Consider the following 1,108,992-nt stretch of genomic DNA (forward strand, 5'->3'; position numbering starts at 1 on the left):
CATAAATTTAAAATGTTGCACTTCACAAAACGAGTCACAGTTGGAACTGGCCAGTTCATACAGCTACCTGGGTGTTTTGTAGAGACATGAAATGGAATGACCAGACAGGCTGTCATAGGTAAAGCAGGTGATATACTTCTTAAATAATGACTCTGTAAATATACTACAATCCTCTATGTATCGCCCACGAAATGTTCGAGAAGAACAAATTAGATTACTTACAGCACACACAGAGGCATTATGCAATCTTCACGCGCTCCATTAATTGAATGGGAAGGGAAGAAAGCCTAATAATTGGTACAATGGTCGTACCCTCTGCCATGCACTTCACAGTGGTTTGCAGAGTTCAAATGTAGGTGCGGATGTAGGCAACGAGCAGCAACCGATTGATACAACAACATATCGTGAGGGATATTGGAATCGTCTATTTGGTAATAGAGCGAAATGGCTCTGTGTGTGTGTGTGTGTGTATGTGTTTATTGGGGGGGGGGGGGGGGGGGGTAAAAATTGCAACGGGAGAACAAGAAATGAATAAAGTAAGCAGATTCAAACAGATACAGGTTGCAGTCCTTATTCGGATGTGATGAGGCTTTCAAGGGTTAGAGAAGCGTCTAGTGCTGCGTCAAGCCAGTCTTCGAACTAAAGACCACTATAGTAATCACTTCAGTACTGCGTAGTTTACATATGTGATACACCTATAGAAATCTGTATCTGATTACCTCGTTGTCAACAAGATGTTAAGCCGTACTCTTCCTTTTTCTAATTAAACTCTCGTTTTAGATTTCAGATAAACAAGAAATAACACAACTTCAAGTACACATAACGAAATTAAACTGATGGTGAGGTAAAAGGGATATTTAATAAGTAATTAAGAAGTACATAATATTTCTCATTTCCATAAATTGAAACTGGGAGAAAAATCGCAGAGATTTTTGAAAGCAAGTATGTTGTTTGAGTTCGTAGTCCTTCCAGAGTGTGTAGTAATTGAAGTTTGTCAGACATATCGCTGTGGTGGAAGTTGTCTGCTGTGTTTTACAACTACGTGTAAACACTTTAAATTCGGCCCGAAAAGGTGTTGTTACAAAAATAATTGTCTTAAAGGAAACAGAGACAGAAGTCTCTACATTCCGCGCGTAATTTTCTGAGATGCAGGGCGTAGGTACGTGAATTATTGATTTTTTTATTGTCGGATATTTCTCCGAAATTCGTCTGCTACGAACGTCAGGTCCACCCATTCGAAGGAAAATTGACACTACAGCAGGCGTAGAAACACATGCCTCAACAAATAGCTGATGGATGAAGCTGGAAGTAAGTTGGCTATTAAAGTAAGTGCACTATTTTTCAATTGAAGCTATTTTGCGACTACTTGACAGTACCGTTGATTAGAAGGATGGTAATGGTATTTTTATTGTTTCCCAGCTAGAGCCATTTATTCATCAGGTAGGAGGACATTCATCTATGCTCTGCTTAGACGAGTATACGGTTTGCAAGCCTTTAGTGAAAAGAGAGCTAGAGTTTTACGAAACGCTTCCAGACGCCATTCGAAAATTCACTCCAAAATTTTACGGAACGCTACAAGTGAAACCTGTACCCGAAGAAGATGGATACATATCGCTCATTGCCATTCCTACGGACTCCTATTCTCCGAAGCAAAATCAACACAGCACAAAAAGGTAAATCTAAGTAGTTACTGAGATTCCTGTCGGGGAGCATTTTTAACAGATTTTGTGCGCTTTTGTAGCAGACACTTACCAAGAATGTTTCCTGACAGAAATTCAAATGAGAATTATATGATGGCTGAAGGAGATTGCTGCCCATTTAGAGACCTGTGAGGCAACATTCATAGTAAGCGTTTGCATGTCTCGTACTGTTCAATACTCAACTTCAGTAGAGAAGATTGGTAACACGAACTCGTCTTGTTTTTAGAAAAATCCGTATTCGTCGAACAGGTAGTATTGAAACAGAAGGCGATAGCAATGAATTATTTGAAGAAGACTCCGTAAGAAATGAAAATCAAATAGATATCCCGAAATCTGGAGTGCCTGTCAATCCCTGGGTACTTCAGTGTTATGAACGTCAGTTACAGAAGATGATTTCTACTATTAAAGTTGGTGAACAGGAACCAAGTATCCTTTTCAAAAAGAGGGGCACCGTTTGTGCAGTGTATGTATGAGGTAGGCCAAGCCCTGAGAATGTAGAGAAATTCACATTGCCATGAATGTGTGTCCATTGTTCAAACTATTTAGGTACTTAGACTATAAGTATTTTAGGTAGGCCTATGTAAAGCGACAGCTGTTTAAAGCAATTATTTTCATTTATTTGAAAGTGAAAGTTTTCTTGTGAATGTTACCGAAAAGTGAGTTGTGGAAGAGGAGACAATATCCAAGCATGAAATAATTAAATAGTACTAAAATTGACAACGTACAGAGTGGAAGAAAATATCTACTTAACAAATAATCAGATTTTATTTTACTCGAAAATTTGGCATCTAGGTTTACCTATCCTTGTATTCTTGATCTGAAAATGGGCACACGCCAGTATGGAGATACTGCAAGTTTGCCAAAGAAACAAAGTAAAATGTTCAAAGTTGTGAGCACAACATCTGGAAAACTTGGTGTTCGTATCGGAGGAATGCAGGTCAGTATAGTCTCTTACTAGTTGTTTCTTCTTCTTATTATTATTATTAAACGCAGTGTTTAGCAGAATTGGACACCACTAATTAGCATAAATGAGGAGGCAGCCAAAATAGCTTTCCTTGTAATTGTAATTTACTGGATTAAATTTTGCTGGCAGCATCATGGACATCATTAAGCTGTCCATTGATTACTACCTGTTACAAACTAAGTTTGTGTGATTTGTCATATTGTTTCTGTGTACCATGACTTATTCTACATTATATGGTATTTATTTAGCTTATTTATTTTTTTGTTTATCCATCCAAGGAGCATCTCATAGTGGTGTAGGTATTGTTGTGGCTGTATAGCTCAAACTATACACATATGGATAATACAAGTAGAGAACACAGAGTGTATGGAATGAATGAAGAGAAATGTTTAAATCCCCTGGGAAATTTTGTGATGAATTACACAATGTTTGGTGCACTCCACACATTTGTCCTTATTTTTCTGTTACTTGACAGTATACATTCATTCATAACTGCCTTGTTTCACTTGCTTCTTTTAAAGGGTTTCATCATATTCTTACTCAGCTTCTCCAGCTGAGTGCATTGGACAGCCCCAGCGATAAGACAGATAATGTACAATGAAATTACTGTCCCCCCCCCCCCCCCCCCCCCTGCTGAGTTTTCACATTACTAAAGTAATGCTGCTCAGCATGGTGTGATGAACTGCATAACATTCCACATATCTCCTCCCACCATTCAACTCCCTGCTGCTAGCATCTTATCAAACATGGAAACGCCAGGTAGGAATATCAACATTGATGGAAAAGATAGATTGCTACTTACCATAAAGAAGACATGTCAAGTTGCATACGAGTGTCTTTTAATTGGCCTGTCTGCAACTTGACGTGTCTTCTTTATGGTAAGTAGCAATCTATCTTTTCCTACATCGTTGATTTTCCTACTAACATCTTATATTTGCATTAGTTGGGATTGTTCTTTCAACAAACTCTTACATACAGTAGCTCTCAGTCTTTCCCATCTAGGCATCACCCTGGGTTGACCCTCATCCTTGTTCCTCTCTCTTGTCCAGCCCTTACCCTATAACCCCCCACCAAAAAAAAAAAAAAAAAAACCTCCCACCATCCGTACTGCAATAGCTGTATACTATTTCCCCTTACAGTGACTGTATTTCATACCTGGCTTCTCATGTTTCGCTTTTCTTACATCAACCTTTTCAGTCTGAGCAGCCAATTTTTTCCCATAACCATTACTGTGTTGGATCTACCCTCATCCACAATATCTTCCCTGTGTTTTTGCATTTATACTATCTATTGCTCTTGCATATATATTTCATAATTGTCATTGTTCATTATGTAGCTATCCACCTCCTCCCCCGTTTCCTCCTGTTGGTGGTCACACAGCCACGGCAGTGTCTTCGAATGGAAAGGCTCGAGATGATGCAATAAAACACAGTCCCAATGCATTCCCTTCCCTGGCCCTGGCGTAGGAGGAACATAGGACTACTACTCACCCAGTACCTGGTCTTACCAGGACCACAGGGACACCTTTTTGGCCAAAGAGTCTTAATTTTTTGTCAAACACATTGAATACAAATACAGGGAAGTTGCAGCCATCTCTAAGATAAGAGTGGTTCCCTCCAGATTAAAATATCATCTCCTTCCCAGTCGTGGGTGCTGCTATCTTGTGAAAATTTGGGTGACATTCCTGTGGCTGTCACTCTCCACATGAGTCTCAAATTGGTCCAGGGCATCATCTGTCAACATGACCTTCTTTTGCAGTCTGACAATGAGCTGTGAGAGACAGGATATGCATTTCATCTGTCATGTCCATAGGGAACCAAGGGAAAACAGAATTGCTACTAGACCTTCATTTTGGATTTTGAGGGTGATACTTTGCCTGAGAAGGTCAAGGTGATGGTCTATGGGTGTGATGTAAAACCCTTCTCCTATCCTTGTTGTACTGCTATCCCTGTCTGCATAGATTGTGGAGATTTCTTGCACCTGTACCCTCACCTATGTAAACTGTGGCAACCTCCATTTTTACTGATCACCAGATTGCTCAATTTTTAAGTGTGAGAAGAAAATCCAAGAGTATGAGCTGCTGGGTAAGCTCACATTTCAAGAGGACAGAAAAAAGTATGAGCATCTTTATCCCATAGAAATCGCACAATCTTATGCTACAGCTGCAATGTCCTTGCAATCTCTGTCACTGATGCCTTCCTCTGTTGAGCCCCCTACAGTGGGCCCTCAGAGCTGCCTGCTGATACCTGCCTCCCTAGGCAGCTAGGGGTCCTTGCGGTGCTTCTGCCACACCTGCTTTGGGACATTGGTTCCCCTTCTGCGGGGCACACCAGTCCCCATCCTCCAGCTGGAGGCTCCTCATCCTCCTCTGCCTTCTCTAGCTAGGATGAGGTCCCTTGGAACACGGTTCCTACTGGTCCACAACCATATGCCAGCCGGTGGCTGAAGGAACCACAGGCTACTGGTTGTCTGACTTCTCTTTCTTCCTCTGTCCCTGAAACCAATTCAGGGAGAACAACAAGGAGGACAAAAAGAAGTCTTCTAAGATAAAGGAAACTCTGATGGCCCCCACACCACTGGACTCTGCATGTACTCCTGCACACAAGGTGGAGATCCCGTTGAGGCATCAGATCTCCCCAGGCAATGTGCCGCAGAATGTATATCAGTGGATCCCCTTACATCTCGGCAGCACATGTCCGTAAGCGATAACACAGCTCCCCCCACCCCCCCTCCTGTCAAGTCGATTCATGCCCCCACAGTATTCAGTGTGTCTGATCCTCCAGTAGAATTACAGTGGGTTTTTCCACTGTGTGGCTGAGCTACAGCAGCTTTTAAGCACTTACCCTGCATTCTGTATTGCCATCCAGGAAATGCGGTTTCCAGCAACTTGGACCCCTGTCCTTTTGGCTACTGAGGTTATTCTAAGAATTGCACCAACTATGAAAGGGTATTGGTTGGAGTTTGTACCTATGTGCTCGACTCTGCATATAGTGACCTTGTGCCTCCTGATACACTTTTGAAGGCAGTAGCTGTTCAGGTAAGAGCACATCAGGATTTTACCATCTGTAATCTTTATCTCCCTCTTGATGATGTCATGTCTCAGCTCCCCCCACCCCCCCCCCCCCCCCTCCTTTCCTAGTCTCGGGTGACTTAAATGCCCATAACCCTTTAGGGGGTGGAACAGTGATCACTGGCAGTGGTAAAAACATTGAAACTTTACTGGCACACCTTCTGTGGGTCAGGGGTTAGAATAGGCTGGAGGTATTCCTGCCTGTCGTAAGAGTTGACTAAAAGAGCCTCACACCTTTCAGCCTTTATGTGATGGTCCCCTGTCGGGTTTGACCTCCAACTATCAAAATTTTCCTGAAGAGCGGGTTAACTGGGGAAGAGCACCTTACATGGTGCCTCATGTCAATCGTGCATTGAGATTTTTAGTCCACTTTCTCACTGTGGCATTGCAGTCCCGCTCATCCTCCATCACACCTTCCTGGGTGTGTTTTCCTCCGCCCACTATGGAGTGTCGTTTTCTGCACTGAGGACCATGGAATTCATGTTGTTGTACCTACTTCAACCTACATCCTTCTGAATCTGCTTAGTGTATTCGTCTCCCTCTATGATTTTTACTCTCCACGCTGCCCTCCAATACTAAATTGGTGATCCCTTGATGCCTCAGAACATGTCCTACCAACAGATCCCTTCTTCTGGTCAAGTTGTGCCACAAACTTCTCTTCTCCTCATTAGTTATGTGATCTACCCATCTAATCTTCAACATTCTTCTGTAGCACCACATTTCGAAAGCTTTTATTCCTTCTTGTCCAAACTATTTACCGTCCATGTTTCACTTCCATACACGGCTACACTCCATACAATTACTTTCAGAAACGACTTCCTGACACTTAAATCTGTACTCGATGTTAACAAATTTCTCTTCTTCAGAAGCACTTTCCGTGCCATTGCCAGTCTACATTTTATGTCCTCTCTACTTCGACCATCATCAGTTATTTTGCTCCCCAAATAGCAAAACTCCTTTACTACTTTGTCTCATTTCGTAATCTAATTTCCTCAGCATCGCCCGACTTAATTAGACTGCATTCCATTATCCTTGTTTTGCTTTTATTGATGTTCATCTTATATCCTCCTTTCAAGACACTGTCCATTCCATTCAACTGGTCTTTCAAGTCCTTTGCTGTCTCTGGCAGAATTACAATGTCATCGGCGAACCTCAAAGTTTTTATTTCTCCTCCATGGGTTTTAATATCTACTCTGAATTTTTCTTTTGTTTCCTTTACTGCTTTCTCAATATACAGATTGAATAACATTGGGGAGAGGCTACGACCCTGTCTCGCTCCTTTCCCAACCACTGCTTCCCTTTCATGTCCCTCGACTCTTAAAACTGCCATCTGGCTTCTGTACAAATTGCAAACAGCCCTTCGCTCCCTGTATTTTACCCCTGCCACCTTTAGAATTTGAAAGAGAGTATTCCAGTCAACATTGTCAAAAGCTTTCTCTAAGTCTACAAATGCTAGAAATGTAGGTTTGCCCTTTCTTAATCTTTCTTCTAAGGTAAGTCGTAAGGTCAGTATTGCCTCACATGTTCCAGTATTTCCACGGAATCCAAACTGATCTTCCCCGAGGTTGGCTTCTACTAGTTTTTCCATTCGTCTGTAAAGAATTCGTGTTAGTATTTTGAATCTGTGACTTATTAAACTGATTGTTCGGTAATTTTCACATCTGTCAACACCTGCTTTCTTTGGGATTGGAATTATTATATTCTTCTTGAAGTCTGAGGGTATTTCCCCTGTTTTATACATCTTGCTCACCAGATGGTAGAGTTTTGTTAGGACTAGCTCTCCCAAGGCCGTCAATGGAATTCATTGCAACTGATATGAAGCACCGTAGCCAGTCCATTGTGGTTAGGCCACCATGTACCCTGTTGGTTGCAGCCTCCTGATCACACATGGATTGCTCTGCTGATGCTTATGCCATTAACTCCTCACATATCCCAAGGACTAGATGCCTGTTACCCAGTAGCATCGGGACTCCCGGCAGTGGCCACCCTGTCGGGCAGCCTTTGCTATGGCTGGGTGGTGCTCAAGGGGAGGGCCCCTAGTCGGAGTGTGTGGCATCAGGGCAGATGACACACACCACATCATCACTTGATGGTGATCAAACACCAGCAGTATCTAAGTGTTCCAAGTCTCAGTACAAGGCAAGGAAGTATGATCCTAAATGTTTCCCTCCCTGGCAACACCATGGGAGGAAAGCCAGGCTAAGGATGACAGCGAACCTTATTCGCCCCGGTACCTCATATGTATGTAGAGCATTTAGAGGAAAAGTTTGGGGAGGTGGAGGGCTTGTCCAAAATGCGGTCAGGGTCAGTCTTCATTAAAAACGGCATTCTCTGCTCAGTCACGGGCATTACTCACTTGTGATGTCACGGGCGTTACTCACTTGTGATGTCACGGGCGTTACTCACTTGTGATGTCACGGGCGTTACTCACTTGTGATGTCACGGGCGTTACTCACTTGTGATGTCACGGGCGTTACTCACTTGTGATGTCACGGGCGTTACTCACTTGTGATGTCACGGGCGTTACTCACTTGTGATGTCACGGGCGTTACTCACTTGTGATGTCACGGGCGTTACTCACTTGTGATGTCACGGGCGTTACTCACTTGTGATGTCACGGGCGTTACTCACTCGTGACAAGCTGGGGGATGTTTCCATTACTATCATGCCTTATAAGAGCTTAAATATGTTCCAGGGTATTATATTCCTCAGAGACCTTCTTTTGCAGCCTGACGACTAGCTGTGCACCAACTTAGAGCGACGAGAAGGTCAAGGTGATAGTCTACCGCATTGATGTCAATCTATATATCCCTTCCCCAATGTGGTGCTTTAAGTGCTGGAAGTTCGGCCGCATGTCTTCCCACTGTACTTCCAGCATCACATGTCGAGATTGTGGACGTCCATCCCATCCCAATACTCCATGTGCCCCACCTCCCATCTTTCTCAACTGTGGAGAGCATTGTTCCCCTTGCTCACCAGACTGCAGCATTTTATAGTGAGAAAGGAAAATTGTGGAGTACAAGACCTTCGGTAGACTGACCTACACTGAGGCTAAGAGAAAATTTGAACACCTGTATCCTGTGCGCATGAGATCGTCTTATGCAGCCGCTACAACAATTCTGGCACCATCAGCTCTGCCAACCCAGGTCACCTCTCGGAGCTGAAAGACTACACCTGCCCCCTTGATGGTGGGGGGGGGGGGCATTTCCTTCCCTGTTGTTCCTGCACCACTTACTTCGGGAGCAGCACCCCCCTCCCTCCCCCCCCCCCCCCCCCTCCCCCCAACCATCATGGACGTCCGTCCCCACTTCTAAGCCAGAGAAGTGTAAGTCTTCTTCAGCTTCTATCACAAGGAAGGGGTCCCTTGGGTCACTCCCTTCCCAGGTTTCTACTAGTGGGGAAAGATGACACCCGCCAGTGGCCGAAGAGCCCAAAAGCAGCTGGTTGTAGGGCTTCACACTCGTCCTCAATCCCGGAGACTTAGCCAGTGAAGTCCTCCCAGACAGGGAAACACAAGGAGTAGTGAAAGAAATCCAAAAAGAAAACACCTAAGACCAAGGAAATTGCAGTTGCACCCACACCACCACCACCACTACCTACAAGAGCTGCGGCTGATGATGAGGCTGAGATTTTGGCATCCGCTGAGGACCTAGATCTCGCCAGACCCTCAGACACAATGGATATAGACTGCTCAGGCAATAAATCGGTGGCAGCAGGTGACTCTGAGGTGTAAACTGCCTCATTGAGTGTTCCATGCCTTCCCAGTCTCACGATGTCCTCCTCCAGTGGAATTGCAGCAGTTTTTCCACTGCCTGGCTGAGCTACAGCAACTGTTAAGCTTTACACCTGCTATCTACATTGCCGTCAAGGAAACCTGGTTCCCAGCAATGCGAACCCCTGCCCTCCATGGCTATAAGAGATATTACAGGAACCATAGCAACTGTAATAGTGTCAGGTGCAGTTTGCGTTTATGTCCTAAACTTGGCCTGTAGTGAACATGTGCCCCTTCAAACCCCTCTTGAAGCTGTGGCTGTCAGAATAAGGATGACGCAGGAAATAACTGTCTGCCATGTACCTCTTCCTCCCGATGGTGCAGTACCCCTGAGTGTATTAGCTGCACTGACTGATCAACTCCCTAAATCTTTCCTACTTCTGGGAGATTTTAATGCCCATAACCCCTTGTAGGGTGGTACCACGCTTACTGGCTGAGGCAGAGATGTTGAAACTTTACTGTCGCAATTAAACTTCTGCCTCTTAAGTACTGGGGTCACCACACATTTCAGTATGGCTCATGGTAGTTACTCGGCCATTGATTTATCAATTTGCAGCCCAGGACATCTCCCATCTATCCATTGGGGAGCACATGATGACCTGTATGGTAGTGACCACTTCCCCATCTTCCTGTCACTGCCCCAGCATCAGGCACATGGACGCCTGCCCATATGGGCTTTGAACAAGGCGGACTGTGGAACTTTCACCTCTGCTGTGATTGCTGAATCTCCCCCACACGGTAACATAGATGGTGCCCGAGGTGTAAGGCAGTCCCTTGGTGGTTGCTGGAAGTCACTGAAGCAATTAAGGACTGTCGGAGAGCTCTACAGCGGCATAGGCGGCACCCTTCCCTGAAGCTCCTCATAGCCTTTAATCGGCTCCGTGCCTGTGTTCGCTACCTTATCAAACAATGGAAGAAAGAGTGTTGGGAGAGATATATCTCCACCATTGGGTGCTACATGACACCTTCCCATGTCTGGGCAAAGATCAAACATCTTTTCAGGTACCAGGTCCAAACAGCTGTACCAGGTGTTCCCATAAATGGTGAGTTATGTACTGGTGCAAACACGATTGTTGAGCACTCTGCTGAGCACTTTGCTCGAGTCTCTGCATCAGAGAATTACCCCCAGCCTTTCGCACACTCAAATGGTGGCTGAAAGGAAACATCCTCTCATTCACTACACACTGCAGTGATTCCTCTAACGCCCTATTTACAGATGGGAGCTCCTAAGTGCCCTTGCACATTGCCCCGACACAGCTCCTGGGCCTGATTGCATCCACAGCCAGATGATTAAACATCTCTCATCTGACTAAAAGTGACATCTTCTCATCATCTTAAACCAGATCTGGTGCAATGGCGGGAGAGCACCATCATTCCAGTACTCAAACCTGGTAAAAACCCGCTTGATGTGGATAGCTGTTCACCCATCAGCCTCACCAGCATTCTTCCTAAGCTGCTGGAACATATGGTGTGTCAGCAGTTGGGTTGGGTCCTGGAGTCACGCGGCCTACTGGCTCCATGTCAGGGCAGCTTCTGCCAGGGCCACTCTACCACTGATGATCTTGTGTCCCTCGAGTCTGCCATCCAAACAGCCTGGTTGCTGTCTTTTTTTGACTTATATAAAGCATATGACACGACTTGGTGACATCATATCCTTGCCACATTGTATGAGTGGGGTCTCTGGGAACCACTTCTGATTTTTTTATTCAAAACTTCCTGTTGCTCCATACCTTCCATGTCCAAGTTGGTGACTCCCATAGTTCCATCCATATCCAGGAGAATGGAGTCCCGCAGGGTTCTGTATTGAGTGTATCTCTATTTTTTAGTGGACATTAAAAGTCTAGCAGCAGCTGCTGGGCCCTCCTTCTTGCCTTCTCTGTATGCAGACTACTTCTGCATTTCGTACTGCTGCTCCAGTACTGTTTCTGCTGAGTGGCGCCTCCAGGGAGCCATCGACAAGGCGCAGTCATGGGCTCTAGCCCACGGTTTCCAGTTTTCAGTCGCAAAGTCATGTGTCATGCACTTCTGTCGGCATCTTACCATTCATCCGGAACCCGCACTTTACCTTAATGATACACTCACTGTAGTGGAGACATATCAGTTCCTAGGACTGGTTTTCGTCGACACTCGATTGACTTGGCTCCCTCGTCTTCGTCAGCTTAAGCAGATGCCCTTTGTTGCCTGAGCAACACCAATTGGGGTGTAGATTGCTCTATGCTGTTGCAGCTCTACAGAGCACTTGTACAATCCCGAATTGACACTGAGAGCATGGTTCATGGGACAGCAGAGCCTTCGGTGTTGCATCTACTCGACCCTGTGCATCACTGTGGGGTGCGACTAGTGACAGGTGCTTTTAGGAGTAGTCAAGTGACCAGCATACTGGTGGAGGGTGGTGGCCCAACATTGCAGATTAGACATGCGCAAATGATTTCCAGATACACAGCACACATTCATAGTTCCCCGGAGCACCCGAATTACCGTCTCCTTTTCCCGCCCATGGCAGCCCATCTCCCACATCTGCGGCCTAGGTCAGGGATAACGATTGCGGTTCGCATGCGGTCCCTTCTCTCTGAACTGGAGTCCTTCCCTTTACCACCTCTACTTACTGTCCATTCACGTATGCCTCCATGGTGTACACTTTGGCCGCAGCTTCATTTGGACCTTTCACTTGGCCCTAATGACTCCATTCACCCTGTAGCTCTCTGCTTCACTTCCTCTCAATTCTTGATGTGTCTCTGAAGTGGTTTACACTGGCGGCTCTACAGCTGATGGTTGTGTTGGCTTTCCCTATGTGCATGGCAGCCATATTGAACAGCATTGTTTACCTGATGGGTGCAGTGTATTCACGGCAGAGCTGGTGGTCATTTCTCATGCACTTCAGTATCTCCGTTCATGCCCTGACGAGTCTTTTATGTACCGACTTCTTGAGCAGCCTGAAAACTACCGACCAGTGCTACTGTAATCATCCTTTGGCAGCGTCCATCCAGGAGTCCATTTATGCACTGGAACGATGCAGTCATTCAGTGGTGTTCGTCTGGATCACAGTGATGTCGGAATACCGGGATATGAACTTGCTGACAGGCTGTCCAAACAGGCTACATGGAAACCACTTCTGGAGATTGGCATCCCTGCAACTGACCTGCGTTCATTATTATATCTCAAGATTTTTCAATTTTTGGGGACGGAATGGCAGAATCTCAGTATGCACAACAAACTGTTGTTCTCTTGTCCTCTTTTGTTCCTTTTAGTGGTCATTGTCTTTCCTTCATTCTTGTCTTTCCTTTCTTTCCATTTTGTGTTATACATCTCTTCTATTTTATTTTCACACTCGTGACATTGTTTTATTTGCAAAAAAGGACTGATGACCTCGTAGTTTGGTTGGTTGGTTTAAAAGAGGGGCAAAGGGACCAACTAACCAACCCACCCACCCTTGCATGTTGCCCCAACACAGCTTCTGGGCCAGATCGGATCCACAGACAGATGATTAAACACCTCTCATCTGACTACAAGCGACATCTCCTCGTTATCTTCAACCGCATCTGGTGCGCTGGCATCTTATGAAAAGTGTATGACACAATCTGGTGACTTCATATCCTTACCACATTATACGAGTGGGGTCTGCGAGGCCACCTCCTGATTTTCATTCAAAATTTACTCTCACTTCGTAGTTTCAATGTCCAATTTCATGCCTCCCACAGTTGCCCCCTTGCCTCCTCCCCACCCTCCTTACACAGTAGAATGGGGTCACAGGTCTCTGTATTGAGTGCGTCTACATTTCTAGTGGCCATTAATGGTCTAGCAGCATCTGTAGGACCATTCATCTCGCCTTCTCTGTATGACAACTTCTGTATTTCGTATTGCTCCACCAGCACTGGTGTTGCTGAGTGGCGCCAACAGGGAGCCATCCACAAGGCGCAGTCATGGGCTCAACCCACAGTTTCCAGTTTTTGGCTGCAAAGTCATGTGTTATGCACTTCTGTCGGCTTCATACCATTCATCCGGAACCAGAACTTTACCTTAATGACAATACTGTAACAGAGACATATTGATTCTTAGGACTGGTTTTTGACACCTGAATGACTTTGCTTCTTCACCTTCATCATCTTAAGTGGAAGTGCTGGCGACACCTCGATGCCCTCCGCTGCCTGAGCAACACCAACTGGGGTGCAGATCACTCTGTGCTGCTGCAGCTCTACAGAGCCCTTGTCCAATCCCGAATTGACTATGGGAGTCTGGTTTATGGGTCAGTAGTGCCCTGAGCATTGCGTTTATTTGGCCCAGTGCACCACTGTGGTGTTCACATAGCAACAGGAGCTTTTAGGACGAGTCTGGTGACAAGTGTCCTTGTGGAGGCCGGAGTCCCCCCATTGCAGGTTAGGCATGCACAACTGCTGGCCAGTTATGTTGCACACGTTCATATTCTCCTGCACATCCAAATCATTGTCTCTATTTCCCGCACGCAGCAGTCCATCTCTCGAATTGGCAGCCCAGCTCAGTGCTTCTTTCTGAACTGGAGTCCTTGCCTTTACCACCTATACTTGAGGTCCATTCATGTACACCTTCATGGTGTACACATAGGCCACAGCTTCGCCTGGGCCTTTCACATGCCCCTAAGGTCTCAGTTAACCCTGTGGCTCTTTGCTGCTCCTTCCTCTTCATTCTTGACATGTACTGAGGCCATGAAGTGGTTTACATCAACGGCTCGATGGCTGATGGTCACATCGGCTTTGCGCATGTCCATGGATGACATATTGAACAGCATTCCTTGTCTGCTGGCTGCAGAGTTCTTACTGCTGAGGTGGTGGCTATATCTCGTGCTCTTTAGCACATCCGTTCATGCCCTGGGTAGTCGTTTCTTCTGTGTACTGACTCCTTGAGCAGCCTACAAGCTATCGGCCAGTCTACCCTCGTCATCCTTTTGTAGTGACCATAAAGGGGTCCATTTATGCCCCGGAACGATCCAGTTGTTCAGTGGTGTTTGTCTGGACCCCTTGTCACATCGGAAACCCAGACAATGAACTTGCCGACAGGCTGGCCAAACAGGCTACATGGAAACTGCGTATGGAGATTGGCTTCTCTGCAAGTGACCTGCATTCAGTACTACACTACAGTTTTGTGGCTTTGGGAGACAAAATGGCATAACCTCAGCACACACAACAAACTGCGTGCCATTAAGGATATTACTTATATGTGGCAGTCCTCCATGTGGGCCTGTCGTAGGGACTCTGTGGTTCTCTGGCGGCTCCACATCGGCCACACTTGGGTGACACACGGCTACCTCCCTGATGACCCACGTCAGTGTCGGTGTGGCACCCAGCTGACCGTATCATGGTGAGCTGTCCTCCTTTGGCTGCCCTGCGACAGACTCTTCAGTTACTGGACGTGTTGGCATTAATTTCAGTTGACAGTGCCTCAACAGCTAATTTAGTTTTACGTTTTATACGCGATGATGGGTTTTATCATTTGATCTAAGTTTGAGCGAATGTCCTTTGTCCCTCTGTGTTCTCCACTCTAAAGCTTTTTGGGGTGAATGCTTTAATTTGCACAGAGTGGCTGGATTTTCCTTTTTATTCTTGTGGTCGGCCATCTACGGTCATCTGATCTCTTGTCGTTACCCCTTGTACCTGTTTCTTGCTTCTTTCTGTGTTTTTCTTTTCCTGCTTTGTCTGTAGTAGTGTTAGTTGTCCTTATGTTCTTCTGGTTCTTATTTCTCCTGTTATTGTGCCGTACATTTCCTTTCTTTTCTTCTTTCCATTGTGTAATTATTTTACCAGGAACAAGGGACTGATGACCTGCAGTTTGGTCCCTTCCCCCACCCTCCTCCCCTCCCTCCCTCTTTTAAACCAATCAACCAACCAATCAGGGATTCTTCCTATTATGTCATCTATGCGGGAGTCTGTTGGCCAAGTGATGGTATATTTGTAAGATTCACCTGTGTGAAGGATTTCTTGAACGTGATATTTAAAACGTGGGCTTTTGTTTACTATTGTTGACTGCCACACCAGACTGGTCAACAAATGACATGATGGAAGCTTGGATCCACTTAGCAATTTGATATAGGACCAGACTTTTCTCAGGTTCTCTACCACATCTTTTTCTAAGGTAAGATGGTGGTGGTAGTTGTCAGTACACCTTTCCTTGTTATCATTTGTGTGTTCTCTTTTGGATCAAGAGTGCTACAGTCTCTGCCTCCACAACATTTTCTGAATCTCATTATTGAACCATGGTGGGTCTTTTCCATCATTAATCCACTTACTAGGCACAGAATTCTCCAAACTACGATTTACAATCTGCTTAAACTTTGCCCTTAATTCCTCTACATCCATCTTACGGGAACTAAGTGATGTCAGTTCACTGTCAAATCTCGACAGATCTCTTAAAGTTACCAAAGAATCAAGAAGTGCTAAAAGTAATGCCAAGAGGTAGCTTGAAGATGAAGAAATGTTGCAGGATGAAGACTATGCTTTGGGAATGTTTTGAGGCACAGTTTAATTGGGCTCGTATTTGCGTTCTCAATTTCCTGCAAGTTGTATTTTTCAGAATTCAGGTACATATAATTCCTAAAGTTTATAAAGCATTGCCCTAATTTTTTTTCTGAAACTTGCAATAGTTCATACTTGCGTAGTAGACCTAAGCTTTATTGCAGAATCAACTAAATTATAGAAAAAATAACATTTTTATTAGGAAAAAATTATAAAAATTATGATGTAAGATGCAATATTTTTTTATCCTTGTAATATACATGATAGGTGGGATTAAATAGGTGTAGTGCCTCAGCCATCATGTCGTGCATATCTAGTAAAAATTTTGTCTCCTTCAAATGTATAACATTGGATTAAATGGTACCTCAATTTGAGGAAGCATGTTGGAAAAAAATTGCATCAATTTCTTTGTAACTTTTTTAATAACGTTAAGAAGCTTCAAAAATATCTAAAATACTTCTAATCTGTTTAGATTGCATTACATGATAACAACAAATCTGCCAAACATATACATTATAAACAGTGCCTGAAAGAGAGGTGTTGACTTTTACATAATATTTAGCCAGAGAAGTACCCTGTATTCTTTGTGGACAGGGCTATGGATGGAACAATCAGAGAAGAAGTGGTCAATGTCCAGGAAGGTGTCACACTGGGTTCAGGAGGCCCAAGTGAAGCAGATGGGAGAGAAGGCATTTCAGTTGTGCAGGAATGAAGATAGGGTGTCTTGGCCCTGAGTCTAGATAATGAAGATATCATCAGTGAATTGAACCAGAGTAGGGGGTTGGCATTTTGGGATGCTAGGAAGGTCTCCTCTAGATGACCCATAAACAGGTTGGCACAGAAGAGTGCCATGCAGGTGACCATGGATGTACTGCGGATTTGTTTATATACCTTTCCTTTAAAAGAGAAGTTGTGAGTTAAGATATAGTTAGTAAGCTGTGTCAGCAATGAGGTGGTAGGTTTGGAGCCTGAAGCACATTGGGAAGCCCAGTGTTCAATAATGGCAAGACCATGGACATGAAGGATGTTAGTGTATAGGGAAGTGGCATCAAGAGTGCTGAGAAGGGATCCAGGAGTAAAGGGGTGGTGATGGTGGAACGTCGGTGAAGGAAAGATTGGAATATTTGATGTGGAAGTCTAGTATTGGACAGCTGATTGGAAGTGGTGGTCAGTGAGAGCCGAAATTCTTTCAGTGGGACACATTAACCATCTACATTGCTGTCCAGGATTGTTGGGTTGGAACTGAGAGGCAGGGTTCAATGTTGGGATTAGGTTTGCTTTTGTTGTAGGGATGGGTGGCAAAGAAGTGTTCCCATTGCAGGAGTTGGGAGAAAGAGAGTAGATCTTTGACAAGCCCAGCAAGGTTAAATTTGGGTGTAGGGCTAGGATAGGAATGAAGCTTCTGTGGTGAAGTTTTTGGTGAAAAAGTTAAGAACATTGTTACAAGACTGTTTCGATTCTGGATTTGGTGGAATGTTTGTAGGGAGTTTTGGGAAATGCAGCAAATTGAAAAGATCAGCTAGACGGGGTTAGGTGCTATGAATGGTTGATGAGGAGCACCGAGAGTATTATAGGGGTTGAATAGTGTCGCCCCAAGGCAGCAGTAGGATGTCGGCAGGTTGGATAACTTATGGAGGTAATGTCTGGGATGCTTCAAGTGATGAAAAATTAAGGATTTAAATTTCAGAGATGTGATGTATGTAGCAGTATCTTGTGGAGGTAGCAGGGATGGTTCCAGAATGCCACAGTAGTGTGTTTTTGCGGTACCAAGTTAATGAGGCTGATTATTATGCCCCACTGAAAGAATTTCAGCCCTCATTGTACATCATCTCCAACCAATTGCCTGTAAAGTAGCCTCCCATCTCAAAGATAACAAATACATCCTTCACTGATTCTTCACCTTACTATTGATGCCACTTCTCTATACACCAACACCTCTCATGCCCATGGTGTTGCTGCTATTGAACATTACCTTTCCCAAGTTCCTGCAGACTCCAAACCCACTACCTCATTCCACATGCACTTTATTAACTTCATCTTAATTCACAATTACATTTTCCTTAAACCACAGACACCCACATGGCATTCGCCTATGCCAAATTGTTTATGGACCATCTAGAAGAGACCTTCTTACCTCCCAGAATGCCAAACCCATAGTGTAGATTGGTCTACGTTCAGGTTCATTAATGATATCTTCTTCACTGGACTCGGAGCCAAAGACACCCTGTCCTCAGTCCTTCACAACCTCAACATATTTTTCTCCTATCTGCTTCCTGCTCTCCTTAACCCAGCATGCCACCTTCCTGGATGTTGACTTCCTCTTCTCTGATAGTTCCATCCACACATCTGTCCACATTAAACCCACGAACCACCAACAGTACCTGGATTTTGACAGCTGTAATGCCTTCCACACCAAGAAAATGCCTCTCATATTGCCTGGCCATCGGGGGATGCCATATCAGCAGTGACAAGAACTCTGTAGCGCAATATGCTGTGGGTCTCAGCAAGGCCTTCACAGTGAGGCACTATCCCCCCAGCCCTAGTCTGCAAACAGATCTCCTGTGCCACAAAGAAGTGCCCCTTCTGCCACCCAGGACTGGAAAAGCTGAACCACATTCTCTGCCAGGGCTTTTATTATATATCATAATACCCTGAAATGAGGGACATCCTATCCAGGATCCTTCTCGCTCCTTCTAAAGTGGTTTTCTGTTGCCCATCCAACCTCTACAACCCTCCTGCAGGTCCGGGGGTTAAAATAGGCCCGAGGTATGCCTGCCTGTCGAAAGAGGCGACTAAAAGGAGTCCCTCCCCCTGAAGGGGGTAGTTAGCGCCTGCATCCGGAGACGGACGGTTCCACAACCTGTATTTGCGGGCATTTTGGTTTGTTCACTTCTTCTGGTTTCTTCCTTCCTTTGGTTGGTTCCTTTCTTTGTTCTTCTCCATCTCACTGTCTTACTCACTCTTTCCCTTGCCTTCTCTGGTCTCCGCCTTGGCGTTTGAGACACTGTCGTTTCTTTCCCTCTCTCCTTTCTTTTTCCTCTTCTTCGTTCCTCCCTGTGCGTGCCTGAAGGCCGACCCACGTGTTCACACGCGTAGCTGGTGACGGGGTAACGCGTAATTCCCTGCCCTGGGTAGACAAGCAAGGCATGCACGTACTCCCCGGTAAAGGCCAGGCCCAGGGAGGGGTGATTGCCTGAGCTGACACCTTCCGACCATGCCGATTGGTCCCTCCATCCGTTTGGTGTGACCTGAGGTGTGAACAATCACCTAAGGCGGGAGTGCCCTCTGAGAGGGTCCCCACAAGGAAGGAGCGTGCCATCGGAGACGCTGGCAATCATGGGGATTCCTCCGCAATGGATTTCTCTTCTTCTCTCTCAACTTCTGCCCACAAACTGAAACTTGACCAGCCACCAGTGACAAAAGTACTACCGCCTGCCCCACAGTTCTCTTAGTTTCTCGATCTGAGGCTGGAAAGGATTTTTCCTCTGTCAATCCCTTCGTTATCCAGAAGGGCGTAGATGCCATAGCCGGATCGGTCAAGTCTTGTACCAGGTTGTGTAATGGTACCTTGTTACTAGAAACTGTGAGGGCCCTTCAGGTACAAAAACTGCTTCGGGCCACACTCCTGTACATGTTCCCTGTCTGGGTGGAGGCTCATCGCACTTTAAATTCGTCTCGTGGTGTGGTATATACTAGATATATACTAGATCACTCGACAGATTGACTGACGAGGAGATTCAGTCTTTCCTCGCTGAGCAGGGCATGACGGCTGTCCATAGGGTCATGAAAAAGGTCAACAATGACCTTGTACTGACCCGGACACTTTTCTTGACCTTTGATAGTGTTCAGCTGCTGTTGCGCATCAAAGCGGGCTACGAGGTTATTTCTGTTCGCCCCTACGTCCCGACACCTACTTGTGGCAGGGATGCCCATGAAGGTGATTGTCCACCTCCATCTCCTTGTTGTGTGAACTGTCAGGGTGACCATGCGGCACCCTCCCTTGACTGTCCAGTCTACAAGGAAGGACGCTGTATCCAAGAAATTCGGGTAAAAGAGAAAGTGTCCACCTCGGCTGCAAGCAAGCTATTTGCTAGTAGGAAGCCCACGCTGCTCCCAGCGGGGAAATACAGTACTGTCCTCGCCTCTCCTCAGACTACCAGAGAGGTGGCGATGCAGACATATGATCTGACCTTCAGCACTACAGTCGTCCGTTCGGCCAGTGCTAAGATCGCCCGGTCGACGTCTCCTCTTCCTCCCGTCACCCCTCAAACACAAGCACCTTTATCAGCTTCTGCCAAGACGAAGACCCAGAAGTCAGATGCACGGGCCTTCAAGAAGGAACCGTCTTGTGCAGACCTCCTAGGTACCTCGAACTCTCAGCCATCGGCCAATACTTCCACAAAACGACCTTCCAAGAAGGCTCATAGGAAGCACAGTTCTCCATCCCTGCCACGGCACATTTCTTCTCCTGTGCCACCCAGCGGTTGCCACCCCAGGCCGTCATTCGTCTCGCCTGGCCGCACCGCTGGTAGCCGAACATCTGGCCGTTCACCAGCGGAGGAAGCTCCCCCTTCCAGCCATCTTAACAAGATGGCCGATGAACCTATAGAACAAATGGACTATGACTGTCCGCCTACTGCTAGCAGCGGCAGTGCTCGCTCGAAGCCGGGCCCTCAGCGGTCTTCGAGATGGCCCCTTCTTGCATCTTCTTCTTCTCACGATGGCACTTATTCATTGGAATATTTGCAGCATTCGCTCCAACCGAGAGGACTTGAAATTGCTGCTCCGCTTGCACCCTCTGCTCATCATAGCCCTCCAGGAAACGAAGCTACGCCCATGTGATCACATTGCCTTGGCACACTACACCTCTGTGCGGTTTGACCTATCCCATGTGGCAGGTATTCCGACTCGTGGAGGGGTTATGTTGCTGGTCCGGGATGATATCTACTATGATCCCATCACATTGCACACCGGCCTGCAGGCAGTTGCCGTCCGCATTACTCTCCCCACTTTTACGTTTTCCATTTGTACCATTTACACTCCGTCATCTGCCGTTGCCTGGGCAGACATGATGCAAATTATTGCTCAGCTACCTGCACCGTTTTTGTTAACTGGAGACCTCAATGCTCACCATCATCTTTGGGTCTCTCCAGCATCCTGTCCAAGGGCCTCCCTGTTAGCAGACGTTTTCAACCAGCTCAATCTTGTCTGACTCAATACTGGCGCCCCTACTTTTCTTTCAGACACATCTCGCACCTATTCCCATTTAGACATCTCTGTATGTACTACCCAACTTGCATGCCAGTTTGAGTGGTATGCACTTTCTGATACAGATTTGAGCGACCACTTCCCGTGTGTTATCCATCTCCTGCATCATACCCCCTCTCCATGCTCAACTAGTTGTAACATCTACAAAGCAGACTGGGGGCTCTTCTCTTCCAGGGCGACCTTTCAGGATCAAACCTTCACAAGCTGTGATAGTCAGGCCGCACACCTCTCGGAAGTCACTCTCACTGCTGCTATCCTTCACACTACTTCTTCTCCACATCGCCTACCGGTCCCCTGGTGGACCGCAGCATGTAGAGATGCTTTATGTGCTTGTCAACGTGCTTTACACACCTTTAAATTCCACCCTACAGTGGCAAATTGTATCAATTATAAACGATTACGTGCGCAGTGTCGTCGTATTATTAAAGAAAGCAAGAAAGCCAGCTGGGCTGCTTTCACAAGCACCTTCAACAGTTTTACTCCTCCTTCTGTTGTCTGGGGTAGCCTGTGCCGGCTATCTGGCACTAAGGTCCACTTACCAGTTTCTGGCTTGACGGTCGCGAATGACGTCCTTGTGGCCCCTGATGTTGTCTCCAATGCCTTCAGACGCTTTTTCACAGAGGTTTCGAGCTCCGCTAATTACCACCCTGCCTTCCTCCCCCGAAAACAGGCAGAGGAAGCTAGGCCACCTAACTTCCACTCCTCGAATTGTGAAAGTTATAATGCCCCCTTCACCATGCGGGAACTCGAAAATGCACTTGCCCGGTCACGGTCCTCCGCTCCAGGGCCTGATTCTATTCACATTCAGATACTGAAGAACCTTTCTCCTGCGGGTAAAGGTTTCCTTCTTCGTACTTACAATCGCATCTGGATTGAGGGACATGTTCCCGCATGCTGGCGCGAGTCTATTTTTGTACTGATTCCTAAGCCAGGGAAGGACAAGCACTTGCCTTCCAATTATCGACCCATCTTGCTTACCAGCTGTGTCTAAGGTGATGCAGCGAATGGTTAACTCTCGTTTGGTTTGGCTGCTCGAATCTCGACGCCTACTTACCAATGTACAATGTGGATTTCGTAGGCGCCGCTCTGCTGTTGACCATCTGGTTACCTTGTCGACCTTCATTATGAATAACTTCTTGTGGAAGCGCCGACTGTGGCTGTGTTCTTTGATTTGGAGAAGGCTTAAGACAGCTGTTGGAGGGCGGGCATTCTCCGCACCATGCATACATGGGGCTTTCGCGGTCGCCTCCCTCTTTTTATTCGTCCCTTTCTAATGGATCGACCGTTCAGGGTACGTGTGGGTTCTGTCCTGTCATACACCTTTCGCCAGGAGAATGGGGTGCCACAGGGCTCAGTTTTGAGTGTCGCTCTCTTCGCCATAGTGATCAATCCAATAATGGATTGTCTCCCAGCTGATGTATCAGGCTCCCTTTTCGTGGACAATTTTACCATCTATTGCAGCGCGCAGCATACATGTTTCCTGGAGCGCTGTCTTCAGCATTCTCTTGATCGCCTTTACTCCTGGAGTGTCACGGTCTGTATTAACTTCTGGCGCTACAAAGAGTTTCTCCCACCGTCCTTATGACTCGGTCCCATTGCTCTCCTATTCGTGGAGTCAACAAAATTTTTAGCTCTTACATTTGACAGGAAACTTAGCTGGTCTCCACATGTGTCGTATTTGGCTGCCTGTTGTACCCGTTCTCTAAATGTCATCCGTGTTCTCAGTGGTATGTTGTGGGGAGCGGGTTGAACCATCCTACTTCGCCTATATCGGTCGATCGTCCGCTCCAAGCTGGATTATGGGAGCTGCATATACTCCTCTGCACGGCCGTCCATCTTACGCCGCCTCAACTCCATACAACATCGGGGTTTACGGCTTGCGATCGGAGCATTTTATACTAGTCCCGTTGAGAATCTTCATGCTGAAGCCGGTGAATTGCTACTCACCTACTGGCGCGATATACTGCTTTGTCATTATGCCTGTCGGCTACTGTCAGTGCCTGACCACCCATAGTATCGTTCCTTTTTTGACAACTCTTTCGACCGTCAATACGGGTTGTATGTCTCTGCCCTGCTATACCCTGGAGTTCGCTTTCGTCACCTTCTTCAACACCTTAATTTTTCATTCCTTGCAACCTTTAGAGTGGGAGAGAGCCACGCGCCACCTTGGCTACAGGCTCAGGTTCGTGTTCACCTTGACCTCAGCTCCCTCCCAAAGGAGGTTACCCCCAGTTCGGTATACCACTCTCGTTTTGTCGAACTTCGTTCGAAGTTCATTAATATGACCTTCATTTATACAGATGGCTCTAAGACCAATGACAGGGTCGAGTGTTCTTTTATTGTCAGGGCACAAAGTTTCAAATACCGGCTACATGGCCATTGTTCGCTCTTCACAGCTGAGCTCTTAGCCCTCTGCCAGGCTGTTCTTTACGTCTGCCGCCACCGACATTCTGCTTATGTCATCTGCTCCGATTCTCTGAGCGCCATCCAGAGCCTCAGTGATCGGTGTCTGGTTCACCCTTTCGTGTACCGGATCCAACGCTCTCTTCAGCAGCTGGTGGATGACGGGTCTCCAGTTAGCTTTATGTGGGTTCCTGGCGATGTTGGTATCCCTGGGAATGAAGCTGCAGATGCCGCGGACAAGGCTGCGGTCCTCCAGCCTCGGACGGCTTCTTGTTGTATTCCTTCATCAGATTGTAGCAGGGTCATTTTTTGGAGCATTTTATCTCTGTGGCATGCCGATTGTGCTGCACTTAGGGACAACAATCTTCTGGCCTTGAAACCTCTTCCCGCGGCATGGGTGTCGTCCTTACGTCCTTCATGGTGGGAGGAGGTCGTTTTGGCCCAGCTACGAATTGGACACTGCCGGTTCAGCCATCGCCATCTGCTGACGGCTGCGCCGGCGCCGTTCTGTCCATGAGGGCAATTGCTGACGGTCCGCCACATTTTAACATCCTGTCCGGATTTTACTACACTGCATCTTGATCTTGGCCTGCCATGTACTCTGGGTGCCATTTTTAGCAGATGACCCAGGAGCTGCTGCTCGCGTTCTTCGTTTTATCAACTTGACACGCCTGTCTAAGGACGTTTGATTATGCTGTTATTTTTTAATCCTATGCCTGTTAATACGTCTTTTATAGTGTTGTCCCATTTAGTTGCTGTTTTAACCTTGTGCCTCGTGGTGCATTCCTAACTTAGTGAGGGTGCTAATGACCATTGTAGTTGTGCACCCTAAGACCACAAAAAAAAGAAAGAAAGAAAAAAAACTCTACAACACCCTAGTCCATCCTTGTGCCACACCTAATCCCAATCACTTGTCGCAAGGCTCATATCTCTGTGAAAGTACCCGGTGCAAGACCTGCCCAATCCACCCACCCAGCACTTTCTATTCCAGTCCTGTCACAGGCTTATCCTATGCTGCCACCTGTGAAAGCAGCCATGTCATATACCTGTTCTGCTGCAATAATTGCACAACTTTTTATATTGGTATGACTACCAACCAGCTGTCCACCAGAATGAACAGTGACCTCCAAACTGTGGCCAAGAGCAAAGTAGAAAAACCTGTGGCACAACGTGCAGCTGAACGTAACACGATTGATTTCGATGCATGTGTCATGACTCAGGCCATTTGGAGCCTCCTCCGCACCATCAGCTTTTTGGAACTGTTCAGATGGGAGTTACCTGTACAACACCGGCCTCGACATATGGTAAGAAACTGTCCCCATACCCTTCACCCAACAGTTTTCACTCCCTCTGTCCTACCATCTCCACACTATTCTCATATACTATCCTCTTTGTGTGCTTCCCTCTGCCAATACACCACCATATTTCCCCACTTCTCTCCTTTTCCACTGTCTGTTCCTCTCCCCCCCTGCCCACCTCCCTGCCACACAGCCACCCTGACACTGCGCCTGTTGGCAGTCTCATCCCTGCACCTACCACCAGACAGTGCCCTTCTCTCCCTTCCTCTCCCCCCTCCCCTCTGCTTCCCACTCCCACCATACACCCCTATCCCTTATCCATTCCCGCCTCATCAGGATTTGTGCTTAAAAGCTTATGTGTAACTGTCTTTCAGTTGTGCCTGTCCGCAGCTTAATGTGTTACCACTATCAAGTTTTTGTCCTGGTTCAGAAATACTGTAGATCCGGGAGTGCATCATAGGAACATGATAGGCAAAAAGCACAACTTTTTACATATGCTGGACATATTCTGTGGTGTCCTGCCCACTCATCTCTTATAGGGTGCTTAAAGGGTGCTACCTTCTTGGATAGCTATACAATAATCCAAGGAAATCGTATTAATGGTCTTTATTACAATAAAGTAGACTGACGATAATAAAGTAGACTGACTTTGGGTCGCAAGCAAATCGCGACATGCAATCAATCAATGTTGATACAAGTAATTAATATAACACAAGCTGCAACATTGTTGTGATAAAACTGTGATCCGTGTGTAATAAGTTTCCTTTAATTTACGTCTATGGTCACAAACTTTTTGTTAACAGATTACCGGTTTCGGTCTTTAATGACAGTCATCAGATCTGTTTCATAAAAACAAAGTCCCAATGTACTGCAGCCATAGTGACATTGTCAAATGTTAAATGAGGAATCAGCACCAGCATCGTCAAATACATATAAAAAAATGCTTATTCCGCATTTAACATTTGACGATGCCACTATGGCTGCAGTACATTAGGACTTTGTTTTTATGGAACAGATCTAATGATGGTCATTAAAGACCGAAACCGGTAATCTGTTAACAAAAAGTTTATGACCGTAAATATAAATTAAAGGAAACTTATATAATTAATATAAAACACAAGTTTCAGTATAACAGTTAGGATGACGGCTGTTATAGTGCTGCTCTTCTAGTGCCAGGTGTACTAGTCCCCATCTTCTACTGTCTGGCTGAGCCTGGAAGGAGCGGCAGTTGTGTTTTCTTGATAGAGACCACTCCTGTTGTGGTGTGGTGTGGTCCTACTCATCGTACTATTGGCTGCCATCATCTCTCAGCCTTCTCTGCAGTTACATTCTTCATCTTCATGCCGGCACTTGTCGTTACACAAGAACATTCCTCCCATCCCCGAAGCAATGGACTGGCATCGTGTAGGGAGTGTGACCATGCTGGGGGAGACAGGTGTGTGGGCACATCGCTGGACTAGAAGCTATGACCTTTGCTCTGTCTGCCGGAAATGACCCCTGTGGAATGACCCCGGTGAAATTTTGTGACATCATACACAATAGCCAAAGCCACTTTCTCAATTTGTGAGTAGTTTTACTGAGCTTTGGACAACACTTTTGATGCAAAAGCAATGGGCCTGTCTTTATCACCAATTCTGTGTGGAAGCATTGCACCGATTTCGTAAGAAAAAGTGTCAACTTGCAATACAACTGGTTGGTCAGGATCAAAGTGAACTAAGCATTGATCACTGAGCAATGCATCTTTAAGTTTTTGTAAAGCTACTTGACACTCATCTGTCCAAACAAAGGGGACATTCTTGTGACCCAAGCGATACAATGGAGCTGCTATTTATGCATCATTTGGTATGAACTGAACATAATTGTTCATTTTCCCTAAGACTACCTGAAGTTCTGTGACACTGCGAGGAACTGGAAAATCTTGTATGGCTAACAAATGTGACTGAAGAGGGTGTACATCTTGATTGTTTATTACATGGCAAAGATACTGTAACTCGGGCTAAAAAATATCACACTTGTCCAATCTACATTTAAGTTCTGCATCAGATAACACACAAAACAAAGCACACAAATTTGTAATATGTTCTTTAGGGGTACGACCTGCTATGACAATATACCTGCTACGACAATATCGTCCAAATAGTTTGAACAGTTCGGTACTTGCACAGTCAACTGCTCCAAATACTGTTGGAAAATGGCGGGTGTGGGAACACTTCCAAAACACAAACGCAAATATTTAAACAAGGCCAAATGAGTATTCACTATACACACTTTTTGAGATTCTTCACAGAGTGGCATTTGAATATACACGTCATGAAAATCAATTTTTGAAAAGTAGCGTCTAGCGCCTAATCTGCCCATGAGATCCTCTGTGTGTGGCAATGGATAAGTATCAATGACAGTTTGTGGGTTGACTGTAGACTTAGTGAACAGAGGCGAATGCAACCTGAAGATTTGGGGAGCAAAACATGTGAACTTGCCCATTGACTAGCTTGTATGGACGCAATAACCCTGTCATCTTGCAGTCCTTTAAGTTCAGCAGCATCTTTGTCCCGCAGTGCGATGGGAACAGTCCTGGCCCGGCAAAATTTTGGCTGAGCATTGTCTTTCAGAGTAATACATGCAACAAAATTGTTGGCATTGGCTAAACTTTCAGAAAAGAGTTCTTTTAGCAAGCTAGCTACACTGTCTTTTGCATGGAAGGCAGACACTGACAACACATTGTCCTGAATGTTAAAGCCAAATGAATCAAAAGAATCAAGACTAAATATGTTTACACACTCTTCATGTACATGAGTGTTACATGGCAGGCAAAGTACATTTTCTGAGAAAGGGAATATCTTGACAATTGTAAGGCGTTAGTTGCATGCTAGTTTTAGACAGGTGTGGGAGCCTAACAGTTCATGTGTGTGATAGAAGCATCAGTGTCCAACTGAAATTTCCCACGTTTCCCACAAATAAGTAAATGAACAAAATGTTTGATTTACTGGTGTATCACTGAAGAAATTGCACAGTTGCTAGGTATGATAATGCCTGTTGCAGACTTAGAATATACAGCATTAATGACATGAGTAGATTAATGCGAGTTGGCCAAATTCTTATGTTTGTTCTGTTGGAAACATACAGATTGTACATGTCCTTTCCGACCACAAGCGTAACACTGAGCTTGTCAGGAGGGGCAGTCTTGACGTTTGTGCCATGAATAACACTGAGGGCAAGGTTTACTTCTGTTCACCTGTGTAGCCACCTGTTTAGTGAACTACTTTCGCGGCTTGGAGTGTTGTTTATTTGGCACGGCTAGCGCAAGTTGCCACTGAATGGGCCGATCACAAACCAGAGACTCAACCAGACAAATAGTTGGCTGCTCAAATTTATCAGCTGATAGAGCACCTGAATCATACTGATCTAGTATTTGCACTACCTGCTGAAATGATGGATCGGACTGTTTCAAAATCTGTTCTGTGAGCTTGACATCTGAATATAAAGCACCACAAGCACATTTGAATTTTCATTTCCTTGTCATACCTTACAAATCTGCACACTGCATGGACCATTGTTTCTGCCTGTTGATTCTTTACAACCACCATAGCCACAGAACACAAGAAATGATCAATTATAGTTAAAATCAGTGATTCCCTACTGTAAGCAAGCTTTCATTTCAGTCAGATGCTTTATGTGGAATTGCTTGCTATCCCTGTAATTTTGAAGCTATCACTGGCTGCAAAGAAACATCCTTTTCTGTTTTCCTCTCATTTTGGTATGTTGTTAAGTTTGTGCTACAAAATTTAGCATTATTGGTTTAGCATTTTAGCCAAACTTTTGACATTAAGTATTATGAGAACGTACCTGGCATTATTTTAGTCATGGTTCTAAACTGACCACTCATACCCACGAAGATAGAATGTTTGCGGGATACGCTGAGAGCATTCTGTGATAGTACCCTGAACATACCAAAGTTGGCCTTTGCCTTGAATTTTCCCTGCAGTGTGCTGTAGGTATGCTAGCTGCAGGACTGACCAACAGTCACTCTCATGGATCTATGCCATTACCTGACAAAACGACTTGCTTACCAGGTATTGCACATGCGTGTGCTTATCCTTTGACAGGAAATAGTCAAGTGTATGATGTGTCTGATCTGATTTAATAATTGTGGTAGGTGTCATGTATAATTTTGGTACATGAATTTTTGTTATCTGAATTGACTGTAAGTGAACAGTGATATTATAAGCTGTATCGCAGAAGTTAAGCTAACATTTTGAGCTGCACGAGGGCGCAGGGGAGCAGACCCTGTTTAGCTTTGCTGGAGACAGGGAGCGTCAGTCAAGACAAGTTGCATAACAGGAGCAACTAAATTGCCCTCGCGTAGCTCAAAGATGTTACCTTAACTTCTGTGATACAGCTTATAACATCACTGCTCTCTTACAATGGATTCAGATACCAAAAATTCATATACCAGAATTATACATGACACCTATCAATTGAACACAGTCAGATATGTGACATTAGTTGCTGCAACTGGTATATAAAAAATGACAACCTGTGGAACCATTGGAGGGTGTCTGCTGAATGTGTCTTTATCATTCCATAAGTTGCTTGTGACCCTTGTGTTGTGCCAAATGGTGATCTCCTCGGAGTACTTGGACAATATGGACTTGGTATGGGTTTGGCAAATGCAGTGTCCTCAATATGAGACTGTTGAGTGGTGTTGGTCTTCAGTAGCTTTAATCTCTAGGCAAGCTTCAACAATGAGTGATTTGTGATTGTGAAGCATTAGTTGCAGATACTGATGATCAACATATAATTGTTCAGATCTGCAATTATAGTATAAAATCCTGCAGAAAAATCAAATACATGTCTGTTAACAAATGGGGTGGTTAGCTATTGATGGTCAAAGTAGAGAGGATATAAAATGTAGATTGGCAATGGCAAGGAAAGCGCTTCTGAAGAAGAGAAATTTGTTAACATCTAGTATAGATTTAAGTGTCAGGAAGTCATTTCTGAAAGTATTTGTATGGAATGTAGCCATGTATGGAAGTGAAACATGGACGATAAATAGTTTGGTCAAGAAGAGAATAGAAGCTTTCGAAATGTGGTGCTACAGAAAAATGCTGAAGATTAGATGGGTAGATCGCATAACTAATGAGGAAGTGTTGAATGGGATTGGGGAGAAGAGAAGTTTGTGGTGTGGCAGCATGGAGGGTAAAAATCGTAGAGGGAGGCCAAGGGATGAATACATTAAGCAGATTCAGAAGGATGTAGGTTGCAGTAGGTACTGGGAGATGAAGCAGCTTGCACAGGATAGAGTAGCATGGAGAGCTGCATCAAACCAGTCTCAGGACTGAAGACAACAACAACAACTACTACTACTACTACTATTGAGATTATACATTTGGAGTAAGCAACCTCTCTGGCTCCCGCTTTTTCTCAGTTGTATTAGATCCATCTACATAACACAAAGTTCTTAATAGATTGATCTTTACTCCCTTCATTGCTCGTGAAGGTACCACAATGTGTAGTTCTTCAAATAGCAAACTTTTTAACAGCATGGGTGAGCCATCAAGGACCAACAGTATGTGCTCAGAGAAGGCTGTAGACAGTCCACTAGAGATTAAGCTCAAAAATATTATCTTAACCATAGCAGAATGCAAAGCAGTTCTGAAACTGCTTTTTTATTGCTTACAGAGACTGTGCTTTTGATGAGTTGTCTCCTTGCCACCCTCTTGAGGAGTTCAATTAGAGATAGCTGGTGAGTTTGAGAGAGTGCCTCTGTAGTTAGTGTATTGGTTACTTTGGTGTGTCAAGTAATCAGGATATTGTCAGACTTTGTAGTTGCCATTGGTGTTAATAAAGTGCAGGATGGGCAAGGCATATGATATTTAAGTGCATCCGATTCCATCATGGGTGTAGTAGATACGTGCAATACTATGCTTCTGAGGTTGAGTAGACACTGGAATTTGTATGTAAAATTGTCTGTTTCCTGTTACAGTCCACCACAGTTGTTGGTAAACCCTTTCAACATGTTATTGCCCATGACAGTTATATCTGGCAATGACAGTTTTACCCCAAATTGAGATACCTCTATGTACATACTCCACAAGACATTATCCGGTGCGTGGCGGAGCTTACCACATACCATTGCTAGCTATTTCCTTTAGTGTTCCACTCCCAAATAGCGAAGGAACAATGACTGTCTTAAGCCTCCATAAGACCCAAAATTTCTCTCATCTCACCTTTATGGTCCTTAAGCAAAATGTACAGTGGCAGCAGCAGAATTAATCTGCAGTCAGCCTCAAATGCCTGTTCTCTAAATTTCCATAATGGTGCCTTGTGAAATGTGTCGTCTTTCTTCCAGGGATACCCGTCAGCATTCACAAAGCACCTGCTTGACACGGCCACAGGTAAAAAGCCCAGTGCCTACATGATGGAAGATATGTTCAGAGTGAGATGTTGCAGTGGTAACACATTGGACTAGTATTTAGATCATACAGATTTAACTTTTCTGGAATTTCCTTAAATCAATCATTTCCTTAAATCATTTACAAAAATTACAAGAATAGTTCTTTCAAAAGTGTACAGCAGATTTTCTTTACCAATCTTAGCTTGTGCTTAGTCTGTTTTGACCTCATTGTGAGTTTGGCTTGCCTTCCGTTTGGAGGTACTGTATGAATTCATCATCTGGCTCTGATCAGATTTGTTGTGTCTTTCCCATTCCACACTCATCTGTCACGCTAATGGCCAGTACATCATATGCTAATGGCTCAGTTACATTAAAAGCTGAACTATTCCATTCACTCACGTTGTGTATTAATTTATGAATGTTTCCCAGTTTTTGAACTATGTCCTTGTGGCATGAAGAGCTTCATGAGGAGGTACTTCGCAGAATCAACAAGGAAAGAAATAAGTGGAAAATGCTGACAAGGAGGGGGGGGGGGGGGGCAGGATGATAGGACAAGTGTCAAGATGTCAGGGAATAATTTCCATGTACTGGAGGGAACTGTAGAAGGTAAAAACTGTAGGGGAGGACATAGTGTGACTATATCCAACAAATAACTGAGGACATTAGGTGCAAGTACTACTGTGAAGTGAAGAGGTTGGCACAGGAGAATTCATGGAGGTCTGCATCAAACCATTAAGAGGATTGATGATCTCCTCAACACACACAAAAAAAAGGAAAGTCCAATTAAGGAGGTCTCCAAGGAAAATAATGGGAGACAGTGTGCCATTCTCTTGTGAGATGTACACATGCACCAGAACTGCACAACTGTGTGCTGAAGAGTGATTGTTGATGATTGACAGTATGTCATGACCAGTGAAATAAACTATCTGGCTGCTGTGTAACCTGGTGGTCACTTCATTGGTATGAAGTCATCCTGGTCCATCTTTGAACAGGACACTATTAACATGGATTGCATACTGTGGCAAGAAGAGTTCTCTGTAAGTGGTGCTTGTGGGTACATATTACTGAATGCCACATTTTATTATTCATATTTTGTTAAATTAGGCCGTTTTTATGTCACTTTAGTCAATTTTACACAAAAAGAGTTTAGTCATACAATGCTGGGTTTCACAGTTAATACTTGTCATTATTGTTTTGTGGGCTTAGGCTGTGATTCAAAGCATTTTTCTCTGCCTAACATGTCATCTCCCAATGATGCCTCAGAACATGTCCTACCAACCGGTCCCTTCTTCTTGTCAAGTTGTGCCACAAACTACTCCTCTCCCCAATTCTATTCAATACCTCCTAATTATTCATGTGATCTACCCATCTAATCTTCAGCATTCTTCTGTAGCACCACATTTCGAAAGCTTCTATTCTCTTCTTGTCCAAACTATTTATTGTCCATGTTTCACTTCCATACATGGCTCCACTCCATAAAAATACTTTCAGAAACGACTTCCTGACACTTAAATCAATAACCGATGTAAACAAATTTCTCTTCTTCAGAAACGCTTCCCTTGCCATTGCCAGTCTACATTTTATATCCTCTCTACTTTGACCATCATCAGTTATTTTGCTCCCCAAATAGCAAAACTCCTTTACTACTTTAATTATCTCATTTACTAATCTAATTCCCACAGCATCACCCGACTTAATTCGACTACATTCCATTATACTCATTTTGCTTTTGTTGATGTTCATCTTACATCCTCCTGTCAAAACACTGTCCATTCCGTTCAACTGCGCTTCGAAGTCCTTTGCTGTCTCTGACAGAATTACAATGTCATCGGCGAACCTCAAAGTTTTTGTTTCTTTTCCATGGATTTTAATACCTACTCTAAATTTTTCTTTTGTTTCCTTTACTGCTTTCTCAATATACAGATTGAATAACTTTGGGGAGAGGCTACAACCCTGTCTCACTCCCTTTCCAACCCCTGCTTCTTTCATGCCCCTTGACACTCCCATCTGGTTTCTGTACAAATTGTAAATAGCCTTTTGCTCCCTGTATTTTACCCTTGCCACCTTCAGAATTTGAAAGAGAGTATTCCAATCAACATTGTCAAAAGCTTTCTCTAAGTCTACAAATACTAGAAACATAGGTTTGCCTTTCCTTAATCTTTCTTCTAAGATAAGCCGTAAGGTTAGTATTGCCTCACGTGTTCCAATATTTCTACGGAATCCAAACTGATCTTCACTGAGGTCGGCTTCTACAAGTTTTTCCATTAGTCTGTAAAGAATTCGTGTTAGTATTTTGCAGCCGTGGCTTATTAAACTGATAGTTCGATAATGTTCACATCTGTCAACACTTGCTTTCTTGAAGTCTGAAGGTATTTCGCCTGTCTCGTACATCTTGCTCACCAGATAGTTGAATTTTGTCAGGACTGGCTCTCCAAAGTCAGTTAGTAGTTCTAATGGAATGTTGTCTACTCCCGGGCCATGTTTTGACTCGGGCCTTTCAGTGCTCTGTCAAACTCTTCACGCAGTGTCATATCTCCCATTTCATCTTCAACTACATCCTCTTCCATTTCCATAATATTGTCCTCAAGTACATCACCCTTGTATAGGCCCTCTATATACTCCTTCCACCTTTTTGCTTTCCCTTCTTTGCTTAGAACTTGGTTTCCGTCTGAGCTCTTGATATTCATGCAAGTGGTTCTCTTTTCTCCAAAGGTCTCTTTAATTTTCCTGTAGGCAGTATCTATCTTACCCCTAGTGAGATAAGCCTCTACATCCTTACATTTGTCCTCTAGAGATCAGGAGCCTTAGCAGTTTAAAATTTAAACAAACTCATCTAGCTGCACAATTAACATGTATCCACATCACGATTGGTTTGTGATGTCATCAGACTGCTGCTAATATCATGGAGCTTTGAGAGGAGAAGACTTGGCACTGTTTGCTTTATTTGTGGCACTAATGCTCAAAACTTATCTAATTTCAGTCCCTCTTTTTTCCTGTAAAGTTGTTTCTGTGCTTTTGAAATTCTCAGTATATTATAGCATAGTAGTGACTGTATCTTAATAAAACTATAATATCTATGGAATGAAATCAGTAGTTCCCTTGTCCCAATTCATGATTTGCTACTGCCAGTTTATCTGTTTTTCACACATAACAATTGCTTTTGTGTTGCTTAAGTTTCCCACATGTGCAGTGGATTTTATGGACACCTGGTGTGGCAAGCAGAAGGCATAGGTCCTCCGTAGTGTTTAAATATTGAAACACCTGTCTTGTTGGTTTAAGCACTGTCAATATTGTCATTTTAGTACTCTGCTGATGAATTCTGTGACTGTTTTTATAAATGGGAGGCAAACTTTCCCTTCAGTTGGTTCTTTTTCATCAGAAGATCTAGATCTTATTAGGGGATAGTGGACAGTTTCTCTCTGTCATAGTAACTGTTTCTTCTGACCCAGTAATTCTCAATCTTATCGACCTTGTATTTTTTTCTTAATCTGAAATCACCCTTCCCATTGTCTGCCTGTTGATCTTAGTTAGTAATCTGTTTTATTTGATATTAATATTCTTAATTTTTAAGGATTTTAAATGTTATTGTCTCGTTCGTGGGTTTCATGCATGTCTTCCTTGATTTCTGTAATCCATCTAATGTTGCCCTTATTGTTCCACAATTTTTCTGTTAGTCTCCTGGTACTGCCGTTGTTGTTGTTGTTGTTGTTGTTGTTGTTGTTGTCATGACTTATGTACAAAGAGTGACATGATCATGCTAAAAATTGGTCCCGTTTCCTTGTTCACTTCTGTTAGAAGCTTGTCTCCAGTGTTCATTCTACTTTCTACCATCAGTATTGTTTACTTCTGTACTGCCACTTGTTTAGAAAATAATTTAACTTGCATGTGTCAATTTTTGGCTTTGAAACTGTTTGGTAATGTTTTAATTCTGTGGTTACTGAGAAACCCTTTTGTTGTGAAACTTCCTGGCAGATCAAACAGTTTTAATCTGCTAGGAAGCTGCACATTCCGCTGCAGAGTGAAAATCTCATTCTGGAAACATCCCCCAGGCTGTGGCTAAGCCATGTCTTCGCAGTATCCTTTCTTTCAGGAGTGCTAGTTCTGCAAGGTTCGCAGGAGAGCTTCTGTAAAGTTTGGAAGGTAGGAGACGAGATACTGGCAGAAGTAAAGCTGTGAGGACCGGGTGTGAGTCGTGCTTCGGTAGCTCAGATGGTAGAGCACTTGCCCGCAAAAGGCAAAGGTCCCGAGTTCGAGTCTCGGTCAGGCACACAGTTTTAATCTGCCAGGAAGTTTCATATCAGTGCACACTCTGCTGCAGAGTGAAAATCTCATTCTGGCATTTTGTTGTGTTTAAAGTGCTATACATCACCAAGAATAATCAGTTATTCTGTTGAAGTTGTGTGTTACTTCTCCTAAATATTTAAATTTGTTTAGAATTTTTACTTGTTTTTTTATTCCTTTTGTGATTTTGTTTACATTTTAGTGGAGTGCAAGTTATATATTGATAAGAGAGTGAAACAAAATTTACTGGAGGCCCTTCGATTTTATTTGTTGATAAATGAGGTGGAAGTTTAAAAGCTTGAAGGCGGAGGGGGCTTCAGGGGGAACCCAAAAATTTTTCAGACAAGAGATTTTAGTGTGTTGAAAAATGGCTGGCACCCTTTTTAAGCCAGTGATCAGTTTTTCTGCTTTAGAAATTATATAATTATCTGATCAGTTCCTAAACTTGCTTGGATTCCCCTGTTGATACCTACCATAGGAATTACATTTTTGAAGGGGTTTTAATATCTGAAAAGGTGTGTTTGGAAACAAAGATGAAGGGTGATTTCAGCATTGTAGCAGAATTGTTCATCAGAGTGGTGTGACACTTTGCTTTGCAGTATTGTGATTAGCATAGTGAGAAGCCTGATAAAATGACCAGTTTTCATTTGGTATGCTGTTTTCTTCACAGAACAAATGATTAAAAACACCCCTGAGGTGCATGGTGATTGTGAACTGGTTTGAAGACTCAAAAACAATGATCTACACTAACACTGAGATATCATTTGTCTACCACACTATACAATATTTTTCGAAGCCCATCCTTTTCAGTTGATTGCAGCATTTGGAACAGCCAACTGGTTTAGATCATTTGCACAGAGCAGTGTAGGTATCAATGAAAGTGGAAAAATGGAGGGGGTGGGGGATAAAAAGTATCAAATTTTATTTAGAACCTACGCAGTGAGAACACCCATTTTGATTCTGTTGGGGTCTTTATATTTCTGCTTATAAGAAAACAGTCTGAAACCATTCTGATAGTTTTGCAGAAAGTATATATATTCTCATAAAAAGAAGAGTTGACAGTGTCTCCATAAGTATTAAGTACTTTATTACTAGAAAAAATTTCATTCAGCACTGGTATTACTGATTTGCAGGTGTATCAGGTAACGACACAGCGCTTCGTGTGCCGTAATAAGTTTTTCGGTCGTAGTCTGTCTGTCGGAGGTTTCCAGCAGGCAGTGAGGCAGTTTCTGCACAATGGATCACATTTGCGATCGGATGTTCTTGGCCCCCTAATAAGGCGGCTTGAGGAACTTGCTGCAGTGGTGACTCAACAGGAAGCAACCCGTTTCTATACAACATCCTTACTGCTGATATATGATGGTCTTGAGCACTCCTGTACAGAGGTGGGTACTGTTACAAATAAGTGCTTCTGTTTGTGATAAACAAATCTTTATGTATGAAAATTCAATAGAAAAGTTGGGAGGGGTGATAGAGATTAACTAGTAAAACCTTGATTCTCTAAAGAATAATATTCCTGTGTATAAAACAGCCAGAGTTCTCATCACGTTGCAGATGAGTCAACGTGTTAAATATTTGACAGTAAGTGTGCAAGTGAGAAAAATGTAGAAAAGGTTTTAATTATGTTTAAAGTTTGTTGGAAGTTGCTAAGTGTTCTCAGTATAAAGTACTGGATGAGTATATTCTGGGTAACTTGCACTCCATTTTAAGCAGAAGCTAGTTTTTTATGCATCTCAATATTTGTGGCATCATATCTCCTGAACTAATGTGTCCTACAGTGATATAATTTTGCACGTGTATTCAGTGATACATGTGCATGCTGTCTGCAAAATGTGTCATAAATAGAGCTAGTAGTAAAGAAGTCATTAATAAAAGTGTCATGCCTTATTTTTAAATGTCACTGCACAAACAGCAAAAGATAGTCAGTGATAAACATTTTTTCCTTTATTATTTTATGGGGATTGTTGGTGAAAAAGTTTTGTAAATGTTTGAAATAATTTGTAAAGTTCTTCGGATGTCGCTAAGTGCTCTCATTCTCAAATACTGGACGAACATCGTCTGCGTAATTTGTGTGCTGAGTGTTACACTGCCTTAAAACGTGTACACTATTTCTAACTGTAATACTTGTATTATTGTGTTAACTCTTTCACAAGCTCAAAGCAAAAAAATAACTGTTCAGTAACTAATGCTCTCTCTGGCTGTGATGGACAGTTGGATAGGATAAATAACATATTGCCTTACAGTACTGATAGTCCTTAGTGGAAATCAGTTACAATAATTGACTCCAGATGTTTACAAGAGATGACCTGACTTGTCTGTGCAAGTTAATCAGGAAGGACATTAAACAGCCATGTTAAAAACTGTGGATCACTGGAGGGGTTAAAGTATCTTCTGAAAGGAAAAGGGACATTTATCTACTGGCAAAAACACGTAGGGATCCTGAAGTTGTTGCATACTAGAGAAACTAGTCAAAATTACTGAGAAAAGTTATTAAAAAATCAAGGAACATGCACATGATGTCAAAAATCAGTAATTCCGGCTGCAGACTTAAGGCTGTAAGTAATGTAGTGACAAGAGCGAGGACAACCATCTACAGAACAGGATAACATCATTATTGAATTAAATGGAAGAGCTATAAATGATGAGTGACAGGTAGCAAATATATTTAACAATCATTTCTTAAATATAGTAGAAAGCAGGACAAACAGCTCAAGAGAAAAATCACGGTAGTAAGTTGAAAAAATAACTCTCATAAAATTCACTCGTATGAATATATCAACTTCTGTGTCTGAAATTAAGAAAATTCTAATTTCTCTCAAAAATAAAAGTTTATCAGGTTTTGATGGTGTTTCCAATAGAATACTAAAGATTTGTTCCCATATAATAAGCTCATTGTTATCTGAAATATGTGATGCATCACAAACTCAAGACTTTTTCCAGAGAGACTGAAATATACAAGTGTTAAACCCCACTTTAAGAAAGGTGATAAGACAGAAGTCAATAGGTATTCACCTATTTCCTGCTGACATCACTTTCCAAGATTTTTGGGAAGACGATGTATTCTAGAATACTATCTCATCTTAGGAACAATAGTATCCTCAATAAATCACAGTTTGGGTTTCTCAAGAGCATACTCTACTGAGAATGCTATTTACACATTCATTTCACCAAATTTACAAGCATTAAATAATGAAATAGCACCAGAAATATAAAAGATATTTGACTGTGCGAATTACAGACGTCTGCTAGTTTAATTGAAGTTTTATGGATGTGATGGTGTAGCAAACAAATCGATGATGTCTTATCTAACAAAAAGAATGCAGAAAGTTTGGATTCCACCCAGAATTAATAGTATGCTTCAACCTGTTGATTAAACAATTTTGACAGTGTAAAGCATTTTTCAGAAAATTCTTGGGCAATGTAATTTCCATTAGCTCTTTGTCATTTCAGGTTTATCAGCAGAACAGTATTGTTGAACTTCAGTCATCTCTGAATTGTCAGTTTGCACCACCACATTATGAAAATTCAAGCAATATAGTCCAGGCTCTTATTTTGACTGGGGGAAATCACAGGTCTGGTTCCCCAAGGCTCAATCTTAGGTCCATCATTGTTCCTCATATATGCAAACGATGTTCCGTCTAATATCCAAAAAGCAGAATTAGTTCTTTTTGTACATGACACTAGTACTGGAATGACTGGTAAACATTGTTGTTGAAATTGTCATTGACTGGTATCCTGTGAATGATTTTGCCCTCAGTTTTAAGAAGAGACAGCACAGTTAGTTCTGCACATTTAAGGGTACTACACCAGTGATAAGTGTAACATATGGGGAGGAAATAATAAATAGGATGGAAACTTCAAAATTCTTACAAGGGTATGGTCCAACCTGACATGTCAAAACCTAACCTGAAAAGGAAGAATAGACTACAGTAATGCACTGTCAAAATTTTAGCTACTAAGATGCTCTGCAAGTATTTTTTAAATGTTAAAGTTACTCATTTTTGCCACACAAAAACCACTTACAGCAGCAGTTTATACAGCCCTAGCATGCGAATCAGCGAATAGGCAGAAGCAGCCATGATGAGGATGTGGCACTATGTAGCATGAAGCTCAAAGTGCACACACATTAATTGTAAGCACTTAAACCATCCCAAAAAGGTCTCGTAGCATTAATTCTTTAAATAACTTGCAGTTCATGTAGACAGCTAAACTGTTGTGGATGGAATTGTTACCCAAATGAGTATCAGAGGGAATAAAGTCAAGACAGCGTATGATGTTACATTAAGATGAATTCCATCAATCAGGACTTGAATTTGTTGTCATTAAATATTTTATGACAGTTCTTATGAGTAAGAAATGATTGTGGCTATTGTTCTGCATACAAGGCATACTTCATCAAATTTGTAAAATGTGATGATCCAAACTGACAATGCAGAGATGACTGAAGTTAAACAATACTGTTCTGCTGATAAACCTGAAATGACACAGAGCTATTGAAAATGATATTGCCCAAGAATTTTCTGAAAAATGCTTTACACTGTTGAAATTGTTGTAGGCTGAATCACACTATTAATTCTGGGTGGAATCCAAATTATATTAACAATATTTTGACATTGTCCTTCTAAAGGGGATTCGTTATCTCCAGGCCAAGAGTCCAACAAAAGAAAGGAATTATTCTGCAAATGATAAGAAGACATTTCAGATGTAATATAGAAAATAATTTTTTAAAATTTTGATACTAATTTGTAGTTACGTTTCTGAAGACAGGTACAAAGCTGCAGAAATGGTAGTCCACTGATACTTATCACTAGCATTGTTGTATGCTAATGTTATAGCATTGATTGCCTGTACAAATCTTTTTTATTTTATTTATTTATTTTTTTGATGAAATTATAAAGTGTGGTTTGCACGAATCCTGACTGACTGCCTTTATATGCAGTTTATGAAGTTTTGTCTTTACATCAGCTACAAATTTCTGTGTAGTACTACCTATTAATGACATCTCATTTACATGTTCACTTGAATTAAACTTCACAAATTTGTAACTTTCTTTTCCTAAATCTAACGAGGTTGAAGATGGCTGGAAATAGGCGACGTTCATCTCCTTTGCGATTCAGAGGCCCGGTCTCGAAGATCTCCCTTGGTAACAGTGCACTGACTCTAACGAGCAGTTCTATACCTTGTGAATAGTTTTCTTTAACTCCTTGCAAGTATAATTTTGCCACATATTTTGTACTTCATGTAAAGCTTTCTTCTATTATACAATTTTCATTCAGATTTTATGAAATGAAACCAGCTTTGCTACTGCGTAAGTTTAAGCATTTTGTCCCTCCTTTGTTTATCAAACAATGTACAGCCTTTTCTTTGTCACTAAAAGCTATCACTGTACATGTTTTCTTTGTGGTAGGAAAGTACTGATTTTTGTTGTGGATGTTAATTACCACAACATTCATTGTTTGAAGCAAAATTAATGGAATCACCGTAATTATTTCATGCTTCTTCAAAATTTTACACAATTTCTAAAGAAATGTTGACATCATTGGAATGAATGAATGAATCCATGAATGAATGAGTGAGTGAATGAATGTCCAAGAAATTAATTAACAAATACGATATATAGGTTTTCAGGAGAAGTAGGTGACTTTGATTGGATACAATGTTCTTCGTACTTCATATTCACAATGTTGAAAAAATTAACTGGACTCCACTTTACTGTGAAACTATGGATCCTACACAAAGTTAGACGCTATTAGCAAGCATATACTGAGAAATCACAAACAAAATCAATTTTATCTCCAGTGTTGATAATGATACTGCAAAGGCAAGTGTTAACTATTATGGATATTAAATGAGTTGCAAATTTGAGCAAATAGTAACTGTGGACAATTGTCAGAGAAACCATAAGTGGTAACTGCAATTTGATCTACAAATTATGATTGCATTGTGCAGTGTTATGTTAGCCGATGTGCCATCAACCAAGGACATCTGTCCACTGTGTTGTGCATGCACTGTCTGCTATAGCTATGGCAGTTGTATACATTTTGCCTCCTACCTGGCAAGCTATGAATTCAGCAAATTTTAACATATTTAAAAAATACTTGCAATGTGTACTAGCAGCTAAACTGTTGTAACTGAGTTTCTTTTAGTGTATTCTTCATGTAAAAAAAATTCAGGGCAGGTTTCAGCAGGTTGCATTGGACAGTTCCCTTGTTAGATGTCCATACTGATGATTTTTAAATCGGAAAAAGCACTTTTGGAACTCCTAAAACAACTCAGTTCACCCTTATTTGCACTTAGAATCATTGCAGATGTTGGGGAGAGGTAAAATCAGTAAACTGATATATTTTGCATATTTTCATTCAGTAATTTCATGTAGAATAATGTTCTGGGATAAATCGCCTTTAAGGAAAGAAAGTCTTACTTACTCAAAATGTGCTGGAAGAATAATGTGTGTTGCTCACCCATGATCATCGTGGAGGCAGCTGTTTAAAGAGTAGGCATTCTGACTACTGCTTCACAGTAAATTTATTACCTCATGAGGTTTATTGTAAATAATCCACTACAGGTCAGAAGGACAAATGATGTCCACATTTACAATACCAGAAGGAAAAAGACATACATTACTTAACATTTAGGTTGTCTTTAGCACAAAAAAGGGTGCACAACACTGCTACAAAATTTTTGATCACTTAATCAGTGATATAAAATGTCTGACAGAGAGCAAAGTAAAATTTGAAAACAAAGAAGTTTCTCCTTTGACAACTCCTTCTATTCTGTATAAGAATTTCTATTATTGTAATGTGTAGAAGGTGGTGGGTAGGAATTTATAATGTACGTCTGTATATTAAACAAAAGTCATATAAATGTTCAGTATGTAGCCATATTTACTAATTAATTTGTGAATCAGTATAAAATGACTCATTCCACATCTTTGAGATTTATTGTGCAGAATGATCCATGGAATGTTTATCTACCTACCAAACTAGCTAACAAACCAATATGTAAATAAGAACACCAGATTAATCTTAAGTCATTCAAATGAAAACTTTATATTACTGCTCCACTTTACGAAAGAAAAGAGACACTGCTGGCCATTACAACTGCAAAGTGAGGGAGAACAGCAAATAAGGAAACTTGCCACGCACATACATTATAGTAGGCAGAATACATGATTAACTTTGTAGGTGGTTTGGGAACATACAGGATGCAAAATTTAATTTATCTAGTTGCCACCTCTGACTGCCATGACTGCATGAGCAACATGTGTTGAAAGTTACCGTCACAGATACACTGAAGATAGGACAGAACAGTTGGCCTTTATATATCATAAATACAGCAACTGCTGTCCAAATTACCAGCTATGCAAATGAGAGGTGGTTTTGTATATGCAGTGGCACCCCATAGTACCACATCAGGTTTTGGACCCATATGACGACGACTGCACCCTGCAAATTTCATTCTACTAAGTTTTCACACTCTAAAATGTCTATTGTGATGCTCTACACAAAACCAGGACTTGAATGAAAAGACATGATGCAACTCCTGTACTCAGTGTTGTCGGGCATGCTTGTATCTGCTGCCATGTCAAAGAAAACGACAGCAGTCGTCATGATGACAGTCCATGGTGCACCAGGCATCGTAATGCTATCTGTGTGAATTCTGATCTTTCAAGAACAGCAGAGGAGTAACTAAGCAAAATGTAAAACAGTTAGAATTAAACGAATGTTTTAGCTTTCATGTTTGGAGAAAGGAATGAGAGATTTAAATTTCATCCAGAAGAAATGATTTCTGACAAAGAGGAACATTACAGAAAAAGTCTGGAGCTTCTGGATAAGAAGTTAACTGGGAAGTTATCATTCTCTTTGCAAAAACAAAGGTTGCACCAAAAATCTGTTAAGGGTACTTGAGCAATATACGGCTCTTGGTCTCACTGCCAGGTCACATTGTGTACATCCCACAATATTTATTAGTGAAAACTACTTGTAATAGTTAGATGTTTGCCACTGGTGACTGCTGGCAAATAACAATTGCTGGTGTCCACATTGAGACAGCCTTCTTTACGAGGACTCATCTGAAAAACACGTTGAGAACCAAGTTACTTTGCTTCTAAATAGATGATGATAGTGTGTCCAGGTCCCGTCCTAGGAACAGAGCTGCAGCCTTCTGTGTTTGCGCTATGTCATTGGTGCTTCTGCTAAGCATTATTGTAACTGGGAGACGAAAACTGGTAAAGTAGGTGGATCCTTCACTTCGCTGCAGTGCAGCTGTCATTGGAAATTCATATATGTATATATTTTGCAAGTGTGTGGTATACTGAGTCCTTTCTTGCACCACCATTCAAATAAGTATGGCCTTCCTTACTGCATAGCCGCAGAAGGATGAAGTTGGGGTATTCATTTGTTCATAATCTGGTGTGCGGTGCTAGGGCAATGATCTGCCATTTCAGATTTACCTATATGGTCCAGGCATGTATGAAGGTGGTGTTGATCACATAGGTTTTGAACCACATGACATATCTGGCTAATATAGACATTCCACAGTCGCAGAGAATCTTGTATACTCCTTTTTTTCCTGAGACCAATCTTATCTTTTACAGGATCTAATAAATTGCACACTTTCTTAGGAGGATGAAAAAACAGCGTTTCTGTTCAGAATGCTTTCAATTTTTGAGAAAATACAGCTGAAGTATGGTAAGAAATGAGTTACAGTGGGCAGCCTTAAAACCTTCCTGTTTTTTGCATACTGGGGTTGATATGTTTGTTGTATGATGTAGAAAATACAAAGCTTATGTTTCATCAATGATCAGATTTGCTCCATCAGTATAGTCAGTCTACAATGTATGCATAGAAAGTGTGACATTTTGATCAAGTTTAAGCACAAAGGAAAGCTGGCGGTACACTAGGGCACTGCGAGCCATCTTGCACTTATTTAAGTTTGTTGGCTCCAACCTGGATAACATGGTGTATTTTGCGCTCGGGGCCAAAGAGTGTGCATTTTGTCCAGTTCTAATAGCCTGCTGGTTGAGGATCAGCATTAGAGAATAGTTTTTCAACAAAAGGCTTTTTTGAAAAAAAATTCATTGCATATTCCAGCAAATACAAGAACACCTGACAGAATAGAATAAAGAAAGGAAGACAGCTGCTATTACAGCTTTTTTGCAGTGCTTCAGCAGTATTTCCTCAAAAACAGGAAGAGGCCTCAACAGATACACCTTTAAATGTGTCTTGTGTTCCTCAGTGAAATGGAGGAATATGATGGGTCCTGTGAAAAGCAACCTCCCTTAGGAACCCAGTGTAAATGAAATTTCAAGTGAGTCTGGAAAGCTGTTGTAGCACACCAACTGTATTTGGTCAGAAACATGCAAAGTAGGAAGCAGCTTACAGCAAGCCAACTGCAGGCGACTGCAGATGTCATGCCTTACAAAACACAGCCGTCACACATTGATATGCAAGACAGTCGGGCAAGATATGGAACTAGTTGACACAGCAGCACCTAAGTAGAAAAAGGTGGAAGCCATTTCACACTAGCAACGGCACGAGTGTTCAGTACACGTCTCAAGGCATAGCAAAGTCCAAGCAAGCACAGCCTGTGAGCATATAAATACCAAGCCACAATTGCACTGAAATATTGTTGTATTAGGATCATAGCACTACCACCACAGGGCCGTGACACTTGGTGCACTATCTAGAATGCTGTGCGGGGTCTGCTGTTCGAACTCATCATAGCAACCTGCCCTGAGATGCGAGACAGAGCCACCACAGGTCCTGCTAACCCTTGGGACATTGCATGTTGGCTACAGCACTCCTGCAGTGGGTCACAGCTGCTGCAGTATTGGAGACTTTGGCCGTGCATCAGCTACCACTGGCTTAGCCATTGAGCCGACAGGACGCAGCTGATGAAAGCAGTGGTGTTACGTCACTACTTGACCATGCTGTGCTCTGTCAGCATTGCCTGGATGTCCATACAAGTGCACACACACAGGGCTGCCTGAGTCGCACTGCTGTTGTTTGAAATGTACCACTGTGGATAGCTGCAACAAAGGAATTTAAAAACACACAACAAACCTACTGACTCCAGTCCTATTTCACCATATACTGACCAGATATATTGTACTATGCGAGCATGCGGTGTTGACTAGTCATACACAAGTGGCACCATTAAATCTATCCACCTAACCTTCAGCATTCTTTTGTAGCACCACATTTCAAAAATTTCTTTTTTCTTCTTGTCTGAACTGTTTATTGTTCATATTACTGGGTGATCAAAAAGTCAGTATAAATTTGAAAATAAACCATGTAATAATGTAGATAGAGGGGTAAAAATTGACACACACACACACACACACACACACACTTGGAATGACATAAGGTTTTACTAGAACAAAAAAAAAAATTAAAAATCACAAAATGTCAGACAGATGGCGCTGGATAACTGCTACTGTGACAGGTGAGAGGTATGCCGATATGTTACAGAATCGCATCATCCCCAGCCTGGCTGATAAACACCTGCAGGTATGTACAATATTTATGCAGGATGGGGCTCCACCCCATATTGCTAGACGTATGAAAGATCTCTTGCACATGTCGTTTGGTGATTGTGTGCTCAGGCGCCACTTTCGTCATGCTTGGCCTTCCAGGTCCCCAGACATCAGTGTGTGCGATTATTGGCTTTGGGGTTACCTGAAGTCGCAAGTGTATCGTGATCGACTGACGCCTCTAGGGATGCTGAAAGACAACATCCGACGCCAGTGGCCCACCATAACTCCGGACATGCTTTACACTGCTGTTCACAACATTATTCCTAGACTACAGCTATTGTTGAGGAATGATGGTGGACATATTGAGCATTTTCTGTAAAGATCATCTTTGCTTTGTGTTATTTTGTTATGCTAATTATTGCTATTCTGATCAGATGAAGCTGCATCTGTCGGACATTTTATGAACTTTTGTATTTTGATTTATTCAGTTTTCAAATTTATACTGACTTTTTGATCACCCGGTACTTCCATACAAGGTTACATTGTGGACAAATACCTTCAAAAAAGACTTCCAAGCACTTATTTGTATTAGATGTTAACAGATTCTTCTTTTTCAGAAATCTTTTTCATGCTGTAATCATTCTGCATTTTGCATCCTCTCTACTTCTGCCATCATCAATTATTTAGTTGCTCAAATAGGAAAAGTTGGCTACTACTTTCAGTGTCTTATTTCATAGATTGATTCCACCAGGGTTAGCAGATTTGATTACAACCCACTCCCTGAACTTAAATTGCCATGAGGGGGCTCAATATTCATTTGTTGAGTATGGACTTAGTGACCCTGGTGTTCCTGAGTTGGGGATTAGTAAGTGCCACCAGTTGTCTGTCAGCATAAGCTCTCGACATGCTTCCACAACCACAGTGTGGCATGGCAGTGGAATGTTGTGTTATAGGGAACAGGGAACTAGGCTTAACTGCAGATCATGAGACCAGTAAAAACTTAAAAATAAGTCTCAAGATGTGCTGTGTGCCAATGAGATGCATGGTTGTTGATATGGAACAGTCATTAGTGGGCAATGTTTGGGGAAAATTGCCACACCTCAGTTGTTTAAGACTTGCTCAGTCTAGTGGGGCTCTGTCTGGATGCTTCTGGGACCAAGAGGGAACGGGTGGTCTGCTGGTAGGTATCAACACCCAGTCGCTCAAGAGGCCTTGTGTGTGAACCCTCCATATTCTAAGTTCGAGGATTTCAGTATTTAGAACAAAATGCGTGCTGCAGGTCAGAACGTGTGAGTGAAAGTTAAAAGAAGAGAAGGAAGCTTTGAGAAAGTTTTCCTTTCTACGTTCAAAAGGGTTTAAAATCTATCAAGCAGTTGCATAGTGGGACACTGTTAGTCGAAACCTCTAGTCCCTAACAAGCAGCAAATCTGCAAAAAGTGAAAAGTAGCCATGGTGAATATGCCAATGGAACTCTGCTCCACATCCCCTTGAACTACAGCGAGGATGTTGTCACATGTAGAGACTTGCTGGACATTCTCAAAGGAGAACTGAAAGTTGAGTGGGTCCAATAAGACATTGTTGATGTGCAGAGTATCAAGAAAAGGCTGGAAGGTGATCTGGTCAAATCACACATTCGTACTTACTTTTAATATTGCAGAACCCCCATAGCATGTCATGGTAGGTTTTCAGCATTTAAGCCTGCAGCCCTCTGTTCCCCAACCCAGTGGACTGTTTCAGATGCCAGTGCTTTGGACAGAATGGGGTGTAAGGGAGAAGCCACTTCTGGCAAATGTGGTAAGACTGCCCATCAAGGAATAGATTATTCATCTCCTCTGCAGTGCGTAAATTGCTCTGGGGATCACAAAGTCTGGAGTAGGGATCCAGTGTCCTCCTTGAGGAAAGGAAGATACAGGAGTTTAAAACTACAAAGCGCATCCCATATGATCAGGTCAAAAAGATGTAGAAGGCCATGCCACCTGCCACCCCCCCCCTCCCCTCACTACCTCATTTTGCTTCATTTCTTAAACAGTCAGCTGGCCATTGTGGCCTGGCGGTTCTAGGCGCTTCAGTCTGGAACCACGCTGCTGCAGGTTCAGATCCTGCCTCGGGCATGGATGTGTGTGCTGTCCTTAGGTTAGTTAGGTTTAAATAGTTTCTAAGTCTAGGGGACTGATGACCTCAGATGTTAAGTCCCATAGTGCTCAGAGCCATTTGAACCATTTTTTTTCTTAAATAGTCTTAGTCAGTTCAGAAAACTGAAGCTGCTACACAAATGGAGGTTGCTAGTGTCAGCACTAGTACCTGCATTTGTCTATGCACTTGTGTTGTTGCAGTGATATTGAAGACCATACGTCCCACCAGAACATCAGAAAAGGTCATGGTTGCTGGTGTTGTGGTGCTCTTCCCCCTCCCCCCTTTCTGTAAAATCCAAAAAGACTGTCTGTAGGACAGTGTATCAACTCCCCCTGTGAAGTGTCTCCACTGTAAATTCTCAGGTAACCTCAGTGTGGAAATTTCAGTGAGGATCCCCATTAGTCTGTCTAAATGTACTAACTTCCTTAAATCTTCCTGAGAGAAGTCTTACGTATTATATCTGTCCCCCCTTGTATAAAGCTCCAGTCAGAAACTCATTCTGAGCATACACTGCTTGGCTTGACTCCAATATCTATTTAAAAGTAATTGCTGAAATATGAAAAATGAAGTGAACTGATAAGCACATTGATTTGTCCATGTCTGAACAGAACCTTCTAGTAATATCTTAATAAATGTAATTGGTCACTCATCCCTTCAATGAAACAGTCTTTGTAAGCTGCAAGAAAATCCACAGCATGGTATTTATCTTCTCCTGGAAAAAGCACAGGATAGTTCTAAATTACTTATTTTGTTCAGAATGAATAACTTATTTTACTGTTTCCTTTACTAATTTCACAATTATTTATGTCTACCCCACTTTCCATCTCTTTTTTTTTCAGATTGCTATCTGTGACTGCCATTTCAACCATCAGCAAGTTTTTGCTTTCATTACAGCTTTTTATTTTCATCCACCTGAACCAGAGCTTGTTTTGTCTCCTCATCTCGTGTGTTACTCAGAAGTCTGCTGTAATCAAGCTGAACCATCAATTCAGCCTCAACTGCATCAATTCTGGCAAACATATTCCTTTCCACTTTCCCAAACTCCTCTTCCTTTTTCGTTCCGCCTCACCCACCCTCTACCTCAGTGCCTCACAGTATCCCTTACTCTTTCGTGGCCCCTCCACACTGCTGCTTCCATTCTGTGTGATAGTTGCATTATGATCTAACTTGCTGGAAATGGTGGTCATGTATGCACGATGTGTGCTTGCGCGCATGCGTGCACTTTCGGATAACAGTTTTTTGGTTAGGCTATGAATCTAATGTGTACTACAGTACCATCTATTGTAATTAGAGTACATACTTTTGCAAAGTTTTGTAGGTCAAAGTAATTCAAACATTTCTTCATAATGTATGCTTATGTACTTCATTAAAGTTAAAATTAAATTTTCAGAATTACAGTACATTAATATACAGTGTAAGTATCTAATATTTTGTAGCATATGAATCTCAAGTTCAAAACACTCAATTTTTTTTTCCTTTTTTTTTCCTGTGTCCCTCCACTCATTTTCGAGCAGTGGTATCCTCCTGTTGTTTCATTAGGACATCAACCGGCATTGATTCACAGCATTGTTCAACAAATCTTAGGGTAACCTATAGCAGCAGCAGCAGCAGCAGCAGCAACAACACATGTATTGTAATTTCTGTGTTATATCACATCCAGTACATTTTTTGAAAGATAGATCTTAATGTAGGCTTAGCAATAGTTGAAAACAATCGTTAACTGCCACTCTATCATCCACATCTTGTACTTCAGGTGTTTTAATCATGTGAGCATTTGACTGCATCATGCAACACTGTTTACAAGTCTTTGTTTATGATTTCTTGCAAATGGTCCGCAAATACCCATTCATGACCTACACACGTATGCGTGTCTTCACATCTGGGAATTCGTTATACCATACCTGTCAAGTTTTCAAATTTTTCTGACTCATCTTCTTCAAGCCCATGATACAGTTTTCTCCAGCATCTTTGAAGAGTTTGCTTGCACAAACCAATAAATTGTGTTTCATGTTAACTGCTTTGAGTGTATCATTTATGTTTTTGTTTTGCATATCACTGTCTTGCAGGTAGTTGTTTGATTCCCCTATTATGCCCTGATCCAATGTCTGAATTAGAGTGGGGACATTTGGGGGGAGGGATGCACAATAGTATTGCCACTTTTTAACTCGTGAGGCTGTGTAGCCACGTTTCAGTCAATAAAATATCTTTTTAGGTAGGCCTAATTCAGTTAATCCCAAAGGGGCCCCGCAGCTCTTTTGTGGGTACACGTGTGGCACGCAAAGGGCTCTGAGCTGTTGCAGCCTGTCTTCCCTCATTGGTGCTGCTTTCCTGCCCCATATCCACTACTTTCCCCTCCTGCCCGCCCCTTTCTCCCTCAGTGTTTCCCTTTATGATAACCTGGCTATTTCCTTGGTTCTGCTATTCCTGTACTATCTTGTCTTGCTTTTCCACTCTCTCTTTTTTTGTATTTGTCTGGTGTGCCCCTTTGAGTTTTATCTTTCTTTCAAAATTGTTTCTGCAACGTGAGCCATTTGAGAAAGAACTCTCTCCCTAGTGTCTTTGGCCCCCATGCCCTTCCTGTTCTTTCCTTTCCCTGTTGGCCTGGCATTCTATTTACCTCTTTGTCTGCCTGTTTTCCCTTCCTCTTGACTGGACTACATGTTTGTGTCATTCCTCTCTTGGTTTCTGCTCCCTTAGATTATGGGACTGATGACCTCACTGTTTGGTCCCCTCCCTCCCAATCAACCAACCAACCTAGTGTCTTTGGCATGAGTCCCTTTCCCCTCCCTCCCTCCCTCCCTCCCTCACCACAGCCTCCCTCCCTCCCTCCCTCCCTCACCACAGCCTCCCTCCCTCCCTCACCACAGCCTCCCTCCCTCCCTCACCACAGCCTCCCTCCCTCCCTCACCACAGCCTCCCTCCCTCCCTCACCACAGCCTCCCTCCCTCCCTCCCTCACCACAGCCTCCATCCCTCCCTCCCTCACCACAGCCTCCATCCCTCCCTCCCTCACCACAGCCTCCATCCCTCCCTCCCTCACCACAGCCTCCCTCCCTCCCTCACCACAGCCTCCCTCCCTCCCTCACCACAGCCTCCCTCCCTCCCTCACCACAGCCTCCCTCCCTCCCTCCCTCCCTCACCAAAGCCTCCCTCCCTCCCTCCCTCCCTCCCTCCCTCCCTCACCAAAGCCTCCCTCCCTCCCTCCCTCCCTCACCAAAGCCTCCCTCCCTCCCTCCCTCCCTCACCAAAGCCTCCCTCCCTCCCTCCCTCCCTCACCAAAGCCTCCCTCCCTCCCTCCCTCCCTCACCAAAGCCTCCCTCCCTCCCTCCCTCACCAAAGCCTCCCTCCCTCCCTTGTAGGCCCAGTTGTCATCCTCAGCCCTTAGTTATCATTGGATGCAGATACAGAGGGGCACATGATCAGCAAACTGCCCTTCCTGCTGTTGTCAGTTTTTGTGACTGGTGTTGCTACTTCTCAGTCAAGTAGCTTCTCAGCTGGCCTCACAAGGGTTGAGTGCATCCTGCTTTTCAACAGCACTCAGCAGACCTGGAGTGTGACCCATACAAGCACTAGCCAAGCCTGACAGCACTTAACTTCGGTAATCCTGACAGGAAGTGGTGTTTTCACTGTGGTAAGGCTATTGGCTAAATAAATTTTCCTCAGTGACCTCCTCCAACAGTCTGATGGGGAACTCGAGACTAATCTGGCATAGCACAGTGCACATTTCATCTGTCGAGTCCAGAGAGGTTCTAAGGACAATTGTGTTGATACCGGTGCTTTTGTCCTGGCCTTTGAGAGGATACCCTTCTAGAAAAGTCAAAGTTACAGTTTATCATTGTGACATGAAGCTCTATATCCCACCTCCCACATGCGGTTTTAATCACAAGTCCTTGCAATGTGAGGCGGCTCCTGTTTGTGGCAACTGTGGCTGCCCTCTCCATGTGGGGAGTTCTTCCACCCCACCACCCAAGTTTGTGAACTGTTTGGGACCACATTTTCCTCACTAGCCATGTTGCTCAACCTGTTAAAAGGACAGAAAGATTCCAGAATTCAAAACTCTTGACCATCTATCCTACTCTGAGACCTGTCAAATTTGATCATCTCCACCTAGTATCTTTAATATCTACCTTTGCTTCTGTTGAGTCCTTTCCTCCTCCTCCTCCCCCCCCCCCCCCCCCCCTCCCACCTTCCTGACAATATGCAGTCTTTATTTCCCCCAGACTGGTCTCCCATGCTTCCTGCTCTTCTTGCCCTCCTTTGATGGTTCCCTACTCTCCTCCACCTCCTTATTTCCTTGGAGATTTTAATGCCAAATAACCCTCTGTGAAGTGGTACTGTGACAGGTGTAGGATTGTTGAAGACCTGCTGGCAGGGCTTGATCTGTGCCTCCTCAACAGTGGAGCTCCCACACACTTTAGTGTGGCTTGCGGCACTTTCTCAGCCATTGATGTTTCCATCTGTAACTCTTGGTTCCTCTGCTCCATTTGAAGGATTGCACATGGCAATTTGTGCAACAGTGATCATTTTCCGATTGTCACTTGGTTGTCCTCCCTGGTGCATCTCTACTAACACAGATTTGGATGCCATGTAATCGGCTACCATCCCATCTGCTTCACCACATGACAGAATTGGTGAGTCTGTACAGATTTTTACTGACACCATTCTTTTGGGAGCTGCTTCAGTGATTTCCTCTTCCTTGGGTTCTCTCCAATGGAGGACTGTCCCTTGGTTGACCCCCGAATTTGCTGTGGCTATTACAGACTACCATCATGCCCTCCAACACTATAAATGGCATCCACCTCTCAGGCACCTCCATGCCTTTAAACAGCTTCATGCCAAGGCCTGTCATCTAATGAGACACCAGAAATGGATTTGTCGAGAATGTTGCTCCCATTGGGCCATGTACTCCCTCTTCACAGGTATGGGCATACATCAGGTCCATTTGTGGCCACTGTCCTCCCACAGGTGTCTCAGAAATTTCTCTGAATGATGTTATTCTCACCAGACCAGACTCTCTTGCCGAGCATTTTGCTCAGCATTGTGCCCAGGCCTCAGCATAAGTCCACTGTCCACCCGCATTCCATCTTCTCGTGCATAGAGTGACTTTCTCTCTCTTTTGTTCCCTATCGCCAAAAACTTAACAACACATTTAGTGAATGGGAATCCACCAGCACCATTGCTCTCTACTCTAGAATGGCTCCTGAACCAGCCCAGGTGCACAACCAAGTGCTTAAACAGTTATCAGTGGCTAGCCAACTTCATGTAATTGCCTTTTTAAAACCATCTCTGGAGAATTCACTACTCAATGAGCAAAAGTGTCACTATCCCAGGTTTGAAATCAGGTAAACTGCTGCTTCAGATGGACAGATATTGTCCAATCAGTATAATCAGTGCCCTCTGCAAGTTACTTGAACATATGGTGAGTTGAAGCCTGCATTGGATCCTTGAATCCTGGGACCTTTTGGCCTGTTCTGAGGGTGGCATTTGCCAAGGCAATTCAACTATATGTAATTTAGTCCACCAAGAGTCTGATCCGAATGGGTTCTGCCTTATGTCAGCACCTTTGATCTGCATGAAGCTTATGGTACAGCATGGCACCATCACATCCTTTCCACCTTACATGAGTCGAGCCACCATGGCCCACTCCTGATTTTTATCTGGAACTTTCTTTCACATCACACTTTCAGGTACGGGTTGGGACCATCCATAGGATCTCTCATCTGCAGGAGAATAGGGTTCTGTAGGGATCCGTTTTGGGTGTCCCTCTCTTTTTAGTGGCTATCTATTGTCTGGTGGCAGCTGTGGGATGCATGTCTCTCCTTCTTGATATGCTGATGATTTTTGCATTTATTTTTGTTCCCTCATGATGGGCGTTGCTGAATGCACACTGCAGGGAGTGATTCACAGAGTGCAATCTTGGGCTCTCACTAATGGCTTCCAGTTTTCAGCTGCCTAGATCTGCATGATCCATTTGTCATTTTTTACAGTGTAGCCACATATGGATTTGTACCTTGAACCCGTCCCTCAATGTGGTGGACTCTTATCATTTTTTGGGACTGGTCTTTGATGCCCATTTGACATGGCTTCCCCAGCTTCGTCAACTAGAACAGACATGTTAGTTGCACCTCACGCTCTTCAATGCAATACCAACTGGGGTGTGGATTGTTCTAGTGTGAGCTGGCTCTACAAAGTGTTGGTCCAGTCTTGTCTTAGATTATGGGAGAGCCTTGAGTACATCTCAGCATCACCTTCAACATTACAGATGCTTGACCTGATGATACACCATTGCAGGGTACAACTGGCAACTGGCCCCTTTCTTACTAGCCCAGTGCTCATCCTTCTAGCAGAGGTAAAGGTTCCAAAGTGCGTGTTCTGCACCAATAACAGTTGATTGTTTGTGTGTTACATATACACTGCTACCTTGAGCACCCATACTACAGTCACCTACAGAGGTCCACCTCCTGCGATGACAGCCCAGGTCTGAGGTTATGATCACCATCAGTGTCCAGTTCCTTTTTCCAGAACTTTAGCTTTCCCTTATACCATTGTTTCTCTGAGCCTGCTCATGTACATCTCCATGGTTTGTCCCCCTTCCACAGCTCTGTCTTGACCTATCACTAGGCGTGAAAGACTCGGCCCATCTGAGACCTTCCTCCACCAACTCTCCAATCTGTGTGTTTAGATGTTCTGAAGTACCTATACTGATGACTCAATGGTTGCCAGTCATACTGGCTTCGATTATGTTCATGTAGGATGTAATGAACTCCACTCCTTGCAGTGCTTCCACAGAGTTGGTATACATCTCTCTGTTCCTGCACTTATGAGTCCTTGCTCATCAATAGCAACTCCTTGAGCAGTTTGTAAGCTCTTGTCCAGTATCACCTTCATCATCCCTTGGTCCTGACTATACAGGGCTCCTTTCTTGCCCTCAATGAATGTGGCAGGTCAGTGGCCTTTGTCTGGACTTTGGCTCATGTTGAAATCCCAGGGAATGGACTTCCTGGCAGGCTGGTCAAATTGGCTACAGGAAAGCCAGCTCTTGAAACTGGTATTCCAACACAGGTCCTTTGATCAGTATTACATTAAGTTCTAAGGGTCTGGAATATGGAATGGCATACTCTGACTTCACTGAACAAACTATGGGTGATAAACAGACAATGAATTTGTAGAGGTCCTCCATGCAGGCCTCTTGCAAGGAGTCCATCATTTTTTGCTGGCTTTACATCAGCCATGCTTGGCTTGATTCATGGTCATCTCCTCCATCATAAGGTGCTGCCCCACAGTCATCGTGGTGCCTGTTTGACGTTAGACCACATTTTGCTGGACTGTCCTAACCTAGCAGCTCTGTGGCAGATGCTTAATATTCCCGACTTACTACCCCTGGTGTTAGTGGGTGATGCCTCAACAGCTGACCTGGTTTTACAGTTTATTTGTGAAGGGCTTTTTTTATCACGATTTCTAAGGGAGGGTGCCTCAGCCTTTCAGCCCATTGAGAGGTTGACAGGGCACCCTGTTAACCCCTCTGTCCCATCCAGACAATGGCTGTCAATGCTTGATGGACTGCTCCAGCCCTCACTCTAACCATTCTTTTTTTTTTTTTCCTCATCTAACATGTTCTGTTTTGCTCAGTGTTCTTCCTGTGTTTTCTTGTGCTCCTCTTGAAGTGTCCATATCACTAGTCTTTTCTGCACGTTGCTGGTTGGGATGCCTCTGGGGTGCCCTCTTGGTTGACCTTATTAATCAACTTCACCTTTTCTGCCTTCACACAGGAGCACTCATGTTCCTTTGAGACTCCATGCACACCTATTTCCATTTGGACCTATCCTTTTGCAGTTTCCAGCTTGCTCAGGAGTGGTCCATTCTATATGACACATGCCTGAGCAACCAATTTCTGTGTGCTACCCATTTGCTAATGCCTACCCCACCTACTTGCACATCCAAACAGCAGCTTTCTAAGGCTGACTGGAGGCTTTACTCCTCTCTGGCAACCTTCTACGAACAACTGACAAAACTGTTCGTATGAATTTCTGGCAGTGCAATTGGTTTCTTCCACTGTGTTTACATCTGGGGCCTGTTGCTCTTCTGTTCATTGAAACTACAAAATTCCTAGGACTCCTGCTTGCTAGGCAACTATCTTGGTCATCCCATGTGTCTTACCTGGCAGTGCGCTATATGCAGTCCATCAGCGTCAAATGTGTCCTCAGTGGTACTTTGTGGGGGCAGATTGTACCATCCTACTCCATTTGTACTAGTCCCTTGTCCGTTTGAAGCTAGACTATGGGTGTTTTGTTTACGCATCTGCACGTCCACCCCCTCTTATGCCATCCTAATAGTATTAACCATTGTGGCATTTGTTTGGCCACTGATGCCTTTTACACTAGCCTGGTTGAGAGTCTGTAGGCAGAAGCTGCCAAATTACTGCTGTCCTATTACCATGACTTTCTTCTCGGTAGATATGCATGCCATTTGTCTGCCATGCATGGTCACCCATCCTATGCCTCCATCTTAGATTACTCTTTCGATCATCAGTATGGAGTGCAAACCTCTTCTCTGTTACCTCCTGGAGTTCACTTTCGGCTCTTGCTCCAGCAGCTTAACTTCACACTGCCTGCCACTTTCCCAATGGGTGTGAACCCTTCACCAACTTGTCTTCATGCAGCGACCCATCTTCACCTTGGCCTTCATTCGCTTCCTAAGGACACTACTCCAGCCTTGCTCTTTTGCCTTCGCTTTCATGGCCTTTGCACGAGTCTTCATGATAGTACCTCTGTGTTCACTGATGGCTCTTGGACTGACTGTGATGTTGGGTGTGCCTTCATCATTGGCATCAACCATTTTCAGTACTGGCTTCCAGAACACTGCACAGTATTTACAGCAGAGCTTATTGCCCTGTATCAGGCCACGCAGTACATTCAGCGACACAAACTTTTCAATTGTGTTATCTGTTTCGACTCTCTGTGCCCTTCAAAGCCTCTGTGTGCTATAGTATCTAAGCTTCTGGAATGTGAGGCCTTAGGTGACTACCAGTCAAAGCTGAGTTGCAAAACACCCTTAACATCTGTAAAGGCATGGTTACCTGTTCTGATGTAAAGGAAATGGACCTGCAGAGTTACGTGAAGAATGGAAAAATGTTGGCATTACGGAAGTGCAGAGCTATAAAATGAGAGTAAATGGCTCTGAGCACTATGCAACTTAACTTCTGAGGTCATCAGTCGCCTAGAACTTAGAACTAATTAAACCTAACTAACCTAAGGACATCACACACATCCTTGCCCGAGGCAGGATTCGAATCTGCGACCGGAGCGGTCGCTCGGCTCCGGACTCTAGCGCCTAGAACCACAAGGGCACTCCGACCGGCTGAGAGTAAATAGTACATTGAAAAAAGCTGCAACATATATTTTAACATTTAGCATTCCAGATTTACCTAAACTCATCCTCACAGGCTATATCTGTCCTAAAGTTTGCCTGTTTGTTCTTAACACAATGCGTCGCTTCAGATGTCAAAGATTTGGCCATACCTCTATGGGGTATAATGGGAGGGCTATGTGTGGACATTGTGGAGGCTCAGCTCATGAATCAGGCAATTCATGTACATTTTCTCTGAATTGTAAAAACTGCTCCAGTGATCACCCAGTATGGAGCAGAAAGTGTGAGGTTTACAATGCGGAAAGGAAAATTCAGGAGTTGAAAGTCACGAGACACATGCCCTGTGGTGAAGCTAAGAAAGCTTTCAAAGGTATGTAATCTCTAGTTTTTGCTACTTTTGCGTCAGCACTTAAGAAGGCAATCACCAACTGTGATGCCTCCAAACAGACTCAGACCACAGATTAAAGGATGAGCACAAGCACTTGCCGTTGTACCTGTGTGGGAAACGTAAACTCGAACCAGAAATCATTCAGAAGCCATCAGTGCTAATCTTACAGAAGACTACTAAGCTGTCCCCTTAACCCAAGCAACCAACTGCTCCCATAATTAAGGAAAGAGTCCCTTAGAAAAATAGTTCAAAGTTGAAAAACATGGCAGCTAAATCTTTGGGTCGGTGAGCTCTCCCCATTGAAAGAATTACAGCTCCTTATCCAGGAGCAACCATTTTGTGTATGCTTACAAGAAACTCATTTTGAAGTCACTGACACATCTGCATTAGGGGGTTACCACCCTACAGGAAGGACAATACTACTGGAGACAGGGCTAAAGATGGTGTGGGTCTTGTCATTGATGACATATGCCACTCCTCTCCTGTTCCTCTTACCACAGCCATGCAAGCAGTTGCCGCGAAACTTCTAGCACTGTTTAACATCATAGTGTGCACTTTACATATTCCTCCTCGTGATCCTTTGGATCAGACACACAGACAGAACTCTTCCACGCACTCCAACACTATTCCTCCTTGTGGGAGACTTCAGTGCACATAATGTGCTGTGGGGCTCGGCTACGACTTGCTCCCGTGGTAAAATTATCGACCAACTTGTACATTTTGAGAATATCTGCCTTTTGAACTGGGGTCTGATGACACATTTTTCCATAGCTATAGGTTCTTTTTCAGCTATTGACCTTTGTTGTTTCCGCACTCCATACAAATTTACATTGTAGTGACAACTTCCCAGCGTGGGATCTGTCAGTAGACTCATACAGTGACTGACAGGAGACCATGAAGACAGATGATTCATAGGGCAAACTGGTTGCAGTACAGTCAACAGGCTATTTTTGAACAAAAGGATTATGCACAGGAGACAGTGCCCCATATTACTTGTGATACCCAGCGGGCTGCTGCCAGTGTCCATCCCTCAGTCTAACAAACACCTCAGACAATGGCCTGTACCTTGGTGCAGTGATGACTGTCACTTGGCTATAATAGCCAAATGAACAGCTTTGCAGAATGTTAAACACCACTCACCTACAAAAAACCTTCATGCTGTCAGATCTGTGAGAGCATGTGCAAGGCAAGTGATAAAAGAATGGAAGAGGCATTCCTGGAAGGAATTCACAACTTCCATTAATCAGTTCACTTCCACTCCACAAGTTTGGGAATCAATAAGGTGGATTTCACTCAAGGACAGAACATGTCCCCTTACAGCCTTGTCGAGAAATGGGGTCTTGGTGGACACTCCTAAAGACATGGCTCAGGTTTTATCTGGACACGTTATTGCAGTCACTGCATCATCCAGACAAGCTCCTGCATCTCAGATGTTCTGTAGGACTGCGGAGAAGAGGAAACTCCATCTCTTCTCACATATAATGAGGAGGTCCACAATGTTCCATTCTCTGTATGGGAACTGGAAGCAGATCTGTCCATGACCAGAGACACTGCTACATGACCTGATGAAATTCGTTATGCCATGCTCAAACATCAGTCCCCTGAAGAGAAAGGACAGCTCCTCTCTTGTTTCAGATTAGATTAGTTTTTCGTTCCATAGATCAGTGTTGAGGAGAACCTCGTGGATGTGGAACATGTCACATTTTTCTTTTTTTTTTAAGCTGAAATATCAATACTAATAGTATGAATATAGACAACATATTATTTGTTTCTATTAAAAAATTCATCAATGGAGTAGAAGGAGTTGGCCAATCAGACCTGGTTTGATGGACAGTATTCCATGACTTGGAAGGAGGCAATATTAACCCCATTATGGAAATCGGACAAGGACCATAGCATCCCTAACAGTTACCAGAGTGTACCCCTTGACAGTTGCATGAGTAAGACCCTTGAACGCATGGTCACCTGCTGCCTCGCTGGTTGTTTGAATCCCGAGGTCACTGGAGCCACTCCCAGTATGGTTTCAGGTGCTGCTGTTACACCCTTGCCAAATTAATACTACTGGAGACGGTGATGCAGGAATCCTTCTTACACCAATAATAATTGGTTTGTGTATTTTTTTGACCTCAAAAAGGCATATGACACTACTTGCAGATATAACATCCTTCGCCAACTTCATGAATGGGGGTTACGTGGACTTCTGCCATTTCCTATGCAGTCAGGCAGGAGCCTTGTCAAATGCTCGTTCTTTGTGGGTGACTTTGCAATCCTACAGTGACACTGAGACAGCTACAGCTGACCATCAGGAGGCTGTAAACCTGGGCCAAGACAATTGGTTCTGTGGTTCTCATCGGAGAAGGCTACGTGTCTCAATTTTAACTGTGCTTGTTGAAGTTTTAACAAACCAGTGCTCACAATGGGGGATAATATTGTACATTTTCAGGAAGCTGTGTGCATTTTAGGTTTATTATTTGACTCAAAAATAACTTGGCTCCCATACCTGAAAGACCTATGAACAAAGGACTTCCAGTAATTGGATATTTTAAAATGCTTTAGCTGAAGAGCATGGGAAGTCACGTCATGCCTCCTGCAGTTTTATAAGATTTTTTTTTTTTATCATGTTAAGATTTATGGATCAGTTCATATTTTCTACCTCAAGATGTTAGGCAGTGTCTGCCATGGGGCATTCGTGTATCGACTGGAGCCTTTTGGACCTGCTCAGTTCAGAGTCTGTGTGCAGAGGCTGGTGTACCACCACTTTGCATTCAGCAATATATCTTTTTGGCTCAACAGATACTGAAAAACTCAGTGTCACTTCAGTTATTGGCATTTAGTGCAGTGGTCCAACCCAGCTTTGAATTGCTGTGCTGGAATTGGCCCCATGTGGCCATGCCATTAGAGATACATTCTACTGACTGTCTCAAGGATCTGGATCTATCAGACATCTTAATACACAGTCAGGGATGGAACACGTTGCCTGCCTTAGTGTCTTAAAAGGCGCAAAGTGATTTTAAGCATGATGCGGTATAAGAAAACTTGTACTCCAGATTATGTCTTTACAACTTTGTTTTCTTCCATTTTAAGAACATACCACGGTTTTATCATTGTTTATACAGATGAATCCCTGAGAGAGAATGTCCTCAGTTGTTCCACTTTGAAAACCCTGTCAGGGAATAAAGTGCATCTTCTGGAACAATTTACAAATTATGATGCGGAGTTATATGGCATTATGGTGGAACTAGAGAGGATTCACAGAAATCACTGTACAATGTTTCTTGTCTGTTCTGACTTGCTTAGTGCACTACAAACACCTCACCAAATGTGTCCAGTAGATCAGCTGATTCAGCTCATACACAACTCCTTACATCAGATCCAACACTGTGGGAAGGGAATGATCTTTTGCTTGGTACCTGGCCACATCAGGATAGAGGGAAATGACATGGCTGACAAAGCAGCCAAGGAAGCATGTTGGGATGGTGTTGTCTGTCAGGGTCCCATCCTGTTGCATGCCGTCATCTCATTTTCTGACATATGCATTATGCGTCAGTGGAGACCGAATGGTTGAAGGTGACAGTAAACAAACTGTGATTGCTCAAATTGATCCACCATTGTGTGAGGTTTGTGGTGTGCCACTTTCAGTTCGGCATATCTTGGCAACATGTGTCTTATATACTGACATCAAGCAGCCCTCAGTCTCAATGGAGATCTGCCCACCTTCCTCACCAATACAAATCCCAGTGATGCAAGAGGGGTGAATTTTTTGTGAAGTCAGGTCTCATCCCTAAACTCGTGAGGAATGGAGGCAGACTTTAATGCATTATAAACTGCTCCACATGTGGGGACAGCCTTTGTCTCCCCCCCCCCCCCCCCCCCCCCTTCCCCATGAGACTGGCATGCTGACTTTTCATCAGGGCACTGATGACTATGACATTGAGCACCCCTCACCTAAGATCATCAAGGAAAGTGGCATGGGATTCGGAATAAAACCATGTGAAATTTTATTGGGAGACTGTATTTTGAGGTTCCAAAAATTTTAAGAGGTCAACCTCACTGTGAGTCCATGTGGCAGAGTTGTCATTGATGTATTTAAAACAGACCATGGATTCCAGGAAAGCTGCCACGAAGTTACCCTTGAAAAGATTGACATAGGAAGAAGCAATCTTGGCTCCCATGACTGTGCCCATGATCTGTTTGTTTGTGTGCACTTTTCCAAGGTAAAGCAGTTGTTTGTAAGTATAAAGTTAAGATATGCAGGAAGGGAATCATAGGTTTGGAAACAGGTGGGTGCTGGTTAAGGTATTGTTCAGCAGCAGACCATTTACATGGGGGATGTTGGTGTAGAGGGAGGTTGCAATGACAAGCAAGTTGTGAAAAAGGCACAGATTTCAGACCCTCTCGGAAGTGGTTGGTGTCTTTAATATAGAAGACGAGTCTTTGTACTCTAGGTTGCAGTTATTGATCAAATAAGGCATATAAACATTCAGTAGATGCACTGAAGCCAGCAACTAAGGGACAATGAGGGTGATTGGGTTTGTGGATCTTAAGAATGTAAAAGGTGGGAGTGCATGGTTTGCGTGGGATAAGGAGTTCTATGAATTGAAGTGTTAGTTTATGAGGGATTGTAGATCAGTGTGTATCACAGGGATGGGATTTCAATGACAGGTGTTGTAAGTGGAGATGTCAGACAGCTGGCATAGACTCTTACTCACATACTTCTGTCGGTCAAGTATGACAGTAGTAGATCCCTTGTGTGCCGGGAGGATAATGATGGAGTCATTGGTTTTTAGGTAACAAAACACCTGGAGTTCTGCAGAGGGCAGGTTAGTGACATGTCATGAAGTCCTGAGAAAGGGTTGTGTATATGTAGATGTAAACAGTTGTAAAATGACTTGAAATTGGACAAGCATATAAGGCTGGTTCTGCAGAAGACAAATAGTTCATTTTTGTTTATTGGGAGAATTATAGGTAAGTGTAGCTGATCTATAAAGGAGGCCATGTACAGAACTCTATTGCAGGCCATTCTTGAATACTACTAATGTTCCTGGGGAACTTAAGCAGTTCATAGGCATTCTGCTGGATTTGGATAGGTTCGATTAAAACAAAAGTATTATGGAAATGTAGACTATATACTAATGTAGATTATATACTAAAAGAAATAAGAACTCTAAAAATGCTTGGAAAACATAACAATGCTTTAGGTTAACAGATGAGATTACACTTCTGGACAATACTAAGGAAGACATTGAAAGATTTGAATAATTGTTGAGTGGAATGGACAGGGTACTTAGCACTGCTTTTGGATCAATGTTTGAAAGCCTTGAGGAGATGCAGAAAGTAAAAGCATCAAAATTTGGTATAATGTGATAGAGTGAAAGACTTTTTATGTAGGAAGAAAGGTGAAACAGCACCACGAAGACAAAGCAAATGTCAAGGGCATGCAGACGTATACAAAGAAAGGTTCAGTCAAGGAGAGGAATCTACCATCATTGACTTTGGCTTCAAGATAAAGAAAAATATACATTTTGAAGACAGTACTTCAAGGATGTTCGGATACTCACATTGGACCTTGGTGCTCTAATTTCCTGTTTATTATCTGATTAACTAAATGCTGTGACTTCTGAAATTTTCCCGGCGTATTTGTTCTTCTAATAATTTCCGGGTATGCAGCCGGATCCCGTCGACATTCTGCCACGATATTTCGGCCCAGAGACGTCCGGCCATCATCAGGTGAGTACACAACTACTGAAGAGCCCAGGTGTAGTCGCGGTATTTATACCGATTCTCGCGCACGTGTTGACATGCGCGGCATAGCCGAGTTGTACGTGCTGCCCTCGGTGGTGAAAGTAAAAGATCATCTAGTCATTGAGTATCGAATGACGCTGTCTATTCCGCTGTGAATGTATAATTTTAATAACAGGATTCCAAGTTTTATCCAGTTGAAAGCCGTTGTCACGATTTATAAGATTATCGGCAAGACGTATTTCCACTGATTCCTTGATTACGGAATCCCAAAACATTCTGTGTACAGGAAACCGACTCACACAGATCTGTATCTCCAGGCGTCAAGCTGCCACCACCCAGCACAAACAGCCGGTGTTCTCAGTACCTTAATACATCGAGCGCATGTAATATCGGACGATGAAAACCTCCACGCAGAATTACAACACTTGGAGAAGGTTTTTAAAGAGAATGGCTACACTTCACGCCAAATAAGAAAGGCCATGCGCAACTGTCATAACAAGAAGCAGCGCACTGAGGACGCTGATGACGACTTTAAATCAACTGCGTTTCTTCCATACGCCGGGAATGTGTCGTCGAAAATAGGCCGACTACTGAAGAAGAATAAAATCAAGGTTATCTTCCGTCCACCAGCAAAGAACCGGGACCTGGTTGGATCCGTTAAAGACGATTTACAACTGAAGAAAGCAGGCGTCTACAAAATTCCCTGTGAATGTGGCTCTGCATATATTGGCCAGACGACAAGAACTGTCCATGAACGATGTACAGAACATGAAAGATACACCCGTCTGCGGCAACCGTCAAAATCGGCAGTAGCAGAGCACTGTATTTCATTGGGACATTCAATGGAATACAATGGAACAAAAATTTTAGCTCCGGTTTCCGGATTTTGGGATTCCGTAATCAAGGAATCAGTGGAAATACGTCTTGCCGATAATCTTATAAATCGTGACAACGGCTTTCAACTGGATAAAACTTGGAATCCTGTTATTAAAATTATACATTCACAGCGGAATAGACAGCATCATTCGATACTCAATGACTAGATGATCTTTTACTTTCACCACCGAGGGCAGCACGTACAACTCGGCTATGCCGCGCATGTCAACACGTGCGCGAGAATCGGTATAAATACCGCGACTACACCTGGGCTCTTCAGTAGTTGTGTACTCACCTGATGATGGCCGGACGTCTCTGGGCCGAAATATCGTGGCAGAATGACGACGGGATCCGGCTGCATACCCGGAAATTACTAGAATAACTAAATGCTCTTTTTTATCATTGATTTCATGTATTCTGACTCTGCATGACACCATTCCATTGTTTGATTTTCATTTACACTTTTATGCTTTCCTTAAAAAAAAACCATTGTCCTCATGGAAAGTATTTCTTCCCATGGTTGCTTTTCTGCATTTGCCTCTTGTAGCCATTTCATCTTTAATGCACATACACAGGATAGAGGGAGCCAGATGACTTTAGGTTGAGTAGTATCTTTTATTGTAGACTGTCTTCCAAATGTAAAGAAAGTAAGTTAATTTTGTCTGTCTGTTGTAATATCATTTGAAGATAACATTATTTATGTTTTAAACTGCTACTTTTTATGATGGTTTGTACCATATTTATAATTTTTGTTATTTGGACTATATTTTGCTGCTGTGGCATCTCAATTTTTATTTAAATTTTAGGGGAAGATGAAGTTTGATTTTGAAATAAGGTCATTGCAAAATTCTGCAGTGCGGCAGGAAGAAGAAAAAACTGCTTTTATGCAGGGTAGCAGAAGAAGTTCTAGTGTTGAACTATTGGATCGCCCATTGAAAGAGCTTACAACAGATGAAGTTGGTATAGTCCATCGTAGGTGCAGTAGTGTGGGACTTTTTGATGATGCAGCACCTCAGTCGCCATTGCCTTCACCGAGACCACCTGTCACAACTGTTGCGGAGCCTTCAATAGATGTTCGAATAATAGACTTTGCACATTCTACTCATAAAGGCATGGACAACCCTGTTATTTACTCTGGTCCTGATCGGGGCTTTCTATTTGGTCTTGAAAATATGATTTCCATTTTGAAAGGGATTGAAAGGGATCATGGATAGACATTGATTGTTTATAGAGAATTCAGACACTGTTCACATGTGGTATGATTAAAAAAAAGGGGAAGTACTCCTTGACAACCAAAGGCCACAGTTGGAGTTTTTTTTATAGAAACACATTAAGTGCATTTTATCATTGACAGTAAGTTGATGTCTGTGATTTTCTAGTCAGTTTAATTTTATACACTGTTTTGCAATAACCCGTAGAACCAGTTCTGGTGATGAATTTTGTGCATAGTAGTGAATGTGGAATTGTTTCATGGGTGCATGTCTCAAAATATTATATGATCTTCCATTTTTAAAATTTGTTTACAGTTCTGTGTTATGTATTTGTATTGTGGATTGTACAGCTGACTAGCTTACCAAGTGTTATTTTTAGATGATATTTTAATTTTACAACAAATTACATTCTGAATATATTGTAATTATTTTATAACACAATCTAGCTAGCAAAAGTGAAAGTTCAGAATCTCTTTGTTTATTGCTTACATGGAAGGACAATTGTTGCTAGTTGAATAATTTGGAAAGAGTCATAATTTTATTTTTATGTGATATTGACTGTACTTTATGATTAAAAAAGGAGCAGAACTCTTTTATCTGTTTCATAGGCAAGTAAGTACACAAAATGCCTGTATCAGTAATATTTTGATATTGTGCTTCTATGGGGTTACATTCCTTACAAGAAAGTGTATTGGGCTGGATATTGTGAATGAGCTGCATAAAGAAATGCCATGAAACAATGAGAAATGTCTGGTGTGAAAGACTGACCTCAGTTAAGAGTTGACCCTTGGAGAAATGCAGCTTTCCATATTATTAGTTACCCAGTTGTATGTGATATTAACTGTAACAAAAATATATTATAAAATTAAGATAATACATTTCCATGATATTCATGTGCACATCAGAATATTGAGTAACTGAAAGGTAACTATAGATTCCTATTTTCAGGCAGCACTATTTTCTTACATCCTATCACATCCACCATGGTTCACCTCTTGTTCTGTGCACAGTACTCACAAAAATGCAACTGTCTAATTATAATTATTGTAATCATTGTTAGCCAAACGATATATGAACTTTTTGCTTTTACTGTGGTACCTTTTCCCAGGTATTTTCTATATAATAAAGTGTAATATCACTTAATTATGATCTCATACCTCATAGCTTATAGTTCCGACTTCAGTATGGCTATGATCTGACATGGAAATACTGAAATAAGATATTGGTTTACAGCCTCATGCTATGGAAATCATGCATACTATAGGGTGACCTTAAGTAAAAGTATGGAGGTGTGGCTTATATCGAGGTACTAGATTTCTCTTAATTGCTCAATTTGATCTAGGCCTAGTGTTTGGGGCCACTCAAAGAACAGTGTAAACTGTTTTCTTTGAACAGTTCTGTGCATGACATGGGATTTGTAATCGTGAAATATCACCATTGAGGTTAAATGCAACAAGTTTCATATGCACCGTGTCTGGCAACCAGTCAGCTGTTACTCTGTGGTTCACCAGATGTACAAGTACTTGCCATGTAAACATGCACCTTAAAATCATTTGCACTGACATTTAATATGGATACCATGCATCAATGTTACTGGCCTGTTTGTTAAAGTGTCTATGTCAGTGTTCATTGATAATACACTGAGACTGTTGAGTGAATAATACACTGAGACTGTTGAGTGACAGGTATAATCTGTTAAAACTCTGTGTGTTATCTATGCTTTGACATTTGGAATATGTTGTGCAAATATCCATTGTGTGCTGCATCATCAGTTGCTCAATAGTGAGCATTTGTTGGCAGACATATAACCCACTTAAACCATCAGTCCACTGTTGTGCCATTGGTTCATTATTCACACATGCTGACATCAGTCTCAATACATTTTTCCTCTTGACACCTCTCAAACACGTGACAACTGCACACATTTTTGGGATCATGTAACTGCGTCTTTGCACCTCCATAACCTGAACTTTGACAAACACTGATGTATCCTTTCTTTAATCATCATGTTTGAATGCTAGTTGATTAGAATTGCTGATCTGAGCTAAATGATTTCTGATGATGCATTGTGAACAACATGTGACCATACTGCAGGTTTAATGATAATTCTTTTGGCCCTACAAAGACTGTGGGTATGTTAGATTACATTCATCTTTTGCACTAACGTGTTCTAATCCAGGGTTTTGAGTGAGTTATCGTCTTTGCCACTATTCCATAGTTTATGCAATATTTGCTTAATTTTCCTTGTTCTACTTTGGAATGCCCCCCCCCCCCCCCCCCCTCTTTCGTCAACTATAGTCCCCCCCAAAAAGGTAAAACCATAAAGGTCATGTCACCTTCAAGTCACTCTTAATTTTATAACAACTTGTAGTTTTGTAAAATAATTGTCATATATCTTCTGCCATGCACTTCATAATGGTTTGCGTAATGTGGATGTACATGGTTTTTCAGTTACCCTTGTAGTAACGGTCTGTTGTATCTTTCAGTTACAAGTTATTTTTAATAATTTGTTCATTGTCATAACTACTGATAGCATGTACCAATAAGTAAAATTAATGGAAATAAGTTTTTAGCTGACTGTAAAATGAAATAATAATCTGTATTTCAGTGTTCTTGGTTACAGTGATGATTAGATGAACACAACATTACAACAAACAAAATTGTCTTTAGACTACTGTTGTTTCTAGCCTCTAATGCATTGGTCTGTATGAAAATGCTCTTTTATCACTGTTAAGAGATGCAAATGGCTGCCAAATTAATAGAACAAGCGTGAAGCAGAAAAGAAAATAATATGCTTCTAATGCTACAAGTACATGAAAAAGATACACAGAAAACTTAAGATTTCGTCCTTGAATGCAACTTTTACTCTACAATGAAGAGTGCATTATAACGAACCTTCCAGGTGACTTGGGACCTGAACTGCCACCCTCTTTGGGCAGTGTTCTACAGTTTGTATACATCTACTGATGGAATCAACAAAGCCTTTAAGTAGGTATACTGCTCTTCAACATTTCCACCTATCACAAAAGTTCTCCTGCAAAGCTTGCTGGATTAGCATTCTTGTTAAGGATACAACTAAGAATGACCTACTGACAGCCTAAATGTTTCTACACAATGCTTTTTCCATTGAAATTTTTAACGATACTATAAAGTTACACATTTTATATATGAATTGTTGAAAATGGAGGATGAATTGTTGAAAATGGAGGATGTATGTTAAGCAGTGTAGCTTCCCATCATTTGTAAAGATCTTGTCCAGCAGTTACTCTTGACAACAATCAAGCATAAATAGCCTGTTTACACTCTATATACCTATTTAATGGTAACTTGATGTGTTCCTAATCCGTTTGTATATTTACAGTATATATGGTATGCTGGAACTGAATCCTAGAAGCCTATTCTGAAAGACCAGATCATGATATTAATGAGCAAATAATTGAATTGCCACTAAATCAGAAATTGTAAACTATAGTATACTGAGATGACCTGTCTTTTCAAATTTGTTCTTTTGTGAGAAACCATCTTTCCAAGAAATGGCTGAACTTTGGGAATTCTAGAACAATTCACTATAACTTAATAAGTTGTTTGTGTTGTTCAATTATTTTTTTCCATCTGAAAATACTGTCATGAACTCATTTTAGTACACAAGAACTACAATAAAATACCCACGAAGAACATTACCCACATCTTTTAGTTTAGGGAACATGTGAAATTTTAGGCTCTGAACCTATTTTTCCAGGAAGAAAGACAAAATCTTGGAGTAACATGTCATGTAGTCTCTAAGAACATAGAGGAAACATGTTGATGCATTGTGAATACACATTAATTGTGTGCATTCAGTCAATATTTGCCTGCGTGTTTTTGTACCAATACATCAGTGTTTGTGCACAACAAAAAGAAATTTACTATAAGAGTTAAAGAATGAAAACTGAATTTCTGATACGTGCAGAAGAGCATGTGTGAGGTGTGTAAGAGTAGGAGACACACATTAGTAAATTCATATTGAAGTGGATTTATTGACCATATTTTGCTTCAAACTCTCAGGAAGGCTCAACATTAGATTGCAGAGCTATGTTAAGTGATATGTATGACAGAGAACTGATGAAAATTGTTTCTTTTCTTCCATCTGAATATTTAATTAACAAATCATTTCTAAAGAAAGTGTTTTTTTTTCTGCAATTAGGTGTTTCGTTTATTAATGGATGTTCATATAGCTGCTGCAGAAAATGACCAGACCAACAAACTTGTTGATCTAGCTTTTCTGACTGACTAAAATCCTAATAAATGAGAAACAGCAGCATTATCATTTCAATCCAACTACAACTAAAGGAAGTAACATTTCATTGTGGATTGAACTGACTTTTCTGCTGTTCACACAATAATCTCATGTTCCATTATTCCTAATTTGCTCACTGATTGCCACATAGTAAAAATACTGATATTTTCAGTTGTTGGTTGGATATGCTTTGTATCTTAAAAATGTGATAAGATTTGGTTCATATTTGGCATGTCATTTGTGTATAACTTAAAATGAGATTCTTTGCTATTATGGCCGAACACCCCTCCAGTTTTGAGAAAAACACCCAAAGTTCCTGATGCATGCATGACTCACAATTGACAGGATCAATAGATAATTGGAAAAATGGGTATTTTTCATTATCACGCAAGGAATCTGGAAATGCATATTTTCCTAGAAACTGTGGAAAGCAGCCATTAAGACAGTTGATTATGTACCAATTAGGGGAACACTATATAATGAAAGCATCACTGGTGTATCAACCAAGGTATGTGGCTGGGAAGCAGAGAACCTGTGTTTGATTTTCAAATGCCTTTTGCAATTTTTTTAATTGTATTTTTCTTTATGGAAATAGGTAGGTGGGTATGGGAGGGTTAATAACGTACTCAACAAGGAATAATAATGAAATAGGCAAACAGATTTCTCAAATGACTTGGATTAGTACGGAATTAAAATTTTAAGTCTGATAGTAATGAAGCAGTTAGGAGTAATAATGCTGCAAATTTGTCATGAGGTATCACAGCCAGCTGACCACCAGATGCTTTTTTATGGTGAGGTGATGCACAGATCTTTATTTTGAGGTTTCAAAATTGCAAGGTGCCTCTGAAAACCCAGCAGAAATTGTGCAACTGCACAGACAATTCATGATTGACTTTCAGTGCCAATTTTTCAGGTAATGTTATCATATGCATTATATGCATTAAAATTAATTCCTTTAAAAGAAATATTTTGAAATGTAAATTAAGACTGTTTTCCACCAAATCTTTCGAACAAATGATATAGTTGCAGGAAGACTGCATTAATTAGATGTTCTTTGTGGCAAGAGTATATTTGCTTTGAATGTATGACATGTACCATCCACGTAGCTGTTCAAATGAAATTGAGGACATATAACAGACTGCGTGGAAGAGCCATTGTACGACAACCAGAATTAAAGTTTTAATTCACTAGCAGTAAAAGTCATTAGTGAAATTTGCCTACCTTATTATTCCTTATTAACTCTCCTGTTTCTATCAATTTTGAAGTGGCAAAAATACATACGAAGGAAAAAATTGCAGAATGCATTTGAGAATTGAACACAGGTTATCTGCTTCCCAGCCAGGTACCTTGGTCAATATGCCAGTGGTGCTTCTGTTGAGCAGTGTTTACCTTATGGATTCAGAAGCAGCAATTGTAACAATTTCTTTCGTCAATTTCTAGGAAAAGACACATTTTGTATTTTAGGGGTGGCTTTCTGGAAAAATGGAGGGGTGCTGAGCCAAAGTATCTCAGTCTTTCATTAATGGTTGTACAGCTGACCTGCCAAATATGAACCTAGTTGGTTTACCGTGTCTGATGCCTTCCACTGTACAGCAGGAAATTATGAAAGTTGTAAAACATATTTGATGTGTTCCAGGTGCAGCTCATCATCAGAATATTTCTTTTGTTGCAAATGATCTTAACAGGATGTTACAAAATTTTAATAAAACAAATATGAAAGTTGGAGTTTAGTGACCTGTGCGAGCAGTGATGTGTGTTCAAAATTTACATAATGGTCACAGGCCTCCTGTGGGACTTCAGTATTAAAACTTAAGATATCTGTTTTCTTTTGATGGCTTATTTTGCTTTGCTGGATACTCATTTTCTTTAAATTCAATTCTATTTTAAAATATATATATGTGGTGTTTGTTCTTTCAGACTTGTACAAGAGAACAGACACCACATATATAATTAAGTCAAGGCTGGTCAATGATCTACTTTAGTGCAGATGCACACAATGCTGAAACTATTAGTGAATCAGCCAAACACAATGAGTAATGAGGATAATGGGCAGGGACACTACATCAGTAGTGTTTAGATAAGTTGAAAATTTAGATTTAACAGGAGGCATGCTGGGGTAGTCAGTGCAGTTTCAATGACTGCTGTGTCTGGATGGCTCAGTGGTCAGAGCATTTGCCTAGTGAGCAGGAGACCAGAGTTTGAACCCCGATCTTGCACAAATTTTCAACTTCCCCATTGATGTAAATCAATGCCCACTAGCAGCTAAATGTCATTAATTCCTTTGTGTCTCCATTTTAAAATGTCTGTGTACTGCATGATTTTCAGGACTTTTCTTGTCTTCACAAAAATTTCCAACTTTTCATTGTGACCAATTCTGGTGAAATCCTTAGATCTGGAATAATAGGATCTAATTTATTTAACAATGAGAAATTAGGTTTTTAATCGAAGGTTTACTACACAACCTGTCACTAGGGCAGTATACTGTTGATCTAATTTTGATGATAAAACTTTGTCACCCAAAAAAATTCAAACACGTGAAAAGCTTTTAACCTTAGCAAGAAAGATGAAGTGAATGGGAATTACTGTTTCTGTACTGTTGGCTCCCAGTTTTTACTGCGAAATGACCAACCTGGTTACCTTGAAGATGAGGAAAACAAAGGATGGAAAATAACCAACTGAGAGAATAGGTGACATAGACATTCTAGCTACATAGACATTGTAGCTATTTTTTTTTTTTTTTTTTTTTTTTTTTTTTTTTTTTTTTTTTTTTTTTGCACTGTAGTACTGATGAACATGACTTTTTGCTATTCTTTTGTTGACAGGAATGTGATTCGGGATTTTTACACACCTCATACCTTTGTTCACTTTCCTATGAAACTGCCATTTGAGAGTGCCTGTTAAGTGTCCTGCCATTACTCAAGATAGCCACCTTCATTCAATTATCTGTTCTATCATTCATACACTTTCTGAAATACCCTTTTTCCAAATTTTGTTTTTAATTGCTTCATACATCATGCCACTGTGTTCACATTTCAGTGTTTGTGTTTGTTTTTCTTTCTTGTAACCCGTCCTTTTCAGGTGGTGCAGATATGAGTCATGATATTGCAGACCTGTGCTGTATGATGTGTATAGCTCTTGCCCACTAGACAACCTTCACGTTTTTCACAAAGTACACAGAATCTTAATATTTTGTCATATTGACAAACTGCAACTCGTACATGACATACATGGATTTTGTTTTAATTCCGTGATATTCAGCTTGAAATGTTTTGAAGTTTATATGTATAATAAACCTGTGGCTAGTTTTAACTGCTAGAACTTCCAGTCACAACTAGATAATTAACAAGAAATGCATGTAGACCATTTATGTGCTAGGTCTTGACAGTGGTAAAATACAAAGGTTTTATTTTGCACTTCATGAACGATATGAAGAGTGTCTTGTGATTAAAAGCCATATGCATGATATATTACAGTTTTGATGCCATAACTACAAACTAACATCACATACATTTGTGCTGTTTGGACGTCTTGCTGATCATATTTGTTTATAAATGTCCATTTTGAGAGCATGCTACTATATAATTGACAATGACTGGTTTAATTTTATTGGCCATTATCAGATCATAAGCACTTGTGTAGCTACATGTAGCAATATTATGAAAAAGATAGTAGCTACTCACGATATAGTGGAGATATTGTCACACAATAAGCTTTTGTCCAACAAGGCCTTTGTCAAAGATAGAACACACACACACACACACACACACACACACACACACACACACACACACACACACACACACACATATATATATATACATAGAGAGAGAGAGGGGGGGGAGAGAGAGAGAGAGAGAGAGAGAGAGAGAGAGAGAGAGAGAGAGAATCTGGGAGCTGAAGCCAGACCACAAACAGCAATGCATGATGGGAGAGGCAACCATGTGAGGGTGAGGAAGAGGTTGGGGTGGGGTGAGGAGGGGAAGGAATAGCAGGGCAAAGGTGGGGGATGTGGAGAGAGGGTAGGGTAGCTAGGTGGTCGGGAGGTTAGACGGAAGCGGGAGATTGGAGGGAGGGTAGCAGAAAAGGAGAGAGTTACAAAGACTGGATGCATTGGTGGGGCAGAGGGCTGTGTAGTGCTGGAATGGGAATAGGCAAGGGGCTAGATAGCACTCTGCCTTCAGACCACAAGTGGCCTACCGGGACCATCCAACTGCCATGTCATCCTTAAGGGAGGATGTGGATAGGAGGGGCGTGGGGTCGGCATACCGCTCTCTGTCATTATGATGGTATTCTTGACTGAAGCCACTATTATTCAGTCGAGTAGCTCCTCTATTGGCATCACAAGGCTGAGTGTAGACCTCGAAAAATGGCAACAGCCCATAGCGGCCTGGATGGTCATCCATGCATGTGTTGACCATGCCCGACTGCACTTAACTTTGGTGATCTCATGGTAACCGGTGTATCCACTGCAGCAAGGCCTTTGGCAAGGGGCTAGATGGGTAAGGACAATGACTGACAAAGGTTGAGGCCAGGGGGTGGTTACGGGAACATAGGATATATCGCAGGGAAAGTCCCCACCTGTGCAGTTCAGAAAAGCTTGTGTTGGTGGGCTAGATCGAAATGGCACAGGCTATGAAGCAGTCATTGAAATGAAAGACATTGTGTTGGGCGGCATGCTCAGCAGCAGAGCGGTCCAGTTGTTTTTTTGGCCACAGTTCGTCGGTGACCATTCATGTGGACAGACAGCTTGTTGGTTGTCATGCCCGCATAGAGTGCAGCACAGTATTTGCAGCTTAGCTTGTAGATCATGTGACTGGTTTCAGAGGTGGCCATGCATTTGATGGGGTAGGTGATGTTTGTGACCAGACTGGTGGTGGTGGTAGGATGTATTGGACAACTACTCCAGTCTGGTCACAAACATCACCTGTCCCATCAAAGACAGAGATACCTTTGAAAGCAGTCATGTGATCTACAAGCCAAGCTGCAACCACAACAAGCTGCCTGCCTGCCTGTCTGCATGAATGGCCACTGACTAACTGTGACCAAAAAACAACTGGACCACCCTGTCCCAATATGTCCCATCTTCATTTTGGTGACTGCTTGTGCCATCTGGATCCTTCACAACAACACCAGTTTTTCTGAACTGCACAGGTGGGAACTCACCCTGTAGTATATCCTATGTTCCTATAACCCCCCTGGCCTCAACCTTCATCAGTCATGGTCCTTACCCATCTAGCTCCTTGCCTGTTCCCATTCCAGCACTACACAGCTCTCTGTTCCACCAACACATCCAGTCTTTTTACTTCTCTCCTTTTCCGGTACCTTCCCATCTCTCCCACCCTTGATCTAACATCCCGACTGCACCTAGCTGCCCTACCCTCTTTCCACCTCATCCCTGCTCGCTCCCACAAACAGCACATTACTATCCCCCACTCCTATCCCGCTGTCCCTCCCCCTTCCCCTCCCCTCCCTAGCCTCCTCCTAACCCCCACCAAGCAGTTCTCTCCCCCATCATGCACTGTTGCTCGCAGTCTCACTTTAGGTGCCAGAGACTGTGTGTGTGTGCGTGCCAGAAGCGTATTGTATGTTAGTATTTTTGTTATGCCTATCTAAATGGTGAGTAGCAACTACCCTTTTCATAATATTGTTACATTCCACCCTGGATTTTCCATTGTTTATAGCTATATGTAGAGATGTTTTGACGTTATTACTTGTATTGGAATAGTTTTAATGATCTGATGATGGCAGTAAGTTGAAATTGGTCATAGTAAATTATATACTGTAGTTATGTGTGATCATAATGGACATTTATGAATAAAGTGCCAGGCATGATCACAGTCTCATTTAGACACTTTGTGTTCAATTGGTAAATGATGATCATAATTAGTATTGAAATGAAAAAGGAGTCTAAACAGCAGCACTGCTGTAAAAAAAAAAATGATTATATCTTTCCTAAATAATGTATCAACTATGAACAACATAAATACATCAGGTAAATAAAATGGAAAGAAACTTACACATGGGAAAAATATATTAAAAACAAAGATTCCAAGACTTACCAAGCGGGAAAGCGCTGGTAGACAGGCACAATAAAATAACACACAAACAAACACACACAATTTCTAGCTTTCGCAACCAATGGTTGCTTCTTCAGGAAAGAGGGAAGGAGAGGGAAAGACGAAAGGATGTGGGTTTTAAGGGAGAGGGTAAGGAGTCATTCCAATCCCGGGAGCGGAAAGACTTACCTTAGGGGGAATGACCAGCAACAAACTGTCCATTCGCATGAATGGACACAGGCAGACAGTGTTTGTTGGTAATGAGGATCACCCTGTGGCTAAACATGCCTTGGTGCACGGACAGCACATCTTGGAACAGTGTTACACCGTCCGGGTTATCTGGATACTTTCCACCAACACCAACCTATCCGAACTCCGGAGATGGGAACTTGCCCTTCAATATATCTTCTCTTCTCGTTATCCACCAGGCCTGTCTCTGCTAATTTCAAGTTGCCGCCACTCGTACCTCACCTGTCATTCAACATCATCTTTGCCTCTGCACTTTCGCCTCGACTGACATCTCTGCCCAAACTCTTTGCCTTTAAATATGTCTGCGTGCGTGCGTGCGTGCGTGCGTGTCCCTGTCTACTGGCGCTTTTCTGCTTGGTAAGTCTTGGACTCTTTGTTTTTAATATAAATACATAAGGTTTTATATAAGAAAAGAATGCATTAATGTATGTATTAAAATTGTTTCAGTAAGGTGTGCAGCACTATTTACTACATCCATTTAAGAAAAATTTACTTTCTTACTCAGAATTAAGTGCTAGAGGAAGTACGCAGTTGTCTGTTTTTGACTTCTTGAAGCTTGACAGGTTTGGTCTAAAATGATGTAAATATTATCTGTGTGTGAACAGATTCATTTATTAATATCTGAATGTCACATAGTTCTCAAAGCCAAGCTATAATTTTAAATTCCTTGTCTTTGTGGTTCTCCACCAATTGACAATTTGAGATGTTAATCATTGCATTTAACTGTACCACAGTAATGGAAGACATTATGTTAGGTTTCTTTGTGATTACATTGATGCTTTTCTTCTTCACAACATTTTCTACAACAGTCAGACTGTTCCTGACATTATCTCCTAGACTACTTAAGCTATCTGTAATTCCCTTGTCTATATGAATGAGAAGATCGATATGAATGAGGAGCATTTAGAGTGACATTGTGAGTATGTGTGTCACAAATGTTGACATTCTTTTTTGTTTACTTCCATGTTCTATGCCTTCAACAACAAAATTGTTTTTAAAAATAATAGTACAGATGACTAATTATGTTATGTCATATAAAGTATTTTGAAATAATGTTATAAATTTTGTCTCAACTGTACCACCATGGTTTTGAAAATGAAACTAGTTTGAGGTGTGATAAAATGAGAAATAGAAATACAAACATGTTACATGACTTGCAATGTCCATACCTGAATACTACTGGGATTCCAAATTCTTTTGTTTTTGACCAATAATTTTTGGGTTTCTTGTGACTGAAACTGTCATTGACTGATATAATTATTACAGATATATCTACCAGATTACTAACAAATTGAAATTTATGGCAACTAGATGTGGAAAAAAGATGAGGGCCTATTTTTATATGTAACTACACTGCCTTATTATGATGTAGTGATAAGCAGAGTTGCAGATGAACAGTCTGTATTATACAGTATGGGAATTTTCCCAGTGTTTACATTTTGCTAGTATAAAATTTAAATATTGCTGTATGTTTCTCATTTAGTTAAAGCTTTAACTGCATTTAATGAAAGAGGTACAAAGAAAGGTTAAACCAAAGTTTGTTAAAATAAGTTGATGCACTCTAAAATGTAACATAAATGAAATAATGCAATAAATTAGTGTAAGAGTAATTGTTGGGTAGTTCATTTTGTTATCCTTCACCATATCCTTCAGTAAAATGAAGTGGGCCATTTTTATAAATTAACAATTTATGTGTTTAATATCTCAAAACTGTGGTATATTGGTCTGTCAGATGAGAGCAAACTAAGATTAATAATTTCACATTAAACCTATTTGAAACAAAAGCTGTTATGTTACTGGAATGCAAAGTAACCTAGAATAAAATGTGCACTATGATAATTTGACTTGAATCTCACAGGAAGAGTGTATAATTTCATTTATAAAGAATTAAGGAACTGTAAAGTATGAAGGTGATACAAGAAGTACCATCTGTTTTGTTTTAATTCCGGAAATATATTTTATTAGTAAAATGGTCACATAACAAATTGAAGCTAACTTCATTTCTCTTCACAATCACCTTCATTATTTAAACAATTGTCATACTTGTCTAAAGGCTTTAGAATTTCCATGTTGTGTTTGGTTGATCTCAGTCCCTTAACTCAGTTATTCACTGCATTTGTCACCTTCACATCACTTCCAAAATGTTTCCCACACAGTGAACTCTATGAGCTTCATGAAAAGGTAAAAATCACTGGTAGCAAGGCCTGGACTATATGGTGGCTAATCAGAAATTTCCTATCAAAACTCCTCTGAGAACCACAGCAGTTTAAGGGCGGGCATTGTCATGAAGAAAGTCAATATCACAAGAAAGCATTTTGTGCCTCTGATTTGGGATTGCTCACTGTTGTTTTCTTAGTGTCTCAGTACGAAATTCTATTGACAGTAATGTTTTTAGCCACGATACACACCAAGAGATTGACTTTACAATCACAAAAGAAATCACTGCCGTCAGTCTTCATGCTGACTCAGTTTGTTTGAATTTTCATTTTTTCTTTTTTTGTGTTAGACAGTGATGATACTAAAGTCGTTAGTGCTTTGTCTACAGGGTGAAATGAGGCAGCCATCTCTCATCACAAGTAACAGATTGATCAAGAAAGAAATTTCCATCTGCGTATCATCGTGCCATAAATGTCAGTGCTTCAGACATTCCATCTTTTGTGTTGGTCACTTAGGTGCCACAGAACTCACTGTAAATATTTGGAAATACAATGTGAAACTCGACAGAGCTTACACTTCACTTGATTCTTCAAATCATCTGTGGTTTAACACATGTCCAAGTTGAGTTTCATCATGCATATTTGTATGTCCATAGTTAAAAACATTTCACACAGCTTTCTTACATATCTTTTGTTCATTACTGTATCACCACAAACTATTCTCTCTTCACAGTAAAGTTATGTAGATTAAACTTCAGAACATTCACAAGTGGAATAACACCTCTAACTAATACAGTGTGTGGGACTTTATATCACTCAGTCTGTTATAAAAAAGTTACAAATGAACAGTGACAATTTTATTTTTACTGTATTTCGCACACTCCAGACCCAAGAATTTGAGAAAACCATTGAGCCTTGGATAGACACATGATATCAGTCTGTGTAATTGAATCATTACTGTCTGGATTACACTTTTAATAAATGCTTTAGCAATCTAGGAAATGTTCTGTGGACTGATTTTCTCTTGAATATGCAAACTATAACATTTTTTTTAAAAAAATGAGAAGAGAAAAGGGAAAGATGGTGGTGTGATGGTAAAGAAGTCAAATAAAGCTAGTACAATTAGCACAAATTAATGCTAAACTGACATCAGGAACTAAACACAAAATATAGAGTAATTTGTTCATGAGAGAGAGTTCGATTTACACACACATTGTAGCAGAAATCAAAACTGTGTTGAAGAACATATCTCTGGGGAAAGGGGATTACAGGAAATGTGATTGTTCAAAAATCAGCTAAGAAAGTGTGCCTGTGTGACACTCTAGTTTTGAATAATGACACTTCCTCGAACTCTTTCATCTTTATTGCTACACAGTTGCATTTGAAAAGCTACATGTGCCTTTGCGGTTGTTGGCTGGCAAGAACCTCACTGAATACAGCCTGTCTTGGCTGTATACTGCTTGATGAAACTGGATTTCTTGAGCTGGGAACTGGTTTGCAGCACAAGAAATTGGGATTTTTACCTAACCACCTGCATTGTGAGGATAGCAAAAACCTGTAGAAAAGCCTCTCAACCTGAACGTCTGCTGCAAGCTGAATGGGTGGATGAATGTTTAGGTTTAACACTAGTTAGCAAGCAATCTCTGTGGCTCCTACCATTTCAAAGTTGTGTTAGCGATCTGTCTTGGTTAAACCTCCATCCCCTCGCTATTTGTATGGTGCCGGTGTCCTACTAATTTTCACTGAATCACTCCCAGTGATTTGTCTGGGTTACTGTGTAGTACGCACGCCAAATCCAATGAGATAACTTCAGAAAATTAAGCTCTCCTGAGCACATGTGAGCAACAAGACAAGATTGTGCTTCAACAATATAACTACCAGCCTACATAAAAATTAGATTGTGGTGTGATAGCTCCTGTGGTATTATATATAATAGAAAGAAACTTCCACATGGGAAAAATATATTAAAAACAAAGATTCCAAGACTTATCAAGTGGGAAATCGCCAGTAGACAGGCACAATAAAATAACACACAAACACACACACACACACACACACACACACACAAAATTTCGAGCTTTCGCAACCGGTGGTTGCTTCGTCAGGAAAGAGGGAAGGAGAAGGAAAGATGAAAGGATGTGAGTTTTAAGGGAGAGGGTAAGGAGTCATTCCAATCCCGGGAGCGGAAAGACTTACCTTAGGGGGAAAAAAGGACAGGTGCACACACACACACACACACACACACACCTGCACATTGGTGTGTGTGTGTGTGTGTGTGTGTGTGTGTGTGTGTGTGTGTGAAGGGAAGTCTTTCCGCTCCCAGGATTGGAATGACTCCTTACCCTCTCCCTTAAAACCCACATCCTTTCGTCTTTCCCTCTCCTTCCCTCTTTCCTGAAGAAGCAACCATCGGTTGCGAAAGCTAGTAATTCTGTGTGTGTGTTTGTGTGTTTTGTTCATTGTGCCTGTCTGCTGGCAGTTTCCCGCTTGGTAAGTCTTGGAATCTTTGTTTTTAATATATTTTTCCCATGTGGAAGTATATATATATATATATATATATATATATATATATATTCCTGGAAATGGAAAAAAGAACACATTGACACCGGTGTGTCAGACCCACCATACTTGCTCCGGACACTGCGAGAGGGCTGTACAAGCAATGATCACATGCACGGCACAGCGGACACACCAGGAACCGCGGTGTTGGCCGTCGAATGGCGCTAGCTGCGCAGCATTTGTGCACCGCCGCCGTCAGTGTCAGCCACTTTGCCGTGGCATACGGAGCTCCATCGCAGTCTTTAACACTGGTAGCATGCCGCGACAGCGTGGACATGAACCGTATGTGCAGTTGATGGACTTTGAGCGAGGGCGTATAGTGGGCATGCGGGAGGCCGGGTGGACGTACCGCCGAATTGCTCAACACGTGGGGCGTGAGGTCTCCACAGTACATCGATGTTGTCGCCAGTGGTCGGCGGAAGGTGCACGTGCCCATTGACCTGGGACCGGACCACAGCGACGCACGGATGCACCCCAAGACCGTAGGATCCTACGCAGTGCCGTAGGGGACCGCACCGCCACTTCCCAGCAAATTAGGGACACTGTTGCTCCTGGGGTATCGGCGTGGACCATTCGCAACCGTCTCCATGAAGCTGGGCTACGGTCCCGCACACCGTTAGGCCGTCTTCCACTCACGCCCCAACATCGTGCAGCCCGCCTCCAATGGTGTCGCGACAGGTGTGAGTGGAGGGACGAATGGAGACGTGTCGTCTTCAGCGATGAGAGTCGCTTCTGCCTTGGTGCCAATGATGATCGTATGCGTGTTTGGCGCCGTGCAGGTGAGCGCCACAATCAGGACTGCATACGACCGAGGCATACAGGGCCAACACCCGGCATCATGGTGTGGGGAGCGATCTCCTACACTGGCCGTACACCTCTGGTGATCGTCGAGGGGACACTGAATAGTGCACGGTACATCCAAACCGTCATCGAACCCATCGTTCTACCATTCCTAGACCGGCAAGGGAACTTGCTGTTCCAACAGGACAATGCACGTCCGCATGTATCCCGTGCCACCCAACGTGCTCTAGAAGGTGTACGTCAACTACCCTGGCCAACAAGATCTCTGGCTCTGTCCCCCATTGAGCATGTTTGGGACTGGATGAAGCGTCGTCTCATGCGGTCTGCACGTCCAGCACGAACGCTGGTCCAACTGAGGCGCCAGGTGGAAATGGCATGGCAAGCCGTTCCACAGGACTACATCCAGCATCTCTACGATCGTCTCCATGGGAGAATAGCAGCCTGCATTGCTGCGAAAGGTGGATATACACTGTACTAGTGCCGACATTGTGCATGCTCTGTTGCCTGTGTCTATGTGCCTGTGGTTCTGTCAGTGTGATCATGTGATGTATCTGACCCCAGGAATGTGTCAACAAAGTTTCCCCTTCCTAGGACAATGAATTCACGGTGTTCTTATTTCAATTTCCAGGAGTGTATATATATATATATATATATATATATATATAAAAACAAAGATTCCAAGACTTACCAAGCGGGAAAGCGCCGGCAGACAGGAACATGAACAAAACACACAAACACACACACAGAATTACGAGCTTTCGCAACTGGCAGTTGCTTCATCAGGAAGGAAGGAAGGAGAGGGAAAAATGAAAGGATGTGGGTTTTAAGGGAGAGGGTAAGGAGTCATTCCAATCCCGGGAGCAGGCGTAGCTTCAAGGAATCCTCAGATCCTTAGGCCCCCTACAAAACCTTTCACCTGACTCCATCAAACTCCTCACCCCACTGACACCTCGCACTCCTACCTTCTACCTACTTCCTAAAATTCACAAATCCAAGCATCCTGGCCGCCCCATTGTAGCTGGTTACCAAGCCCCCACAGAACGTATCTCTGCCTACGTAGATCAACACCTTCAACCCATTACATGCAGTCTCCCATCCTTCATCAAAGACACCAACCACTTTCTCGAACGCCTGGAATCCGTACCCAGTCTGTTACCCCCGGAATCCATCCTTGTAACCATTGATGCCACTTCCCTATACACAAATATCCCGCACGTCCAGGGCCTCGCTGCAATGGAGCACTTCCTTTCACACCGATCACCTGCCACCCTACCTAAAACCTCTTTCCTCATCACCTTAGCCAGCTTCATCCTGACCCACAACTTCTTCACTTTTGAAGGCCAGACATACCAACAATTAAAGGGAACAGCCATGGGTACCAGGATGGCCCCCTCGTATGCCAACCTATTTATGGGTCGCTTAGAGGAAGCCTTCTTGGTTACCCAAGCCTGCCAACCCAAAGTTTGGTACAGATTTATTGATGACATCTTCATGATCTGGACTCACAGTGAAGAACAACTCCAGAATTTCCTCTCCAACCTCAACTCCTTTGGTTCCATCAGATTCACCTGGTCCTACTCCAAATCCCATGCCACTTTCCTTGACGTTGACCTCCATCTGTCCAATGGCCAGTTGCACACATCTGTCCACATCAAACCCACCAACAAGCAACAGTACATCCATTATGACAGCTGCCACCCATTCCATATCAAACGGTCCCTTCCCTACAGCCTAGGCCTTCGTGGCAAACGAATCTGCTCCAGTCCTGAATCCCTCGACCATTACACCAACAACCTGAAAACAGCTTTCGCATCCCGCAACTACCCTCCCAAACTGGTACAGAAGCAGATAACCAGAGCCACTTCCTCATCCCCTCAAACCCAGAACCTCTCACAGAAGAACCCCAAAAGTGCCCCACTTGTAACAGAATACTTCCCGGGACTGGATCAGACCTTGAATGTGGCTCTCCAGCAGGGATACGACTTCCTAAAATCCTGCCCCGAAATGAGATCCATCCTTCATGAAATCCTCCCCACTCCACCAAGAGTGTCTTTCCGCCGTCCACCTAACCTTCGTAACCTCTTGGTTCATCCCTATGAAATCCCCAAACCACCTCCCCTACCCTCTGGCTCCTACCCTTGCAACCACCCCCGGTGTAAAACCTGTCCTAAGCACCCTCCCACCACCACCTACTCCAGTCCTGTAACCCGGAAGGTGTACACGATCAAAGGGAGAGCCACATGTGAAAGCACCCACGTGATTTACCAACTGACCTGCCTGCACTGTGATGCTTTCTATGTGGGAATGACCAGCAACAAACTGTCCATTCGCATGAATGGACACAGGCAGAAAGTGTTTGATGGTAATGAGGATCACCCTGTGGCTAAACATGCCTTGATGCACGGCCAGCACATCTTGGCACAGTGTTACACCGTCAGAGTTATCTGGATACTTCCCACCAACACCAACCTATCCGAACTCCGGAGATGGGAACTCGCCCTTCAGTATACCCTCTCTTCTCGATATCCGCCAGGCCTCAACCTCCGCTAATTTCAAGTTGCCGCCACTCATACCTCACCTGTCTTTCAACAACTTCTTTGCCTCTGTACTTCCGCCTCGACTGACATCTCTGCCCTTACTCTTTGCCTTTAAATATGTCTGCTTGTGTCTGTGTATGTGCGGATGGATATGTGTGTGTGTATGTGTGTGTGTGTGTGTTTGTGTGTGTGTGTGCGAGTGTACACCTGTCCTTTTTTTCCCCTAAGGGAAGTCTTTCCGCTCCCGGGATTGGAATGACTCCTTACCCTCTCCCTTAAAACCCACATCCTTTCATTTTTCCCTCTCCTTCCTTCCTTCCTGACGAAGCAACTGCCAGTTGCGAAAGCTCGTAATTCTGTGTGTGTGTTTGTGTGTTTTGTTCATGTGCGTGTCTGGCGGCGCTTTCCCGCTTGGTAAGTCTTGGAATCTTTGTTTTTAATATATATATATATATGAAGGAGAGGGAAAGATGAAAGGATGTGGGTTTTAAGGGAGAGGGTAAGGAGTCATTCCAATCCCGGGAGCGAAAAGACTTACCTTAGGGGGAAAAAAAGGATAGGTATACACTCGCACACACACACATATCCATCCACACATATACAGACACAAGCAGACCACTGGTATCGCTCCTTTCTAGTTCTCTTAATTCACCTTTCTTATTTAATGTTGGGTACTCTGATCCATACATTGCTTGTGTCCTAATAACTGAATTATAATGTTTAATCTTCGCTTGTGTGGATATTGATTTCTTATTGTAGTAGTTTTGTGTTAATTTATATGGAAATTGTAACTTTTTTTATTCTTTCCTTATTTGTTGTGTTATCCAGTCCATTGGCTTGGATCCACTCCCTCAGGTATTTGACTCTATCAACTCTGTTAATGTTTCCATAAGTATATTTGTCATGTATATAAGATACTCTCACTAACTTCATAAATGTTGCCCACAAGTAGTTAAAACGATCAAAACTGATTATGCACAAATCAATCAGAATAAACGTATCTAAAGGAACTCAGAGATGAAGCTTTTGGCTTGCAACAAAAGTTGGCAATCCTGTTATGAATGTGACACATGTAGAATAAAAAAAATTAAAATATATACTAGTATTATAAATGTGGAAATAACTCTGTATGTTATACTTTCACAAATAAACCACTGAACCAATTTTGGTGAAATGTGGTATGGAGACAGTTTGAATGCTGAGGAAGGACATAGACTCCTTTAGAAAATGCATAGTCCAATATATTTATCAATTTGAAGGTAACACAAAATATGGAACAATAATTACTCTTTAACTTTTGAACTTTATCGTACTCGTGAAAATGGTTTTATTGTTTTATATGTCCCACATAGAATAATTATACATAATGAATACAAAATTGGTACAATACTCTGTGTGTTTAACCCATACTCTCATACTAATGTCAGTCGCAAGCCCCCACACACTCCCAAGCCTCCTACCATCCCCAATAATCTGCTACAAAGGAGCACCTCCTTTATTACCCATTATCACCCTGGTCTGGAACAAATGAACCGTATCCTTTGCCAGGGCTTTATCATCTCTCAGCCCAGCCCTCATAAATTGTTGTCACGGTTTCCGGCAACTAGAGGGAGCAGTGTGGTGATGGTGTGCCAGACTCCCACTTCCACTTTATTATTGAGCTTACGTGGAGTAGTTTCGCCGATCTGCTTTTCAGGATAGCTGGCTGCGACTATCTGCTCAACTTCTTCTCCAAAGGTAAGATACTGTTTTGGAGGAACTTTTTATACTCTTAAAATAACTCTGTACACTCAGGATACTTTTAAATCAATCTCCATATATTTTCGCTTCCACAAACAAGACACCATATAAATGATTAATTTTTGTAAGCCCAATAATTACCGGTCCAACAGATACTCTTACATACTTCATAACAAATACAACCTAGAAAGCTCTAGTAAGTCCACCATTTGGACCTCACGAAAGTAAGTGAATAAGTAAGAGTCTTTTCTTTCTTTAACAATGTTCAACTGGTCTCAATAATGACTGATGTAGCACCGTCGTGTAGTATGTCGTGTTAGCTCCTTGTGCCGGGCGTGTAACTTCTGAGGAGAGCACTGCGACTACCTGCCCACGCATATTAATGGTGCAGTAGGCACAGTTCCACTTTGACACTCATCTTTAAAATAATGTGTGTCTAGATGGTGGAAATATGAGTGTCTCTAGAATTTACCTACTCCAGTCCTGTCACAGGCTTACCCTGCCCCATCAGAAACCAGGCCATCTGTGAAAGCAGTCATGTCATTTACTAACTCTGCTGCAAACACTTCACAGGTTTTTATGTAGGTATGAGTACCAACCAGCTGTCCATCAGGATGAATGTTCTGATTTATCCTTGATTCTTGTGAATACATTGTGAAATTTTATCACTTTGTTTATATACATGGTATATTATTTTTATATGTTGTACTAAATGCATGAAAGCCATGCACAAAGTAAATAAATAAACGGCCACCACCAAACTGTTGCCAAGAACAAAGTTGATCACCCAGCACCATAACATGGAGCAATACACAACATGCTTGATTTCAACGGCTGCTTCACAACCTAGACCATCTGGATCCTTCCCTCCTCCTCCTCCTGCTCCTCCTCCTCTTCTTCCATGACCATGACCACCTTTGCCTTTTGTGGGAAAGTGCTCTATCAACTAAGTGATCTGAGCATGACTCGTGACCCTCTGACTTCCACAGTGCCTCAACTCCTACCTTCCAAACTTCACACAAGTTCTCCTGCATACCTGTCAGGAAGTCTGTAAGGTTGGAGAAGAGGTACTCCCAGAAGCAAAGCTGTGAGGGCAGGTTGTGAGTTGCACTTGGATTGCTCAATCTGTAGAGCACTTGCATGTAAAAGGCAAAGATCACAAGTTCGAGTTACAGTCTGGCACTTGGTTTTAATCTGACAGGGAGTTTTATTCTGTCATGCTGACCACTCAGCTACCAGGGGTGGACTTATTAAGATAACTAACGGTAAACTGCAGGAGACAATAGGTTCTGTACATGAACAGTTTATTAAATCAAGAGTCATTCATCTTAAGTCATTACATTATATGCCCAATTCCTTAAAATGTTTCAGGTGCCAGTAATTTAGATATGCCATGCAAGCACCCTATGAATAAGAAATATCCTCATTTTTGTTGTAGGTCATTCTATCTGGAGCTGAGACAGATCTGTGGACCTGGTTGAAGGAAAATCTAAAACATATATAACCAAGCATGTACTGAAAGCCGAACCTAAGAAGATATATAAAACACAACAGTCATTATACATGTAGTGCCATCAATGTTGATAGTAAAGAAATGACCAAATGACACACAGGCCATAGAATGTAAATGCTGAAATGCATATCACAAAGCAGGTTATGCAATTTAGTGAGGCAGGTGTCACTGATGGACAGCCCAATGTAGTCTTCAGACAGACAGACAATAGTAGGTTTCCTAAAGTGTTCCAGTCTGTGAATAATTCAGTATCATTATGAAAAGAAAAAAAAATTGACCTAGAAACCACAAACATGAGACCCCTCAGGGGGCTCGCCACTCTGTGGTGGTTTGGTGCTTGGCTATCAAAAGGTCCCAGCATCTTTTCCCTTCCATGCTGCATGTCTATCCTCTTTCTGTTCTTTCACCCCTCCCATGGGGACATATCTTAGCTGAAAATGTGTTGTGCATTATCGGTAGTCAATATCAGAATACTATCGGCTATTCCTTTTTTCTTTCTTCGTTTAACTTCTTCTATCCTCCTCCCACTTTGGCGTTTCTTCCTCCCTGCTCCTGAAAGCTGGCCCATGCATCTGACAAGTAACAGGTCACTGGGTAACGTGTAATTTCCAGCTCTGGGTTGACTGGTAGGGCACGTACCACCTGGAACAGGCCAGGCCCACGGAGGGATGCTTGCCTGAGTTGCTGCCTTCCCAAACTGATGATTGGTCCCTCTGTCAGGTGTTTGGGAGGTATGACCTGAGATGTGAACAATTGCCTAAGGCAGGTGCACCCCCTTCTGCCCCCAGTTGGAAGGAGCACACCATCAGAGATGCTGTTAATCAGGGGGGATTTTCTCACAATGAGCCAATCATCTTCACAGTCAATGGCTATGAAATGTAAACAGAATGATGATAACAATTTAAAAACCTCCAGTTGCACCCATGTTCCTTGTGGTTTCATGTACTGATGACAGTCCGTCCTTCGCTACGGTAAATCCGTTAATTGTTCAGAAAGGTGATGATGCAATTGCTGGCCCAGTGGAATCCTGCTCTTGTTTATACAATGACGCTTTGCTTTAGTAGACTACTTCTGATTCTCAAACACAACAACTGCTTGCAGCTTTGCTCCTCCATGGCTATCCTGTTCACGTTGAGGCTGATCGAATGCTGAATTCTTCCTCTGGTGCCTAGTCTGACTGAGGCAGAAATCCAAACGTGCCTCTCTGATCAGTGTGTCATTGCCGTCCATTGGGTGATGAAAAAAGTAGATGCCTCCTTAGCGCCCACATGCACTGCCTTTCTCACTTTTGATAGGGTGGTTCTTACATCAAAGCAGGTTATGAAGTTATCACAGTCAGAGCATTTTTTCTGAACCCGATGCGCTGCTACCAGTGTCGTCATTACAACCACACTTGAGAATCCTGTTGACACCCAGCCAAATGTGTAATCTGTGGTTAGGATGCTTACGAAAGCTATTGTCTGCCTCCTCCTCCTTGTTGCATCAACTGGAATAACGACCAACCTGCTGAACTACTACTGTTATACCAACATGATGTTCTCCTCAGTGAATACGCATGCTGTTTGTCTGCCATGCCTGGCCACCCATCCTATGCTTCCCTCTTCAATTACTGTTTTGACTGCCAGTATGAGGTGTGTACCTCGTCTGCTACCTCTTGGAGTTCGCTTTCAGCTACTTCTCAACAGCTTAACTGCACGCTACCTGTCACTTTCCCGATAGCCGTGAACCTTCATCACCTTGGCTTCATGCAATGTCCCGTGTTCAACTGGGACTTTCATTCGCTTCATAAGGACACTAATCCAGAATCGCTCTATTACTGTAAGAGTCTTGGCCTTCACACAGAGCTTCACGGTAGTACCTTTTCATACACTGATGGCTCTTGGACTGACTGTTGTGTCAGGTGTGGCTTTGTCATTGGCACTGACAATTTTTGGTATTGGCTTCTGGAACATTGCTCAGTATTTACTGCCCAGTATCAGGCTATGCAGTGCATCCGGTGACACAGGCTTTACAATTATGTCATTTGCTCCTACTCTCTCAGTGCTCTTCAGAGGCTCTGTGTGCTGTACACCATCCATCCCTTAGTGCAACAGGTCCAGGAAAGCTTCCACTTGCACACTCTTGATAGAGCCACTGCGATATTTATGTCAGTCCCTGGTCATGTTGGTCTGACAGGAAACGAGGCTGCTGTCACTGCTGCTAAGGATGCAGTCCTCCTACCACAACCCACTAGTTCTTCCATTCCCTCTGATGATCTATGTGTTGCTGTTTGTCAACAGGTGGTGTCACTTTGGCATCACCACTGGTTTTGCCTTCATGGGAACAAGCTCTGGGGAATTAAACCTCTTCCAGAAGCTTGGTCGACCTGTTCTTGGCCCTCTTGCCACGAGAGATTGCATATTGAGCACTGGCTTTTTAGCCATCATCATTTGTTAAGTGGTGATCTCCTCCCCACTTTGTGCTCAATGTCCCCAACATTTGACATTTTACCATGTCCTGGTGGAATACCCTTTTTTTTTTTTAACCATGTATGCTGTAATTTATGTTTGCCGTCTGAGTTATTGGCCTTTTAGTGAACGATGTGTGGGCTGTCACCTCCTTTTTCCTTTTTATCCATTGTAGCAATATGGCAAAGGACATTTATTCTTTAGTTCAGGACCTCCATTGTCTCTGTGGTGTATTTTAAGGAGCTTTCTCCAAGTCCCTGTTTTTAGTTGTCTTTCCTTCCATTGATTAGTCTTAATGTGTAGTTGTTTGTAACTTCTTTTTCTTCTATGTGTTTGAGGGTTTAATCTTTAATGTTTTTGTGCCCTAAAAAAATAAAAACAAAAATAAATAAATAAAATCATAGTGCTTTGCATGAGCTCCACTGGACCCATGAATGCCCACATGAATATTCCCCAGAGCATAACAGAGTTGCTGCCAGCTTGTCCCCATCATGCAGTACATATGTCAACGAGTCATTCCACTGGAAAACAGTCGATTTGCGCCCTCCTATCCATGACGAAGAAGGTATTGGAATTCATCAGACTATGCAAGGCTCTGCCACTATGCTAAAGTCCAGTGCCAATGGTCACATGCCCATTCCAGCCATAGTTGCCGATGTAGTGGCGTTAATATTGGCACATGCGTGGGTCATCAGTTGTGGAGACCCATTTAGGAACATTTGGTGCACTGTGTGTTCACACACACTTGTATGCTGCCCAGCATGTTAGTTAAACCATAATTCACCGCCTGTCCTGTTTTGGCAGCCAGCCCAGTCTATTGTCGTCCGGCATCTGTAACGAGGTGTGAGTGCTCAACCTCGTGACATCTAGACATGGTTTCACCTTGGTTTTGCCACTTGTTGAAGACAGTAACCCCAGCACTCCTCAAACCCATATCAAGCCGTGCAGTTTCTGAAAACCTTATGCCAAACCTCTGGGCCATCACAATCTGCCCTCAGTCAAACTTTAGCTTGCGCGCCTTCCCCATTCTACACACGGACTGCATGCTCACTGATACTACTTACACCATGTATGTGTTTGACTAGCATCTTTTCTCGCCAGGAGATGCAGCTGTCACCTGGAAGGATTTATGCTGATAGTAGCTTGGTGGTCATAATTTTATGGGTGATCAGTGTACATGATAATGGGAAGAGTATGATATGCGCTATGTTATATGGTACTATCAATCTGTGCAATTCTGATTTATACATAAAATAAGGAAAAGGCAAACACACACACACACACACACACACACACTCTCTCTCTCTCTCTCTCTCTCTCTCTCTCTCTCTCTCTCTCACACACACACACACACACACACACACACTCTCTCTCTCTCTCTCTCTCTCTCTCTCTCTCTCTCTCTCTCTCTCTCTCTCACACACACACACACACACACACACACACACACACACACACACACACACATTGATAGCAGTGAGACTTATTAATGAATACTGATTACTGATAGTAGTTTCCTGGGAAGATGATAGACAGGGAGGGGGCAGAAAATGATCCATATGAAAGGAGGGGGTAGCAGGTTAGTGTGAAGCAGGTCTTTTGTTGTGTGACTCAATGGCTACACAACATGAAGAAAGGAGTTCCGAGGGTAGAACATATAAAGGGTAAACAGAAGGAGAGGAAAGGAGACGAAGGTGGTGGCAAAGATGGAGACAGGGAGGGGAGAGATTAAGAGAGAGGGTCAAAAAAAGGGAGGAAGAGGTGGAAAGGACCCACATGGAGGGATACGTAGAGTAGTGGGAGAAGGCATACTCAATATGTATGGGAAAGGAGTGGTGGGAACAGGAAAGAGAAGGGGAAACAGGTTAGTGGAGGTTCAGGTGGGGAGGGGAAAGACTGAGAGTGCAGGATATACTGAAAAGACAATTCCCAGCAGCACAATTCAGAGAAAAATGTGCTGGAGTATCCAAATAGTGAAACAGCTGTTGAAGTCATTAGTGTTGTGGCTTGCAGTATGTTCGACAACTGGATGGTCAAGTTTGCAGTTTGCCACAGTGTGGCAATGGCCATTCATGCAAGTGGACAATTGTCATGCCTACATACAATGCCATACAGTAATTGCAGCATAGATAAATAAAATGGCTGCTTTCATATGTGGACCTGCCTTTTTATTGGGTAGGAGATGACTATGACTGGACTGCAGTAAGAGGTGGTGAGCAGATGGATGGAACAGGTCTTGCACCTGAGTTGACCATATGGGAATGACCCTTGGGGTGCAGGAATGTGAGCAGGACTGGAGTAGAGAAATATTCTGTAGGTGGGGACAGGGTGGCAGAACACTACTCTGGGTGATGTGGGTAGGCTGTCCCTTATCTTAGGCTATGGCACCGTATGATAAGAGGTAGTTAATGGCCTAGTGAAGGATGTGGTTGAACTTTTCAAGGCAAGGACGATACTGGGTGATAAGAGGAGTGCTAGCTGGTGGCTAGTTAATAGGGACACTGGTATCAGGGGAGGAGATGGAACAGGACATCTGTTTATGAGTGAGCTGGACAGTCTCTGGTAAGTTTATCAGTATATTTCAACAACTCCTGCTTTCCACTTTCTAAGCTGCATCTGCAGTGAAAATCTCTTCTATTCACACCACCCCTTCCCCCTACAGATCATGTACTCTCTTCCTTCTCCCACCACTCTTCCTCCCCCTCCATGTGGACACTCTCTCTCTCTCTCTCTCTCTCTCTCTCTCTCTCTCTCTCTCTCTCTCTCTCTCTCCCCCACCTCCCACTCACCCCTTTTCCCACCCCTCTCCCTGCCTGTCTCCCTCCTTACCACCACCTTCACCTCCTTTCCTTCTCTCCCTCGCCCCTCCTCCCTCTCTCTATCCTTAGGTGCTCTATCCTCTTGTTGTGCTCCTGTTGAGTCATCTGGTGAAATACCTACCACACACTACCCTTTGCATAATGCGTTCTTCCCCACCCCTTCCTCACCTCGTCTACTCAGGCAACTGCTTTCGACAATCGACATTCAATAATCAGTCTCTCTGCTACTGCGAACATGAGTGTTTGGGTGTCGTGTTTGTGTGTGTGTGTGTGTGTGTGTGTGGGGGGGGGGGGGGGGGGACATGTACTTGTACAAGAAAAAGAGCAAGAACTTGAAAGCACCAGCCCTCTATAGATAAGTCATTACCTTTCCATTATTTTATATATTTTTCCATCCAGGAGTTTTGTTATTGTTATCCAATACTTATTTATCCAATTTGAGCCTTTGCAACATTATATAAACATTTTCTCAGTTTGTTATTAACCCTTATAAATTGAGGGGAATTGCTAGAGCTTATTTCAAATGTGTTTCTTCACTCGGTATTCTCTGTACTTGACAGGCAGCTTGACCACTCCTATTTTATTTGGACTTGAAATCTTGAGTGAATTGCTTGGTTTCAAAAACAAGGGCAATAATTAACTTGTTGTGGCTAATTTTGACAGAATTGTCCAATGACATCAGAAGTTATGTATTTTCTCCTGCATCCTGAATTAGTTTCAATCTCTGTTTAATACTCAATCTTCCTTCAAAATCTGGGAGATATCTGCGGGGTGTGCTGTTCTTATGGTGACAGCTGTAGAGAGTTACTTCAGGTATGTTGACTCTTAGTACTGGCTTATTTTGTAAGCTGATTTGAGTGCACAATTAATCACACCAGCACCTCTTAATGTAGGGCTGAGTGACTATCTATTTGTGCTATCTGCATATGTAGTCTGGTCATCTATATTTAACACTTAATAAGTATGGGTGGAAACATCTTTACCTCTTCACTTAATTATCCTATGAAATTACTATGGGGATATGCATAATTTTACTTGCAAGTTGTTGAAAGCTTTTTTGTAATTTCTGAGAGTTCACATTATTGCTTGCTGTCTCAAAAAAACATACATGGCGATCAAAGATCAGTGCAAGTAAAATTAGCTTTGTAACTCTGTGTGTGTGTGTGTGTGTGTGTGTGTGTGTGTGTGTGTGTGTGTGTGTGTGAGAGGGAGGGAGGGAGGGAGGGAGAGAGAGAGAGAGAGACAGACACAGATTCTTTTAGGGATTAGACTACACCCGTACTTACAGGAAGGGAAGCTACTTGCATATTATGTGAATGGCAGATTTATACCATGGCAAAATCAATTAACCAGTGGTAAACATGAACCCACACGCTATACAGATGCCATCTAGAATGCTAATGCACTCACACCTGCACAAGTAGGATATAATGCACTATGCATTAAATTTCAATTAAGAAAGAAGTAATCATCCCAAAAATTGGTTTGTAGACTAGTCACTTCCTAAAGTTTTCACTATAGGTGGCATTTCCTTGTCTTCCTTTGGCCTGTGAAGTGCTTTATCAATGCAGCTATTAGGAGGATTATGTTGACTTTTCCATCCAAATTGTACAACTGATCAGTGCTCTCTGATTCTAACCAGACTGGAAGACTTTAATTAGAAACTAGGCTGTGACATTCTGGACTTTAGCCATAGGGCTGTGAACTACAGGGTATCCCCAAAGAAATTCTGGTCTTGTGTAAAGGCTATCAGTGACACTGAAGTTAGTGTCCAGACACTTACAGATGACACTTAATTGATGAGGACGGTAGCAGAACAAAAGCAGAAATGATGTACAACATTTTCAAATGTTCCTTTCCTAAGGTAGATATGAGACTACAGTGCCTGTTTAATACTTCCACCACTCAAAAGATGGATGGTCAGTGGCACTGAGAAACAACTTAAATCCCTAAAATTAAACAAGACTTTAAGGCCTAATGTAATCCCTGTCAGATTGTATACAGAATCTGCAGCTGAGTTAGGCCCCATTTTAATCATAATATACTGTAGGTACCTTTATAAAAAGTGTGTCCAATGACTGGAAGGAAGCACAGGCTACATCTATGTACAAGAATGTAGAAGACTTGACCCACAAAACTACCATCTAGTGTTACTGACAGCCATGTGTTGTGGACTCCTAGAACATATTCTGAGCCAAGCAAAATGAGGCATCTTGAAGAGAATGACCTCCTCTATGCCAAACAGCACAGATTCCAAAAATTTCACTCAGACAACTTGTGCCATTCTTGCATGTCCTCATTAAAGACACAGATCAAGACAGTCAGATATATGCAGTATTTTAAATTTCTGAAAAGCAGCATTTGACTCAGTACCACACCTATGCTTATTATTGAAACTACAAGTAGGGGATATCAAGAGAAATTTGTGACTGGATTGAGGTTTTCCCAGTAAGGAGGATGCTACATGTTGTCTTGGACAGAGAATCATTGAATGACGTAGAAGTAACTTCAGGTGTGGTCCAGGGAAGTGTGTTGAAACCTTTGTTGTTTATGTTGTATAATAATGACTTGGCAACCATATTGGTACTAACCTCACACTTTTTGCAGATGATCCACATATCTACATTTAAGTACTATCTGAAATAAATGCACAACAATCCAGCCAGTTCTTGATAAGATTTCAAAGTGGTAAAAAGATTGGCAACTGGTTTTAAAAGCACAGAATTGTATGTTTTGCTCTTCTCTAAGCGCAGAAGAGTAGTATCCTATTACTGCAATGAGTGGGTCACCACTGGATTCAGTCAGTTCATATAGGTGCCTTGTGTAAAAACATGTAGGGCTATCATATGAAATGGAAAGGTCAAGTCTGCAAAGGAGACTTGTCTGTTCCATTTTATAATATTGCTCACTTGGGACCCATAGCAAATAGGACTAACAGGGGATACTGAATGTATAGAAAGAAGAGTGGCTCAGGTGGTCCCCCTCGACTGATGGGAGAGCATAGTGGAAATGCTGAAAAATCTGAATTAGCTGTTAATTGAACATAAGTGTCAATTATCCTCTGAAAATCAACTTACAAAATTTCAAAACTATCATTAACTAAAGAATCTAGAAACTTTCTTTAGCCACCTACCTATCTCTCCTGTAGTGTCCACAAAGACAAGAAGAGTTTAATTACATGATGCATGGAGGCGTTTAATCAGTCATACATGATTGGGGCGGGAAGAAATCCTTCCATGCACATTGCTGTGGGTTTGCAAAGTATGTATTCAGGTATAGATCTAGAGCGCAGGTTTACTTTTAGTTTCACTGCACAAGATACTTCATTTGTTTAGTGTTTCTTGGTCTTAAACAATCATGAACACATTAAAAATTACAAATAAAGAAATTCTAAACAACCACTTAAATAAACAAAAGGAAAAGTTGAAGATCAATGGCTATATTTTCCAACCACTTATAGTAATCTATTTTGAAGCAGCCTGAATAGTTCTTCCATGGGTACGATAAATGCAGGTAATGGGAATTCCTGAACAATGTGTTGCACTGTCTGTGCCACCTCACTACAGTCGCTGCTCAGAGAGTTTACTATCTGAGGCTGTAGAGGTTAGCAGCTGTTTTCCTAGTATCACATCTTATACAATTCAGTCTGCACTGAAAAACATGAGGAAGGTTAAAGCCTATAAATGTGATAGTTGGTTTTCAGCTTGTGAGATGCCTTGTTGGGATGATAGTAACCATTCTGATTTATAGCCAACTGCTGGATTGGAACTGCTGGTTAACTGGGGGCTCATGGTAGATCTCCAAGCTTTCATGTACAGACTAGTTCCTTTATATTTTTGTCCACAACCAATTGAAACCTTGCTATTTTCTAAAGTGAGGTGGAGTGATGTTGCTTAGCAACAGGAGCCACTGAACAGGCATAAGCGAAGCATATCAGATACAGTGCGCAGCATCTGTCAAAACTGAATGTTCATTAAGTGAGTGTAGAAATAGTTGAGCCATATGTCTGAACAGTACTGAATATACTACAGTTAGAGCTGTTCTTCAAAAAAGTGTTTGTGACAGCTCCCCAGGAAGTACCAAATAACTTCTGCAATAAATTATTGTGGTTTTTCACTTTTACAGCTGTTCCCAAAGATAGTGCCAGCAGGTTAGTGACCTACCTAAGGTGATGTCCAGGTAGTTTGGACTGCAGTTCCATTGTTATTCATTGTCTCTGAATATTACCTGTGGACATTAATTTGTGCATTTGTTGCTCATCTAGAATGTTGAAACTTCTGTTTCATTAGGTTTGGTTTCTGTCCACTGCCGCTATTTCCTCTACCTCTGAGAGACTGGTCCATTTGGTCACTAGACAGACGTCATTGACATGTGTAAATCTGAGAGGCACAGTTTCTGGTAGGTTGTGGATATAAAGCTTTAACAATGTAGGGGAGACAACTGAACCTTGAGATGAGCCATTTTTCAGTTTTTTGGATTTATTCTGCATGTATTCAGAGTAAATGTGGAATATGTAGAACTGCAGTCACCAGTTTCATTATAAGTCTTTATCTCCAGACTGTGCCACATGCTGCAGGCAGATCTAAGAACACATAATCACTTTTTTTTTCTTTCTTCTCGATGCCAGTTCCAGTGTAGGTGCTAAAGGAGATGACCTGGTCCTTGCAATTATGACTGGTGGCAGAAGCCTGCTGCTTTCCAGCTAAGATTAGTGTTTCAGTTGGCGATGCTATTCTGTTTAGTATCAAACTTTTGAGTAATCAGTACGTAGCAGAGAGCAGTGTAATTGGTCTGTCACTTTGTGGAAGGTCTCAATCCTTCCATGGTTTCAACAGTACAATGACATTAACTGTCTTGAAGAATGGTGGTACTCTGGCCTTAATATGCAGCTGAAAATGAAAGTAAGCCATTGCTTGGTAGCACGTCCACAGAATTTGAACAGTTCTGGGAAAATGCCACAAAATTCTGCAGACTTTTGACTCTGTGGTAGTTTAAGTCTTCCTGCACATGGAAACATAAAAGTGGTTAAGCACAGAAATCATGTCACTGAGCCATTCGTTTCATCTTACGTAGTTCACTTTTGATTCTTTTACTAAATTTCTTACTGGCAATTAATGTGGAAGTTGAGGTAGGGTGATTTGTAATGGATTCTATATCAAACATCGCACAATTTCTTGATACTATTGAAAGGAGTCCAGGATATGAATGAAAGACCAGGCTTTCTTGCTAATTACTGAAATTTATAGTCTCAACAGTTTTCAAGAGTTCCGAAGCTGTTTCATGGGAGTTGATTTCTTTAAATTCAGCAGCAAGTCTGTCTGTTTTTTCATTACACTTTTGTGTAATGTCCTTTCTGACTCTTTGTTGAATGCTTCCCTGGGCTGTTGCTTTAATCGAGTTACAAAACCTCTCACACTTCTCTGGAACTGGCTTAATCTATCTCATATTAGCATCAGTGTGTTTATTATATCTTTCCCTAATGGCTTTTTCAAAGTAACAAGGTCTCAAAACAGGACATCAAACTGAACTCCAGTATATGGTGGCTGTGAAGGGGTTAATGAACACTTGCCTCCAAATTCATAAATATGGTATCATCAAAGTGGGAGAAGTGAATCGCAGATTAGGTGAATAGTCCTAGTTTCACTAAACTGAATGAAATAAGCATTTGACTTTGGCATCATATACAAGACTTAAACTATTTATTTGTATGTATATTACATTAATTGTAACATCCCTTTTTTCTTTGTCAGATCTTTCTAACTTGCACATGAAGCGAAGCATAAGTAAGCATCCATTTCATCATGTCATGTCACATTATGTCTCCTAATATAATATCACACAATGTCCTGTCCTATATCATAATGTATTTATCCTGAATGCCAGATTGCACAAAGCACAGATAAGTGAATAAATAAATAGAACGTTTGTGCTCAACATGATGTCTGCTGCATCACATTTAAGTCTAATGATCACGTTCTTGAATGATTCTTGATCCACTGTAATCAAATGTTTTTATCTGCAAGTAGGTTTCACATGCATTGCACTGGTCAGGAAATATACAATAGAATTACGAAATGCAAGCTTCAGCATTCAGTATAAAATATTTATTTTATTTTATGAACTAGTGTTACAATCTGTCTCACAACACTATGTCCAGTGCCAAGAACAATTTATTTATGCTATGGTCACAATGTAACATGATAATGATTTTCTTCACAGTTACACATATGTTGTTCACCATGGTCTCTTCTTCTGTTAATGGTTTTGATATAGAAGACAGTTCTTGTCCAAGTACGATTTCACTTGAAGGCTTTACCAGAGGAGGATATAAATGTTATCATATTTAAGATGAACTAGCTGTAACAACAGGAAGGAATGGAGGCAGTTTGTGGAAGCAGCATGTGGTCTGCAGGGCCTGTGATTGCTATCTATCTCGCTGTAATATAAATTTTATTTTCATCTGTTTTCTGATAGCCTAATAATAAATAAATCAAACATTGGATGTGAACTGTTCCATTCCATCATTTGTAATTTGTGATCTTACATCAGCAGCTTGTCAGTAATAACATTCACCAACCAATATCTAAGAACCAATTTAATAGTTCACCTCCTTTTGATGAGTGATGCTACATATATCCACACTGAGAGAACATTGCCAGGGTATGGATGAACATATACTGCAAGTGCAAATTCAGTTTCTTCATTCTCAGTATTATGGACACCTGTAGCTTTCACTGTCTCATTAATAGCTTCCATGTTGGTATATGGCATATTGATGGGAAATCCACAAACCTAAAGATGTATTATACAGTATTAGCAGATTATTGAACATGTAATTTGACTTTAATTTTTAGTATGTAGTATTTTGCAAACTTAAAAAAAAAAAAAAAAAAAGAGAAGGGACAGGTTGATAGAAAACATCCAAAGGCATCAAGTAGTAGTAGTAGTAGTAGTAGTAGTAGTAGTAGCAGCAGCAGCAGCAGCAGCAGCAGCAGCTTCATTCATTCATCCGTAGATATCTTTTTACAAGGATATAGGACATGTCAGTAATTGAAGGAACTGTGGCTGTGTGTGTGTGTGTGTGTGTGTGTGTGTGTGTGTGTGTGTGTGTGTGTGTGTGTGTGTGTGTGTGTGTGTGGGAGGGGGGGGGGTGATTGGAAGGAGTATAAAATTGATGAAGATTTGAATACAGTAAGCAGGTTCATATGGATGTAGATTGCGACAGATCTAAAATGCGGAAATGAACAGCACAGAAAAGACTGGCATGTACAGTTGCATCAAAGTAGCCTTTGGACTGGCTGGATCAACAACAACAACACAACTGCACAGAATATATATGAACCAAACTAGATTTGATTATCAAAACCAATAGACAGAATGACATATATCACAGCATGAACATAAATATGCACAGTTGTATTTAATGGTTAGCAAGTGTTTCAAGCATATTTTATGTAAGACAATCTGTGCAGTAAGCTGTAGTTGTAGCAGTAGAAGTAGTAGGAATATGAGGAGTAGGAGGAGCAACAGAAGGGAGAAAAGCAGCAGCTGCTTGTATATAAAAAGACTTACATTACAAAATTTCAAAGAATTTGCAAGCAAAAATTGTGCAATAATGAACAACAGTTCCTGCAATAAGGGTAACAATACTTGCTGTAATTTTTGGTATTTTCATTTCCAGTGGAAATAAATCTAGCAGATCTAATGAGCTGTACAGGTTATCATGAAATGAAGAAAAATGTAACATCTCACATTGGGAACTGATGAATATGTCCCAACTTTGTAAGGCAAGACACTGGATGTACTAGAACGATTGGATATTACCATTCAGAGTGTGAGAAATCATAATACATTGAATGAACAGCTTACAGGTGACACAAATATTTGTTTCACGAACTTTGCAGATCTTATTTAATGTATGTAATTATTATTAGCTTTCCATTCATGACAGGATCTGAATTTGCAGGATACCATACATTGTTATACACCATCTTTGTTTCTTCAATATCTCTTTGCTTTAATATTTACATTCATGCAGAGCTCACTTTCAATGTTGGTCTGTGGGAAGCGGCTTTCTAGAAGATACATGGTGTGTGTACATACAGGGCTGTTATTGTGACATTGCCGATACCTATGGACAACATCCTCCATTTCATTTTATCTATATCATCAGTTGACAGTGATTAAGCAGGCACAGCAGCAAGGGAAGTAGCCACATTATTTTATTATTTTTATTGTTCTTGTTCAGGTTTTATATTGGAGCTTTGAGGTTTCCTGTGCAGTAATTAGGAAGATCAAGACTAGATTTGATTTTCAAAATCAATAGACAGAATGGCATGTATCACAGCATGAACATAAATATGCACAGTTGTATTTCATGGTTAGCAAGTGTTTCAAGCATATTTTATGTAAGACAATCTGTGTAGTAATATGTAGTTTTAGTGTTGTTTAGATGGCAATAGGTGGCTGTGTTGACATTGTAACATTTATTTTTACAACCATGACCTCATATCCATTATAGAAAAAAATCAGAACTTACCATTCAACTTACACAAAATAAGGGATAGTGGGATAGTGTCCTTTATCCCATGCTGGAGCACTTGGGTGTCTAACTAATTACAAAAACATAGAAATGAGATGCCAGCACAATGTGATAAGCAGATCAAATTACTTCACTTAATACCTTAATGCCATTAACTAGCACCATGATCAATCAATTCTGAGGTAGAAGTTTAATGTATGTGCATACACTTAGTTCCTTAAAAAAAGTTCTGTTTGTAGTTTAATAGATGTGAGAATTAGTTTGTTAATAGCCTGATCTGAGATTATGCAAAACAAACTGTGATGTCCCATTCATTCAACAAGTTTCAGCTTCAATATTATTTGGCATATATTTTTGTGTTATACCTTGCACCCAAAACCAAATCAAAATCTTTATTGTCAGGCTAGATACATTTCTTTTACTGCACTTAATTAACACATTATTGAGTCCCCTTGCATTTTTAATAAAGTACATTGGCAGACAGCATGAAGTGTGATTTTATTTGTTTTGCATAAATGATTGGCTTGTGCTTCACCTGCAACTATACATCTTGTTTGCATGTCATATTTTCATGTTTTACTGCAGTGATTGTGGGTTTGTATTGAGATGTCTCAATACAGCTTATCACTTGTGGTTTTCACATCTGCAGTGATGTGCAGTCCCTCTCCAAATATACCAAGGGTCTCACTGAGGGCTTCAAAGACTGAAATTACCCTTCGAATTTCATCCAGAAATGGATCTCCCACACCTTGTCCCCACAATCTTACACTTCTCCATCCATGAATCATCACCACCCAGGACTGGAGTAACGGGATTACATTCGTCACCATGGTTTCAACTACCACTCACCATGTCCAGGAACGTCTACCCCACAGTGATGTTTTACTGTCCATTCAACCTATGCAATGTACTTGTCCATCCCTATTCCATTCCTGTGGCCAATTCCTTGCCTCATGGTTCATATCCTTGTAAGAGACCTAGATGAAAGATCCATCTCATATATGTCCTCCCACTCCCACCCATTCCAGTCCTGTCACAGGCATCTACTGCCCTGTAAAAGGAAGAGCCATCTGTGAACACAAACATATGGTATACCAACTTAACTGCAATCATGATGCAACATTCTATGTGGGCACAGCCGCTAACAAGCTGTCTGTCCACTTCAATGACCATGGCCAAACTGTGCTCAAGAGCCAGCTGGACCACCCAATTGCTGTGCACTTCGATAAGCACTGTGTGCTTGACTTCAGTGACTGCTACGCAGCCTGTGCTGTCTGGACTCTCCCCACTAAAATCAGCTTTTCTGAATGGCCCAGGTGAGAGCTCTCCTTGTGATGAATTCTTCATTCCCATAACCCCCTTGGCCTCAACCCTTTGCTCATTCCTGCCCCCCACCTACCTCTATACCCTTCCCTGTTTCCATTCCAACCTCACATGTTCCTACCACCTATCCAGCTCATCTGCATAGTCCTTTCCCCTTCTCTGCTCCCCCCCCCCCCCTCCCTCCACAAATCCCCCCAACTACAGGCCCCCATGCTGCACTTAGCACCCCACCATCCTTTCCCTGCACAATCCTACAGCAACTTTCACACAACCTTGCTATGTCTGCCACTTCATGTCACTGTGTCAAACACTTTATATTATTAATGTAAATAAGATAGAAAGAAACATTCCACATGGGAAAAATATATTAAAAACAAAGATTCTAAGACTTACCAAGTGGGAAAGTGCCGGTAGATAGGCACAATAAAAAAACACACAAACACACACACACACACACACAAACTCCTATCCCAAATCAAAGTCCTCAATCTTTCCTCTCCCACATCCACACCGGCTGTTCATAGCATCCTCCTACAGTCCAACCGCAAATTAGAACAGCATGCCACCCTCCACCTCAAAAAACTATCCAATCTCCTGGTTTCCCACCTCCGGAAAGGCAACTCACTCACCCTCCACAACCTTTCCAACAAACCTCAACCTCCTCTCATTGCACATAGACCTAGTCTCTCCCATCTACTCAATCTCCCACTTCCAGCTCCACTCCTCCCAACACCTCAAAATTCTAGTCAACACAATCTGGAACCACAACACCCCAATTCAGTAGTTAACCTTTCCTCCAAACCTCTCTCCCAATCCGAAACCTCTGTCCTATCCAAAGGCCTCATCTTCAGCCCCACTCCCAGATTCAACCAAACTGTCCTTGTCAAAGATTTACTGTCCTACACTCGTAGTCTCTGCTGGAAATATCACTTTGCCACGAAGAAAATTAATCCTGATCCCACTCCTAATGATCCAACTCCCCAAGACACTATCCAAATTGAACCCTGCCTGGAACAGTTCCGTCTTCCATCACAGCGGGACCCACCTCCTCTTCCTCAAAATCACCCTCTCCAAACCTTCCAGGAATTTCTCACTTCCAGCCTTGCCTCTCAATCTTTCTTGAAAAACCTTAATCCTACTCCCAACATCACCACAGCCGAAGCTCAGGCTATCCGTGATCTGAAAGCTGACCTATCCATCATCATTCTTCCAGCTGACAAGGGTTCCACGACCGTGGTACTTGATCGTCGGGAGTATGTGGCTGAGGGACTGTGTCAGCTTTCAGACAACTCTACATACAAACTTTGCCAAGGTAATCCCATTCCTGATGTCCAGGCGGAGCTTCAAGGAATCCTCAGAACCTTAGGCCCCCTACAAAACCTTTCACCTGACTCCATCAAACTCCTCACCCCACTGACACCTCGCACTCCTACCTTCTACCTACTTCCTAAAATTCACAAACCCAAACATCCTGGCCACCCTATTGTAGCTGGTTACCAAGCCCCCACAGAACGTATCTCTGCCTACGTAGATCAACACCTTCAACCCATTACATGCAGTCTCCCATCCTTCATCAAAGACACCAACCACTTCCTCCAACGCCTAGAATCCTTACCCAGTCTGTTACCCCCGGAAACCATCCTTGTAACCATTGATGCCACTCCCCTATACACAAATACCTGGCACATCCAGGGCCTCGCTGCGATGGAGCACTTCCTTTCACGCCGATCACCTGCCACCCTACCTAAAACCTCTTTCCTCATCACCTTAAGCCAGCTTCAGCCTGACCCACAACTTCTTCACTTTTGAAGGCCAGACATACCAACAATTAAAGGGAACAGTCATGGGCACCAGGATGGCCCCCTCATATGCCAACCTATTTATGGGTCGCTTAGAGGAAGCCTTCTTGGTTACCCAAGCCTGCCAACCCAAAGTTTGGTACAGATTTATTGATGACGTCTTCATGATCTGGACTCACAGTGAAGAAGAACTCCAGAATTTCCTCTCCAACCTCAACTCCTTTGGTTCCATCAGATTCACCTGGTCCTACTCCAAATCGCATGCCACTTTCCTTGACGTTGACCTCCATCTGTCCAATGGCCAGCTTCACACATCCGTCCACATCAAACCCACCAACAAGCAACAGTACCTCCATTATGACAGCTGCCACCCATTCCATATCAAACAGTCCCTTCCCTACAGCTTAGGCCTTCATGGCAAACAAATCTGCTCCAGTCCTGAATCCCTGAACCATTACACCAACAACCTGAAAACAGCTTTCGCATCCTGCAACTACCCTCCCAACCTGGTACAGAAGCAAATAACCATAGCCATTTCCTCATCCCCTCAAACCCAGAACCTCTCACAGAAGAACCCCAAAAGTGCCCCACTTGTGACAGGACACTTCCCAGGACTCGATCTCCAGCAGTGATACGACTTCCTAAAATCCTGCCCCGAAATGAGATCCATCCTTCATGAAATCCTCCCCACTCCACCAAGAGTGTCTTTACGCCGTCCACCTAACCTTCATAACCTCTTGGTTCATCCCTATGAAATCCCCAAACCACCTTCCCTACCCTCTGGCTCCTACCCTTAAAACCGCCCCCGGTGTAAAACCTGTCCCATGCACCCTCCCACCACCACCTACTCCAGTCCTCTAACCCTGAAGGTGTTAGGATCAAAGGCAGAGCCACGTGTGAAAGCACCCACGTGATTTACCAACTGACCTGCCTACACTGTGACGCATTCTATGTGGGAATGACCAGCAACAAACTGTCCATTCGCATGAATGGACACAGGCAGACAGTGTTTGTTGGTAATGAGGATCACCCTGTGGCTAAACACGCCTTGGTTTACAGCCAGCACATCTTGGCACAGTGTTACACCGTCTGGGTTATCTGGATACTTCCCACCAACACCAACCTATCCGAACTCCGGAGATGGGAACTTGCCCTTCAATATATCCTCTCTTCTCGTTATCCACCAGGCCTCAATCTCCGCTAATTTCAAGTTGCCGCCACTCATATCTCACCTGTCATTCAACATCATCTTTGCCTCTGCACTTCCGCCTCGACTGACATCTCTGCCCAAACTCTTTGCCTTTAAATATATCTGCTTGTGTTTGTATATGTATGGATGGATGTGTGTGTGTGTGTGTGTGTGTGTGTGTGTGTGTGTGTGTGTGTGTGCGCGCGCGCGCGAGTATATATCTATACTTTTTCCCCCTAAGGTAAGTCTTTCCGCTCCCGGGATTGGAATGACTCCTTACCCTCTCCCTTAAAACCCACATCCTTTCATCTTTCCTTCTCCTTCCCTCTTTCCTGATGAAGCAACCACCGGTTGCGAAAGCTCGAAATTTTGAGTGTGTGTTTGTGTGTTTTTTTATTGTGCCTATCTACCGGCGCTTTCCTGCTTGGTAAGTCTTGGAATTTTTGTTTTTAATATACTTTATATTATTACATATTCAAAAAAGATTTAATGAAATGGAAGGAGTTGCCTAGTAGAGATGCCTTCAGTTTGTATTTATAGCTATTTTTATCATGTATTGAATTCTTGATATATTTGCCTAAGTAGTCAAATAGTTTTACAGCTGAATTCTTTGTTACTTTCTATTTGACATATATCACATTTATGAATGTTTTTGTTGTTGGTGAACTGACTGACTGTTGACATTAAACTTCATAAATGAATGAAAGTACCGTGAGGCTGACATCAGCATGCCCAGCTGTTTGAAGGTCTGTGAAACTTTTTTAAGTTTGATTTCCTCCATACAACGAAAAGCTATATACTTGCCTTGTGTGACCCTAGTATTTGTTGTAGTTCGTGAATATGTTCAGCTATACCCAATTCTTTGGATTTCAAAGATGCTGTCTCCATTTCAGGCAATAGCTTCCGTAAAATTGCAATACAGTAACGGTTCCAAATTGTCCTGTAAAAATATGTACATATTATTTAGTTCAAAATATGTTAGCCTCTCAGCATTATAACTGCTCAAAAGCATGTCTAGTAATTTCAAGTTTGCTGCACATGCATATTTTATCTACAGACGAACTGCCAATGTTGTCACTGATCATAGTTCATCTGGAGACCATTGCCACTACCAGTTGTGAATAGCTGAAGAATAAAATCACGTAGGAAAAGAGACACGTCTGCTTCATGTGCTTTGGGAAAAAGCTTGTCTTCATTCTGTCGTGCTGAATTTGTAGCATGTTTGGCTTGGGTGTCTTATACACAATATATTGACTCAGCTTATTGATATTGATTCCCAAAGTACAAGGTGATTATAATTAAACTTTCAAAGCACTGTAGAGTTAACACCACTGGTCAGAATGATTACAAATTGCAATGGAACATTATTGGACAAGTGGGGAAACGAATGGCAGAACAACATAAATAGTTACAAAATGTAGCAATAGATGGCACTGTGAGCATCATAATTTAATAGTGGTGAACTACAAATGACAAATGAATCATACAACAATGCCTAAGGAGTATGTCTGATGTTAAACAAACTGTACTACTCAGTGTGCATAGGTGTACAGATGTGACACTGTTAGTTACATAATCCCATCCACCACAGCAATGTCATGCAATGTAATATCACATCGGATGGGAATAATCAGTTTTTAATTGTGCTAAGGCCAAAAATTGCATAAAAAGCATCAATCACAATCAAATCGGATTCTTAATTTCCACGTGACTTGCACAAAACATGTTGAATATGCTGTCCACCATTTTCTGCAACAGGTAGAAACAGAAACATCATGCACCACAACTGATCAAAGAGTTTCCGGCATCACATTTAGAGCATGTTGCTCAATGCATGCCTTCAATGCAGCTAAGTTTACAATTGGGACATTGAACACAACATCTTTCAGACAGCCCCATAGCCAGAATCACAGGGATTAAGATCAGGTGATCAGGGTGGCCAGGCTGTAGGGAAATAGCAGCTGATTATTCTAGCATTTTCAAAATGGACTTTAGCAGGATTTCCAATGTGCAGAAGTGTGCCACCTTGCATAAAAATGATCCCATACACACATCCACAGTACAGGTAACAGGACTGGAACTGTCCCTTCGAAAAAATATGGCCCTATGATAAATGGTGCCATAAACTCACACCACACAGTGACCTTTTCAGGATGAAGTGGTACTGATTGATTTGTGTGCAGATTTTCCATTGCCCATATTCGACAATTCTGTGTATTGACGCATCCTATCAGATTGAAATGGGCTTCGTCTATCCATACAAGCAAGAAATTCTGAAACAAAGGTCTCTCTTGCAGGCAGTTCAACAGGAAGCATCTCATGTATGTGGGTAATTTTGAATGGATAGCTGAGAAGGATGTTTCATAGGATTTTACGCACCGTGCTCATGGGTATGTCCAATGTTTGGGCAATTCTCCGTGCTCTACATGTTTACACACCACCTCTCATCTCCGCCTGCATTGCTGTGGCTATTGCTTCCACTGACATTAAATCAATTTGTTTCCTCCCTCTAGCAGGTTGCACACCAAAAGAACTCGTATTTTTGAATTTCCAAATCATTTTCTCCAGACCTACGGCAGTCAATGGACCATCAGCTTTTTTCAAAGCCTTCAGTGTCCAGAACTTCCTTGACACATGCACAGTCATCATTATTGTAATACAGCTTTACAAGCAGAGCGTGATCATGCATTGAGACAGTCATGGTGAATGTCGCAGATGCTAAAGGAGGAAAAGACGTGCACCCAGTGTGTTTATACCAACTTTAATGGGTCATGCACATGACAGGTGTTTTCATTTACGTATTCTGACACATACAGCACCATCTATTGATCAATTTTTGACACTATTTTTTTTCCTTCTGCCACACATTTTTCCCTTTCTCCGATAATATTCTGTTGCCATTAGATGGAATTCTGAGCAGTGGCTTTTTTTCTAGAGTGTTTTGAAAGTTTAGCTTTAATTATAATCACTGTGTATATAACAATGCATGGGCAAATTTTGTGACTGCTTAATGATACACAATGCTTCAATTAATGCTACACACACACACACACACACACACACACACACAAACAAACAAACAAACAAACAAACACACACACACACACACACACACACACACACACACACACACACACACACACAAACATTTTTGTGATGTTAGATTACAGTCATAATAGGCCTTGCCAGTAACTAAATTATTCTGATGCTCATCTCCCACAAATATGATTCTGCACAGTCATACTGGTTGGAGACCAATTACAGAATTACTTACCCAGTGGTAAGATCTGTGTGTAATAGCAAAAGTATAAAATACATTATATATTCTTACTTTGCAATATAAATTTAGATATTTTACAAAAGGTGTTGAGTTTTTGCTAGTTGCTGTGGTAAATCATTTTCTTGCATTGAACAGATAATGGAACCTGAAGACAATCATACAAATGAGAAGGTGTAGAAATACTATGGTAACTTTTGTCAACTTTAAAAGGGCTTATGATTCAATGGATATGCAAACATCATTCCACATTTCAGAGGAATTCAAGATTAACAACAAAACAAGATCAGTTATCCAATAGATATTAACAGGTACAGCCTCCATTTATTAAGTAAGTAGCATTTTGAAATTAAAAAAAGATGTAATAAGATATCTCAATAATTTTATTTTTATATGAAAGCCTGTACCTTGATCTATGCACTGACACCATTACAGTCTGATTCTTCCTTGTTTATGTTGTGTACTGAGTGTTTAAGATGCCTCCGATAATCGTGAGTCCCGCCTACTGTGAAGTACGGGCTGTTATAAGATTTCTTAGTGCTAAGGCCTAAAAGCGATCGATATTCATCCCGATATCTGTGCAGTTTACAGAGAAAACATTATGAGTGATGGAATGGTAAGAAAGTGGGTGAGAGTATTTAAAAGATGGCCATACAAATGTGCATGATGAACAATGGAGTGGGCGTCCTTCAGTCGTAAACTTTGCTGCAGGAAGTGGACAAGGTGAGAGAAAACAGACACTTTACAATTTCCTCCTTGTGGGATGACTTTCATAATGTTACTTGTAGTGTTTTGTACGGCATTATGACCGAGCACTTGAATTACCGAAAACTGTACACGCGTTGGGTACCGAAAATGTTGACGGCTGTGCACAAAACCAAACATTTAGACAGTGCATTGACTTTCCTTGAACAGTACCACAACAGTTGTGATGATTCCTTAAGCCAAATAGTTATGGGCAATGAAACATGGGTGGCCTACGTCACACCAGAATCAAAGCAACAATCCATGGAAGTTGAGCAAGGGCATTGTTTTGCTGCAAGACAATGCCCGTCTGCATGTGGCGAATCAGACCAAAGATCTCATCACATCTTTTCGATGGGAAACTCTAGATCATCCTCCATACAGCCCCAATCTTGTGCCCAGTGACTACCATCTGTTCCTGCACTTGAAGAAACACCTGGGCAGGCGGTGTCTTCAAGACGATTGTGCAGTGGTTAACAAGTCAGGTGGCAGACTTCTATGAGGAGGGTATTAAAAAACTGGTACAATTTTATGACAGTGCTTCAGTATTGATGGAAATTATGTAGAAAAGTAGATTAAGGTACAGCCTTTCATGTAAAAATAAAGTTATTGAGATACCTTAGCACATCTTTTTTTAAATTTCAAAATGGTACTTACTTAAAAAACATGCCTTGTAAATTTATAGGACAAATGTTAGAACCATTTCATATTCATCCTGATTTTCATCAAGGAGATGGCCTCTTCCCCCTTCAATTTAACATGGTTCTGGAAAAAACTGTGAGGACATGGGAAAAGGAAATTAAGGGAATTCAGCTTAAGAGTAAAAAAGAGCAAGAAAGTGGCACAAGCTGTGCACTTAAAATATCTGGGAGAGATAATCCAACCATCAGGACAGAACTCCAGATCCAATCAGACAATCAGAAAGATCTCCAAATTACAGAAAGCATGTAAGATCACTTGGAATCACTAAATCTATTTCTGTCAATGCAAAGCTAAGGCATTACAACACAGTTACTCTACAGGAAGCACTCTGTGCTGCAGAAACTACAGTAATTCATGGTCATACCAAAATCAGAGGGACTGAAAAGCAAGAAAGAAAAATTCTGAGGAAAATATATTGACTAGTGTTTCATGAAGGAATTTGGATGAAGAGGACAATAAGAGAGAGAGAGAGAGATCTATAAAGAGATATAAACAATAATGGACACCTTTGGAAAGAGAAGAATGAAATTTTATGGACATATTGGCAGGATTAACAAGAACAGGCTCAAAATGCAAATCTTTGACATAGTAAACACTAGCAAGAACAAGACAAAGGGGATAATTGAAACAGAAGAAGATGTTAAGGAACTGGGAATCACATAAGACAACATAAACAATCGAGAACAGTTCAGCAACATCATAAACAATCAAGAACAGTTCAGGAACATCATAAAGAAACATAAACTTAAACAAAAATCAACTGAGAAAAGAACAGGAAACAAATAATTGGAAGAATGCAAGTGAGAGCACAGTGAGCACATGAAGAGAATTTGGGAAGAATGAAGGAAGAAGAAGAAATCATGACTAGTCAAGGTTAATTGCTCTCTTAAAAGGGAATAATAAAATAATAATAAAATAATATTAATAATAATAAATCATTTTCCTTGTGCCCATGAAAAAACATGACTAGTCAAGTTTAACCACCCTCTTAATAGGGAATAATCAAAAATAATAATAAATCATTTTCTTTGTGTCCTTTTTAATTCAGCTATATTGTATTTTCTGAAGTTTCACACCGTCATTTGGCAAATAATTACTTTGAGAGGATTTGAAATTTACCTTTTGTTAAATGCACATCTGAAAAAATATATGCATTAGTGGATTCTAAAAAGGAGTGTTAAAAATACGTATGGACATGCTTGTTTTGTTGCAAATACCTGTCATATTCAAAGGCAACACATAACTGCAAAAACACTGTTGACCGTTTATCGCATTAAGCAGTTAGAAGAATGAAATATAAAATTTATGATGTACTTCATTAATAGTGATACAAATTAACAGATATAGTTTCATATTAATGCTACTGCATTACTTTTGAGAGAGCATCTTCTGGAATGCCATCTCAAGCTATGAAAGATCTACTTTACTCTAAGATATCAGTTAAAAAACTAATGTGGCGCTGCTACACTATCTCTAACTGAGTGCAAATACCACTGGTACAGATATCTGAACCATACTGAAGAGCCCCTTTTGGAGTGACCTTATTTCATATTTGTTTTATCAGTAACATATTGTGTGAATAGCAATAATATGGGAACAGGAATAGTCAGAAGGGACAATACATATTTGTCCTCAGCTATTGTTGTTGGGAACATCCACTATTCATGATGCACCAGATCAGTGACAATACAGAGGTGGACCAGCGCTTCTTTGACTTCCCAATTTGTCATGCTTTTTCTCTCTAATAAATAATCCAATTTTTCTGAAATTGTAATCATTTCTTTGTCTATACATGTATTTTCGGGCCTTTCATGTATGTATGTGCCACTGGTCTGTTATAGTTGCCTGGTATGTTACCAGAATGACAGTGATTGTCTACAAAACTTGTGTGTATCACTTGAAGCCAAGACAGAGATCAGACTAATCTGACAACATGATTTTCAGAAAACTTGCAACTCATTGTCTATGCTCATTTTCATATTAAAGTCTAATCAAAATAGAGGTTTTCTTGATCTGGAGGACACACCATACTGTCTTGGATAGAGAGGCATCAACAGCTGTAGCATTAACTTCAGGTGTTTCCCAGGGAGTTATGGCAAATGATATTATTAGTAATCTCTTGATTTTTTGCAGGTGAAGCAATTATCTATAATGAGATACTAATTGAATAAAAATAATGGAAATTCCTGAATGGAGCAATACATAAGATAAGTGAAAGCTGCTCACCAGTTGCAGAACAGTGTGTGGAGCATATAAATATGTAACAGAAAACTGCATTCACACTGGCTTTCAAGCAATAGGTAATGTGAAAGCTGTTTTCTGTTAGGTGTTTCTGTGTTCCACGCATCAATCTGCCATAGCTGAGTGGTTGTTCAATATAAAACTGCACAAGCATTCAATAATATCTTGGGAAAGATTTCAAAGAGGGAAAACACTGGCAATTTGCCTCAAAAGTTCAAAAATGTAAAATTATGTAATTCACAAAATTATAGTATCCTATGACTACAAAAGAAGTGCTTCATAACTGGTCTCAGTCAACTCAAAAAAATAACTGGAGATAACAATTTGTGTGAATATGAAATGGAAATATTGCACAGGCTCAGTCACACAAAAGTGGGAGCAAACTTTGATTAGTTGGAATGATGTTGGCAAAATCCTGTCAGTCTATGAGGGAGATCACATACAAAACATTTGTGCAACATGTCCTAGAATACTGATCAAGTTTGTAGACCATATCAAATAGGGCAATAGGGGACAATAAATATTGACAAAGAAGGAAAGTATGAATGGCAGTAGGTTTGTTTGACCAATGGCAAAACACCTTGGACATACTGAAACTCTCAAATGATAAACACTTGAAGATGGATGCCAACTATTCCATAAAGGCTTACTTAGAAAGTTTTAAGAAACACTAAGAACTGTGGAATCTGGAAATATACACCCCATGTTGTAGGGTCTGTGAAGACTAATTACAGAACACACAGAGACATTTAAGCAGCCATAATCCGACTTTGCAGTTCATCTACAGTAGTTGGAAACAGACAAAAACACATACAGTCAAGATGGTACACTCCTTAAGTCACAACTGTTGAAAATTCATAATTGTTTTAAACTGTATGACCTATCTACTGCTGGTGAATTGTGTTACTAATAATATATTGGTGTCAGTACAGTGGGACTCCATTCATCTGGAAACGTAATTCACTGACATCAAGCTACAATTGTGAAAAAAGCCCATTACCACACTCTTTCAAGTGTTGAGTTTAGGAGAGTCTCTCCCATGATGAACTATCTCACATGCCTGCTCTGAATGTCAAATTCTCAGATTGTGGTAGTTCAACTCCTTGCTTAGGCGAAAAGCAGCCACATTACTGAGCACCATTACTCACAGAAAATGTTCTTCCTCTGCATTTGTGCTGACAATAAATTATGAAACTTTATGTGGCACACCTTGCCCTCTATTTTGAACTCATGTGTGTCACTGCTGACTACTCTGATCAGTAGCATATTTGGAACCATTTTGCCAGCAAAATACTGATCTAAAAGATGAACACAATTCAAAGATCAGTACAAGAAAGGTTTGTACTGTAACATCATCATCTTCTGAAACTGATGAAAGCGCTGAAGGAAGGGTGGGTTTGGGGCAGGGGACATACCGTTGTAACCTACTTGTAAAAACTCAGCCAACCAACTGACAGTCTGAAAAGCTCTGAAGAATGTTTCACAATTATGAGTACTCACATTATCTATCAACAGCTGGCTTCTGTAGCTGAACACTTCTCCTGCCCTCAGCGAAGGGCAAAATAGCTTTAAAATTGTATTATGAAAAGAGTTTCTACCACACAGTAAATTAACAATGAAGATGATGATAAATTTGCAAATCCCATAAAAAATATTTTCAAACTTCATACAACAAAACTTTGCTCTCCTTGGCTCCGAATAGAGAATTGTGTAATGTAGAAGTGAAAGAAAAATTGTTTATTCTATTTCAATAGGAATTAAAATGAAGTAAGAAAACAATCAGTATTGTGTGATGGTGATAAGAGGTACTGCTTAACGTTTTCTTACCTCGATGTTTTTCTCCAGTGCATAATATTCTTTTGTAAATATTTCTCAATTTTGTCCTGCAGTTGCTGCACAGCTGAAAGGGATGTCTCACTATATTCAAGTGATGGAGGTTGAACACTTCCTGTAGGTGCACTCACGTTTCTGCCAAATGCTGGATACCAATCTGACTTTCGGCTCACATCAAAACGTGTTCTATGGGGCATCTCTTCATTCTGAATATTTGCCCATACCTATTAAAAACAAACGAGTATTTTACAACATAACTTTTACAGCAATATTTTAATATTGTTATTCAAGTTTGTGAAATAAGAGATTTGTCTTACAAAAGCAATTAAACAAATGAAATTACTTTATTTGGTTATGAAATAATAATATAGGAAAAGTTCTCACATAAGGAACAATACATACATGGCATAAGAATTGTAAAGTCTTGGGGTTATGGAGATTTCAGGACTGAAGATTATCTTCAGCTGCAAAAAGTAGCAATATTCACTGAAAACAGGCTTACATCCTTGTGGTAAATAGATAACAGTGTTGGATACATAGTAGGGTAATTAGTAGAAAGTAAGCTGGTAACAGAATACCAACAGCAGCTACTGAATATAACTGTTGATGTAACAGTTTTCCTGGTACATTTAACGTGTTGAATTCAGCTATGCTAACCACAAATAGTTTTAAATGTGTCTATTTGTAATATTGAAATTTTGTCTTCTGAAGGGTTAGCCAAATTATACTTATAGCAACCACCTGTCATTACATTACATTGGTCTCTTTGGTGTGATGTCACGTGTGCTGTACTGCTGTTGAAATTGCTTGTCAATATTTTATAAGGTTTTAGTCTTCAGTTACTTATTTTAAAGTTTATTTGTGTTAATACTTGCTGTAAAAGTAACTTATTAGTGGATCTTCACTACTTTCAGTTTTTCTTCCTGTGTTATTGACTCGACTGGTCTGATATTCATGAGTGTGCTTTGTAGTTCAAGCAAGTCTCACACCTCAGTAGTGTGTTTACATTTCGTGGTGTGCTGTTGCAGCTGTAGAAGTTATAAAGCTAAGTACTGACAAAGTTTAATAGTTTTCAACAGTGTTTTGTGCTGTTTGTGGTGAAATAACGATTTAATATCCTTTTGGAAATGTTCTCTCACTGTGTTTTTCTTAGTTTTCTGTGGGTTGAAGTTGTTAAGTAAATTTCGTGCTTTAGTTTTCAGCTGACATTTCCTATTGTTCCTAGTGAAATATTTCAGTAAAATTTTCATTCATTTTTTTTAACCTCATTGAGCATTTCAGAGAACACTTGAATTTTTGGTTCTAGCTAATAAATTTTGTGAAGTTTTGTTGGTATTGATATTAGTTATGGTTTAGTAGTATTAATAAAAGTTGTTGCTTTCTTAGTACAGAGATACTTTCAAGACTGCTATTGTTAGTTCTATAAATAGGTCTACTGGTGTAACTGAACTTAGGCAATGTAGATGTTTAGTTTTTTTTCAGTAACTGTAAAATTTTACCATGAGTGAGAAGTGTGGGCTCTGTTTTAGGTTTGTGAGTAGTGAGTTATGGTGTGGGATTTGTTCAAAATATTTTCATTGTGGGGAATACAGTGGACAAGCTAGTGGGCATTCTAGAAAGATCCTCTCCTGGGAATGCAGAATCTGTAGTAGAAATAAGTTGATACAGGAGCAGGTGCAGTTACAATACACAAAGGAGGAACTAAATAGGTTGAGGAGGTTGAAAGGTGCTGGGAATGGGAACTGGCAGTTGGCAAGAAGGCAGCTAGGAGGATATGGTATTCAGGCAGTTGCACTCAGCGTATATGCGATAGATTTGACCAACTCTCAGAGTTGAGGGGAGAAGAGCCTCTTGTAGCTGTAGGTGTAGGAAACATGCAGCAGCCTCAGCACTTAGGAGGACTAAGTCAGTTGCAAATTCTCACAGAAAGAAGAAGGTTAAGCTGCTAGGTAGTTCACACAGTAGAGATGTGGGCCAGCAGTTGCGGGAAGTGCTGGGAAGCGTGTACCATGTCACCAGCATTGTGAAGCCTAGTACAGGGTTGGGCGTCACGATCAGCCTCATCTTAATGCAGCTGTTAGGTATATTAACATGGGGCAGGAGAAGGCACTGATGGCAGAGGGCATGGGCCACATTGCAGTGGTGCATGTTGAGTCTATCAGTAGATTGAGTTTCAATAGGCATGGCCTCCACCTCAATAGGCATGGGAAGGCAAGGCTGGCAAAGCTTATAGGTGACAGTGTAGTGTGTGGTGGTGGTGGGATCACTCATGGAAAAATTCCTGTAGTAGTTGGTGTTACAGCTACACCTTTTTTTAGATTGAAGTCAGCTGACAGGTATACCTCCTTAAATGAAGTCCCTATAACTAAAGTATCACCTTCACAGGATGTCATGGTTCCAACTAGAGAAGTAATTAGCATATCTCATCAAAATATAAGAGGTATTAGAGATGAAGTTAGTGAACTGCTTATAGATGTTGACTCTGAAATTATTGGTAATTGGAGCACCACTTAAATAATTTGACAGTTCAAAGGCATCCTTTACCAGGATACAGATTAGCTGGCACTTTTTCAAGGAGTTCCTTATGGAGTGGGGGACTGGCTATGTTGGTAAAAAAGAGTATTCCATTTGAGTCCATAGACGTATCATGGCATTGCACTGAACAGATATTTGAATGTTGTGCAGGGGCAGTTGAATTTAGTGAAACTAAACTTCTAATTTTTGATGTTTATATGTCCCCTAACTCTGACTTCAGAGTGTTTCTGCTCAAGCTAGAGAGGGTTCTTGATTAACTTTATAGGAAAAACCAGAAATTTGTTATATGTGGTGACTTCAGTATTAATTTAGTATATGATTGTGCAAGAAAAAGGATGTTGGTAGATCTCCTAAATTCATATGATCTGATGCAGACTGTGTTTTTTCCAACTAGGGGAACAGTAGCACAGCCATAGGTAATATTTTTATTCATTCTTCATTACTAGATGGGCATTCTGTTAGTGAAAGGGTGAACAGGCTTTCAGACCACGATGCACAAATTTTTACACTAAAGGTCATTTTTACTCAAACAAACATCACATATAATTACAAATTATGTAGGGAAGTTGATCTAACAGCAATAGAGAGTCTTTTAAACCTTGTAAAGGAACAAGAGTGGTCGGATATTTATGGTTCCAATAACATAGATGACAAATGTAATGCTTTCCTTGACACATTTCTCATGCTCTTTGAGAGCTGCTTTCCATCAGAATGTTCTAAACACGGTACTAGCAGTAAAAGGCAGCCTGGGTGGCTGACTAGTGGGATAAGGATATTATGTAGAACAAAGTGGGAATTATATCAAAATGTTATAAGTAGTCACAATCAAGCTATAGTAGCCCATAACAAACAGTATTGTAACATGCTTAAAAATGTTATTAGGTATGTGGTGTTACCGCCAGACACCACACTTGCTAGGTGGTAGCCTTTAAATCGGCTGCGGTCCGGTAGTATACGTCGGACCCGCAGGTCACCACTATCAGTGATTGCAGACCGAGCGCCGCCACACGGCAGGTCTAGAGAGACTTCCTAGCACTCGCCGCAGTTGTACTGCCGACTTTGCTAGCGATGGTTCACTGACTTCTACGCTCTCATTTGCCGAAACGATAGTTAGCATAGCCTTCAGCTACGTTATTTTCTACGACCTAGCAAGGTGCCAGTATCCGTACTATTGATATTGTGAATCATGTACCATAAAGAGCGACGTTCTCCGTTAATCGATTAAAGTTAAGTATTCCACCAGCTATGTCCGTTTTTCTCAATTCTAATTCCCTTGTCATGTTCCAGACCTCACGCCAGCCTGCATGAGCTAAAACGCGTGCATTTCGGCCTCCTTTAACCATACGGTTGGCTCTCCTGCCAACCACAACATTGGCGACGAGGCAATACCATGTTCTTATCTAAATTGCCCTGATTTACTTGTGTAATGGCTTCGCCACAATCTCCAGATGTACTGTCCGAATTTTATCGCTTACAGAATCAGCAGACGCAGGCCTTACTGGATGCCATTGGACAGCTTGTCCAGGGTCAATGTGCAATGCAAAACGATGTGGCAGCAGCTGCTTCACCGCTAACGCAGCCACAACACGCTGTTGCACCAACGTTTCGACCTTTTGATGCTGCACTGGAAAGCTGGACGGAGTGGTCACGCCAATTTGGATTCCATCTCACCGCCTACAGAATTCAAGGTAACGAGTGGCAGCCTTTTCTGCTTTCATCCGTAGGGGTGACCACCTACCGTGTGATAGTCAAATTATTTACCCGATGCAATGTAGCGACTCTGTCCTACGAAGAAATTTTGCCTGCATTAGATGCATATTTCAAAGAATCAGTCAGTGTAGTTGCCAAATGGTATACCTTCTTCCGCACAAAACGTACGGCAGGTCAGACTAATCGGGAGTGGGTTGCAACCTTGCAAGGCCTTACTAGAGATTGTGCTTCTGAGTGTCAATGTGGACTCCCTTATTCAGATACTATGGTACATGATGCAATTGCACAGAATGTTTCTGATGTTCGTATAAGGGAACAGATTTTGAAACTTGTAAATCCCTCCCTTCAACAAGTGATGGACATATTGGATCGGCAGGACACACTTGACTTTGCTCAGGAATCATTTGAAACTTCGCCGGCCGTGTGTCAGGTTCACCGGCCCACCGGGCGAGCTGCACGGAGCAGTAAACAGTCCTCGCGCCCCGCCGCGCTGCTGCCGCCAGGCTCTCAGCCACTTGTACCACGCCGGCAAGCAAATGCAGTGATCAAATCATGCCCGCGGTGTACTACTAAACATTCACGTGAGAATTGCCTGTCACGCCAAGCTATTTGCTTTTGTGGTAATAAAAAAGGACACATTCAGAGTGTTTGCCAGAAAAAGCTCAGATCGGAAGCTCAAAACCGATCCAGGCCCTTTGCTTTGCGCCGGAATCAGAATCGAACCAAGGATACTCAGGCTTGTGAAACTTCGCTCATGGAAATTCATGTAGTTCATTCCACTCCGCGCAGTGCCACTGACTGTGTTCGTCCCAAAAATAGTGTGCGTCGACATCGCCGGAACTCCCGTCAAGTCGCAAGTGATTATGTACCAGTGTCAGTTAATGTTGCACGAGACAGTCGCTCTTGTCGTCAGCAGGACAATAAACTTTTTGTAGACTTGGATATTAACGGCAAAGTGATACCATTCCAGCTCGATACCGGAGTTGCAGCTCCACTGATCAATCAAGACACTTACAAACTGCTGGGCGCACCTCCGTTGCGTGCCGCAAATGTTCAGTTAACAAGCTATTCAGGGCAACGTATCCCTGTGTTAGCCTTCTTGCAACATACAAAGGACAAACAAAACTTGTGACATTTTACGTCCTTCGTTCTTCTTCTGCAGTGAACTTGTTTGGTTTCGATTTATTTCGGTTGTTTAACTTGTCTATAGTAAATCAGGTCCTATCAGTGAACCAGACTGTGCCTTCAGACAGTGTTTCTCGTCTCTGTGAAGAATTTGCAGACATTTTTGCACCAGGCCTCGGTTGTGCTCAGAACTATAAAGCACATTTGGAACTGAAAGTAAACGCGCAACTGAAATTTTTAAGACCGCGCAATGTTCCCCACGCATTGCATGATGAGGTAGCAAAAACGTTACACGATTTGGAATCACAAGGTGTAATTGAACGTGTGCAGGCTTCTCTCTGGGCATCACCCTTAGTCATTTTGCCAAAACCTTCTGGAAAGTTGAGACTTTGTGTGGACTTCAAGGCAACAGTGAATCCACAACTAGTGATAGCAACTTTTCCTTTACCCCGCACGGAAGATCTTTTTGACAAACTGTGCCCGGGTAAATATTTTTCGAAGTTGGACCTCACAGATGCGTACTTGTAAATACCGGTGGATGAAGAAGCCCAGTGCGTTCTGGTGGTTAACACGCATCTTGGGTTGTATCAATTCAAACGACTGCCATTCGGGTGTGCATCTGCCCCTGCATTGTTTCAGCAATATCTACAAACTGTTTGTGCATCGGTCCCTACTGCAGCAAATTATCTGGACGATATTGTGATCTCCGGAAAGATGGAAGAAGAACATTTGGCCAATCTCAGAACATTATTTCAGGTCTTGCGACAAAATGGTCTTCTCTTACGGAAGGACAAATGTGTGTTTTTTGCTCGGGACTTGCTATACCTGGGACATGTAATCAATGCCCAAGGCATACATCCCAGTCCCACGCACCTTCATGCCATACAAGACTTGCCTTCGCCACAGAATTTGAAGCAGCTACAGAGTGTGCTGGGAAAAATAAATTACTATAACAACTATGTGCCGCATGCCTCTTCCATTTCAGCTCCGCTTCATTGCTTATGCCGTAATGGCGTTCCGTTCGTCTGGATGACGGAATGCGAACCCGCCTTTCGCCAGTTGAAATCGGCGTTGCTTTCCAATACTTGCCTTACGCCATTTGATCCCCGGAAGCCCCTTTTGTTGATGGTGGATGCATCTGATTTCGGGATCGGTGCTGTGCTTGCTCACAAAGATGGATCGCACGATCGCCCTATTGCCTTTGCGTCAAAATTGCTCTCGTCTGTGCAAAGAAATTATTCACAGATCGAGAAAGAAGCATTGGCTCTCGTATTTGGTGTTACAAAGTTTCATGATTTCTTGTATGGTCGTCACTTTACCATAATCACAGACCACAAACCTTTGACATCTCCTTTTCATCCGACCAAGCCTGTACCTCCACGTACGGCGCAGAAATTCATTCGCTGGTCTATTTTCCTCTCGCAGTACCACTACGATATCTTGTATCAGTCCACTGCTAAGCACGGAAACGCCGATGCATTGTCCCGCTTGCCTGTTGCTGAGGATAGGGCATTCGATTCCTCTGAACTTGCTTGCATGTTCATTGATACGGAAACCGCTGATGTGGTGGAATTGTTTCCGATTGATTTTCGTCGTGTAGCTACAGCCACAGCTGCCGACCCTGTCCTTGCTACCATTTTGCGTTTTGTTGCTGCGCAATGGCCTTTGTCAAAGTCACGGATCGGGGACCCGTTGGTTCGCCGATTTTTTGCTCACAAGGAGAGACTTTTTGTACGACGTGGAGTTTTGCTGTTGCGTTCTGATAATGATCAGTCCAGGGTCGTGGTGCCATGTTCGTTACAGTCCTCTGTCTTACAGCTTCTCCACCAAGGACATTGGGGCGTAGTGAGAACGAAACAACTTGCTCGTCAGCACTGTATTTGGTTCAGAATCGATGCCGCGATTATGTATATGTGCTCTTCTTGCATGGTGTGTGACAAACAACAGTCAGCACCACCGCGGAAATTCTTTCCATGTCCAAAAGCCACTTCCCCTTGGCAACGCTTACACATCGATTTTGCTGGTCTTTTCTGGAATGCTCGATGGTTGGTTGTGGTAGATTCATTCAGTAATTTTCCTTTTGTTGTCCGGATGTCTTCCACGGTGTCATCTGCCACCATCCAAGTGTTATCCGCTATCTTTTGCATTGAAGGTCTTCCACAGACTATTGTTTCTGGCAATGGCCCACAATTCATATCCGCAGAATTTCAGTCATTCTGCAAGGCCAATGGTATTCAACATCTGACGTCCGCTTCGTTTTCGCCACAGTCAAACGGGGCCGCTGAACGATTGGTCAGGACTTTCAAGTCACAGATGTTGAAGTTAAAAGGCATTCTCGGGAGAAAGCGTCTTTGCTCTTTTTGTCCTCATATCGCTCTCAGCCCCGAGATGGTCACTCGCCGGATGAGTTGCTCCACGGTCGTCATCATCGAATCTTGATGTCTTTGCTACATCCGCCGCATCAGGTTTCTGTGCAGCGGCAGACACCTGCTTTTGCTCCAGGCGATGTTGTCTACTATCGCCACTACCGAGGTTCACAGCATTGGCTCAAAGTGCGCATTCTTCGTTGCCTCGGACGCACTATGTATCTGGTTTTGGGGGCCTCTGGTGAGGTGCGTCAGCATCTCAATCAGCTGCGCCTATGTCGTCACACGGGATCTGCCGCTCGCCGTCTGCTTTCAGCGACGGTGCCGTCCGGTCAGTGCCCTGGGGACCCATCTACTGGCTCGCCTCAGCCCCAGGTGTTACCGACGCTACCTTCCATTTTGCCCCATGGCGACGCGCCGCCGCCACTGAATGGCAGGGTGCGGGTGGCACAGCCTCGCCTGTTGTTAGGCTCCCCACCTTGTCGCATACGTCAAAATGCGGTCCTCCCCACAGTGGGCGGAAGCCTTATACCACAACCGTATGCCGATTTGCGGGGGAGGAATGTGGTGTTACCGCCAGACACCACACTTGCTAGGTGGTAGCCTTTAAATCAGCCGCGGTCCATTAGTATACGTCGGACCCGCGTGTCGCCACTATCAGCGATTGCAGACCGAGCGCAGCCACATGGCAGGTCTAGAGAGACTTCCTAGCACTCGTGCCAGTTGTACAGCCGACTTTGCTAGCGATGGTTCACTGACTTATACGCTCTCATTTGCCAAGACGATAGTTAGCATAGCCTTCAGCTACGTTATTTGCTACGACCTAGCAAGGCGCCAGTATCCGTACTATTGATATTGTGAATCATGTACCATAAAGAGCGACATTCTCCGTTAATGGATTAAAGTTAAGTATTCCACCAGCTACGTCCGTTTTCCTCAATTCTAATTCCCTTGTCATGTTCCAGACCTCACGCCAGCCTGGGTGAGCTAAAACGCGTGCATTTCGGCCTCCTTTAACCATACGGTTGGCTCTCCTGCCAACCACAACAAGGAAAGCAAAGGGGTTTGCAAACAGAATAACTAATTCACAGGACAAAATTAAAACCATATGGTCAGTTGTAAAGGAAGTGTCTAGCCAGCAGCACAAGGTCGACGATATAAAGTCAGTTTATAGTAAAAATATTTCTGTTAATGATAAATCAGATATCTGTGCAGTATTTAACAATCATTTTCTGAGCATTGCTGGTGACTTAAATAATAATTTAGTTTCTACAGGGAATCACATAACTCTCTTGGCAAATGCCTTTCCAAGATTGATGTCTGAAATGCTCCTCTGTGATAATCGACAAGGGGGAGATTGAGCCAATAATTAAATCACTAAAGACTAAGGATACTCATGGACATGATGGAGTGCCTAGCAGAATATTAAAGTACTGTGCTGCACTTGTTAGCCCTGTACTTAGCCATATTTGTAATTTTTCCTTTAGGAATGGTCCTAAACAATTCAAGTACTCAGTAGTAAAGCTCTTTTATAAAGGGGAGAAAGGGATAAGTAGATAATTTTAGACCTATTTCTATGCTATCAGTATTTGCTAAAGTTATTGAAACAACTGTGTATGTAAGAATAATTGATAATTTAATGTCACATAATTTGCTATCAAATGTACAGTTCAGCTTTAGAAGTCGTTTAACAAATTTTCTCTGTGAGGTACTGGGTGGGTTAAACAAAAGGTTTCGAACACTAGGCATATTTCTTTATTTAAGTAAAGAGTTTCATTGTGTTGATTACAAAATATTGCTCCAGAAGTTGGACCATTACAGAATACGTGGAGTAGCTCACAACTGGTTCACCTTTTATGTCAATAGACAGCAAAGGTTATTATTCACAGTGTCGAGAATGTCTGTGATGTGGGGTCTGAGTGGGATACGGTCAAATGGGGGATGGCCCAAGGATCAGTGTTGGGGCCATTCATCTTCCTTATTTATATAAATGATATGCCCTCTAGTATTAAGGGTAGCTCGAAAATATTTTTGTTGGCTGATGACACTAGCTTGGTAGTAAAGGATGTTGTGCAACATTGGCTTGGTTTCAAATAATGCAGTTCATGACATAAGTTCATGGCTTGTAGAAAATGTACTAACGCTAAATCACAGTAAGACTCACTCAGTTTTTACAGTTTCTAACACACAATTCAACAAAATCCAAACGTTTTTATTTCACAGAATGGGCATATGATTAGTGAAACTGAACAGTTCAAGTTCCTAGGTGTTCAGATAGATAGTAAACTGTCATGGAAAGCCCAAGTTCAGGATCTTGTTCAAAGGCTTAATGCTTCCATTTTTACTATTCCAACAGTACCTGAAATAAATGATCTTTCATCACAAAAACTAGTCTACTTTACTTTTATATTGTAATTTCATGAACTGACACATTCTATGGCCTTGGAGATTTGCTCCTCAATTTGGTCCCGCAAAACTTGACACGTAAATAAATAAATAAAATGTCATGTCACACATGCTGTTTGCATGTGTTTACAAGCACTGCACTGTCACATGTTCCAGGCCAGTCACCAGAGAAACTGTGTTTTATATAGGTGGTTTTATTTTGTTTATTCTTTGATGTATGCTTTTTACATTTTTGTTTCTTCTGTGCCTTGTTTACTGCTTGGTTACTGGATAACTTGTATGATCTGTTATCTGTGGATTAATGTTGAGTTATGAGCTTGTGTTCTCAGAAGCTGTTATATTTTGTCACCATTTCTCCTGTGACTGCATTCAATAAAGTTTGTCACTGGCTGCACAAGGGAGTTTTTCGTGTAGCCCAGTTTCATCATATTGCGATACAAGGCTGTTGAACATTAGGCTATCTGGCTTGTACTGACAATACTCAAGGTCAAACAGGCTCAAGAGTTCCCAATACAGCACAGAACTCAATAAGGTATCAAACACTACTGATCAGCCACCTATCTAATAGCCGGCATGTCCACATTTGGCACAGATAACAGCAGTGATTCATCTACATCTACATCTACATCTACATCTACACCCATACTCCGCAAGCCACCTGACGGTGCCTCTATTGGTTCTCCCTTCTATTCCAGTTTCGTATTGTACGTGGAAAGAGAGATTGTCGGTATGTCTCTATGTGTGCTCTAATCTCTCTGATTTTATCCTCATGGTATCTTCACGAGATATACTTAGGAGGGAGCAATATACTGCTTGACTCCTCAGCCAAGGTACGTTCTTGAAAAACTTCAACAAAAGCCCGTACCGAGTTACCGAGTGTCTCTCTTAAAGAGTCTTTCACTGCACAATGCATCATGGCATGAAAGCAATGAGGCCTTGGTAGGTTGCTGAAAGGGGCTGGCACCACATCTGCACACACATCACCTAATTCCCGAAAATTCCACAGATAGAGACGACAAGCTCTGTTGCCATATTCAGTCACTTCCCAGATGTGTCTGACTGGGTTCAGATCTGGAAAATTGGGGGGCCAGCACATGAACTGGAATATGGCTTTGTGACATGGTGCACTATCTTGTTGAAAAATGCTACTGCCATTGGGAAACACGATCATCATGAAGGGATGTATGTTGTCTGTAACCAATGTACGATACCCCTTGGCCTTCAGGGTGCCTTGCATGAGCTCACATGGCATCACTGACTCCCAAGTGAATGTCCCCTGAGCTCCACCGGACTTATGGATGCCCAAGTGAATGTCCCTCCAGAGCATAATTGAGCCAGCACCAGCTTGTCTCAGGTGTCAAGGAGCTATTCTGCTGGAAGACAACAAATTCATGCTCTCTCATCAGCATGATGAAGAAGGTATCAGGATTCATTAGACCACGCAATGATCTGCTAGTGTGCCAACGTCCAGTGCTGATAGTCACATGCCCATTTCAGTTGTAGTTGCTGATGTCTTAGCATTGACATTGGCCATGCATGTGTCAATGTCTGCAGAGGCCCATTGTTAGGAGTGTTTGGCGCACTGTGTGTTCACATACACTTGTACTCTGCCAGCATTAAAGTCTGATGTTAGTTCCACCACTTTTTTCGCACGTGTCCTGTTTTACCAGTCTGCACAGCCTACAATGTCCGACATCTGTAATGAGGAGTGATAGCTCAACCTTACAACATCTAGACATGGTTTCACCTTGTGTTGAAGACACTCACAACAGCACTCCTGAACACCTGACAAGTTGTGCAGTTTCTGAAATGTTTGTGCTGAGCCTCTGGGCCATCACCATCTGCCCTTGGTCAGACTCAGATAGATTGTGCACTTCCCTTATTCTACACACGAACAGCACACTCACTGATATTACATGCACCATGCACATGTCTGACTAGATGTCATTACTCACCTTGTGAGGATGCTAACATCTGGATGGGTTTATGTTGATAGTAGGTTGGTGGTCATAATGTTCGGGCTGCTACATTTAACTCATATAGTGCAAATACAAGCAGTATGTGAGAAACAATGAACTAGCCCCAACAACAAGCTTTCATTCCCCTTGAGATTTAACAATTTTGTGAAACACAGGGGAAACAGCATTACATGCTACCACCATACAAACCCATGTAGTATTTGAACAGATTTGCAATAAAAGTTCTCATAAGATATGCATGCTCATATAAAGATTTATGGTGAACTTTAAGTACAACTAACAGTCAAAAGTTGCTCTTCATAAATTATCACATGACTCTAATGCCAGCTCAAGGAGAAATAATGTTTCATTTGATTTGATTGTTAGATACTATAGTGATTTACTACATAAGTTGCACATAAAAATAACAGATAACATTTATAGAAGTTATCAGCAGGAGAGCTTCTGTGAAGTTTGGAAGGTAGGAGATGAGGTACTGGCGGAATTAAAGCTGCAAGGACGGGGCATGAGTTGTGCTTGGGTAGCTTAGTCAGTAGAGCACTTGCCCACAAAAGGCAAAGGTCCCGAGTTAGAGTCTCAGACCGGCACATAGTTTTAATCTGCTAGGAAGTTCCACACTCCTGAGAACTTATTCCAGAATATGCCAACATTTCAGATGGAGTTTTAAAGTCTCTGACTGTCATATGGATGAGGTGCCTGTAATTCTGAGTTGATATCATATTTCATGACCCACTGCTGCATTTACAACTCATTCAGTTCTCTTCAGCTATATGGATACAAGCTGAGATATAATTGTAGGGCCAAGTGACTAACAAAACTATTGAAGTGAGATCTGTGCCAGATAGGGTTGAGAGAAGAGATAGAGAAGATCCAACGGAGAGCAGCGCGCTTCGTTACAGGATCATTTAGTAATCACGAAAGCATTACGGAGATGATAGATAAACTCCAGTGGAAGACTGTGCACGAGAAACGCTCAGTAGCTCGGTACGAGCTTTTGTTAAAGTTTCGAGAACATACCTTCACTGAAGAGTCAAGCAGTATATTGCTCCCTCCTACGTATATCTCGCAAAGAGACCATGAGGATAAAATCAGAGAGATTAGAGCCCACACAGAAGCATGCCGACAATCCTTCTTTCCATGGACAATACGAGACTGGAATAGAAGGGAGAACCGATAGAGGTACTCAGGGTACCCTCCGCCACACACCGTCAGGTGGCTTGTGGAGTATGGATGTAGATGTAGATGTAGAAGTTAAGTCTCAGTTACTACAGGATGCTGAAAATTGTCTGAACAGATAACTGTACATTATGCAACAATAGTGGATCTGGAACCAAGCAAGAATGAAAAAAGACTAAAATTTAAGGCCTTATTGATGCTGTGGTCATTAGAAACTCAGCACACACTCAGACTGAGGAAGTTTAAGGAAGAACGCCAGACATGCCCAATCAAAGAAATCATCACAGCATTTATCTTAAGCTATTTGTGTGAAACCTATATCTGGATGCCGAATACAGATCTGAACCACTATCCATCCAAATATGAGTCCAGTGTCTTACCACTGTGCCTCCTCCACATTGTGGGAAACACACCATCTACTAACAGTGTACACATCATAAGCAGAAAATGTCTTGGAGCAAGTAGTATTAAAAAGGTCATGTGGAAGGAGAAGACAATAAGTGCCTGCACTCAAATTTACACTTTATTGCAATAAAAAGCTGAACTGAACTACATCCCAATAAGCCTCAGAATGCTCAACAGTGCTGACTGACTGCCATGTCATCCTAAAACTGATAGGTGTCACTGGATGTGGATATGGAGAGGCATGTGGTCAGCATACCACTCTCCCAGCCATTTTCAGCTTGTGTGACCAGGCCACTGCTTCTAGATCGAGTAGCTCCTCAATTAGCTTCACAAGGGCTGAGTGCACTCCACTTGTGAGCAGCACTTGGCAGGTCTGGACAGTCACCCATTCAAGTGCTACCAAAGCCCAGCACTGCTTAATTTCAGTGACCTGCCAGAAGCTGGTGGTACCATTGAGGCAAGACCATATTACAATAACAGTACAAAATTTACAATTATACCAGTTTTAGGGTTCTGTAACTCAAACAGTAAAAACAGAACTCTTATGGGACTGCTTTGTTGTCCGTCCATCTGTCAATCCCACTATTAAGACACTCTCACGTAAAAGGCAGAGGTATCAAACTGAAATTTATGTCACACATTAAGATCTACAGTACCTTGACAGAGCAGAAAATTGAAGCTTCTAAGTCAGTTTAGTCAATGGCCCAGGTTGTGAGGCAGCGACTGAAACAAGCATTTTATGTTCAGCTGGATGTCATGCCACAGTGTAATCCACTTTGCTATTCCAGAATGAGATTTTCACTCTGCAGCGGAGTGTGCGCTGATATGAAACTTCCTGGCAGATTAAAACTGTGTGCCCGACCGAGACTCGAACTCGGGACCTTTGCCTTTCGCGGGCAAGTGCTCTACCAACTGAGCTACCGAAGCACGAACCACGTCCGGTACTCACAGCTTTACTTCTGCCAGTATCCGTCTCCTACCTTCCAAACTTTACAGAAGCTCTTCTCTTCGCAGAAGAGCTTCTGTAAAGTTTGGAAGGTAGGAGACGGATACTGGCAGAAGTAAAGCTGTGAGTACCGGACGTGAGTCGTGCTTCGGTAGCTCAGTTGGTAGAGCACTTGCCCGCGAAAGGCAAAGGTCCCGAGTTCGAGTCTCGGTCGGGCACACAGTTTTAATCTGCCAGGAAGTTTCATATCAGCGCACACTCCGCTGCAGAGTGAAAATCTCATTCTGGAAACATCCCCCAGGCTGTGGCTAAGCCATGTCTCCGCAATATCCTTTCTTTCAGGAGTGCTAGTTCTGCAGGTTCGCAGAAGAGCTTCTGTAAAGTTTGGAAGGTAGGAGACGGATACTGGCAGAAGTAAAGCTGTGAGTACCGGACGTGAGTCGTGCTTCGGTAGCTCAGTTGGTAGAGCACTTGCCCGCGAAAGGCAAAGGTCCCGAGTTCGAGTCTCGGTCGGGCACACAGTTTTAATCTGCCAGGAAGTTTCATATCAGCGCACACTCCGCTGCAGAGTGAAAATCTCATTCTGGAAACATCCCCCAGGCTGTGGCTAAGCCATGTCTCCGCAATATCCTTTCTTTCAGGAGTGCTAGTTCTGCAGGTTCGCAGAAGAGCTTCTGTAAAGTTTGGAAGGTAGGAGACGGATACTGGCAGAAGTAAAGCTGTGAGTACCGGACGTGAGTCGTGCTTCGGTAGCTCAGTTGGTAGAGCACTTGCCCGCGAAAGGCAAAGGTCCCGAGTTCGAGTCTCGATCGGGCACACAGTTTTAATCTGCCAGGAAGTTTCATATCAGCACACACTCCGCTGCAGAGTGAAAATCTCATTCTGGAAACATCCCCCAGGCTGTGGCTAAGCCATGTCTCCGCAATATCCTTTCTTTCAGGAGTGCTAGTTCTGCAGGTTCGCAGAAGAGCTTCTGTAAAGTTTGGAAGGTAGGAGACGGATACTGGCAGAAGTAAAGCTGTGAGTACCGGACGTGAGTCGTGCTTCGGTAGCTCAGTTGGTAGAGCACTTGCCCGCGAAAGGCAAAGGTCCCGAGTTCGAGTCTCGGTCGGGCACACAGTTTTAATCTGCCAGGAAGTTTCACTTTGCTATTGGCCACAATTTGGCTGTGTCCATTCATCCTGATGGACAGCTGGTTTGTAGTCATACCAATATGAAAAGCTGTGCAATGACTGCAGTAATGCTGGTATATGACATTGCTGCTCTCACATGAGGCTCGGCATCTGATGGGATAGGATAGGCCTGTGACAGGTTTGGAATAGGAAGTGCTGGGTGGGCAGGCCTTGTTGGTTGGGTGATTAGAAACAACTTTAGGAAGGGTGGGAATGATCTTGGGAAGGATGTCGCTCATTTCACGGCAAGACGATAGATAATCAGAGCCCTACAAAGGATGCAGTTTAGTTGTCCAAGTCCTGGATGGTACTGGGTGATGAAAGGGGTACTCCTTTGTAGCTGGTCCTTGTGGGAGGATTAGGGTTGTAAGGGAAATATTGCATGGGAAATCTGTTTGCGGACTAGGTCTGTGGGATAGTGACTTTGTAAAGCCTTCAGCTTATTGGGCAAGGGAGTTCTTGCCCCTAGAAACACACTGCCCCTGGCTGTCTAGGCTGTATGGGAGCGATTTTTTGATGTGGAATGGTTGGCAGCAGTCGAAATTCAGATGTGGATGGTGGGTTTAATATGGTCAGATGTGTGGAAGGGGCCATCAGAAAGGAGGGCATTAACATCCAGGAAGGTGGCACACTGCGTTGAGGAGGACCAGGTGAAGCAGATGGGAGCTGCTAAGAAATGAGGATGGGGTGTCTTGGCCTTGAGTCCAGGTCATGAAGGTATCATCAATGAACCCGAAACAGGCCAGGGGTTTGGGGTTTTGGGAGGCTAGGATGGCCCATAAACAAGATGACATATGGGGGTGCCAATGGCTGAGCCATGGATTTGTTTGTATACCTTTGCTTCGAAAGAGAACTAGTTGCGTGTTAGGATAAAATTAGTAAGGTGTATGAGGAATGAGGTACTGGGTTTCAACTCTTTAAACAATGTTTAACAGAAAGTAATCAGAAACTGCCAGTTCATCTTCACCAAAGCAGTTATAATCCCATTAGTATGCAGTATCAGTTATCTTTATTACACCAAAACATTCCGGGACTCAGAAATAAAGTTGATGAACTACTCATTTGTATCGATGAAATGAATTCATCTAACCAAATTGACATAATCTGCCTCTCTGAACATCAAGTGACCACTGGTATAGATATGTTAGATATTTCAGGAATTAAGCTAGCTTCCTGCTTCTGCAGAGTAGATATGGATGGAGGAGGAGTTGCCACATTTATTAAAAACTGCCATAAATTCAAGAACATTGACATTAATAAATTCTGTTTAGAGCAGCATCTAGAAGCATGTGCAACAGAAGTAAGTTCCATAACAGATCCTATATAATAGTAACTATTTACCGAGCACCTGCAGGAAATTATAATCTATTCATAAATCATCTAGAAGCTCTTTTGGGTTATTTAACAGTAAGAAACAAAGAAATTTTGATTGCTGATGACTTTAATACAGATTTTCTAATTCAGTCTTCCAGTAAACATTTACTGCAGTTAGTAATGTTGTCTTTCAATCTATCTCACACTCTAAACTTTCCAACTAGGATCACTAAATCCTCAAGGACAGCCATTGATAACATTTTTATAGGCAAATCAAAGGAACAAAATCATATCATAAAATCTGCAATAAATGGACTGTCAGATCATGACATGCAGCTCCTTGTTTTAGATGTAAATTCTAAGCAGATTATCAAGGCTACTAAATCTGAGTACAGGAGAGTATTCAATCAACCAAAAATTGAGTGTTTTAGAAAACAGCTCAAAGATATGAACTGGAAATATGTTTATAGTGCTCATGACATGAATGAAAAATATAACACATTCATTCACAATGTCAGTACCATGTTTGAAAACTGTTTTCCTCTAAAAGTTACTCAAATTAAGCAGAAGTCTATAATAAAACCATGGATCACACAAGGAATAAAGATTTCCTGTAAGACAAAAAGGAAAATGTATCTGTAGACCAAGAATAGCTCCAATGCTGATGATTTAGCTAAACACAAGGAATACTGTAAAATTTTAAAAAAAGTAATTCAGACATCTAAACAAATACACTACGAGAAGAAGATAGCAATGTCAGGGAACAAAATAAAAACAATATGGGATATAGTGAAAGAGGAGACTGGTAGAACCAGAAAGGAACAGGAGCAAATAGCACTAAGGGTAGATGACACATTAGTAACCGATGGGCATAGTGTGGCAAATCTATTTAACAAGTACTTTATATCCATTACTGATAGAATGGGATTGTCAGGATCAGTAAATAATGCCCTTGAATATCTGAAACTAGCCTTTACAAATAGCTTCAGGTACATGAATATGTCACTCACTTCACCAAAAGAAATAACTTCCATAGTAAAATCTTTAAAAACAAAGCATTCTAGTGGCTACGATGAAATATCAACAAAGTTAGTTAAGGCATGTTCTTGTGAGTTTAGTACAATTCTAAGTTACTTGTGTAACCAGTCAATTATAACTGGGACATTTCCTGACTGGCTGAAATATGCAGATGTTAAGCCTCTATTTAAGAATGGGGATAAAGAGATGCCATCAAACTACAGACCGATTTCACTTTTGCCAGCATTCTCAAAAATTTTAGAAAAAGTAATGTGCAGGCAGCTTCTCAACCATATGACCACAAATAACATATTATCAAGAACACAGTTTGGATTTCTGAAGGGTTCTGATATCGAAAAGGCTATTTATACCTACACTGAAAATGTACTTAATTCATTAAATAACAAGTTACAAGCAGCAGGTATTTTCTGTGATTTGTCAAAGGCATTCGATTGTGTAAACCACAACATCCTTTTAAATAAATTTGAATTCTATGGTGTCACAGGCAGTGCTGCAAAATGGTTCAAGTCATGCCTCGCTAACAGGAAACAAAGGGTGTCAGTGCAAGGGACTAGTGAATTAAGTAATCAGTCATCATCAGAATGGGAAGAAATTACATGTGGTGTCCCACAAGGTGTCCACGAGGATCTCCTCAACACGGATCTATGGAATGAAAAACTAATCTAATCTCTCTGAAGGACAATGGGAGAGTTACAGTTCAATAGCACCGAGGCCATGAGCATTAGTGACGTTTGTATATAGGGAAATGGCATGAAGAGTGAGGTGCAGGGATCCAGAAAGTAAAGCGATGAGGATGGTGAAGGAACTGCAACTCAACATGTCATCTTTACAGTGGATAGCAATCTATCCTTTTCATAATATTACTGATATTCCAATCTGGACTTTGCATTGTTTGTTTTTATCGTAACAGCTTTTCTTCCATCCCTCAACCCAGTGATGTTTCCCTTTGTTACTATTCTCTACAGCCTCCTGCTGATTACATTTCCTCCCTCATCTTTACATATTTTTGTGTGTTATTTTCCACAACTTACTGATGCTACACAAACTTGTGTACCTCTGACTAATCTCTAATCTCCACCCCTGCCCCCCCCCCCCCCCCAACCTTACACCAACACATGCCAGTCGCCATATTCCTATACCTTATCCATTCCATCTTTTTCACTCATTATTGTACATGTTTTATGTATTTGGGAATATTTTATGTACTTCAGCAAATTTTTACATACCTGTATATTTTGTGTGTATTTTAATACATTTGTGCATGTTTCTATGTGTTTGTACATGTTTTTATGAATCTTTTTCTGTTATCTCCCTTCCCTCACAACCAGTTAATGCCTTCATTTGCCCGTTTTGCTACATCGTTTCCCGTTTCCTCCTGATTGTCCCTGCCACAATGGACCCCGGCTCTGTATTTCTGCACAATTTCAGGAAAGTTCTCTCTAAAACCCAGTTCCACAACCTGTTCCTTAAATGTTGCTTAAACCATGGAATCCCCTCAACAGCCTAACCATAAAAATTCATTTCTCTCAATTCCACCCATCATTTTACAAAGACCTTAACCTTTCCAGAAGCTGCCTGTCCCTAACCCTCATAAACCCAGTAATGCAAAAACACATCTCAATGGCACAAGCACTCACAACTACATTCATTCCCTTGATGAGATACTGCTACTGTGTGATTCCTTCTACATATATCATATCTACTGCACCTGGAAGTGTGTCCCTGACATCACCTATATAAGTTATCCCGCCTGGTGACATCCGACTGCTGCCTTGGATCACCATTATCCAGCCACTATCCTATCACAGTGTTCCTCCTTGTCAATCCTCAACAGCACGCAGATTCTCCCTAGCTGACCTTTTCAACTTGCCACATCCCTCAAATCACCCTATCAGAACACCACTAAATCCACAGCCAAAACAATCCTAGATCACTATTGTTACCCTTTCCACCAAACTTCTTAGCACCACAGAAACTTCAACACTATCCAAAAGCCTCACTTTTTGCCCTACACCCAAAATTAACCATGTTGGACTTGCCAAAGACCTTTCTCCTGATCCCTGCAATTGAAACACTTACTTGCTACAAATCCCAACATTGTACCCTACCTCTCCCAGTTCATACCACCATCCATCCTTGACCATCCTCCCCCCCCCCCCCCCCCCCCTCACCCCCGACCCCCAACAACCCACCTAACCATCCCCTGGTAACCTTCAAGAAATTACTTACCTCAAACTTGTCCTAACCATACTTCCCCAGATTCCTTCCTAAGAACACCAAGCTTTCAGCAGAAGAAAGATCAACCATACACAGTGTTGTAACTGTGACCGGAACAGTCAAGGGGTGGCCGTGAACAAAAGTGGGGCAGGACCAAACGGGAGCAGCCCATGAGCAAACAAGACAAATGAACAGGAAAGGATGGACACCTACAACAACAGATGACCAAACAAGACACCAAGAACAACAACACGCAAGAAGCAATGGGGTCACAAGTGAATTCCTCACGAAATTGACAATGTCCACTAGTACATGGAAATAAGCAAAGTAAACACAATGTCTGTAAGCGAGATATCGAGGGACTCACGTGAATATCAGAAAGCCTTGCTGAGTGAGAGGCAAGCTCTTAAATACATGACAGGATATGTCGCTATTGGCTGCTGGGACCATGTGCTCCACAGTGCCGCCCTCACATTATACGCCGGCCACGAGGGCGTGCAGCCACGGTTTATGGCACGGCAGCTGCCAGAGACCTCTAATGGTAATCGAGGTCCATGCCATCTGGCACAGATTCGAAACCTGCTACACTCGGTACCAGATCCCTCCCCCCTGAAAATTGCGCATTGGGGCGGAAATGCCCCAGACGGTGCCGCAGTGGTTGGCAGATGGGAGAAGACCTGGGCTCGTCAACCGCCGTAGGCAGGGAGGGAGGGAGGGAAAGGGACATCCGAGGTGTCCAGGATGGTCGACCCAGAGGCCAGGGTGGTGAAGGGAGCTGCCAATCCACTTGGGGGTGGGGAGGGCTGGCGGCAGGCTCACAGAGAGGCTGCAACCGGGGGCAGTGGCAGCGAATCGAGGACCACGTCTGTACTCAAAGGAGATAGCAGAGGAGGAGGTGACTGTGGGAGTCCCACAGGGGTACATGGGCTGAGCTGATTATAATGGCGGCACTCCAACCCTTTCGACATCTGCACTGACGTCACACACCGCCCATGGGCCACGATGACTGTGGCAGGCATCCAACCCACCTTGCTCCCATACATGTGGGCCCACACGGCTGCACCGGGGGTGTAATGCTGAGAGGGCCAGGAGTGGGGGCAGGAGGGGGTGGCATCAGCAAAAGGAGCACGACTGCCCATGGAGGAGCTCCGCCGGACTACGTCTGTCAATTGGAGTGTTGTGGTAGGTGCTCAAGAACAGGGTGAGGGCCGACGTGGTTGTAGATGTTTTGACTGCCTTCGTCAACTGTTATTTAAATGTGAGGACAAGCCTCTCTGCCACGCCATTGGAGGAAGGGTGGAAAGATGGGCTACAGATATGTTTGATACCATTGGTCTGACAGCCATAAGAGCAGCCATAAGAGGCAGACAGTCCAGCGCATCCCGGTGGGTAGAGTCAATGAGAAAGCAGAGGACCTCCTATTGGTCAAATGCAGGATCAGAGCCTGCTGGGAGGCATGACAAAGTGTCCATGTTAGCATGAAGGGCAGTGGGCTTATACCGAATGTGTAAGCATAATTCCGTAAAACTAACGCCCAGCACCGGAGATGTTGAGCCGTCCACTCTGGAAGGTGAGTGTGTGGTCCAAAAAGCATAACTAAGGGTTTATGGTCCATCAGGAGGGTGAACTTTGCCCCAAAGAGATAGATGTGAAATTTTTGGATGGTGAACACTATCGCCAGAGCCTCCTTTTCAATCTGGGAGTAGTTCAGTTGTGCTGGGGTCAACGTCTTAGATGTATAAGCGATGGGCTGATCTGAGCCATTGGCATTCCAATGCGTGAGGACAGCCCCAATGCCACAAGTTGATGCTTCAGCCACCACAACCTAGGGGTGGTCCGGAAAGAAGGGAGTAAGGCAAGGGGCAGACTTCAGCATAGCCTTTAAATGGAGAAAAGCCTGGTCACCGGCAGGAGTCCAATCAAAAGGTACCCATTTATGATGCAAGTGATTGAGGGGTTGAGCGATGGAGGCAGCCTGGGGTAAGAACTTTAAGTAATAAGCAACCTTGCCCAAAAACACCTGGAGTTAAGGTAAGTCCTTGGGATGAGGAAGAACCTCAATGGTTGTGACATTATGACCCGAAGGGCAAATGCCATTTTTGCTAAGCTAGTGGCCTAAGTATTCCACCTTCGGTTGAAAAAAACATCACTTGTAATAAGAGACAGCAAAGGACTTGGAAGAGCAGTTGAACAGAATGGACAGTGTCTTGAAAGGAGGATATAAGATGAACATCAACAAAAGCAAAACGAGGATAATGGAATGTTGTCGAATTAAGTCGGGTGCTGCTGAGGGAATTAGATTAGTAAATGAGACACTTAAAGTAGTAAAGGAGTTTTGCTATTTGGGGAGCAAAATAACTGATGATGGTTGAAGTAGAGAGGATAAAAATGTAGACTGGCAATGGCAAGGAAAGTGTTTCTGAAGAAGAGAAATTTGTTAACACCGAGTATAGATTTAAGTGTCAGGAAGTAGTTTCTGAAAGTATTTCTATGGAGTGTAGCCATGTATGGAAGTGAAACGTGGACGATAAATAGTTTGGACAAGAAGAGAATAGAAGCTTTCAAAATGTGTTGCTACAGAAGAATGCTGAAGATTAGATGGGTAGATTATACATCTAATGAGGAGGTAATGAATAGATTTGGGGAGAAGATGAGTTTGTGGCACAGCTTGACATGAAGAAGGGACAGGTTGGTAGTACATGTTCTGAGGCATCAAGGGATCGCAAATTTAGCATTGGAGGGCAGCGTGGAGAGCAAAAATCGCAGAGGGCAACCAAGAGATGAATACACTAAGCAGATTCAGAAGGATGTAGATTGCAGTAAGTACTGGGAGATGAAAAAGCTTGCACAGGATAGAGTAGCATGAAGAGCTGCATCAAACCAGTCTCAGGACTGAAGACCACAACAACAACAACAACAACAACAACAACCTGGCAGGAATGCCTGGTGACCAGGATGTCATCCAGATAATTAACGCGGGCAGGGATAGGCTGTGTAAGCTGCTCCAGGAACAGCTGGAAAATGACTGGCATCAAAGAGACACCAAATGGAAGGCGCTAGTACTTGTATAATCTGAAAGGCGTGTTGATAACCAAGATGTTCTGGAAATTGGTATTTGAGGGTAACTGGTGGTATGCCTCAGCTAGGTCGATCATTGAAAAGTACTCTCCCCTGGCAAGCTTGGCGAGAAGGTCTTCCTGTTGGGGAATGGGGTAAGTGTATACGTGGGACTGAGCATTTACAGTAGCACCAAAGTCCCCACACCCCCCCGAAGGGACCCATTGGGTTTCCATATGACCACCAATCGTGTCGCCCAGGCACTGTATGTTACAGGCCCCAGAATGTCAGCAGCCTGGAGCCAGTCAAGTTCCTGCTTGATTGCTGGTTGTAAGGCCACCGGAAGGGGTCAGGTCCTGAAGAAGCAACTTAACTTCATCGGAAATTGAAAAGCCAAACAACTGAAACACAATGCGGCATTTCAGTCATAATAAAATGAAATGATGTGGTGTGGCTCTCAACTACATACCCTCTGACTCAACGTTGAAATATTAAAAGTTTTGGCTGGTTTTGTTGTCTAGGGGCTCGGATACGTAGTTGCCACATTACAGGCCAAATAATGCTGAGTCTACAGTATACAATAAGAATGTACACATGAATCAAAAGGTTGAAGGTTTCTATCACTTGGCAATCGCAAATTATGAAAGTAATATATAAATTTATAAATGAAAGATTGGAATTAAATAAAATCTGCAGGTACTATCTTAACGAATTTTAATGATGAGTACAATAGAAGGAGTACTTTTGAGAATGCAGTATTTTTCTGCAAAACACTTTTTGGTGTCTATGGTCCAGCAATTGAATAAAATATAAGTTGAATAACAGAGTAACAATAGATTCCTATTCACGTAATTAGTTATGAACAACAACATAGCTCGCAAGATATTCACTTCTGAACACATACTACGACTTCACTGCAGAAGCCATAGATATCACACAATATCACACATCAGCACTCCGAAATATTTCTATCCTCCGCAAACATGCGCAAACTGCTGCGCTGTCCAAGCCTTTCCGCCAACTGTGCATGCGTCGTGCCGTCGCGTCCAGCACTTCCCATCCTGTGCGACCACCCCTCGCGCCGCACTGTTCCGCTCTCCAGAACCCCCGTGTCCTCTCTCGAAATGATCCTTCTCCCACTTACATACAGTCTCACCATTGATAAGCGCTGCGATTAGCTATAGCGCTCCCTTCATGTCTCCAAGCCAATGTACACTCACAAACGTATTTAAACACATACGAAGTACTGGAGTTACAAAAAATAACTTGAAATTAAATAAATATTCCTATGGCTGGGCCATAAACATGCTCTAATTCACATTATTAAACACATAAACAAATTGAATAGACATATATCAAAGGTATCATAAGCAAAAGTAGGCCACTAGCCTAACGTCTCACTGCTTTCTAAAACACAGTAAATAATTGACCAATTTCTTCATGAAGAGCATTTATTAGATATAAACAAAGGCATAGAAGAATAAATATATTATGAGCATGCTGCTAATGTTTTTTTCATGTAACTGTGGAGTACTTATGCCCTGACGTGATTGATAGTAATCGGCCACTTTGACCTCCAATAACTCATGTACTATTCAAGTCACATGCCTGTAATTTATACCAATTTAGGTTTACACTAAAAGCTTCCTAAAGACACATCGATCTACAAAATCAGATGAAATGCTTAGATTTTGGAAATTCGTTGCTGGGTATTACTTGTATAATTTATCATCAGATATTAAACTTTAAATTAATAAAGGTATTGAAAATCTGATTACACCATCAGAATCGTCATGCAAATAATGGTAATGCACATGTTTCTTTTTGAGGTATCACGATTCATCTGGCTACTATTAATTTCCATACGAACTGTGAAATGTCTGCTATTATGGTTTCACAAAGTCTGCCATATTTGGCATTCCCAGCATAGACATCTCCTTCATCGACACAAAGCACCGTCCTTGTCACAGCATCAACATGGAATTCCTAGCCACACAATTTGGCTCGACCCCTCTTGCTTTGGCGAACATCCGGCACCACGTGGTCGGCTTGCCGAGCGGCCCGTGCCCGCCAAGTGGCCACGCCAACTCTGAACTTAGAATATTTTCAGGGCACTACAATTCACCCGTTACCTCACCCACCTCCACTTATTAACATTCTGGCTTACCAGAATGTTCAGAAGTAGCAACCTTCAGTTCATACTAGTACACATAAACAAATTACAAAGAACAGAATTAACTGATTAAAACGCCAGGCCAATAGGGTTCAGAAAATTTTTGTAGTGGTGTGGGAGAAGCATGAATTTTGAAATAAACTAACACAAATTATGAACGAAACAGCATATTAAACAAATGCCAGCATTTCAGTTATGCATACACAACTTTTTTTGACAAGAAATGAAGTTTTTTAAATACGCTTTCACTTACGTGTCATTTTGTAAGCACTTCTTGTGCCACTCACTCAGTGCTAAGGCACCTTCTTGCACTAATTTTTCCGTTGCACTACACACGTTTTACCATGAGGTATTGATCAACTCACATCAGTCTTTTGACCAAGTGCCTCACAGAAATTGTGTCTGCCTCTGAATTCCGAGTTCCACCATTTATCAAGACAAATTTGTCTACAACGAAAACCAAAAGTACAAACCCTTCAACAAACCATTTCCCAAAACCAACCAGGATCCTCACTAATGATTCCCTCCAATGGAAAACGATACTTTAGGAACAAAGTCACAAGGCAAACGACTGAATCGCAGTAAGCTCAAATTCCCGTAAGTTCTATTTATTTGACTTTTATAAATTCTTCCCACCTCCACACACCAAAAATTGTGTGCACATACAATTACACATTTAATGCCCTTCAAATTGACCACTAAATTCTTTGCCACACTCTTATACAAAGCATAAATGGGTACATATTTTACTCAAATTCACAAAGTCACTGACCTCCAAACACCCTAAGTGCCTAAACTCCCCCTCTTGCCACAATAAACTAACAAATTACTAATGAATCCCCAAGTAAAACATATAAATTATCCCTCCAAAATTACTATCACTAATTACAAATTAGAACAGCTTTTCATTTCTCCCCTTTCTCTATATGCCCTTAGTTATTTCAAACTTCTCTTGTTTCTACATATGTGGCAGCAATGACCATAACATTCTAGCATACCAATGCAAATCAGTCTCATTAGAATCACACTCCTCCTTCACATACCAATTCGTATGAACTTCATTACACAAGCTATCCGCATCCACACTATTTACTTCAGCCATCTCTAAATTTTCTTAGTTCTTCCATACATTTCACTGATTCACTACCCACAGCATGCACAACTTTACTGTTTTTCCCCTCAAAAATATCAACAATTGCAGCTTCAACAAAATTACACATCAATTCACTGTTAAACACTTTATCTTTCTGAAACAATACATTGATGCCTAAGCCATCATTACCATAAATATTCATCTCAGCAACTTTATCTGCTGACACACTATTTAATTCACTACATAAATTCACCTCAGAAACCTTACTTTCCTCCGTTGACAAATTAACTTTAAGGGAATCATACACACTTTATCCTCCGCCGGTACATTACACAAATTGCTGCTACCTTGTCATACAATTATGGGACTTCCAGACTTGCTACATTCCGCTGTGATTGGAAAAAAAATCAGCACATATTGCCATTTCTACACACTTTTCATCCAGATTAGCCCCCAATCCTATTTTACATACATTCTCACTTTCACACTCTGACATACATTTTAGATTCACACATTCATAAATAAGTTTCATTTTGCCTTCATTCATGATTAGAAACGTGTAAATTCCTTCCTCCGAAGTATCAATACCAGTAGCTTTTACATAATTACATAAATTACCATTACTCTACCTCTGCAGATACATTTTTAACTTCAACTGCTGGCGAGACCAATGCTAAGCCTCCCTTAGTAACCTTGATGCTTTCCGCTGAAACACAATCACCCTCACTTGCAGCTGGCGAGACCAAAGCTACACTGCCTCCACTAACATCGACGCTTTTTGCAGACTCACAAATACTTGTTACAACTACACCTTCCTTACTGCAATTGCTACTATTTGCTAATACCTCTTCAGAACTCTCCACACAATTTGCTTCCACAAAATTTAACTCCTCTTTAACTCCTTTTTAAACCCCTGAATCTTTCCATTCATCACTATTCACACACTCATTCATTACACATTCATAACTTACATCATTCCCCGCAAATTTATTCCCATTACTTTTACTTAAATCTCTCACAAATCTATGCTTCTGCCATTTGCACCTGCTTTTATTGAAAGAGCCACCTATATAGCCTTCCTCTTTAGCAAACTCCATATTACATATTTGTTGCCTTTCTCCAAACCTATCAACATTTCTAGGATTACCATTATCTCCATTCTCACAAACATTACTAACTTTATCCTAATGTGCAATTAGTTCTCCTTTGAAGGAAAGGTATACAAACAAATCTGCAACAGACCCATGTGCACCAGCATGGCACCTACCTGTACCAACATCCTTATGAGCCATCAAGAGGAAACCTTCCTAGCCTCCCAAAACCCCAACCTCTGGCTTGGTTAAGGTTCGCTGATGATATCTTCAAGATCTGGAGCAGGGGCCAGACACTCAGTCCTATTCCTTCATGACCTCAACACTTTCTTCCCATTCACTTCACCTGGTTCTCCTCAACCCATATTCCTGGACATTGACCTCCTCCTCTTCGATGGTTACATTCACACATCTGTCCACATTAAACCCACCAACCACCAGCAGTACCAGCATTTGAACAGCTGCCATCCCTTCCTCACCAAAAAAATTTCTCCCGTACAGCCGGGCCAGCTGGGGGTGACATATTTGCAGTGACAAGAAATCCCTGAAGGTTTACAGACAGGCACTACCCCCCCCCCCCCCCCCCCCCCGACCTACTCCATAAACTGCTGTCCTGTGCCACATCCCCACACATCATCAATCCTCCCACTACCCATAAGAACCAGCTACAAAGAACTGCTCCCTTTGTCACCCAATTCTATCCCACAGTGAAACAGCTGAACCACATCCTTTGCCAGGACTTTGATTATCTAATATTTTGCCACCGAAATGAGGGGCAGTCATCCCAAGCTTATTCTCCCCCCCCCCCCCCCCCTCACCACCACTCCCCCATAAAGTGACATTCCATCAACCACTTGACCCCTACAACCTAGCCCATAACTATGCCACTCCCAATCCCATCCCCTTGACAAAGGGATCCTTTTCATGCAGAAGACCCAGGTGCAAGATCTGCCCCAATCCACCTACCCAGCACTCCATATTCCAGTTCTGTCACATGCTTGCTTACCTTATCCCATCAGAGACTGGACCAAATGTGAAATTAGCCACGTCATATAACAGCTCTGCTGCAATCAGTAAACAGATTTTTATATTGGTATGACTACGAAGCACCGGGATAAATGGCCACCACCAAATTGCGGCACAAATTGCTAAACATAACTAACTTATTTCAATGTCCATGTAAATAAAATAGAAAGAAACTTTCACATGGGAAAAATATATTAAAAACAAAGATTCCAAGACTTACCAAGCGGGAAAGCGCCGGTAGATAGGCGCAATGAATAAAACACACATACACACACACAGAATTTCGAGCTTTCGCAACCGGCAGCCGCTTCGTCAGGAAAGAAGGAAGGAAAAGGAAAGATGAAAGGATGTGGGTTTTAAGGGAGAGGGTAAGGAGTCATTCCAATCCTGGGAGCGCAAAGACTTACCTTAGGGGGAAAAAAGGATAGGTATATACTCGCGCGCGCACATGCACACACACACACACACACACACACACACACACACACACACACACACACACACACATGTGTATGTGTGGATTTCCTTTTTTCCCCCTAAGGTAAGTCTTTCCGCTCCCAGGATTGGAATGACTCCTTACCCTCTCCCTTAAAACCCACATCCTTTCATCTTTCCTTTTCCTTCCTTCTTTCCTGACGAAGTAGCCGCCGGTTGCGAAAGCTCGAAATTCTGTGTGTGTGTTTGTGTGTTTTATTCATTGTGCCTATCTACCGGGGCTTTCCCGCTTGGTAAGTCTTGGAATCTTTGTTTTTAATTTATTTCAATGTCTGCTTCACAACGTGGGCCATCTGTATCCACTCCTCCACCACCAGCTTTTCCGAATTGCACAGAAGGGAGTTATCCTCACAATGTGCTTTCTGCACTATTCCCTGCACACATGGCCAGAAAGCACTTACTCCTTTCTCCCTACATGTACCCCCGCTATCCCCCCACTCTGCCTTGCTGCTTCTATTCAGCACAACACCATTGCATTCTGGCCGGAGTGGACAGAAATCCAGAGATAGTGGTCATGGGTACATTACGTGTGCTTGCTTTGTGTGTGTGTGTGTGTGTGTGTGTGTGTGTGAGCGCGTGTGCACACGCAATGTGTAACAGTCCATGCCCGTGTGCAACTCACTGTGTCATCTTTATGGTGAGTAGCAACCGATTGTTCATATTCCAACCTGGATTTCACATTGTTTGATTCTATCTATATACATGTTGATTCTGTTGATTTAGCAGTGAAATGCATGCCTGGAAACTGAGAGGATCGAATCTCGGCCGCAGATTTTTCAGTCTTTGTTTTAATCCAGTCTTCATCTCTCTGTTCTGTGAGGAGTCATCAGAAACACCATGTGGTTCAGATTTCATGTTAAACTGTATGTCCTCTTTCCCCAGTTCAATAACTAGAGCAGGTTACAGGACACTTAAGCTGCTGAAATTGTGTCCAGTCGGTTTCAGTGAGCCACATGAAATTATTATTAGTAATGTTTAGAATGGACATCAACTGATGGCCTCTTAACCCTTTTTTGCATGAACCATAAGTATTTTTGCTTTGTTTCCTTATGTGTTAAGGATGAAATTCCCAGTTGTATTATTATTTCTATGTGCTTGCTTGCTTAACTACCTCCAATATTTATTGCATTAAATGTAGAAAGTCTTACTGTATTCAGTGTAACTTAATCATCAGTACCAATACTCACATTGTCTTCATTAATGAGGCAATATGTTTTTTGGAGAGGACAGAATGTGTCTGTGATGTTACATGCTTGACCAGACACAGGATCCCAAATGCGGAAAGTTCCTGGGGCATCTCGAGTTAAAACATAGGCAGCTGGTCCATGGGGCACACCAACTCCAAGGAGCAGCCAGGCTTGCATTCCCAGATGCAGAAGGTAGCAACACAGCAGCACAGCATGGTCCTCACAGTCGCCAGACAGCAACCGCACAACTTGCTGAGGAATATATCAAAATATACTGATGTAACACAAAATAAAATTTCCCATATATGTTTGTTAACCTTATGCTATGCTGCTTATATCATTATCATGGTACAGATATGTGGTCCACATTTTTGTCTGACATATTTGCAGAATAGGACTAATTCATAAAAAGTTACAGTATTACAAAATACGGAACTTCATAATACACATTGATTAGATTGAGATTTATGACATTAGGGCAATATCCACTGAAATATTAATGCTATGGACTCTATGAGGTAACAAAAATCAAAAGAACTGCTTGAACAACTGATTCTAAAAAATCAAAACGAATCAGAAAAACTCAAAAGACAATGCAGATAATATACATAACAAATCAATATGTATTCAACAGACAACATACAACAGAAGTCAGTGTACTGCTGCATTGATTTCAGAGACAGATAATATATTTATTAAACTAAAAGATAGAACTATAGATTCAAAAGGACTCTCATTGGATAAAATTGGTAATACAAGTTTTTGCAATATGAAAAATTACCTAATTTGCGTGAACCAATAGCATAGTCAGTTTAATACACAGAAAAGTTTGTATGATTTTCCTCCTATTATTTAATATAAAGATGCATGTATCAGACAATAAGAAAGAAAATTAAATTACAATTAAAATATGTCATATTTATCATTGGAAGAATCTTGATTAAAAAAAAAATTTATAACTTGATGTAAACACATTACTCGAGTATAATGATGAAATAATAGGAGAAATGTGCAGCTACTAAAAATTTATGGTAGTTCACTTTCAAATATCTTGTGAGAAAATATGTGGTATTTACCACCAGAAGCTCAAACATTGTTGAGCTTCCACTCACTGTTGGTGGTCATTATGTGTGAGACTAAAGTCTAAGGCATAAAACTGACTATTTATGGGCGAATGTGAGTCCCAGAGCCTGGCAGATGAATGGAATGATGTTCTGAAATTAATTAAATGCACTAAAATGAAATGACTGGAGGTGTGAGTGACACAGATAGCCTAATAGTAATGACAGCTTCTCACAATGAGCAGTAAATCCAAGTTTATGCCCCAAGGTGGCATCGACTTTCAACTGTCACCTGTATTGATTGATTTGATATTATTTATTGTATTCAATACTGGTGACAAAGTTTCATCTAATCTAAGTTTTTCTTCTTTTATGTGAAATTTATTGTTGTGTTGTCAGGTTTTGCTAGCCTTAATGTACATTTTAGTAACATGATGCCCAGTCCTATTCCTGGAGAGACTACAGATAATTTTGATACCATTTTATTATTCAGTATGTTTCATAGACATAAAATGATGTCACAAGAAGAATATATCTTTACAAATTGCTTGTCAGTTCTACTTTGACCCTATTTCATAACAACTTACTTTCCGTGAGACATGAAAAACCCTGCACACTGCCACAAGAAAACTGACTTATGGATTCAGATAATTAATGCCACTTTCAGTAAATTGGGTCATGGAAAGAAGCATCACTCAGATTTGTAAAATTTATTGTATGTCTGTAGTATAAATTCAAACATCAGAGTTGGTTTTATTTTTGGATGGGTAGGTACTTAAAAGACAATGGCAGAACTTTATTTACTGAAATCTATCGAAAGTTACTCACACAAATAAAAATCTGTACAAAAATTCTGACCATCACTCAAAAAAGGAAAGAACAGTTGAAAGGAAACAACTGGTTGGAAGCCTCATGCAAGCTGAGTTTAAGAACCTACAGCAAAATAAAATAGCTCTTATGGACCAAACACAAACCAGCCTATACAGTTAATGATGCTAGTTGTAACTTGGGGCTTGCTCCATACAAGAGTAACTACCTTTGAAAGTTCAACATGAAAGGAAATCTTTTAAGGAAAATTCCACTGTTTGGTGATTTTTCAAGGAAGACTGCACAAGGATATGGTGGACAGTCACTTGACAGATGACTTACATGAGTTGGAGCATCTGAAAATAGCTAAGAGTGACAGAAGATCAAAATTTAGATTCAACACAGGACAGATAAACTACATAACAACACGCAACATAAATTCCATCATACAACCAAGGAAACTAAAAACTGTGGCTGACAAAATGGATTGCAAAGGAGTTCCAATACCTGGACTTCAGGAAATGAGAAACACTGATCAGGAACCAATAGAATCAAACAGATATATATAATTTATAGAGAAATACCAAGAAAAAGTGTATTGAAACAATGTCCACAGTTAGGAACATGATTTGTGGTCACTCTCAAAATAACTGAATCTACAATAGAATTTAAATCACAATCTCCCAGGCGATCTACAGTACTATAAAAACTGCAAATAAAATATACACAATAATAAATTCCCATCCCATAACTAATTATAAAAATAATAAGAAAGGGCACAGAGAAAAGATGGATGAATTTTGGAAGCTAGATCAGATGGCAACAAATGTAAATAAAAATCACACCAAAAGTTTAATTGTTGATTTTAGAGGCCAGTCAGGAAGGGAGAAGACATACAGAGATGCAACAAGGAAATGGTCAGCACAAAGGACAAACAGGAACGTAAGAGACTACTGGAATTGTGTAGCAATCATGATATGATCTCAAAGTCCACACTTCAAGAAAAGACCAAATAAACTCAAAATTTGGAAACATCTGGACTGGAAAAAAAGGAGAATGGCACTGGATCATGTCTGTATGGCTAAAAAATTAGCACAATGTGAAAATTCTGAGAGGTACAGATACTGGATCAGATCATTACATGATAAAAATAAAAATTAAATTTACCCTGTTAGCAAGGAAAAAATCCCACCCCAAAAAGAAGAGAAAATTGATAAGTAACAAGGAATATGGAGAACAAACAAGGAATATAAAGATAAAACAGAAAATCTAGAGGCAATAGTTCCCCAGTAGATATAAAAAGCTGAACAGGTAGCCCCAGTAAATCCAAGGAAAAAAAGATAAATGGTGGAATGATGATTATGATAAAACAATGGCAGAGAGACACCAAGCTTGGTTAAGGTATCAGTCACAAAACAGAAGAATCACACTTCGAACTCACAGACCAAAGAAAGATAACTCAAAAACTAATAATAAGCATTAAATACCAATATCGAAAAGATATACTTCTAATGATAGAAACAAATAGTGAGAAAACAACCTCCAGATATTACTACAAATTATTTAGCAGACAAGCACAAAGATGTGACACTCCAATATTAATGTTAAAAGTATAAAAATAATAAGGTGGCCCTTGGTAGTACAAAAATACAGAAATTTTAGTAGAAATGTTAAAAGAATTACTAAATTGCAAAGATCTTCCAAAACTACTATAAGTAAACACAGATGCCCCTATTAAAACTCCACCAGAAAGTGTAAGTGCACATGCAATCCATGAAGTCTACAAAGCTTTTAAACAGCTCAAAAACTACAAGACAAAAATTTGTGGAACTTTGGAAATACGCAGCAGAACCAGTGAAGATATCATTACACCAATGCACAGTGAAAATCTGGAACAAAGAATAACTATGAGAATACTGACTACAGACTTCAAAAATGCTTATCATTGTTTCTACAGATCTTCAGTGATGAAGATACTGAGAAATTTCAGTCTCTGCCCCAATTCATAAAAATTTAGCTCTAACAAACACCAAATCTACAGTAAAGTTCAGAGGAGAAATATCTGAGCCATTTATGACTAAAACAGGGTTAAGAGAGGAAGATAATTTATCTCTGTTACTTTTCAACTGTGTGTTTGAGTGCATGATGAGTGAATGGTGCAAGGAAAATCCTAAAAACATAAGAAATGGAACCAAGAAGATAAAATAAACTTAAACTGCTTGGGATTCTTAGATGACTTAGCATTACTAGCTAATACATCCAAGAAGCCAGAAATCAAATAACAAGCCTACAAAATATAGCACAATGAACAGGACTCCAGATATCATTCAAAAAGACTGAGAAAATGGTAGCAGATCCACTATTAATCAACCACATAACAGTAAATAACAGGAAAGCAAAAACAGCAAGAAACATGCATGTAACAGCTAACAAAATGATAAAAGCTCAAAAATTAACATGGTTTGCATACAATAAAATATGTCTCTCAATCAAAATTAAATTAAAACATTACAATATGATGGTTCAACAAGAAGTGACATATGGAAGTGAAACTCTTTTCAGTCATCCAGAAAAACATTTTATAAAATCCTGAAAGTAGAGAGAAGAATAGCTAGAACACACATAAATAAGAACTATAAAAAAGATGAAAAATGACAGATTGTGCCACATGAAGTAGTGTACAGCAGACTGGAGCCCACTGCAGGTACTATACAGAAAAAACATCCCTTTTTTTGGTCATATTACAAGGAAACCAGAAACCAGACTATTAAGAAAAATTATAAAGAAACTTTGAAACATGAAGCAACAAGCAGGATGGATATGGAAAATCAGAGCTAGAATTAAACCTGGGCGATTAGCAAAACAAAACAGAAAATTTAAAGAAACTGAGAAACACAAAAATAAGATGTAATTAAAAAACAGACAAACAACAAGCAATAAGAAAGATTTACAGATGAGGAACAACAAAAAAGATCAGAATGAATGAAAAGTTACTGGGCAATTCAGAAAAAAAACCTACTGAAAATGACCAGAAAGACCAGCAAGACCAGAAAACGTTTGAAATCATCCAATGAGGTCATAAAAGCAGGAGGAGGAGGAGAAGAATGAGAAGGAGAAGAAGAACCTAAGTTGTCAATTTTGTGATTCATTGACACTTATTTTAGCAAATAGTATATCTGCATTAGAATTGTATATATAGCAAATGGAAATGGAAAGTGCTATACTGCAAATACTTTCACTACATGGTACTTTACTGATGCATCAGAATTTACATGCCAGCAAGATAGATGTTGATTAAAATTTCATCCTTACTTAAGCTTGTTCTTGGTATTTTCAGTAAAGAAAAATGGCACTCTTACAGATGGTGAGTAGTGTGTTTATGTATGATGGCTATCGGATGTCTGAAAGTGGAATTTGTAACACTGCATGCCCAGAGGATGTGCATGTGCAGTTTATCACCATCTTTCAGACTTTGAGACAGCTCGAATCATTAACACGAGAGACATGGGAGCATCATACCAATGTCCTCACAGACAGTTAGCTACAGTGTGACTACTAAAAAGTGAAGCTGATGAGGTACACTCAGGAAAATTGTGCAGCGAGAAGAGTAGGCACAGGTCCTTCCAGAAAGGTTACACCATTAGAAAATTGCTCGGACAAACCGATGGCTGACAACAATTGATATATGGTTACAATCTGGCTGTCATCACAAACTGTCAGAAATATTAGTAGAAGTTGTATGGGAAATCTCAAATTATCATTTGCAGTTTATCACTGTCACAGGTACCACAGACTTGCATGGTGTAGAGCCAGAGTCAACTGAGATGCTGAGGACATAATGTGGTGTCCAGTGACGAGTTTTTGGTGGTTGTATTGATGCCAAAATCTCTGAAGATGAAAAGTTAAAATGTCACAGGGAGCAGTGATTCTTGATGCCTCACCCCTTCAACTCCTGGAATCATGGATACAAAGATGCAACTGATTTATAACTGTTGAATGGAGGATGAGTGTTTGGAAGTGTGTGGTTAGAACTGTAAATACTGTTGTCATATACTTCATGACCAGAGTACCAAAACGTATATTCCAGTGGATAATGCAATACCTTACCATACAGTTCACATCACAAAGACCTCAAGGAATGTACTGATTGAGCCGTTGATTTGTCACCCACAGATCATGTCTGGGATGTGATGGAAAGATGTATAACAGCCTCCAGGCAGCAATGAACTGACACAGCATGTGTTTCAGGCATGGCAAAAACTTCCTCCAGGATGATATTCAAAGGCTGTCTGTCTCTGTGACTCAAAGAACACAAGAGAGCACTCACGCCTGTGGGGTAACACCTCTTACTGATGTAGATGGTGGCCATTACTTTAAAATGGAATCTGAGTTTAACCATTTGATTCCTGCTTTGCAACGAACATTTCTTCAAGTTTGATAAATACTAGATTTGTGCTTCATAGTGTAAAGCTGTCCATTTCTGTCAGTGTATACAAAATAAGAGTGCACTGAATATAACTATAACAAATGCATGACACAAAGGAATGAAAGACATTAGACGCCAGCAGGTACTGATGTACATCAATGGAGAAAGTTGCAGATTTGTGCTGGGTGGGGATTTGAAGTTGGGTCTCCTGCTTTCTAGGCAGATGAGCTGACCAGTATCCCATACAGACACACTGATTATTGCAGCTGCACGGACTACCCTAGCATGCTTCCCATCAGACCCAGATTCTCAACTTATCCTCAGACCACTGATGTAGTGTCCCATACCCATTATCCTCATTACTCATGTCATTTTGCCAGTTCCCATAACAGTTCAAGCTTGCAGTGCATCCGCACTAAAGGGGTTGCAGCACTAAAGGGGTTGCAGCACACTAAGCTTCAACTCTTATGAGAATCGGTGAAATGCTTTGAATAATGAAGTTAATGGGCAATGGGCACTACATCAGCAATGTGTAGATAGTTGAGAATTTGGGTCTGATGGGTGCATCCTAGGGCAGTCTGGGCAGTTGCGATGACTACTGTGTCCAGATAATGTAGTGGTCAGTGCATTTGCCTGTTAAGCAGGAGATCCAGGTTTGAAACCTGGTCTGACAAAAAGTTTCAACTTCCCCCTTTGACATAAATCAATTCTCACTAGCAGCTGATGTCTTTAATTCCCCCTTGAATCATATCTTATTTTACGGACTATCTATGGACTGCAAACTGCACCTTAACTTTTAAGCATTTTTAAAAAAATAACATTTTTACCATTTTTATTATTAGATTGCAAAACCAGACTAAAAAATCATATTTTATGAAACCAAAGTGACCTTTAAAATCCCTGAAACCTGTCACTTGAACTTTCTTCTTCTTCCTCATCTCCACCATCATCGTTGTCCTTTTCATATATAAGATGCTCTTCATTGCCATCGAGAGTGTCACTTATGCTGCACTTAACACCAAATCTTCTCTCACTTTAGACCATAAATATTTTATCCATTGACATATTTGTTTGATTGCAGGTCATTTTAAAGCTCGCTTTGGTGTGAATTCATGTTGGACTTAATTCATTATTAAATGGTTCCATTCCTTTCTTATATTCACTGTAAATGGTTTATTTATGGAGACATCAAGAGGTTGCAATTATGAAGTAGGTTGTCCTGGAATAACAGTAAGCTCTGTATTTCACTGTATCAATTTCTCTTCACAGAATTTTTCAAATGACTACTAAACTGGTCTAGCACAAGAACTCTTCTTCCATAAAGCATGTTTCCTTTTCTCCCACGCTCTGTTAATCAATGATGTCACACCAGCCAAGTCCATCCAATCCTTGTCATGTATGTGAACAACAAAACCTGGCAATGTTTCAGGTTTTGGAATTGTTTTGTGCTTGAAAATGATCACTGGATTAAAGTTAGTACTGTCAGCACAACATGAAAGGACAACAGTGTACTGCAATTTTTGATGCCCACTTGCTTTTATAGTTACAGTTTTAGAACCTTTCAAGACAACTGTTCTGTTACCCAGCAAATCAAATGTCAGAGGAGTTTTGTCCATATCCACTATTTGGCTTAGTTCCACAAAGGTTTTCTTTTGATGTTGAATAATAAAGCAATAGAAAGATAATATTTTCTCTTCATACTCTTGTGCCATTTTCCGAAATACTTTGGTTTTGGTTCGCATACTAAGTCCATGTTGGTTCCCAACATGTATCACAAACCAACTCTACCCTTAAAGTTTTTCTCATTTTTCAGTTCTTCTTTACTAGCTCACTAATTGCGAATGTTTTTTTTATGTTGGTGAAGGGCCAAAACGTCACTCAGCTGCTCTGTTTCCTTGTTCTTCTGCATCTCCTATTACTTTCAATTTATAGCCCCATCATATGAATAGTTTTTATTTTTTCCATTACGAAACTAGCTACTAACAAAAATATTGTACTGTTACTGATAACACAAATCACTTTCAATTCATGTTCACTGGCACATTTGACGACAATGAAGCATCAAAGGTTTTGGAGGCAATTTTTCGAAGAAAAGAAGTGTGTCTTATAGTCTGTAAAATACAGTGTTGCTGCATGATCAAAATGATTCTGTTATTTAACACTTGTCTGAAAGGAACAGACACCACATATAGAAGAAATGCCATAATTTTAAAGAAATTCTTTGTTAAAAGCAAAATATCGGGATAATATGTGGATCCCTCCCCTCTCCCTGCCCAGAATATAACATGCAGTGATAGTACAAAACATTAAATTTCACAAATGAAGAATACTTATTACAACTTTTATGCTGAAAAACGTTTTTATATTTGTATAATCACTGGCATAAAAAGAAAGAACTACAGTTCTCCAGTTTATGCATGAGTAATATACTCTTGTACTTGAATGTGTGAGAAACCATTGTTTGATTACATTTCATTTGTTTAGAATTACTTCTTCTTTTGCCAGTGGAAATTCATCTAGAACAGCTATTATATGACTATTATGTAATTAAACTGCTTGCTACAAAGGAAAATGAACTTACATCTGATGTCAGCCACACATCAAAAAGTCCTGGGAATAGTGTGTTACCAGATATAACAGGTATCATTGCAACATAGCGAGCAGCCATTTCTGCTGTCACAGGACCATCATCTCCACACAAATCTGAAATATTATCAGTGCAATGCATATGCATCAGGATTGCAAGAAAACTGAAGAAATTATGTTTTTAATAGCTCACAATATATTCAATAGACATTGAGCTAAGGGAGAGGTAAATGAGAAGGTGCAAAATATGGTGACTTTGCTGTCAAAATGTATAGGCCTGACGAACTCATACCAAAGCTTTGAATTTTTTAAGGTTTCACTTTCTATCTGTAAAATGTTTGTTATTAGAAATGTGTAACTCAGCTCACAAAAATCTGGTTTCTAAACTTTCAACAATTATGGAGCTTGATACTAGTTTTAGTTCCCTCAAGTCACCTGACAAAACTAAGAGGATGACTATGCAGTGAAAACAACAGCAACTAACCTTATTGATGTATGGTATGCTAGCTTTGTAGATAATCTCTCTCTCTCTCTCTCTCTCTCTCTCTCTCTCACACACACACACACACACACACACACACACACACACACACACACACACACACACACACACACACACACACGCACCACCACCACCACCACCACCACCACTACCAACATCTCGGACCATGAAAATACTGATTGTTTGTTCAGACAGAAACTGCGGAGCTAGAGACTGGGCCCATCTTTGCAACTGCATTGCCCTACCTTTGTTGCCATCTTACCATTCTTGTCTCTACCTTTCTTTCCTCTTCTCTATTTTGTTTGATTTCCTTACCCTCCTTGTCACTCACTATTGCACACTTTGAACACCCACTGCACACTGTTATAACATACAATTACATAAAGAACAGCTGTACCATAATCCACTGTTTTCTCAAATGCAAGGTTTGTTTCATACCTAAACTCTCCTGTACTTTTTCCTTCTATTTATTTCTGCACTTAGTGTTCATTTTCTACTGTCAACACAAATTGCAAAACATAACCACAGCACCCACTACCAACCCAAACTTCTAGATTGCACATATTTAAAGGTCTTACAATAAAAATTTCTATCCTTCCCGGTAGACCCTTCGGGCTTCCCACCTCTGAGAATGAAACCACAGAATCACATTTATAAAACCATTTGAGAAAGCCACGTAACCTATGTCTTCTTCCCGTCTGGAAATACCAATACTCACAAAAAAAAAAAAAAAAAAAAAAAAAAAAAAAAAAAAAAAAAAAAAAAAAAAAAAAAAAACATTACCCCCATAGCCTTTCTCTCAGTCAACCTCTCACAGTTTCCAGAGCCTGCTTTGATGACCTACACTTCCACATCCTCCTCCCCATGAACTAAATTACTTTAACACTATCTGCAGCTTATCAATACTGCTGTTAATCTGTCTTCCAAATACCTGACTGCAGCATAAGTCTCATTGCTCTCAAGAAGCTTTACTTTCAGTTCAAAAACTATGCTTAATCATGCTTTTCTTTTCAGGCTTTGTCAATGACCTGTTCTCCTTAACTCATTTATTTCACTGGAAGCTGTTTTCCCTACCCACACGACTGACCACAGTCCAGCTTATGCACATAATGAAGCTTGCCATAACCACTTCAAGACTCACTTCAACTGAAATCCTCCCCAAGCTCCCTCTCTTCTGCACATAAACTACCAGGAACACTCCCAGACATTCCTCAGCTCCAACCTAGCTTTACCTGCACTATTTCATCAAACGTATCTGGACACCCACAAAAACGTACGTTTTTCATATTAGGTGCATTGTGCTGCCACCTACTGCCAGGTACTCCATATCAGTGACCTCAGTAGTCATTAGACATTCATGAGAGAGCAGAATGGGGTGCTCTGCGGAACTCACGGACTTCAAACGTGGTCAGGTGATAGGGTGTCACTTGTGTCATACGTCTGTGCACCTAAACATCTGTAGGTCCACTGTTTCTGAAGTGATAGTGAAGTGGAAATGTGGAGGAATATGTACAGCACAAAGGCGAACACGCCGACCTTGTCTGCTGACTGACAGAGACCGCTGACAGTTGAAAAGGGTCGTAATGTGTGATAGGCAGACATCTATCCAGACTATCACACAGGAATACCAAACTGCAAACTGCATCAGGATCCACTGAAAGTACTATGACAGTTAGACAGGAGATGAGAAGAAACACCAAGTGACGCCTTGCCTGATGTAAGGAGCTAAACATGAGATGATTGAACAGTGGAAAAATGTTGTGTAGAGTGACAAATTACGGTACAAAACATGGCAATCCAACGGCAGGGTGGGGGTATGACGAATCCCCGGTGAACATCATCTGCCACTGTGTGTAGTGCCAAAAGTAAAATTCACCGTTGGTGTTATGGTTTGGTCAGGTTTTTCATGGAGGGGGCTTGCACCCCTTGTTGTTATGCATGGCACTATCACAGCATAGGCCTACACTGATGTCTTAAGCACCTTCTTGCTTCCCACTGTTAAAGAGCAATTGGGTGATGGCGACTGCATCTTTCAACATGATTGAGCACCTGTTCATAATATACGGCCTGTGGCGGAGTGTTTACATGACAATAACATCCCAGTAAAGGACTGGCCTGCACAGAGTCCTGACCTGAATCCTCTCCTCAGTGCAGAACTCTGTGAAGAATGGGCTGCCATTCCACAAGAAACCTTCCAGCACCTGACTGAATGTATGCCTGTGGGATTGGAAGCTCTCATCAAGGCTAATGATGGGCCAACACCATATTGAATTCCAGCATTACCGATGGAGGGCACCACAAACTTGTAAGTCATTTTCAGCCATGTGCCCAAATACATTCAATCACATAGTATACCTTCCCCAAACGTCTTTCCATGGGTCCAGCACCACAGCTATGTTATATGCTGCTTTTGATGACTTTAAATCAATCTTAAGGTTACCAGTTTTCTCACAGACTAAGAGTCCACCATCATGGGCATCAACTGCAGTGACTATTTGATGAGCGGCCACTGCCAGCTTTCTAAAATTCCTTTAAAAAAACCTTGGCACTGCGATCCTGTCATAGAAGTTCAACATGACCTTGAACCAACATTATTATATTAGGTCCATTCCAAAACTTTTCACCTACAGGAAAAATGCTGAATGATGCTAATAACAGAGCATTTTTCCTCTATAATAGAAAGTTCACTGACAATGCTGGAGCTTTAGCAAAACATGTCTGCAATATAAAGGAAAATGATGTTTTGCTCAAAATAAAGATCTCTCAACTGTTTGTTCAATTGTGGCTGGTTATAACACACACACAGAAAGATGCTCACCAATGATAGACCAGCTTATCCAATGAATTTTTTACATTCTCTCTTCCAGCATCCAAGTCACTAATTACTTGTTTCACTGCCTTCCCACACCTCCTGTCACATTACCACCAGACTCTTTGCTTGTAGCATCCCTGTATGCCGACATTACACAGAACCATGGCTTTTCTGCCGCAGAAAATTACCTTCTACCTCCTGACACGCCGGCCACTGTGGTCGAGCAGTTCTAGGTGCTTCAGTCTGGAACTGCACTGCTACTACGGTCACAGGTTTGAATCCTGCCTTGGGCATAGATGTGTGTGATGTCCTTAGGCTAGTTATGTTTAAGTAGTTCTAAGTCGAGGGGACTGATGACCTCAGATGTTAAGTCCCATAGTGCTTAGAATCATTTCAACCTCGTAACACCAAATCCACCACCAACTTTCCTACCCTCTTGGTCAACCACATGCCGATTCATAATTATTTCTGCTTTGTAAGCAGATCACACAGAAATCTGCAAAACTACTCAGGGAAGTCACATGGCATGTTCCTACGATCATTGTTTATTTGTTTATGAGCCACCTAAAGGATCATTCCCATTTGTTCACTGATGACATCTTTGTGACTGACACATGGTTGACTGACACATGGTAAGGACAGCCTTGATTTTTCTTCCATAACTCTTTATCTCAGTTCTGACACCTGTCATATATTACATGCTAAAAACATTCATATCACACATGTGTAATGGGAAGAAGGTGATATTCAGATACACCAATAGCCATGCCAAAGCCTTTAAAGACAGACACTATTCTTCCCATTTAGTCTAGACATCGGCACCACAAAACATCAACGACAGCATTGCAGCAAAAATTTGGATGTCTTGAAAAAGCTTCACTGGCATAGTGGGTTGCATGTGGCATTGTTGCTGTAGGTGTTGATGAGTTGAAGTGTATTTGGGGTGAATGTTGGAAATAACCTAATGTATGGTGTCGGGAAGTGAAAATTGGTGAAATGTGGCTAAAGCAGTAGAAGTCATGGAGGAACAAGACAAGACAGATAGTGAATAGAATTTTACGTTATACAAGCTGGGAACAAAATGAAAAGGTAGATGCAGATTCAGGTATCGCAGAAATGTCAGAAACCAGTGAAATAGGCTCTTATTTCATGAATGAGGCAGTGTACATGAAAGACAGTACTATGCTAATTTCACATCTGCAGAAAGAAGACTAACAAAGTAAAGCAGGCAATATAGAACAGGAAGAAACTCAGACAATTACCAGAGGGGAAAATAATTTAGGTATGCAGACATTTTTAGCACCTTTGAAGGCATTGGCATAGAAAGACATCTGGCTTGAAAGGAGCAGAGAAAAATATACACGAAAATTCACCTGAAGTGAAGAAAAAGACTCATGAAAACAGTGCTGAAATAAACTAAGAGTTAAAGATCAGAAAGCAGAAAACACTGTGTATTTCAATAGGATAATAGAGGAAAACTGGGCCTAAATCGGAGAGGTAACAGCTCAGCAAGCAGAATTCCTTATTCAATGGAATGAGCAAATAAATAAACTGAAAAATGTGTCACAAAGGGCAAACAGATAAACTGAAAATAATGCAAGTCAAACCAGCTGTGTGCACCATCAATTACAACCTCTTTGGTGCACAACTAGTCTCTGTATGAAATGAGACAAAAATAATTGAAGGTAGTGATAACAATAAGGCAGAGATTGACCAAGAGCAAGACAGTGTTAACAACATGAGAAAATATTGTTGCTGACACTGTGACTGCTAACAACGATAACATAAATACCTTTGTAAAAGAAATGCTATAGAAGGAAGCCACTAAAATCAACAGAGTCTTGAGTGAACAATGTAGCAGTAAATTGATTATAAGAAGGGCAACCTACTGATGGAGATGGCAAGAGATTCCAACCAGGAGGGAGACTACATCCAGTGGCATTTTTGCACAATCTTAAAATTGAAATATTGATGAAATGGGCCAACTTTGCAGTGAGGAGGATGGAGCAAGGAGCTGCCAACTGGACAGATACATTAAATTTGAACAGGATGGTGTACAATGATTTGGAAAAGCCTTTGTGGATAACCACTGGCCACAGGAAATGCAAGAAGAGGTCATGGATGAGCTGAGGGTTTGGGGCTATGGCTGACAGACACGTGGGTCACTGGCAGGCATGCCAAAGAAGTCACTAGAATTAAATAGATATTTTGACATGCCATTGGGAGAGAAAACCTTAATAAGATGCTTAATGAGCAGAGTACTGGCATTGTATGGAGATGTCATACAGTCTGATCATTGAAAAGAACGAGTATGTGAAGATGGTTATAAAACATGTAGAAAACAAGCAAACAGGGAATTCGAAAAAGGATTAGAAATAACTGAGGCCCAAACTACTGAGATCCCAAATACAGAGGTGAATGGCTACAATATAAGTCGTGTGGCAACAATAGGGATCATGAAGCACAGCACAGAGGAAGTCAAGAAGGCAGAGGCAGCTACATGAGAGGGGTTCCTGAGGTCACAGTTGAGGCTGTGACAGATATAATCACAGCTATTTTGTAGCCCCATGTGAACAGGAGACACCAAATAGCAGACAAAGAAAGCGGGAGAGACAGTAGCCTGGGAAACGACTAAGAGTTCCAGGTATGCACTGCTCTGGAACTGTGCTTGAGGGGCCATTAAAAGCACAGATAGCCACGATCAAAACTGAAGGGCTGAAAGACAAAAAACAAAAAGTAATGGAAGAAAGACAATTAGCAGAATGAGAACAGGTGTCACGAAGAAGTAGCATTCATAAAGGTACATGCTTTATGAGATTCAAAGAGAGAAGCATGTGTGATGTCTGAGAAACTGTATAACAAATAACTGAAAAAAGGGGCAACAAACATAATTTACCAGTAAGTGGTTTCAAAATTACCATAGAGGTCTGAGGCAGCAGAAAAAGCCTTTAATGTGGGAAGGTTAAGTAATAGCATCTGTAACATTTGACTGTTTTAAGGGCATATCATGTGGCCGAGGAGACAGAAGCAGAGTAACACATGCAAAGATGTGCCAGTCACAGCCGGTACAACGAGCTGTGCGATGTGGTGCATTTCAACACCAGGATCATTCTACAGAGCTTCAGTGGGAAGGCCATATGACATAATGTGCATGGAAGATGCACAGTGGGGATGCTGACATGGTTGCAGTAAGGTGAGGACCATGCTTTGCATTGTAACACAAACAGCACTCCTGTGGTGGCTACACCCTCTACAACAAGATCTACCAATGGTGGCACACCATTAGCTTTAACAGGGATAGACTGTGTCTCTTCTTTTATAATCATGGGCATGTTCCAACACACGACTGGAAGTTAAGCTATGTAAGTCAGGCTGCTTTCTTAGCAACCCACCATACCACAACAATACAACAATGGGGTGCCGCCACCACCCAAGGCAGCACATACGGCAAGCCTGAGAGTCAGGAAGTGCTTTGAGTGCAGAAAGGGAAGGGGGCTTACTGTACTGAGTACATGGAATACTACACAAAATTTACGTACGTGGATTATTAACAAGCTTCACAGAACATACCTACACAAGAAACACGCATTTCATTCTGTGCTTTATGCACAAGGGCTGTTCAAAAAAGTATCCAATCTTATTTTTGACTGCTCAAACCAAAAATGGTATCAGGGTATACATGTTCTCTATGTGTGTAGGAGTATGTAATATGGCACCTGATTTTATCACAACTGTGGAAACAAAATGTTTCTGGCTAGCTGTTGACAAGTGAACACATGTAAGTGGCAGTCATTGATTGGGCAAAATGACAGAAAAGTGGAATAACATTATTGGAACAGTTTTGTTTTAAGCTTGGTGATTCTCACATTGAAACAATCTGCAATATTCAACAAGAGTTTGGGGAGGCAGCAATGGGTCCCAACAGATAGAGGAGTGGTACAACCACTTCAAAGATAGTTGTTCATAAGTGAAGAATGACGCGTTCAGGTAGGCCCTCAATAATTGCAAAAGAAGTTGTTACTGATTGTGCAAGGATCATGGTGATGCAGGATAGACAAATCACAACTTGCAGATGAGGTTAAAATTACTATTGTATCCATTAATTCCATTTTGATAGACCATTTGGACTTCAGGACAATGTCAGCAAAATTTGTGCCTAACTTATTATCACCTGAGCAGAAACAATTTGTTTTGGAAGTCGTGCAGGACATGCTAGATACTGTGAACAGTGATCTCAATTTTCTTGACACAGTGATTACTGGTGACGAGTCCTGTGTTTATGAGTATGACCAGGAAACAAAGTTCCAGTCATTGAAATGGAAGCATCCATTATACTTCAGACCCATAAAAGCAAGGCAGTTATGCAGCAATGTGAAAGTCATGCTGACTATTTTTTCTGACTCCAATGGTGTTGTCTATTGTAAGTACACCTCAGAAGGTTCTGATGTCAGTAAGAAGTACTACCAAGAGGTTCTGCATCACCTTCATGAAGTAGTGAGTTGCGAACAGATAGACTCATGGGCAATGGGGACCTTGACAATAATAATGCACCTGCCCATCGTTCTCAATTAATTCAGAGTTTTTTGGCCAGGTACAACACGGTTGTGGTTTATCAGCCTCCATGTTCTCCTGACCAAGCACTGAGTGACTCCTGGTTTTTCCCTAAACTGAAGAGGACTCTGAAGGAGACCAGATTACAGAAGAGAGAAGACATTGTGCAGAATTCAACATAGCAGCTCCACACCACATTAGAAGAGGCTTTCCAGTGATGTGAGTAGAAACTGAATGGGACTACTTTGAAGGTGACTTGAGTCAAACAACTGTATGTGAATAAAGATCAATTTTATAAATAACAATATTATGAAAAGGATAGTTGCTGCTCACCATACAGCAGAAATGGTGAGTCACAGATAGGCACAACAAAAAGACTGTTACAAAATGAGCTTTTGGCCAACAAGGCCTTTGTCAAAAATAGACAACAGACACACAAACACACTCAAGCAAATGAAACTCACACACACGTGACCACTCTTTCGGGCAGCTGAAGCCAGCAACAGTTATAAACAACAGTTGCATACTTTTTGAACAGCCCTTGTACTATTACACAATTATTAAGTTTTACTAAGTGCTAAAACTTTTTATATATTTTTCATGTATGTGATTTGTGTGATATTTGTCCTTTATAATTGCTAGGTATTTTGTTTCTGTATGAAATCATTTTGTTACCTATGCTTTGACCTATGATGTCTGATGATGTACCTGAATGGGTACCAGTAACTTTGTAACCATTAAGTGAGTGAATGAGTTACAGTGTTGTCTCACTGAAAAATGTAGTAAAGCCATAAATAAAGGTTTGGCCACAGAAGTTGGCCCTGTGTTTCGATGTTTTTGAGCTTCTTCTTCTACTTCTTCTTTTTTTACCAGGTGGTGCGTTTATTTGCAAATTTTGTGGGATTTCATGTTTTGCCAAAATTTGAATTTTGGAGATATGAAAGGGTGGGCATGAAAGGATACTATTATTGGTACCCTTACCGATGATCTACCTAGCAGTATGCACAAGCTGATGGGTCTGAGCTTCCAATATTTTCTGTCATTATATGCCTTTTCTGGTAGATACAGCACTGTGCCATGCCAATAATTCTAGTCATAATTAGTGTGTGAAGTCTGTAGTGTTTTTTAGTCGTTGAGTCAAAATCTGTTGAGGGAATCATGGACATGGGAATGAGTAGTTAAATTAGGTAATATTTAGAAAATGTAGTGAGGAGTACATTTAGTTGATGTATATAAAGGTTAAGGAGACAACACAAATCTGAAAGTGTTTCAGGTCAAGCACAAATGAATTTATGGGAGCCGAAGTGAACTTATGTGATTCATGTGAATACCCACTGTTAGTGTGGACACCAGCAAATGGACTAAAGTTTAGAATGAGATAACGTTAGCAACTGTGGAACAAATGAACCTCAGTTGTGAATTATATCAGTGTGAATGGGAAGGAAATATTTAGATATATTCTGTTGCTCAGAGTTCGATACGACTTTACTAGCAGTAAGTTAAAGGCATGTCACAAATAATTAGGCACATGGTTTATTTTCTCCTGCAGTACCCCTATATTATTTTGTATTTATAATTCTGCATTCACCTGACCAAAAGTCCTGTTCTTCCTGCCACTGAACTTCACTAACTCCCACTATATCTAACGTCTACTTATCCATTTCCCCTTTTAAATTTTCTAACCTACCCGTCCAATTAAGGGATGTAACATTCCACATTACAATCTACAAAATGCCAGTTTGTTTCTCCTGATGAAGATACTCTCCTGAGCAGTTCCTGCTCACAGATCCAAAATATTTTACCCAAAAGGATGCCATTATCATTTAACCATAAAATAGAGCAGTATACTCTTGGGAAAAATTACAGCTGCAATTTGCCCTTGCTTTCAGCCATTCACAGTACCAGCACAGCAAAGCCATTTTGGTTGTTACAAGGTCAGATCAGCCAATCATCCAGACTGTTACCCCTGAAACTACTGAAAAGGCTGCTGCCCTCTTGAGGAACCACACTTTTGCCTGGCCTCTCAATAGCTGCCCCCCCCCCCCCCCCCCCCCCTGTTATGGTTGCACTTACGGTACAGCTATCTGTACCGCTGAAGCACGCAACCTGCTGCACGAACGGCGAGGTCCATGGTTCATGTAGGTCATCCCCCTAAAATGTCTGATCACCAGACTTTAGGAATACGGCAATTAAGCTAGAATTTCCAAGGGCGGGCTTACATTGTGCTCTCCGTAAGGTAGCTATTGGTTTGTATTATTTCATCCTCCAGTGTGGTAAAGATCTTTATGGTGTGTTAGAGATCTGTTGAGTGTGACATCCAGAGAATATTTTGGAAGAATATACTTTGGAGCAGTATGTCATAGAACTCAACTGATACATAAATTTACAAGCCTGTTGTATAGATGGAAGCAGCACATTTCCCTTTTTGTGCAGTTCACACAGTCTTCTCTTTATTAAGTAATCCCATAGAACAGCCAGATTGCTTGTCAGTGACAGTGGCAGCGTGTAGCATCCATCACATACCAAAATTTCCTGCTGAATTTTTTGGAAGATTATACATTACATTGATAGGTTGAAGTAGTAACTTAGAAATGAAACTGTGGTGGAAACTTTCTGAATTGTTATTTAGTTTCAATAGCATGATTTTACTGAAGCCCCTTTGCCACATACTTCATAGTCAAACACCACAGTAGTGGAGCCTTTGTTCATAGGGAGTTTCTCTCATGTGAATATTCCTTCTGATACAAAGAAACAAATTTACCATCCTATGAGTCAGAGTGTGAAATGTTATATTCCTTTGGGTGTTTAAATAGGTAAAGAAGATGAAAAGAGATATGGATTGGTTAAGTTAGGTATAATTGGAGATAGTGAAGTGCAGTGGCAAGACAAACAGAATTTTTGCACGGGTGATTACAGATTTATAAACATAGGATCAAGTTGGTGTAATGCAGAAGTGCATTTAGTAACTGGTAAGAAAACAGGAATGTGGATATGTGAGTAAACTACTTAAAACAGCATAGCAAATGGAAAATAATGCCCAAGATAAACAAAAAGTAAAGATCTATCACAGTAGTACAAGTAGAAATGTCAAACAGCTTTGCATGTGATGAGGAGATTGAAAGAAATGTATGACAAGATAACAGAAATTATAGAGTATGTTAAGGAAGACGAACATTTAACTGTGATGAGGGACTGGAATTTGATGGCAGGAAAAGAAAGAGAAGTGAAGATAGTAACAACTATGGCTGGCAGGAAAGGATTGAAATTGGAACCCATCTCACAGAATTTTGCATGGAGCACAATTTAATTATCTTAGTACTCGTTTTAAGAATTGGGAATGGAGGGGAAGCTTCAGTGTAAAACTAATGTTGCACATACTCCAAGGCAATATTTCACAATATTCACTCCCTGATCAAAAGTAACTGGACTTAACATGAGGTGTATCCAGTCTTTGCTTTTAAGACAGCTTTAACTCTGATGGGAAAACTTTCAGTGAGATGCCTGAATGTCTGTGGAGGAATAACAGCCCATTCTTCCTCAAGAGCTGGAAGCAGAGAAAGTAGTGATATTGAAAGTTGGGGTCCGGAGCGATGTCGACATTCTAACTCATCTCAAAAGTTGCTCTGGTCTGGTCAGTCCATTTCAGGAAATTTATTGCCACAAACATTGCCTCACAGTTGCTTGTCTACCATAGATTGCATTTTCATGCTGATACAAACTGTTCCTCTACTGTACACAGTATACAATGTTGTAAAATGTGTTCAAATCCTTCCGCATTTAGCATTTTTTTAAGTGCAATAAATGGACAGTGTCTTGAAAGGAGGGTATAAGATGAACATCAACAAAAGCAAAACGAGGATAATGGAATGTAGTCGAATTAAGCCGGTTGATGCTGTGGGAATTAGATTAGGAAATGAGACACTTAAAGTAGTAAAGGAGTTTTGCTATTTAGGGAGCAAAATAACTGATGATGGCCGAAGTAGAGAGGATATAAAATGTAGACTGGCAATGGCAAGGGAAGCGTTTCTGAAGAAGAGAAATTTGTTTACATTGGTTATTGATTTAAGTGTCAGGAAGTCATTTCTGAAAGTATTTGTATGGAGTGTAGCCATGCATGGAAGTGAAACATGGACGATAAATAATTTAGACAAGAAGAGAATAGAAGCTTTTGAAACGTGGTGCTACAGAAGAATGCTGAAGATTAGATGGGTAGATCACATAACTAATGAGGAGGTACTGACTAGAATTGGGGAGAAGATGAGTTTGTGGCACAACTTGACTAGAAGAAGGGATTGGTTGGTAGGACATGTTCTGACACATCAAGGGATCACAAATTTAGTACTGGAGAGCAGCATGGAGGGTAACAATCGTAGAGGGAGACCAAGAGAGGAATACATTAAGCAAATTCAGAAGGATGTAGGTTGCAGTAGCTATTGGAAGATGAAGAAACTTGCACAGGATAGAGTAGCATGGGGAGCTGCATCAAACCAGTCTCAGGACTGAAGACCACAACAACAACAACAACAACAACAAGGGAAACACAACCTAACCATGGAAAACATCTTCTTACCATAACACTACCTCCTCTGTACTCCAATGTTGGCACTACACACGACGGCAGGTAATATTCCACAGGTATTCGCCAAACCCAGATCCTTCCATTGGCCTGCTACAATATATAACCTAGTTCATAACCCAAAATCACTCATTTCCAGTCATCTACTGACCAGCACTGACTACAGAAATGTGTGGCCTACGAGGAGCTGCTCGACCACTGCACTCAATTCATTTTAACTCCTTATGCACAGTACTCCCTTTGCAAGATACTGCTACCACATACAACATATCTCTGAAATTGAATCCCTTGCTCTTGAGCACCTGGAGAAGAATTCCAGACACATCCTCCATAACTTATCCAACCTGCTGGCATTCTACTGTCGCCTTATGGCACCACTCTCCAATCTTTATCCTACCCACAATGTTTTCCCTTATGAGCCTCTCGTAGCACCCAGACCCTATCTACTGAAGCATTTCTGGAAAATGGTTGTTAACAATTTTGTTAACAATTGCACTGAAGCACTCAGCTCCACAGAAGTTTCATGCCTGTCCAAAGGCTTCACATCAGCCCTATACCCAAATTTAACCACATTGGACTTGTCAAAGACTCTCCTTTCGCCAATCCCTGCAATGGGAATGCTTCTTTGCCCATGTTTCCTCCAACCAAATCCCAACATTGAACCCTACCTCTCCCATTTCATACCACCATCCAACTGTGATTCTCCCTTCCTCCCTCTCTCATAACTATTCCTTGGTCACCTTCCAGGAATTCCTTACATCCAACTTGGCCTCACCACCCTTCCCCAGGTTCCTTCCAAAGAACACCAACCATTCAGCAAAAGAAAATACAGCCCTACGCAACTTCAAAACAAATCCTGATCTAATCATTCTGCCTGCAGACAAAGGTACCACCACTGTCATTATGAACTTTAGTGATTAACTGGTAGAAGGCTTTTGCCAGTTATCTGACTCGCAACTTCAAAACAAATCCTGATCTAATCATTCTGCCTGCAGACAAAGGTACCACCACTGTCATTATGAACTTTAGTGATTAACTGGTAGAAGGCTTTTGCCAGTTATCTGACTCCTCCACCTCTAAACTGTGCTAGACTGATCCCATCCCAGAAGTCCAACATCACCTCCAATCCCTGTTTAAAGCCTTAGGCCCTTCCTAGAACCTTTCCCGCGAGTCCATTCCCCATTTCGCCCCTATGACACCCCACATACGCGCCTTCTACATTCTCCCCAAAACCCAACAAGCACAAGAAACCATGATGCCCCACTGTAGATGGTTATTGTGCCCCCATGGATAGAATTTTGGCCCTCACTGAACAATACCTCCAACCAACTGCCAAATATCTAGCCTTGCATCAATGATACCAACCACTTCACCCACTGACTCTCCACCTCTCTCATTTCCTGGATGTTGACCTCTTTCTCTCTGATGGTTCCATCTGCACCTATATCCATAGCGAACTGACAAACCACCAACATCATATGCATTTTGATAGCTGTCATCCCTTCCACATCACACAATCCCTCTCACAGAGCCACCCAGGGATGGCGTATCTGCAGTGAGAAGGACTCCACTGCCCAATATGCTGAAGGTCTCATGAAGGCCTTCACAAACGGGCATCATCCTCCAGACCTATTCCACTAACAGATCCCTAGACATCCCCAATCCTCCAACCACCCAAAAGAACCAGCTACAAAGGAGTACCCTCACAGGAATCATATACCCGTGGAAGACCCAGATGCAAGGCTCGCCCAATCCATCCACCCAGCACTTCCTATTCAAGTCCTGCACCAGGCTTATCCCATCTGAACAGAAGTCACAGCACCTGTGAAAGCAGACATGTCATGAATCAGCTCTGCTGTAATCATTGCACAACTTTTTATATTTGTATGACTATCAACCAGCTGTCCACCAGGATGACTGGCCAAAGACAACCTGTGGCCAACAGCAAAGTAGACTTCCCTGTGGCACAACATGCTGCTGAACATAATAGGCTTGATTTCAATGGCCGGTTCACATCCCTTGCCATCTGGATCCTCCTCTCTGCCACCAGTTTTTCTGAAAGGCACAGATGGGAGTTATCCTTACAACACATTTTTCACTCCTGGAATTATACTGATCTCAACCTACAGTAACCTACTGCCCCCACACCTTCCATCCCACAGTTTCCACCCCCTCTGGTCTGTCATCTTCTCCCTATTCAAATCCATTCACCCTAACTGTGCACTGCCCTCTGTCAACACACCCACCTGTCTTGCCCCTTTTCCACTCTCTGTCCCCCCCCCTTCCCCTCCCCACCTTCCTGCCCCTGGTGGAAACCTTGTCATGTCTCCATCTAGTCCTTGCATGCTCTGCCATACAATGCTCTTCTCTCCCTCTACCCATACCCTGCCATTCCTCCTTGTTCCCTGTCCCCTTCAGGTTGCTGCTTTTATTCAATGTGACAGTTACATTCCAGTCCGAGCTGCTAGAGATGGCAGTCATGTGCATGAGGTGCACTTGCCTGTGTGAATGAATGTGTGTTTGTGTGTTTCCTTTTCTGAACAAGGCTTTGGCCGAAAGCTTTTCATTGTGCCTGTGTGCAGCTCAACATGTCATCTTTACAGTGACTAGCACTTTTCCTTATGATGAAGTTACAATTGTCAAATGTTTTCATTACATGAATTTAGGAAATACATCAATATTTAATATTTCGTAAAGAACTTTTTTTAGCTGATGATAAACAGGCGTTTTACTACCACCTCCTCCGTTAGAGTGAACCTGCTGAACAAAGTTGGGCAAAGAAAATTATTATTAAAAAGCTTGAAATTGCACCAGTGACTTTGGGGATGATAAAGTTTTAAATTAAAAGTTGGCAGACATTTGAGTTCTTCTACATAACCTTGAGTGAATGTCAGTTATTTGAATTTGATGGAAACCTCACCAAACAAACTCATCACTGTGGGAAAAGGCTACAAAGTTATTTAAGTAGTGTAGTAGGTCGATAATTCTGAATAAACAAATGAATGGAGACCCTGGCTTATGCTCATGCCTCCTCTGCATTGGTGGGCAGCTCTAAGATGTTAAGCAATGTGATGTGTGTCACCACTGTGCCAGAATGGGTGGTGGGAGCAGTGGTGAACACGAATATGTGTCATCACAAATTTTAATGGACATATCATCAGTGCAATGGTCCATGATGTTGAGTGTAAGTACTGCACATGGTGATGTCTGAAGGTGTAGTGGGAAAGTGTCACTCGATGGAGAGTTATTGTCACACACACTGCATGATGTTTCACTGTTAGTGCTTTTGGAGCATGAGACAGAGTGAGAATCACTTGTTGCCTCTTCATCAAAGGGCTCAGTTGTGCTCAGGGTGAGATCCAGTAGAGGCAGTGTACAAGTTATTGCCAGATGATCGCACTGTGTCACACACACTCAATGTCCATAAGGGTTTGATCCTGAATACTGATAACATTTGGCATCCTGTGAGTTTGCAGTGGTGGAGTCAACATGGCTGAATGTGCCTGATGTAGATGAGTCATTTGCATGATGCAGTAGAGATGCTTTCTGGATACCTGGAGATAAACTGAGTATCTGAGAAAGTCCATACCGAGCAACGGTCCATTGATATCGACAACATGAAATGTCCACGTAAATTCAGGTCTGGCATAAGGTAGATTGGCGGTCAGCTGTCACAACCATGCTGATTTGAGACTTGTTAGCTGTGAATAGAATGAGTTTGGTTGGAAAGGCATAAGCAGGTGCCAAGGGTGTAGGGACAATGCTAACCTCTGTGCTGGTGTTGACAAGGAATTGAATCTTCAAGCTGTGGTCAGATACGTAGAATCTCTCACTTGAGTCGGAGGAAACACTCAGTGGAAGATGTTTGGCAAGGCACTGGGATTGTTGGGCACAGGGGCACCTGCACTGGCCCAAGAGTGAAGTTTGGGGATGCACATGATGTATGGCATTTCCTTGCTACATTGCCAAACATGGTATGAAACCAGAAGAGTGGGCAGACTGCGTGAGGGCTGTTGCAGGTATTATGTTTGCCTCTGTTGAGCTTTGATGGAAGTGTGCCATGTGTTTGGTGTTGGCTTCAGCTGGAATCAATGTCTGTCAGGGATCCAGTAGAGGCATTGCACACAGGTTATTGCCAGATGACTGCACTGAGTCATGCGTGCTCCTGCCCGATCATTGCTACCCAGGTGAAAGGATTGTATGACCTTGAGTAAATGAAGCAGGTGTTGTACACTGTTTCTGCTATTGATGTATAGGAAAGGCTAAACCCATCACATGTTGCGTAGAGGGGGAGAGTGCTGTTGGCAACATTGTCATCAAAATAACCACAGGTGTTGGGCAGTGGCAGTAGCTGTCTATGATCCAGAACACTTTGTCCACGAGGCAAAGTTTGGTATCCAGAGGGTCACACTAGAATGAAAGGAGCCATAGCTGTAGTTGATTAGGATGTCAGACAAGCCACAGTGCAATGTCTGGCATGATCAGAGGGTCAACTTGGATCTGCAACTGGCACCATAGTTGTGACAGAGTTTGGGGTCGCAGATGTTCATGACAAGTCATATGATGAATGGCCTCTTCAGGAGCATGTGACAAGTGTTCAATAACACTAGTTTCAGCAGTGATGTGTGTACGATGGGTGGGAGAGCAAAGCACCAAATCACTGATGAGGCACTGTAGCTATGCAGATGAAGTATGTGTCATTATCGATGATGCTATGAATGTTGAGCAAGTTGGCTACCAATGCAAACCACAGCTTTGGTTTGCTTTTCTGCAGCAGCAGCAGTTTCAGGAATCAGCCAATCAAAACATGCTGTTAAACAAAAGATGAGCTGACAAATTACGAGGCACGGACAGTGATGGGGAGGATTTTACCATTGGTAGAACTAGAATCTCGATTGAATACGACATGCAGGGTCTGCAGTCAGATTGGTACATTGTCTGAGGTCCCGGTAGATAGGGCAAGGCAGCAGCCACAAGAGGTGCATGATGCAGTCGACACATGGTCGGCCAGTGTGGAAGAGATGAATGTGGTTGTCCAAAAGAGTCGCAGTAGGAGTGTCTCTGGTACAGGGTGTTGCCCAATGTCTCTGTAGGGGGGGGGGGGGGCAATGAAAACCTTGGAAGCAAAGTGGAGTGGATGGCACATGCATGGGGCTGACCTGCGTGAATGTGCCAGCTGTAAGTGACAGAGAGAATGGTGGAATATGCACAAAGAGTGGATCTGGTGGTCATATGACACACTATGGTATAGTGTGTAGGTAGCAATCTGATATATGCTGACCACGAAACACTGATGGTGATGCGTGTTGCACATTTACACAATGCATGATTATAATGATACTGGGCACACTAGGGTCTGCATAACGTGGAGTGAATGAAGCAGATGGTGTACAATGTCTCTGCCATTGAGGTCTGGGATAAGTTAAACCCATCACGTGTTGTGTAGATGAATGTGTCTCTAGCATCAGTGTTAGCTCTTGGGCTTCACAGTCGAAGTCTAAAGCTGTTATGGATAGCATGGAATGCAGATCACTGGACTTCAGGCAATCAATTGATTATAGCAAATGATGCTGCAGAACATACAATCATCAATATAATGCATGGAAATGTGGGGTCACTAAAGTGGTTAATTCAGTCACTGTCATCAATAGTTGAATAAGAGAACTACCAAAATGGCTAAATGCAAAAATATTTTTTATTAGTTGACTATTACAGACACAAAAACACACGCACAAAGTGACACGAAGTAACACAGACTGAAATCAGGGAACATAGTCAAATAGTACATGTTGGTGGCAAAGGTAATGTTTGGCAGACAATAATCACCACATGTGTAATACTTTTTTATTTCCTACTGTCCAGCTCTGTTTACCTTCACCCACATTCCTAGGTGAAATATCTACCTACTTCTTGAAACTGATCTTTTTCTGTTAAAAATTTCCCGTTTTTCAGGACAAAGAATCTAGATGATATGAAACTTAATCCATTTTTACATGTTTCCTTTTATTGTCAGGATTAAGTGGTCTGCTACCAAAGAGCAAAATTATTTTAAGAATGATTATAATTTCATTTTGGGATATTCCTAGTCAAGTAGATGAATAACTGTACTGTGCTTGGGCAGGTGCAAGTGCATGAAGGAATTTATGATTAAACACACAAGTATCAAAGCCAAAATCTACTACACATGATATCCAAACATTGGCATTTACCTGGTGGTGCAAGAGCTCGGAAAAATCTTGTAACACAAACTGTTTTGCCACTAATATCTGTAACCAAAGTCTTAACTTTTCGATGTGGAAATTCAGCCAACATTTGCTCTTCCCATTTTTCTAAGTGTTCCTGAACATGTGGCAGCTCAGTACTTTCTAGCTTCTCCTGCACAGTCAAAATGATATGTTGCATACGTACACATCTTAGTAGTAAATATAGGCTGACAGGTGTACACTGAGATTACATTATATACCCTACATAATTACTGAAAATTAAGCAGTATATGAATTGCACCTTGTGAAATTGGAACAGTCTAATACTGTTCACCTCAAAATACACATCTTAAATGATCTAAAAAAAATACAGATTTCTGTCTGTAAAATGGAGTACAATCATGGAATAGTTCTATAGCCTGAGTGTCATATGGCATGACTTACTGGCTATTCAATGATTGGCAATACACAGCTCTTAGTTTCAATTCCAATGTTCTGCCAAAGTTTGATATTTAAGAATAAGGATTTCAGAAACATTCTGAGAGTACTGAAAAATACAAGAAACTTATTTTTGGTAACATCTATGGCTATTTAATAAATGCTACATTGTGTATTAACAGAACAACTCTCTTCAAGAATCAGTTTTTCCATTAGCATACACTTTCATTGATTATTGTGATTGGCCTAACACATTATTTTGTTTTGTAATGCACTACTGCCACATGGAAAATATAGCATGCTCAAATATATCCAACTGAATCATCATAGCATATAATTATAATTATTCATTGATGTATTCAAATCATCATATACAATTTCCAGGTAGATTAAAACTGGGACTCAAATCAGAAGCTTTACCCTTCATGAGGAATGCTCTTATCAACTAAGTAATTCAGGCATGGCTCCTGCAGATCAACCCTGACAGCTTCCCTTCTGCAGTACTTCTTTCCTGCTTTCCAAACTTCTCCTGCATATCTTGCAGGATGAACATGCTTGGGAGAAACAATATTTCATAACAGTGCACACTCTGCTGCACAGTGAAATTTCATTCTGTAAATCATTCCATACTTGAGCAGCAGAAATTATATAAATCAGAGTTGCATTTAAGTGCCACACATCGAGCTAATTGCTAAGCATGCATCACAAAACCTGTGGATCTATTTGAACTCTCCAATGCTTTATTTCAATAGTCAATGTACTAAATTACTTTATTCTTGATTAGTGTATGTCACTATAGGTTATGGTTTCTGCTGATTTGTTTAATACATTGATGCTGAAATCTTCTGAATTGTTACTTTCCTCTTCAAACTTTATAGTTTGACCTCTCTGCTGGGATCTTTTTCAGTGTGCGCTTACAAAAGTTATTTTTTTATTTTATTTTTATTTTTTTAAAAATATAAACAAGAAGTAGAGCTGCTGTGTGAAAATCTCCAGAATGCCAATATTGTTGGGTAAATACTGAAAGAGAGATGGGATGGGGTATTATCAAAACATTGTTGTTGTCATGCCAACAAAGTTGTTTAAATTCATTGTGCACTGTGGCTGGGTACTTGCTTTCTTGATGCCAGGTAGCCATAAAGCTGAAAGTTTATAGCCGTCATCTCTATTGAAATTGCACTCATATGTAGAGATTTCAAGTGTTGTCTGTATTTTCCTTCTATAAATATTATGTGTTTTGGGCAGCACTAAGATGTTATTAAAATTTATATCCTAGTTACATTCTTCTGCATCTGCATGTTTTAAACTTTCTTTTAAATGTGTGTACTATTCGTCTAATATGTCCTACATTAATTTTCCTATCTTGACACTTGATAATAATTCAGCTATCTTTTGGGATAGGTACTGGGTGACTGACCTTTGTAATTTATATGACAGAAAGTGATGCTGTAATGCCCACAATAAGATTTGCTTACTTTATTTTGCTTAATTTTGTACAATGTGTGATCCTTTTACTCCCATTTTATATAACATTTTAAATACAAAACATTTGAACCAAATTGGAACCATTACTTTTTTTGGCTGTTGTGCAGTTAAGTCTGACACTGATTTATCCAGCATAAATCACCATTAATAATTAATACTGAAAAATTAGAAGAAGAAAGCTATCTTATCTGTAAGAGGAAACAGTATATAGTTACAGAGTTAAGCAAGGCAATGGTGCCAGTTTAGAAGAATGGATGTTAAAACTGATGTAGTTCACAGTAAACGGGTAAAAACTATTACAGTGATCTTTAGGTTTGAGAATTTGTTGAGATTTTCAGCTTCTCATTAGTAATGTACTTGTGGTAGTTTCACGAGGATTCTTCATCTGGATCTTTCCTACCAACACCAGCTGCTCTTAATTGTGCAGGTGGGAACTCTCCCAGCAATATATCCTACATTCACATAACTCCACCAACACACTCACAGTCTTTTTACCTCTTTCTCTCATTTCCACCCCCTCTGCCACCTAGATGCCCTACCCTCTCTCCACCCTGTCCCAGCATGCTCCCACAAACAGCACTACTGTCCCCTCCTCCCTCCTCCAAACCCTGCTTTCCTTTCCTTTCCCTCCACACCTCAGCCTCCTTACCCTCACCACCCAGACTGCTTCTCCCATCTTGTGCAGTTGCCCACAGTGTAGCCTCGGCAGCCATAGACAGTGGCTATGTGTTTGTAAGCTGCATTTACGTTAATGTGTGTGTGTGTGTGTGTGTGTGTGTGTGTGTGTGTGTGTGTGTGTGTGTTGTCATTGTCAATTTCAGAAGAAGGCCTCCTGGCTGAAAGCTGATGTGTTCAGTAGTCTCTTTGTTGTGTCTGTCTGCACCTCAAAATCTCTGCTATATGGTCGGTAGCAATCTACCCTTTTCATAATATATGTTGTTATTAAGGATTGTCATTTGCTTAGTGATGTGTGCTGAATTTGTCTAAGATTTTATTACACAATATGATATTTATTTGACATAAAACTTTATGTTGTAGAACACAGTCTAACACATCTCTCAACAAAGGTGTTACAATGAGCTGCTCACATGTTGTGACTCCAGTGTTTAATACAGGTGGGTGCTGAGGCCAATTACTATCCCTCTGATTATGTTTACATAAGTGGCAGTCAAATTAAACCAAGGCTGATGGAAAAAGTAGGTAAACTGTTTATTATTTCAGAAGTAATTACAATAACTGTTATAGGTTTAATCCGCTGTAGGACAAGATGGTCAATCCCTACAAAATCACAAGTGTTCCCAGGCATGCACCTCTTCATCTGTTGTGAATCAACTTACCTCCAAAAATATGGAAATTGCATGAGGTGAGATTGGGAATGTATAGAGATGTTAAGGGCTTCCCAGCAAAACTTCTGCAACGTAGTTCAGTGCCCAGGAATGTTGATGGACATCATCATTCAGATGCAGTATGCCCATCCACATGTTGCCAAGGTTGTTTCATTAGTATCAGTCACAATTGGAATCAGTTTGCTTATACAAATACCTAGATACAACAAAATTCAAAGAAGACTACTGGGGGATACTAAATGTATACAAAGAGGAGCAGCAGCTGTGGTCACAGATTTGCTTAAGCTGTGGGAGAGTTTGAGACGCTGAAAAATCTAAACTGATAGACATCTGAAGACAGACCCTACTATTCCACAAAAGCTCACTTGAAAAGTTTCAAGAAACATAACTGGTACGCCATAAAAAGAAATGATCATGCAGCCTTGTGTGTGTGTGTGTGTGTGTGTGTGTGTGTGTGTGTGTGTGTGTGTGTGTGTGTAATGTCATTCACAAAATTAAATTATCAATTATGAAGGCAGGATTAGATTAGTTACAGCATGCAAGATCCATTTAAGCACTCATTCTTCCCACACTCCAGCTGTGGCTGGAATGGAAAAAACCTAAATATGTGATAGAATGTGAAGTACTCTCTGCCATACACTTTACAGTGGTTTGCAGAGTATAAATGTAGGTGTAGATTGTGGGCTTCTTTACTAATTACTAAAACTGAGTAACAATGCTTCACAAATAAAAATAATAACAATAAAATAAATATCGAAATACATTGGGTATAAATTAACTTTGTTATCATGTGACTACATGATTTATTGGATGAAGATAAGTGCAGGTAGCGTCACACCGAATGAAACAACAGACATGTATACCAGACCAAACAGTTCTTATACAAAATGATGAAACAACATTCAGACTACTAACTTATTGTGACTCCTGAAATCACCAATCAGTATGGTCACAACAAGATAAGGATAATTACTGAGAATCTGTCTGGTAGCAGCCACACACTAGCTTTCCTTCTGCTCCAAAGGAAGGAGTAAACACTTCTAAAAGTTATAGAGACGAAAAAAGATTCAAACTCAGTATTAAGAGGTTTGGTTCCTGTATGGAACATAAAATATGAGAGTGATCGAACATTCTGAAACACACTTAACTGAGTTAGGAGATATCACATGTAGCTGTTGTAACATTTAAATTTTTTAAAGGTAAAGTATCTCAGTTTACTTAAATGTGATGCATTTTAAAGATTGACAATATCTAAACTTTTATCAATATACATGCCACTGTTGTCAATATGTATTTATGAGTGATGTCACAAGGTTTTAATATCATCCCAAAAGAAGATACATTCTTTCTTTGTTTTGCAGCTACAAGTCAGCAATCGTGGTACACACTGAAATCCCCATACAGCAGTATTTCAACTTATTGTTAGAGAAGCCAAACAAAATAATGCAGCTCACTCATAAAATGAAGTGTCATGTAGTAATGTCTTTTCTGTGGTGCAGACATTTCAATTGTGGTCAAACAAATCTGAATAATGAAGAAGAAAGTAGTAGATCATCTTTCTGTGAAGAACTGGGAACCACATGAAACATGGAGGCTCTGGTGATCAAAGACTAGTGTATCACAACTGAGGAGATAGCAAGAAAAGTGAAAATCAGTCACAGAGAAGTTTTCATCATCTCATAGGATGTGCTGAATGAGATAAAAGTTGCTGCTCACTGCATTATCAACTGCTCATACCCATTCAAAAACCCACAACTCAAGGCAGTAACGGAAATGATGTAGTTGTTTCAATCCAGATGATTTATTTATCAGCCTAACCACCGTGGTTGAATGCTGGATATATGTCCATGGCTCTGAGACAGAGAAGCAAAGCAAACAGTGGAAACATGTGGTTTCATCACCAGCAAAAATGAAAAAGGCCCAACTCATTGGACAATGTGACACTGAGTGTTTTTTGGGTCTGTTGTGATCTTAGTTATAATTTTCATAAGGGGAAAACTGTCAGTAGAGCATATTACCAAAATTTCTTGACAGGGTCACTGGGGGTTGGCAAAATGAAATGTTAATGGCAAGTTTCCAAGGAGGTGTTTCTGTTCCATGGTGATGTCTCGGCTCATTCTTTCCAGGAGACAGACACACATACTGCTTCCTTGGGCTATCAAATTTTGCCTGATAACTGTATATTCTCCTGCTGTGACACCCAGTGACCTCTTCATCTTTCCTCAAATGAAGAAACCATTACAAAAGGGCCATTTCCAAAATGATGATGAAATTATTTTAGAAGTGGAATGTTCCCTGCAGTATGAAACTGCAGACTTCTCTACAATCAAGGTTTCCACCAAGTCATCCACCATTATGAAAAAAGTGTTACATTGGAGGATGAGCATGAAGAGGAAGACTAATATCATCAGCAGGTTTAAAGGTCATAGTCTGAATTATTTGGAGTGATAATTCATACTTCATGACTACATCTTACAGGATCTTATGATTTGTTTTAACAACTACACTGTGTCACTGTTATGCAGATATGTTACACAATGCAAAAACATCTGATGCTATAACTAGGTAACCTGGAGTATACAGCTAAACATTTCCAATGACAAACTATGTCTGCAACTGGTAAAAATAGACTTATAGTTCTCTAAAATCTATATAAATAAAAATGTAAATGTTCATTTGTTTAAATCTTAAGTCTCTGAAAGTTCTTCAATGATTCCTTTTACATTTTTGGACAACATTACATTTGAACATGTGCATGTTTTATATACCTACTGGAATGCCACATATAATATTTAAGCATATGTGTAATTGTAATAAGGGCAATCTTAAAAATGTAAATGTTATTTCAAAATCTCTTATCTCCAAAAGCTCTTCACCAATTTCTTCAGAATTTTGACACAATGTTTCATTCAAATACATGAATTTTTATATACCTAGTTTTTGAGTATATATAATATAAATAAATATGTAATATATAAAGAGGAAATATATATGTACACATACAGGGTGGTCAGAAATGTCTGTTACAGACTTCTAGGAAATGTAGAGGATAGTGAGTACATAACATTTTGAATAAGAACCCGTGTCCAGAATTGTATCATTTCCATTCTACGATAGTTTCAATTCAGATGTGTACCTTGGCAACGTCTGCTTAGGGCAAGAGAAACGTCTCAGATTTCCCTGTCCTGGAATGCACCAGGATAGACACGATGACGTGTACTACGTCAAACGATCCCCAGATGTCACTTATTGCCTGCTTTGCTGTGAGACCGAGTCAATACCTGTGCATCACCAATAGAGGAAACATTGTGCAGTACACATGTGCAGGATATGCAGACATGCTCCTTCTGTTTGGTGAAGCTGGAGGTAATGAAAGAGCTGCTAGCCAGCTGTATCACGAACGTTTTCCACACCATCACACTCCATTGCACAAACTGTTTGCCTAAGTTACACAATGGCTATGAGAAACGGGCACCTTCACCATGAGGAGGCAGGGCTGTGGGGCTCTGCAGAGACGCCGCACTCCCGAATTTGAAGAAGGTGTAAAGGTGTACTGTGTTACATTGAAGATAGCCTGTCAATGAGTTTGTGAACAACTGCACGTGCAATGGCTGTTAGTCACAGTACCATCTTGGATGTCCTGCATTAGCAACAATTACATCTGTACCACTTACAAAGGGTACACGCTATGGGTCCAGCAGACTTTGCACAACGCATCGCCTTCTCCTCCGGTTCCTGCACTGTTGCATCAACGTGCCCCTGTTTCCACGTCGAGTTCTCTTCACAGATGAATGTAGGTTCACAAGGGACTGTGTTCTAAATGCTCAGAATAGCCCTGTATGGGTGGACAAAAACCCTCATGCCATGAATGTTCAGGGATTTCAAGACAGGTTTGGAATTAATGTGTAGGCAGGTATTCTGGAAGGTCAAGTGGTTGGACCATACCTCCTTCCATCCCAGCTCACGGGTCCCGCATACTCAGTCTTCCTACGACACGTACTGGACCCGTTCATGGAAGCTGTGCCATTGAATGTCCATCAGGAAACGTGGTTTCAGCATGACGGAGCACCACCTCACTTTTCACTGACTGCCCGGAGACATCTCAACAGACGGTATGGCGAAAGATGGATACTCCATGGTGGTCCAACTGCTTGGCTGTCACGATCATCGGATTTAATCCCTATGGACTACTTCTTGTGGGGTCGTATGAAGAGCCTAATTTGTGAGACACCTGTAGAGACAGAGGAAGATCTGCTGGCACGAGTTCTGGCCACTGCACAATACACCAAAGAGACACCAGGTGAGATGAAGAGAGTGTATCAGAACATGCTTCGGAGGTACAATGTGTGTAACAATGTTAGTGGTTGCCACACCCAGCTGCTGTTGTAAAGCATCGGTATGTTGTGGCTAGTGCCATAGATGCTGCGTTCTTGTTGTTGTCGACTAATGTAAATCATAAAGTGTAAATTGTAATACAAATGTGTAAGTAATAATGTAACGAGTCAGTATTCTTTTCAAATGGATTTTAACAATTGTACTGGGACATGACCAAGTACATTCCTCATGTGGGTGTGGATGAGATAATCATCTGCATTGAAACTGCCGTAGAATGGAAACTATACATTTCTGGACATGGGTTAGTATTCAAAATGTTATGTACTTACTACCTTCTACATGTCCTAGAAGTTTATAACAGCAATTTTGTCCACCCTGTATATATATAACATATAAAGGGGAAATATTGTTAAGAAAAATCTCAGAAAGTACTTGATCGATTTCTGAAATAAATGCGTGAAACATTGTTAGCAAACAGCAACATTATATTTATGGCTTATTGGCACTACTACAGACTCTGTAGTTGTTGCAATAACAGCAAACAAGGATCCAGATCAGAGAGAGAGAGGGGGGGGGGGGGCAGATATGAGATAGACAGTGGGTTGGAAGCAAATGAGCATAGAAAACAGAAAGGAGGAGATGGACAGAGAGAGGGGAGAGAAGGTGATAGACAGAGCAAGGTGACAGGGAGTGATGGACAGAGAGAGGAGAAATGAAGAGGAGATGGACAAACAGAGGGGGGAGAGGAAATAGACATAGATGGAGGTGGGAGGCAGGGGTGTGTGTGGAGGGGATTACGACAGATATCCAATAATATCCAATTCCCATTTATAGTAGAAATGTGTGCTTTCCCTTTTCTTTCTTTTCCATTTAACAAGGCTGGGCCACAGCATCACATGTTCAGGAACAACCAGGAATAATATATAATGGCAGAATATATGTACATATGTCCAGCATCTCCTCCTAAACCAATAAATCAATTTCAACAAAATTAAGTACATAACAGCTTAATTAAAAAACCAGTATTGGCACTCGGGGGGAAAGTGGGAGGGGGATACAACCTCCTAACTCACATAGGTCTGGAGCTGTGGATGAAAACTTGTTTTTTCAGCCTCTTGCATGTAGGCAGCTATGCACTGCAGGCATGTTGTGTGGCGATACTGGTCTGTCTTATTGACAAGCTTTGCATGGCAACCTGAATCTCAAGGGTAAAAAACAGCTTTCTCACACCCAACATGAAGGCTGCCCTGCACACCTGGCATGTCATTTTAGAGTATTATCGGTCCTTCTTATCAAGCTGATTTGCAGGAGAACCTACATGTCAGGGGAAAAAAAAAAAACACAATCTTCTCGTAACTGATATGCAGGCTGCCCTGTACAACAAGTGTGTTGTGGGAATAGAGTCAGCCTGTTTTATCTGTCAGTTTTGCAGGGGCTAGATATGCAAATGGGCAAAACTGAGCAGAGAGAGGGGGCAGTAGATTGACTGTGAGAAAGGGGAAGTGAGGAGGGGATGTACAGACAGAGAAGGGGAGGTGGTGATAGACAGATAGAGGGGGAGAAAGGAATGGATGGAAAGGGAAGGGGAGGACGAGATGGACAGAGAGGTGAGGAGGAGGAAATGGACAGAGAGAAAGGGTTGGAGACTTGTTGCGCAGGTAGTATGGAATAGGGAGAGGTGGGAGGGCAAGATGGATAGGGAGAAGGGGCAGTAGGAGATGGATGGAAAGGGAGCGTGGAAGAGGAGATCAACAGAGAGAGGCAGGAGTAGGATATGGTCAGAGTGAGGGGGAAGAGATGGACAAGGGAAGAGAGGAAGGACATGAGCAGAGAGATAGGTACAGGAGGAAATGGCCAGAAAGAGGAGGGGAGAAGGAAATGGACAGAGAGAGAGAAATGAGGGAGATACCGACAGGTAGAGAGGGGAGGATGAGATGGACAGAGAGATAAGGGAGAAGGTGATGGACACTTACAGGTGGTAAAATGAAATTGTCAAAGAGACAGGGGTGGGTGGGGGGAGGAGGGGGTAGAAATGGATACAAAGAGGGGGTAGTGGGAGATTTGTGCACTACACATATCCAGCACCACCTGTTAAGTCCCAGAGCAACTGCAAGCAAATTTTGCCCCCAAACAGTGCACTCCACCAGTAGTGACACTGTGGGTGTTAGAACGTCCCAGCTCCCACTGGGCTGGAGATACGAGCTAAAAACAGTTTTTCAGCCCTTGACATGTAGGCTGCCATGCACAACAGGAGTGTAGTGCATTGGGATGGCATTGGCAAGCCTTATGGACCGTCTTTGCAGGGCAGCCTACATATCAGGGGCAAGGAAAGAAAGATGAGGCTGGTGTGTAGATTGCCGTGTTCAACAGGCATGATGTGGCAGTAGTGTCAATCTGCTTTAGTGATCTGTTTTCCAGGAATTACACCTGTACATGAGCATAACTGAGGAGTGAGAGGGGCAAGGAAATGGACAGACAGAGAGGGGGCAGGAGCTGATGGACAGAGAGAGGAGCTGAAGAGATGGAGAACGGGAGGGGCAAAGACGGGAAGAGAAGATGGGGAGAGGGGAGGAGGAGATGCATAATGTGAGGGGGCAGGATGTGAAGATGCAGGAGGCAAGTGGACAGTGTATAGCGGTAGTTGGCATGTGGAAATGGAAGAGGGGGGGGGGGGGGGACAAGAAGATGTGTGGAAACTGGGAGAAGAGCATCTGGGCAGACAGGGTGAGGGGGGGGGGGGGAGTTGGGAGGGGAGGAAGATATTGTTGGAGAAAGGGGGTAGACGAGATGGACGAAGAGAGAGGGATAAGCAGATTGAGAGACAGAGAGATGGGGAGAAGGAGGAGTATGGACAGAAGTGGTGGGATGAGATGCACACATAGGTAGGGGTGAGGAAGAGGTGAACACAGGGAGAGATGAGGAGGAGATGTGTACAATATATGTGTCAAACATACATGTATGTGAGCAAAGCTAAGCCATCACATGTGCATGTATGTCCAGCAACTCCTCCTAAACCCCTGGATGAATTTCAGCTAAATTTGATACCAAACAGCAAACTTCATGAGTATCAGCACTGTTAGGGTTAGAACCTCCTAGGTCCTATAGGACTGGTAATATGAATGAAAATATATTTTTGTAGCCCCTGCAGTGTATGCTGCTGTGCACAATATGCGTGTTGCATCAGAGTAGTATCAGCCTGCCTTGTCGACCTGCTTTGCAGTGCAGCCTACACATCAGAGGCAAAAAATCGAGTGGGCAGAGAGAGAGGAAGGGAAGAAAGAGATTGAGAGTACGGGAGGGAGGGATAGCCAGAGACAGAGAGGGGAGGGGATTGATGGAGAGAGAGTTATTTGGATAGGGAGAGGGGAAAGAGGTGGACAGAGAGGGGCAGATCGGGATACAGAGAGAAGTCGGGAGGATGAGATGGGCAGAGAGGGCAGGGAGGAGAGGATGGGTGGACAGGGTGGAGAAGAATGTGTGATATGTGAGTGGTATCGGCATGGCTTACAGAGACTATACATGCAGACAGAGAAAGGGGAAGGAGGTGGTGGGCAGACAGAGAGTTGGAGGAGGAGGTGGTAAGAGTCTGTGGAGGAGGAGGAGATACACATAGAGGGGGTGACACAGGAGATGGATAGAGAGAGAGAGAGAGAGAGAGAGAGAGAGAGAGAGAGAGAGAGAGAGAGAGAGAAAAGTGTGATACTTGAGTCAAACAAATACATTCCATGGGGAAAACATTAGCAATAATAATAAATTTTACAATAATACTCTCTAGCCTCCACATTTCCGTATAACTAATAACTAAACAGAAGTTTGTCATGAGCACAAAATCTCACCACTTACCCTAAAACTTTCATTTTCATGCACTTATATAAAACTAACATACATTTTTAAGGAAGTTGTTCATTTATTCACTCATTCATCATGTTCTTTAGGTCTCATCAAGAAGAACAACCTTAAGTATTTGGAACAAACCAACATACACATTAATATCTACATATATACTCTGCAAACCATTATCAAGTGCATGAAAAAAGGTAAGATGCAACCCTCTAAGTTTAATTTGTACACTGTATTACCAGTAAGCTATCATGATATAGCTTAATATTACACTCCTGGAAATTGAAATAAGAACACCGTGAATTCATTGTCCCAGGAAGGGGAAACTTTATTGACACATTCCTGGGGTCAGATACATCACATGATCACACTGACAGAACCACAGGCACATAGACACAGGCAACAGAGCATGCACAATGTCGGCACTAGTACAGTGTATATCCACCTTTCGCAGCAATGCAGGCTGCTATTCTCCCATGGAGACGATCGTAGAGATGCTGGATGTAGTCCTGTGGAACGGCTTGCCACGCCATTTCCACCTGGCGCCTCAGTTGGACCAGCGTTCGTGCTGGACGTGCAGACCGCGTGAGACGACGCTTCATCCAGTCCCAAACATGCTCAATGGGGGACAGATCCGGAGACCTTGCTGGCCAGGGTAGTTGACTTACACCTTCTAGAGCACGTTGGGTGGCACGGGATACATGCGGACGTGCATTGTCCTGTTGGAACAGCAAGTTCCCTTGCCGGTCTAGGAATGGTAAAACGATAGGTTCGATGACAATTTGGATGTACCGTGCACTATTCAGTGTCCCCTCGACGATCACCAGAGGTGTACGGCCAGTGTAGGAGATCGCTCCCCACACCATGATGCCGGGTGTTGGCCCTGTGTGCCTCGGTCGTATGCAGTCCTGATTGTGGCACTCACCTGCATGCTGCCAAACACGCATACGACCATCATTGGCACCAAGGCAGAAGCGACTCTCATCGCTGAAGACAACACGTCTCCATTCGTCCCTCCATTCACGCCTGTCGCGACACCACTGGAGGCGGGCTGCACGATGTTGGGGCGTGAGCGGAAGACGGCCTGACGGTGTGCGGGACCGTAGCCCAGCTTCATGGAGACGGTTGCGAATGGTTCTCTCCGATACCCCAGGAGCAACAGTGTCCCTAATTTGCTGGGAAGTGGCGGTGCGGTCCCCTACGGCACTGCGTAGGATCCTACGGTCTTGGCGTGCATCCGTGCGTCACTGCGGTCCGGTCCCAGGTCGACGGGCACATGCACCTTCCGCCGACCACTGGCGACAACATCGATGTACTGTGGAGACCTCACGCCCCATTTGTTGAGCACCACCAGGCCTCCCGCATGCCCACTATATGCCCTTGCTCAAAGTCCGTCAACTGCACATACGGTTCACGTCCACGCTGTCGCGGCATGCTACCAGTGTTAAAGACTGCGATGGAGCTCCGTATGCCACGGCAAACTGGCTGACACTGACGGCGGCGGTGCACAAATGCTGCGCAGCTAGCGCCATTCGACGGCCAATACCGCAGTTCCTGGTGTGTCCGCTGTGCCGTGCGTGTGATCATTGCTTGTACAGCCCTCTCGCAGTGTCCGGAGCAAGTATGGTGGGTCTGACACACCGGTGTCAATGTGTTCTTTTTTCCATTTCCAGGAGTGTATTTGCACTTAAATTAGTTAATCATAACTCAAATTAGAGTGAAAGGAATTATTTTGAGGGAAAAAAGAAGTAGCTGTGTCGGTTTTCTTACCTGCTTACATAAGTGACAATATCATTTTATTTGAATTGATTTTATACAAATATTGCAGCAAATTAATTTTGACCATCTACAAACTGAATAAAATGTCCTTACTTTCCACAATCTTAATTCAAAATGAATAACCTACATCATCAAATTTTGGAAATCCATGAATTTCATCTCATAACAGCAGTATTATCACCTTACAGTTTAATAAACCATTTAATAATCTGTCCAATCACCCTCCTTCTTCACAGCCTCACCATGGGTATATGACTGGCTTTCCTAATACTGGTGCACCAGCAAAGTTAGAATCACCAAATATCTCAGGTTTTCCTCTCCTGAGATATACAAAATCCAATATCCAAAGGAACTGAACTCTTCTAGCAGCTATAGATCCAGAACAATCTCTTAAAGTGCCTCTCCTTTCGCTGCTGTAGAAACTGAGGTGTATAGTTTATGACAAATGAAACATCTTGTCTAGCAATACAGTTAAATTTATTAGACAACTAACAGTTTCATGGCTTCATAGATAACCTAGATTCTTCAGATTCTCCTGCCTGCAATAATTCTCACTTGTAGTGTCAGCTGCTGTTGCATTTTTCATCTTGAACCTTCTCTAAATCTCTTATGCATAGATATATTGATTTATGAAGACTGACCTATCACCTTGGCGACTGAATATGCTTACCCAGAAAATATTCTGGTATTCAGTGGTTACTTTAAATGTATTACATTGTATCTAGGGACTAAAACCCCTATGTATTGCTCCTGAAGGGATTATGAAGACAACATTAGAGTAATTACAGAACACAGAAAGGTTTAAAGAACCACACTTGCCACACTCTATACATGAATGAAATACAAAGAAGCAACAGTAATTGTTACTACTGCACATTGTAAAGAGATTTGCAGAGTTTGGACGTAGAGGTAGAAAGTGGTTTGTGCAACTTTTTAAAATTTTTTTTTTTTAACTGTAGCCTCTGCAAGATCTACACCTTCACACTGATGTGCTCTGCAGGCTCATTTTGTTGTGGGTGGCATACAATCACCATAAAAAATTTTGCATTATATCACCTTAAGATTTCTTTAACTTTTATATTGTCAAGTTCTAGATTGTATTCACTGAAAAGTTCATACTTGATATTCATTGTTTCTGATAGGTTTTAACACATAAAAAAGCCTGTCTAATTATTCAGATTTTTCTTTATCAAAATACACAATTCCAAACTTGGAAAAACCACATGTAAACGAAGTACTTCACATACCTAGTGAAGACAATTCAATGAAACTACAAACTTCTGCAATAAAAGAACATCCCACAGCCTTCACCACTGCCTTCCAAACCAAGAACAACCCATAATCACAAGAACCAGTCACAACAATACAGTGTCCTTAACCTTTCATCTAAAGCGCTCTCCCCTCCTGACCATCTGTATTATCTAAGGGTGTCACTCTCAACCTTAAACCTACATTTGATCATGCTGCTTTGGTGAAGGACCTAATTCCTTCACATATAATGTCAACTGGAAATATCACTTTGCAACCCAATCCCAAAACCTATCCAACAGCAAACCTGACACTGAACCCTGTCTTGAACAGTTTTGACCATGATCCCAGCTCAATCCACCATCACTACCTAAAAATCATCCCTCACAAGCCTTCCCAAAATTTCTCACATCCAGCATTGCTTCATAACCCTTCTTCACATCCACACAACATGATTGTCCTCTGCAGAACTCCAAGCTCTATGTCCCCTAGAAGCTGATGACTACATTATTTTCCTTCCATCAGGTAAAGGATCTACCATTGTGATACTTGACCAAAAGGTGTATGTTAGTGAAGGTCTATGACAGCTGCCTGACACCTCCACAAACGGTGTCTGTCATCAGATCCCATCCCTGTGATTCAAACTGACCTCCAGACCCTCCTTAAAATCTCAGGCCCCTCACAAAGACTAACACATCACCCAAACCATGCAGCCCCACCTTTTACATTATTCCTAAGATCCACAAACCCAATCATCCTGACTGTGCTATAGTTGCTGTGGAAAATCCCTTAGAATAGCCAAATTGAGTAGCAGCTGGCAAGTAATGCTGTAAAGAGTGAGTCAGTGTTCTGTTACAACCTGTTTTTTGCACGCATTTTGAAAAGAAAGGAGTGAAATTGGCCACCAATTAGAGGTGATTTTTCTTGTTTGCATTCTTTTAGATGGATGTTAGAAAATCTGTCCTCACTGAAAGAGAGTCCCAGGAGGAGTGCAGTAAATTCATTATTGTCCTTCTGAAAACAAAAAATCAGTTTGTCACAATTTATAATTACGAATTAACTTCGCCTCTTCCATGGTTCCAAATGAAATACAGTTCTGTGGATTTGGCTCCACGTAATTCCCTGGAGCCAGAACTAAACAGTGAAATAACTAACACTTGAGGAAAGATCTTTCCCAATGCAGAAGCATACTTTTTGGTGTTCTGCTGTTGTCATCAATGGTATTTCAACAAGAGCTTAACTGAGGGACTACAAGTAGTTGGCACATGAGTCAGCCACTCTTGTTGATGGGAACTGTCATCAGTAATCCCTGGGTCTCTTTGAATAGCTGTTCTCCAGGAAGGGACATTCTGCCCCCTAGTAACTCATGACCAGACGTAGGTGTGGTCTTGCAATGTGGACAGTGACCTCTTGCTGTTGCCTGCCGAGGTACCAAGTGATCTGTAGTTCTCGGTGCACCTCCTGGTGGTCTGGGGGCATATCCGAAAATCCCACATGGCTGCTATGGACTGCATAAGCATTGCTTTTTCATGACTTGCACATTATAGCCATCATGTGTGTTGTGGCTTGTGCCCCTGGGCACCACAGGAGGTATAATTATTCTACATATGACTCTGTTAGGAAACATCCCCAGAGTCATTGAATGATTACACAGGTGGCTGAAGGGTGGTCATATCAATTAAGCAAATCATTTTTGTTACTCTGCTTGGAACATCAAGTTAAACAATATTTTTTCCTTCTTTTTTTTTTTGTAATCTCCTTAGGGACTGTATTTTTGAAACTATCATTGGTCAAAACAGTGTCTGCCATAAAGCATTTGTCTTTGGTTGTTTTTTATTAGGTACATTGCTACCACTGTTAGGACCAATCACTGAAACTGCTGAACAGTTTTTTAAATGTGTTGTCATTTCATGCCGCTCTCTGTATTTCTTCTTTTCTTTCTGTTCTTCTAAACATTATAAAATTTCTTTATTTTTTTGTCATTCTTGCCTCTCCTTTGCCTCTCAGGTCATGACATGTTATCAGTTACTCCACACTGGTATTGTTAATTTATTAATGTGTGTGTGTATGGGGGGGGGAGGGGAGGGGGGTCGGTGGATGGGGGAGGGGTATGGGGTGTGAGGTGGGTGGTGGGAGTAGGGTGGGGGGGAGACCACATTGTGCTACACTGCTGAAAATAAATCTTGCTTCACAACAGACTATCTTTTATTCCGTATCGTATCATGTTGTATGTATTTTGTGTCATTCTCTACCATATAGATCTACATTGGTGTCCCAAAACAACCATGAATTACAGTAAATACACACCAAACCAGCTCTTATGTATCAAAACTGCAGCCACTTTGTAAGCACTGTGCATTGCAGTTCAGTACCGGAGTATACAATGCTTCACAGCCACTTCTCCAACAAAGTATATTCTTCAAAAGTGAGAGTGACACTTGCCTGTGGAGTGCATCAATGATTGTCAATAACTCTGAACAGTGACACCCTAAGACTAACTTACTGTGCGATTTCATCACCAACACTGCTCTGCAAAAGGCCCATACCGAACCACTAGTATCTGACTGAACTTACCCGTGATCACCTGCTGTGAACAAGGACTTTTTTGTGCCATATGCACTAATTTTGGGATCAGTGTTGATGCAGTCACCAACACAAATGCACTGTCTGGCTGCCCTAACAACTGCATTGCATATGAAAATGGGACAGTCACCTATGTTACAGCTACCAATTCTTCTGTGGCAATTGGGATGACCACCCACAGATGTTGCCTCCAGTCTGTACTCTGTATGGTTCACTGTATTGGAGAGCATCCTCAGTGCACATGACGTCGTCAGTGACACAACAAAATTTGTCTGCTGCTATCATGTATAGTTCGGCGATACTGCATGCAACTGCCATTCGCTATGTAACCACCCAAAAGGGCTGCAGGGCCTGCAATAGGTGCACCAGATCATCATTATCGTTCAAGCCACCTCATCTCACATAGTGAAGGACCACTGCACATTCTCCAATGCAGGACAATGGCAGACTCTATATCTCAGATAATCTTGGACAGTGATACTATTTAGTTGATTATGGCTCCAACATAAGTGTGGGACCTTGAATCTTTGCTACCACAGCACACAGAAACACAATTATACACCATCATGCAGTGAACAACTCAGCAATCACTGTTTATAGCTCTGAACCTCGCACATTGGGCCCGGGTTCAGAACAATGGTAACAAGGAACTTTCAATTGCGCATGTCAGCAAACTGGTACTTGGTGCTGATTTCCTCTGGCATTCCCGGCTTCTACTGGATTCGTCAAATGGCATGTTGATTCAGCATGCAATGATTGTTACGCTGCTGGCATCATCACCCATGCCCTCTTGGAAATGCAACATGTCCGTATTACATTTTCTCTACCCATGTTGATTCAGCATGCAATGATTGTTACGCTGCTGGCATCATCACCCATGCCCTCTTGGAAATGCAACATGTCCGTATTACATTTTCTCTACCCAAGAATTAGTAGTACATCTCAATGGATTATCACTATCATCTTCTACTCGACTGCATCAACTCAATCATTAAGACTTAACAAAACCAGTTTCTTTATTTTGAGAGCCACATGGAGTCTCTACGCCATCAAACAGGAGATGATAACGCAATTGTACCAGTGAAACACACTTCCAATGCACCTACAACAGCCGTATACACAGCCTTTAAGTACCAAAAAGGTTAGTAATGCACCTCCTGCTCTAGTGCTCTCTGCTCTTACCATGCACAACTTACCACCCACCCACGAGTTCCCCTCACTTGTTATTCTCCCAGTGCACCATCAGTAATGGAACAATACACAAGATCCCCACCATGCCTGGTCCCCTCCAGTCTGACACAGACAACACCAACTTCCATCAGATAAACTATGCACCGCCAAGGCAGTGGTTGATGAACTTTTAAAAGCCCGAATAGTCAGACCTTGAAACAGTCTGTGGGCTTCCTCATTAAACTAGTGCCAAAGAAAGATGATACTTTATGTTTATGTGGTGACTACAGAACTCTTAACTCAAGTATCCTAACTGGCAGCTACCTGATATGGAGTATCAGGGACTTTACCCACTATCATGCAGGGGCATCTGTCTTCAGTGTGAAAAATTTTTAAGTTACATATTTTTCATGGTATTGGCACTCAAATGGTTAACCATAATATCTGGCACAAGTGACTTGAAGTGGGAGGTGTACAGCAACCACTCTGTTTTTTTGTGAAATCGGACTCTTTCCAAAAGTAAATGGTCTGCCTACCACTGTGAATTTCTTGCAGTCTATGAGGCAATCTGTCATTTCAAGGACAGTGGAGAAGGTAGCCCACCAGTCATCAACAAGATCATGAACCACTGTATGGCTCAATCCATAACCCATCAAAAAACCTATGCACTAGACATTTCTGCCACATAGATTACATCACTCAGTTTACAACCAATATGCATCAGATTAAAGGCATGGACAATGGCATCATTAATTACCTCTTGTGGATCAATATGGTCTCCACACACAAATCAGCTATGATAAATTTGTGGAGGCTGAACTGCACAACAAACAGCTCTAAGACTTCCTCAATGGCACAACTACTACCCTGAAACTTGAACATCACCCTATACAGGGAAAAATAAGACAGATGCAGTAGAATTTGTCACAAAACAAATGCATTCCTTCATACCTCAACCATTTTTGTTACATCCCAATGTTCAACCTATGAAGTGCCTCATTATGGCTCATTTTGTATGGCCAAATGTCAAGAAAGATTTCAAGGAGTTGACATGCATATGCATACCTCTTCAAGAAAGGAAAGTGGGATGCCAGGCACAACCACCCTCCAGACAGTTTATGATACTCATAAGGCAATTTCAAGACATGGCGGGACCCCTCCAGGAATCTGAGGGTTACCAATACATCCTTTCACACAATGCGGTCTCTCCAAGATATGTCAGCAGTGCCAACCAACAGAGCCTTCATAGAAGCTTGGATTTACCAGTACAGGTGTCCAGTGTCCATAATCAAAAATCAAGACTGACAATATGAAGCTACCCTGTTCAGTAAATTACGTAACTTCTGTGGCACTCATCATCACTGAATGACCACTCACCACCCTCAAAGCTACAGTACTGTGGAACAATGGCATCAAGTACTAAAAGCCTTCCCTATGTGCCTCAGTGGTCTCTGGACAGAAGCTGTAACAAGGGTGCTATTAGGCATACGCCCCACCCCCAAAAATGACCTTAATGCCTCTGTCACTAAAGTTCTCTATGACAAGCTGCTCGCCCTACCTGCTGAATTTGTGCTACAGATGCCACTGGAATAAACCAGCAAACTTCCTGCTCTCCTCACCAGGGTAAAAGAACACATTACAAAACTCAAAATACAGCCTCTAAAATGTCACAGCACTCCTAAAGCATTCAATCATAAGGTACTAGTGATCTGCAGTCATGTTGAGCTTGATTATGATACAATCCTGCCAGATTTACAGCCTCCTTATACAGGTCCACACAAGGCTCTAAAACATGGCACAATCAAAATACTACTGACAGGAACACCCAGCACAATATCTATAAACCATCCAAAACCTGCATGGATTCTTCAGGATGACACATCCACTGCAATGACATATCAGCCTCTACCATCAAACACAGTGACTTGGTAGCCACACACACACACCATGGCCATCAACGATTTCATAATATAACTTTATGTCAAATACTTCCAACCTGATGACCTTAGCATCAAACTGCTTGATAATTTCCTGGTCATCAAAGGTCAACATCCTGAATGTAACACTGGGGACGGTTTCGTTAACTGGCATCTCACATGTTCCTGGAAACTGCCCAATGATGTGGACGTGGCAGCCATCGTATCATGGCTGTCCGCCAATGGTTTCCTAACAATCACCACCCCCTGAACATCATACCGCTTTGCCACTCCAATTGACGACCATCAGGACAACTCCCCACAAGCGAACATTGTCGAAATTTTCCGAACAACTGACATTTCACAACAATTAGTTACTATGCAACATCATCGGTTATCATCTTTCCCCAGTATTCCACACTGTGGATGGGGGAAAGGGGGGGGGGGGGGGGAGGTCTCTCTATGGTTTCAGATCAAGCAGATGTGCTTTCTTCTTGCACACCATTTGAACAAAATAAAGCTTTTATTCTATACGATAACATGCTGTATGCATTTTGTATCATACTCTACCATACTGACCCACATGTGTTAAGGCTTTGAGAGTTCTTCAACATTACTAACTTGAAAGGAGTTATTTGAAATGGAAGGATAGCAACTGAATTGGTAAGTGAAGGTGAATTTATCGTTTGTGATGCTTGACAGCACCTTGGTAGTTTTTTTTCTGTATGCCAGCAAAATCAACATCAGAAAAATGCTTTCCTTTTATGTGTCTTTTCATTCTAGGAAACATAAAGAAGTTGCATGGGGCAAGATCATTTGAGTATGGGGTGTGAGGAACAGGGGTCACACCATTTTTGGTCAAGAAGGGCTGTGTGAGTAGGGGCATTGTCATGATGAAAAAACTAGTCATCCAATTGCCACAAAACAGGCCATTTCTGCTGCACACCTGTTGCACAATCATTTCAAAATTTTATTTCACCTTATGAGCTTTCTTGGGGGTGAGGCAAACTTGAAGTCTTTCACTGGCTTGACTACTGCTTTGATTCAGGATTGTAAGCATAGCACCAAGTTCCACACCTGTGATAATTCTTGGAAAAAAAAGTTTGCTTCATTGCATGACTCTTTTTTCAAAGCACAGCATGCTTCCACATGACCTTATTTTCGTTCATTTCAGCAGCCATGGCAAAAATTTGTCAGCCACCCATTTTATTCCCAAATCTTCTGTCACTCTAAGTCATCACCAACAGCTCCACAATTTCTACAATGGTCCATCATCAATATCTGTTGATGAGTGCACAAATGTTTTCAACATTTTCATGTATTTAGGTCACAGAAGGACAACCAGAACAAGGTTTGTCATCAACTCACATTTCATCATTTTTGAAACAGGAAAACTGCTCAAACAATTGAGTTTTCAAATTACAATGAAATGAACACCCTTAGCTAATTACAGGCGTTGACATATGTCAACGGGGACAGATGAAAATGTGTGCCCCGACTGGAACTCGAACCCGGGATCTCCTGCTTACATGGTAGATGCTCTATCCATCTGAGCCACCGAGAACACAGAGGATAGTGCGACTGCAGGGATTTCTCTCTGGCACACCTCCCATGAAACCCAAATTCTCAACGTATTGTCCCGCACTACATTCGTAGTGTCCCCGCCCATTATACTCATTACTCGCGGCGCGTTGCCGATTCCTGTAAGAGTTCAGGCACTGTTTGTACATTCGCACAGAAGAAGAAGATGGTCAAGTGGCCGGTGAGCCTTAACTATAGATATAATTACTAAGATGGTATCTGTTCTTTCGGAGATGTCCGAAAGAACAGATACCATCGGTGACCAAGGAGCTCATTAGAGTGAAATTACAGTGAAATGAACACCCTTAGCAGGTAAGCCATTACCATGTAAGCAGGAGATCCCGGGTTTGATTCCCGGTCGGGGCACACATTTTCATCTGTCCCCGTTGACGTATGTCAACACCTGTAAGCAGCTAAGGGTGTTCATTTCATTGTAATTTAATTCTAACGAGCTGCTTGGTCACCGATGGTGTCTGTTCTTTCGGACATGTCCGAAAGAACAGATACCATCTTAGTAAATATATCTATAATTGAGTTTTCCCCATGGAATCATCCTAGTACACTGTTTTTAACATGTAAAGAGTTCCACTTTTTCTGGGCAAACACCAGAATTTTTCAGTGGCATGCTGTTCATGAAATCAGCCATTGCAAAAAAGGTAATCACATGAAACCATTGTTACTTCAAGCTCTGTCAAAACCAGTCCTAACCTTCTTCAGTGGTGGAACTCAGCTTACTGGCTCTGGAATGTTCACTCTATGTACTCCTAGCAGCAAAATGTAGTGGTACAGAAGCTCTGTCCATCAAAAATCCGTTCGGTTTCTTTTGATTACCTTTTTGTATATATAAAAATGACTAAGTCCTTATATTACAAAATGAACATATAAAATATAGATACAAATTTAATGTTTGGAATACCTTCAGTAATTCTGGTGGGTTAAGAGGAGGTTGCACTGTGATGAAAAGAGTGAGAAATGTTGCATCATTCTGTGGCTGCAACAGCTGACTATCTCCAGAAAGTGACAAACTTGCCAGCTGTGATAGTTGAGATTCCCTTTCATAGCCTAGTAATACTGGTGGTGAGTACAGTTTGAATGTACCTTCAACCTGTGGAGTCAGAAAAACTTGATTTGAACTAAACACAATGAAAACCTTTTACAATAAAGCCAAGAAGCATTTCTTACAGTCAGATTAAATTTAAATCATATGATATTTGTTCCCTTTTTGTATCCAAAAGACTGCTTTTAGATTTATTTACAGTTACTGTCAATTAAAATTCAGTGTTACTTGGCATTAGCAACTGCTGCACTGAACAAGATGTTGACAGGTTTTTAAGAATGATGTGCAATAAAACATCCACTGACCTAAGAGTTTAATGTCATCCAATCACTTGCAGATGTTCTGAAGCGGTTCCCAGTAATTTTCTAATAATAAACCTCATCAAAATCAGTTGCATCCATTGCATTCATTATGAAAGTCCACAAACAAGAGGCAGGGGATGCAGAGGCTATACTGTTTGAAATACTTAGGTGTCTACATAGAGAACAGGCTTAACTGGAGGAAACACCAAATACTTGAAATGGCTTAACTCAAGAACATTTGCTCTCTGGATAATCTCCAAAATCAGGGGCATCAACATCTCAAAATCTGCCTGTTTTGACTTATTCCATTCAGTGACGTATTATAGAATCATCTTATGAAGCAATTCACCACTAATGAAAACAGTCATCCTCATTCAGAAAAAGCCACTATGACCTGGAGACATTGGCCATGTATATGTGAATTGTGCTCGTGTGAAGGTGTGTGGTTTTTATTTCCTTTTAGCCAAAAGCTTAAGTGCTTAGTGACTCAACACCTCTGCTATATGAAGAGTACAAACTATTCTTTACATAATATTGTTGTTATTCTACTCTGGACTCTCCCTTGTTTATTTTGATTACTCAAACACAACTGGCCATTGTTGGCTGCTTGTCATCTGCTATTGCTATCACGCTATGGTGAAAGACTGGTAAACGTCTTCTTCAACACTGGAATCTGGATGTCATTCAGCTTCACACCCCCTTCCTTCTGATTAAATCTATTGGGGCGTTTAGCAATCTCTACTGCCTCTCTCTATAGCTTTTCATGGTATCCACCTGTGGCTGCTTGCGCTTGATTCTCATCAGAATGAATCATATGGTTTCCTGGCTCTAAAGCATGTTCTACAACAACAGCTGATCTGTCTGTTTCCCTTCTTGCACAGTTATCCTTGTGTTCTACTCATTTTTTGAGCCGTTCTTTTAATAGTATCCATGTATAAGTCTTTAGAATTACATGGAATCCTTAAAATTCCTGATTTATCCAGCAGTTTGTGACAATCCTTGGTCAACTTTAGGTGTTAGGTGTTATGTATCTTCTGGGTGGGTTTATAGATTGCAATGATATTCTCTTTCATCAAGATATGCAATCAGAAAGGTATTTAATGAAATGCGAGAAAACCTTTGATTTCCCAGATTCCTGTACATCATTATGGTCTATATCTGTTTTAATGCTCTCTCTCTCTCTCTCTCTCTCTCTCTCTCTCTCTCTCTCTCTCTCTCTCTGTGAATATTTATCTTTTCTTGATCAATAAATCACGAAAGAAGGTTGTATATGTGGAAGAGCTCTGGAGACACTGCAAGGTTTCAGATAGTTTATATAATGACAAGACAGAGATTTAGGAACCAGGTTTTAAATTTTAAGACATTTCCAAGGGCAGAAGTGGACTCTGACCACCATTTATTGGTTATGAACTGTAGATTAAAACTGAAGAAATTGCAGAAAAGCAGGAATTTAGGGAGATGAGAACTGGATAACCTGAAAGAATCAAAGGTTGTAGAGCTTCAGAGAGAGCACTGGGGAATGACTGATGAGAATACTGGAAAGAAATACAATAGAAGAAGAATGGGTAGCTCTGAGAGATACAATAGTGAAGGCAGCAGAGGATAAAGTAGGTAAAAAGACAGGAGCTAGTAGAAATCCTTGGGTAGCAGAAGAGATATTGAATTGAAGTGATGAAAGGAGAAAAAAATGCACTAAATGAAGCAGGTGAAAAGAAATAAAAACATCTCAAAAATGAGACTGACAGAAAGTGCAAAATGGCTAGAGGAAAAACGGAAGGATGTAGAAGCATAGATCACTAGGGGCAATATAGATACTGCCTACAGGAAAATTAAGAGACCTTTGGAGAAAAGAGAATCACCTGTATGAATATTGAGAGCTCAAATGGAAAACCAGTTCTAAGCAAAGAAAGGAAAGCAGAAAGGTGGAAGGAGTATACAGAGTGTCTATACAAGGATGATGCGCTTGAGGGGAATATTATGGAAATGGAAGATGGGGTAAATGAAGATGAAATGGGAGATATGATCTTGCATGGAGAGTTTGAGACAGAGCACTGAAAGATCTATGTCAAAACAAGGCCCCAGGAGTAGACAACATTCCATTAGAATTACTGATAGCCTTGGGAGAGAGAAATACCCTCAGACTTCAAGAAGAATATAATAATTCCAATCCCAAAGAAAGCAGGTGTTGACAGGTGTGAAAATGACCAAACTATCAGTTTAATAAGTCATGGTTGCAAAATACTAAAACCAATTTTTTACAGATGAATGGAAATACTGCCAGAAGCTGACCTTGGTGAAGTTCAGCTTGGATTCCGTTGAAATGTTGGAATACACGAGGCAATACTGATCGTATGACTTATCTTAGAAGATAGGTTAAGCAAAGGCAAACCTCGGCATTTGTAAACTTAGAGAAAGCTTTTGACAATGTTGACTGGAATACTCTCTTTAAAATTCTGAAGGTGGCAGGGGTAAAATACAAGGAGCAAAAAGCTATTTACAATTTGTACTGAAACCAGATGGCAGTTATAAGAGTCGAGGGAAGCAATGGTTGTGAAGGGAGTAAGACAGGATTGTAACCTATCATCAATATTATTTGCCGACCACGGTGGTCTCGCGGTTCTAGGAGCGCAGTCCGGAACCGTCCGACTGCTACGGTCGCAGGTTCAAATCCTGCCTCGGGCATGGATGTATGTGATGTCCTTAGGTTAGTTAGGTTTAAGTAGTTCTAAGTTCTAGGGGACTAATGACCACAGCAGTTGAGTCCCATAGTGCTCAGAGCCATTTGAAACCATCAATATTATTCAATCTCTGTATTGAGCAAGCAGTAAAGGAAACAAATAAAGTAGTAGATGAGTTTTGCTATTTGGGGTACAAAATAACAGATGATGGTCGAAGTAGAGAGGATATAAAATGTAAACTGGCTATTCCAAGGAAAGCATTTCTGAAGAGAAATTTGTTAACATCAAGTACAGAATTATGTGTCAGGAAGTTTTTTTCTGAAAGTATTTGTACAGAGTTTAGCCATGTATATGGACGATAAATAGTTTAGACAAGAAGAGAATAGAAGCTTTCGCGCTGTGGTGCTACAGAAGAATGGTGGGTAGATCATGTAAGTAATGAGAAGGTACTGACTAGAATTGGGGAGAAGGGGAATTTGTGGCGCAACTTGACTAGAAGAAGGGATCGTTTGGCAGGACATGTTCTGAAGCATCAAGGAATCACCAATTTAGTATTGGAGGGAAGCATGGAGGGTAAAAACCATAAAGGTAGGCCAAGAGATGAATACACTAAGCAGGTCCAGGCAGATGTAGGTTGCAATTGTTATTCGGAGATGAAGAGACTTGCACAGGAAAGAGTAGCATGGAGAGTTGCATCAGACCATCTCTGGAATGAAGACCACCACCACCACAACAACAACGATCAATGTATTAGTGAGGTATTTCAGCTCCACATCAAGCAGCTCTGGTTCACAGATGTTACTTGCTCCATCCAACTTATAACACTTTGCTTTTGTTGTGGGTGATAATTTGAAACCTGGTGTAGGTAATGGGCCTTGTAGGTAGATTTTCAGTATACCGTTTGACCTCAGCTACCACCTCCTTTCTTGATGACTAGCACATCAAGAAAATGTAAACTTACATCTATGCAGTTTCTAATGCCTGTTCTTCAGATTTCTCCTGGCTTAAGGGGCTCCTTACAATGATACAATCTGTCTGTTTGTAGAACTCATTATTCTATTTGAAGTACATAGTCATAAGACAGTATTTAAATAGTTCTGCAACATCAGCAAGAAAAATCCTATTCATCTGTTCCAACACCTCATTAAGTTGAATCAGGGCAGACAGCAATATCACATCAAAACTGGCTAACATTTCTTCTGACTGGACCACTATGCCATTGAATTTACTGATAAAATGTGCCGAATTATTGATACAGAGTCCAACTGGCCCATGTGCAGTTGTAATAGAGCTGTCATAGAATTTGGCACTGAACAGGTGGGCAAACAAATGGAGCTTACCATACATCACAGTGAAATGTTTTCTTTATGAACTTTCAGTAGCCCATAAAGACTTGGTGGTAGCACAACTGCAGTGAACAAACTCTTCTGCCTTCTCTGCTTACTTGAGCGCTTTTCTTTATCAACCATGTAACAGTTCTATTACAATAATGCCCAAAAATGACTCAAAGAACACAATGACCATTGCAGAATAGGAAAGACAGACAGATAAGCTGTTTCAGGATATGCTTTGCAGCTAAATGATCACCAGATTAATTTTGATAAAACTAAAGTGCTGGCAGGTACATCTGGATACCATAAAATGCTATACAGAGAGACGATAGAGTTTACTAAACACCCCAATTATTTTAGTTGGGTGCAGGAGGGTGGGACACTGAATGATAACTGGATTCTGATGCTAAAAGAGGTGTGTCCATCATGGGATGATAGCAACAGCGGATGTCAGCAAGTGACAGTGGCCAGTTGTGCTTGAGTGTTCAGAATATATGATGTCATGCCTCTGCATGGAAGCACATGGGACTGGAATTTTACTTTAGTCAGTAGTGCTAGGGTGTGAACTGGATCTTCAAAAAACCTGCAACAACCCTTGAACATGTTCTCCACAGATGGAAAGGAAATGTTGCATTTCATTAGGAAATTCGTGGTGTAGTGCTCAGAATAATTTAATAAGTGTGACTTTTCTGGGCACAAAAGTTTACATTTTACTATTTATTGATTGTTAATATGTATTTTTAACCTCTGCTTTAAGTGACTGTTAATGACATATAATTGCATAAGCTTCCGCAGCCAGAGTCAGTTGACATTAAAGTTTTCCGGATGTGGTACCATGTCATAATGTATAAAACTACTGCTGGAGAAAATAGACCTAGAAGAAGACCACTGCAACCAAGGCCAAATGTTGGTTTTTCTCCAGCAGCAGTAATTTTATACATTATGACGTGGTACCACACCCAGAAAACTTTTGTGATGATAATAATGAATTAAATGTTTTGATTCATGAAATACATATAACAATAAATAAAAATGTTTGTTAACTCTACATCTATATCTTCTGGTAAACCTTTCGGGATGTAAGGTCGCGGTCCATGAAACTCTTCAGCTCCTAACGTTTCGTCCAGAGCTGCGCTGGACATCTTCAGAGGGGTGTTTCTCCTCCAGTGAGTCTTGCCGACTGATGGGTCGGACGCCTGAGAGTGACTTATATATCGTAGAAAGTGGGCGTGGCCAGAGTTACACGTGATATGCAGAGATAATCTTTGTCAGAGATAAAACTTAACTATCGATCGTAATCTCGTCACAGATAAAACTGTCTAGCAATTCTGTAGTGCTACTGTCCAAATATCACTAAGTTTCATGGTCTCTTCTTTCCGATTAAAATTATCTCTATGTTTATATATTTCAATTGCTTCTATGCAAAGCCGTGGGTAATAGTTCGTCGTCGTTGATAAAATTTTTGTTTCGGAAAACTTCACTTGATGATTTCCTGACTGAAAAGCGTGTTCTGCTACAGCCGATTTATCTATTTTCCCTAATCAGCAAAGACTTCTGTATTCTTTTAACCATGTATTTACGCTTCTCTTTGTTGTTCCAATATAAACTTTACCACATGTACACGGAATTTTATATATGTCACTGGCTGATAGAGGAGCGCGTTTATCTTTTACAGACCGGAGAACATGACAAATTTTCTTCGTTGGTCTAAAATCAGATCTAATATCATGTTTACTTAAAATCTTTCCAATCTGATCCGTTACTTTCTTTATAAAAGGGACTCTGGCCACACCCACTTTCTACGATATATAAGTCGCTCTTAGACGTCTGACCCGTCAGTCGGCAAGACTCACCGGAGGAGAAACACCCCTCTGAAGATGTCCAGCGCAGCTCTGGATGAAACGTTAAGGGCTGAATAGTTTCATAGATCACGACCTTACATCCCGGAAGGTTTACCAGAAGATGTCATCTGGTCCTGAAAGCCCTCATACTATGATCTACATCTATACTTGTCAAATCGCACTGAAGTGCATGAGAGAACTTTCTCCAAAAGTTGAGTAAGTTAGTGTCTTTTCTATGTGGCTGTCTACTTGACAGAATATCTTCTACAGTGATCTATCTACTGAAATAGCTGAATAAACAATAATAAGAATCTTAGAAGTCCAACTGGATCTACAACTTTTATTTGGGATCAACAAATAGCAGAAACTTAGAAACTGAATGTAGGTTAATAAGGTTGGAAAAGGAGTTCAATGACATCAAATGGGAAACAGTAGACTTATCAGAAGTAAGATGAGAAAACAAAGATGATACTGAATTAAAATCATGACATGTGTTTTATAACGGAGCTGCAGAATACAGAGGAAAGACAAGAGTGGCCTTTTCATTGTGCCACTACATATGCAAAAATGATTAGTCTGATTGTCAGTATCTGGTCAACTCTTTACATGTCTGTTACCATTACCCTGTAGTGGAATCAATCACTGTTGTAATTGCACCAGAATACTGGTTTTAAAGTCATTAGTATAGGTACAAGCATCTGACTTACTATACTCTCACAGAGGTTCCTTAGTTCTCAATTGATAGCTTATATGTATTAGCAAATACATTTAAAGTGGTGATAGCAAGCATAGGACACACTCTTTTTACATAAATATAGTTATTAAAAGAAATTATCTGTCTATAAATTCTTCCACAGGCATATCTATATTTCTTTTGCTGTGAAAAGTTACTTAAACGTTTTTAAACTTAGCACAAGCACAAGCTATACATCAGAGACTTGTAATAGTTTCTTATTGAAAAATCTATTCTAACTATACCCATTCAAAATTACACACAAAGTAATATTACAAGTAATACCTTTTTCCCACTGATACTGAATAATTAGCTGTAGCAAAAACTATCTGTATAACCTCTTATAAATAATATTTTCTTCAAGCAAAAATTACTTTCTTTTGTTTGGTAAAATTTATCACGGCCTCACAGAGATTAAGCTATGAGCCAAGTCAGCCATACATTTTGCTTTGTAATATTTATAATCCTATCAGAAAATGTCTTTGAATTTTAAGTGATTCTGTTTTATATATGTTTTAATATTCCATACCTCATTCTGTAAAAACAGAATCGTTGTTGGATCACTTTGTTGTCCATATCTCTGTCTGTCTGTCTGACAGACTTTTCAAAATCCTTGTTCTCAGGAATGGCCAAAATTGCAATTATGAAATAAATATTTTCTAAAGTCAATGGAGAATATGGTATCCTCCAAAAAATTCTCCAGGAGTGTGAATACCAACCAGAATATTGTTAATCAGAATATTGTTAATCTCACACACAATGTGTGTGAATGAGTTTGTGTGTGTGTGTGTGTGTGTGTGTGTGTGTGTGTGTGTGTGTGTGTGTGTGCTGCTGTCTATTTCTGACAAAGGCTAGTTGGCCGAAAGCTCACTTTCTGACAGCCTTTCGTTGTGACTCAGCGTCTTTACTATATGGTGAGTAGCAACTATCCTTTTAATAATATTGTTATATGCTATCCTAGATTTTCCATTGTTTCATTTCTAATTATATCACATAAAAAATATTTCTTTTGTCATTTGTTATCCAACTTCAAATATGAAATTAAGTTTGTACGTAATCCTCAGGGTGTGAGTCCTAATCACACCTTGCCAATTTGTTCTTCCTTTTTAAACCAGATGATCATAATGTAGTGAAGAACTCTTTGGATTATTTAATGTAATCATGACTACCTAGTGCATATTAAGCATTTCCACTGTCACTTAAAAAATCTTCTTCGCTTTCATCTTTTTTTATAAAAAAAAAGCCCTTCTAACTTTTATTTCTCATTTATCTTTAATCTTAGACTGATAGCAGTCAATGAAGGGTAAATTGTTTTAATTATAAGTTGAGAATTCAATAATAGTTTAAGTACCAAAGCTTTATTGTTTTTCTTTCATCTTTAATAGCAGGTACAGCCAATATGTGGCAAGTGTATTAGTGCGGACGCTTTATCCCATCTCCTAGCTGGCCCCAATCCTGCCTTTGACCAATAGGAGGTCCTCTGCTTTCACATTGATTCCACCCACCAGGATGAGCTGGACGGTCTGCCTCTTATGGCTGCTCACATTGCCACGGCTACCCGCTACGACCATATCTTGCAGTAGGTTCTCCGCTATGTGGTCCACGGGTGGCTCTCCTATGTTACTCATTGCATGCAGTCCAATTTCAGCCCCTGGTGCCACATGTCCCACAGGCTCTCCATGGTCGATGATGTCCTTCTGTTGGCCATGGAGACGGATGCCCATTGGGTGGTCATTCCGCCGGATTTTCGGCTTTGGGTGCTCAGTTTGTTATACCGCAGTCACTGGGGTATGTCCTGTATGAAAGTTTTGGCTCGCCATTACGTGTATTGGCCTGGCATTGATGGCCATATTGACCGCCTGGTACGTGGGTGCACTGTGTGTGTGCATCACCAGGCAAGGCCCCCCCCCCCCCCAGTCGTTTGCACCCTGGCCTGTGCCTCGCTGGTCCTGGGATCATATCCATATCGATTTTGCGGGCCCATTTTTGGGGTCCATGTGGTTACTTATTGTTGATGCCTACTCCAAATGCCCATACATCATCACCATGGTGACTGATGATATTTTGTGTTTATGGCAGTTGAAGACAGTGATTGAATGGTCTCCTGACAGTTGTCAGTTTTCATGACCTGGTGCTGTCACTACTCGGTCAAGTAGCTCCCCAGTTGGCATCACGAGGTTGAGTGCATCCCATTTCAGGCCTCCAATCATAGAAAAATCCCTGGCAGTACTGAGAATGGAACCCAGATGCTTTACATAGTGGTCAACCACACTGCCCACTCAGCTACAGAGGTGGGCAGAGGTCAAATTTAGTACTAATGGCGTTCTAGAGAACCAAATAGTAATTAGGTTAACTGTATTTTAGGTGACTGTAAAATTAATGAAATTCAGTGTACTATTTTCTTGACACAATGCATGTTTTTACTAACACACTATTTCAATAAACAAATGTATTTCCTAGACCAGGAAAATTTGGGCAACAGAACTGTAACATCAGCTTTTAGATCTAAACTTGCTGCCAGGTGCAATTAAGAAAAGTACTTTCAGGTGGGTGGAAAACTTAATTTATGAATAACTTTTTAATTAATAAAATTTGAGAAAAAGTAAACCATTTACTGGAAAGAGAAATGTGGTGTGTCACTTTAGAAATAAGCAATCATTATGTCACAACATTTTTTCCCAGTACATGGTTTTTGAATATATTAAATTATGGATGTCTTTTCTACTCCACCTCTAGCAGAACATTTTCTCATTTATTTATCTCTTTTTTTCCTAGTCTCAATACTCTGTTTTCATGATGTACTCTGCCTTTGTCTCTAAATTATCCTCATAGTGACATCCTAACCAATCCATTAACACACCTGCCAGTTTCATCACAAGACCATCTTTTATAATCCTCTCTCGCCCCATTACTCCTTTCCATGCCTCACATAACTTCCATTTCCCTGCCACACATACCAGCCAAGACTGCTACTTATTCCAAACAATTGGCAGCGTCAGGGGACTAATGTGGCTGTGAATGTGATTTGTTTCTGTTTGTTAAGTCTCAAGAAGCTAAGCTGTTTTCCATCTTTTCCACATATCTGCCTACTGCTTAGTACAACCCATATTTGTCAAGTAGTGATCTATCATCATACAGATATTATGTCACCTTTGACTACGTATTACTGTGTCAGTACCTTACAAATTTAGATAAAACTGGAAGAAATGGAAAGATTAAAATACCACAGCAGACACTATTTGCTCAGATACAGCTTCTCTGCAAAACCCAAAAATCTAAGAAAGTACACAAAATTTTAAATATGTACCACACTCATCTTGCCAGCTGATACGAACAATCTGCACCAAAACAGAACTACCAACAGAATGGAAAATGGCCCTGATTTACACAATTCATAAGAAGGGTGTCAAATTGAAATGTGACAACTTTGGAGAAATAGCTGTGCTTAATACACTGAAGTGCCAAAGAAACTGGTATAGGCATGCATATTCAAATACAGCGATTTGTAAGCAGGCAGAATACGGTTCTATGGTCGGCAACACCTATATAAGACAACAAGTGTTAGGCACAGTTGTTAGATCGGTTACTACTGCTACAATGGCAGGTTATCAAGATTTCAGTGAATTTGAATGTGGTGTTATAGTCAGCGCACGAGTGATGGGATACAGCATTTCTGATGTAGCGATGAAGTGAGGAATTCCCAGTATGACAGTTTCACGAGTGTACCGTGAATATCAGGAATCTGGTAAAGCAATAAATCTCCGACATCGCTGTGGCCAGAGAAAGATCCTGCAAGAATGGGACCAATGATGACTGAAGAGAATCGTTCAACGTGACAGAAGTCCAACCCTTTTGCAAACTGCTACATATTTCAATGCTGGGCCATCAGCAAGTGTCAGCATGTGAACCATTCACTGAAACATTATCGACATGGGCTTTTGGAGCTGAAGACCCACTCGTGGCTGCATGACACAAAGCTTTACACCTTGCCTGGGCCTTTCAACATTGACATTGGACTGTTGAAGACTGGAAACATGTTGCCTGGTTGGATGAGACTCATTTCACATTGTATCAAGCAGCCCTGCAGGATTCATAGTGTCAATTCCCTCCAGCACTACTTCAGACATTAGTAAAGTCCATGCCATGTTGTGTTTCTGCACTTCTGTACACTCATGGGAGCCCTACACAATATTAGGCATGTTTACCAGTTTCTTGGGCTCTTCAGTGTATATGCTACAGGATCCTGTCTAACTGCATCGTACATAGAACTCACCAATTGGTGAATATTAAGGAGGTTTTCAACCAAGGTGGTCAACTGTGGATAACATCTTCATTCTCTGACAGCTCACTGAAAAACTGGGACAACATGGTAAAGAACTACACATTTTGTCAGTAGATTTCAAGAAGGTCTATGATTGCATAAACCACAAGAGCCTGTTCAGTTGCCTGTTGTCAGAGTTTGGGATGCCATAGAAGTTCATCAACCTGATAAATATCTGCTCAAGTGAAACACATAGTAAGGTGAAGATGAGACACTGACTAACAGGAAAATCTGCTTGAGGAAACACACAGTAATGTGAAGATGGAAAACCAACTAACAGGTGACTTTGAAATTGTGATGTGTCTCCGTCAAGGAGATGGATGACCTTTTACCATGTTCAGTTTTATCCTTGAGAAGATAATATGTGAGACTTTCAAACAGGACTTTGAAGGGATTCAAGTCAAAGGGAAGAAGCTGTCGTCTCTAGCCTATGCAGATGATATCTGCTTAATCAACAGCTCTAAAGAAGAATTGGAACAAATGACCAGGGTACTGGAGATGGCTGCCAGTAAATTTGGGCTACTTATAAACACAGATAAGGTAGATAAACTTGTTATGGCTCATTGAAAAGGACAAGATACTGGACAACTACAGTCACTCTGGATGGCAGACCATTTCTACAACAGAGTCCATGAATTTAAATACTTTTCAGAAAGAACTCAACATATGAAGTAGAGATCAATGCAAGGATACAGGCAGGAAATGATCCTTCTACAGCCTAACACAACTGCTTCAGTCCAGGTTCAAGATTTGACTCTGTAAAACCTTGGTGTAATTCGTGGTACTACTGCATATAGCTGTGAGCAGGACTTTCATGAATTTATCATATATGAGAGAAAAGTGCTACAGAAGATCTTTGATCCAGTGTTGCATACAAACGTACCAATATAGCAGGAATCAAAAGATGCAAGCAGCTACAGTGGTTTGGGCATGTGGCTTGGATGGAAGATGACAAAAGCTCCTGGATTTCATCCCATCAGGTTGGAGACTTCCAGGAAGACCAAGGAAGAGGTGGAGGGATGGCCTCAATTAAGACCTACAACAGTCAGAGATAGGTGTGGACAGATGACAGATGACAGTGAAGAATAGAAGACAATGAAAAAGGAAACTTGTAGCAACATGCAGTCCAATGGGCCTTGTTTTAAGTACCACAATAATCTCGCCATTAGCCAAACAGTGTTCAAGTCCCCAGAATAATTTATTGCAACACAATGAATGTTCCATAAAAACAAGATGGAAATCGACCTGATACCAATACGCCAGGCTTTCACAGTGGAGGGTGCGAGGTGCAGCGCACGGAGCCATTATGAATGCGCATGCTGAGCAGCGCATGCACAATGTCACCTCAGTACGGCTTTAAATAGTGGAGAACTGCCAGATATCAGTAACGTCCTGCCATGATATTTCAGCGCAGAGTTTTCTGGTCATCTTCAGGTGAGTGCCACCGTAGTAGTACTGGTGAGTATGCACTGAGCTCCGCTATTTAAAGCCTTACTGAGGTGACATTGCGCATGCGCTGCTCAGCATGTGCATTCATAACGGCTCATTCTGTTCTGATGAAGACCTACAAACGATGGAACAAGGAAGAGGAAGAGGCCTTAAAGTCAACTGTTTATCTACCATTTATTGCGAATATTTTTTCACAGATAGGCAGACTATTGAGAAAGTATCAAGTGAGAGTCATCTTTCGCCCTCCTTCCAAAATTTCATCACTGGTGGGATCCGTTAAAGATGACCGGGGCCTGCATAAATCAGGTTTTTACAAAATTCCATGTGAATGCAGCAAATCATATATAGGGCAAACAACACGAACTGTGCAGAAATGCATTGTGGAACACCAATGGCATACTCTACTTCTCCAACCCACAAAGTCCGCAATCGCCGAACATTGTATTTCCACAGACCATTCCATGAATTACAACAACACAAAAAATTTGGCCCATCCATCAAACTTTTGGAGCTCGATTATCAATGAATCTGTGGAAATAAGATTGTCTGACAACAAGACTCTCATCAATCGAGATAGCGGTTATCAGCTAAACTCTGCTTGGAATCCTGATATAGAGAAACTTCGTAGTCGACGTAGTTATCTGCATGAAGATGGAAATCGACCTGATACCAATACGCCAGGCTTTCACAGTGGAGGGTGCGAGGTGCAGCGCACGGAGCCAATATGAATGCGCATGCTGAGCAGCGCATGCACAATGTCACCTCAGTACGGCTTTAAATAGTGGAGCTCAGCACGTACTCGCCAGTACTACTACAGTGGCGCTCACCTGAAGATGGCCAGAAGACTCTGCGCCGAAATATCGTGGCAGGATGTTACTGATATCCGGCAGTTCTCCCGTGTTTTTATGGAACAATCAGTATGCCAGGAAAGAATTTAAACATCACAACACAATGAATGATCTTCTGGTTCACTATTGAGGCAATTACTCACTGGGGGCAACAAAATTGCCAAACTGTGTTTCTGACAAGGTTCCACAGCTGTCCGCCAGAAAACAACTCCCTTGTCTGTATCAGGGGAAGGGAATTATGAATCACCTGAATATATTTTATGCCAGGAACATTTTTGAATTGACTGGAGCCCACAGAGGGAAACAGACATGATGAAAAGTACTCTTCCCATCCCCACTACACATGCTCCACTGCCTTCCTAGCAGTTGTTCACAAAGAACTGTAGTCATGTCTGCCAGGAATACCTGTATCAAAGGAAAACTCACTCAAGAAAACTAATAAATTATCAGACAGAAATTGTTCTACCCCTGACCAATGTAAGTATGTTTTATATTAATCTTGTTTGCCAGTCCTTGTAATGTTGTAGATTTCTGTGCTGGAGCACAAAAGGTCTTTGGATTAACTGCATAGAAAAAATGATAAATGTAGGCTCTCCTTTACCTTTTCTATTTTTATTTTTTATTTTTGGAACACCATTGGGGTCAAGGATAGACAAAAATTAAGTTAGAGCATGTGTCCCCTTTTACTTTTATACTTGTCTGTAAGCAGTCCTATGCATTTCACCTACTTGAGGTAAGTATTGCCCAGTAATTCTGTTTCATAATTTGGCAGGAATATCTTATAGACAAGAACAGGAAAAAAGATTGAGCAGCCAATAAAGTCAAACTGCTTCAACCCATTTTTAGACTCTGCACTGTTAGTAATAAAACATACTTTCAAAGCTAGATTGAGACTGCTGTAAGTTTTATTCGCCGACATTGCAGTAATTACATGTATGCACCACAAGTTTTGGCAAACTTCAATTGCCATCTTCAGATCTGAAAGAAATTTTTACAACAGTTTTTTACAGATAGAATCCATTATGAAGAACCTCTTTTTCAAAATATGTCCATTACATACCATCTAAATACATCAAACCTTGTGCCACTCTATGTGGTGTGCTGTCATCTAGTCATGAACACATGGGAGCTCAACTGTAACATACATAAAATCAATTATGAAAAACCAACATCAAGACTATAATAAAGCATGTCAGAGTTGCACTGCACCAGTGCAACATCACTCATCAAGTAATAATAATTTAACTGTGGTAACCACTCACAAAAGTTATGGATAAAACCCATAAGGTTGGTAACTGAGTATGCACTACCAAGCAATAGTCAAATGGACTGTATTGCTTTAGAGAGTATCACCAGATGACAGCGGTCTCCTACATGACAACCTAAGAATTTACCACATACATATTTTCTGTGTTCGTATAATACATACAGTGATGACAATAATCTGCAATTACAACTTTTTTCATACTATGAATGCTTTCACATCTGGATGTTATAATTGCTGATGAATCTTCTGTACTGTACGGTCATAGTCAAAGAAACTTTTTGTTTTCTCATATTTCATCCAGAGCCGTGCTGGGTGTCTTTGGAGGTGCTCCTGGCAACACTTAAGTCACACTAACTGATGAGTTGGGCATCAGAGAGTGACACAAATACTGTATAAAGTGGGCATGGTTGAATTTACATGTGAGCAGCAGAGATAGTCTTTGTCAGAGACAAAATTTAAAATACCAATTTGTCGCCTGTCAAGGATAAAAACGTATCTATTCATTCTACTAAGGCACTGTCCATATATCATTGAATTATGTGCCTTTTTTTTATCCTTGTCAGGCAACAATCGACAGTTAAGTTTTATCTCTGACAAAGATTATCTCTGTTGATCATGTGTAAACTCGACCACGGCCACTTTACACAGTATTTGTATCTTTCTCCGATGTCCAACTCATAAGTCGGCAAGACTCAGAATTGTTAGGAACAGCTTCAAAGATGTCCAGTACAGCCATGGACAAAATACCAGGAACCAAAAAGTTTCTTTGACCATGACTGTACAGTTCAGAAGATTCATCAGCAACAACTTTTTTTTATATAAAATTTAAAAGAATTTCAACACAGTTTCCCATTAAGAGATGGGATGTGGCAGTGTCAATCAGCTGCAACAGGTGCAATGTTTGAGAGCAGACAATTCACATCACTCAAGTTTTGTCAAAGCATCACAAATACACTCCTGGAAATGGAAAAAAGAACACATTGACACCGGTGTGTCAGACCCACCATACTTGCTCCGGACACTGCGAGAGGGCTGTACAAGCAATGATCACACGCACGGCACAGCGGACACACCAGGAACCGCGGTGTTGGCCGTCGAATGGCGCTAGCTGCGCAACATTTGTGCACCGCCGCCGTCAGTGTCAGCCAGTTTGCCGTGGCATACGGAGCTCCATCGCAGCCTTTAACACTGGTAGCATGCTGCGACAGCGTGGACGTGAACCGTATGTGCAGTTGACGGACTTTGAGCGAGGGCGTATAGTGGGCATGCGGGAGACCGGGTGGACGTACCGCCGAATTGCTCAACACGTGGGGCGTGAGGTCTCCACAGTACATCGATGTTGTCACCAGTGGTCGGCGGAAGGTGCACGTGCCCGTCGACCTGAGACCGGACCACAGCGACGCGCGGATGCACGCCAAGACCGTAGGATCCTACGCAGTGCTGTAGGGGACCGCACCGCCACTTCCCAGCAAATTAGGGACACTGTTGCTCCTGGGGTATCGGCGAGGACCATTCGCAACCGTCTCCATGAAGCTGGGCTACGGTCCCGCACACCATTAGACCGTCTTCCGCTCACGCTCCAACATCGTGCAGCCCGCCTCCAGTGGTGTCGCGACAGGCGTGAATGGAGGGACGAATGGAGACGTGTCGTCTTCAGCGATGAGAGTCGCTTCTGCCTTGGTGCCAGTGATGGTCGTATGCGTGTTTGGCGCCGTGCAGGTGAGCGCCACTATCAGGACTGCATACGACCGAGGCACACAGGGCCAACACCCGGCATCATGGTGTGGGGAGCGATCTCCTACACTGGCCGTACACCTCTGGTGATCGTCGAGGGGACACTGAATAGTGCACGGTACATCCAAACCGTCATCGAACCCATCGTTCTACCATTCCTAGACCGGCAAGGGAACTTGCTATTCCAACAGGACAATGCACGTCCGCTTGCATCTCGTGCCACCCAACGTGCTCTAGAAGGTGTAAGTCAACTACCCTGGCCAGCAAGATCTCCGGATCTGTTCCCCATTGAGCATGTTTGGGACTGGATGAAGCGTCGTCTCACGCGGTCTGCACGTCCAGCACGAACGCTGATCCAGCTTAGGCGCCAGGTGGAAATGGCATGGCAAGCCGTTCCACAGGACTACATCCAGCATCTCTACGATCGTCTTCATGGGAGAATAGCAGCCTGCATTGCTGCGAAAGGTGGATATACACTGTACTAGTGCCAACATTGTGCATGCTCTGTTGCTTGTGTCTATGTGCCTGTGGTTCTGTCAGTGTGATCATGTGATGTATCTGACCCCAGGAATGTGTCAATAAAGTTTCCCCTTCCTGGGACAATGAATTCACGGTGTTCTTATTTCAATTTCCAGGAGTGTATATTTCATAAGATTCCATGATTAAAACCAAGAAATGAAGTTGATTAGACAGGTGATGGCAAGGGGCTTTTAGGGAGATGGTTCATATCTTTTCGCATCAGAACACTTTCTTACATTTACACAAATGTTTAAAGTGTTTGTACATACATTAATGGTATGATGCTTATTGACAGGTACAGTATATACAAAACATGACTATGATATGCACCTGTCACACAAGAACATCATCAGCAACGTACTGTTACAATCAGTCGAAAAAGAAAAGGGGGGGGGGGGGGGTAAGAAATGGAGCGAGGGGGGTCAATATAGGTGGAATCAAGGACAATGCCATGAGACAGCTCATCTCGTGCATAGACAAATATGTCCAAGAGACATGCAGTATAACATGATGTACTAATACATTAAGATGATTATTCAAGTTGTGTACATAGCATTCTACATCTACATCTACATCTACATCCGTACTCCGCAAGCCACCTGACGGTGTGTGGCGGAGGGTACCCTGAGTACCTCTATCGGTTCTCCCTTCTATTCCAGTCTCGTATTGTACGTGGAAAGAAGGATTGTCGGTATGCTTCTGTGTGGGCTCTAATCTCTCTGATTTTATCCTCATGGTCTCTTCGCGAGACATACGTAGGAGGGAGCAATATACTGCTTGACTCTTCGGTGAAGGTATGTTCTCGAAACTTTAACAAAAGCCCGTACTGAGCTACTGAGCGTCTCTCCTGCAGAGTCTTCCACTGGAGTTTATCTATCATCTCCGTAACGCTTTCGCAATTACTAAATGATCCTGTAACGAAGCGCGCTGCTCTCCGTTGGATCTTCTCTATCTCTTCTATCAACCCTACCTGGTGCGGATCCCACACTGCTGAGCAGTATTCAAGCATTGGGCGAACAAGCGTACTGTAACCTACTTCCTTTGTTGTCGGATTGCATTTCCTTAGGATTCTTCCAATGAATCTCAGTCTGGCATCTGCTTTACCGACGATCAACTTTATATGATCATTCCATTTTAAATCACTCCTAATGCGTACTCCCAGATAATTTATGGAATTAACTGCTTCCAGTTGCTGACCTGCTATTTTGTAGCTAAATGATAAGGGACCTATCTTTCTATGTATTCGCATCACATTACACTTCGCTACATTGAGATTCAATTGCCATTCCGTGCACCATGCGTCAATTCGCTGCAGATCCTCCTGCATTTCAGTACAATTTTCCATTGTTGCAACCTTTCGATACACCACAGCATCATCTGCAAAAAGCCTCAGTGAACTTCCGATGTCATCCACCAGGTCATTTATGTATATTGTGAATAGCAACGGTCCTATGACACTCCCCTGCGGCACACCTGAAATCACTCTTACTTCGGAAGACTTCTCTCCATTGAGAATGACGTGCTGCGTTCTGTTATCTAGGAACTCCTCAATCCAATCACACAATTGATCTGATAGTCCGTATGCTCTTACTTTGTTCATTAAACGACTGTGGGGAACTGTGTCAAACGCCTTGCGGAAGTCAAGAAACACGGCATCTACCTGTGAACCCGTGTCTAAGGCCCTCTGAGTCTCGTGGACGAATAGCGCGAGCTGGGTTTCACACGATCGTCTTTTTCGAAACCCATGCTGATTCCTACAGAGTAGATTTCTAGTCTCCAGAAAAGACATTATACTCGAACATAATACGTGTTCCAAAATTCTACAACTGATCGACGTTAGAGATATAGGTCTATAGTTCTGCACATCTGTTCGACGTCCCTTCTTGAGAACGGGGATGACCTGTGCCCTTTTCCAATCCTTTGGAACGCTTCGCTCTTCTAGAGACCTACGGTACACCGCTGCAAGAAGGGGGGCAAGTTCCTTCGCGTACTCTGTGTAAAATCGAACTGGTATCCCATCAGGACCAGCGGCCTTTCCTCTTTTGAGCGATTTTAATTGTTTCTCTATCCCTCTGTCGTCTACTTCGATATCTACCATTTTGTCAACTGTGCGACAATCTAGAGAAGGAAGCACAGTGCAGTCTTCCTCTGTGAAACAGCTTTGGAAGAAGACATTTAGTAATTCGGCCTTTAGTCTGTCATCCTCTGTTTCAGTACCATTTTGGTCACAGAGTGTCTGGACATTTTGTTTTGATCCACCTACCGCTTTGACATAGGACCAAAATTTCTTAGGATTTTCTGCCAAGTCAGTACATAGAACTTTACTTTCGAATTCATTGAAAGCCTCTCGCATAGCCCTCCTCACACTACATTTCGCTTCGCGTAATTTTTGTTTGTCTGCAAGGCTTTGGCTATGTTTATGTTTGCTGTGAAGTTCCCTTTGCTTCCGCAGCAGTTTTCTAACTCGGTTGTTGTACCACGGTGGCTCTTTTCCATCTCTTACGATCTTGCTTGGCACATACTCATCTAACGCATATTGTACCATGGTTTTGAACTTCGTCCACTGATGCTCAACACTATCTGTACTTGAGACAAAACTTGTGTGTTGAGCCATCAAGTACTCTGAAATCTGCTTTTTGTCACTTTTGCTAAACAGAAAAATCTTCCTACCTTTTTTAATATTTCTATTTACAGCTGAAATCATCGATGCAATAACCGCTTTATGATCGCTGATTCCCTGTTCTGCATTAACTGATTCAAATAGTTCGGGTATGTTTGTCACCAGAAGGTCTAATATGTTATCGCCACGAGTCGGTTCTCTGTTTAATTGCTCAAGGTAGTTTTCAGATAAAGCACTTAAAAATATTTCACTGGATTCTTTGTCCCTGCCACCCGTTATGAACGTTTGAGTCTCCCAGTCTATATCCGGCAAATTAAAATCTCCACCCAGAACTATAACATGGTGGGGAAATCTACTCGAAATATTTTCCAAATTATTCTTCAGGTGCTGAGCCACAACAGCTGCTGAGCTCGGGGGCCTATAGAGACATCCAATTACCATGTCTGAGCCTGCTTTAACCGTGACCTTCACCCAAATCATTTCACAATTCGAATCTCCGTCAATTTCCTTCGATACTATTGCACTTCTTATCGCTATAAACACGCCTCCCCCTTCACTGTCCAGCCTATCTCTGCGGTATACATTCCAATCAGAGTTTAGGATTTCATTACTGTTTACGTCTGGTTTCAGCCAACTTTCTATTCCTAGTACTATATGGGCGTTGTGACCGTTTATTAATGAGAGCAGTTCTGGGACCTTTCTATAGACGCTCCTGCAGTTTACTATTAGCACATTAATATTGTTATTCCTTGTTGCATTTTGCCTACTCCTGCCTTGCCGCGTCTCAGGAGGCGTCTTGTCGGGCCTAGGGAGGGAATTCTCTAACCTAAAAAAACCCCATGTGCACTCCACACGTACTCCGCTACCCTCGTAGCCGCTTCCGGCGTGTAGTGCACGCCTGACCTATTCAGGGGGACCCTACATTTCTCCACCCGATAGCGGAGGTCGAGAAATTTGCACCCCAGCTCTCCGCAGAATCGTCTGAGCCTCTGGTTTAAGCCTTCCACTCGGCTCCAAACCAGAGGACCGCGATCGGTTCTCGGAACGATACTACAAATAGTTAGCTCTGATTCCACCCCGCGAGCGAGGCTTTCCACCTTCACCAACTCCGCCAACCGCCTGTACGAACTGAGGATGACCTCTGAACCCAGACGGCAAGAGTCATTGGTGCCGACATGAGCAACAATTTGCAGTCGGGTGCACCCAGTGCTCTCTATCGCCGCCGGTAGGGCCTCCTCCACATCTCGGATGAGACCCCCCGGCAAGCAGACAGAGTGAACACTGGCCTTCTTCCCCGACCTTTCCGCTATTTCCCTAAGGGGCTCCATCACCCGCCTAACGTTGGAGCTCCCAATAACTAATAAACCCCTCCCCCCGTGTGCCTGCTCGGACCTTGCTGAAGGAGCAGCCACATGTCCACTGACAGGCAGAGCGGGCGATGCCATACGGCCAGCCTCCACATTGACCCTCCGCCTCGTGCGCCGCGAACGCCGCTGAACCCGCCACTCCCCTTGGGGAGAGGGTGGCCCAACCGCGCCCGGTACCCGCGAAGATGTCTCGACAGCAGGGACAGTGGGTGAAGCATCTAACACCTGGGGTGCACCATGCGACGCACCAGACTCCCCACTGCCGCTACACTCCGAGGCAGCAGCCTGAAGACGGCTGACCGCGGCCATCAACACGCTCAGCTGTTCGCGAAGAGTGGCCAGCTCCTCCTGCGTCCGTACACAGCAGCCACACATCCTAGCCATCCTAAGAAATCAATTTACTATAGAGTGTTAATCAGCTTTTAACTAGACTGCTAATTCACTAAAGGCGGTTGATTATTGACTAAACTGTGATTGCTAACCACTTCTTGTAGAAACAAGGAAAATAGCACTACCTGTCTCTGGACGGTATTGAAAACAAACACTAGCACTACTAGCACTACGGCTGACTAAAGGGACTCTCTGACTGTATTTAAAACAAACACGAGATCTATGGAACACTTAATAGCACTCTACTATTAAAGCTTCCTAAAAGCAAAAACACGCAGAAGAAGAAGTGACAAGTAAGAAAAATACAGATAATACTTAGATTAAGGTAGCTCGCTGCACAGAAGACGTGAAGCAGACGGCGGTTAGGGCGACATTCTTGCCGTGTGCTCATATTACTGATAGTTTTAGTGTTTCACAATATCAGTGACAAGACTACTGCTATGTACATAACTTGAATAATCATCTTAATGTATAGTATAACATGTCTCTTGGACACATTTACCTAAGCTTGAGATAAGTTATTTGACAACATGGTCCTTGATTCCACCTATATTGCCTCTACCCTTGCCTTTCTGTCCCCCCCCCCCCCCCTCCCTTCATCACACTCCTTTTTTCTCTCACTTGTATGCAATTCACTGATATGAATATAGACTACCTTTTTTGCCAGTACACAGATGCCATATTATGATTAAACTGTACACCTTCCATTTACAAACAGCATCTTGCTGATGAAGTTAAACAGTGTAGATGTATTATGTGTAAACTTGTAGCTCCTGAGTGGCAACTGCAGATCAAAATTACGTTTTGTACATATAGTACCTGTCAATAAGCATGAACTAGGCCTGTAATTTACTGTTATACCATTAATATGAATGCAAATACTGTGAATATTTGTGTAAATGTAAAAAAGTGATCTGTCAAGAACAGAAACAAACTGTCTCACTAAATGTTCCTTAGTGTCACCAGCATAGTTCACTACATTTCTTGGTTTTAATCTGGAATCTTATGAAATACTTTTGACAAAATTTGAGTGATGTGGATTCTCTGCTTTTACATGTTGCACCTGTACAATCTCACTGACACTGCCATTTCTTATCTATTGGTTATAATGTGTAAATGTTATAAAAAAATTATATTTTCAAATTACTGTCTTCACTGCACATATTATACAAACATGAAAAATATATGTACTATATTCCTAAGTTATCATGTAGGAGACCAGTCATCTGGTGTCACTCTGTAATACAATACAGACCATTTGACTATTGCTTGGCAATTATTATGGGTGGAGGTTACACTCAACAACCGAGCTAGGTTAATAATTGGCTCCTTTTACCGACCTCCTGACTCAGCAACATTAGTGACAGAACAACTGAGTGAAAATTTGGAATACATTTCACATAAATTTTCTCTGCATGATATAGTCTTAGGTGGAGATTTCAATTTACCAGATATAAACTGGGATACTCAGATGTTTAGGACGGGTGGTAGGTACAGAGCATCGAGTGACATTATACTAAGTGCACAATCCGAAAATTACCTCGAGCAATTAAACAGAGAACTGGCTCATGGAAATAACATCTTGGACCTACTGATAACAAACAGACCCGAACTTTTCGACTCTGTATGTGCAGTGATCATAAGACCATTGCAGCATCCCTGAATATGGAAGTAAATAGGAATATAAAAAAAGGGAGGAAGGTTTATCTGTTTAGCAAGAGTAATAGAAGTCAGATTTCAGATTACCAAACAGATCAAAATGAAAACTTCTGTTCTGACACTGACAATGTTGAGTTTTTATGGAAAAAGTTCAAGGCAACCGTAAAATGCGTTTTAGACAGGTACGTGCTGGGTAAAACTGTGAGGGACGGAAAAAACCCACCGTGGTACAACAACAAAGTTAGGAAACTACTGCGAAAGCAAAGAGAGCTTCACTCCAAGTTTAAAAGCCAAAACCTCTCAGACAAACAGTAGCTAAACGATGTCAAAGTTAGCATAAGGAGGGCTATGCATGAAGCATTCAGTGAATTCGAAAGTAAAATTCTATGTACCGACTTGACAGAAAATCCTAGGAAGTTCTGGTCTTACATTAAATCAGTAAGTGGCTTGAAGCAGCATATCCAGACACTCTGGTATGATGATGGCATTGAAACAGAGGATGACACTCATAAAGCTGAAATACTAAACACCTTTTTCCAAAGCTGTTTCACAGAGGAAGACCGCACTGCAGTTCCTTCTCTAAATCCTCGCACAAACGAAAAAATGGCTGACATCAAAATAAGTCTCCAAGGAATAGAAAAGCAACTGGAATCACTCAACAGAGGAAAGTCCACTGGACCTGACGGGATACCAATTCGATTCTACACAGAGTACATGAAAGAACTTGCTCCCCTTCTAACAGCCATGTACCACAAGTGTCTAGAGGAACGGAAGGTTCCAAATGATTGGAAAAGAGTGCAGGTAGTCCCAGTCTTCAAGGAGGGTCGTCAAGCAGATCTCTGACGTCGATCCGTTGTAGAATTTTAGAACATGTTTTGTGCTCGAGTATCATGTCGTTATTGGAAACCCAGAATCTACTCTGTAGGAATCAACATGGATTCCAGAAACAGCGATCATGTGAGACCCAACTCGCTTTATTTGTTCATGAGACCCAGAAAATATTAGATACAGGCTCCCAGGTAGATGCTATTTTCCTTGACTTCTGGAAGGCGTTCGATACAGTTCTGCACTGTCGCCTGATAAACAAAGTAAGAGCCTATGGAATATCAGACCAGCTGTGTGGCTGGATTGAAGAGTTTTTAGCAAACAGAACACAGCATTTTGTTATCAATGGAGAGACATCTACAGATGTTAAAGTAACCTCTGGCATACCACAGGGGAGTGTTATGGGACCATTGCTTTTCACAATATATATAAATGACCTAGTAGATAGTGTTGGAAGTTCCATGCGGCTTTTTGTGGATGATGCTGTAGTATGCAGAGAAGTTGCAGCATTAGAAAATTGTAGCGAAATGCAGGAAGATCTGCAGTCGATAGGCACTTGGTGCAGGGAGTGGCAACTGACCCTTAACATAAACAAATGCAATGTATTGCGAATACATAGAAAGAAGGATCCTTTATTGTATGATTATATGATAGCGGAACAAACACTGGTAGCAGTTACTTCTGTAAAATATCTGGGAGTATGCATGCGGAACGATTTGAAGTGGAATGATCATATAAAATTAATTGTTGGTAAGGCGGTTACGAGGTTGAGATTCATTGGGAGAGTCCTCAGAAAATGTAGTCCATCAACAAAGTAGGTGGCTTACAAAACACTTGTTCAACCTTTACTTGAGTATTGCTCATCAGTGTGGGATCCGTAACAGATCGGGTTGACGGAGGAGATAGAGAAGATTCAAAGATTCATCACAGGGTTATTTGGTAACCGTGATAGCATTACGGAGATGTTTAGCAAACTCAAGTGGCAGACTCTGCAAGAGAGGCGCTCTGCATCACGGTGTAGCTTGCTCGCCAGGTTTCGAAAGGGTGCGTTTCTGGATGAGGTATTGAATATATTGCTTCCCCCTACTTATACCTCCAGAGGAGATCACAAATGTAAAATTAGAGAGATTAGAGTGCGCACGGAGGGTTTCAGAAAGTCGTTCTTCCTGCGAACCACACGTGGCTGGAACAGGAAAGGGAGGTAATGACAGTGACACGTAACCCGCTCTCCGCCACACACCGCTGGGTGGCTTGCAGAGTATAAATGTAGATGTAGATGTAGAAGGTCATAAGCAGGATTTTGTCGAAGGGGGGTCTGATATGTTAAAGAGGAGCTTAAAAGGGTTCATGTTTTTCATGTATTCTGGAAACACACTCACTTATTTTTTAAATTTTTCTTTTGGTTTCAGGAAGCCTTCATACAAATAGTATTATTTGGTCTATAAAATTAAGCAAGAAAAGCTTTTCTGTTCTTTAGATGTCAGGGGGACATCAATCAGCATGACTGCCTTTGTTGTAATTTTGATTTTTTACAAAGATATGAACAGAGGTATGACTTTTATAAATGACACAATTTTTTTATTTGGTAATTCAATTCCTCTTCTAAAAACCTATTCAGAAAGGTTTGCGTGCTCTGGATTCAGAGGGCTATGCCAGCGGTAGTGTAGCTACCAGCAGGGTCACCCATGTCAGACAGGCCAAAGGGGAGAAGAGAGACGAACTGTGTACCACAACGACCTTACCGTTATCAACCCTTGCCAGGGATATGGTGTAGTTCTTAATGGCAGCTACAGTGCAGAAGAACATCTTTAGGAGGTACCCTTTCCCTCCAAAGTGCAAATGAGGAGTGGAACCACTGCCTTGTGGTGAAGAGGGATTTTCGAAGACTGAGGGAGTGAACCCTGGAAGAAAATCCTCAGATGCATTAGGCTTAGCAGGCTAGCAAATGAGAAAAAGTTATTATTGCTTTCAATCAAAGAACAAGCCTTGGATTAGTAATACCTAATGTAGACAGCACTTCTTGTTCCCCTGGAATGAATGACAGCTCTTCACAGCCTGAATAAAAACCAAGGAATGCAAGAAGATACTATAAACAAGAACAGAAAACTAGAATCCAACAAAAATACAAAAACAAGTTGAGAAAGGGAACATTAAATGTAATAACCTTGACAGGAAAGACTGAAGAGATTGTAGACATGATGGAGAGGAGAAAGACTCATATCCTTGGACTGAGTGAGACCAAGTGGAAAGGAAAAAATTGCTGAGAGTTGGTTACAAATCATGCTGGCAGGGTCACAATAAAGAGGCAAAAAATGGAGTGGGATTAGTGTTTTACAAAGACATTGACCTAGTTACAGATGTGAGCTTTGTAAGTGAAAGGATAATTACAGCAAGAGTGAACTTGAGAAAGAATAGTTTTACTATACTCCAAGTGTACGCACCCCAGCAAGGGTACAAGGATGAAGAAAAAATGAAATTCCTTGAAGAACTGGAAGACCAAGTAAGAGAAGATAACATTATGATAATAGGGGATCTGAATGCTCAGATCAGCATGAATAAAAATAGATAAGAGAAGGCCCTTTTGGATACAGAATATGAAACGTAAAGGGTGAAGAAATTCTCAATCTGTGCATAAGAAATCATCTTTTAGTGAAGAATACATTCTTCAAGAAACAAGACAGCCATAAGACTACCAGATATGGCTGGGATGACAAGTCTAAGACAGTTATAGACTATATGTTAACTGACAAATTAATTGGAGGAAAAGTAAGGGACACTAAAGTCACACCAAGTGAGCACTTGGATAGTGACCACAGGTCACTACTAGCTGATCTAAATTACAAAATGAAAAGTTTGAACGCTGTACAAAGAATGCCAAAAACTGAAGAGTGAAAGTTGATGGAAGAAGAAAATAAGAAAAGTTTCCAAAATATAGTAGCACAAAAATTGCCAAAAACTGAAAGGGGTAGTGTAGAGGAAGAGTGGGACCTATTTAAAACATCAATAGTTAACAGTGCTGTGCAGATATGCGGCAAAACAAAGGGTAAAGTGAAAGACAAAGAAACCAGTTAGTGGAACGATAGAGTAAAAGATGCAATTAAAAAAATGTAATATGGCAAAGAAGAGTTTGAAAAAATAAATCGGAACCAGGGGCTGATACCAAAGGTGAACACAAGGTGACAACACTGGAGAAGGAATACTGACAAAAGAAACTAACAGCAAAGATAATTGTGAAAAAAGAAAAGGAGAAGAGGTGGGAAATATTCACCCAGCAACTAGAACAGGATAGCAAAGGGAACCAAAAACTGCGATATGGGTTACTGAAAAGTGAAAGATCTGATAGAAAAGACATAAAAGTGATTGAAACAGAGGAAGGAGATATTATCAGGGACACGGAAGGTATCAGAGAAGAGATGACGAATTATTTTGAAATCTTACTGAATGGGGAAGGTGCACAAGAAAGTGACACTGAAATCATTGAATTAGAGGAGGAGAAGGATCCAATCTCTTGATTAGAAACTGAGAATTCCCTCAACAGATGAAAAGTAGGAAGGCGGCTGGAGTGGATGAGCTGACAGTGGATATGATTAAAGCCACAGGAATACATGGAATACAGTGGTTACACTGGGTGCTGGGGGTGATACAGAAAGAAAACAAAGTGCCAGATGAATGGAAAAAAGGAATTACAATACCATTGTTCACGTAAGGTAGTAGAAAGAAATGCACCAACTACCAAGGAATCACACTGTTATCACACTGCCTTAAGATAACGGAAAAGGTCATAGAAAAAAAAAAAAATTGTGGAAAATTCTAGAACACCAATTAGAGGAACAACAGCATGGGTTCAGAAGTAATACGGGAACAATAGATCTCATGTTCTCCCTCCATCAGTTAATGGAGAAGTTTTGGGAAAAAGGAAAGGACTTGATAGTAGTATTCATGGATTTGGAAAAAGCATATGACAGTGTACCAAGGGATAAAATATGGGAATGCTTGAGAAAACCTAATGTTCCTGATTCATTAATTAAAAAGGTCCAGATGTTGTAAGATGATTGTGATAGCAGTGTACAAGTAGGAGGTGGAAGATCAAAATGGTTTAAGACAAAGAGAGGTCAGCAAGGCAGTTCACTCTTCCCTTTACTCTTCATTACACTTATGGACACAATCATGAAAGAAATCAAGGAAGAAGAAAATTAAGATCTCAACGCATTTATTTTTGCTGATGACATCACTATTTGGGGAGAGATGGCAATGGAAGTTCAGAGGAGACTAGATTACTGGAACACAAAATTTAAAAAATTCAAGTTAACTGTGAGCAATGAAGATGAGCAGGACACCCACACCTTGTCACACCATACTGGAGAGGGAGACAGTTGAATGTGTGAAAAGCTTCAGTTATCTGGGTAACATCATATCACATGATAGAAGTTCCAAACTAGAAGTTTTAAACAGAATAACAAAAGGATCTGGCTTCTTCAACCAAGTATGAAATCTGATCTAGGACAAGGAAGTCCCTCAAAGAGCGAAACAGACTATGTATAAAACTTATATCGTGCCAATAAACAACAGAGAAGAGAGTCAAATACAAAAATGTGAAATGAAGTTCATTAGGTCAGCTCTACAAAACACTTGGAGAGACAGAGTCAGGAATGACTATGTAAGGAGAGACCTGCAGGTGACATTGACTACAGATGAGAGGATGAGTGCTTTGAGATTGAAGTGGTTCAGCCACGTGAAGTGACTGCACCATACTCAAACTCCACGCCAGTTTTTGAGGATGGAGGTACCAGGAAGAAGGCCAATTGCACGGCCTAGAAAGAGACGGACAGACCAGGTTAAGGAAGACTGCAAGAGGAGAGGAGTAACATGGGATATAGTGGAGAGGGAAAAGTTATACCAGGACAGAAACCAATGGAGGCATATCGTTCACAAAGTTCCTACATGGCTAGTTGGAAGGAAATCCTGATGATGATGAAGAAAATATGGACCTGCTGTAAAGAATTATAACGGTAACCTGGTCATGCCTACTAGTCCACCACCCAAAATTTGCTCACATACACCCACTCCCACTTTCCATTCTCACTCACTCAGTCAGCCCAATTCATTGTCATTATGTCTCTCTAACTATCATTGACTCCCATCTCACGGTCACAGTCTCATTCGTTCTGTCCTACTATTGCTCTCTCCTCTCACTGTCTCCTCTTGTTCTCCCTTGCTGCTACTGTATCATTTATTCCTTCTCACTGCTGCTGTATCTTCTCACTGTCACTGTCTCATTCTTCACTGTTGTCACTGTCATTGACTCTGTCTCTCATTAGCACTGTCTCCCACCCTTTCTCACTTTCTCTGCCTCTTTATTACTCTCTCACAGGTTCTGTCTCCTTCACTCTCAACCTAACACTGTTCTGTCTCTGTCACTATGTTTCCATGCCACTGTGTCCCTCTCTTTCTCTCACACTGCCACTCTGTCTTCTCTGCTCTTTCTATACCACAACCACTATCTACTATCACAGACTTATTATTACTTATTACTTTTCCATCACTCTCTCACTGCCACTGTCTCCTTCTCCACAACATAAAAAAGCAGGAATATGTTTGCATACCAAATTTTGAGAAAAATTTTAAAGGTGCTGAGGAAGCTAGAATGAGGCAGCTACTACCCTAACTTTTCAATCAGAGATATTTTAACATGAGCATATCACCCCTTTTTGTGTTCCAACATGAGCATTGTTCCACTGGTTTCCTACTTTTTCCTGCTACAGCAGAGCATGTCACTCATATGAAAAGAACTGTATGGGTAAGTAAAATTTTGATGGTTTTCTTGTGTGAAACCGAAATAATAGAACACTAATTTTACACCTCAGACTGGATTTTACACACACAAAAATTCTGTATGTGCTTCAGTACTACAACATGGAATTATCAGAACTACTCTGATAATAGCAGAGACATTTTACAGCATCTTTCTTCATGATACGTCATGTTGTAAACTACATTTTCATCTCATGTATTTTATATCTACTAGCACAGTAACTTTGAACCTCTATATCTCAGAAACAGGAAAAGATAACAAGAAAATTTTCAAGTTTGTTTGAGATTGGGTTCTTAAGAATGTATAGTAAAAATTGCACCCATTTGCTGTGGATAGTCATCATGGAACCTGCAGCTCAGTTTTGGTACTCATATATCTCCTTTTTGGGGAGTTTCTTGGTGACATATAAAGATTTTTGAAAATGGAAAGATATCACTTCTAGATAAATGCCTACAGAATATAAGATTAAAATATGAGAAATTTACTGTGCTTATTTATTACTTAAATTTCATCTCACACAGGATTTTATGTGCTTATTTGACACGTACTTGCAAGATAACTTTGAATTCTGTATCTCAGAAACAGATAAGGATATCTACAAAATTTTCACAGTTGTTTGAGATCAGGTTCTTTGGAACATATTGTAAAAATTTTAGCCATTTACTGTGTATAGCCACCTTTAAATCTGTGGCAATAAATGGCAACATGTACATTAAATCCAACTGCAAGTAAGAACTGAACTAATTAAGAAAACAATAAATGAGCTCAAGTAAAGTTGACTATGTAGCGTAGCTGCCCTTGGCTAAATCAGGAATGGGGGATAGCTGACAGTGCTATCAGTATATAGATACTTCAAATCTACTGAAGGTGTTGTTGACTATTGACAGTGTGTATCCCTTTTTCATTATATGACTGAAAACCAAAACGTCTTTCAATTACAACACATGACAACTAGGTCATGTTTAACAATATTTACATGTTAGTGTGGATCAAGAATCCCCCGCCCCAGAACCATGCCCCTCCCCTTTGACTATGTTCTTGCTTGTCAGTGTGTAGTCAGCTGTCACCACATACAGAGTGAGTTACATCTTATGTATTTTGTCAGTAACTTCAGTGAGTGGTTAGCACAATTATGGTGTATTCCTTGACATGTTCTACACTGGTGCATCTGATCCAATGAGAGAGGTGCACCTCTGACATACTTTATTATCTTGACTCTGGATTTTCCATAATTGCTTTTATGTATATTACATTTGAACTTCCATATGTTTATGACTAGATGACAGTGCATTACATAGACTGGCACAATGTTTGATGTATGTAGATGGTATGTAATGCACATATTTTGCAAAAAATTTCTTCATAGTGAATTACTAATACTTGACTGCAAGAAACAGTTGTAAAAACTCTGTTGTAACTATTTCTTTCAGGTCTGAAGATGGCAGTTAAAATTTAGCAAAACTAGTATTCCATACACATAATTATTGTGATCTGGGCAAATAAAACTTCTCTAACAAGAATATTATATTTTTCATATGACTGTTCCCAAAAGACAGCTCTTTTCATACATTCTAACAGACATTATTACTCACAAACAATTAAAAGCTTTAAATTTTAGAACTCAGCTGTACAAGCTTCATATCAGCAACTTTATAATAATAAAATAACAAAGATATTACAAGTATTTAAATATTGAATGGCTGATTTTGATTCTATCATTTACCTGGGAATTGAAGTACAACGTTGAAAATGGAATTTGCAGACTTCCTAGCCAGTTCCTCTCCAGTCGTTGATGTATATTTGTTTCCCTTATGCTATCATCAGCCAGAAGGTCAATAACAATCTCATCAAACAAATTGAAATGAACAGAATCTTTTATTGACTGGAGTGTTCCATGAGAGTAATCACCACCTGGTGGACTGTTAAGTTAATAGAAATTTACTGAACCATATGTCAACTATTTCATAAACATTAAATAAAAACATTAAATAAAATTACAGCCTACTCAGACTAATCCACAAATTTATGCAATTAGTATACAGTAAAGATGTGATATGCTACAGTTTAAAGATGTAAAATTTATTACGTATGTTGAGTTACTTCTTGGAAAATGCAAACTGTCAAAGTGTATCGCAAGATGGAACTGTGATATTGGTAGTAATAAATTATTAAAACAAGTATCTCTCTTTGTAAGTAAGTCATGTTTTGTATCTAAACTAGTTATTTACTGTATTTCACTTGTAATGCCTTATACCATAAAACACAATGCCCAGGTGAAAATTTCACAGCTTGGTGTGATGATGTTGCTGATTAATTTCGCTATGATGTCTGGATAAACAGATACATAAATAACTGTCATCTTGCATATCACTCTCAACAATGGTCAGCCAGTTCTCTTGTTTCGTTGGTATTACGAACTTCATGTGATCAGTTTTTCTTTGAGATAATACTTGTTATTTGCCACAGACAAGCAATCCTCTTATCCCAAATGATGTGTTATCATTCCCAGAAGGAACTTTGCTTAATTATTCTGCCACACTCTGTACTCATTATTTTCATTAGTCAGACATATGAAACATCTCTAGATATTCTTAAATAATTTGGGAGTAAAGGTGATCTGTCAATGAATACCATAAATGGTGAGTCACTGACAGGCACCAAAAAAGAATGAAAACTCTGCTGGCTTTCAAAAGAAATTCATTGAAGAGCTAGGGTACAAATAATTCCTCACTGCCTATCTCTCTCTCTTTCTCTCTCTCTCTCTCTCTCTCTCTCTCTCTCTCTCTCTCTCCTGTGCCCCAAAAGAGAGGCAGCAGGTGTGGAAGTGGGAAGGGGAGGTGGCAGGTGCACTGGCTAGGAATGTGACACATGTGCACTGGAGCCCGTGTGGTGTGGAGGTGTGGCACACAGTGAAACTGATGCAGAAGTGTGGGTTTGGAGGAGGTGACAGAATGGAAGAAGTGACAACCACTGAGTAGAGGGTGTGAAGTCTGAGGAAAAGAGGATTACAAGAACAAAGGATGTGTGCTAAGGATAGCTTCCATCTATGTAGTTCAGAAAGGTTGCTGCTACAGGGTAGGATTCAGATGGCGCTGGGTGTGAAACAGCCATTGAACTGAAAGATGTTGTGCTCAGCAGTGTATTGCACCACTGGATGATCAACTCTGTACCTGGCACAATTTGGTGGTGACCATCTGCTCTGGTGGACAATTGGTTGGTGGTCCCACCCAAAGGACTGCTGCACAGAAATTGCAACAGCACAACTCACATACGACATTGGTGTTATCACCAATGGGTAAACCTGTGTCAAGGACTGGAACGGAATGTGCTGGGGGGACGAGTGGGGGGTTGGGGGGGGGGGGGGGGGAATCAGGCAAGTGTTGCATCTGGATCTACCACACAAGAATGTGATCACTGTGGCAAGAGGTTGGGGGAGTGACTTGCAGATGGCCCACGATGTTGTAGGTCAGATGACTGACAGAATAGCTCTTTAGGAGGGATGGGAAGGAAGGTGGGTAGGATGCCTCTCATTTCAGGGCACAAAGATAGATAATCAAAGGCTTGGCAAGGGATATGTCTGGATTAGATGCTCCACTTCGTGGTGTTGATGGGTGACACAGGAGGCACTTCTTTGCGACTTATTCTTTGGGGTGGTGGGGCAACTATGAATGTATGAGGAAATGGCATGGGAAATCTCTTTGAAGAATAACCTTGGGAGGGTAGTGTCTGTCTGTGAAGGCCTCTGTGAGACCTTCAGCATACTGGACAACACAATTCTCATCAGTGCAGATATACTGTCCACCAGTGGCCTGACTATATCAGAGTGATTTTATGGTGTGGAAGGGGCGACAGCTATCAAAATGCAGGCACTGTTGGTTGTTAGTGGGTTTAATACAGACACAATTATGGATGTCACCATCAGAGAGGTGTAGGCCAACATCCAGCAAGTTGGCATGTTTGGATGAGACGATGAGGTGAGGTGGGTCAGAGTGAGGCTGAAGCTGGTAAGCTTCACGTTCCCTGATGATATCTTCATGGTTTCAACCCATGTCCAAGACAAACCACAGTGATGCCAAATTTATTACATTTGTTTGTATCAAGTTTTAGCTGGGGATAAATCATGTTGAGTCCTATATTAAAATGCAGGCTTTCTCAGTGAATCTTGATGATAAAATCTTCTCTGGTTGACAGCCGAGTCCATGCATTGTTCTTCGGCAACATTTCAGCAAGTTTCTTACTTGCCATCTTCAGGTGAAGTGTCAGGTTCACATCTTGTCCGGATCTTTATAGCTGCAGGACCATGGGATTCTCTGCATCCTCAGTGCCAGTCAGGCCAATCAGGCATGAGCAGGATCAGTGCACCAGCGTGTGGTGGGGGGAGAACTGTGGGCACCAGTTCCTTGCGTCTCGTCTCGGTGCGGACTGTTTATTCTATTTGCCACCACCGACCTGCCCCCCAGAGGTGCGCTCTCATCTTATACTTGATAATATTGTGTTCCAACTCAACACCATGTAGAGCACAATATATCAAGAATAATACAAGACCGCACTGAGGGAGGCAGGTCGGTGGCGGCGAATTGAATAAACAGGCTGCACCGATATGAGACGTGCTGCCATGTCGATTCTGCTAGTGCCTGATTGGCCCGAACGGCACCAAGGATGCAGAGAAGCCCATGGTCCAGTGGCTATAAAGACCTGGATGAGACGTGAACCCAACAATTCGCCTGAAGATGGCAAGTAAAAAACTTGCTGAAACATCGCCGGAGAATAATGCTGTCTATAAAAATGGCAGTCATTCTGAAGTCTCATTTCTGAGTTCTATATACAAATGAACAGATACAATGTTTAAGAGCTGCTTAATATGTCAGCATCTGTTCCGAAGTTTTCTTTTATATTCTGTCAGCCACTACTCTATTGGGGCCTCAAAGACATTTAAAAGTTTTGTAAATAATTATGAATATTATGTCATTGTGATCATTCACTTTTGTTTTGTTAAAGGGGGTGAGTCAGAATTAACATCTAGCCATCTGAGAAATCCGCTGTTACTCAAATTTCATTGATTGATTGATTTCTTTATTAATCTATGTAACAATTTACATTGTGTGGATTTCATCAGCAAAATCATATACAATACAATATACCTACAATTTATACACATAAAATTAATATTTACATACAATTATAAGCTTTCCACAAATATGTTTTCAGATTGCATCTCCTCTGGTACTTTGTCACTCTTCAATGACTTGATAATTTTATGATTTCCTCTTTTTCTGGTACTAAGATCAGTCTGGATTTACATGTGTGGTTTACTTAAGGTTATGTTGTAACTGTTGAGCTTCATAGAAGAGGAGGATGCAAAAAATTTCATACAGCCTAGGAAGCTGTCTTTATTTTTACAGGCATCGTCTGTGATGGGATGCAAAAATGTAGCACCTTACGAAAAGGGTCCTACAGATGTTGTCTAATCCATACTATCTTCTTCATTTCTGTAATGACTAAGAGTGTGGAAAACTGTACAATAATACATATATATCTAATAAACCTGGTGTTTATTACATTGAGAAGCCTTCACAAACAGTACCAAAAATTAATAAGTAAAAACTTCATATGTGCAAAAACTGCCTGCCCTCACTTATTCATTGTCAATGAGATGTTAACCTATAACTTTCCTTCATCATTAATCTACATCAATAAACCATATGATAGTTTCTATATTCATGTCAGTTCTCTCCCTTGTGTAATTACCTGACTTCATCTTTTTATTTCAACACAGTAAATAAATATCCAAATTTCACCCATGATAATCATCTGAGTAAGATTGTTAGCATCAAAAGTAGAAAATAACAAATATACACATATCTGAGTATGAGAGAGCCTTTTCCCTCAACAAATTTCCATTCAAAAATAAACATAAATGTTTCCTAATTTAATATACCGTATAACTGACCAACACACACTTTTTCCATAAAATGTTGATTGTTTCACATTTTGAACATCTGCACAATGAATACATTCAACCTATATACCAGTAGGAATATATCTGTGATGACTAGCCTTCTCAGCGCGAAGTGAAATAACTTATTAAGTTGATGTCCAAGTTCACAGTTCACTGTAAGTCAAATGACATTATTTTTACATCCTCATTGACTTTTCCACAGAAGATTAAGTTAGCTATGTTTTTGAGAACTTGGAAAGACCTCATATTATAGAATGAAGAGGACGTATCTAAAATAAACAAAAAATGCGCCCTATATTTCATATCCCTAGTACTGTAAATGTATGCTGAAATGAAAAGTAAGTTTTACTCACCGCAGTAGTATTTGAAGCTCTTGATTCCATGTGGGATTTGCTCCTTCAGCAGTGGTTGTTCTACAGACAGTATCTTGAAATGATACTTCAACAAATGGTCTTACCGGAACCAGTGTGAACTTGCAACCCTGTGGCCCAACTGTGGTTATGCCCAAAGTATCTACATCTTTCCTGACAGGAACATCAAATGCACGTACAATATTTATAATAATCTTTACTTCTGTGGTGGAAATGCTTTGCGTTGTCACTTTCCTTCGTTCTTTTCGTACTGGCCGAAGTGGTCGTTTTGGTTGTAACCATTTCATGATTGTCAAACCTAATGTACTGGGAAAAAATAAAAAAAATGTTATTACATTTCATGCTACAAATATGTTTACAGACTGATAATACAAATACCTATTGTAAAATGAATGCACCAGACATTACTTTCCACACTGGGCATTTTATTACAAAGAAATGTAACATAATCCCAGACCTTGCTTTCTAGTACAGTCACATACTCACACACTCATGTAAATGTGCCTCATATTTTACACATAACAACTTCGTTTGCAATAACAGTTAAATGTAAAACATGATAAATGTTTACATAAACATTTTATTGTGTTATTGTTTTAAGAAGCAAGGTTTGGATTATGTAACATTTCTTTGTAACAAAGCAAACAATGTGAAAAATAATGTCTGGTAGAAAACTTATACAGGATATATCTATGACACTGATGATGTTACAAACTTCAGAGGTGATGCAGAAATGACGAATGTATCAATTTGAGATAGGGACTCTTGATCCAGACATGACTAATTCACAGATTACGCTGATCAACAAAATTTTTGAAATGGTGTTCTTTGCTAAATCTTGGGTGGTAATTTGATAATTAAATAAGTTTTCGGCTATCAGGCTGAGTTTCTCATATTACTCTACCACATAGCTATCAAAATCCTTGAAAATGCTGCATACTGGTTATTCTTCTGTAGCTTAATCTAAAAAACCTAACTTAAATTTTCAGCAGATTTAATTGCTGAAAAATAATCAAAAAAGTACAGTGAATTACCACATGTACACCTCAGTTCAAAAATTATCTTCAGGAAATGAAGGTGATTCAATAACACTACTGATGACTCATTCTGAACTCACACAATCACATTCAATTTTTTGCCACTTGCATCTCAGCCTAGACAGTTCTGACAGTCGTTAAAAGTGATTGCTTGTTTGCTAAGGTCATGAATGTTTGTGCTTTTATAAATTCAGAAGAAGAAATCACCTATGTGCCTATTTAAAAAGCACAAATTCTTTTTGTTATATCTGTAGACTGAAATCACAAAACAGAAACTTAAACCTCTTGTAAAGAAGTGCAATGAACTTTATTTTGGGTGTAAGGTTAATAAGGAGGATGATAATTGGACCCCACCAGAATGCTGTTTCTCATGTACTGGTAAAAAGATCATGTCAATATCGTTTGCTGTTCCCCTGATTTGGAGGGAGCCAATGGACTGTTCTTTTGTCTGACAAATATATCCTAATTTACCATCTCCTATAAGGTCTTTTGTGTCACAAAGAAAGGTAACAGATACCAGTGCCTCCTAAGAGTGTGACAGTGACTGAAGGTGAATACAGTAACAAATACACTTAAGACAGCAAAGAAGATATGCAGGCCAACCCAATACTTCAATGTCGCTGTGAATCAAATGAGCAACACCTTTGGTGTCATGGGGATCTCAACGATACCATCTGTGGTTTAAATTGTCAAAACAACAGGCTGAGCTTCCAGCTTCAAAATTAAAAGGGTGAAATATTATTTTTTGCAGTTGAAAACTGAGTGTTTATTGTCACCACCATGCTGTTCTTCTGAATATTTCTCCAAGGAAAATAAACTTTCTAATCTTATCAAAAATTTCATTCTGGTCAGATTGCTCATGAGAGACATATCGGAACTTGAAACTGTTACTCCCACTAACCTAGTATGAGAAATAAAAACACCATGTATTGCTAGGTAATTGCAATTTTTCTTCACATGCAGCTCAGTTACACAAAGTGCTGTTGCATTGTATATCAGTGGGACTGCAGAAATAGAAAAGCACTATTATGGGAAAAAATTGCATCACTGAAATGTACTACAGCCTGGACAGAAGATTGTGATAAACACTCCTCCTGTTGAGCCAAAAATATGTATCTGCCAAAATTTTTGTACAAGCCACAGACAACATTTCATCTGAATTCAAGTGGTGCCAAGAGAAGTTTTGAGGGACTGCTCAAGCAAAAATACAGGAAGGAACTCTGATGAACATTTCCTTGATTTGTTGAGAGATGTTGAAAGAATGACATGGGCATCTTCATAAGAGTCTGCATGAACTTCTTGATTAGAGAACTATTGTGACAGTGTGTAAGAAATACTCAGATCATGCCACCTTATGAGCTGCCACTTAAAATACATTCCTTTCAAATCAATTGTGTGTCTCATCTTATGAGTACTGCTTGAGTGTATAGTACTCCTGCAAAATGGGACTAACAGGGGATACTAAAAGTATGCAAGGAAGGCTCACATGAATAGTCACATGTTTGTTTGACCTGTGGAAGAGCACCACAGAAATGTTGAAAGATGTGAACTGACAGATTATTTAAGATAGACACCACTTATCTCGCAAAAGCTAATGTACAAAGTTTTGAGAACCAGTAGTATGTGAAGAATCTAGAGATATTCTTCATCAACCGGTGTATCACTCCTGTAATGACCATGAAGATAAGACTAATTACAGCATTCGCAGAAAAAATAAGCAGTCATTGTTCCTGTGCTTTATATCTGAGTGGAATAGGAAGAAATGCTAACTTAAGGTACCACACTAAGCTCTCTGCCATTGCTTCATAGTTTGACTACAGGAGTTACCTATACTTAGATAAAGGAAAAGCATAAGCAGTGGTCACAAGAAACTTAATAATGGGAGACATGCTATGTGGAATAAAGATATCAACATTACTCTGAAGGGAGATGGCGAAGACACAGATTTGGCCTGCATAGGAAACATGCAGAAACAGTTCCTCCTATCAAATTATTTTTTGTCTCCACCATTCACCCTTTATCTCCTGTATTTTCTTCCAAGTTACTTCGTAATCTTACTGGTGCTCTTGTACTTCCTGACTCAGTAACCTTACTATTTTACTCTTCTAGGGAACTGATTCTTTAAGTACATCTGCTGACTGAAGCATCAAATGAAAATCTGTACCATAGCTGCAATTTGAACCTGTGTCACCTGCTCACTAGGCAGACACACTAACTACTATGCTACCCTGGCACAGTGGCTTTGCCCAACTGCACAGACTGTGCTAGTGTGCCTCCCTCCTCAATCCGAATGCCCATTTATGCCTCAGCTCATTTAGTATTCGCCCTAAACTCGAACAGCGTTGCAGAGTCTCTCCAACTATATTGGAATAGCATTTAAGCATTGAACAAAACAGGAAATGCATGCTAGGGTAGTCTGTACAGTTGTGGAAACTCACTGTGCCAGAGTGGCATAGTGGGTAGCACATCTACCTAGTGAGCAGGAGCCCCAGGTTTGAATCCCAGCCATTGTACAAAATTTCATTTATTGTTTCAATCTGCATATTTACATTGTAGATGATTGTGACTTAAAAAGGTAACTAGACCCAGATAGTTTCATGTGATACTTAAGGCACATAGCATGCAACTTTCAGTAAACCAATTACCACACTTTACAGATCCTCAAGGCCAATAAACATGTGTTACTTTAACCATTGATTATTTGTGTCTTACACTGGGCTCATAACAACTGATATTGAGTTTAAAAAAATACATCTCAATTCTTAATGGAAAAAGGGTCTCATGTGATTTCGAATTGTAAGACTCACGGTCAGGACAAGTCTTTTAGCTTGGTGCCACTTTTGCTTCTTGAGTTTTATACATCTTAAATCCAGTTGTTTCAGTACACGAGATTTTGATTAGAGCAGATAAAATCTAGTGCCCTGCCTCTGCCATTGATGATACTAGGACAGAAGGGAGAGGATGGAACATAGTGCCATTAGTCTACTTCTCTTGAGTAGTACCGAGGAGTCTGCTTAATTAAACTTACCATGAACATCGTTATTTGCCTTCAGTATGAGATATGCTGCAGGAAGGTTTAGAATTTAATGCACTTGAGTTGCACACACTCCAGAAATGATTATCTGTTATTATCTATTTATATGGAAGTGATGTTGTGGCTCTTACATTCTGTCAAAATAGTTTAGACACAATACAGTTACATGAAACACTTCTTTGTTGACAGTAATGATAAAGTTTATGAACATTTCAAAAAATTGATACAGATAAATGAGGGAGAAAAACATAACAAATGACACAGTAAGGAAAGACAAACAATCAAAGCTTTTAATTTTATTTTTTACATAGTTATTATTTTACCATGTTTACAAATGTTCTACGTGTCTATCATTTGCAACATGGCACCTAATTGTTAGCCCAATTCTTCCCATATCAGGAGTTTTAGTAAAAGCAGCTACTTCAAATGTGAACTGGTGCCATCTTCTTGAAAGATGAAATCTCTGCCATCAGTTTCAAATTGTGGCATGAAACACAATTGCAGTGTGTTGAGACAGGTGATACCACTGTCATTTCTCTCAGCAAGGATGAATGGTCCACAGACTGTCTTGCTGGACATGACAGAGAGCATGTAAACTTCCTCAGAATCCTGGGCATTTTCAGCAGTTGTACGCCGATTCTCAGACCCTCATATGCATGTGTTGTGTCGATTGACCTTTCCCAAAAGATGAAAAGTGGTTTCATAATTGAAGACTGATTTTCTCACAAAGTCACTATTTTCAAGACTGTTCTGTACATCAATGCAGAACTGCAGATGGCACAATCTGTCATCATGGCTTATGGCATTGCAATTTGTACAGCTTCACTCTTAATAATTTATGAAGGATTCTCCAGAATGTTGGCTGAGGCGTGTTCAGTCCTGCGCCAGCTCGATATGTAAACTTTATAGGACTTCACAACATCACAACCCTCATACTGCCCACTGTCTGTTCTGATTGCATGACAGAGCCAGGTATTTTGCATTGCACATGTGCTCTATGCAGAGCTGCACCCCTACATATTCAGCCATCACACTTACAGATATACTACACAGGGCAGGTACAACACCTGGCACACCTTGGAGGATGTTTGCCAAAAAGTCTCTGAGCTGTTTAGCACCAAGCCTGCTGGAGTTGCCACAGAACCTGGAGATGCTACCCACGGCACTATGAGATGTGCAGGTTACAGTACAATGTTGCAGTCGCAGACACCTCCTCACATCCATGCAGCCACGTGTTCATATGATGACACCATGCACATACTCTTCCATTAATGCCTACTGAGGCTGGTGCTCCAGCCAGTTACACTCCAGGTTCTGACCGACTGATAGCTGATTTGAGTCTTCGATGCCTGCCACTGCTGCTGCCACCCGAGGTGTTATCTCGCCCTCAACCACGAGTGCCATATGAAGCTGCACTTTTCTCAGTCACTCTCAAGGGCAACTCTTCACTGTAGCTCTATGTGAGTGTCCATGAGCTCATTGCCTTGTGGGACCATTTTGTTACAGCACCTTACTGCTCTTCAGTAAGATGCTGCCAATGAGCTCCCAGCCTTGTGGAAGTTTGTCATTACTTATCCTCCCTGCTGCTCACCACATCGACATTCGTGGATTTCATCCTCGTGTGTACCTTTAAGGCACTGTTGAGGATTAACATTTCTATTATCAAGATGTGCAAACATTTGTTCCTTGAAGTTGCATGTAGTTTAGTCTGTCAATAAGAATTGTTACTGCAAACTATGTATCTCAATACTGTCAGTCAATCTTCTCTGCTAAAAGATATTTCATGGTGATGATTATGTTCTTCATGTGTTTTCTAGTGTTTCTTGCTATGTCTTAGTTCATTTTGCTGGAGCAAGGTTTCATTTTTCAGACTGTTCATGAGATTTTCAACCTACTCGATTTTCATTTTTTTCATTCTGATGGGGCAACACAGTCATGCTTCTCATGTTTTTTTCCAGTTGAATTTCTGAATTTTGGCAGGCACTTGTTTGACGTTCATTTCCCCAATGGTGTCAAAGTTTCTTACCAGTTGCAAGTTTGTAAAATTGGTTTCTTTGTAACTACTCTGTTTTATGTATGATTCAGCAGTCTATTATTGTGTTGTTGCATTAGGCATTGTCTTAATTGATGCTCTTGGTCTGCATTATTTTCAGTGGTTATTTGCTGTAATTTTTGTACTTCAGTGACATCCAGATTACAGCAAGTTGACAGTGTATTTTTGCGTAAGGTTTGGGGGTCCTTTTCTGTCACCTTGTCAGTCCAATCATTGTGGCTGTCTTTGGCACAAATCATTCAGTTATAGGAGCAGCAAATACAGAAACTGCTGCAGATCATAACTCAGCTTACGCAGGTTACGACTGCAATGGCCACATGTCAATAAGCCACTCCTGAATTGGTACCAAATACCAAATAATTGGATGTTTGAGAGTCAGAAAGAGGATTGGTCCACATACAGTCAAAGGTTGAAGATCCGCTTCACGGCATAAAGCATACAACATATGCAGCACAGTGCTCACTTTATTGCAAGTGCAGATACAGACGTCTTTCATTTCTGTTGTCAGTTATTCCCAGACTCTCATCTGCAGGATGTCCATTTTGGCTTGTTAGTGGAACATAAGAGTGTATTTTGTACTGACAGTCAACTCTGGTTGAGCCATGTGAGTGCCACAGTCTCGATTACCACTAAGCAGTCTTCCCCTCAGTGTCCAGACTGAGCATCCATGAGTTTTGTATGTGGTGAAATGGGCCACCATGAGTCAAGTCAGTTGCAATGTTGTTGTGCTGTGTGACAGTTTTGTGTTCACAAAGTTCTATGGCAGAAATCCCTCTGCCATTGGGCCAGTCTTTGCCAGTGACACCACCAGACACCGACCTGGTGCTGCTGGCCCTGCAATCACTAATGCCAGCCCTCTCATCAATCCAGTCATCACTCTCCCTTTTCCTGTCATCACCAACCATGTCAATGATGACACTGCATTCTCATCAACTCTGTCATCATTGGCTCTGTCTTGGCTGCCCCTCCTGTCATCACCAGCCCTGTTGACAATGCTGCCAGCCTTCTCATAAGTCCAGTCATCACTAGCCCTGTCACAGCCAGTCCTCTTTCACCACCAACTGTGTCAATGATGATGCAAACTTCATTCTTGTCACTCCTGTCATCAACAGCCCTGTTACAGCCGCGCCTCTTGATGTCACCAGCCTTGTCAATGTCAATGCCAGCTCTCCTGTAGGTGCAGTCATTGCCAGACCTGTGACAGCTGGTCCTCTTGATGCCAATGCCAGTGCCTCCACACTGCTCCCAGTGGTGCCACTGTTGCCACCCCAGCAGCTGCTACTGCTTTTTCTGCCAGCTCTGCTGCTGGCACTGCCATTCCCATCAAAAGTCCTTCTGGGTCTCAGGTTGTGCTTCTGTGGAAATTTTGCCACAAGCGCCGCTCCCACCTGGGGAGGACAGTTGCCTACATGGCATGCTTGTCTTGATGGAATCACATTTTGTATTGTTTAGTTACTTAGTTCAGTATATTCATGTGCCTTGCACTGAGGTTTGGAAGCTATTGTGCAGTGTTTATATATTTTTCCTTTTCTTGTGTATTGGATATCACTGGTCTTGCAGCATGTGCTCAGCAGTCTTATTAGTTGTGCATTCTTCTGTGGATGTTCATGTCAGTCTTGGGGTTCTTTTTATGCACAGTGCTTTGGTTCTGTTCAATGATTGTAGAGTGTGTTTCAGCATTCAGCAACTAGTCGGTCATTTCTCAGGCATATGTTCACACACTCACATCTCTGAGATGGCTGAGCCATTTCTTTTAAAGGGGGAGGGGTGAGGTGTATGCAAGGCTGTGCCCACACTTATGGATATGCTTTGTGGGCCAGGCATGGACCCTGCCTCAATCCTGAAGACTTTGTCAATGCAAAAGTCACTGAGATGTTTACTACCACGCCTCCTGCACTTGCCACAGCATCTGGGGCTGCTACCTATGCCACCACACGATGCGGAGATAGTTGTACACAGTGCTGCATTCACTGGTACCAACTCGCATCTGCATGGTCATGTGTCCACGTGACACCCTGCATGTACTCCTCTGTGGATGCCTACTTAGGTCAACACTTCACCCATCAAGAGCCAGTTATGGCCCACACTCCAACTGACCAACAGTCACTGAGAATCTCCAATGCACGCCACTGCCACTGCCACTGTCTGCCAAGGTGTTGTCTTCCCCTTATTGTGAGCCCCATACAATGCTGCACTTCCATCAGCTGCTGCTGATAGCACTGGTTCATAGTATCTGCTCACAAACTCATTGCCTCGTGGTACCATGTCATTACAGCACCTTGCTGCTCATCAGTGACCTACCTACAAGCTCCCAGTCTCATGGGAGAGTGTTGTTACTTATACTCCCTGCTTCTCAGCATTTCGACATTTATGAACTTCATCCTGGTGTGTGCACCTGTTAGGCACTGTTGAGGATTGACATTTCCATTATTGTGTAGTGTGGACATTCATTCTCAGAAGCTGGGTGTAGTTTAGTTATGTTAACAAATATTCGTTATTCCAAACTGTGTATCTCAATACTATCAGCCACACCACTTAACTAAAGGATAGTTCAGCACTAACAACCATTCACCTCAAATTTCTTGTACCACTTCGTTATGATTTTGTAACCTGGTGGTGTCTTGTGAAACTTGCAATGGAAAGCTCTTGCACACTCACTATTGGTACACAATGGGCAATTCAAGCACACAAAATGATTTTTCTGGATGTGTTGCTGACAGCAACTGCACCAGTGGCACCTTTGTCAGTGTTTCTTCAAACAAACTTGCCAGCACCACATTCAAAAAAGCTTTGAGAGTCTGTCTTTCACACATTGTACCTTTTTTACATTATGTTTAGTCATTTACCTATAACAATTTCTTAAAATCTTTCCCTGTATTTATGGCTTAACATCTCTTGGAAGTTAATTCTGTTTTACATAACCTCACCAGACATTTTTCTTCACCCCTCTTCCTTCCTTTTCAAGCTTCCTCTGAGAAGGGGCCAATGCTTCAAAAGCTTGCATACTTCGAAAGCCTTTATATGTGCGCTCTCTTGCTGCTGCTTGGTGAGTTGATGTTTTATCCATCCAATTACTTTATATTCTCAAGAACTGATTATTTTTACTGCATTGCATGAAGTTTGATTACCAGAAAAATTACTCAGTTAATTGATGGTTCTAGATATTGTCATAGGTTGTCAAATAATTCAGACTGCAAATCAAAGACTAGTTATAATGTGAATCATTTCACAGTTAAACTACCACTACCCAAATTATTTTGTATTTGTATAATTGATTGAAAATGGGACTGATGGCATACTGTGAGATTAACTTTATCTGAATTATCAGACGAAAACTACACAGCTTGGGGAACATGTTTGGCAGCCATTCAGCTATTAACACAGTCCTCATATGACTTATAAAAATTCCTTTCTCTTACAAAAACAACTATAAGAAGATCATCTCTGTACAGTTCATTATTACACCAAACACAGATTACATTATGACATCTGTACCCAATATCAGGAACTTGATCCTCTGAAACAATGTCTTGTGGTTGCTTATTCTGTTGTGCAGCATGACATTGCTGTAGTATCCTCTGCTGAACATCTAGGAGAAATCTCTGGCCCCATATCCTATGTGACTCTAATGGATCTGGAGGTAGTTCATCATGACTTCTCTTTGGCTCCACAGAAATCCGTTTGTCATATTCCTGTTTAAAAGTAGAAGAAAATGAAGATGGGAATCATCACAGGGTAAACAAAAATTACCATAAAACTGAAAATAATCAGAAAAAGAGTTACATTTTTTACTTTGAACTCAGGAAAGAAATTATCTATTTTCATTCAAATGCGATATGAGCTAAATTTACTTATTTATATGGACTATTTGTGTTAAAATCTTTCTTGCACAAGCTGCTAAATAATACTCTTGAATACATGTAAACAATGAAGAAACAATTTTTGGAGGTGATTTTAGACTAACTTCCACAAATACAACAAAACTGGACTATTTTAATAAACATTTATGGAACAGCAATCAAAAAATTTTAAAAAAATTTCTTTTTAAAATTCAATCTTGATCGCACCATGTATGTTACAAGAACATAGGTGACTGGTTTCGGTCATATCACATGACCATCATCAGACCTGTAATTTAATTTAGAAAGTAATAGAAACCTTAGTAGATTGACAATAAAATGTGACAAAATGCTTATAAGGATAAAATACAGTGAGACTTTTTATACCCATGGCATCGTTCGAAGATGGTAGGTGGAGCACTCTTCTCAGCTGCTGTGATGTTAATTGGTGCCAGCATGTGAAGCCATATGCTTAAATACGAAGATGCTCCACCTACCTCTTCTCCCTCTACCTCACGTCAACCAATAAGTGTAGAACAGGTTCACATAATGATGAAAACATAAAAAAAGTACAATAATAACATAAAAATAGTTATGTATAAAATATCTCTTTACAACCATGGAACTACTTAGCTATTATGAAAAATATCAATTAAAAGCTTTAAAATAACTGTACAGATGATGTATACTCAGTGTGTCCTCTATGAGCTAAGGTGATATTATCACATTGGTTTCAAAGTCAATGAGGTTGTGAAGATCTATGGCATTGCGGTATCATATCAACATGTGAGTTGTGACTCAACTGCAAATATACATCTGTGCAAGATTCAGCCTGTCTGTCTTATATTAACTTTATTTGCCACTGGTGATATATGTAATAATGGAATGATCAGCTGCAGAATGCTATGATATTACATACACTTTTTAAAATGTCATAAAACTGATTTATTAAAAATGGAGTCATATTTCGTAACATTTCTAGTTGAAAGTTTAAGACTGTGATATAAATATTTACATACTGTACTAAGGTACATTTCTGCCATGGATACAACTAGGTCCTATGGTTTTCTGAACAAAAGAGTACATACGTATTCATACAAAGAACATACATCAGGTACTGCATGAACCAAATCAGTCTTCGGCCATCACATAACTTTTAATCAGCATGCCGAAGGGATGGTACAACAGAATTTGCAAGTCTTTAATTATGCTAATAAAGGATTATTATTAAATATTTTGGAGGAGATCAAGATATATGCCCATTTTCGAGACAAACCGTCAGTGCTTCTCAATGAACAGTTGGACTTTCATGAAAAACATTTTTATGATCTCTTTGACGAAATTTTATGAACACAAATGTACTCTTTTGTTCAGAAAATCATAGGACCTAGTTGTGTCCATGGCAGAAATGTACCTTAGAACAGTACGTAAATATTTATATCACGATTTTAAACTTCCAACTAGAAATTTTATGAAATATGACGCCATTTTTAATAAATCAGTTTTAAAAAGTGTATGTAATATCATACCACTCTGCAGCTGATCATTCCATTATTACATATATTACCAGTGGCAAATAAAGTTAATATAAGACAGACTGACTGAATCTAGCATAGGTGTATACTTGCAACTGAGTCACAACTCACATATCAATATGATGCCGCAATGCCATAGACCTTCACAACATAGTTGACTTTGAAACCATTGTGATAGTACCACCTTAGCCAATAGAGGGCACACTGAGTATACATCGTCTGTACAGTTATTTTAAAGCTTTTAATTGATATTTTATACATAACTATTTTTATGTTATTTTTGTACTTTTTTATGTTTTGACAGTTATGTGAACCTGTTCTACACTGATTGGTTGACGTGAGGCAGAGGAAGAAGAGGTAGGTGGAGCATCTTCATATTTAAGCATATGCCCATCACTTGCTGGCACCAGTTGACATCACAGCAGCTGAGAAGAGTTCTCCAGTTACCATCTTCAAAGGATGCCATGGGTATAACAAATCTTATTGTATTTTATCCTTATAAGCATTTTGTCATATTTTATTGTCAAACTAGTAAGGTTTCTATTACTTTCTAAATTAAATTACTGGTCCGATGATGGTCATGTGATATGACCGAAACTGGTCACCTATGTTCTTGTAGCATACGTGGTGCGATAAGACTGAATTTTAAAAAGAATTTTTTTAAAAAAACTGGACTACATTGATCAATTCACTGAAATAAATTACAAAACTGGAACCACTATATGAAGAGATCATTTAACCTATTACAACTAAACAAAAAATGGAAAATTCAGGATGGAATAGCAACAATATTATGAAAGGGATGTATTGCTACTCAACGTCCAGTCTATATTGTGAGTAATGATCTGTCCCTTTCATAATAATGTCGAAACTATTACAACTATTGAACAAAATAATAATTGCTTATAAGCTAAAAAGCAATAAAGAAGCAAAATAAGCAATTTTAACAGTAAAATAGAGAGAAATTGTAGGCAACAAATATATTAGCTCACAGGAACTAAAACAAACTAATATCTCAATAGCAAGTGTCATCAAAATAGGTAAGAAGTAAAACTCAGATTTTAAAGAATTGGTCTCATTATGAAGCACACCTAAGACATTGCAGTTGTAAGACTAACAGACATGTGACCAAATGCAACACTATATAATATACACTGAAGAGCCAAAGAAACTGGTACAACTGCTTAATATTGAGTGTGGCCCACATGACCACACAGAAGTGCCACAATGCAACATGACATTGATGCAACTAATGCCTCAAGTAGTGCTGGAGGGAACTGACATCATGAATCCTGCAGAGCTATCCTTAAGTGTACAAGGTGGTGGAGGTCTCTACTCACATTGCAAGGCATCCCAGATATGCTCAATAATGTTCATGTCTGGGAAATTTGTTGGTCAATGGAAGTGTTTAAACTCAGAAGAGTGTTCCTGGAGCCACGATGTAGTGTTTCTGGATGTATGGACTGTTTCATTGTCCTGCTGGAATTGTCCAAGCCCATCAGAATGCACAATGAACATCAATGGATGCAGGTGATCACACAGGATACTTACATATGTGTCACCTGTCAGAGTTGTACCTAGATGTATCAGGGGTCCCATGTCACTTCAACTGCTCATGCTCTATACCATTACAGAGCCTCCACCAGCTTGAACAGTCCTCTGCTGACATGCAGGGTCCATGGAAGCATGAGGTTGTCTCCATATACATACATGTCCATCTGCTCGACACAATGTGAAACGAGATTTGTCCGACCAGGCAACAAGTTTCGAGTCATCAACAGTCCAATATCAGTGTTGATGGACCCAGGTGAGGCATAAAACTTTGTGTCGTGCAGTCATCAAGGGTACATGAGGCCTTTGGCTCCGAAAACCCATATAAATGATGTTTCCTCAAATGGATCACATGCTGACACTTGTTGATGGCCCAGCATTGAAATACACAGCAATCTGCAGAAGCGTTGCACTTCTGTCATGTTGAATTTCTCTTCAGTTGTTGTTGGTCCTGTTCTTTCAGAATATTTTTCAAGCCACAGCAATGTCAGGGATTTGATGTTTTACCGGATTCCTAATATTCATAGTACACTCGTGAAATGATTGTATGGTGAAATCCCCATTTCATCGCTATCTCAGAGAATCTGTGTCCCATTGCTTATGGTCCGACTATAGCACCATGTTCAATCTCACTTAAATATTGATAACCTGCCATTGCAGCAGCAGTAACTGATCTAGCCACTGCACCAGACACTTGTTCTCTTACATAGATGTTGCTAACCAGAGCACCATATTCTGTGTGTTTACATATTTCTGTATTTGAATATGCATGCCTCTACCAGTTTCTCTGGTGCTTCAGTGTATAACAAATCATTTATTGTTGTGAAGTAATAACAATCCACCCAAAACTGCAGATTCAGTAGACAACAGGAAAAAAAGAAGAAAAATTTCAACTGTAAACTTGCAAAACATGGTTATGATAGGCATACACACTTACGAGCAGATTAATAACACAATAGTCAAATAAAATAAAAATAGGGGAAAGATGACTCAGTTCTCATATTCTTTGTGTGTGATGCATTATGACATAAAAGATAACAACATGCACGAAAACAACACTTACAAGAGGTTACAGATGACAAATGGTTTCCTAGTTTTCAGTTTACTATGAGAAGTAAGTGATAAGCTAGTTTCTGGATAACTATACACATAAAATAAAACTACACATTTAAACAGAATGTACGTGTTCTAAAGTTATAAACTACATCACTTGTTTAGAAAATTCATAAAAAAATAGTTTATTTACCATTACACAGATTGTTGTTTCACAACGCATCTTTTCAAGAACTCCACCTGCAGCAGCTGCTGTGTGGACTGAGTATCTCAGTAGTTGCTGTTGCCAGTGCTAAGCACACATATAGGAGGAGGATACAGGGAGCAGCCAGGAAACATTTTGAGACGACCACTACAGTTAACATTAGTAGTCGTAAAATTGAGCTAGCTCCTCTCAGCCATGTTTGCTGGGTTAATCTTGCATTATTCTAGTATTTCTTATCTGTTACGGGCCTGCTATTAAAATTTTTTGTTTACCTAATTTCCCTGTGAAGTTCTTGAGTTTTCTATATTTTAATAGAGCATCAACATTGTGTGTTGTGATACAGCTGAGTTGGTTATAATTTATTGTGGCCTTGTGTTCTGGTTGATGTATTGGTTTTTGGAAAAACAGACAATTATGTTAGCCAGCCCACCAATTGTAAACAAAATCACAATTCAAGAACAGGAAACCACAAATACAGACATATTTAAATATGAGGGCTATTCATAAAGTAAACGTTTATTTATTTTAAAAATGTGAACAAACTTGCAGAATCTGTTTTATTATACTGTGAAAGTACATCCTCTAATTAATTTTTACACATTGTCTCCAGCACACTGAAACATTAGTTGTCGTGTGTGACGAGCTTTGGAATTTTGCAATCATGTAATTCTGCCACCTGCATCCACCTGATGTTAAATTTCCATTCATCCAAACCTTTAGTAATCACTTTGAACAGAGGAGTAGGACTAATCTGTGGAAAATGAACACAAAGCTCTGAGATGATGAAACATCAATTTTCGCTAAACCTTTTGTCAACCGAATTAATTACATCTGCATTCACAATACTTGGTCGGCAACTTGTCTCTTCATCATGGAGAATGGTTCACCAACTCTTGAACCTATGGCACCATTGTTTATGTCGCCTTCACTCATTACCTAAGATTTGGGCTAATAGTAATTTAATGCCAGATGGCTGGTGGTTGCAGAACTTCAAAGCTAATCTAATGTTGTGACAAATGTCTAAATGTTGCTGGAAACAATGTGGAAAAATAAATTAGAGTCTGTACATTCACAGTATTGTAGAACAAATTCAGTAACACATTCACATTTTTTTTAAATAAAAGGAGGTTATTTTATAAATAGCCATCAATTTTAGGGAAATCATAACAAGAATTCTCACTGACAATCTTATGTGGCAGAAAAGAATAAAAAATCCGATAAAAGCACTATATGTCACTAAGAATACATACATCAAAAAGAGTCTCTCAACAGACACAAAATTAAAAAAATACTACTAAACAGTTACACAACCAGATATAAGATACTGAAGTGGAACCATTTTCAAAACCATTAACACTCCACAAATAGGAAGAATACTTAAGACAGCCTAATAATCAGAATGGCCATTAACAAAGGATGCTAAGAAAATGGACATTGTAGACTAGTTTCTAATAAAACAGCCTATGAAGAAATGCAACAAGTAATGAGGAGGATAATGGAGAAACATCTTTGCACATGAACATCTACATCTAAACTCCACAAGAGACTTGATGTTGTATGGTGAAAGATACTTCTGGTACCACTATCATCTAATCCTCCCATCACTACTCCATTCGTGAATAGTGCAGTGGAAGAACAACTGTCAGTAAACCTTGCCATTAGCTCAATTTCTTGAATTTTCTCAATGTGGTCATTTCATAAGATGTATATGGAAGGGAGTAATTTGTTGTCTGACAATTCCCAGAATGTACCCTCTTGGAATTTCAACAGTAAAACTTTTTGTGGTGTACAAGACCTTTCTTGGAGTTTGTCGAGTATCTCCATAATGTTCTCATGCCACTCAAGTGATCAGCAGGCAATGATTTGGGAAACCCAGACTTAACTTTGTGATAATCTGATGCTACTTTCAATCATATAGATGATGGTCAACATGGGCCAACTCTAGTTATAATGATATAAAACATTACATGTGAGTTGTCAAAAAAATATTGAGTGTAGAATTAAAAAGTGCATCACTAACACTATGACAAAAGTCATTTTTTCCACAGCAGTATCAGGCTATAAACCAGATTAAACAAACAAATAATGGGAAGGGTGATTTCAGATATAGAAAGAAAGTTGAGATCTAAGTGAATGAAGGAGTACTGGGCCAATTCTAAACTAAAAACTGTTCTTACAAAATTGACTAAAGCAGTCCAAGAAAGGCAGTAAAATGTTACTAAATATCTGATAAAGAAGGAATAATACACAATCAAAGAGAGAGAAAGGCCTTAGTTTAATTTTTAAATTTTATTTATGGTTGTAAACTCAGTCTGCAATCAGAAAAAGAGATACACCAGGAAAGAATATGTTAAAAATGAACAATGAAATACAGCAATGACATACAATAACCCGATAACTTATGAGTGTGAGACAAAATGCAGACAGAAAGTAAGAATGAAGAGAAGGAGAAAAAAATGAAGACTGACAAGTATAATCAGGATTTTATTGTCTCATTTAACTGTAACAGATTATACATCAAATACAATATTTATTATAATATACTACAAAATCTGAATACTTATACAGCTTAAATGTCCAGATCAACATTAAAAAATTCCTCAACAGAGTAATAGCATTTCCGTGCCAGAGTGCTGCATAATTTTCTTTTCATCAACTCAGTTCTTACAATTCAAAAATTTATGTCTTTTGACTTGTTGCATTTTTTAATTCCCATATATTGTGGGATTGATGGAAAAGCATGAAATATTCTTTTTCCTAGCTTAATATTTGTGCCGAAAGTTATATGGAAGATTCAGTTCAGGATTATGATTTGAAAAGAGAATTATATCACATACCTACAATGAGCAAACACTTAGTATATTTAGGTCTCATAATAGTGGCTGACAAGATTTTTCTGGCTTTGCTTTGTACATGTCTTTGATGATTTTCTTCTATATAGGCAATATTACCGTCAGTTGCTAGTATTTCTGATAAAGACAACACCGTGTCTCACAACTGCTTCAAAGTAACTATGGTAAACTATTTTTTGTCTATTCGTGTTACATTGACTAAGTATAACATAGCAAATGTCAGGCTGTTTGATTTATTTTTTAGATAATCTATATGTGAGGACCATGGCAAATTTCTGTTCAATTGCATTCCTAAGAATTTACATGTTCTGCTTTATTTAGTTCCTCACTTTTGTGAATAATCTGAATATAATTTATTTTAGATCATTTCGTCTTAAATTTTGTCAGCACCATTTCTGAAACATTTAATTTTAGCCCATTAGATGGAGCCAAGTATCTAGTTTTTCTGAAGTATTTATGACTCTTTCAGGAATTTGTTCTGCATTTTTATTTTCTATCAGTATGAACATGTCATCAGCAAATAACAATGATTGATAATTTATATTTATGGGTAAGAAATTTACATAAAAAAGGAAGATGATTGGACCTAGGATTGAGCCTTGTGATACCTCCTGTGAAATAGTTCTTCATTTTGAGTGATACTTTCCTTTACTCAATGTTATGACAACCTGTTTCTTTCTCTCTGTCAGATACAGAATTGCACTCTATCAGAACTATAGTTTGGTAGTTTTGGTACAATGCATAAATGATATAGTAAATGGTAGGATTACTGGTAGTATTGGTGGCAGTGACAGGGAAGGAAAAAGAAACATAAATGAATATGTAAGACAGAGACTGTAAGCCAATCACTCCTCCCCTCCCTCCACCCCACCCCCACCCCACCCCCCCCCCACCCCCCTCCCATTTGCTTGGTTGACAGTTTTCCACATAATTAGAACCACACATCATTCAGTATTTGTCCATTGTGTATTTTATATCCTTATAGAATATAAATTGTATTTTGTAAGTAATAAAAATTAGTCAATCATGTAACTTCTGTGCTTTTACGTAACCAAAACAATTACAGTACTTTTAATGCAAGTAAAATTTATATGCATAAACAGAAAAGTATATAATTATTGTTGTTATTCTGTACACAACAGAATGTACACTGCATATTTTCGTATTACAGAAGTATAAATTCGAATTCCACCATACATCGCATGTTACTTTCCGAAGGGTTGAAATCGAGACTGCGATGCGCTTTTGTAAGTCAGTTGTAGCTCACGTCAAGCGATCTTGCCAGCTTATAACAGCGGATATACAGAGCATAGGACATGTGATGTAGTCAGCCAATAGCAACATCACTGTTAAGTAGCACGAACACACAAATAGGAAAAGGTAATGGTTTACATGAGTATACATAGTGTTGCTACAAGGAAAGAAAAGCTTTTATGTATAATATTGGACTCTAAGATTAATAAGCTGCAAGAGAAGCTAAGCTTTCACACATAATGTTATCTATTTTGCGCGTGTTACACTTTAAGAAACATCACAGTCTTCCTAAAGCCTTTGACACATTTTGCTGTTGGCAGACGCTTGTATAAGCACTGTGTTTTGTTGTTATATATGGTGCATTTCCTTTGCTACTTAAGTTTTATTTTCATTTTTTTCCCTCTCGTTTGTTTTTTTATTGCTGCAGTATTATTCTGCAGTATCGATATGCACTAATATTCTTTGTTAGAGTACTGGTTCTACCAGTCAAAGTCACAAAAATTTAACTGAAAACTAAAACGATGAAAAATTCCCGGAATTCTAAAAAATTCCCAAGTTTTTCCCACTTTTCTCCCGGATGAAAAAATTCCCGGGTTTTTCCCAGATCTCCCGGTTGTCCCGGGTCGTATACACCCTGTAAATGCAAAAGTTGTTTATAAATAACAGAAACATCTTTCATATCCGTTCAATGAAGTATTAAAGCAGTGTTTGATATATTTATGTTTTACAGATTTTTATTCTTCCTTTTGATTGGGGAAATTGCATTTTCTAGTGCTATATGAAAATTCTGTGTGGTTTTCTTTGTTCTACTACAACATCCCTATGTTTCACTTTGTTAATCAACAGTTTTTGAATAAAACCTGAATTATACACTGACAATTCCAGGTTTGCAATAAATACTGTTCACTTTTAAGAAACAGACAGGAGGATAACTACGTAGAGCAAAATTGTTCCATAGGTTACCCTGCCCTTTATATATTTCACTCAGTTTCTAGACAATTCACTGCTTACCATTTTCAGGTGAATCTAGTAAGACACTAACCACATACATAAAGAAAGCAAACATTATGTCATAATGACTGATACCAGGAAAACTGCAACAGTCTATGCTTATTTGAGGTGTTCTATGATAGCCTGTGATAGTTTTACAACTCTAGTCAGATATGACTTACACCACTCTAAAGTGCTATCCACAATTCCATACTTTTTCATTTTATATACAATAACGAATGGTTTACACAGGAGGAGCATAATCAAATGGTTGGTAAAAGGCACCCGATGGAAGGATAACTGCTAAAGTAACAACAGAGCTGATACTTTCTCTATTTGTATTTATCCCTTCCTTTACCACATGATCAGGTACTTTCTACTGTCTTGCTATTACTTTTCCAGCTAAATAAGAAGTACAAAGGGTACCGGTCAAGCTACAAAAATTTAATCATAAAAAAGAAAATAAATATCATATACAAATTAGTTGTCATATACATTGTAGTGCATACAGCTCCAGCTTACCACAAATATTTGAGGCAATATTTCCTTCTCACGAAGTGGAACAAGATGTAAACCACGAAATTCAGGTTCACCACGATCCCTGAGCTTAAGTAATCGAAGACGTGGATTGCTGTCTAACTCTTCTGCTGTGCAGAAGTCAAATTCAGTTTGCAGTGGGTCCAGCCGAAAATATGAATTTTCTCTGCATGAAGTTTCTTCTGTATTCTGTTACAAAGAAAATGTAGAAGTAAACTATGCCATTATGTCATAAAGACCAATCATGAGCTAATGCTTGAACTAAAGAGATAAAATACACATAAACAATAACAAATGAAAATGCTTTTTACAGAAACTGACAAAAAAAGGGAACGATAATGACTTTAGACCCATATATTATAGGTTTTCTTACCAATTATCTTCATGAAGAAGTCTGCCTTTTAACAATTTTGAAATAAAAATTACCTTTAATTATGTGGAAAGATAGATACATACATTCAAAGATGCTAGAATAATTTAGTTCATTTACATTATGGTCTGTCTACAAGGCTAAAGCAAGATGTCTCACCTATCATCCAGAGATTAAGCTGGCTTAATCTGAAGTTTTAAGCAATGGTCAAAAAGTAAAATACCCTACTTACTTTTTAAAATACTGTTGATAAAGGACAAATACCTGCTTAAAGTCTCATGTGCATAAGATAGGATAGTAATACAATGAAGAGAAGGGTAAGAGTTTAAGTAGAAAAGCATACTGTTATTGAAATATAATGTTTTATTTATTCTAATATCAACAGGAAAATTAGTTGGAAAAATTTTAATTCCTGGTAGTCCTCTCCCACATTATAATTTATATTATAATCATCCAAGGACATTACAATAACATAAAAATGAAATAAAAATTAGCCACTGCGTATTAAATGGCATCCTACCTTCAAAAAATAAAAGAATGAAGCATTTCTAGGATCATTAGGATCCAAATGAGACTTCTCTGCCCATTCTTTAAGTTTCTGAGGATCTAAATTTCCATCCTGGTTTCGCAATGAAACTGGGAAGTCTGCTGGCTCACTGTGTCTGGTTAAACATTCAGAGTCAGTTATTTCTGATTAATCCTGAAGCATATATTACAAGATTGTTGTGCATCAACAACAAAGTCAGTGCAATACAGGCTCTTTCTAGATAGTAACAAAATCCAATATAAAGTAAACTGTCTTTTCAGAAGTAATAATATATATTATCCAAATTAACTTGGGAGGAGAGGGGGGAGGAGATTTTCGAAAACCAGTTTATTTGGATAACAGAACTGGTATATTTTTATTTATTAATTAATTTACCCCAATAATAACTATATGTATTGACCATAACATGAATCTCTTTCATTATAACAATGGCAAGTACAGCAGGAATGTATGTAGTACAGTCTAGTAAACAAAAAGTATGTAATATCTATGTATTTTGCATGTACAGTACCTAAGTGTAGAATTAATGCTTACAAATATCGTTAATTTAGGTCTGCCAAAGCAAGCCCACTGCTTATAAACACTTTCATCTTGAGTTTCAAACCATTGCAAGGAAACAGCCAAACACGTAAAAACTTCAGATATAGCCAGTATATTTTCAGCTTCATTTTGCACACAACTAGTTCAGTGATGAGGTTTACAATTTTACTGTTGTTGTTGTTGTTGTTGTGATCTTCAGCCCACAGACTGATTTGATGCAGCTCTCCATGCTACTCTATCCTGTACAAGCTGCTTCAACTCTGAGTAACTACTGCAGCCTACATCCTTCTGAATCTGCTTAGTGCATCCATCTCTTGGAGTCCCTTTATGATTTTTACTCTCCATGCTTCCCTCCAATACTAAACTGGTGATCCCTTGATGCCTCAGAATGTATCCTACCAATCAATCCCTTTTTCTAGTCAAGTTGTGCCACAAATTTCTCTTCTCCCCAATTCTATTCAGTACCTCGTCATTAGTTATGTGATCCACCCATTTAATCTTCAGTATCCATCTGTAGCACCACATGTTGAAAGCTAATATTCTGTCTAAACTATTTATCATCCACATGTTTCACTTCCATACATGGCTGCACCCCATACAAATACTTTCAGAAAAGACTTCCTGACATTTAAATCTATATTCGATGTCAACTAATTTCTCTTCTTCATAAATGCTTTCCTTGCCACAGCCAGTTTACATTTTATATCCTCTCTACTTCAACTGTCATAAGTTATTTTGCTCCCCAAATAGCAAAACTCATTTACTACTTTAAGCCTCTCATTTCCTAATCTAATTCACGCAGCACCCAATTTAATTCGACTACATTTCATTATTCTCGTTTTGCTTCTGTTGATGTTCATCTTATATCCTCCTTTCAAGACACTGTCCATCGTTCAACTGCTCTTCCAAGTTGTTTGCTGTCCCTGGCAGAATTACAATGTCATCGGCGAACCTCTAAGTTTTTATTTCTTCTTCATGGATTTTAATTCCACTCCAAATTTTTGTTTTGTTTCCTAATGAGGCTATGTTAGATGGAAAAAACATCATTTTTATTTTCATTTATGAGCTTACATGATGGATGAGTTAAATTACACTGTGCATACAGGCACCCTTTTGCGAGGCATAAACAATAGGCATCAGAGACATATTAACATGTTTGAAACAATGAAACATCATGGTTTCTTATTTTTACCAATGATGAGCATGGGCAACCAGTGGCTACCAGTAGCATTAGCACAAGCGTAAGCTGTAGCACGATCCTTTATTATTTTGGGGCCAGGTGCTGCTAATTCTTTATGTGAAACAAGAGTTTTTCTTGGAAAAAATTTCCAGCTGAGCCTAGTTTCATTATCACTGTAAACATTTGTGAGAGCATAATCTTCTTCCCTCAGAAGGCTCTTAGTTTGATTTTGAAAGAATCAGCTGCTGAATAAACAGCAGACAGATTTTCTCCTTGTATTTGAAAGCTGTATCTTGACTTAAAACATTTTAAAAAGCCCATTCCTGCTTTAAAATTTGATGAACCTCCACGATTTTCATTAATTTGAATTGTGTTCTCACATAGAATGGGAGTAGTGGTAGGTTCTCCCTGTGATCGTTTTTTTGTACACACTTGTAAACAGGATCATCCAGATCTGAATTTGTGGCAAGCCTCATAGCTTTATGATTTGTTGATTCATTCATAGAATTACACTTAGATATAAAATTTGTGATGCTTGTCTTTTATTTTTTTTATGTCCATATGTCAACTTACTAACTTTGTACTCATTAGGTAACTTCGTTGTAGATTCACCTTCTTCTAATCTTTCACTAATCTTGTCATAGCTCTCATAGAAAGAACATTTGAGTTTAGGAATTTCATTTCACAAGTGTACTTTACACAAGTGATCATAAAAGTGTTGGTGCATGGAACAGGAGAGGGGCACGGGGCAAGATCACAGTGGGGACACAGTGGCATGCAGGAATGAATAACAGTTCAGTTAAGTGATCATTTGGTTGACTGATGTTCAGATAATTGATGCTCTACTGTAATAACAAAATATTTAGCACTATAGGCTGACACATGTAAAAGTTTGTGGTACCATTGATGCTTTCAGAACTACTAGTTCCTTCCTCAGGGAGGAGAGAAAGATAAGTTGGGGAAAGTTAAAAAGGAAGGACCGATCACTCAGTTCAGGATGAGAGGGATCCAACTGCTATGAGGACAGGGGCTGGCAAAGTTGACAGGGAAGCATCAGGAAGAAGGATATCAAATTTGATACATGGGTAAGCACTGTGCCAATGCCAGTCCAAAGATGATGAGGGCAGAGTAAGAAATAAAGATGGATTAAGCGGAACAGAAATGAAATGAAAAGTCCTATTAAAAGCTAAGAAAAAAAGGAGATAGGTAGGGGGTGAAGATTAAAAACATAAAAGCCATAAAGAAATGCGTAATAAATTTAAAAAAAAACCATATAATGAAGAAAGATGATAATGAAATAAAGGGGGCGGGGAGATGTTATTGGCGGTTAAGTTTAAGTTCATGAAGGTATTAGGCTGTAAGGATATGTCAGATAGCAAGTTACCCTATTCAAAATTCAAGGAAACTAGTATTACATTGGATGACCCAAACAATATATGTGGTGTAGCTGCCTTTCAGGACAACTGACTCTTGCTGCAGAACACGTATAGCTACTAGGTACTGGGTATTCCACTATTAATCATTCTCTCACAGGGAATGAGGGAGTGAGGGAGGGGGACTGTCTATATGCCTCCATACGAGTCTTAATTTCTCATACTTTATCTTCGTGGAAAAAGGTAGGAATTTAAGGAGATGGGACTTTGATAAACTGAAAGAAGCAGAGGTTATACCAAGTCTCAGAGGGAGCATTAGGGAACGATCAATAAAAACAGGGGAAAGGAGTACAGTAGAAAAAGAATGGGTAGCTCTGAGAGATGAAATAGTGAAGGCAACAGAGGATCAAGTAGGTAAAAAGACAACGGCTAATAGAAATCCTTGCATAACACTGAAGATATTGAGTTTAAATTATGAAAAGAGTAAGTATAAAAATGCAGTAAATGAAGCAGGCGAAAATGAATACAACAATCTCAAAAATGAGATTGACAGGTAGCGTAAAATGGCTTAGCAGGAATGGCTGGAGGACAAATGGAAGGATGTAAAAGCATATACCACTAGGAGTAAGACAGATGCCCCCTACAGGAAAATTAAAGAGACCTTTGGAGAAAAGAGAACCACCTGTACGAATATCAAGAGCTCAGATTAAAAACCAGTCCTTAGCAAAGAAGAGAAAGCAGAAAGGTGGAAAGAGTGTATAGAGGACCTGTACAAGGGTGATGTACTTGAGGGCAATATTATGGAAATGGAAGAGGATGTAGGTGAAGAGAAGATGGGAGATACGATACTGCATGAAGAATTTGAAAGAACAGAAAAGACTTAAGTCAAAACGAGGCCCCAGGAGTAGACAACATTCTGTTAAAACTACTAAAAGCCTTGGGAGAGACATCTATGACATAACACTTCCATCTGGTGAGCAAGATGTATGACACAGGAAAAACATCCTCAGACTTCAAGAAGAATGTAATAAATCCAATTCCAACGAAAGCAGGTTCTGATGGGTGTGAAAATTACTGAACTATCAGATTAAATAAGACACAGTTACAAAACACTAACACAAATGCTTTACAGATTAACTGAAATACTGGCAAAAGCCAACATCAGGGAAGTTCAGTTTGGATTCCATACAAATGTAGGAACATGTGAGGCAATACTGACCCTACAACTTATCTCAGAAGATAGGTTAAGAAAAGGCAAACCTACATTTACTGCACTGGTAAACTAAGAGAAAGTTTTGACCATGTTGACTGGAATACTCTGTTTCAAATTACAATGGTTGCAAGAGTAAAATATAGGGACTGAAAGGCTATTTGCAATTTGTATAGGAACCAGATGGCAGTTATAAGAGTCACGGGCACAAAAGGGAAGCAGTGATTGAGAAGGTAGTGAGACAAAGTTGTAGCCTATCCCTGATGTTATTCAATCTGTATATTGAGGGAGGAGGGGAATTGGTGTAGGAATTAAAATCCTGGGAGAAGAAACAAAAACCTTGAGGTATGCAGATGATATTGTAATTCTGTCAGACACAGAAAAGGACTTGGAAGAGCAGTTGAATGGCATGGGCAGTGTCTTGAAAGGGTTATATAAGATAAACACCAATTAAATCAGGTAATGCTGAGGGAATTAGATTGGGAAATGAGACATTTAAAGTAGTAGATGAGTTTTCGTATTTTGGCAGCAAAATAAGTGATGATAGCCTATGTAGAGAGTCCAAAACAATAATGGATACTTGTCAAAATAAATGTTTCGGAGTAATAGTCTCTCAATCAGATCTCTGGGGGAGACATTTTGTGAAGAATTTAACAAAAGAAGAGGGTGTGAAAGAAGGAATGAAGTGCAAAATCAGAGTTGGAACTTTAAACACTGGGACATTGAAGGGAAAGAGTCGAGAGATTGTAGACATGGTGCAAAGAAGGAAGATAAATATCCTGTGCTTATAAGAGACCAGATGGAAGGGTGACAAAGCCAAACTATTGGCAGAAGGATACAAGTTGTTCTATAGTAGCACAGACAAAGAGTCCAGAAATGGAGTAGGGATTATTGTGGATAAAGATCTAAAAGAAGAAGTCTGTGGAATGGACAGAACCAACAACAGACTCATGAGCATAAAACTTACTATCAGAAGAGATGTCATCACAGTTCTAAGTGTGTACGCACCCTGGACAGGGTGTTCGGAGGAAGAGAAGGATGAATTTTGGAAAATCCTAGATGGAGTAACAATGGAAATACCAGACAATGAAAGGGTAATAAATGGGAGAGATTTAGATGGACATGTTGGTGAGAAGAGGAGTGGGGAAGTCAGAATTCATGGTGGATGGAGTTATGGAGAAATAAAGGCACCAGGGCACAAGATTGCAGAATATGCTGTACCTTTTGACCTAATGATTGTCAATACCTACTTCAATCATAGAAGAAAACAACTTATACTGTACAGGAGCAGAGACCATAAAAGTCAGTCAGACTACTTGTTGTCCAGAAGGAAACACATAACGGAAATAAATAATACCAAAGTTATATACAGTGAAAGTGTGGCTGCGCAGCACAAACTCATAGTGGCTGATTATAAAATGGCAGTAGAGAAAAAACGTAAATGTATCAAGTGAGGAGAACAAAGAATAAAGTGGTGGAAACTGAAAAAGAGGTGTTGCGAGAAAAATTCAAGGAAACAGTATTAAGAGAAGTGAAATTACCATGGGATGTAGAGGAGTGAAGTCACAATAGCAATGCTATTACAAAAGCTGGAAAAGACATGCCATGTGTAACAAATGGAAAGGGACCACCAGAAGATAAGGAGGCATGGTGGTGGAATGAGGAGGTTCAGAAAGCGATAAAAGTGAAGAAAGATGCAAAAAACAATGGGACTTAGCAGGAAGACAGGAGGATAGGGAAGGCAAAAAGAGCAGTGGCAAAAGCAAAGGCTGAGACAATGGAAGAGGTGTATGAAGAGCTGGAAAGAAGACAGATTGCCAGGAAACTCCTATGCATTGCTGAAGCAAGAGATAAGGCAACCAAGGACATAACATCAATGAGGCAGATAAAGGATGAATCAGGTGTAGTATTACATGACCTTGAGAAAATCCTGAATAGGTGGTGGGAGTACTTTGAAAGGCTATTAAATGAGGAAAATGTACAAGAGAAGTATGAGGATGGAGACATAAAAGAAGGAATGACCCAAAGTATAGGAAGGGAAGAAGTTGAACACGCAATGAAGAATGAGAAGGCCCTAGGGGCAGACCAAATCCCAATAGAAGCATGGAAAAGTCTGGGAGAACAGGGAACTGATATTCTCTGGGAGCTAATGCAGAAGTTACAGAAAGGAGAAAGAATGTCACATGTGTGGAGAAGCAGTATACTGGTTCCCATATATAAGGGGAAAGGGGATATCCAAAACTGTGGCAATTATAAGGGATAAAACTGTCCCACACAATGAAGATCTGGGAAAGGATAATTGAGAAGAGGTTGCATCTAGAAACTGAAGTATGCGAAGAACAGTTTGGATTTATGCCAGGAAGAGGAACAAGTGATGCAATATATACACTAAGGCAACTGATGGAGAGGTGTAGAGTACAAGCCGATCTGCATATGGCCTTTATCGATCTTGAGAAGGTATATGACACAGTGCCGAGGCAAAAGATATGCCTGCCAGAAAAATATACCAGGGTGGTAGAAGACATGTATGAAGGTGCAATGACAGAAATCAGTCGCAGTGCAGGTGCAACAAATGCATTTCCAGTGAGAGTACGATTACATCAGGGATCTGCTCTCGGCCCAGATCACTTTGACCTTGTCATGGAAATACTAGTCAAATATGTGAAAAAAGAGGCACCTTGGAGCATGATGTTTGCCAATGATGTTGTAATCTGTGAATCCACCCAGGAGTCACTTCAAGACAAGCTTGAACAGTGGAGAAAAGCTCTAGAGGAAAGGGGAATGAATATTAGCAGGGTGAAAATAGAATATATGTGTACAAAGGATGCCAAAAATCTATATATTAACATGCAAGGAGAACAACTGATGCCGGTCAAGATATTTAAATACCTAGGCTCTTACATCCAAAGTGATGGAGGACTGGAGGATGAAATACAGTGCAGGATGGATGAACTGGAGGACAGTGAGTGGAGTCCTGTCTGATAAGAAGGTTATCTGCAGAATGAAAGGAAAGCTTCACAAGTTTGTGGTGAGGCCTGCGATGCTGTATAGCGCAGGAACATGGCCAATTACAAAAGCCCATAAGAAAAAGATGGAAGGGGCAGAAATGAGAATGTTAAGGTGGATGAATGTGGTGACATGAAAGAATAGACTTAGGAATGAGTACACCAGGGGAACATGGAACGTGGGGACCATTGGGAAGAAGATCTGAGAAAGTAGGCTAAGATGGTATGGACATGTGCAGAGAAGAGGGGAATACTACACAAGGAGAAGAATTGAAGACCTTGAAACTGAAGGACCGAGAAGAAGAGAGAAACTGAGATGGAAAGACAAGGTAGCAGGGGACCTACAGGAGAAAGGATGGATCAAAGGAGAAGGATCGGATAGGCATTTATGGAAGAGAAGGATCCAGCAAAGCAATGCTGACCACACATGATGTGGGAAAAGGCTGAGATGATGATGATGGGTCTATGTAGAGACAATATAAAATGTAGATTGGCAATGAGAAGTAAAGCATTTCTGAATTAGAGACACTTGTCAACATCAAGGATAGATTTAAGTGTCAAGAAGTCTTTTCTGAAAGTATTTGTATGGAGTGTAGCCATGTATGAAAGTGAAACATGGACGATAAACAATTTAGACAGGAAGAGAATAGAAGCTTTTGAAATGTGGTGCTACAGAAGAATGCTGAAGATTAGATGGGAGGATCATGTAACTAATGAGGAGGTACTGAATAGAATTGGGAAGAAGAGGAATTTGTGGCACAACTTGATTTGAAGGAAGTGCTGGTTAGTAGGACACATTCCGAGGCATTGTGGGATCACCAATTTAATATTGGAGGTAAGCATGGAGGGCAAAAAAGTAGAGAGGGACCAAGAAATAACTATACTAAGCAGATTTAGAAGGATGTAGATTGCGAGAGGCTTGCGCAGGACAAAGTAACATAGACAGCTGCATCAATACAAGACCACAACAACAACAACAACAACACCTTTGTGGTCCTTATATAAAATGCACATTGGGAGCAGTAGAATTGTTCAGTACCTAGCTTTAAATGCTAGTTCTCTAAATTTTCTCAATAGTGCCTTATGAAATGAACATCTTTCCTCCAGGGATTCCAGTTTGAAATGACAGAGCACTTCAGTTCTGCTTGTGTTGGATTTTGTCTGCACAGTGTGGATATTCAAATTTGGGGGAGGAGGAGAGGGAGATGGAGAGGGAGAGGGAGAAGGAGAGGGAGAGAGGGAGAGAGAGAGAGAGAGAGAGAGAGAGAGAGGAAGGGGGAGGAGGGATTCTTGAGAATTCCAGGTGTGTGGAGGAAGATGATGTATTAAGAAGCTCCTAACAAATCAATGGTAAGCAGGATCAGGGCAGGGTTTGGGGGGGAGGGTCAGAGAGTACCATAATAACAACTTTTCTTTCATCTCAGCTGATATATACTAGCCATAATGGTAGTTTAACTACAATTTTTAAACATCATTAATTTGTATGATATAATATTCATATAATTAAGCAATGGAAAATCCAGGATGGAATGTAACCGTCCAGGCCTCAACCTTCATTAGTCACTGTGCTCACCCATCTAGCTCCTTCCCGGTTCCCATTCCAGCACTACACAGCTGTCATTCCACCATCACACCCAGCCCTTTTATTTCTCTTCTTTTCCACTACTTACCCCCTCCCCTCCCCACCACTACCCTCAGTCTAACCTGCAGCATTTCACTGTCTGCCACCTCCACCATATTATCCCTCCCTCTCCCCACCCCAGCCTCCTCCTTACCTCCACCCAATCGCCACTCCCATCATACACTGGTGCTGCTGCTTGCAGTGTGGTTTCAGTTGCCTGAGACTGCAGTTGTGTGTGTGTGTGTGTGTGTGTGTGCTGTTGTACCTATCTGCAACTCAGCTTCTCCTGTATATGATTTATATAATTAACAAACTTTTAAATATTAAGTATTTTAATATGTATGATTTACAAAATTCAATAATGTTAAATTTCACTGGTAAGTTCAAAACACAGATTTCCCTGAGATCTTATGAATGTTCTGAAATTACCCTGACTTTTTTTAGGTAAAATGTAGTTCTATCAGAATTTCAGGTTTTCCAGAAGAATTAAACCCTGCATCTTGTAACAAATCTAGCAGCTCACCTCTGAATTACTTTGATCTGACCTGATGGAGGTCCTCAATACTCAAGCAGTACTGAAGTCTGGTTCACTCAAGTGTCCACACAGTCTCCTTTACAGATAAACCACACTTTCTTAAAATTCTCCCAATAAACTAAAGTCAGCCTTTCATCTTCCCTACTATAATACTTATATAGCAAGTAAATAAAATTCACCATTCTGCTCTTAGATGGACCATTTAGGCCTGACCCTTTTCCATATCATCCTCTGCCAGTGGTATGGAGGTGTATGTGGTCAGCACACCACTCCCCCAGTTGTTGTTACGTTCCTTGAACTTGTAACCTTAGCTACCCAGATGGCCTCATGAGGCTGAGTGCACACTGTACTAGTCCTCACTCAAAGGAAAAATCCCTGGAAGTACCAGGAATTAAACCCAGGTCCCCTGAATAGTAGTTAGCTAACTGAACACTCAACTATGGAGGTGGGCACCATCTTTATGTGCTTGTTCCACGTCATATCACTTTCCAACATTATGCCTCGATATTTAACTAGGACAACTATGTCAAGCAGTACACAACTAATGTTGTATTCGAAAATTACAGGACTGTTGGTAAACAGCATGCATGATTTTGTGAGCACTCTGCTTTTGATATTGTAGGATTTACCAGTGATGAGGCTGGATTAGGTGCTAGTGGATGGCTGCATGGGTCAAGTTTTATAGCTGAGTGCCACATTGTGGTACTTGACCATAAGAAATATGTGGCAAGCGGTCAGTGTCAGAACTGCCCCTAATAATCCCATTTCTTATATCCACACTAAGATGCAGAAAGTATGTAAAACGATATGATCATCACAAAGACTCACAACTACTTTAACTTCTTCCGTAAAACTCCTTATCCTTCTTGATCTCCCCCCCCCCCCCCCCCTCCTACTTTCTACCTAATTCCCGAAACATACTAAAACAACCAGCCTGGCCATTGCACAGTATATGACTTCAAAGCCCACAGCCATGTCCGATCAGCACTGCCTGATGATCACATGGTGCATACCTCCCACACAGAAGACACCAGTCACTTCCTCTGACAACTGAAATGTGATCCCGCCCTCTCCTACCCAGAATCCTCATCACTATTAATGTGACATGGCTCTCCACAAACAGCCCACATGCACACAGCCCCTCAGCCCTCGAACACTAACACTACCGATGAACACCTCAAAGTCTTCCTAAAACCCTGTTTCCTGCCACCCTGGCCAACTTTGTCCTCATCCATAGCAATTTCACCTATAAACAAATCAGCAGGATTGTTATGGTAACTGGGATGACTCTAGCCTATGCCACTCTTTTGATGTGCCACATTGAACTGGCATTCCTCACGACCTAGAGGCTGGGGCCCTTCACCTGGTACAATTCTATGGCCAACAGCTTTGTAATCTGGGCTCATAGTGAAGGATTGCCTCCCCACTTCCTGCAAGAGTTTAACTCTTTAGCTCAACTCATACTCACCTAGTCCTTTTTGCAAATCCAAAGACACCTTCCTTGAAGTTCACCTCCACCTCACTGATGACATCCAAAACTCAGACCACATACTATATGGTGTTAAAAAATAACTGGAGTTATCTTTCTGAATTTTAATGCACCAGTGCTTGACATTGCTGTTGGCATTACCAGAGAAGTCCCACTGTGAGTGACATAATATCATATGTCGTTTGCAGTTGGAGGGAAGCATGGAAAGTGTACGTGTGTGTTTACTGTACCCAACATGGATCTCAAGTTGCAGCAGCATGCATCAATTAGATTTTGCTTTCTTCTTGACAAATCTCCATCACAAACATTAGATATGTTGCAGCAAGCCTACAAATAGCAATCCATGGGGAAACCTCAAGTTTATGAGTGGCATAAAAGATTTCGGGAGGGTGAAAATGCCCTTGTGGATGCTCCACACCCAGAAGGCCCTCAACTTCGAAGACTGAAATAAATGACAACACAGTTAATGTCATGTTGGGGGAAGATTATCATTTATTGTTAACAAAGATTACAGAGATTATGAATATAGTCTATAGATCAGCTGAAGATGTTATACAAAATGTTATAGGGTACAGAAAAGTTGCAGCATGGTGGGGGCCTCAAGTGATCAGTGATAACGAGTCAACAACAGTAGAGAAGGCTTTAGCAAGAACCAGATTTTTTGGATAAAGTCACCACATGCAATGAATCCTGGTTTCATCTTTGTGACCCAGAGACAAAACAGGACAGTACCCAATGGAAATATCCCACAAGTCCAAGACCCAAAAAGACCAACGTTCAACCAAGGCATGAAAGGTCATGCATCTTGTCTTCTTCAATAAGCAAGGCAAAGTCCACGATCATGTGGTGGATGAGCAACATAATGTTACTGCAAATTACTATTGTGATATATTGAAGGGGCCATGAAGTTGGAAAATTGCAACAAAAAGATCACATCTTGCTCAAATGTAATGGATCCTTCATTACCAGCTCATCCCACCATCAAGACTTGAGAAACAATCGCGGAATTAGGCATTGAGGTGATAGCACATCCACCTTATTCACCAGACCTACTGCCGTATGACTTCTACCTATTTCCTGCAGTGAGAAAAGAACTTCGAGGTCATTATTTTCAGAGTGACCAAGAGATAAACAATCAAATTTCAAATGGACTCAAGACTATCAAAAAGGGGCTTCAGGGGCTGTTTTGAACATTGGACTGAACACTGGAATAATTGTCTGTGTCAGAGGGAGATTACTTTGTAGGTCTGTAATGGAATTTTATTAAAGCTGAGCCTGTATTTTCTGCTAAATAAATAATTCAACCTATTTTTTGACACCCTCTGTAAAAGCAACCAAACAGCAACAATATCTACATCTTGACAGCTGCCATCAACGCACATCAAACACTCCCTTCACTACATCCTAGACATCAGCAGCAAACTCATATGCTCACTACTGAATCCCTGAACACCTACACCAACAAGTTCACCTAGGCTTTCCTCTCTCCCAATCACTCCAAAGATCTTACCCACAAACAAATTTTGCAGTCAGTGTTTTCCTCTCACCCTCTGATTGACACAGCTCTTGTTTCCAAACCCTGTAGAAGTAGCCCCCTTGCACCCAGTGTGATATAAAATCGAGACATAAAACAAGATCCTCTCTCCCTGATATCCTCCCCACACCACCCCATGTAGCATTCCGTCATGTTCTTAATATCAATTTGTTTTTGCTGTACAGCATTTTATATAGGAATGACACATCAAACTGGCTGAGCCCATGAACAGACATAAAGAACTGACCATCTGGGGGGCGCTGGGGGGCACTCAGTAACCAGTTGCTGAACCTGCTGTCTATCATGATGTACTGGAACTGAGTGCCTGCCACATCACATGCACTATTTGGATCATCTCACTTGGTATTACTTTCCATGAACAATGGAGATGGGCACTTACCCTCCGACACACCCTCGCATCTTGACTTAACATTTGTTGTTAACACATTTCCCTCCTTTATGTATGCAAGTGGGAAAACCATATTCTTTTCCTCATAGTTGTTAACTGCAACACTCAGTTCATATCTTTCTTGTTCGTCTGTGCTTAAGCTGGTGTTGTGCTTACCAGTGTACTATCTGTGACCTACCTCTCTCTCTGAACTCTCCCCATAATCTTTGTCTCCCCGCTTTCTCAAAGCAGGTAGGTGTGGTGTCACCACCAGACACCACACTTGCTAGGTGGTAGCCTTTAAATCGGCCGCGGTCCAGTAGTATACGTCGGACCCGTGTCGCCACTATCAGTGATTGCAGACCAAACGCCGCCACACGGCAGGTCTAGAAAGACTTCCTAGCACTCGCCCCAGTTGTACAGCTGACTTTGCTAGTGATGGTTCACTGACTTCTACGCTCTCATTTGCCAAGACGATAGTTAGCATAGCCTTCAGCTACGTTATTTGCTACGACCTAGCAAGGCGCCAATATCTGTACTATTGATATTGTGAATCATGTACCATAAAGAGCGACGTTCATCATTAATGGATTAAAGTTAAGTATTCCACCAGCTACATCCGTTTTTCTCAATTCTAATTCCCTTATCATGTTCCAGACCTCACGCCAGCCTGCTTGAGCTAAAACGCGTGCATTTCGGCCTCCTTTAACCATACGGTTGGCTCTCCTGCCAACCAAAACAGTAGGTTCCTCTCATCATGTGGTCTGAGTAATCAGCCCTTCCATTTTAACCTTCCCATTTTATCCTTTCTCAGCTCAAGGAAGGGACTACTAAAGTAAGGGTAGTATTGAATATTTTTATGTATGTTCATTGGGTGTACCAAATACTTTGTCTCCTGAAAGCAAGCACTGGCCAGCAATTCAGTCTCACAACAGCAATCCAGTCTCACAACTTTATAATAAAATAAAACTTATTTCAAGAAAACATAACTATTGCTCTTGAACAGTACACTAACATCATTCCTTTGCAGATGTTTAGGACTTGCTTGATTCTTTGGGAGGGTTTGATGAATATCCATCTAGTCTTCAGATGGATTTTACCTCATAGAATAGGCCCATTCAGCTATAGGAATCTCTGTCACCTGATTATGTCCTTCAACTCTTGCAGCTGCATTCTAGTTTGTCCTTCTTACAGCCTATCTTCTAAGATAAGTGATAGTGTCCATATTGCCTTGTATTTTCTTCATTTGCCTGGATCTCAAACTGATGTTCTCCCAGTTCAGCTTCTACAAGTCATTCCATTTTTCTGTAAGTACACTGCGACCCAATAAAATTTCAAAACCTTGAAGATAGCATGTGACAGACATCAAACTGACATGAAGGGTACTACATGTATGGTTGTGCATATGATTAGCACATTTCATTGCATGCACACAAAGTAGGAAGAAGTAACATCATATAAATTCTGTATATAATGAAAACTGTGCAGCCTGGGTTTCTCATTCATAAACCACATTTTAATGTTAGTTATTTATGAGAATATTGTGTTATGCCTTGTCTAACAAGGAGAAATGTCTGCCAGACGTATCAGAGCTTGACAGGATCATGGCCTATGAGGACTGTGGCTTGTCATTCTGCAGTAGTGTTATAATCTCATTACTAGCATCCAAATATGTAATCACTGTGTTCTTGGTGGCCTCACCCTGTACTTGGCTGGATCTCAGAGGCCTACATGACTAGCTCCAGGAACCATACAGATATTGTCTGTTCAGATGTGCGGGACTGCACAGCTGTATCATGTGCCTTGAGTCAGGAAATGAGATTGTCTGCAACAAGACAGGAATAGACATGGAAAAAGTACCTCTGGAGCAGCAAAGACTGCCAGCATTGTGACCATTCTCCATCTCCATCTATATTCAGCAAGTGTGGCAGAGGGTACTTTCTGTAGCACTGTCACTTCCCCCCTTTCCTGTTCCAGTCACGAGTTGTTCACAAGAAGAATGATTTCCGATAAGTCTTGGTGTGTGGTCAAATATATCTAATTTTATCTTCATGGTCTTTTTGTGAAATATGTAGGAGGAAGCATTATATCAGTTGACCCTTCTGGGAACAAAAAGGACTTTCTGAAAAATCCTCAACCTCGCCTATAGATCACGACACTACTTGCATGTCATATCATAAAATTGCAAATCATTCCAGGCAGCAGTTGACTGTAGGCAGTAATTTTAAGCAGTTGTTGTGCTCATGGTGTTGAAAATGGAAAAAAAATCGAGTATAGTGCAGTGATTAAATTCTTTGTAAAAGGAAGTTTAACACCAACTGAAAATCATTTGCGGCTTGTAAATGTATATGGTGGGTCCTCAGCTTCAATGTCCACCATGAGGGAATGGGTGGCTTACTTTAAACATGGCCATGAAAGTGTCCAAGATGACCCAGCTGAAGGACAACCAGAAAATGCAAGCACAGTGGAAAGCATTGTCAAAGATATCAAGGAATGTGTTGGTCACATCCTGCACCAGAAATCGAGCATGAAAAAGCTTTGTGCAATATTGGTGCCGCACTGTGGATCACAAATGCATTCGCACAACAATATCCAAAAAGTGAATGATGCATTTTAAGAAAAACAGAAGTGACTATTTGCATTAGAATGTGACAGTGGATGACACATAGATTCACCGTTACACACCCAAATCCAAACAGCAGTCTATGCAATGGCTAGAAACCACTTCTTCACCTCCAAAGAAAATAAGCACAGTGCTATCAACGAGAAAGAACACGGTGCACCGTATCAACGAGAAAGAACATGGTGCCGGTGTTTTGGGATACAAAAGGAATTTTGTTGATTGACTATCTTGGAAAAGGTAGAACCATAACTGGAGAATACTACTCTCAACTTCTAACACAACTGGATGCAATCGTTCATGAAAAGAGACCTAGCTTAAAAGAGAGAGAGAGAGAGAGAAGAGAGAGAGAGAGAGAGAGAGACTCATCTTCTGTCAGGGCGGTGCACCTGAACATAAAAGTGTCTTGGCTATGGGGAAATTGAGGGATTTGCACTATGAACTGCTGGAAAATCCACCATATTCCCCATATTTGGGTCCCTTGGACTTCCATCTGTTCTCAGAACTGAAGAAATTCTTTGCTGTACAACACTTTCTGCAGTCAAGAAGTTATTGTGGCTGTAGATGGGACATCTTCTGTCAGGGCAGTGCACCTGAACATAAAAGTGTCTTGGCTATGGGGAAATTGAGGGTTTTGCACTATGAACTACTTGAAAATCCACCATATTCCCCATATTTGGTTCCCTTGGACTTCCGTCTGTTTTCAGAACTGAAGAAATTCTTTGCTGTTCAACACTTTCAGCAGTCAAGAAGTTATTGTGGCTGTAGATGGGTACTTTGCATCACTTCTGGAGAAACACTACAGAGCGGAGATGTGGGACTGGAACACACCTGAATGAAATCTGTTGATATTAGAGGATATCATGTTGAGAAATAAAACTTCCTTGAATACATAAACTGTTGTTTTCACTGTCATGATGCAGAATGCATGTCTTACAGCAGCTGCCACTGGTGTTGGTAGGTAGCTTAACTCTGTGATCCTTTCATGCTTACTAAATGAACCTGTAATAAAATGCTGCTCTTTTAGGGTCTTTCTGTTTCCTCTATAAATTCTGTATGGTGCAAATCGTATACCGATTAGCATTATTCAAATGTTGACTGAATGAGGCTTTTGTAATCTACTTCCTTTTTTGACAGACTACACTTCCAGAGGATTCTTACAGTAAATCGCAGTATGGTATATACGTTTCCTGTTATGTGGGTGTTACATTTTAAATTGTGCCATACACATACTCCTATATATTTTATGGGCATAACTGCTTCCAGCAACTGTTCTGCAACTGTGTAATGATACAATAATAGACCTTTCTGTCTATGAATATGCAATATATTACACTTGATGATATTCATGGTCAATGGCACCAAGAGACAGTCCTCTGCAGGTCTTCCTTAAAAAATGTACCAAAACTTTTCAACTGACTGACATCAAAGATCTAGGCCCTAGCTCTGTCTGTCTGCCCAAGGATCTTTCTTGAAAATTGGAATGACCTGCACTCTTTTCCAATCATTATGAATGCTTCACTCCTCCAGAGACATGATGTTAGAAGAGGAGCAAGTTCTTTCACATATTCTGTCTACAATAATACTGGTATCCCATGGGGCTCAGTGGCCTTCCCTCTGTTCAGCGATTTCAGTGGCTTTCTTGTCTCATGGTCAATTATTTCAATATCAGCAATTTTGTTGTTTATGTGCCAATTTAACAGTGGTATTACAGTGCAATCTTCTTCTGTGAGATGTTAGTACTCTGGCCTTTTCTGTTTTGACCTCAGTTTCAATGTGGTTATGGATACAGAGTTGCTGTGACTTCCTTTGATGTGTCAGCAGAGAGACTGGCCCAATGGCAGTGATGATCCCAATGAGACAGCTGATTACAGGACTACATTGTCTTTTCACTTACATTTTGGTTCTGTGTATGACATCATAATGGACATATTCATGTGAAGAGGCTCTGGGGAGAAGAACGTTGTCAGATTGTGTTTATTATCAACACACAAGTCCTGCAACTTTTGTGATGATTTGGGGTACCACTGGACACATGACAAGATCATCTCTGGTTCATACAACTGGAAATTTGGCCAGTAGGCATTACATTTTTGATGTATTAAGACTGATGGCTGTTCCCTCTACTGAAGGCCCTGTTATGTTATCTTTCAACAAGATACTAACACAAAACGGACTACTGCCCTGGGCAAAATGTTCTCCAGATCTCTGCTCCACGAAAATATATGGTCATGGGTTGCCGAGAGATTGGCATGCCATCGCCTACCAGCAATTACAATTGATTAAGTCTGGCATAGACTTGCAGCAGCATGGACTGACATTCCTCTCTCATTCATTTGTGTTAATTTGACTTGATTCCTTACTTAAGTGACAGTCATTGTTACTGGCAGAAGTGGCAGCTCTGTGTGCTAAATTTTGCACTACATTACTTCCTGATCACCTACACATCTAATCGTTTGTTCTTCCAAGCATATTTTAGATGCACAATAAGTAAAATTTCATTATTTGCTATTTTTCCTGATTTCGCAATTGTAATGGACATCAGTTCAGTTTTTGTTAGTATTTTGTAACCATAACTTTTTAAGCAAATGGTTTGAGATCATGAGGGAACATACTGCTTCAGATAATGAAACCAATGGTTTGGAACTGTTTATGGATTTCAGCACCTGCCTTCTTTAGAAGTGTGGTTTTGAGATTCTTTTTGAAATCTGGGTATATTTCACCTGTCTCATATACAATGGTCATTGTGAAGGTACTGGCAACTATTTTTTGTCTTGAAAATTGTAAAGAATTTAAAAATTCAGAAATGTGCAAATGGAATGTTAGTTCATATGTAAAAATTACATGTAGGGAGATGGATGAAAATGCACACCCCCATAAAGATAAAGTGTGAGAAAAAAGACAAAACAAATTTTGTTGTTTCAAACATGTTTTACTGCCAATTGTAACAGAACACAGTAGTACATGTCAGGAGCATGGACCTATTACATATTAAAGTCCCTCAAAATAATCTCCCACTGAATATACCACACACTGACAATGTTCTGGAAGATACTGAATACCCGTGGTCTAATGTGTTACTATTGTGGCAATGTCTTCATGTGTTTGAAAGCATGTCCCATGCAATGGCTCTCTCAGTTTTGGTATGAAATCACAATCACAAGCTGATAAATCTGGCAAGTGTAGTGGATGCTTCAGTACTTCCCATTCCCATCGCATGATCAGATTCTGTACACATGCCGCTGTGTCGGCTCTCGCATTGTCCTGACAAATTAATGCACTGTATAGATGTTCAGGACGTTTCTCCTGAATAGCCCATCATAGGTATCATTGCAGGAAAGTGTGGCAGTAGTACAGAGCATCAACAGTTTGTCCATATAGGACGAAATGGTAGAAGATCACTCCTCTAATTTCATGGGCATTGATGACCATTACCTCGACAAGATAGGGACTATGATGAAATTTCTGCCTTCATGGTGAACCTGGATGATGCCATTCCACAGACTGATGTTTCAGTTCTGACTCATAGGCCCTGGTCCAAAAATCATATATGGTGATGATTCTTGCAAGCATATTGTTTCCTTTCTCCTTATAACATGCTAGTATCACATGACAAGTTCTGTAACATGTCCACTTTTCCACTTCACTTAGTGCATGAGGTACCCACTTTGCAGGAACTTTACACATGTGTAGCTCAATGCTTCAATACTGTAGATTGTACTCTTTTCAATACTAGTATGGTGCTGCAATTCCTGCAGTGTCCATCTTCTGTCATTCTCCAAGCAATAGGCAATCTGGCTATGAGCCCAGTCCACATGCACATTGACAAGCCACCTGGATCAATGCATGTCCATCATTGTAGCTCTGCCACGACTGAATCTACCCACTAAGCAACCATTTGATATGGTACAGCAGCATTTCCTACCACTTCCACAAGCTCCTTGTGGCATTGTCGTACATTCCTTCAGGTTGAACTGCAGTCTTTACATTTTTTTTTACAAAAGAGCACTGTTCAAGACAGGTAACATCCATCCTGAATGGCTGTTCAACTCACACTGTGGTCTCTCTTCACACTTCATTCTCCTGGAAAGGACTGCCATTTGTAGTATTATATTACATTATTATGGATTCTTGGGGAGGCTATCTGATTCCATGGAATGTGCTTAGTTTGTAATGTACTATTGTGTACTGTTGTAATCGACAGTTAAACAAGTTTGCAATGACAATTTTTTTTCGTCTTTTTTTCTCATGCTATATCTTTATGGCAGTGAGTGAGTTCACCCCCCCCCCCCCCCCCCAATGCATAATGTTTACATAGAACTAACATTTCACATGCATATTTCAGATTTTTTAAATTCATTACCATTTTCAAGACAAAAAATAGCTGCATGTAAGGTGGAATAGTTTTGTCATGGTTAGTTCCACAAAACATCTTAATAATTTTGAGAGAATGTTATGTGTTTCAGGTTTTGACTCTTTCCCCTATACAGCCCTCTGTATATTCCTTCTATCTTTCAGCCTTCTCTTCTTTGTTAGGTACCAGATTGTTGTCTGAGTGCTTGATGTTCATACATCTGCTTCTTCTCCTCCAAGGGTTACTTTAATTTCCTTGTACGTGACATACAGGCATGAAGGAAATAGAGGAAGAACTAAGCTAAAATACAAGACAAAACACAAATCTTGCAATAACACACACAATACTGAATTTAAATCATAAAAAAATGTAAAAATGCTACAAATTAAGGAGGCAAAAGGGAATAGACAAATTAAAATGAGACAGAGAGAAAGGGCTAAATGGCAAAGCAGGAATGACTAGAGGAGAAATGCAAAGCTGCAAAATGATGCATGATGATGTTCACATTAATCTCAAGTACAAGTTTTATAACAGTGGTAATAATAATAATAATAATAATAATAATAATAATAATAATATTAGAAGATACAAAAAAAGTGAAAATAGAAGGAAACAAAACCAAACATTCAACACAAACCAAAAGAAATTTTACCAGACAATAGATAACACACACATTAAAATAGACAATCCACCAAACATAACAGACATGGAACACTTCTGGAGCAACATTTGGTCAAACCCAGTACAACATAACAGGCATGCACGGTGGATAGAAGCAGAAACAGACACATACAAGATGATACCACAAATGCCTGAAGTGATAATTCTGCAACATGAAGTCACCAAAGCAATTAATTCTACTCACAATTGGAAAGCCCCTGGAAAAGATAAAATAGCAAATTTCTGGCTAAAGAAGTTCACCTCAACACATTCACATCTAACTAGATTATTTAACATATTAAAAACAAAGATTCCAAGACTTACCAAGCGGGAAAGCGCCGGTAGACAGGCACAATAAATAAAGCACACAAACACACACACACACACACAAAATTTCTAGCTTTCGCAACCAACGGTTGCTTCTTCAGGAAAGAGGGAAGGAGAGGGAAAGATGAAAGGATGTGGGTTTTAAGGGAGAGGGTAAGGAGTCATTCCAATCCCAGGAGTGGAAAGACTTACCTTGGGGGAAAAGAGGACAGGTGTACACTCGCACACACACACATACCCTCTCCTTCCCTCTTTCCTGAAGAAGCAACCGTTGGTTGCGAAAGCTTGAAATTTTGTGTGTGTGTTTGTGTGTTTTATTTATTGTGCCTGTCTACTGGTGCTTTCCCGCTTGGTAAGTCTTGGAATCTTTGTTTTTAATATATTTTTCCCATGCGGAAGTTTCTTTCTAAATTATTTAACAGTTACATTGCAGACCCATACACATTGCCTGATACACTTACACATGGAATAACTTATATGAAACCTAAAGATCAAGCAGACAGAGCAAACCCAGCTAAATACCGCCCCATAACATGCCTACTAAGAATATACAAAATATTAACTTCAGTCATTACACAGAAATTAATGACACATACAACACAGAACAAAGTTATAAATGAAGAACAAATAGGCTGTTGCAAAGGAGCACGAGGATGTAAAGAGCAACTGATAATAGATGCAGAGGTAACATATCAAGCTAAAACTAAACAAAGGTCGCTACACTATGCATACATTGATTACTGAAAAGCTTTTGATAGTGTACCCCACTCATGGTTACTACAAATATTGGAAATATACAAAGTAGATCCTAAATTGATACAGTTCCTAAACATAGTAATGAAAAATTGGAAAACCACACTTAATATCCAAACAAATTCAAATAATATCACATCACAGCCAATACAGATTAAGTGTGGAATATACCAAGGAGACTCAGTAAGTCCTTTCTGGTTCTGCCTTGCTCTGAACCCACTATCCAACATGCTAAATAATATAAATTATGGATACAATATTACTGGAACATAGCCACACAAAATCACACATTTGCTATACATGGATGATCTAAAACTACTGGCAGCAACAAATCAACAACTCAACCAATTACTAAAGATAACAGAAGTAATCAGCAATGATATAAATATGGCTTTTGGAACAGACAAATGTAAGAAAAATAGCATAGTCAAGGGAAAACACACTAAACAAGAAGATTACATATTGGATAACCACAGCAACTGCATAGAAGCGATGGAAAAAACAGATGCCTATAAATATCTAGGATATAGACAAAAAATAGGAATAGATAAAACAAATATTAAACAAGAACTAAAAGAAAAATATAGACAAAGACTAACAAAAATACAGAAAACAGAATTGACAGCAAGAAACAAAACAAAAGCTATAAATACTTATGCTATAACAATATTGACCTACTCATTTGGAGTAGTGAAATGGAGTAACACAGTCCTAGAAGCAATCAATACACTTACACGATCACAATGCCACAAATATAGAATACATCACATACATTCAGCAACAGAAAGATTCACATTAAGCAGAAAGGAAGGAGGAAGGGGATTTATCAACATAAAAAACCTACATTATGGACAGGTAGTCAATTTAAGAAAATTCTTTCTAGAACGAGCAGAAACTAGCAAAATACACAAAGCAATCACTCATATAAATACATCAGCTACACCACTGGCAATTTCATAACCACTTCTACAACCCTTTGGATCACATAACATCAACAGATACAAAGAAAGTAAATTGGAAAAAGAAAACACTACATGGCAAGCACCCGTATTATCTAACACAGCCACACACCGATCAAGATGCATCCAACACATTGCTAAGAAAAGGCAATATATACAGTGAGATGGAAGGATTCATGATTGCAATACAGGATCAAACAATAAACACCAGATATTACAGCAAGCATATTATCAAAGATCCCAATACCACAACAGATAAATGCAGACTTCGCAAACAACAAATAGAAACAATAGATCACATCACAAGCGGATGTACAATACTAGCAAATACAGAATACCCCAGAAGACATGACAATGTAGCAAAAATAATACATCAACAGCTTGCCTTACAACATAAACTTATAAAACAACACGTTCCCACATACAAGTATGCATCACAAAATGTACTGGAGAATTATGAAGACAAATTATACTGGAACAGAACCATTATAACAGATAAAACAACACCACATAACAAACCTGACATCATACTCACCAATAAAAAGAAGAAATTAACACAACTAATCGAAATATCCATACCCAATACAACAAATATACAAAAGAAAACAGGAGAAAAAATTGAAAAATACATCCAACTGGATGAGGAAGTCAAGGATATGTGGCAGCAGGATAAAGTTGACATTATACCAATTATACTATCAACTACAGGAGTCATACCACACAATGTCCACCAGTACATCAACGCAATACAGCTACATCCAAACAGAAATCCATAATTATTGATACATGTTCAATTGCCCGAAAGTTTCTAAATGCAATATAACATATACCGTGCAATTAAAAGGAAGTCACACTTGATCAAGGTCCACGTCACTTTCTACTTTTGGCCAGACATAACGTCTGAGATAAGAAAGAAATAATAATTATTATTATTTGTGTGAAATGCATCTCACACAGCAGCAAAATAAAAGAAATAATCATCTTAATTTATATGATAATGCAAAATTAAATTACTTATCAATTAAAAAGTGCATCAAAACTATTTTTGCTGTTTTTGTGAGCAATTGTTATTTAGATAAGAGGAAGTTTATTGTGTCATGCATCTCAATTACAATTCATTAAGTCATCTTACTGTGAAAAAATTGATACACACACACACACAAATGAAACAACAAAATATAACTTATAAATATGTTGCCCATTTCAAACATGTAGGGAAAAAATAATGTGGACAACTGACTACTGGGACTTCAAGGGGGCGGGGGGGAGGGAGGGGGGAGGGTTATGTAACTACTATTACTTTTGTTAGGTTCTGGGTGCAGCTACTACTGTTACAAGGGTCTCCAATGCTTTCTTACATCACAAACACCATTTTATTGTACAACAAATTACAAATTCTGAAAGCTCGGACTTTTAGGTACTTTTCAACATGGTCCCTGTCATGATTGATGCATGTTTGGAGATGCTCCGGAAGCTTTTTCATACCGGGGTCGTATCACTCTTCCGCTGACTCAGGCAGCAAGGAATGGTCTTCAGCTGTTTGTCACTTGAGAATTTCATTCTCCCCAAGTATTACTTTAAGTTGGAAAACAAATAGTAGACACCAGAAGCCAAATTAGGGTTGCATGGAGGTTGGTCAGTGATTTCACAACTGAAATTGGCAATGAGATCTGTCATGGTGCTGGAGACTTGAGGACGGGCATTGTCATGGTGCAAACAAATTCGCTTGGTCAGCCGACCCCTCCTTTTGTTCTCTATAGCCCAGCGTAGCTTTGTAATTGTCTCGCAGCACACTGCTGCATTGATTGTTGTACCTGCTTCCAGGTAGTCAACTGGCAGAATGCCTTTTCAATCCCAGAATACTGAAGCCATCACCTTTGCCACTGAGGGCATTTGCTTGAACTTCTTGACATTTGGAGAATTGGAATGCCGTCATTGTTTAGATTGTTCCTTAGTCTCTGGTGTGAAGTTGGGGACCCAAGTCTTGTACCCGGTTACAACTGAATCCAGAAATTCCTCATCCCATTCCTGGTAATGGTGAAGAAGCTTGTGGGCACTTTTGACGCATTTCTTTTTTTGTGTCCATAAGTGAGCATCCACAGCACCCACCTGGCACAAATCGTGTGACACTTCCAAATGTCCATCAAAATCTTGTCCATGGTAGTCTTAGAGATGGCAGTGTCAGCTCATCATTCTCTTGCACAGTCACATCAACCCACAAGCAAAACTTCTTGACTTCTGTCACTGTCTCGTATGAACCTGATGGACGCCCACAGCCAGCCACGTCCTCCACTTTTGTACGGCTGTCTGTGAACTCCCTACACCACTTACGCACATTTTTTATGTCCATAAACTTTCTCCATACACATCAGTCAACTGGTGATGAATTACAATAGGGGTTGACTCCTTAAACCACAGAAATCTAATCACAGAATGCAATACATGCTTGGTGGGAGCATCAATTTTCCCTTCCACTGTTAATGGCTGCTATGTCAAAAAGGAGCATTGCACAGAGTTGGGAACTGGGAAGGATAGTGGTGTGGTAAGCAAGGAACATCGCACTGTTCTTAGTTTAAGCTAGCTCACTCCATCCCGACAGGAGCTTGTCAGAGACCTTACTTTATGGACAACCCTCATACTTAGTTTTAAGCCTCGTTTTCATATGAGCACACCATTTACAAGATAGCAGGCAATATAAGACAGTGATAAACACACACATGAGTAGAACAATGAAGATGATCAAGGACACACCTCAATCCAGATTTTTCTGGTGGTGCCATTATTTCTCCAGAAATTTCATCCTTTCCCCATCCTGTTCTGCATTCAACTATTCCTGATGTGTATAAGCATGACAAAGAATTACTAGCTGACTGCATTCCTGGCAAGGGTGGGCAAAATGTACCACTGCCCACACCTGTGTGATTAAATGTGATCACCATATTGTTGCTAAATTCGTGATAACCTGTTTCACAATTCAGCAGAGTTGTTGCACTGAAACAAGAAATTAAACTTGTATAGATATAAGTGTAACTCATGATCCAAAAATGGGTTATTAATGATGCAAGAACTCATGAAGTATCAACCAACACAAAAAAAAAAAACATTTAGTGATAAATATATGACATTCAGTTCAAAAGTGAAATAAAAAGAAGATGAAACATATTCATTATTCATTGACAGTACTGTTGCTTATCCTATTCCTCTGTATTTCAGTTCCTCTTAAAAATGTGTAAATATGTGAAGAATTATCCACCACCTGGATCCTTATCCCTTCCATCTACATCAATACAGAAAAGTTTCCTTATCCCTAGCCAGAACCCACTCCCACATACTGTTCCTGTGTTGTTGATTGGCCCATGGTATCCCTCCAAATGGCCTTACCATCAAATTACTCATCTCTGGCAGCCACCCTTCCTTCCACAATGAGCTCTATCTGCTCCAATCCTGCCAATCCTTAACACTCACCCACACAGTCCTACAAAACCATATCATTCAGTTCCAAACCTCCTTCCAATACCTTCTCTCCGCCCGTAAAATTCTCATGCTAAGCAATCCCAAATTCCTGGATCCCACAACACACACTGAAACTCTTACACTCCACGAACTAGAGCAACATTTAATGGCACAATGCCACCTCAAAAAACTCTCCACCCTGTTCACTTCCTACTCCTGCCTTGGACTACCACTGTCTGCTGCCTCTACAATAACGTTCAGACCTCCCCCACATCCCCTCATAGCTGACAGAATTTTCTTACAGGTGTACTAAACTTACCCCATCCTCAAAAACTCCCTTCTCACCAACACACAGAATCCAGAACCTAAACACAATCATGAACCTTTCCTCCAAAAGCCTTAGCCCCACAGCAGTATCAGCCCTTTCCAAAGCCCTCACTTTTTGCCCCACTTCCAAATTCAGTCATGCAAGATTTGTTAAAGACCTTCTCTCCTTCTTCTGCTCCCTACAGTAGAAACACTTTTTCGCCACCAACACTACCAATCAGACTCAAACAAACACCAATGTCGAAACCCTGCCTGCCTCAGTTCACTCCTCCATCCATATCATTCCCCAAATCCCTCAACATGCAATCTAACCTTACATCTACAGAAAAAACTGCAATCCACTACTTAAAAACTGATCCCAACCTTAAAATCCTACCTGCTGATAAAAGGCTTCATCACTGTTATTTTGAACTACAACACAAGGATTACCTGACAGAAGGACTCTGCCAGCTGTCAGATTCATCCACCGACAAACACTTCCACACTGATTCAATTTCAGAAATCCAGCAGGATCTACAGTCTCTCATCAAATCCTAAGGTCCATCCCAGAATTTCTCCCCAGAATCCATCTCTCTCCTTACCCCTATCACTTCCCGCATTCTTACCTTCTACATGCTTTCTAAAATCTATAAACCCAACCACCTGCGATGCCCTGCTGTGGCCAGTTACTGTGTCCCCAATGAGAAATCTCTGCTCTCATAGACCAACACCTTCAGCCTATTAGCTACATCATATCCTTCTATATAAAAGATACCAATAATTTCCTCCAATGACTCTCCACAGTTCCTGTTCCTTTATCACATGGTGCCCTGCTCATCTTTATTAGACCCACCACCCTTTACACTAACATCCCTAATGCCTATGGCCTTACTGCTGTTGAACCACTACCTTTCCCAATACCTCATGTACTCAAAACCAACAACCTCCTTCCTAGTCACTATGACCAACTATATTCTCACTCACAATTACTCCACATTTGGAGGCATTACATAAAAACAAATCTGGGTTTTGGTTACAGGCACCTGCATGGCACTATCCTATGTCAATGTATTCATGGGCCATCTAAGGGAACCCTTCCTAAACGGCCAGAATCCCTAACCCCTCACCTGGTTCAGTTTCACTGATACTCATTAATGACATCTTCATGATCTGGTTCATGGTTGAGGGCACCTGACCCACATTCCTCCTGAACCTTAACACCTCCCCCATTTGCTTCACCTCATCCTACTCAACCCAACAAGCCACCTTCTTCGATGTTGACCTCCACCTGAAAGATGGCTGTATCAGTACCACTGTCCATATCAAACCTACCAAACCTACCAACCACCAGAGGTACCTCCACTTTGACAGCTGCCATCCATTCCATACCAAGAAGTAGCTTCCATAGAGGCTAGCAACTGCCAACCCACGGTAGTCACATCTGTAGTGACAAGCAGTCTTGCTCGAAATACACTGAGGATCTCACTGAGACCTTCACGGACCATAATTACCATCCCAGATTTGTACAAAACCAGGTCTACCAAGTCTTATCTTATTAGCCACCACCTCCCAAAGTCCCACTGTTCATCCACAGAGGAGCATTCCCCTTGTGACTCAGTACCGCCCAGTACTGAGAGCAACTGAATTACATTCTCTGCCATGGTTTCGACTACCTCTCATTGTGCCATTAAATGAGATATGATGCAGCTGTGTGCTCGAAATGTAATGGCTTACTTACGTTGATTAAAGTTACAAAGTCATTGGTACCACTGTTCCCTACTTGCCCTAGGCATTTGCAGCCTCACTCAGTTCCTCGTTGAGAACAGTATCTAGCTTTGGTCATAAGCTTTCTTTAGCTTAATACGTCTCTACAGGGAAAATATCATCTATGTGTAGGTGACAAGCTCTGCCCACTATCCTTCCCACCCCACCCTCAGTAGTACGCCATCCACCAAACCTACACAATATCCTGGTCCATACCTACACAACCCCTGCTCACTACCCATTACCTCATGGATCAAATCCCTGCAATAGACCTACATACAAGATCTGTTCCATACGTCCTCTGACCACCACCTTCTCCACTCTGGTCACAAACACCACCTATCCCATCAAAGGCATGGCTACCAGTGAAAGCAGACATGTGAAATACAAGTTAAGCTGCAACCCCTGTGCTGCATTTTACATGAGCATGACAACCAACAAGCTCTCTGTCCCCATGAATGGCCACCGACAAACTGTGACCAAGAAACAGCTGGACCATCCTGTTGCTGATCATGTCATCTAACATGACATTCTTCATTTCAGTGAGTGCTTCACAGCCTGTACCATCTGTATCCTTCCCACCAACACCAGCTTTTCTGAACTGTGCAGGTGTGAACCCTCCCTGCAATATATACTACGTTCCCATAACCCTCCTGGCCTCATGCTTTGTTAGTCATTGTCCTCATCCATCTAGCCCCTTCCCTGATCCAATTTCAGCGCTACACAGCTCTCTATTCAACCAATGCACCCATTCGTTTTACTTCTCTCCTTTCCTGCTACCACCACCCCTCCCCATACACTCTGTCTAACCTTCCAACTGCACCTAACTGCCCTACCCTGTCTCCATGTCATCCCTGCTCACTCCCACAAGCAGCACTTTACTGTCTCCTACCCAAACCCTGCTATCCCTTCCCCTCCCTGCCCCAGCATCGTCCTTACCCCACCTAGTTGCCTCTCCCATCATGTGCTGCTCCTGCTGGTAATATGGCTTCAGCTGCCAGAGACTGTGGTCATATGTGTGTGAGTTGTGTTGGCATGAGTGTGTCTGTGTATGTTGTCTATTTTTGACAAACGCCTTACTGGCCGATAGCTCACTTTCTGGCAGTCTTTTTGTTATGTCTAATTGTGACTCAGCATCTGTGGTACATGGATAGTAGCAAATAACCTCTTTATAATATTGTTTCATAAAATGCTAAAAGATTTTCAGCCAAAACACTGTCCTGTAATAATACTTTGCTTTAGAGTTAAAACTTTTATGTGATATCATTTCACATTCAAACTGACCAGTGCACTATAATGTGTAAAAATAAAATAATTGCTATAAATGGGGCTTGTGCACTGTTAAAAATTCCAGCCCCAGCAACTACACAATATGGCATTAAAATGAACACTAAATTAAACAGTTGAAAATAATATTATGGGGCTTACTTTACTAAGAGACCGTTGTGTAACAATTTAGTACATACATTATTAATCAATGTAGAAATTGTGAATAACAATTTTTTGGCTTGAACATGATAACTCTATATTTAGCTTTATAGTGGTTTCATTATTAATGTTATTGCAACAGATTTGGTAGTGCAATACTAGTAAAATGGGTTAGGTTTTAGTATAAAACACAGTTCATCATCTATTTTTGGATTGCAACAATTTGAAAACTTAACAAGGAGACAAATATTTACTTTTAATTTCAACCCTCCAGTTAGATACTTCTGCAGTTAATAGATGGACTCAAGTGAAGAAACACATGCTAGATATTAGATTGCCATGCAACTAAAAGTATATGCGGTTAAAAATAACAGAAAAAAAATTAGCATTACCTGTTTGGAGGAGGAATATACACATCGGCAATAATGTTTTTGTTTAGAGCACTTGATTCTTCCCAGATCTCCAACTTCAAACTATCTGGGTGCTGCAGCACACAAATATTGAAGAGCTGTTCAAACTTTACTTCAAATTTATCAGTCAAAGATGCAATATTTGATTGGCATACTTCTTTCTCATTGTAAAAAATTTTTACGAACAATTTGGTACGCAAAACTGCTGATCTTCGTTTCTGCTCTCTGTGAAAAAATGAGAATATATTATTAATGTCTGTATGTTGGTAATAGCTATGCTAAAGTGTTCTTGTTCATCAATTTTCTATGAATTTAAACACTCATTGCTTAATTTTAGGTTATTTGTTTACTGTGCATATAAAAATTGCATCTGTAGTGCCACTACCTACTCTTTAAGTAAAAATTACACAATTTTAGCAAAAGCATTGAGAGGTAGTGTGGAAGCTGCCTTAGAGTGTTGCATTAACAATCAGGAGCTGGTAGTTGCCAGTGTGGTGACATGTGGGTCACAATAACAGGTACACAAGTGGACTGCAAAACCAGGACAGTCAGGTGCAGCAGTAAATTGTACTACACAGTGATAACTATATAGCCAGCAGGACAATGTCACCACACCAGGGCAGGTCTCTTGTTATTGGTAATATGACTAGTTGTTGGGTATTAGTGAAGCAAATGCGTGCCAGAGGCATATATAGAAGACAAGATTTTGAGCCACCAATCAGTCCTCGTCACCGGAAATGGGGAGCACCACCACCATGCCAGAGCTATGCTGGGCAGTGAGATGACTGGGCACCACTCGCAGCAGTCATGGGTTCGAGACCAGGCTGTGCTTGCCACCAGCACTAAGTCCTGCACCCCGCACATAACCATCTTCACATGCCATAATGGTGATGCGAGTGGGAAGAGGAGTGATCAGGCCTCTATGACCTTGAGGAAAGTAGACATCAATGGCTGTGACCTCTAAGGGTTGCTTGCCTTCTACAGGCCTGTCATTAGCGATGCAGGGCACAAGTTCAGCAGCCAGTGCAGAAGCTGCAGCCCTTATGTCAGTGCTGGCCAGGGACAGCAGAGAGAGGTGTGATTGCCTCACTCCATCATGTACTGATGTCAACAGTGTTTCCACAGCAGCGGGTGTGCTACCCATGCACTACAATGTTCCAGCCAAAGCCTACAGTGTCTTCATTTTGGGGTGAGTGATACTATTTTTGTTTTTATGTGGTCATAGTCATGGGACTGAAGCTTAAGAGGCATGATTGTATGAGGGTTACCTTTATGAAACGGTAGGAACCAGTGGACTTATACAGTTTCAGGGGAATTCTGGAGATGATTGGTTTGCATTCTATGAAGTGTAATTTGCTTGGGCATTCTGCTCCTTGTGGCAAGTCTACATCTACATCTACATACATACTCAACAATCCACCATACGGTGTATGGTGGAGGGTACCTTGTACCACAACTAGCATCTTCTCTCCCTGTTCCACTCCCAAACAGAACGAGGGAAAAACGACTGCCTATATGCCTCTGTACGAGCCCTAATCTCTCTTGTCTTATCTTTGTGGTCTTTCCACGAAATGTAAGTTGGCATCAGTAAAACTGTATTGCAGTCAGCCTCAAATGCTGGTTCTCTAAAGTTCCTCAGTAGCAATTCACAAAAAGAACGTCTCCTTTCTTCTAGAGACTCCCACCCGAGTTCCTGAAGCATTTCCGTAACACTCGCGTGATGATCAAACCTACCAGTAACAAATCTAGCAACCTGCCTCTGAATTGCTTCTATGTCATCCCTCAATCCGACCTGATAGGGATCCCAAACGCTTGAGCATTACTTAAGAATAGGTCGTATAAGTGTTTTATAAGCGGTCTCCTTTACAGATGAACCACATCTTCCTAAAATTCTATCAATGAATCGAAGATGACTATCTGCCTTCCCCATAACTGCCATTGCATGCTTGTCCCACTTCATATCGCTCTGCAATGTTACATCCAAATATGTAATCGATGTGATTGTGTCAAGTGCTACACTACTAATGGAGTGTTCAAACATTATATGATTCTTTTTCCTATTCATTTGCATTAATTTACATTTATCTATATTTAGAGTTAGCTGTCATTCCTTACACCAATCACAATTCCTGTCCAAGTCATCTTGTACCCTCCTACAGTCACTTAACGATGACACCTTCCCGTACACGACAGCATCATCAGCAATCAGCCGCACACTGCTATCCACCCTATCCAAAAGATCATTTATGTAGATAGAAAACAACAGCGGACGTACCACACTGCCCTGGGACACTCCAGATGATACCCTCACCTCCGATGAACACTCACCATCGAGGACAATGTACTGGGTTCTATTACTTAAGAAGTCTTCGAGCCACTCACATACTTGGGAACCAATCCCATATACTCGTACTTAGTTAGGAGTCTGCAGTGGGGCACCGAGTCAAACGCTTTCCGGAAGTCAAGGAACATGGCATCCGTCTAATACCCTTCATCCATGGTGCACAAGATATCATGTGAAAACAGGGTGAGTTGCGTTTTGCAGGAGCGATGCTTTCTAAAGCCGTGCTGATGAATGGACAGCAACTTCTCTGTCTCAAGGAAATTCATTATATTTGAACTGAGAATATGTTTGAGAATCCTGCAACAAACCAATGTTAAGGATATTGGCCTGTAATTTTGAGGATCCGTCCTTCTACCCATGTTATATACAGGTGCCACCTGCGTTTTTTCCAACTTTACGTTGGGCAGGAGATTTGCGATAAATGCAAGCTAAGTAAGGAGCCAATGCAGTAGAGTACTCTCTGTAAAACCAAATTGGAATCCCATCAGGACCTGGTGATTTATTTATTTTCAACCCATTCAGCTGCTTCACAACTCCAGGGATGTCTATCACTATGTCCTCCATACGGGAATCTGTACGAGATTCAAATGGCAGTATGATTGTACGATCCTCCTGCATGGAAGATTTCTCAAATGCTAAATTTAAAATGTCTGCTTTCATTTTGCTGTCTTCTGTTGCCAGGCCAGACTGATCAGTGAGTGACTGGATGGAAGCCTTCAACCCACTTACCAATTTTACATAAGACCAGAATTTCCTTGGGTTTTCAGCAAGATCTTTTGCTAAGGTATGACGGTTGTAGTGGTTGAATGGTTCGCGCATCACTCTTTTTACAGCAGCACGAATTTCTACTAACTTTTGCCTGTCCTCATGCTCCTGATCTTTCTTGTACCGCGAGTACAACTGCCTTTGCTTCCTGAGCATTCTCTGAATTGTGCTGTTAAACCACGGTGGGTATTTTCCGTTTGTAACCCACTTTTTCAGCACATACTTGTCCAATGCATGAGTTACAATGTGTTTAAAATTTGCCCATAATTCTTCCATGTCCATCATACCAGAAGTAAATGAAGTCAATTCATTTACTAAGTGGGATGCTAACAACTGCTTATCTGCTCTTTCTAGTAAGAATACTCTCCTAGTCTCCTTGACCGACTTTTTAACTTTTGTAACCATAGTCGTAATGACAACATAATGATCACTAATCCCTGTCTCAACACTGACACCGTCGATGAGGTCTGGTCTGTTCGTGGCTACCAGATCTAAAATATTTCCATTATGCATTGGCTGTCGATTTAGCTGCTCAAGACAGTTTTCGAATAATGTGTTCAAAAGTAATTCACATGACGGCTTGTCTGTACCACCTGTAATTAATCCATAGACATCCCAGTCTATACTAGGTAGGTTGAAGTCGCCTCCGACTAATAAAGCATGATCCGGGTACTTCTGCAATACAGAATGTAGAATCCCTTTGAATGGTTCTAGAACTATTATGGTGGAACCTGGTGGCCGGTAATAACACCCCACAATTAACTTTATTTCCCCTAGCCCTGTTAAACATGTCCAGATAACTTCACAATCACACTCTACTTTGACCTCAGTAGACACAACATTTTTGTCAACTGCAATGAAGACACCACCTCCTACGGTGTCTAATCTGTCTTTACGATACACATTCCAACCCTCACTAAATATTTCAGAACTTCCTATCTCAGGATTCAGCCAGGTCTCAGTCCCGCGAATAATTTGCGCGCCACACGCTTCCTGGAGGGCAGTAAATTTAGGAACTTTATTCCAAACATTCTGAAAATTTACTGCTAATATCTTGATAGCTGAAGTGTCTTTACAATGAGCGCGTCCTGATTTCCCTGCATGCACGTCGACTGTATCAATGCTTTACGTGTAATCATTCTGGACACATGGCCAGGCAATGTAGAGTTGATGTGGCTCATGATTAGGTGGAAAAAATAGGTTGATAGAGTGCTCCATGACTACCTTTTCTATCTGAGTTATTAGTAGAACATTGTTTTGAGGTATTAATTTTGAATCATAAAGACAAATAAGGAGAAGACAGTGGCAAAATTGTAAATACAAAGTGTCACCAGAGAAGTGGCTATACAGTCATTGGTGAATCAGGTGGCTCAGTTAAGGGCTGGTAAAGTGATCGCAGACAATAAGCTGGCAGAAAAAGATCACAGGCTCTTTGAGTGGATGTGTCAGTTCCTAACCTTGTTTCTGTTTTCTCTGATACTATGTCTGAAAATGTGTTGGGATTTTTGGCAGATCTTGGGTCATAGGCCAACATATGGGTTTGTTCTAAATGTTTTAGGAAAGTTCTTGTAGAATAAAAATACTTTAGGATTAAAGGGGCCACTCACTGAAAAGCAGAGGCACTGAGTTGTTAAGAGGAACACATAAAAAGAAAGAAAACTGGCATTCTACGGATCGGAGTGTGGAATGTCAGATCCCTTAATTGGGCAGGGAGGTTTGAAAACTTGAAAAGGGAAATGGATAGGTTAAAGATAGATATGGGGAGACTTAGTGAAGTTTGGTGGCAGGAGGAACAAGCCTTTGGTCAAGTGAATACAGCGTTATAAATACAAAATCAAATAGGGGTAATGCAGGAGTAGGTTTAATAATGATTAGTGATCACAAGGTCATTGTAGCTAGGCTCAATACCGTTTCTTCCACCAGAAACAAACGCAAAATAATTTTATTTAAAAAAGTGGATAAAGTGTCACTAGAAGCTTTCGTAAGAGACAATCTCCATTCCCTCCTAACTGAGCATGCAAATGTAGCTATGTATGGAAGTGAAACATGGACGATAAATAGTTTGGACAAGAAGAGAATAGAAGCTTTTGAAATGTGGTGTTACAGAAGAATGCTGAAAATTAGATGCGTAGATCACATAACTAATGAGGAGGTATTGAACAGAATTGGGGAGGAGTTTGTGGCACAACTTGACAAGAAGAAGGGACCGGTTGGTAGGACATGTTCTGAGGCATCAAGGGATCACAAATTTAGCATTGGAGTGCAGTGTGTAGGGTAATAATCGTGGAGGGAGACCAAGAGATGAATACACTAAACAGATGCAGAAGGACGTAGGTTGCAGTAGGTACTGGGAGATGAAGAACCTTGCACAGGATTGAGTAGCATGGAGAGCTGCATCAAACCAGTCTCTGGACTGAAGACCACGACAACAACAAAAGAAAGAAAACTTGCTTGCTTTTGGAGTTATCCTTTGATGAGGTAGAGTGAAAACACACACACACACACACACACACACACACACACACACACACACACACACACATATGTGTCAGCAGAGGTTGGTCTGCTGAACAGTTACAAATAGCAATGTTATACTTGACAAGGGAAGTAAATAATTTTAGTGGTGCATGGAGACACTATGCAATCTGCAGACTTTTTACCAACTAAGGCAGGGGCTAGCACAAAGTATAGGAGACAGAATATTGCACAGTTTTTCCATAAGCACTTGATTATGGTTTTGAAGAGGTATAACAAAGTGGTTGAGAATTTTTTGGATAGATTTAAGAAGCTGAATGTACATACTTACAAGTTAACACAGAGAGAGGAGGTGAACAAAGTACTGTTACAAGATGGTGAGCAACATGGGCTTGATGCTTTCCTGAGAGGTTTTACATGAGTGATGTCAAGGAGGGTGTGCACTGGGACACAGCAATTAGGTGGGCATTGGAGTATGAGGAGACTAATGTGTCAATGGTGTAAGGGATTAGAGAAGCATGTTTGCGTTGAATGTAATAGTGGTCATGCAGAACACATGCAAAGGCAATGTTACCAGCCACAGAGCAGTAATAGAGATGCTGTGGACTCCAGATGATTTAAGAGAGATAATAGTAGGGACAATACGGACCAGCAACAGGGGTGTAGGGGAAATGGCAGAGGTGCTCTGGGTAGTAAGAAGTAAGCATTAAACTCAAGAGGGAACTCCAGAGCCTCTGGTTGAAGACAAATGCAGAGGCAGACTGTGCTACAGTCGGTGTGATAAGTGGTAGGAAATGTAGGGCTCTGTTGGACACAGGACTGTATGTGTCAGTGGCTTTAAGGGAGTTAGTAGGTAGGAAATGATGGAACCCAGCATATCAGAATTTGTGATGGCTCTGAGCACTATGGGACTTAACAGCTATGGTCATCAGTCCCCTAGAACTTAGAACTACTTAAACCTAACTAACCTAAGGACATCACACAACATCCAGTCATCACAAGGCAGAGAAAATCCCTGACCCCGCCGGGAATCGAAAATGGGAACCCGGGCGCGGGAAGCGAGAACGCTACCGCACGACCATGAGCTGCGGACAGAATTTGTGATGGATAGGGGATAATTATATACAATCATTCGGGTCAGCAGTGATGAATTTTTCATTGGAGGCAACTAGGTTTAAGCAATTTATAGATGTCCATCCTATTTCATGGATGAGGGCTTCAGCTGATGATATAGATGAGAAAAAGTACTCCCACTGCTGTAGCTCTAGAATGTCTTTATTGTCTCACACAACTAGTTTCAGTGGCACATCACTGCCATCCCCAGGTTCCACCACTGCCAAAAGAGTATTAGAATTCCCTGACACTTTTATCATAGAGACCTCATTACTAGTACACACGGGCTAGCTTTCCTCGGAGCCCAATCACTGGAGACTACATGGTGTCGAGGAGAGACTCCTGAGGAAAGCTAGCCAATGTGTACTTGTAACAAGAACTCCACAATAAATGTGCCAAGGAATTCTAATACTCTTTTGGCTGTGGTGGGACCTGCAAATGGCAGTAATGTGCTGCTGAAACAAGTCGTGTGAGACAATAAGGACATTCTCAAGATACAGTTGTGGTGGTACCTTTTCTTATATATTCAGTTTAAGCAATTTGGGGTAGTAGTGTCTTATGTAAGTGAGGGCTAGATCCTAGGGTGAGACTTCCTGTATCAACATCATGTCCTAATCGACCTTTGATGATGAATGGTGGAACCTAGTGGTAAGACATTCTGGCTAGGGGAAACTGTTGCCAATGCTGATCTGCCATAAGGAATGTCCAATATACAGAACAGTCCAGTTTAACTGTAAGCTCCTGTCTGTCAGGAGGCACCAAAAAGTTGCTATGGGTGAATGTGGACCCTGCCTTCTCTTTTGATATACTACATGTAGCAGAAGTGATGTAAGGTAATAGATCATTGGATATAGCATGTTGTTTGGTGAAATACAGTACTGTACATGTACAAGAGGTGGTCTGTTGCTAGAATTTATGGATCTGTTTTGTCTGCTATAGCCTTTGCCTTCCACACCACTAACTGAATGCAGGATTCTGACAGGAAATGAAGCTTTGGTGTCTTGAAGACCATACAGAATGGTATGATGGCTGGAACCAGTTTTAGAGGACTTCATAAATCAAGAACTGGCTGATGGTATAGTAGAAGAGAGTAGTAGTAGCCGCTGGGTGGGGCAGCAACTGTGGCTGAACCCAAGAAGTCTACAGATGCTCAAAGAAGTAACAATTTTGTGCAATTACTTCCACTTGACTAGAAACACTATGATGGACACCTACCCAATTCTGAACATCACAGAGATGATAGATAACCTAGTGCAACGCCAGTACTGCTTGACAGTGTATCTTAGGAGTGGGTACCACCAGTTGGAAGTGGCTCTTGAGGATAAACCAAAAAATGGCATATTCTGCACTCTGGGACAGAATGATGCTGTTTTGGTTGAAGAGTGCTCCAGAAACATTCCAGTGGTTGCTGAACTGAGAGCTGTCTTAGAGTATCTTCATGACATAATTGCTTTTCAAGGGATATGCAAGGGCATAGACAATGTCTGATTGAGGTTTTCAAGTGATTACGAGCGTCACATTTGACACTCAGAATGGAAAAATGTTACTTTGCACTGGAGAAAGTTAGCTACTTGGACTACATCATTGAAAAGGATCGTGGAAGAACTGATCCTAGGTTAGTGAAAGCAGTGCAAGATTTTACAGTACCATGAGCAATCAAGGTGTTGCAATTATTTCTGTGTCTTATGAATTATTACAGGGTTTGTAGATATTTCAAACCCAATTATTCAATTGTTGAAAATAAATGTTAAGTGTGTATGAACGGAGGTATGTTGGGAGCATTTATTGAGTTAATAAATGTATTAATGTTTTTCAAAAAGATTTCAAATTACCATGTGATGTGTGGACACGTTTTAAGTCAGAAAGTGAGGCAACAGGAACATCCTATTGCCCTTTCATCAAGAGAGGTGAACACAGTGAAAAGGCATTATTTCACAATGGAGAGAGAGATGCCTAGCTTAACATGGGGAGTAACATACTACAGGTGTAGCTTGTATGGTAAGAAATTCAAGGTAGTGACACACTATACTGCTATGAGGTTGTTACTAGGTTTGAAGCATCCATCCAGTAAACTGACAAGGTGGTCATATCTAGCCTTCATAATGAGCAGATAAAACTCCAAGGTACACAGTAGCACAGAATCTTTGCCATTTGAAATGGTGTACAGAAAAAAGATGCCACTGCCATTCAACATGATAAGGCCGAAAGAAGGTAGGATAGAAGAGACGGTCCAGGAGATCACAAGAATGGTGAGGGAAGTATAGAGGAAGATCCTCTGAGCAAATACTAAGGCTCTGGAGAAGCAGGAGGAGACAGTAAAGTGAGTGGGAATATTACCTCAGTACAGACTAAGCCAGTGGGTGATGTTGTCAGCCTATATGGCTCATAAACTCTGAAGGGAAAGGTGAAGGTGTTTGTAACGTGGCACCAGGACCACTACCGAGTAACTGAAACTAAATCTGCAGTAAATGTGATACTGGGTGTCTAGGACCACTCAAGGGTGCACCATAGGCAATTTAATGGGGGGTACAAGAGAAGTCAAGGAAAAGGCATAAAAAGAGGAAATGGAAGAATGGGCAACAGGAGTGAGAGCTTCAAGTACCTCACACTAGGTATGCATTGAAGCCATGGATAATGTGTACTGTAATTGTGTAATTTTGGAATATTTTTCCTTTTTTATGTAGTATAGAGCAATAAAGTGGTTTTAGATAAGGTTATATGTTTGTTTTGGGTAGGTTTTATTGTTAATGTGTTGTGTACGGTGTGCTGTTCAGATAAACTAGGCTTCTGAGGGAGGGAAGGAGATATTGATCCCTATCCTCAGGCTGCTATAAGGGCCATAAAAGAGGAATGCTAGTTTTGGCAGTGCTGTACCTCTCTGCTGGGGGTAAAGTGGCGGTACTGCAAGATCACTGGCTGGATGGAGAAGTTTTGTTTTCTGGGAAACCAGATATGGTATCATCCAGTTACAGATAGTCATTAAGTTAAGTGTTTAATGTGTGGGAGTTGTGCAATGAAATTAGGAGACTGAAAGAGATGTTTCCAGGGATACAACAGTTATCAATTAGTAGCAGCAGGTTATCAAAGGTGTTGAAGGAGCACAGGAAATTGCTCATGACATATGCACAACTGAAGGAGCAGATGCAGGAAATAATTGGAGTGGTACTGACAAATCCAGGAGAGTGAAGAGGGGGTGGATAGACACTGGATAGAATACTGAAAACCATATTTGGGACAGCAGATGCAAGCAACATAAGCCAACTGAAAGAAACAGTAGAAACCAGAAGGGGGTTAGTACAGGCAAATAAAGTGAGTATACAGTGACATTCCATACAGATTGTGTGTTAAATAAAACACAGACTTTGAAAGCTGACAAAGGAAGTCATTGATTACACCAGGGCCTCATACAGCACTCTAAATCAAGATTTTGGAATGACACAAACATAGATACAAGACTATCTTCCTCATCGTGAATGTGCCAAGGAGTCAGAAAAACTGTGACTGTTCTTATTTCCACTGAATCAGGATGGACTTCACTGCCTTTGGCTAGATGCCCCGAGATTGCTATTTTCTTGGGTGATGAAGAGGCATGTAGTCTGAACATACTTCAATACAGTTGTCAGCTGGTTAAGATGTTCTTCAAACATTTTAGAAAAACAATATTGTCAAGCAGAGAGAAGAGACACATTGTCCATTTCAAGTGTTGATGCAGGCTGTCCATCATACATCTGAAGGTTACTGGAGTATTACACAGCCCAAATGGCATGACTCTGTACTCTTAGAGGCTTTCAGGTGTTATGAAGGCAGTCTCTATCTGGTCAGCCTCAACAACCTTGATTTTCCAATAGCCTGTTTGAATGCCTGTAACTGAGTAATACTTTGCTCCTTTCAAGCAGTCTAGAGTGTCATCAATGAGCATTAATGGGTGGAGATTTTTTTTCATGCTTTTGTTTAATCATCACTAGTCAATGCAGAAATGCCATGTGCACAATTCAGCTCAACAAGGACATCAAGAGAGGACCAAGGAGTTTCTGAAGATCAAAGATGTCATCATACAGCAACTTCTCCATCAGTCAGCTGGTGACATTCTACACGCATGCTGGCTAATAGGTGGACGATACTCAGTATTGGAATGGTATTTTACTATGGGCTGCTTGGTCTGAATTTTCCTTTCCCTCTGTATTTGAAAGCATCGGAGAATTGGCGTTGAATGTGTAACACCTCCGTTTTTATCCCGACCTGATCTGATCGAATATATTTATTATTAACATGACCGTGAACCTAATGGGGCTGGTAATCGGAATTGACTGCTATGGAAGTTGTTACTTTCCAGTTCATCCTGTTCAATACTATAACAGTGAATGTATGGTAATAAGGAACACCAACACAGTTTTACTAATTACGAACTTATATTCTTCTCAAAACACAAAAAGGAGACAGCCACTGCCTTCGTCATACATATCTAATTACGGCTAATTTCAGTACAGGCTTTCTTCATTTGCCATTATCATCACATGCTAATCCATCACTGCATCCAACACTGCAATCCAATGTGAGGCCAGCGCGGTAGACACAAAACTAAATATCGGCACTAGTAACGTCACTGATCATTCTTATAAAGATACTTCATCACTTTCCCGGTACTGGTTTATTATTTAGGGGTCTAACCACGGCGATGGTGACACTCTTCTCGGTTAAAAACCCTGTATTCCAATAATGACCTACACACACACACACACACACACACACACACACACACACACACACACACACACACACACACACACACACACCATTCCTGCCAACCACTCTGGCGCATCTTGACACTTGCTCTTGCAACACGTCACAATCGAGTGTTCGCCCTATCGACCTGTACCGAGTGCAAAGTTATAGTAAGGGCCTACGGACCCCTTACAAATGGCAAACTCTAATGACATTTCCTTCTCTATTTTATCTTTATGGGTAGTGGAGCATGATTTTTCATCAGTGTCACTGAGCTACGTTTCCTGTACTTGGGATGCTATCCTGCACACACCTTTAGGGATGAGTTGTGACTGCTCATGATAATTAGTGATTTAAAGTTCTCCTTGATCACCTGCAATGTTTATGATGATCACTAGTATATATACTTCTTTTGTGAGCCTGTGTAGTTTTTTGCAATCAACAAAAGCTTCACAGTTTAACTGAGCATATACATGATGATTTTTCCACTGTGTACAAACTCTAGGGATTGATCAATGAGAGGATATGGAAAAAAAGTTTGACTGAACTTATGTCTGGAAATGTATGGTTTCCATGCTAGAGACCATTTATTCAATCATACTTTGTCAGAGAGGCTGCGATCTAATACATGCCGTATCATACAACCACAGTTACAGTGTGCAAAGGTGCCTCCTAGAGGGCAATACTGTTCCTCATACATCATTCCCTAGTGCCCTCTCCTGCCATAGTAATTTATAATGTTTTGTCTGGTTCACATCTGTTGCTGACTCACCTTGTAGTTCATGTAATACAGCATAGTACACAATAGTCCCATATTCAATACGAGATCTTGCCGAAATGGTGTTTACTTATGCAGAGGCAAATGGCAATGTGCAGTGGGAAGCAAGGTTGTATCAGGAGATCTATCCCCACCTAAAACAACCACACTTGCTATTTGTCTGAGACAGGATTGTTTCAGGAAGCAGGAAATCTTGAAGGATGTACCCGAAATGTTCAGACACCAAACATGGAGGAAAATATGATAAACACTGTGGAAGGCAATTTCTGTGTCAGTACCAGGCATTTTGACTGCCAGTACAGGGCAAGCCAGACATCTGTGTGGAATATTCTCCATGACAATTGTTATTGCCCTTATCAATTACAGTTTGTGCAAGGCTTATTAGCGACAGACTTTCCACATCAGGAGCAGTTTTGTCACTGGTTTCTTCACAAAGCAACCATGATTCCAGGATTTGTGTTATCCATCCTATTCACAGAGTGCTATCTTCAACTTTCATAATGGTCATCTGTGGGATAGTTGCAAAACCCCAATGGTATGGTGACAGTGATTAATCAGCATTCGTGCAGCCAGAATGTGTGAGGTGGCATAATTGGCGACCATATTTTGGGACCAGTCTTTCTTCCACATCGCTTAACAAGCCCAAACTATCAGTGTTTCTTGTGGGGTGACTTTGCCGCCTCTGCTGGAAGAAGTGGATGATGCCAAGGGTTATGTGGCTGCTACATGATGGTGCTCCAGTCTACTTCACCATTAATGTCCACACGCATCTCAATCATATCTTCACTGGTTGATGGATTGGACGAGGGAGTCCATTTGCATGGGCTGCTTGTTCTCCAGATCTCAAACCATGAATTTCAGGTTAAGGGGCCATCTCAAAAACATCATGTATGCAGAGCCCATTCCAGATGTGGAGACAGAGGAGGAGTGTATTTGTACTGCCTTTTGACACTGTTCAGATGCAGCTTGGTGGATGTGAACATGTGAGATAAAACATGCTATGGCATGCACATGCATGTGTTGAGGCACATGGAAACAATTTTGAACACATACTATGGGTGTATGGTACAGCGCGTATTATACCACAGTCTCTGTAACAACGTATGATTGAATAAATGGTCTCTAGCATGGAAACCATGTCTTTCCAGACAAATTCATTAGATCTTGTTTGTTCCGTATTCTCATCAATCAGTCCCTAGAGTTTGCACACGGTGGAAAAGTTACCCTGTAGATGGATGACTGGAACTTTTCTTGTTGATGGCGGTGGGATAACAGCATCTCCAATTACAAACAACCACCCACAGAAATCTTTGTTATAACTGCTTGTTGGAATAGCTCAGTCAATCTAGGGCTCTGATTTTCCACAGTCTGATGGCTTGTGAAACCTGCAATAAGTCCCACCTGAGGACAACATTATGACTTATTCTGCTAAAATGAGAAATTCAAAGGGCTGTGTTCTGTTGTTGATAGTTATTCTTGTAATACAGGTTGCTGCTAGCCGGGAATATTTTCTGTTTGTAACTTTCAGCAGGATCACTTTCATATCATGGAATATAGAGTCTTCTTTAGTTGGTAACAATAAACATTTGACGTCACAGAAAAAGAAGTCCCTGAGCAGACTAGCACCTGGATAATTGACCATCAGTGAGATTTCCTGGCATGCTAGTAGTTGTCATCCATGGAGGATTTTCATCTGTCGTGGCCTCACTCTATTGATGACTATCTTACTTAGTTTTCCTGTATCTGGCAGCTAGGTGAGTGGCTGGTACTTCTCTACAGCAGCAGGAAGCAACTGTGACATGTCGGGGAGTGATATCCTGCATGGTATGGTGATGCATTTCATCCCTCAGGTTGATTATTACCAACTGAAATTGAATAGTGTGAACAGCACTGTTGTGATGGTTGAAACAACCATTTTCTTTCTCTGCAATAGTGTACGAGGGTGGTTTGAAAAGTTCTCAGAATCAAAATGAGAGATCAGCGCTAGCACAATGAGTTTTTCATGTGATATTGATTGGACTGTTGCCTGTAAACATGGGCCATGTCAGTGCTCTTGGAAGACAGCTGTGTTGGTCATGTGGCTCTGTTGTTGTTCCCATGTAGTGATCTGCGAAGATGGAAAAAAAAAAAATCGAGATTCAAACAGTGGTTAAGTTCTTCATAAAGAAAGGTATGAAAGCAAAGGACATTCACGCCAATTTCCAGAATACACTGGGGGACTCGGCTCCTTCGTATTCAACTGCTGCCAAGAGGACAAATGAATTTAAATTTGGTCGGGAGAACTTAGATGATGATACATGCAGTGGTCAGCCACGACGTGTCACTACTCCAGAAATCATTGCAAAAGTGCACAGAATGGTCATAGAGGATCACCAATTCAAATGCATGAAATTGCTCACACTTGCCAGATTTGATCTGAAAGGTTATATCACATTTAACGGAAGAATTAGAAATGAAAAATTTTTTCTGGAAGATGGGTGCCACAACTCTTGATGCTGGATCAAAAATGCATGACAATGGACATATTGGAACAATGTTTGTCCCATTTTGGGAGAAACAAACAAGATTTTTTGCACCGGTTTGTGACCACAGATGAAACTTGGGTGCACTACTATACCCCAGAGAAAAAACGACAGTCAAAGCAATGGAAACAATGCTGTCATGACATCAGTGTTCATGGATCCAAAGGGGATTATGTTTGTAGATTATCTCCCCACGGGTCAAACAATTACATGAGAATACTATGATAACCTCCTGGACGAATTACTACAAAAGGTACATCATCTTCCATCAAGACAACACGTGCCCACACACATGTGCCGTTGCCATGGCAAAATTACACTAAGGTATGAATTGTTGCCACGCCTGCTTTATTCACCTGATATGGCTCTGTCAGACTTCCATCTCTTCCCCAAAACTGAAGATGTTCATCTTGGTTGATGAAGATTCACTTCAAATGAAGAATTGATAGCTGGAGTTGACAACTATTTTGCAGGCCTGGAGCAAACTCATTTTCGAGATGGGATCAAGGCAATGGAACATCATTGAATCATGTGCATTAATCTACAAGGAGACTACATTGACAAATAAAAAAGTTTCAGTGAAGTAAGTACTTTTTTTCTACTCTGTTCTGAGAACTTTTCAAACCACCCTCGTAGAACATGTCCAGATCATCAACAATGGGAATATACTGGCATGTTGTCCTCTGTCCTCAAAATGTCTGTTCTTCTGCAGGGCATTGTGCTTAGTAGGGAAATCAATGATCTGTGTTGGTCAAATGATGGATTGTTGTTTGTTGTCTGCAGAGTAAGTTCATCTGGCAAAGTGAATTCTTCTTGATACATTCGACTGTTGGTGGAGATTGCTGCTAAAGACTAATATACCTCTTCTTCAACATTCTCTATTACTTCCTGATGTAAGGGGTTTACATTTATTTTTCCTCTCTCTTGCTTACTCAGTCCAAGAGTTCTGGCTGCCATAAACTTCTGTATCTCTTCTCTTACTATCTGGTATATGAAAGAGACAAGATCATGGTGGTTCTCAACAACTGTCACACAGACTACATTCAAGAGCTGATCATAACGCTTTATTTTATTTTATTTTTATTTTTTGCTGCAATTCTTCAATGTGTTGACACCACCTGATGAGTGTCTCTTTTGTTGTCACCTGTTTACCAGAAGAGCTTAGTACATAACTTATGTAATTCCTTTCGTCATGTGTGAGATTTTGCTGGCCTCTGTCACATGCAGCAAATGGCCAAAATATTCTGCATGTAGGACTGTGTAACTTCTGTCACTCTGTTCTTTAATTATTCCTCTATTAAGTGGTCTTGCTGCTGATTATTATCAAATGTTTTCTTCATATTTTATCCTAGTTTTTGGGCTTCTCTTCATTCTTCTTGAACCACCGCTGGGCTAGGCTGTTCCGGTAAAAGTACACATCTGTCAAACACATCATGTCATCATATCTGTTGTATAGGACATCCTCAGCCATTTCATCATGCCCTGACCTGCATCTCCAGAAAACACTGATGCAAGCCTGATTCGCAGCTCTTACTACTGTTTTGGGTCAATTGGTCTCTGGAACATATGAACCTCAGGGACGATATACTGCTTGTATTTGGTTCCTGTTCATGTAGGTGATGGTTTGTATGTTGCCTTATTGGAGCTATGGTGCTGTAGATACTTTGAAGTACCTGATGTCTCCACCAGACAATGTCGTGCCATAACCACACTCTAGTCCAAATCCGGAAACAATCATCAATGAATTACAATACTTTGCACTGATAGCACATTTACTATGGACAGAACAACCTAATGGACACAGAGAGCCACTGTTTACATGAACATCAAATTTTTCATAATATGCTAACATTACAAACATAAGAAAAAGTGCTCCCATCAGAGCGCAAAAATGGTGAATATGCTCCTGTGTAAAAAGACTGACTGAGAAGTGGGATACCAGCTGCCTCATTCTATTTTCCTCAGCACCTTTAAAATTTTTCCCAAAATTTTGGCCTGCGGAACTATTCACTCCTTCTAACATGCATCTCACCTCTCCCACCCACAAGCTACTCTCACTGAAACTTGCTCTCACACACACACTAGTCCATCACTGTAAGTCACTCATACCTGTCAACTCCCAGTCACTGGCTTGTGTCTCACAGCCACAGTATCCTTTATTCTGCCCTTCTACTACTGTCTCCTCTCACTATAACTGTTACCCTTTTGCTCTGTCTTAACACTCATTCATTCCTTCCCACTGCTGCTGTCTCTTATTGCTGTCACTATCTCTCTCTTCCTCATTGTCACTGTCATAGATTCTGTCTCTCATTACTACTTTTTCTCATCCACGTCCACTTTCTCCTTCTCTTTATCCCTCTCCCACGGGGACTTTCTCATTCACTCTTTTCCTAGCACTATTCTGTCACTGTCAACTATGTTCCACTACCACTGTGTACCTTTCTTCCTCTCACACTGCCATTGTCTCCTTCACTCTTTCTATATCACAATAACTCTCTACTATCTTCCACTACTGGGTTGCTGCATAAGTTTTTAGCATTTTTCCATAAGTTTAATAAACACAACATATACACATAATAGAGACTTTGGTCATCAATAATATGTTCTCCTTCACCATTTACAACATTCTGCCAATGATGGGATACCTTCCCAATTCGATGACTGTAGAAATCACATTGTTTTGAGGTAAAGAGTTTGATGAGTAATGTTTGAAGCACATCTTCATCCGGAAATGAAGTTCCTTGAGGGTTGTCCAATAGAGAGTGGAAAAGGTGAAAATCTGAGAGTGCAAAATCAGATGAAGAAAGTAGGTGCAGAATGACTTCCCAACCCTACTTCTGTTCAAAAGGGAGCAGAAAAGGTAAAAATCTGAGGGTGCAAGATCAGGTGAATAAAGTGGTTGCAGAATGACTTCGTGATCCAACTTCTATGTAGTGTCTTCTGTCAGTCTAGCAGAATGTTAGTGGGCATTATTGTGGAGTGACATCACTTCATGCAGTCTTCCAGCTCACTGTTCTCACACTGCATCTGCAAGATATCTTAGTTGTTGACAATAAACTTCAGCAATGATGGTTACACTGGAGGCAGCAATTCATAGTACACCACTCTGTCGCTGTCTTTCTATGGGGAGTTACTGCTTTGTTTGGACTCAACAATACATTTCTTTTTCTTCCGTTAGCATAAAGACACCATCTCTTGTCACCAGTAATGATACAGGATAGGAACAGCTGGCGTTATTCATGAGACCAACTGATGACGAACAAGCAGAGATGCACAAACAGCTGCCCATTAATTTTGGTGATTTTGTCTTACAGTGTGTAGAACACATACACCCAATTTTTGAAATTTCCCCACAGCATGCAAATGTTGCATGATGGTGGAATGATCACAGTTTGTCGCATTTGCCAGTTCTAAAATACACTGACATGGACCATTGTGGACCAATGCATTTACAGTGTCTTCATCAAACCCCAAAGGCTTTCTTGAGCATGGCGAGTCACTGATGTCAAAAAATTCTGCTGAAAACAAGAAAACCATTTTCATATCACGCTCAGTCTAATGGCACTATCCCCATACAAGACGTAAATGTTTCCAATTCCAGAAATATTCTGATTTCTGCACTTGGCACTCCATCAACATCTCTGATCACCATCTCCAAATGACAAAATGACAATACGTAAACTCAAATAGCAACAGTGAACTACAAATAAAAAATGACAATTGGTAAATAAACCCACAGCAAACAGAGGACCAACATGCAAACAAAAATACTAAAAACTTATGTGCCAATCTAATATTTATTTGCTTTTCCATCTCTTTTCCATTGTCACCGTCTCCTTTGCTCTAAGCATAAAAATGAGTACATATGAAACTTCCTGGCAGATTAAAACTGTGTGCCGGACCGAGACTCTAACTCAGGACCTTTGCCTTTCATGGGCAAATGCTCTACCATCAAAGCTACCCTAGCACAACTCACACCCTGTCCTCACAGCTTCACTTCTGTCAGTACCTCATCTCCTATCTTCCAGACTACACAGAATCTCTCCAACGAACTTTGCAGAACTAGCACTCTGGAGGAAGGATAGCAAAAGTGTCCCACAAAACTACCATCAATATCATTGACACCTGCATGATTAATTAAGTATTTGGCACACGCTTCATGCACCAACTGGCAGACTGTTTCTCTATTTCTCTACAATCCTACTCTTGAATAGCATGGGGGAAAAATGAACACCTAAATTTTTCTGCTTGAGCTCCATTTTCTACCCGTTTGTCATGATGATACACATATCAAAAAATGTTCTACATCACCTCAATTCCGAGAGCTCTGGAGCCTGTACAGAAAATTGGAACAGAGATCAACATAAACATCACTTCCACCCTTTTTATTGCTCATGAAAACCATGCATTGCATGTTGTACCACCATACAGCAAGAACTCCAGAGGTGGTGGTCCAGATTTTTGCACACACCAGTACCTCTAATATCCAGTAGCATGTCCTCTTGCACTGATGCATGCCTCTATTCGTCATTGCATACTATCCACAAGTTCATCAAGGCACTGTTGGTCCAAACTATCCCACTCCTCAACAGCTATTCAGTGCAGATCCCTCAGAGAGGTTGGTGGGTCATGTCATGCATAAACAGCCCTTTTCAAACTATCCCAGGCATGTTCAACAGGGCTCATGTCTGGAGAACATGCTGGCCACTCTAGTTGAGCTCTGTTGTTATCTTGAAGGAAGTTGTTCACAAGATGTGCATGATTGGGGGCGTGAATTGTTGTCCATGAGAATGAATGCCTCGCCAATATGGTTGCTCTATCAGGTGGAGGATGGCATTCACATGCCGTACAGCCATTATCTACATCTACATCTATATCTACATCCATACTCCGCAAGCCACCTGACGGTGTGTGGCGGAGGGTACCCTGAGTACCTCTATCGGTTCTCCCTTCTATTCCAGTCTCGTATTGCTCGTGGAAAGAAGGATTGTCGGTATGCTTCTGTGTGGGCTCCAATCTCTCTTATTTTATCCTCATGGTCTCTTCGCGAGATATACGTAGGAGGGAGCAATATACTGCTTGACTCTTCGGTGAAGGTATGTTCTCGAAACTTTAACAAAAGCCCGTACCGAGCTACTGAGCATCTCTCCTGCAAAGTCTAGGACTGGAGTTTATCTATCATCTCTGTAACGCTTTCGTGATTACTAAATGATCCTGTAATGAAGCGCACTTCTCTCCATTGGATCTTCTCTATCTCTTCTATCAACTCTATCTGGTACGGATCCCACACTGCTGAGCAGTATTCAAGCAGTGGGCGAACAAGCATACTGTAACCTACTTCCTTTGTTTTCGGATTGCATTTGCTTAGGATTCTTCCAATGAATCTCAGTCTGGCATCTGCTTTACCAACGATCAACTTTATACGATCATTCCATTTTAAATCACTCCTAATGTGTACTCCCAGATAATTTATGGAATTAACTGCTTCCAGTTGCTGACCTGCTATTTTGTAGCTAAATGATAAGGGATCTATCTTTTTATGTATTCGCAGCACATTACATTTGTCTACATTGAGATTCAATTGCCATTCCCTGCACCATGCGTCAATTCGCTGCAGATCCTCCTGTATTTCAGTACAATTTTCCATTGTTACAACCTCTTGATACACCACAGCATCATCTGCAAAAAGCCTCAGTGAACTTCCGATGTCATCCACAAGGTCGCTTATATATATTGTGAATAGCAACAGTCCTATGACACTCCCCTGCTGCACACCTGAAATCACTCTCACTTCGGAAGACTTCTCTCCATTGAAAATGACATGCTGTGTTCTGTTATCTAATAACTCTTCAATCCAATCACACAATTGGTCTGATAGTCCATATGCTCTTACTTTGTTCATTAAACGATTGTAGGGAACTGTATCGAACGCCTTGCGGAAGTCAAGAAACACGGCATCTACCTGTAAACCCGTGTCTATGGCCCTCTGAGTCTCGTGGACGAATAGCGCTAGCTGGGTTTCACACAACCGTCTTTCAAAACCCATACTGATTCCTACAGAGTAGATTTCTAGTCTCCAGAAAAGTCATTATACTCGAACATAATACGTGTTCCAAAATTCTACAACTGATCGACATTAGAGATATAGGTCTATAGTTCTGCACATCTGTTCAACGTCCCTTCTTGAAAACAGGGATGACCTGTGCCCTTTTCCAATCCTTTAGAATGCTTTGCTCTTCTAGAGACCTACGGTACACTGCTGCAAGAAGGGGGCAAGTTCCTTTGCGTACTCTGAGTAAAATCGAACTGGTATCCCATCAGGTCCAGCGGCCTTTCCTCCCTTGAGCGATTTTAATTGTTTCTCTATCCCTCTGTCGTCTATTTCTATATCTACCATTTTGTCATCTGTACGACAATCTAGAGAAGGAACTACAGTGCAGTCTTCCTCTGTGAAACATCTTTGGAAAAAGACATTTAGTATTTCGGCCTTTAGTCTGTCATCCTCTGTTTCAGTACCATTTTGGTCACAGAGTGTCTGGACATTTTGTTTTGATCCACTTACTGCTTTGACATAAGACCAAAATTTCTTAGGATTTTCTGCCAAGTCAGTACATAGAACTTTACTTTCGAATTCATTGAACGCCTCTCGCATAGCCCTCCTCACACTACATTTTGCTTCGCGTAATTTTTGTTTGTCTGTAAGGCTTTGGCTATGTTTATGTTTGCTGTGAAGTTCCCTTTGCTTGCGCAGCAGTTTTCTAACTCGGTTGTTGTACCACGGTGGCTCTTTTCCATCTCTTACGATCTTGCTTGGCACATACTCATCTAACGCATATTGTACGATGGTTTCGAACTTTGTCCACTGATCCTCAACACTATCTGTACTTGAGACAAAACTTTTGTGTTGAGCCATCAGGTACTCTGTAATCTGCTTTTTGTCACTTTTGCTAAACAGAAAAATCTTCCTACCTTTTTTAATATTTCTATTTACAGCTGAAATCATCGTTGCCGTAACCGCTTTATGATCGCTGATTCCCTGTTCTGCGTTAACTGTTTCAAATAGTTCAGGTCTGTTTGTCACCAGAAGGTCTAATTTGTTATCACCATGAGTTGGCCTTCTGTTTAACTGCTCAAGGAAGTTTTCAGATAAAGAACTTAAAAAAATTTCACTGGATTCTTTGTCCCTACCACCCGTTATGAACGTTTGAGTCACCCAGTCTATATCCGGCAAATTAAAATCTCCACCCAAAACTATAACATGGTGGGGAAATCTACTCAAAATATTTTCCAAATTATCCTTCAGGTGCTCAGGCACAACAGCTGCTGAGCCAGGGGGCCTATAGAGACATCCAATTACCATGTCTGAGCCTGCTTTAACCGTGACCTTCTCCCAATCATTTCACATTTCGGATCTTCGTCAATTTCCTTCGATACTATTGCACTTCTAATCACTATAAACACGCCTCCCCCTTCACTGTCCAGCCTGTCTCTGCGATATACATTCCAATCTGAGTTTAAGATTTCATTCCTGTTTATGTCTGGTTTCAGCCAACTTTCTGTCCCTAGTACTATATGGGCGTTGTGACCGTTTATTAATGAGAGCAGTTCTGGGACCTTTCTATAGATTCTCCTGCAGTTTACTAATGTTGTTGTTGTTGTTGTCTTCAGTCCTGAGACTGGTTTGATGCAGCTCTCCATGCTACTCTATCCTGTGCAAGCTGCTTCATCTCCCAGTACCTACTACAACCTACATCCTTCTGAATCTGCTTAGTGTACTCATCTCTCGGTCTCCCTCTACGATTTTTACCCTCCACACTGCCCTCCAATGCTAAATTTGTGATCCCTTGATGCCTCAAAACATGTCCTACCAACCGATCCCTTCTTCTAGTCAAGTTGTGCCACAAACTTCTCTTCTCCCCAATCCTATTCAATACCTCCTCATTAGTTACGTGATCTATCCACCTTATCTTCAGTATTCTTCTGTAGCACCACATTTCGAAAGCTTCTATTCTCTTCTTGTCCAAACTAGTTATCGTCCATGTTTCACTTCCATACATGGCTACACTCCAAACAAATATTTTCAGAAATGACTTCCTGACACTTAAATCTATACTCGATGTTAACAAATTTCTCTTCTTCAGAAACGCTTTCCTTGCCATTGCCAGTCTACATTTTATATCCTCTCTACTTCGACCATCATCAGTTATTTTACTTCCTAAATAGCAAAACTCCTTTACTACTTTAAGTGTCTCATTTCCTAATCTAATTCCCTCAGCATCACCCGATTTAATTTGACTACATTCCATTATCCTTGTTTTGCTTTTGTTGATGTTCATCTTATATCCTCCTTGCAAGACACTGTCCATTCCGTTCAACTGCTCTTCCAAGTCCTTTGCCGTCTCTGACAGAATTACAATGTCATCGGCGAACCTCAAAGTTTTTACTTCGTCTCCATGATTTTTAATACCTACTCCAAATTTTTCTTTTGTTTCCTTTACTGCTTGCTCAATATACAGATTGAATAACATCAGGGAGAGGCTACAACCCTGTCTCACTCCTTTCCCAACCACTGCTTCCCTTTCACACCCCTCGACTCTTATGACTGCCATCTGCTTTCTGTACAAATTGTAAATAGCCTTTCGCTCCCTGTATTTTACCCCTGCCACCTTTAGAATTTGAAAAAGAGTATTCCAGTCAACATTGTCAAAAGCTTTCTCTAAGTCTACAAATGCTAGAAATGTAGGTTTGCCTTTTCTTAATCTTTCTTCTAAGATAAGTCGTAAGGTCAGTATTGCCTCACGTGTTCCAACATTTCGACGGAATCCAAACTGATCCTCCCCGAGGTCCGCATCTATCAGTTTTTCCATTCGTCTGTAAAGAATTCACGTTAGTATTTTGCAGCTGTGACTTATTAAACTGATAGTTCGGTAATTTTCACATCTGTCAGCACCTGCTTTCTTTGGGATTGGAATTATTATATTCTTCTTGAAGTCTGAGGGTATTTCGCCTGTCTCATACATCTTGCTCACCAGCTGGTAGAGTTTTGTCATGACTGGCTCTCCCAAGGCCGTCAGTAGTTCTAATGGAATGTTGTCTACTCCGGGGGCCTTGTTTTGACTCAGGTCTTTCAGTGCTCTGTCAAACTCTTCACGCAGTATTGTATCTCCCATTTCGTCTTCATCTACATCCTCTTCCATTTCCATAATATTGTCCTCAAGTACATCACCCTTGTATAAACCTTCTATATACTCCTTCCACCTTTCTGCCTTCCCTTCTTTGCTTAGAACTGGGTTGCCATCTGAGCTCTTGATATTCATACACGTGGTTCTCTTCTCTCCAAAGGTCTCTTTAATTTTCCTGTAGGCAGTATCTATCTTACCCCTAGTGAGATAAGCTTCTACATCCTTACATTTGTCCTCTAGCCATCCCTGTTTAGCCATTTTGCACTTCCTGTCGATCTCATTTTTGAGACGTTTGTATTCCTTTTTGCCTGCTTCATTTACTGCATTTTTATATTTTCTCCTTTTATCAATTAAATTCAATATTTCTTCTGTTACCCAAGGATTTCTAGCAGCCCTCGTCTTTTTACCTACTTTATCCTCTGCTGCCTTCACTACTTCATCCCTCAGAGCTACCCATTCTTCTTCTACTGTATTTCTTTCCCCTATTCCTGTCAATTGTTCCCTTATGCTCTCCCTGAATCTCTGTACAACCTCTGGTTCTTTCAGTTTATCCAGGTCCCATCTCCTTAATTTCCCACATTTTTGCAGTTTCTTCAGTTTTAATCTACAGGTCATAACCAATAGATTGTGGTCAGAGTCCACATCTGCCCCTGGAAATGTCTTACAACTTAAAACCTGGTTCCTAAATCTCTGTCTTACCATTATATAATCTATCTGATACCTTTTAGTATCTCCAGGGTTCTTCCACGTATACAACCTTCTTTCATGATTCTTAAACCAAGTGTTACCTATGATTAAGTTGTGCTCTGTACAAAATTCTACTAGGTGGCTTCCTCTTTCATTTCTTAGCCCCAATCCATATTCACCTACTATGTTTCCTTCTCTCCCTTTTCCTACACTCGAATTCCAGTCACCCATTACTATTAAATTTTCGTCTACCTTCACTATCTGAGTAATTTCTTTTATTTCATCGTACATTTCTTCAATTTCTTCATCATCTGCAGAGCTAGTTGGCATATAAACTTGTACTACTGTAGTAGGTGTGGGCTTCGTATCTATCTTGGCCACAATAATGCGTTCACTATGCTGTTTGTAGTAGCTTACCTGCATTCCTATTTTCCTATTCATTATTAAACATACTCCTGCATTACCCCTATTTGATTTTGTGTTTATAACCCTGTAGTCACCTGACCAGAAGTCTTGTTCCTCCTGCCACCGAACTTCACTAATTCCCACTATATCTAACTTTAACCTATCCATTTCCCTTTTTAAATTTTCTAACCTACCTGCCCGATTAAGGGATCTGACATTCCACGCTCCGATCCATAGAACGCCAGTTTTCTTTCTCCTGATAACGACATCCTCCTGAGTAGTCCCCGCCCGGAGATCCGAATGGGGGACTATTTTACCTCCGGAATATTTTACCCAAGAGGATGCCATCATCATTTAATCATACAGTAAACCTGCATGTCCTCAGGAAAAATTACGGCTGTAGTTTCCCCTTGCTTTCAGCCGTTCGCAGTACAAGCACAGCAAGGCCGTTTGGTTAATGTTGCAAGGCTAGATCAGTCAATCATCCAGACTGTTGCCCCTGCAACTACTGAAAAGGCTGCTGCCCGTCTTCAGGAACCACACGTTTGTCTGGCCTCTCAACAGATACCCCTCCGTTGTGTTATTCCCTGTTGCATTTTGCCTACTCCTACCTTGCTGCATCTCAGGAGGCGTCTTGTCAGGCCTAGGGAGGGAATGGCGCCTTTCATGACCCCCTGCAGCATATGTCGGCCCACATGTTGCCACCCCAAAACAGCTGGGAACCTCCACCTTGCTGCACTCGCTGGATGGACAGTGTGTCTAAGGCATTCAGCCTGGCTGGGTTGCCTCCAAACACATGTCCAATGATAGTCTGCTTGAAGGCATATGTGACACTCACTGGTGAAGAGGAGATGATGCCAATCCTGAGCAGTCCATTCGGCATGTTGTTGGGCCCATCTGTACCGCGCTGCATGGTGTCGTGGTTGCAAAAATGGACCTCACCACGGATGTTGGGAGAGAAGTTGCGCATCATGCAGCCTATTGCGCATAGTTTGAGTTATAACATGATGTCATGTGGCTGCACAAAAAGCATTATTCAACAAGGTGCCATTGCTGTCATGGTTCCTCCAAGCCATAATCTGTAGATAGTGATCATCCACTAAAGCAGTAGCCCTTGAGCAGCCTGAGCGAGGCATGTCATCAACAATTCCTGTCTCTCTGTATCTCCTCCATGTCTGAACAACATCGCTTTGGGTGACTCCAAGACATCTGGACACTTCACTTGTTGAGAGCCCTTCCTGGCACAAAGTAACAATGCAGATGTTATCGAACAGTGGTATTAACTGTCTAGGCATGGCTCAACTGCAGGCAACACAAGCTGTGTACCTCCTTCCTGGTGGAATGACGAACTGATTGGCTGTCGGACCCCTCCATCTAATAGGCACTGCTCACACATGGTCTTCGAGTGGGTTTATTAACATCTCTGAACAGTCAAAGGGACTGTGTCGGTGATACAATATCCACAGCCAATGTCTGTCTTCAGGAGTTCTGGGTACTGGGGTGATGCAAAACTTTGTTTGATGTGTGTATAATGTAACTGGATAGATAAAAAATATCTACTCACCAAGTGGTGGCAGGAGAACAAACACATAAAAATGGTTTTACTTATGCAAGCTTTTAGAGCCAGTTACTCTTTCTTCTGGCTGAAGGTTTGAAAGGGAAGGAAGATGTGTGAAGGGAAAGGACAGGAGAGGAGAGGCTTAGGAAGAGAACAGGAGAGGTGTAGGAAAAGGGGTACAGTTCCTTCCTTCACCCCTCTTCCATCACCTTCAACCCTGCTGGAAGAAGGAGTCACTGGCTCAAAAAGCTTGTGTAAGTAAAATCTGTTTTATGTATGCATTCTCTTGCCACCACTTGTTGAGTGGATTTCTTTTTACCTACTCAATTAAATTATATTGTCAAAAATTTATTACTTTCATTGTTGTATTTTATCATGATGGTCAATATCTCCCTGTGTAAGTGGGAGTCAACAAAATGTCTCATCACAAGAAAAAAACCTTTGTTTTAATGTTTAGCACCTAAATTCACTTATTATATCCATGAATCTCTCTCACCTTTTTCATGATTATACAAAACTAGCTTAACAATCACTGCTTCATTCGCGCAGATTGTATGGTCTGCAGAGATTTTTTCTGTTTTTATTTAATCTAATTTTTAAGTTGTTCACAAATTGCAACATCTTCTAAGCTTTTCACGCTAATTAAGGCGATATAAGTATGGTCGTTTCTAAAAGTACTTCTGACCAAAAAGTGTTTCTGGTAGTTGGTGTCCAAAGTTTTTGTTAATCATGCCCTTGAATAATGGTATTTCCATAGCAACTTTCATCCCCTCACAAATACTTCTTTATATCTAACTAAGGCCAGTCATCATAAATTTAGGTTTAAATGTTTTTAATGTAATGAAATAAACCAACTTATATTGCCTCTGTAGACCTGGAAAAGCCATTTGATAATGTTATCTGGCAACAGATGTTCAGAACACTGACAAAAAGTGGAATTAAGTACAAAGACATTCGTGAGATACTCAGTTTCTATAGGAATGAGATGGCAGTGATTAGGAACTGTCACCAGGAACAAGAAGCAAATATTAGAAAAGGGATAAGACAAGGATGTGCTCTATCTCCTCTTATATTCAATGCTTGCATCCAGGAAGCTATATACCAAGTTCGAGAAACTACTGTGGTGGGTATCAAAATTAATGGGCAGAAAATAGACATGCTACATTATGCAGATGATTTGCTGTAGCCACAGAGACAAAAGAAGATCTACAGGAAGTCCCCCAGAACAATGGAAAGAATTCTGTGTAATCAGTATGGAATGAGAATAAACAAGAAAATGACTAAAGTGATGGTATGCAGTACAGGAGCAGAATAGGAATCTTTGAGAATGAGAATTGGAAGAGAGGAGCTGGAAATAATAGAGGAATTTACTTACCTGGGAAGCAAAATCACAAGGGATGGTAGAAGCCGGAAAGAAATTGCAAGCAGAATACAAAAGGCCAAAATTGCATTTAATCAGAGGAGGAAATTACTGACCAGCAAAAACATCAGTCTGAAAATAAGGAAACGTATCATGAAAGCTTTCATTTGGAGTGTAACCCTATAAGGATGTGAAACTTGGACAATTAGAGGAGAAGAAAGAAGACAGTTAAAGTCCCTGGAGATGTGGTGCTATAGAAGGATGATGATAATCAGCTGGAGAGACAAAGTAACAAAGGAAGAGGTGCTTAGAAGAGAACAGGAAACCAGATCTCTGCGGAGGCACGTCCAAACAAGAAGAGACAAACTTGTAGGGCACATCCTATGATACAACAATATCATTGGAACAATAGCAGAAAGAGCTATGGAGGGAAGGAAATGGCGACTGCGTCAGCTTTCAGACAACTCTACATACAAAGTTTGCCAAGGTAATCCCATTCCTGATGTCCAGGCGGAGCTTCAAGGAATCCTCAGAACCTTAGGCCCCCTACAAAACCTTTCACCTGACTCCATCAAACTCCTGACACCACCGACACCCCGCACTCCTACCTTCTACCTACTTCCTAAAATTCACAAACCCAAACATCCTGGCCGTCCCACTGTAGCTGGTTACCAAGCCCCCACAGAACGTATCTCTGGCTATGTAGATCAACACCTTCAACCCATTACATGCAGTCTCCCATCCTTCATCAAAGACACCAACCACTTTCTCGAACGCCTGGAATCCTTACCCAGTCTGTTACCACCAGAAACCATTCTTGTAACCATTTATGCCACTTCCCTATACACAAATATCCTGCACGTCCAGGGCCTCACTGCAATGGAGCACTTCCTTTCACGCCGATCACCTGCCACCCTACCTAAAACCTCTTTCCTCGTCACCTTAGCCAGCTTCATCCTGACCCACAACTTCTTCACTTTTGAAGGCCAGACATACCAACAATTAAAGGGAACAGCCATGGGTACCAGGATGGAACCCTCGTATGCCAACCTATTTATGGGTCGCTTAGAGGAAGCCTTCTTGGTTACCCAAGCCTGCCAACCCAAAGTTTGATACAGATTTATTGACGACATCTTCATGATCTGGACTCACAGTGAAGAACAACTCCAGAATTTCCTCTCCAACCTCAACTCCTTTGGTTCCATCAGATTCACCTGGTCCTACTCCAAATCCCATGCCACTTTCCTTGATGTTGACCTCCATCTGTCCAATGGCCAGCTTCACACATCCGTCCACATCAAACCCACCAACAAGCAACAGTACCTCCATTATGACAGCTGCCACCCATTCCATATCAAACAGTCCCTTCCCTACAGCTTAGGCCTTCGTGGCAAACGAATCTGCTCCAGTCCTGAATCCCTGAACCATTACACCAACAATCTGAAAACAGCTTTCGCATCCCGCAACTACCCTCCCGACCTGGTACAGAAGCAAATAACCAGAGCCACTTCCTCATCCCCTCAAACCCAGAACCTCTCACAGAAGAACCCTAAAAGTGCCCCACTTGTGACAGGATACTTCCCGGGACTGGATCAGACTCTGAATGTGGCCCTCCAGCAGGGATACGACTTCCTAAAATCCTGCCCAGAAATGAGATCCATCCTTCATGAAATCCTCCCCACTCCACCAAGAGTGTCTTTACGCTGTCCACCTAACCTTCGTAACCTCTTGGTTCATCCCTATGAAATCCCCAAACCACTTTCCCTACCCTCTGGCTCCTACACTTGTAACTGCCCCCAGTGTAAAACCTGTCCTATGCACCCTCCCACCACCACCTACTCCAGTCCTGTAACCCGGAAGGTGTACTCGAAAAATTTTTTCGAATTTTATTTTTTTGGAAATTATTTTTTCGAAACTTTTTTCTTTCGAAACCTTTTTTCTTTCGAAACTTTTTTTTCATTCAAAACTTTTTTCGAAAAATGTTTTTCGAATTTTTCTTTAGTTTCCCCACCCTTTAACGTGATCTGGAGACAACATAACTACCCAACATTTGCACCCATTGTTGTTCACCAACCTAAGTTCTGCACATGATCAACATAGCTCATCTCAAACCAACACTTTTTCGACTTTTTTCACACCTTTATCTCTCCCTATATCAATTTCTATTTACTTTCACTTTAACCTCATAATACCCTTTCCACCTTCTAATACCATGTCAACCTCACAACATCCCTACAACGACCCCATTAAATTTTATTTACATTCCCTCCGCAAACATGCCTTCACCCTAGCCAGATTACGCTCCCATATCTTATTTAATCAGGCTTGTCTGACATTTGGCATTACTCCCAAAGGCCTCACACTTAAAGTTCCCATCTCTGGCTGCAATCGTTCTTTCTATCAGTCCTTATACCAGTTCCAAACAGCACAATCCATAGCCCTCACCCGCCTAATCCTTCACCTATACATCGACTCGGCCAATGAACACACCCATCAACTCCTATCCCAAATCAAAGTCCTCAATCTTTCCTCTCCCACATCCACACCGGCTGTACATAGCATCCTCCTACAGGCCAACCGCAAATTAGAACAGCATGCCACCCTCCACCTCAAAAAACTATCCAATCTCCTGGTTTCCCACCTCCGGAAAGGCAACTCACTCACCGTCCACAACCTTTCCAACAAACCTCAACCTCCTCTCATTGCACACAGACCCAGTCTCTCCCATCTACTCAATCTCCCACTTCTAGCTCCAGTCCCCCCAACACCTCAGAATTCTAGTCAACACAATCTGGAACCACAACACCCCAATTCAGTAGTTAACCTTTCCCCCAAACCCCTCTCCCAATCCGAAACCTCTGTCCTATCCAAAGGCCCCACCTTCAGCCCCCCTCCCAGGTTCAACCAAACTGCCCTTATGAAAGATTTACTGTCCTACACTCGTAGTCTCTGCTGGAAATATCACTTTGCCACAAAGAAAAATAATCCTGATCCCACTCCTAATGATCCAACTCCCCAAGACACTATCCAAATTGAACCCTGCCTGCAGCAGTTCCGTCCGCCATCACAGCGGGACCCACCTCCTCTTCCGCAAAATCACCCTCTCCAAACCTTCCAGGAATTTCTCACTTCCAGTCTTGCCTCTCAATCTTTCTTGAAAAACCTTAATCCTACTCCCAACATCACCACAGCCGAAGCCCAGGCTATCCGTGATCTGAAAGCTGACCGATCCATCATCATTCTTCCGGCTGACAAGGGTTCCACGACCGTGGTACTTGATCGTCGGGAGTATGTGGCTGAGGGACTGCGTCAGCTTTCAGACAACTCTACATACAAAGTTTGCCAAGGTAATCCCATTCCTGATGTCCAGGCGGAGCTTCAAGGAATCCTCAGAACCTTAGGCCCCCTACAAAACCTTTCACATGACTCCATCAAACTCCTGACCCCACCGACACCTCGCACTCCTACCTTCTACCTACTTCCTAAAATTCACAAACCCAAACATCCCGGCCGTCCCACTGTAGCTGGTTACCAAGCCCCCACAGAATGTATCTCTGCCTACGTAGATCAACACCTTCAACCCATTACATGCAGTCTCCCATCCTTCATCAAAGGCACCAACCACTTTCTCGAACGCCTGGAATCCTTACCCAGTCTGTTACCCCCGGAAACCATCCTTGTAACCATTGATGCCACTTCCCTATACACGAATATCCCGCACGTCCAGGGCCTCACTTCCTTTCACGCCGATCACCTGCCACCCTACCTAAAACCTCTTTCCTCGTCACCTTAGCCAGCTTCATCCTGACCCACAACTTCTTCACTTTTGAAGGCCAGACATACCAACACTTAAAGGGAACAGCCATGGGTACCAGGATGGCCCCCTCGTATGCCAACCTATTTATGGGTCGCTTAGAGGAAGCCTTCTTGGTTACCCAAGCCTGCCAACCCAAAGTTTGGTACAGATTTAGTGATGACATCTTCATGATCTGGACTCACAGTGAAGAACAACTCCAGAATTTCCTCTCCAACCTCAACTCCTTTGGTTCCATCAGATTCACCTGGTCCTACTCCAAATCCCATGCCACTTTCCTAGACGTTGACCTCCATCTGTCCAATGGCCAGCTGCACACATCCGTCCACATCAAACCCACCAACAAGCAACAGTACCTCCATTATGACAGCTGCCACCCATTCCATATCAAACGGTCCCTTCCCTACAGCCTAGGCCTTCGTGGCAAACGAATCTGCTCCAGTCCTGAATCCCTCGACCATTACACCAACAACCTGAAAACAGCTTTCGCATCCCGCGACTACCCTCCCGACCTGGTAGAGAAGCAGATAACCAGAGCCACTTCCTCATCCCCTCAAACCCAGAACCTCTCACAGAAGAACCCCAAAAGTGCCCCACTTGTGACAGAATACTTCCCGGGACTGGATCAGACCTTGAATGTGGCTCTCCAGCAGGGATACGACTTCCTAAAATCCTGCCCCGAAATGAGATCAATCCTTCATGAAATCCTCCCCACTCCACCAAGAGTGTCTTTCCGCCGTCCACCTAATCTTCGTAACCTCTTGGTTCATCCCTATGAAATCCCCAAACCACCTTCCCTACCCTCTGGCTCCTACCCTTGCAACCGCCCCCGGTGTAAAACCTGTCCTATGCACCCTCCCACCACCACCTACTCCAGTCCTGTAACCCGGAAGGTGTACACGATCAAAGGGAGAGCCACGTGTGAAAGCACCCACGTGATTTACCAACTGACCTGCCTGCACTGTGACGCTTTCTATGTGGGAATGACCAGCAACAAACTGTCCATTCGCATGAATGGACACAGGCAGACAGTGTTTCTTGGTAATAAGGATCACCCTGTGGCTAAACATGCCTTGGTGCACCGCCAGCACATCTTGGCACAGTGTTACACCGTCCGAGTTATCTGGATACTTCCCACCAACACCAACCTATCTGAACTCCGGAGATGGGAACTCGCCCTTCAGTATATCCTCTCTTCTCGATATCTGCCAGGCCTCAACCTCCGCTAATTTCAAGTTGCCGCCGCTGATACCTCACCTGTCTTTCAACAACTTCTTTGCCTCTGTACTTCCGCCTCGACTGACATCTCTGCCCTTACTCTTTGCCTAAATATGTCTGCTTGTGTCTGTGTATGTGCGGATGGATATGTGTGCGTGTGTGTGTGTGCGCGAGTGTACACCTGTCCTTTTTTTCCCCCTAAGGGAAGTCTTTCTGCTCCCGGGATTGGAATGACTCCTTACCCTCTCCCTTAAAACCCACAACATTTCGTCTTTCCCTCTCCTTTCCTCTTTCCTGAAGAAGCAACTGTCGGTTGCTAAAGCTAGAAATTCTGTGTGTGTGTTTCATTTATTGTGCCTATCTACCGGCGCTTTCCCACTTTGTTTTTAATATATATATATATATATATATATATATATATATATATATATATATATATATATATATAAAACAGAAAGTGTGCGAGTGTACACCTGTCCTTTTTTTCCCCTAAGGGAAGTCTTTCCGCTCCCGGGATTGGAATGACTCCTTACCCTCTCCCTTAAAACCCACATCCTTTCATTTTTCCCTCTCCTTCCCTCTTTCCTGACGAAGCAACTGCCAGTTGCGAAAGCTTGTAATTCTGTGTGTGTGTTTGTGTGTTTTGTTCATGTGCCTGTCTGCCGGCGCTTTCCCGCTTGGTAAGTCTTGGAATCTTTGTTTTGGTGCACGGCCAGCACATCGTGGCACAGTGTTACACCGTCCGAGTTATCTGGGTACTTCCCACCAACACCAACCTATCCGAACTCCGGAGATGGGAACTCACCCTTCAGTATATCCTCTCTTCTCGATATCCGCCAGGTGTCAACCTCCGCTAATTTCAAGTTGCCGCCGCTCATACCTCACCTGTCTTTCAACAACTTCTTTGCCTCTGTGCTTCCGCCTCGACTGACATCTCTGCCCTTACTCTTTGCCTTTAAATATGTCTGCTTGTGTCTGTGTATGTGCGGATGGATATGTGTGTGTGTGCGAGTGTACATCTGTCCTTTTTTTCCCCTAAGGGAAGTCTTTCCGCTTCCGGGATTGGAATGACTCCTTACCCTCTCCCTTAAAACCCACATCCTTTCGTCTTTCCCTCTCCTTCCTGAAGAAGCAACCATCGGTTGCGAAAGCTAGCAATTCTGTGTGTGTTTGTGTGTTTTGTTCATGTGCCTGTCTGCCGGCGCTTTCCCGCTTGGTAAGTCTTGGAATCTTTGTTTTTAATATATATATATATATATATATATATATATATATATATATATATATATATATATATATATAAAACAAAGATTCCAAGACTTACCAAGCTGGAAAGCGCCGGCAGACAGGCACATGAACAAAACACACAAACACACACAGAATTGCTAGCTTTCGCAACCGATGGTTGCTTCTTCAGGAAGGAGAGGGAAAGACGAAAGGATGTGGGTTTTAAGGGAGAGGGTAAGGAGTCATTCCAATCCCGGAAGCGGAAAGACTTCCCTTAGGGGAAAAAAAGGACAGATGTACACTCGCACACACACACATATCCATCCGCACATACACAGACACAAGCAGACATATTTAAAGGCAAAGAGTAAGGGCAGAGATGTCAGTCGAGGCGGAAGCACAGAGGCAAAGAAGTTGTTGAAAGACAGGTGAGGTATGAGCGGCGGCAACTTGAAATTAGCGGAGGTTGACACCTGGCGGATATCGAGAAGAGAGGATATACTGAAGGGTGAGTTCCCATCTCCGGAGTTCGGATAGGTTGGTGTTGGTGGGAAGTACCCAGATAACTCGGACGGTGTAACACTGTGCCACGATGTGCTGGCCGTGCACCAAGGCATGTTTAGCCACAGGGTGATCCTCATTACCAACAAAGACTGTCTGCCTGTGTCCATTCATGCGAATGGACAGTTTGTTGCTGGTCATTCCCACATAGAAAGCGTCACAGTGCAGGCAGGTCAGTTGGTAAATCACGTGGGTGCTTTCACACGTGGCTCTCCCTTTGATCGTGTACACCTTCCGGGTTACAGGACTGGAGTAGGTGGTGGTGGGAGGGTGCATAGGACAGGTTTTACACCGGGGGCGGTTGCAAGGGTAGGAGCCAGAGGGTAGGGAAGGTGGTTTGGGGATTTCATAGGGATGAACCAAGAGGTTACGAAGATTAGGTGGACGGCGGAAAGACACTCTTGGTGGAGTGGGGAGGATTTCATGAAGGATTGATCTCATTTCGGGGCAGGATTTTAGGAAGTCGTATCCCTGCTGGAGAGCCACATTCAAGGTCTGATCCAGTCCCGGGAAGTATTCTGTCACAAGTGGGGCACTTTTGGGGTTCTTCTGTGAGAGGTTCTGGGTTTGAGGGGATGAGGAAGTGGCTCTGGTTATCTGCTTGTCTACCAGGTCGGGAGGGTAGTCGCGGGATGCGAAAGCTGTTTTCAGGTTGTTGGTGTAATGATCGAGGGATTCAGGACTGGAGCAGATTCGTTTGCCACGAAGGCCTAGGCTGTAGGGAAGGGACCGTTTGATATGGAATGGGTGGCAGCTGTCATAATGGAGGTACTGTTGCTTGTTGGTGGGTTTGATGTGGACGGATGTGTGCAGCTGGCCATTGGACAGATGGAGGTCAACGTCTAGGAAAGTGGCATGGGATTTGGAGTAGGACCAGGTGAATCTGATGGAACCAAAGGAGTTGAGGTTGGAGAGGAAATTCTGGAGTTGTTCTTCACTGTGAGTCCAGATCATGAAGATGTCATCACTAAATCTGTACCAAACTTTGGGTTGGCAGGCTTGGGTAACCAAGAAGGCTTCCTCTAAGCGACCCATAAATAGGTTGGCATACGAGGGGGCCATCCTGGTACCCATGGCTGTTCCCTTTAAGTGTTGGTATGTCTGGCCTTCAAAAGTGAAGAAGTTGTGGGTCAGGATGAAGCTGGCTAAGGTGACGAGGAAAGAGGTTTTAGGTAGGGTGGCAGGTGATCGGCGTGAAAGGAAGTGCTCCATTGCAGTGAGGCCCTGGACGTGCGGGATATTCGTGTATAGGGAAGTGGCATCAATGGTTACAAGGATGGTTTCCGGGGGTAACAGACTGGGTAAGGATTCCAGGCGTTCGAGAAAGTGGTTGGTGCCTTTGATGAAGGATGGGAGACTGCATGTAATGGGTTGAAGGTGTTGATCTACGTAGGCAGAGATAAATTCTGTGGGGGCTTGGTAACCAGCTACAGTGGGACGGCCGGGATGTTTGGGTTTGTGAATTTTAGGAAGTAGGTAGAAGGTAGGAGTGCGAGGTGTCGGTGGGGTCAGGAGTTTGATGGAGTCAGGTGAAAGGTTTTGTAGGGGGCCTAAGGTTCTGAGGATTACTTGAAGCTCCGCCTGGACATCAGGAATGGGATTACCTTGGCAAACTTTGTATGTAGAGTTGTCTGAAAGCTGACGCAGTCCCTCAGCCACATACTCCCGACGATCAAGTACCACGGTCGTGGAACCCCTGTCAGCCGGAAGAATGATGATGGATCGGTCAGCTTTCAGATCACGGATAGCCTGGGCTTCGGCTGTGGTGATGTTGGGAGTAGGATTAAGGTTTTTCAAGAATGATTGAGAGGCAAGGCTGGAAGTGAGAAATTCCTGGAAGGTTTGGAGAGGGTGATTTTGAGGAAGAGGAGGTGGGTCCCGCTGTGATGGAGGACGGAACTGTTGCAGGCAGGGTTCAATTTGGATAGTGTCTTGGGGAGTTGGATCATTAGGAGTGGGATCAGGATTATATTTCTTCGTGGCAAAGTGATATTTCCAGCAGAGACTACGAGTGTAGGACAGTAAATCTTTCACAAGGGCAGTTTGGTTGAACCTGGGAGTGGGGCTGAAGGTGAGGCCTTTGGATAGGACAGAGGTTTCGGATTGGGAGAGGGGTTTGGAGGAAAGGTTAACTACTGAATTGGGGTGTTGTGGTTCCAGATTGTGTTGACTAGAATTTTGAGGTGTTGGGGGGATTGGAGCTGGAAGTGGGAGATTGAGTAGATGGGAGAGACTGGGTCTGTGTGCAATGAGAGGAGGTTGAGGTTTGTTGGAAAGGTTGTGGGGGGTGAGTGAGTTGCCTTTCCGGAGGTGGGAAACCAGGAGATTGGATAGTTTTTTGAGGAGGAGGGTGGCATGCTGTTCTAATTTGCGGTTGGCCTGTAGGAGGATGCTATGTACAGCCGGTGTGGATGTGGGAGAGGAAAGATTGAGGACTTTGATTTGGGATAGGAGTTGACGGGTGTGTTCATTGGCCGAGTCGATGTATAGGTGAAGGATTAGGCGGGTGTGGGCTATGGATTGTGCTGTTTGGAACTGGTATAAGGACTGATGGAAAGAACGATTGCAGCCAGAGATGGGAACTTTAAGTGTGAGGCCTTTGGGAGTAATGCCAAATGTCAGACAAGCCTGATTAAATAAGATATGGGAGCGTAATCTGGCTAGGGTGAAGGCATGTTTGCGGAGGGAATGTAAATAAAATTTAATGGGGTCGTTGTAGGGATGTTGTGAGGTTGACATGGTATTAGAAGGTGGAAAGGGTATTATGAGGTTAAAGTGAAAGTAAATAGAAATTGATATAGGGAGAGATAAAGGTGTGAAAAAAGTCGAAAAAGTGTTGGTTTGAGATGAGCTATGTTGATCATGTGCAGAACTTAGGTTGGTGAACAACAATGGGTGCAAAGGTTGGGTAGTTATGTTGTCTCCAGATCACGTTAAAGGGTGGGGAAATTCAAGAAAATTTCGAAAAAAAAATTTCCGAAAAAAGTTTCAAAAAAATAATTTCCGAAAAAATATAATTCGAAAAAAAAATTTGAATAAAATCTCGAAGAATATGTGTGTAAATGTATTCAAAGGACTGGTTATGTACTGGCAGGTTATGAGAATGAGGCTAACAATTGTTTGATGAAGAAATAATAACGTGTAAACCTGTGGGAAGCTGCTAAAAAATGATCGGTTAAGTGGGAAAAACGGGAATGGAAATAAAACGAAAGTTGTTAGAAAAAACTGAGATGGTTGTGTAATGGGTGAAAGGAAATGAAGCTGTGAAATAGTATTCACGAGTTTACACGAAATGTTTGTAAACTTGGAACAATGGATTTTATAGCAGCGGTTATGTTGAAAGCGTTGAAAATTTTAGGTTATGGTTTGGAAGTAAATTACGTATTATTGAGTATAATTAGGCAGGATAAAATGTATGGTAGATTACGGAAAAATGGAAGATGAATACAAAGTGAAACTTCTTGTACAAACGAAAAGAGAAAGTAAGACGACAGAGAAGATTTCGAAATGCAACAGAGACAATAACAAACGTAATTGTTGGGTTCAAATTAATGATGATGTAAATAAAATAGAAAGAAACTTCCACATGGGAAAAATATATTAAAAACAAAGATTCCAAGACTTACCAAGCTGGAAAGCGCCGGCAGACAAGTACATGAACAAAACACACAAACACACACACAGAATTGCTAGCTTTCGCAACTGATGGTTGCTTCTTCAGGAAGGAGAGGGAAAGACGAAAGGATGTGGGTTTTAAGGGAGAGGGTAAGGAGTCATTCCAATCCCGGCAGCGGAAAGACTTCCCTTAGGGGAAAAAAAGAACAGATGTACACTCGCACACACACACATACACACACACACACACACACATATCCATCCGCACATACACAGACACAAGCAGACATATTTAAAGGCAAAGAGTAAGGGCAGAGATGTCAGTCGAGGCAGAAGCACAGAGGCAAAGAAGTTGTTGAAAGACAGGTGAGGTATCAGCGGCGGCAACTTGAAATTAGCGGAGGTTGAGGCCTGGCGGATATCGAGAAGAGAGGATATACTGAAGGGCTAGTTCCCATCTCCGGAGTTCAGATAGGTTGGTGTTGGTGGGAAGTATCCAGATAACTCGGACGGTGTAACACTGTGCCAAGATGTGCTGGCGGTGCACCAAGGCATGTTTAGCCACAGGGTGATCCTTATTACCAAGAAACACTGTCTGCCTGTGTCCATTCATGCGAATGGACAGTTTGTTGCTGGTCATTCCCACATAGAAAGCGTCACAGTGCAGGCAGGTCAGTTGGTAAATCACGTGGGTGCTTTCACACGTGGCTCTCCCTTTGATCGTGTACACCTTCCGGGTTACAGGACTGGAGTAGGTGGTGGTGGGAGGGTGCATAGGACAGGTTTTACACCGGGGGCGGTTGCAAGGGTAGGAGCCAGAGGGTAGGGAAGGTGGTTTGGGGATTTCATAGGGATGAACCAAGAGGTTACGAAGATTAGGTGGACGGCGGAAAGACACTCTTGGTGGAGTGGGGAGGATTTCATGAAGGATTGATCTCATTTCGGGGCAGGATTTTAGGAAGTCGTATCCCTGCTGGAGAGCCACATTCAAGGTCTGATCCAGTCCCGGGAAGTATTCTGTCACAAGTGGGGCACTTTTGGGGTTCTTCTGTGAGAGGTTCTGGGTTTGAGGGGATGAGGAAGTGGCTCTGGTTATCTGCTTGTCTACCAGGTCGGGAGGGTAGTCGCGGGATGCGAAAGCTGTTTTCAGGTTGTTGGTGTAATGGTCGAGGGATTCAGGACTGGAGCAGATTCGTTTGCCACGAAGGCCTAGGCTGTAGGGAAGGGACCGTTTGATATGGAATGGGTGGCAGCTGTCATAATGGAGGTACTGTTGCTTGTTGGTGGGTTTGATGTGGACGGATGTGTGCAGCTGGCCATTGGACAGATGGAGGTCAACGTCTAGGAAAGTGGCATGGGATGGAGTAGTATATATATATTGTTACATAGTGATCATTTAAAGATGGGGAACTGTTTACTCATTTCTGTTTAAATATCCATCTGTGAGCTGGGTAATGCTGTCAATGATAATTTTAATCTACGTCTAAAAACAATACTGCCTGTCAAATGTTTATTTTTGTTGGTAGATTCTAGAAGAGATTTGTAGCAATATGTGTTAGACATAAGTAGGATCAGCAGAGGTAATCAAATAAGTTTTCCTTCAGTATTGTACTGTTAAATATTAGTATTAATCTTAATATATAATTTGTTGACAGTTTCATTGAAGTATAAATATATTGCATAGCCATACTGAATATTCTAAACAAACAAGCACACAAAATGCACATATGCACTAAATCCAATGAATTATTCCAAACTGTAATTAAATACACAGGGAAAATGCAAGTACTGCATACTTCAACAGCATCCATCATCAGTTTTGCCACATAAACTGTCCCAAAAATCATTAGCGATCACATAAGTTGTTATGTCACTGAAAAGCAAACACAGTTCTGTTTACAATTATATTTCAGTCAGAGTATCAAAATCTTGTGCTTACTTTTTAGCTCCAATGTTGAGTTATCTTTGTCATGAGTCAATGGGACAAGGTATACTCTCTAAAAGGCTGCAATACACAGCTTCAGCAACTAATTATAAAATATTTTTGTAAAATAAAAGAATACTGCTGTTGACGGGATACAATATATGTATTTAAATGTGCCAATGGAGATGTCATTTAAATGATGTGGTTGTTTTATCTCAGTAAGAGATTTTATGGTCTACTTCAATAGGCCCAATATATGCAACACATGAGTCTCATATCATTTCTAATATTTGCATCCCATTCATATTGGATTTTAATTTCATGGTCAAACATTTTATACAGTGGCACTTCCCTTACCTGGAAAATGAAGGATCTTGGTCCACAGAATTATTATTGTTTAAACTGATGACAACATCTGGTTCTCCAGGAGGGCGAAAGCTCTCACGAAAACTGTTGGCAAGGTCTGAACATACAGTTGCCTCATCTAAATCAGTGTAAGGTTCTGTTTCTGATTCATGTTCATTCTCATTCTCAGTACTTCCAGAACTATTTGCCGGTTCATCTTTCCCTTGTAACTTCTTCGATATATGCTAAACAGATGCAAGGTATATTTCAGTATAGCTTATTTACCAATGACCAAAATATTGTTGCCCTTATTGACTAGTTTTGATCAAGGAAAAATTTAACATCAAACGAAATAACAACATTCTGCCACAGTCTGGCTTTAGCTGCCAAAACTGTGAACATATGTATGTGAGTTGCATTTGTGTGTGTGTGTGTGTGTGTGTGTGTGTGTGTGTGTGTGTGTGTGTGTGTGTGCGTGCGCGCGCGCGCGTGCGCATGCGTGTTGTCTATTTCTGACAAAGAGATAGCTAGCCAAAAGCTTATTTTGTGACAGTCTTTTTGTTGTACCTATCTGCGACTCAGCATCTCCGCTATATGGTATCAACTATCCCTTTGATAATATTGTTAAATAAAAAAGTCTCATTTTTACCAGTGTCACCTCATTACAGTTACATCAGACTGCATTTCATAAAATTCTATTGGAAAATAAAGATACAAAATACTTTCATTTAGTAGCTGGCAGCAGGGAGAGGTTCAACCAAAAGTTAACAGAAACATAAAATGATCTCATTTTTACTGGTACAATCTCATTACACTTTCATGTGACTGCACTTCATAGAATTGTGTTATGCATCAGAGCAGAAAAGGGAAATGAATTAAATTTTTCTTCCAGCATAGCCATAGGTGACTGCATACAGATCTAATGACACAGCTACACAACAGAAAGAAACAATCAAACTGTAAGCTGCTTGCATACATGGGCGCATGTTGCTTCATTGGCATCAGTTGCCAAGTACGAGTTACACATTCAACAAAATGTCCACCGGGGAGGTACAGAGATGTATTTGTTACATTTTGTGACACAAAGCAACAAGCATTACCTCTGACAGAATGACACATTTTACACCTGACAGTACAGTTAAGAGCCTGTAACAAATTGTAACCCCTTCGTAGGAACATATTTTGTAGCAACTCTGCAAAGATAATTTTTTTGTTATCCTACACAAATTGTGATCAACTGACTACATTCATTTTTTGATAATTTTATTTTTGTGATTTAGGACCAAAAACTATGGTGGTACATGTATCACTATGGAACCTTTGTGATGTATCAAAACTATGGTGGTGAATTTCCCACTTCCCTTTTGTGAGCTGTTACGTTTTGCCATTACAACTAAAAAAAATAATGAACAGTGTTTTCTGTTTTATTTTATCTTTTCTTTTACTTTATTCAGAAAATAATTGTTACAAATATTAAAGTTTAGTTACCACAATGTGAAAAAAATCATTGAAACTTTATAATGCAATAAAGGTATGAGCTAATACAGGTCACTGTAATGTGTATTGCAGAAGTGAAGGAATGTGTTCTGATAACAGTAGTGATCCCATGACAAACAGAATGTATTTGTTGAGGCAGTTTTCATACGCCTGGTGCAGTGTATATCACACAATGTGAAGCAAAGACAGAGGTAGTAAGACGTATTTCCAAAGGCTTTGGGATACCAATAAGTTGGTGGTATGTATGTTCTCAAGGACCACAAATGATATGAGGGCATTTCAAAAAGTAAAGATACAATGGCTCGCAGTCCTTAAATAGAACATTTATTTAGAAAACGTCAGTTACATCTTATTAACTGGATTATTTATATATCTAAAAACAAAGATGATGTGACTGACCAAACAAAAGCACTGGCAGGTTGATAGACACACAAACAAACACAACCATACACACAAAATTCGAGCTTTCGCAACCGGCGGTTGCTCCGTCAGCAAAGAGGGGAGGAGAGGGAAAGACGAAAGGATGTGCGTTTTAAGGGAGAGGGTAAGGAGTCATTCCAATCCTGGGAGCAAAAAGACTTACCTTAGGGGGAAAAAAGTATAGGTATACACTCGCACACACACACATATCCATCCGCATGTGCCGGTTGCGAAACCTCGAATTTTGTGTGTATGTTTGTGTTTGTATGTGTGTCTATCGACCTGCCAGCGCTTTTGTTTGGTAAGTCACATCATCTTTGTTTTTAGATACATTTTTCCCACGTGGAATGTTTCCCTCTATAATATTCATATCATTAATTTGAACCCAACAATTACATTTGTTATTGTCAGCAAAGAGGGAAGGAGAGGGAAAGATGAAAGAATGTGGGTTTTAAGGGAGAGGGTAAGGAGTCATTCCAATCCTGGGAGCGAAAAGACTTACCTTAGGGGGAAAAAATGATAGGTATACACTCGCACACACACACATATCCATCCGCATGTGCCGGTTGCGAAACCTCGAATTTTGTGTGTATGTTTGTGTTTGTATGTGTGTCTATCGACCTGCCAGTACTTTTGTTTGGTAAGTCACATCATCTTTGTTTTTAGATACATTTTTCCCACGTGGAATGTTTCCCTCTATAATATTCATATCATTAATTTGAACCCAACAATTACGTTTGTTATTGTCAGTGTTGCATTTCAAAATCTTTTCTGTCGTCTTATTTTCTCTTTCTGTTTTTGTCAGTAGTTTCACTTTGTATTCACCTTCTCCTTTTTACCATAATCTACTATACAATTTTATCCCGCCTATATATATTCAATAATACGTAACCCACTTCCATAATAATAATAATAATAATAATAATAATAATAATAATAATAAATTAAATTTTAAAAAAAGTCCGGTTTCAACACTACCGCTATTATAAAATCAACCGTTTCTAGTTCACAACAGTTCCTTTCACCTATGAAACAACCATTTCGGCTTGTTCTAATAACTTTCACTTTATTTCCATTTCCGTTTTTCTCATGTCACTGATCATTTTTAGCCGCTTCCCACAGGTTTTAACGTCATTATTTCTTTGTCAGACAATTGTTAGCCTCATTTTCTTAATCTGCCACCACTAAACCACTCCTTTTAATACATTTACACGTAGTTTTTTCGAAATTTTCCCGAATTTCTCCATCCTTTAACGTGTTTTGGTGGCAACACAAACACCTAACCTCTATGCACATCGTTGTCTACCAACCCAAGTTCACCACAGGAATCAACATAGCCCAGCTTTAACAAACACTTTTTCGCCTTTTTTCACACCAGATCACCAGTTGCTTTCTAGTTCACCTTTATCTCTCCCCATATATTTCTATTTTCATTTTCATTTCAGCCTCATGTTACACTTTCCACCTTCTAATACCATGTCACCCTTACAACACCCCCAAAACTACCCCATTATGTTGATGTGCAGATGGATACGTGTGTGTGTGCGCGAGTGTACACCTATCCTTTTTTCCCGCTAAGGTAAGTCTTTCCGCTCCCGGGATTGGAATGACTCCTTACCCTCTCCCTTAAAACCCACATCCTTTCATCTTCCCCTCTCCTTCCCTCTTTCCTGACAAAGCAACCGCTGGTTGTGAAAGCTCGAATTTTGTGTGTATGTTTGTGTTTGTTTGTGTGTCTATCGACCTGCCAGTGCTTTTGTTTGGTAAGTCACATCATCTTTGTTTTTAGATATATTTTTCCCACGTGGAATGTTTCCCTCTATTATATTCATAACTGGATTATTTGTTATTTTTGACATAATCACTCCCATTATCCAAACATTTGCTAAGTCGGTGCACAAGCTTTTGTATCCCACAGTCATAGAAAGTTGCCACCTGTTATTGGAACCACATTTCAACTTCATCTTTGATCTCTTCATTGTTGTGGAATGATTTTCCACCAAGATGTGACTTCAGGTAACAGAAGACATGGAAGTTGGTGAGCACAAGGTCCGGGATGTATGGCAAATGGTCCAATACATCCCATTTGAGTTGTTTGAGTAGTGCTTTGGTTACGAGTGCTGTGTGAGGCCGAGCATTGTCATGAAACAAGCGGACTCCACTTGTCAGCATTCCCTTGCGTTTGTTTTGAATTGCCCTTCGAAGACATTTCAAAGTCTGGCAATATGCAGCAGCATTAATTGTCATTCCAGGAGGCATAAATTCCAACAGAAGAATGCCTTGTCTGTCCCAAAAAATTAAAGCCATGATATCTTCGCTGAAATTGACGTTTTGCATTTCTTGGCTTTTGGTGAATTCAAATGGTGCCATTGCATTGATTGTTGCTTGGATTCAGGTGTATGGTGATAAACCCATGTTTCGTCACCTGTCACAATGTGATCAAGGAACTCATCACCTGCTTCAGCATAGCGTGTGAGGAAGTCGAGTGCAAAGCCCATCCTTTTCTTTTTGTGTTCTTCTGTTAACAGTTTTGGAACCCAGCATGCACACCATTTCCTGAACCCTAACTTGACAGTCACAACATCATAAAGAGCTGTCATTGACACATCTGTTATGATCTGATGCATTTCTTTGAATGTGAGACTTCTATTCGCACCAATTGCTTCCTCCATTCTCCGAAGAAGGGGCTGAGAGATCACAGATGGCTGACCTATTCTTTGTTCATTATGAACATCGATCCTACCTTCAGAGAAATAACGACACCATTTCGTTACATTTTGTCGATTCACAATGTTCCCATAAACAGAAACAATTTCTTTGTGAATATCCACTGGTCGCTGACCTTTCGTATGAAGAAAACATATGACAGAGTGCACTTCACATTTGGCAGGGTTCTGAATCGGCACAGCCATTTTAAACATGACCTACTCCAACCAGAAGCAATGTTCAACTGCCGAATGCCTGCCAGGAGAAATGTAACGGTTCAAGGTTAACACCAGTGCTGCCAACTTGTTTGCCAAAACTCTTCTGTTCCTCTGGCATATGGTGTATCTTTACTTTCCAAAATACCCTTGTAGATTAATTTTGTGGTAAGTATACTTCCCAAGCCCCTCCAGAAACTACTTTGGAGGTAACAATGATTCCCAACAACCATTAAAACACCATTGTTTAGTGGAACACACTCTTCCCACAGTCCTGAGGCTACATTTCACAACAAACAGAAACTACAGCTGGTGCAATAGATTGCGACTAGATGCCAAGATCATACAGGAGTGGTAACACATATTTCCTTAAAAACAGTGTAAAGAAATATTTTTGGTGTGAAGTATATAGCTGACGGCCCGCAAAAGGGTTAAGCAAAAATGGTGGAATGAGGACTGCAGTGACTGGTAATAAAGCAGGACAATTTCAGTCATAATAAACAGAGCCTCATGTCATTACCTTCACCAGAGTTTTGGCACTTCTCTTGAACATGCTGCTTCCCATTCCCGAGATGGCAACATTCAAGTAACTACCACCTGCCACTTGTGGCACTGCGTGTTGTGGCTGCCCACCACATCACTGAGGGTCTTCCACCACCAGTACATCTCACAGTGTTTATCATACTAACTAACATCACTGTCAGTCATTGTGTGAGAGGACCATCCATTGCCTCTATTCCTGATCATCATTGCAAGCACTTCCTGGTGCCATGGTGCCAGTGGAAAGAGTTCACTGCACAATACTGAAAATGCGAAGCCATCACTTGAATAGCCAGCATGTAGACTGGCATACCTATTTAAATTTTGTGGCAGGTATGTACAATTTGAAAGCTCATGCAGGAACTGGTCTTTCACCATACAAACTAATGTATGGGAGGAAAATTCTGTCACTTTCTGACATGATTCAGCCAAAATTAGGGACACAATGTTAATAACTGAAACTGTTTGCCAAAAAGTTAAGAGAAGTTTGACAGGGAGTAAAATATGCCAACACAAGGGCTTTACAAAATAAAGAACAGTTGGGTAATGTGCTAGTAAAACACCACAATACAGTACAGGACAGTGAGTATTGCTAGCAGACTCTTATACCCTGAAGGGTGACACTGGAGTTCTTCACGCATCACTGTTACAGACAAGCTCTTTGCATTCTGTGCTCAGGCTGCTTGTATTCTAGCTGTACTGCTTGCCAAATGCTGGTGCCTGTGCTGAGAGTGGCATTCTGCTCGATGTGAAATACTTATCATCCAATTTTTCATACACTATTGGGTGAAAACATTTGATTCTTGCACATTTTACAGTCCAGTAATTTCACTCAATAAAGGACTGCTGCATCAAACAAGATGTATACACACACAAGAAAAGAAATTCCCAGATCTCCCAGTTAAAAACGCACTTTTTCTCACATGAAAATGCACTTCTTCGAATGTGAAAATACACTTTTTCCATTATATGCGACAGTGTTCTTTCCCTTGGAGCTGTAAAAATTTCAATTTTTTGAATGGTAAAGGTTTTATACATCAACATTGAACTTTAAAAAACAAAACTCGGAAGGGGGGGGGGGGGGGGGGGGGGGGAAGGAAATGCATTTTGGAAAGATCTTTGATGTGCAGCAACATGTATACTGCATATTTTCATGTTACGATATGCTGCATGTTTTTGTATTACGAAAGTATAAATTTGACTGCCACGAAACACAGCATGTTAGTTTCTGAAGCATTGAAATAGAGACTGCAGTGAGCTTTTGTAAGCCAATCACAACTCATGTCGTGTGATCCTGCCAGCCAATGACAGCAGATATTCAGAGCATAGGACTTGTGATGTAGTCAAACCATAGCAACATCACTGTTAAGTAATGCGAACACACAAATAGGAATTAATGTACATAGTGTAGCTACAAGAAAAGCTAAGGATTCACACATAATACTGGTCTTTTTAGCATGTGTTACAGTTTAAGATACATCACACAAATGTGCCAGTAAAATTTTAAACGACATTAATGTCTGGTCATCTGGACTCGAAATTATTCCAAGTGGATGGTCCTCAAAGTGTTATGTTTTAAATGAGAGTCACACACACTGATTTAAGACATTCATTGCACATTCTCACACGTAACATAATTCATCTTGCGTAAAAGGAAATTTCCTTTGAAAATAACATTTTTCAAAGAACAATTCGCAATATTTTCCCATGACCTCTTAGACATAGGTTTGTATCAGCAACTTCCAGAGTTCAGCCAGAAAACAGCGTTACTGTGCGTAGGCACCTACAATGATGTAGGAAGCCTGTATGTTCATACATGTATGGCATTAAGAGATCTTACATGACATCATAAAAGAAATATGACATCAGACGATACACTAAGAGCATAGTAATTCCGTAAACCATACTATAATGCATAATTTGGCTTAAAGGGCACATTCATATGTCCAGATACACAATGAAGTAGGTCGCAACATGATATTAAACTTTTCAGTGCACTTTTTAGGATGCAAATTTTCTTGGAGTGCCAGTACGGCGTTGCCTCATGTTTGGTCCTTTATTATGGCATAATGCCATACATGTCAGAACATCAAAATGTGCACTTGAAATTCAGTGAACAGATGAAACTAGTCAATAGTGTGGAATGAAAAACTTTGTTTCTTATAAATTAACTGCACCCATGGAAAAGATTACCAAAAGCCACATTTATTTAGCAAACCGACAAAAATAACTTCATTGTTATACAAGGTGATTAGTGCTTGACTGCTCAAAATGTGGAAATAAAATAAAATCAGAAAACTGAAACTAATAACATACTTCAGCCTTCTGTAATAATGTGAATGTATTTTAATTCACCTGACAGCTCCTGGCCACAGAAATCCATTTTATTTTCATTTGACATGTGAACTGTCAATGATGAGGAAACAGCAAAATCACTAAATGCAAACAGGCGTCACTATCCTCCTTCCCACTACAACTCAGACTGCTCTGCACATGCACAAATCTGGCTGCCTGGGCACACCAGAAAAAAATTTCTGGGTAGAATAACTGCTTCTTGCTACTGCTGCAGCCACACTTCTAGTAGCCAGAAGCGGGAGAATGTGCTGCTCATACGCAGTGCAACTGCACATGCGCATGAGCCCGCTGGCAAACTGCTCAAAATGAACTTAATGTAAACTGTTGTGACATCGCACTCATCGGAAGCAGTTTGGTGTTATGAAGTATTCTATAGTCTTCATCCTAAAGTGTTTGATATATTTTGCTTTCGGCAGAAGCTTGTGGGTGCATTGTGTTTTGTTGTTGTAAATGGCGCATTTCCTTCGCAACTAAAGTTTTATTTTGGTTTTATTCTCTTGTTTACATTTTATTGCTGCAGTATTATTCTGCAATAGCTGGACACAGTAAAATTTTGTTACACTAACAGTCTTACCAGTCAAAATTACAAAAATTTAGCTGAAGATTAAAACAATGAAAAATTCCTGGAATTCTAAATAATTCTCGGATTTTTCCCAATTTTCTCCTGGATAAAAATTCCTGTTTTTTTTTTTTTTTTTCCAGATTTCGCAGTGTCCCAGACCATATACACCCTGTTAAATTAAGTAAAACAATGCACAAAACCTTAAAGATTTCGCAGAGGTAAAAACACATTGCATAAACTTTGCATATGGTTGATTTTAGCTCATACATTGCTGTGAATGAAACGTAGATATGATATTGAAATTTAATTTAAAATTTAGAGCATAATGATTTCTCATTTCATTCTTGAGTTATTGGGTTTCATATCCAAAGGATGGTTGCACACGACATGCACATTCATTCGCATCCTTCTGCATAGAAAATCATGTGGCCATAACAGTCATCACATATCATAAATGATTCAAGACATCAAAACAGGGTTTTCTGTAAATAACAGCATGCAATGAGGCACATATGTTGTAAGACAAACTTTCAATTTTTTTTTAATTTGATAAGATATGGTAGTAACACATCTGCAGCAGTGAGAGGTCAGCATCTCAGGATCTATTCAGATGTCCATAGTACAGCAGAAAAATCCAAGCTTTGTGCATCTACATGGCCACAACACTTGGGGACAACCATAGCAGGATGTGTATACACACCCACAGCTATGAAAAAGTTAACAAAGTATCAGAGACCATACCACATCACCCAAATGACTTAGCCAGTAAATGTAAAACTACAACCACTGATTAAGACATGTGCAAGGCATGTCATTACAGTGAAGTCATTTAAAGGAGCAATTTGCACATTACTACAGGTTCCATCACTTCAGCAGAAAAGGAGAAGTGGCCTAAGAAATGAGAAGATATATGCAATGTACCATATGAAGTTAGATCTATGGGACACATAGGATGAGTCAACATGTTTTTATACTCTAGATGTAAACGGGTTATGTTGGGATAAATGTTAGGGTAATTAGGTTAACATTTCCCATTTGCTTGTCTTTGATTCTTTAGATATACACTGATCCAAAGGAGGAAGGGGACTGATGATAATTCCTTTTCTCTTAGGTGGTGTACCAATGATGATGTCCAGAAGGATGGTCATAATACTACTACACTTTTGCAGAGGAGGCATGATTCAGAACCAGCCTCTGAACACTGGGATTTTGTTCTCAATGCAACCATATGTGAGACTCACAAATCACAAGTGGACAATTAAATTGACATTCAACATTTGAAAGGTGAGAAACGAAGTCTCAAGACAGCATAACATGTCCACAGAGTTGCACAAAGAAGCAATGGAAGGAGAAATACAGTATTAGCAGAAGTGAAAAATTAATATCACGAGTTAAAGCTTTCCTATGAAAAGTTAAGAACTCAGTTACAGTAATTGATGGAAGTAGTTCCATAATCACTACTACAGAAGACAACAGGATGGTTGGATGCACATGGGAAGCTATTAAAAATGGTGCTCAGGACATTAAATGACAATGGTACAGAAAGCGGGAACAACATAAAAGGGAATCGTAGAGCAGATGGCAGAAGATACAAAAGCAATGGTCTGTTTGTATGTGACACAATTAGCAAATGTGGAACAAGGAATACTATATATTACCAAAACAGTGGAAAAGTTAATGACAGAATTAGAGCAGTACATGTGGAGCACCATGGATACCCTGATTAGTGATTTAAAGGAGATGCATTTGATGAAGTGATGGTAGTAGTGAAGTTATGTATTGTAAACATTAGCCGACAGTTTGGACGGGAGGGATGGGGTGGGGTGGGGGTGGGGGGGAGGTTGAGTACTGAAACTGAAATGTTGCAGGAAGCAGTTCATCATGTCACCCATGTATATACGGGTGTGATATTGTTAACCCAGCATATAAGGAGCTGCTAATCTCCTGTTGGGCATCTCCCCACATGGCAGATAGGGGAATGTTTACCAGATATGGTGGACAGTGGGAAAATAAAATACCTGGAGCAGAACAAAATTGGCAACTGCTGCTATGGGTCTCCAAAGGCTAAGGGAAGAAACCCCTGAATAAAAACTACTTGTCCTGAAGTAGAGATTGGCTGCTAATCTCCTGTTGGGCATCTCCCCACATGGCAGATAGGGGAATGTTTACCAGATATGGTGGACAGTGGGAAAATAAAATACCTGGAGCAGAACAAAATTGGCAACTGCTGCTATGGGTCTCCAAAGGCTAAGGGAAGAAACCCCTGAATAAAAACTACTTGTCCTGAAGTAGAGATTGGACGCAGGGTTGACAGCCCACTCTGTAAAGAATATCTGTTATGAAACTTCAACAAAGAAAAACAAGATGGATAAAAGATGACAGATATGGCATGGACAAGGTTATGGTGGATGTGCAACCTAATGATGGAGACAAGAAAATTGAGAAAAGAAAGAGAAACAATGTGAAGCATAAATCAGATTTATGTGTCGGTACTTGGAATTTGAGATCATTATACCACCCCAGAAGTGATCCAAAACCAAATAAGCAAGACCAAATAATGAACCTGAAGGAGAGCTTCAGAGCATTGGAAGAAGTAAGATGAACTAGGAGTGGAATCCTACAAAAGAAAGAAGCAAACATATCTTATAGCTAAAGCAAAAGAAACCATGTGTTCAGGACATGGTCTGTAGTGCATCACCAAATAAAGCACTTAGTAACAGGACCATCCCTTTAAACCCAATTATTCCATAATTAATACCCATGTACCAAGTGAAGAATCAGAGGATGAGGAGTAAGAAGCTTTCTATGAATCTCTGGCAAGAGCATATGATGTATGATCAGGACACGATGCAAAAATACTAGACAGACACCTAAATCCCACATGGGAAGAGAACAGATATATAGACCAATAATTGGAATCTATAATAAACATGCAATAACTAATGACAACAGGACAAGTTTCATACTATTTGCAGCATCTAGAAACATGGTGGCTGGCTTCACATTGTTCCCACAGAAGGGAATACATAAGGGAACACCAGATGGAAATACAATAAATCAGATCAACCATGTACTAAGTGATGCAAAGCACAAGTCAAACTTAATGGATGTAAGGGGCTTAAGAGGTCCAAATATAGACACAAATCACTTCCTATTTTGGGCACAGGTGAAGGCAAGAATGTCTAACACAGTGAAAGGAACCCAGCCTAGGACAAATAAATGCAACATCATAGCTTTAAAATCAGAGGAAGCAAGGGAATGATAGTAGAAGAAAATAATTCAGCCCCTTGAAAATGCTGTAGAATGTAACAACATAGAAGACCAATGGGAAAAGACAAAAAAGTGCAGATAGCAGCAAATGAGATAATTGGAAACAGCGTGTGGCAAAAAAAGAACCTTGTGGTTCAACACCAAATGTGAAACAGTAACAAACAAAAGAAATGAAGCATACAAAAGGTCAGTACAGCCACATTGTACCACGAGGATAATGGATGAATATAAAGAAAAATGGAAAATTGAAAAAAAGGACCCACCAAAGAAAAAAGAGGGAATGGATGAAGAGAAATTCTGAAAATGGAGCTTCTGAGGAGTACAAATAAGGCAAGGAAATTTTATAGAGAGGTGAATAAGACAGGGAAACATTTCCGGGTCGGAACATGTTTAATAAAAGATAGGAAGGGGGAAATTATAAGTGAAGAGAAGGAGATATGCAAGAGGGTGTGGCTACTTTGATAAGCTTCTTAATTTGAGATCGGTTGTACCAGAGAACCCAACAGAAATACAGGAGGAAGAGGATCCAGATAACAATGTGGACCCATTTGATGTACAAGAGATGAGAACTACAATGAGAATAATACAGAATAACAAGAGAGAAGGAAATATCTTGGTGAGGGGAATGGCTTTTCATAAATCTGTGCAGATAGTGGCCTATGCGGATGACATCATCATAGTACCAAGAACTCTGATGGCAATGAAAGACACATTCACCATACTTGAACAGGCCAGCAGGAATATAGGTCTAAATATAGACAAACAGAAAACAAAATAACTCGCTGCTGGGAAAGTGCACAAGGAGAAGATGCCAGCCAAAATAACAAGGGGTAGTTATACCTTTGAAAGAGTCAATCGTTTCAAGTACCTGGGCTCAATTCTACTCAGTCTAGGTGATAGCTAATGTGAAATAAAGATACTAATTGCACCCAATAAAGCTCATTTTACCTAAACAAAGCTTCTACCTTTAAGGCTCATGACTATAAACACAGAATTAACCATTCATAGAACACTGATCAGACCCTTGCTTACATACACCTCTGATCTTGGCCTCTGACAGCAAAGGATACTGAATTGCTGGATCCATTTGAGAGATAGATAGTCATAGAACAATCAACACAATTTGTGAAAAGGGAAGATGGAGGAGGCAATATAACCATGAGTTGTACACAAAGATCAACCTATTAGAATAATTGTGAAGTCATCCAGGCTGAGGTGGGCTGGACACATGGTATGGATGCATGACACGGAAATACTAAAAAGATTTTACAAAGCAAGTCAGGTGGACAGAGAGGATGTAGTCAACTGAAAACTAGATGGGAGGATGGAGTCACAGAAGACCTCCAGAAGATGGGCTACAGTAACTGGAAAATGCTGGCAAGGGACCGGGATAAATGGAAGGAGATAGCAGAAGATGCCAAGACTCATCATGAATTGTAAAGCTACAGAAGAAGAGGAAGAAGAAGAAGAAGAAGACTGCTAACTCAGCTGAAATTTCTGATAGGCTTACAACAAACACAGAGGAACTTTCCTACAGTGTTACAGCATTTCAAACATGTAACAGAAAAATATACTTTTTTTTTTTTTTTTTTGCGTGTCTACTGCTAAAGTTTGCACTGACCGAGCTAGTTTAGACGTCACCCAATCACCCATAAATTTTCTGGTAGTAGTGAAAAATGCAAAACACTGATATATTTTATCCATCCATACCCAATTCAGTGGAACACCATAAATAAACAGGTACAAGTACAGACTCACAGAGTGTTATTAGTCTCAGAATGAAAAGATGCTCATGTACTTATGTCTGTAGCAGATCTAAAGAATGGTATCACAGAGAGTGTTACTATTTATCCAGCCACAGTAGTACAGACTAATGAACAGGCATTTCAAATGAAACAATTTCTTGGGAAAATGGAAGTGGCAGAGTGTAAAGGGAAGCACTAGCCCCATAGCCACATTTTCAGAAAATTGGATACTACTGGATTTACTTCATATTTTCACCAGAAACAGTGATTGTCAACTGTTACAGAAGTGGAAGACCAACAGAGATGACAAAATTAAAATTTTAAAACAGCATATAACTAAGCAACAGAGCAAAGTGTGACATTTGTATTGGCTGGAAGAATCATTATGCATACTATTTGTACAGACATAATATTCCTTACCAACACCTGGATTCCAGTCTATTGCAGTCCTTAGAGCACAGAAAGTAGAAGAATTTCAGTTGACCAGATGCTACAACATGTAAAGCAATATCATGAGAAATGCAAGCAAAACATAATAATTGTTAATGTGACCACAACAAGCATTATCCCGAATCTGCTACTCATTTGTGCAATTTACTTCTGCTTAAATTCAAAATATTCCATTCAATGAATCACCAATCCATCAAATACTCATGGGACATTACACACCAGTGATAAGAATTAAGAATAGAACCTGTAAATTGTATCAGAAGTAGATAACTGATCAAAAACATAATATAAGGTTAGGTAATTTACACAGACTAAGCTTAGGAGCCTTAACAGTTCAACTCAGGAAGCAACCGAGTGATAGATCTCAGAGTAATGTTAAATTGTGAATAAAAAGTATGTATGGTGCTGTAACTACGAAATTTGTGTATGTTCGACTTCATAGTTTATGCATGAAGTTTGTGCCTGATTTGGCTACTAGAAGTCAGCTGGCCTGCTAGTCTGACAGCAGTTGCATGTGCAGCCTGCCAGCTGCACCCCAATTAGAATTAATAACTATTAAGGCAGGAGTGCAAGGTTCCACCGACCACTTGTGTGTTGTCTGCTGCACATACTTTGTCTCTCATGTGTTTATGCCTTTCAGTCTTGGGTTAGAACATAGAGACTAGTTTAGTAATGGACAGAGAAAGCAAATTTGGGATAAATTTATTGCAGAAGAGAGGATTAACAAAACAAGAAATATAATCAGAACAGCCAAAAATACCTATCCTGGATCCAAGATAGTGATAAGTGAAATTTTACACAGAAGATCAGTGAGTGATAGCTATATAGACAGGATAAATGACTGGATGCAAAATCAGTGTGATACTTCAGAGATAGTATTTTTAGATCTTAATAAGTTTGTAACCAATAAGTGTCTAGGACAAGATGGACCTCATATGAATAGGTTAAGCTCCAAATCTTGCAGTAAAGTGTTGGCAGATGTGTGTGCCTTTATAAAAAAAAAAAATAAAATAAAATAAAAATAAAAATAAAAATAAAATAATAAAAAAAATGGGAAACTGACTTTTAGTAAAGGGGGTGATAATTTAAATCAGGCTACAAAAAATATTAGATCTGTTTCCGCCAGTAAAACAGATCATCTACTGTATTAGAAAAAAAAAATGAAAAACAGAAATCAAAAAGCAAAGCAAAGGTAAGTACTCAATCAAATATTCCAGAATAAATGGTTCACAATTTTATGCTGTTCCATCCGAATGTTCAGTCTCTGTGCAATAAATTAATCAAATTGTAAATAATGCTTTCAAATGAATTAAATGATGCTTCTGTGTTATATTACAAACAGTAAACATAACAAACTATGAATTGGCAGCCTATACTTGTAGAAAGAAACTTCAATGTGGTGGAAACTGAATCTTTGTCAGAAAAGGTTCAAAATTGTTCAAATGACTCTGAGCACTATGGGACTTAAGATCTGATGTCATCAGTTTCCTAGAACTTAGACTACTTAAACTTAACTAACCTAAGGACATCACACACATCCATGCCCAAGGCAGGATTTGAATCTGCGACCGTGGCGGTCACGCGGTTCCAGACTGTAGTGCCTAGAACCGCTCGGCTACACCGGCCGGCTGTCAGAAAAGGAATAGCTTACCAAAATACAGAACAACTAAAGACACTAAATAGGGAAAAGGATTTTGAAATATCATCCATAGAGTTACCATCACACAAAACAACTGTAGTATGCCTTTACAGATCTCCTGAGGAGGACATAAGAAACATTCTTTGACATATGGTAAAGAACTTTAATTCTAACAGTAAAAAATAAACAACTACTTCTCATATGTGGTGATTTCAATATAGACTTTAGGAAGCCTCATAAATAAGAACAGAACTATCGATTCTCTTAGTTTCTTATAACTTGAAAATCACAATACATTCCCCAACACGAGAAACTTGCTCTACAAAATCCACAATAGACCACATAATAATTAACTATAATCAACAACATTACATAGCAGAAATAATAAAGACTGGACTTGGAGACCACTATGGACAAAACATAAGCTTCAATATTGAATGTGATAAGGCCAACAAACTGACAAGTACATATGAGACCAGATCTTACAACGACCAGAATACTGAAATACTTAGAAATCATTTAAAGAAAGAATCATGGGAACAAATTCATGGAGCTGGAAATATATCTGACAAACATCTTTACGGATACAATTAAATATCATTTTGATGTAGTATTTCCACTTAAATTTAGGAGGTCAAAACTCACCCATACAAACAAATGGATCACTACATGTATCAGAAAATCATGTTCAGAGAAACGATTCCTCTACAAAGTTATGAAAACATGTCACTACAAAATAATTCTGAGGAAAGTAATAAAAAGTGCCAAAATGATGGAAAATGACAGACACACAAGAAATGAATCCAATAAAATGAAAGCTGTTTAGTATATGGACACAGAAAGTAACAAAACAAAAATTAATAACATACAGTTGAATAAAATTTTTCACATTATCTGCAAACCACAGGAGGTGGCTCATACATTTAACAGTTATTTTGTAAATGTGGCAGAAAAACTTATTGAGCAAAATGTCACCCATAAACATCCCCCACAAATAACACCAAAAACTGAACAGGTAGAAAACACAATATTTCTCATACCAACTAATACACGAGAAGTACAGCAAGAAATCAAGCTTCTAAAATCAAAACATTCATCAGGAAAAGATAACATACCAGATTTTGTTGTGAAAAGATGTGTAGACTTAATTTCTGAACCAGTGATGTATCTTGTAAACATGTCTTCCTCAACTGGCAGCTTTCCAACATGTTCAGAAATAGCTAAAGTTAAACCACACACAAGAAAGGAAACCAGGAAGAGGTGTCAAACTATAGACTAGTTTCTCTACTGTCTGTGTCTCCTAAAATTCTAGAGAAACTCTTTTATAAGAGTCTGTCATTTCCATAGATAAATATAATATGCTAACAGCATCTCAACATGGTTTCAGGAGAAATCACTCTACGGGAACAGCTATCTTTTATTTGCCAAGCACTGCTTCTATACAGTAAGCGAATACCTAGAAAAACAAAACTGCCTTATCAATTAAGACTGTTTTTATAAAATGTGTAGAGTAAGAAAATATTGTATAATTTTATCTTTTCTTAAAATGATGTCTGAAAAAAAAGAAAAGTCAAGGAATGTGTATTGTAATTACTTAATGGTCCAATATCTTTTGTACACTGTACAGTCCTAGATTCACAGGACCAATAAATAAATAAATGAACGTTATGCCCCAGAACAGAAAAAGGGAAGGAAATTAAATTTTTCTTAAGTTCACACCAGCACAATCACAAGTGAACATGGCACAGGTGGTCACATTTCTATGCAAGAGAAAGAAACAATCAAACTGTGAGGTGGTCACATACATAAGCACACATTGCTACACTAGCATCAATTGCCAAGCATGGGTTAGACATTCAGCAAAATGTCAACTGAGAGAGGAGATGGAGTTGTTAGCTTGTTAGCTCTTGTGAAGCAAAATGCATTATCTTGGATGTAATAACACATTTTAGAGACCTGACAGTGCAGTTAAGAACCTGTAACAAATTGTTCAGCAGATACAGTAGAACAAGGACTGCTGACAAACTGGTTCAAACGGCTCTGAGCATTATGGGACTTAGGACCCATGACCGTAGCAGTCTGGTCCCTTTAACCCCCACAAACCAACCAACCATTATGGGACTTAACATCTGAGGTCATCAGTCCCCTAGAACTTACAACTACTTAAACCTAACTAACCTAAGGACATCACACACATCCATGCCCAAGGCAGGATTTGAACCTGCGACCGTGGCGGGTGCGTGGTTCCAGACTGAAACACATAGAACCGCTTGGCCACACCGGCCGGCCAACTGCTGACAACTAGTACAGAAGCGGGCAACATTCAGTCATAACAAACAGTACTTCATGCTAGTCTCCATAAACACTCCAGTTCTCCAGCTCTGAATTCAGTTAGTCATTAGAATCAATGGCATTAACACTGATAGCACTCAATTCAACAATTATTATGGTGTGGTGACAGCCATGTGTTAAATGTACTAGCACTTCTCATAAATACATTGTTTGCCATCCCCGAGATGGCAACATCCAAGTTACCACAACCTTCCATGCATGTAAATTTCCATTGGTCACCACCTACCACACTTGTGATGGAGAGACTGAGGGTCTTTCAACACCAGTCCATCTTGTGGTGCTTATTGCACTAACATCATTGTTACTGCTGGATGAGAGGATCAGCTGGTGTCTTTCTTTCTGATCATTGCTCACTTCCAGGTAATAGGGCCTAACAGTCCAGTTGGTCCAGGATCATTTGACTACACAACTTCTGACAGTGTGTAACACCCAATGGGTCATCACGGGTCATTGTCATCTTCCAGAGCAGGTTCAAGGACACTCTAAAACAGTGTGGGGCAGACTTATATGCTACAGCTTTGCCTGCAGACTGCATGATGGCAACTCACAAGTATCCAGCCAAACTGATGGCATAGTGGTTTTGGTGACCAGTGGAACCAAGCTGACAACAGAAGTCAGTTGAATTCCACTGTGTCACTAGCATGAGGTGTCAGCCAAGGCTGACAAGAACATACTGAACTGTAAATCTGAAACAATAAATGTTAAAATACTAATCATCTTTTTATTCATGCTGAAAGACACTCTAAAGGTACACATCAGCATCCTAACAACACAATGGTGTCTCTACTCAGCACCCCTACAATTCTATTGGAAAATAAAGAGAAATTTCATTTAACAGCTAGCAGCAAGGAGAAGTTCAACCAAAAGCTAACAGAAATGTAACATGATCTCATTTTTTCTGGGGCCACCTTATTACAATTTCATGTAACTGCTCTTCCTAGAATTGTATTGGAAAACAGAGATACGAAAGGTTTACATTTACAATTTGGCAGCAGGCTGACGTTCAGCCAAAAGCTATCATAAATGTTAGCATGCAGGACACACTGAAGGAAATGTGACTATTCTGAGATAATTTAAATCATGAGGTACTAATTATGTGTGTTAGCAAGTTACAGCACTACATCTGCAACTCAATAACTATGATGCCATGCCCACTTCACCATGAAATCAGTTTGGACTTTACCTCTGGTTGCAAGTGTAACCCAGTGTTCAGTAAATATTTGTCTTTCATTGGTCTCTTGAATCATTTTCCCATTAACCACTGTTGTTGTTGTTAACCAGTTTTCATCTTCCGCAAACCTGCTGCCATCTCCTTGCTTCTGCATATTTACATCTTTTTTTCTTTTAATCTCTTTTACCTTTTATTGTCAATCTTTCTTCATTACTTTCATCTTCTCCACCTAATGTTTATTATTTTCATTCTATCTATTATTCCTCATTTTTAGTTTTGCTCATTTTTAGTTTTGGTATAACCTTTTCTTATCTGTGGCATGCTCATTTTGCAGCACATCACTTTTAAATAACCTCATCCAGTGCAAATGTTTGTGCTAGTCTTGGCTCATTGTATTTCCCTTGATGGAAAATTCTGTGCGACTTCTCTGGTCAATTTCTGAATGGCCACAACTATAGTATGTCAAATCCATTCTTCTCTTTTTGGTTCAAATGGTTCAAATGGCTCTGAGCACTATGGGACTTAACACTTCTCTTTTTGGATGGAAGAGTTTCTAGTTACAAAAAATAAAACTTGCATCTGTGCTTGGAAGTATTCATTGTCAGTCAGCATTTTTATTTGATTTTAGTTTAATTCCAAGAATTATTTTCTCACTAGAGGTTCCTATCCATAGGCCTCATACTAATTTTGGAAGAGTGCTAGTGATTTTGTAGTTTAAATCAGAAGACTAACAAAACAATAACTTGATCACTGCAAAGTGCATGGCAGAGGGTACTCAGTACAGTAGAACACATTAGGGTTTCTTCCCATGAAACTGAGTATGGAGTGCAGGAAGAATGACTGTTGAAATATGGTTTCAGCTAAACTGGTTGAATCTAAAGATATCTAAGATTCATATGATGCAAATCAAATCCAAACAGCCAAATTTTTACAGGTTAAGATTATTCAAAACCACCAAGGTATAGAAGAAATCAACAAGTTTTAGGTTTAAATTTGGATAAAGATTTGAGCTAGTAGGCAGACATTGAGTAGCAAACTAAGCAGCTTAGCATTCACAGTGCAAATATTATCAACAGCAGTTGACATGGACATGGAAAAAGTAGCATATGAAAGTTATTAAAATTTTGTTTTCATGGGGATCCACAGACTCTAAATGATTAATAAAAGAAAACACAGTCTGTAGTATGCTGCAATGTAGCAAATCTTTATTCAAATCGTGTGATAAGCTTGTTGTGATGACTTGTCACTTTCAAGCACATGTGTAATATTACATATTACATGTCAAATAGTCAAATCATTTTTCACTACAAGTAAGTAGTAGACGTTATTTCAGTCCTTACATTGCAGAGGGATCCCCATTAACGTGACAACTTTATACATCATATTGGTAACTTAGAGCCAAGTCTCAAACTTTGTAAGTACACTTTTGTGGAATTATTGGTGTGCCTTCAAGCGTCTACTAATTTAAGTTTTCTACAGTTCTATAATGCACTCCTGTGAGTTAAACAAACCTATGACCATTCAAGCCATCTATCTTTGTCTATGTGCAATATCCCTTGTTACTAGTATTTGGTAAGGGTCCAACACACTTATCAATTTTCTAAGATGGCACACATAAGTGATTTGTAAGCAGTCTCATTTGTAGACTGACTAACATCTTTTCAATATCCTGCCAATGGACAGAAGTCTATCTTCTGCTTTACCTTTGGCTATGCCTCTGTGAACATTCTATATCATATTTCTACAATTTGTTATACATAGATACTTGTACAAGGTGACTGATTCTATTGGCGACTCACTGACACTTTAGTCATAGATTACTACTTATCTATATTTTGTGAAATGCAAAATTGCATATTTCTGAACATTTAGGGTATGTTCATAATCTTTACACCACTTTGGAGGATTATTCAGATCTGTTATTTATTAGAGCTAACTGCATCATCTGCAAAAAGTTGGATTTGTTCTTAACACTGCCTGCCAGATCATTAATATAGAATATGAACAACAAAAATACAAACACTCTTCCTTGGGTCACATCTGAACTTACTTTTGATTTTACTTTTGTTGATGACTTGTCATCCAAGGCAACATGCTGTGTCCACCCTACCAAGGAATCTTTAAGCCAGTCAAAATTTTTGTTTGGTACTTCATACTGTCATACTAACAATGCACTTGTGGTGTAGGAGTGATATCTTTGATCAGTAATTAAAACATCCTGGATTCCAGATTTGAACTCAAACACTGCTTAAAGTTTGAATAAAAGTCATCAGAAATGGCAACTGAAGACTTCCCGCATAAAAAGTCACCCTCATTCTGCTGCTGGCCTTGTCAAAGAGGGTGGAGGTGGAGACAGAGTGTCAAGGCACTCTTTGCCATTGGGTTGAGAAACTGCCCCTATGAGTGGGAAGAATCAGCAATGATCAACAGCATGAGGCTGCAGAAGGCAATGGAAACATACTGCATTAAAAATACATAATGTGTATTTGCATGACATATGCACTGTAATTGAAATGGTATCAATATGACCTCTCAAACGGCAAAATATTCCAGACTAGTCCTCCATTCAGATCTCCAGGAAGGGACTGTCATGGGGGAGGTGATCACCAGAAAAAAGATAATATTCTGTGAGTTATGACATGGAGTGTGAAATATTACTGTATGTCATTGCTACTGATCAGAACCCCTCAGAGAGCATTAAAGATAAACACCAGTCCTAATTGCGCAATTGTAAAGTGACCTGTTTCCAAATAACATACAAAAATAACCGCTATTTCAGTATACATATAATTCAAAAATGATGCTTTGCTGATTAACATTGTTCTTATGTGAAAAACACAATATAAATGTTAAATTAATACTGTAACTAATCAAAAGAAATGTAGCACATGGTCAGGATGTACCAGTAAACCTATCATTATAAAATTACTACAGCAAATTAAATAGAACATATAAATAAAGCATGTTAATTGAATCTCCGATATATGTTAGCACTAAAATTCAAGCACTATTTGATTTGTTATAAACAAATTTAGAAATTTAATTGTTACCTGTAACATAATTAGTCAGAAAATGTTATATTAACTCACAACTAAGTTGAAAATAGGTTCACCTTGTTCAGCACTCTGATTATAATTTTTTAGCAATGTGTATCTCATATTCGGTTTAACTTTTAATTGTGATTTTACATAAAATTGTAATTTTCATTGTCTGTAATTGTTAACAAAAGTATAAATAGAGGTCACGCAGGCCCCTCGGGGCACTCGTTTTTTGGCAAGGGTTGCGAGCAAATGTATTGTAGGCTCACTCGTTTGTTGATTGTTGTGAACACTGTGTCGTTTGATGTTAACTCTGGGTACATGTGATGTAACCGGTACAGTTCACCGGGCTCGGACACCAGAGTCCTGGAAATATATTGGTATTAAAACTGCACTGTACTTAGGAATTTATTTGGGAGTCTTCCGCAATCCTTTTCATAGGCTGCACAGTGACGAGACAACAGGAATTTTACAACAACCTGAGAACTAAACAACTTTCACTGTTGGTAGAATTGATGTGAAAACAACAGCACATCGACTGGGCATTTCACTCAAAAGTCAAAACATTTGCAACGCAGAGGTGTGAAAATACAAACATCCCAAGTGTCAGAAATCTGAGCATGGTAGGGAAGCTAGAAAATCTGGAAAGGGAAATGCTAAAGCCCAATCTATATACAGTGAGGGTCAGTGAAATGAAATGACAAAGAGAAAGGTAAGATTAACTGATGACTTTGCTACCCTCAGTAAAAGTGAACAAGAATTACAGGATCTGTTGAATGGAATGAACAGTCTAATGAATACAGAATATGGATTGAGAGTACATCAAAGAAAGACTAAAGTGTAATGAGGAATATCAGAAACAAGAACTCCAAGGAATATAACATCAGAGTTGGTTATCACAAAATAGAGAAGGTTAAGGAATTCTGTTACCTGGGTAGCAAAATAACCCTTCATGGACAGAGCAAGGAGGATGTAAAAAGTAGACTATCACTAACAAAAAGGGCTTTCCATGTGGTATCCTGGTCCAATGAGTTTGAAAGCCCGCACAGAAACACTTGGACCTACACAACAGCCGCTAGGCAGCATTCCTAATATTTGTAAACACCACTGCTGCTGCCTCAGAGCAAGGTGAGGGCCACACCTCACACTCCAGCCTGTCAGCATCTGCACCCATGCTATAAAGCTCACAGCATAGGGTTCCAGATCTCAGTCTTATTCCAACTGCACTTCAGTATCACTCATAGTATGCAGCATTGCTTGGTTCCAGATACTGTTACATCTAGGCTCTCAATTTAGTTTAAACTCCAGACTTGTTATTCTGTTGTGTTGTCTTGTCGTTCATCGATTGCTGTTGTTCCTTTTTGTGGTTTTCAGTAACTCACCGTTCAACACACTTGGCCAGTCAGCTAGTGCCTCTTGGCCATGTCCAGTTCCAGTTACTATAATTGGTGACAAAAAAGGTTAACAGTGTGTTATGGATGCAAGACTCATGCAACTTAGGGAACAGCCACAGCAACATCTGCTTCTGCAGTGACAGTTCAGTTCCCCTCAGAGGGGGGACAGCTGAGTTCTCCCCAGTGAAGGAACTGAACTGTCAAGCAGCATACAAGAAGGTTACGCAGGCAAAAATGCTGTTTGTTGTCAATAGTAATTTGGCTGGCACCACTTTTGGCTGGGATGGCTTCTCACTGTTTGTGTTAAGGTCATCTCAGACACAGTTTCCTTTCACGAACTTGACAACCTCTGTGCCTCTATTGTATCTCTGTTCAAACCTGATGTGGAAAGTGCCACCAATTTTGAGGTGCGTATTTGTCTATGTCCAGATGCAGTGCTCCATGTCTGTTAGGCATGTCCACTTCTGGTCTCTCTGCAGATGACAGTTAAGCCTAAACTCAATTACCTTCATGAAGCTGGGGCAATTGAACCTATCAAAACTACTGCTTGGGCCACATCCCTGACAGTGGTTAAGAAACCAAATAGCTCCCTCCAGCTCTGTGGAGATTTTGGATCAATAAGCAATGCCCAGGCAAACATGGAAGCCTATATTATACTGCATCCAGAGAACCTCCACACAAAACTTGTCAGCAGTGAATATTTTTCTAAGCTGGACCTTGCTGATGCTTATTTAGAGATACCACTGACTGAGGAATCGCAATGCATTATGGCCGTCAGTACAAACTTTCGCCTCTACAAATATAATCATTTTCCCTTTGGGATCTGTTCTGTTCGGCAATCTCCCAAAGATACCATTAACAGTTAACCATGTTCATTCCCACTTGTACCAAATATTTATGACTTAACAGTTATGGGTGATATGTGCCAAGACCACCTGCACAACCACTGCACACTCTGTAATAAGTTGTATGATGCAGGGCACAAGTGCAGTCTCCACAAATGCCAGGTTTTTTGGAGCAAGTGGAGCACCTTGAACAGTTGCCCAACAAAGATGGGATTTAGTCCACTGACCACAACATTTCAGCTGATGAATCTCTCCCATGTCCCCAAAACCTACAGGAACTGCAAGCTGTTTTGGGTCAGCGAATTATTATTCTAAATTCCTCCCACAAGCAGCACACATTAAGCACCCATGCAACCACTTGCAGAAGGAGGGCATTCAGTTCTGGTGGTTGGCTACCAGTGAGCCTGCTTTCACCCAGACCCAGCTGAAGCATATGTAAAGCTCGGTCATGTGTCTTATACCCTTTTCTCCATCACATCACCTACATTTCCTGCTGATATTTTCCCCTGTGGCTATGGCATTGTTGCAGTACTGACACACCATAATGATGATAGTACTGAGTAACCCATCACTTATGCATCAAAGACACTGACATATACTCAAAGAAACTACTTATAGGTTGAGAAACAGGGCTTTAATGATCATGTGTACCTCTTTGGGAATAAATTCACCCACATTACTGACCACACACCATTGGTAACACTCTTTGGGCCACACTTTTGGCTACCAGAATGGATGGCTCATATGCTCCAGCACAGGACTCTTTTCCTTAGTTCTTAGAATTGCACCATTAAGTACAAGCCTACCATGCAACAAGCAAAAGTGCATGTGCTCTCTCATCTACCTTCAGGACTAGACATGGCAGTTAACCAGCTGAAGATCTGTTTCCACACAGCATAGAATGTCAATGCACCTTGGTTGAGTTTCCCATTATTGTTACTCAGATACACGCAGACACATGCTGTGACGCTACCTTGTGGCATGTCATCTACTATGTGCTACAACAGTGGCCCACTTATTTTTCCAAATACGCTGATCCAGAACTTTGGGCCCGAGCTCACCTTTCTCATGCTTTGTCTGTTGTCTCTGATGTTCTCCTGCTGGATGTATAGGCAGATACCTACCATGTTGTCATCCCACTCACCTTTCACTGTAATATCTTGAAACTCCTCCACTGTGGGCATTGGGATATGGCGTAGATGAAACACCTTGCCAGAGAACATGCCTAATGACCAGGACTGAAGAAATATGTAGAAGTCATGGTGCACAGCTGTTCTGCATGTGCCCAACATCAAGCTGCTCCTCCTCAGTCTCTCGCCCCTGGTCCACTCCCCACTGAACCTGTGACCACATTCATCTGGAATTTGCTGGTCGCTTTCTCGACTCTCTGTGGCTTATTTTGTGGACCCTTATTCCAACTTCCCGTATATGATTAACATGGCATCCAAGGCTAACACTGCCACACTCAAAGCACTTATCCAGATTCTAGCCATTGAAGGTCTTCCCTGTACTCTCATGTCTGACAACAGGCCCCAATTCACGGTGATGGTCTTTGAACAGTTCTGCAATGACAGTGGCATTAAATACCTGTTTAGTCCACCTTACCACCCATCCTCCAATGGCAAAGTGGAGCAGGTGGTGCATAAGCTTAAACAATGAATGTTGAAACCAGTGGCCACATCCAGCACTGCAGCAGCACTCACAATGTTCCTGAGCACTTACAGGATCACCCTCTCCATGACCATAGCCTGAGAGAGATCCTCCATGGGTGGCAGCCAGGTACATTCTTCCACCTTATGGCACCACAGACCTCTGAACCCCAGATCTGTGACACTGGATGATAGCCTGGCTTCAGCAGTCTGCATGCATTTCTATTGAACAAAACCTAGATGGATGCTGTCTATGGTGGTGGCCACCCAGGGGTGGTGTCTGTCTCATGATGGTTGATACTTCACAGGATTTGGGATATCAGCACACCAACAATCTCCATTCTCATCTACTGACTGCACCACCATCAGTGGATCACTCAGAAATGGACTGCCCACCCCACCCTTGCAAACCCCTCACCCACTTGGGTACAATTGCCCCCCAGTGTCCCCTTGGCGGTTCCCATGGATGAAGCTTTGGGGATGCGTCCTCATCGCCACATCCATCCCCTGACTGTTGACAGTTGTCTCCCACACCATCATTCCCTGGCACATTGCCCAACATCCCATGTTTCTTCTCCTAGCTTGCAGGCTCCTCTGCTGGGCACCAACTGTGTCTTCTGTCTACCTACTGCAACATCTTTCAGGGCGCTTCAGCTCCTACACACCCATTTCAGGGGGAAGGCACCGGTATCCCAGTCTGATGAGTTTGAAAGCCAATCAGAACACATGGTCCTAGATGGCAGACACTAGCTGGCACTCCTAATATAAGCGAATGCTTCTGTCGCCGCCTCAGCACTAGCCACAGGCTATGCCCCATACGCCAGCTTACTGGCGACCACAGCCACACTATAAAGCTTGCAGCATAGGGGGCTGGGTCTCAGTTGTGTTCTGACACAGCTTCCATACAGTTCCTTGTACACAGCATTGTTTTGTTCCAGGTACTGCTACATCTAGGCTCTCAATTTTGTTTACACTCTGGACTTGTTGTGTTGTTTTGTTGCTTGTCCATTGCCATTGTTGTCTTTTGTGGTTTTCAGCATCTCACCATTGACGTCCTCAGCCAGTCAGCCAGCATCCCCTGGCCATGTCCAATTTCAGTCACTACAGGATTGCCACAAGTATCCCCAAGTGAAATTCCCTGATGTTTCACTGATTTCCAGACAAGCTTTAGCATTTTTCCCTGACAAATTTTGAGATCTGAGGGTAAGTAAAGATGTAAATTGACAATTGATATTTGCAGCTATGGTAAAAGAAACAATAGTGCCAAACAAGGAAATATCTAAACAAAACTTGCAAGCAGATGGCATTTCCTAATGTCAGCAAAAATCTTAAGTACTAACATCAACATCTTTTCTAATGAACTGGTTTCAGATGGAGAAAGCAATCTGAATAGTATACATGTTTCATTAAGACCACTGATGTTATTTTGCTTCAGTAAAATGAAACACATTTGGTGACAAAAATATGCATTTCCTTGCTGTTGCAAGACAGATTTAAAATACTTTCACTGATTTCAGAAATAACCCCAGAAAAAAGCCTCTTGAAAGAAGTGTAAAAGGGGAGTTGTGCAAACCAACAATATAAGTGATCACCACTAAAGGTTGGTTCTACTATGTCCATTACTGTTGGTTATTACCCACTGTGTTACATCTATTATTTTACAGGTATTCTGTGATTTTTCTTTTGAAAAATATTTGAGTACAGAGCATACAAACTGCCAGTGGCTACCACAATTTTCTTCTTCTTATCGTCCCTACTTTCTAACATACAAAATACTTTTGACATGCCAAAATGTACTAGAATAAATCAAATATCCATAAAACACCAGACCTTGCAACATACTTGCGATGAGATAGTAGCAATTTCTGAACTGCATTGCCTATGGCCTCTGGCCTGCTGAGGAACACTGCAGTCCTGGGTTGATGGATAAACCATGAAAATCTGCTGCATTATGGTTCAAATGGCTCTGAGCACTATGGGACTTAACTTCTGAGGTCATAAGTCCCCTAGAACTTACAACTACTTAAACCTAACTAACCTAAGGACATCACACACATCCATACCTGAGGCAGTATTGGAACCTGTGACCATAGCGGTCATGCAGTTCCAGGCTGTAGTGCCTAGAACTGCTCAGCCACCCCAGCTGGCACTGCATTATGCCACAAACAAACAGACCCACCCTGCAGGCAGGTCGGTAAGACTAGATCTGATGGGCAGGAACTGCACACTAGTGGGAAACAAAGGGCTTTAGATTGGCAGGATCAATCCATTAGACATACCCACAGAAATGGCCTGCGGTTTTTTGGCCTGTCATGGAAATCCACTAGTTTAGTCAGCTATTCAAGAGTCACAGTCAGCATGTTGATGAAATGGGACCACGGTGAACATCCATGCAACAGTTAACTAGATAACTTGTGCAAATACTTTGAGAATTAATAATAATGGTAGGTAGCAAATCACCATAAAGATGATTGCAGAGCCACAGACAGGAACGTAGAAATGACAATCACAGTCTCACAACTAAATTTTTGGCCATAGCCTTTGTCAGAAAACGAGAGCACACACACATTCACACAATCACTCAGACATGACTTGTGCACACATGACCACCATCTCTGGCTGCTGCATCTACTGTCTCTGAGAATCAGATCCAAACCAACCGTTTCTCACACCTCTCTGCCTCTCATCTGCAGCTACTAGGCTAGCGGCGACAAGTGGTGGCAGCACTGACTGCAAGCTGAGGGGAATGGTAGGAAAGGTAGAAGCAGTATTTATCATGGAGTAGGGAAATGGCGCACGTGTTTAGCTGCACCCAACCAGTGATGATGCATGGTGTCTCAGTAAACAAACCATTTCATCTACTGAGACAAAAATGAGATTTTTCCAGTGTTTCTTTCAAATTTCCCAGATACTTCATTGATTTCTCTGAAACGTTTAAAATTCCCTGATTTCCAGAAACTGTGCTGTATTTTTGGCTAAGAGAAGTCTACTTGGATCAAACACAAGCCTTAAATTGGGGAAGAAATTTCTGAGAATGTATGTTTGGAGTACAGCAATGTACGGTAGTGAAACATGAACTACGGGAAAACTGGAACAGAAGAGAATTGAAGCATTTGAGATGTGGTGCTACCAAGGAATGATGAAAATTAGGTGAAATGATAAGGTAAGGAATGAGGAAGAGATCTGCATTGGCAAGAAAAGGATATATGGAAAACACTGACAGGAAGAAGGGACAGGATGGTAGGACACCTGTTAAGATATCATAGAATAACTTCCATAATACTAGAGGGAGCTGTAGGGGGTAAAAAATGTAGGAAAAGACCGAGACTGTGATACATCCAGCAAATAATTGAAGACTGCTGCTCTGAGATGAAAAGATTGGCACAGGAGAGGAATTCATGGCGGACCACATCAAAGCAGTCAGAAGACTGATGACTCAAAAAAATTGTTAATAATTGTTGCCACGATAGTGGGTAAAATGCTTTCCAAAATAAATAAGTATTGTATGTACCCAACTGATTGATCCATGGCTTTTTTTTAGAAAAGCATGAGTTAGTTCTCACGTAACTATTTTCTGAATCCACAGTGTTGGCATGGAGGAGGTCATTCTGTTCATGGTACCTCATAATGTTTGAGCTCACTAAATGGTCTAGGATTCTGCAGTAGATGGACATCTGTAAAATAGAATGATAGTTCAATAAATCACTATGTGTTACTATTTTCTTCCAGTCATTGAGTGTAGTATTTTGTTCAACAAATCTACAGTAAATTATGTTAAAATGGGAGCTACCTCTACTGCATATTTTGTGGAGAATCTATAAGAATTTCATTGGATCCTGGAGCACTGTTTAATTTTAGTGATTTTAGTTGTTTTTCAGAGTCACTACCAGTAACACATCACTCATCTCTGTAGTGGTGTGAGAATTAAACTGCAGCAGTACTTCTGTATCATCTTAGTAAAGCAAAATTTGAAAATGGAGATCAGCAATTCTATTTTTGCTCTGATACCCATAATTTCAGTTTCTGTGTCATCCGTATGTGGCTGTACACTAAATTCGATGCTTCTGTGTTAGCAAAATTTTTTGGGATTTGTGAGAGATCTTTCAATAAGATTCTGCCTTGATAGTCATTGAATGCATGAAGCATTACCCTCTTGATGGCCAAACATGTTTCATTCAGCACATCTCTAGTTATAGCTCTATGCTTTGTTTTGAACCTATTAAGCAGTGATTTCAGGTTCTTTAGTTGTTTCTTTACAGAGGCTGTATACCATGCAGGGCAGCTTCCATCACAAGCCATTCTACTTGGTACAAACTGTTCTGTGCATTGTCAATTATTCTTTTGAACTTGAGCCATAATTTACATTTGATGCTTCATGATTTGGATTTAGAATTATCTCCACTCCATTTGTTTACCTCTTCAAAACTTTCATCTTAGTTATACGGTCAATGGTATTTTTTATGTATTGTTACAACTGTTTACAATACTAGGTAAAAAAAATGCTTAAAGGAGTTTTACTGGCCACTTACAAACTATTACTGATACCTTCTGATGTACAATTCTCTTTAAGAGAAAACCACAGATGGGACTATCTCAGATACAGATATGGCACTGTAAAACAATGTGCCCCACTGAACTAACATAGAAACTCACTGAGACACAGCAGTAATCCAAAGATTATTACATCTAAAAGAATTCCACCACATATCAAACAACAATTAAAAATACTTTCAAATTGACGAACTTCAAGATCAGTCAGTCTATCTTCTATACAATGCACTTGATATTTGTGAGTACTAGTTTCCGGTGACTATGTTACAGCATATTGGAACAACCAAAACTGCTGTGTACTGAAGTGTACAAGAAGGATAAAACTATTGGAAAATGTCACGTTATGTTAACCACATCAAAGCAAGGCCACATGAATGTTAGAATATGTATTGGCCAATGGCGAGGCAACAAAATAACACATAGATGAAAATGTTACAAAGGAGAAGAAGAAGGGAATGACACAAAAAATGGTTAGTAGTGAGGTGAGATTATATATACCATAAAGTAAATTGAGAAAGCAGAGTCTTGCAGGCTAGGTGATTTGATTTTAGAGACTAGAAGGGTATGCAAATAAGTTAAATGATGAAAAAAAATCATTCAGTTCACACTGTTACATATTAAATAACTTACAAACTGATTAAAGCATATTGCTATGCTCTTTTTTGATTGCTGGGAAATTTGTGGTGATTGTAATGATGCAGGATGATGACTAATGGCTAATTTGCCTGATGTGTACACAAAACACAGATGCTTCAACTGCTCACTCACCCCAAAGAGGTAAAGACACGGTAAATAATCACATCTGAAAGTGTCGAGCAGACTGTGCTTAACAAAATGTTTGAGCTTGACATTTTGTCACTTATGAATCTTCTTTTACTGTGCCACACTCTTTGTCTTTCGGTCCTATATTGCAGCATGCCACATTGTCTTGGCTGCCCAATAAGACCCAATCTGTTTGATACCCAGGAAGAATTGTGGGTTTTCCACTTGCCATGGAAGCATTGATGCTTTCCCTATTGCCATCTCCAGGATTACAACCTCAGTAGCTACAGACGCAGTGCTTAAACACATTGATCACGAGGTGGAATGCATGGTCACAGCCTGCTGCAAGTGTTTAGATCAACAGGTGGCTCTGCACACTGATTTCTCTCTTTGGACACCACCTTGCAACAGAATCGAAATCAACATTGCTAGACCCTTTTTAGAAGATTTCTGCTTGTTAGTCACTGACGCTTTTTAAACATTCCCTTATATTGTTTATTGCTTATCTATGCAACAGGTGTGGCTCTCACATCCCTGTCTCCATTTTTTCTGTTTAAGGCTTCCCTTGAACAGTGGTTTTTTGGCTCACCTGTTTTTATAATTTTTGCTTCCACAAAGGCATCCACTGGCTTCACAGTTCACTGTGGTAGCACACCACCTCAGCCATGTTCACCAACTTTCCTGCCGGAGGACTGCTGATATTCAGAAGATGTGGTTCAGCTGCTTGATGCATTCTGTACTGATCTGGCCACTTCCAGGCAACTCCTGCAAAATCTCCAAGATTTGTGATCTCTTACAGAAGCTTGAAGTGTGGACTTCAATGCGAGATGCTTCTAACAGTTTCCACAATGAAACTTTGTCTCAAAACCTGCCAGAAAATCCAAAGAGATTCTGGTCATATGTGAAGTATTCTAGCAGTAGACACAATCAGTGTCTTCTCTGCATGACAGCAATGGAAATACTATTGACGAAAGTGCTGCCAAAGCAGAGTTACTACACAAAATTCCTTCACCAAAGTAGATGAAGTAAATGTTCCAGAATTTGAATCAAGAACAGTTGCCAACATGGGTAACATAGAAGTAGATATCCTTCGAATAATGAAGCAACCTAACTCACTTAACAAAAGGAAGTCTTCCGGTCCAGACTGTAAACCAGTTAGGTTCCTTTCAGAGTATGTTGAAACAATAGCTCCATACTTAACAATCATATACAACCATTCGCTTGACAAAAGATCTGTACCCAAACATGGTAAAGTTGCACAGATCAGACCAATATTCAAGAAAGGAAGTAGAAGTAATCCACTAAACTACAGGCCAATATCATTAATGGCAATTTGTGTTCAAACATTATGAATTACCTCGAGGAAAATGGTCTATTGACACACAGTCAACACCAATTTAGAAAACATCATTCCTGTGAAACACAACTACCTCTTTACTCACACGGTGTTGAGAGCTATTGACAAGGGATTTCAAATTGATTGCATATTTCTAGATTTTTAGACGGCTTTCAACACTGTATCACAAAAGCGGCTTGTGAAATTGCGTGTTTGTGGAATATTGTCTCAGACAGGAGACTGAATTCATGATGTCCTGTCAGAGAGCAACCAGTAGCCAACAGCCAGTAGCCAACACTCTTTATATTCCCATGCACTGGCTCTGGCTTGCAGCCTGTGTGCGTCAAGAAGTCTGTACGTATCACTGGGCTTGTACATGTGCTTACACTGAATTATCATGCTGTCATGCCATAACATAATAAATAGTTGTTGAATTCTTATGACCGTGTCTTTTATTGTGTTTGGAGACACAACAGATGTTCATTTCAATCATAGACCCTATCACACAAGACTTGCTGTGGAACATACTTAGGCCATGTTCTACAATCTGGTCACAATGATGGCAAATCAAAACACTTCTGTTCTATGGTAACACGTATGCTGCTTTGGGTAATCAGCATTTATCTATTCCATTAAGTTTCAGGTGTGCAGCCACATGAAATCTCCTTCTTCTTCTAATATTTTGGCTGTAAAACGTTCAGCCATCTTCAGAGTGAGCCACAAGACTGCTGCTCCAGTGCTCGCTTCATCCCTTTATACCATTGTACCATGCGACTGCGCATGCGGCCACATGCATCTGTGGCACATGCGCAGTCATGTGGTACAACGGTATAAAGGGATGAAGCGAGCACTGGAACGGCAGTCTTGTGGCTCACTCTGAAGATGGCTGAATGTTTTACAGCCGAAATATTAGAAGAAGAAGGAGATTTCTTGCGGCTGCACACCCAAAACTTAATGTAACAATCTTTGCGCTGCCAAAACCTGAAGATTCACAGCATTTATCTACTTCGTCTTGGGATGAATAACAGTATGCAGCAGACTCATACTAGCTCATACTACAGACAAAAGAAACTGAACACTAGTTGTACTGACACGGACATATCCTGTGAACAGCACCTTTGATTGTTGCCAAAACTGCATACAACCTGAAAACTGTTATCAGATGTCCATGTGGACAACCTAAGAAAGATCATAATATATCATTAATATATATTTTCAGTTTTTATGACTCTGCTAATTCCATGATCCAAGATAAAAAGGAAGTAAGATTAAGGTTTAATGTTCCACTAACAATGAGGTCATTCAAAATGGAATGCAAGCTCATATATGACAGGGTTGGGGAAGGAAATCAGTCATCATCTTTTTTGCAAAGGAACCATTCCATTTTTACTCCAATCAATTTATGGAATCTTGGAAAACCTATATCTAAATGCCTGTCAGGGATTTAAGCCTCACTCTTGCTTTAACCACTGAGTGACTTCTGTCATCCAAAGGTCTAAGGAAGCAGATGGTGCTAAAGCAGGGAAGTGTTGAAATAATGGTTATGATGATCATAATAATTTCTAGGCTTGAAACCACTGTGACATTAAAAAAAAAATGGTATTGTACAATAATTCAGAATAATTCACTTGATGCCTTCCAGAAAGACAGTTTCCATTCCTTCCTAATTAACTAAGTAAGCAGAGACCAAATGTGGCTTAAAGTCAAAGAATTAGTACTGATGGCAGCTGAGACATTCCTACCACATAAATTTATAAGGGACAGAACAGAGCCCACATGCTACATGAAACAGGTCAGGACACCTTTGCAAAAGCAACAAAGAAACCATCCCAGATTTAAAAGATTGTAAAATCTCCAAGATCTGTGATGTTTGCAGACGCTCCAAACTTAGTGTAGTCTTTAGTGTGAGATGCTGTTAACAATATCCACAATGAAACTCTGTCTCAAAATCTGGCAGAAAATCAAAATAGATTCTGGTTGTATGTGATGAAAACTACCTGCCAGACACCATCAATACCTTATCTTTGTGATGGCAATAAAGCCTTTTTGATAGTCAACAAAGTGGGGTTACTAAACACAGTTTTATAAAATCCCTTCACCAAAGAAGATAAAATAAATATTTTACAATTCATATCAAGAACAGCTGCCAACACAAATAACTTTGAAGACACCTTTGGTATAGTGAAGCAGCTTAAGTCACTTAACAAAGGCAAGTCTTCTGATCCATATAGCATAGCACTTAGGTTCCTTTTAGAGTATGCTGATGTAACAGCTCCATATTTTACAATCATACACAACCACTTGCTTAGTGGAGGATCTATACCTAAGTATTGGAAATCTGCACAGGTCACATCAATAGACAAGAAAAGAAACAGAAGTAATCCAACAAATCACAGACCTGTACCACTGACATAAATTTCAATTACGACTGTGGAATACATACTATGTTTGAATATTATGAAATGCTGTGAAGAAAACACTCGATTGCACACAGTCAGCATGGATTCAGAAAATATCATCCTTGTGAAACACAACTGGCTCGTTATTCGCATGAAGTAATGAGTTCTATTTATACATGAAGTAATGAGTTCTATTAACAGATATCTCAAATTGACTTCATACTGTTAGATTTCCAGAAGACTTTTGACACTGTTCCTCACAAGTGACTTCTAATCAAATTGTGTGCCTATGTATTACAGTCACAGTTAAGTGACTGAATTCATCATTTCCAGTCTGAAAGGTCACAGCTTGTAGTAACTGTTGGAAAGTCACAGAGTAAAACAGAAATGATATCTGGTATTCCCCAAGTAAGTGTTATAGGCCCTCTGCTCTTCCTAATCTATACAAATAATTTATGAGACAAAATGAACAGCCCTCTTGGATGTTTTTGTAGGTGATACCGTCATGTACCATCTAGTTAAAATCATCAGAATATCAAAACCAAATGCAAAATGATTTAGACAAGATATCTGTATGGTATAAAAAGTAACAATTGGCCCTAAAAATTAAAAGTGTGAGGTCCTCCAAATGGGTACTAATTTTCAGTTTCATGACGAACCACAAGAATTTAAATCATATCAATTCAAGTAAATACTTAGGTATTGCAATTCCACACAGAAAATGTTGTCCAGGAACTGAACCAAAGACTCTGTTTTATTGGCAGGTACTATGGAAACTGCCTACAGTATGTCTGCCTGACCTCTTCTGGAGTACTGCTGTGCATTATGAGATCCTTGCCAGACAGAATTGTTGGAGTACATCAAAAAAGTTCCAAGCAGGGCAGTTCATTTTGTACTATCACGAAAAAGGGAAGAAAGTGTCATAGATATGATACATAAGTTGAGGTGGCAGTTATTAAATAAAGCCCTTTTTTTTGCTGTGAGATCTTTCATGAAATTTCATTCACCAACTTTCATTACCAAATGTGAAAATATTTTGTTGACTCCCACTTACATATGGAGAAATGATCATTGTATGCACAGGAAGCTCTAGACATTCATTTTGCCCATGTGATAGTCAAGAGTGGAATGGCAAAGAAATGATGTTGAAGTGGTTTGATGAATTCTCTGCCAAGTATTTAAGCGTGAATTGAGAAGTAGTAATGTAAATGTAGATAGCCTGATGATACACTACACTTATTGCTCCACTGTAATTGTTCAAGAGAACGATGATTGCTCTACAGGCCTTGAAATTTTTTACTTCTTCTCACAATTTCAGCCCAAAATCTGAGTATCTCATAAATTCACCCAGACTACTGCTTTAAAGATCATTTTACCCCTTACTTCCATACATTTTAAACCAATCTCCTTCACACTCGATTGAGTATAGCTGAATAATAACTGTTTGCATGGGGATTACACCTTCAGTTAAACTGTATAAAACAATAGCCACTTCTACTCTAGTAATGAAATGAGGAGTTACTGAATGCAGCAAGAAATTATAGCACACCATTAATGGAAGGCATGTCACATATGGAGTAGGTGACACTCTTGACTTACCACAATGATTAAAATTGAGCAAGACTTCCATAAAAGCTTAGTGGAAAAGATCCAAGTTGATATCCATTTCAAGAGGATAAGGCTACTGGCTCAAATCTTCACAGAAGACTTGAAAGAATGCTCGGTTGGCTATGAGAAAATATGGCAACAATAAAGACCAACCTTGGAACATGGGGTCTGAAGGCTGAAGATGACATCCGCTGTTATTGTGATCAGGTCTTCTCCATTCCAATACCTCTTTGAAAATCTATAGGGAGAAAGGAAGATTAAGAATTTAATGTTCTATTGATGATGGATCACTAGAGATGGAGCTCAAGCTTGGATTGTGAAGGATTGGAAACAAAAAACTGGCCATGTCCTTTTCAAAGCAATTATCCCAGAATTTGCCATAAGCAATTTATGGAAACCACAGAAAACCTAAATACGTGTGTTCAGATGGGGAGTCAAATTACCGTCGTCCTAAGTACAATTGCTGTGTCTTTATCACTTCATCACCTCACTAGACGAACATTTGGTGATGCAGCTCAGTATTGAGCCGCTGGAAAAAGTTCATGGTTTGTGGACATGCAAAATTTAAAAAAAGTTCTGGTTAATTGTCATCATGAATGAGTTTTAATCAAAATACTCTAACCACAAAAACTGATTTAAAGGTGTCCACTTCTTTTTGAAATTAAATAATACAGACAATATCTATTCTACACATTCATTTTAAAAATTATAATTTTCCTAAATTTCGAACAAAAGAAGAAATGCTGAATGCAATATTCTTACCATTTTCTGCTGGGTGTTGCCACTCTGACCCTGGCTTTTCAGTTTTTCAGATAGCAGCTCCTTAGTCCAGATGTGCAGCCTATGCTCCCACTCCCTCTGCTCCTTTTCTCTGTCACCAGGTGGCTGGCACATGACTCGCAGCTGTAGCGGTGTGCAGCTGTAACCTTGTAATTGGCGCAAGGTGCGTAAGTCCTTCCAAAGTGACAAAATTCGAGCTAGCAGGTGACGGCTTGCACGACCCTCCTCAAGTAGTTTTAACTGTGTTTGCAGGATCTCTTCTTTGTATCTAGAGGAAAATAGATGACATTCAGTATTTTATTTTATTTCCTGTGTATTTATTAACACAACTTTAATGCCAAGTTACTTGTTTAAAACAAAATTAATAAAACTGATTTCAAAACCTGATGTTTTTCTGTAAAAACCCTTCAAGATGTTTATGAGAGACAATATATACAATTTCAAAAAGGTTTTACTTTTTATGTTCACCTTTGAGAACTTATTTGCAATTTTATCCGCAAAATAATGTATTTTTTAGTTTTAAGTTTATTTATACATCTTATTTGTGTTTACACTACATTCTGCAAATCACAGAGAATTACTTAATGGGTAAACTTTTCAATATAGTTATTAAATATTCTTCTCATTCCTTCCATATACAGAAATTGAGAAATCACAGACTACATTTTTCTGGCTATGTTTTGCTTAATTAAATCATCTAACATAATACTTGTTTGAATTATTTGCAGCCTGTAGCTGCAAGCAGCATAAAATCCTTTAAACAATTTGTCATAGCTGCAGACCCAAGCTCAATGAAGATCATCAGCATAATATTTCACTAACATTTTCAACTGACATGAACAGATTATTCAGCAATCACAACACTTGACTCATTACCTTACTATCATTTTGTGTTTAATGAAATACTAACAGAAGACATAGATACTTTAGATCATCAGCATTTTTTAGTTGGCACCCAGAGAGCACTAAGTAAAATTTGGAAATTTTAGAAGGAAACAGAATGGAAAGATGACAGAGCAATGCTGACAGGCAGTGGAGAATAATTGACAGAAATGTGGATCAGGATGAATTAACAATTGAACCAAAATACACCCTAAAACTAAAAGTTTACTACTGGAAAAAACTGGAATGCCCTCACGGCCTATCTAGAACTAAGTACCTACTGCTAGTGCACTAATTTTTACTTACTTTTGGAATAAAATAATGTCTGATGATACGAAAAAAGGGATGCTATATTCAGCATTAACAGAGTAAATCGCAACATTAAAAACAAGACTGGTCTATTTGTCTAAAACAAAATCAGAACAACAGACAAACGCATCTAATGACGACCTGTGTTGTGGTAGTTGCTTCAAGGTAGTTGTACCTGGGACACAGGTATACCAGAACATAGCAAGAATGGCTTTGGAGCAGTATTCGTCATTTGAGAGCATGATGAAATGTAACTTTAAGGTCTGACACAGGATACTGTTCAGCTGTTCCCTTCCTGGGTGATACTGTAAAAAATGAGGGTGCCCTTTTCTGACTGATAACTCAGTCGAGTATCAGGAACAAGGAGAGATATTGTATGGGATTTGTTTTTGTGTGCCAGATTTATAAGCTAAGTATCTTTCTGTCAAGACATTGACAACACCTTCAGCATGTTCCGACAGGAACAGTTCACTGTTCAAGATGTGATGTCTCCATGTAGCAAAACTGTAGTGGCTGGCTATTTTAGTATTTAAAGTGCTGAAGGTATGATAGTGGATGTACACTCCTGGAAATTGAAATAAGAACACCGTGAATTCATTGTCCCAGGAAGGGGAAACTTTATTGACACATTCCTGGGGTCAGATACATCACATGATCACACTGACAGAACCACAGGCACATAGACACAGGCAATAGAGCATGCACAATGTCGGCACAAGTACAGTGTATATTCACCTTTCGCAGCAATGCAGGCTGCTATTCTCCCATGGAGACGATCGTAGAGATGCTGGATGTAGTCCTGTGGAACGGGTTGCCATGCCATTTCCACCTGGCGCCTCAGTTGGACCAGCGTTCGTGCTGGACGTGCAAACCGCGTGAGATGACGCTTCATCCAGTCCCAAACATGCTCAATGGGGGACAGATCCGGAGATCTTGCTGGTCAGGGTAGTTGACTTTCACCTTCTAGAGCACGTTGGGTGGCACGGGATACATGCGGACGTGCATTGTCCTGTTGGAACAGCAAGTTCCCTTGCCGGTCTAGGAATGGTAGAACGATGGGTTCGATGACGGTTTGGATGTACCGTGCACTATTCAGTGTCCCCTCGACGATCACCAGAGGTGTACGGCCAGTGTAGGAGATCGCTCCCCACACCATGATGCCGGATGTTGGCCCTGTGTGCCTCGGTCGTATGCAGTCCTGATTGTGGCGCTCACCTGCACGGCGCCAAACACGCATACGACCATCATTGGCACCAAGGCAGAAGCGACTCTCATCGCTGAAGATGACACGTCTCCATTCGTCCCTCCATTCATGCCTGTCGCGACACCACTGGAGGCGGGCTGCACGATGTTGGGGCGTGAGCGGAAGACGGCCTAACGGTGTGCGGGACAGTAGCCCAGCTTCATGGAGACAGTTGCGAATGGTCCTCGCGGATACCCCAGGAGCAACAGTGTCCCTAATTTGCTGGGAAGTGGCGGTGCGGTCCCCTACGGCACTGCGTAGGATCCTACGGTCTTGGCGTGCATCCGTGCGTCGCTGCGGTCCTGTCCCAGGTCGACGGGCACGTGCAACTTCCGCCAACCACTGGCGAGAACATCGATGTACTGTGGAGACCTCACGCCCCAAGTGTTGAGCAATTCGGCGGTACGTCCACCCGGCCTCCCGCATGCCCACTATATGCCCTCGCTCAAAGTCCGTCAACTGCACATACGGTTCACGTCCACGCTGTCGCGGCATGCTACCAGTGTTAAAGACTGCGATGGAGCTCCGTATGCCACGGCAAACTGGCTGACACTGACGGCGGCGGTGCACAAATGCTGCGCAGCTAGCGCCATTCGACGGCCAACACCACGGTTCCTGGTGTGTCCACTGTGCCGTGCGTGTGATCATTGCCTGTACAGCCCTCTCGCAGTGTCCGGAGCAAGTATGGTGGGTCTGACACACAGGTGTCAATGTGTTCTTTTTTCCATTTCCAGGAGTGTATTATTGGTGACTGGTTGATGTAACATGGAAAGAGGATCCAAAAGCCAACAGGCAAGTATATGTCAATATCCTGGAAGTTAGTTCACTGATGAGAAGAGAGCTAAGTAAAATGGATTGGAGGGTACATGCAGAGTTTTTTGAAGAATAAGTATAGGATTTCTTGATTTTAATTCCAAACTTAACAGATGTTGCCAATGAATCTGAATTAGATGAGTGGTCTTGTATTTTTGATGGCCAGGAAGATACATAAGTGACAAGATACATCAGTGACAGAAGGTAACTTACCATTATTGATGTGTATATATCAGAAGAAGGATGAAAAGGAGAGAGAGAGAACAATTTTAGAAAATATCTTCAGAAGTTCATAAGAGAGACAGATTAAAAAGTCTGTATGCAAACAGGGGACAATTTTAATGCCATAATTGGTAATTAATTATTAGTGATGCTAAATGGCATTCACTGGAAATAAATTACTAAAAAAAAAAAAACGAAAAAAAAAAAAAACAAGGCACTTTAGGACTTTGTAAGTCAAGAATAGTTGTTCCTCAAGCACACAGACATATAGAAATAGTATAGCTAAAGTAACAAAAGCTGTTCACACATACAGAGTATACAGGGGAAGTGATATCTGGAAGCTAATATACCATTAAGAAATCAATGGTCTTAGAGACATTGAGAAATGCACAAGGAAAACTAACTTCTTATGACTATAACCAATGTGGCAACAATATGGAAAGGACAGATTGCTACTCACAACATTCGGGTTCCACTAAATAGGTCAAGTGTCCACTATACACAAGAGGTGGCTATACAGGTAGCAGGGGCTGTGTGGAGTCGACTGGGCAGTTTTATAGGTTAGACAGTCACGGGTAAGATCAAAAAGGGCTCCAGTCTCAATGGGTACAGGGCAAAGAAACGACAAGAATCAACCAAGCAACAGTCCGTATTGTAGTTGTAAATTGTTGTAGCTGTGTTGGAAAAGTACCAGAGCTTCAAGAGCTGATAGAAAGCACTGAAGCTGAAATCATTATAGGAACAGAAACTTGGCTAAAGCCGGAGATAAATTCTGCTGAAATTTTTACAGAAAGGATAGATTAAATAAAGTAGGTGGTGGTGTGTTTGTGTCTGTTGGTAGTAGTTTATTTTGTAGTGAAGATGAAATATATAGTTCCTGCGAATTACTATGGGTAGAGGTTATACTCAACAGCCATACGAAAATACTAATTGGCTCCTTCTACCGACTCCCCAACTCAGATGATATAATAGCTGAATGGTTAAAAGAAAACTTGAATCTCATTACAAATAAGTACCCCACTCATACAGTTATAATTGGTGGAGACTTCAATCTACCCTCGATTTGTTGCCGAAAATACATGTTCAAAGCTGGTGGTACTAAATGCTTTCTCTGAGAATTACTTTGAACAACTAGTTCATGAGCCCACACGAATTGTAAATGGCTGCGAAAACACACTTGACATCTTAGACATAAATGATCCTGATCTCATAGAGAACGTTGTGATGGATACAGGGATTAGTGAACACAAGGTCATTGTAGCAAGGCTCAGAACCATATCAACCAAAACCACTAAACATAAATGCAAAATATATCTATTTAAAACAGCAGATAAAAATTTGCTTGCTGCCTTCCTAAGAGAGAGTTTCCATTTCTTCCAAGCTAATTATGTAAGTGTAGACCAAATATGGCTCAAATTCAAAGATACAGTAATGACAGCAATAGATAGATTCATACCGTATAAGTAATAAGAGATGGGACTGATCCACCATGGTACACAAAACACAGCAGAACACTGTTGCAGAAGCAACGAAAAACGCATGCCAAATTCAGACGAACGTAAAATTCCCAAGACTGGTTAAGTTTCATGGAAGCTCGAAATCAATGCTTTTAATAGTTTCCACAATGAAACATTGTCTCAAAATATGGTAGAAAACCCATAGAGATTCTGGTCATTAAGTACACCAGTGGCAAAAATAGTCAATACCGTCATTGCACAATAGCGATGGAAATGTTACCGATGATGGTGCCACTAAATTGGAGTTACTAAATACAGTTTTATGTAATTCTTTCATGAAAGAAGATGAAGTAAATATTCCGGAATTCAAAACCAGAACAGCTGTTAGCATGAGTGACATAAAAGGAGATATCTTAGGTGTTGCAAAACAACTCAAATCACTTAAGAAAGGCAAGTCTTCCGGTCCAGATGGTATACCAATCAGGTTCCTTTCAGAGTATGCATATGCAATAGCACATTTCTTAGCAATCATATCCAACCACTCACTTGACGAAAGATCTGTTCCTAAAGACTGGAAAGTAGTACAGGTCACACTAATATTCGAGAAAGGAAATAGGAGTAACCCATTGAATTACAGACACATATCACTGACCTCAATTTCCAGTAGGATTTTGGAGCATATATTGTACTCGAACATAATGAATCACCTTGAAGAAAATGAATTATTGATACATAACCAACACAGATTCAGAAAATATCGTTCTTGTGCAACACAGCTAGCTCTTTAGCTCTTTATTCCCATGAAGTAATGAGTGCTGTCACAGGGGATTTCATATCGATTTCATATTCCTAGATTTCCAGAAGGCTTTTTATACCGTTCCTCACAAGCGGCTATTAATCAAATTGCGTACATATGAAGTATTATCTGAGTTGTGTGACTGGATTCATGATTTCATCTCAGAGAGGTCAGAGTTCGCAGTGATGGATGGTAAACCATCAAGTAGAACAGAAGTGATATCTGTCATTCCACAAGGTAGTGTCATAGGCCCTCTGCTGTTCCTGATTTATATAAATGATTTAGGTGATAATCTGTTCAGCCCCCTTAGACTGTTTGCAGATGATGCTGTAATTTACCATCTAGTAAAATCATCAGGCGATCAATTCCAATTATAATATGATCTAGAGAGAATTTCTGTATAGAGTGAAAAGTGACAATTGGCACTAAACAAAGAAAAATGTGAGGCCATCCACATGGGTACTAAAAGAAATCTGCTAAATTTGGGGTATATGATAAATCACACAAGTCTAAGGGCTGTCAATTCAACTAAATACCTAGGAATTACAATTACAAGTAATTTAAATTGGAAAGACCACATAGATAATATAGTGGGGAAGGCGAAACAAAGACTGTGCTTTGTTGGCAGAACACATAGAAAATGTGACAAACCTTCTAAAGAGACAGCCTTCATTACATTTGTCCATCCTCTGCTGGAATATTGCTGCATGGTGTGGCATCCTTACCAGGTAGGATTGATTGAGGACATTGAAAAAGTGCAAAGAAGGGTAGCCCATTTCGTGTTATCGTGCAATAGGGGTGAGTGTGTCACTGATGTGATATGCGAGTTGGGGTGGCAGTCATTGAAACAAAGGCAGTTTTCTTTGTGGCGAGATCTATTTACAAAATTTCAATCACCAACTTTCTCTTCCAAATGCAAAAATATTTTGTTGACACCAGCCTACGTAGGGAGAAATGATATCATCATAAACTAAGAGAAATCAGAGCTCGAACGGAAAGATTTAGGTGTTGCTTTTTACCACATGCCAATCGAGAGCAGAATGGTACAGAAGGTATATGAAAATGGTTCGATGAACCCTCTGCGAGGCACTTAAGTGTGAACTGCAGAGTAGCCATGTAGATGTAGATGTAGAGGCATTGAGTCAAGAAAGGCACAAGAAAAGGAATACTAGAAATATATCAACTTTCAGACAACATCCTTCTTCAGAAACAGAATTCTTACATATTCCCACAATTTACTCACACACACTGCCTCTGTGCACTGAGGCCCAACTGCCACTCTGCCTGAGCAACAATCCGGCTGCTATAGATAGTGTGGCTACGGAAGAGGTGCGGGGTGAGTAGGGGTAGAGATACTAGGGTAGGGGTTGCGAAGATGCTAGTGCTGCCTGTGGAAGTATGAAGGGATGTGGTGAGGACAGGGTAGGACTGCTAAGTGCAGCATCGGGAGGCTGTGACTGGAGGAAGTGGAGGGGTGTAGAGGAGAGATGAGAGAACTAGAGAAGAGGAAAGGACTTGTAGGTGCATTGGACAATGAAGCCATGTGTGAGTGGAGTGGAGTGTGTCTATCTGCTAGTCTTCGCATTATCTAAGTGATGAGTAGCAGTCTATCCTTTCAATATTGTTGTTATTCCATCTTGGGCTTTCCATTGTTTAATCATATGGTTTATATTGCAGCAAGGACTTTGAAATTACTTAGACTTTCCATTGTTTAATCGACATTGCATGTATTTCAGCAAGAACTCTGAAACCACTTAGACCTGAGGATAGTATCTCTTCACACTAAAGAATAATCTCAGAACTTCAATCTTTAAAATGATAAAAAAAGAAAACTGTTGTAAAAGTGTTGAGAACTAGAAAAAACTAGAAATGACAAAATGAATCAAAATATCATATAAATGAAAAAGGCTGTACAGAGCTACATAATCTGCTATTGGTAGCAGTTTTGGAATGGGTACAAAATTTAGTCCTTTAGCAAAGGCTGTATCCTTTTCCAGATGCTTATCAGTGAGATTAATTAATGAAAGGCCCCCTGCATCTTGTCTTGGCTTTTTGTGCAAGAGTTCAAACTTCGCTTTGTGACATGAAGTTATCAAATGCATTGTTTCCATTTGTTAGTATGTCACACTGTCAACCCATTCCCAAGAATCTGTAGAGAGTGCAGCCAATATGTAAAGATGGAGAATCTTTTTTGAATTGACATCTATCATTTGTCATGTGTAAAAAATTATCTCTTGTATTATTTCCACAACTGCACAGTGTTTAATTCTTTTGGCTGCAGGTGCATTAATATAGTGTCTGATTTAGGTGAACATATGTACAACCTACGTTTCTAGAATTTGTAGACTTAGAGAAAGCTTTTGACAATGTTGAGTGGAGTACTCTCTTTCAAATTTTAAAGGTGGCAGGGGTAAAATACAGGGAGCAAAAGGCTATTTACAATTTGTACAGAAACCATATGGCAGTTATAAGAGTTGAGGGACATGAAAGGGAAGCAGTGGTTGGGAAGGGAGTGAGACAGGGCTGTAGCCTCTCCCCGATGTTGTTCAATCTGTATATTGAGCAAGCAGTAAAGGAAACAAAAGAAAAATTCGGAGTAGGTATTAAAATCCATGGAGAAGAAATAAAAACTTTGAGGTTCGCCAATGACATTGTAATTCTGTCAGAGACAGCAAAGAACTTGGAAGAGCAGTTGAACAGAATGGACACTGTCTTGAAAGGAGGATATAAAATGAACATCAACAAAAGCAAAACAAGGATAATGGAATGTAGTCGAATTAAGTCGGGTGATGCTGAGGGAATTGGATTAGAAAATGAGACACTTAAAGTAGTAAAGGAGTTTTGCTACTTGGAGAGCAAAATAACTGATGATGGCGGAAGTAGAGAGGATATAAAATGTAGACTGGCAATGGCAAGGAAAGCGTTTCTGAAGAAGCGAAATTTGTTAACATCGAGTATAGATTTAAGTGTCCGGAAGTCGATTCTGAAAGTATATGTATGGAGTGCAGCCATGTATGGAAGTGAAACATGGACAATAACTATTTTGGACAAGAAGAGAATAGAAGCTTTTGAAATGTGGTGCTACAGAAGAATGCTGAAGATTAGATAGGTAGATCACATAACTAATGAGAAGTTACTGAATAGGATTGGGGAGAAGAGGAGTTTGTGGCACAACTTGACTAGAAGAAGGGACCGGTTGGTAAGACATGTTCTGATGCATCAAGGGATCACCAATTTAGTATTGGAGGGCAGCGTGGAGGGTAAAAATCGTAGAGGGAGACCAATAGATGAATACACTAAACAGATCCAGAGGGATGTAGGCTGCAGTACATACTGGGGGATGAAGAAGCTTGCACAGGATAGAGTAGTGGGGAGAGCTGCATCAAACCAGTCTCAGGACTGAAGACCACAACAACAACATGTACAACTAATTCATCTTGACATCTTGTCAGTAAGAGCTGGGAGAAGCTGAGAGAACGTGCATTTCACCGAATATCAGTGCTGACTCTGGAAAAACAAAAGAGCATCATTGAGGATAGTGGGCAGTTCACAATCAGCTATAAGCAGTGGCCCGAAACTAACAATAGTTCACAGTCTCATTGGAGTTCAACCAGTGAGTTCACATAACAGACAAACTCGCAGCACCTGCAAAAGATAATTACATTGGTTGTTGAAATAGTGTGCATAAAATGGAAACATCAACTTGACTGACCTCCTGGAAGTACACTACTACTTAGGACAAAAGTTTTAGGTAAAGAATGGATTGCTACTCACCATAAAGATCACCTGTTGAATTGCAGACATGCCCAACAAAAAGACTTTTACACATCATACTGGGCCTACAATATTGCTTCTGCCATTTTTTCACAAAGTTTGAGGCTTTATTGTGAAAAACTTACAAAAAATTATGATTCATAGTATTGCCCATCGCTGGCCACTACATTCTCCCATCTTTCAGATAGCATATGAATCCCATGGTGGAAGAACTGGGAATCTTTGGTGGAGATCCATGAATCAATTCAATTTTGCACTTGTTCATATGATCGGAAGTACTGGTCAGCCAGACTGTATGCCACTGATCAAAAAAGGTGGTAGTCAGAGAGAGCAACGTATGGAGAATGTGGCGTGAGGGATAGGACTTCTCATTTCAATGCTTCCATGTATATTTTGACGGGTTTTGCGACATGCTGCAAAATTACCTATACGTGTCTATTGCTGTATTGTGGACATTTGTGTTTCAGTGCTGGGCTTGAATGCACCAGTTGCTTTTGATAATGATGTCCTGTGACTGTCTTTGTCTGTTTCAGTAGCTATGAAAATGTTCTGTCTTCTACTGCTATGCTGGTCTTCAACATCAAAATCACCATTCTTAAGGTGTTGAAAACATTCTCTGCGTGTTCTTCCACTAATAGTTCCCTCACCATTGGTCTTACCCAGTATTTTAAGAGCCACAAGCTGCAAATCTCTTCATGTTAAAGAAGAAAATTAAAACTTCCCATAAATGGCAAGAAATGGGTACATATACTTAATCAAGAATAAGCATTACACACAGCAGGCGGCTACACGGGTAGCAGGGGGGACTGGGCAGTTTTTTTAGGTTAGCTTGCCTTGGGCAAGTACAGAAAGCGCAACAGCCTCAAATGGTGCGGGGACCAAGCAGCAGTCGGTATTGCAATTGTAAACTGTCGAAGCTGCATTGGTAAAGTACCAGAACTTCAAGCGCTGATAGAAAGCACCGAAGCTGAAATCGTTATAGGTACGGAAAGCTGGCTGAAGCCAGAAATAAATTCTGCCGAAATTTTTAGAAAGGCACAGACGGTGTTTAGAAAGGATAGTGGTGGTGTGTTTGTCGCTGTTAGTAGTAGTTTATCCTGTAATGAAATAGAAGTGGATAATTCCTGTGACTTATTAAGGGTGGAAGTTATACTCAACAACCGATCTAGGTTAATAATTGACTCCTTTTACCGACCTCCCAACTCAGCAGAATTAGTGGCAGAACAACTAAGAGAAAATCTGGAATACATTTCACATAAATTTTCTCAGCATGTTGTAGTCTTAGGTGGAGATCTCAATTTACCAGATATAGACTGGGACACTCAGATGTTTAGGACAGGTGGTAGGGACAGAGCATCAAGTGACATTATACTGAGTGCACTATCCAAAAATTACCTCAAGCAGTTAAACAGAGAACTGACTTGTGGAGATAACATCTTGGACCTACTGATAACAAACAGACTTTTCGACTCCGTAATCGCAGATCAGGGAATCAGTGATGATAAGGCCATTGCAGCATCCCTGAATATGGAAGTAAATAGGATTATAAAAAAAGGGAGGAAGGTTTATCTGTTTAGCAAGAGTAATAGGAGGCAGATTTCAGACTACCCAACAGATCAAAACGAAAATTTCTGTTCCGACACTGACAATGTTGAATTTTTTATGGAAAAAGTTCAAGGCAATCATGAAATGCGTTTTAGACAGGTACGTGCTGAGTAAAACTGTAAGGGATGGAAAAAACCCACTGTGGTTCAACAACAAAATTAGGAAACTACTGCGAAAGCAAAGAGAGCTTCACTGCAAGTTTAAACACAGCCAGAACCTCTCAGACAAACAGAAGCTAAACAATGTCAAAGTTAGCATAAGGAGGGCTATGCATGAAGCGTTCAGTGAATTCGGAAGTAAAATTGTATGTACCGACTTGACAGAAAATCCTAGGAAGTTCTAGTCTTATGTTCAATCAGTAAGTGGCTTGAAACAGCATATCCAGACAGTCCAGGATGATAATGGCATTGAAACAGAGGATGACACGTGTAAAGCTGAACTACTAAACACCTTTTTCCAAAGCTGTTTCACAGAGGGAGACCGCACTGCAGTTCCTTATCTAAGTCACCACATGAACTAAAAAATGGCTGACATTGAAATAAGTGTCCAAGGCATAGAAAAGCAACTGAAATCACTCAACAGAGGAAAGTCCACTGGACCTGATGGGATACCAATTCGATTCTACACAGAGTACACGAAAGAACTTGCCCCCCCCTTGTAACAGCCATGTACCGCAAGTCTCTATAGGAACGGAAAGTTCCAAATGATTGAAACAGAGCAGGTAGTCCCAGTTTTCAAGAAGGCTCGTTGAGCAGATGTGCAAAACTATAGGCCTATATCTCTGACATCGATCTGTTGTAGAATTTTAGAACATGTTTTTTGCTCACGTGTCATGTCATTTTTGGAAACCCAGAATCTACTCTGTAGGAATCGACATGGATTCCAGAAACAGCGATCGTGTGAGACCCAACTCGCTTTATTTGTTCATTAGACCCAGAAAATATTAGATACAGGCTCCCAGGTAGATGCTATTTTCCTTGACTTCTGGAAGGCATTTGATACAGTTCCGCACTGTTGCCTGATAAACAAAGTAAGAGCCTACGGAATATCTGTGTGGCTGGATTGAAGAGTTTTTAGCAAACAGAACACAGCATGCTGTTCTCAATGGAGAGACGTCTACAGACGTTAAAGTAACCTCTGGCGTGCCACAGGGGAGTGTTATGGGACCATTGCTTTTCACAATATATATAAATGACCTACTAGATAGTGCTGGAAGATCCGTGCAGCTTTTCGTGGATGATGCTGCAGTATACAGAGAAATTGCAGCATTAGAAAATTGCAGCGAAATTCAGGAAGATCTGCTGCAGATAGGCACTTGGTGCAGGGAGTGGCAACTGACCCTTAACATAGACAAATATAATGTATTGCGAATACATAGAAAGGAGGACCCTTTATTGTATGATTATATGACAGCAGAACAAACACTGGTAACAGTTAATTCTGTAAAATATCTGGGAGTATGAGTGTGGAATGATTTGAAGTGGAATGATCACATAAAATTAATTGTTGGTAAGGTGGTTGACAGGTTGAGTTTCATTGGGAGAGTCCTTAGAAAATGTAGTCCATCAACAAAGGAGGTGGCTTACAAAACACTCGTTCGACCTATACTTGAGTATTGCTGCTCAGTGTGAGATCCGTACCAGATCGGGTTGACGAAGGAGATAGAGAAGATCCAAAGAAGAGCGGCGCGTTTTGTCACAGGGTTATTTGGTAACCGTGATAGCGTTACGGAGATGTTTAGCAAACTCAAGTGGCAGACTCTGCAAGAGATGCGCTCTGCATCGCGGTGTAGCTTGCTCGCCAGGTTTCGAGAGGGTGTGTTTCTGGATGAGGTATCAAATATATTGCTTCCTCCTACTTATACCTCCCGAGGAGATCACAAATGTAAAATCAGAGAGATTCGAGCACGCACGGAGGCTTTCCAGCAGTCGATCTTCCTGTGAACCATATGCGACTAGAACAGGAAAGGGAGGTAATGAGAGTGGCACGTAAAGTGCCCTCCGCCACACACCGTTGGGTGGCTTGCGGAGTATAAATGTAAATGTAGATGTAGATGTAGATGTAGATGTAGATGTACGATGCAATCACAAATCGACTAATATTTCTATGGCATTATGTTTACAGATGCCTAAGCTTATTGTTTTACACCCAAACCCCACTTGCTGCTACTGCTGTCTATTGCAAAATGGTGGAAGAAAAGTTCTAGACCTAATAGTTTTCAGCCAAAGCCTTCTTCTGCAAAGAAAACAAACACACACACATTCACACAAGCAAGCATACCTCACACACATATGATAACTACCACACACAGCTCCAACTGGAATGCAGCTGACATGTGAATAGCAATCTGAAGCGGTGCAGGAAAAGCGAGGGATAGCAGGGTATGGGTGGGGGCAGAGAAGAGTGCTGTTTGGTAGGGCATGCATGGACTAGAGAAACAGGGGCAGTGTTTCGGTAAGAGTTGCCAGTAATAGTGACCATGTGTGCATCAGATGTGCTTGCTTGCATGAATGTGTGTGTGTTTTCCTTGCTGAGGAAAGCTTTGGCTGAAAGCTATAATGTGTAACAGTCATTCTGTTGTTCCTGTGTGTAACTCAATGGATCATCTTTATGATGAGTGGCAATCTATCCTCTTCTTAATTTTGTTGATATTCCAACCCTGAGCTTCCATTGTTTGATATTAACTAGGACAGGTATATTTCAGCTATCAACAGTCATGTTCATGGAAGACAAGTAGCAAAGTACTTGAATTAAGAAAGTACATATGAATCAGTTACAAAATTAATCAATAAAGAAATATGATTACAGTACTTAAATATATTGCAAGCTGAAACCAGTAGGAAGATTGTGAGCAGTGTGCCAGACTGCTGGTGGAGCAGGACATATATTTGTTCAATAGGAAGTAATAACCAAGTGTATGTTTACATACAGCTTATTTTTAGTGCCAATAAGTATCAGTTTTTATGCCTTAAATATCTTGGCAGTTTTCTGAAACAAGGTAGACATCTTTGAACTTGAAACAAAGATGCAAAACTCCATGGAATTCTTTCTGGTATCTTACAATCAAACAGTGTGTGTTGCAGTTTATCTGAAATAAATAAATAATATTACTGATTAAAGGTAAAAATTGAACATTCTTGAAGCATCTACATCATGTGCATCAATTAATTTAATGTATCAGTATTATGAAAAGTATAGTTGCTACTCATGATGCTGAGTCATAGATAGGCACAACAAAAAGACTGCCAACAAGGCCTTCTTTGGAAATAGGCAACATATACACACTTACAACATATACACACTTACACAAACACAACTCACACACACATGACCAGTCTCTGGTTGATAAGTCTGGCCTCAGCAGGCAGAGACTGTATTATGTGTGTGTGTGAGCTGCACCTGTGTGTGTGTGTGTGTGTGTGTGTGTGTGTGTGTGTGCATGCTGTCTGCTTCCAATAAAGGCCTTGTTGGCCAAAAGCTCTCTTCCTGACAGTTTCATTGTGCCTATCTGTGACTCAGTATCTCCGGTGTATGGTGAGTAGCAACTATCCTTTTCATAATATTGTTAAGTTCTGTCCTGGATTTTCCATTGTTTAATTAATTTAATATTGATTTTTTAAATGTTAATTTATTTAGGATAAATATATGGTGAGTAGCAACTATCCTTTTCATAATACTGTTATGTTCTGTCCTGGATTTTCCATTGTTTAATTAATTTAATATTGATTTTTTAAATATTCATTTATTTAGGACACCACCACAAAAAATTATCCTACAGGACAATTGCAAAAATGGTTACATTTTAATCTGGAAGACAAAACAGTAGCAGATAATTATAATTTCTGTTCTAAGGTATACTGTGTGCTTTATGAACATGGAAATTTCTTAGTTACAATATTAAGCACAAATGAAGACATGCAGAGAAAGAAGGGCTAACTTCCAAATGTAAAAACTTAGAGATAAGTGTTGCCATCTGTTGCTGGGTACAGGAACTATCAAAATTGACATTGGTCTCATCTCTAAATATCCTAATGTGATATTTAGGGGTGAGACCAATGTCAATTTTGATACTTCCCATACCCAGCTTTTACATTTGACAGTTAGCCCATTTTTCTGCACGTATTGAAATTGATTATAGGTTTAAAACAGCAATTTCTACTGATTTTACTGACATTGTAAAATGACATTCTTAATTACCTCTGAAGCCTTTGTTTGTGGCTATCTTCATTAGGTAACTCATCTTGTGCAGCAACACAGCTGTCCCTTGCCTTGCGCAAAGCATCTAGTTTTCTAAATAGCCTGTTGATGGAGTCTCGTTCCTGTTGTGCCGCATATTGTCTGAACAATGAGGTCAGCTGTTGTGACAACACATGTTCACGGCTGAATAAAGGATGATGTGTGAATGTTATGGATAACAGTTGAACCTCTAACAGGTAACAACTACGGGACTCTTGTGTTCCAAGTAGCTTGTGATCATTGCCAAAATTTTGTGATCTAGCCTGAAATGGGCAATCAAAGAGATCAATGCAATCAATTTGTAGTAAATGTAGTTAAAATGTTATTGCAAAGGGCAAGATATGTTCTAATATCATGTTGTCAGACACACTTGCATCCACTATCACACACATACACCGCATCCCCAAAGATATCCTCAATATGAGTCCAAAGAATGCACAATATATCTTATCAAAGCAAAATAAGAACAGGTTTCCTAAAAAAAAAAAATGTCTCTTAGAAAGAACCAAGTAAACTTTAGTAGCCGGCCGCGGTGGTCTAGCGGTTCTAGGCGCTCAGTCCGGAACCGCGCAACTGCTACGGTCGCAGGTTCGAATCCTGCCTCGGGCATGGATGTGTGTGATGTTCTTAGGTTAGTTAGGTTTAAGTAGTTCTAAGTTCTAGGGGACTGATGACCACAGATGTTAGGTCCCATAGTGCTCAGAGCCAAACTTTAGTACACAGTTGCCAATCCTCATAGAAATGCATGTACAATAAACAGATACTGAATTTAAGTGAGTGCTAAGTTCCTGTTATAAGCAAAAGTAAGCAACATTTTACATTTCATAAAACATGTGAAGAGTTAAACAGTAGGCCCAATTTTTGCTGCTCATAAATAATGAATATTCATTTAGTGTGAAGCATGTTAAGCAATTTAATTCTGTTTTTAAGAATATAATCTGTCTTGCAATGTGTGATAAGTGATGGTGTTGCCTTAGGATATAAAAAAATAAAAAAATAAAAATTAAAAAAACCCACCAGAATCGCTAAACAGCAGGCAAAGATTTGAGCCCTTCAGGTTGAATTAGATCATGCAAAATTGGAACTAGATAGATTGAAGAGCAAAAAATGCTCATGGGGGCTGGGCAAAGGTAACAAGCAATGGGCAAAAAGGGGAACAGCTCATCAACTTCTTCTACATTTGAGCTATCAATATCGAATAAATGTGGCTTGTTACCTGAAGTACGAGGGGAAGAGCCTCATACAGCTGTAGGCAACGGTAGAGTGCAGCAGGATTCTAGTGAGAGTAGGAAGAAAAGACTCTTGCTGCTAGGTAATAGCCATGGGAGGGGTGTAGACCAGATAGTGCAGGAAAAGTTAGGAGCAGGGTACCACGTCACAAGTATGATGAAGCCAAGCGCTAGACTTAGCCAGGTGACAGAGGACATAGGAAAATGTGCAAAGGTTTTGGCAAAGAGGATCAGGTCATTATAGTAAGTGGAGCATGAGATAACCCGGCCAAGAACAGTAATTACAGCATTAGTGGTGATCTGGGTAAAATAGGAGTAGCAACTACACACAAAAATATGTGTTTCATGGAGGTCCTGCAATGCCATGACCAACTCTGGGATAATACTGCTGTGAGCTATGTTGAATCTGAGTTGGGCAGGTTACTGCTGACTAAAATGAATTTTCATATGAGCGCAGTGCCCGTTGCTACAATTGGGAGATGGGGTTGTAGGAGGCGTGGCCTGCATCTGAATGGGAGAGGGAAAGGTAGATTGGCCAAACTTCTTACAGAAAAAGTACGGGTGACTACCATCACACAATGTAAGATCCCTGTGGTTACTGATGTCAGAGGGCACATTTTTTTTTTTAGGTTAGAATCAAGTTGCAGGCACCCTGTTTCGAAAGAAGTCACTATAACAGAAGAGCCCCACAAGAACACACAGAAAAGTAAGGTTAGCTTATTCGACCAGAATATTAGAGGATTGAGTAATAAGGTAAAGAGCTTCTTGCCTGTTTTCAAAATTTATAGGAAAATATACACTCCTGGAAATTGAAATAAGAACACCGTGAATTCATTGTCCCAGGAAGGGGAAACTTTATTGACACATTCCTGGGGTCAGATACATCACATGATCACACTGACAGAACCACAGGCACATAGACACAGGCAACAGAGCATGCACAATGTCGGCACTAGTACAGTGTATATCCACCTTTCGCAGCAATGCAGGCTGCTATTCTCCCATGGAGACGATCGTAGAGATGCTGGATGTAGTCCTGTGGAACGGCTTGCCATGCCATTTCCACCTGGCGCCTCAGTTGGACCAGCGTTCGTGCTGGACGTGCAGACCGCGTGAGACGACGCTTCATCCAGTCCCAAACATGCTCAATGGGGGACAGATCCGGAGATCTTGCTGGCCAGGGTAGTTGACTTACACTTTCTAGAGCACGTTGGGTGGCACGGGATACATGCGGACGTGCATTGTCCTGTTGGAACAGCAAGTTCCCTTGCCGGTCTAGGAATGGTAGAATGATGGGTTCGATGACGGTTTGGATGTACCGTGCACTATTCAGTGTCCCCTCGACGATCACCAGAGGTGTACGGCCAGTGTAGGAGATCGCTCCCCACACCATGATGCCGGGTGTTGGCCCTGTGTGCCTCGGTCGTATGCAGTCCTGATTGTGGCGCTCACCTGCACGGCACCAAACACGCATACGACCATCATTGGCACCAAGGCAGAAGCGACTCTCATCGCTGAAGACGACTCGTCTCTATTCGTCCCCCCATTCACGCCTGTCGCGACACCACTGGAGGCGGGCTGCACGATGTTGGGGCGTGCGCAGAAGACGGCCTAACGGTGTGCGGGACCGTTGCCCAGCTTCATGGAGACAGTTGCGAATGGTCATCGCCGATACCCCAGGAGCAACAGTGTCCCTAATTTGCTGGGAAGTGGCGGTGCGGTCCCCTACGGCACTGCGTAGGATCCTACGGTCTTGGCGTGCATCCGTGCGTCACTGCGGTCCGGTCCCAGGTCGACGGGCACGTGCACCTTCCGCCGACCACTGGCGACAACATCGATGTACTGTGGAGACCTCACGCCCCACGTGTTGAGCAATTCGGCGGTACGTCCACCCGGCCTCCCGCATGCCCACTATACGCCGTCGCTCAAAGTCCGTCAACTGCACATACGGTTCACGTCCACGCTGTCGCGGCATGCTATCAGTGTTAAAGACTGCGATGGAGCTCCGTATGCCACGGCAAACTGGCTGACACTGACGGCGGCGGTGCACAAATGCTGCGCAGCTAGTGCCATTCGACGGCCAACACTGCGGTTCCTGGTGTGTCCGCTGTGCTGTGCGTGTGATCATTGCTTGTACAGCCCTCTCGCAGTGTACGGAGCAAGTATGGTGGGTCTGACACACCGGTGTCAATGTGTTCTTTTTTCCATTTCCAGGAGTGTAGGTGTCCAAATACTTTTCATCAGCTAGTCTATCTCTGTTATCCTTAAATTAGCACAGAGTTGTTGGCAGTAATAATTGTTACATCCATAAACTGGATGTTCCTTCTGTGATATTGCAGAAAGACTTGGCAGGAATGTAGCCAGTGTACATGATTGTTGGTAGAATGCATGGTCACAAGAAGACTGAGCTTCAGATGGCCACATTTCACTACTGAGAGAAAATACCACTGTGTTCAACCTATGCTCTAGTGCATTTTACTGTGTCTGCAGCAGCCATTTGAGCAGCAGTTGGTACAAATAGGGTACGTCAAGGACAACTCTGAGCCAGATGCCCTGCAGTGTGCATTCCACTGACCCCAAATCATCATCATTTGCGACTTCAGTGGGATCAAGCAAGATCTCATTGGAGGCCAGGGAGTATGTCTATTGTGTTTTTTTTTTTTTTTTTTTTTTTTTTATGACAGTTGGATCTGCCTCAGCGCCATTGATGGCCATATGGTTGGGTAATGCATGGTCACATACTGTTGTTGTAACCCAAAATGCTCTACAGAGTGCCAACATGTTGCCTTGGCCTGCTTGATTACCTGATCTTCTCTAATGGAGCATGTATGGGACATCATCGAATGACAACTCCAGTGTTGTACACAAACATCAGCAACTGTCCCTGTGTTTGACCAACCAAAGTGCACCAGACATGGTTCTCCATCCCACATCTGACAGATTTTGTAGATTTAATCAAACAAAGGAAAATCCAGGACAAAATATAAATACCGTCAAATAAGTAAGTCTTTGACCAAAAAGGTCTTCAGCAGACACACACACACACACACACACACACACACACACACACACACACACACTTACACAAATACAGTTCAAAAAAACATGACCAGAGTCTCTGGCTTCTGAGGCCAGACTGTGAGCAGCAGCACATGATGGGAGAAGCAATCTGGGTGGTGGTGGTAAAGAGAAAGGTGGGGCAGGAAGGGAGAGGGTAGCAGGGCAGGGGTGGCAAAATGTAACATGTTGCTTGTGGGAGCATACAGAGATGAGGTGGGGAGAGGGTAGGGCAGCTAGGTGCAGTCAGGAGGTTAGACAGAGGGCGGGAGGGTGGGGGGCGTAGGAAAAGAAGAGAAGTAAAAAGATGCATTAGTGGAATAGAGGGTTGTGTACAGTTGGAATGGGAACAGGGAAGGGGATAAGTGGGTAAAGGACAATGACTAACAAAGACTGAGGCCTGGAAGGGTACATGAATGTAGGATGTATTGCAGGGAGAGTTCCCACCTCCACAATTCAAGAAAGCTGGTGTTAGTGGAAGGATCCAAATGACACAGGCTGTGAAGCAGTCATTGAAATGAAGAATGTTGTGTTGGTCAGTCTGCTCAGAGACTGGGTGGTCCAGTTGTTTGTTGGCCACAATTTGTCGGTGGCCATTCATGCAGACAGATAACTTGTTGATTGTCTTGCCCATGTATAATTCAGCACAGTGGTTGCAGTGCAGCTTGTGGATCATATGACTGGTTCCACAGGTAGCTCTGCCTTTGATAGGATAGCTGATGCTTGTGACTGGACTGGAGTAGGTGGGGGTGTGAGAATGCATGGAACACGCCTTGGATCATGGTCTATTACAGGGATATGAGCCAAGGGTCAAACGGTTGGGAGCTGGGGTTGGGTAGGGATTGACGAGGATATTGTATAGGTTGGTGGGTGGTGGAACACTGCTATGGAAGGTTGGGAAGTGTAGTGGGTAGGAAGTTTCTCATTTCAGGGCATGACAAGAGTGAGTTGAAACCCTTCCGGAGAATGTGGTTCAGTTGCTACAGTCCTGGGTGGCACTGAGTCATGATGGGAATGCTCCTCTGCATCCAGATGGTGGAGCTTAGGGAGATGGTGGGTGGCTGGAGAGATAAGGCATGGGAGATCTGTTTTTGTACAAGTTTGGGAAGGTAATTATGGTCTGTGAAGACCTCAGTGAGACTCTTGGTATGTTTAAAGAGGGACCGCTCGTCGATATAGGTGTGATGGTTATATGTGGCTAGGCTCTGTGGAAGGGACTTCTTGGTATTGAATGGGCAACAGCTGTCAAATTGGAGGTATTACTGGTAGTTAGTGAGTTTACTATGGATCGGGGTACTGATGTAGCCATCTTTGAAGTGGAGGTCGACATAGAGGGAGATGGCTTGTTTAAGTTGAGGAGGACTAGATGAAGCAAATGTGGGAGGTTTTGAGGTTCTAGAGGAATGTGGATAGAGTGTCCTCACACTAGATCGATCATGAAGATGTCATCAGTGAATCTGAATAAGATCAAGGGTTTGCACTCTGGGTGATTAGAAAGGATTCTTCTACGTGGCCCATGAATAGGTGGGCATAGGATGGCACCATGTGAGCACCCACAGCCATACCCCAGATTTGTTTGTAGTGATGCCTTTAAAGGAGAAAAAATGTGGGTGAGGATATAACTGGTCACAGCAACTAGGAAGGAGGTTGTAGGTTTGGAATTTGTTGGGCATTGAGAAGGTAGTGTTCAATAGTGGTAAGGCCATGGGCAATACGGATCTTAGTGTAAAGGGAGGTGATATCAACAGTGATGAACTGGGTACAATGTGGTACAGGAACAGGATCTGTGGAGAGTTGGTGGGGAAACAGATTGGTATCCCCTATATGGGAGGGTAGGCTGAGGAAGCTGGTGTAAGACAGCAAAGATTCTCTCAGCGAGGGACAGTAACTGGCCACAATGATGCATCCTGGGTTGTTTGGTTTATGGCCTTTAGGAAGCATGTAGGAGTGTGGTGAGTGGTAGGGGTTATATGAGAGATGGACTCTGTGGCAAGGTTCTGGGATGAGCCTAAGGATTTGAGGAGAGACTGGAGATCCTGCTGGAGATCTGGAATGGGGTCATCATGGCAGGGTTTGTAGATAGATTAATCTGACAGCTGGCAGAGTCCTTCTGTCAGGTAACCCTTGCGTTTAAGAACAACAGTGGTGGAGCCCTTGTCAGAAGGTAGGATAGTAAGGTTGGGATCAGTTTTTAGAGGTGAGATTGTGGTTCTTTCTTAAGATGTAAGGCTAGTTTGTATCTTGAGGGATTTGGGGAATCATGGTGAGGCAAGGTTCGAGGTTAGAAAATTCTGGAAAGCTAACAGGGAGTGATTTGGGTATTGTGGAGTTGGGGCATGGTTGAATGGAGAAGTGAGCTGAGTCAGGCATGGTTTAATGTTGGTCTTTGGTTGAGTCCAATAGGTAGGATTTGTGGCAAAAAATGTTTTTCTGCTCTAGGGACTGGGAGAAGGAGGGAATGTCTTTAGCAAGTCCTGCATGACTGAATTTGGGAGTAGTGAAAGAATTCATTATTGAATTTGGGAGTATGGAAAAAGGTGAGGCCTTTGGAAAGGATTGATACTTCTGTGAGGCTAAGGCTTTAGGAGGAAAGGTTCATGACAATGTTTTGGGTCTGTTTGGATTCTGGATTCTGTATGGTGGTGGGAGAGAGTTTTTGAAGGTGGGGTAAATGTAGTAGGTCTGCTAGGCAGGGTTTGTCAGCAATGAAGGGATGTGGGGGAGGTCTGGAGGTGTTGGTGGTAGTTCAATACAGGAGTACGAAGTGTACAGGGTGGAGAGTTTCTTGAAGTGGCATTGTGCATGCTGCCCTAGTTCCTAGTTACTGGAGGGCAAGATTTTCAGTTTGTGTTATGGGATCCAGGAATTTGGCATTGCACAACAGGAGAATTTTATGGATGGATAGGAAGTATTGCAAGGAGGTTTGTGCCTGATTGTCTTGGTTTTCCAGGGCTACGTTGGTGAGGGTTAAGGACTGGCAGAAACTGAACACATGGAGATCATTGTGGAAGGAGGGGTTGCAGCCAAATATGGGTAATTTGATGGCAAGACCATTGAGGGGGGGGGGGGGGGAGTTCCATTCCCCTCACCTGGTTCACATTCATTATTGATGACATCTTTGTGTTCTTAATCAAGGATGAGGACACCCTACCCACATTCTTCTAGAACCTCAACACCTTCTCCCTCATTTGCTTCACCTGGTCTTCCTCAACCCAACAAACCACCTTTATCAATGCCAACCTCCACCTCAAAGAGGGCTACATCAGTATCTCCATCCATAGCAAACCCACCAAACACCAGTAATACATTCAATTTGACAGCTGCCACCCAATCCATACCAAGAAGTCCCTTCCATACAGCCTAGCCACCTGTAGCCACCACACCTGTAGTGAAGAGCAGTCCCTTTTTAAACATACTGACGGTTCTCATTGAGGCCTTTACAGGCTGTAATTACCCTTCCAACCTTGTACAAAAACAGATATCTCATGCCTTATCTCTCCAACCATCCACCATCTTCCTAACTTCCACTATCTGGATGCACAGGGGCATTCCTCTTGTGACTACCTGTTGTCATGCTCTTAAATGAGAAATGTCTTGCCCACTATAATTTTCACCACTTCCACAGCAGTATTCTGCTGCCCACAGAACCTAACCAATATCTTCATCCACCCCTACAAACCCCTACACCCAACCCCTTGCCTCATGGCTCCTATCCATGTAATAGACCTAGATGCAAGACCTATTCCATAAATCCTCCCACCACCATCTATTCCAGTCTGGTCATAAGCATCACCTATCCCATCAAAGACAGGCATGCCTGTGAAACCAGTCATTTATCTATAAGTTAAGCTGTAACCACTGTGCTGCATTCTATGTGGGCATGACAACCAAAAAGCTGTCTGTCTGCATGAATGGCAACCAATGAACTGTGGGCAAGAAACAGCTGGACCACCCAGTTGCTGCTGCTGAGCATGCTGACCAATACAATGTTCTTTATTTCAAATGACTGCTTCACAGCCTGTGCCATCTGGATCCTTCCCACCAACACAAGCGTTCCTTAAATGCACAGATGGGAACTCTCCCTGCAATGTATCCAACATTTCTGTATTCCTCCGGGTCTCAGCCTTCGTTAGTCATTGTCCTTTACCCACCCACCCCATTCCCTTTTCCCATTCCAGTACTACACAGCCTCTACGCCATCAAGACACCCACAACCCACAACTTCTCTCCTTTTCCACTGCCCCCCCCCCCTGCCTCCATCTAACTTCCTGACTCCACCTAGCTGCCCTGCCCTCTCCTCATCTCGCACCTGTACGCTCCCACAAGCAGCGCATTACTGTCTCCTACCCCTACCCTGCCATCCCTCCCCCTTCCTTCTGCAGCTTTCTCCTTACTCCCACCACCCAAATTGCTTCTCCCATCATGTGCTGCTACTCACAGCCTAGCCTCAGCAGCCAAAGACTGTGGTCATGTTTTTTTGAGCTGCGTTTGCGTGAGTGAGTATGTGTATGTTTCTGATCATGGCCTTTCTGGCCGAAAGCCTGCTTGTTTGACAGACTTTCTCTTGTGCCTATCTGCAACTCAGCATCTCCATTACATGGTGAGCAGCTTTCCTTTTAATAATAAGATTTTGTGGGTTTGTATGATTCCTCTAATACAAGACTGTAAAACATATATAACATAGAACACTGATTTTTAAATATGGTGCAACATTTCAGTAACTAACAAGTGAGGACAAGTGGTCTAAGATTATGGCACCATTGTAACAGTATGATTGAAATTGGATTGTTCAGGAAGAGGAAAAAATCTTGGCTGCAAAATATACTGCTTAGGTATTGTCTGCAACATAGAAGTATAGAGGGAAAAGTGGAAGGAATGAGAGGAAGGGGTAGTAAGAGAATTAGAATTATGGTTGACATTAAAATAGGATGAATGTACAAACAGATGAAGGAAGATGCTCAGAACATGAGAGCATGGAGAGCCTCCTGTTGAAACCTGTCATAAGACAGACATACTAAAGAAATAAAAATGAACGTGTCATAAGACAGACTCACTAAAGAAATAAAAGTGACTGAAATAACTTTGAGGTTAATAAATGGTGCAACAAAAAGTTTCCCAGGAAGTAGGTACATACTGATCTGAAATCATCATTCATTGCAAGTAAGATAATATTCTTAATGATTATCATCTTTTTTATGGTTGTGTCTTGTGTAATTATCAGTGTATGGCATGGCAGTTATTAGCCTGGGAGTGGCAGCTGCAGCAGAGGCAGCTTCACCTACAGTGCATTAAATCAGTACTGTAACATTTGTTAGATACCAAATAGCATACACAAGACAAGTTTTCAGTTGTGCACAGTGGGGCTTATGAAGCAATAAATTAACTTTATCAAACTAACAAATTACAACAGATGAGTTCACAGTTTCAGTCTGTGGAAAAGAAGGCTATGGGAGGTTTGATACCCCAACAGGTGTGAGGTTATTAGAGAAGAGTATTAGTTAATGTTGGTCAAGGGCAGGGGGGAGGAATCAGTGCTTGTTGCAGGACCTATCCTGGCACTTGCCTGAAGTCATATAAAAACACTATAGGAAGCCTGAGTCTGCATGAACAAACAGGGGTTTGAAACCTGTTCCTCTCAAGTATTGATCCAGTATCATGGCCACTGTACCTCCTCACTAAGTTTTAGTTTGAGGAAAGGAGCACAGGTATGCAGAAAAAAATTTTCTCAAGGATGTGTGAACTACCATTCTCAAGAGTCTGTAAATCAAAACCAAAATGTAGTAAGTTTCTTTTAGGTCCAGGGGACTCAGTGAAGGCAGAGATCCTGGCAGGCAGTATGTCTACCTCTTGCTCATTAAATGGTCAAATGGTAGAGTGAGGCTCAACATTTGATGTGGTGGTTCATTTTATATTATGATTAGAGTACATAGCTGTCAGAGAAGAAACCACTCATGTAGTCTCACTTTTATATCTTTTAATGAACATATTTTCAGTGACTGCACTGAACGTAACACAGATATGTATCTTCCTCATCATCATGCTTACTGTGATTCTTTGCACTGCAAATAATCCCCACCCCCACCTATTCCACAATAAATAAATAAAATGGGAACACAGAAGTCATTTGAAACCTGAGGAGTAACTGTCAGTTATAAGTTGCTCCCATATTCAGTAAAAAAGAAATTTTGGGACATTTGTAATTTAATAACTAGAAGATAATCCTCAAAACCATTAAATAAATAGTAAAAAGAAAGAGAGAGAACGTAAGTGATTTAATCACTTAAGCTGTGAGAAAGAGCGTTAAGATAGTAATAAATTAAGAGTTACTACATACCGTATAATCAACAGTAATACAAAATAACTGGCAAAAACATACATATGCTATGTAATCCAATAACAGCAGAATCATTGTACATCACACCTTAACTGGATTTCAATCCTAGTTCTGTGACCAACTGACTCAGAGTTGTATTATGTGTAATAGAAAATGCATCCTGAAGCATGACATCTTTATCTCTGCCTTTGTTGTCACTGCTGATATTTTAATCGCTAAGGTAATAAAAAATTCAAGAGGCAGTCATGGTGAAACAGTGCAGCAAACTTTTACAGCACCCAGTAGATTATTAAGGCACATAACATGTGGAGTTCTTCATTTATACATTCAAAGGAAACTGCACAGCTTTTGGCATGCTGATGTAAAGCTATGGAGTCTGAAAAGGAATGATGATGGTGGTTGCCAGATGGAAGTAACTTTCCATCTCTAAAACGGTGAAAATACTGAACTTCTTCAAGTCAAAGCGTCATGTATGTGCTAGGGATGCTACAACGAAACAATGGCCTACAACAAGGAAGCCAGCAGTATGTGTATGTTATGGCCATAATTACAGGTAATGCACTTTTTTCTTTGGCTTCTAAAATTGCTCACTGGATTATAGAATGTTGGAAACACCTGGCTCCATCAGATAAGTCAACAAGCCAGCACTTTCAAGTTTACGGTTTAATAAGAGTGTGCTGCAAAGATATCCATGTGTAACAACATGCAACAGGATTAATGGGATCAATAAGAATCAAGTTAAATCAAATGAGTCATAGATCCTAGTTTTCAAGAAACAGTTAGTGGTTCTGGACATAGTGGAGTACTGTCATGGCATGGATAAGGTCTAACAGTCTATGTACACAGGTCACTCAGTGGTGTCCTCCACGAAAAGCTGCATGGAAACCATTTGTAGACCTCTACATTGTGTACACATTTTTACCAGATGGAAAACATATCCATCCATTAAGTAAGAGATATCAGAAATATGAATTAAATGAAGTACAGAAATGCTATGGTTTGAAATTTCTTTGGAAATATCCAGTGTAGCTGTTTACTTATCACACAAACACAAGTGGTGCTTTTGTTGAGCTAGGAAGAGTCCACAGAGACATTAAGCCCAAGTGTAGAACTTATTCAACCAATAGGAAAGATGGTGGCTAGATAGATAAAGAGATGGATGGCTACAGTAACAAACCATTGCCTTTCACATCTGATGACGAATAGCTCCATCACTCATGATCTCTGAGATCACAGTTTTTACACATTTCCTGCCCTGAGAACCATTAGATTTGAAATTAAACCATTAATTCATCCTCGCCTTCTTCAGTTGATATTTAAAGCTTTACAACATAGGTCTATTTCTTTTGTGGTTTTTAAAATAATTTTTGCTTAATACAACAAACTTATTCATGTTCCTAGACCATTCAGCAAATCACTTTTTCAAGTGTCTTACAGGAGTAAACAAATAATCACCATATCACACATGCAGGAACCTCTCATCTATAAAAGAAATTCCATCCTTTCAGCATATGCCAAGCTAACTATTCTATCCCCACCTCATTTACTAGGTGAGCACTGGAAGCAGTACATGTTATCTATTTAAATGATTGTTATTTTTCATTCTAGATGGCATTAGTAACAAGTATACAAGTGGCTTATTCAATAATAAACTTTTTAATACCTGTTATTCATTCATTGTTCCTACTAGCAGGAAATGTTATTTTTCACAGGGTACTAAATTTGTCATAATGTCTGAAGACCACTTGAGGATTTAAGTGGAAAATAACAACATTTATTTGAAAACTGTGCAGATCGAGACTGAATTTTCAAATAAATACCTCATAAGTTGCTCATGAGTTGTTTCACAGAGATCTTGTTTAAAATCATTAGTATTTTACTGTGTTGCGACGAAAACTTCAGCAAGTTCACATACAGTTCATTACTCTGCATCAAAACTCAACTACTGTACCAGCTATAAATAGTTTAATGCAAAGACCACACATTTCATTTGGAACATATTCTCTCTCTCTCTGTTCTTAAATGTTTTTGTGTCTTCCTATTTGGTGATATTTCTGAGTACAGATCTTGCCTTCGTTGTACTTCTGTCTGTATTTGCTTATTATTGTTGGACTCTTTTACAGTTTTCCTTTGACTACTCAGTAATCTTGTATGTCACCTAGCATTTCTAACAGACTGGATTTTGAATCTTGGTGACAGCATTTCAGTACCTGTTTGCCAGTTACCACACAGATCACATTTTCACTGTAGTATTCAAGATCCTTACGTGTGACTTTTGTAACACTTGAAAATCTGTCTGTACATCTACAGGCATCCTCTGTAGACCAATGTGAAATGCACAGCAGAGAGTATTTACCACTTTCAGCTGCAATGTTGCACTGTTCATCACACTAATGTCACCACCTATCGAAAGCCTGAACACCCCATTTTGAATGGCAGACCACTGAGAGGCAAGCAGAAAGAGAATCAACAAGGCTCTGAAAGGTACCAACAGGGATGTGGAGCCAAACTGACTCTAGTGCCACAGCCGGCTGCACTAGGTTTCTCCAATGAGGATCCCAGGTGTGAATAGCCCCACTGAGGTGTTCCCACAGATTCTTTATTGGGTTCAAATCCAGGAATCCAGGGAGTTTGGTGGCCAGGAGAGTACAGTAAACTCATCATGGTGCTCTTCAAACCACACATGTACACTGCCAGCTATGTGGCACATTGCATTGTCCTGCTGGCAGATCCCATTGTACCGAGGAAACTACAGGTACATTTGGAGATGGTGCCCAAGAATAGATGCATACATTTGTTGATGTACAGTACCTTCCACAATGACGAGATCACCTAGGAAATGCCACAAAGACATTTCCCAGACCATAATGCTCCCTCCTCAGGGCTTGACCCTTCCAACAATTACTGCAGGGTGTTTGCTTTCTGTCCATTGGAGCATAAAATGTAATTCACCTGAAAGGTACACCTGTCACCACTCAGTGGACATCCAGCTGCAGTATTAGCATGACAGTATTAGCCTTTGTTGCTGATGGACAGCAGTCCACATGGATGCATGAAGTAGACATCCACTGTGGAGGCCCATACGCAGCAATGTATACAGAACAGTCACTGACAAGACTCTGTTGGTGGCCCCTTGGTTCATCAGAATGGTCAGTCGTTCAACAACTGCATGTCTATTTGCCCGTACACATCTCCACAGCTGTCATTCCCCAGTCACCTATGGCTCATGACACACCACAGTTGCCTTGATGCCAGTTTTGAATGGTTCCATTTTACCATGCATGGTATACTTTAATCACAGCAACACATTATCAATTTACAAACTAAGCCATTTTGGAAATCCTTCCACCCTTGGGCCAAAAGCCAATCATCATGTCCTTTTGAACATCAGATAAATTATTCAATTTCTGCATTATGACAATGATTGCACTGTTTTCTGCATCCCTCCAATATGCTTTATATGCCCTCCACTGCTACTACTGCCACCTGCCATCCTTGAGTGGTTATTGGGCATTGACGTCAAACATAGGTGGTGGTCTCATTAATGTGACTATACCATGTAATATTGTGTGTTAAAAAATTTCCCATTTAGCTTGGTCTATAAACAAATGAAAATTCCTATAAATTACTCACTTTAGTGCATTCTAATTGTGGTAATAGACTGATGTATCATTCAGCACTAGTGCTTATGATGTATTATTATAGCGAAGAAGTACCTTCTGCACCCCAAACAAAGCAAGTGATAGCATCATGTTGCAAATTTTTAAGTCTGAACAAAACAGTTTCATTTAAAATGGTATATTTCATTAGGATACAGATTGGGCACTTAACTGAAAAAACGAACTTCAAGGAGATCCTATATACACAAAACATACTTCATGAAAATACCAAGAAATACTAAATTGAATGTCAAAAACACTTTTCCTTTTTTATAACACTTCCTCCAAAAGGATAAATAAAACAGTCATATGAAAACAAAGAATTACTGTTTGACTTCCTTCACACCAATCTCTGCATGCAGCAAGTTAAATCGAACCCACTCAAGTGGCTTTGTCAGCATATCAGCTGACTGGTTTTTTTCCATCTATATGTTCTACCAAAATTTCACCATTCAGAAATCTTTTATGGACATAGAAGTGTCGGACCTCTATGTGTTTTGAGAGACGATGATATTCAGGGTTTTTTCCAATTTTAATGCACTGGCATTGTCAATATAAAGTGTTGGAGGTTGTTCTGGCATTTCAACCAAGTCACTTAGTAAACCATGTAACCAAATTAATTCTTTGGCCACTTCACTTGCTGAAATGGTTTCTGCTTCAGTTGTAGATGTAGCCACTACCTTCTGCAACTGACTTGTCCATGATATTGCCCCTCCATGTTACTTTGCCACAATACCAGTTGTTGAACATCTTGTCTGTTTGTCTCCAGCAAAATCAGCATCACTGTAAAATCTCAGATTTTCTTCCCTGTCATAGGTAATGGCATAATTTAATGTGCCTTTCAGATACTGAAATATGTGTTTAACTCGGTTCCAGTCTGAAGCAGTTGGTTTTCTCATAGTTCGAGCAGCTTTACTGACTGCAAAACTTATGTGTAGATGAGTTGCTATTGAGAGACACATAAGACATTACATAAGACATCCACTCTATTTTCATTTTGTTTTATTTTTATACCAAGAAAACTGTCAAGAGTCCCCAATGTTATATTAAATTAACATTGTAAAGTGTTCAGAAATGCTGTTATTTCTTCTTCGTCACTGCCAACAATTAGGCCGTCATCAACGTAAATAGCTACATAAAGTCTTTTTTCATTGCATTTGTGATGAAACAAACAAGGATCTGCAGCACTGATCTGAAAACCTGCTTTCTCCATAACTCCCATAAACCATTTGTTCCAGCTGCATGGTGCTTGTTGTAGTCCATAGAGACTCTGTTTCAGGAGACACACTCAATGCATACTATCTTCAAAGCCTTCTGGTTGTTCCATATATACTTCATCTTGAAGTATTTCATTAAAAAATGCCGTCTTCACATCAAATTGTTTCAACACTTTTATAATGTAATACTGTTGTTTTTGTTGTGGTCCTCAGATCCTGTGCAACTTTTTTCATCTCCAAGTACCTACTGAAACCTACATCCTTCTGAATCTGCTTAGTGTATTTATCTCTTGGTCTCCCTCTATGATTTTTACCCTCCACACTGCCCTCCAATACTCCAATACAATGTAATACTATGAACCATAAACTAAATGAAATTCTGTAGTCCTAAAGCTTTTGCACTAACAAAGAGCACAGCCTGACTGGATGTTTTCAGTTAAGAAGAGATTTACTACAATGAGACAAGATGTAATTTTTGCTAAAGTTCACACAGAATAGGAACCCTGAGCCCCCAACAAAGAGGAACATGATATTTCACTTCCATAAAGAGAAATGCATAGGAAGCAGTAGTATGTTTCTAGACTCTTTGCTTAATACTGGTACCCAAAAGTTTGTAAGTAGGTATTCCCACGACAGATGGTGCCTGCATTCAAGCATTTGGCAGTTCAGACTTTTTAGTATTTCTGTGATCCTCTCCCATGCATCATATGCAAAAAGGCTGACGTTACTGTTAATATTGTCTAACAGATCATTCACATACAACATGAACAGCTTGGGTCCCACTGCACTTCCATGGGGAAAGACTGTAGTTACTTCTAATTCTGTGTCCTCCCTACAAAGAAATCCTTAATCCAGTCAAATTCTGTTTGGTACTACATATGTTCATACAACTGTTAATAAACTTTCATGTAGTACCAAGTCAAATGCTTGTTGGTAGTCATGAAATACTGCATCCATCTGACTGCCTGATCAAGGGCTTTAAGAGAAAAGCAAGGAAAAAACTTGACCATGTTTGTGTGTGGTTCATTTTGTACTTATTATACATTTTTAATTAATAACTGACCTCAAATGATCATACAACCACAAGAACAATAGAGAAATAAATAAATAAAAGCTTTAAATTTCACCTACTAGTTTATATTCCAGCTCCAGCCTAGAATGACATTCTTCAGACATTGGTGGATTGTATGATTTATATATCTGTGGATCGGGCATGGTTATCAGTTTCCCATCCTCACCAAACCATTTTCTGAAAGAAATAGAACCTCTAAGTTATAATGACATTTTCACAACTGGAAATTATAAGAAGTGGCAGTTTCAGCTATATTGTGTTTCATCAATTCTTATTTATTCTAAACCAGTCAGTATTATGGCATTTATGAATAAGAGATGACTACCAGAATATGTATGACCCAGCCACTGCATATCACAGTGAAAGTATCTCACTTTATCAATATCTTCAAATATGACATAAAGCAAAACTTGAAAAAATACATAATAAATTGGTTAATCATCTGCTAGAATTAAAGGCATATGCCAAGTGCCGTCCCATTACACACAATTAAACTGTAGCATACTAATATGAAAACACCACCTCCTACGTAATGCATGATAAATAAACTGTTATCATCAAACTGAGTTAAGCAGGGTGGTTCACTCATTGTTTGGACTGGCCTTAACCTGCTATTTACTACCTTTGTAGACCTGTGCAGAACTTTTCCCCTCAGCAGATAGGACCTGGAGTGAAGCATCTCAGTCCTTTGCACTACAGCATGTTCTACTTTTCTGTTTGCTTCCTTGGCTGTTGCATTAGCTTCAAGGTCTTCACAGAAAGGGAAGTATTGGCAACTTCTGAAACTACGTAATTTGTTGTATACATGTTCTGAATAGCTTAAAGAATAATTCCACAGAAGGAGTAGACGTCAAAACCATCTGCTCCCCACCTGTTTACACTCACATTATGTCCAGACCTATTCACTGGCTAGTTCTTACCTTTCCCTGTGTCCTCAGAATTGAGAGCACTGTATCAAAAATTAACAGTTGGGACATAAATCTCAAGGACATACAAGGATGATTCAATATTGATTTGGCAACTGACAGAAGTTGTGTTTTGACAAATGACCAATAGTTAGCAGCCTGCTGTTGCATCACAGAAAAGGAAACTGTATCAGTGCAAATATGGCAATCCTATTGTCAACTTGCATCGCACTAGAGCAGTGATCTGTTACATGGTTTTCAAGAAGTGAAGCTGCTAAACTTGTTGAAATGTGTTGGAGAATGAAAGCATAGTGTAGTGATTTATGCACATCTCTGCATTAGTGGTGCAGAAAGGTTAAAACGGGGTAATTACTGTGGAGGCAATCTGCACCTGAATCAGGCACACCGCTTAGAGACAAATGAATGTACTGCCAGAGTGGAAGAGCTTCTGAAGAAAAACAAGAACATTACTGTACATGAGATACCGTCTACTTTGGATGTTAGTGTTAGCTCAACACACACCATTGTCCAAGATGTCCTGCAGTTCAATAAAGTGTTCTGCATGTCTGAGGACAACTGAATTGAGAAATCATCATATCCACGACAGCAGTGAGGAATTTCTGCATAACTTCCAGATTGAAGGTAATTGATTACTAGGCACAACAATTACACGAGACAAAACCTAGATGCACTGTCACCAACGTGAAACTGAAATATCAAGCAAGGAGTGGCATCACAGTTTTTCACCAATAACAAAAATATTCTTCAATCAACCACTGGTAGGAAAAGTCATTTTCATTCTCTTTTTAGGCATTACATGGAAAGGTAATACATACTCAAATCTGCAACAAAATCACCTTTGCTTTGCAATCAGGAGTAAACAATGAGGACTTGTTGGTGCAGGCATTTTGTTGTAACACATTAACGCTCATTCCCATACTGCCCATTCAATTGTAGCAACAATAAAGGAGATGAAATTTGAACAATGTATATTCCAATCTGGAGGTTCCATTGTTGGATATGAAATCTGATTGTCTCATACACCTCGCCCTGAGTGACAGTCATCTATTTGAACAGCTCAAAGAAGTGCTGGAAGGCAAGAGATGAAGAGGTGAAAACTGCAGTGCGCAAGTGGCCACATTCACAGCCACAAGAATTATTTGCATGAGGTGTCCATGCACTTCTGAAGCAGTGGAATGCATGCACCGAAAGACACGTGGACTATGTCATGTTTCTGTGTTCCACGCATCGATCCACTATAGGTGAAGGGTTGCATTACCCTTATTTTATACACAATGTCGAAAAATGGTATATCTCTAATTTTTCTGTACTAATTAACTTGCACAATTATAAACAATTACGATTTTCATTTGAATCACCTTCCTAATAAGAAAAGTGACTGGATACACATCCACCTTACCCATTCTAGATCTATGAACATAACTTTTCAGTGCTAGATTAAAATATTACTTTACAAAAACATAATAACTTGCTATGGATGCATGTTTGTTCTGTGGTCTGTTATATTTATCTTTAACAATCTGGTTTCAACGTTATGAAAGGTACTACATAAACTAAGTCTGGAAAACATTGTCTATTCTTATCTCAGCAGCTAAAATTCTCGAAAGCCTTGTTGATTAAAAATATTGTAAAAGAGCTATTTTAGGAAGGTAGGAGACGTCATACTGGCAGAAGTAAAGCTGTGAGGACCGGGCGTGAGTTGTGCTTCAGTAGCTCAGTTGGTAGAGCACTCGCCCGCAAAAGGCAAAGATCTCAAGTTCGAGTCTCTGTTGGGCACGCAGTTTTAATCTGCCAGGAAGTTTCATATCAGCACACACTCCACTGCAGAGTGAAAATCTCAATCTGGAAGCTATTTTATTGATAGACAAACAATTGTGAGCAACACAAGTGACTACTGCACTAACATGTTTCGTAAGTTTTATTTCAATTGAGCTACAGTGAGCAACATGGTGTGAAGTTTGCCCCTCAGCTCAATCTCTAACCAAGAATCTCACACATAAGCAGCATCTAAAGATGGTCATGCTATAACTAAGAAAGTAAACCAAACAATTCTAGCAAGCTAGGTATGTTTAAAAAAAAGAAAGAAAGAAAACCTTAGAAAACAAGTATTAAATGAAAATCGGTAATTCTAACAAATTGTGCATAAACAGTAAGTTCTTCATCTCACACTTGTGTTAGTGTGTGTTACCAAACATTTTATTCTACAAAACCGCCTAAGTGTAAATGTACGACCTAAATCATTTCCTCTAGAAAACAAAACCCACAAAATCCTAATGAGCAAAATAGATGTATGCAGGAATATAATAAATTAGGTCCTCCATTACTATATTCATAACATTATATGTGTGAATTTCACATGTGTGTGAGTGTACTGCAGTGTAATGATGATAAGCATTCCGTCTTCAAAACACAAGTGGCCCATCGGGGCCAGCTGAGGTTGTGTGGTCAACACACGGCTCACCCAATTGTTATGATGGTATTCTTTGACCAGTGCCGCTACTATTCGGTTGAAGAGCTCCTCAGTTGGCATCACGAGGTTGAGTGGACTCCGAAAAATGGCAACAGCGCATGGCGGCCTGGACGGTCACCCATCCAACTGCCTGCCTCACCTGACAGCGCTTAACTTCGGTGATCTGATGCGAACCGATACATCCCCTGCGGCAAGGCTGCTGCCCAATGATGATAACGATGATGATAATAATTATGATGAGAGAAGGGAGAGGGTGAAACCTGGTGCCACCACATAGCCTATTCATTGCAAAAAGCACCAAGGGGGCTGCGAAGCCTAATGTCCCCATACGGCAATCCGACAGACAGATTACCATCAATTAAACCTACACAAAGGCACAGCATCTGGATATCAGGAACTGTACACCCGCATTATGCATTACCCTGACATCATTTGACATGTGTCAAGTAAGATGTTGATATACAGACCTTCCTCCTGCAGCTAGTATGCGTTGCTCCATGAGGTTTCTGAGATGGCTTGGAACACGTAACTGTGAACCCACATATAAACCCTCTTCTTCTGGATAGCGTGGCTCACAACCTGGAGCCAATTTATTGAACAAAGGAACTGAAATACAAGTGGTTTTCATTCAGAAGTAGCAAACAGGGAAAAAATTGAACAAAACATACAAATGAATATTAACAACGATTTTAATTACAAAATGTATGTACAAGGCCTGATGAAAAAATTAAGCACTCAGAAGATGTGGAGGAAACAAAATAAAACTTCATGGTTTGAGAGGGTGTGTGATGTTATTTCAGTGATTACAAAACTGAGTCAGATTTGTAAAGAATGTGGCAGCAGAAGCCCGTTTATTTGTGTGACACTGCACACACCCTGGCCTGGATGCATATAGTACTTCAGTTGGAAAGGGTGTCAGAAGGCCATTGTATCTTCTCCTGGAGCAAGCTGGCCCACATCTGATGTGACCGATTCTTGATATCCTGGATAGACTCCAAGCTGGCCACACACATGTTCTGTAGGGGCCAGATCTGGGGATTTTTCTGAGTGTGGGAGTACCTCAACATCACACATACACTTCACAGAGACATGGACCTGTGTGACATGCATTGACCTGCTGAAAAATGCTGCCACAATACTGTCTCGGAAAAGGTAACACATGAGGACACAGGCTGTCCATGATGTACCATTGTGCTGTCAGTGTTCTCTCAGTCACTACTAGCCATGACCTTAAGTCATACCCAGTGGCACCTCTCCACACCATAATGCCAGGAATTACACCACTCTGCCTCTCCAAAACATTGGAAGAATGGGACCTCCCCTCAGGTGGTCATTATACTTACTGATGATGGTCATCTGGGGTAGTGCAGAACTGCAGTACTTCGCTGAACACAATGCAACACAATTCATCAGTAGTTCAAACGTCCTGTCATGGCACCATTCCAAATGCAGCCATTTGTGTTGTGGCACTTACAGAAGCCTCCACATGAAACAGTACTTCCCTAGTCTGAGTGCTAATAGTCTGTGACCAGGACATTGTAGGGAATCAATTACTTGTTCTTGGATGGCAGGTGCAGATATAAAGGGGTTATGACATGCATGGTGCACAAAATAGTGACCCTCTACTGTGGTGGTCAACTGGAATCTTGACAGTAAGTATGCCTGCCCCCACATTTCCCATGCAGTCCAACATTGGCCACAGTCACATACACGTCTGGATATTGCACAATTCAATCAGCTGGGCAAAGGCAGACACACAATGAAGCCCCTTTCAAATTCTGTCAGGTGCTGATAATCTGACTCACACTAGTATGCAGTATCTCGGTGTCCTTCACAGTGATTATTCAACATCTAACTCTGTTCATGCCCCTTATACTAGGTCTGGTAATAACACTAAACATAAATAACCCTAATTATCTCTGCTGACTGTTCACCAGAGATGTAATTTTTTTCAGTGGTTACAAAACTGAGTCAAATTTATTAAGAACTTGCCAGTACGAGCCCACTAAATGGTACGATGTTGCATATACTTGTACTCTGGTCTGGATGTACACACATACACACACTTCTTGTGTTATAAGTGTACAAGGCTACACTGATATCTGACCATGTCTTCTGAGTGCTTCGCCTTTTTTTTTTTCCCATCACCCAGTATAATGCTTTAAGATATCATACATCTACATCTGCATCGACATCTGCACTCTTCAAACCCCTATGAAGTGCACGGCAGACGAACATTCCACTGTATTGGTTTTCTTCCCTGAACATTCATGTATGGAGTGTGGGAAGAATGATCATTTAAATGCATGAATGTGTGCCATAATTATGCTAATCTAGTGCACATGACCCCTATGTGAGCAATATGTAGGGGTTTGTAACATATTCTTAGAGTCATCATTTAATGCTAATGCTTGAAATGTTTTAAGTGGCTTTCTTGGGGTAGTATACATCTATCTTCAAACAAATCTGTGACCATTTATGCTGCCCTTCTCTGTATATGTTCAATATCGCCTGCTAGTCTTATTCTTATGGTCATTACACACTTCAGACACATTCTAGAATGGGTTGAATCCTGAAGTAACAGCTAATGCATGTGATACACAACCACAATACATCAATGCAATAATCTTGATGTAAAGTAACCTTCTATTTTGTTATATAACAGTTCATGCTTATATTAGTTAAATGAGAAAGTGTGAAAACCACATTTCAGTTCCATACCATTATTAATAAGGTTAAGATTCCATTTCAGTGTTTAGACTTGGAAAAAAATTATGAATATATAAAATAAAAAGCCATTGACAATAAAATTTTAACACCATGAGGGTGGTATGCAACACACATAAAATTACTATGAAATGTACTACATGCTTGGATATGCAAATGATTAGCATTTCAGTTTATATGCATAAAGCATGTATGATAAATGCCATTTCATAGTGTGTTTCTCATTCAGAATGTTGTTGTTGTTGTCTTCAGTCCTGAGAATGGTTTGATGCAGCTCTCCATGCTACTCTATCCTGTGCAAGCTTCTTCATCTCCCAGTACCTACTGCAACCTACATCCTCCTGAATCTGCTTGGCATATTCATCTCTTGGTCTCCCTCTACGATTTTTACCCTCCACGCTGCCCTTCAATACTAAATTGGTGATCCCTTGATGCCTCAGAATATGCCCTACCAACCGATCCCTTCTTCTAGTCAAGTTGTGCCACAAATTTCTCTTTCTCTCCAATTCTATTCAAGAACTCCTCATTAGTTATGTGGTCTACCCATCTAATCTTCAGCATTCTTCTGTAGCACCACATTTCGAAAGTTTCTATTCTCTTCTTGTCTAAACTATTTATCGTCCATGTTTCACTTCCATACATGGCTACACTCCATACAAATACTTTCAAAAACGACTTCCTAACACTTAAATCAATACTCGATGTTAACAAATTTCTCTTCTTCAGAGACGCTTTCTTTCCCATTGCCAGTCTACATTTTATATCCTCTCTACTTCAACCATCATCAGTTATTTTGTTTCACAAATAGCAAAACTACTTTACTACATTAAGTGCCTCATTTCCTAATCTAATACCCTCAACATCACCCAACTTAATTCGACTACATTCCATTATCCTTGTTTTGCTTTTGTTGATGTTCATTTTATATCCTACTTTCAAGACACTATCCATTCCGTTCAACTGCTTTTCCAAGTCCTTTGCCGTCTCTGACAGAATTACAATGTCATCGGCAAACCTCAAAGTTTTTATTTCTTCTCCATCGATTTTAATAACTACTCCGAATTTTTCTTTTGTTTCCTTCACTGCTTGTTCAATATACAGATTGAATAACATCGGGGACAGGCTACAACCCTGTCTCACTCCCTTCCCAACCATTGCTTCCCTTTCATGCCCCTCAACTCTTATAATTGCCATTTGGTTTCTATACAAATTGTAAAAAGCCTTTCGCTCCCTATATTTTACTCCTGCCACCTTCAGAATTTGAAAGAGAGTATTCTAGTTAACATTGTCAAAAGCTTTCTCTAAGTCTACAAATGCTAGAAAAGTATGTTTGCCTTTCCATAATCTAGCTTCTAAGATAAGTCATAAGGTCAGTATTGCCTCACATGTTCCAATATTTCTACGGAATCCAAACTGATCTTCCCCGAGATCGGCTTATACTAGTTTTTCCATTCATCTGTAATGAATTCGCATTAGTATTTTGTAGCCGTGACTTATTAAACTGATAGTTCGGTAATTTTCTCATCTGTCAACACCTGCTTGCTTTGGGATTGGGATTATTATATTCTTCTTGAAGTCTGAGGGTATTTCGCCTGTCTCATACATCTTGCTCACCAGATGGTAGAGTTTTGTCAGGACTGGCTCTCCCAAGGCCATCAGTAGTTCTAATGCAATGTTGTCTACTCCTTGTCTATGCCTTGTTTCGACTCAGGTCTTTCAGTAAACTGTCAAACTCTTCACGCAGTATCATATCTCCCATTTCACCTTCATCTACATCCTCTTCAATTTCCATAATATTGTCCTCAAGTACATCACCCTTGTATAGACCCTCGATATACTCCTTCCACCTTTCTGCTTTCCCTTCTTTGCTTAGAACTGGATTTCCATCTGAGCTCTTGATATTCATACGAGTGGTTCTCTTTTCTCCAAAGGTCTCTTTAATTTTCCTGTAGGCAGTGTCTATCTTACCCCTAGTGAGATAAGCCTCTACATCCTTACATTTATCCTCTGGCCAGCCCTGCTTAGCCATTTTGCACTTCCTGTCAATCTCATTTTTGAGACGTTTGTATTCCTTTTTGCCTGCTTCATTTACTGCATTTTTATATTTTCTCCTTTCATCAATTAAATTCAATATTTCTTCTGTTACCCAAGAATTTCTCCTAGCCCTCATCTTTTTACTTACTTGATCCTCTGCTGCCTTCACTACTTCATCCCTCAAAGCTACCCATTCTTCTTCTACTGTATTTCTTTCCCCCATTCCTGCCATTTGTTCCCTTACACTCTCTCTGAAACTCTGTACTCTGGTTTAGTCAGTTTATCCAGGTCCCATCTCCTTAAATTCCCACCTTTTTGCAGTTTCTTCAGTTTTAATCTACAGTTCATAACCAATAGATTGTGGTCCTGCCCCTGGAAATGTCTTACAATTTAGAACCTGGTTCCTAAATCTCTGTCTTACTCTTATATAATCTATCTAAAATCTGTCAGTATCTCCAGGCTTCTTCCATATATACAACCTTCTTTTATGGTACTTGAAGCAAGTGCTAGCTATGATTAAGTTGTGCTCTGTGCAAAATTCTACCAGGCGGCTTCCTCTTTCATTTCTTACCCCCAATCCATATTCACCTACTACGTTTCCTTCTCTCCCTTTTCCTTCTACCAAATTCCAGTAACCCATGACTATTAAATTTCTGTCTCCCTTCACTATCTGAATAATTTCTTTTATTTCATCATTCATTTCTTCAATTTCTTCATCATCTGCAGAGCTAGTTGGCATATAAACTTGTACTACTGTAGCAGGTGTGGACTTCGTGTCTATCTTGGCCACAATAATGCGTTCACTATGCTGTTTGTACAGAAACCAGATGGCAGTCATAAGAGTCGAGGGGCATGAAAGGGAAGCAGTGGTTGGGAAAGGAGTGAGACAGGGTTGTAGCCTCTGCCCGATGTTATTCAGTCTGTATATTGAGCAAGCAGTAAAGGAAACAAAAGAAAAATTCAGAGTAGGTATTAAAATTCATGGAGAAGAAGTAAAAACTTTGAGGTTCGCCGATGACATTGTAATTCTGTCAGAGACAGCAAAGGATATGGAAGAGCAGTTGAACGGAATGGACAGTGTCTTGAAAGGAGGATATAAGGTGAACATCAGCAAAAGCAAAACGAGGATAATGGAATGTAGTCAAATTAAATCGGGTGATGCTCAGGGAATTAGATTAGGAAATGAGACACTTAAAGTACACTCCTGAAAATTGAAATAAGAACACCGTGAATTCATTGTCCCAGGAAGGGGAAACTTTATTGACACATTCCTGGGGTCAGATACATCACATGATCACACTGACAGAACCACAGGCACATACACACAGGCAACAGAGCACGCACAATGTCGACACTAGTACAGTGTATATCCACCTTTCGCAGAAATGCAGGCTGCTATTCTCCCATGGAGACGATCGTAGAGATGCTGGATGTAGTCCTGTGGAACGGCTTGCCATGCCATTTCCACCTGGCACCTCAATTAGACCAGAGTTCGTGCTGGACGTGCAGACCGCGTGAGACGACGCTTCATCCAGTCCCAAACATGCTCAATGGGGGACAGATCTGGAGATCTTGCTGGCCAGGGTAGTTGACTTACACCTTCTAGAGCACGTTGGGTGGCACGGGATATATGCGGACGTGCATTGTCCTGTTGGAACAGCAAGTTCCCTTGCCGGTCTAGGAATGGTAGAACGATGGATTCGATGATGGTTTGGATGTACCGTGCACTATTCAGTGTCCCCTCGACGATCACCAGAAGTGTACGGCCAGTGTAGGAGATCGCTCCCCACACCATGATGCCGGGTGTTGGCCATGTGTGCCTCGGTCGTATGCAGTCCTGATTGTGGCGCTCACCTGCACGGCGCCAAACACGCATACGACCATCATTGGCACCAAGGCAGAAGCGACTCTCATCGCTGAAGACGACATGTCTCTATTCGTCCCTCCATTCACACCTATCGCGGCACCACTGGAGGCGGGCGGGCTGCACGATGTTGTGGCGTGAGCTGAAGATGGCCTAATGGTGTGCGGGACCGTAGCCCAGCTTTATGGAGACGGTTGCGAATGGTCCTCGCCGATACCTCAGGAGCAACAGTGTCCCTAATTTGCTGGGAAGTGGCGGTGCATTCCCCTACGGCACTGCGTAGAATCCTACGGTCTTGGCGTGCATCCGTGCGTCGCTGCGGTCCGGTCCCAGGTCGACGGGCACGTGCACCTTCCGCCGACCGCTGCCGACAACATCGATGTACTGTGGAGACCTCACGCCCCACGTGTTGAGCAATTCAGCGGTACGTCCACCCGGCCTCCCGCCTGCCCACTATACGCCCTCGCTCAAAGTCCGTCAACTGCACATACGGTTCACGTCCACGCTGTCGTGGCATGCTACCAGTGTGAAAGACTGCGATGGAGCTCCGTATGCCACGGCAAACTGGCTGACACTGACGGCGGCGGTGCACAAATGCTGCGCAGCTAGCGCCATTTGACGGTCAACACCGTGGTTCCTGGTGTGTCCCCTGTGCCGTGTGTGTGATCATTGCTTGTACAGCCCTCTCGCAGTGTCCGGAGCAAGTATGGTGGGTCTGACACACTGGTGTCAATGTGTTCTTTTTTCCATTTCCAGGAGTGTAGTAAAGGAGTTTTGCTACTTAGGAAGTAAAATAACTGATGATGGTCGAAGTAGAGAGGATATAAAATGTAGACTGGCAATGGAAAGGAAAGCGTTTCTGAAGAAGAGAAATTTGTTAACATCAAATATAGATTTATGTATCAGGAAGTCGTTTCTGAAAGTATTTGTATGGAGTGTAGCCATGTATGGAAGTCAAACATGGTCAATAACTAGTCTGGACAAGAAGAGAATAGAAGCTTTCGAAATGTGGTGCTACAGAAGAATGCTGAAGATGAGGTGGATAGATCACGTAACTAATGAGGAGGTATTGAATAGGATTGGGTGAAGAGAAGTTTGTGGCACAACTTGACTAGAAGAAGGGATCAGTTGGTAGGACATGTCCTGAGGCATCAAGGGATCACAAATTTAGCACTGGAGGGCAGCGTGGAGGGTAAAAATTGTAGAGGGAGACCAAGAGATGAATACACTAAGCAGATTCACAAGGATGTAGGTTGCAGTAGATACTGGGAGATGAAGAAGCTTGCACAGGACAGAGTAGCATCAAGAGCAGCATCAAACCAGTCTCAGGACTGAAGACCACAACAAAACACACTTGACCTCTTGGCCACAAACAATCCAGAGCTGATACAGAGCATCATGACTGATACAGGGATTAGTGATCACAAGGTCATTGTAGCTAGGCTCAATACCATTTCTTCCAAATCCATCAGAAACAAACGCAAAATAATTTTATTTAAAAAAACAGATAAAGTGCCACTAGAAGCCTTCCTAAAAGACAATTTCCATTCCTTCCGAACTGATTATGCGAATGTAGACGAGATGTGGCTCAAATTCAAAGATATAGTAGCAACAGCAATTGAGATATTCATACCTCATAAATTGGTAAGAGATGGGATGGATCCCCCGTGGTACACAAAAAAGGTCCGAACGCTGTTGCAGAGGCAACGGAAAAACCATGCGAAGTTCAGAAGAACGCGAAATCCTGAAGATGGGCTAAAATTTACAGACGCGCGAAATTTGGCACGTACTTCGATGCGAGATGCCTTTAATAGGTTCCACAACGAAACATTTTCTCGAAATTTGGTAGAAAATCCGAAGAAATTCTGGTCGTATGTAAAGTACACAAGCGGCAAGACGCAGTCAATACCTTCGCTGCGCAGTGCCGATGGTACTGTTATCGACGACTGTGCCGCTAAAGCGGAGTTATTGAACGCAGTTTTCCGAAATTCCTTCACCAGGGAAGACGAATGGAATATTCCAGAATTTGAAACACGAACATCTGCTAGCATGAGTTTCTTAGAAGTAGATACCTTAGGGGTTGCGAAGCAACTCAGATCGCTTGATACGGGTAAGTCTTCAGGTCCAGATTGTATACCGATTAGGTTCCTTTCAAATTACACTGATACTATAGCTCCCTACTTAGCACTCATATACAACTGCTCGCTCACCGATAGATCTGTACCTACAGATTGGAAAATTGCGCAGGTCGCACCAGTGTTCAAGAAGGGTAGTAGGAGTAATCCATTTAACTACAGACCTATATCATTGACGTCGGTTTGCAGTAGGGTTTTGGAGCATATACTGTATTCAAACATTATGAATAACCTCGAAGGGAACGATCTATTGACACGTAATCAGCATGGCTTCAGAAAACATCGCTCTTGTGCAACGCAGCTAGCTCTATATTCGCACGAAGTAATGGCCGCTATCGACAGGGGATCTCAAGTTGATTCCGTATTTCTAGATTTCCGGAAAGCTTTTGACACTGTTCCTCACAAGTGACTTCTAATCAAGATGCGGAGCTATGGGGTATCGTCTCAGTTGTGTGATTGGATTCGTGATTTGCTGTCAGGAAGGTCGCAGTTCGTAGTAATAGACGGCAAATCATCGAGTAAAACTGAAGTGATATCAGGTGTTCCCCAGGGAAGCGTCCTGGGACCTCTACTGTTCCTGATCTATATAAATGACCTGGGTGACAATCTGAGCAGTTCTCTTAGACTGTTCGCAGATGATGCTGTAATTTACCGTCTAGTAAGGTCATCCGAAGACCAGTATCAGCTGCAAAGCGATTTAGAAAAGATTGCTGTATGGTGTGTCAGGTGGCAGTTGACGCTAAATAACGAAAAGTGTGAGATGATCCACATGAGTTCCAAAAGAAATCCGTTGGAATTCGATTACTCGATAAATAGTACAATTCTCAAGGCTGTCAATTCAACTAAGTACCTGGGTGTTAAAATTACGAACAACTTCAGTTGGAAGGACCACATAGATAATATTGTTGGGAAGGCGAGCCAAAGGTTGCGTTTCATTGGCAGGACACTTAGAAGATGCAACAAGTCCACTAAAGAGACAGCTTACACTACACTCGTTCGTCCTCTGTTAGAATATTGCTGTGCGGTGTGGGATCCTTACCAGGTGGGATTGACGGAGGACATCGAGAGGGTGCAAAGAAGGGCAGCTCGTTTTGTATTATCGCGTTATAGGGGAGAGAGTGTGGCAGATATGATACACGAGTTGGGATGGAAGTCATTACAGCATAGACGTTTTTCGTCGCGGCGAGACCTTTTTACGAAATTTCAATCACCAACTTTCTCTTCCGAATGCGAAAATATTTTGTTGAGCACAACCTACATAGGTAGGAATGATCATCAAAATAAAATAAGAGAAATCAGAGCTCGAACAGAAAGGTTTAGGTGTTTGTTTTTCCCGCTCGCTGTTCGGGAGTGGAATAGTAGAGAGATAGTATGATTGTGGTTCGATGAACCCTCTGCCAAGCACTTAAATGTGAATTGCAGAGTAGTCATGTAGATGTAGAACAACAACAACGTGCTGTTTGTAGTATCTTACCCGCATTCCTATTTTTTTATTCATTATTAAACCTACTCCTGCATTACCCTTATTTGATTTTGTATTTATAGCCCTGTATTCACCTCACCAGAAGTCTTGTTCCTCCTGCCACTGAACTTCACTAATTCCCACTATATCTAACTTTAACCTATCCATTTCCCTTTTTAAATTTTCTAATCTGCCTGCCCGATTAAGGAATCTGACATTCCACGCTCCGATCCACAGAACGCCAGTTTTCTTTCTCCTGATAATGACATCCTCTTAAGTAGTCCCTGCCGGAAATCTGAATGGGGGACTATTTTACCTCCAGAATATTTTACCCAAGAAGACGCCATCATCGTTTAACCATACAGTAAAGCTGCATGGCCTCGGGAAAAATGGCAGCTGTAGTTTCCCGTTGCTTTCAACTGTTCGCAGTACCAGCACAGCAAGGCCGTTTTTGTTAGTGTTACAAGGCCAGATCAGTCAATCATCCAGACTGTTGCCCCTGCAACTACTGAAAAGGCTGCTGCCCTTCTTAACGATCCCGGCGTTTGTCTGGCCTCTCAACAGATATCCCTCCGTTGTGCTTGCACCTATGGTACGGCTATCTGTATCGCTGAGGCACGCAAGCCTCCCCACCAATGGCAAGGTCCATGGTTCATGGGGGGGCTCATTCAGAATATACATTTGAATATTAGGCCCTCCCCACTATTGAACACTACCTTCCCCAAAGTCTACTGACTCCAAATCAACTACCTCATTCCTCATACACCTTACTAACTTTATCCTAACCCATAACTACTTCTCATTTGAAGGGAAGGTACATAAACAAACCTGTGGCACAGCCATGGGCACATGCATGGGACCCTCAATGTGCCATCTAGAGGAAACTTTCCTAGCCTCCCAAAACACCAAACCCTTAGGCTCTGGAGTGAGGGCCAAGACACCCTATCTTTGTTCCTTCACAACCCCAACACCTTATCTACCATTTGCTTCACATGGTCCTACTCAACCCAGGGTTTGTTAGGGGATGAAAATTGTTATGGAATACAAAGAATGCAAAAGGCATGATTAACAAAAACTTTGGACTCCAGCTGCATGAATCACTTTCTCGTCAGAAGCACATTTGGAAAAGACCATGCTTACATGTTGTTAGTTAGTGATATGCTTAGTAAGTGTTGCAATTTGTGAACAGCATAAAAATTCAATTAAACAAAAACATAAAAAAATCTCTGCAGGCCATACAGTGTATGCAAGCAAAGCAGTGGATGGTAAGCTAGTTTGCTTCTATGTAAGGCTTCATTTGAAGGTAGAAAGCATCTCATCTTAGCAACTAAGATTTAGTCCTTAGCAACTAAGATTTAGTTTAGATTAAATAGTTATGCAGCAAATGAAGCAGCCAAAAAGGAATACAAACATCTCAGAAATGAGCTAAGCAGAAAATACAAAATGGCTTTGCAAGTAAGATTGGGTTGAGGACATAGGTAAGAATGTAGAAGTGTATATTACTAGGGGTAAGATAGATGCTACCTACAGGAAAACTAAAGAGACCTTTGGAGAAAAGAGAACCACCTATATGAATATCAAGAGCTCAGATGGAAACCCAGTACTAAGCAAAGAGAAGGTGTACATGGAGAGTCCATACAAGGATGATGTAATTGAGGGCAATATTATAGAAATGGAAGAGCATGCAGATGAAGATGAGATGGGAGATATGACACTGTGTGAAGAATCTGACAGAGCACTGAAAGACCTAAGTCGAATCAAGGCCCAGGGAGTACATAACATTCCATTAATAAACACTACCAAAAGCCTTGGGAGTGCCACCCATGGCAAAACTCTTCTATTTGGTGAGCAAGATGTATGAGACATGCGAAATACCCTCAGACTTCAAGAAGAATATAATAATTCCAATACCAAAGAAAGCAGGAGCTGACAGGTGTGAAAATTACTGAACTATCAGTTTAATAAGTCATGGTTGCAAAATGCTAACACGAGCTCTTTACAGACAAATGAAAAACTGGTAGAAGCTAACCTTGAGGAAGATGAGTTTGGATTCCATAGAAATGCAGGAACAAGCAAGGCAATACTGAGTCTTAATGAAAGGCAAATCTATGTTTATAGCATTTGTAAACTTAGAGAAAGCTTTTGACAATGTTGACTGGAATACTCTCTTTCACATTCTGAAGGTGGCAGAGGTAAAATAGAGGGAGTGAAAGGCTATTTATCTTCATAGTCTTGGATGTTATTGAATTTAGCATATGTTAAAATTCAGGAGCAAGTAAGAAACATGTATTTTTTTGTTTTCTCTGAAAAAATTCCTGTCCTGAGATACAGGCCTCCAAAGATGACACTGTGAACACCATTTTGAAGGCGTGAATCTTGGAAAAAAAGTTTAAAATGCTTATCTCTGTAACAATTTTGTTAATAATTGCTTCATGACTGCAATGGTATCCTGTATTTGGACATATCTGTCAAAGTTCTTTTACTGTCATCTTTGGAATTTTTTTTATAATTTGCAGGATCTTTTTTTCTTTTCTTTTTTTTTTTTTCAAAAATGCCAATCGAGAAATGTTAGATTTTTTCCTGTTGATTAGTACCATGTAGTGCTATATTCTCTGGAAAGGAGAGCTTCCACTTTTAAGTTGGACAGGTTTTATTTTAAAAAATCATTTTTTTAGCTTTCAATGGTAATGGATGTCTTCACTGAAGTTGTTTCTTACTAATTTCTTTGTTACAATGTTTATTTCTATTGTCTTTGGTGCAGCCATTTCTTATCACTTTCTTTGTTGCAGTTATTTCCTATTACTTTCTTTGCTGCTGTTATTTCTTTTCACATTCATCGAAAGTTTCTTACACTTTGTTGTAGTATCTTGTCAGTTTCTTAGCCGTGACTGTTAATTGCAGGTTTCTGTATTGTATTTGTTCAGCGCTAATTTGTTCACTGAAGAGGCTTCTAAGAAATCTGAGACCATCCTGTGAGTTCTGTGTTTTTGTGAGGAATTTGCCAGTTGACACAGTTGTAGTGTGTTTGTGAAAAGGGCTGTTTGAAATGTCTTCTAAGAGTGACGTGTGCTGATTATTTGCATATCCATAAAAGAGTGATATATAAGAAGAAAAAAAACACTTCAGGTTGGGAATAAGTGTTCTCATTTGAATACTCTGTTTCAAAGTGAAAATGTTTCCAGTGATTACTATTTGTGTTCTACATGTTTTGACAGAATAACAACAAAGATAGTATCTGGACAAGGTGAAGCCTCCCATGGCGCAGATGACGCAGATTTTACATCAATAAAGGAAGAATTAAATACCCTGAATCAGTCAACTACAGCGGTAGGCGTCATTCCTGTTAAGAAACTGTGGTCAGTGTAGTCGAGTCATAAGCTCTATGCATCAAGACAGTGCAGAGAAATTACTAAAGCTATGGATTAATACACTACAGCAAAACTGACCATTGTCTTCAAAGTAGAAATTCCATCTTCAGAAGAAAATGAACCAAAGCACTCTTGCACCTCTTGCCAGGAATTTTTCACAAATGTCAATTCAGGTGTTGAATATTGTGCATCATACAGTGAAAAGGTGCAAATTTTAACTATTATTTTTCAAAGAAAACCACTTTTAACTATGTTCCATCAGCATCAAAGTACATGGTAGACAACTCAAAAAATTTGAGGTTTGTGAAAGGAGTCTTTGGAAGACCAGATCCCTATTATGGTCATCCTGTAAAAGCAGCTCAGTTGAAATAGTACAGTCATTTTATCAGGAAGATAAATGTGACTGTTCTCACCAGAGTTCTAACAAAAAAGATACTATAACTGTAATAGTTGAACATCAGAATGTTGTGAAAGTGAAGAGGTACATGACTCACAGTATTAAAGAAACTTTTGCAATTTATAAGAGCAACTACACAACTTCACATACTGGAAGATCAAAATTTTATGCACTGTGGCCTAAGTGGGTAGTTCCACACTCACCTAGAGATGTCTGTTTATGTGTATACTGCATGAATTTTGTACTTTGTGTGGTAACTTTTAGGAACTTACTGGAGCACATGACATATGACACTTTGGTTGGGCATATGAAGGCATTAGTAGTCTGTGACGTAAAGTGAGAGACTTGTTTTTTTCAAGAATGTGGTGACTGCCCTGGAAAGGGAGGACTGTCTTTACAGACACTTGGCCTGGAAGATGTAGCAGATAACTGCAGAAATGATATATGTGACATGGGAGGAAAATAAACTAATTAAGGAAACTGTTGCCTTTGACGGTATCATTGATGAACTTGGTCACTGAAAGCAGTAACACACCAGCATCTGAAGAAATTGCAACAACAACACATTGCAGAAGTGAAAGGGTGTTTGCAGGCTGAAGAATTATGTTTAGTGCTTCACTGTGATTTTGCTGAGAACTGATCTGTAATTCTCCCACAAGAAATACAAGGGTATCATTCAAGTAATGACTAGGTTTCAATGTTTACAGGAGTGACATATTTTTAAAACAAGTGTTGCAGTTATAAGTGATGACACAGGATATGACTCAGCACATGCTTTGCTAGCAATTGTGCAAAATTCATGGGCAAACATTGACAGAGAAGATCATCATTATTTCTGATGGTGCTCCTTGTCATTTTAAAAATCATTACCAGCTGTTTGAATTGAGTAAGTCGCTTGTGCCAACTGACTGGGTGTACGTACAATGGTACTGGTCATGGGAAGGAGCCCTGCAATGGTGTAGGAGGCCTGCTGAACCACCATGCTACAAAACATAATCTTTCCAGGCCAAATACAGCTGCAATTCAGAATGATAAGGATTTTAGGAGAGTCATAAAATCTTACACATCTACATCCCCGATTCTTTTGTCCAAAGAGGAAATCAAAGAATTCTGTGAGCAGAAAAAAAGAAGAATGGTCCAAACAAACTGCTCCTGTGAAAGGAATTCAGAAGGCATATTTTTGGACTCAGAGTGATGGGTGAACTAATACTGCACACGCTTTAAAGAGCAAGCAGAAGAAATTCCATTTGTTCAGCCCACACCTCAGAAACAGCAGGATAATATTCAGATTCACAACCTGAGAAGGGGGATGTTTGTGGCATGTGTGTATGACTGTGACTGGTGGATTGCAGAGATTATAAACACCAGTTATGAGTTAAACAAAACTGTAGTGAACTTTATGCTACCACATGGACCAGCTGCGGGATATAGGCTAGGTTCACTTCCTGTTCACAATGTTTGAATTGTAAGTGCTCCAGTTCCTATTGGTTCAACAGGAAGACATCATTCTATATCAAAGGAAGATACTAAAGAAGTGGAACACATTTTTAATTCATTGACTGGCTAATTTCAGTACAAAAGAGTGTGCACAGAAGTTGTATAAATTGAAAGCTCTCAGTCTTTGCACCTTTCACATGCATTTTGGAACCATTTAAAATGCTTGAAAAATGAGTCTCTTACTCATCTTTAAAAACTAAAATGATGTTAAATAAGGCTAGGTTTTGATTTTTATGGGCCTATTATGCGATAATGTAGTTATAAAACAGGTTTTATGTATGGCAAAAATTTCAATTGTTTATAAAATCTGTTCAATCTAAAAGTGGAAGCTCTCCTTTTCAGGGAATTTAGAACTATATGGTACTAATCAACAGAAAAAAATCAAAATTTAATGGATTGGCATTTTTGAAAAAAAAACCATACATTACAAAGAAAGTTCAGAATGCTATAGTAAAAGAACTTAAACAGATAAGTACAAAAGGAGGATTTCTTTGTAATCATAAAACAATTATCTTTCAAATAAAAAACCAACAAAATATCTAGAACTGTTCCAAAGATATAGCATTTTAAACTTTTTTCCAAAATTTGCATCTTCAAAATGGTATGCACAGTGTCATCTTTGGAGGGCTGGATCTCGGAGCAGAAATTTTTTTGGAGAAAATAAAAAAAATACATGTTCCTTACTTAGTCCTTCATTTTAATATATGCCAAATTCAATAACATCTGAGACTGTGAAGGTAAATTTTTTTCCTAGCCTGCCTGAATTGACATGGATTAAGCCTTTAGTAGTAATGGGGTAGACAACAGTATTTTGCTATCAAAAAAAGAAGTGCTAAACATACAGTATGAAACAATTTTTCTCCCTTGCCTGTTTGACATTTGTTTCAGGAGGGAATGAGAGAGTCAAACAGGTAGTTGACTAGTCTTGCTGGACAGAAGTGAACCAGTTTAGTTAATACTTGTTTCCCTGATTGATTGTGCAATATTATGCATATATATTCACTGCCTGGCAAAAAAAGTAAAGCACCTGGAAGATATGGTTGGTTGTCAATGTAATTATGTACACACCATCGGTATGTTTGCAAACGATTAAACCTACAATTCTATGTCATGGGCACAATGGCTACAAGAGTGCATTAGATCTTTTCCCATTTAGTGTTGTTACCAGGCCTAGTATCGTATACACCAAGGTGACAAAAGTCATGGGATATCTCCTAATACAATAGTGGACCTCTTTTTGGCTGGCTTAGTGCAAGAACTCAATGTGGCATGGACTCAACAAGTCATTGAAAGCCCCTGTGTAAATACTGAGCCATGCTGCCTCTATAGCCATCCATAATTGCGAAAGTGTTGTCAATGAAGGATTTTGTGCATGATCTGACATCTTGATTATGTCACATAAATGTTCAATGGGATTCATGGTGGGCAATCTGGGTAGCAAAATCATTCACTCAAGTGATCCAGAATGTTCTGTGGCCCAGTGACATGGAGTATTATCATCAACAAAAATTCCGTCATTGTTTTGGAATGTTAAGTCCAGGAACGCCTGCAAATGGTCTCCAAATATCCAAGCACAACCATTTCCACTGAATGATCAGTTCAGTTGGACCAGAGGACCCAGTCCATTCCATGTAAACACAGCCCATACCATTACGGTTCCACCACCAGCTTGCACAGTGCCTTGTTGACAGCTTGGGTCCTTGGCTTTATGGGGTCTTCACCATAATCGAATCCTAACATCAGTTCTTATCAACTGAAATAGGGAGTCATCTGATCAGACCACGCTTTTCCAGTTGTCTTGGGTCCAACCAATATGGTCACAAGCTTGGGAGAGGCACTGCAGGTGATGTCATGCTGTTAGCAGAGTCTATCACAATCAGTCATCTGCTGCTGTAGCACATTTAATGCCAAATTTCACAACACTGCCATAACAGATAAGTTTGTCGTACATCTCACATTGATTTCTGTGATTATCCCGTGCAATGATAGTTGTCTGTTGGCACTGACAACTCTAGCTAACAGCTACTGCTACTGCAGTGATAGTTGTCTGTTGGCACTGACAACTCTAGCTAACAGCTACTGCTGCTCTCAGTCATTAAGCGAAGTCTACTGGCCACTGCATATACCACGATGACAGGTACTGCCTGACATTTGATATTCTCGGCACATTTTTGACACTGTGGAACTAAGAATATTGAATTCCATAATGACATCCAAAATGGAATGTCCCATGCATCTAGCTCCAACTACAATTACATGTTGAAAGTCTGTTAATTTTGTTGTGTGGCCACAATCACATCGAAAACCTTTTCACATGAATCACCTGACAAATGAGTACAAATGACAGCTCCGTCAATGTGCTGCCTTTTTGTACCTTGTGTACGCAATACTACCACCATCTGTATATGGGCATGTTGCAATCCCATGACTTTTGTCACCTCAGCATGTAATGGGCCCTGGACAGTGTCCGATAGTGCATGATCAATTTGAAGATCATGGAAATGCCGTATATTCACGTGAGAAAGCTTTATCAACATCTAACAGAGTTTAAAGGGGACTCATTGTGGATCTCCATTTTATCGGCTGGTCAAATCATGCAATATCCAAATTTGTGGGGCATTCAATTGTGACAGTGGGCCGATGTTGGAGTGCATGGGAACGTGAGGTAGGCATACTTGTCACCAAGGTACCAATTGATCACATCTGACCAACATGAAAGATGATTGCCGTAATGCACACTAAGCACCTTTTAATCACTTCATATCTACACCTGCCATCCAAGATCAAGTAATGGACTCCCTGAAACATTGTGTGATCACCCACACAACTGGTTGGAGATTAGCTATAGCCACACTAGTAGCATCACGTGGATAGACTGCCATTAACATCACAACACAAACAGCTGTATTTGGAATGGTGCTGTGGCCAGGAACCATGGACTGCTGATGACTGGCACTACACTGTGTTCGGTGACAAATCAAAGTCCCGCATTATTCCACCTGCCCAACATCATCAAATATGGTGGCATTACTCCTGGCATTATGGTGTGAAGAGCCATCAGGTGTAACTTCAGGTCACAGCTAACAGTGATTGAAGGAAATCTGTCAGCAGCTCACAGAAATTCTATGTCCTATTTTGTTACGTTTCATACAACAGTATTATAGTGCCATTTTAAGAAGGCAATGCTCGTCCCACAAATGGCTTGTGTCTCTGTGAACTGTCTGTGTGATGTTGAGATACTCGCATTACTTTAGCGCCATCAAGGGGGCGGGGGTGGGGAGGTTGAGGGGACACCTGACCGTCTCCACCCCCCACCTCCTCTCTGGAATATGGAGTACAGAGGTTATAGTCATATAATGACAGGATAACCATCAATTCTCTATAGTATAGTAAGTTTTTATGTGTTACCTAGAAAAATTATTTCTTCCTTGAAACTGATTAACTCATTTACACTAAAAACTATAATTTTAGAGTCTATCCCCTGTCCTCCACCAGAAAAACTTATGCATACACTCATTCCTGTGGCCAGTACAGTCCCCTGTTATGTCCGCAATAGAATATATACAGGACTAGCTCAGGCGTCAGATGTGAACTCAGTCCCAGTGCCTGTATACAGGGGACCAAGGGCCAATTACAATAGATGCGGGTCAGTTGGCCTTGGGAGATGATACAATGGCTTTACACCACTCTTCCCAACTGAATCAGTGCACTCATACAGTTCGTCCTGAGAAGTGGGCTCATACTGCCCTCTTCTTTATAAATTTGACTCGATATTTTAATCGCTGATATAAAATCACATACCCTCTCAATCTGTGAAGTTTCATTTTGTTCCCCCACCCCCATTTCGATGCTTCAAGATTTTTTTTCTTATTTTTCCTTCTTATCTTTATGCGTTGTATTTACAGTATCTTTGGAATATGAGAACTAATTTGTCTGACTGGCCATCCCTGAACACATTTTCATGTTTCAGACAGCTTGTTTATCGATACAATTCTGGTACCAGTCGTTTGAAAGACGTTTAATTTGAAAATATGGATCCAAAGGGCATATCGCAAAGGAATGTACGTTCGCCTCATTATATCAGGAATCAATAACTTGGACGTTTAATTGTTAAGATAATTAATTTTTGCTGAAATTTCGAGAACGTGAAATGTGTAGTCAATTTCTTCTTCATACACATATTTCATCTTCATAGACATCTTTATTTTCGCTAATGGTCTGGGTTGGTGGCTCTTCCATGGATATAGATAAATATTAGGTTGAATATGTTCATTTCTTTCTCGTTAATTCATCAAAATCTCCGTATTCTCTTGGTTTCAGACAAAATTATTTTCAAAAGTGTGAATGCAGACTTTCCTGGCGCAGCCCTGTATTACTGTCAAAAAAATTTTCTGATGGAGCCTGTCAACAGCGTTGAGATGGTGAAAATTGACACGGTGGAACATATCACATTAAAAACTATAAGTCCATAAAGAATTGCTAAGTTTGATTACAGGCGGTCTGATTAATGTCCAACATATTCTGTGAAAATAGCTCCAAAATTAAACTAATATTTTGAAAATATGCACAACAGCACAGAATCTTATGGAAACTTTCGGAAATCGCTGCAAAATTGTCCTTCCAATCTGTTACTATGGACTACAAGAACGCGGACCCGGGATGCGTCATGGCGAGATACGGCAGCATCATGCGGGTTAAATACTTTTAATTACTCAAGTGAATATGTCGAAAACACTAGCAATGGCATAGTCGTCTGTAAACACCGAGCATAAAAACTGCTTGAATCGCACGGATTCACCTGTGATGTCTTTAGCTAGAAATTTCTTTCCGCCAAATCCAAAGTTGGCTGCTAGCAAAAAAGTTGTTCTCCCAATAACATACTATACAGTTGAGACATCATAATCAACCGACAATATCAATGTCACCGAGAAGAATGTAACGGCAGATTATTCTGTTATTCTTTCTTTTCCCATTTCTCTCCAGTGCATAAAAACGATACCAGTGCAAAGATGACGTACAGGTACAGTATCTTACTGAGAGGGAAGAGCACGAAATAAATTGAAGCACAAAGCACTGCCACAGCAGACAATAATGGCCATCTCACGGAGTACTGTCAGACGGGGTAATATGCAACCAAAAACAAGATTGCTCGCTGAAACCTATCGACTTCTACTGATTCGGGACTTACAGTTAACACACTGAAGAAAGACGACAAATCCATGGCGAGAGGATAAAGAAGTTATGTTTAGAAGGCAAATGAAATATTAGAAACACAGGAAAAATTACATTAATGACTGTTACCTGGCTTGGAGCTCGGATAGAAATACAAAGCTGCCTCTTTTTGGAGAAGCTGTGTCGTCTTCAGGGGCCGCCGAGCAGCAGTTTGTAAGACAACTTCCCAGTCCTCATCCTCGTTCAGACCAAGGTAATCGGCAGCCAATAATTTGGTGTCGTCCTCTGTTTCTTCAGGTACCAAGTCACGTCTGTCTTCTTCTTTATCTGTAAATTTTATTAATCAAAGGCACCAATCCCTAATTTCCATGTGGTAAAACTTGCAATGATAAATCATTTTTTACAAAAACTGTTCTGAAATTCAATTTTTAAAACATAATTTCTTATAATCACAACAACAACATCACCAGATAATATAAACAACAGGGACTACCGCCAGACACTGTAACAGTGACATTTTGCGACTATGCCGTCATGTTTTCAATTGCTACGGGAAGCCTAACAGACATCATTGTGGTCCAAAACCACTCGGAAGTGACGTCAAAATGAATTCTATCAGCCACACTATTCGCACAGTTGCAGCTGCACGGTGAACTTTTCTTGACATGGCGATTTAATACACGTATACTGTGTTAAATCTCTGGTGCCGACTTGTTCCAGTGAGCAAAAAGAAAGAAAGAAAAAACCCCTGGCAGGCGCTGCCCTACCCATGTTTTATCAACATCTACAAACCGTTTATACATTTCTGGTGCGACTCGACTGCATAAAACGCTTCCACGCGAAACCAGAACAACGATTGCCCTTGCCTCGCATAAAGCACTGTTTTGAAATCACTTGGCTGTTGGACTCCTTGCTTCTAAAGTGACAGTGGAAGACTTCAGGCTGGTAATTCTGTATGTCTGTGCACATCTACCAGTAATAATAATAATAATAATAATAATAATAACAGTGTGTAGGCCTCACAGCAATTTAACAGCCGTACCATAGCTACTGTTGTGTTGTGCTGTCAATTGGTTCGTTTATCTGTTGCAAACTGAGCAATGAAGCAATTTCTGAACCACTGCGGGAACTACCGCATCTACACTCGGAGATGGCATTTTGATGAGTTATTTAAGCATATATGATATATATGTCTTAGTTTTACTCTCAACAATGGGTGGTAAAAAGTGTGTGTGTGTGTGTGTGTGTGTGTGTGTGTGTGTGTGTGTGTGTGTGTGTATTATATGAGAAAGATGTAATCATACATTCGTTTCACACGCTACATCATCCACCACATTGTGTCACGTGTTAAAGTTAGTGTTTGAAACGTGTGTACTCGACATTACAGCCTTATGAAAAGTGATAATAGTTATGATCATTTAAAAATAATTATATCTTACCCACATGTTGGGAACCACAGATCTAGAGTTATGGTCTGGGATGGGATTTCGTGTGACAGCTAGAGCAATCTCGTGGTTACCCCACGCGCCCTGGCTGAAAATTTGTACGTCAATCCGGTGATTCGACCTGTTGTGCTGCCACCGTCCATGAACAGCGTTCAAGGAGGTGTTTTCCAACACGATAACTCTCGCCCACATACCGCTGATGTAACCCAACAGGCTCTACACAGTGTCGACATGTTGCCTTAGCCTGCGCGATAACCAGATCTGCCCCCAGTCGATGACGTATGTGACATCTTTGGACGACAACTCCAGCGTCATCCGCAAACGGCAAAATGGTTCAAATGGCTCTGAGCACTATGGGACTTAACAGCTGTGGTCATCAGTCCCCTAGAACTTAGAACTACTTAAACCTAACTAACCTAAGGACATCACACACATCCATGCCCGAGGCAGGATTCGAACCTGCGACCGTAGAAGTCGCACGGTTCCGGACTGCGCGCCTAGAACCGCGAGACCACCGCGGCCGGCCCGCAAACGGCATTAACCGTCCATACATTGACAGACCAATTGCAACAGGCATGATACTCCATCCCACAAACTGACATTTGGCACCTGAACAACACAATGAATGCGCGTTTGCATGCTTGCATTCATCATTATGACAGTTACATCAGTCATTAATGTACCAGCATTTCAGACTTGCAATAGCTTATCTTGCACTTACATTAACCCTCGATCTTGCATTGTTAATCACTTAAATATGTTACCTAGACAAATGTATTCCCGAAATTTCATTATTCTACATTTAAAAAAATTATCAGTGTATTAAAAATAGCTCGCCCATCCCCCTACAAACTATCGTAAAGAGGCCCCTGGTGCGACTGATTACGTCATACCACCATCGATAGTCGCAGCCCTCACAATCTAATAATCGCTCATTATTTGTGACGTTTCGTAATACATCTTGTCTATTTAAGTATCTACACGCCTAGGCTTAGCTACAAAATATCCCAGTTTTAGAACGATAAGAGTGGTTTTCTGCAATATTTCAGAATGATTGGTTTGTACTGCAATTTCGCACTTGTAAGAAAGAAACACGGCAGAAGCGTTCAACCTCAATCAAATATTAGGAATCTTAGCAACCTTTGCTAGCGTTGGAAGGGGCCAGCAGTGTTTAAAGGCTACCAGCCATGGTGCAGTAAAGGAGTCATTTCTGTGTGACGAACTGTTGCGATTTCATTAAGTCTGAGTGCGGCCGTTTTGGCATGCGGTGATTCGTCTCCTTCCTTGTCATTTTTGGTATTACTTTCATTTTTCTTAAAATACCATTAACAGTCTGCTAACTGAACACTTCCTAACAAAAATCAGAGAATAGTCACAGAGAGAGAGGTTGGTAATGTTTTCGCCACAAAATAGCGAATTGACGAAAGAAGAGAGAAACCGCGCCACCTACATTGTCTTTACAGACTATGGCAAAGCCTTTGAAAGAGTACTTAGGAACCTACTATGGGCCAGAAGCGGAATCCGCAAGGACGCTATAGAAGTACTGAAAAACCTCCATGACATGACGTAAAGACACTGACGACATTATGACCACTGCCTATCCCAAGATTGAATGGCAGCTGGTGCTGACCCGATAAGTAAGGTATATTGGATGAATCATCTAAAACTCGCGGAAATTGAAAGTGCAACTGATGTGCAGTTTTCACGGAATGGTAGTCAGGATTCATATTTTCAGCCAGTCAATAAATTGTAATAATCCTTAGAAAGCGCGTGCAAACATACACTTTTTGAATGGAAGAACGCCTATTGACACTAAAGAAACTAAAAATAGTGTAATTACAATGTCAGCGGTATTTGTTTCACGATTCTAGTGCGGGTCGTTTACGAGGTATCTTAGTTTTAGAAGCTCCCACACCAACACTTTCACCTGTGGTAGCAGACACTAAAGAACAACGGAAGTGCACACCTTAGTTATGTGGATTGTGTGCAGTAACAAGACTACTGACTATCAAAGGTGTGGCCAAAATGACCACCAACAGTGCCAATACACGCTTCAAGAATGGTATGGAACGACTGACGCACACATGTTAGCGTTTCAGCGGAGATGTCCGAGCAGGCTGCAGTAATACATCATTGATAATCATCGTGTATAGCTGGTATGTCCTTGTAAACAGCGTCTTTCAGCGTTCAGCGTTCCCCATAGAAAAAGGTCGACAGGTGTCAAATTCGGGGAACAGGTTGGCCAAGTAACAGGTCGTCTGCGTCCAACCCAACAAAAATGTTCAAATGTGTGTGAAATCTTATGGGACTTAACTGCTAAGGTCGTCAGTCCCTAAGCTTACACACTACTGAACCTAAATTATCCTAAAGACAAATACGCACATCCATGCCCAAGGGAGGACTCCAACCTCCGCCAGGACCAGCAGCACAGTCCATGACTGCAGCGCCTTAGACCGCTCGGCTAATCCAGCGCGGCTCCAACCCAACGATTTGGAAACAATTCGTTGAAGACAGGTCGTACAACTTCGCGTCCTATGGGCTGGATAACCATCATGTTGGTATCACAGGTCCCTGCTAGCCTTCACAGGAACGTCTTCTACCATCCGTAGAAGATGGTTTGTTAGGAAGCTGCGGTACTTGAGGGCGTTCAGCGTTCCATCTATGAAAAAAGGGACCTATGGGATGATGGCTCACATGATGGCTCACTATCCCACACCACACCTTTACACTCCGTGGACGCTGACGTTCCACCTGACGAAGCCAGTGGGGATTGTCAACAGACCAATAGTGCGTATTTCGGCGGGGTTACCATGATACATCCGGAGTATTCTCTCTAAATGCCCATGTACAGATGTTTATACGATTCTCATTATCGTTTCCATGCAGTTTTCGATGGAGAGAGATGTGATAGGGATGGAACCTATGTCGCTGGATAATGTGTACGACACTTGCCTGACTCGCGCCACTTCCTAGTACGACTGCGCTGGAGCTAATGTGCGGATGAATTGCAACAGCAGCTAGAACATTAATTTACCCTCTCTTCTGTCGTAACTTGTTTCCTTCTGTTATGTTGTTTAACTGTTACATCACGACTTCAAGTAACTGGTTGAATAGGTTGATAAAAAACTGCGGAGATGAAATGAAATGATCGTATGGCATTTCAGCCGGGAGGCCACATGCGGGGAAGTTCGGCCGCGCTATTGCAAGTCCTTTTCAGTTGACGCCACTTCGGCGATTTGCGAGTCAATGAGGATGAAATGATGATGAAAGACACACAACATCCAGTCATCACGAGGCAGAGAATATCCCCGACTCCGCCGGAAATCGAACCCGGGACCCCATGCGCGGGAAGCGAGAACGCTACCGCAAGACAACGAGCTGCGGACACTGCGCAGATGTTCCACGTCTATTGGGGTATCCTGCCGCATACTGTGTACAAGAATGAACTGCATTCTTCCCACAATCTCAATGCACCATTGAGCATATCGGCTTTTTCTGCATTGGTAAATCTCCTCGCCCACTCACGTCCGCCCCAGGTAGCTGAGTGGTCAGCGCGACAGAATGTCAATCATCAGGGCCCGGGTTCGATTCCCGGCTGGGTCGGAGGTTTTGGCCACTCAGGGACTGGGTGTTGGGTTGTCCTAATCATCATCATTTCATCCCCATCGACGAGCAAGTCGCTGAAATGGCGTCAAATCGAAAGACTTGCACCCGGCGAATGGTCTACCCGACGGGAGGCCCTAGTCACACATTTTTATCGCCCACTCACGACCTACTGCTTAGTGGCCCACTAACAAACCACAACGCACTCAAGGAGCACACACGCACTCTGTAAGCAAACATAACAACATCGTACCTAGCAACTACGCAGGTTTGAATGGCACAGACAAGAGTCGGTGTGTAAACTTTTCAAAGTACGATACCTCGTATACAACTCGGACTAGAATTCTGCAACAAATACCACTGACATTCTAATTTACCCTACTTTTAGTATGTTAATGTCAATAGGCATTGTTCCTTTAAAAAAGTGAATGTTGGTACCAAAAATACGCTTTTTAAGTATTATTACAATCCGTTTAACAATAAGAGCGCCTGGCTACCACTTCATTCTGCGAAAAACTGTAGGTCAATAAAACTTTCCACTTCCGGAATATTTGCGGTGCAAGTTTCAGGTGATTCATCCTATATAATCGGAGCAGAAAAGAATGGGGAATCATTCAGTTAGCAGTTAGCTGTGCTTCATGAATTCATTCGAGTGCGAAATGCCGAGCGCGACTCGGCCTTGGACGAGGACGCTCGTGTATTGGCCGGTCGGCAACGTTCGGATGGATACCTGCGCGTCGGAAACTGCAGCCAGTCGCCCCACTGCAACGATTTAGATTCCGCCGAGCAGGGGCTTGCTTCTCTGCTGGTTCTTACCAACCGAGTCGGCATCAGTGAAGCCAGCAATGCCAACGACGCGAGTGCATCACTGAGCGGGCGAGATGCGTCACCATCGCAACAATCTGCTTCCAGCAATCAGGCGCCCAACAATGCGCGAGACTTCCAATAGGCAAAACGCATCATTACAGTACGTCCCCTGCATGCATGAATTATGCATGTGTAGCTGTTCGACAGCTACACATGCATAATTCTTCCGACGCGGTGGCTGAAGAGGATGTATCAGTATTCGGGAAGTTACAGCAGAACAGTAAGAAGCAGTCATCACCACTGAAACTTAAAAACTACCACCGCTAGTGATGCACTACCCTGATTAACTGTACCACAAACTGAGGGAGGTCGTGTTTACGGTAAAAAAAAATTTAAAAAAGGATGAGATGGCTCTGAGCACTATGGGACTTAACTGCTGAGGTCATCAGTCCCCTAGAACTTAGAACTACTTAAACCTAACTAACCTAAGGACATCACACACATCCATGCCTGAAGCAGGATTCGAACCTGCGACCGTAGCGGTAGCGTGGTTCCAGACTGTAGCGCCTAAAACCGCTCCGTCACATGGGTAGGCTCACGGTCACATCTTCAGATTCAAGATTAGCTAGCGAACGACTGAGAATCAATGTAAGATTGGGGAACCTTCCATTTCACACCTTTGCAACAGTCTCTCCAGAGCCCTTGAAACTCGTTCTGTGGGACCTGCCTTCCAACATGGATCTGATCATAATCCAGAACATCCTGGTTGAGGCTTGTTTTAGGACCCACACGGTGACTCACCTTAAATCTCTGAATACTGACTTTGGGAACCACTATTTCTGATGGTGGCCCTGTACACAGAGTTCAATACGGAAATGTACACCGTCAACTACCTTGCTGCCTGCAAAGATATGATAGAAGATCTTCCCGGCCAACGTGGCATGCCGCAGTGCTTTAGATGTCAGTGGATTTACCACATGGCGTGACCCTGCAGTTTTCCACCTCGCTGCATCGAGTGCTCCGGCTCTCACCCGAGTACGGACTGTAAAAGAAGTCAACCAGCCGAAATGTGTCAACAGCGAAGGCCCTGCGCTCCGGATTATTTATTCATCTGTACCAACAGAGGGTGCAACCGGCTTCGTTTTGTACAATTGATACTTTCTGCTAAGTGAGGAATTAGCACAGTATATTATAGCGTAACAGATCCGCGACTGAAAATATGTATAATATGTTGACTTACTGGTTTACCAACTGAGACATTAATTTGTTGAATTGCCCTTTCACACTTAATAGCTCACTGCAGTCATATTTGCTGTTTCCTGAAGAAATCTCTCCACAGCGAGCAAAACAAAAATCGATTTTTGCGGCGAGCCAAATACAGTAAAAGCTATGGCTGTGAAATTTAATTACGTCAGCGGAATTGGAGACATCACTTAAAATGTGAATAGTATTTGTGGTTGTGAACATTGCATCTTGTAAACAAAATATTTACCAATTTGCGGAAAAAATTTGTGATCACAGTTCTGAATAGCTCCCCAAAAGTTCTAAAGAAAATCCTAGTGACATTGTTTGTGTACACAGTAGTTCATGAGATAATTGCTGTAATAATGGAGTCACTTTCAGTCCATAAAAAACAAATTCTTACAACAGTTATGATCGTAGATCTGCATAACATCTCAAGAGTTCTACCGAAAAATGTCAGTTAAACCCTTACTCGAACTAAGCGAAACCTTGTCCTCAGGTAGCAGGAAAGTTCGATCCCCAATTCGTTGTCTAATTTAACTAAATTATTTAAATTAAAATTGTGGAAGAGGTACATTTGGAAACCTTTTTAATTACTGTGGAAACGTAAATTTAATCGGCAGTGGGAAGCGTTTTAGAATCTGAAGTGCTATGGAGATTCTGTGGTAAGAATTCGCGGTGCTCTCTTAATATAGTCAATGGAGACTGTGAAAACATTTTCACGTTTGGAAGACTTTCATGGCTACATACCAGCTCCAGAACATTTATTAAACAGAAGAATATCGTGGAATTATGTTAAAAGAAAAGGCGAAGATTTCGGCATCATGTCTTTCAAGCGCTGGGTAACTGATATTTATGAACCATAACTCCCACAAAGATGCATAATCTACCAGAAATGAAAAGTCTTCTCGGCTAGGAAGAATTTAAAGTGATAGATGCTAGAGGAATTCTCTTCACACCGTCTTATCCTGCCTTCCAAAACGTGTCAGATGCCACGGCCGATACCGGATGGAAAATGTCCTCGAAACAATAGATAAAGAAGGTCGTCATGGTCATCTTAATTTACTTAGGTACACCTTCATGCTGAAACGTTTCGTTGCAGAAAAATGCTGCGGAACTATTATTCAAATTTTGTAGAGGAAACTGTACAATTACACCATGTCTACCAAGAATACTGGAAAAAATATGTATTTCTCGAAAGTCGGATGCCAACTTCACCAGCACTGAAAATAGTTCACTCACTACTGCGGTTACCTCACAAACAATTATCAGCACAATAAATGTCATTGCGGTTTTCTCCGATAACACTTGGTTAGATATTCCGAACTGCAATCATATTTTTTCTCTAATTGGCAAATAATTTTCTTAGAAGATTAAAATTTTCCCGAGTTTTGTTGTTTTCCTCGCGAAATTCAAAAGAAGTATAGAGATTTTGTGCTGAGTCGACACCAACACCTTGCACAGCGCATTTTGATAACTTGGTTGAGCCCAGAAGAGGAGCTGCAGGCGATACCGTGCTGTTGGCAAAGGCACCTGCGTCGGTCGTCTGCTGCCGTAGCCCATTAACGCCAAATTTCGCCGCAGTGTCCTAGCGGATACGTTCGTCGTACCTCCCACATTCATTTCTGCTCATTCCGCGCAGTGTTGCTAGTCTGTTAGCACTGACAATTCTACGCAAACGCCGCTGCTCCCAGTCGTTAAATGAAGGCCGTCGGCCATTCCGTTGTCCGTTGTGAGTGATAATTCCTGAAATTTGGGATTCTCGCACACTCTTGATATGGTGGACCTCGGAATATTGAATTCCCTAACGATTTCCGAAGGGAAATGTCTAATACGTCCAGCTTCCCAAACATTCCGCGTTCATAGTCTGTTAATACCCGTCGTGCGGCCATAATCACTTCGGAAACCTTTTCACATGAATCACACGACAAAGGAAACTTCCCATCGTCCCCCCTCCCCCCCCCCCCCTTCAGATTTACTGTTAAAATGTCTCAGCGGACAGCCCGTCAGAACTTGAACCCAGATCAGGCATGAGAACAGAAAGAAGGTGTACTGAACTGTGACAAAAGAAGGAGACCGTTTATAAAACACTAATACGACCTATTCTTGGGTACTGCTCGAGCGTTTGGGATCCCTATCAGTTCGGATTGAGGGAGGACATAGAAGCAGTCCAGAAGCGTGTTGCTAGATTTGTTACTGGTAGCTTAGATCATGACGCGAGTGTTACGGAAATGCTTCAGAGGAAATTTAGAGAACCAGCATTTGAGGCTGACTGCAGTACAATTTTACTGCCGCCAACTTATATTTCGCGGAAAGACCACAACGATAAGATAAGAGAGATTAGGGCTCGTACAGAGGCATATAGGCAGTCATGCTTCCCTCGTTCTGTTTGGGAGTGGAACAGGGAGAGTAGATGCTAGTTGTGGTACGAGCTACTCTCCGCCACGCACCGTATGGTGGATTGCGGAGTATGTATGTAGATGTAGATGTAGAAAATAGAACAGTCCACGCTCAAGATGCGCAACATCGACCAAATTTGAACAGCTGTGGCGTCGTGGTTGTGTGGTTACGGTATCGGAATGCGGAGGGGGAGATTTGTGTTCAAATGCCTCTCGTGACATTTTCTTTTTGTTCACAAAATTATGAACTATCCATCCGGTCACTCATATGCCTGTTCGCTATGCTCAAATTTATGTCTGTGTCGTGGTGTAATGTCCGTTTTGCAAGACCGGCAAAGGAAATCAGACTTACATACCTCCTATTTGTTCTACGCATGTGTCATATGCTGTGTCTCTTGCGTTCCGTTTTGGAGGTGTTGACTCTTGAATTCCTTGTTGTAACATAGTTCATACACGTCTATTTGCTGTTTTCATTCTGTGAGATGTCTATGCGGGATCTCGCTTGCTCTCACTATTTATTACATTCGCTTGCGAAGGTAATATATTCTTCTTCCCACATGACTCGTATTGTGTTTCTGTAACCAATGTATAGTATGGCAATTGCCAAGACTAAAGAAGAAGAGCAAACTCGTCAGTGTCCGGACGGAATGTTCAGAGAAATGGGACACGAGGGAGATTTGAACACGGTCCTCCCCCTTTGTAGTCAAACATCTTGACCACACAACCCCGACACCGTGGTTCTTGCAGTTCTCTCGATGTTGCTGATCTTGAGCTTGGACCGTTCGCTGTTTCTATTTTCCTTCAGTACACTTTATTCCTGTATTCATGCTTGACCTGTGTTCAGTTTCTGACAGGCTATCCAATGGGCCATTTTACCACTAAATCTGAGAGGAGTGCGATGTGGAGTTTCCGTTGAGAGTACACATGACAGCTCCGCTAGTAAACTGCCGTTTTTTATGCCTTGTGTACGCGATACAACCGCCATTTGTATATAAGCAAGCCGCTATCCCATGACTTTTGTCACCTGTGTATTTAGAAATTAAAAAAAAAGTACACTACTGGCCATTAAAATTGCTACACCACGAAGATGGCGTGCTACAGACGCGGAATTTAACCGACAGGTAGTTGATGCTATCATTTACAAATGATTAGCTTTTCAGAGCATTCTCACAATGTTGGCGCCGGTGGCGACACCTACAATGTGCTGACATGAGGAAAGTTTCCAACCTATTTCTCATACACAAACAGCAGTTGACCGGCGTTGCCTGGTGAAACGCTGTTGTGATGCCTCGTGAAAGGAGGAGAAATGCACACCATCACGTTTCCGACTTTGATAAAGGTCGGATTGTAGCCTATCGAGATTGCGGTTTATCGTATCGCGACATTGCTGTTCGCGTTGGTCGAGATCCAATGACTGTTAGGAGAATAAGGAATCGGTGGGTTCAGGAGGGTAATACGGAACACCGTGCTGGATGCCAACGGCCTTGTATCACCAGCAGTCGAGATGACAGGCATCTTATCCGCATGGCTGTAACGGATCGTGCAGCCACGTCTCGATCCCTGAATCAACAGATGGGGACGGTTGCAAGACAACAACCATCTGCACTAACAGTTCGACGACGTTTGCAGCAGCATGGACTTATCAGATCGGAGACCATGGCTGCGGTTACCCTTGGCGCTGCATCACAGACAGGAGCGCCTGCGATGGTGTACTCAACGACGAACCTGGACGCACGAATGGCAAGTTCTGTTTACAGCATCATGATGGTGGCATCCGTGTCTGGCGACATCGCGGTGAACGCACATTGGAAGCGTGTATTCGCCATCGCCATACTAGCATATCACCTGGCTTGATGGTATGTGGTGCCATTGGTTACACGTCTCGGTCAGCTCTTGTTCGCATTGACGGCACTTTAAACAGTGGACGTTACATTTCAGATGTGTTACGGCCCGTGGCTCTACCCTTCATCTCCCTGCGAAACCCTACATTTCAGCAGGATAATGCACGAGCGCATGTTTCAGGTCCTGTACGGGCCTTTCTGGATACAGAAAATGTTCGACTGCTGCCCTGGAGAGGACATTCTCCAGATCTCTGACCAATTGAAAACGTCTGGTCAATGGTGGCCGAGCAACTGGCTCGTCACAATACGCCAGTCACTACTCTTGATGAACTGTGGTATCGTGTTGAAGCTGCATGGGCAGCTGCACCTGTACACGCCATCCAAGCTCTGTTTGACTCAATGCCCAGGCGCATCAAGGCCGTTACTACGGCCAGAGGTTGTTGTTCTGGGTACTGATTCCTCAGGATCTATGCAGCCAAATTGCGTGAAAGTGAAATCACATGGCAGTTCTACTATAATATATTTCTCCAATGAGTAGCTGTTTATCATCTGCATTTGTTCTTGGTGTAGCAATTTTAATGGCCATTAATGTATTTTTCTCGCAAGTCGGGCGTCAACTTGACGTGATTGGTGTGTGCACATTGCACTGTGTGTGTGTGTGTGTGTGTGTGTGTGTGTGTGTGTGTGTGTGTGTGTGCGCGCGCAGATGCACGGCGTCCCACCTGCGCGCGAACTCTGCGTGCCAGGGCGGGAGCCGGGCCGGCCGTCCCCGTCAGCTGTGGGCTCATCCTGCTGCTGCTGCTGCTGCTCCACCTGCGCCGCTGCTGGCACCTCCTCCGGCCACACCTGCGTGAAGAAGTCGTAGCCCGCGGACACCTGCAACACGCAGCGGCCGCCGCCACTCAGCACGCACATCCTCCTCGAACTGTCACAGCTCCGCAATGCGCAGTCAACAGTCACCCACGTAATACCATCGCCAGCAGACGAGAACCAAGCATCTGGAAACTTGAGTCATACGAGAAGGACGACGCTCTGGAAGTCAGTCAACCAACTTCGCTCTGGTGCCAGAACGAGCACCGGAACTAATCTCCACAGAAACGGTCTTATTTTGAAGTCTGTGAACTGTGAATGTCGGGCTTGAAATGTAAGTGTCGTATGGCACCGTTGGCTAGGATAACCCACGGAAAGGGAAAACGTTTTCTACCTTCGGGCACATTGGCCCCTGCCCTTGTTTATATGTCAAAGTTGTTTCTTATGTCGGTGTTTGTCACGTTTGTGTTATGTAATGATGATGATGATGACAAAACGGGAGAGGGCGACAGCCGGTGCCTACGCATAGCTTACTCCTCTCGAACGGCACCGAGAGCGCCGGCACGGTAGCTCAGCGTGTTCGGTCAGAGGGTTAGCTGCCCTCTGTAATAAAAATAAAAAAAAAACTGACTTAATTGATCAACAACGAACTTAAACGGATGTCTTACTACGTCCGCCCCGAACAGATGCAATGAACAAAAGCGAACAAAATGAGATAAAAAAAATGCGACGGACGGATCACCATCAACAGTGACACATGCCCTCAATCCGTGAGACTTCGCGAAGATGTTCGGAATTTCACGCAGGACTTTGGCTCGAAGTCCGCTGATGGGACCGCGCTTCTACTACTGTCGCAGTTTCGAATCCTGCCTCGGGCATGGAGTGTCTGATGTCCTTAGGTTAGTTAGGTTTAAGTAGTTCTAAGTTCTAGGGGACTGATGACCTCAGATATAAGTCCCACGGTGCTCAGAGCCATTTGAACCATTTTGCGGGCACGTGACGCATTAAGGAAAAAATGTAAGCGGAAGAGACACGAATGGGCAGTCATCATATCGAAGACAAGGTCCATAAATGCGGAAATACACTTACGTAAGTGATTTTGACAAAGGGCAAATTATTGTGGCTCTGTGGCAGGAAACGCTGAAGCTCGTCAGCTGTTGCGTACTATGGAAGGTGTTCGAAGGATGATGCAACAAGCGTAGGGCATATGGTATTGGACGACCACGCCTCATCACAAAACGTGGACGTCAGAGGACCCCCCACTGCGTTATCCAGCATAGACAGCAATCTGTGGCAGATCTGACGACAGAGTACAATGCTGGCGCAGGCAGACGCGTTTCGAAGCACACCATTCAAAGGCCACTGTTGAATATGGAGCTCCACATCACTCGATCCCTACGTATTCCTGTGTTGGCTCAACGACATCGTCAGTTGCAATCGCAGGGGCACAGCAGCACTGACTTTCCACAGTGGATCAATAGAAACGTGTCCTCTGCCGAATGAATAGCATTTCTTCTTACTTGAGGTCGATGGTTGGGTCATTACACGCCGTCATCCTGACGGATGGCTGCTTGGAAAGTGCACCGCGTCACAGATACAGGCCAGTGAGAGCAGAACTATGCTATGGGGTACACTGAGTTGGGTTTCCGTGGGACCTATGTTAGTACTCCCAGACACTGTAACAACGTAAACATTATTGCGGACAACATGCACCCCTTCTCTGATGGCGAGGACATCTTCCATCAGGATAACTCTCCGAGACACAAGACCAGAATCGTGCTGAACTGGTTTGAGGAGTATGATAGTGAACTCATAGTGATGCCTCAGCCAGCAAATGTGCGTGATCTGTACCCACTGGAACACATATCGGGCGCCCGTAGTTTGCGGGAATTTAGTAGTCTGTGAGTAGACAGCTGTAAACCTATCACGCACTTGTAGAATCCATGCCAAGCAGAATTCTGCTGTACTGCGTTTGCATAGTGGACCAATATACTATCAGTCAGGTGGCCATCATAACATTTTGGCTCGTTGGTGCGCAGTGCAGGACCGTCTTTATCATCTACGTATTTTTAGGCTGAACGTGTGGTGGGGCTCTGCCAGGGTAAATATTGTGATAACCAAGCCAAAAAATAACATTTTAGAGCAATTTTCGAATTAAAAACCTATAACGTAGAATTTAACGTCTATTTTTTCCTTGTTGAAATTATTCTGTATAATTTATGGTCTAATAAAATGATAAAATTAAAGAAGTAAAAGAACTGAAATAATGCTACTAGTCAAGACGATTTATTAACGACCGTATTATTAATTATATTTCTTTTTTAAAAAAAGAACAAAAACTTGAGTTTCATGTCAATGGAAAGATCAGAATTTCAATATTGAAAAAAATCATCGTAACTACAAGGAAACATGTTTAGTAAACAAATACAAGATACGAAAGGGAATGTAACTACCTAGCATATCATACTTACATTTAATTCATAGATGGTGCTTCACCAAACAAACAGCCTCAAAGACAACGTTTCAAATAATCTTATTGACTAAATGGTTAACGCCTACACTACATATCAACGGAATTGCCTCAAAATATCACTTTCAATAGTGAGCGAAGGCAAAACTTTTGAGTTCGTCATCTTCGAATCTTTTTAACTTCTCACGGTTGGGGTTTAGAGTCGTACAGAGTTCACGGTCAACTCTGGTAGTCTGTCTGCAGCCCGCTATAGTCTTCTGGCGCTGCTGCCTTTTTATAGGCAATCGTACCTCCTGGAGCTCCAACGTTATTCACTAGAACACGGGTGGGCAGCCAGCAGCCCGACACCCGCTCGCAAACTGAACGAAAGTCAATGCAAAATGAGCAGGTACCATCTGAAGAGTATGGAGTAAACACCGTTGTCGTCAACTAATAGAAATGGTATGTGTAAAAGCAGTATAATTATTAAACTGCATACTTACTGCCTGTACTGATGACTCGCTGGTATTATCAGTAGTACTGACAAAATTGTCAGAAGTTCGCTCTCTGTGCCCTGGTTATAAGATTCATCTTTTTTTTGTAAAGATTTTGGAAATGAATGACAGTTGGGTTTGCTTTGGAAAAATTGATTTGAACAGATGTAGCTCTTTGCAGTTCGAAACAGCGTGTCCCGTTTCATTTTTGCTGCCCGTCTCTACTTTAGCTACTGTCGCTTCGATTGGTGCAATTGAACGTTAAACACACTTTAGGCACGTTTAATTTATATTTCGCTGAACAAATTGCAAAGAAAAATTAAACGAGTCTCCAAATAAAGCAGTTCACTTTCCACACAGACAAACACCAGACTGTCTCCCTTCAATGTGCGGTCGACTTAACACTGGCTGTAACTCGTGTGTTAACCTCCCTATGATATTTAAACTCGTTGCTCATGACACAGAGCAGTGAAAGTTTTGGTTACTTAGCGCAAGCGCAGTGCCGTTCTGCCGCTGCTGAATTCGAACAACAAAGAGAAACAAGCTTGTAGTGTGGTCACTTAATATATTTCATATACAGAAACAACCCAACCTATGCGATCATTCATCAAAAAATTTCTGGACAATCATTTAAAAATGCTTGCAATAGTTTTGAGGTTACTTACACACTAAATTTCAAACAATCGAATGTCCTATCTACGGCTAAAAATCGCGAAGCTAGTCCTAATTGACTGGGATTGCCTATCTCACTGCCTTTGGTTTCCTATTCTTCCTCGTATTAACATTAGTTAATAAATCATGTCCGTTGTGAACTACTAGCTTACTGAAACTGGTAATAGTGAAGGGAATTTGTAATAAATTAGCTCGAACTAGCTGCTCTTTTATTCAAGTTTATTTTCAAGGTGTCTGGTAGTCTATCTTATCTTCAAAAGGTTATATTTACTTAACTGTTGTAAATTTTGTTTCTTTACTAATTGCGTTGTAGAATTTTGCAATGGAAGCTTTTAAGACAGTTGCTGTAAAACGTCGTAAGTAAAGAAACAATACTTATGAGGCGTAAATAAAGTGATTGGTTGATTAGGGGCGTGGACCATACATCGAGATCATCGGTCCCATCGGATTAGGGAGGGATAGGGAAGGAAGTCAGCCGTGTGCTTTCGAAGGAACCATCCCGGCATTTACCTGAAGCTATTCAGGGAAACCATAGAAATCCTAAATCAGGATGGCCGGACGCGGGTTAGAACCGTCGTCATCCCGAATGCGATTCCAGTGTACTAACCACAGCGCCATCACGCTTGGTCGTAAATAAATCTAAACCTCTGAAGGTAGGGGTGAACGTAAAATGAATGTACTCTGAAAAACGCGTGTTTTGAGGCATAATTTGGTGGCGTGGAGTGTCGGGATAAGTGTGTCACTCACATAGGTGCGTTACCTCATAGCGGAACTCGCGAGATGTACGGCCCCCACCCCAACAACGAACTTGTGACGTCACACAAGTCGGATTGTCCGCCATACTTCGCGAACGCTCGGCTCCGTGCAGGGCCCCTAGGAAATTAACATGTCAATGAAAAGGTAACAAGCAAAGGTCGTAACCTTCTCGAGTGCTAACGAATATTTGCATGCATTTAAACGCGCAGTTTCGAATTATTAGGCCTTCCTGAAACAGTTACTCGCTCCCCGCCAGAGAGCGCTGCTGGCACTCGTATGACCCGCGAGTGCTCGTGTCACGTAACATGGCGGCCTGCGAGTTTAAGGGGCGCAGTGGGATGGTGGGAGGGGTGGGGGCGTGGCTGGCATTCGTAAAAACACGTCCTATTTAAAAGATGCATCAAATCGACGATCTTGAAGACACGGCAATGAGATTTTGTACCATGCCTTTACATTAAATTAGCACGTTTATTATTTAGTTCCTTGAATTATATATATTTAGCTTTCTTTACGGAATTTAATAATTTTATTTTCAAAAAATAATATATTTACCTTTTTCTCGGAAACTATTCAGGAGATTTCTACAAAAAAATTTCTGTTTAATGTATTTGCATATAGCAGCTTCTCCCACGGATGTTTTTTTTTTTTTTTTAATACATGGAATAGGAGAATTTTAATAATTTTTAAATTATATTTCTGTAAGGGAAATTCGTGAAAAATTTCGAGTACTTTGCACCATATGTCAGCTTACAATCAGAATTTCGAAATTTACTCTTGAGGTATCATTTATTTGGATTACAGAAATAAATATACAAAATTTCACAATTCTAGCCTTCATAGATTCTGAGAAGGAGATACATAAACACTAAATAACATAATTTACAGCAAATTCGATGTAAAATTGAACCTAACTTTTTTTCTTGTGCTACCTTTCAGAAGGCCTCGGATTTGTACTCAGCGTCTTTTTTCCTTTCAACGCTTCTCCAACGGTTTCTTGTTTTCTGCCATCTTTCCTTTACCAGGTATTTAACTGACTTTTCACTTGCAGAGAGGCGCTATAAATCGATTCGCTCTAATACCTCCATCATCCTCAGTCAATTTAGAGAGTCATTTGGATTCCGTGTTTTGCCACGAACACACTTTTTTAGAAGTCCAGGATCGGCCAGAAACCTGCAATTGGGCTTGACAACATCCATGATACAATTAGGAAGCCTCTCCTTGTGAATGTAGTCCACGGGTTCGTTGTTCACAGAGCTAGTATTGAAGTGTTGCTTCAAAGAGTGGGAGTGTCAGGAAGGTCGCGATACACAATTCATTATTTTTCACGCACTTCAGATGAGATTTCATCATTGAAACCTTGGAAACTTATTGTCCATGAGTTCTGCTAATAAGTAAACAAAATGAACTGAAAATTGAACGGTCCGTCTGTAAGTGTGGGAGTCAGGCCAGCGTATTGCCAAAGCTTGCTCACGCCTGCCCTAGACAATTTACATTTAAGCGCCAAAGAAACTGGTATAAGCATGCGCATTCAAATACAGAGGTATGTAAACAGGAAGCAGACAGCGCCGCTGTCGGGAACTATTAAGACAAGAAGTGTCTGGCACAGTTGTTAGGTCGGTTACTACTGTCCAATGGCATGTTATTAAGATTTGAGTGAGTTTGGACGTGTCATTATAGTAGGCGAACGAGCATTGGGACACAGCATCTCCGACGTAGCGATGGAGTTGGGATTTTCCCGTATGACTTTTTCACGAGTGTACCGTCAATTCCAATCCCAAAGAAAGCAGGCGCTGACAGATGAGAAAATTACCGAACTATCAGTTTAATAAGCCACGGCTGCAAAATACTAACGCGAATTCTTTACAGACGAATGGAGAAACTGGTAGATGCAGACCTCGGGGAGGATCAGTTTGGATTCCGTCGAAATGTTGGAACACGTGAGGCAATACTGACCTTACGACTTATCTTAGAAGAAAGATTAAGAAAAGGCAAACCTACGTTTCTAGCATTTGTAGACTTAGAGAAAGCTTTTGACAATGTTGACTGGAATACCCTTTTTCAAATTCTAAAGGTGGCAGGGGTAAAATACAGGGAGCGAAAGGCTATTTATAATTTGTACAGAAACCAGATGGCAGTCATAAGAGTCGAGGGGCATGAAAGGGAAGCAGTGGTAGGGAAGGGAGTGAGACAGGGTTGTTGCCTCTCCCCGATGTTATTCAATCTATATATTGAGCAAGCAGTAAAGGAAACAAAAGAAAAATTTGGAGTAGGTATTAAAATTCATGGAGACGAAGTAAAAACTTTGAGGTTCGCCGATGACATTGTAATTCTGTCAGAGACAGCAAAGGACTTGGAAGAGCAGTTGAACGGAATGGACAGTGTCTTGAAAGGAGGATATAAGATGAACATTAACAAAAGCAAAACGAGGATAATGGAATGTAGTCAAATTAAATCGGGTGATGCTGACGGAATTAGATTAGGAAATGAGACACTTAAAGTAGTAAAGGAGTTTTGCTATTTAGGAAGTAAAATAACTGATGATGGTCGAAGTAGAGAGGATATAAAATGTAGACTGACAGTGGCAAGGAAAGCGTTTCTGAAAAAGAGAAATTTGTTAACAACGAGTATAGATTTAAGTGTCAGGAAGTCGTTTCTTAAAGTATTTGTGTGGAGTGTAGCCATGTATGGAAGTGAAACGTGGACGATAAATAGTTGAGATAAGAAGAGAATAGAAGCTTTCAAAATGTGGTGCTACAGAAGAATGCTGAAGATTAGATGGGTAGATCACATAACTAATGAGGAGGTATTGAATAGAATTGGGGAGAAGTTTGCGGCACAACTTGAAGAAGGGATCGGTTGGTAGGACATGTTCTGAGGCATCAAGGGATCACCAGTTTAGTTTTGGAGGGCAGCGTGGAGGGTAAAAATCGTAGAGGGAGACCAAGAGATGAATACACTAAGCAGATTCAGAAGGATGTAGGTTGCAGTAGGTACTGGGAGATGAAGCAGCTTGCACACGATAGAGTAGCACGGAGAGCTGCATCAAACCAGTCTCAGGACTGAAGACAACAACAACAACAACCGTCAATATCAGGAATCCGGTAAAACATCAAATCTCCGGCATCGGTGCGGCCGGAAAAGAATCCAGGACCAACGACGACTGAAGAGAATTGTTCAACGTGACAGAAGTGCAAGCCTTCCAGACATTGCTGCAGATTTCAGTGCTGGGCCATCAACAAGTGTCAGCGTGCGAACTATTCACGAAACACCACCGATATGAGCTTTCGGAGCCGAAGGCCCACTCGTGTACCCCTGATGACTGCACGACACAAAGCTTTACGCCTCGTCTGCGACCGTCAACACCGACATTGGATGATTGATGACTAGAAACATCGGACGAGTCTCGTTTCAGATTGTATCGTTGGACGTGTACGGGTATGGAGATGGATCCACGGACCCTGCATGTCCGCAGGGGAGTGTTCAAGCTGGTGGAGGCTTTGTAATGGTGTGGGGTGTGTGCAGCTGGAGTGATGTGGGAGCGCTGATACGTCTAGACACAACTCTGACAGGTGACACGTACGTATTCATTCTGTCTGATCACCTGCATCCATTCATGTCCACTGTGCATTCCGACGGACTTGGGAAATTCCAACAGGACAATACGACAACCCACATGTCCACAAATGCTACAGAGTGACTCCAGGAACACTCTTCTGAGTTTAAACACCTTCACTGGCCACCAAACTCCCCATACATGAACATTACTGAGCATATCTGACGTGCCTTGCAACGTGCTGTTCAGAAGAGTTCTCAACCCTCTAGTACTCTTAAGGATTTACGGACAGCCCTGCAGGATTCATAGTGTCAGTTCCCTCCGGCACTACTTCAGACATCAGTTGAGTCCATGCCACGACATGTTGCGGCACTTTTGCGTGCTCGCGCGGGCCCTACATGGCTGACAGCGAAATAAGTGTCCGAGGAATAGGAAAACAACTGAAATCATTCAACAGAAGAAAGTCCACTGGACCTGACGGGATACCAATTCGATTCTACAAAGAGTACGCAAAAGAACTTGCTCCCCTTCTAACAGCCGTGTACCGCAAGTCTCTAGAGGAAGGGAAGGTTCCAAATGATTGGAAAAGAGCACAGGTAGTCCCAGTCTTCAAAAAGAGTCGTCGAGCAGATGCGCAAAACTATAGACCTATATCTCTGAGGTCGATCTGTTGTAGAATTATAGAACATGTTTTTTGTTCGCATATCATGTAATTTCTGGAAACCCAGAATCTACTCTTTGGGAATCGACATGGATTCCGGAAACAGCGATCGTGTGAGACCCAACTAGCTTTATTTGTCCATAAGACCCAGAAAATATTAGATACAGGCTCCCAGGTAGATGCCATTTTCCTTGACTTCCGGAAGGCGTTCGATACAGTTCCGTACTGTCACCTGATAAACAAAGTAAGAGCCTACGGAATATCAGACCAGCTGTGTGGCTGGATTGAAGAGTTTTTAGCAAACAGAACACAGCATGTTGTTCTCAATGGAGAGACGTCTACAGACGAAGCAACTTCTGGCGTGCCAGAGAGGAGTGTTATGGGACCATTGCTTTTCACAATATATATAAATGACCTAGTAGATATGTCGGAAGTTCCATGCGGCTTTTCGCGGATGATGCTGTAGTATACAGAGAAGTTGCAGCATTAGAAAATTGCAGCGACAGTCAGGTTCAAATGGCTCTGAGCACTATGAGACTTAACATGTTAGGTCATCAGTCTCCTAGAACTTAGAACTACTTAAATCTAACTAACGTAAGGACATCACACACATCCATGCCGGGCAGGATTCGAACCTGCGACCGTAGCAGTCCCGCGGTTCCGGACTGCAGCGCTAGAACCGCACGACCACCGCGGCCGGCGAAAGTCAGGAAGATCTGCAGCGGACATGCACTTGGTGCTGGGAGTGGCAACTGACCCTTAACATAGACAAATGTAATGTATTGCGAATACATAGAAAGAAGGATCCCTTATGTATGATTATATGATAGCGGAACAAACACTGGTAGTAGTTACTTCTGTAAATATCTGGGAGTATGCGTGTGGAACAATTTGAAGTGGAATGATCATATAAAATTAATTGTTGGTAAGGCGGGTGCCAGGTTGAGATTCATTGGGAGAGTCCTTAGCAAATGTAGTCCATCAACAAAGGAGGCGGCTTACAAAACACTCGTTCGACATATACTCGAGTATTGCTCATCAGTGTGGGATCCGTACCAGATCGGGTTGACGGAGGAGATAGAGAAGATCCAAAGAAGAGCGGCGGGTTTCGTCACAGGGTTATTTGGTAACCGTGATAGCGTTACGGAGATGTTTAGCAAACTCAAGTGGCAGACTCTGCAAGAGAGGCTCTCTGCATCGCGGTGTAGCTTGCTCGCCAGTTTTCGAGAGGGTGCGTTTCTGGATGAAGTATCGAATATATTGCTTCCCCCTACTTATACCTCCCGAGGAGATCACGAATGTAAAATTAGAGAGATTCGAGCGCACACGGAGGCTTTCCGGCAGTCGTTCTTCCCGCGAAGCATACGCGACTGGGAGGTAATGACAGTGGCACGTAAAGTGCCCTCCGCCACACACAGTTAGGTGGCTTGCGAAGTATAAATGTAGATGTAGATGTAGTTGTAGATGATATTAGGCAGGTGTATCAGTTTCTTTGGCTCTTCAGTGTATATGCTTTTTACACAGTAACGGTCTTATAACGCTTCCTTGGCGTACTCGTGAAGTTACCTATAGACCTGTCCAGTTTGTTCCGTTTAAAGCGACGTGCTGGACATGTATGAAAAAAGCGTCGATGAGAAACGCTCTTCTAGTACGCGTGTGATCGGTTTTCTTTTGTGTGGCGGAGCGCAGACAGAGGGTGAGCGTGGCCCGCGGCTTGACGGCAGCTGCCAGTGCTCGGTGTGGCCCGGTGGTGGCGCCTCGCACTTCCGCGCACATTGCGTTTCCTGGACACCTTGCCGATGGCAGATCGGAAGCAGCCGCCGACCGCGGAGGAAGCAGGCAGCGGGCGGCGGCTGCGGCGGCGGCTGGCAGACACCTGCGAGACGGCGACAGTTGCCGCCGCTGCATCTCACCTGTCCCGCCACGGCACGCACTGCACTGCTCCACGACTCGTCATTACAACCAGCGCCGTGACCGGACTCGACCACTTTACGTCGCAGCTCCAGAAAAAAAGGGCTCTGCTCCAGCCACCGACGGCAGCGTCGTCTGGCTACTTCTGTGACTACTACGACTCTTGATAGAGTCCGATATGTCGATATTACCATCAGTTCAGTATATCGAAAGAAAGTATCGATGTATAAATACTACGGCGGAAAAATTATCAACGAACCTGGCTGTAAATATATCGCCGCGCGGGATTAGCCGAGCGGTCTAAGGCGCTGCAGTTACGGACTGTGCGGCTGACCCGGCGGAGGTTCGAGTCCTCCCTCGGGCATGGGTGTGTGTGTGTTGTCCTTAGGATAATTTACCGGGTGTTCAAAAATTCAGTATAAATTTGAAACCTGAATAAATCACGGAATAATGTAGGTAGAGAGGTACAACTTGACACACATGCTTGGAATGACATGGGGTTTTATTAGAATGTCCGACAGATGGCGCTCCATCCGATCAGAACAGCAATAGTTAGCATAACAAAGTAAGACAAAGCAAAGAAGATGTTCTTTACAGGAAATGCTCAAAATGTCCACCATCATTCCTCAACAATAGCTGTAGTCGAGGAATAATGTTGTGAACAGCACTGTAAAGCATGTCCGGAGTTATGGTGAGGCATTGGCGTCGGATGTTGTCTTTCAGCATCCCTAGAGATGTCGGTCGATCACGATACACTTGCGACTTCAGGTAACCCCAAAGCCAATAATCGCTCGGACTGAGGTCTGGGGACCAGGGAGGCCAACCATGACGGTTGTCATGCGCAGTCACTGACCTTTTGTTGTCCAACACCATCTGTTGGACATTTTGCGAACTTTGCTTTTTTTGTGCTAGTAAAACCCCATGTCATTCCAAGCATGTGTGTCAATTTTCACCTCTTTTATCTACATTATTCCGTGATTTATTCAGTTTTCAAATTTATACTGACTTTTTGATCACTCGGTAGTTTAAGTAGTGTGTAAGCTTAGGGACTGATAACCTTAGCAGGTACGTCCCATAAGATTTCACACACATTTGAACATTTTTTGTAAAAATATCGGCTACAAGTTGTAAATATACTGCCTGTTTTAGAAATTTACGTTTACGTATTGGTTTATTATTAGATATTCTGTACATCAACAACCTAACAGCCTGCCTATCCGCCTTAAGGCAAGAACTGAAAACGATGCACGTTCATGCTTGGCTAGAATCACTTTGCTAACAATGGTAACTGCATGTAAGTGGGACAATAAAAAATGTCCGACGGGTCTGTCGTTCGGTTTCGCCACATGCTGGATTTGTCCGGAACACTTCTTGTCGACTTTCCTGTTTTTTAATTTCTGCTAACGACAGCGACCTAATAGTTGTAGTGTCAAAATTGCGTGGTGAAGTTAAACGTTGCGTTTCTATTGGTAGCGCCGAGCGCCGATTACACCAGCATTTCCCCTTACACGTCTTCGCCCACCACAACTACCGATCTTTCATTTAGATTTCTTTTCATCATTTTCAGTAGCTCTTTTTGAAGAATGTCGATGTAAAGAAATACCACACTAGTTATGTTAAAAATTGTTTTGTAACGCAACTGGCGTGCTGACTGCTTTACATCGGAAATCATCTTACTCACACCTCCACTCCCCCAATGCAACCGGTGTTCTTCTTTTGTGCTACATATACTTGCTTCTCACAGTCAAAGAGAAGGAATGGACGTGACGAAAGCTCAAAAAGGAGTAAGTCCACTTCACACAGTGAAAGGAAAATTATGTCCTACTATAGTTTCAGAAGAATAACTTCAAATATTTTTCGAAAACTGTGAAAAAATATAATATGAAATAAAAATATTGGCTCACGATATTCCCGTTTTGATATCGAAAATCTAGATGTCTAGTGTTAAATGTAGCCCGTATACATCGATATTTATTGAAAAAATTGCAATACAACGATATTTCCTCAACACCCCTAAAGACTACTATTTCCACGATGCATTAATGTATGAACACAAAAGGAAAGTTGTAGTTGAGAAGGGAGTGAAACAAGGTAGTTGCCTATGCCCTATGTTATTCAGTTTGTACGTTTGACAATCAGTAAAACAAACCAAGGACAAATCCAGAAAGGAATGAAGTTCACGGAGAACAAACAAAGTAAGTGTTATGAAAAGAAAACTGAAAACAGCTGTTCCATTTCACGAGATGTACAATCACAACTGTGGTTGCCCTAAACACAGAGTTGTTTGCAGTACTTTAATGTTTGCCGACGAAACTGTAATTATGTTAGAAGAGGCATAAATAGTTGAACCGAACAGACAGTGTCTTGCGAATAGTTTATAAAACAAATACCAACAAATATAAAACAAACTTAATGGGGTGTAAACGAATTAACTCAGGCGATGCTAAGTGGAATATATTGCGAAATGAGACGCTTACACTGACCTGACAAAAGCCATGTCGGACTTCTTTTAGTCCATCTTAGTTGCAGCTCGCCGTGACATGGAGTCAACAAGTTGTTGCAAGTCACCTGCAGTAATATTGATCCATGCTGCCTTTAGGGCCGTCCATAAGTGTGAAAATGTTGCCGGTGCAGTATTTTGTGCACGAACTGACCTCTCGATTATGTCCAATAAACGTTCGATGGGATTCATTACGGGCGACCTGGGTGGCCAGACTATTCGTTCGAAATGTCCAAAATGTTCTTCAAACCAAACGCGAACAATTGTAGCCTGCTCACATGTTTCTTTGTCACCCATGTTCTTTGGGAACATAAAATCCACCAATGGCTCCAAAAGGTCTCCAAGTAACCGAACACGACCATTTCCAGTCAATGATCGCTTCCGTTGGACCAGAGGACGGAGCCCATTCCACGCAAACACGCCCACGCCATTATGGAGACATCATCAGCTTGCACAGTGGCTTGTTCACAATTTGAGTCCATACTGGAACCCCACCATCAGCTCTTATCAACTGAAATCGGGACTCACGTAACCAACCATGGTTTTCCCGCCGTCTAGGGTTCAACTGATATGGTCACCAGCCCAGGAGAGGCGATGGAGGCGATGTCGTGCTGTTAGGAAAGGCACACGCGTCTGTCGTCTGCTGCCATTGTCCATTAACGCCAAATTTCGCCGCACTGTCCTAAGGGATACGTTCATCGTCCTTCACACACTGATTTCTGTAGGTACCTCAAGCAGCGTTCCTGGCCTGGTAGCATTGATAATCCTGCTGAAACGCCGCTGCTCTTGGTCGTTATGTGAAGGCCGTCGGTCACTGTGTTGTCAGTGGTGAGAGGGAATGCCTGAAATTTGATATTCTCGGAACACTCTTGGTTCAAATGGCTCTGACCACTATGGGATTCAACTGCTGTGGTCATCAGTCCCCTAGAACTTAGAACTACTTAAACCTAACTAACCTAAGGATATCACACACATCCATGCCCGAGGCAGGATTCGAACCTGCGACCGTAGCAGTCACACGGTTCCGGACTGCGCGCCTAGAACCGCGAGACCATCGCGGCCGGCGAACACTCTTGATATTCTGGATCTCGGAATACTGAATTCCTTAACGATTACCGAAATGGCATATCCCAAGCGAATAGTTCCAACTACCATTCCGTTTTCAAAGTCTGTTAACTTACGTTGTGCGGCCCTTATCACGTCGGAAACCTTTTCACACGAATCACTTATGTATAAACAACTAGTGTGTTAGTGCACTGCCCTTTTATACTTTGTGTACGCAATACTACCGGCATATGTATATGTGCATAGCGCTACCCCATGACTTCGGTCACTTCAGTGTAAAGTAATATGTGATGGTTCAAATGGCTCTGAGCACTATGGGACTTAACATCTGAGGTCATCAGTCCCCTAGAACTTAGAACTACTTAAACCTAACTAACCTAAGGACATCACACACATACATGCTCGAGGCGGGATTCAAACCTGCGACCGTAGCGGTCGTGCTGTTCCGGACTGAAGCGCCTAGAACAGCTCGGCCACAGCGGCCGGCGTAGTATGTGAGTTCTGCTGTTTGGACAGTAAACTGCTGCTACTGATTCAAGTGTTCGAATAGACTGAACATCTAAGATCATCAATTCCGTATTCACCCTATCTATCTGCGTCTAGAGTTAATCCTATGTGCAACATTGGGAACGTTATCTAAATCTGTGCGTAGCGTCTAACTGAAGCGCAACATCGGTACCAGCAAGATATTTAATTGCAATGTGGGAAATGGCCTAGAAACGTCATCCAGGCTGGCTCGTTCAGCAGCCTTCGTCGTTAATCCGCAAACCGGATTCGGTCTCGGGCAGACTCGCTTCCCAGAATCCCGGAAGCGGCGCGTTACCACTCGCTAACAACCGGGCGTGTTTGCACAGTAAAATAAAGCCGTCCTCACACGGGTCCTGTTTCCCATCGCGAAGCACGCCAGAGGTGGAGTCCGTCGTGGATGCTGCACGCTCTGAAACCACCTCTCTCATCTCACGGAACGTGCTTCCCACCCGTCGCGGTCTGCGGCCTCGGCATTCTCCAGGGAGTTTCAGGCTGCATGCTCGCCTTGATCACACACGTTCTTTACGAAAATGTACACGCGTAAAATAGATAGATAATTGTTGAAGAAGAGCGAAGAAAATTCTAGACTCATCCAACGTTTGAACAACGAATAGCTGCTGGTGCAGGAACACTACATAATGCTGCACAACGATCTGAGATACATACTATACTTCGTTCATCATAAGAATAAACCCGATGTAAACAAACACAAACGCGTTGACTGGTCAGAAACCTTAGCTCTCGTACACTGGTGTTGTTTCGCAGTTGAACGTAAGTCTAAATCTATCTACATCTACATCCATACTCCGCAAGCCACCTGACGCTGTGTGGCGGAGGGTACCCTGAGTACCTCTATCGGTTCTCCCTTCTACTCCAGCCTCGTATTGTTCGTGGAAAGAAGGATTCTCGGTATGCTTCTGTGTGGGCTCTAATCTCTCTGATTTTATCCTGATGGTCTCTTCGCGAGATATACGTAGGAGGGAGCAATATACTGCTTGACTCTTCGGTGAAGGTATGTTCTCGAAACTTTAACAAAAGCCCGTACCGAGCTACTGAGCGTCTCTCTTGCAGTCTTCCACTGGAGTTTATCTATCATCTCCGTAACGCTTTCGCGATTACTAAATGATCCGGTAACGAAGCGCGCTGCTCTCCGTTGGATCTTCTCTATCTCTTCTATCAACCCTATCTGGTACGGATCCCACACTGCTGAGCAGTATTCAAGCAGTGGGCGAACAAGCGTACTGTAACCTACTTCCTTTGTTTTCGGATTGCATTTCCTTAAGATTCTTCCAATGAAACTCAGTCTGGCATCTGCCTTACCGACGATCAACTTTATATGATCATTCCATTTTAAATCACTCCTAATGCGTACTCCCAGATAATTTACGGAATTAACTGCTTCCAGTTGCTGACCAGCTATTTTGTAGCTAAATGATAAGGGATCTATCAGTCTATGTATTCGCAGCACATTACACTTGTCTACATTGAGATTCAATTGCCATTCCCTGCACCATGCGTCAATTCGCTGCAGATCCTCCTGCATTTCAGTACAATTTTCCATTGTTACAGCCTCTCGATACACCACAGCATCATCTACAAAAAGCCTCAGTGAACTTCCGATGTCATCCACCAGGTAATTTATGTATATTGTGAATAGCAACGGTCCTATGACACTGGAACTGTACCGAAAGCCTTGCGGAAGTCAAGAAACACGGCATCTACCTGTGAACCCGTGTCTATGGCCCTGAGTCTCGTGGACGAATAGCGCGAGGTGGGTTTCACACGACCGTCTTTTTCTAAACCCATGCTGATTCCTACAGAGTAGATTTCTAGTCTCCAGAATAGTCATTATACTCGAACATAATACGTGTTCCAAAATTCTACAACTGATCGACGTTAGAGATATAGGTCTATAGTTCTGCACATCTGTTCGACGTCCCTTCTTGAAAACGGAGATCACCTGTGCCCTGTTCCAATCCTTTGGAACGCTACGCTCTTCTAGAGACCTACGGTACACCGCTGCAAGAAGGGGGGCAAGTTCCTTCACGTACTCTGTGTAAAATCGAACTGGTGTCCCATCAGGTCCAGCGGCCTTTCCTCTTTTGAGCGATTTTAATTGTAATTGTTTCTCTATCCCTATGTCGTCTATTTCGATATCTACCATTTTGTCATCTGTGCGACAATCTAGAGCCGGCCGCGGTGGTCTCGCGGTTCTAGGCGCGCAGTCCGGAACCGTGCGACTGCTACGGTCGCAGGTTCGAATCCTGCCTCGGGGATGGATGTGTGTGATGTCCTTAGGTTAGTTAGGTTTAAATAGTTCTAAGTTCTAGGAGACTAATGACCACAGCAGTTGAGTCCCATAGTGCTCAGAGCCATTTGAACCATTTGACGATCTAGAGAAGGAACTACAGTGCAGTCTTCCTCTGTGAAACAGCTTTGGAAAAAGACATTTAGTATTTCGGGCCTTTAGTCTGTCATCCTCTGATTCAGTACCATTTTGGTCACAGAGTGTCTGGACATTTTGTTCTGATCCACCTACCGCTTTGACATAGGACCAAAATTTCTTAGGATTTTTGACAAGTCAGTACATGGAACTTTACTTTCGAATTCATTGAACGCCTCTCGCATAGCCCTCCTCACACTACATTTTGCTTCGCGGAATTTTTGTTTGTCTGAAAGGCTTTGGGTATGTGTATGTTTGCTGTGAAGTTCCCTTTGCTTCCGCTGCAGTTTTCTAACTCGGTTGTTGTACCACGGTGGCTCTTTCCAGCCTCTCACAATCTTGCTTGGCACATACTTATCTAACGCATATTGTACGATGGTTTTGAACTTTGTCCACTGATCCTCAACACTATCTGTACTTGAGACAAAACTTTTGTGTTGAGCCGTCAGGTACTCTGTAATCTGATTTTTGTCACTTTTGCTAAACAGAAAAATCTTCCTACCTTTTTTAATATTTCTATTTACAGCTGAAATCATCGTTGCTGTAACCGCTTTATGATAGCTGATTCCCTGTTCTGCGTTAACTGTTTCAAATAGTTCCAACTTACGTATTAGATATCTTATTAAATGTCACTGTAAAAGAACCTTTAACACATTCTGATGCATTTATAGCCATCAACGTTATTGACAATCATACATTAGGTACTTAATTTTTATTTCAAAAATCGTGTTAAGTCACAGTCTCTGTAAACGCTAATTGTGATCTGATTGTCTTGCTGTTCATAGGTACTTTGAAAATGGATAACATTGCTTCCTGTTTCGCAGTGGAACACCTGCGCGCAACACCATTAATGGCGCAAAATAACTTCTTCTTAATGTTTTCACAAGATTACAGAGAAAAATCAGGTTTGATTGTTTTCGAGAAACAGTATGTAATAAATATAAGGGACAGTAGGTCAATTATATGTGTGGTATAGACGGAAGCGTCATGGAATGATAATCGTGCATACTGGCTGGCGGTGGTTCAAACCTCGTTGTGGATCACAATTCTTTTGTTCGGTGGGAATATCTAAATCATTTAAATATGAAATTCATCAAATACCATGTTAGTTGACTTACACTTAACCCTTTTCTTGTTCGGTTTGACTGTCTAAATCATTTAAATAAGAAGTCATCAAATATATCTTACTTAAGTCATTCTTAACCATCATTTTTCAAGAAAAATGGACGTCTTCTAGTTTCTAATTACATATCGCACACAGAATTCTAGTTGTCATTGTAAATATGCATTCTTAATTATCGATATTTATAAAAGATTGTTAAAGATTGATGAAGTTAAGAAAACATTACACAGTTAAATTTTTTGGAGAAAAATGAAAAATCAAATACTCTTCATCTTAATATGCCCGTTGTTTTGTAAGACAGATGTGGTTTCACACCAGACAGAGTGATAAGCGTTGTAGAAACACGGGAAACAATAATGTAATTACAATACCATGTTACCTAAGACCGAGAGCATCTTACGTTTTCCATCTGGTCACCTACACGTATAGCCTGAGTTTCGCCATATATTATTTTCTTCTGTTTCAAAAATACATGACATTCGAAATTGTAGTGTTTCTCTGCTTGTCTCTTCTTACGTCTTTACTGCAACTATTCATATCACTGCGGGTTGGTTGGATTACTTACCTGGCCGGTGCTGTCAACGTTAAATGCGCCGGTGAAGCTGTTGCCCCGCATCATCGCTGAGTCGATGTAAGCGAAACGCACACCAAGAACGTATCCTCATTACCGTACTTGACTGTACTCGGGAGAGCTTGGCTTCCGCTCCACGTGAAACGAAATCCAATGAGTTTGCAGCAAACGCGGAAGAATACATAGTGTAATGTTTACGTGAGGTTTATTCTTATGGTGAACAACGTATAGTAGAAGCTATTCGTTAACTCAATTGAACCTTCACCCCATGTTCGGTGTTAAAATGAATATACGTCGGTAAAATATAGCGTCTAACGTCTGTAGTATGTACTTCGTCAAATAGATTTCAAGATCTAAATTCGTTTCGTAATTTGATTTGAATGGAAGAGGAAATATTTTCGAAGTTACTCACCATCTTTTACAGGCAAGATACAGACATAAGGAAGTCCATAGAACCAAGAGACAGCTGTTTATATAGGGTGTTTCAAAAATGACCGGTATATTTGAAGCGGCAATAAAAACTAATCGAGCAGCGATAGAAATACACCGTTTGTTGCAATATGATTGGGACAACAGTACATTTTCAGGCAGACAAACTTTCGAAATTACAGTAGTTACAATTTTCAACAACAGATGGCGCTGCAAGTGATGTGAAAGATATAGAAGACAACGCAGTCTGTGGGTGCGCCATTCTGTACGTCGTCTTTCTGCTGTAAGCGTGTGCTGTTCACAACGTGCAAGTGTGCTGTGGACAACATGGTTTGTTCCTTAGAACAGAGGATTTTTCTGGTGTTGGAATTCCACCACCTAGAACACAGTGTTGTTGCAACAAGACGAAGTTTTCAACGGAGGTTTAATGTAACCAAAGGACCGAAAAGCGATACAATAAAGGATCTGTTCGAAAAATTTCAACGGACTGGGAACGTGACGGATGAACGTGCTGGAAAGGTAGGGCGACCGCGTACGGCAACCACAGAGGGCAACGCGCAGCTAGTGCAGCAGGTGATCCAACAGCGGCCTCGGGTTTCAGTTCGCCGTGTTGCAGCTGCGGTCCAAATGACGCCAACGTCCACGTATCGTCTCATGCGCCAGAGTTTACACCTCTATCCATACAAAATTCAAACGCGGCAACCCCTCAGCGCCACTACCATTGCTGCACGAGAGACATTCGCTAACGATATAGTGCACAGGATTGATGACGGCGATATGCATGTGGGCAGCATTTGGTTTACTGACGAAGCTTATTTTTACCTGGACGGCTTCGTCAATAAACAGAACTGGCGCATATGGGGAACCGAAAAGCCCCATGTTGCAGTCCCATCATCCCTGCATCCTCAAAAAGTACTGGTCTGGGCCACCATTTCTTCCAAAGGAGTCATTGGCCCATTTTTCAGATCCGAAACGATTACTGCATCACGCTATCTGGACATTCTTCGTGAATTTGTGGCGGTACGAACTGCCTTAGACGACACTGCGAACACCTCGTGGCTTATGCAAGATGGTGCCCGGCCACATCGCACGGCCGACGTCTTTAATTTTCTGAATGAATATTTCGATGATCGTGTGATTGCTTTGGGCTATCCGAAACATACAGGAGGCGGCGTGGATTGGCCTCCCTATTCGCCAGACATGAACCCCTGTGACTTCTTTCTGTGGGGACACTTGAAAGACCAGGTGTACCGCCAGAATCCAGAAACAATTGAACAGCTGAAGCAGTACATCTCATCTGCATGTGAAGCCATTCCGCCAGACACGTTGTCAAAGGTTTCGGGTAATTTCATTCAGAGACTACGCCATATTATTGCTACGCATGGTGGATGTGTGGAAAATATCGTACTATAGAGTTTCCCAGACCGCAGTGCCATCTGTTGTTGACAATTGTAACTACTGTAATTTCGAAAATTTGTCTGCCTGAAAATGTACTGTTGCCCCAAGCATATTGCAACAAACGGTGTATTTCTATCGCTGCTCGTTTAGTTTGTATTGCCGTTTCAAATATACCGGTCATTTTTGAAACACCCTGTATATAAAATTTCATAGGAGTAATAAATTCCAGTGTGTTACTTGTGTATACTTCCTCACGCACACGGGACGAGGTGGCGCAGTGGTTAGCACACTGGACTCGCATCCGGGAGCACCGTGGTTCAAACCCGTAGCCAGTCATCCAGATTTCCCTAAATCGCTTCAGCAAATGCCGGGATGGTTCCTTTGAAATGGCACGGTCGACTTCCTTCATCGAAGACAGTGCTCCGTCTCTAAAGGCACCGCTGTCGGTGGGGCGTTAAACACTAATCTCGTCCTCCTCATTTCTGACACAGACCGAAAGTCACGTTAAGATTTCTGATCGAAGGGGAAACATTCCAGTCCTTGGCCTACGCAACAAGCATTGCAGCAGATACTTTATTTATAATAAATAACATTAAGTATTGAAGGTAATATTTCTATTACATTTATAAGAAAGACGCTGGATCTGTTAGAAAACAAGAGGTGGGGAGAAAAGGGGTTTGCAAGGAGGTGCATACGAACCTGCTACCTTTCTCTTTAAGTCTCACAATGCTGTCAAGTAAACTACGGCTTCAACATTATAGCTCAAACTTTGTATATGGTATACACTGTCTAAAGACCGTCATTGTGCCGGCCGCGGTGGTCTCGCGGTTCTAGGCGCGCAGTCCGGAAACGTGCGACTGCTACGGTCGCAGGTTCGAATCCTGCCTCGGGCATGGATGTGTGTGATGTCCTTAGGTTAGTTAGGTTTAAGTAGTTCTAAGTTCTAGGGGACTGATGACCACAGCTGTTGAGTCCCATAGTGCTCAGAGCCATTTGAACCATTTTTTCAACTGTCATTATTTGTATTTAACTACGACAAACTGTACCAGAACGACGCCGTTTTGATAGATCATCATTGTTCCGTAGCACTGAAACGATATACTTTCATAACACGAAAGTTACAACACTAAAGACAGCAAGTACAGAAACCTTAACTGTGGACAGGTAGTTACTTGTCGTTTTACACTACTGCCCATTAAAATTGCTACACCACGAAGATGACGTGCTACAGTCGCGAAATTTAACCGACAGGAAGAAGATGCTGTGATATGCAAATCATTAGCTTTTCAGAGCATTCTCACAAGGTTGGCGCCGGTGGCGACACCTACAACGTGCTGACATGAGGAAACTTTCCAACCTATTTCTCATACACAAACAGCAGTTGACCGGCGTTGCCTGGTGAAACGTTGTTGTGATGCCTCGTGTGAGGAGGAGCAAGGCATACCATCACGTTTCCGACTTTGATAAAGGTCGGATTGTAGCCTATCGAGATTGCGGTTTATCGTATCGCGACATTGCTGCTCGCGTTGGTCAAGATCCAATGACTGTTTGCAGAATATGGAATCGGTGGTTTCAGGAGGGTAATACGGAACGACGTGCTGGATCCCAACGGCCTCGTATCACTAGCAGTCGAGATGACAGGCATCTTATCCGCATAGCTGTAAAGGATCGTGCAGCCACGTCTCGATCCCTGAGTGAACAGATGGCGACGTTTGCAAGAAAACAACCATCTGCACGAACAGTTGGACGACGTTTGCAGCGGCATGGACTATCAGCTCGGAGACCACGGCTGCGGTTATCCTTGACGCTGCATCACAGACAGGAGCGCCTGCGATGGTGTACTCTACGACGAATCTAGGCGCACGAATGGCAAGTTCTGTTTACAGCATCATGATGGTGGCATCCGTGTCTGGCGACATCGCGGTGAACGCACATTGGAAGCGTGTATTCGCCATCGCCATACTAGCATATCACCTGGCTTGATGGTATGGGGTGCCAATGGTTACACGTCTCGGTCAGCTCTTGTTCGCATTGACGGCACTTTGAACAGTGGACGTTACATTTCAGATGTGTTACGACCAGTAGCTCTACCCTTCATTCGATCCCTGCAAAACCCTACATTTCATCAGGATAATGCACGACCGCATGTTGCAGGTCCTGTACAGGGCTTTCTGGATACAGAAAATGTTCGACTGCTGCCCTGGCCAGCACTCTTCAGTTCCCTCACCAATTGAAAACGTCTGGTCAATGGTAGCCGAGCAACTGGCTCGTCAAAATACGTCAGTCACTACTCTTGATGAACTGTGGTATCGTGTTGAAGCTGGAGGGACAGCTGTACCTATACACGCCATCCAAGCTCTGTTTGACTCAATGCCCAGGCGTATCGAGGCCGTTGTTACGGCCAGAGGTGGTTGTTCTGGGTACTGATTTGTCAGGATCTGTGCACCCAAATTGCGTGAAAATGTAATCACATGTCAGTTCTAGTATAATATAATTGTCCAATGAATACCCGTTCATCATCTGCATTTGTTCTTGGAGTAGCAATTTTAATGGCCAGTAGTTTATTTCGACAAATCGACCCGGTTTCGGGAGATCCTCAATTTGATGCTGCTTTGATACAACTTATTATCATACTGCATGCCCTACTGATAACGAAAACCTACAAAATACGAAATTTAATTCTGTACAATATGGTGGATCTTAAGATCTGCGTGTGACGTAAAAACGACGTCGCATCTCACTGGTCATGTTCCTCTGCACGAGGCAAAAATACGAGTGCCATGTCTTTATTTTACGCTCCGCAGCGTAGTGGAACGTGGAATTAACAAACTGTGACGTCTCCAGCTCCTCGTCCAAGTGCGTTTTCACGTCCCGCGAGGGGACAGCTTTACTGAAGATTATCGAAATACAGACGATGTAAACTGCCACCTGGCAATACTGCTGAATAAGAGAAATTTGTTGACATCTACTACCAGTTTAAGTATTACGATGTCTTTTCTGAAAGTAATTTTCTGAATAGCCTTGTACATAGGTGAAACGTGGACGATAAGCTTGAAATGTTGTGCTATAGAAGAATGCTGAACTTTAGACGGGCAGAGGGAATAACAAAATGAAGAGGTATTGCATCTAATCGGGGAAAAAGAAAATTTTTGGCGCAATTAGACTAAAATAATGGATTGGTTGCAAGGACACATCCAGAGGCATCAAGGTATTGTCAATTTAGTAATGGAAGGAGGGATTGGAGAGGGACATCAAGGTTCGAATACAGTAACCAACTTCAAATGGATGCAGGGCTTCGCTATTTATGAAGAAATGAGCGTTGCACAGCACATATTGGAAAGCTGCATCAAACCAGGCAAACCAGTCTTCTGACTGAAGACCACACAGTAGTAATAGAAATAACTGTCAAACATGGCCTGGAGTATTTCCCAAGGTGCATGCCATTTGACAGATCGGCGGAAGATAGTCCTAAACGTCAGTTTAGCTAGGTATAGCCTGAAACCAGCTCTTGTCTTGGAATATAAACAACTTATAACATGCAGCAACACAAAATTACTCTCTCGCCGGTTAGGAGGAGGCCTGTTGAGGGCCTGCAACCAAACTACCTGCGTGCTAGACACACTGGACGTTCGCCTGCAGTTATCGTCTGGGGTGCGATTTCGTATGACAGGTAGGAGCAGTCTCGTGGTTACTCACGCTCACTGGATGCAAATCTGCACGTCAACCTGATGATTTGATCTGTTGTGCTGCCATCCATGAACAGCATTCAAGGAGGTGTTTTCCAAAAGGATGATTATCGCCCGCATACCGCTGTTGTGACTCAACAGGTTCTACACAAGGTCTACATGTTGCCTTGGCCTGTTCGATCACCAGATACCCTTCCAATCGAACACATCTGGGACATCATCGGACAACAACTCCAGCGTCATCCACAAACAGAATTAACCGTCCCTGTACTGACCGACCAAGTGCAACAGGTATGCAGCTCCAACCCACAGACTGACAACCGACACCCGTACAACACAACGGACGCACGTTTGCATGCTTGAATTCAACATTCTGGCTGTTACATCGGTTGTTAACGTACCAGATTTTCACATTTGCAATGGCTTATCTTGCGGTTATGGTAACCTGTGATCCTACAATGTTAATCACTTATTCCCGTAATTTCAATATTCTACATTTATTATTTATGGTCTTGTGATTTTTTCCCGTCAGTGTATATCAAAGATGGGATAACGATTCATTCTATTCCTCGAATTTTCGCTACATGTCGAAACTTGTCGCTCAAATTATTTTCATTATCGCAATTGCTCTCAGTTCAATACAGCTTATTCGTTTATTAGGCATTTAATTCCAAATTATCTTTTTTTCTTGTTTCAACGGATTTTCCCAATTTGTTTCAAAGCTGATTATGTGCTGGGACCTTTTTAAGCGTTGCTCTAAGACGTTAACAGAGACCGAAAAGCTCATTTACAATCCACTTTCTAAATCATTGTAGTCTGTGATCACCACATAAAGCATCGTGTTGGTTCAGAGTAAAATTAACTTTTTTCGAAGGACAACAGTTTTGCCTTTATTAGCTTTAATTAAATATGAGCATAAATGTTAATGCAGTATTTCCGTACGCACTGTGTAAGAAACCTTAGTCTATCGCTAATTTATTCAAAAACAACAGGAGTTTGTATTTGGTGGTAGGATTTAATGCTGCTTAGTTCTGTGTTTAACGAAGCTGTGAAATTTTAAACGCATCTATAGCTTGTTCTCACGGCTATTCCGTAGTGTCTCGCGTATGGCTGCACTCAGGTCACGTTAGTCAGATGTCACGCCATTGTTCGAGCAGCGCCAGTTACTGTATCAAGCTCCGTGGCGTATCAGGGAAGTTCCAGCCCATTTGGAAGTTATCATTTGCCCAGTCCTTAAAATCTCCTCCGTGTCCGAACAACATCGCTTTGGTTCACTCCGAGACGTCTGGACACTTCCCTTGTTGAGAGCCCCTTTTGGCACAAAGTAACAATGCGGATGCGATCGAACCGCGGTACTGACCGTCTACGCATGGTTGAACTACAAACAACACGAGCTGTGTACCTCCTTCCTGACGGAATGAATGGAACTGATCGGCTGTCGGACCCCCTCCGTCTAATAGGCGCTACTCATGCATGGTTGTTTATATCTTTGGGCGGGTTTAGTGGCATCCCTGAACAGTCAAAGGGACTGTGTCTGTGAAACAATATCCACAGTCAACGTCCATCTTCAGGAGTTCTGTAAACAGGGGTGATGCAAAACTTTTTTTGATGTGTGTATTTTTCATCAAATTTACATCCAAAAAAAGATCTGTTCACAATGGATTCTACACAACTTCGCTGACGCTCAAAAATAGGCCTAAGACAAGTGGACTGAGGAACTTTTAGATAAGATCAGATCAAGAAAGCACAACATCCGTATATAAATAACATCGCAACACAATACGAAAATTGGACACATTCGTACCAATCGCTATTAAAGCAGCACTCAACTGTTCAATTGTTCGAAGATGAACAAAAACCCACGTAATACGATGGTCTGGGGTTTCGATTCTATTGAACATGAATATGACTGACGAACAGTTGACGCTGCATGGTATACGACAGTCTCTTAGGCAGAATTCATTGACGAAAACATGAAGAACAAGGGCAAACAGTGCATCATTCTTCAACATGACGAAGCCAGCTGCCGCACAGCCCATAAAACAATTGATTATGTGATGGATTCAAGGGAGGATGCTATGGATCTGGATTCAAAAAATCGATTTTTGGAAAGTATTTTTTTTCTACAGAGTTCAATCTACTTTGTATATGAATTTTATATATTGATATCAGCATTAGAAACATCTTTAAAATATTAAAACGTTAAACGGAGAACAAGAGACATTCCACCTTTCCAGAAATTTGGGAAACGGTGATTTGGGCTCTTCTTTTTTCAAAGCTGTAGTAGATACTAACCACAAAATACTCTAACAGAAAAGTTGTAATGTGTTGGCCTCATCCAAAAGAGGCTTGGTGGTAGGCTACGTCACTTGCTGAAGAAGATGAAATGTGAAGCGTTTGAGGATGGGAAACAACTAGAAGAAGAAGAAACTTATTCTTAAACAAATTAATTCTCTTCAGTTATGTTGTGGGAGAGCTATTAGGCAAAATAAAAACAATTTACAGGCACAGTGGCGCGCTGTGAGGGCAGCGCAGTTTCACAAGGTGTCCACCGAGCGAAGACCAACGCGTAATCTGTACCAGAAAGACGACTGTTGTAAGTGCAACAAGAAACTTAGCACTCATTACCAGTCATTGCAGTTAGGCCCATATTCAGGTATCTTGTAAACCCTGAGTGTCATAGGACCGTTGCTATTCACAATATACATAAACGACCTGGTGGATGACAGCGAAAGTTCACTGAGGCTTTTTGTAGATGATGCTGTGGTGTATCCAGAGGTTGCAACAATGGAAAATTGTACTGAAATGCAGGAGGATCTGCAGCGAATTGACGCATGGTGCAGGGAATGGCAATTGAACCTCAATGTATACAAGTGCAATGTGCTGCGAATACACAGAAAAGAAGATCCTTTATCATTAGCTACAATATAGCAGGTCAGTAACTGGAAGAAGTTAATTCCATAAATTATCTGGGACCGGGCATTAGGAGTGATTTAAAATGGAATGACCATATAAAATTAATCGTCGGTAAAGCAGATGCCAGACTGAGATTCATTGGAAGAATCCTAAGGAAATGCAATCCGAAAACAAAGGAAGTAGGTTACAGTACGCTTGTTCGCCCACTGCTTGAATACTGCTCAGCAGTGTGGGATCCGTACCAGATAGGGTTGATAGAAGAGATAGAGAAGATCCAACGGAGAGCAGCGCACTTCGTTACAGGATCATTTAGTAATCGCGAAAGCGTTACGGAGATGATAGATAAACTCCAGTGGAAGCCTCTGCAGGAGAGACGCTCAGTAGCTCGGTACGGGCTTTTTTTGAAGTTTCGAGAACATACCTTCACCGAAGAGTCAAGCAGTATATTGCTCCCTCCTACGTATATCTCGCGAAGAGACCATGAGGATAAAATCAGAGAGTTTAGAGCCCACACAGAAGCATACCGACAATCCTTCTTTCCACGAACAATACGAGCCTGGAATAGAAGGGAGAACCGATAGAGGTACTCAGGGTACCCACAGCCACACACCGTCAGGTGGCTTGCGGAGTATGGATGTAGATGTAGATGTACTGAGGAAATGTATTTATGGCAAAACACAAAGAGCGAATGATACTTAAATAATGTGATTTGGATTAGATGCTACAAAGGACATTCTGTGGACTAGATGTATTGGAAATAGGTGTCTATGATGCAGTTTTATATTTCAGTGAGGAAAATAATGGTAGATTAAAGTACTGAAGAGAGCTGGTGTAAAACCAAGCCTGATTACACAATAGCATTTTACACCGCCTGATTACTCAAAAGCATTTTACAACATCGTGTGTAGCAGGAGCCACAAAGCTGACAGAGCACTGCCTAATCTACAAATACAGGTCAAACAGATTAGGCGAGGAGAGACGAGAAACCTGAAGGTTGAGGAGTATCAGTATGGAAGATTTTAAAACGCAGGTAAGCCTATTATACGTTGAAAAATCTTTACAGTGCTTTCCCTTAGTTCTACATTTTTTACATTATTAGGAGCATTTTCTCAAAAAAATATATGAACTAGAGCTGTGAAATTCTCAGGAGCTGCCCAAGACATGTTTCTATTATTTTGGAAATATAATACGAGGGTTATTCGGAAAGTAAGGAACGATCAGTCGCGAAATGGAAAAAACAGTGAAAATCTGATGAAGCTTTGCACTGATGCGTTGCGCACTGTGTCCAGTACGCCCGTCGATCGCAATCATGTCGCTCTTTTCAGTTCTGAGCTCTCAGTGAGAACGTAAAGATGGCTAGAAATTAGCGTCTACCGCCAAGTATGAGGGCCTGACGAAAGATTTCGCCTGAAGCTATGCAATCCACATAACATAACTGTCATGCGGTTCGTTCTACACGACAATTCTCGGCCACACAATGCAGGGGGAAAGCAGATGCTGCTGCAGCGTTTTCGCTGGGAAGTGTTTCATCACCCACAATACAGCTCATAATTGGCTACCCCTGGGGTTCATCTCTGCTCAAATGAACCGTTAGTTATGAAGACAATGTTCTGACACAGACAACGAGCTGCAGTCCAGAGTAGAAAGTTGTCGAAAAACACTGGCGGCTGTCTTCCATAACGAGGGAATTGAAAAGTTGGTACAACGCTACGACAGATGTCTAACTCTGAGTGGTGACTGTGTAGACATGTAGCTAACCGTTACAAATAAAACAGTTTTGATTTTCAATGTGGTTTCCATTTCGCGAAGTATCGTTCCTTACTTTCTGAATAGCCCTCGTATCTTCTGTTAAATTCTGTTTTATAGAACTGTATATTAGCAAAAAAGTAATTAATTTTGATTGCAGATAGTTTTCTGACTGACTCCATGATCAGACTTTCAGTTATGTCTTTTTCAAAGAAAACAATGACAAATTTTAAAAATTAGTATTTATGGCAAAATACAGATCCTGGGTCTTCACTATATTTTTCTATTACGATAGAGTTCTTGGTTGGCAAGTTCAGATCTCTTCTCTACTACCCATGGCTGTAAAGATTTTCTAAAGAATTCTGTCATTTTCACAGAAGCTACCATCCCTGCTTTCGCCCAAATTCCTCTACAGAAACCAAGAAATACCTAAACAGGCACGATCTCGCAGAGATTAGGCCCCCCACTCCCTCAACAGTAATTGACATAGGTGACTTCTCTTCAGGAATATTGGTGTTCCATTTTCTCTCTTATTTTGGTGAAACACCTCTCACTCTGTTTGTTCAGGAGCTCCAACAGGCGGTAAATAGCTGCGCCCACGTTGACGACGCGTTCCTTTACTTTCGGAACTCATTTGAGCAGTTCCGCACTGCTCCCTAACGAAAAAGATATACGCGTAAGAAATATCAAACCAGTAAGGACTCTTAAAAAAGATGGAACGGTCGTCTGGAAACGGTCTACTAACGTCATTTCCGCATGTTCCTTCACCCCCTCCCCCTTCCCCCAACCAATCACAGATTCGCCTTTCGTACGAGTCGTTTTACGCGTTCGTCGCATTTCATTTCGGTTCTTAGTATTACCAGTAAATAATTATAAGATCCCACAAGTTCTACTAATCTTGTAATTGAATACTATCGGATATTTTCTCTTGACTGTCAGCTTAATCTCACATTTATACCCACTTAAAGAAAACGGCCTTTCGCTACACCAAGTGGAAATTCTGTGCAAGTCGTTCTGTAATTTGCTTACGATCATCTGTTGACAATTCACTTCTGCAGGTATCAGCATCTGCGTACAATCTCTAGTGTTTCTCATAAATAGTTCACCTTTATCTTGTGCCATCGCTCAATCTTTCATTTGTGTCCCCAGCTGCAAAGGACTTTTGTGGAGAAGGGGTGTCTTGATGGAGTGAGGTGGAAGTAAAGAGCAACCTTCTCGATATTCCAGCCTTTTCCACGGTGAACCAGACCGAACAAGTAACTACCGCACCTGAGTATTCTGGAGCTGGCTGCTCCATTGTCTTCTGCCACATCTTTCGCCATTCACCGAACATCACGCCGCGGAACGGGAAATCTGCTCTCCGCTGTTTGAAATTTCGGCCTGTAACTCGGCATATCCTGTTTATTTACACATTCTCTCGACTCGGCTCAGTTGCATAAAACAGACCCTCACGTGTTTCAGGCATACCGCCGAAACGCAGCAGACAGGGAATACAAATACGCCTTCTTTTATCACTCGACTTAAATCTGAGGAAAAGATTGACTCGATATATTCTGGAAGTTTATAGGGACAACGCGTATACAGGCGTGCGTCCGTCCGAAATGCCGCAGCGACGACTGATCGTTAAACTCTTCACATTCCATAACACATCTCTCGCTGGCGCTCGCCTCAGACGGAACACCTCTCACAAATCTTCCGCGCGATGCTGCGCTCTCTTTGATATAAGGGAACGTGTGAAACATGGATTAACTCTCACATTTGATTTAAAATGGCCTCTAGTCTGGATTAACAACACTCGGAACGTATAAGCGTACATTTTCTTAAACTTATGTCAAAGAGATAGCTTGAAGTATCGTTCCGTCTCAGTTGCACAGTTTTAATTAGATTACATGTTTCTCGCTTCCGGCGCCCAGGTTCCCGGCTTCGATTTCCGGCGGGGTCAGGGATTTTCGCTGCCTCGTGATGACTGGGTGTTGTGTGATGTCCTTAGGTTGGTTAGGTTTAAGTAGTTCTAAGTTCTAGGGGACTGATGACCATAGATGTTAAGTCCCATAGTGCTCAGAGCCATTTGAAAGGTGGCTACACTCAGTCACAACGCCAGAGATTGCGCCAAAGAGTATTATTCAGCCGTCTCCACTGGCAGTGCTTGTTGAGAAGTGCTGTGGGCAGTTGTAGTTCTGAGGTGGCCGTAGTTGCAGTACTAGTTGTGAGAATGTCTTGTGCAGTCGTTCTGTTGGGCAAGACACCATATGTTATTCGATTGGGGATGTTGTAATGATCAAAGTGTATTTTTCGTCAATATACACTCCTGGAAATGGAAAAAAGAACACATTGACACCGGTGTGTCAGACCCACCATACTTGCTCCGGACACTGCGAGAGGGCTGTACAAGCAATGATCACACGCACGGCACAGCGGACACACCAGGAACCGAGGTGTTGGCCGTCGAATGGCGCTAGCTGCGCAGCATTTGTGCACCGCCGCCGTCAGTGTCAGCCAGTTTGCCGTGGCATACTGAGCTCATCGCAGTCTTTAACACTGGTAGCATGCCGCGACAGCGTGGACGTGAACCGTATGTGCAGTTGACGGACTTTGAGCGAGGGCGTATAGTGGGCATGCGGGAGGCCGGGTGGACGTACCGCCGAATTGCTCAACACGTGGGGCGTGAGGTCTCCACAGTACATCGATGTTGTCGCCAGTGGTCGGCGGAAGGTGCACGTGCCGTCGACCTGGGACCGGACCGCAGCGACGCACCGATGCACGCCAAGACCGTAGGATCCTACGCAGTGCCGTAGGGGACCGCACCGCCACTTCCCAGCAGATTAGGGACACTGTTGCTCCTGGGGTATCGGCGAGGACCATTCGCAACCGTCTCCATGAAGCTGGGCTACAGTCCCGCACACCGTTAGGCCGTCTCCGCTCACGCCCCAACATAGTGCAGCCCGCCTCCAGTGGTGTCGCGACAGGCGTGAATGGAGGGACGAATGGAGACGTGTCGTCTTCAGCGATGAGAGTCGCTTCTGCCTTGGTACCAATGATGGTCGTATGCGTGTTTGGCGCCGTGCAGGTGAGCGCCACAATAAGGACTGCATACGACCGAGGCACACAGGGCCAACACCCGGCATCATGGTGTGGGGAGCGATCTCCTACACTGGCCGTACACCTCTGGTGATCGTCGAGGGGACACTGAATAGTGCACGGTACATCCAAACCGTCATCGAACCCATCGTTCTACCATTCCTAGACGGCAAGGGAACTTGCTGTTCCAACAGGACAATGCACGTCCGCATGTATCCCGTGCCACCCAACGTGCTCTAGGTGTAAGTCAACTACCCTGGCCAGCAAGATGTCCGGATCTGTCCCCCATTGAGCATGTTTGGGACTGGATGAAGCGTCGTCTCACGCGGTCTGCACGTCTAGCACGAACGCTGGTCCAACTGAGGCGCCAGGTGGAAATGGCATGGCAAGCCGTTCCACAGGACTACATCCAGCATCTCTACGATCGTCTCCATGGGAGAATAGCAGCGTGCATTGCTGCGAAAGGTGGATATACACTGTACTAGTGCCGACATTGTGCATGCTCTGTTGCCTGTGGCTATGTGCCTGTGGTTCTGTCAGTTTGATCATGTGATGTATCTGACCCCAGGAATGTGTCAATAAAGTTTCCACTTCCTGGGACAATGAATTCACGGTGTTCTTATTTCAATTTCCAGGAGTGTATATGAAGGTGAAGAATTTTTTTATTTTAGATGTCCTAAATAACAATGCCTCTTGGTGACAGGTTCAGTCAACAAAGCATCTGGCTCGTGTTCTTGTATTAGACTGTAATTCTGGTTTCTATACGCAGTCATAGTATTTCTGGTTTTTTAATTACTTCATTGTAAATGGCGTTTAAAGCATCTTGTCGTATTGAGGAAGAACCGTGCCAGATGTGTACGTTGAATCACACTTGCACACACAGAACAGTTACACTTGTGCTTTCTTGTTTCGTAGCTTTTATAGTTGCTGGGGACTTAATTAATTTATTGTGTTAACGGAAATTTCCTTTAATTCTTTGTTGTTATTCTATGCAGTCAGATTGCGTACTAATATTATTCAGGGCCAACCGGTTACGAGACTTCGTAACCGGACACACAGCTACTAAAACTAAAATTATTAGCATTTTATTTAATTAAGCCCCCATGCACATTTGAACCTTTTTTTTTTTTTGAATCAGTATTCTTCGCGTGTTATCATACTCTAAATATAGAAGTTAGAATTACAGTGATCTACATTTTTCGGTATTCTACATTAAACGAGATCACTATACCGACAAGTGCGCATCCGCTAGCTCAGTGGTCAGCGTGTTTTAGTGTCGTGCGAAGGACACTGGTTCGATTCTCGGGACTGCTAGGGAGTTTTCCAAGGTGGCAGGACTGGAACAGTATGCACCCAACATTCCGAAGCTAACTGAAGACTTCTTTGAATCAGAAACAGCGGTTCCGTCAGTCTGGAGATTGACAGTGACTGGGACAGCGGTGTGGCGAACCCGCGTCCCTCCAAACCGCATCCAAATGACGCCCTATGCGAGAGGATGACACGGCGGCCGGTCACCATCTCGTACTCTTAAGGCAATGTTGTCGCAGTTACCTTTTTAGTACACTGGCAATGCACACACATATCAATAAGTTAAGGAATTGTCAATTTCACCAAAAGACATAGCGCCACTGTTACACCGTGCGGAGCTCACAGTGGCGGCTCAGTAATGCGCAGAATCGTGGAACACATGTGGTACGCTAAAACGAGCAGGGTCGCACATACGCACAGGTTGTCTTGGCTGCAGCCCAGCGCTCACAGTTTAAATACACCATCTCCATTTTTCCTCAAATCTCTACGGCAAACAGTGACATACATTAATACACCAGCCGCTCATTAGCTGGCCCCTCACAGCCGAATTTCTGTGACGGGCCAGTTCCGTGGATATCAGTGACGGATCTGGCCCAGCGACCTGAGGTCTCGCCGTTTCCCACTAACGTGCCATTCCCGCCCGTCCGGTCTAGCACTCCGACCTGCCCGCAGGCCGGATCCGTTCGCGTGCGGGGGAAAATCGGCGGGTTTTCGTGATTTATCCGCGAACCCAGGACTGCCGTGCATTCACGACAGGCAGGAGGATACACACGACGGATTTCGAGTTTCGACTGTGCCTCACCACAAGTACGTTGTCCTGTGCTACCTTCTACAGGCATTTTATTTATTGCTGTATATTGTTACACACTATATCTTCTAGAGAAAGTATGGACCATGTTATGAAGAAAATTGTGGCAGTCGCTGGCTGTTTGAACCTTTCTCAAGTATAGTAACTAAATTCCTGCAAAATATTAGACATAATACACTTATGGGTAATAACCTACAACAACGAACATAGTACGACAAATATTTTATTGACGCTTATTTTACTGCTGCCTTACACAATTCATCCTCCCCCCCCCTCCCCTCCCCTCGTCCATTTCACGTATCTTTTAAGAGATCTGCACTACTGGCTATTAAAATTCCTACACCAAGAAGAAATGCAGATGATATACGGGTATTCATTGGACAAATATATTATACTAGAACTGACATGTGATTTCATTTTCACGATTTTGGGTGCATAGATCCTGAGAAATCAGTACCCAGAACAACCACCTCGGGCCGTAATAACGGCCTTGATACGCCTGGGCACTGAGTCAAACAGAGCTTGGATGGCGTGTACAGGTACAGCTGCCCATGCAGCTTCAACACGGTACCACAGATCATCAAGAGTAGTGACTGGCGTATTGTGACGAGCCAGTTGCTCGGCCACCATTGACAAGACGTTTTCAATTGGTGTGAGATCTGGAGAATGTGCTGGCCAGGGCAGCAGTCGAACATTTTCTTTATCCGGAAAGGCCCGTACAGGACCTGCAGCATGGGGTCGTGCATTATCCTGCTGAAATGTAGGGTTTCGCAGGGATCGAAATCTCAAATGTAACGTCACTGTTCAAAGTGCCGTCAATGGGAACAAGAGGTGAGCGAGACGTGTAACCAATGACACCCCATACCATCACGCCGGATGACACGCCAGTATGGCGATGACGAATACACGCTTCCAATGTGCGTTCACCGCGACGTCGCCAAACACGGATGCGACCATCATGATGCTGTAAACAGAACCTGGATTCATCCGAAAAAATGACGTTTTGCCATTCGTGCACCCAGGTTCGTCGTTGAGTACACTATCGTAGGCGTTCCTGTCTGTGATGCAGCATCAAGTGTAACCGCAGCCATGATCTCCGAGCTGATAGCCCATGCTGCTGGAAAAGTCGTTGAACTGTTCGTGCATATGCTTGTTGTCTTGCAAACGTCCCCATCTGTTGATTCAGGGATCGAGGCGTAACAGCCATGCAGGTAAGATGCCTGTCATATCGACTGCTAGTGGTGCGAGGCCGTTGGGATCCAGCACGGCGTTCCTTATTACGCTCCTGAACCCACCGATTCCATATTCTGCTAACAGTCACAGGATCTCGACCAACGCGAGCAGCAATGTCGCGATACGATATACCGCATTCGCGATAGGCTACAATCCGTCTTTTATCAAAGTCGGAAACGTGATGGTATGCATTTCTCCTCCTTACACGAAGCATCACAACAACATTTTACCAGGCAACGCTGGTCAACTGCTGTGTGTGATGTGAAATCGGTTGGAAACTTTCCTCATGTCAGCATGTTGTATGTGTCACCACCGGCGCCAACCTTGTGTGAATGCTCTGAAAAGCCAATGATTTGCATATCACAGCATCTTCTTCCTGTCGGTTAAATTTCGCGTCTGTAGCACGTCATTTTCGTGATGTAGTAATTTTAATGGGCAGTTATGTACCTCTTTATGAGACTATTTCAGAAATTATTGAAAGCATTTCACATCTCCCTTTGCAACTACGAGAAAATGTGTATTTTTGTCACCAAATGCATTTCGTTTTATTGAAATAAAGTATCATCAGTGGTCTGCAATGAAACAATCTGGCTTGCTTTCTACATCAAAAAACATTTCGTTACAGAGGATGCTAATGTTATTTACGATATACTATGTCGATTTTCGCCAACGCCACGAAACGGTGACTGCTTGTTGTTTTTGAAGTATTCCCTCGTTCGGTTATATTGTTAGTTTTTATAACACTTTGGCCTACAGTTGGAAACTGTCTAGAAATGTCTCAACAATATTTTTTAAATTCTTGTTTGTGTAACGTTCATGTGTCAATTGCCGAAAACAAATATTTCACGGTACAGTTGTGCACTTTTTCAATGTGCTCATTTTTACTGTACTTGTAGCAGCTAAAATTTGGTGTAACCTGAAAATTACGCATTCGTCAGTGGTGAATTTCGAGAATCACCTACATTTCCCTTGTTTCCACATTAAAATTTGCTTCTTTTGTCAGAATAAAGCGTTTACACACTGTCATCTCGCTAACATGCTAATGGAGTCGTAAATGCGACAGAACCCTGAAACAGTGGTTTTTTAAACGGGGAACTGAAGGCAAATCACACCAGAAGCTTATGAAAAAGCACATTTTCGGTATAAATATAAACGCATAATTTCTTCATTTACCTTGTTGCGAACTCACACAAATCGTCATTTCCACTAGCTACCGATGCCTCTTAAAAAATTACATCATTCCGTTGCAAAAGTCTGCAGTTACTCATATATCAGGATAGATAACAAAGCTCTGCTTGACTACCATATGGTAAAATATCCTTCTGTTTGTGCGCTGCCATTTGCCAAAGTCTCGTTTCGATATCTCAAACCGTTTCTGAGATATCAGGAGTGTTGTATTTCGTTTATTGCTGGCGTGCCGATCGCAAATGAGTGTGATGCATAGCATTACTTTTCTCGAGATCGGTGATAGATAGAAACCTCCTCCCAACTCTAAAGAAAAATTCAGTATGTTAGCTAAACTTCATATGCAGCAAAATATTGTATAAACGTACCATACACAAAATCATAGCGGCCCCTATTTTTCTTTTCGAATTTTACGCTGTATTTCTTATATGCGAAATATCACAATAACTGTGTCTCCTAGCGAAATGAGGGGCACTATATTATGAAGCTGGCATATAAAGCCACAGCTGACGTAAAAACCTACTTTTTACCGAATAGTTTCTTTAAAATTACTTGAGAAATATTGCATGTATCCGGCGCGATTCTGCACGCGTAGCGCGTCAAACACCGCCTCGGTGAATACTGACCTGTTTTGCGTGTTTGTTGGAACAGTAGCTTTCACCGGTGAACCGTTGCGCATGATGAAGGTCAAACTAAGCGCAGCACTAGCTTCCCGCCGTAGCGCGTGAGCGCTCCTAGCGGTTTCTTGTTTGCACGCCGTATCGGACCTCCAGCCAAGCGCACACGTGGGCTCTGCACAGCGAAGTGTCCCCCTCTGCCAACAGGCGGCACCACTAGCAAATTCAGTCACTCCCCTACTATCTGCAGCTCTGCACAGTGGAAAACACAAACACACCAGAAACGCACTGACGTTTTGATAAAATTTCCGAAGCAAGCGTGAATGAGCGTGTTGCTCACAAGCATACGCCGTGAAAAACATGAATCTGCAGGTCTCCTCTCGCTTGAAGATATGTGTGAAGAACAGATATCAACCCATGACCAGTAAGTAACAAACTGATCCTTCGCGTTCATACAGGACATGATGATTGGGTTTAATAGCATGCTATGCATGACACCTGCATCCACTTGTTACGACACTGCAGGCAAAACCTCTCTGATCCTGCAGCGAGGGATCCGCAAATATCACACAATATCATTTACAATACTGATGGGCTACAGTGCGATTTTCCAATATCAGTGATTTCTGTGAATGCTACTTTCCAGTATCTGTTATTCTTAACTGTGAATTGTCGCAGTTAAGGAACGAAGGTCGTGTATCCCTCCACCACTGCGATTTCTGCGACTTATATACCGTATGAAAAAGTTACATCTGCCCACACAGAAAATTGTAACTCAACAAATCTGTCATTGGTAAGTAAGTTTTACGTTTGTTCTTCCGTTGGCTTTAATTATGTATTAGAGAAACAATTGTGAAAATATTAATAGTGTAATTAATGTGTAAGTAGACATACAGTAGCACAATAGTTCGTGTTTAGAAAATGAATTCTAACATATTGTTATGTTAACAGGTACCCGAACTACAATTCAGTCACTCAGTAAATTGATAACTCAAAATATCATCGTCAACAGATCTGGAAAAATTGCCACTGCGTCTTTAGACCGTTTTCGTCAGACGAGAGGTTAGTTCCTAAGTGTTTCGATGGACTTAATTACTTCAGTGAGATCGTTCTTGCAAATGTGAAATATACCCCATTGACTGGCTTTCATTACAACAAATATTAGCAATCTACTCTGTCAATTATATTGCTTGTAATTAGTGACAGCAAAAATTGTTTAATAATCCTTGTGATTTTGCAGACACAGTTCTGACTCTTGATTACTGGTTGCTGTACGTATCTATCCACATCAAGGCTGTTGAGAGAGACTCGTGAAGATTCAAGACGGCTCTTAGAGGATTTGCAGTTTAAAAGTGACATAATTGTGAAATAAGTGTGGAGCTGAGTGATTAAACTGTGTTTTATTGAAGTTGTTATGCGATTTTAAAGGAATAATAAATGTTAAATACAGTGAGTGAATAATGAAAATCTCATTTTACACATGTTTAAGCCATCCTATACCCGTAATTTTCCGCCACTTATTTACTGGTAAACACTAGTTGGAGAGTGACACGCCGCCCCCACCCCTTCTCCACAATCTTGGTGTGACACTGACCTGTAACATAGCTCAAAGTCTACAATATGCATTTTGAGGCTGTTGATATGAAAGTGGGAAGTACACATCTTCCAGTTAAATAAGGAATAGCTTAAGTGCAGTACTTGAAAGTAACACAGGAAAAGCTTACTTATGTAGGTGGTAGTAGTGTAGGCAAAAAGTTCGTGTGTGTGTAGTTGCCATGTAGAACACCAGGTGTAAAACTTTTATCCCGAGTCTTGAACTGTGTCGGAATAAAAGTGAGGCATTCATATGACTCAATAATGCTGTTTTCATTTCACTACACTTATACAGATATCTGAGTTCTGCTGTGTTAACATTGCAAAGTCCTGTAGGCATGTGGAGTATTAACCAAAACTGTCATATTGGAAGCAGAATCAAACACATTTGTTACGTTACTTGATATTTTCAAGAGAAAAAGGCAATGTTGCTTCTTATTAATATAATACATTTAGAGTCACAGCAGTATTTGACCAACCATAACTGATGCTGAATGTGCATGTCGTCATATAATATGAAGGGCTTATTTCAATAGTGGTACAAGTCCATTACCTCCACTTTTCTGTCTATAATGCTTCTGAAATTAATGATCCAAACAAACATAAATAAAGGTTATCTCTAGCAAGAAGCCATACGCTTGAATATTTCTGGTATCTCAATTGCAGATATTTCAGCACTCATTTAATTTTGCGAATCTGTATCTCAAAATGAACAAAAATGGACTTGTACCACTATTGAAATAATCCCTTCATATGCACACACAGCACATCGACCTCTTGAGGCACAAGGCTCTCATAATGAAGTACGTACGTCGGTCAACAGATGGCACTAGGAAAAGTATGTTAACTGCGCTTTTTAGTTGCTACTTGCGACTCTTAGTTGCGATTTGTCACAGAAATCGCAGTTTGACTCGGTAGCGAATAGCGTAGTATGAACTTTGCTCAAGAGATGGCAGTGCTAACTGCGCTTTTTAGTTGCTACTTGCGACTCTTAGTTGCGACTTGTCACGGAAATCGCAGTTAGATTCGATAGCGTGTCGTAGAGATGAGCGTAGTACGAACTTTAGCCAACAGATGGCATTGTTAACTGCGCTTTTTAGTTGCTACTTGCGACTTCTAGCCGCGACTTGTCACTGAAATCGCAGAAAGGAGTATGGAATTCGGCAAACAGATGGCTCACGGTGTTGAATGTGAAATGCTACTTGGGACTGCTAACTGTGACTGAAATCGCAGCTAGATTTTATCAAGTTGTTATTGTGATATCTGTGACTTCTCAATCACTGTGATTTCTAACAGATAACGCGATTATCTGCCCACCACTAATTTACACTCTCCCAAAATTAACCTATCAGCTAGTCTTGCACCTAATAGTTCGCGAACTAGATCGCTCTTTTAATTCGTTAGCTCCCATCTCGATTTCCCAAAAGACAGTTCGCTCGCTTTGCTACTGCTACTGTACACGCTCTTTTATTCCTTATGCTAGTCTTTTAAATAATGATCAGTGTTGCCAATGTCTGTATTATTACAGTTTTATGTCGAGTAATTAGACTTCGAAAGGACAAATAAACCAGTTATGTACACAAATGGGGTAGTCAACTACTTTACTTTACATACAGTGCACTTGTTGTATTTTAATTTTAAAATATATTTATTTATTAGTTCATTTTAGAAATATTACTCACAGAATATGCTAAATGCGTTTTTTTGTGAACAAAAATACACTTTCATAAGTAATCGACTTTTTTTTAAAGTTTTGGAAATAACCAACAAAAAATATTTCTGCTTTAGGTACAGGTTAAGTACTATATGGCACAAATAATAATACCTTTACCATTAACAGAAGAAACACTAACACTTATAATTTGTTACCAAACAATTAGACATAGAAAAAATAACTATGATCCCTTGGTGAGATCGTATTCTAAAGCATACTTTTTGTGCTTTGCATTATCATTCTTTAAATAATCAGTCTTCTAATTTTCAAGTAAAATATTACAAAAATTTACATATTATTATGTAAAAACATTAACTTGGAAACTTTGTTCGTTGATAACAGTATTGTTCGTTCATTAAGCAATTGTCCCGTCGCCGAAAAAACGCGTTCGCAGGCCACTGATGTCACTACTATGCAAAATCTCTTAAACACACATGCATATACATGAGATATAACTGACGACGCTCGTGCCACCACTCAAGCGGATCTTTGTTTCGATCTAAATACTCTTCATTGAGGCATTTATCGAGTTCGAGAATACCAGCAGCAAGTTAGTTATCTGGTCTAGTGATTTTTCTTATTTCTTGGTCATACTCGTCCCATATAGTCTTTTTTATTTTCATTACCGCTGTTACTAGAACAATACGCCGAAGGGTCGCTAGCAGCAGGATCGGCCACTAAAATATCTCGACTCTCCCTCTGAAGTGACTGCACTCTGCCGACTTTATTTTCGAGGCGTTGTATTGCAACTCCACAAGCTTTTCGATTTCTAAATTCTCTCTGTCTAAATCGGGGGTCCAGAATAGTACACTCAGCGTATAGAATGTTATTCTCTGAATCTTTAAAACGGTCTTCCATGCCTTTCTTGAACACTGATTGCACATTGACAATTTTTTTATTGTTAGACGGATGCTTCTGCAGAAAACTGTTGAGCAGGTTACAAAACACAATAACTTTTGACAAAGTCACATTTCTTTCGGTACTTATTTCTACCGTAATTTCATAGAATGGACTAATTAAGGGCAAAACTCCTTCTATTATTTGCCAGTCACCTTCTTTTATTGTTAGGCCAGAGTGCAGAAGTGCTAACGTAGCAATCACTGCATCCTTGAATATTTGCTGAAGCATGTCAGAAGTAGAATTCCAGCGTGTCTGGAAGTCCTGTTTGAGCTTGAGGACAGGTAGATTCATTTGCTGTTGTGTAGCAATTTTGTCCTTGTGTACTTCGATGCGCCAAAACGTTAGATATTTCTTTAGTAGCTTCTTTAGGTTTAGAGAGTGGGCGAAAATGAGACTGATCGCCACTCACCAAGTCTGACAGAAGATAAGATATCTGCAGCATTATCGCTAACAATAGCAGCAACTTTGTGGGAAATATGCCAGTTTGTCATAAAATCTTTCATGAAATTGCTCAAGTTTTGGCTGGCATGCCGCTCTTTATAATTAATACAACCAAGTACTGCTGACTAAAGTTTAGTCTCTTCATCTACATAGTGGGTTACAATGGTTACATAGCTTTCATTATTCCTCGACGTCCAACCATCAGTACTGAGAGATAACGCAGATACAGCTTGCACCTTCTTATGTACTTCATCCATTGTGTCATTGTGAACCCCTGATATTAAATTTTGCCGGCTGTTGTGACCGACCGGTTCTAGGCGCTTCAGTCTGGAACCGCGCGACCGCTACGGTCGCAGGTTCGAATCCTGCCTCGGGCATGGATGAGTGTGATGTCCATAGGTTAGTTAGACTTAAGCAGTTCTAAGTTCTAGGGGACTGATGACCTCAGATGTTAAGTCCCATAGTACTCAGAGCCATTTGAACCATTTATTAAATTTTCCGATAACGTTTTCTTGCTGGAAGTTTGTAGTTTGGCCAATGAGAAACTAGTTCTATCAGTTTTCGAAAATCTTTTTCTTCCACAATTCGTAAAGCGTGATGCCCTTTAACTACCATGTTGACAACTTGTCTGTCTATTTCTTCAACCTTTCGGATTGACCGTGGTCTTCGAATATATTGATTGTTGGTAGGCTGATTCCGAAATAACATTGTGCAATAAGGATGTAGTTTCATTTGCTTGCAGTGAGTTTAAACTAGGTATTATCGGTGGCTGTCTTTCCATCGTTATTGGGATTAAAGCGTGTTTTGTTTTCATATGCCGGGTTAAATATCCGTTTGAGCCTCCTGCAATACTTACTAATGTTGAACAGTGGTTACATTTTGCTTTTCTTTTATCTGTGTCTTCAGTGAAATGTGTCCACAAGGAACTATGTTTCCTTTTTGATGATATCGTAATAAACAGCCTAAAACAAAACATAGTAACCCTATAATCAACCGATACGCATTACCGTACTCCACATCATCGCATTGCAGAAGTCCATTGTTATGTGATGATAGTCATTTTACATTAGACATTTTAGGTACTGTACTTACCTAACGCTGTGTACGATTTTACTTCTTGACACTGGTTATATGTCAGACACTGCAGTGCAGAATGCCGTAAAACAGAAAATTCGCGGCACTGAACTATGTGACTGCAGCTGAAAGACGCTGAGCACGAAATGACGCTCATTGGCGGGGAGGGAGAGGGGGGGAAGCATGTGATTTTTTTAAAGCCTACTGCGGGCTCTCGCTCCGTCTCGCTATTGTCCGTCGGTCTTCGGGAAAGAGCGAACGAACTAAGTAGCGAGTTCGCGTAGTTCGCCTGTGGGAGTGCTCTTCCGAACTAGTTCGTTCACGAACTACACAAGACTACCATCAGCCATGGATGCCATCAACAGTAGCATTCAAATTCTGACCCAACTTGAGTTGACTGTGGTTTATCACGGACATCCTGCGCCCTTGTGCGACAGTACCATGGTAACATTTTACGGCAAGACAATTCTGGCACACAAGTAGCGCCCTTTTTTCTACATTCCTGGAAATGGAAAAAAGAACACATTGACACCGGTGTGTCAGACCCACCATACTTGCTCCGGACACTGCGAGAGAGCTGTACAAGCAATGATCACACGCACGGCACAGCGGACACACCAGGAACCGCGGTGTTGACCGTCGAATGGCGCTAGCTACGCAGCATTTGTGCACCGCCGCCGTTAGTGTCAGCTAGTTTGCCGTGGCATACTGAGCTCCATCGCAGTCTTTAACACTGGTAGCATGCCGCGACAGGGTGGACGTGAACCGTATGTGCAGTTGACGGACTTTGAGGGAGGGCGTATAGTGGGCATGCGGGAGGCCGGGTGGACGTACCGCCGAATTGCTCAACACGTGGGGCGTGAGGTCTCCACAGTACATCGATGTTGTCGCCAGTGGTCGGCGGAAGGTGCACGTGCCCGTCGACCTGGGACCGGACCGCAGCGACGCACCGATGCACGCCAAGACCGTAGGATCCTACGCAGTGCCGTAGGGGACCGCACCGCCACTTCCCAGCAAATTAGGGACACTGTTGCTCCTGGGGTATCGGCGAGGACCATTCGCAACCGTCTCCATGAAGCTGGGCTACAGTCCCGCACACCGTTAGGCCGTCTCCGCTCACGCCCCAACATAGTGCAGCCCGCCTCCAGTGGTGTCGCGACAGGCGTGAATGGAGGGACGAATGGAGACGTGTCGTCTTCAGCGATGAGAGTCGCTTCTGCCTTGGTGCCAATGATGGTCGTATGCGTGTTTGGCGCCGTGCAGGTGAGCGCCACAATCAGGACTGCATACGACCGAGGCACACAGGGCCAACACCCGGCATCATGGTGTGGGGAGTGATCTCCTACACTGGCCGTACACCTCTGGTGATCGTCGAGGGGACACTGAATAGTGCACGGTACATCCAAACCGTCATCGAACCCATCGTTCTACCATTCCTAGACCGGCAAGGGAACTTGCTGTTCCAACAGGACAATGCACGTCCGCATGTATCCCGTGCCACCCAACGTGCTCTAGAAGGTGTAAGTCAACTACCCTGGCCAGCAAGATCTCCGGATCTGTCCCCCATTGAGCATGTTTGGGACTGGATGAAGCGTCGTCTCACGCGGTCTGCACGTCCAGCACGAACGCTGGTCCAACTGAGGCGCCAGGTGGAAATGGCATGGCAAGCCGTTGCACAGGACTACATCCAGCATCTCTACGATCGTCTCCATGGGAGAATAGCAGCGTGCATTGCTGCGAAAGGTGGATATACACTGTACTAGTGCCGACATTGTGCATGCTCTGTTGCCTGTGTCTATGTGCCTGTGGTTCTGTCAGTGTGATCATGTGATGTATCTGACCCGAGGAATGTGTCAATAAAGTTTCCCCTTCCTGGGACAATGAATTCACGGTGTTCTTATTTCAATTTCCAGGAGTGTATTAACTGTCTGCGTGAGAGGAACGTCCGTGGCCAGCAAGAAACCCGGATCCGTCCACAGTAGATGTGTGCGAGCGTCAGCTCCGTCCCAATGCCGGTGTCCGAGGTATCAAGCTTCAGTTACAATAGTTGTGTGACAGCTTACTTTATGACCCCCTTCCCAATCGAATCAGTGCATGAAACCCACAGAGGGGTGCAACTTCGTACTGATAAGTCGATTCAAACTGCTAAGTTCTTTGTAACTTAAATAACATCATATACTCTCGCAACAGGTGAAGTTTCGTCCTACCCTTCTGGGTAATTCACTTATGTCACACTCCTTTTCTTAATATTATTTCAGTAGGTATATGTACTAGAATAAGTAAAAATCCTATAACAAAGCGCTTCCGTTGTGTAAAAACAGGGCATTAGGAGTAGAAATTGACGTCATTCTTATCGAAGCATTGTTTAGGAAACGTCAATAAACTAAATGTGTCCTGCAAAACATATTTCGTGTTTTACTTCTGTGGAAGCGGCAAACTAAATGAAACGGTGCAGCAAAAAGAGGAATTTAGTGAAGAACTGTAATTATGTTAATTGCACAAATAAATATTAATGCAATGTAGCAATCTGTTAGGTTTTCACCTGCTGATATGTAAAAACGATAACCATTGCATAAATACTGAGAATTTCAAAGAAATTACGTTAACTGTACAACTACATGTGTAGTACTGAACAGCGGAAACACGCCCCAATAGCACCCCAAAAAAAGCCGAATATGCTCCTGTTTGAAAGTCCTCAACTAAAAGGTAGGATGCCAGCTGCCTCATTCAAACTTCCTCACCACCTTCAAAAATTTTGGCTTGTGAAGATATTCGCGCTCTTTTTTAGACACAGCTCACCTCTCACTCCCACAAGCTAGCCTACCTGTAACTCTTTCACACCCACTAGTCCATCACTGTAAGACTCACATGCCCGTCTACTTCCGATTGCCCATCCATTATTGCTTGGTGTCTCTCTAATGTCATTATCTCACAGCAACATTCTTCTCCGTTCTGTCTTACTACTACTGTCTCCTTTCAATTCACTTTTCTCTCTTGCTCTCTCTTACTGTATCTCATTCCTTCCGTCTCTTCTCACAGTCACCATACATCTCTTCCTCGTTGTCATTATCATATACTCTGTCTCACCCTTTCTATACCGGTGGTTCCCAACAGGTGGTCGACGGACCCCCGGGGTCCGGGAGCTATGCCAGAGCTGTCCGCAAGATGCTATTAGAATTAAAAAATATATACTAAATATATTTCGTACGATTTTTGTTTTGTTTTGGCCGCTTCCTGCTTGAGCAGAGCTTTAGCGAACTTCTGCGTCTAGTGTTTTCCTACAGCCAACTGACACTGGCACATTCTAGCGCAAAGCTAGAATTAGATAGATGCAAATAGTTCTGCTTTATGCCGTTAGATTACGCGCGCTGCCTCTTTGCAGCTGACAACTGACAGTCACTTTAAACAGAAACTCGCATTTCAGACAACAATCGGCCATTGTTAATTTATTTCCAGTGCTTTCACAGACTGCACTGTTTACATATTCAATATTCTGTATTAAAACAGTAGTACTTGTAAAGCGTTGTTTTAAGGGGGAAGCTACAGTTCGCATAGGTAAAAATGGACCGTTGGTTAAAAACTGGTTCTTTAAAACGAGAAAGGCCTACAGATGAAGAGGAAGATAATGCATTTGTTATACTAAACACCCAGATTCGAAGACAAAGATTTTGAGCAATAATCAAAAATTTAACAATAACAATGATGACTAAATTGAAAAAGTTTTAAGCTCAATATTTTTTCAATAATGAATATGTCAATGTTTTTTTAAGTACCAAAGATAGAAAAAGTATAAAAAGACTCTTAATTTGGCTTTTTTAGGTACTTGATACTGTGATATGACAAGGTACCAGTCATGCTCGATGAGGGGGTCCTCGAGAAAATTTTGTGGGGAACCCCTGTTCTATACTACAACCACTGCGTACTATCTTCCAGCACTTGTTACTTTTCCTTCTCTTTCCCATTGCCGCCGTCTCTCCCAGCATAAGAACGGACGAATATGTTCGCATGTTAAATTTATGGGAAAATTTTTAAAGGTGCTGTCGAAGGTAGCTGGTTCTCCACTTTTCAGTCAGAACCTTTTAAACGGGAGCATATCCGCTTTTTGTGTTCCCATTGGAGCATTTTCCCGCTGAATCCCGTATTCTCCTTGCCAGAGCATATTTTACGTGTACCTCACTATTCGGAAACGGATAAACATATCTAGAAAATTATCATGACTGTTCGAGATTGGGGTCTTACGAATGCGTCATAAAAATTATACCCAACTGCTGTGCATAGGCGCCTTGGAACCTGCGGTTCGGTTTTGGTACCCAAATGCCATGTTTTTGGGGCATTTCTCGATAACGGATAAAGATTTTTGATAACGGGAAGATGGCACTTCTAAGATACATTCCAAAAGAAATGATGTTAAAATGAGAGCAATTTGCTGCGGTTATTCATTATTTAGATTTCGTCTCACACCTGCTTTTCCGTACGTATTTTACTTGTATACGTAAGGTAAGTTTGAACATATGTATCTCGGAAGCGGATAGAGATATCGGAATATTTTCACGGTTGTTGGAGATCGAGATCTTAGAAACATATCGGAATAATTTCAGCAATTTGCTGGGCGTAGCCATCTTGGAATCCGAGGCTCGGTTTTGGTACGAAAATATGACAAATAACCCTCTTTTGGGGTTTTCTAAGGATCGGCCTCTTAAGGCCGACTGTAGACAATATCAAATGCAAGAAGAACCAACCGATCTGCTCGATTTGCCTGAGCAGGAGGAAGTATGTAATATTCATACTTTGACCCTATATTGTAGGATAGTGACACTAAGACGATTCCTTTGTTGAGTACAAAAATGGCGCTAGCCCAAGGGCTGACCAAAACACTTGACCCCACCTTTGAGTCGCCTACAGGACTAGCGGTGTCGTGGGGATTCCTACCGTGGGGTTTCCTACCGTGTGGTTTCCTACGAGCAGTGGCACACTAAACCTCTCAGAGGCCCGGGTCGGCAAAACAAATCGAGGCTCCCCTTGCTGCCCCCTCCCACCCTCTTCACCGCACAGGACTTCTCAACACTGAAAGTGACTGCTCTCGTAATCTCGTTACTATTATTTAATAGCTATGTTGCCCCTTACACGACAGATATCATTACATGATTTCTGTTGTTGGAATCTATTATTTATGTTTCGCAACTAAGTCGGCATAGAGCGAGCGGGGTGTATAAAAATTGATTCCTATTTCCCAGGCGCTACAGTCTGGAACCTCGTGACTGCTACGGCCGCAGCTTCGAATCCTGCCTCGGGCATGGATGTGTGTGATGTCCTTAGGTTAGCTAGGTTTAAGTAGTTCTAATAAGTTCTAGGGGATTGATGACCTTGGAAGTTAAGTCCCATAGTGCTCAGAACCTATTTCCCAAATCAAGAGGAAGGTCATTGTCTACATAAAACTACGTTCAGTGCATAGTGGAGGGTACTTTACTTACGGATTTCAACAAAAGCCACAGTGTTGCTCCGATATTGATGAAATTTTGTACATTTGATCTTCAAAACAAGGAGAACCTCACCGTCTACGTGAAATTTCATACGGTGTATGGCGGAGGCTGCCTTACAACAGAATGACACACCATTTGACTGATCAGTTTGGTAGTTGGCTCATGTATGTATGTTTTCGTCGTGAAGGCATTTACAAAAGCCAAAGTATGCTGGATGGCGGATGGTTGGCCTACCTTTAAATAAATTCAACATCGTCTCGCCAATCAGCATGAAAGTTGGCAGATATACGTATTTTTTCATAGACAGAGAAAGACGAGATGGCATGACGGAGGCGGAGGAGGAGATATACAGAGAGAGGAGAACGTGATGGGGGCGGGGAGGGGGGAGGAGGTGCATCCGGAGAACTGAAAGAAGCAGATTAAATTAGAGAGGGAGCAGCAAGTAAACAGAGAAAGGGGGAAGGTGATGAATGACTAATGGAACACTGTAATAAATACATAAATTTGGGGTGTTATTGTGAGTTTGATGTACTATTAGAAAAAGCGGAGGAGGAGGTGGACAGAGACGGGAAGATGGATGGAGAAGGAGAGGAGGATGGAGAGGAGGATGAAGTGTTGTGAGAGAGGGGGGCAGATGGAGGAGATGGAAAGAGAGACGGATGGGCGGAAGTAGGAGGTGGATAGAGAGACGAGATAGGACTAAATGGACAAGAGAGACGAGGGAAGAGGGGATGAACTGACGTACAACTGGGATGAATAAATATCCGGGCAACGCCGGGTTTACAGTTAGTAATTAGATGAAGATTTACGCGACAATGGGCGTGTTCATCTGAGAGAAATTACAAAATATTTCCCTATGGTTAGATGCGAAAGGCAAATATGATCGTGTTTAAAAGTATCTGACAGAAAAGTGGGCAACCAGCTGTCTGATTCCTCATTCCGCCTTCTTCACCAAATATTATGGAAGCTTCACAGGACAAGTGGCCATGTTATGTAAGAAATTTACCAAGTAAAATTTCAGTTTTCTTGAGATAAAAATTCAATATATAGCAGATTGTGTATTAGAACTTTAGAAATACCGTTGAGGACGTACTTTTGTGAATGAGATCCGCCAAATACAGATAATTAGTTTTGTATGACATATATGACGAAACTCCAGAATCAGCAAGTTAATTTTGCGAAATTATTGATGCTGATCGACGACGACACTGTCAGAGAAACGGTGACAACACCTGAACTGAGGGTGAGCGACTGCGGTAGACAAGCAGTGGGGGAGGCTCAGTTCGCAAACACCTCGTTAGGGAACCGGTTGCTCTGGACAGCTTCGCTACCTGCTGCACCCTTGTAGGAAACCCCACGTAGCCGGACTAGAGGTATAAGTCGAGGAAGAGTCGCGTTTTCGTGTGCGGTGTTGCGGAAACTTTCAGTTGCTAAATGCAATGCTTGATTTCAACAGTAAATGAGAAAAACTGTACCTGAGGGCTACACTTGGCGTAGTGCGTAATGACATAAATTCGGCTGTGTGCCCTCCGTCACACGCCTTAGATGTTGATTTCAAACCTTAACACGTCATAGATGGCGGCGTGAGCGGTCTACCTGTGGTCTAAGGGGATAAGTTTTACTTAGGATTAATGTGACGGCTGTTCTCTATGGCGATAGTATCTTGCAATGTTGTGTGTGCTTTGTCTATGGTTCATGGACCTAGGTTCCGTCTGGCTTACAGTAATATAGGACCATAGAGCGCATGCTGATGGACTAGCACTAACAACACGGAAGTGACACGCGTTCAGAGGAGTCAACTCATTCCCGGACTTCAATCCGACTGCACATACATGGGATGGCTCTAGCCCGAATGACCGTAGTGCTAAACCCCCTCCCCCCCCCCCTCCCGCCACCCACTGACCACTGCTGACCTACAATACACGTTTGTTTAGCAATGGGAAGCTCTACTGCAGGTCCGATCCACAGAATAGGGAACCTTCGTATCCTCTGGTTTGGCTTGCAGACTGCATCCACACCCTGTATTGATGTTCTGCAGCCACCAGAGTAGAGGTACCGTGCTGGCTAATATGCCAGCGCACCTTTCAGTGAGTACATAATGGAGATGTTTCATGTCGTTTCGTGGATATCGAGAATTTCTTTAACTTCAGATATGTGTCTACATCGTCGCGAACTGTTGCAGCCATCGGAGCTTCACACTTTTGCGCCTTGTGTTCGCACAACCCGACTTTTTAAATTTAATTTAATTCAGTTTAATTTATCTACCCATGTTCGTAGAAGGTTAACATACGAATGTTTCTTATCAAATTAGGTCATAGGCACCATTGGACAAGAGAAGGATATGGGAGGAAGTCGGCCGTGTACTTTCAAAGGAACCATCCCGGCATTTGCCTGAAGTCATTTAGATAAATCACGGAAAACCTAAATCAGCATGGATGGACGAGGTTTTCAACTGTCGTCCTCCCGAATGCGAGTCCAATGTGCTAACCACTGCGCCACCTCGCTCGGTTTCACAATAAGTGCCATACATTTATTGTATAATACATGTGCGTGTGGTATTTTCAGGAGTTACTGTCTTTTTAATTTCTCATACACTTATGTTTCATTCTTATATCAATTATTTATTCGTTCTTAGATTTTATTCTTATGTTTGTTCTTCGGAAAGATTTGGCACATTCCGTTGCATGATACCGACCGTACTTATAATTCGAAACAGAAATTTCGAACACCACGAGCATCAAGCGAGGCCAGGTTTACCACAGCGACATTACTTCGTACGAATCTCACTCCGGCAAGAAACTTCGTAAACATTATTGAAGATTTCTTGCGCTGGCAATAATTTCGCGGCAAATCACGAACAACGGATCACTTTTCCGAAACGTGGCGCTTGCAGTTGGTTATGAATCAAGATACGCTACAGCAGTTTCACCGAAAACAATTTAAAATAATTTTCCACTTAAAAAAAAATCACTCACCAACCATACAATTACTAGACGAATAAAAAAATGGATCTGAGCACTGTGGGACTTAACATCTGAAGTCATCATTCCCCTAGAACTTAGAACTTCTTAAACCTAACTAACCTAAGGACATTACATACATCCATGCCCGAGGCAGGATTCGAACCTGCGACCGTAACTGTCGCGCGGCTCCAGACTGAAGCGAATAGGATCGCTCGGCCACCCCGGCCGGCACTAGACGAATAAGGACAACGCTATTTCAGTATACACTGTAAAACAGTCGTGCAGTAATCTCCTGAATGGCCGCAGCTAAATGAAAAACAAAAATAAAAATAACAGGTTTCGAACGCGGCGTGAAAAAAAATATGAAGCCGCAACGCTAGCCATTTCGCCACCACTTCGGTGAACAATTTCGTCGCTAAAAGACACATAAAGTGCCTCGAAAACTTTGGCGGTCGTTGTCTCAAAAACGAGCGAACACCTAATGATAAACCGAGACCCGTGTTCGCTTACGTCGGCTCGTCTTCCACTGGGTAAAGTGTCTGGGAAACCAGGTTACGGCACTTGCCGTGTTCTCCTCCTCAGTGAAGGCTACTGGCGACGGCAGCGGGACAGACAGACAGGGAGACGGGGAAACGCAGACAGCGAAGGCCGCGCAGACGGGCAGGCGAGGCACGTTTTGTAGGGCAGCCGCGCCCCATTGACAGGCAAGCTGCGGCCTTTTAAACCAGACAGCCGGCGTGCCGCCGCCACACAAAGATGGACAAGAGGCGGCCATTAGGCGGCGGCTGCTTCCTGAGGACGCAGATGCGACTGCGGGACAGCTGAGAGCCGCTAGCTGACGCCACTGCCACCGCCAGCACGTGGCCCGCACCTGACTCTCTCTCTACACCTGTACCTGCCATCTGCGGCTCTAGCTACCAGCACGCTCTATTGTAATCGCCGGCATCTAGATAGGGCGCCGCTGCAGGAAGCAGCGCGGCAAGGTGCAGCGTGAACCTCAAGGCGGGCTCCGGGAAGTTCATGTCGCCCACGTCCCATGCAACGACGGACGCCTTAAAATTTCATAATTACCGATCGCTTCGCCTAGTTGCGCACGCATTAAAAATAGTATGTCGACAAAGAACCAATATACAGGGTGGTCCATTGATAGTCACCGGGCCAAATATCTCACGAAACAAGCATCAAAGGAAAAAACTACAAAGAACGAAACTCGTCGAGCTTGAAGGGGGAAAACAGATAGCGCTATGCTTGGCCCGCAAGATGGCGCTGCCATAGATCAAACGGATGTCAGCTACGTCTTTTTAAACAAGGACCCCCATTTTTGTTACATATTCGTGTAGTACGTAAAGAAATATGAATGTTTTAGTTGGACCACTTTTTTCACTTTGTGATAAATGGCGCTGTAATAGTCACAAACGTATAAGTACGTGGTATCACGTAACATTTCGCCAGTGCGGACGGTATTTGCTTCGTGATACATTACCCTTGTTAAAATGGACCGTTTACCAATTGCCGAAAAGGTCGATATCGTGTTGATGTATGGCTATTGTCATCAAAACGCCTAACGGGAGTGTGCTATGTATGCTGCTCGGTATCCTGGACGGCATCATGCAAATGTCCGGACCGTTCGCCGGATAGTTAGGTTATTTAAGGAAACAGGAAGTGTTCAGCCAATGTGAAACGCCAACCACGACCTGCAACAAATGATGATGCTCAAGTAGGTGTTTTAGCTGCTGTCGCGGCTAATCCGCACATCAGTAGCAGACAAATTGCGCGACAATCGGGAATCTCAAAAACGTCGGTGTTGAGAATGCTACATCAACATCGATTGCACCCGTACCATTTTCTTTGCACCAGGAATTGCATGGCGACGACTTTGAACGTCGTTTACAGTTTTGCCATTGGGTACAAGAGAAATTACGAGACGATTACAGATTTTTTGCACGCGTTCTATTTAGCGACACAGCGTCATTCACCAACAGCGGTAACGTAAATCGGCATAATATGCACTATTGGGCAACGAAAAATCCACGATGGCTGCGACGAGTGGAACACCAGCGACCTTCGCGGGTTAATGTATGGTGCGGCATTATGGGAGTAAGGATAATTGGCCCCCATTTTACCGATTGCAATCCAAATGTTGCAATGTATGCTGATTTCCTACGTAATGTTCTACCGATGTTACTACAAGATGTTTCACTGCATGACAGAATGGCGATGTACTTCCAACACGATGGATGTTCGGCACATAGCTCGCGTACGGTTGAAGCGGCATTGAATAGCATATTTCATGACAGGTGGATTGGTCGTCGAAGCACAGTACCATGGCTCGCACGTTCACCGGATCTGACGTCCCCAGATTTCTTTCTGTGGGGAAAGTTGAAGGATATTTGCTATCGTGGTCCATTGACAACGCCTGACAACATGCGTCAGCGCATTGTCAATGCATGTGCGAACATTACGGAAGACGAACTACACGCTGTGGAGAGGAATGTCGTTACATGTATTGCCAAATGCATTGATGTTGACGGGACATCATTTTGAGCATGTATTGCATTAATGTGGTATTTACAGGTAATCACGCTAAATGATAAGTTCACAAAGGTACATGTATCACTTTGGAACAACCGAAATAAAATGTTGAAACGTACCTACGTTCCGTATTTTAATTTAAAAAACCTACCTGTTACCAACTGTTCGTACTAATTGTGAGCCATATATTTGTGACTATAACAGCGTCATCTATCATAAGGCGAAAAAAGTGGTCCAACTAAAACATTCATATTTCTTTACGTACTACACGAATATGTAATAAAAATGGGGGTTCATATTTTAAAAAACGCAGTTGATATCCGTTTGACCTATGGCAGCGCCATCTAGCGGTCCAACCATAGCGCCATCTGGTTTCCCCCTTCATCTACATCTACATTTATACTCCGCAAGCCACCCAACGGTGTGTGGCGGAGGGCACTTTACGTGCCACTGTCATTACCTCTCTTTCCTGTTCCAGTCTCGTGTGGTTCGCGGGAAGAACGACTGTCTGAAAGCCTCCGTGCGCGCTCTAATCTCTCTAATTTTACATTCGTGATCTCCTCGGGAGGTGTAAGTAGGGGGAAGCAATATATTCGATACCTCATCCAGAAAGGCACCCTCTCGAAACCTGGCGAGCAAGCTACACCGCGATGCAGAGCGCCTCTCTTGCAGAGTTTGCCACTTGAGTTTGTTAAACATCTCCGTAACGCTATCACGGTTACCAAATAACCCTGTGACGAAACGCGCCGCTCTTCTTTGGATCTTCTCTATCAACCCGATCTGGTACGGATCCCACACTGATGAGCAATACTCAAGTATAGGTCGAACGATTGTTTTGTAAGGCACCTCCTTTGTTGATGGACTACATTTTCTAAGGACTCTCCCAATGAATCTCAACCTGGTACCCGCCTTACCAACAATTAACTTTATATGATCATTCCACTTCAAATCGTTCCGCACGGATACTTCCAGATATTTTACAGAATTAACTGCTACCAGTGTTTGTTCCGCTATCATATAATCATACAATAAAGGATCCTTCTTTCTATGTATTCGCAATATATTACATTTGTCTATGTTAAGGGTCAGTTGCCACTCCCTGCACCAAGTGCCTATCCGCTGCAGATCTTCATGCATTTCACTACAATTTTCTAATGCTGCAACTTCTCTGTATACTACAGCATCATCCACGAAAAGCGGCACGGAACTTCCGACACTATCTAGTAGGTCATTTATATATATTGTGAAAAGCAATGGTCCCATAACACTCCCATGTGACACGTCGGAGGCTACTTTAACGTCTGTAGACGTCTCTCCATCGAGAACAAAATGCTGTGTTCTGTTTGCTAAAAACTCTTCAATCCAGCCACACAGCTGGTCTGATATTGCGTACGCTCTTACTTTGTTTATCAGGCGACAGTGCGGAACTGTATCGAACGCCTTCCGGAAGTCAAGAAAAATAGCATCTACCTGGGAGCCTGTATCTAATATTTTCTGGGTCTCATGAACAAATAAAGCGAGTTGGGTCTCACACGATCGCTGTTTCCGGAATCCATGTTGATTCCTACAGAGTAGATTCTGGGTTTCCAAAAACGACATGATACTCGAGCAAATAACATGTTCTAAAAGTCTACAACAGATCGACGTCAGAGATATAGGTCTATTGTTTTGCGCATCTGCTCGACGACCCTTCTTGAAGACTGGGACTACCTGTGCTCTTTTCCAATCATTTGGAACCTTCCGTTCCTCTAGAGACTTGCGGTACACTGCTGTTAGAAGGGGGGCAAGTTCTTTCGCGTACTCTGTGTAGAATCGAATTGGTATCCCGTAAGGTCCAGTGGACTTTCCTCTGTTGAGTGATTCCAGTTGCTTTTCTATTCCTTGGACACTTATTTCGATGTCAGCCATTTTTTCGTTTGTGCGAGGATTTAGAGAAGGAACTGCAGTGCGGTCTTCCTCTGTGAAACAGCTTTGGAAAAAGGAATTTAGTATTTCAGCTTTACGCGTGTCATCCTCTATTTCAATGCCATCATCATCCCGGAGTGTCTGGATATGCTGTTTCGCGTCACTTACTGATTTAACGTAAGACCAGAACTTCCTAGGATTTTTTGTCAAGTCGGTACATAGAATTTTACTTTCGAATTCACTGAACGCTTCACGCATAGCCCTCCTTACGCTAACTTTGACATCGTTTAGCTTCTGTTTGTCTGAGAGGTTTTGGCTGCGTTTAAACTTGGAGTGAAGCTCTCTTTGCTTTCGCAGTAGTTTCCTAACTTTGTTGTTGTACCACGGTGGGTTTTTCCCGTTCCTCACAGTTTTACTCGGCACGTACCTGTCTAAAACGCATTTTACGATTGCCTTGAACTTTTTCCATAAACACTCAACATTATCAGTGTCGGAACAGAAATTTTCGTTTTGATCTGTTGGGTAGTCTGAAATCTGCCTTCTATTACTCTTGCTAAACAGATAAACCTTCCTCAATATTTCCTTTATCTTCCTATTAACTTCCATATTCAGGGATGCTGTAACGGCCTTATAATCACTGATTCCCTGTTCTGCACATACAGAACCGAAAAGTTCGGGTCTGTTTGTTATCAGTAGGTCCAAGATATTATCTTCACGAGGCGGTTCTCTGTTTAATTGCTCGAGGTAATTTTCGGATAGTGCACTCAGTATAATGTCACTCGATGCTGTGTCTCTACCACCCGTCCTAAACATCTGAGTGTCCCAGTCTATATCTGGTAAATTGAAATCTCCACCTAAGGCTATAACATGCTGAGAAAATTTATGTGAAATGTATTCCAAATTTTCTCTCAGTTTTTCTGCCACTAATGCTGCTGTGTCGGGAGGTCGGTAAAAGGAGCCAATTATTAACCTAGTTCGGTTGTTGAGTGTAACCTCCACCCATAATAATTCACAAGATCTATCCACTTCTACTTCACTACAAGATAAACTACTACTAACAGCGACGAACACTCCACCACCGGTTGCATGCAATCTATCCTTTCTAAACACCTTCTGTACCTTTGTAAAAATTTCGGCAGAATTTATCTCTAGCTTCAGCCAGCTTTCTGTACCTATAACGATTTCAGCTTCGGTGCTTTCTATCAGCGCTTGAAGTTCCGGTACTTTACCAATGCAGCTTCGACAATTTACAATTACAATACCGATTGCTGCTTGGTCCCCGCATGTCCTGACTTTGCCCGCACCCGTTTAGGCTGTTGCCCTTTCTGTACTTGTCCGAGGCCATCTAACCTAAAAACCTCCCAGCGCACGCCACACAACCCCTGCTGCCCGTGTAGCCGCTTGTTGCGTGTAGTGGACTCCTGACCTATCCAGCGGAACCCGAAACCCCACCACCATATGGCGCAAGTCAAGGTATCTGCAGCCCACATGGTCGCAGAACCGTCTCAGCCTCTGATTCAGACCCTCCACTCGGCTCTGTATCAAAGGTCCGCATTCAGTCCTGTCGACGATGCTGCAGATGGTGAGCTCTGCTTTCATCCCGCTAGCGAGACTGGCAGTCTTCAACAAATCAGATAGCCGCCGGAAGCCAGAGAGGATTTCCTCCGATCCATAGCGACACACATCATTGGTGCCGACATGAGCGACCACCTGCAGATGGGTGCACCCTGTACCCTTCATGGCATCTGGAAGGACCCTTTCCACATCTGGAATGACTCCCCCCGGTATGCACACGGAGTGCACATTGGTTTTCTTCCCCTCTCTTGCTGCCATATCCCTAAGGGGCCCCATTACGCGCCTGACGTTGGAGCTCCCAACTACCAGTAAGCCCACCCTCTGCGACCACCCGGATCTTGCAGACTGAGGGGCAACCTCTGGACCAGGACAAGCAGCCATGTCAGGCCGAAGATCAGTATCAGCCTGAGACAGAGCCTGAAACCGGTTCGTCAGACAAACCGGAGAGGCCTTCCGTTCAGCCCTCCGGAATGTCTTTCGCCCCCTGCCACACCTTGAGACGACCTACCACTCTACCACAGGTGAGGGATCAGCCTCAATGCGGGCAGTATCCCGGGCAACCACAGTCTTAGTCCGATCGGGGGATGCGTGGGACGAGCTGGCCGTCCCCCCATCCGGACCCCCACAGTGATGCCCATTGGCAACAGCCTCAAGCTGTGTGACCGAAGCCAACACTGCCTGAAGCTGGAAGCGAAGGGATACCAACTGAGCCTGCATCCGAACACAGCAGTTGCAGTCCCTATCCATGCTAGAAACTGTTGTGCAAAGAACGTCTGAACTAATCTACAGAGAGCGCAAACAAAATTTAAGCGGTTATTAAAATACAAGATTGCCTAGTAAATGCAGTAATGCTGCTACTTGCACACTGCTGACACACTGCTCGGCGGCGGAAGGAGACTACGCGATTTTACACTATTCAGGTACTAAAACGCGATGCTACAACTCTCAAATACTATAATACGCCCGAATTTTATGAATTAAACAATTCAGGTACCAAAAACACGCAAAGAAATTAAGAATTAAAATATGTAACAAATGAGTGAGCTAGGAGTATACGACTTGCTGCTGCAGCTACTTATCCAACGGCGGCAGGGAGCACAAGCTAGACAAGTTTCGTTCTTTGTGGTTTTTTCGTTTGACGCTAATTTAGCGAGACATTTGGCCTGGTCGCGATCAATGGATCACCCTGTATACTGCTGAACTAGCGGCGGCCGAAGGAAAAACTGTGACTCCTATGGTACACTATACAGGGTGTCCCATTTATCTTAACCACCCTAAATAACTGTTTGTCCAAATGCAAATTACAAAATGTTTCACGCAAATGTGCTTTAGCCGTCAGAGGGACATCAATCAGCATGATTGCCTTCGTTGTAGCTTGGTTTTTTACAAAGATATGAACAGCGATATGACTTTTTTAAGTGGCACCCTGTATTTTTTATTCGGTAATTCATTTCCTCTTCTAAAGACCTATTCAAAAATGTATCGCAGCTTACCATTCACTGAAACACGACGTTATTAGTTACATAACACAACACTGACGTTGACGCTCCCATCGCTTAGTGTAGGTACTCGGGGTAATGGTACACATCCACGTGCTAACGTTTTAAATTTACAGTGCTTTGGGCAGTAGCCTCGCCATTCAAAAGAAACGGTATGAACTAAGTTAGAGGGCATCAAAGGCGGAAGGTATTGGGCGATTCAGCAACTGATCCCATGTAACCCCAGGTTTTCCAACTCGACACTTACGAGAAGAGAAACTTGTTATTAACAGACTGGGAGTATGTCGCATGGATACTAAGAAAACGATTCACTTGTTATAATTAATTTCGCTCTCCAAGCTGTGATCCCTACATCACTGACGAGAAAACCGTACACTAATAGAATGTGATAAATAAAATAATCCAAGAACAGTCACACTGTACAATATTTTAAAAATTAAGGACTACTTTTCTCTCAGGCTAGCACATCGTTCCTTGAATAGGTCCACTGCAGATGTATATCCGATTGAAACAGTCTTTGTAAAATGAAATTTTAAAATTTGGCCATCTTGTCTTATGTTTTGTTACGCATAGACATAATAGGTTTACGCTAAATTTTCGTTGCTTTTATTGGAATGGTGAAATCAGACTGCTTATTTCATTTAGTTATGCTTTATGTTCTGTAACGTGGTGAGATCTATGTCCTGTCTTTATCATTATATGAAATAACTGTATCTGATGAAATGGTCTATGCCTAAAACCAAATGCAGTAAAAACATAAAAACCACCATTGTCTTTGAACGAATGAAACAAAAAGATGAAGTCGCAGCCTATAAACACCAACTTTGCTTCTGTAAAAAAATCGAGGAACCTGATAAGCAATATCAGCTTCAAAATTACTTTTAGAGAAACGGATGCAAAGGGATTTAATAACGTATGTAGCTTTTGTAGATAAACAGAAAGCGTTTGATAATGTAAAATGAGGAAAGTTCATGAGGTACTGAAGAAAGTAGAAACAGACTACAGAGACCAAACGGAATCTCCACAAAAACGAGAATGCTATTACCGGTAGGCGATCAGCACAGGACTACACACAAATTCGGAAAGGACCTTAGAAAGAATATGCATCATCAATAGTTATTTTTAATCTATACATATAGGAGGTACTTACAATAGACACACAATAGTTAGAAGCAAGCGTAGTAATATTTGGCAAAAGTGACAAAAGTACAGATATATTGATGAGATAGATGTTTTAGTTGAAAGTGAAGACCTTGACGTAACGTTAGGTAAATACATAAAATTAAAGGAAAAGAATGTAAACAAAAGTAAACGCATCTACAACAAAGGTGACCGATTGTGACACAGGAAGGCAAGCCAACGACCGAGTGCCTGTACGTGGCATGCATAAAGGTAAGTCATTCACTTATTTAGGAAGCAAGATCACAAAAGAAGGACGATGCAAAGAAGTCCCTTCAGTGAAAAGAAGATGGTATTAAACTCAAGAAGTGGCAATCTACAAAAGCAGGAAACATTTCTGAAAGCGTATGTTTGGAATATATTGGTATAGTAGTATGGCTGTGAGATATGGACTCTGAGGACCAACGAAAGCAAAACACTGCATCTTTCGTGATGGGGTATTTCACGCGCATCTTGAAAAATAAATGTACCCATAACAAACGTGACGACAAAGTCTCTACAATAGAGAGAGATAATACCAGTTTATGGAACACTTACCTAAAAACAAGTGTTAAAATGATTGGTCACTTATCGAGCCCTGAGTCGCTACCAAAACAATAACAGAGGGTTAATTTTATCCAAGTACTTCAGTCGTGGCCTTTTTCTAGCAGTACTTGGATAAAATTATAAAAGTTTACGACTGTTCGGCTGCAGCTCCTTGCATAAAAATGAAATAGGAGGCAGAAGGATGTGAAGACTGGAGATTTATTGCTATCGGTACTACTCCTAGCCAGAATGCTGCCAACCAATCCTAGAACTGAGCTTCAACGGCGACAATGCACGACCTACCTGTTGCATACACGGTGTATCACAAACATCCAGGCTCCAATGGTAAACAATATTAAATTGAGTATTTTGAGACACGACACTAAAGATTGGAATCTTATGTTTCCTTATTTACTGACATAAGTAACTTCCACTTCATAGCAACAACTTCACTTCATTGCTATTGCTGAATGCAATGACCGCCGATCTCAAAGCGTGTATGACATCGGTGCATAAAATCATTCTGCACTCCGTCGAAGACCCCTGCTGCCCGTTGGACAATGAGGCCGGCAGCAAGGATCCGACCGAGCTCCTCGTCATTTTACACTCGGCTTTCATACACCAAAGATTTCGTGTGACTCTACCGAGGCCACACCACGCAAGTTTTGTGAACTTCTCGTCGTAGTGTCGCGATTGTCGATGCGAAAGCATAGACCTCACTTGTTTAAAAGGTCATATCTCATACGCATGGTTCACTGAAGACTCTGTACAGCTTGAAATACGTATTTCCAAACACCGATTCGTCATCTCAAATGACTTAGTTTAGCGTCCTCTAACGTCTACATAACGTTGAACCCAAGACTTTAGACTACCTCGCATAAGATTCCCCCCAGTATGTCTGTTATTTGCCGTCTCTAGTGACCTCAGTGTCGACGGGGCGTTAAACCCCAGTCTCCCTTCTTCCGTTATTTTATTTATTTTATTAAAGATATACGAACATACTAAGAGTCACTAAGCTCACATTTTTGAAAATTGAAGGCATAACACAAATTTACACAACACTTTAAAATTTAAAAAGAAGCAAACAGGAGCTCCTAATACAACAATTACGGAATTTTAGAGGAAGTAAAACGTAGCCATGTGTTTTAAATTGAAACAAACGTACACAGATAAAGCTAATATTAGGTTAGTGCATAAGTCTGTAGCGTTTTAGTTGTGCTTGTTGGTATTCCGGTTGCTAAGGGGTTTATTTATCGATTGTCATTTTTCATTTGTGTTCAGTATTGTTATTTGAGTTTACATATTGCCATTTTGTCACTTGCAGATAATGAGTGGAGTTGTGGACGCTAGAAATGGAGCGCCAAATGGAGAAATTGGAGTAATTCCGACATAAGATAATGTTACGCATCTGTCGGAACAGCGATGGAACGGTGTATTTTAATTGCTTCTCCGAGGTACAACCATCACTGCTGACATTTATTGTCAACATCTGAGACGTCTAGTGGATGCATTCCAACAACAAAGAACAAGAAGGCTGCTTGGAATGATGCTACTCCTGAATTCCACTAGACTGACAAAAAACACTATACAGGATATGATCTTGCGTCCACAGATTTTCACCTACTCCGATCTCTACCGAACAACCTTCAAGGAACTCCATTCCGGATGAACACGCGCTCCGAACATGGCTCGACAAGTTCTTCGCCTCAAAACAACGTGACTTCTTCAGTTGCAAAATCGAAAAATTACCCCAGCGCTGTCAGACTGTTATAAATAGCGAAGGAGAATATATTACTGATTGCTAAAGACGCTGTTATGTGTATCTATTGCGTTTACTACACTTGTAGAAAACCGTCACGAACTTATACACCATATTGATATCACAATTATGGAATTTTAAAGGAAACAAAATGTAGCCATGTGTTTTAAACTGAAACAAATCTGTACAGATAACCCTAATATATGAATGCCTGCCAACGACTGCGCCTGTTGAACTAGTGTCAGCCACTTTTCTCCTTCTGTACACTGTAACGCAAGCACACCGTCTCCCTCCACGTGATGTAATGCTGGTACAGTGTAACACCCTCGCCGGCCGCGGTGGCCGAGCGGTTCTAGGCGCTACAGTCTGGAACCGCGCGACCGCTACGGTCGCAGGTTCGAATCGTGCCTCGAGCATGGATGTGTGTGATGTCCTTAGGTTAGTTAGGTTTAAGTAGTTCTAAGTTCTAGCGGACTGATGATCTCAGATGTTAAGTCCCATAGTGCTCAGAGCCATTTGAACCATTTTGTAACACCCTCTCTAACCCTGACAATGGCCTCAGATCAGCAATGAAGAGAGTCCAGTTGTTTCTTCAGTTGATGCTGTATCTAGGTGTGCAGGAGTGTCGGCCAAACCAGGAATATGTCGGTGCGGTTCTAGGCGCTACAGTCTGGAACCGCGCGACTGCTAAGGTCGCAGGTTCGAATCCTGCCTCGGGCATGGATGTGTGCGATGTCCTTGGTTAGTTAGGTTTAAGTAGTTCTAAGTTCTAGCGGACTGATGCCCTCCGAAGTTAAGTCCCATAGTGCTCAGAGCCATTTTTTTTTAAAAGGACGTTTAAATTCTGGACATTTCGAACGGTTTGGCGACCGAGATCGCCCGACATGAATCCCCTCGAACATTTATGGAACATGATCGAGAGGGAAACCGTGCACAAAATCGTACAATGGCAACACTTTCGCAATTATGGACCACTATAGAGGCAGCATGGCTCAATATTTCAGCAGGAGACTTCCAACGAGTTGTCGAGTGCATACCACGGCGAGTTGCTGCACTACGCTGGGCAAAAGGAGTTCCGCCACGATATTAGAAAGTATCCCGTGACTTCTGTTACCTAACTGTACAACAGCCTTGTTTTATTGTATTTGTAATTCAGCCCAGTGCATGCTTTCTCTGCTCACTGAAACTGCCAACGTTTGATCTAAAGGTGATGAGTTTATAAATCGCCTGTTTGAGCAGTCGTTTATGTTACAGGGACAAATAAGGGCGTTGGTGTATTCTGCCACCCAATGACGAAGTGCACAACGCACGCTGTATGTGACCAAATTAGAGGGCAGCTACGTGCGCTGGCACGAGTTCGTAATTCTTTCAGAAAGAGAGCTGAAGGATGTCTAACAATGGTTGGTAACCACATTGAGCACCACTAGTATTTTTTGTCGGTTGTAAGTCTACGGAACTTGTTTTTAATTATGACCAGTACTACTTCCCTCCATAATAGTAATATATTTACAAGCCTGGTATTTGATTTGTAGTATTCAACGTTCACAGTGCACTTGTCGCGTTAATTTTTTTATGCAAATCCGAGTTTTCGGTACATTGTCTTCCGCAGGAAATCAACTGACGGCATCACACAGGTGCAAATGATGTTGTGGTACCCATGCGACCACAAACTGCATTAGCGCCAACGATGAAACGTAATTCGCAGCGAATACATATCTCATATATGGTACGGGATGAATAACGCGAACTCTTGAGAACACAACTTTCACGTGGCTGCTGATTCCTATCTCGTCCGCCATGTTCTAGTTGGACAAAAAATTTGATTTGTCTTTCCCAGAATAAGGGCTATTTACCTATTTACTCATTTCAAGTTACGACTCATACATCAGGCACAATAACAGTGACTGAAGCAGGGAATTGTCAGATCAGCAGGATATTTTGCAATTTTCCATTAGAAGATGCGTAGATAACCAGAATAATTGCTTTCTTCACGCAAGCTACGAGTTTTGGAATATCTCTTCTGGATTTGTTCCTGAAAATGGTAAGCCGAGCGGTCTAAGGCGTTGCAGTCATAGACTGTACGGCTGGTCCCGGCGGAGGTCCGAGTTCTCCCTCGGGCATGGATGTGTGTGTTTGTCCTTAGGATAATTTAGGTTAAGTAGTGTGTAAGCTTAGGGGACTGATGACCTTAGCAGTTAAGCCCCATAAGATTTCACACACATTTGAACATTTTTTGAAAATGGTAACAGAAAATCTGGTGCTCCAGAAGCACTTCGTATATGCTTTGTATCTTTGCTGTGTAAGTCCAGCAGGAAACTGACAGGCATTTACAACACCATTCTTGAAATCTGGCACCTTGCACATATACCTGTGTTATCAAAATAGTCCACCAATAGTACCAATACGTGTAGATTACTTTTATGAACACTATCTTTAACCGCTGTTGAAGGAAACGCATCGGTGCATTTGGGATACGTTTCTCTACGACATCGATTGGTGACATAAATATAAGTAGGCATCAAATCACTTCAGACACAAAATATATATCGTTTTAGATTGAAAGATAGCTGTCGTTCCATGTTTTAATGTCAGTTTAACATTTAATAAACACATGCTTTGGTTATAATCTCCGTAACTTTTATCAGTAGTTCCGCGTCCGAAAAAAAGACGTCACATTTGTTCAAGTGGTGTTTGTATCGTTTGCAGCACTTGCTTTTTGCCAGTTATACTATTTAAAACGTTGGCTAACATTCCTGATGAGTTGTTCTGGCGTTGTTTTGTACTATAATGGTATCTACGAATTAAACTCAAATGAAATATAGAATAGTCATGTTTCTGATAATACTTTTAATGCTCGGACCACAGGACATTTTTAAATGAAACAGCGTGGTTATCATAGTTTTTTTTGCACTAGTCTTGAAACAGACCTTCTTTTTCAGAAATCTGTGATATGCGATGTAATAGACTCATCTGATCGCAGAACCTGAAAGTATTTTTGCTTCTGTTTTCTAGTGACACTTCGTGGGCATCATGTTGTAGTTGGCCGAGATACCATGCTTGAGGACCTTGAGACGGCACGCCGGAACAGCTGGAGTTCGACACCCAGTTTGGATATAGATTGTTGTACGGGGCATGTTCCTATTGAAAGTAAACAATGTGACATCTGTGTTGAGAAAAAATAGCGGTCGGGCGCATGAAAAGAAGTCAGTACTGTCTGGAAACCGGAAAGCAAAATGCAGGCAATCACGAGAACAAGGTCGCCATACGATGTCTTCCGTTTCCTGAACCAACAAGAAGTAAAACTGGACAAATCTTAAACAGGCGTAGATTAAAACCGTCTTTCTACTGTATAAGGTAATCAGAGAGATGTTACCACTTGTGAAGCACAGTCATAACCTGAGACTCCCATGTGTTTATAACATTCGGTGCAAATATGGCCATAGCTAAGCGGACCACACTCTGCTCTATAGCGAACATGATCAGTACATCAGGTACAGCAATCTAGAAGACTCTGCCTTTGTCGAACAAAACTTTACGTACAGTCCGCCTCGGTAGCTGCGGGGTCAGAGTGGATGATTACTAACCGAAGGGGGCCGAGTTAGGTTCCTGGCCGTGTCGGAGATTTTATCCGTTCGGGGACTGAGTGTTCTGTTGTCTTTATATTCTTATCTTTATTACTGACACAAAAGTCGCCTCAAACACCCTGTCGTGGCTGTATGGGCACGAACCGAAAGGTATCAAATTAATACGCCTAATATAAAAATGATAACCCAAAAAGTAAAAAAAATAAACTTTGTGAATAAGCACAAGACTTCTCTGAACCAACACGGATTCTAGCCGACACTTCACGGTACTGGGACTCAATTAATAAAGAGGCTGTGTAAGTTACAATGTGTGTCTACAATTTCAACACAGGTACCAGCTACGCAATTAAGAGTGCGGGAGTGCGCGGTAGCAAGGAATCAATACCGTGCGACTGCAGAAGCGCGTATTTTCTGTTCGTTCTTTAGTTAAAGCAAGCAGGCTGTTGGAGTCATGGCCGACGCAGGGTCGGGGACTTTTCAGTCAAATACCAGGCGAGCTGGTGGAGGCGCAGGAGGAGTCCCAATCGAGAACATTTGGGAGGGGACTTCCAGCACTTGCCTTACAAACATGAGGAAACTCCCGAAAACTGTGCTCGGAAATGGGGGATAGCAACTGTCATAATTTAATTCTGGGGCAATTGTAGGCAACAAAAAATCCTAACACATCAGAAAGAGCATTTCTGTATAGCTATACAGAATGAATGTTCAACACATGCAGTGTGCCTCTGTAACTGTCAATGGGAGGAAAGCAAATCGACGTCGTATGTCTTTTTGATGACTGTGCATGAACATCTCCGGTATTATTAAACACGGTTTTCCGAAACTCCTTCACCAAAGGAGACGAAGTAAATATTTCTGAATTCCAGTCAAGAACAGCAACGGGTTGCCGCAGTGAATACACCGGTTCCGGTCAGATCACCGAAGTTAAGCGCTGTCGGCCGTGGCTGGCACTTGGATGGGTGACCATCCAGACCGCCATGCGCTGTTGCCATTTTTCGGGGTGCACTCAGCCTCGTGATGCCAATTGAGGAGCTACTCGACCGAATAGTAGCGGCTCCGGTCACAGAAAACCATCATAACGACCGGGAGAGCGGTGTGCGGACCACACGCCACTCCTATCCGCATCCTAAGATGAGGATGACACGGCAGTCGGATGGTCCGAATGGCCCACTTGTGGCCTGAAGACGGAGTGAGTGACAATCAAGAACTAATGCTAAGATGAGAAACAAGGAAGTAGATATCCTTGGCGTAGCAAAGCAGCTTAACGCACTCAATAAAGGCAAGGGCCCCAGTCCAGATTGTATACCAGCCAGCTTCCTCTCAGAGTATGCTGATACAATACATATTTAGCACTTATATACAACCACTCGCTCACAGAAAGATCCGTACTTAAAGACTGGAAAATTGCTCAAGTCACACCATTATTATTATTACCGTCGATTTGCAGTAGAGTTTTGAACATATACTGTATTCGAACATTATGAAGTACCTCGAAGAAACCGATTTATTGACACACAGCACGGATTCAGAAAATATCGTTCTTGCGGAACACAACTTGCTCTTTATACTCATGAAGTAATGAGTGCTATCGACAGGGGATATCAAATTAACTCCATATTTTTAGATTTCCAGAAGACTTTCGACACCGTTCCTCACAAGCGTCTTCTAACCAATCTGCGTGTCTACGAACTATCGCCTCAGTTGTGCGACTGGATTCGTGATTTCCTGTCAGAAAGGTCACAGTTCGTAGTAATAGACGGAAAGTCATCAAGTAAAACAGAAGTGCCCGCATCTCGTGGTCGTGCGGTAGCGTTCTCGCTTCCCACGCCCGGGTTCCCGGGTTCGATTCGCGGCGGGGTCAAGGATTTTCTCTGCCTCGTGCTGACTGGGTGTTGTGTGATGTCCTTAGGTTAGTTAGGTTTAAGTAGTTCTAAGTTCTAGGGGACTGATGACCATCGATGTTATGTCCCATAGTGCTCAGAGCCATTTGAACCATTTTTTAAAATAGAAGTAATATCCGCGTTCCCCAAGGAAGTGTTATAGGCCCTCTATTGTTACTGATGTATATTAACAACATAGGAGACAATCTGAGTAGCCGTCTTAGATTGTTTGCAGATGATGCTGTCATTTACCGTCTTGTAAAGTCATCAGATGACCAAAACGAAATGCAAAATGATTTATATAAGATATTTGTATGGTGCGAAAAGAGGCAATTGACCCTGAATAAAGAAAAGCGTGAAGTTATTCACATGAGTACTAAAAGAAATCCGCTAAATTTCGATTACGCGATCAGTCACACAATTCTCAAGACTGTAAATTCTACAAGATACTTAGGGATTACAATTACAAATAACCTACATTGGAACGATTACATACAAATTGTTGTGGGTAGAGTAAACCAAAGGCTGCGATTCATTGGCAGAACCCTTAGAAGGAGCAACATATCTACTAAAGAGTCTGCTTACACTACACTTGTCCGCCCTATTCTGGAATATTGCTGTGCGGTGTGAGATCCGCATCAGGTAGGACTGACTGATAACATCGAAACAGTTCAAAGAAGGGCGGCTCGTTTTGTATTATCGCGAAATAGGGGAGATAGTGCCACAGACGTGATACGTGGAGTGGCAATCATGAAAACAAAGGCGTTTTTCGTTGCGACGGGATCTTCTCATGAAATTTCAATCACCAGTTTTTTCCTCTGATGGCGAAAACATTCTGTTGCCACCAAATTACATAGGGAGAAATGATCATCACAATAAAATAAGAGAACAGGGCTCGCACAGAAAAATTTAACTGCTCGTTTTTCCCGCGCGGCGTTCGAGAGTGGAATGTAGAGAGGCAGCTTGAAGGTGGTTCATTGAACCCCCTGCCAGGCACTTGATTATGAATAGCAGAGTAAACACGTAGATGTAGATTATATTCCGTTGGCGCATAAGTTTGTAGTCTGTTTCCATAAGGTTAATTAACACAACAGATACACATAACAGAGACTTCAGCTATAAAGAATGCAGAGTGTACATAAAGTCTGGGAACAGTTTCAATTATTTATTGCACAAGAACTACACGTAGTACAGATGTCATACATATTACATTTTGAAGAGAAACTCAGAAAGTTTTTTTTTTTTCAAACATTCGATATGCCAACCATGAGTGACCCTGCAGACGTCAATACGGTAATCGAATTCTTGCCATACCCTGGAGCTCTGCTACATCACGTGGTAGAGGCGGTACATACACCAGATCATTAATGTGTCCCCACAGAAAATAGTCACACGGAGTGAGATCTGGTGATCAGGGAGGCCATTTCATAAAACAGCTGTCCCCTTCTGTAGCACGGCCGATAAATCGATGCGGCAGCTCCGTGTTCAGATACCCACGAACTTCACGATGAAAATGAAGTGGAGCCCCATCCGAGTCCGATTGCATTTGAGGCATCAGCTATTGCTGCAACATGTCCAAGTATGAATATCCAGTGACAGTGCTGTCGGCGAAGAAGAATGGCCCGTACAGTTTTCGACGTGACAGGGCATAAAAAACATTGACCTTTGAGGAATCAGGCTCAGATTCAATGCATTTGTGTGGATGCTATGTACCCCAGATTCGACAATTATGTCTGTTCACTTGCCCATTAGTGTGAAAAGTAGCTTCGCCGATCAACAACGCCATCCCCATCCTTATTCAATTGTTGCAACTGCGAACAAAACTCAAAACGCTTGTCTTTGTCGTCATCATTGAGTTACCGCAGTAGCTCCAATTTGAATGGTTTCATAGACAGATTTTGTCGCAGGACTTTTCACAGTGTCACTGGAGCCATTTAGAGTTCACGGGATTCACGACGCACCTATTTCTTTCGACTCGTTATGAGTGCCTCTCGTACGCGCTCCACATTCACTTCACTCAGACTGGGACGTTCGCTTCTCTTTGCCGGGCACAAGCAACCCGTCGTAACGAATTTGTTGTGCCAGTGGTACATGGCCTTCCTATTTGGTGGCTTCTTACCGTACTTGATTCTAAACATCCGTTGAACAGCTGTAGCACACTTAACGTAAGTCTGCAGGCTTTCGTGACCGTTGTCAGTGAAGTTAAAATCTTCTGGGTTATTAGGCCGCGTCATGTTTCTTCTAAAATGATCGACGTTTCGACCCCTCTGCCGGCATGTTCCTCAGGATCTTTTGGTGTCCACTACTGCTAGAACAGCAGACCCTGAGGAAGATCCCAGCAGAGGGGTCGAAACGTCGATCATTTTAGAAGAAACATGATGCGGCCTAATAACCCAGAAGATTTTAACAGTACAGCACACTCGTTTTTGTCAACTCCAACACACACGAAGCTCGCTCCGCACCTCAACTCGGCATGTTTGCGATTAACGCTGCTATCGGCAAATAACCAAACTACGCTGTGGCGGTATACATGAAAAAAAAAAAACACTTTTCATGATTTCTCTTCAAAGTGACATATGTATGATATCTGTACAGTGTTTGGTTCTTGTGCAATAAATAACTGAAAGTGTTCCCAGACTTTATGTACACCCTGTACATTCTGTTTCACTATTTACAGCAGGACAACAGTCTGCCAAAGCTGGGGTAACTCTTGATTTCAAGACTATAGAAATCACGTGGTCTTGAGGCGAAGCACTCGTCGAGCTATGTTCGGAGCGCATTTTCATCCAGAAGGGAATTTCCTTGAACGTTAGTCAATAGAGAGCGGAACGGGTGAAAATCTGAGGGCGCAAGATGAAACGAATGACGCGGGTGGCGGAACGACTCCCCAACCCAACTCCTGTATAATGTTTTGTCAGTCTAGCACAACCGCGCAGGCGTTATGATGGAGTAGCACCACTCCATGCAGTCTTCCTGATCGTAGCTCTTGGACTGCAAGACGGAGGAGTAACGCGACTAGTGCAGCGGGGACCTCTGTTGCGACAAGTCCATGGCGAAAGTCTGAGCCGTTCGTTAGTTTGCTGCTCAGACCGTGACGGGCCCCTAGGGGCCGTGCAGTGGCCACCAGGCAGCCTATCAGGCGTGTGAGCGCCGCTATCAGCCGCCAGCCGCCACCAGGTGTCCCGGGCTGGGCCGCGACTCGCCGTTAGCCGTGGCGACAGCTGGGGAGGACGGGCAGAGGAAAGGGTGGCCCCCAGGCTGCGCCCCTAGCCGGCTTCCGGCCTTTCCCCCCACGGTGATAGCCTTCCGGGGCGTCACGGCCAGACGTCTTACTCGTGGGAACACGCGTAAGTGGCGTCTGCCGATAACAGAACTGTCGCGGTTATCCGCCAAACGAGCTGGCCAAGGTGCGCCGGAACACCCTCCCCCCTCTCTCCCGTCGCGCTCTTCCCACATCCAGCCCACTGATAGCTGTGTCCCTCGTTTTCTAATAAGTACATATACCACTGAGAACGGACTGGAAAAAAATTGTTTTATGTTATGATCAGTTCCGCTATTATTTTCTACCAATTTTTGATGTTTTTGTAAATTATAGAAATGTATTACATGAACACTTATTTTAAACCCATCAAATATGGTTGTTAAAGGGTAAAAATAGCCTGCAAACATACAGCGTTGAAAGTTTTCGAAAATAATGTATTGTGATAGATTTGAAATTCTCTTCTGAGACAGTATTCTCTTGATCCGTCAACGCTACACTGTAGAGTGAAGACAACCTCGGAAACTATGTCTGCATCTGCGTCTGTACTCTGCAAGTCATCTTACGGTCTGTGGCGAAGGGTACTTTGTGTACCACTTTCATCTACATCTGCATCTACATGATTACTCTGCAATTCAAAATAAAGAGCCTTGCAGAGGTTTCATGGACCACCTTCAAGTTACGTAGATGGGCGCCAACAGAAAATTTTCACAAATGGTGGAGAAAGTTGGTCATTGAAATTTCACGAGAAGATCCTGTCGCACCGAAGAACGCCTTTGCTTTAATGATTGCCACTCCCATTCGCGTATCATGTCCGAGCCATTGTCTCCCCAATTTCGGGATAGTACAAAACCAGCTGTCCTCCTTTGAACTTTCTCGACGTCGAAAAACCTGTGATACCAATATGATGCATGCACAGTCCATAGTGCACGAATTTCTATAGCAAGTCTTCACGGATTGTTTTCAGATCGTTGTATTGGACACAGAGGACCTGTACCTAGGCCGGCCCGTTCCTCGGATTTGACGTCTGTAGACTTTTTCTGTGGGGATAACTGAAAGACGCTGTCTACGAGGATATATCAACAACAACCGATATATGCTACGACGTCTGACTGCAGCCTGCTCGAAAATCTCCGATGACATGCTAGTACCTCGGCATCAGTTTTCCCTTACGGAGAGTGTATTGCCGCTGATCATTTCGAAAACAACATGATCGGGTGTCTCGTTACCGGTCAGAATCCACACACCTAGTGTATCCATTTGTGTTGTTCTTTAGTGTGCGCTACCAGAGGTACTGTACAAGTGTCGGTGTGGCAACTTTTGAAAATAAGATAACTCGTAAACGACGCGCATTAGAATCCTGCGACAAACTCCAGAGACATTCTAATTTACCCTACTTCTAGTTTGTAAATGTCGACAGGCATCGATCCATTTTAAAAAAAGTGTATTTTTGCACACAAAATATACTTTCTAAGTATTATTACAATCTGCTTATTGGATAATAGTACGAGCCCTTGACTACCAATCCATTCTGTGAAAACTGCACATCAATAGCACTTTCCACCTCCGCAATATTTGTAGTGCAAGTGTTAGGTGCTTCACCCTGTGTATTGTGAACAGTAATTGTCCTATAACAGTAACTCGGAGTACACCAATAGTTGCCTTCTGAATATTTCTCTCCGTTAGGAATGACCTGCTGTTTTATAGTTGTTAGGAACTCTTAATTCAGTCTACATTTGAACATGGGAATTAAACTGTCTTCAGTATAACGGCACACATTTGACAATGTCAGCATTTGCTGTTGGCAAGTAACCAGTCGTTCCGTCACTCGCGTGGTACTTACAGTGTACTTTTTGTTGGAACGACATCAGAGCGTCGGAAAGGCAGTAACAAGGTTAAATAACAAATATTGTAATTTTAATGAAGTTTATCAACGGATCCAGTACACAGATGGAGTTTAGATCTGCAAGTATTACAAAAGGTAACCATTTCTTTAGTTAATTTTCTAGATGTATTGCGTCCGAATGTTTTTGCGATTGTCTTGAATCATTGAGAACAATATGTACGCACTCTATGTACGTTTCCGTCCTGTTTGACCAGCAGGTGTTTGCTTCTTCATGTATCGATAATGACAGAAGTTTGTTTATGTGAATGCCGTGCGAGTGTATCCGCCAACTGTTTCCGAAATGTTGTAATTCACACTTTCTGTTCCGTCGCGGGCTGGAATACATACACTCCTGGAAATTGAAATAAGAACACCGTGAATTCATTGTCCCAGGAAGGGGAAACTTTATTGACACATTCCTGGGGTCAGATGCATCACATGATCACACTGACAGAACCACAGGCACATAGACACAGGCAACAGAACATGCACAATGTCGGCACTAGTACAGTGTATATCCACCTTTCGCAGCAATGCAGGCTGCTATTCTCCCATGGAGACGATCGTAGAGATGCTGGATGTAGTCCTGTGGAACGGCTTGCCATGCCATTTCCACCTGGCGCCTCAGTTGGACCAGCGTTCGTGCTGGACGTGCAGGCCGCGTGAGACGACGCTTCATCCAGTCCCAAACATGCTCAATGGGGGACAGATCCGGACATCTTGCTGGCCAGGGTAGTTGACGTACAGCTTCTAGAGCACGTTGGGTGGCACGGGATACATGCGGACGTGCATTGTCCTGTTGGAACAGCAAGCTCCCTTGCCGGTCTAGGAATGGTAGAACGATGGGTTCGATGACGGTTTGGATGTACCGTGCACTATTCAGTGTCCCCTCGACGATCACCAGAGGTGTACAGCCAGTGTAGGAGATCGCTCCCCACACCATGATGGCGGGTGTTGGCCCTGTGTGCCTCGGTCGTATGCAGTCCTGATTGTGGCGCTCACCTGCACGGCGCCAAACACGCATACGACCATCATTGGCACCAAGGCAGAAGCGACTCTCATCGCTGAAGACGACACGTCTCCATTCGTCCCTCCATTCACGCCTGTCGCGACACCACTGGAGGCGGGCTGCACGATGTTGGGGCGTGAGCGGAAGACGGCCTAACGGTGTCCGCGACCGTAGCCCAGCTTCATGGAGACGGTTGCGAATGGTCCTCGCCGATACCCCAGGAGCAACAGTGTCCCTAATTTGCTGGGAAGTGGCGGTGCGGTCCCCTACGGCACTGCGTAGGATCCTACGGTCTTGGCGTGCATCCGTGCGTCGCTGCGGTCCGGTCCCAGGTCGACGGGCACGTGCACCTTCCGCCGACCACTGGCGGCAACATCGATGTACTGTGGAGACCTCACGCCCCACGTGTTGAGCAATTCGGCGGTACGTCCACCCGGCCTCTCGCATGCCCACTATACGCCCACGCTCCAAGTCCGTCAACTGCACATACGGTTCACGTCCACGCTGTTGCGGCATGCTACCAGTGTTAAAGACTGCGATGGAGCTCCGTATGCCACGGCAAACTGGCTGACACTGACGGCGGCGGTGCACAAATGCTGCGCAGCTAGCGCCATTCGACGGCCAACACCGCGGTTCCTGGTGTGTCCGCTGTGCCGTGCGTGTAATCATTGCTTGTACAGCCCTCTCGCAGTGTCCGGAGCAAGTATGGTGGGTCTGACACACCGGTGTCAATGTGTTCTTTTTTCCATTTCCAGGAGTGTATAAGGGATCCACAACAGCGGTGTTAACAAAGAGAACGAATGACAACTTCGGTATTTCTCAGTGGACTGCTATATGCACTCATCTGGTCACAAAAGTGAATATCAGCTTTCCCTTATTATATTCACGTTTTCCACTACACTCGAATACACACGTCAGGTTGAGGTCGGGGAGGCGACACTGCCGCCTCAACGAAAGCCCAGCAAAATCGTCCCCGGGAACAACGTGTTAACACAGTACTGGTTAAATACAGTTTTTCGATGTGGTGTTGGAGCGCCAAAATACACGCCTGCGTCGCGAATGCTGATCTACGATTGGCTAATAAAAGAAACCGACCGGGTGCCATGCAGTTGAAGCGCCGTATTTTGTAGTTTTTGTATTTATACTGACGCACTAAGAAAACCTGCAGCTCTTCTGATGCAACGCACAAAAGATCTCTCTAAAAAGCATCATTTTTGGTACGATTTGTTGTGCAAAATACTCAAGGAACATGACGTCGAAGAATAATACTGTCACCAAGACACATCTAGGAAAAGTACCCTGACGGAAAAAGATCTCCTCACCAAGAAGCAGTTGTGTGACAGAAACGCCACTACGTGGATGCAAATAAGATTTTCTTTCAATACACGCTGTAGCAGTCGTGTTCGTTAGTTACCAATGAGCTGATGTTAGTCAAGAATATCTTTGAGGCGCCAAGACATCATTATCTGCACCTCACTGAGTTTGAACAAAGTCGTGTATTAAGGCTAGGAGAAGCTGGGTGTTCCTTCTGCGAAACTGCAGAAATACTTGGCAGGAATGTAGCCACTGTACATGACCACTGATAGCACTGGTCACGGTAATGTGGAGCTGCAAGAAGACCGGGCTCCTGAAGGCCACGTGGCTCTACAGAGATGGACGACCACCGTATTCCGGGTATGCCTCTGATGCATCGTACTGCATCCACAGGAGCAATCTGAGAAGCAGGTGGCACCACAGTGATACAGCGAACTGATACACATCGGTTACTCAAGAACAGCTCCGAGCCAGGTGCCCCGTAGCGTGCACTCCAGTGATCCCAAAGCACAGACATTTGCCACTTCAGCAGTGAAAAACGAGAGGTCTTTGGAGGGCAGGATGGAAGTCTGTTGTGTTTTCTGATGAAAGTGGTTCTGCCTCGGTGCCAGTGACGGCCGTGTGTTGGTTAGGGGGCCAGGTGAGTGGGTCTGGGGTGCTATTTCGTATAACAGCAGGGACACTGTCGTGGTTATCCCGCGCACGCTAACGGCAAAAATAACATTTCATTCTGGTGATTTGACCTATTACTCTGTCAGTCACCTTTCAGAACAGTATTTCAGGAGGTGTTTTCCAACAAAATAACGCTCGTCCACATACCACTGTTGTAACCCAAGATGCTCTACAGTGTGTCGACACGCTGCCTTGGCCTGCTCGATCGATTCGACTGAGCACATGTGGACATCGATTGAGCACATGTGGACATAATCGGACGATAACTCCAGCGTCGTCCACAAACATCCTTTACCGTTCCTGTATTTAGCAACCAAGTGAAAATGCATGGAACTCCATCCCATAAACTGACAACACAGTGCATGCGCGTCTGCATGCTGGCATCCAACATTGTGACGGTTACACCGATTATTAATGTACCAGTATTTCACTTTTGCAATGGCTTATCCCGCGCGCACATTAACCTATTGATCTTGCAGTGTTAATCACTTATATGTACATCTATGTTAGCTAGACAAATGTATTCCAGAAATTTCATTACTCTACATTAATTAATTTTTGATGTTGAATTTTTTTTCGCCAGGGTATTTTTGTCTAATATCACATTCGGGACAGCGACTATTTATGTGCGCGTTTGAAGGATATACGCGAAGCTCATTTTTCAGAAAAGATCTGGATTCAATCTGAACAATAAATAACTATGAATTACTGATATGACAAAACGGCTGCCCTCAGATGTATACATGGGAATGGAGAAATGGCAAATTTTGTGACTTTACGTAAATATTGCCGATTCTGCGTTATTATTCGTTATTTTATGTACTTCCAATTTGCAACTTAATTACAGGTACATACACGGTCCGGTCAAAATTTTAACCAGCATACTATTTGCTAGTGACAAAGTCCTACTACGAGTGCTGTTTTCCAAGGAAACTAAAAATAACACCTTTTCATTAGAATAAATTCTCTGGTAACAACGACTGAAGTTTAATCTCATCAAGACCAGTTTATTTTCAGAATACCCATCCAGCCGTCTAGAAACAGGTTTTCCATATTTTCTCTAAATTGTTAAAGACGAATGCCAGGGTGGTTCATTCAATAGGACACGGCTGACTTCGTTCCCCACCCTCCCTGAATCCGAGCCTGTGACTCGTCTCTAGTGATCCCATCTTCGTGCCTTAGGTACAGTGCACCGTCCAACATGCCTATCCCTGTTTAATGAACTTCATGAGTCACGTGGGGTGCGGTCTCATACGCCTTGCCACGGTTCGCGCGGCTCTCCCCGTCAGAGGTTCGAGTCCTCCCGCGGGCATGGGTGTGTGTGTTGTCCTTAGAGTAAGTTAGTTTCAGTTAGATTAAGTAGTGTGTAAACCTAAGGACCGATACAGCTGTTTGGTCCCATAGGACGTTACCACAAATTTCCAATGAACTTCACAGGACACAGAGATTAATGTCTTATCAGGAACATCACCTGCAGACGCTCAAAGCTTGGACCGAGCGAGGCGGGTTAGTGACTAGCGGATTGCGCTTGCAATGGGGAAGACAGTGGTTTAGATCCCCGTCTGGCAATACAGGTTTGGGTTTTCTTTGCTATCCTCAAATCGTGTAATTCGAACGTTGCCTGTCGCAAAGCACACAGCCGATACCATTCTCCAATCGGAGCCAGTTATCCGTCACCAAATGCGTCGGTTTCGACGAGGCGATACATACGTTTTTTATTAGCTTGAAAAAAGGTCGCCTGGAATGATGAGTAGCTGTACACTTTGATGGAAAGTGGTGGCCATATACGTGTACTTCGAAAACTACGTGCAGCAATGTATCCTGCTTGACAACCGGACTCTGTTCAGACAACATCAATTCAGCAAGTCAAACCATCACCCTGCCTCTCTCAACTTGTGACAGAATGCTTTGACGAACAGTCCAACAGTCCATAGACATGATACTGCTGTTAAGGATCTCCCCCCCCCCCCCCCATTCCCTTCCCACGTCACGTGACCTCAATTGCATTAAGCACACTTGGCCCAGTAGTGACTCACAAACGAGATAGATTGATATTAGCACTCTTGGTATTGGAAAACAATTAAGACTACGTAAATTGAACGAGGCACCATGTGCTGGAGGTATTCCAGTTAGATTTATATTATGTTCGTTTCCCAGCTTGAGAAATTTCCTCGTGACTGGAAAAGAGCGCTCGTCACTCCTGTTTACATAATAATAATAATAATAATAATAATAATAATAATAATAATAATAATAATGTCATGTGGACTAGGGCCTCCCGTTGGGTAGACCTTTCGCCGGGTGCAAGTCTTTCGATTTGACGCCACTTCGGCGACTTGCGCGTCAATGGGGATGAAATGATGATGATCAGGACAACACAACACCCAGTCCCTTATCGGAGAAAATCTCCGACCCAGCCGGAAATCGAACCCGGGCCCTTAGGATTGACAGTCCGTGGCGCTGACCACTCAGCTACCGGGAGCGGACTCCTGTTTACAAAGAGGGTAAAATATCGGATGGACAAAATTACAGAGCAGTGCCGCTGGCGTCCGCCTGCTGCAGGTCTCTACAGCACATTCTAAGCTCACACATTATGACATTCCTGCAGGAAAGCAAGCTTCTCTCGAAGGATACGGAATATCTTATAGAACTCCGTACTTCATACGAGTACTCGACGCCAAATATTCTACAGAAACGAAAGCAACATCGCATCTGTCTAATAAAGCGTAACAGGATCTCTAATATCGTCAGTATAAATAAACGATTCACCAGACAGCATCAGCAGCATTATGAGATTAATCGCTGATTATGTCACTCTCTGCTGGTCGGGGTGGCCGAGCGGTTCTAGGCGCTACAGTCTGGAACCACGCGACCGCTACGGTCGCAGGTTCGAATCCTGCCTCGGGCGTGGATGTGTGTGACGTCCTTAGGGTAGTTAGGTTTAAGTAGTTCTAAGTTCTGGGGGACTGATGACCAAGTCCCATAGTGCTCAGAGCCACCTGAACCATTTTCGTTACTCTCTACCGGAAAGAAGTGCTGTTGGACGATCAAAAAGGAACTGCAGAAAGACTTGAACAAAATTTCCACGTGGTGTAATAATGGCAGCTTTCTTTAAGTGTACAAGTAGAAAGAACTCTACACTAACTCACTAGCTTAGCACTGCTGCTTCGCTCGCGTAGACTGTATGGTCTGCATAGATTTTTTTGTTTATCTTTAATCGAACGTTTATGTTGTTTACAAACTGCAACATGTTCTACACTTTTCACACTAATTAAAGCCATAGAAACATGCTCCTCTCAGAATCTCCTTCTGAACAAAAAGCGATTCTGGCAGCTGGATTTAGAAGTCTCCGTTCATCCTGTCTTTTGAGTTCTTATGGGAATATTTCCATAGAAACATTCATCTCCTAAGACATATTTCTTTAGAAGTCAAATGCCAATTTTGACAGTTTTAACTTTAAAAGCGTTTTAATATAGAAATAAAGAAATATTTACATAAAATTTTTTATCCCCTTTTTCACCTCCTTAACGGTTGAATTTGCAAAAACCACTGAAACACTATTTTTTTATTTTTAACCGCGAAGCCCAATGTAAATTTTCTTAGATTTAGATTTAAAATGCTTTAGTAGTTCTTTAATAACGATTTATTTAGAAAAAAACTTTTACACACATTTCTCCCCCACAGGAGATAACTCGTATTTCTTTATTTCTGACAGAGAAACCAAATATCAGTCTTTATAGTTCTAGCTTCAAAATTGCCGTTGATGCCGTACTTCACCCCTGGGGCTAGCCTTTCGAAAAATTCCTTCTTAAACGATAACTAAAGCATAAGATCAAAATGCTCACCAAATTTTAAGCTTTATCATTAGTGGTTTGGGCTGTGCGATGATAACTCAGTCAGTCAGAACATTTCCTTTCCCATACAAAGTGAATGATCTAAAACATGCACCGCAAATATTGCGGAAATGGAAAGTGCCATTGATGTGCAGTTTTCATAGAATACACCTGGCTGAAAATGATTTACAAGTTCGTGGAGCCCTCCATCGGTAATACTGGAATTCAATATGGTGTTGGCCCAACCTTAGGCTTGATGGCAGCTTCTACTCTCGCAGGCATACGTTCAATCAGGTGCCAGAAGGTTTCTTGGGGAATGGCAGGCCATTCTTCACGGAGTGCTGCACTGAGGAGAGGTACCGATGTCGGTCAGCGAGGCCTCACACGAAGTCGGCGTTCCAAAACATCCCAAAGATGTTCTATAGGATTCAGGTCAGGACTCTGTGCAGGCCAGTCACATGGATGTAATTGTCGTGTAATCACTCAGCCACAGGCTGTGCATTGTGAACATGTGCTCGATCGTGTTGAAAGATGCAGTCACCATCACCGAATTGCTCTTCAACAGCGGGAAGTAAGAAGGTGCTTAAAACATCAATGTAGACCTTCGCTGTGATAGTGACAAGCAAAACAAGAAAGGGTGCAAGCGCCCACCCATAACTCCACCGCCTCCGAATTTTACTGCTGGTACTACACACGCTGGCAAATGACATTCACCGGGCATTCGCGATACCCACACCCTGCCATCGGATCGCCACATTGTGTAGCGTGATTCGTCACCCCACACAAAGCTTTTCCACTGTTCAATCGTCCAATGTTTACGCTCCTTACACCAAGCGAGACGTCGTTTGGTATTTTCGGGCGTGATGTGTGGCTTATGAGCAGCCGCTCGGCCATGAAATCCAAGTTTTCTCACCTCCCGCCTAACTGTCATAGTACTTGCAGTAGTTCGTGATGCAGTTTGGAATTCCTGTGTGATGGTCTGGATAGATGTCTGCCTTTTACACATTACGACCCTCTTCAACTGTCGGCGGCCTCTGTCAGTCAACAGATGAGGTCGGCCTGTACGCTTTTGTGCTGTACGTGTCCCTTCTCGTTTCCATTTCACTATCATATCGGAAACAGTGGACCTAGGGATGTTTAGGAGTGTGGAAATCTCGCGTACAGTCGTATGACACAAGTTACACTCTTATCACCTGACCACGTACGAAGTCCGTGAGTTCTGCGGAGCGCCCCGTCCTGCTCTCTTACTATGTCCGATGACTACTGAGCTGGCTGATATGGGTCACCTGGCAGCAGATGGCAGCACAATGCACCTAACATGAAAAACGTATGCTTTTTGGGGGTGTCCGGGTACTTTTGATGACATAGTGTAGGTTGGAGACAGGGACTCGTATTGTTAGCCAATCAGTAGGTTCTAATAATACTTAGAAAGCGTATTTTTGTGCAAACATACATTTTTTTATATGTAAGAAAGCCTATTGACATAAACAAAATGAATGAAAATGAATGTAGGGTAAATTAGAACGTCACTGTTGTTTGACGCAGGATACTAGTGCGAGTCGGTCACGAGACATCGTATTTGGAAAAGTTCCCACACCTGCATTATGACCGGTAACGAGACAACAGACCGTCATAGGTTGAGTACTACTCGATTGTTTGGGATTCATACCAGGGCGGATTGAAGTAAGACATCGAACAATTCAGAGGTGGGTTTGTTAGATTTGTTCGAACAACAGGTAAATGTTACGGAGATGCTTCGGGAACTCAAATGGGAATCCCTGTAGAGACGGCGACGTTCTTTTCTAGTAACGCTATTGAGAAAATTTAGAGATCCGGCATCTGAAGCTGCCTGTCGAATCATTCTACTGCCCCCAAGATACATCGGGCGTAAAGACCCCGAAGATGAGTTACGAGAAATTAGGGCTCATAAGGAGGCATACAGACAGTCGTTTTTCCCTCGCTCTATTGGCAAGTGGCACAGGAAAGGAAAGGACTAGTAGTGGTACAGGGTACACTTCGCCACGCACCGTAAGGTGGCTTGCGGAGTATCTGTGAAGATGTGGCTGTAGAGGTGTTCAAAATGATCAGCGGCAGTGGCCATACACGTTTGCAGTATGGTATGCAAAGACTGCCGTACACGTGCTAGCAACTAAGTGGAGACGTCCGAGCAGGCTGCAGTCATAGGTCGCTGCATATCATCGGATGCATTTGGCACATCCTTGCAGACAGCGTCTTTGAGCTTTCCCCACAGGAGTCAAATATGGGGAATGGGCCGGCCAAGGTACAGGTCCTCTGCGTCCAATCCAACGACTTGAAAACAATTCGTGAGACATGCTGCAGTACTTCGTGCACTATGGACCGGACAGCGATCATGTTGGTACCGCAGGTTCCTCTTAGTATGCAGAGGAATGTTTTCTACCATACGTGGAAAGTGGTCTGTTAGGAGGCTGCGAAACTTGCGAGCTTTCAGTGTTGCGTCCAGGAATAACGCGCGTATAAGCTGATGGCCCACTATCCCACAGCACACGTTTACACTCTATGGAAGCTGACGTTCCACCTGACGAAGCCAACTGGCTTTGTCAACTGATCGATAGTGCATGTTTCGGCGTTTTACCTGGCCATAGTTGGTAAATTTGGCTTCATCAGTAAACAAGATACACGATACATCTGGAGTATTCTGTCGTAATAACCACGTACAGAAGTTACGACGGTATCCATATTCGTTTCTATGCACATCTTGACGGAGAGAGATGTGATATGGATGGAATTTATGTCGAAGAATGTGTAAGACACTTGCCTAACTCATACCATTTCCTCGTGTGACTGCGCAGTTCAACTGGAACAGCAGCAAGAAGATTTATTTTTCCACCTAACTGGTTGAAGAATTTGATATATAACTGCCGAGATAATTGATATTTATTAGGATATCTTGCCGCACACATCATACAAAAATGAAATGCATTCTTTCTGCACTCTCCATATACCACGAGCAAATCGGCCTTTCCTGCGTTGGTATATCTCATTGTCCACTGACGACCTACTACTAGGATTGTCACACACTTACTTACCAGCAAGTCGCAATGCGCTCAAGAAAAATGGAAGAACAATGTAACGTAACAGCAAACGTAACAACATCCTACCTAATAACTACGCACGCACAATGGCACAAATAAATGTTGGTGTGGGAACTTTTCAAAATACGATCTCTCGTAAACGACTCGGACTGGAATCTTGCAACAAACACCACTGGCATTCTAATTTACCGTACTTTTACTTTTTTAAATGTTAATAAGGCGTTGTTCCATTTAGAAAGTGTATGTTTTCACAAAAGATACACTTTCTTGGTATTATTACAATATGTTTATTGGCTAACAATACGAGCCCCTGACTACCAATCTATTCTGTGAAAACTGCACATCAATAGCATTTTCTATTTTCATAATATTTACGGTACAAGTTTTGGGGGATTCACCCTGTACAGAGATTACAAGGTTAGTCATGTATATCCTCATCGTATTGTATAGTATAAATATTTACAGATAACTCTAAAAAGTGATAAGAATCGTAACGGCCACGTAAAATCAGTATTAGGGAATGTGACTGCACGGCTTCTGGAGAGAGGCGGTGCATCTTCGTACAATTGCTAAACTTGGAAACAAACCTATCAACTTTGTGACATATTTTGCATTTTTCTACTCAATAATGTGGTACAGAATAATTTTCTGAGGTAACTGATCACTTACAAATAAAGCACTGATTGCATAAAAGTGAACAGCCAGAATGGTATGTGCTGTCCACCCACGGAGGTAATGAATTGACCTCCTCAAGGAACTTGACAGTATAACTGCGCCGTCGTAATACATATTTTCGCTAGTGAAATTTGTCATAAATAACCCATCACAATTTGAGAACAGCGGCGTATATAGCTAACATACTAAATCGAAAAATGACCTTTATCTTCATTCTTAGAGCTGTCTGTAGCTCGGAGAGGAGTCAATATGTAGCAATGAAAATTTTTTTGATCATTTGACCAATAACATAAAATGTTTGACAGGTAGCGAAGCAAGTTTTAAATCTAATTTAAAATCATTTGTCCTGGAGAACTCCTTGTATTATATTGACGAATTTACTATTTAAAAACCAGAAGTCATAAAGAAACCTTGTTTCTAAGTGTACTTGCATGAGTAGGAATAAAATGATAGTGTGTTGAATAACGTTAACACTAATCATGTATACCTACATTATTTCGATATAAGAATCGTACAAATGATCTATGGACCATGTAACTAAATAGCATTTGTAAATGGAATCACAAATAATACTCTCGCTTGTATGACCAATTCTAGAGTACTGTTGCGGTGTTTGGAGTCCTTATGAAACACGAAAAACAGAAGATACAGAATGAGCCTAGAAATTCGCTGCTAGGATCGATCGCTACAGCTCATCCAAAGTGTAACAGAACTGCTCGGGAAACTTGAATGGAAATTCTTGGAAGAAGGACTGCTTAGTTCTCGCATAATCGTGGTCGATAAGTTTAGAGAACGTCTACTGGAAGAAGACTTTGCGACCATGATGCTGCCGCCGTCCTGTACCTCGCGTAGGTGTCATGAGAATAAGAGAAGAGAGATTTCGGCTTGTAAGGGCACATACAGACAGTAACGTCTCCCTAGCTCCATACGCGAATGGAGTAGGACACACAGTACCCGCCGCCGGGTGGATTGTCGAGTACACATAGAGAAGCAGACACAGACCAATGTCCTTGAGTTGTGGGTAGCAGTTGAACAATTACTGATGAAGATTTCTTCCAAACACGTTCGGCCAGTATGAAAATTCGTGCCAGTGTGGGACTCGAAGACGGATGTGTAGTTTATCGCGAGCGTACGCCTTAAACCATTAGGTTATCGGAGCATGCCTCCAGGCCTGACACAAACTTTTATTGTGTGTCGTGCTGGAGACCATTCCAAGGTACGTCAATATGCGGAAAACTGGCGTTACAGGCAGGCGGTTGTTTATGAGTGCCAATAACTTCAGGATGAGAGGAAGACGACAGAAAAGCAAGTTATTATAACACCAAAATGATATAAAACTAATACATTTAAAAGGAAGACCGCCTCTGTACCCGACAGGTTAGCGTCTTTGCTTTCCGTGCAGAAGGATCCCGGTTCGATTCTCGGTACTTCCTTGGCGGTGAGGCACGGGATCGATCCATCCTTGTGATGAGCTGCTAGAATACAGAAACAGCGGCATTATCGCGATTCATCTACTGGCAATAATAGCTGGAAGTATTGCCAGCATGCTGTTCACACGTCCCATGATCATAGTTCGCTCCTTGTAGTCGGCAGTCGGCCAGCTGGAAAAGGCCTAAAGCATAAAAAGTGACTGGTGTTTGTTTATCGAAAAGAAAGCAGAGCAACTTACCAGTCGAGTCATAGAAGAAACTGACGAGTTTAAGGCGGTTGAATATGATGACGAGATGTTCAGAAAAATAACGGAAAACCAGAAGAGTAAGAAAGGCCTGGAGTATTTCTGTTAAACTTAATAAGGGTTGCAAAGTTAAGCTTGTGATGCACCTGAAAATCAGTGTGTGTATCACCAGTTTCGAACAATAGCAGTGACAGATTGCTCAGGCAGCAGTGGAGATATGTACGTAGGAGATCACCAGCAGAGGAAAAGAAAGATGAACAATTGCGTCAGGAAGCAAACTCCACTGGAAGCCGTGGTCACGACCGCAGCGAACACGAAACTGAGGTGGGGGCGATGTGTACGCAAGCGAACGGATGGCAGATTGACAGACTAAGTTCTATGGTGGGTTCCACTCCACAAGAGAAGATCGAGGGAGTGACGTGACGAAAGGTGGATGGCTGAAATTAGAAAACATGCGGCAGCGACATGGACACGTATGCCTAGAGACTTGACTGCTATGGAGCTCAAATGGGCGATAACGCTTATATTACGCAAAGCACAGGGTGTTTCACGTTCGCGCACATACTTCGCCGGCGGTGCCCAAGTATCAATACCGTCCCTTGGACTGTAGCAGGTGTCGTTTCGCTTCTGGCCGTGAATATACCAGACAACTTAAAAGAAGCGGTCTTGGAAAGATCGTTTAGCGCATCATTGTGGTGTGTCAGTAAATTCTGTTCCTAGAAGTGTGCACGGTCTCAAGCGCCAAAACAAAATGCCGGTGGTGCCTCGATTGACCAATTCGGATGCTGTTGCTCGACGTCAGTATTGCAACTGGCTACTGCAGTCTGAACATAATGGAGAAGCTAACCCTGAAATGCAGCGCGCTTCAGGCGCAGTTGTCTGGTGTCTGGCTCGCAAATCACACTGTTTACGGAATGGTCGGGCGTAAAATTCCATCGTTGTCTCTATGAAAACGAACGTTTCCTGTCTTATCAATATATTTGCTAGTCTTTAGTATACATACATAAAAACTTAAATATCCATGAACTTGTTATAAGCCAGAAGCCGGTTGCGGTGGTATCGCGGTTCTAGGCGCGCAGTCCGGAACCGTGCGACTGCTACGGTCGCAGGTTCGAATCCTGCCTCGGGCATGGATGTGTGTGTTGTCCTTAGGTTAGTTAGGTTTAAGTAGTTCTAAGTTCTAGGGGACTGATGACCACAGCAGTTGAGTCCCATAGTGCTCAGAGCCATTTGAACCATTTGAACCATAAGCCAGAAATGGAAGTATCATGTGCAGTCAATAAGAGCATCGGAAAACAAAAGTTCCGTTACAAATAATACGATATCAACTACGATAGTCCTCCACCTGTGAAAACGAACATTTCCTGCCTTATCAACATGTTTGATAGTCTTTAGTATACATACATAAAAACTTCGATATCCATGAACTTGTTATAGGGCAGAAATGAAAGTATCATGTCCAGTCAATAAGAGTATCGGAATATAAACGTTCCGTTACAAATAGTACGATACCAACTTACGATAGTCCTCCGCCTAAGATAAAAATTCTTTCACCAGTCTCACTTTTTAGTAAAACCTTGACGTTATTCTTACTTGATAACTTTTCTTGCTAAATAGTAGAACCTTTAGAACACAAGTACAAAACCTGAAACAAGAAAGTGCAAAATATCTTGCTACAAGTACTGTAAGCTGTGTTGCAGATAAAGTCAATGGAACAAACTCACTCCTCATAAACAGCGCATTTATATAACATCGAATATTATAGAATATACTTCTATTAAACTAATATGAAAGTATCACAACGTACAAGAAAATGAGAGCGTTACTAAAAAAAGTGTGGATCCGATGAGACGCGAACTGGCAAAACATCACCCAACAGCTACCAATCCTACAACCGTGCCTATCAGACTACATTAATCGCGGGTGACTGATGATCACACTTTGTGTCTTACCGTCTCCTGAAAGCTTCAGTCGTAGGTATGTTGTTAACTGACATTTAACTGTAACGATTTCCGTTGCCTTGGAACAGCATTTCATAATACACAAGTTAAAATAGTTCTTTACTCACGAATATAACGCTTCCCGTCATTTTACTATAACAAGTCATACAATTAACGACGGATTTTCGAGAGGTCCTCAGTTCGTTGGTGCTTATGAACGGCATGTATGTGCATAGATATGGGCTGCAACTGAAAGGTAATGTGGCGTTTCGCGACCCTGTACTGATGCGAGACGGTGTCATGCGACTTAGGTGGAGTTCTACCCTCTCATTGGTCTATATTCAGTCAAATGTTCGGAATATCTGACATGGCAGATACTGCTCTGTGCGTTCGGAAAGACTCCCAGCCGGCCGCGGTGGTCTCGCGGTTCTAGGCGCGCACTCCGGAACCGTGCGACTGCTACGGTCGCAGGTTCGAATCCTGCCTCGGGCATGGATGTGTGTGATGTCCTTAGGTTAGTTAGGTTTAAGTAGTTCTAAGTTCTAGGGGACTAATGACCACAGCAGTTGAGTCCCATAGTGCTCAGAGTCATTTGAACCATTTTGAAAGACTCCCAAAACTGTTGAACGTTCGAATATACAGTCTGTGTGCCGACGGCTTTACGCGACGACTTCAGCATGCCTACGGGCGCTATCCGTTCCCGCGCGACGGCAGATGCAGCGGACGCGTGATACGTGAAACGTCCTGCCCTGTCCACCAGACTTCTGGGATGTATCCCGTAGATTAGCTGGAGCGAGTGACTGTACTGTGTTCGGGTGCGCAGCGCCCCGTGAAGCTAGCGCGATTTGGCAGTTTTGCTGACTGTTATGCGACATGTAGTGGCGGCGCCAGAGGACGGTTCGGGTAGCTCGTGTGGGGAGGGCGGACGGCGTCCGGGAGGCATTGCCAGCGGAGCAGGTGAAGGCGGCCTGGGCGCGGCGGCGGCAGCTGTACCGACGGATATAGAAGAGGCACGGCCGGCAGCCGCGGCAGCAGTAGCGGCGTACACAACGGGGGCGGCACTGGCGCCATATGCCCGCCTGCTCAACAGCTGCGCGCGCCGCGCTAAATATAACGGGCAGCGGCCAGCGGCAGTGTGCTCCGACACACGCAACCGCGCCGGACGCTGCTCTGCCCTAACCGCGGGGACACCACCTCCCTAGTCCACTGCAGTCCCGTCCTATCCCCAAAACGAGAGACCACCGAGCGGGAACGGTGTTAAGGTACCGTAGCCCAGGGCCATCGGGTGCCGTGCTTCCGAGGAGTCACTCTGGCCACTGGGGCTCAGTCACCCAACCAGCACAGAAGCAGTCAGTATTCCATTTACTACGCAGCACGTCGGCGGATCCGGTGAACCAACATGTGGGTTGTAGTTTAGAACAGTGCACTCTCTGCGGAACTACCGTAGGAGGAGGCGAGCATCACAGAGCCTCTCCAGAATGGAGAGACTACATAATAGCTAGTTAGGGTCTAGCTGTTAACTGGTACGGAATTGAAGCCTCATGCCCGATATTAATCTCTCTCGCCTCTCCCTCTCTCACCCATATCCATGCCAAAAGGAACTGTATTACTGTTCGTTCAAATTCAGTCGCTATACATACACGATTTTCGGAAATTACAATGAAATGAAAACCCTTAGCTGCTTACAGGCGTTGACATACGTCAACGGAGACAGTTGAAAATGTGTGCCCCGACCGGAACTCGAACCCGTGGTTTCCTGCTTACATGGCAGACGCTGTATCCATCTGAGCCACGGAGGACACAGAGTATAGCGCGACTTCAGGAACTTATCTCTGCCACGCCTCCCGCGAGACCCATATTCTTAACGTATTGTCCCGCATTACAGCCGGTAGTGCCCCCACCGATTATACACATTACTCGCGGCGCGTTGCCGATTCCCGTAAGAGTTCGGGCACTGTTTGTGCATCCGCACAGAAGAAGAAGATGGTCAAGTGGCCGGTGAGCCTTAACTATATATATACTAAGATAGTATCTGTCCTTTCGGACATGGTCGAAAGAAGAGATACCATCTTCGTATATTTTCGGAAATCCCGTTACAAAAATTCTAGGACTTGTAAAGGGGAGTGAGTACATAATATTTCGAATAGGAACACATGTCTGGAAACGTCATCGAACGACGCTACAGAGCCTCAGAGTTATAGGCACCAAAGCCTGTACATGTATGTTTACACAGGGTGACTCCGTCATGATGTTATCAACTTTCTAGGACGACAGAGAAGGATAAACGAATCAAATTGAGGTAAGCGCCCCCGTACCGGAAATGAACGATTCGAAAGTTACAGGCGGAAGATCATTCTGACACCTCTGGCAGTGGAATACATGTACCGGTATTGTTGTTCGTTAGAATGTAGGGCACCAGCTTCCGGAGGCTGTAGTATAGACCAAGACAAGAAAAATATGTTGGTAAACGTGGGTTCTAAAATGCATACCTGAGGAACTATGAGCAGTTACTCATCTTCACTAGTGTGAAACACATCTCCTCTACTGATGAAATGCTCACAGCTATTAAAGTACGTATTTTAGAGCCCATATTTACTAGAAATATTTTTCTTGTTTATTTTTTATTTTTTATATACTAACATCTCCGAAAGTTGCTTACACTGCAATCTTAGCAACAACAGTACTGGCACGTGTATTCCACGGTCAAGAGTTTTCGCTTATAACTTCGACTCGTTCGTTTCGGTACAGGGATCCTTACCTCAAACTGATATATTTATCGTTCTCCACTCCATCATCCCTGAAACTTTGTAACATCATCACGAAAATTATATATATATATATATATATATATATATATATATATATATATATATATATATATATATATATATATATATATATAGGCGCCGGGACCTATAACTTTGACGCTCTCTAGCGTTACTTGATGACGTTTCTGGACGTGGGTCGCTACCCAAAGTATTATATACTCGCTCCCCTCTACAAGTCATAAAGGTTAGTGACGCGACTTTCCGAAGACCATTTCGACCCATCTCTAGAACTTGTCTCCTTCTGACTCACCAACACAGTGTATTCCCAACAAAACAGCCAGCCAAAGTCATGATTATGAACTTGGAAGTTCTATTACTAGGTGTTGAAAAACATAGTAATAGATTTTAAAGACTTTCATTCAGCTACATATCTCTGTTCCCTCTGAAGCACATATGAACATGAAATTTTCATAATACGCGCGAGTACACCAGTCTGCGTGCGTGAGCCGTGGAGGGAGGAGGGGGGGGGGGTGAGGAGGAGGAGGGGGCTACTCTGCCATACAATAATTTCCTACATATTCACTTCAATTAGATTTCGCGGAAGTTCTTGTGCCGGATTAAATACGTGCCACACGTCCTTTTACGCTTCTCTGAGCAATACAAAGGTTTGCCGAGATAGGACTCGTTCGATTAATTTTGTATTTCCTTTCTGAAGACTTCATTGCATTAATGTGGGATTCCCTTCCGATGGTCATTGATTGTACGCTGCTAGTGAAATATCTAACGTCATAACACTAATAATTGTAAATGCTCATTAGGCCTAAGACGATTTTTAGAACTCCTCATCCTGGGCCCAAACAATCGTACACTTTTATTAAAAACAACGATGCTCAAGACCTGTGCTTAGCACTTGACAGATATCCTTCGGTATGACTTGGATATCCACGTTACTTCTGCCTCAAATCTATATCATCTACATACTGCGCAAACCACTATGAAGTGCATGGCAGATGATACAGTTTTTACGACTTTTTACCGTTCCATTCACGCATGGAGCGCGAGAAGAATGGTTGTTTAAATACCTCAGTGGGTGCTGTAACTAATCTGATCTTGTCCTCATGATCTCTACGTGAGCAATAAATAGGGAGATTTTCTCGGCATAGTTTGCATCTATTTTCAAGCGTCTACCAGTTCAATTTCTTCAGTATCTCACACTCTACCACGAATAAAGTAAACATGTAACATTCCTACTACCTTTCTCTGTATACGTTTGATATTCCCTGTTAGTCCTACTTGATGCCCCCCCTCCCCCACACTCTCAAGCAATATTCTAGGATGGAATGCACAAGGTTGTCTCCTTTGTAGGTGCGGTGGCGCGGTTTGTCTCGTCCATTTACCTGCACCTACCTGTGAACTCGTTGCAGCAGATCGCCGGTAGGAAAACCGAGCAGAAACCCACCGTACTGCCACTCGCACCAGGCTGCATACAACGTAACTATTTTAAGAATCGGGAAAAGATCTTAATTTTGAATGAAAGGTAAAAATGCTGGGGAAACTTCGGTATATTCTGAAGTCGAGAATTAAACGTTCACTGCCAAGCCCGTGTCAATCTTAACACAGTCATGCACAAACACTTTCTTTCACGCTAGCAAATTTATGGTAACGTATTTCCCGAAATCTGAACAGCTACTAAGAACGGATTGTTTTTAAATAAAAATGCTCGCCATACTATTACGTTTATCGGTGTCCAATGCACTGTAGTTTCTAGTCACCGATCTGCTCAATATCCTACGCGGAATTACTGTTTTTTTCTCAAACACAAAATTTGTTCAAAAACTCTACTTTATTAAAAAAACATACCGGAATAATATGCCCCCACTTTAAAGCACTTTTGAGGTGTGCAGCACAACTAAAATCGGCAAATTATAACTTCCTTCGGAGCTCATACTATACACGACTTTACCATTGAAAGGCTGGGCTCCGACAACATAGACTGCTGTAAGTATTCTATATCTCCAAGAGAAAAGATGCGCGAAGAATACTCCGTTCTCATTACTCAGTTTTCTTTAAGGCCAATAGAAAAACATTATTCTTCCGCGTTAGTCCGTACTTTTCATGATTAACCAATCAATAAACAATACACTTTTGAGCTGTAATTTTTTCCCGAAATAAATATTCAACATTCTGATATTTTGTTTACACTTTACGTTATTAACTATTTTCATTTACATTCAAATTAGCTTTCCTTTTACCATAAGCTTACTTAACATATTATGATACAAAATTCCCCGTCGAGCAACGTTCATCAGTAGAACAATAAATAAAATAAATGTCGTGCGACTTGGGCCTCCCGTCGGATAGACCGTTCGCCGGGTGCAAGTCTTTCAATTTGACGCCACTTCGGCGACTTGTGCGTCGATGGGGATCAAATGATGATGATTAGGACAACACCCAGTCCCTGGGCGGAGAAAATCTCTGACCCAGCCGGGAATCGAACGCGTGCCCTTAGGATTGACATTCTGTCGCGCTGACCACTCAGCTACCGGGGGCGGACAGTAGAACGATATACATATTTACTTTAGACCACATTCACGCATTATTCACGCCACTAAAAGATATACAGAACTGTAAAAACATAAATAAACAAAAAAGCCTTCAATAAATAAACACAAAAATTCACAAAAACATTCTCTTGACCTGTTTCTTGAATGTTTCTGTGCACTACTGTCCTCTAGCACATAAAAATTAGAACTACGTTTTCAACTGAACCCGCTTCTGGCCATCTGTCACTGTGCACACATGAGTCATTCTCCCAATACACAGACTCTAGACAGGAACGTTATATGGCGCCACGCCTCAATGGGACTAAGCCTATGTGATCGTCCCATTTCATATCCATACAAACTGTCACACTCAGGTACCTATATGAATTGACTGATTCCAACTGTGACTCACTGATGGCGTGTGAAGTTTTACATTTCTGATGATGATCTGTTGACTGAATGCACTTACAACAGTAGATAAAAGAGACTGTGACTGTTTTCTTACAATCAGTAAATAGTAATCGCTGCTGCTCCACAGACATTGAGTGTAAAATTATTGATATCAATATTTGGTAAAGGGTACTACATTATTCTCTGGAAACCTTATCACACCGCTATTCTCGCTCTCCTTACAGCGGAAGCAAGTGGAATGAAAAACGAAAAGGAGTTTTTAAACATCTTTGCTATTGGCTTGAGTTTCTCATAGGTACAGATGTTAAAAGACCCTCTATTTACGTAAGTCTACGGGATTTACTTTTGTTTTCAGTTACTATAAATTTCTGTTGATTCGTGAACCTATCACATGAGTTTGTGAATCCATGTGGGAACTTAGCGTCAGGTGGTCATTCACCTGCGCAAGAGCTAACTGGCGCGTTGGTAACTTTTGAACTGGAGCAGCATTGTTTCCAGACCTTCCTGGTCTGCAAAAACTGCGAGTTTACATGTGAATGCAGCAGAGAACTCGTGTGACAATGGAGTGGGGAGTCATCTAGAATCCTGAGCCCTTATCTCAATAAGACACGATGTCGATGTATAAAAAAAGAAAACGATCAACTTTGAAATAAGTCTTACTTATTAGCCGTTAGACTGCGCAATATAGGCATCTCATGCATAGAAATAATATATTAATTTCATCCGACGTAGGAGTCAAGTACTGAGATAGTTCTTAACAGTTAAAAACACCATAATGCTGACATTAGGTGATGTATGATGCTGTCTTGCAATAGAAGCAGATACACGGCGCGCCTATGTTTGACGTGCCCCTAAAGCAGGCAACCGCGTAAAGCAAACAGCTAGCGTTTTGGAACGCGGGTCGTCGCACTGCAGGCGCTGCAAACGGCTCTACATTGTGCAGACAGCGAGAATCCTAACTCGATACTGAAAATACAATCGCACAAAAAGCGCGGGGGGACGTTAGGAGTTATGCTGAAGGACCGACTGCAACTCCTGTTACCGCACCTGAGAATATTTACAGTACAATATACAAATCACAACTGCAGTGTCCCAAATGAAGTATGATTAGCTCACTACGGCGACGACTAATATCTACACGTCGCATTTCGGGCTCGTCGTCCACAAATCAGTCCTGTGGTACTATACAAGTGAAATAACGGGGTGCAGAATGCGGATTAACACTTCAAGTGAAAGTGATGTAATTTATCTATGCATACTCGAATAGTTATTTCCGTGTTGTTGTTTTCAATCGATGGGCTCTACCCTGCGATTTCATGCACAACTCAGATTTAAATACATTCTTCGCCGACCGGGGATACTTACCAACTATTCGCCCTGGTATTTTCTTTAGTTAAATAGCTACGCAAAAATCTTCAGTACATATTATTAGATGTTCAGGATAAAATCTAGATCGCACAATCAATTTACAAGTGTTTCAGTGCGTTTGCCATCATTAGACTGTATGGTGCAATGAAATACTTGAAATGAGTAAAGATAAATTGGTTGTACGCTAAGACTTTACTTCTAATATCTGCAGGGTGACAATTATTGAACCATATAAAAAACGTCAATTAGTTACAAATTACAGCGTGCACGCACTTTATTCAACATGTAAACGTCACTACAGACATTCGGAGTTAGGTTATGACAAGTACAATATGCCTGCCATCATTGGCGATGATGTGGCGCAGACGAATATCGAAATTCTGCATGACCTGCTGAAGCATCGGAACATCGATGCTATCGATGACCTCATGAATGACTGTTTTTCAGCTCAGCAATGGTTTTAGGGCTATTGCTATACAACTTGTCTTTAATATAGCCCTATAAAAAGGTTCGCATGTGTTTAGATCGGGAGAATATGGTGGCCAATCGAGGCCTATGCTAGTGGCCTCTGGGTACCCCAGAGCCAGAGTGCGGTCCCAAAGCGCCCTTCCAGGACATCAAACACGCTCTGGCCCCGATGGGGTCGAGACCCGTCTTGCATGAAACACATCTTGACGAAATCAGGCTCACTTTGGATAATGAGCATGAAATTATCTTCCAAAAGTTTGAGGTACCGTTCAGTAGCCAACGTGCCATCAAGGAATATAGCACCAAAATAATTTTTCGCAGTGTCTCCCGGTTGATTCCCACCTCTTGTGCAGCTCATATGATCGATTTCCTGTGGCTGTTTTGAAACACAGCGCGTGTCTTCTCGATGTTTTCAGGCGTTTCACTCTTTTTGGCCGACCGGCTTAGCCAACACTGTCATCACAAACACTACCCACCTCTCAAACATGCGAATCAAATTCTTGACAGTCAGCACACTTGGACCGGATTTCTTCAGCTTTAATTCGGTCGCAAACTTGCTTTGAGCCGCAGATGGGCTGTTATTGCTCGCACAGGAGGCCTTCACAAGCGCTATAGGCTATACCGTGACATTTTCACGCACAAATGGTCGATAAAAACACGGTGTATGTGCTTACGCATACTAATTCCCATCGTACCCTGCGGCCAACCATGCAGTTTGAAAATCCTAATGCAAATTGTTCAGGGCCCTATAAATACTGAACGGAATGATCAATTAACTTCTCTACGTTTCAAACCGTAAGTCATCACTCTTTTTTACCGTTTCTCTGACCTCGTTTTTGCTGGGTCAAAGTATAATTGTGGACTTCCCAGAGAGCATTTTCCTTCCAGTGATATTTATGTTCAACATTATTCTTCTCTTTATGTTATTATCTCAACTAAGGTTATGGTTTAAATGCCTAAAGATGCAACTCTAGACGATCTGACAATATATTGCACTGAAATACATAGGCAGGGAGATGCAGTTTTTTCAGAGTCATTTCCAAATTTATAGGTCAAAAAACAGAAAACTGGGAAGATTGAAGTTTAACGTTTATGACTGCTGCTTCCTTTCAGGTTCATAGAAATGTATGCGCAAGTTTAGTCTGCTGTTAAGCATTCCTTTGGTGGAGTTTTTTGAGCAACATCATTACACAAGTTGAAACGTGTCTATTCTTGAGTTTCGGTCACACTGTCGAACGCCGACGGAAACAGAACTTTTTCAGAGCTAAATGTCTACACAAAATCAAATGCAGTACATCGTAGTGTAGTGGGTAGCGTGGCTGCCTCTAGATCGAAGGGTACTGGGTTGGATTCCCTGTCGCTTCAGAAATTTTCTTTGCTCGGGAACTGGGTGTTTGTGTTGTCCTTATTATTTCGTCTCATGTTCATCACAGAGATGCGCAAGTTGCTAACGTGGCGTCAAATAGAAAGACTTGCAGCAAGTGGCCCGAGTCCCCGATGATCTCTGCGATCACATTGCGCACAGCGCCGATGTTTCCGATTTTGGTTGACTTTGGTGAAATTCATGGAAGACGGAAGCACAACAAACACCCAATTCTAGAAACCGTGTCAAACATTTTTTTTGAAGGTGGCTGATTACCAAACAGTGGACGAGGCAACATGAGGCACTGCTGTTGATCAGGTTAGAAACAAATAGAAAGAGAGAAATCAGAGACATCGTTACAACTAGAAAAAAAAGCTAGCGCAAAGGTGCTATAAGAGTGGAAGATTAGGTCATTTTCCCGCTGGTACATTCCCTGCTGCAAGTCTTTCAGAGGACTAATTTTTGGTAGCATAGGTTCCGGAAGGTGCATGGTGTGACTGCTTAGGGTCGGTGATTGATACTACTGCGTACAGCATAGCACCTTTGAGAACAATGGCTGGAATAACACTTCCAAATCGTAGAGATAGCAGGGATAAACTACATGGAGGGAAAAGTTATCTGCAACTTCTAGAGAAGCCAGGCAGCATCTATAACAATCGAAGGACATAAGCGGGAGGCAGCTGCGAAGCGAGTGAGACTACGTTGTAGTCTATCCTCCATGTTATTCAATCTAAGCACAGAGAGAGGAGCAAAGGAAACAAACGAGAAATTTGAAAAGGATATTAATGTTCAGAAATATCATACGACATTAAAGGACTTAGAAGGGAAGTTCAGCGGGAGTTGAAAAGAGCTTATAAGATGAACAACAACAAAAGCAAAACGACGGTAAAGGAATGTAGTCGAATTTAATCAAGCGATTCCGAGGGAACTAGATTAGAATATGTAAAAGTAGTAGATGAATGTTGCTACCTAGGCAGCAAAATAGGCGTAAATGTGAAGGCTATATAATGCAGACTTGCAATTTTATTTTTAACGAGAAATTTGTAATGTCGAATACAAATTTAAATGTTAGGAAGTGTTTACTGAAGGCATTTCTCTTACGTGTGACGTTTCACGGCAGTGAAACGTAGACTATCGACATTTCAGACAGGAAGATAATAGAAGGTTTTGAGATGTGGAGATAGATTGGAATGTTGAAGATTAGATGGCTCGGTGGATAAAAAATGTGGAGGTACGAAATCAAATAGGGGAAAAATAAATTCGTGGCACAACGCGACTATCAGATGTATCGGCTGATAGGATAGATTTTGAGGCAGCAAGGAATTGTCAGTGGACGGAAGTGTGGGGAATAAAAGTTGCAGAGCGAGGCCAAATCTTGACTCAACAACAGTTTCAAGTGTATGTAGGCTGCAAGAATTATGAAGAGATGATTAGGATTCCATCTACCAAACGAGTCTTCGGACTGGATAGCAAAGCAACAGTATAATACCATGTCTGTGTTGTCAGGGACAGCGTCACAGAAGCGCCACAGAAGGAAAATATGCAGCCTAGTGTCGGCAAGCAGCCTACTCCTAACAAAGAGCAACGTTTCCATCCGACTGACGCAGCACCCCTAAAAATGTCGCAGGCTCTTACTCAACGAGCTTCTGCAGGAACGTTTCTAGTTTCATCGCGAATATTTCCACGAACTCTGTTAATCAGGACCATTATCTCACCCATTCTCCTCCCGTAGCCAACCACATAGTAGTGGTGAACGCTTCTGCTGCCAACAGGATTCGTACTGGCTTGCAGCAAGTAGAGCGTCGCAACAGAAGCCGATACTTGTGACACGGGCTTCGGAGGTGTATTACACTGCAGCGAAATGAAAGCCAGTTCCCTCGAATTCCAGAGTTTTAACTATAGCAAAAAAGTAAAAGTAAACAACCCTGAGGTCAAATCCTGAAGGTCGTACGATGCTGATCGGCCACCGTGACATCGTCTGCCATAGGCATCATAAGGATGTCGTATGGAAGGTTATGTGGTCAATACACCGCTCCCCGATGCTTGGAGCCGCTACTTCCCAGCCAAGCGGCTTCTTACTCAGCGAGCTTCTGCAGCAATGTTTGTAGTGCTCCCTGTCACTATCTAAGAGAAACCTGTTGCTTTAATGAAAATTGAACCCGGGTACTCCCCACGACAGGGAATTTTTCCGTCGAAGTGAAAAAAAATTATTTTATTAGCAGCTCGCCTTTTATTGAAAAGGATACTTTGGTGAGAAGCCTACTAACTGTAAAAAGATTACTAGTGTTGCAAATAAAACAAGACACACTTTGCCTGCGTAAAAGCAGACAGACTTTAGTTGTAAAAGAAATACAAAGAGAGATTCCTCTGCATTCGGGGAGAGGTAACTGTCTCCCTAATTAAAGCCATCCAAAAAGGGAAGAAAATAAACATCCCTTGGGTCATATGAATTTATGTACTGAGTGTAACTATTTACGAACAGTTCTGAAAAATTTGTTGGTATTTACTGTCCAATTTTTCTTCTGTTATCCACATTGCTTTGAAAGAAAAATTTAGAGTCCTTCAGAAATGGCGAAATAGCGAACTGCATGGCTCACCGACTTTAAATATCCATCTGAGACCAGTCGCGGAAGATTACGTCTTTTAAGCTTCTGTGTGAGAAGCCATTTGAGAAATTAAGACTAGATTTTATGAGTCCATTTACATATTTTTGAATTGTTCTGCGTAGGTGAGCAGATGGGCCACAACTGGAACTGCGTGGCATTTTTTCGCAAAGTGATTACTGGATCTTCCGCACTCGATTGTACTTTTTTTCCTGTTTGAATCGTGGCTGAGAATATTTCGCACCAAGTTATACGCACAGTTGATGACAGCATTTAGTCCTGAATATAGTTTGCATCTTGTTCCATTCTGGACGATGGAAAAGCACGAGGTATAGAGGAGAAGTAAATGGTACACTAACGTGATATCGACTTCCGCACGCATCTTCTCCGATGTAGCACACGTCTATGGTGTACTGATAGACGTATTCCAAGCCTGCGGTGTCATGAGCAAAGTTAACTGGAAGATCCATGCTTTCTGGCCAGAAAAGTTGATAGAACACTTTATATTATAATTCAGCAATTACCTAATTTCGTTCCCTTTCATAATTTTGTAGATAAATGGAGACCACTTTTATTAGATCGTTTATTACTAGCATTTTTCTTTCAATATTCAGCTTATTAATATTCAATAAAGTTTTAAGAGATCTTAATCTGCAACGCAACAAGGCAGCGCCCCTATGAAACGCCGGGTCTATTAGCGCAGTCGACAGCTGGAACACTTGGAGAAAACATAAACACTAGGAGGAAACAGACCTTCATTCCATACAGGTATTCGAACAGCTTTGTGACTGAGCCGTGCTCCAATAGTTTACTATCTTTACTGTAAGATAACTGGGTACTTGCTTCCCACATACATCATAAAGAAGGTGTACACTCCCCTCTACCCCCACGTATTTTTAAAGCTTCACAAACTTAAGGTGTATTTATGTTTTCATTTACAAGACTTCCTGTAAATCTTCTGGATGAAGCACTTTTTTGTAGTAATGTCTTTGGCCAAGTTTGTCTTCGTTTCGTATAGGTGTTTTTTTTGTACGATACTGTTATGCTGTCAAGGTCATTGACCTGCATCCCACTTTATTTTAAGGCACTGGCCACGTCACGTGTGTTTTCAGTTTAATAGTTAAACTAATGTGATTTAGTGTGTTGCATGCTGGCACATAGACAAAGCCTCAATAACTGTTGCGCTCTTTCTATTTTATGTATTGACTTCACATCTGGGATTGGAAGTTGTTACATCGTTCGACAAGATATCATATGACATTTGTAATTATAGGCTTTTAATGTGAGTTACATTACATATTGATGAGTATACAAAAAAAAGAAGGAAGGAAGGAAGATTATCGTTTAACGTTCTGTCGACAGCGCAGCCATTAGAAGAAAGTAAGGAAGATTAAAGTTTAACGTGTCATTTGTTGTGTACTGCTTCGTACATGACGGTAAGGAGCAGCTGTCGTTACCGGGAAGCTGGAAAGGAGCAGAAACGATTAATGGATAAGTAAATACAGTAAACAGAAGTTTCACTTAACTTGTAGCTTTGTCCAAGCATTGTGAAGAAACTTTACAAAAGAAAATCAGTAATAAAGTTCAGCTATTACAAGAAGCAAAGCGTCGTGCAGTGTGAGGGTTACGCTACTAATGCACGAGCAAACTGAGGAGGAATACAACTAAGACTGGAGACAGTCGAAGACCGCGGCTTGAGACTGGGCCGTGTGGCTGCCGCCGGCCATCCTACATCGCGGCGGGAAAGGGCGCTCGTAGACGAAGCCACTGAAGGCGAGGCTCAGTGGGCGTGCATCACTGGACCCGCCGGGTCCCCGTGCGAACGCTATCGCCGTCTGCCGGAAACGTGCGTTTCTATTGCCATCTGTGAGACGCCAGTGAGGGTAGAATCAAGCTATGATACCACATTACTGACATCAGGCTCATCAGAAGCCCAACACTAGCTCAGATTATGGAAGTATGGGGAAGGAAATCAGTTTTGCCCTGTTCAAAGCAGCCATCCTGGCATTTGCCTGGTGCGATTTAGGGAAATCAGGGAAAACGTACTCTGGATAGCCGTATGGGGATGTGAACTAAATTCCTCCTGAATGAGAGTCCGGTGTGGTAACCACTACGCAGTCTCGTTCAGTGGTTTATATACATATTGTGCCTGCATCTAGAATAGTTCACATGCTGCTTTCACCACAGGTATGTGCTCACTGTATCACGATGAGTACGTGGTGCAAGTAATCGAGGCGAAGTTGGTAGACCATTTGGTATTGTTTTCCCCACCATGTAACTCGGTAATGCCCAAGGGGTGAAATTGGCTAATAGTTAAATTAGAAATTAAAGTGTTCATCTTTTATATGAAATAACAGCCTACGCACTAAAATGAACTCCTTCAAGAAATTTATGGATACAACAGTGATGGAAACAAATTAGTACACCCTTTTGGAGGTTTCCAATTCACTAAAGATTTATTGTTGCAGCTGCGCGTATGGACTAAATGACATGATAACAGATCGGTAGCACAAGCGGTTATGAGGTATCAGATACCGACCCATACTGAAATCGTCATATATGTGAAACGCGGTGTAGCCCCCGTAGACAGCAAAATAGGCGCTTACCCTGGCATCCACTCGATCGTACAGTTGGCGAATACTGTCTTGGGATCCGTTATTTCGCGTCTCTTCGACCTGTTCACATAGTTCTGTAAGAGTTGTTGGTTGATGAGTCGCACGAGTTACATCTCATCTCGTCATATCTCACACGTCTTAGATTGGAGAGAAATCTGGAGAACGAGACAGAAAAGTTGGTGCACGTCTGGCAGAGCACGTCGTGTTTTACAGGCAGAACGTGCGTGAGCAGTATCCTGTTGGAACACCACGTCACCCTCCTGCAGCAAGAATCGCAAAAGCACCGGTCTGTCAACATTCTGCACATACCGAGCGATGGTTAGCGTCTCCTCCAAACACACCAAAGGTGAACGAGACTTGTAGCTTATTGCACCCCAGCCCATATGGCCTCGAATGGATCCAGTGTGTCTTGTACGAATGCAGTCTACGAGACAGCGCTCACCAGGTCTAGTAGTACCCACAAAACGAACATCGGACGCATTCAGGCAGAATCTACTCGCACCGCTGAAGACCATGGCGGGGATTCCATCTTCCAAGTGATCCTCTGACAGCACCAGTCGATCCGTGTACATCGATGCTGTGGCGTGATTGGAAGACAGGCTGGAGGTGTGCATACCTGTGGTTCGACTACTAATGCAGATTCACAACAGTTCGTGATGACATGTCTAGACTCACAATCCCTCTTATCTGTGCATCTGTGTTACGACATCTGTACGATGTGCCACTGCCGCTCTTACAATATGACAACCCTGGCGGGCGTCTGTGTTGCGTGGACGTCCAGAACCTCGTCTACAGGTGTGAGAACGTTCACGTGAACACAGACATTAGCACCATTGCACAGTTGTTGCAGAACGTCCATCTTGTGTGGCAACTATCCGAAATAACCATTCCGCTTCTCGCAAGATCACAATTTGACCGCTTTCAAACTCGCTCAGTTGGCTGTAGGAAGAACAAGTGCATATACGTGGCATGGCCTCAATTTGACCGCTTTCAAACTCGCTCAGTTGGCTGTAGGAAGAACGAGTGCATATACGTGGCATGGTTGCCTTCTTGCTTCCCAGGTAGGCACCAAACTAATCCCTCTGGCTATGAACATTCTCTAATAAAGAGTTTACACAAATGGAGCTTTGGTAGCCATGACACTACACTATCTGTTGGAGGATGACACTGAAACCACTATCGGTACATCTACTATCCTCCAGGTGGCTATCTATTTGCGGCCAACACTGAAACAATATCAGTACATCTAAAATCCCCCAGGTGGCATACGTCGTCACCGCATCAAAATTGATGTCGTCTTTCCAGGTGTACTATTTTTTTTCCGGTAGTGTATATTGCAGTAGATCTCAGTACTGAACAAACTGAGGCTATGTTACACAGAGGGGTAGTGATACTGTGGAAAGGCACCTGAACGAAGTCGCAGCGGTGATGGAGGCTAACGCTTGTGTTTAACAGGCCGTGTTATTTAGGATGAGGCTAGGAGATGGTGCCACGTATCATTATGGTCTCGGCTCATTACGCACATTACTGCCACTGCTGCGGCAGTAGAGAATAGACGTGACTGTTCGGAGGGCGGCCGGGTGTTGACCGGCGCGCCAGAGCGACGCGTCCACCTGCGGCCCCCAATAAACAGACTATTTTACTCGCCTTGCGGTCTGTGCGCTGCGACCGCATTAGCATAACGCCATGTGTGCCCGGCCGGTCAGTATTAATAAGCGGCCGCGAGAAAGAGACCGCAAGCTGTGGCTTCATTCCCGCTCCAGGTGCGAGCAAGACGGCAGCCTTTAATTGTGCATGCTAGAGGTAATGCATCCTGCTGTGCACCTGGTAAATAGGAAGTACCACAACTGAAGGTGTTTCGTTTGATCTGAGCTTAGTAGCGGCGGGCAGAATCGAGAAATTCTAGAAGTCGAAAACTCCTTTCTCGAAAACTTGAGGGAACGAAATGCACGTCAAATCTGCATCTATAGGCGTACCCTGCAAATCACTGTGAAGCGCACGGCAGAGGGTAGTTACCATGGTAGCATATACTAGGGTTTCTTCCCGTTCCAACTGCGCACGGAGCGCGGGAAGAATGACTCCTTAAATGGCTCTGCTCTTGCCTTCACGATCCCTACGGGAGCCGTATGAAGAGTAATGAAGAATACCTCTAGATTCTTCCCTTAATACTGCCTGCTGAAATTCTGTAGCTAGGCTATCTCGGAATAGTTTGTGCCTATCTCCAAGCCTTTCCTTTCTTCAGCATTTCCCTGACCCTCTACTATGGACAGAACAAACCCATCACCGTTCGTTCTGCCCTTCTTTGTACACGTTCAACATTCCCTGTTAGCCCTATTTGGTGCGGATACCACTCATATGAGCAATATTCTAGGGTGGGTCGCACAACTGTTTTGTATGCAATCTCCATCAGAGACTGATTGCATTTCGTTAGAACTCAAACAATGAACCCAAGAAGACACGCCTTACCTACTACTGACCCTATTAGATCGTTCCATTTCATATCAAACGGTTACAAAACGGCTCTGAGCACTATGGGAACAACTTCTGAGGTCATCAGTCCTCTAGGACTTAGAACTACATAAACCGAACTAACCTAAGGACATCACACACATCCATGCCCGAGGCAGGATTCGAACCTGCGACCATGGCGGTCGCGCGGTTCCAGACTGTAGTGCTTAGAAACGCTCGGCCATAAAGACTCTTACTCATATGCGTATGAGTTGACTATTTTGATTCTGACATGTTGATATTGTAGTTTTTTGTTTCTTCAACGGCATACCTTTATATTGCTGTACATTTAAAGAAAGTTGCCGAACTTTTCACCACCTTGAAAGCTTATCAACGCCTTGGTATTTGTGCAACTTTTATCTGACGGTACTCAATTATAGATAACCGCATCATCTGCGAAAAGTCGGAAGTTACTATTAGATTGTTTACAGTGTCTTTAATACAAGCGTCCCAGTACACTTCCCTGGGGTATATCCGTAGTTAATTCTGCATGTGTCAATGACTCTTTATGCAAGATAATATGTTGTTTCCTCCACGCCAAGAAATTCGTAATCCAATGGCAAATTTTGCTCGGTACACCATACGATCGTACTTTAGATAATAAACGCAGGTGTGGTATTGAGTCAAACGCTTTTCGTAGGGCAAAAAACGTGGCGTCTACTTGATTTGCTCTGATCCATGGCTTCCAGGTTATCATGTGAGAACATCGCAATTTGGGTTTCGCTTAACTGATGTTCTCGGTGTTCATGCTGGTTGGCATGGAGCTTGCAGCTGCCGCCCTGAACATGTTAGGTGGAACATTCCTGAGCTCAATGAAGACTTTTATTTCCAGTTCATGCGAAGTTTTTGGTTCCTTTCTAATACTTGCCTTCCTTGGAAGCTACGAGAAAATTAAGTCACAAGGCACTTGATATGACCACGTTGAATGTTAGGTCCCCTTACCCCGATTGGATAACTGCCGACCATGCGAAAGACTTCCAGTAGGCTACTGAACCAAGCGAAATTATTATTACCACAATCTCTACATTTGTTCTCTTTCTTCTTCTTCTTCTATCACAAATGAAGTCCTCCTCTTCTTCTTCCTCCTCCCCCCCCCCCTTTTGCGCCTGTGTGTGAAGACTAATATCAAGGAACTACTGCAGGGACTCTGACACGGTCTTCACTAATAGACAGATCCACGAGGAAGGTAATTTATTATCGAAATGCCAGAAAAGTCGTCCGACCGTAGATACTTTGTGATACCTGTGCGATGCCGAGGAGGGTCGCTAATAATGTGTATTTTGAAAGTACAAACAAACTCCTCAGACAACCTCTATGTTTACACACACGCATAGCCTTCGAAGTCTTTCCACGTGGACAGTTGACTGCAGAGCTCCATTGCGCTGACAGCTTTGACGGCCGTGGAATAAGTGATTATTTCGTCACGCAAGACGACCGCTCAGGAGACGTCTCGTGGACGAATATTTTTATCAAAAGGAAAATTGATTTACGTTTAACATCTCTTTGGCAGCTCGGTCATCAACGATGGAGTTCCGCTGGAAAGGAACCATTGCGACATTTAGCTTCACAGATTTAGAGAAAGTACATCAAACATAATTTTTGATCGGCAAACGAATTTGATCCTCGTTCTTACCTACTGCGAGTTTAATGCGTTTGATGTTGGTCTACGCAGCCTCAGTTGCAAGTAATACTACATTAATGTTTTTGGATTTCTGTCTGTCTACACTGATGTCCAAAATCAATGCAAAAAACCGCTATTTCCTTTGTCTAATTCACAATATAATGGTAAAAACTGTCAACAGATTTCAGCACGATAATGAGGGGAACAATGCCAACGATGACGTCAGGCATCTATCAAATGGGGTAGTGTTTCCGGGTAGTTTCCAGAATCGCTGTGTGCACAGTCATAGACGGTGCAGTATGGCACAGAGAAAACGCCTACCAGACTCACTGCGGTGAAGAGTTATAGGAAGAATGGAAGAAGGAGAGTCGTAAACTAATGTGCCCCGTGGCTTAATATGAATCGCTCTGTTGTTTCTCGGATGTGGCGACAGTTTATAGACAACGAAGCTGTATTCCGAAGAACAGGGCAGGGCCGACCACGTGTGACATCAGAAAGAGGTGACAGTTATTTGGCTGTAAGGGCATAACGGTACCGCCTTAGTACAGCACGGCAACTGGCATCTGACCTCGCAGCATCCACTGGACGTGTTGTATCGAGACAAACGGTGTGCAGAAGACTTCAGCTGAGTGCTCCGGAGACCTGCCGTAATTGTACCTCCAAAGCGTCTACACAGAATGGAGCGTCTAGAGAGGAATCGTCAACATGCCACCTGGACGGTCGAACAATGGGCCAATGTTCTCCTCACAGATGAGTCCAGATTTGGTCTGGAGAGAGGTGATCGACGGATCTGTATCTGGACGCAACGTGGAACACGATTTCTGGACCCAAACATTGTGGAAAGAAACCGATATCGAGGAAGATCCCTAATTATGTGAGCAGGGATTATGTTGACCACTCGAAAACTCCTTCACGAAATTGTACAGGTGAATAGGCAGGATTTAACTGCTGTCAGGTATCTTGATGAGACCTTGGGGCCTGATGTGCGGTTGTTACAAGGTGCTGTAGACCCGGACTTTGTGCTAATGAGCGATAATGCTCAACCTCATAGAGCACGGGTACTTAATGTTTTGTTGCAAACAGAAGATACGCCACACATGGTGTGTTCTGCACGCTCTTCCTATTTGAATCCCATACAGCATGTCTGAGATGCACTAGGAAGACGGATTGCATCACGTCAGCATCCACCAACCACTCTCTCGTAGACTTGCGAGAAGCTCTGCAAGAAGAATGGGCGTTATTGCCTCAACATGAGATTGATGGCATCATTTACAGCATGAAGCGTCGCTGTCAGACATATATTGCTACCAGAGGTGGTCACACACCACACTGAGCACATTAACCAGTTGTCGGCATATGTGTGCAAATCCGTTAAGTTGGAAAAAATGAAGAACATTTTTGTCTACCGCTGTGGGCTGGGTTGTTTTGGAGTAGGAGACCAAATAGCGAGGTCATCGGTCTCATCGGATTAGGAAGGATGGGGAAGGAATTCGGCCGTGCCCTTTTCAAAGGAACCGTCCCGGCTTTTGCCTAAAGAGATTTAGGGAAATCACAGAAAACCTAAATCAGGATAGCCTGACGCAGGATTGAACCGTCGTCCTCCCGAATGCGAGTCCAGTGTGATAACCACCTCGCTCGGTGTCTACCGTTATGCATGCTGCAGTTATTTACGTTTGTTTTACATTGTTTCTACTTTAATATCATCTATGTATACTGTTTTGAGGCAAAATAAAGGTAACCTTGTAAAATCTTCGTCTGTTGCTTTAATTTCGCATAGCAGGGTATGTGCAACGCATTAAGTCCAGTTTTCGTTTTACTAGAATCGATCCGACTTAATTAATGACGCATCTTCAGTGGCCTGAAATACGTAATACATATTTTCACCTAAATGCATTTATTTTAATTTACATATTGTGCCACTGTACTTCACGTATACGTTAGAACCAGAACTGCGAATCAATCTGTTTAGAACTGGCTTGCAGTACCCATAACGAAGATAAGCCACGTTTCAACTAGTGAACGAAGATTAATGGCAGCGAACAGAATAATATCTGTTCACAATGTAGGCGCTCCCATTCGCTTTCCCTACAGCAATTCATGACAGGTTCCAGTATGACCAAGTCTTTCTACAATGGATGTTGTCCACACACCCATAAATTCCATTATTAAAGTTTAACATTACGATATCTCAGTTCCTACGAACTAGAATATGCTCGCTCAAATCGTCGCTGACCCCTTCGCCCCTTTCCCCACACACGCACACATCTCTCTATCTCTATGTGCGCGCGTGTGTGTGTGTGTGTGTCTGTGTGTGTGTGTGTGTGAGAGAGAGAGAGAGAGAGAGATGAGGTCGATAACGCACGCCTGTGCACAGGCACGTCTCGGAGGTAGGCGATTCGAATCTTGTGGGTGGAAAAAGTTTTCAGCGCCTGTTTTTACCCTGCAAGGGGGCGACAGGTGGTGTCATAAAGTTTCTCATCAACAAACTTTGCGCCAGAGTCGTGGATTAAATTCCGAACATCTCCGCAGTGTTTCATGAAGTGAGGGCATCTGACGCTCTCTGATGGTGATCCGCCCGTCGGGCTAGACCGTTAAGCCTGACGGTCGTGGTCCCTCGTGTTTTATTTGAAATGAAGCAGATTTCATTCCATCCCTTTCGTTCATAAGAACACAAATACAACTCTGCGCTGTACTAGCAGTCATCAATCACCCCACGACTCAGATACATACTTGGTGTTCCATCACAGGTCGGAGGAAAGGAACAACAAACCAACGTCTCTAGGACCTTAGCCAGGACGGCAGCGTGAGATCTCGCATTTACCCTCAACGGTCATTTGCTCAGTATGGGACTCACTTTTTGACCTAATTCGTCGGAAAGTGGTGTTCACAGTGTTCTGCGATCACGAAGGCATACGTCTCATACAACGGGTTACAGCGTCAAGAATAAGCAGTGAAAGCGGCTTAGAAAGTTTTGTAAGCTATTCAACGCAAGTGACCGAGAGTCCTCAGCACACATTAAGCTAGATTCGCATGGCAACGCACTGCCTGACAGACTAGACAAATGAGCACAGCCCCAACTTGGTCCGATCGACTTCCAACTGTCGAGTCCTCTTATTATTAAGGTTAAATATTTTCCCGATGACTGAATTGTAGAACCGTACGTCAACTTCATTTGCCATCGAATCGACGTAATGCCAGGTCGTCACACTGGCTTCTTTTCTCTCTGAAACGGTTACATTTATCGTATGCAAACTTATGTCGCGTGCAGCGGTATGCGGAGACACTAAAAGCACCACAGTAGAACACAGAAGAAGCTTCTAAGTTGATGTAATCGGCCAGTAAGAAGCAGTACAATTCAAGTTTTAGTTATCGATTATTGACTTATTAGCAGGCTTTGGTGCCTTGGACATGACCGACGACCTTACGATTTGGCACGAAACGAGGTCTGGCAGCCACGTTGCACGGGAGAATGTGAAAAGTGTTCATACACTCCTGGAAATTGAAATAAGAACACCGTGAATTCATTGTCCCAGGAGGGGGAAACTTTATTGACACATTCCTGGGGTCAGATACATAACACGACCACACTGACAGAACCACAGGCACATAGACACAGGCAACAGAGCATGCACAATGTCGGCACTAGTACAGTGTATATCCACCTTTCGCAGCAATGCAGGCTGCTATTCTCCCATGGAGACGATCGTAGAGATGCTGGATGTAGTCCTGTGTAACGACTTGCCATGCCATTTCCACCTGGCGCCTCAGTTGGACCAGCGTTCGTGCTGGACGTGCAGACCGCGTGAGACGACGCTTCATCCAGTCCCAAACATGCTCAATGGGGGACAGATCCGGGGATCTTGCTAGCCATGGTAGTTGACTTACAGCTTCTAGAGCACGTTGGGTGGCACGGGATACATGCGGACGTGCATTGTCCTGTTGGAACAGCAAGTTCCCTTGCCGGTCTAGGAATGGTAGAACGATGGGTTCGATGACGGTTTGGATGTACCGTGCACTATTCAGTGTCCCCTCGACGATCACCAGAGGTGTACGGCCAGTGTAGGAGATCGCTCCCCACACCATGATGCCGGGTGTTGGCCCTGTGTGCCTCTGTCGTACGCAGTCCTGACTGTGGCGCTCACCTGCACGGCGCCAAACACGCATACGACCATCATTGGCACCAAGGCAGAAGCGACTCTCATCGCTGAAGACGACACGTCTCCATTCGTCCCTCCATTCACGCCTGTCGCGACGCCACTGGAGGCGGGCTGCACGATGTTGGGGCGTGAGCGGAAGACGGCCTAACGGTGTGCGGGACCGTAGCCCAGCTTCATGGAGACGGTTGCGAATGGTCCTCGCCGATACCCCAGGAGCAACAGTGTCCCTAATTTGCTGGGATGTGGCGGTGCGGTCCCCTACGGCACTGCGTAGGATCCTACGGTCTTGGCGTGCATCCGTGCGTCGCTGCGCTCCGGTCCCAGGTCGACGGGCACGTGCACCTTCCGCCGACCACTGGCGACAACATCGATGTACTGTGGAGACCTCACGCCCCACGTGTTGAGCAATTCGGCGGCACGTCCACCCGGCCTCCCGCATGCCCACTATAGGCCCTCGCTCAAAGTCCGTCAACTGCACATACGGTTCACGTCCACGCTGTCGCGGCATGCTACCAGTGTTAAAGACTGCGATAGAGCTCCGTATGCCACGGCAAACTGGTTGACACTGACGGCGGCGGTGCACAAATGCTACGCAGCTAGAGCCATTCGACGGCCAACACCGCGGTTCCTGGTGTGTCCGCTGTGCCGTGCGTGTGATCATTGCTTGTACAGCCCTCTCGCAGTGTCCGGAGCAAGTATGGTGGGTCTGACACACCGGTGTCAATGTGTTCTTTTTTCCATTTCCAGGAGTGTATGTAGTAAAAAACTAAGAAATCCGCCCGTTTTTGTCATTTGCTATCGAATCGACGTCATGTGAGTTCGTGACATTGGCTTCTTTTCTCTCAGAAACGGTTACATTTATCGTCTGCAAACTTATGTCGCGTGCTGCGGTATGCGGAGACACAAAAAGCACCACGTCAAATGAAGTTGTAGGAACGTGGCTACCGGTTGGTTCCAACAGCAAATATGAAATAAGAGTAGCTATAAACTACGAGACAAGTGCTACAATGAACACGGACGTTATATTAAGAAACATAAGGAGTGATCAAAGAGTTTTTATTGGAAAGCCGCCCTAACCCATCGCCTACATGCCGGTGCTTACATACCGCCATCGTATTCGCGCTGGGTTGCACATACGTTGCAGCAACTGAAACTATGTGACCGCCCCTTACGCGAGGGCTATTCGGAAAGTAAGGAAAGATCGGCTGCGAAGTGTGAGAATCCGTATCGGCAGTGTCTCTAGTGTGCACGCAGATAGCGACACGTCGCTCTTGTCAGTAATGGTCGCACAGTGAGGGCGAAAAGATTGCTACAAAGTAGTGTCTTCCACCAGTATGAGTGCCTGCCGAGAGATTTCACCTGATTTCATGCAACCCGACATAACGTAACTGTCGCACAGTTCCTCCTTCATGACTGTTCTCGGCCGCTAACAGCAGGGGCAATGAAGATGCTCCTGCGGCGTTTTTGGTGGAAAGTGTTTGATCATCCACAATACAGCCCGTAATTGGCTCCCTATGATTTTTATCTCTGCTCAGACGAATGGCGACTATGAAGACAACATTTTGGCACAGATGAGCTGCAGTCTGGCGTAGAAAATTGTAGGAAAGTACAGGAGGCTGCCTTCTACGTCGAGGGTATTGGAAAGATGGTGCAACGCCACGAGAGACATCTGAGCGGCGACTACGTAGCGGAGCAGCTGTAAGCTGTAGCTAACTGCTGGAAATAAAACGGGTTTGAAACTTCTTAACAGATTAAAAGTGTGTGCTGGAGCGAGACTCGAACTCGGGACCTTTGTCTTTCGCGGTCAAGTACTCTACCAACTGAGCTACCCAAGCGCGACTCACGCCCCGTCCTCACAGCTTTAATTCCGCCCGTACCTCGTCTCCCACCTTCCAAACTTCACAGAAGCCCTTCTGCGAACCTTGCAGAACTAGCACTCCTGGAAGAGAGGATATAGCGGAGATATGGCTTAGCCACAGCCTATGGGACGTTTCCAGAATGAGATTTTCACTCTGCAGCGAAGTGTGCGCTGATATGAAAGGCAAAGGTCCCGAGTTCGAGTCTCGGTCCGGCACACAGTTTTAATCTGTCAGGAAGTTTCGTATCAGCGCACACTCTGCTGCAGAGTGAAAATCTCATTCTGAAAACGGTTTTGATTCACTGTGGTTTCCATTTCGCGGCCGATCGTTGCTTACTTTCCGAAGAGCGCTCGTACAAGCACTTCTCAAAGGACTGTTCTTACTTGTTTCAGTTTAATATCTACTTGAAAGGTACTTGTTGATTCATGCTCTTAAACGCCTATTTCCCGCCTGTGTATGTGGGCCTTTGTATAGGGCCATGTAGATGTTCACGGCGCAACAGTCGCCGCGACAAGAAGTTTATAGCGAAACGTTTTCGCGCTGACGAGCATACGGTGCAGTCGTGTGTCCGGCAGCAGAAGAAAAAGCCCAAGGTGATCGACGCGCGCGACACAAGGTGCCGGGGACACTGCTGCCACCCCCAGCGCAGAAACGGCAGAGGCGCGGAGAGAATAGCGGAGTGCGGCTCCCTGTAAATAACCCGTGACGGGGGCGGCGGTGGGGGCGGGGCTGGCGCGCGGCCGGAGGCAGCTACCGTCCCTGCCCCCAGGCAGGCCGCACTGGCTACGTGTCTGGCGGGTCGTCTACTGCTTGCCTAATCTCTCACAAAGAAAACCTTGTGGGCGAGGTCGCAAGATCAATCTTTGGTAAGGCTCATTTGAAAGTGTTGCTTTAACAATCACGGCACGACAAATACACTACTGGTCATTAAAATTGCTACACCACGAAGATGGCGTGCTACAGACGCGAAATTTAACCGACAGGAAGAAGATGCTGTGACATGCAAATCATTAGCTTTTCAGAGGAGTCACAACGTGCTGACATGAGGACAGTTTCCAACCGATTTCTCATACACAAACAGCAGTTCACCGGCGTTGCCTGGTGAAACGTTGTTGTGATGCTTCGTGTAAGGAGGAGAAATGCGTACCGTCACGTTTCCGACTTTGATAAAGGTCGGATTGTATAGCCTATTGCGATTGCGATTTATCGTAACGCGACACTGCTGCTCGCGTTGGTCGAATATGGAATCGGTGGGTTTAGGACGGTAATACGGAACGCCGTGCTGGATCCCAACGGCCTCGTATCACTAGGAGTTGAGATGACAGGCATCTTATCCGCACGGCTGTAACGGATCGTGCAGCTACGTCTCGATCCCTGAGTCAACAGATGGGGACGTTTGCAAGCACGAACAGTTTGACGGCGTTTGCAGCAGCATGGACTATCAGCTCGGAGACCGTGGCTGCGGTTACCTCTGACGCTGCATCACAGACAGCGCCTTTGATGGTGTACTCAACGACGAACCTTGGTGCACGAATGGCAAAACGTCATTTTTTCGGATGAATCCTGTTTCTGTTTACAGCATCATAATGGTCGCATCCGTGTTTGGCGACATCGCGGTGAACGCACATTGGAAGCGTGTATTCGTCATCGCCATACTGGCGTATCACCCGGCGTAATGGTAGGGGGTGCCACGTCTCGGTCACCTCTTGTTCGCATTGGCGGCACTTTGAACAGTGGACGTTACATTTCAGATGTGTTACGAGCCGTGGCTGTACCCTTCGTTCGGTCCGTGCCTACATTTCAGCAGGGTAATGCACGACCGCAAGTTGCAGGTCCAAAAATGGTTCAAATGGCTCTGAGCACTATGAGACTTAACATCTGAGGTCATCAGTCCCCTAGAACTTAGAACTACTTAAACCTAACTAACCCAAGGACATCACACATACCCATGCCCGAGGCACGGTTTGAACCTGCGACCGTAGCAGTCGCGCGGTTCCGGACTGAAGCGCCTAGAACCGCTTGGCCACCGCGGCCGGCTTGCAGGTCCAGTACTGGCCTTTCTGCATACAGAAAATGTTCGACTGCTGGCCTGGCCAGCACATTCTCCAGATCTCTCACCAACTGAAAACGTCTGGTCAATGGTGGCCGAGCAACTGGCTCGTCACAACACGCCAGCCACAACTCTTGATGAACTGTCGTTTCGTGTTGAAGCTGCATGGGCAGCTGTACCTGTACATACCATTCAAGCTCCGTTTGACTCAATGCCCAGGCGTATCAAGGCCGTTATTACGGCCAGAGTTGGTTGTTCTGGGTACTGATTTCTCAGCATCTATGCACCCAAATTGCGTGAAAATGTAATTACATGTCCGTTCTAGTATAATACACTCCTGGAAATTGAAATAAGAACACCGTGAATTCATTGTCCCAGGAAGGAGAAACTTTATTGACACATTCCTGGGGTCAGATACATCACATGATCACACTGACAGAACCACAGGCACATAGACACAGGCAACAGAGCATGCACAATGTCGGCACTAGTACAGTGTATATCCACCTTTCGCAGCAATGCAGGCTGCTATTCTCCCATGGAGACGTTCGTAGAGATGCTGGATGTAGTCCTGTGGAACGGCTTGCCATGCCATTTCCACCTGGCGCCTCAGTTGGACCAGCGTTCGTGCTGGACGTGCAGACCGCGTAAGACGACGCTTCATCCAGTCCCAAACATGCTCAATGGGGAACAGATCCGGAGATCTTGCTGGCCAGGGTAGTAGACTTACACCTTCTAGAGCACGTTGGGTGGCACGGGATACATGCGGACGTGCATTGTCCTGTTGGAACAGCAAGTTCCCTTGCCGGTCTAGAAATGGTAGAACAATGGGTTCGATGACGGTTTGGATGTACCGTGCACTATTCAGTGTCCCCTCGACGATCACCAGAGGTCCACGGCCAGTGTAGGAGATCGGTCCCCACACCATGATGCCGGGTGTTGGCCCTGTGTGCCTCGGTCGTATGCAGTCCTGATTGTGGCGCTCACCTGCACGGCACCAAACACGCATACGACCATCATTGGCACCAAGGCAGAAGCGACTCTCATCGCTGAAGACGACACGTCTCCATTCGTCCCTCCATTCACGCCTGTCGCGACACCACTGGAGGCGGGCTGTACGATGTTGGGGCGTGAGCGGATGACGGCCTAACGGTGTGCGGCACCGTAGCCCAGCTTCATGGAGACGGTTGCGAATGGTCCTCGCCGATACCCCAGGAGCAACAGTGTCCCTAATTTGCTGGGAAGTGGCGGTGCGGTCCGCTACGGCACTGCGTAGGATCCTACGGTCTTGGCGTGCATCCGTGCATCGCTGCGGTCCGGTCCCAGGTCGACGGGCACGTGCACCTTCCGCCGACCACTGGCGACAACATCGATGTACTGGGGAGACCCCACGCCCCACGTGTTGAGCAATTCGGCGGTACGTCCAAACGGCCTCCCGCATGCCCACTATACGCCCTCGCTCAAAGTCCGTCAACTGCACATACGGTTCACGTCCACGCTGTCGCGGCATGCTACCAGTGTTAAAGACTGCGATGGAGCTCCGTATGCCACGGCAAACTGGCTGACACTGGCGACGGCGGTGCACAAATGCTGCGCAGCTAGCGCCATTCAACGGCCAACAGCGCGGTTGCTGGTGTGTCCGCTGTGCCGTGCGTGTGATCATTGCTTGTACAGCCCTCTCGCAGTGTCCGGAGAAAGTATGGTGGGTCTGACACACCGGTGTCAGTGTGTTCTTTTTTCCATTTCCAGGAGTGTATATTTGTCTAATGGATACTCGTTTATCATATGCATTTCTTCTTGGTGTAGCAATTTTAATGGCCAGCTAATGAGTCACCATGTGCATCAGGAGGGCGACAGAAAATGAATGTTCGGGAGTTGCAGAGATCAACGTTCTATTGGACGTATGCATGACACTTCACAATATGGACATCGTCGACATTCAAAAAATGTTCTAAAGAAACCATTCACTTGCACCATGAACACCGAATGAAAAGTGGGGTACCACGGTGATCACGAATGTTCGCACCATAAAAATAGAAAGCGAACTCCTTGGAAGTTTAAAACTCTGCACAACGTTTTGTTACCTATCCACTCTTTAACAGTGTATGTAGAATCACATGGGTGTAACGGTGTGATGAGAACTAATGGAATGTAATAGCACGCAGTCGAATGTGAAACAGTCTATCGTGAAGCTTATCGTGAAACTGGCCATCCTTAAAGTCATAGCTGCATATAGTGCAATAATATATTTGAGTCCAATTTGATGGGAACTTAATCCTGAAGTTGACATTTCAAATATATTTATAATATCTGGGATAATCTTCCACCCGGCGCGACAGCTTGTAAGCACACGCTCTGAATTATCTCGCAATCTGGGTCGTTAACAGATCCATGTTTACTCGAACATTTTTGCTTCTGTTGTATTATTTCACCCTTATCAGCTTTCGCTGTTAAATATAATACACCCACTATACTAGACTAAGTGATTAAAGCGACTGAATCCTCGAGTGACGTAAGTCTCGCCCTATCTAAACTACATTCCTTTTGAATCGGAATATATAATTAAAGTTCCAGTTGCAAAACGCTGCAGAAAGACAACCATTGTTCAGAATGACATCAGATTTTAACAGCATATTATTAACACAAGGGGAAAACGTGACGGAAGAGAAAAAAATAACGAAAATTTGACCAATAGGTGGCCCTGTAAGCGCCAGAAAATGCACACCAACAGACGTCCAGCATGACTGTCTCCATGAAGGACGGTGCGCTGCTGGTAAAACTCCTTTACAAGAAAAGTGACTGTGTACCAGTAGTTGTCTCTCCAGGAGGTTCGGACATTCTAGGGTATTAATAAAGGCACTGGTACGATGTCTGTCTAGGGTCTGGAGAAACTGATTACGAAATTCGAAAAGACAGGTTCATTTGAAGCGCAGTGTCGTACAGGGAGGAAAGCAGTTGATCCGACTTCTGTCGAAGATGTGGCCACATCATTTCAGGCGGGGTGAAGCGATGGTGGGTAAACAAGCAGTGCAAGGGGAATACCAGAAAGTTGTACATAAAATTCTAAGAAACATCCTGCATTGCTTCCCGTACAAAGTGACCCAAGTTCAGAAGTTGCTTCCTGCTGACCTGCCATGAAGGCAAACGTTCGCTCTGGAATTCCTTGCTCGCATGGAAGCGGACAATGAAAGGCCAAGGAACATTATGTGGACAAACCAAGGCAATTTTCAACACGCAGAACTGCAGAATATGAGCACAGAAACGGTAGCACTTGCTTCAGGTGCAAGCTGACGGCATTGTTTATCATATCGCCGTATTTTTTCGAGGAGATGAGTCCTGCAGGTTCTGTTACCTATAACGTCACTTGAAAACGCTCTAAAAGTCCTTTGTGTACCAACGTCACTCGAAGTCGTAAACAGCTTGGATGTGTGGGTGAAATCATTTTATGGCGCACAACGCACAGCCAGTGAAGCGGCTACTGCAGAGGCGTTTCGGAAATTCTAGAATAATCAGCTGTCATTTCCCTACAGCCTTGCCGTCCAGGTCACCTGATCTTAATCCGTCTGACTTCTGGCTCGGAGGTTACTGGAAAAGATGTTACGTTCAGTGATCCAATCACGCATTGTGCAACGCATTTTCAACGTGGCCCTGAGACACTCCGATTTGTTGTGGAACACACTGCAGTATCAGCTGCAAAGCGATTTAGAAAAGATTGCTGTATGGTGTGTCAGGTGGCAGTTGACGCTAAATAACGAAAAGTGTGAGATGATCCACATGAGTTCCAAAAGAAATCCGTCGGAATTCGATTACTTGATAAATAGTACAATTCTCAAGGCTGTCAATTCAACTAAGTATCTGGGTGTTAAAATTACGAACAACTTCAGTTGGAAGGACCACATAGATAATATTGTCGGGAAGGCGAGCCAAAGGTTGCGTTTCATTGGCAGGACACTTAGAAGATGCAACAAGTCCACTAAAGAGACAGCTTACACTACACTCGTTCGTCCTCTGTTAGAATATTGCTGCGCGGTGTGGGATCCTTACCAGGTGGGATTGACGGAGGACATCGAAAGGGTGCAAAAAAGGGCAGCTCGTTTTGTATTATCGCGTTATAGGGGAGAGAGTGTGGCAGATATGATACACGAGTTGGGATGGAAGTCATTACAGCATAGACGTTTTTCGTCGCGGCGAGACCTTTTTACGAAATTTCAGTCACCAACTTTCTCTTCCGAATACGAAAATATTTTGTTGAGCCCAACCTACATAGGTAGGAATGATCATCAAAATAAAATAAGAGAAATCAGAGCTCGAACAGAAAGGTTTAGGTGTTCGTTTTTCCCGCTCGCTGTTCGGGAGTGGAATAGTAGAGAGATAGTATGATTGTGGTTCGATGAACCCTCTGCCAGGCACTTAAATGTGAATTGCAGAGTAGTCATGTAGATGTAGATGTAGATTCACGATTTCAGCTTGTTGCAGAAAATGGTGGATAGTATATTGAACATGTCTCTCGCCAATCTCACGACTACTAGTAACCAATGCCACTTTGGATTTTATACTGTTTCTGCGCCCAGGACAATTATCAACCGATTTCATTTTGCTTTTTATACAGTTTTTGACCCCAGGACAAAGATCGGTGCCATTTTGCTTCTAATGCGATTTTTATTTTCAGGACAATTAAAAATCGGCTTTTTTTCGTCCGATAGGGTATGACCTTGGCATGGTGGGTGAGCTTACCTACCTAACAGCGCCAAAGCTGTTGACTGTCGAGCCTTTGCAGTGATGCACATTGAAAAATGCGGATAGTGTAATGTCCAACTCGAATCGTAGCTGTGGTATTGCGACTCATCTGACCGTATTTACGATAAGACGCTTACAGCGCCATCAATTTTAAAATTTTCGTTAATTTTTTAATTCCACGACGTTTCCCTCTGTGTCAATAATATGCAGTTCAAATCTGACGTCAGTCTAAACAATGGTTCTCTTTCTACAGCGCTTTGAAACTGAAACTTTAACTATCCACAACCTTGCACACTTACAGATGGTTCAAATTCATCAATCATCTCTGTGGGAGCTGCCTCCTATGACGAGGCAGCTCGCCATGGCTGATCCTTTTTGTTATCCGTAGAAACGATCGTGCTAATAGTTGTGTGGTGTCACCGCTAGACACCACACTTGCTAGGTGGTGGCCTTTAATTCGGCCGCGGTCCGGTAGTATACGTCGGACCCGCGTGTCGCCACTATCAGTGATTGCAGACCGAGCGCCGCCACACGGCAGATCTAGAGAAACTTCTAGCACTCGCCCCAGTTGTACAGCCGACTTTGCTACCGATGGTTCACTGTCTTCTACGCTCTCATTTGCCGAGACGATAGTTAGCATAGCCTTCAGCTACGTTATTTGCTACGACCTAGCAAGGCGGCAGTATCCTTACTATTGATATTGTGAATCATGTACCATCAAGAGCAACGTTCTCCATTAATGGATTAAAGTTAAGTATTCCACCAGCTACGTCCGTTTTTCTCAATTCTAATTCCCTTGTCATGTTCCAGACCTCACGCCAGCCTGCGTGAGCTAAACGCGTGCATTTCGACCTCCTTTATGGACACGGTTGGCTCTCCTGCCAACCACAACAAGTTGAATTATTCACTGTGTTACGGGCCTTACCATATGCAAGAGAGCTACAAGTCGACAGAGTCATGATATGCACATATTCTATGAGCGTTCTGTAGTCCCTTATTGAGGCAGCTTCGAGAATACTGCAAACCATATTGCGTACAACATCCTAAGGTATCTTACTTCGTTGAAAGATCTCCATAAATCGAGAATAAAAGGGCGAACTGACATAAAGACAACGAACCTGCTGACCAGTCTGCTTGCACCTATTCGCCCCCACTTCAGTTTTCTTTCCACACAGATATTGTTGTCGACTGCTAGTAGCTAAGGTAAAAGCAGGGTGGTCAATGCTATCCAACGAGGACATTAGCTTCAAATGAAATAGAATGTTCAGAAATGTTTGTGAAATCTTAAGGGACTTAACTGCTAAGGTCATCAGTCCCTAAGCTTACACACTACTTAACCTAAATCATCCTAAAGACAAACACACACACCCATGCTCGAGGGAGGACTCGAACCTCCGCCGGGACCAGCCGCACAGTCAAATGAAACTGATTCCGGGCTAGCAACAACGTGTAGCGTATCAACTATTGTTCGTTTTTCTGGTGTGAAGTGGAAAGAGCTCGCTTCCGTTAATAGATTAAGAGAAGCTCACATGGCAACCAACAAAACAAAACACTTCAGTTAATGCCCTCTCCCCATAACAGTTACTGTTCCGTTCAAGAGGACATCTTGCCATTTGAAATGATTATTAAATCAAGACCCTAAACTGTCGACAGGCGTTGATATACAACAACGGGGGCAGTTGAAAATGTATGCCCCGACCGGGACTCGAGCCCGGGATCTCCTGCTTACATGGCAGACGCTCTATCCATCTGTGCCACCGAGGGCACAGACGATCTTGCGACTGCAGGGACTTATCCCTTGCGCGCTCCCCGTGGGACCCACAGTCCCAACTTAACGCCCACATACTACATTCGTAGTGATCCTGTCCATTACAATCATTATGCGCGGCAGACAATCTAACCGAGTTCCGTTAGACTTTGGGCAATGCGTGTGCATCTGCACAGAAGGGGGTCAATGAACGGTTAGCCTTAACTATATGATGATGGTATCTGTTCTTTCGGACTATCCTCTGTGCCCTCGGTGGCTCAGATGGATATAGCATCTGCTATGTAAGCAGGAGATCCCTGGTTCGAGGTCCGGTCGGTGCACACATTTTCAACTGTCCCCGTTGATGTATATCAACACCTGTCGACAGCTTAGGGTCTTGATTTAATTATCATTTCATTCTAAGAGAGCTGCATGGTCACCGATGGAATCTGTTCTTTCAGACATGTCCCAAAGAGGTGTAAGATGCAATAAGAATGGATTAAAGGCACCAAAAAAAGTTCTAAGAAACGTTGATAACTCCTCACTCCAGTCAGATGCAAGTTCTACGAACACTGAAGCCTGTTCACGTATTTATAATTACAGTAAACTTCGCAATAGGGATCTTTAACCATAGCAATAACATCGCATTTTCCATAACATGCAATACCTAGAGGGATAATTCGTGCCCATCACAAAAAGCAAATTCAATTAAATGTGTGTAACTCTCATTAACTACATACATTTTAAGTAAGTAATGATATATAACATGGGTGCAGAACCTGCGACTATGTATCACTACAATCTTAGTAGCACCAACACATTTTCCGTAGTCTTTACATCGGGTGGAGGGATACTTAATGAATATTAATAGAAACTTAAAAAAATACAAATTTCGTTAACACTCCTTGATTTTCATTCACAACATACTTTCTAAAGTTATACAGATGTCTAAGAAGCGTCATGTACCTGACAATATGTTGCGAAAAGTCACATTCACTACTAAGAGTTAAATTTTTGGGATAAGTTTTACAGACAAATTTAAAACAATTCCGAATCTGATACAATAAATCATTAAAAACGATAAATATTATTCTTCAAAATTTTAAAATACCAAGTATCAGAGTAGATTACGATATTTTCGAAATGTGGGCACAAAGTACCATTCCACGACTTGCTACTGCGAGGGTTAATGTTAAGTTTTTATTTCTTACATGCTTGGTGTTTTAATTTGTTTAGATTATGTTTTAAAACCTAGCCCTGGGTAAAACAACATTTATTTACCTTGCATTAGTGATAGGGAAGAGTACAGGTATTACATTGAAAATCTTGAGTATGTTTTATATACAAAGTAATTTAAATTTAATTCTGTGTTTTGTTGTAAGGGTCATTTCCCAAAGCTAACTAAAATAAAAAAAAACATCCTATCAGAACTGTCGTCCGTTTAATGGGCACAGATTTTTGTAAAGAGTCGAAGCTGGAACCCTTCAAATGCATTTTGAGTTTTGGGGAGAGAAATCCTGGGGGTGAGAAATCTGGTGGATAAGGTGGATGGTGAAAAATACAGACTTGCTTCTCAGCGAGGAACTGTCTATTTATTGTTGTTGAACTTGTTGGTGCATTGTTGTCCAACAGCAACAAAAAAAGCGAAAGATGTAGGGAACTCGTTGTATTCGAATTACGAACCGTTTAAGACTTCCTGATGGAATTCCTTGCCTGCTGCTCTACTTGAAGGCACAATTTTATCTCAGCGTCGCCACCGTTATCGTGAAACACAGTCAACATCGTCTTCACCATCTGTTTTTGAAATCGCAGTATGTTCGTTTTTTCTGGGGGGGGGGGGGGGGGTAATTAACAGAGGAGTTCTAAATTTTCACGTTGAGACGGTGACACTCACGAAGAAGGGAGATTGATAGCGTTTTATAAGCCTTTCACTGGAGTTTCTTCCAGAAACGGCACGGGATGTGAGAACTCGGATCTCTCGACTATGAGATCCAGGGTTGAGAGTTGTTTGTCAAAAACAAGAGGCCACAGGTGATGCAAAACTCATTACAGTCAAAATGTGTTTCAGACCGAGGGACATTCGATTTTCAGAAGCGTCGGTCAAATTGTAGAATGATAATTAAAACCCTTTCCTGCAATGGGCAGACGTCATGAACGTATGTCTCTGTAGTGGCGCTCGACTCTGAGATAGTCAGTTTCAATCCTGGCGGAGGAATAAATATTCACCGCCAGTATCTGGCCAGCAATAAGAGGAGAGATGGTGATGTATACAGATCACTAGTCATCGCACCAATGACTTGTATTAAGTTCAAAACCTCTCCTCAGCATCTCTTGAAGTGAGGTCAAGTGGTACCGTTGGTAGTGATCCGTCCGTGGAATGGTGGCGTTATACCCGGCGGTCCCCCTGGCGCTATGTAGGAGTAGGCCATGGAGTGACGAAGTGTTTCTCCCTCTCTCTTCATCATCATTATACAGCACAAACGTAAAACTACACTACACATTCGGCTACTACAGTCATCTACACTTAAACAAAGAATTATTACACATCATAAGGAAAGAGGCCAGAGGGCACTAATGGAGGAAACCCTTTCCGATTAAGCGGCTGAACCTAATCTTCGGGGCATTCCAGCAAATACTGTCATACACTCCTATCCTTTTACTACGGGTATTTAACGGAAAAACTAGTGGAAGCCGACCTCTGGCAAGATCAGTTTGAGTTCCACGGAAGTGTAAGAACACCTGAAGAAGATAGAATGACGAAAGGGAAACCAACATATGTAAAATTTCTAGATTTAGTGAAAGATTCCGATCATGTTGACCGGAAAACATTGTTTGAAATTCTGAAGATATCAGGGGTAAAATACAGGTCGCGAAAGGTTGTCCACCAATTCCTCAGAAAACCAGATTATAAAGAACCACAGGAAGTGAAAGTGAAACAGTTGAGAACGAATTGAGACAAGGGTGTAGCCCGTTCCCGATGTACAATGAGCGAGCACTAAGGAAAAAGAAAATTTTTGGAGAGGTAATTAAGGTTCAGTGAGAAGAAGTGAAAACTTCGAGATTTGCCGTTGGCATTGTAATTCTGTCAGAGCTGGCGAATGACTTGGAAGATCAGTTGAATGTAATGGGTAATCTCTTGAAAGGAGGTTCAACGAAACTAAAACAAGAGTAACTGAAAGTAGTCGAATTAAATCAGATAATGGTGAAGGAATTAGATTAGGAAATAACACACTAAAAGTAGTCAATGAGTTGTGCTTTTTTGGTTAGTACAGTAATTGACGATAGCCGAAGAAGTGAGGATATAAACTGCAGATTCCCAACAGCAAGAAAAGCGTTTCTGTAAAGGAGAAATTTGTTAACAACGATTATAAATTTTAGTCTCAGGAACACTTTTATGAGGAAATTTGTCTGGAGTGAAACAGCTCAGACAAGATGAGAATAGAAGCTTTCTATATTTCCTGCTACAGGAGAGTGTTGAAGATTAGGTGGGTAGATCGAATAATAAATGAGGAGGTACTGAATAGAACTGTGGAGAAAAGATACTATGACTCAATATGAGTAAAAGAAGGGATCGGTTGATAAGATAGATACATAGGCATCAAGGAACCGTCATTCTGGTAATGAATGGAGGGAAACCAAGCAGGCTGAAATACGAGGGCTATTCGGAAAGTAATGAACGCTAGATCGCTAAATGGAAACTACAGTGAAAATCAAAACTGTTTTATTTGCAACAGTTAGCTACAACTTCCAGCTACTTATCTCCATAGTCGCCGATCCGAATTAGACGTTTGTCGTAGCGTTGTACCAACTTTCCAAAACTCTCGTTATAGAAGGCAGCCGCCAGTGCTATCCGCCAGTTCTCTACGCTGGCCTACAGCTCGTTGTCTGAGCCAAAATGTTGTCTTCATAGCCAGCGGTTCATGTGAGCAAAGGTGAAACTCAGAGGGAGACAATTACGGGCTGTATTGTGGGTAGTCAAACATTTCCAATTGAAAACTATGCAGGAGCATCTTCATTGCCACTGCAGAATACGGCTGAGAATTGTCTTGAAGAAGAAAACGCACGACTGTTATGTAATGTTGGCTGCATAGCTTCAGGCGAAATTTATCACCAGGTCCTCGTATTTTGCGGGAGACACTGTTGTTCTAGGTATCTTTATGTGCTTCCTGTGTGCTCAGAACTAAAAAGAAAGACGTAACGCGATCGACGGGCATACTAGAGACACTGCCCAACACATCTGTGCAAAACGTCATCGGATTTTCACTGTGGCTTTCATTTCGCGACCGATCATTCCTTACTTTCCGAATAGCCCTCGTTGATGAAGCTTGCAGTAGTTATGTAGACACGAAGAAGCTTACATAACATGGAGAGCTGTATCAAACTTGACTTCGGACTGGAGACCACAACAAAATTTGCACCTGTTGCCGATATAGTAAAAGAAGCAAGCGAGACAAAAATTAACGCACTGTCGACGTATAGGACATTAGAACCAGACCGAACTCAGACTGGACCAGCGATGTTCTTTTTAAAAGAAGCATGTCGATATTATATTTAATCGATGTTGGCAAACCAAGGTAAAAATAAATCTAAATTGCCCCAACCGCCATCTTTCAGTGCGGGTGGAAGACCTCCGACAAGGGTATAAGAAAATTACACATTTACCAGCGTCACTACCTGTGGTACATCTAATGCGGCGTAGTGATTAGTGTCACTGGCTGGCGTGCTGCGGGTCGTTAGCTCACACCTTACCATCAGATATCATTTTGTTATTTCGTATTTATCACTTTCGGAAGGTTCTCGAAATACCTTGTACATTTGATGTTTGTATAAATAGCAGCACTATTCTCCCAGGAGTCGAGTTCTGGTCTGCGAATGCGCTGCTGTTCGTAATAAACGTGCTTTCAGTGCTAAATGTTATATTTCTTAGGCGACCCTGCCTTCTGTTTAGACTTGAGTGTGCTTATGACGTGACAAAAATATGCGGATACCTATAAGTGGACATTAATATGGGATGTTTCCAACCTTCGCCTTTATTACGGCCTTAGCTCTGCTGGAAACGATTTCAATAAGGCGTCCGTCTAGAGGAACGGAGCCCATTTTTCATAAAGTGCCCAAGATGGAGGGGGTGATGTTAGACGCTAGAGTGTGGAATGAAGTCGACGTTCTAATTCATTCCAAATGTGTTCCACTGGATTCAGGTCGCGACTCGGGGTAGGGAGTCCGCTTCCGGAATGTTACTGTCCACAAACCATTGAATCACAGATGCTGCTTTATCACTGGATGCATTATCATGCTGACACAAGCGATCATTGTCACCGAACTGTTTCTCTACTACACTCTGTGCACAATGCTGTAAAATGTGTTCATATCATTCGGAATTTAGCGTTTTCTTGAGCCCAATAGGGGGCAACACACCCTTACCAAACACCAAATCTTCCAGACCTCACTATTGCCTCTACATACACTGGTGTTCAAAATTAAAGGGACAACTTGCTATTTTCCCGTCCTGTGTCTAATTCATGATATAATCATACAAACTATCAACAGATGTTCGTACGATCGTACTCTGAACGGAAGATGCCATTCCGGTCAGCGGACAACCACGCTAACAATGATGTCAGGGCCCCTATCAAATAGAGTAGAGTTTGCGGGGTAGTTCCACATCCACAATCGCTGTGTACACAGACACAGAAGGTGCAGTATAGCACAGAGAATATGCCTAGCAGACTGTCTGCGGTGTAGTGACATAAAAAATATGGAAGCAGAACAGTAGCAAACTGATATGGTTCGATGGCTTAACGTGAACCGTTCTGTTTTTTCTTGCATGTGGCGACAGGTTACACAGAACGAGAGTGTATCCCAAATACCAGGGCTGGGCCGCCCACGTGTGGCATTAGAAAGAGAGGACCGTTATTTGGCTGTAAGTGCATGACGGTACCGCTTCAGTACTGCACGGAAAATGGAATACAACCTCGCAGATCCACTGGATGTATTGTTTGGAGGCAAACGGTGTATAGGAGGCGTCGGCAAAGTAGCCTTAATTTTCAGAGACTGGCTGTATGTACACCTATGACACGTCTTCGCAGAGGGGAACGTCTAGAATGGAGTCACCAACATGCCATGTGACGGTTGAATAACAGGCCAAAGTTCTTTTCACAGATGAACTCCGATTTGGTCGGGAGAGTGATTGTCGACGGATTACAATCTGGAGCTAAGGTGGAACACGGGTGAATCGGCAAGGTTTATCTGCTGTCAGGTATCGTGACGAGATCTTGGAACCTCTTGTGCAGTTGTTGCGAGGTGCTGTGGGCCCAGACTTCGTACTGATGGACAATAATGCTCGGCCTCATGGAGCAAGGGTGGTTGATGTTTTCTAGGAAACGGAAGATATTTCACGCATAGCGTGGAATGTTCGCTCCCCCGATTTGAATCCCATAGAGCATGTCTGGAACGCACTAGGCAGACAAATTGCCTCATGATCAGCATCCACCAATCACTCTCCAACACTTGAGAGCAGGTCTGCAGGAAGAATGGGCACTACTGCCTGAAAACGAGATTGATGACATCATCCAGATAGATAAGCAGATTTACCAAAGTCTCTATTAGCAAGTTCTGCCATATGGTAGGTTCGAAAAGCAATAATGTCTCTGTCAACATAACTTTCAAGTCCACCAACATTAGGTACTCCTGTACCTCCACGTACAATAGCTACTGTAAACCATCCGTTACCATGATCCGTTACCATGATCAAAAGAATCATTAATATCTAAACTAAAATTAAGTCGACAACCACAAAACACAGAAGGTCCGTCCAGCAAAGCTTGAGCAGCTACAGATTTCACTGGTATACGATTCTTCTTGTCTCCCGATGTTGTAGTAAATTCGATGTTCTCGACTGTTTTGTAGACTGTCTGTCTAGAACGACGACGATATCTCCTGTAAGGCATCTCGTCATCGTCAGGCCTGTATTGCTGCCAGAGGTTGTCATACCCCGTACTGAGCACATTAACCAGTCGGAATGTGGGAGCGAATGAGTTAAGCTGAAAAAAGTGAACAATAATTTTGTCTACCATTTTGCACATTGCATTTGTTTACGTTCTGTACTGTTTACATTGTTTCTGCTTTACTATCAACCGTTTATACTATTTTGTGGCAAAATAAACGCAACCTTGAAAAATTTCCGTTTGTTGCTTTAATTTTGGGCACCAGTGTGGATGACGTTCTCCACGCGTTCGCTAAACTCAAGCCCTTCCATTGGACTCTGACCAGGTGTAGTGCGATTCGTCACTCAAAATCACTCGTTTCCAGTGATCCCCTGCCCAATGGCGTCGCTATCGCAGAACCTAAAGCGTCGCCGAGCACTGACTACAGAACTTCGTGGCTTGTGATGAGCTGCTCCACCACAGTACCCCATTCTTTTTAACTCACTACGCACAGTTGGATTCTAGTTGGACAGCTGGTAGCACTTTGGAGCTCACGAGTGATTCCTTGCGCTGAGTTCATGCGATTTTTACAAATTACCTTCCGCAATACTGGACGGTCCCTGTCCGTCAGTATACGCGGCTTACTTGGTCTCGGTTTAGCTGTGGTAGTTCGTTCGCGTTACCACTTCACAATCGCATCACCTACAGTCGACTTGAGCAGCTTTAGTTCATGGATTTGTTAGTCAGGTGACACCTAATGATTATTCCACGTTCTGACTTACCGACGCACTCTGTTGTTACTGTTTCTCTGCTGACAACACATTACCACCCGCCGCCTTCTACACTAGCGGACCCACCTCCTGGTACGCCTCGTGACCATTCCAAATTACATAGCAGTGTTCGGATACTTTTGATCAGATAGTGTATTTCTATTTCGAGCTATGCAAGAAAAAAACTGCGCCGTGAGACAGCAGTAGCGCGGAGATTTATTATCATACTTATCTCAAATACTGGTGCTAAGAGCCTCATAACGCGACGTACAACTAACGGCTACTGCTACGAGAACAAAGACGTTACGCCCGCATGGCCGTACACATTTAACTATATATATATATATATATATATATATATATATATATATATATATATATATATATATATATATATATATATGAGGTTCCTTCTTGTTTCAGGTTTGAGTATCATTTCACACTACAAAATCAGTTGATCATATACATGGCATGAAAATCGACGATTTTTTAAAAAAAATATCTTAACGTTTCTCTGTTACAGACCACCAAGACAGTAAGTGAAAAGAAGGCGTGAAACTATACCTGTTAAAACATAATGATGTCCTCACGATTTAGAGGTGCAGGAGAAAGGCATCGTTCAGTTGTTTTATGAATAGTGTTTTAAGTTTGATGTGGAGTTATTAACGTTCCGTTTTCAACTCACTAAAATCCAAGTACTAAACGCTGATCGAAGTGTACTGATGGTGAGATATCTGATCCCGTCGTGTAACTCATATTTTGCTCTTTTTCCTACTGTAAATCCAATGTTTTGTTTAAGTTCGAGGCTGTATATTGCTGAGCTCATTGTCAGTCTTCCCCTGATTTATCGCATTATCCACATGCTCGAAACACATGTCATGCTTTCGATGTTAGTACCGCCATGTTTCGGAAGTTTGAGATTTGCTAAATGACACAGCCGAGGATCTGTTGAATGGATATTATACAGCAGTTATCTCGTGTTCAGCAGGTCAAAGCTTCACAAAAAGTCTCGTACATTATGCATTCGGAGGAACACATTCCAGTAGCGTAGCCGGTTGAGCGACTGGCGTGTATTGTGCTGCCATCTGGTGGCACTGCGCTGTAACCACGGAGCACACAGCTTGCCTGGCGCTTTGCGAAGTCGGAAGCACTGGCAATGAATGAGTGCGCTGTGGAATATGCCTCAGCAATTACGTTGTTCCGATGAACCATATCCTCATTTACAAATAAAACAAGAAGTGAAATGAAGGCGATCGTGATGCATCGTCGGTCTCCATATATTCTATCAATGGTGCTTCGCAAACACCGCACACAGAGTAACTTAGTAAAGGAGTGACTTGGCCTAAGAGCAATTCCATCCCGACTGGTTTATTTATCGGTCCTCATATCATTGCCAAAAATCTCCTAGAAAAATTACGAATATTACTAGCTATTGCCTGTGCGGCATACCAACACCGTATTAAAATTTATCAGCAAAGGCAAATGTTTGCCACAGTGCTAACTGTTCGTGACAGTTACCGCATGCAACCTCATTTGATACTTCTAGGTAATAGATGCGTACGACGTCAGTGAAGCGGATGCTGTCGCGACGTTTGTCACATTTTCGTACTCACGGTCGCACAAGCGGCCGCTTACAGCCTCTATACAGCTCCACAATCGGAACTCTGAGAAGTCAGCAGGCCAGGATAGGTTTGAGGCGACGCAGGTTGCAGAGTAACCATGACCTCAGACGCGGTAAATAAATCCCTACATCCTCAAAGAAAAATGGATCACAGTGCGACAAACTTCTTGTGCCAAAGAAAAATCTTACCGTTTTCAATTGTCTGTGTATAAAAAGGCTGTCAAACTTAGTGCAGCGACAAGTGACGGCACATACGTTACAGCATAGAAACTGAAAACATCTGGCAGTATAAGTAAGGTAAGTCTAGTAAGCAATGTACCTCAACTTCTACCTATCATCCCCACAGTTTTCATACCCAACAGACACCTATCATTTTACCCACACCCTTGAACCTTATGGAACATATTCTGTCCTCCCACAATACTTCTTATACAGTGCAGATCCTTCAGATTTCAAGTGAAGGTGTTCAAGGTGATTTTTCATAGAAGGATGTCACGACACTGCAACTGTGTTTTTTAAATTGTATATATTTTTTGTAACTTTAGCCGTCCGTCTTTAATCTTTTTAATTTAAAGACTTAAAACAGTCCTCACATTTTTCCCCGTCTTTGTTACATTTTTAAGAACACTCTAGGCTGAAGAGCAGAGTACTATGGGGCGAGGGGCATGGAACAACACTAAAAGAGAATAAACAATATAGTTGTAGTTGACATGTACGAAAAGAGTTATATACGGGTATGTACCGTGCTGGTTGATACATTGCTCTTTGTTTTGTTTGCAAATTTTACTTACCTGTTCCTGCACACTGGAAGCGAAGATGCAAGAAAATATACCCTTGTTCGTATGTATTTATTACGAGTAAAAAAAGCACACACGAGTAATAATCCTGGATGAGCCGTGCGAGTGTTGAGTATGTAGTATGCAGTTCCCTTTCTAGACTGCCTGCGCGTTTTCCCACTGTACTATGAAAAGAACCGGAGTCTGCCACTTTTTTGCCTACGACTCATACTACGAAATTATTCTATTTCATTTCCTCACACAGTGATACACCCGAGTATTTATATTAGTTGACCGATGGCAACTACAACTACTGACGTTGTAGCCATAAGACATAACTTTTTCCTTTTGTGAAGAGCACAACTTTACATTCATGAAGATTTACTGCAAGTTGCGAATCTTCGCGCACTTTCAGATCTTATCGAGATGGGTGGGCGCTATAGCACCGGTCACATCCAGCATGTATACGGCACTTATTCCACAGTGTTGTGTCAAGTCGTTTTAAGTCAGTCACCAACTCATCCTGACGAGGGATGTACAATCATCAGCCGAAGTATCAGAAGAAGAGATAGTATTGTCCTGGAAGCACTCCTCAAAGATGATGGAATGTTCGACGTCAACGTGCAATAGCCACCCACAGACGGCAGGTGTCGGCAATGGCAGTGGTGGGTATACAAAACGTGTCGGGGAGACGCGCAAAATAGTACAATCGTTATCGTAATGCGGAAACACAGCGATTTATCTAATTTATTTACTTCTTAAGTAAAGATCTGATGCCTGTTACTGTATAGCAGGTCGTACTATGTGTGATTTTACATGTTTTATCATAGAAATTCAGTTTTATTACTATTACTTTTTATGTTGAAAATTTTACAAAAGAATAAATAAAAAAACCTAATACATATATATTGAAAATTTTAGTATAAATAAAAACACACACACACACACACACACACACACACACACACACATATATATATATATATATATATATATATATATATATATGTAGGTGAGTCACCTAACGTTACCGCTGAATATATTTCGTAAACCACATCAAATACTGACGAACCGATTCCACAGACCGAACGTCCGAACGTGAGGAGAGGAGCTAGTGTAATTGTTTAATATAAACCATACAAAAATGCACGGAAGTATGTTTTTTAACACAAACCTACGTTTTTTTAAAAATGGAACCCCGTTAGTTTTGTTAGCACATCTGAACATATAAACAAATACGCAATCAGTGCCGTTTGTTGCATTGTAAAATGTTAATTACATTCGGAGATATTGTAACCTAAAGTTGACGCTTGAAACCTCCGTCGTTCAGTTGTGTGTTGTAACAAACACGGGCCACGGTCGGCCAGCAGCATCAGCAGGGAGATGTTTACGATGACGACCGTGTTTACGAGTGTGGTTATAGTGCATTGTCGTGGTTTGGTCTAGCTGTCGCAGTATCCGCATGTAGCACTTGCTGCTATTGTTATTCTGCATTCGTCTCCGCACGCAGACCAACTGTAGTACACCGTGTTACCAGACGTCTGTGATAGTGTAGTGTTGTAGGAACTGTGACAATGGTGTATTCGAACTCTGAAAAGGCGGAGATGATACTCATCTATGGTGAGTGTCGACAAAATGCAGCTGAAGCCTGCAGGGTGTATGCAGAACGCTACCGGACAGAGAGCATCCAACGTGCCGCACATTGCAAAACATCTACCGCCAACTGTATGCAACAGGTATGGTCGTAGCACGCAAACGGGTGCGTAACAGACCCGTCACAGGAGAAGCGGGTGCAGTTGGTGTGTTAGCTGTTGTTGCCAAGAACCCACACATGAGTACACGGGACATTGCGAGAGACGGTGGACTGAGTCAAAGTAGTGTCATGCGCATACTGCAGCATCACCGCTTTCACCCGTTTCATGTGTCGCTACATCAGCAATTACATGGTGATGACTTTAATCATCGAGTGCAATTCTGTCAATGGGCATTAACAGAGAATGCGTTGCAGTTCTACCTGTCTACCGACGAAGCGGGTTTCACAAACCACGGGGCAGTGAATCTATGGAACATGCATTACTGGTCCGTGGACAATCCTCGCTGGCTCAGACAGGTAGAGCGACAGCGTCCGTGGACTGTTCTACAGAATGATCTGCCAACGTTGCTCGAAAATGTCCCACTGGATACGCGTCGACGTATGTGGTATCAGCATGATGGTGCACCTGCACATTCCACAATTAACACTACGCTGACCCTTGACAGGATGTTCAACAGGCGTTTCATAGGACGTGGAGGAGGCATAAATTGGCCAGCTCGTTCTCCTGATCTTACGCCTCTGGACTTCTTTCTGTGGGGTACGTTAAAGGAGAACGTGTACCGTGATGTGCCTACAACCCCAGAGGATATGAAACAACGTATTGTGGCAGCCTGCGGCGACATTACACCAGATGTACTGCGGCGTGTACGATTTTCATTACGCCAGAGGTTGCAATTGTGTGCAGCAAATGATGGCCACCACATTGAACATCTATTGGGCTGACATGTCGGGACGCACTCTATTCCACTCCATAATTGAAAACGGAAACCACGTGTGTACGTATACCTCACCCCTCATGGTAATGTACATGTGCGTCAGTGAAAAAGACCAATAAAAAGCTGTTAGCATGTTGACGTAATGTGCTGTTCCAGTCTCTTCTGTACCTAAGGTCCATCACCGTTCCCTTTGGATCCCTACGTAATTCGGTGCTCTCCGATACACACGATCGAACAGCGGAGGAGTGGTACTGAAGCGTCAACTTTAGGTTGCAATATCTCCGGATGTAATTAACATTTTACAATGCAACAAACTGCACTGATTACGCATTTGTTTATATGTTCAGATGTCCTAACAAAACTAACGGGGTTCCATTTTTAAAAAAACGCAGGTTTGAGCTAAAAAACATACTTCCGTGCATTTTTTTATGGTTTGCATTAACCAATTACACTAGCCCTTCTCCTCACGTTCGGTCTGTGGAATCGATTCGTCAGTATTTGATGCGGTTTACGAAATATAACCAGCGGTAATGTTAGGTGACTCACCCTGTATATATAATTAAAAACGTATTTAATGGAAGAAACAATAGATGGCAATTTGACATAGATATGATGTGACAGTTCTTCCCTTTCTATCTTCTGCATGTATGGTTACATCTATGCAAAATGGCGTGACCATTGTCTTTCGAGACAAGGGTATAAGCATTTCCGAAACGGCTAAGTTTGTAAACCGTTTGCGTGTCGCCGTGATTAAAGTATACCGTGCTCGACGAAACGACACTATCCAAAACCGGCGGCAGGGAAACTGTGGTGCGCCATGGGCAGGGGTGAATGACGGCTGCGGAGATGTGTACGGTCCAAAAGACTTGCAATCTGTTGAGCAACCGACCGCCGAGATGCACCAAGGTGCTACCAGCACCGGCGACGAAGGCTGCACTTTGCACGACAGTACCGCAACTGGACGTCCACTGAGGCGACAAGTGGCCTTTTCAGGTGAATCGCTTTTTACAATCCGTCGACCACATGGCCTCTGGCGAGTGCGGCCGCGACAGTCGCCGGAAGGGCCCAGGTTGGAGGAGAGGCGTTATGGTCTACAGAATGTTTTCTTGGCGCTCTATGACTGATCTCGTCGTTGTTGAAGGAACAATGGATCGACACAAGCATCCATCTATCCTCGGGGACCAGTTTGCTTTTCCTCAGCACGATGGCATCTACCAGCAGGACAATGGAACGCGTCACAAAGCTCCCAGTGTACGTGCGTTGTTCGAAGACCACCTGAATGAGTTTGCCGTACTTCCCTGGCCACCAGACTCCGTGAATTTAAACCAAATCGAGAATATGTGGGGCCTCTGCTATAGGGCTATTCAAGCCACTGATCCTCAACCGAGATACCTAGCGCAGCTGGACACAGCGCTGAGTCCGACTGACTCCAGATACCTGTCGGTACCTTCCAGAGCCTCCCTAGCTCTCTTTTTGCACGTCAGTGTTGCTAATCATGGTTATTCAGACTTCTGACATGCGGCCTGCCTGTGTAGTAGGGAGGTATAACGCTAGTTCAACAACGGTGTAACACAATAAGTCACGCATTAAACTTAGAAACTCTATATCTGTCTTGAACATGAGAGCGCTTAGCTACTTGTAACCAGTTTTACACATATTTCGAACCTTTACGTAATCTTTCTTCGCTGACCCCCCTCCCCTTATAACTTACTACACTTTTGTTGTTCATGCAGTAAAATTTTATGATCAGGTTGGTTCTGAGCACTATGGGACTTAACTGCTGAGGTCATCAGTCCCCTAGAACTTAGAACTACTTAAACCTAACTAACCTAAGGACAGCACACACATCCATGCCCGAGGCAGGATTCGAACCTGCGACATTGGCGGTCACGCGATTCCAGACTGTAGCGCCTAGAACCGCTCGGCCACTCCGGCCGGCTTTATCATCAGGCATGACGTCTTAATTTATTACTTCTTTACTATTAACTCTACTCGCAACGTATTTTTCAGACAGTAACCACATATACCACTGAATGTACGTGCAAAATTATATCATTGTACGAGACGTAGTTTAGGAGATACAACATCATAACTGTTGAGGTCTCCATAAACGTTAGAAGCTGTTTTATATAATCGACAATCAGAGGTGGGGTTACTGGTAACATATATATAGGATAGTCCTCATGTTACACTTGTTGTTGCTGAGCACGATATGACGAAAGGTATCAGCACTTTTCTAATGGACATCAAAGGAGTTTCGAATAACGCGGGTGCGCCAGCAGGGCTATAATAAAATAGGGAGAGGGGGGAGGGGGAGCGAGGTGTCGACGGCCTGCAGCAACGCGGACGGAAGCTGCGCGCGCGCCCTCTGCGCGCTGCCGCCGCCGCCCCGACACACCTGCACGCCATGCGTCTTCCCCGGGGCCGCGCCGCGCCGGGTATTTTAGCTGCGGCGCGCACATGTGCTCCAGACTCGGGAATCCATTATTTTTACATTCTCCGCCGCGGCGCGCCGTACCAGCTGCGGGCGCAGACGCCGCCGACGCCACTGCCGCCCCCGGCGTCTGCCGCTTCGCTGCATCGGGCACGAGCCCGCATCAATTTGGCAAGCGACGGCTACAGTTACCTGCTGCCACCAACGGTCCGTAACCTTGCGCCCAGTGGACTGCTTTCAGAGCATCTCCGAGGCGTTACCTAAGATCAGTGACGCCAGGCGATTCACCGAACTCCCGAGCTGCCGACAGCCTCCCATCACTTTAACCTCAAGCTGTGTTACCGTCACCGGAGACTCCCTGGCGATTACGTCACAAACGAAGATGCCCAACATCCATCACTGTAGTAGGAGTAAAGCCGCCGAGAATAGTTTAACTTAGTATATATATGAGTAATCGATTTATGCCGGAAAGTCCTTCCTGTAAAATGGTATTACGACACATTCCTCGTACGCTGTCTGGAAAAGAACCATCGTGAGTGCGGGGGAAAAAAGCTATTCTGCTTAGGCGGCTTGTAAAGTTCAACCCACTCCCCTTCTTTGTGCATGTGCAATATGCAGCATGCACAGAACTCCACACTCGGCGCAGTCAGTTGATTACTGTCTCACTCGCGAAGTGGTTTGCAGCTGATTTGTACGCAAACACGTAACTTCACTCACAACGAGTAACCGATTTTACAATGAAATGAACACCCTTAGCTGCTTACAGGCATTGACATACGTCAACGGGAACAGATGAAAATGTCTGCTCCGACCGGGACTCGAACCCAGGATCTCCTGCTTACATGGCAGACGCTGTATCCAACTGAGACACCGAGGACACAGAGGATGCGACTGCAGGGACTTATCTCTGGCACGCCTCCCGCGAAACCCACATTCTCAACGTATTGTCCCGCACTACATTTGTAGTGGCCCCGCCCATTACACTCATTACTCGCGGCGCGATGCCGATTCCCGTAAGAGTTCGGGCACTGTTTGTGCATCCGCACAGAAGAAGAAGATGGTCCAGTGGTCGGTGAGCCTTAACTATATATATGCTAAGATGGTATACAATCTTAATATATAATCGATTTATGCCGGAAAGTCATTCCTGTAAAATGGGACTACGACACATTCCTCGTACACTGTTTGGAAAAAAAAAACACCATGAACGCGCAAAAAAAAAAACCATTCTACTTAGACGGCTTGTAACGTTCCATCCACATTTTATTTCCTTATTTTCCAGTCCTACAATTTTGTATCGCGCTTGCAGATAACATGTAGCATTCAGTGAGTAAAGCGTTTCTGCAGAAGGCACACGGTCGGTAGTATAATTTAGTTCCTACGCTAACTGAAGAAACCTGTGGACCATATGACATTGCCACAGTACGATGGTTTGAAGCGCAGCGCTGTAGCCAGACATGAGAACGCCCGTTACGTCAGCAGGCTGCGCTCATTGGCGGAAATACATTAGCGTGAATTTAGGCACGTCCCAGAACTATAGCTTCCACCTGCCATTCTGTAATTCGTCTCGGTCTGCGACGATGGTCGATGACGTCTAGGTCGCTAGTAGGGGGAAGGGCGCGCCTCCTCCAGCCAGATCGTAGACAAATTGCAGTCCGTCAGCTAGAATCCCTCAGAGGGCGGAGGCTGATCGAACACCAACTTTCCGAAGTCCCGCATGCGCCCATGCCACAAGTACCGGCTCTTGGCGAGTAATCGGCAAGCAAATGTTCATCACAAAGAGTTAGCCGTAGTTTCTCAGAAACTGAAAAGCCCATCATTCTCTCCGCTTCAGGACGGAGGCAGTCGCGGCATGAATAAATTCTTTGAGTCCCTAAGCTTGATTATTTACAGCCAACGCTTCTGGCGTAGTTCTACTGGGGGGGGGGGGGGGCGAGTGAGGGTTGAGTACCGCTTTACTCATTGAATGCTGCATGTTATCTGCAGGCGCGATACAAAATTGTAGGACTGGAAAGTAAGGAAATAAAATGTGGATTGAACCTTACAAGCCGCCTAAGTAGAATGTTTTTTTTCCGCACTCACGATGGTTTTTTTCAGACAGTGTAGGAGGAATGTGTCGTAATCTCATTTTACAGGAATGACTTTCCGGCATAAATCGATTACTTATATATATATATATATATATATATATATATATATATATATATATATATATATATATATATATATATATCCTAAGATTGTATACCATCTAAGCATATATATAGTTAAGGCTCACAGGCCACTTGACGATCTTCATCTTCTGTGCAGATGAACAGATACCATATATAGTTAAGGCTCACCGGCCACTTGACCATCTTGTTTGCGAATGCACAAATAGTGCCCGAACTCTTACGGGAATCGGCAACGCGCCGCGAGTAATGAGTATAATGGGCGGGGCACTACGAATGTAGTGCGGGATAATACGTTGAGAATGTGGGTTTCGCGGGAGGCGTGCCAGAGATAAATCCCTGCAGTCGCGCTATCCTCTGTGTCCTCGGTGGCTCAGATGGATACAGCGTCTGCCATGTAACCAGAAGGTCCCGGGTTCGAGTGCCTGTCGGGGTAGACATTTTCATCTGTTCCCTTTGACGTATGTAAACGTCTGTAAGCAGCTAAGGGTGTTCATTTCATTGTAAAATCGATTACACGTTGTGAGTGAAGTTACGTGTTTGCGTGCAAATCAGCTGCGAACCACTTCGCGAGTGAGACAGTAATCAACTGACTGCGCCGAGTGTGGAGTTCTGTGCACGCTGCATATTGCACCAGCACAAAGAAGGGGAGTAGTTGCGTTGTCTGTAAACGTCGGTAGTTAAACTATTCTCGGCGGCTTTACTCCTACTACAGTGATGGATGTTCTGCATCTTCGTCTGCGACGTAATCTTCAGGGAGTCTCCGGTGACGGTAACACAGCTTGCGGTTAAAGTGATGGGAGGCTGTCGGCAGCTCGGGAGTTCGGTGAATCGCCTGGCGGCACTGATCTTAGGTAACGCCTCGGAGATGCTCTGAAACGAGTCCGTGAGCGACGAGAATAACTTCTGTTGCCCTTCATATAAGTTCCTCCCCCTCAGACAGTGGTCCCTTCATAAATCGTCAAAGCAACTAATCCTCAATTCCTTGCTTCATCCATAGTAAACTATTTCAGAAAGAAATTTGTCCGATCAACATAGCAACTCCGTCCGACGAGGAAATCGCACGAGCGAGCAGCGATCAGCGAAATGAAAGTGGTATCGATGTCGCCTCCATCGAGGGCATAGCGTGAACATGGTGAGACATGGCAGCAGTGATCCCCAAGTGGCATGATTTTAACGGGAAAATTCTTTGGTTACTAGTCCGCTTTAAGTAAGCGCGCACTGTGACCAGGAAACCAATTCGCACCCGTTATGCAACACTACAGTACTGTGTTGATTACCGCAATGAGGACTTGGATATGTTGCTTCGGCGGACTTGGCGTCCGTTCTGGAATTAATTGATTTGTAACTTCCAGGGTGCAGCCATGTACCGTCACCTCCCGGATTGTACAGTTTTTAAATGGGTTTTGCACCACTTTACTCTGAGCACCACGTAGTCTGACACGCCTATTGTGCACGTAAGAAACAATTCGTGTTTTTATCCAGTAGAATACAAAACAATACGCGACTGAAATTGGCCGATTTCTTAACGTATCAATGCGGAATGTCCAAGTCGAGGACAAGGAATGGCGTACCACCTGCAGAAACATAAATCGGCGAAGCTACGAACAAAAGACATAAAAACGTCAGGAGTCGGAGAGGCCAAATGAACTGTACCCCTCTGATCAGTTCAGTGGACGTTCAGATTTGACAGTGGCGGAGGCCGAGCTCTGGAGGCTGATAACTGTTTCAGTCTTATGCCCGGAGGCGTCAGTGAAAGAGCAAATGTAATAACATTTTATTAACGTGATACTGTCTTCTCCGGCGCGCAGAGAACGGGCCGGGCTGCTCGTTAAGGCGTCAGCGAGGAATGCCGGACTCTGCACTCTGCCAGCTCACGCAGACTGCGGCAGGTCAGGCGCGCTATCCGACAGCATGGTGGCCCCTGGTGCGGTAACGAGGCCCAGTTACGCGCCTCTATCTATGCAATCTTAGGGGCACAGGGACAAGCCTTTAGGAGCTATAGGATCCACAAAGTATCAGTAAAGTGTGTACAGCTGGACACATTTCCGTTATCACGTCTCTATATCTTGTATGTTCCCGTATGTTGCAGCCAAGTACTAACGTATCGTATGTCTTCATCTTACACGGCATAAGGATCCGAAAGTCGTTGTGGCTGCCTTGGTCTCCCGATTCGGAACAAGCAGTCGGTCTCCGATTATCCAGAACTCGGAGATACTAAAACACATAACTATTCCCCCTGAAAATGATATGGAGATAGTGGAAGGGATTCCGACGTTAGCATTTGCTGGAGGCGATGGAGAAGAATGGGACGAGGAAATGGACTTTGGAGATGGTGTCGATAAGGAACTGCAATGTTGGTCGCAACAGTAGCCTTCCTCTACTTCGAGTTCATCGGCATCCGAGTATGAGAGTCTCTGCCCAAAAGACGAAAGCACGGTGGTCCAGCAGGTATGACAGAAGAGGACTGGATTGTTTACAAGCAGCGCCATTTAGTGTACTGGACCACAGATTCTACGACGTGCAAACCTCTGACAAAATGTCTGTCGCTATGTCAGTAATGAGTCAGTTCAAGAAAATTAAGAACATGGACGTTTTTTACAATTTGGAGAAAAAAAATGAATACTCTGTCGATCCAGGAAATCAATTAGGTTGTACTGCAGAAATTCAAAGAGAAGGAGACACAAGGCGTTACGACTATGGATCATGCAACTTAAAATGATTATTCCGCAATATATAATCGATTTAAAGCTTCTGATACCTGAGCGTATCGCTTCAAGGAGCGGAATAACATTGTTGACAGGGCAATAACCACACAGTTTTCAGGAATTGGCAGAATGAGTGTTGTGTCACCGCCAGACACCACACTTGCTAGTTGGTAGCCTTTAAATGGGCCGCGGTCCGTTAATATATGTCGAACCCGCGTGTAGCCACTATCAGTGATTGCAGACCGAGCGCCGCCACACGGCAGGTCTAGTCTAGAGAGACTCCCTAGCACTCGCCCCAGTTGGGCAGCCGACTCTGCTAGCCATATCCAGTTACTATGTCTACTGAACAGATGATATTGTGACTCATGTACCGTCAAGAGCGACGTTCATCATTAATGGATTAAAGTTAAGTATCAAAGTAATTACGTCCGCTTTCTGAATTCTAATTCCTTGTCATGTCAGTATAGTCCTTCACTCCTCACGCCAGCCTGCGTGAGCTAAAACGCGTGCATTTCGGCCTCCTCTAGTAACACGGTGTTGGCTCTTCTGCCAACACAACAATAACGACGCAAATTTGTCACAGGTGTGAGATCATTCTATTGCAAGTATTTGCAACGTCATTGTTACAGAAAACTTTCCACCGACATACGTCTTCAGTGCTGACCAGAATAGATTTGACAAAGAGTTATACGACCATCGAACCGTGCAAACCAGAGTAACAACAGTTGTTCTCACTGTTATTATATCAGTCTCTGCAACACAGCACAGTTTAATGAATATGCTTGTGATTTTAATGGAAAACGAAATACTGCCGCCAACGTATGTGCTTGTATACGAGCCATCTGGAAAATTCCCGTAGTCAAAGCCAGCAGAACCTCCGAATATAAGATCGTATACTCGAAAACAAGCGAATATGTCGAAAGTAAAGCTCAATCGTCTCTATCGTGGCGTATTTTGACCAGAAATGCCAAATGAAAGGAAAAGAAATTCTGATTTTAATGGATTTATGGTGTTCTAACAGAGCTCTGCTTCCGAAATATCTGACGGTAAGTCCTACAGAAAGAACTGGTACCTGTCGGATATACGAGAGAGATTCAGCCTCTGGATATTCATTTGTTCAGACACTACAAATCTTTTGTTTGTTACATAGCGGACTCGGGAGCACATTTGGCACCGCGATAGTTTCCTTGCCCTGCAGTCCCTTGCCTCAACGCTCCTCCTTTCAAGAATTCGATTAACTATGCTTTTTATAAGGGCGGATAGCAGGACGACGAACTTGGAATGTTGATGGGTTACTGCTTCGATTCATTTACAAATGATGGGTGTGTATAGTAAAATGTGTCCTTTGTGAACTGTCTTTCTGTCCATCTCACTGTTTATTTGATGAATTGCACATTGTAACAGATTTTGTTTGGGGTCAATAACAAGTCACATTTTCAACGCCCGGTCTCCAACTTCTCACCATATTATTAGTTCATATAAATATGTGAAACGAGCAACTTTTGGTGTCACGTTTCCAACACTTTACTGTTACTATGTGGGTCCTATACCTCCTAAGATTTCAAAGTTTTTCTAACCGTGACATAAGCTTTCAAAAAATGTATGGGTTTCCGGTGAACCGGTATCAAAGCAGAGAAGGTTTACTTGTCGGTTCGACCCTTCACCAGAGGAAGGCCCAGTAGGTCCAAAACCTCTGTCAGCCACGGTTGTAATCCGTCGGTAGCAGCGGCGTCGAGTGATCAAGTCCAACTACAGCCGGTAGGCTGCAGTCTCGTAGCTGTAGTCTTCAGGCAGCAAGAATCATGTCACAGTTCGCCAGTACTGTTAACCTGTAACTAGCAAGACTGTCATTCTGTGTAGATGCTGATGCAGACGGTATGACCACACGATGAGGTCTAGATGTTTGAAACAGGGCTATTTAAAGCCAGACGTGACGCCATTGTAGCAGGTTAGGTGGTCGTCTGCACTAGTTTAACCAGAGATGTTAGCGCTCCTGCTCGTCCCGTAGTGTCTCAATTACGGACAGTTTTCCTTGCTTTGGCATAGAGAGGTTTGGAGCAGAAGACTCTGGATGTTGCGTCTTACTACTCCGCACTGCACAGTTTGCAGAACGAGGTTCCGGCTGCTGTCATGCTGACTCGGTTACGTTCCTTGCTACGGCTCTGATCGCTGTGTGGCAATGAGTTACCAGCAATACAGGCAATACTGGAAATATCTGCATGCTCTATATTATGATTGTGACATACGCTCTGAGTAGGACGTGTTTCTTTTACCACCTATGACGAGCAACACCTAGAAAGTTTATTACTGCAGCCGGGAACAGGGATGCTGTGCAACAGAACACTGTAAAGGAGCATTTGGAGTCGGCATACTGCTTACACTAGCACATAACGCCGTTCGTCTTCAACGGGACAAACAACACAGAAACTGGACAGTGCAAGAAACCCGCATACGGCACTATAGCATTACGGCAGAAACCGTGGCACCGTTCCCATTATTTAAAGTCTACGGATTCCAGAAGGTTAAATGCTTAGAGCAGTGCTACGAAGTCTGTCATCAATAATTGTATCCCTAGTTTTCATTTCGGTAGAAAAACATACATATGCAATTAAAAAAAAACTGTAACTTTGTGTTGAAAGTGATGTTGTTTACCTGTAGGCATTGTGCAAAAAATGGCTCAAATGGTTCTGAGCAATATGGGTCTTAACATCTGAGGTCATCAGTCCCCTACAACTTAGAACTACTTAAACCTAACCAACCATACATGCCCGGGACAGGATTCGACCGTAGCACCAGCGCGATTCCGGACTGAAGTGCCTAGAACCGCTCGGCCACCGCGGCCAGCTAGGGATTGTGCATTCCGGCCCTTTGTGCCAAATGTGTAAGGCCCTGTCATAGGTGCTTCCCCAGCCAATTGCATTTTTCACATTTTGTTTCATTTCGGAAGTACACTGAAGAGCCAAAGAAACTGCTACATCTCCGTAACATCGTGTACGGCAATAGCGAGCACGCGGAAGTATCGCAATACGACTCGAGTAATGTCTAAAGTTGTGCTGCAGGGATCGGACACGTGAATCCTGCAGGACTTTCCATAAATCCGTAAGAGTACGAGGGGCTGGAGATCTCTTCTGAACAGCACGTTGCAAGGCATCCTAGATATGCTCAATAATGCTCATGTCTGGGGAATTTGGTGGTCGGCGGATGTGTTTAAAATCATGAGAGTGTTCCTGGGGCCACTCTACAGCAATTCTGGACGTGTGGGCTGTCGCATAGTCCTGCTAAAATTGTCCAAGTGTGTCGGAATGCACAATGGACATGAATGGGTGCAGTCAATCAGACAGGATACTTACGTACCAGAGTCATATCTAGACGTTTCAGGAGTCACACATCACTCCATCTGCACACGCCCCACACCATTACAGAGTCTCCAACAGCTTGAACAGTTCCCTGCTGACATGCAGGATCCATGGATTCATGAGGTTGTCTCCATACCCGCACACGTCCATCCAGTTATTACAGTTTGAAACGACACTCGTCCGACCAGGCAACATGTTTCCAATCATCAACAGTCCGATGTCGTTGTTAACGGGCACAGGCGCGGCGTAAAGCTTTGTGTCGTGCAGTCATCAAGGGTACACGAGTGGGCCTTCGGCTCCGAAAGCCCATATCGATGGTATTTCATTGAATGGTTCGCACGCTGACCCTTGTCGATGGCCCAGCATTGAAATCTGCAGCAAGGTGCGGAAGGGTTGCACTTCTGTCACATTGAACAATTCTCTTCAGTCGTCGTTCGTCCCGTTTCTGCAGGTTCTTTTTCCTGCCGCAGCTATGTCGGAAATTTGATATCTTACCGGAATCCTGATATTCACGGTACATTTGTGAAATGGTCGTACAGAAAATCGCCACTTAATCGCTACTTCTGAGGTGCTGTGTGTCATCGCCTGTGCGGCGACTATAACACAACGTTGAAACTCACTTAAATCTTGATAACCTGATTTTGTGGCACCAGTAACCGGTGTAACAACTGTGCCAGACATTTGTCTTATATAAGCGTTGCCAACTGCAGTGTCATATCTGCCTGTTTACATATTTCTGTACTTGAATACGGATGCCTATGCAAGTTTCTTTGGCGTTTCAATGTATATGTGGTAGCAGAGTGATGTGGAAAATCTTGTGTGCCCTGACCTATGTCAGGAAACTTGCTGATTTGCCCCTTATACTGACTCTGTTCCCAACATATTTTGCAAATATGTCCGGTGGTATAAGTGGATACTATCTGCAAATAGGAAAATCTTGTGTGCCCTGACCTATGTCAGGAAACTTGCTGATTTGCCCCTTATACTGACTCTGTTCCCAACATATTTTGCAAATATGTCCGGTGGTATAAGTGGATACTATCTGCAAATTATGTTGGGAACAGAGTCAGTATAAGGGGCAAATCAGCAAGTTTCCTTTCGAAGACCGTAGAGTCCATAATCGGCATACCCATCAGCCAAAATCACCATGAGCATTGACGCAATAATCCCACCGACCAGCCGGTTGAAGATAAGATCAAAGTAAAACAGCGTGTGCTGCTGCGTGAAGTCCGTAACCGTCTGCTGCACTTCCTCGTCCAACAGAGATCACCAACCCTTCAACGCCTCTTTTTAAGAGGCCGAAATCGTGATGATCGTATGGAAAGAGCTCAGGACTATCGTGCGGGTGTTCCAGTGTTTTCCACTTGAGTTGGTGTAACTTCTGCTCTACTTCATTTGCAATATGGCGGCCTGCTTTGTCATGAAGCACCAGCACTGCTTGCTGCGCATGCTTTTCGAGACACATGCTGTCGCAGACATATTCTTCATTCTCCGATGGATGTGTATCTGTGCTTGTTGCGTTCGGCAGCCAAGAAAAGAATAACAGCAGCTGGTCGTGTGTGGACGCATTTGGTAATAATGTCGCCATACTTCACGTTTCAGCATTCATCGCACGGACGTCGGTGAGACACGAATGACACAATACTCCGTCGACTACAGGTAGCTAGTTCTTTACCCGCATCGGGGTAGCGCTATGTTGGATACACGTTGCGGCAACGCCGTCAAACGGAATCTGATTGTCCCTTGCAGGAAAGAAGTAATAAATTAGAACGTCATGCCTAATGCTGAAGTTTTACTGCATAAACAGCGAAAATGTAGTAAGCGATGATTTTTTCCTTTAATCTTCTAGCGGGACATGTCAGCGAGGAAAAGTTTATAAAAGGTTTCAAATTGTATGTTAAGTTTGTTGGGAGTTATTAAGTGCTCTCATTCCCAAATACTGGATGAATATGTTCTAGGTACTCGCTTACGATGCGTTACGCTTTCTCAAGACTTATACACAGTTTATAGCTGTAACATTTGTATTACACTGTTACACGAAGGACGACTCAAAAACCTTGATGTTACTTCACCGCCATTTTCCGACTAGTACGTACTGTTACATTAGCGGTCAGGACGTCTGCTGCACTGAAGCTTTGACCTCCTACACGGCTGTTGTTGAAATTTCTACGATCACAATGCCACAAATCACCACGAGGTAGCACTACAATCTGGTATTCCACACAAGCAGTCCTAACAGAACGTGGACACAATGTGTATGCCAGCGTCTTCTAACGAACTATTTTTAAAATTGTGCTTATCTGACAGTCTGTTACACCGTCCACTGCTACATTCAGTGATTGCGGAAATAAGGAAACAATCATTAACCGCATACAGGTTGATCGAAACTCTTTGCCTGGTTACAATGTGACAGACGACACGTTTCTGCAGGCAAGTACAAGATCTTTGACCAGAACTAAAGAAGATTAGACTATAACATCCCATCGAGGTGTAAGTTACAACTGAAACCTCGCAATATGGGGAGGGGGGAGGGGAGGCTGGCTCTGCATTTGCGAAGAACTGTCCCAGCATTATCTCGGTAACAAGAGTAGAGATCTATGTACAGATACACATCACTCGGCGAAAAAACTGTCGCGATTATTCCAAGGATCACGATTTGTGAAACAAAAAAATCTGCCCATAGAGAAACACAGCTTTTTTGCGGCGTGTTTTAAAACACGGGGTGATCTGCAGTCAAGCAGGATAAGAGCAAATGGAGAAAGACAGAAGAAATCAATGACGTGTTGCGAGACGAACAGCTGCGGTAAGTGGACTATATCCACAGCCGAACACAGCTGATGGTCAATTTACATTAAAACAAGACTGCCATTCCATGTGTGCAGCGAGTGACCATCTGCCTCTGACTGTTTCCGTGGGCAACCTTGCGAATCCTTACCCATATGTTTCCAGTGCCGGCGGAGCGTGACACTGCACAGTCACGAATTTAACGCCAGCAGTTAAAATGCGGAGGCACGTCTACACTAGAAAACGCTTCCATAACAGGCCCATGATCGCAGCATTAACTACACGAAACAGGCTCAACAGAATAAATTCTACTTTTTTCGAGAAAAAAAAAACACTGTAGATGAAAAGCCAAGTATGAAGGCCTCATTGACGACACGATGCAAGCTTCATGAGAGTGTGATAAATTAGTTTTTAGAGTGCGATAAATAAGTTTCTACTGGCAGAAATGTGGTATTATGAAACAATAAAGTCGAATACTTTAGAAACAGTTGGACCATTTGCGAGGGATGTTATCACTACTGGAACGCACACCTCCATTTAGCTCCACAGGAGATTGTCTTTAATATACTCATGGAAGTAACTACAAACTGTATCGTATCGGACATGTAAACTATACGGAATAAAGATACAGCTGCACTATTAGGTAAGGCAGACAGTCTATCTTTACTATTTCGGGAGCACGAGGATAAAGAATTGAGGAAAAAGGACTGACACGATTCTTAAACACACTACATCGTTCAATTATTTCACTTTAACTAACTATAAGAATGTGCATTTACAACACCTTTACGCAGTTTCCTATTGTTTTCATCATTCATCATTTATTAAACATTTCATAAAGCAAAGAATAAAAGTATAAAACACTGAAGTGACAAAAGTAATGGGATACATCTTAATACTGTGTCAGACCTCCTTTTGTCCGACTCATATGACCTGGTCACGGTTTTCCAGCCGTCTAGGGTCCAGCCGATATGGCTACGAGCCCAGGAGGCGCTCCAGGCGACGCCGTGCTGTTAGCAAAGGTTCAAATGGCTCTGAGCACTATGGGACTTAACATCATTGGTCATCAGTCCACTAGAACTTAGAACTACTTAAACCTAACTAACCTAAGGACATCACAAACATACATGGCCGAGGCAGGATTCGAACCTGCGACCGTAGCGGTCACGCGGTTCCAGACTGTAGCGCCTAGAACCGCTCGGCCACACCAGCCGGCTGTTAGCAAAAGCACTCGCATCATTTGTCAGCCGCCATAGCCGATTAACGGCAAATTTCGTCGCACTATCCTAACGGATACGTTCGTCGTACGTCCTACAGTGGTTTGTGCGGTTATTTCACGCAATGTTGCTTGTCTGTTAGCGCTGACCACTATTTGCAAACGGCAGTGTTGACGGTCGTTAAGCGCACGAGGCCGGGCACTGCATTGTCCGTGGTGAGATGTAATTTCTGAAACTTGCTATTCTTAGCACTCTTCATACTATGGATCTCGAAATATTCAATTACCTAGCGAGTTCCGATATGGAATGTCCCATGCGTCTAGCTCCAACTGCTATTCCATGTTCGAAGTCTGTTAATTCCCCTCGTGCGACCATAACCAGGTCGGACACCTTATCACATGAGTGCATATCACAGCTCGACCAGTGCACTGCCCTTTTGTACCTTGTGTACGCGATAATACTGCCAATCGCATATGTTCATATCGCTGTGCCATGGCTTTTGTCACCTTAGTGCACGTCTACAATTGTATTCGTCACGTCACGGTCCGATGGCTGGGGAAGAGTTCCAACATTATTCCTCTCCAATCACATTTTTTTCAAGGATGACACGGAACGAGAACGACTGCTGTCGTGTCTAACTCTACCGCCGAGATTATTACGACAGATGTATGTGAAAGAGAGTAATAAATTTTTGCGTCACCTTACAAGGAGTTGTTTTTAAATGCAATAGTAAGCATTTGCGTAATGTACAAGGCTCTTCTTGGAGCGTCCCTAACAGAGTTCCACCATTTCTGTGACACTATAGCGATGATTACACAAAGCCAAGAGTAAATGAAGTAACTCTTCTTTGAATATTCCCTATCTCTACCATTAATTCAACTTGGCAAAGAGTCCAGGTTGACTCACTATACTCAGTCATATGAGGCATTTTTTAAACTTTTTGTTTGCGACCAATTACGTTTCTGATATATACACACTTCCATGGGATTCTTTTCATCAATCTTAGTTTAGTATCTGTGCACCCCTTAACAATATCGACATGCAAAGACCCATCTGAAATCTTTACGTGTTGTGATTCTTTTCAATGGCTCATTGCCACAGTTCTAGTCAAACAACGTATTTTTTTTTTTATTATTTTTGTCTCCAGCAGACTGCAAATAAAGAGCTGAACATCTATCACATCTTCTTTAATCTTCGCTCACTCTCTCTCTCTCTCTCTCTCTCTCTCTCTCTCTCTCTCTCTCTCTCTCTCACACACACACACACACACACACAAACAAACAAACATTTAAGAAAATTACTACAATTACGAAGTTGTGAATACTCAAAACTGAGGCAGAAAACATGTGAAATTACGTAAACATTATGCCAAGAGTGGGATGCGTGAAAACGACAGTACTGTTCCCCTTCTGAAGTTTTCAAATGTGAAGTGAACTGGCAAAAGCACAAATTAAGCGTAAGAAAGAACGAATTCACAAAAAAAAAAAAAAAAAAAAAAAAAAAAAAAAATGCGAAAAGTGAATGTATCGACAGGTTATAATTAAAGTGTAGCTACTGACAGGGTTTGAGTGTGTGCTGTAATTATCGTACGGCAGAGGCACTTTGTAGATATGCCAATGCGTTAATGTGCAACATATTTAAACTGAAAAACATTTTGTTCCAATTTTGGCCATCAGGTGTAAATCTGGCGCTGTACTGCACCTCGTTGATGTTTCCGGTGCCCATATTGAACAAATTGAAGTAAGTGGTGGTTTATAATAAAATCGACATAATGCCTTTCTCACTTGTTTGACCTTATCTGCTCACGTCGCTTCCTAATTCATTACATATGGAAACACTTCTATACATCTTTCTTGCATTCACAGTGCCAGATTTCCACCTGGTCGTCAGAATTGGAATTTTTTCCAGCGTTAATCGGTTCCGCATTAACGCATCAGACTATCTACCAAGTTTCGCTGCCATACGGTAATTACGGCGCACCTTGGAACTCCGTGAGTAGCTGCACTTCAATTATAACCACCCGGTATATCGATGACTTCTTTTTCGATTTGAATCTACAATGACAACGAAGGAAAAGGCACAGGCCTTCGAAACATGTAACGAGAGGCTAAAACCCTATAAGTCGGTCTAAATTGTGCGTCAATTTAGTGGAGATACACAGTTTTTAATCTATAAATACCAAAATGTACAAATGCCGTAAAAAATGGTTTCAGCATCGTCCACCAACAGATAGCATAGTGCCATCTGTGTCCACCCTTTAATATGGAACGCTCACAGCAAGAAGGGTCAATATGGTGCAAACGTGTGAAGCAAGCAGGCAACTACGAGGGTTGGAACTTTAATAGTGGCAACTATTCATTTACACCTCGTACAAAATAGATACGTGTTGCAAAGTCTTATTGCCGTTCAAAGTAGTCACCAGCATTGTGCACAACCCGTTACCAGCGATGTGGAAGTCGTAAGATATTCTTAGCAGCGCCAATTGTGTTGACAGTTCGATCGGTCCGACGAATTTGTAGCAGTTCTGAAGCGAATGGTGTGCAGTGTTTCCTTCAGTTCAGAAATAGATTTGAACTTACGAGGGCTTAAGTCAGGGGAGTGCAGTAGGTGGTATAGCCCTTAGCAGCCCCATCAGTCAAACGAATCAGTAACAGCTTGAACTATACGAGCTTGAGCATTGTCCTGCAAAATGACAGTCAGGTCCTACAGAAAGTGTCATCACTTCTGTCGCTATGCTGTTCATTTTTGGAACACAACCTACCACCAGCTTAGAGTCAGAAGTGATGACACTTTCTGCAGGACCTGACCATCACTTTGCAGGACAGTGTTCAAGAAGCACGTACAATGCAAGCTGTTACTGATCTGTTTCACTTCTGGGGCTGCTAAGTGCTATACCAGCTACTGTACTCTCCTGACTTAAGCCCTCAACTAGTTTGCTAAACCGAAGGAAACACTTCACGGCTTTCGCTTCAGAACTGCTACAAATTCGTCGGGCAATAGGCCGCGCCGCTCGAACTTTCAACACAATTGGCACTGCTAAGAATATCCTACGACTTCCACATCGCTGGCAACGGGTTATACACAAAGCTGGTGACTACTTTGAAGGTCAGTAAAACTTTAAAATATTTACCTATTTCGCACGAGCTGTAAATAAATAATTGCCACTATTAAAGCTCCAACCTTCGTACGCCACGGAGAAACACTTGTGCTTCCTACAGCGAGTTTGAAAGGAATCAGACTGTAGCCTTCCGAGTGACGGGATGGTTCTTTCGGAGAATTACCACACAAGTTGGGCGTGCTGCCTCAGCCATGCAATACTGCTGCTATCAGTGGCCACGTGAACGATCTAACACCCATATACAAGGTTCTGGACGTGCTCAGACGCCCGCCAGAATAATGCATCGTAAGGGCAGCAGTGACATATCGTACAGGTAAGAAGACTTGTGAGCCCATACGTGTTGCTAACCGGTTATTAGCAATGGAACTACGTGAGCACACACCTATAGCACGTCTGCCATAGTATCGACGTGCACGGCTCGATTGGTGCCGTCAGAGGATCACTTGGTCTTCAGCGATGAAAGCAGAAGCTTCCTGCACGCAAATGATGGTCGTTTGTGCATACGACATAGACCTGGTGAGCACTGTGTCGTACAGTGCACTCACCTCAGACACATTGACCCACCCCAGGCCTTATGGTCTGGGTTACAGTAAGCTATAACTGTCGATAACCATTGGTGTCTCTGAAGGAGACGCTAACCATTAGGAGGGGTGCGTACAGAATGTTGTCAGACCCGTTCTTTTGCCGTTCTTGCAACAGGAGGGTGGTATGTTGTTCCAACAGGGTAAAGCTCGCCCATACACTGCCCGTGAAAGTCAAGTGCTCTGCAAAACGTGCAGGAATTTCCCTGGCGAGCACGACCTATGGACTTGTTTATAATCGAGCCCGGATGGGGTACAATGGGATGAGAAGTAACTCGTGCAACTCGTCAAGCAACAACTCTTACAGAAGCACGTGAACAGGTCGAGCAGGCGTGGCATAACGTATCCCAGGACAGTATTCGCCATCTGAACGATCGACCAGAAGCCAGAGTCAGCGCGTGCACTGCCGTCCGTGGGGGCTTCCCGACGTACTAATTTGGATGTTTCAGCATGGGTCGATATCTGGTGCTTCAGAACCAATTGTGCTTTGATTTGTAGAAGTAATCATTTCATGTACTCCTTATACGCTGCTTCAAAGTAACCATTTCATGTACTCCTTATACGTTGCTGCAACAATAAGTCTCAAGTGAACTGGAAACCTTTAGAAGGGTGTACTAACTTTCTTTCATAACTGTATGTACACGGTAACATATTTCCAGACTGACCACAGACGATGCTTTATAAATAAAATCGAAAAGCGTCTTGTGAAAAATACTATCTAAATGCGGTAGGCTTAAGATGAAAAAAACAAGAGTAACTGATTACATCAGCTGCTTCGGAAGATGGTTACGCAAAAAAAAAACATGTAATGCCTTCTGTTTAACTTTTTTTCCACGCATTAAGTGCAGAGCAACCAGGCTCTAATCGTCAGCATGGGTAGCTTCATTTCGCGACGTTTTCTTAATTATGCGGTCTTTCTCTGCAGAGCAATTAACGTGATGTACCATGTGGTTTATGCAAATAGTGATTACAATCACTCGACCCCTTCAAAGACGTAAATACTCATGTGAAATTAAATTAGAGACACGGTGCTTCTGTTGCCATGACGAATGGATCAGTTTGGCACGTCACGTGATCGGCGAGTCGTCACAGCTAGTATTGGTCGTAGGACTGTCGGTATGGAACAGGGCAGACGAGGCAGCCCATACGAAGCTCTAACAGGCCAACAATACCTGGCACGACTGAAGAGGACATGCTATCGTTTTAAAAGTTGTCATTCGCAATTTTTATTAAACTGGCAGCACAGAAACTGGACGATTAGTTTGTTTGCAATGGGCACTCCAAGAAATACTGAAATGAAAAAGAAAATGGAAACTTCGCGCGAAGGTTATCGTCGGAACACTTTTTTTATGATTTTCGTAACTCCCTAACTCAACATAAATGCCTCTAACGCTTCATCTACACCTATGTGATGCCGCGTGGGATTACACGAGCGGTCTAAGGGGCGCTCCCGTCATGGACTGTGCGGCTGGTCCCGGCGGAGTTTCGAGTCCTCCATCGGGCATGGGTGAGTGTGTTTGTCCTTAGTATAATTTAGGTTAAGTAGTGTGTAAGCTTAGGGACTGATGACATTAGCAGTTAAGTCCCATAAGATTTCACACACATTTGAACACCTACGTGATTACTTTGCTATTCACAACAAAGTGCCTGACAGAGGGTTCAATGAACCACCTTCAAGCTGTCTCTCTACCGTTCCACTCGGGAACGGCGCGTGGAAAAACGAGCACTTAAATTTTTCTGTGCGAGCCCTGATTTCTCTTATTTTACCGTGATGATCATTTCTCCCTATATAGGTGGGTCCCAACAGAACGTTCTCGCAATCAGAGGAAAAAACTGGTGATTGAAATTTCATGAGAAGATCGCGTTGCAACGAAAAACGCCTTTCTTTTAATGATTACCACTCCAACTCACGTATCATGTCTGTAACACTATCTCCCCTATTTCGCGATAATACAAAACGAGCCGCCCTTCTCTGAACTTTTTTGATGTCATCTGTCAGTCCCACCTGATGCGGATCCCACACCGCACAGCAATACTCTAGAATAGGGCGGTCAAGCTTGGTGTAAGCAGTCTCTTTAGTATACCTGTTGCACCTTCTGAATCCGTGCTGACTATGTGTCAATAAATAGTTTTCTTCGAGGTACTTCATAATGTTCGAATACAGTACATCAGGGTGTATACGTGGACGAGGAAAAAAAATTCCCGGATTTTTCCCGGAATTCTCGGTTAAAAGTACACTTCTTCCCAGGTGAAAATACACTTTATTCATGTTAAGCGAGAGTATACTTTTCCTCGGAAGTATAAAAGTTATCATTCTTTTGAATGGTTACGGTTTTATACACCAGTGTAGAATTTTCCAGCACTTTTGCAAAAGAAACTCAGGCAACAAGATGGGAAGATGTCTGACGTACAGCAACATATACACTGTATTTTCGTATTAAGAAAGTATAAATTCGAATTCCATCAAACACCGCATGTTACTTTCCGAAGCATTGAAATCGAGATTGCAATGCGTCACGTGATCTCGCCAGCCAATAACAGCGAATATTCAGAATATAGGATACGTGATGTAGTCAGCCAGTAGCAACATTACTGTTAATTAGCGCGAACACACAAATAGAAAAAGTTAATGGTTTAAATTAATATACATAATGTTGCCACAATAAAAGAAAAGCTTTTATATTTAATGACATCCCGTTTAGCACGTGTTATTCTGTAAGATACATCACACAAATGTGCTAGTAAAATTATTAAGAACATAAATGCCAGATCTTCTGGGCTCGAAATTATTCTAAATCATCGTACTCAAAGAGCTGATTTTTAAATGAGAGTCAAACGCTCTGTGATTTAAGAAATTCATCGTACACTCTCACACATAGTTCATCTTGCGTAAAAGAAAATTTACTTTGAAAGAAACGGTTTTCAAATCACCATTCGTAATATTTTCCCGCGACCTGTTAGAAATAGGTTCGTTTCAGTAGTTGCCAGAGAGTGCCAGATAACAAGCGTCACCGTGCATGCGCAGCTACGCAGGAAGCCCGTATGTTCGTACGTGTAAAACATTAAAAGACCTTACATAATGCCATAAACGAAACAAGACATTAGAGGACACTCCAAGAGCACGGGAATTTCGTGCATCATACTAAAATGCATTATTCGGCTGAAAGTACACATTCGTATGCCCAGATTCGGACGTAAATTTTCTTGGAATACCAGTACTGTATTAGCTCATGTTTGGTTCTTTATTATAGCATAATGCCATACGTGCTAGAAGATGAAAACGTGTGCTTTTGAAATGCAGCGAACAGTTGAAACTACCCAATACTGTGGAATAAAACGCTTCGTTTCAAATAAATTGGCTGGCTCAGCGGAAAAGATTAATTAAAGCCAAATTTCTTTAGTAAATCGATAAAAATAACTTTATTGTTCTGCAAGGCGATTAATGCTTGACTGTCAGAAAGGGGGCATAAAATAACGTATTTTAGCCTTCCGTAATTACGTAAATGTATTTTGATTGACTTGATAGTTCCTGGTCACAGAAATCCGTTTTGTTTTCATTTAAGGCGAGAGCAATAAACGAAAAGGAAACAGCAAACTCATCAAACGTAAACACGGGTTACGTGAGACTACCCACCTCCCCATTACAACTTAATACTGCTCTGTGGATCAGCCCCGGATCTGCGATGTTTGCGAACCGGGGCAATACTAAATAGTGGCGCCCCTCCTCCCTCAAGCGTTTGAGGTAGGACGCATAAATTTTAAAAATCGACTTTTCAAAAATATGTCCATTTTGCAGCCCACATGTTTCTGAAGAGTCTGATGCGTTTGAGGAAATGCTTGGTCTCAAATGTGCCAAAGTGCAGTGCCACGCCTCTTCACACAGCATTCATCTATGGCACGACACTGTATTTCGCTCTGTGGAACTCAAACGTAGATTATTTTGTAATGGTTGTCATCAACCCATATTCAGGACAGTGTAAATTAAGATGTCCTGTGGTGCCTCTCCTGCTCCCAGTCGGCCGGTTTGACAACCTGCCCCTGTTTAAAAAAAACTCACAATAAATACTGGATGGGATTATTTGTAACCAGGAGAACAGGAACTCTTTAGAAAATTTGCACTCTTTATTGCCTATTAGCTAATAACTTGATGTTTTGTGTGACATAAAATTAAATAGTGGATACATAAAACCAGTAAGGACAATAGACAAGCAAGACAGTACACATTTCTTCAATCTTTAAGTCTTAGCATTGATTTTCTCACTAACCTTAGTACAACTTTACATGACGTGCTTTCCTTTTGGGAAAGAATCCACTAGCTGATCAAAATTCGTTAAAGGTTTGCTACATGAAAAACCAAATGTCGTTGTCTAATACTGAAAAAGGTATTGATACCTATGAATAGTACCCACGACTGGTGTGCTTTCTCGATCTGATTATGTGTATTTTGTCACGTCTCCTAGATAACACGAAATAGATCTGCCTAATATTGCAGCAATTGTAACACACACCGCCACTGTTTTGGCACGAATGGTCATTTTTATTACACGACAGAATATAATCACGTAGTACCAATATCAAATGCCTATTAGGCCTACCACAAGCAAAAAGTTTCATATTAGGAAATAGTTTCACATTTCATTCATACGCTCTAGCTTCCGAATGATGAGATCGAAAAGTAGTACAAATTTTTTTCCGTAATTTGTGTTATGTCCCCGTTCCTTCTCCTTCCTTGTTCTAACAAACAATCTTGTCGTCACTAATTCTGTAACTATTCCTGCCAGGGTTAAAACTTGTTCTCCGGTTAACCTGACTATCCCTGCCACAATCACAAGGTTAGTTATCCCGTATTTATTCTCCGGTAAGGCGTTATTACGTGTTCGTACAACGTGTTTTCCGTGCTACTCCCAGAATAGAACTTTAGCGGCTGCTAGCCGGGGACTGTACAACTGGCCCCACCAGTGTAGCGTTCTAGCAAAAAATTTTCTGCAAAATTTCATTTTCTTGGTTACAGCGAGAAGATAATGCGTAATCTTTCTTACCTGTTATTCAACAGAGATGCGTTTCTAAATCATATGAACAATCGATAGACCGACGTGCGCAGGATGCTAGGCGCCTTGTGAAACAAGGTCTTTCCTCCTCTCCCCCAACAGAAATTGCCGCCAGGGGCAGATATCGCGGTTTGCCCCCCAACCCTTATGTCCAGGCCTGTTGCACCCTTGATGACTGCACGACACAAAGCTTTACACCTCGCATGGGCTCATTGGACTGTTGATGACTGGAAACATGGCGCCTGATCGGACGAGTCCCGTTTCACATTGTATCGAGCGGATGGACGTGTACGGGTATGGAGGCAACCTCATGAATCCACGAACCCTGTATGTCAGCAGGGGAACGTTTAAGCTGGTGGAGGCTCTGTAAAGGTGTGGGGCGTGTGCAGTTGGAGTGATGCGACTCTGACAGGTGCCATGTACGTGAGCATTCGGTCTGATCTCCTGAATCCATTCATCCCCATTCTGACGGACTTGGACAATTTCAGCAGGACAATGCGACACCCCACACGACCCGAATTGCTACAGAGTGGCTCCAGGAACACTCTTCTGAGTTTAAACACTTCCGCTGTTCACCAAATTCCCCAGACACGAACATTATTGAGTATATCTGGGATGCGTTGCAACATGCTGTTGAGAAGAGATCTCTACCCTCTCGTACTCTTACGGTTTTATGGACAGCAGCAGGATTCATAGTGTCAGTTCCCTTCAGCACTACTTCAGACATTAGTCGAGTCCATGCCATGTCGTATTGCGATACTTCTGCGTGCTCGCGGGAGCCCTACACCACATTAGGCATGTGGATCAGTTTTGCCTCTTCAGTGTACGGTCTAAGGCGCTGCAGCCATGGACTGTGCGGATGGTCCCGGCGGAGGTTCGAGTCCTCCCTCCGGCGTGGATGTGCGTGTTTGTCCTTAGGATAATTTAGGTTAAGTTGTGTGTAAGCGTAGAGACTGATGACCTTAGCAGTTAAGTCCCATAAGATTTCACACACATTTTCTTCAGTGTATCTCCTGAAGCTGGCTTCTCCGACCCCCAGTACCCCATCTCAAATTGTTAAGTGGAGAATCCTCTGTGTCCTGTTAAATTTTTGCACGCTCTTACGGAAACCCCAAGTACGTATTAGCCGCATTAACTTGGAATGTTTGCTTGTAATTGGTCAGCACAGCTATACAATTGTGAATCAAGATACTTGACGTACATGTGATCACAGTATTACCAGATAGCCTTCCTTTGACGTCGATTGTCTATCGAAAATATGCACGGACGAAATTTTGTCAGTGATATATTTGCACTGTTAGTTTGCAAAGAATAGCGCTGCGACGTCCGAGAGGACGTTAGTGGTGTACCCCGTATAGAGGATCTAGAGGTGAGTGGACAGGGCAGATCTTGGAGACAGATCGCAGCCTGCGGTTTATGTGGCGCCGTGTAACGTGACGGAGACGGCAGCCCGCGCCGCTTCCTTCCGCCAGCTGCGTCTTGCCGGTAGGGAGGAAAGCCTCCGGCACGGGCGTTCCGCGACGGCGGCGACCGAGACCGGCAGCCGGCCGGCGAGACGCCGGTTGCCCTCCGCCGAGGCGTCGCCGCGCTGCCGAAACCAGGTTAGGCCGGCGCTCAGCGCCGTGACCGCGCGGGCAGGTGTGCGCCCGTAATCACGGCAAGACGCCAGCGGCGCGTGTCTCCTGCCGCTGCGACGCCTTTAACGGACGCCACGACGCATCTGCCGACGCCGCCGCCAGAGCTTGACCGCCGCTCCGCCCTCAGCTCGGATTAGGGCAGGCGGAAACTGCCTTCGTCGCTTTTCCTTTCCCGAGCTGTCTACGCTTCAGTCTAGGCACCCGCATCTCAAAAAATAAAGTCTTAGTTTTAACGGCGGCGCGGGTCCTCACATGATCGTAAAAGACGTAGACGTAATTATTTTGTCATCATTCTTCTGACTGGTTTGATGCGGCCCTTCACGAATTCCTCTCCAGCGCTAACCTCTACTTCTCAGAGTAGCACTTGCAATCTATGTCTTCAGTTATTTGTTGGATGTACTCAAGCATCTATATTCCCCTGCAGTTTTCACCCTCTGTAGCTCCCTCTAGTGTCACAGAAGTCATTTCCTGATGTTTTAATACGTGTCCTATGACCCAGTGCCTTCTTCTCGCCGCCGGCCAGAGTGGCCGAGCGGTTCTAGGCGCTACAGTCTGGAACCGCGCGACCGCTACGGTCGCAGGTACGAATCCTGCCTAGGGCATGGATGTGTGTGATGTCCTTAGGTTAGTTAGGTTTAAGCAGTTCTAAGTTCTAGGGGACTGATGACCTCAGAAGTTAAGTTCCATAGTGCTCAGAGCCACTTGAACCATTTTTGAACCTTCTCCTCGTCAGTATTTGCTATATGTTCCTCTCTTCGCTGATTCTGCCGAGAACCTCTTCCTTCCTTATCTTATCGGACCATCGAATTTTCAACGTTCTTCTGCAGTACCACATTCCAAAGGCTTCGATTCTCCTCAGTTCCGTTTTTCCCCACAGTCCATCGTTCACTACCATACATTCTGTGCCCCACACGTACGTTCTCAGAAATTTGTTTCTCAACTTAAGGCCTATGTTTGATACCAGCAGACTTCTCTCCGACAGGAGTGTCCTCTTTGCCAGTGCTAGTCAGCTTTTGATGTCCCCCTTGCACCTTTTGTCACCGGTTATTTTCGTGCTCAGGTAGCAGAATTCCTTAAATTCATCTACTCCATGACCATCAATCCCGATGTTAAGTTTGTCGCTGTTCTCATTTTTGCTGCTTTTCATTTCTTTTCCCTTTCTCCGGTTTCATCTCAATCCATTTACTCTCCTCATTAGGCTATTCATTACATTCAGCAGATCGTGTCAGTCTTCTTCTCTTTCACCAAAGATAGCAACGTCATCAGCGTAACTTACTGTCGATATCCTTTCACTATTAATTTTAAGCCCACTCTCGAACTTTTATTTCCGTCATTGTTAACGAAAGCCAACTCGTGTGATAGATAAGAGACCGCTGGTACAACAGTCACCACGAATGCTATCGCAAGCTAACAGCGGCCATCAGAGGGAATGGTCTCAAGAAAGAACTCCACCTGCACAAGGGAGTAATGAAGTATACAAGGGGACGAGCAGGAAAATCGCAGGAAGAGAGTCAGAAAAATAACGAAATTAGAGAGGAAATTCTGGTAGGAGTTCGAGAAGAACGCTTTGTCAAAGTAAGGTTAGCACGCATCTGTGAAACAGAAGCTATAATACCAAAGCAAGATATCCCCCCGGGTATATATGTCCCCGAAGCATTAGTAATGGTACAAAACGGAATCTGCATCACTGGCGTGATAAGCACTCGTGAAGAAGAAGTGAGAACACCAATCCTTGACGTACTTGCACAGCCAGTTCCCTCTCCAAGCAGTTGTAAAATCCGGCATGCAAAATCTGAACCAAAAGTCATAGTTAAATCGAGATAGAATCTTTTATGGGAAAATTTGTGGGTACATCATTTAAACTAGGAAGATAAATAAGCACCTCCTATAACGACACGTTCCACTTACCTGGACATGTACTAACGCACACCACTTTGGTGAAGCACAAGACACCCCTAATACCCGTGGCTACATGTATGATTATTAATCAGAGACCTTACCAGATTCTCAGATTCTGCATAGCCTGAAGGAAGCACTACAAAAGGGAGTCGACAGTATGCTAGCTGGCGGAGTAATATCGTCCTGTATGAGCTCCTGGAATTTCCCACTATTAATGGTGCCAAAGAAAATGGACGCTAGTGTACAGCAGAAATGCAGAGTGGTAGCTGATTACAGAAAACTAAATGAAATTTCTATCAACGTAGTATTCCTTCTCCCATGGACAGATGAAACCCTGGACAGCCTAGCCAAAGACAAATAGTTTTCAATGATGGACCTAGCCAAACGATATTTCAGTGCTGATATACGAGAAGGACCGGGAGAAGACTGCATTTAGCACTTCGAGTACAACAAGATGGCAGTGGGGCTAATGGTCACTCTTCCCACATTTCACAGGTTTATGAATATAACGCCAACAGGATTAAGGTTTATAAGGTTTTTATATATCTAGATGATATGGCTGTTTTACGAACATCACTTGAGGAGCATAAGGCCCAGCTCGAACGGTCTCTACACACTAAAATACAGGACAATCTGAAACTTCAGATAGACAAGAGTATATATTTGAGGAAGGGGGATTACCTTTTTGAGACATGTGTTGACAGCCAAGTAACTTCAGCGTGGCCCCATCAAGATCGAAGCAATCAAACAATATCCTCAATCTAGAACTATGACGCAGTGAATGGCTATTACAAATGGTTTTTGAGTAACTTAAGCAACTTTCAATAACTTTACTTATGTCTTGACCACTCTTTCATTTTTCACCAACCTTACGCGTTTCGACTTTAAATGCTATAAAACATGTGCATCCAGATGGCCGTGTCGTCTCACAGCATTTTCATGCCAATTGCAGCTAACTTTAGCAAGGTTATTGAGGAAAGCAACCCGTATAATTGGGAAGTAACATAAGAGGAATATTTTCAACAACTGAAGGAAAATCTAGTAAGTCCCCAATATTGCAATATCCTGACCTCAAACAAGAGTTCATGGTAACCACTGACGCTAGTCAGTACGCCATTGGGGCAATCATGAACCAGGGTTCAACGGGCATGGATTTGCCAACAGCATTCATTCAAGAACTCTCACCACAGCGGAACAAAACTACAGTACTGTGAATCAGGAGTTACTCCATATCGTGTGGGCGGTAAAATATTTTAGGGCATATCTGTTTGGCACACATTTTAAAATAGAGTAATCACAAGGCACTCACACGGATGGGCAGTGTTTCTCATCCATTGTTCCGAATAATGAAGTTCAGGTTATGATTGGTGGAGTGCGATTTTCTTTATATAAGACGGCTAATATAGTCAGATGGCAGATGGTGTGTCATGCATTCTGGTGGTACATAAAGTAACTAGTGAGTCGACACCAGGTACAATGGGAAGCATGGTGTAAACGGAAAATTACGCTGTTGACAGAAGCAACACAGCCAAGGTCGTGGCCTCGGGCCACATGTATCTGAGACAACAAGGGTAGCCAGATGCAAGATGTGCAGTTGGAAGCTCCAGAGGAGGAACTAGACTCCGTACTAAGACCCAAAGAAAAATTAGTAATTCTAAAAAAAATTCACGTTTCTCCAATTGCAGGATATCAAGAGATGGGTAGAATGTACACAGGCATAAAGCAGCACTGTGACTGGCATGGGATGCAGGCAAAGATTGAAAAGTTCATTCAGAAATGCAGAAGTTGTCAGAAAAAATCATGCAAGTTAAGACCAAACAGCCTTTAGAGTTGACACCTACTGAAGAGTTTATATTTGAGAGATGCGACGTGGATATCGTCAGTCCCCTTCCCCAATCAAACACAGACGCACAATATATCTTGACCTTTCAAGATTCATCGACAAAATTTGTAGTGGCAGAACCGACAGCCAGACGGGACACAGAGAACGCTACGTGAGAGATATTCAGGAGCATTATCCTAAATTCAGAATACTGACGTCGATGCTGAGTGATATAGGCAGCAATTTTTTAGTGATACGATGAAATTTGTGCGTAAATTATCGAGGACTGATAAAATACAAACTATCAAGAACCACGCACCCACACACAAAAGAAAACAAGGCACTAGAGAGAACACACAGAATATTAACTGAAAGACTTCGGCATTACATCCCCAGAGTTCTAGAGAGCTGGAACTGCTGGGCACCATACGCCACTTTTGTATATAATACTAGTCCCCACAGCACGACTGGATACGCGCCGTTCGAGCTGTTTTTGACAGGAAATGCAACGAAAGCCTTCAAATGTGATTTGCAATTACCGTGACTAAGTCACGGAAATACAACAGAAAACGCAGTTGTTCTGTCGGGAAAGTAAGGAAAGATCCAAAGCACAGTATGACTGGACTCAAAATCCCAAACATTTTAAAAAGAATGACCAAGTACTTCTATTCGATGAGCGCTTGAGAAAAGGCCAATCGGGAAAGTTGAATAGTCAGTGCAAAGGTCCACACTGATATGCAAAAACATTATGATCACAGCCCACCGCGATGTTTATTGCCTCCTTTGTGGTGCTGCGGGTACGTGACGCAGTATCGAAAGAACGTAAGCGGTAGAGACGAATGACCAATCATTATAGCGAAGATACCGGCCGCAATCCATTGATATGGACGGTGTTGACAAAGGGCACTATGTTGTGGTGCTGCATCTGGAAACGAGAATCTCTGAAACGGTGAAGCTGGACACCTGTTGGCGTAATACTGTCGTGAGGACCTATGAAAAGCGACAAAAAATAAAAACACCTACAGCCGTCCTTATGATTTTAATTTATTTTGTTGCTACCAGTTTCGACGCTTCACAGCGTCATCTTCAGGCTGTTTTGATGCGTTACAGGTTGATACGATCCCCATGCATAACCCATCTGTTGCCAGCATGACTAGATTCGCAGATAATCTGAAGCTTACGTGTCAGCACTCAAACCATCAACTGTCAACCGACACGAGAACCATTCAAACACGACGTCCAAAGATATGTTTCAGCGTCGAAACTTGTAGCGACAAAATAAAATAAAATCATAAGGACGGTTGTAGGTGTTTTTGTTTTTTGTCACGATAATAAACGGCCGTCGTCCCAGAGACGTTCTGCTAAAAGGATGGAGACAAACAATGGACATACAAAAGCTATGAAAAGTGGTTGAAGGATGGTAAAATATCGAGGAGGCTGTATGGTATTGGACGACCACATTTCATCACAAAATGTAGAAGCCGGCGGATTCACCCCCCCCCCCCCCCCCCCCCCACCCCGCCTCATGTAATCCAGGACAGGCAGCAATCTGATGCATATCTGAGGACAGAGTTCAATGCTGGTGCAGATACAAATGTTTCAGAGCACACTGTAAAAAGTCCATTGCTGAACGCTGAGCTCCACATCACACACAACCCCTACGTGTTCCCGTGTTGCCCCAACGAAATCATCAGTTATGCAGTTATGATTGAAGTGGGCACAGAATCACTGAGTTTTTACTGTGGCCGCGCGGGATTAGCCGAGCGGTCTCGGCGCTGCAGTCATGGACTGTGCGGCTGATTCCGGTGGAGGTTCGATTGCTCCCTCGGGCATGGGTGTGTGTGTGTTTGTCCTTAGGATAATTTAGGTTAAGTAGTGTGTAAGTTTAGGGACTGATGACTTTAGCAGTTAAGTCCCATAAGATTTCCAATAGAAACATGTCGCCTTTTGAATGAATGAATCGCATTTCTTGTTACACCAGTTCGATGGGTGGGTTCTTACACGCCATGATCCACGCGAATGGCTGCATTAAACACGCACTGCACCACAGATGCAGTCTGGTAAGGGCAGAATTATGCTGTGGGGTGCATTAAGTTGGCCTTACACGAGATCTGTGGTGGTAATCCAAGGCATCATGACAGAAGTGAACTACATGAACATTATTGCGGACTACCTGCACTGCTTCATGCTTGAAGTCTCCGCCCACAGCAACGACGTCCTGCAGCAGGACAACTGCCCGCGTTGCATGGTCAGCGATGTAACCATAGTAAGGTACTGGGATAGGTAGACTGTCCAAATACGGGCAATGCGTACAGGGTGGACTTACAGGGCCATCGTCATCGACGTCAGCCATTTCCACCATGAGAGTCATCCGATGAAATATTGCCGCCGTCAGTTGTTGTATAGAAGATTTTATTGTACGTCTATATTGCAAGCATTTTTTAAATTATTCCACACGAACCATCTTCAGTTCTGAATATATCTATTACAACAGTAAACCGTCCACTTCATCAGCAAACTTGCACGCTACATCACAGAACAATATTCATGAACTGAACAAGTTGTTCTTGTAACCGACACCCATTCAGATCTGAAGATGTGAGACTTAAAATGGTCACAGTTTTAAAAATGCATGCAGTCTGGACAAGAAGTAGAAATCTGCCGCACGTTGTCAGCAGATTTCGCCGAAATGAATCTTTCATGTTGACAGATTAAAACCGTGTGCCATTCGACGAAACGTTGGTGCATTTCTTGAGTGATCCATAGTTTTTATGCCTTCAGCTTTGCTGTTGTCTCAGTGAGCTCTCCACGTCTAGATTTTTCTTCCTTAAAATATTACACTTTTATAATGAACCAAGCGACGTGCTACTGGGAGGCAGTCACCACTGACGGGACGAGAGTTGTTTAAATTGCTATCTGGTACTTCTTTTTCTTGTACCGTTGTATCGCATCGGTGCAGGGTTCGCGTGGCCATTAACGGATTTGGCATGGTTAGTTTAAAGGGACGCCGGATGCCCTTCCTTTTACCAAGCCGGCACTCCTCAGGAAGGTATTTATGTTCCTCAACTGTATATGCGTAATGTTATTCATGTGAGAATGAGCTAAAGCTTTCTAAATGTTTGCGAAACATGTAACTGAGGCGGAACTCGGGTACAAGCCCGACATTTACCTCGTGGAATGTGGGAAACCGCCTGGAAACATCCAGGCTGGCCGGTTCTCTGACCCTCCTCGTCGATCCGGAAAGCGTATTCGATACGGGGCCGGCGCAACTTCCCGTCCCGAAAGCGGCAACTTAACACGCACAGATATCTGGGCGGGTAGTTTTAATTCCTATCCCACTATCTAGATTTACGTTTTCGCAATTTCTCTAAATTGTTTAAGAGGAATGCTCGGGCACTGTGATTGAAATGAGCTGGTGCTTCACCTCTAGCGACCCCGTAGTGCATGTGACGCTCCACTTATCACCGAGCGAGGTGGCGCAGATTCGGGAAGACGACGGTTCAATCCCGCGTCCGGCCATCCACATTAAGGTTTCCAGTGATTTCCCTAAATTGCTCCAGGCAAATGCCGGGATGGTTCCTTTGAAAGGCCACGGGCGATTTCTTTCCCCATCTTTGACACAATCTGAGCTTGGGGTCCCTCTCTAATCACCTCCATATCGACGGGACGTTAAACCCAGACTTCCTTCCCTCCTTCCGCTGAGATACGTCGTGTATCTCACGAAATACAATGGTCGCAGTCTCAGCTAATGTTCTTAATTAGCCACTATTTCCATTTCTTTTTAAGTTCTTTGTTGTTTACTCTTTTAGATTAACGTTGAAGTGTACATGGGCTATGTGCCCTCTTCCGTTCGCTTTATTGGAAACGCTTGTTCAAAGATACAAGCGAATAGTAATGAGCACTGGCGAATTGTCTGTCAATCTGCATTCGTTTGTGTTCGCTTTCATTCAGTCGGGTACAAAGGGGCTTCAGAGTGCTTCTACAGTGCGCAATATAATTAAGGAGCACTTTTTCGAAACCACGTAATAGTCTCCCATTACAACGCAGAAGTTCCAAATTGGCCCAAAGGTGCCTACAGTCTTCCTCTGTAATGGTGCAAAATTGTGGCGATCTGCGACGTCACACTCGGGATCTCGCTACTTCAAATCGCAAGGTGTCGACGCAAACGGAGAAGAGGCCAGTGGTCTTAAGTTCATGTGAGGTGTAACGTGGATAAACGACGTCACAGTGGCAGCTAAGTTCACCAAAATTCTGACCAATGTCACCGTGGAAGTGTGCCACGATGGGGAGATCGTCACACCCCCTCTTCTTCACACTTCACCCCTTCTCTTGAAGCCACTGCGATGGAGATAAAAACCGCGACACCCGGCATTGAAATCACGTGGTTTTCTTGTGGGTGGGCGAGGAAAAAATTTCTGACACACCTCCGCTCAGAATCGACGCGAAATGGCTTCAGAGTGTGATACGAAGCACCAATGAAACCACTCCACCAATTGGGACGTTGATTCCCACACATTTCGCAGTCAAAACGAGAGTTCCCAGTACGGTGAGCAACACGAATACGTTCTTGACAAACTTTGACGCTGCTAACACCCCTGGCATCCCCGGATGAGTCAACCCTTCTCAAGGACATCGTGGGCCTGTAGCCCCACTAAACGCGATCATACTCCTTTCGAGTGTAGCGCGACCGTAGTTTTTGCTCTGGTGTGCAGTGTGAAATCACTAGCGTCCATTCAAAATCATTCAACAAAATTTGAATGTGTACCGAAGCAGGAAAGGGTGTTGTCTTTTTCTGCGCTACTGTTTCGTGCTATCCTGTAGCGTGGTCGTGGAAGGGTGCGATAAAAATGGTTCAAATGGCTCTGAGCACTATGGGACTTAACTGCTGAGGTCATCAGTCCCCTACAACTTAGAACTACTTAAACCTAACTAACCTAAGGACATCACACACATCCATGCCCTAGGCAGGATTCGAACCTGCGACCGTAGCGGTAGCGCGGTTCCAGACTGTAGCGCCTAGAACCGCTCGGTCACTCCTGCCGGCAAGGGTGCGACATACGGATGCATGAATAAATCGGCTAAGGGTCCCTTTAAGACCCAGAAGTTCGGCAACACCCTCGGTGCCACCAGCGCACCTTTTTTGGGCATTCTGTCTTGTACAGACACAGCCATTTTCTGATTCCTAGGTACTAGCTGACAGGCTTCACTTTCGACACGCCTTAGATTTGCATGCGGCCAAAGGGCACTAGTTCAGCTACATGGAACCATTCAGCTGATGTGTGTCGAAATGGTTGCCTCTCACTACCAACTCAGACCTCAGATGAACTCCTGAGCTCTGGTGTCTTTTTCGCAACTGTCGACACCTTGTTGTTCGAAGCGTTGCCAAGCCCGAGGGCGACGTGCTTTTGCACCATTATACGGGGGAGTTGTTGGCACCTTTAAGCCAAATTGAGCACTTCTGCGTCGCAATGGGAGACCCTTTAATTGTGACGCGCAATGTATTTCGGAGGAAGGAGCGGGGGCCAAAATTCGCCAGCTGGAGCGACGGCAGAGCGGAAAGACAAGGAGCACGCGAAATCTGGCAGCTGGCGGCAGCTGGGCACCGGCAGCGCTGCTTATCTGCGCGCCGCCGCCCGAGCACGGCGCGGCAATTACCGCGGCCCGCCGGGTGCGAAGGCGGCTGGACGCGGGCCGCGGGGCCATCTGGCGACTTCCGGCGGCGCGTCTTAAGCCAGCGAGCGCCTTAGCCGTGCGCAGTTCCTTCCGGCGCGCCGCGGCACCTGCTGGCAGGTGGAGGCGCCGCTGCTGTCAGGTGCGCCGCGGCCGCAGCCGCAGCCGTGGCCACGCAGCACGGCTCGCCGCCCGCAGCAGCCGCCGCCTCTCGTTAGCACGCTGCTGCCGCTTCTGGGAAGGCACGTGCGGCGCCGGCGCCGGCAGGTGGCAACGAGAGCCAATATCAGCCCGCAGCTGCCATCTGGTACAGAAAGCTCCTCGACGCACTTACCGATTCATCTAGGGCACCGACCGAGCGCAGTTCCCCTCCGTACCTTCGAGCACGGACGTATCTACTCGCAGACTACACCCTCGGATTCCGTACCAAAAAAATTTAACCCTCAACGCTCGACTGGCGAGGCAGCCCCGATCGCGTCAATCTCGCAAAAGACTCACATTTCGGCCGTCTACCGACACGAACTTCAGGTCTATTATATGAATGTGTGGCGTAGAGTGTAAATTCCACGCATCCATACAATTTATTCGTCTCGATGGGCAAAAAATCCACAACCTTCACTGCGGTTGCACAATATCGTTCGACCTCCAATCTAAAATCGGCGAGCATGGAAGACACGGACGGAGACTGCGGACAGACGTGGGAATGTGAGTTGGCCAGGGAGCATGCCGAGGTAGCCCACGATGAACATTGTGTCCGGATGGCTTGTGGCGCCGACACGGTAGCTCACCGTGTCCGGTGAGTGGACTGAACAACTTAAATTGTGAGGAAGGCTAATCTAAGACTGTGTTTTATTGGCAGGACACATAGAAAATGTCACAGATCTACTGAGGAGACGGCCTACACTACGCTTGTCCGTCCTCTTTTAGAATAATGTGGGATACTTACCAGACAGAACTGACGGAGAACATCGAAAAAGTTCAAAGAAGGGCAGCACGCTTTGTATTATCGCGAAATATGGGAGAAAGTGTCACTGAAATGATACAGGATTTGGGCTGGACATCATTAAAAGAAAGGCGTTTTTCGTTGCGATGGAATCTTCTCACGAAATTTCAATCACCAAGTTTCTCCTCCGAATGCGAAAATATTTTGTTGACACCGACCTACATAGGGACAAAAGATCAACACGATAAAATAAGGGAAATCAGAGCTGGTACGGAAAGATACATGTGTTCGTTCTTTCAGCGCACTATACGAGATTGGAATAATAGAGAATTGTGAAGCTGGTTCGATGAAGCCTCTGCCAGGTAGTTAAATGTGATTTGCAGTGTCCATGTGGATGTAGACGTAGGGTTAGCTGCCCTCTGTAATAAAAAAACTGAGTTAATGTACCAACGATGAACTTCAACATGTGTCATAGGCCTTCCGCCCCTTACAAATACAACGATCAATTACGAACAAAATGAAATTAACACAAAAAAAGTGGTTAACGCAACTGGTTAGTAAGCAGGAGATCTCGGGTTCGTCTCCCGGTCAGGCACACATTTTCACTCGTCGCCGCTGATTCTGTATAAAGTCTCGAAGCAGCTTACATAATCAATTCCTTCCCTTTCGTTTCTTTTCCTTTCTCCCCTATCCACCTTCAATTCAAATAAACTTCAATTCCCTGTAACTCGTATGTCAGGTCTCTCTTTGTCATATTTCTTGTACTGACATGTTATGGCATCTGTCGGCCAGCGATATAAATGTCGAACGCACACTGTCATTGTTTGCACTTATAAGAGTGCAGTCCCAACAAGCCAACGCAGTGGGGCACGACGGTTTATGCTTTGGCTGACAGTCAAACAGCATATGTCGCAGGATTTGAACTATACTCTGGAGCGACAACTACGCAGGCACTGCCAATGCCTGGAACATCATTTACAAGCATGAAAGTCATGCATTTGTGTCACAAACTTACAAACACCAGTGATTACCATCCTTATAAGGACAGAGTATACGCTGGGTACGATCTCCCGATGTACCTGCTGGACATAGGCTATTACATAACTGGTACGATTCAAAAAAACTGAAAAGGACTACCAGTCGAACTGATCCAGAAGAAATTGAAACTGAAACGGCATGAAGTTGCTGCCTACAGGAAAGATGACAAAGCAATGGCAGTGGCGTGGAAACACGAACGTAATGTTTTTATGATAAGTACTTGGCGCAACACTGAAACTATCCCAATGACACGAAGGACTAAAAACAACAGAATGGATTAATTCCTAAAGCTCAAAATCATTTGCAGGTACAATAAAAACATGGGTGGGGTGGATATCCGACAGTTTCATCAGAAAAAAGTGTTGGCGTAAAATGTTTTTCTGTATGTTGGAGACAGCAGTAGTCATTAACTTCAATCTTTTCAGTCTCGATGCTACTTCAAACCAGAATCGCAAGTCGAGCCACAAGAGGTACATAGTGACACTTATGAAAGCTCTGGCTGGAAATGTACGGAACACAAACGAAAGAAAGAGGGGAAGACCATTTACTTTCCATGACGAAGAGGCACTATTAAAGCAGTCACACTTTATTTACCTCAATGAAAAATGTAACACTAAGGATTGTGCTCTTTGCAGTAAAAGGAAATTAAAGGGTGATAGAAAAAATGTTTACTACTGCAAGACACGTTCCAGAAAAACAGGACTCCACCTGGGTGAATGCTGCGAAAACTATCACAGCTTGAGGAAATATAGGACCTAAGTGAAGAAATACATGAAATGAAAGACAAAATATAACGTGTTCAGTGCTATACTATGTGTGTCATTTGTTTTACTGTTTATTTTGTATTTAGCCTTGGCATACTTTTTATTATATGTTACAGAGGTTATTTTCAGTGCAAATACACAGAGATGACAAAAGTCATGGGATACCTCCTAATATCGTGTCGAATCTTCTTTTGCCCGGCGTAATGCAGCATGAACTCAACAAGTCGTTGGGGGTCTCCTGCAGAAATATTGATCCATGATGCCTTTATAGCCGTCTGTAATTGCGCTGAGTATTGCCGGTGCAGGATGTTGTGCAGGAACTGACCTCTCGATCATGTCTAATAAACGTTCGATGATCGTCATGTCGGGCAATATGGGTGGCCAAATCATTGGCTAAAATTGTCCAGAATATTCTTCAAACCAATCACCAACAATTATGGCTCGGTGACATGGCGCATTGTCATCCATAAATGGCTGCAAATGATTTCCATGTAGCCGAACATGACCATTTCCAGTCAATGATCGGGTAAGTTGGATCAGAGGATCCGACCCATTCCATGACAACACAGCACATAACGTTACGGAGCCATCACAAGCTTGCACAATGCCGCTACCCTCGGTCATTAAGTGAAGGCTGTCGGCCACTGCATTGTCCGTGGTGAGTGATAATGCCTAAAATTTGGAATTCTTGGCACACTCTTGATATTGTGTATCTCTGAATATTGAATTCCCTAACGATTTCCGAAACAGAATGTTCCGTGCCTCTAGCTCCAGCTATCACTCTGCGTTCAGTGCCGTTTGATTCCCGTCGTGCTGCCACAATTGCGTAGGAAAACTTTTCACATGAGTTCAAACGACAGCTCCGCCAATGCACTGCCTTATTATATTTTGTGTACGCGAATGTTTCAGTATGATGTTCCATAGAAATCATAATTTTTGCGAGCATGGTTGTGGTCTCTGTGTTTGCCATAATGTCTTCACAGTAAGCGCCAATTTCCTCAGCTATCTACCATCACTGTCATCATTGCCTGCAGACGAACAAACGGCGATAACTTCGTCACCAGAAATCGTACCGTAGTAGCCAGTCATTTAAAGCTATATCTGAGCATCTGGAACCTTTGTAAATACTTTAGCACCAATGTTTTCATACTATCTTCACGGTCAATGATAGCAACCAAACAGTTGCAGAATAAAGATTTATTAAAATTCTTGACCACGGTTTCAGTATATCTAAATATACCTTCATCAGAAGTAAAACACACTAAAATCTCATCCTGCACCGGAGATACATAAAACAATTGTGCCAAAGGCGTCGTCAGTAGTTAAAGCATCATCTCCATTTATACAACATAATTATGAACAGAAGATTGATGCGAACACAGCATAGCATCATTCTCCTTTACCCATCCTAAGCAGTGCATCTAACTTTTCGGCGATGAGCACTACACCACCTTGTTCCAAGTTGTTGGCGGTATGGTTCAGTAATCCATACGATGAACAGAGAAAATGTTACATCACACATCAGACAATGGTCGTCAGAGTTTTAATCTTAAGACTGCAAATGGGTAGGTAATTTTCAAATCTTTTTTTTTTTTTAAATTGACGGATACGGAAGTATTACGCCATGATCCAGCAGACCGATACTTATCAAAATTTGCGGATATGTTCATAATGTACCCGGTCTTTTTCTTTTCTCTAGCGTTTATCTCGACTACTACGGTGTCCCTTTTCATGAATTGGCAAATTTTGTTTCATTATTTAATTTTGTGGCCGGGTGTCTTTCTTGAAGTCACTGTCGTCAAGATAACCTAAGGGAGGTCATTCGTCTGTGAATGGTGGAAACTTTGTTCTGTGTGACGTTGTCTTTTAATTGCTTACGACGAGTGTTCTCTGAGAACGAAGATGGGGGCCAGGCAAGCATTTGCTTAAACGAGCGTGGGAAACCGCCTAAAAAATCGCACTTAGGTTGGCTGGTGTACCCAGCTCACGGTCGTTAATCAGCCGTGAGGAGGATTCGATCCAGGTCTGAGCCACCTGCCTGTCCTGTAAGCCAAAGCGCCGTGCATTACGCTATACGAGAAGATTGGTCGTTATATGACTGACATAAAATGTTTAAATATTCATTCCATTCGGATCTAGTGTCCATCGCCTGCAGCAGTATGAACTTTGACACCAACTGGCACGAGTACATATCTGAATTCGTTGTGGCATGGAAGCGCGCAGCCCCTGAATGTCATCTTGAGAAATTTCTTGCCATGTCTGAGCCACATGCTCTTCCACTTCGTGAAGATTGCTCACTGTATGCTGGTGCGAGAGTACACGTACGTCAGACATTCTCTATGAGTGACAGACAATTGAGTGGACCAGGTGGACCAGCGCAGCATCCGAAAATTCCTCGAGGCATTTTTGGGGTGAGGACTGCAGTTTGGGACCCTCCATCATTCTGCCTCAAAACATGCCATTTGCTACCCCTTTCACGAAAAAGTGATGACAAGAGGGTTTCCTATCCTGTCACATAGTGACAAGCATTCTGCTCCCCTCCAACAATTATTAAATCGGTCCCTTTTGTTACATGCAATAGCATCCCATACCATGATTCAAAGTGTAAGTAGTATCTGGATCTCGAAAAACACTGCTTTTTGTGTGTACCCTTTCACCAAGTTGTCTCGGACACGTTGGCAACGATTTAAACTACACAAACAGAAACGAGACTTATTGCTGAACATTACAGAATGACGCTAACTGTCTCTCTTGGCTCTGCAACATGCTAGTTTCTGTTGTCTGTGGTGTTTTGTCCGCAGTAAACAACGGGTGGCAACATTAGATCCCAACCAAGGTTCTAGTAATCTGTTCCTGGCAGTACACAGAGACGCCCTGACCATAACTTCTACCCAGCCTTGAACTGCTGCCATGCGTCTATCAGTCAGAGCCAGCTGAACAATCCGGATAGTGGTGTAGTCCTTCTTGCTACGCTGGTCCCGTGACTCCATCTTGTCGCTACTCGTTTTACAGTCGTAGCTCCCATGTCCCTTTCTCCCATATTTACCTTGCTCAAAGTCTGGAAGATGATGATTATCATCACATTCACGTCCTCTGAGCACTGTGTGTTGTGATTTTCGCATGAAAAGCATCAGTACCATAAGACATCCCCAGTAGACATCATCTAATTACACCAGAATACACACGTAGGAACGGCTTTTTCTGTACTGAAAATAAGCTTGTATAAGGACGAAACTTTAATCAACGTGTCCTAGAGGTGTAACACTTTTCATCTCCGTCATTGTGCTTTCACAATCTTGTATTACAATTTACCTTGTTCTGCAACCCTTCTTATACATCTATGCAAAGCACTCTAGAGTAAATGGCGATGGGTACTTCGTACCACTTTCCTGTTCCGCTCGCAAACGCCTCTGTAATATCTCTTAGTGTGTCTTCATGGTCCTTACGCAAGATGAAGAGCAATAGCATCATTCTGTACTATATCTCAAATTCTGATTCTCTAAACTTCTTCAATAAGGTTTTACGAAAAGATCGTCTTCTTCTCTTACAGGATTCCCACTCACCGGGAACTGTCGTACTGATAGAGCAACAGCTGAAATCCAGCACCATTCTATTTTGATACAACCTGGCGAGCATAAAAGACACTAGAGCAGTACTGAAGAATGGGTTGCGCAAGTGTTCTGTCGCGATTTGTTCTATACGTGCACTTAAGTTTTCCCAGAACACATCCAATAAACCGTAGTCGACCATTTGCCTGCCATAAAATGAACTCGTGTGATCTCCCGAGATTCTGGTCAGGAAATAAGTACACTTCCGAAATGACAGCGTTATCTTAGAGCGCTGGTGAAGATTCCGGAATACAGCGGAGTGTGCACTCTTGTGGAACTTACGGGAAAATTAACACTGTGTGCCAGACTGGGACCCAAATCCAGAGCCTCGCCTTTGACGGGCAATGCTCTTAACAACTGAGCTATTTAGGTAGCTCTAGTGATGCACGATTTACAACATAATTCTGTATTGTCTGCAAGGAAGGAAAGAGCTGCTGGCTGTGAGGTCGGGTGGTCAGTGGTAACTAGACAGCTCAGTTCGTAGGAACACAGAACGTGGAAGATAAGCTTCTGCGTTCAAGTTCCTGTTCAGCACACAGTTTTGTTTTGTCAGGAAATTCCATTAGTAAAGATTTCCACCAGATTAAATTGACCCTTTATCTTACACGGAATTTCCTTTGTACACATTTCATTCCCCTCTTCAGTAAGTAGCCACTACCAGGCGAGCTGATAGCGGGACAGAAGAAATTAACAACAAGAAATAAATGGGAGGTGCTTACAAGGTCTGATATTCGCCTGACAACCAAGGAGAACATCTAATAACCTTTGGTCGGAACTGGAGGATTAGGATTACTGTAGAACCATTATCGCAGACAAGAACTGTGTATCAGGGGCAGTCAAGTGAAAACTGACACACCCGCTGTTACGGCGTAAAGTCAGCGACGGCACGCCTGTCGGGAACGAAAGAGAAGAGACGGCAGTGAGAAGAGGTCAGCCAATCGGACGGTGACCGATCTGCCGCCAGGATGACAACCCGACAACAGCGACACCTAGGTGAAGAGGACATAAGCGCCGTGCCCGACTGCTGACAGCCAACTCCGACAGTAGGTTCAACGTTAGCCACTTCGTTAGCAGATGCATCGTAGCCTCTTCATTAGTACTTTCTACGTAGCACAGACTTCTGTTTGTCTACTCTGAAGAAGACTGATCATTTTGTTGCTTGCGACACATCTATCAAAGTTGAGTATTGTAGCTGTCTTGTTGCAATAAAACTCATTAATACGAGTTGTTTGATTGTCTAGCGAACCGAGTATGAAGGATTCCTAGACGGAACACTCGCCACAATGAAACGATGGGCCATTCCATTCAAAATAATCACCACACGCGTTAAGACATTTACCCCACTGGGAGACCAGAAGATCAATTCCTGTTTCACATAACACAGCCAGCCACTGACGGATTCACAACCACACCTACTCTTTCACTTCACTGTCTGACTGAAACTGACGTCCACATATGTCTTCTCCAGGTCACCAAAGATTTGAAAATCACAAGATGAACGATCGGGGCTCTACAGAGTATGTCGCAGTATTTCCAACCCAAATCGCTGAAACGTAAAATCGTCCCGATTGACAATGTGCGGGCGGATGTTATCGTGTAACAGGACGATTCCACCCAACAGTACTCCTGGGCGGTTTCACCCTATGGCACATCCCACTTTCTGCAGAGTAGCTTCATAGTGCTGCACACTGGTTGTGGTTCCATAGTCGAGAAACTCGACGAGCAGAGGGCCCCTGAAATCAAAGAAGAAGATCATCAAGACCTTACCAGAACTTGTGTGAGCAGCTCAGGATTTCTTTGGCGGGGGAGATCTGGAATATTTCCAGTGTTGGCTTCGCCATTTTCCCTCAGGCTGTCGGATGGAATAATCCTGCTGCACAATGAAGCCAACCCCCCCCCCCCCCCCCACTGCCAACCGGATGATGGACACGCTTCACAATTTGGTTGGGAAACACTCCAACATTCTCTGTACAGCCTGATCTTTCACTCTGTGATCTCAAATCTTTGGCGACCTGAAAACAGATATGTCTGGACGTCGGTTTCAGTCGGACGAAGAACTGCAAGAATGGGTTCGGTTGTGGATTCGTCAACGGCCGACCGCTTTTTACAAAACAGGAATTGCTCAGTGCCATGAATGTATTAACACGTGTGGTGATTACTTTTGAATGGAACCATTCCTGGTCCCGTTGTGGCGAGTGTTCGGTTTCCATTTGACTGCCCCTTACGTGCAAGTATGTCTCGTGTCTGTATGGTGTGTGCCAAGTGGCGCTTCAGTCTGGAACCACGCGACCGCTACGGTCGCAGGTTCGAATCCTGCCTCGGGCATGGATGTGTGTGATGTCCTTAGGTTAGGTAGGTTTAATTAGTTCTAAGTTCTAGGGGACTGATGACCTCAGATGTCAAGTCCCATAGTGCTCAGAGCCATTTGAACCTTTTTTATGGTGTGTATGTGCGTATGTGTTACTGTACGACTGATGTGTTGAGGTGTGTTCGACCTGACTGTCAGCTACTGGTTATACCGGGTGATCAAAATGTCAGTATAAATTTGAAAACTTAATAAAGCAGGGAATAATGTAGATAGAAAGGTAAAAATTGACACACATGCGACATGGGGTTTTATTAGAACAAAAAAAAAAAAAAACACCCAATATTGCTAGACGCGTGAAAGATTTCTCGCGCGCGTCGTTTGGTGATGATCGTGTGCTCAGCCGCCACTTTCGTCATGCTTGGCCTCCCAGGTCCTCAGACCTCAGTCCGTGCGATTATTGGCTTTGGGGTTACCTGAAGTCGCAAGTGTATTGTGATCGACCGACATCTCTAGGGATGCTGAAAAACAACACCCGACGCTAATGCCTCACCATAACTCCGGACATGCCTATTGTTGAGGAATGATTGTGGACATATTGAGCATTTCCTGTAAAGAACATGATCTTTGCTTTGTCTTACTTTGTTATGCTAATTATTGCTATTCTGATCAGATGAAGCGGACATTTTTTGAACGTTTGTATTTTGTTGGTTCTAATGAAACCCCATGTCATTCCAAGCATGTGTGTCAATTGGTACCTCTCTATCTACATTATCCCGTGATTTATTCAGTTTTCAAATTGCTACTGACTTTTTGATCACCCGGTACTTCCGCGTGTGAAGCTGCAAGTGCTGGCTCCGGGAGAGCCACGGCTCCGCCAGCCGCCTGGTGTGACGAGACAGACAGAGAGGCGGCGGAAGGGGTGGGCGCCAGACGCGTGCACGCAGCCTCCTGCATATGCGGCGCGGCGCGCACGTGCGGGCGCCACGCTGGTCCGCTTCCGGTTCCGGAGTCGCGCTGTTTACCGGCCGCTTTTCGGCGAGGCGGGCGCCACGGTGTTCCCAGACAGACGCGGGCGTAGACGGCCGGCCTCCACGTGTCCGCCAGCAGCCAGCAGGCAGGTAGGGCCGCCACAGAAATACCTCCCGCCGCCGCGCCGCGCACGCACAACATTTATAGTGTTGCCGGCAGCAACAGCTGAGGCTCCTGTCTCCTCGACTCGGGGACCAAACTAGAGGCGGGGGGAGCGCGGAATAGACGCGGTGACGGAAATACAGAAACGGGGAGTGTCGAGGCAGTTTTCTTTTCTCTAGTCACCCCAGACGAGCGTTCCGTCACTCTCACGACACAAAATGTACGTCTAGTGGGATGAAGTACTGTTTTCTCCCTCCTATCAGACATGCTGGGCAGTGCAACAAGTTGACAGACAACATCTACACTCATGCTCATAAATTAAGGATAACTGCAGAATGGGGTGCTACACAACGTAGTACTACACAAAATTTCAACACACAGTCACCACTAGCACGTCTGAAAACGTCTGCACACTTACTCGCTGCACCGTACTTTGACATGCACCAACATACCTCTGCGTATGTGGACTGCTGCCAGCGCCACCGTGCAACGACCGCAGTTCAAATACACCGCATGGTCATACCCCGAGGTGATTTACACCCGCAGACCGCCCAGAGCGTTGTTTCACCATGTATCCGCATTACCCTTAATTTACGAGCATGAGTGTAATACAGGTGTACCAGCATTCTTCTTCCGCTACGTTTGCCTGGACGAATACACGACTTTTACAAATCAGACAGGGCCGAAACAATGTAGGGGGGTAAGGAGGAGATGTTGCATCGAGAGAAGAACAGTGTGTAACGTCACGTCCACGACGATGTCACGACAGGCGTGCCGCTAGTTCTGGTAGGACAAAGACGAGGAAGGAAAGCAGCCGCGTTCTTTTCAACAGAACCATCCCAGCATTCCCCTTAAACGACTTAGGCAAGTTAAACTCTCGGTGCTTGGGACTATGCCGGCTCAAAAACCAAAACACGACATATGGAGAAAGACAACAAACATCATAATTAACTGATCTCGCTACACAACCCCAGACGACCAACATCAGACTCTAACGATGGTTGAATAATGATCAACTATAGATGAGCAAGTACCGCTGACTCTGTTCCTGTTATGTTTAAGAAGACCTGAATGTCATGAGGGACCAAAAAATGGAATTTTTTCATTTAATAAAACTCTGTCGTCCCTCCTAATTCTGTGCAGTACCTCATTATTTTCGTGTTTAAATGCGTTTCTACAGCAGATGCGGCGCGTGAATGCCTAGCTGTTACTCTACTGTCAAATAAAAATTTTTTCCTACAATGTCGCTATTTCCATAGCAACTCGTTTGTGTGATATGCTTGAAGAACATATCGTCTGTAGTATCAGAAAGAATATATTACAATTGATCTTTCTGTCGATAGAAGTAGATTAGTTGAGTTTACTTATGTTTTTCGCGTGTGTTCGTGTTGTAAACATGTTGGTGTGTCAGCGCATTTCAACTACCTTACATTGTAAAATGCTAAAAATGAATAAGTTTAGTTTCAGTTGTAAATTTTACGGTAATCAACACAATTGTGTTATTGGCAATCGTAAAAATGAAGACATTGTTACGCAGCAGCGAAGTGAGGTTTGACCTAAAAGTTTGCCAGCAGTGCTTCAAAACGGAAGTTGAAACATCTTACCGAAAATGAACAAGATGTTGGTGTTCTAAATAGCCAAAATAATGGTTACATTTTAATTAGTAAGTGTAAGCTTTCAGAACTCCTTTTGTCTGTCGCTAAATGTAAATACTGTGATATCTAAAAATACCTTACATTTAGTGAGGACATAAGTAAGCCAAAGGGCCTAGCCAACAAAATTGCAGTGGACTGTAAACTAACGAAATGTACTACGACATCTCCTGTAACATGCACAAAATATAGTGCAGTCAATATTCGCCTTGGTTATGCCACGAGGTGTATTGGGAAGAAAATCAGCCCAGATATTTTGTGCTATGTCGGATAACAGCCATTTACAAATTTGAGAGGTATTATAAACGTTTGCATGATGTCCTAACAGACGTCAGTGAAGCAGCTATACAGAAGGCAGCGAAAGAAACTGTAGTTATTTGTAAATCTACTGATATTGGCCGGGCCGAGTGGCCGAGCGGTTCTAGGCGCTACAGTCTGGAGCCGCGCGACCGCTACGGTCGCAGGTTCGAATCCTGCTTCGGGCATGGATGTGTGTGATGTCCTTAGGTTAGTTAGGTTTAAGCAGTTCTAAGTTCTAGGGGACTGAAGACCTCAGATGTTAAGTTCCATAGTGCTCAGAGCCATACCGATATCGTTGCTGCATTTGACCATACATCGCTGAATGGATTTGTCAAAGTTACAACTGTAGCTACAGGCAAGGTGCTCGACTACGAATGTCTGACAAAACACAGCCGAGGTTGTGCAGATAAACTGAATGAAAACAAATACAACAAAAGCTTTGAAAATTTCAGTGCTGGTACGGAAAGCAAGGGAACAGTCTATACTTTTAGTAGGCCAGTTGCAAAACGTGGTGTGCGTTACACTCAATACCTTGGTGGTGGTGACTCTAAAGGCTTCAATACTGTTGTGGCTGCTATACCATACACTGAAAGTAAAATTTAAAAAATGGAATGTTTAGGACATGTGCAGAAGAGAAGGGGACAATACTTAGGAAACTCTGGAAGGACGTGGTAGGAAAAAAAAAACTCTCTGATGGCAAAGCAACTGGTGGACAAGGCAGACTCACTAAATCAGAAATAGGAAAACTCATAGAATATTATAGTCTAGCCGTCAAAAGAGGCAGCGAAAATGTCGTCAGTGAGACAAGAAAACCCATTTGGGCAACTCTGCTTCACAGAATATCCCCTGATAAGGATCCATAGCGTGACCTCTGCCCAAAAGTAAACGCTTCATGGTCCAAGCACAACTGATGGGAATCAAATGGTCAATGGACAATAACATGCTCGCAGACACCATGCCAGATACTGTTACGGTAGAACGAAAGCCAATATGCAAGAGTTCTTTTAGATTCTAAACTTATGGAAAAATGTTTACATGGCAAAACATACAATCCGAACGAAAGCTACAGTAGTTGCATATGAGAACGCTTCCCAAACACTGTTTTTGTTGGCACCTTTCATACCGGTCCTATGGACGCCGTTATTTGATTTAATGATGCAGTAATAAGCAGGTTAAAAACTATGGACAGGCTAGACATCAAAACTGACAACAATACGAAAGCGGGCTACTACGGGTGGACAGGCAACGTGTTGCTGAAGCAAAGAAAGGTGCTGAAAGCATGTCACGGGAGGCAAGAATAACAAAGAAAAGAAATAACTAAAGAAGATGAAAAGGACACCCAGAATGAACAAGACTATGGAGCTGGAATTTTTTTACATGTTATCACTGCTAGTTTCAAGTTTTTCCGGTACTCAAAGCTCTTGCATACTTAGGTATCATTATCTCATCCAATAATAAAGCTACAAAAACAAAATTCTGCATGAATAACAATACAGTGCTTGCTTGCACATCGAACCACATTATTCAACAATGTATTAAATATTTTAAGCTTGAGCATATTACACGTTCTTAAATTATTAGGAGAAGAAACTGACGTCTAAAAAAATGTTTGTAAGTACTTCTTAAACAAGTTATTATTAAAGGAACAAAACTTGTTTTTTCTTTTATTTTAAATATTGTGGAAGTGCAGAAGTAAAGTGAACCTACAAAAAAAAATACGCGTAATTCCGAGTGTAAGATAAAACTCAATATTCATTCCATTATGTATTCCTGAGAGACAATCTCCACTCATTCCAAATATATAGTGTACGTGTAGACCAGATGTGGCTTAAATTCAAAGAAATTGTATCGGCAGCAATCGAGAGATTTATACCAAATTAATTAACAAACGACGGAACTGATCCTCCTTGGTAGACAAAACGGGTTAAAACACTGTTGCAGAAACAACGAAACAAACATGCCAAATTTAAACAGACGAAAATCCCCTAGATTGGCGATCTTTTACAGAAGCTTGAAATTTAGCGCTAACTTCAATACCAGATGCTTATTACAGTTTCCACAACGAAACTTTTTTTCGAAACCTGGCAGAAAATTCAAAGAGGTTCTGGTCGTATGTGAAGTATGTTAGCGGCAAGAAACAATGCCTTCTCTGCGCGACAGCAATGGAGATACTATCGAAGAAAGCGCTGCCAAAGCAGAGTTACTAAACACAGCCTTCCGGAATGCCTTCACAAAATAAGACGAAGTAAATATTCCAGAATTCGAATCAAGAACAGCTGCCAACATGATTAACGTAGAAGTAAATATACTCGGAGTAGTAAAGCAACTTAAATCACTTAATAAAAGCAAGTCTTATGGTCCAGACTGTATACCAATTAGGTTCCTTTCAAAGTACGGTGATGCATTAGATCCATACTTGGCAATCATATACAACCGTTCGCTCGACGAAAGATCCGTACCCAAAGACTGGAAAGTTCCGCAGGTCACACCAATGTTCAAGAAAGGTAGTAGGAGTAATCCGCTTAGTTACAGGCTCCCATCATTAACTTCGATATGCAGCAGGATTCTGGAATATATATTGTGTTCGAACATAATGAATTACCTCGAAGAAAAAATGGCTCTGAGCACTATGGGACTTAACATCTGAGGTCATCAGTCCCCTAGAACTTAGAACTAGTTAAACCTAACTAACCTAAGGACATCACACACATCCATGCCCGAGGCAGGATTCGAACCTGCGACCGTAGCGGTCGCGCGGTTTTAGACTGAAGCGCCTAGAACCGTTCGCCCACACCGGCCGGCCTCTACCTCGAAGAAAACGGTCTATTGCCACACAGTCAACATGGGTTTAGAAAGCATCGTTTTTGTGAAACACAACTAGCTCTTTATTCGCATGAAGTGTTGAGTGCTGTTGACAAGGGATTTCAGATCGATTCCGTAGTTCTGGATTTCCAGAAGGCTTTTGACAGTGTACCACACAAGCGGCTTATAGTGAAATTGCGGGCTTATGGAATATCGTTTCAGTTATGTGACTGGATTTTTGACTTCCTGTCAGAGAGGTCACAGTTCGTAGCACTTGATGGAAAGTCATCGAGTAAAACAGAAGTGATTTCTGGCGTTCCCCAAGGCATTCAATTGTGTAAACCACAACATCCTTTTAAATAAATTAGAATTCTATGGTGTTACGGGCAGTGCTGCAGAATACTTCAAGTCATACCTCGCTAACAGAAAACAAAGGGTGTCAGTGCAAGGGACTAGTGAATTGAGTCATCAGTCATCATCAGAATGGGAAGAAATTACATGTGGTGTCCCACAAGGGTCCATCTTAGGGCCATTGCTTTTTCTTGTGTACATTAATGATCTCTCATCAGTTACACTTCCAGAAGCAGAGTTCGTTTTGTTTGCAGATGACACAAGTATTGCAATAAATAGTATGTCGAGTATAGCTCTAGAAAGATCTGCTAATGATATTTTAATGTATATTAATAAATGGTTTAAAGCCAACTCACTGACATTAAACTTCGAAAAGACTCACTATATGCAATGCAGAACCAGCATATGCATATAGTACGAAGAAGAGCAGATAGAAGAGGTTGACAGTCTTAAATTCCTGGGATTACAACTTGATAATAAATTCAGTTGGGAGGAGCACACCACAGAACTACAGAAACGCCTTAACAAATCTGTATTTGCAATTCGAGTGTTAGCCGACATAGGCGACATAAAAGTGAAAAAGCTTGCATACTTTGCCACCTTTTATTCCATAATGTCATATGGTATAATATTTTGGGGTAACTCTTCAAGTCAAACAAAAGTTTTCAGAGTCCAAAAGCGTATAATACGTATTATTTGTGGAGTAAACTCACAGACGTCTTGTAGAAACCTCTTCAAAGAACTGGGTATACTAACTGCTGCCTCTCAGTATATTTACTCCTTAATGAAATTTGTCCTAAATAATATCTCTCTTTTTCCAACAAACAGCTCAGTTCATACATACAATACCAGGAACAAAAATTATATGCACAAGGACTTAAAAGCACTTACTTTAGTTCAAAAAGGGGTCCACTACTCAGGAACACTCATCTTCAATAATTTGCTAGCAAACATAAAAAATTTAGTTACAAATAAAGATCAGTTTAAAAGGAGTCTGAAACACTTACTAGTGGCCAACTCCTTCTACTCCATTGACGAATTTTTTAATAGAAACAAATGATGTGTTGTATATAACCATGCTATTAGTATTGTTATTTCAGATTAACAAAAAGTGACATGTTCCACATCCACGAGGATCTCCTCAACACGGATCTATAGAACGAAAAACTAATCTAATCTAATAGGCCCTTTGCTGTTCTTTATCTATATAAAGAATTTAGAAGACAACCTGAGCAGCCATCTTAGGTTGTTTGCAGATGACGCTGCCGTTTATCGACTTATAAAGTCATCAGAAGATCAAAACAAACTGCAAAACGATTTAGAAGAAATATCTGAATGGTGCGAAGATTGGCAGTTGACACTAAATAACGAAAAGTGTGAGGTCATCCACATGAGTGCAAAAAGGAAATCGTTAAACTTTGGTTACACGAAAAAGCTGTCAAATATAAAGGTCGTTAATTCAAATAAATACCTAGGAATTACAATTACGAACAACTTAAACTGGAAGGAACACATAGAAAATGTTGTGAGGAAGGCTCACCAAAGACTGCGTTTTATTGGCAGGACATTTTGAAAATGTATCAGATCTACTAAGGAGACTGCCTACACTACGCTTGTGCGTCCTCTTTTAAAATACTGCTGCGCGGTATGGGATCCTTACCAGATACGACTGACGGAGTACGTTGAAAAAGTTCAAAGAAGGGCACCACGTTTTGTATTATCGCGAAATATGGGAGAGAGTGTCACTGAAATGATACAGCATTTGGGATGGACATCACTAAAACAAAGGCGTTTTTCGTTGCGACGGAATCTTCTCACGAAATTCCAATCACCAATTTCCTCCTCCGAATGCGAAAATATTTTGTTGACACCGACCTGCGTAGGGATAAACGATCACCACGATAAAATAAGCGAAATCAGAGCTCGTACGGAAAGATATAGGTTTTCGTTCTTTCCTTCCGCGCTCTATACGAGATTGGAATAATAGAGAATTGTGAAGGTGGATCAATGAACCCTCTGCCAGGCACTTACATGTGATTTGCAGAGTATCCATATAGATGCAGATGTAGAGACGAAAACAGTCACACAAGAAAGCACGCCTCACACACACATAGCTGCTATATCCAGCCACCCTGACCAGAATACAACTGAAATGCATCAAACGGGGGAAACAGTCCAAAGTGAGCTGGAGATGAGGGAGAGTAGTAATGTTCTGGCGGAGGAAGAGGAATCAGCACTGCCTGCTGAAATGTGCAGAGACTAGAGGTAGTACGACAAGCTGCCAGGTTCAGTGTCAGAAGGTTGTGGGGGAGGTGGGTGGGGGAGGGTAATGGAAAGGAAAGGAGCAGGAAAGGGGAAGAGACTAGTAAATGCATTGGCAGAGAGCAGTGCACAATGAGGGCGAGAGGATGTGAACTGGGAGGATGTTATGGGACTGAGGGAGCAGAAAGAGTTGGGTGGAGGGGATGGGGAGAATAGGTTGCTGTAGGCTGTGGCTACGATGATTTCATGAGCAGACACTATGTTGTAATGATACCTCTCATCAGCACAGTTCAGAAAACTTGGTGGTGGAGAAGACGATCCAGATAGCCCAAGTTGTGAAGCAGCCATTGAAATCAAGCATGTTATGTAGAGCTGCATGTTGTACCACAAGGTAGTCCACTCTCATCTTGATCACAAATTGGCGATGGCCACTCGTACCAATACAAAAAGCTGAGCAATGATTGCAGCATAGCTGGTACACAACATGGCTGCTTTCACGTATTACCCTTTCTCTGATGGGGTAGATTAATCTGTGGCAGGACTGGAATAGGTCTTGCACCTGGATCTTCCACAGTAATATGATCCCTGTGGCAATGGGACTGGGAGAGGGATAGGGAGGTACTAGGACATTGCAGAGGTTAGATGGGCGATGGAACACCAAGTTAGGAGGAGTGGGAAGAGTCTATATTACTGTCCATTTCGTGGCCCTACAATATGGTCATTTTCCTCTGAGTGAGGAGACTTCTATGAGTTTTGTCATAAACTGATTCAGAACAGATCCCAACATAATCATCCTACCTGCAGACAATAGTTCCACCATTGTTGTTATGAACTGCAGTTGCTACCTGGCGGAATATCTCCACCAGTTTTCTGACTCTTCCATCTATAATTGCTCCCCCCCCCCCCCCCCCCCGAAGTCCAACGTAACCTCCAATCTCTGCTTAAAGCCTTAGGCCCTTCCCAGAAGCCATCCCTGAATCAATTTCCCTTCACCCTATTACACACCCATGCATCCACCTCCTACATCCTCCCCAAAATGCACTAATCCAACAGTCCTGGATGACCATTGTAGCTAGTTATTATGCTCCCACTGAAAGAATTTCGATTCCCGTTCACCAACACCTCCCACATCAAAGATACCTACCAATTCCTTCACTGACTCTCCACCATCCCCATCCCTTTAATCTGATCACTATGCGGCTGGTCCCAGCGGAGGTTTGAGTCCTCCCTTGGGCGTGGGTGTTTGTTTGTCATTAGGATAATTTAGTTTAAGTAGTGTGTAAGCTTAGGGATGATGACCTTAGCAGTTAAGTCCCATAAGATTTCACACACATTTGAATATTTTTTTAAAATTTGATCAATATTTGTCACTGTTGACACCACTTTCCTATACACTAGTATCCCTCATGCCCATGGTTTTGCTGCTATTCAACACAACCTCTCCCAATGTCTTCCAGACTCCAAATCCACTACCTCCTTCCTCATACACCTCACTAACTATATCCTAGCACACAACTACTTCTATTTTGAAGGTAAGATATAAACACAAACCTGTAGCACTACCATGGGCATACAGTTTATCGATCGTCTAGAGGTAAACTTCCTAGCTTGCCGAAACCCCAAATACGAGGGTAATCCAAAACGAAAGGTCTCCTATTTTTTTATAAGTACATAGACCTGTTTATTTCTACAATGGTTTACGTCAGTTTACAGCTTGAACATTTAGATATTTTTCGACATAATCATCATTTCTGTCGAGGAATTTTTGTAGACGCTGTGGCAGTTTTTGTATGCTCATGTCATACTAGCTCGCCGTCATGCTGTTCAGAAAGTTACGAACCTCTTCTTTCACCTCGTCGTTGGAGTTGAATCGCTTTCTAGCCAAATGTTCTTTTAACCTAGGGAACGGGTGATAGTCACTGGGAGCCAAGTCAGGACTATAGGTGGGTGGATGATTATGTTCCACTGAAACTGTTGCAGGAGAGCAACGGTTTGCCGAACGACGTTTGGGCGAGCGTTGTCATGGTGAATATGTACACCCTTGCTCAACATTCCTCTTCTCCGTTTCTGCCATTTTGAGTTTTTTCAGAGTCTCACAGTACCTGTCAGCGTTAATTGTGGTCCCAATGGGCATAAAGTCGACCAACAATACCCCTTTCCGATCCCATAAACGGTTCTCATGACTTTACCGGCAGACTGTGTTTGTTTGTATTTCCGCGGCTTTGGCGAAGAAGGATGCCGCCACTGGCTTGATGGTTGCTTGGTCTCTGGTGTAAAGTGATATGTCCAGGTTTCGTCACCCGTGACAATTGAGTCCAGAAAGTTGTCCTGTTCGGTTGAGAGGCAGTGAAGAAATGCGCGGGAAGCATCAGCTCGTTGCCGCATGTGGTCCTCAGTCAGCATGCGTGGCACCAATCTTGCGCACACCTTCCGGTAGTTCAATGTGTCCGTTAAAATTCTGTGAGTGGTGCTTCTGGAAACTCAGAAACCAACGTGCAGAGATCATCCAGGGTGATCCGCTGACATTCACGCATGCTTTGCTCAGCCTCCAACACTGTCTCCTCAGAAATTGACGGTCTCCCGCTCCTTTGTTCGTCGTGAATTTCGATCCACCAGCTGCAAACTCTCTACACCACTAACGGACATTTTTGACATCCATGCACGACTCACCATACACTTCCGTCAATTTGGCGATTGATTTCAATCGGCGCAGTGCCCTTTGCGTTCAAAAACCGAATAACTGCGCGCAATTCGCACTTGGGGGTAACATCCAACAGGAGCTCCATTGTCAACGGCTTCCAAGCAAAACTGAGCGCCTCAGCGCGGTGTGCGCATGTTTACACAGAGCGCGTGAAGCACTCTTCATAACAGTGTGACCAACTGTCACACAAACAGAGTTCTGTACTTACAGGAGACCTTACTTTTTGGATTACTCTCGTACCTGGTATGATTCAGTCTCAATTATGATAGTTTCGTGATCTGGACTTATTCCTTCACAAGCTCAACACCTTTCCTCCCATTTAATTCACTTGGTTCTCCGCAATCCAGAATGCCACCTTCCTGAACATTGACCTCCTCATCTCTGATGGCTCCATCCACACTTCTGTCCACAGTAAACCCACTAACCACCAACAGTACTGCATTCCAACAGCTGCCATCCCCTGCACACCAAAAAGGTTTCTCAGACTGGCTACCTAGGTACTGTGTACTACAGTGATGAGGGTTCCCTTGCCCATTACGCTGAAGATCTCTGAAAGGCCTTCACAAACAGGCACTACCCAACTACACTCACATCTAGTCCTCAAACAGATTTCTCATGCCCTACCCCCACACACCCCTAATTCTCCCGCCACATCCAAGAACCAGCTACAAAGAAGCATCTCCTTTGTCACTCAATACCACCCTGGACTGGAACAACTAAACCACATCCTCTGTCAGGACTTATTATCTGTCACCATGCCCTGAAATTAGGGCCATATGACGCGTGATCCTTTCCATGCCTCCACAACATCCTAATCCATTTCCACACCACTTCCAATCCCAAACGCTTGCAACAGGGATCTTATGCCTGTGGAAGACCCAGGTGCACACTACACCCCAGCACTTCCTATCCCAGTCCTGTCGCAGGTCTACTGTAATCACTGCTCAGCTTTTTATATTCTATAACCTCCTAATTCACATCCCCTCACCCTCAAAGTGAACTGCTCTCTGCCAATGCACTCACCATTCTCTTTCCTTTCCCTACTCCTCTCCTTTCTCCTCCCCTTCCACCTCCTGCCGCACAGCCTCCCAATACTGCACCTAGCACCCTTCTCTTGCCACTTCTAGTCCCTGCACACTCCGTCAGGCAGTGCTGATTCCTCTTTCCCCACCCATCCCTGCTATCCCTACCCCTTCCCCACCCCAATCCAGACTTTTACTTTTGTTCAATGTGTTCCAGTCAGAGTGGCCAGAGATAGGAGTCATGTGTGTGAGAGGTGTACTTGCTTGCGTGAGTGTGTGTGTTTTCCTTTCTGAAGATGGCTTTGGTGAAAACTCATTTGTAAAAGTCCTTTTGTGAAGCCTGTCTGCAACTCAGTGTGCCACCTTTCTGAAGAGTAGGCAGTTTAGCTGAAGATGTGCGGACATCCCTAGAAACAGCCATAAAAGATGTTGGAAAGACAAACATAGGTACAAGGAAAGTAATTGCAAAGGAACCGTGGATAATTGAAGAAATACTTCAATTGACTGATGAAAAAAGAAATCATCTTAACAGCTCATGCTTCCATGCTGCTGACAAAGCTGATAGACCTTTGAAATCCATGAAACAATTGAGGGAACAGTGATATATGTGTACCAAAAGTGGCTAGGCAACAGTGTAAAAAAGGTACACTCGAAAACTGTAGAGTACTTACCATATGTAAAGTCTATCTGTCAGTGGCTTCTGTAATGTCAGCACATGACAATGCAGAATGCATAATAGTTACCCATTAAGCGGTTCCTGAAATCCAGCATGGTCTCCGGTAACTTCTCCCACTACTCAACAAGTGACGTCTGTGGGTCAGTGACTTGGGGTGTGGGGGGGAGGGGGGGGGAGGAATGGCAATTATACGGATGTAATCAATTGATCTATAATGTCCTATGTGATATCAAATACATTAAAATCTGTGGGAAAAGTGGACCACTCTAACCACACATTGTTATCACACAGTAAGTACTTATTCACCTGGCAAGGTATATGCAGCCCGTATTACAAACCATCTGGTGGTAACCTTATCCATATACACCAAAAAAGAAAGTTTTGCTTATTGTTGCAGGGTGTACCAATACTCCTTTAAAATACACTCCTGGAAATGGAAAAAAGAACACATTGACACTGGTGTGTCAGACCCACCATACTTGCTCCGGACACTGCGAGAGGGCTGTATAAGCAATGATCACACGCACGGCACAGCGGACACACCACGAACCGCAGTGTTGGCCGTCGAATGGCGCTAGCTGCGCAGCATTTGTGCACCGCCGCCGTCAGTGTCAGTCAGTTTGCCATGGCATACGGAGCTCCATCGCAGTCTTTAACACTGGTAGCAAACCGCAACAGCGTGGACGTGAACCGTATGTGCAGTTGACGGACTTTGAGCGAGGGCGTATAGTGAGCATGCGGGAGGCCGGGTGGACGTACCGCCGAATTGCTCAACATGTGGGGCGTGAGGTCTCCACAGTACATCGATGTTGTCGCCAGTGGTCGGCGGAAGGTGCACGTGCCCGCTGACCTGGGACCGGACCGCAGCGACGCACGGATGTACGCCAAGACCGTAGGATCCTACGCACCGCCACTTCCCAACAAATTAGGGACACTGTTGCTCCTGGGGTATCGGCGAGGACCAATTGCAACCATCTCCATGAAGCTGGGCTACGGTCCCACACACCGTTAGGCCGTCTTCCGCTCACGCCCCAACATCGTGCAGCCCGCCTCCAGTGGTGTCGCGACAGGCGTGAATGGAGGGACGAATGGAGACGTGTCGTCTTCAGCGATGAGAGTCGCTTCTGCCTTGGTGCCAATGATGGTCGTATGCGTGTTTGGTGCCGTGCAGGTGAGCGCCACAATCAGGACTGCATACGACCGAGGCACACAGGGCCAACACCCGGCATCATGGTGTGGGGAGCGATCTCCTACACTGGCCGTACACCTCTGGTGATCGTCGAGGGGACACTGAATAGTGCACGGTACATCCAAACCGTCATCGAACCCATCGTTCTACCATTCCTAGACCGGCAAGGGAACTTTCTGTTCCAACAGGACAATGCACGTCCGCATGTATCCCGTGCCACCCAACGTGCTCTAGAATGTGTAAGTCAACTACCCTGGCCAGCAAGATCTCCGGATCTGTCCCCCATTGAGCATGTTTGGGACTGGATGAAGCGTCGTCTCACGCGGTCTGCACGTCCAGCACGAACGCTGGTCCATCTGAGGCGCCAGGTGGAAATGGCATGGCAAGCCATTCCACAGGACTACATCCAGCATCTCTACGATCGTCTCCATGGGAGAATAGCAGCCTGCATTGCTGCGAAATGTGGGTATACACTGTACTAGTGCTGACATTGTGCATGCTCTGTTGCCTGTGTCTATGTGCCTGTGGTTCTGTCAGTGTGATCATGTGATGTATCTGACCCCAGGAATGTGTCAATAAAGTTTCCCCTTCGTGGGACAATGAATTCACAGTGTTCTTATTTCAATTTCCAGGAGTGTACATGCAACCGGATGCTGACCCTGTCAAGAACATAACATTGCTAGGGCTGTAAAATGTGCCACGGGTGAGCCAGAGAAACAGACAACAAAAATCACTCTTGAGGTTACACTAACACTCAAATGTGAATAGGATAGTAAACCTATGGAGAACAGCACACCATATTTGACAAGTCATTTAGTTTATTTGTGGAAAGGAAAGCATGTCAGATCACTGAGCATATATAGCAACTTCCTGCAGGAACAACTACACAGTATGAAAGAAGATGCATGACCCAGAGACTGCTACCAAGTCTTTCGGTGGGACAAGCGCTGTGCTCACTTGGTGTATATAGTCTCTAGAGGGAAGGCAACTATGGTGCTGGTATGAAGCATACGGTTGACATTTCTGGAACAATTATTGGATGTTTTGTCTTTCCTGCACCTTCTCCACAACCTTGAACTGATGCTGTAAATGACAATAAACTCTGACCCATCTCATACTTACTATGGCCAGGCTATGGCCAGCCAGTGATCTAGCCACATGCACTGCCAGTGAAATGCATTTTGTGTGTCAATCTCCTTCCCAATGACTGAAAAACTGTGTGTGAAATGAAGATAGCATACTATCCAGAATCACTACAGGCCATAATTAAATTCCCTTTACATTCTTTGAGAACTTGAAGTGAGGACTAAGATGGTTAAGTTTAGCATGGGGACTCTGGTTTGAAAATGTGCTGTCTCCCGACTACACACAAAACATGTTGCTCTCTGCCTCTTGCTGTTTGTTGTCTGGGTCCACTTATGAGTAGGGATCGATGTAATAAATACCGACATCAAAATAGATATGGTACCTCAATACCATGTCTTGGTATACATGATCACCAATTACAGGTCCTCCACCATCTGCCGCAGGCATAACCCGTGCCACTAGGCCTTTCTCATATGCCACAGGGCTCTCGTAAATTAAGGATTTTGTGTGGTCACAGAGGAAATAGTCCAGCAGCTTCATATTGGGAGAATATGCAGGCCGAGCAATCAGACCACTGTGACCTATCCACTGTTGCCCACAATGTGGTACCAAAAAATCTCTGACCATATCTGACAAATGCGATAGTCCACCATTATGCAGGAACCACATTAACATCTGACTGAAACCAAATGTTTTGATGCAAACTGTATGCTGACAAGGAATCACAAGTGTGTAGCACCTGTGAGATATGGCAGAAGAAGATTTGGTCAAATCACACACCCATCCAGGAACCTTGTCCAAATGTTCAGACCATATCATCCCTGAAACACATGGGGCTGAGCAACACACGAGTTTTCGCCACACCACCCTACTGTTGTGGGAGTTGAGAACAATTACTCTGAAGAATCTGGCTGGTCTCATCCACACTATGGTGCAAGAACCCCCCTGTACCTGCACTGCCTGCAACTTCTGGTGGTGGTACATGTGTAACTACAGCTCATATAGAACATACCAGGCAGTATCTGACAAATAAGATGGTCTGCCATCATGCAGGAACCACATTACCATCTCATTGAAACCATTGTCTACTTGCTACCTTTTTGGTACTGTTTGTCACCTCCTCTTCCACTGAATGTAGTACAAACTCGTCAAACTCAGATGTATGGTGCTACCACAATTAATTTGTCAATATTACAATTTTAGTTTGTCTGCATTACATGCACATAAAAAATGTTTGGTATAAAATCAGCAACCTACTCAGTGTAATGATTATTGTAAAATAGAAAACCCAGGGTGAAATGGAACATTATTTTGAAAAGGATAGTTGCTGCTCACCATATAGCAGAGAAGCTAGTCACAGATAAGCACAACAAAAAGACTGTCACAAAATGAGCTTTCAGCCAACAAGGCCTTCATCAAGAATAGCCAACACACACACACACACACACACACACACACACACACACACACACACACACACACACACACACACACCACAATCTCTGGCAGCTGAAGACAGACTATGAGCAGCAGCATATGATGGGAGAGGCAACTGGTTGGCGTAAGGAGGAGGCTGGAGTGGGGAGGGGACACGATGGGGTAGCAGGGTAGGTGTGGGGGACAGTAAAGTGCTGCTAGTGGGAGCATGCAGGGACAAAGTGGAGAGAGGGCAGGGCAGGGCTGCTAGGTGTATTCAGGAGGCTAGATGGAGGGTGGGGGAAAGAGGGGCAGGGGTAGCAAAAAAGGAGGGAAGTAAAAAGACTAGGTGTGTTGGTGGAAAGACGGCTGTATAGTGCTGGAGTAAGAAAAGAAAAAGGGCTAGATAGGTAAGGACAGTGACTAATGAAGGTTGAAGCCAGGAGGGTTATGGAAATGTGTGATACACTCCAGAGAAAGTTTCCACCTGCACAATTCAAAAAGCTGCTGCTGGTGGGAAGGCTCCAGTTGACATAGGCTGTGAAGCAGTCACTGGAATGAAGAACATCATATTAGGTAGCATTCTAGGTAACAGGGTGGTCCAGTTGTTTCTTGGCCATAGCTTGTCGGTGGGCATTCACGTGGACAGACAGCTTGTTGGCTGTCAAGTCTATGTAGAAAGCAGCAAAGGGTTGCAGCTTAGCTTGTAGATCACATGACTCATTTCACAGGTAGCCCTACCTTGATGGCATAGGTGAAATTTGTGACCGGACTGGAGTAGCTGGTGGCAGGAGGATCTATGAGACAGGTCTTTCATGTAGGTCTGTTACAGGGATATGAGCATGGGTGGACAAGGATATCGGGTAGGCATGTTGGGTGGCGGAGTGCCACGGTGGGAGGGGTGAGAAAGATAGTGGGTAGGACATTTCTCATTTCAGGGCATAATGAGTGGTAGTTGAAACCCTGGCAGAAAATGTAATTCAGTTGTTCCAGTACTGGGCAGTACTGAGTAATGAGGGGAATGCTCCTCTGCAGCCCAACAGTTGGACTTCGGGAGGTAGTGGGTGATGGGTGACAGGAAAGATAAGGCATGGGAGATCTGTCTTTGTACAAGGTTGGGAAGGTAATTATGGTCTGTAAAGGCCTCAGTGAGACCCTCAGTATATTATCAGAGCAATTGCTCATCACTGTAGATGCAACGGCCACAGGTGGCTAGGCTGTTCGGAAGGGTCTTCTTGGTATGGATTGGGTGGCAGCTGTTAAGGGGGGGGGGGGTATTGCTGGTGTTGGTAGGTTTGATAAGGACAGAGGTACTGATGTGGCCATCTCTGATTTGTTTTTGTTTTGTTTTAGTGCAAAAAAACAACCAGGGTCATATGTGCCCATGTGAAAACTGTTGAACACGAAAAGAAAGAGAGGAGTTAAAAATGGCTGCACATAAATCCCAATTGATGGAAAAGAAGATTGTTAAGAAAGGGGTGTGGAGAAAGGTTTAGAAATTATGCCATAGAGAAATGCAGTTTGAGAAGTAAAAATTAAATGGCCTTCACCATATTGCTAAATTGGATAAAAAGTAAAATGTGGTCGACAACTGTGCGTCACTCACTAAAACCACCAATAACTCAGACAGCAAACACAAACGGGAACGTAAGTAGTTAAAAAAAGAGCATTCCACCAGGAAATGGTGGACAGCCAAAAGTTGGGTGCAATGTGCACAAAGTGATGGGGGAGCACCACTTAACAAATGGTGATGGCAACAGAGACAGTGCCCAACAAGCAACATAGTTAAGATGATCTCCTCACAGTGAGAGGCCTGAGAAGAGGTCATCCAAGCCACTGGGAGAGGCTTAATAATCTCGAGCTTGTTCCCATGAAAGGGGGTACCAGTGGTGATGCCAAAGAGACTCCATCTGCTGATATATGGCAACACAGAGATCATCACTGGGAATACAAGAACTATCGAGCTGAGGTACGAGGACTGGAGCCTTTACAGCAGCAGCAGTGGCCTTGTTTCCTGACAGACCAATGTGATCAGGAATCCACATAAACAGCACAGTGGCTCCATCAAGAGTGAGCAAGTGACAGTATTCCTGGACCCATTGCACTAAGGGATGGATGGTGGGCAGCACACAGAGGTTTTTAAGGGCGCTGAGAGAGACTGTGTAGATGAAACAATTGAAAAGCCTGTGTCATGGGATGTACTGCATGGCCTGATACAGGGCAAAGAGCTCTGCAGTAAATACTGAGCAGTGTTCCGGAAACCAATACCAAAAACTGTCTGCACCAATGATGAAGGCACACCCCACACCATGATCAGTCCCAGAGCTGTCAGTATACACAAAGGTACTATTGTAAAATTCCATGTGAATGTCATGAAACTTAAGGTGATAGAGTGAGGCTGGAGTAGTGTCCTTGGGAAGCAACTGAAGGTCAACACGAACACTGGCCGCTACACAAAGCCAAGGGGAAGTTGCAGGTAGCATGAAGTTAAATTGCTGAGCAAGAGCTGAAAGTGAACTCCTGGAAGTAACACAAAAAAGGGATGCGCCCCATACTGGCAATCAAAGGAGTCATTGAAGGAGGAGGCACAGAATGTGTGGCCCTGCATGGCAGACAAATGGCATGCATGTCTGCTGAGGAGAAAGTCACGGTGGTAGGAGAGCAGTAGTTTTGGGATCTTCTGCATACAGACTTTCAACCAGCCTAGTGTAAAAGGCGCTAGTGGTAAAAAGGATGCCACGATGATGGAGAGTGTTGCGACGGCATAAGATGGACGGACGTACAGATGCATAAACAGAACACCCATAGCCTAGTTTTGAACAGAGAACAGATCGGTACAAATGTAGGAAGGTGGTTTGATCTGCACCCCGGGAAGTACCACTGAGTATATATAGGACATTGATAAACCACATACAGCAAGCTGCCAGGTCAGACATGTGGGAGGGCCAAGAGAGTTTCCTACTGAGCATGAGCCCCAGGAATTTTGTAGTTTCAATGAACGGAAGAGCAACAGGCCCAAGATGTAAATATGGTGGAAGAAACCAATTCCACTGCCAGAAACTCATACAAACAGTTTTGTCAGTGGAAAAACAAAAGCCACAACCATGCACTATGAGTGAAGACAATAAAGACATCACTTAAGACACCGCTCAATGAGACAGGTCCGTGAAGAACTAGAATATGTGCCAAAATGATCAACAGAAAGGGAGCCAGAGATGCCCAGTGGGAGACCGGCCATTATAGGGTTAATGACAATAGCAAAGGGGACAAAACTCAGGACAGAACCCTGAGTCACAGATAAAGGTGTTCAACAAGGCAGAACCACACATACCTTGATAACTTGGTCTTTTAAAAATTCCTGAAGGAAACGGGGCAGGCAGCCATGTAAGCCCCACATGAAGGGAGTACCGGAGATACCAGTCCTCTAGCAGGTGTCATAGGCTTTCTCCAAATTGAAAAAACATGGCCACAGTCTGAGATTTCTGCAGAAAACCATTCATGACATGGGTAGAGAAAGTGACAAGATGGTCAACTGCAGAATGCCGCACTCGAAATCTACACTGTGCAGTGGTTAGTAAATTGTGAGACTCAAGCAAACCATACCAGCTGGGCACATATCATACGTTCCATCACCTTGCAAACACAACTGGTGAGAGAAATGGGGCAGTAGCTAGAAGGAACATGTTTGTCCTTACTGGGCTTAGGTATGGCTTCACTCCAGTGTCTGGAAAACGTGCCCTCTGTCCAGATGCGGCTGTACATATTAAGCAGAAAATGCTTGGCCACGACAGAGAGGTGCTGCATCATCTGAATGTGAACAGTATTTGGTCCTGGGCCAGGATTGGGATGAAGTGAGGAATGATCTAGTAAAGGCAGCATTGCAGCACTCACGATTTGGGGAAGAGAAGGGCATCACCCAAGCCTCCTCCACTCATTTCCGATGGAGGAAGGCAGGGCGATAGTGGGAGGAGCTCGAAATCTCCACAAAATGGTGGCCCAAGTTGTTGGAGATAGCAATAGGGCCCACTATGACATCGTCTGCTACTGTCAGGCTGGAAATTTGGAGATGGATCTTGGTCCCAGAGAGCCATTGGAGGTTGCCCCACATGACAGGAGAGGGAATGGAATCGTTAAAAGAACTAATGAATGAAATCCAGCAAGCTTTTTTGCTATCCTGAAAAACGTGATGACACTGTGCACACATCTGTTTATAATGATTGCAGTTTGCCATCATAGGATGATGGTTAAAAATTCAGAGAGCACATCTCCACGCACAAATTGTGAGGCGGCACACCAAGGGACAGGGATGCAGAATGGTAAAGAGCAAGTGCAAGGAATGGAACATTCAGCAGCGGTATCAAAAATGTTTGTAAGATATTCCATTTGGTCATCACAACTAGAGAAATGTTGTTGCAAAGGTCTCCAGAGAGGAGTAAAGCTTCCAGTCGATCTTAGTAAGTTGCCATTTGGGTGTGCATGGAGATGGGGTGGGAGTCAGCACACACGAAATGGTCGCTCAAGAATGTATCAGAGAGAACAGGCCATTCGAGATGAGCTGGGCAATGCAGAAGGACATGTCAAAATGGCAACAGGTGTGCATGGAGTCTGATAGGAACATGGGTGCTCCTGTGTTAAAATGGAAGAGATTAAGTTGACTAATAAGGTTAGCCAAAAGGGCGTCTCTCGGACAGGTTCTGGGAGAATCCCTAAAGGGAATGGTGCACATTGAAGTCACTGAGCAGCAGAAAGGGGTGAGGTAGCTGCCCAATAAGCTGGAGGAAATCTGCCCTGGTGACATTGTATGACGGATGGATGTAAACAGTAAAAAGAGGTCAAGTAAGGAAGGAAAAGGTGAATAGCAACAGCCTGAAGTTGGGTAGTCACGGAAATGAGCTGATTGAACATCATCTCATATGAGCAGCATGACTCCCTCATGAGATGGAATGCGGGCCTTTGGGGGAAAGTCAAAACAGACTGGGAAGAGATTACCATAGTGAAGGACTGGCCATCTTCAGTATGTAAAACCATGAGGAACCTTGGTGCAGCTGGGAGGGTCTTTGAATTGTTATCCTCATTCTGTTTACATTTCATAGCCATTGACTGTGAAGATGATTGCCTCACTGCAAGGAAATCCCCCATGATTGCCAGCATCTCCTATGACACGCTCCTTTCAACTGGGGGCTCCCTTCAGAAGGGGGCGCACCCGCCATAGGTGACTGTTCACACCTCAGGTCACACTCTCGCACATCTGACAGAGGTATCAATTGGCAATATGGGAAGTTAGCAGCTCAGGCAATTCCCCTCCCTGGGACTGGCCTGTACCAGGGGGGACATGTGAACTCTACCTGTCGACCTGGAGCTGGAAATTACACGTTATCCAGTCCCCTGTTTCATTTCAGACATGTGGGCCAGCTTTCATAAGCATACAGGGAGGAGGAAAAAGAGGAACCTCAAACGCTGAAATAAAGGAAGGATAGGAGATGGTCAGCAAAGAAAGAAAAAAAGGCACAGTGGAGAGTATTCTAATACTCATTACCAAAAATGTAGAACACTTTCTCAAAAACATCCCAAACATGTTCCCCAAGGGAGAGGAAAAGCAAGAGGATAGACATGCAGCATGAGAGCGAAAAGATGCTGCAAAGCACGAACCCGCCAAAGAGCGGTGAGCACCCATGAAAGGGGGGTGGTGGTGGGGGGGGGGGGGGGGATGGGGGGTATCTTCAAGATGGAGGTCAACATCAAGTAAGGTGGCCTGTTAGGTAGAGTAGGACCCGGTGAAGCAAATGGAGGGAGAAGGTGTTGAGGTTCTGGAGGAAAATGGATAAGGTGTTGTCACGCTTGATCCACATCACAAAGATATAATCGCAGCCTATGCTAGCCGGATCCTTCGCCCCTCCCCCGCCACACCAACTTTTCTGAATTACACAGGTGGGAACTCTTACTGCAATATATCCTATGTTTGCATAACCCTCCTGGCCTCAGACTTTGTTAGTCAACATCCTTACTCATCTAGCCCCTTCCCTGTTCTCATTATTGGACTACACAGCTGTCTTTCCACCAATGCACCCAGTCTTTTCACTTCTCTCCTTTTCCGCAAATCCTCGTCTCTCCCCTATCCTACATCTAAGCTCCCAAATACACCTAGCTACCCCACCTCTCTCCACCTCATTCCTGCATGCTCCCACTAGCAGTACCTTACCGTCCCCAAACCCTACCCAACTATTCCTCCTCACCTCAGCCTCCTCGTTACACTCGCCTGGTTGCCTCTCCCATCATGCACTGCTGCTTGTAGTTTGGCTTCAGTTGCCAGAGACTGTGGTCGTGTGTGTGTGTGTGTGTGTGTGTGTGTGTGTGTGTGTGTGTGTGTGTGTGTGTGTGTGTGTGTGTGTGTGTGTGTGTCTTGTCTATTTTTAACAAAGGCTTTGTTGGCCAAAAGCTCATTCCATGACAGTCTTTTTGTTGAGCCTATCTGTGACTCAGCATCTCTACTATATGGTGAGTAACAACTATGCTATACTTATAATATTAATGTAAAATTTACAAACAAACTATATAAATGACACTTAACAGTATTCTAAAAGTGAGGACTTCTTGACCCATGACTTCATCAGACACCCCAAACTTGTGGCAATGTTGCAAGAAAATTTCATAAAATTATGATGGAATCTTGTAACTTATGGACTGTACCAAGAATGTGATAGGAAATATTACAGTAAAAGGTAGTCAAGATACCATGTGCTACTCGTTTAATGACTTCACCATCAGTAACACATTCAATAATAAAGAAAAAGGAAAAATAATACAAATGATCCAGAAAACTAACACCTGAAATGTCTTGCCACAATGTTTTTTTGGAAAATCTGGATTTAAGAAACCAAAAAAGGAATTGGTCTTCCACCTTCACCTAGTGCATGAGGGCAATTTTGAATATACCCTGCTACTAATATTGTCTTCAGTATTTGAATTTGCAAAGTTATTGAGCTATGTAAAGGAGGATATTTTGTAACATTACATGTAAGGTGGATCAGAAGGTGGAAAGTTCCAGAAGCAAGTAGGTTTTACATTCAGTAAAAGTTTAGCAACAGCAGTAATTGATTTCCAACTGATTGATGATTGAATAGCATCATGAGACTAAAAGGCAGATTGACAAATATCACAATAGTTACACTATGCACTCCAACCAAGGATGCAGAGGATGAAAGAAAGACAGTTTCTATGAAATTTTCAAAGAGCTAATTAGTAAGACAACAGGATATGTTATGAAGGTGAAGCACATCGTGTGAGATGCCAATGCTAAAAGCAGAAGGCAAATCATCTGGAAACGAATAGCTGGGACTGAAAGCCTACATGTTGAAAGTAATTAAATGAAGTGAGGCTGCTAGGTTGTGCAAGTGCAGCCAACCTAAAGGTTATGAGCACACACTTTCCTTGGAAGGACACAAGGTAACTTGGGTATCACCAGATGGAAGAACAAAAAACCAAGTAGACCATGTCTTGGTAGACCAAAGACATAAAAGCAGTATAATGAATGTGGAAACCATAATGGGAGCCAGGTAAGCAGGCACAGACCATTATCTAGATGTAGCAGAGGTACACTGAAGAACAGTCATAGCCCATAGAAAAGCCAAGGGGGGAGAGGTGGTGGAAGAGCATAAAATATCATAACATTGACATAGACAGATTGAATGATAACAGCAAAGTACAGGAGTTTGTCATTAAGCTGCAAAACATATTTGCTGTTCTAACAATGAAAGACAACCTTGACATTGAAGACCATTAGGAAATGACAAAAACAAATGTTGAAGAAGGGTACTAGAAGTATGTGGAAAGAGAAAGAAGAAAAATCCATGGTTTTCAGAAGCAAACAGTGAAAGAAAGAAGAGCAGCGAAAGAAAAACACCTACAAGAGGATTCCAACGAAAGTAAAGAGGCATATGAAAATGTTATCAAGAGAGCAGAGAAGGATAAAAGTGCAGGAAATGCAAGAGGTTTTACAGTTAGATTTTTCAGACAAAGATATATACCACAGATGTGTGGTATTAAAGATAAAAGTGGCATACAGTTCTGGGAAGATCCCAAGGTATGGAAACTTGGAGGGAATATTTTGAGAAGCTTCTAAATGTTGAAGACAGAAGTGCAGAAATGGAGCAACAACATGATTATCAGAGCGTAGATCTCTCCGTGGAACCACTGACAATGGAAGAGACAACAGACTCAATCAAAATACTAAAAAAAAAACAGCAAAGCTCCAGGGAGAGATGGCATAACAGCTGAATTGTTTAAGAAGGGATGAATAAAAATTACAAGACAAATACACAAACATCTGGAATAAAGAAAGACTGCCTGAGGAATGGAAGATATGATAATAATACCAGTTCATAAAAAGGACAACAAACAACAATACAGGAACTACAGAGGCATCTCATTAATTAGCACTGCCAATAAGACATTCTCTAAGATCCTCCAAAAAATTAGAACCATATTTAAAAGTGATAATAAATGAGAAACAAGTGGGATTTATGAAGAATCATTCACCTACTGACCAGACATTCATATTGAATGAAGTCATATCCAAATACTGGGAGTATAAAAAATACTGTTTGTTGCTTTTAAGAAAGCCTATGACAATATATCCAGAAATAAGTTGTGGGAGAAAACGGAGAGATTAGGAATACCAAAGAAGATTATAAATCTTATGAAAAACACACTGAAAGCCTCAAAATGGGTAGTGAAAATGGATGGAGAATATTCCAAGGTGTTTGACATAAAAACAGGAGTCAGGCAAGGAGATGAAATATCACCCCTATTGAAACTTCCTGGCACATTAAAACTGTGTGCCGGATCAAGACTCGAACTCGGGACCTTTCTTTCAGGAGTGCTAGTTCTGCAAGGTTCGCAGGAGAGCTTCTGTAAGGTTTGGAAGGTAAGAGACGAGATACTGGCAGAAGGGAAGCTGTGAGGATGGGGCGTGAGTCGTGCTCGGGTAGCTCAGTTGGTAGAGCACTTGCCCATGAAAGGCAAAGGTCCTGAGTTCGAGTCTCAGTCCGGCACACAGTTTTAATCTGCCAGAAAGTTTCATATCAGCACACACTCCACTGCAGAGTGAAAATCTCATTCTGGAATCACCCCTCTTGTTCAACATTGTAATACAGGAAGCACTAGGTGCAGCAAGTGAAGCAGAAAAAGGAATTAAAATAAGAACAAAAGTAAATGTACTGGCCTTTGCAGATAACGTAGCACTAATCACTGAAAATCCGGATGACCTTAAAATGCTAGAAAAATGACTCTTTCAAAAAGCAAAGGAAGCTGGATTAGAAGTAAAAGTTGAGAATACGAAATTCATGAGGGCAGAAAGAAATTGCAGAACAAAAAGACGGGATACTCTGCAAATCAATAAACACATGGCTGAAGTAGATGAGCTTAAATATCTGGGAGCAGTAGTAAACAACAAAAACGAAGAAAAGCAAGAAATAGATGTGAATATCAAAGCTGCATCCAGAGCATCATACACACTCAACAAACCACTGCTATCTAAAATAAATTCCAGAGGAACAAAAGTAAGAAATATAAAATTTATAATCAGACCAGTGTTACTATATGGGGCAGAAATATGGAGAATAGATAAATGCATGGAGAGAAAGATAAAAGGTTTTGAAAAATAAAATCCTGCAAAAGATATTTGGACCAAACTATGAGGGAGGAGAATGGTGCAGATGAAAGAACAGGGAGCTACACAATGAAACAGACGTACTTGCAGAAGCCAAAAAAGAAGACTAAGATGGGCTTCCCATGTCTATAGAAGAGAGCAGGGATCTTTACGGAGAGAAGTCTCAGAGAATGAAGCAGAAGGATGAAGACTTCTATATAGGCCAAAAATGAGATCGAGAGATCAGGTTGCCAAGGGTCTCTGGATACTGGTAGCAAGGAAAGAAAACAGAATACTGTGGAAGAGGCTTCTTGAGGAGGATAAAAACCAACTGTGGTTTGTGGGGTCAGGGGAGAAAGAGTAATTACATGTAACAAAAGATTTCTTGCATTTGTTTCTCAACAGCTATTTATGGTATTGTCATAGTGATCAAAAACAGTGAACTGAGTGCCAAGTAAAATTGTTATCTTTGGAGTAGTAGCGGAGTTGTACATACAGCTATCACCACATGAAAAGATATACTTTCAGTAGCCGGTGTCTCCATTTTATCCTAACATACTTTCTTCTACCAATGTTTTTTTTTTTTTTCCTTCATGTCAACAGCGGTCACAATAAGCAACATCTGACTGCAAAAATGTTTAACACTATTAACAAGTGGTCCTACACTTGGGTAGTGTTTGAATGTAATCTGATATCTAAAGCAAATGGCAGCAAGTGATTACAGGTGCAATAAACAGTTACAATAAAGAAATAAAGTATTTATGAGACTTTTAATTCCTTAAAGAGAATGAGTGACAGGAATTTTTCACAAACACATAACTAATCTGCTGTCCAGATAATAAACTAACAGCATTTAGCAAATGCAGATTTGTGACTGTTGGGAGCACAGAGACCATTGTGAATAATATACAGGTGAAACAATCTCAAGCCACACACAGTTAGATTTCACAACAGGTTTCATCTATCGCATATCAGTTAACTGTTGCCATGGTGCCAAGAGGTTGGGAGTTAAAAGTACCGTTCAGTGGAATGGTCAGACTTTGTACTTTTAAGCCTTTGATATGTTGCAACTATAGGAACAATTAAGCAAACTGTATGTCTGCTTTTAGAAAGAATGCAAACTCATTAGCTTTGTTTCTTTGTTATGTGCCTATCTGCTGCCCAGTAGGCTCTACTTATTTACTTTCCAAAATTTTTCTAACTTACCAGAATTTCATGTATTCATAAGTTATTTGATACATGTCAAACAAAATGATTTTAATATACAATCAATAATCTACATTGATGTATATGCATGTACCAGAGATGTTTAGTCTTGGAAGCATAGAAACTTGATAATTTTTTTAATAAACCAGCTAAGTATGCCGTATGCAGCTATGAAGTGTAGCATGTTATAGCTCGCTTTTTGTGCAACATATTGCTCAGAACTACAACTGGTCAGTTTTTTTCCCCTATCTTGTTCAATCATTTATAGTGTTCTGTATATGTCATGATAAAGGGGAATCTTCGGGGATACAGCACAGGTCAAGCTATATGTCAATGATGTGATACTCAGGAACAGTGGTTACTACAGTTGAAGGTAATAAAGTAAAATCAATAGAACAGTCACTACCTTTGGAAATGTTGCTGCTTATCATTTATATGTTTACTGTGTAGATGACCAAATCGTTATTTCTCATAAAACAATAGTTATCATGTGCTGTATGAATACAGTTCTGACACGTCAGAGTCAATGATATGAGTATTGGTATGCCAAATGCTTCCTCTAACATAAGACTAAATAATAAAACAAGCAGAACACATCAATTTAATTACACATAAGTTGGATACTACCTCTTATTAGATAATATCTGTAGGGTCTCAACAGCCAGAAGACCCTATAGCAATGACATCTTTAGTATGACATGACATCTTTAGTATGACATCTTTAGTATGAGATCTATCAAATTCTATTTTATCTATCAAATTCTATTTTACTTTCTTGTACAGTCAAAAAACTATAATTTGTTTTTGTAATTTGCTGCCACAGAAAATGTGAAGTGAATATCTAGCAAACTGTGTGCATCTTCTAGTTTGGAAAGCTTAATAGAAGAATCTTTGTACCTGGCTCACAGTGGTTTACTGAATGAAGGCACCAATAATTCTTTAACAGTATCACATCATCATCATCATCAGAGTGGTAACCACAGCTTACCTCTTTTGTTTTTGATAAAGTATTCTTCCATTTTTCTCTAACTGCTTCCTTCTCCAATGATTTTAATTCTGCTTCTCCATTCACGGCAACCTAGTAACCATAATCTATGCTAAATGATGGCTAACACCTTGTGTGGTTTTGAATAATTGTATCAACTCAGCTGTATAAATCAAATTTAAGTTTAATAAATGAATAACAACATAGAAACCAGTTATTACCATAATAATTAAAAAACTAAAAGTTTTTGGACACAGGATCCTCTCAGAAACACACATACCTGTTTTTATTTTTATTTTATTTTTTTTTCAAAATGTGGAAACAAGTACAGTAACATTTATTCCTATATCTTATATACAACAAATTTAACCAGCCTCAATGAAGGACTCTTGAAACAGAAAATATATAAAGACCAAAAACATAAAGTAAGAAATGGAGGGAAAAGTGAGGAAAAAAACCTATATTAGTGACATAATAATATGTGACATGAGATGGGAATGATGAGGCACAGTTAAGCTGAGAGTGTAAAATTGTGACAGGCAGAGGAAATTTAAAGTTCCTCATTCAAAGGAAGAAGAAAGAAAGGGAAATTATAAGCAATGCTCAGTCAACTATGACGTCTTTTGGGTGTGGAGCACAAACTGAGATTCAACAGAAATGAGGCATGAAACCAGTTGTTGTCTTTAAACAGAAACCATTCCTATGCACATTGTAAGTAAAATATAAAAGAAAAGCAAAATCACAATGGCTGTCAAGGGTCTCTAACTCCTCTAAAATGCAGTTTCAGCATCTCACCAATTGTAAAACCTCACTTGTGATCTACTGAAAAATTAAGAAGTACACTGAAAAAATAAAACATTCTGTAGAATCTGAAGTGAATAATAAAAAATAGACTAATTTACAAATTTTATTATGCTTCAAACTTCTTTCAGTAATCATCTTGAGGTTGAAGCTCTTTTGCCTGTGTTTGCTTTAACAATAACATATGCTTTTGGATGGGGTCTGCCTTTAGCAAAACACAGTTTTGTTTGTTGTCCCAGACACTGTCACTGACAGCTGGTACACTGTGACAGACACAGCTAAAACTCAATACACAGAACCTTAAATAAAGAAGATGACGAAACAAGAAAATGAAAGTGAAACATAATTTTCAGATGACAAACTGTAAAGAAGAACAGACACTGTAAAAACGTAATACAGCAGGAAAACCACACCATGTGCAAAGAAGCCATAATAAGGAAAAAAGAACTCTGATGATGCTGCAACTGCAGTGAAACATATCTGGGACAACAAACAAAATTGTGTTTTGCTAAAGGCGAACCCCACCCAAAAACATTTGTTATTCTTTCAGTAATAATCAAATTGTGTTACACAGAAATGAACTCTAAGCTTCATAACAGCAGAACACAGTATGTTGTGCAACGTCCCCAATGGAAGGAATTATCCACTGCCTGAATTCCACAAATACTTCACTATTTTGATATTTAAAGCTAACCGGAGTAATGAGAAAATGTTGACAATTCCTTATTCCCCACAATTGTAATGAACATCTTTAAATTTATTATTGTCTAGCCTACCTAAAAGGCGTTGAGAACATAATCATGATTAATCAACGACAAACAACTGTAATGTAAAATTTGTAGGCCTGCACTGAAAATTCACCTTCAATGGACAAAGTATTTACAGAAAATAACCATGCCACTTTCAGAAATTTTATCCTACAAACCAGACATTTATGCCACAAAAAGTAACAAATGCTGTGACACCTTTAAAAAACACATAGAAGTACATGATGCACAAATATAAAGTACTGTTGAATTCAAATGTTTGTCACCAAGAAGAAAAAGAATAGCGATCTACAAGGCAGTATTAGTTTCTACACGCCATACACTACATTTAAACCTAAAAATACTTTCTGGAATTATGCTTATTTTACCATAATTTATGCAATACATACCTTTCCAATTTTACTTATTTTCTTCTGCATACCTTGCTTAGAATGACGTCGTTGTCTGTCTTTGGATAACAAATGTTCTTTGTGCTGTAGATAAACCCATGATTTAGTATGAGACAACAAATATAAACAGGAGAATTATTTTCAGATTTGAACTGCTAATTTTTACCTTCGTCTTTACTTTACTTTTAACTTTTTCTATATGAGAAGCCAATCTAATGGTTTCATTTAAATCACTGGGTTGCTCTTCAGGAGACACAGCTTCATTTTTTCGATCAAATGCGGAAGGTTCTTGCGCCAGACCAAGTTTTGATATATTTTCCTGCAACAGACAAATTGCAGCGCAAATAAATTTTTGCACAGTCACTCTTCTTTACACACACATCCACACTTGAGCACCACTGCTTACATGTACAGGGACAATATTCATGTCACTGTTCAGTTTCGCTGGTGATTGAAAAACGGAGGTGGACGGGGAGATTGTTCGCACTGTATGAGATGGGACTTCTATCACATCATTACTGGAAGCTTTTGACTTCGGTGACAGTGAATGGCTACTGCTTTTCTTCCTTCTTCTGTCTTTAGTAGCTGACACAATAGATGAAACACTTCGGGCTGTAGGAGATGTAAATGTTGTTTCCATTTGCTCCATCTCTCTATGTACAATAACTTCAGATACCACAGTGTAGCTATCCATTTCATTGTTAACCTGTAAATCACAAACAGCAATGAAATTATAATACTCAATCATTTTTAAGACTCTGATCGCGGAACTAGTGTTTATAACCCTCTGAACTATTCATTATTTCATCACCAAAGTCGTTTCAGTAAAATGAAAGATGTTCTACAAGAAAGCTGTCACTCCCATTGCGTTTAGTATTATTACTAACCCAAGCTGACGATTTCGACTGCCGGCGAATCGTTTTAAGTTCTTCCTCGGTCACTATATCGCCTTCTTCAATGTCTTCTGTACCTTTTCGATGTTTGCGATACATTGTCACAAATATATCAAAGCATCATTGTATTACAAACATAAACACAAGCACGTTGCCATGGAAACGATGTAAACAAGTATATCAGAGATGTAGCGAATAAGGATGCCACCATGGATGCCACCGACACAAGGAGGTTAACCTCCTTGCACCGGCCATAGATCACTGACCAAGGCGCTCGAATTTTATCACTGGCGGATTTTATTGGAGGCAAAGGATACCACGTTAGACTGTGGTCACAGTTAGACTGTGATATAAAGTACCAAAATGCAGAATTATAACCAATAACATTGTAATTCGGATCGCTCTATGTAACATTTATTCATTTACACTTGTTCGCTAGTAATTAAGCAGCAAATCTACACATTACATTTCCTGTTTCTGCCGAAAGATCGCGCTTAAAAAAGTGCAGCAATGGTTGTGTCTAGACTGCTTGTAGTACGACATGTACAGTGGGTAGTACGGAGATGGCGGCAGCTCGACAAAAATAACTGCAAGCAAATATATGCCGACAGGTATTGCTTCAGTGGATAGACCTGTAACAGAATCAACTGTAGATTATCAGATGCAGACGGATATGGATGTAGCAAGTACTCGTAAACGCCCAGCGCATATAAGTGCAGTTACTAAGAACGAGAAGAAAAAAAATCATTGCTGCTAATATTTCTAGGATAGTCTCTGAAAGAACAAATGGCTCTCGAAATAAATGTAAGGTAGATAATGTGTGTGCACCATCTTTCACAGCATAAACAACTATGAGAACACTGATCAGAATATTGGTAACTTCCAGCCTACCAAGACTTTATAGATATGCTGATGCTGGTCCATATGTTTTGTATGTAAGTAAGAATGTAGGCAGCAAGTTAAAGGAAGGTGTATGTTAGAAGGTAACTGCAGAGAAACAGTTAGTTGAAATACAGTCATCTATTAGAGCTGTAAATGCAAAAAGGATGAGCGACTTAGCGCTTCTAAATAGTGGAAGGACTATACCAATCTTCAATTTCATGTGCTGACTTTTGACAGTCTGTCTCTTCCACAGTACACATAGATTCGCAGAATGGGATGTATGGTAGACCCACATATTGTGTCAGAGACTGCTCAAGATTTGGACACATAAGCAAGCAGTGCTGCTGACAACCACACTCCAGCAAATACAGAAGAGATCACTCCTTAATTCAGTTTCAAGTGGACCTAGTGACTTGTTTACATTGCTGACAACCACACCTTGCTACAAACTGCTCATGTCCAGAATATTTTTTCCAACAATAACTATGATAATTGGGTACATGGGACAATTTATTTTTTAAAGAAGGAGTATGAATCTATGCATTACATAGTATGTCCAGGCATCTTCTCATTATGATCAAAGAACTGTATGCAATAATAATTCGGATTCAGCCACTTCTCATTAGGAGCTACACATAGTTCCCCCTCTCAAAAAATAGCGAAACTCCGAAATTAGACATACTAATGAAGGAAAAACCAAACATCACTTCAGATATGACCCAAACATACTCATCTCAGTATTGAAATAAAGTAGGAGAACTTGTAGGAAAGCAGGTAAAAAGCATGTTTCTGTTAATGCCTTTTGTGTTATGAAATATTTGAACTAATAAACCCGAGAATAAGGAACCTTACTGTGCTATATATCAACAGAACTTCGACCTCCACAGGTCAATAGGGAAAACCATGGGAATCGATCTATAACATCCTGAGACATCAATACAGAACCAACCAAACCCACCAAACTGCGAGACCACTACTGTCGCAAGAAACTTATAAATATAAGCGTACCAACTGTGCAACACACAAACAGAGCGTTCATATTGACTGGTCATGTATACAAAACATGAGAGGAAATGTAATGAACTTTCGATATGGCTGTTAGACGTACCCAGTCGAATGCTAGACTGTTTGTTTTCGACAGTGTGAGTTTGGAAAGAGAACTGATGCAGAGCAAACCACTAATAGCAGCCTTAGTGGAACTTTGTTGAAACGTTAGCTGAAAGTTTGCTGTTAAGCTAGGACTGAGAAGATGGAAGAGGAGGTTCGCCCTTATGATAGATTCACATCTCTCATTTCATGCAGTCTTCTTACAGCTACCAGGGAGCGAGTTGTAGGCAAACGCTATAGTAATAAAAATCGGAACAAGAGAATTTTGCATTGGATCGAAATACAAATCTCCTTGTACAAGAATAAGCACACCTTTTGGGATTAATCACTTCAGCCAGTTGCCACTTCGATGAATGGTGTGTGGAGACTTCAATGCACATTATCATGAATGGAGGCTTGAAATGAATGATGGATATAGAACAGAACAATAGGAACAATAGACAACAATTTAATAATACTGAATAACGGATCAGCAACAACATTTGATTCGTCACTGAGAAGATGATCAGCTATTGATATTACACTATGATCTCCTTACTTTTCGTAGTATGTTAGTGATTGGAACATGAACGCTTACACACAGGGATGAGGTCACTTCTGACTGAAATTAAATTGAGTGTCTGTAAAGGAAAAGTTAGTAATTCACCAATAAAAGCTTCATATTGGTCTGAATGTACTTCAGCTGCAGAAAAGTATTACATTGGCTCAATGACAGTCATACAACTTTAGAAAAACATTATTCATTCCTGGATACAATGAATACGGCTGCAACATATTGCATTCCAGAGTACACAGAAAAAAAAAGAAATTAAGCATCTTTCAATAGTTTGGTGGCATTCAGGACTGCTCAAAGGCCACAGCTCGAGGGTATGTGGCATTGATGAAATATAGATCACATTAGACATTGGATAATAACTTGAAATATAAATGCATTCTCGCCAAAGTTAAGAGGGTTAAGAAAGCATCTTGGATAGTTTACCTTTCTTTGCTTTAGTAACAGATTCAGTATGGTGAGCATATGGAACAATGTCAAACTTTTCTTCTGTAAACAACTAATTTCAGGCACAAAACATATAATATTTCGTGGTTGGAAACCTTTGTGGGTAAAATCGTGCCATCAAATGTGCCAGCAAAACATATTTGCTATTAGACAATAATAATGTCAACAATCATTTTCTCCTCTCCCCTCACAGAACACGAAATGCACAGAGCTTTTTATTTAAATACCAGTATATGTCCTGGTGTTGACAACATATGGTATTAAATGACCACTCATCCACCTCAGGCGGGCTTAACTGTCTTATTGCAACTATTAACTAAAATATGGTGTCAGGATTAATTGATTAAAGACTGGATAATGGTCCGCAGCTCGTGGTCGTGCGGTAGCGTTCTCGCTTCCCGCGCCCGGGTTCCCGGGTTCGATTCCTGGCGGGGTCAGGGGGTTTTCTCTGCCTCATGATGACTGGGTGTTGTATGATGTCCTTAGGTTAGTTAGGTTTACGTAGTTCTAAGTTCTAGGGGACTGATGACCATAGATGTTAAGTCCCACAGTGCTCAGAGCCATTTGAACCATTTGACTGGATAATGCATATTGTTCATCCTATACTGAAGGCCAATAAGGACCCTTAAATTACCGAATGTAATAGACAAATAACAGTATGATCTTAAAGGAAAATGCTGGGAAGTTTAATAAAAGAAAGGCTAATGTGATGGTTAGAGTCAAGGAACGTTTTGCTAAATGATAATTAAATTAAGACCCTATGCTGTCGACAGGCATTGATATACATCAACGGGGACAGTTGAAAATGTGTGCCCCGACCAGGACTTGAACCTGGGATCTCCTGCTTATATGGCAGATGCTCTATCCATCTGAGCCACCGAGGGCATAGGCTCCCCGTGAGATCCACTTTTCAAACTTAATGTCCACACACTACATTCATAATGCCCCTGTCCATTACAGTCATTACTCATGGCAGACAATCTTACTGAGTCCTGTAAGAGTTCGGGCAATACATGTACATCTGCACAGAAGAAGAAGGTCAATGGCTTAACTATATGAAGATGGTATCTGTTCTTTCAGACATGTCCAAAGGAACAGATACCAACTGTGACGACGCAGCGCTCTAGAATGAAATGATAATTAAATCAAGAACCTACGCTGTCGACAGTGTGGACATTAAGTTGGGAATGTGGGTCTCACAGGGAGCGTGAAAGGGAAAAGTCCCTGCAGTCACACTATCCTCTATGCCCTCAGTGACTCGGATAGAGCATCTGCTATGTAAGCAGGAGATCCCGAGTTAGAAAGAACAGATACCATCTTCATATAGTTAAGGCTAACTGGCCATCAACCTTCTTGTGTGCGAATGCACACGTATTGCCTGAACTCTTATGGGACTCGGTAAGATTGTCTGCCACGAGTAATGAGTGTAATGGGCAGGGGCACGACGAATGTAGTATGTGGACATTAAGTTTGGAATGTGGGTCACACGAGGAGTGTGCAAGGGATAAGTCCCTGCAGCTGCACTATCCTCTATGCCCTTGGTAGCTCAGATGGGTAGAGCATCTGCCATGTAAGGAGGAGATCTCGGGTTCGAGTCCCAGAGAGGGCACACATTTTTCAACTGTCCCTGCTGATGTATATCAATGCCTCTCGACAGTGTAGAGTGCTGCATGGTCACCAATGGTATCTGTTCTTTCGGACATATCTGAAAGAACAGATACCATCTTCATACATGTTTCGCTAAAGTCTCAGTTTGGTTTCAGGAAAGATAAAGTGACAGTAGATAATTTAAAACCATTTCTCTACTGATATACACTCATGCTCATAAATTAAGGATAATTGCAGAATGTAGTGCCACACAACATGGCACTAAGCAAAACTGGCACTAATAGCATAGGCACGTAGGGAACACACACGACACAGTTCTGTAAGTCCACAGTACTGATGATAAGTTGAGAAAACCGTTCCGAAACACATGTGGTACAAAACGGCACTGTTTCTGCGCATGTATTCCGACATCAATATGGGATATGATCATCATGCACATGTACACAGGCTGCACAACGGGTTGGCATTCTCTGGATCAGGTGGTCGAACAGCTGCTAGGGTATAGCTTCCCATTTTGGCACCAGTGCCTGTCGGAGCTCCTGAAGTGTCGTAGGGATATGAAAACGTGCAGCGATACGACGACTGAGAGCGTCCCAGACGTGCTGGATAGGGTCTGCGTCTGGAGAACATTCAGGCCACACCATTTGCCTGGAATGTTCTGTTTCAAGGTACTCCTCCATGATGACAACTCGGTGGGTCCGTGCATTATCATCCATCAGCAGGAAGGTGGGACCCACTGCACCTCTGAAAAGGCAGATATACTGATGCAAAATGACGTCCCGATACACCTGACCTGTTACAGTTCCTCTGTCAAAGACAGGCAGTAGTGTATGTGCACCAGTCATAATCCCACCCCACCCCACACCATCAAACCACGACCTCCATACAGGTCCCTTTCAAGGACATTAAAGGTTTAGTATCTGGTTCCTGGTTCACACCAGATGAAAACCCGTCGAGAATCACTGTTCAGACTGTACCTGGACTCGTCCTTGAACATAACCTGGGACCACTGTTCCAATGACCATGTACTGTGTTCTTGACACAAGGCTTTAAGGGCTCTCCTGTGACCTGGTGTCAGTGGAATGCACGTTGCAGGTCTCTGGGCGAATAAACCATGTATCGTCAGTCGTCTGTAGACTGTGTGTCTGGAGATAACTGATCCAATAGCTGCGGTAAGGTCGCGAGCAAGGCACCTGCAGTACTCCTTGGCCGCCTGGGGGCACTGATGGTAATATATCGGTCTTCTTGTGTTGTTGTACACTATGGACGTCCCATACTGCAGCGCCTGGACACATTTCCTCTACTGGAATCGTTGCCATAATGGTGAGATCATACTTTGTGGCACATGGTGTGCCTGTGCCGTGTTTCACCTGCCTCCAGTCGCCCTAGTATTCTACCCCTCATATCATCATCAATATGTGTTCTTTGAGCCATTTTCAACAGACAGTCACCATTAGCACGTCTGAAAACGTCTGCACACTTACTCGCTGCACTGTACTCTAACATGCAGCAACACACCCCTGCGTATGTGGACTGCAGCCAGCGCTACCGTGCGACGAACGCAGATCAAATGCACCACATGGTCATACCCCGACGTGGTTTAAACCTGCAAACTGACCACTAGAACATTGTTTCACTAGGTATCAGCATTATCCTTAATTTACGAGCATGAGTGTATTTAAAGCTTTAAACTGAAAGACGCATTAACTGCTGCAGTTCTGGATATTCATAAAACATATAACTATGTGGAAATAAATATCGTATATCAAAAACTGGAAAGACTTGACATATCAACAAAGTTCATACAAGGAATCTGCAGATTCATTAGATCAGTATAAAAATCATTGGTTTTATGTTAGTATATATCAGTCTACCATATCGAGCAATTTTAGTGTCTTACCCTATATCATTTAAACATTAGATCTCATAAATCTTATTTCTCCATCCACGAAAATATACACTATTCAGATGACATTTGTATGTATTCCTGCAGGAAGAACATGTATCAAACAGTAAAGCACCCTGATAAGGCAACTAAATGCAAAGCACCCTGATAAGGCAATTAAATGCACAAATGGATGGCTCTTTCACAATGGATTACAAACATCAACTGAAAAATCACAATACAAATCTTCACAACGTAGCACATTAGTTATGGAGCAATTAACAGTGTTAGATTCACAGAATTTCTCAGTAAAATTGCATAAGTACTAGATTTCATGAACTGAAGTTTGAATCCTACTTAAAATGTGCTCCTCATACAAACAGTTTAATTCAGGCCTGCAAAAAAGCTGCAAATATGGTTAAAGCAATATGTCATGTACAGTGGGGAGCTTGACATGTGTAAAGGACACACAACAACCTCAATCGACTATGGCTCTTTTATATATCAGACTGCATCAAGTTGGATGAATTACAGCAGAAATACACCAGGACGCACTTAGGGGCAATGACATCAACTCCATCGAACAGTCTCTTAGCAGGAACAGGTGAAACTGCACCTCATCCATGAAGGCACCTACAGGCACATAAATGTTATTTAAACAAACTGTCAACTGATGAGCATCCAATAATTACAAATATAGACTCAGTTTCTATTGTGTAGAATCATAATCATTCCATCCATGAACAATAGTGACAGCTTACTGAATTATTTAAAAATGAAAACTATTGTGATGAAGGAGCCTCTAGTCTATGAATCTGTTTAGTCCGCTACACTTACCCGCAAGTTTAATTGTTACTCCAGAGAATTTAATCAAAAATATATATAGAGAGAGGCTTAGTAAATGGCTAGATTATTTAGGCCTCACATAGTGTTCTACAAAAAATCCAGAGCCTTTTCCCTTCCCCATTGTTTCTCAACAGAGGCCACTGTGTCTCTGAAGAATGTTCTAATAATTAAACTTCATACCCTTACTTTACATCCTATCTCCCTTCCTTGTACCTTTACTTGTCTATCTTTGCAATATACCATTATGTACTATACAAAAATACTTGTTGCATAGGGTTTTGCGTCCTTGTCTAACATTTAGAATCAAGGCCCACACTCTACTGCAAAAGCTTTAAGTAGATGCTCACAAGTTTAAGTAAAGAAAACGTAAAGCAATGTAAATTAAAAGCTGTTAAGGCATCAAGATTTTTTATTGAAAGTTGCCACTTTTTTCAATATTTGTGTTTAATTCATCACATAAGGTTCTCTTTTATGACATATTTATGGAGTGTGATAAATGAGCAGAAACAGTAAATGACTTAGTGTCTTTGGAAATAAATAGATCATTACATCATTTGTTTCACAAGCTTTATAAAGGAAAAGAAACAAGGAAGATTAGGTTTTAACATCCTGCTGACCATGGATTCACCACTAAAGGAGAACAAGGCAAAACCCGAATGACTGAGTAGGATGTCAGTCATGTCCTTTTCAAAGGAACCATGTTAGATTTTGTCTTAAGTGGGATCCACAGAAACCTCAGTGTCTATTTGTTTATGATGGTTGTAATAAATCATTTAAATAACTCCCATAAAATGAAATATCAACGAATGAAAAAGTAAACTAATCTTTATTATGTTGTCCTTCCACAGGTGATTATTGTGAACATTAAGTAATCCACCACACCTGTCATTTTATGTTAATTTATTAACCTAAAACTGGTTTAATTATCTCCTAAACTACTTACATGACCTGCAGTTCAACAATACAGAAATTAGGCTAAAAGCTGCTGAAGCATGCACATAGTGTATGATATGTTACTGTCACATAGAACAACGGTCTTCATAAATAACACAAAGTGTCAGAAACGTGCCGATGTCATGGTTTAAATTGCTTAATCATTCAGTAAAGCAATGAAAGATTGGAATACTCAAGTTAAACCTTACACTTAGTTGTCTATGTTTACTACAAGCACAGCCAGCACTGTTGGTTCCAGAATAAGATTCGGGTATATACTGGTCTGGCCAGGCAGTGCTGTTCACTGCAAGAAGTAGACTTGTAAACATTCTACGTGGCATCTGTCGAGTATCAGGTATGACATGTCAGCTGTATGTGTGGCACGACGACCGTAGAGAGGATCACTAGGTGTCTGGATGCATAATGTGCTTTCATGTGCCACCTGTAAGAAAGAAAACCTAGCTGGGTAGAGCTGTAATTAGCACGCTGGACCCATATTCAGGAGGCCAACAGTTAAAACCTGCATCTGGACATCTTGATATAGGTGTTATATGAAGTCCTAAATCGTTTAAGGCAAATGACAGGATGGTTCATTTGAAAAGGCACGATCGCTTTCCTTCTCCATCCTTCCCTAATCCGAGTTTGTGCTCAGTCTCTAATGACATCGTTGGCGGTGGAAAGTTATACACTAATCTCCTCCTCCTGCTCTAACAAAGGAACATACCCTGAAAAATTAATGTATGTAACGTTGCAGATCCTGGACCGTTTCTTCATGACAAACTTGTTATTGATCTTGTTATTGAGTTATCAATTTTATTTCGTGGTTCCCTAAACTTTAAATGCAAATTAACACCTTATTTAAAAACTCCAAGTGGAAGGAGATTGTAGTCGACAGATTGCTGACCTACCATTGGGCAGTGTTCCAGAATATGATTTTGTATGCCCTCATTTTGAGAGGGTTTAGTTATTAGCTCAAGGTGGTCGCAACCATTAAATACTCCTTTTTTATACCTCGAGAGGTGCAATGGTACAAAGACAACTACGTTCTGACAGTTGCAGCCGAAGCAGTGCGTGAGACTCTGTGGATAGAAAATACTGTATGTCTCCCAAGTCTTAGCAGGCAATTCTTGGCCACTGCTCCTCCCACCAGTAGGTATTGCACCAATTTTTTGAGGTTATAAGCTTGCTATATGGTGGTTTCTTGAAAGCACTGTGCTCTTTTGCACTTGACGCCTTGAATCCGATTACAGTTTACCTATTAATTACTGATTACAATTTACTTATCTATTACTTTGAGCAGAAGCTCTCTGCTGCCGTTGGATAAGCGGCAGCCAGCAGCAAGTCGTTCTCTTAGCTCACTTATTCGTTTCATAGCTTAATTCTTAATTTCTTTGCATGTTTTTTGGTACCTGCATAGTTTAATTCAAAAATTTCGGGCGTATTATAGTATTTGAGAGTTGTAGCATCGCATTTTAGTATCCTTATAGTGTAAATTCGAGTAGTCGTCAGTCATCTGTTTGTTTTGAATGACTTATAAGAAAAAAGGAAAAAAAATTGTTAGGGATGGATTGGGACTGCCCCTGTTGTGTATGGATTCAGGGGGAATTGGCCACCGGCCGTAAACGGCTGGAAGCTGTTTTGGCCGTGGTCGACAGGCTCCAGGCTGTTGCCTGGGCCGTGGTGCCATTGGGACCCCCGAGGCGAGCGCTTTGCCGTCTCTGGAACCTGAAACATCGCCTGGGATCTCTTATGCCACTGCGCCCTCGGATTCGGACGTCCCTGCCGGTGACTGGCGAACCGTGGCGGGGTCGCGAATCCCTGGGCGGAAGGCGAAAGTTGGTGCTGGCCGCAAAGCTGCACTCTTACGCCTCCGTAACAGGGTTGAGGTACTGCCCACTGCTGCAAGTACTTCTGAGCCAGCAAGGGCGGCCTCGCCTGTTGCGGCAGTGGCCGGTCTTCCTGAGAGGTCCGGACAAGCGCAGAGGGTGGGATTGCTTGTCATTGGGAGCTCCAATGTTAGATGGGTGATGGAGCCCCTTAGGGATGTGGCAGCTAAGGATGGGAAGAAAGCCAATGTGCACTCCGTGTGCATACCGGGAGGAGTCATCCAAGATGTGGAAACGGTCCTTCCGGATGCCATGAAGGGTACAGGGTACAGCTAACTGCAGGTGGTGGCTCATGTCGACACTAATGACGCGTGCCGCTATGGATCGGAAGAGATTCTCTCTGGTTTCCTGCGTCTATCTGAGTTGGTGAAGACTGCTAGTCTTGCTAGCGAGATGAAGGCAGAGCTCACCATCTGCAGCATCGTCGACAGGACCCATTGCGGATCTTTCGTGCAGAGCCGATTGGAGGGTCTGAATCAGAGGCTCAGACGGTTCTGAGACGGTGTAGACTGCAGATTCCTTTACTTGCACCATAGGGTGGTGGGGATTCGGGTTCCGCTAAATAGGTCAGCTACACACAGGAGGCGGCTACACCGGTAGCAGGGGCTGTTTGGCGAGGACTGGACAGTTTTTTAGGTTAAACAGTTAAACAGTCTCGGAAAAGATCAAAAAGGGATCCAGTCTCGAAAGGTACAGGGGAAAGAAACGACGAGAATCGACCAAGCAACAGTCGATATTGTAGTTGTAAATTGTCGTAGCCATGTTGGAAACATACCAGAGCTTCAAGCGCTGACAGAAAGCACCGACACTGTAAACGTTATAGGAACAGAAAGCTGGCTACATCCGGAGATAAATTCTGCCGAAATTTTTACAGAGGCGGAAACGTGTTCAGAAAGGATTGATTAAATAAAGTAAGTGGTCGTGTGTTTGTGTCTGTTGGTAGCAGTTTATCTTGTAGTGAAGTTCAACTAGATAGTTCTTGCGAATTACTATGGGTAGAGGTACTCAACAGCCGTACCGAAATAATAACTGGCTCCTCCCCCAGACTCAGATGATACAACAGCTGAACGATTCAAAGAAAACTTGAATCTCATTACAAATAAGTACCCAACTCATACAGTTATAATTGGTGGAGACTTCAATCTACCCTCGATTTGTTGGCGGAAATACATGTTCAAAGCCGGTGGTAGACAGAAAACATCTTCCGAAATTGTACTAAATGCGTTCTCTGAGAATTACTTTGAACAATTAGTTCATGAGCCCACACAAATTGCAAATAGTTGCGAAAACACACTTGACCTCTTAGCCACAAATAATCCTGATCTAATAGAGAGCGTCATGACGGATACAGGGATTAGTGAACACAAGGTTATTGTAGCGAGGCTCAAAACCATATCAACCAAAACCACTAAAAATAAACGCAAAATATATTTATTTAAAACAGCAGATAAAAATTCGCTTGATGCCTTCCTAAGAGAGAGTCTCCATTCCTTCCGAGCTATTTATGTAAGCGTAGATCAGATATGGCTCAAATACAAAGATACAGTATCGACAGCAACAGATAGATTCATACCGCATAAGTAATAAGAGACGGAACTGATCCACCATGGTACACAAAACACGTCAGAATACTGTTGCAGAAGCTATGAAAAAAGCATGTCAAATTCAGAAGAACGCAAAATCCCCAAGACTGGCTAAGTTTCATGGAAGCTCGAAATTTAGTGCGGTCGTCAGTGCGAGATGCTTTTAATAGTTTCCATAATGTAAGATCGTCTCATAATATGGTAGAACACTCAAAGAGATTCTGGTTGTATGTAAAGTACACCAGTGACAAAAAACAGTTACCGTCACTGCGCGATACCAATAGAAATGTTACCGATCATGGTGCCACTAAAGCGGAGTTACTAAATACAGTTTTCCGTAATTCCTTCACGAAAGAAGAGGAAGTAAATATTCCAGAATTCGAAATCAGAACAGCTGTTAGCATGAGTGACATAAAAGTAGATATCTTAGGTGTTGCGATACAACTCAAATCACTCAAGAAGCCGGCCGGAGTGGCCGAGCGATTCTAGGTGCTTCAGTCTGGAACCGCGCGACCGCTACGGTTGCAGGTTCGAATCCTGCCTCGCGCATGGATGTGTGTGATGTCCTTAGGTTAGTTAGGTTTAAGTAGTTCTAACTTCTAGGGGACTCGTGACCTCAGCTGTTAAGTCCCATAGTACTCAGAGACATTTAAACCATTTTTTTCGCTCAAGGAAAGCAAGTCTTCCAGTCCAGATGGTATACCAATCAGGTTCCTTTCAGAGTATGCAGACACAATAGCGCCTGTCTTAGCAATCATATACAACCGCTCACTTGACGAAAGGTCTGTTCCTAACGACTGGAAAGTAGCACAGGTTACAGCAATATTCAAGAAAGGAAATAGGAGTAACCCATTGAATTACAGTGAGCCATTGAATTTACTGTAGGATTTTGGAGCATATACTGCACTCGAAAATTATGAATCACCTTGAAGAAAATGAATTATTGCTACATAGCCAACACAGATTCAGAGAGTATCGTTCTTGTGCAACACAGCTAGATCTTTATTCTCATGAAGTAATGAGTGCTGCCGACAAGGGATCTCTGATCGATTCCATATTCCTAGATTTCCAGAAAACATTTGATACCGTTCCTCACATGCGACTGTTAATCAAATTGCGTGCATATGGAGTATCGTCTCAGTTGTGTGATTGGATTCGTGATTTCCTCTCAGAGAGGTCACAGTTCGTAGTGATAGACGGTAATTCATCGAGTAGAACAGAAGTGATATTGGCGTTCTGCAAGGTAGTGTCATAGGCCCTCTGCTGTTCCTGAATTACATAAATGATCTAGGTGATAATTTGAGCAGCCCCCTTCTCCTTGATTTGGTCCCACAGAACAATAAATAAATAAATAAATAAAAGACAGAGAGGCAGAGAGAGAAGAGAGCGCACCACCTAGAAATTATGCGAATTGTGCGGAAATCGGTACATGTTATGTGCAAGTACGGACAAAGAAATGATTGAAATTTCAGAATAATTGGATGATTTATTCAAGATAAAGAGTTTTCCAAACCAAGCAAGTCAAGAAAACGTTAGTCCACGTCTGGTCCTTATGTAAGCAATTATTCGGCTTGAAATTGATGGACAGAGTTGGTGGATGTCCTTCTGAAGTGTATCGTGCCGAATTCTGTCCAATTGACGCGTTAGATCGTCGAAATCCCGAGCTGGTTGGGGAACACTGCCCATAATGCTCCAAACGTTCTCAATAGGGGAGAGATCTGGTGACCTTCTAAACATTCATGGTGGTGTCTGTTTGTTCTATATCGTGTCTCCCTACCACTTTCGCGCAACGACGCTCAGAGCGTGTTTTTAGGGAATTGACTAGTTTTGAAACGTCCCCTTTGAAAAATTATACACGACTGTGCTTAAACTGATACACAATATTTTTAGCGCAACGCAATCTGACTTCCAAAAATCCCTACAAAAGAATGGCCCTGACTAACATTAACCTATACGTTTCACAAATCACTTACCTCACAAAAATCTTCGTTACTCAAGCTACTGCAATACAGCGAGCACCACTACTGCCAGCTAAATAAAAGATTCAAACTACTGATGGCACTAACTACTGACAGGCATAGTTAGCAAACGAAAGATTTTAATAGAGAACAAACAGTGTATTTACCTTAATAGTCAAAATATATATGGTAGTTCATGACATCCAGTCTTACGAATTACAAAACTCCGCCATTTCTCTCCTCACATCCACCACTGCTGGCGGCTCGCCTCCAACTGCGCAACGCTACGCGCTGTTAGCATCCAGCTGCCGCTGCCCAACACTACAATGGCAGACAACAATGCAAACCAGCCACAGACTGCACACGGCACAGCCAATGATTTTTATACAGAGCGCTACGTGGCGGCGGCGTTACCAATAAAAAAACCTAAACAGCCTACTTACATAGCTCCCATGCTCCCCACAAAAAAAATTTACAAATTGTTTTGGGCAGTGGCCAATAATGATTTGATAAAATTTTTCATAATTACTATAACAAAGATATCAAATGCACACACTTATTGATACAATGTTGGCCAGAAGCTAAAATTTTCTCACAGTCCATAAAGACAGTCCTGATCGTTCATCACAGTAAAATTGCAGTGTTTTTTTCAAAGTCTGAGCAATAAAAGAAATTGCACTTGGCAGTAGTGGATTTCTAAGCAGTCTTGAAGAAGTAGTGTTGTCCTTCCAACGAAAGACAGTGCTGACTTGTGACATGCAGACAGGTAATGGGCCACAGCAGAGTCAGTCGACGTTGAAGACTATCAGTAGGTAGGTCATCACAGAGCAGACCCACTGTAGTCCTGGTAGAGATTAAGGTATTGGTGGGTCATCAAAGGTGTAGACCCACTTTAGTCCTTGTAGAGATGGCCAGCAGTCATCTGTTTGACTATGCAGGCGCACAATCACCATTGAAAAGTCTTGTGGATAATATAGCAAGTCCATAACCACCACTTGTGCACTCACAAAAATTGTTTTTGAAATGTCCTTAGAACCAGCAATGCAGTTATCCAGTCCCTTACTGAGTTGTTAACACACGTGCAAACACTATCAGTCCCTACTTCTCACATATTGTCCATATACTATGACCAACAGAAACGTGTGCAGTGAAATGTAATTTACAAGTTACTTAATTTGATGAACTGGTCTCAATTACAATTTTATAACATAAGAATGCAATAACAAAGGTACAAAATATATCATTAAAGAACATAACAATACAGATAACATTTGTAGTAGTACAGGCTTTACAAAAGAATCGAAATAGCAAATACATCAGTGTTACAAAAATTACGACATAAGTACATACATAAAAGAACAGAATAACTTTTGAAACATCAACTTCACACATGAGCATTAGAACAAAACAGAATAAATAATGTGTAAACATCTTTACAAAGTAAATAACAGGTTATTAATGCAAATTATATTTGAGGACAACAGTATTCCTCATCATAGTGAATGTAGCTTAGTATTAGAAAAATTCTGCAACATAATTCTTATCAGATAAACATATAAAGACAGGAAGAACATTAATACACAAGGGTACACAAACACATAGTGGGATAACACAAGGAAAGGGCAGGGTTTGTTTTACTGCAGTATTTTGCAAACAAAACTTTCTTTACTTCTCGGAGATCTCCCTTCGTTCTTCATTATTTCCAAAAAGTCCTATCTATACCTGCTTTCTGAACTTTTCTCATATAACCTCTCAGTACATTTTTTCAAATTCATCGCAATTCATTCTCTTATATAGGCTACCCTCTCTTAAGCTAACTTAAATCTACTGAGATCAGATGCTTAACTAAGGGACGAGGCAATGCAGCAGCACAAAACAATTTACAGAAACAGCAATGATAAAAAAATGGAAATTCGCAAAAAAAAGGCAGCAATATTACAACTAATATAAGGCAATGCGCAGCAAACAAGAAAAATTAATCAGTAATAAAATTGGCTTAATCTAGTAATACAAAATAACATTCAGTAGCACTATGAATGGCAAACAGCAGCAGCAAATGCTATAACTTATACCTAAACATGACAAAGCTCAAGCTGAAAAAATGTTACACTAAAGACAACAATGCAGATAAGGACAATGTCTATTCACATCTTAATGGCTATGCAATTAAAATGGTGCACCACAAAAGCTAATTCTATAAAAAATTACCAAGTAGTTGAAAAGAAAATTATGTATGCAGTTCCTGTGAAGGGAAGTCTTTTTGTGCTCCTTCGTTTTTTTAAGTACATCGTAATGTTATTATTTACTGCATCTGTAGGCATAAAATAACTATATTAGTACATCTATTAAATTGTATTTTAAACAATGCTGCAGTGCAGATAGAAACTAGATATTAAACAAAATGAGTAAATAAATATATAAAGCAATCCATATGGCATTTCTCTCAACTAGCAAGACAATAGCCGTGTAATGTTTCACATCATTTCATTAGGCATTTTAGTAAATATCACAAATTAAGAGCTCCACAGTATAATCATATCGCTTGAGAGTGACGTATTTGCGACGCTTTCTACAAAGAGATGTCAATAGCGAGCATAATGGCCCCCTTTTTTTTCATTTTTTTTTACCTGTGCCTCTGAAAGGCACACACTAATGGCTTGTTTCCAGGTGGCTGTCGCCCACCTGGTTGCCCACTTAACTTTTCTTACCGAAATATTTACGACACCAGTTTCCGCTACAGTGGCAGTCTCATATAAAAAATTTCACAGGTCAAGAATTTGCGTTACAAATCTGTAGAAACAAAATCCTATTGATATAACAGTGTCCAAAAGAGTTCCGTCGCCATTGTAATACATTCACGCATTTACATACATTTCATCTCTTAAAGTACGATTTTTGGTTTCCAACCACCTTTTTCACAAACCAGAGTCCCTAACCACTACTCATTATTCCTTACCTTATTACACATATACATATTCGTCGACACTTCTTCAATATTTCATCATAACAAATAAGTAGCATAATCAAATTCCTCATATAGCATCAGCTTATTGATCATAAACATACCGCAACAGCGTAATACACATCGTCATCATAACATCATAAAACCTCAGCCAAATCTCAAAATCGTCGTAGCTTCCTCCAATAATTTCAAAACCTAAAAAAAATTCTCTGCTTATGTCAAAAGTGTCATCTACCTCAAACGTACTTTAAAAATCATGATCCCATACCAAATACGTCATTCAAAGCTCTCATAGTATCACAATGGTTCTGGAAAAATATGAACAGTTCACAAAGTACAGAAAAGAATACAATTTCGTAAGTGTGAAGTTATCCAACTGTGTAATTACGTAAACATCTGTCACTGATGTAGTATAATAAATGTTTGTTTCTCTCAGTTAAATGATCAGATAGCTGTGTAATTTATGTGTTAGATAAATATGGTACCGATGTGTAGAGTTGTATAAGCAAATACCATATTAGCTAGGGCTCCTTGTGCTTGCCAAACACATGGTACACAAAGTAAGCGTGTACCCCCCTGAGGATTAATGTAATTATATCCTCAGATGTTACAGATTACAGCAATGGAATGAAATGTATCACGGAAAACCTTTGTGTCATTGTATTTCAAATATCTTTAAAAATAAATGCTTTAAGTACAAAATTAGTCACTCAAATACGCGTACTGTAGCGCTAAACTGTGCGTCGTGTTGTAAGATAGTCTCTGTGGAAGTGTTGTAGTTATCGTCCTCCGAAAGCTAAGTTCTACAGAAGCCAATCTACTTACCTCATGATAAACAAAAGTGAAATGCTTTGCGTATAGATATCGTAGTTACTACGCTTATTGCCGTGATGAAGTAAGTACTGTACTGTAAGGTATTGTTGTGCTACAGAAAAGGCTGTCTCATTGTAGCTGTACCACAAAGTTACCACTAAAACATGTTTTCCTTTCCAGGAGAATTCAGAAAAACTGTGGAGATATAAAACAGATACACCGCAAAAGCACAATGTAAATTGTGTCACACATTAGTAGCGTCGTGATATAATCGTGTAGCTATCAAAGAAACCAAATGCTAAGTCATCTTTAATCCCACAGAAAGTACCTCAAATAAAGAATGTATTTTCAAGTAAACCAAAATGTTGCATTAAAATCTCATTAGCAGTATATGTTCTAAGTATGTGAGCCTTATGGTCGTTACGTAATCGTGCAACTAACAAGCAAGAATGTACACACACAATAACACTGTGTCGTCTGTTCGCTGCAACAATGCATTCATAATTTCTGTTTAGATAAGTTCTCTTGGTTCTTGATTGGATATTTACCTTCAAATATTGTTGCATGTTAACAGATTATAAGTTTGACAAAGCATACTAGTAATGTGATGTGAAATGTTTTATGGCAAAGACAAAGTTAAAAAGCAGATTATCTTTCAATAAACGGTTTTACATGTGAAATGTGGTGCAATCTTTTACCCTTTATAGTACTCAGTTTCAACTTGAACGCAATTATCATGCGGTATACGTCGGTAAAGAATACTGGAATTTTTTCAAGGTTAGCGTCTAAGTTATTTTTCGCTAAGCCAGCCGGCGCACGTGGCTGCCTTCGGTGTGAGTCATTGTCTGCCTCTTTGTTGGTGTGCGTCGTTATTGGGATTAGGAGACCTAACTTCTACAAATTCACCTTGTCGAAATTCACCCTGTTTGAAAACCCCCAGTTCTGCTGCAATCCAGGTCTGTCGTTACGATCATATCGTCTGTCGTCATGTCGGTAGATTCCATAGTTTCTTTCTTGTCGGTCACGTGGTGGAGAATTTCTCTTTGAATCGTAACTGCGCGCTGGACCGTTGCGTTTAAAGTTATTCTGTCTCTCTTGATAATAACAGTTCTGATTGCCATATTGTCTGTTTCTATGATTGTCTGTGTAATATTCATTACTACGGAAATGCGATCTTTCTCTGTAACTATTACTCTGCCAGTGGTTGTCATATGGGTGGTGTCTGTTGTGGTCACGATTTGCATTGTGAGAATAGCCTTGTCGTGTCCAGTTATTATTTCTTTCATCGCGGAATTGCGACGGATGTGACCTGTAATTGTTGTGTTCCTGTTTTCGCGTTCCGCGATTGTCAGTGTCAATTTCTAATTCTTGTAAGAGTCCCTGAAAAGCTTCAATGTCGTCTTTGCAACGGCCTGCCAAAATAATATGCCGTAAATGTTCAGGCAATTTGATTAAGCAAATGCCGATGAGTTCTGACGGACTGAATGGGTTTGACAGGTACTGATTCTTATGTAACATGTCTTCAAAATATTTCACAAGACTTGAAAATTCAGATTGTTCGAAATGTTTCATCATTATGATGCCATGTTTTACTTGGTCTTGTGTGGCTTGAGACCAATATGCTGAGAGGAAGGCATGGTAAAATTCTCCTTCACTGAGGCAATCGTGAATACAAAATTGTTAAGACTTTCATGGCCACTTGTTGACAAACTGCTTATTTGCTTCTGTCTCGGGTTCTTCGGCCGACGTTCGTGTGATGATTTTGCTGACGTTTCGCCAGCACGAGTGGCTGGCATTGTCAAAGCTTCACCCTCCATTGCCGGAGGTGAATGACCGATCGCATTCTTACAGCTGGTTCATTCTCTAAATAGCCACACATAAATTCTAATCTGTGCTCTAATGACCAGTTGGGGGGGGGGGGGGGAAACAATGAGAGAATTGATGAAGCCACGCTTGTGGATGAATGTCGTTGCCAGAATTCCTAAATGTTTTGAATTTACGTGTAGTAATGAACAGCTTATAGTCAAAATCATCGTGTCGGCGGGTTGCATGTCGGTCATTGTTACGTCGTTTTGGCAGTTCCATCTCAAAATTCGGTGTACTCTGCCAATTTTTTTCATAATCTCCAAAGTGCCCTGTGTTATTATTTTGTGGTGGTTCCGTATTTTTATGTACCTCCTCCCGTATTGGTGTGCATGAGTCCTCTGAAATACGTAATTCTTGTATTACCTTTGTCAGCTGATCTTGTACTTCCTGGATTTCTCTTTGGTGTTGCGTATTAATTTGATTCTGATTTTGTTTGAATTTCCTAATTTGTTCGAACTCTTCTGTATCATTAAAGACTACCGGTTTTGTGTCATTCAGATTATCATCTACCTTCGCAGATAAATTATTTAGCTGATCCGAAAGTTCAACTACTTTCTCTGATAATGAACTAATGTCCTCCATGTGTCTTTCTGAACCAATTTTCAGAGTATCTAATGTGTCCTTTAAGTTCGCTTGAGTTTTTGCAAGTTGCGTAACCAAATCAGTAGATGCAACTGAGTCAATTTTAGCTTGCGAGGTCTCATGATTTTCATGAACAATAGTTTGCAGTTCTTTTTTTGCTGCTTCGTGATTCTGTAATGCATTTTCATGCCGCGAAAAAATAGGTTGGAAATGCTCATAAATTTGTGTTTTTACGTCATTACAGACTTTTTGACATTTCGATTCGATTTTATGTAATTCAGTAGTTAAATCTTCACGTGTTTGTTCAATTGTATGTTCCACTGAGTCTAACTTTTGAAGCTTTTGTTCCATTGCGTCTAACTTTTGAAGATTTTGTTCCATTGTGTCTAACTTTTGAAGCTTTTGTCCCATTTGTTGCATTAATTGTAATAACAATGCACTGGTGTCTGAAACATGTTCCTTAGTGTTATTCGGCAATGCATTTGAACCGGCAATATTCGCAGTTTGAAAAACAGAAAATGTGTCTTGACTTATTTGAGAAAGCGGTGAGGACGCAAAACCTGAATCTACAGTATTTGCAAGAATGTGTCCTGTCATTTCGGAATCCTGAGGCGAGCTGTTGCCGACTGATCGATCGATAATTGTTCCCTGTTCACTAATTGTTTCACTGCCTACTCCATTGTTTGCAGCCCGCTCCATTTCCCTATGTACAATTACCAGATTACTACTTTGAACATTAGTTAATTCATTACATGGTGGCGCTAACACACTGCTTTCGTCTTCACTGTCATTTCTCAGTTTACTTTGGAGCCTAGTATTACGTTTGTCACACGCCATTATTGTCACAATATTTCACACAACAACACAGAAAACCACAATTTAAAAAGCAAAATAAGAGAACACATTAATGTAGCGCTGAAAATAATATCTAGTTAATTCCTAGCGCAGCTGCGAAATACTTGGTGCAAAACTACATGCATGCCACAACTGTTTTACTGTACAACAATGAAAGACTGCAACTACAAAGGAAATTCTCTCTATGATTACGCGCTAGCAATACACAAAGGCTACACTAACTACACAAACTACAAGGAAAAATCAGAAGATTCCAATGAGGTATCCTCGGCTAAGGGTCGACATATGAAACGTCCCCTTAGAACAATTTATACAAGACTGTCCTTAAACTGACACACAATATTTTTAGCGCAACGCAATCTGACTTCCAAAAATCCCTACAAAAGAATGGCCCTGACTAACATTAACCTATACGTTTCACAAATCACTTACCTCACAAAAATCTTCGTTACTCAAGCTACTGCAATACAGCGAGCACCACTACTGCCAGCTAAATAAAAGATTCAAACTACTGATGGCACTAACTACTGACAGGCATAGTTAGCAAATGAAAGATTTTAATAGAGAACAAACAGTGTATTTACCTTAATAGTCAAAATATATATGGTAGTTCATGACATCCAGTCTTACGAATTACAAAACTCCGCCATTTCTCTCCTCACATCCACCACTGCTGGCGGCTCGCCTCCAACTGCGCAACGCTACGCGCTGTTAGCATCCAGCTGCCGCTGCCCAACACTACAATGGCAGACAACAATGCAAACCAGCCACAGACTGCACACGGCACAGCCAATGATTTTTATACAGAGCGCTACGTGGCGGCGGCGTTACCAATAAAAAAACCTAAACAGCCTACTTACAGTTTGAACCTGAGACCTATTGCTGGTAAGGAGACGCCAGACCACACATGACATGTAGAATTCAGAGAGTTGACTGAGACTAGCGATGATATAACCAAATACTTAATGATCTCAGCGTCAGCTCCACTGCACTCCCAGTAAAAGTATCTTAATACTAACTAAATTTAGTGGAAAGGGTTCAAGACTTTCCTATTTTTAGTTAGCTGGTAAAATAACGTCGAAAAATCAGTTAAGTTTACCATTGGAAATTTTATTCTACTCACAAGAAATCGTTTATAAATTGCACTAATTTAATTTAAGTTTCATAAAAGAAAAAACTATCAAAATGGTCTACAGTGACCCTCAATTATTTTTAATTACTTATCTAACTTGTAAATTATAGTGGCTGATGTGGCTTCTCAATAACTATATAAAAGAAAAATCATCGCGTTTCAGATCTGTCCTTCAAGTGGCAAATGTGAACACCATGAGTTTTAATTAACGATCGACACTAGTATTACGCAAAAAGGAGGTGTAACAGATAAGACTTCTGCAGTTCTGAGTGAAGCCTTATGCGCTCAAAAATGCGGCATCGCGTGCGTTCATTACCTTGTCGGTGTTTAGGCAGCGTCAGGGCAGTGGCGGGCAGCACAGCTCCGCTCACCTCGCCATCTCGGAAGCAACTTTCTCCTAACTTCTCCTTACTACAATTTCCCGAAGTTGGTTTAAAAAACTATCTGGCTGTGTTTTCATCTGACCAATCAGGATCTCAATGTTAACCTTAAGCTCCGCCTACAAAACTTCTGTCTATCCAATGAGAAACGTTATACTTTTCGTGGTGGGGCAATGTTTTTAAAGTTTGCAACGGAACAGAGACGCTAAAAAGTCTCACGCTAAAACCTGCAGCTGGTGTGGTCCTTTTAGCGTTATCGTAAGATCTATACTGTTCTTCTAGAGGGCTCTATCTTTTAACATGGGCTGGAGGGTGGTCCTAATGTAACAGACACGCGAAAAAGTCTCACGCTAAAACTTGCGGGTGGTAGTGGCCCTTTTTGTGTTATCGTAAGATCTATACTGTTTTTCTGGAGGGCTCTAGCTTTTAACATGGGCTGGGGGGTGGTCCTTTACGTAACAGAGACGAAAAAAAAGTCTCACGCTAAAACGTGCGGGTGGTAGTCTTAGAGGTAGGCTGGCGACGTGGGTGTCTAGTCCATCCCTTATCGTAAGGCCTTCTAGCTTAACACGGTTCTGCTCTCGGCTTTTGTTCTCGTTTCTCCCCTCGGAACTGCGTCGGTCTCACAGTGGGAAGGTACGACATGCATTTAGGCATTCTTGTGTTAGTCTGTGGTATTCCATGTGCTCACTCGTTACTCGTATTACTTTGGTTAATTTAATGTCACGATTTATTCGGAGCTATGTGACATACTACTGGATTTGCTTATCATGTCAGGGTTTTCATGGAAGGTGTTGGATTTGCCTGACACCTTACAACCTTACTGGCCAAGACAGGGTTTGGTAAGCAGTAGAAACACTCTTCGTGTGCAGGAGGGCATTATCTTACTGAAATGTAATCCCAGGACTGCTTGCCATGAAGGGCAACAAAAAGGGTCATAAAATATCTTCGACGTATCACTGTAATGTAAGGGTGCCAAGGATGATAACCAAATGGTTCCTGGCTCCCCAGACCATCACTCCTCATTGTAAAGCCTTATGATGGGCGACAGTCAGGTTGGTACCAAACTGTTGTCCAGGGCATCTCAAGACACGCCCTCACTGTTCATCGTGACTCTTTTCCGCGAGGAAGACAGTTCTACTCCAGTAAATGAGATTCCAGGCCGAAGACGAATCTGGGGACTCCCCAGGTAATGGTGGGATACAAAACTGCTTGTTGGCTGGGTCTCTCTCCTGTTGAGAACGTTGGAGCGTTATAGGCAAGGCAGTCTAACCAGCTCGGTTTTATGAGGCTGAGATGCAGTGTCACAGGGTGCCTGAGAGTTGGTCAAACCAAGAACGTATGTGTGCAGCCCTGTGAACATGGCTCTCGTCGTACTGAAAGACAGCAGTGTACTCAGCATACTTATCATGAAGATGTAGAAGAAGGGGCAACGCATGGTCACCGAGAATGTTGAAAGGAATATCCTGTTTCATATGCACGTTGACTTCAATGAGAGGACTCAGTCCTTGGTATGGAAAACTACACTAAAAGAGCCCTTCGGCCTGAACGACACCCTCCACACACTTAGGTTTCAACTCCTCATTGGCTGCGTATTGGACCATTTGACAAGAGGTAAAGCCAACACTTTGGACCACGCTGATCGTCTCCAGGCAGCTAATGGAAAATGCCTGGGCTGTTTAGCTCAATGAGGCACTGTAAGCAGTTACACTTTGCAAAAAATCCAGCTCCAAATGTGAGTTGCAGGCATTTCCCTCCACAACGTCCGATGGGAAGCTGAGATGGACTAGTATTGACTCGAAGCAGCAATTTGTAATTGGAAACGATTGTTGTTGAGGCAGCGTTGCACTCATCCCAGTCACAGTCGGTGTGTACATTCTTACGATCACTGTTATTACGCCGTGTTATATGGTTACTAGCGGTACACTTGTAGACACATTGGACACTCCGTGTTGATACAATGACAAACCCATCAACTTCGTTCTGAGTGTGGTCATGAGCACGTTCAAAAGCAAAAGCTCCTTTCTGACAATCTTCCACATCACCGCATCTACCCATTTTAAATGTGCTGATTACATAAATCCGTGTTACCAATCCACTGCCACGGCTTACCGTTAGTGACAGTGAGTAACATGACCACCTGGTTGCAGTTTTACCTCAATCAAGGCGTTCCAAAGCGACCAGTGTGCTCTGTTAAGTGGGACACTAATTTTGCGTCTAGTGATCTTATATAGGTCTTTAATAAAGTATTCTTTGGGTAGTGGGAAATGTCATGACACCCAACGATCCGCTCCCCTTCGCTCCTCCACCCCTCCACCCCCGACGATCAGCAACAGGCAACACTTCTGTTGAAGGCGTAAAAGCTTCCTGATTTTGTTGGAGCCATGAGCCGTGTTAATGGTGGAGTGCTACTAGCTATTTTTCACTGTGTGGCTTTAATTAATGTAGATGAGGCTTCTTTCCGCTGTATTACAGCTCATCGCCCGAGAGATGAAGAGGCCGCCGAATGGCGGAGGCGGCGCCCGCCGCGCCTCGTATTTCTGCACGCCAGCTGAGGCGCCGTAACTCAGCAGAGCCCATCTTCGCGTCTGCCGGCTACGAGTTACGTCGGGCTGCAAGACGGACGACGCGCAGCCGCCTCCAGCACCTGCTGCGGCGGTCCACGGGCGCCGGGCCAGGCCTCAGGGGATGGCGAGCACTAGCCGCCAGCAAAGCCTGCTTTCAGAATGAGTCACATTGGGCGGAAGCCGACACCACCGCCAAATAATGGTCTTTGAAGCACTACGGTGGCAAAGCGATAGGCTGAAGCCAGTTGCTATCTTCTTTCACTTAACAAAATGTGTGGATTGGAACATTATTGGATTAGGGACAAAGTTCAACAATGGTTAACTTCATAACTGGAAAGTAGGAATCAGAAAGTTGTTCACCAGTGCCAACCGACAGGGAAGAGGTTAGAATCTGATTGGTGTTATGAGAAGTGGGGTATGCTACAGGGTACTGTTCTGGGTCCATTGCTTTTCTTGATTGGTACGAATGCTCTGATACTAAACATGACAGATGGCTCAAACATTTTTCTCTTTTCCAGCGTCATATGTGTTAGTGTTAAACATGTGCAATATAAAACAAATTACGTAACTAATAGATGTAGTGACACGAAACTGTGGGTGATATTCGCTACCTGAAATCGCCAAATCCATGTATGTACAATTCGTTTTGCAATTTGTTTTATTTGTTAAAATATGTGTTTGCTATGTGACTAAAGAAATTGTATTGTACTTTTTTCACTCAATGGCTCACCACAGGGAGAATGCAAGAAACCTCTGAAGATGGGACATGGTGCTGAATATCTTTTCACAAGTTGTAATGCGCTGTAGGCCATCATCCTTCAGAGTAACAGCCACATATTGTGGTTTCGAAACCAAAAGAGACAATAAAATAAAAACTAAGAACACACAAAAGATAGAAATCCTCTTTGAGTAAACACAGCACATTAGGTTAACTTCCGTTAACAGTTTGCACTACCATTTGCCCATCAGCCTCAACACCAAAACGTTTTCCCAAGGAATCTTGGTATGACATGGTTCAAATGGCTCTGAGCACTATGGGACTCAACTGCTGTGGTCATTAGTCCCCTAGAACTTAGAACTACTTAAACCTAACTAACCTAAGCACATCACACACATCCATGCCCGAGGCAGGATTCGAACCTGCTACCGTAGCAGTCGCACGGTTCCGGACTGCGCGCCTAGAACCGCGAGACCACCGCGGCCGGCTGGTATGACATTCCACTCCATTGACGGCCTGTGTAAATACCGCAATCTGCTATGTATTACTGATTGTTTTGACTTTGCTTTCCATCCAGTAACATTTGAATCAACTTTTGAGCATCTCTCACGCTAGTGACTCTCTTGTTCAGTCGTGCCAAACGAGTCCACTTCAGCGCCCCTGATGTACTATTCCTGTACTGAGTCTTCGAAACAAAGGATTGGACTCTCCAAGCGCACACGGCGAGAATCGGTATCTGCTAATGGGCCATGTTATTTTGCGTGAGCTATACCGGCAAACCCTCATTCATAGCCTACCAAGCCCAGAACAACTGATGTTACATTTTCTATACCGGCAAATCCTCATTCATAGCCTACCAAGCCCAGAACAACTGATGTTACATTTTCTGGGCTTGTTCAATTAACAACTCGATTAATGTAACGAAAACAATTACAGGAGTAACAAAATGCATTGATTCAGAAAATACTCCAAAAATGAGAATGAAACTGGGTCTATTGTGAATTCCTGCATATGTGCTACCAACCTTTCACAAAAGTACAAGACTTATTGCCTAACGAAAAGAACACAGGGTTATGAGAGCAGAACTAGATTGAACAGACTCAACAATTTAGTCAAAAGACGGATGGCGGAATTTCGCTCCCAGAGATGGATCTAAGACAATCTACCTAATTTTTGAATCTTCCAAGGTAAAACCGGCTCAAATGTAACAGGAAACTTCCACTTCAGTCACAGAGGGCCAAACGAAAGCACAATGTTTTCGAGAAGCACCACAAAATTCTCAACAACCCTTTCCACAAACATAAAAAAAAACAATATCAGAAAAATTCTGACAGCACCAGAAAATTTAATGTGCAAGAAACATTCCTCCTTCTGATCATAACACGAGAAGAAATGGAAATTGCAATACATAAAGGGAAAAACCATGCTGCTGGTATTGATGGCATCTGCAAGTTTCACCTAAGTATAGCAGCACGGGAAGAAATAACTAATGTATTAGCCTCTCTTTTTAATATAGCCTTGAAAGTTTAACAAGTGCCAACTCAATGGAAAAGGCTAAAATTATTATGTCTGGCAAACAATTACATAACTGTAGCTCAGACAGACCGATCACTTTGCTATCAGTAACGGCAAAATGTTTTGAAACAGTATTAAATAGGCGCCTAGAACGTTTTGCCGAATTACGAAGGACAATTAAAAATATACAAGGATACTGTAACATCGTTTTAACGGTAACTATGTACTAAGAATCTGCAGCAACATCACATAAGCAAAAAGTATTGCAGACAGCACATCAGCTCTATACTTATACATAGAAATGGCATTTGACAGTGTGTGGCATCCTGGAATATACTACAATCTAATCATTTAGGTATTCCAGCCCAAAATGCACAACTTCTCAGATCAGTCCTAAATGAAAGGCCCAAAACCGCCACAGTCCGTGACAAACATTCTGCCATTCACAGCCTGGAAGCTGGAGCACTACAGGGACCTGCCTCATCCCTATTATTATACAGCGCATACACTGTCGACATACTTCACGTACCACACTGGTACGGGAGCTCAGCTATAGGCAGATGACACTGTATATTGGTGCCGCAAATAGGCTACGGAAGACATACAACAAATTGACATACAATACATCAGAAAACCAGAATAAAAGCTGTCTGTGGCTTACAAACCCTAATGCCCAAAAAACTCACTTTGTTACCTTCGGACATAAAAACTGCAAAGAAATAAAAAGCCAACACCAGTAGACATAAATTTATGGTGATGGGATAAAGAAATGTCAAATGTTTCGGATTAATATGGATATTTATTATCAGAGATACCTCACATGGACATCATAGCAAAACCAAAACGATGGCTGGGACTTTTAAAATCGATTAAGGGGCGCATTAAGGGGCTTCAAACGAAATATTAATACTTACATAGAACATCTTAATTGGACTAATTCTCGAATATGTAGCGCCTTCACGGATGGCTAACACCACGGATGACAAGAAGATTGAGAAGAATCCTCAGAATAGCTACAAGCTCTATAAGAAACAGAATCAAAATCAGAAAAGGTCAACACAAAATAAACTGAAAATTCTCCGTTCCCTCCATTTGCAAATACCGGGTGATCAAAAAGTCAGTATAAATCTGAAAACTTAATAAACCACGAAATAATGTAGATAGAGAGGTAAAAATTGACACACATTCCTGGAATGACATGGGGTTTTATGAGAACAAAAAAAAAACATATATTGCTAGACGCGTGAAAGATCTCTTGCACGCGCCGTTTGGTGATGATCGTGTGCTCAGCCGCCACTTTCGTCATGCTTGGCCTCCCAGGTCCCCAGACCTCAGTCCGTGCGATTTTGTGGTTACCTTAAGTCGCAAGGGTATCGTGATCGACCGACATCTCTAGGGATGCTGAAAGACAACACCCGACGCCAATGCCCTACCAAATCTCCGGGCATGCTTTACAGTGCTGTTCACAACATTATTCCTCGACTACAGCAATTGTTGAGGAATGATGGTGGATATATTGAGCATTTCCTGTAAAGAACATCATCTTTGGTTTGTCCTACTTTGTTATGCTAATTATTGCTATTCTGATCATATGAAGCGCCATCTGTCGGACATTTTGTTAACTTTTGTATTTTTTTTTTTTTTGGTTCTAATGAAACCACATGTCATTCCAGGCATGTGTGTCAATTTGTACCTCTCTATCTACATTATTCCGCGATTTATTCAGTTTTCAAATTTATACTGACTTTTTGATCACTCAGTACATGGAGTACAAACAGTAAAACCAAACCTATGGCTAAAAAGAACATAATATGTCTCACCAGGGCACTCTCTCCCTTCAAGAGAGAGAAGGAAAGAAAAAAAAAACATCACAGGAACAAGAAGGAATTGTGCGACATAAACGAAATCTGGTAAGCATGTTTCTATGTATGAAAGATGACGTCCATTCAAATTTCGCACCAGTCGCGTAAAGAGTGGCGCTCGTAGCGCTATTATGAGGACCCAAATCAGGTTTACTTTAAATACGGTCTGTACGGTCTTGAGCGTTACTTCTTTTTGAGACTGGACGTGGTGAGTTGCTGTTAGTCAAGAATGCCTTTAAGGCGTCAAAGGCGCCATTGTCAACACCTCACCTAGTCTGAGACTGGTCATGTAACAGGGCTACAAGAAGCCAGATCTTCCTTCTGCGAGATTGCAGAAGGACTTGGACGCAATGTAGCCACTGTACATGATTGCTGGTATCGGTGGTTACAGAAATGTACGGTCGCAAGAAGACCGGGCTCCGGACGCCAAGTGCACTTGAAACTACCGAGAGGTAACACCATCGTGTTCGGCACATGGCTCTGGCGCATCGAACTACACTTATGCTCATAAATTAGGGATGATGCTGATACATGGTGAAACAACGCTCTGATAGGCGGTTTGCAGGTTTAAATCACCTCGGGATATGACCATGCGGTGCATTTGACCTGCGGTCGTCGCACGGTAGCGCTGGCAGCAGTCCATATAAACAGAGGTGTGTTGATGCATGTCAGAGTACGGTGCAGCGAGTAAGGGCCCAGACGTTTTCAGACGTGCTAATGGTGACTGTGTGTTGTCTCAAAGAACACATATGAATGACGTTATAAAGTACTAGGGCGACTGGAGGCTCGTCAAACACAGCAGGTCGTAGCACGGGCCCTCCGTGTGCCACAAAGTGTGATCTCAAGATTATGGGAACGATGCCAGCAGACAGAAAACGTGTCCAGGTGCTACAGTATAGGATGTCTACAGTGTACAACACCACAAGAAGACCGATATCTCGCCATCAGTGTCCGCAGACGGCCACGGATTACCGCACGTAGCCTTAATCGGGACATTGCCGCAACCACTGGAACAGTTGTCTGCAGACACACAGTCTACAGATGTTGAACAGACATGGTTTATTCACCTGGAGACCTGCAAGGTGCAATACACTGACCCCTGGTCACAGGAGAAACAGTAGTGCCTGGTGTCAAGATCACAGTACATGGTTATTGGAACAGTGGTCCCAGCTTATGTTCACGGGCGAGTCCAGGTATAGTCTTAACAGTAGTTCTCGCCGGGTTTTCATCTGGCGCGAACCAGGAACCATATACCAAACCCTTAATGTCCTTGAAAGGGACCTGTATGGAGGTCGTGGTTTGGTGGTGTGGGGTGGGATTATGATTGGTGCACATACACCCCTGCATGTCTTTGACAGAGGAACTGGAACTGTAACAGGTCAGGTGTATCGGGACGTCAGTCTGCACCAGTATGTCCGCGTTTTCAGGGGTGCATTGGGTCCCACCTTCCTCCTAATGAATGATAACGCACGGCCCCACCGAGCTGCCATCGTCGAGGAGTACCTTGAAACAGAATATACCAGGCGAATGGAATGGCCTGCCTGTTCTCCAGACCTAACACCAATCGAGCACACTTGGATGCTCTTGCTCGACGTATCGCTGCACGTCTTCAAACCTCTAGGACACTTCAGGAGCTCCGACAGGCACTGGTGCGAGAAGGGGAGGCTATACCCCAGCAGCTGCTCGGCCACCTGATCCAGAGTATGCCAAACAGTTGTGCGGTTTGTGTACGTGTGCATGGTGATCATATCCCAAATTGATGTCAGGGTACATGTGCAGGAAACTGTGGCGTTTTGTAGCATGTGTGTTTCGGGACGGTTTTCTCAACTTATCACCAATACCGTGGACTTACAGATCTATGTGCCTGTGCTATTAGCGCCAGTTCTGTGTAGTGCCACGTTGTGTGACACCACATTCTGCAATTATCCTTAATTTATGACATGTGTGTACATCTGCAGCAGCAATAAATCTGAGCAACCAAAATGTCACAAATAATTGTTACAAGTCTGGTATTTCAAGGACATTTCCGAATCAGATGCCCTATAGCGTGCAATCCACTAACCCCAAACCACCGCCATTTGTGACTTCAGTGGTATCAAGTGACAGCTCATTGCAAGGCTAGGTGGGGCTTTGTTGTGTTTCCTGGTGAAAGCTGTTGGTTAGGAGGAGGCCTGCTGAGGACCTGCAACCAGTTGGTCTGTACACTAGACACACTGGACCTGCACCTAGAGTTATGGTCTGGGGTGGGATTTCGTATCACAGCAGGAGCACTCTCGTGGTTATCCCACACACCTTACTGCAAATATACTGAAAACTACCTCTAAATTAAAGTGAATACGAAAAACTCATGTACTATATACGAAGATATAAAAAAAATTGAATTAGGTATACGTGATTAAAATGGCAAAAGCTTTGCATAACTGGCAACTACAAGTCTCAAGGTAAGATAAAGTTCATTATTTACAGAAACACATTGCAGCAGGGAAATAACTGTCAAAGAGTACATAAAGGATTATGAAATATTGATAAACATATACTCTGAAACGTACGAAAACGAAACGTTACGAAGAAAATTATTAAATTTACCGAGCTATACTTTGTGTGCATGCGTGAACGACACGCTGAGTGACCTACAGGCAGTTACGCATAATTAAGCAGTTATGTAATAATAAGAATTTTTGTGGAATGATGCAAAGTAAAACGTCGCCACTTTGTGGAAGGATTGATTTGGAGGTGGAAGGTATCAAATGAAAGCATCCGTCCCCCGTATTAGTTTACAAGTTATGTATAATCGTGACTGTGTGTGAATTTATGGGAAGGAGGGTAAGTAGGTACATTTATATTCAACGGAGAAACAGGTAAACACGAGTGTAGCTGTGCCAACTGAAGATTAATAACGAGTATAGTGGATCTCACATTAACGTAGCCTGCGTGTAAACGATTACGTAAAGCTTTGAGTGCTATGACCAATGAAATACACACTTCGTTATGTAGGCCACATCTGACGGTAAATTAACACTTATGTCCACAATGCACAAAGAGTAATACAAAACTAGCGTTGTAGAAACAGTTGTACACTACATTAAAATACAGATTTACCAGTGGAACTAAACGTAAGATGCAATGAATATATATATATATATATATATATATATATATATATATATATATATATATATATCGGTTTGTAGCATACAAACAGTGATTAGTTGAGTGCAGAATATAAATATTAAACAAATGATTTTGAACCGTATATAGGAGTATAAGAAACACTAGCCTGTGAGCAGAACATGGATTTACAACCAGTTTTTCACCTGTCCTCGTAGCAAGTAGCGTAAATTGCTTATGAAAACAAATACCGCTACAAAAAGATGCATAATGTTTATCTTAAATAGAAGCTACTTGGTGAAATTCCTATGCTTTTCCTCTCCTCGTGTAGGGGTGAAATTGCTGTTGATTGAGTTGACGATAATATCAGTTTTCATGTCGTTACAGGAGATGTAAGGATTTTGAGAAGTAAATTCGTCACTCACTGGAAGAAATAAAAATGAGAACATTTTCTTAGAGCTAAAAATAACGGTGTCAGAAAAAATGAATTACGAGGAGCCTCAAATTAGCATACAGATGAGATTTTCTGGTAACTGTGCTTTTATGACTTTTATCTATTTCATGTCTTTGTAAACAGGCTCATATATATTTTGTAAACCTGTTCAAACCAGTCTTGGGCGACAGTAGACATACTAGAAAGCGCAAATACGAGTGAAAGAATGCTCTTTAAGTTGTCCAATGTACCTCAGATATATGGAGTTGCCACCCAGTGGTTAAAAAATAGTGCTGTGAGACCATTCAAGTTCGGAATTGTCAAGTGATTCATCATTTGCAATGCAGAAAGTTTAACGAATCTACAGTGCCAAACTGAATAAGCGGACAGTGGCTGATGGAAAGGTGAACACTCACCAAAATGTCGACGAAGATTTCGGGCAGACATAGCTAGTCCAGCAGGGTCCTTCAGCCTCAGGATGCACTGGACACCATCCTAGCTTAGAGAATCCGTTGGCAGGTGTAAATAGTTATACTGAGTGGACACTACGAACTCTTCACATTCTATCACGAGCACGTGGTGGGGGAAACAAATGCCGCGAGTAACTTCTTCAAACAATGGATCAGGCCGACGACACAACGACAGTAGAAAAACAAAGGACAGAGAGGATGCAAATTTTTGCATCAAAATAAAGGAGAGACATGCAGTTTTTATAAATGTAAATAAGGAAAGATAAATATGTATTTGAATGTGGAAAAGGACTACATGACAAACAAAATTTGCAATATTTTCCTTATATATGTACAGTAATTGATTTATTTGTAATTTTGATATATGAAATATAAGGAATTTGATAAAAACGAGATTCCCACACAGCTGAGGCACAATAGTCAAATGGTATATTAAAAAATAATAGAAAATATGCCAATAGTTGAACGGTCAAAACAAAGATTTCTGACCCTCTGGCCATGAAAGCAGACGAATGTGTCTTACCCCTCTGTGTAAAAGAACATAAAATGTATATATCTGTATAAACCAATAAGAAAAGAAAATTTTGTACTGTGTGCTTCGTATATGAATCACAGTTCACAGTAGGTGATAGGTGTAATTGCATTTGCTAATTGTTTCCAAAGATGTATACGTAAGAGAAAAAGAAGAAGCGATGCACTGCAGCAGAGTTGCTGTTAGATTAAGAGAGATGTGACTGTCACTTTTTTTTTAAGTCGGCAGAAAGAGAGCAGTCAGTGATGTGCCTTGATGAAGAGAGGACGCGAACATTTTGTCGCTACTCCTATTGTAACAGCTCTGTTAATAATGTTGGATTTTCGGTTAATATAAATGACGTCAAGTAAAATATAGTCCTTGTCTATTCCTATGACAAACAGTTCCCCTCACCGCATCGAAATATGACTTCCTTTTAGTAGGCGACACAGTCAACATTAGCAACTTCTTTGACAGCTGTATTCAGGACGCCCATAGCAGCAGAAAAAAAGGTAAAGTAAGATTCCCACTGGGAAGAAAATACAAATACGAACATTTACAATTAAATTTCCTAGAAAGTTTATTTCAGATATATTTGATTGTTCCTGTTCGTCAGCCGGCGTAAAAGCATACCATTGACTTCCATTTACTACTTCACAGTTAAAAGTCGTAAACCCCTTTTAATTCGAAAACTCTAATTCATTATCCAGCCAGTAGTAAAAAATAGAATATAATGCACTGGCGACCGAACTGAGACCAAATGCCCCAATCCTCGAATCGTAAATAAAAAGTAAAGACACCTTTCGCAACCAAAGCAATGCATGCATTCAGTCCAATGGGCATGCAGGCTCATACTGACAAGTTTGCTCATACTTCCAACTAATTTGTGAAGTTTCATTCCCTTTCGTCCTCCTCTTCTGGCTGCTTTATTTTTTTTTACAGGCAGTGAATATCTAGAAAAATTACTGAGCGTGATAATTTTGCGAACTGGAAGGTGCCAAGGTGTTTAGAACACGAGGAACTCAGGAAATGCATATGGAGTACCAAGACTAATCTCAAGAAAAAAGGCAAGGCAAGATCAAAGCTTATTTAATTATTACATCCAATCAATTACACGCACGTACAAGATACACAGACAGCCGTGAATGTCTGGGAGAAACTGGTACAAGCTTTCGATGATGACGGTTTAAACAAACGAGTGGCATTACCGAAGGACCTTATTACCTCTACTGTAGCATAATTTAAAATTGTTGAAGACTGAGTGAACAAACTCATGTCAGGTTCTAATAAATTAAGAAATATTGAAGTTGGTGTTATGATATAAGCAGTTTGTCTGAAACATAGAAGAGCTTGTTATTATCGGTACTGAAAGCTCCAGCATAACAATATGTATAGATTTAAAAGAAAAAGGGAACTATGGACCAGGACGTACTGGAGACAATGAAGAAGAAAATTACTCAGAAAAAATCAGATAAAGACAATACACTTGTTCTCATGGAGAAATATGATTACATTGAGAATGTGAAACAATCCCTCACGCCCAATTCTTTCCATACTCTCACCAAAGCCCCATCAAAACATTTAGCCATGAAATTAGAACGTAAGCACAACCAACAAAGGCATTGTGCCTGAAAATGAAGCAAAGTATTGGATCAACATGAAGCCAGGGGCTCCTAAACTGTGTGGACATTCCAACCTACATAAGGAACGCCGACCTGTGCGACCTGCTGAGCCTAAACACACAGCTCCGAACTACAAAACTGCTCAAGAATTGCACTTCTGTATCAAAACAAAAATAAAATTTAAATACAAGTTTGAAACTTCAAATTGTTAACAAAATTAAAGACCTCCTTATCCCAAGCAGAACTATACTGGTATCTTTTGATGTTCACAGTTTATTTTGAAATACATCAGTTAAAGACAAACATAGTGTATTGAACTGCTGTCAACCATGTGTAATCAGACATCATAAGAACGGCTAAACAGACAAGCTCGCAACAAAATTATTTTCGATTGCAAGGAGTTCTGTACAAACAGTTAGATGAACTGGCAATAGGGTCTTCACTCAGTTCTATTTTAGCAGAAACGTTCATGGGCGATTTAGAAAAGTATATCCGTAAGTGTTAACCCTTTTGTGGACACATTTTTGTTGCTACTCAACGAAATTAATTTTTTAGTATCGTGTTACAGTTACGATCAGCTGACTATATTTATTTTTTATTATTTCTTTTTAGGGATTTAGGATCAAACACTATGGTGATATGAATATCTACCACGTTCGTTTTGTGAGCTGTTAAACTATAATCGTAACCGTACTTCCCTATTACTCTTTTGTGAGCTACTATGTGTTGCCATTAAACGTGAAAAAATAACTACCAGAACGTGAAAGTAATCCTAGAAACTTCAGTTATCACAAAATAAAGAAATGAGCTAATGCAAGTCACGATAATGTACTGGATATTTCAATATGTTCCTCGATGTTTTAAGAATTTGCGGCCCGGTGCGACCACCATTCGCCGTACGGGACACATCAGGTCGATAGGCGAGTTCTTCCGAAACCCCGTTCAGTGCGTCTCGAATAATTTCTACAACAACTGCTTCAACCCTGTTTAAGTCGGATAGACCAGCTGGTAGCGGAAACGCATAAATGTCAGTTAGGTTGCACGTGCAGGCCGTGCGAAACAAAGCTCTCATTCGGCCCCTTGCGACCAGTCGAGCAGTCGGGTACAACGTGGTTTAACCAATCGTGCACTGAGTTATGCCAGTGAGGCGGCGTACCATCTTGCTGCCAAATGATGTTCTGTGGTTCAGTTTCTTCCACTTGGGGAAAGAGTACTAGCTCTAGCGCATCAAGATAGGAAACACCAGCTACAGTTGCTGCACCGAAAAGGAAAGGCCATAGACTTTCCGCCGGGATACGGCATAAAAAAACATTCAACTTAGGGAAGTCTCGTTGCAACTGCACCTTGTGGGGATTTACTGATCCCTGGATGCGCGTATTATGTATATTCACATTACAGCGTAGCTGAAATGTCGATTCATCACTGAAAACGACACGATCCAGAAAGTGATCATCGTCATGCAGCAACATATCGTTTGCAAAGGTGGCACTGAAAACCGTAGCTTGTAACAACTGCAAAAGATAAGGTATAACAAACAAACTGAGTCACTCTTTCATTTGATGTACTATCTAAAATTGTAAGTTGAATGTAATAAATGTTACAAAACCTTAAAATCCCTATATTCACTTTGAAACACTCGCTACACTGTAGAAACGAAGCAATGTGTTCCGGCTTTGCAAGTGATAACAATGACTTCACGACAAACAGAAATTGATTGTTTTAACAGTCTTTTTACACAACGTGTCAGGCACAGCCAGAGGTGGTAAGACATGCTGTCCGAAAAACAGGAAAGACACATTACTAAGTACTCGCATCCTTCCCATGGCCCTACGTTGGCGGGAAGCATTCTTCACTCTGGCCCTGAAAACAATGTTATTTGTTGGCATGTATACTTCCACGGCCCTACTAACTATATTTCCCAACAAACAGAAACTGCAGCTGATGAAACGGACTACCGCTAGATTCCACGAGCCTACAAAAGTGGTACGGCGTTTTCTCATGAACGCAGTAAAGAAATACACTTACTGCTTAGTAAATTGACCATTGTCCGTGGAAGGATTATATTAATAATTAGTTTATGCATGTAGAAGATGTACATACTTTGTCCACTGAATGGCACCAGCAGACAACATTACGAACTCCTGCAAGATGTAAACTCAGAATAATAATAATAATAATAATAAAAGAAAATTAAGAAAATACTCTTCACTGTGGAGCATCATGAAAAATCAACGAACTTCTTGAATCTTAACATAGACAACAGCACAAATAGACATTGGACAGGACCTCTCCAATTTTCTTAGCAAGCACAGAAGTAAGAACTGCAACATTCACAACATGATCAAACAGACATAGTTTCAAAATTTACAGAACACCATAACGGCAGTCACTGTAATACCTTCTTGTTCGTGATAACCTATAACACACAAAAAATATGCATTTCTTTCCACGGTAGTCGTACATCGCCTCACATCCATACCAACGTCAAGACGTTATTTCCAAATAGAACTATACACAAATAAATTTATTGCACCTAGCAAGGCTATAATACTGACATAGTTCACAATATTCTACACAAAAAACAAAGAAGAAAAAACTTGTTCTATTTTTCGGCCTCGTCTACAGTAACAATCACAACTAAGGTCAACTGCTCTATTGAACCACATTCAGGAAAGTTATCCAACAAATTAACCAAATTCTCAACTCTTGCAAGCTATAGCATCAGTTTAGTGTAAGAGGCACTCCAGCTCATATTTTACTTAACGAGAAGAATAAAAGAGATTTATTAAGTAATACTGGTTTTTATAAAATCAGATGCATTGATCCAACGGACAGGGATATAGAGTTAGACTGACTAGGCATGAACGTAGCTGGAGATTACACTACTTATAACACACTTTTTCTGAACACATGCTGGAGAAAAGACACAGATACAACAGAACTATTCTTTTAGAGGATAATGTGGAAAATGCTAGACGCTATTACCTTTCAGTACTTTATTTCTTGTAATAGGAATATGTTGCCCTTAGAAAAGCTATATCTGCCCAGCTTTGAAATTTATCAGGAAGTCCTATGGGTTAATATGTTTGCCTTATTTACATGTATTATCTTTGCTACTGAAACCATTGAATAACAGAATAAAAATCCTGTTTCCTATTCGCAAACTAGTGGTGAATAGCAAAATTCATACACTACATACCCTCTCAACAATAAAACTATCGAACACCTGAGTGCCAAAGGCGTTGTTTAGTGATGATGTCACTGTAGAATTATCTACGGGCCTTTATGTATAAAATTATTGACGACCTTGTTTATAACAGTTTCTTTTCATACTCTAACATACCAAATAAGTGGAATTAACACGACGATCCCTGCGTGTAATCAAATAAGGCATATGATAAACTGGAAATATTCTACGACATGCAATGTAACTGCTTTCCTAAGGGAAATAACACTACGTTACCTATTAACAGCGTACTTGGTATGACTTTTCACAGCGTAAATTGTAATTTTGCAATAATATACTAATGCAGAACCGTGTGCGTTTACTGCAACCTTACTTGGCAGTGGCTACAAAGTCGAAATTGCCGTAGCGTATTCAGAAGGAATAAAATAACAGTCGAATAGGGACGGGATTATCTGCATGACTCTGACTGTTAATAATAACAAACAATGCTAGACTATTGCCCAAGTGCGTAGGACCGAACGTTCACCCAGAAGGGCAGCACGAATGGTCTAACATTCGTGTGATACACAGGAGAGTGTAAGAAAACTGAACTGGTAGGCAGCTGACGTAGACAAACTGATACACAGAGAATGTTTGCAAATCAGTGGAAACTTTAAAAAAAACTGCACAAGTTGCGAAGGTCTTCTCCATTCCAGAAAGAAATCTTACTTAGTAAGTAGCTAGGTGTAAATTTTGTTATTAAACAGTGTTATTTAAGTAATTAATTAATAAGATGAAAATTCTTATCCCTTTTAAATAGTTAACAAATAAAATTGTGTAAACATAGTTATTGTACACAACAGAAATGACAGTTGCTTCACTTTCAAAGTAGGAGGGCTGAACGTGTAACAGCTATCACTTAATAAATATATAACTGCATGTAAACGCAGGGAGAGCGGGAATTAACAATACTTCTCTATAAGCGTTTACTCCAGTACTCACATATGCTGTACATAAACAAACAGTTCAACAATACGAAATCATCATAAAAAAATTCAGAATACTCAACTAACATATTCTGCTTGCTGCTTATTATGCCTTACGTGAATCAGAATCAGAATCAGAACAAATTGAAAAATGCTAAGTACAGCACACTGGTCAACAGATTACTTTTATCACGCATTGTTATTAATGTAACTAAAGTCAGACATGCGAGCACACAAAACAGAAATTTACGGCAAGCTTCCCAGTGTTAACACTTTGCCTGAAGAACTATATATGTTATTAACAATTTGTTACCTGGTTTCGTCTGCACTGAGTGACGCACCACACAAATTTCTCACGCAAGCTCATTCAACAGACTTTCAATATTGCATTTGTGCCTCTGTATAATGCACGGGTTTAATGGATGTACTAAAAATTAGCACAGAATAGTGATGGAATTCAGGCTAGTCACGAAACAGTGAGACTCAAAGATGATCGAACTGTAACATATAGGCAAGAATACATTAGTCGCGCACAAAATTAAATACTTATACAATATTTTAATGTATACTTAGAAGGATTAGAGAGACCAAATGCAGTGTAAAATAAAAATTACTTATCTTCTCTTTGCAGCCATGTGTGGCATACGAAATGCACAATGTATTACTAGTCACTATAAATCTCGCCACAACTAGAGCAACTTCAGACCGACGCTTAGAAATTCTTCAGTAGCCCACGTCAGATACTTTTCGTCCTTTGCAATATATTACGTGGAACAATCCATCTTACTTCCGACAGTATTGTTCTAACGTAACTTGGGCGTTGCCTCATGATATACGTATGCTCTCGCTCACAGTTCAATAATGACAGGCGACAGTGATACAATGTCCTGTAGGTGGGCGGGATTATCTCTGACTTCTACGTACTCTTTGACTCTATGCCGGGTGATCTCCAAGAATGCGCGGAACCCGAACAGTGTATATGGAACGTGCGATTTTCAATGGCTGTTGCGCTATAAACGGTGTCTTTAGCAGTCACTAAGGTAACGACAAAGTAAGAGTGTTTACTAACTTACGAATAGTTACAAATACTTCGTCAGCTACTTTGTTGTCACGACCTAGACAATTTGTCATATAAGCCACCAGAAGCAATCCTTGATACATTCCTGCTGTCAGAGAAGTTCTTCTTTGGCACCTTGTCCAACTCGCGTGTCACATTGGCTTGAATGTCGGTTATACAGGGTGCTACAAAAAGGTCCGGCCAAACTTTAAGGAAACATTCCTCACACACAAATAAAGAAAAGATGTTATGTGGACATGTGTCCGGAAAAGCTTAATTTCCATGTTAGATCTCATTTTAGTTTCGTCAGTATGTACTGTACTTCCTCGATTCACCGCCAGTTAGCCCAATTGAAGGAAGGTATTGTTGACTTCGATGGTTGTGTTGACATGCGACTCATTGCTCTACAGTACTAGCATCAAGCATATCAGTACGTAGCATCAACAGGTTAGTGTTCATCACAAACGTGGTTTTGCAGTCAGTGCAAAGTTTACAAATGCAGAGTTGGCAGATGCCCATTTGATGTATGGATTAGCACGGGGCAATAGCCGTGGCGCGGTACGTTTGTATCGAGACAGATTTCCAGAACGAAGGTCCCGACAGGAAGACGTTCGAAGCAATTGATCGGCGTCTTAGAGAGCACGGAACATTCCAACCTATGACTCGCGACTGGGGAAGACCTAGAACGACGAGGATACCTGCAATGGACGAGGCAATTCTTCGTGCAGTTGACGATAACCGTAATGTCAGCTTCAGAGAAGTTGCTGCTGTACAAGACAACGTTGACCACGTCACAGTATGGAGAGTGCTACGGGAAAACCAGTTGTTTCCGTATCATGCACAGCGTGTGCAGGCACTATCAGCAGCTGATTGGCCTCCACGGGTACACTTCTGAGAATGGTTCATCCAACAATGTGTCAATCCTCATTTCAGTGCAAATGTTCTCTTTACGGATGAGGCTTCATTCCAACGTGATCAAATTGTAAATTTTCACAATCAACATGTGTGGGCTGACGAGAATCCGCAAGCAATTGTGCAATCGCGTCATCAACACGGATTTTCTGTGAACGTTTGGGCAGGCATTGTTGGTGATGTCCTGATTGGGCTCCATGTTCTTCCACCTACGCTCAATGGAGCACATTATCATGATTTCATACAGGATACTCTAGCTGTGCTGCTAGAACATGTGCCTTTACAAGTACGACGCAACATGTGGTTCATGCACGATGGAGCTCCTGCACATTTCAGTCCAAGTGTTAGTAAGCTTCTCAACAACACATTCGGTGACCGATGTATTGGTAGAGGCGGTCCAATTCCATGGGCTCCACGCTCTCCTGACCTCAGCCCTCTTGACTTTCGTTTATGGGGGCATTTGAAAGCTCTTGTCTACGCAACGCCGGTACCAAATGTAGAGACTCTTCGTTCTCGTATTGTGGACGGCTGTGATACAATACGCCATTCTCCAGGGCTGCATCAGCGCATCAGGGATTCCATGCGACAGAGGGTGGATGCATGTATCCTCGTTAACGGAGGACATTTTGAACATTTCCTGTAACAAAATGTTTGAAGTCACGCTGGTACTTTCTGCTGCTGTGTGTTTCCATGCCATGATTAACGTGATTTGAAGAGAAGTAATAAAATGAGCTCTAACATGGAAAGTAAGCGTTTCCGGACACATGTCCACATAACATATTTTCTCTCTTTGCGTGTGAGGAATCCTGTATAATCAAAATGTTCACTCTTCATGTGAATTTCTACACTTTGTCGTATTGTAGTAGGTTCGTATTCATAATTCTGGGATTCATGGTTGACGATCTGGGTGACCAAATTATTCTTTCGTCTTGTCGCTCATGTTCTGCAAACCAATCGCGAACAATTGTGGTCCAGTGACATGGCACATTGTCACCCAAAGTTGTTTGGGAACATAAAGTCTACGAATAACTGCAAATGGTGTCCAAGCAGCCGAACGTTTTCAGTCAAGGATCCATTCTGTTGGACGAGACCACCCAGTTCAACCCATGTAAACACAGCCCACACCATTATGGAGCTTGCACAGTGCCTTCTTGACAAATTGGGTCCATGACTTCGTGAGATCTGCGCCACTCTCGAATCCTACTATTAGCTCTTACAAATTGGAATTGGCATTCATCCGACCAGGCCGCGCTTTTTCAGTCGTCTAGCGTCCAACAGAGGCGCTTGCAAGCGATTTCGTGCTTTTAGCAAAAGCGCTCGTGTCAGTCGTCGGTATCCGAAAGCCATTAATGCCAAATTTCGCAGCACTGTCCAAATGTCGTACGTCCCACATTCATTTCTGCGTCTATTTCACGCAGTGTTGCTTGTCTGTTAGCACTGACAACACTAGCAAACGCCGCTGTTCTCGATCGTTAAGTGAAAGCCGTCGGCCACTGCGTTGTCCGTGGTGAGTGATAATGCCTGAAACGTGCAATTCTTGGCACACTCTTGATTCTGTGGATCTCGTAATATCGAATTCCCTGACGATTTCCGAAATGGAAAGTTTCATGCGTCTAGCTCAAATTACCATTTCGTGTTCAAAGTCTGTTAATTCCCATCGTGAGCCCAAAACCACATCGTAAACCTTCGCACATGAATCACCTGAGTGCAAATGACAGTTTCACCAATGCTCTGGCCTTTTATACCTTGTGTATCGGATCCTAGCGCACTCTGTATATGTGCATATGTTATCTCATGACTTCAGGCGTGTCATTGTAGAGATGTTGCTGAATTGCAATCTGTGACACGAAGATGTTGAAAAAATACGGTCGCATTTCCACTGTTTGACAGTGAATTGACTGATGGAATGCACATCTGTTGTTTGCAGCTGTTAGTTGAAGCCGCCGTTGAGCTGCTGCGCTGTCGTTTATACGCCAGGAATAAAATCAGTCTCGGAATGTTTTGTACAGTCGGTGTACGTCCGTCTGAACCTGCTTACTGTACTTATCCCTTGGTCTCCCTTCGCAACTTTTACCTCTCATACTTCCCTCCAGCACTAAACTGAAGATTCGTTGTTGACTCAGAACGTGTCCTATCAACCGATCGCTTCTTTTAGTCAAGTTGTGCCGTAATCTTTTTCTTCCATATTCTGTTCAGAATCTTACTCATTAGTTGAACAATTTACCTACATAATCTTTAGTATTCTTCAGTAACCCTTCTATTCTCTTCTTGTCTGAACTCCTTATCGCCCACATTTCACTTCCGTACAAGGCTACTTTGCAGATGATCACCGTCACAAAAGACGTCCTAACACTAATATTTCAATTAGATGTTTACAAAATTCTCCTTTCGAAAATGCTTCTCTTGCTATTGCCAGTCTACATTTTATATTCTTTGCCCTTCTGCCATTAGCATTTATTTTGTTTCCGCAGTAGCATAGCTCATCTGCTACTCTCAGTGTCTCATTTCCTAATCAAATTCCCTCAGCATCGTCTAATTTAATTCGACTACCTTCCACTACCCTCGTTTTACTTTTGTTGATGTTCATCTTATGATCTCCTTTCAAGACAGTGACAATCAGCTGAACTTCTATTTCGAATCTTTTGCTGTATTGGAACATGAACAGTCGATAGACCAACGTGTGCTGCATGCTAGGCGTTTTGTGAAACAAGGTTTATTTCTTCAATATGAATTTGGCACCTGCTAAAATTGCTGCCAGGGCAGAGTGGTAGACACTTGTGAGAAGCGACACTTGTGAGAAATCCGGGATGCTGAGAGACCGGCACAGGGTGTGTCGAAAATGCTGCGCCACTACCTGCTCGGCCACTACCTGCTGCCGCTTGGTGTGACTGAGCGCTCGGCTCGTGCCGGCCCGGGCAGCTGCCGAGGACATTCACACTCCTCCAGTGCAGCCAGGCTACATTATTTTAGAATTTTTTTGGGCAAGGAAGAGTAGCCTTAGTCAAATTAGAAATCGGAGCTGATATTTTGCCCCCCCCCCCCCCCCCCACGATATCATGTTAACCATTAGTTGCAGCACAGTTATGCGTAATACCTTTTTCATTGGAATTTTTTTTCTGATTAATCTTACATAGGGCATACTTTTCGCTCAACCTCATACTTAACTATGTATTTTACAGAAACTATAGAAACCTAAAATGTTTCCATCTTTCAACACTTCACCCAAAATTTCATATGATAGGAGTGGCAACCTTTTACCATGTATTAAGAAGAGCCAACTAAAGAATTTGGTTCTCGGTAGAAACTTTTTTCTTTAATTATTTCGAAATAAACTTAAATTTTCCCGTACCATGCAGGGAAGTGTACTGAGGTGTAACGTGAGTCCTGCTAGCCACTAGCGTTAAGGAATGCAATTTATGTACTGAAACAAGATGTATTCATCGTTCACTCAAACAGAAACTTTTTCTAATATTCTCTACACAAAACTGCTGATTGTTAGAAAAGCTATGACTTTTCAGACTTCATTAGAGAATCTTTTACAATTTGCAAGAGACATTTAGCCGACTTTGTGTCGTTTCCAGGGAACACCACGAGGAGGTAGTCTCTCTTCGTCCCCCAGTATATTTATTTACAATATTTACGGGATGAATATTATTTACAATTTTTACAATAGGGCGATCGGCGTGAACTGAATCCCTGTTCAATATTTACAAGTGTTGCTGTAGCTTCAGCCATTTCCTTTTCATTGTAATTTCTGTGAATAGGCCACGCAAATAAATCTTAAGGCTTACTTGTCGAATGCATCTACACCTACATTTACATCCATACTCCGCAAGCCACCTGACGGTGTGTGGCGGAGGGAAATAAGAAATGACTTCATATTGTGTCAACTTGGAGTCTTGTAGGGGTCTTAGAAACTATCTCATCTGTCTTAATTGCGGATTTCTTTCTTCTTTTTCCACCTAGATTTAAAACTAGTCTGTCAAATTTGTGCCCATGACATTCTGCGTCTTCTCTGAGAATTTTTACTAAGGAGTAAAAATTTGGGTGAACCTTGAAATTAATGTATTTATCCCGCGATTCTATCCTTCTTAAACATTGTTTGTGCGATATATATATCTTGGCATGTCTTCATTATCCAGCCATTGTTCAACAAAATAGTCGTAAAAATCCTGCAGTTTTTCATTATCTGGCGTGCTTTCCCGAATGCATAGCCAGCCGTTATCTAACATGTCCAGGGGACAAGTGACACAAATCTGAAGGTTGTAAATTCAACTAAATGGTTAGGGATTACAATTACAAATGACCTAAATTGGAACGATTACATAGATAATATTGTGGGTAGAGCAAACCAAAGACTGCGATTCACTGGCAGAACACTTAGAAGGTGCAACAAGTCTACCAAAGAGACTGCTTACACCACGCTTGTCCGCCCTATTCTGGAGCATTGCTGTGCGGTGTGGGTTCCGTATCAGGTGAGACTGACGTATGTCATCGAAAAAGCACAAAGAAGGGCAGCTCGCTTTGTATTATCGCGAAATAGGGGAGATAGTGTCACAGACATGATACGTGAACTGGTATGGCAATCATTAAAACAAATGCGTTTTTCGTTGCGACGGGATCTTCTCATGAAATTTCAATCTCCAGTTTTCTCCTCCGACTGCGAAAACATTCTGTTGGCACCCACCTACATAGGGAGAGATGACCATCACGATAAAATAAGAGAAATCAGGGCTCGCGCAGAAAAATTTAAGTGTTCGTTTTTACCGAGTGCCGTTCGACAGCGGAACTGTAGAGAAACGGTTTAAAGGTGGTTCACTGAACCCTCTGCCAGGCACTTTATCGTGAATAGCAGAGTAACCACTTAGATGTAGATGTAAACTGATAGGACTGTAATATTCACACCCGTCAGCACGTGCTGGAATTACTACGTTCTTCTCGGCAGCTCCGCAGACTTTGGTCTCGACAGATGCAGAGAGAAAGCGGCGCCTGCAGAACGTCCAAGAGGCGGCTGACAAGGCGGCCACAGGAGCCACCTGACGCGACTCGGTCCGCGATTTTAATTGGCGTGCGGTCCGGCCGGCGGGTGAGTGGCGTGTGAGAGGCTGCAGGCGCGGTGCCGCGTCGCGTCGTACGCCGGGGGGACGGGTCCCGCGGTTTGGCCTTTGTCTGGCAAATTGCGAAAGACAAAGCGCAGCCCAGCGGAGCACCGGCGCGCCATTTTAAAATTAGAGCGGAGTTTTGGGAGCGGTGGCAGCGGCCGCGGCGCGAAAGCTAAAATTGACCGCCCCCAAAACACATAGCAGCTGTTTTCCGCCACAGTCAGTAAGGCGTCTGGTCGCCACTCCCAAAGTTCCCTAAATTTAACCGCGGGCCACATGGCCGCCCCACGCACTCCTGCCTGCTTTATGGGGGTCTGCGTAAACGCAGCTCTAGCGCCGGCCGCCGCTGGCCCGTCCTGGCTCCGACCGAACCGCGAGCGCCTTCCACCGCGGGTATTCAGACTGGCGCCGCTTGGAAAATGATCGGTAATGACCCTAGCATTTGGATTTCAGAAAGCGCAGGCTATGCCGAAAGTCTCAGATACCGACCTGAACAGAAATGTTTGTCGCTTCCGGAAATTTTGAGTTACTGTGTCGTCTACTTATCACATATGATCAAATTTGACTCCGTACACGAGGTCGCTAACGCACGCCGTTTCGATTACTGGTGGTGGAAGAAACGTGCACTCCAGGATTTGCCTGCGAAGGGGAGGAATGGGTAACGTTCCTTACAAGGGAAACATCCCATAGAACCCACCTCAGATTTAGTCGTAAGATACCACAGTGGATAGACCGTCAAACACTGAACACAGAGCAAGCATGAAAACAGGAAGAAGCTGAACTGAACTGCGAAAAAAAAGAAGAAAACTAGAAATACACTACTGGCCATTAAAATTGCTACACCACGAAGATGACGTGCTACAGACGCGAAATTTAACCGACAGGAAGAAGATGCTGTAATATGCAAATGATAAGCTTTTCAGAGCATTCACACAAGGTTCGCGCCGGTGGCGACACCTACAACGTGCTGACACGAGGAAAGTTTCCAACCGATTTATCGTACACAAACAGCAGTTCACCGGCGTTGCCAGGTGAAACGTTGTTGTGATGCCTCGTGTAAGGACGAGAAATACGTACCATCACGTTTCCGACTTGATAAAGGTCGGATTGTAGCCTATCGCGACTGCGGTTTATCGTATCGCGACACTGCTGCTCGCGTTGGTCGAGATCCAATGACTGTTAGCAGAATATCTAATCGGTGGGTTCCGCAGGGTAAGACGGAACGCCATGCTGGATCCCAACGGCCTCGTATCACTAGCAGTCGAGATGACAGGCATCTTACCCGCATGGCTGTAACGCATCTTGCAGCGACATCTCGATCCCTTAGTCAAGAGATGGGGACGTTTGCAAGACAACAACCATCTGCACAAACAGTTCGACGACGTTTGCAGCAACATGGACTATCAGCGATCCGTAAGGACCCTCAGCATTATTTACGTCGTATTTGTTTTATACAAGTACCACGTGTTATGACTGTTGACAGTTTTGATTCGTGAATTCCTTTGTTTTAACATAGTTTAGACCTGTTTCAAAATCGTTCAAATGGCTCTGAGCACTATGGGACTTAACATCTGAGGTCTTCAGTCCCCTAGAACTTACAAATACTTAAACCTAACTAACCTAAGGACATCACACACATCGATGCCAGAGGCAGGATTCGAATCTGCGACCGTCTGGAACCGCGCGACTCCTGAAACCGGTCGGCCACACCGGCCAGCCCAGACCTGTGTATTTGTTGTTTTCATTTATGTGGGAGGTCTATACATCATCTCGCTTGCTCTCATTATTCATCATATTTACTTCCGATAGTAATATATTCTTACCACATGACTCATATTCCATAACCAATGTATAGTATGACAATTGTCAATACTACAGAAGGAGAACAGGCACTTCAATGACAGAACGGAAAGTTCATAACTTTCTGAAACAAAAAAAAAAAAAAAAAATGGGCTCGAGGGAGATTTGAAAACGGATCTCCCGCGCTGGACTCCAACGCCCCGACCACACGGCCACGTCGCGTGGTTCTTAAAGTTTGCTTGATGTGGTGTATCTTAAGCTTAGATTGTATTTTCTTCTTTTCTTACATTTCAGCACACATTTTCAGCGAACTATCTATTGGGCCATCTTACTACCGCTAAACCTGTGGGGAGACGGGGGGGGATGTAGGGTAGGGAGTTTTTGCCTTGTTAGCACCACACTTTGTGCAAAATTTTCTGAATGAAATTGCAAACCTCTTCACAGTGTGCCATGGAGTGAGGTCATGTCACACTGTTGATCGCAATCCGTGCTTGTGATACGGACGTTAAGTTGGATTGCCCCTTCGTGCTCTTCGAGAGGAGTATGCTATGTTCTGGAACTCTTTTTCATACTCTCCTCCTCTCCTTATGTCATCACACTCTACTCGCATCCAATACAGTCACTCACACTCAACAGATCCACTTATTTAATACTCATACACCGCTTGAAAAGTGTCTAAAACTATCCTTTGGGGTCTTCCGGCAAGCAACGCCAAACGAGTATTTCTCAGAAATCGTAATGTAAAGACACTAATCTTATTCATTTCTGCAGGTAAATAATACAATAATACAGTTTAAAAAGAGAGTTTTTGGATGTCCTCCTGACGGATACCGTGCCAAAATCCCGGGCTGATTCGGGTGCCCTACCGGTAATGCTCCGAACGTTCTCAAGTGGAGAGAGAGCCGGAGACCTTTTTGACCAAGGCAGGGCTTGGCAAGCACGAAGACGAGCAGAGTAGAAACTCTCGTCTTGTGCTGGCCGGTACTGTCTTGCTGAAATGTAAGTCCAGGACCGCATGCCATGGAGGACAATAAAACGGGACGTAGGATATGGTCGACGTACCGAAGTGCGTTCAAGGCGCTGCGGATGACAACGAAAGGGGTCCTGCCAGGAAGTGAAATGTACCTCAGACCGTCACTCCTGACTGTCAGGCCGTCTGGGGGGGGGGGGGGGGGGGAGGGGCGGCAGTTAGGTTGGTATCCCACGGTTGTCCGGAGCGCCTGTAGGCACGTCTTCGGCCTGGAACTTCATTGGCTTGAGTAGGTCTTCAGTTCCCGATTCGAAGTGAGCGCCGATGACGAGCAAAGAGCTGTCTTGAGACACCCTCGATATCAGCCTGACTGTCGCCCACCATAATGCCCAACAACCAAGAGTCACAGCCATTTCATAGCATGGCCATCACGTACCATGAGGTACATGGACGATACCCTACGCCCCGGATTTTTTTTCTTCATGCCAAGCCATCCTGGACTTAGATTTCAGCAAGACAATACCCGCCCGTACACGGCGAGCTTTTTCTACTTGTCTTCGTGCCTGCGAAGCCTCACCTTGACCAGCAAGGTCGTTGGATCTCTCCTCAGTTAAGAACGCTTAGAGTCTTACGGGTAGCGACCTCCAACCAGCCCAAGATTTTGTCGATCTAAAGCAACATTTTGACAGAATTTAGCACGATATCCATTAGGAGGCCATCCGACACTCCATCAATCAATGCCAAGCCGAATAACTATTTGCATAAGGACCAGAGGTGGACCAACGTGTCTGTTCAATAAATCATCCAGTTTTTCTTAATCTATAATCATTTGTTTGTCTGTACATGTCCGTGACACTGCCGATTTCCGTCCCATTGGGATAATACCCCCATGGTGCGTGAGTATATCTACACCGGAATGACATCAGAGGTCGGCTATCCTTGGCTTTAGAAATAAAAGCTGCCCTGCCTAACAGTAGCTAGAAATGACGATCCTGGCAGCAATTGGCTCCAACAATTTCCATAGATCAGGGCCGATGGTCGATACAAAAACCCTTACAATATCATTCCAAACAAAAGCTTCTCGAAATTAATTCTAATCAAATCAATTGCATGTGACTCGGTAGAGTAGCGCTTAATGTTGTTCGCTCTTGAGAAGAATGTCGCACGTTCTGTCACTTGCGTAAAATACCAAGATAGGGAGCACGGAGCCATACGTAATTAGTCTCACTCACAAACATCTGGATGACGATATAGTGATTATTCTTGGTGAAAGGCTAAATTTTGCGCCCACTCCAGAAATGTTACCAATAACATATGCCATCAGCTCCGTGGGGCATGTAGCAGTTTTGCACGCACCGGAAGCAATAGAACAGATTTGCGCGGATCCTGTGCAGCGCTTCTCAGATGCAATATCTCCAAAAACGAACGAGTAGTACTAAGAAATCTGCGGTAACACAAAGAAACTGACCTTTTGCCAGCTGACAAAGGCAACGGTGTGGTCCTAACGTCACCTGCGGACTGCAATAAGAAGAGTTTCAATCGTTTGAATTACGTTGTCTACACATTTATAATGCTTTAATGTATGTCTGACGGAACATTACATAGGACTTCTGAATAACACAGGCACTGCACTTTCGTATTTATCCGCCGACATCGGGCTAGCTACTTTCAGTTAAAATGCCTCCCCTTTACGAGAATATGCATAAAGAACCTACGAATTCAGATTATAGACACATGGCTGAAGACATATAGAAGTTCGGGTCTGGCAAGGCGACCGCTTTCAATAAACGGAAAATCCCGGTTCGACTCCAGGTCATGCAGAAATTTTCATTGTCGCCATTTCGTTATGCAGCTGACGGTTGTCAATATTGTCTTCCTTTACAAGACGTCCATCCTACGAAATCGAAGGGAACTACTCTTCTCAGTGAATCAGACTTGCCACGTAATGTCCGTAAGAGGATTATAACACGGACAGCCGTGTCACCTCTAGCATACAGACTTCGTCAGGTACAATCCAACTTGTTACTCTCGATACGTGCACACATTTGTGACTACATGAAATGAAAAAGAATTGAAGAGTTCCTGGAACATTTAAATGCTATCCAGCATAGTGTAGAACTCACTACCTGTTAAATGAAGAACGGGCGTATCCCTGGTTACGGTGTACACAGAAAATCCAAGCACATTGACGTGTATCTTCACGGCTGAGCCATCATCCGTCGAAGAAATTCCATGCTAAAGAATCTGGTCCAATGCTGTCAGACAAGGAGAACTTGGCCAAAGAATTACGAAGGCACTGTGAAAAGTAATATCTCCGAATCCTTTTGTGAAAATTATTAAAGCCTTTTAAATAAAGCAAACTTTATTAACATCCCACATCTTTATTCTTCATGTCTACGTATCTCCAGCTCCGCCGCTAGATCGCTTCGAATTTTACCTTGTAATATGACGGTGTGTAACGGAACTACTTCGCCGCGTGAACATCAGCTTTCTGTAATCAAGTACTGGAACTGGAAGAGTTCGTCTACACATGGAGTATAGTCCTCCTTCAGCATGACTATGGCAGACCATGCATGAGCACTGCGACATCTACAACAATCCGACGTCTTGGGTTCACTGCCATCGCTCTTCCCTCCATACAGTCCCGACTTAGCCCCATCCCATTTTCATTTGTTTCCAAAACTTAAAGAACATCTTCGACGACTTCACTTCGATAGTTATGAACCACTACAAGCAGAGATGAGGTCGTGGCTCCGTGAACTAAGTCAGATATTCTACACTGACGATATCAACAAACTGGTGTCTCGTTGGGACAAACGTGTTCGTCGCCAGGGTGACTAAGTTGAGAAATACATATGTACACACATGTGTGCAATGTTAATAACGTTTCTTTATTTGAGATGTTTTAGGAGTTTTCACATAAAAATTCAGAAGCATTGCTTTTCAATATGTCCTCGTACAACACTTACGAATAGTGTCCCGAAGGAACGGGTACGGAGACAACTCTAACGGCCGTTGCAGTCATAGTCAGTAACTCCAGCAGCAAAAATTGAAACTGAGAAAGGAAACATATATCCAAGAATCGCTAATCTCCCTTAGCCGGCGTAATCTTCGGAAGATTGGTAGACTCCTGACATGCAATGTGTTTCTCTCCCGTCGGTAAAGACAAAAGAGTTAAAGACGGTATAGGTATCCAAAAGCCGGATGCGTACCACATACCATGCTGCATTTCATACTTGAGGATGAATACCACAGCAGTCAAAATTTTTGGAAATTTGTGGTAAGTTCTTATGGGACCAAACTGCTGAGGTCATAGGACAATAAGCTTACGCACTACTTAATATAACTTAAAATAACTTACTATAAGAACAACAAACACTCCCATGCCCAAGGGTGGGAAGCCGCGGGGACCGCGACAAGGTGCATGAGACCGCGCGGTTGCGGCGCGCGGCTACATCAGTCAGGGAGAGGTGCCAGGAACCGCAGTAATACAAGGTAAACCCAGCTAAAACAGTTAAACATGTCAGACGAAAATCAAACAATGAAAAATCCAGGATGGAATGTAGCCCCCGAACAGCGTGGGCTGTTGTAGCACATTGCCCTTTCTAGCATTTTTATCAACACGACTATGGCAATGTTGTAACTGTGACTGACTTGAAAAGATTCGAGCTATGTAATTATATCAAATTGTCTAACTTCTTTGTGCACTGATGCTTTCGAAATAATATCGGTCAAGATTTCCATGTGTATGTCCTCGCCATCATAAGCTTATTTGTGAAAAATTTATTAATACCCGTACTGTTCTTGCAACTAGTGAAATGCGATTTCTTCGCACGGTACATTGTGGCTGTGATGTCTGCTTGCACGTTTGACTAGGATTCTTCTGTTTGTACTGGTGCTGTGCATAAAAAATTAAATATGCTGGGACGACGTAAATGGTGGGCAATAAAAGATAAAAAGGCTGACAATAGTTTTCGGACGGCACCAACACGGCCGGTGAGCAGCTGTGGGCCAGAAAGGCGAGAGCACAAGGGATAGTTCCACTTCCTCACCCCACCCCTTCTCAGCTCTCTACTGTACTTTCCTTTCATTATTTATGCACATATTATTATTATTATTTATTATACTTGCACCTCGAGGACAATAGCAGACTATAATTTATTTTTATATCAATGACAAAATGATTTTGTTGACTGTAATAACAATTACTGCTCAATGTAAGTTATGTGAGCTCTCTTTTTATTGGATGTTACACTTCATATTTGTACACTGATTGTTTTCAAAAACAGAAGTCTTCAACAGTCGATATGTTGCTCCATAAGCAACGTGATCTTTGGTTGTCAATAGCATTGTCGTTGTCAATAGCATTCAGTGGAAAGTAATTGAGGGAATCGGGTGTTGGGTACACTGCTGAGCGATCTGGAAGTAACTAGCAGATCACAGAGATGCAAGTGCAAAGCATGTTAGTTTTCGGCAGTATAATTTGGCAGAAATTGATTTGAGAACTGAGAAGATTTTCAGGTGATATTGTCCATGCATTGCTTGCTTGCGCTTAACTTGTCATGAGTTTGAGAAAAAGTAATACTTAGCACTTTTCTCCTTATTAGTTGGGGGTTACGATGAGATCGAGCAAGATTATCTGCTCACATGGCCTGCAGTCAGTTACAGATGCACAACCCCTTTACCATTTTTCTAACTAATGTATGTCAAAGCCATATTTTTTATAAGTGATTTTTGTAAAGATGACAGTAATTGTTAAGGAATGACATTCACAATACAGTTTTGAATGCTAGTCTCCTTTTCAATTAGTTAGTAGGTCGAATTTCTATCATTGTCTCCTCACCAAAATTTTATTTTATAATTGTGTCGCAGCACAGCACTTGGCGGGACACAGTTGCTCAATAGTAAAGCACGGTACGCTTAGCATAGCTGCTTTTCCTTCCGTTGCACTGGACAAGGTCTCTTTTCTTTAGCTGTTTTGCAGCTACTCTGTTAGTTTTTGTGTTGCAACCGCAGATCACGTGCTATAACGCCACGCATTGTGGGGCCGTTCACTGCACGCGCAACACAAAATTTTACATGACGGCTTCTTTAGTATAGAGTTCTACGTTTTCTAATCACTTTTGGTAAAAGTTAACTGCAGTACTGTTATACAGTTTCAGACATTTGGCGATTCTTTTCTATTGGATAGGTTAACGTAGTCATACCACTTACATTGCTCACATTCGTATTCAACACAGACATACACAAAAGTTTAAGAACTGGAAACCAGTTAAGTTTACAATGAAGCAAAAGAACAACTAGAAAGATAACAGTCACAACCCGTACTTCAGAAGGGAGCTTGAAATATGATTTTGATGGAATGTATAGTGTCTTGAAAATAATTATGAGATGAAGATCAAAAGAAGTGTAATGGAATGTTGTCGAATTAAATCAGGCGATGTTGAGATAATTACATTAGTAAAAGATACACTGAAAGCAGAGATATACTGAAAGCAGTAGATGGGTTTTGCTACTTAGAAAAAGAACTGATGATGGCAGAGGTAGAGAAGATATAAAATGCATAAAATGCAGATTGGCAGAAAAAAACAGTAATTTGCTAATACTCAATGTGAATTTAGGTGTTAGCAAATCTTTTCTGATGGTATTTGTCTATAGTGTAAACTCGCATGGAACTGAAACCGGCGATGAACAGCTCATAGAAGAAGAGAGTAGAAGCTTTTAAAATGTGACACTACAAAATAATGTTCGAATATGGATACGTATATAGAATAAATACTGAGGGTGTACTGAGTCGATTGCGAAAAACAATGTATGGCAAAACTTGACTAAAAGACGGGATTTTTTGATAGGACACGTCCTGAGGGATCAAGGCATTATCAGTTTGGTGATGGATGGAAACGTGCAGGGTAAAAATTGTAATGCGAAACCGAGGGTCGAATACGGTAAGAATATGGGTTATGTAGAGATGAAGAGGCAGGAAATACTAGCATAAAGAGCTGCATCAAACCAGTCTTCGGACTGAAGTGTACAACCCAGCTGAAACGACATACTGAAGTTTCATTCTGTTCCATCGTTGGACCACTGAAACGACAAAAAGCTCACATGCGGCACACTGAGCGATGTGACCTAATATGGTGAAGTGTGAGTGAGGCACTGGACTCGTATTTGCGAGCACGCGGGTGAAAATCTGCGGCTGACTTTTTTTTTTTTTTTTTGGTCATCAGACTACTGACTGGTTTGATGCGGCCCGCCACGAATTCCTTTCCTGTGCTAACCTCTTCATCTCAGAGTAGCACTTGCAACCTACGTCCTCAATTATTTGCTTGACATATTCCAATCTCTGTCTTCCTCTACAGTTTTTGCTCTCTACAGCTCCCTCTAGTACCATGGAAGTCATTCCCTCGTGTCTTAGCAGATGTCCTATCATCCAGTCCCTTCTCCTTATCAGTGTTTTCCACATATTCCTTTCCTCTCCGATTCTGCGTAGAACCTCCTCATTCCTTACCTTATCAGTCCACCTAATTTTCAACATTCGTCTATAGCACCACATCTCAAATGTTTCACTACCATACAATGCTGTACTCCAGACGCACATCCTCAGAAATTTCTTCCTCAAGTTAAGGCCGGTATTTGATATTAGTAGACTTCTCTTGGCCAGAAATGCCGTTTTTGCCGTAGCGAGTCTGCTTTTGATGTCCTCCTTGCTCCGTCCGTCATTGGTTATTTTACTGCCTAGGTAGCAGAATTCCTTAACTTCATTGACTTCGTGACCATCAATCCTGATGTTAAGTTTCTCGCTGTTCTCATTTCTACTACTTCTCATTACCTTCGTCTTTCTCCGATTTACTCTCAAACCATACTGTGTACTCATTAGACTGTTCATTCCGTTAAGCAGATCATTTAATTCTTCTTCACTTTCACTCAGGATAGCAATGTCATCAGCGAATCGTATCATTGATATCCTTTCACCTTGTACTTTAATTCCACTCCTGAAACTTTCTTTTATTTCCATCATTGCTTCCTCGATGTACAGATTGAAGAGTAGGGGCGAAAGGCTACAGTCTTGTCTTACTCCCTTCTTAATACGAGCACTTCGCTCTTGATCGTCCACTCTTATTATTCCCTCTTGGTTGTTGTACGTATTGTATATGACCCGTCTCTCCCTATAGCTTACCCCTACTTTTTTCAGAATCTTGAACAGCTTGCACCATTTTATATTGTCGAATGCTTTTTCCAGGTCAACAAATCCTATGAACGTGTCTTGATTTTTCTTTAGCCTTGCTTCCATTATTAGCCGTAACGTCAGAATTGCCTCTCTCGTGCCTTTACTTTTCCTAAAGCCAAACTGGTCGTCACCTAGCGCATTCTCAATTTTCTTTTCCATTCTTCTGTATATTATTCTTGTAAGCAGCTTCGATGCATGAGCTGTTAAGCTGATTGTGCGATAATTCTCACACTTGTCAGCTCTTGCCGTCTTCGGAATTGTGTGGATGATGCTTTTCCGAAAGTCAGATGGTATGTCGCCAGGCTCATATATTCTACACACCAACGTGAATAGTCGTTTTGTTGCCACTTCCCCTAATGACTTAGAAATTCTGATGGAATGTTATCTATCCCTTCTGCCTTATTTGACCGTAAGTCCTCCAAAGTTCTTTTAAATTCCGATTCTAACACTGGATCCCCTATCTCTTCTAAATCGAGTCCTGTTTCTTCTTCTATCACATCAGACAAATCTTCACCCTCATAGAGGCTTTCAATATATTTTTTCCATCTATCTGCTCTCTCCTCTGCATTTAACAGCGGAATTCCCGTTGCACTCTTAATGTTACCACCATTGCTTTTAATGTCACCAAAGGTTGTTTTGACTTTCCTGTATGCTGAGTCTGTCCTTCCGACATTCATATCTTTTTCGATGTCTTCACATTTTTCCTGCAGCCATTTCGTCTTAGCTTCCCTGCACTTCCTATTTATTTCATTCCTCAGCGACTTGTATTTCTGTATTCCTGATTTTCCCGGAACATGTTTGTACTTCCTCCTTTCATTAATCAACTGAAGTATTTCTACTGTTACCCATGGTTTCTTCGCAGCTACCTTCTTTGTACCTATGTTTTCCTTCCCAACTTCTGTGATGGCCCTTTTTAGAGACGTCCATTCCTCTTCAACGGTGTTGCCTACTACGATATTCCTTATTGCTGTATCTATAGCGCTAGAGAACTTCCGTATCCCACTTCTTAGCGTATTGATTCTTCCTGACTAATGTCTTGAACTTCAACCTACTCTTCATCACTACTATATTGTGATCTGAGTCTATATCTGCTCCTGGGTACGCCTTACAATCCAGTATCTGATTTCAGAATCTCTGTCTGACCATGATGTAATCTAATTGAAATCTTCCCGTATCTCCCGGCCTTTTCCAAGTATACCTCCTCCTCTTGTGATTCTTGAACAGGATATTCGCTATTACTAGCTGAAACTTGTTACAGAACTTAATTAGTCTTTCTGCTCTTTCGTTCCTTGTCCCAAGCCTATATTCTCCTGTAATCTTTTCTTCTACTCCTTCCCCCACAACTTCATTCCAGTCGTCCATGACTATTAGATTTTCGTCCCCCTTTACATACTGCATTACCCTTTCAATATCCTCATACACTTTCTCCATCTGTTCATCGTCAGCTTGCGACGTCGGCATGTATACGTGAACTATCGTTGTCGGTGATGGTCTGCTGTCGATTCTGATTAGAACAACCCGGTCACTGAACTGTTCACAGTAACAGACCCTCTGCTCTACCTTCCTATTCATAACGAATCCTACATTTGTTATACCATTTTCTGCTGCTGTTGATATTACCCGATACTCATCTGACCAGAAATCATTGTCTTCCTTCCACTTCACTTCACTGACCCCTACTATATCTAGATTGAGCCTTTGCATTTCTCTTTTCAGATTTTCTAGTTTCCCTACCACGTTCAAGCTTCTGACATTCCACGCCCCGACTCGTAGAACATTATCCTTTCGTTGATTATTCAATCTTTTTCTCATGGTAACCTCCCCCTTGGCAGTCCCCTCCCGGAGATCCTAATGGGGGACTATTCCGGAATCTTTTGCCAATGGAGAGATCATCATGACACTTCTTCAACTACAGGCCACATGTCCTGTGGATACACGTTACGTGTCTTTAATGCAGTGGTTTCCATTGCCTTCTGCATCCTCATATCGTTGATAATTGCTGATTCTTCCGCCTTTGGGGGCAATTTCCCACCCCTAGGACAAAAGAGTGCCCTGAACCTCTATCCGCTCCTCCGCCCTCTTTGACAAGGCCGTTGGCAGAATGAGGCTGACTTCTTATTCTGACATATACAGGTGTATGTATTCAGTTGCTTCCCTAAATAATGTTGACAAACGTTGGAATGGTTTCTTCGAAGACGACAGGATCAATATATTTCCTCAGTCCTTTATTGTGCTCCGCCTTTAGTCGTCTACTGGTGGACGGAACTTTAAACCCATTTTTTTTTATATTTGCTATCCGCAATGGACCAGACTAGGGCAGAAAACTGGTAGTATGATATTTAAAGGATATGTCCCGTGCATTCGGCTGAGCCCATTTGGGGAAACAGCAGGGAGTCCTCCACCTGATCGTCTGTGAGATGGTTTGATTCCGCTTCTCCAGAATGAGAGGCCTGTACTTCTCGTCTCGAGCAGTTCATAATTGTTTTGAACCGCATCGTTCATCCCTTGTGTTACAAAAACATATCCGGACACAGATCCGTAGAATTCTGGAATATGTTTCATGCTCACGTGTTATGAACTTTCTGGAGACCGAAAATCTCCTCTCAACGAATTAGCACGGTTTCCGCAAATAACGAAAAGCCATTTCGATTTGTTGATCCACGAGACTCAAAAAGCAGTACATTGCGTCACAGAGTTTGATGCAGTGTACCTTGATTTCTGGAAGGCGTTCGACGCAGACCGCTCTGTTGCCTAATGAACAAACTACGAGCGTACCGAATATCGGGCCTGCTTTGTTAGTGGGTTGAAGAGTTCCTCGAAACAAAAACACAGCACTCAAATCGTAGTGGAGAAAGATCTTCAGACGTAAAATAGCTACGGGCATACTCCAAGGGTGTGTCGTAAGACCACTACTGTTCAATAAATATAACGTGAAAAGCTCCAGGAGCCTCTTCCAGGATGATACTGTTACGTATATGAAGATAGTAACTGTTCTTGAAAGAACAGATACCATTGATGGCCATACATTACGTAGAATGTGAGACTCACGGGAATCGTGAAAATCTGTGTTCTCGGTGGCTCAGATGGATAGAGCGCCTGCCATGTAACTAGGAGATCCCGAGTTCGAGAACCGCTTGAGGCACACATTTTCAGCTGCCCCATCGAGGTATATCAACAACACCTGTCGGCAGCTGAGGGTTCCAATTAATTATCATTGATACTATTACACCCATCAGTCCAGTCAGTCCAAAAAGTTTCGAGACTGGAGTAACAACAAAACAGATAAACGTTAAGGTGGTGGCTTTAATGCTCCAGAGGTTCTACATACTCTCCCCAAATTTGCGTACAACGCACAGAACGCTTATACAACCAAGTGAAACCGTCAGGAAAATCCTTCTTTGGGATGTTGTTCAACACGTTAGCTTCAATATCGGCTATGTCGTCAAAGTGTTGACCCTTCCCGTGAATTTCTGCAGTTCGTCGTTTTGTGGTAGGTCCCGTCACTCGCGATGACTTTTCCAGGAAAGAATTGTCGGCGTTGTAGACTTCAATCAAACCGCAGCAGGCGTCCAGGTGTCGTTGCATTTGTTCGCGAGTCAAGGTGTGCGGGTCAAACTTTGCACGCCCTTTTCTCTTCTTCAAAACTTCCTGGATAATGGCTTGAAAACTTGATGTAGAGAAATTGTTCCACTGGGACTTGTGACACAACAACGTTGAATCACTATTGTCGCACGTCCACTACTGAACACTGCCTGCTCACAAATGACTGGTGGAATGCTCATCTGCTGTTTATAGTTGTTGTTTCAAACTACCACGTTAGTCACTACACTGATGTCGCTTGTACGCCAAGAATAATAACAGTCTCGGAACTTTTTGGACTGACGGTGTAGGTAGAGACATTACAACGCTAGGAAACTGCAATAAAATGCAGAAAGACCAGTTGGATATCGACACATACTACAGGTAGTGGCTGTTGACTTTGGACATAAACACACGTAATATACTGTGCATCAATAGGCGGAAGGACACGTTACTGTTTGTTCTCACTGTTACCGAACGGTCACATCCGCGATTTGAAGCAGAAAGATCCCACGCAGGTAATGGTATGCAAGGCATCTGGCAGACTGAGAATCGTTGGAAAATTCCTCGGGAATTGTAGTCCGCCGGCGTAGGAGGTAGCTCAAAATGGACTCTCTCCAAAACAGATTTATTTGTAAATAAACAAGGACGGAAGAACTTCAACTTCAAGATGATTAAAACAACATCAGTTCGATTGGTGAGAGAGAGACGCGATGCCTTCCTCGCCACTTTTCTCAGAATGGTGTAGTTGACAACACGACTGATCCATCATTTTGTGTTTTGTCCATCGAGTTAGTGCCACATCTTAATCCGTGTGAAATAAATCGCATAAGAGAAGTAGTATTCGTTTTGTAATACTGCAGTGATTTGTTAACAATAACATGACACTTACATGACCTTTACTTCCAGAAAAGAGAACTACGACACATCAAATTAAGATCAGTATGGTCATCCACAGCGTAAACGTCGACTGTGGGCTCTATCTGGTGATGTAGTGAATAAAAAGGACACAGCACTTCAAAAAGAATCGTGGAATATCCACTAGAAGTTTTTCAGCCGATCTGAAAATCGTACTCCAACAGATAAAATTGTAGCTCGGGAAAACCATGTTTCTAACGTATTGTAATGATCAACAGAACTTCATGATTACATAGTTTCTTGCATATGGAAACATTATTTGAAATTCTGAAATTAGCAAGGAAGCATGCAAGGAGCGAAGGATTGTGTCCAACTTGTACAGAAACCAGACTCCAGTTGTAAGGGTCGAAGTACATGAAAGGGAGGTAACTTTTGAGATGGGAGTGAGACAGGTTGTAGCATACCCATCTCGGTATTCGATCTATACACAAAGCAAGAAGTAAAGGAAACGAAAGAGAAATTTGAAAAGACAATCATAATTCGGGGAGAAGAAATAAAAGTATTAATGTTTGCCGACGACACTGTAATTCTGTGAGAGACAGCAAACGAGTTAGATCAGTTGAACGGAATAAATTAGTGTCGTGAAAGAGGATATAAGATGAATATCAACAAAAATATGACAAGGATAATGGAAAGTAGTCGAATTAAATCAGGCAGTACAGAGGGAATTGCGTTAGGAAATGAGATATCAAAAGGTAGTAGATGTTTTGCTATTTGAACAGCAAAATAACTGACGATGGCAGAAATGGTACGGATATTGTGTGAAGAGTGACAACAGCAAGTACAGCGTTTCTGCAAACGAGAAATATTTTTTTCTGATATAAATGTGTGAGGATGTCTTTGCTGGAAGTACGTATCTGGAATGTAGCCTGAGATGGAAGTGAAACGTGGACGATAAGCATTATAGACAAGAATAAAATATCTTGTTCCTTTTCCTGGTCTTTATCCAGTTTCTTCAAGCGATCTGCATGTTGAGTTCAGGACTTGGCGGAGGGTGGTCGGATGCTCTTCCTGTCACCATCCCTTCCCACCCCCCACCCCCTCCCCTGCTAGGACTGCATTTGTGTACCCACTCTCTTAGCGTCTGGCGTTATTCCATGTCAAAGCGTGTGAACGTTTTCCAAATCGTCATTTTTTTGTGTTTTCCGTCGTTCCTTAGTTGTTTCAAAATTCATGGATACATGTCCTATCGTTATAACTAAATGAAAGGCAGTTTATTCTTCGCCACATGCGTTTCACTTCATTTATTTCACCACTTCTTCAGTGGTGATTTACAAAGTATCTAGCCCATGTGTGTGGTCCTCGAGATGTGTTTACATGGTCCTCATACTCCAGATGGCCGATTTCTGGCTTTTTTTTTTTACCAGTATCTATTATAAACCTTCAGTTGCACTCTCACTGTGTGTTGACTGTGTGGGTGTCTACTGTGGGGACTGAGTAAACACATTTCCAAGACCACACAAATGGACTGGCAACACTGGTAATCGCCACTGAAAATGCTTCATAAATAAGAGAAGGGAAACACGTGCACCAAAAACCAAACTGCCTGTTATTTAGTTGCAAAGACGGAACACGCCTGACTGAGTTTTCCAAATGTTTGCGAACTGTGTATCTGAGGCGGGACGTGGATGCTACCTAGGTCGGACGTGGAGAACCTTCTGGAAACCACCTCCACGCTGGCTGGTACACCGACTTTCGTCCTTAATCAGCTGCGCGGGTTCGATCCGGGCCGGCGCGAGTCCCCGAATCCCAGAAGTGGAGAGCCTACGCGCGTGACTGTCTATGCGGATTAGAAGTAGAGAACATAAGCATTTATAATATGGTACAACAGAAGAATGTTGAAGATCGGATGGGTAGATCGGATAAGTAACGAGGAGGCACTTAACCGAATAAGGTAGAAAAGAAATTCATGGAACTTGTTATTTAAAATAAGGGATCAATTAACAGGATACGTCTGGGGAGAGGGGGGGGGGGGAGGAATAGTTAAGTTACTAATGGGGGAACTATGGGTGGTAACAATAACGGAGAGAGACTCAAGCTCGACTGAAGTGAGCAGATTCAGTTGTATGTACACTCCTGGAAATGGAAAAAAGAACACATTGACACCGGTGTGTCAGACCCACAATACTTGCTCCGGACACTGCGAGAGGACTGTACAAGCAATGATCACACGCACGGCACAGCGGACACACCAGGAACCGCGGTGTTGGCCGTCGAATGGCGCTAGCTGCGCAGCATTTGTGCACCGCCGCCGTCAGTGTCAGCCAGTTTGCCGTGCCATACGGAGCTCCATCGCAGTCTTTAACACTGGTAGCATGCCGCGACAGCGTGGACGTGAACCGTATGTGCAGTTGACGGACTTTGAGCGAGGGCGTATAGTGGGCATGCGGGAGGCCGGGTGGACGTACCGCCGGAAGGTGCACGTGCCCGTCGACCTGGGACCGGACCGCAGCGACGCACGGATGCAAGCCAAGACCGTAGGATCCTACGCAGTGCCGTAGGGGACCGCACCGCCACTTCCCAGCAAATTAGGGACACTGTTGCTCCTGGGGTATCGGCGAGGACCATTCGCAACCGTCTCCATGAAGCTGGGCTACGGTCCCGCACACCGTTAGGCCGTCTTCCGCTCACGCCCCAACATCGTGCAACCCGCCTCCAGTGGTGTCGCGACAGGCGTGAATGGAGGGACGAATGGAGACGTGTCGTCTTCAGCGATGAGAGTCGCTTCTGCCTTGGTGCCAATAATGGTCGTATGCGTGTTTGGCGCCGTGCAGGTGAGCGCCACAATCAGGACTGCATACGACCGAGGCACACAGGGCCAACACCCGGCATCATGGTGTGGGGAGCGATCTCCTACACTGGCCGTACACCTCTGGTGATCGTCGAGGGGACACTGAATAGTGCACGGTACATCCAAACTGTCATCGAACCCATCGTTCTACCATTCCTAGACCGGCAAGGGAACTTGCTGTTCCAACAGGACAATGCACGTCCGCATGTATCCCGTGCCACCCAACGTGCTCTAGAAGGTGTAAGTCAACTACCCTGGCCAGCAAGATCTCCGGATCTGTCCCCCATTGAGCATGTTTGGGACTGGATGAAGCTTCGTCTCACGCGGTCTGCACGTCCAGCACGAACGCTGGTCCAACTGAGGCGCCAGGTGGAAATGGCATGGCAAGCCGTTCCACAGGACTACATCCAGCATCTCTACGATCGTCTCCATGGGAGAATAGCAGCCTGCATTGCTGCGAAAGGTGGATATACACTGTACTAGTGCCGACATTGTGCATGCTCTGTTGCCTGTGTCTATGTGCCTGTGGTTCTGTCAGTGTGATCATGTGATGTATCTGACCCCAGGAATGTGTCAATAAAGTTTCTCCTTCCTGGGACAATGAATTCACGGTGTTCTTATTTCAATTTCCAGGAGTGTATATTGCAATAATCATACAGATATACGGGGAGCGAAACGCTGTTTACAACTTGGACAGAAACCAGACGGCAGTCATAGGAGTGGAAAAGCATCAAACTTAATCATTGGTTGAGAAGGGAGTGAGACAGGTTTGTAGCCTATCCCCGATGCTATTCAATGTGTACACTGAACAAGCACTACAGAAAAATTTGGAAAAATTTGCAAGCCGTCGCTTGCTTTAAACATAAATATGTCCAAGTCACGTTAAATGGTTTTATTTTTACATGAAGGAAAGTATTATCTTCTCAATAACCTTCAAATCATGTACTACACCCTTTATTTTTATACATGAATTAGCGAATTAACTAATGGCACTCTCGTTGCCTATGCCTGCGGTAACTTTCAGAACACAAAATAATAATCAAATTAATTAGTTTAATAAGGCTGAACATTACGCTGCTGGTGTACCCATGTAACACCACAATAAAATAAAAAACAGTGAATAGCTGAGGGATTACGAATTAGACCAGAGGCGTATTTTAGTTAAAAAATAATGATAAGTTTTATTAATTCTTTTGTAACTACAGGTAGCTGATGAATCTTACACAAAATGAGAAACATAAATCAGAAAAGGACTGGTGTTTGACTAGCAAAGCACAAAGTGGGGTGGAAGCTATACTAATTCTCCCCTGAATTAATACCTTTCACAACGCAATCTGACTTTGTTTACATGAATCCATTGTGAGACCAGCTCCATTCAAATGGATTCACCTACGACCAAGTACACCACAAACTCTGTTTCACATGAGAACAGGGAGCTGTGAATAACATTTAACAACCCTACGCCGCTGCAGCAGTATTTTACCCTTTCAACTTGATTCAGACGGCAGCAGAAAACGGCGAGCTGTGGGTGGGGAGCGGTGCGCTGCCACAGCCTGTCGTGTTTTGATGCGTCCACGAAAATTTGCGAGCGACTGGGACTGGCGCTCTGATTATCAGAAACGGGGGAAACTTCCCTATCAGACTCCTCAAATCCCGGCAGATTTCAGTGTGAGGTCCATACGTTCACTGGTCTGGCCAGACCGGTGTGAATCGCAGGCACGACTCATAACGAATAAGCTCACCGAGACACGCGACGTGTCCGAGATGATATGCAGTTCCACTGTTCGTACAGCTGGAAACTGCCACTGGCTCCCAGTCCACTACAAGTACAGATCTCAAGTCTCACCCCCCTAGGTTAAGACTTGAAGTTCTGCACCGCAGAACGACCAGAAGACGAAGAAAGCAAAGAATCACAATCACAACCACCAAGCATCGGTACGGGAGCTGAATTAGCAAAAACAAAACCGCCCCCACATTTCACAAACCACATACCACTGAATCTCCCTCTTGGCTGTTCTGTAGCCAATCCAGACACAGCACAAGGGTACCCATACTGCGGAGCAACACTCCATTTTGCATTTCCTGAGAGGAGCCAATCAGTGAACCCAAAAAAAAAGAAAATTTTACTCTAGGGAGCCGTCGTTCTCTCAGTAAGCATGGCTACGTTTTGCCAGAAAACATCTACCTAGGCGGGACCACAGTTTTCAGTTCATCATCATCAGCCAATTCAATCATTAGATGATGTGGCCACTTCGATTCGTGGATTCAGGTAGGCTTACAGAAGTCTTCTCCAAGTGGGACGGTCTTGGGCAGTTCTCTGCCAGGTGTTACCAGCGATCTTCTTGATGTCTTTGTCCCATCTGTCTGGTGGTCTTCCTCTAGGCCTCCGGTTCTCTCTCGGACTCCAGTACTAGCTTCGTCCATCTTTTGTCTTTTCTTCTTGCGACGTGGCCAGCCCACTGCCATTTCAAGGAACCTACTCTCTCTAAGATGTCATTAACCTTCGTCACAGACCGGATGTCATCTGCCCTTTCCCTGTCCTTTCTTCTATAGCCCAGCATTGATCTCTCCATGGCTCTCTGTGCTGTCCTAAGTTTCCCTTTTGTAAATGAGTTCAGTGTCCATGTCTCGCAGCCATACGTCATCACAGGAAGAATGCATTGGTCAAATATTGATTTCTTCATATTTACTGGCATTTTTTATCTGAATACTTTTGAATTCTTCCCAAATGCTTGCCAACCAAGCTTGATGCGTCGATAGATTTCTGGCCTTATGTCTCCCTTCATATTTATAATCTGGCCAAGGTAGACATATTCACTGACCTCTTCTAGTAGACTGTCCTTGACTTTCACATCTCCAGCTGGGACCCATTTGTTGGATATTGCTTTTGTTTTGGGAAGGTTCATGTTCAAACCAACCAGCTGACATTCCGATGCAAGATCTGTAATTAAGTTTTGGAGCTCTGCGAAGTCTTTGGCCAGTAAAGCAATATCATCAGCAAATCTTAAGTTGGTAAGCATTCTTCCATTAATTCTAATTCACTTACCTTGCCAACTCAGCTTTCACCTAGCCATTTCCAATACAGCAGAGAACAGTTTTGGGGAGATGGAATCGCCTTGCTTGACACCCCTCATGATGCGGAATTCTTGAGTTGGTTCGCCGATGTTAACATAAGCTGAAGAATTCTCGTAGATTTTCCCGAGCACTTCAATGTATGCTGCTCCCACTCCTTGCTCACTCAATTTTCAATTATGGGGAGGTATATTCTTTCCACGCTAACCATTTCCAAATTTTGAAGGAAGACAGTCGTACCCGTGAAAAATATAGTTTTGTCACTCGCTAAAAGAACCTGGCGACTTCCTGGCGTCAGGTGGGAACACAATCTTGCCTCCACTAAACACATGCACCATATCGTCCTAGCTTCTAACATGAGAAAGAGTTTTATGGCGTTTCCACCATGTGCACAAAAGCTCAGTTTACAGCAGTCTGTCTTTAACGGCTTCCTCCACCCACTTTCCGTCATCTGGCCACCTTCATGACGGACTGCTGGCTGGCCCAGGTAAAATGTCTTGTGAGCCGGTGACCTTCTGTTTCACCATAAGCAGAAGGAGGAGGGAGCGTCGGCCAGAAGTCGCTCTGCAGGTAAGATCCACTGAGCGTTGTTTCCCAGAATCACTCACTCGGCCAGGTCGCTGCACTCAGCATTTATGGCGCCCAATTCATCTCTCGCCATGTTCTCCGTCACCTCCACTATGGCCCCTCAGGTACATGTTCTCTACAGGTTACACATGCAGTTATAAGAACATTCTGCTCATAATTTGCTCATGTAAAAAACCATAAACGACACGTGCCAAATGTAGTACTGAGGAACACCAAAATCATGATCTAAAATATGAATGTTAATCCGACTAACAATGTTGTTAAAGTGAGATACTGGTGTGTCACCTCTCAAATTCAGGGTTGAAGAAATAAAAACTTTGAGGTTTCCCGATGACATTGTGATTCTGCACAGAGACAGCAAAGGACTTGGAAGAATAGTTAACGGAACGGACAAGATTTTGAAAAGGGGACATAAGATGAATGTCAGCAAAAGCAAAACAAGGATAATGCAATGTAGTCAAATTAAATCAGGTGATGCTATGGGAATCAGATTAGGAAACGAGACACTTAAAGTAGTAGATGAGTTTTGCTATTTGGTCAGCAGTACAACTGATGGTGGCTGAAGTACAGAAGATATAAAATATAGACCGGCAAAAGCAATAAAAGCATTTCTGAAGAAAAGAAATCTGTTAGATCTAATATAGAGTTAAGCTTTAGGAAGTCTTTTCTGAACGTATTTGTCTGGAGTGTAGCCATGTATGGACGATAAACAGTTTAGAAAAAAAGAGAATAGGACCTTTTGAAATGTGGTGCTATAGAAGAATGTTGAAGATTAGATGGGTAGATCACATAACTAATGAGCAGCTACTGAACAGAATTAATGAGAAAAGAAATTTGTGGAACAACCTGACTAGGAGAAGGAATCGGCTGATACGGCGTATTCTGAGACACCAAGGTTTCACAAATTTAATACTAGAGGGAAATGTGGGGGGGGGGGGGGGGGGGGGGAGGGAATGGATACAGTAAACAGGTTCAGAAACATGTAAATTGCAGTAGTTGTTTGGAGAAGAAGGGGCTCGCACAGGATAGAGTAGCATGGAGAGTTGCATCAAACTAGTCTTGAGACTGAATACCACGACAACAACATCATGTAGAGATGAAGAGGCTTGGACAAGACAGACTGGAGCGGAGACTGAAAACCACAACAAGAACAACAACAAAACGCAAGAGATATGCGCAATAGAAAGACGTTACACATAAATAGTCCTGTAGACCTGCACTGTAGGATTATTAGCTGATGATGATGTCGTTCATAGGGAAATATCATCACTTTAGTGCCAATGTTGATTTTGGAACAATTGCTCAATTTGGAGACTATGAGGTGAACAACTTAACCCTTCGTAGATCTCGCACTTGCGTGGATGTTGGTGTAGAGGCAGTGTACCGTTTATAGAGACCCAAGCACATTATTGGGCAGTGGCAACTAACAAATGTCTAGTAGATCAACTGATTTCTAGAAGTTGAGTTTTGTGTCATGTTATTGACATCTGTGCCGTATCTCAAAAGTGAACCATAATAGGAAATTGAATGGGGTTTTCACCCAGTTCAAGTCAATGCTGGCTTAGTTGACCCACAGACGCTGCGAATGATGTTTTAGCCAGTCCCTGTCTCTTCTTGGCGTCGGCAGCACCTTTAACACTAACTGCTTCTCTCCTAAGTCGCAAGTTTCTGTAAATCTGCGTGAGAGAAATAGTTTACATGCCCGTATTAGGCTGCGTCCATTCCTTAACATTAAATCCATGGTTACTGGTAGTGGCACAAACTCATTAACTTTCTCCGGCGTTGATTGCGTTTACCTGCGTTACGCAACCAAACACTTGTCTCGACGCCCATCGATTGCAGGAAGACGTCCTGCAACACTCTAGATATGGTCAGCTAATTTTGAGAGCAGACGAGCCCAGCAGAAGACGGCTCTCATTCCTAATTTCGTAAATCGCCCGCTGGCACAGTCCGGCAATTACAGCACAGATCAGTTTTTCAAATGGTCACGTTGCTCCTGAACCTGTGCTAGGCAATAATAATTAGACGAGAGCTTACCTGTGTGGTCCACGTCTCAAATTTCGGGGGACGAAACTGAGGGACAGCTGTCGGCAGAATATTGGTGTGTCGAAATTCATGAAAAGAAAACAAAAAAGCCTCCGTTGATATTTTGTCAGTGGTGTAAGAAAAGTTGGAACTTGGGAGAAGACTTGGTAGACTGTCGGAAGACGTCCCGGTATCTTTTGGTGGACGAACTGCATTGAAAGAAAGAAGATCAGGCTTCAACGTTACGTCGACGAAGAGGTCGTTACTGACGAAGTGCGCACTCGAATTGGGGAAGACGGGGCAAGGATATCGGAGGCGTCCTTATCAAAAACAGCCAAAGTGTTTGTTTTAAGTGATTTAGGAAACATAGGGAAGCCTAAATCCTGATGGACAGACAGCTATTCGTACTTTATTCCTCCTGAATACAAGTCCACTGCCTTAAAACCGCGCCACATCGCTCGGTTGTGTTGAAGCGTTGTGCTATACTGGAGGCAAGGCAAACACAGACAGGAGAGCCAGGTATGGGACTCGATCTTCACCCTGCGTATCAAATGTTCCTGTTACACTGCATGAGAAAAAAAGTGAAGCAGGGGGAGTGGAGGAAACCAAATGAAGGTTTACAGTCTCAAAGGGTATTTGATGTTATTGCAATGATCACACTATAGAGTCGAATGTACAAATATTACATTATCAGCTCTCGGTATATCGAAAAAAGTATCCATGTATCAACGGAAAATATTTCGACCTATCTTCAGATAACAATATCGGCTGCACATTGTTAACTATTAAATTTTTGTACTATTCTGAACTACACAAGGATCTTAGTTAATGAGGTAACGAAGTAGGATGAAGGACGAGCAATGAGAGCTTTCTTCGGTTGGGGCAGGAGGAAGAGACGCCAGATTGGGTCCTTTGTGACAGAAGCAGGCGTTCTCAGGAGCGGTCGAGCAAGGAAGGATACTACTCGATGCTGCCACAGTTAAGAGGCATGTTCGCTTCCCTTTTGCAGAGCACATCCTGAATTGCGTTCCAGTTTAGCCTGTAACTCCTACGCTTCAAGGGTTACATAGGTACTATTCTCGAAAGAAAGGTAGCTGAGGTTTACTGCGGCATAGAAAGGAAGGGATCACCATCATCTAGAGAAACGGCCGCTGTAGCTTCAATGACTGGCTGGGAGGACATACTAGTAACTGATCTTAAGACCATAGAGATGGACCAAAACCGCATTTACGTAAGCTACCATGATTGCTAAGAATACATAATTCATAAAAGATATTTGAAACTGAGAATTACATACATCAAAAAATGTTTTGCATCACCCCGGTTCCCAGAAATCCTGACGATAAACGTTGACTGTGGATATTGTAACACAGGTGCAGTGCCTTTGACTGTTCAGAGATGTCACTAAACCGGATCAAAGATGTAAACAACCATGCATGAGCAGCGCATATTAGATGGAGGGGTCCGACAGCCGATCACTTACAGTCAGTCCACCAGGAAGGAGGTACACGGCTCGTGATATCTGTAGTTCAATCATTCCTAGACGGTCAATACCGCCGTTCGATTGTTACTTTGTGCCAGGAAAAGCTCTCAACAAGGGAAGTGTCCAGGCGGCTCAGAGTGCACCAAAGCGATGTTGTTCAGACATGGAGGAGATACAGAGAGTCAGGAACTGTCGATGACATGCCTCGCTCAGGCCGCCCACGGGGTACTACTGCAGTGGATGACCGCTACCTACGGATTATGGCTCGGAGGAGCCCTAACAGCAACGCCACTATGTTGAATAATGCTTTTCGTGCAGCCGCAGGACGTCGTGTTAAGACTCAAACTGTGCGCATTAGGCTGCATGATGCGCAACTTCACTCTCGACGTCCATGGCGAGGTCCATCTTTGCAAGCACGACACCATGCAGCGCTGTGCAGATGAGCCCAACAACATGCTGAATGGACCGTTCAGGATTGGCATCACGTTCTCTTTACCGATGAGTGCCGCATATGCCTTCAACCAGACAATCGTCGAAGACGTGTTTGGAGGCAACCCCTTAGACACACTGTCCAGGGAGTGCAGCAGGGTGGAGGTTCCCTTATGTTTTGAGGTGGATTTATGTGGGACCGACTTACGCCGCTGGTGGTCATGGAAGGCACTGTAACGGCTGTACGATACGTGGATGCCATCCTCCGACCGATAGGGCAACCATATCGGCAGCATATTAGCGAGGCATTCGTCTTCATGGACGACAATTCGCTCCCCTATCGTACACATCTTGTGAATGACTTCCTTCAGGATGACGACATCGCTCGACTAGAGAGGCCAGCACATTCTCCAGACACGAACCCAATCGAACCCGCCTCGGATAGACTGAAAAGAGTTGTTTATGGACGACGTGACCTACCAACCACTCTGAGGGATCTACGTCAAATCGACGTTGAGGAGTGCGTAGATGAACTTGTGGATAGTATGCCACGGCGAATACAGGCTTGCATCAGTGCAAGAGAACGTGCTACTGGGTATTAGAGGGGCCGGTGCGTACAGCAATCTGGACCACCACCTCTGAAGGTCTCGCTAGATGGGGGTTCAACATGCAATGTATGGTTTTCATGAACAGTATAAAGGGCGGAAATGAAGTTTATGTTGATCTCTGTTCCAATTTTCTGTACAGGTTCCGGAACTCTCGGAACCGAGGTGATACAAAACTTCTTTTGATGTGTGTATTATCTCCGTAACTTATTGTAAATTGTTAGCTCTGTCTCCATTGTAAACTTTCTTCTCTAAAATTTAACGAATAAAGATGTCAGTGCAGACAGGGAGCTGCGTGGAATAATCTAGTGACCTCAGTACTTGAAGCAATCGCATTTAAGGAAACTCTTCGAGTACATAGAACTGTGACAAGCGTAAGTCCAAAAATAGGTTTGACTACCTCACTTGTCGTTTGCTTGATTAACTCTGTCACTGATGTTACTTGTTTCTGGAATGTATACTTATTTAACCATTTTTTCTCATTACTATCTTAGTAGTAAAATTCGTAAGGAGCTTTGGTCTTTCACCTTATTCATATAGGGGATTCTTTTTAATTGAAATGACTAAATATCTCGAAAACGACGCACTGTACGAAAAAACTGTTCTAAGTAAAGACGTCTGGCTGCACTACTATGGCCACCTTCTAGCCACCTCCCTTGTGTGGATTGGGTCAACTTACTATTTTCAAATGGGAACCCTCCTCTTCCCAGTTTATTGCATTTCCGATTCTATGCCAATAAATAAGTACAGATTTCTCAAACAGTTATTTCCTTTTAGTGCTAAGCGGTGCTGTAATTCACAAATATCAAGTGTGCCAATGTTTACAGTTAAGAACTGACACATTTGATAATAGACTCAATAGGTTCAAACACACGGTTGCATTTGACTCTGTGGTATAGCTGGGTCAGCTGAATTACGTGGGCTACTCCCTTAGTATCCGCAACTGTAGAAGCTTCCTTGCTATGTCGTGCTTGCTGTAATTACATGTCTTGAATCTTATGTGTGCAGACTGGCAATAACTTGATATATTCGTGTTTCATTCTTGTCAGATAACGGAGTTTAAAGTTGTGTCAATGCTGATATGACAAGCTAAGCTTTCTGTGTGGCCAACTATTGCTCCTTATTAATATTATAAAATTAGTCTGCTTCAGTGCACCACTCCTCGGATTCTGTAATTAGTCGCCTTTCCATCCTGTGTTGTTGGGCAAGAAATTCGGATTGTTGATGGCAGTCCAAATGGTCTGCGCCGATCGGTTGATGGCGGAAGGAAGCTGCCCAATGCGGTAACCGTGTTTGTAATATTGCTGTGACAAAGGAGAAGCGGTTGGCGTCTTGGCCTTGGATTATTATGCACGAAGTTACGTGGAAATTGTTGAACTATATGAAAAAAAACGCGAATTAGTCACAAACTACGGCGTGCACAACTTTATTCAACAAGTAAACATCACTACAGATATTGGGATTTACGTCATGGCATGTTCGACATGTCCGCCAACATTGGCAATTATGTGTCTCAGACGAATAGCGAAATTCTGCATGACCTGCTGCAGTGTCGGAACATCGATGTTGTCGATGACCTCTTGAACGGCCGTTTTCAGCCCAATAACGGTTTGGGGGTTATTGCTGTACACCCTGTCTTTAATATAGCCCCACAAAAAGGAGTCGCATGTGTTCAGATCCAGAGAGTATGGCGCCCAATCAAGGCCCATGCCAGTGGCCTCTGGGGACCCCAGAGCCAGAATGCGGTCCCCGAAGTGTTCCTCCAGAACATCAAACACACTCCTGCTTCGATGGAATCGAGCTCCGTCTTGCATGAGCCACATCTTTTCGAAATCAGGTTCACTTTGAATAATGGGGATGAAATGATCTTCCAAAACTTTCAAGTATCATTCGGTAGCCACCGTGCCATCAGGGAATATGGCACCAATTATTCCGTGACTGGACATCCCAAACCACACAGTCACCCGCTGAGGTTCAAGAGACTTATCGATCACGAAATGCGGATTCTCTGTCTGCCAAGAGCGCCGTTTTGCTTATTGACGAACCCATCCAAATAAAATGGCCGACAACAGCAAGGCGCTTGAGCACGCGCATACTAATTCCCACCATGCCCTGCGACCAGCTGTGCAGTTTGAACGTCCTAACGCAAACTGTTGATAAGTTTATTTTATTTCATATAGTTCAATAACTGTCACTCTGTACATAACAGTTGTGTTAAATTTACTATGTGTAAAGGTTTCTGTTAAAAGTGACGCTTAATTTGCTTGCCACTTAGCAACTGAACTGTATTTAAGTGAGTAGCTAGCAGTTTTCTTGCCATCGACGCGAGTGCACGAATTTCATTTAATCACGTCATAATCTCTGTGAAAGCTTACTAGGCAGTTATTGAATGTTGGTTTTACGATTTTAGCCACCCGTGTGTTTTGAGCAATGATTTTTTTCTGAAATGAAGTGACTCATGGCCTTATTTGTGTTGGTGTTCTAGATGTTATAAATTTAATCAGTCATTTTCTTAACGTTAGCCTTAAGATTTGGCACGAATTCAGGAAGTTGCCAGTAGCTGAAGATGTTGATTGCCTTAATAATTGCTAAATATGTAAGGCAAACATCATACTTAAAATACCATAATTGTGAATATTGAATATTTTCTTGGGATTTGTTAAAGCTATTTATGATACAGGTTGTTTAAGAAACTTATCTTCTTTAAAGAGATCATTATATATATATTCCCCGACGGCAATGGCATGTTTCAGCAAGATAAAGCGCCATGTCACAGAGCCGAGTGTGATATATATATATATATATATATATATATATATATATATATATATATATATATATATATATATATATATATATATAGTTATTTCAAATATATGTATATGTAACATTGTTCAAGCTAAGTAAGATTTGAAAACATTTCTCCTTAAGATTTCATTATCATAAATACATGCAGTTAGTTAAGGTCGCTATATCAAATTAAGAATACCAAATGTTAGATAAATTTTCTGTTAAAAATTTTTAACGGTGAATGGTGTTGCTGTTGTGTTACCCTTGCGTTCCCCTTACACACCACAGCCTTTGTGCTAGTCTTTACCTTCCCCCTTTTGAGGGGCGATTAGCTCTGACGCCACTTTCAGTCACATCCCAGATGTGTTCAATCTGGTTCAGATCTGGCGAGTTGGGGGGCCAGCATATCAATTGGAACTCGTATCTGTGTTCCTCGAACCACTCTATCACACTCTCGGCCCTGTGACATGGCGCTTTATCTAACTGAAAAATGCCATTGCCGTCGGGGAATACGATTGTCATGAGGGTATGTGGACCAGTGTGCGATGGTGCCTTGCAAGACTTCCCTGGGCCCATGGTTTCCAATGCGAACGTTCCCAAGAGCATGACTGAACAGCCGCCAGCTTGTCTCCGTGCTGCAATACAGTTGTCAAGCACCTGTTGCCCTGGAAGACGACTGAGCGAGATGCTGCAGTGGTTAGCATACGGGACTCGCCTTCGGGAGCACGACGGTTCAAACCCGCATCCGGCCATCGTGATTTAGGTTTTCCGTGATTTTCCTAAATCGCTGCAGGCAAATGCTGGGATGGTTCCTTTGAAAGGGCACGGTCAACTTCTCTCCCCATTCTTTCCTAATCCGAATGGACCGATGACCTCGCTGTTTGGTACCCTCCCCCCAAACAAACCAACCTGGAAGACGACTGTTTCGCGCCCTCCAATCGGAAGGGTGATAAAGGTATCGGGATTGATCAGACCGTTGTTTGTGTGTTCAGACACACTCGTTCTCTGCCCACAGTTGGCAGCCTGTCCTCTTTTATCAGTCTGCCCAGTCTACGACGTCCGACATCTGTAATGAGGGGTGGCCGCCCAAGCCCACGACGTCTGGACGTGGTTTTGCCACATGTTGAAGACATCCAGAACAACACTCCCCGAACACCTGCCATGCTCTTGCCAAGCCTCCGGGCAATCACCATCTGCCCTTGGTGAAAGATCACCCGCCTTCCCCCTTCTACACACGAACAGTTTTCTCACTGGCACTACATGCACTGTGTGGGTATCTGACTAGCAGTCATCCCTATCCAGGTGACGCTGCTTCGCCTGAACGGGTTTACGCCGATAGTAGGTCAGTATTTTGTGGCTGACCAGTGTAATATGGCTACACTTTGACATTTCTGGCAAATAAGCTACTCGTACGGTAACATGGTTTTCTGTTCCCTACGAGTGTGATAGTGCTGACTGTAGAACCATCATACTGCTTGATTTCGGTGGCCTCTTCGAACCACACCATCACGGTGACTGATTTGGGTATGTGCTTGCATCCAAACTGCCATAAGTCTCGCAATGATTGCTACGAGGCTACCGGTGGATTACAAATCAAAACCACTGTAATAAAGTAAGATGGCAATGAAGTGACACTGACAGGCACTCATCCTGTGGATACTGAAATGAAGGAGCCCAATGATGAGATGCAAGGGGACTCGCCGAAATCAAATAGTCCAATGGCGAGAGGCAAGGAGACCCACCGAAATCAGGGAGACCAATGGGAACAGAAAACGATTGTATCCATGTTACTGTTCCTGGATAGCCCTAAACATAGTTTCTAACCAGATTTTACAACACTAAAGTAAATTTTGAAGCATAAATATCAACACAAAGGTTTACATTTATATTGTAAAGGAAATGTGGAATCAAATGCATCGGTTGTTAATCACAAAAATAGGCAGAGTTGATATTTGTCTATTACAGCGCTATATACCATGAACGGAAAGTAATGGTTTGAAGAAACCGTACGACGCAGAATCAGAATCCGCAATAAAATTAGGGGGCGGGTGTTCCCATTTGGAAACGCGAAGTGAGACCTGCCCATACAGGAGAGGTGGTTAGGAGGTGTACAGTTGTAGCAGAGACAAATGTCCCCTTTATCAATATTATCTTTTCACTTAGAACATTTTTATCACGTTGCGTTATTTTCTTGATATTTAGCTGCCCCAAGTTAAAACCAACACACTGTATATATTAGGCAGATGCTTATTCCATGGAAGTTGAGATCCGCGCTTTCAGCATTCTAAGCAAAGCAATGCGTTGAGAGTTCAGACTAAGGAAGTTCCACATTGTGAAGAGTCAGCTGGATCAGCTAGGAGCAAAAAATCCCATGAGGTGGCTGTAGCGAATGAAAGTGTTGGTGGCTGAGGTCCGTCCTGCTACCAGGGCCGAGGGAGAGCTTTTTTGTACGAGTGTGAGAGGTTTCTGCAGATCTATCTATCTTTCTATCTCAAATAACTTCTGATTTTTCCCCTTCCAGATGCTACGTTATTAATTTTCACTCAATACTGTAACAAAAACAAAGCCCGATAGCTGAAAGATTGCTACGATCTGAATAACAATAAAATTGTAACTTTGTGCTAAGATCTTACGGGACCAAACTGCTAAGGTCATCGGTCCGTACACCCATGCGCGAGGGAGGACTCGAACTTCCGACGGAGGGAGCAGCGCGGACCGTGACAAGACGTGTCAGACAATGCGGCTACCCCGCGCGGCGTGTGAATAACAAGGCAGTTTTTATGACACTGGTGCTTGGTGCTCGGTGCATAACAGGGTCACCATTTCCGTATCCCAAGAGTTAGTGACCTTTACAAACTGACCGTGAAGTAAGGCCACATCGTGCAATGGTGTATGAGCAGCAACATACTGAGCTCAGGTTGATGTCGTGGCCCACAGTCGCCTGATCTGAGCCAGATGGAAGACATCTGGGACGGTATAGGGTGGCAGCTCCTCGCACACAAAACACCGGCTCCTAATTTACCGGACTTGCGTGGGCATCTAGTGTGGCATACCTCTGGAAACCTACCAAGGACTTGTAATCACGTCACGCGGCCGACACGCTGCTAACAAGGGAAACTCCCCATCGCACCCTCCCCCTGCCCCCGTTCAGATTTAGTGGTGAGATGGCCTAGTGGGCAGTCCGTAAAAAACTCAACATAGATCAACCATGCAAACATGAAGAAGGCCTAATGAAATGTCAAAAAAGAAGCAAAATAGAAACAGTGTACGGTCCAGTTTCAAGATTTACAACATCGAGCGAACTTCAACAGCGAAGGCGTCGTACTCATATGGTCATGGTGTTGGACTGCGAAGGGAGAGACGCGGGTCCAAATCTCCCTGGCGATTGGAATTTTGTCCACAAAATTATGACGTGTCTGTGTCTTGGAGTAACATCTGTTTGCAACAGCGAGTGTAACTTAGGGACCATCAGACGTACGTACATCCTATTTGTTCTACACAAGTACCACATGTTATGACTCTTGGTTTCTGTTTAGGAAGTTTTGACGATTGATTTCCTTTGTTGTAACACAGTTCACGCCCTTTATTTGCTGTTTTCATTTATGTGAGAGATCTATGCGGCATCTCGCCTGCTCACTTTATTCATCATTTTTACTTGCAATGGTAATATAATTTTACCACATAATTGATATTCTATTACCAATATGTAGTATGACAATTGCCAAGACTACAGGAGGAGAACAGACACGTCAATGACGGACGGAACATTCATAATATTGTAAAAAAAAAAAAAAGATGCATAAAGATGCACCACGGAGATTTGAAATGGATCTCCCGCTTTATAGTCATACACTGTGACCACACAACCACGACGCCGTGGTTCTTGTATTTCGCCTGATGTTACACATCTTGAGCTTAGACCGTCCACAGTTTCTATTTCACTACTTTTTCACAGATCGGTACACCTTCTTCCAGTTTTCATGCTCGATTTGTTTCCAGTTTTCGACGGGCTACCCACTGCGCAAGCTTACCACTGAATCTGAGGCCGTGCATCACAAAGCGAAAAAAGTGATCCAACTAAAACATTCATAATTCTTTACGTACTACACGAATATGTAATAAAACTGGGGGTTCCTATTTTTTTTAAAAAACGCAGTTGATATCCGATTGACCTATGGCAGCGCCATCTAGCGCGCCATGCATAGCGCCATCTGGTTTCCCCCTTCAAACTAGACAAGTTTCGCTCTTTGTAGTTTTTTCGTTTGACCCTTATTTCGTGAGATATTTGGCCGGTCACTATCAATGGACCACCCTGTATAAAAAACAAATATCGGCTCTCCATATTGTCATTTTGATATCGATGTATCGATACTTAGAGAGAACACGTGTCACCCACTTTTACCGATCATTTTTGGGGAAAATATCGATATATCGACATCTTATCATCAGCCGGCGTGTCGAGAGTGTCATATTTGTGCTACGATTTTTGTGCAGTGTTTTACAGTGTGTGTTTTCCAGTGAGTGTTCCGTGATGTGTCTTTCGGGACGTGTAGCGAACAGCCATCATACTGTCGCTGGGTGTGATTTTTTATCTCTTGCGAGAAGAAACCAGACTGCCGCCATGTTTTTTTTAATTGTGTGTCTACTATGTTACTTGTCAGATTCCTGTGTATTTTATCGACATTGCCAACCCCTTTTGCTTTCTGTTTTTTACGCCGTTTTACACTTTAAGTCACCATTTTATCGCCTGTTTTTCCTTGTTTCTTTCTTCTTCGTTTTCGTACAAAGAAGTCTGTAGGCTGCAGCGCAGCGTACTAAGCTGCTGCCAGCCCGCCCCCCTTCGGGGGGAATTGAAAATCAATAAAGTAAAAAAAAAAAAAAAAGCCGTTGTGTGTACCCCGAAACGCAGCAAACTCTTTTATTTATATTTTCGTATGTCTCTGCAATGTCATTGTAAGTCTGGCTGTTGGAACAGGCGAAGAAATGTGAGAGAACGGTAGTTACGGGAGAAGTAGAGGCTGGAAGGGCCGGAGCGCGCTGTGCGCAGGCAGGCGCGGCCTAAATGAGTCCAGAGCAGAGCAGAGCGGAGCGGCGCGCGGCCAGCCGGTGGCCATGTGGTGCCGCGTGTGGCGTGCTGTGCGCCGGCGTGTTGTCTGAGTGACGCGCGCGCCATCTGCCGCCACCCGCCGCTCCCCAGGGCCTCGCGTGTGGTCGCCCAGGCCAGACTAGCCGAGCGCCGCCCGCCACCGCCCGGCTCTTTAATTTTTCAGCGCGCCGCGCGCTGACCAAATATTTGACTCCGGCGGGCAGAGCGTCCGCCGTGCGTGCGCCCGCACGCCGAGGAAGCGGCCGGCAATTTCCGCGCAAGGCCGCCGGGGGCAGCCGGCCGCGCAGCTGGAAGAGCCGCCGCTTCCGGGGCGTCGGCCAGACACAGGCAGCGGCACTTGCTGTCGAACGGAACGGACAAAGTAGTGCTATGCATGTAAAGCCGTCGTCAGCTCAAAGATAGGTTCAAGTACCGTAGTGCTGTGGATATATGCCGTTAGCACGCGCAGCTCTTTCACACGTTGCTCGTGTCTAGGGTTGGGCGATAAACTGCAATTAATCGATTGATTCTAAGTATTCTGATAATCGATATACCAATATTTCTTGCATGTCAACTTCCTTTACGTAACTGATTATGCTTAAGATTATTTCGGTTTCCACTGGTCATTACATCTCAGATACAAAAGAAATGTGTGCGTGTGTGTGAAATCTTATGGGAATTAGCTGCTAAGGCCATCAGTACCTAAGCTTACACACTAATTAACCTAAATTATCCTGAGGACAAACACACACACCCATGCCCGAGGGAGGACTCGAACCTCCGCCGGAACCAGCCGCACAGTCCATGACTGCAGCGCCCTGGACCGCTCGGTTAATACCGCGCTGCTCAGATATAAAAGAACCCATAACACTTTTGCCAATTGGCCGAAGTGGTGAAAATTACGAAACAGGAAACAAAGTAATGTCATTTGTTCTTACGTGAGCTAAGAGACACAATTATTGCCGAAGTGGTGAAAATTACGAAACGGGAAACAAAGTAATATCATTTGTACTTACGTGAGCTAAGAGACACAATTAATGCGGCACCAGCATTCAAAAATCTCAAAGAGAATCTGCAGGACCAGTACCGAAGATGCTTTCAGAACGTTGAGAACAGCACACTGTCAGCTCTGTGCACAATCCCAGATCCTCGCCTCAAGAGACTCAATTTTCAAGATCCATTAGCAGTAGTTATTCCCGTTAGCACGTTAAACGGAGAATCACAAGTATAGTTACAAAGTACTGCGGAAGATGGTTTGCGGAGCATTCGAGAGACATTTTTTTCAATACGGTAGGAGCTGAGACCTGTGATAGGGAAGGCGAAAGGTCAACTTCGGTATACTGGGAGAATTTTAAGAATGAGTCGTTCACCTGTAAAGTAGACCGCATGTAAGACGCTGGTGCGACCTATTGTTAAGTGCTGCTCTAGTGTTTGAAATCCGTACCAGGTCGGACTGAAGGAAGGTGGGCTACTTGATTTATTACTAGTAGGTTCGAACAACACTAACCGTTACGGAGCTGCTTCGGGAACTCAGATGGGAATCTCTGGAGGAAAGGCGCCGTTCTTTTCGAGAAACACATTGACAAAATTTAGAGAACCGGCATTTGAAATTGACTGCCCAACGAGTCTACTATCACCAACATGAATTACGCATAAGGACCACGAAGATAAGATACGAGAAACTAGGGCTCATACAGAGGCGTACAGACAGTCTTTTTCCCTCGATCTATTTGTGAGTGGAACAGCAAAGGAAATGACATGCATCGTACGGTGGCAAGCGGAGTATCTATGTAGATGTAGATGTAGAAATAGTATGAGCGGGTATGAATGTTATAATCCAGGTTATGGCAATGGAGCTGTGACAAGAGTTAAATACAAGGAAGGCGAGACCAAAATGTGGGATAGGAAAATAGATTTCGTAAGGGGATGAATCTCGGGCCACAAACACATTTATAACAGAAATAACGCTCGGACACGAAGATGCCTCCGTGCAATGGCAAACTAACCAACAGGTAGCGTGTAAATATCATCTGCAGACGCGCCACTCTTTCAAGGTTTTAGACTCTCAGTGTATTCCTTGATATAGGTATTTCAAACAATTAATTTCTGGTTTAACAGCCGCCACATAACACTGAGGAGCTATTTCCAGCACATAATCCACAATTTATACAATGCTTGGTCACACAAATCACGAAGTTTATAAGACTCGGTTACATAGATAAAGTTTATTTATTTATTCATGGATAAATCTTTTAAGATTATGGGATACGTCATTCGTATACAAATTTTGCCCCCCACCCCTTGCTCCCTCCACACACACATACAGATACTGCCACGTAGAATTAAACATAGGATGTTGTTTTTGTAGTTCTAGAAGCTGTGAAAGAGTACATGTTCAGCACTGTTTTCACTTTTTTTAGTAGTAAAATGAAAATACACTTAAATCGGATGGAGCACAGCAGCAAGTACCATTTCCTGGCTCCAAAAGTGCGTGATAGTGTATGTCTGACGGACTCAAGTAGAATCAGGAGTAGGCAGTAAATTGGCGTAGACAAATTGGAACGAGAATGGTGTTACGCCTGTGGACGTAACTTCAGTAACAGTTACGAGGTAGTCTCCTAAGAGGCACTGTCGGTGTGTGCTTTTGCACTGTACTGCATCGAAAACCGTAATTGTTTTCATCAGTTCTCTGAAATAATGTTGTTACATACGAGTAGTTATGGTTAGTTGGGAAACGAGAGGTCTAATAACTTGTAGTGTATGTCTTGTGTACCGCACTTTTCACACCATGATGACGCTTTTCTAGTAAGCGACGAGAATTTTTGGAATTGTACATCTACATCTACATGGTTACTCTGCAATTCACACTTAAGTGCCTGGCAGAGGGTTCACCGAACCAGTTTCATACTACTTCTCTACCATTCTACTCACGAATGGCTCGTGGGAAAAAGGAACACCTAAATCTTTTCGTTCGAGCTTTGATTTCTCTTATTTTATTAGGTCAGACATCGATTATTCTACTAAATCACATAGCTTGGTAAATGCAGCCATTTATCATCAGAAAACAAGCGGATGTCCTTACTAACCTTTCCATCATGCACAGATTGTGCTTGCCACTTCACTACTTCATTACTTGGTCAGTCGATGCAGTACCGTCGCACTGTAAGGTTCCAGTTTTACTTTGGAAACAGCTGCACTGGCGTGCAAAACGTAGTAACGAAAGTAACTTTCACATGAACTGTCACTGCCAAGTAACACAGCTTGAAATTTCGACATAAATGGAAAGAACTGATACAGTGTGGTACAGCTGAAAAAACTTCGCATTGAGACCTATAGGAAAGACCGTTTTATACAAAGAGAATAATTACACTGAAGTCACTGTGATTTATCATGGTTCCCTGAACATTACAAAAGGCGGGACGTGGTTCTCAACAAGGTATGTGATCAGTGACTGCTCTGAAAGGTGCTGGTCATAAGGTTGGCAAGGAGTTTTTGTGGCTGTTGAGAACTGCTGGATGGTTGTTGATGTATATGGACGAGCTGCAGTACATCTCCCTAACACATGCCACACTTGTTCGAAGGACTTAGGACAGGGGAACTCGCAGGCAGTCCATTTACCGAATATCCTCTCGATACAAAAGTCGATGCGGCCGCTGCTTGTTATGCATATAAGAGACGCACATCAGGAAGAAATACAGTGTCAGAATAACATTCACGGGTGACTGTACCCTGTTCCAAGATTTGGGGGTCAGTACGCTGATGAAACATTATGCCTCCCCACATCATGGCGCGTAGATCACCAAAACAATCATGTTCTGGGCACACACTGACATGGCGAGAGGTGGGAACACGTAATGCACTGAGGGCCATTGTGTAACATGACCGTTTTGGTCGTTCAGGTTTTATGGTGTGGCGAGTCATAACGTTGCAAGGGCGTAGTGACACAGTACACTGGTCGGTCATCATTACTGTGACACTGTTTTCCTCCCCCATGTGCGTCTTTTGAGGGGTGTATTCGGTCCTGTCTCCATTTTTATGGATGATAATACGCGACAGCATTGAACAGCGCTCTTGGAACGATAGGATATTCGACGAGTGGGCTGGCCTGCCCTCCCCCCTCTCCCCCTTCCGATTTAAACCATCGAAGTACTTGTGCTGTGCGTTGGGGAGACGTATTTCTGCACGTCGGTATTCACAAAGCACCATTCAACAGTTCTCGACCGCGCTGGTGGTGGAGTGGAACGCCCTGTAAAAAAAAAAAAAAAAAAAAAAAAAAAAAAAAAAAAAAAAAAAAGAGGCTCTGAGTACTATGGGACTTAACATCTGAGGTCATCAGTCCCCTAGAACTTAGTACTACTTAAACCTAACTAACCTAAGGACATCACACACATCCATGCCCGAACCGGGACTTGTTACCATCCTAGTGACGAGCACGAGAACACGCTGCAGACCGTGCACTGCCGTCCATGGGGATGACACAACCTACTAAGAACCGTATCCCACTTTTTTTTAATGTCCAAGGGACCATCGCGGTTTCAGTGCATTTATTGTCTTTGAATAAAAGTTTCATTTCTGTTTGTTTCTATTACGCCTCCTTCTCTTAAAATGTGAGGTGTCCAGGAAACCTTTCTCGGAACGCTAGACAAGCAAATCAGACAAGTCGTATTAATGAGTTTTATTACAAAAAGTAAATGACGAAACTTCGACAATTTCACAGATGTGCAGCAAGCAAAGGGCGACATATGAAATAATGAATCTTCTTCAGTATAAACAAACACAAGTTAGATAACAGAAGACGCGCGGGATCAGCCGAGCGGTCTCAGGCACTGCAGTCATGGACTGTGCGGCTGGTCCCGGCGGAGGTTCGAGTCCTCCCTCGGGCATGAGTGTGTGTGTTTGTCCCTAGGATAATTTATGTTAAGTAGTGTGTAAGATTAGGGACTGAAGACCTTAGCAGTTAAGTCCCATAAGATTTCACACACATTTGAACATTTGAGATAACAGAACGCAGCATGTCGTTCTCAATGGAGAAAGTTCCGAAGTAAGAGTGCTTCCAGGTGTGTCCCAGGGGAGGGTCATAGGACCGTTCCTGTTCACAATATATATATAAATGACCTTGTGGATAACATTGGAAGGTCACTGAGGCTTTTTGCGGATGATGCTGCAATATATCGAGAGGTTGGAAAATTCTACTGAAATGCAGGAGGATGTGCAACGAATTGACGTTTTGTGCAAGGAATGGCAATTGAATCTCAATGCAGACAAATGTAATGTGCTGCGAATGCATAGAAAGAAAGATCTTTTATCATTTAGCTACAATATAGCAAGTCAGCAAATGGAAGCAGTTAATCCCATAAATTATCTGGAAGCAGGCATTAGGAGTGATTTAAAATGGAATGACCATATAAAAATTAATCGTCGGTAAAGCAGATGCCAGACTGAGATTCATTGGAAGAATCCTGAGGAAATTCAAACCGAAAACAAAGGAAGTAGGGTACAGTACGCTTGTTCGCCCACTGCTTGAATATTGCTCACCAGCGTGGGATCTGTACCAGATAGGGTTGACAGAAGATAGAGGGGACATCCAACGGAGAGCAGAGCGCTTCGTTACAGGACCATTGAGTAATCGCGAAAGCGTTGTGGAGATGATAGATAAACTCCAGTGGAAGACTCTGCAAGAGAGACGCTCAGTAGCTCTGTGTGGGATTTTGTTGAAGTTTCGTGAACACACCTTCATCGAGGAGTCAAGCAGTATATTGCTCCCTCCTATGTATATCTCTCGAAGAGACCATGAGGATAAAATCAGAGAGATTAGAGCCCACACAGAGCCATACGGGCAATCTTTCTTTCCACGAACAATGCGAGATTGGAATAGGAGAACCGATAGAGGTACTCAAGTTACCCTCCGCTGCACACCACCTGGTGGCTTTCGGAGTATGGATCTACGAGGTGCATTCAAGTCTCCGGACTGGATAGAGAGAGAAACATGCGAATTGTTTCAAAATGAGGCCACGTTCATTGTCAATACGTCCCAGAGATGGCAGCACCGTACGGCAGATGAAATTTTACCGCCAGCGGCGAGAATGAGAACTGTTTTAAATACTTAAAATGGCGACGTTCTCCTTACTAGAACAACGTGCCATCATTCGTTTTCTGAAATCGCGTGCTGTGAAACCAATTGAAATTCATCGACAGTTCAAGGAGACTTGTGGTGATGGAGTTATGGATGTGTTGAAAGTGCGTTCGTCGGTGCGACAGTTTATGAAGGCAGAACATCGTGTGACAACAAACCGAAACAACCTCGGGCTCGCACAAGTCGGTCTGACGACATGATCGAGAAAGTGGAGAGAATTGTTTTGGGGGATCGCCGTATGACTGTTGAACATATCGCCTCCAGAGTTGGCATTTCTGTGGTTTCTGTGCACACAATCCTGCACGACGACCTGAAAATGCGAAAAGTGTCATCCAGGTGGGTGCCACGAATGCTGACGGGCGACTACATGGCTGCCCGTGTGGCATGTTGCCAAGCAATGTTGACGCGCAACGACAGCATGAATGGGACTTTCTTTTCGTCGGTTGTGACAATGGATGAGACGTGGATGCCATTTTTCAATCCAGAAACAAAGCGCCAGTCAGCTCAATGGAAGCACAAGGATTCACCGCCACCAAAAAACTTTCGGGTAACTGCCAGTGTTGAAAAAATGATGGTGTCCATGTTCTGGGACAGCGAGGGGTAATCCTTACTCATTGCGTTCCAAAGGGCACTACGGTAACAGGTGCAGCCTACGAAAATGTTTTGAAGAACAAATTCCTTCCTGCACTGCAACAAAAACGTCCGGGAAGGCCTGCGCGTGTGCTGTTTCATCAAGACAACGCACCCGCACATCGAGCTAACGTTCCGCAACATTTTCTTCGTGATAACAACTTTGAAGTGATTCCTCATGCTCCCTACTCACCTAACCTGGCTCCTAGTGACTTTTTCCAACAATGAAAGACACTCTCAGTGGCCGCACATTCACCAGCCGTGCTGCTATTGCCTCAGCGATTTTCCAGTGGTCAAAACAGACTCCTAAAGAAGCCTTCGCGACTGCCATGGAATCATGGCGTCAGCGTTGTGAAAAATGTGTACGTCTGCAGGGCGATTACGCCGAGAAGTAACGCCAGTTTCATCGATTTCGGGTGAGTAGTTAATTAGAAAAAAAATCGAAGGCCTTAGAACTTGAATGCACCTCGTAGTTGTAGATGTGGAATTCTGAGTTACATACAGAGTACAAGCTAAGGAGCGAGCGTTAACGCTCGTAGCGAAGCTGCTAGTCTTGAAGTAGCTCTCGAACTGGATGCCGCGAGTCGGTCGCGGCGCTGGTGTCCTCTTCACACAGAGGTAGTTGCTGTCGCGCTGTCGTCCTGAAGACTCAGCGTGCGATTAGCTGACGTCTTACAGCCATCTCTTCTCTGTCGTTCCCGACTGCCGTGCTGGCGCTTGACTTTACGGCGTAACAGTTTAGTTTCGAGTTTCTTCCAGTTACCTTTTGTACAATACCGTAGCAGTGCTTTCTACGTATGGTCCAAGTTTCATCGAGCTATGTTTCTTGGCAGTAACACCTGGTGGTAAAGCTGCTTTCGTTCGTATGTTTAGACCATTAGTGTATGTGAGGAGATGGTACGGTCACACCAGAGGAGAAGGGCTAATGTCGCAATGATTTCTTCGGATTTCGGTCCACTACCGCTCCTAAGTCGTTTAGTGCGGCTAAAACCGGCACAGGGCCTGACACGGTTCGGGAAACGACTGGAGCGCATGCGGAGACCGTATCCTGCCTGCGGTTTCCGCGAAAAGCCCTACACAGCGCTTGCGTCGTAAGTACTTGAAATAATCTGTACTTGACAAATAGTTTAGAAAAGGAGGCACGTCGCTATCCGTTCAGCATTTCAAACATGATTAGTCACCCGAATTTTGGAATCTCCGTTACGTCCTGTTATATATAGGCAAAGGTGGAAAAATGGGGCCCTGCTGGTATTATGGGCCCCCTACATGTTTGGAACTACAGGCCACGAATTCTTGTGGAGAGCACATGAACTACTAAAACTATTTGCCAAACGTCACTTTAGAGTGCGCAGACGTTGCAGCTGTAATGGTTTGTGCGTAGTTCTGCTGTGAATTTTTTCGCTGTCATCAAAAGTTTGAAAGGTTAGTGTTTACTTGAATAAAACTCAAATATCTAACATGTGAAACGTCCCCTTTGAAAAATTATACAGGACTGACCTTGTTCTGACACACAATATTTTTAGCGCAACGCAATCTGACTTTCAGTAATCGCTACAAAGAATGGCCCTGACTAACATTAACCTATACATTTCACAAATCACTTACCTCAAAAAATCTTGGTTATTCGAACTACTGCAATACAGCGAGCGCCACTACTGCCAGCTAAATAAAAGATTCAAACTACGGAAGGCACTAACTACTGATAGGGATAATTAGCAAATGAAAGATTTTAATGGAGAACAAACAATGTATTTACCTTCATATCATCAAAAGTCATATATATATATATAGCAGTTCATGACATCCAGTCTTACAAATTTCAAAACTCCGCCATCTCTCTCCCCACATCCACCACTGCTGTTGGCTCACCTCCAACTGCACAACGCTACGCGCTGTTAACATCCAGCTGTCCAACACTACAATGGCGAGTATTACAACAATGCCGACCAGTCACTGACTGCCCACAGCACAGCCAGTGATCTTCATACAGAGCGCTACGTGGCGTTACCAATAAAAAAACCTAAACAGCCTACTTACAAATGTTATTAGTAAAACTAAGGTAAGGTACGTATTTGGCTTGCTGTTGGGATACCGTTTTACGTTAATAAACGTCGGTTGCGAACCAAACTAACCGTAGGCAAAATCGTTTTTCCCAAGATGGCGAGGGTGGATATATGGGCCCCTTTTTGCTGCTGGTATTATGAGCCCCGTAAAATCAATCAGATTTTATGAGACCATTTACAAATGCTGCTACTCTTTATGTTTCAGATGCCTCGAACACATTTTGTACCCCCCAAAAAATCGAAACGGCAATCGTGGGGCAAAGCAAATATGGCAAATGCTATTGTAGCTATTAAAGAGGAAAAAAAAGTGGGTTGAAAAAAGCGGTTAAAGTGTACTCTGTCCCTCGTTCTACGCTCCAAAGGCCTTCCACCGGTTTTACCACAGGGCCTTGAGGACGAACTGGTTAACTATCTTCTCATTATGGAATCCAAATTATACGGCCTTACCAGAAATGGCGTCAGGCGCATGGCCTACCAGCTTTGCACAAGAAAAGTTGTTGTTTCTGTCCCTGATATTGACGGCGCTGTTTCTCTATTTTGTGAAGGGATTTTTTCAAAGGACACAAAAGGTGAACTTTGGGTCCAGTGTATGTCCTGTGAGATGTGGGCTCACAACAAATGCGCTGGATGCGAAAAAGATGCTTATGTGTGTGACTATTGTAAATAGGCTAGGCGTAGGCTGTGGAAATCATCCCACCAGTAGACTAATTAACAATGTTCAGAATGAATCTTTCTTTCATTATACAGAAAAAGTTAATAAAATTATTTTTTTCAAAATTTTGTTTCTTTGTATTTCAAACTACCTTGGGGCCCATATTACCAGCACAAATTCTTGACGCAACAAAATGCAGAGTATCAGGAAAAAATAAAATTTTTTTTAAATATTAAAAAGTTGGACCAAAAAATGTCGTAACTATTGCAGGACATACTAGAGAAATGTTTTATGTTAATTTCAGGTGATTATACTAAAAATAAAAGGTGTTGTATAAAAAAAAACAGAGTGGGGGCCCATTGATCCATTTATCACATGCATATTATATATATATATATGGGTTGTATCAATATGCATGTGACACAACGTGCGCACCTAGTATGTTCCAAAACGCCGTTCATAAATACGGTATTTTCCGGTGCTCATACCTCGCGTTCTATTGCTGATAAGGAGGTACGGTCATGTGCTTTGGATAGCCCTTAGGATAGGCAACATTTGTTTATTCAACAGAGATGGGACCTCCCGTGGCTAAGTGCTCAGCGTGTCTTAGTGCCGTGTGGAGGACCCGGGTTCGATTCCCAGTGTTGGCGAGGATATTTCCTTGGTGGGTGGACCGTGGTGCGCTCAGCGTCGTCACGCGAACTGAGGAGCTGCTGAGTGAAAAGCAGTGACGCCAAGGTGTAGGGGGGAGCGTTGTAGCGGCCCGCTAACCGCTGTTCTTATGTGTGGAACCCAACATTATTCCGGAAATAAATAATTAAAATACCTACTAATATGTGTCTACACGAATAAGAAAAGCTCTAAATAACAGACACAGTAGTGGTACTAAACTGATCGTAAAATCTGGTAACCTACCTCACATTAAAAGCAATATAAAGGGAATAACCTGGTAGAGTGAGGTTATCTGGAAAACTTTCACAAGAAACAAAGGCTAATTTTCACGAAAACAACTTGCACATTACCATCACTCCCAGTGTTAACTGAATTAATGAAAATAAGCACAGCATTTAAATTTGAATCACGCCGCATGTAAAATAAATGTAAATGTCGTGTGACTAGGGTCTCCCGTCAGGTAGACCGTTCGCCGGGTGCAGGTCTTTTGATTTGACGCCGCTGTGGCGACTTGGGCGGCCATCCTGGTTTATGTTTTCCGTGATTTCCCTAAATCGTTGCAGGCAAATGCCGGGATGGTTCCTTTGAAAGGGCACGGCCGATTTCTTTCCCCATCCTTCCCTAACCCGAGCTTGTGCTACGTCTCTAATGACCTCGTTGTCGACGGGACGTTAAACACTAACCACCACCACCTATTCTTTTGTCACCAAAGAGGTTTTAGAAGGTGGCTCAGCTCAAATTTAAATGTGTACATTGTCTCTGGAAACGCTATGATTATTTGTCGCTGACGAACGTGCCAAATGTTGGATGTGGGGGTTTATCGATTGTCCGTACATGCTTGTACGATAGTGTAGCACAAACAGTTCAGCAACTTCAATCTTCAAAAAAGTCACAATTGAATGAAACCATTGCCAGACGATGACACGGCGACCGATCGGTCCCAAATGGCCCGACAGCGCCGCTAGACGGAACTTTGGCTTCTCTCGTTGAGAGAAGTGCACGTTTCCTCAACATACATTTCCTTCGATGTTCTAGAGCTAGTTGCTAAGAGGTGTAGCGCTACTCACGTTAAACAAATATGCAGTAATATAAAGAGCCAGTTTGTGATTATGCAAGAGAAACATTTGGCGACACGTCTGAGGTGATTTAGAAAATGGATTATAATCAAACCACAATGACAGACTGCTATTTTGAAGCACCCACATCAATCTCTGTCTTTCACCTGTCACTCTACCGTTTCACACGGACCTACTCTCGTCTGAAAAAGACAGCGCGATGCTGTCATTGGACGCACTTCAGTCTGTGCGGCCCCCCCCCCCCCCCCCCCCCCCACCACACACTCCTCCCGCTGCTGCGTCGTGTGTGGCCGCAACAGCGGACGCAATGGCTATACGACGGCACAAAAAGTCGCACGAGGCTGATTGTTGCTGTGTTCTGAGAATACTTCATACTTGCATTGTAGCCGCTGTGCTAAGTCCGTGGGCACAGTCGTTCACTAGCAGGGTTAGTTCGAAGTGCTTGCTATGGACCGTGGTCACGAAGTGAGATTCGGGCAGTTTTGCGGTACAACTTCGCGTGTGGTTTAAACATCGACTGTGCTTTGAAGAAATGACTCTTGCTCTCGTTGATGCGTGTCCACATCTTACAACTATATTCAGGTGGTACCAGATAATTACAAAGAGGAAATTTTCTCTGGAGGTCGGGAAGGCCACAATTACCAGTTACGGAGGAAAAGTTGACGCTGTGTGGAAAATACTAGACTAAGACAGACCTGTAAGCAGATTGAGGGTACTTTGGGGCCAAATGCTCCAGCATGATCATTTGCAAGTGAAGAAACGTTGTTGTCTCTGGGTACCGCATAGGCTGCCGGAAGAGCAGTCCATTTGCTAGTCATGCATTCTCAGTGTAGTACCCGTAAATAAAAACTCCAATAACCATGAACACTTCATCATGTAAAAATAAAAGTGCCATGTCCGGTCAATAAGGACCGCTACGGTCGCAGGTTAGAATCCTGCCTCGGGCATGGATGTGTGTGATGTCCTTAGGTTAGATAGGTTTAAGTTGTTGTGAGTTCTAGGGGACCGATGACCTTAGCAGTTAAGTCACATAGTGCTCAGAGCCATTTTTGATTTCAGTCCTCAGAAGCAACGGACTTATACTTACATAGCGTGAAATATTATAGAATATACGGTACTTCTATTAAACTAATAAGAAAGTGTCAGAACCTATTACAAAACTCGAAGGTTAGTAAAAAAAGGTTTGGATCCATTTAGACCCTAACCAACAATACATCACCTGTTAGTTTACAATTCTGCTTTGCCACTCGTTACGCTACAGCAATCATGGGTGATTGAGGACCACACCTTCTGTCTTAGCATCTTCTCAAAGCTTTAATGGTAGATATGTTATTGACTGCTATTTAATTATAACAAATTGTACCAATAACGATGTGTTTCTGATGGATCCTCAATGTGCTGTTGCCTTGAAAGGCCATACTTTTTTAATATACAAATTACAATAATTGTTTAACCACCAGCACGTCGTTTCCCATCATTTTACTACAATAAATCATACAGTTAACGACGAGGGATCCTCAGTTTGTTGGGGCTGGGTTGTTTGGGGCAGGGGACCAAACAGCGAGATCACGGGTGTCATCGGATTAGGGAAGGATGGGGAAGGAAGTCGGCCGTGTCTTTTCAAAGGAATCATCCCGGCATTTGCCTGGAACGATTTAGGGAAATCACAGGAAACTTAAATCAGAATGGCCGGACGCGGGTCTCAATTTGTTGATGCTTAGAAACGGCATATACTTGTATACATACGTATGACCTCCAACTGAAAGTGTATACGTCGTCTCGCGACACTGTACTGAAGCGAGATGCCCTCACGTGACGTAGGCGGTGTTCTTCCATCTCATTGGTCTACGTTCAAACGCGCGTTCAGAATGCCTGACGTGCTAGATATTGCTCTGCACGTTCGGAGTGACTCCCCAACGTGCTTTTTCCACGCTGTGACGTCAGAAACTCGGCACGTTCAGTGCTCAGCGTTCCAATGCACGGTCCGTGTGACGGCGGCTTTAAGGTTACTTCTCTTGCCGCAAGCAATCCATTCCCTGACTGCAGGTACGTGATTCGGCTATACGATCGTGCATGGGCAAGCGAATAACTTTTCTGTTCTCACGAGCGCTGATCACTCAGAGTCACTGAGACCCTGCATGGCGTCGTACATGGCACCCCTCAACCAGTCGATTCCATAATCATAATCGCGTGACAGTCGTCTGATCCAAGGGCGCTGATTGACGGTTTATGGGATGCGGGGGGGGGGGGGGGGGGAGGGGGAGGGGTGGAGGGGTGGCAGGGGGGGGGGGAGAGGGGGTAAGACCTGAGGGGTATGGAATTTTTAACATTTTGGAAGACGAGTGGCAACTTGCAAATAACCACAGAAATCCAGAATGAGATTTTCACTCTGCAGCGGAGTGTGCGCTGATATGAAACTACCTGGCAGATTAAAACTGTGTGCCCGACCGAGACTCGAACTCGGGACCTTTGCATTTCATGCGCAACTGCTCTACCATCTGAGCTACCCAGTCACGACTCACGGCCGGTCCTCACAGCTTTACTTCTGCCAGTATCTCGTCTCCTACCTTCCAAACTTTACAGAAGCTCTCCTGCGACCCTTGCAGAACTAGCACTCCTGAAAGAAAGGATATTGTGGAGATATGGTTTAGCCACAGTCTGCAGGCTTATTTCAGGAGTGCTAGTTCTGCAAGGTTCGCAGGAGAGCTTCTGTAAAGTTTGGAAGGTAGGAGGCGAGATACTGGCAGAAGTAAAGCTGTGAGGACCGGCCGTGAGTCGTGCTTCGGTAGCTCAGATGGCAGAGCACTTGCCCGCAAAAGGCAAAGGTCCCGAGTTCGAGTCTCGGTCGGGCACACAGTTTTAATCTGCCAGATAGTTTCAACCACAGAAATGTTGTAATTCCGAGCCCTATTAAAAAGCTACGTAACAACATCATTTTCTTGAAAGAAAAACATCTGACTACAATATATTTTTTTCCTTTCGCTGAGAGCTAGTGAGAGGGGCGCCCCCTCCCCCTCCTTGCCCAATGAATGGCCGTCCTTGGTGGGAACCCATCCAACGAGTGCGTGACTGATTCTAGTAGCAAGCCTTTTAAAACCCGTTGGTTCCATATCCTCATGACCAGCCTTATCGTGGAACGACAAAGCACTGTTTCGTCAGGCGACGATCCTGTCGGTCTGCGACATGCGCTGCCAGACGTTTCTGCGTCTTACACGACCCACCACGTGATATTCGCGCAAACAAGCAACATTTTACAAGAATTGCTTCGTGATCTCTCTTTATGCAAGGTGATTCTTATTAATGCTTAAAAACTCTCGAAGCAACATAGATGACGCTGAGACAGATAATTTAATATAAGAAATGTTGGGAAATACCCGAAAAGTGGACGAGAAATGTTGAACATTTGACGCTAGCATATGACGTGCCTCGCTGTACGGCAGCGTTTGGGCTTGGGCGTGAAGGGATGACTGAGCGAAGCAATACTTGCATTCGAGAAAATAGCCCAAATTTCCAGCACTTTTTGTAAATGTGACCTGTTGTAAACGTAGAAGCTACAAAATTATTGTCCTCGCGGTAATCAAATGAAATTTTTTCTTATTTTATGCTTCTTTCCTTATGTCCTTTCTTTTCTTGTTTACAGAAATTATTTAGTAAAGAAAATGTCTGCTGTTTACTGGTAACGACGCATTTTGGAAGCTTGTGCTCATTCACTTGTAACGCAGTATGGCAGGTTTCTGTTTACTGCACTTTGCAATCAACAAGCGAAGCCCGCGAGATGGCCAAATGAAATAATAAACATTACCTCCATGTTAACACATAATTGTCTAACGCATTGAAAGAAATACTAGCCAGCCGGAGTGGCCAAGGCGCTTCAGTCCGGAACCGCGCGACCGCTACGGTCGCAGGTTCGAATCCTGCCTCGGGCATGGATGTGTGTGATGTCCTTAGGTTAGTTAGGTGCAAGTAGTTATAAGTTATAGGGGACTGATGACCTCAGAAAGTAAGTCCTATAGTGCTCAGAGACATTTGAACCATTTGAAAGAAATACAGCATTCCCGATGGAAGACTCGAACCCTGAATTCCTCGCACTGAAGTAACGCACGTGGGCTCAGAGCCACACCGACGTGAAAATTTGACTGACGTTGGGACGATCGATTATGACAGACAGATAGATTCGACCGGTGCAAGCGCAACGAGGTACGTCATGTGGTGAAGTCACATGTTCAAAATTTGTCATCCACTTTTGGGTTATTTCCCGACATCTGCGCCCCCACATGTCCTATATTAAATTACTTGTCTCAGCGTTATCTGCCTATCTTCGGAGGTTTTTAAACGTCAATAAGAATAACGCTGTATACAGAATCAGTCTTGCCAACTTTGTGTGGTTTCACTGAAATGCTAATTATTTGCATAGTCATATACGTAGAACATTTAATACCAGCAGAAACTTAAACATACGTTCAAAGAAAAAGTGAATATGGTAAAACAGCAAAATATTAATCAATTCTGAATATACTGCGTAGAACAATAACGTAAATCCTATGGGTAAAGAAGAAAAATATAGTAATAGTAGAAACTAGCGTATCATGTGCAAGGAATGCGTCGGATAAATGAGGGGTTAGTACTCAGAAGGAGGAGGAGGAAAGAAGGAATAATTGGATTTAATTTTCCAGGGAGGAAATTCGGCAGTGCCAGTTGTAATGAACCATTCCCTTGAAGTGGCTAAGATAAATCATAGAAAACGTACACCTGTATGGCCAGACTGCCATAAGCGTGACCAACGAAGACTAAAGTGCTCGAATGTGGGAATTCTGTGGCTTGAAGCCTGGAGGCAATAAAAGGCACCAAATATGACTGTACTTAGAAACTGAAATAGACGGCGCACTGCCAAGGCACTCGGACGGCTGTCCAAATACCCGTCTAGCTCACTCATGGGCGCCCGCACCACTTTTTCCAAGAGGTGGGTGATTGCCAGTTTTGATATAACTTATTCGGTAGTAAGTTTGAAAACGTGGTGTCCCCCTCCCCCTGACAACTAAATTTGAAATTATACAAAATGTGAATCCTCTGAATAGACTAATTGTTATTTACCTAATATTTTTAAGGTCGATTACTTTAGTACCTAAATGGTAAGCACATTTCGAAAGTATATGGAAGGTACATTTTTTATGACATTAATATAAATTTTGATGCAATCCTTTTGTTTCAACGATCTAAAGTTATATCCTGATCCTCATCATTTTGTCTTGAAACCCTTCCATTGGTCCGTGTTTGCATAAAAACAACAGTATGGGATTGTGGGTCCACCTGGATGCAAAACACTTTTGTTTTATTTATGTTCTTTCCCAAACTAGTTTCAGCGACACTAACGCCATCGACAGCGCGTTTTTCTTTATTCTAAAACAAGAAGAATTAGCTTCGTTATAAACTTTAAAAAACATCATTACATGTGTGCTGTTTGATTCCAAATATTGTATTCTGTGAATAGTTTTATAGTACCTTATTTACTTTACGTCACACCATGGTTTATATCTACATCTACATCTACATTTATACTCCGCAAGCCACCCAACGGTGTGTGGCGGAGGGCATTTTACGTGCCACTGTCATTACCTCCCTTTTCTGTTCCAGTCACGTATGGTTCGCGGGAAGAACGACTGTCTGAAAGCCTCCGTGTGGGCTCGAATCTCTAATTTTACATTCGTGATCTCCTCGGGAGGTATAAGTAGGGGGAAGCAATATATTCGATACCTCATTCAGAAACGCATCCTCTCGAAACCTGGCGAGCAAGCTACACCGCGACGCAGAGCTCCTGTCTTGCAGAGTCTGCCACTTGAGTTTGTTAAACATCTCCGTAACCCTATCACGGTTACCAAATAACCCTGTGACGAAACGCGCCGCTCTTCTTTGGACCTTCTCCATCTCCTCCGTCAACCTGATCTGGTACAGATCCCACAATGATGAGCAATACTTAAGTTTAGGTCGAACGAATGTTTTGTAAGCCACCTCCTTTGTTGATAGACTACATTTTCTAAGGACTCGCCCAATAAATCTCAACCTGGTACCCGCCTTACCAACAATTCATTTTATATGATCATTCAAATCGTTCCGCAAGCATGCTCCCAGATATTTTACAGAAGTAACTGCTACCAGTGTTTGTTCCGCTATCATATAATCATACAATAATGGATCCTTCTTTCCATGTATTCGCAGTACATTATATATGTTGTTGTTGCTTTTATTTCCGGCATATTTTCTGTGTTTTGTTGCGCTTCTTCGGTATACAGCATGTCATCTGCAAGTGCATGAGTGATTGTTATTAACAAATGTGAGAAACTGAACTTATGTTCGTCAGTGTTATATGTTGGGTACTGCGGTAGCGTCGTAACTGCAGTAACACGAGCGTCGAGGGTCGACGGAACTCATCTAGCAGTGTCCATCCATCGCTCTGGAGTCTGAAGATGACTCTTTCAGAGTCGAAACCGGTCACTCACTCCAATAAAAAAAATATTTTAACAAGATTGTGATCAAGAATGTTTTAAATGTTACGGGAAGTTGAGCGCCCACAAACCTAACATCATCATCAACTTAGACCCACTACGAGCCTCCCAACGGCTCGCCCATGATCGTAAGCACTCAAATGATGTCTTGGAGAGATGTCGGAGTGTCATAGCAAGTGCCCTACCGCACACGGTAGGTGAGCTGGCCACTCCGCTGGTAACGCTCGCCTCTGGCAGTACAAGATTCCATCAGAGACGCCAGGGAAATGCCTTCAGACTCCGCTCGGTAGAAGAGCTACAAGCTTCGTTGTGCAAGTTCTAAACGAAGGAAAATTGCAGAAAAGAGTTTCTGGCCACTTTACTTCATTGCATATTGTGACATTAACGGAGTATTTGACACGCTTTATAATGATTTAAGAAATTACAGTGCTAAATTTTCCAGTGTCCTGTGAATGTCATTCTTTTCATTTGACGAGGTAGCGGGGATCTCCCGAGATTAATCGACGAAAAAGGTCACTGTTTTAGACAAGAAGCCTGAAAGCTCCATCCTTTGTTTACATATCTTTCTTCTTAAAATAATTCTACGGTGTCTGATGATTCTGGTCCATTAGCATCACCTGCTGCAGCAGGAGCTGTAGCAGTGCTAATTCGGTCTGGAAGTACTTCTCGAGGAAAACTTAAATAGCCCGGATAGTAAACGCGCTTTGCCTGCGTTGTAAGACTCTTGTGGTTCGAGTGGAGCATCAGGAGCAGGCGGTGAGCAAATTGAGGATCGATAATTTCCACGATCTCCGGCCAACCAGAGTCCCGAAAGTACGTCATTGTAGTGTGGAGAGGCTTCTTCTTCGAACTGAGCTTCACCTCTGACCCTCGTAATTTCCAACACTTTTCTCCCACTCCGCGTTTTGAATACTGTAGCTCTGAGATGGAGTGCCGCAAGTTGTTGGTCTCATTTGAATCTCGTAGATAACGTATTCGGTGCCAAAACTATCCAAAGCGCTCACGAAGGCGGATAAAACAAGTACGGGTGAGCTGCAGGTAGTGTTTGGCAGCTCTGATGGGAGCGACCATTAGCCGCCGGGAGGCAAGTCTGCCGGCAGAACCTCGTGGCGGCCACACTCAAGTAGATACCAGATGATGGAGGCTCCGTTGCCGTGGCATCGCAGTGCGGTAGGGCCGTAATCGGTTCGACAACAAGCTTCATCACACAACGTGCTGCACCAACTGTCGAGTGCGTACAGAGCGTTTGTGCACACGCTTCGCTGCAGTTAACCCGTCTCGCCCTCCACATTCCCTTTCACTCTCGTTCGCCACGTCGTCCGCAGCAATTGTCAATTGTTCCTTAGCAACTGGCAGTTGCTCCTTAGCAAATGGCAAGCAGTATACATAGTGACTGGAAGCTACAGTAGTTTCCACCGCGGGCAGCAGTGTTAAATCTGCTGCAGCTTAGTGGAGTTGCAGACAACGACAGCTGGAAATTCGAGAAAATTCTGTAATGAGTGAAAAGGCTGCACCCAAACAGCAGGAGGGGGCAAGTGACTCTGTGGCCTTTCTGGCGGACACCGACGCCGGCCACGCAGCTGTAGGTTTCGCGTGACTTCTCTGATGACGCACGGTTGCTCTGAATGCGCGCGACCGACTGCCTGCTTCCTTCCTCCACAGTCCGAGCTTCTGCTCCAAGTCTAGTGACCCCGTCGTCGACAGGACGGTAAACCACAGCCTTCTTTCCTTTTTTGTGGTTTGAGATATGTACGGAACTACGCAGCAAACCGTCACGAAACTTCCACGATAAAAATGAAGTGACGAAAGCCGTAATCGTACGTATTTTCGAATAATAATACAACACTCATAACGGGTAAAGTGAGGAGACTTGGTGGGTGGAATCTGGCTTGTACTTCCAGGTAAATCCGTGATTCTTACACAATAATAATAGACATTAAACAACTAAACTGCTAAAATGATTAGCTGGTCTCAATTATTGAAGGGTTTTCTACGGGGTGTCAGTGCTAAAAAAAATTTGATTTCCTGTATTTTGTATAATGTTATCGTCTACATTTAAAAATTTTAAATGCTTTCACAATTTACTCATTAAGAATAATGTTACATTAAGGGTTTAGCACAATAACACAGGGTGACGATTATTGAAATATATGAAAAAGAACGTAAATTAGTTACAAACTACGGCATGTAAAGTCAGTACAGATATTCGGATTTAGGTTATGAGTTGTTAAATATACCTGCCATCATCGGCGATGATGTAGTGCAGACGAATAGCGAAATTCTGCATGACCCGCTGAAGTGTCGGGGCACTGATCATGCCGATGACCTCGTAAATGCTGTTTTCAGTCCAGCAATGGTTTTGGGTTTATTGCTGTACAGCTTGACTTCAACAGAGACGAACAGAAAGAGATCACATGCGTTAAGATCCGGAGAATGCGGCGCCTCTGTGCCCAGAGCCAGAATGCTATCCGCAAAGTTCTCCTCCACGACGTCAAACGCTCTCCTGCTTCGTTGTGGTCGAGCTCCCTCTTGCATGAACCGCATCTTGTCGAAATCTGGGTCACTTTGGATGATGGGAATGAAATCATCTTCGAAAACCTTGACATACCTTCGTTAGTCACTGTGCTATCGAGGAATATCGCACCGATTATTCCGTGACTGGACATTGCACACCCGTTGACTTGTCCATCACGAAATGCGGATTTTCAGTCCCTCAATTGCGCCAGCTTTGCACATTGACGAAGCCATCCAAATAAAAGTCGGCTTCGTCGCATCGATGCGGCTTCGTCACATCCGTGGCCAACCGTAAAGCTTCGATGTCCTGACGCAAACCGTTCAGATGTTAAGACGGTTTTATTTCGTATAGTTCAATATCTGTCACGCTGGAAAAACAGTTTATGTGTCGCGAGGTAGCGTAACACTCTGTTCGCAAATAGCCCGTGACACTCGATTATTCACGCAGTATTTAGCATTTACAACTTTACACGTAATTTGAGACTGTTTAGAAAGTTCTTCTTCCCCCCTCCTCCTCTTCCCCCCCCCCCCCCCCCCTCGCCCCCGCTCCCTTCCCTCCCACATGCTCACACAAAGTAATGAATTTTATCTTTTACTGTTCATGCAGCAACATTTCAGTGCCAGACATTCCGGTTTGATTTTTTACTTCTTTACTTTTAACTCTACGCGCAACACAATTTGCTGACAGTATCCACATTACCACTTAATGGATTTGTAAAATTATGCCATTGTACGACGCATAGTTCCGCAGATAGGGCATTACAAACATTGAGATACGTGTAAACTAGGTTTTCTTAAAACGGGTCGCGCAGTACCGACACTACACTAATCCAGTATTGATGTTGACTTCTTCGTTAGTCTATGGATGAATAAGTCCGTCCGCCTCCGTAGGTGAGTGCTGATCGGCGCCTGCTGCAATGCGAGGGATCCGCGTTCGATTCTCAGTACTGACAGGGTGACAGGACTGGTACGGGGTGCACTCAGCATCGTGAGTTCAACTAAGCAGATGGACGGCCGAACAGCAGCGGTTCCAAGGTCAAGATACAAGACAGCGAACAGGAGAGTGGTGTGCTCACCGAATGCCCCTCCATATCGCATCCTATGACGCCATTGGTAGAGGATGACAATGCGGTCAGTAGGGTCCGATTGTCCCGTCTAGGACCAGAACGAGGAACTTTACCTGTATGTGACTAAACCGAAACCAAGAAAACGACGCTATTTAGGTTTTTGCGCCTTCAGTCCTAAATGTTTTGTGTGGTTAACGCCATATGTTTAACACGTTAACCCATTTTGTGAAGTAATCGGCAGTCTGAAGTCGGAATCTGTAGCCTTCCTTTGTTAACGTGACATTATCTTACAGAAGTGGTAACGTAGGGTCCAACCGATCCCCATGATATGTTAATGTTGCTGCATGCGCATTATATTAATAACTAGGTTATTTAATACAAATTCATGTAGAGGCTACGATATAAATTGCGAAAGTAAATCGATTAATGCTTATTTGAAGAAATTATGGATTTTATTACATTAGATAAATGATAATATCTACAGTTACGTTTACGGAATATAAACTGAAGTGATTCAACAGTCTTCTTCTGATGACTCATTACAACTACCCTTTAGCACTGATAACAGACTGTAAGGAAATACTTCATGCAGGTATGTTTTCCTCGTTGATGAGAAGTAAACTGAGTTTTTACATCATTACTTCTGGGCCGTAGAATACACCTCCTTCTCGCAGCTGGCACTTCTTGTTGTGCTGGTTAGTCATTAACAGCAGATGTTGATCCCCTCATTTTTGCTACCCTCTGGAGACTTTCTCTGCTTAAGCAATCTAATATTGCCCTCATGTTTAACTGGTTTTGTACCAAGCCTAATCCAATTTCCCAAAGAAAAGCCTTCCTTGCCATTTTAAGTATCAGTATGAGAATTACACCTACTTTTTCGACACTATCTTGTAACGAAAGTGTTAATGTGGGAGAGGGGGCCAGGAACTTCACAGGCTCTAAACAACCGTCAAACGCTAATGACAATGAGAACCGCAAGAATGAAAAACTGTGACCGAAAATAAACAGATGTGAGAGAGGATTGCTAGACTACAGGCAATGTTACCTACTTTGTTCATCTAAATTTATCTAAACTAAATGTGCTGCGAAACTGTCTAAAACATTAAATAATCGTGGGTAGGGACGTTATCAGTAAACAGGGTGGTCCATTGATAGGGACCGGGCCAAACGAAAAAACTACAAAAGGACGAAACTTGTCTAGCTTGAAGGGGGAAACCAGATGCCGCTATGGCTGGCCCGCTAGATGGCGCTGCCACAGGTCAAACGGATATCAACAGTGTTTTTTAAAAATAGGAACCCCCATTTTTATTACATATTCGTGTAGTACGTAAAGAAATATGAATGTTTTAGTTGGACCATTTTTTCGCTTTGTGATAGATGGCGATGTAATAGTCACAAACATATGGCTCACAATTCTGGACGAACAGTTGGTAACAGGTACGTTTTTTAAATTAAAATACACAACGTAGGTACGTTTGAGAATTTTATTTAAGTTGTTCCAATGTGATACACGTAACTTTGTGAACTTATCACTTATCATTTCTGAGGTAGCATGCTGTTACAACGTGATTACCTGTAAATACCACATCACTGCAATAAATACTCAAAATGATGTCCGTCAACCTCATTGCATTTGGCAATACGTGTAACGGCATTTCTCTCAACAGCGAGTAGTTCGCCTTCCGTAATGTTCGCACATGCATTGACAATGCGCTGACGCATGTTGTCAGGCGTTGTCGGTGGATCACGATAGCAAATATCCTTCAACTTTCCCCACAGAAAGAAATCCGGGGACGTCAGATCCGGTGAACGTGCGGGCCACGGTATGGTGCTTCGACGACCAATCCACCTGTCATGAAATAGCTATTCAATACCGCTTCAACCGCATCCGAGCTATGTGCCGGTCATCCATCATGTTCGAAGTATCTCGGCATTCTGTCATGGAGTGAAATATCTTGTTGAAACATCGATAGAACATTACGTAGGAAATCAGCATACATTGCAGCATTTAGATTACCATCGATAAAATGGGGGCCAATTATCCTTCCTCCCATAAAGCATCACCATACATTAACCCTCGAAGGTCTCTGATGTTCCACTTGTCGCAGCCATCGTGGATTTTCCGTTGCCCAGTAGTGATTATTATGCCGGGTTACGTTACCGCTGTTGGTGAATGACGCTTCGTCGCTAAATAGAACGCGCGCAAAAAGTCTGTTATCGTCCCGTAATTTCTATTGTGCCCAGTGGCAAAACTGTACACGACGTTCAAAGTCGTCGCCAGGGAATTCGTGGTGCATAGAAACATGGTACGGATGCAATCAATGTTGATGTACAGGGTGTCCAGAAAAGGGCTCCCTGATTTCAAAATTAAATATCTCGAAAACAGACACTAAACGGTATGTTTTTTTTTGAAAGCTGTAAGAAGTTTATAAAGCAGTTTGAAATAATAGTTACAAAAGCTGCTAACAGATGGCGCTGTAAGCTGTACAGCTCATATCAGCATACATAAGTGAAATAATAGTATGAAAACAATCTTTGCAAACAATCACATCACAATGTTTTCAAAATGTTCACCATTGGCACTACAGAGGTGGCGCAAACGAAGAATGAATTTCGCCATCACGTTTTGTAGTGTCTCAACCGAAATGGATTCACATGTCACAGAGATCGCCGATTCAAGCTCGTCCAGCGTGGCGGGATGCTTCGGGTAGACCATGTCTTTCACTGTGCCCCACCAAAAACAAAGTCACAGGGAGTCAAATCCGGCGAATATGGAGGCCAATCCTTGCCTGCACCAGTAAATCTGGGATATTCCAAAGCAATGACTCGATTCCCGAAGTATTCCTCAAGAAAGCGAAACACTTGTTCGGTCCGATGTGGTCGGGCTGCATCTTGCAAAACGACCCGATCCTCTAGCCCTTGCTGTGTGGCGACAAATTGTTCCAAAATTGCAACGTAACGTGCACCAGTGACCGTTTCTCGAATGAAAAAGGGCCAATAATGCCTCTGCTGCATACTGCAGGCCACACAGTAACTTTAGGAGAATACAGGGGTTTCGCTTCACACCAATACGGCTTTTCGGAACCCCAAAATCGCTAGTTCTGCTTATTCACGTATCCATTCAGGTGGAAGTGTGCTTCATCCGTAAACCAAATGCAGCCAACATCAAATCCTTCACTATCAATCATTGTGAGCATCTGATTAGCAAAGACATTCCTTTGTTGCACAGCTCGTACGGGTATGGCCTGGTGCCTTTGAATTTTGAATGGAAACATGTGTAGGCTCTTTCTCAGTATTTTCTGCGTGCTGGAACGTTTCAAACCAGCCTCAGATGCAATTCTACGGACGGATGGCATTGGATGTCGCTGAATAATTCCAAAAACTGTGGCGATATTTTCAGGCGTAACTGCGGTTTGCTTGCGGCCAATATGCCCCACTAGATCATCAGTTACGCTGCCTGTTCGTTGAAATTTTGCGAAGAGGGTACGAATGGTTTTCGCATCGGGTCGTTTTGAAACATTAAATCGTGCTTGAAAACTTCGCCTTGTTGCCGAAGGACTCTCTTCTAACCTGTGGTACTCTAGCACGCGTTGTTCAATGGAGTACATGGTGTAATCTCTTCCATCGGTACGATAACATCCTTTCACGTTTCAATAGTGGAACTGATCGCTCTGGGCTTCAGATCACTATTTATACTAGGCATTACGTATGGCGATTACAGCGCCATCTGTTAGCAGCTTTTGTAACTATTATTTCAAACTGCTGTATAAACGTCTTACAGCTTTCACAATAAACATACCGTTTACTGCATTCCTCTATCGATCTTTGTTTTCGAGATATTTAATTTTGAAATCAGGGAGTCCTTTTCTGGACACGCTGTAGCATTCTCAACACCGACGTTTTTTACATTTCCGATTCTCGCGCTATTTGTATGCTACTGATGTGCGGATTAGCCGCGACAACAACTAAAACACATACTTGGGCATCATCATTTGTTGCAGGTCGTGGTTGACGTTTCACATGTGGATGAACACTTCTTGTTTCCTTAAATAGCTTAACTATCCGGCGAACGCTCCGGACACTTGGATGATATCGTCCAGGATACATAGCACACGCCCGTTGGGCATATTGATCGCAATAGCATCAACACGATATCGATCTTTTCGGCAATTGGTAAACGTTCGAATTGAACACGGGTAATGTAACACGAAGCAAATACCGTCTGCACTGGCGGAATGTTATGTGATACCACGTAGTTATCCGTTTGTGACTATTACAGCGCCATCTGTCATAAAGCGAAAAAAGTGGTCCAACTAAAACATTCATATTTCTTTACGTACTACACGAATATGTAATAAAAATGGGAGTTCCTATTTAAAAAAGCGCAGTTGATATCCGTTTGACCTATGACAGCGCCATCTAGCAGGTCAACCATAGCACCATCTGGTTCTCCCCTTCAAGCTAGACGAGTTTCATTCTTTGTAGCTTTTTCGTTTGATATTTCGTGAGATATTTGACCCAGACCTACCAATGGACCACCCTGTATAACTAAGGCAGAGCGCAGAAATTCGCAACGTGGAGCACCTGACCACGAGCCAATCACAATTTGGACTAGGGTGTCGCATGTCTGGCCGTGGGAACACGTAGACGCGTTCTTGCGATCTCGTGGCACAGTGGTTCCCGAGATTGGGCGCCAGCGCAGGAAGCCACTCCTGTTTGGAGCGGCCGGTCGCCGGTCGCCTTCCGCGGTCCAAATAAGCAATGAGGATCGCGCCGGCCGCGTCGCTCACTATATCAGGCGGCTCGGCGCGTCCCACCGCGTGTGTGGGAACAACGGCGGGCGCGCCTTCCCAGTGGCTGGCGAGGTGGGGCGCCAACTGCCGCTGGAGCCCGGTGTGACACCCAGAGGCGCGCCAAGCGCTACATCAGCGCACCCTGCAGAGTGCAGGAAGCGCAGTCCGGCCGCGCTTATCTGATGTGGGACCAGTAAGAGGAGTAGCGGAAAGCAGCGCGCAAGACAGAGATACGTGTCTGCTCCGGGACACGCCCTGCGTACATAACTGAATCGCAGGACGGCGCAGGTGGGGCAGTCAGGCAGGCTGTCAAACGACATGCAGGGCGGCGGCTGCAGTCTCGGTCGCAGGCAGGAAGCCGGCGCAGCTGCAGCAGTTGCAGGCCGCTTTAATCCTGGACGGCCTACTAAGGCTGCCGACAGGGTTGCACCGATATCTGTGCATTCCGCCGACAACCGATATCGGGCGAAGACGGCCGATCGTTTCAAATCAGTGCATCACTATGTGAGAGGTCACAATGTAGCCGACCTCGTCGTCCGTACGTACTTTAATGCGATTCTGTCTGTTTTGATTATTCGGGAGTTGACTGTCTGGTTTTAAACTTTCTTTGCTTTTTGCGTTTAATTTGACTGGGAAACCGTTGAGATTGAACTTGACATATACATGAATGGACATGAGAAATGAAAGGTGCAATACATTTTCCATCTGTGATTATTATTTTACGTGTGAAATATTCTGTTGCAAATTAATAAAAATGAATTTCTTTGAATATCCCAAAATAATTATTCAAGTTTTACTTTTATTCTAGTACTAAAGTTATTTATGCAAGAATGAAAATATTATTGTCCATCGAACTTAGCAAACATTTTCATGTTGCAGTGGATTTTTGTTTAACTGGATATACACCGCCTAGCTTTGAAGCATAAGACTATCTTTAATGAAAATGTTTTCTTTTATATTGCTAAGCACTCCTGAAAAATTATCCACTTTTAAATACACTTTACGATATGTTCAGAACTTATCACTTTTTGAATGAAAATTTACAAAAACTGCAGCTTGTATCCACTTGTCAATGCACAAGATAAAATCTGCTATCTCCTTTTATTCTGCTGTGAAAAGAAACACTTATTTTCGTTCACCGCTACCTGTACCCTTTCTAGGACGCGGTCGTTATTGCGATCGTATATTTAAATCTGCCGCTGCTGCAGACTGCTCGCTCGCGGCGAAGCTCTGCACCGCCAGCGATATCCAATAAAATGCTGAAATTTCTTTAATAAAATGGGTAATGTGCAGTGCGAACTTTGCAGTAATTGTGACAAACAGATTTTACTAGACAAATATATTTCAACAGAAACAATTAAAATCTTTACACACCTTTTACAATCCCAGCTACAAATGGCGTCGATCATCGACTTATGACAAATGAAGGCTACGTAAGAGCCTAATGCAACGTCATGGGTTTCTCTCCCATTCAATCCGTGCAGAAGACAAGCGATTCTATTACAATATACTGCCTATTTATATCTTAACTAATTTTTCTACAGTCTTTGTCATTACTCGTTACATATCAATTCTACGGTAGCGGTTTTCACATCCTCCGCCACAGATGGTATTTCACACTCTTTGAATAATCATTTATAATTGCAAAATAGTCCGCAGCTCGTGGTCTTGCGGTAGCATTCTCACTTCCTGTACACGGGGTCCCGGGTTCGATTCCCGGCGGTGTCAGGGATTTTACCCCTCAATGAACCATGGACCTTGCCGTTGGTAGGGAGGCTTGCGTGCCTCAGCGATACAGATAGCCGTGCAACCACAACGGAGGGGTATCTGTTGAGACGCCAGAGAAAGACGTGGTTCCTGAAGAGGGGCAGCAGCCTTTTAGTAGTTGCAGGGGCAACAGTCTGGATGATTGACTGATCTGGCCTTGTAACACTAACCAAAACGGCCTTGCTGTGCTGGTACTGCGAACGGTTGAAAGCAAGGGGAAACTACAGCCGTAATTTTTCCGAGGACATGCAGCTTTACTGTATGGTTAATGACGATGGCGTCCTCTTGGGTAAAATATTCCGGAGGTAAAATAGTCCCCCATTCGGATCTCCGGGCGGGGACTACTCTAGAGGAAGTCGTTATCAGGAGAAAGAAAACTGACGTTCTACGGATCGGAGCGTGGAATGTCAGATCCCTTAATCGGGCAGTAGGTTAGAAAATTTAAAAAGGGAAATGGATAGGCTAAAGTTAGATATAGTGGGAATTAGTGAAGATCGGTGGCAGGAGGAAAAAGACTTTTTGGTTGTAAATACAAAGTCAAATAGGGGTAATGCAGGAGTAGGTTTAATAATGAATAAAGAAATAGGAATGCGGGCGAGCTACTACAAACAGCATAGTGAACGCATTATTGTGGCCAAGATAGACACGAAGCCCACGCCTACTACAGTAGTGCAAGTTTATATGCCAACTAGCTCTGCAGATGACGAAGAAATTGAAGAAATGTATGATGAAATAAAATAAATTATTCAGATAGTGAAGGGAGACGAAAATTTAATAGTCATGGGGGGCTGGAATTCGGTAGTAGGAAAAGGGAGAGAAGGAAACGTAGTAGGTGAATATGGGTTGGGGGAAGAAATGAAAGAGGAAGCCGCCTGGTAGAATTTTGCACACAGCATAACTTAATCATGGCTAACACTTGGTTCAAGAATCATGAAAGAACGTTGTATACATGGAAGAACCCTGGAGATACTAAAAGGTATCATATAGATTATATAATTGTAAGACAGAGATTTAGGAACCAGGTTTTAAATTGTAAGACATTTCCAGGGGCGGATGTGGATTCTGACCTGTAGATTAAAACTGAAGAAACTGCAAAAAGGTGGGAATTTAAGGATATGGGACATGGATAAACTGACTAAACCAGAGGTTGTACAGAGTTTCAGGGAGAGGGTAAGGGAACAAATGGCAGGAATGGGGGAAAGAAATACAGTAGAAGAAGAATGGGTAGCTTTGAGGGATGAAGTAGTGAAGGCAGCAGAGGATCAACTAGGTAAAAAGACGAGAGCTAGTAGAAATCCTTGGGTAACAGAAGAAATATTGAATTTAATTGATGAAAGGAGAAAATATAAAAATGCAGTAAATGAAGCAGCAAAAAGGAATACAAACGTCTCAAAAATGAGATCGACAGGAAGTGCAAAATGGCGAAGCAGGGATGGCTGGAGGATAAATGTAAGGATGTAGAGGCTTATCTCACTAGGGGTAAGATAGATACTGCCTACAGGAAAATTAAAGAGACCTTTGGAGAAAAGAGAACCACTTGTATGAATATCAAGAGCTCAGATGGAAACCCAGTTCTAAGCAAAGAAGGGAAAGCAGAACGGTGTGCCGGCCGCGGTGGTCTCGCGGTTAAGGCGCTCAGTCCGGAACCGCGTGACTGCTACGGTCGCAGGTTCGAATCCTGCCTCGGGCATGGATGTGTGTGATGTCCTTAGGTCAGTTAGGTTTAAGTAGTTCTAAGTTCTACGGGACTGATGACCACAGATGTTAAGTCTCATAGTGCTCAGAACCATTTGAACCATTTTTGCAGAACGGTGGAAGGAGTATATAGCGGGTCTATACAAGGGCGATGTACTTGCGGACAATATTATGGAAATGGAAGAGAATGTTGATGAAGATGAAATGGGAGATATGATACTGCGTGAAGAGTTTGACAGAGCACTGATAGACCTGAGTCGAAACAAGGCCCCGGGAGTAGACAACATTCCATTAGAACTACTGACGGCCTTGGGAGAGCCAGTACTGACAAAACTCTACCATCTGGTGAGCAAGATGTATGAGACAGGCGAAATACCCTCAAACTTCAAGAAGAATATAATAATGCCAATCCCAAAGAAAGCAGGGGTTGACAGATGTGAAAATTACCGAACTACCAGTTTAATAAATCACGGCTGCAAAATACTAACGCGAATTCTTTACAGACGAATGGAAAAACTTGACCTTGGGGAAGATCAGTTTGGATTCCGTAGAAATATTGGAACACGTGAGGCAATACTGACCCTTGGCTTATCTTAGAAGATAGATTAAGGAAAGGCAAAGCTTTTGACAATGTTGACTGGAATACCCTCTTTCAAATTCTGAAGGTGGCAGGGGTAAAATAAAGGGAGCGAAAGGCTATTTACAATTTGTATAGAAAGCAAATGGCAGTTGAGGGGCATGAAAGGGAAGCAGTGGTTGGGAAGGGAGTGAGACAGGGTTGTAGCCTCTCCCCGATGTTAATCAATCTGTATATTGAGCAAGCAGTGAAGGAAACAAAATAAAAATTCGAAGTAGGTATTAAAATCCAGAAATAAAAACTTTGAGGTTCGCTGATGACATTGTAATTCTGTCAGAGACAGCAAAGGACTTGGAAGAGCAGTTGAACGGAATGGATGGTGTCTTGAAGGGACGATATAAGATGAACATCAACAAAAGCAAAACGAGGGTAATGGAATGTAGTCGAATTAAGTCTGGTGATGCTGAGGAAATTGGATTAGGAAATGAAACACTTGAAATAGTAAAGGAGTTTTGCTATTTGGGGAGCAAAATAACTGATGTTGGTCGAAGTAGAGAGGATATAAAACGTTGACTGGCAATGGGAAGGAATGCGTTACTGAAGAAGAATAATTTGTTAACATCGAGTATTGAGTTAAGTGTAAGGAAGTCGTTTCTGAAAGTCTTTGTATGGAGTGTAGCCATGTATGGAAGTGAAACATGGACGATAAATAGTTTATACAAGAAGAGAATAGAAGCTCTCGATATGTGATGCTACAGAAGAATGCTGAAGTTTAGATGGGTACATCATATAACTAATGAGGAGGTGTTGAATAGGATTGGGGAGAAGTTTGTGGAACAACTTGACTAGAAGAAGGGATCGGTTGGTAGGGCATGTTCTGAGGCATCAAGGGACCACCAATTTAGCATTGGAGGGCAGTGTGGAGGGTAAAAATCGTAGAGGGAGAGCAAGCGATGAATACACTAAGCAGATTCAGAAGGATTTAGGTTGCAGTAGGTACTGGGAGATGAAGAATCTGGCACAGGATTGATTAGCATGGAGAGCTGCATCAAACCAGTCTCAGGACTGAAGACCACAACAACAACAAAATTCGTAATGATACATTTCGTCACAAAATAAGTGTCCTTTTGAAATTAAATTAACAGAAATACATATAAATTATTTGTTAAAATGAGCGTTATACATCGAAATGTTCCTCTAACTTTCAGTTTGGATGCGTGCTGCCAGAGAACTTTACAGTACGTATTTCGGACGACAACCACTGAAATTCAAATCAGTGTGGTTTTTTTTTTCGATCATAATTGTCGGCACGACACGAAACATGAACTGTGAGAAAGTGGTAAGATTAGTCAAAGACGGAGTTAGTGGCATCCTGAGCATAAAAAGTATCATAGCCGGGATACAGCTCTGAATCTATTAAGTGAAATCGTAGGTTTTTAGGAAACCACAAGTGAGCAAAATCTTTTTCAGTAATGTTAGATGCCGATTACAACATGGAAAAATAATTTTTTCAAGTACCTAGAATGGCTTATCTTTCACTTAAAGTTACTGCTGTGGATCTTTTTGGGTTGTGGTAGGTATACATCAGCTGTGTGTAAATTATTATTACTGCTTACTGGCGTTCTTTTTATGGCAGTAGGACGGTGCTTCTGTTTCGTGAAGTACTTTGCAAATGTGATGTACCTATGTGTTTCCACTTTTCAGTGCTTTAGGGGTTCAGCGTTTCTTACACTAAGCTTTATATTTTTGTTTTTCACACATATCCTGAATGACAGTCGTTGTAGGTTAATTGAGGCATGGCTGCACAACGTTAAACAAATTTACCAAAGCTGATTTAGAGTAGGCCCATGTAGAGGTGAGTTGAGGTCGATTAAAAAAATCCAATTCTGACATTAAAGATGCAGTTCTGGTTCAAGCAAAACTAGAAGGACACTTTCATATTTGAGATCTGTCGATAATTAGGCCCATACCACGTTCTGAAAAGTACAGTTTCAAAGTTGTTGTGTGATATGTTAGAGGTTATTTACGATGCTCCAAATACTAATTTAAAATCTAATATTTTCACTCTTGTACCTCATGTGCATGTAGTACGAAATTTTAAATGTTTACTACACCGAATTTTGGAACAGTGCAAGTGCACTAAAAGGTACTGTAATATTGTTGATTTTCTTTATTAAAAGCAGCACTCAATCTGAAGTAATACTGCCTCCAGGAGTATTGTTACTTCCTTTCTCAAATCCAATAAGTAAGTTGTGGGGTATTTCTTTTTTAAAAAAGATATTTATTTTGATTAAATTATTACTCTCTTGTGAAGATTCAAAAATCTGTTGTGAGTTTTACACCACTTCTTGGCGGGAAGAGCAAGACTTTTCAAAAAACTTAAGCACTGTAAGTGATAGTTTATATTTCACCTGAAATGGTTTGCAGAAGGCATAGCGTTCTCAGGATTAAGAACAGATCGCATTGCCTCTTTATTTATTTGTGTCGTGATCATGTTCGATGACAACCGGATATGAGACATAGCAACTACGAACAGAGAAAGGACCAGGACGAAGGGACCAGACAGAGCTGGAAATTTTCTTTGCTATACTACACCACACATTAAAAGAAGTTGGATTTGAATCACGAACAAGGTAAATAGCACTGCGCCTTCTGCCTTAACTACGGCGTTTGCCGACATGCAGTCGGTCACTGGTAGCTGTATGAAAACTGTAAAAACGCCGTTATTTCTGTTGCCATTAATAAGAGATGGATAGCACAGAAATACTTTAAGTAATAACCAGGCACTACAGCATTTGAAAGCACAATAACCAATTCAATAACCTTAGTCAGTATTGCTAACAATAGGCTCCGTACATTTCAATTTTATACCTATCTAGCTGTTTCTTTAAATAAAGTTCTTTAACATTTTCGACTTCTCATCTTAGGTGCACAATAGTAATATTTTATAATAACTAATTAGTGATTGCGGACCACGCCATATACGCGTCCGCTGTCTTTAAAAAATATCACGACTGTGTTAACAGAAGAGGATTACAATTCTTCAGCTGTCAAAAAATAACAAACACAAAATATCTCTATCGATACAATTTATGAACAATTCGTACTTCGTGCCGTGGCGCGTAAGGTATTCTTTGAAATATCAGGTGGTCGCTGCTCAGCGACGATCTAAGAAACTTTTACTCAAATTGTGTGGCTTTTATGAGCGTGCATGGTTAGATCGTCGAATGTAAGTTTATTTAAGCTATCGGAACAGATACTTATATTACAAAGTCCATAGAGAGTTGCTGTGAAACCACAAATCTGTCTTTCATTAGTTAGATAAAGTTGCTTCTTTACACACAAATTTTAGCCAAGCGTCATATAACAGAAATACGTACTTTCACCATGTAAATTAACCATTACGTGCTCATAGCCTCACTGGCAAAAACGTAAGACACAAAAGTCGCACATCCTGCCGCTGTAGCATAATTAACAATAGCCTGAACAACGTACTTTGGAGATATCATTAGTGCAGTGTGTCATTGAAACTACATATTTGCGTACCACACACGTATAAATATGAGAAACAGCAATTACGGCCTGTTAGTTTCTAAGGTGGTGATCCTTTCTGACGCTAATCGCTGGTGAGAGAAGGAAAGTGGCATCTCAAAGTTAAAGCGTTTTTAACTTTGTGGCGTGGTGTTTTTCCAAGACAGAGTGTACAATACTCGCCACATCCGTTTCGATACAGATACAGCTCATTTACATGCATCTTTTAATAGCAAAGGCCGCATTGCAGCATTCGTCCCCCAGCACAGACGCATCGTAGTATATACCTCGTCTTTGGAGGTTAAAATATAACCTACTTCATACATAAAATAGACTCTAACCTATCCTGACCTCCTCGATTCCGTCAAAAACTAACGAATGATGGTTTAAATGGCTCCAAGTACTATGGGACTTAAGATCTGAGGTCATCAGTCCCCTAGACTCAGAACTACTTGAACCTAACTAACCTAAGGACATCACACACATCCATGCCCGAGGCAGGACTCGAACCTGCGACCCTAGAAGCAGCGCGGTTCCGGACTGAAGCGCCTAGAACCGCTCGGCCACAGCGGCCGGCAACTGACGAATGAGATCGGCCACATAGTGACCAAGCTGTCGGCCGGTGCTAGCGGGCAACCTTTGGCGCCGGCGTCTGACGACCGTTGTTGGTGCCGTTGTGAACGCAGCGTCGCAGTGGTACCGATATCGGTGGATACCGCCGATGACCGACATCGGACAAAGACGGCCCAACTTTTCAAGTCAGTACCCTGCTATGAGCACGGCCCCACTCTAGTCGATTTCATTATTGGAAAGTATAGACTTCGGAAGACAATCGGTGAAATTCAATTTAGTTTGTTTTCTTCGCCCATATCGACCCACGTTCGCAGCCACGGAATATAGACTGTGAGGAAGTTTAACCTAGAATAAGGTTGTAGCGTCGTGAGGATAAAAAATGTCACAAGCGCAATGTAGCTCGAAATATTTTTGGTTTTGGTCATCAGTCTACTGACTGGTTTGATGCGGCCCGAGACGAATTCCTTTCCTGTGCTAACCTCTTCATCTCAGAGTAGCACTTGCAACCTACGTCCTCAATTATTTGCTTGACGTATTCCAATCTCTATCTTCCTCTACAGTTTTTGCCCTCTACAGCTCCCTCTAGTACCATGGAAGTCATTCCCTCATGTCTTAGCAGATGTCCTATCATCCTGTCCCTTCTCCTTATCAGTGTTTTCCACATATTCCTTTCCTCTCCGATTCTGCGTAGAACCTCCTCATTTCTTACCTTATCAGTCCACCTAATTTTCAACATTCGTCTATAGCACCACATCTCAAATGCTTCGATTCTCTTCTGTTCCGGTTTTCCCACAGACCATGTTTCACTACCAAACAATGCTCTACTCCAGACGTACATCCTCAGAAATTTCTTCCTCAAATTAAGGCCGATATTTGATATTAGTAGACTTCTCTTGGCCAGAAATGCCTTTTTTGCCATAGCGAGTCTGCTTTTGATGTCCTCCTTGCTCCGTCCGTCATTGGTTATTTTACTGCCTAGTTAGCAGAATTCCTTAACTTCATTGACTTCGTGACCATCAATCCTGATGTTAAGTTTCTCGCTGTTCTCATTTCTACTACTTCTCATTACCTTCGTCTTTCTCCAATTTACTCTCCAGCCATACTGTGTTCTCATTAGACTGTTCATTCCGTTCAGCAGATCATTTAATTCTTCTTCACTTTCACTCAGGATAGCAATGTCATCAGCGAATCGTATCATTGATATCCTTTCACCTTGTATTTTAATTCCACTCCTGAACCTTTCTTTTATTTCCATCATTGCTTCCTCGATGTACAGATTGAAGAGTACGGGCGAAAGGCTACAGCCTTGTCTTACACGCTTCTTAATACGAGCACTTCGTTCTTGATGGTCCACTCTTATTATTCCCTCTTGGTTGATGTACATATTGTATATGACCCGTCTCTCCCTATAGCTTACCCCAACATTTTTCACAATCTTGAACAGCTTGCACCATTTTATATTGTCGAACGCTTTTTCCAGGTCAACAAATCCTATGAACCTGTCTTGATTTTTCTTTAGCCTTGCTTCCAATATTAGCCGTAACGTCAGAATTGCCTCTCTCGTGCCTTTACTATTCCTAAAGCCAAACTGATCGTCACCTAGCGCATTCTCAACTTTCTTTTCCATTCTTCTGTATATTATTCTTGTAAGCAGCTTCGATGCATGAGCTGTTAAGCTCATTGTGCGATAGTTCTCGCACTTGTCAGCTCTTGCCGTCTTCGGAATTGTGTGGATGATGCTTTTCCGAAAATCAGATGGTATGTCGCCAGACTCATATATTCTACACACCAACGTGAATAGTCGTTTTATTGCCACTTCCCCTAATGATTTTAGAAATTCTGATGGAATGTTATCTATCCCTTCTGCCTTATTTGACCGTAAGTCCTCCAAAGCTCATTTAAATTCCGATTCTGATACTGGATCCCCTATCTCTTCTAAATCGACTCCTGTTTCTTCTTCTATCTCATCAGACAAATCTTCAACCTCATAGAGGCTTTCAATGTATTCTTTCCTCCTATCTGCTCTTTCCTCTCCATTTAACAGTGGAATATATGGACAGAAATTGCAGGTATGTTAGAAACTACAAGTAGGTACAATCTTTATCAGAAATTTTAGGTGTGGAATATAAAGTCGAAAAATAATTTTTTCAAATGACGAGAACGGCGTATCCTATGCTTCCAGTCACTGTTGTGGAACTTTTTTGGGTTGTTGTAGGTGGACATCAGCTGTATACTAATTATTGTTATTGCCTACTCACGTGTTGATGTCAGTAGAGTGGTGATTCCGTTTCTGTTCCATGAAGTGGTTTGCAAATGTGGTGTATGTGCGTCCACTTCTCATTGCTTTAGGTGTTCAGAGTATCTTGTTACAAAATTTATGTTTGTCTTTCTCACGTATGCTGAATGTCAGTCGTTGAACGTTAATTCAAGTACACTACTGGCCATTAAAATTGCTACACCAAGAAAAAAACAGATGATAAACTGATATTTATTGGACAAATATATTGCACTAGAAATGACATGTGATTACATTTTCAAGCAATGTGGGTGCATAGATCCTGAGAAATCAGTACCCAGAACAACCACCTCTGGCCGTAATAACGGCGTTGATATGCCTGGGCATTCAGTCAAACAGACCTTGGATGGCGTGTAAAGGTACAGCTGTCCTTGCAGCTTCAACACGATACCAAAGTTCATCAAGAGTATGACTGGCGTATTCTGACGAGCCAGTTGCTCGTCCACCATTGACTAGGCGTTTTCAGTTAGTGAGAGATATGGAGAATGTGCTGGCTAGGGCAGCAGTCGAAATTTTCTGTATCAAGAAAGCCCGTACAGCACTGGCAACATGCGGTCGTAACACATCTGGAATGTAACGTCCACTGTTCAAAGTGCCGTCAATGCGAACCGAGGTGACCGAGACGTGTAACCAATGGCACCCCATACCATCACGCCGGGTGATACACCAGTATGGCGATGACGAATACACGCTTCCAATGTGCGTTCATCGCAATGTCGCCAAACACCGATGCGACCATCATGATGCTGTAAACAGAACCTGGATTCATCCGAAAATAAATGACATTTTGCCATTCATACACCCACGTTCGTTGTTGAGTACACCATCGCAGGCGCTCCTGTCTGTGATGCAGCGTCAAGTGTAAGCGCAGCCATGATCTCCGAGCTGATAGTCCATGCTACTGCAAACGTCGTCGAACTGTTCGTGCAGATGGTTGTTGTCTTGCAAACGTCCCCACCTGTTGACTCAGTCCGTTACAGCCATGCGAATAAGATGCCTGTCATCTCGACTGCTAGTGATATGAGGCCGTTGGTATCCAGCACGGCGTTCCGTATTACCCTCCTGAAGCCACTGATGCCATATTCTGCTAACAGTCATTGGATCTCGACCAACGCGAGCAGCAATGTCGCGATACCACAAACGGCGATCGCGATAGGCTGCAAGCCGACCTTTATCAAAGTCGTAAATGTGATGGTACGCATTTCTCCTCCTTACACAAGGCATCAGAACAACGTTTCACGAGGCAACGCCGGAAAACTGCTGTTTGTGTATGAGAAATCGGTTGGAAATTTTCCACATGTCAGCACGTTGTAGGTGTCGCCAACGGCGCCAACTTTGTGTGAATACTCTGAAAAACTAATCATTTGCATATCACAGCATCTTCTTCCTGTCGGTTAAATATCGCGTCTGTAGCACGTCATCTTTGCGGTGTAGCAATTTTAATGACCAGTAGTGTATTTCTGCACAACTTCAGGTAAATTCAGCGTAACAAAGTCTTTGTATTTGTAATCTTGGTTTACAAGGTCCTCACGAATCGACTCTTTTCTGTAAAGCAGAAGACGCGTACGTGAAACAGCTTTGGATGACGAAAGTTAATGACGAGTACTTGTAGAGGTGCGATCTCTGTTAAAAATCCGATACTCACATTAGAGATGCAGTTCCGGCTAAGTATAACTGGAAGAGATACTTCGATATTTGACACCTGGCGATTACATCTTTCTAATATTTAGGGTTGTACCACACTCTGAAAAGCGGAATTTCAGAGTTTTTGTGTAAGATGTTGGATTCTGTTTACGATGCCCTAAACACTAATTTAAAAGTTAATGTCTTTGTTCTCGCACCCCATATACTACGAGACATTAAATTTATTCTATACCGAATTTTGGAGTTATGCTAAAAGACACTGTAATGCAGTTGATTTCCTTTATTAGAAGCTACACTCCGTCTGCAATAATACTACCACCAGAGACCTTGCTACTTCCTTTCTCAAATCCAGTGGGCAAATGTTTAAAGAGCTGAGAACATTCCAGTACTAAAGTCTGATTTTACTGCCAGCACTGCGTTAATTTTCATCATTTTTAGAACAAAATGAGCTGCTATGAAACGACAAATCTTCCGTTCGTTAATTAAATAATACTCGTTTACTCAGACGCAAATTTTGTCCTTGCATCAGAATGTAGTAACATCACTTACTTCCACCAAATAACTTAATCATTATGTCCTCATAACCACGACGGCAAACCTTTAAATACATCCTATCACTGTAGCATTATGAACCATACTCGGAACAACGTATTTTGGAGTCACCATTAACGCGATGTATCACTGAAACTACATCTTTTCGTAGTACACACGTATTAACATTAAAAACTTCAGGTACTGCATGTTATATTCAAAGATGGCGGCCACTTCTGACGCTAATCGATGGTGGGAGAAAGAAAGTGGTGTCAAAATGTTAAAGAGTTCTGTGGCAAGGCGTTTTCCTCTTAACCTTATACACTCCTGGAAATGCAAAAAAGAACACATTGACACCAGTGTGTCAGACCCACCATACTTGCTCCGGACACTGCGAGAGGGCTGTACAAGCAATGATCACACGCACGGCACAGTGGACACACCAGGAACCGCGGTGTTGGCCGTCGAATGGCGCTAGCTGCGCAGCATTTGTGCACCGCCGCCGTCAGTGTCAGCCAGTTTGCCGTGGCATACGGAGCTCCATCGCAGTCTTTAACACTGGTAGCATGCCGCGACAGCGTGGACGTGAACCGTATGTGCAGTTGCCGGACTTTGAGCGAGGGCGTATAGTGGGCATGCGGGAGGCCGGGTGGACGTACCGCCGAATTGCTCAACACGTGGGGCGTGAGGTCTCCACAGTACATCGATGTTGTCGCCAGTGGTCGGCGGGAGGTGCACGTGCCCGTCGACCTGGGACCGGACCGCAGCGACGCACGGATGCACGCCAAGACCGTAGGATCCTACGCAGTGCCGTAGGGGACCACACCGCCACTTCCCAGCAAATTAGGGACACTGTTGCTCCTGGGGTATCGGCGAGAACCATTCGCAACCGTCTCCATGAAGCTGGGCTACGGTCCCGCACACCGTTAGGCCGTCTTCCGCTCACGCCGCAACATCGTGCAGCCCGCCTCCAGTGGTGTAGCGACAGGCGTGAATGGAGGGACGAATGGAGACGTGTCGTCTTCAGCGATGAGAGTCGCTTCTGCCTTGGTGCCAATGATGGTCGTATGCGTGTTTGGCGCCGTGCAGGTGAGCGCCACAATCAGGACTGCATACGACCGAGGCACACAGGGCCAACACCCGGCATCATGGTGTGGGGAGCGATCTCCTACACTGGCCGTACACCTCTGGTGATCGTCGAGGGGACACTGAATAGTGCACGGTACATCCAAACCGTCATCGAACCCATCGTTCTACCATTCCTAGACCGGCAAGGGAACTTGCTGTTCCAACAGGACAATGCACGTCCGCATGTATCCCGTGCCACCCAACGTACTCTAGAAGGTGTAAGTCAACTACCCTGGCCAGCAAGATCTCCGGATCTGTCCCCCATTGAGCATGTTTGGGACTGGATGAAGCGTCGTCTCACGCGGTCTGCACGTCCAGCACGAACGCTGGTCCAACTGAGGCGCCAGGTGGAAATGGCATGGCAAGCCGTTCCGCAGGACTACATCCAGCATCTCTACGATCGTCTCGATGGGAGAATAGCAGCCTGCATTGCTGCGAAAGGTGGATATACACTGTACTAGTGCCGACATTGTGCATGCTCTGTTGCCTGTGTCTATGTGCCTGTGGTTCTGTCAGTGTGATCATGTGATGTATCTGACCCCAGGAATGTGTCAATAAAGTTTCCCCTTCCTGGGACAATGAATTCACGGTGTTCTTATTTCAATTTCCAGGAGTGTATTTTCGTACAACTTCTCTGATGACAGAGTGTACAGCACTCACCACGTTCTTTTCGATACAGATATAGCTCATTTACACACATTCGGCATCTTTTTAATAGCAAACGCCGCATTGCAGCTGTCATCTCCAGGCAGAGAGGCTTCATGGTCTCCATCGCACCATACATAGACTAGATTGCAACCTACCCTAAGCTGCTCGACCCCGCCGAAGACTAACGAAGGAGATCGGACTGCCGTCACGAAGCTGTCGGCTTATGCTATCGGGTGACGTCTGGCGATGGCGTCTGGCGACCGTTATCGGTGGCACTGTGAACGCAGCCTTAGTCTAGAAGTCCACTGGGGCTGCTCTGGTGCAGTTCAAATGGCTCTGAGCACTATGAGACTTAACATCCTTCTTTCTTGTACTACACTTGTAAGTTTCTGACACTCCATGTTTTTCGTTTGGGAGCGTTGCCTGATTCGACATAAGAAAAGAAATTGAACTGAATCCTGTCGACCGTCGTTCGAAATCTGTATGTTCGGACGTTGATATCGGTTGCACTGAGACCTCACACGTACTGACTTGGCGCTCTGAAGAGATCGTTCGTCTTCGGCGATATCGGTCGTCGGCAGATCACCTGAACTCGATGCCGTTACTACGACAGCCTGTAAGGCTGAGCGTGCACTGGAATCGTATTTGTCCGATAAACACGCGGCACACGGCCGCATGCGGTCAACTAATCCCACGGTACGTGAGACTGAACGACCGAGTCGGTGGCCTCGTAGAGCTGCACACGGCCGACTGACGAGCTGGTCCCAGTGACAAGAACTGGTCGCAGGTAGTCGACTTACAGGGGAAATTGTGATTGAATGTTGCAGGCGAAATGTGTGTGGAAGCTAAATGGAAACGCTAATCATAACGTAGCAAAAGCATACATAGTACTGTGTCATCAGACGTATTGAATATGTGATACGTTACGTGCAGTGTATCTACATCTACATCTACATGGATACTCTGCAAATCACACTTAAGTGCCTGGCAGAGAGTTCATTGAACCTCTTTTACAATAATTCTGTATTATTCCACTCTCGAACAGCGCGCGGAAAAAACGAACACCTATATCTTTCTATATCTTTCAGTGCGAGCTCTGATTTGCGGTGTTTTATTGTAATGATCGTTTCTCCCTATGTAGGTCGGCGTCAATAAAATGTTTTCGCATCGGAGAAGGAAGGTGGTGACTGAAATTTTGTGCAAAGCTCCCGGCGCAACAAGAAACGCCCTTGTTTTAATGATGTCCACCCCAAATCCTGTATCATTTCAGTGACACTCTCTCCCATATTTCGCAATAATACAAAACGTGATGCCCTTCTTTGAACTTTCTCGTTGTACTGCGTCAAGCCTATCTGGAAAGGATCCCACACCATGCAATAGTATTCTAAAAGAGGACGGACAAGCGTAGTGTAGGCACTCTCTTTAGCAAATCTGTTGCATCTTGTAAGTGTTCGGCAACGGCCTTGCCGCAGTGGACACACCGGTTCCCGTAAGATCACCGAAGTTAAGCGCTGTCGGGCGTGGTCGGCACTTGGATGGATAACCATCCAGGCCGCCATTCGCTGTTGCCATTTTTGGGGGTGCACTCAGCCTCGTGATGCCAATTGAGGAGCTACTCGACCGATTAGTAGCGGCTTCGGTCACGAATACCATCATAACGGCCGGGAGAGCGGTGTGCTGACCCCACGCCCCTTCTATCCGCATCCTCCACTGAGGATGACACGCCGGTCGGATGGTCCCGGTAGGCCACTCGTGGCCTGAAGACAGAGTGCTAAGTGTTCTGCCAATGAGACGCAGTCTTTGGTTCACCTTTCCCACAACCTTTTTTATGTGTTCTTTCCAATTCAAGTTGTTCGTAATTGTAATTACTAGGCATTTAATTGAATTTACGGCCTTCAGATTTGATTGATTTATTAGATATCGAAGTTTAACGGATTCCTTTTAGGATTCATGTAGATGATCTTACACTTTTCATTATTTAGGGTCAATTGCCAATTTTCTCACCATATACTTATCTTTTCTAAATCGTTTTACAATTTGTTTTGATCTTCTGATGACTTTACTAGGCGGTAAACGACAGCGTCATATGCACACAACCTGAGACGCCTGCCAAGGTTTGTCTCCCCCATCGTGTACCTAAATAAGGAACAGCAGAGCGCCTGTAAGACTTCCTTGGGGAACGCCAGAAATCACTTCTGTTTTACTCGATCACTTTCCTTCAATTACTACGAACTGTGACCTCTCTGACAGGAAATCCAGTCGCATAACTGAGACGATATTCCGTAAAGACGCAATTTAATTACACGCCACTTCTGAAGTACAGTGTCAAGAGCATTCTGGAAATCTCGAAAAACAGAATGAATTGGAAATCGCTTTTCAATAGCACTCAAGAATTTGTGTGAATAAAGAGCCTTTTGTGTTTCACAGGAACGATGTTTTCTAAGTTAGCGTTGACTGTGTGTCAATAGACCGTTCTCCTCGAGGTGATTCATAATGTTGGAACAAAAAATATCTTCCAAAATCCTGCTGCATATTGACGTTAATGATACAGGCCTCTAATATAGTAGATTATTCCTATTGCCTTTCTTAAACGTTGTTGTGACCCGTGCAGCATTCCAGTCTTTGGTTACGGATCTTCCGTCGAGAGAGCGGCTGTAAATGAGCGTTAAGTATGAGTTATTGCACCAGCATACTCTGAAAGGAACCTAATTGGTATACAGTCTGGAAGATTTTTTCTCATTAAGTGATTTAAGTTGCTTCACTGCTCCAAGGACGTCTACTTCTAAGTAACTCATGCTGGCTGCTGTACTTGGTTCGAATTCTGCAAGATTTACTTCGTCTTCTTTGGTGAAAGAATTTTGGAAGACTGTGATTAGTTTTTGTACATCAATCACCGATTGCAAGCACTCCATTCTATAAGACAGTGAAAAAAATATTTAGAAACTGTATTTAAAATCAAAATTGGGAGAATGTTCAACCATACGTTCACTCTATATAACTACTGTTCCCCACAGGACTCAAATAGCTTTTATTAGGGCACTTTCAATGATCAAAAGAAAGTCGTGAGTTTATCACGGATGGAAAACGCTGCAGTGTCACAGCGGTTCTCGCCACCAGAAGGGTATCTTCTCTTAACTGTGTTAGCTGGCAACTGAATGCAGCTACTGGTTCTTCCCCTTCTTTGTCATGTATGCTATTGCGCAACCAGCATATAGATTTGAGAAGAAGAAATGAAGTCAACGTTATCAGGGTTATTAGTTTTACATCTTTTCGCAGCAGTCTCCATTTAGAGATCATTATTCCAAACGCACAATCTATCTTTTATCGAGTCTTCGAAAGAGTTGCTGAAAACAGTTTGCCTTGGTACAACTTTTGAATGGTCGTATCAGGTAAGCGTTCAGTTCAGTTGCCTGGAGACAGACTGGCGTCCGGCCGTGTGTGGGATGTCACTCGGCTGCGGTGGACGAGCTCCATCAGTCGGCGCTGGCCGTATCACCACAAGGACAGCCTGCTGGTCGCACCAGAGCAGTCAGCAGCTCGTCGTCGTTCGGTAGCGTTCTCGCTTCCCGCGCCCGGGTTCAATTCCCGGGGGGTCAGGGATTTTCTCTGCCTCGTGACGACTGGGTGTTGTGTGATGTCCTTAGGGTAGTCAGGTTTAAGTAGTTCTGTGTTCTAGGGGACTGATGACCATAGGTGTTAAGTCCCATAGTGCTCAGAGCCATTTGAACCATTTTTTTGCTACGGTCGCAGGTTCGAATCCTGCCTCCGGCATGCATGTGTGTGATGTCCTTAGGTTAGTTAGGTTTAAGTAGTTCTAAGTCTAGGGGACTGATGACCTAAATCATTCATGCAGACGATAATCTTTAGCGTAGATGTGGAGAAACCCTTGCTTTGACAGTACAGTACAAAATATCCAAAAAGTAACTTACGGAATTTATAAAATTGATAATATTTCTTTGTGTTTTTTCAACAGTATTATAAACATGAGCAGTCCGTAGCTGGATTCAGATGTTAAGTCTCACAGTGCTTCGAACCATTTTTTAGGAAACAAAAACCTCAATGATAAGTGTGCTTGAGAGGGTTGAAGGAGCCACTAGCTATTCCAGTCGTACAATAAATAAAGGGGTAGAGATGGACACATAATTATAACTTCTTCTTAAGGCTTCACTACTTCAGGAAAGACACCGATGAAGGAGAAGAACATTTTAAATTTAGGTAATACTGACAAACAGCCGGTTAGGGTACAACACATGATTTCTATGTGATACATGTTCTTTTTTCTGTAGTTGTCTTATCGCAGTAAGCGACATTGTCCACTTCATTACATTTTTACACCTTGTCTTTGTTTTATGGGATTTTCTTCTGCTAGTGTTTGGTCAGACTTGGTGTTGGTTTGGTTGATCCGTTTCTTATGTGAGTATTCCCTTTCCAGCACTCTAGTGAGCGTCTATATTTGTGAAGTTATTGGCTGTAGTGATATTACCTGTTAATAAGAACATTTACAGACTCACTACCTACCGCTTACAAGCTATGCAAGTTATGCATCGGTGCATAATTTTCAGACGTACAACCGCACATCCCCTCCGTGCACTACTGGTTCGCACCCACCACTACCGTAAGTCCTAGTGCACCGTCTGCGGGTCTACGAGCACACTGCCCATCACACGTAACACTCTCCTCAACGTGATTTAGAATCGCAGCGGTCTCCAGCTGTATGTGACGCGCAAGCAGAACAGTTCCTTTACAAAAATGCACGTACATAAAATTCCTACGTTAGCTATATTAAAAAGCAATTTGCTCCTTTTTACCTATTCTATCCATGTCATTCTGTATAAAATAAAAACTTTAATACAACATACAAGCCAAAAAGAGAAGTGAGATGTCCAATCAATAAGGACGCGAGTTTTTAAAACTTCCATTACAAACAGTGAGTTGCAAATGGACAATACCGTTCCGCATTAGATAAATAATGTTTCATCATTCAAACCATTTAGTAGCACACTAAGGGAATTCTTATCAGATCACTGCTTCTTCTCAATCGCGGAAATTGTGATGTAAGTAGTGGCACCTTGCTTGAATATAAAGTCAGAACATCATTCACTTATAGCTTCATTTTCTGCATTTTTTTGTAAGAGTGAATTTTTGTGTGTGTGCACACATTCGTATTTGTGCACACACTCGTACTCAGTAATTATAAGTTAATTATGCTTATCATATCCCACATTCTGGATAGATTTTTGGTTGAGTGAGTAAATACTGAATTGTGAGTCAGGCAGTGATGTAGGGAGCATAGAGGGCGCACTGAGTATACACCGTCTGCACAGTTATTTTAAAGCTTTTAATTTATATTTCATACAATATTTAAGTAGTTCCATCGTTGTAAAGAGATATTTTAGACATAACTATTTTTGTCCTATTATTGTTCTTTGTTTTTTTGCGTTTTGACGATTATGTGAACCGGTTTCACACAGATTTTTTTTTAAATCTTATAATTCTTCAGTGCATTTTCTCTGGTACATTCACAAAATTAAATTAAATCGCTACTGAACGTCGAGTGAACATTGAGTATTCCAAAACACACTTCTATGAAGTTAATAATAAAATGAAGACTGTTTTAAAAACATAAATGTCAATATAAAAAGGTATTTGCAAAAGGCGAGACACAAATGTTTTAGATCACAATACGCAGTGCTACCAATTAAAGTGCACGTTGCAAACGCTTTAGTCTTGTCTGAACAACTGATATGTTATTAACTGGCATTTAATTACAAAAAAATAATACGAAAAACGATGGGTTTTTGGTAAATGTTCAATGCGCCGGAAGCAAAATGCAAGTAATAATAAAAAAACCCACCAAACATACAAAAAGCCTTTAACCACTAATGTAATGTTTTCCATCCTTTTATTACAACATATCGTAACAAAAACGACTCGTTAAAAGCGCCGCTACTGTGATACAGCATATATTTGTAACACACAATTAAAACATAAAAAGTAAAAAGTATAGTCTTCAACTACAAACGACATCATTCAGTATGGCGCTCCCTAAGTTGTGCTTGGAAAGTAGAAAGCGATCTTGCCTCTCAGTGCTTACGTTACACTCCATGATGTAAAAATCTGACGTCTCTCATTCTTTCGCTCTTTGAAATGATCCACAACGTTGCGAGGTGGCAGAACTCGACCAGCTAGCTCCAAGTTCGCGTTCGCTTTCACTTTCCGTGTTGAGGACGGCTAAGGTTATCTCACACGCAAGTGCACGCCTGACAAGCACACATGATTAAACTCTTGCGTCGTGCTTGGCCGTCTTTGGGATAATTTTACGCAAGCTTGTGGACCGTAAAAGCTGCTTCCTGTTGGATCTATTTTCAAATATTCTAGCATACAAACGTCCACATGCCTCTGCGGTTGAAGCTGTTAACATGATAACAGAACTGATTATATACTCTGTGTCAACATACCTCGATAGGCCCAACGATACCGACCGACAGCCGTGTCTTCATCTGGGGATAGGATGCGATATGGAGTGGCATGTGGTCAGCGCTCTCCCGACCATTGTCAGTTTTCGTGACCACAGCCGCTACTTCTCAGTCAAGCAGGTCCTTGATTGGCGTCATATGGTCTGAGTGCACCCAGCTTGCGAATGGTCACCCATCCAGGTGTTACCCAAGCCTGACAGCGCTTAACTTGGGTGATCTGACGGGAATCGCTGTTATCACTGCGGCGAGGCCGTTGGCTAAAACTGATATAGATTTCTGAATTAAAATTTCTGCGTCAAAATGTTTTCTTTTTCTTTCTTTTTTTTTTTAAATTTCTGATGTGTGCCTGTTTTTTTAGAAGTTGTAATCCTCTCAGCTTTTGAGCTTTGTTTACCATACCACAAAATAATGAACATTCGGGCACAGTAATGACGCCGTGTAGTAGGCTGTGCACAAAACTCAGCCACTACATCTAAGATTGTTGTCATAGGAAACGGAGAGTAGCTATGGTGGAGTTAACGCTATCGTTCGTAAAGATTGTGCTGCACAAATTTACGAAAGGAAAGAAGGAAGTAAGATTGAATTTAATGTTCCGTCGACGTCGAGGCCGTTAAGACATGGAGCACGAGCTTGGGTTGTGTCAAGATTGGCGAAGGAATTCAGCCGTGCCCTTTCAAAGGAACCATCCCGGCATTTGCCAGGAGCGATTTCGGGAAATCATGGAAAACCTAGATCTGAATTGCCAGCCGCGGGTTTGAATCGCCCTCCCGAATTCGGCAGTATGCTAACCACTGCGCCACCTCACTAGGTACAAATATACGGATGGGGAGAAGGCACTCTAACCTTGTACGGACAATTGAGGAACTATTTATTTGAGCACTAGCGGCTCTTGTCACCAAAGCCGGCAACGGCTGGGAGAGTGGGATGCTGACAACACACCCTTCCATATCCGCATATAGTGACGGCTATCGTCTGAGGATGACACGGCGGTCAGTCGTAACCGTTAGGGCTTCTGAGGCCTATTTAGACGGAGTTCAGCCTTTAATTTTAGTTTTAGCTGAAGACAGACGCGAGAGGAAATGTTGGACAATTCTTTCACATATGGGGACTAGATTCGTGTGTTCTACAAACAGGTGATCAAGCTCTCAGCCATAGAGTTTCTAAAAGCTTTATAAAAGGTGAGTGTTTTGTGCCGAATACAGCGTGCTTCTAAAGCGAACGTCGTTGTTTTGTTTCTGTCCTGTTTTTATTATCTTTTCTGACGCCGTTTATTAAACTTTTAACGCCACCTTGTATGACCAACGTCGTACGGTAGGTCCACAACCTAACTAACACTCCTATCCGACGGCCGGATCGCTGTGACAGCTGCCAGGAATGAAATTTGTGCGGTGGTGGAATGTGTTGGCGTATCCACGGAGCTCAGAAAGCTTCAGGCAGTTTTTTGCTTCGCCAACTCACAACCGAACTGTCACATTTCAGCCTAAGTTATACCTCGTCTGAAGACGAGCACACCAGCCTGAAAGTGACAAATCAAGATAAACCACCATAAGGAAACTGATTGCAATCTTTCAACCTTTTGACACACATTAAAACTAGTCCCTAGTGACAGGTGCCGTACCCACAGCACGCTGCGCTATACTACTGTACAGAAAACAAATTTTTAGTGTGCCTGAATGCTGCAGTGGTTGGGAAGGGAGTGAGACAAGGTTGTAGCCTCTCCTCGATGTTATTCCATTTGTATATTGAGCAAGCAGTAAAGGAAACAAAAAAAATTTGGAGTAGGTATTAAAATCCATGGAGAAGAAATAAAAACTTTAAGCTTTGCCGGTGATATTGTAATTCTGTCAGAGACAGCAAAGGACTTGGAAGAGCAGCTGAACGGAATGGGCAGTGTATTGAAAGGAGGATATAAGATGAACATCAACAAAAGCAAAACGAGGATAATGGAATGTAGTCGAGTTGCCTCATGTGATGCCGAGGGAATTAAATTAGGAAATGAGACACTTAACGTAGTAAAGGAGTTTTCTTATGTGGGGAGCAAAATAACTGATGATGATCGAGGTAGAGAGGATATAAAATGTAGACTGGCAATGATAAGGAAAGCGTTTCTGAAGAAGAGAAATTTGTTAACGTCGAGTATAGATTTAAGTGTCAGGAAGTCGTTTCTGAAAGTGTTTGTGTAGCCATGTATGGAAGTGAAACATGGACGATAAATAGTTTGGACAAGAAGAGAATAGAAGCTTTCGAAATGTGGTGCTACAGAAGAATGCTGAAGATTAGATGGGTAGATCACATAAGTAATGAGGAGGTATTGAATAGAATTGGGGAGAAGAGGAGTTTGTGGCACAACTTGACAAGAATAAGGGATCGGTTGGTAGGATATGTTCTGAGGCATCAAGGGATCACCAATTTAATATTGGAGGGCAGTGTGGAGGGTAAAAATCGTAGAGGGAGACCAAGAGATGAATACACTAAGCAGATTCAGAAGGATGTAGGTTGCAGTAGTTACTCAGAGATGAAGCTTGCACAGGATAGAGTAGCATGGAGAGCTGCATCAAACCAGTCTCAGGACTGAAGACCACAACAACAACATGCTGCCGGGGAAGAGTCGCTTATCCCAGCAAGCGCTCCAGGCTCCGCAGGAATGTGTCTCAGCACAAGTGTCCCAACCGCCGAGCGTCACCGGAACCGTGTCACATGCCGTCACTCCTTGGGGCCTACGGAGAGATTTGGAATTTAAGCGAGGACTTGACGTGGAGTCTGATAATCAGGTACTTTTCGTCAATACCTCATCTGCTCTTGACGTCAAATACGGGCGGTGAAATTTTCTTCCGCCGAACAGGATTCGAACCGGCAACTTCTGAGTCGATTGCCGCGGCACAGGCGTTCACTGGCGACGTCGACTAGAGAAGATTAAGAAAGATGAAAGTTTGACGTCCCGTCGACGTCCAGGTCATTCAAGAAGGTGCATAACCTACGATTGGGGAACAATAGGTAAGGAAATCGGCCGTGACGCTTCAAAGGAACGGCCTCAAGTCGTTTAAGAAAGTCAAGGTGAATGTGAGTCTGGATGGCGGTCGGCTATGCAGGCTGCTACTGATGACGAAAAAATTGATAGTGGAATGGCTGTGTAACAGGGGTCTGGCGGCAGGTGTCGCCGTGAGTCAGGGGGCAGGCATTGTGCGGCAGCCGGCCACGTGCCTTATAACCGCCGGGGCGCTGTCAATGGCCGCCCAGCCGCGACGCTCCGCCAAATTGGATTTGTTCGCAGCCAGCAGAAGCGCAGCACCGCGACTGCGAGAGCCGGGCCGCCCTGGGCTGCCCCCAACACGTGCGGCCAGCTGTCGCTGGAGCAGCAGCAGCAGGCGAGCCAACTGTGCGTTACAGGCCGGCCAGTCTGTCTCTGTGCGGCGCACAGCTGTTGTCCCGCTGTGCGTCGCGTACACTGTACACCGTCCCGCCAGCGTCCTCATACCTGTCAAAGCAACACCTACGCCTTCATTTATCCGGGATGCCAAAATTTATTGGTGCCATTTTGGCTGTTAGTGTTAATGTGTTACACATCCAGTAACAGAAAAGTATTACTGCACACAAACATAAAATTGACGTGGTTATACAATATGCAATACAGAATCAACTCCAAGATCTACGTTTTGAGCTAGAGCACTTTTAGTATAACTTTACAGATAAAATTCAAATTTGCCGTTTTCCAAAAGCAATTGTGCATTTTAAACGTTTTCTAATGATCCGTCGGATCAATTACTGCAGGTCTCAAGATTTACTTATCCGCCGAGCGTAGGGGGCCGAAATTGGAGTTGGTTCCTTATTGCTTATCTTTAAATTTAACTCCAGTAATTACTGCTTGTGGTTTGTGGTTGGAAAGAAGAAAAAAGAGGCAAAATTTGTATAACAGAAATGACACTTCACACTACAAAAATAGTTCAAACACTATATCAAATTCACTACTATTTTATTGTTTTTTATACAATTTTATGAATGTAGGAACTTCAGCACTAATAGTAACATTACTATTACGATTGTTAATTATATAAACAGTCCAGACGTTGCGATTGTCCACAAAGTAATGTGTCGTTTTTTTTTCCTCAGCCAAAAACAATGCTCTGAATGTGAAACGTTACGTATGTACCGGGTGATCAAAAAGTTAGTATAAATTTGAAAACTTAATAAACCACGCAATAATGTAGATAGAGAGGTAAAAATTGACACACATGAAACTTCCTGGCAGATTAAAACTGTGTGCCCGACCGAGACTCGAACTCGGGACCCAATGTCATTCCAAGCATGTGCGCCAATTTGTACCTCTCTATCTACAGTATTCCATGATTTATTCAGTTTTCAAATTAATACTGACTTTTTGATCACCCGGTATTATTTGAAGCCCTCTGAGTGAGCGCGCCAAGTTTCCGTCACTTCGACAGATAGCGCAGCTGCAGGATAGTTTCATAATGGCGTTTGTATGTGATGTTAAGTTACAAGCAACATGCCGTCATTGAATTTCTCAGTGCAGGGACTGAAACTGTGGGGAATATTCACAAACGCTTGTGCAAATTCTATGGAGCATCTACTGTCGGCAGAAGTACCGTTAGTCGCTTGGCACGGAGGGTGATGTCATCAGAAGGCGGTTCGGCGGAGCTCCACGATTTGCAACGGTCGCGGAGACCATCCATGGCTGCCGCATCTGACATGTTGCAGCGAGCTGACGTTGTCAATCGCAACGGCAGACGCATTCCTACACGAGAAGACGTTTTGAGGGCGTGATTGACGCAGTGAAGCACATGCTCCGCCACCAGAACCAACATTGGTACCGACAGAGTGTACACGCCATTGTTTCGCGCTGGTAGAAAGCCATAGAACGGTATGAAGATAACGTGGCAATATAGGGTGTATAGATAAAACACTAGTCTTTCGTATGTGTATTTCTCAATATGTTCAATAAAGAATCGTTTAAGAAAAAAATGGGGTGCATTACTTTCTCGGCAACCCTCGTACATTATGCCCGTATGATTCTTTTGCATGCTGACATCCTCGAACATTACTGCAACGCATGCCACAATGCCGCCAACATCATCCACAATATGCATGTCTGAAGTTAAGTTTTCATAAAACTATCTGGCATCCCCTGGAAACGGATGCATTATAATTTTATATCCTGAAATTTTGACAGTGATACTGGTTATGATTTGGCCATAAAGGTGCCAAGAATGCCGTTAGGTCTGGCGGATATTTTGGGTGGCCTTCAGGACGTCCTTCAAAGAAATTCTCACTATGTTGTTGTTCATAAACATTGAATAAGGTTTCTCCTTAGTTATTTTTATTTGACTAAGTTCCAGACAGTTAACTTTGTCACTGCGTATATCATGCTTTTTTCTAACGGTGAAGTGCTCCAAAAGTTTTCCTTTGTCATCCTATGGATTTGAACAAGGGTTTTTTTCCTGGCTTGTTGCAATGACAGTGATGTATGTTTATAATGACGCAGGCCTACATACACTACTGGGGCTCAGCACTATGCGGCTTAACTTCTGAGGTCATCAGTCGCCTAGAACTTAGAAGTAATTAAACCTAACTAACCTAAGGACATCACACACATCCATGCCCGAGGCAGGTTCGAACCTGCGACCGTAGCGGTCGCTCGGCTTGTGACTGCAGCGCCTAGAACCGCACGACCACATATACTACAGGCAATTAAAATTGCTACACCAAGAATAAATGCAGATGATAAACGGGTATTCATTGGACAAATATATTATACTGGAACTAACATGTGATTACATTTTCACGCAATTTGGGTGCACAGACCCTGAGAAATCAGTATCCATAGCAATCACCTCTGGCCGTAATAACGGCCTTGATACGCCTGGGCATCGAGTCAAACAGAGCTTGAATGGCGTGTACAGGTACAGCGGCCCATGCAGCTTCAACATGACACCACAGTTCATCAAGAGTAGCGACTGGCCTATTATGACGAGCCAGTTGCTCGGCCACCATTGACAAGACGTTTTCAATTGGTGTGAGATCTGGAGAATGTGCTGGCCAGGGCAGCAGTCGAACATTTTCTTTATCCGGAAAGGCCCGTACAGGACCTGCAGCATGGGGTCGTGCATTATCCTGCTGAAATGTAGGGTTTTGCAGGGATCGAATGAAGGGTCGAGTCACGGGTCGTAACACATCTGAAATGTAACGTCCACTGTTCAAAGTGTCGTCAATGCGAACAAGAGGTGACCGAGACGTGTAACCAATGGCACCCCATACCATCACGCCGGGTGATGCGCCAGTGTGGCGACGACGAATACACGTTTCCAATGTGCGTTTACCGCGATGTCGCTAAACACGGATGCGACCATCATGATGCTGTAAACAGAAACTGGATTCAGCCGAAAAAATGACGTTTTCCCATTCGTGCACCCAGGTTCGTCGTTGAGTGCGCCGTCACAGGGGCTCCTGTCTGTGATGCAGCGTCAAGGGTAACCGCAACCATGCTGCTGCAAATGTCGTCGAACTGTTCGTGAAGATGGTTGTTGTCTTGCAAACGTCCCCATCTGTTGACTCAGGGATCGACACGTGGCTGCACGATCCGTTACAGCCATGCGGATAAGATGCCTGTCATCTCGACTGCTAGTGATACGAGGCCGTTGGGATCCAGCATGGCTTTCCGTATTACCCTCCCGAACCCACCGTTTCCATATTCTGCTAACAGTCATTGGATTCCAACCAACGCGAGCAGCAATGTCGCGATACGATAAACCGCAATTGCGATACACACAATCCGACGTTTATCAAAGTCGGAAACGTGGTGATACGCATTTCTCCTTCTTACACGAGGCATCACAACAACGTTTCACCAGGCAACGCCGGTCAACTGCTGTTCGTGTATGAGAAATCGTTTGGAAACTTTCCTCAGCACGTTGTAGGTGTCGCCCTCGGCGGCAACCTTGTGTGAATGCTCTGTAAAGCTAATCATTTGCATTTGACAGCACCTTCTTCATGTCGGTTAAATTTCACGTCTGTAGCACGTCATCTTCATGGTGTAGCAATTTTAATGGTCAGTAGTGAATTAATTTTTCTAAGGCTTTAATTATTGATGTACAGCTATGAAGATAATTTAATGATTAATACTATCAATTAAAAATGATATACGCAGCCGCTAATAACCATTGTATGTCTAAGGCACAACACGGCCGTAGTAATCATTTTCAAAATGATTGCTTCCAGTATTTTTTGCCGACCACAAGAATATCGAGGTATTTCCTCGGGATAACATCTCTATGACACCAGTGAGCCTTTTTAAACATAAACATACAAGAACATACGCTCGTCGCAATTAATAGTTACTTACATGAGTTTCAACTCCACAACGTAAGCAAGCAAAATATGTCACATTATTACATGTCTTTGGCTCCATATTGCAAAACACTTCCATATGGACACCGCAAATGGTAGTTGGTTCAGACCTCTCCCAATAGCAGCTCGTTGAGGAATGGAGTTGGTTCTAGTTTGAATGACACGCTATACATATTACATCACAGTCTGCAGCAGAGAACTAGATATGTGAGAAATGGTAGATGGTTCGCAATTGCATAACTCCGTCCAAATGTAAGCTGTAGTCTTTCGAATGGTTTCCGTCGCGTCGGTTACCTGAAGTTTCATTATTATGACGACGTCTCTCGCTGCGCTCCCTGTTGCTGCGCGATCGAGAGCGTCTGTTTGATCCTCGCCGCTCTGTGCGATGGCGAAGATACTTCGCTCACTCCGACACACCACAGTCGCGCGGTTGCGTCACCTGTTGTTATGTAGCTCGCGGCAAAGCGAGCGGTAGACGTGCGCCATTCGCATAAAAATTCACCATAAGAATAAAAAGGAAGGTCTCATACGAAGTACAAGATGAGCCCTTCAGAGATGCAAAAGACCAATAAAAAATACATAACATAAATTGTATAATCAATCAAGCACTGAATGCACCGGACAATAGAGCTGAACAACTTTGTCATCATAGTAATGGTTTTCAATCCTTATACAGGGTGTCCCATTTATCCTGACCAACCTAAATAACTGTTTGTCCAGATGAAAGTTACAAAATGTTTCAAGCAAAATGTTCTTTAGCCGCCAGGGGGACATCAATCAACATGATTGCCTTCATTGTAGCTTTGTTTTTTAGGAAGATATGACCAGCGGTATGTCTTTTTTAAATGGAACCCCATATTTTTTATTCGGTAATTCATCTACTCTCCCAAAAACCTATTCAAAAATGTATCACAGTGTACCATTCACTGAAACACAACGTTATTAATTACGTAACAGGACATTGGCTTTGAGCCTGGGATCACAAACTCGTCTACTTGCTGGAGTTGTCAGAAAACAAATAAAAACAAAGTAAAAACATCACACAAAATTGAATTTGACTCTCCTGTACCATTGCCCAGGAGTAGGACAGTCAAATGTGCTTAAATTGGTGACCCTGAACGTCGATACACTGGTGCACTCGTTGAATGAAAGAATTAGTTAGTGCTTCCAGTGTTTCCTGCTGAAGAGAATTACAAGCAAGCACGATACGTTCCTGCATGTCCTCTGGAATTGTGGGAATATCGCGATGGACAACGTCTCTAATGCTTCCCCAAAGAAAATTGTCCAGAGGATTTAAATCAGGAAACCTAGCAGGCCAAGTAGCTGTTCCTCCTCGACCAGTCGATCTGGCAGGGTACCTGCGGTTCAGAGCACGACGTGCACGCAAGGCTTTATGTGTTGGACATCCATCGTTTTGATACCGCATAAGCATTCTGGTTCTTAGCAGCACTTCGCCTAGAAGGGGAGGAAGAAATCGTCTGAAGAAGTTAGCGTACGCTGTGCCGGTTAGACTACCACTGATGAAATAAGGGCCAATAATTGTAGTACGAGGCATCCCACACCAGACGTTCAGTCTTCGTAGACGCTGATATTTCCACCTATCTAAGCCATCGTCGGTTGTCGTTGGGCCAATAATGCATGGTCAATGTATTTACCTATCCTTTGTTTGAGAAGGAATATTCATCGGTAAATAGAACATCGGAGAAGACGTTCGGGTTGGCGAGGATTTGCTGTTGTGCCACTGACAGAACTGTACACGATTTTGGAAATCATTCCGATGCAATTCTTGATGTAGGTGTACATGGCAGTGATGGCACCGGTGACGTGTAAGAATACGATGTACACTGGTTTTAGGATTGCCAGTCTCGAGTTCATGCTTTCGTGCGCTCACATGTGGCTTCATACCAACGGAAGCGAGAACAGCAACTTCGGTAGTTTCGTCCGTGCGAGTGCTATGACGATTGCGTTGTCGTGGGTTGAAACTTCCCGTTTCATGAAGCGTCGCAACAAGACGAGAAAATATCCGTCGGGAAGGTGGGTTCTTGTCAGGATATGGCTCTCTGTATAGGTCCGCTGCCTGTGTAGCATTTCGCCTACCTTCAACAACAATACAAGAAACGTTATGTCGATGTAGTTTGTAGGAAGGATAGTCTTTATTGTATGGTTGGCTCTGAGCACTATGGGACTTAACATCTGAAGTCATCAGTCCCCTAGAACTTAGAACTACTTAAACCTAACTAACCTAAGGACATCACACACATCCATGCCCGATGCAGGATTCGAACCTGAGACCGTAGCGGTTGTAGGCTGAAGCGCCTAGAACCACTCGGCCACTCCGGCCGGCTTTACTGTATGCTTACTCTACACAACAGTATTTAAAAGGACTAAACTACTGTACTAAATGTACCCATACATAAGAAAACAGTATTGCAATTACTGTTCTGCTAACTTACATTACCCATAGATGAGTAGCGTTTCTACTTTTTCTTCGTTGGTGTACATTCTACTCGCACAACTCTTCAACTGACGATGGTTGACAGAATGACGGGTGTGCATTCTACTTGGGTTAATATTTGTCCTCTGTCAACGTCAGCACTTGGATGTGTTCTATTACGCCGAGTACGTGTACAAAGCGCTGGGAGCGTCAGCGTCAATGTTGTGTTATGTAATTAATAACTTTGTATTTCAGTGAATGGTACATTGTGATACATTTTTGAATAGGTCTTTAGGATAGGAAATGAATTACCGAATATAAAATATGGAGTGCCATTTAAAAAAGTCATACCACTGTTCATATCTTTTTAAAAAAACAAAGCTAGAACGAAGGCAATCATGCTGATTGATGTCCCCCTGACGGCTTAAGAGAACATTTGCTTGAAACATTTTGTAATTTGCATCTGGACAAACAGTTATTTAGCGAGGTCAAGATAAATGGGGCATCCTGTATAATACATACAATTTAATACCATGACCAAAGAAATGATACTGAAACATTGCAAGTATTTAGACTGAGAATGAAATTGTTGATCAAATAAATTTAAAATACGTAATACGGAAGTTCGCAGAACTGAAAGTAAGGAAAAAAAAAAAGTTTAGCTGACGTTACCTTGTTTTATTTCAAAGTAATGGCATTTAAAACTTCTTGGTACTGATTCCAGACAGTGGTATAATACTTCAGAATTGATAGCACAGTTGATTTACGTGAGATATTTTATTCTCCATCCGTCTGGAGCTCCCTCATGTATAAACCACACGTTTCTTCTTAACCATCTATTATACCACCTCAACACTCTCATGTCTAATGATAAGGGGTGCTGCCCTCCTCGACATACATGGATCTGGAGAGACCTTGTGCACTTGAGTGGGTGCTGTGTGTAAGACTGGTCCAGAACAGTCTTCGCTGAAAAGCAGTTATGGACACTGCTGGTTCTGTTCCTTCATGAGATGTGGAATGTAGTGTGTATAGCGCGCTCATACTTTGGGTTAGTTGCAGATTACTGGCGATTTTGTTGCAGGGAGGATTGGTCAAGACATGTAGGGGGATCTCTCAGTTTCCAACTTTATCCTATGAAAGCGAGAATACTCTGTGTCTCCCACTCACACAGGGAAAGATGGCCACAAATTCTGCAGTATGATTTATGTGCTAGAAATATGTAGATAACCTAACTGCATCTGTATAGGACACTGTCGGTATACTTTGGTATATATGGCCGAATAGTCATATTGCACAGCCATGTATCTGCATTCGTAATCTAGTATATGGTACTTGCAAAGTAGTGGATGGGTGATTTAGTAATGATACAGAAACTGGGAAGCATTCTGCTGTGTCACTGGCTGGTGTTGAAATTCCGGAACAACTGGTAAAACTGCTAAAATTGATTGTGCTGTCAACTGCAGTGCTTATTACAGTATGTCATCCTATATTGATAGTATTGATTGGTACACTTCTGACAACAACATACTGATTGACTGACAGCATTTGAGATGGAGAGAGCCTTGGTTGAGCACTAGCCATCAGCTACTTGTCACTATAGAGCATGGGATTAAATAAAGGTCATCTTCTTCAGACAGTTGATTCAAAGCATTCCTAAATGCTGCAGACTCGTCCTATTTCCATATGCTGCGCTGCCCTCCACTTTTTTTTCACTAGTAATATAGCAGGACCTCTTTTTATTTCTACTACCCCTTGCACATTGCCAACAGCACCTTCTGGTGATGGTCAACAACAAATAAGTAATCATGTACATAACTGTGAAATGAGGAAACACTGAGACATCTACTATCCCATCACTGTGGAAGATGAGATTTACTTAATATGTCATCACCTTCAGATAGCTGTCTGGAAGCATTCTACAATGCTGCCAACTCTTTCCTGTACACTGTGGGAGCAGAATAGTTCATCATGCAATATTCAGCTTTCTGTGAGAGCCAACAGATCAAAATCTGTTAGTGTTAGTTTGGCACCTGACACAGACCTAGAAGTAATGGCAGATAAACAAAATGTATACTGGTGTACAAAGTTGTAGTCATACATTGCTTGGATATGTTACAACTGAAAAAACAATGTAGTAAATTCTCTTGTGACAGATCGTCTGTTATATATGGTCTTCATCCAGTACAAAATTTTACACATGTCTGTGCTATGACTTCCGGTACTGGCCATCTGCTCCAGTGGAGAAGTAGGTGTACATGTAGAATGCTTGGTGCTGACGTGCAAATGGCTTTTGTTTTCTGGTGTATTGGAAGAGAGAGACATGGTAAAATCTTATAGGAGGTTCTATTTCAAGCAGTGGTACAGGGTGACAATTTTTGAACTACATGAAATAAAATCGTCAGACATCTGAATAGTTTGCATTAGGATGTTCATACTGCACGGTTGGGCATGGGGCATGGTGGGAATTAGTATGCACGTGCACGAATTTGGTTTAGCAAATGAAGCTCGCTTTCATTTGGACGAGTTCATCAATAAGCAAAATTGGCGCATTTTGGAGACTGAGAATTCGCATTTTGCAAAGTCTCTCGACCCTCATTGGGTGACTGTGAGGTATGCAATGACCAGTCACAGAATAATTGGTGGGATATTCTTTGATGGCATGGTGACTACCGAATGGTGCGTGAAGATTTTGGAAGATGGTTTCATCCCCATTACCCAAAGTGACCCTGATTTCGACAAGATGTGGTTCATGCAAGATGGAGCTAGACTCTGTTGAAGTAGGAGAGTGTTTGATATCCTGAAGGAACACTTTTGGGACTGCATTCTGGCTCTGGGGTATCCAGGGGCCACAACTATGGCTCTAGATTGGCACCGTACTCTCCGGATCTGAACACATGCGACTCCTTTTTGTGGAGCTATATTAAGAACAAGGTGTGCAGAAATAACCCGAAAACAAATGCTGAGCAGAAAACAGCCATTCAGCATGTCATCGACAGCATCGATGTTCTGACGCTTCAGCGGGTCACGCAGAATTTCGTTATTCGTCTGTGCCACATCATCGCCAATGATGGCAGGCATATAAAACATGTCATAATCTAAATTCGAAAATCTGCGGTGATGTTTACATGTGGAATGAAGTATGTGCACGCCATAGTTTGTAACTAATTTACGTTTTTTCTTCATATACACTCCTGGAAATTGAAATAAGAACACCGTGAATTCATTGTCCCAGGAAGGGGAAACTTTATTGGCACATTCCTGGGGTCAGATACATCACATGATCACACTGACAGAACCACAGGCACATAGACACAGGCAACAGAGCATGCACAATGTCGGCACTACTACAGTGTATATCCACCTTTCGCAGCAATGCAGGCTGCTATTCTCCCATGGAGACGATCGTAGAGATGCTGGATGTAGTCCTGTGGAACGGCTTGCCATGCCATTTCCACCTGGCGCCTCAGTTGGACCAGCGTTCGTGCTGGACGTGCAGACCGCGTGAGACGACGCTTCATCCAGTCCCAAACATTCTGAATGGGGAACAGATCCGGAGATCTTGCTGGCCAGGGTAGTTGACTTACACCTTCTAGAGCACATTGGGTGGCACGGGATACATGCGGACGTGCATTGTCCTGTTGGAACAGCAAGTTCCCTTGCCGGTGTAGGAATGGTAGAACGATGGGTTCGATGACGGTTTGGATGTACCGTGCACTATTCAGTATCCCCTCGACGATCACCAGAGGTGTATGGCCAGTGTAGGAGATCGCTCCCCACACCGTGATGCCGGGTGTTGGCCCTGTGTGCCTCGGTCGTATGCAATCCTGATTGTGGCGCTCACCTGCACGGCGCCAAACACGCATACGACCATCATTGGCACCAAGGCAAAACCGACTCTCATCGCTGAAGACGACACATCTCCATTCGTCCCTCCATTCACGCCTGTCGCGACACCACTGGAGGCGGGCTGCATGATGTTGGGGCGTGAGCGGAAGACGGCCTAACGGTGTGCGGGACCGTAGCCCAGCTTCATGGAGACGGTTGCGAATGGTCCTCGCCGATACCCCAGGAGCAACTGTGTCCCTAATTTGCTGGGAAGTGGCGGTGCGGTCCCCTACGGCACTGCGTAGGATCCTACGGTCTTGGCGTGCATCCATGCGTCGCTGCGGTCCGGTCCCAGGTCGACGGGCACGTGCACCTTCCGCCGACCACTGGCGACAACATCGATGTACTGTGGAGACCTCACGCCCCACGTGTTGAGCAATTCGGCGGTATGTCCACCCGGCCTCCCGCATGCCCACTATACGCCCTCGCTCAAAGTCCGTCAACTGCACATACGGTTCACGTCCACACGGTCGCGGCATGCTACCAGTGTTAAAGACTGCGATGGAGCTCCGTATGCCACGGCAAACTGGCTGACACTGACGGCGGCGGTGCACAAATGCTGCGCAGCTAGCGCCATTCGACGGCCAACACCGCGGTTCCTGATGTGTCCGCTGTGCCGTGCGTGTGATCATTGCTTGTACAGCCCTCTCGCAGTGTCCGGAGCAAGTATGGTGGGTCTGACACACCGGTGTCAATGTGTTCTTTTTTCCATTTCCAGGAGTGTAGTTCAATAATTGTCACGCTGCATGATTGGTCAAAGTTTGGATGCAGATAGTTTATGGTTTTTTACCTACTCTGGATGTTACAAAATAACTGTGAGGAGTGCTCTCAGACATAATGAACGACTGTGTAAATACTGATCTGCATCGGTATTTCATACATCTGAAATGAATGTAACGCCCTTGTGCAAGGCAGTTGATAATTTGAACACCCAGAATGCTCTCAAACTACACATATTTTGCTCATAAAACAATAGAAATTGACTGTATCTATTTTCGTGGAATCATGACTCTTTTTTAGTATTATTGTCACCACTGTCTGTTTAAAAATAGGTATTACCACAACTCCTGTGTTATTTCATACTTCTTAATCTCTAATTACTAAGTTGACACCACTTGAATTAACAGCTCATTGTGGAACCTAGAAATGATAGTTTTTCTGACATGTGCATGGATTGCGTGAAGCAGGCTGTTCTGTGATGATCCAATTGTATACGAAGCTAGAAAGCTGTTCCATATGATGGTCTGCTGGATGACAGAAACTTTACACACAGGTCGAAGGAGGGGAGTTATGGAGCAATAATTTCAAATATAATCACGCAGATGGTATTTGTTTTCGATGTGTCGGAGGAATCTTATAGGAGGTTCTATTACAGGGAGTGGTGTGACTGGTTAAAGTTTGGATGCGAATAGTTCATAGTTTTTTACCTATTCAAAATAGTGATGAGGAGCGCTCTCGAATATACTAAGAATTTAATGCCCTCATGCATGACAATCCGTAATTTGAACATGCAGAATGCTCTCAGACTACACCAGTTTTGCTCATAATACAAATAGAAATCAACGGTATCTATTTTTGTGGAATCATGACTGTTTTTATTGTTATTTTCATGATTGTGTAATTAAAAAGTGGTGTAAAACAAGTTCTATTTTGTTTCATACAACATAACCCCTAATTATAAAGTAGAAACCATTTGCATGATAGCTCATTGTGCGACCTGGAAATGATAGTGTTTTTCCCGACATGTGAGTAGACTGCGTGAAACAGGATGTTCTGTGACAACCAGATTGCTTACAAAACTAGATTGCAAGAATCTGTTGCTACTACGAATGATTTTCCGCTGATGACAGAAACACAGATTGCTACAGGGAGTTATGGAGCACAAAATGTTAGATGTCATCAAGCATACTGCATTTGTTTTTGATGTATAGCATGAATCTTGTAGGGCTCTCTAGTAGGTGATGTTAGGAGGTTCTGTTACAAGGGATGTTCTCATAGGTTTGGGTAGGACTTCAGCATAGCCCTGAGACAAAGAAAATTCCCTTTAAAATTCTAGATTCCCGCCAAAATTCGAAATTCTCACCAATAGGGTAAGTGAGGGACGGGGAATAGGAGGCACGGTGAGGGAGTGGGGACTCACATGCTTGCTGGGGTAAATGCATGATCTCATCTGGTGGTTGGGGTGAGGACGGGGTGCGGTGGGGGTGGAGCAGTCTGTCGGGGGAGGCGATTAATTGATCAATTTAATTAATTTGCATGTCAAATTGATATCAAAATTGCAGTATTACTTAAAAGTTGTAGAGGTGACTTAGTAGATCTAGTTTTACATAGGAACTCACGTCCACACCATTCAATGACGCGTCACAGTTATTGGTGCGGACGCCTGTAAATGTGTTTATATACAGATAGATTCCATAACCCTTTATAGGATTCTAGAGGAGGATTAATGTATCAGTTTGAGGTAAGGGTCCCTGTACCGGAAACGAACGATTCGAAAGTTGTAATGGAAAACCTTTCTGGTACCTCTGACAGTACTACTGATACTGTTGTTGCTAAGATTGTAGGGTAGGCAATTTTCAGTGGCGGTAGTATGGACCAAAACAAGGAAAAATTGTCGAGCAAACGTGGCCTCTAAAATGAATACCTAAGGAGCTATGATCACTTGTTCATCTTCGCTACTGCAGAACAAATGGTACAAATGGCTCTGAGCACTATGGGGCTTAACTTCTGAGGTCATCAGTCCCCTAGAACTTAGAACTATTTAAACACAAGGACATCACACACATCCATGACCGAGGCAGGATTCGGACCGGCGACCACAGTGGTCCCGCAGTTCCTGACTGTAGCGCCTAGAACCGCTCGGCCACTCCGGCCGGCCTCACACCTCTTAAGGTAGGCATTTTAGAGCGTATGTATACCAGACACCTCTACCACCTCTAAACATTGCTCCCCTGCAATCTTAGCAACAACGGTACCGGTATACGTATTTCCCTGTTAGAGGTATAAGAACGGCTTTCGCTTATAATTTTCAAATCATTCGTTTCCGGTACAGGGACCCTTGGCTCAAATTTATATATTTATCCTTCTTTGTCATCCTAGGAACTTTGTAATATCATCACAGAATCACCCTTTATATAAATACATTTACAGGCTTCCGGCGCCTGTAACGTGACGCTCTATAGCGCCGTCGGGTGACGTTTCCGGACATGGGTTCCTATGTAAAACTTGATCTACTAAGTCCCCTCTACAACCTCTAGAAGTGTGAAACGTGAATTGTAAAACACCCTGTATAATTTCATTTATGACATGCATGTTATAGCCACTTTTAGAACCAGATTCCTCCTTTGCTTGCAGTAGAATACAAAAATTTCAAGCGGTTGGTAATGAGTGCAGAAAATATTCTATACACGCCATCTACACTTACATCTGTACATCGCAAGCCTCCAGCTTGCGATATATGGCGGAGGGTACCTGTCGTAACGCTGTCATTTTTCGCGTTGTCTGTTTTATTCGAAAATGGGGTGTGAGAAGAACGGCTACCTATAAACCTCCGTATTAGTTCTGATACCTCTCATTTTGGGTTGTGCTCATATCTCGAGACGTACGTCGGGGGAAGTAGTATGTTGCCCGATTTCCTTCATATGTACACTATCGCAATTTCCCCAATAACCATCTCCGTGGCACACAACGCCTCTATTGAAGAGTCTGCCTGTGGAATTGGTTGAACATCCCCATAAGGCTCTCCAACGGATTAAAGGATCCTGTGAGGAAACATGCCGCTCTTCGTTCGGTCTCCAATATCTCTTATTAATCCTAGTTGTTAAGAGTCGGAAAATGAAGAACAGTACTCAGTCTTGCATCGGCTTTTTCTAGAATTAGTTTTATGTGGTCATTCTGCTTTAGTTGTTACTGTTTCCAGCAATTTTTCACCAGCAGCGTAATCGAATAGGAACGGATCCTTTCGCCCATTTACGATCAACCGCTTCCATTTATTTCCGATTGCATGGCAGTCCCTACACCAATCATCGATCCTCTGCGGGCCCTCCTTCACTTCGCTAGTCTTCTGGCGTAGCCACCATTCTTTAGACAGCAGCAATAAACCTCACGAAGCTTCCGATGTTATTCATGAGGCCATTCATATATACTATGAACAAAGTAAAGTACAGTCGTATGACTTATTTGGCTGACCGCGAGGGGTAGGCTCAGCCTCCTATTCGGGAAATAATTTTCACGGGCAGTGCACAGTGCCCATTCCTTGCATCTACATCTACATCTACATCTACATGACTACGCTGCAATTCACATTTAAGTGCTTGGCAGAGGGTTCATCGAACCACAATCATACTATCTCTCTACTATTCCACTCCCGAACAGCGAGCGGGAAAAACGAACACCTAAACCTTTCTGTTCGAGCTCTGATTTCTCTTATTTTATTTTGATGATCATTCCTACCTATGTAGGTTGGGCTCGACAAAATATTTTCGCATTCGGAAGAGAAAGTTGGTGACTGAAATTTCGTAAAAAGGTCTCGCCGCGACGAAAAACGTCTATGCTGTAATGACTTCCATTCCAACTCGTGTATCATATCTGCCACACTCTCTCCCCTATAACGTGATAATACAAAACGAGCTGCCCTTTTTTGCACCCTTTCGATGTCCTCCGTCAATCCCAACTGGTAAGGATCCCTCACCGCGCAGCAATATTCTAACAGAGGACGAACGAGTGTAGTGTAAGCTGTCTCTTTAGTGGACTTGTTGCATCTTCTATGTGTCCTGCCAATGAAACGCAACCTTTGGCTCGCCTTCTCGACAATATTATCTATGTGGTCCTTCCAACTGAAGTTGTTCGTAATTTTAACACCCATGTACTTAGTTGAATTGACTTCCTTAAGAATTGTACTATTTATCGAGTAATCGAATTCCAACGGATTTCTTTTGGAACTCATGTGGATCATCTCACACTTTTCGTTATTTAGCGTCAACTGCCACCTGCAGCACCATACAGCAATCTTTTCTAAATCGCTTTGCAACTGATACTGGTCTTCGGATGACCTTACTAGACGGTAAATTACAGCATCATCTGCGAACAATCTAAGAGAACTGCTCAGATTGTCACCCAGGTCATTTATATAGATCAGGAACAGCAGAGGTCCCAGGACGCTTCCCTGGGGAACACCTGATATCACTTCAGATTTACTCGATGATTTGCCGTCTATTACTACGAACTGCGACCTTCCTGACAGGAAATCACGAATCCAGTCGCACAACTGAGACGGTACCCCATAGACCCACAGCTTAATTAGCAGTCGGTTGTGGGGAACGGAGTCAAAAGCTTTCCGGAAATCTAGAAATACGGAATCAACTTGAGATCCCCTGTCGATAGCGGCCATTACTTCGTGCGAATAAAGAGCTAGCTGCGTTGCACAAGAGCGATATTTTCTGAAGCCATGCTGATTACGTGTCAATAGATCGTTCCCTTCGAGGTGATTCATAATGTTTGAATACAGTATATGCTCCAAAACCCTTCTGCAAACCGACGTCAATGATATAGGTCTGTAGTTAAATGGATTACTCCTACTACCCTTCTTGAACACTGGTGCGACCTGCGCAATTTTCCAATCTGTAGGTACAGATCTATCGGTGAGCGAGCGGTTGTGTATGATTGCTAAGTAGGGAGCTATAGTATCAGCGTAATCTGAAAGGAACCTAATCAGTATACAATGTGGACCTGAAGACTTGCCCGTATCAAGCGATTTGAGTTGCTTCGCAACCCCTAAGGTATCTACTTCTAAGAAACTCATGCTAGCAGATGTTCGTGTTTCAAATTCTGGAATATTCCATTCGTCTTCCCTGGTGAAGGAATTTCGGAAAACTGCGTTCCATAACTCCGCTTTAGCGGCACAGTCGTCGGTAACAGTACCATTGGCACTGCGCAGCGAAGGTATTGACTGCGTCTTGCCGCTTGTGTACTTTACATACGACCAGAATTTCTTCCGATTTTCTACCAAATTTCGAGACAATGTTTCGTTGTGGAACCTATTAAAGGCATCTCGCATCGAAGTACGTGCCAAATTTCGCGCGTCTGTAAATTTTAGCCCATCTTCGGGATTTCGCCTTCTTCTGAACTTCGCATGCTTTTTCCGTTGCCTCTGCAACAGCGTTCGGACCTTTTTTGTGTACCACGGGGGATCCGTTCCATCTCTTACCAATTTATGAGGTATGAATATCTCAATTGCTGTTGCTACTATATCTTTGAATTTGAGCCACATCTCGTCTACATTCGCTTAGTCAGTTCGGAAGGAATGGAAATTGTCTTTTAGGAAGGCTTCTAGTGACACTTTATCCGCTTTTTTAAATAAAATTATTTTGCGTTTGTTTCTGATAGATTTGGAAGAAATGGTATTGAGCCTAGCTACAACGACCTTGTGATCACTAATCCCTGTATCAGTCATGATGCTCTCTATCAGCTCTGGATTGTTTGTGGCTAAGAGGTCAAGTGTGTTTTCGCAACCATTTACAATTCGCGTGGGTTCGTGGACTAACTGCTCGAAATAATTTTCGGAGAAAGCATTTAGGACAATCTCGGAAGACGTTTTCTGCCTACCACCGGTTTTGAACAAGTATTTTTGCCAACATACCGAGGGTAGGTTGAAGTCCCCACTATGTGTTCAAAAGTATCCGGACACCCCTAAAAACATACGTTTTTCATAATAGGTGCATTGGGCTGCCATCTGCTGCCAGGTACTCCATATCAGCGACCTCAGTAGTCATTAGACATCGTGAGACAGCAGAACTCTCGGACATAAAACGTGGTCAGGTGATTGGCTGTCATCTGTGTCATGCGTCTGTAAGCGAGATTCCCACACTCCTAAACATCCCTAGTCCACCGTTTCCGATGTGATAGTGAAGTGGAAACGTGAAGGGACACATACAGCACATAAGCGTACAGACTGACCTCGTCTGTTGAATGACAGAGACCGCCGATAGTTGAAGACGGTCGTAATGTGTAATAGGCAGACATCTGTCCAGACCATCACACAAGAATTGCAAAGTGCATCAGGATGCACTGCAAGTAATACGACAGTTAGGCGGGAGGTGAGAAAACTTTGATTTCAGGTCGATCGGCTGCTCATAAGCCACGCATCACGCCAGTGAATGCCAAACGACACCTCGTTTGGTGTAAAGAGGGTAAACATTGGACGGTTGAACAGTGTAAAAGCGTTGTGTGGAGTGACGAATCACAGTACACAATGTGGCGATCCGATGAGAGGGTGTGGGTATGGCGAATGCCCAGTGAACGTCATGTGCCAGCGTATGTAGTGCCAGCAGTAAAATTCGGAGGCGGTGGTGTTATGGTGTGGTCATGTTTCTCATGGAGGGGGCTTGCACCCCTTGTTGTTTTGCATGGAACTATCACAGCACAGGCCTATAATGATGTTTTAAGCACCTTCTTGCTTCCCACTGTTGAAAAGCAATTCTGAGATGGCGATTGCATCTTTTAACAAGATCGAGCACCTGTTCATAATGCACGGCCTCTGGCGGAGTGTTTACGCGATAGTAACATTCCTGTAATGGATTGGCCTGCACAAAGTCCTGACCTGAATCCTATAGAACACCCTGGGATGTTTTGGAACGCCGAATACGTGTCAGGCCTCACCGACCTACATCGATACCTGTTCTCAGTGCAGGACTCCATAAAGAAAGGGCTGCCATTCCCCAAGGAACCTTCCAGCAACTGATTGAATGTATGCCTAAGAGAATGGAAACTGTCATCAAGGCTAAGGGTGGGCCAACACCATGTCGAATTCCAGCATTACCGATGAAGGACGCCAAGAACGTGTAAGTCATTGTCCGCCAGGTGTCCTGATACTTTTGATCACATAGTGTATGTGAGAGTTGTGGTATATGAGTATGTGTTGTGTATAGGTGAGGGTAATGGATGTGTGTGTAATATAGTACAGTGTTCGTATTGTATGGTGATGATGATGACGATGATGATGATGATCAGGGAAGGAAGGGCGTGAAACTCGGTGCTGTCACATAGCACTAAGAGCACAGCCGCGCTTAAACCCAAATCTGATGGATGGATCACCATGAACAATGTCAAATGCTCTGATTTCATGAGACGCTGCAGGGAGGTTTGGAATATATATGGAATATAATCACGAACTTTAAGCCACCAACTCCCCTCCACTTGCCGACAAAATACTAGCAGTGAAAATTTCATCAAGATTCAAACCGACTTGCCTCTGAGTCGAGCGATACCATACAGGTGCGCGTTAGTCATCTTTATTCTTTTTTTCTCCTCTACAACCCACATCTACACAAACCATATCTGACATGGTGACCTAGCTTCACTGCCATTTGTTTTCAAGTGTAATCAGTTAACATTTACGTTCGCTTTACTGCAATAGTCGCAGCTTGGCGACGGCTTCAAGTTTGTCTTCTCAAAGAACTGGATTCCGGTTTATTCCACTATCAGTTCCTAATTGTCTTGTGCGTCAGTTCCTCTATTTTCGTTTTGTTTTTTCCACTTTGGCTTCTTGTAACTCGGAGGGCGCCATTCGCCAAAATCTCCATATTATCATTCTGGTCGCTCCAGGTGACCACGGTGTTCTCCTGATTTTTTCTGTTTTTGTTTTTTATTATTCATTAGCTTTCTAAAATCTATTTATTTAATCAATGTCCTCATGAATGCTATACTGAGTGAAACTCGAATGGTACTACACCAGTTAAACAGAAATGGATTAATGACATTCCTGTTGTCTGAGAGCTGCATGTGTCCACGCATTCCTCAGCAAATAAAACGTTTTCTTAAGGAACTTAAAGTGTGCTATGCACCCATAAATAAGTAGACATTCTGATAACCTATGGATAGTCCTTGAGTAGGATATAAAATAATACTGAAGTGTATATATATATATATATATATATATATATATATATATATATATATATATATATATATATATATATATATATATATATATATATCCACCTGTCATGAAATATGCTATTCAATATATATATATATAGGGTGGTCCATTGATCGTGACCGGGCCAAATATCTCACGAAATAAGCGTCGAACGAAAAAACTACAGAGAACGAAAAGAACGAAACTTGTCTAGCTTGAAGGGGGAAACCAGATGGCGCTATGGTTGGCCCGCTAGATGGCGCTGTTATAGGCCAAACGGATATCAATAGCGTTTTTTTAAAAATAGGAACCCCCATTTTTATTACATATTCTTGTAGTACGTAAAGAAATATGAATGTTTTAGTTGGACCACTTTTTTCCCTTTGTGATTGATGGCGCTGTAATAGTCACAAACATGTACGTACGTGGTATCACGTAACATTCCGCCAGTGTGGACGGTATTTCCTTCGTGATACATTTCCCGTGTTCAAATGGACCGTTTACCAATTGCGAAAAAGGTCGATATCGTGTTGATGTATGGCTGTTGTGATCTAAATGCCCAAACGCAGTGTGCTATATATACTGCTCGGTATCCTGGACGACATCATCCAAGTGTCCGGACCGTTCGCCGGATAGTTACATTATTTAAGGAAACAGGAAGTGTTCAGCCACTTGTGAAACGTCAACCACGACCCACAACAAACGATGATGCCTAAGTAGGTGTTTTAGCTGCTGTCGCGGCTAATCCGCATATCAGTAGTAGACAAATTGCGCGAGAATCGGGAATCTCAAAAACGTTGGAGTTGAGAATGCTACATCAACATCGATTGCACCCGTACCATGTTGCTATGCACCAGGAATTGCACGGCGACGACTTTGAACGTCGTGTATAGTTCTGCCACTGGGCACAAGAGAAATTACGGGGCGATGACGGATGTATGTTTTAGTATGTGACAACTTATAGCGACGAAGCGTCATTCACCAACAGCAGTAACGTAAACCGACGTAATAAGCACTATTGGGCAACGGAAAATCCACGATGGCTGCGCCATGTGGAACATCAGCGACCTTGGCGAGTTAATGCGTTATGGGAGGAAGAATGATTGGCCCCCATTTTATCGGTGGCAATCCAAATGGTGCAATGATGCTGATTTTCTACGTAATGCTCTACTGATGTTACTACAAGATGTTTCACTGCATGACAGAATGGCGATGTAGTACTTTCAACATGATGGATCTCCGGTATGTAGCTCGCGTGCGGTTCAAGAGGTATTGAATAGCATATTTCATGACAGGTGGATTGGTCGTCGAAGCATCATACCATATCCTGCACGTTCACCGGATTTCTTTCTGTGGGGAAAGTTAAAGGATATTTGCTATCGTGATCCACCGACAACGCCTGACAACATGCGTCAGCGCATTGTCAATGCATGTGCGAACATTACGGAAGGCGAACTACTCGCTGTTGAGAGGACTGTCGTTACACGTATTGCCAAATTCATTGTTGTTGTCGGACATCATTTTGAGCATTTATTGCAGTGATGTGATATTTACAGGTAATCACGTTGCAACAGCATGCGTTCTCAGTAATGATAAGTTCACGAAGGTACATGCATCACATTGGAACAACTGAAATAAAATGTTCAAACGTACCTACGTTGTGTATTTTAATTTAAAAAACCTACCTGTTACCAACGATCAATGGACCACCTTGTATATATATCTTTTACGATAAGATTTCTTATAGGAGATGATTTGTGCGTTGGTGCAAGAATGCTTCCATAAAATCAAATATCTTCTTTAGTGCCAGAGGAAAGCTTCGAGGCCACCGTAGTATGCATGGTTACCCCAAACAAGAACAAGAGTCAACCAAGTACTACCTTCAAACACAGCGGAAAATTCAGATAGAAGGCGATCTTTTTATCGTCACCTTCAGTTAAGAACAGGCGGTAAGTAGTCACGCATCATTGCTTTCCATTTATTTTCTTGAGAGAGCTCCCCGTACGCTTGCGTGTTGTCGTACTGAAATTCCAGTAGAGACCTGCTATTCCTGCCGAAGCAGAACTCAATGAGCTTACCCGTTAACCAATAAGTCAACTGCCGTTTCTGATTTGTGTAAAAAGACCTCGTCGAAGCTAAAGTTCCTCAGAAGTTATATTGTCAGAAGTACATATCACAACGGCAAGTTTATGTCTTGTCCATTAACATATCTCGCTAGCAGCGCCGCAAGTGAAATGGTGAAATGTGTCAGTCTGCTGAAAGTCCGATCATTTGTCCGTATTTGACATCCCATCCTGAACAGTCGCTCATTTGTGCTGATGGTGTTGTGTAAAGCGCAAAACTCCACAGCTCCTACGTGTGATGTAACATTTTGACATATTTTGCCAAACCCTACCCCAAGTGATTGTGGGGAACTTCTTCGCTAATTTGCTTATATATTTATCTTCTACCAGCATTTTATAAACTTCATTGCTTGTGTAGTTCTTTACCATTTGTTTGATGTAGCTGTTGTCCATGATGTATGTTTTAGTATGTGACAACTTATAGTCATTCAACATCTCCAGTCATAACTGGCTCACCGTTGTCTGGAGGAGTCACTGCGTTTACAATTTACACTGTGACATTTTCGTTTCCTGCTGCTATGGCCTTTTCCGTTCTACTTCTTAGTCGAGGTCTGAATTTGTCTCTAAGGTTGGTGGGCCGTAAATCTACTTTTTTTTAGGTTTTTATTTTAGATCAGTTAACCCTGAGGACACGCCCTCTCCATATGAACCACTCAAGAGCTGATTCAAGGTGTTTTCCTATTGTTGCAGACAAGGGGAAAATACTTGGGAGGTAGTACACCTTAGGAAGTACAACAAGATTTATCAGAGTGATTTTTCTACTATACCTAGAGAAAGAGTGGAATTCTACCTTAATACCGCTCGAAGGCTGTTGAGCTTCATTTTCCAATTCCCGGCTGCTGCCTTGGTAGGACATCTGCTAAGCCATATACCCCGATGTTTAATGCTGTCTGTTTGCTCTACTGCAGCGGTTTCAATGAACTCCATCTCTTTGCCTAACTGGAAATGCAGATGAAACACGGGTATTCATTGGACAAATAAATTATACTACAACTGACATGTGATTATATTTTCAAGCAATTTGGGTGCATAGATCCTGAGAAATCAGTACCCAGAACAACCACCTCTGGCCGTAATAACGGCTTTGATACGCCTGGGCATTGAGTCAGACAGAGCTTGGATGGCGTGTACAGGTTCAGCTGCCCATGCAGCTTCAACACGATACCACAGTTCATCAAGAGTAGTGACTGGCGTATTGTGACGAGCCAGTTGCTCTGCCACCATTGACCAGACGTTTTCAACTGGTGAGGGATCTGGGGAATGTGCTGGCCAGGGCAGCAATCGAACATTTTCTGTATCCAGGAAGTTCTGTACAGGACCTGCAACATGCGGCCGTGCATCATCCTGCTGAAATATAGGGTTTCGCAGGGATCGAATTAAGGGTAGAGGCAAGGATCGTAACACATCTGAAATGTAACGTCCACTGATCATAGAGCCGTCAATGAGAACAAGAGGTGACCGAGACGTGTAACCAATGGCATCCGATACCATCACGCCGGGTGATACGCCAGTATGGCGATGACGAATACAAAATATGGTTCAAATGGCTCTGAGCAGTACTGTACTTAACTGCTGTGGTCATCAGTCCCCTACTTAAACCTAAATAACGTAAGGACATCACAAACACCCATGCTTGAGGCAGGATTCGAACGTGCGACCGCAGCGGTCGCGCGGTTCCAGACTGTAGCGCCTAGAACTGCTCGGCTACTCCGGCCGGCAATGACAAATAGATGCTTCCAATGTGCGTTCACCGCGTTGTCGCCAAACACGGATGCGACCATCATGATGCTGTAAACAGAACCTGGATCCACCCGAAAAAACGACGTTTCGCCATTAGTGCACCCAGGTTCGTCATTGAGTACACCATCGCAGGCGCTCCTGTATTTGATGCAGCGTCATGGGTAACCGCAGCCATGGTCTCCGAGGTGATAGTCCATGCTGCTGCAAACGTCGTCGAACTGTTCGTGCAGATGGTTGTTGTCTTGCAAACGTCCGCATCTGTTGCCTCAGGGATCGAGACGTGGCTGCACGATCCGTTACGGCCATGCGGATAAGATGCCTGTCATCTCGACTGCTAGTGATACGATGCCGTTTGGATCTAGCACGGCGTTCCGTATTACCCTTCTGAACCCACCGATTCTATATTGTGCTAATAATCATTGGATCTCGACTAACGCGCGCAGCAGTGTCGCGATACGATAAATCGCAATCGCGATACGCTACAATCCTTCATCTAAGTCGGAAACGTGATGGTGCGCATTTCTCTTCCTTACACGAGACATCGCAAGAACGTTTCAGCAGGCAACGCCGGTCAACTGCTGTTTGTGTATGAGAAATCGGTTGGAAACTTTCCTCATGTCAGCACGTTGTAGGTGTCGCCACTGGCGCCAACCTTGTGTGGATGCTCTGAAAAGCTAATCATTTGCATATGACAGCATCTTCTTCCTGTCAGTTAAATTTCGCGTCTGTAGCACGTCATCTTCGCGGTGTAGCAATTTTAATCGCCAGTAGTGTATAAATCTGAATCACATCCTGCATTTTCATGAGATCGGTTGGATCAGTTGCGTACACGGCAGGTCGTCAGCGTATCCTCTACGTACATATTTGTTAACTCCAATTTAAATTCCAGGGAGACAACGAGTAGTGATCATATGAGAAAACAGTAGCACCGAGAGGACCCAGCCTTATCGTATCGACCCTAGGATTGGTATTTCCGCTGTGCCTTGTCCATTTATGAGAATTCGTGACGTTACATGAATGTATAATCTCCTGAAAATCTCAATTGGTTACAACTAGACAGTTCAAAAGAAATTTCTGGAGGATATATCTGATCTAGGTTTATATGTCATTTTGGATTCTTCTGTCAGTATCAGTCGTAGATATACCATTTATTTATCCTTTTTTAAGCAGGTAGTTTGTCGTTGGGAACGTAACTATTGCAGTGTTTCAGACATCTTGTGTTCTGCTCCTCGTATTCTTGATAGAAAGCATTGAGCAGCTGAAATTTTTCTTAGAGTTGTTGAAACATTTCAATTGCTTCGGTTAACAAATGGTGTGTAGGAGTAGCACTCATTAGTGCGTGAGATTTTTATGAGTATTACTTTCGCAACGTAAATTGCAAATTGCACGAAACACTGAACAAAATAAGATTATAATTGCGTAATAATACGTAATAACAAGGTTTCGTTTAACACTACTAGCAACTAAGAGTTTCTGCAATTGTTCGTGTTGCAAGCTTCTTCTTCAAATCTCCAGGTTCCTGGTTACCATCATTCAGTGTCCATTTCATAATATAATTTTAGAAATGTATTTACGCTATACTCCACATACACATATAAGTACGACAGTACAAAGCATCATCATAAAAGATATCACTAGTGATGATTTTTTACTTTTTTTGGGTAATTCCATTGGACAAGGAAAACATCATTTGGATATTAACAAAAATGGATCATTGTTTAACTTTTCTTTGATATGAAGTTCATGTTACTTAATAAACAGTTTCTCAACCATCAGAAAGCCTCTTTCTATCGCCGTCGAAAAGAGTAGACTATTTTATTGCGTAATAAAAGATTAATTAACTCTTACGAGTATGAATGCAATCAGTATTTCAGAAGTGAGTTGGGGCTCTTCATTTTGAGTCACGCTAAAATAAAAGAGTAAAACGTTCGTTCTGGTTAAGATCCTAAAAGAGCTTTCTAGCACGTACGACTTATTACGCAGCCAAAGAAACATACAAACTGCTCGCAGTTTATCAAAGTTTCAAAGAAGTTACTTTAGTGTAACTAATCAGCAGATTAAGTAAACGTCAGCTGGTTTATTAAGCCGTCTGCTCTCTGGTAAATAAACCACTTGAACAGGAACAGCAATCGAGTTTCCCCGGATGTACAGTAGATGTCAGAGAGACTTGTACATTGACCAGCACGCTGTTATCTCAGACTGGACGCTCTAGCTTGCGTTTGTCAGCGCGCTGATGCATATGCCAACAGGCGTGCACTTGCTGACTTTTTATTCCGCGACAAAACTCGCGAGTAAAAATTGCTTACATGTTCTTACGCAGGTCGTAATTCCTCGTATCCTAAGCTTGCCATCACAAGCAATAAATTTCTTGACGGTAGAAGTAAATCCTCGCTGTCTCTTCGGCATGTCTCATCCAAGCACGTAGATAAAAACCTCTGGTAGATTGATAGATTCGTCTGTTCAGAATTCTTTGTTTCATCTCTTTCAACGACTAGGTGAAAATGCTGCAAACATTGTGCAAGTAGCGTGTTCGCGCTTTGTTGTGTTACCACGGCTGTTAGCTTCACCGGTCTTGCATGCTGCGACTGAACCGCTTTAAAATATAGTTTTTATTTTCCGTACTTTGGTTATCTAATCGGGAACACTATTAGATTTTTATTTCATTTCACATATTTTTTCCATTTTCTCTCTTTCTTCAAATATTCTCTCATCATTATCATCTTGTCATTTCTATGTGTAAGCCTCTATAATAGCTCCAAAGTAAAACAAAAGGAACTTGCAAGAAGCTTTAGAGAGAAGGAAAACAATTCCCCATATTTGAAACAGTGTTATAATTTTTCTTAAAAGAAATCATAGTCGCCGTTGACTGTCTAAAATATTTATTATTACTATTGCAACTTCGGCCATTTTCAAGTAACACTGCAAAAGTTACATTCTGTCAGAATATAAAACTATCTGACATGAGTACATAGTTTTATATTCTGACAGAATGTAACTTTAGCAGTGTTACTTGAAAATGGCCATAAGACATTCAACGGCGACTATGATGTCTTTTAAGAAATATTATATGACTGTGAATCCCAAGCATGAGAAGTTAATCAAATGTCATAATTACTTGGCAAGGAGGGAGAAAGATAAGACATTGCTGACGTTATGTTGTAGTATTATGAACATGTTCTTTGTTCACGCATTACGACGTTTCCGGAGATTAAAAATCTCCTTTATAAAATTCGACTTGCTTTATGTAAACAGGAAAACATAGCTATCTCATTCTACATGTTATCCAGACCTTCGTAGAGAAACGGCTGTTGTCGTGTTCCTTGATTTCCAAATGTCATACGACACAGTTACGCACTGGGGTTTAGTGAACGAAATACGAGCCTGCCAAGTGCTGGACCAAATATGTGACTGGGTCCAGATCTTTCTAAGACATGGAAGTCAATACGTTATTCTTAATGAGATGAACTTGACAGATGTAAAGGGAGTCTCTGGAGTACCCAAGAGAGCGTTATAGACCATTACTGTTTACAAGAACCCGCCTCCGTTTTTGAGATCTCCGTGTTACCGTCTAATTTTTACTGGAATTCAGTCGGTGTACTTTGACCACAGTGCTCGATGAAATATCTACGTAAGCCACTATCCTCTGTGAGTTTTTAGAAGGTTGGTTAGTTCATTTTGGGGAAGGGGGCCAAACAGCGAGATCATCGGTCCCATCGGATTGGGGAAGAACGGGCAGGGAAGTCGGTCGTGGCCTTTCAAACGAATGATCCCAGCATTTGCCTGAAGCGATTAAGGGGAAGCACGGAAAACGTAAATAAAGATGGCTAATGCGGGTCTGAACCGTCGTCCTCCCGAATGTGAGACCAGTGCGACTGCGCCACCTCGCTCGGTAGTTTTCAGAGGGGCCCATAGTTTTGGTTCCTAAAAAGGGTTACACTAATAATATGCGAAAGATGCGTCCTGTACCGCTTCTAAACGCTGATTGCAAGCTAGTTTCTAGAGTACTGCTGCAGCGGTTGCACACCACTGCTGGTCGCCTCATCCGCCTCAGACGTTCGCCGTCCCTACGAGGGCAACACAGCAAGCGCTGGAGAAACACCGTGATGTGATGCCTGTCGCTCCGGCATCCACCTGCAGAGTGGCCATCTTGTCCCTAGACATGGACCAAGTCATACGTACCCGCTACGTGTCACGTAGAAAATGGGAATGAAGCCATTTTTTGTGAATATTACGAGGAGATTGCAATTATCAAGTAAAGGATTGGAGGAAACACACATTTCCAAATACTCTCGAAATTTACACAGACAGACCTAAAAACGTCCCATTGTGTCGCTGACTGAGGACTTTTTTCTCCAAAAGAAACCAGAGCCACCATTTCGACTTCTTCATTGGATGAAACACACATTTCCAAATACTCTCGAAATTTACACAGACAGACCTAAAAACGTCCCATTGTGTCGCTGAATGAGGACTTTTTTCTCCAAAAGAAACCAGAGCCACCATTTTTTACTTCTTCATAAAACGTTCACATGTCCACGAATCAGTTTGCCATTTACTCACATGATGTACTGCGAACTGTGGACGAAGAGCAACAGGCAGATACCATATTTCTAGATTTCCGAAAAGGATTTGACACGGTACCCCATTGTAGGCTGTTAAAGGAAGTACAAGTATATGAAATAAGTGGCTAGAACACTTCTGAAGTAATAGAACTCAGTATTTTGCCTCGACGCCGAATGTTTATCAGAGACAAGGGTATCGTCAGGAGTGCCCCAGGGAAGCCTGATAGGACCGCTGTTATTCTCCATATACGTAAATGATTTGGCTGACATGCAGTTCATGTATTGCCGCAAAGTGTCCCCAAGTGAACGAAAATAGTGATTTACAATGAGTGGTCGGTTTCGTTGGCCAGAGGATCCTCTCCATTCTATGTGAACACAGTCCACACCATTATGGAGCCATTACCAGTTTGCACAGTGCCTTGTTGACAAGCTGGGTCAATCACATTTTGGGGAAGTCAAACCCTATCATTAGCACTTACCGACTGAACTCACCATCCACCTGACCAGGCCACAGTTTTCCAGTCGACTAGGGTCAAACCGATGTGGTAACGAGCACAGAAGAGGTACTGCAGGCGATGTCGTGCTGTTAGCAAAGGCACTCTTGAAGGTCGCCTGCTCCGATAACCCATTAACACCACATTTCGCCGCACTGTTCCACAGATACGTTCGTCGTGTGTCCCACATTGACTTCCGCGGTTATTTCGCGCAGTTCTGCTTATCTGTTAGCACTTATAACACTCCGCAAACAGCGCTGCTCTCGGTCGTTAAGCGAAGAACGTCGGCCACTGCGTTGTCCATGGTGAGAGGTAATGCCTGAGATTTGGTGTTCTCGGAACACTCTTGGGACTGTGGCTCCTGAAAATTGAATTCCCTAACGTTTTCCGAAATTGACTGACCAATGTGTCTAGGTCCAACTATGATTCCGCATTCATAGTCTGTTAATTCCCGTCGTATTGCCATAATCACCTCGGAAACGATGCCACATATATCACCTGAGTGCAAATAACAGCTCCGCCATCTTGAAGTTTTCATCAACCTCAAATACAGTCTCGTTACTTAGAAGTCCTGTATTTTAGCAAACCACAGTCATGCTCCAATCTCCCTTCATTTTCCAAGGTCACTTTACATAATTCTTCTTTCAATCTGGATTTGAGCTAAAGAGGTAATCAGAAATGAACGAGCGCGATTATATTGGGACGTCATGATTATCACTGACGGGGCTGTTGGAATAAAGAGAGCCACATATATCACCTGAGTGCAAATAACAGCTCCGCCATCTTTTGTATCTTGTGTACGGTATATTACCGCCATCTGTATATGTGGATTTCGCTATCCTATGACTTGTCACGTCAGTGTAAAGTTAGCACTTGAGCCATTGTTTGGAGACTGATAGAACATCGGGGTTGAAATATTTCGCATTTGATAAACGCAGCATATCTGTAAACATTATTACGAATAATATTAAATTAAAATGAGGACATGAAGTACAATTAGATGTCTGTGTCGCCCAAAACTCGTGTTCATCAACAAAAATGTTCCCCAAACACCAATGGTTGCATTTCCTTAGAAAAATGCTCAAAATGTCGAAATGTCGCTCTATCTGGTCACCCGGGCCGTACAGAGTTATGAAATCTAGTTCTGGTGTGGAACGATGCCGCGGGGTCTGTTGAGGGGGGAAGGGGTACCTAATGGTACCACATTGTACAGTTCATTTATGATTAAAATTTTTTTCAGTGGGCTGCTCGAATTAGTCCGAGCTGTCTCCACACTCGACTCCACCCCATTCGTCCAGAATCTGTTTACGAGCCGGCCGGAATGACCATGCGGTTCTAGGCGCTACAGTTTTGAACCGTGAGACCGCTACGGTCGCAGGTTCAAATCCTGCCTCGGGCATGGATGTGTGTGATGTCCTTAGGTTAGTTAAGTTTAAGTAGTTCTAAGTTCTAGGGGACTGATGACCTCAGAAGTTGAGTCCCATAGTGCTCAGAGCCATTTGAAAGATTTTTTTCTGTTTACCCTCTTCTAATGCTATAGTATCTGAAACAGGAATTCAGTGCAGAATTAAACCTTATTACACCTTAAAACATGCAAGCATTTATCAAATGTGCACGATTAAAATAAAAACGTGCAATATCAGAATTCCTTCTTTCGTTGTGATGCATGTTGTTTCATTTTAAACAATGTGCAATAACCAGTTTCCCCAGATTCTCCAAGTGACTGGTCACCTCTGCGCGTTGAGCCGCTGATTTCTAGATTCTGAAGGTGAGATGGTTCAAATTTATCTGCTGAGAATTTTGAAAGTGTTTTTTTGTGGTTCCTCATTCAAGTGTTCTTTTTGTGGTTTCTCATTTTCAGTTTTGGCAAAAGCTGAGGTTCGTCCCTTGCTATAGGTTACAGCGTATTCCTTCCTAAATCCTTTCTTTCCTAACAGATTTCAGTTCGATTTCAGTTCCTTTAAGGACGCAGCATCTCTGTGTAAATGAAAAGAGCTACACGGAAGGCGAGCCGAACATCTCTTCATCGACTCCTAGCACTAAAAGCCTTTAAAAAAATAATAATCCAAACCTTCCTCATTTAGGCTCATGCGTTTGTCTACTGGGACATTCTTTAGCGCAAAATGGTTCAAATGGCTCTAAGCACTATGGGGCTTAACATCTGAGGTCATCAGTCCCCTAGAACTTAGAACTACGTAAACCTAACTAACCTAAGGACATCACACACATCCATGCCCGAGGCAGGATTCCAACCCGCGACCGTAGCAGCAACGCGGTTCCGAACTGAAGCGGCTAGTACTGCTCGGCCACAGCGGCCGGCTGTTTAATGCAGAAAATTATCTTTCTACAGTGCAGTAAATGACAGATGCCTACTTCAATGAGGAAATATGGGGAAGTATAAGGTTGAATAATTACAGATCCTTTCCAATTTTATCACCAGAAATTCTTCTAGATTGTTCTAGCTTCTCTGAGCTCTCTTTATTCCAACAGCCCCGTCAGTGATAATCATGACGTCCCAATATAATCGCGCTCGTTCATTTCTGATTACCTCTTTAGCTCAAATCCAGATTGAAAGAAGAATTATGTAAAGTGACCTTGGAAAATGAAGGGAGATTGGAGCATGACTGTGGTTTGCTAAAATACAGGACTTCTAAGTAACGAGACTGTATTTGAGGTTGATGAAAACTCCAAGGTCATTATCCAACAAAATACTTTATCATTTTTAAGGAAATTTTCAGAACAAATAAAAAAACACAGTCATGTTAAGGTCCATATTAACAAATCAGACTTCCTCTCCATTTTGACAAAGTACTGGTTACGCCCTTGAATGCATGTCTTGGACGCTCCACATGCTGTGGATGACTTATTTATGATTTGTGAACGTGGGCATTGGACGGCAGGAACAGACGATGATGAAAAGCGTTGTTTGTGATTGAGTCTAGAACAAACCAAATGAATAATACATTTCAAACGCTTTTCTTCATCAACAGAATGACAGTTTTCTCGAAAAGCAATACATTGTCGTGCATATAAAAATACTTACACAAGCACCGCCAATCTAATTGCACTGGACGGCACCGGACTTGATGAAGAAACGGAACAATAGTTCAAGGTCGTGTTTAGTGTCTATAGGCTACCTAGGCCGAACCTGTGGTGCGGCTCTTACCATGGAAGATTTTGTGATAGCTAAGCAGATGAAAAGAATTTTACAGCATTTTTCGGTTTAATGCTCTATATCGCAGCAGCATTAGAACTTCGTTATCTAATTATATACAATTTTATTTTTACAATTCATGATTTAATGACTCGATGAAATAAAAAAAATGAAAACACTGTTATCACTGAGGAACACGATTTATTGACCACTATGAACAACTATATTGTCACGTCGTAACCACAGTCAAGTGGTTACGTGTCTTTAAAAAAAGAACGGATACCGGTAGTGAAGATTCTTGCCCATGCAAAAATCGTATTTCAATTTTAAAAGCAGTATATCGTAAGTATAAGCGTCATATTTGTTAGGGAAACGCAAGATAACACAAGGTATGTAACATCCAAGCAAATTTTACTTATATTTAATTCAAATGCAATAGTTCCCCTCAGTATCTCGTTAACGAATAAAGTTATCCGAAACTGGTTGTCCACAGCTGCAATATCTGCACGGTCTAGGTATGTGACACGAAGGACAGGAAAAAAATTATAGTCCTAGTTTTAATTAAATGAGAGAGGGAAAAATTTCCTCGAAATCGAACTCACTTCACATCCCCAAAATTCCTTTTAGCACTATTTTAAAATTGAATTAAAAACATTATTGACCGCAATAAAATATTTATTGGCAATGGTAATCGGTTTCGTTCAAAATGTGACCACGTCCAGACCATACACAGCATGATGGCAGAGGGTGTTGGTGAATGGAGCAGCTATCGTGGGTCCACGAATGTCGACTGCTGAGTATGTTCTGAAGATGGTCACATTTTGATTGAAACCGACTACCATTGGCAATGAGTATTTTATTGCTGTCAAGACTGTTTTTTATTCAATTTTAAAATATTTTATCGTGACAGCTGATATTCTCCTCGAGAAATGTTCTTAAGAATTGCATCATATTAGAAGTTAACGATTTTCCTAGTAAAGTGCCACGCATTTGACCGGACACCACTGGGAGTTTGGAGGGAGGGAGCGCGGAGTTTTGAAAGGTGGGTCGCCACTCTTCAGCTGTCCACTGAAAAATTCAGCCTAATATGCCCACACAACGTAATTACTGCGTACATCTTTTACTATTTTCTTTATTTTTTTATTGCCAAATTATAGACCTGTTACCTGATGTTTAAAACAGGTCGTACATCTTAAAATTTTCGTTTTTCATCTTTTTACAGTTTTCTTTTCTTTTTGTTTTATCTACAGAATTTACAAAGAATGATACTTTTCAAAATAACAATAATTTAAGGTTGAAATATACATAATTTTTTAAGAAGAATATAAAAAGATGATAGGATAGAGGAGAGATTTGTTAGTACCATTACCGAATGTGACTGACGGTGAATACCTCGGGATGGTTTCTTCGAGCCGTTGACCGCCAGTCGGACACACACAGAAACACAGTCACACACACACACACACACACACACACACACACACACACACACACACACAAACACACAAATGGTTGTTAGTAGAGAAATAATATTGCTTATCCTATTTCTTAAGAATTCCTATGTATTAACTACTTTAGGTTTCCATTTGGTGATTTCTTGGCTAGATCGCCAGCACCTTATGCTTATTTACTTTGACATCTCACCTTCCTTCCTTCTCCTGTTCCTCCTCTTTGTCACTATATTCGCTGTCACTGTGGGTATCGCTGTCCACCCTCTGGAGATTGTTGTTACGTTGCTCATAGGCATGCTTGTTATGTCGTGTCCGCATGCACTCTTCATTTGTTGTTTTTGAAATACTGTTTGTCAGTGCGTTTAATTGTGCGCATTGTTCTTCGTCTCTTATTGCTGTGTATATATCTGTGTAGTCTAAGTGTAGTGTATGTCTTTCGTTCACGCATTACCCGCAGTGTGTTCTGGGGAACCTTCTTCCCCACATGTGCATGTAGGGGTCTGCCTCAGACTCACGCGGTTTATGTGCGTGGGATAAGGCCCGTGTCAAGTTAAGAAATGTAGCATACCGCAGCTGTGATCGATATGTCTCATTCTCAACCGCTCCGTTATGTCAGGGAGGAAATCGTCCAGTCTACGTCCCTTATCACTTACATCCCACTCACCTTGCCATGTATCCAAACGCCAACTTTTAAGGTGACGTATCGTCTCTATCGGCACACCGGTTATTTTGTGTACCTTATCTAGTCTCCCTACCTTTAACCAGTACCTCGCAGCACTGTATTTGATCGTGATATCTATGGGGCATATTCCGAGCACCATACACAGTGCATCCGCTGAGGTGGTACCGAAGACTCCAGATAGTCTAAGTAGGACACTTCTCTGCCATCGTCTGACTAATGCTTTGTTGGTGACCACGTTCAGTCTATGTGTCCACGTGCTAGCTGCGAAGCTGAGTACTGACGTCCGTATGACTGGTAGAGGCAGTCTGTACTGTTTTGAATTTAGCCTCACCATTTTGTGTAGTATTTTTTCTGCTTTGTCTGTTGTTAGCCTTATGTGTTCGAGGAAATTCAATTTTTCATCTATGTGTACCCCAAGATAGGACGTAACGTGTGCTCGTTTGATGTTTGTGTCCTCACTTTTAGCCGAAGGATTCCTTCCTTTTTGAGTGATCCTTTCAGTAAAGGATTGGACTGGATTGTTTGGGGGAATAGACTAAACAGCGAGGTTTCATCGGATTAGGGAAGGAAAGGGAAGGAAATCGACCGTGCCCTTTCAAAGGAAACACTCGGCATTTGCCTGGAGTGATTTAGGGAAATCACGGAAAACCTAAATCAGGATGACCGTCGTACTCCCGAATGCGAGTCCAGTGTGCTAACCACTGCGCCACCTCGCTCGGTGCCTTCAGTAAAGTGTATGTTGTTTTGTTTTCGGCTATCCTGAGTTTGTTATTCAAAAATGGTTCAAATGGCTCTGAGCACTATGCGGCTTAACTTCTGAGGTCATCAGCCGCCTAGAACTTAGAACTAATTAAACCTAACTAACCTAAGGACATCACACACATCCATGCCCGAGGCAGGATTCGAACCTGCGACCGTAGCGGAGTTTGTTAGTGTGACGTCTTTTACTATTATAAAAGGGCCTGCATCGTGTTCTTAAAACAAAGACATTTTATTACATTTTCAATTTATGTGGTGCAGATCCTTTTATGGTGCGGGCCATACCACAAAGATCTCAACGAACGTCTATAAATATTGTTATTATTACTTATCAGAGGCAGGTATGTACCTCGAGAGGTCACTTGAACGCAAACCGACACCCTGGCAGACCGGGTATTGATTGCGAGGCAGAGGCGGCCCTTCCGGGGCTTCACCTGGCTGTCGGCTGCGGCGCCTCCCCCAGCGCGACAACTCTTCCCTCGTGTCCCCTTCCCTTCCCTCGTGTTCTCCGCGGATGTCTCCGCACGTGCAGCCTCGGCAGGACACGTGGCCGCGCAGCTGGCAGCACGTGCCGAGGCCGCGTGGCTTACGCGTGTGCGGGCTCCCCAGCTCCCCGGCCCTTAATGAGCGATACCCTACTCCGCTCCTTCCCGTGCCGGGCCGGATTACGCGACGCGCACCGCGCTCTGCGGCTCACACGGTATGAGGCCCACGCACTCGCCCCTTCAACACCGGCCCGAAAGGCTAGGTTACACGGAGGCACCGGGTCGCGGAACTCAGTTTCGCTGCCAGCAATGGCGAAAGTCGTTGGCGGAACTGTTAAGTTTCGGGCCGTTCCAACTTTCTCGACGCAAAACTGCTACTTACAGGTATCTCTACGTTAGTTGGCGTGCAGCGTGGAACTCGAAAAATTGTTAATTTTTCAGGCAATTACGACATGCATAAGTGGGACGTTAATATTAAGCAATGTACAAACTAAAGTGAGCAAGGTCTTCGCCTTTTTCGAAACTAGTTCCGCAACGCTGGTTGCAACAGACGAGCATCGTAATTCAGCCTCTGCGCGCAAACTAGGCCCAAGTGAAGAAGCAGATGAGTGTAGACTGCAGAAACATTTCCAGAAGTCGTCACCAGAAGATCTTGAAAGTTTTTTATTATAAATTCTTAATGTTGGTCTTCTGCAGAAAAATGTGCAAGTAAAGGAAATCACTAGTTAGCCATGTTGATAGAGAACCGAAATTAAGCGGATAATATATCAACACGGATAATTCAAAGTGTACGTGGTTTTTACAGAATGTACAAAGAAATCTCCCTGCCTTAGTTATGCGGTATCTGCCGAAAACTGACATCTTATTTGCACTATTATACTTAAATCGCACTGCAGTTCGTATGACTGGGCTTGAGTTCACTTTCGGGAAACGATTGTTCAACTTTTTTTTCTGTTTCTGCTTTTGATTCGCTTTTCTCCTAACGACGATTCACGCTTTTCGGAGAGTCAAAAACATCGATAATTATAGCCAAATGTTTTTCGCTGTGGAGACTGCACTAACCGATCAACACACAAAAGTGCCTCAGAATGCGTGTTAATCGTCTTCGGTCCCCTCTATTGAACACAATTTGTTCATTATATCCTCCTCACTTAGCCACTCAACTCTCGCTATTTAACAACTTACGGATGGTTTCATCTACGTCTCCACATCCAGAAATTTGTGTTGTGAGTGACGTATTCGTTTTTATTATAACAGAATACTTCAGGCTTCGTTTTTTTATTTGTTTCCAAAAGTCATCGAACTCAGTACGGATATTCAGCAATCCGGATAATCTGTATCGGGACGGGGACCTTGTTGCATAAGAAAACAGCCATATGACAACTTTACATCTCTCTCATACTTAATAACGAACACACTGATCTCGCTGCTGCCTAGTATTCTTTTATGTACCAAATTTTTAAGAGAACGTATCTAAAACATATCGCAGACAACAAATAATTAAAATATAGCTCTCAAACTTGCTGATTCAGCATAGTTGTCTCTCATTACCAGCACTGCTCTCTATCGTCTCCGATTCTCCGCTAAACACCACGCAGAATCAGTCGGAGATCAGGTCTACACAGTGCACTAGTTTCATTTTATCCCATTCCCACTACAGCTACGGTTGGTGCCTCAGCAGGAAGAAAGCGGGTAATATTTTACGAGTAAGAATTTTCCTCATTTTAGTGAACTGATCATTACACGAGACGTAGACCTTATGATGCAGAAATTAAATGTTTCAATGTGGGACCTCGGCTGCTGATATTTTGTGAGTGAGCCCATCCAAGATGTGAAACGTCTCTCTTGCAGCTGCATTTGACTGAACATTTTGTGTTACTTCCGCTGGCTGAAAAGCCCTTAATAAAACGCGACAACTTTGTTTCTTAATAGCTCGAAGACGTTCGAACAAGAACTGGCCGAGCGAGTATCTGTAACTTTTTTTGTGGATGGATTACGCTTCCTCAGGATACTAAGAATAAACCTGAGTCTTACATCTGTATTCCAATGTCTAGATTCATATTATAGTTCCACTATGAATCGCTTCGGACAATTACTTCAAGATAGCTGTTTTAATAAATCGTAAAAAGGTTGAAAATTTAGAAAATGGAAAGTGGATAAATGGAAAGAACCAGAGATTGTTGTGAATTTGAAAGGAAACATAACGCAACCATTGTTTGACACAGGGGAAAGGAATACGATACAAAAAGAATTGGTAGCTTGGAAAGAAGAAATAGTGAAGCCAGCAAACCAGGCAAAAAGACGAGGCACATTTAAATTATTCTATAATACACGAGATAATAAAGAAATCGACGAAAGAATAAAATATAAAAGTGCAACGAATGAGGCAGGCAAAAGGGAATACAGACGTCTTAATACGAAAGTGACAGAAAGTGTAAAATGAGTAAGCGGAGAGGAAATATAGATGCCGCCAACAGAAAAATTAAAAAGACCTTAGGAGAAAAGAGGGGCACCTGTATGAATATCAAGAGCTTTGGCGGCAAACCAGTACCAGTCAAAGGAGGGAAAGCTGAGAGTCGGAAGAAACATACAACGGAAATGAACTTGAAGACAATATTATAGAAAGACAATAACAAGTAAATGAAGATGAGTGGGGAGATAAGGGACTGCCAGTAGAATTTCACAGATCACTGAAAGGTCTAAGCGGAAATAAGGTGCCCTTGGAGTAGGCGACATTCCCTCAGAAATATTGAGGGATTTGGGAGAGACAGCCATGACAAAACTAATCCACCTGATATGCAAGATGTATGAAACTGGGGAAACATCCTCACACTTAAAAAATTTAATAAGTCGCTGTTTCCAAAAACTTTTATAAAAAGAAAGACTGGTAGAGGCAGGCCTATGGTAAGATCAGTTTGGATTCTGGAGAGGCTGTACTAACCCTAGAAGCTATCTTAGAAGATACAGGGTGGTTATAATCATATTGCAGCTACTCGCTGAGGTCGTGTGTGGGCGGTAATATCGTTTTGTAGCGAAACTTGGTGGCTGTTCTAAAACGTTAATGAGGAACCAAATTAAGCTGGAAAAAGTATTAGTTCCAGTTTTGACCACCAGGTGCAAATTCGGTGGTGTAAATGTAAGAAAGACACATAGAAATGTTTACATATGTAATGGACTAGTAACGGGACGTGGGCGGGAAAGGTGACACGAGTGACGAAGGCGTAATATTGATTTTATTATTAGCCGCTGCTTTCACAATTTGCTCAGTATGAATACTGGAGACGTCGACGAGATGCTGCATACGTAAAATGACGTTGTCAACAGTTGGAGGAATCTGAGCAATGTAAATCTGTATACTGGCCTTGAGATCAGGTAGAGACCGTACGTGGCTCACATGAACGCGTTGTTTTGAATATCCCCAGAGCCAAAGGTCACATTAATTCAGGTGCTCTTGCAGGGCATGCATCTGGAAAGCCTCTGGAAATAACACGTTCGTGAAGGTTGCATTAAGCAGATCTTTCACTGGGCTAGCGACATGAGGCGTTGGTGCACCTCGCATGAAAACAATGTTTACTACACAGGTGCGTCATTTCAAACCGGGAATCACATGCTGAACGAGGAGGCTCGATAACGTTCAGATGTCACGATACATCTGACAGGCCCTTCGAAGAAGAATGGACCGAGAATAAAGGCGCCTATGAATCCACACCACAGTCATATATGACGTGTGGAATGGCTCTTCGAGCACAACGCGCCGTTTTAACAGTACCCCAGATTCGACAGTTCTATGTATTCATTGCACACTGCAGTGTAAAATGTGCCTCGTCACTACATAAAACAGTGCCCTGTCACGTGTCATCAACAGCGATCCATGCTAGAAACCGAAGAGGAAATTCAGAACGCTGCTGCGGATCGTGAGGTTATATGCTGCTACTCCTGGGTCTTGTACGGATACCATTGTAAAACAGACGGCAAAACTTTCTATACTATTGAACATGGGATGGAAAATTCTCGTGACGATGTGCGTGCCCTAGCACTACCCGTGGGCACGAGCTGCTTGGTCAGCTACAGCAACAGCAGCCTAGTCAAGAACTTCCACAGAGACAGGAAGCCTTTCTCTTCCAGTTGCCACACCAAGCTCAACCGTGTTTCCTGATTTCATTACCAACCTCTTTTTGCCATATAATGACATCGGGCCTCTCCGCAGACGCATTAGTCGGCGATACTCTCTCAACGCAGCGCTGTAATTGCTGCCGTTCGCAGCATGGTCCCTCGTCTCGTTAGCCGTATTGTTCACTTACGTTATGGCTGGCTAGGCGGCAGAGTAGACGTCATACAGTGCCAGATTCGCTCCTGGCGGCCACAAATGGAACTAATTTGTTTTCCAGCGTAAATCGGTTCCGCAATAACGGATTAGCATATCTACCAAGTTTCACTGTCATACGACAGTTACAGCCTGCACTGAACCTCCGTGTGTAGTTTCATTTAATGCAGACCTACGCATCTGTGGATCTAGAGAAATATTTTGACAATGTTGCTAGATTACACTCTTTAAAACTCTGTAGGTAACAGAGATGAAATACAAAGACTGAAGGTTATGTACAGCTGGCGAAAGCTATTCACAACTTGTACAGGAACCAGTCGGCAGGTATAAGAGTTGAAGGACATCAAAGGTAAGCAGTAGTTGAGATGGGAATACGACAGGATTGTAAATTTTCCACGATGTTATTCAATCTGCGCATTCAACAAGCAGTAAAGTAAATCAAGAGGAAATTCGGAAAATGAATTCCTGTTCACATCAAATATCGCTATTCAACAAATATGCTATTACTGAACAGAGCCTCATAAAGAAACATACTATTATGTTTTGATGAAACCGACGTCTTACATCATGTTATCCAAACGGCTGAGAACAGATGTGCAAAAACAGCGGCTACTAGTGGTGCATGGAAACGAGCGTTTGATACCGAACGGCTGCCGTGAAATCAGTCGCCCAATTATCATCTAATGGAATCAGCATCGCTACCAATTTTCCTCTAACATGGGCATCCGCATATTTCGACATCTAAGTAAGTTACCACTCGGCCTACAGATAACGTCTGACGACATAGAAAGTCCTACGAAGAGCGAGATTACGTTCAAATGCGAGATATTCGTGAAACATTCACCGAATTTTAGATCTTAATTAGACTATATCGCAGAGGAAAATGTCGCAGGTCACTGGACTCGTGTAGGCGCGATGGCCCCGAATCGAATCCACCTGGCGGATTAACGATGTGGGCCAGTCTGCTGGCCAGCCTGGATATGGTTTTTAAGCGGTTTTCCACACCCCGATTGGTGAATACTGGGATGGTCCCCACGTTCTGCCTCAGTTACATGACTTGCAGACACTTGAAAATTTTCATACTATTCCATGGCTTACAAATGGTTCAACTGACTCTGAGCACTATGGGACTCAACATCTGAGGTCATCAGTCCCTTAGAACTTAGACCTACTTAAACCTAACTATCCTAAGGACATCACACACATCCGTGCCCGAGACAGGATTCGAACCGGCGACTGTAACAGTCGCGCGGTTCCGGACTGAAGAGCTTAGAACCACTCGGCCACCGCGGCCGGCTCATGGCTTACACTAGATGCAGACAGCTGGGGTGCTGTCCTTATGTCCCGGGCAGGGGGGGGGGGGGGCGGCAAGAAGGGCATCCGTAATTACAAGGCCGACCTCGCGTTGAAGTGGGACAAAGGACCAAAGAAAGAAAAGAAAGAAAATGAGGATTAATTCTGGAAATGGCTAGTGCTAAGCATAAAAAATAAAAAAAAATGCGTCACTGATGCAGTGTTTCATTATTCAGAAACGTTTGACCAAGATGTAGAGAGCAAATCCGGCAACCAGTGTTACAGGCGGCCAAACAACGAAACACTCGAAATATGTGTTCGAGTAACGCAAAGGGTTTATGACGGTCACAACTATAGTGAAGCTGCGTGTGCATGGTGGCAATACTTCGTAATACCTTTACTCGACTGAACTTTGTCTTAGGTCGGTTGGAGTAGTCAACGATGACTTCCAGTGGTGTGAACGGGCACTTTCTGGGTGGCTGCTAGACAGTGAGGGCTTAATCCTGCTGAGCAGTGCTTCAAGCTGTGGCTAACGAATTCTCGGTATACATGCTTTGTGAAAGATTTTTGATCATCCCTTATTACTTGTGTTATTCGTTAAAATCGAAGCCGCATTCTGGACGCATTACGGTCACGACATTTAACTGACGTGACGAAAGTCGTGGGACAGCGATATGCACAGACACAGATGGCGGTAGCGTCGCGCGCAAGGTACAAAAAGGCAGTGCATCGGCGGAGATGTCATTTGTACCCTGGTGATTCACGTGAAAAGGTTTTCCTCTCGGAATGGGCTCCATTTCGGGAATCGCTACGGAATTCTGTATTTCGAGAGCTACAGTGTCAAGAGTGTGGCGGTAACACCAAATTTCGGGCGTTCCCTCTCACCACGGCCAATGTAGCGGCCGATGACTTTCTCTTAACGACCGAGAGCAGTTACATTTGCGTAGTGTTGTTATTAGTAACAGAGAAGACCACTACGTGTAATAATCGCAGAAATCAATGTGGGTCGACCGACGAATGTTTCCGTTAGTACGGTGCTGCGAAATGTGGCGCTGAGGGGCTATGACAGCAGATGATCGACGGGAGTGCTTTTGCTAACTGCACAAAATTGCTGTAACGCCTCGCCAGGGCTCGTGACCATGTACGGAGTTAACTCGAAAATTTTCTTTCCGTGCCCCTTTAAAACACAATGGTACCTAAGGAAAACCAAGACATCATGAAGAGTGCCTATACCGAGCGAGGTGTGGCAGTGTTTAGCACATTGAATTCTCCTTCGGGAGGACGATGGTTCAAACCCACGTTCGGCCATCCTGATTTAGGTTTTCCTTGATTTTCCTAAATGGCTTCAGGCAAATGACGGGATGGTTCCTTTGAAAGGAAACGGATGACTTCCTTCTCCATCCTTCCCTAATCCGATGGGAACGATGACCTCGCTGTTTGGTCCCCTCCCCCCAAATCAACCAAACAAACAACCGTAACCATATCGGTTCGTCCCTAGACGACTGGAAAACCATGGCCTGCTCAGATGAGACTCTGTTTCAGTTGGTAAGAGCTGATGTAAAGACTTGAGTGTGGCGCAGATCCTACGAAGCCATGGAGCCAAGTTTCCGACAAGACACTGTGCAAGCTGATGGTGGCTCCGTCATGGTATGGGCTGTGTTTACAAGGACTGGGCTGAGTCCTCTGGTCCAGTTGAACTACCATTGAGTGGAAATGGTTATGTTCGGCTAGTTGTAGACCATTTTCAGCCATTCGTGGACTTCATTTTCCCAAACAATGTTTTTTTTTGTTTTTTTTTTTTTTAAAGAACGTTCTGGACAATTCACGCGAATGATTTGGCCACCCACATTGCCCGACAGGAATCCCATCGAACATTTATGGGACATAATAGAAGCACCAGTTCGTGCACAAAATACTGCACCGGCAACGCTTTCGCAATTATGGACGGCTATAGAGGCAGCATGCCTCATTATTCCTGCAGGGGACTTCCAACGACTTGTTAATACCATGCCACGGCCAGTTGCTGCACCGCAAAAATGGAGATCCAGCACGGTAGTAGGAGGCGTCCCGCGACTTTCGTCACTTCAGAATGGGTTAGTTGATTCTCTCCATCAAGCCGTGTTTCGGCTCGTGTTGTGGTCCACATGGGCGCTCTTGCTTCCACTATTTCTTCTTTATATTCTCTTACAACCATCCTCGACGTGTTTTTCAATGCATTTTTATAATTGTGATGCAACACGTTGTCATGTATTGCTTTCCTTCAGTATTTCCCGCCCCCCCCCCAAATTGGTTTTACGTTCGTTTCAACATACGAGGGATGGAACTTTAATAGTGTCAACTATTGCCGGTCGGAGTGGCCGAGCGGTTCTAGACGCTACAGTCTGGAACCGCGCGACCGCTACGGTCGCGGGTTCGAATCCTGCCTCGGGCATGGATGTGTGTTCTGTCCTTAGGTTAGTTAGGTTTAAGTAGTTCTAAGTTCTAGGGGACTGATGACCTCAGAAGCTAAGTCCCATAGTGCTCAGAGCCATTTGAACCATTTGTCAACTATTTATTTACAGCTGACCTTCAGTCACCAGCGTTGTGTACAACCCGTTGCCAGCCATGTGGAAGTCGTAGGGTGCTCCTAGCAGTGGCAGTTGTGTTGACAGTTCGAGTGGCGCGGTCTGTTTCCCGACGAATTTGTAGCAGTTCTGAAGCGAATGCCGTGAAGTGTTTGCTTCAGTTTAGAAATCGAGTTGAACTCACGAGGGCTTAAATCAGGGGAGTGCAGGAGGTGGTATAGCGGTTAACAGCCGCATCAGCCAAACAAATCAGTAGCAGATTGTACTGTACGTTCTTGAGTATTGTCCTGCAAAATGATGGCCAGGTCCTGCAAAAAGTGTCATCAGTCCTGTCTCTAAGCTGGTCGTAGGTTGTGTTCCAAAAATGAACAGCATAAAGACAGAAATAATGACACTTTCTGCAGAACCTAACCATCATTCTGCGGGACAATGCTCAACCACGTACGGTGCAAGCTGTTACATATTTGCTTGACTGATGGGGATGTTAACTGCTATACCACCTACTGCACTCCCCTGACTTAAGTCCTCGTGAGTGCAACTCGATTTCTAAACTGAAGGAAACACTTCATGGCATTCGCTTCAGAACTGAAACAAATTCGTCGGGCAATAGACCGCGCCACTCGAACTGTCAACACAACTGCCACTGCTAAGAGTATCCTACCACTTCCACATCGCTGGCAAAGGGTTATACACAATGCTGGTGACTACTTTGAAAGTCAGTAAAACATTGAAACACGAATCTATTTTATACGAGCTGTAAAGAAATAGTTGCCACTATTGCTGTTGCAACCAACGTAGATTAATTTGAAGTAGTGACCACTGATTTCACATGCCTAGAACACAATCTTCCGTAATCCTTGAACTACCTTTTCCCGTGTTCACGATTTCGCCATTCTGTTACATATTTTAGCTACTTGTAGGTACCATCACACACGCCTGGTAAATAAATGTTCTTACTTCAGCGTTTGAGGTACGTTTGCCATTGCATGACTTTACGAGATGCGCGGCAGATGCACAGAGGGATTATGTTGCGCAAATCGTTACTGACTGTTGATTCATTTCAGGACTATGAGAAGGAATGCTAATGTGTATGAGTTGTGGCCATCACCTACTAGTAGAGATAGTGTCGGTTCTCAATAAGCAAGTAAAAGTAGGACAGTTTCGTTCAATTACCAGTGAGAAACTAAGTAAACGAGTAACAACATGAAAGTTTCATACCATTCACCACGGATATAAAGATTATCTTAACGTCAAATTATCTCCAGTCATTAAATGGAGCAGAAGTGCGTTCGAGAACTCTTGTGAAATGAAATCATGGACGGTAAACTCCCATAGCACCAGTGTGGGAGTCTAGCTGACTAAGAGGTGAGCTTGTGGTCCAGCGTTGGCATCAGTGGAACGAAAGAAAAAGCAGTGAAACATCTTCTTGCAAAGAGACTGCTCTGTAGACGCCGTGGGGAGAAACAGTCTGGAACAAATGAATTCCCTTCAGTACCTGCTCTTTCGCACTTTTTAATCACTCCAGCATTTGCACAACGCCGATTAATTCCGTGCTTTCGGTCACAACAAGACGCTTTTCCATTCCGTGCGTGCTCCAAATCTGTACTGACGTCCGAGGTCGTCTGCAATATTTCTGAACGCGGGAAGCAGCCATCGTTTCCCTGAGATTAACATAAACCCGGTGCAGGTGTGATGCATAGTGTTAACTGCTCGTTTCAAACGGGGCCTAAAGTGACGGCGCCTGCGTATAAAGTGGACACGTGGTTCTGCAGCCAGCCGCAGCACGTGTTTCGTGTCCCGCGTCGCTTGCTCAACATCCGCCCTCCAAGTAGCTGGCCAGCCATACATACTGACCGCCTGACGTGTTCCCTCTCGCCGGTCCGTGCATTAATTAATCTTGAAATAACGCAGGCTGCTGTCTCCCCACCATGAGGAATCCGGGTGGCGCATGTTCCCCTTGTTTTTACTACTGAAACAACGTACATGAAAAGAGTTTCTGTTATAAATGCAGAAAAAAAATTCGCTCACGTAGACCGGAGTAAACCAGGGTTGAAATGAGCGGAAATACCTAATATCCCTGTAGCATACTCTTGATCAAAAGTTTATATTGTTGGATGGACACAATAAAAAAACACAGGGCAGACAAAGACAAAAAAAGTAAAAACCTATTAAGGCATTCTCTATTTTAAGCAGTGTTATTTTATTCACCCATATGGGTGAGGGTTGAGCGGGCGGCAGCAACAATGTAACTTGTCTTCAGCCCTACAGCTTTAAAATATACAATCAAGGTTAAAAACATCGAAGAAAATATGAAAGCAGATACGTCAATTAAAGACTGCCGATCTTGATGGCGCTGACGAAGACTATGGCTATTGTTATTACTTCCTTTCATTGCTGTTGGCGATCATAATTAGTGCTGTTGACTTGTCTGGGAGTGGTTTCAGAGACTCGACTACCAGCTTCCAATACAGCAAGAGTTGCTGCTGGTGTGGTCTTCACACAACAGAAGTACATAAAAATGACGACACATCCGAGACACGGCCATGCCCACTAAGAACAGGATCATAACACAGTCGTTAAACACAACACAGTACACTTAACAGAAGTACACTACTGGCCATTAAAATTGCTACACCACGAGGATGACGTGTTACACACGCGAAATTTAACCGACAGGAAGAAGATGCTGTGATATGCAATGCTTAGCTTTTCAGAGCATTCACACAAGGTTGGCGCCAGTGGCGACACCTACAACGTGCTGACATGAGGAAAGTTTCCAACCGATTTCTCATACACAAACCGCAGTTGACCGGCGTTGTCTGGTGAAACGTTGTTGTGATGCCTCGTGTAAGGAGGAGAAATACGTACCATCACGTTCCCGTCTTTGATAATGATCGGATTGTAGCCTATCGCGACATTGCTGCTCGGCCTCGTATCACTATCAGTCGAGATGAGAGGCATCTTATCCGCATGGCTGTAACGGATCGTGCAGCCACGTCTCGATCCCTGAGTCAGCTGATGGGGACGTTTGCAAGACAGCAACCATCTGCACGAACAGTTCGACGACGTTTGCAGCAGCATGGACTATCAGCTCGGAGACCACGGCTGCGGTTACCCTTGACGCTGCATCACAGACAGGAACGCCTGAGATGGTGTACTCAACGACGAACCTGGGTCCACGAATGGCAGAACGTCTTTCTTTTCGGATGAATCCAGGTTCTGTTTACAGAATCTTGATGGTGGCATCCGTGTTTGGCGACATCGCGGTGGATGCACATTGGAAGCGTGTATTCGTCATCGCCATACTGGCGTATCACCCGGCGTGATGGTATGGGGTGCCATTGGTTACACGTCTCGGTCACCATCCAAGCTCTGTTTGGCGTATCAAGGCCGTTATTACGGCTGAGGTGGTTGTTCTGTGTACTGATTTCTTTGGATCTATGCACTCAAATTGCGTGAAAATGTAATCACATATTAGTTCAAGTATATTTGTCCAATGAATACCCGTTATCATCTGCATTTCGTCTTGGTGTAGTAATTTTAATGGCCAGTAGTGTACATAGAAATGACATCCGAGACACGGTCAAGTCTATCAAGAACAGGATCATGACACAGACGAAACAACAGTACATCTGGACACAGCAAAACAACATAAACTTAAATTAATTCTTATCTCAGCAGCGGCCAGGTTATGGTATAATGAAATAACAACTACAGAAAAATATGAATATGACACATCAGAATGTGAACCATACATGCAAACTGTACGTTTCATGCACAATCGGAATGCGCACGAAAAGGGAAATTATGTGCAGGAAAGAATTATCACTGTTAAACAAAAACAAACAGAAAACTTCAAACAACAAAAAGTGACCACACACCACATGAATACTGAAAACAACGTGAACACGTAAGAAAATCACTCTGAAAGATCACAAAAGTCTTGAACTGACGAAGCACCACATGACCCAAAAACGAAAACTACGTCAAGGAAAAAACACCAACGTCCAGTACGTCAGACAGAGTTACAAAGCTATGAAGCAAGAAACAAAACAGACTACGTCGACATCGAGGATTGTACCTAAATCGACTGGAAAAAAGGAGTTTTTCAAGCTGCACCAAGACTAGTAACAAGACTGAATCACTCTCTGGGCTACCATACGTGCTACCCCACCACTGAACAGACAGGATGATTCTACGAACCGAAAACCTACTAACAGATGAAAGAGTACTCTGTTATCTTTTACGCAAATCATATGGACGAAGAAATGAAGGCATTAACCTTGACAATGTCTACAAAGACCTAGTAAGGGCGTTTACGTCTACCACAAACACAGTGTGGCGAAGTGCGTTGTTTTTACTAAGGTCCCATAATGAAAGCCTTGCAGCTAAATTGTGTAGGAAGTCCGACGGTGGACGCAGAGCTTGGCAGCCTGGTGAACGAAGTATGCGCAGACATATTGTGTCTACAAGAACCGTACACACGAGCTAGAAGAATTACAGGCATTCCGAGGCAGTACAAGCAAATCACCGATGCAGACAGGGCCAAGGCTACAACGGTTGTAGTAAACACTGACTTTACACTGACATAAATAACGAAATTATGCACACAGCATACGTTTAGAGCCGAAATAACTTCAGGCAGAGGAACACGGATCATCTTGTCGATCTATACCCAGTACTCATTTGATATAAAGCCTTTTGCTGAAGTAATACATTAAGTTGCACGATTTGCAAATGTCAGACGACTACTTATCTTAACAGACATAAATACCTGGTCAAGCCTCTGGTAGTCTGACAGAGGACAATTAATAGCCGACGTTGTTAATGAATGTAATCTTTTCGTTTTAAATAAACCAGCCCAACCGCCAACTTACCGCAGAAGTAACAGAGTGGGCAGCAGCATTCACATTTCTCTGACAAACGGCGCATCATTAATACAGCTAGCGAACTGGCAGGTGCTCGATAGGAGAAAACTCAGTGACCATAACGCAATAATTATGTGTAATGAAATAAAGACAGCCACAGACACATCACAACGCCCAAGGTTGCTGCTACACGAAGCAAACTGGTAAAAACTAAGGCACGTGACGGACGAATTTCCTCTGTCCATCACCCAAGGAAATATAAATTGCAGAGCTCGCGTTCTTAACAGACGTCTTGCAGAGAGCACAATGTATAGCAGTGTCTGCAATACGCGAAGCACACAGACAAAGGTCACCATGTTCTGCACTATTAACAAGGTTAAGAGAAGCAACTCCTGATAAACGACGATACTGCCAAAAATAAAAGACAGCACAGGAAAGAGCAATTAGACTTCAACATTAACGCAACGCTTAAACACGATTCAAAGACGGAATACATACGACCAGGAAAGACCACCGTCACACATATGTTAGGACAAACTTACAGAACAATTCCTAGTGTGTGTGTGTGGGGGGGGGGGGGGGGGGGGAGGGGGGTTCGTTTAAATTACAGACTGGCCGTATCAAGACTCGACAGTATTACCAACAGCGAAGAAACCAGATGGTACTACCACAAACCACTTGATGAAAATATAACGATCACCTTTGCTCGTAAGAAGTTGCATTGGCAATACACAAAATAAACAACAAAAAGTCTCCGGCCCCGGATGGCGTCTACCCAACACCGACACAAAGGAAGGCCTCGGCGCTTGTTCGTGACGTCACGTGAGCTAGGCACGGCGAACGCCAGGTCTGTTGCAGGCATACTCATAATGGTGGTGTCTCCCTCTCTGACACAGGAAAATGTGAAACTATTGGCGGTAGTTGACCAACACACATTGTTCTGAGAGATTTCTGCAATCTATTAATTGTGCAATTCATTACACTTCTTAACAAATAGTGCACTCTTGAACTTAAATTTCCACCTGTTTTGAGGATTGACATACAAAAACAACTTCGTGGTCCAGCAGCAACAGAATTAGTGCTTCTTTACCTTATTTGTAAATCTGAGGAAGTTACTTTTGTACTGGATTGCTTTTACAAGAAACTGTGACCATATTGGTGCTCTTCTTTAGGTATCTTGGTTGACTATGAGGTAAGGAGCACTGAATGTTAATGAAATATCTTGCGATTGTTCACGTTGGGGGAGGAGGTGGGGGACAGAAGAAGAGGCAAAAGAGAGATACTTGTTTTATCAAATATTTTTTTTTTTATCTTATAAAGTTTCTCCTTTCAGTTGCAAGATGGGAATATTTATCTTTTCTAACGTGCATGTTTAAAATAGTTCAAGCTCAGCAGTATTTTCGATGTATGAAGCTATTTTGTTTCCTGTTTAGAATTTCTCTCGTTGAAAACGACTGTAATCTAATGACTGGCAACAGTTGGACATTTACACATGTAAATTAGTTCACATTTCCAGTGACGATGACAAACGAAAATAAATAAATAAATAAAAGAAGCGAGTTCATTTTAAGGGGGTTGGGGTAAGTTTCGATAACAAAACGGATCAAGTAAATATAGTTTCTTGAATGTAAAATTTCCGAAGCTTGCAATGGGGCAAAGTATCTTCTCATATTGACCTACGTTTGTTTCGACAGGATTCAGTAATACAGAACTATGATCTTCATTTGTAGCTTTACAATATTAAGAAAATCTTTCATCTAAATAAAACTGCAGAATCCAAAACAATACCAAACAGTTTGTCCAAAAATAAGAGATTTATTTACAGTAATAAGCACGCCCAGGCGTTTCTGCCTGCAAACAGACCTGGCGTTCGCCGTGCCTAGCTGACGTGACGTCACCAACAAGCGCCAAGGCCTTCCTTTGAGTCTACCACGAGACCATCAAACAAGGTGTTCCATTTATCACACCATACTTTACAGATTTACTGAATGATGCTCTACTAGAGAGACGAATACCATATATATATGGAAGACTGCAAATGCAGTTATAATCAAGAAAGCAGAGGACAAAGACCCGACTGATCCTAAGACATACAGACCAATATGCCTCACAAACATTCTGGCAGAAGTAAGGGAGAGATTGCTGTGTGACAGACTTCAATCGCACCGGCAGCTCTTCGGCCTTAACCCACATCAGTTGGGCTTTCGAGCACATAAATCCGTCGATGACGCATTAAGTAGAGCCGCAGAAATGCCACAGACAATACATGACAACTACGTTCTAGAACTCCTAGCTGGTCCTTGCGACAACCTTTGGTGGCCAGAGCTGTTTGAAAGAGAGATGAATATTCCGCTGGCTCTGTAGAGTAGTCTTAGAGATTACAGTAAAAATAGGATGGTGGAATGTAGGACTGGTCGTCAGAAGGTTATAAAGGGGGTAAAGGGGTTGTCCGCAAGGCTCCATATGTGGACCGATTTTCTGGGACAAAGCCATAGAACCACTACCGTGTGCACTAGAAGACCTTATGGTTATGGTGTCTAAAACCACATGCCTCCTTGCGTACATCAGTGAATGGTGCACGAACAACAGACTCATAATAGAGACTAACAAAACTGTTTACCGGCTTCTAAGAGGCACACTGAAAAGAAATTCAGTTACAGAGTTAAGCAACATATCTCTAGAAAGGAGAACTATGACAAGATACCTCGTCGTTTATACTGACGAACATTTACGCATTAACGAACATGCCAGATTAACAGTTACCAAAGCGACGAAACTCAACACAAACTTGCAAGACTGGACACTATACGATACAGGCTACCCTTACATACAAAGAGGACATAATACGCAGCAGTCTTTGAGTCAATAACTTGTTTTGCTGCGAGTGCTTGTGCACGTCCATTATGCTTAGGTACGCATAAAATCATTGTGAAGCACGGCCAGAGGAGTGTTCTACTCAGAATATCTGGGGGTTTCGGCACTACGTCGGTTGATGTTCTGTGTTTGGTACCGGGGATATTACAATTCGCCACAGAGCAGGTCCTGATGGCTGAAGAGGGGAAGACACAACAAAATAAGAGAAATTACTGGACAAGACATAAGCGACAAACAGAAATCAAACAAGTGGAGAACTGACACATGGCAGACAGAATGGGACACAATTAACAAGGGAAAAAGGGTCTGCTCTTTCTTCTCCAGTTTTAAGGAACGGATAAATTTGAAGTTCATAAACTCAACAGGCGGCATGGTGCATTTTTCACAGGCCACTGCCCATATCCTGTGCACGTCCACAAGTTTGGCCTGAAACAGAATCACACTTGTGCCTATGGTGAGAATGGCTCACCTGAATACGTAATGCTCGTCTGAGAGACACTAGGACATTTAATACCGAGGTTAGGGAACCAAGACATATGGAGAAATGGAAATGTCGTGCGACTAGGGCCTCCCGTCGGGTAGACCGTTCTCCTGGTGCAAGTGTTTCGATTTGACGCCACTTCGGCGACTTGCACGTCGATGGGGATGAAATGATGATGATTAGGACAACACAACACCCAATCCCTGGGCGGAGAAAATCTCCGACCCAGCCGGGAATCGAATCCGGGCCCTTAGGATTGACATTCTGTCGCGCTGACCACTCAGGTACCAGTGGCGGCCTTTCCATGTTGATTATCATATAGCTTACGTTATTAGGATTGGTTTTCGTTTTTAGAAAATAACATCGACTCTATGTTTTGTATTTTGTTCATATGTACACCTGACGATGTGGTTTGATATAATGAAACCGATCGTGTTCCTGTATATAAAGGTATATATGCAGCTGGAAGCGGCTTACTTGTCAAATAATGATTACTTCAGCTGCGGTTGTCCACAACATACATTTTCCACTACTCTGTCTCCTACTTTTGCTGTGGTGGTCTACCACACAACTGGAGCCCTAGTAGCCATCTTCTCCCAGTCTTCCCTTCTCGTTCGTCCTTTTAAGAGCACTTATTCTATTGTTAATTTGTTTGTAAATATTCACAGGCACATCCACAATAAATGCAGTGTCCCAGTCTTACACCATGTACGACAAAAACATAAATAATATAACAACCCCAATGAATTAATTGTCGCCCGCATCTCGTGGTCGTGCGGTAGCGTTCTCGCTTCCCACTCCCGGGTTCCGGGTTCGATTCCCAGCGGGGTTAGGGATTTTCTCTGCCTCGTGATGGCTGGGTGTTGTGTGATGTCCGTAGGTTAGTTAGGTTTAAGTAGTTCTAAGTTCTAGGGGACTGATGACCACAGTAGTTAAGTCCCATAGTGCTCAGAGCCATTTGGACCATTTTTGAATTAATTGTAGATTCTCTTTGCCAAGGAAGGTTTTGTAGAACTGCATTTGAAAGCGTTGACAATGCACTAGATCTTACACAAACCTTTTACTCATCAGAATAGGGACTGAAATAATAACTAAGGACATGTGTCAATTGAGATTTGTAGGTATATAGTGGTGCATTGTGATGCAACACTTTCTTTAACTAGACCAGCGATAAAAAGATACGGAAAATCACGAGTTTCAATTTTTTATCCATTTGCGATTAGGTTTGATTTGTATTTAACGATTTTTACCGAACTAAATACCCACAGTTGCACTTACCCCATGCTCGAGATGTGATTCTCTGAATTCAGACGTCTCTGTGAAGCTTTGAATTGTGGGCATAATTTATTTCTAGATGTAGGTAATAGACTTCTGGTATCATACTAAATATTTTCTGACGAGTGGGTTGGTTGGTTGATTCGGGGGAATGGACCAAACAGCGAGGCGATTGCGCCCGTCGGGTGAAGGAAGACTGTGGAAGGAAGTCGGCCGTGCCCTTTCAAAGGAACCATACCAGCATTTGCCTGAAGCGATTCAGGGAAATGACGTAAAACCTAAATCAGGGTGGCCGGACGAGCGTTTGACCTGTCGTCCTCCCGAATGGGATTCCAGTGTTTTAACCACTGCGTTACCACGCTCGGTTTTCTGACAAGTAGGCGATCTAGTAGCATAGCATTATCCAGTTTGGTAATACTGCTCATTCATGAGAGCTTTAATGGAGCAAAAGTACTCATTACATCCTTACTCGTTCTCTGTTGGCCGAGGTGTTCTGTCGTTAATTTGTTGGAAAATGTATCTGTTACTTCTATATGCTTAGAGACAGTAACTGTTACGTGTAGTTGTACTTACGCTGAGCTGGTAATGGTTTCATATTACTGTCTGTTAAGAATACCCCTCCAACAGTTACCTTTGTGATTCTGGTTTTTCTCTTATATGAGACATCATCTGTTTCGCGACTTCAGGTTCTAGAAGACAAATATTTGAATTAAAGCAAAATCGATAAGCACTAAGGCCAGCTATTTCATAAATCGAGCACTCGATTTCAAAATATGGGTAAACACTATCCGAAGTCTCCTCGTCTTTTTCTTTCTAGTCAGTTTGTTCACTAAAACAATAAAAAATTTAACGATTTACACACGAAATTTTCACCAGCAGGTTACCATTCTACGCGTGTAACCTTTACGCCAGAGCAAACAGATGTAAATGCAGACGTCTTGAACACGCAAGGCCAAGCACTTGTGGGATATAATTTTGTTGTTTTAATCTTCAATACAAAATGTACGAAGCTATAATTCCAAGCTACAAAAGACGAAGATAAGCGATTATAGAAAAAAAAACCTTGTAGGTAAAAACTGGTCTCTCATTCTTTGTTATCTGCCATTACTTAAGCCCATTCTTAAAACTTTTATAGCCTTGCACCTCATATTTGTTGGTATCCAGGTGTTGTCGCTGCGATTCAAACATTGAGCTTGGTCTATAATCTGTGTCGTTCCCACTGGAAGGTCTGAAGCGCCCTCTACCAGCGTCAAGCAAGCAAGCAACCCTTCGCACATGGGACAGAGGTGAATACAAAGTGAGCGTCGTATATCTTGACTCTCTTCCTCTGTCTGACGTCTGACCCGATTTTTCTGCTGCTACTGCCAAATGGTCCGATTCTTCTGCCCTTTTTTCTACAGTGGCCTTTTTTTTGGCTGTTGGGCGTACATACCCACAAATTTCTTCATCACATTAAGGCCGATTTCAGACACTAATAGGCGTCTCTTCACTAGCAATTCCTTCTTTGCCTCTACAGGTGTATTTTTTGTGTCCTCCTTGCTTCGCCCATCATGTGCTATTTCTTTTTTTCCAAGGAAGCTGAATTCCTTAATTTCGTCTACTTGCTGGTCAAACTTCATGGTGAGTTTTTCATGTCTGTCATTTCTGCCGCCCGTCATTACTTTCTTCTTTCTTCGCTTTACTTTCAGTCCATAGTGTGTGTTCATTAGACTATTCGTTCAATTCAACAGCTCCAGTAATTCTTTCACACTTTTACTGAGGATGGCAATCTCATCAGGGAATCTTATCATTTATATCTTTTCAGCCTGAATTTTAATATCAGAACGGGAAGAACCCACATTAGAGGAAGTACAGGAGGTAACCCATTGTCTAACACTTACAGAACACCGGGAAATGATGGAATAACTGCAGAACCATTGAGAAATGAGGTAATTAGTCTCATAAGCGAATCCAAAAAATTATCAAGCTGATATGGAATCAGGAAAAAATCCCAGAAGAGTGGACTTTAGGGGTAATCCAACCAATCTATAAGACAGGAGACAAGTTCGAATTACCGAGGAATTACCCTGCAGAATGTAACCTATAAAATTCTCTCTAGTGCTGGCTAGGTCCAAATGCAGAAGAGATTCTGGGAGAATATCAGTACAGATTTCGGCCTAGTAGGTCAAAACAGATCACATACTGATGCTGTGGCAAATATATGAAAAGGAGTATATGTCGAGCTTTATAACCTCTATGTAGACATCAAACAGGTCTTCCATCCTCTTGATAGTGCAGAAATGCTAAATGATTTGCTACTGGTTGGTATACCACCTAAGGATATTTCAGATATCCAAGCAACAATGGTTAGTTCCAAGTTTGTAGTGTGAGTGGATGGAGAAGTCAGTAAATGGTTGAAATAAATGGATGCACTCTCTACAATGCTTTCTAATCTGACTCTTGAAGCAGCCATGTAAAGGTTTCAAATATCTGCTTACATAAGCACAAAGTCAACCCAGACATGTGAATATGCTGACGATGTAGCAATTGTTAATAAGAGAACAGTTTCACTAGAGAGCACAATAAGTTAGCTGAAAGAACCCACAATACATTGCTACCCTGCTATTAATGAAATGAAGACTAAGTACATGAATTTCACCAGGAGGAAAAATAATAACGTGGATAAACTACCAGCAGGTGTTTTCAATTTTGAATATGTGCAGGAATTTGACTATTCAGTATCTAATATTAATAAGACAAATCCTGCGTCAACTAAAGCAAAACAGCACATCCTAAGTGGTAATAGATGCTTCCACACTTTTATGAAAATGTTGACGTCTAGGTCATTAAATTGACACGTGTACTTCGAATTTCTAACGTCGTGATCAGCCCGGTTCTAGCCTACGGACGTGAAACATGGAGACTAACGAGAACTGATGAGCATCAGAGCAGGCTATTTGAACGCAAGTGATACGCCTGCTAAACCCGCTGGGCAGAACAGGTAATAAGGATTGTGGAAAGGTCCAAGTAATTTGGGGTCAGTTTCATCTTCTAATTGTGATTTATTGTAATTTAATAACACTTTTACAACCAAAGCGGCACCTTTACCGAATGGAACTCTTTCACGGCTGAAGGCCTCCAAACAAGAAAAATGGTTCAAATGGCTCTGAGCACTATGTGACTTAACATCTGAGGTCATCAGTCGCTTAGGACTTAGAACTACTTAAACCTAACTAACCTAAGGACATCACACACATCCATGTCAGAGACAGGATTCGAACCTGCGACCGTAGCGGTCGCGCGGTTCCTGACTGTAGCGCCTAGAGCCGCTCGGCCACTCCTGCCGGCTCCAAACAAGAAATCAACAAGGTAAAAATCCAATTAAGATAGCTTGCAAGGTGCAGTACAAATGGCTGAAGGCCACAATTAAGTTTCAAAATTTTAAAATATATTACCATAATCTTTTAAAGGCAGAAGGCCGCAATGTTTAAGCTTGAAAGATAAATTTAAGAATTAATTTTGCAAAATGTTTAAGAAAAAATAACCAAAAGCCTTAAATTTTAAGTAGCTGAAAACTGATAATTAAACACCGGTGGTACTCAGAAGCCTCCAGTTAGGTCGGTCTGCCCTCGACAGGAGCGACAGGTGGTGAGCCTAACTATACTAGATCCTTCGGAACCCAACCAGGGGACAGCCACGTACAGACCGACACAACGACTTGCTTCGCATCAATCGGGATATGAGAACTCAAACAGAAAATGTTACAAACGTGGTAATCCACAATGGAGTATGAATTAGCTGTCAAAATTACACACCGTGTTGGACAGCAACAACAGGTGAGGAAAGGACGGTGCCTGAAATTACGTTAGTGGCCAGGGTAGGTAACCAGAACACTAACGGTCACTAAGGAGGAAATTCCGCTGGTCCGCGGCAACCGACCGACTCCGAATGCCGACACCATCTAAACTAGACATAAGCGGAAATAACACCAACTACACACACAATCTGACAAACACTTGCACCAAGATGTGAACGATACGCAACAGTAACTAAACATTCGCCGGCCGGGGTGGCCGAGAGGTTCTAGGCATTGCAGTCTGGAACCGAGCGACCGCTACGGTCGCAGGTTCGAATCCTGCATCGGGCATGGATGTGTGTGATGTCCTTTGGTTAGTTAGGTTTAACTAGTTCTAAGTTCTAGGGGACTGATGACCTCATAAGTTAAGTCCCATAGTGCTCAATCATTTGAACAATTTTTGAACTAAACATACACGGAGACGTCGGGAGTTGATGCACACATACCCAGCCGACCCATGAACGATCGGCGGGCCAAAACGCGTCGGCCGGTAGGACGACTGACCGACGATCCACCAAGACCGCGGCCCGGCTAAAGTGATGTGTGGCGGCAATGGTCGGGCGAGCCTTGTCGACGCAGATCTCACTGCACCAGTGCCGCACAGCAACTCCCGACTGGGAGGTGCGGACTGCGCTCCTGACGCGTTCCAACTGACTGGCAGAGCCGAACTCGCGACCCGAACTCCACTGAACTGGCCTGCTACAGACGATGACCGGGAAGTAATAGCAGTCAAGCAAAGATATCAGGAGAGGGGATATATCGATACGCGCTGCTAGCGCCGGTCACGGTCAGGTAAATCAGCAACTCTGTGGCAGTAGTAATTTAAATGAACGTAGTGGGGTGGAAGTACGTTAAAAAAAAAAAAGGTCTGTAAAGTACATGATGGCAGCAACAGGAACCACGCACGGGACAGCACGGTTCTGCGCAAATTCTATCGGGCAGTTCAGGATAAAAATGGTTTCTTGAGATCTAGAATGAATACCGAGCTATATCGCCTCACACAGAGAGCTAACATTGTAAGAACAATAAAAAGTAGAAGATCCTCGCTTGGACATGCCCTTAGGACGGATAGTGGACCAACACCTGAAAACGGTTTTGAATGGAGGCCAACTGGAAGAAAACAAACAAGAAGACCACGAAAGCGATGGACAGACGCTGTGGAAGAATATATAAAATCTCTCAGGGTTAGAAGATGGCGGAAAACTGTGCTGGAGAGGACAGAATGGAGGAAACCTGTTTAAGAGACTAAGACCAATGCGGGGTTTTAACGTCACAAGAAGAAGATTTCGTTCTTGATTTTCCTTCCTTATTGTTCCCTCTTGGTTCTCATACATGTTGTGTTTTACCCGTCTGTTTGTATAGGCTACATCAGCTTTTTCTTAGAATTTCGAAATTTTTGCAACAACGTCAAGTGTCGAACGCTTTTTGTAGCTCTACAAATCCTATGAACGTGTCTTGATTTTTCCTACATCTTGCTTATTATCAAGTGCGGCGTCAGAACGGCGTCTCCGATACCTTTGTCTTTCCTTATGTCGAACTGATCCTCATCTAACAGTCAGTCCCACACTAAACGATGAGCAGTAATGCCACTTAGAAGTAACGCCTTTCTACACACATTGTTCTGCTCACCTCATGTCACAGGCTACAGTGATAAAAACGAGCGTTGGAACACCGTCTTTTGGCACTTAAGGTACGGGGAAAGTTCGAAAAGAGTGAAGAGTTGAGTTACACATTCGTACATACCGATGACACGATACCAGGACGTCGACATCCACCTGAGGCAATGAATTAGCTGTACCAACAGTACAACGTCGGAGGTGTGGGGGATGGTTAAGTGTGAGGAAAAGGGTCCCCCGATACGTCTACCGCCGTAATATACAGGCGAAGCAGTCAGGAACTTGTGGTCCAGTCGAATGTGTCTTACTTCCTCCAGCAAGATGTGGCAGCAGGGTTTGAGAAGGACTCTATGGCGGAGGTCCTTGTTTTGCCCATTCAGGACACCAGCTACTGGAACGCCAATGTGCATCGGGAGTGACGGTTCATGGAGTATGGAGCATGATGATTACACAACGCGTTTCGTCTCTCACAGTCCACGCGACGAACCGCCTACCCTATCACTTTGGCTAAAGAGGCTGCTACACGGTACACTGGCTAGATGTGTCTAAATGAGTTATCCGTGAGTGTACCTGCTGCTAGGGAGATATTTTAACTATGTTGCTCGTCACTGTATTTTGTGCGTCATTAAGGAAATATTTGTCCTACGCAGTCAGCCTACCGCGCTCAACAGATCTATTATCGCCTAGGGTAGTATCTTTGAAGAGTGTGTTTTTATTCTTGGCGTGTAAGTAATGGGGATGTTAATCGATCTTGCGGTCCGTGAGGATAGGCTGGAACGCCGGGCAGCTGTATATTGCGGTGTGTGTGTGAGTGTGAGCTGTGGTGAGGGAGCCCAGTGGGCCAGAGCTGCCCGCCGCCCACGGCGTCAGATAAAGCTGTCGCGCGACGCTGATTTAGAGGGCGGTGGGCCTCGCTGCGTGCTGTGGGCTGTGGCGACGCAGTTTTAGAGGCCGTGACTCAGACGGCGGCGGGCGAGGTCTGCTATCGCAGCCGCGCCGCCAGGCACTTGCGGTTGCCCTGTGACTACGTGTGGATACCTGTGTACTATAGTCGTCATCATCGTCATCGTAATCATCACCATTATCATCTTCGATGTTGACAATCTGGTCCTTACGGTTCAAGCCCGTGACTATACATTTAGTACTATTGTCATTATCATCACCTTCATGGTGAACCTCGTGGTCCTTTCCGTTCCACATCCTGCTCACATCTCTCCCTCACGAACTTCAACATCTCTCCGAACATCCTAAAGAAATCTGTTTTATTGTTGTTGTTGTTGTGGTCTTCAGTCCTGATACTGGTTTGATGCAGCTCTCCATGCTACTCTATCCTGTGCAAGCTGCTTCATCTCCCAGTACCTACTGCAACCTATATCCTTCTGAATCTGCTTAGTGTTTTCATTTCTTGCCCCCCTCTTCGTTTTTTACCCTCCACGCTGCCCTCCAATACTAAATGGGTGATCCCTTGATGCCTCAGAACATTCAATACCTCCTCATTAGGTACATGATTCATCCATCTAATCTTCAGCATTCATCTGTACTGACACATTTCGAAAGCTTCTATTCTCTTCTTCCCCAAACTATTTATCGTCCATGTTTCACTTCCATACATGGCTACACTCCATACAAATACTTTCAGAAACGACTTCCTGACACTTAAATCTATACGCGATATTAACAAATTTCTCTTCTTCAGAAACTCTTACCATTGCCAGTCTTTACTGCGTGCTCAATATACAAATTGAATAACGTCGGGGAGAGGCTACAACCCTGTCTCACTCCCTTCCCAACCATTGCTTCCCTTTCGTGTCCCTCGACTCTTATAGCTGCCATCTGGTTTCTGTACAAATTGTAAATAGCCTTTCGAACCCTGTATTTTACACCTGTTACCTTCAAAATTTGAAAGAGAGTATTCCAGGCAACATTGTCGAAAGCTTTCTCTAAGTCCAAAAATGCTAGAAATGTAGGTTTGCCTTTCCTTAATCTTTCTTCTAAGATAAGTCGTAGGGTCAGTATTGCCTAACGTGTTCCAATACTTCTACGGAATCCAAACTGATTTTCCCCGAGATCGGCTTCTCCATTCGTCTGTAGAGAATTCGTGTTATTAGTTTGCAGCCTTAACTTATTAAACCGATAGTTCGGTAATTTTCACATCTGTCAACGCCTGCTTTCTTTGGGATTGGAATTATTATATTCTTCTTGAAGTCTGATTTATTAAGTAGCTTAAACCGGCACCTGGTTTCCCCATCTGTACTGCAAGTTCGTCATTTAATGGGTTCCAACGGTCACCAAAATTTGATTTGCAGTACTTCATGTAATTATTGAACGAAAATAAAACTTCAAAATGCTGCCATGATCTCCTCATTAAGACGTATACACTGAAGTGACAAAAGTCATCGTATAGCGATATGCACATAAAGACGGCGATAGTGTCGAGTACATGAGGTATACAAGTGCAGTCTATTGGCAGAGCTGTCATTTGAACTCAGATGATTCATGTGAAAAGGCTTCCGGCGTTATTATAAGTGCACTTCGGGAATTAACGGGTTTTGAATACGTTGTGGTAGCTGGAGCTAGTCGCGTGGAACATTCAACTTCGGAAGTTGTTAGGGAATTCAATATTCCGAGATTCACTGGGTCAATGGTGCGCCGAAAATATCAAATTTCATGCATTACCTCTCACCATGGGCAACGCAGTGGCCGATGACCTTCACTTAACGACCGAGATCAGCAGCGTTTGGGTAGAATGGGATGTACTACGAACGTATCCGGTTGGACAATGCAGTGAAATCTGGCTTTAATGGGCTTGTCAGCAGACGACCAACTCGAGCCCCTTTGCAAACTGCACGACATCGCAAAAAAATGTTCAAATGGCTCTGAGGGCTACGAGACTTAACATCTGAGGTCATCAGTCCCCTAGAACTTAGAACTACTTAAACCTAACTAAACTAAGGACAACACACACATCCATGCCCGAGGCAGGATTCGAACCTGCGACCGTAGTGGTCGCGCGGTTCCACAAACGCTCGGCCACTCCGGCCGGCACGACATCGCCTGCAGCGCCTCTCCTGGGCTCTTGAACATATCAGTTGGAATCTAGACGACTGGAAAACCGTGGCCTGGTGCGATGAGTCTCGATTTCACTTGGTAAATGCTGGTGTTAGCGTTCGAGTGTGGCACAGACCGCACAAAGTCATGTACCCAGGTTCTCAAGAGGGCACTGTGCAAGATGGTGATGCTCCCATAATGGTATGGGGTGCTTTTACATAGAGTAGACTGGGTTCTCTGGTGCAGATGAACCGATCACTGACTGGAAATAGTTATGTTCGGCTATTTGGACATCATTTGCAGCAATTCGTCGCCTGGAGTGGCCGAGCGGTTCTAGGCGCTTCATTCTGGAACCACGGGACCGCTACGGTCGCAGGTTCGAATCCTGCCTCGGGCATGGATGTGTGTGATGTCCCTAGGTTAGTTAGGTTTAAGTAGTTCTAATTTCTAGGAGACTGATGACCTTAGCAGTTAAGTCCCATAGTGCTCAGAGCCATTTTTTGTAGCCATTCGTAGACGTCATATCCCGAAACAACCATGGATTTTTTGGCACGCCACGGCTCCGGGTCACAATTGTCCACGTTTGGTTTGGAGAACATTCTGGACAGTTCGAGCGAATGATCTCGCCACCCATAATGTCCGACATGAATCCCATCGAAAGTTTAAGGGACACATTAGAAAGGTCAGATCGTGCACATAATCCTGTTGCTGCACTACGGCGGGTAAAAGAAGGTATACCGTTACTTCTTTCGCCTCAGTGTATTCTTGGATTAAACGTTTAACACGGTAAGACAAGCATTAACGATAGAAACTGTGTATATTTCGTAAGACATGTAGCTCACGAGGCCTAAATTATCCAGACTATATTAACCCAGTGTTTCAGAATAAGAGCTCTTAGCGACGTCCTACAAACTTAATAGATGATTCAGCACTTTTCGAAACATTTTCTCGCTGACACCCTACCATAAAATAATAAAAGGAAAAAAGTTGATGGCTTACTATATTTTCTACTATATTATATTTCTGTTCACAACAGATTTCGCAGACAGTATTCACAAATACCAGCAAAATTATATCATTGTAGGACGGATGTGGAGAAGATGTTTAATACAAGTGAGTCACTCCACAATCAATCTGGAAGTTTCTGGTGGGTCAAGAGCTCTTCCACGTTAGTGTCAACGATGGCAAAATTGTACCAGGTGGTTCCCTCTTTCATCCATTTCACCTAATCCATATCCACCTACAATTTTTCGTTTGCTCCCATTTCCTGTTGTCGAATTCCAGTCCCCCATTAGAATTAAATTTTCATCTCCCTTGACTATACGAATAATTTCTTTTATTTCGTCATACATTTCTTCAATATCTTCATCATCTGCGGAGCTAGCTAGCATATAAACTTGTACCACTGTGGTGGGTGTAGGCTTTTTCTGTCTCTGCTACAATAGTTCGTTCACTGTTCTGTTCATAGTATCTTATTTATTTTCTTATTATCTTATCCATTATTGAATCTCTTCATGTATTACCCCTATTTAATTTGTATTTATAACCCTGTATTCATATGACCAGAAATAATTTTCCTCTTGCCACCGAACTTCATTAATTCCTACTATATCTAACCTCAATCTATCCCTCCATCTTTTTAAATTTTCTAACTTAGCTGCCCGATTAAAGGGTCCGACATTCCACGCTCCGATCCGTAGGACGGCAGTGTTGTTCCTAATGATGACGACTCCTCCCGAGTAGTCCCCGCCTGGAGATCCGAATGTGACTCTTTTACCTCCAGAATATTTTACCCAAGAGCATGCCATCATCATTTAACCATATAATAGAGCTGCATGCTGTTGAAAAATTTATGGTTGCAATTTCCCCTTGCACTTAGCCGTTTGGCGTACTTACAAACAAGACCGTTTTGGTTGATATTGCAAGGCCAGATCAGTCAATCATCCATACTCTCCATCCATAGATTAAAACTAAATAAATTTCAAAAAAGGTAAGAAATTAAGGTGATGGGACCTGGGTAGGTTAAAAGAAGCAAATGTTGTTGAGAGTTTCAGAGGCAGCATGAGACAACGATTGACTCGAAGGAGGAGAAAGGAATACAGTAGAAGAAGAAAGGGTAGGTTTGAGAGATGAAATAGTGAACGCAGCAAGCCTCAAATAGGTAAAAAGACAAGGCCTAGTATAAATCCATGGGTAACACGGGAGACATTTAATTTAACTGATGAAACGAGAAACTATAAAATATAGAAAATAAAACAGGCGAAAGGGAATACAAGCGTCTAAAAATGAGATTGACGGGAAGTGCAAAACGGCTACGCAGGAATGACTAGATTACAAATGTAAGGATTTAGAAGCATATTTCACTAGGGGAAAGATCGATACCGCTTACAGGAAAATTAAAGAGGCTTTTTTAGAAAACAATATCAAGAGCTCAGTAAAGAAGTGAAAGCTCAAGGGTCGAATAGTATATAGGGTCTATACAAGGGAGATTAACTTGAAGGCTGTATTACATAAATGGAAGAGTACGTAGATGAAGATGGGACTTGGGATATGAGACTGCGAGAAGACATAGCCCTGAAAGTCGAAACAAGGCTTCGGAAATAGACTACATTCCGTCAGAACTACTGACAGCCTTGGGAGAGCCAGCCATGACGAAACTCTTCCATCTCGTGAGCAAGATCTATAAGACACGCTTTCTCTAGTCTTCCATGTGGTATGAGGGCATGTCTATAAGGTACTGCAGGTAATTGTTTCCTGTTATCAACATCTATACTCAGCAGATACCTTATCATATATCCTTGAGGTTACGGCGACCTAGAATGTGCTCAGTCAAAATTCCAATGCTAAACCTTTCTGTTCTTCCTTCGATCCGCAGATAACCCTATCTGAACAGTAACTAACCTAATAAGCAACAGTCAAGACTCGGTTCAATTAGAGTTTCATAAGCGGCTTGTGTCTGCCACACCAGCATATGGAATTAAGTGAATTCAATAAAATCGGGCTTCTCTGGGATCGTGTCTTGAGGATCGACGCCATGGCGCCATTAGAAGCGCTGGAGACTGGCTTATGTTTTTTGCTCCAAAACTTCGATTCAGCCAATGAGTTTCTGTCGGTTAATCTAGGTCAGGGCACCCGAAAGTAATTTGGTTTCAGTTCAGTACCAACTTTGAGACGGTTAAATGTGCTTTGTGCACACAGAGAGGGGCAAGTTTGTTGTCTTTTCCCCTATTTTTCAAAAATTTTATGACATTTCTCGGGCATCATGTTGCCAATAGTATAGAATTAGCATATCCACCTATGATTTTTGTGAGACTGGGACATGGCAATAGGAAGGAATTTTTTGGCCGTCGTCACCGAAGTCTCAAAAGCTGCAGACGCTATTAGTCTGATGCAGGTACTGTCGGCCATGTGAGGTTGACATGGATCAGAGGTAAGTTTTCCCAATCTGTGGTAATGCGATCCACAGTCTACTCATCTATTTTGGACGTTCAAGTCATGTTGCTCAGTGGATTCCAGTTTCAATTTAGGTTCTTTAAACTTGTATCAGATATGATGTATCAGATGAGGATATCTCGGTGCTGTAGCTTCCAAGGAGTCTGCCTTCCAGTGCATTGCTCCCACAGTACTGATCTCACTTAATTCGTGAATTTAATTTGTAATTGAATTAATGTTGCTTTACTGTTACCGTTACGTTTTTGAGCATATAATATTAACTGTGATGTATCCCATTTTCATTGAAACTAACAAATTAACAGTTCTTTTAAAGGCAAATAACTTTTGACTAATCTTGTTCAACTTTAGAATAAATAAAATTTTTGTTAAAAGCCCATCTGACGTCAATTTATCGTCAATTTCTCCTAGATGTTTCCTGGTTAGGTAGGATAAAGGTAAGCTGGTGTCCTATCAAGTTCTATTTTGCTGTGTCGGGGTCGTCCTTTGCGTACAATGTGTAGATTAGGCGTTAAGACATTAGCTGCAGTAGAAGCAATGAGAGAACACACGCTTTACCACGTAGTCAGACTTTGATTTAAAACAACCTTCTCCCCTTCATCACACTGCCCTGTGGTTGGTGACATGCTGACAAATGAAAGAATAAAACTCTTTCTGTGTAGTGTTGCCTGGTAATTCCCAAGGGGACGAAATTAGGTAACTACCAATGAAAGGAAGTATCTATTTCAAACGAAATAAAGCCTCACGCAAGAAGATGATTTCTTTGAGGTCATTTAATGCGGCTGTAGGCCCACATATAAAGAAGATTGTTGATTACAGTGCTGAGTGTTTGTTGCTAAGGAATTCATTCCCATTGCAAAGACTGGTTTGATACCGTTCTCCATGGAGCAAGCAAGACATCAAAAGGAGACTAGCATTAGCAAAAAGTCTACTAGTATCAAACATAGCCATAATTTGCGGAAAAAATTTCTGAGAATGTACTTTTGGAACACAGCATTTTATGGTAGTGAAACATGGACTGTGGGAAAACCGGAACAGAAGAGAATCGAAGCATTTGAGATGTGGTGCTATAGACAAATGTTGAAAACTAGGGGGACTGATAAGGTAAGGAATGAGGAGATTCTGCGCAGAATCGGAGAGGAAAGGTGTATGTGGAAAACACTGACAAGGAGAAGTGACAGGATTATAGGACATCTGCTTAGACATGAGGGAATGGCTTCCATGGTATTAGAGGGAGCTGTAGAGGGCAAAAACTGTAGAGGAAGATAGAGATTGGTATACGTCAAGCAAATAATTGAGGACGTAGGTTACAAGTGCTACTCTGAGATGAAGAGGTTAACACAGGAGAGGAATTGGTGGCGGGCCGCATCAAACCGTCAGAAGACTGATGACTCAAAAAGCGATGCGAACTGTTAAATCCGTCTACAACGCACGGAATACCAGTCGCTGTTATGTGATACGATGTAAGTGAAGTCGTCGGAGAAAAATCTTACCTGACAGGGGCTGGAGATGGATGTAACGCGTTGTCAATGGCAACTGGTTTAAAATCCAAGACGAATATTTGCTATCGGTGAACAGATGTTCATCGGAACCAGTTTCAGAGCGAACATTGTGAAGGAAATAGCGTGTGTGGGTTATTTAAAGTCGGGTACGTCACTAGGAAGCCATTGTTCACAGCTGCACATAAATCAGCACATCATCATTGGGGCAGACAACAGAGAACCCGGGCAGTAGATTACTGGAGGTGTGTGACACTGATCTACGAGTCACGATTTTGCCTTTTCTCAAATGTTGCGAGACGTCGTTTGAAGTGGCAGCTATATGAGGCCTTTAATCCTTAGATGTGGAAGGTGCGGGCCAAGGCCGTGGGCTTTTAAGGTGTTATAATTTGGGCCTACTCACTCGTTTTACAATCAACATCCTTGGTGACCAAGTAAGGTCGTTTCTTGCACATATTTATGATGAGTAATCCCACAGAAACAAGAACTGCACAAACAAGAAGATAGTTTGACATCTCCGAGTTAGCTCTTCACTGATCTGTGGAGCCTTCTTCTGCAGAATCACTAAAGGCTACTCTCCAGTAGGCAGCCAACGAGCACCTGGCAGCTCACTCCCTGAAACGTTTATGGCCGTGGTGGAGAATGCTCGCTACTGCCACTAATGTCTCTTCTTAACACTGGAACCGCAGACTCCAAACTTGAGTAACATCTGTCACATTTATGTACTGTTACGTGCAACTGTATATACACTACTGAACATTAAAATTGCTACACCAAGTAGAAATGCAGATGATAAACGGGTATTCATTGGACAAATATATTATACTAGAACTGACATGTGATTACATTTTCACGCAATTTGGGTGCATAGATCCTGAGAAATCAGTACCCAGAACAACCACCTCTGGCCGTAATAACGGCCTTGATACGCCTGGGCATCGAGTCAGAGCTTGGATGGCCATGCAGCTTCAACACGATACCACAGTTTATTAAGAGTAGTGACTGGCGTATTGTGACGAGCCAGTTGCTCGGCCACCATTGACCAGACGTTTTCAGTTGGTGAGAGATCTGGAGAATGTGATGGCCAGGGCAGCAATCGAACGTTTTCTGTATCCAGAAAGGCCCGTACAGGACCTGCAACATGCGGTCGTGCATTATCCTGTTGAAATGTAGGGTTTCGCAGGGATCGAATGAAGGGTAGAGCCACGGCTCGTAACACATCTGAAATGTAACGTCCACTGTTCAAAGTGCCGTCAATGCAAACAAGAGGTGACCGAGACGTGTAACCAATGGTACCCCATCCCATCACGCCGGGTCATACGCCAGTATGGCGATGGGAAATACACGCTTCCAATGTGCGTCCACCGCGATGTCGCCAAACACGGATGCGACCATCATGATGCTGTAAACAGAACCTGGATTCATCCGAAAAAATGACGTTTTGCCATTGGTGCACCCAGGTTCGTCGCTGAGTACACCATCGCAGGCGCTCTTGTCTGTGATGCAGCGTCAAGGGTAACCGCAGCCATGGTCTCTGAGCTGATAGTCCATGCTGCTGCAAACGTCGTCGAACTATTCGTGCAGATGCTTGTTGTCTTGCAAACGTCCCATCAAGACATGGCTGCAAGATGCATTACAGCCATGCGGATAAGATGCATGTCATCTTAACTGCTAGTGATACGAGGCCATTGGGATCCAGCACGGCGTTCTGTATTACTCTCCTGAATCCACCGATTCCATATACTGCTAACAGTCACTGAATCTCGACCAACGGGAGCAGCAATGTCGCGATACGATAAACCGCAATCGCGATAGGCTACAATCCGACCTTTATCAAAGTCGGAAACGTGATGGTCAGCATTTCTCCTCCTTACACGAGGCATCAAAACAACATTTCACCAGGCAATGTCGATCAACTACTGTTTGTGTATGAGAATTCGGTTTGAAACATTCCTCATGTCAGCACGTTGTAGGTGTCGCCACCGGAGCCTATGTTGTGTGAATGCTCTGAAAAGCTAATCATTTGCATATCACAGCATCTGCTTCCTGCCGGTTAAATTTCGCGTCTGTAGCACGTCATCTTCGTGGTGTAACAATTTTAATGGGCAGTAGTGTAGTAGTCTTGGAATTCAAGCATATTATAAATTGGATTTATGTATGTCTGTGTATGTTCCACATCTCCTTTTAAGCCACCGAACTGACTTCAACAAAACTTGGTTCACACATCACTTATTGTCAGGCAACAATCGCTGTGGGTTAAGAACCACGTACCTATCACAGTTCAGGAGATATGACGTATAACCAATGAACTGTACCCACTTGTATGCCGCTGAATGGGCTAACACGAATATATCATTGTACAAATGTAGTTCAAAAGATATGACGTCATAAACACTGAGTTTTGTGAAAAAATGCCTCATCCTGCATGAAGTTTTCATGCTTTTATTTCTTACTACCAGAACACTTCAACAGTCGAGTCAATTTAAGGAAATTCCTGGGCTGATAGCACTTCTGACAACTTTGAACTGCGAAGCGGAAACGGTTGTAGGCAAAAAAAAAATGGCCGTTTACAGAGCTATGAAGAGGCGTTGCCATTGAGACACTTACAACATGACGTTGTAGACACGTAAAGCAGCTGCTCCTAGCGTATGCAAACTGCCCGGTATCATCTCACACCGAGTCTACAGCGTAATTTCAAATGTGTTTTCACGCGGAAATGTAGTTTTCCCGCTATTACTCTACATACACAGTTCATTTGTTGTTTTCGTTAGCAGTAGAAAGCTGTCAAATGAATACACGTGTTTATCAGCCAGTAGTTTCCATAAAATGAACTTCCACCATGGCCAAATGCACCGAGATGTACTGGGCAATGACTTTTATCTTCTTTTTCAATTTAATCTACAAATAAACAAGTATGTTTTAATGTATGTGGTTCCCTCTTAGACCACTTTTCCTTCTGTTCATAACACTATAAATCTCATCATTGTCACTCTTTTTTTTTTCAACAGACAGGTCGCCATCAGTTATTTAAAAACAGCTGCTAGGATAGAAGAAGTGCTAACGTTTCTGGCGTCAAACGTGAGCCGAGGAAAACTAATCAAAACAACATGAAAACACTTTGCAGGGCATTGTTGTATTTTGGCCATCCTGTAACTGCTCTTGGTGTGATGTACATACGATGCAAATGGATTAGAGTCACTAATTTGTAGTTTTGTGGAACATTACTGAAGTTGAAACATTCCCCTTAGAAAAATTAAGAATGACAATGCTGGTAAACCTCTTACGTTATTTGATTTTCAAACAGCTGTGCAAAACTGAACGTACTCATTTTTCTTTTTACTTATTATGATCATCACTAAACTGACACACAATATATTTTTAGCGCAACGCAGTCTGACTTTAAATAATTCCTACAAAAGAATGGCCCTGACTAACAATAACCAGCCGGCCGTGGTGGCCAAGCGGTTCTAGGCGCTACAGTCTAGACCCGCGCGACCGCTACGTTGGCAGGTTCGAATCCTGCCTCGGGCGTAGATGTGTGTGATGTCCTTAGGTTAGTTAGGTTTAAGTAGTTCTAAGTTCTAGGGGACTGATGACCTCAGAAGTTAAGTCCCATAGTGCTCAGAGGCATTTGAACCATTTAACTATAACCTATACCTTTCATGAATCACTTACCTCACAAAAATCTTCAACTACTGCAATACAGCGAGCGCCAATACTGCCAACTAAATAAAAGATTCCAACTGCTGAAGGCACTAACTATTGATAGACATAGTTAGCAAATGAAAGATTTTGGTAGAGAACAAACAATGTATTTACCTTAATAGTGTTCAAAAGTCATATATATATCAGTTCTTGACATCCGGTCTTACAAATTTCCTTTTTCTGACTGACACACGTCCAGATTGTCCTCTCACAAAATTCTGCCATCTCTCTCCTAACATCCACCACTGTAGGCGGCTCACCTCCAACTGTGCACTACAATAGCACATATTCCAACAATGCATATCAGCCCCAGACTGCACACAGCACAGTCAGTGATTTTCATACAGAGCGCTACGTAGCGTTACCAACATAAAAACCTAAACAGCCTACTTACAAAGTTATTACAGCTTCAGTTATCATGCCCCCCTCCCCTCCCCCCGCCCTCCGCTATTGATCCTCTTGTGACATTTGCCTACAGGTTTACGTAAAGCACTGCATCTGAGATCTCAGCATCACACAGCGTCGGCGGGGCGTGGCGTTCCATCCGACACGCACGCGTCCTCGTCGGTACCGTTGATGGGCGGCCTCGCCGTGCTGGAGAATCCAGGCTGAGAGCGTATTCCCGGCCAGCATAAATCCGGCGGCCGCCGTTCGCCGCGTGGCTCCGTGCCACTGACTGAAAGCCGGCTGCCTATTTATTCGGACCTCGAGTGATAGGAACGGCCGCTGCTAGAAAATATGAGGCGTGCGCGTCGCGGATGACAGAGGCAGGCGAGACACATTCCAGGCGCCGCCTCCGGACGATCTCCAGAGTGCAGCGGCCTGCCGGGAGCTGCAGGGGTCCCGGAGTCTAAAAGGAAGCGGCCTGGAGCCTGCGGCGCCGCTTCGGTTCTCAGGAGGCGACTGAGTTACTGTTGGCGATACCAATCACACGAAACAAGTTCTTTTTTGGCGCATTTATCTTACAACAAGCATCCACTGGACGCTATCCACTTCCGTCTGTAGTGTGCTGCTTCCCAAATCTGCTCGTAATTTGGTGCATTCTTAGTGTCATCCAACACTGCAAGTTTTCCTCTTTATCTCCTTCACTTCTCAGCAATCTGTTCGTTGCAAGTAAATTCTTTGCAGTATACGACCCAGACGAGACGTTTTCCTCATTCTTATCTATGCCTTCATTAGCGTACATAATCCACCAGCTACCACACGGCACATAGTGATGCGAACCTTGTACAACTACTGATCGTCGCCAGATTTGTAAAACTACCGTATGTCACTGTAAACTATCGTAAGTAAGGCTAGATTGGACTGGATTGATTTGGGGGAAGAGACCAAACAGCGAGGTCATCGGTCTCGTTGGATTAGGGAAGGATGGGGAAGGAAGTCGGCCGTGCCCTGTGAAAGGAACCATCCCGGAATTTGCTTGAGGCGATTTAGGGAAATCATGGAGAACCTAAATCAGGATGGCCGGACGCGGGATTGAACCGTCGTTCCCCCGCACGGGAGTCTAGTGTGCTACCCACTGCGCCACCTCGCTCGGTAGTAAGGCTAGACTACGATAGAGCCGGCCTGGGTGACCGAGCGGTTCTAGGCGCTACAGTCTGGAACCGCGCGACTGCTGCGGTCGCAGGTTCGAATCCTGTCTCGGGCATGGATGTGTGTGATGTCCTTAGGTTAGTTAGGTTTAAGTAGTTCTACATTCTAGGGGACTGATGACCTCACAAGTTAAGTCCCATAGTGCTCAGAGTCATTTGAACCACTGCTATAGTTTTCCTGGTAGTCTTGGTCAGTTAAGACCGTAACTGCACTACCTGTACGTTAGGCGTGTTGCATACTTATTGGGCTTCATTTCGACCCCTTTATTCGCATAGGCGACCGGCGTCTTACTGCATAGATTCCTCTAGAAACCGGGAGCAGTGAAGCACTGTATGAGGGTATATAAAGAGCCGCATAACCTGTGGAATATTTTTGTTCTACATAGTTATCCCCCTGTCTGTTACTTAAACATAAACTGTATTTATAGCAAAATTGAAGATGTCATTGTTTAATTCAGGCTAATTCAGGATCTTTTCCATCCATAATTCATTTATGATTTTCACTCATTCTCTTTCGTCTGCTATTCGTAGGCATATTTCTTCGTTCATCATTCTGACAACCCCATTTCACTTTCACTACTTCTCCCCACAACAACATTTCAAAACAACCTCAGTATTGCCTCAGCCCTTTTGACAATCGATTATTCGTTGTCATATTGTACTACACTCCAGACGAAATACATGGAATAACTCTTTCTTAATTCTAATGGAGTTAGATTGTCTGTCAAAAAACTTTTGGCCTTTTTAAAAGCTTTAACACTAAAATATTATATTTCTTATGTCCTCCATACAGCTTCCATTTAGTGTCATCAGGCTTCCAAAATTACTAAAAGATTTTATTTAATCTAAGATCTTTTCTGCATACATTTATACTCATTTATACAATTTTATCACTTTCACGGCCCTCTCTAGCAAAAATTGTGGTTATTACACTGATTCAACCAGTAGAGCACTGAATCCGCGTGGCGAAACCACGAGAGTGGCGTTCGTTCGGCACCACTCGCTTTGCACGCGGTGAAGAAGCACAGGGCCGGCAGTTTCCTCACTCGCCGTAATGTAGACTCGCACTCACAGGGGACTGGGTGACAGGCGAACGGCCCTGCCCCACAGCTAAGGAAGGACAGACCATATACAGCCTCATCACAACATAGTGGCACTACTGTAGAAGGCCTAGAAAGTGTTGGACTGCATATAGAATCAGTTCTTTCTAACTGTCGACTGTCTATATTCTCTTTGGAGAACGTGCGTGCTGTGTACCTGACATCAGAGTTGTGCTGCACCAAAACTATAGTTTCGTCGTTTTGGTACAATACGTAAATGACGTAAAAAAATGGTATTATTATCGGCACTATTGATAGCTTTGGTGCGGAAAGAAACATAAATGAATATGTGAGGGAGAAACTGGAAGCAGACGACTTCTCTTCGTGTTTTCTTTATTATGGACGTAGTTGAGGAGTAGAAATGGAAAATGTTGTGTCATTTTCTCACAAAACGCTTTTTCTAAGGTGTTGTGTTCTCAGCATGTCGCTAGACTCGTCCCAAGCGACAACTTATGGAGAAAGCATTTCAAACATTCATTTGGTGGCACATGGTCTCTGTGGCAAACAGTGCTTCCCTCTGGAGTTCCAGGTGCAATGCATCAAGGTCTTCTCCATTTAGCCTAGGATGGTTTGAAGAGATTAAAACACAAGTTTTTCGTAAGTGATTATGGATTTTTGAGCTTTAACAGAGATTTTTCAGTTATAGGGAAATGAAGGTTTTTGTTCCGCAAGTTTTACACACAGTTGTTGAGTCAGTTAAAGCTATGAACCCTTCCCATATAATCCAATGCTTGCAACTAGCTTCTCTGATTTTAAAGGTGCTGAGGAAACGTTGTGGTTAATGTGACATGTAAGAGCTCCAAGTGCAGTGTGATCGAAGTGGCTTATACTCTTCCACCTCAAATAGCTGTTAAAAATTCTCACTCTGAAATAGAAGAATAAAAAAAAGTCAATGAAATGAACAGAGGAAAGATTGTGGCAGATGTATGCCATGCTGTGTTTCACCAAAAAGACCAGCCATATTTATCAGTTGCAGAATAGAAAGTCCTGCTAATGAAGTTGCCATTTTTTCATGACCAGTAAACTTCCCAACGTTTGACTCCATGTGGTATGGTCGATTTCACTTCAGACAATGGGAAACTTTAGATTTTTTGTGCGTCTTTAGTTTTCTGTCATCTAAAATAGACGTTAAGTTAATATCTTTTTTAAACTAATAGATGTGAGAAACAACTGCTTCCTTGTTTTCTTACGTCTCAAAGGTACCATAATAAAATCACACGATTCTGAGACTCCTGGATGAAAAAATATTCGAAGTAAGATTCTCAAATAAAAGTCAAATGAAGCTAATATTGTTTAGTTTGTGGTGGTATTCATGAGGTATTGGTAGAACTTCAATTTAATGTAATTTTCTTCATATTTCATTTTTTCTGAACGTCACTGTTTTAAAAAGAATGAAAATCATACCATATGTTTCAGCAGTAACAATATTAGTAAACTTTTTATGATATCTTCAATGGAGAGCTGCAGAAAAAATTAAAAGTAAATAGAAACACCCATGATTTATTACTAAGCCGCTGTCGATCTCTTACTGTTTATGCTTCATACCAGCCCATCGCAACCTTATCATTAAACTATTTTTTCCACGCTTCAGAGAAGAGGCTCTATAAAACTTACATCAGTGAGTAGTAAAAAGAGGTTCAAGGTTGTGTAGTTTGATGGCTCATGAAAATTGTGTATGTTTAATACATGAATAAAAGTTGTTTAAAATTGTGTTAATTTTTGCTGTGTTATTATACTTCCATCAACAAAAGACATACAGTTCAAAATGAATGGTTGTTCACTGAAATCTGACTAAAGCTCTTGAGTTGCACGACACTCAAATTGTCACTCTCGGAAAGTAATGCAAACTTTACCGAATTTTAAGTCGATACCTAGTAGACATTTAAGAGATAACATTATGAAAGTTGTTTACTTTTACAGTAATTGACACATATAAAAATTACTGGTGTTTGTAGAGAATACAAGGTCAACTTCCTCATGTTTCCTCCGTTTAAGAATGGAATAGCCTACGAATGAAGTTGTGTAAGAAACGAAGGTCAATGCTGACAGACTCTTTTCTAACTGAATTTTGTTCTCTTTTAAAAATGTCAAAGGGACGAGGAATTCTTGTTGTTACGTGGGGATCCACTAGTTAAACGTTACTGCTGTATTTCTGTAGGTAAATCGTGGTGACTGTCAATCCGCGCCGGCGTTGCCAAACCAATCACCACAGTGCAGTACTGATAGAACAAAACATCATCCGAAATTATGCTAATTAATTCGAGCAGTTGGTTCATGAATCCAATCGAATAGCAAACCTTAGTGAAAATGCACTTGACCTCTTAGCAACAACTAATCCTGAGCTAATAATGAGCATCAAAAGAGATACAGAGATTAGTCAACAAAGGATCGTCGTAGCGAGGCGGAATACCGTAACTCCCAAGTCCTCTAAAAATAAACGACAAAGCTGATACAAATTCGCTTGACACCTTTCTGAGCGAGAATCTCCATTCCTTCCAAATTAACAATGTAAGTGTGGACCAGATGTGGCTTGAATTCAGAGAAATGTATCGACAACAACTGATTTATACGAAATAAATTAACAAACGACAGAGCCGGTTCCCTATGGAACACACTGTTGCAGAAACAGCGACAAAATATGCCAAACATAAACGAACACAAAATCGCCAAGATTTCCGATCTTTTACAGAAGCTCGAAATTTCGTGCGAACTTAAATTCGAGATGCTTAGAATAGTTTCCCCAACAAAACTTTTTCTTGAAATGTGGCAGACAATCCAAAGAGATACTCGTCGTATATAAAGTATACTAGGGGCAAGACAGAATCAATCCCTTTTCTGCTCGATAAGAAATGGAAGACTGTCGACGATAGTGCTAGTAAAGCGAAGTTACTAAACACAGCGTTCCAAAATTCCTTCACCAATGGAGACGACGTAAATATTCCAGAATTCGAATCAAGAACAGCTGCCAACATGAGAGGAGTAGACATCCTCGGTGTAGTGAAACAACTTAAATCACTTAATAAAAGCAAGTCTTCCGTTCCAGGCCGTATACCAATTAGGTTCCTTTCAAAGTATGCTGATACAATAGCTCCACCTTAACATCATATACAATCGCCCGCTCGACGAAAGATCTGTATTCAAAGACTGGAAAGTTGCACAGATTACATCAGCATTCAAGAAAGACAGTACGAGAAATCCATTAAATTACAGGCCCATATCATTAACGTCGATATGCAGCAGTATTATGGAATATCTGTTGTGTTTGGACGTAATAAATTACCTCGAAGAGAACGGTCTATTGACACACAGTCAAGACTAATTCAGAAAACATTGTTGTTGAGATACAGAACTAACTCTTTACTCACACGAAGTGTTGAGTGCTATCGACAATCGATTTCAAATTGATTTTTGGTTTTACAGAAGGCTTTTGACACCGTGGCTCACGAGCGGCTTGTAATCAGATTGCATGCTTATGAAATATCGTCTCAGTTATGCGACTGGATTCCTGTCAGAGAGGTCACAGTTTGTAGTAATTGACGGAAAGTCATCGAGTATAACAGAAGTGAGTCCTGCTGTTCCCCAGGTAGTTTTACTGGCCCTCTGCTGTTCCTTATAGAAACGATTTAGGAGACAATCTATACAGCTGTCTTAGGTTGTTTGCAGATGACGCTGTCGTTTATCGACTAGTAAAGTCATCAGAGGATCAAAACAAGTTTCAAATGGTTCAAATGGCTCTGAGCACTATGGAACTTCTGAGGTCACCAGTCCCGTAGAACTTAGAACTACTTAAGCCTAACTAACCTAAGGACATCACACACATCCGTGACCGAGGCAGAAAAACAAATTTCAAAGTGATCTAGATAAGATATGTCAATGATACGAAAATTTTCAATTGAGCCTAAATATCGAAAAGTGTGATGTGATCCATACGAGTTAAACTTCCACGGTGGTGTTCATCTGTCGGTGCGGCTTGCAGCAACTACACTGGTTTCGTTGCGAGGTGCCAGCCTTCCTTTGGCAGCCTGCCCTTTGGACGTCACCACACTATGCCTGTGTCAAAGGCACAGATCTGTCTGACGCTCTTGTGAGGTGCGATAAATGCTCAGAAGCTAATCAGGTTCTTTTTTCTTTTGCGTCATCAATCTCCCGACGCCTGTCTGTAGCGCCACATCCCAGATGCTTCATTTCTCTTCCTTCCTGGTGTTCCTTCTGTCCATGAATCACTACCTTAAATGCAGTGCTCCAAACGTACAGTCCCAGAAATTTCTTCGCGAACTGACTGCCCACGTTTGATACCAGTAAATATACTTTGGGCAAGAATGCTCTCTTGGTGCGTGCTAGTCTGCCTTTTATACCCCTCTTACTTCGTTCCCCATGTGTTATTCTGTTTCCAAGACAGGAGAATTAATTAGCTTCTTTTATTTCGTTGTCATAAATTTTGATGTTAAGTTTATCGGAAATCTCAGTTCTTCCACTAATTTATTTCATCTTTTCTCAGTTTACTTTCAGTCCGTATTCTGTCCTCATTAGATTGCTCATCCTATTCAACAGGTCCTGTATATTCTTCTTCACTTTCTCAGAGAATAGTGAATTTTATCATTGATATGCTTTCACCCTGAATTTTAATCCCACTCTGAGACCTCTTTTCTTACGTTACTAACAGACAGTGCGTAACGTCTCGGTTACAGATATTTTTTATTAATGATATCAGTCTTCAGTCAGAATATTTTTATTTTTTAATTACTAACTAACACGTTTTGGAACTAAAATTCCATTTTGAACTATTGTGCAGATATAATAAGCGTTACATCGGCTTCAGTTCTTCACCTAACAGTAACAGAACAACACAGTCTCAGGTAGGATCACTGAGTGAAACGTATTACCTGCGTTTGAACACATAACATTCATCTTTAGCGTTGGTGAAAAATCCTCCACATTCGTACTTACATTTTGAACAGTTTATCATGTTTATGGCAGGACTACATGAGCAAAATTAAGCATACGCTACAATGATGTGATGGAGCATTGAATTTCTTATTAATGCTGTCTACATAGACTGATGAAAGAAAATAGCAAAAATTAGAGTTACAGGTAAAAAAAAATTTTTTTACTCTCTTACATATTTATCACAGCATCTGATATGTTTATTACCATAGATAGTAACTCAAATACTATTACAACTTAGTACTTATAATTCTAATTGTGTAATTTATACTTTTTGAGACTGTAACATAGTAATAACATATTGTTTCAGTTATGCATACAAATGAAATGTAAAGTGACAGTATCACATGGTGGTTAGTGGGAGTGATAGAGGAGGCAGGGCGAAAGACAAAGAGAGAGAGAGAGAGAGAGAGAGAGACTAGGTTAGTTGGAATGAGATGGATATAAGAGCGGGTATTTACGTTTGAGTCAGGTATAAGGAAATTGTGTTTATTGCTTTTTGTGACGTTTTATATTAGGCAATAGTGCGTTACTTCATTTCTATTTTCCTTCTTTTTCAGGTTATAAAAGAGGTGATCAGTTGTGAATGGTAAATATTCATTGTTAGTGGCTATTCGTTTCATTAATACAATTTCATCCCAAACCCATGTTGTGCCATTGGGATGTCCACCACCCTGATAATCACTGTTATGTATGCTACTAGTTTTTGTGTGATAGAATGTAAGGAGCTATTGTGATGAGTTTTATCTGTAGCTGTTTTCATTATGTGTATTGCACTCGACATTTACATTTTTTTTAATAAGGCGCAAAAAGTTGAGACTTACCAGGTCAATACTTGTTCCAACAGAGCAGTACATGCGACGTGTTTGGCTGTGGAGGTGTCAGCTACTGGGGAATGTGTCAGCTGCTAGGTGAAACTGTATTTCTTTCATTTCCTCTGTAACATATTACAACAATATTGTTGCCTCATTGGGATACGCATTACAAAGAGATAGATTCGCAGAAAGAGGGAATGTGGAGAGGGGGCATTTATTGTGGTATATAAATAAGGGACATGTCGATGAGGCAGACGTGGATATATTTTGTGTACACACGTGAGGTGAAATTTAACAATGAAGTAGTACAGTATTTACAGCGACAGTACTTTATGCAGTGTGTGTGTGTGTGTGTGTGTGTCTACGCAATTCAGAGACAAATATCTTAGAAAGTGGCACCATTTTACAAAAAACCTTTGCACATGAGGCCAATTCAAAGGAATTTTACATATTTTTTTTTTAGAAAAACTGTATATCTTCGAAAAAATGGGTCAAATGGCTCTTAGCACCATGGGACTTAACATCTATGGTCATCAGTCCCATAGAAAACTTAGAACTACTTAAACCTAACTAACCTAAGGACATCACACAACACCCAGTCATCACGAGGCAGAGAAAATCCCTGACCCCGCTGGGAATCGAACCCGGGCGTGGGATGCGAGAACGCTACCGCACGACCACGAGCTGCGGACTGTATATCTTCCAGCTTGGGGTCAGTTCAAATGAAGCTTACTGTATTCTGATTGGCTGCCTCATTATCTGGAGAGGGGAAGTGGAGGGGGACACGTGGAGGGGTGGAGATGAGGCTTATAAAGTGATGATAATGACGTCATGAATAAGGAGAGGTGGGGGTTATCACCATCTTGGGTCGTGACGTCATTATCCCTGCATGTTGGCTAATGGTGTGGCTCCTCCGAGGTGCTACTTGTATTGGAAGTGGACCAAGTTGACCACGGATGTACACTACCCTTACTCTACTCAGTATCTGCACCTACCCACTGTCTCCTCTGCTTTTCCATATGCTGAATACGAACAACAATTTCTTCATCGATTTTTTAAAATTTTCTGGAGCCTTTTCTTGGATTCCCTGCGCTTTGTGTTTGTTTCGTTCGTAAATGACTGATATCGCTGTGTCCATGACTTCCTCTAAAAAATTTTGCACGTCCTTTTGTCGTCGATCATCTTTAGCGTTTCTTCTGTTACCAAATATTTCTTAGCCGTTACAGTCCTTATACATATGTTTATGTGTCCAACTTTTGTAATTGTCGTTTTCATAGATGTCTATACCTTTGCAACCGAACTGCCTACTGAGGTATTTCTCATCACAGTACTTGCAGCCTCAGAGAACTTGCAACGCATATTATCATTCTGCAGTATTTCAGTGGCCCATTTCATTTCAAATTGGTTCTTCCGAACATTTCTCTTAAAATTGAGTCTATTCCTCATAATTACTAAATTGTCATAATTGTATCTGCTCCTGTCTACGCCTTACAATTCAGTATATGATTTTGGAATTTCTGGCTGACTTTGACGTAATCCAGCTGGAATCTTACTGTGTCACCGTGCCTTTTCCAAGTAGAACTGCTCCTCTTGTGAAATTTTGTATTCGCTACTACTAACTGAAAGTTATTGCAGAACTCAACTACACTTTCTCCTCTCTCGTTCCGTTACCAAGCGACCGATGACCTCACCAGTTTGGTCCCGTAGGAATTCACACACATATTAATTACTAAGCCTATATTCTCCCGTAATCTGTCATGTATTTTTTTCCCTATCATCACATTCCAGTTTTCATAATTATTAAATTATCATCTACCTGTACATACTGAATTACACATTCAATATCCTAGTATGTTTTTTCCAAGTCTTCTTTTTCCGTTAGTGACGTCGGCGTATATGCCTCAACTATTGTTGTTGGCATTGGTTTGCTGTCGATTCTGACGAGAACAATGCCATTACTGAACTGTTCACAGTAACTCACTTTATGCCCTACCTTCCTGTTCATGATATAACGAATACTTCTCCTGCTATAACATTTTCTGTTGTTGTCGACATTACCCTGTATTCGTCGGACCAGAATTCCTCGCCTTCTTTACATTTCATCTCAGACTCCCCTCCTCCCCCCCCCCCCCCCCCCCAGTATCTAAAATGAGATTTCTAGCTTCCCTGTCACGTTCAAATTTCTGACATTCTGCGCTGCGACTCGTAGAATGTTATCTTTTCGTCGGTTATTTCATCTTTTTCACATAATTACCTCCTTAGTAGTCACCTCCATAAGATCCGAATGGGGGACTAATACGGAATATACTGCCAATGGAGAGATCATAATGACACTTCCTTCAATTACAGGCGACATGTCGATATGTACTGTAGATACACACTGAGTGTCTATAATTCAGTGGTTACCTCATGCCGTTGCTTAGTGCTGATTTGCGCCTTTTATGGGCTGTTTCCCACCCCAACGGAAAGATAGTGCCCTGAACCTATGTTCGCTCCTCCTCTCTCTTTCACAAGGCCGTTGTTAGAGCAAGGCTGACTCCTCATACCACAAGTCTTCGGAGGCCATGGCTGATAATTTTTATTTAAAATTTAAGCAGTATCTGCGTTTGAACCCGGAAGCCATCACGTTATGGATTCAAAAATTAGTTGAAATTAGGTTTCTTTAAAATTTTGGAATTGATATTGATATTTCTCATGGGTCTTGGTCCTGCATGACTATAAATGTAAGGATCTAAGGGTTATATTCTACTCCAAGTACAGGAGTTATTAGTATTTTTCATCTGTCTTTCCATAGATGATCCTGGAAATCTTAACATGTTGTTTCATTAAGTGTGGTGCTTTTTTTCAGTTAAACATGATTCTACACCGTCAACCCATGTTCATCAGATCGTCATTACTTCCTATTGCATGTCGAAGTTAGACTTCATTCGGTGGATCCATGGGATGCAATGTTCTCCAACCCAGTATTTTTTACAACTTGTGGACTCCATTGACATCCAGTACAGATATTAGCTCGATTTCATTGTCTGTTTTTCCCTTTTATGTTTTCTGGTATTAGAGACAGGAGTTTGGATTTCTCTTCTTAACATCTTCCTGGTTGCCTCATGTGCTTTCAACAAGGTACTGTTGTCAGCTTGTACTTCCGCAATGAATTTTTGAATTGTGCTGCGGTGAGAAGTGTTTACGTTATTACGTCCATTTTCGACGGATTTTTCCAACTTGGTTCCGGCATCGGTCGTAGATTCGTTGTCGCATTTCCTTTCTTTATTTAAAATCTCTGTTGTCACTGTTTTTGATTTGTTCTTTCCTTCCACTAACGCTTGTTACCCTCTTCACATACTCACCCACTTCCATTCTGGTGTTCCTCGTCATGGCTGTTAGCGGTAATGCCTAGATCATCTTGGTTGACTGATTTACCTTTATTGTCAATATTATCGTTCTCCTTTCCGTGCCCTTGCTCTCCGGCAATAATTCCTGTAATTTCTTCATTAAAATTTCTCCGACTTCCAGGAACCGGTGTACCCATAGAAGGGTCAGTTCCCCTTAAAGAACAGTTGCGTATGTCATGACTCGTGGTCGATAGTTTCCAATAGGCAACTATACAAGGCTTTTTCAGGGCGTCTATGTTCACAATTTTCCCTTGGGTATTCCACTGAATTGCATATAGAGTATGTGCGAGGTTGGTTTTCATACACAACATATGCCCTACGACTCATATACTTACATAAGAAGGTACTTGCTTTTGTAATTCTACTTTGCTATTTCTATTGAACTTGCCTTACAAAAAGGTTTCAGACTACACTTCTTCTCTAGTACTGTAAACTTTGCACTTCTCTGATCTTTTGGAACGGCATTTCGAACGTCGAATGAGATACTCTTACGCATCGCAAGCAAAACCTTCGAAAGTTATTAACAGTGTGTTGACAGACCCATCATTACCTCAGGTTTTATTCTGTCAGTGTTCCAGACTGTTCGCCCACACATTTCGTTATTTATACGTTTATTGTATACATAATCGACAGCTTTGTTAACTTGAATACCTATCACTTTTCCGGCAACCAGTTTTATATCATAAATTATGCATTTCCGAATGATGAGGGGATAGGCTTCTCCGTATTCCTTTCAGAAGTAAACGTCTTCGAGAAAGCCGTGTTAGTCGCAGTGCTGTTGTCAGTTCCCTCGAGCTCAAACGATACTCCGCAGTAAATAAGCATTCCGCTGCGCCCTGACGCAGCGTACTTCAACACACCACGGCGTCCAAACACGCACTGCGCCCATAGCCCACGTGTCTACATTCGTACGGCGCATTCAGAGCAGGTTCTCATTCAAAATGGTCGAAAATTCCATTTTTATTGCGTTTTTTGAAGGATAAATGTATAAAGAATGTTAGAACGAAAAGTGCTTTTAATCCGTGCGTTACAAAAGTTTCTACGACCCATTGTTCGAAGTGGTGTCACTGCCGCCATGGAATGCATCAGTGGGAGACGCCAGGGTCAGGTAGAAAACTTATCGTGCCGTGGCGCACGTTCACAAAATGTTTGATATTGCAGTATGCACGCATACACAGTGACGGGAAAATCTGACAAAAATGTGTGAAGGCTGCCGAACGTAACATATCTAGCTCGGCCAGATCGTCTTTTCTCACCACCAACAATTCGAGTTAGAGGAAGGGTTGATACATGGTCCTGGAATTTCAGACTAACGCAAGTAACTGAAAGACTTATTTTTGGTCAAGACTGGTCAAAACATAATTTTTGGTCCACCATATTGGATTAACCATTTTCAATTTTGAAACTCTTAGATTCGTGTTCAGCGACATCAAGAATATATAAGTAGATTGAGTTTTTCTGCAAATTGAACTAATAATACATGTAGAAGTTTTACCTAAACTTTAAACAGGTTTTTCTCGAGAAAAAATTTTTCAAAACTGCGTGCGGTATAAAATAAAAACGGTTCAACCTATTAACTTCTACCTTTTACCGTCGAAAAGTAAACACGTTTATTGGGCGCTTATACCTATGATATATGAAATTCTTAATATTTACAATTTTTTGTAAAGCCATAAATAGTGAAACAAACCCCCAAAAATCGAACTCAAAGTTCGCATTAGCACCATATCGTCAAATTTAAGGTTATTTCATTGTCGTTACGTATTGATGTTATCAATTTTTGATTTCAGATAACTGTTGAGGGGCCGCCGACCATGTTGACCGAACGGTTCTAGGCGCTGCAGTCTGGAACCGCGCGACCGCTACGGTCCAGATTCGAATCCTGCCTCGGGCATGGATGTGTGTGATGCCCGTAGGTTAGTTAGGTTTAAGTAGTTCTAAGTTCTAGGGGACTGATGACCTTAGAAGTTAAGTCCAATAGTGCTCAGAGACATTTGAACCATTTTTGTTGAGGGGCTACACTGCAAGCAAATCTGCACACTTGAAACCCGCAGGATCTTGATCAACCATAATTAAGGGCACCATTCTGTTTTCATGTATTGAAAATTTGAAATAAAGTTAAATTATTATTAATCATAGTCCCTAAACAGATCCTATGTATGATTTTTCATTGTCTCAAAAAATTACCAAACTTTGCCTATTTTTTGCCCATTTGAATGAGAACCTGGTCTTAAAGGTACGCTTATGCAAGGTAAACTTCAGAAACTCAGGAAGTTTGTACGTTAGCCAGTGGTGATGAAAGGCGTGTCTGCGTAGTGGGAAACATTGCCATTGACAACAGCCATGAACTGTGAACTTTTTCTGTTCATGGGCACGTCCATGCGTACAAAAATCTGGGATTAAGTTGGTAACAGCAAGCGATTGGTGACAACTGATTATTTATCGTTCCACTTATTATATTTAGCCATAATGTCGAAGAATATTAGAATCAAGAAGCCTTCTATTCGTAACCTAAAGTAGTACAAGGGGCCTCTCTTTCAGTTACTATTTTCTAGTTATATTCTTAAGAAAAATGTCTGCTTCGGAATTTTACGATTGATCTACTTCAATGGCTCGATAAACATGCAAGTGCTCCAGTTTAATGAAACATCCATTTCAGTTCAATCTCTGTAACGCAGTTTGGATTAGAGACAACAGCTTAGTTTAGTGAAATAAGACTTTTTTTAGCAAGAGTTGCTTTTTAACGAGTCCATCTATCCCTCGGTTTCTGCAGTCTGACAGCTCACCGCCGACGGGCTGCTAGGTGTCTGTCTTCCCACTGACACGGCAGCGAGGGCTCAGCAGCGGTGACACTGAGCACCTACACAGTGACGCACTTTTATCGTCTATCCTGGCATTAGCCGGTTCAATGGTTTAAAGCTGTGTCTGCTGGGACAGAACGCGCAGTAAGACAGCGCGAAAATTCTGAAAACAGATCTGCTCTCCAGGTATCACTCCTCTCTCTATAATGACCAACAAAGAACTCTACAAAGATTCTCTTCCTATCAACTTTAACCATAGCAACCATCCTGTCCATCTCAGCAGATTCCTTCTTAAATTTGAACAGGACTAGAGATCAACTTATTCTCGCCTTCTCGTCTATCCACCTGTTAACAAGTAATAAAGCACCAATACGTTACGTTACTTGCGACTTTACTGCTTAGATTCGCTCAACGAACAAGACTCACTCTTCACGTGTTCAGAAAGACCTTACAGTTACGCAGACTGAATAAGAGGCTCCCCATGTAGCAAAGTAAGACGACGTAACACTGTACTTTTACCGGAAGCTGAATGAATTTTGCCTATCAGCTGTTTCTGTTCCGCGATAATAAAAAAAAGAAAGAAAGGAAGATCACAGATTAACGTTCCACCGATAACTAGGTGGTTAGAGATGGAGCACAAGTTAGTAATGGGAAACAATAAGAAGGTAAATCGGCCATGACCTTTTAAAAGGAACCATCCCAGCATTATCCTGACGTGATTTAGGGAAACCACGGAAAATCTAAAGCTGGGTGTCCAGACGGGGTTCCAAGCCTAGTCTTCTCAGATGCCCTTAGAATTGCGATCAAGTCTCGTTCTTAACTGCTCCTTACTCTGAAGGTTGAGGAAGGGCGAGAAACAAATATACGACATTCCTTACATACAGGCTCTGTTTTGTTATCCACCGCCTCATTTTAAAGTACGTAGACTGAAAATAGAATCATTTCTCATAAAGCGTTCCAGGCAACTCGCTATTTCAAATGCCTGGCCTCAGTTCGGTAAAAGTCATTCTGCGGGTGTGCCGCATGCTGTAGACACACATCAAAAAAAGTTTTGCAACACCTCGGTTCAGTGAGTTCCGGAATCTGTACAGAAAATTGGAATTGAGGTCAACATAAACATCAGTTCTTCTCTTTTTATTGCTCATGAAATCCACACATTGCATGTTGTACCATCATACACCGAAACCTTCAGAGGTGGTGGTTCAGATTGCTGTACACGCCAATACCTCTAATACTCAGTAGCACGTCCTCTTGCATTAATGCATGCCTGCAATCGTCGTGCCATACTATCCACATATTCATCAGGGCACTGTTGGTCCAGGTTGTCCCACTCCTCAACGGTGATTCGGCGTAGATCCCTCAGAGTAGTTAGTGGGTCACTTAAACAGCCCTTTTGAATCTATCCCAGGCATGTTCGATAGGGTCCTGTCTGGAGAGCATGCTGGCCACTCTTGTCGAGCGATGTCGTTTTCTTGAAGGACGTGATTCACAAAATGTGCATGAGGGGGGCGCGAATTGTCGCCCATGAAGACGAATGCCTCGCCCTTGTGCTGCCAATATGCTTGCACCATAGGTCGGAGGATGGCATTCACGTATCGTACAGCCGCTACGACGCCTTCCATGACCACCAGCGGCGTAATAATGCCACCCCAAAATATCAAGGAACCGTCATCTTGCTGTACTCGCTGGACAGTGTGTCAGGCGTTCAGCCTGACCAGATTGCCTCCAAACACGTCTCCGACGATTGTCTGGTTGAGGGCATATGCGACACTCAGCGGTGAAGAGAACGTGATGCCAATCCTGAGCGGTCCATTTGGCATGTTGTTGGGCCCAGCTGGTGCGCGATGCATGGTTTCGTGGTTGCAAAGATGTCGGGAGCGAGGTTGCTCATCATGCAGCCTATTGCGCAAAGTTTTAATCGTAACACGACGTCCTGTGGCTGCACGAAAAGAATTATTCAGTGTGGTGGCGTTTCTGTCCGGGTTACTAATAGCCATAAAACGTAGGTAGCGGTCATCCACTGCAGTAGTAGCCCTTGAGCGGTCTTAGCGCTCCATGTCATCGACATTTCCTGTCTCTCCTTATCTCCTCCATGTCCCAACAACATCGCTTTGGTTCACTCTGAGACGACACTTCCCTTGTTGAGAGCCCTTCCTGGCACTAAGTAACAATGCGGACGCGATCGAACCTCGGTGTTGACCGTCTAGGCATGGTTGAACTACAGAGAACACGAGCCGTGTACCTCCTTCCTGGTGGAATGACTGTAAGTGATCGGCTGTCACACCCCTTCAGTCTAATAGGCGCTGCTAATGCATGGTTGTATGGGCGGGTTTAGTGACATCTCTGAACAGTAGATGGGACTGTGGCTGTGATACAACATCCACAGTCAACAGGTATCTTCAGGAGTTCTGTGAACTGGGTTGATGCAAAAACTTTTTTTGATGTGTGTAGTTAGGATTCCACGCCAGTCTGTGTGTTCTTTATGTCATGAAGTGTGCTGTTGACCCGGACATCTGTATTCATCTGCAGTTTCATAAAGTGTTTCCGTAACAAATGTTAAGGGAGCTATCAATGTATTTTTGTTTGTAAATTGTGACAGCCTACAAATTGTAGACAATATCAAAGTTGTCGAGGGCAAAGTTGTGGAGGAGACGTTGATAAAATTCAATTGCGTTATTTAATACGACTTACACCACAGTATATTCCGAAAAGAAAATTGAGGTACGGAAAAGATCCGCCCATGATTAAATAGCAGTGTTAGGAAGTAGCTACGGAAGCAAACAGAACTCCATCACAGGTTTACACGAAGATAAATTCTGGTTGACAATCGAAAGCTGAAAGAGCCGAAATGAAGAACAATGAGATAAGTGTTTAATCAATCTGTATGGAGAATTTTGTCAACTGACAGGACTAAAAATCCTAACAAGTTCTGGTCCAACATCGTCGGTACGCGGACCGAAATCACCTCTTCAGGCGCTCAGTGACCATACTGGGACCGAAACAGAAGGCAGAGAGACGATCGACATTCTGAATTCGGCCTCAGAAAACGTTGCGCCTCGGAAAATCGGAATGCCGTTCCTCCGCTCAGTAACCGCAAGATCGCCGAATGCCAGATATAGAAGTGACCATGGAAAACAAAAGCAACTAAAATCACTCAGTAGTGAACCGAATAGGACCCATGATATCCTAAAAGAACATATCCTGCTTCTATCAGTAGTTTATCGAAAGTCGGCGGAGTAACAAAGGGCAGCTAACGAACAAAAACAACGCAGGTCATGCACTTCATCAAGAAGGGTGGTAGAACAAATGAAGCCTAAGTGACTTCACAAAAGTCGTGAGATAGCGTTATGCACATATACAAATGACGGTAATGTACACAAGATATAAAAGGGCAGTGCATTGGCGGAAATGTCATTTGTACTCAGATGATTCATGTGAAGAAGTTTCCCATGGAAAGGTTTCCGACGTCATTATTGCAGCACTACGGGAATTAGCAGACTTTGAAAGTAGTGTGGTAGTTGCAACAAGAGGCATGTCACATTCCATTTCGGAAATCGTTAGGGAATTCAATATTCTGCGATACACAGTGTTAAGAGTGTGCCAAGGGTATCGCATTTCAGGCATTACCTATCACCACGGACTATTGAGTGGCCGACGGCCTTCACTTAACGACGAAACGCAGCTGCGATTACGAAGAGTGCTAACAGACAATCAACACTGTGCGAGATAATCGCAAAAATTAATGCGGGAGGTATGAAGAACGTATCCGGTAGGACAGTGCTACGAAATTTGGCGTTAATGAGCTACGACAGTAGACGACCGACGCGCCTTTGCTAAGAAAACGACATCACCTGCAGCACCTCTCGTAAGTCCGTGACCATATCGGCTAGCAAAACACCCTGAGGAAGGCGTTGCAACAGTCGCCGAAACGTCGGAATTTTATAACTGACAATTCGGTCTAAACCCAGAAGAATTTTATTGACTGTGACAACGGCGTTTACATTCCAAAGTCTTGTTGAGTCCGTCAAAAGGAGGTGCGACACAGTATTAGGAGGCAGCGCAGGACTTTTAGCATCTCAGTGTTCATCGCTGTCGTCAATCTGTTGTAGACCTATGCAACGTACCCATAAAGCTATGCGCCATATATAGCATTTTTCCAATTTTTATTAAGTGGCCCGCACAGCAATTTCATCACTTTTTGTCCAACGCTGCCTTGACTGTCGCTATTATCGATTTATGCGTGTGCCACATTTTGTGCCCCCACTATAATATTTCTCAGGTGTTTGAATTTTGTAGCCTGTTATAATCGGCAGTCTATAGAAACTCTGGCCTTCTTCTTGTCCACCTAGTACCATGCTTGTGGCCTATTTCGTATTTATTTCTATTTCGAATTCCTTGCGTTTCCTAATCCAGTATATCTCTACGCCTTCTTGGATACCGCCAATACCACAATTTCGTCAACAGACCGTAGAAAGCTCCTTTGTTCGCATGTAATTATAGTGCCCATTTATGGACACATTTTTGAAATACCTTTATTTATCTCCACTACTTGCAGGAGACACTATATTCGCATTAGTTTTCCCAACTGGCGTCCTCCAGGTTCTATGCAGGCACGACATGGTGGCACAGACTTTTATCGTATTCGTTCGGCGTAACCGGCGTACCCAAACAGCGCCACAACCAGCTATAGTTCTTGCCAGGAGGTCATCTTCAGTTTCAGAAGGTATTTCGTACACTGTACCTGCCAACAAGAGCCCATAAGAGGAAATCAGATCAGCTCTAATTAGGTGAACGATTTGGCCAGCTATATTCATTCACTGTTTAGGTAATGTGTAACACTGGCGGTTAAGAGCGTGACGTGTAAAGTGAGGTGGGACTCCACCATGTTCTAACCACAGTAATGTACGAAGATCAAGACGGATCCGGAGTACACTAGTGGGGTAGCCCCTCCCCATTCTCATAACATACGCCTACATCTTTGTCGGGTTTGCCTGTCCCTATAACGCTAGCAACCGAGTGCATAGTACATTAAATTATGACACAGAACAGAGAAGGATTCTCTCGGTCTTAGAATTTTCGTTTGTTTACATTAAATGAGATTAATAATGACAATCGTTGTTGTAGTATGTCACTATTATGACTCATTCAGGATGAAGTGGTATATGTTTGGCCGCGAAGTACGTTATTTAGGAAAGGTCAGATGCGTTGTTTACTGCTGCAGGGGCTAAAGATGAAGATATGCCGCACTTTCCTGGTTTTCCGTAAATTACAGTTATTTCGCCACGTGTAGTGGCCGCGGGGTATGAGGCGCCATGTCACGGATTGCGCGGCCCCTCCCGCCAGAGGTTCGAGTCCTCCCTCGGGCATGGGTGTGTGTGTTGTTGTTAGCATAAATGAGTTTAAGTAGTGTGTAAGTCTAGGGACCGATGACCTCAGCAGTTTGGTCACTTAGTAATTCACATACATTTGAATATTTTACGGTTATTTCCCGTTTCTGCCTAACTAGCAGCAGTATTGCGCATAATTCGTTCCTGTTTAGTTTTCAGGAACAGGAGTCACTCACACAATAATCGAAAGCTACCTCAGAGCTTACCTTAACTATTTTTTAGTATACTCGTCCACTGGAATCTTCAGTTCATGGTCTGTTTGTCAATACATAAAATACAGATTACCATTCGCTGTTAAATCAGTGAAACTATCAACATTCTTCTTAAATATATTTACAAGTGTTGCATATTAAAATGATGGAACATTATCCAGAATTAACGTACTTTTATAAATCAACTACATGACTAAGAATGCAATACGTGACGGCAACATATAATGATATTTCAATTGACTTTCTAATATTGCCGAAAATTTCGCAAATTCCGTTTCGTTAAGCAGGAGAGAAAGTTGTAACATAGGCAACACATGAAGAACATCATATTCTATGCCGTACTAAAGTGTGGTCACGATCGGTCTTTTCATTCGTAGTCTTGGCATGTACATTACGAGGTCCGAATACAGCAGATGAAGACTTAAGCTAGGGATATTTTTACGCCAGATTTCTGATGGACGGAATGACTTGAAACGTTTTATTCCTACAAATGGAGATAAACGCCTTGTAGAAGTTGAATTCAATTCTCTTATCCACACAGATCTTTTCAATAGTCAGTGCAAAGTGAAATTGACCCAGAAAATATTTCATGTACATTATGATGGGAAACACAGCTTGTATCATCTGCCTCAGGTGCAGGTAAAAAATTGTAAGTCGAGGGCACGTCTTGAGGCGCATGAAGTACAGTATTTTCTGGGCCAGCGTTATTCAAACCACGATGTAACTTAGGAAGTCGGGGTGAGGGGAACACTTAGCATGGAAGTTCAAGGTCCCAACAAAGTACTCCTTAACAACAATTAGCGTATCAATTAATAACAATTTATTCAAACAAGCTTTTACAAAACAAATTAGACGAAAACAACACGTGGCAGTTCTTAATATCAACACGTAAAATTTTAACAACTATCTGGAGATTCCAATACTTAAGAAACAAATTACAATCTGAAGGTGATTTACGACGTGGAACATACATTCCCCCCTTTTTTTAATACGTGACGACAACATATAATGATATTTCAATTGACTTTCTAATTTTGCCGGAAATTTCACAAATTCCGTTTCGTTAAGCAGGAGAGAAAGTTGTAACATAGGCAACACATGAAGAACATCATATTCTATGCCGTAGTAAAGTGTGGTCATATATATATATAAAGTAGGTTGAGTAACCAAACGGGCAGTGACGACAGGCTGCCCTGGGCAAAATGTGGAAGCAGCAGACCAGCTGTCCAAAACAACACCTAAACGCCGGGGCCAAACCAAGCGTCACTTTCCATTAGATGACACGTCACAGTTTCTGTGCACCGAAGAAGAACGTGGTGCCGCTCCAACACACCCGAACTTGCAGAAAAACTGGGACACCAACAGACCGCAGAAAACACGGAAAACACCATTGTTGTTGTTCTGGTCTCCAGTCCTGAGACTGGTTTGATGTAGCTCTCCATGCTACTCTATCCTGTGCAGTACCTACTGCAGCCTACATCCTTCTGATTCTGCTTAGTGTATTCATCTCTTGGCCTCCCTCTACGATCTTTACCCTCCACGCTGCCCTCCAATACTAAATCGGTGATCCCTCGATGTCTCAGAACATGTCCTACCAATCGGTCCCTTCTTCTTCGCAAGTTGTGCCACAAACTCCTCCCCAATTCTATTCAATACCTCCTCATTAGTTATGTGATCTACCCATCTAATCTTCAGCATTTTTCTGTAGCACCACATTTCGAAAGCTTCTGTTCTCTTCTTGTCCATACTATTTATCGTACATGTTTCACTTCCATACAAGGGTACACTCCATACAAATACTTTCACAGACGACTTCCTGACACTTAAATCTATACTCGATGTTAACAAATTTCTCTTCTTCAGAAACGATTTCCTTGCCGTTGCCATTTTATATCCTCTCTGCGTCGACCATCATGAGTTGTTTTGCTCCCCAAATAGCAAAACTCCTTTACTACTTTAAGTGTCTCATTTCCTAATCTAATTCCCTAAGCGTCACCCGACTTAATTCGACTACATTCCATTATCTTTGTTTTGCTTTTGTTGATGTTCATTTTATATCCTCCTTTCAAGACACTGTCCATTCCGTTCAACTGCTCTTCCAGGTATTTTGCTGTCTCTAACAGAATTACAGTGTCATCGGCGAACCTCAAAGTTTTTTTTTCTTCTCCATGGATTTTAATATCTACTCCGAATTTTTCTTTGGTTTCGTTTACTGCGTGCTTAATATACAGATTGAATAACATCGGGGAGAGGCTACAACTCTGTCTCACTCCCTTCCCAACCACTGCTTCCCTTCCCACTCATATAACTGCTATCTGGTTTCTGTACAAATTGTAAATAGCCTTTCGCTCCCTGTATTTTACTTCTGCCACCTTTAGAATTTGAAAGAGAGTATTCCAATCAACATTGTCAAAAGCTTTCTCTAAGTAGAAACGTTGGTTTGCCTTTCCTTAATCGTTCTTCTAAGATAAGTCGTAAGGTCAGTATTGCCTCATGTGTTCCAATATTTCTATGAAATCCCAACTGATCTTCCCCGAGGTCGGCTTCTACCAGTTTTTCCATTCGTCTGTAAGGAATTCGTTTTAGTATTTTGCAACTGTGATTTATTAAACTACTTCAGTAATTTTCACATCTGTCAACACGTGCTTTCTCTGGAATTGGAATTATTATATTCTTCTTGAAGTCTGAGGGTATTTCGTCTGTCTCATACATCTTGCTCACCTAATGGTAGAGTTTTGCCAGAACTGGCTCTCCCAAAGCCATCAGTAGTTCTAATGGAATGGTCGTGCTGTGGTTGTATGTCTTAACGACGTTCTTTGGGCTGATTGGTCGCTCCACCAATGACAATTCAGCGTAGCCATTGCATACACCGTGGCCTTTGTGCTTGATTGAGGAACAAACTAGTTTGTTGGGTGGTGTGGGTTGTGAAGAAGAAGTGTGGCTGCTTACAAGGGAAACTCCGCATCACAGACCCCTCACATTTAGTGGTAAAACGACATAAATCAAGTATGGAAACAGTAAGAAGGTGTACTGAACTGTGAAAAAAGAAGCAAAATAGAAACAGTGAACGGTCCAAGCTACAGATGTGCAGCCACTGCGTCGTGGTTGTGTCCTCATCATGTTGGACTGTAAAGCAGGAGATCTTTGTCCAAACCTCCCACGCACCCACTTTTTTTCACAAACCATGAACTTTCCGACCAGTCGCTGACGTGTCTATTCTCCTTCTTTTAATTTTAATGTGTGTGAAATATTACGGGACTTAAATGCTAAGGTCATCAGTCCCTAAGCTTACACACTACTTAACCTAAATTATCCTACGTTCAAACACACATACCCATGCCTGAGGGAGGACTCGAACCTCCGCCGGATATTCTCCTTCTATAATCTTGGCAGCTGTCATACTATACAATGGTTACAGAATATGAGTCATGTAAGAATTTATGAAGTCGCAAGTAAATGTGGTGCATAGTAAAAGAAGGTGAGACGCCGCATAGACTCCTCACAGAAATTAAAACAACAAATGAACTGGTATGAACTATGTTACAACAAAGGAATTTAAGTGTCAAAACTTCCAAAACGGAACGCAAGAGGCATAACATGTGGTACTCATGTACGTATGGAAATCCCTTCCTTACACCTCGCTGTTGCAATCGGACGTTACACCACAATACAGACACAAACTTGAACACAGTGCATAGACACTTCAATGACTGGACGGACAGTTCATGATTTTATGAAAAAAAAAGAAAAAAAAATGGGTCAAGAGCGAGATTTGAACACGGATTTCCCCGTTCGCAGTGCAACACTGTGATCATACAAACACAATTCGCAGACTGTTCAAAGTCGCCCGATGTTGTACGTCTTGAACTTCGACAGTTCGTTGTTTCTAGTTTGCTTCTTTTTCCACAGTTCAGCACACCTTCTTCCTGTGTTCAAGTTAGACCTGTGTTCAATTTTTGACGATGCGTCCACTGTGCCATAAAAACAGATTGGTTGGTGACTACTGCCTGGGTTTGTATGCGAAAACGTGTAATGTGAATTGGCATCTACATTTTTCTGTGTGCTAGCAGCGAGCGAGATACAAGGTAATATTTGCAGAAAAAACCATTATTTGGCATGACATACTGACGCAAGGTGTTCACGGCTGTACTGAGCTATTATGAGTAATATTATGCAGCAGGTAGTTTCGGCTAGTGTGGGCCATAATTCGTTGTTCTATGCTATACATCTGATTCGTAACCGGGCTATGTTCAAATGGCTCTGAGCACTATGGGACTTAACAGCTATGGTCATCAGTCCCCTAGAACTTAGAACTACTTAAACCTAACTAACCTAAGGACATCACACAACACCCAGCCATCACGAGGCAGAGAAAATCCCTGACCCCGCCGGGAATCGAACCCGGGAACCCGAGCGTGGGAAGCGAGAACGCTACCGCACGACCACGAGATGCGTGCCCGGGCTATGTAAAACCTTCTTCATTCACCTAACATTTTGTGACTTTTCGTTGGTTTCATGAAGACTTTGTGAGCGAAGGCTTTGTCTTGTTGTGGTGTAGGTATCATGTGATTCATTCACGAATATCAACATTGTTCTTCATATAAAATGACTATGTGTTTGATACATTTTTTCCACATTTATTCATGCATCTTACCAACATTAAATTGAGAGCATTTATACAGGTTTTTGGAGGCACAAGTCTGGTATTTTTATTGGTGACTTAGGACACTGTAACGAACATTATTAAATCAGTAGTTACTTCTTTTGCAGACTAACAGTTATACCTATTAGGAGAAGTATGTTTGTGCCTCCAAGTACTGGTGGCTAGAGCATGCCATTAATGCTTATTTTCCTCTTGGTAAGAAGTCAGGTGTTGAAATGTGGATGCATGATAGCAAAGTAGTTAGTTCACTTAGTGGTGCAATTACGACCGTGCAGAAAACATCAGGTACTTAATTATGTGGCATGTTTGCGTGAAGACGGTTAGGCGCAGAGATGAAACAACTAACACTCTGAAGTGGGTGCATATTATAGTACCGTTGCCCACAATATCTGCACTTATAGTCCTCACTCCCTGTATAGCGTTTTCTTCCAAGAAACCACGCGGTCGTGGTCTCGTAAATTATTTGACAATAAGGATCCTACTGAGGTCATTTGCCTTTAGCAGAAGTATTTATTAAGTGAAGCCGTCTCGTTAGTGGTCAGCGTACATGACTGCCATGCGAAGGAGCCGAGTTAGAATCTCGGTACTGGCGATGATTTTTCCTTGGCTGGAGGACTGGTACAGACTGCACTCAACCTCGTGAAGCCAACTGTGGAGCTACTTGACCGCACTGTAACGACTCCACAGTCTGTATAGCCTGCAAAGCAGCCAGGAGAATGGTGTGCTGACAGCATGCTCCTTCGTACCGCGTACGTATGACGCAGCAAGGCAGGGGATGACACGGCGGCCGGTAGACATCCCTTGGACTTTGAGGCATTGGTAAGGAGCTCGTAATTTATCCGGTGAAAATTGTTTTCCACGAGCTGAATTCATTCAGTCAACGTAAGACTGCTAGAAGTATTTTTAGTAAGATTCTTACAAGTTCCAGAAGGTAAATTTTCATCGAAATCTTCGGAGCAGCGTATGTTATTCCATGTTCCACACAGTGATGTTCTGTTATTCAATAGTTCTTTGGAGAAAAATGTTTAAATCACAATTATGAGGCAAGCATGCTCAGTGCATATGTTTTACCTATAAGGTGGAACACATTAAAATTTCCAAAGTCAAATAACAGTTCTCGTGTTAGGAAACATGATCATTAAGGATTAAACATCCTTTATCCCTTATTTTAACTGTTGCACGAAGTAAGTGGTTCCCGTTTTAACTTGTTTCTGAAATCAAGTCAGATCGCGCTTTAAAAGTATTTTCATGGACCAGTAACAATAGATACAACATTTCAATCAAGGCGGCTCTCTGTAGGCATTTCTATACGGATTCGTGTTAACACACAAGCCGCTTACAAACTGTAACGTGTGCAATCTCAAACGCCCAAGCGTGAGTATTGCCACAGTCGCACGTCGAGTCTCTGATGTAGACCTCTCGGCGCTCTCTGCGACACCCATTCACTGGCTGAGCTACGAAGTCTGCTGGATTTAAGTCTTTGGGATGAACTGCTGCGGCAGGCGATGCGACGATATGCCTATGGCGCTGTCGACATAGGCATGTTTATCGCTTTGCTGTAGTGGGGTACAAAGTTCATTAGACTACAGTGTTGCTTGTGAATGGTTAGGGCGCACAGACGAGATAATGCAGATGTGAAGTGGCTACAATATCGAAAAGACAAACACCACTTCTAGACCCATACAGTGGTCATCGTCCTCGGATGAAGAAGCAACACAGCCAACTGGCAAAAGACAACTGAAATGCCGGCCGGAGTGGCCGAGCGGTTCTAGGCGCTACAGTCTGGAACCACGTGACCGCTATGGTCGCAGGTTCGAATCCTGCCTCGGGCATTGATGTGTGTGATGTCCTTAGGTTAGTTAGGTTTAAGTAGTTCTAAGTTCTAGGGGACTGATGACCTCAGAATTTAAGTCCCATAGTGCTCAGAGCCATTTTTGAACAACTGAAATGCAAACATGCCAATATAAATCCAAAGAACCATCCGTCTGATGGATCCTCATCAGGTCTGAGAACCTAAGTAAATGCAAATGACAGATGCCTGTGTTTTATTAGATTTTTTGTAAATCCAGAAACCGTTGGAAGATTTCGCAGGAGGCAAATAGTAATTATAGTTAACGATTAGCTAGCACAGCAGCAAAGACTTAACCACGAAAAAACAAGTCGATTGTCACAAACGTCTCTGACTCGTATCTTTTTCGCAGCATTTTCTTTTCTTAAAATAACATCGTGAGGCAAACTATATACTTCATATTGAATGATACCACACACCTGTGTGTGTGTGTGTGTGTGTGTGTGTGTGTGTGTGTGTGTGTGTGTGTGTTGTGTGTGTCTGTTCGACAGAAGGCTCTGGTCGTACAGTGGTCACATAAATTCCACGACTAAGAGGAATCAGGATTTCGGCCATATACAGGCACTGAAAGTAACCGACAGTGAAACCTGAATATCTGAACATTTGCGCCGGACATGGACTCGGCCCTGGACGCTCTGCTTCTCTAGAATGGGTTGCCTTAGCAGTCTCAGCCATCCGGACACGCTTCCCGCCCATCGCAAATTCTAAACCTGTCACCCACAAGTAGCGCCCCTATCCCTTCGACCCACTGCCCGTAGAATCCGCTACGTCCTGCTGGGTTTCGGAATATATGCTGCATCTGCACTGAACATTTCCGACAGAAAAGACACCACTGGTGGTACAACAGCCATAGAAATACCACGATTAAGAGAAATCAGGACGTTCTGACATAGGTATTACAAACATAATTAAATACAACAATTACAGCACTTCAATTAAGATATGAACTTCACAGAAAACGCAACACATACCCTGATCACAAATGTATTACGTATTGTCACTTCGTAGACTGCCCCACTCATTTCTTGCAAACTTCGCAACAGTTTGTACCACAATCCTATCCATAGTTTACTCTCCTGAACTGTGAAAAACATCGACACTCGTACTTTTTCTCAAGCTGCACAAACCCCCTACTGATACTTCCTCCTGCTTCGCAATCTCGGTATTTGGCGAGGTCTTCGAATATATCCTCTAGCAACATATCTATCAACGCTTGAGCCAACGCCACTTCCTTCCCGTTAGCCTATGAGGCTTTCATCTCCCCTTCTCCTATGAAGATCACCTGCTGCACGTCACCCATCTCCTATCCTAACAACTCAACGTGCGTAATTTCACGATTTGTATCTCCCTCGAAGTATGGAAAGTCTACGACTGTGTAAGGCATTTCGATCTCCTTTTCAAACTCCAGACTTGTGCACGTTTAATTATGTCCACCTTGTTGCCCCCTTCCCCTGTAATCGTCCATCATTTCTCACTGTTGACAACACAAATTCCCGCACCTTTCGTCCCACTGCAGCGGTCCCCAAGGCTCCATCCTCTCTCCTCTCCTTTATCTCCCACGCACTGCTGATATGCCCAAACAACCTCCACCAGTCCATCTCTCTCAGTATGCTGACGACGCTGCACTACTCACCCGCTATCCTAGCACTCCAGATATTCCAACGGTTCCTCCAAATCCACCTACGTAAATTTACCTTCTGGAGTAACCAATGGCTCCTCGAGACCAACCATTCCAAAATCCAACCACTAATTGCAGGACGTATCACAGGCGCCTTCCGCCTCCATGATTTCTACCTTACCATTTACGATCGACCTATCCAGTTAACTAATACCTTAAAGTATCTTGGACCAACCATCGACTAGTAACTAACATGGAAACCTCACTATTAAACATCTGTCAGAAAGCCCATTATTGACTAAAACTATTAACAGGTCAAACTTGTGGACTGCACCCATCCACTATCCTTCACGCCTACAAAACCCTTGACCTGACCCATTCTTTCCTACGCAAGAGTTGCGTGGCTATCCACCCCAAATAACCTAAGTTCTATTGGCCCCTGTAGATCACTGAATGCCATGCGCTCCGCCTCACCTTCGCCCAGATGGATCCTTTACTGTCTCCTCAAATTTCCACCTCTCCTCAGTTACATTGAACACCTACAAAGAAACAACACCATCCTATTTTCTCCTCCTAATCTCCAATCCTTGTACGCTGCCGCCCCTCTACTGACACACACCAACCCAACACCTGATCACCACATACTCTCTCAATGAAATTTCAACCGTCTCCCACTACCAGAACGTGAACTCCGTCCCTGTATTTACTCATCCTACCAACATCAAATCATGAGGGCGCCCTTCTCCTTTCCTCCCCGTATCCCTCTACCGCTTTTCCTGCTTCCGTCTATCTTCCTTGCTTTAAATCGTGGCTATATAGGTACCACCAACTACTACTCCTAGTCTCCCAACATCCACTACTGCTCTAGTGATACTACGCGTTAGTCCTCCATCCTTACACCACCTCCCCCTTATGCTCTTCAAAGCCTACCCCTCCCCACTTCAACATCATCCACGTCCTCCTCCATTTCCATAATATTGCCCTCAAGTACATCGCCCTTGTAAAACCCTGTATATACTCCTTCCACCTTTCTACTTTCCCTTTATTGCTTAGGACGGGTTTTCCATCTGAAATCTTGATATTCACACAGGTGGCTCTCTTTTCTCCAAAGGTCTCTTTAATTTTCCTGTTGGCAGTATATATCTTACTTTTAATTATACATGCTTCTACATCCTTACATTTGTCCTCTAGCCATCCCTGCTTAGCCATTTTGCACTTCCTTTCGATCTGATTTTTGAGAATTTTGTGTTCCTTTACGCCTGCTTCATTTACTGCATTTTTATATTTTCTCCTTTCATCAATTATATTCAATATTTCTTCTGTTACTCAAGGATTTCTACTGGCCCTCGTCTTTTTACCTACTTGATCCTCTGCTGCCTTCACTATTTCATCTCTCAAAAAAAAAAAAAAAAAAAAAAAAAAAAAAAAAAAAAAAAAAAAAAAAGGCTACCCATTCTTCTTCTACTGTGTTTCTTTCCCCCGTTCTTGTCAATCGCTCCCTAATACTCTCTCTGAAACGCTCTACAACCTCTGGTTCTTTTAGTTTATCCAGGTCCCATCTCCTTACATTCCTACCTTTTGCAGTTCCTTCAGTTTTAATCTACAGTTCATAACCAATAAATTGTGGGTATGTCTTACAGTTTAAAACCTGGTTGATAAATCTCTGTCTTACCACTTTATAATCTAACTGAAAGCCTCCAGTGTCTCCAGATCTTTTCCAAGTGTACAACCTACTTTCATGATTCTCAAACGAAGTGTTAATGTGATTGAATTGTGCTCTGTGTGGGATTCTACAAGGCGGCCACCCCTTTCCTTCCTTACCTCCAGTCCATATTTACCTACTACTTTTCCTTCCCTTCCTTTTCCTACTATCGAATTCCAGTCCCCCATGACTATTAAATTTTCGTCTCCCTAAACTATCTCCCTTAATTATCTCAATAATTTCTTTTATCGCATTATACATTTCCTTAACATCTTCATCATCTGCGGAACTTGTTGGCTTTTAAACTTGTACTATTGTGGTAGACGTAGGCTTCGTGTCTGTCTTGGCTACAGAAATGCGTTCGCTATGCTGTTCATAGTAGCTTATGTGTGTTCCTATTCTTTTATTCGTTATTAAAACTACTCCTGCATTACCCGAATTTGCTTGTGTATTAAACTGACCAGAAGTTTTGTTCCTCCAGCCACCGAACTTAACTAATTCCCACTATATCTAACTTTAACCCATCAATTTCCCTTTTTAAATTTTCTAACCTGCCTTCCCGATTAAGGGATCTGACATTCCACTCTTCGATCCGTAGAACGCTGGTTTTGTTTCTCCTGATAATGACGCCCTAGTGAGTAGTCCCCGCCCGGAGATCCGAATGCAGGACTATTTTCCATCCGTAATATTTTATCCAGGAGGACGCCATCATCATTGAACCATACAGAAAAGCTGTATGCCATCGGGAAAAAAAATTACGGCTGTAATTTCCCCTTGCTTTCAACCGTTCGATGTATCAGGTTGATCTTACAAGGCCAGATCAGTAATAATCCCGACTTTTGGCCCTATATTCTTAATTAAGTATCCGTAGATTGCTACAGAATCGTAATGCAGTTCCTATGGTCCATAGGAAACTACAGAAATACAAATGATGTATCGTGTTTTAGTGAGTGTCAACTTTTGTGGCATTACATACGCTCCTTATTGTAAAAGTTATAAAAAATGTTAGAAGTCAATATAAAGCTATATTAATATGATAGTAATATAAAATCGTCTTGCCCTTCTCCCACACTGTATACTGCAAACTATGGATGAAGTACGACTGACAACTTCCATATTTCTAGAGTTGACATGGCGTATGGAATATGTTCGCAAATACGTGAGTGGCTGGAAAATTTCTTAAGCCATAGAACGCATTATGCCGGCCGAAGTGGCCGAGCGGTTCTAGGCGCTACAGTCTGCAACTGCGTGACTGCTACGGTCGCAGGTTCGAATCCTGCCTCGGCCATGGATATATGCGATGTTCTTAGGTTAGTTAGGTTTAATTAGTTCTAAGTTCTAGGGTACTGATGACCTCAGATGTTACGTCCCATAGTGCTCAGAGCCATTTGAACCATTTTGAAGCATTTAAGTTGTCCTCGACGGCGAGTGATCATAAGGGACAAGGATGTAGTCTGGAGTGCCCAGGGGAGTTTGATAGTACCGCATGATTTTCCATGTACATAAATGATATGGCGGACAGGGTGGGCAGCAATGTGTGAGTGTTTGCTAACAATGCTGTGCTGTACGGGAATGTGTCGCCGTTGAGTGAATGTAAGATACCAGATGACTTAGAATTTCTAGTTTGTGTGATGAATGTAGAAAAAGTATGTTTGTGGTGTCACCGCCAGACACCACACTTGCTAGGTGGTGGTAGCCTTTAAATCGGCAGCGTCCGTTAGTATACGTCGGAACCGCGTGTCGCCACTATCAGTGATTGCAGACCGAGCGCCGCCACACGGCAGGTCTAGTCTAGAGAGACTCCCTAGCACTCGCCCCAGTTGTACAACCGACTTTCCTAGCGATGGTTCACTGACAAAATACGCTCTCATTTGCCGAGACGATGATTGTGAATCATGTACCGTCAAGAGCCTTTACGTGCGTCTATGTTCAAAATTTCTTTTCGTGAGTCTTTCTGGACTATAATGTGGTCGATTTGCAGTTCTTGCTTTCCGCTGGGGAATTTCCATGTGGTAAGTTTCCGCGTTCATTTCTTGAATTTTGTTGACATAATGGCTAGGTCGTACCTTTTGCAAAAGGCTATCGGGTGTTTCTCATTTTTGTTTGTGTCCTTGCGTGGAACATGTTTTCCTGTGGTATGTCTGAATATCTTTTCTTTTCCAAGTTTAGCGTTGAAGTCTCCCAGTATTATTTTGACTCTATGTGCAGGAATTTTCCTGATAGTTTCTTCCATTGTCGTCCAGAAGTCATCAATTTCGTCCGCATTTTTCCTGTTGTAGTCATTAGTCGGTGCATGTGCGTTGATTATTATGTAGGATTTGTTGGCTGATTTCACTGTGATGATTCTTTCGTTTGGTGACGAAAAGTAGATTATGCTGTTTGTGATGGACCTGTGTACTGCAAATACTGTGCCAAAAAGCCGTAGATTTTTCAGTTGTCTCGATGGTTTTCCTTTGCATATTCTAAAGTTAAGCGTGTTGAAAAGGTCTTCGTCTGTGAATCGTGTTTCTTGCAGTGCACATATTTTGATTTGAAATTTTTCGAGAGTGTCTGTGAGCTGTTTCATCATTCCTGTCTTCATCAGTGTGTTCACGTTGAGTGTGCCGATGTAGTGTTTGCGTTTGGTCTTGAGGGAGTCTGAGAAGCTCCGATTCTTCTCAAGATGTGTGTGAGCCCACGGAATCCGATGCTCACGACGATCCCAGTCTATTGACTGGGGCCCGGGATAATGAGATTTTTCTCGTTGTATGATGATGAAGGCTGAGACAATGAATGAAAATTTGTATTATGGCCAGGATTCGAATTCAGGTCTCCTGATTAGCAGCACGTTCGGAAACCACTAAGCCACCCTGGCAAAGCGGCTTTGCACAACTGCACAGACTGTGTAGTGTGCCTCCTTCTTCAATACAAATTCTCATTCGCGCCTCAACCCACTTGACACTCCACGTAAACTCGATCAACATTGTACAAGCTCTCCAACTCTGTTGGAATAGCTCCTCAGCATGGAACGAAATGGAGGATCGTGCCTGAAACCCTACATATGCTCTGAAATCAAATAAAGTTTATGGTTCCAGAGAGATTTTCAGGTGTTAAATTTCTGTGATGTATACAGCTACGCGGACTGAGGTGACGAACGGAAATTTGTATCAAGGACAGGATTCGAACCAAGGTCTCCTGCTTGCTAGGCAGATGTGCTAACCACTACTCCACTCTGGCACAGTGGCTCTATACAACAGCACAGACTACTCTAGCACGCCTCCCTCCTCAGTGCAAGCTCCCTTTCGCTCCTCAGCCCACTTCAGTCTACATATACACACACCATAAATGTTAGAGAAGTGTAAAGATCTCTGTAACCGTATAGTTCCATTTGATTGTATTCAGATGGGTAGCTTACTGTTCGCTTGGAGCGCTGCTGTCGCAGTAATCAAGGGGGTCACAACTGTACGGGTTAGGCTGTGGCCACTAATCCAAGGGTCACGGTTTGCTAGCGGGTCAAAAATGCAGTTACTCTGAGAGGAGATAACATTGTCGGACGGCTTGAGACGGCATTTGGGAGCCCGGTGCCTGATGCTGAGCCGACTAGGCGTCCAGCAGCGAGCGCCGGTGGAACAAACAGGCGGCCGTCATTGTGTTGTCAGAGCGCGCCCGCTCTCTCCGCGCGGCGCCGCCTGCCCATCTGGCAAGTGTCGCGGCGGCGGCGGCCCGACATGTGCGCGCTGCGCGCTGTTTGCTGCAGATGGCCGGCTTTTAGCTGACCAACTGTCAGCCGTCTGCCCGCGTCACACGAGCAGGTGGCGCCGCCCACCCGCCTCGCGCCGCCCCACTCTGCTCCATCAACATATTAAACGCCGTTTGATGCGCGCCTGCTGAATAATGAAAAACGCGCGGCGAGGGAGCGGGGGGCCGTGATTCCCGCCGCCTCTGTCCGACTCGGCGCCCAGCTTCCGCGTCCGGTGTCGCAGTAAATGCAAAGTGCTGCCGTGTCCACAGCCAGCTTTCCCTTCCGGTCGCCACTATGCGTGCCGCCCCTGCATTTAGCTGCCGAGTCCTGCCGCTGCATATCCTGTGTGAACACTATCTTCGCGGGTATCTGACAGCGTAGCGTTGCGCTTTCCCTTCGGGACATGCTGGTCGAGAGCTTAATGTCGTTTGCACTTTCGCTCGCGATTGCTTTGCGTGCGTACGGCACATCAGTGTCAATCGACGTTAAAATTTCACGAAAAATGTAGTGAATTATAAATACACGCCAGGTCCTATAATCCTTCCGGGAAGTCTGACAGGACTGGTACTGTTATCCTTAAACATCGGTCAGATGTGGAGCAACTAGATTCCAGATTTCCTCTCGGAAAGAATCGAGTAAAACAGAACTGATATCTGGCGCTCGCCAAGGAAGTGTTACAGGCCACCTGCCGTTCCTGATCGTCATAAACAATTTAGGAGACAATCTGAGCACCCTTTTTCGATTGTTTACAAATGATTCTGTCATTTACTGTCTAGCAAAGTCACGATAAGATCAAAAACAATTGCAAAATGACTTAGGTACGATATCTGAATGGTGCGAGAAATGACAATCGTCTCCCAATTAGGAAACATATGAGGTTGTCCACATCGAGTATAAAACAAAATCCGTTACGTTCCAAAAGTGGTTCAAATGGCTCTGAGCACTAAGGGACTTAACTTCTGAGGTCATCAGTCCCCTATAACTTAGAACTACTTAAACCTAACTTAACCTAAGTACATCACACACATTCATGCCCGAGGCAGAATTCGAACCTGCGACCGTAGCAGTCGCGTGGTTCCAGAATGTAGCTCCTAGAACCGCCCGGCCACCGCGGCCAGCGTTACGTTTCGATTACACGATAAACCACAAAAATTTAAAGGCTCTCAACTCCACTAAATACCTAGGAATTACAAATGCGAACAATTTAGATGATGTTGTGGGGAAGGCAAGCCAAACACTACATATTATTTGCAGAAGGTGTACTACTGCCTATACTACGTTTGTTCGTCGTCTGCAAGAGTGTAGCTGAGCTGTATGGTACCCTTATCAGATAGGATTGATGGAGGACATCGGAAAAGTTCAAAGTTTGTCAGCTCCTTTTGTACTATTGCGAAATAGACGAGAGAGTGTCATGGGGTGGCAATCATTGAAACAACGATGTTTTTCGTTGTGGAGAGATCTTTTCGCGCAATTTCAGTCATCAACTTCTTCCTCCTTCGAATGTCAAGGTCTTTTGTTGTCGCCAGCCTACGTAGGGAGAAATGATCACCACAGTAAAGTAAGAGAAGTCAGAGCTCTCACAGAAAGATTTAAGTGTTCGCTTTTCCTACGCGCAGTTATAAAGTGGAATGGTAGAGAAATAGTTTGCAGGTGGTTCGAAGACTATCTGCCATGTACTGCAGTGTGAACTGCAGAGCAGTCGTGTAGATGTAAGTGGTGAGCAGTGAAGTGGTTCTTATTTTCAAAGTTTTAATTCCTTTTGATGCTCTCCCTAGTATCATTTCGTTGCACAAAAAGTGAGTTATGTGTAATTTGGGTTCAATAAGAAGAAAAGAGCAAACGATGACCGTCGACCACTACTTTTGGAAATAAGGAAATATCGTACATTTTTTAACTCAGAAGCAGCTGACTAACCATCACATTCAACTATTAATATTGCTGCATTTAAGAATGTTCTCATTCGTAGCTCAGTGATAAGAGTAGGTGACTGCCGTGCAGAGGGCCTGGGTTCGATTCCTCGTCTCGTCAGCGATTTTTCTTCGGTGGGAGGATTGGACAGGGTTCCACCCAGCCTCAAGATGCCAATCAACGAGCTGTCAGCGCGGTATCCTAAACAATACGGCAGCGTTTTGAAAATGATAAATTATCTGGCTCTTTCTGATTTCAATTCGACAGTGGTGAACAAACATTCGGGTGTAATTAAAGAGACACTTACCTTCTTACACCTTAACTGCAAATTTTGGGAAAACTAGCGCCTCTAACGTACAGCGAGCAACCGCAGACGTGTTCCATTTGTCATTCTACTGAACATCTGCGTACTGATTGTACTAGAAGAGTACAGGTGCAGCCCCCACGGAAAGAAACGATAATGTAATGATACAAGTGACATCCCCAGTTGTTATATGGAAGTCGCGAACAGGACAGTGGCGTTCACTTCACTGGCGCCAGTTAACACTACAGTTGTTGTGGTGCATGATACATCTAAATATACACACTCAATGGTAACAGGAATCCAGAAACCAGAAAATGAACAAACCACATGATCGTCTATAGAGAGCCTTCCTGTGGGTGCAGAAGCTACAGAATCTAAAGCCGAAGAAGATACATCCAATGAATCAAAATCAGATTCAAAAGTTGAAATCAGGAAGATACATTTTGTACTGAGGAGAAAGTAAGTAATCTCTTTTTAAAGAAAATTAACAGGGAATTTGTAGACGTCGGAGTAGCGGGAAGTGAGTGAAACCTTCGTCAGGCGAACGCTTCACCATCGCGAGGTCCGTGCCAGTCTAAAAAGCAACAAGACTTTTTGGATAAAAGACCTGGGAGTTTGAGCGCGAGAGTTAGGCGGCAGTGTAGCTAGGCCGAGTCCACGTCGCTCGATTCTTTGACCCACCGATGTTAATTAAATTCGAACTGATAACGTGTTCGGCCATGCAACGTCATCTTCTGAAAGTACTTTGATTGTTTTAAGGCGAATTGTGGACTCTTTTTTCTGAACAGAGACTTGATAGGTATGCGGACGAACTTTTAACTTTCACGGGTGTGGCAGACTCCGATTTTGAAAAGTTACAGCAAGTCGGGACAATAAAAAATTTTGTTTAAATGTGATGAAGTGTGGCACTCTGAACACTGCCATATGCATTCCGATCCACAATTTAAAAACATTGTGGCAGCAACAACGAATTTCGGACATTTATGAGCGTTTAAGGTGAGCAAACATTTTATAAACTCATTCTACTTTACATCCTTCATCTGATAGCTTACTACGGTTTTGCTAGATTTTTATTTTGATTTGTTCCTTATAAGAACTAGTCCAGCTTACAGAAAAATATATGAACAATTTGATCAACAACTGAGTATAATTACTGTGGTGTGCGTACTGTAAGACCCTCGGTACACACACCATCAGATTATTTGACTTGTCACTCTAACGAAGTAGGCGAGTGTCAGCAATATGTCTCGTGGTCTTATCGTGGCGTGTTTATCTCCTGCCGTTAGGTCATACGATAGAAATGCCACTTGCAGGCTTAGAGTAGCAGATTGACGGTGACTAACTTTAAACAGAACTTTATTAATTTTCAAACACATTCATTAAAATAATAACAAGCATAAAAATAACTTAACTTGGTTGTGGTTGCTATTTACAATTGACATTCTAGAGTTCCTTTCGTTTCGGTACGTTAATCTATTTCTCACATATCTCTGATACTTGACAAAGTGTCTATACATTTCTCTTCATGGCTATGTACGGGAATATGGTAATCTTATTAGGTGCAGACTGAAACTTGACTACAGACTAATGCAGACTGACTAATCGGAGGTCTGTACACTCGTTGTAATACCTTGAGCGTTCAGGTATCACTGCGCGAGTGTGATCCGCGTGGAGAAAAGGTTCTACTTTAGCAGCAATCTCATTGGCTGCGTTACATATTAATACGCCGATCGGCGGAAGCAGAATTTGGTCCGTCTCTATGGCAGCGCCATCTCGTAGTGAGGAGACGAACGAGTGCTGCGCTTGCGCTGTTGTGCTTAACGGGGCGCGCTCTAGTGGGAAAGTCGTGGAACTATGTACACAACAATTACAAACTTGCGTCGTTATCAGCAATCTCTTCTATTAATTTTAGTGCAAGTGTGGATATCCCAGCTGGGCATGGTCTCCCACTCGGAGCCATTTTACGCTGTCTATATAACTTTTTAGACGTCTGCATTCCTATTTGATGCTATTTTATAGTTTCTCCTTTTGTAATTTACATTCAATATCTCGTTTGTTATGCAAGGATTTCTACTAGACCCTTGTCCTTTTGTCGGCCGGGGTGGCCGAGCGGTTCTAGGCGCTACAGTCTGGGACTGCGCGACCGCTACGGTCGCAGGTTCGAATCCTGCCTCGGAAATGGATGTGTGTGATGTCCTTAGGTTAGTTAGGTTTAAGTAATTCTAAGTTCTAGGGGACTGATGACCTCAGAAGTTAAGTCCCATAGTGCTCAGAGCAATTTGAAGCATTTGAATACTGAACCACAGTCAGAGAAAAGAAATGATGAAAACAATGCAAGTGAGGAAATACAAAACCCGTACACAATGTCGTAAGAAGAGACGGAAGTTTGATATACTCGTAGTAGTTGTGAAGTAAGCGACAATCTAAATCTACAACTACATTCATACTCCGTGATTCACCGCACGGTTCATGGTGGAAAGTACCTTGTACTGCGGCTGGTAATTCCCTTTCCTGTTCCACTCGAAAACAGAGCGACTGTCTATGTGCCTCCGCACGAGTGAGTCCTGATGTCTCTTATGTTGCTTTTGCGGTAACGCGAGGTGTACGTTAGCTGCAGCAGAATCGTTCTGCAGTCTGTCGCAAATACCGGTTGTTTATAGTGTTCAGGAAAAAGGTCTCCTTCTCTCCAGGGATTCCCTTTTGAGTTGACGGAACGTTTCCGAAAAACTCGTGGGTCGATACAACTTACGGGTAGCAAATCCAGCATCACGCCTCTGAATTGCTTCAAAGTCTGCCTTTAATACTACCTGGCTGGGAAACTAAACACTCGAGCGGTACTCAAGCATGGATCGCACGGGTGTTCTGTACATATGAATTGCCAATAAATCAAAGTCGACTTTTCGCCTTCCCTGCTACAGTTCTTACATGCTTGGTGCTTGTTCCCTTTCCTGTGGCTTTGTAACGTTACACGTGCATATAAAATCCACCTGAATGTGTCAAACAGGACCTCACTAATACTATTTTCGAACATTATAGGATCGTTTTTCTCACTCATCGGCGTTAACTTACATTTTTCTACATTACAAAGTCTATAAATTTTGACAAACTCATTCTGTATCCTTGTACAGTCTCTCAACGACGATCAGGAAAGAGTCACACATTGCCTCTCACGTTGTGCCTCAGATCGCTTATGCAAGTAGAGAGTAAGAGCGGCTGTATCGCACTTCCCTGAAGCACTCCTGATTATAACACTGTCTACCCGACCAGCACTCTCCATCCAGGACAACGTACTGGGTTTTATTACTTAAAAATCTTCGAGCCACTCATATATGTGAAGGAAAAACAATCAACCGAAACCAATAGTGGTGGTTCATTCACGAAGCACTGCTCAGAAAGTTCACTTCTTTGTTTCGTTATAATGGACCATTTAGAAGACAATCTGAGCAGCCGTCTTAGGTTATTTGCAGATGACGCTGTCGTTTGTCGACTTGTAAAATCATCAGAAGATCAAAAGAAATTGCAAAACGATTTTGCAAAAAATGTCTGTATGGTGCGAAAATTGGCAAGGACCGTAAATAACGAAAAGTGTGACGTCATTCACATGAGTGCTAAAAGCAATCCGTTAAACTTTAATTACACGACAAATCAGTCAAATCTAAATGCCGTAAATTCAACTAAATACCTAGGAATTACAATTACGAACAACTGAAATTAGAAGGAAACGTAGAAAATGTTTTGGGTAAGGCTAACCAAAGACTGCGTTTTATTGGCCGGACACTCAGAAAATGTAACAGACCTACACTACGCTTGTCCGTTCTCTTTTAGAATACTGCTGCGTGTTGTGGGATCCTTACCAGATAGGATTGACGGCGTACATCGAGAAAGTTCAGAGAAGGGCAGCACGTTTTGTATTATCGCGAAATATGGGAGAGAGTGACACTGAAATCATACGGGATTTAGGGTGGACATCATTAAAACAAAGGCTTTTTCGTTGCGGCAGAATCTTTTCACGAAATACAAAACACCAATTTTCTCCTCCGAATGCAAAAATATTTTGTTGACACCGACCTACATAGGGAAAAACAATCATCACAATAAAATAAGGGAAATGAGAGCTCGCAAGGAAAGATATAGGTGTTCGTTTTTTTCCGCGCGCTATGCAAGATTGGAGTACTAGAGAATTATTGTGATGGTGGTTCGATGAAACCTCTGCCAGGCACTTGAATGTGATTTGCAGAGGATCCATGTAGAAGTAAATGCAGATGTAGATGTCACTAGCAGTGACAGTGCTAGATTCCTCACGAATTTTCTACTCGTTTTTATCAGAGAAGGCCGGCCAGAGTGGCCGAGCGGTTCTAGGCGCTACAGTGTGGAATCGCGCTACCGCTAGGGTGGCAGGTTCGAATCCTGCCTCGGGCATGGATGTGTGTGTTGTCCTTAGGTTAGTTAGGTTTAAGTAGTTCTAAGTTCTAGGGGACTGATCTCAGCAGTCAAGCCCCATAGTGCTTAGAGCCATTTGAACCATTTTATCAGAGAAGTGTAGATCCATGAAATTCGCCGAGAAAGCCTGCATTCTGCAATAACACGATTTGTACCAAAATACGTTTTTCTTTCATTCTTCTCGTAGAAAAGACAGTACCCTCGTATTGCAGTCTACTTATCAGGCGCGAAGAAAAGACGGGGCGAGGGCTGGGGGGATATGACCCTCTCATCTGCTGTGTCGTCCGAACAAGACACAGCCAGGGCGAGAAGGCACGAGAGGAGCCCAGTGACAGGCCGAGCTAAGTCCACACGCTACATGCGTTTAGTTGGGCACGCTGTGGCCGGCCCTCGTGTAGACTCTTTCCCTTCCTGTCTAGCCTGTCTGTTGCCGGTTCTGCCTGTGCACACAAGGATTGTATAGGGTTTGTTGTAGTTTGCAGAAGGCATGGCCAGCCTCTGAATGTGTGTCCCACATGGGCGGAATGTTAACCCCCCGTTAGTCATGCCGCAAGACTATCCATAACAACAGGCTCTCAGGCGAGAAGCTGGACAGTGTCCTTTGTTAATCATATCCTTTATGATTCTCTGGTATCTGCAACATTTTTCCAGACTTTTGTTTCTCATGCTGTTTCACTCTCTTGAAGATCAGAAGTTTTGGAAATTGATATAGAGGCTTTGGACAAAAATACGGAAACACCGAGAGAAACGCGTACTTCAACATGAATGCGGATGCTAGCCAAGCTTTCAGGCTGCTGCCGTTGTATTTGACGACAAACGGCACATCTAAAGAGTCCTCGATATGCCGCAAGCGTCACTCGTGTTTGGAGCAGTGTTCTGTGTAGTAGGGAGTGTACTGTGCAGGAGTCAAGTAAATTTGAGTGTGGCTAAATTGTTGGTTCTCGTGTGGTGGCCAAAGTGTTTGTATTTTCAAGAGACACTGTCTCGAACCTATGTACCACGTTTTGGTAAAGCGAAAAAATATCATACGCTAAGTCACAACGCGGACGAAAGTATATCGAGTGATCGCGACGCACGGTCATTGTAGAGCATTGTTACGAAAAACAAGAAGACGACAGCGTAAAGGTCACTGTAGAACTGAATTTCGCAGTCGAGAAAAGTTTCACCAACAAGACAACACGAAGGGCGCTCCGTAACCAGGGAGATGCATTGCAAGACCACTCGTCAGTGATGCAAATGCCCGTAAAGGGGAAAACGTGGCGCCGTAGCCATAAAACTAGGACTGTCGGGTCGGATGAGACTTGTTGCACACTATTTCATACTTCTGGCCGAGTTTACGTCTCAACAGTGAAGCTTCTTTGCTGGAGTTCGGTGATGATTTGAATTCCATGGACATCATGGTCATCCTACAAGGTCGCATTATTGCCAACGTTTAAGTGGCCATTTTGGTACGTTGTTTGTTCCCCAATGTTGACGCAGCATTCAAGGGCGAAAGCGCCCCTGTTTACACAGCTTTCATAGTTCAGGACTAGTTTTGTGAATACGAGGATGAATTGTTGCAACTCCCTGTCCAACACAGTCATCAGATCTCAGTAATATTGCGCCTTTGTGGTCCATTTTGGAGAGAAGGGAGCGTGATCGCTGTCCACCTCCATCATCATTACCTGATTAAAATGGCTATGAGCACTATGGGACAAGACCTGAGGTCATCAGTCCCCTAGACATAGAACTACTTAAACCTAAATAACCTAAGGACATCACGCACACCCATGCCCGGGGCAGGATTCGAACCTGCGACCGTAGGGGTCGCTCGGTTCCAGACTGTAACGCCTAGAACCTTTCGCCCACCCCCTGCCGGCATCATTACCTGAGTTTGCCACTGTTTTACAGGAAGAATTGTATACGATATCTTTGAAATCCGATGAGGATCTGTATTTATCATTTCCGAGATGAAAAAAAAATGGCTCTGAGCACTATGGGACTCAACATCTTAGGTCATAAGTCCCCTAGAACTTAGAACTACTTAAACCTAACTAACCTAAGGACATCACACACACCCATGCCCGAGGCAGGATTCGAACCTGCGACCGTAGCAGCCCCGCGGTTCCGGACTGCAGCGCCAGAACCGCACGGCTACCGCAGCCGGCTTCCGAGATGAATGGAAGCTGTTTAGAATGCAAACATGTCTTCTACATAGTATCACGTATGATAGTGTGTTGCATTTCTGGTATTTCCACATTTTTGTTCACCCCTTTAATATATAAATGTAAATTCCCTAAGTAAAATTTCTTTTGGGCCTAGGCTAGGGGAGAGAAGTGTTTTGTAAAGCCTCGCCGCCAGTTTGTTAAAGGCCTCGTCGCTACTGCTGTGGAGGACGAGCTTGTGAGTTCGTGAAACGGCATCTGGTACAGTACGCCGCTAATACATTTTCTCCCTGCAACTATTACGGAACTATACCCCAGGGTGAGGTAACGGGATAGGAGAACGAAGGTTCTACAACACTGCAACAAATTAGTAACAAAGTTACATCAATGAGTTAAAAGGGTTTACTTATCTTTGTGCCCTGTTGAATGAATATGTCTGCAACACTGCATGTAATATGACACAAAAAAGGCCATCAAAATAGTCGTAGGTAAACTTCACAGTACATAGCATGTGCATTTTACAACTGTCTCAATCAACCGTGGACGATGATCTATAACAAAATGTGAGAGCTGCTCTTCTGTCTTCCGAGCAGGCTTCTGTCCGTTGTCGTCCGGTCATTGGCGTATTGTACTCGGTGTCAGAGCTATTTGTTCGTGATATGAAGGACATTCATGAGTACAGGGGCTGTTTGCACCAAAAGAAGCAGACTGGCGATCTGTCGTCACAATTCTTTAAAATGAATGGGAAAGGCAGTAGAGAAGTGTGAGAATTTTCAGTTCGTATAATTGATGGGTACTGCATATTTGCTATGAAATGACATTACAATACCACCTTGAAAGTGTTTAAAGATTTAGTTGGCAATGAAAGTGTAAAAAATTACAACGATCAACAGACGGGATTCATTGTTGTGTACGTCAAGAAGCATATGGTGCTAAATTTGCATCCATGGAGCATGTCAAGAAATTGTTGCTGCGAATAGTAAAATTTCTGATGTCACACACATTATCCCATTTTCAGTTGCAACGGTTTTCGGTAGAACTGAACGAAGAGTATGGAGACTTCATACGTTTCTGCAAAGTATCTTGATTATGACAAGTGCATGCCTGGAACGATTTCTCGATTTAAAACTCGTTATTGTTGAATTTATGAAAGAAAAGGGATGTTGTATCATACTTTTGATACAATCACAGAAGCAGATTTTATTCGTCGGCATCTTCAACTATTTATAGAGCGCTGGGGGAAACAATATGAAAGGAGAATGAAGATAAAACTGAAACTTTAATAATGGTTATTGACGAATACCTAACTTTATACAAATAGATCAGGCAGCAGACTGCTATTCTAGAAGCTAACGCTGGATAGTAAACAGTTCTCGTCCCAATAGGATGTTCACTGAAGACGGGCAGGTGTGCACTTGTTAGAAGCAAACGATGCCGTGCGAAGTACACAAGTAGAATGTGGTCTTCTCGCTAGTCGAGCTGACTTGTAACTGCCCGCTCTGTAGAGGAAGGCAGAGTTTAGTACACATCCAGCAAATAACTGAGAACGTAGGTTGCAAGTGCTACTCTGAGACGCAGAGGTTGACACAGCTGAGGAATTCGTGGCGGGCCGAAGATTGATGACTAAAAAAGTCAGGACAAAGTACACCCTGACAGGGAAGGGGGAGAAAGAAGTCAGTAGCAAAATCTTGTAATCTACCATTCCCTTTGTTGTTGTTGCTACTGGCCAGGATGGTGAAGTCTTTTCAGAAGATTCTTTTCTTGCAGTTGGCTACAGTTCTTCATGTCTAGGGGTCTGACTCTTGAAGCTGAAATTCTCACATTTTATATTCTCATGGTTCAATTGGTCTTAATAATTTTGGGGAATGTCTTTGCATAATTTTTGTTTTCATGACAATTTACTCTCTCACGTTTTACTATATCACACTGTCTTTTGAATTTTCACATTAACAAAGCCGAAATTACACATCAGGAGCATGCGTACTTCAGCCTATGGTAATAAAAATATTCCAAAATGTTTACAATTTTTCTTCAGAAATGAATTTCTATTAGTTTAGAACCGGGTTTGCCAACAAAATTTTCTCGAGGTACCTTGTCATATCACAGTATCAAGTACCTAAAGAAGCCAAATTAAGAGTCTTTTTATAAGTTTTCTACTTTTGGTACTTAGAAAAACATTGAAATATTCATTATTGAAAAAATATTGAGCTTAAAACTTTTCCAATTTAGCCAACATTGTTATTGTTAAATTTTTGATTAGTGCTCAAAATATTTGTCTTCAAATCTGGGTGTTTAGTATAACAAACTCCTTAAAAAAATTGACTGTGTACTGAAAGTGACAGGAAAAAATTAAAACTGTGTGTCTTTCAAGTGTACTACACTTGAGGTTGCATTTAGTAGACATGTGTGAAAAATAAGAAAACTCTAATTTCATACAAGATATTATTTATTTGAAAAAAATACAGTTACAACTGTCAGTTGTCAGCTGCAAAGAGGCAGCGCGCAGTCTAACGGTATACAGCACAACTATTTGCCTCTATCTAATTCTAGTTTTGCGCTAGAGTGTCCTAGTGTCAGTTGGCTCTAGGAAGACACTAGACGCAGAAGTTAGCGTTCGCTTAAGCTCTGCTCATGCAGGTAACGGCCAAAACAAAAAAATCTGCATTTTTTATTCTAATAGGATCTTGCGGACAGCTCTGGCATAGCTCCCGGACCACCTGTTGGGAAACCACTGGTTTAGACTATTATTTTATTAATGAATCCAGAAATAAACATAATAAACAGTGTTAGACTGCGTAATTAATGAAAGAAATTTTAAATGTGTCAAATATCTTGTAACTTCAAATGCTTCTAAAAAAACCATTTTAACTGTGCATTCAAAGCTAGTACATATCGACTGTAAATTTTAGTTTGGAATTTAGCGTTTTGTGAATCAAATTATATGAAATTTTTCAGAAAAACATGAGAGATAATACTGGCGGTCCAAAATCCGAAGAATATTTCTGGTATGTGATTTTCATTCTGCAGCGGAGTGTGCGCTGATATGAAACTTCCTGGCAGACTCGAACTCTACCAACTTTTTTTAAAAATCTTATTTTGGTCGTTTTTTTTTGTTCGTTTGGGCGCACGTTGTAAGACACCCGTTTCAGTTCGTTGTTGATCCATTAACAGTTTTTTTTGTTACGGAGGGCAACTATCCTTCTGACCGAACACGCTGAGCTACCGTGCCGGCTTCGAACTGAGCTACCCAAGCGCGAGTCCCGCCCCGTCCTTAAAGGCAAAGGCAAAGGTCCCGAGTTCGAGTCTCGGTCCTGCACACAGTTTTAATCTGCCAGGAAGTTTCAATATTTCTGGTATCGACTACTACTGTTGACGAACAGTAATGGCAGGAGGAGGCTGGCCCTACAATACGACCACCTTGTCTCCCCAAGAAGCGGACGTTGTGCCCGTGCCTGTCCCAAGCCGTGATCGGAGGTGGGATGCGGCACGGCCACCTGGCTACTGAAGGCAGGAAGTTAGCACGTGTTCCCATTGTGGCCACCCCGTGCCCGGCGCCGTGCACACAATAGCGGTCCGTGGCGAGCGGCCGCGACTGTACTCCGTCTGCCCGGCTCTCCGGGCAATCCCCGGCAGAGATTGCGCCTCATTGTTTTAGCAGGCCGCGCCGGGCTTCATCACGGGACGGCAGAAGGCGGGAGGCGGCGGTCTGCGGCGCCCGTATGGCGACTGGCCGGCCGGCAGGCCATCTGGCCGCCGCATTCCCCGCCGTATTTAATGTTATTTATCCCGGGGACGGGGCGCGCCCGCCGCTCGTATTACTCGGCAAACACGGCCGCGCTGTCTGCACAAGTCGCGAGGCTGCGCCCTGGGTGCCGCTGGCAGGGGGAGGGGAGAAACGCCCGCTTGGCGGAGGGGCTCAATGGGCCGACAAAGCGGATTACGTCGCCGGCGCGCCTCCGTTGTCTGCGTCACAGTCGACACTCCCTGCTGTCGTCGCAATATCGCCAGATATGAGCAGCAGTCAGAGGGACGACGTGGCGGCTTCACAGTAACACCGTGTTACAAGACTAATGCACGGTGCTGACTGACTGCTGCCTCCATAGGAACGGACACACAGGAAGGGGCAACGGGTCACTAATGCCCCTACCTGAATTCCGCAACTTGTTTAGCCGGTAGCAGGCAGAGCGCCTAGATACACTGCTGGCCATTAAAATTGCTACACCAAGAAGAAATTCAGATGATAAACGGGTATTCATTGGACAAATATATTATACTAGAACTGACATGTGATTACATTTTCAGGCACTTTGGGTGCATAGATCCTGAGAAATCAGTACCCAGATCAACCACCTCTGGCCGTAATAACGACCTTGACACGCCTGGGCATTGAGTAAAACAGAGCCTGGAAGGCGTGTACAGGCAAAGCTGGCCATGCTGCTTCAACACGATACCACAGTTCATCAAGAGTAGTGACTGGCGTATTGTGACAAGCCAGTTGCTCGGCCACCATTGACCAGACGTTTTCAATTGGTGAGAGATCTGGAGAATGTGCTGGCCAGGGCAGCAGTCGAACATTTTCTGTATGCAGAAAAGCCCGTACAGGACCTGCAACTTGCGGTCGTGCATTATCCTGCTGAAATGTAGGGTTTCGCAGGGATCGAATGAAGGGTAGAGCCACGGCTCGTAACACATCTGAAATGCAACGTCCACTCTTCAAGGTGCCGTCAATGCGAACAAGAGGTGTCCGAGACATGTATCCAATCGCACCCCATACCATCACGCCGGGTGATACGCCAGTACAGCGAAGACGAATCCACGCTTCCCATGTGCGTTCATCGCAATGTCGCCAAACACGGATGCAGCCATCATGAGGCTGTAAACAGAACCTGGATTCATCGGTAAAAATGACGTTTTGCCATTCGTGCACCCAGGTTCTTCATTAAGTCCACCATCGCAGATACTCCTGTCTGTGATACAGCGACAACGGCCCGCATCCATGGTCTCCGACCTGATACTCTATGCTGCTGCAAACGTAGCCGGACTGTTCGTGCAGATGATTGTTGTCTTTCAAACGTCTCCATCTGTTCACTCAGGGATCGAGACGTGGCTGCACGATCCGTTACAGCCATGCGGATAAGATGACTGTCATCTCGACTGCTAGTGATACGAGGCCGTTGGCATCCAGCACGGCGTTCCGTATTACCCTGCTGAACCCGATTCCATACAGTCATTGAATCTCGACCAACGCAATGTGGCAATGAGATAACCTCAATTGCGATATGCCACAATCCGACCCTTATCGAAGTCGGAAACGTGATGGTACACATTTCTCGTCCTTACACGAGGCATGACAACAACGTTTCACCAGGCAACGCCGGTTAACTACTGTTTGTGTATGAGAAACCGGTTGGAAACTTTCCTCATGCCAGCACGTTGTAGGTGTCGCCACCGCCGCCAACCTTGTGTGAATGCTCTGAAAAGCTAATCATTTGCGTATCACCGCATCTTCTTCCTGTCGGTTAAATTTCGCGTCTGTAGCAACTCATCTTAGTGATGAGGGCAATCTTTTCTCTTTTTTTCTTTTTTTTGTCCGATCGGTCGCGAAATGAAAACCACAGTGACTGTTTCACTTGCAACATATAGCAAAACGTACCAGATACTTCTCTGCGTAGCCGCCGCTCTGACTGAGCGTTGTCGTAGCGTGGTACCAACTTCCCAATACCCTCGACATAGCAGACAGGCGCCATTTCTCTCCGCTGGTCTGCAGCTCGTTGTCTGCGACAGAACGCTGTCCTCATAGCGAGCGGATCAGGTGGACGAAGAGGTGAAAGTCAGACAGGGCCTAGTCCGAGCTGTATGGTGGGTGATCCAACACTTCCCAGCGAAAACGCTGAGCCGGCCGGGATGTCCAAGCGGTTCTAGGCGCTACAGTCTGGAACCGCGCGATCGCTACGGTCACAGGTTCGAATCCTACATCGGGCATGGATGTTGTGATGTCCTTAGGTTAGTTAGGTTTAAGTAGTTCTAAGTTGTATGGGACTGATTGCCTCAGAAGTTAGGTCCCATAATGCTCAAAGCCATTTGAACCATTTGATTTGAAAACGCTGAAGTAGCGTCTTCGATGCAGCTGCAGTGTAGGGCTGAATATTGACTTGAAGAAGGAGAGTGACACATTCCTCTTCGCTTGTCCTGAACTGACCTCTGTAGACGATTTTCTCGAATCGCCCGATCCACTCGTTGAACAAGATCATTTGACCGCCCGCATCATGAACGTTTGTACTTGCTTCAATCTTCCTGCACCTCTGTTGCATTTTGCTTTCCCTCGTGGCAGATACATTACGTGCGCTGTGTGGAAACCAGGTGGAACCCCTCAGCGTCAAGAAATCCAATGAAAATGCGCACTTGAAACTTGGCTGGACACTACGTTTTTACACATCTACGCAATTTCAACATTCTGTTGATGTAGGGAGAAGAAGCAAGAGTTTATTAAAAAATCTATCATTGCAACTGTGACAGTTTTTTAATGAACTCTTCATATTCTTCGCACCATAGGTTCTCACTGTGAATTCAGAACTGAAAAGTGCAACGTGATGCGAACGACGGACATAGGAGAGACACTGAGCAAAGCTTCACGGTATTTTTACTGTCATTTTAATTTATTGACTGATCGGAATAACAAAAATGACCAATGAACATTCGTGCAGAGCAGTACTCTGCAGGAGAAAGACGCTTGTGAGAGATTTCAATCACATTTCAACACATCAGTTGTATGGCTATCGTATTTGTAACTTCAGAAAATTAAAACGGACTCTTACATTCGAGTAAATAGCGTCGGCTATGGTTCTGCGTCAAAAACTCAATAAAATCAAAGAAAGACAAGTATTCATCTAGCCCAAAATCTTGCAATGCCAAAATATCGAAATGAATATTTTGCATTTACTAAAGGGTTGATGACGCCCCTTAATAAAAGAGTGATAGTACTACTACGGTAAATTGAAAAAGAGAGAGAGAGAAAAGAGGGTGATACACTATGTGATCAAAAGTATCCGGACATCTGGCTGAAAATGACTTACAAGTTCGTGGCACCCTTCATCGGTAATGCTGGAATTCAGTATGGTGTTGGTCCACCCTTAGCCTTGATGACGGCTTCCACTCTCGCAGGCACACGGTCAATCAGGTGCTGGAAGGTTTCTTGGGGAATGGCAGGCCATTCTTCACGGAGTGCTGCACTGAGGAGAGGTATCGATTTCGGTTGGTGAGGCCTGGCATGAAGTCGGCGTTCCAAAACACATTCCAAAAGCGTTCTATAGGATTCAGGTCAGGACTCTGTGCAGGGATGTTACTGAAGAATAACCACTCCGCCACGGGCTGTGCATTATGAACAGGTGCTCGATCGTGTTGAAAGATGCAATCGCCATTACCCGAATTGCTCTTGCTCTTCAACAGTGCGAAGCAAGAAGGTGCTTAAAACATCAATGTAGACCTGTGCCGTGATAGAGCCACGCAAAACAACAAGAGGGGCAAGCCCTCTCCATGAAAATCACGACCACGCCATAACACCACCGCCTCCGAATTTTACTGCTGGCACTACACACGCTGGCACATGAGGTTCACCGGCATTCGCCATCGGATCGCCACATTGAGTACCGTCATTCGTCACTCCACACAACATTTCTCTACTTTTCAATCGTCCAATGTTTACGCTCCTTACACCACGTGAGGCGTCGTTTGGCATTTACCGGCGTAATGTGTGGCTTATGAGCAACCACTCGACCATGAAATCCAAGTTTTCTCACCTTACGCCTAACTGTCATAGTACTTGTAGTGGATCCTGATGCAGTTTGGAATTCCTGTGTGATGGTCAGGATCGATGTCTGCCTCTTACACTTTACGAGCCTCTTCCAATGTCGGCAGTCTCTGTGATTTAAGAGGCGAGGCCGGCCTGTACGCTTTTGTGCTGGATGTGTCCCTTCAAGTTTCCACTTCACTATCACATCGGAAAAAGTGGACCTAGGGATGTTTAGGAGTGTGATGCTCCAGCGTACAGACGTATGACAGATGTGACACCTAGTCACCTGACCACGTTCGAAGTCCGTGAGTTCCGCGGAGCGCGCTATTCTGCTCCCTCACGTCTAGTGACTACTGAGGTCGCGGATATGGATCACCTGGCAGAAGGTGGCAGCACAATGCACCTAGTGGGAAGAACATATGTTTTTGTGAGTGTCCGGATACTTTTGATCGTATAGTGTATATACGTGTTTATAATAAACCCTTTCCCTCAAAAATATTTTTCTTCATACCTCATCTTTGTTACCACAGATGACTTGTCACTGATCTCATGTGTACTAAGATTGCTCTACATGCAAGGTGCCTATTTGATTCCACCGCTCTGAGTGGAATGCATAAGTTCCAACAAATGTTCACAACATCCAGTCTTCTATAGTTGTTGTCCACTGCGCAGAAAACAGGACGTAAGTCGTTAATCCGTAATCTTGAGGCCGTAAGAAACGACGAACTGTTATTTTAGAAATAATTAAATTTCCGTTCAGTTTGTTTATAATGGATGCCAATCGCTTTTTATTGGCAGAAACTTTAGAATTACATTCCACTTTAGAGTCACAAATACTTTCCATTCTTCAAGAAAATAATTAACTACGTATTTCTGTAATTACATTCACACTGTTCTCAACTAGACATTGCAAGTTGTCTTAACTGATACCGCGGCGAACACGTCCGTCCTCCATGGTTGCCAAATCAGCTCTGATCTTACAGCCGAGCCATTTCGCTCGCCATCTAAGTTACGCGCGATCCGAAGATCAACGAAGTGGTGTCTTTTCGTTTAGCAGCTGTTTATTATTCTGCGGGTTATTAATACTTGTGAAATAATGGAATTATAGTATGCTATTGAGAGTTGCTTTAGTTTGTGAGCGAGGTGGCGCAGTGGTTAGCACACTGGGCTCGCATTCGGGAGGACGACGGTTCAATCCCGCGTCCGGCCGTCCTAATTTAGGTTTTCCGTGATTTCCCTAAATCGCTCCAGGAAAATGTCGGTATGGTTCCTTTGAACGGGTACGGCTGACTTCCTTTTCCATCCTTCCCTAATCCGATGAGACCGATGACCTCGCTGTTTGGTCTCTTCCCCCCAAACAACCCAACCCTTTAGTTTGAAATTCAAGTGAATACTCTGCTTAGTTTGTCTAATATTAAGATTGTAATTTTGGAGCGCAACTACCGAATGCAGCAGCCAATCGCGGAGTAGGACGACAATTTAGGCGTCTTTCTCATGATACTCGTATCGAGCAAACCATATGTCATCGGTACCTCACACCACATTACGTCATCATGCCACAGTTGCATTCTCTACTGCTCTAAGAAGAGCTTCTTGTAGCCGAATAAGGCGGCTGCAAAGCCAGAAATACTACACTACTTAACTTGACGTTGCTACACTAATACTATTTGGCTTACTGATGTGTAGTGGACAGCGGCCAAGGGAAAATCACAGGTGAACTGCTACTTACGGTGTTGGTGTACTAGTGGTAGAGGCACCTTTGTGCGTCATAGAGCTCGGATGTCGTGCTTGTAAAAGATGCAGAGTTAATGTGAGCCAACACCAGCAACATCTTGACGTACGACGTAAGCGGCATTCCTGTGGAACGAATACCGGGCAGGAAAGTTCCCATCGCCACATACGCTGGTGTCATTCAGCGGACTCCGGGAGGTGTCGTTTCGTTTTTAGCCCACCTAGACACGGTAAGAGCAACAGTCTTAATAAATAAATGTGTTTTTTGTTGCACAATGTCCTTTGCAAATGGTCCTTATCACCCAAATGAACAAGAAAATTGATTTTATAGCTGTGACGTCTCCTGCCAATACATTTACAAAATCGTAATAATATATTAAAAACAATAATAAAAATAAACATTTATCTGTATTATTATTTTTATTATTATTTCATTACTGTATGAATGGTTGTAGATTATGTATAAAAGGAAATAACAATTTTACATTTTTATCTTGTGGTCTTAAGTCCTACTCTATCCTGTACAAGCTTCTTCATCTCCCAGTACCTATCTATCTATCTTCGCCTGAGGTCGGCGAATGTATGTATCGAAGCAGAAACTGACAATTAAAAATAATTACAAAGATGCATATTAAATTGTCTATAAATAGTGGATGTTAAAACATTAATGTCTCTCTCTTCTTGTAGCCGTTAAAGCTGTAAGAGCCTGTGACTCTCGCTTGAATGCTTAGGTAACCTTCGCTTGTCCTTTGATCGAGGAAGACGTCATTGGAGGCTAATATTTGTAAAAGATGTGTACAGAAATTGTTAAAGTTATTACCTGTAATAATTTATTGCTAGTCTGCCCATGATTTCATTCCACATTCTTAGCCGTTTTGAGCATGTTACGAATTTTTCATGGGCAGAGTCGTGCAGCGATCGCAGGAACCGCGGCCGCGACAAATTCAAATTAAATTAAATGAAAGTAGTTTTCCGGCAATATAGCGGGCACGCAACGGTACATTAAAATTATCTCTTTCAGCTTCCTGGATACTTCAGAATCCGGCAAGAGTGGCCGAGCGGTTCTAGGCGCTACAGTCTGGCACCGCGCGACCGCTAAGTTCGCAGTTTTGAATCCTGCCTCGGGCATGGATGTGTGTGATGTCCTTCGGTTAGTTAGGTTTAAGTAGTTCTATGTTCTAGGGTACTGATGTCCTCAGAGGTTAAGTCCCATAGTGCTCACAGCCATTTGAACCATTTTACGATACTTCAGAGGGAAAGTGTGGATTTTATTATGTCATTTTCAGCTGGACCTGGGCAGCTGCTACTATATCAGTTACGTAAATAATTCATGAGGTAAATATACGTCATAGCCTATAAGTTGAGTCATTTCTCGTTATTGGGGTATATCTCACGAATGTCCCATACAACGTTAACTGATTACATAATTACGGATATTATTTTGTAGATCTTGATCTTTTTCATCTCTCATTTCTCAACCATGCATTAGCTTCTTAGAACAAGTTTCTCGCTTTCTAACAATCCCCAGCCAAAAATGTATGAACTGACCATGAATAATCATTAATATGATACTTGCTTGAACGACTCGCAGGGATTCTCGCTAATTTCATCCCTAATCTAACACTTAGAGTTGCCTTATAGTGAATGTCTTCTGAACCTGCACATAACTTGCTTAATAACAGTAAATTATAGGTCCATCAAAGCTTTATCCTCTCAAACTACAAAAAAAGTAGGTAGCTGTGCGTTCGCATGGCGTCGGACGTGTCCGTCGAGAAGCAGGTTCGAAAAGGCGAGAGGAGAGGACTCCAGGCTGGAGGTTAATGCTCTGTCGACGTCGAGGTCATTACAGCCAGAGCACCAGCTCAAGCAGACAGGTATGGGGAAGGATATAGGCTGGACATCGTTGCAGAAATCTCAGTAAATACGGGAGAAAACGCATTTTTAACGGGACGGGTTTCCGAATTCTGCTACCCGTGTTTTAACCACTGTGTTGAAGCTAGTGCTGTGACCGTGAGATGAAATGTGGCCATCGTAGAGTGAAAGACAAAATGATCTTTCTTTCAGCAAAGAATAATGGTGTTTCTCTATATGACTACCTTCTAGGCTTTTAAAAGCGAGCACTGGAAAACGCTATTTTGGAACGTGAATTTTTCATTTTTTTATTCTCAAAATGATGGCAGATCATGCCAACCGAGACTTTGTTTCTACTGCGAATGACTAAAGAAGAAGTACTGCGAAGAAATGAAAATAACGTTGTGTGATTTTTACGATTTTCGACAAACCCTAATTCTGCAACAATGCCTTGTGTCACTTCGTTCAACTTTTGGTTGCGGTATCGCCCAGAGATCGCAGTGCCTCAGAAAAGACGGCAAAGCAAATCGATACCGCAGACATTAGCAATCCGCAGTGACGTATGGGAGGCGGTCCCATAGACCACGCTTCTCCTCTCAGCTTCTCGCCACAGCGGCGTCCTGACGCTGAGGGCAATATAGTGTCGAGCATGCAAGCGCTAAGCCCAGTTCGAGATCTCACAAAGAGCAGTCAACATAATCATGTAGGACTGTTTCTGATGAAATGTGCTTTCATAAATGTCGCACTTCCTGTACTGCAGTGGAACGGTTTGCCAATCTGTGCATCAGGTGATGCTTTCATAGTAAATGCTAGACGTAAATTATCAAATAATCCTGTGGCAAGAACTATGTCAAAATTAAGTAAATCAAATCTTTTATTCATTTACAAAATAAATTGGACTAATATTTCATCTGGTGTCGTGAAAAATGAAGCACCTTCAAGAGTTGTGGTCGAACGATTGTAGTTTTGTGGTAAATTTGGAAATTTGTGGTACGTTCCTGACGTCATCGGTCCTTAGGATTACACACTACTTAATCACTTAATCTAACTTAAACTAACACAACACATACGCACATGTCCGAGAGAGGACTCGAACCTCCGATGGGGGAAGCCACGCGAACCGTGTCAAGGCGCTCTAGACCACGCGGCTACCCCATGCGGCTGTAGTTTGGTCTGCTCACAACAGTGGTAATGAATAACTTTCAGAAAATTGGTTTTCAGAATTTCATCTTGGGCGTTCTTCGGTGAAGGTAGATCATATCGGTGGTTGCTTCTAAAAACACCCGTACTGTGTGCGACGCAATGGGAGGGTATAGGCATTTTTCTTACTGTGAGCTACAAAAATGCTTAGGTATATTCGAGACTCCGGTACACTGGATTATTCTGGTGGTCATAATTGTCCATTAAATGGAATTATTTGTTCACTGCCTTCCGCTTCTGTGGTCTTTATCGATGAACAACCCAATATGTTCCGAAATAAGATTTTTTTCGAGGTTCATATCTCGAGACTTTTAGATGAGAGAAAGGTGGGGTGAAGTGCTTTGGATAGCCCTTGGTCTAGGGAGCATCTGTATACCCAACAGAGGGACTGTCTTATTGTAACTATCCTATAAAATAAGGTAAAAGGCTCCCTCCACCTTAGGCAAATGGAGCAGATCTGTTTGTTCTTTTTGCATTATATGTGGTCTGTGGTGCGCCTCAGGTGCCTTATGGAGGCACCATCTAGTTCACAGGCTGTTCCAAAACCGAGCTGCGGGTTCCAAGACGGCTATACACAGCAAATGCCTATAACTTGACCATATATTCCTAAGATCCCAATCTCGAACAACTTTGAACATTTCTTTTATATCTTTATCCATTTCAGAGATACAGGTGTTCAAAGTTGCCCTCCTTGTACACGCACAATATGCACGTAATATCCAGTGTGAGATGAAAAATTAGTCCATAAAATGACGAAACACTGAGAAATATGCTGTAAAGTGTCTTCGTTATCATCAGAAGTATTCTGGGAACCCTGTGTTGTAGAACTTGTAGAACTGAAGCACAAGTAAACTTCCCGTGCACGTAAAATCCGGTCTGAGATATAAAATTAGTTCTTCGTTATTTCAATTTCACATGCATATACTAACAAAATTTTACTGACCCTTCAAGTTCTTTTCATATAAGTAGCACGAAAAGAAGCGAATCAGCGGAGACATGCTTCTATCGGAGGATACAAAAGTCTAATACGCTTCTGTTTTAAAAGAATTTGACTGAAAACTAGGATACCGGTTGACTCTTTAAAATTTTTCTACAAAATTTTGGATGCGAACATATTCGCGCTTTTTATGCTACGGAAGAAGGAGCCAGTGAAGTGGGAAAGAGTTGAAAAAGTAATAAATACTGGAATATAGTAGGCAATGGCTGTGGTATAGAAAGAGCAAAGTTGACAGTGGTAATGTGGGAGACAGTGAGCGACACAGGGACAGCGGAATATACTGTAGTTGACAATGACAGAACAGTGCTAGGAAAAGAGTGAAGGAGACAATATCATTGGAAGAGAAATAAACACAAGGAGAAAGCGGAAGTGAGAGAGAGCCAGTGATGAGAGACAAAGTCTATGATAATGACAAAGAGTAGGTGACACATACTGACAATGGAAAGAGACGCAGCAGTGGGAAGGAATGAATGAGACGAAAGAAGTAAGAAAGAGCAAGTGGGAAGCAGTAACAGTGAGAGGGGATATTAGTAGTAGGACAGAACGGAGGATACTGTGGCGGTGAGACACAATGCAAGTCAGAGAGAGACGCAAAGAGATAACACAATGGGTTCTGCTCAGGGAGTGAATGAGACTGGGCAAGTGGGAGTGTATGGATGTGAGCAACTTCAGTGATGAACTGGTGGGTGTGACGGAATTACAGTTACTGGGGCTTATGACGTCGCTGTCTGGCTAACTAGCAGTAGAGCTGCATATATTGACGTTATATAAAAATCTATTTGGGCTGCGCTGAAATTCCAGAGAGTGCGTATTATTTGTCTCGATCAGGCCAAACAATTATGTGCTCCCCCGGCGTATTTAAACACAACTACACGTAGGGATGTATGAGTTCCTATTCCTGTATTAATCATAGCTTTAGTACATACGCAACACCAATATCTCCACTAAAGTTTTTCGGTTTACTTGAGCCTAATAGTTCGTAACAGAGCGACAATTTGTTAATGCGGCAAAGAGTATTTACGCACGCCGCGTTCATTGGACAATCAGTGTCGTCGCAAAGATAATTATTTTGCCCGCATCTCGTCGTTTGTGCGGTAGCGTTCTCGCTTCCACGCCCGGGTTCGATTCCCGGCGGGGTCAGGGATTTTCTCTGCCTCGTGATGGCTGGGTGTTGTGTGATGTCCTTAGGTTAGTTAGGTTTAAGAAGTTCTGAGTTCTAGGGGACTGATGACCATAGATGTTACGTCCCATAGTGCTCAGAGCCATTTGAACCATTTAGATAATGGTTTGAAAGAAGTTATTAGCGCAGTAATAACACTGAATGCCAGTTTATTGTACTATTTTCACATTCTACCATTGCCGTAAGGAAGTAGCTTTTCCTACCTGGGTGGAATTAATGACGTATATTTCAGTCCAAGGTATTATGCAAGTTCCGGAGTCCATTAACTGATTTTACGAAGGTTAATTCTTTTCTCACATTTCGGTTTCAAAGTATAGTCTCTATATCGTCCATCATTAATAGCTTCTAACTTTGGACAATGTCCAGTCTTTTATTGAAAATATTCAATTTAAGACAATTTCGAATCTTTCACTATCTGGATTCTACGTGATATCCTATTCGAAGTTGCTGATTTACTTCTTACAAATTCAATGCGTAGATTTCAAATCTTTAGCGTTCAGAAAACAGTCTCGTCGCGCCCACGTATACGAGCACACGCTGAGGTACGACTTGGTCCGGCAAACTCTCGTAACACAGTTACAGTCCATGGCTCTTTCTTAGGTATTACACACGATTCTCAAAGAGTACTCATAAGGAGTATTATTTGTTTTTTATTTGCTTCTTTTTCAGAACACTTAGCTACTTGGTACTGAATTTCTTTTCTATCTACGTGCTACTATTCACGCAACATTATTCCAACAGGGGCTTTGTTTATTTTTATTTGTTTTTTATTAAATTTGGAATTTGATTTTTGGGACTTTTGGGCTTTTTGTATTCTTCATTGTTCGTCCAAAGGAAGCGGCGTTACAAGCTTGTGGGAGAGACAGGTGAGTTGCTTGTTGGAAAGAGTGCGAATAAGTACACATGCCACAATTTTTGGGAAAATTTTTACTCGTTCTGAGGAAGGTAGGACGAGACAGCTGGTACCCTATTTTTCAGAGTCTTTAAAAAGAGAAGCATATTTGCTTTTCTTGTGCTCCGATAGGAGCATTTTTCCGCTGCTATTCGTTAATCCTCAAACACATGTTGTACAGGAATGCAGAGTTCAACAGATAAATGACGTAATATGACAAACACATCGTTAGCAGTACCGAGAATGGAACGCGGATCTTTCAGGTGACAGCGACACGTGTTGTCAGCGACGAAGGTGACTTTATAATACTGAGAGGAAATCAAAGTACGAAGGCCGGGTCTGCCATTTAAAGAGCGCTTGGTTACGGTAGTCGATAGCTATCTTCGCCTCGGTTGGCGCGGCTTGGCCGTGAGGGCGCCTTACGAGTTGTTTGCGAGGTGATTCAGCGGCGCTGTGTGCCGAGGGACCGAGCAAGCTAGGCGGCGCTCCACTCACTGAGCAGGGGCGTGGGCCCGGCCACGCCCACTTCGCCGCGCTCGTGGTCGATTGCGTCACGCTCAGGCGCCGACAGGCAGAGACATCTAGTTGGCGCAGCAGTTGACGAGTCTAGTTCGCGGCCACGGAATCGTGGCTTTCACGACCGCTTGTTGGAGGATCTTACGGCTTGTATTCTAGCGGTCTTTTGCTTACCGCGTATCGTCCAGAGCTGCGTTGGACATTTACATCTACATACATACTCCGCAATCCACAGTACGGTGGGTGGCGGAGGGTACCTCGTACCACAACTAGCATCTTCTCTCCCTGTTCCACTCCCAAAGAGAACGAGGGAAAAATGACTGCCTATATGCCTCTGCACGAGCCTTAATCTCTCTTATCTTTGTGGTCTTTCCGCGAAATGTAAGTTGGCGGCAGTAAAATTGTGCTGCAGTCAGCTTCAAATGCTGGTTCTGTAAATTTCCTCAGTAGCGATTCACGAAAAGAGTGCCTCCTTTCCTCTACGGGCGCCCACCCGAGTTCCTGAAGCACGTCCGTTACACTCGCGTGATGATCAAACGTCCGCAGCTCGTGGTCGTGCGGTAGCGTTCTCGCTTCCCACGCCCGGGTTCCCGGGTTCAATTCCCGGCGGGGTCAGGGATTTTCTCTGCCTCGTGATGACTGGGTGTTGTGTGTTGTCCTTAGGTTAGTCAGGTTTAAGTAGTTCTAAGTTCTAGGGGACTGACGACCATAGATGTCAAGTCCCATAGTGCTCAGAGCCATTTGAACCATTTGATGATCAACCCCTAGAACTTTTTCTTCAGTGTTACCGCCGCGAGGCTCTGCATTGTTACATGTCGAATTGTCGTTTATCAAACATAAAACTTGTCAATCGATTCTCTAGAGCTAATTTCATTACGTCATTAACACGGAGACCATATGGCAATATGAGTTTTGCAATTTGTGTATTTCTGGTAGTTAACTTCCGGCACTCAAATTTCAAGCAGCCAAAGCCGTTCGATATTACTCTAAAAAATTATCTAGAAAATCGGCTACGAAATTTTCCAAGCGTGTTTAATACATTAAAGCAAGGTAGTCTGATACACATTGTGGCTGTGTGTTAGAATACTCACTCGTCATGCAGAGGTCCTGGGTTCGACTTCTCACCGATGCAAATTTTTGATTTGCATCCTCATAATGGCGCTACTAGCACGTCTCTTATGGGACTGGTGCGATACCGGAACAGACGTCATTTCAGATGTAGAAACGCTCCTGCCGAATTTGGTTTATGTACGACAACTCCTTCTTGGTATTGCGATTTTCCTTCTGTCAATGTATGTTACAACAATATGTATACAATGAACACAGTTATTGAGCATACTTTAGCATAGTCCGTACTCTAGGTCCTACTGCAGACCACAACAGACAACAGTCGTTTCTGAGTAAGTAACTGAATTTTCGAACAACCTGACGTTCTGAACGTTAGATCTTATCGGTGTTGGTTATCGGGAACTCTTAGCTTCTAATTCTCAGGAAGCAAACCTGCTGGGTATAGAGAGACTCAATATGGTCTGCACGTGTGTCTGTCATTTCTGATCTCAATGTATAATTAATGCAAGTCTAAGAAATATATTATCAGAGCTGAAACGATTAAGTAAATTGAAGAAGAAACGAAAACAACTGTACCATTCCTAGTTTTAAAACGACCACCATGCTCCCATGTTTTATTGTAAAATTAAAGGAAAATCTTTTGCAATCTTTTTTTTACATCTTGCACCCCACGCTGCACGCTGCAGGTGCGCTCGTCTCTGACACAAGGAAAGTGGAGACAGACAGCCAAGCGCAGCTGACTGATGTCTTTCATCATACCAAATATGTGCGTAGTGCCGTCTTCTTTTTGTTAACGCTCTAAATGCAGCATTCCAGGAAATGTTCCGCAACCACAGCTGCCGATGCCGTTCAGGATTCCTGGTGCTAGCTCCAAGACGAACGACGGGAGGGACTCAATGCAGCCAATCAGAAGCGCCAAGTGCTCGGATGTCTTAACGCAGCGTCCTATTCCTGCTGGTTCCGTTTCATGACTATAAACAGGAAAGATCCAAAGAAGAGCAGTGCATTTTGTCACTTGTCCTTATCTGTAAGCGCGAAAGAGTCACGAAGATAGTCACCCGGCTCCAGCAGCAGGCACCGCAAGCGGGACCTTCAGCATCGCGATCTCATTTACTGTTAAAATTCCGAGAGCGTACTGTCCTGAAATAGTCAACCTATGTACTGTCCCTTTTTATACAGTGTGTCCCATAAGGAAAGGGATATGACAGGGACGATCATTTGAAGGAAAGCAGTCTAGTAAACATGGAGTCTAAAAATGTGTGCCTTAACAGCCACGAGCGCTTCCTGACATTCGATAATGTGAAAAAGCTGTCTTCTGCAGAAAGTTCTTTGCTTTCGATATTTTGTGAGGAGGTAGTATGCAACAAAACAAGGAAAAATTGTCTAATAAACATTGGCTCCAAAACGCATAACTTTGGAGCGATAAGCACAAGATGTCTTTCACACAAGCGAAGATGAACAAGTCCTCATAGCTTTTGTGTATGCCCGTGTTTACTGGACACTTTTTTCTTGGTTTGGTCCATCTTGTCACCTCTGAAAATATGGAAATCAAAGGGCTTGCAGTAGAAGAGGTTTGTTTCAGGATGCCTGAGATGCAGAAGTGCTCATAGCTCTTAAGACATACACTTTTGAGCTTATGTTTACTAGACTGTTTTACTTCGAATGATCGTTCCTGTCATATCTCTAAATATTGATCATTCTACCTTGGACACCCTCTGTAAGTTAAGAACTGCCTGAATCATGCGACACACAACTTTCATTTCGGCAATGGATTCTGGTCACGCTCGGACCATACTCTGGCCATAACATGTTTAACTGTGGATTCCAGACTTGCCGTAAATAATCGAAGTTGTCGCACTTCGTGTGCACGACATATGAGACATGCGAAATACCCTCAACATTCAAGAACAGTTTCATAATTCCATTTTAAAGAAGACAGCTGCTGCAGTTGCTGGTAGGCGCGAATACTACCGAACTATCAGCTATAATAAATAAAGCTTGGATAACATTGACTGGAAACCGACATTGGGGAAGAGCAGGATGGGCTCAGGAAAATGTAGGAACTCACGAAGCAATACTGATCTTACAACATAGCCTAGGAGATAAAGAAATTTGGAAATGGAATCAAATTTCTAGGAGAAGAAATGAAATTTTAAGGTTTGTTGTTGAAATCTTAATTCTGTCCGAATGAGTAAAGGACTTCGAAGAGCAGTTTAACTGAATAGAAAGAGATTATAAGATGAACACCAACAAAACTAATACTAGGGTAACAGAATGTTGTCTAACTAAAACAGGCAATGTCGAGGATATTAGATTAGGTAATGAGACACGAAAAGTAGTAGATGAGTTTTGCTATTTAACTAGCAAAATAACTAATAACGGTCGAAATAGACAGGACATAAAATGGACACTGTCAACTGCAAGAAAAGAAGTTTTGAAAAAAAAATTAATGTTAGGAAGTATTTCGTGAAGGTATTTGCCTTGAATGTAATCTCGTAAGGTAGTGAAAATGGGGTGCAAGTATTTAAAACAAGATGAAACAAGAAGATTTAGAAATGTGGAGCTATAGGAGACGGTTGAAGATTCGGATGGGTAGATAGAATAAGAAGTGAGGAGATACTGAATTGGGGGAAAAAGAAATTTCTTGCATAACTTGACTGAAAGAAGGCATTCGTTGATAGGCCACATCGCGAGGTATTAAGGAAATGTCAGTTTGGTAATGGCGAGAAGTGTGGGGACTAAAAACTGTGGATGGAGGCCAAGGCTTAAGTACAGTGAACAGGTTCAAATGGATAAAAGTTCTACCAGTTACGCATAGATAAAAGGCTTGTACAGGATAGAGCAGCAAGGATAACTGCATAAAAGCCAATCTTCGGACTGAAGACAACAATAATAGCAGCAACAACAACAATCAGAATCCTGAAATGCTCAATTGTAGTATGGCAGTCATGCACTTTTGTCTTCTGTCTTCAATAGTTTACATTGAAAGGCAGAAATACTTGATTATGATTCCTCAAGTTACACCATAATCGAGTATTTAAAGATTTTGATTATTTATTGCAATTGTGGAATGGAAAGTTAAACTAGGGAGATCAGAGTGGGACCAAAAGCGATTGTCAAAGTAAATCTAAGTACTGATGTATATTACATCATCCTCGCCACATGTCATATGACTCGTCTGCGGATTAGAAATGTTGTTTACGTAATTTCCGTAATTATTTCAGCTCTACTTCTTCTTCCCACACTATTCTGCCTGCTGACGTGAGCAGCTCCTGGAGAGCGACTGCCAGGGCTCCTGCTACGGCTGTTCCTCTCTTAATGCTAGATTTCTCATTCCTCCGAGGAAAAACTGTTATTTCATTATATTTGTGCCACAGCCAGTCTCTAATAATGAGAGAAGACAGTATACGAAAGAGAGTACAATACTATAACATGGAGTCATGTTGTAATACTGTTATTCAATCAGTCATCTATTTTACAAAAAATGTTGCCTTTAAAGTTTGCCGTAACATAACTGTGATGTGCAAAAGCTAAATGGAAAGTATGATGTATGTGATTTTAGAGTGCTTTGCTAATGTATGTTTCTAACTTATGTAAACAAACATGTGAAATGTATAATTTACTAAATAACATTTTGTCATAGATTAATGAAACGCACGTAATTTTATGCATTTTCGCAAACTGTGATGTCTATAAAATGGTGCTTTTATAGTGTACGGAAGTTATTGTGGAATGCGTAAAAGAGGGCTCGGTTTTTTGGCGCGCTACCTGTACAGCAATCGGGAACGAGGAGACACAGTGTGTAGGCAGCACTGACAAAGATAACACTCGGACGGAGCAGTGTATGCCTTCCCTGGAAATTGTTGCACAATAGCGTCGGATGACGCCTGTTGAATGATTACGCCTTTGGTGCAAGTTGTTGGACTATGCTATTGACGTTAAAATGACGCCAAGAAAATTATTAATTAGTCCATATTTCAAGAAACTTGTACAGTGTACCATGGATAGTATAGCCACCATTAACATTTGCCACACCCAACGACGACAGCCAGAATATTACTAACTGTGTAATCAGAATTGTAGAAGCGTAAGCCATTAATTCAAAATTCACTTCTTTTGAATAGTTATAGTGTTAAACATAAAATTCTGTTGACCCCGTTATTTTATTCCGAGTAAACCTGTTATGAAAACATCTAAAGTGCTTTATGCTGTATCTATAAGCACTAATTTTCATGTTTGTATAAATATCTGTAAAGAATTGTTGCGGACTAACTTTTAAAGTGCACGTAAACGTACTGTATGATTTACGTAATAGAAGTGCTGAAGTGAAATTTTGCTGAAGTAGTGAAGTAGATGTTTTCAGATAACTTCAAATGTATTAATATGCTTACTCTCTTTGTGGAAATAAGTAAACTGAAAGTGAGTAAATAAATTTTCTAGAAAGATGAACCTTGTCGTACGTAAACACTGAGATTTTTCAAGTTTAAGTTTTGAATAAAGTAAAGACCAAATTCTTTCAGTTAGAAAAGAAATTCAGCAATGTACAAAGAGCTATAAAAAGAAAATTGCTTATATGGGTCAGTAATACTGAAGTAGTGTTGTATAAAAATACAGAATGACAATATAGAGCTACCACGCCGTACCTTTGACTTTTGACTGATCATGTGTTAAGAGAAAGGTATAAACGAAGCGTCTTAATAAATTTAAATCTGTCTATTATGCTATTAGAATATTACAGTATTTAATTTATTTACACTCCTGGAAATTGAAATACGAACACCGTGAATTCATTGTCCCAGGAAGGGGAAACTTTGTTGACACACTCCTGGGGTCAAATACATCACATGATCACACTGACAGAACCACAGGCACATAGACACAGGCAACAGAGCATGCACAATGTCGGCACTAGTACAGTGTATATCCACCTTTCGCAGCAATGCAGGCTGCTATTCTCCCATGGAGACGATCGTAGAGAAGCTGGATGTAGTCCTGTGGAACGGCTTGCCATGCCATTTCCACCTGGCGCCTCAGTTGGACCAGCGTTCGTGCTGGACGTGCAGACCGCGTGAGACGACGCTTCATCCAGTCCCAAACATGCTCAATGGGGGACAGATCCGGAGATCTAGCTGGCCAGGGTAGTTGACTTACACCTTCTAGAGCACGTTGGGTGGCACGGGATACATGCGGACGTGCAGTCTCCCGTTGGAACAGCAAGTTCCCTTGCCGGTCTAGGAATGGTAGAACTATGGGTTCGATGATGGTTTGGATGTACCGTGCACTATGCAGTGTCCCCTCGACGATCACCAGGAACAATTAATGCAGGATCTCATATAGTTACACAAGGGAACTAATGACAACAATTTCTTTTATTACTACGAAACAGCAAATAAATGATTTACCAACTGAAACAAACATACAAACAATTAACAACAGGAAAAAGTTTGTAATTATGAACTGTAGTCATGGAAAATAACATTAAACTGCGAGTATATCTCGGATACCGCCAATGTCTGCTTAAATGGTTAGTGATTTGAAGGAAGAACTCTGAAAAAGCATATGAGCACCAATAGATTTGCCAAAGAGAATGATGGCAGCAACTAGGTGGCTGCAGATGTTAAAACTGCACGACCTCTCCAGCAGCAACTGCCCCCTGACATTACTCTCCAAAACTTAGCTGGTTGTGCCAGCGTAGTAATCTCGCTGGACGATTGCTGCAGACCTTGTGAGTTCGGCCAATAATAATTTTGTGAACATGTTTAACAAACTCCTATAGTCACCGATTTTGCCATGATTAACCAATAACGGGGAGGTGACAGGTTTCCAGTCCCAGCCAACCAAAAGCCTTCCAGGTAGACATGCACAGGAAAATGCGCCTTCTACTGAAATAATTGTCAGCCAGTCACACTCTCCGCTACTCAGATTTAAACGAACATTTCTTCGTGGTGTGCCTGCGAATATTAGCTGATCCTAGGTTCGAAAGTTCTGAGTGCTTCATTCGGCTTTCACATCTTTATCTCACCAAAGAGGATACCTTCTAGCGTATCGTACAATGCGATTTCTACAACACACAGGCCCTCCTCTTAAGCACTTGCTGTGTAGAGACGGGACACAGCGAATTCCTTGTTCTGTAACTGTTCGGGGGATACTTTCAGCACTGAGGAAGTTTATGACATTCTGGTCCTGCTAAGCCGGCTTTCCTGTTGTGAGCCAGCTAAAGAAATCTCCCAATGCTGCAGAAAGTGGACGGGTCTCCCTCAATATAATGAAAGGACGTGAGACAAAGAAGTAATTAGCTGTGAAGCCACTGACAGTAGTGAATACAGTCTGCAGTCTTCATGCAGTGTAAAAGAGTCGATTTTACTTACTATTGCGATGTGTATATTACATTGTAAAGTAGGTCGTGTGACTGTTTGGGCATAAACCACTAAAAAAAGTAGGGTTAAACTATAGGGAGAGGCGGGTCATACACAGTTTGTACAATAGTCAAGAGGGGATAAGAAGAGTGGACGACCAAGAACGAAGTGCTCGTATTAAAAAGGCTGCATGTGAAGGGCTTGTTTCATTGAAACAAGCATATATATATATATATATATATATATATATATATATATATATATATATATATATATATATATATATATATATATATATATGCAGTTGAGATACCAGAAATAATATTCAATATATACTTGAATATTTCTGGTATCTCAAATAAGGATTTTACAGCGCTCTTTTAACTTTAGGACTCTGTATCTCAGAATGAACAAAAACGGACTTGTACCACTACTTAAATAACCCCTTCATATAACGATGTAGCCTTTCGCCCTTACTGTTCAATCTGTACATCGAGGAAGCAATGCTGGGAATAAAAGAAAGGTTCAGTGTGAAATTAAAATTCAACGTCAAAGGATATCGCTGATGACATTGCTAACCTGAGTGCAAGTGAAGAAGAATTACATGATCTGTTGAAGGGAATGAACAGTCTAATGAGTACACAGTATCGACTGAGAGTAAAGCGAAGAAAGACGAAGGTAATGAGAAGTAGTAGAAATGAGAACAGCGCGAAGCTTAACATCAGGATTGATGGTCACGAAGTAGATTAAGTTAAGGAATTCTGCTACCTAGGCAGTAAAATAACCAACGATGGATGGGGCAAGGAGGACATCAAAAGTGACTAGCAATGGCAAAAAGGGCATTCCTGGCCAAGAGAATTCTACTAATATGAAACATAGGCCTTAATTCGAGGAAGAAATTACTGAGAATCTACGTCTGGAGTACAGCATTGTATGGTAGTGAAACTTGGACTGTGGGAAGACTGGAAAAGAAGAGAATCGCAGCATTTGAGATGTGGTGTTACAGACGAATATTGAAAATTAGGTGGACTGATAAAGTAAGGAATGAGGAGATTCTACGCAGAAACAGAGAGGAAAAGGATATGTGGAAAACATTGATAAGGAGAAGTGATAGGACATCTGTTAAGACACGAGGGAATGACTTCCTTGGTACTAGAGGGGGCTGTAGAGGGAAAAAACTGCAGAGGAAGAAAGAGATTGGAATATATCCAGCAAATAATTGAAGACGTAGGTTGCAAGTGCTACTCTGAGATGAAGACGTTAACACAGGAGAGGAATTCGTGGGGCGGGCCGCATCAAACCAGTCATAAGACCAAGGAACAATAAAAAAAAAATCTTTCCCTATTGTAAAGTAGCAGGACCCGCCCATCAACCTCTCCCGTTGGCTGCACTCAAAGTGGAGAACATTGCTTGGGGACAACGCGGTATACTCCTAGTGAATATGGAAGCAGTAAGTTTGGGCAAACCGGCTAGGAAATTACAGAGACATTTCTCAAATTTTCTTGTCCCAAATCATCCGCCATGAGTTCGGACCCTGGGAACTACATATACGAGAACACATTGGTATCAACGTAACATAACGGAAACATAGCCAGAATAAGGTGCCACAGACAATGCACACTTATTTCTTACTCCAGATGGACCGACATTTTGGTAAACCACGCATGTCGTGTAAGTTCACTGCCGTTCACACGTCTGTAAAACAAATAGACCCTGGAAAATCGCTACACTGGTCAAAACTATTTTGTAACTAAGAAGAAAATTTAACAAATACTGGAGTCGTCCAGAAAGTAATGGCGCGCTTTTTCTCTCATCCGACAACAATGTTGCGAATGCTAAACGCTTGGTTTCCAGTCTTTGAAGTTTCTTGAGTGCGAACGCTTAATTTCCATTGTCTCCTACCGTGTAACTGCAACAAAGTTTGAAAATTTCATCTGTAAGTGATGTTCGTAGCAAGCAATGTGTGATCATTGAATTTCTCACTATGGAGAAAGAAACCGTGGGGAATATTCACAAACGACTCTTTGAGTTCTATGCAGGATCTGCAGTCGACACGAGTACAGTTGCTCACTGGGCACGGGGAGTGAGGCTATCAGAAGGCGGGTCGCCAGAGCTCCATGGTTTTCAGCAAGCGGGGAGCACATCTACGACCGCGACACTTGACATGCTGCAGGGTGCAGATGTTCTTCTTCGCGAGAATCGAGGCGTTACGACTCGGCAGTTGGTGCTGCTGCTGTTAATCAAGGAAGGAAGTGAGGACGCAATTATCCGCACTCTAGGATACTCAGAAGTGTGTGCAAGAGAGGTTCCGCACTGTCGTATGGTGAAACACAATTCTGACAGAAAAGAATTTGTTAGGAGTTGTTACAACGTTTTGAAGCTCAAGGGGCGGCCTTCGTGTCCCCGATCGTGACAGACAGTAAAACGTGGCTTCATCATTTTGAGCCCGAAACATAAGAACGTTCAGTGGAATGGCGTCGTCCTCACTCTGCGCAGTAGAAAAAATTCAAAGCATTTGCTTTGTTCGGAAAGATCACAATGGCTGCGTTTTGGGACCCTAAGGATGTGGGATAAAACCATCCGTTTGGAGGCACATGTGAACACTTTATCCACACTCAAGCAGCATTTCCATCACTTTCTGTGCCATTAACAACCCAGAGGATGTTTTCATTCAACATGATAACGCTCGGCTTGACACAAGTCTGAGGTCTTGTGAACACATCACGTAACGGAGTCGGTCAGTATTGCACCGTCTGCCGCTTGGACCTTGAGAGTACAGCATTTATGAAGATATTTAATGTGCGACGAGGAGGTGATTTGCGGAGTGAAGAAATGACTTCGTGACCAGAACAAGGTTTAGTAGCGACAGGGTATACACTCCCTTGTGTCGCTAGACGAAGGCCATAGAACTGGAAGGAGATTGAGTGAAAAGATAGGGTGTGTAGATGAAACATCATTTTCCTTGTGTGGAATGAGTAACTGTTGAAAGAGAAAGGGAGGCATAATTTTCTTGGCGACCCTCGTATGCAGGCTATGAGAAAAATGTCGCCTTCAGAGAGTAACGATCTTGGAATAAACCTGGGCAGATCTGAACATACGTGTGGTAGTACAGATAACAAATTAAAGAACGAAACACGCAAAGATTTACTGCTGTTCTACGCTCTCAGAAAATGGATGAGAAAAGAAATACCTCAAGTAGATTAGAGTGCCGAAATAAAGATTCTGAAAACAACGATACATTACTCGAACAGAACTTATAAGATGATACGGCAGGGACTAGAAGTAATGGTAGTCCAGGAGCATACAAACAAATTTCCAGGAACTGGTTTGATTACATACAAACAATGAAGTAGAAAAGCCAGTTTTAGATTATATACCATATAGGAAGAAAAGAATTTTAATACCTAAGAAGAAATATAAAGAATTTGTGAAGAAGAATAGGCTGAAAAGCCTAATCCGTAAGATAAAGAAGAGGAACAACAAAAAGGAGAATAGTCAGTCTGCGTGTAGAATATCGTTGAACGTCGTGTGTGTGTGTGTGTGTGTGTGTGTGTGTGTGTGTGTGTGTGTGTGTGTGTGTGTGTCTGTGTGCACACCAGTACTCTGACTGGGAAGCTGCCTGTAAGTAAACTAGTCGATGTTGTAAGGTTACAGAACTTTTGTCTTCCACATGTTTTCTTAACAGATCTGCTCTTTTATGTTTCCTAGGAGCGTTACGGTGATTTGTGATAACCGAAAGTAGCAGGAATGAAAGTTTCTTCATAGTAGCTGATGGCGGAAAAACGTGATTTTCTGAAATGTGAATCACCAGCTACGGAAAATATTTCGCAATCAGCCTTATCAGGAAGAGCAGGCATTCGACGTCCATATGGAGAAATGCCTCTTATAAACTCCCCACTTACTCCGCCCTTCACACAAGCCCTTCCCCATTGCCCCTGCGTGTTTTCTATAAGAAGTCATACCCACATTGCACTCGGTATTTGCTTAGGTGTGAGGGCACAAAGAACTTTCTCCGACCGTGTACCATCTATTCAGCTCGCTACATGTCCCACCTAACTCCATTTGATTTTTATTGGAACCTTAGTCGGGTTCAGCACTCCAGGCAGTTTCCAGATCAGTGGGTTTGCTTTCCTGTCTCTGTTAGTGATAATCAACCAACACATCTCCTTTGCTTCCCCATGAAACCTCAGAGTTCCTTCGACTTTCGTAATGAAAATACAGCATCTCACTCACATTAGTGACATCTGGGAATAGGCTTTCACTGCAAACGTTTCGGTTGAGACATACGCAGTGCCGTGTATACATGATTTTCACCTTACCTTTTCTTTATTCATTCTGTTCTTCTAAAGATCACGTTTCAATTTCAATTTCTCCTCTTTCATTGTACCTTCTTTTTTTCAGTATATCTCCATTGTTTCCTTCCGCTTCCTTCAGAGCACTTTGCGACTTTTTTCTTTCAGTTTCTCCTCTGAAAACTTGCCATTTTGAAACCTTTACTGTTGACTCTTTCCATTATTTCTTCGTATCTTCTGTTTCGTTCCAAGTCTTCATTAACCTCGCCCCCCCCCCCACCTCCCCCCCCCCCCCCCCCCCCACCCCCCACCCGCGAATATATGTTCAGATCCCATTCGTTAGTCTACTGTCAATCAAATACAGCGAGAGAGCCATTATCCGTGTTAATGCTCGGATAATCGTAAAACACGGATAGTGCAGGAAACTGCTTTTCACTGCTTTTACTAGACTTGCTGCAGGTCATATTTGAAAACTCATTGTGCCGCGCTTAGTTGCCGCGCGGTCTTGGGCACCTTGCCACGGTCCGCGCAGCTCCCGCTGTCGGAGGTTCGAGCCACCCCTCGGGCATGGGTGTGTGTATTGTCCTTAACGTAAGTTAGTTTAAGTTATAACAAGTAGTATGCAAGCCTAGGGACAGATGACATTAGCAGTTTGGTCGCATTGGAACTTACTACAAATAAAAAAAATTTAAAAAATGCGTTAGTTCTGCGTTAGTCGCCTCGATCAACGGGCTGAAAATGATCGACAGATAACTCGTAGCGAAACAGGCTAGGAAAACATACAGACAGCACATCACCTCGGACATGTTACAAGGTTGGAGTCATTGTATTTACCTGAAGCTGAAACAGGAAACAACGGTAACGTATTTCAGGGGTCCCCGACAGTGGTACTGCGCACGCATCGTCTTTCGGTTATAAGACATGAATCGCATGCGTAATAATGAATTCTAAACGAAAATATTCGTTCTGGTTATAACTGAATTCTACAGAATAGTCACTTTTCTCAATATCGCCGAATACTGCATAGATAATCCGCGATCCGGATAACCCCTAGCTGGATAATCGAGAACTAGCGTTGTGTCCAAGTAACGGCAGTCTTCTTATCCTAACAGTGTCTAATGTGTTTCCTGAAAAAATGGATCAAATGGCTCTGAGCACTATAGGACCTAACTTCTGAGGTCATCACTCCCCTAGAACTTAGAACAACTTAAGCCTAACTAACCTAAGGAGATGAAACACATCCATACCCAAGGCAGGATTCGAACCTGCGACCGTAGGAGCAGTGTGATTCCGGACTGAAGTACTTAGAACCGATCGGCCACCCTGGTCGGCTGTGTTTTCTATGTTATAATAATTTTCATAAATAATTCTTAATTTCCAAAATTGTAAAGACTTAATATTTTTCATACAGTTCTTATTTCGGGTACTTCCAAATTTTCAAGCTCGCAATTCAGTACCAATAATTCACTGGCTTCAGGCTCTCCAGTTTCACTACTGTGTTGTAGTGCTCTGTTTTGGGGTTTTGATGTATGATTTTGTTCTTGTAGATATTCTCAGTAATGCCATAAGCTCTTTCCTCACCGCGTATTTTCCCTCTCCACATGGAGCTCAACAGAAGGTTGCGCTGTCGTCGGGTTTTGCATTTCCATTCGGCAGAGCCGTGCGGCGAGTGAATGGCGGGCGGGCAAGCAGACAGGATATTCACGTCGAGCAGGAAGCGCGCGCTGGATCTGCATGCAGCCTGCGGCCCGCGCTGTGGCGTGGCGGGCCTTGGCCGCTTCCTCCATCACGAGCTGCCAGTGAGGGGGCGGTGGGGGCGGTGAGGGCGGTGGGGGCGGCGGTGCCACCCACGCCCTGTCGCCGCTCACGTACGCTGCATGCATGCATTCATTCGCCCAGGGCAGACTTGCTGCCTGGTGCTGTAGCTAGCCGTCCGAGCCGCAGCTGTGTCCAGGCTGGTACGCAGTCCACACTGCAAGCCTTCGTAAGACATCTGCGTCTACACTACTGGCCGTTAAAATTACTACACCAAGAAGTAATACAGGTGATAAACGGGTATTCATTCGACAAATATATTATACTAGAACTGACATGTGATAACATTTTCACGCAATTTGGGTCCACAGATCCAGAGAAATCAGTACCCAGAACAACCACCTCTGGCCGTAATAACGGCCTTGATACGCCAGGGCATCGGGGATCGAATGAAGGGTAGAGCCACGAGTCGTAACACATCTGAAATGTAACGTCCACTGTTCAAAGTGCCGTCAGTGTGAACAAGACGTGACCGAGACGTGTAACCAATGGCACCCCATACCACCACGGCGGGTGATACGCCAGTATGGCGATGACGAATACACGCTTCGATTGTGCATTCACCGCGATGTCGCCAAACACGGATGCGACCATCATGATGCTGTAAACATAACCTCGATTCATCCGAAAAAATGACGTTTTGCCATTCGTGCACCCAGGTTCGTCGTTGAGTATACCATTGCACGCGCTCCCGCCTGTGATGCAGCGTCAAGGGTAACCGCAGCCATGGTCTGCGAGCTGATATTCCATTCTGCTGCAAACGTCGTCGAACTGTTCGTGCAAATGGTTGTTGTCTTGCAAACGTCCCCATCTGTGGACTCATGGATCGAGAGGTGGCTGCAAGATCCGTTACAGCCATGCGGATAAGATGCCTGTCATCTCGGCCGCTAGTGATGCGAGGCCGTTGAGATGCAGCACGGCGTTCCGTATTACCCTCCTGAAACCATTGATTCCATATTCTGCTAACAGTCATTGGATCTCGACCAACGCGAGCAGCAATCTCGCGATATGATAAACCGCAATCCCGATAGGCTACAATACGACCTTTATCAAAGTCGGAAACGTGATGGTACGCATTTCTCCTCCTTGCACGAGGCATCACAACAACGTTTCTTCAGGCATTCCCGGTCAACTGCTGTTTGTGTATGAGAAATCGGTTTTAAACTTTCCTTGTTTCAGCACCTTGTAGGTGTCGCCACCGGCGCCAACCTTGTGTGAATGCTCTGAAAAGCTAATCATTTGCATATCACAGCATCTTCTTCCCGTCGCTTAAATTTCGTGTCTGTAGCACGTCATCTTCGTGAGGTAGAAATTTTAATGGCCAGTAGTGTACGACACTACTTCTGTATCACTACACATTTCCTTTCCTGTTCCACTCGCAAATAAAACGAGAGAAAAACGACGATATATATGGCTGATTCTGGCCCCTAATCTCTTATCTTCATGGTCCTTAGACAAAATGTATGTTGGCGGAAGTAGAATCGTTCTGCAGTCAGCTCTCTAAACTTTTTCAATAGTGCTCCTAGAAAAGGGTGTTGCCTTTCCTGCAGTGGAATGGTTCGAACCCATCGGTAACAAATCTAGCACCAGTAACAAATCTAAGATGCCAAAAACTCGAATAGCATTTCACAATGGGTCGCACTAGTGTGCCACATGCGGTCTCGTTTACAGATGAACAACACGTACCTAAAATTCTCCTAATACACCTGTGTTCAACGTTTGCTTTCCCTATTACAGTCCGTAACATGCTCATTCAGTTTCATATTACTTCCCAACGTTACGCCTAGGTATTTAATCGACGCGGCTGTGTCAAGCATCACACTACGAATACTGTATTCACAATTTATGGGCTTGTTTCTCCTACTAATCTGCAGTAACTCATATTTTTCTATATTTATAACTAGAAGCCATTCATAGCACACTAACTATAAATTTTGTGTACTTCATCTTGTATCCTCCTACAATAACTCAACGACGACACATTCCCATCCATGAACCACAGACGGCTGCTTATCCTGTGCGACACATCATATATATATATATATATATATATATATATATAGTGAATACCAGCTGTCCTATCACACTTCCTTTTGGGACTCCTGACGATACCAGTGTCTCTAATGAACACTCGCCGTCGAGGACGGCATACTGGGTTCTGATACTTAAGAGGTCTTCGAGCCACTCACATACCTGGGAACCTGTTTGCCTGTACCTCCGTTAACAGTATATAGAGGGGTACAATGTCAAATGTTTTATGGATATCTAGGAATTTGCAGTCCTCATGTCGTCCTTCATTCATGACTCAGGATTTCATGTTAGAAAAGGGCAAGCTGAGGTTCGCACGTCCGATGTTTTCTAACACCGTGTTGATTTGCGGACAGAAGCTTTTCCAAATGTTTAAATGTGTCTGAATTCCTAAGGGACCAAACTGCTGAGGTCATGGGTCCCTATACTTACTCTCTACTTAAACTAAGTTATGCTAAGCACAACACACACACCTATGCCCTAGGGGGGACTCAAACCTTCGGTGGGAGGGGCCGCGCAATCCGTGACATGGCGCCTCAAACAGAGCGGCACCTCCACGAGGCAAGCTTTTCCCTCTATAGAAAATTTACTATGTTCGAACCGATGTATATCTTCAAGAATTCTGCAGCAAACCTATGATAAGGATATTAGTATGTACTTGTTCTGGTCGGTTTTGTTTAACCTTCTTATATACAGAAATCACTTGCGCTTTTTTCCAGTCTCTTGTGACTTCGCGCTGGGCTAGAGATCCGCGACAACTACAAGCTAAGTATGGGGCCAATACTGTAGAGTACTCTTTGCAAAACCGAATTACAATTGCATCTAAACGTGGAGAGTTATTTGCTTTCACACTTTCAGTTGTTTATTTATACCTCCGACCCTTGTTACTGTATCCTCCTAATGTGAGTCTGCACGCTAAGCGATAGTAGATGTAATCATTTTATCCCGTGTTCTCCTAAACTTTCTGAATAGAAAAGCAGTGCCTGTGAATTCTGGCATATCAGTTCGTGTTTTCCTCTGTTCTGGGAATGTAGTTAGGCGTGGTGCCGGTAAGCCTTCGGCAGTCGGTTGACAAAAACGGAATTCCGAGAGGCGTCCCACCCGAAATTCTCACGGGCAGCGGTCGTGCGAGTAAGCCGCTTTGAGTATTTCTCAAGTCATAGTTCCGCAAAAGCGCATTTCAAAGCTATGCGAGCCATGTGACGTCCTGAGACGTCTGGACAAAGCTCATAGGTCGTCCTGAAGACGGAAACAGAAAATCAGAGCCACTGCTACGTCTCCTTGAACAGCTTTGGAAGCGAGATGTATTTATGCACCAGGTATCTTTTCGCTAATCATCAGCCGAGGCTGGTATTCTGCGGACCGTTAGTTTGGTAACATAGAATACAACAAATGCTGGATGAGAAAAGTCTGCCGTCTGTCACTGCACACAGGAAGGGATACGGAGATTTTCGGTTGCCACTGTGGCAAGCCTTGCAAATTTCATCCCCTCCTACGGTCATTTTGAGGAGTATGAGAGACAGTCAGCCGGAGTTCGCTTGGGGAGTAGAGGAGTCGTTCTCTGGGTAAACACACGGCGGCTGCTTCTGTCTGAGCTGCTGACTGGCGCCCAACTTCAGCTCGGCGCGCCTCTAGCGATGTCACGTTTAGCATTTGCGTTTATCTTTGCATTGTGCAGCTCACAATTTTCGAGTCTGTTTCGCAATGTGTGATTGCATTTATTCGTTATTTCTCTATCATTGTATTCTGTTGTACTGTATGGAACTGGGGACCTAGGAACGACGGAAAGGCTTCGTCCCCGCCTTAGCCCTCAGTGGTACACAACTTCACAACACGCTACACTAGTCCACTCACACCACCGCCGCCCCACACCGAATGCAGGGTTATTGTGCTGCTCGGCCCCCAGTGGACAACCTCCCCCCCCCCCCCCTTCCGTCCCCCCAACCCCTCCTGGGAACGTCTCACACCAGACGAGTGTAGCCCCAATGTTTGCGTCGTAGAGTAATTAGAGTGTACGCGTACGTGGAGAAAGTGTTTGCGCGGCAATCGTCGACATAGTGTAAACGAGGCGGAATAAGGGGAACCAGCCCTCATTCACCGAGGCAGATGGGAAACGGTTTTAAAAACCATCCACAGACTGGCCGGCACACCGGACCTCGACATTAATCCATCGGGCGGATTCGTGCCGGGGACCGGCACGCCCTCCCGCCCGGAAACTAGTGCGTTAGACCGCACGGCTAACCGAGAGGACATTTCTCTATTATACTGGATCTAGAGTTAATACTATTCAGTACATGCTTGCTTTGTGAATTGCACTGACACTGGAAAGACTTCCAGAGAGCATTCAGCTGCCTTATGCACAGATGCAGTTTTCATAAATTTTAATATTATCATGCTGATAATTCAAAGAAGCCCCGAGTTTTTAAGGATATTGCTGCTTACGCTTTGGATGAAAGTTATTCTGAAGCAATACAGCCTCAATTGAAATCATAGTGGCTTACACCAAATAGATTGGTATATAACTTTTATCACTAAAAAAAGTATCGTTGGTGCTGTCTCAGCTCAGTTGGATGAGTTGGCCTTTGGCTGTGCTGCGGTGAGGACGCGCTGTTTGTGTTCCTGCCGCGGAGCGAGAGCTCGTGTTGTTTACATCGTACTCGGCCGTTTTGCGCGTGCCGTACTCAGCATATAGATCACTATGGCGCACCAGTACAGAAAATCGACGCTCAAATTTACGTTCCGCAGCGAATTTGCACTGCCCAAAGCACTCGAAGTCGAACGATTTCTACGAGAAGTTAAAATCCCGGCGACCGACATTCTCGGCATTCACTTGCCCATTGTGAGCAGTATCGTATATGTCAAGATCATCAACGACGTAACACGTGAACGGATCCTTCGGAAAACGAAAGAGGGCCTCCGTTTCTGCCATGCTGATGGCAATGTGGGGACTGTGCACGCCGATTATTCTGGCATGGGACTTCTCACGATCTCACTTTTCGAACTTCCTTTCGAACTACCGGCGGAGGACGTCGTGACAGCGCTGCGCCCCTACGGCACGGTGCATGAACATATTGCGGAAAAATGGACGCAATTCCAGACATATCCTGTGCTGAACGGAGTCCGTCAGGTCCGAATAGAACTTAAAAGACACGTACCTTCATATCTGAATATCAGTGGCTGCCGTGCCATCGTCATCTACGACGGGCAACCGAAGACCTGCTCTGGTTGTGGGAAGGAGGGACACCTCAGATCCGAATGTATCCAAAGTCGAATCAACCAACTGCCGCCGGCTGCCGAGGACCCGCCATCGCAGCTGACGCTGCTTCCCGTGACGTATGCAGCAGCCCTCACGACAGATACCACTTCACCACGACAGCCGACCACTGTTGGATCCGGCTGCATCCTCCAATACAGGGCGATGATGACACACCCGTTCCACAAGCTACGGATTCAACTCCGATGCAGCCGCCCCCGTCGACGGATAACAACATACATGACGACAGCATGGCTGTAGACTCGCTTATTGTGCCTACGGCTGCCTTTGTGCCAGAACGTCGTGAATCTTTGCCATCGTCTGACACAGAAGGACACACCAGGAAGCAACGCTCTCCGAAGCGACGGAAGCGGAGGCGTAGAGCACCTTCCAAACGGGATGCGACACAGCCTCCAGAGGACGACTCCACCTTCAATGACGACTCTACCACAGAGGCAGCCGCCATTTGTTGCAGTGTGGCACCAGCGAACGGAACTGAGGACAAACCACACGTATCTACAGTGGCAAAATCTGATGCCGATACGCAGACAGATGCTGCCCACCACCTTCTGGAGTGCAAGCACCCATGCCGTGTCCTGAGGAAGCTAGGGAAACCGATCTGGCTTTGAGTTCCCCGACGTGGGCGGATGACCACGACGACGACGCCACCATGCAAGTCACGCCATCAGGGCCCACGCCATTGGCGCCGGCTCTCTAGAAAGGACTGCAGGTGAGGTTTGGGGGGATGCGGAGGTGTTAATATAGTCCGAAGCGTAATTCCAGTCTAAATGGATAACTTAGCAGCTGCGGTTGGGCAACAGGCTTATCGTATCGCCACGATTAACCTCAACACGATACGAACGGCAGTGAAGATCCAGTTGCTGCGTTCCTCGGATGTTGACATTGCCCTGTTGCAAGAAGTGTATATAACGGCCCTCCCCGTTTTCTACGGATATGTGACATATGTGTCACCGGCGGACCGGAATGGCAGCGGTACGGCAATACTAGTGCGCGACGGAATTGTCATCGAAGAAGTGACTTACTTTCCGTCAGGAAGGGGGCTGGCGATCACAGCACTGGACACGCGCATCATTAACATTTACCCGCCATCAGGAACTGACCAACGCCGCGAACGATCGCTGTTCTACTCCGAGGATATCGCCCCTCTCTTTATCAGTCGCTTCGATCAATATATCTTCGGCGGCGACTTTAACTGTGTGCTCCACCCCAAAGACCAAGTCCCTCATTTCTCGACTTGTCAAGAACTTCGGCTCCTGGTTCGTGATATGCTTCTCACCGACACGTGGGAGACACTACACGGTAACCGTCCCGGGCCGACATATCTTACTAGTCACTCAGCCAGTCGCCTAGACCGCATTTATGTCTCACGAGCTCTAGCGCCGGGAGTATTGGACGCCGAACGTTGGCCGCTTGCCTTCTCCGATCATAGCGCTTTCATATGCACACTCACTCTACAGCAGCAGCGGATATGGCGGAGCCGAGGACCCTGGAAGCTGAATGTGGCACATCTTCAAGACCCGGAATGCCGTCAGATTATCGCCAGCACATGGATGGACTGCGAACGTCGTCTTCCCCGATACCCTTCGACTCTAGCATGGTCGGTGGAATGTGCTAAACCAGCGTTTCGGCGTGTGCTAACACAGTTGGGAAAAGATATCGCAGCGTGGCATCGTCACACATTGGACTTTTATTACACGATGCTCCGCGAACTCGCCAGCCGACCACCATCTCCAAACCGACAAATGGAAAGCCGCCGGATTAAAGGTAAAATATTGTCTCTTACGAGGAAACGTTTGGAGGGGGTCGTCATGCGATCGCGACGTCAAGACCGAGCGGAAGGAGAAAACCCGTCTATGCATCACATCATGCTCGACAGCCGCCGACGCCGACAGCAGCTGATCACGGACCTCACATTGCCAGGTGGTAGGGTCGTAATGACTCAGGCGGCGGTTACAGAAACCTTTGTGGGTCACTATAGCCGGTTTTACGACGAGGTGAATACAGAGGAAGCGGATGGGCACGACATACTGCAGCACGTGTCGCACACCCTCGACGATGCAGCAGCGAGGACGCTGTTAGCTGGACTTACGAGGGACGACATCGAGGACGCGCTTAACAAGGGAGCACTCAACAAATCTCCCGGGCCAGACGGACTGCCGCTCGAGTTTTATCGGACTTTCTGCGATCTAATGATGCCCCGATGGATCACCATGTGCCAAGAACTGATGACCCCCGGTTCCCACGTGCCACCTGGATTCGTGGAAGGTCTCCTTGTACCGATACACAAGCCTTCCAGAGGTCGGACGGTCGAGGACTACAGGCCCATTACAATGCTCAACGCGGACTATAAAATCTTCGCCCGACTACTCGCCGGCCGCATAAAGAAGGTTCTGCCCCTACTCCTCTCCATGGAGCAAACGACACAGGGCGGAGTGACCAACATGCAAACGGCAACCAGCGAATGCAGGGATTTAATAGCTATCGCCACATCCTGTCGCCTGCGAGCTGCTCTGATCTCCATTGATTTCGACCACGCCTTCGACAGAGTTCACCACAAGTTCCTCCTATCCGTTATGGCCCGCATGGGCTTCCCGCCTGGCTTTCTCGACATCTTTCAGCGCCTTTTCCGTGGAGCTGCATCCCGTGTACTGGTGAATGGACGGATTTCGGGTCCCTTTCCGATCCGACGGTCAGTTCGCCAAGGATGCCCACTCTCCATGATCCTTTACGCGATCGCACTTGTCGGAGGATTGAAAAACAGGCTCTCGGGCATGTCATTGAGGGATCACACCTTTCACTGCAGGATATATACTGATGACCTTCTGTTACTTGTGCGATCTGGTGACGAGGTACGATCGGTGATACAATGGATCAATCGTTATGGATTGGCAGCGGGCAGACTCATGAATGTGGCCACGTCGGCAGCGACGCCCATTGGGAGAGGTCTACAGGAGGACGCTTTAGCCCCACTCCCCTTAGTCAACAAGATCCGGTCTTGGGCATAACATTTACACAGGATGTGCGCCGCACGGCTGCCATGAACTATGCACGATTACTACAGGCAATACGCACAGAAGTTCGCCGGAACCTACTTCGACAGATGGACTTCCTACAGCGTGTGGAATACCTCAACCTTCACGTGGCGACTAGGATGATCCACATGGCTCAGGTCCTACCGTTATCGACAGCGATGGCACATAGACTGCAAGCAGCGTTTGGATATTACCTTACCGCCGGACACCTATTCAAAGTCCGCTACGAAACGCTCACCCTCCCCCCGCGTGATGGCGGACTGGGACTTATAAATGTACGAGCGAGAGCTACAGCGTTATACTAATGCACAATGATGAAATTGTGGACCCACAAAGATGCTTCCCTTACGGGACATCTGTTAGAGGAATTGCTGCCAGCGTCTCTTCTGCCACCTGTCACGATTGCGCACATTACACCCTCACTCTCGCACCTCTTGGCATTTATTCTTGAGTATAGTTACGTGCACCCAGACCTCCCCGACACTCGCACTCCCAAGGCGAGAGACGTTTACCGGCTGCTGCTAAGGTCCATCCCTCGCAATACGATTTAGAGGAAAAGCCCGACCACCCTATGGCCTGCAGTGTAGAGAACGGTCCAGAAGCCGTTTCTCCCCACGCGGGTACGAGCAGCGAGGTACCAGGTGGTGAACGGGAAGGTTGTAACACGACAAAGGCTAAACGCTATTGGGATGTCGGATTCCCCCCTTTGCCCACGTTGCCACCTCGTGGATACTGACGAACACCGTTTAACATGTGGATCGGCGTTAGAGGTATGGCTGCTAGTGCAGAAGATCCTCGCCTGCTACCTACGTATCGCGATCGCACAATTGAGCCACGGCTCCTTCTTTGTCCAGAGGATACTTATTTCCCACCTGCGAAGACTCACGCTCTCACATGGTTTAAAGGCATGTCCATATACTACCTCTTTCGTGATGATGAGAAAATGGTTCTTGATTACTGGAAATTTCTCCAGGACAGTCATAGCACACTTGAGTGTACACGCCGATACCGACAACTATTTGCGAACTATTTGCGCAGTGTCTTCGATAACCTCCCTCACAGTTGGGGAGTACCCTGCAGAGGATAACCGCCGCCATGGAGCTCCACACGCTGCGAAATGTTTTATCAAATTGGAACATGGAAACTGTACGCAGATGAACCATGCACAGGGAATGGCGTGCCGGATTTGGTTACATTTTTGTTTCTTCATTATTTATCATCATACTATTAGTTTCGAATTCTATTTCATAGTTTAGAAGGAACTCTTGTTCTGTTGTTGCTACGGATGTACATTCTACTTTTGTTTGTCGTAACTGAACGACGTCTTTTTCCATATAACAACAAACGTTTGATAGAGAAAAATATATATATATATATAAAAGAAAAAACTAAAGAAAAAAAATAGCGCAGCGGCTAAGGTAACTGGCTTAAAAAAGAAGTGGTAAGATTGCAGTTGTACTCTGAGGAAGTGGAACATGTTGATTTACTGATAATTTGAGATGAGGAAAGAAACTGAAGAATTCTGAGAAGAATATTTTATTATGATTATTTTGATAGGTGATAAAGAGGATTTAATTTATTTCAGATTTTGTAGTTTATTGTGATCTTGCAGTTACGCATTCCTGGCACACAAAAAAGCGGTCTAGGGCAAAAAAAAAAAGTGGTCAGCGCGACGGGTTGCCGTCCTACGGGCCCGGGTTCGGTTCCCGGCTGGGTCGGGGATTTTCCCGGCTCAGGGACTAGGTGTTGTGCTGTTTTAATCATTTTTGTGTTAGCAGAAGAGCTAACACCGTGTTACGAGCGGAGGCCGAAATGCACGCGTTTTAGCTCACGCAGACTGTCGTGAGAAGGGAAGAACTATACTGACGTGAGGTCTGGAACATGACAAGGAATCAGAATTCAGAAAGCGGACATAATTAGTTTGATACAAAAAAAAAGATGGATAGAACGTCTGCCATGTAAGCAGGAGATCCCGGGTTCGAGTCCCGGTCGGGGCACACATTTTCAGCTGACCACTTCGATTTAAAATAAAAATAAAAAGTTGGTAGAGCACTTGCCCGCGAAAGGCAAAGGTCCCGAGTTCGAGCCTCGGTCCGGCACACAGTTTTAATCTGCCAGGAAGTTTCATCAGCGCACACTCCGCTGCAGAGTGAAAATCTCATTCTGGAAACATCCCCCAGGCCTTAGCTAAGCCATGTCTCCGCAATATCCTTTCTTTCAGGAGTGCTAGTTCTGAAAGGTTCGCAGGAGAGCTTCTGTAAAGTTTGGAAGATACGAGACGAGGTACTGGCAGATGTAAGGCTGTGAGGACGGGGCGTGAGTCGTGCTTGGGGAGCTCAGTTGGTAGAGGACTTGCCCGCGAAAGGCAAAGGTCCCGAGTTCGAATCTCGGTACGGCACACAGTTTTAATCTGCCAGGAAGTTTCATGGAATCGGTTATTCGCTCTTTTCTGTGTTGAATTCGCTAGTGTGACAAGTGGCTTCCACTAACCGCTGCTTAACCCCAGTCGACTCACACACCCGTACGGCACATGTACAGACGACTACATTTCAAATATGGGAACATACTTTGATCTTCTTTCTATACAGGAGAGATCAGAAGGCAATTCATACTTAAAGTTAGAAATTCAGCGTCAGTAACTGAGTTAGCTTTATTTTTAGCGTCGAAATGAATTTACTGGGCAGCAAAGGCAAGAGTTGGTAACAATAAAAGAGGAATTGCCCGTAACAAAAGGGGGCCTCGGGAAAAGTGACTGTATTGAGAAGTAACTCTGAAATGACTACAACAATGAATAATTAACCAGAAGTAACTACAGCAGTAAGTCACCGTAACCAAGTAGTGACAACAGCGTAAGTGACTGTAAGAAAAAGTGATCGTAACCCCCACGCCCGGGTTCCCTGGTTCGATTCCCGGCGGGGTCAGGGATTTTCTCTGCCTCGTGATGGCTGGGTGTTGTGTGATGTCCTTAGGTTAGTTAGGTTTAAGTAGTTCTAAGTTCTAGGGGACTGATGACCTAAGATGTTAAGTCCCATAGTACTCAGAGCCATTTGAACCATTTTTTTATCGTAACCAAAAGCGGCCGTAAGAATAAGTGACTACAACAAGCAGTGACTATAACTATTGTAAGGAACAATAAGTGTCTAGTGTCTGCAGCAAGAAGTGGATGTAACAAACAGTTGATTAACAGGAAGTGAATGTATCTCTGGCGACAATTGAGCACAGTCCGTGTGCAGGCAGATTAATTTGGTGATAGTAACAGGAAGAGGTATAAGAAAGATGTTGGTATTGTTAAATGTGATTAACAGAGATGATAATAAATTTCTTCCATTGCATAAAGCTGTTTGTGTGTTGGTAGTTACTTCCGGTACCACTATCTTTATACCCACTATCTTGGGGCGAATCGTATTATTCTTCGTTAGATCTTGTGTACGTATTAATTCAAGTTGGTAACAGTCCCAGACTGACTCAAGCATTGGTCCAACAAGTGTTTTGAGTGCCATTTCTTTTGTGAATGAATTACACTTTCTCAACATTGTCCCACTGCATCTCAGTCTGGCGTCTGCTTTCTGCACAGTTACTCTTATGATGTGTTCCTTTCACTGTAGGGCAACGAACACTAACGCATCCCTGTGCCTATTTTTATGCAAAAATGTACATTTACTTATGTTCAAGTCCAAACGCCGGGCTTCACATCAGTTGAGACGTGTACTTGCTGGAATCACGGAAAACGTGGAAGGGAGGACCCACCAATATAACATTCTTTTCACACAACCTGTTTACTTAACAATATATAACCGTGATTTTCTTTTTCTACAAAACGAAAAAAAATCCACAATTCTTTCGTCCTTAAACCTTAAGATGAATAAGCTTTTGCAGAAGACATCAAAACAGCACACAATATGACAATGATTACAAGACTGCCGGGCCTGCAGCCCGCGCGTTATCGGGTGAAACAGCAGTATGTACTACCGCGATGGACACAGTGTCTTATTAAATGCCCCTCTGCAACACATAAAATTATATAAGCACCATTGATGACAAGAGTGATTCCATTACTCAAAACAGATGACGTAACTTTTAATTTGAAAGCTGTATGTCGAAGTGTTTGGGGTTAAGATTCACTCTTGTGCTTAAACGTTAAACAGATTTGGAAACAATATGACAATGATAAAGCACACTTCGAAGTAACCAACCTCTTAAATTTAGTCTTTAACCAAGGTGCGACTGAATCCCATTTCGCCGGCCGCGGTGGTCTAGCGGTTCTAGCCGCTCAGTCCGGAACCGCGTGACTGCAGGTTCGAATCGTGCCTTGGGCATGGATGTGTGTGATGTCCTTAGGTTAGTTAGGTTTAAGTAGTTCTACGTTCCAGGGGACTGATGACCACAGATGTTAAGTCCCATAGTGCTCAGAACCATTTTGAACCTTTTTTTTTTTTATCCCATTTCGTCCCTTCTGACAATCTTGACTAATGCCCTAGTGACAGTTGGCTGTTAATATTTTCAAGGTCAAACTGATTGTCAATTATTAAGACCGCTCTGAAGGAACACCTTAACACTTAATTTTGAACACTTATTACAAGACCCAGCTAAAATACACCAATAATGACGCGGTCTTTCAAACACAGCAACACACGGCTTAGTATAACAGGTTGTTCATATTATGACTAATGGCTGCGAAATGCAATTACAATCAAAGAATTAAGCGGGTTAACATCTAAACCTAACCGCAAGGTCCCTCTTTTATTTAACTTCAACCTGTGCCTCAGTACAATTGTTCAGGCTGTATTTACGATCAGCATCTGATTCATTAGAACATTAATGCTCGGATACAAACCAGAAAGGAAAGGCAATATAAAAGCGGGACAAATTTTCAAACGACAACAAGTGTCTTAGTACAATCCTAAGGTCTATATTTACGACCAAAGAGCCGAGCGAGTAAAACTCTGAGGGTCGGGTACAAACCAGAAAATAATAAGGAAAGGTACACAGGACATAAAATCCCGTCGAAGGCCTGCGATCATTTTTATGCTAATAATTGGCAACCAATGCTGTACAATCGCAATAAAGTCATGAGATGTTCAACTGATTCTTTCATTGGAACATGTTACGCATTTCGGGATTATACCATCTTCAGACATCTGTTACGAAAAAGTACAAAACATAAGTGAACAGCTGATTCAACAAGTCTCAACGTTACAGAAAATGAGATCGGGTCTTATGAGCTACATACTACAAACTTCAGCTCCTTCCTAACCAACCAGGCGTACAGCCTTGAAAACTCAAAGAAATTGTCCAGTAACATAAGACTATGACTGCGTCAGAAGCAGTCGTCAAGCAGAGCGTATACTGACGCTAAACACGTCAGTTAGCAGCGAAGCGCCCTCGGTAGGGGGCGCTGCATAGTCATGTGCTCCATGCGTTCAGATGTAATTTAATAATAATATACTCAGCATGTGACATCTAACAGGGTGTAATTACGACTAGCAGTCGGAATATTACTTCCGTATACGTTAAACTAAAGGATTCTTTTCAATTTTTTTTTTAAACTTCAAAATTTTTACATTGTTATACTATACCTATAATCAGTAGTGGCACTAAGCACAACTCAAACCATATGTTAGTATAAAATAAATAATAGGGGGGGGGGAGGGGGGAGGGAGTTCCTTCATGAATAAACCTTTCAAACGCCCAAATCTCTAACAGAATACCACCAAATTAATGCTCGGGTACAAACCAGAAAGGAAAGGCAATATAATCCATCATAAACAAAAACCCTGTGATCAGCTCGTGTACGCATACGTCTTAGGCGCCATCTGTTAAAGCCAACGGCAACCACGTCAGCGGCAGCCATTCGCCTGTCGAACTACAGCCAAGTGATATTCATGGGCCATGATTGCCCAAATGGAAGCCTTCAAACAGCAACTTACACCACTGTACCACATGGAAAAATGTGTAATGGTGAGAGGAAGAACACTTTCAAAAAATCCCAAAAAGACACACTTGGGTTTTACCTCATACATTTCTTATATAAACTAGAGGCACTACAATTGCCCGAATCCTATCTATGCTATCCGGATACTTTCTTTGAGTTGTCGAGGCTGTACGTCTGGTTGGTCTGGATGGAATTGAAGTTTGTGTTATGTAACTCATATAACCCGATCTCATTTTCTGTAACGTTGAGACATGTTGAATGTGCTGTTCACTTATGTTCTGTACATTTTTTTAACAGATGTCTGAAGATGGGTGTAATCACGAAACGCGTAACATGTTCTAATAAAAGAGTCAATTGAACAGCTCATGACTTAATCCGATTATACAGCATTGGTTGCCAATTATTAATAATAAGGAAAGGCAATATAATAGCGCGACAAGTTTTTAAACGACGACTACTGTCTTAGTACAATACTACGGCCTATGTTTACAACCATCGAGCCGTCCGAGTAAACCTCTGAGGGTCGGGTACAAACCAAAAAATAATGAGGAGGGCAGGTAGACAATGACACAAATCACGACGAGGATTACGGAATGTTACTGCCCTTTATCAGCAAGCAGTGTCATGGATCCACAGTGGGTCGCAGCGGTTATTGAGTGGTGCCGATGAAAGCCAGGTAGAAGGGGGCAGCCAGGCCACGAGCGGTCGTCCGACACGAATGTTGCCTACCAACCGACGGGATGTCGGCCTGCTGCTAGAAATGGACGCTGACCCCGGTGAAGTACTCCGGTATCTTCGCTCTGCGCAGACCCTCCTTGCGCAGCGCGTGGCTTCGGCCGCTCGGACCTCTTGTATCGACACTACCGCCAATCCGCAAACATCGTGCCTCCTCCTCTCGAGCCAACTAACTCCGTATATACACTCCTGGAAATGGAAAAAAGAACACATTGACACCGGTGTGTCAGACCCACCATACTTGCTCCGGACACTGCGAGAGGGCTGTACAAGCAATGATCATACGCACGGCACAGCAGACACACTAGGAACCGCGGTGTTGGCCGTCGAATGGCGCTAGCTGCGCAGCATTTGTGCACCGCCGCCGTCAGTGTCAGCCAGTTTGCCGTGGCATACGGAGCTCCCTCGCAGTGTTTAACACTGGTAGCATGCCGCGACAGCGTGGACGTGAACAGTATGTGCAGTTGACGGACTTTGAGCAAGGGCGTATAGTGGGCATGCGGGAGGCCGGGTGGACGTACCACCGAATTGCTAACACGTGGGGCGTGAGGTCTCCACAGTACATCGATGTTGTCGCCAGTGGTCGGCGGAAGGTGCACGTGCCCGTCGGCCTGGGATCGGACCGCAGCGACGCACGGATCCTACGCAGTGCCGTAGGGGACCGCACCGTCACTTCCCAGCAAATTAGGGACACTGTTGCTCCTGGGGTATCGGCGAGGACCATTCGCAACCGTCTCCATGAAGCTGGGCTACGGTCCCGCACACCGTTAGGCCGTCTTCCGCTCTCGCCCCAACATCGTGCAGCCCGCCTCCAGTGGTGTCGCGACAGGCGTGAATGGAGTGACGAATGGAGACGTGTCGTCTTCAGCGATGAGAGTCGCTTCTGCCTTGGTGCCAATGATGGTCGTATGCGTGTTTGGCGCCGTGCAGGTGAGCGCCACAATCAGGACTGCATACGATCGAGGCACACAGGGCCAACACCCGGCATCATGGTGTGGGGAGCGATCTCCTACACTGGCCGTACACCTCTGGTGATCGTCGAGGGTACACTGAATAGTGCACGGTACATCCAAACCGTCATCGAACCCATCGTTCTACCATTCCTAGACCGGCAAGGGAACTTGCTGTTCCAACAGGACAATGCACGTCCGCATGTATCCCGTGCCACCCAACGTGCTCTAGCAGGTGTAAGTCAACTACCCTGGCCAGCAAGATCTCCGGATCTGTCCCCCATTGAGCATGTTTGGGACTGGATGAAGCGTCGTCTCACGCGGCCTGCACGTCCAGCACGAACGCTGGTCCAACTGAGGCGCCAGGTGGAAATGGCATGGCAAGCCGTTCCACAGGACTACATCCAGCATCTCTACGATCGTCTCCATGGGAGAATAGCAGCCTGCATTGCTGCGAAAGGTGGATATACACTGTACTAGTGCCGACATTGTGCATGCTCTGTTGCCTGTGTCTATGTGCCTGTGGTTCTGTCAGTGTGATCATATGATGTATCTGACCCCAGGAATGTGTCAATAAAGTTTCCCCTTCCTGGGACAATAAATTCACGGTGTTCTTATTTCAATTTCCAGGAGCGTATTTTGAAGACATGTTACGTAAGAATCAGTATCTTTCAAACCCATACAGCCCCTCAGAACTCATCTGCATGTGCTTAATGAAATTGCCTGAACATTATGACACATTGTTTTTGTAGGAGGTTGCAAAGACGACACTGAAGCTTTTCAGCGACTCTTACAAGAACTGGAAATTGACACTGACAATCGCGGAACGCGACAACAGGAACACAACAATTACAGGTCATATCCGTCGCAATTCCGCGATGAAAGAAATAATAACTGGACACGACGAGGCTATTCGTATAACGTAAATCGTGACCAAAACAGACACCACCCGTATGACAACCGTTGGCAGCGTAGTAATAATTACAAGGAAAGATCACCTCTCCGTGGTAGTGACTATCACAGAGACAATCAGAGAAACAGGCAATATGGGAACCAAAATAAATATTATCTGGGGAGACAGAATAACTTTAGACGCAACGGTCCAGCGCGCAGTTACGATTCAGGGAGAAATTCTCTACCACATGACCGACAAACACGAAACTATGTAAACTACCGACAAAACAACAGACCTGAATTCCATCAGAACTGGCGAGCTTCAAACAGAGGAGGGCCTTCTCGTCAAGGTCAATTTGTAGATGTTAGGTCACGTAATCCCAATAACGGCGCGCGCCAACAAAGAGACAGACAATGACTCGCACTGCAGGCAGCCGCGTACGCCGGCTGCCTCAGAGAAAAATAACATAGGCGCTAACCTTGAGAAAAACTCCAGTATTCTTAACCGATGTATACCGCATGATAATTGCGTTCAAGTTAACTCTGAGCACTAGGAAGAGTAAAGGATTGTACTACATTTCACATGTAAAACCGATTATTGAAAGATAATCTGCTTTTTAACTTCGTATTTGCCATATAACTTTTCACTTCACATTTCTAGTATGCTTTGTGACACTGAGAAACTGTTAACATGCAACAATGTTTTGAAGTTAACTATCCAGTCTAGAACTCAGGGAACATTTTTAAACAGAAATTACGAATGCATTGTTATAGTGAACAGACGACACAGTGTTGTTATTTGTACCTTCTTGCTTGTTAGTTGCACGATTACGTAACGACTATAAGGCTTACATACTTAGAACATATACTGTTAATGAGATTTAAATGCAACATTTTGGTTTAGTTGAAATGACATTCTTTATTTGAGGTACTTTCTGTGAGATTAAAGATGACTTAGCGTTTGGTTTCTTTGATAGCTACACGATTATATCACGACGCTACTAATGTGTGACACAATTTACATTGTGCTTTTGCGGTGTTTCTGTTTTATATCTGCACAGTTTTTTTGAATTATTCTGGAAAGTAAAACATGTATTAGTAGTAACTTTTGTGGTATAGCTACAATGCGACAGCCTTTTCCGTAGCACAACAATACGTTACAGCACAGTACTTTCTTCATCACGGCAATAAGCGTGATAACTAAGATATCTATACGCAAAGCATTTCACTTTTGTTTATCATGAGGTAAGTACATTGACTTCTGCAGAACTTAGCTTTCGGAAGACGATAACTACGACACTTCCACAGAGATTATCTTACAACAAGACGCACAGTTTAGCGCTACAGTACACGTATTTGAGTGACTAATTTTGTACTTAAAACATTTATTTTTAAAGATATTTGAAGTACAATAATACAAAGGTTTTTAGAGATACATTTCATTCCATTGCTGCAATCTGCAACACCTGAAGATATAATTACATTAATCCTCAGGAGGGTACACGCTTACTTTGTGTACCATGTGTTTGGCAAGCACAAGGATCCCTAGCTAATATGGTATTTGCTTATACAACTTTACACATCGGTACCATATTTCTCTAACACATAAATTACACAGCTATCTGATCATTTAACGAGGAGAGACAAATATTTATTTTACTACGTCAGTGACACATGTTTACGTAATTACACCGTTGGATAACTTCACATTTACGAAATGGTATGTTGTCTGTACTTTGTGAAATGTTCATATTTTTTCGGAACCATTGTGATACTATGAGAGCTTTGAATGATGTATTTGGTATGGGATCATGGTTTTTAAAGTACGTTTGAGGCAGATGACAATTTTGACATGAGCAGAGAATTTTTTTTAGGTTTTGACATTATTGGAGGAAGCTACGACGATTTTGAGAATTTGACTGAGGTGTTATGATGTTATTATTACGCTGACTATGCTGTTGCGGTATGTTTATGATCAATAAGCTGATGCTATATGAGTTATTTGATTATGCTACGTATCTGTTATGATGAAATATTGAAGAAGCGTCGACGAATAAGGTAAGGAATAATGAGCAGTGCTTAGGGACACTGGTTTGTGAAAAAGGTTGTTGGAAACCAAGAATCGTACTTTAAGAGATATGAAATGTATGTAAATGAGTGAATGTATTACAATGCCGACGAAAATTTTTTGGACACTGTTATATCAATAGGATTTTGTTTTTACAGATGTGTAACACAAATTCTTGACTTGTGAAATTTTTTATATGAGACTGCCACTGTAGCGGAAACTGGTGTCGTAAATATTTCGGTAAGACAGTTAAGTGACCACTTGCACGTAACGCGTCGTGGGCACCCAGCTGCGCGACAGCCACCTGACAAAAGAAACCCATTAGGTGAAAAAAAAGAGACCATTATCCTCGCTATTGGCATTCCTTCGTAGAAAGCATCGCAAAAACGACACGCTCATACTTACTTACATCTGCATACCTGATAATGACAATCGTCTTTCTACGAGAGTTGAGAGAATTTGTGCTAACTTATGAAATGTCACATGACTATTGAATGATATTTTTATGCTTTGCCTTTTGTAGTTTCTTATTTTATTTGATATCTGGTTTCCAGCTGTGTTGCAGCATTGGTTTTATAAAATAAAATTAAATGCATTTGCTAATGTGAACACTTTCTATCAACAGATCTATTAAATAATAATTTTATTATCCACGTTCTTCGAAAATGGAGCAGTTGGAAAGGAAAGAACAACAAGAAGGGATTAATAACAGTTACTGCATACTTAATTTTCTTTTCTACTACTTGGTGATATCTTTTGTAGAATTAGTTTTGTGATGCACCACTTTAATGACATAGATATTAATATGTGAATAGACATTTCCCTTTTCTGCATTGTTGTCTTTACTGTAACATTTTTTCTGCTTGAGCTTTGTCATGTTTAGATATAAGTTGTTGCATATGCTGCTGCTGTTTGCCAGGCATAGTGTTACTGAATTTCACTTTGTATTACTCTGTTAAGCCAGTTTTACTAATGATTTATTTTTCTTGTTGCTGTTCATTGCTTCATATTAGTTGCAATGTTGCATTTGCTTTGCTAAGTCCTATATTGCTGCCTTTTTTTGCCAACTTGTTTTTTTTGTCATTGCTGTTTGTGTTAATTGTTTTGTGCTACTGCATTGCATCGTCCCTTAATTTAGCATCTGAGCTCAGTAGGTTTAAGTTAGCTTAAGAGGGGGTGGACTATATAAGAAACTAACTATGATGAATTAGAAGAAAAGCATTGAGAAGCTATAAGAAAATGGTTTGCCCAAAAAAGTAGTGTACAGTGGAGAAAAACTATTTTTGAAAGAGGATGTGAATAGAATACAGAAAGCATGTTTGGATAGTTTTTTTTTGCTGGAGCAAATGTTGAAATAAGAGGGACGATTTATGGAATGAAGTTTTGGGTTGGACTACAGTACCAAATGTTACACTGAAAACAAATCCTGTCCTTTCCTTTTGTGTTATCCCACTATGTGTTTGTGTACCCTTGTGTATTTATTTTTTCCTGTCTCTGTGTACTGTTTCATAGAATTTTTTCTCTTCTAAAACTAAGCTACATTCAGTATGATGAGGAATAATGTTATCCTCAAATATAATTTGCATTAATAACATGTTATTTACTTTGTAAAGATGTTTACACATTATTTATTCTGTTTCGTTCTAATGCTCATGTGTGAAGTTGATGTTTCAAAAGTTATTCTGATCTTTTATGTATGTACTTATGTCATAATCCCTGTAACACTGATGTATATGTTAGTTCGAGTGTTTTGTAAAGCCTGTATTACTGCAAATGTTATCTGTACTATTATGATCTTTAATGATATATTTTGTACCTTTGTTATTGTATTCTCATGTTATCAAATTGTAATTGACACCAGTTCATCAAATTAAGTAACTTGTAAATTACATTTCACTGCACATGTTTCTGTTGGTCATAGTATATGGACAATATGTGAGAAGTAGGGACTGATAGTGTTTGCACATGTGTTAATAATTCAGCAAGGGACTGGATAACAGCATTGCTGGTTCTAAGGACATTTCAAACAAATTCTTCGAGAGTGGACAAGTGGTGGTTTATGGACTTGCTATATTGTCCACAAGACTCTTCGATGGTGATTGTGCACCTGCACAGTCGCAACAGTTGGCTGCTGGTCATCTCTACAAGGACTACAGTGGGTCTACACCTTTGATGACCCACCAATACCATTATTTATACAAGGACTGCAGTGGGTCTGCACCTCTGGTGGCCCACCTATACCATAATCTCTACAAGGACTACAGTGGGTCTGCTCTGTGATGACGAACCTACCAAAACTTCGACTGACTCTGCTGTGGGTTTGCTCTGTTGTGGCCCATTACCTATCAGCATGTCAAGAGTCAGCACTGTCTTTCCGACGGAAGGACAACACTACCTCTTCGAGCATGCATGGAAATCCACTACTTCCATGTGCATTTTCTTTTACTGCTCAGACATTGAGCAAAAACACTGCTATTTTACTGTGATGAACGAGCAGGACTGTCTTTAGGGACTGTGAGAAAATCTTAGCTTTTGACCAACATTGTATCGATAAGTGTGTGCATTTCATTTCTTTGTTATTATAATTATGAAAAAAATTTTCAAATCTGTATTGGCCAGTGCCCAAAACACTTTGTAAATTTTTTTATGGGGAACATGGGGGCTATGTAAGTAGGCTGTTTAGGTTTTTTTTATTGGTAACACCACATAGCGCTCAGTATGAAAAATCACTGGCTGTGCTGTGTGCAGTCAGTGGCTGGTTGGCATTGTTGTAATACTCGCCATTGTAGTGTTGGGCAGCTGGATGTTAACAGCGCGTAGCGTTGCGCAGTTGGAGGTGAGCCGCCAGCAGTGGTGGATGTTGGGAGGGAGATGGCGTAGTTTTGTAATTTGTAAGACTGGATGTCATGAACTGATTTATATATTATGACTATTAAGGTAAATACATAGTTTGTTCTCTATCAAAATCTTTCATTTGCTAACTATGCCTGTCAGTAGTTAGTGCCTTCAGTAGTTTGAATCTTTTATTTAGCTGGAAGTTGTGGCGCTCGCTGTATTGCAGTAGTTCGAGTAACCAAGATTTTTGTGAGGTAAGCGATTTGTGAAACGTATAGGTTAATGTTAGTCACGTCTTTTTTTTTTTTTGTAGGGATTTTTGAAAGTCAGAATGCGTTGCGCTAAAAATATTGTGTGTCAGCTTAAGCACTGTTTTTTTATAATTGTTCTAAGGGGACGTTTCATAGTGTTCATGCTGTTACAGCAAGGGGGATCCATACATCAATTTTCCTCAGTGGAACAAACTGGAAAGATCGAATTCAGTATTTCCAGCTTCTCTGTGTGTTCCTCCGTTTCCGTACCCAATACTCAACGCAGTATTGATGTTTTCACTTCGCTAACTAGGGTTATTTCATCCTTTCAGATACTTTGCCTACAATTGTTTGCGTTAATTTTTACTGTGTCTCAGCTGCAACGGTAGTATTTATTTCCCAGTGGAAGCCTGATAATATTGAGCCTTTTCATCACACACAAATACTGCCAAGTGTTGGGCATCACTACGAAAATATGTGCAAGTCAATGAAGCAGTGGTAGCAGCTCGTGACCACAAGAACACGGCTGCTTTGCACCTCGTTTGGATTTAGTTTAGCAGAGCTATTCTTATAGAAAACCAGTAAGAATCTTTTTCTTCTCATCAGTCTTGGAAGTCACATGGCTGGTAGAACAAACAACTGGCCCGTTGCCTGCAGGACCTGCACTACCCATGCTACTTCATTGCACTCTTTCCCCACAAAACGGCTTCAACGGCACTCGCAGCAAACGTGCCACACCCCTTCCATGCCAAAGATTGTGTCCCAGGAGACGTGGCGCAGGCTATCGATTGTACAACGGCTGACTCGTCTATAAGAATTTACAGACGGGGAAGCCGGCTGCAGTAAACACAACCTTGACTGCGTGCGCACGCAACCAGGATTTAAACAGCACATCCGAGCTGCTCTACTGCCAACGGCAGAGTTGTCTATTCAGCTTTTGACATGACAATTAAAACTTCATTATCTATACATTATCCATAAAATAGATATTGATGATTTTAATTGACTAGCACTTTTCCTGTCGTTTCTGTTATCAACGATCTATTAAATGTACCATGAAAATTCTCTCAGGAATATCATGCCTGTTTGGAATTTTGTCATGGCAGCTAATGAATGCGCCATCCTTACTATACTGAAGCTCCAAAGAATCTGGTATAGGTATGCGTATTCAAATACAGAGACATGTAAACAGGAAGAATGCAGAGCTGCTGTTGCCAACACGTGTCTGTCACAGTTGTTAGATCGGTTACTGCTGCTACAGTGGGAGGTTATCAAGATTTAAGTGAGTTTGAACGTGTTGTTACAGTCGGTGCATGAATGATGGGACACATCATCTTCGACGTAACGATGAAGTGCGGATTGTCCTGTAACACCATTTCAGGAGTGTACCGCGAATATCAGAAATCTGGCAAAACGTCAAAGCTCCGACATCGCTGTGGCAGGGAAAAGATCCTGCAAGAACGGAACCAACGACGATTAAAGAGAATCGTTCACGTCACAGACGTGCAACCCTTCCGGGAAATTTTTGCAGATTTCAATGCTGGGGCATCAGCAAGTGGCAGCGTGAGAACAATTCACGTAACATCAACGAAATGAGCTTTCGGAGGCGAAGGCCCACTCGTGTACCCTGGATGACTGCACGAGACGAAGCTCTACGCCTCGCCTGGGCCGGTCAACGCTGACACTGGACTGCCGATGAGTGGAAACATGTTGCCTGGTCGGACGAGTCTAGTTTCAAACTGTATCGTGTGGATGGATGTGTACAGGTATGGAGACAATCTCACGAAATGGTTCAAATGCCTCTGAGCACTATGGGACTCAACATCTTAGTTCATCAGTCCCCTAGAACTTAGAACTACTTAAACATAACTAACCTAAGGACATCACACACATCCAAGCCCGAGGCAGGATTCTAACCTGCGACCGTAGCGGCCGCGCGGTTCCAGACTGTAGCGCCTAGAACCGCATGACCACACCGGCTGGCCAATCTCATGAATTCATGGATCCTGCATGTCAGCAGGGGACTGTTCAAGCTGGTGGAGGCACTGTATTGGTGTGCGGCCTGTGAAATTGGAGTGATATGGGACTCCTGATACGTCTAGATACGACTCTCATAGGTTCTTCCTGATCACCTGAATCCATTCATGCCCACTGTGTATTCCGTAGAACGTGTGCAATTCCACGGGACAATGCGACACCAGATTTCCTACACAGTAGCTCCAGGAACACTCTTCTGAGTTTAAACACTTCCACTGGCCAGACATAAACATTACTGAGCATATCTGGGATTCTGTTCAGAAGATATCTCCACCCCCTCGTACTCTAACAGGTTTATGGACAGTCCTGTAAGATTCATGGTGTCAGTTCCCTTCAGCACTACTTCAGACATTAGTCGAGTCCATGCCACGTCGTGTTGCGACACTTCTGCGTGCACGCAGGGGCCCTACATGGTACTAGACAGGTGTTCCAGTTTCTTTGGCTCTTCAGTGTAGTTCCTTAATTCTGGCGCTGCTTTGCGACATTCGTAAGAAGGACGGTATGACATACCCAGACATGCGCCGTTAGGTTGTTTTTTGACATCATGTTGACCTTCCGTCTAGTGTGAAGATAGTCACTTGACGATGCTGTTTCCTTGCGTTCCGTGAGCTTCCGTTGCCACTAATGTGAATATGTCTTTGACGTCACTGTATATATGGATCGGAGTTCCAGAGTCGCCTTTAATGACCTCGTCGTCGACTGGAGGTTAAACTAATCTGCCTTCGTTTATCAAACAACTACGGAGCCGGTCAGACGATTGTGTCCACTTTGGCTTCCTTCACCATGCATCCGTCGCCAGCAGAGAAAACTGTGGGTCACAATACACTTGGATTGCCCTAGTGAGCCACTGACTGGTGGCCTTATTAACTTACAGCGACTGCGTAGTGTGTCCGGGCGTTATGCGGCGGTAACAGGTGTCCCTGTCGGATGGGTGGCTCCCGACACGTCGGAGCAATCAGTCAGAGCACGGTGTGCAGGCGTTGTCACGCTCCAGGGCGCAGAGCGGGGCGGAAGCGTGCCGGGTAGCGGACGGCGCCCTATGGGAAAGGGAGGAGGGCAGGGCGCCAGGGCAGGAAGCGCGCTTCCGCAGCCGCGCCTCTCCCACGGGATGACCGCCGGCAGGTCACCTGCCGTACATGTTTACTAGCAATGGCCCCTGCCGTTTAAATCTCGTGCGGAACTTCCCGTCCTGCCGCAGCCCGTTTACTGACCCCCTCCCCCCCCCCTCTTTCTCTCTTTCCCTTTCTCTCTCTCGGACAGACGGGCGCACACGAACACACACACACACACACACACACATACACACACACACGCAGTAGGTTAGAACACACAGGTATTGGAAAATTTGTGGTAAGTTCTTATGGCACCGGCAACGGCCTTGCCGCAGTGGATACACCGGTTCCCCTGAGATCGCCGAAGTTAAGCGCTGTTGGGCGTGGCCGCCACTTGGACGGGTGACCATCCAGCCACCATTCACTGTTGCCATTTTTCGGGGTGCACTCAGCCTCGTGATGCCAATTGAGGAGCTGCTCGACCAAATAGTAGCGGCTTCGGTCAAGAATACCATCGTAACGACCGGGAGAGAGGTGTGCTGACCCCACGCCCCTCCTATCCGCATCCTCCTTTGAGACTGACACGGCGGTCGGATGGTCCCGGTAGGACACTCGTGGCCTGAAGACGGAGTGCTTTCTTACGGGACCAAACTGCTGATGTCATCGGTCCCTAAGCTTACACATTATTTAACTTACACTAAGGATGACACACGCACCCGTGTGCGAAGGCGAACTCGTATCTCCGACGGCCGACTGGGCCAGCAGCGCGTACCGTGACAAGGCGCCCAAGACATCGCAGCTACCCCGCGCCAGAGATTGTACAAACTGCGTCTGGTCCCAGCGTAGGTTCGAGTGCTCCCTCGGGCATGGGTGTGTATGTTTGTCCTTCGGTTAAGTGGTGTGTAAGCTTAGGGACTGATGACCTTAGCAGTTAAGTCCCATAAGATTTCGCAAAAATTTCATCATTTTTTGATGGTACAAAAATATGGGAGCACCAAAAACACAGCACCCTACCATGCCAAACACGGTGTAGGAAAACGGTTGTCACTCAAAACAGCTTCTAGGCGCTTGTACGGTTTTGAAGGAAATCTTATCCCATTGTTCCTGCGAACATCTCTCCAAAATAAACCACAAAGAAAATAATACTTGAGATCTGGTGGTGAGCAGGGAGATGCGACAGTTCATCCTTGTGGCCACAAAACCAGTCCTGGACGATGCGAGCTGTATCAACAAGGTCTCAGTCGTCTTGGAACACAGCATCACCATTGGAGAACAATCAGTGTACTGTGAGAAAGACCTGACGAACCAAGATGGTCACATAATTTTGGCAGTAATGCGACTTTGCAGAGTATCTATGTGGCTCCTGGAATACCACGGTCTTCTTCTTTTTTCCTTTTGCTACCGCCTTTATCCCGCATTGCCCACAGGTTTAAGTACGGATTTGGCATGGTTGATTGTAAGGGGTGGCCAGATGTCCCTCCTGCCGCCACTCCATACCCCCGGGACGGAATTAATATACCTCAGATGTTTGCATTTAGTGAAATAGTGTGAATGTGGTTCAAATGTCTGCGGGTCGTGTAACTTAGGCGGGACGTGGGGACCAGCCCGGTATTCACCTAAGAGGATAAAAACCGCCTAAAAACCACAGGGCGGATTCGATCCAGGGCCGGCGCGCCTACCCGAGTCCAGGAATCAGCGCGTTACTGTTCTCGGCGATCCTGGCGGGTTTCGTGGAATACCACGATATGGCTCCCCAGATAATCATCGACTCCCACCCCCCCCCACCCCCCCACCCCTCTCCCTGCCCCTTTCAGTCTTTCACTTTTGAGAAGTAAACTCGGCCAGAAGTTTGAAACAGTGTGAAGCAGACTCATACGATTGTATACCGATTAGGTTCCTTTCAGATTACGCTGATACTATGGCTCCCTACTTAGCACTCATATACAACCGCTCGCTCAGCGATAGATCTGTACCTACAGATTGGAAAATTGCGCAGGTCGCACCAGTGTTCAAGAAGGGTAGTAGGAGTAATCCATTTAACTACAGACCTATATCATTGACGTCGGTTTGCAGAAGGGTTTTGGAGCATATACTGTATTCAAACATTATGAATCACCTCGAAGGGAACGATCTATTGACACGTAATCAGCATGGCTTCAGAAAACATCGCTCTTGTGCAACGCAGCTAGCTCTTTATTCGCACGAAGTAATGGCCGCTATCGACAGGAGATCTCAAGTTGATTCCGTATTTCTAGATTTCCGGAAAGCTTTTGACACCGTTCCTCACAAGCGACTTCTAATCAAGCTGCGGAGCTATGGGGTATCGTCTCAGTTGTGCGACTGGATTCGTGATTTCCTGTCAGGAAGGTCGCAGTTCGTAGTAATAGACGGCAAATCATCGAGTAAAACTGAAGTGATATCAGGTGTTCCCCAGGGAAGCGTCCTGGGACCTCTACTGTTCCTGATCTATATAAATGACCTGGGTGACAATCTGAGCAGTTCTCTTAGACTGTTCGCAGATGATGCTGTAATTTACCGTCTAGTAAGGTCATCCGAAGACCAGTATCAGCTGCAAAGTGATTTAGAAAAGATTGCTGTATGGTGTGTCAGGTGGCAGTTGACGCTAAATAACGAAAAGTGTGAGATGATCCACATGAGTTCCAAAAGAAATCCGTTGGAATTCGATTACTCGATAAATAGTACAATTCTCAAGGCTGTCAATTCAACTAAGTACCTGGGTGTTAAAATTACGAACAACTTCAGTTGGAAGGACCACATAGATCATATTGTCGGGAAGGCGAGCCAAAGGTTGCGTTTCATTGGCAGGACACTTAGAAGATGCAACAAGTCCACTAAAGAGACAGCTTACACTACACTCGTTCGTCCTCTGTTAGAATATTGCTGCGCGGTGTGGGATCCTTACCAGGTGGGATTGACGGAGGACATCGAAAGGGTGCAAAAAAGGGCAGCTCGTTTTGTATTATCGCGTTATTGGGGAGAGAGTGTGGCAGATATGATACACGAGTTGGGATGGAAGTCATTACAGCATAGACGTTTTTCGTCGCGGCGAGACCTTTTTACGAAATTTCAGTCACCAACTTTCTCTTCCGAATGCGAAAATATTTTGTTGAGCCCAACCTACATAGGTAGGAATGATCATCAAAATAAAATAAGAGAAATCAGAGCTCGAACAGAAAGGTTTAGGTGTTCGTTTTTCCCGCTCGCTGTTCGGGAGTGGAATAGTAGAGAGATAGTATGATTGTGGTTCGATGAACCCTCTGCCAAGCACTTAAATGTGAATTGCAAAGTAGTCATGTAGATGTACGACCAACTGTCTTTCGTCTATTGTTCCACAGTCCAGGTTGTATCCTTCTACCAACACATTCTCCTGTGCCGGCATTTGCGTCACTCATGCGTTGCTTTGGAATACTAGCTGGCCTGTGTTGCCTGCTGATGTTGTTTTGGTGTTGATAAGTTTCGCGAGTGCGACATTCAGCTCTGCAGTGACTTCTGCAGCTGACCGTCCGTCACTCAACACACACTTTCTTCCATGTTGTGACTTAGCAGATGATGTTTTTCCGCTCTCCCGGTATGAGGTATAAATCCCCCATGCGGTGCCTCTTCAAACACCAAATACCTGGCTGTCCTGTTTACGGAAGCAACCACCACACCAGCACCAACAGTTTGCCTACGTTCGAATTCACTAAGCTCGGACATAATGCATTTAAAACCGTACTGAACACCGTTCGGACCACGACAGACATTTGCAACTTGTCGAGAGCGTTGAACAAATTCCGTCCGCGCTCATATGCAACATCGTAATCTACAGGCTTGTCTAGAATCTGCATCTATGTTCAAGGATGCATTTGTCGCTGTTTTTCCATATTTCCATCCAACTCCCGCATCAGAGCCAGCCCTTTTACACTTGCGGACACAGGCACGTGCACACACACACACACACACACACACACACACACACACACACATAAACACAGAAAGAGAAATACTAGACGAATCCACAGGTACAAAAACGAAGCAAAAGACGCTCGCATACGACGACTTCAAAGGTAAGTAGAGAACGTTTAAGTCTGCGCAACATGCAAACGAAAATACCGTGTCGGTGAAGTGCAGTGCTCTGAAATCGAACACCGGTATGTAAGAGCAAAACACGAATAAACTGAGACTCAAAAAGTGAGAGATAGTAGTACATAGTTACTACTTTACAGTAATTATTTAAAATATGCGAATTGCTTACGATCTTGCAAACAGATTTCGTGGAGAGACTACATTCTTACAGTGACCACTGAAAATGGTTTAAAATGAATCGAATCGCGTATGGTGTAAATCAGACTTCTATAACAGCCGCAAAACACTGCACAGATCCCATAATACATACACCTGTTTTAACTGTAGCTCTCCAGCTTAGCAGTAGTGGGTATTTCATATCATCTGCTTTCTCTTTTCGTCATTTCCGCTGTACATACCAAATAAATTTCAAAAGAAGGTTCATCATCCTCGACTTCAAGGACATCTGCATTGTCTAAAACGAAAAACGAAGGTTAATCTTTAACGTCCTGTCGACGACGAGGTCATTGGTGGTGAGCTGTGGACGTTGAAGCGTAGAGAAATGTGGCATTCATGTAGACGAATGTCTAAGAAAATTTAGTTTTGGTGTTTGTCTTTTTCTCTGAAAACTAACCCATGAGATCGCAGAAACGAAGAATATTACTATTACGCGTCCTGGCGAGAAGAGATCGATGGAGCACAAGCTCGGTTGAAATCGGCCGTGCTGTTTCAAAGCCACCACACGGCGTTTGCATTAACGAGTTCAGGGAAATCAGGAAAATCGAAATCTCGATAGCTCAACGACATTTTGAGCTGTTCTCCTACCCAATACGAGTCCAATGTGCTGACTGCCACGCCATCTCACTCTATCTAAATTCGGCGTGAATCATTACATGAGGAAACCAGTGATAAAGGTAGTGCTATAACGTCTGTGCTACGAAAATTGCACTTAAGGAGTTTGAAATTGATTTAATTAGCTGAGAGAAATGAAATAAAAGCTTTATAATTTGCAGATTACATCGGAATTCTGGTGGTGGTGGTGGTTAGTGTTTAACGTTCCGTCGACAACGAGGTCATTAGAGACGGAGCGCAAGCTCGGGTTAGGGAAGGATTGGGAAGAAAATCGGCCGTGCCCTTTCAGAGAAACCATCCCGGCATTTGCCTGAAACGATTTAGGGAAATCACGGAAAACCTAAATCAGGATGGCTGGAGACGGGATTGAACCGTCGTGCTCCCGAATGCGAGTTCAGTGTGCTAACCACTGCGCCACCTCGCTCGGTCGGAATTCTGTCAAAGACAACAAAGGACTTGGCATGTCATTTGAACAGAGTGAACAGTGCGTTGAAAAAGTTTATAAGATCAACTAAAACAGAAGTAAAAAAATATGCTACAGCTATCTTTAAAAGAAGTGTAAGTAGGCTGTTTAGGTTCTTATATTGGTAACGCCGCCGCCACGTAGCGCTCTGTATGAAAATCACTGGCTGTGCTGTGTGCAGTCTGTGGCTGGTTTGCATTGTTTGCATTGTTTGCCATTGTAGTGTTGGGCAGCGGCAGCTGTATGTTAACAGCGCGTAGCGTTGCGCAGTTGGAGGTGAGCCGCCAGCAGTGGTGGATGTGGGGAGAGAAATGGCGGAGTTTTGAAATTTGTAAGACTGGGTTTCATGAACTGCTATATATATTATGACTTTTGATGATATTAAGGTAAATACATTATTTGTTCTCTATTAAAATCTTTCATTTGCTAACTATCCCTATCAGTAGTTAGCGCCTTCAGTAGTTTGAATCTTTTATTTAGCTGGCAGTAGTGGCGCTCACTGTATTGCAGTAGTTCGAGTAACCAAGATTTTTGTGAGGTAAGCGATTTATGAAACGTATAGGTTAATGTTAGTCAGGGCCATTTTTTTTTTGTAGGGATTTTTGAAAGTCAGATTGATTTGCGCTAAAAATATTGTGTGTCAGTTTAAGCACAGTCATGTATAATTTTTCTAAGGGGACGTTTGTTTGTGAGGTAAGCGATTTGTGAAACGTATAGGTTAATGTTAGTCAGGGCCATTCTTTGTAGCGATTACTGAAAGTCAGACTGCGTTGCGCTAAAAATATTGTGTGTCAGCTTAAGCACAGTCTTGTACAATTTTTCTAAGGGGACTTTCATAAATGTATTTTGAAGTCCTTTCCTAAAGCATTCCTTTCGTGTGTAGCCTTATATAGAATCCAAATGAGGCACAACCTGACTAAAAGAACAAGTTCATAGGACACATCCAGAGGCATCACAGAGTAATTAATGTGGTGAACAGGGATTTGAGCCGGGGTGGTGGAAGAGGGGGGAGGGAGGTGGAGCAACAGCGTTGTTGGAGAGCAAGGCTTTTAGTACAGTAAACTGATTAAAACGGATGTACGATTTACTGGTATCGAAAGACTTGCACAAGACAGTTTGCGAGAGTCAACCATAAAGTTTAAATACTCGTTTCGAAAAAATAAAGTTAGACAACTAATTTCCTCTTTCCGAGCACGTGTCTGCAATCCTAGCACACGCTGGAATTTCCGCGCCACAGTACTGTGTCACGAGGCTAGAGGAGACAAAATAAGGTGTGCAGAGTATCGATAAAGCGCGGTATCGTTCTGCAATCCGTTTTCTCAAATTGGAGGTGAAGGACGCTGAGACAATCCACACCGACTTGCAGGATATTTACGGTAAGAATGCACCACTATATAAAACTGTGACTAGGTGGCCGAGGAGCTAGGAGTGTGGTCAAGCAAATCTTAATGACGAAGATCGAAGAAATGGGTCGTCTCCTGAGAAGAACGGTGAGTCGTAAGAGAAGCATCGGCCCTGGTGCCTCGAAGACCGTTGAATCACGATCGAGGCGACAGTGGAAAGAGTGAAAGCGAGTCACGGACCAGTTCTTAACGTTTTGCGAGACGTATTTCACGCGGAAAATGACGCTGCTCTTTTCTTTCCCGATTGCTAACGCCAATTCAAAAACCATTCCGGGCTGAGGCAGCAGCCTTGTGCAGCCAGTATGGATGGAGACGCAGCACACGGTCACACACACACGGTCACACACACACGGTCACACACAGAGTCACACACACACACACACACACACACACACACACACACACACACACACACACACACACACAAATGGTCACACACACATACACACACACACACACACACACACACACACACACACACACACACACACACTCACACACACACGGTCATGCACACAAGGTCATGCACACACGGTCATACACACGCAATCACACGCATACAATCACATACACAGTGCCACACTTGCTCCTTCTCTGGCCACTCAAATCCCTCCTCCTTCCCTGTTCACTGTAGGATGCAGAAACGAATTAGTTGTAGGCGTTTTCAGAATGATGGCGAGCAGATTTTCGAGCCTGACGGAACTTTCCTAGGACAACCAAAGCGAAGTTTAACTGCAATTATCTCATCTGTTTACATTTTTATTTACGCAGAGTGCGTGCTTTTTCTTTGTCCACGCATTATAAAATCTAACAAATTTTTTGCTTTCAGATACCTGGCTACTTTTGTGCAAAAACAATTACAACAAAATGTACAAGCTCTTATGCTGTATTAGCAGTGTGCCAAGAAAATGAAAAAGCAGTGAAAACAAGAATACGAAATAGCGCAAGACGAGGGAGAGCAACGAGCAGAGTTTATCTTCCGCTGTTAGCAGGCGACTCTGGTGTTCACATTCCAGCGGCAGCGTCTGAACTTTTTATCTCGTTTTTTGTTGATATTGAGCTGCACAATCACCGAATTTGTCTCATACCGACAAAGTACAGAGAGAATAATTCCGAAAGAAATTTGTGTGAATCTTCTTCGGTGTAGTCCGATAGTGTTTTGGCTTCCTTTGTGTCTGTTTGGCGTTCGTAAATAATGTCTCAATTTAGTGTGAGAATTATAACTATAAGCATGGCTATTACCGCATTTTCGCACAATCTGCTTTGGAGACCTGACAGCTCTTGAGGCAATGATGTGAAACTTTGACTGTATAAAATTTTATATTAAATTTTTTTGTTAAATGTCGAGCGGATTTATTAACCTGGTTGGTTGTTGTTCCGCGTGTATGTGCATGATTCCATGTGTTTCGGTGTATGTGCATGTGTGTGTGTTAGAGGGAGAGAGAGATTTCGGAGAGAAGATACAACGACCAGACGTACCGCTGGTGTAGTGAAATCTTTCTTAACCCAGAAGACATATATTCTTATAAAAAAGTAAGTTATTTTAAAGATTAAGAGATTTTGTCATTATCAGTCACTGTCTGTAACCATTTCAAATTAACACGGAGATGAATAGACATACCGCTGGTGTACTGAAGTCTCAGTTAAGCCAGAAGAAATATAGTCTATTATAAAAGGAAGAGATGTTACCGTTATAATTCATTGTATGTAACAATTTTAAATTACCACGGAGATAACTTTATGTTATGTTAGTAGACTTTATTCTGAAAAGAAGGAAATAGTAGATATTTCACCATGAGAGCAGAAGACTTAAATTCACAAACTGCCCCTATTAGTTTAGGAAAAGAAAAGAGGATACTTAGTTGCAAAAGTGAATTATTAAGGAAGAGGTATACACACCGGAAACCACAACATAACACCCATTGCGATCTTTCCAGTTCATTTATAATTATAGTACAATTAATACATATGACATTGTTAGGGACTAGTAGGTATCGGACAAATGCACTGTTCCGGCAGTGCTCATAATGTCCACGTCGTACAAGCGAGCGATCATCATTAGCATGCAGGCGGAACCTGCCTCCATCACTGGAGACCACGGCACGCAGATCCATCCTCCGGATGATCCTCCAGCGACACCAGTCGAGCCGTGCACGTCGATGTTTTTGTGCAGAAACGAAGAGGGGCTGCAGTTATGCTTTCCCGTCGTCCCACTTACAGTAACCAGTTGTTATTGACACATGTGCTGTAAGGTGTCAGGCACATCCAACACCTTCCATGACATGATAAACAAATCCAGTAGTATGTCACATAGCTCCAAATAAACCCTGACATTAAATTAACCAAAGTAATACGAGTAACGAGTGAGCAAATGGAATACCACAGACTAACACAAGAACGCCTAAATGCATGTCATACCTTCCCACCGTGACACAGACGCAGTTCAGAGGGGAGAAACGAGAACAGAAGCCGAGAGCAGAACCGTGTTAAGTTAGAAGGCCCTAAGATAATGGACGGTTACCCACCTTCCAGCTAACCGTTAGGACCACCCCCCAGCCCATGTTAAAAGTTAGAGCCTTAGCGTGAGACTTTTTCGCGTGTCTGTTACGCTAGGACCACACCCAGCCCATGTCAAAAGCTAGAGCCCTCCAGAAGAACAATATAGATCGTACGATAACACAAAAAGGGCCACACCACCCGCAAATTTTAACGTGAGACTTTTTCACGTCTCTGTACATCATGACCACCCCCAGCCCATGTTAAAAGATAGAGCCCTCCAGAAGAACAGTATAGCTCTTACGATAACGCTAAAAGGACCACACCAGCTGCAAGTTTTAGCGTGAGACTTTTTCGCGTCTCTGTTACGTTACAAACGTTAAAAACATTGCCCCACCACGAAAAGTATAACGTTTCTCATTGGATGGACAGAATTTTTGTAGGCGGAGCTTAAGGTTAACATTGAGACCCTGACTGGTCAGATGAAAACACAGTCAGATAGTTTTTTTTCAAACCAACTTCGGTAAATTGTAGTAAGGAGAAGTTAGGAGAGAGTTGCTTCCGAGACAGCGAGGTGAGCGGAGCTGTGTTGTCCGCCGACCCCTGACGAACACCGACAAGGTAATGAACGCATGCGATGCCGCATAACAGCGCATAAAGCTTCACTCAGAACTGTAGAAGTCTCATCTGTTACACCCCCTTTTTGCGTAATGCTAGTGTCGATCGTCAATTAAAGCTCATGGTGTTCACATTTGCCACTTGAAGTAAAAATCGGAAACGCGATGATTTTTCTGTTATTGAGAAGCCACATCAGCCACTGTAATTTACAAGTTAGATAAGTAATTAAAGATAATTGAGGGTCACTGTAGACCATTTTGATAGTTTTCTCTTTTGTGAAACTTAATTTAAACCTAGGTTATAGATGTGATATGGCATAGGTCATCCTTCGATCCACTGTAGAGCTTGGAGACCCATTCAGGGAATATTCGTTCACATTTTTGTTGAACGAAGTTGGTTTTTACCATCCTGTATTAAAACATTTTCTTTTATCAATTGTGCTATTTATAAACGATGTTTTGTGAGTAGAATAAAATTTACAATGGTAAACTTAGCTGCTTTTTCGACGTTTTTTACCAGCTAACTAAAAATAGGAAAGCCTTGAACCCCTTCCACTAAATTTAGATAGTATTAAGATTCTTTTACAGAGAGTGCAGTGGAACTGACGCTAAAATCATTAAGTATTTGGTTATATCATCGCTAGTCTCACTGAACTCTTCTGAATTCTACATGTCATGTGTGGTCTGGCGTCTCCTTACCAGCAACAGGTCTCAGGTTCAAACTAGTCAATTCCCTAAAAAACACGCTCAGAGCGTCGTTGTGCGAAAGTGGTAGGGAGACACGATATAGAACAAACAGACACCACGCAGAATGTTAGAGTGCGATCGCTTTTGGTCTTATCTGTGCTTTGGAAGCTGCTGCCCTTAACATTCGGCGGTCTTAGCGGGCTTCTCTGCTGCCTGGAAGTCCAGAGCCTCACCTGCGAGCGCAAGAATTCTCTCGTTCCACTGTTACCAGCATCGCTGCATAACCCACGTGGCACGTACAGCTGCATGGCCGTTCTGTCACCCTAAAGGTCACAACTTGACCCCTCTGAAACTAAGTGGGCCGATAAAAGCAGCAGTGCGCTCCCGTGATATGGTCCCTGCTTGCTCTACACTGCTGTACCACACTGATATGGACATTCCCTATTCAATGGTAGATGCAGATGGTGCTCTTGTAACTAAGCCGTTACACTATCTGGTGTCGGATGACTCTGGACCATTATCAGTACATTCAACATTCTCCAGACGGGATATTTTGTCAACTGGTCAAAATAAATATCTCTTTTATGGTAGTGTATAATCTCCTCCCGTCAGTATGGTGTAGAAACCTATCAAAAGAGGACAATTGGAGAACGATTGGTTTGGTCTAGAATGGTGGGTGTGGTGGGAGAATTTGCAAGGCAACTGATTACGTTACCCGGAAATCCGATTTCGGATCCCTGCCTGGCAAAATCTTCCGTTGTGGCACAGATTTACTGAATGACTCATTTACCTCGTGGCTTCGCTGGGGAACGGGCGGGCTGAATGGTGTCGCAGAATGGAAGGAGGAAACAGAAATGTTTCGACGTGGCCGTATCTCCCGCCTAGCATCAACTGTCGGCCGTAGCCAGCAGGTTGAACGGGGGGGCTGCGCAGCGGAGGGCGGATGCCGGCAGGTAGGAAGCGGCGTGTGCACGGGCGTGGTGCGCTGTCACGCCACGTCACGAGTGCTGCGCAAGAAGAAAGCCGCAATCAGTGCGTGCCGCTGGCCGCTAGCTGCGAGCTGCGCCGCCGCCACCTGCCGCCCGCGGGCCCGCGCTCCATAGTTCCTGGGCGGGGACAGCGCTCTGTGCTGCGGGCTGCGTCCGGCTGCCGCGCAGGCGCACCCGCCCACTGCACTGCACACTGTTCGCAGTGCGTGTCTGGACGCACTGGCACCTGTTGTCTGTTCAGAGTCGCTTTAGGGTTGACAATACGACAATAACACGTACAGACGTGGAGCGGAGTTCCTACGTCTCAAACAGAACATACGCGTATCACTACATTTCATTCAACGCTCTAAAAATACTATCTTTCAAATTCTAAAGGTGGCAGGGGTAAAAAACATCTACATGACTACTCTGCAATTCACATTTAAGTGCTTGGCAGAGGGTTCATCGAACCACAATCATACTATCTCTCTACTATTCCACTCCCGAACAGCGAGCGGGAAAAACGAACACCTAAACCTTTCTGTTCGAGCTCTGATTTCTCTTATTTTATTTTGATGATCATTCCTACCTATGTAGGTTGGGCTCAACAAAATATTTTCGCATTCGGAAGAGAAAGTTGGTGACTGAAATTTCGTAAGAAGGTCTCGCCGCGACGAAAATCGTCTATGCTGTAATGACTTCCATCCCAACTCGTGTATCATATCTGCCACACTCTCTCCCCTATAACGCGATAATACAAAACGAGCTGCCCTTTTATGCACCCTTTCGATGTCCTCCGTCAATCCCACCTGGTAAGGATCCTACACGGCGCAGCAATATTCTAACAAAGGACGAACGAGTGTAGTGTAAGCTGTCTCTTTAGTGGACTTGTTGCATCTGCTAAGTGTCCTGCCAATGAAACGCAACCTTTGGCTCGCCTTCCCGACAATATTATCTATGTGGTCCTTCCAACTGAAGTTGTTCGTAATTTTAACACCCAGGTACTTAGTTGAATTGACAGCCTTGAGAATTGTACTATTTATCGAGTAATCGAATTCCAACGGATTTCTTTTGGAACTCATGTGGATCATCTCACACTTTTCGTTATTTAGCGTCAACTGCCACCTGACACACCATACAGCAATCTTTTCTAAATCGCTTTGCAGCTGATACTGGTCTTCGGATGACCTTACTAGACGGTAAATTAGAGCATCAACTGCGAACAGTCTAAGAGAACTGCTCAGTTTGTCACCCAGGTCATTTATATAGATCAGGAACAGTAGAGGTCCCAGGACGCTTCCCTGGGGAACACCTGATATCACTTCAGTTTTACTCGATGATTTGCCGTCTATTACTACGAACTGCGACCTTCCTGACAGGAAATCACGAATTCAGTCGCACAACTGAGACGATACCCCATAGCTCCGCAGCTTGATTAGAAGTCGCTTGTGAGGAACGGTGTCAAAAGCTTTCCGGAAATCTAGAAATACGGAATCAACTTGAGATCCCCTGTCGATAGCGGCCATTACTTCGTGCGAATAAAGAGCTAGCTGCGTTGCACAAGAGCGATGTTTTCTGAAGCCATGCTGATTACGTGTCAATAGATCGTTCCCTTCGAGGTGGTTGAATGAAGCGAAAGGCTATTTACAATTTGTACAGAAACCAGATGGCAATTATAAGAGTCGAGGGGCATGAAAGGGAAGCAGCGGTTGGAAAGGGAGCGAGACAGGGTTGTAGCCTGTCCCCGATGTTATTCAATCTGTATATTGAGGAAGCAGTAAAGGAAACAAATGAAAAATTCGGAGTAGGTATTAAAATCCATGGAGAAGAAATAAAAACTTTGAGGTTCGCCGATGACATTGTATTTCTGTCAGAGACAGCAAAGGACTTGGAAGAGCAGTTGAACGGAATGGACAGTGTCTTGAAAGGAGGATATAAGATGAACTTCAACAGAAGCATAACGATGATAAAGGAATGTTGTTGAATTAAGTCGGGTGATGCTGAGGGAATTAGATTAGGAAATGAGACACTTGAAGTAGTAAAGGAGTTTTGCTGTTTGGGGAGCAAAATAACTGATGATAATCGAAGTAGAGAGGATATAAAATGTAGACTGGCAATGGCAAGGAAAGCGTTTCTGAAGAAGAGAAATTTGTTAACGTCGAGTATAGATTTAAGAGTCAGGAAGTCATTTCTGAAAGTATTTGTATGAAGTGTAGCCATGTATGGAAGTGAAACGTGGATGATAAATAGTTTGGACAAGAAGAGAATAGAAGCTTTCGAAATGTGGTGCTACAGAAGAATGCTGAAGATTAGATGGGTAGATCACATAACTAATGAGGAAGTGTTGAATAGGGTTGGGGAGAAGAGAAGCTTGTGGCACAACTTGCCAAGAAGAAGTGACCGGTTGGTAGGACATGTTCTGAGGCATCAAGAGATCGCAAATTTAACATTGGAGGGCAGCGTGGAGGGTAAAAATCGTATAGGGAGACCAAGAGATGAATACACTAAGCTGATTCAGATGGATGTAGGTTGCAGTAGGTACCGAGAGATGAAGAAGCTTGCACAGGATAGAGTAGTATGGAGAGCTGTATCAAACCAGTCTCAGGACTGAAGACAACAACAACAACAAGAACAAAACTCTCCAACTACCCGAAGTGAGGAGAAGGAAATTTCATAACGACCTTCTGGAAGAATTGCGCTACATTTTCATTTTGGTTTTACTTGTGACAGCTAATTTTTAAAACGATTTATGGTGAGTTTACTAAAACACATTTACATTCCCTGACGTTACAGAATTTTAGACATCGGGGAAACTTTTCCGTTATTAAATTTGGGTGAACAGGTTATGCAAACGAGATCTGAAGGCTAGATCATATTTTCATTTGCTCCAAACCGAAACTCTTTCAGAGATCTCTAACACGTGACAGTCTGAGTTAAATATAACTCCCCTTTCGTATCAATGCGAAAAACATAGTGCTAGATTTTTAATTAACCTGTAATTGCTTTTGGCCGGCCGGAGTGGCCGTGCGGTTCTAGGCGCTACAGTCTGGAGCCGCACGACCGCTACGGTCGCAGGTTCAAATCCTGCCTCAGGCATGGATGTGTGTGAAGTCATTAGGTTAGTTAGGTTTAAGTAGTTCTAAGTTCTGGGGGACTGATGACCACATCAGTTAAGTCCTATAGTGCTCAAAATGGTTCAAATGGCTCTGAGCACTATGGGACTTAACTGCTGTGGTCATTAGTCCCCTAGAACTTAGAACTACTTAAACCTAACTAAACTAAGGACATCACACACATCCATGTCCAAGGCAGGATTCGAACCTGGGACCGTAGCAGTCGCACGGTTCCGGACTGCGCACCTAGAACCGCCAGATCACCGCGGCCGGCCCCATAGTGCTCAGAGCCATTTGAACCATTTTGTAATTGCGTTTCCGGATCAGACTTTCTACTTATTTCTTGCATAACAGAAACATAATGTCTGTTAATCAAGATGAGGAAACTTGTCGATTTGGAGTACAGAAGATTAGTGATACAAAATACACGAACTCAGTACATTAGCAATTATGATGCAGCAAAAAAAGAAAAAAAGGCTCTGAGCACTATGAGACCTAACATCTATGGTCATCAGTCCCCTAGAACTTAGAACTACTTAAACCTAACTAACCTAAGGACATCACACAACACCCAGTCATCACGAGGCAGAGAAAATCCCGGGAACCCTGGCGCGGGAAGTGAGAACGCTACCGCACGGCCACGAGCTGTGGACTATGATGCAGGAGTGTGATTAAAAGGAGATACTGAGAGGAACAATTATTCGGACCCAGCTGCTGGTAAAAGCCATATTATTAATAGTCAAAACTTACGGAAACATAGTATTGCTGCGGAGGTACTCATTTGCACACATCAAACATTCTGCTGAGTCAGCCTGAGCATCTTTCTTTTGTGATGACCTTGGGAAAACTTCTGAAATTGCTCTAGCTGCTATCACAGATGCTTGAAGTAGCCTTGTCACTGCTGTTATTTAATGATCATTTCCTATGGCTGTTTTTTTAGAAGCAGTGACCATGTCACTGCTGTTATTTAATGATCATTTCCTATGGCTGTTTTTTTTTTTTTTTTTGGTAACAGTTTTCTCTATCGTGCACTGCATGTAACGGCGTCCTTCCAGTCTGCAGAAGTGCCTTTTCTAACACTCCGTTACTGATTGCCTCGGCTGCAGACATTATTAGCTTTATTATTATTATTATTGCTGGTACGTAGCCTTTACTTTAGGCCCATATCAATTATGTTGGGTCGAAACGGCACTGGAAAGACGGCAGCCTAATGCCTGTATGGCCGAATGATTTTCCTAACTCGTCGATTTCGTATATGGGGAACCGTGGTTTGTGGAGAAATATTTGTTCTATAAGCTACAGTTTCTAAAATTTACCACTTTCTTCGTCGTTTCAACGCTGAAGCCAATCTATTCCCATTTTCACTTCACCATGGTAGTGGTCCCGTCAACTAAAGCATAATGTGGTGGTGGTTAGTGTTTAACGTCCCGTCGACAACGAGGTCATTAGAGACGGAGCGCAAGCTCGGGTTAGGGAAGGATTGGGAAGGAAATCGGCCGTGCCCTTTCAAAGGAACCATCCCGGCATTTGCCTGAAACGATTTAGGGAAATCACGGAAAACGTAAATCAGGATGGCCGGAGACGGGAATGAACCGTCGTCCTCCCGAATGCGAGTCCAGTGTGCTAACCACTGAAAGCATAATGGTTGGGAGCATTACCAAGGGCAATTGTTGTCAATGAAGGTACGTAAAACATGCTAAAGCGTTTCTCTCAACCGACCTCGTACGGCAAAACCAGGCTAAAAGACCTATGTCGAACATTTCTATTCAACATCATTTGACGGTTTTCTCATAATGCGGGGCCACAGTCATAATATATTTCTTTAAATTCATTGCCGTAAATAAACAACAGTCTAATGGCAGTACTGACTAAAGTAACATTTGACGGGTTTGGCTTTGATACTATTCGGTATTACATTACAATCACTACAAACAGGTAATGTATTGCCGAGCGAGGTGGCGCAGTCTTTAGCACACTGGTCTCGCAATCAGCAGGGCAACGGCTCAAATCCACGTCCGGCCATGCTGATTTATGTTTTCCGTCATTTCCTTCAATCGCTTCAGGAAAATGCGGGGATGGCTCCTTTGAAAGGGCACGGTTGAATGGTTCAAATGGCTCTGAGCACCATGGGCCTTAACATCTGAAGTCATCAGTCGCCTAGAACTTAGAACTATTTAAACCTAACTAGCTTAAAGACATCACACACATCCATGCCAGTAGCAGTCGCGTGGTTCCTGACTGAAGCGCCTAGAACCGCTCGGCAACCGAGGCCGGTGGTACGGTCGACTTCCTTTCACGTCCTTATTTAATACGATGGGACCGATGACCTCGCTGTTTGGTTCCTTCCCCAAAAATTAACCAACCAACCAACCAAGATGATGTATTAACCCTATAAATGTGTGAAATGAAAACAAGCAAAATCAGAGGACTGTAAGCCGCCTGAAACTGCCTCAAGGTGCAAGCGGCAACTGCTTCTGGGAGAAGGCAGGTGGATGATGGTCTGTCTGCTGCAGGTGGTTGCTGTTTCTGTACAGAAGGCCTCGTGCCATCACCTGAAAGCACTCGCGCTCTCCGTTATGAGGCTCGTCCCACTAATTCTTATGCACCTGTCAACTCTAATATAATTCCGAAAAGGCTGTAGAGGGGCGTGTTCCTGAGATTCACAGGGATTTTCTGCACTGCAACACGACAACCGACAGCAAACCGGATATTCAGTAGACGTCATGATAACATCTACATCAGCGAATACGGTGCATGGCAAAGGCTATTTCGCGCCAAGATTAGCGACTTTCCGTCCTGTTCCATTCGTATTTAGAAAAAGTTAGAAATGAGTGTATATGCTTCTTTAAAGTCAGTACCGTCATTAGACTGTTGTTTATTAACAGTGTTACATTTACACTTACACAATCATGATTTCGGCTTCAAAGTGCCATTATCAAGTGTTTTAAGTGTTATAAATTCCCTAAGATGGCATACTGTCGTATTAAAATACACTATTAGACACATTATCTAAGAGTCGATATTTTTGGCAGAGCCTACTGCTTTATAACACTTAAAACACTTGGTAATGGCACTTTGAAGCCGAAATCATGATTGTGTAAGTGTAAATGTAAACTGTAAATAAACAATAGTCTAATGGCGGCACTGACTTTAAAGAAATGTGTTAGGACTGTGGCTCCGCATTATGAAAATATCATTAACTGTATATACCATGCTAAAAAAAATGGTTCAAATGGCTCTGAGCACTATGGGACACAACATCTTAGGTCATAAGTCCCCTAGAACTTATACCTACTTAAACCTAACTAACCTAAGGACATCACACACACCCATGCCCGAGGCAGGATTCGAACCTGCGACCGTAGCAGCCCCGCGGTTCCGGACTGCAGCGCCAGGACCGCACGGCCACCGCGGCCGGCTATACCATGCTAAGTACTAGAACTTGTCTTTTTATCATGCCCCTACATACGATATATGGCCGAGGCAGCAGAATAGTTGCTTAATGTTCCTGGAATATCGGATATCACAATTTCCTCAGCTGGGTATCGTTGCAACCCTGTTGCCCTCCTTCTGAGTCATACATTTACGTTCCACACTACACACCATGATGTGCTATTTTACAGAGCCCAAACATGGGGACTGCGCACGACATCGTAATTCTCCGCTGTGAAATCAGAGAGAACGGAGGAATATTATGGTAATTCTCCCCTTTCGATAACGGGATCATTAGACTAGCAGTGCAGGGTCAGACCAGGCAAAAATGGAAAGCCACGCTGGCGTTTGCTGAGGACGATTTGGGGGACCAAAGAGCTCTGAAAAAACATATCGCTGGTCGGAATAGGATGATGTACAGCCTCGTATTGACTCCGAAAAGATGCCTTGACAAAAGTCCAAGAAATAATGAACAGTTAATAACAGCGATCCAAACCCCGAACAGAGCAGCTCAGCAACTGCTAAGGAACAATTGACATTTGCTAAGGAAGAACTGCCCATCGCTACAGAAAAACCGACAGTTATTTCGGAACAGCTGACCAATGATAACAAAAGGAAATGTAGAGGCCGGGAGGTGTTGAATATTACTCACCTGCTATGTGATTCATGTCGTCCATCATTGCATGTGATTACTTTTGGAATGAACGTATTTGCAAAACGGGCTGCTCTCGCACCCTCACGGGCTATTCGTGCTGCTGTATCCCCTCCACGGGCAATTCGTTCAATGAACAGCAGTCCCGTATGGATGTTTGACACGTCCCAATCAGTGGCCACACTGAGCACCTGTAATGAAAGTTACAAACAGGAGAGGTGCTCTATCCAATGGTGCGTGTCTTCCAGTTTTTGCACAGTCGTCTTCTGAAACCCTGGGAATGGTTCAAATGGCTGTGAGCACTATGGGACTTAACATCTGAGGTCATCAGTCCCCTAGAACGTAGAACTTCTTAAACCTAACTAACCTAAGGACATCACCACACACATCCATGCCCGAGGCAGGATTCGAACCTGCGACCATAGCAGTCACGCGGTTCCGGACTGAAGCGCCTAGAACCGCTCGGCCACCGAGGCCGGCCAGACCCTGGGAATAACTCTGTGTATTTCACCCCTCCCTGTTGGAAGACGAAACAGCGGGAAATATTTTTTTCATATATTGTGGTATCTAGCTACGTCATTGTTAAAGTAACCGTACATAAATGTCCTTCGTAAAGAAAAAAAAATAGAGGTTAAAGGGCTAATAGAAGAGAGAGAGAGGGGGAGAGAGAAAGACAGAGAGAGAGAGAGAGAGAGAGAGAGACGGAGAGAAAATCTAACGAAGAGTGGTGCTTTTTGTCATGCGATTGTTCAGCGGGTAGTGAGAGAGTTACGTCGCCGCTGAATATACTCCAAAGACAGACGTTAGAAGAGAGGCGATCTGCGTTACGAGGAGATTTATTGTCGAACTTTCGAAAACGAGCATTGCGATGAGAATGAGGCAACACACTAGGCCTACTTCTTCCAACATGCTTCAGGACTGACCACGCCGATAAATTCAAAGAAATTGACGTTCTTATGGAGGCTAGTGAGAATCCTTCTTCCCACATACACTACTGGCCATTAAAATTGTTACACCAAGAAGAAATGCAGATGATTATGGGGTATTCATTGGACAAATATATTATACTAGAACTGGCATGTGATTACATTTCACGCAGTTTGGGTGCATAGATCCTGAGAAATCAATACCCAGAACAACCGCCTCTGACCGTAATAACGGCTTTGATACGCCTGGGCATTGAGTCAGACAGAGCTTGGATGACGTGTACAGGTTCAGCTGCCCATGCAGCTTCAACGCGATACCACAGTTCATCAAGAGTAGTGACTGGCGTATTGTGACGAGCCAGTTGCTCGACCCCCATTGACCAGACGTTTCCAATGGGCGAGAGATCTGGAGAGTATGCTGGCCAGGACAGCAGTCGAACATTTTCTGTATCCCATACGGGGCCTGCAACGTGCGGTCGTGCATTATCCTGCAGAATGTTCAAATGTGCATGAAATATTAAGGGATTTAACTGCTAAGGTCACCAATCCCTAAGCTTACACACTGCTTAACCTAAATTATCCTAAGGACAAACACACAAATCTATGCCCGAGGGAGGACTCGAACCTCCGCCGGAATCAGCCGCACAGTCCATGACTGCAGCGCCTTAGACCGCTCGGCCTGCTGATCTGTAGGGTTTCGCAGGGATCGAATGAATGGTAGAGCCACTAGTCCAAACACATCTGAAATGTAACGTCCAATCTTCAAAGTACTCTCAATTCGAACAAGAGGTGACCGAGACGTGTAACCAATGGCACCCCATACCATCACGCCGGGTGATACGCCAGTATGGCGTTATCGAATACACGCTTCCATTGTGCGTTCACCGCGATGTCGCCAAACACGGATGCGATCATCATGATGCTATAAACAGAACGTGGATTCATCCGAAAAAATGACGTTTTGCCACTCGTGCACCCAGGTTCGTCGTTGAGTACACCATCGCAGGCGCTCCTGCCTGTGATGCAGCGTCAAGTGTAACTGCAGCCACGGTCTCCGAGCTGACAGTCTATGCTCCTGCAAACGTCGTCGAACTGTTCGTGCAGATGGTTATTGTCTTGCAAACGTCCCCATGTGTTGACCCAGGGATCGAGACGCGGCTACACGATCCGTTGCAGCCATGCGGATAAGATGCCTGTCATCTCGAGTGCTAGTGATACGAGGCCTTTGGAAACCGGCACAGCGTTCCGTATTACCCTCCTAAACCCACCGATTCGATATTCTGCTAACAGTCATTGGATCTCGACCAACGCGAGCTGCAACGTCGCGATACGATAAACGGCAATCGCGATACGCTACAATCCGACCTTTATCAAAGTTGGAAACGTGATGGTAGGCATTTCTCCTCCTTACACGAGGCATCACAACAACATTTCATCAGGCAACGCCGGTCAACTGCTGTTTGTGTATGAGAAAACCATTGGGAACTTTCCTCATGTCAGCACGTTGTAGGTGTCGCCACCGGCACCAACGTTGTGTGAATGCTGTCAAAAGCTAATCATTTGTATATGACAGCATCTTTTCCCTGTCGGTGAAATTTCGTCTCTGTAGCACGTCATCTTCGTGGTGTAGCAATTTTAATGGCCCGTAGTGTACCTTTGGCGGTGGAAGGAACCGGGATGGGGAAAAGTAACGGTGGCAGAAGGACCCTCCGCTACACACCAGAAGGCGTTTCCTCGGAGCGCGGCTCGGCCAGCGCTCGGCGGCGCCCCCGGCTGGCGCCGGCGCCCAGAGAAAGCAGCCAGCCAGCCAGCCTGTCCAGCCCAGCCGGTGCAGCTGTGTGTGGGCCCGGCCGCACGGCGCTGGGCTGGGCCGGGCGGCGTGCCCTGGCGGTGACGTCAGCAGCCTTGGCCGGCGCTACCTGCCGGCGCGGCGCGACGCCCACGCAGCCGCGGCTCGCTGCGCCCTGGAGCGGCGCCAGCTCCGTCTGCACGCCGCGCCTCTCGCACACGCGTCACGAAGAGCAGCGAAAAAAACACACTGGTCGCGACGCATCGCCGGTCTGCGATCAGCCGCGAAATGCGCGCTGGACTGACTCTTACGTCAGATGCGGCGGCGCACGCTAGTGAAAAACTGAAAGCGACCGCTCTGAAGTATCGGCCACAAGAGAATGACGTTCCATTCGCATGTTATGAATGATGTTACTTATAATCAAGACGGATTATAAGTAACATTATAAAATCACTGATTGCTGTTATCCCATCAGACATTATGTCTGTTTTTGCAATGTTATGAATGAATTTTTATACACGCATTATCCACGATTCTCCCTGTCAACTTCGTTTCCATAACCATGAAGTGCTTATTGATAATAATGAGGGCATCTGGTGAATTTTGTTGTATGTATGTATGGTATGTATGTTGTACGGTAGTTGTTGTGATCCTGACTTTTCGTCCAGAGCTGCTTCTGCAGAGTCTTCATGTTTTGATTCTCGTCGTTAGTTGTTATGATGACAGGTGGTCAATGCTAAATAGAAACACATATTGCAGGTTTGGCAGTGAAGTCGGTAAGGAGCTGGCTGCATAGTCTGTATCTGCAACGACTGAAATAATTAGTAGTCGTTGGTAAAAAAATAATATACAGGGTGTTAAAAAAAGTACGGCCAAACTTTCAGGAAACATTCCTCACACACAAATTAAGAAAAGATGTCATGCTGACAAGTGTCCGGAAACGCTTAGTTCCCACGTTAGTGCTCATTTTAGTTTCGTCAGTATGTACTGTATTTTCTCGATTAACCGCCAGTTGGCCCAGTAAAGGAAGGTAACGTTGACTTCGGTGCTTGTGTTGACATACGACTCATTCCTCTACAGTACTAGCATCAAACACATTTCAGTCAAAGTGTTCGTACGCTTCTCAACAACAGATTCGGTGACCGATGGATTGGTAGAGGCGGACCGATTCCATGGCCTCCACGCTCTCCTGACCTCAACCCTCTTGACTTTAATTTATGGGGGAATTTGAAAGCTCTTGTCTACGCAACCCCGCTACCAAACGTAGAGACTCCTAGTGCTCGTATTGTGGACGGCTGTGATACAAAACGCCATTCTCCAGGGTTGCATCAGAGCATCAGGGATTCCATGCGACGGAGGGTGGATGCATGTATCCTCGCTAACGGAGGACATTTTTAACATTTCCTGTAACAAATTGTTTGAAGTCATGCTGGTACGTTCTGTTGCTGTGTGTTTCCTTTCCATGATTAATGTGATTTGAAGAGAAGTAATAAAATGAGCTCTAACATGGAAAGTAAGCGTTTCCGGACACATGTCCACATAACATATTTCCTTTCTTTGTGTGTGAGGAATGTTTCCTCAAAGTTTGGCCGTACCTTTTTGTAACACCCTGTATATTGTACTTGTGTTACAGGCTGCTTCATATGCTGCAAACATGTAATTACAAACAGATATCTAGAGAGGTGTTACTTATGCCATACTTGACTAAGCGCCTTGTTAGAGGCTGCTTCCTATAAGCTGAAGTCCATGCTACATTCCTAGTTGACGTCCCGAGCAAGAGTGGACGAGAACTCGCTAGGAACTTGTCACAAGCTAGTCGCGACTCGCGGGTCCAGCGATATCTATTCCAGACAGCGGTCGATATCTGCAACCTCTAACAAGTGTCGTATCGAACACTTGAAAAGCCAGCAACGACTATCTAGGTGCCTACAACATCGTCTGTAAGAAATGTCAATAACAAAGAACTTTAATTTACCACAACCATACAATCCGGAAAATTCAGCAGTAACTAAGGACAACCCTTCATTGTATATTGGGAACCCGGTTGTGTTGGCTAAGCTTGCACAACTGTGGAGGAGGCGTGGCTAACAGTGAGAGATAATAAACGGCTGGCGACACCACTGTTCGTCTCTGGCTTACCTCAACTCTGCTCTCTTCGATCGGAACTATGGTCTGAGCCGCCTCCGAATAGTGTACAGTCCAGTAACCCATGCTTTCATACTCCAGCGAGAGTAACTCCCTGTATGACAAACCTGTCACGTACAGATCGTTATACTCTAAATTTTAATTGAGTGCATTTTATATTTTGACGAGAGGAAAGGAGAACGTTTAAGTGAGGACCTGTCCTTTCCATATTAGGTAATGACGAGTGTGGTAAAGCATTTATAAATTTGTGTATTGTCAATATTTTTAGATTAGATATTCTAGTGAGTTGCACAGCGAGTAGGTAGTACCTTTTTATTCCAACGACCATCTAACACTATTTATTTCTTGTACTCTTTCACTCGTATGTCACCCTACTCAATTTCTCTTTGTTATTGTGACGTTAAGAAATTATTATAAACGTGACATTAGTATTTCATCAGACCCACGCTCGTTTGTGTGTGTACGCATATGTCTGTTATCATGGAGACAGTTAGATACACATGTAACAACTAGTTATTATACGATGGGCAGCCGCACGTACCAAGAACTTTATTTCGTAATCGATACCGACCATTTCATTTTCTACTACACCTTTTTTTTAAGAAAAATCTGTGTACTATTTCTTGTAATTATCCGATAGCGTCCTTAAGGCGTGTGCTTCTCTGATAAATTTTCCTCCTCAAATCATGCGGCATTATTTGTACTCTTTATCGACTATTACCATAGCAACAGCTACTTACGCGCACTGCTGACGATCTAAACTGCAAGACCATGAAGGCGGTAGCAACAAACGTCAAAATGTCATGAAGTGTACTGCATGCTTGGACATGGAAAAGAAATAATGTTTATTCTATACCAACGGCATTCTTGTAAAGTCCATCACCATTTTCCCTTTTCAGGGCAATGCCTCTCTTCCTCCGTCTTAGAATACAGCCACTGGCAACAGCACTGTAGATCCTTATTTTGGAGTTCACTTCAGCGTCATACATTGAAGCGACAAAGAAACAGGCAGAATACCGCGCTGCGGTCGGCAACGCATACATAAGACAACAGGTGTCTGGCGCAGTTGTTGGATCGGTTAATGGTGCTAATACAGCAGGTTATCAAGATTCAAGTGAGTTTGTAAGTTACAGCCGGCGTACGAGCGAGGGGGCACAGCAGATCCGAGATAGTGATGAAGTGGGGATTCTCCCGTAGGATCATTTCACGAGTGTACCGTGAATATCAGGAATCCGGTAAAAAAAAATCAAATGTCCAATATCGCCGCGGCCGGAAAAAGATCCTGCAAGAGCGGGACCAACGACGAATGAAGAGAATCATTCAGCGTCACAGAAGTGCAAGCCTTCCACAAATTGCTGCAGATTTCAATGCTGGGCCATCAACAAGTGTCAGCGTGCGAACCATTCAACGAAACATCATCGATATGGGCTTCCCTAAGCGAAGGCCCACTCGTGTATACTTGAGGACAGCACGAAAAAGTTTTACGCCTCGTCTGCGCCCGTCATCACCGATATTGGACTGTTGATGATTGGAAACAAGCTGCCTGGTCGGACGAATCTCGTTTCAAATTGCATCGAGCGAATGGACGTGCACGGGTATGGAGACAACCTCATGAATCCATGGACCCTGCATGTCAGCATGGACTGTTTATGTTGGTGGAGGCTCTGTAATGGTGTGAGGTGTGTGCAGTTGGACTGATATGGGACTCCTGATACGTATTGATACGACTCTGGTAGGTGACACGTACAAAAGCATCCTGTCTGATCACCTATGTCCATTGTGCATTCCAATCTACTTGGGCAATTCCAGCAGGACACTTTGACACCCCAGACGTCCAGAATTGCAACAGAGTGGCAGCAGGAACACCCTCCTGAGTTTAAACACTTCTGCTGCCCACCAAACTCCCCAGGCACGAATGTATTGTGCATATGTGGGATGCCTTGCAACTTGCTGTTCAGAAGAGATGTGCAGAACCTCGTTTTCTTAAGGACTTATGGACAGCCCTGTATGATTCATGGTGTCAATTCTCTCCAGCACAGCTACAGACATTAGTCGAGTTAATACCACATCGTGTTGTGGCACTTCTGCGTGCTGTCGGGGGCCCTACACGATATTAGACAGGTTTACCAGTTTCTTTGGCTCTTCATTGTGTTATCGTAGAAAAATAGCAGGTTTCCCAAACATGGGAGACATGATTAAGACGATTTCCAAAATTCTCTCGACCGTTAAAGATCTAATAGTCAATATTAGTTAATAGTTTCATGGTTTATGTAATTGTCTACAGAGAGAATTTAGTGTCAGAAATACAAATCATAGACCTCCTCTTTGCAGCAAAATAAATTAATATTTCTGTGATACATTTTCAGGGCCAAATGTTGATGCAATAAAGATTTTGAGACATATAACAGAAGATGTTATTTTATTGTTACTGTATTAGGGGTAAAACTTCTCCGAGCAAATTAGAAATATTCTAGACGCTTTAGAACTCGTTCTTTTTTGACTATCGATGCTTCATATCGGAAAACGGGGAATTTATTTTTGCCCTTACTGCTCGTTGGTACCTTCTGCTCATTTATTCGGTTGTAATATTCTAGGAAAATAGAAAAGGTACTATTTTGTGGAATTTTCAGTGACTACCCTCGCAGTTTCGCTGCAGTACGACTCTTTCTTTACTCCTGAATCTTTTTTCTACTGTACGTTTCAAGGTTTGCAGGTGAATCAAGCAAATATAATACCTACTTAATTCTAATTAACTAACAATGAAAATGAGGAGATGTGCAAGAACTTTGTTTATATTCTGACAGAATGAGTTACTGCAATTGAAATCATAGTCAGTACCATACTCAAGCAATGGGTTCCAGTAACAATGTGAGAATTCCAATTTCTTGTAATAACCAAGGTCCATCTGCGGTGGTTTGTTGGTGTCTACTTCAGAATTGCTGTAAAATGTCAATGCAACCCTGGGTACAATCATGGTTCTGTAGGTAACCGCTAACATTTTTCCATGAAGGCATTCGCCTTCTTGTTTCATAGTAAGATAAATGTATTAAGAGTTACGTCGATTGTTTTTGAAATAATAAACAATTACTTATTTTTGCCATGTGTTCAGTTTTCATTTTACTGTCTCTTATACTTCTGAAATGAATAATTGTGATTATATTGGCATGAAATTGTATGAGGTAAATAGACAATATGAAACTCTGCGTCAACAAACAGCCCTCTCGTTTTAAATAGCATTATGAGCTCCAATTATATTGACGGATCAGTTGTCTCATGATAAGGATTCGGCACTTAACAATAGACAATGGCACAAGGCCCGAAGATTAACATCTTCACATCAGCATATTTCTACTAATTCCCTATCTATCAGTGGTTGTGAAAATTTATTGTACCACTGGGATTCGAAGGTGTTCCTTCCCCGTGGATTCCCACGAGAGAAAAGTGCGCTTCCAACTTCGGTATGGAAGGCAGATTTACTGCTGTTCATTAGGATTTTCTTAACGGCCTGCGACGACCTCTATCATGGCACGAGACATTCCTACTGTCTTCAAAAAATGGTTCAAATGGCTCTGAGCACTATGGGACTTAACTTCTGAGGTCATCAGTCCCATAGAACTTAGAACTACTTAAACCTAACCAACCTAAGGACATCACACACATGCATGCCCGAGCAGGATTCGAATGTGCGACCGTAGCGGTCTCGCGGTTACAAACTGGAGCTCATAGAACCGCTCGGCCACACCGGCCGGCTATTGTCTTCCTTCTTATAAATCTGTAGAAGTAGATAAATGCACAAGGAAAGAAAGTAATTACAATTTTTCATTTTTCCTATTACGGGTAATTCATTTTGTACTGTGGACCTAGCAACGCCCTAGCAGCAGGGCGTACTGATTTACGGGAGACGTACTGACTCCGCGTCTACAAGTTGCTGCTAAACTATTACATATTTTTGATGGCTGTAAAGCCGAAAGTTGTAATAATCTAATCAGAGAAATTAATAAATAATTTCTTTGGTATTTACTTAAAAAAGTAAAGGCACAAAAAGACGTTGTTTTGTTGCGCTTGACAGTGAAAGAAAGAATGAAGAAGAATTCAGACTCCTTCAAAGGATTTTCACGCCTGTAAAAACCGTTCGAGAACGTCAAATGGTGTGATATGTGAAATTCTCATAAAAATAGAGATAAACTACAGGGAAAGACGGGTAACATACAATTTGACAAGAACCTGGAGAGATCAATAAAAACGAAAGGTCAACAGAGAACTGCTCTAGCGTAATTTAAAAAGGGCATAACCTAAGGACACATTACTTCTTTCTCGCTGCTTAACCCCTACATCGAAGAGCCAGTGAGTGAAATAAAAAAGAAAAAAGGAAAAAAAAATCTGAAGTGGGATTAAAATTCAGGGTGAAAGCCTATCAGTCGGAAGATTCACTAATGGCATTGCTAACCTAAATGAAAGTGGGGAACAAATAAAAGGACTTTTGAATAGAATGAACAGTGTAATGAGGGTAGAATACGGATAGTAAGTCACCAAACGAAGACGAAAGTAATGAGGAGAACGAAAAATGAGATAAGCGATGAAGCTGTAAAAATTATGTAGTAATGAATGAAGAACGAAGCAATGGGGATGTGAGAAGGAGACTAGCAAAGGAAAGAAAGAATCACTAGCTGTTAGAAGTATACTGGTATCGAACACAGGCCTTAACTTGGGGAAGAAGTTTGTGAGAGCGTTACGGAGGTGCTCAACAGTATACAAGAGAGACTTTGTATATGACGGATAGGTTTGCTTCTGATGTTCCTAGAGCGTCAGTTCCAAGAAGAATACGGCAACACGTTACTTGCTACCACATGTGTCTCGCGATATGTCGACGACAAGGAAATCGGTCAAATTAGAGCTCAAACGGAGGCCTACAGGCAGTCTTTCTTGCCTCGCACCATTCGCCAGTGGAACAGGGATGGTGGAAAGTCTCAGTGGTACCAGAAGTACCCTCCACCACATACCGTAAGGTTACTTCCGCAGCGTAGTTGCATATGTTGATTGAGATAGGCGTATCGTCTGATAAACTTTCTAGTGCAAAGAAGGTGGTACCAGGCGTTAAGCTTTTTCCGTCTATTTTCTTTACGGCTCAAAGGAATGTTAAAGGCAAGAGAAAGCAGTTTCATTAGTTTCTCGCTGGAGCGGACTTTAACCCAATTCCCACAGGAGCAGGTAGGCACCCGGCCGCAGAGGCAGCTATCGGGCCCGCGATGACGTCAGCGCCTGCCGGAATGGCCGACACCTTGCGTGGCGGGCCGCCGAGGTGTCGATCCAAGGCCCGGCCGGCCCACAGCCGCTGCGTACCTACGAGGAGCGCCCCGCCGGCCTTCACCCGCTTACCACAAAGGCCGGCACCGGGCACGTGTCCGTCATGAAGTTACAACGCAGCTGCAGCGGCTGGTGGGACGACAGGGGCAAAAACGTGATTAATTTTCTGAAAACAAAAAGAAGAAAACAGTACCATTACAACTTCCTGTCAACAAGACCAACCTGCGCAGTAAGAAAGTGAGAGTCATAGGGGAAAAACTAAACTTTACACTGTACGAGAGGAAGAGAGAGAGAGAGAGAGAGAGAGAGAGAGAGAATACGTACCACGAAGAAATTACCCTGAACGGAAATCGGTAGACGTAATGAACATGTACAGACAAACAAAGGGTTCCCATTTCAGAAAAAATGGATGATTTATTCAAGAGAAAGAGCATCACAGACTGAGGAACTCAATAACGCGTTGGTCCACCTCTGGCCCTTCCGCAAGCAGCTATTCAGCTTGGCACTGATTGATAGAGTTGCTGACTGTCATCCTAAGGAATATCGTGATAAATTCTGTTCAACTGGCGTGTTACGTCGTCAAAATTCCGTGCCGGCCGGAGTGGCAGAGCGGTTCTAGGCGCTACAGTCTGGAACTGCGCGACCGCTACCGTCGCAGGTTCGAATCCTGCCTCGGGTATGGAGGTGTGTGATGTCCTTAGGTTAGTTAGGTTTAGGTAGTGCTAAGTTCTAGGGGACTGGTGACCTCAGCAGTTAAGTCCCATAGTGCTCAGAGCCATTTGAATCATTTTGAACCAAAATTCCGTGATGGTTGGAGTGCCCTGCCCATTATTGTTCAACCGTCCGGAGTTGGGGAGTGGTTGGGAGACCGTGCTAGCCAACGTAGGGTTCGGCAATCACGAAGACAAGCAATAGAAACTCTCGCCGTGTACGAGAGGGCGTTATCTTGCTGGAATGTGGACCGAAGTTGGCTTGCAATGATGAACAACAAAACGAGGCGTAGAATATAGTCGACGTGTAGCTACGCTGCAAGGGTGGCGCGGATGAGAACCAAATGGTTTCTATTATAAAAAGAAATGCACCCCAAACCATCAGTCCTGGATGTTGGCCCATATGGCGGGAGACAGTCAGGTATCGCACCGTTGTTTGGGAAATGTACAGTCTTCAGCCTGGAATCTAGTTGACAGGAGCAGAATCGTCTTCAGGTGATGAGTCCCACTTCGGAACGAACCCCAATGACCAGTGAAGACGTGTCTGGAGGCGCCCCAGACAGTGGTCGGATACCGACCTGACTTTCTCCTGCTATACGACCCAGCAACCAGGAATGATGGTCTGGGGCCCCTTTCTTTTCATAGCAGGACCCCTTTGGTTGTCATCCGTGGCACACATAAAGCACAGCAGTACGTCGACGATAGTCTACGCCCAGTTTTGTTGGCCTCCATGGGAAGCCATTCCGAGCCTTCGTTTCAACAATATAATGCCCGCCCGCACACAGTGAGAGTTTCTACTGTTCGTCTTCGTGGTTTCCAGACCTTCCAGGGTCGCCAGATCTTTCCCCAGTTAGAACGTTTGGGCCGTCCAACCAGCTCGGGATTTTGATGATTTAGTGCACCAATTAGAATTTGACACTATATTACTCAGGAGGACATCGACCAACTCTGTCAATCAATGCCAAGCCGAATAACTGCTTCCATAGTTGCCAGAGGTGGACAAACGCGTTACGGACTAGCACAATTTGTGAAGCTCTTTCTCTTGAATAAATCATCCATTTCTTCTGAAATTATGATCATATGTTTGTTTGCGCACGCACATCACGTCTACTGACTTCCGTCCTATTCGGATAGTTCCATCGTGGTATGTCGTTTTTTTGTCTTAGTGCGTATACGATTTCTTTGTTGATATTTTTTCTCTTCCAAGATGACGATCATTAGGCCTTCTCTTACTTCTAAGCAGCCATTATACAGACTTTATTTTGTGCTCATTATGACACATTTAATAAGGGCTTCATCACTTTGAAATTTCTGTTGTTTTAAACAAATGCACTTGGCATGAGGCATATAAATGTCTCAGGCAGTAAACATCGTATCACTGAGTAGTTGGTGTTACGAGGTGGCTCGCTTGTCTCGGGGCCAAAGAGGTTTAGGGAAGAGCTACGATATACGTAGAAGGCAACATATATTAGCAACAATTTACAGCAAGTTTTATAGCACTTAACGGGATTATGAAAATTGTACGTTGAAATTTACGAGTAGCTCAATGTTCCTTGTACTGATCTGTCTTTAAACACGTGTTGTACAAAAAGAATGATTCCTTAGCCACTCCGGCGGCTTTTTTCAAAATATCTAGACTCATCAGAGTAAATTACGAATACGTCAAATGTTTGTATTAAACAGTTCTTGTCTTTGCCAGTATGTGGACACTTATAGTTGTCTGTGTAAAGTAACTGCTTTGTTTGAAGTTTTACATAAAAACAGTTGCTACGTAGTAGAAGAGAAGCGGCAGTGACTGTTTGAAAGAGGATATATATTATCTAGAAGTAACTCCCATAATTATCAGTGGGAGTATCTTAGCACTAGCCTTAATGTTTTGTTACTGTTGAGCAGTGGTCTGCAGTGGCAAGCTCTGACTGCTGATGTGTTAACTCTTTCACACTCTTCAGGAATGTCCTTGATGAGGGGATTTACGGCACACGATGTGTGAATGAATGAATGAATGAATAAACGAATGAAAGAAAGAATGAGCGAACAAATTTCTTTTAAAGGCTTATAAATATTTCCCAAGCAGGCAAAAAATGTATCAGTTAATACTACTGTGTGATTGATTCAGGCCATAAACAGGTAGTCACATTTTTTCCAAAGTTTACACCACTAGCAATCATCGCGTAGATTTTGTAGGAACAACGGAAGAAATAGGCTGAAGACAGTTAGTTACTGCACCTGTGGATTAAATATTGGTCATTCTTGGGGAGCGTTAACAATAGGTTGGACACAGCTCTGTGTCGACTTAAAATCGGCGTTGCTAACGACGCTATAACGACTTTATATTTAGAACTACCTGAAGTCCACACAGAAGTACATATTCCAAGATTGTTTTGACAATTACTTATTACTTTTTTTAAACTGAGAGAAATAAAGGTAATTTTGAAAATTTTTGGTGCTGTCTCATGCCGTTAAACTGTTGCTTCTGAGGATCTTCAACTATGCTTCTGGTCGTGGCTGTGGTTTTCTCTTCCTGCTGTAGTTAGTCTTGGAATTTTTTGCAGATTTTAGAAAACTGTTTGCCTAACTCCTATACCGCTTTCTGCCATTCGTCGTTTTCTCTGCCGTAGAAAGTAGCAACGTTGCGCTGAACCAACGTATTTGTTTCTATTCACTTTTTGTCATTGCCTTTACTCTGTGCGACGTACTAAACATCTATTTATAATCAGCGAGACGTAATTAAAAAGTATATTTTGATGTTTATTACCAATAAAGCTAAAGTTCCCATTACCTGGGGCATCCCATCCGAGACCTCTAACGTACGCCTGTACTGTGGTGCTCGACTCGGATACAGCCGGTTCGAATCGTGATGGTGGTTGAAAATTTTCAGCGCCAGTGTTTGGCTAGCAATAGAAGGAAAGGTAGTGGTCTAAAGAGCCAGCCGACCGTTCACCAGTGTCTCCGATTAAAATCTGAACATTATCACAGATTATAAGAAGAGACACTGAAAGCAAAAGCAAGTTTTGCTATTTGGATAGCAAAGTAACTGATGACACCCGTAGTGCAGAGGTTATATTATGCAGAATCACAAGGCCAAAAAAGCATATCTGAGGAAGAGGAGTCTGTTAACATTAAACAGAAATTTAAGTGAGGTAAACGTAAACATAGGCCGCAGTAAGCTATAACACGATTTTTATTTAGTCGTGCGATCAACTAATTTCGACTAAGAGTCATTGTCAATCATTTTTGTAACATCTGTATTTCATTTAATTTTCAAATCACTCTTAATTACAAGTTTAAAGCAGCCGTACTCTGTCATTTTACAAAAGTATCCACAACACAGTGACGCCTTTTAAGATCGTCTTCTGAACTTTGCTCTGTGTGCAAGAACATGGTAACTAGAGCAATGTTCGCCATACAATCTTAAAAGGTGTAACTGTAATGTGGATTTTTTTTTTTTGTAAAATGACGGAATATAGCTACTTTTCACTTGTGGCACATATTTTCTATCGGTTGATAGGGCATTAAAGAATTGTCAATTTGCTAATGGAGGGCAATGTGGAAGTAAAAATTATAGTTGGAAATTAAGGCGTGAATGCAGTAAACAGGTTCAAATGAATGAGGCTTACAGTGGTTAGACAGAGATGAAGAGGTTTCCATTGCATAGACTGGCGTGCAGACCTGAGTCAAATAAGTCTTCGATGTGAAACAACAACACAACAACATCACATTGTCTCAGGAAGTGAGGAATAGCACACTGTTGCTGAAAAACCGTCCGTCAGGTGGGGACATATTTACCCAGATATCACAACTTTACGGACAGAGAAAAGTAATATACTAAATTAAACTATGTTGTCATAACGAATGTTTTTAACAAAGTCCACTTGCTAACATTCTGTCGTGCTGTTCATGATTTAAAAGCAAAATCTAATAATACTTTGTTTTTAAATACAATTTCGCATCACGGATTCTTTAGGATGTCCGGAAATATTCCGCAGCACTATACGTTCCAAAGTAAGTACACATAAAGTTTCGTGAATCTCAGACAGAACGTTCACTTGCGAAATGAATCGTATTGAATCTTATCCACGAAGTTGTTGTTTTAACAGCAAGTGCTCTCACTGCAAAATTTCAGCAACGTCGATGTTTTCAGTATTACATAAGGACCTTGGTTCAGTAATGCTCTGAACCTACCAATTGGACGCGTCATCTCCCATAACAGGTACTTCATAGCAGTTAAAAGTTAGTGGCAAATGTTAAATATTCGTAGAACAGGAAGAGCAGCGTGGACAAATTGTAAGGAGGCACTCATCAACCTAAAAATTGTACGTACGGTGGTAGGCAATCCCCACAGTGGGAAAATTCAGTTCCAGCCAAACAGGGCTGGAGAAAAACTACTTTTAAGAGAATGGACAAAATGAGAGTCTATGGAAGACAAGCAAGTTAATCAGCCTCATATAGTGTGTAGTGTATACATTAGTTATTATTTTAAACGATCTCTAATTTTTACAAAGTGTTTTTCGCTGTATAAGTTAATTTGCTACTGATACAATTTGCGTATTCGAGTGAGGGTCCAAAAATTTTTGAAATGCAGCGTCCTTCTTGCTCCTTCTTCTTCTTCTTCGTCTTCATCATCATTCTAGTCCCATCTGGCAATCCACATTTTATTTTCCTGTTTCTTTAAATGGATTAAGGCAAATGTTGGAATTCCCTCTTTCAGAAGGACAAGCCCACTTTTCTTGCACAAGTTAGTTCAATATGACCTCGCGATCCGCCTCTGATGACGCAGCTATTGAGCTGATTATTGACGTGAGGTTATATCCTAAACGTAATTTTGCTTCCTATTACTTCATCTCAACCTTATTTCCTTTGATGATTTACGATATGAGGTCTGTATACCACTGTTCACAAAATTATAGTTAGTAATGAAGAAATCACTTCACCAAAATATCTTAAAATCTTCACCGTACTTTACAGCGTGATATGATCTGATTCCGTCGCCACCGACACTCAATATAATTTTCCATACTTCCTTGCGTAACGTAATAAACTGCTACACTAAACAGGTCCTGCATATCAACCTAGTCTTCCGTCGTCTTGGCGCTTAACGTGGGACGATATATGGCGCTCATTTTCTGGTTGAACCAGATTTATGTGTGATTAACGTAATAACCTCATTATTAACGCTAAATACTTCGCTTCCTTCCGACTGCAACTATTTATGGCAGGTACTTAAGTTAACTGCTTAAACGCAGCTAAACCTTCCTCCGATAATTTCAGACACTAACATATAATCTGGCGTTGTGCTTACGTTATGCGAAAAAAGAAAACTCATAAGAAATATCGGGACTCCTTTACCAGAAAGGAAAACGTAAGGAACATGTCGCCATTTAGGGCAATCTGTTAATTATGGTATTTGAAGTAATAATTCTCCCGAAAGAAATGTTGCTGGGCAGGCTTAAGGTAATGAACTCATACACGAATTGACATTGATCTCATTGACCTCATTCACTATGGACCCTTGCTTCTAGCATTCCGTCTCTCTCTCTCTCTCTCTCTCTCTCTCTCTCTCTCTCTCTCTCTCTACCTCCTGCACGTTTCATCTACTCCGCTCCTCCCTCTCCCCCCCCCCCCCACCCCATACACACACACACGCACACACAAACACACACACTGTTTCCCATGCATTAATCCCTCATCCATCCCAATCGCTCTATGTGCTATCTTCTGAACAGTTATTAGGATAATACAGTGTCACAGACGTCTTTCCCTGATTATAAACATGTATAAGGCAGAAAATATGACACATAGACACATATCTTTCATTTTGAAGCGCAGGTAACGTATTCAAGTTTTTGTGTACACACACACACAATTCACAAATTTCGACGTGTGCTCCTTGCCCGAAGAATATCTAGGCGATATTCCAGTTTCTCGCACGTGTTGGTCAGCATTTCGTGAGTGTTGAATATTATGATCACAGTAACTCTGCTCCTAATGCTGCGACGTCATTCACTGGTGTTTGGTAAACCTTGTGCTTGAGATAATGCCAAAGGAAGAAATCCAATGGCGTTACGTCCGGTGATCGCAGAGGTCAGTTGATGGGACCACCACACCTGACCCATTTTCCAGAAAATGTGTCCAAATAGGCACGAACATCTAACCCCCAATGTGATCGCCACCATCTTGTTGGAATATTAATTCTGGAACGTCCTGGATCTGTGACACGACAAATAACTGCAACATATCAAGATAGGAACTGGCTGTGATTATCGTTTCACTGAAGAAAAAGATCATATGATTGCACTATGCACAAGACCGCGCCACACGCTCAATTTAGAGCTGTCTCTGACGGTCTCAAACACAGTGTGGGGGTTCTCAGAGCCCAGAAACACCTTTAAAATTAAATGTTGCCTCTCCTGAGAAAAGGTGATGTTTCGGACAGTCGTCATCTTCCTCAATGTCAGTCAGAATGTCAATACCAAAGTCGTGACAAATACTATAATTCGTTGGTTGGAGAGACTGCTCGATCTACATTTCGTACGCAGGGAAAACGAGTCGTTTATGTAGAATGTGGGGCACTGATGCCTTCCGAAGCAGGAACTCGCGTGCGGCTCTGCGGACTGACTTCTTGGGACATCTCACGAAGGCGTCTCTGACTGTTTGAATTGTCTGCGCCGGCCGCGGTGGCCGTCGGTTCTAGACGTTACATCCTGGAACCGCGCGACCGCTACGGTAGCAGGTTCGAATCCTGCCTCGGGCATGGATGTGTGTGATGTCCTTAGCTTAGTTAGGTTTAAGTAATTCTAAGTTATAGGGGACTGATGACGTCAGAAGTTGAGTCCCATAGTGCTCAGAGTCATTTTTTGAATTGTCTGCGCACTAGGTACAGGCCTGCCTGTTCTAGGAAGATAGCAGACACTTCTTGTTTCGCTAAACTTGCCATATCATGTCTTGATGCCTTTAACATCTGGTGGCTGTTAATTGTATGCCATCTGGAATTTTCTCTGGAGTGTTTTTGGTGACTGTGTCTCGTGATACCAGAGGACACGCTGGACGTTCTCCTGGATTACGTACTCGTTTGCAAGTGGAGTCCGATTCCGCTGTTGTTACGTCACTGGACCATGTCGGTAAGTAATAGTATGCGTGTACAAAAATATCTGAATATGTCTCATGCAATTCAAAATAGAACATATTTGCCTATGTGTCATATTCTATGTCTTATAAATGTTTGTAACCACGGAAAGACTTGTAGGAGGCCCGGTACCTGTGTACAGAAAAGTTTATCCTTCATCGCCTTAGAGCAAAGAAAAAGGGAAAAACGTACGGCAACACAAGAACTTATATTTTGGAAAAATGAATATGAAAGTACTCCAAATGTTAACATACATTATTTCAGGCAAACGTTTAATTTTATCTCACTGATGGCTTGTGAATCTGCTGGTCTTAATTCTACGTTCCACGGAACTGTTAGTTCAATGACTCGTGCTTTCTGGAATATTTAGACTGATTAGCCCTCAAACTTCGATTGAATGTGAATGGAGAGTTTTACACAGAAGTTAACTAGATAGGCGGTGTAGCATTCACAGCTCCACATTTTACGGTACATCTGATTAGATTTTAGCTTTGGTACTTATATTGTCGTCTTTTAACAGACGAATATCGTCAAGTACTGCAACGAGAAAGTAACGTCAGTGTCACTTTACGGTTCAGCCATGGTGAAGATAAGCCGGATTCTGAAAGGCGTAGTATTACATTAAGTCTTCAAGCTAACATTTAAAAAAATCCACTCATCCCCAAGCCTGTGCAGTGCGACATGAGAGTTAGAACGCCCGTTATATATACATTTATATGCGGTGCGTATGGCCATACTGTATGCTGAACATACACCAACGACATTTGCTGCTACGCTGTTCTGCAAAGTCGTGCGTAGCGGAACAAACCTTAGAAACAGCACATCGAGTAATATCGAGAAATACCTTTCCCATCAGACGGACGATTAGTTTACAAAAGAAGCTATTGTTGTTGTGGTCTTTAAATATAAACTGCTTTCATGCTGCTCTTAGTGCTAATTAAGCGTGTGCAAGTCTTTTTGTCTTTGTATAACTTCTGCAACATGCTTCTCTTCCAACCTGTTTACTTTGGTCAAGCTTTTGTCTCCGTCCACAATTTTCAGTCCCAAACTTCCATCTGACACCAAAATAACGGCCAGTTGATGTCTGAGAAACTCTTATATCAACCGATCTCTTCTTTAAGTCGCGTCATAAAATTCTTTCCTCCTCATCTTGATTCATTATCTTTTCAAAGTTATCCGGTCTGCCCATCCAATCTTCAGTATTCTACTGTAGCACTGCATTTGAAAATATTCGACTCTCATTTTGTCTGGACACTTTATTGAACACACTTCACTTCAGTACAAGGCTCCGCTCCAGATTACATAACATTTAAATTTATATTCATTGTTAATGTATTTCTGTTCCTCAGAAAATCTTCTCTTGTTGCAAGTGTGCACTTTATATTTCCTATACTTGTGCCCTCATCAGTTTTTTTACTCAAATACTACTTTTAGTGGCTTGTTTCCGAATATAATTTCCTCAGCATCGCTTAACGTATTTGACTACACCCCATTAAAAGAGTGTTATTTTGTTGTGTTCTTCAGATAACCCCTTTTAGAAACAATTTCATTCTATTAAGCTGACCTTACAAGTTGTTTTCTGCCCGTGACAGAATGTCACGACCAACTCTTAAAGTATTTGTTCCTTCTCCCCGAACTTTAATTCCATTCACAAATTTCTCTTTAATTTAGTTAACTTCTTGATCAATGCAGAGATTGAATAGCGTGAGTGATAGGCTACAACCCTGTCTCAATCCCATCTCAATGACTAGTTGCCTTTCATGTCCTTCGACTCTTATAACTCCACTTTGGATCTATAAGAGTTATGAAACAGATTTCGCTTCCTGGGTCTCATTCCTGAAAACGCCAGACCTGTAGAGAATGTGTTTCAGTCTACATTGTCGAATGTTCTTTGTAGACTTTTTTTCGTTATCAGTCTTATGACTGGTTTGCAACGGCCCGCCACGAATTCCTCTCCTCTGCCAACGTCTTCATCTCAGAGTAGCACTTGCAACCTACGTCCTCAATTATTTGCTGGATGTATTCCAATCTCTGTCTTCCTCTATAGTGTTGCTCTTTACAGCTCCTTCTAGTACCATGGAAGTCATTCCCTCATGTCTTAGCAGATGTCCTATCATCCTGTCCCTTCTCCTTATCAGTGTTTTCCACATATTCCTTTCCTCTCCGATTCTGCACAGAACCTCCTCATTCCTTACCTTATCAGTGCACCTAATTTTCAACATTCGTCTGTAACACTACATCTCAAATGCTTCGACTCTCTTCTGTTCCGGTTTTCCCACAGTCCATGTTTCACTACCATACAATACTGTACCCCAGATGTAGATTCTCAGAAATTTCTTCCTAAAATTAAGGCCGATATATGATATTAGTAGACTTCTCTTGGCTAGGAAAACCCTTTTTGCCGTTGCTAGTCTGCTTTTGATGTCCTCCTTGCTCCGTGCGTCATTGGTTATTTTACTGCCTAGGTAGCAGAATTCCTTAACTTCATTGACTTCGTGACCATCAACCCTGATGTTAAGTTTCTCGCTGTTCTCATTTCTACTACTTCTCATTACCTTCGTCTTTCTCCGATTTACTCTCAAACCATACTGTGTACTCATTAGACTGTTTATTCCGTTCAGCAGATCATTTAATTCTTCTTCACTTTCACTCAGGATAGCAATGTCATCAGCGAATCGTATCATTGATATCCTTTCACCTTGTATTTTAATTCCACTCCTGAACCTTTCTTTTATTTCCGTCATTGCTTCCTCGATGTACAGATTGACCAGTAGATGCGAAAGGATACATCCTTGTCTTATACCCTTTTTAATACGAGCACTTCGTTCTTGGTCGCCCACTCTTATTATTCCCTCTTGGCTGTTTATATTGTATATCACCCGTCTCTCCCTATAGCTTACTCCTACTTTTTTCAGAATTTCGAACATCTTGCACCATTTTACATTGTCGAAAGCTTTTTCCAGGTCGGCATATCCTACGAACGCGTCTAGATTTTTCTTTAGTCTTGCTTCCATTATTAACCGTTACGTCAGAGTTGCTTCTCTCGTGCCTTTACTTTTCCTAAAGCCAAACTGATCGTCACCTAGCGCATTCTCAATTTTCTTTTTCATTCTTCTGAGTATTATTCTTGTAAGCAGCTTCGATGCATGAGCTGTTAAGCTGATTGTGCGATAATTCTCGCATTTGTGAGCTCTTGCCGTCTTCGGAATTGTGTGAATGATGCTTTTCCGAAAGTCAGATGGTATGTCGCCAGACTCATGCATTCTATACACAAATGTGAACAGTCATTTTGTTGCCACTTTCCACAATGATTTTATAAATTCTGATGGAATGTTATCTATCCCTTCTGCCTTATTTGACCGTAAGTCCCCCAAAGCTCTTTTAAATTCCTATTCTAATACTGGATCCCCTATCACTTCTAAATCGACTCCTGTTTCTTCTTCTATCACATCAGACAAATCTTCACCCTCATAGAGGCTTTCAGTGTATTCTTTCCACCTATCTACTCTCTCCTCTGCATTTAACAGTGGAATTCCCTTTGCACTCTTAATGTTACCACCGTTGCTTTTAATGTCACCAAAGGTTGTTTTGACATTCCTGTATGCTGAGTCTGTCCCTCCGACAATCATTTCTTTTTCGATGTCTTCACATTTTTCCTGCAGCCATTTCGTCTTAGTTTCCATGTATTACCTATTTATTTCATTCCTCAGCGACTTGTATTTCTGTATTCCTGTGTTTGCCTCAAGATTTTTGTACTTCCTCCTTTCATCGATCAATTGAAGTATTACTTCTGTTACCCGTGGTTTCTTCGCAGTTACCTTCTTTGTACCTATATTTTTCTTCCCAACTTCTGTGATGGCCCTTTTTAGAGGTGTCTATTTCTCTTCAAGTGTACTACTGCCTATTGAGCTATTCCTTATTGCTGTATCTATAGCCTTAGAGAACTTCAACCATATCTCGTCATTCCTTAGTACTTCCATATTCCAATTCTTTGCGTAATGTCTTAAACTTCAGCCTACTCTTCGTCACTACTATATTGTGACATGAGTCTATATATGGTCCTGCGTACACCTTACAGTCCAGTATATGATCTCGGAATCTCTGTCTGACGATGATGTAATCTGATTGTAGATGTACAATTGTTATATATGTGGGTTTGCCTTCTTCAGAGTATAGAACAGTTATGGAATTAAAATAGCAGACAAATCCTTTCATAAAAAATATGGCAGGGATCCGTTGTATAAGGAAATGACGAGGCAAACGAGAAACGAATGCCGTAGCCTTATGTGGTGGAGACCTAGCCAGCAGTGACGTCACGACAGGTAATACAGCTGTTCAGTGACGCTGCTGTTAACCACGTGTCACACCACTCGACACCAATCACGGAGTTCACGGTGGAATCTTCTGTTGTTTGAGCCCTTGACGACGTGGGAAACTCGAGCAGAACTTCATTTCAGTGTCATACTCGCGACCGAGTGAGACGGCGCGGTGATTAAGCCGCTGAGCTCATATTCGACAGGATTTAGTTTCAGCCCCTTGATGTTGCTGACGACGTTTAATTTTCCTGTGGTGTTTTAAAATCAGCTTAAGGCCATATCGGCATGGTTTCCTTGATAAGGACACAATTGATATTATTGACAAACTTCCCCTTGTCAGAGCGTGGTCTGCGTCTCTAATGACCTTGGCGTCGATGGAACGTTAATCTTTCATTTTCCTCCTTTCACTGTCTTGCACTGACTGAATACTCGTATAGAATAAATTACTCGAATAGCAAGCTAGTTTATTAACCGCATGGTTAAGAAATGTGCAGAGTGCTAATATCACGGAAGTTTATGTAAAATGACTAAGGTTATTCACCATAGCTTGCTTATCATCCAAACTGACTGTATGAGATAAAAGAAGTTTGCTGCAACTGAAATGATAAAATTTATGAAATGTATAAAGTCCCAGAAATTACTCATTGGTGTTGTGTGTGACTTACTTTAGTCAGATCAGTAAACAACTTCGTGCATCTTCTTCAAATCCATTGTTTACCTTTGAGCTGACTTTATTCAGGAGAAAACTTCCAATAACGTGGATCTCAGGTGGCAGACCCTCGAAAATCAACGCGAATTATCCCACGAAAACTACTTAGGTAGTTTCGAGTATTAAGTGAAGAACTTAAAAATAAACACACTTCAGGCATGCGCGTACCGCTCCTATATGGACAGCGAAGCCAAGATTAAATTAATTATAGAGGGATTTCAGCAGTCATTGTTCCGCTCTTTTACAGACATAAAAGCCTTACATGTGATACCCTGCTAAGTACCGTATGCAGTGTACCTCACAGCGGTTGCCAGATTGTGTATGTAAATGTAGATGTAGATCTGAGAGCTTCTCGATGCTTCCCGGTTTTGCAAACCCTTGTCTTACGACAAGGGTTTGCAAAACCATCGCTATTTTACGTTAATTGGCTTCCTGGCTGCCTTATTCCACTCTGTAAAGTAATTGGGAGGGACACAGCTATATCCAGTTATAGTTATGTTTATCCTATTCTTTCGGTCAAGCTATTCGCCACTAGAAAGAGATAAAAGACTGTCATTAACCGTCTCTAAGTTGTATTTTCATTTCGTTTATCGGTGACATAGGTGCAATATGTACCATAAGGCATTCGTACTATTGACAAGGGATGTTTCATGACTGACATTATCATATTCTCTCTGTGACTTACAGACAATAACTGTTGCCTTCGAGACATTTGGTTTTTTGTAAAGATCTAATTTCTTTTTAAGTACAAATAAGTACTAACATGCTTTTTATAAGACATGAATTAATTTCAAGGGGTGTGTTCGTAACGATGGAGAGGGAAAATAGGTAATTTTGTACAAGAAATTATGGTCTGCAATAACTAAGTCGAAACTTGTATGCGGGGAAGATAATTTTTACAATTCACTGTTCACTGACTGTGATGAAAATCCAAATGAACAAAGTTTTCCAATCACTTTATTTATCTGCACAACTTGCACGATGCTCTACTTTCACAACAATTGTCAAAGTGGGGTGTCGCAACTTTTATGCAACCATGATATCAATGCAGAAAGATTTGAAGTACCCATTTGAACAACGCTGCTCTTGTTTCAGTTATGTGAGAGGCAGCGAGAATTTATGTCAAAATAGCCTCTCCAGTGTTGAAGATGTTTCATCATCATTTTCATGGGATAGGTTAACAGGTGCCTGTTACACAAGAATTTTCACATAACCCTTCCAGAAGAAATCGACTGAGGTCAGAGAAATTGAACGACCTGGCCTCCAAACCGGACTACCTCTTCTTATTCCTGATGCAGGTAACATATGACGCAAGTGGCCGTGAGTGAACTAAACAGTTCATAATGGAAACGCAGAGTATAGCGATGCACATCTTTCAAGGTACATGAACCTACAACTAAATGGGATCCACGAGACAAAAAAATTACTTGCCGGGAAAATTGACAAAGGAGCGAAGGACAAATGGTAGCCCGTGTGAGTTATGAGCGATCAGCGGAGTGTACTGTCGCTGCTATTTACAGTTTTCAGAATAATTGTTTACATCATCCTAGGACATAGGTCTTTAGATGTGTAGTAGTCATAGCATATTGGGAACTGGCAAAGTAATATCTCATTTTTTGTTAATTAATCATGCTGGCCTAGCTTTCCTACATATATAAATACATTCCATACACATCGCAGTGCTTAGAGGAGGGTACTTCGTACCAATACTAGTGATTTGCAGCGTTATTGCGTTCTCCTAGTGAGCAAGATGAAAACGCATAATTCTCACACATTCGTCCTTGTATGCATTCCTCTGAACTTAATCGAACCGAGTACTGGGAGAACCACAACGTGTTCATTCCAAATATTACCACAGCATTTCCGTTGCACTTCGAAAGGGTCATACCTGCTACGATCTTAGCAATGTGTCTCTAAATCATTCTGAGTCCGCTGTCATGTTTGCTTCAAACAACTTCAAATACTTACAACTGGTCGCATTAGCTTCTCGTATGCAACGCCTTTTGCAGACCCAGTACGCTTTGCCGAGAACCTTCCCAACAAACCTTCCATTCTCCTTTCTCAGTTTCGATTTGACGTGCCACTCCCATTTAGTAACACTTCTTAGTGTTGTGAACTCAATGAGGCATGACCGCCATGTAACATGATTAGCGGCTTAAAACACAAGCAGCACCTCTGCCACGACTGTATAACCTTCCTAAGCTACAAAAGGAAGGAATTTGTAATATTGGTACACCTGTGTACCGCTGCCAAAATACCTGACACGCATTCTCAGTGAACTAGTGAGGAAGCGCGAACACCATATTCGCAACTCCGCTGACTTTGTACACCGTCTCAGACAACTACGGCTCCGGGGTACGGATATTATGGTTAATTTAGATGTAGACTCATTCTTTACTAGAGTTTCCCTTTGTGATTCCGTGAAACGAATCGAGCAAAAGTTGGACGATTGCTTCACAGAACTTTTAGACGCGTTCTGACATGTACTTATTTCCTGTTCGACGGAAAATGCTATGAACAAACCGTTAGGGTGGCGATGTGTAACCCGTAATCACCTGCAGTTGACAAATCTATAGATGGAACACTTTCAAGCAAACGCACTAGTATCGGCTAAGCTGAAATCACCGTCTCCTATCGGTACGTGAAAGACACGTTTGTGTTGAAACTTCCTGGCAGATTAAAACTGTGTGCCCGACCGAGACTCGAACTCGGGACCTTTGCCTTTCGCGGGCAAGTGCTCTACCAACTGAGCTACCGAAGCACGACTCACGCCCGGTACTCACAGCTTTACTTCTGCCAGTACCACGTGAGTTCTGCTTCGGTAGCTCAGTTGGTAGAGCACTTGCCCGCGAAAGGCAAAGGTCCCGAGTTCGAGTCTCGGTCGGGCACACAGTTTTAATCTGCCAGGAAGTTTCATATCAGCGCACACTCCGCTACAGAGTGAAAATCTCATTCTGGTTAACATCCCCCAGGCTGTGGCTAAGCCATGTCTCCGCAATATCCTTTCTTTCAGGAGTGCTAGTTCTGCAAGGTTCGCAGGAGAGCTTCTGTAAAGTTTGGAAGGTAGGAGACGAGGTACTGGCAGAAGTAAAGCTGTGAGTACCGGGCGTGAGTCGTGCTTCGGTAGCTCAGTTGGTGGAGCACTTGCCCGCGAAAGGCAAAGGTCCCGAGTTCGAGTCTCGGTCGGGCACAGTTTTAATCTGCCAGGAAGTTTCATATCAGCGCACACTCCGCTACAGAGTGAAAATCTCATTCTGGTTAACATCCCCCAGGCTGTGGCTAAGCCATGTCTCCGCAATATCCTTTCTTTCAGGAGTGCTAGTTCTGCAAGGTTCGCAGGAGAGCTTCTGTAAAGTTTGAAAGGTAGGAGACGAGGCACTGGCAGAAGTAAAGCTGTGAGTACCGGGCGTGAGTCGTGCTTCGGTAGCTCAGTTGGTAGAGCACTTGTCCGCGAAAGGCAAAGGTCCGGAGTTCGAGTCTCGGTCGGGCACACAGTTTTAATCTGCCAGGAAGTTTCATATCAGCGCACACTCCGCTACAGAGTGAAAATCTCATTCTGGTTAACATCCCCCAGGCTGTGGCTAAGCCATGTCTCCGCAATATCCTTTCTTTCAGGAGTGCTAGTTCTGCAAGGTTCGCAGGAGAGCTTCTGTAAAGTTTGGAAGGTAGGAGACGAGGTACTGGCAGAAGTAAAGCTGTGGGTACCGGGCGTGAGTCGTGCTTCGGTAGCTCAGTTGGTAGAGCACTTGCCCGCGAAAGGCAAAGGTCCCGAGTTCGAGTCTCGGTCGGGCACACAGTTTTAATCTGCCAGGAAGTTTCATATCAGCGCACACTCCGCTACAGAGTGAAAATCTCATTCACGTTTGTGTTGTTGCCACAAGGATCGGAAAATCTTCAAGAGTTCCTGGAATATTTGATCTCCACTCATCGAAATATACAATTCACGATCGATCTGAAAGAGGTGTCCAACAACCTTTCCTAGACGTATTAGTTAAAAGCAGGCCAAATGGGTACTTGGGACACAATGTATATAGGAAACCTACGTAAACGGTCGTTATAGCCACGCCTCAGCCATCACCATCTGTCACCAGAAACTCTGTGATTTGATCCACAGAGCTTGAAAGACAAGGAGCGACTCGTCGCCGAAAAATTAGTACAACTACGAACTGTGTTCGGAAGAAATGGGGACTCAAATACGAAACTGAATGGGCGATGCAGTCACAATGCAGAACGCCAGAGAAACAGATTGAGACTCTGACCGAGGACAGAAACCTTATGCTGGCGCAATATTCGGAAGGATTGATAGATTCGTACGGAAACATAGAATCTAGAGTATTCCGCTGTCTTCGAGTTAGATAAAAAGTATTCTTTGTAACGTTTAAGACGATCTAGGTTTCCTAAAGACGGGTGTGTATCTCATTTCAAGCGGACGTGGCATGTCTTACGTGGGTCAAAATATCGGAACACTCTAGGAGACATGTAAGGACATCAATGACACACCCGCTTAAAACATCCAAGGAAATCATCTGTTTCCGAGCACTTCATCAAATGAAATCAAGAAATAGAGTTCTATGAGACCAGTGTCCTGGTGGAAACGTCAAGTTTTTGGGACACCATAATTAAGGAGTCTATAGAAGTAAATATGTCAGAAAAGCTAATAAACAAGGATGAAGGTTTCGGTTTAAATAACGCTTGGGGTCCGATATTCGGTTTATTACAATTTCGCTAGTCATCACGCCCACCACAATATGAGAACTCTGAGAGAATTTACGTTTTACGGAATGTCAGTGCGATCTCTGAACAACAAAATAGCAAAATGTGTAATGTGCGTCGGGAATCGAACTCGCCTTTAAAAAGCGGCGCGAGAGTAACAATAGTTGACAGCTGCGAGTACAAAACCCGCAGCACCTGAAGAAGGCGGCCGGGTGGACGGTCGTAACATTGAGCATAAAGTCAAAACAACAACCCGGTAGGATTCACGGAAGCTCATTATTAAACGCTTCTTAGTGTCAGCCCAAAATATATTAAGTGCCTGTAAAGGGCAGGACAGAGAGAGCACGCACTCGTACCGAGTTATCTTCCTCTACAGCTTGCACCCCCCCCCCCCCCCCCTGCCCCAACCCCCGCAACACTTTGCTTCCATTAGGAAATTAACCTCAATCGTTCTTCTGTGCCGCATGACGTAGGCCGTCCTATCAGCCTGTCCCTTCCGTGTTAGGCCAATTTGTTTCACAAATTTATTTCTCTGATATTCCATTCAGAACGTCACGAGTAGATATCCCATCTGTCAACCTACAGTATTCTTCTGTAACGCTACATATAAAAAACTCCTCTTTTTGGCCGAGAAGTTTATCGTCCGAGTTTCACATCCACACAAGGTTATATCCCAGACAAATACTTTCAGGGAACACTTCCCAAGTTTTAAATTTAAACTATATATTTTAAAATACCATTTGAGAAAAGCTTCTTCAGTACCATTAAAATATAAAAATTAAAATTAAATAAATAACTGCTAAGAATGTACACGAATCTGCTTTCCAGCAACAATATTTATGTAATTTCTTAACGAAATGTTTATACTGTCAATATTAACATCAAATTGTAACTGTTTTTCTTACTGTAATATATTCAGCGACCAACATCAGAGTTGCATCAGGATGGTGAGCAGAAGATATTGCAATTGATAGGTAACACCAAGACTAACATCGGATCGACACATCGATGGTTAAATAGAAACAGGCTTTGTTTCTGCGTCCATCTTGTTTGTACAGCACAGCAGACTTGTTTGTGATGGCGTGTTTTAAGTATGTGCTCTCTAAACAGTGACTGACAAAGTCCAAAAAGCCTTGTCAGTGTATGTAACTGAACACAGTTCAGGAAAACATCTATTTAATTTGAACAAACTGAGTAATTATTTAAAGATTTTTGTGTGAACAGCAGGCTAACAAACGAAGTAAATATTGTCTCATGTTACTTTACCTTTCTCTTTCTCTGCAGGATGGCCACAGCACATACCAGGACTGTAAAGAAGAAGTTTTCTATCTACGAGTACCTTTATTAATTCCTCCCTATTCTGCTATCGTACACCGGTTCCCGCGAGATCACCGAAGTTAAGCGCTGTCGGGCGTGGATGGCACTTGGATGGGTGACCATCCAGGCCACTATGCTCTGTTTCCATTTTTCGGGGGGCACTCAGCCTCATGATGCCAATTGAGGAGCTACTCGACCGAATAGTAGCGGCTCCGGTCACAGACAACCATCATAACGACCGAGAGAGCTGTGTGCTGACCACACGCCCCTCCTGTCCGCATCCTCTACTGAGGATGACACGGCGGTCGGATGGTCCCGATGGGCGACTTGTGGTCTGAAGACAGAGCGCATACTGCCATCGTAGCCTGAAGATGGGATTTGTACCTGGAGACGGATTATTTTATTAAATAGTATAAGTAAGTCAACAAAAATTCGTGACTGGTAACGGTCTCTGGGAAACAATTTCAAACTGCAGCCCCGTCTCACTGACTTATCAGCTACTGCCTTCTTCATAGCTCTGAACTGGGGAGGGGGCTTACGTTCACTTAACGCCGAGGTTATCAGGGCTAACTGCAGTTCGTTTTGTGTAAAAGCTGCAGGCAATATTATTATCTCCCTGTATGTTACCGCTCTTATGTCTGGAATTTCAGAGTGGATAGCGACCAAATAACGCGACCTCTCCAGTAAGATCAAAGGCGGACAAATTACGGGGATGGAGCAGCGTCGCCGAGCGAGCGCAGAGGCGCTGGCGTCGCCCGCGGGCGCGCCGGCCGGTCGATGCGTCGCAGCTCGCCCATTGGTCGGCGCCGGGCGCGGCTCGCATTGGCCGCCCGTCCGGGGGAGGGGGTGGGGCGGCCGCCTGCGCGAGCGGGGGCGGCGTGCGCGCGGAATACGCGAGCCCGCGGGGTGGCGTGCGCCGACTCGCCGATGCGGCGCCGTTACAGCCGCCAGCGACGGCGCAAGTGGAGGCGACACCATTGTTGGCCTGGCGGCTTCCGCCCCTCCCGCGGCACTGCGTCCGGTATGCGCGGGTCGCCAACCTGTCTGCCAGGCTGCTCACGGCAGCCGTGGGAGATACCTCGTTTTCTGTGTACGCCAACACACACACTCCGAAAAGCACTATGCAGCCGGAGCTCAGACAGACCTGCGACCATTTCATGGTGATCTTTTTCCTACACGTTCAATATTTCCTCCTAGCCCTTATCCCACACACTTAGCGATGTTGTTGGATGTGCCACAGACGTGATTCGTAAGCAATCTCCTTTGCACACACAGTGAATTTTCCCAATATTCTGCCAATGAATGGAAGTTTGTCACCTGCTTTACCTACGAATGAGCCCAGGTGATTGGCTAATTGCAGTTGTGACTCATTGATATTGTCCTCAAAGGATACTACGTCTCCTTGGTTTTCTGAAGTGCGCATTTAAAAATTTCTGAACATTTTAAGTAAGTTACCAGTCATTCCATCCATATGAAATCTTATCAAGATCTGACTGATGTGTATGTGAAATCTTATGGGACTTAACTGATAAGGTCAACAGTCCCTAAGCTTACACACTGCGGAACCTAAATTATCCTAAGGACGAACACACACACCTATGCCCGAGGGAGGACTCGAACCTCCGCTGGGACCAGCCGCACAGTCCAAAGATCTGACTGTCTGTGCAATTTCTTTCAGACACTACCACATCTCACTGCGGCGAACTACACCTCCTGCGAAAGTCCTTTACAATTAATATTGTATCCAGGGCCATTAACGTAAAAGATGAATAGTAAAGGTCCCAACGCCCTTCCGTTGGGCGTGTCGACGATCTTCCATTCAAGATACCGCGCTACGTTCCTCCCCCTTCAGATTTCATCGGATATCACACATGGACACAAGGTGGCCCAGACATTTAATTTCAAAATAATATAGATAGTACACGATTCTAAACAAAAGCCAGATGCTGGACTCTGCAACTATGTACGTCACCTTCGCAGTGCGCGCCACAATAATAAATTTGTTGAATGAGGCCGAGATTTTTCTACTTACACTGTATATTTACTAATATCTCCCTTTAGATGTCCAACTACTTTCTTCTCAAATAACCATTTCCAAGCATATGTGCACACAAAAATGCCATACGCGGGAATAGGGCACCGGATTCACACGATGTGCTACCATTGGTGACAGTTTACAAATTTACAGTCTTCGTTATGAGTTGACCGACAATCGTTGCCCTTAAGGTAGTCAAACATACTTTTGCGTATTTTCCCCCAGCCTAAGTGCCACACCGTGTAAATTCCGTAATCATACTCAGCAAAAACACTTGGACATTACTTTTAAAGCAGCCACTTTTAAAGCCTATTATACATTACAAAGTGAAGACGTGTGATGAAATACCGATTTCGTAGCGTGATCTGCAATTTATCAATTATTAAAAGAGTAAAATCAGCGCGACGTCTGATATAAACTTAGTCCGGTGTAAAAGAGTACAACTGTCTGTTAGTCGGTATTGTATCTTTAGGAATTTCTGCTTCTGAAGCCTTGGAATTCTTAATCACTAAAGATAAATAAAGAGTGTTACAGATGAACTACCTTAACAGCCGGTATAACAGACAAATCTCTGAACTTTAAAATCATTTTATTCCGTTTTAGTCATTCGAGCTGGGATGCTTCCTTTCCAATTCAGTTTTCTTTCGTTTTTTTTCTCTTTCATTTCGCAGGTGTGCCATACTTGCGTCTTCAGGGACAGTGTAGCGTCTCAATGATCTCGCAACCAGCTGCAGCTGGTACGAAATACTCGTAAATAAAATGCCCGTAAGTGCTTGTCATACGGTGATGAGCCTGTTGAGGCTCAAAATCTGGATGGTTAAAAAATAAAAGCAAAAAACAAAGAAGAACCACAAAGCGATTGGTTTCCATACATGTCACTCATCACAACAGAAAAGAAGTGTTTCGATGTAAGAAACCAGCAACCCAAGGTCTTGAATAAGCAGAATGTGTCAGGCGTGCATTTTGTAAACGGCTTATATTTTGGATCGAGCTTGTGCAGTCGATTCCAGCCAAGATGTTGGCATGCAGTCGATGCTGGCGCTGTGAGAGAGGCATCCGTATGGATTTGCACCATCCCAGACACGCCTACTGCGGCTGCTGAAAAAAATACCGTCACCGTCTAAAGCGGCCTCATCCGTGAGCTATGCAGATTATACCAAGTTTGAGAGAGCAGTATTCTGTTGGGTACTCCACTGACACAAATAAACTCCAATTTTAAAATCGTTTGGCTGCCTTTGTTTGCATGCGCTGTTTGTGACGCCCTTTTATATTCAAAGGTGTCTTTTACGGGCAAACTGAGGAGTGCCTATTGATGCATCTCCTCCCACACGATCCAACATCATCTCCTAAAATTCTAAGATTCCAACAATTCTTTATCGCTAATGACAAAAATTTTTCTTAGTTTGATTGGACCAATTTGTTGCCTGTTTCTGTTCGTGGCGAGAACTACTTTCCAGTAATAATGTCGCCTGTACAAAACGCAGTTGTACGATCCTCACTTTGGGTTTCAGTGGCGCTTGAGGCATTTGTCCCGGCTAGCTGTTAAAGAGACCGTAGGTGCTTCCTTGACCCACATTTCATCTTTATCGATGTCGACGAGGCAGAGAAATATCAACCCCCACGTTTGTTAACTTAGGCGAAGTTGCTGACAGCTTGATGGATCTTTGATGCACAACGCCATAAACACCGATGAGCGCTTTATGTACTTCAGTTTTATTAACGTTTTGGTATGGGCTAACAGTACTCAATTGAATTAACTGTATGGGCTAACAATGTTCATTTGAATTAACCTTAGGAACTACTACATTTGTAAGATTTGAGCTCCGGAAGTGTTTTGAGCATGAAGGACTTCATGTAACGATGATGAGTTCTAAAAATAATTGAGTCCGTGACTCAATCCCAATTTCTTGATAAATATCTACAAACCACTGAAGCTGAAAACCAGGGAAGTTGCTTCGAGACACTAAGAAACATTTTTTGTACGTTCTTGCCCAACAGTAATTGTGCTGCATCACATACATAAATTAATACATAAACTGAACCAAAATTGCTATATTTAAAAAACTATCAAGAAAAACTGTCCGTATTTTTCCGTAACGTGTTACAATAATACTTTGAAGTGCAATTGAATGATCTAATACCATACGAAAACACCCACAAATGCAATCAAAAGGGGAAAAAAGTATTGTCCTAGACTTTACGTAGACTTTGAAATAGTACGTACTAGAGTGGGTTTTTTATTTCTTAAACTGCATATACATTCGTCTACGGTTAAATGCGCAATGATTTTAACACTGACGTTGCAGTGTCGGCAAATGAAAAATTTCTCCAGATTCGCAAGAAACAAAATTAAGTAGAATTCCACAAATACAAGAGAGAATCACAGGAACAGAACGAAAACTATCACACGTGTGATCTGCATTCAACATATCGCAAGAGTTTGTTTCTGCTTAATGGCGGTTTGAGGCTTGCGCACGGAAAATCAATTGCTGCTTCCACGCTGACTCAAGAGTTCACAGTCGCCTCGCTAGATGTCTCTGAGAGTCTCTGTGTATAAGCTCTTTAAGTTAGTTGACTGATTTCTTAAAGAGCTTACATGGTACGTGTTTTTTACTAAGCGATTGATATAGACTGCGCAGGAAGTTATTACGTAGAAAACAACATCTCTGTCGCGTCGAAAATGGCTCTGAGCACTATGGGACTTAACATCTTAGGTCATCAGTCCCCTAGAACTTAGAACTACTTAAACCTAACTAACCTAAGGACATCACACAACACCCAGCCATCACGAGGCAGAGAAAATCCCTGACCCCTCCGGGAATCGAACCCGGGAACCCGGGCGTGGGAAGCGAGAACGCTACCGCACGACCACGAGATGCGGGCCTCTCGCTTCGTATGGCGAGTGGATTCCACCGACAGGACGTTATGGAATAAACGTTACTTCTCTGACGGTAAATGTCTTTCTGATTACAACGGTGAGGTCTTGTGGGGGTTTTGTTGCAAAGAAAAATGTCTGATAAAAAGTAATTGTTCGTTACACAGACAACGTTCTTTCAAAACTAAAGAAGTGACATCATTATCGAGCAGATGCAATTGTATTCTGTACGACACATTTTATTTCTCTGTAACTCTTATTAATTAAAGAATAAGAGCCAGTATGTATCCGTCGCAAAAATATACAGAGCTTAATGAGTACAGATGCAGATATTTTTGTATGTGGTAACCTATTATTTACACACATCAGTATGTTGGCTATTTTTTCTCTGCTTTGAATAGTCTTTGCGTAAACATCTCACAAACATTACGATTTGATATTTTCTGCTAATAACTGTAATATTTGTCTTCTGGTATTGTAATTATGTACAGGAAAGTAATTGCAGTGTATTATTTCCAGCAAACGTAACGAGGGAGTAAATATTCTGTGAAGTAGTAGTCAAAATACCTAACTCCTGAAACAGATGTCTGTTAGATGGTCGCGAGTAAGCTACACATACTATTCTTGCAGATGTTCTTGAGCAATGAAGACTTTCTTTCGTAAGTATGGGTTACCTCAAAGCATTATTACATATGATACATTGAATAAAACTTACTGACTTACCTTTCCGCAAAATTAGCAACGATTGTAAGTGCTAATTGTTGATGAACTTAGTTGTTTTAGGTGTTCCGAAATGTTTTTTTTTTTCGTTTAAATTCTCATCAGTATGGACACATAATAATTTTAAATTTTCCATTATATTTATTACTTCAACACCATTTGTTACGGTTATCAGTGATAGCACTTCTAGAGAAGTGCAGGTCTGATTTCACTGTGTCTTTTTAAAACTGAGCACGAAAAATCCTCAGAAAACCATTCACTAACACTTTTCAGAACATCGTTTAAGATTTCTTCTGTTGCTGTACGTATGCTCGGGTTGATTACAACACTAGTCATTCGCAAGAAGAACTAATTCTGCCATTCTGTTCGTTTACGTATATGAGGAACAATAGAGATATAAAATCGAGCCTTGGGGAACTCAGTTTCTCTCCAGACAGAATAATCTCCCTGACTATACTGGCTGAATAATTAAGTACAACTTTCCGTTAGCTACTTAATTACATATTCCATGGTTTATTTGAATGGTTCTTTTGTCGACATCATATGGAACGAGTCAGTTTACAGCCAGTTTACTGCAATCTTTTGGTTAGATATGACATTATCCACTGTTTGGCTACAGTGTCAGTCTCATAAAACCTGTTTGTTTAGGAGAACATTGTGATTCACACAATCAAATGCCTTGGAAAGGTCGCAGAAAATCCAACTTGCTTTATTTTGTCATTTAATATTTGTAAAATTTGATTTGTAAAGATGTAAATGGCATTCGCAGTAGAGTAACTGTTCTGAAATCAAAGTATGATTTTCTGAGGATACTATTGTTAGCTGAACTGATAATTTAAATGTCACATAGGTTGTTAATTAGCCGCTGCCATTATAAGGTAATTAGCTTACTTATTTTCAGTATGAATTTAACATGGACATGTTCACGTTTCATAAATTCTCAAATACGCCGTTCTGACCGACGTACGTACAGGTTGCCTGTTGGCGATACTATTACACAAAAGCGAGATCAAAACACCTAGCAAGCGAGAGCGAACTTTTGAAGTCAAGTACTAAAATCTGTGAAATATGTGCGCTATCGAATAAAGATATCTACCTCGGCTTTCGAAACTCGCTTTCAGCAACGGCGTGAAAAAATGTGATGTTAATTTCACGCCGCCTCGACTCCGGCGGGTACTGCGCTTTTAAGCGCACCGCCGGCGTCGAAAGACGTAATCGTCATTATGCGTGATTTAACGGTACCGGTATTTCACCGGCGATTAGATTAATATACGGGCGGACGGAATTAGCAGTTGCCGTGACTCAGCGTGTGAAGTTTTCGTCGTGGCGAGCAACAAGAAGGCGCCCCGGGCCGGCGGCTGAGCGAGCTAATATTTTCATAGGACATTAAACTGGGGCCGAGCGCCCATCATTTAGCGGCGAGAAAGCGCGCTGAAATATTATTCGGCCTGCGCCGGCGGCAGGCGCTGGTGAGGAATTTGGGTTGATCCTAACGGCCTATTAGGACGTCACGCCTGCCACACGGAGGGCGAGGCGACACGCGGCATCGCCGCCTTGACGGACAGCCCGGGACCGTCCTGCCGCCCGCCTGGCCGTTTACGAGCTGCGATTAACGCCAACGAGCACAGGGACCTCCTTTCCGTGCAGGTTCTCAGCAGGAGATGCACGGCAAACTCACAAGGTCTTGCAAGGTATCCGCAGTAATGTGGCTGATCTCATGTACCTGGGTTGCGACAGCGATTGCGATCTCGAAAGAGAACATTGTGAGGGCACTACACGAAAAGAAACTGTTAAACCTTTAAAGTGGTGATCACGACATGCTTCTCGTTGTCTGCATTCTATTTATCTTTCGAATTTCTCTTTTCAGCATTCTTGCATTATACACTGACTTCTTCTGTACCCCAGTACCTTTGGCTCACATGGTCAACAGGACAGATCGACCGATCGATCTCTTTTCTTGACTGATTCTTCTAAAGTATTAAATATTTTCTGGAAAATTGTCCAATTGAAACAGCGGTCTCAAGATGAAGTACACTGCTGCTCATTAAAATTGCCACACCAAGAAGATATGCAGATGATAAACGGGTATTCATTGGACAAATATATTATACTAGAACTGACATGCGATCACATTTTCACGCAATTGGGATGCATAGATCCTGAGAAATAAGTACCCAGAACAACCACCTCTGGCCGTAATAACGGCCTAGATACGCCTGGGAATTGAGTCAAACAGAGCTTGGATGGCATATACAGGTACAGCTGCCCATTCAGCTTCAACACGGTACCACAGTTCATCAAGAGTAGTGACTGGCGTATTGTGACGAGCCAGTTGCTCGGCTACCTTTGACCAGACGTTTCCAATGAGTGAGAGATCTGGAGAATGTGCTAGCCAGGGCAACAGTCGAACATCTTCTGTATCCAGAAAGGCCCATATAGAATCTGCAACATGCGCTCATGCATTATCCTGCTGAAATGTAGGGTTTCGCAGGGATCGAATGAATGGTAGAGCCAGGGGTCGTAACACATCGGAAATGTAACGTCCACTGTTCAAAGTGTCGTCAGTGCGAACAAGAGGTGACCGACACGTGTAACCAATGGCACCCCGTACCATCACGCCGGGTGATACGCCAGTATGGCGATGAGGAATACACGCTTCCAATGTGCGTCCATCGCGATGTCGCCAAACACGGATGCGACCATCAAGATGCTGTAAACAGAACCTGGATTCATCCGAAAAAATGACATTTTGCCATTCGTGCACCCAGGTTCGTCGCTGAGTACACCATCGCAGGCGCTGCTGTCATGCAACGTCAAGGGTAACCGTAGCGATGGTCACCGAGCTGATAGTCCATGCTGCTGCAAACGTGCAGATAGTTGTTGTCTTGCAAACGTCCCCAGTTGTTGGCTCAGGGATCGAGACGTGGCTGCACGATCCGATACAGTCATGCGGATAAGATTCATGTCATCTCGATTGCTAGTGGTACGAGGCCGTTGGGATCTTCACGGCGTTCCGTTTTACCCTCCTGAACCCATCGATTCCATATTCTGCAACAGTCATTGGATCTCGACCAACGCGAGCAGCAACGTCGCGATACGATGAACCGCAATCGCGATTGTCTACTATCCTACCTCTATCAAAATCGGAAACGTGAGGGTACGCGTTTCTCCTCCTTACACGAGGCATCACAACAACGTTTCACCAGGCATCGCCAGTCAACTGCTGTTTGTGTATGAGAAATCGGTTGGAAACTTTCCTCATGTCAGCACGCTGTAGGTGTCGTCACCGGCGCCAACCTTATGTGAATGCTCTGAGAAGCTAATCATTTGCATATCACAGCATCTTCTTCTTGTCGGTTAAATTTCGCGCTGTAGCACGTCATCTTCGTGATGTAGCAGTTTTATTGACCAGTGGTGCAAGCACAGCAGATCGAAACCGGTCACCAGGTTAAACAAAATATTTACGCGATTAAGACTGTTTTTAGCAAAATTTTAATTCCCTTAAGCAACTTTTATCGTGTTAAGTACGCGTATTGTTACTGATGACTGCACCCTATAGCAATGCGGTAAATTTCATAATACCCCTTGGGGTTCCTCGTACGTCGTACGTATTTCAATTCCACGCATTTCCTTTTTACTAACAGTGACGTATTGACACTGTAGATACGATTATTCCTTACAGTATCAACATATATGCTGAGGTGGCAAAAGTCATGCGATAGCGATTTGCACTTAGAAAGATGACTGTAATATCATGGACAAAGCTATAAAACGACAGTGCGTTGGCGGATATGTCATTTGTACTCATGCCATTCATGTGAAAAGGTTTCCGTCGTGATTATGTCCGCACGGCGGGAAGTGACAGACTCTGTACGTGGATCGGTAGTTGGGTCTGGACGCAAGGACATTACATTTCGACAACCGTTAGGAAATTCAGTTCTTTGACATCCACAGTGTCAGGAGTGTGCCGAGAATGGTAAATTTCATGGTGTCAAGAGTGTGCCAAGTATAATACATGTGAGGCGTTCATTATCGCCACGGACAACGCAGTGGCCAACGGCCTTCACTTAATGACTGAGGGGAGTGGCGTTTGCGTCAACTGTGCGAAATAACCATAGAAATCAATGTCGAAAGTAAGACGAACGTACGCTTTAGGACAATACGGCGCAATCTGGCTCCAGTGGGCTATGGCAGCAGACGATCGGTGCGAGTGCCATTGCTAACAACATGACATCGTCTGCTGTGCTTCCCCTGTGCTTGTGACCATATGGGTTGGATTCTAGTCAACTGGAAAACCATGGCCTGCTCAGATGAGTCGCAGTTTCGGTTGGTAACAGCTGATGGTAGGGTTCGAGGGTTGCGCAGACCCCACTAAACCATGGACGCAAGTTGTCAAGAGGCACTGTGCAAACTGATGGTGGCTCCATAATGGTGTGGGTCGTGTTTACATGGACTGAACTGAGTCCTCTGGTCCTACTGAACCGACAATTGACTGGAAATGATTATACTCGGCTACTTGCAGACCATTTGTAGCCATTCATGGACTTCAAGTTCCTAAACAAATTATCACCGGGCCACAATTGTTTCCGATTGGCTTTAAGAATATTTTGAACACTTTTAGTGGACGGTTTTGCCACCAGATCACGCGACATTCATCGGAATTTATGGGACATAATAGAGATGTCAGTTGGAGCATAAAATCCTGCACTGGTAATGTTTCCGCAGCTACGCATGCCATTGAGGCAGTATGGCTGAATATTTCTGCAGGGGATTACCAGCGAATTTTTGATTCCATACCACGTCGTGGTGCTGCCCTACGCCCACCAACAGGAGATCCACCGGGACATTAGGAGGTGCCTCATGACTCCTGTCTCTTCACACCAGACTGTGACTTTCCTGAATTCACTTGTTCTTTTGTGAGGATATTGCTTCCAACAACACACTGAGTGGATGTCGGTAAGTCTGTGATCTTTCAGCCTAACTGTACCGCTGACATACTTTTTATTCTAAAAGTGTGTTAGTTTCTTTGTCGTTCTCGTGGCTCTGGGCGATCACTGAACGGTAGGTGCTAAAGACGTGAGTAGAGCTTTTGGCAGTGCCTTGTGTATACGACTGAATTTCAGATTTCACTATATTTATATGTGGTGTGTGTCATGCTTATTTGAAAAAAAGCTCTCATCGAATATCTTCGCTAGAGAAAGTCTGTCTTTTTTCGCATATGAAGTTAGTTCAGTTTATACACATAAGAAACTGAATTTGCAACATGTTATTGATTTTGTAGGGTTTATCCTTCAACAAAACTTACAGCCTTTCAGACAGTTTAATTTATATAATGTAGGCATCTACTGGAAATAAACTCTGAAGTTAACTACAGAAAAGTTCGTTGCTATGTTTGAATGAAAAAAGATTTCTCAGACGTTTAACGCATATGATCAGGATCTCAAAGAAGAAAGCTGAAGTTGTTCTTGCCAATCCCCATCGTGTAAATTTAGATAACCGACATTCGTGGTACGCTGCAGTACTTTCATTCCCAACCTGTGTAATTTAAGTCGATGTAAGAAAATAATTTCGATTGCATTTAACGCCTTGGATAACAATTTAAATATGTATTCTTGTACAACCTCCCTCTCTTTCTTCTTCTGACGAATTCACTGTCACCCAGAGGATAACGTACCCCCGTTTATGATAAATTGTTTCGAAAGTACTGATAACTTTGCTTCATCCTGCAAACGAAATCGATTATTTCGTTTACGGACAACATACGTGTAACGCATTAGATGCCTAGAAAACCGATATGTATTTAATCGGGCTAGCAAAATCTCCCCAGGCCCAACACGTAAACACAGCGGAGACTAAAGGATACCAGAAATTCAGATTTCGTATACCAGTAGCCCCCCCCCCCCCCCCCAGTCCCCGATTCTTGAATTCTCCTGTACAAACCAGCTTCCAACGTGCACATCTTGCCCATGTAAGGGCAGAAAATATGACAACACGGTAACTTCAGTTTGGAAAATATGAGAGCTTTTTTTTGAAGCTCTGATCGGTCACGAACTTAAAACCACAGTGAAAATCCGATGAAGCTTTGGCCAGATATCTATGCACAATGTCACTGCTATGCCCGTCGATGACATAGCGTTGCACATTTCGGTTCCGAGTATGTAAGTACATACTTTGCACCTAAAGATACTTCAAACTATAATATCTGATGTGCCTACTGAGCATGCAGCCCACATAACACAACTGCCATGCGTTTCCTTGTTCATGACAATGCACGACCGCATACTACAGGTGTAACAACTACATTTCTGCAGCGTTTTCGTCGAAAAGTGTCTGATCACTCACCGTACAGGTCCCCCCGAATTTCATCTCTTTGCTCAAATGAGGCGCTGTCTATGAGGACGACACTTTGGCAGAGACAACGAGCTGCAGATTGGTGTAGGGAAATGACGAAGAGCACAGGCGGCTGCCTCCTTTGTCGAGTGTATTGATAAGTTCGTACCACTGTACGACAATTGTCTAAGCCCGAGGGGTGACTATGTAGAGAAGTAGCTGGTAGGTCAAGCTAAATGTCGCAAATAAATCGTTATAGATATTATTGGTGGTTTCCATTTCGGGACCAATTGCAGTTTGAAAAGAAAAGAAAAAAAGAGAAGAAGAAGACAGCCATCGTATGTGTTAAAGTATGTACACTGGTCTCTGAATTAAAGAAACAAACTGTTATTTCCCCGTCCTGTGTCTAATTCAAGTTGAATCATACAAAATGTCAACAGATCTCGTTACGATCGTGTTCTGCACGGCAGAAGGCAACGGACAATCACGCTATCAATGGTGCCAGGGCATCTATCAAGCAGCGTAGTGTTTGCCGGGTAGTCCCACATCCACAATCTCTGTGTAAACAGTCACAGACGGTGCAGTATGGTACAGGAAAGAAGCCTACCAGACTCTCTGCTGTGGGGGGGCATAGGAGAATAGAAGCAGGACAGTCTCAAACTGATGTGGTCCGGTGGCTTAGTGTGAATCGTTCTGTTGTTTCTCGGATGAGGGGACAGTTTATAGAGATCGGAACTGTATCCCGGAACCAGAACAGGGCCGACCACATGTGACATGAGAAAGAGTGGACTTTTATTTGGGTATAAGGGCAGAACGGTACCGCCTTAGTACTGCACTGCAACTGGCATCTGACCTCGCAGCATCCCCTGGACGTCTTGTATCGAGGCTTACGTGTACAGAAGGCTTCAGCAGAGTGGTCTTTATTGTTGGCGACCTGGTGTCTATCTCTGGCGTGTCTTCACAGAAGGGAGCGTCAAGAGTGGAGCCATCAAAATGCCAACTGGACGGTCGAACGGTGCAGCAATGTTCTTCTCATAGATGAGTCCGAATGTGGCCTGCAGAGTTATTCTAAAGGGATTTGCATCTGGAGGTCACGTGAAACACGGTTTCGGTGCCCAAACATTGTGGTGTAAAGCCCTTGCTTAAAATCACTTAACGCGGAATATTGCTATTATGCTTCCGTAATGTAGCCTTAAATATTGTTCTCTCTCTCCCTTTTTTACAGTATAATATTTTGTTCAACTTTCGATCTGTTACATACTATCTGACATAACGTAATCAGCACATTAGTGCACTCCTGTTCCAATGCTTCTGACAGCTGTTGTCACTGTAAATTACAAGCATTCAATACTAGATGGCGCGATACAAGGTGCCGACTTGGTAACATGGACGGCGCGCGCGCCTGTCAGTCTGATGCTGCTAACAGTGCCGGCCGCACACGCGACCCTCAGCGGCGCGTCTTCATCAAGTTGTGCATTCCTAGAAAAATTTTATAATGTACAAATATATTTTTATCTTTAACGTGAGCACTGTTGCTCTAAACCATTTCGTAACTATTTACTCTCTGTAAGTATGCTTTCTTTGTCTACTGTACCGTAGCAGTTAGCTATGATGTAATTTTATTACATATGTTTAATTTAATAATTTTTATATTATTCCAAAATTCTGTTATAGGTAATGTAAAATTTTTTTTTACTTCTGTTGAAGGCTGCCTTAGAGCAGTTGAAACGTAGGTAAAGTTGAAAATTTTTTACCTGTGCAACCGAAGAGCTGTATTTTCAAGTAATATTATAAATTGTGGTAAGAGACCGATATCGATGCGGTTTATCGTATCGCGACATTGCTGCTCGCCTTGGTCGAGATCCAATGTCTGTTAGCAGAAAATGGAATCGGTGGGTTCAGGAGGGTAATACGGAACGCCGTGAAGATCCCAACGGCCTCGTATCATTAGCAGTCGAGATGACAGGCATCTTATCGTCATGGCTGTATCGGATCGTACAGCCACGTCGCGCTCCCTGAGTCAACAGATGGGGAGGTTTGCAAGACAACAACCATCTGCACGAACAGTTCGACGACTTTGCAGCAGCATGGACTATCAGCTCGGAGACTATGGCTGCGGTTACCCTTGACGCTGTATCACAGACAGGAACGCGTGCGATGCTGTACTCAACGACGAACCTGGGTGCACGAATGGCAAAACGTCATTTTTTCGGATGAATCCAGGTTCTGTTTACAGCATCATGATGGTCGCATGTGTGTTTGGCGACATCGCGGTGAACGCACATTGGAAGCGTGTATTCGCTATTGCCATACTGGCGTATCACCCGGCGTGATGGTATGGGGTGCCATTGGTTACACGTCTCGCACTCCTCTGTTCGCATTAACAGCACTTTGAACAGTGGACGTTACATTTCCGATGTGTTACGATCCCTGCGAAACCCTACTTTCAGCAGGATAATGCATGAGCACATTTTGCAGGTTCTGTATGGGCCTTTCTGGATACAGAAGATGTTCGACTGCTGCCCTGGCCAGCACATTCTCCAAATTGTATACGGGAGCACCCTTGGTAGGAACGCAGGTCAGTCGGTCCGCGGCGAGCGTCTGAAGTGGTAAGATCTCCGGCTAAGCGCGTGTCTGCTAAGTCCGTAGGACAATGGATTTCTTAAGTTCAGCCTAACTGAAAATTTAATCACCTTTATTTCAGGTTTAGCTCTAAAATATATAATGTTATCTTAAATTGCAACGTAGTGTGATTCGAGTGTACAGTTCAGAATATCTTCCGGTAGTTTCTTTGTCACTACTTTGTGAGTAAAGTGAAACCACGTGTTGATCAGTAACTCTAAGATCATCAATCTTAAATGCGAATGTGCGTGAGATTATAACATCTCGTCTTGACAATATTTTTCTATATAGCAACTTTTCTTTATGTTCAACCCACGTGGGGTGTACTTTGTGAGACCAGTACCACGTGCTTATACAATTGTTTCACCTATCAGATTAATAGTAAGACTATAGTAACCAGTTCGAGGTTTTTCTTTTGTAAATTGCTTTTCGATATAATTTATTTTAATTATAAAAATTATTGTGGAGTTACACTCTTTGTGTAAACCAAGTTGGTGTAAGCATCAAAGTAGCTCTCAGCTATTCTTTTCGGGAAGATTTCACAGAGAGTTAGTATGAATTTAGTATATCAGTTTGTGGTAATTACATGACGGACAGGATTGCGTTACGAACGTTACTTCTTTGGGTCAAAAAATTGAATCGGTTGGTTGTGGTTAATTTCCTCTTGCATATGTTTCAACGTTCTTCGTGTGTTATTTTATGGATGTAGTGTTGTATGCAGTCTCACAATCTTGGCTCCATATTTGATGTGTTCCGTAACATTACAAACTCACATTTTCACAATCCCAAAATAAGACAGCAGCTTAGTTATGACTCAAGTTTAACATGCTGAAATTTCAATGATCAATGTAAAAATAAATTTCCAAATATAAACTGATTTATTTCTTTTTATTTAAATTCTCTTTTTTATATATGTATCACCGGTTTTCGTTTGAATATTAAAAGATTATAATTAATGTTAGTCTGGTTGGAAATTTGGTAAGCAAGACTGGATACAGTTGCTCAGTAATGCAAGGTTAACTTCCTCAGATAGCTCACAGCTTTTAACCCACTTTTATTGTCTATCAGCACCACTTTCACAACAAATTAAGGCAACAACATTACAACCAGTAGTGTATGTTCTGAGAAAAAAAAATGTAGGGCATTACTTATTGAACGACCCTCGTACTTTCAAGCAGGTGTTAGCCGTTTTCCAAACAGAACCTCATTTACGTCTCTTGTGACTCTTCTGGAGACAGCTATCTCCTAGACGGTTTTGTTTGCTCGGTGACGTTTGATTCTGCAGCCTTGAGATTCGTCAACCGTCAAACATCGATAGTACACAAATACGCAGAATTTTACAGATGGTAGCAACAAAAATAATTATCTATATTTGAAAATGACTATTATTCGATTGTACTCATTGGAGCTGGAGTTGAGAGTGCGGCATGGCAGCCGGAAGACCGCGGTGGCGTTTCGCCACAGCGACGCGTCGTCGGCGTCGTGGCGAGCGCCGGCACGCCTGCAGCTCGGCTGACATCAGCAGCAGCCATTGGCTTGCCCAGCAGGCGCCGGCCGGCCGCACAAGGCGTTGCGCAGCGCCGCAGGCACGGCACGGCCGCGCATTTATATATACCTGCCTGCCTCCCGCCGCGACGCGGCTGTCCGTCCATTCACTTGCGCTGCTCAAATGGGGGACTGGTTCCCGGCTTATGGCAACGTTTCCTCAGGTGGCTCTGTGAATATCAAGTTTACGCCCACTACTCTGGGTTTTGGTTCTGCTTCTAATATTCCGTCGTTATTCACCTATGCTGCGTTGGTAACGCTATAAAAAAGAGGGGAGGAGGGCTCGTGTTTAACGTATATTGACGAAGAAGTCGTTAGAAACGAAGCGGAGACTCAGAATTAGCCGAGCGCTGCAGTCATGGACCGTGCGGGTGGTCCTGGCGGAGGTTCGAGTCCTCCCTCAGGCATGGGTGTGTGTGTTTGTCCTTAGGATAATTTAGGTGTCTAAGCTTATGGACTGGTGGCCTTAGCAGTTAAGTCCGATAAGATTTCACACACATTTTAATTTTTTATTTTTTATTTTTAGAATGGGAAATGTCGTAGAAACGGAGTACAAACTTACATGGAGAAAGGAATCATGCTGTTATCTTCTATAATAAACCATTCACGCAATCCTCCTAACACTTGCAAGTCAGTAACCTTGACACTGTGAGTGTGAAAAGCGACCTCATTCATAAGCAAATAAATAAACAAACCAATACTTTCACGCGCAGGAGACTTGGTCAGTCCAAACTCTTTAAAAAAACTGTATAAAAAGTTAAAAAAAGACAATCTATAATGTCCATTAGTATAAGAATGTAACCTTCTTGCACTTACATGTGACACTGGTAAAATAAAGAAACAGACAGAATCTACATTGCGCAAAGTAAACGAAACAATCACGTATTATGAATCTCAAATGAAAAATGAAGTACTTGGAGAAACAGCAACACAGCAAGACTCCGCAATATCTAAAAAAATACTGTTAACTACAGTTGGTCCAGGGAAATTGGGTTCATAATCTTGACACAGAATGCCAATGAAACGCATGACTCAACCTGTAAGTACTGAAATTTCAGTTAGGAAAGAACTTATCAAAGAAAACAATTATGGACTCTAATATGAAAATTCATTTCATCTAATAACTTCCATGGTACAGTGAATTAACAGAGAAGATCAGTCAAGAGAGTAATGATCAAAAATTCGACTGTGACGAGGATGAAGTGGACCAACAATACAAGTCTACAAAAATAAAAATAAACTTTTTACTTCATCAAATAATACCTTACTCTTCATGTCAAAACTTTTTTATCTCCGTGTGCTATCCAACCATTGTTCTAAGTCATCATTCCTTCTCGTAATAAATCTGCAAGTGACGTAGTTCCAAAGGTGCGTCCATACATTACACTGTACACTCAACGAACCCCGTATGGTGCACCCGCGGCTATCCACTACTGACTGTCAAAGATTGTGCGACTCCACAGTTCTGCCATCGCAGACACAGATACTGTTGCCTGACAACTGTTTCTGTGACACAATTCTTCAATTATATCACTTTCCTTTACAAATACCAACACATTCAATAACATCATGAAAAATCGCCATCTTACAATGGTTATTTTAAATACTATCATAGTAAAAGTAAATCAAAGTAACAATATGACGAAAATATTTCCCGCTGTTTCGTTTTCCAACCCAGGGACGGTGCGATGTACAGGGACATTCATAACTGCGTCCACTGATTCAAAAGACGACCGTGCAAAACGAACAAAACGTTCAGTAAACAGGCACACATCAGTGGGTAGAGTAGCTGTCCAAGTTTTTTACTCACATTGCAAGTGCTCAAAATTGGCACCGATTGTGACGCGACGAATGTCAATACGTGCATCCAGTTTATTAAAACGATTTTTGCATGGAGGCACGGCAGCTCACCGCTGTGCAAACCTGTTTACTGGGTTGCCTATCAACAGGCGCGAAGTAACTTATGGGCCAATACGTAGCGGATGATCTGTGTACATACTCCGTCATGCCTGCCCGTTATTGAAACAGTGTTGTGGTTATTATGTGATTATTATGAGTCGAAACTTGGGAAGACGTTCTGTACAACATCCGTCGTTTTACTCCATCTCTTGCACTTTACATGCAGCCGTCTCATGAAATACTGTAGGTGCTTATGAATAACCCTGTATGTGACCCACCAGTATTTTTGCGTAGGACCTTTATGACTCAAGAAAATACATCAAATTGCTCTGAGCTCTATGGGACTTAACATCTGAGGTCATCAGTCCCCTAGAACTTAGAACTACTTAAACCTAACTAACCTAAGGACATCAGATACATCCATGCATGAGGCAGGATTCGAACCTGCGACCGTAGCGGTAGCGCGGTTCCAGACTGAAGCGCCTAGAACCGCTCCACCACACCGGCCGGCTAAGACTCAGTAAACTTTCGTCGAACACGTACAACCCACTGGTAGTGAAAGGGTGAAGCGATGTAGGAGAACTACGGAAAACATAAGTATATGTGACCAGACAGTAATTTCAGGGATCGTTCTCGCAAATAACCGAAATATTCTAAGCGGTAAACCCCTTCCCTCGTTGTTCCAAAAACACTTATCGTTCGCACTGTTCATGAAGAGGTTCGTTGAGCTATCTGTAAAGACTTTTGTTCTTGGCTGCCATGATTCAGTCGCACGAAAAAAGCCTATCACTGCGCTACAATCAGCTCTTTGTAATGACCTGACGAGCCACTGAGTACCGACCAGCGGCTGTGTCATCCTCTGACAATGGTAATATTCGGATGCGATGTGGCGGAGCATGGGGTCAGCACACTGGTATCCCGCTATCGTCAGTTCCTCAGCCAATGGGGCCGCTGTTCGTCACTTAAGTAGCTCTTCAGCTGGCTTTGCGAGCCAGAGCGGTCGTCGTCCCAGCCCATCAGTACCAGGAGTTGAGCCCGACCACTCCACTGATCACGGACACTACGCTATGAGAAGCACGTGATTCCGTCAGCAAGTGTGGCTACCTGGCGGCGTTGTGGTGTTGCAGCTTGGAGCCCAGGTTGTCCATAATGCAATGTCCTACCAGATAATAAACCTCTCCCGGTGGTTAGGTATTCCGGCTCCTCGATAGAATTTCGAAACAAAATTTCGAGGCATGTGCAAAACGAGTTTCAGAGAGTTCGATTTTGCACCCTCCGTCGGGGATAGAGATACGTATCGGCGGAGTTTCACCAGACACGCAGCAGCGTCTTGTGCAGATGAACTCCAACGTCCTGTGGGGAGGCAGAGGTCGGTATGAGCAGCATGTGGAGCTGACACAACCATGCTGCCGCTTCATCTCTCGGTTCTTCAGCATATTGGCTCAAAATTGTGCCGAGTCCGGAGCGACAGTAGCACCTGGTCGTGCACTGCAGAGCTCACGTATGTCTGGTCGTCTCGCTGCGACGAGTTTACTCGCTGCATTGAACCTCTCCGGTTTTGCCGGCCTTTACACGGAATCGTTGCAGGTGGAGTACGATATGAAAATCCAGAGCCTTTATCACTGCAGTACCTCTCAGCCCACAGACCACGATTTTGAGATTATTAATTCTTCAGTTACATTTTAATCCAGAGAGGGCTCTTTTACATTCAAGGTGTTCCAAACATTGTGGATCAGAACCTTGTAAGTGACAGGGAATGCTAATGGAGTATTTTGACATAAGAAACGTATGGCTGGATACGAGATTTTCTAGAATAACCAGCTACTGTAGAGGCATATAGACTGTGGTGTGGTGCCATTACAAGATCCATGGCATGATGCACAGTCATCCCAACAATGTTTCTGTTCATATTTCATGAACCTCAAGATAGAGCAACCCGACCTACACCAACTACCGCAGGTGTGGATGATATAAGTTTGGTAGACTATCTTTAGATGTGTGAAATATGTTACGGACAAATTTTATTTTGCGCACCTCGTATAACGATATGCAGTTTACAGATTGTAATCTGAATCCCTGGACTAGTTTTGACTTTTGTTCGAGACTATCATATAAGGACGAACGAGTGACGTAAATCTTGCGTGTCTCTATAATCTGCATTTCAAACTTGCATGAACCACAAGTAGATAGCAGCAGTACTTCAAGAGATACGTGTGAGACTCTCACTTTCTAACATAGGTAAATATTCCTGAATTCCAATCAAGAACAACTGCCAAGATGAGAAACATAGAAGTAGACATCGTCGGAGTAACGAAGCACCTAAATCACTGAATAAAGGCAAGGCCTCCGGTGGAGATTGTATAGTAGTCAGGTTCCTATCAGACAATGCTGATAAAATAGCTCCATGTTTAGCAATTATATACAAGCACTCGCTCACAGAAAGATCGGTACCTAAATACTGGAAAATTGCTCAAGTCACTCCAGTACCCAAAAAGGGAAGTAGTAATCCGCTGAATTACAGGCCTATATCACTAACGTCGATTTGCAGTAGGGTTTTGGAACCTATACTGTATTCGAACATTATGAAGTACCTTGAAGAAAACGATTGATTGACACATAGTAGGCACGGTTTCAAAAAATATCGTTCTTGTGAAACACTATCTCTTTATACTCATAAAGTAATGTCCGGCGACAGGGGATGTCAAATTGATTCCATATTTTTAGATTTCCAGAAAGCTTTCGACACCGTTCCTCACAAGCGTCTTCTACCCAACTGCGTTCCTACGAAGTATCGCCTCATTTGTGCGACGGGATTCGTGGTTTCCTGTCAGAAAGGTAATATTTCGTAATAATAGACGGAAAGTCATCGAGTAAAACAGAAGTAATATCCGGCGTTCCTCAAGGAAGTGTTATAGGCCCTCTATTGTTCCTGACCTATATTAATCACATAGGAGACAATATGAGTGGCCGTCTTAGATAGTTTGCAGATGATTCTGTCATTTACCGTCTTGTAAAGTGATCAGATGATCAAAACGAAAAATGATTTAGATAAGATATCTGTATGGTGCGAAAAGTGGCAATTGGCCCTGAATGAGGAAAAGTGTGAATGAGGAAAAGTGAGTACTAAAAGAAATCCGCTGAATTTCGTTTACGCGATAAGTCGCACAAATATGAAGGCTGTAAATTCAACTAAATACTCAGGGATTACAATTACAAATAACCTAAATTGGAACGATCACATAGATAATATTGTGGGTGGAACAAACAAAAGACTGCGATTCAATGGCAGAACACTTAGAAGGTGCAACAGGTCTACTAAAGAGACTGCTTACACCACTCTTGTCCGCCCTATTCTGGAGTATTGCTGTGCGGTGTGGGACCCGCATCAGGTGGGACTGACGGATGACATCGAAAAAGCGCAAAGAAGGGCAGCTCGTTTTGTATTATCGCGAAATAGGGAAGACAGTGTCACAGACAGGATATGTGAATTGGAGTGGCAATCATTAAAACAAAGGCGTTTCTCGTTGCGACGAGATCTTCTCATGAAATTTCAATCACCAGTTTCTCCTCCAATTGCGAAAACATTCTGTTGACGCCCACCTACATAGGGAGGAATAATCATCACGATAAAATAAGAGAAACCAGGTCACGCACAGAAAAATTTAAGTGCTCGTTTTTCCCGCGTACCGTTCGAGAGTGGAACGGTAGAGAGACAGCTTGAAGGCGGTTCATTGAACCCTCTGCCAGGCACTTTATTGTGAATAGCAGAGTAATCACGTAGATGTATGCAGATGAGGTTAAATGTCGTGGTTGGAGGAAATATTGATTTCGCATACGGTGCTCTCGCTAACGGAGTGCCGAGCCGGTCGTCACCCCCTGCTGCCTGTAGTCGGGTAACGAGGCGACAGCGGAGGCGCGCGCTGCGCCGTGTTCTCACACGGCCGCCCAAACCGCCGGCCGCCCTCTTGTCTCGCCTTGTCTGCCAGGGTACAACGCGAACCGCGTAACGACCGCAGCGCGCCGCCGCCAACGCTGGAACCGGTAGCCACTGATTAACATGCGGCTCACAGCGCAGCCTCCCCCACTCCTCCAGTGTCGCCTCCGTGTCTCTCGCTCTTTCTCACTTGCTCAAGCACGAATAGCTTCCACAGACTACAGGTGTAGGCTCACTCCCGACGCAGTACCTGCTGCGTCTTCAGACCACAGCAGCTGCTGACACTGCTGGAAGAGAAAGAGGTCATAATTACTAACGATTAGACCAGAAAATGCGTACTTGTTGCTGGGTTTCGAGGTGTCGGTGGAGAACTGAGGCGATACGAGACTGTGCTGACACTTTTACCTTACCACCACACCGAATATCACTGCCGTCCGATACATACGAGGGATATTCGGAAACTTTGAAAAGGACACGACCAGTCTCCTTTCCAGAATCTGAACTCATTCTCCAGCTCTAATGTTCTCGTCATGCGAAATCCTATCTTTCTGCTTTTCTCCTGCGAAGTTTTGCGATCCCACATGTTTCTTTTCAGAGAATCAGGCTGAAATCGAAGACTGAATTTCAGTACACGCTCATCTACAAGAATACCACATTGTCCTAAAGTCCTAAATCCACAGTTGACTCATCATTAACAGACTGGATAATTGAAGTAGTATCCCTAATCCTATAAACCTTACAGAGCTGGCAGAGACAGGAAAAAACTCATTTGACTCACATTCACAATGGGCGGATCCAAATTCCCGTCCGTCTGCCCATGCTGAAGTTTTCCATTGTTTCCCTTAATTGTTGTTGTCTTCAGTCCAAATCTCTCCATGCTACTGAATTTTGTGTGAACCTCTTCATCTCCGAATAACTCCTGCAACCCACATCCATTTTAACTAGCATACTGTACTACTCTCTTGGCCTCCCTCTGCAAATTTGATCCCCCACTCCCCATGTTTCCCTCCTGTACTTCACTGACGATTCCCTGACGTCTCAGAAATGTGTCCCACAGACCGATCCCTTCTCTTTGTCGAGTTATGACACCAACTTCTTTTCTCTCTAATTGTACGCAGTACCACCTCATTAGCTACGCAATCTACCTATCTAAACTTCAGAATTCTTCTGTAACATCACATTTAAAAGGCTACTTCTCTCTTACAGTAAATAGCAATTGTTGTTGTTGTCTTCAGTCCTGAGACTGGTTTGATGCAGCTCTCCATGCTACTCTATCCTGTGCAAGCTGCTTCATCTCCCAGTACCTACTGCAACCTACATCCTTCTGAATCTGCTTAGTGTATTCATCTCTTGGTCTCCCTCTACGATTTCTACCCTCCACACTGCTCTCCAATGCTAAATTTGTGATCCCTTGATGCCTCAAAACATGTCCTACCTACCGATCCCTTCTTCTGGTCAAGTTGTGCCACAAACTTCTCTTCTCCCCAGTCCTATTCAACAACTCCTCATTAGTTACGTGATCTACCCATCTAATCTTCAGCATTCTTCTGTAGCACCACATTTCGAAAGCTTCTATTCTCTTCTTGTCCAAACGAGTTATCGTCCATGTTTCACTTCCATACATGGCTACACTCCAAACAAATACTTTCAGAAATGACTTCCTGATACATAAATCTATATTCGATCTTAACAAATTTCTCTTCTTCAGAAACGCTTTCCTTGCCATTGCCAGTCTACATTTTATATCCTCTCTACTTCGACCACCATCAGTTATTTTACTTCATAAATAGCAAAACTCCTTTACTACTTTAAGTGTCTCATTTCCTAATCTAATTCCTTCAGCATCACCCGATTTCATTTGACTACATTCCATTATCCTCGTTTTGCTTTTGTTTATGTTCATCTTATAGCCTCTTTTCAAGACACTGTCCATTCCGTTCAACTGCTCTTCCAAGTCCTTTGCCGTTTCTGACAGAATTACAATGTCATCGGCGAACCTCAAAGTTTTTACTTCTTCTCCATGAATTTTAATACCTACTCCAAATTTTTCTTTTGTTTCCTTTACTGCTTGCTGAACATTCAGATTGAATAACATCGGGGAGAGGCTACAACCCTGTCTCACTCCTTTCCCAACCACTGCTTCCCTTTCATGCCCCTCGACTCTAATAACTGCCATCTGGTTTCTGTAAAAATTGTAAATAGCCTTTCGCTCCCTGTATTTTACCTGTGCCAACTTTAGAATTGGAAAGAGAGTATTCCAGTCAACATTGTCAAAAGCTTTCTCTAAGTCTACAAATACTAGAAACGTAGGTTTGCCTTTTCTTAATCTTTCTTCTAAGATAAGTCATAAGGTCAGTATTGCCTCACGTGTTCCCTTATGCTCTCCTTGAAACTCTGTACAACCTCTGGTTCTTTCAGCTTATCCAGATCCCATGCCCTTAAATTCCCACCTTTCTGCAGTTTCTTCAGTTTTAACCTACAGTTCATAACCAATAGATCGTGGTCAGAGTCCACATCTGCCCCTGGAAATGTCCTACAATTTAAAACCTGGTTCCTAAATCTCTGTCTTACCATTATATAATCTATCTGATACCTTTTAGTATCTCCAGGATTCTTCCATGTATACAACCTTCTTTTATGATTCTTGAACTAAGTGTTAGCTATGATTAAGTTATGCTCAGTGATAAATTCTACCAGACGGCTTCCTCTTTCATTTCTTAGCCCCAATCCATAATCAGCTACTATGTTTCCTTCTCTCCCTTTTCCTACTGACAAATTCCAGTCACCCATGACTATTAAATTTTCGTCTCCCTTCACTACCTGATTAATTTCTTTTATCTCATCATACATTTCATCAATTTCTTCATGATCTGCAGAGCTAGTTGGCATATAAACTTGTACTACTGTAGTAGGCATGGGCTTTGTGTCTATCTTGGCCACAATAAAGCGTTCACTATGCTGTTTGTAGTAGCTTACCCGCCCTCCTATTTTTTAATTCATTATTAAACCTACTCCTGCATTACCCCTATTTGATTTTGTATTTATAAACCTGTATTCACCTGACCAAAAGTCTTGTTCCTCCTGCCACCGAACTTCACTAATTCCCACTATATCTAACTTTAGCCTATCCATTTCCCTTTTTAAATTTTCCAACCGACCTGCCCGATTAAGGGAGGTGACATTCCACGCTCCGATCCGTAGAACGCCAGTTTTCTTTCTCCTGATAACGACGTCCTCCTGAGTAGTCCCCGCCCGGAGATCCGAATGGGGGACTATTTCACCTCCGGAATATTTTACCCAAGAGGACGTCATCATCATTTAATCATACACTAAAGCTGCATGTCCTCGGGAAAAATTACGGCTGTAGTTTCCCCTTGCTTTCAGCCGTTCGCAGTACCAGCACAGCAGGGCCGTTTTGGTTAATGTTGCAAGGCCAGATCAGTCAATCATCCAGACTGTTGCCCCTGCAACTACTGAAAAGGCTGCTGCCCCTCTTCAGGAACCACATGTTTGTCTGGCCTCTCAACAGATACCCCTCCGTTGTGGTTGCACCTACGGTACGACCATCTGTATCGCTGGCACGCAAGCCTCCCCACCAACAGGAATAGCAATAGCATTATATAAATAGCAAAACTCATCTTTCCCTAATCGAATTTCCTCGGCGTCGCCTGATTTAATTCGACTACATTCCATCACCCATGTTTGTCTTTTGTTAATGTTAATCTTATACCCTCTTTTCGAGTTATTTTCCATTCTGTTCAGCTGCACTTCCAAGCTCTTTGCTGTCTCTGACAGAAATACATAATCTGCAGACGTCAACACCTTTGTTTTATCTCCCCAAACTTTAATTCATTCTCTACATTTTTCTTTGGCTTCCTTTACTGCTCGCTCAATGCATTGATTGAATAGTATCGACGATATGCTACAATATTGTCTCACTCCCTTCTCAGCCACTGCTTTCCTTTTATCCTTTACAATCGTATTAATGCCGTCTGGTTGTGTATGAGGAACATCGTTTCAAAACATATAAATACAGCCGAGGTCAAAATACAGTTCGATGCGTTTTCACCCTAATTTTGTGGTATGCTCTACAACGTCATCGAGTCAGAGCCGGTTATTTAGTATTTCTTCTCATAGCAGTTCAGTATGAAAAACACGAATCGGATGAAAACGTATTGTGTACACCATAACCGAGTTATACAACGTTCGATACATCTTTCCAATCCTGCGTTATTAGTCCGCTCTTTTGTTGGCTGCTCCCACTATTTTCATCTTGAAGCTCACAGAGTCATGTTGTTTGCATGACTGTGCAATTTCTATCACCATGGATGGCTATTTACCTTTGGGAGAGCGATTGATATAAGTAGAATGAAAATTAGCGCTGCAAAAACGAAAAGAGAGCGTGGAACGGTAGCTCAGTAAGTAATAACACCTGATGTATTTCACGAAAGATCATTTTCAGTGAAATTTGTAATGTCGGTACACTGATGTGTTATTCGTGCGGCAAAGATTGCATAAGGATGTTTTTATACTTTGATTGGCCTTTACTATCTGTAATTCTCACGTGAGGAGAAATATTTCGCTTTAGGTATTTCAACCGACATGCACATTTAAATAATTTTGAGTCCCCTTGTAATCACAATGAAGGCAGATTTTAATGTGGAAGTATCGAAGTATTGTATTTGGCGAAAGCAAAAAATAAAGTTTACAGCATATCTAATAAAGTGAAACAAGTTCACAGACTGTTACACAAAAAGGAAAATAAAAAATTGAAATGAACGTTTTCAAATCATATTACGAGAAAACATGATTCTGTCAAAACAGATTTTGTTCAGTGAAATGGATCAAAACGAATTAAGTGCAATTTAACAATTAGAATGGTGCCTTTATGCACGTTGAAATGATTTCAATCTTGACTACTTCTGTAAAAACATTTTTATACCTAGATCCTGCCGTCGAGGATTTTGACATCACTATATGATCAAAAGTATCCGGACAGCTGGCTCAAAACGACTTACATGTTCGTGGCGCCCTCCATCGGTACTGCTGGAATTCAGTATGGTGTTGGCTCACTCTTAGCCTTGGTGACAGCCTCTACTCTCGCAGGCATACGTTCAATCAGGTGTTGGAAAGTTTCTTGGGGACTCGCAGCCCATTCTTCACGGAGTGCTGCACTGAGAAGAGGTATCGATGTCGGTCGGTAAGGCCTGGCACGAAGTCGGCGTTCCAAAACATCCCAAACGTGTTTTATAGGATTCGAGTCAGGACTCTGCGCAGGCCAGTCCATTACAGGGATGATGTTGTCACGTAACCACTCCGCTACAGGCCATGCATTATGAACAGGTGCCCGATCGTGTTGAAAGATGCAATCACCATCCTCGAATTGTTCTTCAACAGCGGGAAGCAAGAAGGTGCTTAAAATATCAATGTCGGCCTGTGCTGTGATAGTGCCACGCAAAACAACAAGGGGTGCAAGCCACCTCCATGAAAAACACGACTGCACCGTAACGCCACTGCCTCCGAATTTTACTGTTGGCGCTACACACGCTGGCAGATGAAGTTTACCGGGCATTCGCCATTCCCACGCCCTGCCAACGGATCGCCACATTGTGTACCGTGATTCGTCACTCCACACAATGTTTTTCCACCGTTCAATCGTGCAGTGTTTACGCTCCGCAAGCGAGGCGCCCTTTGGCATTTACCAGCGTCATGTGTGGCTTATGAGCAGCCGCTCGGCCATGAAATCATTTATCACCTCCTCCCTAACTGTAATAATACTTGAAGTGGATCCTGATGCAGTTTAGAATTCCTGTGTATGGATAGATGTCTGCCTATTACACATTACGATCCTGTTCAACTGTCGGTGGTCTCTGTCAGTCAATAGACGAGTCGTCCTGTACACTTTTGTGGTGCATGTGTCCATTCACGTTTCCACTTCACTATCACATCGGAAGCAGTGGACGTAGGGATATTTAGGAGTGTGGAAATCTCGCGTACATACGTATGACACAAGTTACACCCAATCACCAGACCACGTTCGTTGTCCATCAGTTCCGCAGAGCGCAGCATTCTGCTCTCTCACAATGTCTAATGACTACCGAGGTCGCTGATATGGAGCACCAGGCAGTAGGTGTCAGCATATTGCACATAATATGAATTACGTATATTATTTGGGGCGCCCGGGTACTTTTGATCACGTAGTGTATTTCACTTGGTTAGCGTTCGTTATCTGACACCCTTTCGGTGGATGTAGGTGAGGGTACTCTTGATCACGTAGTGTATTTCACTTGGTTAGGAAGCGAAACGCTTCTGTAAAATTATGACCTGTGCACTTAATATGATTTGAAACGATACTCCTCATATAACCTTTTGCACTCTGTATATTTTTCCACCTGCGGAGTTTCAAAGTGTGTATTCCAGTAAATATTCAACATTGTCAAAAGCCTTTCTGTTAATTACTTCGGACATATGCTGGGATAGTTTCATTGAACATTACTCGACCGCTGTCCTTCCCCTATCCATACCGCATCTGTTCTCCATCGCTAACGACTTCCTTCATTATTCCTTGCAGTAGATCTTGGATGGGGACTATGTGAGAAGGTAAAATTGCCTAGTGGACTAACGCCGAAATGGTCACTTTGATACCAGCTGAGCCATCCGACCAATTCTAGTGGACAGTTTCAAATGGCAAAACAGTTCCATTGAAACAGATCCGTAAGATGATTTTCATATAATTCAATCTTTGTGTTGAACTATTTCTGCGTTTCATTGCCTGTGGCTGCCCGTATGAAACGATAGCAAGCCTAAAGAAAGGAAAAGTGTCGTTGTAACATCAACATTTTGTCTACATGGATATTTTTTTTTTTCGTTTCGATCCTGTGATTAAACCCAGAATGTACGACTGTGTTTGATCTGCACGTGTATTTCTCATGGATGACGGAAATCAGTAGTATGACACGTCAGCTTTTCCACCTTCGGGAATTTAGGCAGAGAGAGGCTAAGCTGTGTCGCCATTAGGTTGGTCAGACAACGCTTTCAAATTGCCACCGCTGGTCAGCATCCGTTTCCTGACACTCTTTCGGTGGGACTAGGTAAGAACAGTCGTGTTTTGGTGGCCACTCTGTCATGGTATGGTGGCAGGCAATGGAATGTTTTATAAGTGAACTGTGATTCCATTTAGAAATTTTGTTTCGGCTTTTAGGTGTTAGTGGGAAAGTATGAGTGTAATTTTACAAGGGCCCGAATATTGTGATTTCTGTCGAAAATACTTTGTTCTGCAGACTGAATTATTAACACGTGTTACGTTGGTACAAAGAAAACCAAGTCCTTTTGATCGAATAATAATATAAATTCACCGCCGATGTATCATATAAATTCCAGGAAAATATTTTCATTTAATGTGGCATTAAATTTTCTACTTTTAACAAGTTGTGGGAAATCGAAAGTTTGTGCCTTTGTTCAACGACATTCCCACGTAGGACAGCACTAGGGATGAGGCCTTGTGCTTTTATATCAGTAATAAATGTTTGCGCCTTCAGCGCCTATTCAGTGTACGTGTGAATTTACGACTTAAAGTTAGTTTTGTGGTGAAATAGACTTGTCTTTGTTGTCCACGTGACTACGGGTATATCCATATGCATTTTAGTTTGTATGTTAGCTCATATTCCTACTAATTCAAGGACAATAATAAATTTTCTGACTCGAAGGAACACCTGTACATGCGGACAAATTGTATACATTTTCATAATTTTCAGTTTGGTGTATTTTTTATGTTTTACCATTTATTCATGACTAAGGTCCCTCTTCTCTGCTGAGTATATAGTAGTTATTGTGGATATTATTTACAGTGGAGAATATGAATTTTATGCTTACTTACTGAATGAACGAAAGTGGCATACAAGAAATGCATTGGCAGTTGCAAATATGGACAACCTCAGCTGCATAATGGAGTAACGACAATGAACACATGTGCCGGACCGGGACTCGAAGACGAATTCCACGCTCATCGCCAGCGGCCGCCTCAACATTTGCTTTATGCCCGCGACTCAGGGCCACACTCAAACTTTCGTATGTCGTAAACCATGTATCGACAACCTCCAGTATAAGCGAGGATTTCTGCCTTGAAAGTCGCTTGCCCAGTGTCGTCGGATAAATACGAAACTGCAGTGCCTGAGTTGGTCTGAATACGTTGCAATATCGTATCGAACGAATACTTGGCTATTCTTTGTATACTGTGCCTAGTACTACCATGTGCAATTTCCAAACCTTCCTAACGCAAAGTGATACTGTGAAGATTCATGTATACTAAGAGAGGTGCAGCTTCCTTGTGTTAATATGCTGTTTATTTTATCATGGATGGGGGATTATTTTATTTGTCTGGAGTATATACTTTGTGTCCATATCTTATAGTTAAGTTTTGATTGTGTTATCTATTACTTAAAATTTAAAATTTGATTCATTATTTCAGCTAGGATAGTTTTCCTTTTCTATTTTACATTAAATGTCCTACAGAAGGAAAGTAACCGTACGATGACTCATCCGAAAACAATAAAGATACTACAATTATAGCAAATGAAACGATTTACATATCCGACCCGACCAGGATGCCTTTTACGTATTTTATGTCACTCATAGGAACCCTTTTACATGGCGGCCCTGCCTGGGTACCTCGTTATATTTAACAAATATAGCAATGTGATTATATCCTATATCATCAGTTAACTAGGTCGTATTCTCACATTCATGAAGCTCCCAAAATTCCTTCTTTCCAGAATCCCTTAAACAACAGTTTTCAGTCACATGTCATTTCTTAATATACCCAGCCATTTTCCAAGACTGACAAATAAAAGTTTCCTGGAAAATTCACTGCCAGAAATAAATAAATAAATAAAAAGAGTGAAATGTTGAATACTCGGCCAAACCGATAGTGTGTACACAACATTGATGGGTATTTAAATAATTACGGCTTCAATTCTCTATGAGAGGTAGAACGGCCATCAGAATGGGATAGTGCTGTTTGTGTTTAATGTTGGTACCAGGCCTGGTAGAGTACGTAAAGGGCATAAAAAGCATCAGATACAGAAAGAACTATGCCAGCTTGTGACAGAGTTTGAAGGAGTCCTCATTGTGGGTTCTAATTTGGCCAGGGGGACGAATCCGTTGGTATTTTATCCATATTAAAGTATTTCTTCCCTCAGAATGTGTCTTAAGCATTTTCAAATTCATGAATAGGTCAAAATATAAATTTAAGAACTGTTAAATACTTTCCAAAGAGACTACTTAAAAGGACGCAGCTCCAAAGATTTTCGCAATGGACTGCTTGTAAAAAAGGTTTACTTGCCGCATCAAATTTGGATAAAATCCCAAGCTTTCGATGGCGGCCTCCATCATTGTAGTCAGCAACGAAGACTGACTGCCGTGAACTTTTTTGTGGGAGGTTGCGGTACAGCAACCTCAGTTCAAAGCGGTCTATCTGTAGTGTCAAATTTATGTGTAACAGAAGGCACTTGGAATGAACAAGTGGTCTAACGGCAGAGTCTTCGGTTGCCAATCAGAACGTAACTAGTCCCGGGTTCAATTAATAATCAGCATTAGCGGCCAGAGACTTATGGCATAAGAACTCACCCTCATTCTGCCAACGGCCGTGTGAAAGAGAGCAGAGGAGCCGACAGAGGTTCAGGGCACTCTCTTGTTCTTGGCGTGAGAAACTGATCTAATGGCGGAAGAATTAGCAATGATCAACGCCATGATGATGCAGAAGGCTATGGAAACTATTGAATTAATGACTCATAACGTTGATCCACGGGGCATGTGGCTTGAAATTGCAAATGTATCACGATCTCTCCATTGGCAAAAGATTCCGGAATAGTCCCCCATTAGGACTTGTAGGGGACTGCTAAGAGGGAGATGACCATGAGAAAAAGATTGAACAACGAATGAGAGGATAACGTTCTACATGTCGGGCGTGGAATGGCAGAAGTTTGAATCTAGCAGGAAAGACATAAAATCTGAAAAGGCAATTGCAAAGGTTGAATCTAGATATAGTGCGGTCAGTGAAGTGAAATTGAAAGAAGAGTATAGGCTAATATGAACAGCAGAAAGTGGTATAACAGAAGTAGGATTCTTTATAAATAAGAAATTAGGAGAGGGAGCATCTCATTGTGAACAGTTCAGTGACAGTTTTTTTTGTATTAGAATAGACAGCAAACCAACACCAACAGTGATATTTCAGGTATACAAGCCGACGTCGTAAGCTGAAGACGAACAGATAGAGAAAGTATATGAGGATACTGAAAGGGTAACATGGTCCATAAAGGGATATGAGAATCTAATATTCATGGTGGACTGGAATGCAATGGTAGGGAAAGGAGTAGAAGAAATGGTTTCTGGAAAATGTGCGCTTGGGAGGAGTAAGAGAGGAGAAAGACCAGTTGAGTTCTGTATAAATTTCAGCTACTAGTAGCGAACACTCTGTTCAGGAATCACAAGAGGAGGAGGTATACTTGGAAAATTCCCGATGATGCCGGAAGATTTCAGTTAGATTACATCATGGTCAGACAGAAATTGCGAAATCAGACACTGTATTGTAAGGCGTGCCCAGAACAGGCAGAAATAGAATCAGATCACAAAATAGTAGTGATGAAGAGTAGGCTAAGATTTGAGAGATTAGCCAGGAACAATCAATAAGCAAAGAAGAGGGATATGGAAGAACTAAGGAATGACGAGATACGCTTAAAGTTTTCTAAGGGTATAGATACAGTAATAATAAATAGCTCAGGAGGCAGTACAGTTGAAGAGGACTGGAATCTCTAAAAAGGGTCATCACAAAAGTTGGAAAGTCAAAGCTACAAAAAAGGCAACTGCGAAGAAACTGTGGGTAACAGAAGATATACTTCATAGAAATGTTCAGGGAAATTCAGGAATACAGAAATACAAGTCGCTGAGCAATGAAATAAACAGGAAGTTCAGGGAAGCTAAGACGAAATGGCGGCATGAAAAATGTGAATCGAAAAAGAAGTGATTGTCGGAAGGAGTGCCTCAGTATACAGGAAAGGCAAAACAACCTTCGGTGAAATTAAGAGCCAATATTGGTAACATTAAGACTACTATGGGAATTCAACAGTTAAATGCAGAGGAGAGAGCGGATAGTTGGAAAGAGTGCATTGATGGCCTCTATGAGGGGGAAGATTTGTCCCATGTGATAAAAGAAGGAACAGAGGCCGATCTGGAAGAGATAGACGATACAGTATTACAATCAAAATTTAAGACAGTCTTGGAGGCTGAAGATCAAATAAGGTAGAATGGATAGATAAAATTCCGTCAGAATTTTTTAAATCACGGGAGGATGCGGCAACAAAACGACTATTCACGTTGGTGTGTCGAATGTATGAGTCTGGCGACATACCAACTGACTTTCGGAAAAGCATCATCCACGCAATTCCGAAGACCGCAGGAACTGACAAGTGCGAGAATTATTGCAAAATCAGCTTAACAGCTCATGCATCCAAGTTCTTGACAAGAGGAATATACAGAAGAATGGAAAAGAAAACTGAAGGTGTGTTAAATGACGATCAGTTTGCCTCTAGGAAAGGTAAAGACACCAGAGGCCAATCTGACGTTGCGGTTGATAATGGAAGCAAGACTAAAGAAAAATCAAGACACCTTCATAGGATTTGTCGATCTGGAGAAAACGTTCGACAATGTAAAATGGTACAAAATGTTCGAAATTCTGAGAAAAAACGGGGGTGAGCTACATGGAGAGACAGGGAATATACAATATGTACAAGATCCAAGATAGAGTATAAGAGTGAACGACCGAGAACAAAGTGCTGCGATTAAAAAGTGTGTAAGACAGGGATGTAATGTTGTGCCTCAACTGTTGAATCTGTACGTCGAAGAAATAATGATGGAAATAAAAGAAAGGTTCAGAATTTTGGGAACAAAATTCAAGGTGAAAGGATATCAGTGATACGATTCGGCGATGACATTGCTATGCTGAGTGAAAGTTGCATGATCTGCTGAACAGAAGGAAAAGTCTAAATCGAATAAAGATGAAAGTAATGAGAAGTAGCAGAAATGAGAACAGCGGTAGACTTAACATTAGGACTGATGGTCACGAAGTAGATGAAGTTAAGAATTTCTGCTACCTAGGCAACAAAATAACCCATGATGGACGGAGGAAGAGGACATAAAAAGCAGATAGCACGTGTACAGCACAGCACCGTATAGTAGTGAAACATTGACTGTGGGAAAACCGGAACAGAATGAAACTGATGAATTTGAAAAGTGAAATTACAGACGAATCCTAAAAATTATGTGGACTGATAAGGTAGGGAATGAGGAGGTTCTGCACAGAATCGGAGAGGAAAGGAATATGTGGAAAACACTGATGCGGAAAGGGACAGGATGATAGGATACCTGTTAAGACATGAGGAAATGACTTCCATGGTACTATAGAGAGCTTTAGATGGCGAAAACTGTAGAGGAAGATAGAGATTGGCACAGGAGAGAAATTCGTGGTGGGCTACATCCAACCAGTAAGAGCACTAGCGGCTGAAAAAAAAAAAAAATGAAGTGTTCGAGATGAAAGAGTAGGGCTAGAAATTTTATAGGATTGTAGATAAGTCGGGTGGTGGGAAGTAAGCGGATTCGAAAGTCTAGGCATAGTTTATTTATTTATCGTATGGAAACAATGACAAACATTGAAAGGTACGTAAAGTTTAAGTGTACATGTATATCTAGTTAAGTATTTACGTATACTTTAGTTTTACTTTTTGGCACAAATTTTATACGCATTTTTAAATTGTGAAAATTACTTACTTAATATTAGTGACTACTTTGACTAAAATAATTGCAAGTTAAGAAAGGTAGATACATTTAATCATAGTTCAACATCTAATGATTGAAGCCAACTAACAGCAGAGGGAGTAGCATTAATAAAGTCACTATATGGTCCAGGATACCTCCTCTGAGGACATACTCTAACAATATGTCGAACAGTTTGTTCTGGGGCCCCACAACCACAGTCAGGAGAATCCCCACTTGTGCGTCATAGCGTTGCACCTGACGTGTCCAGTTCTTATTCTGTTCAGCCTTGTCCACTCCCTTCTCCGCGGCTCTGCGGTAGGCTGGTAGGCTGGCAGTTGGGTCTTCGATACCTCGATGTGCTATTGTTTCGGCATTCCACCTCTTGTGCCACTGTTCTTTAATGTCGAACTTCTTATCGTTCCTTCCATTATGCCGCAGTGGATTGCGGGATTTGAAGCGGTCTGGGGGAGGGTTTTGTAAGACTTTATGAATTGGGAGGTCTTGTGGGTAGTCGGGATGGTGTAGTTTCCTCCATTTTCCATCGATTGATTCTCGGCGTCGTAATTCAGGTTGGTGGGATGTTGCTGAAGGTGTGCAGCCAGGGGATAGTGGTGGATTTTAATGTGCCCATAATAACCCTCATTGAGTCGTTCAAGTGTACTTCCAGCTTCCTCGTGTGGGCACTATGTTGCCTCACTGGAGCACAGTATTCGGCAACTGGGTACACCAGCATAAGTACTGTAGTACGCAGAGTTGATGTATAGTGGGAGTCAATGACACATATTGAATCTCACCTTTATCTACAGTAATGATGTAGGCTGAACCAATGAATTAAAATTTGTACACTGGTCGCCTGCTTTCTAGCCAAATGCACTATCTGTTGTTATGGATACTACAGCTACACGGATTACTGAAGTACCCTTCGCTCCCCCGTAGTAAATGTACTGTGGAGGTAGACATGCTGTGGTACTCGGAGCACATAGGTGCAGTGCTAGTGTCGTGCCACAGATAGTGCTCCTGCCTTGTAAGCAGGAGACTCGGCTTCGAATACCACTGCTGGTACAAAATTTAATACATTGCTTCAGCCTACATCTTTATTAGAGTGAATGGTGTTTGAGAATTGGAGGGTGTGATGAAAGGATGGAGGAGGGGAAGTCGATGCCAATTTGCATAGCAAAGATGGGTCAGATCTGTGATTTATATTTGTGGAGGGTCGTGGGAGGGTGCAATCTCGATGTTTGTCCAGTTAGTAATTTAGTAACATTAATCTATTGTGGGTTTTCTGTTGAATTGTTAGTAGGTGAGTCTTCCATGTTCGTCAACGGTCAAGTTTTAGTGTGAGGTATTTTGGTGTGATAGTTAACTGGAGAGGGAGATTGTGACTGGTAAGGTAAAATTTGTAGGGGTGGTAACCATGGGGTGGTCGGCCTATAATTATTGCTTGGGTTTTGAGGAACCACTGATTGCATCAGGAGATGAACCGATTGAGATGGAGCTGTAGGGATCGTTCGGATTTCTGGGGGGCAGGTAAGAGGGCGAGGAAGGTGGTGTCATCGGCGTAGTGGAAGAAATAAACAGGAGGGGCTTTAGCTTACGAAAAGGCGGTTCATCCATGTGCGAATCATAAGAGGCAATGTCTTCGATTTCTTCGGTACTGTACCTGCTAATCAGCTGAACATAATTCCTACAATATTCCCAACCTCAGTAAATATGATTATTTGCGTAGGTTCGCGCCCTACAGCAACGTCCACTGTAAGATAGAAGGAGGGGATTACGAAGAACGAAAAATGAAAAGAAGAGCACAATCGAAGGCCGGGCAGAGCCACCTGTCGCCCACCGCCGAGACACGGCACACGTCACAAGCTACACGGCACAGCTGGCCGGCGCAGCCGCCTGGCGCGCAATTTGCCGGCAGCGTAATGAAACGCGCGCGTGAGTCATTTGTTTTCATTCCGCTAACTGGATAGTCCTGATTTCCAGGCCGGCGGAAGGCGCGCAGGGAGGGCAGCGGCCCGGAGCGGCGGCGCCGGAGGAGGGTCCCGTAAGTGGATTGCCGGCGTGTTTATGTAGCCGGGGCGGCCCGCGCTGGCACCTAATGAATTGCCCGCCGGTCTAATCAAATTGCGTGCCGGCCGAGGGGCGGTGCAAACTACTGTGCAGCGCGGGGAACGCCGGGCGTCTCGCACCGTACATTCCGTTCCTTGTAGCCCTAAAAACGTGGGGGGCGCCAGCGAAAGCGCAGCGGCTACACAGCGGAGGGCAGCACAGCACTCACTCACTGCTCTGTGCGGGGAATCAAGTTGTGCCGACGGTCTGACGAACTTTTTGAAAAATTCTTTATTTGCCTCAGTATTTTCACCTTTCTTATGTACTGTATAACAAGGGATCGAAAACTTATCACATCCCCGCCGACACGGTCTCAATCCGACCTCCATCTCATCTTCCCTTGTGTTGATATTTCCATCTACGCTTTTATACAACCAACACCCTCTCTGATCTGAATAAATAGCCTAACATTGACGACGGATTAAAGAAAAGTAAACCTAGGAGTAATACAAAGTTGTGCGCTCTCATTCCCTCAGAAGTACCGAGATCTTTCGGAAAGCCAACCATGACAAACTTATTCAACCTGGTGTGCAATATATACACTCCTGGAAATGGAAAAAAGAACACATTCACACCGGTGTGTCAGACCCACCATATTTGCTCCGGACACTGCGAGAGGGCGGTACAAGCAATGATCACACGCACGGCACAGCGGACACACCAGGAACCGCGGTGTTGGCCGTCGAATGGCGCTAACTGCGCAGCATTTGTGCACCGCCGCCGTCAGTGTCAGCCAGTTTGCCGTGGCATACGGAGCTCCATCGCAGTCTTTAACAATGGTAGCATGCCGCGACAGCGTGGACGTCAACCGTATGTGCAGTTGACGGACTTTGAGCGAGGGCGTATAGTGGGCATGCCGGAGGCCGGGTGGACGTACCGCCGAATTGCTCAACACGTGGGGCGTGAGGTCTCCACAGTACATCGATGTTGTCGCCAGTGGTCGGCGGAAGGTGCACGTGCCCGTCGACCTGGGACCGAACCGCAGCGACGCACGGATGCACGCCAAGACAGTAGGATCCTACGCAGTGCCGTAGGGGACCGCACCGCCACTTCCCAGCAAATTAGGGACACTGTTGCTCCTGGGGTATCGGCGAGGACCATTCGCAACCGTCTCCATGAAGATGGGCTACGGTCCCGCACACCGTTAGGCCGTCTTCCGCTCACGCCCCAACATCGTGCAGCCCGCCTCCAGTGGTGTCGCGACAGGCGTGAATGGAGGGACGAATGGAGACGTGTCGTCTTCAGCGATGAGTGTCGCTTCTGCCTTGGTGCCAATGATGGTCGTATGCGTGTTTGGCGCCGTGCAGGTGAGCGCCACAATCAGGACTGCATACGACCAAGGCACACAGGGCCAACACCCGGCATCATGGTGTGGGGAGCGATCTCCTACACTGGCCGTACACCTCTGGTGATCGTCGAGGGGACACTGAATAGTGCACGGTACATCAAACCGTCATCGAACCCATCGTTCTACCATTCCTAGACCGTCAAGGGAACTTGCTGTTCCAACAGGACAATGCACGTCCGCATGTATCCCGTGCCACCCACCGTGCTCTAGAAGGTGTAGGTCAACTACCCTGGCCAGCAAGACCTCCGGATCTGTCCCCCATTGAGCATGTTTGGGACTGGATGAAGCGTCGTCTCACGCGGTCTGCACGTCCAGCACGAACGCTGGTCCAACTGAGGCGCCAGGTGGAAATGGCATGGCAAGCCGTTCCACAGGACTACATCCAGCATCTCTACGATCGTCTCCATGGGAGAATAGCAGCCTGCATTGCTGCGAAAGGTGGATATACACTGTACTAGTGCCGACATTGTGCATGCTCTGTTGCCTGTGTCTATGTGCCTGTGGTTCTTTCAGTGTGATCATGTGATGTATCTGACCCCAGGAATGTGTCAATAAAGTTTCCCGTTCCTGGGACAATGAATTCACGGTGTTCTTATTTCAATTTGCAGGAGTGTACATCCCAATACTAAACAACGACGCACCACAAAGAAATTATCCAAAGTGGACGGAAATCGGTAGATGTGTTGTACATGTAGAGACAAACAAATGATCACAGTTTCAGACAAATTGGATGATTTATTCATAAGAAAGAGCTTCACAAACAGACCAAGTCACTAAGACGTTGCTCCACATCTGGTCCTTATGAAAACATTCGGCTTGGCATTCACTGGCAGAGTTAATGGATGTCCTGAGGGACAGCATGCAAAATTCTTTTCAATTCGCGCGTTATATCGTCAAAATCCCGATAATGATCCAAATGTTCTCAATTGTGGAGAGGTCCGGTGACCTCGATGGCCGAGGTAGAGTTTGACAAGCACGAAGACAAGCGGCAGAACGCCGTGTGCGGGTGAGCATTATCTTGCTGAAGTGTAAGTCCAAGATAACTTGCCATGTAGGGCAACAAATCAGAGCGTGGAAAACAGCCGACGTACCGCTGCGCTTTAAGGGTGCCGCGGATGACAACAAAACGGTTCCTGCTATGAAAGGAAGTGGCACTCAAGACCCGTCACTACTCGTTTCCAGGCCGTATGACAGGCGACAGACTGGTACCCCACTGTCGTCTGGGGTGTCTTCAGACACGTCTTCGAGCAGGAATAGCATTGACTGAAATATAATTTTTGGTCGTCAAGCATGCTCGGTTAGTGACAGAGCATGAACTTACGTTAATCAGTTTGATGTAAAAAACATACAAAGTTGATAAATTCAGTTCTTTTTATTTGATTAATAACCGGTTACGATACTCAAAAACAGTAAATAAAAAGAAAATTTTCTGCTTTGGTTGTTTTCTACATCAAATTGCAGCACAACTGTCTCCAGTGATGAGTCACACTTCGAACTGAGCACTGTTGGTGCCACCGTTCCGACCCTGACGGCAAATTGCAAATCTAACAGCGGAAACAGCCCACATCTCCCGTGCCAAAGAAATTCCAAGCCGTTCACATAAGGTCCGGTAAGGTCATTATGATTATCTTCTTCGTCTGCAGCGGCCCTCTGCTCATCGAGTCCCAGGAGCATCGGACCACAACCAGAGCACAACGCTATGATGACACTTTCGATGCGCCATAAAGTAAAAACGCCCAGGAGTCTTGTCGGATGCAGTCATCCTATTGCACTGTCAACTCCCGTCCACCCCACCCCGATAACTGAGCGGTGAGCGTGACGGATTGCCGTCCTACGGGCCCGGGTTCGATGCCCGACTGCGTCGGGGATTTTCTCCGCTCAGGGACTGGGTGTTGTGATGTCTTCATCATCATTTCATCCCCATCCGGCGCGCAGGTCGCCCAATGTGGCGTCGAATGTAGTAAGACTTGCACCGAGGCGGCCGGACCTACCCCATAAGGGGCCTCCCGGCCAAAGACGCCAAACGCTCATATTCATTTTACTGTAACTCCCCCCGCCCACTGCCAATCGGACCAAGACTACGCTTCAGCAATTTGGGAAACACTGCAACACCAACTGCACAGGCTGGCTAGTTCACAGTGTGATTTTCACATCTTCCGCTGCCGGCCGCGGTGGTCTCGCGGTTCTAGGCTCGCAGTCCGGAACCGTGCGACTGCTACGGTCGCAGGTTCGAATCCTGCCTCCGGCATGGATGTATGTGATGTCCTTAGGTTAGTTAGGTTTGAGTAGTTCTAAGTTCTAGGGGACTGATGACCACAGCAGTTGAGTCCCATAGTACTCAGAGCCATTTGAACATCTTCCGCTACCTGAAGAAAGACATGTGTTGTAGTTGGTTTCAGTCGGACGAGGAAATGCAAGAGTGAATGCGGTTGTTGATCGGTCAGCGGCCGACCGCGTACTACTCGTCTCCGAGTGTGATAAATGTCTTAACGCGTTTAGTCATTACTCTTGAATGGAACCATTAATTGTTCCGCTGCGGCAGATGTTGGGTTTTTATTTGATTAACCCCGATGTGTTCAGCCTGTTTAAGAAGGTACCAGTACAAGACACATTGAAACTGTTGGGTGTTAATTTCTCACGTTAAATTTTGAAATTATTTCGGGTCCATTTTGACGACGATTTATTTTTTGTACGGTGGAAATAATTATGAAATGATTGATGGATCAGCCATGGATTCGCCACTGCTACCAGCCGCAGCTAATGTTTCCATGAAAGGTTTTGAAGAACGAGCTTTGAACAGAGCTTCCATCCGTCCATCCTGCTTCTTTTCACATGTCTGCCTTTTTTAAATTTGGCCGCATGGTATTGAGACGCTGCAGCAGTTCTTCCGTTATTTGAGTGGTATACATATCAACATAAGATTTACAGTGAAGGTGGGCAAGGACGGGAAGTTACCTTTCTTAGAAGTGTTAGTCGAACGGAGATCTGATGGACAATTAGGCCATTCTGTATACAGAAAATCGACGAGTACATGTCTATGTCTCAAAGGGCGTGGCTTTCACCATCCAGCTCGAAAGAGAGCTGTGCTGAACACCATCGAACACAGAGCCAGGACTATTTCGGACAAAGACCACCTCGGCTCCGAGATTAACCATCTGAAGATTGTGTTCAGAAGTAACGGGTATTCTGCCCGTGATATCAGATCAAATCTGTCGACGAAAGCACGACACGACGCCGCTCAAACAAATCAACAGGACAAACACATAGCGCACCTTCCATTCTGCCGTGTAATAACTAGTAAGATGGGTAGAGTACTAAACGCGCAAAGAATCAGATCAGTTTTCCAGCTACCTATAAAAATTAAGAGTGCCCAGAATTCACAATATTCTAGCAAGTGTGGCCAGAGTTATGTAGGGCAGTCTATATGGACTTGTCGATCGCTACATCGAGCATCAATGGGTTCAAACAGATGTTGGGATAGATTACCGATTTTTTCCCCTACACTGTTATTTCAGCATCCTCGCACCATATGGGCGTGGGGTGAAATGTCAGCAGTGCAATGTTCCGCACTTTGGTCAGAAGCATTCTTATAAATATAATAAAGATCACGAAAAGCATGAGGGCTGCAATGTGGTGAGATTCTGCCACGAAAAAGCACTGAAGCACTGGGCTTTCACTTAAAATCTGAAATACCTGCAGTTGGTGAGAAGTATTTAGGGAGGAGAGGGATGTGGATATATATGGCTATGCTAGGTACAGAAATTATGGAGATGAGAGGTTTGGGTTGAGGTGGATAGTGGGAACACACAAGTGCGAAAGACAGAGGGTGAGGAGAAGTTTGCTATGTGACTAGAGTAGTGGTTATAAGAGGAAGGGGATGAGGATGCAGGGAGAAGAAGGAGAGGGGAGCCCTGAAGTGTTGTGTGATAGGTAGGGAAGAGATAAAGTTGGTAGGAGGGATAAATAGTGGCGCAGATATCATTGTCTGGGACAGGTAGCTGGTTAAAGTTGCAAGTTGCGTTGATATAGGATGTGGAGTGCGTATACGTGTAGGGACGATGGGATGTATTTGTAAAGGTGTGGCAGTGCACCACGGTTGTTGATCACAAAATAAATAAATAAAAAAACCTCTGATCACTATGGGACTTAACATCTGACGTCATCAGTCCCCTAGAACTTAGAACTACTTAAAACTAATTAACCTAAGGACATCACACACATCCATGCCCGAGGCAGGATTCAAACCTGCGGCCGTAGCGGTCTCGCGGTTACAGACTGAAGCGCCTAGAACAGCTCGGCCACACCGGCCGGCGGTTGCTGATCAGAGTGGACAGGATGTGGTTATTGGAATCTAGATTGTGGATAGTATAGAACATGTAGGAGTACTCGACATGGCTCGGAAGGGATGGGAATTTGATGAGACAGTATAAGATTCATGTGGGAAAAGGCAAGTAGATTCAGAAAGTGAGGCAGAATGCCTGGAATTCAAGGATTTTAAGGAATAATTGGAATTTTGGTGGGATGGATATCCAAAAAACGTTTGCACAGCAGACGTTAGACAAGATCAGCGTTCTGTAGATGTGGAGAAAACTGGTGAGGTGTAGTCTCCAGGTGAGGTCTGTTACTAAATTTTGTAAACGATCTGCTTTCTGTTGGATGGTTTGTAGCTGCCAGATAAATGCCAGCCTGCCAGGATTTCATCTGCAGAGAAGGGAGTGGACAAGGCTGAACAGAATAAGAACTGGCCACGCCAGGTGCAACACTACGATGCACAAGTGGGGATTCTCCAGACTGTGGTTGTGGGGCCCCAGAACAAACTGTTCAACATATTGTTAGAGACTGTCCTCAAAGGAGGTATCCTGGACCATATAATGACTTTATTAATGCTACTCCCTCTGCTGTTAGTTTAGTTGGCTTCAATCATTAGATGTTGAACTATGATTAAATGTATCTGCCCTTTCTAACTTGCAATTATTTTAGTCAAAGTAGTCACTAATATTGAGTTAGTAATTTTCACAATTTAAAAATGCGTATAAAATTTGTGCCAAAAACTAAAACTAAAGTATATGTAAATACTGAACTAGATATACATGTACAATTAATCTTTATGTACCTTTCAATGTTTGTTGTTTTTTCCATACGATACATAAATAAACTATGCCTAGACTTTCGAATCCGCTTACTTCCCACTGCCCGAATTATCTACAATCTCATAAAATTTCTGGCCCTACTCTTTTATCTCGAATACTTCCAAATTTTTTCCTTTTTTTCTTTTGAGCCGTTAGTTTTCTTACTGGTTGGATGTGGCCCACCACGAATTTCTCTCCTGTGCCAACCTCTTCATTTCAGAGCACCACTTGCAACCTACACCCTCAGTTATTTGCTGAATATATTCCAATCTCTATCTTCCTCTACATTTTTCGCCATCTAAAGCTCTCTATAGTACCATGGAAGTCATTTCCTCATGTCTTAACAGATACCCTATTATCCTGTCCCTTCCCCACATCAGCGTTTTCCACATATTCCTTTCCTCTCCGACTCTGCAAAACCTCCTCATTCCTTACCATATCAGTCTACATAATTTTCAGCATTCGTCTGTAATACCACATCTCAAATGCATCAGTTTCATTCTGTTCCGGTTTTCCCACAGTCAATGTTTAACGACCACACAGTGCTGTGCTGTAAACGTAAATTCTCGAAAGTTTCTTCCTCAATTTAAGGCTTGTATTTGATACCTATGTTTGATGCTAGTAGACGTGTCTTGACCAGGAACGCCCTTTTTGCCAGTGCTATCTACTTTTTATATCTTCTCTCCTCCATCCGTCATGGATTATTTTGCTGCGTTGGTAGCAGAATTCTTTAACTTCATCTACTTCGTGACCATCAGTCATGATGTTAAGTTTATTGCTGTTCTCATTTCTGCTACTTCTTATTACTTTCATCTTCATTCGATTTAGACTTTTCATTGTATTTAGCAGATCATGTAACGTTTCTGGACTTTCACTCAGGATAGCAGTGTCATCGGCGAATCGTATCATTGATATCCTTTCACCTCGAATTTTGATCCCACTCCTGAACCTTTCTTTTATATCCATCACGTGCATAAGAGAATCGAAGCATTTGAGATGTGGTGCTATAGACGAATGTTGAAAATTAGGTGGACTGATAAGGTAAGGAATGAGGAGGTTCTACGCAGAATCGGAGAGGAAAGGAATATGTGGAAAACACTGATAAGCAGAAGGGACAGGATGGATAGGACATCTGCTAAGACATGAGGGAATGACTTCCATGGTACTAGAGGGAGGTGTAGAGGGCAAAAGCTGTAGAGGAAGACAGAGATTGGAATACGTCAAGCAAATAATTGAGGACGTAGGTTGCAAAGGCTACTCTGAGATGAAGAGGTTAGCACAGGGGCGGGCCGCATCAAACCAGTCAGTAGACTAATGACGCAAAAAAAAAAATATTCAACAGTTGAGGCGAAAGATTACATCCTGTCTTACACTCTTTCTAATCGCAACACTTCGTTCTTGGTCGTCCACTCTTATACTCCATCTTGGCTCTTGTGCATATTGTACTGGGTGATCAAAAAGTCAGTATGAATTTGAAAACTGAATAAATCACAGAATAATGTAGATAGAGAGGTACAAATTGACACTCATGCTTCGAATGACATGGGATTTTATTAGAATAAAAAAATACAAAAGTTCACAAAGTGTCCGACAGCTGGCGCTTCATCTGATCAGAATAGAAATAATTAGCATAACAAAGTAAGACAAAGCAAAGATGATGTTCTTTACAGGAAATGCTCAATATGTCCACCATCATTTCTCAACAATAGCTGTAGTTGAGGAATAATGTTGTGAACAGCACTGTAAAGAATGTCTGGAGTTATGTTGAGGCATTGGCATCGGATGTTGTCTTTCAGCATCCCTAGAGCTGTCGGTCGATCACGATACATTTGCGACTTCAGGTAACCCCAAAGCCAATAATCCCACGGACTGAGGTCTGGGGACCTGGGAGGCCAAGCATGACGAAAGTGGCGGCTGAGCACGCGATCATCAGCAAGAGATCTTTCACGCGACCACAAATTTTTTTGGTTATAATAAAGCCCCATGTCATTCAAAGCATGTGTGTCAATTTTTACCTGTCTATCTACATTATTCTATGGTTTATTAAGGTTTCAAATTTATACTGACTTTTTGATCACCCGGTACTCTCCATGTAGCTTACCACCATTTTTTCTCAAAATTTCGAACATCTTGTACCATTTTACATCGTCGAACTATTTTCCAGTTCGACAAATCCTATGAAGATGTCTTGATTTTTCTATAGTCTTGCTTCCATAATCAACCGCAACGTCAGATTTGCCTCTGGTGTCTTTACCTTTCCTAGAGGCAAACTGATCGCCACTTAACACATCTTCAGTTTTCTTTTCCATTCTTCTGCATATTACTCTAGTCAGGGACTTGGATGCATGAGGTGTTAAGCTGATTTTGCAGTAATTCTCGCACTTGTCAGTTTTTGCGGTCTTCGAAATTGCGTAGATGATGCTTTTACGAAGTTCAGTTGGTATGTCGCACAGACTCATACAATCTACACACCAACGTGAATAGTAGTTTTCTTGCCGCTTCCGACCATGAAAAAAAAATTCTGACGGAATTTTATCTCTCCATTCTATCTTATTTGGTCTTAAGCCTCCAAGGCTGTCTTAAATTTTGATTGTAATACTGTATCCCCTATCTCTTCCAAATCGACCTCTGTTCCTTCTTTTATCACATAGGACAAATCTTACCCTTCATAGAGGCCTCCAATGTACTCTTTTCCAACTATTCTCTCTCTCCTCTAACAGCTGAATTCCTATAGTAGTCTTAATGTTACCAACCTTGGCTCTTAGTTTCACCGAAGGTTCTTTTGACTTTCCTGTATACTGAGGCAGTCCTTCCGACAGTCACTTCTTTTTCGATTTCTTCACATTTTTCAGGCTGCCATTTCGTCTTAGCTTCCCTGCACTTCCTGTTTATTTCATTGCTCAGTGACTTGAATTTCTGTATTCTAGTATTTCCGTGAACATTTTTATACTTCCTTCTTTTATCGATCAACTGAAGCATATCTTGTGTTACGTTTTTTTCGCAGTCACCTTTTTTGTAACTTTTTTTTCTAAATTTTGTGATGGCTCTTATTAGAGATTCCATTCCTCTCCAACTGTACTGCCTACTGAGCTATTTGTTCTTGCTGTATCTATACCCTTAGAAAAATTTAAGCATATCTCGTTATTCCTTAATACTTCCGCATCCTTCGTTTGCTCACTGATTCTTCCTGACTAATCTCTTTAGACTCTAGCCTACCCTTCATCACTACTATGTTGTGATCTGAGTCTATTTCTGCTCCTGGGTACGCCTTACAATACAGTGATTTCGGAATCTCTGTCTGACCATGATGTAATCCAACAGAAATCTTCCCGTATCTCCCGGCCTTTTCGAAGTATACCTCCTCCTCTTGTGATTCTTGAACTGACTTTTCGCTATTACTAGCTTAAATTTATTACATAACTCAAATGTTCCTTCTCCTCTCTTATTCCTTCTCCCAAGCCCATATTCTTCAGTAACCATTTCTTGTACTCCCTTCGCTACAACTGCACTCCAGTCTACCAGAGATTTTCATACCTCTTTACTTACTGTGTTACCCGTTCTTCTTCTTCAGCTTACGACGTCGGCTTCTATAACTGAAATATCATTGTTGGTGTTGGTTTGCTGTCAATTCTGATAAGAACCCCATCACTGATCCGTTCACAATGACATGCTCACTCTCCTACATTCCTATTTAAAAAGAAACTTATTCCTGTTATACCACTTTCTGCTATGTTGATATTAGCCTATACTCATCTGACCAGAAATCCTTGTCTTCTTTCAATTTCACTTCACTGTGTCTTTGCATTTCTATTTTCAGAATTGCTATTTTTCCAGCTAGATTTTCTGCCATTCCACGCCCGACTCGTAGAACGTTATCGTTTCGTTGGTGATTCAATCTTTTTCTCATGGTCATCTCCCCCTTGGTAGTCACCTCCAAGAGATCCGATGGGGAACTATTCCGGAATCTTTTGCCAATGGAGAGATCATGACACATTTTCAGTTAAAGGCCACATATCCCGCGGATACACGTTATGTGTCTTTTGCATCATCAAGCCGTTGATCATTGCTGATTCTTCCGCCCTTAGCTCAGTTTCTCACACCAAGAACAAGAGAGTGCCCTGAAGCTCTATCCGCTCCTCCGCCCACTTTCTCAAGGCCGTTGACAGAATGAGGGTGACTTCGTGTGTCATAAGTCTCCAGCCGCCAATGCTGATTATTAATGGAAATGTAAGCGGTGGCAGGTTTGGAACCTGGGACTGGTTACGTTCTGATTGGTAACCGAAGGCTATACTGCTAGACCACTGTTTCATTCCAAGTGCCTCCTGTTACACGTAAATTTGACAATATCCACCCACCAGCCCCCCCCCCCCCCCCTGCCTCCTGTTCACGGGTCCTGGTACTCTGCTCCTCCTCTACAATCACATTCTCCCAATCAACACTATACCTCCAAACTTTCCACTTCCAACGAAAATTTGATGACCTTTCCTTAGCCAACCATGAAACCTACTCTGATATATACCCATTCTACCAAATCTAACAGAACCTATTCCTGCTCCCCTGGTCGGGGCTCCCTTCATTTCCATTCTCTCTACGCGTATACTAAGGCTTGGTCCGGCACAACGTCTTTCTTTACTCTCGCAAATCCCTTCTCCAAACGTCCCTCACACGGACGCCTCTTACGCACTATCTTGATTGCTACTTTCGCAATTAAGTAGTTCTAAGTTCTAGGGGACTTATGACCTGATAAGTTATGTCCCATAGTGCTCAGAGCCATTTGAACCATTTTTTTTTAAATTAGGTACATAGATTATGTATGCGTCATTGGGACCATTCCATGTGTTCCAAATGGATTGCTTCGCACGAACACTTTGTTCGCCATAACCTGAATTCTAAGAAGTAGATGTTACTCTGACGTAGCTTAACAAATACTTCCGGAAACTACACGAAGCTGCTTGAAATTATCCGTCCCTTTCCATAGAGATCTTTTTTTAATTTTTGTGGGGACTCGAATTAATGCCAATTAAAATAAACAGTAAGTTGATCTCAACACACACAGGCAGCGTGCAACAAGTGAATTACACCTGCCATGCTTTACCAGTGTGTTTACGCAGCCGACTGCGACTCGCGACGCTAGCCCTGCGCCGCTATTGAAGCTTGCAGGGCAGAGCAGCGCAGAGCGGACGCCGGCCCTGGAGGCACGCCGCGCACCGTCAAGTGGCTGGGTTTGAGCGGAGCGCCAGCTGCCGCCCATTGCTCACGGCCGCGGCACATAGCTGCGCCACTTCTTATTGTGCGCGCCGGCGCCGGCGTGCAGTTAATGCCGCGCCGCGGCTCCTCCAGATGGTATCGGGCGCGCAGGTGGCTGAGTGTAATGGCTTTTGCCGCAGCACGTGCACTCTGCTCTGTCTTCAGGGACGAACTGAAGCGGCGAGCGGATGACAGCGCGCTTCTCAGTGTCGGCACTCGTGCCAGGACGAAGGATCCGTCCCTGTGTTGTTAGCTAAGCTGTATCAGCCATGACTGTTCCTTTCAGGCAGTTTACAAAATATATACACATGGATATGTAAATTCTGTGTCGGAGAATATCGATATCCTTCGGCCATAGGTTTCCCAGAAATATTTATATATCGATATCAAATGGCAATTAGTGTGCCGACAGTTTTATGTTATATTTTTCACATTTTTCGATACATATTTGAAGTTCTTTTGAATTGTACTAGACCATAATTTTACTTTCACTGTCTGAAGGAGTCTTAAAACTTTCAACACGTCCTACCTTTCTCTTTGACTGTCTGAGCCAAGTACATGTGGCACAAAAAAAAAAAAAAAAAAAAAGGGTTCAAATGGCTCTGAGCACTATGGGACTTAACATCTGAGGTCATCAGTCCCCTAGAACGTAGGACTACTTAAACCTAACTAACCTAAGGACATCACACACATCCATGCCCGAGACAGGATTCGAACCTGCGACCGTAGCAGCACCGCGGTTCCGGACTGAAGCGCCTAGAACCGCTCGGCCACTCCGGCCGGAGGGGGCACAAAAGAAGAAGTCCGATTCAACTGGGGCGTAGCAGTGTGAATGTGATGACAAGAATACCGAGTATTCAGAAAGATCACACCAGTTCCGTTAAAAAAAAATTAACTCTACTAGTGTGCTATTTTTTCACATAGGCATTCCTCAAAAGCATTTGCTGAAAACGATGAATAAAATGACAAGATTGGCACAATTGAAAGTAACGTACATGGCTGCACGTTCAGAGACCGTGAATAGTTACAACTGAAAGAAAAACAGCCCTCTGTCATTCTTTTTAACAAATTAACCTGGTTTCAACACTGCTAGGAGCGTCTGTTCAGGTATACATGCCGACGTCGCAAGCTGAAGATGAACAGATAGAGAAAGTGTATGAAGATATTGAAAGGGTAATGCAATATGTAAAGGGAGATGAAAATCTAATAGTCATGGGCGACTGGAATGCAGTTGTAGGGGAAGGAGTAGAAGAAAAGGTTACAGGAGAATATGGGCTTGGGACAAGGAATGAAAGAGGAGAAAGACTAATTGAGTTCTGTAACAAGTTTCAGCTAGTAATAGCGAATACCCTGTTCAAGAATCACAAGAGGAGGAGGTATACTTGGAAAAGGCCGGGAGATACGGGAAGGTTTCAATTAGATTACATCATGGTCAGACAGTGATTCTAAAATCAGATACTGGATTGTAAGGCGTACCCAGGAGCAGATATAGACTCAGATCACAATATAGTAGTGATGAAGAGTAGGCTGAAGTTCAAGACATTAGTCAGGAAGAATCAATATGCTAAGAAGTGGGATACGGAAGTTCTAAGGAATGACGAGATACGTTTGAAGTTCTCTAACGCTATAGATACAGCAATAAGGAATAGCGCAGTAGGCAACACAGTTGAAGAGGAACGGACGTCTCTAAAAAGGGCCATCACAGAAGTTGGGAAGGAAAACATAGGTACAAAGAAGGTAGCTGCGAAGAAACCATGGGTAACAGAAGAAATAATTCAGTTTATTGATGAAAGGAGGAAGTACAAACATGTTCCGCGAAATCAGGAATACAGAAATACAAGTCGCTGAGGAATGAAATAAATAGGAAGTGCAGGGAAGCTAAGACGAAATGGCTGGAGGGAAAATGTGAAGACATCGAAAAAGATGTGATTGTCGGAAGGACAGACTCAGCATACAGGAAAGTCAAAACAACCTTTGGTGACATTAAAAGCAACGGTGGTAACATTAAGAGTGCAACGGGAATTCCACTGTTAAATGCAGAGGAGAGAGCAGATAGGTGGAAAGAATACATTGAAAGCCTCAACGAAGGTGAAGATTTGTCTGATGTGATAGAAAAAAAAACAGGAGTCGATTTAGAAGAGATAAGGGATCCAGTATTAGAATCGGAATTTAAAAGAGCTTTGGAGGACTTACGGTCAAATAAGGCAGAAGGGATAGATAACATTCCATCAGAATTTCTAAAATCATTAGGGGAAGTGGCAACAAAACGACTATTCACGTTGGTGTGTAGAATATATTGTAACTATTCACGGTTTCTGAACGTGCAGCCATGTACAAAATTTTGTGACAAGATTGGTATTTGCGGTGGGCGGAGACGTCTGAACGGAAATGCTGACGTTATCGGCGCTTGGCGCTACCAACAGAAACTGCAAGGTTCAGCATCACCACGCAAGTGTGACACTACAGCTGGTAGGTCACTATCTTTGGCAAATAAAACAAACAAAAAAAAAAGCAGTAGAAATGAAGTGTTCCGGACAAATCAAATGACTGACCCGCCGGACGCCTTTTGTTGTGCCACTTACATGTGGTTATCATTGTTAGCAAAGTGCTTATTGCCAAGCTTTAACGTGCGTCATTTTCCTTTCAATTCTTGCTCTAAGGGCGATAGACAGGCTGCTAGTTTGTTGATGTACAGAATATCCAATCCTAAATCGGTACTCAAATATACAACACTAAAACCCGCAGTATATTTACAACGTCAAGGCGTTATTTTTTGTGGGCCATTACATTGATATTTTTTCCGTAGATGCATCGATACTTTTCCTCGATATATCGAGAGCCTATAATGATACTTTGAAATATCGATATACCGAACTAACGACAGTTGTAGTCCTTTATTAACTTCTGACGTACTGAATACCTCGCACAGTCATCAATTGGTATGGACGCTCCTGCAACAAAATATAGTCTTTGATAACTAATTTACTATATCTCCTGTCGACACAGTTTAAATTGTGATACATTTTCACTGAATGAGACACATAACATGTGCTGTTGAGATTTTGCTTTGCCCGCCATGTTCACAAGGTGCACGTTACTGCTTATAAAAGTAATGGACACCTGTAAATATGAGTCTAATAAAGCGAAGTTCGCCTTATAAACACGCTGGGTGCACCCTGTAAAAACACACAGTCGAACTTGCTGTTTTGGACGTGGGAAAGGCACATCAAGTCGTAAGATGGAATCAAGAACGCAACAACAGTAACGTTACATTTACACCTATGCGCCTAGTCGCCGTTTAACTGTACTTACCGCACATGCAGGAATTATTTTTTTAAGCTTTTGTTTTCATGACCATACCACCAACAGCAACTTAAACACATCAGTAACAACTGTTAGTTTTGATTTTTATCTATCTACACAAACCAAAAATAGTTCTGCATCACCTCGGTTCAACCGGCAGGAGTGGCCGAGCGGCTCTAGGCGCTACAGTCTGGAACCGCGCGACCTTACGGTCGCAGGTTCTAATCCTGCCTCAGGCATGGATGTGTGTGATGTACTTAGGTTAGTTAGGTTTAAGTAGTTTTAGGTTCTAGGGGACTGATGACCTTAGAAGTTAAGTGCTCCGAGACATTTGAACCATCACCTCGGTTCCGGAACCTATACAGAAAATTGGAACTGAGACCAACATAAACATCATTTCCGCCCTTTTCATTGCTCAAGAAAACCACACATTGCATGTTGTACCATCATACTGCGAGACCTTCAGAGATGGTGGCTCAGATTGCTGTACTCACCGGTACCTCTAATACCCAGTAGCACGTATTATTGCATTGATGCATGCCTGTATGCGTCGTGGCATACTATCCACAAGTTCATCAAGTCACTGTTGGTGCAGATTGTCCCACTCCTCAACGGCGATTCGGCGTGGATCCCAAAGAGTGGTTGGTGGGTCACGTCGTCCATAAACAGCCCTTTTCAATCTATCTCAGGGATGTTCGATAGCGTTCATGTCTGGAGCACATCATGGCCACTCTAGTAGAGCGATGTCGTTATCGTGAAGGAAGTCATTCACAAGATGGGCACGATGGGGGCGGGAATTGTCGTCCATGAAGACGAATGCCTCGCAAATACTGTATGTTGCTGATATGGTTGCAATATCGGTCGTAGGATGGCATTCACGTATCGTACAGCCATTAAGGAGCCTTCCATGACCACCAGCGGCGTACGTCGGCCCCACGTAATGCCACCCCAAAACAGCAGGGAACCTCCACCTTGCTGCACTCACAGGACGGTATGTCTAAGGTGATCAGCCTTACCCGGTTGCCTCTAAACGCGTCTCCGACGTTTGTCTGGTTAAAGGCATATGCGACACTCATCGGTGAAGAGAACGTAATGCCAATCCCGTGCGGACCATTCGGCATGTTGTTGGGCCCATCTGTACCGCGCTGTATTGTGTCGTGCTTGCAAAAATGAACCTCGCCATGGACGTCGGGAGTGAAGTTGCGCATCATGCAGCATATTGGGCACTGTTTGGACTGTAACACGACGTCCTGTGGCTGCATGAAAAGCATTATTGTACATGGTGGCGTTGCTGACAGGGTTCCTCCTAGCCATAATCCGTAGGTAGCAGTCATCCACTGCAGCAGTAGTCCTTGGGCGGCCTGAGCGAGGCATGTCTCTGTATTTCCTCCATGTCCAAACAACATCGGTTTCGTTCAGTCCGAGACGCCTGGATACTTCCCTCGTTGAGACTCCCTCCTGGCACAAAGTAACAATGCGCACGCGATCGAACCGTGATATGGACCGTCTAGTCATGGCTGAACTACAGACAACACAAGCCATGTACCTCCTTCCTGGTGGAATGACTGGATCTGATCGGTTGTTGGAACCCTCCGTCTAATAGGCGCTGCTCATGCAATGTTGGTTACATCTTTGGGCGGGTTTAGTGATATCTCTGAACAGTCGACGGGACTGTGTCTGTGATACGGTATCCACAGTCAAAGTCTATCTTCAGGAATTCTGGGAACCGGGGTGACACAGAGCTCTTTTATGTCTACAAATTTCGATGCAGTTTACCAAAACAAGTAAGAATGTTGTAAAATCGGTATGTACGCTCTGCGATTAATTATGTGAATAATTAAAAGTCAGTTATAATAAAAGACGTATTAATGTAACCAAATAATTACAGTGATCAGCCAAAACATTATGACTACTGCCACCGCGACGTTGGATACCGCCTGGCGCTTTTGGGGGCACTTGACGCGGTAACAAAATTACTTAAGCGGAGCTGACGCGGAAGAGGGATCAGCGTAGCAAATATTTGGGCTGGAAATAGGTAAATCCATTAGGATAAGTGATTTTGACAAAGTACAGTTATTATTACGAAGCTCGTCGAATGTTCAAGTGGCACTGCAGTGAGCATCTACAGAAGTAGATGGAAAAACTGCCAATAGGCGCTAAATGGTTGGACGTCCACGCCTCGTCACAGAACGTGAGGATCAGAGACTTGTCTGCTCTGTAAAGCAGGACAGATCTGTGTCATTTTTGGCGAATGAGCACAGTGCTGGTGCATTGGAAGTCATCAGGAAACTGGAGATGAACAGGCGGGGGAGGTTTGGGCATATCAGCACGTACAGGAGAGCTTAAAGGATGGAGCCTTGGGGCACGCCGGCAGAGGGATAGAAAGTATGGGAGCTTGAACTGTGGATAATCACATAGGAGGGACGATGGTACTGGAAGGAAGCAAACAAGATGGACGAAGTTGATGGGGAGAGCATAGGTCTGGAGTTTGAAGAGGAGCCCAGGATGCCAGATACGGTCATAGGTGTTCTCGAGGTCAAGAGAAACAAAGGTAGCAGTGCGACGGGAGTTAAGTTGGAGGAAAAGAAGATTGGTAAGGTTAAGGAGCTGATCGTCTTTTAATGGACCTCTTCCTAAGATTTCCACAATCTATAAGTTGTCCTACTCCTTTGTTCACATGGTGACTTCAGGCACTACAGGAGATTCAAATTTATAGTCCGAAGTCGTTAACAAGTACGAAGTTTGGTACTTAACTCATATCGATGGCTGCGTTGTTGTCTTCGTGAAGTCTAGAGGTGATACCACTGCGATGTTCCCGCGGTTTTCTTTGTGTTTGGATGAGACTAACTGGTTTGTAGGGCGACGTGGTATTTTGGTTTTTAGAGAGCACACGTTACATTACTTTTGCACATCACTATTTAATTCATTTATTCACATTTAACACTTCGACAATAATATGAAATAAGACACTGTTTTACACCACATCTGTATCATTACATCCTCCAACCCAACTCCCGATCCAAAAGACCCCCAACCACCTCCTTCAAAGATCGACCAAAGATAACCGTCTCTTAGTTGTTAAACTTGCAGTCAAAGGCTATATTTACATAAAAGGTTACTTGTAAAGAAATTACTGACATACACCATTTTATGTTCTATTATAATACCCCCCCCCACACACACACACCAGTCCATGCGTGGCATGCATGGAATTGAGTGTCACTATGGAATAAAATATACCTAATACACACATCATGATAAAATTTCCAGTTCTGAAAGTTAGTAATAAAATTGGTTTCCCAATATATATATATATATATATATATATATATATATATATATATATATATATATATGAATTCATTGTCCCAGGAAGGGGAAACTTTATTGACACATTCCTGGGGTCAGATACATCACATGATCACACTGACAGAACCACAGGCACATAGACACAGGCAACAGAGCATGCACAATGTCGGCACTAGTACAGTGTATATCCACCTTTCGCAGCAATGCAGGCTGCTATTCTCCCATGGAGACGATCGTAGAGATGCTGGATGTAGTCCTGTGGAACGGCTTGCCATGTCATTTCCACCTGGGGCCTCAGTTGGACCAGCGTTCATGCTGGACGTGCAGACCGCGTGAGACGACGCTTCATCCAGTCCCAAACATGCTCAATGGGGGACAGATCCGGAGATCTTGCTGGCCAGGGTAGTTGACTTACACCTTCTAGAGCACGTTGGGTGGCATGGGATACATGCGGACGTGCATTGTCCTGTTGGAACAGCAAGTTCCCTTGCCGGTCTAGGAATGGTAGAACGATGGGTTCGATGACGGTTTGGATGTACCGTGCACTATTCAGTGTCCCCTCGACGATCACCAGAGGTGTACGGCCAGTGTAGGAGATCGCTCCCCACACCATGATGCCGGGTGTTGGCACTGTGTGCCTCGGTCGTATGCAGTCCTGATTGTGGCGCTCACCTGCACGGCGCCAAACACGCATACGACCATCATTGGCACCAAGGCAGAAGCGACACTCATCGCTGAAGACGACACGTCTCCATTCGTCCCTCCATTCACGCCTCTCGCGACACCACTGGAGGCGGGCTGCACGATGTTGTGGCGTGAGCGGAAGACGGCCTAACGGTGTGCGGGACCGTAGCCCAGCTTCATGGAGACGGTTGCGAATGGTCCTCGCCGATACCCCAGGAGCAACAGTGTCCCTAATTTTCTGGGAAGTGGCGGTGCGGTCCCCTACGGCACTGCGTAGGATCCTACGGTATTGGCGTGTATCCGTGCGTCGCTGCGGTCCGGTCCCAGGTCGACGGGCACGTGCACCTTCCGCCGACCACTGGCGACAACATCGATGTACTGTGGAGACCTCACGCCCCACGTGTTGAGCAATTCGGCGGTACGTCCACCCGGCCTCCCTCATGCCCACTATACGCCCTCGCTCAAAGTCCGTCAGCTGCACATACGGTTCACGTCCACGATGTCGCGGCATGCTACCAGTGTTAAAGACTGCGATGGAGCTCCGTATGCCACGGCAAACTGGCTGACACTGACGGCGGCGGTGCACAAATGCTGCTCAGCTAGCGCCATTTGACGGCCAACACCGCGATTCCTGGTGTGTCCGCTGTGCCGTGCGTGTGATCATTGCTTGTACAGCCCTCTCGCAGTGTCCGGAGCAAAAGGTTACATTGGCTGTATTGAGTAATAAGTATAATGAGATTATAACTAACAATAAAATGTTGTTGTTGTTGTGGTCTTCAGTCCTGAGACTGGTTTGATGCAGCTCTCCATGCTACTCTATCCTGTGCAAGCTTCTTCATCTCCCAGTACCTACTGTAACCTACATCCTTCTGAATCTGCTTAGAGTATTCATCTCTTGGTCTCCCTCTACGATTTTTACCCTCCACGCTGCCCTCCAATGCTAAATTGGTGATCCCTTGATGCCTCAGAACATGTCCTACCAACCGATCCCTTCTTCTGGTCAAGTTGTGGCACAAGCTCCTCTTCTCCCCAATCCTATTCAATACCTCCTCATTAGTTATGTGATCTACCCATCTAATCTTCAGCATTCTTCTGTAGCACCACATTTCGAAAGCTTCTATTCTCTTCTTGTCCAAACTATTTATCGTCCATGTTTCACTTCCATACATAGCTACACTCCATACAAATACTTTCAGAAATGACTTCCTGACACTTAAATCTATACTCGATGTTAACAAATTTCTCTTCTTCAGAAACGCTTTCCTTGCCATTGCCAGTCTACATTTTATATCCACTCTACTTCAACCATCAACAGTTATTTTGCTCCCCAAATAGCAAAACTCCTTTACTACTTTAAATGTCTCATTTTCTAATCTAATTCCCTCAGCATCACCTGACTTAATTCGACTACATTCCATTATCCTCGTTTTGGTTTTGTTAATGTTCATCTTATATCCTCCTTTCAGGACACTGTCCATTCCATTCAACTGCTCTTCCAAGTCCTTTGCTGTCTCTGACAGAATTGCAATGTCATCGGCGAACCTCAAACTTTTTATTTCTTCTCCATGGACTTTGATACCTACTCCGAAATTTTCTTTTGTTTCCTTTACTGCTTGCTCAATATACAGATTGAATAACATCGGGGAGAGGTTACAACCCTGTCTCACTCCCTTCCCAACCACTGCCTCTCTTTCATGTTCCTCGACTCTTATAACTGCCATCTGGTTTCTGAACAAATTGTAAATAGCCTTTCGCTCCCTGTATTTTACCCCTGGCACCTTTAGAATTTGAAAGAGAGTATTCCAGTCGACATTGTCAAAAGCTTTCTCTAAGTCTACAAATGCTAGAAATGTAGGTTTGCCTTTCCTTAATCTTTCTTCTAAGGTAAGTCGTAAGATCAGTATCGCCTCACATGTTTCAGTATTTCTACGGAATCGAAACTGATCTCCCCCGAGGTCGGCTTCTACTAGTTTTTCCATTCGTCTGTAAAGAATTCGTGTTAATATTTTGCAGCTGTGGCTTATTAAACTGATTGTTCGGTAATTTTCACATCTGTCAACACCTGCTTTCTTTGGGATTGGAATTATGATATTCTTCTTGAAGTCTGAGGGTATTTCGCCTGTTTCATACATCTTGCTCACCAGATGGTAGAGTTTTGTCAGGACTGGCTCTCCCAAGGCCGTCAGTAGTTCCAATGGAATGTTGTCTACTCCTGGGGCCTTGTTTCGACTCAGATCTTTCAGTGCTCTGTCAAATTCTTCACGCAATATCATATCTCCCATTTCATCTTCATCTACATCCTCTTCCATTTCCATAATATTGTCCTCAAGTACATCGCCCTTGTATAGACCCTCTATATACTCCTTGCACTTTTCTGCTTTTCCTTCTTTGCTCTCTTTAATTTTCCTGTAGGCAGTATCTATCTTACCCCTAGAGAGATAAGCCTCTATATCCTTACATTTGTCCTCTAGCCTTCCCTGCTTAGCCATTTTGCACTTCCTGTCGATCTCATTTTTGAGACGTTTGTATTCCTTTTTGCCTGCTTCATTTACTGCATTTTTATATTTTCTCCTTTCATCAATTAAATTCAATATTTCTTCTGTTAACCAAGGATTTCTACTAGCCCTCGTCTTTTTACCTACTTGATCCTCTGCCGCCTTCACTACTTCATCCCTCAAAGCTACCCATTCTTCTTCTACTGTATTTCTTTCCCCCATTCCTGTCAATTGTTCCCTTATGATCTCCCTGAAACTCTGTACAACCTCTGGTTCTTTCAGTTTATCCAGGTCCCATATCCTTAAATTCCCACCTTTTTGCAGTTTCTTCAGTTTTAATCGACAGCTCATAACCAATAGATTGTGGTCAGAGTCCACATCTGACCCTGCAAATGTCTTACAATTTAAAACCTGGTTCCTAAATCTCTGTATTACCATTATATAATCTATCATGTACCTTTTAGTATCTCCAGGGTTCTTCCACGTATACAAACTTCTTTCATGATTCTTAAACCAAGTGTTAGCTATGATTAAGTTGTGCTCTGTGGAAAATTCTACCAGGCGGCTTCCTCTTTCATTTCTTCCCCCAACCCATGTTCACCTACTATGTTTCCTTCTCTCCCTTTTCTACACTCGAATTCCAGTCACCCATGACTATTAAATTTTCGTCTCCCTTCACTATCTGAATAATTTCTTTTATTTCATCATACATTTCTTCAATTTCTTCGTCATCTGCAGAGCTAGTTGGCATATAAACTTGTACTACTGTAGTAGGTGTGGGCTTCGTATCTATAAAATATGGCACCTTAAATTTAATTGATCATGGTAGCTGCAGAGCCGTGTTAAGGTGGGTACATAATTATATAGTATATGTATAAAATCAAGTTTACTTCAATACTAACTTATTGCATCTTAGTTAAACTCACTCTTCTGGTAGCAGAAAACATTGTCAGTGGTTTCTTTAGAATGTATTAAGTGAACTGTGAAATGATGCAGCTCTCACAATCTTTTAATATTTGTGCTTCAATAAAATAACTTATGGAATGGCTTGTGCCCAAAACAACCATTAAATCTAAATAAATCATTATTCCAAAATAAACAGGTTCTTTTAACCACATACATAAAATAGACATAGTTCAAAATATTGTAATACTTATACACAATGTTAAATGGTTGTCTCTTAGGGAAAATTCATGTACATGTGATGAATATAATCACATGGTGGATCCAGTGCAAATTCAGTTATGTGTGATCAGCACTGTATTTTCAGAGTCAGATTGGTTTACATATTTATGATTTAATGTTCCTTTATAATGAGGTAGCTGAGACGTTCCATATATGATTGTGACTATCATTGCAGTATCCTCACATTGTACATCTATGTCAGCTTTATAGGTCAAATTATAACAAACTCTACACTTAAATTGTGTAAGATTGTTAGTATTTATACCTTAACTTTACATCACTATTAAACAGTGTTTCATTTTTATTTACTCTCCTGTGCTCAGATAGCATATTGCCGTGAATAGAAATTATTTCAAATTGTGGAACAGAGTATGGGATAAATTCCTAACAGCTCTTCATTCACTTTAGCATTAAATTACTTAAACTAATACAAAATATTCTCCCACAATATAACTTAACAATTAGTATCACATAATCTTCAATCCATCACAAGGGTTTCAAAAGTAACACCCCAACATCTGTCTCCATAATGCTCTAAACCTCAAATATTCTTAATTTGCATAATTAAATTTCATGACTTCCCACTATATTTTTAACATACTATAATATGCCTGGTCTTTCAATGCACACTCTCATAATCTGACAAGTACCTCCAGTTTGCTTTGTCCATTAAATAATGTTCCATCTGACACAGCTTACAAATGACAAGGTTTTGTCTTCTTACATACAATCATTATTCATATCTTATTACTTTAAAAGTGTCCACATAATTAACTTTGGTTTCTGTTAGGAGACATTACTAGAACACTGTAGAATGGTTCATAGTCCGACACACTGATCTCATACCAAATTTAATGAATGGGCATATTAGAGAACAAAGAGAAATTAGTACAGACATAATTCACGTTAACACAAAATCTACTTCATACTTTTAGCTGACATAGTCCCACACTTTGACATGAAGTTTTCCTTGAATGATAAAGCAATACAGTGATATAGTTGGGCCAGTCAACTAGTTCTTTCTGAGCAACATTTTACTTATTAATGACTGTTTTATGGGTCATGTTTGTAGAGTTTTAACTCTGTAACATTGTGCAGTCCAAATAAATTCTTGGATTTTGGGTAGATTAGCCTATAGGCATTAGCGTGCAGGTTTCCTTGATTTCAAAGGGGCCTATATAGATGTCAAAAATTTCTTTAGTTCAGAACTCATCAATTTAGATTTTTCCTGTGTTTTTACTAAAACCAGATCTCCCGTCCTGAACTGTACTCCTTTACTTCTTGCATCATGTTTCCGTTTTCTTACCTCTCCTTGCCTTTTCATAGTGTTCCTAACAGCTGTCTCTCTTTCCTGGGGTGTCATAGTTTGACAAGGTGGGAAATCAACATTCTCAGAAATCAAATTTGCAGGTCGTCTATTAAACATTACTTCATAAGGTGAAAAACCAGTGGATGAATGCTGTAAGCTGTTCATTATATCCTCGAAGTCAGTAACATTTTCAATCCCATTATATCCTCGAAGTAAGTAATATTTTCAATCCAATTAACATGATTTTTACTACAGTATGTTCTGCAGAGCCTTCCAATTTCCCTCGTGTACCTTTCTGCTGGGTTACTTGATGGGTGACAAACCGAAATCAAAATATGTTTCATTCCTGTATCTTCAATGAAATTTTTCCATTATTTAGATGTAAATTGTGACCCATTATCAGACATGATGCCCTGGGTATGCCAACATTTGTGAAATAAAGATTCTTCAGCTTGATGATAATTTGTTTACTGGTTGCTCTCTTTAATGTATACAATTTTATAAATTTAGAGAAAACGTCAACTATAATGAAGATGTAACTGTACCCTCTCCTTGATCTTAGTAATGGTCCATATAGATCAATAGCTGTCAATTCAAGGTTTTTATTTGGTAAAATGTTTCGCATCAATCCTTTAGATGTCTGGTTACTCACTTTTACCCTCTGACAACGATCACAGGTTTCAAGTTTTTTCTTCACTCTCCTACTGATTTTATAGAAGTATACATTTTCCTGTATCTTCTGTATACATTTTGTTGCTCCTCAGTGTCCGAAGCTTTCATGTATGTAACTGATTAACATGTCAATACATTGCTCAGGCCAGCATAGTTTCCAATTGTCTAAGTAAGGTCTAGGTCTCCTAAAGAAATTCCCTTTTTGTACTTTATAATACTGATCTACCTTTTCTCCTCCCTTTTTCCCTATATAACTTTTAACCAACTTCCAATTTTCATCATGGTTTTGGTTTCTACGAGTATCATTACAGATTTTCAGTAATTCAGCTTCATGTTTTACACCTGTTAAGTGCATAAGTTTGAACTCTTTCTCCTCTTTTCCATATGTATTTTCAACATCTGCACCTACTGTTATTCTGGAAAGGGCATCTGCAATGACATTATGTTTACCCTGAATAAATTTGATCTCATAGTCAAACTGTTGAAGGAATGAAACCCACCTTATTATATGGTCATGATAGAGTCTGCACTCCTGAATGTAAGACAGAGCTTTATGATCAGAGAAAACAATTACCTTGTGCCCTAACAGATAACTTTGAAACTTATTAAATGCCCAGTGGATGGCAAGTAGTTCCTTCTCTGTGACTGTATATGATTTTTCATACTTTTGTAAAACCCAGCTAGCGAAAGCAATAGAATGGTGTTCTAATTTTCCTTCTACTTCTATGTTTTGAAACAAGTGTGCCCCTAAACCTGTCTCACTACTATCTGTCATTATACAGAATGGTAACGACATAACAGGTCTATACAACATCTGACTTTGGGACAGCTGTTATTTTATTTCCACGAATGCATCCTGACATTCTTGTGTCCAATCCCAAACAGTATTCTTTTTTAGTAAGTTACATAAGCAGTTTGCATTTGAAGCTTGGGTACTAAGAAATTTTCTATAGAATCCAGTGAGACCAAAAAAGGACTTGAGTTGCTTTTTGTTCTTGGGAGTAAGGAAGTTTACAATGGCCTCAAGTTTATCCTTATCAGGTAAGATTCCATTTTCTGAAATATTATGCCCCAAAAATTTCAGTTCATTAACTCCAAAACAACATTTTTCCAATTTTACAGTCATTCCCCATTCCCTCAATTTTGAACAGACTTGTCTCAGAAGGTTTAGATGATCTTCCCAAGTTTTTCCAGTTACAAGCCTGCCATCTACATATACTATTAATTTTGAAGACAATTCATCACCTAATACAAAATCCAGTGCTCTGATAAATTCAGCCACAGATACATTCAATCCAAAAGGGACAACACAATATTGGTAACTTTTGCCACCATACAAAAATGCAGTATACTTCCTAGAATCAAGTTCATGTGGTATTTGGTGAAAACCAGATGTCAAGTCTAGGCTACTCATAAATTTTACATAATCAAATTTGTGCAGAAGTTCATCCATATTGTCAGGATGGTCATTTTCTCTAATAAAAAACTTATTAAGGTGCCTAGAGACAAGCACAAGTCTAACCCTACCATTTCTCTTAGACACAAATACTAATGGGTTGTTGTAAGCACTTCTACTTCTTTCTACACTCCTGGAAATTGAAATAAGAACACCGTGAATTCATTGTCCCAGGAAGGGGAAACTGTATTGACACATTCCTGGGGTCAGATACATCACATGATCACACTGACAGAACCACAGGCACATAGACACAGGCAACAGAGCATGCACAATGTCGGCACTAGTACAGTGTATATCCACCTTTCGCAGCAATGCAGGCTGCTATTCTCCCATGGAGACGATCGTAGAGATGCTGGATGTAGTCCTGTGGAACGGCTTGCCATGCCATTTCCACCTGGCGCCTCAGTTGGACCAGCGTTCATGCTGGACGTGCAGACCGCGTGAGACGACGCTTCATCCAGTCCCAAACATGCTCAATGGGGGACAGATCCGGAGATCTTGCTGGCCAGGGTAGATGACTTACACCTTCTAGAGCACGTTGGGTGGCACGGGATACATTCGGACGTGCATTGTCCTGTTGGAACAGCAAGTTCCCTTGCCGGTCTAGGAATGGTAGAACGATGGGTTCGATGACGGTTTGGATGAACCGTGCACTACTCAGTGTCCCCTCGACGATCACCAGAGGTGTACGGCCAGTGTAGGAGATCGCTCCCCACACCATGATGCCGAGTGTTGGCCCTGTGTGTCTCGGTCGTATGCAGTCCTGATTGTGGCGCTCACCTGCACTGCGCCAAACACGCATACGACCATCATTGGTACCAAGGCAGAAGCGACTCTCATCGCTGAAGACGACACGTGTCCATTCGTCCCTCCATTCACGCCTCTCGCGACACCACTGGAGGCGGGCTGCACGATGTTGTGGCGTGAGCGGAAGACGGCCTAACGGTGTGCGGGACCGTAGCTCAGCTTCATGGAGACGGTTGCGAATGGTCCTCGCCGATACCCCAGGAGCAACAGTGTCCCTAATTTTCTGGGAAGTGGCGGTGCGGTCCCCTACGGCACTGCGTAGGATCCTACGGTATTGGCGTGTATCCGTGCGTCGCTGCGGTCCGGTCCCAGGTCGACGGGCACGTGCACCTTCCGCCGACCACTGGCGACAACATCGATGTACTGTGGAGACCTCACGCCCCACGTGTTGAGCAATTCGGCGGTACGTCCACCCGGCCTCCCTCATGCCCACTATACGCCCTCGCTCAAAGTCCGTCAACTGCACATACGGTTCACGTCCACGCTGTCGCGGCATTCTACCAGTGTTAAAGACTGCGATGGAGCTCCGTATGCCACGGCAAACTGGCTGACACTAACGGCGGCGGTGCACAAATGCTGCCCAGCTAGCGCCATTTGACGGCCAACACCGCGATTCCTGGTGTGTCCGCTGTCCCGTGCGTGTGATCATTGCTTGTACAGCCATCTCGCAGTGTCCGGAGCAAGTATGGTGGGTCTGACACACCGGTGTCAATGTGTTTTTTTTTTTCCATTTCCAGGAGTGTATAATACCCCAAGTTTCCATTTTTTGGATTTCACTTTCTACATCTTTTTTCCTGGAGAATGGAATGCCATATAGTTTTAAGAAGAAAGGATGATGATCTTTGAGTTGAAGTATGCACTGATAGTCTTTTATCTTCCCTGGTCTCTCACTAAATGTATCCTAAAATTCCCATAACACTTCTCTTAACTGATTTTTCTGACTTTCACTTATATTACAGCTTCCTTCAATTTGACTTCGACTAATTCTTTGAAATTTTGTTCAATTATAAGGTCAAAGGGTGTGTTATCACTTATGGGTTGATTATCTACCTTACTTACAACAGCTCTGATAATGTTGCAAGAATTACTACAGTTAAGTATGAACATTTCTGTTTTCAGAATACTATACAGTTATCTTCCCAAGAGAAGCTTACACCCACTTTTAAGACCCAATCCATGCCAAAAACCTTGGGACCACAAGGCAACCCTGCTCAAATTCCACATTTTCAATTTCAAATGTTAACAATACTTGACTCTTAACTACCTTACTTTGCCTACCAGTGGCACCTCTGATTTTTACTCCTACAACCGGCATTTCTACAAAGTTCTTACTATCTCTAAGTTTATCTCTAAATTTTTCTGATATTGCACATATGCGGCTTCCTGTATCAATAAGACAGTGCCCTTCCCATTAATTGACTCTTATTTTAATGTACGGACAGCCTAATTCCTTTTCATCTGCCTTCCCCTCAGGTACTTCATATAATAAATCTTTTTCAATTTCTTTATAATTTCCATCTACTTCCTCCCTTTCAGTCTTCATCAGGTTTACCTGAGTTTCAGATTGTAAGTTACTAGTGTCAAGTTTACACTTTGCCTGCACACGAAATATCTCCCTACTGTTATGTACCTTTCACTCAGACTCTTTCTTTTACTCTTCCACCAGTGTGGGCATAAAACTCTACTAATTATACTTAGATGATACCAAAACACTTTGCTACTGCAACTCTCATTATACTGGTTCCACAGTATTTCTAAAAATTAGCGTCCTTTACTTTCAATAATATCACGTAAATCTAATTCTTTCACAATATTTTCACTTTTGTTATCACCACTTTGATTAACCATGAAATCATCGGGACAGACATGTAACAATTGATTTTCAGCTGTGACTTCATTATTCTTATCATATTCCTTTGATTCATCACCACAATTATCATCAAGTTTCAACACTTCATTATTTATTTCAATAAAAACATTGTACTTACCTTCTGGTTTCCTTACCATAGTTTTCACCTCAATAATACTAACATCATCACTACTATGGTATACTTTACTGCCAGTTTCATCTATTCCTCTCTATTTCTCACTTTCTATGGTTGATTCTTTTTCCTGTTGCTAAGGTATATCATCAGCTGATTCACTATTACCTTCTTGTGTGAACAACCCCCCCCCCCCCCCAATTCTGAACTAAAACATTTATTACTCTCTTCATCATTAGCTTGCTCTCCCCTTTTTGCCCAGCTGTAAAAATCATTTAACATCTCCTCATCCAGAATTGTGTCAGAACTTTGATCTATCCTATGTTTATTTTGTGGTGGTCTACTGTGCCACATAGCATCCCAAAATTTTTAATCAAAATTTCTATAATTCACTTGATATTCCTGGTTTTTAACCTGTTTGTTAATGGTACAGTTATTTACACTATTAGGTTTTGTGTGAACGTTAGTGGTCCTATTATGTTTAAATCTGTTTGCCCCAAAGCTGTGGACTCTCATTGAGGCGGACCGGAGTTTTCCAGATGTCTACCTCTATTGTCACTCCTCCAATTTGTATTCATTCTGTTGTTACCTTCCAATCTGTTGTTCCTAGTTACACCACTGTTTTCCCAGTTACTCCCTCTCCCATTAGCATTGTACTCTCTTTTTCTCTCATATTGGTGTTCATTCCGAAAATCTCTATCATCCCTTCTAGTGTTCTCCCTACGGTAATCAAAATTCCACCTCCGACTGTAATGGTTTCCATTACTAAACTGTTGCACATTTATCTCCATTGCCCTGTCTAATTTGTCTATATATTTTAAAAACTGGTCTAAACAGTCGTCAGGTCCATGCACTAATTCCCACTGTATTCTTTCAGGTAACCTCCTTTTAAGGGCATCAATTTGCATTATTTCGTCGAAGGGTTTATCTAGATGCACCAATTTCCTAAGTTTATCCCAGCCCCTGAAACTAGGCCCATTTAAAAATTTACTTTTTATTCTATCCTGTTCAGTCTCAGACCAAAACTTATTCAAGAAACTTACTTTTTATTCTATCCTGTTCAGTCTCAGACCAAAACTTATTCAAGAAACTCTTCTTAAAATCATCAAATGTTTTCCACTCATCAAAATGTTGCTTAGCCCAAGACAAAGCTTCTCCCTTAAGAAATTTTTTTACAAACTTAATCTTTAGATTATCAGACATGCCAGGAACAAGGTTGTGAGAGCAGTGTTGTAAAAAGTCTACAGCGTGTAAATTATCACAAGGAAAACTTTTTACAGGTGAATTACTCCACCCACTCCCACCATTCATACGTAATTTCTAGACACAAAATTATCTTGCATTTCAGTGAATCTCTTGTCTATTACACTTAAATTACATGTTACAGACTCTTGTATCTTATTTAATTGAGCATCTAAGGCGTTAACTTTTGATTCTGTATCTAGACTTAATTTGTCTACTCTCTCCTCCACAGTTCTTTGAGCTGCAGTTAACCTTTCAATCTCTAACTGTGGCGAATTTATTTTCTGAGGTCACAAACTTATTTTCTATAGCCTCAATTTTGGAGTTCGCACCCTTCTAACTTTCTCCTGATTGAAGTTTTAAATTTGACTCTCTTCTTTCAGTACATCAACGATGCTTTTCATTTTTGCTTCCAGCGATTCACTAGTTAATTTTCATTTCGCTTCTAGTGACTCACTGGATGCATTTATTTTTGATTCTAGGAATTCACTATTTGAATTCGATGCCGTTGTTAATTCGGACTGCATTTGTCCCATTCTGGCAAAGAGTAAACTTACCCAGTCCTGTTGATCCAGTTTTCTTTCGTTTTGTGAGTCATCTGAATCGTCACTTACACCACACACGTTCGAGTCTAACATTTCTCCCACTTCCCTTTGAATTTATTCTGATAGCGTCATGATGGCACCACGTGTTTGGACACAGTTTCTACGAAAAGTTTAAAACGAAGCAGAATTGTACTTATCTTTTCGCACCACGACGCCGATAACAGGTCCACCTCTCCGATAAGCCAGCACTTTCTTGGTTCTCACACTACTTTTTCTGGTCCAGGAAACGTGTACAATGTTATTCATGTTTTACGAATTATAAAATTTATAATGTTCCGCAAGCGAAGCAGAATTAGTCTCATCGCATTTAACTGTAATATCCCGGACGAGCCCCCAAGTTTAACGGACCTCTTCCTAAGATTTCCACGGTCTATAAGTTGTCCTACTCCTTTGTCCACATGGTGACTTCAGGCACTACAGGAGATTTAAATTTATAGTCCGAGGTCGTTAACAAGTACGAACAATTTGGTACTTAACTCATATCGATGGCTGCGTTGTTATCTTCGTGAAGTCTAGAGATGATTCCACTGCGATGTTCCCGCAGTTTTCTTTGTGTTTGGATGAGACTAACTGGTTTGTAGGGCGACGTGGTATTTTGGTTTTTAGAGAGCAAACGTTACATTAGTTTTGCACATCACTATTTAATTCATTTATTCACATTTAACACTTCCACAATAATATGAAATAAGATATTGTTTTACAACACATCTGTATCATCACCTCCTCCAACCCCCGCTCCCAATCCAAAAGACCCCCAACCACCTCCTTCAAAGATCGACCAAAGATAACCGTCTCTTAGTTGTTAAACTTGCAGTCAAAGGCTATATTTACATAAAACATTACATGTAAAGAAATTACTGACATACATGATTTTACGTCCTGTTACAGTCTGGAGAGAAGGAAGGCCGTAAGCCACATTGGGTAACGGAGGTGATGCTGGTTAAGGTGGTGGTGAATGCAGTGAGAGAGAATGGTCTCGAAGACCTTACTGAACACGAAAGTGAGGCAGATGGGACGATAGGAAGAGGTATCAGAGGGGGTTTGTTGGGTTTATGGAACAGCAGGACATGGGAAATTTTCCACAGGTCAGGGTAAAATCCAGTGGAGAGGAGGATATTGTACAGGGTAGCAAGGAGAGCCAGGAAGGATGGGGGAAGGGGGACTCATTGAGGTGGCAGTAGGTGACGCCATCGTGACCAGGGGCTGTGTTGCATTTGGAGAGGAGGACGAGTGTGATGTGTGTGGTGATGGTTTTATTTATGTCTGAGGGGTTAGCCAATCCAAGTACTGGAAGCTAGGGGTGAGCAGTGGGACAGAGGTGTCAGCGAGGTCAAGCATGGTGGGGAAGAGGGATTAATCAAAATGGGGATTGTCAGGAATGGAGAAGACCTCAGAGAGGTGGGAAGCAAAATGGTTAGCGTTACTGAGGTTGTCAGAAAAGGGTCGATCGTCATGGAGGATAGGATAATGCGGGGTGGGATGGCTACCAGTAAGGCAGTGGAAGGCTGACCAGTACTTGGAGGAGTTGACAGGGAGGGTGGAGGCGTGTACATGCCTGGCGCCACTCCCGGCGTTTCTAAGTTGTAAGGAGGTTCCGGATGTGTTGCTGTGATTGCTGGTGGTGGATGAGTGTACCCCGGTCATGGGTGCAGAGGAAGGAGCGGTAGAACCTGCAGGATTCATGCAGAAGAAGACGGCCTGTGGAGGAAGTGTAGGGTGGTGAGGGTGGATGAGTTTGGTAGGGAGATGAAACTCCACAGCATCAGTGATGGTCTTCTGAAGGAAAGAAGAGGCATGGGTGATGTCAGCAGGATGGTGAAAGGTGACAGGGTGTCTTTCGACCTGCAAGTCAATGGCTTCCCGGTAGACAAAGTCAGCTTGGCGGTAGTCATGGACAGACTTTGGAGAGGCAGCTGGTCTGATGGCTGCAGGGGTGGGACGGGCAGAGGAGATGGTGAGAAGGCCAGGGAGATGGTCACTACCAATGGGTTCGAGGATGTCAACGGTGATGTGACCACGGAGGTTGGGGGGAGTGAGGACAACATCGGGGGTGGAGTTACTTTCAGCACGGGTGTGCTGTGGGAGAGGAACAAGGTCATCATGGAAGGTGACAAGGAACTGATGCCACTGCCAAAGGGTGGCAGGGTCACAGCTGTGGATGTTGAGGTCAGCGGCGATCACAGGTGGAGAAGGTGCGGTCAACAAGGGAGAGGAACTGTGGGGTGGATATAGATAGTGACACAGGTGATGGTGAGGAAAGTATGCTGAGGAGAAGGTGTTCAGTTTGATCAAATAGGAGGGGTTGTGGCCGGACAGGGAGATGTTTGAGGTGGCGTACAGTGATCCCGCTTCAAGCAAGGCGAAGGGGATTGTCAGTGTGGTGAAGGAGATAGGGGGAGGTGCGGACAACATGGTGGGGTTGGAGGAAGGCTTCATTAAGGATGAAGGAGTCAACCTGGTGCTTTTATAGAGTATGCATGTAGAGGTATTTGTTGGCAGGGACTAAGAACATATTGAGGTAGAGGAGACAACACTGGTGACATGCCAGGAAATCGGAAGGAAACGGGATGAGGAGAGAGGAGCTTAAACAAGGTTGTCAAGGCAGGTGAAGGTAAAGTGGATCTGGTTGTGGGAGTAGGTGGCGTAGGTGTTTAAGTGGAAAACAGAGCAGGTGGTGAGGGAAATCTGCTGGAGTTTGTGGGGGTGCTGGAAGGGGTGGAATTTCTGCAGGATGGTGGTGAGGAACTGAATGATGTCTTCTGCTGTATGGGGAGGGTGGAGGTAATTGTTGGGGTGGATGGGTGGGTCCATGGGGTGAGTGGGCTGGTGGGAGGGGGTTTGACTTTGCATTTGGAGGAATAGGTGGGGTGAGGTTCGTTTCAGGTGTTGTAGGAATGGGGAGAGGCGAGGTTGGGATACTGTTTAAGGAAGTGGGAGTCCTTACAATGGGGGCAGGTGGAAGGGGGGGGGGGGGTTCTTGCAGTTTTGGGTGAGGTGGTCGTTGTACAGGAAACAACACTGGAAGTAGGATTGAGGAGGGGAATGGGATGGGTCAACAGGGTGGCAATGGTTGAAAATCATGGCTCCCTGTGTGAAGAGGTGGTTGATGAAGGAGGCGGACTCTGTAAATATACACATGAGGAAGGTAGGGCCAGGGGAGTTGTAAATATGGCAGGCTGAGCGGATTTCCAGGACAGGGTGGACGTTCAGTTCCGCCAACACCTCAGCCCATGTGACCACAGGGCTGAGTTTTGTGATGACAGCGGTGAGGGTTGGCAGACAACGGAAGGTTGGGGCTGACAAGGAGAGGGTGATGTAAGGAAAGGGGTGAGGGATGCATGGGAGCCAAAGGTGATGCAGGGAAGGTGTGCAGGAGATCAGTATGGAAAGAGGGAGAGGGGGACTTGACGAGAACAGAGTCTCTGTGAGGGGTAAGTCGGGTGATGGGTGCACTGGGGATGTGCTTCTGGATTTCTAGGGTGAGGCTGCGGGCATCGAGGAATTTTGGATGAGGGTTGGGGTGGAGGGAGGTGGGGTGTTATCCATGGTGGGGTCAGAGAGAAGTGGGGCAGGCAGTGGTTTTTTGGAGCGGGGGTGGAGGAGAGGTTGCATTGGGGCGTTTGTAAGATTATTTTGTGGGTGTGGCCTAGGAGGATGGATGAGTGACTGGATGGATGGGGAGGTGGTGGGGGGAAGGTGAAGGTGTAGGGGTGACATACAGGTGGGATACAGTGATGAGGACGAGATAAAAGGGGAGGAGACCATGGGTAGGGGAGGTGGATGAGACGGGTTAATCCCAGAGGAAACACTCCACGATGTTACAGTGGAGGGCAAGTGAAGGGGAGGTGTAGATGATGGTGGTAGTGGGGGTGTCCAAGATTGTAGGCAGGCCACGGCCAGTAAATCTGTACACGTATGTTTTCTGAATATGCTAAACTCGTGTTAAATCTGAGTTATCTATACTGTTGTCTTCTTCAAAATCCATAGAGAATCTAATTTTCGGGTGTTGAGAGCTCATTTTGTGTGTTAGGTTTTCGATATTTTTATCTCCTTTGCTTAATAAAATAGTCGTCAACATATCTCCTGTAATATTCAATTTTCTCAGCGATATCTGGATTTTCGTCAAAGAATTCGTTTTCCAAGCCATTTACAAAAATGTCAGCCAGCGTCCCAGCTAAACTGTTACCGATTGCCAACCTGTCTTTCTGTTGATAAATTTAACAGTTGAAAGTAACGTAACTGAACGACAAGACTTGTTCCAATATTTCCACTAGTTCCATCATTTCTCCCAATGCCAATTTACTATGAGTGATGAGATTGTTCTTAATGATCTTAATCGTTTCTTTTGCGGGAATGTTTGTGTACAGATTGGTGATATCCAATGAAGCTAGTGACGCATCCTGAGGTATAACTAGGTCTTTAATTTCCTCGGCAAATTCGTAGTTATTCCTAATATTGAAAGTCCGACGATATGTATATGCCACCTTCAGTCTGTTATTTAACTCTTTATTTTAATTTATAACCTGGGCTACCGGTATTATCGGCGATCGGGCGAATCGACTTTTCAGCCTTATGGAGCTTTATCTGTGACCGTAATTCGGGGATTCTCGGATTCATTACTTTCAATTTAAACAATTCCTCCTCCGTGAAGAGAAACATACTATTTGTTTCCTTATATCTGTTTGAAATTTCCTGGTTGGATCTTTATTGATCTCTACTATTCCGTTCTCCATAAAGAACATTCCGGTTTTCTTTATATAGTCTGTATCATGTATTAAAACCGTAGTGCCGCCCTTATCTGCCTTTGTGACGATAGCCTTCTGTGATTCTAACTTCTTATTCAAGCCCTTAAGAATTAGTAGTTCGGTTCTGTTCTTGTGAGCAGAATGCATTTCGTCTATAATCGACTTCTTTATTTTAACAACCGTGTTGATCTGTTCGTATCTGTTACGTTTGCGATATCACATGCAACTTTCACTTCTGTGACAGTCTTCTTTATTGCACTTGAGTTAATTGCGGGATTTAGGTTATACTGCAGCCCCTTATTTAAAAGATTCTGCTTATCCTTTGTAATTCTATCTCAGTTAAACTCACGACCCTCTCATAGAATGTATGCAACTTTTTACGCGCTGTTTCGTTACCAACTTTAAAATTTACACCTAGGTTAAAAAGCTTCTTCTGATGTCTGCTTAGAGTTAATTCTCGCTCCCTGTCATTTCTGTTTTCAATCTCTCCGAATACGTATGTGAACTGTAGTGGAGATAAAATGTTACCAAGAATCAAGAGAAGATATAAAGCTTTTCTATTTAACTTATCTTTCGTTTTATATGCTTCTAGAATTTGAGCTTTAACTTTATTTAATGAGTTTACAGGAGACAAAGAACCTCCCCTTCCTTCCCCCACTTGCGGAAAGTAGGGAAAGAGACTCAATCCGTGCTGAGCTGTTGTAGAGGAAGGACATAAGGTACTGTCTTTTATATATGGAACGATCTGCAGCCGCCTCCACTACCCCACGTGTGAACCTGTGGGGAGAGCTCAGTCTGTATTAAGCTGCCAGGCTGAGAGGATGTAATGACACAAAACGGTCGGTAGATCCTAGCTATATGGTAATTATTTATTTAAACATTAATTAATTAAATTGGTGCGAAATACTCAGCTGTGATTCTCTTTATTTGGATGGGAAGAATTGTTGTTGTTGTTGTTGTTGTTGTTGTGGTCTTCAGTCCTGAGACTGGTTTGATGCAGCTCTCCATGCTACTCTATCCTATGCAAGCTCCTTCATCTCCCAGTACCTACTGCAACCTACATCCTTCTGAATCTGTTTAGTGTATTCATCTCTTGGTCTCCCTCTACGATTTTTACCCTCCACGCTGCCCTCCAATACTAAATTGGTGATCCCTTGATGCCTCAGAACATGTCGTACCAACCGATCCCTTCTTCTAGTCGAGTTGTGCCACAAACTTCTCTTCTCCCCAATCCTATTCAGTACCTCCTCATTAATTATATGATTTACCCACCTAATCTTCAGCATTCTTCTGTAGCACCACATTTCGGAAGCTTCTATTCTCTTCTTGTCCAAACTAGTTATCATCCATGTTTCACTTCCATACATGGCTACACTCCATACAAATACTTTCAGAAATGACTTCCTGACAATTAAATCTGTACTCGATGTTAAGAAATTTCTCTTATTCAGAAACGCTTACCTTGCCATTTTATATCCTCTTTACTTCGACCATCATCAGTTATTTTGCTCCCCAAATAGCAAAAGTCCCTTACTAACTTAAGTGTCTCATTCCCTAATCTAATTCCCTCAGCATCACCGATTTAATTCGACTACAGTCCATTATCCTCGTTTTGCTTTTGTTGATTTTCATCTTATATCCTCCTTTCAAGACGCTGGCCATTCCGTTCAACTGCTCTTGCAAGTCCTTTGCTGTCTCTGACAGAATTACAATGTCATCGGCGAACCTCAATGTTTTACTTTCTTCTCCATGTATTTTAATACATACTCCGAATTTTTCTTTTGTTTCCTTCACTGCTTGCTCAATATACAGATTGAATAACATTGGGGAGAGAGGCTACAACCCTGTCTCACTCCTTTACCAACCACTGCTTCCCTTTCATGCCCCTCGACTCTTATAACTGCCATCTGGTTTCTGTACAAATTGTAAATAGCCTTTCGCTCCGTGTATTTTACCCCTACCACCTTCAAATTTTGAAAGAGAGTATTCCAGTCAACATTGTCAAAAGCATCTTTTATGTCTACAAATGCTAGAAACGTAGGTTTGCCTTTCCTTTATCTTTCTTCTAAGATAAGTCGTAGGGTCAGTATTGCCTCACGTGTTCCAATATTTCTACGAAATCCAAACTGATCATCCCTAAGGTCAGATTCTACCAGTTTTACGATTCGTCTGTAAAGAATTCGCGTTAGTATTTTGCATCCGTGACTTATTAAACAGATTGTTCGGTAATTTTCACATCTGTCAGCATCTGCTTTCTTTGGGTTTGGAATTATGATATTCTTCTTGAAGTCTGATGGTATTTCGCCTGTTTCATACATCTTGCTCACCAGATGGTAGAGTTTTGTCAGGACTGGCTCTCCCAAGGCCGTCAGTAGTTCCAATTGAATGTTGTCTACTCCTGGGGCCTTGTTTCGACTCAGATCTTTCAGTGCTCTGTCAAATTCTTCACGCAATATCATATCTCCCATTTCATCTTCATCTACATCCTCTTCCATTTCCATAATATTGTCCTCAAGTACATCGCCCTTGTATAGACCCTCTATATACTCCTTCCACCTTTCTGCTTTCCCTTCATTGCTTAGAACTGGGTTTCCATCTGAGCTCTTGATATTCATACAAGCGGTTCTCTTTTCTCCAAAGGTCCCTTTAATTTTCCTGTAGGCAGTACCTGTCTTACCCCTAGCGAGATAAGCCTCTATATCCTTACATTGTCCTCTAGCCATTTCTGCTTAGCTATTTTGCACTTCCTGTCGATCTCATTTTTGAGACGTATTTATTCCTTTTTGCCTGCTTCATTTACTGCATTTTTGTATTTTCTCCTTTCATCAATTAAATTCAGTATTTTTTCTTGTATTTATGGGATGAATGGCCCACAGTAATTCAAACAGATGGCTTAAAACACAACCAACTTGGGAGAATACTTCTCCATGATGAAACATGTGTAGTGTCTTCAGTGTTTGAGAATCACATCGATCCATTTTCTAAAAGTAATTAAATTTCTGTCACAAATAGATCGTAATGCTAGATATATCTGAGGTCTTGTAGCACCGGCGTTTGAGAACACAAGCTTCTTCTTCCACCACAACGTTTCCACTAAACATAACTGGCGAACCCCTCCCCCCCCCCCCCCCCCAAACACACATACAAATCATTCTGTGCTCCGTTCGGCAACTGCAGGATTGCCGGGAACCGCAAGTATACCGGAGGTGGAGGCTCGCATTTGGGCACCTACCACCGCTAGGCTCTGTGCACCACCCTTGTGGGCAGGGAGGAGATCAGTACTAGCGGGAAAACAGCAACGCTCTCTCATATACTTGGCGGGAAAAGCTTGCAGATCCTCAGTTAAATAAATCACATATCACTCGAAACCAATCTCATAATCACCCTACAGGAACGATGCTTCAAACACACAGGTTACGATTAACTTCTCATAGTTGATATTCACAGTCATACAATATTTCTTAAAAGACATCACAGTCACCGTATGATGTCTTTTAAGAAGTATTATATGACTGTGAATCCCAACCATGAGAAGTTAATCAAATGTATGCCTAGCCAGGCTTATGGGATATTACTGCACTACCAACGAACCAAGATTATATTCAAAGGCGACTATGATGTCTTTTAAGAAACACAGATTATGGTTCAATATACGGTACCACAAGTCATGGAAAATACTTTGATGCTCTAATTATGCACCGAAATTGTCGTGAGAAAAACCACCACTCATAAACAAAGGATCATAGTGTAAAATACGCAATGGGAATTCAGAAAAATCAATGTAATTACACAACTATTGCAGAATCTGTTCCATGAAGGTCTTGTTAGGAGAGTGGGGCAGCTGCATCTGTGCTCACCTCGATGTGTTGATATAGACTAAACAGTTTAAAACCAGTCTTAACTGCCCTCCTAGCCTCCTCTCCTCCCCCCTCCTGCTCTCTCACCATGCATAGTTAGGGATTCAGGTTCTCTGGGCCTGTTCTAACCTGTCGCTGATGCTACACATAGAGATTCATGTGCTGGCATTGATATATTGTTCCGGCTAGCAGAAATCAGCCACAGATGGACAGAAGACTCAAGAGCAGGACACTTCCTGTAAGCTGTTAAACGTATTTCTCGGAAATACTGGCCCCATTCCCCATGGAACAACAGCAACGTGCCTGAATACTCGTCACAGATGAAGAACTGAACGGTCAACATATCCGCTATCTCCACTGTTGCCTCCGCAGCATTCGTTACAGAAACCTAAGACACACTGTTTACCCAATGCGAGTTGAGACCTATCGGTACAATATTCATTGGTGCAAGCATAAGAATCACACCTAGAGTCTGAGTTTACACTTATTTACCTGAGAGTTGGTACTATATGCACAGTACACAGTGCCTTTCGTCTTTCCTCTCCAGCTGCTCTGCATAGACTGGAGCTTTTTACTGTCACCTCCCAAGAGCGGGATGGCGGGAAGTGGAGGCTGGGGAGACACTGCTGTTGAATGTTCAGTTCTTCACTCATGACTAGTAGTCAGGTATTTCGCTATTAATCAAGGGGGGGGGGGGCAGTCTTTCTGAGAAGTACGCTTGCATGAAGCCTCCTGTTATTGAGTCTTTTGTTCATCAATGACACTGCTGACTGGAAACAGTTTACCACTGCCAACAGATGAATCTCCTCGTGCACTGTCAGTGACAGGATAGATCTGGTCTGGAAAACCAGTATCCCTACCATGAAGGAGATTAGACAGAGGAGGCACTGGAGGTGGTAAGGGAGGTAAGACTGTGACGACACATCGAGGTGAAAACAGATACAGCTGCCCCGATATCTCCTGGCAAGACCTTTCGGGGACAGTTTCTGCAGTAGTTGTGTTATTACAGTGATTTTTCTTAATTCCCAGTGCGTGTGCTGCACTATGATCCTTTGTTTATGAGTGATGGTTTTTCTCACGACAATTTCGCTATGTATTAGAGCAGGAAGGCATTTTTCATCATTTGTGGTGGCATGTATTTAAACACAGTCTGTGTATTTTGGAGCATCGTTCCTGTAGAGCAATTATCAGTTCGGTTTCAAGTGACTATTTAATTGACGATCTTCGAGCTATTCCAGCCAAGTGGGTGAGAGAGGAATACTGTGTTCCCGCCAATTTCGAACCTATCCTGGCTCACGGGGTTGGCACATGGAATCCAGGGGTGAAGGATGCACAACTGTGAGCCTCTCTCGTCTGGCACGGTCGTGGTTCCTGGATCTCCAGCTGGTGAACAGCATGCGCGATGACGTGAGTATAGTTTTTGGTTTGATAGATATGTTTAGTAGAAACATTGTGCTGGAGGAGGGTGCTTGTGTTCTCAAATGTCAGTGCATACAAGACCTCAGATATATTTAGCATTATGATCTATTTGGGCAAAAATTTATTTACTTGCAAAACTTATGTTTGTGGCTCTGAAATATTGAACGCCTCATGTATGTTTTGCTGTGAAGAAGAGGGACACGAGTGTTTTAAGTGAACTATTCGATTTCCACTTCCCAGATCTTTTTCTTTACCTTGTCTTGTGTAAACTGTTAAACCATTGATAGGGTACCGTGAATGCAGTATTTTTGACATCGAAATTGCGCCATAGGCCCTATGCCCCGTGATGTCACAATAGTGGACTATTTTTTCCCTCTCAGAGAACCACAGCCCAGACTTTGCCACCAATTTAATTAAAGTTTAAGTAAAAATGCTATATATTGCTCAAATTTACCATTCATTTGGTATCATGAGGTCCTCTCAGTGTGGCAGCTCAGTGCAAATAGTTTGGCCCTCTATGTATGCTTGTCTCTGAATGCAGGCAACCTGCACAAACAAATTGTACTGGGAATGCTGTGTTCCTGGCAGTTTCTAACCTATTCTGGCCCACGGGGTTGGGACATGGAATCTATCCGTGATGGATGCACAACTGTGAACCTCATGGCACTCCTGTCCCCATTACCCCACTACTGTAGCCATTTTCAAGGTGGAGAGGAGAAACGAGAGTGGATGTGCTGGCGCTCTGTTACATGACGTGCATGGAACAGACCAGGTGTAAGCATGAGGGAAGTCTTGTTGCTTGCTTCACATTCCTGATAATATCACCTTTTAGCATGACAGCGCAGGTTTCGATACCAGTCCATCATAGTGTTCAACTTTCCTGATATCTCTGTCCAGGCTGAGAGTAACGTCCTTCATTTTTAGACGTGTCACTTAACTTTCATTCTAGCTTTACATTTCCTCTCGTGTTATTTTACTGAACTTCGTTCTGAACAGCTCGCTCGCTTTCTGAAGTTATGGACAGAAATTAAAAACCTAAAGTGGTGGCTCAGAGGTTAAGACAATGACCTCGAGTCGCCAGTATTAGAGCGCATATACTTGTCCAGCCAAGGATATTTATGTCCATAGCTTCTATTGATCAGTTAAGGTGAAACTCAGGACAGAGCATTCAAGTTGACGATGTTCCATTTCCTTCCACATCCACACCTGTCTTTGCCGGAGGTGCTCTGCAGACAGCTCCTCGAAGTCGTTGGGGCACTGTATTTTCTTCCTTACAAATAAAAAAAAGGAAACGATGTGGCATCCTTACAGCACAGTGGTACGCCAACGATGTTCTGCGCCCCATTTCGCTGCTCTTCATGGCAAACCATATTGAGCTTACATTTCAACCAGAAAATGCCCATTTTCACACGACCATAGTTTCTACTGTTTGTCTTCGTGCTTGCCAAAACTTACCTAGACCAACAAGGTTGTCGGATCTCTCCCCAATTGAGAGCGTTAGCAGAATTATGGACAGAGCCCTCCAATCACTTCTGTACTTTGATGATCTAACGGGCCAGCTGGACAGAATTTGGCACGGAACCTCGCAGGAGGACACCCAACAACTCTGTCAGTGAATTAAAAATCTTTTGGGTTATTAGGCCTCGTCATGTTTGTTCTAAAATGTTAGACGTTTCGATCCCTTTGCTGGGATCTTCCTCAGGATCTTTTGGTGTCCACTACTGCTAGAAAATTGTCAGAGACGAGTGTTGCGTCCACTTATAAGGGGGAGGAGTTTTCTGGCGTTCGTGCTGGAGAAGTGACTGTATTGGTTAAAATCCACATGGCTACCATTGGTGGGCTATAGTCATAGCCTATATGCTATGACTATAGCCCACCAATGGTAGCCATATGAATACTATCACTTTTCCAGCAGGAACGCCAGAAACTTCCCCTTTATAAGTGGACGCGACACTCGTCTCTGACAGTATTCTAGCAGTAGTGGACACCAAAAGGTCCTGAGGTAGATCCCAGCAGAGGGGTCGAAACGTCGAACATTTTGAACAAACATGGCACGGCCTAATAACTCAGAATATTTTAACTTCAATGACAACGGTCACGAAAGCGTGCAGACTGTCAGTTAATGCCTAGCCTAAAAACTTCTTCTATAAAGACCAGAGACGGACCAACGCGTTGTTGACTTGTTCAATTTGTGAAGCTGTTCCTCTTGAATAAACCACCGAATTTTTCTGAAATGTAATCATTTGTTTGTCTGTACATACAAATCACCTCTCCCTTTTTCCGTCCCATTCGAATAATTCCTTCGTGGCGCATCGTTTTTTTTGCGTTAGTGTGTGTTCATTTGTTTGTTTTCATTATGTCACCATCATGATTTTGGTTTCTAGAAGTTTGATTTTACACCTGAAAGCATTTGGTGCATTATAAATTATGCTGCGAGTAGTGTTTTTGTATTATTTGGGTCTTGAGACAGACCGAGAAGTCGGTCGAGCGAATGAAAGAGGTGGGGAATTTGGGGGGAGGGGAAGGAGAGGAGAAGAGGGAGAAAAATCACTCGACTGCGGAAATGGCTGAGATACTACAGTTAGGTAACCGAAGACAAAATAAAAGAAAAATATTGGGGATTTAATAGAGCCATAAATTCTGTTAAAACGTCCCCAGCAAAATGATTAATAAACGGCTGCAGGCGCTTAGAAATTCAGCGGAGCGTGACACTCTGTGGACTTTACGCTTGAGGAAAGAGGCGCGCACGGAGCCGGAGAGCTTTTAGCCGCGTAATTACCGGATGGTTTTAGGAAACCAGTTGAGGAACCGCACCGTGTGGCTAATGGTCGTGTAATAACACGTACCTCGACGTGAACCTCGATCATTGTAAACTTCTGCCCTGCCAATACTGGCAGGTGATTAAGAAGCATTAGCAACTGGAATCGCAGCAATAAATTTCCGATACCCGTCAAGTATGTGGAACGAAACTTGCGGTGCGGTCATTCGCTCCCATGAACCACTGTTTCCAGGACACTCTACGTATTTTCTAATTACGTAGTGCCGCTAGTGCCTCGTGTAAATAAGGACAAATTGTAATAATATTTTCACCCTAATTTGTATTCTTTTACACAGAACTTCATTGACTCTAGAGAGGGAACGCATTAGTTACACATTGGACTCGTATTCGAGAGGAAAAGTTTGAATTGCAGTAAGGCCATCACGATATGCAATTTTTTAAAACTCATCGCAATTATAGGGCATGATTCCGAAAAAGCTGTTGCAAACGAACTCGAATTTTATACTTTACGTCGCTGTAAAAATTCGTATCTTCTAAAATATTAGGCCATATGTATATGGTGAGCAATCGCTGTTTTCATATTTCTTTTGTAAATAAAAATCGCCTACTCTTGCAGCGCTGTATTTTATTCTCCAGACGCATTTTGCCTTTTTTCACTTTTGTTCTGATATGCATTATTCGTAGATTATAAAACAGTCAACTTCTCGCATTTTCGCATTTTATGTAAATAAGTGATTATTTACAGTTATTCGCGTTTTTCTTGTCATCTGCGTTTCCTCTTACCTGTTCACATACTGGAGGTCGAACTACCGCTCTATTTACGAAACATAAGCATGTTTTCATGTTTCGAACATTTTTCTTCATCCTCAGTTGGCCTGTATGCCTGGCAGGACCGGGACCAAGTCCAGTCCAGGTGCCCTTCCCCCCTCCCTCCACTCAACGCAATGGCAGTCAGGTGCAGCTCAACTACGGAGGCGGATAGGGTGCTACACATCCATGTAGACATTGTGATATGTATTGTTCTCTTTAGGCAGCAGTCGTCTTTGCGCGTATCTTATAGCTATAATGTACAAATTACTGAAATTTTTTAAATGACATTGCTCAAGAAAGGATGTAATATACAGGGTGACAGATATTGAGCTATATGAAATAAAATCATCATAACTTCTGAACGGATTGCGTTAGCCCGTTCAAACTACACGAATGGCCTCGGGGCATGATGGGAATTAGTATGTGGATGTATTGTTTGTTTCACCGACGAAGCCCTGTTTCATCTGGATGGGTTCGTCAATAAGCAAAATTGGTTCATTTGCGGAACTCAGAATCCGCATTTCGCTATCGAGAAGTCTCTTTACCCCCAACGGGTGACTGTGTGGTGTGCATTGTCCAATCACGAAATAATCGGTGCGCTATTTCTTGACGGCACGCTGACTACCGAACGGTACATGAAGGTCTCGGAAGATGATTTCATCCCCGTTATCCAAAGTGACCCTGATTTCGACAAGATGTTATGCATGGAAGGCGGAACTCGACCCCATTGAAGCAGGAGAGTGATGTCCTGGAGGAGCGCTTTGGGGACCGCATCCTAGCTCTGTGATCACTGGCGTGGGTCTCGATTGGCTGCCATATTCTGAGGATCTGAACATATGCGGCTATATGGGACTATATTAAAGGCAAGGTGTACAGCAATAACCCCGAAACAAGTACTGGGCTGAAAACAGCCATTCAAGAGGTCATCGAAAGTTTCGATGTTCCGACACTTCACCGGGTCATGCAGAATTTCGCTATTCGTCTGTGCCACGTCATCGCCAATTATGGTAGGCATATCGAAAGCGTCATAACCTAAATATGAATGTCTATAGTGACATGTAGATGTTGAATAAAGTGTGTGCACGCCGTTGTTTGTAATTAATTCGCGTTTTTTATCTTTTAGTTTAACAATTGTCGCCCAGTAAATGAAGGCACTCGATCATAGAAATGCAACATCTGGCATAACTCTGTCCACGATAAACATTTTACTGATCACGACCATTCTCGTTATCAGTTATCGTTGTAATCATGTGTTGGAATATAATGTGGAGCACTTTCAGTAGTCTGAAGTTTCTAATTGCCTGTCATTTTACTATATGAGATCCGAGATTGGAGGAACTGTAGCATCACTGGCATTTTTTTAAAAAATTGTTTACTGCAAATCCATTTCAGCTAATGTGTAGATATCTTCAGTGCTGTTATATCCAAGTGATAATGACTCATTGTAAATAAAATGACGCAAGGTACCACATTGCCACTGCAGATATGTAATGGCAGTGTGACTCCATGTACGATTCTATTTACGATGAATGTCACGACTTGGATGTAACTGCATTGAAGATAGCTACACACTTGCTGAAATCGACCTACAGTAAACAGCCTGAAAAAAATTACTACTAATTCTGTCCGTCCTCCTACCTTGGATCTCATTAATGCGCTCGTGGAGCACGCAGTTCCTGGTGGTAACAAACCTGATCATACGGCAAGGTTATCAAAAGTTCTCTTGGCCTGATAGTGTTCCTTATGACGTGGTACAACAACAGAGCTTTGTTATCGAGGATCGAGATGTAAAATAGTTTGGAAGAGGTGGTTAGCTATTTGCAGCAAGTTCAAACATTGCAGACAGATTCACGATCCGTTACAAAACACGTTTTAATCGCAGCGGTAGCCTGCAGAGATTTGAATCTTTACCCTTTCTGAGCGACGCTGACATGGTGACATAGCTGCACTTGATTTCCTCGAGACTGGTTGCATCCCACGGTCTTGCTCACACTTGTTGGCAGCAACCCCGCCGTTGCACAAGGCGCACAAGGCTGAGAAGAGACGCAGAGGCGCTTCACCTCGATAGAACAGCCGGCGCTCCCAGGTCTCCTAATGCTGCGAAGCGACGCCCCACTTCACTCGATGTGCCTTTTTCTGTATTGTTTTACATAACCAAGTCACGGAAGCTATTCGGGCTTCCTGAAACAGCAGTGGAAATTCACCAATGCCTACATTCCGTGCAGAATCGTTTAACACTCCACCGGCCACTCGCTTTCGCTGGTGGCAGCTTTTCCTCACGAGTATATACTTATGAGCAGGTAGCGAGAGTCTTGCTACGTAAGTCTTCGCACAGATCTGCAGCAACTATGCGAGTCATTAGGCAGCATTCAACCGAAAAATAATGTCGAACTTTGTCTGTGAAATATACCGGGTGATCAAAAAGTCAGTATACATTTGAAAACTGAAATCAAAGAATAATGTAGACAGAGGGGTAGAAATTGACACACGTGCTTGGAATGACATGGGGTTTTATTAGAACCAGAAACATACAAAGTTCAAAAAATGTCCGACAGATGGCGCTTCATCTGATCAGAATAGCAATAATCAGCATAACCGAGTAAGATAAAGCAAAGATGATTTTCTTTACAGGAAATGCTCAATATGTCCACCATCATTCCTCAACTATAGCTGTAGCCGAGGAATAATGTTGTGAACAGCACTGTAAAGCATGTCGGGAGTTATGGTGAGGCATTGGCGTTGGATGTTGTCTTTCAGCGTCCCTAGAGATGTTGGTCGATCACGATACACTTGCGACTTCAGGTAAACCCAAAGCCAATAATCGCACGGATTGAGGTCTGGGGACCTGGGAGGCCAAGCATGACGAAAGTGGCGGCTGAGCACACGATCATCACCAAACGATGCGCGCAAGAGATCTTTCACGCATCTAACAATACTTTTTTTGTTCTAATAAAACCTCATGTCATTCCAAGCATGTGTGTCAATTTTTACCTCTCTATCTACATTATTCCGTGGTTTATTAAGTTTTCAAATTTATACTGACTTTTTTATCACCCGGTATAACTGTTTTGTTCGTTTGTTTTATTTTATATTCTAGTCTCCTATTATTAGCTTTCGTGAGTGTGTGTCTTGTACTGTGAATGTACTCAACTGAACAATGCAAAAACTATTTGTTTAAGAGTCACCCCCAATCCAGCTGAACTTGTATAAATGTATTCCAGTAAACGTTTAATGAAAGCAATCAGTAAACCTAGAACTGCATATTAAACAATTTATCCTACGAAATTTCGTATTGTACAGTGCAGTGAACAGCGCTAAAATGCGTGACGTCACAATAAGTTTCTTGCAATTCCAATACACATAGCCGAACAGAGTGAAAATTCTATATAAAACTGCAAACTGAACTTTGAAGGAGTAAACGCTCAAAATGATTCTGTTAGAATGCCCCGCAGATTTACGTACCAAACTGAAAGAATAAGAATGTTTTACAAAGAAATGAAATCTGAATTAAATTGTAACTGACTGATACTGAAACATAGCGGGCGGGTTGGCCGAGCGGTTCTAGGCGCTTCAGTCTGGAACCGCGCGACCGCTACGGACGCAGGTTTGAATCCTGCCTCGGGCATGGATGTGTGTGTCGTCCTTAGGTTAGTTAGGTTTAAGTAGTTCTAAGTTCTGGGGGACTGATGACCTCAGATGTTAAGTCCCATGGTGGTCAGAGTCCACCCTGAAAAATAATTTTGAAATGCAGTGCTTGACTATAAGCAATCCTGTTGTGCTAGCAGTGCAATGTACCGTGTGGCAAAGGAAACTCGGTACTGCTCGAAAATGGTGAACGTTAAACTGCACTGGAGCAGCAAACCAGCTAAAGGAAACCTTATCCAATTGAAATGCAAGGAAACCCAACTATGCCAAGCACATCTCACTTAAAGCTTGAGCATCTATCTTCCGCTAAGTGCAATGCGGTGACACACGATTACAAAATAAAACTTTAGTAAGGGGACGGTGAAGGAAACTGAACTTACTGAATGGTATAGAACAGACTTCTATTTAAAATTGTATTGTGAATTCACACTGCACGGATTACCTTGGAATGTCTCTCTCCTCAACCCAAATTCTAACTACCGTCTCAGTCTAGTTTAAATTCCCCCTTACACACAAACAGAATTACCAGCGCTCTCCATGTTCTGGAGTCGCTCTTCAGCATCAAACGCAGAGATCCAGCGTGAAACCCAAGTGCAGATACTTATACATATGAAATTACACTTTAAGGGTCTCATAGATATATGATTTTATGTATATAGACCGAAGCGGCGAATGAAAATTTCTACCAAGGCCGTGAATCGAACCCAGGTCTCCTGCTTACTCGGCAGATGCTCTAGCCACAGTAGACTGGGGTGGCAGTGAGAATTTGGGTCTTGGGGGGAGGCGTTCCAGGGCACTCTGTGAACCACTGCGCCATAGTAGCTTAGCTCTGCCTAATAAGGTTCAATTCCCGGCCATGGTACAAATTTTTACTCGCCACTTCAGTCTATATACATAAAATCGCTTTTATCTATTACGGTAATCTTTCCAATGAACAAGTATAACTCGGCCATGTAATTCTTTTATGAAATGATAACGGAGTGTTGAATTCATATCTCTGAGTCCAAGCCATGTGAGCAGATAATTTTATTTAATCTCTTATCGACTATGAAGCTAACCTACTTGAATCAATAAAGGAAAATCACACGGAAGATTTATCGCCCTCAAATGTGTCATAAATTGTGTACGAGCAAGCAAACATTATGTGAATATCTCCACACTTGTAAAATCAGTCTTTAAAAAACCGTATTTCCAAAAATCAACACCCTTTGAGTTTGCATATCTATGTTCTGCTAATTATTCCCAGAACGCTCAGCAGAGTGACGCTATCACTTAATAGTCGTTGAAGCTACAGTGGCAACAACAATACATGACAATCAAAGATCACAATGCTCGTGCTTAGAACCTCTGTGGCGTAACACATAACATATAGAGTGTTAGAGACTTCGGTCTGAAAAAGTATCCAGTGTGCGATGCATGACTGATCGAATAAAAAGCAAACTCGTATCAATTTCATAGAATACCATAAATAGGCTAGAAACCTTACAAATACTTTAACAATGTTAAATGACTGACATTGGTTCTGACCTGAGCGTTTAGTGCGTAGATGGAAGTATTAAAATGTTGGGGAAAGTCTCTGAATTCTGAAGCTGAAAAACCCACAGTAGTTCAAGAAGGGCTAATGACTATGTTTCTGGGTGGTACAGAAGAAATTAAAACGATGACCATCCAGACTCGCAGTTGTCCATGGCATCATTCGAGACGATATCCGACTAACAGCTGACGAAGATTGTAGTAAAGCCTACAAAGACGAAGGTGAGGTTAAGCAGCACCCGCACTGACTTCTTATATGGCGTTTGCTTCACGGATGCAGCGTATTTTCCAGCGATCTCACGTCACATCCCTACTGCTGATTCCACACATTCACATTTTATGATGGAGATTTTAGTGTCTTGCGGAGCGTCTCTCTCATCTCTTTTTATTTCACCGTTTAGGCAACCACAGCTATATGCCGTAATATTTAAAGCAGTTGCCGTCAGATATTTTTGCTCACAAGGCAAAATTGACACTGGAGGGGGGTGGGGGGGCGGCATGTCTGGTACCGATCTTATTATTAATTGGTAATCTACATAAATTAGTATGTTATGAACTCCCAACGGACTGACTATAGTGAGGGCGCGATAAGTTTGTCGCTGGCCCCCAAATTTTATTTATTTATTTACTTATTCGTGTGCCTCACATTCTGTGTAAAATGTATGTATATAACACCAGCATATGCGTGTAACAAGAATACAGGAAGAAACAACTGCATATAAAGCTAACTAAATGCCAATATCTAAGTTCGTAATCAATATTAGAACTGTATCATCAGGTTTCATAAGTCGCTCCAACTACCCTGATAGGAACGCAAGGGGCATTGATCTTTAACGTGCTGGGTTGTCTGGTGTCACACAGACGCAGATCGGAGACAAACCACCCCATTTGTAGAGAGAGTCTGCTCATGGTCCACGCCCAGTTTGACGCGTAGTTTCCTGTCGACCTCTGTGCCAGCAGTATCACAGTAATACTTTCGGAACCACACACGCTCTTCAGGATTTTCAATAAGTTGACAGTTCTGATCCCGCAGGTCTCTCACTGCGATATTACTGACATATAATTGTTCTGCTTGCAGTAATGGCAGGTTTCTTGAACGGACTCGTAGACTCGGTATTTATTCCTGTTTGGATAATTCCAGTTTCTCCTGTAGCTTGCGGCATTCCCTAAACAAGGCCTCGCTTCTATGGATTGCAGGTGGATACATAATGCTCAACATTGGAAGCCGGTAACTATGTGTTGGTCGGATTGTCCCAGTTATTAACCGCATAGTATGGTTCAATTGGACGTCGATCACGTTAATGTGGGAGCTGTTTAGCCACACTGGGGCAGAATACTCGGCTACTGAGAAGACCAGCGCAATGGGTGGTGAGAGAAGGTATCTGCTGAAGCTCCCCATATCATTTCACAGAAGTTTTGAGTAACATTGTTACTAGTTTTTATTTTGGCAGTGGTATTTTCAAGACTTTCTTCTATGAAAGGATGCGGTCAAGGGTGGCACCAAGGTACGTAGGGTTATTATTATGGCAATAGGTGTTTCCGTTAAGTTTCACTCTGAGCTCCGTATTAGCTTGTTTGCTGTTCAGATGCAATGTACATACTTCAGTTTTATTTGTACTGGTTTTAAGTCGCCACTTTCTGAAATAGGATCTTATAAAGACTAGATCTTCTGTGAAAATTGTCTCCGTTTGTCGGAGACCTTTGGCTCCACAAGCAACATCGATTTCGTCTGCTTGGCAGAATTTTATTGACCTGGTATTGGAGAGATCGGAGATATATAGGTTGATCATTAAAAATCTGCACCATTTGTAACACTTCGAATGTTCTCCGTTTCAGCTGTTGTCACCCACGGAGACCATAAAGTTGTATCACAGTAATTGGAGAACGAAGTGTTGTATTGTCTATGTGAGCGGATTATTAATTAATTAATTAATAAAAGTGACTGTTCCTATATACATGTATTATGAGACAAGATCTCAAATGCAGTTCCAACACTGCGATGGTATAAGGATCAGCAACTACAGAAATATGTGCGTCAAAAATGTTCGAAAACTATTGAAATGTTTTAATATATCGTATTTTATGTTTTTATTAATATTGTACCTTCTGTGGGTTGAAAATTAACGTATGCGTTCGGAACTACTCACCAATTAAAAAGATGGAAACCTTCATATATTATACGATCACAAATATTTACTAAAGTTTTGATATCATTTTATTACTACTTCATTGCATTGTATTACAATAGCATTAATTAATTTGATGCTCCTTGCTACAAGTAAGTAACACGTTTGAACCTGACTTTCTCTGTAACGCGCATTCACGAATCTGTCATACTTCTTTATACCATTGCAGCTTATCTGTACGAGTCACACACGACCATGGTTTGTCACTGCTGAAAGACATTGAAGTTCAGAGGAACGCTCTCAAAAAGCTCTGAAATCAAATCGGGAGTAAGACACGGAGATGGTCTGTTCCCTCTCCTCTTCAACTGTGCCCTCGAAAAGGCAATAAAAGAGTGGCGGAAGGAGTTACCTCGAGAGGGAATTCCAAATGGTATCTCTCTGGGACATAAGTGCAATGGGCTCAATGTTGATTCCCTGGCATTTGACGATGACCTAGAACATCTAACATATCCAGTAGAAGCTTCAGTGAAACAACTCAACGTTCTCATACAGCAAGGGGCAAAGGTTGGGCTTCATGTATCACTAGAAAGAAACGCAGTACACCACGAACATAGGTGAAACTCTTAGTACACTGCATATAGACCATGGAGTGATCAAGAAAACCAACAGGTTTAAGTACTTGGAAGAATGGATGGAACAGCACTATCAATTCGAGCCAACAAGCTAAAGCTGGCATACCAGCTGACCAGGAAAGCGGTTAATAAAAAATGTCTCTCCCGTGACACTAAACTGAAGCACTAACAGACAGTCATCCATCCTGAAGCGTTATGTGCTTCACCGTGTTTAATACTCAATAGGAAGGGACCCACTGAAATCTCGAAATCCAGGAGAGAAACATAATGAGGAAGATACTGGGGCCAGTTAAGGAAGGCGACAATTATAAAAGGCGACCCGACTGAGAGATCTAAGAGTACTGTGAAAGAATCACAGATGTAGCTTGCATTTTATGGACACGTTTACAGAATGCATCGTGACAGATTGACCAACCAGATTCTGTGTTACTGGCAAAAGAGGAAGACCAAGTCAGCATGGTTGATGGAAGTGGATAAAGATCTTCAGGATCTGGGAATAACGGAAGGAAACACGAAGGATCGGACAATACTCAGGAAGGAGCTTAGACAAAAGAGGTTCCAGGACAGACCACCAAGGAAGACTGGTACCCTCTGGTCGCAGAAGAGGAACGAACAACACAGCCAGAGGATGCGCAGCTACTGGGCAAACACCAGAGCCCACTCCAAAGGCAGTATTAGAATGTCGTGGTCCTTAGTTGGCCTATACGAAATAAGAAGAACAACATTCCCCCTTGCAAATCCTCGAACCTCCTAGTGCCCGCACCTCTAAACTCGTAAGGCCTGCATTACTTACCCCTCCTCCTCTCAGGTAAGCTGCCAACTTTATGTAGCTCACATTGAAATTGCCGACTTCAACTAAAATTAAGCGTATCCCTCAACGTCCTAGGTGCGGTCTCACAGACCGCTAGCGTTTATTGTTACTCTGTTGCTAATGCATAATGGTATGTCAACAGATTTCAGCGGTATCTAGTTGTTCTCTCCCGAAACTGCAGTGATTTCCTTTTTCAGTAGTCACTTTAGCGTGATTTGAATCTATATTATTACAGCTTGTCGTGCTAGCGGTCTCTGAGTCTGCACCTAGGACTTTGCGTTATGGATTCAGTAGCCAAGTCTTCATCTGCTGTTCCGGAACTAGATTTTGAGGATACTGTTTTAAAATGGTTTGAGGACAGTTTATAAAGTAATTTTGGATTAGTTGACAACGAAATTGAAAGTGAACATTATTCAGAAAAGGAATAACGTTATAGTGAAAACGAATTTGTTTTGCCACCTGTGTGAAATTCTTGAATGAAAACAAGTGATCAAAGTGGAACACAGAATTGCAGAGAACAATTCTTTAGCTAAACGTTCTGCTACAAACATATTTAGTTGAAACAAACATCTGTGGTCGTCGAAGCCTCCTCTAACGATGGCCAATGCCATTATTTTTCCACATGTTTGAGATAAGCGGTGTGAATGCATTCGCCCTTCAGAATAATTTCTACAAAAACGATACTCAGGTAAGCCGCTTTAATATTTGGAAGAAGCTTGAAAATTCATTGGTGTCACCATAATTAAAAACCGAGTGAACAGTTATCACTTAGCGTATGAACTTTGTGTATCGCTTTATCTTGTTTTGGGTGTATCAGAACCAACAGTACATGTCATCGTAAAACGATTGGAGAAGCGCGAAACACTCTCCATCTAAGAAAAGAAGAAAAGCCCGTTTCATATTTGTCATTGCTGCAAGAAGACAATCTAGTTTGATTTCTCTACGAGAATTTCCAGAGAGTGCAAAGAAACCCTCTGAGAAGAAAACTAAAAACCTGAAAATTACTGGTGTAATTTTCATATTTTGAGCATTTTATGGCAGTTACTTTATATTTTTATTATTACACTCGTAATAAACTATAAAAATAAAGCCAGAAGTAAAATTTAGAGTGCAGTGTATTTGATTTTTCTAGCATTAACATGATCACGTAATGTTATGTTCATTTCGCTGAAACTGCCGAATGCAATTTTTATGGCTGTTTAAACAAAGCAGTCTGTCAAACCGCACCTGATACATAGTGTGACAAAAAATGGTCTGGGCAGCTAAGAGGTATATTAAAACATTGTTGCGTTTGTAAGTGTATCTATTTGTTACTGAGAGGGAGAACTACATTCTTATGAAGCTGTTAACGTGAGTTGACGGTTCTAGATTCGGCAGCTAGTTGCTAGATGCATGTTGTTACAAAATACGACAGGTAACGGGGGGCCCCACGAACGCTTGGTTAGCGCTCCATGCGGCTGACGGTCAGCAGTCTTGACGACACCTGATCTCAAGTCTTTCGACGTTGATTACGTTTTACTATTCTGCCACTTTTATTCGCACTCTCCTCATAAAGTTGTAGGACGAGTGCCAAAGACTTTGTTGTCGTACGTCCACACCAGCATATCGTCAGTGTAGCATCAACATTGAAGTTGAATATTTCAGGATTACTTTGGGTGTAGAAAAGGAAGCGGTCTTCGGAAGGAGAGATTCAAACAACTTCGGTAGAAATGAAAAGGAACGGCGTCAACATTAAGATCGGAAAAAGGAATTCCACAGTTAAGTGCAGAGGCGAGAGCTAATATGTGGAAAGAGTTCATTGAGAACTACTACTACAAAGAGGAAGTGTTGGTGAGTTGATAGAGCAGGTAATGGGATGAACGTGGAAGACGTAGGGGGTGAAATATTAGCGTCAAAATTTGAAAGAGCTTTGGAATGCTAGCAATTGAACAGCACAGGACTGGAGACACACTGTGAGACTTTCAGGAGAATATCATCCACACGAATCCAGCACACTTCCAAAGGACATAAATGCGAGAATTATCGCATAGTCACCTTAACAGCTGATGCATCCGAGATCTCGACAAGATTAATGTACAGAAGAATGGAATAGTGAACTGAGGATCTGTTAGATGACGGTGAGTCTGGTTGTAGGAGAGGTACAAGTAGCGGAGAGGTAATTCTCGCAGTGCCCTTAATGATGGAGGCCAAAGTTAAGTAAAGACGTCTTCATCGGAATTGTCGATCCGGAAAATAGAGTTGGACAATATAAAATGCTGCAAGATGTTTGAAATTCTCAAAAAATGGTTCAAATGGCTCTGAGCACTATGGGACTTAAATACTGAGGTCATCAGTCCCCTAGAACTTAGAACTATTTAAACCTAACTAACCTAAGGACAATACACACATCCATGCCCGAGGCAGGATTCGAACCTGCGACCGTAGCGCCTAGAACCGCTCGGCCACTTAGGCCGGCTGAAATTCTCAGGAAAATATATAATGCTATAGGGAAAGATGGGAAATGTATAGTATTAACAAGAAGGAAAAGGGGACAATAGGAATGGAAGAGCAAGAGAAATAAACTCGGATTAATAAGAGTGTAAGGCAAGGATGCAGTCTTTCTCCCTACTTTACAGCTTTTACTTAGAATAAGCAGCGACGAAATAACAGAAAAGGTGGGAAGTGCAATCAATATTCAGTGTTGAAGGATGTCAATGATAAGATTCGCTAATGACCGTGCTGTTCTCAGGGGAAGTAAGGACGAATTACAGGATCTGTTGATTGGAAACAAGAACCTACGAGCAGATAGAAAACCGAAGGAAGACGAATGTAATGAGGAGCACTGGAAACGAGATTAGCGGTAACGAAGTTGGTTATAAGAAACAGATTAGCGCAGGAAAAGAGGGCATACCTCACTGAAAGAGCTTACGAGTACAAACGCAGGCATTAATTTGAGTAAGAAATTTCGAAAATTCTATTTTTAGAGCACAGCGTTTTATGAAAGTGAATCATGGATGGTGAAATACCCGGAAGAGAAGAGAATCGAAGTGTTGTAGCGTCGTACAAGACAGTTGAAAACCAAGCGGATTCATAAGAGAAGAAACGAAGTCGTCCGCAGAATCGGCTAGGTAAGGAGTGTGGGGAAAACACCAACTGGAAGGAGGACAGGATGGTAGCACCTGTGTAAAGACGTCAGAGGATAACTTGCGTGGTGCTACACGGAGCCGAAGCGGGCAATAACTGTGGGGGAAATATCTGAGTACGGTGGGTGTAACTGAGGTGTAATTGTTGAAGAGGTTAGCGTGGGAGAAGAAGTTGTGGCGTACTGCATCAAACCGGTCAGACGAATGAGATGTACAGGCTGTTCGGTGCAAAAAATTGTTCCATATGAAAAGCTAATGTTAATAATGGAGGTTTCTGTCCCTGCTACAAATGGCCACCTACTTACGACCCCTCCCGCTAGGACGATATCAATTTTGTATTTTCAAATTGTATATTCGGATTCTGCACAAAAAAGTATGTACGGTTTGCTCAAGCCACTGCTTTCCATTCGTGGTAGATGCGCTGTAATCGACAAATATCAAATGTGCCTTCTTCTGCAATTAAGAACTGACACATTTGATTCTACATTTCAATTAACATGTAAAGCTTTGTGTTCTAACAGTTGATGTTTATGTTCGAAATTTACTTTAGAGTTGTAAATTTGATTGTCCAGTAAAATACGGTGAGTGGTTGCAATGTCTGGTTAAAAACTACGCTTAGCGCGATAAAGGAAGAATGATATGCATGTAATATATTTCTGTTGCCATCGGAGCGCTTGATATCGGTGAGTCTGTCTCTCAACCCTGAGGTGTTTGCCTTCAGTGACTATCCATGGCAGGCACGCCGTCACTATCAGTTCATGGACATCTTACCCTATTACAGCGCTAATGCTCTGTATTCCACTGGTAACCACGTAGCGGCCAGCGTGAGAGATACGGCAATTAGATGGAAGCCTACGCCCCGATAGCGAGGTTCGAGGGCGGCCACCAAAAGCAAGCATTCCGATGGCTTGCGAACTGACCACAATCAACCCCGTAGGGAACAGAAAACTATATTACCATCCAAGTTGCTTATTTGCTGGAGAAAGCCATGTTTAGCCATATTATTTATACTGCACAATCACATTTGCAACACTCACGTAACGTTTGAACATCAGTATCAACCGTCAGGACCCAAAGGTTTACATTTACATCGTAAATAAAGAGTAGAAGCAAATGCGTCGGTTCTTAATTGCAAAAAACAGGGACATTTGATGTTTGACGATTACAGCACAGTCTACCACGAATGGGAAACAATGGTCTGAATAACCGTACTGTTCTTTGACGTAGAATTTGAATATGAAATGAAAATGAGGAGTTCACATTTGAAAATATAAATGTGACCCCGCCAACGCACGAGGGGTGTTTAGAAGGTGGCTAGTTGTACCACAGACAAATGTCCTGTTTATCAATTTGAACTTTTCACCCTTCACATTTTTTTCGTACGTTGCGTGATTATTGTGATACTTAGCTGTTTCATGTTAAAACAAACGCCCTATATGTAACATTTAACGAGAGTTGTTTTCCAGTACACCACGGGCAAATGCTGCACAAGTTGATTTTGATCTCTCCCTCAGTTTCTTTATATGTTTCTGCCGTACATTCTGTTTTAGCCTGTTTGCACTTCACCTGAACTTTATTCCTAAGCAGAACTTCTCAGAACTCTCACTCCAACTCAAAATTCTAGAAGCTCAAACCTCTAGAAACGTAGAAACATGGAGGCTAGAAACGTAGAAACATGGAGGCATCTCTTCTCCAGTTATTCGATCTTCAATTTCATTTCAATAATACTTGCAGTATCTATCATTGCCCTATTCCCCTGTCTTTTCCAGTTCTCAGATTACTTGTAAAAAATACAACCTCATATAAGCGCTTGGGCTTTAGTGCATAGCACGATGATAAAGGAATCGAAGGAAAGACTTCAAAAATGGAAATGATTTTCCCGTAATTATCTATTGAGAGGAAGGAGGGACGATTTGTCGTTAACGTCCCCTCGGCAACGAAGTCATTAGAGACGGAAATCATGCGGGGATTAAGGACGGATGCCGAAGTAAAATTGGCTGTGTGCTTTCAAGCGAACCACGTCAGCATTTACCTTAAAGCGATTTAGGGAAGTCACGGAAAACCTAAGTTTGGATAGCCGGACGAGGATTTCAACCGCTGACCTCCCGAATGCAAGTCCAATGTACTAACCATCGCGTTACCTTGCTTGGCATTTTTATTTTGGAAGTAGTGTTCCAAAACCACTACAACATAGAGGGTAGAGAATGAAGACATCAAGCGAACGTGAAAATCGAGTCTAGGCGCTACAGTCTGGAACCGCACGACCGCAACGGTCGCAGGTTCGAATCCTGCCTCGGGAAAGGATGTGTGTGGTGTCGTTAGATTAGTTAGGTTTAAGTAGTTCTAAGTTATAGGGCATTGATGACCACAGCAGTTAAGTCCCATAGTGCTCAGAGCCCATTTAAACCATTTTGTTTTTGAAAATCGATCCAACATTGATATTGTAAAAATAATAAAAAGCTGGAATTGTATGGACGCGGATGGTAACAGAGTGCCTACAGGAAGGCAAAAAAAAAAGGTACACCTGGGAAGGACCAAAAGGTAGGAGGTGCAGATTCCATGGAGGAAAGAAAAATGACAGTAGTTATTTGAACGGATGACGAGGCATGCCGATGACATAGTGGCGGACGAGCAGCGATAATGTGAAACAAAAAGGTGGCAGACGAGCAAACATATTATGAACCAACCACCATAGAACATTACTCTTCTCTGTGTAGAAGGGTTAAGTCCTGTTTCCACAGTTACTAAGGAGAAATATCTTTCTCCCTGAATGTTATTTATAATTCTGTATGTTAACTCAAAATTTAAAAAGAAAACCCATCTTAACATTGTGTTTAAAACAGTCTTTAACACTTTTGCCCAAATAAAGTTGGCAATATTCCCTGTAAGAGAGTTATCAGATTTTTCCCTAGTCCTGAACTTCTATCATTTTGTTCGAAGAATATGTTATTTAATCATCTCTTGGGCTAATTAACTTTCCTTCTTCTGTGCAAAAAGTGATCACAGTGAGAATATTTTGAACGACTGAATGTACTGCGTTGATATACTGTGACACGGTTTCTCAATGGAACATAGTCTGGACAGTAGATAGCTGATATATGGTCACCAAGATCGTAAATCTTTTCCTACTGCGTTTTAAGTTTTAGGATTGTTATGGACGGAAATGCACAGGTAGAACATGGAAACGGGGGGTGAGACCTGGCAGTGTTTTAAATGGTTATTTGCTGTTATTGAATAATGTAGAGAATAGCTTGGAGTTACCAACATAGGACATTAGCCGCAAAATGCGTTGACGGTGGTTGTGAGATTTTTGAGCGTGATTTTCCAGATAAAACTGACGATAAAGCACAATAACCTTAATTTATTATTCTCATTCTCATTCGTAGATCTTTTAGGTAATATATACTTATATATACCACCATGGTGTGTACATCATCACAGCGAAATCCAGTTCTATAACAAGTATACCAACTAGCCATTTTCCGTTGTATGTATATCAATACTCGTTTTACGTAAGCTCTAATGTCTTTCTCTGCAGCAAGAAAAATGAGTGTGAATTTATAAGGAGAATATCTGTTTATATGTTTGCGAATTCTGCTGTGTGTGTGTGTGGGGGGGGGGGGGGGGCAGAAGAAAAGTTGAATTCAATGGTTGCCGTAACTGGGAACCATTTTATCTGGCAGTCACGAAGTGCGCTATCGCCGGAGGCATCAAGAACAGCGTCGTCATCGGCTCTGTGAGAAAAGTCGACATTGTTAGCGCAGCAGAAGCATGATGTCGATATCTGAGATAAAATTCCAAACAAAAGGTTGTACACGTTAGTTTGACGCACCGACGGAGAAGGAATGGTCGATGTGCGCTAGGTACCAAAAAAATGAAGATCGTCAGGAAGATGAAGTTAACAGGACGTCTGAGAAATGGTGGTTCGCTCCAACTGACAGGACAAAGGAGTGGTCGCGACATGACGGACAACGCGGGAATGCCGTGGAGCTGCCTCCACGCTACTGGAATCCATATACGTCTATTTCAGAACTGATTATCAGGCAGTACTTCGTATGTGTCTGCCAAAATGGCGCTACCTGTTAGAGCAGATTGTCGACCGTGCCAACAGTACAAGAAGAGTCACCAAACTGGATCTAACTGGAACAGTCCGGCAAAACATTTATACAATTTAAAACAAACCAAGATTTTCGGCAACTTTCTGTGACAGCTGAAGTTTACGAGCCCGTCTTGTTTTCGGTAACGTTTATTCCTATTTTCGCCTACAAAGTAAGAGATTCAAGTTTCTCACATAATTACGTAATACACTGGTGCAGTTACAAGATTTTATACCGTTCCAAGTTTATCCATAATGTAATAACATTTTTACATGTCTGCGCGATAATGTTGTAATACGAAAATATACAAATTTCTCTTTATAATGACCTAGATTCAAAATAGAGTATGTACCTATAAGAACCGTAACCTATTTTTATTTTTTCTTAATATCGTCCGTTACTGACGCCATCTGCACATGATTATTTTCCAAATTTCATTTATGTAATGATATACTCGTACAAACTTTTATTATTCTTTGAAGTAAGAATCATCATTATATTTCAAAAGTCACATGACTTCTTCATAACTGAATTACCTTGATTTTCTTGTCTTTTAGTCATTAGTCTTCTGGCTGGTTTGATGCTGCCCACCACGAATTCCTCTCCTGTGCCAACCTCTTCACCCAGAGTAGCACTCGCAACCTAAGTCCTCAATCACTCGTATTTGCTGGGTGCATTCCGATCTTTACCTCTACAGCTCCATCTAGTACCATGGAAGTCATACCCTGACGTAGTAACAGAAGTGCTATCATACGTCCTTTCTCCTTGTCAGTGTTTTTCACATATTCCCTTCATCTCCAATTCTGCACCGAAGCTCCTCATTCTTTACCTTATCAGTTCACCTATCATTCGTCTGTAGCAGCACATCCCAAGTTGCTTCGATTCTCTTCTGTTCCGGTTTTCCCACTGTCAACGTTTTACTAGCACACAATGTATGCTTCAAACCACCTTCTCAAATTTCTTCCTCAAATTGAGACCTATGCTTGATTCTAGTAGAATTCTCTTGGTCAGGAATGCCCTTTTAGCCAGTGATAGTCAGAATTTGATGTCGTCTTTTCACCGTCCATCAATGGTTTTTTTTTCTGTCTAGATAGAACAATTCCTTAAATTCATCTACTTCCTGACATCAGTCTCGATGTTAAATTTCTCACTGTTATCATTCCTGCTACTTTTCATTACATTCTTCTTTCTTCGATTTATCTGGATTTATCTTGATGGAAAAACTAAATACAAGCAATCCCTGTGACGTCGCATATATTCAAAATTAGTGTACTTATTTTCATAACTGTTTAAAATACTTTTTGTGTCTACTAGATTTCTGAGAATTGTGCTTTCATAAAAGGGTAACTTCACTTGAATTTGGCACTCCTGTAAAAAGTGGAAATTGTACAGCTTACTATTTTGATGCACTGACATTTATAGAACTTTCTGAAAGTAATAATTTTTCATATGTACATCAAAATGCATGCCAAAGCACGCACTTCTTGTTAGCACTCAGTGTGGGTCAGTCAGGCTAAGATCAGTAAGAATTTGAACTGTGGATGAAGACTGTTTTTTGTTTTGGAAAATTTTAACACATATATCTTTCTTGTGAGTGAAAACTGTTTGTTGCCACTTTGTGAACAAGTCTTCATATAATCAAAACCTGTGTTGAGAAATCTTCGAAATAAAAGCTGTCTTAGTTAAATCTCAATTAAATTATTGTCTTTCACAACAAAAAGTCAGGATGAACCTTAATACGACAAAGATTCTTATCTGAAATGTTGCCTTAGATGATGATGCTGAATGAAGATAAGTAATTATATAACATTTTCTCTTGGAACAGTAAATAGTAGATGCAATCTTAGTCGGACTGACTATAAATGCATGCATGAAGTTTTAGTAGTCTAGCCAAGGGGGGGGGGGGGGGGGGGAAGAAGGGTTTATAACTTGCAGTTCGTCATTACGAGGGGAAAATACATACAGATTTAACAATTCTTGTCTTTGACTCGATTGTTATGCCATTTATCTTTAAAATCTTGCGAGTAGTTATAATGAATATTTCTATTTATGCTAATGTTCTTGACAAGTATTGTTAAAAAAATATAAAAAATTGCGAATGGGTGTCAGATCATCATCTACTGAACACGGAGGCATCACAGTCCAAAAGATGAACTTAATTAGTGACCCACTACTGCCCACTAGAACATATATGTTCAACAACTACTTAACAAAAGATGATTTCCATGAGGCCTGAAAACAGGGAGCAGTTAAGTCACTACCTAAAAATGACGATGCCACAGCACCACCTGATTATCGACTTCTGTTCACTCTTGCTTCACCGTCCAAGGCCTTTGAATTATAATCCACGACCAGCCAACAAACTACCCAGCTACAAACAAGCTACTAGATGAATACCAATCAGGTTTCTGTAAACATTGCAGCGATCTTACTTAATAAAGATAACAGAGGACCTGAAGCTTTCAATGATGCACAAGAGGCGACTGTCATGAGATTCTTAGACTTCAGCAAAGCCTTTTGCACTGCCTGCTTCGACATTTTACTTGCCAGTGTTAGCAGCCCAAATTTCTCGCCAAGTAGGTGGCAATAATTTAACTCATAACTGGCGTAATGGCAGCAATTTGTCATGTCCGTTACCACAAAGTCACGAAGGAGGCAGGCTGTATCAGACGTTCCGCAGGGTTCAGTATTGGGTCACATACCTTTTCATTGCACGTAAATGATGTGCACGAGTCTTGTCTGCTGGAAATACCGCATGCATGCTGATGACTTCCAGTTGTATTTAAATATAAAACCATTAAATCTTAACGACAGCTACCGAGAATCTCAACACCGACGTGTGTGCACAGAATATAGGGTTAAAGCTCAACCCATCTTAAACCTGATCACTGCTTGTTAGTCATCCAAAGCTCATTTGCGATTTGCGCGAAATATCTAGAATCCGTACCATCTTTAATCCTAAATGGGACAAATATCAACTTCTGTCCCTCGATAAAGAGTCTAGGAGCAACAATAGATGAAAGTCTAAACTGGACTTACCATGTAACTGCAATGTGCACAAAGGTATCAGTATTTCTCCATGTCCTTCCAAAATAGAAAAACCTCTTCCCTTTTGACATTAAAAAGAATATTTACAAACACTTATATTTCCAATTATTGATTACAGCGATGTTATCCTACAAGGTCATCCTCAGGAACGATCACTGCACATGGGAACATGGAACTGGTTGTGAATTCCTGTTTCCGTTACATCTGTGATGTTCGACTCTTTTTCTCTTCTCCACTGTGTCATCAGCACACACTTTCTCACATACCCTCCTCGACCTTAACGCTCATGTCTCAACAATATGGTGCAAACACCTGTTTCCACCAGAGCAAAGTCCGTCTCACTCAAGAGTTCAGCCACTTTTCGAAGTTATTCACATTTCAGTTGCAGGACCGCAACTCTAAAATAATCTCCCGCATCATAGAAGAGAACTGAATAACATCTCCAGCTTCAAAAGACAGTTAATGAGATATCTACCGAAGCAACAATAATGGTTACCGTTTTCCCTGCATGCACTCGTTACTTTGTACATCCTTCTTTTCACCCAGACCTTCCTCATTTCCCAGTATTGTTAGCTGATGCAGTATCCTTAAATTCCCTTTCCCGAGAATTCGCTATATCACTAGGTATCTATTTTGTACATCTATAAATTTGTTAACATCGAGTATAGATTTAAATGTCACGAAGTCGTTCCTGAAAGTATTTCTATGGAGTGTAGCCATGTATGGAAGTGGACGATAAATAGTTTAGACAAGAAGAGAATAGAAGCTTTCGAAACGTGGTGCTACAGAAGAATGCAGAAGATTAGATGGTTAGATCACATAACTAATGAGGAGATACAGAATAGAATTGGGGAGAAGAGGAGCTTGTAGCACAACTTGACTAGAAGAAGGGATCGGTTGGTAGGACATGTTCTGAGAAATCGAGGGATCACCAAATTAGTATTGGAGGGCAGCTTGGAGGGCAAAAATCCTAGAGAGAGACCAAGAGATGAATACACTAAGCAGGTTCAGAAGGATGTAGGCTGCAGTAGGTACTGGGAGATGTAGATGCTTGCACAGGACAGAGTAGCATGGAGAGCTGCATCAAACCAGTCTCAGGACTGAAGACCACAACAACAACAACAACAACAAATTCTCTTTATATCTGCACTACCATTATTGTTATAATTATCATTATTAGTGGCAGGGCAGTAGTAGAAATACTCCAGTATTAACTTTATTAGTTCATAGTCTGTATTATTTAGTCACATTGTCTCCATAGTCATTAATGTAATTTAAATACTGTTTGTGATAGTAAAATAGTTATTTCTTAGGTAACTATTGTGTGAAAAATGTACTGTGAGTATGTTCAACCGTGGTCCTATGTAACAGAGGCCATGATTGCCTTAATCTGATCAGCTTAAATAAATAAATTGAAACGTCCCCTTAGAAAAATTATACAAGACTGTGCTTAAACTGACACACAATATTTTTAGCGCAACGCAATCTGACTTTCAAAAATCCCTACAAAAGAATGGCCCTGACTAACATTAACCCATACCTTTCACAAATCACTTACCTCAGAAAAAATCTTCGTTACTCAAGATACAGCAATACAGCGAGCGCCACTACTGGCAGCTAAATAAAAGATTCAAATTACGGAAGGCACTAACTACTGATAGGCATAGTTAGCAAATGAAAGATTTTTATAGAGAACAAACAATGTATTTACCTTACTAGTGTTCAAAAGTCATAATATATATAGCAGTTCATGACATCCAGTCTTACAAATTTCAAAACTCCGCCATCTCTCTCCCCACATCCATCAATGCTGGCGGCTCACCTCCAACTGCCCAACACTACTCGCTGTTAACATCCAGCTGCCCAACACTACAATGGCGAGTATTGCAACAATGCCAAACAGCCACTGACTGCACAGAGCACAGTCAGTGATTTTTCATACAGAGCGCTATGTGGCGTTACCAATAAAAAAACAAAAACAGCCTACTTACATAGCCCCCATGCTCCCCACAAAAAATTTTACAAATTGTTTTGGGCAGTGGCCAATACAGATTTGAAAATTTTTTTCATAATTACAATAACAAATAAATGAAATGCACACACTTATCGATAGAATGTTGGTCAAAAGCTAAAATTTTCTCACAGTCCATAAAGACACTCCTGATCGTTCATCACAGTTAAATAGCAGTGTTTTTGCTCAATGCCTGAGCAGTAAAAGAAAATGCACACAGAAGATGTGGATTTCCATGCAGTCTTGAAGAAGTAGTGTTGTCCTTCCAATGGAAAGACATGCTGACAGGTAATGGGCCACAACAGAGCAAACCCACAGCAGAGTCAGTCGAAGTTTTGAAGAACATTGGAAGGTTAGTGATCACAGAGCAGACCCACTGTAGTCCTAGTAGAGATTATGGTATTGGTGGGCCACCAGAGGTGCAGACCCACTGCAGACCTTGTAGAAATAATGGTATTGGTGGGCCATCGAAGGTGCAGACCCACTTCAGTCCTTGTAGAGATGGCCAGCAGCCAGCCATCTGTTGCGACTGTGCAGGTGCACAATCACCATCGAAGAGTTTTGTGGACAATATAGGAAGTCCATAAACCACCACTTGTATACTCACAATTTTTTTTTGGAAATGTCCTTAGAATGAGCAATGCTGTTAACCACTCCCTTGCTGAATTATTAACGCATGTGCAAACACTATCAGTCCCTACTTCTCACATATTGTCCATATACTATGATCAACAGAATCGTGTGCAGTGAAATGGAACTTACAAGTTACTTAATTTGATGAACTGGTGTCAATTACAATTTTATAACATGAGAATACAATAACAAAGGCACAAAATATGTCATTAAAGAACATAATAGTACAGATAACATTTGCAGTAATACAGGCTTTACAAAAGAATCGAAATAACAAATACATCAGTGTTACAAAAATTGTGACATAAGTACATACATAAAAGATCAGAATAACTTTTGAAACATCAACTTCACACATGAGCATTAGAACAAAACAGAATAAATAATGCGTAAACAACTTTACCAAATAAATAACTTGTTATTAATGCAAATTATATTTGAGGATAATAGTATTCCTCATCATAGTGAATGTAGCTTAGTATTAGAAGAGAAAAAAATCTATGAAACAGTACACAGAGACAGGAAAAAAAATAAATACACAAGGGTACACAAACAAACACATAGTGGGGTAACACAAAAGGAAATTACAGGGTTTGTTTTCAGGGTAACATTTGGTACTGCAGTCCAACCCAAAACTTTATTCCATAGATCGCCCCTCTTATTTCAACATTTGCTCCAGCCAAAAAAAAAAAAAAACCTTTCCAAGCATGCTTTCTGTATGTATTTATATGTTCACATATTTCTTACCTCATTATTTATTTTCAATCATCTTACCTCATCATTTATTTCCAAGAAAATCCTACCTAAACCTGCTGTCCCTTAACCTTACTTTCTTGTTCATATGCTCTTTCAAAATTCTTTTTTGGCCAAACTATTTTCTTATAGCTTCTCAATGCATTTCTTTCTATACATCGCAACTCATTCTCTTATATAGTCTACCTCCTCCTAAGCTAACTTAAATCTACTGCACTCAGGTGCTTAACTAAGGGACGAGCCAATGCAGCAGCACAAAACAATTAATACAAACAGCAATGACAAAAAAATGCAAGTAAGCAAACCAAGCAGCAATAAATGTAATAACTTATACCTAAACATGACAAACCCACAAGCAGAAAAAATAGTACACTAAAGACAACAACGCAGATAAGGGAAATGTGTATTCACATCTAAATGTCTATATAATTAAAATGGTGCACCACAACTTATGCTACAAAAGAAATTACCAACCAAATACTTGAAAAGAAAATTCTGTATGCAATTCTTGTGAAGGGAAATGACTTTTTGTGCTCCCTCGACTTTTTTTTTTTGAAGTAGATTATAAAGTTATTATGTACTGGATCTGTAGGCATTAAATATTTATATTAGTACATCTATAAAATTTTATTTTAGCCAATACTGCAGTGCAGCTAGAAACTAGATATTAAACAAAATAGGCAAAGCAAGGCGTGAAACGTCATTCGCTAGCCATAAGGCATTTCATAAGGCAGTAAACAATCTTCCAACTAGTAAGACAATAGACATGAAATGTTTCTCATCATTTCATTTCAGTAAATATCATAAATTAAGAACTCTACAGTGTAATCATGTTTTCAAGTTTGGGGGTGTCGTATTTACGATGCTCTCTACAAAGGAATGTCAACAGCGAGGATAATGGCCTCTTTTTTTTTTTCTTCTCCACCTGTGCCTCTGACAGGCACACACTAATGGCTTTTTTCCAGGCGTCTGTCGCGCAGCTGGGTGCCCACGACGCATTACGTGCAGGTGGTCACTTAACTGTCTTACCGAAATATTTACGACACCAATTTCCGCTACAGTGGCAGTCTCATATAAAAATATTTCACAGATCAAGAATTTGCGTTACAAATATGTAGAAACAAAATCCTGTAAATATAAAAGTGTCCAAAAAATTTTCGGCGGCATTGTGATACATTTCATAACTCTTAAAAGTACGATTCTTGGTTTCTAACATCCTTTTCATAAATCAGTGTCCCTAACCACTACTCCTTATTTCTTACCTTATTAAACATGTACATATTCGTCGACACGTCAATCTTGCGGCGACACTTCAATATTTCATCATAATAAATACGTAGCATAATCAAATTCCTCATATAGCATCAGCTTATTGATCATAAGCATGCCTCAAAAGCATAATACACATCATCGTCGTAATAACAACACCATAACACCTCAGCCAACTCTCAAAATCGTCGTAGCTTCCTGCAACAATTTCAAACCTAAAAAAAAAATTATCAGCTCATGTCAAAAGCGTCATCTGCCTCAAATGTACTTTAAAAATCATGATCCCATACCAAATACATCATTCAAAGCTCTCATAGTATCACAATGGTTCCGAAAAAATATGAACATTTCACAAAGTACAGACAAAATACAATTTCATAAGTGTGAAATTATCCAACTGTGTAATTACGTAAACATCTGTCACTGATGTAGTAAAATAAATATTTGTCTCTCTCAGTTAAATGATCAGATAGCTGTGTAATTCTGTGTTAGAGAAATATGGTACCGATGTGTAAAGTTGTATAAGCAAATGCCATATTAGCTAGGGCTCCTTGTACTTGCCATACACATGGTACACAAAGTAAGCGTGTACCCCCCTGAGGATTAATGTAATTATACCCTCAGGTGTTACAGATTACAGCAATGGAATGAAATGTATCACGGAAAACCTTTGTATCATTGTACTTCAAATATCTTTAAACATAAATGTTTTAAGTACAAAATTAATCACTCAAACACGTGTACTGTAGCGCTAAACTGTACATCTTGTTGTAAGATAATCTCTGTGGAAGTGTCGTAGTTATCGTCCTCCGAAAGCTGAGTTCTGCAGAAGTCAATGTACTTACCTCATGATAAACAAAAGTGAAATGCTTTGCGTATAGATATCTTAGTTATTACGCTTATTGCCGTGATGAAGAAAGTACTGTGCTGTAACGTATTGTTGTGCTACGGAAAAGGCTGTCGCATTGTAGCTATACCACAAAAGTTACTACTAATACATGTTTTACTTTCCAGAATAATTCAGAAAAACTGTGCAGATATAAAACAGATACACCGCAAAAGCAACATTGTAAATTGTCACTCATTAGTAGCGTCGTGATAAAATCGTGTAGTTGCCACATAAACTAACCACTGTGTCATCTGGTATCTCACAGGAAGTACTTTAAATCCAGACTGTATCTTGAAGTAAACCAATATGTTGCATTAAAATCTCATTAGCAGTACCAGTATAAAACTTCCTGGCAGATTAAAACTGTGTGCCCGACCGAGACTCGAACTCGGGACCTTTGCCTTTCGCGGGCAAGTGCTCTACCATCTGAGTTACCGAAGCACGACTCACGCCCGGTACTCACAGCTTTACTTCTGCCAGTACCTCGTCTCCTACCTTCCAAACTTTACAGAAGCTCTCCTGCGAAACATGCAGAACTAGCACTCCTGAAAGAAAGGATATTGCGGAGACATGGCTTAGCCACAGCCTGGGGGATGTTTCCAGAATGAGATATTCACTCTGCAGCGGAGTGTGCGCTGATATGAAACTTCCTGGCAGATTAATCTGCCAGGAAGTTTCATATCAGCGCACACTCCGCTGCAGAGTGAATATCTCATTCTAGTACCAGTATATGTCCTAAGTATGTAAGCCTGATAGTCGATAGGAGATCGTTCAACTAACAAGAATGTACAAATACAACACTGTGTCGTCTGTTCACTGTAAAAATGCATTCGTAATTTCTGTTTAAAAGTGTTCCCTAGGTTCTAGACTGGATATGGTTGCATGTTAACAGTTTCAAAGTGTGACAAGGCATACTAGTAACTTGAAGTGAAAAGTCTTATGGCAAAGACAAAGTTAAAAAGCAGATTATCTTTCAATAAACGGTTTTACATGTGAAATGTGGTGTAAACCTTTACTCTTCCTAGTACGCAGACTGTCAACTGAAAAGCAATTATCATGTTTTATACGTCGGTAAGGAATGCTAAAACTTTTCTCAAGGTTAGCGTCTGTGTTATTTTTCTCTGAGCCAGCCGGCGCAGGTGGCTGCCTGCGTTGCGAGTCATTGTATGTTTCTTTGTTGGCGCGCGTCGTTACTGGGATTTGAAGGCCTAGCTTCTACAAATTCACCTTGTCGAGAGGGCCCTGCCCTGTTTGAAGCTCGCCAGTTCTGATGGAATTCAGGTCTGTCGTTTTGGCGGTAGTTTATAGTTTCTTGTTTGTCGGTCATGTGGTGGAGAATTTCTCCCGGAATCGTTACTGCGTGGTGGACCGCTGCGTCTAAGTTATTCTGTCTCCCTTGATAATAATTATTTTGGTTTCCATATTGTCTGTTTCTCTGATTGTATCTGTGATAGCCACAACGGCGAAGAGGTGGTCTTTACCAGTAATTATTACTACTCTGCCAACGGTTGTCATACGAGTGGTGTCTGTTTTGGTCACGATTTGTGTTGTGAGAATAGCCTTGTCGTGTCCAGTTATTATTTCGTTCATCACGGAATTGCAACGGATGTGACCTGTAATTGTTGTGTTCCTGTTTTCGTTCTGCAATTGTCAGTGTCAATTTCTAATCTTGTAAGAGTCCTTGAAAAGCTTCAATGTCGTTTTTGCAACGTCCTGCTCACCTCCAACTGCGCAACGCTACGCTCTGCTAACATCCAGCTGCCCAACACTACAATGGCGAGTATTACAACAATGCCAACCAGCCACTGACTGCACACAGCACAACCAGTGATTTTTCATACAGAGCGCTATGTGGCGTTACCAATAAAAAAACCTAAACAGCCTACTTACAAAATAACACTGCAGAAAGCAAGATAGCTACAACTGTGTATGCTTTTATCACCTTTTTTACTGGGGGCAATAGGCAACTTTCATCTAACTTTTTTTTATTTAGATCGTTCACCATTAGTGTGTAGGACGTTCACGTGAGTGGATGGTAACAGTGATCACTCATGCAGTTCGTATCATACACGATTAAACGCTTCGTCCAAGCCAGACACGAAACAGACAGCTTTTTATCACTTGTGCACGTTACCACATCGTTAAAAATATTTTACTGACTGTTTACATGCTCCCGTCTTACAAGTTCAAGAACAGCCACTTCACAGCTCTGTTTTGGTCTCTGTGCCACTGTCCTGTCGGTTGAGAGAAAGCAGATTTTTAAAGGGGAGTGTCGTAGGACCGTTGCTATTCACAACATACATAAATGACCTTGTGGATGACATCGTAAGTTCACTGAGGCTTTTTGCGGATGATGCTGTGGTATATCGAGAGGTTGTAACAATGGAAAATTGTACTGAAATGCAGGAGGACCTGCAACGAATTGATGCATGGTGCAGGGAATGGCAATTGAATCTCAATGTAGACAAGTGTAATGTGCTGTGAATACATAGAAAGAAAGATCCCTTATCATTTAGCTACAACGTAGCAGGTCCGCAACTGGAAGCAGTTAATTGGGAGTACGCATTACGAGTGATTTAAAATGGAATGATCAGATGCCAGACTGAGATTCGTTGGAAGAATCCTAAGGAAATGCAATCTGAAAACAAAGGAAGTGCGTTACAGTACGCTTGGTCGCCCACTGCTTGAATACTGATCAACAGTGTGGGATCTGTACCAGATAGGGTTGAGAGAAGAGATAGAGAAGATCCAAAGGAGAACAGCACGCTTCGTTACAGGATCATTTAGTAATCGCGAAAGCGTTACGGAGATGATAGATAAACTCCAGTGGAAGACTCTGCAGGAGAGAAGCTCAGTAGCTCGGTACGGGCTTTTGTTGAAGTTTCGAGAACATACCTTCACCGAGGAGTCAAGCAGTATATTGCTCCCTGCTACGTATATCTCGCGAAGAGAGCATGAGGATAAAATCAGAGAGATTAAAGCCCACACAGAGGCATACCGACAATCCTTCTTTCCACGAACAATACGAGACTGGAATAGAAGGGAGAACCGATAGAGTTACTCAAGGTACCCTCCGTTTGGCTGGCTCGTCGAGTCGCGCAACATCCATATTTGTGCGCCATCCTGATGTGACAGTGGCCCATTGCTGGGCGAGACGCCAGGGCAGACATATCAGTCGTCGAGGTTACAGTCGACCACCTGAAGAGAAATTCGCCCTATTGTGCACCAGTTATACCGTAACCTCTTCACAACTGCATCTGCCAACCGAGAACAGGTAATGCGATGCCCTGCGGCATTCTTTGTCACCCCGCGCAGTTGATCGGAGACCAGCAGCAGCAGGAGGAGTAGGGAATTACCGACCCGTATGTAGGCTGCCGTTAACACCACAACGAAAACGGATGTCAAATTAAATTTTCCCTGAGACATTTAAGTCTAATTTATCTGTGGTAACGTGGGAAGCTGAAGAAGTTAATTAAAATTTGTGCTGCAGCTGGGACTCGAACCCGGGTCTTCTTTCTATACGACCACATGTAGTACAGCACCTCCCCATTACGTCCAGTGCTGGGGTGCTATTCCAATGTCGGAGAGCCCTGGCAATAGTGACAATATAAGGGGAGATGTGAACTGGAGTTTGTGTTGGGGAGGGTACTTGACTTGGGTAGTTCGGTAGCTACGCTGACTGTAATGCTCCTGTGCTGTAATGGTCAGTATATCTGCCTCGTAAGCAAGGAGACTCGGGTTCGAGTCGCTGTCGGAACACAAATTTTAATTCACTTCTTTGTCTTCCAACGTTACCGTAGAAAACGGGTGTGTTTGGAGAGGTGCCGTGGCTGGGAAGCATGGACTGCTCGTGAATAGCGTCGCATTGTGTTCAGTAATCGACCGCAGTTCTGGACTATCTAGGATGATCATTGTCGCCGAGTATGGCAGACACCTGCAAAGAGGACCCACTTAACAATGTTTTCGAGAGGTCAGCACGGTCGCTACTGGCATGACGTGGTTTGCCATCAGATATGCACTCAAGATCAAGGCTGGCAGGGACTGATTCTGACGGGACAACAGTACGTCCTCATGTGTTACCTTGAAAGATGGCAAGTCCTGAGGGCTTACGTCCTTTATTTTTTATTACTGATATGACTTTTAACGAGATCGGACGTCAGTGATTGCCTCACGTGTGCCTCGACATCTACTCGCACTAGGTAATCAGAAGTGACGGGTCTTCCTTCTTTTGACTAAGATGTTGTGATTCTGGGGTGGCGTTACGAGGGGAGAGACGTCCTGAACAGAGTACTACCGGAGAGCTGCCTAAATGAGCCAAATTGTGGCAAGATGGAAGTGGACAGCGGCAGTTTGATTGGTGCAGAGCACGTGAGAGCTAATGGAAGCCATCACATCAGCAGAGTTTGCGCAATGGCCAGGATGACGCCATGGGGGGTCGCCGCGCCACCAGCATAGCCCGCTGCCAACACAGTCCGTCGTATTGCACCCAATGTCAGTTAGAGCGCTGTTCACAACTATTCCCGGACGGGAGAGTAACTCTCCCGGAATCTGGAGGTATCTGTGAGGCCCATGACTTAGAACCTTCGCTGTTTTTTTTTTTTTTTTTACAGAACTGTATCTGCTAACACCGTAAAATGTTTTTTTCTTTCAAACTGAGATAATCCCACACTGCTGAATGCCTGACAGTTTTTCGCTGATGTAGCTGATGTATTTATTGGGAAGTAGGGTTCCCACGTCTTGTGTTTTTCTGCACACACTAAAAGTAAGCGTCACGATTAGGATCAGCGATGTTATCAGAGACTCACCGATGCCGTCAATAACTTTTGGCAGCAAGTCATTCCATTGGGGGAGTGACTATCATTCATCTCCTGCAGGAAGAGAGTGCTTCGATCTGATTATGCAATTGGCGTGGAAGAATCTTGCCGTAAGCGACTCGTAGGTTGGGTTTACAGAGGTGCGCCATGTTGAGTATTTTTTTGGGACGGAGGATTTTGAAAAAGGTCGGCGGAGTTTGTTCGGGGACGGGATGCTGTACACTTTGAGGATTTGATTCCAGGACATGATGTTATGAGTCTGTTTGGGGATGGTGTGCTGTACGCATCAGAGAGCTGGCTCCGAAACTCAGGTGAAGAGTACGTTCAGGGAACGCGTGGTATATGCATCTTAGTTGACTCTGGGACACTAAGGTGAAGAATTCGTTTGCGGAGGCCATGGCGCAAACATTATGCAGTCGATTCTGGCACACTGAGATGAAGGGTTCGTTTGGAGAAGGCACAGTGCTTGTATTGTGGACTGATTCTGGAACACTGAGGTGAAGAGTTCGTTCGGGTACGCTGAGTGGAATAGTTTCGTCCATGGGCGGCTATCAAGTCCGACGTTAGAGACTGAGTATGGGTGTCCTCTTCGTGGATTTGCAGTTTCTTTGCAGCGGCGAGCACAGGTTAACCAACAGCGAGAAGCTGTCTTTGGTGAGTATCTTTGTAGCTTCGACACATATGGAATTTGCCGTGTGGCTTTACTCCTTGAATGGCGTGTTCTTTCGGCCTGCATCAGTAGTTTTTCGATTGGTTGTTGCATAGCCGTTCAGTTTAATGATTCACAATCACTGTCATTTTCATTGAAGCAGTCTGATAGCGTTATTATCGACAGATAAAGAGGGAGGCGTCACAGAAAGAAGCCCGTCCCTTCGTGCAACTTTGCCAGCTGACCATTTCTGCCGGCCGAAGTGGCCGAGCGCTTCTAGGCGCTTCAGTTTGGAACCGCGCGACCGCTACGTACGCAGGTTCGAATCCTGTCTCGGTCATGGATGTGTGGGATGTCCTTAGGTTAGCTAGGTTTAAGTAGTTCTAAGTTCTAGGGGACTAATATCCTCAGATGTTAAGTCCCATAGTGCTCAGAACCATTTTTTTTACCATTACTAGTGACATAATTGTCATTTGCACACGTTCCATTGCTCCTATTTTTCTGTATTATTTACTTTGAGCATCATGATTTATGGACATTTCTATCTTAATAAATCGGTCATTTGAATGAATAGCCTTTCGTATTTCAACAGAGGATATCTTTTCATTTAATAATTTTGTTCTTTTTTTGTGGAATGTTTCATGTTAGTTATTGTTTTATGACAAGGTGCCAATTTGGCTCTCAGTACTAGAACCAGATCCAGATAATGTTAATAAGTGTTCAGGTAGTCCATTATGAACAGATTTAAGAAGTGTTTCTTAGAGGTGGTTCTGTGTCGAAGATCATTCCGACGCAGAAATTCTGATATAAACTGCTGGGTCCTCTGCCACGATAGTTCACGAATGTGGCTCTGGTTCACACTTAGATAAACCTTTTGCAACAATTTCTTTGGGCTCTGCATTAGGTGTAGTATGACTGATAGCACCTCATTAACTAGTATGAGCATTTGTTTCAGTACGAGTATTCTTTCTCCGGTTCCATGGATTCTGTTCCACACCTAGTTGATACAACGGCGTCGATATCAGCATGTTATACTGTATTCGAACATTATCAAGCATCTCGTAAGCACGGATTCAGAAAATATCATTCTTATGAAACACAACCAGCTCTTTACACTCATGAAGAAATGAATGCTATCGACAGGGGATGTCAAATTGATTCCATATTTTTAGGTTTCCAGAAGGCTTTCAACACCGTTCTTCCCAAGCGTCTTCTAACCAAACTGCGTGCCTACGGAGTATCGCCACAGTTGTGCGACAGGATTCGTGCCAGAAATGTCACAGTTTGTAGTAATAGACGGAAAGTCACCTAGTAAAACAAAAGTAATATCAGGCGTTCCCAAAGGAAGAATGTTATAGGCCCTCTATTGTTCCTGATCTATATTAACGACATAGGAGACAATCTGAGTAGCCGTCTTAGATTGTTTGCAGATGATGCTGCCATTTACGTCTTGTAAAGTCGTCAGATGATCAAAATGACTTGCAAAATGATTTAAATAAGATATCTGTATGGTGCGAAAAGTGGTAGTTGACCCTGAACAAAGAAAAGTGTGAAGTTATTCACATGAGTACTAAAATAATCAGCTAAATTTCGATTACGCGATAAGTCACGCAAATCTGAAGGCTGTAAATTCAGCTACATACTTAGGGATTACCATTACAAATAACCTAAATTGGAACGATCACGTTGATAATATTGTTGCTAGAGCAAACCAAAGACTGCGATTTATTGGCAGAACACTTAGAAGGTGCAACAGGTCTACTGAAGAGACTGCTTACACCACGCCTGTCCGCCCTATTCTGGAGTATTGTTGTGCGGTGTGGGACCCGCATCAGGTGGAACTGACGGATGACATCGAAAAAGTACAAAGAAGGGCAACTCGTTTTGTATTATGGCGAAAAAGGGGACATACATGAGTTGGAAATCATTAAAACAAAGGCGTTTACCGTTGCGACGGGATCTTCTCATGAAATTTCAATCACCAGTTTTCTCCTCCGATTGCGAAAACATTTTGTTGGCACCCACCTGCATAGAGAGAAATGATCATCACGATAAAATAAGAGAAATCAGGGCTCCCACAGAAAAATGCAAGTGCTTGTTTTTTCCTGAGTGCCGCTCGAGAGTGGAACGGTAGAGACAGCTTGAAGGCGGTTCATTGCACCCTCTGCCAGGCACTTTATTGTGAATAACAGAGTAGTCACGTAGATGTAGATGTAGACGTTGTGCATTGTTCTGGAAGCGTTTATGCATGTACAGTTTTATGAGACTCTGCTTTATTGTCAGTAGAGAACTAGATCACCGTTTTGAGAATCTTGTTTTTGGGGAAAAGTGGGGAGGGGGGGGGGTTAGTTTAAGACATGCAAGAGTGTAGGATTGTTTAGGAAATGTGATGGTATCCGAAATTTCAGGTCAGGTTAGTACAGGAGACTTGTTTACAAGATCTGAGCCATTTCAAAAGGAACTCAAGAGGATCAGATTCTCTGCAGCCCTCGAGGTGTACTCAGGACCATTTCACTAGTTACAGCGCGCCGTGTAATCGGGCAATACAGGAATTTTGTATCACGTGCATTCCATATGGCTACTTTGCTCAGGGTTGTAAGAGTTGCGCTTGGCTACGCATGAGGAAGAAGAAATAGGCAGGGTACTGAGAGATTCATAGACAGGTGGTGAATAACCAAATCATGTTTCTTTTTTTATTTTGAGCCACAGGACTACAACCTCAAACATGAGAGTTCCATTAAAATAAAGAGGAACCCAGGACAGTGAATCTCTCTTGTCCTAAATGTCATATTTTTTTGCATTAAACCGAGACGTGGGAATCTCTGTGCAAGAATGTCTGTTTTTTATGTTTGGGTATCTTACGTGTGCAGGTCACTACTGGTTGCTAGGCGATTTCCCGTGGCGTCCTCCCAACCATTTCGCAAACTGCCAAGCTGTAAAAGCGGCCATCAGCCCCCAAATGGTCTCTGCCATTCCACCTGCAGATGACTGGTACCGCTTTCACAGACTGTCACTCATGAAGACAGCAGAGTAGCACTCTAAGCAGCACATTTGTCCCCACAGACGGATCCCAAAATCTTAGTCAACAGAAGAAAGGACCTGTCACCTCTAATTATCCAGAACAACCACATGCTAAAACACACTGTACGTAATCACGGTCGTCCTATGTCTTTAAACGTCATAACAGTAATAAAAACGAAAGGGAGGCAAGCCCTCAGGGACTTGCCGTCTTTTGTTATTCTCCACTTAAACAGTATATTTCTATTTTTATTAGGGCACTGTGGCACGAACAAACAAAAATTATATAAAAATGTAATTCTTTTTTTAGAGGTAATAATAATTTGGTATCAAAGTTGCAAATCTCAAATTCAGCAACACACAGTAAATCAGCATCCAACATAGAAACATTCTCAGGAATGCTGACACAGTCGCGCACACAGTCACGTTACTGCTGGACACAAGGCTTAAGAGTGTGCTGGATGTTGCCGTCTGGCCTCTGCAATCATCCCAGACACCATTCAAACAATCGAAGACACAAACAAACTATACTCAGTATTCCAGCATTTACACTTATTTACTGAGACCACAGTTAGAAATCTTGAAGTAGAGTTGAGAACCTGCGTTAGGACCTCTCCACCTCTACAACGTATGGTTTGTCCGAACAAAAGCAGACCTACTCAAAAAAAGTTTACTTTGACTGAATGTCCTCAAACACCACCACAAGAACATATTTAGTTGTAGCACTCTCATCGACACTCATACATACAAAAGATGCATGATAAAATATATATTCATCAAATGGAGTCTGACCTGTACAAAAGCAATGAGACTCAAGTGAACAAATAGACGTGACAAGACGTAAGTCAAAGTATGTTATGGATCCACAATTAACATACGAATAAATTGATAACACCACAAATAGAAGTTACTTGTGTGAAGGAGTCAACGGAGTAAAAGAATACATTCAGTTGTGTGAGAAAAGTGGAAAGATATGAACTCTGCAGATAATTTACCACAGACCAAAATATGTGTTACATGTCTATAGGTACACTGTGTCAACAAAATAAAAAAAATTCTAATAGTGTGGTAACAGAGACATGTTATGAAACTATTAATGCTTTTTTTTCTTCTAGAAAGATCATCAACAAATCATGTGCACATCTGCTGCCTAGAAAAATTTCATTTTACAGATAAGTTTCCAAACATTAAAATCTAAAATGATCCGTATAAGAAGAGTGCAGTACACAAGCAAAAACTGTTACGTAGTTAAAATGAGGAATATAAAAATCACAAGTATGACTTGCCGATCACATATGATGGATGACTGACATGGCACATAAGAAAAACACGAGGCCTAGCGACGGTAGTCCCAGTATTACGTCAGATGAGGAGTATTCAGAGCGCAAACATCATCACATGACACCCCAGGACTCATCTTCACACAAGAAATGTGCCGCACCCAGGCTGGAGTCGAAGGGCGATTGGAAAGTATAGAGCTCGTGGCCAGTGATACGGACCAGCAGCAGTGGTTCCCCTGGCTACTGCACACGAGCGGGCAGTGCCAGCCACCTTCCCTTCATGGCAATGACGGTGTGGCCTCGACCAAGCGTGTATCACCAGTGAAATGACAGTGCGCGACATCATGAACGCGCAATATTGACGTTCTGGAAAACAATGGGGACAGCTCAATATATAATATCTTTGACAGCGACAGTTCATGGCTATCGTTCTTAGTGTCGACTTCCTTGTGCCTATATTAGTAGGTAATAACGCTGTTGCTCAGCTGTCAGACGACAGTAGGATTTTCATGGCTCTAATAAGAGAAAGATTGATGTGGAATATGGGGCAGCACAACTGGCACCGCGTTAGTGTCCATGGACTGACTTCAGATGACATCAGTGCTGTGATTAGGGACGATAGCTGATTGGTATTCTCATGAGAGAAAGGGAGGTATATTTTTTCAAGGGCTACTTCACGGCACAAGATTGCATATGGAGACTGTCTGTCTGGAAGGTTGACCAATAAGAACTCGAAGAATGAGGAAGTATCGCTGTGAATTGTGGAATGTCACTGCAGAAAATTTTGTTACTGTGGACCATTGCTATCTTCATATCAAACAATTGTCAAGTCTCATTTGTATTCTGCTTATTGTCGAAACTTGAGGCACCTAGAAGCCTGCTCCATTCATGTTTAAAAACAGCAGGTCGCCGCACTCTGATGTCAGGACAAAGCGTGTCTTGCGACTATTTTGACATGAAATTAATATGCTAAGTAATTAAATTGGTACAGGTGACTCCTTTATGACATAAACCATTGTTATACTAATTGATTCATGACTCCCTGGAGAAACCTATTGTGACGGTAATTGATTTATGATCCCCTGAGCATAACGTGTCCTTCTGAGGAAACACAATCCTCCCACCCTCCGTCTCGCCAATAGTTAACTGACTAATTTATTAAATTGACCAATTAATTACTCCATCCTCCTCTGGGAAATCCCACCATCCTCCGCTACATTTCCCTAATTCTCTCCTCCCTTCACCCATGTGACAGCTGGTGCAAAAAGGCTCAGTCTGTGCTGGAAAGACGGATCTCACCACACGAAATTCAAACCAGTGTCAATAATATATTGTTCAATTCAATTTACCAACTCTTTATTTAAACAGTTTTCGAGAGGTAGGGCTTCCTGACTTGGGTAGAGCTCATGTCTGCACCCCTTCCCTCACCCCATGGCCGACCGGTTGTATTTGTGGAAGAGATCTGGAGACCCCGGAAGGTTCTGATTACATGATGGTAAGACAGAGATTTCGGAACCAGATTGAAACTTTAAGACATTTCGTGGGGCTGATCTGAAGTCTGACCACAATTGGTTGGTTATGAGCTATGAGCAAAGAAGGGCAAGCTGAAAGGTGGAAGAAGTGTATAGAGGGTCCATACAAGGAACATGAAGGCAATATTATAGATCTGGAGAGGACACAGATGAAGATGGGCTGTTAGATACGGTACTGCAAGAAGAATATGATAGAGCAGCGAAAGACTACGTTGAAACAAGGCGCTATGACTAGACGACATTCTCTCAGGAATACTGATAGCCTTCGAGATGCACCCATGACAAAACTCGTCCATCTGGTGTGGAAGATATATGAAACAGGCGAAACGCTCTCAGCTTTGAAGGATATATTAATTTCAATTCCAAAAGAAGCACGTGCTGACAGGTACGAATTTTGCCGAACTATGATTGCAAAGTACTTACTCGAACTCTTTATAGAAGAATGGAAAAAATGGTAGCCAACCTTAGCGAAGACCAGCTTGGAGTCTGGAGAAATGTATTTATTCCTGATCCTACATCTTACCTTAGAAGATAGGTTAAGGAATGGCAAACCTACATTCAAAGCATTTGTAGACTTTGGGAAGCTTTTGACAATGTTGACTAAAACACTCTGTTTAGAATCATGAAGAAAGCAAATTCAGAGAGCGAAAGTGTACTTACATATTGTACAGAGACCAGATGGCAGTTGTAACAGTCGAGGGGCATGAAACGGAAGCATTCGTTGAGAAGGGAGTGAGCCAGGGTTGTAACCTATCCCGGACGTTATTCACTTTGTACGTTGAGGAAGAACTAGAGGTAACCAAAGAACAATTTGGAGTAGTAATTAAAGTTCAGGGAGAAAAAATAAGATGTTTGAGGTTTGCCGATGACACTGTAATTGTCAGAGACAGCAAAGGAATTGGAATAGCAGCTGTACAAAATAGACATTGTCTTTAAAGGAGAATATATGATGAACATTAACAAAAGCAAAACAAGGAAATGGAATGTTGTCGGATTATATTAGATGATTCTGAGGGAATTAGATTAGGAAGCGAGAAATCTGAAAAGTTGTGGATGAGTTTCGATATCTGGGCAACAAAATAAATGATGATGCCTGAAGCAAAGAGGATATAAAATATAAATTGACAACGACAAGAAAAGTGTTCCTGAAGAAGATAAATTTGATATAGATTAAAGTGGTAGAAAGTCTTTGCTGAACGTATTTGTATGGAGTGTAACCATCTGTGGAAGTGAAACGTAGACTGTAAACAGTTTAGACAAGAAGACGATAGAAGCTTTCGAGATGTGGTGCTACAGAAGAATGCTGAAGATTATATGGCTATATCACGTAACTAATGAGGAGATACGGAATGGGGTTGGAGAGAAATAAAATTTTTGACCCAGCCTGACTAACTGAGTGGTAGGATGCATTGTTATTGTTGTTGTTGTTGTCTTCAGTCCTGAGACTGGTTTGATGCAGCTCTCCATACTATTCTATCCAGTGCAAGCTGCTTCATCTCCCAGTATGTACTGCAGCCTACATCCTTCTGAATCTGCTTAGTGTATTAGTCTCTTGGTCTCCCTCTACGATTTTTACCCTCCATGCGGCCCTCCAATACTAAATTGATGATCCCTTGATGCCTCAGAATATGTCCTAGCAACCGATCCCTTCTTCTAGTCAAGTTGTGCCACAAACTCCTCTTCTCCTCAATTCTATTCAATACCTCCTCGTTAGTTATGTGATCTCCCCATCTAATCTTCAGCACTCTTCTGTAGCACCACATTTCGAAAGTTTCTATTCTCTTGCTGTCCAAACTATTTATCGTCGATGTTTCACTTCCATACATGGCTACACTCCATACAAATACTTTCAGAAATGACTTCCTGACTATACTCGATGTTTACAAATTTCTCTTCTTCAGAAACGATTTCCTTGTCATTGCCAGTCTACATTTTATATCCTCTCTACTTCAACCACCATCAGTTATTTTTCTCCCCAAATAGCAAAACTCCTTTACTACTTTAAGTGTCTCATTTCCTAATGTAATTCCCTTAGCATCACCCGAGTTAATTCGACTACATTTCATTATCCTCGTTTTGCTGTTGTTGATCTTCATCTTTCATCCTCCTTTCAAGACACTGTCCATTCCGTTCAACTGCTCTTCCAAGTCCTTTGCTGTCTCTGACAGAATTACAATGTCATCGGCGAACCTTAAACTTTTTATTTCTTTTCCATGGATTTTAGTATCTACTCCGAATTTTTCTTTTGTTTCCTTTACTGCTTGCTCAATATACAGACTGAATAACATCGGGGATAGGCTACAACCATGTCTCGCTCCCTTCCCAGGGAAGGTTGCATTATGGGACGTAAAGGGATCACGAACTTAGTACTGGAGGAAAGTGTGGGTGTTAAAAATCGTAAGTGGAGCCCAAGGGATGAATGTAGTAGGCAAATTCAGCAAGATGTAGGCTGTAGAAGTTGCTCGGAGATGAAGAAGGTAGCATGGAGAGCTGCATGAAACCAATCTTCGGACTGAAGGCCCCAAAAACAAGAAAACTAAATGCATGTTGCCCCCTCCTCATTCTGTAGCGAGCGAGACGATTTCTAATTCGGAGGAAGGCCAAAGCGCTGATGTGCTGCGTTGTGCGCGTCCGGGTCCAGGATGGGACGGACGAGGCGTGGGAACGGCGGACGTCCTGCTGAATGCGAGAGGCCCGCGTTGAGATGCCGGCTGCGAGGCGCGCGACGCAGCTGACAGCGCGAACAGCAGGTAGCAGGCAGCCGGTAAGGGGCGTCTCCAGCGCCAGAGGCGACTGTGCCGTGCCGTGCCGTGAGTGAAACGCCTCGCCCAGGCCGCCGCCTACATAATGCAACAGAGGAGCCACCGGCAGCGGCGGGCGGCCACCGGATGGGGGAGGGAGCTCCGGAGTGTTTTACAGCGCGACGGGCGATGCTCGCCATCAATATGCGATCTGCGGCCACGCTACGTGACCCTTACGGTTGCCGTGTAAGCGAGGATACATAGTTTGTGAAGGTGTTGCTGCGCAACTTGTAAACATAATATTACGTACCACCATGTGACGTTGATATACAAACCTTCATTCACTCCCAGGCAACGTGATATTATTACAGCAGCCTACATGGAACCAACAGGGGCGTAACTACGCTGGCCAACCGGTGCATTGACCCACGAGGTTGCGTGACGCTTGGCACTCTCAAAAGAAAGAAACGACAAAACACGAGGAAAAATTATAATGGAAAAATGAATAAAATCGATTAGCCAAGTGTCAAAATAATTTGGTTAGCTTTTTCTAGCAGATAACACTGTGATCATTGCTCTATGCACTAACCAGGCGAGATAAGATCATTAAAATGTTAAATGCAATTGAACTTTAAATGATGTAGATCTATTGACACTTTCTACAGACACACTCTTTGCCCACAACAATGGAAGCTTGATGCTTGAAATTCGTCTATGATCGTCAGAAGTTCTTGAGCCGAGCGCGACTCGTGTTCCCGCTATCGTGTATTTTACATTCTGCTTTTAACGTACTTCCACCTCACTAAGTTAAATTGAATTACTACTGACTTGCTGCTTTGCCTGACCGTGAGCGGCGTTAGCAGTGCGTATCGATACATCCCTTCTCACAGCATCTTTGCTCAACTGCTATTACTTCCCGGTCGTTGTCTGTCGTGAGCCAGTTCGGGTAGCGAGTTCGGGTCTGCCAGTCAGCTGCAACGTGTCTGGAGCGCAGTCCGCACCTCCCAGTCGGGAGTTGCTGTGCGGCACTAGTGCAGTCGGGTTGGAGCAGCAGTGAGGTCTGCGTCGACATGGCTCGCCCGACCATTACCGCCATGCATCACCTGAGCCGGGCCACGGTCTTGGTGGATCGTCGATCGGTCTTCCTTCGCGTTTTGGCACGCCGATCGTTCATGAGTCGGCTGTACGTGTGTGCATCGACTCCCGATTTGTCTCCATGCGTGCTTAGTTACTGTTCTGTGTCGCTCAGGTCTTCGCGCAAGTTTTTCTCAGGTTGTATGTGTCGTTGGCGTTATTTCCACTGACGACGATTTTAGATGTTGTCGGCATTCTGAGGCGAGTCGGTCGGTTGTTGTCGACGAGGGAAGTTATCTCCTCGTGGTGGAGTCGGCTAGGTCCTCTGGCAGCCCCTGCGCAGTGTCGGAGAGGTCGTGGAGCTGTCCGATGACTACGAGCTTCGTGGTTCACCGACCCAGGACATCAAAGTTGAGTAGTGGTTTCAACGACCTAAGCCACGTCTCTTCATGTTGTAGTGGTTCGTTTCGGGGGTTTTCTGTTGGGGAGGTTTTCCAGTGAGCAAAATCTAAAGTTTCTACTGCTGAAATTTAGCCACCATACGGTGCAATTAACTACACTCCTGGAAATGAAAAAAGGACACATTGACACCGGTGTGTCAGACCCACCATACTTGCTCTTGACACTGCGAGAGGGCTGTACAAGCAATGATCACACGCGCGGCACAGCGGACACACCAGGAACCGCGGTGTTGGCCGTCGAATGGCGCTAGCTGCGCAGCATTTGTGCACCGCCGCCGTCAGTGTCAGCCAGTTGGCCGTGGCATACGGAGTCTTTAACACTGGTAGCATTCCGCGACAGCGTGGACGTGAACCGTACGTGCAATTGACGGACTTTGAGCGTATAGTGGGCATGCGAGAGGCCGGGTGTACGTACCGCCGAATTGCTCAACACGTGGGGCGTGAGGTCTCCACAGTACATCAATGTTGTCGCCAGTGGTCGGCGGAAGGTGCACGTGCCCGTCGACCTGGGACCGGACCGCAGCGACGCACGGATGCACGCCAAGACCGTAGGATCCTACGCAGTGCCGTAGGGGACCGCACCGCCACTTCCCAGCAAATTAGTGACACTGTTGCCCCTGGGGTATCGGCGAGGACCATTCGCAACCGTCTCCATGAAGCTGGGCTACGGTCCCGCACACCGTTAGGCCGTCTTCCGCTCACGCCCCAACATCGTGCAGCCCGCCTCCAGTGGTGTCGCGACAGGCGTGAATGGAGCGACGAATGGAGACGTGTCGTCTTCAGCGATGAGAGTCGCTTCTGCCTTGGTGCCAATGATGGTCGTATGCGTGTTTTGTGCCGTGCAGGTGAGCGCCACAATCGGGACTGCATACGACCGAGGCACACAGGGCCAACACCCGGCATCATGGTGTGGGGAGCGATCTCCTACACTGGCCGTACACCTCTGGTGATCGTCGAGGGGACACTGAATAGTGCATGGTACATCCAAACCGTCATCGAACCCATCGTTCTACCATTCCTAGACCGGCAAGGGAACTTGCTGTTCCAACAGGACAATGCACGTCCGCATGTATCCCGTGCCACCCAATGTGCTCTAGAAGGTGTAAGTCAACTACCCTGGCCAGCAAGATCTCCGGATCTGTCCCCCATTGAGCATGTTTGGGACTGGATGAAGCGTCGTCTGACGCGGTCTGCACGTCCAGCACGAACGCTGGTCCAACTGAGGCGCCAGGTGGAAATGGCATGGCAAGCCGTTCTACAGGACTACATCCAGCATCTCTACGATCGTCTCCATCGGAGAATAGCACCCTGCATTGCTGCGAAAGGTGGATATACACTGTACTAGTGCCGAAATTGTGCATGCTCTGTTGCCTGTGTCTATGTGCCTGTGGTTCTGTCAGTGTGATCATGTGATGTATCTGACCCGAGGAATGTGTCAATAAAGTTTCCCCTTCCTGGGACAATGAATTCACGGTGTTCTTATTTCAATTTCCAGGAGTGTATTCTCGAGCTTCGAGCCATGTGAAGTGGTTCACAATTCACAAGCTTCCGGCCGGGTACTCCTCATCCACTGTCAAATGGTCCCTGTTTCTGGTTGCTACTACCGCCCTTATATAGCCGCGCTGCCTTCTGTGACGTCACTGGTGCTCTCTCGAGAGCTACGGGAAAGACAGGCGGCTGCATGTACGTCACGAGGATAGGCATGAGCTCGCTCGCTCGATCAGATCAGCAGATTAAATGCCTTTCCAACTGCGAGGTAGTGCAGTGGTCAGCACACTCGACTCTCTTTCGGGGGGACGACGTTTCAGTCGTGCGTCCGGCCATCCTCATTTAGGTTTTCCGCGATTTCCCTAAATTACTCCAGGCAAACGCCGAGATGGTTCCTTTAAAAAGGGCATGGCAGACTTCCTTATCCATCATTTCCTAATCCGATGAGACCGATGACCTCGCAGTTTAGTCTCCTCGCCAAAAACAACCCAACTCTCCAAACCTATTAATTCCTTTTCCATTTCATTTTTCATTTCTTTCTTCTGTTTTTATTTTATTTATTTTTGCCCCCAGAGGTACCGTATGCTCTACGCGATGCTCTAATGATCCTAGTCTAGTATGCCAGTGGGGTGGTATCGACTATAATAAGTCTGAGCATTTTAACAATAAAATGCCTTGACGCGTACCTGTTTTGGTGTAGTGTGTGAAAATGCGGCTACAAATGAGAGTGTAACAGAATGGTTGACACTTATATCTTATATTTTACCTTTAATTTTCAAACAGTTAACCACATTTGTCTCAAATTAGTTCATTAAGGGTGCTGCTGTCGTTGTATTTCGTGTACAACTCATATCTGTACACCACGTTTTAACCAATGTGTTTTATATCAGATAAAACGGCTGCAACTCACCTATTAGGAGATAATGAACGTTAATGTAGGTTAATTCTTACATAGAAGAAAACAGCAACCATCCACTATTAACACTGCTATTTGTTTAGGTAAATAGCGCCGTTACCGGTTTCGAACTGGCAAGTTCATCATCAGACGGCTGTTCACATGATTTTCAAGATACACTTTACTTTATCGTTCGTTTCCGATTTTTATTATTCCTCTGTGACGAAGTATTTATGGTGTGTTGTTGCCCTACGGTAGAAAAACAGTGTTACAAGCGCACTATGTGAAAATAACTAACCTCCAAACGATGAAATACAGAGTAAATAAATATGTGAGGTTAAGTGTTTATGGTACTTAGGTCGAAAATTCCGCGCGAATTTGTTGCGTAGTTGCAGGATTGTATTTTTCGCATCTTCCTAAATATATCCAGCACTTGGGTAACTCGTATATGACCATATTGTGCAAAGCTACACACACACACACACACACACACACACCAAAAAGAATTTGCCACATGTGAAGTTATCACAGAGATTGCAGATTAACAAACACAACAGTCTCAGAGACATTCTCTCTCAGAGACATCACAATATACAGGTTGCTTTGATTTCACAGAGTGACTGCTTTTAAAGAATAACATAACCTAATGAAAATGTATAATATTACAAATGAAGTTGACAGATGTAGTAACCAGCTTGTGTGAATGCTACTTATATGGTAATTTTAAATACTGTGCTAAATACAAGGAGCAACATAGAGTGAGATAAAATGAATAATATGACAGTAACAATTGTATTAACATCTATCTATGGTGCACTGAAATTCTGAATCAAGTATAGTAGCAGTAACTGTTTTTCAAGAATCAAAGTAGCATTACAAGTACATTACAAATATTCATATTACAAATAATACCATATCAAGTGAGCATTAATTACAAATAAATTGGGGAAATGCGATGACCAGTTGTATGAATGTTACTTATATGGTATTGTGTAAATACAGTGCAATAAACAGGTGACAACATTTACATGAGATACATGAATAATGTGACAGTAGTAATAATATAAATGTAGTATGGAACACCACTTTTATTTTTAAATCAATTTTACAGTTGCAGTAATGTGTGACTGAGTAGGCACCTATATTATGATGTAATACTTTATTGGGATTATTGATTGCATGTTGTTAAAAGGAGTAGTGTTTATTTATGTTTTAGACTGGATAATAGGTGAGTGAAGTTTTGTAGAAAAGATGCGTTGGCTAGCTCTGTCTGTTCATTAAGACTATGATGTGGTGATTTGCTTTTATGTATATGAGCGTGGTTCATGCCTTAAGACTGTGAGAGTCTGACCTTCTACATCACTACCACCACCACAGCTCTCAAACTTCCCAGCTGGCCGCTGTGGCAGAGCGGTTTTAGGCGCTTCAGTCCGAAACCGTTGTGCTGCTACAGTCGCAGGTTCGAATCCTGCCTCGGGCATTGATGTGTGTGATGTCCTTAGGTTAGTTAGGTTTAAGTAGTTCTAAGTTCTAGGGGACTGATGACGTCAGATGTTAACCCTTTCGTGGTTGATGGGTCATATATGTCCCACTAACTTTGAGCGCCAGTTCGAGCATCTGGATATATGTTACCCAGCTCTGCACGATGCTGCCATCTAGGGACGACTGTACTGAACCTGAGAAAAAAATCGGGACTGCACTGCAAAAGCAATAGAGAAGAGGTGACTACTTTTGTTGACTGGCGTGTATATGTGGCGGCTGCAACGCCACTTATTTGTGTCATTCTTCAGTTTTCATCATTTCTCACTTTCCAGCGATGTCTGAAGTAATTCATATTATTATTATCTTAATAATCATTTTTTAGTACAAATAAGTGTGGAATGTACTTCTCAGCGACTGTACTATCTTATAATCGAAATTAAATTAGTGAGACACATGTGTCCCAGCAGACATTATTTGTAAAGATTAGCAAGACAATTGATTAATGGGTATTCATCCAGGAAAAATAGGGGACCAATGCCCACTTTCTTCCCAGCAAAGAGGAGTCTCCAGTGTGCCAGAAGACGTCCGGCTCGTGAACTTAGGCAAACATGTACCGAAAGACAGTGGCACTAGGAAGCGATGCAGATTCTGCAGCACAAACTCTAAAGAGAAGAGAACATTAACATGCATGTATAATTTGTAGTTATTTTATTCTCTGCAAAATCCTGTTTATGGCTAAAAAAATAAAATTACAAAATCAGTCAGTCAGCAGAAAAGGTATCTTGCGTTGGTTCATGGGACATGTGTGTCCCACTTCCTGTAGTGAAAAAATGGAGAACTTAAAAAATATTTAGGTGGTGAAAATATAATAATGGGACTGTAAGGGAACTGCTATCACCTTAATATTTTTAAAATATGTAAAAACTGGATTTTATGCATGAAAGGTTTTAGTCCCATAGTGCTCAGAACCATTTCTTACATGAGAAAATGAGGTGTTTTCGGAAATTCTACGAATGAGTTTCAGTCTGCTTACAACAATACGTAGATTTTAGTTGAATACATGGGTGGTACACGTTGTGCCTTTAAACGCAAATGGTGACATGGGTCATCCAGTTCGTCAGAAGGAACTCGTGCCGCATGGAACAGGCTTTAGGAAGCAGGATACGGCGCATATTTATCTGAGGACGGAATGCGTATGTGGGGATTACGAACTAGGGAGGAACAATGGGTCGGGGCAGCGCGGAGGCGCGTGTCGTGCGTGCCGGCCGGCCGCGGAAACATAAATCAGGCGCAGCGCGTGGCCGCAGCAGCCGGAAGCGCGCGGCGCCACGAGGCAGGCAGGGGCCGACGGCGCATGCGCGCGAAACCGCCGGCGCCGAGAAGCAGCAGTCGCAGGCAAGCTGTGGTCGCGGTACTCGAGGGTCAATGTTGCTACTTGCACAGTCCACTTCCTTTGACAATACAGTATCCTTTCAGTTAACTAGAAACAGTTGCCACTTGAAACTTCCTGGCAGATCAAAACTGTGTGCCGGACCGAGACTCGAACTCGGGACCTTTGCCTTTCGCGAGCAAGTGCTCTACCAACTGAGCTACCCGAGCACGTCTCACGCCCATCCTCACAGCTTTACTTCTGCCACTACCTAGTCTCCTACCTTCCCAACTTTACAGAAGCTCTACTGCGAACCTTGCAGAACTAGCACTCCTGAAAGAAAGGATATTGCGGAGACATGGCTTAGCCACAGCCAGAATGGGATTTTCACTCTGCAGCGGAGTGCGCACTGATATGAAAAACTTCCTGGCAGATCAAAACTGTGTGCCGGACCGAGACTCGAACTCGGGACCTTTGCCTTTAGCGGGCAAGAACTCTACCACTTATTTAAGCCACCCAAAATTTCTGTAGACCAGCAAAATCGAAGTTCTGGCCAGTTTTATGAGAGTAGATCAACCAATTTTCTGAAATATCCAACAATAAGAAATTTATCCTGAGATGACAGATAGTAAAAATAGGTTGGATGAAATAGCTGTTCCCAACTCTATTCCTCAGTTTTGTCAATGAAAGAGTCACGTTTCTGGGCAGGTACAGTGACCTCAAGGAAAGGGCTTCTCTTGCTTTGAAGTTTCCACTACTTCCCTATGAAGTGTAGACAGTAACCAGCGACCTACTCTGGCTTCCCACCTGGCATCAGTAACTATGACGAGACGACTTGTAGTGAAGCAGTAAGTGCGCCCATACAATAGTTTGCTGGAGGGTGGGGCGGGGGGTGGGGGGGAAAGTGATACACCGGAGGTATGGATTATTTTTAATATTTCGGAAGGCACCGATTTTTAAGTATCCACAAAAAAAGTTCTTGTTCAGACCCCGTCAAAAACCTGCGTAATATCGACTTGTAATTCAGTTTCTTGAAAGGTAATCACTTGACTGTACTATATTTTTTCTTTTGCCTGAGAGATGGGAGGTGGGGGGGGGGCTGCAGCCCCTTACCCCAGGGTATGTGCGTCCACCCGTAATAGTAATAAATTATACACAGAAACCTGCCTCATGAATCGCTCTGTCTATTAGCGAAAGACGAAAGAAAGAAGGAACATTGAATTTAACGTTCCGTCGACATTAAGATCATTAGAGAGGGCGCACAGGCTCGGATTGTGTCAAGGATGGGGAAGGATATCGGCTGTGCCCTGCATTTGCAGGGCGTGATTTAGCGAAATCACAGAAAACCTAAATCTGGATTGAAATTAGAATTAAATTAATGCCTTCAGCTGTTGATAGGCGTTCATATATATCTACGGCGACAGATGAAAATGTGTGCCCCCACCGAGACTCGAACCTGGGATGTACTGCTTAGATGACAGTCGCTCTATCCATCTGAGCCACCGAGGGCACAGTGAACAGCAGGACTGCAGGGACTATCTCGCGCACGCCTCCCGCGAGACGCACTTTCTCACCTTGTACGTCCACACACTGAGGTGGGACACTATGAATGTAGTGTCTGGACATTGTGTAGCATTGAGGCATAAAATAGAGAAGGCAGGAGAAGCTGTGAGACAAAAAATAAAGCCCAGGAGAAATCATTTATTATTCACAAGATATTGAAAATAGACGAAAGGGGTAAATACAGAAAAGTACAGTGAATTCAGACATCTAAAAAGTAAGGTCGACGGGGGAGTGAAAGTGGAAAATCAAAAATTGTTAGAAGAGAAATTGAAAGCTGTAGAAGTATGTAGGACGCGGTGAGCGATATACAGGGTGTTACAAAAAGGTACGGCCAAACTTTCAGGAAACATTCCTCACACACAAAGAAAGAAAATATGTTATATGGACATGTGACCGGAAACGCTTGCTTTCCATGTTAGAGCTCATTTTATTATTTCTCTTCAAATCACATTAATCATGGAATGGAAACACACAGCAACAGAACGTACCAGCGTGACTTCAAACACTTTGTTACAGGAAATGTTCAAAATGTCCTCCGTTAGCGAGGATACATGCATCCACCCTCCGTCGCATGGAATCCCTGATGCGCTGATGCACCCCTGGAGAATGGCGTATTGTATCACAGCCGTCCACAATACGAGCACGAAGTGTCTCTACATTTGGTACCGGAGCTGCGTAGACAAGAGCTTTCAAATGCCCCCATAAATGAAAGTCAAGAGGGTTGAGGTCAGGAGAGCGTGGAGGCCATAGAATTGGTCCGCCTCTACCAATCCATCGGTCATCGAATCTGTTGTTGAGAAGCGTACGAACACTTCGACTGAATTGTGCAGGAGCTCCATTGTGCACGAATCACATGTTGTGTCGTACTTGTAAAGGCACATGTTCTAGCAGCACAGGTAGAGTATCCCTATGAAATCATGATAACGTGCTCCATTGAGCGTGGGTGGAAGAACATGGGGCCCAATCAAGACATCACCAACAATGCCTGCCCAAACGTTGAC

General features: G+C 42.6%; 2 protein-coding genes, 1 long non-coding RNA gene and 2 other non-coding genes across 6 annotated transcripts; 3 read left to right on the plus strand and 2 right to left on the minus strand.

Moving 5' to 3' along the window:
- Positions 1-926: 926 nt before the first annotated feature.
- LOC126353830 (inositol hexakisphosphate kinase 3-like) lies at positions 927-73,921 on the plus strand. 2 transcript variants are annotated; one of them, XM_050002962.1, is made up of 6 exons: positions 927-1,325; positions 1,420-1,673; positions 1,927-2,126; positions 2,462-2,637; positions 36,766-37,017; positions 65,420-73,920. In XM_050002962.1, the coding sequence occupies exons 1-6, from the start codon at positions 1,293-1,295 to the stop codon at positions 65,825-65,827; spliced, it is 1,323 nt and encodes a 440-aa protein (XP_049858919.1). In that variant the 5' UTR covers positions 927-1,292; the 3' UTR covers positions 65,828-73,920. The 2 variants fall into 2 exon arrangements, with proteins under 2 accessions (XP_049858919.1, XP_049858920.1); XM_050002963.1 differs by having other exon boundaries at positions 997-1,308; positions 65,420-73,921.
- A 25,145-nt stretch (positions 73,922-99,066) lies between these two features.
- On the minus strand, positions 99,067-635,317 carry LOC126355338 (coiled-coil and C2 domain-containing protein 2A). The gene is made up of 26 exons (XM_050005633.1): positions 635,117-635,317; positions 634,636-634,935; positions 634,396-634,548; positions 634,230-634,313; positions 632,276-632,365; positions 428,148-428,301; positions 416,218-416,415; positions 395,900-396,038; positions 392,096-392,213; positions 375,430-375,731; positions 360,114-360,399; positions 322,860-323,092; positions 282,215-282,457; positions 277,623-277,862; positions 252,297-252,438; positions 251,392-251,595; positions 241,086-241,282; positions 231,449-231,772; positions 226,860-227,055; positions 195,300-195,488; positions 172,669-172,834; positions 154,014-154,135; positions 145,139-145,390; positions 114,622-114,851; positions 106,635-106,770; positions 99,067-99,769 (listed from the first exon to the last, which is right to left on the minus strand). Exons 1-26 carry the CDS (start codon positions 635,219-635,221, stop codon positions 99,581-99,583), a joined length of 4,992 nt encoding a protein of 1,663 aa, XP_049861590.1. The 5' UTR covers positions 635,222-635,317; the 3' UTR covers positions 99,067-99,580.
- LOC126355339 (uncharacterized) lies at positions 465,601-466,820 on the plus strand. Its single transcript, XR_007565497.1, has 3 exons — positions 465,601-466,158; positions 466,317-466,427; positions 466,606-466,820. It is a non-coding gene; the product is annotated as an uncharacterized LOC126355339 (long non-coding RNA).
- Trnas-uga (transfer RNA serine (anticodon UGA)) lies at positions 629,412-629,486 on the plus strand. Its single transcript has one exon. It is a non-coding gene; the product is annotated as a tRNA-Ser (tRNA).
- Positions 635,318-638,921: 3,604 nt separating the features above from the next.
- Trnai-uau (transfer RNA isoleucine (anticodon UAU)) lies at positions 638,922-638,996 on the minus strand. The gene has a single exon. It is a non-coding gene; the product is annotated as a tRNA-Ile (tRNA).
- Positions 638,997-1,108,992: the final 469,996 nt, after the last annotated feature.

This window comes from Schistocerca gregaria, chromosome 3 (assembly GCF_023897955.1).
Source record: "Schistocerca gregaria isolate iqSchGreg1 chromosome 3, iqSchGreg1.2, whole genome shotgun sequence".
Lineage (NCBI taxonomy): Eukaryota > Metazoa > Arthropoda > Insecta > Orthoptera > Acrididae > Schistocerca > Schistocerca gregaria.

Bases quoted from the DNA above. Each gene is read 5' to 3' on its own strand.
- LOC126353830 (XM_050002962.1), top strand. From the start codon at position 1,293: ATGGATGAAGCTGGAAGTAAGTTGGCTATTAAA. The intron at 1,326-1,419 runs GTAAGTGCACTA...ATTGTTTCCCAG, and splicing joins GAAGTAAGTTGGCTATTAAA to CTAGAGCCATTTATTCATCA. The intron at 2,127-2,461 runs GTATCCTTTTCA...ACAAATAATCAG, and splicing joins AGTTGGTGAACAGGAACCAA to ATTTTATTTTACTCGAAAAT.
- LOC126355338 (XM_050005633.1), bottom strand. From the start codon at position 635,221: ATGTATCGCAAACATCGAAAAGGTACAGAAGACATTGAAGAAGGCGAT. The intron at 396,039-416,217 runs GTAACAGTCATT...CTTGTATTTCAG, and splicing joins CTATCCGAGCTCCAAGCCAG to TTCCTTTGTTCAATAAATTG. The intron at 251,596-252,296 runs GTAGGATGCCAT...TCTTTGTAACAG, and splicing joins CATTCTTTTATTTTTTGAAG to AATACAGAAGAAACTTCATG.